The sequence below is a fragment of the Equus przewalskii genome, chromosome 9 (genome assembly GCF_037783145.1).
Source record: "Equus przewalskii isolate Varuska chromosome 9, EquPr2, whole genome shotgun sequence".
In the NCBI taxonomy this organism is placed as follows: Eukaryota; Metazoa; Chordata; class Mammalia; order Perissodactyla; family Equidae; genus Equus; species Equus przewalskii.
Genome location: NC_091839.1, coordinates 70,569,341 through 71,628,070, shown reverse-complemented (window position 1 = coordinate 71,628,070; position 1,058,730 = coordinate 70,569,341). Strand labels below are relative to the sequence as shown.

Sequence of the window (1,058,730 nt, the reverse complement as noted above, 5' to 3'; positions counted from 1 at the left end):
TGAGTCGGATCAATCAGTCTAAATGCCACCTCATTTATCAGTCTGACCCAAGAATGAAGAATTCCTATTTGGAAGATTACTGTCATTCAGGGATTTTTTTGATCTTGGCTAATTGATTTACTGGTAACTGCTGTTTTCTCCAAATGATACTGCTAATGTTTGTTGTTTTAAAGGCAGGGACAAGAAGCCCACATGAGTGTGCCTTTTGTGTATGCCATCTGAAAACAACTCCTTTGTTTTTTCAAAAGAACAGATATAAAAGATCTGTGTTTTCTAGGTGACAGCAGGCCTAAAGTAAGACCAGGGTAGCAAGAATGGGTGCAAACAAGTATATCTCCATGTAGGAATCTACAGGAATCAAACCCCTCAAGGTCCTCCCTTAGTTTGGGGGATCCCTCCCCCACATTAAGTTGTCATAGGTGTTCCCAGAACTTGTTCCTGCAGTGCCCACCATTTTATTCCTCATCCTTCAGATTCCTGTTCACTGGCAGTGGCTTTCCTTGCCACAGAACCAACTAGAAGTCACTGCTAGAACTCCTGAAGGCTGCCCACAGCTCTGTGCCCTTCTTGCTGTGACTTCCTTCCTAGGGGATTCATTGGCCTTTGTGAAAATAGAACCATGGCATGCCATATCTTCACCCAGAGAGACACAGACTTGCCTGAATCCTGGGCCTAGTACCCCTGGTGTTCAATCTGGGACCCATGGAACCCCAACAGCATGGAGATGAGTTAAAATGCAAGGGTAGAATATGATGCTTCTATCAGTTCCCCTGAAATGAAATTCATGAAGCATCTATGATGATTTGCTGATAGGGTTCATTTCTTTAAACGATTGGTTGAATGTATAGCTACCATAGCAAAAATTTCACTTATCTACCACAAGCTGAATATTCTCAAAACTCAAACCATCTGTTCCATGTAAACTATAAACAGTTGTTAATACAACATGAGCACTATCTCCCACTACCAGTTTCAACTCTGAGTATCTCCTCACCTGCAGTGAGCTTTGCACAGTCCCTAAAGCCAAAACCAGTATCAGGAGACAACTTTCAAGAACTGACATAGTCAACTGCTTTAGTCATTAGTAAACGTTATCTTTGCTATTACCACCTTCGCCATCCTGGCCTTTAAACGTGACTTGTTTTTGGTTACCTGGAAATTTTTATTCAGATGTTAATTCAAAACTGAAAGAGCCTAGATATATTAACTTGTTAGAAAAATGTTATGAGACATCAAAAAAGCTGTGAATCATTTTAATTTTACATGTTAAAGGTAAAACTAATTTCCTCTTAACTGTTGTGGAGAAGAAATACATAATGTTTAAATACCATGAAATAATTATACAGCAAATACCTGACTTGTTTTTCTACCTGTCCTTCAACTATCAAAACAGGTAAAAAGAAATAGAAATCATTTATTTTTTTAAAAGTTCACTTCCTGAAGAGGAATGAGCTCTGGTTTTCTAGGTCTGTTTCAGAAAGACAGAGTGGAATGGTGGGCCTCACCTTCCTTTTCTCTCCTCTTCACCCGGAGGAAGAGAACTCAGAATTATTAGGGACAAAGGGCATCAAGTAGAAAAGAAAGGAAGACAATTGTTTCACTTTCTTTTTCCACCTAAAATTTCCTCAGGAAAATCCATATAGCATACTTTTATGAAGTAAAGTTAAAGATAAAATAAAACAGTGTATTCCTTCAAATTATAAAATAAAAGCCCAAATGCTTAGAAAGCCAAGAATAAGGAGGATGAGGAAGGGGTAAAAAGAAAGAAAGGAAGGAAGGCAGGATGGAAGGAAGGAACGAAGGAGGGAGGGAGGAAGGGAGAGAGGAAAGGAAGGGAGGAACTTCATTACCCACTACCCAAAATAAACACTTAAACTACTTTAACCTACAGTTATACTTCATTCTAGTGTTTGCATTTGTGTGTATAAAAAATATGTTAAATGGTATATGCTCTTTTTTCTGCCTTTTTTTACTTAATAATTTATTCTGAACGTTTTTCATACTATCAAAACATCTGTATGTCATGATTTGTGACCACGTAGAATTTTATTGTATAAATGATCATAATATATTTAACCAATTCCATTTTATTTTTAAAAATTAGATCCTTTATGATTTTAAGAAAATAACACAATATATGTTACTATATGTTATAGTAACATATAACATAACCTTTGTGTACATTCCTAATGTACCGTGGCATAAAGTCCTAAAAATTAAATTGCTGCAGAAAAGGGTAGCTGTACTTTCGAGGCTTTCGGCACACATTATCAGAGAAACTTAGCACCAGCTTATAATCCCATCCATAGTGAGGAGAGGAGAGAGTCTACCTTCCTAATCATTCTAAGGAGATTTTTAAAAATTAAAGATGCTATAAATAACATCTCAGTTTTTAATTAATGAGCACATTCTTTTAAGCCAAAAGGACAAAATCAAATATGAACTGTTGATTTCCCTTTCGATATTTACGATTAGCACTACATGTTATGGATCTCTGTTCCTGAGGTTATGGTTCTGACAGCTTCCCTTCCTCCTCGTGGTTTGAATTTCCTCCTTACCTCTTGCAGGGACAATAATGCTCAAAAATGTTCAGTGATAAACTCAGTTGATATTTCTCAGTCCATGATACCAATCCCTCATTTCTAAAATACAGGTGCGTTTATTCGAGTGCCCCAAACTCATTCCCACATGAATACTGGGCCAAGGAAATCTCATCTTTCAACCTGCCCTGTGGAAGCTCTTTGAATTAAGACGAGAGGAGGTCCAGGAACAGTGCCAAATTGACCCTTCCTGACCTGAGAGAACCAGTTCCCTCTTCCCTGATGGAGTCACCACGACCTTGCAGTTTAAAGGCAACTCAGAGTTTCCACTCCAGTGGCTTTCGTTTACCAGAAAGATGTCAGCCTGGCTCTGCTTTTAGAAATCCCCAGTTTCCTCAAGACACATAGTGACATGGACACAGGCACGTTCTCTCTGTTCCTCAGCTTCCCTTTCTGAAAGTGCTGTTAAGTCACAGCCTCCCTGTGACAGGCTTTGTTTATAGCAGGAGTCAGAAAAATTTACAGCCTGCCTCCACCCTGGCCCGGAGACTGGAATCCCTCATTGGTTCAGTAAGCAAGAGCAAGCTCAGTCTCTTCTTGCATAGCCCTCAGCGCCATCCTTGCTTGGCAATCACAGTGAAGAAAAGAAAGGATCAAAGTAACATCAAAGTAACAGCGCTGAAGATGCGCTTGTGTGAAACGACACTTTTACTTCTGAAAATAGTAGAGATATTCTTAGCAAAGGAAAAGTACATCTCTTCCAAATTAGGGAAGAAGTAAAAGGTGATTTAGAGAAGATTTATTTAGAACAGTGGAGAAATGCTTACAAAACTACTTTAAGCGAAACAAGGCAGGACCAATATAACGTACAATATGATTACAGCTGCGTAGGCATGCATATGATAAAATAAGGACAAAAGTAATAGGAGTTATTGTATAAGGGTGACGTGGTTATGATTCTCTTCTCCACTTCCTAAAATTTCTAAAATATTGTGTTGCTTTTATAATGGACAAGAGAGAAAAGGAAGATTTTTTTGTTTTCGAGTGAAACAGTTTTCATCCTAATGAGCAGAGAAATATGTTAATAGATGCTATTTGCATGCACACTCATGACAGTTTAGGTCAGCAAGTCCTCCTATTTGTGTTGCAATTCAATTTGACAAGCATTTCCTGACTATCTATTAGATCCTGTGTCAAGCTCTGGAAAATTCAGTTTACTAATTTATTCAATGAAGAAAATAATCCTCTCCCCAAATTTTCCTTTACTATTAACTTTATAACCTCTATGAAAAACTTTAAGCTGACCAGAGCATATCTCACCTACAGGTGGAAGCCTAGTTGCTAGCATTCTGCATATTTAGTTTATTTATATTTATTTTTATATATAATTATATATTTTTTTATTTTATCATATTTATTTAGAACATATTTAGTTCTCAACAAAGCATTTTTAAAGGACAGAAACACCGAAAAATGGTCCTCTGTAGTAACTTCAGCATTATATAGAACTGTGGTTCTCAAGCTATGTGCCAAGGTGCCCTGAGGCACATACCCCTAAATACGATAGGATATTTAAAATCCTGCAAGGAATCACAGCATCATCTGTTGGACATCATGCAAACTACTGCTCTTCAGTTGTTTGGACCTAATTACTATTAGGAATTTCTTTTGGCCTAAAGGGCACCATGAAAAATAACTGAGACACAAGGGTGCCATAAACCAAGAAAGTTGGGACCCTCAGATTGCAAACTTCAGGTATAGGACAGAAACAGCAGGATAGAGACCCTAATTTCTTAGAAATTTATATTTTAAATTTATAAGAGACACTTGTATAGTAAAGGATTAACCTTGCCTAAAGAAAAGTTGGTCCGCGTCTCCAGCTCCTGGGAGGTAACTTCTAGATCCTGATTGCAGGTGAGTCTCTTTGTTTACTTGGGGTCCTTAGGCCATGTGACATAGTCAATGTTAACAATGTGATTTATGGTGGGGGCCTTGGGTCACATCATATCAGATTGACCTCTGGAGGGGCTGAAAACTAAGGTCAGCCACATGAGTGGTCAGCCATGTCCACATCACTGACTTCCAATAAAAACATTGGACACCAAGGCTTGGTGAACTTCTGTAGTGGGCAATATTCCATGCATATTGTCACGCTTAGTTGCTGGGGGAAGTAAGTGCTGTCTGCTCAACTCTACTGGGAGAGGAGGTCCATTCCTAGTCTCTCCGGGCCCCTGCCCCATGTACCTCTGCCTGATGCTGATTTTAATCTGTGTCCTTTCACTGTAATAAACCATCACTGTGAGCAGACAGCTTTGCTGAGTTCTGAAAGTCCTTCTAGAGAATTATCGAACCTGAGGGTGGCCTTGGGAACTTCCTGAACTATACCACTGCAAAAATGGAAGTTCATTAACTTTTATAGGTTTTCATTTTTCTTGTTTTCCCAAGTAGAAAGATGTCATTGAGAAGGTATGGTATCCACTCTTGCAACAATAAGGCAAGTTGAATATAAAAAGAGAATCAGAGAAAATGCGTCACCTTGTTCTTGTGGCACAAGAAAGTTGATCCTCAGATAATATAGATAACTAACTGGCTCTTTTGATTTATGGGCTGCTTGAAATTGGTTTTGGCATTTTGCTTGACAAAATCCAGCTGAGGATTAAATGATTGTGAAATTTTCTCAGCTGATAGCTGAAGTCATTCAGTTATATTTCTTTTTAAATTATGGCAAATAATTTGATCTATTTGTCTCTTAACACACTTGCTACCAAGTTGGAATGGGAGAACCCAGCTGCCTTTGGGGGATGTTAAATACCACAAGCTGTTTCTCAAACATTGTGGAATCAATAAAGCTCAAAATATTTTCTCAAATACTTTTAAAAAATTTCTCAAATTGCAAGTATCTTGAAAAGCTTTCTATTCACATATTCCTAACTCATTTCCATTTTATTCTTTCTTATCTTTATAACACTTTGGAGTTATGAGCTTTGTAAGAATAATGCTTTATTCCATAATTATATAATGGGTAAAGCACCAGACTGGGCAAATTAATGTCTGTATCCTCATTCTATTTCCATTAATTATCTATTTCTTGGCCTCAGTTTTTACTTCTGTAAATGGGAAGATTGAACTGGGTGACTCTAAGTTTCATTTCAATACTAAAATTACTATTTTCAATTTAACCAATAGTTATTAATCCCTATTTTGTGCCGACTGTTCTAAAATGTATAGGGCTTATACATGGTGAATATAACTCATTCCATGCCCTGAGGAATCTTGCAATAAATAGTGAAGACAGATGCCTAACTACAATATCAGACAGATTTTGGTGGATGCTATCGTAGGACTATAAACTCAGGACTATGAGAGTTGTAATGTAGGGAGGATCTCTGCCTAGGTGGCTTGTAGAAAGTGTCATGGGGAGCCTGGAAGATGAGTTCGATTTTTACAGATGGAGAAGGTGGTAAGGATAGTAAACATTTCAGTAGGGGGACTATAAGAGCAAATTCATGATGGCAGAACATGTGTGGTGCCATGAGTGGCAACTAATGGTCCTGGGTGTCTGATCATATGCAATGTGGAGAAAGGACAGGCGATGAGGCAGGAAAGATAAGTTGACACAGAATTGTTTAGAGATTTTGTGCTAGATAGTTCTATTTGTTCCTTTAGATCCCTTTCTGCTTTTGTCTGCCCTCGGTGACCCTAGAGGCTTGACCCATAGGGGCACACATCAGTGGCCTCAATTGCCCTCTGCCTTCCAATGCAGTTCAACCAGGGGAAGGCACTGGCAAGTCATCAGAGGGTTGGGGTGTTTATTTTTCTGACTTTCAACCTGCCAGGTCCCTGTGTTCTGTCTGTGCCCCTCTATCAAAGGCATAGGGACTATCATCTCTGGCTTCTGAGAGTTCCTCCCTTCACGCCAAAGGGAGGCATATTCCTTTCCTAGGGTTGCTGTAACAGAATATGCAAACTGCATGGCTTAAAACAACAAAAATTTATTATCTTGTAGTTCTGGAACCTAGAAGTCTAAATCAAGGTGTCAGCGGGGCCATGCTCCCTCAGAAATCTGTAGGGGAGGATCCTTCCTTGCCTCTTCTAGCTTTCTGTGTTTGCTAGCACTCATTGGCATTCCTTGGCTTGTAGGAGCATCATTCCGATCTTTGCCACTGTCATCACATGGTCATCTTCTCCATCGTGTCTCTCTCTGTTTCTTCTCCTCTTCTTATATGGACATCAGTCATAATGGATTAAGGGCCCACCCTACTCTGATATGACCTTATATTAAGTAATCACATCTGTAATGACCCTACTTCCAAACAAGGTAACATTCTAAAGTACTGAGGGTTAGGAATTCACCTGTCTGTTTGGGGGACACAATTCAACTCATAACAAGAGGTAAGGCTCCTCACAGTTTCTAATCCCAGGGTACCCCTCTATCTCTTATGCAAGTCCTAAACCCTGTCCACACCTCTGTAGTTCGTCCCATTACTAAGCTTTCCTATGTTACCCAGTTTGTTTGTACCGTCCGTTTTCTTCAGAGATTCTGATGCTGTAGATTTGATTGCCTTGACTGATTTGACCAGGTGTTTGTTTTGTTTCAGATACTGGGCTATATTTAGTAGAAGAGTAATGATCAGTTCTGGTCTTAAGAAAGACAGATATTGTGACAAAGTACAATATGCATTAGGGGAAATAGACACAGGAGGCAAGATATGAGATGGTAGCCTTTTGTTATGTTGAGACATCATGGGATCTGAAGTGGGAAGGGGCACCAATGGCTTCCTGTACCGCAGAGTAAAATCCAAGACTCCTTAAAGCCTTTTGTATGGTGCCCCCTTTTCCCACCCCCCGCCCTCACTCACCATGCAGACTTACGGGTCCTTTGCTCTTCCTCAAATGTCCCAATCATGCTCCTACCCAGGGTCTTGATCCATGTTCCCTCTGCTTGGAGCGTTCTTTTTTTTTAAAGATTGACACCTGAGCTAACATCTGTTGCCAATCTTCCTCTTTTTTTTCTTCTCCCCAAAGCCCCCCATACATAGTTGTATATTCTAGTTGTGGGTCCTTCCGGTTGTGCTATGTGGGACGCCACCTCAGCGTGGCCTGAGGAGTGGTGCTGGGTCCGCACCCACGATCCGAACTGGCAAAACCCCTGGGCCACCAAAGTGGAGCATGCAGACTTAACCACTCAGCCACCAGGCTGGCCCCTGGAGTGTTCTTGCTTCTGTCATATGCAGGGCCCCCCCTCACTTTCTTCTGATCTCTGTTCAAAATGTCCCTTTATTACAGAGACCCTCCTTAACCAACCTCGATAACTGCCATACCCCAATACCTCATCCCCAGTCATTTCTAATCCTTTATTTTTCATTATAGTACTCACCAAGTGACATAGTATATATTTATTTCTTTATTTGTTATTTGACTCCCCCATCTTAGATTTTAAGCTCCATGAGAACAGGGACTTTTTCTGTTTTGTCTGCTCTTCTGTCCCCAGTGGGTGGAACTATGCCCTGGCACGTAGTAGGTACTCAGTAAACATTTGTTAAATGACCATCACCATTAGAGATAGAGTCTGTGGGATGTGGTGGGAAGTGCAATATGGTGACAAGGATGACAGAAAAGGCATTAAATATGGCTCCAAGGGATTTTTTTCCTCTTACGTAAACCCGATTTCATACAAGTAATTTTTATGCCTTTCTAAAACAAGATTTGCTAACCCAGTTTAATTACTTTGCATTTTACATTTAAAAAAGTTTCTTTCATTTCCAACGTCATTTTAAAAATCCTAAAGTTAGTCATAGAAATCAGTAATTCCTATGAGAAATGTGAGTAGGGTGTGAGTCATAAATGCATTTTTAAGATTGTGCTTCTGATTTGTATTCTATTAACAGATCCTATTGATACTGTTCTATCTGTGGGTTGTGGCTGAGAGTTCTAGGGCTTTTTTTTTCTTTCTCTTAACTTCATGTAACAGTCTTATTATGCCTATGCTTCATCAGTTGACTCTATGCTTCCCCCTCTACATCAGATAGTTAAGTTAGAGAATCAGTCAATGTGTTTATGATGATTATCCAGCTTGTTCGGTGATGCATGATATTTGTTATTTAATTACTTGCTTCCAATTTTAGGCATGAGTAAGAGACGTTGTGAAATTACCACACAACAATGCTCTATGGCACAGGCTTTCCCACACCTAAGAAACCGTCCGGCATGGTGCCAGCATTTCTCAAAATGGCATCTGTGGATAAAATTCTATGGGCATATGGGCACACAATCAACTGACCTCCAGTTGTCATAGTGAGTCAGGGATCTGCAAAACCTCTCAGACCTTGTAATCTAGAAAGTATTAATTTTATTATTTTAAGAATAATCCATTTAAAGTCATAGGGAAAATTAAGTAATAAAATTAGGATAATGTTTAATGTTACCAGTGATAAATAACTGTCAGTGAACTTGAATCAAACAAGACTTGACTCTTGGGAAAACTGCCTTCTTCATTTCCCCCAGAAAATATTATGATTAATAAAGCATTTTAAAGTCTAGATATAATTCTTACTTATTTATTTCTTTTTTTGCTGAGGAATATTAGTCCTGAGCTAATATCTGTTGCCAATCTTCCTCTTTTTTTGCTTGAGGAAGATTAGCCCTGAGTTGACATCTGTGCCAATCTTCCTCCACTTTATATATGGGTCACCACCACAGCATGCTGACAAATGGTGTAGGTCCCCACCCTGGATCCGAGCCTGTGAACCTGGGCCACCAAAAGAGAGCACACCGAACTTACCTGTTACGCCATGGGGCCAGCCCCTTAATTCTTACTTTTTATATTCATTAAAATGCAGCAGTGAAGACTCAGAATGTATGATCGTTCATTTTATTATTTACAACACTCCTTTGAAAGACTATTAAACAAAAGTTAAAAGTACAAACTTATAGAGAAATTCAATTTTTTATTGAAAGATTATGTTAAAATAAAATTGTTTAAAAAGTCAAATGATGGCACCTTCCTGGCTAGGGAGGATTACGACTGTTGGTTTTGTGCCGTGTTTCTCTAACTCCAAAGCAGCTAGATTATTTTTACTAAGGTTAGCTTTGGAAGAATATTGTGAAGTAGGCAATGTGTGTGTTGGTGTTTCCTCTACCTTGCCTTGCTCATGGTATAAGTGCTGGGATCTTATACTGGTACTTAGAAAATAGTGTCGCACACCACGTTAATCTGGCGAGACTCAGAATTTTCCTTCATCATTCATTCCCTCCATCAAAAATTACCTCACCCATGTTCAGTTCTCTCAGGCATTTGTACTGCCCTTCAATTGACAAGGGGTAATTATCATCATTAATAATAGTATCATGCATATCTATAGCATGATTTACAATGTATTTTCACATGCATTGTCTCATCTGATTCTCCAACATTATACAATAGGAATGTCTAATATACAGAAATCAGCAAACTATAGCCCCCCTCCTGTCTGTGTATAGCCCTTAAGCTAAGAATGGTTTGTACATTTTTAAGGCACTGTTAAAAAAAAGAGAGAGAGAGAATATGGAACAGAATGTTGCCCACAAAGTCTAAAATATTTACTGTCTGCCACTTTATAGATAAAGTTTCCCTATCTCTGGATTAGTACTGTAATATTTATTAAAAGATGCTTAAACAGAGGCAAAGCTACATATAGCTCAAGAGCAAGAAGTCTTTTGATTTTAAATCTATTAACAATGCCAAGAAACTAGTGTGCTCGCTTTCTTTCTCTCTCTCTCCCTCCATCTCTCTGTCTCCCCAAGTTTCTTTTGCTTAGAAAGGAGTGAGAGCAACTGCTCTCTTCTCATTATCCATAGCCTGAGCCCCTTCTGACCTTATCCTGCTTACTTATCTGTCTCTTTGAAGCTGTATTAGGGAGAAGGCAATGGAATAGCAGAGATAAACAAGACAAGAGGAAAAGAAAGGATAGGAGTATGAAAGAATTGTACTATTTGAGAACAAGAATAAAATAAAAGATTCCGAAAAAGAACAGGAGTGCTACTTTCTCTCGTTCTCCCTGAATTCGGCTGTGTCCTGAGAGTACGAGCGATTAAAAAGAAGGATGAGAAGTGGGAAGAAGATGAAGAATGGGTATTATTGAACACTGACCTTGTACCAAGAACTTGAGGATGTGCTTTTAGAAACATTATCTAACTTAATTCTTAATTCATACCAGTATTATCCTATGCATATCAACTACTCAGGAATGTTCTTTGATTCTTAGCAGCTCATGAATATGGTCCTAAAGACATCCAACAGAAAGATAGGGTACACAGAGTTAGAAATATGTAGTGATATACTGCAGAAGCAAAATCCCTAGGATGTGATCCAAATCGCTCTTATTGGACATGCAACATCAGGAAACTGTCTAATTCCCATCTGTGCTAATCTTTAAATTAACATAATCGTTTGGTCTTCAATTTCTCAACTGCAAATTAGCGGGTTTACCTGGATCACTTGAATCTACTCCATCTCTAAGGGCTCTAAGTCTGAAATGCCACCATGGGCTAAACTGTAGATAATTACATCCTTCCAAGTCTAAAATATACCAGGAGTTAAGAAAATAAAATGTTGCAAGGGGGTTGTATCATCACTTTGACTCTCTTGAAGGTATAAAAGTAAACTGGGATCAAGTTCAATAGAAAATACAACTTTCAAAATTCACATCTACTTTCCTTGACATCTTAGACAGTATAGTTGAACTTTTTCTCCTTGAGACATAACAGTTCTACATGTTTTTAAAATTTCAGAAACTGACAACCAAGTTCTGCTTCCCTAGCCATGTAAGTTCCTAGTGGACTGACCCCCCCATGTAAAACAGCTATAAACTCTGAGTCAAAACCAAAAACAAAACAACAGCATTAGACCAAAAAACCCTCAAACAGCTACTTGAAAACTCTAGGCAGTGAGCAAAGCAGGCAGATTCTGGAAGAGAGTTGACATTGAAAGAAGGAGCTGGCTCATGATGAGTCTTTTGTTACTGTGGCTTCAAGCTGAGGACAGACCTATGGTCTGTGCTACACAGGGTGGCAGAAAACCTGTTAGAAAACTCAGAGGTTTGAAAGACCAGAGGACAGTTTAGGGCAACGTCAGCTTCCAGAAAGTGAGAGAGAAATCCCATAAAGAGAGAGTCAGAGGGGAAAGCCACAAATTCTATGTACTAATTCTACCAAAATCTCTGAGTGACCCTGAAACACACATGTATGGGGCAGACTGTAAGCAGCCCAGCTAAGGGCAAAATCATTAAACTGAGATGGAAGCTGCTACAAAGAGACAGCATTTATAGTTTGAATCCAGCCAAGTGAAGTGTTTGCTAAAACAAAATCCACGAGCAATTAATAAACATTCAAATCCAAATATCTCAAAATATCAATTTGGAGAAATATGAAGAATTGAGAATTTCTACAAAATATCATTCCCAATGTCCAGGATGCAATCCAAATTTCCTTGATTTGAACACCAAGGAAAAATGACTCATTTTCAGAAGACAAAACAATCAACAGAGACCAAATACAAGATAACCCAGATGTTGGAATTAGCAGACAAGAACTTTAAAGCAGAAATTATAATTAAAGCAGACATTATAATGAATTTTAAAATCTCAGCAAAAGCACAGAAGCTGTAAATCAGAACCAAATGAAAATTCTAGCTGAAAAATACAATATCTGAAATTTTAAATTACACTGTATGAGCATAAAACTGCATAGAGATGACAGTGGAAAGAGTCAATAAGACTTGAAGATAAATGAATAAAAATTGTTTAATCTGAAAAAGAGGAAAATAATTTTTAAAAAACAGCAAGAGCTCCAGCTACCTGTAGGACAATAGCAAAATATCTAATTTTCATGTGACTGAAGTCTTAGAAGGAGAGGAGAAAGGTTTGGGGATAAAAAATATTTAAGAAAATAATGTCAAAAATTTTCTTAACTTAGGGGCCGGCCTGGTGGTGCAGCGGTTAAGTTTGCACTTTCCGCTTCAGCGGCCCGGGGTCCATCGGTTCGGATCCTGGGTGCGGACATGGCATCGCTTGTCAAGCCGTGCTGTGGCAGGCGTCCCATGTATAAAGCAGAGGAAGATGGGCATGGATGTTAGCTCAGGGCCAGTCTTCCTCAGAAAAAGAGGAGGATTGGTGGCGGATGTTAGCTCAGGGCTAATCTTCCTCAAAAAACCCAATTTTCTTAACTTAGTAATCAAATATTTCAGCAAACTTTAAGCAGAATAAATAAGAACTTCTGCTCATTATAGTCAAATTGTTGAAAACCAAATATAAGAGAAAAAATTTAAAACAACCGGAGAAAAATGACGTTACATACAGGAGAACACTACTTCAAATGATCACTGACTTATCTGAAACTATGGAGGCCAGAAGATACTGGAACAACATGTTTAAAGTGTTAAGAACACTAACACTAAAGTGTAAAACAAAAATAACAGCAACAACAACAAAAAAACCCCTGTCAACCCAGAATCATATAGTCAGTGAAAACATCCTTCAAGAATAAAGGTGAAATAAAGACATTTCAGGTAAAAGAAGGAAGAGAAGTCATTACCAGCAAAGCTACCTATAGTATAAGTAATGCTAAAGAAAGTTCTTCAGGCTGAAGAGAAAGGATACTAGAAAGAAATCCCTATACTAATGAGGAAATTAAGAGCGTCAGAAATGTGAAGCATTATATAATTTAAGTATAAAATATTTTGCTTTTTAATTTCTTTAGACTATGCACAAATGTTTAAAGCAAAAATTTTAACATTGATTTCTGAGAAATCTCTTTTGAGTTTGTTCTCTCTTATTTTTCATTTTTAAATTTTCTTTCTTACAAGACAAGAGTGTCCACTTTCACCTTTCCAGACATCATTATATAGAAAGTCATAGTTAGTTCAGTAAGCAAAGAAAGGGATATTAGAGAAAAAGAAGCTCACCTGCCTTTATTCACAGATTACATGATTTTTTACAAAGAAAATCCGACAAAATCTACAAAAAAGTCTTTAGAAATAACAAGTATATGTAGAATGTCATAGCATACAAACTTACTATATAAAAATGTATTATATTTTTATGTATTAGCTGTGAATAATTATAAAATGAAATTGAAAAATCATAGTGTCAAAACCATAAAATACTTGGTAGGAAATTTAACAAAAGATGTCAAAGGTCTCCACATTGAAAATTACAAAATATTGCTTAGAGAAATTAAAGAAAAGCTAAATAAATGAAGAGAGAGACCATGTTTGTGGATTGAAAGCCTCAGTATTATAAAGAAGTTAATTCTGCTCAGTTCATCTATAGCTTTAATACAATTCCAATCATTAACCCAAAGGCTTTTTGTTTTGGTAAAAATTAACAAATTAATTAAAAAATTATATGGAAATGCAAAGGACCTGAGCATCCAAAGCAATTTTGGAGAAGAAAAACAAAGTTGGAGGACATACGTTACCCGACTTCCTGACTCATATAACTTCGTGACTCTTCATAAATTAAGACAGTGTGGTATTGGCATAAAGACCAACCAATAGAGTAATGGAACAGAATGAATATCTCAGAAATAAACCCACTCTTTAAACAGTCATTTGACTTTTTACAAAAGTCCCAATGGATATAATGAAGAAAAAAGGTATTTTCAATAAATTGTGCTGGAACAACTGGATATATATTGGGAAAAAAACGAACTTTGACCCTTACTCTCATACTACACATGATAATTAATTGGAGTTGGCTCTTAGACTTAACTGTAAAATCTTTAATCATTGGGCTTTTAAGGAAATCATGGGAGGATATTTTTGTGACTTGAGCATAAGTAAAAACTTCTTAGAAAGATTATGGAACACAATAACTATGAAAAACAAATAGTAGATTATCAATTTACCAAATTTAAATATTTCTCATCAAAAGACACACGTTAACCAGCAAATTGATGTCTGGGAGAATATATTTTAAAAACGTGTGTAATAATAAAAGACTGGTATCCAAGTTCTATAAGTAACTTCTCTGACTTGATGATAAAAAAGTCAAATCACCAAGAAAAAACAAGCAAATAGAAAATTTCATAAAAGAAGATACATGAATGACTAATAAGCTCAAGAAAAAGTGTGTCCGTCATTAGTTGTCAGAGAAATGCAGATCAAAGCCTCAAGGAGATGCCTCTGCATAACCATCAAATGTTGGTGAGGAAGTTGAGCAAGTGGAATTCTCATACATACTTGCTGGTAGTGTGAAAGGGTATAAATACTTCATAAAAAGTTATATATAACAATTTACTATAAAACTAAACATATACCTATCCTACCCAGTAATTCCAATCTAAGTATTTACCCAAGAGAAACAAAAACATAGGTCTACAAAAAGACCAGTACAAGATTGGTTGTAAGAGTTTTATTCATAATAACCAAAAGCTGGAAGTATAAGGAAATGCATTTAAAAATCTATGGTATATTTATATAATATAAATAATAAAAATTTAAAAAAAGAATGAACTATTGGTACACACATTAACATAGATAAGATTTTTAAAAATATGCTGAGAGACACCTTACACAAAAGAGTACCTACTGTATTATGCTGTTTATATGAAGTCCTACAACAGGCAAATCTAATACACAGTAGGAAGGAAATCAGAGCAGTGGTTGCCTTTGGGGATGGAGGAAGGGATTGCTAGGAAAGGAACATGAAGAAATTTTCTGATGGGATGGTACTGTCTTGGTAAAGGGTTGGATTATACCAATATGTTCATTTGTCAAAGCTCAGAAATAAAACAATAATGGTAAATAAATATCACACGATAAATATGCAAGCTCAAATACTTGACGGAAAGGTACAGATGTCAGTAATTTACTTAAAATTGTATCAAAAACATAAGAGCGATCGATAGATGGAAAATTGAATGGATGGATAAATATGTGACACAACAAGCGTATAAATGTTAAGGAATTATATTGTGGGAATGACCGAAACGTCATCTTATTTTAAAATCTTCACAACTAGAAGGACTTACAGCTAAAAATACACAACTCTGTACCGGGGGGCTTTGGGGAAAAAAAGGGAAAAATAAAATCTTTAAAAAAAAATCTTGAGTTTACTTAAAAGGCATTTTGGAAAGTCTCTTTAAAACCTATGCATCTATAAGTACTTGAAGGAAAATTCAATTCCATATTAATCTATAGAATCTTAAAGTTAATTCTAATGATATTATTCTAAAATTACAAACAACCCCCTTAGTAATTTACAGTTAAAACAAAACGAATTCTTTATAAACGGGAGAAAAACGTACGAACAAGTTACTATAAGCTGAATGTTTGTGTCTCCCCAAAATTCATATGTTGAAATCTATTCCCTCAGTGTGAGAGTATTTGGAGGTAGGGCTTTTGGGAGCCCTCATGAGTGGGATTAGTACCCTTATAAAGGAGACTCCGGAGAGCTGCTTTGTCCCTTCCACTGTGTGAGATTACAGTGAGAAGACAGCCATGGAAACAAGGAAACAGGCTCTCATGAACACCAAATCTGCTGGTGGCTCGATCTTGGACTTCTAAGTCTCCAGAACTGTGAGAAGTAAATTTCTGTTTATAAGCCACCCAGTGTATGGTATTCTGCTATAGCGGCCTGAATGAACTAGGACACTAGGCCTAATTGCTTTATATAGAAGTTCAGGTTTAATCCAGAGTGAAAACTTGAGAAGATGGGCTCTGGGAGAAATGTGACCAGACAGGTTCTCGTATGAAGAGAAAGCTCAGGGCCCCTGAAAGGCATTGTGCAATAACAAATGTCTTCTTTCTCTATCTGGCTGTCTACAGGAATTTAGACATAAAAGCATGGAATATATTTTGTTTTTTTAAAATATAAATGTTGTAATAATTGCATCTGTGCAGCTCCTTTGATCACTTAGAAAAGGAATTTTCCAGCTATTACTAAACCATCTTATGATTAGCCTTGAACCAGAAGACAATAAATGATCTACTAAGCAGTTGGCATACGTTTACAACATGTCTCCTATGCCTGAGCGATCACAGGATGTATGGCCTTCCTCACGGAGCGTTTTCAGTGAAATATTTTAAGTAACACTATGATGCTACTGATTTTAGATACTTTTCTTTTTCTCCAAATATATATTTTCTAATGAAAGTTCTATTGCATTGTATTTTATTACCTATCAACAGCACCACGTTCTCAGTTTTAGGAAAAGAAAAATTTAGTTAGTTGGAATAATTGTGTCTTTAAACAAAGAGTCCTGTCATTTTTCACATCCTCTCTGGCTTGATTTGAAGTTGTTCTTGGGTTGCATCCATGTTCACTTTCACTGCTCAGTGCTTACCTCTAACTCAGCAATTGTTTCACTGTCTTGTAATTATTTGTTGGCTCATCTCTCTTCCCCAACATACCATAAGCTCCTTGAATGAAGGGCCATCACTTAGACATTTTTCATCACCAGTTCATAGCATAGAATCAGTTGGATAGTCAGAAACTCAATAAATGTTTGTTGATGAATAAATGAATAGTTTGTTAATTCACTCAAATTTAACTGAGCTCTTACATGATGATGTAAAGCTAAGAAAAGTCACAGTGGAGTTGCAAAAAAGGCAAACAAAGTAAATATTAATTTATAGTTTGATCCAAAGATGAAATTCCAGGAGTCCCAACTAATGCACCAGTTTGCTGAGGTCCCTCCCTAGGGCACCTCCCTTCCTTGTATCAAGTACCGGGAAAGCTGAAGCTTCAATCTGGAGATGGCTTGGGTATATATTTAATCTAGCCTCTGCAGAGGCACCCCTCGTCTGTAAAGAACACATTTCTCCAGTGATCATCTTCATGACCCTCAGATCCGTTGTCTCTGAGCTTTAAGCAATACTGGCTAAGCCTTGACAGATATTGTGTTTCTGAATGTGTCCCTTTTGCTAATCATCCAGTTTCTAATGACACATTCAGTAAATGTGTTTATGTTGTGGAATGAAGCATTAGTATCATAAACAGTTAGTGCAAAGATTCAGATCTCTGATTTTGACAAAGACCCACGTGGTCTGGCTCTTGTCCACTCTTTCAACTTCATCTCACAATGTCCTCTCCTTCCCACACTGTGCTCCAATCCTATGGGCCTTCTAGTCTCCTAAAATGCTGAGCTTATTCCTAGCTCAGGGCTTTTGCACTTGCTATTTGTCTGCTTAAAATGTGCTCCTCCAACACCCATCTATGCGTGGCTATTTTCTTCTCCACATTCAAGTTTCAGCCCACATGTAACCACCTCAGTCATTCTCCATCACATCACCCAGAGTCACTTTCTTCATAGCACTTACTTCCAGATGAAATTATCTTTTTTATTTATTTGCTGACTTTTCCTTTTGAATGCAAACTCCGTAAGCAGTAGGACCTCATGTATTTTCTTCAATGCCACAAAGCCAGCTCCAGTGCTTAGAAAATCATCTGACATATAGCAGACCTCAAAAAATTTGTTAAATGAATGACTAAAGATAAAAGTCTGCTTCCTCCCATCACCTGTTGACATTTAGACTGGCTTTTGTAGTCCTAGGAACATTTTCAGCATACAACCTCCTTACCTTTTTTACACCCACTAATCTCTTCAATTTATTCCTAGCTCCTCTGCCAGTCCATCCATTGTTATCTCTGGGTAATTGTAAGTACTTTGAGGTTTAGGTCTTCTTTTTAAGTCTGCACTATTGTCTCTCCAGTAGTGAATGTGTGTTTATTGTTTGATGGTGGTCCATGAAGGGGATGCCCTCTGGACAGCTGGAAATATGGAACTACTCTGTGGTAAGGAACGGGGCATTCAGATTGGGATTATTGAGATAGGGATGAAGCCATGGGGCAAAACTCTCTTGGGCAGTTGAGTTCAGAGGGAAAAGAGCAGAGAATCCTAGCCAAGAACACTGTGGAGGAAAAGTACAAGAGATAAGAAGGAAAATAGGAGCATACCCACTTGGTGGAAGAGAAAATGTGGGAGTGGGGAAGTAATGTATAAAAGAGGATAGAATTTTAAAGAGTGATGAATAGCAGTGGATTTGACTAGAAGAAATAGTTTCTCTAAAGCCGTGGAATCAAAACATGGCTACAAAGAGTTCTGGAAGAGGGTGAGTGTTCAGCCAAATATTTGGCATTAAAAACTCCTTCTTTACTTCCTTAGCAAGCAAAATATTGAATAAATTATTGTGACTTAATATACTAAGTTGTCTGATCTGATTTTCCAGAATGAATATCCACACAAATGTATTTCTGTTGCCTTGGATTTATTGGTTCCAAATGTAATTGTATCTGGATGTTCTCCATTTATCTGCGCTTTTACTCATTTCCTTTTTTTGATAACTTCATACTCTTTAATGCCTTCCCTTTTGCTGTAGTCCTGCCTCTACACCACTCCCGAAGTCATTTTAAAACACCCAGTGGAGTTGACAGTTCCTTGAGAAATACTGAAGAGATCTCAGAGAAGACACTTAATGTCCATAGAGAAGGAAGTGAGCTACAGTAGATAACATAGCTCCATTCTGCCCTTAAGAAAGGAAGAAGGATGTGTCTACTGAAGAGCTACCCAAGGTATGTTGGGATGCCCTTGAGAAAATGCCTGGGTGGAGAGAATATCTTTCCGGGAACATTTGACCCTTGGAATGAATGTGAAAAAACAGGTAGAATTGTACCTCTTTTCAAAGCAATTAATTTGTCAATCCTTTCAAGTTGAGGTTTAGCAGGTCATAGTGGTCTAGTACCAAATCTGTCATGAACTGGTTATATGATTTAGACAAGTCATTTAGCTTTCGTGTCTTTAGTTCTCATGTATGAGTGAGAGCTGTTGGGCACAGCAATCACTAAGGTCTCATTGACATCTAACATTCTGTGATTCCTTGGAGAAGAAAGTTTGAACATGGCAAAATCAATAATAAAATAAACAGCTGGACAAATCAGCCTGTTAGCTTTCCTATGTAGATAGAGAGTCCACTGAACAATCTTTCTTTTTTTAAAGTTTCCACATTTCTAGATCCCTTAATCATTTCTTAATTTTTCAATTATTTTCATTGAGAAATTTTAAATTTCTTCTCTTTACTGCTAGATAAATAAAACACATAACACACTAAAAAGAATTCTTAAAAACTAATGGAGAAGACACAACTAGAAGGACCCACAATGAAGAATATACAACTATGTACCGGGGGGCTCTGGGGAGAAAAAAAAAAGGAAAAAATAAAATCTTAAAAAAAAAAAAAACTAATGGAGAAGATAAATGGCAAATACAAAGTTCCCAACTCAGGTTTTTACTAAATTATGTTTATTGTTAAAGACTAAAACTTCACAGTCAAAACAAAAGGGGGAGTTGAGGCAATGATTTTGGTTCCTGTAAAGATAAAAGGAAAAAAGTTTCCAAGAATGATGCAACAATGTAGAGAGACACATGCTCCTCCTGTCTAGTCCATAAACCTATCCTTTGAATTTACTGAACCCCTCCTCCCTTTCCCAAGTAGCTTGTATTCTTTGATTGCTAGCAACATCGAACGTCTTGTCATATCTTTATTCACTCTTTGTAGTTTTCCTATCATAATCTTTAGTCATTTTTCCATTTATTGATTTATGTATCTTAAAGATATAACCTGTTGTCTATATGTATAAAACCTGTTGTCTAATATATTAATTTGCTTTGTACAGCAGCAATTTAATGATAGCCAATCACATTTTATTTTATTCACTAATTGTCTCTTGAAGGCATTCATGATTTTATCCTTGCAAGAAATCAGATTTCAGGCTGTAGGTCAGTAGTCATAGGAAATATCTCTACAGGTCTCACATGCACTTTTTAATAAGCTATAGTTTTCAAGCTCTCCCATTACTAACTCAGACTGGCAGGATTATAGCACAGTGCTTTCACTGCAAATCCAGTTAAGCTGGCCTCTACTGCCTCTCTATGCCTCATGGCCCCTTCCCAAATACCTGTGTTTGATGTGTTATACTTATTCTATGAATACTCCCCAGCATGCAGGACTTTATCCTTCAAGAATTTGAAAGTATTAAAATTGCCAGAATTTCAACAAGGACCTGAAAAAAGAAAAGGAAAGAGAGGAACCATTGTTGGCAATGAGGGCAAAGAAATGGAAGAGACTACGATAGATGAATTATCTTGACTTTATGTCACCACTCAAATAGTCCAGCAAAACGAGAACATAGTTTTAGAAGTAGAATTGTAGAATCAGAATGAATAGATTTTGCCCAATTTTATGTTCTTTGGAAAAGGTTTTAGAGAAATCTAAGGTTGTGATCTAATTTACTGAGAGCTGCAATCACATGAAAAAATCCACACACTAAGAACAATTTTTTGTTTTATAAAGAAAGAACCATTGGGCAATAGTTTTTTATTCTATATTGAAATTAAAAATGTAATACTTCCATAGTATTACATGATAAACAGCAGGCAGACAAAAACTGTAACCAAGAAGCAAACGAATTATAACAGAAATCATTAAATTAACCAGCTGTTCATTCTAATATACAAGTGAATGTTGGAATAAATTAAGAATAAGTCACTGTATTATCCAAATTAGATCTTGTGTAATTCTCAACAGAACAGCTTATCATTTCCCTCTTTTATTTCTTTTCTTTCTTACTTGAAGCCTTATTAAGCACCGAACATTTGTAAAAAATTCATTTAGAGTAATAACATTACAAAACCCCATTTCATCATTCAGAACATGAGTTTCACAATATTAATAATTTAAAAATATTCTAGAAGATAATCAAATTAAGCAATTAAATATGATCAATCTGTATGATTACATGGGATGGCTCAAATTTGCCTTTTAATTATATTTCTCTTCTCCTTCAGGCAAAAATTTCAGAATTAGATGAAAAAAAAAATTCCTTATATTTACATGAATGGCTGAACTAAAACTTCCTTCATCACCTGAATACATATAATCTGTTTCCTAAAGAAATTTACTTTCTTCTGCAATGCTTCTTTGTTAATTATAGTATGAATCTTCAACTAATGAGTTAGCAGCTAAATTTAAACAAATTTAAAGTTAATTCCTCATGTGATATAAGTCCAAAAATTATATTATCTTTGAATAATGAGGTAAAAATTGTAGTTTACGGACTCACTCTTATTTCTTTTGAATAGCTTAATCTCCAGGACATATAGTCTACATATCTTTTACATTTCATTTTAAATAAGTCAATAATGTCTTTAAAAACTGACGAGGTAACCATAGTCAGATTAATCACAATGTTAGAAATGATTTTTAGATTGAATTTTTCTCAATTTCTTTTTATGCCCTAGCACATGTAAGCAATTCTGGGGAAGGGCTTAGTGGCCTGGTCCGCTGGGATGTACCACAAACTGGAGCTGGGGTGATGTATATCTCCCCCACCCCAAATTAAAATCACTCTTCTACGTCATTGCTTCACAATTTTGTATTTGAGACACCCATTTGAATACAAAAATGTTGTTGAAAATTTGGAACCATTAAAAGGCTCAAATAAGTCAGCAAAACTGACAATAAAAACATCCTGCATATAACAAGATCCCACAGAGTTTAGAAAAGCATGTATAAAAACCTCATTATTTATTTGATGGCTTTCTGAAATATGCCTTTGATAAAAATTCTTTACTGTTCTAAGCTCTGTCGTACACTCACAAAGCAAATTTCATGGCTATCCATGTAAATACGTGATTTTTCTTTAACATCAGTTGGACATTACATTAAGCTTTCTTATCTTTTCCTTAGAGCCAGCTCTATCTCATTTTATCAAACCTACTCCTCTAAGTGCTCACATTGTAATATTATGTAGCTTCATTTCCAACAGAACTGACTTTTTCACACCGTAAAGCATTTCACAGTACTCTACAAAGCACTTTGAAGTTCTCAGTAACACTGTGGATCACAGCACGTATGGTTGAGAAACACTCTTGGAGAATCTAATCTGCTTATGTGCCGGTTTCCTTTTCTCCTGATTTGTGCTTTTGTGCTTTATCTAAATTTCCTATTCTTCTGCATCAATTAATATTTTCCAGACATGTAGTGAACTTTGCTTCATTTCCTCTTTCTTGTTGCTGTTGAGCAGTCAGCCTTTTTAATTCTCCTTTTTCTAAATCCACTACAGATGATTACTTTTCTTTGGACTAATTCCAACTTTTGTAGTTGGTGTCTAATAGAGGTAGAAGGGAGATTAAGAAATCTTTGGATCTAGGCTCCTCTGATAGGGGCAGAGAGACATATTGGTATTTGGGGTATGCTCTTCTTTTCCATTCCTGACATAGTCTAAAATCTAGACCATCCGAGTGGCTCTGGAGGGAGTGGCATTTAGGCGCCAGGAGACTTGGCAAACCAAGGTCCAAAACCACAGTGTTACGGGGTCTCCTGCGTCACGAGCATGACTCATCATAACAAAGAAACCGCTCCACTGTACAAATACCAGTTTTCAGCACTATCTGGGCTCTAACCCTTTCACTCAAGCAAGGGCGATATTGTACCTTGCTTGCACTGCCTGTCTGGAAATAACAGTGTGAACAGCTTGAGGTCTGGATGATGGCCAACCTTCAGCCTTTCTAAAACTGCCAAAGAGCTCACTGTTTTTGCAGAATTGTGTCTGTGGACCCACATTTCCATTAGACTGGAGGACCTCCAGGTGTTTGCTTAAGGAAGTCATTGAAATTCAATGCAAATTAAGGCCAGATTTCCAGGAGAAGAAATTGAGCAGCAAGAATTTTCCAGGCCCAAGGTTTCAAGAGACATTATTTAGATGTTTAATATATGCTTATAATGTGAGGAGTAGAAATAAGTTTTAACTTTTAAATATAAGCCCTTTTGCAGTTTGAAATAAGAAACACTTTGGTTGGGGTACATAATACAGCATATAAAGAAATTCTTAAGTTCAGGTGAAATTTGTTTGTTCAATGGTGATATAATAAAATTGTATCATTTTCCAGAGACTTGTTGAAGATGTAATTTTCCACTGAGAATTTAAAACAAATAAATTGTCGTATAGAAAAATCAAGAAAGTTTAATTTTAGAGGAATGTAATAAGGATGAATAAACAAATAATATTAATTTTAAAAATTCATTTTCACTCTCCATGGGGCTAATCAGGTGTTACCTATGAAAGAAGACCTGACATAAAATGTTACAAAACCAATAAGTTAAGGGACACATTGGAAAGTCAGACTAAAAGACTAAATGAGTAAATGACATGCTATATAAATGCTAAGTTGAGTGTTTACAACCTATCTAGATACAATATTTCTAGAAAAACACCTATCATTTTCTATCTAGCATCTTCATTTTGTAGATGAGGAAACCTAGGAGGAGATGGGTCAGAGATTCACTTGCTGTCACACAGCTGGCATGGTTGAACTGACTTCTTGGCTCCTGATCTAATGCTATGTAGACCAGACCATAAAAAGTTATGCATTAAAAAATAAATTCTTGAGCCAGCCCTGATGGCCTAGCAGTTAAATTTGGCATGCTCTGCTTCAGTGGCCCAGGTTTGGTTCCTGGGCATAGAACCACATCACTTGTCTGTCAGTAGCCATGCTGTGGTGGTGGCTCACATAAAGGGACTAGAAGGACTGACAACTAAAGTACACAGCTGTGTACTGGGGCTTTGGGGAGAAAAAGAAATAGAGAGAAAGATTGACAACAGATGCTAGCTCAGAGCAAATCTTTGGGAAGAAAAACCCAAAAAACAAATTATTCAACTAATAATGTTAAATAGTTATAAATTTGAAGCATTTTGATTAGAAAACATATGTTTTACATGTTTGTAGTAATTAGTTCCCAATGACATCCTAATCAATACATTCATATGAGTTTTTAAGCAAACTTGTAAATACTGATAATAATATGGAGAAAACACATAAAAAACACTGGCGTAACTAAAATGATTGGTTTCATTAAAAAATATTAATGTAGCATATTCAATTGCAAAAAATGCCACATCATCCTAAGACATACTGAAGCTGAGACTATTTCCCTGTCAACAATTTGAGTTATTTTCTCTTGCAGGTGTTTTAAGACAGAAACAGCGGTCTTTTCAGAAGGAAGATAGGTGCTTGGGAAAAGGCACATAGAAAAGATAGGCACAGAAAGCCATAGAAAAGATAGAAAGAAAAAAACAAAGAAACACACAGTTATCCTTTGTAAACTAGTAGTTTAAGAAAGCTACTGTTTTTTAAAATAAAGTAGTTTTTAAAAACAAATCAGATCAAGTCTTGCTCTTGCTCAAAATTATTCATTGGCTTTCTGAAGCTAAGTAAGTAAAACAAGAAGTCTTTACCATGGCCTGTAAGGTCAGTCTGCCTCCTCTAAGATGACCCTTCTCCCCTCCTGCTCCACTGTGGACACCTGGGCTTTCCCCCCAAGTCATTTCCTCCTTGGGGCCTACCTACTTCTCTTCCTGCTGCCTTTCATGCTTTGCCCCCAGACATCAGCATGGCTGACTCCTGCACACCAGTAAGGTCTCTCCACAGGTGTTGCCCTTGCAGAGCTCACTTCCTTGTCTAGAACATCCTTCCCACACAACTCTATCCGTCTTTATCCTGTTTTATTTTACTGCCCAGCACTTATTGCTACTTGGAATTAGGTTATCTGTTGCCTGTATCTCTCATGAGAATATAACCTCCCTAAGGGGAGAAAACGAATACTTTATGAGAACATATATGCTTTTGCTTATATGAGAATAGTGAGATTTCTTTTGCATTTACTGTAATCCCTGCATGATAAGTGCTTTCCATTCGTTTTCTCAGTTTATCTTCATAATAAGCTTACTGGAAAAATACTATTATCATCATGATTGACAGATGGCAAAACTACAGCTTGTAGACCTTAAAAAATTTGCTTTAAGTCACACAGATATTAAATATTTGGGACAGGAGTCACACGTAGGTCTTTTTGGCTTTAGACCCTGAGCTGAAAATGAGAGAAATGGGGTTTCAAGGCAGGCAAGTGACATAATCACCCTTATATAATATACAAAGTGGTAGATCTTAAAGCAGAATGTAGGTGTAAGACTCTCAGGCAATAGGATCACAAAGAGAAATTTTACATAGACTACTAAAAAAAGATGTATTACATCATCTAAGATAAACAGAGCTGAACACATAGTAAGCTGGCAGAAAATAGTTGCTTCCTTGATGCAAAAAATTATTCATGCTATTATCACGTCAATTATACCATCATGTCTGAATACAGAGTTATAGACTCTTAGAAGTGGACAGTGTTTTAAGATCTCCTCATGCTCTGGCTTCCTACATCATTGAGGCTAACATCTAAAATATTATAGACAGACTGCTTTCGTATATTAAATATTCCTGGAGTAGATTTTTCTTTTCTTCCTTTTAATCGAATAAATTCTACCCTCTTTTAACTTGTACTTAACTTTTCTGAACAAAGTTTCTTTCTTTGGATGAGCGTTTTTGTGGAGTTGGGAGAACAATAGATCTGTGTTTCCCCATCATAACTCATCTTGGTCATAGATGTACTTCTATCTAGTAGAACTTCGATCCACTTCTACTGGCAGTAAAGAGACTCTTTGACTGCTCAGTAACTAATTCCTCCCTTTTCATGAACCATATAGCTTAAGAGCTGCCTGCCCGGTGTGCGAGAGTATCTCTTATCAGTGAAGCAGGTGCGAAACTGCACACTGGTTTCTGGAGTAAGCATAGTTTCTTGGTTATCCCTTTGAGATTCTCAAGTATCCCTGGTACATCATCAGAAGACTTCTTGGCAGCACAAAAACTGCAGCATCAGCTACCAAAGTCATCAAATTATAGGACTGGAATGGAAGATGAATACATTTTGGTTGAATAAGTCTGGTCAAAACTAGTCCCTCCAAGTCAGCCTTCTGTTTAAATGCACAAATTATGAGCTAATTATTCTACATGAAACACAACTTGCTCATTTGCCTTTTGATGCTCAAATGGAAAACCAATAGTGTAGATTCGTTCAAACTAACTTCAGTGAATCATGCATCCTATAGAATTAGCCAAACAATTACATCTAGTACTGGCCCAGACATGCTCTCAGGAATTTTTGAGTAAATGACATAGTGATTAAGAATGGGAGCAATGGAGCTAGACCATGCAGGCACATCTTTGCTAACCGTAAATATTTCTTTTCATAGAGCATAGAGTAATTCTTGTCTTTAAAATCTCTCATGAAATCCCTAAAAGCATGGAATATAATTAATTCAGAGTTTTTCAGATGATTGAGGTTGTCTGTGTGAATAAACATGTGGTTCAATTGGACTGGCTTACAAATTCCTTGGTTGGTTTGTCTGTATTTGCTCTTGCTGCTCAGAGTGCTTTAAAATGGTCCAGTGAAATCAGACTGTCCAAATGGTGAGGTTGGCTGTTTGATTTACCCATGCCGCATGAACCCACACAGACTGTCATGAATGCCACATTTGAGAAAATCTCCCATTTGTGAAAACTTATTGGTTCACATTAAAAAGGAGATTAAATGAATCCCTTTTTCAAAAAGTTTTTGGTAGGTAGAAAGGAATGCTGAGGTGACGCCTGTGTAATGGCAGAACTACAGATGTCTCTTTCTCCTGGAAATATGCTCTTTGAGGTAAATTTCATCATACGGGGGAGGGGAGAACTATAAGAAACATGCTTCAAATTACCCTGAAATGGAAGCCTGGCAAATTAAATCCTGACCTTCTGCAGGGTATTTACAGTGCCAAGCAAGAAACAGCCCACACATTTTCAAAAGAAACTCCATTGTGAGCTTAGCTGTACCTTAGCACTGCCAGGAATGCTGTCCTTCACTGTTCTACATTGTAGAATGCAGGCAATTAAGTGTGTGGCCCACTTATTTTACTCCTATCATTTACTGCAGGCACACTATGTTTAAAAGGTCTCAATTCCATTGCTTTTAAAAGGAATTATAGGGGCGGGACCAGTGGTGTAGTGGTTGGCTTCTGTGGCCCGGGGTTCACAGGTTCAGATCCTGGGCATGGACCTAGCACCAGTCATCAAATCACACTATGGCAGCATCCCACATAAAATAGAGGAAGATCGGCACAGATGTTAACTGAGGGCCAATCTTCCTGACACACACAAAAAGGAATTATAAAGCCAATGGATTTAAATGTATATGTAAGTGTATCATGCTGATGTGTCCTAAGTTAGATAAGATGGGGTTTTATAGAAACCAGAGTGTCTTCCAGAGTGGACTGTGCAACAATGTCCGGCAAGGTGCATGTGAGAGCGTAGGATGACTAATGACTATTTCTGGGGACCTTAATTTATGGGGAACACTGGGGATGAGGAAAGGAATGGGATGGTCAAGATTGAGCTACATCCTTCAATTTAGGGACTCTCGACGTAGGACCAGAGTCAGGCCCTTAAGGAATGATTCTCAATACTAGGAGCTCTGTTGTAAGTAAAATGATACTGATCAGATAAATATCTTCAATTTTCTTGAAATAATTACTCATAATCCTAAAACTGAATTTTGATTTTAAATTAATTTTAAATTTCACAAGCAGCTAAAAGGTTTAAGTGATGTACCATTTATTAAAATGACTTATTTGTGTCCTTTAACATAATTTGTTTATCAAGTGAGTCCTATTGGAGTCATATCACAGCTACAGTTTCAAACCATTACTACGACTACTGCATTGTTGGAGTTTAATGGGACAAGACTTGTTCATGTTGCTCTTCAGGAGCTCTGTGTTTAGTAAACTTCTCACACTTAATTTTGTTTTTGCCCCTTTAATATTACAAATCAAGCTATTTTCCATCTGGTCTAATATGTCATTTAAGGTCAATGTTTTCCTATTGATTTTCTGTCTGGATGATCTATCCATTGATGTAAGTGGGGTATTAAAGTTTCCTACTATTATTGTATTTCTGTCTATTTCTCCCTTTAGGTCTATTAATATTTGCTTTATATATTTAGGTGCTCCTATACTGAGTGCATAAATATTTACAAATATTATAGCTTCTTGTTGGATTGACTCCTTTGTCATTATGTAAGTCTTTCTTTGTCTCCTATTACAGTCTTTGTTTTAAAGTCTATTTTGCCTGATATAAATATAGCTACTCCAGCTTTCTTTTGGTTTCCATTTGGGTGGAATATTTTTTCCATCATTTTACTTTCAATTTGTGTGTGTCCTTACACCTTAAGTGAGTCTCTTGTAAGCAGCATATAGATGGGTCTTGTTTTTTTTAATCCATTCAACCACTGTATGTCTTTTGATTGGAGAATTTAGTCCATTTACATTTAAAGTCATTATTGATAGGAACGAATATATCACCATTTTGTTAATTATTTTCTGGCTGTTTGGTATTTCCTCTGTTCCTTTTTTATTTTTTTTTATGTTATGATAGATTACAACCTTGTGAGATTTCAGTTGTACATTTTTGTTAGTCATGTTGTGGGTACACCACTTCCCCCTTTGTGCCCTCCCCCACCCCCCTTTTCCCTGGTAACCACCGATCAGATCTCCTTGTCAATATACTAACTTCCACCTATGAGTTGAGTCATATAGAGTTCATCTTTCTCTGACTGGCTTATTTCGCTTAACATAATACTCTCGAGGTCCATCCACGTTGCTGTGAATGGGCCAATTTTGTCTTTTTTTATGGCTGAGTAGTATTCCATTGTGTATATATACCACATCTTCTTTATCCAATCATCAGTTTCTGGGCATGTAGGTTGGTTCCACGTCTTGGCTATTGTAAATAATGCTGTGATGAACATAGGGGTGCAAGGGACTCTTGGGATTTCTGATTTCAGGTTCTTAGGATAGATACCCAGTAATGGGATGGCTGGGTCATAGGGTATTTCTATTTTTAACTTTTTGAGAAATCTCCATACTGTTTTCCATAGTGGCTGTACCAGTTTGCATTCCCACCAACAGTGTATGAGGGTTCCTTTTTCTCCACAACCTCTCCAACATTTGTCGCTGTTGGTTTTGGATTCCTCTGTTCCTTTCTTCTGCTTTTGCTTTCTTCCTTTGTGGTTTGATAATTCTCTTTGGTAGCATGCTTAGATTCCTTTCTTATTATCTTTTGTGTATCTACTATAGGTTTTTTTCTTTGTGATTACAATGTGGCTTACATTTAACAACCTATATTTGTAACAGTCTATTTTAAGTTGATAACAACTTAAGTTTGAACACATTCTAAAGCTCTGCATTTTTACTATCCCCCTGTTTTGTGTTTTTGATGTCACATTTTTCATCTTTTTATCTTGTATATCCCTCACTTAATTTTTGTAGTTGCAGTTATTTTCACTACTTTTGTCTTTTAACCTTCATACTAGTTTTATAAGTTATGAATCCACTACTTTTACTATATATTTACCTTTATCAGTGAGATTTAGATTTTCAAATGTTTTCCTGTTACCAATTAGTGCTCTTTCTTTTCAACTTAAAGAAGTCCCTTTAATATTTCTTGTGAGGTCAGTTTAGTGGTGATGAACTTCTTTAGCCTTCACTTGTCTGGAAAATTTTTATTTTTCCTTCAATTCTGAATGATATCTTTTCTGGGTAGAGTATTCTTGTTTGGAAGTTTTTTCTTTCAGCACTTTGAATATATCTTGCTACTCTTTTCTGGCTTGCAACATTTCTGCTTAAATAATCTGATGACAGTCTTGTGAGGGTTCCCTTGTATGTAACAAGTTCTTTTTGTCTTATTGCTTTTAAGATTCTCTCCTTGTCTTTAATTTTTGACATATTAATTATAATGTGTCTTGGTGTGAGTCTCTTTGGGTTCATCTTATTTAGAAGTCTCTAGGCTTCCTGGATCTGTATATCTATTTCCTTCCCCAGGTTATGGAAGTCTTCAGTAATTATTTCTTCAAATAAGTTTTCTACCCCTTTCTCTCTCTCTTCTCCTTTTGGGACTCCTATAACGTGAATGTTAGTCTCTACCTGTTGTCCTATAAGTCCCTTAAGATATTTTCACTTTTTAAATTCTCTTTTCTTTTTTTGCTACTCTGATTGGGGTGAGTTCCTCTGCTCTGTCTTCTAGTTTACTGATCCTCTCATCTGCTTCATCTAGTCTGTTGTTGAACCTCTCTAGTGTATTTTTCAGTTCAGTTATTGTATTCTTCAGCTCTGTGACTTCTGTTTGGTACTTTCTTACGTTTTCTATCTCTTTGTTGAAATTCTCACTGTGTTCATTCCTTCTTCTGCAAAGTTCAGTGAGCATCTTTATCACCATTACTTTGAACTCCTTATCAGGTAAATTACTTATTTTTATTTCATTAAGGGTTTTTCTGAGGTTTTCATCTTCTTGTTTCCTTTGAAACATATTTCTGTGTTTCTTCATATTGCTTGACTTTCTGTGTTGGTTTTTATGCATTAAGTAAAGCAGCCACTTCCCCCGTCTTGAAGCATTGGCCTTGTGTCGGGGATGCATTTTATTGTTCAACCCTCCCTTAGCTCTTGGTTGTCTCTCAGACCTTTGTGGTTGTCCAAGCAGCCTATTTTATTTTTAATGACTCCCAGCAGTTGAGGGTGTGCCAAGATCAGTCAGTGTTCCAAAGGGGAGGATCTCAACCAGCACCAAGATTCAGACTGATTAGAAGCCAGACCTTCAGGGAGCAACTTCTAAAGAATGCAAATATATACAGTCAGATGGGATCATAAGTGTAAGCCCCACTGGCCACCAGAACCAGGTGATCTGGAGGTGACTTCTGGGTGATAGTCACAAAAATTGGGACTCCAGGTGAGTGCATAAGCACTTTTCTGGGAGATATTGGTGAGCTGTAGTAAGGCTGAGGGAGAGCGCAAAGATAGGATCCCTCAGCCTGTGTTCCCTGAGATCAGCTCTGCAGCTTCTAGATATGTGCCAAACCTGAAGTCTGCCTGAAGTCTGTCCTTAAAGCTGAAGCCTCAGAACAAGCAAGTATGCTTCTTTCATAGAAAGTCTGGGGAGGTGTTTCACTCTGCTGTCGGTGCAATGCCCTGGGATGGTAGCCTGCCAAGAACTGTCTCTCTGATTGTTACAGTCCTGTGGGACCCAGCAATGCAAGCTTACCTGGCCACCAGAGCCAGGTGATAAAGGGGTATTCCCTGGGTGACAGCCACAAAAACCAGGGCACCAGACATAAAAACTGGAGTAGAAGACATATATAAGAGCTCCCCTCTCAGAGAAGCTGGTGCTCTGGAGCACTGCAGAATAAAGCTTGAAGATAGTGCCTGTCCTCCAAGGTCTCAGGAAAGGTTTACAGTCAGCCCTTAGATGTGTGTTTAATTAGAAGCTAGCCCCTCAGGCTGCAGCTATGATGATAAGCTAATAGATCTCTTTCTCAGAATGACTGAGCTCCTGGGTTTGTTGCCTCTTGCTGTGCCCTGGAGGTGGTAGCTGTTTGAGAACTCTTTCTCCATTGGTTACAGTCCTGTAGGATCCGCCAGCCACTAGAGCCAGGAGATGTAGAAGTATCCTCTGCAGCAGCTGCTTCAATGTGGTTTCCCTCTCATTTGCCTGATGTGAAGACATTGCTCTGCCAGTTTGTAGGTTTCTTTCAGAGAAAATTGTCCCATATATAGCTGTAGATTTGGTGCACAGGTGAGAGGAGGTGAGTTCAGGATCTTCCTATGTAGTCTTCTTGAACTGGAACCATCAAGCTATTTTTAAACCCAAATTCTTAGTGTTTGAAGCACTAATTTCATAGAGTGAAAAAGACCTAAGCAAAAAGAACAAGCTAATGTTGTTTATTGTTACAAATTTTCCCTCTCAGACAGGAAGAAAGTGGGAAACTCAACCTAGAACTGGAAAGAAAATCTCTCTGATCCATTTGTCAAATCCTTGACACTGTTAATCTATCCGTATAGCCCAGACGAGTTGAAAATCAAACACATATGAAAGGTACATTTCATTTGTTAAGTCTCTGGGATTGTGTCTGCAAGACCCTAAACATGTAAAAGAATATATGTAGATGAGAATGGCTATAGTACATTTGAAGGTGTGTCTGGAGGGTGGCCAAACATAACAAAAACATGCCTGGCCATGGGCGGCTTTAACGGTAGGGGCTGCTGGCCAGGCAGATTCCCTTAGCAGCGGCATGAGCCTGGTCAACACGGAAAGTGTCCTAAACTCAGCATTATATTTCTAAAAGAGACAATGGATCTTGGAATGCCACTCCCTACAGAATAGTCTCTGGTGTCACTGATCTGTATTGGGCCTTGTCCAAGAAAGTACTAGGTAGATGTATCAAAGAGATTAATTTGGTTTTCAAGTGATTTCTCCCAAAAGGCAGATACATTGCAAGGATTTAAAGGTCAGCATGATTACGAGTCCATTGTTTTATTTTATTATTTGGGAATGTACAATTTAGCTCTGTAACCAGCTGCCATAATAGGACTATATTTTAAGCAGTAATTTAATTCTTTGAAAAGTGGTGATAACCTTTATACCAAGAGAATATTTTGGTGAGTTCCTGGCATGTAAGGGTGGAAAAAGATAATAATCTTATTTTCAAATTCCAAGATCATAACCAGATTTTTTCCCCAAACAGATGGGACCTCATACATTGTTTCTTAAAGGTTACAAAATGTTGAAAACAGACAAACAGAATATCTTGGCAATGGAACTTATAGCAGAGGTAGAATTTACTAAATTACACATTTCATGATAGCACGACAACTTAAATATATTGCAGAATAAATTTAGAGAATAAATGTAAAAGTTTACCATATCAATTATAAGAGGTATCTGAAAAATAAGAGAAACATTCAAAGGAATTCCTATTAATGTGTGCTTCACTTCCAGTTTACAATCATGACTCAAACATTTATTTGAAATCTCAGGACTTAGAGACAACTTTGTAAAAAATCATTCACACACACTCAATCTTCCATCTATCCATAGAAAATTTGAAGATGTGTATAAATTGTCTAAAAAGTGGCAATGCTTAGATAAATACACTTATCATGGCTATTGTTCTGTGCGATGATCTTTTTAAAAATAAAATTAACAAATACTCTTTGAATGCATGGAGAAAGCTTGATAATACATGATAGGCAGATGATCCAATACATTTCTCTTTTTAAGGAACTAACAATCCTTAATAATACGAGACAATATACCCTAAGGAGTCAAGTAAATGGTAGATGTGGGGAATGTGGTATAGTCAGTAGAGGAGTTCAGTAGGGGGTGATCCATAGAGAGGAGGATCTAATTGTAGAATGATCAAGAAGAACTTATGCAAAGAATGAGGGTTCCAGTTGGATCTTGAGATGACTGAGGGCCCCTCCCCCCGACCCAGTGAAGGAATTCAAGTGAGACGTGGACAAGAGAAGACTGCATAGGATCTGCAAAAAAAATAGAAATAAAGATGGTGATTTCTGCCCTCATGGAACTTACATGTAACTGAAAGACTATGTGTACAGAAAAAATCCCATGAAATATTTAAAAGAACCATATTTTATGGACAATGCAAATTAATATTGTGGGCTCTCTACACTGCTGAGGAAGCCTTAAGATGGCAGCGACATTCTGGGGTAACTTCTGGGAGGATTGTAGAGGAACTGGGTTTAGAGTTACAGTTTAAAGAGAGCCTTTGGTTTGAATTTCTTAGACTTAATTCAACATTCTCACCAAAGTATTTGACTGTCCAGTAAATATATCTTGACTGCTCATTCTGTAGCAGGTTTTCAGACCCTAATAAACTGAATTTGAAAGGTTTTTCCTTTTATTGTTCATTATAAATGTAACTTGTAATTGCTACAATGAACCATAATTACCTGAAGCCAGATTAGATGAAAACTAAGTGTCATTACTATCTTCCTTAATTAGAGAAGGCAAGCTCAGGGGAAAAGGAAATGGATCCTGTGATGCTGACTTTTATTTAAGCAGAGCAAGGATACTCACGGGAAGTCAGACTACAATATTCTAATTCAAACTTATTAATGCATTAAACATTTACCATGTAAGAACTATGATTACTGCTATTCTGAAGTCACATCTCAATTCCCCGAAACCTCTAGTTTGGCTTTTTCTGTAAAAAGCTTTTTTTAATGGGTGTGTCCTCTGAAAATCCTTCTTCTGACAACCAAATATAGAAAGAGAATGACTTCATGGTTGGAACCAATGAATGGGCTTCCCAAATTTTATATTTATGTAGTTCTTTTGCTCTTAAATCATATGCCAATTTTTTCATTTTTTTCCAGTATTCTGATTTGTAAGGGAAGATAATTCTAACCTAGCTTAGATGGAGGAGACAAAAGAAATGGCCTTCTGTTTTTGTGCAGAGAAAATAATTCTGCCAATGTAAAGACTCGCCGTATTTGCTTTCTTCTTCCGTAGCTCTCTTTTATTACTGACGTGGTAGTAAATAATTCTTAAGGAATTATATAGGTGAACTGCTTCCAACTTTCAAGAAAATAAAACCCAAACCAAACAAACAAGGCAAGAATGGTGCAGATGTTCAACTTGTGCCTCTCAGAGCATAATTTCCCCACTGTGTCTGTCACGAAGCAAGATCTTCCCATGCAGCCCAGGTTCCTCAGGGACTGTCAGCACCGGTCTCAGAAGGCCCAGCAGGAGCATTGGAACATGTTTTATTACAGCTAGGAATTTTTCACTTTTCTTTCAATAATCAGGGTTTCATTATGGTCACACAGGGGCTCAAGAACTTTTTCTGATGAATTAGTCAAAAGAGGGTGGAGGAGGTAAAGACTTCTCTTCTGCATATTTTACACTGGAGTTGGGATACAAGACAATAGGATGCCTAAGCGTGTAACATTTGCAGTAAGAGAATTCAGGACCTGAACTACTCTTGCTGTTTGACCTTGGAGATCTCTCTCTTTTTCTTTTAAGCAAAACATTTCTGCTACAAAACAATGCCTTACAGATCACATCTAACAAATATAGAGTAAAAATTCATAATTTCTTTTTGTCTTTCACTCTTACTGTCTAGAGGAAACCATATTTACAGTACGACCATAGGGACCTTTTTCTATATACATCCTTTTTCTATCACATGGATGCTATTTTTTTTAAAACAAAAAAGGGAATTTCATTTACCTGACAGAAATACTTCTACTGAAAATTTATGTAATTTTGTGGGTGGATTATTTAACTTCTCCAAGCCTTGGGGCCCTCAACTTTAAAAGGGGATGTTAATTCCTATTTCAAAGAAGTTTGATGAGGATTTGATGAGTTAACAAAAGCAGAACGGTTGGCAGAGAGACTCAAATATAGAAAGAGCTCAATAAATACTGAATGTTATCCACAGACCTTGCTCACTTTCTCTTCTCTGGTTGCGCATCACTTCCAGGGTTCCGGGGTTGCACAAGCCTGTGTAACTCACCTACAGCTTCCTAAATCCTGGAATTGCCCACAGCTCAGGGAAGATGCTTAATCAGTGATTGCTGAGTGAATGAACACACCAAAAGTCTAATACATACTAAGCTGCTTTGCAAAGATTATGTCAAGTTCCTTTCATGCCGAAAGCTCCTTGAAGATAGTCGCTTCCTTGTCCATTTTCCTCCGGTCATCACACAAAGTGGGTCTTAACCAATACTTGGTAGACATTGGTTTTAAGCATGCTCCTAATCTAGTCAGGCCCGGAGCTAATCTTTACTTCAGTGGGAAGGAATCTGAAGGAGTACATTCTAAGCCCTATTTGGGATAGAATGAGAGCCTCATAGCCTCATTTTTCTCAGGCAGGATGTCATCATTTTAAAACACCAAAGAGTCCTTTCCAGCTCCTTGTGAAATTTTGTATTTAGAATGTTTGAGGACTACAAAGGAAGGGGGAGCTGATGCCCAGACAAATGACTCATCTTTGAGAGAAGCCACAGGGGAGAGAGGATTCATTGACAGTTGAGAAAAAGCCAAAGGTCTCTGGGTCCTTTTGGTTGATCTCCAGGCTTGGATTCAGTTCTCTCCTATACTCTTCCGGATTCTTGGAGAAAAAAATCTTGACTGAACAGAAGGCACTATCTCTTTATTTTCATTTTAAAGATTGCTCTAGTTAACTAGCTTTCCAGTCTGGGTACATAGCCCTTGGGATTTATCCCGAGGAATTAACTGGTTTTCAACATATTATTTATATTAAAATCTTCTAGTTGATTTTCCAGAATTTCCTAGAAGCCCTTTTGTTTCTTCCTAGTGCCACATCATCTGTTTACCTACCCTGGAGCATAAACCCACTGATACAAGCAACAATTACCAATATTTCTAGATCCCCTATCATAGCCTCCATATGCCCCAGAAGCCTTCAATTACATGTAATTTTTTATTCTACACAACATATGTAGAAGTTTCCATTTAGTAAAATATTATTATATTTGAGACAATAAAAAGGGCTTTTAAAAAATTAGTGGTAAAATATACATAATGTAAATCTTACCATTTTAATCATTTCTTTTTTTTTCTTCTTCTTCTTTTTTTTTTGAGGAAGATTAGCCCTGAGCTAACATCTGCCGCCAATCTTCCTCTTTTTGCTGAGGAAGACTGGCCCGGAGCTACCATCCATGCCCATCTTCCTCTACTTTATATGTAGGACGCCTGCCTCAGCCCTGCTTACCAAGCAGTGCCGTGTCCACACCTAGGATCCAAACTGGCAAACCCCGGGCCACCGAGAAGTGGAACTTGCAAACTTAACCTCTGCACTACCAGGCCGGCCCCTTAATCACTTCTAAGTGTACAATTCAGTGGCGTTAAGTACATTCATAATGTCATGTCACCATCACCACTACCTATTTCCAGAACTTTTCCATCATTCCAAACAGAAACTCAAAACAGCTTTTGTTTTCTTTTTTTTTTGTTTAGCAGATTTTATTTTTTAGAGCAGTTTTAGGTTCACTGTAAAGTTGAGTAAAAAGTACAGAGATTTCCCATATACCTAATGCCCCCGCAAGTTACCAAAATCGAAATGGATTCCCTCCTGGTGAGTTAAATCAGACTCTCCACCAGCTGTAGTTGTCTCACAAAGTGAAATATTTTTGCAGAAAATCGGAGACCATGAGGAATCACTTCCAGAGTCATGGTGTCCCCAAACAAAGGGAAGCAGGGACTTTTATTTTGGATGGGGAATGAATATTCAAAGGGGAGAAGTGGGTATTAGCTTGTGCAGGCTCAGTTGGAAATCATGCTTCCACATACAGTGAAGGTTATGGTAATAAAGCATAAACCCTCCTGGAGAGATCTCAGCATTAAAAATAAGGCAAAGGTCATAGGCATTTCTCTTGTGGTGAGGCCTGGTCTGGTTCAGGGAGATTGGTGATTGCATCTCCTTAACATAACAAAAGGGAAAAGAACAATTTGGGAAAACAATTAAAATATCCAAACCCAACCCACCTTTGAGTTCCTGGGGGTAACTAGTCGGTGACACACACGCATAGCCTCCCCCATTATCAACCTCTCCCACCAGAGAGGCACATTTGTTACAAGTGATGAACCTACATTGACACATTAGCCAGAGTCCATAGTTTACATTATGGTTCACTGTTGGTGTTGTACATTCTGTGGGTTTGCACAAATGTATAATGACATGTATCCATCATTATGGTATCATGCAGAGTATTTTCACTCCCCTAAAAATCCTCTGTGCTCTGCCTATTTGTTCCTCCCTCCCCCTAGCCCCTGGCAACCACTGATCTTTTCACTGTCTCTATCGGTTTGCCTTTTCCAGAATGTCATATAGTAGAAGTCATATAAAATGTATCCTTTTCAGCTTGGCTTCCTTCACTATGTCATATACATTTTAGGTTCCTCCATGTCTTTTCACCGCTTGATAGCTCATTTCTTTTCAGTGCTGAATAATATTCCATTGTCTGGATATACCACAGTTTATTCATCCACCTATTGAAGGATATCTTGATTGCTTCCAAGTTTCAGTAATTATGAATAAAGTTTCTATAAACATCCATGCACAGGTTTTTGTGTGGACATAGGTTTTCAGCAATTTTGGGTAAATACCAAGGAGCATGATTACTGAATCATATGGCAAGAATTTGTTTGGTTTTGTAAGAAACTGCCAAACTATCTTCCAAAGTGGCTGTGCCATTTTGCAGTCCTGTTGACAATGAATGAGAGTTCTTGTTGCTCCATATCCTTGCCAGAATTTGATGTTGCCAGTGTTTGGAATTTTGGCCATTCTAATGAGTGTGTAGTGATATCTCATTGTTTAAATTTGCATTTCCCCGATGACATATGGTGTGGAGCATCTTTTCATATGCTTATTTGCCATCTGTATATCTTCTTTGATGATGTGTTAAAATAGAGTTAACATTGTATAACAATGTAACAATGTCAACAGTGCAAACAATGTGTTAAACATTTTAATAAGAATTTTGTTTTTAATCAGTAATTCAGAAAGCATGTTGAAAAAATTTATGAAGTTCTTCCTCAAAGATGGGAAAGCACACAATGAGACAAAATATAGAATATTATCTAAGCAGTTATTTATGTTTCCTTTTTTAATTGCAGCTTTTAAAATAATGTAAAAGCAGATTAGAAATATCCTATCTCGCATATAGAACAAAGGTAGAAGTAGAAGGCAGAAGAACCAATTCATCAACAAATATACCTCTCCTCATTTTGGTTTCCTATTTTTTTAGACTTAGTTCAAATTGTACTTCCTCAAGGAAATCTTCCTTGTTAGCCTTCCTTAGAAATAATTTCTCATTTCTCTGAAATCTATTAGTTATTAGTTTCTTTCATTGTACTTTTACTTTGTATCTCATTTAGAATACATTTTCCTCACCAGAGAACTAGCTTCTTGAGAACAAGTTCCTATTCATTCATGAATAGAATATTCTATTGTATGTCTATGATAAAATGCTTACCTTAATCTTACCTTTAAGTATGTTTACTTCTGCATTAACAAATTATTTTTTCCCTAATAACCGAAATAATATCTAAAAGAAGAAGAAATTTGGAAGTCTCACACTTTCTGATTTCAAAATTTACTGCAAAGCCACAGTAATCAAAGCAGAGTGGCACTGGCATAAAGACAGCTGGATGGATCATTGGAACAGAATAGAAAGCCCAGAAATAAATCCTCGTGTACGTGGTCAAAAGATTTTGGAAAAGAGTGCCAAGACCACTTAATGGGGAAAGGGCAGTTTTTTCAACAAACAGTGTTAGGAAAACTGGATATATACGTGCAAAAAAATGAAGTTGGACTCCTACCTTACACCATCTACAAAAATTAACACAAGATGAATAAAAACCTAAACATAAGAGCTAAAATTATAAATCTCTTAGAAGGAAACACAGGGAAAGATCTTCATGACATTGGATTTGATGATGATTTCTTAAATATGATACTAAAAGCATAAGAAACAAAAGAAAAACATAAATATGTTAGACCTCATCAAAATTAAAAACTTTTATGGATCAAAGGACACTAGCAAGAGAGTGAAAACATAACCCACAGAATGGGAGAAAAAAATTGCAAATCGTGTAGCTGATAAGAGATTGACATGAGGATATGTGAAGAACTGATACAACTCAACAACAAAAAAAGCAAACCAGGGGCCGGCCCTGTGGCCAAGTGGTTAAGTTCTCGCACTCCGCTTCGGCGGCCCAGGGTTTGGATCCTGGGTGCAGACATGGCACCGCTCATTAGGCCATGTTGAGGCGGCGTCCCACATACCACAACTAGAAGGACCCACAACTAAAATATACAACTATGTATTGGGGGGATTGGGGGAGAAAAAAAAAGCAGGGAAAAAAAATTGAAGATTGGCAACAGTTGTTAGCTCAGGTGACAATCTTTAAAAAAGCAAACAAACAAACAAAAAGCCAAACCATCTGATTGAAAAATGGGCAAAGGACTTGAATAGACATTTCTCCAAAGAAGATATATGAATAGCCAACAAGCCCATGAAAAGATGCTCATCACTTGTCATTAGGGACACGAAAATTAAAACCACAGTGAGATACCACTTCACACCCATTAGAATAACTATTATGAAAGAAACAGAAAATAACAAGTGTTAGGAAGGATGTGAAGAAATTAGAACCTTTGTGTATTGCCGGTGGGACTATAAAATGGCTCAGCTGCTGTGGAAAACAGTGTGGCAATTCCTCAACGAATTAGACATAGAATTGCCATATGATCCAGCAATTCGGTTTCTGGGTATATTCCTCAAAGAAGTAAAACTCATATTGATATTTGTACACTCTTATTAATAGCAGCATTATTCACAATAGCCAAAAGGTGGAAGCAGCCCAAGTGTTCATTGACAGATGAATGAATAAACAAAATGTGGTATATATACATACAATGGAATATTCAGTCTCAAAACGGAAGGCAATTCTGATACATCTTACAATGTGGATGAGCCTTGAAAACATTTTAAGTGATAAAGCCAATCACAGAAATATAAATGCTGTATGATTTCACTTATATGAGCTTCCTAGAGTAGTTACATTCTTAGAGACACAAAGAAGAATGATGGCTGCCAGGAACCGGAGGAGGGACTAAAGAATTTCAGTTGGGAAGGAAGATGGAAGAAGATGAATGGTGGTGACGTTTTCACAATAATATGACTATACTTAATGCCACAGAACTGTAGACTTAAAAACAGCCAACTTGCAAATTTTATGTTATGTATATTTTACCACAAAAATTTCATTTTTGCTGTTCAGTCTTATATGCTTTATTTTCCCTGATGTCTAAAAGTAGATTTGATGAGAAGTAAAGAGAAATTTTTTCTCCTTATCTTTTTGTTCACTAGCATCTTCTGGACCTTGTCCTTGAACAAAGATGATCTAGTGAGATTTAATCAATTACACTCTGGAAGCATCTGTGATGTCTATAATTTTTCCCAGAACGGAAAATCAGCAACAGAATCCTTGAGCTCAAAGGTAATTGAATCTAACTCTGAGGTTTACAGACAGAGATGCTGAGACCTCAGGGATTTCATGACTTGAGGAGATAACACAGCTGCTCTCTGATGCTGTGGATCCACTGGCGTTCCTGCTTTAACAGAAGCCAGGAGGTTTACAGGCTGTGTATTACTTGTGGTGCAAATCATATTAGCTAGGAAAACGAAGTACTTACGAATTCAGTAAACAAAACAGCCATTAGGAAAACAGGATTAGGAAAGGGCTCAAAGAAGCCTCAAGGCAGCACGTTTTATGATTTCAGTCTTTGATCCCCAGTCTCAGCCCTCAGCAGTTGCAAGACCAAGGGCTCTAAACTGCTCACTTCCGTCTGCTGCAAACTGAGTTTAACTGCCGGGCATCATCATGGCGCTCCCACGAGGTAAACTGAGATAGGGCATATAGAGTGTCTGGCATGGAATGTACACCCTGTTAATGTTAGCCTTTGCTATATATAATCCAGTTATCTATTTCATAAGGAAAAAATGAGCTGGATCTTTTGTTTGCTTTTCATAAATCATCAGAACATAAGGGAATTATTTAATGGAAATACATTCTTGAAGAGTAAAACTATTTTCCCCTGGGAGATCAGGTCAGACTCATGTAAGAGGAAATGGCCAGGAGCACAGGAACTGGAACTTTGGGTAAAGCCTCCTTTAAACTGGCCCCTTACCTTTTGTTTTCTGATCGACCTCAGGACCTTGCAGCTTCCTTCCCGTCAACACTGTGACAAGCTTCCTGTGGCTCCTCTCTCCCATGGGCCAGCCAGGCAAGAAGACATCATATCTCAGATGCCCCTTTCTTGGTGGTCACTAAACAAGCATGCAAGCCCTTTTCATTTGAAGGGTTTCATTACTGTTCACTAAAGAAAAACAAAATAAGATGTTGAAGAGGAGTAAAAGTTTAGGGAATGTCAAAGGCTCTCACAGGAGACACGCCCTGGGTTATGCTGAACAACAAATGGAATTAGGTTTGCCTTCTCCTGAGCCGGTTTCTTCTTTTAGATGGCCCTGTGGAATGACCCATTATTGCTGTTTCTGATTCTTTTATTCTGACAATGGAGCAACCCAAATTCATAGAAAAGCTATGATATCATAACCTTAACACTGTGACATTATTGTGCTGCCATCTCCACTTCTCTTTTTTCTTATTTATGGATTTTGTTCACCAAATTGCTGCCTTAAATGTCTGGGAGATTGTGCTAAGAGATATCATTCTTAGATATTCTCTGAAGTGATTGAAAGACTTGAAGTATTAAATAGCAAGCTTATTCATAATACTTATACCTATTAGAAACTAACTAGCCATGGTAACTTGAGGTTTGCAGGTGCAACCCAAGAGTGGACTGTAAGATCTTTAAAGAAAAGAATATCATCTCATCCATCTCTCATAGTAGTTGTATGCCAACAATAGATGTTGTTGATGGTCAAATAAATAAAAGGATGAATAGAAAAATAATGATCTGCCTGTTCATTCCTTATTAATATTGATAGAGCCTTGATTATTTTTTCTATTGCACATCTCCCAGGCATCTTTTATGTACTAGCATTTTGATTAAGTTCTTTCATTAAAAAATTAGTTAAGGCAATATTGCCACAATACTGGGCATCCTTTAACCCCAGGCTCAATATCTCTGTTCTATGGGAACAGATGAATCCTAACCACAATCCTGTATCCTGTGTCGATTAACAACATTTTGGGTCATCCCAGGGATTGAAGTTGGCAAAAGAGCAGGACATCCCAGAATGAAGTGAAACAATGAATTTTTTAGGTATGCAGGACTAGGTCCCAGGCATCTGGTGACATCAGTGAGGGTCAGATACCCATGCGGACTGGTCTGAAAAAATTGCCAACTGGTTTTCTTTCTATCATGAACGTGCTTTCTTTTATGTCTTTAGCCATCCTAATCGATACACTTTTTTACATTAATTTATATTAGTCTGATTGTCAATTTTTTCTTTTCCTCCTCACTTTCTGTTTTCGGTCATTTCCTTTATCATAAAAAAGATAAAATTTCCTTCTAGCACCATCTTCTGTTCCTCAAAGCCTATAAGAACATTCACAAAGTGCAATTACTTTGTGAAAGAAATGTTGCAGAAATCTAACGTGATTTACAATCGTTTTGGAGCTGGAGCAGGACCCAGAGCTAGTCATGTAGAGAAAAGAAAACATTGTGTTTGCTGCTGTCTGGGAAACAACTACTAAGTCTACTGTTCTCTATGATTCTCCTGAAACTTTTCCAAGAAAGGGATTACTGTCATCACAGAAACTAAATTTGTGGTCATATATCACTGCTAGGAAAAATAATTATTATCTCCATTTGACAGAAGTATGTATAAATGTTCAGAAAATATAGAGGCATAATTAAATAAGAAATTTCTAAAAGCCTAGTCGGCTAAACAATTTCATATCTGAACTCTTTTACTTTTAAAATAAGAAGAACTTTAGGAATTTGGTTGATGGGAAGGAAAGCAGAGAGTGTCAGGACCTCCGTGCCCCTCGCGATGTCTTTCTCCAGCACCACATTATCAATAACCTCACAGCCCTCTCGTAATTCAGAAGTGGATTCAGTCACTGAAATTATCTCCTGAAAATATTGGCTCACGTTTCTGTTTTCTAACTTTCCCAATGTCTATTTTAGAACTGGTCCATCTGAAGAATTTCGTTTTTCATTCCAGAAAGTGCTACTTGAGTTATTACTGAATTTCACGTTACCTCCATGAAGCTCCCCTTTCAGTGCATGCTGACATCAGGTTTAGGGGCAATATCCAGATATAAGGGCTGCTAGTTTCCCAACTACTCTCTGCCAAGGTTTCACTAGCATTTAGTTAAGGTGATTCAGTGACGAGCATGGGCATCTACTCACCAAGGAGATGAGTGCAGTCGGCAATATAGCGTTCAAGGGAATAGTGGAGGAACTCATCCAAGGACATGGAGAATGTGATGGGTGGAAGCAGGTGGCAAAAGGCACCTACGGAAGGGCTGCTAATTATTTGTCCTTGATACAAACGGAGATTTTATGATAATGAAATCTCTCTCCTAGTGGTAGGCTTGCTTGTTCTAGAACAAGATGGAGGCCAGAGTAGCTGGAGGGGAATGAGTGAAGGGGACGGATAATAGGAGTTTACATCAGAGATAGGTAACAGGATCACTCTAGCATCTGTGTTAAGAAAGGACAAGAGGCAAAAAAGTAGAATCAAAGATGAACAGGTAGGAGGCCATTACGATAAGCCCGTGTAGAAATGAGAGTGACACAGATTCAGTGGTAAGTGGTCAGATACTGGGTGGGTTTCAAAGGAGTCAACAGGACTTGCTGATACATAAGATGTGGAAATTGAGAGCAAGACAGGATCCATTCTATACTTATTGAGTCAGTATATGTGTCAGACATTGTGCAAAGTACCTTGGCCTAGAAAGATAAAAAAGCACAGTCCCTCCTTTTAAGGAGCAGATGACCTAGCACTTTTTTTTTTCAAACTTTTTGACTGAAACAGTAAAAAATAAATTTTATCTTACGACTGAGTATGCACGTACATATATCTGCATAACTGAAACAAAGGTTTCAAGAAACTATATTTACCCACATAATATAAAACAGAAAATTAATGTAAAATAAGATTTTAGTAATATAAAAATATAATATTGTTTTATATTCTATTTCATTTAAAAAATGCTGGTCACAATCCATTAGATCAGTGGTTCTCAAACATTTTGGTCTTAAGAACTCTTTGTACTCTTAAAAATGGTTAAGGACTCTAAAAAGCTTTCATGTATGTGTGTTATACCTCTTAATATTTACTATATTATCAATTAAAATGAGTAACTAAAAAATTTAATTTATCTAAAAATGACAATAATAAACCCATTGTATGTTAACATTACTTATTTATTTTTTTTTGGTGAGGAAAATTGGCCCTGAGTGAACATCTGTTGCCAATTTTCCTCTTTTTGCCTGAGGAAGATTGTCCCTGAGCTAACATCTATGCCAATCTTCCCCTATTTTGCGTGTGGGATGCCACCACAGCATGGCTTGATGAGTGGTATGTCTATCCACCCCCAGGATCCAAACCCTCGAACCCTGGGCTGCCAAAGCTGAGTGCGTGAACTTAACCACCATGCAGCCAGGCCACCCCCAGCATTGCTTATTTTTAAAGAAAAATATTTTTAAGGAAAGCCACACAAAAAATGGTGAGAAGGGACCTTATTTTACATTTTCAAATCCCTTTAACATCTAAGACAGCTAGATTCTCATACCTGCTTCTCTGCTCAGTCAGCTGAGATGTGTTATTTAGACTGAAGGATGTGAAGAAAGTCTGGCCTTACACAGATGTGTAGTTAGAAAAGGGGGGTGGCGCATTTTACTACCCTCTCGAAGATAATTGGAGATATCCCTCATTACACCAAAATTTGATGAGTGTTAGTTTCTTAAAGGTTACTTGCAGCATGAAATCTGAAACTGTGTCAATGAACTTTCAGTCCACTTTTATTAAAATCCGTTGGTCTGTCTTGCATTTGCAATGGATCTTTTACCCATGCAAGATTTTGGAATATCATGCATTGGTCATTTGGAAAATATTGATTCGCTAAGTTAAGAAAATTTTTATACATTTTATGTTTATACATTTCATTATAAAATATCAAAAAATTACATTTCTTAGTATCACCATCCATCTCATCAGAAAAGCCATTAAGTAGCAGGAAGTTGTCAAGCTCACAGTATTGAAGACAAGTTTTCAAAAATTCCAACTTTTGCTAGAAATTTTGAATTTTTATAATGGCAACAATGATTTGTTCAAATTCAAGACAGTGGTGGTCAAATACCCTGGTCTGAGTGACAATAGTTTCTCAGTTGTTCTTTCAGGTAAAAATGGTGTGTCATTTAAAAAGGATGTGGTTCATCTCATAGTGCAACTGCACAAGAATTTTCCTTGAGACAGCATTTTCCTTCGCTATTGCCATATTGTCACTGAGAATATTGAAAGGATGCACACTTAAGGTTGAGATTTAATAAAATTAATACTTTTACCGTTTCATCAAGGACATCCCTAAAGGAAATTGGCAATTTTTTTTTAACTGTCTGTGCATTGCAGTGAAGAATATAGTGGCTCCTAGCAGAGGTTGGTGCTACTCCTTTGATTTTTGCTAAGGGCATGCAGTTTTACCCACTGTTTCTTCTGCACCATGGTTTTGGAATATCATACACTGTGTTACGTGTCAACACAGTGGGAAAGGCAAAGAACATCTTAGGATTATTATGAAAGTGGTTTTGACCTCATGGATCCCCTGAAAATATCTTGGGACTTCCCTGCCCAGGGTTCCACAGACCACATTTTGGGAACACCAGTGCTAAATTGGCTTGGCAACCCACTAGCAAGTAGCAAACCATACTTTGACATAGAGAACACACCAAGGCAGGAAAATAAAAAAATATAGAAATTTAGAGGAAATGAAAGAAACATAATTGAACTAGACTTTAGTTTTATCCCCACCAACCGGGTCATGGCAAATAATTGGATGAGAAGAAATTCAATTTAAGTTTACCCAATTTAAAAGACCATATTTTTTTCCAATATAAATGCCATTCTTTCAAAGGAAAATGCTGTGAAAAAATAATCATTTACTTTTTCAAAAAATATTTATTTAGTACCTGCTGTAAGCCAGATGTTATTCTATTATCAGGATTCCTATTATTCTAGGTATCAAAACAGGCAAAGTCTTACTGTTTGACCAGTGGTAGCGATATTAAAAAAAACAAGTAGATTAAAACCAGAAACAAAATATTATCTCAGATAGTGTTAAAGTCTATGATTGGAGTGTAGGAAAGTTAGAACAGTACCACCAAGACCCCTTACTTTAAAGGACTCGACGATGGCCCTCCAGCCTTACCTCTGCCCACAAAGCAAGAAGTCCCTGGGGCCAAGGATCATGTCCACCCCACATCAGCAGTCCCAGAATTTCCCACTCCTGGGGCCTCCTAATGGTGTTTGTACTCTAAAGGGTGTGCTCTACAGGTGTGCACATTCCTAGGATGATTTCTGGAAGCACGGAGGGTGGACTGAGCTGTCCATAGGTAAGAGCGTGGGGTCTTTCTTGGTACGGGATGAAGTGGAATGGGAAAGAAAGTGAGCATTGGGCAAGAGGCTCCATTTATACTCTGCCTTGTCCTGTAAATGTTGAGGATGGTCCCAAGTAAAGGGATAGAGAGACTGGGTATGTGGTTTGGAACCTGCTTTTAGTTACGTAGATCAGTAGGTTACATGTGAAGATAGACCAGACCCTCTTGTAGGGGCCCCATCTCACATCACATCAAATGTATCAAAAACGTACACATTTTATATTAATTTTAATAGTTTTTTTTTTTTTGAGGAAGATTAGCCCTGAGCTACCATCTACCGCCAATCCTTCTCCTTTCGCTGAGGAAGATTGCCCCTGAGCTAACATCTGTGCCCATCTTCCTCTATTTTATATGTGAGATGCCAGCCACAGCATGGCTCCATAAAGGGTGTGTAGGTCCATGTCCTGGATCTGAACTGGCTAACCCTGGGCCACTGAAGTCGAGCATACGATCTTAACTGCTATGCCACCAGGCCAGCCCCTTATAGTTTTGCTTTTTAATAGAATTTGGCCATAAGAAACTCACTCAATTTACAATTGGCTATGATTTGATTTTTTGGCAATTATCGTGTGTACTTGGAATTCTTGTGAAGAGGAAAAATATAAACAACAAATTATTTGGAAACATAATGTAATTTTCCTGAGTTCTTAAATAATTTTTAAAAACGGACAAAATATGTTTTCAATATTTAAACATGTATTAATTTTGATTTTGAGGTTTGTTGTTATCTTGTAATAATATTTTTTCAGGCCTCATATATTTTTCCAGGTCCTTGAAAATCTTGTTGTGTTTAATGGGTTGAACCCTCATAACATCATTTGATAGCCTAGGGCCCAGACTTAGACTAACTACATGTGGCTATTTAAATTAAAATTAAGTAAAATTTAAAGTTCATTTCCTCAAATGCATTAGCCACATGTCATGTCCAATAGTCACGTGGGTTTAATGGCTACCATATTGAGGAATACAAGTATAGAACATTTCCATCATCATAGACAGTTTTATTGGACAGTACTGATCTAGGCAAATATTAGCCCTGGAAGTACAGACACTCATGCTATCTGTAGACTAGAAATTAAGTTAGTTATAAGTATTCAAAGTTCTCTCAACTGGATTGTAACAGAAAAGCGTGTGAAGAAGACAGACAATGTTTGTAGAATGCTTTGGAGGATGGTCTCCAAACCAAGTGCAAATGACGTAGAACCGAGTCCAGAATGAAAAGAAAGGCTGAAGGGAAATATGAACAAATAAGTGAGTGGAAAAAGTGATATTAACAGACAATGAAGAAAAATTCAAGACTGAAAATGAGAACTTGTGACACATAGGAAAATGAGAGCCCATTTAGTCAAAGACCAGAAAATCTGATTCAGGTATCTGTCTGCTGCACTGAGAGGAAGGAGCAGATCTTGGAGATAATACAGAGGAAATAGCAGCAGAATTTGGCAACAGATTAAGTGTGATGAGGGGATAAAAAGCTTTCAGGAGACTGAAGAGAATGGAGAGCTGGTTCTATAGAGTTGGCACAATTGAGAAGAGTCCTGTTTGTGAGACTGGACAAATCTTGGGAGGAAATGGAGACTTTAGTGTTTATCCTTTTCAATGGAGAGGGTGCTTAGAGGGTGTCACCATTCAGAAAACAGGAAGAAATGTGGGACTTGATGGGGTCAGGGGTTAGTGGGTAGATCATTCACAAAAGACGATGGTTAAAGACCTGAAACAGATGGGCTTTCTCAAGGAAGGAAGAAAATAACCCACAATTCTTGGTCGGAGGGTGCTCTGCTTGGTGAGAGGAAGGAAAAGCAATGCCAAAAGGAAAGCATAGGAAAGGTCAGTGAGGGTGAAGAGTCCAGAAGAGGAGCAGTTCCGAAAGCCAGTAGGAAGGTCTTAGGGAAAAGGACTGACATAGTGAACCATAGGTAGAAAAAACTTTGAGATTAGAATAGAAAATGAATAGACTTATACTTACAATTACACCGCTGAAAACCTTTCTCATAGTGCTTGACTATGAGGCAAGAAAATGCCTTGGCCCTAGGGCATGATGGACCACATAGAAAATTCTGGAATCAGGACTTTTCGTCGCAACAAGGACATGAGCATTGATTCATGGGGTGAGAGCAGAGGGGATATGCTTCTGTAAGCCAGTGTTTAAAAGAGTGGAGGCTATGATTGCGGTTATTTAGTAAGAACAACTAAAACTTGCAAAACACTGTATTGTTTCTAGAGTGCTCTTCTTGAACATGTTATCTAAGTTTCATCATGCATCCTGTAAAAAAGGCATTATTACACCCATTTTGTGCATAGATAATAAAGTAACTGAGATAAGATGATTATTTGTTTGGGACTATCAATTCTATCTTTGTGGCCCTTCTGGTTCTTCCTTCCACATTCCTAAGGCTGCATTTAAGGGTTTGTAACATATTTCCCTTGTAATAACAACATTCCACCTGTCTGTTTTTTTGAACCTGCTGAATTGAATCTAACTGCCGCAGGACTATGTAATGCTTTAAAAATTCACCCTTTGCCAGGAAAATGTAGAAAGAAAAGAGTTTTCAAAGTTGCTTTCCTGACTGTGTTCTTGTGTCACAAAAGTGGTTTATATTTTGGCTCAAACCTATTGGGAGTGCCTTAGGCCTGGTGTAGATTTTCTATCTTTCTGATCTTAATGAGGCTGTTTTGTCATAGAAAGAGAGGAAGGGTTTGGACCCCTACTGGCAGCAACAGACTTTGGAATAATAAAGGAAACTTACAGCTGGACGAAGCCACACCTTCCTGGTAACTCCTGCATAAAAACTATTGAGAACAAAGTATATTTCTTTAAGAGCAAAATAGAGCAGCAATTTTCATTCGAAAGCGTTAATCAAGACTAGTTCTCTCATTAAACACAGGACTTGAAACTTGTGCTTTTATTTCTGTTTCTGCTGTGAGCATAAGAGAGGTGAAAGAGAGTCAGAGGCAGTAAATCTGATTTAAGGGTTTCAAAAGACTAACTAAGGGAAAACCGTTAATTATCACTAGCAGTTTAAAGAAGATGAACAGCACCTCATCACGTCACTTCTCCGGTTAAAACATTCCTGGGACTCTTATCTCCTACAGGGAAAGATTTAGATCTCTTAGCTTGGGATGTCGCTCCCAACCTCTCTTTCCAGTCCCATCTCCTGTCAGTTTTAATCTTTACTCTGCATCTCAACCACACAGAAAACCGCAAACACACAACCGTGTTTTGTGCCTCTGTCTTCAAGATCCACCTCACATATCATTTCCTCTGTGAATCTTCCAGAACTCCCTGAGGCTGAGTCTTTCTCCATTATGCTCACACAGAGCTTCCTATGGACTACTTCTCCAGTGTTTATTACTCCATTCAGTCACTATTTGTTTATGCATTTTCTCCATCTCTAGTTTTTGACTCATGGAGGCAAAGGATCCTGCCTTAATAACTTTTGTGGCTAAATGACAGCCCCAAAATATTTTAATACCAAACATCATTTGATTTATAAACTAGGTGTGCACTGAAGAGAGCCATGACACTATGATAGTTGTTGAGTGAATTTGAAAGAGAACAGTCATGTCAAGGAATTGTAAGGGAGATAGCAGTGTTGATGTCTGTGAAAAATTTGCTCTAGTATTTCCATTTTTAAATAGTTCACATGCAGTTGACTTCATAAATAGTTCAATTTGAACGGAATTTTAATTGGTGTCTCATTCTGATAAGGCCTAGGCCTTGTGTTTTGGGTCACTTGAAGAAGGCACCTATGGTGGTGGTGGAATCGCTCAGTCGCTTCAGTGGAAGAACTCACATGGAAGAATAACAAAGCCTCTTGGGCCGAACTTGAAAACATACTTTAAAGTGGTGGCAAGTGTTGCAGCAGCCAAAGCATAGCGGCCCAATGTAGTGGGCTAATTAAAAAAAAACAAAAGTAATTTTTAATTTGAAAATTAATGCCAAATGCTTTTAATTTGATGATAATTTTTCTTCTAGTGCAGTTTAGGTATGCTCTAAATTTGTGACTTCTAAAGAGTGTTTTAAAGAACACAGCCTCTGTAGAGTATTAATAAGTATTACGCTTTTTAAAAAAGTTCATGGTCAACTTTGGGAAACATTGGGTTAAAAGGAATGACGGTGGTTTCTCTACTATTGTTTTTAATACTCGATGTGTTATGAATCTCCAAAAGATGTATGTGGGGTACTGTAGCTTTACATTTTCTTCACAACAGACCTCTCTCTCTTTTTCTCTCTTTAATGTGACTTGATGTCTTAGTCCGTTCAGCTGCTATAACAAGATACCACAGACGGGGGGGTTTATGAACAACAGAAATTTATTTCTCACAGCTCTGGAGGCTGGAAGTTTAAGATCAAGGTGCCAGTACGGTCACGTTCTGGTGAGGGCTCTCTTCCTGGTTCGTAGATGGCACTTTCTCGATGTGTCCTCACATGGCAGAAGATGTGTCCTCTTTTGTAAGGTACTAATCCCACTCCTGCGGGCTCCACCCTCATGACCTAAGCACCTCCTGAGTCCTCATCTCCCACTCCCGTCATTTTGGGGAATTAGGATCTCAACATATGAATTTTAGGCGGACACGAACGTTCAGATCATAGCATTTGAACATCCCAGAAAGCTGTCTGTTATGGGTGCTCATTTGGATATAAATTGTAGAGGCATTTACTCTTCTGTCTTCCCCTGATTTAAAAGGAAAAAAAGAAAAAGATGTAAGCAAATTGACATTACATGATGCCGTGGGATTTTTAAGAGATGTCCTTTGAACTGTAATCATTCTTGGCCTCGTCAGCAGAAGTGAGAAGCTGGAGGCTGGATAGTAGTGTTTATACATGTTTGCTTGAGACAAAATGTTACAACTGGTATAATATGTGTTTATGTGTTGTAGTTGTAGGGAACTAAATTCTTATAAAGCTTTTAATTTAGAAGAGCATTTCCCAAAGAGTGTTTTATTCAACGGTAGAACCCTCTAGATGTATTATGAGAGATAGAAGGAGAGACATCATTTGACTAAAGAAGCAGTGAACAAGTCAACAATTTTAAGGAATTCTGGGGCTTGGGACATACCAAGAACACTTTGAGTAGGCAGAAATAGCTGAGACTTTCAGGCTACTGCTCAAAGGATTTGAATAGCCCTGATATGGAAGTATTAAATATTGTAAATTAGAGATAGAGTAAGAGCGAGAGAATCATCTAGATAATAAGGCAAAGGATCCATCTAGTTGTATGAATTTATTTTTTTCAGTTCTGGTGTGGAAGAACATTTTAGAACATTTTCCTTTGTTAAACTAAACACCCACATCTGTGTCAACTGAAGATTTCCTACTTTCGCAATAAACAAAACAAGGTAGGGATGAGAATGGAGAGAAAAAGGAATGTTTTTTTAACAATAAATCACCCTGGACTTGATAGAAGGTGTAAACCTTTCCAGAAGTGAAATTTATTTTGAGCAATGGTTGCAAGATGGAAATGCCAGTGTATTTCACAACATAAGTAGAGTATTTGACCAAAAGAACAGTACAATACAAAAGCAACCACGTTAAGAACGAGAATATTATTGTGGAATAATGCTTGTCTCTCTAATAAAATTTTCCTGATCAAATTTCACAGGACAATTTGTACCTTTCTATTTTGGGCTGTTTGGGGGGTCTTTTTCTTCCTTGAACGAATCTGACAGGAAATGATTCTTGCCACTAAGTCAAAGGGGGTGTATTTACATAGTTCCTCATGATGTGACCAGGAAATCCTGTGTAGAAAAACGTTGCAGAAAAAGGAGGAAAAAAATGTAGCCTGCTTATGTTTTCTTAAACTTCTCCTGCCCCACCCCTGGAACGATTTAAAATAAAGTCTCACTGTTTTTTGTTTTCTAACCATAGATGTCAGTACCAAGGCTCATATTTCTGGGTTTGCTTGTCTCTTGTGGATAAAAACCTAAGAAGGTGGAGATTTCAGTAGTGTTTTTTTCTCCTTCCTGGTGTGTCCAGTCCCAACAGGGATGGCTGGATCTCCATGTGCAGGCAAGGCCATTCCTGTTTTGCAGATTTTTAATCTCTTGCCTGACACACCATCAGGTCTCCTGCTGACGTCCGTGAGCTGCACGTCAAAGGCAGAAAGGATACAGAGTCTGTGATCTCTCTCCTGAATGACAGTGACACTGCCAGCCAGGAGGGGGCTGTCACTTCAGATTCCACAGCAACTTGAGCAGCTGCAGCTGCTGCCTTAGGGAAAACCAGATGCACCAATATTTTGAACGTGTTTCCAGGTTTGCTAGGAATGTACAGACTTGTTGCAGTTGCTTTGCAGGATTCTGGTGTTTGAAATCTGTCACAAAGCCAATTCCAATTTGGGCAATAATATGATCGCTCTTGAGCACTAGGTGCCATGTACTAAATTTCACATGAGGGTTCACACATTCTTACTGACAAGTTCTGTGAATCCCGTGTTATAAATAGGAAAACTACCCAGCATGTCTAAGGACACTCGGTGAGTCACTTCTATAAATGGTAATCCGGTGGCACATCTATTCTCCCATAACTTTCATCCATTTGTGTTCTACCTATAACATATTCTATTGTTGGGAAGGATGGGGGCCATTTATTATTACCACCTGGGAATGAAGAATTAGCAAGTTAAATCAATTGCTCTAGAAAAATTTTATTTGGAAGGAAACATTATTACGTGATCCAAAGACAGAAAATTGTGACTTTTATGTTATATATATTTGTTTCTGGTGGTTATTGGGCATTCAAATGGCACTCACTCTCAAATCCCCTTTCTTTGTAAAGAAAGCAGACTTTGTTCTCTCCTGATCAGATTCTCTCCTTCCATAGCTGTTTCAAAGTTTGCTGTTTTTGTCACTTTAGAAAGTGTGAGCCTGACCATTTAAGAAGGCCATCATGCTTCCTTGCTTTATTGACCGAGTATCTTGACCCTCAACCTGAGTGGTATATGATATTTTTGAAACTTAGTTGAATTCTTTGATCAGCTAATAAGGATTTTCATTCAGCAAAAAGTCCTAATGTGATGAACCTCCCTACAGGAAGAGTTTATCTCTAAGGAGAAGACGTGAGCGTGTTGCATAAACAAGGATGCTGCGTGCCTTGTTCTCCTGTATCTCTGGCACATAGAACAGCTCCTGGCATAAAGTAGGGACTATCTAATATTTATTGAAAGAAAGAATGAACGAATGAATAAGCAAATGAATAAATTGCAGACATTCATGAGGAGCATTTGATGTTAATCTGGGAAGAGAAAGGAAGAAGACTGGGAAAACTCTTCCAGCCATTTCTTTTTTCCTCATCTTTAATAGCGTAAATGTATGTTGCCTGCAGGAGAGGGGCTAAGATAAGGTTGCTTCCCTTGAGCCATTTACATAACAGCTACTGATTCAGACGGCGAGCTGCAAGTCCTCGGGCATTCCCAGTAAGTGTTCTCCTATGCTGTTCCCAAGACTCAGAACGTGAACTTTGTGGTTTGCGTCATTGTTTCTCACTGTGGGGTTTCCTGCAGCTCTAATTCCTTATACATATTTGGTGTTCTATTAGTATTATGGTTGAGCTGAATTATTAAATTTCAAAAGCATATTTTTAAAGAAAGCTATAATAATATTTCCACTTAGTATAAATAGCTGTTTGATCACTTTCTGCCAAATAAGGATGCTTAGAGCATTCTCAAAAAGTTCCTTTACCATTGAACTTATTTTACATGGGCATTAGTAAATTTTTCCTGTGTATATATTTATTTTTTTCTTTCCAGCTTCAGTGTCATGTGTCTTTTTCTGACTCTCGGTTTCCTCAGGTATAAAATGGGGATAATATTTACCTTCTGAAGAGTTAGCAGTATTCAAGTCAGCCCATATAAAAACACTAAAACTCCTGCACATTATAAGTACTCTGCTCAAAGTTGCCAATTATTAGTATTATATGGGATTACTATGTGGGATATTGGGATATTGGGATATGCCAGAGATACTAAAGTGAAAAACACATTGACTTTACTCTCAAGCGGTAACCGTCCCAGCACTTAAATGATTGAATCACAACACAACTATGTGATAATAAGAAATAAATAAGTTCTTAGGCATTTAGCGATGAACTTCATCAGGGCTATTCCACCAAGACTTCCCAGAGCGTGGGAATTTTGACTTCAGACTTGAAGAATGGGTATAAGCGTGCCAGGCAAAGAAAATTAAAAGGGTCATTGTGGGCAGTGGAAACAGATTCGCGAAGACTTGCTATATGGGATGTTCATAAAATAGAAGTTCAGAGTAACCAGAACTTCAATGAGGATTCAGACAGTGGTGGTTAGGGAGCTGTGGTTGAAGAAGTGGGGAAAGTTTGTTGCAGATAGGTTGTGAAAGAACTTGTATGTACTTGTATGTAAGGTACCCCAAGGAATTCGATTTGATTTTCTGTCATTAGATCTTTGTTTTAGGAAATTAGCTCAGGAGGGAATGTGGATGCTAGCATAGTAATTAAAAGGATGCATTCTAGAGCCAGAGTGCTTGGGTTAAAATCTTGCCTTGGCTGTTTACTAGTTTATGAATTTAGGGCAAGTTACTGCAACTCTCTGTGCCTCAGTTTCCCCATCTGTAAAATGGGGATAGCAGAAAAATCATACCTCATAAAGTTATTGTGTAGTTTAAATGATTTACCTATGGTTAGAACAGTAGCAGGCACATAATAAGTGTCATATATAAGTGTTGCTTAAATAATTATATAAAGTAGAATGTGCGTAGCATGAAGGCAAAACTCAGATGAAAGGATTTCCAATGGACCAGGTGAAAAGCAGGTCTAGGATTGACAGTAATTTTGGTGGATTGAAGTAATGCAGAAGGAAATTTCTCTGGTCCAAAACATAGAAAAATCTGAATAAAACACAATGTTTCTTAAAACACAAATGAGCGTGAAACCATCAGTGAGTGGGTGCAAATATACAAAAACGCATAGGAGGATCCAAACAAATCTGGGTCCTCTTGCTTAGGACTGGGACCAGCAAGAGATGGAAAAGCCAAGCTCCAAGACATGGGCACATAGAGAGCTGAAATTAAGCTATCTGTATAAATCTAGACGCAGTGAAGAGCTACTCAAGCTATGAAAATGGTGCCAGAAAACCTTTATGTATTGGCCTGGGACATGTGACAAAAACATCTTTATTTTGTACAGTTCCATAAATGGAAAAGTGTCACCTGCAAAAAAATAGGTATGCAAAGCAGCTATGGGATCCTAATTAATATTGCCACAATGTATGGAGATTTTAAGCCAATAAAATGAACATAAAAACTTTTCCTGAACAACTCAACTGTATGCTATTTATAAGAAACACACTTCAAATTCAAAGATGTGGATATTGAAAGCAAAAAGATGGAAAAAGATATACCGTGCCAATGTTAACCAAAAAGAAGGAATTGTTCTATTAATATCTGATAAAGTAGACTTCGGAGCAATGAAAATTACTAGCGCAAAGGAAGGATATTACATGAAGATAAACGGACCGACTAGCCAACAAGACTTAATAAACCTCATTGTATGCACACCAAACAGCATATATGAAGAACAAAGAAGCAAAAATGATAGAATTGGAAAGGGAAGTAGACACATCCTAAATTATAGTTATCTGGGATATAGAAGATCTAAACAATACAATCAACCCGTGGGAGTGGTTGACATCTACACAGCACTTCACTCAGTGACAGCAGAATACACTTTTTTTTAAGCCTTCATGGAAAAGACGAACCAAGATGGGCCATACTCTGGGCCATAACATGAAGAACTGAAATCATCTGGATTCTGTATTCTCTGACCATAACGAAATCAAACAGAAAGTAGTAACAGAAATACAGTAGGAATACCTTCAGACGGTTATAAATTAAACAACACACTTCTGCTAATCCAGGGGCCAAAGAGTAAGTCCAAAAGGAGAAAACAACGGCGAAGAACAGAACGATAAACTAAAATGCAGCACATCAAAATGTGTGGGATGTAGTTAAAGCAGTGCTGAGAGGGAGATTGCAGCATTAAACGCTGACATGAGAATGAGGGAAATTGTCAAATCAGTAAGGTAAGTTTTTACCTCAAGAAACTAGGAAAAGAAGAGCAAAATAATCCAAAGCAAGCAGAAGAAAGAAAATAATAAAGAAAAGAAATCAACAAAGCTGAAAATAGAAAAACAATAGAGAAATTTAATGAAACAAAAAGTGGGCTTTTCAAAACAAAAACAATAACATTGACAAACCTCTAGCAAGACTGGTAAAAATAAAAAGTGAAAAACAGAAATCAACAATATCAAGACTGAAATAGGTAACAGCACTTCTTATGCTGCAACCATTAAATGGATAATAAGAGAATATTGCAAACAATATTATGCTCATAAATTCAACAGTTTGAAAGAACAATTTCTTTCGAATTCTTTAAAAACAAACTAGTACAACTCAACCATGAAGAAATAGTTAGGGAGCCGGCTCCGTGGCCGAGTGGTTAAGTTCTCGCGCTCTGCTGCAGTGGCCCAGGGTTCGGATCCTGGGTGTGGACATGGCACCGCTCATTGGGCCACGTTGAGGCAGTGTCCCACATCCCACAACTAGAAGGACCTGCAGCTAAGATATACAACTGTGTACGAGGGGGGTTTGGGGAGATAAAGCAGAAAAAAAAATTGGCAACAGTTGTTAGCCCAGGTGCCAATCCTTAAAAAAAAAAAAAAAAAAAAGAAATAGTTAATCTGAGTAGTCCCATAATGAGTAAAGAAATGGAATTTATAATTAAAAAGCTCTTATAGGAAGATATCTAGGAGCCAGCCCGGTGGTGTAGTGGTTAAGTTTGTGCTCTCTGCTTTGGCGGCCCAGGGTTCTCAGGTTCAAATCCTGGGTGTGGACATATACACTGCTCATTAAGCCACATTGTGGCAGCATCCCACATAAAATAGAGGAAGACTGGCACAGGTGTTAGCTCAGGGACAATCTTCCTCAAGCAAAAAGAAGAAGGTTGGCAACAATGTTAGTTAAGGGTCAATCTTTCTTGCAAAAAAAAGGAAAGATCTCTAGGCCCAGGTGGTTCACTGGTGAATTCTACCAAATATTTAAAGAAAAATTAACACCAATTTTATACAATCTCTTTCAGAAAATAGAGGAGGATAGAACACTTGACAATTATTTTTATGAGGCCAGTGTTACTCTGATAGTAAAACCAGACAAATATGGTACAAAAACATAAAACTACAGATCAATTTCTCTTATGAACCTAGATGCAAAAAACATTAGCAAATGAAATCTAACAATGTATAAAAAAATTATACACTATGACAAAGTGGGATTTGTTTCATGTATGCAAGGCTAGTTCAACATTTGAAGATCAATTAATGCAATCTAACAGACTAGAGAATAAAAATCATATGATCACATCAGTTGACACAGAAAAAGGCATTTGACAAAATCTAACAACTATTTATGATGAAAAAAACTTAGCTCATTAGGAACAGAGGAAATTTACCTCAACTGGTTAAAGAATAAATACAAAAAATCCATACCTAATTTCATATCTGAGTTGAAAGACTGAATAAGATAGAGAATAAGGCAAGAACGTCCACTATCGCCAATCTTAATTCAGCATAGTCCTGGAAGTTCTAGAGATGGTAATAAGGCAAGAAAAAAGAAATAAAATGCACGCAGGCTAGAAATGAAGAAATAAAACTGTCTCTATTTGAAGATAAAATTATTGTCTATGTAGAATATGCCAAGGAATTTACAGAAAAACTCCTATCACTAATAAGTGAGTTCAGCAGAGGGTTGTATGATACAAGAATCAATGGTATTTCTATATTTGAACAATGAAGATGTGGATGCAGAAATTAAAAAGGAAAGAACATTTATAAACATTTAAAAAAATTAAATACTTACATATACACTTAACAAAACAGGTACAGTATCTATATGCTGAAAATTAAAAAATGCTGATGAAAGAAATCAAAGAAGACCTAAACAAATGGACATACCTCGTTCATGGGTTGAAAGATTCAACATGATAAAGATGTCAGTTCTCCTTAAATTGACGTATTGATTCAATGCAATTCTTATCAAAATTCCAGATATAGACAAGTTTATTTTAAAAATTATGCAGAAGGGTACAGGACCTTGAATAGCTAAAACAATCTTTACAAGCTATTGATAAGGCTCACCACAGCGCTACAGTAATCAAGACCGTGTGGTTGGCAGAGGGGTACACACAGACCAATAGAACAGAATAGAGAAACCAGAAGTAGACTCACTCAAATGTGCTCAACTGATTTTTGACAAAGGTACAAAACAATTCAACAGAGGAAGGCTAGTCTTTTCAACAAATGGTGCCAGCACAATTGGACATTCACAGGCAAAAAAATGAACATTCACATAAATCTCACATTTCATATGAAATGTGACTCAAAATGGCCTTAAATGTAAAAGATAAATCTATAAAACTAAATATATATATTTATATGTGTAAATAGCATAAAACACACAGAGGGTCACAGAATTTGGGCATTTGTAAAGCCATAGGAACGTGCCCCTAAACTTTAGCAACAGGGGAAATTATAGAAGGGTGTGACAGAGGGAAAAATGACACCTCCCTTCACAGTTCTCAAACATTTTTATAAATCAAAAATGACATATCGTAATACACTGGGAAATCTTTTAAATACTTGTGTATATTCAGATATATGAGTGGACATGCTGTTTATAAACATGCATTGGAAGAAACATTCATGTTAATAAAATGAGAGTTTATATTGCATTTGGAACAAAAAATAAATTATTCCATATTTAAATCTTTGAATGTAGACTCAGAATTCTTTTGCTGTCTTTATTTTATAATTTAGGTATTTGTGGTTCAGAATTTGCTTATTTGGAAAAGTTAATAAAGTTTTAGCTTTAGGGTGGCTGGAGTTTGTATTCCAATCTTAGAGCGCCCTCGTCTGGTTACTGGTAGATAGGAGAATTTCCGAATTTTATCAATGAATTCCAAAATTTGTGTTAGAATTTCTATTTCCATATTTTTATAATTAAACTTTTGAAATGTGACTGCAAATCACTAGTTTTTATAGTTAGTGATTGACCGGTTTACCTGAAATCCAGTGTGTGATGACCAGGCACCATCTGTATGCACCAGGAAACTCTAAGAGGCTTATATCTGGGACCAAGATGCTTTGAATTTCAGAGGTCAAAGGGGAACACCATAAGGGAAGAAGAAGAAAAAAGGAAGAAAACTGATATAATTTGGCAGTTAGTATATGCCAGGCAAAGAACTAGGTATTCTGTAGCCATTATCTCAAAGAGTTCAATGGCTACTGGTTTGACAAAAAGGAAACTGACGTGCAAAGAGTTAAAACCACTTTCCCAAGATCACAAGGCCTTCTTGGTCCAAATCCTGTCCTCTCTCCACTAATACATGACAAAGGGTAGAGAGAGAAGCAGAAAGAGAGTGATGTACGACAGAGAAGAGTTTGTGCCTCATTTATTCAATTACTCATTTTACTGCATGATTAGATTGGTAGATTGTAGAGTATATATTATTAAAATAATTTAAATATATTTTAATTTGTAATATTTTAGTGGGAAGATAGATTGAGTTATAAATATTGTTGGATGTCAGATAATGTCTTCATTATAAGTCCTAACAAATTGTGTTCTTCTTATTTTTAACACAAAAAATTGTTTTTTTTCTTATCCCTCAGGGGAGAGAGAAAGAAAAAGATAGAATGGATAGAAAGACACTGATTTTTACGTAACGCTGACTAGATGCTAAGCCTTTTATGTATTTTATTTTAAATTTTCTCAACAATCCTGTGGTGTGAGGAATTGATTTTTAATTATGCTGACAAGATAACCATACATCCTGGCTTGTCAGACAGTCTTGGTTTACTCCTGGTATCCTGGAGGTAATTATCAATAGCACCAAATTTCACCCTTCAAAATATCCCAATTTGGACAATGTGTTATCTGTCCTTCTAATTATCCATGTTTTATATTTGTGGGAGGCGAGGCCCAGAGAAGTTGAGCAACTTGCACAAGGTGACCAGTTGGTGAATTGCCAACTAAGGACCAGGAGAGAATCCTACCTGATCCTAAAGGCCATACTCTTCCTGCTGGAACGAGGTTGCATCTGTCGAAACACCTTCAGGATTTCTTCAGGGCGTTTTTGGCTCTCCCTTGCCCATGAGGCATATGATTTATCACTTATCTTGCAGGTGTTATAGGCGAAGTTGTAACTGTGATTAAACTTTCCACATAAAATAGAATTCCATTTTCAAAATGAAACACAGATCTTGCTGATATGACTACTCATGAAGGCTAACAGCTTTTTTACCAGCTGCATTTGGTTTCTTTGAAGAGTGATCACCATACAATGCTTTACTAGGTTGTATCAAAAGGCTCTTAGGATATTAACAGGCTGTGTAATCTGTATTTAGTATCCTGCCCTTTCTGGAGAGATCTATCACTTCAAGGTGTTGAATAATAATTCTATGAATGAGCTCCTGGTAAAATTGTGTCATTGTCAGAGAGGTGAGAGTCTTTTGTATTAAAACTTTCAAGGCTGGGGTCATCAAATGGATAGATCCTTGAAATTAACCCTCAGGAAAACTGTGCAGGGCTGAAACAGACTGTATGAAAAGAGGGTCATTGGTGGAGGATGGGGAGGGCCCCTTTGGGGAAAGAGCTCATGAAAAGGCAGCCTAGGGGGCATATAAGAGGTGTGTGCCTGATGAGAAGCAGTTTCACCTCCTTTTTCTTAAAGACAGTGGGGAGCTCTGAGCAGTCGGATGGTAAGATTCTCTACTTGATAAAACTCATTGACTGTAATGTGACAACACTTTTCTTCTCCCAAGAATATTTGAATTTTAAAAAATGATATGGGAGACAGAACTCTGAGCACTGGCTGACAGCCTAGACAACGATATGTGCGTATTTCAGTGAGGGATCTGCCTGGAAAGTCTCAATTCCAAGGTGAGGGCTAGCTACTCTGACAATTGCTGGGCGCCTCCCAGGACAGCGCTGTGCATTTAGATAGCCTGGAAGAAACATTGTGAATGACGATTTTAAAAAGCTGCCCTCTTTCTGGGTTTCGCTCGTGACATAAGAATCCAAATCATATACTCATTTTCTTTTCTCTCTTGGCTGAAAATAACATATACATAACACAGGTATATCATAAACTTTCTTTCTTTCGTGTGAGAAACACTTTTGTATTTTATGTGGTGGGAAAAGGACGTTTTTGTGGATAATGAGGGAGAGGAGAGAGAAATATTTCAAAATCTGTACCTCGTATGGAGAAAAACCATCCTGAATTTTGCAAAAGCACTTCTACAAAGTCAGCTAGCTGAAAACCTGTCCGATTTTTGCAAAATCCAACTGGAAAAATTCCTCTACCATTTTATCAGCATCTTCTTTTACGGATTGTCAAAATGTCTTCCAACGTACATTAAAAGAAGCCTCCCTTTCTTTTTCTACCCGCATGTCCTGTGTCTAGCCTCTTAATAGCCCATAATCAGGTGAATTGTTTATGCTGCAGTTATGGGAAGACGGCCTTATCCTGGAGGCACCCTGGTGTGTTGCCATGGAAATGCCATGATCACTGATTCAGCATTAGGATTTTTGGCCACACTATGGAAATGAGCATAGAGAGAAGGCAACTTGAGATTTTCTTTAAAAGGATCCAAAATAACCCCAGTTATACTTGTTCCCTGCTTATGCAATAGACATGTCCTTTAAAGAGTTTATTTTTTATATATAACTTAAAAAAATAAAATCCTATTGTAGATTTATTAAAGTAGCCGGAATAGCTATAGTTGGCTAGTCTGGGAACAAAGAGTATGGGGGTTTTTGTTGTTATCGCTGTTAGCGATGACAGTACCTATCCCCTGGTTATATTATTTTAGGATAATTAAATACCACAATGTATGAAAAGCATTCAGCATGGCTTTTAACCATGTTGTAGGCAGATTTCTAAAGCTGTTGCCTTAAGATTCCCATCCTCTCATTATTCAACCAAACCCTTGTCTCCACATTTCTGTGAAGAGGATCTACAGATGTAATTAAGGTTACTAATCAGCTGACCCTAAAATAGAGAGATTGTCCTGGATTATCCAGTTGGACCCACTGTAATCTTATGAGCCCTTCAAAGCAGAAGAGGAAGGCAGAAATGTCAGCCACAGAGGAGGCAAAAGAAGAAGTCAGAGATATTTGAAGCACGAGAAAGACTCAGTCCAGCATTGCTGTGAGCCGAGAGAATGTGGGTGGCCTCTAGAAGCTAAGAACAAATCCTGGACAACAGCCAGCATGGAAACAGGTATTCCAGTGGCACAACTGGGTGGAACTGAATTCCAGCAACAACCTAAGTGACCTTGGAAGCAGATTCCGCTCTGGAATGGAATGCAGCCCTGCTAACACCTTGATTTGAGCATCGTGGGACCCAGAGAAACTATCTGAACTTGTAGGACTTCTGACCTCCAGAACCATGGGAAATAAACTTGTATTGTTTTAAGCAGCTAAATTTGTGGTAATTTATGATGGGAGGAACAGAAAACTAATACAGACACAAAGGAATGACTAATAGATGTCTTTCCTTTTCTTCCTCTTTCCTTGCCCCCATCCACTGTTTCATCATTGCTATCTTCCTCCTTTATCGGTATCATTAATTTTCTTGCTGTTGCTCACACACTTGCAAGCAGAGGGAGAGAAAGAGAAGCCTTGTCCGTTTCTAGAGGGCCCTTCTCAGAGCGCTTATGCTCCCACATGCCCCCTTTTTTCCTCTCCTCTTGTCATGTTTATTCCCCTCTTCCCCCAGCAGGTTCAAAGTGATAGATAGGTTGTTGTGGCTGGGAGTAGACCAAAATTATTTGGGAGACGGGGGAAGAAACATTTCACTTGTTTCTTCATACACACAAAAAAATCCCGATACCCTGTTCTTTAGGTTAAAGCAAATCTGTGATAGAGAGGACTCAGTGTGGGGCGTGAAGAGATCTGAGTGCTGCAAAAGGTCTATTACAGCAGATGCTCTTTTGCCCCTTGCCACGTCTCCTCGGTCTACGTCTGATTTCAGTCATTGGGAGGTGGGCAACTCTATATGAGCTCATGCTCAACTGGTGCTGTTCCATCTTAAGGGTGTAATGTGTACCTTTGCACTGTCAGGGTTTTCTCCAATGCCATGAGATCCTACTTGGTGCATGGGTAAGTGAAGCTCAGCAGTGCAGGGGGATTTAGAGTACCCCTGGGGCAACACTCATCTAAAAGGTGATGATGGGAACCAGAGGACGAATCCTCCAGATTCCAGTTCTCCAAGTGGTAGTTTTAGGAAGGTGTTCTCTACCCATCTCAGAGGATCAGAGGTGAGAACCCAGTCCCTATTGCCAACAGCTTTTGTTTCCTTCCTGCTTCCTGGGATGAACGTCCCAATAAACAGCCAGCTTCCAAGCCCTTGAACTCTTTCAGAAAGCAAATGTAGCAGAAAAGTAACGACACCAATGCTGGAATTCACCAGAAGATGAATTTGAAGGGTAACTCCTATTTGCATATTTCAGTTTATGCGTGTATCTTTCAAAATGTGTGACTAAATAATGTATCTTTTGGGAAGGTCTTCTACACGACAACAGTTTGACTTTAGTTCTCTTAATATTATTAGTATCTCTGAAGTTGCAGACTGTAAATCTGCACAGGACTTTTATACTTTTTTGGTGATGTATGCAACTTGAAGAGCATATTTGTGTATGTGACTCATGATAAGGTGGCTACTTATCACTTTTTAAACAATTACATTTTACTGGATATTTTCTCATAATTACTTTATAAACTGGGTAGATATTATTAATTTCTAGATTTATTTTTATGAAGATAATGTGCCTTAGAAAAGGTAAGTTTCTTTCCTAAGATCACATAGCTGTTAAGTGGCTGAGACAGAATTTAAGTCTAGGCATTTCTGTCTCCAGTGTCCGTATTCTTATTATATCTTAAAAGACATTATTAGGAAACCCTAAAATGAATGTTTATCATGCCTGGAATAGGTATAATCAGACCTAATATTTCCTAACATAATCAGAGCAATCATAGAAACAAAATTTTGGAGATGGATGAGAAATAAGAGATTATTGAATATTTTATTTAACCATCACTACATAGTTGATGGTATTGAATATATTAATAACAAGATATTAGATAATAACAGTATATATTAACATGTTAAGTGGCTTTTAAAATTTTACCTAGAGTCATTCAGGGAGATTAAATCATACTGCAAATTTGCTAACAAAAGTAGAGAAATAGTAAATTAATGGTAGACTTTCACCCAGAGAAGAGTCAGAGATCCTGGGCAATAAGTCATCTGGGATTGTCACCCACATTAAAATAACAAAAAACTCAGTATTTTGCTTTCTGATTTTATTTGATTTAAAGGATGGACGAAAATCAGTGAGTAAAAGACAGACTCACCATACCTGAGAATTTAGAGTCAAATAATCACACAAATGGACATAAAAATTTCCTGTGGGAGAGAGGGCTCTGCCCCAGCTTTGAGGGAGCTTCCTGTGGGATGAGGACTTTGAGCAAGATCCCTTTAGTATCTAACATCGGGTAACAAATTAGCACAATTTGGTGGCATAAAACAACCATTTATTATGCTCATAAATTCTGTGGGTCATGAATTTGGTCAGAATACACTAGAGATTTTTGTCTCTGCTCCACGATGTCTGGAACCCCAAATGGAAGACTTTAAGGCTGGTGTGTGGGAGTGGGTGGGTGTGGTGAGGTGAATGAGTTTTTAGCCTGGAATCTGGAATCATCAAGTGCTCAGCACTCAGCCGGCTGAAGGCTGGGACTTCAGTTGGGAGTCTTGACCAGAGCAACCACATGCGGCCTCTTCATAAAGCCTGGACTTCCTCATAGCACAATGGCTGGTTTCCAAGTGCAAGCATGTTGAGGGAGAAAAAGCCAGACAGAAAGCTGTATCATGGTGTTGCTTCTATTACATTCTGTGCTCAAGGCAGTCACAAAGGTCAGCCCAGGTTCAAGGAAGGGGAAATAGACTCCACCTCTTTATGGGAGAAAGGCAAGGTTCTGGGGAAGCTCATGTGGAACAGGAAGTATTGTTGTGGCCATTTTTGTGAAGAACAACCCTCCACAGATCTGAAGAATAAGTGAAAATTAACTGAACTAAGAAGGAGGGAGAGAGATGGGATGAGGAGTAAGACCATTCTAATAGAAGAAAAGTGGATCCCAGGCTGTACGTGAGGGCTGCATAGTTTTAAAGCAGGGAACCAGTAAAGGAGGCAAGATTATCAGGTAGGCAAAGCCAGGCCATGTAGGACGTTGTAGACCATGTTAAGGATTTTGCCTTCATTATAAAAGAAATGAGAAGCCTAGAAGCATTCTAAGTGGAAGTGAGCATGTGCATGTGCGGGATGTTGTGGTGGAGGAGGGGATAATGTGGCTGATCTGATTGGCATTTTTAAGATATCACTTTGGTTACAGTGGAGTGTGGAGTGCAGGCAGATAAGGATGGGTGGCATGTTAATAGGCAAGTGTGATGGACCTTTGGTAACTCAGACCTGAGAAGTAATGAGAGAGATGGAAATAAATAGAGTAGCTTGAGTGTGGTCAGAAGATGAGACTGTCAGCAATGTTTGATTTACTTGTTTTACAGGGTAAAGAAGCAAGAACATTCAGGAATGACTCTTAGGTTTCTGATTTGCACACCTGGAGGGAAGAGTGGTACTATTTAATGAGACAGGAAACACTAGTTTTGGGCGAAGATCAAGTATAGATCTTGGGTTGAAGGTGCCTTTCAAACATCAAATGCAAACAACAGTTTGCAGTGCCAGGAGCTCAATATATTTCTTCAGAATATATCAGATAGATTTTCTGTGGTTCGGTCCCCATTTAAGAACTGTACACTGCAGCCTTCATTACATTACTGTCTGCCATATCAAGACATCTAATCATTCCTTTATCTAACAAGTATACGTTGAGCACAATATATACCAGTCACTGTTGTAAGCACAAGGGTTAACTGTTGGGAAGAAATCAAAGTTCCTGTCCATGTGGAACTTACATTCCAGTGATGGAGACATTCAATCCACAGGCCAATAAATATAAATTATGATTGTAAGTGCTATGAAGAGAACGGGTAAGGCAGGTACAGTAGCAGACAATGACAGATGGCAGTCATTTTAGACCTTGAGGGAGGACATCTTTAATAAGATGATCTTTAAGGGCAATCCGCTGACAGGGATCATGGGGGATGAGCTAACCAAGGCCAACGGAGGCCCAAGGGCACTGCTGCATCATCTCACCTGGGCAGGACTCTGTTTAGAGGTGTTCAGTCATAATCCCACAGATGGTAGCTTTGTCCCCTTGGCTCCTCAGCCAAGCACATACATCAAATGGTGATGACTTGATTGAAGTGAGAGTGCCAGCCTGCAAATATCTGGGGACACAATGTTCAGGGCAAAGGGAAAAGCAGCTGTTAGGAGATTCCTAAATATTCGAGAAAGATCAAGGGGCCAGGATGACTGGAGAGAAAGTGGTAGGGACTGAAGTTGTCGCTGGATCCAGGGATCAGCTCATGGACGGACTTTTAAGGCATGGGAAGGAAGGTTGTTCTTATCCTAAGTGTAATAGGAATCTATCAAAAAGTTTTAGGTCAAAGAGTGAGATTTAAAATGGATCCATTTGGCTGCTGTGTGAGAACAATCTAGAAGCACCAAGAATGGGACCAAGGAAGCTGGTTAGGAGTTTACTGCCGTGATCCAGGAAGAGAAATAGTGGCTTGGACCAGAGTGATGGAGGCAGAGATGCTGAGAACAGTCAGATTTGGGGTACAGTTTGGAGGTGAAACCTACAAAGAAGGCTCTTTCTGGTCATCATGAGCCATATCGTTGTTTCTATCTCACCCCACTCACATTTACCACCCCAAACGAGCTCGTTTTAATTGCTTCGCAGGCCACTATGCTCATCTCATGCTGCTCCCTTGGTTCATAAAATGCCACCTCCCGTCACATCATATGTTGCCTCCCTGAAGCAGGGAGAACATAATTCCGGCCCCTCAGACATGACTCGGGGTGCCGGCCCCAGCATGTGTGCCCTGACTCTGTGTTTCTCTAGAGTGATTTTTCTCCCAAGGATGCTCCTTGGTCTCTCAAGCAAAAAGACCCTGTTGATCCCACCCCTCTGCTCTCCAGGCAGTCCTGAATGTGTCATGTTGGGACACTATCCAGTGACAGCCTCCTCCCCAAGAGCCAGCTGAGGTGGTGTGGGCAAGAGAACACTGAGAATCTGTGTGGTATAGTTATCTTTAAGTTCTGGTATATTAGTTAATTATTTTCAAAATTGTAGGAATCTTAGAACTTTAAAAAATAAAACTGGCTTATCGTGAATTGCACAATGAAAGATTCCCTGTCTCATATCTGAAAGTATTTGCTCCTCCTCTCATAATGGCACTCATTTATTTAATATTCAAATGTTCTCCTTGTCTTTGCCTTCCTTTGTGCTTTATTCTGAAAAATTGTCCTTTAAATCTATAAAATGCCCCAAGGATTGTTGGAATCAAGAAATGACTTCAATATTAAATGAATGAACAATGAATATCCAAGTAAATAAACTACTTTGCCTTACAGGCTTTGCAGCGAAGACCTAGAAGAAAGAAACAATTATTTACCTTACAGAAGAAACCTTCACGAGGCATCTTAAAGCTTGTTTTTCATGTACATGAAAGGGAGTAAAGCCTAATATTGATTTTCTTTGAACACAGGGCCTCAGAAAATGATCCCAGGTGTTTATTATAAATACCCAAGAATAGAAGAGGTATTTGTTAGGAAGAATTTCTGTACAGAGAAAATTGCAAAATATTGGAAAGGATTAAGGAAGGTAGTTGTGATTGGGACTTTTTAGAAGATTCTTTAAAATAAGTTGTTTTCATCTGCTTGACACTACTTGATTGCAATTCTTTGTGGAAAAGAACATAGAATAGATGGGCTAAATAAAAATGATTTTTACAAATGAAAGATGTAATTAACATGTGACTTTCCAATTTATTTTTGGAAAAATAAAAAAATAACATACAGTTTCAAAATGTTCCAATGATAAAAATTTTGGTATGTAATAGCATTATATCACATTTGAAGCAATTTTTTTTCTTTTTCTTTTTTTGAGGAAGATTTTTTCTGAGCTAACATCTATTGCCAATCGTACTTTTCTTGCCTGAGAAAGATCTGTCCTGAGCTAACATTTGTGCCAGTCTTCCCCTATTTTGCATGTGGGTGGCGGCAACAATGTGGCTGATAACGCGGCTAGGTCTGAGCCCAGGATTCCAACCAGCGAACTTGGGCCATCGAAGCAGAGCGCGCACAATTTTAACCACTCGGCCATGGGGGTGGCCCCTTGAAGCAATTTTTAATGGGAGGTTTAAAGGAAAAAATTATGACTGATGAGCAAGACACAATATCTAGTCAAAATTATGATTCTTTTTCTCTCTTATTGTCTCTATAAAGCTTGAGGACTAGTGTTCTAATTGACTATAAGTAAAAATTGACAGCCTAGATTCAACCATCCACTAAAACCAGAAAATAATTTAGGGCCAAAGATGAATAATTCAAGAAATATTTCCGCAAGCTCTTTTAATATTGCAACTCTAATCAGCAGGTGGAATTTAATAGCACCTGATAAAGCAGAAACTAATGAGGTAAAAATTGCTTCCTCTCTCTACATAACAGTTTTCTCATTTGCAGTGGCTCTTTTTAAAGGGAGAAATCACTCAGAGTGAATTTATTGAGAATCTAGAATGTCTAGCAAAATAGTAGGAAGAAAAGATGCGTACTTATGGATCAGAGATGAATTCACTGAAAAATGCACTCTTTTGGGTTCTAGTCAGAGAGGCTTATCTGTGTTGCTTGTCACTTAAAATACACAGATTCTCGCATACACCCCCACACACCTGCTGCTACTGATGCTATCTGATATTCGGTTTGAATCAAGGAAATTTCCAGCCAGGAACTACTCACTTGCTTGAACTTCCTGTTCTCCTTCCCTGGGGTTACCTGGAGTTCAGCAGGCCACACTGTTGACTGATAACTTCTTGAAATAACTTGTCCAATATTTCCATGACTTCCAGGTGGACGGTAAAGATTTAGTTCTATAATACCTGGTATAGTGGCTGCTGGCCTGTGCAGGCCTGGAGTGGACTGAGCAGTCTGGGAGTGGTTGCCCCTGGAGAGACAGACAAACTGAGAGGTGGGTGACTGTGTGACCAGGTCTCCTAGGGACTGAAGAGTGAGCATCGGCTGGGCTCAAGAGGACCAGTGTCCAGTGAGAGTCATCGCTCCGTGCCACGCTGCATCCTGAAAAAAGCCTCTGTGAGCCGAAGGGAGCGCAGTGTGTTACTCTAAGTTTTAAAACATTAACCTGGAGTAAAAACACCATGATGTCTTCGGGATCTTTTGTGGCGTTTGTAGCACGTGTTGCTTTTAAAAAATTTGTAATTTGTTTTGATTTTGTTTCTTAGTCTAAATCCTCTGAATATAAGTGTAATATGAGTTCAGTAGCATGTGAATTCAGCTGTTTTATATGGCCAATGAATTAATAATAAAGGAGGCGAAAGCATGAGTCTGTTGCCTATCTGTTATTTCTCATGTTGACTTTAAAGAAATGTTTTCATTTTTAGTTTTATGTTTCACATATAACAATAATTAGTTCAAATAAACCTTTGTTTTGTTAACCTAGTATTGTTTGTTAGAGGATAAAAATGGGAAAGCCAAACAAGCTATGTTATTTTGATAAAATTAAAGAACTTAAGCATCTGTTTTTGGTGACGACGATAATAAATCTACTGATTTACTGAACAATATTTTTGCTTTTAATAGAGTTATAAAGTTAGTCATCAACAATAAATTATTATCTAAAAAGATGTCATATGCAGCTTAAATTCAACTATATTTGAATAAAACATATCCTTCTAGACCTAAGAGTCTACGAAGAGGGGCTTCCCCGTGGCCAAGTGGTTACGTTCAGGTGTTCAGCTTCTGTGGTCTGGGGTTTCGCCGGTTTGGATCCTGGGTGCGGACCGAGCACCGCTCGTCAGGCTATGCTCAGGCAGCGTCCCACATAGCAGAGCGAGAAGGACCTGAAACTAGAACATGCAACTGTGTACTGGGGGGCTTTGGGATGAAGAAGAAAACAAAAAAGATTGGCGATAGATGTTAGCTCAGTGACAATCTTTAAAAAACAAAAAAAGAGTCTATGAAGAAAGGGTATCTGGTTGGGCATTTCCATGAGAACTAATCTCTTTGTCTTATGGCACCTGAGGTTCCAACTGACATCTCCTGTCAGAGTAGTGAGAGAATTTCTCCTATTGCATGAGAATTAATTTAATTTAATTCCTAGAAGCTTATGTGGGTTTACAATAATTATTTTATTGTCAATATTTAACGTAAAATCTTGGATGTAGATTTAGAACCAAAGAATAGATGTTGACAAATAATTAAAACTAAATTGTGTGTTTATTTATTATACCTTTGACGTCTTTTAAACACTAGATGGCACTAAAAATATATCATGATAAATTCTGTCATTCATCAGATGGGACTAATAATTTTATGATCTCATAAGATGATGCATTCTTTGTTTATATTTTTTCAAATATTTAAAACAGTTTAAGTAAGTGCTACTAGGGCAATTGATCACTGAAATAGCTAATCAGATTTCCAAATGGTGGAAATACATAATTCATAATTACAATTATTCTAAGTGTTATCTCAGTGGCCCACAGACAATGCCTTATCACAAGCTTCTTCATCATATGAAATTGCTCCCTCCAAGTTCACTAAAAGAAAGAAATATGCTGCAAATGGAAAGAATGTATAGGTGCTTGAACTGTCTGATAATCCGATTAACAAAGGTATGAGTCATATGAACATACTGATAAAAGATTTAAATTCTTGACATGCAAAGCTTCCTCCACAAAGATAACACCACTACATGAGGACATCAGTGACCCGTGATTAATTTGTCATCAATCCAAGGAATATTTACAATTAGTCACTGCATAGAATACTTTGAAATGACCTGAAATCTCACATTTTAGAGGGTTTCCGAAATTTGATAGTCGCCCTAAAAATTGACTCATCATCAATAATATTTTGTGAAACTGAAAGAAACTTTTAGATACTATTGATAATAAACAAATTTTGGTCATTTGTGACAGAGGAAAGGCTGTTGCCTTCAGTGTCATCCGGAGACGCGACTGAAGAGTGTGGCCTGTCAACGGGGAGAGGTGCGTCAGAGAGCAACACAATCCAAGTGCTTCCACAGTTTCGGGATCTTGTGATATTTGTAGTATTTGACTGCTTTTAAAAGTGTCTAATTTGTTGTAACTTATTTTCTCATTCCAAATGCATATTCATTTTTCTATGTAATTTTGCGTTCTTTTTCTTAAATAGGGCTCAGAAAAACTGTGTAGACTTCAGGCTGTGCAAACCTGGATCCACTCTGCTCCAACCCCTTTTAAGTCCTGCTAATGCCTTGGTCCTACTTCACTCTCTGGTCTTATCTACATTCAGCCCTAACCTTGTGTTCCCATAACAGGTAATTATTCGTTGTATTCCACACAGTCTATGCCTTTTTTCTCTTATTGGACTTTTGCTTATCTTGTTCTCTTTGTTTTTGATGCCCTCTCTCTTCATATTGCCTCTCTAATTTCTACTTGCTGAGGTCTACAAGACCTCGTTCATATATTATTTCCTTCACAAAAGGGGCTCTGATCTCTCTCCCAAATCCCCATATTTCCTCAAGCCAGTCAAGAGTAATTTCTCCCTCATCTAGAAAAATGGATCCTTATTTCTTTTGGGACACATTCCTTGAATACCTTGCATTATATATATTTTTGAATATATGTTATTTTCCTTATTGGGCTCTTAGCTTCCTGGTGAAAGAGTCTAAATCTTCCCCATATTTGCATCCCTTATGGTACCTAGCACAGTAACTTATTCATCACGGGCAACCCACAAATAGGTGTAATATAAATTAATGAATGGGTGAACACTGTCTGATCTAAGAGTCACAGCGTATGTTTTTCTCCACCTGCTTACTTGAACTTTCAGTACTTTGACCTTAGCGGCTGCTTATGTGTAACAACCAGAGAGTCATGGAGAAAATAAGGAAGGGTGTATTCTTCCAAGTTTACAGGAAAACATGGCCCTATCTCGATATAGACAACTTTACCAGACCATAGTCACCTCTTCTACCATATTTTTAATCTCTATCAGGACTCAGCAAACTACAGCCCACAGGCTAAGTCCAACCAGCTGCCTGTTTATGTAAATAAAGTTTTATTGAAACACAGCTACCCCCATTCATTTTTATCCTGTGTATGGCCGATTTCAAGCTACAACAGCAGAGATGAGTAGTTGAGACAGAAGTCTCAGTGAGCAAGTATAGTGAGCAAGCCTAAAATCTTTACTGTCTAGCATTTTAGTAAAAAAATTTTGCTGACCCCTGGTCTAAATCTTTTTGGTACCACTAGGTAGCCAGATGATGGGTAAAAAGAGCCCAAAAAGTTTTCTTTAAAAAAAATCAGTGGGGAATGAGAGAATTACTACAATTTCATTTTTCGATCTTTCATGTTTTCAGAGTGAGAGGCTAGTGTTCTGTTGGTGCATAGACACCCCATTGGATAGCAGGAATTGTTCTACAGAAAAAGGGGAAGGAAGTGGGGTATGCTAGCATTTTTGTTTCTCTTTGCTCAATTTTGGCTTTGAATCAGGGTTAATTTCTCTTAATGGAATCCAGACGTAAATCCTGAAATAATTCACTGGATTTTTCTTAGGCCTTTTGGAAATGGATAAAGTTGTACCATCTCCCCTAAAATAGATGATGTATTCATAGCCAAACCATGAGTACATTAACATGAAATATACCCTTTCCTATAGTGTTAATGAACTAGTGTGTTATAAACTTATACATATTTGTAAATAAATGCAATAGAAAGAAAGCTGACACCAGATTGTAATATATATACTGAAAGAATCTGTTTCTTCTTATATATCTTAACTTAGTGCTCTAAAAATTGGCTCCTGAGCACTCAGTTTAAAAATCCAACCAGCTGTCTTAGACCTTATTTTTTATGATTTCCCTAAAACTTTTATCACTGTTGACGTTCTCTACCTTCTCCAAACACTCTCTTGGCTTCTTTGATGTTGCAGTTTTGTCATCTCCATCCACCTCGTGGATGATCCTTACCTACGTGGCCTTTTGCCTCTTCTTCTTTCCCTAAAACTGTCAATATATCACAAGCCTCAAAGCTGGTCTTATGTTTCTCCCTTTATTCTCATTCCTAGAGCTCTTGTTTTTTCGTAATTTCAGCTTGTATCCCTCTGTAAATGATCCTCAACCTTTTATTTCTATATCTCTTTTTCCTTAATTTCAGCTCCACAACTGTAAATGCCAACTAGAATGTATAAATTCAACTATCTTGCCACTCAGGAACCTCCTAATTCTGTCATTTTCTTAGTAATTAAAACTCAAAGTGTTATCTCGGTCCTGTCTCTGGCTTCCTTCTTTCATAACATCTCATCATCTCCCGCAGTGAAACAAAGGTTTCCCCAATATCTTTGCTAGCATCTTGGTCCAAATCAAAATGATTCCACACTTGTGTGATACTGAGTATTTTGACTAGATTCCCTGACTCTTTCCGTACCCAATCCATTTTACAACTTATATTCAACTTACTTATTTAATACAGTCAAGTGCCACAGACTGACATTCCGGTTCATGACAGACCACATATATGACGACAGTCCCACAAAATTAGTACCATAAAGCCTAGGTGCACAGTAGGCTATACCATCTAGGTTTGTGTAAGTATACGCTATGATGTTCGCACAATGATGAAATTACTAACCATGCATTTCTTAAAATGTATCCCTGTAGTTAAGTGCTGCATGACTGTATTTGAAGGGAAATAAAGATTCCAGAAAATGCATTCTCTTCATTAATATTATTCATAATTAAATCAAGAGGAATAATTTAATGATAGAGGGTTTGTTCATTCATTTAATATTTAATTTAATAGCTTTGATATGCCAGGTCTATTCTAGACTCTGGAAATAACATAATAAATAATAAAAAAAAAGTCTCTGCCCTAATGGAGTTTATGTTCTAGTTGGAGTAATAGATGGGAAATGAGATCAAGAAATAGATTTATGATATGTTAATTATATGTCCTAGGGAGAAAAATTAAGAGAGTAGGAAGATATGAAATGTTGAAGGAAGATTCCACTAAAACAGTGACTCTTCAGTAAAGAAAGGAAGAAAGTATGGGAGACAGCCATGTGAATATATGGGCGAAGAGCATTCCAGGCAGAAAGGCAACCAAAAACGGAGAAAAGATGCCTAACATATTTAAGGAATAACAAAGAGGCCAGTGTGACAGGAACAGAGTGTACAAAACTGAGAGGATTAGGGACGAGGTCAGAGAAAAGGCAAGGGGGCCAGATCTTGTTGGGTCTTGTAGGTCATAGTAAGAACTCTGGCTTTGTTCTGAATGAGAGAGGGATCCTCTGGAGAGTTTTGTGCAGAGAAAAGGAACATTATCAAACTTAGATTTTAAGAGACTTGCTCTGACTGCTGTGTTGAGAACTAGGGGAGAAAGGATAGAAAGAGGAAGACCTGTTAGAAGGCTACTCCAATTAATCCTGTTGTTTAATTTAGGCTTCCCGGGAAGCAGCCTCTGAGATTAGTGTGAGAGGTTTATTAGTTCTTTTGAAACTGACAACTGTGGAAGGGAAGGGAAGAAAGCAGGATTGGACAATGGCAAGGGTTGTGTTGTCATGTAATGTCCGCAAATTCTCAGCCAACCCAGAAGGGGATGGCCACTCAGACTTGTCCTGCCTTAAGGTAAGAGGACCGGGCCTCTGTCCTCCTGTGTTGGCTAGTGACTGGATGTGGGATGCCCCCAAAAGAGAATATGACCTTGAGTGAAATAGCTTTCTTCAGTGAAGGCAATTTCCAAAGAGGGCCGGCAGCTGAGTTTCTGTCTGCCAGAAGTACTCCCAGTGGCTGGGGAAACTAGTCCTTCAATCCTGAAGGGGATCTGGGTGATGCATCACTGCATCCACTGCACCAGGTGAGAGATATTGGTGGTTTGGACTAGAGTATGGGCAGTAGGGTGATGAGAAGCTGTCAGTCTGTGGATACGTTTTGAAGGTAGAATACGTAGGGTAGAATCAACGTAGAATGTTCTGATGGATCAAATTTGGGGCCTGAGAGAAAGAAAGGAGACAAAACTGACATCATAGCTTTAGGCTTCAGCAATTGGTAGAATGGATATGTCTTCAACTGAGGTGAGGAAAACTGTAGAAGGAGCTTGTTTGGGAATGGATATCAGGAGCTAAGTTTACACATACTTAGTTGTGGATATCTACCAGGCAGTGAAATGAATATACTGTTCTGGACTTCAGTGAGATGGCCGGGCAGGAGATGTAAATTTGAGTTGCCAGTCACGAGACTGGGTAAAACCCTAAAGGCGATGGCATAAATTGACAAGAAAAAATCCAGGGACTGAGCACTGGGGCACTCTGACATTTGGAACCTGGAAAAATAAAGAATAACTAACAAATGACACTGAGAAGGGATATTTAGAAAGGTAGGAGGAAAGTCAGTTGAGTGTCATGTCCTAAAAGCCAAATGAAGAGAATGGTTCAATAGGAGAGAAGGCAGTGTTTCAAATGCTTCTAACAGGGCAAGTAAGAGGAAGACTGAGAGGTGGTTTAGCAATGTAGAAGTTTAGTAACTTTGACCAGAACAATTTTGGTGTAATGTTAAGGGCAAAAACTTGTTTAAAATGAATTAAAGGGACAACTGTGGAAAGAGTAAGTATGTACAACTCTTTCAAAGAGTCTTTCTCTAAAGGGAAGGATAAAAATCGAGCGTTAGGTAGAGGAAAAATAGGGACAAGAGGAGGAATTTTTAGATAGGAGAAATAACAAGTTTTATATGCAAATGAGTAATGATCCAGTACAGTATGAAAGGTTGATGATAGAAGAAAGAGGTGACTTGCTGATGTTTATGTAAAGCTATATAATTACTTATATTTAGTAAATAATATTAAATATCTGGTAACGATGGCTTAAGATACAGAACCTACACTCATGTGCACGTAATGATATGGACCACATATATGACAGTCGTCCTATGGGATTAGTACCATACAGCCTAGGTGTACAGTAGGCTGTACCTTCTAGGTTTGTGCAAGTATGATGTTCATACAATGACTAAATTGCCTAATGACACCTTTCTCAGAAGGTATCCCCATTGTTAAGCGACATATGATTGTATTTAATCTTTTACTTCAATACATTTCTATTATTTTATACAAGGGAATATAAATTATTGCTACAAGAAACTTCACATGCAGATCATTGTTTTACTCTGGCTTCCTCTTAAAGCAACTCTGAAACACAGGCTGGAGTGTAGATAGTTGAATTGGAGGGTGATCCCATCAAGCACAAGTGCAGGCAGTGGGGTAGGAAACAGAGAAAATAAAACAGTTGGTAACATATGTGATGAAAGCTGTGGGCTCCGTCTGTGCCATTAACCAATTTATTGCCCCTTCTTTCCAAATCCACCCTTCATTACCCACCTTGCGATAAGGGGTTGGAGCCTTTAAGCATGTCTCCTCTGCAACAAGCCTGATATTAAGCTTCGCAATAGAGGGTGCTGGGGGACCTTGCAGGAACAAGGAGATTCTCTCTCTGGTTCCAGTGTGCTCCTCTCAACAGCTTCCTGCAGCGTGTTCTTTTTTTGGTCTTTGCTGGGTGGCCAGCAGCACACAGCGCCCTCTTGTGAGTAGTTTCTCATGTAGAGCCAAGGTTAAGGATCACTAATCTGTAAGGTAAACCCAGATAAAGTTCAGAGAATTCGCTGAACTTCAACACTTATGTAAACTCTCAGCAAACTAGGAAAAAACGGAAATTATTAAAAACGATAAAAGGAATCTACAAAAACCTTATAGCTAATGTCCTACTCAATGTTGAAATATTCATCACTTTTCCCTTGAAATTGGGGAAAAAACAAAGAATACCCACTATCAAGATTTCTACTCTAGACTGCATTAAAGTTACGAGTCAGTACCTTTACTTAAAAAGTCAAAAAAAGGTATTGATATTGAAAGAAGGAAATAAAATCACTGTGTTGCGGAAGATATGGTTGTGTACATAGAAAATACAAGAAAACCTACAGATAGGTTAATAAGTTTAGCAAGATTTCTGAATACAAAGTCAATATACAAAGACCAATTTTATTTCTACATATTAATTTCTATATATTTTGCTTTTGTATATTTATTTGTGTATATACACACATATGTAAAATAGTACACAAAAACTATCAAATACTTTGTAATAAATCAAAAGAAAGATGTGCGGATTATACACCGAAAACTGAAGTATTTCTGAGAGAAATGAAAGAAAATTCAAATAAATGGGGAGATATTCAGATACATTGACTGGAAGACTCAATTTTCCCCAAATTCATGTATAGATTCAACATCATACCAATCAGCATCAAGTGGATTTTATTTTGATTTTTTTAAAGAAATTGGTATGCTGCTTCTGCATTTTATGTGGGAATGAAAGGGACCTAGATTAGCTTAGGTAACCTCGATGAAGAACAAAACCGTAGGACACGTGCTACCAAACATCAAAGCTTTTGATAAACTTGGAATATTTAGGATGATGTACTGTTGCTGCAAGGATAGACAAACAGACCAAGGGGACAGAATGCAGAGCCCGGAAGTAGATCCAGATATATACAGTCAACTGGCTTAAAATAAAGGGGCAACTGCAATTTAGTGGGAGAAGAATGGCTTTTTTAATAAATTGATACCAGAGCAATTAAATATTCACTTGGAAAAAAATGATTCCTTACTCTTACCTCACGCCACACAAAAAAACCAATTCAAAATGTCTCGTAAACCTAAATATTAGAGGAAAAAGAATGAAGCTTTGGAAGGAAACATAGGAGAATACGTTTACGACGTTGAGGTAGGCAAAGAGTTCTTAAACAGATATGAAAAGCACTAACCCTAAAAGGAAAGATTGATAAACTGGACTTCATTAATTTAAGAATTTCTTTTCATTAAAAGACAATGGAAAGAGAAAAAGACAAGCCAAATCACAGAGTAGGACAAGATATTTGCAATATACATATTAAAAAGATTTGAAACAGAAATATATAAAGCACAGAACAAAATAAAAAAATAAAGTAAAGACTTTGCAGAAGAAGATATCCAGATTACCAAGAGGCAACTGAAAAGGTGCTCAACATCACTAGTCATCAGGGAAATACTAATAAAAACCATATTTAGACACACTACATATCCACCAGAATGACTAAAATTATAAGGGCTTGTGAACAATAATAACTCTTGGGGAGGAGGTCGAGTATCTTTGCTGATTGGAGAGTAAATTGGTACAAAAGCTTGGAAAACCATTTGGCAGTATCTTCTGGGAATAGAAAGATAGGGGCCAGCCTGGTGGCGCGGCAGTTAAGTTCGCATGTTCCACTTCTCAGCGGCCCAGGTTTCGCCAGTCTGGATCCTGGGTGCGGACATGGCACCGCTTGGCAAAAGCCATGCTATGGTAGGTGTCCCACGTACAAAATAGAGGAAGATGGGCATGGATGTTAGCTCAGGGCTAGTCTTCCTCAGCAAAAAGAGGAAGTTTGGCAGTAGTTAGCTCAGGGCTAATCTTCCTCAAAAACAAACAAAAAAAAGATAGACAGTGACAAATAGATAGATAGATAGATGATAGATAGAGAAAGGATAGACCGATAGATGATAGATAGATAGATAGATACTGCCAAGCAGTTTTCAAAAGAACCAATTTGTGTTTATATATGTATCCAATATTTGGTGTCTATCTATCTATCTATCTATCTATCTATCTATCTATCTATCTATCTCTCTCTATCTATCTATCTCCAATATTTGAGCAATTCCACTCCTGAATATGTATCCATGAATCTTTGTAGCAGTGTTATTCATAACAGCTTCAATCTGGAAACTACCCAAGTACCTTCAGTAGCGGAAGGAATGAATACATTGTGGTACATTCACACAATGCTGTGTTAAACAGCAAGAAAAATAATCAAATACAGCCTTTGGAAACAACCCGGATAATCACAGACATAATATCGAGCAAAAGAATGCTGGCACAAAAGAGTGTATGCTGTGTGATCCCATTTACATGAAGTTCAAGAATAGGCAAAACTAATTTATGATGATTGAGACTGGAGTAGTGGTTTATTTGGAGGGATAAGTAAGGGGCATGACACACAGATGGGACATGAGGGAGCCTGCTGGAAATGTATATCTTGATCTGGGTGGCTATTACACAGGTGTAATCCGCATAAAAACCTTTTGAGCTAAACACTACAGATTTTTATAGTTTATACTACGTAAGTTATACTTTAATTCAAAAGATCATCTACTGAGAATGGGAGGGGAGTAGCAAAAGAGGAGGCTTTGAGACATACGCAGTATATTTGAAATAGTTACTGTGAAGACTGAGAGAGTAAGCTAACCAAAACAAAGAAGGGCCATCGAGAGCCCAGTGCAGTTGAAAATCATAGATTTTTACAGGAGTTCTCTCAGTGCCTTTGGTATAAGTCTAGAGATGGTACATAATTGAATCTCAGATAGACTTAGTGGGGAAACATTTTGGAGTGAATATCAGATATTTGCAATAGAGGGGTTAGAATTCTGCACCTTGGAGTTTCCCTGGACAAGAAAAGCGGTAAAGACAGGGGAGAATGATGGCAGTGATGAGGCAGAAGAGTCAAGGAGCTGATGATTTATGTAATCACTAAACAAGCGTAAAGGGAATATCTTCATGAGAGGGCTGAAGTGAGAGAGCTGTAGTAAGAGAGAGATTTGGCTAAACTGGTATTTCAAATACGCAACAGTTTTAGTTATTAATATGGTCACAGGTCAATTTTCCTAGGAAGCAGTGTCTGAGAGAGAGAGAGTAGAGTGCAGGAAATTTACTGAGGAGGGCTCTGGGAATTAACATCTAAGAGAGAGTGAAGGAGCAGGACTGGGCAGAGAGAGAAGTTGACCTGTGACGCAAACAAAACAAAAGCCTCAGTTGACTCCACACGGAGCTACGAGGTTAGTATGATGCTTCAAAGCTGAGGCAAGGGGGCTGGGCTTTTATGTTTCCATACTGAGCAGTCATTGATTATGGGCTTTGGTGAGGGGAAAGTGGTGTGATCTTGGGTTTGGTGGCTTTCTTCAGCCAAGGAGATGTCCCAGGGAAGGTGTTGGTAGAAAGCTGTGAGCCACCAGTGCTGTCAGGTTCTGGAGGAATGAGTGCTGCAGCCCTGAAGGGAGATTCAGGATAGTGTGCCACAGCATCCCCCCACGGCTGATAGTCTAGGGTTGGCCAGGAGCTAGCTAAAGAGAAGGGTGGGAAAGATCCCTAAAGATCAGGCAATCAGAGAATCGAGAGGCCAGAGGGTTGGACAGATTATTCACATGGATATAAAGTCATCAAAGATGACGTAAGGAAAAAGGAAATGTTACGAATTGAACTAGGTGCTATGTTCTCATACATTACATTAACTTCACGGCTGGGATGTGGTTAAATGCCCTCCTTATTTCCCAGGAATTGTTGCTTCATAGACCTTGATTTCTCCCACCCCAGCTTCAGTTTTATGCTAATCTGCTAGGCTCACATCAGTTCCTCCTTCATCAATGACCTCAGCTCAATTATGGGCCTCTGGATCATGATCTTCTTTAATATACAGAGTCCACAGGTCATCCTCAGTAACTCAAGCTTCCATGTAAATATCCCATCAAATAACCTAGCTGCTTGGTTCCTTGACTACCTTACTTTCAATGACTTCTGTCTGCACCCACTCCAACTTAGCCACCCACACTCCCGTGGCCACATAAATGCAAGAGTGACATAAGCATTGAAGTAAAACCATTGATGGGCAGTGACATAGACCCATCTGAGATTAATGAGTATGAGTTTTTAGTGGCACCAGTCAGCAAGATCCTAGAATTTTTTCTTTTTCTTTTAAAAAAATCTTTAGCAGTATTTAACAAAAAGTAGTAGAGAAAAGTTTTGCTCCATGAGAGTGACTGGAAGCTAAGTATGCTGAATAATTCAAGGCACAGCTAAGGGTCTGGGAGCCCATGATAACTAGGGAATTAAGAAAGCTCAATAAGGAATTGATAGTCTAGGAGATAATGGAAGGATCAGTGGACTTCTAGTCTCATCTCTCTGAGATGAAAGGCTGCATAGTGGTCTTGGGGACATGAGAGGACAGCAATGACAAGAAAGTGTGGTCAGAGTGGACAACTGAGGTTTAATGTTTCTGGGATGGAGCAGATCCTGGTTATGACAAAATCTAGGAGGTAGCCTGAGAGTAGCTGGAGTAGAAATGGAGGTGACAGCTCTACTCTAGGTGGGACCATCACTTCTGGTGTTTGGATGTATAGAAAGAGTTCTGATTGCTGCCAGAACTTCCCTGAGACTTGTGGAGAAGAATGTGTACAGTTTGGTGGTGAGAGGTCTCTAACCCAAGAAAACTAGTAATCTGAAAGCTAATCCCTCTTAATATTTGAAGAAATGAATTCTTTAAAAAGGTTGTTAAATTGCTTGCTCTTTCCTTCTACAACTCTTGAAAATTTTATATGACTTCAAGTTAGCATTTAATTATATACATTATATGCATATATACATAAAATGACTTTTAAACTGTTTCTTGTAATTTAATTTTTATCCCCCTTGAGATAGTATACCTCTGGATGGCAGGAAGTTTTATTCAAATCGCCAGAATGATTTTTCTATTTCTCTGGTTTCTTCCATAAAGATAGGCCTGAGAAAGGATACGGAATAGGGATACCAGAAATACAGGACATTTTGGTGGTTCCAACTTTATTATTGTATGCTTTCTGCACATATATGTATTTATAATTATTGGAGTTGGCTTTAACCTCCAGGGGACTATTGGCCTAATTGGGTCTTCTGGACAAGCTTCACTTTATCGTGAGGTTTAGGAAAGTGAACAGGTTAACTTGAAGACCTTTGCTCTCACCTTTGCAATCCACAGTTAACGTTTTCTTCAGATTTACCTTCTCCAGGAAGGCATTGCTGACAACATCCTCCCAATGCCAATTGCTCCTTTGCCCCGGTTCCATTTATCCTTGTGTAATCACTTCCTATGAAAATCACATAATTTTATTTTCTATTTATAAATGTATTTTGATTCATTTTTTTCTTTGGACTATAGGTTGTGGGATGTAGCTTGATTCTTCCTCTTAAGCTTGGGTATCAATACCAGATAATTTATGTTGGAACTTGGAGTGACATGAAAGATAATGTAATTCACATTATCTACCCCTTCATTTTATAAACATAGAAACTGACACAGAGAATAGGTAAAGGATTCAAAGACTTATCTGTGACCACACAGCTTGTTAGTGTGTAATCTCAGTTGTACAGTGTATATGCTAGGGCATCCCCATGGTCATTCTGTACGTTAAACCCTGTCAGAGCTAGCCCTCAGCAAAGGATGGAGGGGTTAGGGTACATTGCAGCAAGTAGCTGGATGGTAGCAAAAGGAAGATCAATTTAGAGCAGGTGAATCAGAAGAGACCCAGAAGGAATATAGGAAATAAAGTCTGAGCTACAGTGCGATGAACCAGGCTTCACAGTCTGAGAGCTGGCCTTGGCAGGAGGATGACTGGGCAGCAGAGATCAAGAGGTACTGGATCTCAAGGCAACTAGCAGGAATATGACCTTAGGAGAAACTGATGGCCTCAGAAGTCAATGAAGGAAGAAACCAGGGTGATGGATGGATCATCTACATGGATGTTGAAGTCTTCAGGAATAAGGGTGGAATTGGGCTGGAGAGAGAGACTGAAGTCAACACTAAAAGACGGAAAGAGACTAGGACATACAAGATGATAAGTACATACCTACAAGAGTGGGGTGTGGTAAAGTCTAACTAATGAGCACTTCAGATGATCTGGGGCTTTCGAAATAAGAATGACGAGGAAAGGAATGGAGTGTTGTTGGTGAGAAAGGATACACTCAACCAGTATGCCCTAAGAAATGGGAGGTATGGGAGAGAAAGAGCCTTCACATGTGAAAGGAAAGTGAGCCCTCAGACATTTTCATAGGGAGTGGTTCTTAAAATGTGGTCCTTGGATAAGTAGCATTGGCATACTCTGTGAAAATTCATCGCTTCATCCCCACCTACTGAACCAGAATCTCTGAGAACGGGGCCTGGCACAATGTTCTAACAAGCTCTTCAGGTGATTCTTTTTTTCAGTACCACTAAGTCTTTATTTATTCATTGTATTTTCCCAGGGAAAGAGAGGGGAAGGGAGAAGGGTCAGCATGTGTGTTACAAAATGATAGCAAATGGGAAAGGAAACACTTGGAAATCAACCATCAAATAAACACTCCCCAGTGATGAGGTCACCAAAAACAAGGGCGCTCAGTCTCCTGCAGTTCAGAAATGAGAGGACGGGGTCAGGGAAAGAACAGAGAGGCATATGTTTTCCTACCCTCCCTCCCTCCCCATAAATTCAGGATATCACACAAAGCTTTGGTTTCTAGCAATAAACAAGGAGTTACAGCCATCTCTCTCCTATGAAAAAATCTTGTGGCCACTTTGACATGTTTCTTACACTTGTATGAAAGTTCCTGAGTGACTTGAATATACATTCATTTTCCCTTTCTTGGTCTTCTATCCCCACTTTCTACATGGAAGCCTCTCTCCCCTCCTTTGCTTCTCTCTACTCTATGATTAGAGATTAAAGGAGAGTTGATCCATCCAAATAAAGCAGAGTAAGTGTTTGGAATGAATCATGTCAAGGAATGGTCTTGACTCATGAGGTTGGAACAAGAGATAGAGTGTTTCTAACTTCTTCAGGATTTTTGTGCAAATCATTGAGTTGTGAAGACATCCCACAAATTAAATGTGCATGTGTGTGGGTGTCTGGGCTTTTTGGGAGGAGATGGAGGAGGGAGTAGAGTAGGATTCAAGTTTTTAGGACAGAAGAGCTGGTCAAAAATAGAAACTAGGGGGAGGAGAAGACCAAAGAAAGGATGGTTCAAGATCCGCACTTCAAGGAAAGGAGCCCCCACCCTTGTATTTCAGATCCTTTGCCTAGTGCAGAAGCTTTTGTCAAAGATGCTTTGGCCATTTTTCTCTCAATACAAAAGGAAGTCTGTAAACAATAAAACCCTAAAAGAACGTGGAGAAAGACCAAATATATTTACACAAAGTAGGCCACCTAGCAATCACCAAATCAACGACTTGTGAAGTCCTACAAAGCTCAGAGGAATACAATATCCAGAGGGGGCAGCAGATGAGGGAGACAAGAACCCAGGATCAGACACACGTCACTGATTGTTTTCTATTCCATTCTCCCTGTTCCGACACAGTGAGGTGGGTTTGCGGTGATCTCACAGAGTGTAAATGAAACCCCGTTTTCTCCTTTAGCTCTCAGGACATTAATCACTGTTGCAGCAAGGCAGGACCCTGGCTCTGGGCACCACAAAGAAGCCATCGCTTATGGTCACTCTGGAAGCGAAGGAAGAAAAGCCTAGAATTTGAAAAGGTTAAGGATTTTAGACCTTACTTCACGTGTTCATCCCTGGGCAGCACAAGATGAGTACAGAGGTATCCTTCTTAAAACCTATCCTTACCAATTCACATTTTTTACAAAAACACACACACACACCCTTTGTGCATGGTAGGCCTGGCCCAATCCAGTGAAGGATGGATATTCTATGTACAGTGAGTCCTGGGCCCTGGGATTGGAGGTCTGGAACAGGAAGCCATTATTAAGGATGTAGACACCCTTCACCCAATCTTGGCTTCCCCTCTGCACCGTCCACTTGGCCCAGGCTCTCCTAACCTCTCTGTACCAGCTTTCCTGGTCAGACTAATTTCCAGTCTTCCAGTAGGAGACAAGTCATGGGGAAACCCAGTTTAAACCTAGTCTCCTATGAAACACTGAAGGGGAAGGGGTTTCAAGCACACTATGGCAGAATATCCAGCTCTAGCTGGCAAAAATGAGGTAGTTCCAGAGGCTACACACTCTGAACAGTTATCTCTGTGGTGATACAACCACAGGAAGTATTCCTGCTGTGCAGACCAGAGCTGCTCCCACTTATCCCTGAGATGCCTCATGTGGCTGAGAACACAGTGTGGGAACGAGGGCCTTAGATTGAAATGCACAAAAATACTAAACCAGAATGTTTATATTAGAAAAAAAGGTTAAAATGCGCAAGATGCACCACTCGCAGAGGCCAAGTGCAGTTGGCCCGCTGAGAAAGTGGGACCCGAGGTGCAGTTATTCAAAGGAGCAAATGCACAAATCGCATTGGCCCAGAAGGGGGTGGGAGTGAGCTTAGGAGCAGCCATCTGCAACTCTTCCCACAACCACCCCATTGCCTATCGTCACAACCCAGTGCTTGGCTCTGTTCTTGGTGCCCTAGGCCAAGGGTGGGTTATGAAAGGACAAGACGGTTATGAGGGAACAAGATGTGGAAAACCCCTGCCTTACCCCTGAGAGAGTCCCTCCCACAGGAGGTGGTGGCTTGTACCCATCAATCAGGCGTCAGGCTTAATCTTTTCACTCTGCTATGGGAAATATTATAACACATCCTGCTTTAAAAGGAAAACAGCTTCCCTATCCAGGCCACTTTCAGAACCTGGAGATTCTGGGGCTGGAGACTCAGATAAAGCATGCAGGGAGGAATTGGCCCAAAGCCCTCGCATGTGTTTTTGGTTAGAGCACGGATGGAGTAACTTTGCCTCAATCCCACAAAGAGGGAAGAGGGGGTGATGCGGACACTGGCCTGAGGCAGGAATCAGTGCCAGCTGCCCCCTATCCACCCTGTACCTACTTTCTCCCTTCTGCCAATGGATACTGGTCCCTTGAAACTTCCTGATCCCAAAAGCATAGCCCCTGTCTGCTGCAGCTCATTTTTGGGCCTCTGGGAGCAGGGCAGGGCTGTGAATCTCTTCTTCCTCCCAAAAGTAGACTGGCTTTCCCTGGGAGCTGGGGGCCAGTGGGCCTTCAGTGGACACGAGGCCACCAGGTGGCGGATTCTCCTGCAGAAGGGGCACTTCTGGGGCTGGGGTGGCAGCTTGCGTTTCTTGGCGATGGTCTAGTCCTCCATGATTGTAGCATCTGTCTTTCTTTGATTTGTGCTTCTGCATATTCTTCCCTTTTGGACGCCTCGCACTCCCAAAACAGAACACCACTAGGTTCAGAGCCAGAGAACCAGAGAGACTGTAGACCTTAGCCTGCTTCTTAAAGGTGGACTCCACTGCCTCACCTCCTTCAGGCTCTGGAAGCCCTCCATGTGCAGTTTACTCTGGGCACAAAGACGTCCACCCGAGGGTCCAATCTGGCCCCTGAGCCGGTGGCCGTGGACAGGAAGCCCAACCCCACGCACACCGTGACCTGCTTACAGATTGCTGCACCATGCTGCAGCTGCGGCTCCTTGCACCCTCCGCAGCCTTGGCGCTCCCACCTGCAAACTGCTGACGGGACACGGAGCCTACGGCAGTCAGCTGAGCCCGTGGTCCTGGGCCCCTGGTCAAGCAGCTGCTGGCCCCTGAGAAGTCCGGAGGCAAAAGGGTGGCGGGAGAAGAGGCTGTGGCAGCTTCTCCAGCACTCCAGGTGATGCTTATGATGCAACCATTTGAAAACCACGACGGAGAACAAGAGGGTGAGGAGCATGTTTAGAGAAGCCTATGAGGATATAGGAGAGTTTGCCTATGATAGACCTGTGGATTCCAGAGTGCATACTGTATGGGGTCCGGGGAGGGGAGGGGGAATGGGTTGGAGGTCAGATGGGGTGATGGGCAGGACATAGATATTTAGCATCTGGACTCTGGGACGGCTCTGGGAGGGCGGACTTGGGCCCAAGGCACTTGGGAAGAATCTCACTAACAACCATTAGAGTCCACATGTCTGAAATATTTCAGATCAGAATAAGACGGCAGTTAGCTGTGAAAAACACACTTCATTCAAGATCAGGTCATAACGGTAGATCTACTGGCTCCCACCCAGGTCTCATTGCAGTGGCACCTAATTGAAGTTTTTATTACCTGAAGAAAAACATGCCATTCAGCTTCTCGGGTTTTCATCTTCAAGTGTGTCTAACATGAAAACTAATGTATTTTTTCTAATATCTGAAATAGAGAACATTTCATTTTTAATTTTGAGCCCCCTTCGGTCTGAATCCTCTAGAACTAGTCAGTTTACACATGTTGGTGTCAAGCCCTCTGGTGTGAAATAAATAGAACCAGCACAGGGGTTTCTGATTCTCCAGCTATTTTGAAAGTAAGACAAAACAATACAAAAAGATAGAAAACCATTGCTTAATTGCAAATTATTTTGCTCTATGCTTCTCTCTCTTTCTCTCTCTCTCTCTCTTTGTAGTAGGCTAGAGGAGAGAGACAAGAAGGGATAGGAAAAAAATGAGAGAAAAATGAGTTTTACATTTTCTACAGTTGACTGCTTTGTTCTTTCTACTGTTTAATGATACTAGATTATGAGCAATTTCTAAGTTTTTTCATAATGTAAGTGCCTGTCTTCATCAGAGGTATTTTGAGGTGTTTTATTTTTCCTCACTAAGACCATTCACTCTTGTTTAGCTAAATCTCAGTAACATGCATAAAAAACAAATCATTGAAATTTAGACCACTTGTTTTTAGCCATAAGTGGCTCTCATGAGAACTCACATCTATTGCACTCAGTGCATATTTACTACGCATTATTAATTCTTTATGTTCACTAAGGCAGATATCTCAGTCTTAAAACTCCTTTGTATTCCATCGGAGTTCATAGTACATAGATCCTCAATATGTATGAGTCGATTTGTGCAGCTACGAACAATAGGATGGGTTCAAATTCATTGATAATCCCAGTTGGAAAATTTGAGATCTGTTCACTGCACATGGCTAGGTTAATGAGCATTTATAAGTGAAATGTCTGGTGAATAATGTGAGATAATGTGAGAATATTCCAGCAAAAAAAAAGGATTTCTGAAAAGTGGGCAGTTATTCACACAACAAATTTACAAAAGAATAATGATATATTGCAAAGTATAAGATTTGTACTTTTAAGCATTTTCCAAAGTTAGAGAAAAAAATATCTATTATGAATCCTTTTTGGAATCAAATATGTGTTTGACTACACTCTTTATTGCAATTTGCATACATCTATACTCTGCAGAGACCTTTTGCTATCAATTTCTCCTTGTTTATTTAGTTATTTTTCTGAGGAAGAGTAGCCCTGAGCTAACATCTGTGCAAATCTTCCTCCGCTTTATATGTGGGTTGCCTCTGCAGCATGGCTGACAAGTGGTGTAGGTCCGTGCCCAGGATATGAACACCCAAACCCAGGCCACTGAAGCAGAGTATGCCAAACTTAACCACTATGCCACTGGGCCAGCAGCTCCTGTCAATTTCTCCTTGTTGATGAAGACAGAGCAGTTGCTGCCTCCTTTGTGGACCTCAGCTTTTACCCTTACTGTGTCTGTCAGTCACACTGTATTTCTCTTCTGTGTGCCCCATCCTAGAAAGTACCCATATATGATTTTCTTTGCCTTGTTTCTGGACATAAATGTTTCTCTTGCTTATCTGTTACATCAAAGATTGGGGTTATTTTGAAATATTAAGAAACAAATGGAAACCCATATGGCAGAGATTTCTTAAAGAAATATTTGTCACCCCTTTTGGAATGATAAGCAGCCATTCTGTCCTCACTGAAGACAAAGCCATTGTCCATATGCTTAAGTTGCCGGAAAGTGCACTTAGAATTGGCATAAAGAAGAGTTTCTCTGCAGAGCATGTGGCTGGGCCCTCGGATGGCTGGCGTAATTGGTAGGTCGACTCAGAATAGATTTTTATTAATAAATCTTGGCTGGCTTCCTTAATAAAATCTGAATTATCTTAGACAAAAGTACATTTCTCATATTTTGGAAGTAAAAAAAAAAACAAAAAATTATCACCAAAATGTCCTTCTTTAAAAGGCCTCAGTTCTTCCTGGAGCTGGTGATAATCAAATCGTGTAGAGCAGATTTCACCGAAGACTGTGAGGGCTGCCATGGAAAGATCATCAAGGTATTGTGTTAAGTAAAAAAAAAGCAAGACGCACCCAGGGGATGTATAACTACGGCTGCTTCAAAAAGAGAAGTGGGGTGTTAAAGGACAGGGTTGTGAGAGAGACTTATTTGATTTTGAACCAAGTGCATATATTACCTATTCTGAAATAAATGAAAATGAAAAAATTTTTTAAAAATACTAAAAAAAACCACCAACAGGAAAAAACCACAACCCTGAATCCATCTAATGTTGACCAATAGGGGAATAGTTAGATAAATTATTGTGCTCTATATAATGGAATATACTCTGCATCTATTACAAAGGATTCAGTTCAGATCCCGAGTGTGGACTTACACACTGCTTGGCAAGCCATGCTGTGGCAGGCGTCCCACATATAAAGTAGAGGAAGATGGGCACCGATGTTAGTGCAGGGCCAACATTCCTCAGCAAAAAGAGGAGGATTGGTGGCAGATTTTAGCTCAGGGTTAATCTTCTTCTTCTTCAAGAAAATGAGGTAGATGGGCATAGATAAATTAGTAAGTGATCAAAAGAAAAGCACAGTTTGTACACTTTCTTTCTGTGCATTTTTAAAGTTCACACAAAGAACATTATGTACATTTGCTATTCTATACATTAATGTTCTTTTCTAGAAAAGCACACATGAAAGGATAAATAGGGATTACCCTTAGGGAGAGGAAATAAAGTGAATGTATGGGGAGGATGACTTTTATTTGTCATTTTATACATTTCTGTAATATTTGTATTTTTAATATGTGTATATATTATTTTTATTTAGTGAACACTTAAAAGTTAATTTGTCATGCTTCTGCGAAAAATGTTCAATGTCATATTCCATATTTTCCTAAGCTGATCTTAATCCAAATGGATGAGTCATATAATAGAAAATTTCTGTAAAATTTTCTCAAGGAGATAGATAGCTAATCCATTCTAGAGACCTTCTTTTTCTTTTCTTTTTTTCAGTCATAGTCTGTAGAAATAATTTATAAAAAATGGGTTGGATTTTACAAATTATTAGCAGCAATATGATGAGGTGGAAATAGCAGTGGCCTGGGAGTCTCCCTGTGGCTCTTCCACTTGGGCGCCTTTAGCCTAAGAGAGGACAAGCTCCTATATTAAAGGAAGGGGGTGACTAATTCATCTTTAAGATTCTGTCCCACCTTAGAATTCCAGGATCCTAACTCCTATTGCTAGAAAGCAGAGGATTTGATGCTAATTTAAGCAGTTCTGTGAACCCTTTAAGTTTTTAATGTCCTGCATGATATTACATGTCAGCAATTAGGAATGCTGACTCTCAGTAGGAACATTGTACTCCAAGGTGTGTTGAGCAGTACCTAAGTAGAGACTTAGATGATTATGGTCAGGAGAACGATGGCCTCCAATGATGTTCGTGTCTTCATCCCTGAAAACTGAATATGTTACCTTACGTGACAAGTGGACTTTCATATTCCTTTTTGCAGATGTGACTAATTTAGGGATTTTGAGATGGGAAGATTATCTTGGATTACCCCATGTAATCACAAGGGTCCTCCGAAGAGGGAGGCAGGACGGTCAGTGTCAGAGAGGGAGATGTGACCGCGAAATCAGAGGTCATAGAGTCAGAGAGAGATTTGAAGATGCAATACTTCTGACTTTGAAGATGGACAAAAGGGCCTCTGGCCAAGGAATGCAGGCGCCCTCTAGAATCTGGAAAAGGCAAAGAAATGGATTCTTTTCTTGAGCCTCCAAAAGAAAAAAACCCTGATATCTTGATTTTAGCCCAGCGAAACCCATTTTGGACTTCTGATCTCCACAAGAGTATCTTAATATCTTGATAAGGTTATGTTCTTTTAAATCACCAAGTTGTGGTAATTTGTTACAACAGCAATGGGAAATGAACACAGTGATTTATATGTAGAATTAAAATTTGAGGGTCATATAAATTGTATGTGTTTTCATCTCCTTTAATACAAATAGAAATTGTCAGCCAAAGCAAAACTGAAGAAAATTTGTGGCCACCCACTAACAATCAATAATATACATAAAATGCTGTTGACTTTTATGGGCAAGCTATAAGAAAAGATCCATCAGTAGGTAAGTATTTTTAAGAAATATGTATATATTTTTATTTTAGTTCAGATGCCTGGCTTTTAATTGTAAATGTACACTATTTAAGAAGGAGAAATTGCAATAGGTATTTGATGAGACTAAGAATGAAGAAATTCAATTATGCTTGCTGTGAATGGTGGAAAACTTTAGGGAATTGTTTCAGTTTCTGTCTAGCCTTCTAGTATAAGTAGTCCTATAGGAAGATATGACATTTTTAGTGATATTATATCCTTTCTGTAAGAATGAATGACACTGGCAACAAATACTTAACAAGTCCTGGTTTACTGCCCAACCATAGCCCTTTTTACTCTGGCTCAGCACTTCTCTGTTAGTTTCAATTTTATGTGTCAGGCACAACCAAAGTGGGACTTATGGAGAAAGGAATCTATAAACACAATATATTACAAGTGTCTTGTTTTCCTTCAGAGTTGACCAAGTTTACCAAGATTTACTGTGCTTTTATTTCTCGCTGCACAGACAGGGAGAGAACGTTGGTGAGAGAGGTCTCAATGGTCTTGATAGGACCGTATTTAAGCCAAGGTGACTCTTAGGGAGGGATAATTCCAGAGTCTTCCCCTTAAGTCCACCCTCTGCCTAATGGCCTTTGTTGTCAAGAAATCCCATTTCATGTCTTAATGGAGGGTATGTGAGGAGGTGGAGTGGATGGGAGGAAGCAAGTTCCTTGAACAGGATCAGACTACATATTCTGTCAGTGAATGAAAAAGGATCGACTATAACCAGAGAGACAGATCTTCTTCGATGTCAAAGGAAAACATACCTACACACATCTGCATACTGCCCTCTGGAGATTTTGTTTATTAGAGGTTAAAACTGTGGGCTCTGCAGACAGACTGTGTTTGAGATTTCGATCTGTCACTTACATGCTGTGACCATGTAGAGTATTGCATGACACTTACCATATCTTTAATATTATCTTTCATTGCAGAATGTTGAAAAATAGAAAAAGGAGTAAGGGAGGGGACTTCGCCATACTAGTGCTTCCAATATATGCCCACATCGAGAAATATAAAGGAAGAAACTATCCCTCAATTACATAAAATACAGTCATTTCAATTCACTCTTTTGACGCATAGTGTTTTGACTCATGATGCATTGTAATTAGGTATGTTTTCAGTGTCTAAATGCATTTTAACAATAAATCCATCTTATTTTAAACATATTGGATATCGCTAACCTTGACACTTCTTATTTTAGAATTTTCGTGGGAAGGATTGAGAAACAACCATTGCTGTTATTCTTGAAATTTATTCTTAAACTTGCGTTACTAGATTGAATTATAGCCATGAAATGTTGGTGCCCATGCACTGTAATGGGTTTCAGTTATCCAAACAAAATCTCTTTCTTTAAGAGATTTTAAAGAGAAGTGTAGTAAAAACCTGGCTAATTATGCATATAACCAGATATTTGATCCACTTCATTGGAAAGTCTGAAGATACTGACCAGCCTGGATATCCAAGGTATCCAACCTATTCTTTTTGTATTTTATTCTTTTTTGAAACATAATCATTCTTTCATTCTTAGAAAAAACATCCCAGTACTGTTTTTTTTTTTAAAGATTTTTAAATTTTTTTCCTTTTTCTCCTCAAAGCCCCCCGGTACATAGTTGTATATTCTTCGCTGTGGGTCCTTCTAGTTGTGGCATGTGGGATGCTGCCTCAGCGTGGTTTGATGAGCAGTGTCATGTCCGCGCCCAGGATTCGAACCAACGAAACACTGGGCCGCCTGCAGCTGAGCGTGCGAACCTAACCTCTCGGCCACGGGGCCAGCCCCCATCCCAGTACTGTTTTTAATAATAAGTAAAATATGTCCTGATTCCACTTATTCCAGTTACAAAATGGGGGTAAGTTTGAAGTGGGGGTAGAGGTAAAAGAATTTTTTACTCTTGGCTGCTATAGCAAGCAGGGCTGGCTTTATGGGCTTGTGACTTGTGTCATCGCACCTGGTTCCCATGCTCAGAGGAGTTTGGTGCTTGGTTTTAAGCTCTACTATCCTCTTGATGAAATTCTTAATATATTATTTTTGAGCATGTGGTGAGCAGAGGAGATATCCCGGGGTGACAGCCCTTGTGAATGTTTGTGATCTACCAGCAGTACCCCATGGTTCTGGCTCAGGCCCGTGGGCACAGTGTGCAGCATGCAAAGCAACTGGCCTGGCCTCAGGGCAATCCAAGGAGCCACTGGGCTGAGTGGGTGACTAGGGAAAGACTTGGAACCAGACTGGCAGTGTTGATAGTGGCAGCAACAGCAGAAGTGGCAGCTGCACTCCAGGGGAAAGCAGAGGGCCCTGGCAGCCCCAGGAACTGCGGGAGGCCAGCGTGTCCATTCATTTCCCAGGAGAGCTGGTCCCTGAAGCTTCTGCCAAATATTAACCATGGTTTAGCGCTGGGACAGGAACTGCTGGTGCTCAGGCAGTAACCTTTGCTGGTAAATTATTACAAGATAAAACATACGCGTGGACATTGCAATGAAGCAAATCAGAAAGTCATTAGAATTAGTCAAAGAGTTTGAGTCTCTGGTTTTGAAAACTGCCACAATATTGTGAAACAAACATCCATAGGCTTGCCAAAAGCAATTAAACTTAAAGACTGTAGCATTAGCAGTAGACAGAAAACCCTATTTTCATATGAAGCTTCAGATGAACAAATTATTAACAAGGAAGATGATTTTTAAATTATTTTCTTGTAATTGAAGATATAACAATAGAATACATAAGTAGGTGTTTTCAGTTATGGAGAAGCCATGAAGCCATTTTGAACTTCCTGAATAACTCCTATGAGTTACAGAAAATGTCAGAGAAAATACTAAAATGCCACAGTATAATTTTTATTTAAAATTAAATTCAGACTCACACAAAACTTATTTATTTATTTTTTTTGAGGAAGACTAGCCCTGAGCTACCATCTGTTGCCAATCCTCCTCTTTTTGCTGAGGAAGACTGGCCCTGAGCTAAGATCCATGCCCGTCTTCCTCTACTTTATATGTGGGACGCCCACCACAGCATGGCTTGCCAAGCGATGCCATGTCCACACCCGGGATCCAAACTGGCGAACCCCTGGCTGCTGAAGCGGAATGTGCAAACTTAACCGCTGCGCCACCAGGCCGGCCCCCACACAAAACTTATTTTTAAGAAGAGTTAAATCTTTTTAGAAAAATTGCTCTGTGAACTATTAACTCAAATGACTAAAATTTGTATTTGAAAATAATCTGTCAGAAATTTATCCCAATGTTATCACTGTTTACAAAATATGCTTCACAGCTCCAGAAGGATTCTTCTCAAAATTAAAAATTATTGAAAATCAATTGTGATGCATTTGTCAAAACTGATGGACATCATATTCACTTATATTGATTGAAAATGAATTGGCTAAAGTATACATTTTGATGAATTCATAAATAAAGTTGTAGAAAGGTTAGTTAAAAATCTTATGATCAATCAAGATATCTCATTAATAAAGTATTCATTTATTGAATTACTTAAAATTATAACACCAAAATATTATTTTTATAGCATATTTTATATTATTTGTGTTACTATTACTTTATTTTACAGTAATAAACTATTTTTAAAGAAAAATCTTTATATTTTCGTACCTTCAGCAGCACTTTTCCCTACTCTTTGAACAAGTGGCCCTACATTTTCATTTTGCACGAAGCCTCACAAACGATGTAGCCAACGCTGAAAGCAAGATTTAATGTTGATGTTCCTTTCCAGGCATCTTCTCCTTGAATCCTTGCTTTTTACAACTTAAACTGACAGGCCCAGTAGAAATAGGAATGTTCCACGTTTCAGAACATTTGCCTTTCAGCACCCAAAACAACGTAATCACCAAATATGTTTTGTTTTCTTTGGATTATTAGCATAGCCCCCAGCCTCTCAGCCCTCTGGCTCTGTCCTACCTACCTGCTTTTGGAGATGGGAAGGCTTGTTCCCGGGTATTTGGAGCGCAAGGTTGTTACATTCTTACCCATGGAGGATTTTTTGTGGTCTTCTCTCAATTTGATACTTGCCTGTTGACTTGCCATTCATTACTCAGTGTCCGGTTGTTTGACTTCGTCCTGAGAGAGTCTTGGTCAGCTGGAGATAACAATGACAAGAGGCTCAGGTGTTCTGGTGGCCTCCAGTTCGAAGCTTGGAAGATTTATGTCTAGACAGCTGTGTGCAAAACCTCTCTGCACATGGAGATCAACATATCCCCAAAGGATATCACGAGTAAAACTAGGAGAATAATGAAGAAAAATGACAGGCGCATGGAAGGGGAATAAACAGGGTATGCTTCTGGTAAATAACTCCCTGAAGGACTCTTAGAAAAGACTTACTGATTAATTGAATCAATCCATCATCCTTGGGGGTGACAGCATCAATTTGCAATCTTTTTTTGGAAGTTGTTTTATTCCATTGCTGCAACAGTTTAAATTCGTAGGAGTGTAGAATGAGAGGTTAAAAAATATACCTGTTTTATTATTAAGGTGCTACAATTCTGTGCTCTCATTACAGAAAAGGCTCACATTAATTTTAATAACCGTTTAGACTGTGTCAGAGCATCAACATGTGGCTTCTAAAAGGAGTTTTCCTCTCTGAATTTATCTTCAGAAATCAACTTTGATTACCCATGAAAATTTTAAGCTCATCTGCTTCTAAACTCCATAATGTTTAAGGAATTTTTAAAAACAACCTTCACTATGATTCTAGAGAATGTGAAAAGATCTGCCTTTATTTCTTTCAGGAGGAACTCACTTTGTTTTCTTTGTTGTCATTGGCAATCACGACTCATGACACTTCTGCAGATTTTGGTGGTAAATGAGACCCTTGAAGGTATTATCTAGTTGAAGTTTTTGTTGAATTAAAAGACATAGAATATATAAAAGTCTTAGAGATTTTACTCTCATAGCTAGCAAAAGTGATTGTTTCGAGATGCTACCCTATTGAAATTGGACATAATGTATCAATCACAGATTTTGTTCTCTCTTTTCTTGGGAGTGGATGCAAGGTAGATGTAATGCAATGTAAACAGGATTGAACATGGATCCTAAGCAAAGACTCACAGGTGGTGAGAAAAACGGGGGCTTCATTTTTTATAATTTAAGGATCTTGACATCAAGATCTAGCTCTCAAATATTAGCTGTTCGTAAATGTATTATAAAAGAAGTAGAAAAACCTCTAACCCTGAAACTGAACATAATTGATGCATTAATATACAAAAATATATCATGTATATGTTTACATATGGGTATGAGTTGGTTTTTAAAAGAACTATAACGTAACAAACCATATTTAACATTGAGACTATACTGAACTGAGTACGCAATAATTCAGAAGCATTTTATGATCTTATGTTGTTTTAGGGTCTTCCATGTCAGAGTTCATTCTGATTTACACAGTCCCGGGCCAGTTAATAGTGTCTGGGATTTATTTTCCTCTATTCTGATCAGAGTACACATACTAGAATTTGTCGTAGAATGGTGAGTTATTTGCATTTTCAGTGTATATGGTAATCTTGAGTAATTTCTTAACCTCTGTGTTCCTTAGTTTATTGTCTCTATAATGAATGGGCTTGGATCTCACAAGTTTGTTCTACAATGTGACCTATTTAAAATGAATTTGTATTTCTGAGTTTAAAGGGTCCACTTATTATAGTACAGTGGAATGTTGGCTATTCGCTTCACTGTATCAGAGATTATGTTTTTTAATAGTTTTCAGATCAAGATCTTGCTAGGTAACACCTGTTATTTACTGACTGCACACCCTATTTAACTGAGAACTCCAGAAGAAGGAATCTTTTCTTCAGGGTATATAAATCATTGCTCTATTAACTTTGGTCTCGTTATATGCAACTGAGATGTATGCATTTGATCTCACAGTATGAAGAGACCTCCTGACAACCATCCACATCTTCTTCAGTGAACCCACATCAGCAAACTGTCACACAGGGAACAAAAGTGAAAACAGCCTTGATCATTTACAAGGCTCTCACCATGTGGCCAAGAAGTCAAATACTACAGGGTGATCTTCAACTTCTTGGAATGCTGCCTCAAAACCTTCCTTGTTTTCAATCAACTTCAGCATTTTGGCTTCTGGGGGCGGACGTGTGTCTGTGTGCAGTGAGAGGAAGGGCACGACCCCACCAGCAGCCCAACTCTGCTGCCCTCCATCCCTTTAGTCCATATAGTGAACCTTAGCTGACATTATGGTTGTAAAATGCCAGGGGTTAACCTTTTCTATTTGTCTATCCTACCCCAACATGTTTCACTAGAGGTGTCATCAAAGACTATGTCATCAAAGAGCAATAAATGAGGATCTTAAATTGTTTTATTTTTCATAATTTCACCTATAAAAAGCGAAAAACCCTACCTAGGTTAAACAAAGGTTTTAACAGACTGCCCTAACACCTCTGTCAGCTATTAGCCTGATGCTAACTCTAAATTCCAGAGAGATGGAAAAAAACGTTCTCCAAATGACAGCGAGTATATTCCAGGCAGTCTTGTAGAAGAACCCTTAGTGTCAGGAGATAATGAAAGCACGTGTTACCTGTGACTGAGCTCAAATGGTGCCGTGACCCGGCAATTTCTTTTTACTGCTGTCACATCCCTGCACAGCATAGGACATCAGCATTGCCTTCATGTCAATTTAATAAGGTTTCTCTGTCAATGACATAATCAAATACACAGTGGGAAGGAGCAGGGGCTTTCAGGGATGGCTCGGAAACTTTACGGTTTTTCCATTTATTTTTAAAATGCAAATTACACTAGTAAGTCAAAAAAATCACTCTGTTAAAAATACATTCAGAATTAACAAACGCAAAAATGAAAAAAAAGACACATCAGGATTGTAACTCTTGCCTTCTGAATATTAGGTTTATAACAAAAGCTCAGCCTAGAAAAATAGCATTCTTCACCGGATTTTGAGGAGGATACAGCCGTACAACTTAGGTGTTTTTCCAGATATAATCACGCTACTGTGCTCACTGCTCTCAAAAAAAGACCTGTCCACTGATTACTTTTTAGTAGTCAACAACTGTTTTTGAAAATTTTGGTGGTGATGATCGGAGTGATTCGGTGGTAACTTGGCTGCAACTCAAAGCAGGAATATGAGGGCTAAATCTTTGTGCACCGAACTCTCTATCCATATACACGTCCTAGAAGGTGGAATCTCATCACAGCATGAATGTACAGTGAAACCTCATTTTAATAGTCACATTAATAGTCACGTTAGAATAGTTTCTGGCATGTATAGTATTTATATTTTAAGAATCAAAGGACAATACATTGGTAAATAGTTTTCTCATACGTTAAACATGCATGTCACTATAAAATTATCATATGAGGTTTCACTGACATGATTTAATTGGATATTTTATAAGTGTATGTATGGACAAACATATACAAACCACTGAGAAAATTCAAGCACAAGAGCTGGAACCTTTTTTCGTAGTTTATGTTCCAGTAGTAACCTTTGTTCCTTTATCATTTTCAAATGTATATGTGTGTATATCACAGACATCCATGCAAACACAGTAATGGGACTGGTTTATGTGGATCTGGATGGGTTAAGGTCCAAGGTAGGTTAACCCAATAACTTAAACTTCATAGAAACCAAGAGAAAACGTTGCTCCATGCCAATTTGTAACTTTTCAAGTCTGAATTTCACCGCATTTAAGGATGATGTATTAGTTAAAAAAAAAATTGATTTTAGTGTCTCAGGTGGATCCAAGAAAAACCATGACTCATCTGAGTTCCTGACAAGCCTGAGCTAATTATGTTTCCCACTAGTGAAAACCAAATAATGCTTGAATATATAGAACAAAATTTCCCAGGAATCCAGAATATTCCATAAACACATTGATCTACTATTAAGTTTCCAAAGGCATCTTGTTGCCAACTACGTTAACAGCACAGTTTTTCTGCCACAATAATACAGGAGGATTAAAATACACTCTAACACGCAACAGATCCCCCGAATACCACAAAGAGATCTCAAATATTTCACCAAGGTAACTATTGCTCCCCCCGCCCACCCAAAAAATAATCTCGTACGCTGAAGTTAGGAAAAAAAGTTCACCTACATAGGGTCTTCAATTTGAATTAGATATAAAAGAGTAAACATAGCTAATACATATTCAGTTGGCCTCTGTCGATAGAAATCCACAGCTGTTTCTGTTAGTAAAAGACATTTGTAGATACTTTTAAAAGCACCTAGAGTGCGATAAATACAATCAGTGAGTTAAGCCATTGCTGCTCTCTGCTTCCAGTAGATTAAGGAGTTTAGTAGAGTAATAAGTTTTACTTTGTCCCACTCAACCCCATCAGAAGACCATGGTTAAGGATTATAAAGATGACGATTATTGTTGTTGTGGTTATTGTTACTTGTCTCTTTTTGGCCACCACGGAGGCTCAATGGGAAAGCACTTTGCTGACAGCTGGCGGTTTCGTACACAGACACACTGGAGCTGCTGAGCTAAGCAGTCTTGTTCCTCGACATGAAACACACAGACTGGAACCCACTCGGAATTAATAGCAGTGTGTTAGCCTAAAGGAAGTGACTCGGGGATGTCTGCACTGAGATTCTTGGGCGCACAACGTAGGTGGGTTAAGGCAAGTATGTACGGTACAGCCTTTAGGGCCAACAACCTGCCATTCGGACTTGGGTGACAAGGGCATCATGGCGTGTTTTGTTTGTGGTTTTTGCAATTACCTTGCCTACATAACCATGGTGCTATCAAGACGTATGGAGTGCAGAAGACAGGGCTCTCAAACTAATGTGCCCTGGATGACTTCACAGCTCACAGAGGCCGACGGGCTGGGCTGCGGAGGAGTTAGTGACGGCCAGCAGAGGGCACCAACATGTCTCCTTAGGAACTTTCCAAAGGCCTGGGAGAAAGAAGCCTGCTTTCAGGAAATCCAAAATGGGCCTGTCCTGCATATTTGTCTGTTTCAGTTAGAAAGAGGAGGCCAAGAGGAATTGGTGTGTGCCTGTGTTTGTATCTGTGTGTGTGTGTGCGTGTGTGTGTGTCCCAGTATGGAAGCTTTATGTTTGTTTTGTAAATATGTATGTATATTTAAACTCAATTGCTTCTTGCTCTTCATAAAATGCAGGAGGCCACTGCGAAACAAGTTCTTTGAAAGGTCCAGGAGCCGACGTACTGAAGCCATCTGTATTATTTCGACCTAAGAGAGGGAGAGAAGAGAGGTTTTAGTTGAGGGGGAGAGCTCAGCACCTTTCCGCCCCACCGCCAAGCACAAGAACAAGACCCCGCCCCCGAAAAATGAAGTCCAAGCCCCAATTGTGCTTAAAATAGACAATTTTCCTCTCCTTTTCTTTTTTTCTCAGTGTGACCTCCTGGATAGAAAGGCCACTCATGGTAATTTAAAATCCACTTCTGGGGACAAATGAAATGAATATGTATTGCTGTACAATTAGGCTACCAAAAAGAATGTGATGTTTTCAAATGTTGTCTAACAGACCATGAGACATTCTCACAGTTGATGCTGCAGGGAGCCCAGACAGACCCACACGAGCCATGGCACACAGGTCAGAGGTCGTCAAAGCAGCTACTTTGTTAGAAAATTAACCTGTGGACACGAGAATGTTTTTGTGCAGCAACTTCGTAGCTATTATTTGTTTCTAAGAGGCTTACCAAACTATAAGAAAAAAACGAGTGAAAACCTTTCCTTTTTAGATGGATTATAGATCATCTAAAGAATTACAGGCCAAGAACATTCACTCAACTTAACGGAAAAAAAAAAAAAAATAGAGGACCGTCTATTGATTGACTACAGGAACTGAAACATAGCTGTGAATGGAAATCAGTAAGGGCAGTGTTTTCAAAGCTTTGTCCAAGCTCTCGGCCACAGAAGATTTGCTGGGGATAATGGAACCCCCACAGCTAAAAGTGCACATTGCTTTTAAGTGTTTGCTTCCTTCTAAGGAACAGCTTTTATTTCCAGTTGCTATACAATATCGTTAGAGTGCTTGAACTGGCCCATGATGTTCAATTACTCTTAATTTACAACACTTATTTATGGTAGGTTGACAGGAGGAGGTACACCCCAAAGGACAAAGACACGGGAGACGCTCAGGTCTCTGCCTTTCAGCAGCGGATGAGGGTTATGTGTGAATCAGTTTTGGTTTTTCATAGGATTTGAGTAGGCAGTGGCTCTCCAATAATAGGTTTTGAGGGCTCCAAAGTTGAAAGAGCCCTTCATTCCGCACTGTATAATGTTTTCACGTTATATCCCATGAAATTCACATGAAATCCTATGAAAAGGGAAGAAAGGGAATGCAGAAAAAGGGGAGGGGTGCAGGCAGGTATGGAAACATGGCAGCTACGTTAGCGTGGAGAAGGACAAATAAATAAATTAAAAATTGGGGGATGTAATGCCAGCGCACACTCACAGTCCGTCTGAGAATTTGGAAGAAACATTGAACCAAGGGGTCAGGAAAACTGGTTAATAATCAAATTGTGTGACTGTTTTTCTTTCTCTTGGTTCATTTTCCTCAACTGTAAAATAAAACCTTACTGTTCTAGTATTTGAAGGGGGGTGCTTTGTGGAAGGGATGGTAGTGGTATTTTGGCTGATTTGATGTATACCTTAAGTATTTCTAGCTTCCTAAATTTGAATTCCACTAAACATTTAACTTATTTTATGGGCAGTGAAACTGGGAAGCTCTCATATAGTTTTACCATTCCCAGACAGTAAGCAGAAAAAAAGTATTTTTATTATTTTTGGTTTGGCATTTAAAGGATTCTATTTAATGCAATCGTGGGAAGGTTTGTCCTCCAGGAATTCAATGCTGGATATTAAGTTTGCAGAGTCCCCTCTTTAAAGACACTAGAATTATAAATGCCGGATTTGAAACCATATACTTGATTATAAATAGCATTCTCAGGTTTTTATCATAGCTGGTCCTTACATAAGGGGTTACATCTAATTTATTATAGCTTGATCATATTCACTGATCATTCCTATTGACCAACATAATGAAATACTATGTGATAAAAATGTTATGTGATATTGTCCGAAGCGAGCAATTGCAAGCCTTGTAGATGTTCTGATCTACTCTTGAGCACAAACATATTGTGACATGTTATTGGGCTGATTCGTATGTAGTATACTGTTTACAGAGAAAATCCTTTGGGAATGAAATATAGCATATGTTTGATTTCTGACTTGATAGTCTTTCCATGAGTAATATTGGTTAAAATAAGCATTGTTCCAACTAATGATAAATTGTTTAGTAAGCTCTTACTATGTGACAGGTTTTATGTTTTATATGCTTTACATGCATTATTTCATATAAATTCAGAACAACTATATGAAGTACATATGCTGTCATCTCTACTTTGCAGGCGAGGACACTTAGACTTGGCAAGAATAAATAAAGTTATTCAAATAAAGGTATATGTCCAAGGTCATGAAGGATTTTTGCTCAGGCAGTCTGCCTTCAGTAGGTCGTCTTAACCACTACTCCTTACTGCTTTGCCTTTGCTTTTTAATAGAACACTTTACACAAGGCTATGATACAATACTGAGAAGAATGGTAAAGAATTTAAAGGATTTATAACTTTTAATTTTTGTTTAAGCTGTCAAGTCTTTCTGGGAGGATAGGAAACATACGGTATAAATAGAAAACAACTGTAGTACAGGGCAAAGGAAAAAAGAGAAATATCAGAGGAAAAAGAGATGTTTTATACGGGAAATATATTTTAAGATACAATCTGAACGACAGTATGGTTTCAGAGTAGAATTTGGAAAAAGAGATGTTTGGTGTCAAGAGAACAGCATGGACAATTGGAAAAATACATATAATACTTGCAAAAGGCAAGAATTCTAGCTTGTCTGGAAAAAAAAATGGCTAAGGGGAGAAATTAGACTATTTATGTCCTCAGTAGATTTGAAGCTTCAGGAGGACGGGTGCCAATTCTTATTCATCATTACATTTTCCTAGTGTTTCCCAGCATTATCTGCGTATGGTTGGGACTCAAAAGTTATTAAGAGTTGAAGAGAAGGATAATATTTCAACAGAACATTGGGGCTGGATCACAGTAGACTTGCAGGCTATGCTAAGGAGTTTGGACATTGTTCAGTAGGTAATAGGGAGTCATTGATAGTTTTGGGGCAGGGGAGTCAAATTATCAGAGTGGTATTTCAGGAAGATTAATTTGGCAGCCACATGGAAAATGGGATAGGGTTTCCAAAGTAAGAAAGAGACTGAAAAACTTAAGGCAATGAATGCCCAAATTAAGGTACTGGTTGTGGGGGTGTAAAAGAGGGCATGTATGGGTACCGTTTACAGAGGGAATGCTTTGAATGACACACAGTATTGGCTGATTTCTGAACTGATAAAGTCTTTTTTATGAGTGGTGTTACCAAATGCTTCCAGGGAACCACAAGGGACACAAAGAAAAATGCAGGCATGATGCATCGATTATTCCCTTTTTAAAGAGAAGCTTAAAAGCAGTATATAAAGATTACTTTAATCTCTCTGGAGGAGAAATACTCCAAAAATCCATTTATTATCCTACACACTAACAATATCTAAAGGTAAAATGATTCAATGGTGGAGGACAACGACGACAAACACATATCTTCAAAGAGAGAAGCTCACATTTCAAAATGAATTGGAATCTTACTTTCTATTTTGATCTTCGCTTGCAATTCAGCATATCACTTGATGCTGATATATAGAATTTGTTATCAGTTGTTATCCAAGGGAATTTGCCTAAACACAGATATAAAAATCAGGCTTTGATTGTTTGTCTGCTCTCTTGAGTGCTAGAGTTAAGGGTCTGATAAGTTTCAGGGTTAATATTCTGGTTTCATTTTCACTTTTCTCAGCAGAAAAATGCTAGAGAAAGAGTATTATTGCTCAGTTTTTGATATTTTTAACACTGTATAACTAGGGTGATAACCTATCACTTATCATCCAAACGAGAACATTTTCGGGAGTAATGAGTGCTGGTAATAATATACCAGGGCACCCCACGTAAACTGAGACTATCTTGAGAAAACCAGAACATATGGTTTATATAGTTACATATAACCACCTACAATGTTGTAACATTTTCAAAATATATAACTTTGGGTTAACGCAAAGAAGCCATATATTATATAGGTTTTTTAGCCATAGAGTCAATACCATGACTAAAGGTTATTTTAGAGATGGCATTTCTGATAAGTTAAATTTTAAGAAAATTATGAAGGAAATGTTATTAGAATTATCCCAATCAAAACAATATTAATAGAAGGGAAAATACTGGAAGTAAACAACTGAAGGAAAGCCGCATGCATCTATTTTGTGCACAATGACGTTTACTTAATCCTCTTTCAGTATCCCAGAAGAACACCTCCAAAGTAAAGCACTTACATGTACATAGGCTGTAGTTGTAAATGAGATGTCTTCTGAGGGCCTTGATAGCCATAAGAGTCAAAGCCACCTATGAAATCAACTGAAAAGGGACAATTGCCTTCATTAGTTAACTTTTCAGAAGAGATAAACATGTACGTTCAAGATCTCACACAGGTTACTAATATAAACCTTTTAATAATCTATTAAACTCAAAGTGACTAATTGTGCAGAAAAAAATCCTTCAAGATAGTGATTCCCTCCCTCCCCAACTGTTAGATTCAACTATTGCTTTCCAAGAATCTATTTACTTGGGAGAAGGAATTATGTACTCCTCTCAAGCATCCAGGACATAATTGGAGCAGAAATTCACTTGCACATTAAAGATGCTGTATGTCTTTTTCGTTAGCATGGAAATTTTCTGCAAAACATTACAAATGTAAAAAATAATGATCGCTCAAATGCATGTATCTATCATCAATTGCAGTGCTAGTAACAATATTATGTACTATGATTGTCAAAGTACAAGGTGCTGCGATGGAGCTCATGTAAATTCACTCAACACAGCTGTCCCTGCCATTATGTGGTTTATAATCTGAAATAGACAATCAGAAATAAAGATGTGGAGCAAAGTCTAACCAAACATTCAAATGCAAAACATACCTAGATATTTAAAGTAAATAACATATAACGAGAGTTACTGTGGTAGATTTTACTATCCAAAATGGCTGCAACAATATCTCCTATTCCATATCTGCTTGCGATGTGACCTTGACACTCTTTCCATCTGGTGGTTTGGGCCTATGTCCCTTCCCCTTGAACCTAGGTAGACCTTTGTGCCTGTTTTGATCACCAGTAGAGTATGGTAGAAGTGATGCCATGTGACTTCCGATGCTAGATCATATGTCATGCACTTCCCTTTGCTCTTTTGGGATGTTCTCTTTTGGAACACAGCCCCCATGCCCAAACTAGGAATCCCATACTAGCCCAGGTGGAGAGATGAATGGAGAATCCGTGGATATGTATTTTGGCTGACAGGGTAGCTGAGGTCCCAGCTGATAGCGTCTACCCTCAGACGTATGAGAAAAAGTGCCTCCAAATGATTCCAGCTCCAAACTGTTGAGTCAGTCCAGACTTGGAGTCTTCCTGGCTGAGGCCCCTGACATCAGGGATCAGGAACAAACCATTCTTGCTGCCGTCCCGTGGCCAAGTGGTTAAGTTTGCGTGCTCCACTTGGTGGCCCAGGGTTTCCGTGGTTCGGATCCTGGGCGTGGACGTGGCACCGCTCATCAGGCGGCATCCCACATAGCACAGCCAAAGACACTCAAAACTAGAATATACACCTATGTACTGGCGGGCTTTGGGGAGAGGAAGAAGAAAAAAAGAAGAAGAAACAAGCCATTTTCACTGTGCCCTGTCTGGGTTCTTCACCCACAGAATCCAGGAGCATAATAAATGGTTTACATCACTAAGTTGTGGAAGCAATAGTAGCTGGGACACTGAATACTAAGAGGTAGAGTGAAAAAGTTTTGCTTTTGTTTTTTCTTTTCCTCCTGGATATAGAGCTTGTGTGATGGGGATAAAAGAGGCAAGACAACAGAAGGCTGACAAGATAGATGACAGGCGGGAGAAAGAAATGGAAGTAGAGGCTGAATTAGGATGCCAGAGGATAACCTTACTTTTACTTGGGCTTAGCTTTGACTAGTTTCTGTTCTCTTTTTAACATCCTAAGTGCTACAGGTAGGAATTAGAGCGAGGAATGAAGTAACGTAAAGTCCATGATGTCTATTTGTTTGTTTAGTAGGGAATTTTTTTATTAGATTTTATTTTTTAGAGCAGTTTTAGGTTCACAGTAAAATTGAGCAGAAAGTACAGAGAGTCCTATATACCCTCCCATCTTCACACAGGCACAACCTCCCCTACTACCAACATCCCACACCAGAGAGGTGCATTTGTTACAATCAGTGAACCTACACAGAGATGACATCGTCACCCAAAGTCCATTTACATTGGAGTTGACTTCTGGTGTTTTAAATTCTATGGGCTTTGACAAATGTATAATAATATGTGTCCACAATTTTAGTATCATACAGAGTAGTTTCACTGCCCTAAAAACTCTCTGTGCTCTCGCTTTTTATCCACCCCCCCTTAACCTCCAGCAATCACTGATCTTTTTACTGTCTCCATAGTTTTGCCTTTTCCAGAATGTCATACAGTTGGAATCATACAGTATGTAGCCTTTTCTGATTGGCTTCTTTCACTCAGTACTATGCATTTAAGGTGACTCCATGTCTTTTTATGGTTTAATATCTCATTTCTTCTTAGCATGAAAATGCTTTTATCGAAGCAGAATTTCTCTTCTCATCAAAAGTGAGTATCATGAAAAGAACAGAGACCATGATATTAGAAGGATCAGAGTTCAAATACCGCTTTGACCACTTGCCAGCTGTGTGACCTTAAACAAATCACTTAACATCTCTTAAAACAGGAATTGTAATACTTATCTCATACAATTAGTGTGAGGATAAAAAGGATAAGGAATGTAGAGCTCTGGGTGAGACATATTGTATGGAAGGAGAAAATTAAAAGCCTCTGAAAAAATTCAGGATTTTCTTTAATAATTCTTCTAAGCCACACATTGTAGGAGAAAGACAGACAGAAAATGTTTAATTTGAGACAACTATAGAACTATACAAGAATATTTTATAGAGGATGAATTAAAAGAGAGTGAATCTCTTTTATTTTCTGAATTGCCCACATTTGCTAATTAGCTAATGTAAATGGTACCAGAAGAGTTATACAATAATTGAATGGTGACTATATTTAAAGTTGGTGTTTTGAGAAAATGTTGTCCAATATTGAGACATATTGAGAAAATATTGACTGGGGATTCGTTGCAGATAGTGCTTAAATTCCCATTCATTTGGTTTTGCTCTTGTCAACATTGAGACTTAATTAAGGACTAGCTTGATGAAAAGTATTCACAGCATTAGAGTTTCCTTGTTCTGAGGTTCCCTTTCAGTAGCGTGGTCCCACCTTGGTGCTGGAGAATAAAGGGCGTTAGATCAAGATCAGGGCGAATGTAAACAGTAAGGTCTCCTGCACTGAAATTGAGATCCAAGTCAAGCTCAGGTTTATCAGTGTTGTTGTTTTGAAATATCTCCTTAGCTTATTTCCCGGGGGTTTGAGATGGATGGCAGAAAAAGCCAGATGGTAATTACAAGCCGACAACTGTAGAGTGAGCTAAGGAAAAACCTGAAGAAACCAAGATGAATCTTCAAGACCAATGGATAGAACCAGGACCAAAAATGGGAAACAAAGCTTGAGTCAGGAGCAAAGAATACTTTCCTAAGACATGAGAAAAGGCCAGAAGGGAAATGAGGTGTGTCTTGAACATGGGTTGTGATGGAGCTTGAGTTGTCTGAGGCTTGCTCTTATTAGCCATGTTCTGTCTCGTGTGTGGGTTGGTAGAGCTGGCTACAACTGCCCAATTGGGGAGAATAGCTCTAAAGCTCTGATGGAAGGATTGTGATTGTTTTGATCATTCTGATCATTTAGATTAGCCTGGGCTGTGGAAGAGGATCCAGCAGCAGGACACTCAGAACCAAGATGAGGAAAGAGGAGGATCTGAATGTAACCAGGGTGGATTTTTACCATTTCACCCATGAGGGGACATTCAAATTTATACCAGAATCAAAGGGCATATTTTCTGTAGCATATTTTACATACATGCCTGAGTTCACAGCCAAGGAAATGCGTAAGGTCCATTTCCACATTCATTCATCCTCAGAAACTGCTTAGATGTCTTCCTAAAGACCTCGGGGAGAGAAATAGGAATACGTTGGCTCCAACTGACCACTACAGTTAGGATTATGGTGGTCAGAGTAGATAGACTTGATTCCTAGTGCCTTTTGCAGAAAGGGGCTTTAACTCCATCTGGAAATCTTTGGGGTACCATGTGGGTGAAGAGCAGAAGTAGGAGAAGCTATTTTTTTCTCTCTCAAAAAACTGAATTACTAGGGTGAGCTTAAATTTTTGAAATACCCTTAATGCGACTTTGGTCTGTTTTCTATTTCTTTTATATAATCATATTTATTTAGGCCTGAAGAGGTTACTGCATCCTGTAAAACTTCTGAGCAACAGGGGTCATGAAACATCTGACCGGTCCTTCTGCAAGTAATTGTGATGGCACTAGATGTTCGGCTCATAGCTTATCTCTGTATTATTTAGAAAAAAATACTTTTTATTAATCAGGAATCTCCTTAATTCCTGAAAATAAAAACAAAATAAATTCCTGACAATTGCAAAATACTTAATAGTTCCTAAGCCTTTTCAGGTGACATCATTTATCTTTATGATAGTACTGTGAGGTGGGTAGCAACAATTATCTTCACTTTACAGATAAATACAGATTTACCTGATCGCTTGGGGATACACAACAGCTGAGGATGGGATTAGAAGCCAGGTAGTCTCTTTCCCTCCTAAGTATATTGAAAAAGTGATTTCTGCTTTTTATCCATGCCATTCCAGTAAATTCCTGGAAGGTTATCAAAGGTTTTGCATCACATTTTGGATTCAGTCTAAAATCTTCAGGCTTTTGTTTTCTTTTAATATTATTCATTTAATAAAAGTTTTTGAGTTTTTGCTTTGAGTCTTTTATTGGCTGTAGATGCCTCCCTTTGTTCTTTATTCTCCAGCATCTTTCCTCTGTTCTCTCTAGAAAATTTACTCTTCCATCTTCGTCTCATCTCCAATCTAATACGCTAGGTGTATCCCCACGGGAACAGTAATCCATGCAAAACCACCTGTGCTGGATTTGCAGGTGGTGGTTACTAACAAGATGCTTTGGTTTTCTGTAACATATCTTTAAGAGGGGATGAGGCCAGCATCCTTTAAGGTTTAGTTCATTTCTTTTGAGTCTGATAACTTCTGCAGGACACCATATAAACATTTAAGCAATCCTTTCTTCTGAAAATTATTTATATTCTCAGCCCCATCTTGCATAACTCTGATTACAGTGATGTTTTTCAAAGTAAGGAGGGATGTTTTCTTTACAGCCACTTGGCTATTGTCTATGTTATTTCAATGCTTATCAGAAAATGTGAAAGACGGAGGAATTACTGAAGGCCTGAATTAGAATTAGGAGAATGAGAAAGGAAAGATAACAATGAGCGCAAGATAAATGGAGAAAGAGGTAGAAAACAGAGGACATGCCAAGTTTTTGAATATGGATGAAGGGATGGAAAAGGCAGGATTTAAAGCTGGCTCTTAGAAATTTGTTGGCTAGGGGAATGTTGCTGCCTTTAACAGGACAAAAAAGAATGTCAGGAGGGAGTTGGGGTTTGACTTCATTTGGAAATGTAGTAGGTGAGTTATAAGTGGCACATACAAGTGGCAAGGACCAGGAAACACTTGAAAAAGGGAAATGTAACTGTGATTGGTGCAAGGTGAATCGGGGACACGCCGGGATTTTAGAGATGAACTTCTTTCTCCTCATTCAGCTTTGTTGTGCTTCATTGCAACCTATCTCCACCTGACCTATTATAAGTCTACTTGTTTCTTTGCTGATTCCATCACGACAATGTCAGCTGCATGGGATTTACTGTATACTACCGTTTACTACAGTAGCCCCAGAACCCAGGACAGTGTCTGGCTCATGGGAGACCCTCAATATGTCTTTACTGAATGAACTCTGTAGACCCTGTAGGCTGTAAAGAAAAAGGAGGAAATCAATTAGAGCATGGAAGATGCTGGTAAAATTTCTAAGGGAAATCTGAGTGCTTTTACCTTTTCCTCCATAAAGCCTTGAATAATAACAAAAAGAAGACCTTTTATAGAAGATCTAGAATGTTAGTTGTGGCCTGGGTCCTGTGAGATAAAAGAAACTCTTTTATACCAATGGAAAGAAGCCACCACTGTAGTCTCTTTGGCCTGGAGGAATGGAAGGAAAGAGGCTAGGACATCCTTTAGCATGAAAATGGCTGGAGTGAGAGGGTCATTCATTGACGAATGCTATCAAGTGTCACAAATGTTGATAAAATTAGTAGGAAAAACATTGTTCGTTCTCTGGCCAGTTCAGAGTATTGTAAACAGAGGTACACAAGTGAGCAGAAGGTGACAAAACAAAATAAAATTGGAACTTGCTTAATCTTTGCCTCATTGGGAAGATTTGCCTTTGGTTCTCTGAAGACAACTCAAGAACGTTATCATTTTCTTTGCAATTGTGACAGTGTTTTCTCTTTACCTTAGTTTTCTTATCTGCAATATGGGTATGTTTATATCTACTGACCTATAGAGGCACAGGGTGGTCCAATTATTTTAAATTAGCAAAGTGCCATATCAGTTTAATAACTATGATCTAATAACATTAATAATAATGGAATTTAGAAATGACCTAGTAAGAGAAAAATGCTTTTTGAATAAATATGCTTCACTAAAATATATTCCCTGTTGTGAATTTCCCTTTTATATAAACCTTTTGATCACGAACACTGAGTTCAGTGAACCTAAAACTGCCTTTTTAAATACATGTTGGCAGCGAGGTATTGTAATAGAAAATTGTACGTTGGTTGTTAATGACAAAGCCACTAGTCAACATACTCTGTTTTGGAGACAGAGCTGGAAAAGACCATGAGGGGAAACTTTAAAAGGCAGTTCACAGAAAGCTAAGCCTAAATATTTAGAAGAACTCATTGAAAGACATGAAAGAGTTTGTGTGTGCCTATGAAAATGGAGCGTATATCCATTATCTCTGCAGGTAAGAATTTTAGGGGTACTTATCTCCAGTTGCACAAAAGGAACTTAGAGCATAACCAACTGTAGGCCAAATTCAAAAGAAGCACCTTCCCCCCGTGCAGACTTATTTGGTGATGGCAATTCAGCTTATTGTGTGAGCCTGAGGTATTCGGTCTGGGCTAAATGCCCTGAGTGGACTCTGAACTATTTTTTTTTTCTAATTAGGAAAACACAGCCCTTTGTAGGGGTACTTTATCCGGTTGTTGCCTGAAAGGTCACTAAATTGTTTCGCTACAGAGAGCTTCTGGCAGGTGAAGCATGTGGTGAATGAAATGAGACTTATTAGCGAAATCGCTGCCCATGCTTCACTTCCTAACCTGGTTCAGCAAATACATTTCCTCAGGGTCTTAGGCTCCCTCTGAGTTGTATCAGAAACAGATCTTCAATATTTTAAACTTGGTGACACATTTACATACGCTAAAAAATGAAAGTGAAAAGCAATGACTACAATGGTATCCGAATAAATAAGACTATTTCTTTAGTTAGAACTAGTTTGAGTAATCACTTTAAGTTTTTGGGCCTAAAAACTTCAAAATGAAATATAACTTCTACTTGATAAGCTGTTTTTTTTTTTTAATTCTTGCCCGTTTCTGCCAATTCTCAGGGAGGGCAATGCCTTAGGTGAGATTTGGTGAAACACATACTTGTATTCTGCTGAGACCAGGATCCCGGCATCTGATAGTTTTCTAATAATTGAAGCCACCACTGGATACATCACAGGAAAGCTGTGACGTGGCGTAAAGATTGAGGGCTTTGGAGTCAGAAGACCTGGGCTCATGTTGTGCGTGCACTTCTTAGCAGCGTCGTACCCATAAACAGATCACAACTGCTCTGAGCCTTCCTTTCTTCCTCCATAAAGTGGGGATAATAAAACACCTTCAACTTCACAGGGTTACTGAGAGAAGCATATGTGTGCCGTACTTAGATGCTCGTATATTCAAGATACGCTATGGATAGATTTGGGATCTCATTTCTTTTTGAAAGGGATTTATACAAAGAGAATGATTTGAATTATGCTTTAAAATGCATATTGAGTTTCTTTACTGAGAGGATGAGAACTTTGTATTAGAATTTACTAGAATTTTGTGTAGAATGACATAAGCACAGACGGCATCAGCAGAAGCTGAGGAGAGCTGAGCTAAGGCTGCGGAAACCCTTGAAACGTCCATTTAGTTGGTTGAGAGGACTGGGGTCTGAGAAGAAACAGGAATAGCCTGTGTGACACATGCAGAAAAAAAAGGGAAGATATTTTATATTAAAAAAAAAAACTACATAGAACTGAGTTTCCATATTTTCAATGTTTTTGGAAACTACCTCTTATATTATTTGAAAGGACAGAGACAGAGAGACTGGGACCAAAGTGGTTTGTGGTCCATGAGGTTTGACCCGTCTGTGTCCAATGGAGTGGGTGAGAATAAAGACGCTGAGAGCCCGTCCTCCTGGTTTAGGCAGAGGGGATGAGGTCAGCGCTCGGTGGAAGGACCACTTGGAGAGGAAAAGCTTAACTGTTCCTCTCAGACTCGGGCAGGGCTGTGAGGAGACAAAAGGATAATTCCAGTACAGAGAATTGTTGAAGATCTGGGGGAAAAACAGAAGGACTTTATGTTTGATAGCTTTGATGTTCTCAGGTTTGAGCACTAGGCTTATGGAGCCCAGAAAGGTTTGGATCAGGTCTTGTGGCAAGTCAATGGGAGAGGAGTGAAAGCATTGTCAACAACAGAGGAGTGAAAGCATTGTTGAGCAGGAGAAAGTATCCAGCAGAGTTTGCTGACTTTCTCCAGCAATATGCAGCAAGCCAGAATTAGAAGTGGGGAAACTGAACCTGAGCCTCGTCAGGCACGGATGTCGGAAATCCAAGCATGACGCAAGTGCAGGCAGGGAAGGAAACCAAGGGTGCTAGAGAAAGCATCACGGCAATTACTAATCCTGGAGATAGAGGATGAGTCGAAAGAGCCCAAGTATGAGAAAAACAAAGGTTCCAGTGGAGGAAGCTCCTAAATAAAGGTGAAGAAAAATTTCTCCAGGAGGGCAGCAGGAAAGCAAGGTGGGAGAAAAGATAGAAGCGTACAGTCAGGCAGAGAATTTAGAATTGGTGATTTTGGGGAAGTCTCCCTTCTCCATAATGAAGGAAATCCAAATGAGCCTCCCTGATGAAGGAAATCAAACAGGTAGATGAAGGGAGTGGTGATGAGGGTGGTAAGAATTGAGAAGGCCAAGAAATTGTAAAGTGAGAGTCAGAAAATCATGTATCCAGGTATCTTTAACACTTTGGATAGATGTGGAGAAGCATGCAGAATATGATGAAATAACTAAGCAAACTTCACCTTAGAGATGCCTGGGCTCACTTCTTGCCAATGCCATTTGGGTGGATTAGATTCACCAGTCCTTTCTTTTTTTGGTGAGGAAGATTTGCCCTGAGTTAACATCTGTGCCAATCTTTCTCTGTTTTGTATGTGGGATGCCACCACAGCATGGCTGATGAGTGGAGTAGGTCCACGCCTGGGATCTAAACCCACGAACCCAGGCCACCAAAGTGGACCGGGTGGAACTTTACCATTCAGCCCTAGGCTGGCCCCTAGACTCACCAGTCTTTGTTTTGTTCTTTCCCCATTAGAATTGCTGTCAATTATATATGACATGCCTTTCAGCTGAAATTGGAGAGAGCATTTATTACAAGCTATAGGTGAGCTAGGTAGACATGACTGGGTAAGTCTTCTCAGCTGACATCCAGGATGTATTTAGAATATATTTTAATACAGTGGTTTTAATTAGGGTGTGGGCATATCCATGTATACATATTTTGGGAAATAAAAAATAATGCATGCATGCTATAATCACCCAGTGGAGAAATATTTCTCGCCTTGTGGTTTTTGCTGCCATAATCTTTGCACCATTTTGCAGCCTCTAGAAAGGAAAATTACAAAACTCCTGAGCCTAAATTAATCATCTTTTTAGAACAACAGTTGCAGTTTCAGGAAAGAGAATGTCCAGTGGTTACACTAACATTTTTATTGATATTTGGGAAAGTTGAAACTAGATTTGCTATGTTGAGCTCATTAAAAACACTTAAGAATACTCCTGTGTGAATTATGGTGTACATTTGGTCAATATGTATAGATCGAAAAAGTAGTCCCTTTAAAAAAGGTACACTTATTTTTGTTAAATTCTATGTATGCCTCTGATTTATCTCGGAGGTTTCAGCTGAAATGTCACTCCCTCAGAGAAGAATTTCCTGGTCTTCTTAATTGGACGAGGTGCCCCTGGGGTGCATGTCCACCTCACCTCTTCCTTCTCCTTGTCCAAGCTCTTAGTACACCTTAGTATAATTCCTCGTGTGAGTTGTGTGCTGGACCGTAAGCACCATGAAGGCAAAGGCAGCATCTGTTTGGTTTCCTGCTCCTCTAGTGACTAACACCCAGTGTACCAGAGAGTGGTTACTCCATAAATATGTGTTGAAAGCATCTATTTCAAGTACCACAGTGAAGTGATGTGGGAAGTAACCTTAGGAGATTTAAGTTCCACTCCCGGTTCTTTCTCTACATAACTGACTTGGAGCAAGTCAATTCGAGAGTTCCTTTCCTCAATTGTAAGATCAGGAGATTAAAGGAGGTAATTGCTAATACTGTTCATAGCTCTATGCTTCTGCGCAATTCCATATTTCTGGGATTGGTTTATATACCAAAGGTGGCAATAAAATATTTAAAATGAGCAAACCACCCAAAGGCATAGTGAATGGGAAAAATTAATACAGAGGAGTTAATTCCCTCTGGCTGTCACTACTATTATGCACTGACTTTGGTAAGCAAGTTTCCAGGGAGAGGAGCTGATGAATAGGATACATAAATATATGGCATTTGGAACCAGAGACATGGCAATTCCCAATTGGAAAACAGTGATGTAAACAGTGGAATCTGGGAGAGGGGAGTAGGATTGACAGGTTTGGAGCCAACAGAAATACTGCCCCCCATTCAATTTCCCTCCGTGAGGAAGGTGTGTGGATGTGTGACTCTATGCTTCCCTTTGCCTCTCTCCTCTTGGGAATTCCTTTACCATCAACTTCATTAGTTACAAAGGCAGCAATCCATATCCAATTTTCTTTTTGTCAGGACTGTTCATGTATAAACTAGTCTCCTTTGTTGGAAACATTTGCAATTAATCCTATAAACCAACAAACAAAAAATGCAAATCTTGCACTGCCTGCCCCAGCCAACCCCAAGGACTCTAAGGCCTGACCACCATCTATTATACACAAAAACGAACTGAAAGTCCCACTTTGGGCCTAACCTAATTTTCAAGTGATAATAGACATGCATTCCCAGAAGCTCTCTATGCCTCTTGATAGCAACATCCTAATTTCCTTTCTGGTAAATGTTTTAAATAAGAGTTTAGCACCAAAGGAAATTAACCTTTAAATTAATTGTAATTATAAAATGCCATCGCTGATTTTTGTCTTCAGCCTAATTACTTTCTATTATTTAAGCAAACCTCACCTCCTGTGAGCTTTAAGTTTGTTTCTCTTTCATTCCCAGCCACACAATGCCAACCAATCCTAGCAAAGGCTTCCCTGAGTCTCTGCCGCTAGAGCAGCCTCATTTAAATGTCACACAGGATGTAGGGTTTGCCCCGTGCTCGCTGGTTTACGAGGGTCTCGTTCAGCGCTACATGAATGCTGCTCAGCTCAGATGTTTTCGTTCTGCATACCTAGCGGCCATCCTTAGCGATGCAGTGTGTTTCAGTTCTCCTGTTAAGGAGATAGCTAAGCCCAGCCTTCTGTTTCTATTAGATGTCACTTGCAAAACTAAAGCACAACTGGACGTAATGAAGTGGACACGTGCCAGCATCATTTATCAACAGACTAACTTTGAATGTGCAGTCTTCTTTCTCAGCATGTCTCTGCCATGGAGGGCTCTCAGAGTTGTTTCCTGTGCCAGCTCTTTGTCTTGTTCTCATTTATTCTTTTAAGATGGGACTAAGGGATCCCAGAAACTTTATTTTGTGAGCATGTATATCTACATTCGGGTGCTAAAAGCATCCTGTTCTTTTGCCACTTAGCTGCTTCCTTTCTCATGTTGTTATCAGTGTGAGTCTAGAGAGAGATGGAGGGGAAATGAGCAGAGAGCACCCATTACAGGTGGCGTGGGTATCTGCAGAATTGGAATAAGCAGCAGAATAATCAAAATGGAAGATTTTTCTTCTAATCGTTTCTGTAAATTTCACCACTTGTTCCATTCACATGCTCTGGCTTTCTTTTCTGTTGAGGCTGATTAAAACAACTTGGGTGGTCTTCATCAACTGGATAACTTCTGTTCAATCCGGACAGAAATATTTTCTGCATAAAATAACTCCGTTATTACACCCTAGTTAAAGGTCCTTCTTTGTTAGTCTGAATTGTGTTACCTCAACATTGATCTAGAAACAAGGTCTAGGTGATTGTTCTGAATCAACAGAGGATAGAAAATGAATCAATTTCTTTCACCCATATTTTTGACTTAGCAATATTAGATTTACTTAAAGATGATGATAATTGTGTGTGTGTGTGTGTATGAGTGAAAAGCAGTATAGTATAATGGAGAAGAAATTATGAGAAAATAAGAATTAGTGGGTGCTGAGGAATCAGACTCAACTTTGACCCGAATATCTAAATTTAAAAATAAAGCTCATATATTTTCTCCTTAGTACCACAAGGGGGAGTAATTTAACAGCAGGCTGAAAAAGAGACCAGTGCAAGCTAATTTTGAAGACAATGGGAAAACTACGCGTCTCCCTGTTAGGCAATGCTCTTGTCACCGGTGGGATCCTGCGTGTGATTGACAGGCGGCAAATGTGTATGTAGGGGTTTGTTTCAGGTGTTGATCATTTATTCAGGCTTTTATTTTCACATGTGACAATATTTTTTTTTCCTTTTCTTTCATTTGTTTAGAAAATGACAAAAGGTGCTTTATTATAATTGGTTATTGATTTACTTAGAATAAACTGGGGTCTAAGGACACGTCACATTTGTTCAGCAGTTTCCATATAGTCCAAGAAATCTTCGTGGAGAGCTGATGGATTGATGCATTTATTTCCCAGATACTTATTGAGCTCAGTTCCAGGTTGGGGATATGCTAGACGCTGAGGATATAGCTGTGGTCAAGACAGGTGTGGTCCCTGACGGCCTTCCCTCAAACTCTCTCATCCTGAGGGAGTCAATAGGTGCTGTATTCGTGTCAGAAGCTCACGGATAAGCTCAGTGACCTTGGGAAAGTCACTGAATCTTTATGGGTCTATAAAATTAAGGTGTTGAAATAGAGCAGTGGGCAGTATTCCATCATCTAAAACTCTGCAGTATCTTAGTCCAAAAGAAATCTTAAGCAGAATAAAAAGTTGTAAAATTAAATAAATGCAGAGCTCCTGTGCTTTGGGGGTTTTGGGAAGGAGCAAGGTGGCACTTTCTATCTTGGCCCCACTAAAATTCTGTAGAGCATAGCTAGAGATTAGTAGTGTTCAAAGTCTGGGGCTCCAGGCTCTAATAGTATGCATTTCTGTTGAGTGATGGGGAAAGACATGGCAAGTTCAGGTTTTGTGGGAGGCTGGCAGATGCAGATAAGATGATTTTATTCAGTCACCTTCAAAATCACAACACAAATGTTATAAAGAGATCATGAAACAATAACATACTAACGATATATCACTCTTTCATTTGATTGCTTGAGTATGATACTTGAAAAGTAAAATAGACACATCATTCTTACAACTCTACCTATCATCCTGGCACCCAAGACCTTGGCACCTTTTTTGAACTGCTAATTGCCTGTCCCTAAGGTTACCTTTGAAGAGCGATTTATAAATAACAAGAAAGAAAGCTCAAGTTACCAAACAGAATGTGTAGTATGGCCCTAACAACCAGATAGAGTGGTAGATAGATAGATAGATAGACAGACAGATAGATAGATAGAAACAGGGAAGGAGGGAGGGTGGAAGGGAGGAAGGAGCCGGAGGGGAAGGTAAGAAGGAAGGAAGGAAGGAAGGGAAGAAGGAAGGAAGACTAGGAGAAATATAATACGCTGAAATGTTACCTGAGAACCAGAATTCAGAATTACGGGTCATTCTAATTTTCTTTGAGTTGTTTTTGTTTGTCTGTATTTTCTCTACATTCTGCAGTAAACTTGCATTCCTTTATAAGCAGAGAGAAACAAGTATTTTTAAGTGGGGCGTCCTCCTCCTTCCCCCACAAGTGAGAGTGTGTGTGACTGTGCTCAGAGAATCGCATCCAAACTCCAAGATCATGACAGACTGGAAAAATGATCAAAACATAGAGCGTGGAGTTCAATACACAGAAGTGTAGGCCAGCAGGCTTTAGAGGAAAAATCAAACAAAAATAACAGAAAATTATTAGCCTCAGAGAAGTGAATAATTTCCTGTGGTTTGCTTTTCAAATGAAAGAGTCTATCAATCGATCGAGACTTTTATCCCCAGGCCAGTTGATTTTGGAGAATTCAGGACAGGTTTTTGTGCATTTGTGCTTGGTTGACGGGTTTGTGCATGTGTGTATCTACAAGTATAAACATCCAGAGTTCATTTTTTAATGTTTTTTTTTCAAAGTAGGTCCCCTTAGGATATTATTTTTTTTAAAATAACATTCTGTATCTTTCCCCAGATGATTTGAATATTTAATAACATTTGCAAATACGTTGAATTTCTTTTAGTAAAGATAGTGACTACTTAGAAAAATGGACTCATTTTCCAGAGGACCAGTATTCAGTTTTAGTTTAACTATTAAGCCAAAGGTTTATGAGAAAACATAATAAAAATTGAGAATTCATATGATGATTTTTTCTGTTCTGGATTAGTGATGTTTTCCATGGCTGCATGTCTTCCTTTCTTTCTTTCCTTCTTTTTTTTGTGTGAGGAAGATTGGCCCTGAGCTAACATCTGTTGCCAATCTTCCTCTGTTTTATGTGGGATGCCACCACAGCATGCCTTGATGAGTGGTGCTATGTCTGTGCCCAGGATCTGAACCTGGAAACCCTGGCCTGCTGATGCAGAGCACATGAACTTAACCAGTACGCCACAGGGCTGGTCCTGCATGTCTTCGTTTTTGTTTTCCTAAGATTGGCCCTAAGCTAACATCTGTTGCCAATTTTCTTTTTTGCTTCTTCTCCCCAAAGCCCCCCAGTACATAGTTGGATAAGCTAGTTGTAGGTCCTTCTAGTTCTGCTACGTGGGACACCACCTCAGCATGGCACGATGAGCGGTGCTAGGTCTGCACCCAGGATCTGAACCAGCGAAACCCTGGGCCGCCAAAGTGGATCTTGTGAACTTAACTACTCGGCCATGGGGCTGGCCCCTGCATATGTTCCTTTTAACTGTCACGTCTAACAATGATGATGAAGCAGAGAGATAGATTCTTAGTTCTATCACTTTAAGTGGACATCCAACTGTGGTGCTGAAGAGCTAAGAATTGAGTGAGAGAAGAGCCACGTATATAATAAAAGGCACAGCGGATTGGGAATCTTGGAACATTTTACTTCTTTGGAGAATATTGTAAAAGAGAACAAGTAGAGGGAAATGGAAAAGGCTGGAGGTCAGAAGGAGAACAGCTTGGCTGGTAACATGATACAGTGAAGAGCCATCCACAAAGAAGCTCAGCGAGGGACGCCCGCTCTCCTGGAGAAAGCCTTTTCTCTTAAGACATATCACTGCCTTTTCATGAACAAATATATCAAAGTATGTTGTGATGGTTGTCCCACTCAAATAGGGTTCAAGTGTCCAGGCACACCTTCTGGAGCAGGGTCCCTGCTTTTTTACTGGTGAGGAGTTACTCATCTGAAGACAGATCACCCCACCCTACAGCGGGAGATGCTGACCGGAAACTCCTGCCTGGTGGCCATGAGCGTGGAGCCTGGGAGGAGGGTAGCATTACAGCCTGGAGCCTCTTATCCACAGGCATTTGATGAGCCAGAGAGCCACACCTAGTCCACTCTGTTCCCCACAAGTATTTTCAAATATCCAGGAGTCACATGGTGTATTGTGTGTGTGTGTGTGTGTGTGTTTGGATATGGGATGTTATGGATTGAATTGTGTCCCCCCATATTTATATGTTGAATGCCTGACCACCTCCCGACATGATGCATTTGGAGATGGGGCCTTTAAAGAGGTAATTAAGGTTAAATGATGCCGTAAGGGTGGGGACCTGGACTGGTGTCCTTATAAGAAGAGAAGAGACACTGAGGGCATGCACAGACGGAGAAAAGGCCGTATGAGGACACAACGAGAAGGCAGCTGTTTATAAACCAAGGAGAGAGGCTTCAGAAGAAACCAAACCTGCTGACACTTTGATCTTGGCCTTCTAGCCTCCAGAATGGTGAGAAATAAATTTCTGTTGTTTATTGCCCCCTAGTCTGTTGAATTTCTGTTGTTGCCCCCTAGTCTGTTGAATTTTGTTATTCCAGCCCCAGGTAACTAATACATGGGGGCAGGCGTGCCCCCATCTTCCTATTTGGCACCTCTGCCCCGAAGGTGGTTGTTATCTCCTGGCAGGCACAGCAGAGGGCAGTGGTGGTCTGTGAGCTTGCACATTGGCCAGCTATCAGGCTGCGGCTGTGGCTTAGATAATGAAAGGGCCAGAGATGGAAACTTCAAGGTCCAGGCTTTTTCATTGTAAAAACAACAACTTTGCATTAAAGTATCTATATAAATATTAATCAAACTGTGCTCTAGAAAGGTAAGTGTGATACTTTTTAAAAGGAGAAACAAGAAAAAGAAACTTCTCAGGCATTTGCTGTGCCGGCAGTCTTACTCCCTATAGGTCAACGATGAGTCATTGCTGTTTCGTGGAGTCCCGGTTTGAATCTTTGCTGATGGAGCCTGAACCCTCTCCACTGCTCCCCAGAAGTTTCTCCTCTGAAGCTACCTGGCTACACTTGCTGCTGAGGCCTGAAGTATCAGAACAGAGCACATCGCTGGTCAGCTTCCTATTAACATCAAGAATACTTTACTCTTTCAGTTGCCATAATTGGGCCCTTATCTCCACAATCCTTTCTCAGCACAGATGCAGAACCAAAACTGTTCTCTGTTCCTCACGAGACTCTGAGGAACGGAAACTGAACTAATTAGGCAAGCGGAAAGCTAGCCCCTGCCCCTGCACTCCACTGCCATCTAGATGCTTCACTCAAATCCACAGCAGGTCTGAATAGATACACAGAGATCCCTTCCCTGTTCACATAGACACTGAACTTTCCCCATACTTTAGGGCTTACTGTCTGGGAGCATTTGTGTGTATTTTACTTTCATTTTGCCAGAATGCTTTCAAAGGATTAAAATAATTTTCTTTATAATATAATGACCCAAAATTAGAAATTTCAAACCTTTTTTATACTCTTGAGCATTGGAAGCCATATGTTCTAGGCAGTGTCTGGAGGTGAACATACAGACAAGTGACCAAGACAATGATAATACATGGGAAATATCAGTCCACAGCATTGTTCTCAACGAATACTCATAACTGTCTTGTGTGAATGACCACAAGTAAATGTACCTAACTGGACAGAGATTTGGCCCAAAGGAGTATGTCCTTCAGGCTGGTTAGTGGCCCCAGGAATGTCTTAGGTAAGCTTCAGTCTACTTGCATGTAAAAATAAAAGTAGTTCCTATCTTACCCACTGAGCAAAAAGACTAAAATTAGAAAAATTATCTATGAGAAGTCTGCTTATGTTTTAGATTAACAAAGGCAGATAAGGGGTTGCGGTCAAAATATATATAAAGACATAAGCATTATTTTTTGGAGTTTTTGGGAAAATAGTTTATTAGATGCTTTAAAGATAAAACTGACCTTCCAAAAGGTATTTGTGATTTCACAAACCCTTGGATTTACACGGCTTTGGTCAACATTTGATCTAGAGCAGAATTCCCTAAAATAATTCCCTTATTCTCTGGAACATGAAGATTTCTTGTGAAAAAGAGTTTTGTGTTTCCATGTTTGGGATATTAACCAAACTTTTGATTTCTATAAATTGATGCCTTAGCAGCTACAAAATGACCACTGGCTGTTTCCCAACTAAACTTAGCTCACCTAAAACCTCTGGCGACTTTAGATAGCCCCAAGCCATATTCTCTAACAGTTGAGGGAACACGAGTTTCATGGGGTGCCCCTTTCAAACTGCTGGCCAATCCTAAACCCACTTACTCTGCATTCCTTTCCCTGGAAACCACAATAAAGGCACTTGCCCACAGTTCTGCTCTCTCTCTGCCTTGTCACCAACCCTAGTGCTTCCTGAGTGGCCCCACGTGGCATGTTATGTTCTCCCCAGGGAACTGTGAGTATAATGAAACTGGAAAACTCTTTCTGGTTTCTCTCTTTCATCTGCATTGGCTTCTCTCTACCTCACCCACATAATATGGTTAAAACAAAACTGTGAATTAGGAAAAATCAAACATATTTCTTTACTGCAGGACTCTCAGAGATGTTAATACGTAAATGTGCATTCTAAATTTTCACTGATAAACTTACTTGGCTTTGGAATCTCTTTTGAACGGTATATCTTATGGATCTAGCTTTACTGAGATCCCCTTGGGGAGGCACTATTCTAGAGAGATACTGATTATCTGTCTAGGAGACTTGGTGTGTCAGTATTTTCTGAAGACAAAAATGCATGGGTATCATTGTGAAATGAAATCAAACTATATTGTCTAAGGAAAGCTCAATTCCTATATAAAATTTAATCTGTAGACTTTCCCTTCATCAAGGATTTGTCACAACAAAGACACTGAATGGTGAAATCTGAATGAACTTACATAGTTTGTGCAGTCCACACATTATAAAATCCATATATCTATTACCCTTCCTAACCTTTGACTAAATCTTTTGTGCACAAGACAAGTGCTTACTAGATGCCTTGTCTTGTATATTCATAAGGCACCTCAACCTCAACTTGTTCAAACTGAACCAATTATCACATCCCCATTCTATTTTCCTCAAGAGCACTTCCACTTACCCACTCACTCATACCAGAAACCCAGGAATCTTATCAGTCTCTTCCCTGTCCCTTACATGGTACCCATCCATAGCCCCTTAATCACTTTATTTTAGCATGTCTCATATCATATCTGTCCTCTCCATCTCCAGTACTGGTCTTAGTCCAGAACCTCATCATCTTGTACCTTAGTCATTTTCATGGTGTCTAAGTAGACTCTCTTGCCCTAATCTTGCCCCCATCCCAAAGTCTTCCCTTCATACTGATACCAATGTGATTTTTCTAAAGAACATTTCTGATTATATTACTCTCTTTTTATAAGCTACCTGCTAATTGATTTGCCAGCATGTTATACAAAATAAAATCCAAACTCTTCACTCTGTCATAACCATTTTCTACTATCTCATCCATGCTCTCTTTTCCAATCTTCTCTGGGTGCCCACCTCTAGCACAGGATACAATCCAGTCATATTATCTGGCTGCTCTGCCCCCAACATGGCAGGCTGTGATATGCCTTGGTGCTTTTTCACTTTTTGCCTGGGTTCCCTTACTCCCATATCAGGTACCCAACAAATGCCTATTCATCTTTCAAGAGCAAGCTCAAGAGTGTCCTTCCCTCTGAAATCTTTCCTAGTCCCTTTCCTGTCTCCCCTGAGTATGCACTCCATGGAGTTTTATTGTACTTATTTGTTCACGTGTTTGCTTTTCCCTACTAGATGGCAAATTCCTAGAGATGAAAGATTGTGTATTACTAATCTTAAAATCTCCAAAGCCTGACACAGCACTTGACACATTGAGGAGTATTTTACAAATGTTTATCTAAAGGACCATCATTTCCTTTTACACACAAAATAATGTAAACTATGCATTGTATATTCCTGATTTTCCATCAAATTGAGTGTGATTGAAAAAGAGCCTCTTCTAATTCATCACTTGAGACTGCCTCCTCCTTTCTAGTGTGATTGGAAAGTGAAAAAGAAACACACATTTCTCTTTGGGTCTTTTCCTCAAATCATCCTGTGTCAGAGCAGTGGACTCTTGTCTTTTTCCCCACTGTCGAAACCCCAATTGTTAGGAATATTTTTGGAAACCAAGAAAAATGATTCCCAACTCTGATTTTTCCTCAGAGTAAATATAGCTGCACGGGTAAGTATGCTTGATATACCCAGAGAACAGAATTACTGCTTCCAGTCCTTCTATTTCACATCCTCAGGGGGCAAGGAAGGATGAAACCTTCTACCTGCCACTTTTAGAAGAGGAGAAGACAAGGGAGCCACTTGGAGGCTTGTAAGAGAGTATCGCCGTCGACACCCTGGATCAAGCAATAGCCCTAAATGCTGAAACTCGGACATAGAGTTCTGGCCATGTGTATCAAATTGTAGGAACAAAAAAGAAATAACGAACATTTGGTTTCCTGAAGACAAATTTCTTGAATTAATCTGAAGTCCGTTCTTTGGAGAATTTTAGTAACTATTGCAAATGGTTGATTATTGAAATTTGTAGCCCTGGGTGAAACTGATTAGTTATCAATACCTAATAAATGAGTTATAAAAAAGAAAACAGGTTAACCACATTTAAACATCGCTTCTGTCTCCAATTTCCTCTCTATATTCTCCACTAGCATTGTCATAAGAGGAATAGACTAAAAATATTTTTCAATGAAAAGAAAGGAATATGTTTTCCAAACGGGTGTTTCTCCATCTCTTCAATATGCTGGATACTTTTATGAAAAACATTTCAGCCCGACGGGTACAAATGGCTTATCCCCTGTTCTAATGCTGTTTTGGGGAGTATTGTTTGAGAGGTAGGAAGACTTGGTAGCAGGCAGAAAAGAAGATGCTTTGAACTTGAAAGAAACAGAATAGAGCTTTAATACTCACAGCTGTCCTCTTCTTCAGTTATACATTTCACAACATAACAGGCGTAGATGAACCCTGCCAGCTGAAACAAAACAAAGACGCTTTAGACGTGAGGCAAAGGCAACAGTACCGGACCTCACTGCGGGGTGGCTTTTCAAAGGCATGCAGTTTACGACTAGATTCTGCGTCCAAAATGTTTTATCAGGCTGGATCTTGACTCCAGTGTGGATTCTTGATCCAAGTGACGTCTCTGCCTTATAAACAAACATGTTGCTCTGTTTTTCTCTGACCTGAATTTTTGTGTAAGATTTGTTAATTGCCAAGCAATCTAAAATAAGTTATTTGAGGTGCATGAAGAAAAAAGAATTATGGTCATTCGTTAATGTAATAGCATTTACATTTGTGCCAATAAACTTCTAATTTCCCTTCATTTGCCAAGAGCCTTAGATTCTAAAATTGGACTCTCACTGACCATCAGAAAAATGTTTTGAGGGAAAAATATTAAGGAGGTTCCATGGTATGTTGCATGGACACTCTGTAAGTAAAAAAAAAAATCTTATTTAGACTTGGACCAGGAACCAAAGCATCCAAGGGTAATTAGGACAACATGCTACAGAGAAGCACTGCGGTGGACCCTGTGGGTAAGGAGCATCACAACACATTGAATTGGGATTGCACACATCAAATCATCTTTTCTGAAACATCCTTACAGAAAGGTCCCTATGGTCAGGGAAGTCTTTGCTCAGGGAAATTGGTACCTGTAAAGGAGCACAGCGAAGGCTTTTGATATCCATCCCCTCAGATTGAGCGGTTTTGTATTCCTTCATATCAGTATAATATTTATTTAGTCAATATGAGTGTTGATGGAAAGAAGGAAACTAACACAATTTCCTGATAAGCAGAAAAAAACGTTTTTTCCCCAAAATAATACAGTTTGGGGGAAAATCTTTAAAGATATGCCAGTTTCATCAGAATGATGATCAGAACAGTGATGAAGATTATTCATGATGACAGTTCAGAAAGGCATTGCTCCGGCTGAGTATTGACCCTACGCGGTAGTATTTCGTGTGGGGAAGGGGCTGTTAGGAAAGGCTGCAGTCTTCCATCAGGAGGTTAAGGCACAGAGAAAAAAGGAGCTGCCCTGATGGCCTAAGGAAGCCTAATGAAGCTGTTTTTCATCAGCTGAGAGATAACGATCTTTTTGGAAGGTATGAGCAGAACATTTTACGTCAGAGAGTACACTGATAGCTATTTCATGAGCACAGAACTGTTTGGAGACAAAAAGAGATCCAGTTAAAAGGAACTTCAGAAAATCTTCATTGGGGTTTGAAGGAGAAAGCATGTTCTGGCAGATTCTAGCTCTCTTCCAAAGAGAACTAGCATAGGATCAAACAGTGGCTCCTGGAACAGAAGCGGCGACCTTACTTGGGGGAGGAAATGATGGAACAGAAGACCTGCGTAACACATTCCTCAATGACCTTTCCTTTCAGATCTGGGAGAAGAGGGAGTGCGCACTCCCCCCCTCCCCCCGTGTAGTATCTGACCCTGTGCATATGACAGAGAGAGAAATGAAAACAGCGCTGATGCTATATTAGCAGTTAGTTTTCTTTTTTAAAAAAATATCAAATTAGCGTTTTTCACTTTGACTTATATGTTGCTGTTGGCAATAAAATAGTGATAATAAGAACTCTTTCCTTATATAAGAGGATCATCAGGATCATTGTTTTTATCTTTAGAATACAGAGTACTATTAAAAACCAGTGTCTCCCATTTGGCTTTAGAAAAGATTTTGATTTGCTCAAACAAAATCACGATTTATAAAAAGAAAACAGACAAGTTAACCACATTTTTGTGATTTGGGCATTTTTATGGGTACTAGAAAAATAGACTAGGCTAACACTTCTTAATTTTTTATTCACAAAGACCCATGAAAATGCTCTAATCACTGAGTGACCCAGTCCAATGGGTACTCTGTCATTGGTACCTGGATCTGGCTATGGTTAGGTGAAGAGGCTATGCATTTTGTTCAGTCCCCTGGGTGCTGTCTATAGCTCCTGCCCTTCCTCCACATGAAGTCCTCGCCATCATGGTTCAGTGCTGAGGATTTATCAGTAGTTTAGCTCTTATTTTCCGTTTTAGGTACTTGTTACTTGCATTATCTATAAAGCAATTTTTCCCCAATCACGATTTTTTTTTTTTTGATTCTTACTCATCACTTCATTCCTTTGAAATAAAAATCTAGGTAAAGAGCATTGATGAATTCCGAGATTCAGGACCAATAAGTTTAGATTCCTCATTGAAGTGTTACTAGTTTCTAGATTATTAACTGAACTACTCTCCCAGATGCAGCCCAGACACTGTATTCTGCTCACCAGAGACCTTTTCATTGTATTTGGTTGCATTCTTTAACTATCAGGGGACCTCCTTTGATATAAAAGGAAATCCTACTGCATTTCATTACAAAAGCTTGCTGATTAAGGGCACTTTAGCTTTTAAACTGGTTGCTTCTAAAGACAAATGGAAATTTATTCCTCCAAAATTAATCAAGATTCATAAACCTCTGTTATCTTCCAATTTTCCTACATCATATAAATTTCTATTTAATTTTTACTTCCTTATAGCATTTATAAAATTTGCCTACAGAAAAGGGGTTTCCAATCATTTTTAACAACTCTGAATGCCTCCTGTGATGTGCAACTCTGCTATTTGCTACCTGGGCTGTAAAGATGAGCTAAGCCAAGGTTTCTTAACCTTGGCACCATCGACATTTTGGGTTGAGTAATTCTTTTTTCGTGGGGTCTGTTCTGCATTATAGGATGTTTAACTAGTAGCATCCTACAAACAAGACAGTTGACAACTGAGACAACAAAAGTGTCTGCAGACATTCCCATATGTCTTCTAAAAGGCAAAATTACCACAGGTTAGAGCCACTGCTTTAGACACAGTCCTATCCTGATGGAATTTGCAATTTCATAGCAGGGATATGTGTGTGATTGTAATTCGAAGTAGATTAAGATAAGCACCAGGAGGAAGGAAGAAATTGATTGTCTAGTAAGTGACAAACAGTAAACTGGGGGTTTTCACACATTAGCTCATTAATTCTCACAACCACTCTTGGAAGGATGCTATACGTTTTTGCAGAGGAGAGGTAAAATGGCTCTTGCTTTTCCAGAGTGAGTTCAAGTGGGAAAGCTATGGGTTGTGTTCAGGGAAGAGCCAGTAGTTCCATCTGAGAGTTTGGGGACCTCATACTAGAGCAACAGAAATAAAAGCTGTGAAGGCACATTTGGGCTATAATTGGAGAGCTTTGAGTATGTATCAAATTGCAAATCTGTCATTTTCTACACAATATACTTAAGGAGCACCCTGTCTTCTACTGAAAAAGTGTAAAAGTTTTCATGAAATAAACATCCTTCCTAACGTGATCCTTAGCTCCTTTTCTAGCCTCACTCCCCATCACTCCCGGTCTCAGAATTGATGCTGTGGGGACCTGGAATTGGCCACCCCAAGATATGTCTCTTTGGCATCAGGATTATTTGAAGCTGATTGCTTTTGATAAACTGGGACAGGCAAGGAGGCTCTGAGGAATGGAACTTACCCTTTGTTAGGACACCTTTACATTTGTAAGGTAATCTCTATCTGTAAAAGGTGCCTCCCTCTCTGTACCAGAAAGAAGAAAGGAGATGACCTTCTCTCTAAAAACTCTTAATCAATACTAAAGGCAAGGACTTAAATCTGCATTTTATTGTGCTAGTCTGGTAACCTCCCGTAACTGACTTCCCTCCCCCTCCCAACGTTGGCATTTCTTTAAGGATTAAGCATCTTTCCTTAGGCTAGGAACTGATTGCTGCGCTCACCTGTGACCGCCCAGCTCCAGACAATAGACTTGCCTCCGGCTATGCCCTCTGAGATAGCCGACCACTACCTGCTGTGTCCATCAGGCACTGTGCCGACAGGGCGATCTTGTGACTATTGTGGGAGGGACATTTCAATCACATGTGAAACATCCTGTTTGGGGGTATATAACCACTATGTGCACCCCACTTCTTCGGTGCCCTTTCTTCCTTCGGGAAGAAAGGCCCCGGGCCATGGTTCCTCATAAAGCTTTGTTTAATTTTCTCTTGCTATTCTGTCTCATGTGAATTTAATTCGTTCTCCAGCCAGACGAACCCCCATTTGGGAAGAGGAAATGTCTTCCTCCCCTACAATGCCAATATTAAGCTGTTGGTGGTTTGTTAACAAATATAAAGTGGTTTCCCTCCTCTGTTCTTTAATTCATTAACATATTCTGCCAACAAAGCTTGCGAATGCTCTACACCTGCTCCCTCCCCTCCTTGCTCAGCCTTGCACCTTTGAGTAACTGGAACTCATCCTCTAAGACTGAATTGACGTGTTGTCTCCCCAAGAACTGGCAAGTCGTTCCCGGGGTAGGTTGTAGGTTGCACTTTGGAGACGGACCTCGAGAGGTGGGAGGGCTTTGAGAGGGAATGACAAGGGGAAAGCAGAGGACACGTTCCAAGCAGAACTCAGGACAGCTCTGGGAAGACGTGGATTATGTTCAGAGAGGAACAAGTGGCCCCAGGTCAGAGGAGCTGGGTGAAGTGAAGGGAGTAACGGTGCCAAAGCAGAGAACAGTGACCCATGTTGTCAAAATAGATCTGAGTACCTGGAATTAAAATAAAATTATTTATTTTAAAGATAGAATAACAATGAAAGGTACCAGAGGTATTACACTAGGCAAACATACAATTATCCACGTGTAAGAAAACCAAAATATTACAGTTGTCTTAGTCTTTGGCATTCAAAGCAGAGCTAAACCTAAATCTTTTTATTTTTATTCATCTTTTCACCTCAATACATATAATATGATTTGTTCACTTCTAATTCACCTGATGGGGAATTACTATCATCTTGATATCATTACCGGCTGAAAGAAAGGATATTTTCTCTCTATAACTAAATCAGGTTAAAATTCTTTTTCGTATCTACAAACCATATTATGATTGCATGTCCCAGAAATTCACTTAGAAGCTAATAGATAAGGGGAAACCAAAGCCTTTTGGTAAGTATTTAAAAAGATTCAATTGTAGTAATTGAAAATATAACAACCTTAGTTTCTAAAATAGTATCTTTTGGACTTTTGTTTCCAGGAAGTTGGAGTAGACATCTTTTTCCCCAACCCTCCCAATAAGTACGACTAAATCCCCTGGACATTACATACACACACACACACACACACACACACGTATATGTATATGTAGATAAAACACACAAAGGAAGACCCCGAAAGGTGGAAAGAAGGTAGACTGTTTAGGAATCTTGGGACCAAAGGAAGGACATGGGACTGAGTTTTCTATTTTTCTTTTGTCTCATATATACTAGACTTGGAGCTCAAGAAGCCCACAACCCAGACATGCCAATGGGCACAGATAAAAAAGCTGAAACAAAAGCCTGCTCTCTGTAGCCAGAGAATCAGGAAAGGGATAGCTTAGCAAGACGAAAAGTTTTTAAGATAATAACAGGTCTTCTTTAGCCAACAACATGGAAAAAACTGCAGCCCCCCCTCCCCAAGCACAGCAGCAAATAGTGGAGAGCAAAGACTCCCCGTCAGGCCAGGCTGTGGTGCTGAGAAGTCAGGCAGGAAGCCTAGACTTTTGTTCTTGCCAGGAAGGAGGAAGTCCCCCTCTCTAGTGTCAGTAGGCACCACATGGGGCATCTAGACTTCTAGCCTCATCCTGTAGTAAGAAGGCACTCCTCCCCTCCTAACTCTGGTGGTGTCAGAGGAGCCCTACTGGAGAATCAGAACTTGTATTAATGCCGAGCAGTATTAAGGCCAATCTCATGCCCCTATGGTGTCAGACGAGCAGGAACAAGGCACTTCTACCCCTCCTAGCCTTAGTGGTATCAGTGAAAGCTGAGTAGAGAGCAGGAATTTCCACTCCATCTCAGCCTTAATGAGAAGCCCTTCCCTCCTTGGGTCTCAACAAAGTCTGAGTGGGGATCCTGGACTTCTAAACTCCACTTGGCAGAAATGAGTCCGTGTCTCTCCTTCCCGTTTCAAAGTGGTATCAAAGGAAGCCAACTAAAGCAGAAGGTTTAGGGAAAATCTAGTCTCATGACACAATACCCAAAATGTCCATGTTTCAATTTAAAATTACTCATCACACCAATAAGGATGAAGATCTCAGCCCGAATGAAAAAAGACAATGAAGGGAAGCTAACACAAAGCTGCAGGACAGAGATGTCAGAATTTCCTGACAAATATTTTAAAGTAGCAATCGCAAAAATGCTTCAACAAAGCAATTATGAACGTGCTTGAAATAAATAAAAAATAAACAGTCGTAGCAAAGAAATAGAGGATATAAAGAAAAACCAAATTGAAAATTTAGAACTGAAAAGATGCAATAACCAAAATAAAAGAAACAACTGCAGAATGGAGGATACAGAGGAAAGAATGAGAGAACTTGAAGACAGAACAATAGAAATAACACAATATGGACAAGAGAGAAAAAAGTAGACTGAAGAAAAATGAATAGAGACTCAGGGACTTGTGGGACTACAATAAAACATCTAACATTTATGTCACTGGAGTCCTGAAAGGAGAGGAAAAAGAGAGCAGTACAGAAAAAGTACTCGAAGAAATCAAAACTGCCTAAATTTGACAAAAGACCTGAACTTACATATTCAAGAAGCTGAGTGAAACCCAAACAGCATAAACCCAAAGAAATTCACACCAAGATACATGATGTTCAAAATTTGGAAAACCAAAGACAAAAATCTTGAAAACAGAAAGAGGGAAAGATTTATGTACAGCCACTTTGGAAAAGAGTTTTGAGGTTTTTTATAAAAAAACTACATATACAACTACAATACAACCCAGCAATTGGGCTCTGGGTCATTTGTCACAGAGAAATGAAGACATGTTTACACAAAAAACTGTACACAGATGTTTATAGCAGCTTTATCCATAATAGCCAAAGAGTGGACACAACCTAGCTGTCCTTCAGTGGGTGAATGGTGAAACAAACTGTGGTATATTCATATCATGGAATACAAGCAATAAAAGGAAGGAACTATTAATATATGCAACAACCTGCACGAATTTCCATAGAATTACACCAAGTGAAAAAAGCCAATCCCAAAAGGATTGCACAACTCCACTTACATAATAACATTCTTGACATGACACAACTATAGTCATTACAGATTAGTGGGTGCCAGTGAAACTGGGTAAAGAGTATATAGGATCTTTCTGTATTATTTCATACAATTGCATTTTGTATGATAAAATACAATTATCTCACATAAAAAGTTTAATGTAAAAATACTACATTTTAGGGTACTATTAGTTATGTTAAAAATATTTTGTATTATGAGTTCTAAATTTGCAAATATATTTAAACAAGGTGGATACACTTGTTTTCTTAAGTACAAAGACACATTTTAATTCTGAGTCCTTAGACCAGCATAGAAGTCCACAATAGTTTTTGATGTTGATACAATGTGGAATCCTTATTCAACAATCTTTTTTGGCTGGGAGTGGAGATGGGGAATAGCAAACACCAGTTTTTATCTGCAATTATCTCATTCTCATATAAATTAGTTCTATATTTCATTTAAATTAAATCATCTATTTTTGTTCTGAATTCATATCAGATGCTATAAGCCCATGCTTTTTGTAATATGAATTTGAACAGAAGGATATTATGCCCTCACAAAATATACTTTTAAGTTGCAAACGATTTTACTTGCTCTTTTGCACCTTATTCTATTTCCATAATTTGAGAGAGCTTCAGCAAAGGATTCTAATATGATTATATCAGTGTTATTAATGAAGGTCTTTTATGTGAAATGTTTTTTATGTGGGCTGGTGTATCATCTCTGTGGTCCACCAGATGATTTTTATCCCATACTATTCCACTGGCTGGACTCTCAGGGAGCATGTTGCAAATTTTCTTTGCTACGAATAATCCAGGTGCAGTTATCAACCTACTATAACTCATGGAGGATTGCCTTTAGGGCTATTGTGAATGTTCACAGCCTACTGAGTCAGAAAAGCTTTTCAGAGGATCAGAAACATATCTTAACCCTAGCCTTTAGGTATTGCGCCGCATCATCGAGCATGACTGTATTAAACACTTTTTAAAAGATTTAATAAAAGTAGACGTACATGCAAACTTGTATTATCTACTTAAGGCTGGGAAATGGACTGAACCAAATGCCAACACTGGCTTAACCAATAATTCCCGTTATAAATTGCCCTCTGGAGACTGGGAGATTTCTTCAGGCCAAACCCACCAAAAAGTTACCCGAGTTCAAATGAGTCTAATGTATTAGTCAAGCCAGCAGAGCAGAAGGTATTCAGGCAGGGTGAAAGACAGCTAATAAAATTCAAATGTCATCATGGTTAACACCTCTCTCAGAGTTTAAATATCTGATTAATTTTAAAAACTGTATTGACAGCAGTAGTTCAACGATTCTATACATATGTCAGTTGGGAAGTGATCAAACAAATAGCTGATCTAGTGCAACAGAACAGCCACAAGATGCATTCAGTTTTTGAGATAGGAGCCATAAGGGGAATCCTTAACTAAAACTGCTCATTGAAAATAATTGGCATTATGTTGTACACCTAAAACTAATACAATGTTATATGTCAATTATATCTCAACAAAAAGAGAAAATGATTGGGAAATGCAAAAAGCAACTTATTGACAACATCCTACTATTTTAATAGTAAAACTAAGTTTAAGATTATATATATTTCACATATTTGGATCCTGATTTATTTATAATGAAGCATTAGAGAAAGAAAGTGCAATTTTAAAATGTTCTGTAAAATGTAAACAATGAATATGTCTGGCCGAAATTTTGAACAAAATGAAATGAACACCTCCACCCATGCTAGATTAGTAAATATCTCTTATTCCTCCATGTTAAAATAACAATGATGAAATACAGCAGGCTAGTTAACATTTTGGGCATGATAAATAAGACACTATATTTGGTCTCTAAGATTCTGTCTTGTCCACATTTCTAGAGGAATCTGGGGCCATCTAGGATCCCTAGAATAACAGAGATGTATATATGTGAGCAAAAGGCCCCTGTATGGGTAGAAGTCATTCCTTCCAATTTCGTCTGAAGATATTAAGTAGATTCAATAGAAATCTTTCTGGAATTGACTAGTTGTCATCTTCCAGACTAGAAGTTGACCTCCATTTAAGTGTTTCTTTATATAAAAAAGGGCTGAGTCAAGAAATATAGCGGAGATTCATAAATCTCTTAAACTATAAGTCTGCCCTAAAGCTCCTTGCTGGCTCTACGGATTTTCGGCATGGACAGCTGGGATGTCCCTATGGCTTAGAAGCACATGTTGTTCTCTCACAGTTCAGAATCCTTGGTCCAGGCTGTTTGGTTATGTGGTAGGATGTAAGAAAGAGTTAGTTACCCAACTTTGACGAATCTTCATAAAGCATCTTTTCCTTTGGCAGATACTGTGTGCCAGAAGAGGTGTTAAATGACAAACTCATCATTATAAAAAATAGTTTATTGATTAACATTATATAAAAATAGTGCCAACAAAAATAGTATTCTCACTGTTCTAAAAAGAAAAAACTAAATGAAAAGAAAACATCAGAACATACCAGCTAGAGAGAAAAGTTGCTTCAAAATGTTATAGTACACTTAGATGTATTATTAGGGCTTGGAAAATATAGTTAAGTAGGAACCTTAGAGCAATTGGTCTCTTTACCATGACATCTGTGGGAATAAGCTTTATGAACTACGAAAAGGTATTTTATGTTGCATTCAATGAAGCTGGCTTCTGAAGCAAAGTACTTGCTGCAATATGTGGTAGAGGAAGATGAATGGGAGTGAAGAGAGTAACAGAAAAAGATCCCCCAAGGGGAATAAGATGTGCGTTGGGGAAGACACAAATCTGAAGACTATTTTTTTCTCAAAGCAATTTTAAAAGGCACGAAACTGAATCAAAGTGTCACTTAAAAGGCCTGTCAACCCTTCCCATGTGTAGCAGTAATCTAGGTAGACTGAATAACTTTGGAGTCAGAACTTGGCTATGATTGGTGTTCTTCACTGACTCTTTCTTCCCTTCTATCTGAGTTACCTTCTTTTGAACATAAATCCTAGATTATCTTCTTTCTACATAACTCATAACCAATAGGAGGGTGAAAGACAATGCGTCAACTACCTCAGAATGAAAAGATTTCATCAGTTACTGGTAACGTGATCATTACCATTTGGGAATAAACTAGGAAAAACTGTAACCATATTTGTATGTTTTACTTTTTTATTTTCCACGTTTAAATCTCAAAACAACCAGTTATCTAACTAACCACTCACTTCCCAGGAAGTAGGAAAGGAAAGGCTAATGATTAACAGTCAAGGTAATAGTTAGCATCGCTGAAGTGCTCACTATGTTCTGGGCACATGCTAACAACTTTATAGCTATTGCCCTAGCAATTCTTTCCAGAAAAAAGGAGAGAGTTTCTGTCATCATCCATGATTTATAAATGAGAAAACCGACACTTACTGGAATTAAGTGATGTCCCAAGATAAAGAGATAGTTAGGAGAGGACTTGAATCCATGTCTACAAACTTGAAATCCTGTATTTTTCACTCTTACATGGCATTGTTAACTTATCCAACAGGCAAAACTGACAACACTTTTAAGTGAAGGGAACTTGAGATTCTAAAAATCTGAATGGATTCACATTCAGAAAAAAAAATCTTAGAGACTTCATTATCATGGTGGCTGAGAGGATTCTTTTTGTCTATCCCCTTCAATCTATATCAAGTAGAACATCTATAACCCAACAAAGGCTACATTGCACAACACACCAGGATACTGGAGGGATCCACACATTGGTACACAAAATGGTGGGTGAATTAAAGCACATAGAGGAGGCTAAATGGAGGAATAGCAGAGACAGAGCCCAGGATCCTGGATCCCCAGCTGCAGTAGCTGACCCAGCTGCCTCTAGCTATAGAGGACTTAGTGGGCATCATCAGAGGGCACACGTGTGACTCCAGCCAGAAAGCCACAGTGGCACCTGTGGCCATGGGAAATGGAGCAGCAGTGGAGGCAAAGCCCATGCTCCTGGCCTGGCCATAATTCATAGCCTAGTGTTAGCAGTGGAGGTATGCACAAGATTTTGCTATCCCAACAGCAGTGGTGTCTGTGGTAAGGGGCAATAGCTGAGGCAGTGCCTGCAGAATGTGGCTCCCTCTCCACCACCCCCAACACCACCCCGCCATGGTGTGGAAGCCTCTAACCCGGTGATCCTGGACGCATCAGCCATCCCCGTGCCCCTGGCAGCAAAACCGGTGACTGCTGCAAGACCAGCAACAGCAACCCATCAGTGACCCCAAGAGGTGAAGGGAGTAATGAGGAGAGTGCTAGTGGCAACCCAAATAGAGGGAGTGGAGGGTGGAATGTGTAGATCCTCAAATATAGCCAGAGGCAGCTCAGTTAAGAGAAACCAAAAGCTAGTGCTATAGCGCCATCTATTGAAAAATAAAAGAAAGTCTTGTAACCTCCAAGTGGTTGAAAAGTTTGAATCAAAACAAACAAAGCTAATAATTAACAAGACAGGGAACAACAAGTGTTGGAGAGGATGTGGAGAGAAGGGAATCCTCGTACACTGTTGGTGAGAATGCAAAGTGGTGCAGCCACTGTGGAAAACAGTATGGAGTTTCCTCAGAAAACTAAGAACAGATCTACCATATGATCCAGCTATTCCACTGCTGGGTATTTATCCAAAGAACATGAAAACAAATGCGTAAAGATACACGCATCCTTACATTCATCGCAGCGTTATGCACAATAGCCAAGACTTGGAAGCAACCTAGGTGCCCATCAAGGGACGAATGGATAAAGAAGATGTGGTATATATACACAATGGAATACTACTCAGACATAAGAAATGATGAAATCTGGCCATTTGTGATAACATAGATGGATCTTGAGGGTATTATGCTAAGTGAAATAGGTCAGAGGGAGAGAATCAAATACCATATGATCCCATTCATAAGTAGGAGATAAAAAATGACAAACAAACATATAGCAATGGAGATTGGACTGGTGGTTACCATGGGGAAGCAGGGGGAGGGAGGAGGGTGAAAGTGGTGATTAGGCTCATATGTGAGGTGATGATTTATAATTAGTCTTTGGGTAGTGAACATGATGTAATCTACACAGAATTTGAAATATATTATGATGTACATCTGACAGTTATATAATGTTATAATCCAATGTTACTGAAAAAAATTAAAATTTTTTTGTTGTTTAAAAAAACACAAAACAAACAAAGCTATACCTAAATAAGAAATGTGTTTGCTACAACAAAAGTGTTGGCAGAGGAATAGCTCAGCAAGCACCACAAAAAGCCCCAGTAACATGGGATCTCAAAAAGAAAATAATAGCTCTCCAGAAACCAAACATAAAATCATGGAAGATTGTTATCTAACTGATAAAGAATTCAAAATAGCTGTTGTGAAGAAACTCAACTAGTTACAAGAAAACTCAGAAAGGCAGTTCAATGAGCTCAGAAATAAAACCAATGAACAGAAGGAACAGTTTACTAAAGAGATTAAAACTCTTAACAAAAGAACCAAACAAATTCTGGAGCTGAAGAACTCAATAAATGAGATGAATAATGCAGCAGAAAGCATTGGAAATAGAGTAGATCATATGGAATAGGGAATTAATGAGCTTGAAATGGAAAACCAGAAATGATTCAGGTGGAAAAGGAGAGAGAACTAAGGCTTAATAAAATGTAGAAATTCTATGGGAATTATCTGACTCTACTAGAAAAGGAAACATTAGGAGAATGGGTGTCCCAGAAGGAGAAGAGAGAGAGAAGAGAACAGAGAACTTAACTAAAGAAATAATATCTGAGAACTTCTCAAACCTGGGGAAAGAACTGGTTATACAAATCCAGGAAGCTAATAGAACACCCAGTTATCTCAATTCAAAAAGACCTTCTCCAAGACACATGATAATAAAATTGCCAAAAATCAATGACAAAGAAAGAATATTAAAGTCAGCCAAGAAAAAAAGAACAATAATCTGCAAGGGAACTCCCATTAGACTATCAAGAGGTTTCTCAGCAGATACACTATAGGCCAGGAGAGAGTGGAATGATATATTCAGAATATTGAAATATAAAAACTGTCACCCAAGAATATCCTATCCAGCAAAGTTGCCTTTCATATATGAAGGAGAAATAAAGACTTTCCCAGACAAACAAAAGCTAGGGAACTCATTGCCACTAGATCTGATTTACAAAAAATGTTGAAAAGAGCTCTCCTCCCTGAAACAAAAAGGCAAAGGTTTACAAAGCTTTGAGCAAAGTGATAAATAGACAGAATCAGAAAATTGAGACTCTGTATCAGAATAGGTTAGTAAACAATTATAACATAGAAGCCAAAGGGAAAAGAAGCATTAAAAATAACTATAACCACTTCAATTTGATAATGAATTCACAATACAAAAAGGGATAATTTACAACAACAAACACATAGAAAGGGAAGAGGAAAACTACAGAACCTGCAAAGGCAACTGATACTATGATGCTATCAGCAGAAAAAGAACTATTTATCTATGAGAGCTTTTATACAAACCCTATGGTAACCAAAAAACAAAAATTCAGAGCAGAGACACAAAACATAAAAAAGAGGAAAACGAGATACATATCACAGAAAACCACCACACTGAAGTGGCAAACAAAAAAACAAGGAAAAAGTGAAAAAAGGAAAGATAAAATGGCAGTATTAAGTCCTCATATATCAACAATCACCCTAAAAGTAAATGGATTGAACTTGCCAATCAAAAGACAGAGTGCCTGGATAGATTAAAAAACAAGACCCAACAATATGCCGCCTCTAGCAGACCCATCTCAGCTCATAGGTTCAAAGTGAAAGGATGGAAGATGATACTCCAAGCAAATGGCAATCAAAAGAATGTGGATGTAGTCATACTTATATCAGACAAAATAGGCTTCAAGCCAAAAAAATTAACCTGAGACAAAGATGGACATTATATAATGATAAAAGGGGTGATCCATCAAGAAGATATAACATTTATTAACATATATGCAGCTAACATAGAAGCACCAAAATATATAAAGCAATTATTAACAGAACTAAAGGGAGAAATTGACCTCAACACAGTAAGAGTACGGGACTTTACTACCCCACTTACATCAATGGGTAGATCATACAGACAGAAAGCCAACAAGAAAACATTGGCCTTAAATGAAGCACTACTCCAGATAGAATTAGTAGATATACATAGAATATTCCATGTAGAAACAGCAGAAAACACATTCTTCTCAAGTTCACATAGGACGTTCTCAAAGAAAGACCATGTGTTGGGAAACAAAACAAGGCAAAAAAAATTTAAGAAGATTGAAAACATATCAAGCATCTTTTCTGACCACAATGGTATAAGACTAGAAATCAACTACAAGAAGAAAGCTGGAAAAGTCACAGACATGTGGGGACCATACAACATGCTACTGAACAACTATTGGATCAACAAAGAAATCAAAGGAGAAATCAAAAACTATCTGAAGACAAATAAACATGAAAACACAACACACCAAAATATAGCAGATGCAGGAAAAGGAGTACTAAGAAAGAAGTTTATAGTAATACACTATAAATTTTTTGTTGCTTGTTGCTTAAGAAACAAAAAAAATCTCAAGTAAACAATCTGACACTACACCTAAAGGAACTAGAAAAAGGACAAATGAAGCCCAAAGTCAGTAGAAGGAAGGAAATAATAAAAATCAGAGCAGAAATAAATGAAACAGAGACTGAAAAGACAATAAAAAAGAACAATGAAACTGAGAGCTGGTTCTTTGAAAAGATAAACAAAATGGACAAACCTTTAGCCAGACTCACCAAGGAAAAAAAAGAAAGACTCAAATAAATAAAATCAATAACAAAAGATGAGAAATTACAACAGATACCACAGAAATACCAAGGATTATAAAAGAATCCTATGAGAAGCTATCCACTAACAAATTAGATAACCTAGAAGAAATGGATAAATTTTTAGAAGAATATAAGTTTCCAAAACTGAATCAGGAAGAAATGGAGAATCTGAATAGATTGATTACTAGTAAGGAGATTGAAACTGTAATCAAAAACCTCCCAAAGAACAAAAGTCCAGGACCAGATGGCTTCTCCGGTGAATTCTACCAAACATTCAAAGAAGACTTAACACCTATCCTTCCCAAACTCTTCCAAAAAATTGAAGATGAGGGCATGCTTCCTAGCTCATTTAATGAGGCCAACATTACCCTGATACAAAAACCAGACAAGGATGATGATACAAAAAAGAAAACTACAGGCCTGTATTGCCAATGGACATAGATGCAAAAATCTTCAACAAAATATTATCAGATAAATACAACAATACATTAAAGGGATTATACACCATGAAAAAGTGGGATTTATTCCAGGGATGCAAGGATGGTTCAGCATTCACAAATCAATCAACATGTACACCACATTAACAAATGAAGAATAAAAAATCATATAATCATCTTGATAAATGGAGAGAAAGCATTTGACAAGATTCAGCGTTCATTTATAATAAAAACGCTCAATGTAATGGGTATACACCTCAGTGTAATAAAGGCCACATATCACAAACCCACAGCTAACATCATACTCAAGTGACAAATTGAAAGCTTTCTCTCTAATAACAGGAACAAGACAAGGATGCCCATTTCTGTCACTCTTGTTTGGCATACTGTTGGAATTCCCAGCCAGAGCAACTAGGCAAGAAAAAGAAATAAAAGAGATCAAAATTGGAAAGAAAGAAGGAAAACTGTCAATGTTTGCAGATGACATGATTTTATATATAGAAAATCCTAAAGAATACACCAAAAAACTATTAGAAATAATAAATACAGTAAAGTTGCAGGTTAAAAATAAGCATACAAAGTCAGTTGTGCGTCTACACACTAACAGCAAACTAGCAGAAAGAGAAATCAAGAATACAATCCCATTTACAGCTGTGACAAAAAGAATAAAATACGTAGGAATATATATAACCCAGGAGGTGAAAAACCTGTATGCTGAAAACTATGAGACTGTTGAAAGAAATCAAAGAAGATACAAAGAAATGGAAAGATATCCCATGTTCATGTATTGAAAGAATTAACATAGTTAAAATGTCCATATTACCTAAAGCAATCTATAGATTCAATGTAATCCCTATTAAAATCCAAATGACATTTTTCACAGAAATAGAACAGAGAATCCTAAAATCTATATGGGCAACAAAAGACCTCAAATAGCCAAAGCAATTCTGAGAAAAAAGAACAAAGCTGAAGGTGTCACACTCCCTGATTTCAATGAATGCTATAAAGCGATAGTAATCAGAACAGCATGCTACTGCAGAAAAACAGGCACACAGACCAATGCAACAGGATCAAGAGCCCAGAAATAAACTCATACATTTATGGACAGCTAATTTTTGACAAAGGAGCCAAGAACATATAATGGAGAAAAAAATGTCTCTTCAATAAATGATGTTGGGAAAACTGGACAGCCATGTGCAAAAGAATGAAACTAGACCACTATCTTACACACCACACACAAAATTTAACTCAGAACGGATTAAACACCTGAATGTAAGACCTGAAACCATAAAACTCCTAGAAGAAAACATAGGCAGTATGCTCTTTGACATTGGTCTTAGCAATATCTTTTAGGATATGTCTCCTCAGGCAAGGAAAATCAAAGAAAAAATAAACAAACGGAACTACATCAAATTAAAAAGCTTCTGCACAGCAAAGAAAACCAGCAGCAAATATTTTCAAATTGTATATCCAATAAAGGGTTAATATCCAAAATATAAAAAGAACTCATACAACTCAACAACAACAACAAAAAACCATTAAAAAAATGGACAGAGGATCTGAACTGACATTTTAGCAAAGAAGATATACACACAGCCAACAGGCACATAAAAAGAGTTCAACATCAGGGAAATGTAAATCAAAACCACAATGAGATATCACCTCACACACAGCAGGATGGCATTATTAAAAAGACAGAAATAACAGCTATTGGAGAGGCTGTGGAGTAAAAAGAGCCGTTATACATTGCTGGTGAGAATGTAAATTGGTACAGCCACTATGGAAATCAGTATGGAGATTCCTCCAAAAATTAAAAATAATATTACCATATGATCCAGCTATTCCACTTCTGGGTATTTACCCAAAGAACACAAAAACACTAATTCAAAAAGACATATGCACCCCTATGTTCATTGTAGCATTATTTACAAAAGCCAGGACTTGGAAATCATCCAAGTGCCCATCAACGGATGAATGAATAAAGGAAATGTGGTATGTATATATACACACACAGTGGACTATGACTCAGCAATAAAAAAAGATGAAATCTTGCCATTTGTGACAACATGGATGGAACTTGAGGGTATTAAGCTGAGTGAAATAAGTCAGACAGAGAAAGAGAAATATCATCTGACTTCACTTATACGTGGAAGATAAAAAAAATAATAAACACATAGATACAGAGAACAGATTGGTGGTTACCAGAGGGGAAGAGGGTTGCGGGGAGGAGAAAAGGGGAAAAGGGGCACATTTGTACCATGTCAGATGGAAATTAGACTTTCGGCGGTGAACATGATGTAGTCTATACAGAAGTCAAAACATAAGGATATACACCTGAAATGTATATAATGTTATAAACCAACGTTACCTCAATAAAAAATAGATTTAAAAAATCCTAAAATTAATTTCACCTAGTTTTCCAGGCTGAAAATTTGAATACAGAGGATCGTATTGAGCTTTGGGTGAGCAGAATTTGGAAATCAGCAACAAACAAACTGGCTCAGCTACCAGACAAACCACAGAGGACTTGAACGCCGCTCTTGGGAAACCTGGAGCTTGTAGAAGAACTGGCCAGTTCCTCCTGCTCATTTAATTATCATTTCACTTCTGTCTCAGTGGTTCCAACTCATCATGATTTTATAGTCCTCCTCTGAATTGTTTATATGTGCTCCTAAACACCAGAGTGGGCTTCTTTTATTAGAAATATATTGGTGAGCCACTAATTACCTTCAGTTTACTACTGGTGAGCAAGGCGAGCCTCACATTAGGTGGATAGTCACAGGAGTGGTATGGTTCTAAGAGCCTGAAAATCTAATCAATGGCTCCCCCTGCTCACGAGATAAAGAACTGATAACAAAGCATCTAAGAATATATGTGATTTGGCTCAAGCCTACCCTTCTAGCCCCAACTCTCGTGGCTCCCCTTGAATTTCCCACATTAAATCTCCAGGAAGTTGCCCCAATATACATGCCATGCTGTTTGATACCATCATGCTTTTGAATATGGCATTTCTCTATCCAACAAACAAAATTTAACAACATTTAGTGAGTGCCTACATGCACATGGGCTATTTCAAGACTACTTTTCAGGGAAGTGTTTCCTAAATGTCAAAAGGCACAGATAGGTACTCTTCGCTCTGTACTCATATAGCACCCTGTTAAATACCTATATTATACAACTTAATTTATTTTATTATGATTCATTTTCTGCATATTAACTCTTAAACTGGGCTATGAACATTCTTAAGAATCCCCAAGAATATGTCCATTATCTCAGAAAGTTCGCCCTTGACCCTTTTTCATCACCATTCCTCCATCCTCACCCCAGCCACCAGGCAACCACTATTCTGATTTTAATAACCATAGAATAATTTTGCTGGGTCTTGAACTTCATAAAAATAGAATAATGCTTTTTGTCTGGATTCTTTCATTGAGCATACTGTTTTTGACATTAATCCAAGATATTGCATGTATCAGTAATTTATTCTGTATTATTTTCAACTGGCATTCCATTGTATGAATATTCATATATCAGTTAACTTTTGCTACATAACAAACCACCCCAAAATTTAGGATTTGAAACAACAGCCATTCATGTTTTGTTCATTGTTCTGTGGGTTGGCAATTTGGGCTGAGTTCAGATGGGCAATTCTTTTGCTAGACTAGGTTGATTTCACTCATGCATCTGTGGTTGACTGTCAATCATCTAGGCAGCCCTTTTCCTCTGTGTTGGCCGATTGTTAGTTGAGGTGATGAAGACAAATGGACCACATATTTGTGGTCTCACATATTTAATCATCCATCAGGGCATTCTGGCTTACTCAAATTGATGTGGCAGTTTGCAAGAGCAGTAATAGTAGGGTGAATTTTTCAAGTCTCTATATTATCTTTGCTATCATCCCAATGTCAAAATGAATGGGTGAGCACTACAGCAAAATTCTCCCATGATATCTCAATTTATTTATCTATCTATCTATTGAAGGACCTTGGGGTTGCCGCCAGGTTTGGGCTACTATGAATAAAACTGCTTTAAATATTATCTATGGATCTTTTCATGAACATATATGTTCGTTTCTCTTAAAGAAATGCCTACTAGTGGAATTGCTGGGTCATTGCAGGGTAGGAACCTGGCTGGACAGAAGTGGTCTGGGCTTCTGGAGATAATTAGTAGAGAGAATAAACAGTAGATTCTTCAGGAATATAAATTGCTATTGTCCAAATTTTATTTTAAATTTTTGGTATGTTTATACAATGTGATCATCTTTCCACCATCTCATCACACTCGAAATTTCAGTTAAGTTTTGCCATGCATTCTTGTGTGAGCAGCACTTTGTGGAGCTGAAGGAATCAAAGTGGCAATGTACACAGATGAAATGTAAAGAGACAATCGAGAATTCAGTTGAAAGAGTGGAGTTAGGGGAGTCAAGAAAGGTCCCAGGAATCCTCCAGGGGTACTCCAGAATACTTTGTGTACGAGATGGGAGTTTGAACTCTTTTTTAATCCCAAAGAACAAGTTGATCCCAGTGGATGGAAGGCTTTTGCTGACAAATACATCATAAGCATAATGCCTAACATTTAGTGAGCTCTCAAGCAAGGATCAACTAGTTCCTGTTTCCAGCTAGTTCCAATCTTGTATCTTGCTCTAATTCATTTAAATAACCATATTTTAGAATTCCTGATTAAATAGTGAGAGGAAGATATGTTCCACATAGTTTACAGGTCCATGTGAAGATAAATGAAATCTTAACTATGAATGTACTTTGAGCTCCTAGGGGAAACACCGTATGATCTAGTCATTCTCCTCATCGCTAAATGTTCATCACACTAGACTCTGTGCAGCCATCTCCCCAAAAAGAAAGGTGGTCCCTTTATTTCCTTTTTGTCTTCGGCATTTGTTAATTGTCTCAAATGATTTGCTTTTTTTTTTTTAACTTTAAGGGTGTAGAAATTGAGAACTGTCAGCTAATTTAGAGATTTTTAGGGAAACACCTTCTACAATTGAAGTTTAAATGTGAGATTTAGAATTGTTTCTCTTACCCCCCAGATTTTAAAAGTCCTTTAAATAATAATAAGTGAATATGAATATGTATTCACTTATTATTTATTGGTAAATGTCATTCATATTTCTAAGGTTTAATAGCTTTAATTCTTTCTATACTCATGTCAAATTAATTCTATATGGATTATCAGTTCTTATTTTAGTGATAAAACTTTATCACTGGTTTTTCAATATATACTTGTCAAAAATCATCAAAGAGATTTCAACATTGATGACTCCATTAAAGAAATAAGAAGGGAGGAGAAAACAAAAGAGAAAGAAAAGGATTTCATAAGTATGTAAAGATATTAAAAAAAAACAAAAAAGAAACTGCTGGGAATGGCTCCCATGCAGGGATTAAAAAAAAAATTCATTTTTTAAAAATTGTGATCCAGATGCTGTAAGACCCACGTTTTCATTCCTTTAATTGAGCATATTAGTATTTACACTGACTTGTAGTTTTTTTCACCCTAATCCAGGAAAATATGTTTTTTTATCCCATTATATATATTTTTATTACATTTGAAAAGATACAAAAGAGCATGCTCATCTTAGCCACAGCATCAGAACTCAGAGGGAGAGAAAGCCATCTGCTTTCGTCCTGTACTTAAAGATGCTGTCGTTATCTCATTATCTGTTGTCGTTATCAGTTGTTCTCCCAAAAAAGTAAGGCTTTGGGACAATCCATCTCTACACTTTACCTTAATGACGTCAAAACTGCTGAAACCTCAGGGCTGAATGTCATTGCTGTGTGCCTGTGTGTACGTGTGCACATGTGTGCGTCAATGTGGGTCTTAAGAAAGCAAGAAATACTGAGAGAGAGATGACATTCTGTTGATGTTCATGGTCTCTTGTGAAGGTTGACTGAGTTCTTCTAAAATTAGCCTCCATCTGCTTTTGCAGCTCAATTTCCTAAAATTAAGTCTAAGAGATATTTTTCTACACCTCACTTCTCCCCTCCACTTCAAAAGTCCCCATCTAGAATTGGTTTGTGACTAAGTGTGATTCCTTTTAAATCCCTTTCTTCAGAAAGCTGATTCCCAACTACTTGCAATGTCACTATCCCTGTCACATGACATGTTCAATCTTTACAGCTTCCTGAAAAGCAGGTGGATTTTGCTTCCTTGTCTCTGATGAACAGAGTCAATCTGAGTACTAGTGACTAACAATAATTAACATTTATATAGCACTCAGTTTGTGCCAGGCAATGTTCACACATAAACTCTTTTACTCACAATCACCCTATGAGGTAAGTATAATTGTTATACTCACTTTATAGATGAAGAATTTGGGGCATGGGGGGTTAAATAACTTCTTAGATGCCACCTGCTAGCAAGTAATAGAGCTGGAATTCAAAGCCAGGCTGGCTAGCTTCAGAATCCACGCTCTTACCCACTACACTATGCTGCCAACCCAGCCGAGAGCCCAAAGGCTGCATTCTCCCTGGCACAATGGCTTTTTAGAATATCTACTTCATGTATTAAAATTTGTCCTTTGAAATGCAGCTGGCAATAAAAGCAAACATAAATAAATACCAAAAAGCATAAATTTCTTTCTGGGCTTTAACATTATTTTTTTATTAAAAATCCTGAATTAGGGCCCAGCCCAGTGGTGTGGTGGTTAAGTTCATGCACTTTCCTTCAGTGGCCTGGGGTTCATAGGTTCCAACCCCAGGCACAGACTTAGGCACCACTCATCAAGCCATGTGGTGGCGGCATCCCACATACAAAATAGAAGAATATTGGTACAGATGTTAGCTCAGGGACAATCTTCCTCAAGCAAGAAGAGGAAGATTGGCAATAGACATTAGCTCAGGGCAAATCTTCCTCACGGAAAAAAAAAAATCCTGAATTAAAGACAATATATTTTCTTATATTTAAATCTCCAGGCAATTAAAAAAAAATCTGACCACATGACAATATATTTTCTTGACTACATTTTATTTTGTAGAGGTAAAAACTTCAAGTTCACATCAACTATTTCTACTTACGAGTGACAATTAATGGAACAAACAGCTAAGCCTCTAACCTAAATGGCATTATCTACAAGTAAGATGAAATAATCTATGATAAAGGTGAAACATAGACATTCAACAGGAGAAAAAAGAGAACTTTTAATTTTCCTAAAGGTGAAGTAACTCAGAAAAAACGACATGGCACAAAAATACATAAATAATTGTTAACATAGAGTTCCTATAACTTGAAGGTGCACTTTCCCCCTTACCTTTGTGTGGCTGTGATTCCTTCTCCCACTCTAGGGGGTGTATTGAGTAATTGGAGGGTGAATGAAGAGCAGAAGTGAAACAGTCTACTTATTCTCAGTTCTTCTAGCCTAGAATTTCCATTCTTTTTCAAACTGAATAATGTCAGCCTCAAGTATGGTGTCTTCAGTAAAAACGGAGAATTGGGTACAATAAACTCGAGGGCACTGGAATTATCAGAGAAACTCTGATGTTATACTTTCGGGTAGAACTATGAAGTCCATAGTTAACGCAAATATATCTGTGGAGGCTGAATGAACAATCAAGGCAAATTAGATGTAATCATTTCTCACAGGATGGACTGAGTGTGAACACGGACCTCTGCATAAGGTTTCACAACAAAAATTCCGCAAAACAAAACTGCAAATGGGAGGATGGGAGGATGAGGTTTGATTTTCTTCTCTGCCAGAGATGCCAGCCTCACTCAAAAGGAGCAGAATATTGAAGCTGGCACAGCAAGTTGGGGCATTTTCACACTATGGAATCTTCCCAGGCTGGACCACTTTAAATTTCTCTTTTGGTCCTCTTGGCCCTGACTCTTTGAATGCTCTTGGTACTTCAGCAGCTTGACCTCTCTAAGAGTACAGAAATGTTCGGGATAGTAAAAGAAAAAAAAAAAGCCTTTATTTCAATTAAACCGGTGTCAAGAGGATTCTGAAGCCGCCCCGTGCAATAACCCTGATTGACAGGGTTTGGTTCCTCGCAGCATTATCACAGCTGAAATGGCAGGGTCGCTGCTCACGTTGAACGAAAGATTGAAGCTAAGGGCGTTTTCCTACTTTAGAGATAATCTCTTTATGTTCACATGGAATTATAATACATTCTTTCAAAATAAATCGCAAAGTTTTACCTGTATACAACTCCGTCCTATTCAAAGAGCTCTTGGGGAAAAATGAAGTGGGATTAAATAAACAGAAATAATGTTTTCTGGCTGGTCAAAGTTTCCTAAATAATTTAGAATGTAAATATATTATTTGAAGATAATCTCAATTTATAATGTAGGTTTTTAAAAATCTGTCATGTATGAACTTCTTACTTAAAACCAGTAATCCAATGGATGAAAATAGAAGTTCCTTTGAGACTAAAGGCTGGCTTCATCCCAAGACAGCTGCAAAAGAAGGTTCAGAATGACTTGGCCCAATTAGTCTCCTGAGAAATGGGTATATGCAGAACTAGCTTCTGAGTTCCATTTTTGCCTGTGTCAAAAATCATCTGAACACATGCTCTTGCCTTTACCGCTCAACCCATTGAATACTTAATATTCCCAAATCCTGTAGTTAGAAGAGATGAAGCATGTTCCCTTCAGGGAAGTAAAGAACAGTCTCGAATTATTTGATTATCAAATATTGACTGAGCCCCTTCCACATGCTATGTTCAAGTGTAGTGGGCGTACGAAAGATTGAGGGGTCAGGAAACAAAACCTTCCTCTTCTGTTCCCTGTAGAATTGGAAACTTAACTCTTAAAAGTGGTCATCAAATTCCTTGACAGTATCTCTGGAGCTTCATAGTTGTGTTTCCAACTGCCCAGCACGCATCTCCCCTTTGGTGTCTTAGACTTTGCAAATTTACCATGTCCCAGAATAAACTCCTGCTCTTCTCCCTAATACTTGAGTGTACCCACGGCCTTTCTGTTTCCAGTGATGACAATGCCGTCTTTCCAGATGTTAAATCCCAAACCTGTGGACTCATCCTTGAGGCTTCTTTCACATCACAGAACCAATCTGTCAGGAAATACTGTAGGTTTTGCCTTCAAAGGTATCCAGAATCTGACCACTTTTAACCACTGCTGTCTCCTAGGTCCAAGCTGACATTTCTTTCACCTGTATTAATGCCACAGCCTCCTAACTCATCTTCTCCCCACTTCCAACCATTCCCTTCCACCTATAATCTACTTGCAACACAGTAGCCAGTGTGATTGTTTAAGAATCTAAGTTAGATTCTCTGTTCAAAACCCTCTTTGGGTCTCCAGTTTACTCAGATTAAAGGCCAAAGTCACCAGATCTGTCCCCTCATTAACTCTCTGATGGGATCTTCACCTCTTGTTTCCCTTGCTCACTCTTCTCTAGCCATCATGAGTTTTCTTGCTATTACTTGAACAAACAGACCCATGGCAGCCTTTAGGCACTGGATATTCTCTCTATACCTCTTTTCAGGTTTTGTTCAAGTGTTGCCTTCTCAGTGAGACTTACCTCTCTGCTCTATTTTAAACTAATCTCTCCTTGGCACTCTCAATACCTCTAACCCTTTTCTGTTATTTTTTCATAGTAATTTCATCTGCTGCATGAACAAGTCTTTTTTATTTCTTTTCTAAAGTTAATTATGTGGTTAATCTGGGTTATTTTGGCACTAATAGTGTGGATAGAAATTTCTTGGTCTGGTCCCTGTTGGGGAAACTGGATATAAGTTGTAGTTTAGTCCTGTTATCCTACTTAGAGAAAACACTCCAGAATTTCTTCCACATTCAAAGTTACCTCCAACCCTGTTCATGCTGAAGGCCCATGATCCCATTTCCATTCCATCTTCATCCTCTGGGCCATAGTTGATCCTTTTACCATGGTTCAGATGTTGCATCTTCTTGCTTCTTTTCTTCATCAACTACCTTTACCTCCACCTCTACCTTTAAATGTTCCCAATCCACTGTTGGAAAAAACACTGAAATTTTAAAAATCTCTCCATTGATCTCTCTCTCTCTCCTCTTCCCATTTATAGCCAGGCTTTCTGAAGGTTTATTCTACACTGCTCTTCATATGTCTTTCATTCCACAACCCAGAACAGTCAGGCTTTCACTTTCTGCTGTATATTAAAACTTTCCACACTAAGATGATATCCAATGACTTTCAGGATACTAATCTCATGGACAGTACTCAGACCTTATTTTACTTGGCTTGGCTTTAGTACAACATTGTTGAAAACCCCACTGTGTGTTGAAATTCTCACATCTCTTAGCCTTAATGGATGGATTTTTTCCCATCTATTGGTAAATTTCATTCTCCTTTCTGGGTTCTTTTTCTCTTAACAGAACATTAAGTAATTACGATCCAAAGTTATCTCCTGGGCCCTCTTTGCTATCACTTCACATACTCTCATACGTTCACTCTCACAACTTGCACTGCCTATGTGCAAGTTCACATCTGCTGCCCAGGTCTACCACCAAGGCTACAGACTCTGATGTGCAGCTTTCCATGGCACCACCATTTTCCTGAGTTGGGGCTATCTCAGATTCATCCTATTCAGCACTGGGCCCTCTTTGCCCTCAACTCTAGCCCTCCTCTTTTGCTCCCCGTCTCAGGAATAGCATTAATCTATTTCACTGTATTAGCCTGAATCCCAGAAATTATCACTGACACTTGCACCCTCTCCTCCAACCTATGAAGTCCCGAGTTTGTACTTACAAAAGATCTATACACTCGGTTCTCATTTTTCCAACCACATCGCCACTGCATTCATCTAGGATCTCGCTGTTTCTTGCCCAGTGTACTGTAATAGGTTGCCAATTTATTTTCCACAGTGCTGCAAAAATGCAATCCTATCATGTCAGTCTTCCTTTAAAAAAATCCTTCACATTCCTTCAGGACAAAATTCAAACTCTTTCACCTGGCATATGTTGTATTTCAAGATTTGTCTCCTGCCTGTCACAGCAGTTTTATTTCCATTGCACTGTTTGTTCTAGCCACACTGAGCTACTTGCAGTTGTTCACAAAGATCATGCTAACAATGTCCCCAACATCTAACAGCCTCGCCCCTGCTGTTCCTTCTGCCAGAAAGGGAATGACTGCATTTACCTTGAGAACTCTTCCTGTTTCTTCAAAGCTCTGCTTAGATGTTGCCTCCTCAGTCTTTGTATGAGGTCCTTACTTAATGACACAAAACTTTTTTTGTTTTTGAGGAAGATTAGCCTTGAACTAACGTCCACTGCCAATCCTCCTCTTTTTGCTGAGGATGATTGGCCTTGAGCTAACATCTGTGCCCATCTTCCTCTATTTTTTATATGTGGGATGCCTGGCACAGCATGGCTTGATGAGCTGTGTTTAGGTCCATGTCTGGGATCTGAAGCAACAAGCCCCGGGACACTGAAGTAGAGTGCATGAACCTAACTGCTACACCACTGGACCGACCTGACAAACCTTTCTTTTTAAAATTTGGTTTAAATTTCATTAAGTTCAAAATTAAGTTATGCTCACTCCAGAAAAACCAGAAAGAGAAAAATAGAAATTATTCATAATTCTGCCATTTACTTAATCCCTTTTAACATAGTTTTGTCTATCTTATCTATCTAATAAAACGCTTTTCTGATATCCACATAAAACCTCAATTTTTCAAAAATGTTAAATACTTTTGTATTATATATGCTATTTGAAACCCATCCTTTTCCTTCAGCAAAACATTGTGAAAATCTTTCAATGACACCAAATGGAACTCTTGATCATTTCTTTGTAATGGTCACATATATTTCATTATATAAATGGAGCATAATTCACTCAGTTCCCTATTATTTTCGGGTAGCTTTAATTTATTTGATTAAAGACATCCTATTAAAACACACATGTTGGTTCAATTATCAAATTATTTCTTTGGGACACATGCAGAATGGAATTGCTGAATCATGGACACTAATACATTTCACACCTTTAGCAAAATTTCACTTGATCCTTCTATAAACAATTTCAAACTCCATTTTAAACATAGCTTAAACGTGATAAAATAGATCATAACACTTTTAGAACTACTTCAAAGGCACAAGTTCTCCAAAATGCCTGTGGGTGAAGAAACTGTCTTAGACACCATTCATTTTTCTGTTAGTTCTTGAGGAAATGAGGGGCAAGAACTCTCAGACTGGTCAAGATGCTCACGGAGTCAGGACCTTCAGAGGAGCCTTAGGGGATTCTAGAAGTATTAAAAACAGAAACTCAGAATTATCAGTAGCTGTTGACTTACGGTGAGAAGAGCCATTCTTAGATTTCCTATTGCTCTCTTTTCTTCACAACTGAATAGTCCTCCTGATGTAGCAAAAGGAAGATGAACTGTGGATAATATTTTTTTGGTATTATTTTAATAACAGGGATGATATAGTATATGCTTGGAAAGAAAACCTTAATGAGGGCATCAGATAGAAGACAAGTGAGAATCACAGGGCTAATGTGAGAGTACCCATCAGTTCTCTGGAGGTTTAATAGTCTTTTAAGTAGCCTCTGATGGACTTAAAACAGTCAGATGATAAGAAGTGAAATAATGAATCAGAGAGCAGTTAACAAGAGAAGGAAGGCTTTTGGCAGTAAAGAGAATAGGGGAAAAAAATAAAAAGAAGAGAAGAAAGGAAAGGAAATTAAAATGTGTAAATTACAAATGAAATCTTGAAATAGATGACATTCAGAGGCAGTTAAAATAAAAGATACTGTCATCCTGAAAAATGGAAGCCAAACCACTTAATATCTCACTCCAGGAAGTCCAATTCTGCAGGGAAATGGGATGAGATTTTAAGGTGTTTGTCAGCACATTGTTCAGAGATACACAGCTAGAATTTTGCTACGAGATTCCTGAGGTTTTATCACCTCCTTTCCCTGAAAGACGAAAATGAGTTTCAGGGTGTGAATGGAGACCAATAGGCAGGAAACAGAAAATTCTCAAGGGGAAGACTGGCAGGAGAGAAGCCAACCCCAGTGGGGGAAGGGTTGGAGTCATGCCTAGGTAGGTGACACCAACATCATGTTGCAAGATTTAGTTAGGCATTTTTAACTTTACAACTTGATGCTTTCCTATATTTAAAAGAACGTGCTTAGTTTGTTCCTGTTTTCCTCTTTTTCTGCTAAAGCAAATATATACTCTGTTTTCTCTCACCCCTATTGAATGTGACTGGTCTCATTTGAGGGAGCTATTGAAGTGTTGACAGATCTGGTCTCCAGAGAGGAAGCCTACCTGCCTTCAACCAAGTTGAATGTAATAAAGGAAAGGAGTTAACTCCTGAATTCCCCAAAGAAGGTGAAGTATAAGATTATATACACCATCCGTCCTCCTTCCCTGCTCCTCTACCTAAAACAAGAGTGTCAATATAGAGTGTGCTCCAGGGACCTCAAAACTGTCTACCCAAGTTATGAATCACCATGTTAGGTTCAGGATTAAGGGTTTGCTGTTTAAAAGCAAATAGGTCTTGAAGTTGCCAGATCAACCCATCAATCACTTGTAATTAATCTAGCAATCTCAACTGTCCTGAATATATTTCAATTCCTTTACTGTTTAATGTGCAGGAATGAGAACAATAAATAACATGAATTAATAAAATGAATGAGTGTGTCTTTTAGGCATGTTGCTTGAAATAGGGAAAACAAGCTTCCTCATGGGGAGATGTGGAAAATTCTAAGCCCTTTTATAATCTTTCAAAGTTAATCAAGTTGATATTTCCACACAGCAGACAAAGAAAAGAATTCCCAGTAAATAGATATTTAAAAATTATCGTTCTTCCCTTTCTGAATTCTTTATTAATATGAAAAACTATAGAGGCAGAGGGTCGGGGCTTGAGGGACAAGAGCACACACAGCATGTGAGAGTTCTGTTCTGAAGGGTTTTTCAGCACTAAGCATTCTAAACATTTTTTTGTCTACTTTGTCTTTGGAGAATGCTACAGAATAGTTTAATCATTTGGCTTTGGTATCTGACTGCCTGGGGCAGCTGTAGGCTTTCTTATCATTATGTCTCACCGTGTGTCACCTTTCCCAGACAGCTATAGGATCAGGACAAGAAAAATTGTTTCTTTATGCTGTAGATCTAACCAAACCACAGGCTGTTCACAGCCCACCAAATGAATGCCTAGCATTTAAAATTGACCTGAATTAAATGAAGCAGTTGATTATAAATGCTAGACACTCAATTTAGAAACTGCGGCTTAAAGAAAGAAACAACATATGACTGTGGAGGGTTCATTTTGCATGAGAGGAAAAAAAGAATGTTATGACCAGAATGAAATATTTTCTGAGAGGTGAGTGAATTCCAATGATTGAAGTGACCCAAAACATCTTAGTAAATGTGACAGTGTAACACGGGTATTTAAATTGCAATTGCATCAATATTTCTATCTCTGGAAAGAAGCACAGGCCAGTAAAGGACAAGATATAAATTTTTATTTCATATAACATGCCAATTATTAAAATGCTGCAAATAAGGCAGAGAAAATAACACAAAAGGTTTTTTCCCTCTAGGTAGGAAAATTTTGTAGTCTGAGTTATTAGACAATTCCTATATCTAGGAAATGATTGACAAGGTTTACTTGGTGATTGACATTTGTTTATAGTTGCCTCGAAAGTGTTACATATGAAGATTTTGATATTGCTTTTTAGCTTAAGGAGCACTGTAGGATCAGGACAGTCTGGTTTGTTATATTTCTGATAGTGAAGGTTAGGAGTCTGGGCTCTCAAATGGCTAAGACAGAAGGACGCTTCATAGAATGGCCAGTGAGCGCTGCTGAGATGACAGATTAGATTGATGTCTTGATAGAGAGGAAAGAACTTAGCCAAGATGACTGTTCAGCATTCTCGGAGGGAAAATTTATTATTTCTCCACACTGACATAAAAGTCGAGTTTGTACATGCTTTCCTTTGCAATAAGGTTGGATATAGAAGCTTAATAAAGAGTTAATTTATTCCATCCTGATCTGTTATATTCAGTACTGTCACACATTATGGTAATACACCATCCAAAAATGACATACTTACACTTAGTTTTTTAAGACATTCTTTTGAATCTAATGATTAGAATTTTTATTTTAAATGTCTTAGGCTTTTTTTCTATCTGTAGAATGGGGACACAAACATTCTATTTTACTTTTAATGTATTGCAAAGATTAATTTGATTATAATTTTAACTAATATAAAGCCATTGTCACATGACATGATCTAAAATGTTAATAGTTAGTAACTACTCCTGAAAATCTACTATTTGCTATTCATGGCATCATGTATTCAAATACAGTGGTGCCAGATAAGGAATTTGTTTTTCCAGAGAAGCCAGGCAAAGATATAAGTAAACTATGAACTATCCAATAAGTAAATGGGCAAGCACAGTGTGGATCAGCTAAAACTGAAGAAGAAAACCAAAGCCATTTTTGCCTCAGGGGTCAGAGGATGGGTTCAGGACCTCCAGAGTGTTGGAAAGGAGAGAGAAACAGTGAAGGATACCAAAGTCTACTTATAAAACTCTTTCAAATCCTTGGCTAACTCCTTTCCTGCATATGTACATATGATGTTCCAAGTTGCCCAGGGAGAAAATAATGGTTGCTTCCATTATTTTTAGCTCTTCCAGCTGAAAGAGCTGCGCAGAGAGTTCAACTGCAGAAGTAAGAAAATTTGGAGTTCAAGTCCAGCCAAGCTGATGGGGCTTGGTAAATACTCAGACTTTCCATTCAGAATGAGGAATCCATCCTAGGACTAGGTGATTAACTTGGATTAGGAGACAAATCAATATAGTCTCACTCTAACAAAGAAGAAAACCAAACCTCTACAGATTTAGTATAATCTGCCAGTCATTTAAGTCCTTGGTAGAAAAGAATGCATCAATCTTTAGGGGAAATTGAAAAAATCCTAAGATTTTACAACACATTATTTTCAATGTCTAGTATACACCAGGAATTACTAGGCATGTGAAGAAACAGAAAATGTGAGAAAGAGGAAAATAGAAACAGAATTAAAAATAGCCCAGATTTTGGAATTTTGTAATAATTAAAAATTACTATTAGTAATATGCTAAAGAATCTATATAAAAAGATTGTTATAATAGATGAAGAGATAAGGGAATTCCAGGAAAGGTTTTTAACAAGAGCCAAATAGAAACCTTAGAACCAAAAAATGCAATATCTGAAATCAAATATTTGTTGGATGAGACTAAATGCACTCTATGTAAAAACAGAAGAAAGGATCATTATACTTGTAGACAGTACAATATATATACCATTCAAATTGAAGCACAGAGAGAATAAAATGAAAACAATTAAAAGAGAGATTCAGTGATGTTTGAGATAGTATCAAACTGTCTTACCTAGATATTATTGAAGTCTGAGAAAGAAAAGAGATGGAGGACGGGACAGAAAGAAAACAAAGAAATGTTGCTAAATATTCTTAAATTTGTTTAAAAAAATTCACAAATCAAATAAACTCAGTGAATATTCAATACAAAGACATGCAATTAAAATTAAGCCTAAATACAGGCGAGTCAAACTGCTAAAAACTAAAGATAAAGAGGAAATCTTAAAAACATCCAGGGGGAAAATGATAAGAAATGTCATTGACTTTTCATCAGAAACAATAGAGGCTAGAAGACAATAGAATGTCATATTTAAAGTACCGAAGGAAAAAAAAATATTTGTTGATCTAGAATTTTCTATTTTTATGTCAAGGGAAAATTTTTTTACCAATAAAGAAGGTGATAAATTTTGAGTAAAATTGTTGCCAGCAGATCTTCACTATTAAAATTGTTAACAGGAGTTTTTCCACTTGAAGAGAAATGATACTAGGATATACATTAAAGAAGAAAGAGCACTGGAAATGTTAGACATGTAGATAAACATAAAATGTTATTTTTCTCTCTTTTCCTCCATCCTTTAAAAGACAATTGGTTAACACAGGCAGAACAATGAAAATGACCCCCATCTTACACCAGTCACAAAATTAACTTAAATGGATCAAAGATTTAAACATAAAACCTGATACTATAAAACTCCTAGAAGAAAACACAGGGAAGAATCTCCTCCACATTGGTCTTGGCAATGATCTTTTGGATGACACCAAAAGCAGAAACAACAAAAACAAAACTCAACAAACGGGATTACATTAAACTTGAAAACTTTTGCACAGCAAAAGAAACAACAAAATGAAAAGGCAACCTACAGAATTGGAGAAAATATTTGCAAATCATATAACTGATAAGAGGTTAATATCCAAAACAAATAAAGAACTCATACAATTCAATAGCAAATAAACCAAACAATCTGATTAAAAAATGGGCAGAGGATCTGAATAGACATTTTTCCAAAGAAGACATACAAATGGCCAAAAGTACAAGAAAAGATGCTCAGCATCACTAATAATCAGCGAAATGCAAATCAAAACGACAATTAACTATCACCTCACATCTCTTAGAATGGCTATTATCAAAAAGACAAGAAATAACATGTTGGCAATGATGTGGAGAAAAGGGAACCCTTGTGTACTGTTGGTGGGAATGTAAACTGGTGCAGCCACCATGGAAAATAGTACGAAGTTTCCTCAAAAAATTACAAATAAAACTACCATATGGTCCAGCAATTCTACTTTTGGGTATTCATCCAAAGGAAATGAAAACACTAATTTGAAAAGATATATGCACCTGCATCTTCATTACAGCATTATTTACAATAGTCAAGACATGGAAACAAGCTAAGTTTTTGTAACTGTGTATGGTGATGGATGTTAACTGGATTTATTGTGGTGATCATTTTGCAATACATACAAATATCAAATCATTACATTGTACACTTGAAACTAATATAATCTTGTCAATTATACCTCAATTGTAAAAAAACGGTCTTATCTTGAGCTTATTTTGTTTCTATGACAAATCTTTAAAAGAATCTTGCTCATGCAAACATCTGAATAATTTTTATCTGGGTATTTTATGATTTGACTTTATTAAGTGTTTACTCATTTATTCTTCTGGAATTCATTTTGGTGAGAGATATGAATTTAGTGTGTATTGCACATAAATTACTGGTTTCTCAAATTATTATCCAGCTATCAACTTGTTATTTAATAAACGGTTTTTCTCTTAAAAATATATATTGTGAAATTATAATGTGTTGATTAATAATCGACATGTTGATGAATAATTCCTATCCAAAAAATGGGAATTATTTAAATGGGATTGTGTTTTTCTTTAAAGATTTTTATAATATATGTGAAATAGTATAATTTTAATTTATGTTAGACTGTGGCAAATTAAGGATGCATTGTATCTTTACAGTAATCCTTATATAATACAAAATGGCATAGCTAAGAAGCAGTAGAGGACAGAGAATGGAAAATCTAAACATAAAAGTGTCAAATTCTTAAGTATTTAAATTATACAGAGTATGTTCTCTGACCACAACATAATTAAATTATGAATTAATAATAAGATATTTACAGAATTATTAGATCTTTAGAAATTTAACACCACACTTCAAAATAGCCCATGGGTCGAGAAAAATCACAAGGTAAACCAGCAAATATTTTAAAATTAATGTCAATGAAATCACAAAATGATAAAATTTATGAGATGCAGCTAGAGTTGCGATTAAAGTTACTTTTCTAGCTTTCAAAGAAGAGAGGTTTAAAATCAATAATCTAGGTTTTCACTAAAAATTTTTCAAAAAAGACAAAAACCCAAAGAAAATAGAAGAAAAGAAGTAGTATAGATAAGAATGACAATTAGTGAACTGGAAAACAGCAAAAAAATGGACAATATCCATTAAGCCAAATGTTGGCTGGAAAGATTAATGAAATAATTATTAATAAATTTGACACACCTCCAGAAAAATGTATCAAGAAAGAAAATCAAAGAAAAATATTGCCAGTATTACAAATGATACAGGAAACATCACTACAGTCCCTGTATTTATTGAAAGACTAATAAAAGAACATTATGCTAATAAATTTGACAACTTAGATAAAAAGGAAAAAATTCCTTGAAAAACACAAGAGCAACGTACCAAGACTAACGCAACTACGCTGAGCGAGAGAAGGCAAATGTGGAAGAATACGTATGGTATGATTGCATTTCTATCAAGGTGTTAGCATTGGCAAATGAAGTTATACTGACAGAAATAAGAACAGCAGTTGCCTCTGGTGGTGGGCTAACAAAGATTAATTAGAAAGAGTGCACAAAATATGTCCATTCTATTTTATCTAAATTATACCCTAATTAAAAGAATAAATATAAATAGACGCAATATTTCAGATAGTGATAAATATTATGAGAAAATACAAGGGGCCAGTGTGATAAAGGTTGACTGTATGTGTGGGAAGAATTAGATTTGGGTTGGGTGTCACTGAAGTCTTTTCCGAGAAGGTAGCATTTGAACTGAGACCTAACTGGCAACAAAAACCAGCCATGGGAAGATCTGGTGACAGAGCTTTCTAGGTATAGGGCCAAGCAAGTGTAAAGGCCCCAAGGTAGGAAAAATTCTGGCATTATTTGACACCAGAAAAAAAATCAGTGGAGTTAGCACTTCTTCCTGAAGTGTGGTGGGAGCTGAGGTTGAAAGGGGAAGCAAGGACTAGTTAGGAATTTTTTTAAAAGCCTTAAATATAAGAATGTGAATTTAAAATGCTATTTTAAGTCTATAGGAGGATATCAGTACTTAATTATATCAGCAATTGGCCATCTACTTTTTACATATCTGAACACAGCTAAGGGTTCATATAACATTTTTACCTGGCATAATTAAAATTAGCAGATGAACTCTTGGAACCTATATAAAGAGAAACTGTGTGAAGCTGTCTAGTTGGCTAGAATGGCAGAATAGAGAGAAAAGATGGAGGAGGAAGGAAAGGGAGCACATGGCAGAAAGATGGCACTTGAGAAGAACCGGGTGAGAAGAAAAGCATTGCAGAATCTTCTACAAGTGGTGTATGAGTGAGTGAGAGAGAGAGGGAGGACGAGCACGGGGAAGAAGGAAGCATCTTTGAGCACTTGACATCTTACATACCCTTCCTCCAATATTTACAAGTACAACAAACAGAATATTCATGTGGAGTTTGAATGTGACATTGTCCTTAACCATGAAAGCAAGAGCACATTCCATTGCCTTCTTGCTATGAGTACTTCTTGGGTGGATAAGACCATATGGAATCGCAAAGCAAAATCTATGTTACATTGAGTAGTGTTTTAGAACAGCATTGTCAAAAAACAGGAAAGGGAACAGTGTTGCTTCTTTTCCTTCTTCTCCCTCATTAAACCTGAAGTAACACAGGAAGTTGGCATGAGGCACAGTTTGAGACACGTGGAATACAAAGTGTGTCCTGTACTTCACAAAAAAGGCGCCTCAGAGGAAAATACTCAAAGATGAGGAAGGCTTCTCAATCGTCTCTGTTTTCCATTCCTTTGCCTAAAAATTTTAAACTCTTCCTTCTGTTAAATCTGTTAAAATCTCAATCTTTGGATTGAGAACACTTAATCAAGAGAGTTAGTTGGAAAAGCATATAGTCTAGAGCCTATCTTCCTGCATGTTAATATTTTACTACGTCAGAAACTGCGTCAGCAAACATGAAGCAAGGGCTGCCTGTACTTTTACAGTCTCTGCAATATGGGCAACGTTCTCTAAGTGTGAAATCACCTCAGGGGTGGGGGACTGGAGCACTAAGTGTCCGAATGAACGTTTCAGCAGAAACAGAAAGGAACGTCGGCCCTTACCCAATACGAGACTATGATTCTGTTGGTAGGCAGAGGAGAGCATGTGTGGGAGGGACAAGTGGCTGAGAACGAGGAGGCCTCAGAAGTTGGTGTGTGTGTGAGTGGAACTGAGCACCACACAACCAGGGCATCTTGTCCTTGTGCCCACTCTTACAAGGCAACCTTAGGTCCTCTTCCTCTCAATGGGGCAACAAAAGTAAAATTCATCTTGACAACCTCAACCGTCTGAAGAGGCACTTTAAACAAGTGTTTTAGAGAAGGCCCTGCACGCAGTCTCCTGCGAGCGTAGAGGCTGAGGGTGCAGCTGGCGTTTCATGGAAAGCTAGTAACTTGGTGATAATACGGAACCCACCAAAAGCTCGGTTATTATACCTAACGTTTTCTTTAAAATAAAGGCCCATTATCTTAGTTGTGTCCTATGAAACATTCTGGTGGGGAAAGAAATGTTGAGGCAGAGTGCAGGATGCAAAACATGCCAAATAGCAAATATTTAGATGGCTCACAAAAATTTAATTTTAATTTAGATGTGTAGCAGGATAGAGACCATTTTATACAAACACAAGATAGAATCAATTATTGGTCCTCAGAGCCCCCTAAGAGGACCAATTTAAGAGCCTCCGTTCAGCTCCTGTATGCCTGATCTGAAATTCAGCTGGCACAGTGATACGGGAATCTCACCTTTAACATGTTTTTGGTAGTGCTATAATTTAATTTAATAAGATTAAAGAGGACTCCTCAGTTTTTAGAGATTCAGGTAATAGTACACAAAGGGAGGAACTTATGCAAAGAAATTCAGTTATCTACGGCAGAGGCTGGCAAGACCAGGCATTAATGCTTGTGCACGCTCATATTCTCCATGAGGCCTTCCACACGATTTCAAAGAAGAGCTTAAGAGGAGTGTGACCTAATCTCAGCCCGAACCTCTTTGGCAGGAATAAAGGCTGGAGAAGATAATTTAATTGGCAAGACATAAGAGGATCCAGTGTGACTCTGTGAAATGGTATCCAAGTCACACAGGCGTCTTTCAGCCCAGAAGTGCTGTGCAGCAGCTTGATAAAACCAGGCACTAAAGTGAGCCAAGAAACAGCAAAACACACATTTCCTTCTTGATTGTTGAGGTCTCTCTGTCAATGCAGTGAAATCACTAAGGAAGGCTTTGAATAGTGTTGGACACACTAGTCAAGGGCTCATTTGATAGAGCCGTTGGAATTTTAGCAAACTCCTCACTGAGACTTTATGACTTCTCACGCAAAGGAAGAGGAGCAGGCATTTCCACTGCAACACGCTTTGATTGCATTTTCCTATGTTCCAGTAATTTGAAAAGAATGTCAAATGTTTCGGTGAGATCCGAACATCCAACTATTTGCGAAAGTAATAATGATTGTAGTTTGTACTTACATAGCAGCTTCCATCTGAGGAGCTCAGACATTATTTCATTACCTTTAAAAATATTATCTGGAGGCCGGTTAAGTGGAAGCTATATATTTACATTTTATCCCTAGTGGAACTCAGTGAAAAGATGTGCCACAGAGTTGCAAGCGTTCAGGCAACCTTGTGATAAGTTCATTCAATATGCTGAATTTCACTTCAAAGTAATAAAAACCAAGAGAATAAATAAAGTGTTTCTTTGCATTAACATTTAATTGATGGAATTTTCCTTAGTGTGCTTTACTCCTCTCAACCTGATTTCTTCCTGCCTGTTCTGACTCCAGGGTAAACTAAATAAAAGAATCCATTTACAGTCAACTTTCAAGTGATAAGAAGCTGTCTAGGAAGGCTCAGAGGGATCGACTCAAAGAAGTCTGATAAATACAGAAATACATGGTTTAGTAGTCAAAGCAAAAACCTCAATACAGGTTTCTTACAGCAAGGAGGAGCAATAATACAAGGAAGGTCTCTCCCTCTCCCAATACCTGATTAATATATAGACTCCTTCTAAAGCATCGGTTCTTAATCATTTTTATCCCATAGACACCTTTGGCATTCTGGTGTATCTTACGAAACTATCCTCCCAATAATGTTTTTAAAAGCATAAAAATTAAACTTAAAGGCTTACAGAGAAACCCAACTATACAGAATTATAATAATCAAAATATTTAAAAAATCATAATATTTAATATAAGTGCATTTTTATTAACTCAATAAATAATAAGACCTAGCATCAGGTTTGACAACTTCTATAGTTTTGAATTAGTGATGAGCACAAAAAATATCCAAGGTTTTCACAGTAATTGTAATGCCCTATCAAGTTATCTGCCTATTTTGTCATCAACATTCATTTTAGAAAGAAATGTCATCTTTCAGTTAGAAATTAGTGAAAATAAAATATGTAATTATTTTCTCTTCTGTCTTTAAGAACTCCACATTAAGAATCTATAAGCTAAAGAAAAATTATTTTCTTCAACTCCTGAGAATAACTCCATGGATGCCTAGGGAACTAAAGGCCATAGTTTAGGAAACACTGATAGAAGGGACCCAAGGGTGTTAAAATTTGTGAAAGGCGATCATGTGACTAAAGTAAATCATTGGTTTGGGCTCTTAAGGATTAGAATAGGAAAATTTCAACTGAGTTTGGGGTGCTATTATGAAATAGGAAATGTTCAAACATTTGGGGGGAGCCAAATGTTTTATGATTTAGATTTCATTAATACAGAGTTTCAAAATATGAATGATACATGTAAATAACAGAACCAGCAAGAGTACTTTGACCTTAATACTTTCCTGTTACTGGCAGAGTAAAATCCAAATTCCTCAGCAAGAGAGTGAAGCCCTAGCCAGCTTTTCCAGTCTTTATCCCTCTACACTTCTTCCTACCCAAGGGGCACCCCTGCTCCTGCTCTTGCAAATCACCGCTCTCCAATATTCAACGTTCCAGACAGACCAATTCTCTATTCTTTATCCTACGCTTTCCTGTCATTGGGGATGTGTGCAATTTATTCCCTTCATCTCTTCTCCCATTCTACTGTGTAGTCCTATCCTTTAAGCCAAATTGTATCCTCCTGTGGTCTAACTCATATCCCACTACTTTCCAATAAGAAATGACAACCAAACATCTAACCAATCAAGACAAGAACGTGCCATACGTATTATTCACCATATTTATCATAACATACATTGAATTATATACTTCTGTGATTGTATTGTTCTCTAAAATGAGCTGTTATGAGCTGAATTGTGTCCTTTCAAAATTCATATGTTGAGGTCCTACTCCCGGTACCTCAGAATGCGATCAGATTTGGAGAGAAGACCTTTAAATAGGTGATTATGTTAAAATGAGGCCCTTAGGGCAGGCCCTAATCCAATCTAACTGGTGTCTTTATAAGAAGAGGAAGTTTGGGCACAGAAAGAGACACCAGAGGTGTAAGTGCACAGAAGAAAGATGATGTGAGGACAAGTGAGAGGGCCATAATCTGCCAGCCAAGGAGAGAGACCTCAGGAGAAAAGAGGCCTGCTGGCACCTTGATCTTGGATTTCTAGAATCCAGAACTGTGAGAAAACACATTTCTGTTGTTTAAGCTACCTAGTCTATAGTATTTTGTTATTGCAGTCCTAGTAAACTAATACAAGCTATAAACGCTTAAACATTGAATACCTGTTGATTCTTTCTAAAGACAAAAATAGAGAGAAGGCAGAGAGGAGGAGGGAGAGTGAGAGAGAGAGAGAGAAGAGCTGAATGACCCTGAAGTCAGATAAAGTGTGTATCTGCACATTTTGAAGACATCCTTCCCATTTCTGTTTCTCCAGAATTCAAGATGCCTTAGTCAAATGGATTTATAATAAAAATACTACAGAATTGATTATTAATATAAAATTCTAACTCCCTTTTTTCTCATTCAGATTGCTAATAGACATTGTGTGGTTATCATCACAAAGATGTATGTTGCAACATACTAGTTTGATAAATTATATTGCACTTATAAATAGAAATGCTATAATGAAAAGAGAAGTCATGTTAGAGAGTGCCAATTAAAGAAAACAAAGTAAGAAAGTGCTAACATGTTTGAAAAAATATTTCTCAGAAGGTAATTTAAAGGAGAATTAAGGGACTATTTGACATAAGAGAGAAAGAAAGGCTTTGTTGTGCAAAAATACGTAATATTATGCAATAGGAAGAAAAGACATCCTTGAGAGCTGATGAGTGAAAGCCTGTTGATGAGGGTCAGAAAAGATTATTAGAAAACAGATGAATGGCATCTTTCCACTAGTGGCAGAGTACCTTAGAAATAGCAAGAAGTTAAGAAGAACCTCAGTGTGAAAGCATGATGTCATCTATAAATAGGGTCACATAAGGTCAGGTAGGGCCAAGCGTATGAAGCAAAAGAGAAGCACGTAGCCAGCTCATCATGTGTAATAACTATTTATTCTGAATCTGCAACAACAAATCAATAAAGTGATAGCAAGATATTTCATACTATAATTTTAAAAAGGGATTTTGAAAGGTGATTATTATAAGGAATTTTATTATTATTATCAGCTCATTCTCATGGCTGCAAAATATATAAATGATTAAATCAGCAATAAACTCTTATATTAAAGTACACAACTCTTGTATCTTTACTGATGATACAGACATGAGAGAAACAACTGAGGGCAAGACGTTTCATCGATTGGCAATCTTTCGTTTATTCATTCACACAATAAACATTTATTGAGTGCCTACCATGTGGCAGGAGCCATCCTACGTACTTGGATGCAACAGTGAAGAAAGTGGAGAAAAATTCTGGTTCATTCCCAAGGTTTGTTGACAGCCCCCATTTGATAGGCTGTAAACTCATAGAATATTAGGAAGTGAATGAAGATTTGGGGGGGTGGTGTGGTTTGAACAACTCATTTCTATTGCAAATGTGGACAGATAGCCTCAAACACCTTTCTAAGATTGTCCCAAGCATTGGCTCTTATACGAACTCATTGTAATATTGGATATATCATTCTTTACCTGACTCAGCTGCAGGGGAAACTTATTAACACGCAACTCCCACAAAACAGAGTAATTTAGTGTCAGTCACAGTTGATTAATAGACTTATATACACTGAACTCCCACAGACCCGAGGGTGGACTGAGAAAGTCCAATTGGGATGGTCCCGAAGGCTCTTCCTTTTAGAGAGAGTAATAGGAATCTAGCTTAATGGAAGCTGCCTATTTCTAACAAGGCCATTCTCTGATCAGGAGCTCTCATTGTTAACAGTCAACTAGGTGTTCCCTGTTCCCTCCGCATCTCCTGAGATTATGTAAAATAGCTCAAGGGTAATGTTCCTTTTTAGTTTGTGCATTCAGTCCAGGTTTGCCTAAGCTTGCCTCTCTGTGGGCTAATGAGGGCGCATGGGATCATGTTTATTCTGTCACTTCTCTGCTTGTAAATTTCCTTTTCAATAAGTACTATATTACATTTACTATGGTGCTCTGTTTGTGTAAATATACTCTTTGGATGTAACTGTTCTCGTGGAATTTACATTCTGGTGGGGGAAATAGACAATAAAAACATAAGTAAGCAAAATATTTGTATGTTGGATAGTGGTAAGTGCTAAGGAGGAAAATAGAGCAGGAAAGGGAAATAGGGCGCGCGCGTGTGTGTGTTGCAATATTAACTAGGATGGCTGGAGCAGACCTCGTTAAGAAAGTGTCATGTGGGCAAAGACCTGAAAGAAGTGAGGAGAGAATTAAGGGAATTTCTGCAAGAAGGATAAGCATTCCAGGCATAGATCACTTGAAAGACTAAATGTTAAATTAACACTTTATATATTTATAGTCTAGATTCATTAGTTAACATTTATTAAATTAAAATAATTTTGTGGATTCTTGCTAGGACTTGGTGGTATACAAATTTTTTATCCAAACTATGTTATAATATGAGATTGAAGAATTTTTTTGGACTTAACTTCTGAAATTCTATTGTAATGTCAGTAGCATTGTGCTTGGCACATATTGACTATTTGACAAGTCTTTGTTGAATACACAAATAAACAGATGATCAGCCACTGTTTGCCTGGCACTGTCCTGGTTACTGTGGGAGATGTACTCTAGAGTTAGATGCTATATCTACTCCCCCAGAGCAGAAGTGCGGACACCAGGGACATGGCAAATAGAAAACAACCAGGACACAAAGTACAATACAAGAAGAAAAAATGATCGGTATGTTAAGAAAGGAATATATGATTGAAAAATTAGAAAACTTGCTTTTACAGAGGTAGTATTTAAACTCTTGTTGAAGGATAGGCTCCTGACAGAGCCAAATAAAAATAATGCCCTGGAGCAGAGAAAAATACTGGAAAATGTGATATAATACAAACTGCTCAATTTGCTGGAATACAGAGTTTGAGTGAGAGAGTTGAAAGTGATATGCTGAGGAGATAGGTTGGAGCCATATTGTATAAGGCTTGGAGTTCTGGGTTGAGACATTTGTAGTTAATTCAACAGAAATGGGGAGCCATTGAACGTTTTTGAAAAGAGAGAAAAATAAGACAATCTGAGCTGTAATTTAAGCAGAATTTTCTGGCACATTGGACGGTGCAGAGAACAGAGAGATTAAGCAGTGAGCCTCTGCCATGGGGGTGAGGTAGATACTGGGGTCTTATCAAGGTGCAGCTTCTGGAATGCCTTTGTTGGTAACAAGGAAAATTAGAGGGGAGGCCATTGTGCAATGGCGGAAAGGGGGCAGGTGCTGGGTGGAATTGTTGACAGCCATTTGGATAGTTGGCAGTTAGAACTAGAGTTTGAACCTGAGTCTTCTTTCAAAACGCTAAAAAAATGTAAGCCTTGGATAATGCACTCACAACACAATAAATGAAATTTGGGGATATAGCACCCTACTGTTCATTTGCCAATTTACTTACGGAACTGGAATGCTTACAACCATAAAAAGAAATTCAGAGACTGTAGGTATTCACACTTTGCTCTCTTTTATATTATTCTATCTTCCCTTAATAAAGAGAATCTCATAAAGCAACAATACTTTATTTGTTCAAAACTCAATAAATATGGTATTGACACTTATATTGAAGTGTGGATTATTTTATGCTAAACTTCAATAACAGTGACTTTTCTTTAACATTTCAATTTGAGCCCATGCTGTTTAAGACTATTTGGCTCTATTTAATTTAGTGTGCTGGCATATTTTATATTTCCAAGATAACAAGTCACTCCTCATTAGAGTAGCTCATTTCTGGATAACCCAACACAAACTTGTATGCCCCAGGATGCTCTACTTCCATGGGAACCATTATCTTTTAATGACTATAGCCTGTCATGCTTTACTGCTTTGGAAAATGTAACATGTATCCTAGAGAAGCCTGTTTTAATTCTACAGACATACATCAGTATACAGGTTGGTCTAAACTTAGATGAAACATCCTATCACTGTCATACTTACTCTTGTCTCTGATGAACTACAATTTACAAGTGGATGTATCTGGTTTCATTTCTGATCATGTTTACTTGAATAAAATGTAAAAGGTATCTTGTGAATCCTTCACAAGGTACATGCATCTTGGAAATTTGGGAAAAAAATGAGAACACGGATCCTAGTACATAACAATATGAATCAATATATGATTGTGACAGGAAGGTTGAGGTGTGCAAAATAATAGCAAGGCAAATGAGGTCCCTAAATGGCCAAACAAATCTATACTCTAACAAAAGAAGATGCAGGAAAAACAAATGTGGAAAATGAAAGGAAGATAGCATCAGAGGTCAGATAAATAAATGATGTTTCAAATACATATTTTAAAGCTAGTAAGGGATGAAATGACCTCTGATATAAAATTCCAATTTGTTAGCAACAGAGTTGTTCTTTGCCAATAAAAAGGAGGAAGGTAGAAGGAATAGAAAAAAAATGACAAATAAATACATAGAGTTCTAACAATGTCTCTAAAATTTTCTTCACACTGATTTTATACAAAACATGAATGCAAGGTAGGAAAAACAAAAATGAAGCAAATAATTTATTTTCGAACATATGTAGAAAAATATTGAAAACTATGTGAGAACAATATAAATACTAAAAAATAAGCAAATATTTTTAAAACATTTAAACGTTTCCAACCAAATATCAAAGAAATAAAAATAAATGAAATGCTTCTATAGTATATAACATGAAGGAAGACCAATGACATGAAAGGAAACAAAGATAAAGAAAAGGAAAGAAAAACTTTCAAGAGTCTGAAAATTCCAGAGCTTATGGTTTAATTACGGCCACTTCTCTGATCTACTGCAAATTCCACCACTTTATTTCTTGATTTTCTTTACTGTAAGTTGCCTTTTCTCCATTTAAATATTCTTTTAGTATCCACTGGTATAGAGGGATAGCACTCTTGAGTTTGGGTATTTGCAGAGGTTGGTCATAGAGGGAGAGTAGGGAAAGTCCTAGATAAGAATCTTTCCCCCTTTTCCAAAGAAAACACCAATGAGTTTACTCCAGTGCTTTTAGAAAGTCTAGCGTTGAAAGCAGAGGAAGGACTCTTTCCTCACACTATGGCCTCACTCTCGCACTTAAGAATGAGGAAGGGGCCCCAGGAAATCAGCCCTGGCTTTTAGTTAATTTAGGCTTTCTATCCAGAAACTCTGGAATACAACAAGGTGGAAGAGCTTGGGTAACACATCGAAACCATCACTTCTTTTGCTTGTTTGCGTATTTATCTACTTATTTTATTTAAAAATATATCTTTTGTAATGAGTACCTTGAAGCAAAGGCACAAAGTGAGCTTATGGAAACTAAGGCAACCTACTGAATGTGTTAGTCTCTAGCATGGACATTCATCCATCAGTTAATTCATTCAATAAATATATATATATGTGCCAGACATTGGTTTAGGTATCAGAGCATGAAATGAAAGAAAATACATAATCTTTAGCCAGAAAGCATTTCAAAGAGGATAGAAAATCAGACCTTATTTAGTATTTTCATTTTTTATTTCCAGCAATTACTTGGTGACCAGCAGATAGGAGATTCTGATTAAATTCTAGTGTAATGAATTAAAGGATGTGACGAGAAATCAAATGAGACAAGGAATTCAGTGTAGCAATTAGACCAGTTTGCTGTTAGCATTCTTCAGAACTGTTTATTATACTGAATTTTGTATTAACTACATTTACCACCATAAATACCGACTGAGCTCATCCCAAATGACTTCTGGTTCCCAAGGTTCTCGGGCAAAACTCTCAATAGTTGCAGTGCACACTGCAAGCTCAATTAATTGGAACCTGCTACTGATGCAGGTGCATAGTAGAAGCAATTGAACAAGCGTTTTGAAAATTGAGCCTTTGAGGAACTTACTGAAAGAGTCGTGGAAATTAGAGCTGAGAAAGATCTGAGTGTGCTATGTAATTCATCCCATGAGGACTGGTATGAGATTGTCTTTTACAGCCTATTTTTCCATATATTTTCCTACTTGAAGTTTGAATGACTCAAACAAAAGGCCTTCTAATTCTTCCATTGGGACAATATTATAAAAGATCTCATTGTTAAGAAGTGTTTCCTGATATATATCCTGAATTTTTCTTTGCTTAATTTCATCCCATTAACCCCAATTACACCTCCCTGGGGCAACAATAAACAATATCAGCTTCTCTCTGAAGTTACACTCTGCAGAGATTCCTCATTCCTTCCTGGCATCATGCAGCCTGGCTGTGCACCTTGGTTCCTTGATTCTGTGTTCATGAGCCAATTGTGGGCTTCTAATCACTTTTACTTCTTTTCTTTGAATGCCCTATAATCTCTAGGCATTTTGACTCTTGGTATAAATCCTCATATACTTTATATCCATTGTGGTCCGTGCATATGAACCCTGATCATATAATAAGCCATTTTTCTCCAGGTTGAATTGGTAATAGGAGTGTAAAAAATATCTTAGTGTAAATGGCATGAATGAAAAACTAAACTGACAGAAATCACATTCTTGTTAGGATTTTCATCTTGCTGAATACAATTTTATGCTAAAGAGATTATTTTAGGAGGTTGTGTCTGCAGTACTGTTATTGTACTGGTTGATTTATAATCAGAGTGTGCTATTTAGCAAAGCCACACGCTTCATTCGGAAAGAGATTTTGCTCTACAGACAAGGTGACATAAAACACTTGCCCTTCTAAAAGAGGATTAGAGACTTTTACATTTTAAAGCCCATTTTAGTACAATCGCTAACATGAAGCCAGTTTCCAATTTCACATGAGAAAGATCTCTAAGGAGATATCCAGCTTAATTAACTGAGAAATGACGAATGCGACAAAATTTCACACTGATAGAGTGTGACTTACTGTAAAGACCCTAACCTCACCTGACCTCTTCACTGAGAACTGGTTAAAAAAAATTATGCCTGAACATTAGCATTAAGAGCAAAGACAGCAAGAAAAAGAGGGAAGAGTAATCCAAAATTTAGATATTTTCGTGTTCATTTTGTTGATGTGTAGTCTATGAGATACTTGAAATATTCTTAGCATATATGTCAGAATTCATTTCACAAGTATAATTTCATTAATAGCATTTATTTCATAAAAAGAATTTATTCATTTCATAAGCAGAATTCATTTCTCCCTTTATAGAATACGTGCTTAGACATATAGTCTTTTGTTTAATCTGTCATTGTATAATGAGCATAGGAAGGTGTGTATGAGCTCTGCTGACCTAACCAGAGCTCTAGTCAAGCTCTGCCAAGTGGTCATTAAGTAGCAGACAGGTAATCGTGGGATTGTTTCCCTATATAAAATTAGTTGGTTATTATAAACCCTCACACTTTCCAAACATACGGGCATGAATGCACACACACACACGTACCAATATATCATTTGATAACCAGAAAGTTTGATCACGTTCAGAATGGAAGAAATAACAAGGAGCAGATGGGAGTATGAATGGAGAGAAAAATAAAAGAAAACCAGAGGAAAATAAAAGAAGATACACTGGGAAGAAGAGAAGCAAATAACTTTTCTCCCCGTACTTCCCACTTTTTACTTAATGCCTGGGGTATGTTTCAGGAAATTGTAGACTCAAGAACTTTGACTAAATGTGAAGAGCAAAGAAAAAAACCTTAAAATATTAGGATTTGAAAATTCTTCTGGAAGATGCCTGAGGTTAATTGCAATGCTCTCTCAAGAGCAGTATCTGAGCTTTCCCTTCTATATCACTCGCTTCTGTAACTGGAAGAACAGAAAGGAAGTGAGGACATGGACCATCTAGTGAGACTATGACCTCCACTGCCTTTTAGTTGAAAATGGGAGTCGAAAAGCAAAGGTATATATTTTCTGAAGCAATAACATTTTCTGATATATAGACACTTCTGCATATATGTTCATATGAAATCAGATTTAAAACTCTATTTTTTAACCCCAGTATTTCTTTACACCTAAGGATTTGGGCATATACCTACACCAGCTCAGCCAAGGGCTTGCTTGGATCAATTTGCTTGTCAACGGACCTACTGAGGTGCACCATGATGGGTAGATTCCATTAAGGAATTTACTCACCCATGCCTATCCTGTTTTTCAAGGGACATTTCTAACTCATCCCCCCTGATCCAGAAATAAACATTTAGGTTTCTGCTCACCAAGAGGGCCTTAACATTCCCCTCAGCTTGACTAAAGTTTAGATACACTTCTTCCAGACTCTGACCTCCCTTTCCTTAGGGCACTTACTTCACAAAATTTGTATTTGTAAATTCTTTCTCTGCCCCTTTAGGATGTAAATCTTTTTAAAAGCTTCTTGCCAGTTTGACAACTCAGGAATGTCTTTCTCAAGGTCCTGGGGAGCCATCTCTTTGAAATAAAATCATCAAAGAAGTAGTACCCCTATCTCCTAGTTTCTGTGGGAGGATAGGAGCTTACCTTCCTGGGCATCTTCCACCAAGTTGTAAAACTATCTTGTGTCGTAGAAAGTTTACTTTTCCTTTGGCTAAGGCCAATTAGCAAACACGGGTAGCTTTGATGCTACGAACTCTCCAAATATTTATTATGTTTAGGTGAGCTCTTGACGCTTTCCTGTGTACTCATCTGGCTTTCTAAGAATCAGCTCCTGCCTATCTAGAAATCCTAAATATTAGCTGTGTTCTCTTTTAAATCATAGCATCTTTTTTGATCACTCTGTCAAACTGCACTGAACACCCACCATGTATAGAACACAGAGCCTTGTTTGAATGAAGGTAACAAAGAAATGAAAGACACAGGCTTCTAGAAATTTACTATGGTTACAGGGATAAAAATACAAAGAGACAGACATTGACATTTGGTAAGCAAGACAGCCAAAGAGATAGAAAGATAAAATAACACATAGTCAGAGTGGTGTACTTACAAGATAGGTATATTTAATTTCAATTCAGCATATATTTATTAAATATGTACTTCGTATTAGTTACTGTGCTAGGTTCTATATTCATTCATGCATCCATCCATCCATTCATCCATCCTTCTTTCGATCCATCCAAAACTTTTATGAAGTGACTAATTTGTACCTTTTGCTGGGGGCAGTGGTCAAATGACAAATGAGACATTCTTGCACTCAAGAAGTTCAAAATGTACTAGAGGGCACAGATAGGTGTAGACATTACCACTAAAATATGATAGTACTAACTACACATGCTCATGGAAGAGCAAACGCTGAAGCTTAACTATATCTGAGGAGTATATCTGAGGACAACTTGACAGAAGAGGCAGTGAGCTGAGATCTGCAGTAAAAATGAGGTTTTTTGGGGGAAAACAAGAACTAACATTTAGTCAAGGCCTAAATATTACAGATATTGTGTTATATGCTTTTATGTACATTGTTTCCAAGCCTCAAAACATCCCTGGGAAGTAGGTTTTAATAATCCCATTTATTCCCCAGGCAAAGGAGGCTTTCAGCGGCTTCAGGTCTGGTAAGTAGTAGAGTGAGTAGTTCAAATGCAAATCAAAGTGGCTTCCAAGCTCATGCTATTTTGGTTATACCACACGTCCTCACAGAGAAGGGCAGAGGAAGTTCCGTCCAAACAGAAAGAAGAGCATGAGCAAAGGGAAGCATCAAAAGACACAGAATTTTGCAATATTTTGGTACGTTGTAGGTGATGAGTAGGAAATTGTAAGAAATGGGGCTATTGAGTAAGAAATGGGCCAAAATTGTGAAGAATCAGATTTGACGGACGAAATAAATTGGAGTTTATAGTGTGGAATTTGGATCTATAATAAATAATTTTAGGCAGAGGTCTAGGGTGTGAGTTAACTATGGCTGCTATCTGGAGGTTGCATTGGAACTGGGAGAACATTTGGGGAAGAATTCAATAGACCAGGTGTACAAACACAGCATAGACCCCACGCTAAAAGCTCTTAGAACCTTACTGGAAGTCCTCATATAAGATTAGCACCTTATCCAAGGATGAAATTTAATAACATATTTTTAATATTCTTTTTTACCCAGCATAAATTCATGGACTTCTTGTTATGTTAGGCAGAGTTAGATCCCTAAAGATGTCACCTCATATTGCCTGGAGCCTGTGAATGCTACATTACATGCCTAAAGGAACTTTGCAGATATGATTAAAGTTGCAGATCTTGAGATGGGGAGTTAAGTAACCTGTATTATCCAGGTGGGCCCAGTTTAAGCACATGAGTCCGTAAAAGCCTTTCCCAGTGAGGGTCAGAGAGATGCAGCATGAGAAGGACAGCATCCACCTCTGCTGGATTTGAAGATGAGGGAAGGAGACCACACGCCAAGGGAACTGGTGGCATTTAGAAGCCGGGAGGAGCCGTCCGCTGACAGCCAGGGAAGGGGGCCCTCAGTCATACAACCTCAAAGAACTGGATACTTCCAGCAACCTGAATGAGCAAAGACACGGATTCTCCCCCAGAGCCTCGAGAGAAGAATGCAGCCCTGCTGACACTATGAGTTCAGCTCAGTCAGACCGTGTTGGACTTCTGACCCAGAGAAGTTGTGAGATAATAAATTTTTGTTGTTTTAAACCGTCAAGTTTACGATAACTTGTTACAGAAGTAATAGAAAATTAATACACTTGTATACTTAATGTCAGAGCTGAGGAAAGCAACAAATGGCTCCAGGAAAAGATTTAAGAAGCATTTTCACAGAGGTGCAGTAAACCAAATGGGGGAAAATAAAGGTACAGGACCCCAGAGTTTTTATGATCTCCAAACAACAGGAACCAAGAGGCCAAGTCTATGCTTTATTCTGGAATCTCTTAAAGGAAGTGAGGAGAGCATGGGAGCTGGTCCAGGCGTTAGACAGGTGCTCAGAGGCCTTAAACGCGGAAATGCTTACGTCCCTTTGTGCTTCATTCATTCATGCATCCATCCACTCATTCATTCAATAAATACCTGCTGAGGACCTCTGAGTGTCAGGTGTTGGCTCTCCCTTTACAGAACTCCTAGTCTAAGGTGGGGGGGGGGGGGTGTATAGAACTATAAACAAACAGCTACAGAGTAGAAAAAGCAGAGAGAAGTTCTTTTGTGGTAACTGTTGATCACAGTGCTATTCAAAAGTGCCTGTCTGGATGTTGTGTGTTATTGGTCTGCGATGGCAACGTGCAGAGCTAAACGTTAAGAAACTTGATAGCAAATTGACAGAGTGATTTCATGTCTGCTGAATCTAATAACAAAAATGGGCTTATTTTTATGTTTTTTTAAATTTAATTTTTGTAGTAATTTATTTTTCCTATGCTTTATAAAAACATCCATTGGGATTGATTGAGAAAATAAAAAACCCACAGAGAGTTTGAGAAGCACTGGTCTAGCATTTAAAATAGGTATCAAGACTGGGTGGAAATAGAGGGAAAGAAGGGAGGTCAGGGCTGTCCTGTCTCAGCTTTTGCTTTGGCCTGCATTTTACATATTTTCACGAGGTCACGTTATGGAAAATTTTGCAGAAGCAACACTTCTTCTCTGTTAGCGTAGGGGCTCTCTCTCCTTTATTCGTCCTGTTGGCCCAGTTCTTTGGAGAAGCTTTCATATAGCAAAAATTTATGCAACTATTCATCCCATCAATTAAAGATTTTCAAGTAATTCCTGTTTAAGCAACACCCACACACTAGCTGAGCATGTTTTCCTCTTCGCCTTCTGTACTAGGAGCTTGTGCTAATCTTCCTGGCACTTTCACACCCCTGGCTTCAGCATAACTTCTCTCCTTCACACTAAGCTATTCTCTGATAAGGTGCAGCTGGGGAAATCCGTTGCTCTCTGGACCAGTCAGGTTTTCACATCAGTTAAGTTAATTGACAGAGGGCTTAACATATTTCTTAATTATGGCTGCAAAGTCATTACTGGAAGAATCCCCAAATCATAGAAAAACAGTGTTTTCTGATTAACTGGTAAGGAAAATGGCACACACAAAAAACTGCAAGCCACAACCTGACGGGATTGTTAGAAGTGAGAAAGGGCAGATGGAAGTCAGGGATCAGGGCACGTGTGTTCCCCCAGCTCAGACCTTATGCAGCATCTCTCCACCTTGGGTGGTGTTGTCTACAAATCTTACGGGGCTATTATTAAAAATATTGAATACCGTCTTTGAAATTGTTTTGGAAATTTCATATTATTATGAATAGAGAGAAATGGCCAGTGAATCGTGGTTTGCTATAATCGCCTTAACGCATATGCTTAAAGCATATGTGATAACTCTTGTTGCTACTAATACTTCAACTAGTCTTTGTTTTCTTTGGGTATCACGTGGTTAGTAATACATTATAAATTCATAGGATTATAGAGTGAAAGTGACCTTAGGAGGTGACATAGTTCAATTTGCTCCTTTTATGGATAAGAAAGCTGAGACTCAATGAGATTAAGTGACTTCTCCTAGGTCACTTACTTATTAACGGTAGAACCAAGTCTAGAAGTTTTCCTATTTCTTGGCCTTGAAAATTTTCTTTGTGTGCTTATAAAAGTGGTACATACTCCTTGTAGAAAACTTGGGACCTACAAAAGGTATAAAAATAAATGAAAATCCTGCATAATTCCACAATTTGGAGCTAAGCATCCTGAATGATTTCTTACTGTGTGTAGGTATAGATATAAACTTTTCCTCTAAAATTGAGATTTAATTGCATAGTTTGGTATCCTCCTCTTTCACTCAACGTTAATCTGTCAAAACTTTTTTCACAGTCATCAAAAAACTCTCTAGCCTGTTTTTAATAACTGAACAATACTCTTTGTCAGCGTGGTCCAATAAGTATAAATATCTTTGGTCACTAGTGAAGGGAAGGCTTTTAGCTCCTTGTACTTTTTTTAAAACTAGTCTGTTTTTTCCTTTGTCTATTTTGCTTGTTTTTGATCATGTAATTCTTTCTCAGTGATTTATAAATGTTCTTTACCTATTAAGGATAATTCTCTTTTCTCCCAACTTCATAAAGAGAGTATTAGAACGTTTTAATTTGTCTTATGACTCAGGGTCACGGTTTTGAATTTCAGCTCTTACCACAGGCTCTATGACAGGTAAGTAACTTGCTGAGATCATACAGCTAAGAGGCAGACCTGTCACTGAAGAGCAACAGTCACGCCAAAACCTAGCGCTTCTTGCCACACAACACCGCTTTTCCGTACAGCTGAGATCTAAGGTAGGGCTTCTACCCAAATTGCTAGACAGCTACTGAAAGTTCTACAAGACAACTGGTAAACCATTCTGACAAGAAGTAACTGGCAAGTCAATATCTTGTTTTTACTTTTCATTTTAATTCTCTTTGATTCCCGGAACTGAAAACATCCCCATACTGTTCAATCTTGAGATTGGCATTCAGTTAATAACTCTTAACTTTTATTTTCCGTTAATGCCATACAATGTCTCAAGATTAATGAACAACTTAATGACATATTTGTTATTATTATTTTGATAAGTGGGCAATTTTATACGATTTGTGCACTAATGATTTGTCTGATCTTCGGAACACAGCAATGTCTAGATTAAGAATATACAGAAATACAATTGAGAAATAACGGTACCATTCATACCTTTTTGGAGACATGAATGTTTTTCTTATTTCAGTATCTATGATTGTACTAAATTTGATATTTTGTCACAGATCTCAGAAAACAGTTTTAAAAATAATATTTAAAAGAAAGGACGTGTACAGAAATTTGAAAATTTGTGATGTTATCATGTTTTTATTCCATAACAATTTTTGTTTTGAAAAATAAAGACAATTTAAATATTATTACAGATTCATATTTCAAAATATAAGGAGATTTCAGGAAAATTCTGATACCCATAAAATTTCCACTAATGGGAAATATCCTAAATATTAGATTCATCTTTAAATTTAAATTTCAGAAATTCTGTCATATTAAATGTTAAAATACCATCAGGAGATGGACAAATTGAATGCCTCAAAGTGTTTGTACATCTTCTCTGATATATTCATTTTTTAAGCCTTTTTGTAAGATCATTTTTAACTTTAAGTATGTGAGAATATTTGCATATTCTGTCATTCACTTTCCCAGTTTGATCTAGTTTCGATTAAATTCCTTCCTTTGGGAACTGGCCATATCTTTTGCAGTAATTGAACATTTTACAGTATCCTGCATTAGACTAATTTATCTTCTCTGCTACAGTATGAGGTGTCTGAAGGAAATTAAATGGGAAAAAAATCAGAAGAGAATCCAAAGATCGCCAGCAATTTGAAAGTGGTTGGCGCTCAAGCCAGGCATTTTATGGGCTGATGGAATCTTTGTTAATTGTGTGACATTTGCCCTTTACTGGAAAATGGAGTTAACATGTAGCCAAGGATGACATCTTCCCTGTTTGAACTTGACCATCTTAAGGACGTTTCTTGGAAAACATTTTAGTTTTATGTTTCTAAATGGATAGCATCTATCTCTTTAGTGCTGATAAGAAGTGCTGATAGAAAGATGTGTCGGAAAACATCTCTGCTAAAATCTGTGTATTCCACAATCATGACAATTTTTATCCTGGTAGAAAGGATTTACACCATCATTCATCAATTGATGGGGCCCCTATGTGACCCCAAAGGCACAAATAAAATAGATGTAATGTTACTTGCTTTTAAAGTGGTTTGGAATTAATTTATAAGTTATAAACTTTCTGGAAATGTCTGATGGTCACTACATGAGTATAAAGTGAGGCCTCTCCCCACCCCCAAAGTTTGAGAGAAAACAGAAAAAATAAATAGATGCAGGCCTACTAATTTTGTTTTTTTGTTTTTTTTAACAGAGTAGCAGAGGAAATTTGGGAAGTCACAAGTTCAATCAAGTCATTTGGATGAAATATGAAGGAGGCACTACAATGTGAGTAACCAGAAAAGTTATACATAATCACTATCATAAGTGACTCAGAGGTCTTCTTGTAATCCAGATCCACCCCTCTCCCACCAAATAAAAAAAATAATAAAAGGACAGAGAGTAAGGATTTGTCTGTGTTCCTTCAGTACATAAGTACATAAGCCAGGGGAATGTGTGTGCAGTGGAACTAAAAATGTTATTCTAGTTTATCCCTACAGTAGCAAGGGGTGTTTAGACTACCCTGGTATTATTTGTTTTTGTTTTTGGTGAAGAAGATTCATCCTGAGCTAACATCTGTTGTCGATCTTCCTCTAGTTTGTATGTGGGTGGCTGCCACAGCATGGTCACTGATGAGTGGTGTAGGTGCATGCCTGGGATTTGAACCCACAAACCTGGGCTGCTGAAGAGGAGCAGAACTTAACCACTGCACCATGGGGCCAGCCCTAGGGCTACCTTGTTTTAATTCCATCAGCCACTAATCAAAGTAACCATTATACTCTGTTTCTAAGCTCATCCTCAAAGAAAACAGAAAAAAAAGGAAACAAGAATTTTTCTTGCTATAACCTGCTCTTTAATGTAGATTTTTCTAATAAAACCAGCTAATTGGGGGCTGGCCCCAAGGTTAAGTGATTGGCTAAGTTTGCACACTCCACTTTGGCATCCCGGGATTTGCCAGTTCAGATCCTGGGCACAGACCTACACACTGCTCATCAAGCCATGCTGTGGTGGTGTCCCACATAGAAGAACTAGAAGGACTTACAACTAGGATGTACAACTATGCACTGGGGCTTTGGGGAGAAAAAAAAGAGGAAAATTGGCAACAGATTTTAGCTCAGGGCCAATCTTCCTCACCAAAAAGCATACCTTCAAAAAAAAACAAGCTAAACATCTTTAAAAAAAAACAACAGCTGATCACAATTATCTTGTCTTCTGTGTAGTTTTAGTTTTCATTATAAATTAATAAATTCATCATTATTAACATTTTTATAAATTAATAAATTACCTTTGGTTTTACAGCAAACTCTTCCAGCTGTGGTTTACGTCAATGAATTTAGTGAGTCTCCTGACTCTGATTTCCTCTGGCAAACTTGAATGTCTGAGAACCTTGAAGCCTGAGCTAAATAGCGGACTGTGATGGTAACAGATAATATCCCCTTCTTTGGGTTGGAGGGGCAGTGAATTTACCAACAAAACCTCTAATTTCAACACTGCCTCTAAGGGACACGGAATTCATGGAATGGGAGAAACAGGATAGACAGCAGAAGCAGCTGCCTAAATCTTAGCTCGGGTGCACCATTTTGAAAGATGGAATAAATGTGGAGGCAGTGATTTTAACTCATCACATACATAACATTCTCAATTCATAAATAATTCACCATCAATATCTAAAACACATTGAGGTCTCACAACATTTTAAGTTTTATTTGTGTGGTGATATACTGAATCTAGCAAAAATCTGGCGCAGGTACTATCTGTTTTCACAGACCACGATATTGAAGTATAGAGAGGTTAGGTAATTTGCTAAGGTCACATGGCTAGTAAGGGGCAGACGGATGGTTTGTCCCAGTGGCTCTGACACCACAGTATGTACTTTCAACCACTATACCCTGCCTGCAAGATGCCACGGTGTCTAGGTGTCTATTTATTGATGGTCTACAATGCGCAGGGCCTAATGCCAGATGTTGAGTATGAAGCGGTGAACAAGACTGACAGGATCTCTACTCTTAGGCTCAAGTTAACACTTCTGAATTCTGAAGGAATTAATTTTTGAATTATAATTTTACTGTTTTGATCATGTTATGTTACAAAATCTCCATTATCTTTTCTTTTAAATTCTTTTTTTGGGGAAGATGAGCCCTGAGGTGATATCTGTGCCCATCTTCCTCTATTTTTTTTTCCTTCTTCTCCCTAAAGCCCTCAGTACATAGTTGTGTATTTTGGTTGTGGGTCCTTCTAGTTGTGGCATGTGGGATGCCGCCTCAGCATGGCCTGATAAGCAGTGCCACGTCTGCACCCAGAATCTGAACCAGCAAAACCCTGGGCCGCCGAAGTGGAGCACGCGGACTTAACCACTCAGCCACAGAGCTGGGCCCCCCATTATCTTTTTTGAAAATAATAGCCCTGTGCTTTTAAAATCTGACCACCTTCCAGGAAGCAGAACCTCAGACACACACGGGCAGGGGCTGGGATGATGTCCTGGGCGGGGGTGTAATGGAGCAGGTGAAGAGGTGCTTGCTGGAGATCTGCAGCGGAAACTGCTAGGGCGAGGATGTTTCCTGAAGACACACTGCATTTGTGATAGCAGTCAGGTTAAGACAATCGACGTAAACTATAAAATCAGAGCAAGAGACACATGTAATCCAAAGAAGGCATCATTTGCTGCGTTTTATAGGGTAGCTATGGCTTGGGGTATGAGAAGTGAGGAGTCAATGAGGGCAATATCCCAGCCTTGACATTGACCCTGTCAGAATATGAACCCTCTGCTCTTGTTGTTGGCTTGCTGGATATCAAAGGACAAGTAGATGATCCTCCAAGGCCTCTACTGTCTGCTGATAAAGTTAAACTTGTACCATTTACCTATTAACTGACTCAACTTGCTCATTATAAAACATTGTTGTTTTGATTTGTGTTCTAAGGAGGATCAAAGTGGCTTACATGTTAAAATACATGTGAATTAGAACAATAAAAAAAGACCGAAAGGCATATAAATAGAGTAGACTGTGATGGATTAGTAAAATCAATTATAAAGCAGTTTGCTTTTACAAATTGCAATGTAAGGGTACAATACAGAATCATAATCACAGTAAATAATAACAATAGCCGTCTTCAGCTGCTTTTGCCCTGAGGTTCAGTGGAAGTTCAGCTCCTCATTTTCTATTCTCACCTGACTTAGTGTTTCTAGGCAGAGATAAGCACACATTGCATTTCTATCTGAGGGGCTGCGTATTTTGATAGCGGATTAGTCAGAGCCTGGGGAGCAGTATTTGTGATTCACACTGGTATTATTTTCAGCCTTCATCTCCAATACTTAAAAATCTTGAGTTATAAGTCTTGTAAAATCAGGGAACAGTTTCTAGACTAGAAATTCTAGAACTAGAATTTCTACTTTGATTTCAAATGAACTTTAATGAAGAAAATTTGAGTCATTATCTTTTAATATTCAATTTCATGGATCCAAACAATATCCAAATACTGATGAATTCCAAATTTCTATTTCCAGCACTGACCTTTCCACTGAGCTCAGCTTAATATAGTCACCTGCCTGCTCAGCCCCTCTGCTTGGTTGTATCATAGACATTTAACTTGAGACGTTCAGCAGAGCATTCTGATTTTTCTTCTTCTGACTCTACTCCTTCACATCTTTCCTGTCTCAGTAAACGACGTCACTATTCAACTGTCGCCCATTTACAAGTTATTTGTGATTTCTCTCCTTTTCATGTGCATGTTTTGGGCAGATTTCAATATATAGCCAGAATCTGAGCCTTTTTTGCCACCTCCTCTGCCCTACCATCCTGGTCTCAGAAACCATCTTTTCTCAGCTAAATTACTTTAATTGCATCCAAACGGGTCTCTCTGTAGAATTCCACTCTTGACTTCCCACAATCAATTCTTTGCACTGTGGTTCAAAATCTTTAAAAAGCTTCCTATTAGATAATTAGATCAAATCCAAAGTCTTAATCACCGCCTTCACTGTCCCACTTGATCTGGATTCTTCTCTAATTTTATCTTCTACTATGTTCCTTCTCACTCATTCCTCTTCGCAGACACTGGCTATCTTGCAGTTTCTTGAGAATGGCAAACTCGTGGCCATCTCAGGACTTGCTCTTTCTTAGCTTGGAACTTTTCTTCCATAGATAGTAACATGGTTCACTTCATCACTTCATTCAGGTCCTTGCTCAGATGTCATCAGAGATGACTTCCCTGCCCTTCCACATCTGAATAGCCCCTCCCACCATCTTCCTTTTGTTTCTGTACATTGCTCTATTTTTCTTCATAGCACCTGTTGTTACCTGACATTATATTATGTCCATGTTTATTTCCTATCTCCTTCATTTGAAAGTGAGCTCCATGAGGGTAGGGTCTTTGTCTGTCCTACTCTCTAAGGTATTCTTTGGGCCTCAAACAGTGACTGGTACTTAGTAGGCACTCAGAAAAATATTTGTTAAAATGAATAAATACTTACCTACATAAGTTCTCTGGGTGTAGATTATGTGGGCTATGAATTAAGCTTGTCTTCACTATTGGCTCCTTACCATTACTCTTCCTTCCTTAGTTATTATAATACTTACACTGCACATTTCAATCATAATTATGTGATGATGGAAAGGAAAAAAGAGGCATAACCAAGTTTTGGTTATTTTGGATGGGAACCTTTGAGGGAAGACTAGAGGAAATGCAGTTGACTTCTGTGCACAAATGGAAGCACCAGCCATTAACTAAGTGCCTCTCTAGGCCACTTTGTCTCAGACAAAATGAAGCTGGAGGGCAGCCCCAAGACCACAGAGCACTCAAACCTTCCCCATGCTTTCCTTCCTGCGGGGAGCAGTCCACCTGCTATCCACCTTTCCCTTGCTTGAAGGTGAAGGAGCTTCTCAGACACCATGAGGCCTCCTTAGGAACCTGAACCATCCCATAAAGAGACAACAAGAACACACAGGCTCTTTGTGAATCATGAAGTGTTTTGGTCTGGTGGCCTAGCATCAGGGTGCTTGTAGTACTTACCCTTTGATTCCATTTATGACCTGGTTGAAAATATCATAAGCCAACCCATCTTCAAGATGTGTATGGTGCCTCTTCATTGCTTTTCATTGTTCCTAACACAGTCAACTAAGCCACATGTCGTCCACCTTCCCCTACCACCACCAGGACACATGCTATGATGACAACAGAATGTGTAGCCCTGAGCTGGCCCCAATGATTACTAGTAATGTCTCAATGATCACAGTGTGGAAGGGCCACTGGCCACAGTGCTCCATAACCCACCACTGCAAGTCACTTCCTAGTTATTTGTGAAGGATAGTACAAAGAGACACACACAAAGGGAAGAAAACAGAGTTTACCTATGATTAAATTTTCCCTATGCTGACCTTGGCTGCCATTGCCTCCAGAATCAAAATCTGGAAAGGCAATGATAATTCTTCATAAATTTTTCAATAATTCCTTTTGGTAGTCATAAGCATTATGTAGTATGTAGTATGTAGCCAGCCAGGGTGGTCTAGTGGTTAAGATTTGGCATCCTCACCACTGTGGCCTAGGTTCATTTCCAGGTCAGGGAACCACACCATCCATCTCTCAGTTGTCATACTGTGGCAGCTGCATGTTGCTGTAATGCTGCAAGCTGCGCCATGAGTACTTCAAATACCAGCAAGGTCACCCATGGTGGACAGGTTTCAGTGGAGCTTCCAGACTAAGACTAGGAAGAAGGACGTGGCCACCTACTTCCAAAAAAATGGACCTTGAAAACCCTATGAATAGCAGTGGAGTATTGTCTGATAAAGTGCTGGAAGGTGAGATGGCACAAAAAGACCAAGCAGGGCTCTGCTCCGCTGTCCACAGGGACACGAAGAGTCAGAATCGACTCTACGGCACTAACAACAAAGCGTTATGTCAAAATATCACTTTAAGAGAAGGTATTAAATAAACTGATAGACAAACTGGAGTTAATAAACATAGCTTTGAGTTAAAACTCATCAGGAATCACTGGGGAAAATACTCTTTTAAAAATAAACAAAGAAATATAATAATTGCTGACATGCATAGTACATTGCAAGTTTCAAACCATTTTCTCACACAATTTATCTTTTAGCTCTTATAACAATGCTACACTGGAGATACTGAGCTCCATTTTATGATGAAGAAAATGAGATTGAAAGAGATTAAGTGAATTTATCAAAATGACTCTCAGAGCCAGGACCCCAACCAAGGTCTTCCGGTAACTTCATAGATGCACAGGCTAGGTGAAGAGAAGTTGCATGCATACTAAAACTTCATGATTGATAATTAAGAAGAGTATAAAATATTGCTAAATGATACAGCAATAATTTCCATTGTTTTTCCACGTTTAGACACAAAAATATTGCATTTACAAGGTATTATTTTAATTTTGCTTTGTGGAATATAGATAGGGAACATATTGTTTAAAGGCTATACATTACTGAAACACTTGTTGGACATTTAAAAATAATTTTATTTTTAAAGTTCTTTTCTTTTTTTTTTCTTGTTATATTTTATTATCCAAGGGGAAGAACTATATTCATACTATCTTGGCTTATTTAATTAGATTGCTTATGTAATAACTTTTCAAATGACAGACATTTTGCTAAACATAGTAAAAATATTTAAAAAATTGGTTGAGCTTGCTGTTTGTTATAGCCAACAATATTACCACTTTTTTAATATTCAAGATTTGATGCAAATTGATCTAATGCTAATACCAAATTGGATATGGATGGAGATAAATATGAAACCAGGATTTTCTTTTTTTCTTTTGAGGAAGATTAGCCCTGAGCTAACACCTGCCACCAATCCTCCTCTTTTTGCTGAGGAAGACTGGCCCCGAGCTAACATCTCTGCCCATCTTCCTCTACTTTATATGTGGGATGCCTGCCACAGCATGGCTTGACAAGCATCCGGGATCCGAACCGGCAAACCATGGGCCACCAAAGCAGAATGTGCGAACTTAAGCACTGTGCCACCAGGCCGGCCCCAAACCAGAATTATTTTTACAGGATCCAAGTTCAGGGTTAGACCACGTTTTTTTAAATATTCCTTAGACCTCAAAGACCATTTGAACCTTAAATCACATTTTACTTTACTCTATTTTCCCTTGAAGTATTTGTGACCTCATTTATTTGCATTACCCCGCACTTCCCCTATGTTTGCCCATATTGTTACTTATTATGTTGTCATAATGCCATTGGGATTTGATCTTTGGAATGGCTTCTTTAACTCAGTTTAATATATCTGACAAACTGAATGAAGTTCTAAATTCCTAGGGTTTATTTTTAACAATGGCAAGCCAACACATTATAATCACTTTTTGGCTAACCTAGACTGGAAGATACTATCTGACAGAGTAACTATCGTTGGCCGATCCATGTGGATAACTGCAACTGAGACTACATCATGCTGTGCAGCTCAAACAATTGGTTTGCTGCTGTTATAAAGGTGGGTTACAGGTGAAAATAAGAATTCTTTTCTCAGGAGGGCTCCTCTTACCTGCTCTTCCTTATATATTTTCACACAGTTCTGACAATTTTTGAATTTTGAGAAAAGGTATTTGTGAAAGTGTTGGTGTACCATTTTGGATGCTTCTTGTCAAGGTTAATGATGTGTTTGCTTAACTTCCACCAAGACTGGAAGGCAGCAATTTGTTAGGACTCACAAATTGGAAGTATATGTTATAAAATCATTTTTATTATTGAATGTTTTGTAATTCTGCTTTCTTCAAAAGATTCTGGTTTATTTTAATACTTCACTATACTTGTTTGCAAAGTACATTTAAGCTTAATGGGAGAAAAATGCTAAACTTCGCTGTCAATGAAAAATCGTGCTAATTCTGATCTCCAGGCCCCTAGTTATGTAACTAACACCACCCCCACCACCTGACGTGTACTTCCTGTTCTTCTGGAGTCCATAAGGTCCTCCCCCCACGTCAATCTCACCTCGTCTGGTCTCTTCCATCAATGGACACCTATAATTTTCTCTAACAAGCATTTGGCATGCAATTATCTCCTGCCTCCCAGGGTTACTTAGCTGCTTCATGTCTGGATCACGCTTCTGAAGATCACGATCCCTTTTCATATTATTCATGTCTTTATGGCATCCCTTAGCATAATGCTTAGAAATTGCTGTCACTACACGTTCAGTAAATCAAATTGTACCGTTTGCTACTTCTTATGTTTAAGATAGTCAAGTGATAATGGACAAGAAAATAAGTATCTCATACTTCCAAACAGAATGGGTTTATAATTTCGATAAGAAAACTGCCAGCCGAGCATCAAGCAGGGGCAGAATTCCCCGAAGGTGGGCATTTGGCAAAAGGAAAGAGAACTGTGGCGGCTGTGCCAGGAGCTCTTTGTGATCTCGAGTAACTTCATCTGTGATTTACCTCTGTTCCTCTGTGAAATGAGGAGGTTGGTTTAGATCTCTTTAAGTTCTGCCTATGGATCTGTGAGTATTGAGTACCTTTTCTACACCAAGGACTGTGGCAGAGGCTTTTACAGATATTATCTCAAGGTCAACAAAAATCAGAAGAAAGGTAATAGCGTTGAAAAGCATATGGAATTATTCAGGCAACCTCAGTTCTGGTCCCAGAGACGCTTATGTGAAAATGCAAGGAAACAGCTGAAGAGCAATATCCCAGATGGCAGGGCACCCAGGGGGCTGTGCAATAGGGGGAGATGGGAAACATCATTCAGTCAATGACTTCAGCACAGTGGGCTGTATTTAGCTTGGAAGCAGTTCTATTCCTGCCAAAAACCATAACAGCACTCAAATCCTTCCATTCACCCTTGCAGGCAGGGCTGGTTTCATGGGCGAGAGATCTGTGCACACAGAACCTCATGATCAGGAGGGCCCAGTACTGGATTTAATGTGCTGCTGTCTTCATCTTGAAATTCTTAATAATTTTTGAACAGACTACACATTTGCATTTTGCACTGGGCCTCACAAATTAGGTGGCTGGTCCCCTTTGCAGGTCAGAGAGAGACTGAATAGAGATGAGTGAGCATAGAAACAGAGCAGGCACAGATCAGCTTGAGAAAGCTGTCCAAACTACAACGGGTGCCAGGCTTTTGGCAGAGGATATTCTTCCCAGTGAAACCTCGGCACAAGCCCAGACAGGAGTTAGCATCAAGAGATAATCAGAATTATTGGAAGATAGTTGGGGAAGAACCTATACTTCATGCTTCCAACTCTGAGCCATTGCAGAAGGAAGGACAGAAAATGCTGGGCAATTAAAATAAAACCCAGGTTTCAAGAAAGTTATTTTGATGCAAGATGATATGGTGCAGACACAGGATAGAAAAGAATAAGTGAGAAAGAAAGAATGACAATGATTAAAAACACAAAAAGATAAGGATTTAAAAAATATATATTTTCACTGTATTTTTCTAATGAGTAAAGCATATGTCACATTATCTAATTGTATAAATGTATATTAACTCTACTTTGTGCTATTTACATATGCTTTCTTACATACATGTTCATTCACTATGTATCTAGAAGTATGTACCTAGGCATGTATGCATGCATATATATATATAAAGCAAAGGTAACTTAGTTTCTCTCTTTCTCTCAATTTCACAGCCTGGATTCAGTCACCACATCACTCTAACTCTGTGACTAATAGCCCTATGAGTCCAGGCAAGTCATCTGACTTTCCTAGGCTTTGGTTTCCTCATCTATATTAGGAGAAAATTAAATTAGATCTGTCAGGTTCTTTGTGTATGTAAATTTTTGTTTTTTTTTTCTCTGAGGAAGAGAAGAAGATAGTAATCTAGTCATTTTCAAAATGTGCATATTGTTAAAAATAAGAATTTCACTACAGGAGGGACAGAAAGCTGTCAGCTTAAGGTCACCCAATCTAACTTTTGGCTGGTGATAAGAGAATATGAACTTGGCTCCTGGGCTCCTGTTCCTCACACTGCTGGGCAGCTCTCTCCCTGAATTTATGAACAGAGCCAAGGGTTGTTAAAAGGTTGTATGTTGTAGATCTCTTTTCTGTTGTGCCTTTGTGGTCCTATGATCTTTCTTTAATAGAATGCACTGTGGAACCTCCCCATTCACACAGTCACTACGTTTCTAGAGCAGCGTATATTTTATGCTCTGTGAATACATTCTGTACAGTACATTTGCACTTTTATAATCTTTTGTTCACTTTTAATAACCTCTCAGCAGTTCTACCCTGAATTATGCCCTCTAAAATATGTTTCTATTGTGCTCTAAGAGTTTTTCTTGGCCTATTACAAAGTAATCTCATGCTTTACTTTCATTTTGCTTGTGAATTTAGACTATTTTCATCTTGAATGGGATATTTTTCTCTGAAGTACAATAAAATGTTTGCGTATTTTCCTAGAGGGGGGACAAAATAGAATATGAATCTCATGAGTCTGCTCTCTTGTAAATTTCAGTACTACCAAACAGTGAAACTTCTATGTGATTTGACTCTTTCTAAAATTTTATTTGCATATGTTTCAAAGAGTGCTATATGGTAACTTCATTGCTTATATAAGGACGAGAAGTGTATCTACTCCTCTTTCCTTGAAAAATTAACAACAAAATCTGCTCTCTCTCTCCTTCTGTGTGTTTGTATATAGTACCTACATGTACATATCCATATATCCATATACACATAAATATGTACACACATGCAAACATATGAACACACATATAAACACATATTTATACGTATTTTGCATATGTGTATATAAATTCTGAGCTTCTCTATAGATCGAGAGATATTTGAGGGAAGGATGCATGCCATATTCCTGATATTTAATATAGTACCAGGCACAAAGTAGGATAAATAAATGTTTAATGAATGAATAAATTATTACCTATGATTAGCTACTTAATCTTATCTTTAAAAAGATTACTACATTATGACATTTTAGCAGTACTCAAACTTGTCATTTTGAACTAGTTGTGATAGCCCATAAGGTCATTTAACTTTTTGAACTTAGTATCACCCCTGATTAAATGGGAGATTAATCCCACTAGCATCCTCATTGGCAACAATCTTGATATCAGAATGGAAAAGCATCTGTGAACGTCTACCAGGAACAAGGAAATATGCCAGGGTAGAGGAGTAAAGCCCTTGCCTTAAAGCTCCTATAGTTTTGTGTGAGGAAAGGGAGAATAAACGATAAAAAATAAATAATCAAATTGTTCCATGTTACATGAGCCAAGTGAATGAATACGAAAACAAGTGCCACACGTATTTGGAGTGAGAAGTTTGCAGGTGTCAGTGAAGCTTCATGGAGGAAGTCTAACGCTTTCCACTGAGATGCTTTGAAGGACTCTGAAAAACCAGGACTAAGTAAACATAAACCAAAACTTCGGTTAGAGAGCTTTTAAAAACAGGCTATAGCATTTAAATTTTATACCTTGGGCAATGGGAGGCCACTAAAAATTTTTGAACAGAGTGGCAAAAATGCACTGCAGTTTGCCTTGGAAGGAAATATAGGCTAGAGTAGATGTGAAGACCCTTAGTAAATTATGGCAATAGTTAAAACACTAGCATGCAGTGCACACCACAAAGAACCTGATGAATGGGTGCAGACAACGGAGAACCAGGAATACAAAGGTTTCAGAAATGTCAGCAAGGATTCTAAACCTAAAGAACTGAGTAAGTCCAAAGGAGGGGATGATTTGATTAAAGTTTGATTTCAATAATAGTTACAGGTTGAAAAGATATGTTGACGTGCTAACCCCAAATACCTGTGAATGTGACCTTATTAGGAAATAGGGTTTTGTATATGTAATCAAGTTAAGATGAGGTCATTAGGGTGGGTCCTGATCCAGTATGATGATCGGTGTCCTTAAAAAAGAAAGGAAATTTGGACAGAGAGATGAGAATGCCACATGATGGAGAAGCAGAGCTTGGAGTGAGGCAGCTACAAGCCAAGGAATGCAAAAAATTGACGGCCACCACCAGAAGCTTGGAAGAAGCAAGGAAGGATCCCCCTTATGGGTTTCAGAGGGAGCGTGGTCCTGCTGACACCTTTATTTCAGATTTCTAGGCTCTGGAACTATGAGAGAATACATTTTTTTGTTGTTTTAAGCCATCCCAGCTTGTGACACTTTGTTATGGCAGCCCTAAGAAACTTATACAGTAATACTGAGCCTGAGGTCATAGCAGGATGTCTACATGGAAATATTTTCCAGGTAATTAAAGACAACAATGAAGTTAAGAAGTGGGTTTAAGGCTAGAATTTTTTTAAAACCACTTCATTGAGGTATGATTGACATATAAAAAGCTGTACATATTTAATGTATGCAACTTAAGTTTGATAAATATACACCTGTGGAACCATCACCGCCATCAAGGCTATAGACATATCTATCATGTCCCAAAGTTTCCTCTCACCTCCATTGTTATTATTAATAATGGGTCACTACTATTATTGTGTATGTGTATGGACAAGAAGACAATATGAGATCTGCCTTCTTACAAAATTTAAGTATACAATATAGTATTATAAGCTATGGGCACTATATCTTATAGTAAATCTCCATAACTTATTTATCTTGTATAACTGAAACTTTGTACACTTTGACCATCACTTCCCAATTTCCCCCTCCCCACCAGCCTCTGGTAACCATCGTTCTACTCTCTGCTTCTCTGACTTTGACTATTTTAGATTCCACACAGAAATGAGATCACAGAATATTTGTCTTTCTGTGTCTGGCTCACTTTACTTAGCATAATGCCCTGCAGGTCTATCCAGGTTATCACAGATGGCAGAATTTCCTGCTTTTTTAAGGAAGAAAAATATTCTATTATATGTATAGATCACATTTTCTTTCTCCATGCATCCATCCATGGACGTTTAGGTAATTTCATATCGTAGCTATGTAATTCTGCAAGGAACATAAGAATGAAGTTATCACTTTGAGATCCTGATTTCAATTCCTTTAGATATATACCAAGAGGTGTGATTACTGGATTGTATGGTAGTTCTATTTGTAATTTTTAAAGGAGCTTCTAGACTGTTTTTCCATAATAGCTGTACCAATTTACATTCTCCCCAACAGTGTACACGTGTTCCCTTTTCTCCACATCCTTCCCAACACATATCTTCTGCTTTTTTATTAATAGCCATCCTAATAGGTGTGAGGTGATATCTCATTGTGGTTTTGATTTACATTTCCTTGATAATTAGTAACATTGAGCACTTTTTCATATAACTGTGAGCCATCTGTATGCCTTCTTTGGAGAAATGTTTATTCAGATTCTTTGCCCATTTTAAAATCAGATTACTATTATTTTTGCTATTGAGTTGTATGAGTTTCTTATATATTTTGGATATTAACCCTTTATGACATATATAGCTTGCAAATATTTTCTCCCGTTCTGTAGGTTGCCTTTTCATTTTGTTGATTATTTCCTTTGCTGTGCAGAAGATTTTTAGTTCAAGATATAGGAGAAGTTTGAGTTTAAGTGAGAGTGGAAACCATGAGAATGGATGAGTTTCTTAAGGGAGAAAGCTCACACAGAACCAGAGTCAAGGCTTGGGCCAGTGATGTGCTCATAAATGTTTATGCTCTCCAAGAAAAAAAGCCCTAATTTCCAGCATTTGTGCATTCCACATTGTAAATACATCCATCATGGCTGATGTCACTGGCTTTCAAAATTCACAAAAATGTTACAGTTGACTCCTTGTGAGCTGGTTCCAGCACATCACTGCTGTGGTATATTCATATTTAGGGCACATGTGGAGGAAATGGTACCAAGGAAGTGGCTATACAGATACTAGGACCAGGATGGTGATGATCACAACGGAAACTGTAAGAAAGATTTTTAACAGGATAGTTTAGGCTTTCTATCCTTTATTCCTAACTTGCATCTAATATTAACAGCACAACCACGCTCCCTAGAAAAACTAATCTACTATTTGTTTCTTCCAACATTCCATTACTTTTATTTTTAACTCTGTACCTTTGTTAGCATTAACAAAACAAAAGGACAATGGCATTGTTTTTAAATAACTAAAATTTCTAGAGTGATTACTGTGTGCTAGAATACTTTGTAGAAATATTTCACGTATTCTTCACAATAACCGTTTTGTTGAGAGATTATTATTATTCCAACTTTATAGCTGAGGAGAGTGGGGTACAGAGAGTTTATCTAATACGCCTAGATCAACCCTGTTGGTAACTGGCAGAACCAAGACTCAGAAAAGTCTGACTCAAACTCAAATGCCTTCAAGAGGTGAGTCAGGTAAGTAATTGAGTGGATTTGGCCCTATGCAAGTGCCACTCTATTCTCATTGAGTGTTGCTGTGCTGAAATGAAAGCTCTCGATCACAGATCTTGCCATTTTTCAAGGGAGGGCAGAAATCAGATTTAAATGTAAATTCTCCATTTTTTAAAATGTTGCTCAAATTTTTATCGCTTAAACATTGTGGTGACCAAAAAACTATGAGTGTGCGCCATCAGATTAAATTCTGCACTATTAATGGTTATGCCATTCAGCCTTTCTAAATACATCATGTGAAGCATTTTCAAAATTCTGAAAGAGAATTTCAATGCAAAATATATAAAGCACATACTATGTGTAAAGTAAATTATTATCTTTTCCCATGAATGGTGACATAAGCAGTAATGACCTTATATCCGTTATCTTACTTTTTTGGATTGATTTCAGTTCTCTACAATAAATATTTATAGAGCATTACCTATTTATTCCAGTGCCTGGAACTAGGTGGTGTCTATCATTTGCCTGCTACTAATTTTCTTGTTATTTCACCAACTTTCCTCATTTATTTCCACTACCTACTCTTGGATTGTCAGTCAATGTATGTTAGAAGGTCTCTTCTGGAAGTTCCCTGGATGTAAGCTGTTTTTTTCCTGGTTTATAGGATGTCTGGGTTCTGTCAGGGAAAATACACTGATAAAGTAATCTGGGGTCAGATTATAAAGGGCCACACTAAGGAATTTGGGGCGTGAGAAGCCGTTTAAGAATTTTAAGCAGAAGAGAAGCATGGCGAGGCCTACATTTGAAGAGGTGACTCTGGGTCACTTTGTAAACTACAGTGAACTGTATTTAAGGCTGAAGGCAGGGGGCCCAGTTCTGGGGCTCTGATAGTAGTTCAGGGGGAGATAATAAAACCCAGCACAGATAACAGTACATAGGGTCAAGATCCAAAAGACGTATATTTAGAGTGGAATTGACATACGTATTAGATATAGGAAATGAGGGTTATAATCCAACACTACTCTTATGGGCTGAATGTCTGTGTTGCCCCTCCCCCTGAATTCATATGTTGACACTCTAACTCCCAATATGATGGTATTTGGAGAGGGGGCTTTTTGGAGGTAATTAGGGTTAGATGAAGTCATGAGGGTGAGAACCTGAACTGATGGGATTCATGTCCTTGTAAGAAGAGGCACTGGAGAGCTTGCTCTCCATGTGTATGCACTGAGTAAAAGCCACATGCTATAGTTTTGCCTTTTCCAAAATGCCATATAATTGGAATAATACAGTATATAACCTTTCTAACCGGCTTCTTTCACTTAGTATATGCATTTCAGTTCCAACTGTGTGTTTTTACAGCTCATTTTCTTTTATTGCTGAATAATATTCCATTGTATGAATGTACCAGAGTTTGTTTATCCATTCCTCATTGAAGGACATATTGGTTGCTTCCAATTTTTGGCAATTTTGAATAAAGCATTTATAACATTAGTTTGCAGATCTTTGTGTCGATATATTTCCAAATCAGGTGGGTAAATACCTAGTAGAATGATTAGTGGATGATATGGAAAGATTATGTTAGCTTTGTAAGAAATTGCCAACTCTCTTCCAAAGGGGCTGTACCAGCTTGCATTCCCACCAGCAATGAGTAGGATTTCCTTTTTATTCATATCTATGCCAGAATTTCTTATTGTACATTAAAAAAAAATGTTAGCCATTCTCATCAGTGTGTAGTAGTTACTTAAACTTTTAAAATAATTGTTATAATAAATACAAACAGAATACTTACTTTAAAGCCTGGCAAAATCCTTGTATTCCAGTTAATCAGAGTTAGGCTATTTTCCAAGTTGAAAGTCATTGTAAATACATTTAACTTTTCAGTCCTTTAAATTAAACCCAAGGGTTGATTAAACACACTTATGTGGGGGATCAGTAGTATAAATAATCCAAAGGGGGATTATCTAAATATGATTTGTATATGGCCTTTGAAGCATTTTCTGATCTGTTTTGTAATGGCAAACTTACTATTATAATTAACCTTAAGAGTCATAGTAATATGTTGCCGAAACAGCTGGTGAGTAGAGGTTGAACTTTTATTATGAGTTTCTTAATCTATACTTACCAGTTTGCATGGTTAATTTAATTTACTGCTTTTATCTTTAACTTTTTGAGTTAGCATTGTATAGCTTCAAGTTTCGGCAAAATTAAAACAGTTGTTGTGTTCTTTCTACACATCAACTAATAGGAGCAGATGGAGTGATGATTCCAGAAACCACCTTGGATTAAGCAGCTCCAAAGATACCACAATATGCAAGAAGCAAGAGTTGGCTACATTGGATTTCTTACGGAAATACACTAATAAAAAGTTAAAACTGAACTAGATGCTGAAGAATTGAATTCCTATCTTGCAAACATATTGGTGACTTTTAAGAACTTTGTTTATGATATAAACAATTCTACAATATACTGATTTAATCTTAGTTGATGATATAAGATTTGATGTCAGTAATTCATTATCATCATCACTATAGTCTTAAAATTTAGCATGGTGGAAATTTAAGATTCTCTTGTATATTATGTATGTTTATTTTTATGAAATTAAAATTATTTGCAATGTAACAATTTTTATTGTTATACAATGAAAACTTCAAAATAACAGCAAAATAATATAAATATTGTTTCAGTGTATTTAGCTCTGCTCATTTGGAAAAAAATTAGATATTAAAGTTGGAAGATCCAGATGCTCCATTAGAAATTGAAATTGATTTTAACTTATTTTATGCTGTTATTTATGGTTCCTATTTCCACTTCAGCTCAGTCTCTTATCTCTACCTCATTATATTGCTGTTCTTTCTGAGGGAGGTATAATTTAAATAATGGCAATTTGCTAATGATGTGTGGGTTGCCTGCACCCATTGACCTAACTACTAAGTATTGTTCTATAACATCTAGAAGTGGTGCTAAATAATATGAAATATTTTATTTAAACAAATGCCATACATAGAATGGCGATAACGTAGAGTCAAAATCAGTAATTAGGGTGAGCAGTAGCTAGGAAAATGCTGACTTCTCATTCAAGGTGAACTGAACTCTTACTGGGTGTCCACAAGGCTCTTGACTCTGCGGTCAACTTTGCCATGGCTATTGTCTTCTCCATATTCCCAAGCCAAGCACTGAAAACAGCCACAAATAATACAATCCATACTTCTAGGTTTGAAATTCCTCTAGATTTTAAAAAAGCAGCCAATTGATAAACTCTTTGTCTGCATTAGAAAGTCATGTGAATTTCAAACCATATTCTAACACAGAGATGTCGGATAAAAATCCCATGAGTCTAGGGTACTCTAGAGTACTAATGGTACTTTTGCTCTTTGTCGAAGCTCGTTTCTGATTGCAATCTTCCTGTGGAAGGACTGCAGGAGGAATAAGCAAATACCATTAGTTTTCTGGTGCTTATCATGCAGGGAAAAAAATGTGTGCAGATCAATGTGCTAAGGAAACGTTTCATGACTAATGAGTAAAAAATGTCATCTTGAAACTGCTCAGCGGTTTTCCTAAGAGACCAAACTTGTAGTATAGCCTGCGAATAGAGTGAGGGACCTAAATGTAAGAAAAGAAACCATACAGGTACTGGAAGAAAATAGGGGTAAATTGTTCTTTAACATAGATGTATAATGAAAGGCTTTCTAGGACTCAAACTTCCAGAAGTAAAAGTGAAAACAGATTAATATCTTTGGCTACACAAAATTATTTTTTTACGTAATTAAAAACACAATAAATAAAGAGAAAAGACAAACACAATTAGGTCAAAATATTCACAACATATATAACCAACAAAGGGCTTGTATTTGTAATATAAAGAATTCCTGAAGATTGAGGGTATACTTTTTACAGTTTCCCCCAAAGGTAGCATCTTGCAGAACTGTAGTAAAATATCACAACCAGGATATTGACATTGGTACAATCTACTGATCCTATTCAGACTTCACCAGTTTTACTTGTACTCATTTGTGCCATATGTTTTTAATGAGGAACTACAGAAAAATAAAATTTTTGCATCTCATTCTCCTCATCTATAAAATGAGGAGTAGTAATACCACCTTTGTTAGGCTCTTGAAGAGGTTAAATGGTCCAATCATGGAGCATGCTTACCACAGTGTTTGGCCCATGGGACCATTCAAATATCCATGTTCCATGCCATCATCATGACCAATCCTCTGTTCTTACTCCCCTCCTAGCCTTAGCGCTGTGCTTCATTTGTCTCCTATTTCTCATTTCACCAAACTCTGTCCTATTTTTTTGTTTGTTTTTTTGGTGAGGGAGATTGGCCCTGAGCTAACATCTGTTGCCAACCTTCCTCTTTTTGCTGAGGAAGACTGGCCCTGAGCTAACATCCATGCCCATCTTCCTCTACTTTATATGTGGGACACCTACCACAGCATGGCTTGCTGAGTGGTGCCATGTCCACACCCAGGATCTGAACCGGTTGACCCTGGGCTGCCGAAGCAGAACGTGAGAACTTAACTGCTGCACTACCGGGCAGGCCCCCTTTTTTTTTCTATGAGAAAGATTGGCCTTGAGCTAACATCTGTTGCCAAACTTCCTCTATTTGCTTGAGATAGACAGTTGCTGAGCTAACATCTGTGCCAATCTTCCTCTATTTTGTATGTGGGACACCAACACAGTATGGCTTGATGAGCAGTGTGTAGGTCTGCAGCCGGGTTCTGAACCCATGAACCTTCAGCAGCTGAAGTGGAGTGTGTGAACTCAACTACTATGCCACTGAGCCGGCCCCCAAACTCTGTCCTATTCCCCATGTCCCTGTGAAAGCCTATGTCTCCACTCCTTACTCTGTCTGTCGTATCTAATATGTCCCAACAGTTCTGGTCCAGAACACCTAGAGATGAACCAGAGTTGAGGGAGGTGGTTCCCACTCAAAAGGCAAAGAGAGGGCAGGAGAAGGGGGCCCTCATTGTGCTAAAGGCAGAGCAGAGACAGATGTGTTTCTTTCATCCTTAGTTTGAAGTTCTGTAGAATTTTCATGAGAAATATTTTGATAAATAGAGGTTAGAGCATATGATACTGTACTCTTAGCATAATAATTCATCCACATGTACGTTAAGTAAAGTAGGCTTTTAAAGTATTGCCTGAGATCCATTTATTATTTTCATTCTAACAACTAACATTAATTTAGTCCTTACTCTGTGTTTATTTTATATTGACTTTACAGACACTGTTATGTACATATGACTCATAGTTATATAGACACTCTTGTTATAGATATTGTTATTTAGACACTGAGTAAACTGAGTGATTCAACATGGCTTCTCAGAGGAAAGGCAGGCAGATGATTGGCAGAAGCTACAATAAAGCAAGTAAAGGAAGTCCCTACCTTCATGAAACTTCCATCTTAGTTTTTATTTGGACTAGCATTCTGGGGTTTAAACAAGTGATTAAACTCTCAGAATACAACTCCATTGCTGCCCTTGGAATACTCTTGCTTTAAAGGAAATGTAATAGCCAGGCTTGTGTAATAAAGGAAAGATAACTTGGAATATGATATCCAGAGGAAGATAGGATAAATGAGAAGTCTTTTCTTCAAGAGAGAACTAGAAAGAGAAGAGGACACAGAAATGTTCTGGGATGAGGAAGCTTAAGTAAGGGATAGCCCTCAAACATAGCATAATGCCAACAGCCAAAGCCAGTTTATCAAGATCCAAACCATGAGCTAAGAGTAGGGTATGTGTGGTAGTGGGGATGGGAGGATGCTCTGGTAATGCAAGGTAGCTACTTAACAGGCAGGCTCCTTGGAAAAAAGTGCAGGTACCCCCAGTGGGTCTAAGTCAAAAGCTATAGAAAAAAGCAAGAGAGAAGACAGAATCCTTAGTAGAGTCCAAGAAAATTGCAGCAGAGCTGGTGAGAGAGGTGCATAAAAAATCAATCATTGTAGTTTTATAAGAGACCCCCAACCCTAAGAGAATAAAACAGGGATTAAAAGGGAATAACTCAACCTGGGACTGGAAGAATTTAGGGTAGATTATCCAGAAGAACAAGAAAGCCAAGGGCAAGTTCTGTGAAGGTTTACGTACCAAAGGAGAATATTTAAACCTAGATAAAACTAACCCAGCAAACTCTGCATAATTCATTCATGCATTTAGAGATTACTACTTTATTACATGCACAAACTGTGCTAAACACACAGGGTGTATGCATATAAATAAAACATAATTCCTACCTTTAATTCTTTATATTATTAATGAACTACTCCCTATTGTTGTAACTGTGTATATATCATCTCCTTTACACACACATACATGTATATATTCCTTTACACTATAGTCAAAAGTAGTTGAGTACACTATCTGTGTAAGCTGTACTGCAGTGGATTGAACTAGAATAAAGGGAACAAGCAATGAAGAAAGGCAGGGACATACAGAGTAATCAATAGAAGGAGAAATAGCTTTAATTTTACCCTTGGGCGGAGGCACTGAATGGTGAATATGAAATATATTCTAGTAAAGATGTAATAACTTATAATATCTGTTCTTTAAATACCTCTGAGAGCAAATTTTTCCGCAGCGAATTGGCAACTGCAATTGTTAAGCCATGACGGACAAGTCGAGGTGCCATCCCATGCTGTGCTCTGGTTTAGGTCAGTGGTTGCTTTTGATCAGAAAATTATTCATCAATTTCTAAAAGCCACATAGAGGCTTAGCATTTAAAACCTCCGAGAACAGCAGACTGTTTAGTTGGAATGATATAAAACTGGAACAAAAGGCAGCCACTCTTCCTGGCTGCCTTGGCGTTGGCTCATTGGATTCCACGGTTCAGCGACTCATATCCGAACAGTGCGAAACTTTATCACAAAGAATTTTATTCTGCTTTAAACCTGCAGACGAAAAGTAATTTAGTTCATATGCTGCAGTGATGCAAATCAAAACCCATAACGTTTTTATTAATTGCTGAAAGCAGACAGGGTTTCAGAAGCACAAAAGTACCAGCACAGAACCACAGAAACAATAAATCTGAAGGCTAGGTTTGGAAAGATGCCCAGTATCTTGGAAGTGAAGGATCTGCTTATACATGATTTTATAAGTGTAATTTTGCTGATGCAAAATCAGTAGAAGTAGGCTAAATTTTTAGAAATTCTTCAGCATAAACTAAAGCTTCTTAATTCGAATCTTGACATAAAGCATCTTTTAACTTATTCTTCACTTACAGTGAAAAGTGATTTTATTCCTGTGAGGACTATGTTCCTACCCACTGTCATTTTGGACACAATTTCATTTTGGTCCCTCAGGTCTTGTCTCATGATAAACAAGCACCTTCCAAATAGCTAAGGTCTAAAGCACTGTCTTCTCTGTTTGTAGAAAATAAACAGTGCCAGCACAGTAGTTAGTGTGAAGTACTCAAATAACAATAAAAGAACTGAAATGTCAACTCTGATTTTTACTGCTCAAAAGAAGGGAAATGGATAAAAATAAAAATCTTTGCCAGTGCAGCAAGTCAGAGATCATTATATAGGTCACACGTACACACAAACATACCCCAAATGAACACGATGGAAGTGCTTATATTTTTCCATCAATTCAGTGATGATAACAGTAACATTCAGTGACACACAGTAAACTGTCACTGTGTGGCTCAAGGACTTAGTTATGCTTGTGAAATTACACATCTATATAGGTGACAAATTGCTAGTTGTTTCTATATAAGCTCTGTTTATTTATCCAGATAAACAGTGAGAGTTTTTATAGCAACTATTCTACTCTGCACAGTATCTGTAGGATTGGCTGGTGTATTCTTTCCTACTTTGAGGTACTTTCACATCACATCCATCCAATATGGTAAGTTGCATGTCAAAAGTCCCTAAAAGAATAACCTAAGGAACTTGTTAAAATATTGCTCAGGCCCAATCCCCAGAGATCTGATTTCAGAATCTGGCTGTTTCTAATATGTTTATGAAGTGATTCTAATCATGTCATTTGCAAACCACACTTTGAGAGACTGTCTAAAATAGTAGGTCTAAATATGAGCTGCTGCTTCTCACCCCTTAGGATGGCTACTCTCAAAAAGACAGAGAATAACGAGTATTGACAAGGATGTGGAGAAATTTGAACGCTTGTGCATTCTTTGTGGGAATGTAAAATGGTGTAGCCAGTAAGAAAAACAGCATGGCAATTCCTTAAATAATTAAAAATAGAATTACCATATGATCCAGCAATTCCAGTTTTGGGTATATACTTAAAAGAACTGAAAGCAGAGTCTTGAAGACCTATCTGTACACCCATTTCATAGCAGTTTTATTCACAATAGCTGAAAGATAAAAGCATCCCAGTATCCATTGATGATGAAATGGATGAGCAGATAAGCAAACTATGGTAGACACATACAATGGAATATTATTCAGTGTTAAAAAGAAAGGAAATTCTAACACATGCTACAACTTAGGTGAACCCTGAGAACATTATGCTAAGTAAAACAAGCCACACAAATAAACAAATACTATCTGATTCCACTGTTATGAGGTACCAAGAGCAATCAATTCATAGAGACAGAAAGTAGAATGGTGATGTCAGGCTCTAGGTGGAAGGAGAATGGGGCGTTGTTGTTTATTTGGTATAGAGTTTCAGCTTTACAGATTAAATAAGTTCTGGAGATTGGTTACACAACAATATGAATGTACTTAACACTACTAAACTGTTACACCTAAAAGTGGTTAAGAAAGTACATTTTATGTCATATTGTCTGTGACAGGAAAGTGGGGATGGGCAGCAGTTTGAAGGAGAATAAAGATGACATTTCTTTTTCGAATGGAAGAGAATTAAAAAAGGCTGTAAAATGAAGGAAAGGATTCAATGAAGAGAGAAATGTTGATAATGCAAGGAATATAAATATAATATAATACATGTGAAATACATTTTTAATTCACAAGTAAAACTTGGTACCTAGTAGGCTCTCAGTATCCTTAATCCTCCCACATGCACTTTGCATCAGAGAGTGAATTAGGTGAAACGTCGCAGGGACTCTAACTTTCCATATTTCCAAGATGTAAATGAAAGTGGGCAGGTATCACGGTTAAAAGTCCTTCCTTCTTATCTTACTGGAACCATGCTAGCATTGAAATACAGAATTTATTACAATGTTCAGAAATGCCAAACAGGAAAAGAGGTTCACTTCTTTGTTCTTGCACTGCACACTCCTATTCATAAAGTGAGTTAATGATACTGATTCTATGAATAAAATGGCGACCAGTATTTCAAAACGTAATGATCTTGGCAATTCCACCATACTGCTGAAGATAAAAAATACAAATTCCAATATTGGCATCAAGATTTAATTTTATCTCCTTCAGAGTTTACAAATATTCTTATACTGAAGTTTGTAGATCCTGCCATTCTTTTCTGCAATGGAACAGCCTGCCTCCCAAGCTTCTCTGGGCTTTGGGGAGGCAAGGTCATGTGGTGCTGAAGGCATTCTCTGCCCATACAATGCTGAACTACAACATCCACTTAGCGATCTGAATGTCCAGCCTCCTAGGTTTTTAGAGAAAATCTAAAGAAGTCTCTATGCTTACAGCACCGTTAGAACACTGTGAAGTAGATGCTATTTTAAGCGTGGCATGTATTTCCCCTAAAAATTTTAAAATATGCTTGACACAGTGAAAGGTAGCAATTCAGATATTTCAAGATTCCAAATAAGCTTAATTTTGCGTGTGTTGAAATCATTTAAACCATACATGTCTCTTTTTTCCATTACAATTTGCTCCACTTAATTTATCACAGCTTACAATTAATTGATCTACTCTCCTATACTTAACGAAACAAACTAACTAACTTGTCAATTCTTGGTTGAGGTGAGATGCCCCCAATGAGTCCAGTGAATCATAAAGAGGACTAAAATTTTCTGACAGCTACGTTGGTCTTTGCAAAAAGTTTAAACTCCCTCCCATCTATTACTATAGAAGAATCTGACATATGCTTCTTGTGCTGCTTAATTACACATTTCTTTTCCACTCCAGTTAACATATTTCACTTATTTGTCATTTCTAATATTTTAGCTAAAATTATGCCATTTTTCTTCCTTTCAGTTTGACTGATAGCGTGAATCTTGATTGCTAGGAAAAAAATGGTTCCTTCCTTTAAAGAAAGAATGAGGATCTAATCAACGAAAAATCCTGAAAGAACTTGACATTCTCTTTTCAGGATGATTGGCCACCCATAAATGGGAGCATGTGTGGGAAACTTCCTTAAGTCTCTGTTATTTGATTAACTTGTAAAGGCTAAGATCAACTGACAAATTCAATTATACAGTCAAATTATATTTCTAAATTGGCTTAATTTTTTAAAGTGATGAATGAACCATAGGGGAAAAATTCCATTACGATATGAACAAGGAGAACTAAGTCCCACCACTAATACCATGCCTGTGCACACAAACTTCCCTATTTCTCTTGATTAGCAGGATAGGCTTAATGAACAGAAATATACGGTTTATAGGTCAAATGTGGTGTTTACTTTCAAGGAAGATAAAGCTTTTTAGTGTACAAATGAGAAAAAAAATGATGATGTCCTTGGAAAAGCAATAAAATGTCCTGTTGGGCTGGTTTTACCCTAATAAAGCAGACCATAAATAAAGAGAACTATCTACAGATTATCTCTAAAGGTACAGAATTTGCTAATGTCTGCCTGGTAGGAACAATTCGGAAGAAGTCATTGCTGATTGCTAAAGACATTTCTGAGTAGATTGTAATGCAGTCACATAGTGATAAGTAACATGTTGCTAAACATTGGCCCCCTCTAGAGACTTAATGTACCATAGTTAGAAAAAAACGAGTAATATGCCCTGTATATTCTCATATGAAAGTTCGAACCATTGTCAACACTTGAATACAATAAATTTGTATTTATGGAAAAGGAATAAATTCCTTTTATGGAATAGGTTGAGACAAGACTGTTTCATAAAAATTGATTTTTACACAAAATGGAAATTAACAATTTATCCTAAGAAGGTTATCGAAAAAAATGGTCTATTTGACTTATGATAGATGATAAATCACACTACTATTTCTCCTTTTTCCTTCTATATTGATAAATTAGCACACACAAAAAACTCAGTGAAATTACACTTAAACTCATAAGCATTACTTAAATCTTCTTTACTAGTCAGTTACTTTCATTCGTCAAAAACGGCATGTTAAATTGAATTTTTACTCTATTAACAAATGTTATGGAGTGAAGTTTATTATTTTTTATTCCTCAAATTTTTCCTGCAAAATTTAGATTATTTAAATTGACCCAGAAAGGGAGCACTTCCCAACTAGCCATCTTGTAAGTCAGCTGTGAAGACAGACACGGGCTAGAATGTTTGGAAGTGTTTTGAGTTTCCTGCATAAAATCACTTTTGAGTACTTACTTTTTGCCAGGACATGTTGCAGATTAGAAAGTAGATTTATGGTTCCCCCTTCCCTGGGAGGAGGCAGGGATGGGGAGTGACTGCTAATGGGCATGGGGCTTCTTTTTGGAGTTATAAAAATGCTCTAAACTTAGATTGTTGTGATGAGTGCACAAGTGTGATTATACTAACAATCATTGAATTGTACCCTTTAAATGGATGCATTTTATGGTTGTAGATATCTCATTAAGATGTTAAAAAATAATTCCATTATTAAACGTCACAATGATCCCATGTTTTCTCTTCATTTTACAGTATTAAGTAGATGGGTCCTCAGAGATGAAACCGTTTAACTCAGAGACCAATTGTGAATATGCCTGGAAATCACACCTGTGCTAGAATTCTGAAAAAATCAGCATTCCTTCTCATTCCCCTTTACTCTCTTGTTTTACAGAAAATATGCAAGGTAGACCGTCCTCCAGGAGACCAGGAGAGTACCCTCCCAAAAGCCAGAATACGAATGTGCTAACCTCTCATGCTTATGAATCCACAGAACACACAATTAATTCATAGAAATAGGCCTTAAATGGTAGAATTCCAGTCATCTTGGGAGAGAGATACCTTTTAATATAATGTGGCTAAATTAGTGCTATTCCTTTCAAAATAATAACCAAGGAAGGGTCTGTACATTCTCTAAATATGTCTATTGATTTAAATGCTTATTATTGCTACAATGATCAATATTACCACTCTCTAATTGTTTTAGAAAGTTTTTATACTTTCTCTTGAATAGTGGAAATAACTAATTCTTTGGGGCTGAATTTTATTTTTGAGATATTCTAAGTTATTTGAACTCAAAGCAAACGAATATGACTAGTAATCACAATGAGTAATGCCACTGGGGTTCAGAAATCCATATCTATCCAGTTTCTCCAAAAGAAGAATTTCCAATTATTTTGGGTAATTGCTGTGTAATTCACTTGATATTTTACATATATTTATTAGGTATCAACAATTGTCTTAGACATTGGGAATATGTATTGTTATACAAGGTGACCTCAGAATAGAAAAGTAATAAACATTTATTGGTACTACAATTTATAAAATGATTTTATATAATTCATCTCAAAAAATTCTTCAAAAACTCTGCAAGATTTTTTTTATCCTGCTTTAATTGAACGTGAGGAAATTGTACAAATACTGTGGTGAGACAGTGATAGAGCAAAGCTCAAAACCACGTGTGTACAGCAGTTCTGGACTTTTCTTTTTAACTGAGATATTATCTTGTACTACAATTTTATAAGACACTTGTTTAGATACACCTATACATATATGATGGTACTCATTCATTCAGTCATCCAACAATTATTTATTGAAGGCCTACTATGTGTCAGGTGCTGTTCTAGGTGCTAAGAACAGCAGAGAAAAAACAAGCAAAACTCCCTGCTTTCAAGGAGTTTACCCTCTAGCAGAGAAAACGACCATAAACATGATAAATTGGTGAACTCCACAGCATGTTAGATGGCACAAGTGCTATGGAGGAAAAGAAAGCAAGAAGTGAGGGAGAAAGCCATGTGGGATAAGCAGAGGAAGAGAGGTGTAGGCCGAGGGAAGAGCCAGTGCTCAGCCCTGAGACCAGAGTGTTCTTGGCATGTTCGAGGAGAGGTGGTCAGAGGGACAACAGGGACCAGATGATGAAGGAGATGTAGACACTACATTGAATTTGGCTTTAACTAAGTGATATGGGGAAAGCCTTTTAAAGAGACAAGTGTTACAATTATAGCCATGCTTTAAAAGGACTGTTGCTGCTGTGTTTAGACTGAAGTGGAGCAAGGGCATGTTTCCTAAGGATTCATCTCATTACTCTGGATCCCAAAAGATCTTCTCAGACTTGGGGTTTTTTTTTTGAGGAAGATTAGCCCTGAGCTAACGTCTGCTCCCAATCCTCCTCTTTTTGCTGAGGAAGACTGGTTCTGAGCTAACATCTGTGCCCATCTTCCTCTACTTTATATGTGGGACACCTGCCACAGGATGGCTTGACAAGCGCTGCGTAGGTCAGCACCCCGGATCCCAACCAGAGAACCCTGGGCTGCCGAAGCGGAACGTGCGAACCTAACCACTGCACCACCAGGCGGCCTCTCAGACTCAGCATTTTTAATACTCCTCAAGCCACATTTTGGACCCAGGTGTCTCTTGCTTTGCCCATTCATAAAGTTCTCCCACCTTCTCTGGGTGCTGCTGTAGGGAGTATGTACAAGGTTGTTCAGGAACACAAGGAGCCTACAGTGGAAACAGCCCTGTGATTCCTATATCTGATGGATGCAGTAGATACGGGCAGAGGAATGTCCATAATTTAAAAATTATGTCCTGAACCTTGAACCCTGATCACAAAGCAAGATGAGATCTCAATTATATAGGTCTCCTGATTCTTTTAGCATCTTACGTTATCTGTGTGTGTGTGTGTGTGTGTTTTAATAAATAACTTCTGTGTGCTAATAGATCTCCAATCCCTGGTTTCAGAGCCTATTGCTATGAAAAGAGGGACCAAAAAGAAACTTTATCAAGCTGATGGCAAAGTACCAAGAATAGCCCCAATGGGAGGTCTTACTTGTAGACATTGCTGTTATTCTGGGGGAAAATGTGTGTTGGAATTATTTCAGGGAACAGCTCCTCCAACCACCATATTTCCTTAGCCCTAGGCAATATGCAGCATGAACGTAATAGCTTTTGCCAGAATCTAGATGTTATATTTTGCCTTTGGTTTTTGTTATGTTGGTGGAAGAGAGGAAGAGCAGGGAAGGCAGAAGAAGAGAGAGACGGAAGGAAACCAGGTGGCAGTTATTGGAAGTCTGGTGGGAGCAGTGACAAGGGGCGGAGGTTGATGGGCAAGGGCTGTAATCTGCATAGGCCACTAGGAATACCCATTGTGACATGATTCTCTCAACCGGTGCCCCTCAATGACTCTTCCCTGATCATGCTGCTGACTGCCTTGGATGGGATTGCCCAATGGTGTCAAAACAGCCTGATTTCAGAAGGGACATAGTCAAGGCCCTCAGCCCAGGCCTCTTCCTGGATTCTTTCTAGATCTGCCTACAGAGTGACCGGTGGTGGGAGGGTGGGAGGCTCATGGCAATAGAAGGTGATCAGAGCTCAAGGCTGATCCTCCAGCTCTGGCAGCACAGGGAGGGGAGGGGAGAAGAGGACATGAAGAAGCAGGGCAGAGTGAGAGAAGCAACTAGGTGGTGGAGCAGCCCTCTCACCTTTCACTTCCAACCCCACCCCCTTCCTCAGAGAGGTGGGCAAGCATCCATGTCTGGGATGGCAAGCCTTGTTGAAGCTTGTTCTGGAGTATGGAGGGAGATTCTACAGCCCCTTCTCATTCTTTTTTTTATGTGTGAAGAAGACTGGTCCTGAGCTAACATTTGCCACCAGTCTTCCTCGATTTTATGTGGGACGCTGCCACAGTGTGGCTTGACGAGTGGTGCTAGGTCCATGCTTGGGGTCCGGACCTGTGAACCCTGGGCCGCTGAAGCGGAGTATGTGAACTTAACCACTATGCTCCCTGGCTGCCCCTACACTTCTCATTCTTAACAGCAACAAACTGGGGAAAGTAGCAAGTGTAACCTGGCCAGGAGAAGAGAAAATGGAAACTGTCTGTCCTCTAGAGGGTTCCAGGGATGAAGAGCCACAAGGTGGAATGGAGGGAAATCCACTTTTTCACAGCATTTGTAGGAAGTGGATGGCATTAATAGGGTTAAACTGCCTAATGAATTCTGGAGCCTGAGTGTTCAGCACTCTGAATCATTCTGTCTTCTCACGGTTCCTGGGACGGCTGGCAAGGCTCCTCTGACATGAAAAAGTGCCGCCTGCCACCACTGGGCTCTGGCTCACCCAGTTCAAATGAGGAGCCTCCCATTACTCAGTCAGGCATCTCTGCTTCCTGCTTGGGAGCCTCTGTTTCTTGGAAATAGCCTGTCAGGTCCCATCTGCTTCATGAAGCTGCCAGTCCCCTGAGAATAGGACCGCAACTCAGATCTCCTGTCAGATGCTGGAAACCCAGAGGGGAGTAATCCTTCCAACCTGCCAGAAATTGCTTTTGTGATATCAAGGCCTGCCTCAGGGAACCACAATATACTGTACTCAGATGAAAATTAGATTTGTAAGGACACACTTTCTTCTCTGGGTGGCTTGCAAAACTTCTCACCTTCGTTTGTAGGGAGGGCTGCAAGAGCTTTAAATTTATACCCATTAATAAGCAGGATTCTGCCAAACACAAATATTGTTTTCCTAGATCAGGCAGGTGCAGAGAAAGCCCCAGAATAGACAAAAGGCTTTTCACTAGTGAAAAATGAAAGTTAAACTTCCACGTCAGCTCTAAGCATGAAGTGGATTATAGCAGGTGCAATTAATTGCCATTACATTTATTGGAACCTTGAAAACAATTAGCAAGTGTCCTAGTTGATGTGACAGATTCATTAATCATTTAATATATTCCTGCAAATTGACTTATCAATCAAATAGCTACCCCTGGTTGAATAACTCATGACTGTGCTTATGGCTCTATTCATAACGCTGGTTTTCTAAAGGAAGCCAAGAGGATTTAGCTTAATTTAGATCCCTCAGTTTCAGTGTGTCGTTACGTAGATTACATCTCAGTTTCTTGATGTTAGAGCCACCACAGCAATAGAAGGGGCTCACAAAGTAGACATTTAAAAGGGCTGCAAACAACGTGTCAGGGTCAGATATATGTTCTTCAGGGGCAGAAATGGCATTGACAGAAAGGACCTATTCAGGAGAATGTCTTGAGGACAATGCAGCTGGGCCTCAGGAGCAGCTAGATCTTGTCCAAGTCAATTTTAAAGTTGCTAGTTGAGTAAATAGGCTTCTTGGAGGTTTAAACTACTCAAGGTCACTTACCCATCCTCCTTATAGCATCTCTGACAGGTGACCAGACAACATCTCCTTGAATCTTTATATTGATGGAGTGCTTACTTCCATTATATTTTGGAATGGTTTTGATTATCAGAATTATTTCTTAGTCAGTGTAATATTTTGCCTCCTACCCTTGGAACTACACAGTGAACTTACACTTCTTCCAGGTGACAGCCTTTCTAATATTCAAAGACAGCCGTCCTAGTCTCCAGAGTTTACTGGGCTCAAGGACACGATTTTTCACGCATGACGGCTCTCAAGTCTCTTCCGCATCTCCATTTTTAGATGCATTTCCATTTCCTCAAGTTTCACCTAACACGTGATGTCCAGAAGTGACCACCATACTCTAAATGTGAAGGAGTGAGCTCTAACCACCTCCACTGTTTGAAAGTCTGAGATCTTTTAATGCACCTTAAGCCTGTTTTATCTTTGTTTGAAAATTTTAGTCACATTGGTTACTCATATTGAGCTGGTTTTCAACTAAAAATTTACAAGGCATTTTCCTGTGATCTGTTAAACCATATATACCCTACCCCTACTGTATTTGAGGCTATTCTTACAAGCTTTTTAAGGAAGGAACCAAGCTTAATGCCAGTTTATTACGGTGATTAAGAGAAAGAGTTTTCTGGATTTGACAGTATGCTCTTCTACTTAACAGCCTTGACCAGATATAAGGAACTTAACCTTGCTGAAGCTCGGTTTTCTTGTTTACATAACAAGGATCATAAGAACACCTATATCATTGGATTGCTGTGAGGATTAAATGCGCTTTGTAAAGTGTTTCTTTGGAGTGTTTGATACATAGGAAGCACTCCATAAATGTACACTATTGTTATTATTTTAAATGTTCACTCTGTCATGCATCACATTGGTTTTTTCTCCTTCTATCTCTACTATTTTTTTATGTAAGGCAGAGATAAATATGTTGAATATAACTGAGCAAACCCCCCCAAAACCATAATTAAAGACCTAAGCCTCTTTTTTTCCTACCTACCATGAAACCTGACCTCTCTTTGTGCATAGTTAGACGTAATGCTATTTTGTTTAACAAATAGAATTTCTTAAAATAAAACCAGGTGTAAAAAAAGAAAAATCCCTTTAATAAGTTCAGCCATCCTATCAATTTAATTTAATTTAACGAATTTCTTTTTTTCAGTTGGACACTCATTATGTCCCAGGTATTGTGCTAGGGTTAAATAAAGTTCTGGTGCCATGTTGCTGTGGGGGCCACACTGAGTGCCTTGATGCTCTTTGGCAGTTTTCTACCTACTTCCACTAGCCCTTATTCCTGCATTCAGCTCCTTGGGTCTGAATTCCTTTGAATGTGTCAGTTTATTCATTTTATTCCCTGGAATTTCCAGATTTTCTGATACCTCTGCCTGGATTTCCTGCCATTCACTCTTTTTTCTTGGGACCTCCACAGAGCAAAGAAAACTATCTCAGTTGTCACAGAATCAGGCTTCTGTCAAGATGGAAAGTTGCTCATTGTTGTACAAGATCTAATAACACTGGTAAAGAGCTTAAGGCTTTGGATCAGACAGCCTTGGACTTGAAGTAGAACTTCCCTATTTATTACCCTATTTATTAGGGGTGACCTTGGCTAAGGACCTGCCTAAGCCTCATTTTCTTATCTGTAAAATAGAGGTAATAATAATTACCTAGACCTTAGAAGGTCGTTGTGATGATGAAGTAAAATAAGGCATTAGAAGATGTTTAGACAATTCTAGATCAGTTATTATTATTAGCTATTATTCAACTAAATTAAAACATATTGATGTGGCACTAGGTACTAGGTACTGGACTATACCAAGGAACAAAATGAAAATGGTTCCTGTCCTCAAGAGCTTATGGATCAGTGACCCTACCATCATCATCACCATCATCATCATCATCGTCATCATCTTTGTTGCTGTTGTAGTGGTCCTCATTGCCTTGTCTTTGTTGTCGTCATCATCAATCTCTCTAAAGACCCAGTGCCACCAACAATGCATGTAGGGGAATCTGTGGGTCCCTTAATTTAGTGAGTCACATTGTCTCTAAGCTTTCCTCTGCTGCCTTAGTTTTTAATGCTATTTCTTTCTCTTTTTTCTTATACATGACATATGCTTAATTAAGTCATTTCCGTCAACTCTTTTCCAGCCCTTACTATTTTGAGCTTTAGTGATTGCCATCTCCATTAGGTGTTCAAAATCTCGAGTTTAATAGTATATTTTATGATTTTACTGTGATGCTAAAAAGCTTATTTGTCTTTTTCTCCCTTGAGAAATCTTCTTTTTATAGCTTTTGAAAATCAGTACATAATTTCCTGTTTCTAGTCTTCCAAACCCAACATCTTTATAATTCCCCCAAAGCTACTGATAGGATCTCAGCAGTCTTCTTCCCAAACTTTTTCAATATGCTGGGATGCAATTTTTACTCAGCAAGAGACTTGAATCCATGTAGGGTTTCCAGGCACTCTTCTTTTCTCCACTTAGGGTTCAATTCTCTCTTACCAATGTTCTCTTCTCCCCACATCAGTCCATGACAAAGCAGATAAGAACAAGAAAGCAGCTGGAAATGTCTGCATTTTCCATGTCATCTGATACCATTTTGTCAACTATCTTAACAGCAGATTATTCCTCTCTTATTTGCATCTTGTTCTAAACATACTAAAAAAAAATCATTTTTACTATTCTACTTATTTTTCAAAAGCTTCAGCTTGCTCTACTTAATAACAACTGAAGTGCTTCCAATCTTCTATCTGAATTCCTTTTCCATGAGAGCTCATAGAGAACATAAATCCAGAATCATTCACCTACTAAGCTAACTACTCCTGATATTATCAAATTTGTCCTTGTATGATCAGGATTTTGTTATGGGGAACATCTAGTTCCTTTCTGAGCAATATTCATTTAAGAGCTTTTGCCATTGTCTCATATCTATCTTTTAGCAGAACTTTTCAAAGAGCAGAGGACATATTTGTGACTAAATCAAGCGTTTCTTTCCATGGCTATTATAAACATTAAGATCATGTTATTACATTCATAGAGAGTTGCCATGCTTCCATTTTAACTATTAATTGGTCCTTGGGTGGTCAGGATGAAGTGCAGATAACACTCCCCCTGTTGCTTCCTCTTCCTGCTGAGAGGTAAAATCATTGGGAAGGTAAGTAGTGTGTTAGATGCTGTGGTTCTTTCGGGATGTAAACCATAGTAGAGGTCCAGATAATGAAAGTCTGTCAGAATGAAGACATTTTGTCTTGTATCTGGTATTAGGAGAATCTAACCATCTAACCAGAAGGACTGTAGCGTACTTCCATCGTGGGGTCACTTCTCTTGCAATCTCTCTCTCTGTCTCACTCTTGCTCTCACTCTCACCTTTTGTTCCCAATCAAATGCTGTCCATTATTCTCCCACAGTAGGATTATGGTTTGCCCTTATAGTTACATATTTCTGATATACACTCCTTCTTCTCATTATGATCTTTTGGGGAACCAGTTAGCCTTCCTTTGCCATTCACTAGTCACAAGCCATTCTGGTCAGTCATGAGAATACCTATGGGATTACGTTTGTAATCTTGCATTTAAATTTCAGTTTACATTGTTTCTTTAATTTCTATGAATTGGAATATAGATATTGTAGTCACAGCATTTGTGACCAATGCTTTTTATTTCTTCTTTCTATAGTCTTCTCTGATTTTTTTCCCTAACGTTTTCGTAGGAAGTTCCTAACACAATGTCTGCTATATAGGATTATGTCAATAAATGATTGAATGAATATTTTAATTTTTATGCTTCAATCTCTGACATATTTCTCATTGGTTTTAGTTCAATGAGGGGGTGCATTTTTCTCTTTCAAATTCTCTTCAATGCTTTAGTGAGCATCTTCTTACAATATTCTTTTGGGCCATCCTTATGATTAATGTGAGTATTTTCTAGGAACTCCCATTTTGGTATCTGCAATCTTGGTCCAGAAAAACAAATACCACTCTCCAGCTTTATATATATAGTCCGTACTTTGTTTCTCCCTTGTTATTTATCTACTTTTTGTCCATATGCACTACTTTCAAATGGTAGAGAGAAAAGTCCTACCTAGGTGCTCCAAAGCCTTTTTCTTTCCTATATGACATTGAATTTACTAAACGTTATTTCCAGATCTTTTCTGGCACATTCCAGATTTACCCACAAACTAGCAGAAGTAAATATCTGATAGTGAGTTTTATGTTTCTTGGTAAGTTCTCAATTATGGCTCACATTTGTACTCTGGCAAGATAGCTTATCTCCTAACAGACACGGCAGAGCTAGTGTAGGGTATTTCCTTACTCCTAAGCTAAAGGAACTAACCCTCATGGCTAGTCTTGTGCTCCTGGGACTAAAACCTATTTTCCATACACTTGACAGAGCTGCCAGTTTTCAGACTGTACAATCTTACAGGGCTTTTTTCCCCTCTTGCTAGTAACACTGTAGATTAAGGAACAGTTGAACGCATGAATTAATGTAGCTGTTAAAGCACCACATGAAAATCAAAGAAATGTGTGGATTAAATAAGCCAATGAAAGAGCAGAATTTTCTGCTATATAAAAATCATCATAGTCAAACAACTTCCAAAGTTGCCCAAGAAAGGAAAGGATGGTAGGGAATAATCAGTGCTCATGGTTCAAAGATTACGGCAATTTTTTGAGGTCTGATTTTTTGAGTTCTAGAAGAAATGTTCCCACAAATTAATTGCTTTTTCTCTTTATTTTTTAAGCCATTCTCACTGTGGAGACCCCCACAGTAAACCCGTCAAAGGTAATCTTGAAGGATCATTGGTTTGTTCCAGATCGGAGTTTTTGTCTTTCGGTGACAATACATTTGTGAAAGGTTTATGACTTTCCTGACAGACACAATGCTGGCTGAATCTAAATTTAAATACACCCAGTAGAATGATGGAAACAAGTAGTAATGTCCTTTTCTTGCATGCAACATTTACTCTATTCGGCACATGAGCTCAAGATGAATTCCAAGCCCACAGAGCTTATTTTTAATTCGTTTTTAAATAAAAATGTTATCATGTGAGTAAAGCAGCGAGCCAAATTTAACTGTATGAAACCATATATTTAAGGAATATATTCGATTTGGAAAATTACCCACATAGCATTGAAATAATCTCATTGTATTTCCAATGCCATGTTTGCATTTTTAATGACTAAAGAGATTCTGACCACCTTTGAGGCACAGATATATAATGACCAATGTCAGGGCATTTGTGCTGTCAGTTCAGCCTTTGAAATTTTTCATTCTGCTGCTCCCAGAAAGCTAATAAGGATTGCCGATTTAACAGGAAAAGGACAGAACTAGCATCCAGGCAGGCGGACCGGGAGTGTGATGAATATGGAAGTGGGAATGAAGGATCATGAGTCTGTTTTTTCTCCCCCTTCTCCACATTTCTTGGCTACAAATTGTCTTTTTCTGACACTTTACTTAAACTCTGTAATGTATCTAAAGAAGCCCCATTGTGAAAGAAAATGAAAACAATGTTGGCAAGAATTTGCTGGCTGTTCCTATTAGCCAGATATGAGATCCATGAAGACAATTTTCAATGCTTACTAATCATTCAAGTCAACACGAAGGGTCTTTTTGTTTTTTGTCTGAATACATTTTAAGTGCAAATATGTCATACTCCAAAAAGTAGAACTTTCATATTTAGGATTTGTAAGATGAAGATTTCCATGAAATTCAAAACGTGATATACTTATCCATACAGAAAATAGATATTAAATATTCAGAAAGAATTCTAAAGCAGTTCAGAATGCTTCCTGTGTCTAATTTTGGTATTTTATGCCATTTTCTTCATGCATATTTAGTATATAGGCAAATATGTACATATAGCAGTACTTGCACTTATTTGTATCTGTCAGTTAAACGTAACCCAGTTTTAAACTATTCTCTGAGGAGGAATGTTTTAAACATATGAATGGTTAAAATTGTAGCCATGTCTGAGGTCTCTGAAGCTGTCCTGTGTGGGCTCACTGTAGTTCCAGAGGTCAGCACTAATTCCTAGGCCAATTTGGGATGGAAGTACAGAGCTAATCCCCTTCCCAAAGCATCCTAAAACCATGTAATGCCTTTATTAAGACATGCGCTACTGGGTTATGCAATAATCCTGGTAAGTACATAAAAACCAAGTGATTGGTCCTCATGGCAGAACTGGTGATGGACAGAAGTAATTCCAAAAGCTTTTAGATTCTTCATGTGAAAAACACAAAGACTCAACTTTGGTAACGACCCAAAGAAAAGTAACATATGTAAATGTATGTCACCGTTGATTAGAAAAAGAAAATTTTGTTTACATTTATCATCAAGTTTCTTTTTCATCTGAGAAACTGTTATTAAATCAGTGTTATAAATAATAGATCTGTTAACTTATTTCTTCCACTTGCTTCTCTGCTTCTTTTAATTAGTTGTTTCTCAGTTTACGTTTTGATTGTATTATGTCATGTTGCTTAATTTTATAAACCTATCTCAAATTTTTCGTAGACAGAGAACAAACTGTAAATAAATACACGCATAACTATTCTTCTGAGTATTTTTCAATAATATGTATAAAACTCATATGCACAGATGTTTGACGTTAAGCAGCTCAAAGAAAGTCATGGTCAATGAATTGTCCTTAAGAAAGACTTTCTAAGATCACACATTTTAATGTCCTTTCTCATAGACCAGAGGAAATGAAACAAAGGGGAAAAAATTATAAAAAAGAAACGAAATCCCAAACTTGTGGCCCATTTTATATGTGTGTGTGCGTGTGTGTGTGTGTGTGTGGTCTGGTTTGCATATGGATATATCTTTAGTTTTATCAACCAGGATTTCAGTTTTTATGCTAAGAATTCTAGATGACAATATTCCACCAATAAATAAAATAATTTACAAAAAGCATAGTTTTGAAGGTTTATGGGACTTAGTCTCCACAGTTACAAAATTCTAAAGCATATTTTAAAATGTTCTAATTTCAGTATTTATATATCAGGAAAGCGATGATTTCTCCAGGAAGCGCCTGATCCAGCATATTCCTTTATCTTGAAATCCAAGGAAAGCCCCCTAATATTCTGTTGTCTGAGTTTGGAAAATGAACTTCCGTGTTAGGGCACCCAGTTATTTTAGGTATATTTTTCTCTCTTAGTTTAGTTTCTGTCAAGTATTTTACATTTTGCTTGCTCTAAATGCCTGCAAGCCAGCTTCTAGGTAAACATCAGTGGGCTGACTTGCAATTGTTTTTTGGGGGCATGCTTTAGCATCTTCGGTCAGTGATGGCTTCTATCATATAGTGTTCATATATTAGTTCATCTTTGAAGAAGGCTGGTAAAAATAAAATTATGTATCCATTTGCAAACTGAAGCCCAAGTCAGTTATCTGACATTCACAAGGGGCTGAGCTGTGTTTGGGACATCAAGTCCTCCATCTCGTGACTATAATTTAATCTCTCAGTTGTGACGAACCTCTTGCTTTTGGCAGGGTTAATGATATAACTCAACACCTTGGGTTTTCATTAATGAGATTCTGAGTGAACAAAAGTAATACTAATCAATTCAGAAGGAAGTATATTTTTAAATGTTCTTTCCCACCTCTGGGTGAGATCTTACTGAAAATTTACTGCATGGGTTATTTTTCCTTGTGACTCCCATGATTTTGCCTGATTTTCCATATAATTCCCATAATGCTCATCTGTAGAACAATGATTAGAATCACTCACTTAAAGAGTGAAAATAGGTTATTCTAAATATTAGCAATGAAGTGTGTTGGAAGCAATCAAAATGTGAAATTAAACATATCTCAATTAATCATCTTTTAACACATTTCTTTTAATATTTGCTATGAGCAAAGAATTCTGATAGATTCTAAATCCTCCTTAACCACCTCAGTGCAAGAAAACGTAAAGAAAACTTAAATCTCTCTCCATTTGTTTTTAGTTAGAATACCGGTGAAACTGTACTTTGTCAACATTGTTTATCTTTACTATTTTTTGGCAGCATTTTTGGTTATAAGAATAAGATTTTGCACATCAAATTGAGTTCTTTTTCTGGCAATGTGACGTTCAAGATAAAAATATTATGCTTTGACCCAAGAGCTGTTTTAATTTTTTAAAACAAGATAATCTTTTCATTACTTCTGTAAGATTTTATATATACTATTGGGACTGACTCATTACAGACTGGAGATTCCACATACCATGGCCAGTCCTCACAGGTTGAGGCAGTGGGGTACTAGTGAAGGGGCACAGAAGGAATGTATTGAGATTCAGCAATAAGGAAAGCTGCTCCTTAAGAGGAAGAATTCCACAACCTATAAACTATGAAGAATATGAAGAGAGTGAATAATTACATATTCACCCAAACACAAAAAATCAGGAAATGTTTCCTTTCCCCTGTCTGCAAGAGTAGGCACAGATTAAAAATGTTAATTTTGAAATACTGGAAAAAAAGTGATCACGGTTACAAAGAGCAGAGATGATAAAGAGATCAGGATACAGTCCAGAATATTCCAGAATGTACCTGGAATATTAATACCCAATATTTATTGAGGGCTCGAGATATGCCAGGCGCTGTTCTAGATATTTGCTTAGTATTAATAACTCATATAATCCTCCCCAAACTTTATGAACTAGATACTATAATTGTTAGCCTATGACAGATTTTATTTTCCAAATATGATTACAATGACCTCTTTCATCCTGCATGCTGTTCTACAACATGATCTTGCCACTCCCTCGAGAATGTGGTGTCTTACTCTTCACCCCATGAATCAGAATTCCAACTCTAGGTCATAAAAGCCTTGCAGCTTCCTCCTGGGTCTCTAGAAGACACTCCACTGGGATACTTTCTCCAAGCTAAGCTTCCATGCAAGGAGAAGTCCAAAGTACATGGAGAGGCCATGAGGAGGTGCTCTGATTCACCTCCCAACTGAGCCTCCAGCAGCCGCTAGTGTCAGCCGCCACCCATATGAATGAGCCATCTTGGATGCTCACTCCAGATGACTCCAGTCCCAGGCTCAGCCATCAAGTCAGGACCACCCAGCTGAGCCTGGTTAACCAACAGAACTCTGAGGGATAATTAATAAATTGTTGCTTTAAGCCACTAAGCTTCAGGGCCAATATACAACTACAATTAACTGGATTGCATTCCCCTTTTACAGATAGGGAAGCTGAAGGGCCAAAAAGTTGAAAAATTTGCCCAAAGTTACACAGCTAATAAGTGGAATTGCTAGGACTGGAACACAATTAACTTAACTCTCAACCTTTATCCTACACTCCCCCTCCATCTTTCTAGAAAACATTCTATATTGTTACCAGCAGTGACAGAACTGTGGACTGCATGGATGACTCTGATGACCTTCTGTGACAATTCTTCTGCTCCTAAATAACTTCCCTTCCTGTTTTCTATTGACAGTGACTTTTTTTCCCTGATGAAACATTGGAGTTGGACAGGGAAATTAAAATGGCAAATCTGATACAGCTTTGAAAAATACAGTACATAAATTACGATCACATTAAGATGATTACAGCACAGGAATGACAGTCAAAAGTAATGAGAAAAAGACCTCTTTTCTAGAGAGCAAAGCAATTATCCTGCATGATTGTAAGTTGGCTGTAAATCTAAGATACACTGCCTGCCTACTTCTCACGCAGATCTGGTGTTGCTATGTCATTGCTATGTTATTTAATGATACCAATTATTTAAAAATTAAGCACAGGGTACTTCATGACATGGTATTTATTATATCCAAGTGGAGCTGACTTCAACTTTGCTTCAGGGTAGCACAGGCTTTCATGACTCCTTCCATTGCCTTTCTTTTTTCCCTGGAGCTGTATTTTTTTATTCTACCACATTTAGTGGAAATTTCTGACATAAAAAATTAAAAAGGTCAATTTTATGATGAAGCATAGTAGCTTAGATATTCTAAATGGCACCCTAGACTCGAGAAGCTAATTGCCTTTTCATAGCACAACTCTCTGAAGTGCCCACACTGCAAACTGGTCTGGACAAAAACCAGGATGCATCTCTCTCTTCTGTTTCAAGGTCCACTGGGCTTTTTTGAGATGAGTGAAACCGCAAAAAAAATAGACATTGCCTGGAGTCTATGAAAATTACAGTCGAGTAAAACTACAATTATGACAATCCTAATCCATCTGTCTCTGTATATTCACTCCACATGTGTTCACCTGTTTGGTCACAGGTGTATATTTAATCAAATCAGAAATGTCTTGACCACCCCACCAAACTAAATCTTCTGAGTGTAGGACACACACGTGTCAGTTATGGCTCATTTAGATAGACCAGCTGCAGAGATGGGTCACAAGTACATGCACTGCCAGTTTATGGGATACAGAAACTTTAAGGGCAAGACTAAGGGAATGCCTGGCTTCTTCCTAGAGGAAGTGTTTTAGGAAATAATCTCTTACTGATTTTTGTTAGTATACAATAGAAATAGTACTATCGGTATGCTTTATAGGAACAATAAAATTTGCAATTTGAGGTAGAAAGAATATAGGCAGGAAAAGTTAGCTGAAGTGCTATAAGTAACAAATGCCTGTTAACCTACATTGATTTTGCAGACCTGAAATCCTACATTAGTTTCTGCAGGAGTTTATAAAAGCCTTGCTTATGCAGAGTAAGTGTTCAAGTGTCACACTGTTTATCATTTAGGAAGGCTCTAGTGTGATAAGGACACATAAGTGCACTTATAACTTCAATATAAAAAATAAATATTTCATATAATAGAACAAATTATGAGCTAAAAACTCAAGATCTAAGTTAGGTATTAGATGGCTAATGAGCCACTAGATTAAAAACCTATTGAGTAAGCAAAGATTAACTCAGAAATACTATCATGTACTTAATTATATTTATCAAAACAAAATGTATTTTCCTTATTCTTCTTCCGATTCCCACACCTCATTCTGTCACGATATTTGTCCTATTTGTTGCCTTTGACCAGTTACCTTTCCATTCTGAAAATCTGGTTGATTTTTTTGGCCACTTTAAGGCCTAGGGATTCTGCAGAAGCTCAGGTTATGTGTTCAGACTATTAGACTTCTAATGATTTTACTGCACTTGAATTTTAAAAAGTCCTTCAAGACTTAAGAAAACCCTGGGAGAAAACCAATTAATATTATGATTTCTGGTTTTAAATGGAGATGACAGAGGCTATGTGAAAACAACTCATGGACGGCCATGCAGTGAGTCAACAGAAAAGATTCCATTTTTCTAGCCTTCTTTGCTTACTGAGGCTCTCACTTACTAAGTCCCGAGTGAGCTGTTTTGGAACCCACATTCATAAAAGTGACAAACAAATAACAATAGTTTAAATAAGTCCTGGTCCTGCCAGCTGTTGGATAAATTCCCTAAATTGTTTTATTTCAATCTTGACCTATACAGCCATTGCTAGTTATTTTCCTGCATGAGATAGATCCCTTTACTGTTTTGTACATATAGATACAATCGAACCCATGAGACAATGTGTCAGTTGCTTTGGTTCTCAAGAAGGGATCTAAAAGTGGTTGCGGTTTCAGCAATTTAACTTGTTGGGGGAACACAGAGAGTTAAGTGTTTGTTTCTGTTACTGGGGATTTCTTTGGCTTCCCATGAGGACTGCACAAGAAAGGCCCGCTATCTAACACTATCAGGCAGGGAGGGGAACTCCCATTACCTACCCCAAAAGACAGCAAACCTGAGGGCGTATTTTCAACCCCACAGGCCCCAGGGCACTGGAGGTAGCTCGTAGCAGGGACACAGGGCATGGAGAAAACTCTGAAGCGAGAGCAGTTTGGCCCCATTCCTATATGAACCCTCCCACTTTGAGCCCTCCCACTTTGGCAGAATTTTTCTTTTCTTTTAATGTGATTCTAAAATGGCGTATTTTTTTTTGTATCATTGTCTTTTGGGAATAAATGTCCTTTCAAGTCACAAGGCAGGTTGCCCAGAATCCTCCAGGACTCTTGGTTTAGGATGGACACAGTCTAGGATTTGGTTTCTCAGGGCACTGTTATCAAGGTGGAACTCCTGTACTTTGTGAATGCACAGAACAATATTTCACTCTTTTAAAGCTCTCAAAAATCAAATCAAGAAGTGGGATTGCATGGAAAATATCTGGAAGAGAGTGATGGAATGTTTATATTTTTCTGAGACTCATTCCATTGGCCTGGTAAGACTAGACTTGCCCTGAGAATCCCGTCAGTGAGTTTAGGAGGCTGGGATTCTGGGCTAGTCCAAGTCTCTGATATTTGTATATATCTAAATTTTCTGCAAAATAAATCATTTTCAGAAGCAGAGGCAGAGACGGCATTGATTGATTCCTAATAGACCACAAGGTACTGTGCATATTAACAATCTGTTTTTCCTGAACTGGCTACAGAGGCAGTAAATCCTATTAACCTGGTCAAAGTCAAATGAAGACATTAAAAGAAACAGAGAACCAGTCCTTCCAAGTACTGATGAAAAAACACTGCCCACAAAGAGGGAAGGAGAGGAGGTTGAAAGGTATATATTACATATGATAAAAGTATTGCTAGAGTAAAAACGAACAAAAAAAACTCCACAAAAAAAGAAAACAAAACTGCTATTCACCCATTCATATATTTCAGGTAAAACAAAATTCAAATATTTCTATTAAATCTACTGGCACACTTAGCTGACTGTGCAAATATAGTCTTCACTTTTGTCAATAAATATTCATGTTAATTTTCTGCATAAAAAAACAATTTCATGCTAGCTGGAAGACTGTCGAAAGTGGCTAGATTAAACTATGGCTCCGGGCTCCACGTTTCCAGCACCAAAAATAACCATATGGCATTGAATGTGTGCAGGTCACTCTGGAGCTTCACTGTAATTATGTCACGATGTGCTTATTGTTACGGATTCAGCCGCCTTTCTTGCCTCTCTACCTGCTTTGTTCCAGAGCAGCTGCTGGCTTCAAGCTGTTGTCTGTTTCCAGCACAGAGGCTGAATGAAGAAATGCTTTCGAGGGAAGTCATGTTCCAAAGCAGGAAAGGCAACAATAAACAGACTCAATGGGGGAACATAAAGTTCACTGGGCAAAAGTCTAGTAATCAGCTGGTGCTAATTTAATGCTGCCGGTTCCAATTGGTAAATAACACTGCCTATGCAATTTATGCAGAGTTGAAAAGGATGGGGGATGCATTTAATGGACAGAAGAATAGAACACTGCCTTGCAGGGTGCCTGATTGTGATGGTTTCCTTAAAGTGATTGCATGAGTGAGTCTCAACTACCTTTCCCACTCACCATATGTGCCAGAACAGCAGAATCGTGGATGCCAGGGTGCAAAGCATTCCTCTATTTTTTGCTAAAGATAATGCTCAATAAAGATATATATACACCCATATACTTGTTTAACTACATACCATATATTAAGTGTTCATATATACAAACAGAGGTGCTTTTAAGCAAATACCTAAAACCCTTGATAGAATGGCGCGTATGAGACACAGATTTATGGTAATTGCTTTGGGTTACTGATTTTAATGGTATCTGTTTTCCCTCTTTTTTTAAAAAAAATGTGTTTAAAAATTCTTTAAAAAATATGCCTTTGTCTTTCTTACAGTTTACAAGCAAGTAGGTAGGATTGAGACAGCTGCAACTCAGGGGACTTTATTTCTCATGTCAGGTCCCTTTGGATTCTTAGGGTGTCCTGTCCCCATGGGTCCTTACACAGAAAGTGTATAATTAATGAGGGTGATAAGGAATGACATGCTCACATGTGCACATCGAGTGTCTCTGGTCCTCTTTGGCTTCCACCAGTTGTCTCCCTCAGTGCACTGGCAATGTTCCAGTCACACAAAGCCTGGCCTTTTCCTTTTCCTCTTCACCTGCTGCTTCTGGATAACTCTTTCTCATCCTTCCAGACGGAGTCACAGGTACCTCACCCACACCTCTGCTTTCCTAATCTCCCCCGGGGTAGAGAAAGTGTTCCTTATCTGATCCCATATTGTCTTGACTTTTTTCCATAACACTACTTGTCACACCACCCGGTAATATTTTTCTTCAATCTGGAATACACTCCCAAGGGCAGGGAATTTGTTTACAAAATGATGCTGTCCTTAGTGGATACTTTTCTAAGAATGTGACTTGAGAGAAATGTACAGCGTACATCGCTGCAGTACAGTAGAAGCTAGATCGTGCTTCCCTAACACCTGCACTGTGACACGGACCACTCGGTGTAATGTGTTCAAATTATACCAGTTGCTCCAACGAATTGGTTGGGTATTTAAAACCACAAAAAATTACAGTTCTCATATCAAATGCATAGCTTATCTTGTGTTAACACTGGAGCCTGCACCATATAACGGGCTTTTTCATAGTAAGTGATTATAATATGTGGGGTCCCAAGAGTCTTCATCATAATCAGAAAAAAATCTTAGTTTTTATAAGGAAAAATAACCACCTTAGTTTTTAAAAATTACCTCATTTCATGCCCACTTACCTCACTTAGCTTTATGTTTATTTTTAGATTATGATATGGGAGAGGGGCAAATAGTACCTTTATGAGGATATGAATACTTTGTCAATGACTATTATGTCATCTATAAAGCCTGAAGTCATTTACATAAAAATCTGAGAAAAATGGAAGGGTATTTTGTTTATTCCTTCTACCCTACTTTTATGCCTCATGAAAATAATTTAAAAATAAAGCTTTCATGGAATATTACTTCTCTGATACATTGGTGAATTATAACTAACTAGTTACAATAGGAGTTAAACTAGTATTTCAAACAGAGGCAAAATATATTAGTAAATGTAGTAGTACATTTTGTAATAGAGGTGGTTTTAGGTCCCTTTGATAAAAGTTAGCTAATACTCAGTTTTATCCAAATATTGCATTCCAGATTTTTACCCTGTACCTTTAAGTATCAAAATATAACTAACATTTTAGTTATATATATCAAAATAAACTAACATTTAGCATTTTGATCATCTGATGACTATGGGGCAATCACAGCACACCAGACACAGGGAAGAGGTCTGAAAGCAGTGATCTGATTCCTTTAAGACCTATATTCAAAAGAGAAGCTATGAAGAACATTGCTTGCTACCATGTGCTTTTTTCCATTGTGTGTTTCCTGACTGGGCTTGTTCCATTTGTAAGAGGAGGTGGCATGAAGGAGGGCTCACCTGTTACCACTGGGGTGAATATCTTGCAGTTGAAAGATCAAACAGGTCAAACTCTTCTATGGGTAATGATGGGTGTATGACTTTCCCCATCCTTATTTGGTCAGGGTGAACTTTCTGAAGGAGTAGACATGAAAAGTAAGCTTGGGTGATGCAGAAGAAAAAAGAGAAATGTAAAGTCGCGAACTGATGCAGGAACCAGTGGCTATACAACCCAAAAATAAGAGATAAAGATGGAAGCAACATAAGAGGCCATGGACCTTCATTTGCTTGAACTCCCTACGGAGGCACTCATCTGAAAGGCCAGAAAAATGAATTGTGAAGAATTTGAATTTTATACAGAAGTGACAGGGATTAAAAACGGGGTTTAGGAACTGGCGGGCAATAAAGCTGGCTTTGGCAGCAGTATTTTGTGCCGATTGGAAAGGAGATAGGCTGAGAGCGGCGAGGTTAAATGGAAATTAAGTTGAAGTGGTCCAGGAGTGTAGTGATGAGAATGAAGATCACCATCTGGTCAACGGGGATGGAGAGGCAATTTCTAGAGAACTTTTGGTAGAAGGGGTCCGGGATTTTTGGACAGTTTGAATGTGGCATAAGAAAATATGGAGGTAAAGACAAGCCTAATTTCATGCTTGGAATAAAAGGAAGGTTTCCTATAATGCAATTTGGAAAAGGGGAAATTTAAAGAGAAATATAAAAAATTACAAGGTAAACTGCTGTCTTTCTTGTGTCCTTTTTCCTTTTCCTTTTCCTCCTTTCCTCCCTCCCTTTCTTCCTTCCTTCCAGCCTGCCTGCCTGCCTGTCTGCCTCCAAATCATTTTAAACACCTACTCCAGGCAGAGTGAGAAGTTGGGAGAGTAAGATGGGGAGAATGGATAGAGGGTCTTGAATATTTAATTCTGAAATGATAGGTAAAAGAAATCCATGTGACAGTATGAACACAGTGCTTAGGAGGAAAAGTGTGACTATGATGTATAGAACAACAGAACAGAAGAGGGAGGAAGTGGAGTCAGTATTTTCGAGGAGAAGCGTGTTATAACCACCCAGGCGAGACGCGATGAGACAGCAATGGTGGTACTAGGGAGGAAGGCTCCACCTAAGATGCACTGTAGAGGAAGAACAGATAGGAGGAGCCCAGCTGGAGCAAAAAGGGACAGGAGAGAAAGTTCTCGAGGTTAAAAAGACCTGAGAAACCAGAAAAGGGTGTGGCTCAAAAAGATACATTCAAACTTAAAGGCAGAGTAGAAGGATATAAAAGTCAAATAAGCTGAAGTAAAGCACCAAATGTGATAAAAGAAGAACACTTGGTGATATCGTTATTTTTGTTAAAACTTGGTAAATAGCAGAAAGCGAAAAAAAAGTTTACAGAAAATCAGTGATATCATTCAATTGGGGACATTAGAAATGTTTTGTATCAAGAGGACCCTCCTACTTAGAGCAGAGGAAAATTGACCTGTGGTGAATAAAGTTGGTTACTAAATTGTTTTCCAAAAAAGTAATAGTCAGTTGATTGCTAGAAGCAAGAAAAGAATAATTAATCAGTGATAAAAGAGCAGGAGTATTGAATAAATGGGAGTTCTATCAGACAGATAGCAGACAGACTCTAGGAGGGTCCCCATGATTCCTCCCTTCTGATGATCACGGCTCTGCATAGTTTTTGAGTGTGGCCTGAGACTTGCTTCTGAATAAAAGAATACAGCAAAGGTGATGGGAAGTATGTGATTACATGTTCATGATTACCTATAGAAGATCTTAAGGCCTGTCTTGCAGGAGTCTCACTCTTGCTTGCTGGCTGCCATATTGTAGGATGCCTATGTCAGGAGGTGTCTTTGTCAGTTTGGGTTGCTATAACAAAGTGCCATAGACTAGTAGCTTATAAACAACAGACATGTATTTCTCACAGTTCTACAAGTTGGAAGTCTTATTTCAGGGTGCCAGCATGGTTGGGTTCTAGTGAAAGCTCTTTTCTAGGTTGCAGACTGCCAACTTACTGGCATTCTCACATGGCTGAGAGCAGAGAGAGCTAGTGAAAGCTCTCTTCTCTCTTCTTATAAGGGCACTAAACCCAATCATGTGGGGTCTACCTTCATGACCTCATTACCTCCCAAAGAACTTACCTCCTAATTCCATGACACTGGGGTTTAGGATTTCAACACATGAATTTTGTGGAGACACAAACATTTACTCCATACCAGGGGGCCCACAAGATGATGAATTGCAGGCAGCCTCAAGGAGCTGAGGCCTCTGACTGAGCCAGTGGGAAACTGAAGCCCTCAGTCCTATATCCACACAGAACTGCATTCTGCCACCAACCTCACTGAGCTTGGAAGTAAATCTTTCCCCAGCTCATCCTCAGATGAGACCGTAGCCCTGGCCAAAACCTTGATTGTCACCTTGTTGAAAAATTCTGAAGCAGAGGACTCAGCCACACTGTGCCCAGAATTCTTTCCCACAGAAACTGTGAGATAATAAATTTGCATTATTTTAAGCTGCTAAATTTCTGGGAAATTGATATAGCAGCAGTAGATAATTATTACAGACACCAAGGTTTATCGAAGAAGTTTCTGGCCTAGTGAGAAGAGAATGGTATTTTAGTAGTCAAGGTACTTTACCTGAGTCATGGTTTGTCTTACTCATAAAATGAAGGAGTTCGACCAGAATAACTCTCATTTCCTGTATAGCCTGAGTTTGATCTAAACAAAGGGTTCTCAGGATCATCTCAGGATGATCTAAAGAAGAGCTTTTATCATACAGTCATTTTATAATGTAGAACTTTTCACATTGTGCGTTTATATCTTGTGCCAGGCTCAATGATCATCGCTTTTCATACATTTTCACTTTGATTTCCCAAAACTCTTTATTGTTATCCCCATTTTAAAAGATGAGAATGCTAAGGTTAGAGGACATTCAACTATTTAACAAATGCACAGAGCTGGTGAGTGTTGGAACTAGGATTTGCATGTGGATCTGTCCAATTACAAAGCCCATGCTATTAACGGACCTCTTCCTTGAGAAGATACAATGATTCCAGGACTATGTAGGCCAGAAGTAAGCTTTGTCTTTATGGATTCCTGAGGAAGCCAGGGCCAAGCAGACCTTGGGATAGGATCTATGACGTTGACATACAATAAACATGAATGTAGAAATTCTTTGAGGACATTACATGTATGTCATATCTCTTATACCAGTTTCTAGTTTCTCTGGTCAAGGGTCTAATAACTCTTTATATGATCCTGGTTTTGGGTTTGTTCTCCATGTTTGGCTTTTTCTTTTTTTTTAAAGCAAGCTTTCTGAAGTTACCTCACTTTCATGGCAGGTTGACAAAAAAAAAATCTCTTCCAGTTTCTATGTTTTAAGTTTGTATCACAACTAGCTTGATTCACTTTGCACAACTTCTTGCAAGCAATCTCATATATAATAGGATTTGCAATTTTTAAGCGTCAGTTTTGAACAATGACAAATGGATCAAACTTTGAGAAATCACTGCATTAAGAATCATACTTCATCTTTAGTGTATTTTTTACTACTAATTATAATTATTCTCTGCCTTTTTAGTTTAACGTAAAATCCTTCACTTCTCCACAGAGACTAAAATAGGCAGAACTTTTGTATATTGCTCAGGTCTCTATAGTACCTTCTACACGTTTACTTCAAGTCACTTGTGTGATATATGAAAATATCCCTAGTACCTAATTGTTTACTTAATCTGCCAGTCTCTCATCTTTAGAAGCCCTCAACCTAGCAGATTTTAAATCTGTAAACAAATGACTTCCAATACAATGTGATAAATGCAGGGGAAAAAAAAAAAACGCCAGTGCATTTTTGCAAAAGTCCAGAACAAGAAGTAACCAGTCTCACCTAAGGAAGTGAGGAAAGACTTGACCTATTTGAGCTGGATCTTATAGGATGGTTAAGAGTCTGCTTGATGGAGCAAGAGGAGTACGAGCGGAATAATGTTTTAGAATAAGGAAAAGCATGTTCAAGTTTCAGAAGCACCAAAGCGTAGAGAGTGAGATGCATGAAGCTGGATCTTATGTCCTTAGGGGTTATGGCAGTTGGATATGATTATTTGTCCTTCCCTATTGCTTATGTCCAAATGTAGCAGGTACTCAGTAAATATTGGTTAAGTGACTGGCTGGCTAATGAAAGAGGCTGGGACGTAGACGGGGAGCATACTGTGAAGAACTTTGTGTGTCAGACTAAGGAACTTATATTTTATCCCTGGGTTAGAAGAAACCCATTGCAATTATTAAATTTGTCAGATTGTCTAGATTCTCTTTCATGGGTTCTTATATGTTTTAGGAAATTTCTCTCTATTCACTTTCACCCCAAATGTTTCAGTGGTTGTCAAATTTTAGTGTGCATCAGACTCACCTGCAGGAGTTGTTGAAACAGATTGTTGGGCCCCATCACACAGTGCCTGATCTAGCAGTCTGGGGTGGGGCCGGAGAATTTGCATTTTAACGAGATCCCGGGTGCTGCTGATGCTTCTGATCCAGGGGCCACACTTTGAGAAACCCAGTGCTGAGGAAACTGCTCCAAGTTGTTAGGCTAACCGCTGTTCTATATTTTTTTTAATGTAAAATATTTTCAAAACATCCATGAAAACACAAAATTTCGAGCAGAGATATAGTTATTTTGTTATTACCTTTGAAGATATCAGATTGCAGGTGTAACCAATTTTATGGAATTGGTACATTTCTGCAACTTTATTCATACGTTGAATTCCATTTTACATCACTAAGGAAACAAACCTTTAGTTGAATCCTCAAGAGAGAAAAATATTTTGTGATATAAATGCTCAGCACTAATTTGTGGGTTTGTGTGTTTTTATTTTTGAAACTTATTGGTTTCTTACGTGGGGACTCACCTGTGAAGAACTAATCTTCCTTTAGGAAGGTAGAGATTTTGACTGGATTGCAGGGAGCCCCACTTTCCATAGTACTCTCAGAATCCCACGTAGATGAGCCAGAACCATGTGGGCTGCGCCACTTACTGTCAAGTCCCAGCTCTCTTTTCATAGTGACTGTTTTTCCCACTTGCTGTGAATAAGAACAGCTGCCCCTTTTGTTTCTGCTTTTGAAGCCAGTGCATGTGCTTGAGTGATTGAATAGAGGCTGATGTTGGCTCTTCATGTGCTAAAGCAGGAGGGGGACCAAATGCGGTGCATGCACGCCGGTCAAGCGCCCACCCACGAGGCTGATTAGGATGTGTGATGAGCCGCTGCTCAGCCCTCACAGACTGTCCTCCATAAGCGATTCCTGTCTCTCCGAGCCCTTCATGTGGAATCTACTTGGTAGATGCATTACCAAACTCCCTTTTTTTAGTGAACTCTACGCAAGGAAAGCAGCTTCTCTGAATTGAGGACTGACATGTGGACAGCACAAGGAGATTGAGATGACAAAGGGTTCAGAGATGGATGAAGAGAAAATTCAGATAAACACAGACAATTGAAAGCATATGGAGATGTAAAGTAGTCTTGTTTAAAAAGTCCCCATTTGGGGCCGTCCTGTGGCTGAGTGGTTAAGTTCACGTGTTCTGCTTTGGTGGCTGGGTGTTCGCCGGTTCGGATCCTGAGCGCTGACCTCCACCCTGCTCATCAAGCCATAGTGTTGTGGCATCCCACATAGAAGAACTAAAATGACTTACAACTAGGATATGCAACTATTTTCTGGGGCTTTAGGGGGAAAGACGTCCCCATTGGACCCACATTAAAATACCTAGACTTAACCTGCGGCCCACAGGAACAGAAGTTTCTGTTCTCCGTGGCTATGTTAAAAGCCATGGGAACGTGTGATCCTTTTTCTGCTAATGGCATGTGACCTCAGTACTGAATTAATACTTTCTACTTATGGTTCATTCTGGTTCCATGAATGGCACAGGTAATATTTCACTCGTCAAGTATTCACTTATGTTTGTCCCAAAATGCGTTTGAGGAAGAGGGTGGGTGGGAAATCGAGCTTAATCTTGATCAGAGAACAGTGTGTCTTCTCTCTACTTAGAGAGTTGAAAATTTATCATGACATATGCTGGCTGCACAGTCAAAACTTATCACCTCCCACAACTTCAGAAGCACGACAGGAGAACTCTGTAGGAGCCGCTCCCTCGGCAGATGTGGTTTGATATGTCAAACGCAGGACCTAAGTAAAGCAAAGAGGTAATCCTTTTAGCTGGGCCTTCCCTATGTATGAAGTGACTAGGGAGGTTTCATTAATCTTGCTTCATAAAATTTTTTTTTAAAAAGCGTTGTTTTATCCAGTTTATAGTTCTGAAGAGAATTGGTCATGATTTTAAGTTGGACTATATCAATCTTTATATTAGGAAACATTGATTTATACTGTCCTTGAAAATGTAGATCAAGAGGAAAAATTTTATTCAAGTCAGCAAATTTTGTTTATATTTTATCAAAGGTACTGGGAGTATTTCTCCCTCTGGACTGACGTGACTTCCAATACTATTTTGCTTACACAATCCTTTTTGAGACTTAATATTAAGTTGATATAATAATATCCTATGGTTGTGAGTTCTGAGAAAGATATTGGCCTCTACCAGCAGAACTTTATGTCACGTAATCTAAAAGTTAAAATTTCAGCTAATAAAAGATTTTTAATGTTTATACCCCTAGTCAAACATTGTAACCTTTTTATATATCATAAATGTTTTAACAAATTAATATTGTGACCACTTTCAAGTATATGGTGTCAGCATCTCAAAGAGGCTTTTTGAAGTTTTCTAACTTATGACCACAAGGTTCTCCTTCCTGCGCCAGATACTAGTCATTAAAACTTGGGAGCTCTCTGATCATAGCTCTCTGGCTCTTTAATGATTATCCATTTCATGATAATTTGCCCTCTGAATCTGTTCACCATTTCATTTAAGTGTGTTACTGATAATTTTTATTCCTAAAAGAAAAGCTTGGATTAAGAATGTTTTTGGAATTTGAAGTAAATCTTAGCTTCTTTGAAGGATACGTGCATTGTATCCTTTTCCAGTGCTGGCTTTCTTCTTTACGTTTCTCTGACATTTTCCTTGCCTTTCCTATGCCATTGTTTCCTCCTTCTGTTCTTTTCTTTCACAATGTTTCTCTTTCCTGCAAGTTTGTCTGCTTCACTGATGCTCCAGATATCAAGTCTGAATTTCAACGATCTCTTAAGCCTTTATTTCTACTTCTGGCTTCTCACCTGTTTACAGGTGAGGGTGCTTAGAACGATAGACTTACAAGAAATACAGAAGATTTTCTCACATGGAAAGGAAACCAGAGGGATTCTAAATTACATCCAATTATAGATTTTCCAAGCATTCATTTTCTCCATCCCCATATGTCTCAATCTCCACTCTTCGTTGCTATCTATAGCAGCACAGCATAAATACTGTGCATATTCTTTGGCCATATGCAAAGTAACGAGGGTGAAACAACATAAAAAAATTACCCCCTCTGAAAACTACATCATTCTACAGCAAGCATAAGTCAAAGGCCACAGAGACATTTATCTGAAAATACCAAATAAATTACTAGGTTAACAGTATACCAACATACTGCATCAAATTATTGTTCTACAAACTTAGATATTTGAACTACACATAATCTATATTCATTCTGAGATGTTCTTTTTTCTAAATAATGTTTTCCCAAAGAATAAGTGGAAGACAGTTAAGTGATGTGATCTATATCAAACAAGGTAATATTCTTAGTGGGAGGGAGAAAGGATGGAAAAAGGATGTTAAAACAAATTTCCACTGCTTTATGGTTGAACTTGGAAATAGATAATATGTCAATAGAGCCCTAGGTCATATTTCTTATGGTGTTAACAAAATAGTATGTGAATTTTAAAATCGATAGAAGGATTTGCAAAGAATATAGGGCTGCAGAATAGGACTGAGTTCTAGCTCAGTCTCGAACTAACTAATGGACTGGTCAGCAAAATAGGGTTTTCATAGACATGTAACAGGGAAATATGTACTGTTGGGGTTTTATTTCTCTATATAAACACCTTACTTATCTTAAATTGCTTCTTAACTAAGGTCATTAACTAGAATGTGGTCACAAGTCAAGAAATGTGCAAAAAGACACTGAGCATCTAAAACATTTCACCAATCCTGTGCATTTTATTCAAGGGGAGGCCCTCCGTGACTCAAAAATGAATTATGGTTTTTTTTTAATAATTCAAATAATCTCAGTTTTCAATTCCACAGAAGACTAAAAATAAGAAACATATAGAAGCTGAAAAAGAGGAAAAAGATAATTTTGGTCAAATGAGGCAGATGTAACTCAACAAAAATGACTTATGATCAACTCATTGTAAGAGAACAGACAAAAATATAGATAGCATATATAAGGACACAAAAATTCCTATCTATAGCTATGTGATTTAAGAAAAACATCCCAACACATTTCCAATTGGCCTTGAATATGCCGTCGTATTTCAAAATGCTTCATCAAATAACGGATATCTTTACTGAAGGTCTATGGTGTAGTATGTTAGTTGCTTAACAGATGTTACTTTTAATTTTTAAATAACCTTTTCAAAATCTTGAAAATAATGTTTGTAATAGTATCTAAAAATATTTTAAGGTAAATAATATAATATTCATTTTGCATATGGAGAAACTGGAAACTGAATGGTTATTTGCTCAAGTGGCAAGAGCAAGTGGCAGAGCTGGACCTAATATTCCATGACAACAGTACTCTTTCTTATATCTGGTTTGGAAAATGATTTTTAAAAAGGATAGAATTATATCCATTTTTGTCTGTTTAATAAATCATGAAGATATATAATATATTATAGAACAACTTCTACCAAAATCATTACCGTCATTTATAAGAGACTCCTAGTCAATATGGTGAATGGAACATATACAGGAATTCCCTCAGATAAAATATAATCAAAATGAAAGCCATAGGTGCTGACCCATGGCTGAGTGGTTGAGCTTGCGTGCTCTGCTTTGGTGGTCCAGGGTTTCGCAGGTTCAGATCCTGGGCGTGGACCTAGCATTGCTCATCAAGCCATGCTGAGGTGGCGTCCCACATAGCAGAACCAGAAGGACCCACAACTAGAATATACAACTATGTACTGGGGGGCTTTGGGGAGAAGAAGAAGAAGAAGAAAAAGGATTGGCAACAGATGTTAGCTCAGGGGCAATCTATAAAAAAAAAAAATGAAAGTCACAGCTAAGTTTAAAAGGAAAGAAAGGCCAAAAAAAAAAAAAAAAAGGAAAGCTTTAAGTCCAATGCACAAAGTGGGATCTTTAGAGGCAAGACGTGCATGGTGCTAAAATTGTAATTTTTAGGGGTATAGAGATTAAATATGCCCCCTAGGGTATAGAAGAGTTTTATTATGCCATGGGAATTGGGATCAAAAGACCCAGGTACAATGAGGAAATGGAAATATGCTTTCTTCCAGAACAAGAGGGGAAACAGAAAGTGATAGTTTTGATCCTGAATGTGGACTGACCCAAGGAGTGGCCCCTGAATCAGAAGTTCATGGAGTCAGTCATCATGAAAACGGAAGCCCTATGCTTCAGCTGTGCATGAAAGTGGGGTCTAGATTTGGACTGCATGTGTGGCTGTGGGATATTAGGCTAGGGAAATGCAAAACTGCCTTCCCAGCTTAGAGCAATGGTAGAGCTTTACTCAAGACAACTCCTGATAAAGAGATGCTCACAGATAGTGACTACAGCGTGTGTAAGGTAACCCTCAGCTACAGAACAGATAGCAGATGTAGCAAAGATCCCCAGTCCAGGAACTACAGATGATGGAGCAACTAAATTATACTTTAAAACCAATATGGTTAAAATATGTAAAAAAGATAAAGGAATAAAAACCAAAAGAAAAAGAGAAATATTTGAGAAATAGAGCAGATTTTTAAAAGAACTAAGAAGAAATTACAAAAATATATATATTCATTAAAATTTTAAAAGTTCATCACAGAGAGAAAAAAGATATAAACATGAAATAAAACTTAAGAACAAGAAGCTTCAACACAGAGTTAGATTTCCAGAAGATAAAACAATATTTGAAAAGAAAATGGTAGAGCATTTTCCTGAATTAAAGAAGGATGTGAAGAGGCAAGTGCTGAGGGTTGAGTAGGAAATAATTTTTAAATACCCACATCTAATTATGTCCTTCAGTGATAGTTCAGAACATTAAAGAGAAAGACAAAATTTTTAAAAGAAATAGACACATTACCAACAATGCAATGACAAGTGGACTCAGAGCCAACTTCTCCTTAGGAACAATTGATTCTAGAAGACAATAGAATAATAGTTCCAAAGTGCTTAGGAAAAATAGCTATCAACCTAGAATTCTATACCAAATAAATTATTATTAAGAGGTAAGGATAAAATAAACATTGGTTTGATATATGAAAACTGAACATTCATTACACACAGAAGCTTGTTTAAGAGAGAAATGACATACTAGCAACAAGAACATTGCTTGTAGAAGAATAGAAGGGAACACTAGAAACAAGAGAAGACAGAGAGTTCTTCAAAAATGTGGGACAACATAAACATTTAAAATAAAAAAGTAATAGTGAATCAGGAGAGTTATAAAAATAAAGTAGATGTAAAATAATAGATGACAAATCATGGGATACAGAAAGTTAGGGTGTTTGGGGGAACTTAGAGCATTATAAATGCCTTGCATGATTCAGGAGGATGCTAAAGATACTGATCATATACAGTTTTGTTAAGGATGTAGGGTAAAACGTAGGGCTAACCACTGCTAAAAGCAAAATAGAAAATAGAACTTCCTATGAAGTACAGAATAAAAGAAGAATGTAAAATTCAAAAATCCAAAATAAGGCAGTCAAAAAAAAAGTAAAATAAAAGGGGCTGGCCCGGTGGCACGGCGGTTAAGTTTGCATGTTCCGCTTTGGCGGCGCAGGGTTCACAGGTTTGGATCCTGGGTGAAGACCTATACACTGCTTGTCAAGCCTTGCTGTGGCAGGTGTCCCACATATAAAGTAGAGGAAGATGAGCACAAATGTTAGCTCAGGGCCAGTCTTCCTCAGCAAAAAAAAAAGAGGAGGATTGGTGGCAGATGTTAGCTCATGGCTAATCTTCCTCAAAAAAGAAAAAAAGTAAAATAAAAACTCCCATAACATGGTAAATAAAAAACATGAAAGGAGATAGTAAGTAGGGTAAACATCTCAGTAATTCCTCAGAGGTGTTTTTAATCCTGCTGTATACTGTTTACATAATGTCATGGTACTGAAAATAAAGTAATAGAATTAGATTTGTAAGCAAAGATTAAGAAAAAGCTGATGTGGCAATAATAATTCTTGGCCCCAAAGAATTAAATATGAAAGAATTAATAGAGGTAAGGAACCACTATATAATGATAAAAGAATAATCCATAAAAAATTATTAGGTGTTTAGAATTTTAAAATAAACCCAAAACATATAAAGTAAATACTGACTCAATTGTAAAGAAAAATAAAAAAAATCAACATATTCATAAACATAATAAGAGTTTAACAAATTATCAACATTTGATATACTAAGAAAACTAAAAAAAATAGTTAGGATATAAAAGCTTTAAACAATACAATAAGCAAATTTATATGATAGCTATGGTACAGAAGCCTGCATCTAATATAAAGAGAGTATATTTAAAAAAAAAATAGTACATTTACAAGGATTGACGATCCAGTAGGGTACCATGTAAGCTGAACAAAAATACCTAAGGAAAAATTATCTGATCAAAATGGAGCAAATTTTGAAATAAAATAAAACCCTCTTTATTTTTGAAAACCAAAGCACAAAACTTCAAATTAATGCCTGAATTAATGTAAATTACTAATTGTTTAGAACTGAATGACAAAATATTATATTGCAAGTCTTCAGTAAAGCAGCTAAAAGTATCCTCAAAATTTTTGAATTAGAAAACAATGCAGATAATAGGAAAAAGTTATAACTCAAAGAGCTGGAAAAATAATGGCAGAAAAAAATCCAATAAAAGTTAAAGTAAATAATGATAAAAGAAGATTTCCTGAAGTTTTTAAAAAATAGACAAAAGGTGATTCTTTAGAAAGAATAATAGACAAACTTCTGGAGAGATTAATAAAGAAAAATAAATTGAAGTCAAAACACATAGCATTATAAAAAGAGGACATCATTTATGAAATGCATATTTACAAAAATAAGATAGTACGAAATATTTTGCCAAATCTTTTCAGAATTTAAATAAAGTGAAGAATTTTTAGAAAGGTATAAATTGTCAATTTCTGTAGTCTCAAGAAGCAATAGAAAATACGAAGAGATATATATAGTCATGCCTCACTTAATGATGGGGATACATTCTGAGAAATGCATTGTTAGGCAATTTCATTGTTGTGCGAACATCATAGAGTGTACTCACACAAACCTAGATGCTATTACCTACTACACACCTAGGCTGTATGGTATACATCTTGTGGAACCGCTTATCGGGTCCACCGTTGACCCAAAAGTCATTATATGGTTCATGAGTGTATAACAATTAGGTATATTAAATTCATGGTAAGAAATCTGCACCCTCATTTCACTTCCACAAAGGGAGGAGGCCAGTATTTTTTTTCTGGCAATTTTAATGAACTTTGAATATACAGAAAATATCTATGCTATATGACCTCTTCCAGGATGTTGAAAGAGAGGAAATATAATCCAATGTTTTTGAGACTCTAGTACGGCCCTAATACCAATAGTAGTGACAGATTGTAAATAGAAAATCGTAAGACAATTTAATTTATAAATACAGATTAAATATCCCAAATAAAATATTATCATATTTAATCTAACTATTTATCGATACCAAGACAACAACAACAACATGAAAATGTATGATTTATCCAAGGAATGAAGGATAGTTCAAGATAGAAAATTTATCATGATTAACCACACTAAAGATTCAAGGAGATAAATTATATGATCATCAAGATAAATGGAAAAATGTTTAATAAGTTTCACAAATACTCTTAGCAAAGAAGGAAGAGAAGGGAACTTGACTTGATAAAGAATATAATACAAAAAAAAAAAAAGCAAAAAATCCCAGCAAACATCTTCCTTAACACTAAATTTTAGAGCATTTCCAATAAAGGCCAGAACAAGACAAGCATGCCAGATTCCTACTATTAGTTTTATAATTCATTATCTTTCTGGCAGATATAAGACCACACAAAAATATAAGGTCAAAGGAAAAGCAAGGAAGGAACCATATTATCATTATTTGCATGTGTCCACCTACATTGAAAATCCAAGAAAATCTACAGGTGTACTTTTAGAACTTAGAGTTCATCAAGGTTGCTGGACACAAAATCAAAATTATTCCTAAATCCCAATATTTTCAGTTAGAAAAAGCAATAGAAGTTTTAAAAATCAAATTCATAGTTCTAATAAAATTTCAGTTATCTAGAGATTTTTCCTAGGTATAATAAGAGCTGTGCTAGTCTTTTATAGAAATAATTATTTAATTTGTTGAATTACATAAACGAAGATTTGAAAATTGTAGAGATGTAACATTCATAGTTGGAAATAATTATATAATGACACAAATTCTTTTCTACTCAACATTGTAAGATGTTATTTATCCTCTAATCAATCTGTATATTTAGTGAAACTTCCAACAGTGATTTTCACAGAACTTGATGCACTAATTTCAAATTCATACAGAGGCATGAAAGCCTATGAAGAGGCAAATGATCTGGAAGAAAAAAACTAGAAATGAGGACTTCCTCTATCAGATATCAAAATATATTCTAAGGCTAGTAATTAAAGGATTTAGTCATAAGTACAGGGATGGCTAAACAGATAGGTGGAACAGAGGAGAGAGCCTGGAAACAAACCCAAGCATACAGGTAAATATGGTTTATTACAGAAATAGAATTACCAATCAGTTGAGAAATAAAAGATTTTTCACTAAATGATGTCTAGTCTTACAGGAGAAAAATCAATTAGGTATTGTTCAAATATCATACTAATAAAAAAAGTAAATTCGAGATAAATTAAAGATGTAAATGTGACAAGCAAATATTTAGAACGTTTGTTTTAGGACAAATATGAGTGTATTTTTTAGATATCTAGGTGGTAAAATATTCCTTAAATAAGACTTAAAAATCACATGCCTTAATGGATATGTTTGATAAATTTGACTACATCAAGAGAAAATATTTTGCACAATGGAAGACAACATAACAAGGCTAAAAGACCAGAGAAAGACTGGAATAATAACCTCAAAAAGATGAGATTTCAGAATATGTATTTAAAACTAACAAATAAATATTAAAAAAGTAAACATAGGGCCAGCCCAGTGGCATAGCAATTAAGTTGGCATGCTCCCTTTTGGAGGCCTGGGGTTCACAAGTTGGGATCCAGGGCACGGACGTAGCATTGGTTGTCAAGTCATGCTATGGTGGCATCTCACACCAAGTAGAGGAAGATTGGCACAGATGTTAGCTCAGTGACAATCTTCCTCAAGCAAAAAAAGAAGATTGGCAACAGATGTTAGCTCAGGGCCGATCTTCCTCACACCCTTGCACACACAAAAAGTAAACAAACCAACTGGAAAATGAACAAAGGTATGACTAGCGAGTTAACAGAAATGTAAATTTCTACAAAGCATACAAAAAGATCCTTATCTTTCCTAGTAATCAAAGAAACACAGATTGAAACAAGATAACAATGCACAACTGTAGACTGCCAAGAAATTTAAAAGTCTAACGTTTCTGAGCTTTTAAGGCCCTTGAGAGGACGAGAGCTACATTAGCATTTGTCTTGGTTTTAATCATTTCCTAATTGACCTGTCAGCATTCAGAGGCATCAGCCAGCTGCACAACAGGGTGGGTGGTAACAGGAAATGACGAATGGAAAAAGATTGTGGTGGTGAGCGGTGGATATGCCCAGAGCTTGGGAAAGAAAATTGCCAAGTGCTGGCCTATTGTTTGGGTAAAAATCTCCAAAGCGGGCATGATAGGAAGTTGGCACCAGATGTGGGAAAAATTTTTTCCTTCTGAAAGGACCTGAAGAATGACCAATGTTTTTAATAAAGGTAATCAAATCTTGCTGAACTCTTCATAGGATCCCTATATACTGGTAATAAATGACTGATACACACAGCTCCAGTTGGAGACCCCTTTATTTAATCTCCCTCAACATGTGTTCTTATCATTTAGAGACTCACTCTTTGATTACAAAATAAAAAAGCAAAATAAAAGTGAAATAGAATTTCATCATGGGTGAAATTTGTAATCAAAATGCCTCATGGGCCTGCAATCTTACCCCAGACAGAGGATACAAAAGGGCGGGATAGACTTCCCTTTGGCTGGACTGGAGCCTGGGCAACACTCTGAGACAGGGGTTTGAGAACATGATCTTCCTTCTGCTTCCAGCCAGAGTGAACAATGCCACCTCTGGGATACAGGAGCAAATCCCTCAACCCGCTGGAGATTCCCAACTTCAGCCTGAGATGTGAAAGTTGTTTGGGTAAAAAACTAATCATCAAATGTGTTGAACTCTTCTGCCAGTCTCTGTTTTTGGTGCTATGAAATGTCCATCAATTTCCAATTAAATAATGAAAGTATTGTCTAGCTCAGAGCAGAGTGGCCTTTTCAAGATGGCAGATTACAAACCAGTTAGTTGGACAACATTTGCTGAGCTGGGTTTGTTTTTGGACAAGGCTGCTAACGTTAAATTGCTGACTCTACAGGGATAAGACTCCATAGTCATGAAGGCCCAAAACCACACTCCCTCAGGGATAATGGATAAACTGAAGGGCAGTTAGCTTGGAGAAGAGAGCCTTGGTAGAAAGGGAAAGATACAGGGATATAATAGTACCTAGAGCAGCTACGTTTACTGGATGCTTTCTATTAGCTAAGAACTATTTAAGGCCCTTTACAGGTATTAAGTAATTTGAACTTCACAATAATCTTGTAAAGTCAGTCCCACTATTATCCTCATTTTAATAAATGAAATATTTAATGAAAAGGGATTTGGGAAGTATCTGGCATCATGAAATTTCAGTCGAAGGTGGTGATAATAATGCTGAATATTATTGTTGTTGAGTAGTGTTTCCAATTGTGAGAAAAAGGTAGTCAGCCACAGTGAATGATTAAAGAATGCCTTGAAAACATTCTCCAGCCAGAAGCAACATCCTTATTTCCTGCCATGGTAACTCAATTCTACTATCAAAATTCATTCTTCTGACTTCTAAAGAATTTTGTTCATTCTAGAATCCTATATTGATTTGCAAATTTTTTGCCCCTGTGAGAAGTTGGCTAGCATATGTTCCCGATGTCATAGCTGGCTGATAGTATTCTGTATTTTAAAATAAATATTTATTAAGTACTAATCAATTCTAAGTAGTAGCTAGGTATAAGCGATATAAAGATGCTCTATCCACCATTTCATCTGGAAGGAGAGCAGGAAGCAGAATGAACATCTGGGTTTAGGAGAGGGAAGGGCTCAGCGGCACCCCCCAAGGAGGGGAAAGAGACCTGAAGGAAGCTTCTGAAAGCAATTTGTGTTCATCTTCTCTTTTCTCCTATAGTCAACATGGTTTTCAACTCTTTGGTTTTATAAACAGAAGTCATAAAATTTTTCAAAAGATATTTTTTCTATATGAAAGATAAAAGAAATTGTTGACTAAGGAAATAACCTTTGGAATTTCAAAGTAAGAATGGAAGGAATGTGTCTTGTGGCACAGAAGACCATGCTTGTAGTCCCAACCCTGGAACCACTCAGCTGTATGACTCAGTGTTCTCATCCCGGAAACAAAGAAATTACACTAAATGATCTCTATGGTCTGTTCCAGTTTTTGATGCTTTAGAGTGGTGTTTAGAATGAGATTAACTGGAATCATTTGTCTTATATTGCTATCTAGTTGCATATTTTGGTTTACTTTTTTTTTAAGTATGAAATGAAAGTATATCTTAAATATACCCATTTGTCAGTTTCTTTTCTTATTTTATTTTATTACTATTTTATAATTGAAGTCAGGTAAAACATCTTACTGCACTTCTAAGGGAGAGGACAATCACTTTGAAATTTGCTTTCAGTCCTAATTCAGCACAAGTATTATTTGCAGAGTATTGCAGAGTATTATGTGTTCTATAAAACTCCTTATTTCTTCCTGTGGAAGTATGAAGTAAAAACAAGAAAAAACAAATATGCCAAATCCTGGGCTGTCTTGTACTTCCTTTGCCTACCTGTGTGGATGATGTTTTGTCTGTATGTGTTCAGTATTTGAATTTATAAACATATTTCAATTTGTGTGATCATTCAAGGAGAGTCATCTGAGTGCCAAGTACCCCTGAGAAGTAAAATCTAAGAATTTGGTACCCGCTTGTGGGCACGTTGGCATCCGTGCCAGTATACCGTGTGGACTCGAAAGTGTGATTGGCTCTGATGTAAACTTTTCATACGTGAGTGCTCTACTTTGAAAAGGCTCGCAACCAGGTTTCAAGCTAATTATTCACCATTAACTAAATGGAAATTCCACTCTCAGACATACACTGATTCTGTCTTTGACTCTGGCCAAGTCACCAGCAACCAGGATAACATCTGTTTGCCTCTCCTTTTGGAAATTTGAAGGAATCAACACGTCTTGAAATGTCTGTGATAAACTTTCTTTAAGGAGAAACATTCTATAAATGGTGAATGCTATCACTAATTTTTCCTTTTTTAAAGTCCCATATTCGAATAGTCATTGAGTTTTGGGTTTTACTTAGGTCATTTTATAACTGGAATATTATGGAGGAAGCTTTAGTATAATAGAGGAAAAAATTAACTATTATCACTTAATAGAAAATAAGGTAGGTAAGTAAGAGAATGATAAAAAATTTGGTGGCTCAGGATAATGAATAAACAAAGATATCTCTTGTCTCCTTATCTGTTCAGGAGCTTACAGCAATTTCTCTCATCTTTAAAATCACATCTAAGCATTTTGCCTAACTTTCAGATTCCTTTATCAAATGACACCCTCGAATTTCTTAACTCCCTTGTGAAAATCCCTAATGGTCACTATTTTTGCTTTTTCCAAATAACCCTGTCTGCTTCTTTTCACACATTAATAATGACAACAACAATAATAGCTAATTTTTACTGAATACATATTCTGTGAAGGAAATGGAGATGTTTTTAAAACATTCATTATCTTATTTTATTCTTACACACAAAACCCAAAGAGGTAGGGTTGTCAGGTGATGTCAGAGATGTCAGCAAGATGGTGGAATAGGAAGCCCCAGACCGTCCTTCCCTTCAGAGACATACCAATTCAACAACACAAGAGTAATAAGGAAACAGAGAACTTCAAAAATGCTATAGACCAAATGGTCCTAACAGACATATACAAAATATTCCATCCGAGAGCAGCAGAATGTTCATTGTTCTCAAGTGCACGTGTAATCTCCAGGATAGATCACATGTTCGGTCACAAAACAAGTCTTAACAAATTTAGGAAGACTTATGTCATATGAAGTGTCTTTTCTGCCCACAATGGAATGAAATTAGAATTCAACAGCAGAAGTAAAACTGGAAAATTGGCAACATGTGGAAATTAAACAACATATTCTTGAATGACTAATGTGTCAAAGAAGAAATCTAAAGGGAAATTAGAAAATACGTTGAGACAAATGAAAATAAAACCACAATACACCAAAACATATGGGATGCAGCAAAAGCAATACTTAGAGGAAAGTTTATAGAAGTAAAGGTCCACATTAAAAGAGAAGCAAGATCTGAAGCCTGGCCCAGTGGTGCAGCAGTTAAGTTCACATGTTCTGCTTTGGTGGCCTGGGGTTCACCGGTTTGGATCCTGGGTGCAGACATGGCACTGCTTAGCAAGCCATGCTATGGCAGGTGTCCCACATATAAAGTAGAGGAAGATGGGCACAGATGTTAGCACAGGGCCAGTCTTCCGCAGCAAAAAGAGGAGGATTGGCAGCAGATGTTAGCACAGGGCTAATCTTCCTTAAAAAAAGAGAAGAAAGATCTCAACTAAACAACCTAACTTACACCTTAAGAAACTAGGAAAAAAAGAATAAACTAAGCCAAAACTTAGTATAGGAAAGAAATAATAAAGATTAGAGCAGAAATAAACAAAATAATAGACAGAAAAATAAGAGAAAAATCAATAAAACTAAGAGTTGGATTTTTAAAAACATCAACAAAATTTTAGCTCATTTTAGTTCGACTAACCAAGAAGAAAAGATAGTGCTCAAATAAAATCAGAAATGAAAGAGGAGACACTACAACCGATGCCACAGAAATAAAAAAGATCATGACACTATTGTGAAAAATTATAGGGGGTCGGCCTGGTGCACAGTGGTTAAGTTCACATGTTCTCCTTCGGTAGCCCAGGGTTTGCCGGTTTGGATACTGGGTACGGACCTAGGCACCACTTGTCAAGCCATACTGTGGCAGGCATCCTACATAAAATAGAGGAAGATGGGCATGGATGTTAGCTCGGGCCAGTCTTCCTCTGCAAAAAGAGGAGGATTGGCGGCAGATGTTAGCTCAGGGGCTAATCTTCCTCAGGAAAAAAAAATTATATGCCAAAAAATTATACAACCTTGAAGAAATGGATTAATTCCTAGAAACATACAGCCTACCCAGGTTGAATCATGAAGAGACAGAAAATCTTAACAGACATATAACTGTTAAGATGATTGAGTCATTAATCAAAAACCTCCCAACAAAGGAGAGCCCAGGACCAGATGGCTTCACTGGAGAATTCTATCATACATTTAAAGAAGAATGCCGATCCTTCTCTAATCTTCCAAAAAATTGAAGAAGAGAGAGCACTTCTAAATGCAGTTTATGAGGTCATAATTATCGTGACACCAAAGTGTCTTAAACACTTTGGGTGGTTATAAATGAATACAACAGGTTGAGTGGCTTACAAGCAACAGAAATGTATTTCTCACTGTTCTGGAGGTTAGAAGTACCAGATCAATACATCAGAAGATTTAGTGTCTGGTGAGAGCGCACTTGCTGGGTGCAGATTGCTGACCGCTCCCTATGTCCTCAATGACAGAGAGGGTGAGAGAGCTCTCTGCTGTCTCTTTTATAAGGGCACTAGTTTCATTCACGAGGGCTTCACCCTCAGGACCTAATCACATCCCAATGACCCTGTCTCCTAATAACAACACATTGGGGGGTAATATTTCAATATACCAATTTTGGGGGGACACAAACATTCAGTCCATAACATGCCACTCTGGTTCCTCAAAATTCATGTCTTTCCCACATGAAAAATACATTCATTCTATCCCCAGCCATAAAAGTTTTTATTCATTCCAGCATCAACTCTACAGTCTAAAGCTTAAAGTCTTATCTAAAAATCAAATAAATCAGATATGGCTGAGACTTAAGGAACAATTCATCCTGAGGCAAATATTAAAAACCTCTGAAAGTAAAGAGTTACGTACTTCCAAAATGCCTTTAAAATTCTGTTCATGGTTATTTAGGTTTTTTTCCAGCATGTACCTCAAAACTCTTCCAGCCTCTACCCATTGCCCAGTTCCAAAGCCACTTCTACATTTTCAGATATTTGTTACAGCAGCACCCATTTTTCAGTAGCAATTTCTGTCTTAGTCAGTTCATGCTGCTATAACAAAATGCCATTGATGTGTGGCTTACAAACGACAGAAATTTACATAGTTCTGGAGGCTGGAAATCCAAAATCAAGGTGCCCACAGATTTGGCGTCTGGTGAGGGCCTGTTTCTTGTTTGCAAATTGCTGACTTCTCTGAGTCCTCATATGGCAGACAGGCTAAAAGAGCTCTCTGGTGTCTCTTTTTTTCTGTTTTTGAGGAAGATTAGCCCTGAGCTAACATCCACTGCAAATAGTCCTCTTTTTGATGAGGAATATTGGCCCTGAGCTAACGTCTGTGCCCATCTTCCTCTAATTTCTATGTGGAATGACTGTCACAGCACATGGCTTAATAAGTGGTGCATAGGTCCACACCTGGGATCTGAACTGGTGAACCCCGGGCTACCAAAGTGGAGCGCACTAATTTAACCACTACACCACTGGGCTGGCCCCTCTGATGTCTCTTTTATAAAGGCACTAATCCAAGTCATGAGGGTTCCACCTTTATGACCTAACCACCTCCCAAAGGTACCATCTCCAAATACTATTACATTGGGGGTTAGGATTTCAACACATCAAATTTGGTGCTGGAGGGACATAAACATTTAATCCATGATACAAAGTCAGACAAAGACACTATAAGAAAAGAAAACTACAGGCCAATATCCCAGAGGAACATATGCAAAAGTCCTCAACAAAACACTAGCAAACTGAATTCAACAACACATGAAAAGTATCATACACCTTGACCAAGTGGGATACAAGGATGGTTCAACGTGAAAATCAACAACGTTATACAACACAATAACAGAATGAAGGACAAAAATCATATGATCATCTCAATAGATGCAGAAAAAACATATGACAGAATTCAACACACTTTTGTGATAAAAACGTTCAACAAACTAGGAATAGAAGGAAATTATCCCAACGTAATAAAGGTCAGTTTTGAAAAGCCCACAGCTAACATCATATTCAATGGTGAAAAACTGAAAGGTTTACCTCAAAGACCAGGAACAAGGCAAGGAAGCCCACTCTTGCCATTTCTATTCAACATAGTACTGGAAGTTCCAGCTACAGCAATTAGCTAAGAACAAGAAATAAAAGGCATCCAAATAAGAAAAGAAGAAGTAGAATTATCTCTGCTCACAGACGAATATGTTCTTATGTGTAGAAAATTCTAAAGATTCTACAAAAATACTGTCATAACTAATAAATGCATTCAGCAAAATTAAAAGATACAAAATAGACATACAAAAATCATTTGCTTTTCTATACACTAACAGTGAATTATCTGAAAAGGAAATTAAGAAAACAATTCCAAATCTGGGGATGGCAGTGGCCACTGAGCAGACCAAAGTGGCTCACTGAGGCAGGTGAGGAAGCCCAAAGCAGACAAAGTGGGAGAAGAGACCACCAGTGCAGATCTGTCTGCCATGAAATACTTAAAAGAAAAGAAAATCCCATTTAAAATACTATGAAAAAGAATAAAATACTTAAGAATAAACTCAATGCATGAGGCAAAAGTGTTGTATACTGGAAACTACAAACATTGTTGAAAGAAATTTAAAAAGACACAAATAAAAGGAAAGACATCCTGTGTTTTAAACCGAAAGACTTAATATTGTTAAAATGTCCATAGTACCTGAAGTAATCTACAGATTCAGTGCAATCCCTATCAAAATCCTGATAGAGTTACGGGTCACTTAACGACAGGGATACATTCTGAGAAATGTGTTATTAGGTGATTTTTGTCATTGCACAAACATCCTAGAGTATACTTACACAAACCTAGATGGTATAGCCTGCTACACATCTAGGCTGTGTGGTACTAATCTTATGGGACCACTGTCATACGTGTGGTCTGTCGTTGACCAAAAGGTCATCATGCGGCCCATGACTCTGGTATTTTTTGCAGAAATAGAAAAAACACTCTAAAAGCTGTATGGAACCACAAAAGACCCTGAATAGCCAAAGCAATCTTGAGAAAGAAGAGAAAGCTGGAGGCCTCACACTTCCTGACTTCCTAACATATTACAAAGCTACAATAATCAAAACAGTGTGATACTGGCATAAGGACAGACATATAAAACAATGAAACAGAGTAGAGAATCCAGAAATAAATTGATGCATATACAATGAACTGATCTTCAATTAGGGTGTCAAGAATACATAATGGGGAAAGGATAGTCTCTTCAACAAATGATGTTGGCAAAACTGGATATCCACATGCAAAAGAATGAAATAGGACTCACTTCTTAGACTATACACAAAAATCAACTCAAAATGGATTAGAGACTTAAACATAAGACCTGAAACTATAAAACTCATAGAAGAAAACACAGGGGAAATGCTTTGAAACACTGGTCGTGGCAACAATTTCTTGGAAATGACATTGACAGCATAGACAAAAAAGCAAAAGAGACAAGTGGGTCTACATTAAACTAAAAGGCTTCTGCACAGCAAAGGAAACAATCTACAGAGTAAAAAAGCAACATACAGAATGGAAGAAAATATTTTTAAGCCATATATTTGATAAGGGGTTAATCTCTAAAATATTTAAGGAACACCTATAATTCAATAGCAAAACATACTAATAATCCAATGAAAAAAAGGTAAAATATTGGGCCTGCCTGGTGGAGTAGTGGTTAACTTTGTGTGCTCCTCTTCAGTGGCCCAGGGTTCACAGTTTTGAATCCTGGGCATGGGCCTATACATCGTTCATCAAACCATGCTGTAGTGGCATCCCACGTACAATAGAGGAAGATGGCACAGATGTTAGCTCAAAGCCAATTTTCCTCCCCAAAAAAGAAAAAGGTAAAATATTTGAATAAACATTTCTTCAAAGAAGACATACAAATGGTCAACAGGTATATGAAAAAATGCTCAATGTCTGTAATCATAGGGAAATTTAAATCAAAACCAAAATGAGATATCACCTCACAACTGTTGGGATCACCTCACAACAATTATTAAAAAACAAAAAAGACAATAAATTGGAACACTTGTTCACTGTTGTTGAAAAGGTGAAATGGTGCAGCCATAATGGAAAATACTATGGAAGTTTCTCAAAAAAATTAAAAATAGAATCAACCCCATATGATCCAGAAATCTCACTTTGGGTATTTATCCAAAAGAATTTAAAACAGGATCTCAAAGAGTTATCTGTCAGTCTGTGTTCACAACAGCTGACAGGTGGACACAACCTAAATGTTCATTGATGAACGTATGGATAAAGAAAATGTGGGATATACATACAGTGGAATTATTCAGCCTTAAAAGAGGAGAAAATCCTGTCATATGTGACAACACGAATAAACTTTGAGACATCATGCTAAGTGAAATAAGTAAGTCACAGAAAGACAAATACTGCCTGATTTCACTTATATGAGGTATTTAAAACTGTCAAACCTACAGAAGCAGAAAGCAGAGTGGTGCTGCCAGGAGCTGGGAGGAGGCGGGAACTGGGAGTTGCTGTCCAGCAGGGATAGAATTTCAGTCAAGCAAAATGAAACGCTTCTAGAGGCCTGCTATACAACCATGTACATATAGTTAACAATACTGTATTTGTACAATTAAAATTTTTTTAAGAGGGTAGGTTTCATGTTATGTGTTTTTTACTATAATAATAACAAAAACCCAATGACGTAGACACTCTTGCTATGCCTGTTGTGGATGAGGACACTGAGGCTTAGAGAAGATGCCTAATGTCTGTCTCTGTGCCGTTCACACACAGTTTCAGTCATCTGAAATGGTGACTCCTCTCCTTTGCCATCAGTATACATAATTTTTTACCTTATTCAATATCCAGTTACACCTACCTCACTCAGTCCTCTCCCTCATTCCACGCTCAGTAAGGCTCATGGTCAAAGACTTACTGTTTCTCTTTTCTTTTAACATTCCCCAGAGAGCCCTGAAGAATATTTGGTATAATTACTCGTTAAAGTTCATCTAACTGACTTGCAGAAAATAAAGACACTTCAACTAAAGGTCCTCTTGTTCTTGGGATATTCCCATTCCTTCCATAGTTTCAATGACATAATGTTACAAGCACTGTCCCACAGTCATAAAATAGAAATCTGACTGATTGACAAGGATTCAGAAGCAGACATAATTTAGCAAAACCCAGTCCAGGGTTTGTTTTTCCAAAAAATTCCCTTTCATATGTTAGAAAGGTGAAAGAGATGGAACAATGCTCACATTCAACATTCCTGGAGACTACTCTGGCAGGAATTTATTTTGTACCCAATATTCTTGAAAATCATCATCGTAATGCTGAAGGTGAAGATAAGGGAGGAAACTTAGTTTCCTGGCTCACAGGATTTGATTTCCTCTATTCGCTGGAGGCATGCATCACTGCTCAAGATTTGAAAGTCCTTCATATCACCTCTCTGAGTCTTACAGCAATATCTACAAGCCTCACCAAAGAGTGTTAATGAGGCACGAAAAGATGGTCAGTGGACTTTTCTCCTTCAGGCTAAGAATCTAGTCAGTGGTAGAGGAGTTAAGAATGGCATTCTTGTTCACCCCTTACATATTTAGACCAGTTTCCTCTCACTTTTTCAAGTATGTTCATTGTCAGGAAAAAGCAAAATATTGTCTAGTTCTTGGTGGCCAATCTAATATTAAAGGTAACTGTCCCTCTCTGTACTTAAAATGACCTCAATTTGTAAGCACCTGGATTGCATCCAGAGTCATCTATAATTTGATTATATTTATCCCAGCTCACCTAGAAGAACTCAAAATGAAATGGTGACTTTGGTTTGTGAGGTCAGAATCAATAGCTATTAAGAGAATGAGGAGATTTTTAAATCTAGGAAAACAGCAAGTACTTAAAATATCCCTTGCATCAGCTTCAAAATTCTGGGCACTCAGACAAAGCAGATATGATGGAATTTTATCATGGTGCATGATCCAGCTTTAATGCCTGGAAAGGTAGGAGTTAATGAAAGAACTGACTGTCAATCAGAATAAAAGCTAAAAGTTCAGCTTTCAGAGTATTTTGGACTTCTGCGGCACATTTAGAGAGGCAGACAGATCCTGAAGAAGGACTGAAATAGACGAAAGCCATAAGATAAGAAGAAAATTCTATGTAAGCCAAGTGTATGCATTTCTCTAATCATGTCATTGGCATCATGAAAATGCCAGACACCATTTTATGCACGGCTTAGATATAGCAGATGTTAGCATTTAAGTATAGGTTGCTATGAGAGAAAATTGCCCTTGAATGGAAGAGGAAGTTTACTGGCAAAGAAAAATGATTTTCTCAGTTAACAGTCATAACCCCAATAATAGAATTGTTTTCAACCAGAGGTTGCAGGGTGGGAAAGGAGGAGAGATATAATGATACCTCAATTCCAATCTAAAAAAGAACGAAAATCAGCTTCAGCTTAAATTGCAGATGTGCGGGTTGTATACATAGAACCTTCTGCTCCCTCTCTTCTCAGACCTCAAGTCTTCATGTTCAATGGAACAAATCACATCCTTCGTGGTTCTGCTCTGTTTGGTACAGCTGCTTGCTGCAGGTGGTGCCCTAAAAATATATTGTTTGTTTATTTTGCAAGATAGCAGTCTGCAGAGTGGTACCTAGAAGTGCTCCAGCTCTCTTCTTTTTCTGTCAGTGAACCCAATGATGAAAGATGGAGACCTCTGCCAAACCTAGCATGAAAGGGCCTGAATAAGAGGCCCAGGTAGCTCTCCAGCCTCAGCTCCCGATAAGTTCCATTTTCTTTGGATTCTTGAAGCAAAGCTGACAAGCAGACTATCTGTCATCAGAGCTCGGACTGGGTTTCAGCGAAGCAGAGCCAAGCAACAAACCGCCTTTGTTGGGGAATCATTGTGCTTCCCTGGAGATTAACATCCATAAGCATAGGGGGTTTAAAGGGAAAAAGAATCGCTAACGGATCACAAAAAAATAAAAGTGGAGGTTAATCTCAGGTAAATGTTCATGCAGATATATTTAAATAGAGCTTTCAATGATTTTTTTTATTTATAACTTAAATGGTCAAATACTTTTTTCAGCCACACTGGCAGGATTCTCAGAGTTAATACTGTTTACCTCACAGAGTTGTTGAACACAACACAGTAACATATGCAAAAATATTTTATATACTATAGTTAAAATAATCACACATGATTTAGATTTTCATGAATACTATTCTAGACTTGTCTGATTGATGAACCTTTAAAAAACCCCTTCCTCCCCCAAATTTCAAGGTTTATATAAATTCATTGGTACAGAGGGATCACTGATGATAATGAGTCATGTCAATCAATCTTTGGCAAGCATCGTTTACTGTAAAATCTTACTTAACATTAAGGGAATTGTGATGAATGGATTTTACAATCTAATAGATGAATAAGTAAAATGGAATACTAAGAGGGATTTTCCAGAAAAACCTTGAAAAATATTGACTTCTAACAAGCAAATAACTAATGTTACTCTAAAATTTAGTGAGGGAAATGCATTTGAATTATTACTATGGGAGGAGAGAGAGCACCAGAAGAGTGAAGATGATGTCATGATTCCAACCTTCAGAAACAGGGATGATATTGTTTATCATGACAGTGATGGAGAGAAGGATAGAGGGTGAACACTTGAGTGGGGGCGTAATAAGATCACCGTCAGGATTGTCAGGCAGACAGAGACAGATAAATGGAAGAAGACATGGAGTGTAAAAATAGTTTAAAAAATAAATCTAAGAGGGCTTACCTGGTGGTATAGTGGTTAAGTTCATGCGCTGCTTTGGCAGCCCAGGGTTCATGGGTTCAGATCCCAGGCATGGACCTACACACTGCTCATCAAGCCATGCTGTGGTGGCATCCCATATACAAAACAGAGGAAGATTGCCACAGATGTTAGCTTAGGGACAATCTTCCTCACCAAAAATCAATCAATCAATCAATCAATCAATCAATCTAAGGCCGATGCAAATGTGGGAAATAGAAAGTGGGAGAATGACCAGATTCTGAAGGAAAAGTGTTGAGCATTTTAAAGAAAGAGAAAAATTTAAATAGACTGAAGGCAGAGAGAGGAAAAAAGAGAGATACAGATAAGCCAACCTACTTTTGAGGATGGTGACCTGGCTTTACTGACTGTAGGTTGGTGACTAGGTTACACATAGTCAGAGCTCCAGATACACTCTCATGAGCAGAGATCACTCTCTTTACTTTTCTCTTACCTGGAATGTTCTTCTCCCAAATATCTACGTGGCCCAGCTCTCACAGCCCTCAGAACTTGGCTCAAAAATCACCTACCAGAGTGTCCTTCCCTGGCCACCTCTGGCAGCTCTCTTTTATCCTACCCTGCTTTACTCTTCAGGAGAGCACTTGTATGGGGCATACTATATATATTCATTAATCCCTCCTGGTAAGAATTTAAGCTCTATGAGACTAGGGGGAGGCATTCAGCAAATATTTGCTTAGTGACTGAATGAATGCAAAGCTGTTTTTCGCTCCAAGCAGTTGAAAGTACGGAGGAATAAAATCCTTTTAAATTTGAATCTTTAGATTGAATCTGCACAACCTTAAACTACCACTTAAAAACCTCAAACTTCTACCCACTGGTAAGGCATGGTGTCTAACAGACTTCACTGAATTACGGACTGTATTTTTTAATTGAATGATTAGCTTGGCTTTGTGTCATTTCAGTTTGGCCTCTCTCCCAGGCGCAGTATGTCAGGGGAGAGCTCTTTGGCCTGCAATACAGAGCCCAACAGGTGACGAATTGAAATGAGAAAAGGAAATTATCTTTCTCTATGGGTGTGAGTCTATGTGTCAATTCCATATAAATGAAATATGTGTGTAGGGTTAATAACTGAAGGAAAGGTGCATTTTGCACAGAGCTCAGTTACGACCACTGGGAAAGGAATAGAAATTTGAGAACATGCGGGATGACCAATCATCTGGATTTGCTCAGAACCATTGGTCACCCTAAATCCAGTCTCTGATGAAGCTCCTGAATGTATTAGAAGATAGCAATTATGACCCATTACTACACATGCTATCCTGGCAATAAGTTGTCATGGGGATCCTATTATATAGCTACAATATTTTGCTAGTAGATGAATCCATTCCACTTCTGGAGTATGGTTCCTCCAACTCAGTCCCTCATTAAGTACCACAGCAACTCCGAAGGTTTTAGACCATAAATTTGAAACAAAGGAAATGTGGGCACTTCCTGGCTATGTCATTCCAATTCAGATCCCAGACTGACCGTTAAAGGACAATAAAAGAGTGGCCAAACACATTTTCTCATCTAGTTTTGGCCAGTCCTTTACTATCTTTTTAGTATCCAGCTTCCTTTGATAACTTGTCTTTAATATTTTAATTTGCAAGCAACACAGAATTTCCTAAATTTGTGAAATAAATACATTGGTGAAAATGAATGCATGAACATCTATTGAATCTCTGACATGGAACTTTTCTATACCTCATGGTATAATTTCACTTAAAATTGGTTTACATTGTAACATACATAGTATATTAGTTGAAATCAAATTAAACATGGCATGTGACTAATAGGATGGCGTGAAATTACAACAAAAATTATTTGTAAGATTGAGAAATTCAAAAAAGAGGGAGAATCTACCCATAATTCTGTGATGAAGAAATCAGTAAGTTATGGAAAAGGGGTAGGAAAAGTGAAGATAAGTGACTAGAAGACACCTATGGTGAGAGGTAAAAGGAACAAACTGTATTTATAAAGTTGCTGATAAGAAGCTGATGAAACTTAAAAGGTGGAGAGATTGAGAATCAATAAGGAGAGTAAAGCAATGCAGACACTTTGGAATAAAAGAAGAGATAAAGAAACCCAAAATATCCTTGGAGCCATGATACCCTCTAATTCAGATCTCAACTTTGGAGCCATATTTGCAATTAGCATTAACCAAGCTAATCATGGGACAAAAAGCTGCTTAATTAAGTACAATAAAATAAAATATCGTGAATTACTTAGGAGATTACAAGTGATAAACATATGTGTGTAAAAAGTTGTGATCTTGACTCTCAGAGTTACCGCTTTAAACGAATTTAACATTGCGTGAGAGGCAGACAGAGGTCAGAGAGGAACAAATGGCAGGAACAGAGCACAAAGGCAGCCAGGATGCCACAGGATGGGAATAGGCAAGAGAATGATCAGACTAGGAATCATATACTCAGTTGTGTTGAAGAATGTGTGGATTGCAAATAGAATTTAAAATGCTATTTACAGGATCAGTAAAGCAAAGGTACAGAAGGCATATTACAGATGGCTCTTTTTCTACTGTGTAAGCACTAGTTAGTTTAAGTGTGTTTGCCCATATTTTTATTCTTTTTCACTCAAGTATAACATGCTAAACAATAAATTATCCCTCATATTATAGCTGTCATTATACATCATCTTTACATCCTTCCTTTGAGAATGCCTTGCTGTTATCTGAAAACATTAACACCTTTTACTATTATGATTCTATCTATCACTGCATTTAGAAGTTCCTTTGAAGAGGAGATTGCCATCAAAGACTTATCTCTTAAAAAAATTTTATCATAGTAATTGATCATGACTGGAAAGACATTCTAAAAGACAATGATATATATTACAAAGGAAGATGGTAACCTTTTGTTCAAGCCCAACAGCTTGTCATATTTTTCAAAAAATACTCTATTTCAGTATATTTACATATATTTTATTCCTTTCTTTCTGAAATAACTTATGATTTAATATATTTTACTATTTCATTCTGAAATAATTTTATAATTATAAAATTCAATATAAGAAGTGAGTTTGCACATGGTTCATTGCATAATATTCTATGTAGACAATTTCAATTTAAATCTCATATTATTAAAGAAAACCCAATTACTGATGATTTATTGTAGCCTATAATCCTCACCACCATCTTAACTGTATTGATATTTTTATTCCATGATGTCTCCAAGCATTCTCATAGGTCAAATGATATTATGCTTCAGGGGCAAGCCAGAGCTTCAAATATTACATATAGAAGCAGATATTGCACACTGATGATAATGGTTGACATGGGATAAACTGGGCTCTGGGTAGACTAGTGTGTCGGTTCTCTAAATAGTATCATACTGGCCTTAAGAATCACCGTTCTTTCTGGGGAGTAAGTAAATTTAGTAGGATTTAGTTCATTTTTGCACATCACCAGGAGTTAGCCTGAAAAAATAATAGTATTCTCAATGAGCAGTGGAAGAAACTGAGCTAAGGAGAAAATAAATAATACCACCACCTTTATTGTTTTCAAGGCAGTTTCTTAAACATTATCTCATTTAGTTCATAATTACAAAATAGTTTATTATACAGCTGGGTGTAAGATTTAAGGATTGTTACTCCCAAACTGTGAATATTTTACCTTATATTTCTGAATTTGCATGTAGGGAATACCAGAGAATATTAAAGGCAAAAAACTCTTAGACTTAATTTGACTTTAGAGGCTGTTCAAGTTCTTGCACTCTGCTTGTTCATGGGCTCACAGAACTAGTCACCAATTTACAAGGACACCTTTCAGGATTAAAACAAAATAAATAAAGGGCATGAGAACTGATTCTTCAGGGTTTATTTTTGCCAAAGCTTGATTGACATCTGTGGGTAACACATGGGGGTGTTATGCTCTGAAGATATAGTGTTCAAATGACTTTGTTGTTGTCTAGAGGAATTGAGAATAGGTACAAAGTTAAACATGTACCCATTTCAGAAGTAGCAATAGGTCTTGATATTTCTTACTATTCGGGGATAAGTCCAGTTGGGGTTCTAAAATTAGTTTGTGGACCTTTTTTTTATATGTTTTACAGCACTCAATTGTGCCAAGAAGTGTCCTTTCACGATTCTATTTACCATCTTCATTCTCCAATTTCAGAAACTTTGTCGTTGGAAAAATCCCCTGTTCACAATTGTGATTTGGTTCTTACATTTTCGTGATTATTTGAGTAAACTATTCTGATTACAGAAGAACGAATCACATTTATTTTGCTTATTGGGTTATTACTTTTTGACAAGTAGGTCTGCATATCTGAGTACCCAGGAGAACTAGAGTTGGGGCGGCATGTATAGTATTCAAAGCCAAGCAGTAAAGCTATTCAACCATCGTGGGAGCCAAGAAAGAAGCCGAGTGCTTGTCATTCTGCCCATTTCCATCACAGGAGCAAGCAGTTTTGTCCTAAGAAGAAAACTGTTGTACAGTCTTGGACACTGGACTAGAAATCAGAAGACTCAGTTTTCAGTTCCAGCTCAGTAATCAGTTCAATTCACTCTGTAGTGTGGAGGTACAGTAGACACAATGTACGTACACGGATTCAGTATTCGATAACAGGCTAGTTCTGTGACAGGCTTGACCCTGCAGTACTGGAAGGGAAATGACTCTGAAGGCCCTGAATGACTCAAGAAACGAGTTGATAGAGCAACCGGAGGTGAGGGACCATTTTGGTATTATACATCTTCCTGGCCAAACACCATGTGTTCCTGAGGAATTCAGGACAATAGAGGGATCAGTAGTGAAAAGAAGGGGAAGGCACTAACATTTCAGGTGAAAATGTTGAAAATTACACCAACTTAGGCCCTACCTCAGGCTTAAGGACACAAAATTTCCAGAAATAGGTCACATGTATGGCAATTCTTTAAACAAGTGAGAAAGTAATTTCTTTTCTGAGCTGGCATTAAGAACCACTGCTTCAGAGTGGTGGCCTTGAAGCATTTCTACTCCCTATGTCCTGAAAGAATTTTTAAAAATTCACTTGAAAACAGTGAACATTTGAAATTGATGTTTGATATTTTTCATCATTAGTTTAAATGGCTGCAAAAGGGCTGTTTATTTGAGCACATTATAATTATTAATACATTTTAAAGAGATATATTAGTTACTCTTTTAAATATATCTGCTGAAATTTGAATACCACTGTGATTTGAAATTCACCTTCTTTCATTTAAAAACACATGCACATATTATTCTCTTATGATCATAAATTGTATGTAGTTGCTTTTCTTTTTGAACTTGTATTTCCATGTGACTGCTTCCACAGAAATTTCTCCTAATGTTTATTTACTTGAAAGCTTTACATTGATCATTCTATCATAATTTTCTGCAACAATTATATATGCAGATATGCAAATTTGTATATGTGCTAAATTAAGTAGGTATAAATTTAAATTTGATTTTTCTTTCCCATGTCATAAGGCATTGTGTTAAAAATGCATTCTTTCTTTTTGAAATTTTAAGTTTGTTTCAGCTTTATTTAGGTGTAACTGACAAAATTGTAAGATATTTGAAGTATATACTGTGGTGAGTTGATATACATACATTGTGAAAGGATTCCCATCATATAGTTCAATAACACATCTATCATCTCACATATTTGTCTTGGTCGTCATTGAGAACATAAAAACGCATTCTTATTTGAGTTATCGTCACAATTAAGATTTTACACACTTGATCAACACAACGTAGGCTACTACAAATGTTGATCAAAAGCACTTGGTACCAAAATAAAATTTTATTTGAAATGCATTTCTTATCAGTACTATAATGAAGCAGAGTTCAGCATGAATTCTATTCTAGGTTTTTAAAGAATTTCTTTAAATTTTTCAATTTAAGCATGGAAAAACCTTATCCTCTAAAAAAAAGGGAAGTATTAGAGACATTTTGTGATAATAACCTCACTCAACTCCTGCAACTTCTGAGTTGGGTGCCACAATTTACATAATTATCTATCATAAAAATTATTTCAAATAATCTACCAACTGACAAATCTATTAGGTTTTCCTTCAATTTTAATGAAAGCAAAGAATCGGAAATTGCCCAGTTTGCAAAAACAATTTCTGGAAAATATGCCCAAAACACTATCAAGACATAATAAACAACCATTAATTATGCTCCTAACTCTTTCTCTTAAAGGCACCTAAGTTAATCTGATATATATAAAAAAAAGCATGGGAAATACAGAAATATTATTTAATTTCAATCTATTTGTTGACATAATATTTTTTGTCAATTTTTAAAAAATCATGTGCTTTGAGAATATTTTTTCATTAAACTGTGGAGCTGCAGATCTGGCTAATTTAGTTTATAAAAAGTGCCAAAACCAATAACTTATAAATTAAACGGCTAAATAATTTTTCATTGTGAAATAAATCAAACATTTTTTTCTTAAAAAATCTGTCAGTTTTTTCAATTCAAATAAATGTGACAAAGAATATTCAGCTGGCAACTACGTCACTTCTGAAGGCAGCAGTAGAGGGTCATCAGCTCATACCACTGCCCCACTCATCCCTTTAAAACAATGCAAGTTCACAACTTAGATTTACTGTTTACCACTTTAAGAGCAATGTCCTAGGCTACTTGAAAATCAGGACTCAAATCTTTGACAATCAAATCTTTGTGAATGTGTTTCCAGATTAAAGGAGGAGTCAAAATGCAGCATGAGTAATAAGGCCATTCACTGTCATCCATGCACCACACACCTCAGCAACATCCAAAGAAATCCTCATGTCATCTCACTCCCAACACAACCCCAAAACAACTGGGATAAAGGCATTCACAGTTTTGAAAATTTCTTCACCATTGGTGTTCCTAGGCAAGTCTTAGTAAGACAAGTGGCAAATATATATCGTTAACTGGGAATAAGTGGAAACTTCTGTGACCCCATCCATGTGAAGGCATATATTTTATCTTCAAAAAATTTTTACCATGGGGCTGGCCCCGTGGCTGAGTGGTTAAGTTTGTGCGCTCTGCTTCAGTGGCCCAGGGTTTTGCTGGTTCAGATCCTGGGCACGGACATGACGCCACTCATGAGGCCATGCTGAGATGGCATCTCATATAGCACAACCAGAAGGTCCTACAACTAGAACATACAGCCACGTACTGAGGGGCTTTGGGAAGAAGAAGAAGAGGAAAGAAAAAGAAGATTGGCAACAGATCTTAGCTCAGGTGCCAATCTTAAAAGAAATATATATTTTTACCATAATCTGTTGAACGATAATTTCCATGCACTCTAAAAAGTACAAAGTTTTCTCCCAAAGAATACATAGGAAAACTAACAGAAATAATTAACAACCACAGTAAAGTTGCAGGGTACAAAATCAACTTACAAAAATCAGTTGCTTTTCTATACCCCAATAATGAACTTACAGAAAGAGAACTCAAGAATACAATTCCATTTGCAATTACAACTAAAAGAATAAAGGACCTAGGAATTAATTTAACCAAGGAGGTGAAGGACTTATACAATGAAAACTATAAGACATTACTGAAAGAAATTGATAATGACATAAAGAGATGGAAAGAGATTCCTTGCTCATGGATTGGAAGCATAAACATAGTTAAAATGTCCATACTATCCAAAGCAATCTACAGATTCAATGCAATCCCAATCAGAATCCCAATGACATTCTTCATGGAAATAGAGCAAAGAATCCTAAAATTCATATCAGGCAACCAAAGACCCCGAATTGCTAAGGCAATCCTGAGAAAAAAGAACAAAGCTGGAGGTATCACAATCCCTGACTTCAAAATGTACTACAAAGCCATAGTGATCAAAACGGCATGGTACTGGTATAAAAACAGGCATGCAGCTCAATGGAACAGAACTGAAAGCCCAGAAATAAAACTGAATATCTACGGACAGCTAATCTTCAACAAAGGTGCCAAGAACATACAATGGAGAAAAGATAGTCTCTTCAATAAATGGTGTTGGGAAAACTGGACAGCCACATGCAAAAGAATGAAAGTAGACCATTATCTCCTGCCATACACAAAAATAATCTCAAAATGGATCAAAGACTTGAAGATAAGTCCTGAAAATATAAAACTCCTGGAAGATAATATAGGTAGTACACTCTTTGACATTGAACTAAACTGGATCTTTTTGAATACCATGTCTTCTCAGACAAGGGAAACAAATGAAAAAATAAACAAGTGGGGGTTCATCAGACTAAAGAGCTTCTGCAAGGCAAAAGAAACTAGACTGAAAACAAAGAGACAACCCCCTAAGTGGGAGAAAATATTTGCAAATCATATATCTGACAAGGGGTTAATCTCCATAATATATAAGGAACTGACACAACTGAACAACAAAAAAACAAACAACCTAATCAAAAAATGGGTAGAGGATATGAACAGACATTTTTCCAAAGAAGAGATACAGATGGCCAATAAACACATGAAAAAATGTTCAACATCACTAATCATCATGGAAATGCAAATCAAAACTACACTAACATACCACCTTATGCCTATTAAAATGGCTATAATCACTAAGATTAAAAATAACAAATGTTGGAGAGGGTGTGGAGAAAAGGGAACCCTCATGCACTGCTGGTGGGAATGCAAACTGGTGCAGCCACTGTGGAAAACAGTATGGAGATTCCTCCAAAAACTAAAAATGGAACTACCATACGACCCAGCTATCCCACTACTGGATATCCATTGACTGATGATTGGATAAAGAAGATGTGGTATATATATAGAATGGAATACTACTCAGCCATAAAAAGACAAATTCATCCCCTTTGCAATAACATAGAAGGAACTGGAGGGAATTTTGCTTAGCGAAATAAGCCAGACTGAGAAAGACAAACACCAGATGATTTTACTCATATGTGGAATATAAACAAACACATGAACAAAGAAAACAGTTCAGTGGTTACCAGGGGAAAGGAGGTAGGAGGTGGGCACAGAGGGTGAATGGGAGCACTTAGGTGGTGACAGACAAGAAATAATGTACAACTGAAATCTCACATCAATGTAAACTATTACGAACTCAATAAAAAGAAAAAGAAAAAACAGTACAAAGTTTTATGAATAGGGAATAGACACAATTGAAGGGTGAACTTGACCATGAACCTATTTCTAGCTACTAACAGTGTACCAGGTATTAGAACCTTTTCTAAAGTCTTCTACGACTTTCCTGCTAATCTGTATATGGTTTCTAAGCCAATTTTAACAGCTGCGGGAAATAGTAAGCTTATTTACGTTTTTACCAATATCCTCTGCTGGTCTCCTAAAAATATTAACAGGCAATCTGCTATGAACTTAAAAGTGTGTTGGAAGCAAAAGAAATAAAGAATAACAAAACCCAGCAATTTGGGTTGGAGAGCCTTATATTAAATTTAGAGATATTGGTCCTCTGGAGGTAGCTAGAGATAAGAGGGATTAAGTATTGCTTTTGGTCTTTTCCAATGAATTATTTGGAATTTTAACATATTTTCTAAAATATAAAGTTACTTCAGCCATTGTAATAAATGTCTGCCCTTAAAGCTTCATTTATTTACATTCCTTTGTGAAACAGCCTCCCTTTCCATTGTGTTGGTTACAGGAAGTGACGTATAATGTGTGCATAACAAATACAAGGCACACACACCTCCATTCCCCTCACTCATGGCCGACACAGCTATTCAATCTTGACCTTCTTTGCCACTGAAGAACTCCGAATTTTTGGGTTTCAGGAATCTGTTACTCATGAGCTGGTGCTGGCATGCAGGTTGAAGCCTATTTCCTATTCTTGGTACCAGAGAAAGACTTAGGGCATCAGGTCCATCCTCCCTATTTACTCGCTAAGAAATCATGGGAAAGGTTTTTAACCTGTTCTGCTGTCCTCCCTGGACTGTTAAACAAGTCAAAGATTTAATTCCTGTGAACACATTTAGTAAGTGTGGATTTTTTAAATTTTTGGTTTTATTAAAACTCTGCACACCTGTATTCCTTTTGAATGTGATATCTGATACTAACTAAAAGAAAAAGCTGCTGGAGAAGGAAAAAGCTGGAAATCTCACACCTGGCTCATCATTATGGGGTTCTGGCAGTCCTTTCTACTTGGTTGGAGGCTGTGTGATTAATCACCCCTCTTCCCAATTATACGGATATTATGCTCGTCTTCCTTTGGCTGTAGATGGAAGATATCTTATGTATGTGCCATGCAAATGTGGGCTTTGTGAATGCTAATTTCAAAATCAGCTAGGAGGTGATTGACACAAAACTGAACAATAGGGTGACAGGCGTGCCAGGGGTCAGGAATCTGTGAAAGAAACGCTGAGTGAAGGTGGAGAAAAAGAGCTAGAGAGATTTGGAGTTAATCAAGAGCAGCAGCTGGGAGAGCAGCAGTTTATGAAAGCAGATCTAAGACAGATATCCTGGAAGAGACGGCAGCTTCAAAGAATGGTAAAAACAATGAGAAGAGCGAGAGTTTAGCTGACTTGACAAAAAGCAGGATAGAACTAAGAAGCCAACATTATGCCTTAAACTGCACAAACTATATTCTCTGTCTATTACCTCCCTGAAATGTGCCTGTTTGCACCTGGTCTGTATCCTGAGGAACCTCGCCCCATTTTTGACTGTGACATCCTCAAGGTCAGGGATCCTGTCATTTGTTTCTCTAGGTGCCAGCAGGAGACCAGCACTCAGGAAGTATTCACTGGACTGGACTGAACTGAACATTGGATTGTCAGGGGGATAATTTGGGCAACATGAAAAGGTGAGGAGCAGAGATTCAAGACACTATTTCATCTCAATAATGACAGCAGAAGTGGTCGGAATGACTATGGGAAAATGTAGTTGGAAATTTTCCAACAACTAGGTGGAGCAAATTGTTCAAGATAAGCCCCATTTTGGTATGTATTCTGAAACTCTAGTTAAGATTTGCTATGTTTTCTGCACAGCAGATGCCTTCAGCCCAAGGCTGGCTAGACAATACCAGCCCAAAGACAGACAGGGGGTTGAAACTTCTCCAAATAACTGGCTGGGGTACGATGTTGCTAACTTACTCTCAGGTGATCCAACCTTGACATTGCAAAAGAAGAATGACCCTGAAAGGAAGAACAGGTGGCAAGGGGAGAGGTAAAGATGCCACATCCTGGGATGGTTTGCTCAAACCATTTCTCCACTCAGTTGGGGGCAATGTAGACAGAAGTGAGAGCCAGTAGATTGAAATATTGGTCACATCTGCTCTTAGGGACACTCCATCCATCTTCTTTGCACTCTAGCCTATTTGCTTTTATAGATGGTTTTTACTTATGTAAAAATATTTTTTATTTGGGTGGTGTGACAGCCTCAACATATGCTTCTGTGTCCAAATGTATTTTTTAGCAAATTACCTATGCGACAAAATTTTATGTGGGGTTTAATAAATCTGTGAATATAGTTTATACATACACACATCAATTCAAATATCTCTCTGAAATAGTCACACATAACCATCCATGCACATAAACTATATCTTTATATCATCTTTGACATATAAGTGGAAGTTTTCCAAAAAGTGTGGGTGCAATAAAAAAGGGAGTTCCAACAAAGGAATATTTTCTCTAAAACCCCTGTCTAACACATATATGAAGACATATTATCTGCCCCAAATCCCAGAAATATTTTACTTTTCCTATGTGAGAATGAATCCTTCATTTAAATGGATTTTAAATACTGAAATGGCTACTTCCATCCCATCAAATCTAACCTATCTTTATTTCAAGATAATCAAAATGAACACTTTTACAGTTTAAAAGTATATAGAAAAAATTATTTATTAAGTGTCTCAGGTGAGTTGAGTAGTCTTGAGAACACAGGATCTCAGCAACACCTTTCTCACTCTGTGAACCTTCTAGAGCACGGGGCCTGGGTCAGCACCATGGACAGGTCCTCCCTATCCCATGGGAAGAGTAGATCCCCTCTCAGTTGACCCTGGGCAGAGCAGACAAGGCACGAAGGCCAGAATGAAGGCTGAGCTAGTGGTGACCATCAAAGGACAGCCATGCAGCTTGCACGTATTCAAGAGAGATCATTCGGTGCTTTAGGCAAAAACGTAATTCAAATATTGTGGAAATAATTTATGCTGATCTCTAAGCATTTACAGTTCCCCATCTTCCTGCCATTTTGTGATTGGGTGGGGCTGTGTGACTAGTTCTGGACAATGAACTGTGAGCAATGAGCTATTCCTCCCAAGGAGGAGCACTTTTGGGCCAATGGAGACACTCCACATCTATCTTTGCTCTCTGGTATGGCAACCGATGATAATTGAGATGGTTGCTGCTCCACTGGCCTTGTTTCCTTAGTGGCAGTGGTGACACTGATTGGTAGAATTTTCTGCTAGTCCACAAGAAGAAACCTTTGTGGTTTTTAGTTACAGGGATTTGGGAAGTATTTACCAGAATCTCATACTTAGCCTATTGTAATTTATTTAAATATGTGTGTGTCTAGGTGTATATATATTCCTCACTTAAAAAAATCTAATAACTATATATTAGTTATCTAATCTAATAAACACATACTTGCATAGCTTTTTTTTAATTCCAGAAGAATTTTATGTGAACTAATTGGAACCATTCTACCTATAACCTGTTATGTTTTGTTGTTTAAGAACTGTGAGTTAGTATCATTCCCAAAGTAATTAAATGAAGAAAGAAGTAAAAAGCAGATTTTACTTGCATTATTTGTTCTTAACAATTTTAAGACTATGCACATCAATTGCAGATCTACATACCTTCTAAGAAAAATATAGGTAGATCTGTACATATAGTATCTGCAATAAATAAATGGAGACATATACAATAAAGTTGCCTTCACTTTATAAATTCCACAAAATTATGCACTTAACCTTAGTAAAAGTTCTTCTTGAGAAAAAGGTGTGTTATTTATCTCTCTGTCATAGTGATACAATGTAAAATATTATGTTTTATGTAACATAGGCATATATTATACAAATATGCTTTACAAATACACAAATACAAAGGAGTTATTTATAACTCCTACTGACTCCTGGTAGAGGGAGAAATCTTTATCAGCATAATACCTTGCAAAATAAGGCCATGATAGTCTAGAAGTAGAATTGTTAGAAAAGCTGAATTGTTTTGAAAAAGTGAGAGACAATAGAAGGTGACGGATGGTACCTTAGGGAAATTTAGGAAGAGGTAGATAGGGCAAATGGAGACGAGAATTCCCCGGGACCAGCAGCACAGCCAGAAAGAAGCATTGGGGGAGAAAATATCTACTGAAATCTTATAAATTGGGGACTGTAGCATGTTAGTTGTGAAATCTCTCTGATCTTCCTTCCAGAATCTTTGGAAAACTCTACCAAAAACCAAATAATCAAACCTTGAGTGGTTGGATTTCTTACTTAAAATGCTGAAGATGCCAGTCTATTTACTGATTGCTGACAAAATTCAGCACACTCAGTCCAGGGCCTGGCCTGGTGTAGCCTGACAAATCCCTACTAAAAGTGGCATTAATTAGGAAAAAGCAAATAGCCATACTTTACCCGCAGATTCCATTTGTGTGCACTGAGTTTGCACAGAAATAAAGCAATTCCGGAAGCACTAGAAGGAGTGGTTGGCTGTCAACACTTACTGCGAGGACAATCTGCAGGGAACTATGAGCCACTTCTATGTACTGGTACTCCAGAAAACACCCTGAGACCGTGATGTAGCGATGGTCTTCTGGGGCCCAGTCTGGGGCGGGTGTCACTGATGTCACCGTACATCCTGGTCCATTCTCCATCCACCAAGATCGGTGCATTGAAATATTAAAAGTCAGGATAAGGTCTGTTTCCTGCAAGAAGGCAATTTATAAGGATGAGAATTACTTTATAAATGTTCGTTACTTTATTTGGACTGACTTGCTTTCATTGGAAATGTGGTTATTTTTCCCTTCCTTTACTGTATTTTACAGGCAGAAATGAAGCATCTGAAGAAGAGCTATCAGTTCCACCTGAAAATTATATCTATGGACTCCAGCTAGGAAGGTTTTTCTGCCTACAATAAAATAAATAAAACGTTTTATTCATAAAATTATAAATGATTTACATTAATTGTAACAGTGAAGATTCCTTGCCTTTTAGGACTTGTAAATACTACAAAGGGAGTGATTTACACTATTTTATCAAGTGAAGTTCATCTTATTTTAAATCTGCTATTTTCCTCTGCCTCAGAATATTTACTTTTTGCATATTTTAAATATTATAGTTATACTTCAGTTTAGCAAGATTTAACATAATGTTGTGGCTAATGCTAAAATTTGGAAGACCATAATTTATAAAACACAGTATTACTTGTCCCCAGCCCCTTCCTATTATTTGAGCAAATCAGGGTCTTTTCAACTTGCCAGCTCCTACTGTGAAAGTAGTCATAATATTGCCTAGAAATATCGTTAGCAACATCTTGCCAGGTGGAGATAGTAAATCAATAAATCTTTAGATTAGGATCAGCATGGCGTGTGGTCTGCACGATAAATGAAATAAAAGGTAGAGTGTTGGCACTTAGAGAGCTTGCAATCATATCCACAAATGTGGAGCTATCAATAGCACAGGGACTAATGTTGTTTTCAGGAAGAGAATGGCTAGAAGGAATGTATGAAGCACATTCTATTACTCAGCAAGTCATGAGGGAAGATGAATTCTAATAGGGAGGGTCAGGGGTGGAAAATGGAATTATTTTAGCCTCAGTGATAGAGCTGCAACATAATAGATGCCAACTACTCTCACTCCAAAATGAGGTGCTAGGCTGACAAGGAAGATCCTGCATAGAAAATATCTTACGGCAAGTTTTGTGACCTCGAACTGCTCCCTCACACTGGACATATGAAAGAGTTGAGCTGAAGTGGCCAGGGAATTTGGAGACTGGAAGGAGGATTCCTTGGGAGAGAGCTGCGTGATGAGTCTTATCATCTCCTTAGGGAGGTGGTGGTGGATGGGGTAATTTCTCTTCTCCTCAAGCCTATTGAGAAAGGCTTCAAGTATCCCTTGGAACCTGGGAGAGACAGTGGACTAGTATCTGACTCAGGCCTGATGCATCTCAAAATAAAGCCTGTGGCAGGAGTTACTTGCTCGGTGGCCAAATAAAAAGTAGGCTATGTCTGGCAGGAAACTGCATTGCTATGATCCTTGGGAGCAGATGTGGGCCATCATGAGAGAGAGCTAATATGGGCTTTTTCTCAATGCTTTCAAGAAGACTAGAGGATGATGTGATAATGGGCAAATCTGTACTGCACACATCCCCAGGGTCTAAGGAAGGAAGTGTAATAGAGTAAGAAGGGAGGATGTACCAACCTACCGGTGAGATATTTAAAGTAATTCAGGGTCTCTGAAAAACTCAGAAAAAAGTCTTGAGAAAGAATCAATTTCTCCACCCATCATTCTGGTAGTACCCATTCAGGTAAGAACTTTCCTGTCCCTTATCTCCTCTCCATTACTCCAAGTAGGGAGGAAGCTTAAATCTCAGATAATAATTGCGAGATAGGGAGGGAGTAGGTTAGTAAAGACAGAAGAAGTCAAACACCGAGCATACGACTCTTTCTTCTAGGAAAGGAGAAGTTTAATTTTGAGTGAATTTTGGACTTTTTAAAATTATAATGCCAACAGCCACATTAATTTCTAAACAGAGACTATTTGGGGGACTACAGTGACTTTGGATGACTTCATCTGAGAGTAATCACAAAAAGAGGAGCCCTGCCATGTATTTTATCCAGTGGCAGCAGAAGAAGCAGGCCCATAGGTAGGCTTGCAGGGGCAATCGTGAGAAAGGAATAGTGTTTGTTTCTTTCTCAGAATCTTGATCATTTAATGTGTTGGTTACTAAAGCAAACTGGATAAGTCACAGGGTCTAAGAGAAAGAAGAAGACGGTTCTAAATGACGACCAACAAGAGACTAAGTTGTGAAGACAGCCAGGCTTGGACAGTCCAGCAAGAACACAGTCTGGTTCCTAATGACTAGTGATATTTAACATACATTGCTCAAGGTCTCAGCAAACCTCCCTCTCTCATAGGATGCCCAAGACAAGCCTCATATGTAAATTCCCTTACTTATTAAACTTGCCACCTACCAATCTGAAGAGGTCTGCCTCTCTCTTCAGTCATTCCTTGCCCACCATGTATGGAGGCCAGGTTTCGAAGTAACAGCTTGTAGAGTCATCACTCGGAACTCTGACTTCATCTCACATGGCATTCTTCTTGTGTACGTTTCTGTGTCCTAATTTCCTCTTTTTATAAGGAAGCCAGTCAGACTGAACTAGAGCCTCCTCTAATGATCTCATCTTAAATAATTACATCTGAAATGACACTATTTCCAAATCAAGGTCACATTCTGAGGTACTGGGGATTAGGGCTTCAATGAGGCAGACGCAATTCAACCTATAACATGGACCTCTAATTTCTAAAGATCATTTGGGCTTTAATGTTTGGATGACAAATACTATATTTTATTACTTCATATATTTATTTATTTGCTCTCTTTATTGTTTATTTTTTTATCTAGAATACTAATTATACATAGTTTAAAAAACTCTAATTACCATAAAGCATTCCTTTTCCATGGTTTTGTCCATCTCCTGGCACTCTGTTGATAAGGCAAACAGTTTCACATTTTAAAACTGTTTCTTTAAGTATTTATTTTCATTTTATAAATATTATGCTCATTTGACATTATTCATTTATCATTTAAATGTTATTTACTGATTTCTACTACGGAAGGTGTAAGTAGTATTCTTATATCGCATACTTCTCTTTCTCTCCCCCATTGTGCTGTACAACTTTCTCAAAAATTTGGTTCTATCAATGTAATATTTATGACTATATAAGTATTTTTATGGCTGAGCCAAGAAGTGAGTTATGACAGCAATTCCTTTTTCGCATAACTTTTTGTTTTCCCTAGAGTTAATAATTCCTTCATATTTTTAAAAAGTAAACTTTTTTAGAGCTGTTTTATGGTCACAGCAAAACTGAGCAGAAGGCACAGAGATTTCTCATATACCCTCTCCCTGCCATGTATGCACAGACTCCCCATCCATATCCAGCCTAAGAATGGTACATTTGTCAATTAATGAACTGTCATCGACACATCATTATCACTCAAAGTCCATAGTTAACATTAGGGTTCACTCTTGGTGATGTGCATTCCATAGGTTCTTGACAAATGTATAATGACGTGTATCCACCATTGCAATGTCATTCAGAACAGTTTCACTGACCTAAAAATCCTCTGTTTTCACTGTTCATCACTCCCTGTCCCCTAAACTCTGGCAATCACTAATCTCTTTACTGTATCCATAGCCTTTTCCAGAATGAAATATAATTTGCCTTTTCAGATTGACTTTCTTCACGTAGTAACATGCATGTAATATTCCTCCATGTCTTTTCATGGCTTGATGGCTCATTTCTTTTTAGCACTGAATAATATTCCATTGTCTGGATATACCACAATTTATCCATTCATCTACTGAAAGACATCTGGATTGCTTCCAAGTTTGGACAATTATGAATAAACCTGCTATGAACATTGTGTGCAGGTTTTTGTGTGGACATATATTTCCAGCTGGATTGCATAGTAAGAGTATGTTGAGTTTTGTAAGAAATCTCCAAACTCTCTTCCAAAGTGTCTGTATCATCTTCCATTCCCACTAACAGTGAATGAGAGTTCCTGTTGCTCCACATCCTTGCCAGCATTTGGTGTTGTCCATGTTCTAAATTTTGACCACTCTATTAGGTGTGCAGTGGTATATCATTGTTATGGAGGAGAGGTAAGAGGGGACATCCTTGCCTTGTTCTTGATTTTATCAGGAAAGCTTCTAATTTATCATCACTAAGTATTATGTTAGGTATAGAATTTTTGTAAGTATTCTTTATCCAGTTGAGGAAGTTCCCCTTCATTCCTAGAGTTTTTATCATGAATGGGTGTTAGATTTTGTCAAATACTTTCTCTGCATCTATTGATATGGTCATGTGATTTTTCTTGTTTAATTTGTTGAGGTGATGGATTACATTAATGAATTTTTGAATATTGAACCAGTCCTATATACTTGAGATAAGTCTCACTTGGTTGTGGTGTATAATTCTCTTTGTACATTATTGGATTCATTTTGATAATTTTTTTTGAGAATTTTGATATCTATATTCATAAAGAGTTTTGGTCTGTAGTTTTGTTTTCCTGTAATGTCTTTGTCTGGCTTTGGTATTAGATTAATGCCTGCCTCACAGAATGAGTTAGGAAGTTTTCCACTTGCTTTTATCTTATGGAAGAGACAGCATAGAATTGGTATATTTTCTTTCTTAAGTGTTTGGTAGAATTCACCAGTGAACCCATCTGGGCCTGGTGTTTTCTATTTTGGAAAGTTATTAATGATTGATTTAATTGCTTTAATAGATGTAGTTCTATTCAAACTGTCTATTTCTTCTTGTATGAGTTTTGGCACATTGTGTCTTTAAATAATTTGTCTATTTCATCTAGATTATGAAATTTGTGGGCATAGAGCTATTAATAGTATTTCTTTATTGTCCTTTCAATGTCCTGGCTTCCAGAATGACGCCCCCTCTTTCATTTCTGATGTTAGTAATTTGTGTCTTCTCTAATTTTTTCTTAGTGAGCCTAGCTAGGGGCTCATCAATTTTATTGATCTTTTCAAAGAACTACATTTTGGTTTCATTGATTTTCCCTATTTATTTCCTGTTTTCAATTTCATTTATTTATGCTCTAATTTTTATTGTTTCTTTTCTTCTGCTTTATTTGGATTTAATTTTCTCTTCTTTTTCTAGTATATTAAGATGGAAGTTCCGATTATTGATTTTAGATCTTTCTTCTTTTCTAATATGTCCATTCAACTCCATACATTTCCCTCTAAGCTCTGCTTTCACTGCATCCCACAAAATTTGGTACATTGTATTTTCATTTTTGCTTAGTTTAAATAATTTTTATAAGTTTTACTCTCTTGAGATTTCTTCTTTGACCCATGTGTTATTTTGAAATGTATTACTTAATCTCCAAGAATTTTGGGATTTTTCCAGCTCTCTTTCTGTTATTGATTTCTTCACATTTTTGTGGATATTTTTTACCATGTGTCTGTAGCATATCTATCACTAATTCTTTTTAAACTGATCAATAGAATTGTAAAGACTCATTCAATATTAATTTCTACATGGTTTAGCACTTTAGAATCAATCAATTCCTTTTTTATTTGTTTGTTCTTTTCCTGGGGACCACTGACCTAGAATCCTACAAGCTTCTGTTCCCATCAAGCTCTATGTGCTTGATGGATGGAATTGGACATGGGACTTCACTAACATCATTAGTTTTCTCTTATGCTGGATCCTCAGTTTCCTGCTTGACTAAGATGAGCTTAATGTTCCCTTTGGTTTGACTAAACAGGTTTCTTCTTTAGTATAGAACTCTGACCTCACTTTCCTTCGAGCATTTACTTTAGAAAACTCGTAATTGTAAATTCTTTCTCTTCTCTTTCGAGACGTAAATTTTCTAAAACTCAAGAATGTTTTTCTTAAGGCCCTGGGAGCTATTCCTTTGAAATGTAATTGTCAAGAAAGATAGCATCCATCTCTCAGTTTCTGTGGTTGGGTAAGAACCTAAGATTGATAAGCAACAATTAACAAACATGGATGGTCTAATCACATTGACTAACTTCCCCTCTAATGTCCTCTAGTATTTTTCCATTAGCTCACCCCAGTGCTCAAAAATCCTCCCAACTTTTGTTTCACTGGAGTTGAGTTCAATTTCTCTCCCCTATTGCAATGGTCTCAAATAAATTCTTCCTTGCCGGTACAACTTGGAGTTGAGCTCAGTTCTATACTGAAGTCTCTCTTCCCTACTGCAACAGTTAAAATAAAATCTGTCTTGCCATTTTTAACAAAAGTCCAATGCAATTTTTTCTTAACAGCTCTCATGTCTTTCTCTTACTTAGTTTGCTCTCTTGTTTTCCAGAGTACATAATTCACTAGTTTCTTAAGAAGAGGTGAATGATTTTAAGTTTGACATGTTTTCATCCTACTTTTATATTAAATGACTGATATTTGGGCTGGATTTATGCTTCTTGGTTGGAGATCATTTTCTTTTAGAACTGGGTGGACATTTTTCCATTATCTTCTAGTTTGCATTATTACAATTAAGAAATCTGATGTAATTTTGTTTCCTGCAATTTTTTATGTAACATGTTTTCTTTCTTTTGGTCTCTTGCATCTTTTTGTTTTAAATAGTGAAATATTTCAAAAACAGTGAAAAGTGTAGAGGATATTATGAAAACGTCATCACACCTACCACTCAGCTTCATTAAATCTTATATTTGAAGTCACTTTTTAAATAAAATTTTATACATATAAATGATGTCTCCTCCTATAAAATATTTCTCTCTCTCCCTCTCCACAGATAAAGACTATCATGATTTTGGTATTAACATTCTCATGAAAGTGTTTTGTAGTTTTACTAAATATTTACATATTCATTAATAATATAAAATGCTGTTTTTGTTGGTTTTAAAATTTATATATACTCCATAAATTTTTTTGGTTTCATATTATATTTTTTGAGGTATATCTATGTAGAAAATCTTTTCAGCTTCAGGTTCTGAAATTCTGTAAGACAGTTCCTTGATGCGTTTTTTTTTTCATTTGGTTTGTAGTGTTTCTGGCGGGCTTTTCAATGCAAGAGTCCTTTCCCTCCAATCTTGGAAATATCCTCTCTTATGTCTTTAATTTTTTTTTCCTCTATACTTTTTCTGTTACTACAGGAACTCCTATTAGTCAGACATTGGACTTCCAGGATCGACCTCTTATGTTCTTATCTTTTCTATTATTCATATCTTACATTTCTTTTTATTCTCTTGGCGATTATCTTTACCAAGTCTTGCCAATCTTATATTGAACCATATCCTTTATTTTTAATATTTTGAACATATAAATGTTAATTATTCTTTTCCAATTGTTGTTTTTGTATAGTTAATATTTTTGAATTGTTTCTGGACTATACCTTTTTTTAGTTCTCTGAATTATTATTGTTTTTAAATTGTGTTTCCTACTTTGTTTTTGCTTTACTCAAGTTACACATTTTCAATAAACAAATAAGTATATAAATGAGTAAATAATATTTAAAATAATTATCAAGGGTCTACTATGTACCATAGGCAACATTCCTGACCTTATGAGTGTTCATTTTGGGATGTGGGAAATGAGTAATAAATATGTAAACATATCAAAATATCTGTGAAGTGATTAGTATACAGAGAAAAATAAATTCAAGTAAGGAAATGGAATGACCTAGAATTGTGTAGTGGGGGAATGTAACAAAATTTTAGATAAAATGGTAAGAAAATATACCTCATTATTTTGTACTTGAACAAATTCCTGAATGAAGTATAAGAGTAAATAGAGCAAAGATTGGGAAGAAATTTTCAGCAGCCAGTGGGAATGTCATGAATATTTTCTATTATGTTTATTTTTGTGTTTGACTTTTCTGTTGGAGCCTTTCTTTAAAAGTCTGGTGATCCCTGGTTGTCTTTTCATATCAAAGAGGAAAAATTAAAACTTGATTGGCAGTTTGTTATGTGTTAGTGGACTGGTCAACTGATATTCTTCACATATGATGACTGAGCAGTGCCTTCCAAATGTTAGATCTGTAAGCAAATGTGGGACTTTGTTCTGTGTCTTCCAGTTTATTTATGGGGTAGACACCAGACCCCCTCATCCTTGGGCTGAACTCGCAAGGAGCTGGTGCTTTTGCTACATAGTAAGCAGATTTTTTTTTCCAGTATGCAGTCTCCAAATTAATCTTCATGAGTTCAGAAACTTAGCTCATGCCTACCTGTGCCTCAAGAGTCTTGTCTGTCCAGAGGAGAAGCCTGGCTGTGTAGACCAAGAGAAGAGCCTGCGGCAGTCTGACTGCTCCTCGGAGATTGTTCCATTCATTCTTGTTTTCCGTACTCTACCTCACACCCTTCTTCCACTTCTAAATTCTGATTTTTGGAGGGTTTTATGGGTCAAATCTGCACATTGGAACCCTCCTCTGCATGTTCGTACATTTTAGGTTTTTCCACTTTGCTGTCATTAACCAATCCTCCATCTACTTTCTTTCTTCCCAAAATTGTTGACACTTCTTGTCCAATTTGTCCCTCTCTCATTCTCTTTGTCCTGTGGGTTTATCATTTTTTATTCTTAGTATCACTTGGTGGGGTTTCAGGATGAACTGTAAGCACCTATCCTCACCCAGCAATCATTAACTGCAAGATTCCTGGCATTATCTTCTATTTTCATTCATTCATTCTTGTAGACATTTAAACAAAAAGTCTCTTCATGTACGTGCATATGGCATCATTTTAATCATAAAATATAAATTCTTGGTTGTAAAACTGACAGTAGAAAGGTCTGCTTCGAGTCCTCTTTTAAATACAACAGGAATTCCTGAGTGTGATCTGCTCCATGCAGAATCAATAGGTTATGTAACTCCCATATATTGTGTAATTTTGAGCTAAAAATTATAAGGACTTTTGAGACAAAGAACAAGTCTTGATACAAAATAAGGCAGAAAACCACGAACCAAATCTTGTATGTTATGGATGAATTCATATTGAAAGAAATTACCAAATGGGTTCAAAACTGTAAGATTCAAAAACTTGTAAATCTAAAATAAATTTACTTAATTATATGTTCAGATCAGTATAGTGACAAAAAAAAAATCTTTGTATCAATATAGTCATTCACCTCTCTTAGTAAGTCTTCAAAAAGTTCAGATAAAAGGACCCCATCATTCGTCATGTCGTTTTTCAAAATAACAGGGTCTGATGTGTTACATGAAAGCTGTTATTAGCACTAAAAAGTTGTTTCTGACAGGGCTGTGTGTATTCAGGTCAACAGAAGAAGCCTAATTGTTCAACAAATAATGTGTTTAATAAAAAAAAAGTTGACAAGTAAATGAGAAAATAACACTAGTAACATCTCAGAATTTCAATAAAAATCTAAAATTTACTTTCCCAGTTTTATGGCATTTGAATTAAAGCACACATGCATTTATTTGTTGTGCTAGTAAGCAGTGGAGGCTGTATTGCAGAGATGAGAATGTAGAGGGTGAGAGAGAGAAGTTTTGAGTTGCAATTCAAAAACCTGAAATATTTTCTTAGATTTCTAGACTTTTCTATTACTTAATTCTTCTTTTGGAATAATAATATTGAAAATAGGTACTTCTCATTTCTGGACTGCTTGTGTGGGGACCTGGAATTGGCCACCCCAAGATATGTCTCTTTGGAATCAGTATTATTTGAGGCTGAGTGCTTGTGATAAACTGGGACAGGGAAGGAGGCTCTGAGGAATGGAACTTGCCCTTTGTTAGGACACATTTACATTTGTAAGGTAAATCTCTATCTGTAAAAGGTGCCTCCCTCTCTGTACCAGGAAGAAGAAAGGAGATGACCTTCTCTCTAGAAACTCTTAATCAATACCAAAGGCAAGGACTTAAATCTGCATTTTATTGTGCTTGTCTGGTAACCTCCTGTAACTGACTTCCCTGCCCCTCCCAACGTTGGCATTTCTTTAAGGATTAAGCACCTTTCCTTAGGGAAGGAAGTGATTGCTGCGCTCACCTGTGACCGCCCAGCTCCAGACAATCGACTAGCCTCCTGCTACGCCCACCGAGATAGCTGACCACTACCTGCTGTGTCCATTAAGCACTGTGCCGACAGAGCAATCTTGTGACTATTGTGGGAGGGACATTTCAATCACATGTGAAACACCCTGTTTGGGGGTATATAACCACTCTGTGCACCCCACTTCTTTGGTGCCCTTTCTTCCTTCAGGAAGAAAGGCCCCGGGCCATGGCTCCTCATAAAGCTTTGTTTAATTTTCTCTCGCTATTCTGTCTCATGTGAATTTAATTTGTTCTCCGGCCAGACGAAGCCACATTTGGGAAGAGAAAATGTCTTCCTCCCCTACGCTTGCTTACTACCTGAAAGGCTAGAAACTGTACTTCTTAGTAAATGGAAATCAGGTTATAGTTATTGGTATAGTTACTAACAAGTATTAATTATTGATACACCACATGCAAAGCACTCTACCAGGCCATAATGAGGTGAAGAGATATATGATGTGATCTCTAACATTATGGGACTTGTTGTCTCTTTTGGGGGACAAGGTATGAAGAGAAAATGTAACAAGACAAGGAAGCATTTGATAGGTAGCTAACGAGAGGTGTGAACAAGCTATTCAGAGGAATTCAGAGGCTGGGATGCTTGTGGACTCTGGTGGGACAGCCTCCGAAGGATGGGAACTCTAGCTAGGGCCTGAAAGAAGGGTCAGGCTTAAATAGGCCCACAGGCTGGGAGAAAAAGACCATTTTAAGTAGAGGGGACCAACTTATCAAAATTGTAGAGCTGTGACAACTTGTATATTTAAGGACCAGTAAGTGCCTTATTTTTATGCGATGAGAGTTTGGAAGAAGGAATAGTATAAAAGAGTTTTGAAAAAATGATTTGGGGCTAGGTTGGGGAGAGACCTAAATGCCAGACCAAAAATCTTGGCTTATTGAAGGATTTTTGACCAGGAGCAGACATTGGCACTGTCAAACATGAACCAAGAGGTATTACAATAAACACAATCGAGTCTCTTTCAGGACTGGATCCACAATGCCGTAAGCGTGTGGTAAGACTAGTGCAGGTGCAGTATTGAACAACAGTCATTAGGGAGGTGAGGACACCGATGCTATAAAATCCAAAAGCTTGACCTGAATCTTCCCAGACTATTGTCCTGAGTTCCACAAGGGTCCAGGGAGGTAGGACCAGGACCATTGCTTTCAACACTTTCAGAGTAAGAACAAGAACAAGTCAGCATTCTCCTTACCTTAAAACATACTTCTTGTGATGATATTAGAGGAATGCCAAGCACAGTTAATGGAAAGAAGCAAATTTTAACAACAGCAAAAATACCCTTGGAGGTCAAAATGTTTATATTAATAAAAGAGTGTATATTTAGTCATTAGGACTAGGAGAAGTAGTTAGGAAACTCTGTGATTAAATGACATCCTGTAATTAGCTGAGGATGCAGGAGTTGACATAGTGGAGAAGGCTGTATTTATTTGACACTAAGAATCACTGTTTTCAATGAACTCTTATTTATTTACAACCAATATACACTGGGTTAAAGTTTAAAATATCATCAGGAAGCATTGTGCTATATCTCATTGCCACTATCTACATATAGATACTAATTCATAGGAAACTGAAAAATCCTTAAAAATTATCATTCATGGTTTGTTTCTTGTTCATGAACTTAATACTCTAAACCCAAACACCACCTTTTTTCATTAATGTATGCATAGATCTATGCAAACCTGCTTATACACATAAAAACCCCAGTGCTAAATTTATCTTAGTAACATGAGAATCAGTGAAAGCAAATCATATTGTCCAAGATGCTAGGAGGAAGGAGCTGAGAAAATATGGTTTTGAGAAGATAAGCAAAATTACAAATGCACTTCATTTAACAGGTTGAATGAATGTTGCTTATGCTGGAATACGGCCCACGACTTAAGGAAGTTCATATCTACCAACTCCCAAATCCAAAGATGTGATTCATCCTACTAGATCAAGAACTTAAGAGGAGTAGATGGAGCATGTCACATACATTCATGCTCCTACTTTTTTCTAGAGTCTTTAACCACGGACAACTTTGGGATTTGGCTGAATTATTGAATTATGAATCATAATTCAATACTACCCCATAGCTAGTGTTAACTCAAGTCCCTGGTTCCCATTGTTAGTTATTCAAGAAAATATTTGAAAAACTGTTTGTGTCAGCATGGAAAACATTACAAGGATTGCTTTAAAAACAGATGAGGAAAGTCCAATGGTATTTGAATTTCTAAAATCTAAAGTCTTAAAACAAAATGTCTTTCTCCCCACTATGTAGAAAGATTCACTAAAGATTTAATATAAAACGTTTAGGGTTCATTGCTATTAAGCGTTTTCATTGTTTCTTTGCTGAAAACAAGGTTTCTCTTGTCTGTGTTCCAACAAAGCCTGTTATTTCACTTTTCTAGATCTTATCCTGACTGCCTTCTTAGCCCAGACAAATGTTTTATGTTATTCCATGCTTGATCTGTAACTTCTGCATCCAGAACATTGCTGCAAAAATCGCATTTTAATAAAATTCTCCTGAATACCTCCTATTAACACCTTGTATATCTCTCTGAATTTAAATTAATACTTTGGGCTACCCCTCCTAGGAAGCTTTTCAATTAATTCCACTCTTTTTTCAACATCATAATGTTATACCTAGTACTTCTTTGTATTTATATGAATGGCGGTATTATCTTGGTCAATTGCTTTCTTCTTATCTGTAATGGAGTATGTTAAGCACAATATAGTCCCTGTTCCTGCTCAAGAAATGCAGATTAACTCTCAGATGGAGAAGAAAGTCTGCATCTGGAACATAAAGAATTTTATTTTATGGTGATCCTTGTAATGTTCTGAAAGGGAAGGAAGGAAAGAAGATAAGGAAGGAAAAGGGGAGGAAAAGAAAGAAAGAATTCAATAAGGAAGCCTCCATGCTTTGTTAAAGTTAATTGAATCTCCATCCTCAAAACTCTTAATTTATTTTACCTCTAAAGTTAGGACTCATCAGCTACGAGTGGGATCTAAGTTTGGCAAAATGAGTCTTCTCTCTTTCACAGCCTTCCTAACAGATGCTAGAGGCAGAATTTTCTCAGCTGGTTACAATAGTGAAAGATCAACTTCTCACTGACTTTATAGTTTTCGATGTACTGAAACCTCTTCAGGCAGCTTTTCCTGCTGTTCTCTCACTTTCCCATTCGTTCCCTCCCTGCAGGTATTGTTCCCTGTCTTGAGTGTCCCTTTCCCGTGTAAGAGCTTTGAAAAGTGATCTGCATTCACTCTGGGATCTCAGGGAGGCAAAGAACATGTTGGCTATTCCAAGAGAAGATGTTACCGCCATTTTAGCAATCTTCTGAAGGCCACCATTTCATTTGTTTTTAAAGCACATTTATGTGGATTTTTAATTGGTAGGGAGGCATAGATGCATTGATGATATTGAAGACTTGGAGACATTTAAGGAGCACTGATATGTCCTCCTCAATAGTCCCCCACCATTACTGCAAGTCATTATCCCACCTACATGCGCAGCCTACCCCTGGTACTGACATTATCATTTTCCCAAAGTCAGGCATTCTGACTCGACTAGCATCTGTGCTTGTCTCCAAGGATTTCAACTTATCAACACAATAGAATCGGGAAGCTGATCTCATTTTGATCCGTAGTTCAAAATGTCTCTTGGTTAAATTTTTTAACAGAGATGCTAATAAAGTTGTATGTCCTTCCCTTTCTTCATTCATTTTCTGGAAGACAACAATTCACGGGAAGATGACCAAAAATGATAGCAAGATAGAGAAGAGTGAAGTGTTAATATAATTGATGATAGACATCATAGTCATTTTTTAGTTAGTGAGAATGGCCATAATTGGAGATGCAATGAAATACTAATTAACAGAAAATTTCTCTGTAAAATCTCTATAAATCTTTTTGTTTTGAAGATAAGTGTATCTCCTAGTTCATATAAATTCTGCAACTTATTGTTAAATTCGAGGAAATATATACCACCAAAAAGAAAGGAAATAAAATTTATGTATTCACTACTTCGTATATAATACAACATTTAGAAGTAGGAATTACTATCCCTATTCAACAGAAGAGAAAACAAGGCTGAGAGTGCATATATAACTTCATCAAGTTATTTTTATTAGGGATGAGACTGGGTTTCAAACCTATTTTTGTCTGACTTCATGCCTTCCCACAGAACCTTGTTGCTTCTTAAGGAAATTCTCTTGGCCACCCAATCAATCATTGCCAAGACACCATATTCGTTACTCTTTAGTGAAATGGACTGGAATAAAAAATAGTGGACAGATAATTCATACAACTTATTTCAAAAATTTCCAAATACTATTCAAAACTCTTCTCAGCACTATAAAAGAACTTTGCGTGTCCTCCTAGATGTTTTGCCAACTCAAATCCAAAATTCATTGTACCCTGCATTTACAGGAGAGTTATATTTGCCACGCATTCAGATGAAGAAGCTTTTAAAGATATTTTAGTTGTACTTTATTCTCATGAGAGAATTTTTTTAAGTGGTAAGATTTGTCTCTTGTCTTGTTTTATCCTGGCAAGTACATAGATCAATATTGCTTAGAGTTTGTGGAGACAAATATAAATAAACCTCTAAGTCTAAATAAAACAACTTTAAGTATATGTACCTATTTTATTTGGATTGCTTCCAAAGAGCTCTTTGCAGCTTTTGTAACACATAAGGCCGAGAGGCTACTGGTGGAAAGGTCACTTTCTAGAAAAAACATTAAGAAACAAAGAAAAATATTCCTCATCACTTTTATATGGAGAGAACGCGTAGTTCCCTAGTCTCCTTCAGGAAGAGAGGATATTTTCCCTAGCAGTACAGAAGGAGACAGAAGTGGAAATTGGGGGTACAAATATGAGGAAAGAAACAATTCAATCATTTTGTTGCAGTGGTGGAAAGATAAAGGTGGATGGGGATGGTAAGCAAGACAGTAGTTCATTCTAGAATTGGTGCTGATATTGCAGGAGCATCAGCCACAACTTAGTCCTTCTTATTTTAAAAATGTGCTTCCTTCCAACTCCTTTTTTGATTCATTTTGCTTACAGAAATCATCATTATTTATCAAAATATTCTTTTCTATTTATTGATGATTTTTATTCTTCTTTTTTTTTCGTGAGGAAGATTGGCCCTGACCTAGCATCTGTGCCAATCTTCCTTTATTTTATGTGGGATGCTGCCACAGCACAGCTTGATGAGCAGTGCATAGGTTTGCACCCAGGATCTGAACCCACAAACCCAGGGCTGCCACAACGGAGTATGCAAAATTAACCACTATGCCACTAGTCTGGCCCTGATGATTCTCTTCTTAAGAGTTCAAAAATGACTTGAGAAGTCTTATGAAAAGGAATAGCTTAATAATTCCTCATCCAAAAGTGGTTGTTCCTAGCCATAAGCCAAGGAGCCATTTGAATTTACACCATATATGTTAGCATATCCAATATGAAATTGGAAATCACATGAAGAAAAACATTGTGATATGATTTTAAGTTGTAGGTAGATTTTGTTAAGCTGCTTCAATAAAGGAACAATAAAATAACCAGCTCTTTTCCTACAGGGGCATAGGAACTGTGTGACATCTCATCTTGTCATATACCTAAGAGATCTTTTATAGGTTTCGGAGCAGACGTTGTTTTGGGGTTTGCATCTGACACTCATGAAATTACATACTGATTCTGTGTGCAGGGCGGTTGTGGGAGCTAAAAACAATATCATATGAGGAACTTTGAGAGAATTTTGTTTGAATTGTCTGGAAAAGAAAGGAACAAGAGGGATCTTCATAATTACCTTAAAACATTTAAAGAAATATCAAAAGTCGGGGGGATCAGACTCGTTATTTATAGTTAACTCCAGGGAGGCAGTCAAAGATTCAAGCTGAATCTAGAAGGTAAAGCAGACGATCCCAAAGGATTACAAGTGCCCCCAAATAGAATGGGTGGTTCTCCGAGTAACGAATTCCTGTAGCGAGTGGTATTCAAACAAAGGTTGGATGGCCCTTTAAGAGTGAAGGCTGCACTCAAAACGTGTACAATCTCTTCCCAAAATGATTCTGTGATTATATGAGTAGAGAGAGACTAAAGATTGTAAATAACATGATTTCCTGTTGCCTAGGTTTATTCAGTACTACTTAAATAGGGGAATGTAAACTTCTGAGGTGATCACTCTGTCCAGTTCATGTGAAATAAGTTAGAAAAAGCTCACATAATTTTAAGTCTACAAAGGACCAGTGTATGTCCAGCTGTTAATAATCTGCTTCCACTGACAACTCCTGCTCTTCGCTCTTAAATACTGCACTATGCTGTATTTGACAACAATTATACATAAATTCTCAGCCTTGGGGCACTTAAGGAATCTCTTTAGGAGTATCAAAAACACAAACACTCTTGTGAAAAGGAACAATTTCACTAAATTTTCACCAATCAGTGATTGCTCACAGCTAGAACCACGGGATCCACTCAAATTTACACAATGAATATGAGAAGATTCCTACAAAAATTCAAGCAATTTAAGAATTAATCTAGTTAGAAAATTTTAAAAGTTCCTGTTATAGAATACGGCTACATGATTTTGAGTAACTTTGCACTTTAAAAAGTTCAGTCACAAAAGAACTGAAATTTACTGCAGATCCTAAGGCTAAAGTCAAACCTGCCATATCTGACTCCTTTTACTCTAAAATGCAGTAATTAATTTTCCATCGTGCTATATTGTCACTTAGCATGGACTGAGGCTTTAGTTTTTATTCACTGCATAATTTGATTTCTCCCTAGTTGAGTCCGTGTTAATCATTCTCCATAAAGAGAGATGTATGCACCTGACTGAGATCATTGAGAATAAGAGAAAAGGAAAGAGTAAAAGTATTTCATGTTCAGGAAAATTTTGAAAGAGCTCGTGTAATTCATAGTAATCACGTTTTTTCCCTAGTCGAAATTATCCAGGTAATTATGTAATTTCTCTGCTCTGTTTGCCAGTGGAAACTAAGAGAGTAGGGCTCGTGAGACAAGTAAGGGACTGAATGAGAAGACATGAGCTAATGACCAACGGCATCGTTCTCTATATTGCTTCCTCATTCAGTAATGCAAAGGAGATAATGACAATCCCTTTCCAGGTAATTGAGTACCAGAGAAGTCAAATGTGGATCGTTACCTTTAATCAGGATGAATTTGGTCTTGGCGGGAAAGCTCTGTAGGATATTGAAATAATGAGATATCTGATGATTTGTAATAGTTAACCATTTTCATCTGAAGAATTCTACCTTCAAATGAGGATTAGCACAGAGCTTGAGAACTTCTTCCCATCACTTGAAGACACTTCCTACTACAGTATAGGACAGTCTTGACATGCTTTTGTCAGTATTGCTGCCCAGATCCTGTTCCCTGGCTACTCTACTTGGTCTCTTTGTCCACAGTGCTCCCCGCACCCCTATCCTGACCCCTGCCTAAGTGCAAGAAGCTATATTTGCCTGCGTATGTTTCTAAACAGAATATTGGCTTCTCTGCGTTGCTCTAAACCTTCTTCTCTCCACTCTAACCTAACACCCCAGACTCCATATGGGGAACTGCAGTACTGCCATGACGACTCTTCCTATGCTGCTTGTATTCCTGCCTGTAACTTCCTGCCATCAAGGTTGTCTTCAGATCCTGGGCCTGACAGTCCTTCACCAACTGCTTTCCAAGACACAATGCACACCAGCTTAGAACCTAGAGTCTAAACATCGAGTCAATGTGTCTCATGTACGTGCAATGAATGTATTGTGGTCGTGCGAACTCTGTCTCTTTAAGACTTGGTTTAACAATTCTTTTTGACTAAAATGGATTTCTGGAAAGTATATCATTTTTTTTGCAATATCTTAATGTTGGAAAAAGCTTTATGTGTATCAGATTTAAGCCATAAACCAAAAGAGGCTGAAGGAATTGAACAAGAAACTTGTGTTCAATTAGATTAATGACTACCAATAGGTGTGTCTTTACCTCTCTTAAGCTCCAGGGTACTTATTTTCTTCCTCAACATAAGCAGAAAACAATATTTCTCATGTGCACAGGAGTAAATTATTCCTTCCCATGGGGAAAATAAATAAGAAAAAAAATCTTGATACACTAGTTTTTTTGGGGGGCACAATTTGAGATGGGAAATAGAATTGAGTATGAATTTTGGAGCTGGAGGAGTCTGACAGAAATCATTTCAGAGCCTTCTAGAGGCAAAAGATAAACTATCAGTGTCTGAGGAAAACACCTAAAATTGCAAAAGTTAGGTTTGGGGTCAAAAGCCCCCTGAATGTGGGAGGACTGTTCTGGTCAACTTCTGATCCTCTCCCTTCTGCAGATTATTATAACCCCTTCTTAGACACAAAAGATTAGCCGGAAAGAAAAGGTACTAACGGCCCACTTTTCAGCTTTTCAGAGATGAAAAAGAATTTCCATTTCATTCCTCCTCAGGGAAAAGGTTGGGAGAATATACCTCCCACGTCTCTCTTTCCTCTCCCTTAGCTCCAACACTGCCATGCAGAGTGACTTATTTGATGGATAAGTTTGGGAAACAGACTGAGCATGCTCAGTTCAGTCACCCCCTCCTCTTACTTGGAGCCAGCCTATCTGTAGAACGCACACAATTTTTATAACTTCATGGGGTGACATCAGAGGCATATGCTATACCATTTTTGAGTAAAATTCATATGGATATTTAAAAAAGATATATTCATATTTTTATATTGTCATCCTTTATAAAAAATGCAGCTCAACTAAATTTATGCCTGGAACCTGAACAATACTGAACTGGAGAATGGGGCATGGAAACAGGAGGCCCAAGGAAAGTATTGGAGAGAAATCTGTAATACTCAAAGGGCCCGCCATACCCACAGCCCCTGTCAAGGAATGCTGAGTTTCGGATCCCAAATCCCTGCCTACAGCTATTGGATTATGCATGTAAACCTTATAGTACAAAAACCAACAGAATGTTAGCTCTTGTCCAGGTTGAATATAGTACATTCAGATGCAATTATCTGTATATCATTAAAGCATACATCTCCAAGTCATTTAAGGTATTCTAAACATGTCTTGGTTCCTGGGGACCTAAAGGACCTAACTATTTCATGAAAATTAACTAAGATTATAGTTCTTCAAGGTAATGAAGGCCATCACTGTGAAGGATAAAATATAAATAAGACCTGATTCTAGCCTTCAAAGACTGTGCAGTCTGATATGCAGGCAAACAACATGAGTAACTCCATCATACGGTAGAATATGGCTATAACCTGAGGAAAGATTTAGACACCCCTACCCCCCACTTTTGAAGTTAAGGTCACATCCCTTTACGTTATCATGAAAGGCTTAATAGGGAAGTTGATGTTTTAACCAGGCCTTAAGGAACAGAGAAGATTTAAGTAGGAAGGGATGTAAGATGGAATTGTGAGCAAAAGTACACAATGAACAAAAGAAGTTACAAAATGAATTACTTAAGAAATGGTAAGTTGATCTTTGGGGCAACAGTGGTTTGCTTTTGTATGTGTGTGAGTGTCTATGGGCGTGAGTGTGTAAATGTATGTGAGTGAGGGTATGCATGTGAGTGTGAGTGCATGAGTGTGTGTGTGTATGTACGTGCCCCCGGGACAGTTACTGTGGGGCGGTGAGGTAGCAAGTGGGGAGTGCTATGGGGAAGATGAGAATCATGGGGCACTAAAGTAGAAACTAAACCTAAGATGAACAAGTACCTTGGGATCGATGGAGTATCCTTTTGGATGTTACCCACATGAACCCAGCACTTTGAGTTTGCACAATCTAGAAGCCAGCTTGGACGACTGAGGATTTAGACTTGCATTGCATCAGGAAAGGTGATGGATGGAAACTAACATCTGTTGACAACTTTATAGACATAATCTCATTCCATTCTTACTACAGTCCTTTAGATAAAACATTGTTACATAGAGCGAGAGAAAATTGGAGCTGAGCTATGAAGTGACTTGCAAAAGGACAACTAGGACCTGGACTGAACTCATATTCATCTTTTGACATAGGCAATGGTTTCCCAATACCAGTGACTGTCGAATTTTAATTGTTTACGTAATATCTTCCTTGGTTTGCCTTTCTACCAGTTGCACTAGTTTCTTAATATTTTTCTTGTAATTAAATCACACATAATTTAATTAATTTATTTGGAAAAGGAAATTCAGATCACTATTTGATGTGCTGTTTACGCTTTTCTAATACAAACTGAACATTCTAGTATAACATGGCAGCCTGCAGCTAGCACATAAGGTATCTTTTGCATTAAAAAGCTCCCACTCCCAAGGATGCTGGCCTGGCTTAGCTCTGACTAAAGATATAGGGCTTGCTGAGCAAAACTAAGACCGTATTTCAGCCTCCCCTTGTCCCTTCAGGCAGGTGCCTTGGGGTATCATACAACCCGCACAGCTGGAGGAGGTGACCCTGAATAACTGAAAAAAGCAAAAACAAAAAGCCAGCCTGGCCATGTACCCCATGATATAATCTAGCACGCTTTCGGAAATACTGCATTTCACAGAATAATGGGGGTCTGTCAGTTGTTTTGATATCTGTGAACTCATTTAGACTACTACTTACATACGGGAAGCATTTAATGATGCATGAGTCATTTCACAAAATGGATTTCCTGGATGTTTAACGCATCTTTAAATGTGTGTTAAATAGATGGATTTAGACACTTGGATATGTAAACGCTGCTTCTTTGGTCCATGAATCTCCACTGTATTATGTCGATGATGGCACAGGTATCCTTGGACCTGCCCCCTAATATGACTACATCATGACTGTGACTGATTTACTATATATTTTATCAGAAGTTTCAGAAATTCCTCAATTCAGAGTTGATCTCAACACTCCCACAAACTCAGGAGAAAGCTTTTTGAAGGGGACTGTTGGAATCAGACCCTTGCTTCATGCAAGATGCAAAGAATATTCTTTTTTTCTATTTTCAAGTGGTAACACAAAGTAAATCCACGTTCTTTTGTTTTTTTTTAAGAAGACAATGTATTACAGTAGAAAGAGTAGGGACTTTAGAAAAAGACACTTTGAATCAGGCATTTGGTGGTTTCTAACTGTGTAACCTTAGCCAAGTTAATTAACCTTTCTGTCCTCCTCTTTAAAATGTGGATGACACTTTTAAGTTTTTCTGTGAGACCAAAAAACAAAGTATCTGCAGCACAAAGTAGGTCCTCAATGCAAATAAGGTCTTTTCTCCTTTTATAACAACTTTACGTTGTAAAAGTGAAGTAAGTTATTCAAGAATTTTGAAAAATACTTTTGCTGTACCACTGGTTCATATCTGACTATTTGGCATTATTAAACTAACCGGATATTTCCCACTTGCTATCATTTCAACAAACTACTCACCCGACAAAAAATCAAACAAAGGACTATGATTTCACATTCCTGAATTGTAAGTTCTAGCATTTTCCTTCCCCGGTCACTAGAGTCACAGCCCCAGCAAAGAGCAGCACGTGCTTGGGCACCTCGCTCCCTTGCTGTGGCAGGGGTGGAACCTTTACTCAAGAAACCAACATGTAGTCAAATCTTCCATCCAGCTGCTCCCTGTGTGGTTTAAAGATTAGATTTTTAAGAGAAGATATGTCCCAGGGAAAGAAAGAAATTATGCTCAACTAGGGCTTCATGATTTATGTTTAGCCTTTTTGATGATTGTATTTAGTGCATAAGTGGAATGAAGGAAACTCTAGTGTCAGGAAGATAGAAGAGGCAAACGCAGATCAATATTGCAGGGGATGCTCAAGGAAATGACTTTTCTTCCTACTTGGTATTTTTGATACATGAATGATGCATCTTAGCAATTTAATTCTCTTAGTTTAGAACATAGCCAATAGAGAAAAACTGGATTTGAGAAAGCTATAAGTTAAGATGGAAAATTTTCAGAAACTAAGCAATACAAATGAGCCACTTTAGTCTATTTAAAAGAAATGAGAAAATACAATGATGGATTTCATTTTTTATTTAAATAACTCATAACCATTTGCTCAAGTGATATTTTCAGATCCAAACCTTCAGTTTTAACAGGTACATACTCTGGTTCAAGACAAACACATACCACAAATAGACTCAAACTTCTTGAGGACAATATATTGCCAGAACTAAAAGTTCTATCTTAAAAAGTGTAATTCTTTTTTTTTTTTTTTTGGCCAGGAAGCACTTGCCTTGAGCTAACTTCTGTCACCAATCTCTCCCTCTTTTTTTTCTCCCCAAAGCCCCAGTACATAGTTGCATATTCTAGTTGTAAGTCCCTCTAGTTCTGTGTGAGCTGCCGCCATAGCTTGGCTACTGACAGACGAGTGTAGGTCCACGCCCAGAAACCATACCCAGGCCGCTGAAGCAGAGTGTGGCAAACGTTAACCACTAGACCATCAGGGCTGGCTCTACAATGTGTAATCCTGTGCGAAAGTATAAGTGTGAAAAATAAGTAATATTCTGGCCATAATTTGTAAGGTTTCCTCAGATTTGGGATTTTTAAAAAAAATTTAGGTGTAACTATGAGAAGATCTTTTGCTAAACTTATATCCTTTCACTTCAAACCATCCCACCATCTCATGGTAGGATAAGAAAATTGCTATTTAAGCACTAGAACTAAGCTCACTTTATTTCCATCTTCTCCGATTTGTGTAATCCTTGGTCTTAAAGTCACAAAGGACCTCCGAAATTATGTTATCTGCTGTAAGTAGCAGAACCAAAGGCAAGTCCCAAATCTCCTAGGTCTTAATCCAGTATTCCTTTTTATACTTCGATTCTTCTGGAGTGGACAAATACGCATTCTTATCCTATTGCCTTTACAGAGATCATCACTGAAGCAAAATGCCCTCCCTTTTCTCTTCCTTTCTTCAACGGCTGGAATTTGCTATCTGTAAGTAAGCTCACTAATCACTTCTATTGATCCCTTAGACTGACGTCTTCACTTAACATAAGAGTCCAGGAGGCTTGCTCTTCTTACGAGCATGTAACTGTGTATGGGTTACTATTACTCACTTGACACCCATTTTTCTTTTTCCCAATAACAGGAATACTATGTTGTTTTGAGAACTGCCTTTCCACGTGATGTTAAGTTGACCAAAGTGCTTCATCTTCCTAAACACAATGATTTGTAAAAAGGAAAGGCCCTGTTTCAAGTAGAGTCAATCAGAGTTTATTTGGGGGACTGAAACGGACCTCGGAAGAAAGAGAGTCTCTCCTGAGATGGAAAATACTAAAGACTGAGAAAGCCTGCAGAGGCCTGGTGCCATCTCTCCCACCACATTAGGAGGCACGTCTGGGAGTGAAGCAATAACACAGGGGCAAACAAACCAGAAACACAATGAAGAGAAGGAAAGACAAATTCTTAGGGATTCACACCCCTCATATCTTTAGATTCTGCTGATCCTGAAGTTAGCACCACCTCCTTAGACTTTTCCAGTTCATGAATCAATACCTTCACTCTTTTTCTCCTAAGCCAGTTTGAATTGGGTTGTTTTACTTTGGTTTCAAGAATTTTAATGCAATATTATTCTTTCTTTACAACCTCAAATTTTCTACAGCTAATTGTACTTGTTATTACACGCAATCCTCATTCTCTACAACTTTAAGAACTAAGGAACTATGTCACTTCTTTTGTGTTTCCTTTTCCTCTTACATTTTAAAGTTCAGTGTTGTATGTGGTGCCCTGAGGAATTACTTTTAGTTTTCCACAGAGGAGCTGCACATGCTCAGGGAGCTTCCTGTTCTCACAGTTGAGTGTTCCCTTTCTCTACAGTTGAGATGTCTATGCTACTCCTTCTGTTGCAGCCCGCTCATGCATGTGACTAGCCAAAGAACAGTTCTAAAGTGAAAACCTAAAATGTGTCTCATTTCCCAGGATAAAACGGCCAGAAGCTGAAGGGCAATGAGCATTGTAGTGGGTTAAATGGTGGCCTCTCCCCCTATATCCATATTTGAACCCCTAGAATCTGCAAATGTGACCTTATTTGGAAGAAGGATCTTTGCAGATGTAATTAAGTTAAGGAACTCAAGACGAGATCATCCTGGGTTATTCAGGTACACTCTAAATCCAATGACAAATGTCCTTATAAGAGCCAAATGGGGAGAAGACACAGACACAGAGGAGAAGATCATGTGAAGACAGGGGCCGAGACTGGAGTTATGAATGCCAAGGAATGCCTGCAGCCACCAGAGCTGGAAGAGGAAAAGAAGCATTCTTCCCCAGAACCCCAGAGGGAGCATGGCCCTCCCAATGAGCACACCTTCGTTTCAGACTTCTGACCTCCAGAATTGTGAGAAAATAAATTTCTGTTGTTTGTGGTAATTTTTTACAGCAGCCACAGGAAACGAATACAGGCATTATAAAACATAAAGGTGAAAATCAATTATTTCAGAACCAATGAACGTACAGGTTGTTATTTTTGTCACTGAAGTTCCCAGCCTGGGACACAGCCCTGGCCTGCCCTTGGACAGAGCTGGCTCTGGAGCAAAAAGAGGGAAGGGCAAGTGGTTGCGAAGCAGTGAGGAAGGGAAGTGACTGCAGCCACAAAGTTGGCAGAGGTTTCAAATATAAGCAAAGTCTTTTTTAGGGATCTCTTTATTTCCTAAATTCTTCATTAGGAAAGAAACGTTTTTTTCCGGTCAAACTGGTAATATTTTCTGGAGGCAGTGCTATATAATAAAAGGTGGCTGAACACTTAACCAGACAGGTCTGAGTGCAAATTACAGCTCCAGCCTCCACTCTGAGATCTTGAAGTGTCTGATCCAATCAGAGCACAGGAGACTTCTGATCAGAGTCTGAGAAAGAAACCCTGGCTCCTTTTACGGATTTGAACGTGAGAAGAATGAGTGTCGAGAGTTGCTAACTTATCTTCTGACTCTGAAGGGACATATTGTCTTAGAATGGAGCCAACCAGGAAAATTGGAACAGATTCGGAGAGAAGGGAGACATCAGTTATATGATTTAAGATTTCAAGTTCGGTTCTGCTATGTCCCCCAGACTTTTTAGTTACAAGACCCAACAAACTACATTTTGTTCAAGACACAACCCAAAGAGCATTGCTATACTATGTAAAGCCACTTAATATAATCCCTGAAATGTAGTATATACATATTAGTATCCTATTAGCATGGAATTCCATCGACGTCTTGCCAAAGAAGTTGTCTTAGAGCGGCGGTGTTTCAGCCTTGGCTGTGCAATAGAATCACCTGAACAGTTTTTAAAAATTCTGAATCCCAATAGCATTCTATACCCATTAAAACAGAGTTTCTGGGGCTGGCCCCGTGGCCGAGTGGTTAAGTTCATGTGCTCTGCTTCGCCGGCCCAGGGTTAAGCTGGTCCGGATCCTGGGAGCCAACCTAGCACGGCTCATCAAGCCATGCTGAGGCGGCGTCCCACATGCCACAGCTAGAAGGACCCACAATTAAAATGTACAACGATGTACTGGGGGGTCTCTGGGGAGAAGAAGGAAAAGTAACAAATAAAAATAAATAAAAATATAATCTGAAGAAAAACAGAGTTTCTGGGAGGGAGGTTCAGGCCTCACTATGTTCTTCAAGTTTCCCAGGTGATTTCAGTGTGCAGCCACAGCTGAGAACCACTGTTTGGCGGCTAGCTCGCAAAAAGGATTTGTAGGAAAAGAAAAAGAAAAAGAAGGCTTTTACTTTAAATAGCAACCCTAAGTATTGCCTATTCATTGTGTCAAGGTTTTGAAGTTCACTACCTCTGTGGAGACAGCTTCTAATCTTGTTTTTTCCCCTCTGGCAAACTGTGGCTCGTTTGCTTTCGCAGGAGTTAAGGGAATATCTTTTTAGCCTCGGTAGGCTACGCTCATTTATTTTTATTCTTTGACAACCCCTCCAAGCTTTTGAGCTTGTTATTTTATTAGGGACTAATAAATTTAACTTGACCATACACACTGCCCAAAACCTTAGCGTTTCATGTGAGGCAGGCCAACAGACTGTGTTATCTTTAAACTCTTCAGCTTAGTTTACAAAAAGATATTGTTGTTACACTAATAGCCGATGTCAAATTGTAGGCAAGTTATGGATTCCTTAAGTCCCAGCCTCTATGAGCATATTGTACTGAAGATCACTTAGGATAAACCTTGGAAACTTCTAGAACAGTGGAAATTTGAAGCTAGCATGTGGCAAAAGAAAGAGCACTGGATTTAGAGTCGTAAGACAAGTCTTTTTACCACTGAGGAGCTGTGTTTGCCATTCTGAGCTTCAGTTTTTTTCATTTTTAAAATGAAGTGAATAATATTTCACCCATTAATCTTACAAGATAAATAAAATGTAATTATTTGCATGGAGGAGGTTTGTAAACCAAAAAATAAGGATAAAATATGCTAGAATTTTTTGAAAAATAGGATTACCGTACATGTGAGTTTTGCCTGTATGATTTGAAGAATAAAGATGGCTTAATAAATGCGAAAGTAATACTTTCCCAAAAATTGTGCCTCATGGATCAGAGAAGAATCGGAAACCTGCAGAGATTATCTGGGTCTATGGTGTTGGCCACATGTTTCTGTTCAATGTCAGCCACGTCAAAGGGAAAAGGACTCCAATCTCTGTGGGCATCTATAATGAGCCAGGAAGTTTGAAAACATCATTTATTGGTTCAACATTATTTATTTGAGTACCTGACACATACCAGACACTGTCCCATTTAATCCTCACAACAAGCAGGTGAGGAACTCAAGGCCCAGGGATGTGAAGAAACACAGGGTTATATTGCAAGTAAATGGCAGAACTGGAATTTAAAATCAGTTCTAACTCCATAGGCATTTGCTCGCAGTGATGTCACACTAATTCTCAGTTCTAGCACATAGACAGTTTCACCTAAAAAAGGGCTAGGAAACACTGACACACATTATCACACATTTTTTTCCTACCAATTATTTTTTATACTTCAAGTTTAGAAGGTAGAATTCAATGCAGAAAATGTGCTGGTTGAGATTTCTTGGTCCCAAATCCAAACCACTTGTCAGATTTTCGTTTGTCATCTTAGCATCTCTGATGCTCTTATCACCAAAGTGGTAATGCTTTTCAGAGACACTGGCCTCTGTAAAAGGACACGATTTTACAAACTGTAGGCATGCTAGTTTCTAAGTCCAAATATTCTTTTAGGAATTTTGGGCTTTTCCCCCTCAAGTGAAGTGGAATTACCAGGTCAAAGAACTGAATGCTTTTAATATGTGTTGAACTTGTTTTAGAGACCATACTGTGAAAATGAAATATTTTATTATCTCAGTTTCACAACAAAGATTTGAGGCTTAGAAATTTGCAGAAATGGAAGAAACATATCTCAGAACCAGTTAAAACCATTTCTTTACCCACAATCCAGAAATAATCCTGTTGGCTCCCAAGGAGTATAGAAAAATGATTTATTTGGTAGAAAACCTCCTCTTCCATTTTAACAGGAATGGAATTATAATGATAACATGGCACAGACTGAGCACCTCTGCAAACCTAAGGAAATGTGGTTTCCCCACATGCATACCCACCCTTGAGCTCAGGGCCCTATTGTATCAATTTGATCTTCCGGTAATGAATCAAAATTGTATATAATTTGGTCTTCATGTTCTAATTACGCAATGTGATTCTCTTCCTTTAATGTGATGATTAACGTGGAAACCTTTCCAGGAACTTTTGGGAGAAGAGGAAGTTTTTTCCATTTTTAGGAAGTTTTGTAGAAATCTTATATATAGTGCTTTCTTATTTTAAATTCATCTAAAGGAGACCAGGTTTTTATTTTAAAAACTCATTTACACAGAAATGCCTGGCCCGGAAGATGATTAACATATCAATAAGGTCACAACAAACTACTCAGAAGAAGTGGTTTATGAATATAACATATGAACCACTTTTATCTCTGTCTCCTTCACATTTAGTGGGCCCACAATCTTGACATGCCACAGTCTCAAAAGTATCTTTTCATTAGCTGCTTTTTCCGCCCTGCTCATCAAGGCATTAAAATAATAAACGAATTGCTTCTCATAGCCACAATGTTCCCCTTCTTCTATTTATCTCTGTCTTGTGGAGTTGTACTATATATTGTTCCTGTCAAAATTTAGATTCATCGTTAAGAGAATTCCAGACTTATTGGCTCTTGCCTTATGTGGAGAACAACTTTATAATGGCAGGAACTTCTAAGTATCTAGCTATGGATAAGGAAAGGAATTTGTAGGGAAATGCAAAAAAAGAAGCTGTTCTTTATTCAAATAATCCAAAATAAGATATTAATAACCTTACTACTGGAATCACTCAGTGAAAATTAGTGAAGAATTGCTGACTTTTAAACAGGTGCAATTGCTGATATGAACTTGGGCAGAAATTGTGCTCTGTGATTCATTATATTCATTTTTTGAATAAAATATTTGCTTTTGCATTCATTTGTCCAACTGCAAGAAACAAATCCTTCATCCTTTGCCTTCTCTACTCCAGAGCTGTCTTAATTAGATTGTTCTTTAAGCCAAAGTAACCCTTAGAATTTTCTCATTTGGATGTTTAGGTTCAGCTGGCTAATTGAATCATCCACAGATAGTTATAAATAAGAAAAAATTAATCTTTTATTAAGCCCATACTTATTAATATACTTCCTCAATATAATTCTTCTAATTTGTGGTACTCAAATCATAGAGCGTTGTCATAGTTACCATTTGTGACCATACAAAGGTTTTAGAATTCATAATCCCAATCACGATTTTTATAAGCAGCATGTATACTATTTGTTCATTCATCCACTGAACAGATTTGATGTGAGTGAGTCCTTGCACTGAAGGAGCTGGTAATTCAGCAAATAAGGCAGCTAACCTATGCCTATAAAGTATTATAACATGACCTAGAACCTAATAGGAACATAACATAAAATTATGTTGAAGAGATTCACAGGGAAGGAAGATCATAGAAGGATTCGGCGTGGATATAATATTTAAGCTGGTCCTTGAGGGATATTTAGGAATTGATCAAGCAGAATTGAGGAAAACAAAGAATGGTTTGAACAACGCTATTGTGCTGGGCAAGTGTGAGAGACATGTTTTAGTTATAGAGAACTGTGTGATTTGAATTGTGTAGATGAATAAGAAAAGTATCAGAATAGATAGGAAATTAATTTGGGACCAAATCAAGGAAGACCTTGAATCTAGGAGGAAGAGTTTTGTTTTTGTGTCTTCTATTTAAAAATAGCTGCCAGTTACTAGGCACTGACTATATACCAGGAACTAAGAGAGCCACTTTATTTGTAACATATCTGTCAATTCTCATAAAGATTCTTTGAAATAGACATTATTCTCCCTATTTAATGTGATAAAATTAATACACAGGTGAACATTTTGCCCAAGGTTGTGAAGCTAGTTGGTGGCAGATCTTGAACTCAAACCCAGATTTACTTGATTCAAAAGGCTACGTCCTTTCCATACAACCACACTCTTGGAATTTATTCTTTAGGAAATGGAGAGCTGTTGAACACTTCTGAAGAAGGGCGTATCATGACCAGAGCCATTCTCTTGCACAATCTTTAAAAAATAACATGACCATAGCTATGCACCAAAGAGGATATTCTGCCAGTGGTATGTTGGATGAGGAGCAAGTGTCTTAAATAAACATATGCACGAGGTAAGGAGAATTTTACTCCAAAAGTTGGCAGGAAGGAATAAGTTCTAGAGGAAATGAGAATTTATGAAAAATAGGATTTAGGCAATGAATACTTTCAATTAAAACAAGAGAGATTGATTTAGTTTCTGATATAGTCAAATAAGTTCCTACCCGACCAACACTCCTTCAAGAACAACTATAAACTTTAGGCAAAATACAAAAAGCATAAAAGAACTGGAGAGTGAAAAAATGCAGGTAAAAGTGGAGAAAAGTTGACACTTGGAAGAAGGGAATGGCATACTGCATGCAGTATATAAAATTCTAATAAAAACTCATAGAGTTTTTGGGTGGAAGAACCAGATGACAGGGCTCAGGGCAACTACAGATGCAGGAAATAAATATAAAAAAGGAGACAGCCAGAGAGGTATACCCCTAATTTCTGTGTGCATATCTGCCCAAATCTCTGGCTGTGCCTTGAACCACACATGCACAGGGCAGAGTCCAAGCAGTAAGATGAAGAATTGAAGAACTAAATGGACATTTGATCTACTGCTCAAGGAACAGAATTTGATTTGCAGTTTGAACCCAACCAAGTTAATTGCCCTCCAAAACTAATAAACAATGAAAAGTCAACATCCTCGGAGTAAGATAACAGAACCCCAAGTTTCTACAATATAAAAATGACAACATCCAGGTTAAAGTCCCTAGTAAACCCACACATTAAGATTCAAGAAAATATCACTCATTCTGAAGAGGAACATCATCAACTTAAATCAGCCCTCTGGTAACTCAGATTTTGGAATTAGTGGCAGGATTTTAAAGCAGTTATTATAAATATGGTTAATGATAGAAATGAAAATATGCTCATAGTGAAGGAAAAGATAGAAAATATCAGCAGAGAAGTAGAAACCATAAAAAAAGTTTCCAAATGGAAATTCTGGAATCAAAAAAAACAATATATGGTGAAAAAAATACCCACTGGACAGGCTTAATAGCAGATCAAGGATGGCAGAGAAACAACTCAGTGATCATGAAGATAGAGCCAAAAAAAAGTTTCTAAACTGAAGAACAAAGAGAATTAAAATAGAAATGACCAGAATCTTAGGAATTTATGCTACAATATCAAAAGGTAATGTCCATGTTATTGCAATCCCAAAAGGAGAGGTAAAATAGATTGCATGGGAAAAAAATACTTGAAGATGTTATAGTTGAAAATTCCCAAATCTGGGGAAAGACATACAAATTCAAGCAGCATAAATACAAAGAAAACCATATCTAAGCACTGCATAGATAAGCTGCTAAAAAGCAAAGATAAAGAGATTTCTCATGACATACTTTGCATCAGAAACAATGGAATTGAGATGACTTGCTTAATAGTAGCACAGCAATGAAATTGAAAGACTGAAGTGGTAGCAAGTGTGAACAAGCCCATTTATTCCACATGTATTTAATGGCATCTTCTATGTTTCAGGCACTGTACTAAGTACCGGACAAAGAGTGATGAATAAAAACAAGTCTTTGCCTTTCTGAATCTTACATTCTTGTGGGAGATAAAAAAAAAAAATTATTATTTAGTAATTCTGCTTGAAGTCCTGACATATATTGGGTCAGTATAGCTTGAAAGATACTCATTGTGTCATCATATTTGGGCATCCTCCTACTCCAAATTTAACTGGGCCCCTACCTATATAAAATAAGATTATTTAGATTCTCTTGGTGGAATTTCTCTCTGCACTTATAAAAAACTTGATAAATGAAGTGTTATGTAAAGAAAAGTCAGTTGAATCTGAGTAAGAACTCACTGGGCAGTGCCTTGATTAACTGCCTCATCCAAAAATCTGGCCCAGTGCTTTGAATGATCGGACATTTCTTGGTATCCATCACTTCTCACGCCCTGAGTGTCGATTTTGTTAACTAAATGTCGTATAAGATTGGAGTATTTATTGATTAATTTATAATGAGCAATATACTTATATATAGAACAGTCTGATCTCCTGGCCTGATGTCCTCCCTGTGATCAAGCACATGGGAAGCCAAATCATAATCAGAAACCCATTTTAATTTTCCACAAGAAATTATGGTGATAGGGACAGGAAATATTCAAAGTGCGTATCCTCAGTGCACTTTCTCCCAGTAGGCAGTCATGCATGAAACGCTAGCTTATGATCAGAAAGTAGCTTGGTGAGCTGGAAGTCAGAGTAAGGGGAGTCGGATGAATGGAAAGTCTAATAGCATCAGGGTAAGATAACCTGATGTATTCATCTCACAATGGGCTTGTTATTGACATGGAATTACTTAAAGCACTCTTCTCACTTCCCACTGGATTATGCTTGCATGGGCCCTGCCACCATTTGTGCCCTAACTCTCCTTTTTCTATTCTTCCATGGCTGATTAATTCCACTACTGCACATTCATGCTTTGGATATATTGAAACATTCAAAAAGTTACACTGCCATCCCGCTGGCATGAGAGCCACCTGCTCTCCTTTAGGTGACTTTGTATTTCTCAGCTCTTGAACATGTTGATTTGACAGTGTAATTCCCAAAAGATTATCCTATTTCCTTCATTTTTGTAGTTGGTTCTCCCAGCAGTCAGATGTTGCTCCAGACTCTCCCGTGGAAATAACAGATAATAAACCATATCAGTAATCATCATCAGAGTTACATAGCTGGAAATGATTTGAAGCTATACGCTCTTTAGGATTTCTACTCATTTGGGGCCTTGTGATTATATCTTTCCTGGACTTTTATTTTTTTCTTTTAATCCATATATTCATAAAGCTTAAAAGTGACCTTGGAGATCATCTGACTCAACAACTTCTCTTTATAAGAAAGAAAAGTGCTGCTCCAGAGATTTTTAAGCCATACAATATGTAAGGTGTACATAGTGGAAACTAAAGTCAGGGTCCACTGACTTACAGCCTCCCCTATTCTCTGCTGCCTTAGGGGCATAAGACTTCAAGAATTAGATTTCCACAGAGATTTCTCCTGTATTCTTTAGGCTGGTAACTCCATCTTTTGAATATTTGTGTTTCTTAATACCTCTACCATAAAAGGAAGTAAGTTCAAGCTAGTCAATATTTGTCAGTTATGTGAATTTAATTTCTCTAAAATAAATTGCTGCTGTATCACAAAACATAAGGAAGGGGAGAATTTCTCTTTTAATTAATGCAAAGCAACCTGTGTTACTTGACTCTGGAATTTTTTCCTGGCAGTTTTCACATAAAAACTGTGTTCCTATAAATAAGACCTTCATCTATTCCAAAAACATGGAGTGATTCAAACGAAAACTCAACACAAATTATATAGTCAAACCAAAATGCCTATAAATTATGGGAAGAAGATGAATATTTATTTAAAATATAAATGGCAATCTTCACACGAACTTTGAAAATGAATGGTAGTTCTAAGAAGTAAGAAGAAATGAAAAAAACAGTGGAAATACCCACTACTTGTCTCTCCAGGTGTGAGATTGAAATTCAATTGATGTCTACATACACTGTAGAATTTAAAGTTAATAAAAGAAATAATTTATCTTCTAAATTATACTGAGAGTAAAGCACTCAAAATTTCTCCCACCTTCAGTCCTTGTCACACTCTGGAGATCTCAGGAGAGAATGGCATGTCTAGTTTAGCCCATACAGATGCCTCAAGAGAGTCACACTTAAGTAATCTTAGCAAAGCTCATTATATCATAAACAGCCAGGGATAAGGGAGACCAAAATTTCTTTTAGTATATATGTCTACATATCTCTTTGGTTACATATATCCACACACACACACAATTATTTTATTCTGCCCTACCTATTCTGTCTGTAATTTAAAACAGAATGTTCACCTAACTTGTTTTTAATGCTCTTTATTTTCTTTATCTCTTTCTGCTCCAAAGTAAGTGATTCCCATTCCTTTAACTAATGTCTTAGGCCAAATTTCCAGCCCTATAGTCCTGATGCACTAATGTCACTAAAAAAGGATGACCAAACTAATAACAACAGTAGTAAACTAAAGAAATATTATTTTAGAAGTAGAATAATATTTAAATGAACTAGTTCCAATTTAAAAAATAGAGTTAAAGATGCTTGGTTGAAGTTTTTCCGGCATGAAACAGTGTTTTATAAACTTTTCTGAGTGGCCTTTGGTTAAATGCAAGTCAGAGCGTTTTAGATTGAAGTCAGGAATTCAACTATGACAAGAAAATTCTATCCTTTATGTGTATATTTATTAAAATAGGCCAATAATGATGCATAGGTTACAGTGGAACTTACTCTGAGTCAGCTTTTTTGATATATAAATATTCTATTGATGGTCAAGCATCTTTCTTTGAAAAAAAGTCATAAAATATACTGCATCAGGAGAAGTGCCACTTAGAGTTTTACTCATTTTTTATTTCATCTACGATGTGGTCAAATTTACTGATCTTGTGAGAGTGAAGTAAGTAAAGTTGCTATGTGCTTCCTCTTTCAATGTGAATCTAGAGAGAACAAGGTTATGAATGGGAGATAAGGCCCTAATGCGACTTTAGTAGTCCAGAAAGCTAGTGTCAAACGCAGCAATATTATGAACTTATAGCAGAGCATGTGAATAGATTCTATTTAAAATTGGAAAAGTTAGAGTTTACTAATGAAAGGGAGAGAAATGGTAATATAAACCATTATTTTACCCAGTACAGATAATATTACTGTGGAAAAGATATCAGAGCACCTTTTGCTATGACAAATATCAAGTCAAAACCACAAAAACACAGTATGGGTTCCAATGTACATTTAATCTAAATGCAAGGCACGAAATAGCGTGAGACTCAAACTCCCCACGCAGGTCCTTACTCATTCATTCATCAAACTGACATATTTTGAGGGTCTGTTATGTGTTAGGCACTGGGATAAGTTCTGGATAATACACCAAAAGGATGTAATCTTGTTTGTTCTCTGAGTAGCCTACAGTTTAGGAGGATGTGTAAGTAAATATTATAATACATCATCTTCAGCATTTGTGAGTAAAAGGTCAAATATAGCAATTTCTTTTAGATGACAGGTGCCTGACAGTGCTATCAACCAACTTTGGCTTAGGACTCAGGACTAGCTTCACAGAGAAGGGGATGTGAGAGATAATAAGAAGTCTTGGCACTACACTCTGTTTACTACCAGGCTAGAACTCTTCCAAGCGCTTTATGTCTACTAATTAATTTAAGCTCCAAAGCCTATCCTGCAGGTAGGTACTACTATTGTCTTCATTTAAAGACAGGAGCCTGAGGTACAAGGTCACATGGGGAGGAAGGGATGGAGACAGAGGAAAAACCCAAGGCAGTCTGGCCCCAGAGTCTGAGCCTCAACCATTACCTCATTTTGTCTCTTTTAATGCCTTTTGGAGATGGATTTTGAAAGATGAACAAAGGAGTTTTCAGGTAGAGAAGAGTCTCAGACACGTGGATGCAAAATCTGAGTTCAAAAAGGGTGTGTTGTGTTCATGGAAAAGTAAGAAATGTGGGACTTGTGGAGGCTGGCGGCACATTAGTGAGAGAGCAGGAGAGGAGGCAGGAGGCGAGTGGGGGACGGAACAGGAGACGCAGGTTCATCGTCTTCCCTCGTGCTCCCACCCCCCATACCAAACTTTCCAGGTGTCTTTTTAAAATTTCCCCTATATCATAACTTCTAGGCAACTGACAACCAAGTGAGTTTTAGAAATATTCTATTAAAAAATTTCCAACATTTGAAGATTCTATGATTTCTCTTCATTCCGGATTCTTTCAAATCATCCTGTAAAACCATCCTAGGGTGAATGATGAAAGAATAAAGTAAAACTGACTTTAGCCTCCAGCTTTGTAAGATTGTTTTGGCTGTCTTTCTTTTCTTTTCTTTTCTAATTTATACTCTCTAAATATGGCCATAAGAGGAGTTTTGCCTTCTCTTGGAGCTGTGAGAAACAGTATTTGTTTTTCTTCATCAAATCACTTAAATTGAAGGGAAATATTGGTCAAGTAACTAGGAGTATTGTTTGTGTTCCAGACAACAACTGAAATTAGAAGTGGCATTCTGGTTTCCTGACTCACCCGTACCTCTCCTCCCTGAACAATTCTTATATTCACTTACATTAAGGTTTGCAAGCTCTTAACCCACAAATACTCCTAACCCAGAGTTTCACCAAACAAACCACAACGACAAATAAGAGTCAGCTGTTTTTCAGCCATTATGAGAATATACCACAGACTGACGGATCTTCATGGACATGTGCATTTCCTGACTCGAATGTCATTAATGCTACTACCCTATACCCAGGTGACAGCAAGGTGAAGAATTAGAGTCGATGGGCACCTGCCTGTGGCCAGCAGTGCTGCCTAATAAACACACTGACCCTCTTGGTGGGCTTTTCCATTCCCCTAAGTGAGGTCGAAAACTGTCAGCCCCGGGACTGGCTGTGAGCCCGAGAAATATTTTGTCAGGGGCAGCGTTTTTAAAAGTATTTCAAATTGTTTGCCAACAAGAAAAATCAGAAGTTTCCACATAAACATTGGAAGGCCTAGCTCTTTGGAACCCTGGGAAGATTTGGCAACATGGGGTTCTGCAGGAAATCAATCGGAACTGAGTGGCCCCAGCCGCATTTAGGCCAAGCATACTGGCTCCATTCTCATCACCAGCCCCCTTCATGGCCAGGTTGCCTGCTGAGCTCTGGCAGATCTTTGAACTATTGCCCTCGGTTGTTCTGCTACTTCAGATGGCTATATCTCCCTCCCCTCCAAATATATTACCTTCTATTGTCTCCATCTTTTTGAAGGGGATGATAAGGGAGACAATTCAGTTCAATTCATGAAACATTTACTGAGTGCCTGGTTTGTGGCAGTAATATTTTAAGTGCTAAAGACAGGGGGAACTTGACATGAGAAAAATGTAATTTTTATCCTTAAAGAGCTTATAGACTAATAGTAGAAGGGAAACAAACAATATTGACGAGAGATCATGGTAAAGCCGAAAAGTTTGATTCATTTGGTAATGAAAACATGAATGTTATCCCAGGTCGTTCCTTAAGCAGTTACTTCTTCAGCTTATGCTTGTGAGAAAGACATCTATATCTATACATCTATTTATCTTTATATATATATAAGTATATATACTATACATGTATTTGTTCATATACAAACACATATGTACATATACATGTGTGTACAACAAAGATTAACTTTAGTAAGTTGAAGATCATAGATACACAGTAAAATCATACTTTATCAGCATTTGAAATGAGCATTAGGGTCTAGTGTCTTTAAAGAAACTGACTGAATCATTCCAAAACTAATATACATTATAAGTTACAACAGGTTTTTATAGCATTTCAAGTTCATTTCTCTCTATTCCACTTCATTTTTATTTTCCAGGATAACTCTAAGTCCAACAAGCTTCAAACTTTCCTGCCACGATTTCACTTTTCTCTGTTGCTGACAGCTCATCCCAACTCGCATTGATGAAGGACCTGACAGTGCCATCTGCCTAGTAGCCTAGGAAATGATAATTCCCCATTTATGTGAGCCAACTGTTGTCCTATGTAATTGTTAACCAATTTAACCAGGGTCCTTTCTCGAAATGTAGTTCAAAATTATAAGCACGGATTCTAAACCCCTTCTTTGGAAGGAGCAAGAATGGGGCTGGTGATGTAAATAGAATGACACAGATGACAAGGTCACTGATTTACTCTTACTAATTCTATTGACTATTACTCTTAGTGATTTGCTCTTACCATTACTGACTGACTTCATGAAGATAAAACTATTATGAATTCTCTTTCTTTTTACTTCTCCACTTTTCTTCATTTCATGTATCTTGCTATTAAAGTGTATTTTTGAAAGAACATATTATTATTTCTATTATTGTTATGCATTTATCACTTACATTAAATGCTAGAAATTTCAAAATTTTGATTTTTTTCCTCAGTGCAAAGTTCTCTTCCATTTGGATATGTCTAATAGGTGTACAAGAAAGAAGGTTTTTCATAAGTTTTATGAAGCTGTTCAATACTTCAATGTAAAAATCCCTTAATAGTTGTGTTTTTACACAACTATTTTTACTAACTAAAAGCAAAGAGCAAGTAGACCTGTGATTTTGAACTTATTCAACCTTTTGCTTCTGTTCCTTCCCTCTGTAAAAAATAACTTTCCTTTGGACAGGAAATGAGGTTGGCAGGAAATTTTTTTAAAAAAAGCAGAAGTCTCTTGGGAAAAGTCATCCTGGGATGCTATCTGCTTTTCTTTGCTCTGAGATCATGGTATTTCCAAGAAATCAAATATTTATGAATACAGAGTTGTAGGAGGTGAGGGGAGGTACTACCACTTTGGGAAGATTTATAATAGAGGCCGAGCGGAAATTTTAAATATGTATAAAACCGAAGTGGTGAAAAATAGGACCAAGCTAAATTGAGATCTTTGCTTTGAGAAATTCTTTCCTCAAGTCCAAATCATTATGTTTCAAAAGCTTTGGCATCCCAAAAGAGTTCATCACAAGGAAAGATGTGGACAGTGGGAACAGTGCCCAGCAACAAAACCACTGGAGGCGAGGGTCGCCTTGGACTCCCTGCTGTAGCAACTCCACTAAACAGACTGTCCCTGTCCTGCAATATCTTTAAACTAAAGGGATTTGGTACAGACATCGTCAGCAAACACAAATATTTTTAAAGGAAATCATGTTGTATAATACAAAGTTGTTTTTTTTTTCTTTTAGGTAGCTGTGGTAGCCTGTCCTAAATTCATGAAATAGAGGATTCTTCAAAATAATCTACAAAGAAAAACTCTGATACAGAATCACATTTTCTCATCATGTTGAGCTAATAAATCTATTGGGGAAATACCCCCAGGATATTCCCCGTAATAGAATTTGAAATCTTGTGTATTCCATCTTCAATTAATTTTGGCATGCTTCATTATACTGGCAGCCAATATCAATCTTTCCCCCTCTGACTTCTAGTAGTTTGGAATTATTAATGGAAAATGTGCTTAATTATACCCAATTTAGCAATTTGCTGTACACAGTCTTATATTGTTCCTTAATTGTGCTCTGAATCTTGCCTTCCATCAAGGTTGCATGCTGCAGAGGAAGGGAATACGTCATGTACTTTATCTCTTTCAAATCAGCTATGCCATTTTTAAATAGTACCATGCAAACAGTAAGGGCTTAATAAATGCTTAGTAACATGCCTCTCAGAGCTTCGTAACTATACCGCCAATCTTCTCACAGTCTCAGGGAATAAAAATAATAACAAATCTGTACGTTTCCTGGCAATACTTCAAATTATTTGTTTCTACAAAACATTCTCTTTTATTTTCAAAGTCATAACACCTACAAAGGTTGAGCCTAGTTGTTAAAAATATTGTTACAAAGCCACACAGAGCAGTCATTATTCTTCTCCTTTGTACCGTGAAAGGGTCTCTTTATGCTTTTGATTCGCTCTTGAGCCCAGTGTGTCAAGTTAACAGGAAGCTCAGGTTTCCCTTCTCCTCTGTTCATTCATTTGACAAATATTAATGGGTGTCTTCCCTGTACAAGACATTCTGCTAGGAGCTATTCAGGATACAATGATGGATCAGCAGAGATCTTGCCCTCAAGTCTCATGATGCTTTGTTGTAAGGAGTACTGTCAAAGCCAGGTAGCAAGGCCACTGAGCCTCGAGGCCTGAAATCTGTAACCCACAGATTTCCTACAGTATTACATGCAAATGAATAAAGTGACTGGGAGAGCAGATTTCATTTTTCAATTCAAATAGATAAAATGCTTAGAGGAGTACCTTTTAGTTGGGGAAAGGAGTATATATTGACACTTTTCCATTTTATATTTTTATTAATATTTATTAAAAACACGTTTTATATTTTTCTGGCAGAGAGAACGAGGGAAAAGGATCAGGGATGGAGAGAAAGATCTAGTGATGATCCATCTATTTCTTATGAGAAGAGGAAGAAGACAGAAAAAAGAAAGAAAAGGAGAACAGAAAAGAAGGGAGGGAAAGGGAGAGACAGAAACACTAGGAAAGAATGAATTTTAGAAAGCCTGAAAATACTTTAATTCAACTCAAATTTATGGGTAAAATGCAAATTAATGGAAGGTTTTGACACTTGTTAAGAGCACAGATAAGCCAAGGAAAGGGCTAAGAAGGAGCAGTTAGGGATTACACTATATTATTTTAGTATTTGTATTTAATTTAAATCAGCGGTTCTCAACATGCAATATGAATATGAATCACTTACGGATGGAGTCTGGGACTCACCCAGTGGTCCTCAGCTATGAGAACTACAAGAAACAATGTTATGAGCCTGTTCTGCTTTCATCCTTGGGGAGAAAGCTCTCATCTTGATCCTCCAAGAAAAAAATGCATCCTTCACACTCTTTTTATCTCAGGCCTACAACTGTAACATTGCTGTCCTCTGAGGGCAGCAAAACCAATAGCCGAGGCTGTCTTGAGAAAGCGACTAAGCCCCTGTGAAGGTGCAGTTTTGTGGTACTGCATCTCCTGAGACCAGCATTGTGGAGAACTCTCCTGGACTGATCTTTCCAAGCATAGGTAAGGGGACACAATCACATTCATTTGGTCTAATGTGACATCGGTCTACAGTGACCACGTGTCTTGGTTTTCCCAGGACAGTCTGCTTAGCCTTGTTCTCCCATTTTCTTGTCCCTTTCACTGTCAAAGTGCACCAGTTTGGACAATAAGTTATATGGTCACCCTATGTAAATAGAAAGGAGAGGAAACTAAAACTGTGAAAACTCTAATTTGTAGAACAACTCAATGAGGAATAGTAAATTTTGAGGCAGTTTAATTCATCAAATGTTCTATCATTTTATATCATTTTGAGCTGACATATAAACACAGAATGCGTTAAATTAAGGAATTAATTTCTTAATTTTATATACATGAGATCCTGACAGTTGAAATGAGTAATTCTTGATTTAATTCTCTTAAGAGAATTAAGTATTGTTAACCAAAATATATGTAATTAAAATGGATGTGCAGAAACTTAAGGAAAATCAGTTATCAAAATTGACTATCAAGAAAACCATTGCAAATGACAGTCATAATTTGAGTATATATATATTTCCATAAGAGCACCATTTTGCTTTGAAGGCAGTCATGACATGCTACCATGCAGAATCATTGTCAGTAGTGTGGAAGAGAGAAAATATCAGGATACATGGAGTTATTAGATCTTGTGAAATAAAAGCTATGTGGCTCTTGTGGGTTTGCATTCATTTAATCTTTGTGACGGTCCTTTTCTTCTTTTGTATAATCGGGACCATGTGTCCTAACAGGGTTGTTGTGACGATTAAATTTTGAAGGTGAAATAAAGTAGCATAGATCATAAATGCTCTATAAATTCTGGTTGCAAAGCACAAGTCTTTCTAATCTTCACGGTCTGTTATGTCCATTGTGCAGTGTTTTGTCACTAGACTCCTTAATGAGGTATGACAGCAGTTGAAAGTTCTTTTCAAGTGTACTGATTTTAGATCAAATATCATTAGCAGCAAACTATTATTCCATGATGACGACAGTGTGGAGACAGAGGGGATGCGAAGGGGCTTGGTTTCGATGAGCTTGTGGACAATGAAAGCGCTACATACCAGAATGTGGGGGATGCGGGTAAAGAACTATCGGGGCCATTTTTATCCTCAAATACATATATTAGAAAAAAAAAACGCAGATCAACAAAGCCTGAGTTTCCAAAGTAGGGAGTTAAAAGCAGAACAAAGAATAAAAGTGTAATCCTGAAGAAAATAAAAACAAAAGAAAACAAAAATTCCTTCACCATCATAGTTTTGGGACTTTTCCTTAGCTTTTTCTTTTCTTTTTCCTTTTCATATCTTGTCTTCTTTTCTCCTTTTCTTATGCAGAGTACTATAGCCATGCCTTTATTTCAACCTTCAAAGTTCTAAAAGTGGCTTGAGATGTGCTATCAAAAAAAGTTATTTCTAAGCGAACCCTGGTAAGTAGCTGTTCAGTAATCATCACTTATACCTGTTACAAATAGGTATAAATTCTGGTACAAAAATGAACCAGAATAAAAAGATGTTAAATATAAAATACAAACATAATTTTTATGCAAAGAAATCTTTAAGACTGTTTAGCCTTCACGATATCAAATAGGAATTCTTTTCTCAAATGCAGTTAGTATGAAACATCTACTGATATAGCTCAGTTTTAAAATTACAAATACCTGAGACCACATAAAACCTTAGAGCCACTGTACTCCACTCATGCATTTATCCATTCATCAATCCAATGTACCTTCAGATTTATCGAGTGCCCATCACATGCTAGGGACACAGGTAGAGGACCCCAAACACAGCGCATGGGCACATTCAGCCTCCAGGCATGTTCTATGATGCCTACACAATGGTCCCAATACCTAGAAATTGGGAGATTCACATCAATATCCAAATGTACACTTTTTTTTCTAATTAGAAGGAATGACAGCACTAGTTCTAAACTCCTACTTGGGAACAAATGGCTGGACTTGAGCTGCTGCTGCTCCCATTGGTTAGACTCTCCAGGTTTCTATAGCACCAATCCTCATTAGAAGACTGTTAAGGACACACTTGTCACTCATTTGCTTTACAAGCCTGGCCCATGTCAATTCTACAATCTAAGCATCACTGGAATTCCTTCATTTTCCATACATCTCCATTGCCTGTGCCCTAGTCCAAAGCGCCGTTATCTGCAGATTGGATATCTTCAGCAGCCTTCTAACTGGTACCTCTGCTTTCACTCTTTCCCCACCAGAGACCCACATTTCCTAACCAAGTAGCTACTCTTCAGACACACTGCACTTCCTATAATGAAAATCTGACACTTTATAATGGCTCCCCTCTTCCTGAACTGGGCCTTCTATTTACTTCTGCAAAGTCCGTGGTTGGCGCTTCTGAATTGTACACTCTAACCATGGGAAATAAGCTTGAAATGTGGTATTTCTAAGAGTATTAAGATAAAAACATTTGTCTCAGATGGACGAGCTGATTAATTTGAACAAAGAGTTTACTGGCTAATCCAGCACTTCAGTAGCCCAGAATCGTGTAAGAACTAGGCAGGATAGTTGTCAATGGACACAGGCATCAGAGCTTCAGTTCAAAAGATCAAAATCGATAGCATTAGAGGGCATTCTTTTCAAAGCATGGTAATGGTATAACTCCCACTGGCTTTAATGGAAGTCATGAAGATAACATGCCATGTAACCTTTTTAAAATGGAAGGATTAGCATTCAACTGGAGCTGCCTCATGGTGCGTCTATTGACAGAGCATTATGCACAGAGCTTGAATTGATCAGTGACTTAAATTTCTTCTCTTTCCTCTTGTATAAACCGAGTACCATATGATCCTCCCTACCTATGTGATAATGATTTGGACCTTCGGAATGGAACACAATGGGGATTCAAAAAATACCGCCTGCAGCAGGAGGTCTATGTTTCTAATATATGATTCATATAGCAGTAGAAATGTCATTTGGGAAATTATATTTAGATCATCATTTTGTCTGGTGGTGTTTCTCCCTCACTGATTCATTTAATAAAAATATAGAGAAGGCCTATTAAGCACAGAGCACCATTATTTATTAACAAAAATACTACTGGTCAAAATTGAGAGACTATCTCTGACTCTTCTACTTATGAAAATGTTTGCTTTCCAAAAGTGTAACTGAATTATTATCTACAAAGGATTTACATAAATTTTTTTCTTGAGTAAATTATGAAAAGGGAGTTAATCAAAATATTCTGCTATTGTAAAAATTCAAATATCAAAAACACTCTAGAGAATTTTAACCCTTTGGATTTCATCTGCAGCTACCCATGGATTCTTCAAACACTGAAATAATTTCAAAGTAAATTATCTTCTTTTAAAAGACCAAACATAAAAATGAGAATACAAAAAATGAACTGTAAACATGGATTCCTGAAAATAAATATATTTAGTAGGGTTCTGGGGCAGCTCACTGTCACATAAAATGTTTCATATGACATAAATCATGATTCAAAAATAAATTTCCTTTGTAAAAATAAAATTTAAGTTCAATAAGGTTGACTGCTTTTATATTATAAGAGCACATAAATATGCCATTGGTTTCAGATGCTTTTACAGGTTGGCTTGAAAAATAGCTGTTTCCACTTGAAAAAGCTACATATATGGATGGCATTTAGAACTTAGCTGAATGCTAACCTCTAAATGTTCACTAACCTGTGGGTGTCCATAAGCAGTAACGTGTTACATCCTTCTATAAACAATATCCATAACTGCAGTCATGGTGTGCAGTCACATCACAGCTGCCTGCTTCACTGAAGTGAGTATTAACACTCTCCTTCACTCACTGTAACATGGTTCTGACTTAAAGAGTGGCCCAATCCTTCTGCTTTCACATATATTCTCCAAGATAATGAAATCCATTTGGGACCCCTGGGAACCTTAACCAGCATAGATTCAAGAAGACATGCTGCCAGACCCCTTAACAGGGTATTTGATGCTCTGCCCCACTTTTTATTTAGACAGAGCCTCTGACACAAACAGGGCATGCCTCACATATTCCAGAGCCTTGTGTTCTGTTTCATCATACTCCAAGGGTGTCACTTATCATCACCGTTGGTCACATAGAGCTGAAAGAACAGGAGAGGTAGATGTGCTCTGCCATTCACAGCTGGTCCCTTTTGGCTGCAAAAGAAAGCTACTTGACACATTGTGGACCATTTCTTAGCCATTCGATGATATTCTAAGAAGAACAAAGAGCACCTTTTATAAAAATGATATTTCAACGACTCTATCTTTTCTGATTTCTACGCCTCATCCAAGAAGTATCCACCATCCTAAGAGAGGCTCAGTTTCGAAGGGTGCTCAGGGTACAAGGTTCATGGCTGTGTCTCTGCCCTCACACATAGATTAAAGGTAATTTCTATTCTGAGCTGTAGTACCATGTACTCCTTTTCAGCAGGGTATTTCTGTGGAATCTCATAGCACGGCTAAGAGAAGAGACTAAATGGAAGTATGACGTCTTGCACCAATTAAAAATGTTTTGCTAAAATCCACACTCACTTCAAGCTGTGAACAGATGATTTTTTTTTACAAAAAATCTCCATGATTCAGTCAGTTTTTATCTTCCATACATCAATCTATTTTACCTGATTTACCCTTGGTTTTTCTTACTCCTCATCACCTTTTTTAGTTAGAGTTATTATTTTTAAATATTATTCGTATTAAGATAAAAAATGTAAGATCAAATGTCCAGGACTATAGGGGTTTGGTGGGAGTTAAAGACAGGAAGTAATCATTAGCTTTTCCAGGAAGACATCGCTGGTTGGCAAGAGGCTGTTTGTACTCCCTGTGATGAAATTTTAGGTTCTCTTTCATGTTAGGTTTTAGGTTTAGGTTGATTGTTGTTCAATCAATAAGTTTGTGTAACTCCTTTTCTTTACTGGTCCATGAATTTGAACATTCATGCGCCACATAGCGATGCTTCAGTCAACAACCAACTGCATGTATGACGGTGGTCTCTTAAGATTAGTACCATGCAGCCTAGGTGTGTGGTAGGCATTACCATCTGGGTTGGTATAAGTACACTCTATGATGGTTGCACAAAGACAAAGTCACCTAACGATGCACTTCCCAGAGCAAATCCCTGTCATTAAGTAATGCATGACTGTATTAGTCCCCTTAAAGTGATTCTAGAAATATTTGATTCATTTTCTTCCTGAACAAAGAGATAGAAGGGGGTAACATCTGTAAGAGAGGAATTTGAGAAGCTACAGTATTTAGGAGCATGTCTGCCTATATTCATAAGATGGGGTCAAGTACAAATGAAAAGAAAATCTATGAACAGATAATTAGGAAGCTGTGTTCCAATCATGGCTTTATTAATAACCTACTTGTGAATTCGGTCATGTGGTTTAGTTTCTTACTTGCTTTGGGCTTTAATTTCCTATATTAAATAGCATGACTTTTTTTTTTTTCTTTAAAATACTCACTGACTACTCTGTTGGGCTCATCCCTACAGAGCCCTCCTGGGTACCCCTCCCTGTGTAAGGAGTATACTTCCAATCCCATTGAGGTCAGCTGTGGCTGTGGACTTGCTGTGGGCAATGGAATGTGAGTTGAAGCCACATACGCCACATCCAAGCAAAAACTTTAGACCCATCACGTGGTTCACCATTACTCCTTTTTCCTCTGCATCAAGAACCATACATCCCAGTAACGGGATATTAAATATGAAGAGAAAAGATGCCAACAAAGCCCATTTGTCTCAAGAGTGTTAAGCCTAATGGTAGTTTGGACACCGATTAATTCATGAAGTGATGTAGAGCTGACACTTTTATGGATCATGATAAAACCAAAGAAGTTTTATGCTCTTGATTCCTTCTGAAAGAAAAAGTTGATAATTACAATTTTAAGTGTTCGGTTATTTAGGGAGATTTCCTAGTAAACATAGAGATATTTCAATTGGCAAGATTCACAACTAGTTTTTCCTGGAAATGTAGTAATTAAAATGGTTTCAATGGTAGTTTCTCAGAAGCACTTTTGAAGGAAGAAGTCACTCTATCTAGGTAATTTTTCATAAAGTGAACTTACACTTTGAATTTTCTCAGAAAAGGTTAGACAGCTTCAAAGTTAGATGTTTTAAGAAGGCAGAACTAATGACTGCTTGACAGGTTTAAAAAGTCGTACTTGACAGCATGGTTATAGCGTTTGATAGCAAGAGTTAGATGTTCTGCTTTATTGAATGTCAGGCAGCAGAGCTGAAAGATCACTCGAATAACTTCTCCTCTTTAAAAGCAGTGATTTTTCATTAAAATCACAGGAGTAGTTTTAATCAAATGATGATCCCTAATATCCTTATAGCTCTAAAACTCTATGATTTTATGAGCTCAAACCATTTGTTCGGGGTTAGAAGAAGCCAGAATTTCAGTTCTGTTATTCACTCTGCACTGGAAGTCCAGATATCCTAACTCCCTTAAAATTCTGATGGTGGCTCTGAGGTGGAGAATTAAATAATATTATAACTTCCTTCTCAAATGTTAACACGTAAACAACATGCATTATTGCTTGCTATTCCCAATATGTTTCCATTGGAACAAACGAAAGAAATACAATTATTTTTTGTATATAGTGTGTCAAATGAATGAAAAAAGCACGTCTGTCTCATTTCCTAACTCAAATTATTACTCATTTTGGTATAGGGAATGGTAGTAGGGTTGCCAGATAAAGTAAAGGATGCCCAATTAAATTTGACTTTTAGATAAATAATAATAATATTTTAGTGTTAGTATGCCTCAAATATTGCATGGCTCCCTTAACATCTTGGTCTGATTAAATAGGTTTTCAGGCATTGTCAGCTTTTAAGAGTCTTAATCTAATTACGAAGACAAATTCTGTTCATTCTGACATTGGGATTGTGTGATAGTTAATTTTATGTGTCAACTTGACTGGGCCACAAGGTGCCAGATATTTGGTTAAAATTATTTTGGGGTGTGTCTGTGGGAGTGTTTCTGGGTGAGATCAACATTTGAATCAGTAAACTGAGTAAAGCAGGTTGCCCTCTGCAATGTGGGTGGGCTTCATCCAATCTGCTGAAGACCTGAATAGAACCAAAAGGCTGAGTAAGGGAGAATTCACTCTCTGCCTGACGATCTTAGAGCTGGGTCATCGGTTTTTCTCCTGCCTTTAGACTCAGACTAGGACTGGAGCTCACACCATTGGTTCTCCTAGTTCTCAGGCCTTTGGACTCAACTGAAGCTATACCATCAGTGGCTCTCCTGGGTCTGGACTTGTCAGCCTCCATATTCGTGTAAGCCAATTCTTCATAATCAATCTCTTTATATATATACATCCTATTGGTTCTGTTTCTTTGGAGAACACTGACTAATAGAAATGAGAAAAAGAAGAAAAGAAATACCCATTCTTTGTATAATTGATGATAGCAAAGTTGCTATACCCTGTATTGGTCTGCTCCACTGATCTCACTTACTGTGTATGGCCTCGTTGTGGGTGGGTGGAGACCTCTGTATGGTCTGCTGCTGGGAGGACTCAGTCTCAAAGAACTTTCCTAAGCATAGGTTGTGTCTTCTGACTCACAGCCACAACTAGCAGCCTACTACCACCTGGCGTTCTCCACAGCATTCTTCTGATGTGTAAGTCTTTCTCCCCATCCTGCAAGCCCACAACTCCCAATCTCAGCTAGGACCCAATTCTGGGCAAGCATGGCAAGATTCACCTCACAGACATGTTGGGCACTGGGAAGTCTAGGGGGTAATATTTGATGTCCTCCACCTGCCTCACCAATGTTCCTCCCCATATTTAGATAGTAACTGGGCAAGTCATCAAGGACCAGGCTAAGCAGACACCAGTTGGAGGACCAAGGCATCAATCTTTTCTTCTTGCAGAAAATCTAAGTATTCTCAATAACTGTTGTGGTTCCCATTTATTTATTTATTTTTTCTCTAAGGAGAACAACTAATCCAGCCTCTAGGAGGTCACTGCTAGAGGTGAGAGGAGATTTTATGGATATTGTGCTTTCCCAAACGGAGAAGTCTTTGCACTCCCCTCACTCCCTTCCCCTAACTTTAAATCTATTATGGTCAAGGCTGCTAAATCAGTTTGGTTTCTCTAGTTGCTGGGAACCCTGGTAGTTACACCTTAAAAAATAGGCCTGGTGTGAAATTGGCCCTGGCGAACTCAGTAACATCATTCTTGATGCTCTGGTGTAAAATCTGCACTACTCACTTCTTACCTGGGTGGGAAAGACATCAATAAGTAACAGACAATGTGGTAGCACCAAAAAGAGGTTAAATTTTATTGGAAGGTGAATTCCCTATTAATGTTTAATTTTGTTTTTATTTTCCCTTCCCTTTTCCCAAAGTTTATATGTTAAAGTGAATTTAACATTGTTTTGGGGAAAAAATAACGCCAAGAAGTTCCCGGAGATATCTGGAGATACCTTGGGTTTCATCGAACCAGGATTGGTGATCGCTTGCTCAGAAAATGGTTGTTCTTTCATATCCTCAAGTAGGTCTCGGCTGGGGGCCTGACAACCAAACAAGAGCTTTCCAGCAGTTGTCAGAATGTCAGGGGGATCAGAAGTCAGGTCCTACAATGTTAACACAACCAGGAAGGAGCAGGCAGGTTCTGTGGACATGGCCAGATAAGAGGTCTGGAGTTGCAGTTTGAAGAAGTGCTGAAGAGGCGTGCAGACTTGCGAGGCTGGGGTCAAAGGTGAGTGGTCCAGGTAAAGGGGAAAAGCAGAGATCAGAACCTAGACTAGCAGTCCAAATGAGTACCATGGGCATCAGCAGTCAGAAGAAAGAGTCATCCTGAATAACAATTGACGCTGTGGAAAGAAGCCACCGCAAATTGATGATTTCTAATTTTAGTTGGGTCCTTAGGATGACCCCAAAATCTTCTTACATAAACCTACACAGCTCTTCTTTTACTCTGCTTTTATTTCAAACTTTCAGATTTCTCTTTACATTTTCAACACAACTACTTTTCACCTGTCTCTCAGTTGATGACTCCAACTCTCACTTCACTGAGCTCATCAGGAGAAAAGTATCTCGATTTTCTTCCTTATCAACAATATTTATATCCCTCCCTGTGCTTATCTTCTCTCCTTCCTTCTTGTGACAAAGGAGGAGGTGCTCTTCTTCCTGTCTGATGTAATCCCTCCTTGTCTCTGAATCTCCATCCTCTCCTCTATTCCCAGGCTCCTCCACTCTACCCTCTCTTGCTCTGCTACAAGCAAGTATACTTAAGTCCCTCTACTTAAAAAGAAAAGAACTCACATTTCCATCCAGCTACACTCTCTTATTCCCCTCCCAACAAAAACGTGCAGCTCTTATTTTCTTATTTCCTCTTCTCTGCAGACCTCAACATGCCTAAATCAGGTATGAAATCCTACTACTCCATGGAAATATCCCTGGCTATATCAACCTCCTCTTTTTGACCTGATAAAGTACACACACTTCAATCCTTATTCTAATTGAACTTTCTGCCACATTTTACAGTGCTGACATTCATTCCCTCCTTTTTTAAACTCTTTTCTCTTAATGCCAGTGGTTATTGTCTGAATTTCTATCTACCATGTTTCATCTTTCTTAGGCTCCTCTCTCTGCCTCCTCCCTAAATGTTGATTTGCTCATGGCTTTGTTTTTGGTTCAGTTATCATTTCATTCCATTTACTTAAACTCTACTTAACTGTGTTTACATTTAAGTAGATTTAAGGACTTAAATTCAAGACTTTCACTGTACTTGAGACTCTTCAATCCGTGGTTCCAGGCTAACACATTTTGTTGAGTGTTGAGTTCTGCATATCTGACTGGACGTCCTGCAGGGGCCCCAAGTCTAACTCAGCAAATCCAAAACTCAATTGATCATCTGTGTTCACCTTTCCTTGCTCCCTCACACTGACCTTAACCCCAGGTACAGTCAGTATTTCTGCAAATAAAAGACTTCATACCAGGAATGGTTTAAGGCACTTTAAATGTACTAACTCATTTAATCCTTATAATAACCCTATGACTTAGGAGCTCTAATTATGACAAAATATAATAGCATCAGTATTTACCTACTTGCTCAAAACAGAAACCTGGAGGTTACTTTGGGCTCCTCTCCCATCAACACCCTAGACATTCCCCAAGTCTTTGTTAATCTACTTCCATAATATCTCTCAAATTCTCCCTTTATCTCCAGTCTAATTGGGTATAGCCTTAAGTCATGTGTAGCAACAGTTTCTGGAACCTTCCACAATGTAGTCATAGTGATCTAAAATTCAAATTTGATTACTTCTCCCCAGTGTTCAAAATCCTTGAGTAGCTCCCTATAGCTTTGAGAATAAAGTTCAAATTTCTCAGCTTAGACGACTCTTCATGAACTGATCTCTTCCTATTTTTCTGCCAATTTTCTCACTTTGGAAGAAAGTCTCTCTCCCTCTTTCTACTTCCCTAGGGGTGCATAAACTGTGAACTCCAGCCCTTTGGGAGGTGATAGAATGGAAGCTTCTGCCTTCTGCCTACACTGCCCACTTCCTCCTTTCCCTTTCTCAAACTAAGTAATAAGACTGGGGAAAAGGTTAGTAGGAATTAATAATTAGGATATACGCAGAGTGGTACTGCCTGATGACATAAATCTTGGGGAAAGCAAAGCTTTTAGACAAGAGGGTAAAAGAGCAGGGTCACGAAGAATAAGAATGCTGAAAATCCTTTAATCTTTCTTCATCTTTTTGGCCTATTGATAGGTGAGGCACAAAATACCTCATCATCTTCTTTGGACAGCTGAGCAGAAAGCATTGTACTTAGAGTAAAACTAAATTTCAGTTAAGAAATTGAGGTAGAAGAATTGTTTTGGGAAGAGACTAGGGGTTTTGAAGAGTTTGTTTACAATGAAAGTGAAGTTCCAGAGGGCACAGAGAATAGGATGTGGACAATGGGCAGCAAAGGGAGGGTGTTAGCAGAGTGAAGAATACAATGGTTTGCTGATAGAATATAAGAAAGTAGGGATCTTTGGAGGGACTTTCAGTTGGACTTTGGCGGAGGAATAGCTAGTTTAAAGTTCAAAGTAATTATGATATCTAGCATTTTTGAGTTCTTACTACATGTCCAGTACTTGCCCAAGCACTTTACATAAAATATTATGCTTTCATTTTCCAGGTGAGAAAACTAAAGCAGAGGCCCATGCCTAAGTTTACACCACTGCAACGTGGCAACTCCAGATCCAAACCTGACCACTGTATGATAAGAGAAGTGTATTGTGAGGTGAGCATATTGCTCGCATGGTTTGGGCCCAAGTATTGGTGAATAAATACTTTCATTGCCTCTGCAACTTAACTCTGGGTGAAATAGAAGGTGAATTAGATCTCTTTAAAATTCTATAAAGTAGAGGTTTCCAAAGCTTCATAGCTCAGGCAAACTTTAGCTTTCCTCATAGTCGGTCTATGCCCTTCCAATAGTTAAGTGTTAGGAATCACAATAATTATGCAAAAGAGTTTGCAAAATGACTCTAGTATGGTTTAAATAATGACCTGTATATTTCCGGGGTTAAGAGGTTCCTCAATTCTTGCATTTTGCCAATGACAGTAGCTGTGTATTAATGTAAACTGCCACTGAAACATTTTCTTACATGTAACAGATAGTGAAGAAAATATTATGTATATAAGTACATGATAATACAAAAACAATTATCTAAAACTCTGAAAACTGGCCCATACCTAAAATATTTTTGTTGTTGTTGTTTTGTTTTTCCCTTAAGGAAAATGAGTCTAACCTCTATGAGACTCCAAACTTAACGCAAACTCTATAGTCAAGGACATTTTCATTAGAGTGGACTTTTTTCATCCTCATCAAAGTTGCAGAAGCATAAGGCCTTGACTCTTTTGGGTCTATTCTCTGTAGAAGAAAGGTTGGTCTAGTGGAAAGTGTATGGATTTTTATTCATCAAGACCTAACCTTAGCTTTACACTTTACTAACTATGTGAAACTATGTGACCTTAGGCAGGTCACTCAAATTCTAAGCTGTGATTCCTTAAGTGGTTAGGACTTTAATAGAGAAGACATCCTTGCTTAGTTCTTTACCCTTCCGTCTCCTGCTTCGCAACCCCTGTGACAGGCTTTCCTTGGAATGTACTCCCTGATAAACCCCACACATTAAATCTTTGTCCCAGACTCTACTTCTAGGGAACTTGGCCTAAGACACTTGGCGCACTCCCACTCTTGTTTTACTGTTAGTGTTGGTGATGGTGGTGGGGACTTTGCTTTGACTTGGTTTTTAGCTAAGAATGTCCTTTTCTGTGAACACTTGGCTGATTCCCAGACCTTGACCAGTGCTCTTTCTTCTAGATTTCTGATGTACTTGGAATAGACTTAATATTGTAACAATTATGCATTTTCATTGTGATTCTGTGCATATCTCTCCCCTAGACGGTCCGCTCCAAGAGGACACTGCAATCACTTTTCCTTTTTTTTAGCTTCAGAGCTTGGCAGAGTTCCTTATTCATGGAATATGTGAAATAACAGTGGAATATACAAGGACAGAGGGGAAGAGAAAGAAGAGGAAAAATATTTATTACCTGCCTGGTTCTCTATTATTTTTATTGATATCCTCAACAACAGCAGCATCAAAAACAACAGGAAAAATAAAACCCTTTCAAATTGCTTTGAAGAGAGGCAGCAAATTGTATGGGCAATGGGTAGTGGCAAGGATTGATAGGGAAAGGGAGCAGATAAACCAATCTCGACTGAAGAAAGGACAGAGTATGGCTGGAAATATCTCAAGGCCGTGAAACATCCCAAAAGAACATACGGTCTCGAAGGCTTGCCTCTCACAGCTCATCACTCCTTCATCCTCCTGCCTTCTTCATATTGAATTTCACACTCTCCCTAGAGTTTTTGTCTCCAGACCTCACACCCAGTCAGATCAGTTCTTTTCAGTCTGTCATATGGACATTTCTGTCATCCTTCTCTCAAGAGTTTCTTGTCCCAGGAGTTGTAAACAATTGACTTATAAATAGACCTTTGGCTAAATCCGTGTTTTTCCTTACAAAGATGGTACATTCCAGGTTGTGACACCATGGACTTTGAAAACAATCCTGTGCTTGTCATTTCTCAACCCTTCTAGAATTTCCCAAGTTCTTACAAGAGAAGTGGGCACAAATGGGCTCAGACTCAAGAGATCCTTATGAAAAAGCAAATCAAGACGTCTTTATCTCCCTCCCCACTCTTGGTGATGGCTGGGATTGCTCCTTCTTGCTGAAATAAGGGATAAATCCAGACACCATGTAACCCTTGAGTGATTACATTCTCTACTGTTATCTTGTTGATCCAGTTAGAAAATCTAGGCCTTTCCAAAATTTCCCTTCAGGCACTCCAGTTACCAGCTAGAACCTTGCCACCTAAGTGGAACCCCACCCTGCTTCTCTGGAGCTTGAAGACGTTGGCCAGCATTGTCATCTACTTGGGGTGATGGAAGTTCCCTCCTTTATTTATTTATTTATTTTTTGCTGAGGAAGATTAGCTTTGAGCTAGCATCAATTGCCAATCTTCCTTACTTTTTTACTTGAGGAAGATTTGCCCTGAGCTAACATCTCTGCCAATCTTCCTCTACTTTATATATGGGTTGTTGCCACAGCATGGCTGATGAGTGGTGTAGGTCTGTACCTGGGATCCAAACCTGTAAACCCAGGCTGCCGAAGCAGAATGCGCCAAAATTAACCACTACACCATGGGTCTGGCACCATGTTCCCTCCTTTCTTAAATCCCCTGTGAAGCCACTGGCTGAAGTCTTGTCATGAAGAACCCATGCCAATGCTTTCTTCATAACTTTCAGAGTCACCTCGGACTTCGTTTCTCACTGTCTCTCACTCCCTGGAAACACCACTGTAATACTTGCCACAGATATGGGGCACTGTTCCAGGGGCCTCAAGGCCACTGGTCCTGGTGGCAAGGTGAAAGAGACATCCCGTCCCTCCTTCTCCCTAGTTCCTGTTTCCCACATATCCTTGTCCCTGTGATCCCAGTGTATCTCCTGACAGAGCCAGCTCTGAAATGAAGGTATAGAGTGTCGACATTTCGCATATTTCTTTCAAGCAATGAGAGCACAGGACTGTGCAGACTTCAGGAGTCTACATAAAATGCCTTCAGAAACCCTAATGTAGTTAACGCCATTCATCCAGGGTGCAAGTTCCTGGCAATCCTAGTCCATTGGAATGTAGTCCTGACACTGGGTATGATGCAAAACCTTTGAGCAGAGGAGCAGTTGTCACAGAACTTCAGCACTGAATGATGACCTTAGGGTCTAATGGAAGAAGACTCTGGCTGCTACAATTTAGCACATAATTATTGATTAGTTTGCTATCTGCCTTTCCCAACTTACAGCCAGCTGCTCAGGGAAGAAGCAAAATAGAAGGGAATGGACAGGAGTTTACACTGGAGGCGTAATGAGTGAGAAGTGACAACCGAGAATCCAGTGACCAGTGAGGAGAGGACCCAAAGAAAGAGCAATTTGCTGCATATTGGAGAACATTTTAAGAATTAATACAGGGTTTCTGCATTTGAAGATGTAATTTCCTCACACGTTTTAATGCTTTGAAATGGACACGTATGCATCTTGTCAATGAGTGTATTTAATATTGCTGTATTTGGTTTTCTTGGAAGACTTGTTTTTGCAGCAACGGTACTTCCTAATACAAAGAAGTCACCCCGTGGAGAAAATATGGTATTAATAGTGACCCCAAAGTACCAAGAAAAGTTTAAATTGTGGTCAAAATTTTTACTTAGGAAGATCTTACAATATTTAAAAAAATATTAGAATATCTCCCACAGGGGAAAGACATTAAACAAGTAGTTTTGAAGATTATTGAAATTATAGTTCAGATATCTGGAAAATTCACTTATGGAATTCTGCAGCAGGAGCAGAAAAGTGAAGCTTTATGCTGAAAAAAACCTTTGCTTTAGCGTTTGTTCTCCTTTAACAAGTGAAAAGAAAACACTCTGCAAAACGACCTGTATTGTTTCAAAGCATTTCTGCGCAATTTCTGTTCCTTTCAATACTGATTTATAAAAGATTAGCATGCCATATTTAACCACAAAAACACATATTTCTCTGATTATGAGTTTATCTTTTGCCTTTTGCTTTTAAAGGATTATATACCAGAGAGATGTTTGTATTCTATATACAGATGAACAAGGAACACAGCATCACTATAAAATGACATTAAGGAAGTATAATGTATTATTTACCATAATGAGAAAATACCCAAAATAGGTCACTGAAGTAGATTTTCCCAATTGTGAACCATACTTTTTTATTATAAGTCAAGATAGGAAATATTTTCCAGAGGCTGCACAAACAGACTAAACCACAGAAATAACATTATTTCAGATAAATGATCAATCTCTCTATGGTTCCCGAGGCTTATTTTAAAGGAGCTTTCAGCTGGGGGTACACTAGAAAGTCTGTGATGCATGTAATAGAATCAAGAGCTCCATTACAATCCCAAATTGGAAGCACCTCTGAGTATCTCTGGGCTCACTTTCTTGAGAAGGATATATGGGCCCCAAGTCCCAAGTAACTTACCATAGCTCACTCAATTATTAGTATACATAATTGAAAGGGAATTGCATTTATTGAGCTGACCCGTCCTACAGGTTCATTTTTGAACCTGAAATATCATTTAAAATGGCGGCAAAAATTCAAAAATAGTGAATCCAAAGAAAACATAAGTATGTTCAGTGAATAGGTGTATGGTGATTACTGTAACAATTATTAATTTAGGTTTCAGATTTTTAAATTCCTATGGTCAATTTTTCTCAAGTTCTCATTGTCCATAAATATTTTCAAATAAAAGGTTTTCTTAAATTTTAAGAATCTTAGCAAATTCTTGGGAGCAGAGGGATGTGATGGGTGAAGAAAATCAAACTACAGGAAATTCATATTTACAGCTATAGTACACATCATCATTTTAATAGAAGCAATTTTTAATTAATTATCCCTTCATGATACTGTATTAAACACTATTCATAGATAATTAAATAGACATGATCCCTGGCTGCTATAAAATTTGTACCTATGCGAAATCACCGAGACTTAAATGACACGCAGTCAAGTGGATATTGCATTGGAACCTACATCATTTACTCGGGCCATGAATAAGCAATGGAGCATGCTCATTTAGTGATTTCTTACAGGAAAAAGAGTTTCCTAGAGATAGTGCTATTAGGAGGATTGGGCACTTGCTGCAACATGCCCTTTTTAAAAGCACTGCAGTCAAGTCAATTGATAGAAAAGTTCCATCATCCCCAAAATTCCCCTGTGCCCCTTTGTGGTCAACTTCTCCTCCACCCCAGGCCCTGCAAACCACGGATCTGTTTTCGCCTCTGCAGTGTGCTTTTTCCAGAATATCATCTAAGTGCAATCACGTCAATGGAATCGTACCCTTTTTAGTGTGGCTTCTTTCACCGGGCATAATACATTTGAGAGTCCTCCATGCTGTTGCATGTATCAGTAATTTGTCCCATTTTATTGCTGAGCAATATTCCATTGTATGGAAGTATGGAAGTTTATCCCTTCAACAGTGAAAGGAAATTTGGGTTTTCCCAGTTTTTGATGACTATGAATAAAGTTGCTATAAATATTTACATACAGATTTTTGCATGACCATAAGTTCTTATTTCACTTAGGTAAATATCTAGGAGTGCAGTTGCTGGGTCTTACAGTAACTGTATATTGAACTTTATAAGAAACTGCCAAACTGTGTTCCAAAGTGGCTGTACCAATTTGCATTCTGATGAGCAGTGTGTGAGAGTTCCAATCACTTTGCATCCTTGCCAGTACTTGATATTGTTGTTTTTCTCCATTTTAAACATTCTAGCCATTTTAACAACTGTGTAGTGATAGCTTACTGTGCTTCTAATTTGTGTTTCCCTAGTGATTAATAATTTTGGACAGCTTTCATATCCTAATTTGCCACATGTATACCTTCTTTAATCAAGTGTCTGATCAATATTTTGCTCTTTTTTTTTTTTAAAGATTTTATTTTTCCTTTTTCTCCCCAAAGCCCCCCGGTACATAGTTGTGTATTTTCAGTTGTGGGTCCTTCTAGTTGTGGCATGTGGGATGCCGCCTCAACGTGGCTTGATGAGTGGTGCCATCTCCGTGCCCAGGATTTGAACCAGCGAAACCCTGAGCTGCCGAAGCAGAGCGCACGAACTTAACCACTCGGCCATGGGGCTGGCCCTGCTCATTTTTTTAACTGAGTATTTGTTTTCTTATTTTTTAGTTCTGAGAATTCTTGATATAGTCTGGCTATAAGTTCTTTATCAAATATATGATTTGAGAATATTTCTTCATTTGCTTACCCGTGTTTGGAGAAGAACAGAGGTTTAAATTTCGACAAAGTTCAATTTATGATAGTTTTCTTTTATGGACAGTGCTTTTGGTGTCTTATCTAAGAAATATTTGCCTAACCAAAGGTCATGAAGCTCTTCTCCCATGTTTTATTCTAAGAGTTTTATAGTTCTGGGTTTTACATTTAGGGCTATAATCCATTTTGACTTATTTTTTGTATATGTTTTGAGGAATGGATCTTCTCTGACTCACTACTATATTCAATAATTATTAATTTCTTAAAAGTTATTTGCAATGTACAAATATTTGCAACACTACCAATGAACTTTTCATTGTTTGTTACAATAAAATTTGTTGGTTTATCTTACACTTACATGAATCTTTTACCATCCATGATTTTGTGAAATTATATATTGCTCATTTGGAAAATATTGGTTCACTGAACTATTTAAATTTTTCAAAATCTTGACACACTTAATTGCAAAATATCAAAAAATCATATATTTTAATATTACCAAGAATCTCATCAAAAATGTCTTTGCATATTTCCAAGCTGTCAGGCTTACTGCGGTTGATGTAAGTTCTAATTTTTGCTTGAAAGTTCGGATGTTATCATTGGCATGAAATTTGTTTTTTGCCTTGAAATGACATGTGCTTTTGTTCATTTTCTCAAAAATGTCTGCCAAATATCTAAGTTTGTATAACATATTTTATCTGTCAGTTGTTCTCTACAGTAAATATCATGTTCGGTGAAAAAAGTCCTTAGTTCAGTTTGCAACTCAATCACACAAATGCTTTTCCTTCCAGACAACCGTCACACTCCCGTATCCAATAGGAGTGTTTTATGCATAATTACCATTTTCTGACATAGAATATTAAAAAGATGTGTCATCGGGTGTTGAAATTTAATAAAGATTAACAATTTTTACTGCTTTTGCTGCTTAGGATATTACTAAACGAAACTGGCTTTCTTTTTCTCTTCTGTGAATGCATGTTGGTAAAGAACACAATTTCTACTAGAACCACTGTCTACTTGTGCGAAGGTGCCAGTAGTTTAATATACCATTGCTTTTGCCCCTTCAATGCACATGTTAACACTGTGAAAAAGGTAAATAACATCTTAGCATTAAAAAGAAAATAATTTGTACCTCATAAGCCCCCTAAAAGAGTCTTGGGACTCCCAGGGGTTCACGGACCACACTTTGAGAACCACTGGTCTAGGATATTGAAAAGAGGAGGAGAATAAGACAGAAGCAGCACCAGCTTGAGAAACATCAACTGAAGCTTCTTTCAGGAATCTACTGAAAGAAATACAGATGACGAAAGAATCTTCCTTAGAAGGCAAGTTTCATAGGCATTAGCAATTCCTTGGCAGGAGGCATATGAAGCAGGCCTGGTGGCACAGGCCTGAAATGGCTGCTCACAAGAGAGAGCAGAGCCATGTCACTAGACAGAGCACACACTCAGTGCAGAAGCAGGGTGCCAGAAAGTCATGGCTGAAAGGGAAAATGGAAAGTCAGGAAGTTTCAGAAGGCAAGCAACCACCTTAGAAGTGGCCTGAGGACTGAGTTCCTACCATTCCTGGATTCTAGACATTGCAACAAGGCAGCGATTTTGCAAATACCACTCAAAGAGAAAAGACAGTTTGCATGGATGAATTTATTTTTAAATCCAGGGTATGACACCTGAAACAACATACAGTGGAAAGATGGGATTTTCAGAGATCTAAGAAAATAAACAATGGAAGAGTTGAGGTTTTGATGCCCCTGGCACTGTGAGATCTGTAGATCTCGGAGGCAGGACAGATTCAGAATGGCCATCTTCCCTAAGGTCTAGCGGCCCAGTTTTAAACAATAAGCTTACAAAAGGAAGTTGTTTGCCTTCATTTTTTTTAGACAAAGAACTTTGCAGTTTAACTCTAGATGATTTAAGCAGGGAAATAGTTTGGTTTTATATCTGGTATCTCTAATATACACCTATGGCAGATTTTTATACACTAATGTGGAGGTGCTCCATACTGCGACGTTCACAGAAGAAACTCTAATCCTTCAGCCCTTGAGAGACATTCTGAATAAATCTGTAACTCAATGTATCTTACAATGCTGACAGGCAGATGAGTAGTGAAAAGCAGCATTAATCCACCCTTCACTACGTACTAGGCATTTGAGTACTTTAAAAAGAAAGTAGTAATTCCAGTAACCACATGAGCTGGGTTGAATTTCATAGATGAGGAGACTGGGCTTAGAGAGGTTAAGTAGCTCAAGATGCCACTTCCAATTTAATTTAATTGTAATTAAACCCAGATCTGTCAGACCGCAAAGCTCACAAATTTTCCATTTTCACCAGTATTTTTCAACGTATTTTTTGTTTGTTTTAGCGGACAATTTTTAAAAAATAAAACTTTAAGCAGAACACTAAAATGTTCAACTTCCTTATATAGCATCAGCATCCATGAAATTCTAATCAAATATTTAAAGAACCTCAAAAGCACTTCCAAAGGGCTCTCCACATAGAAAACAGCTGCCCCGCAGCTGCCTACACTACGTGCTGTCTCTAGTTTAACATCTGCTACTTGTTTTTTTCACCTCTCTCTCTCTCTCTTTTTTAAATCGCCCCCAACGCCTAAGATTGTTCATGCCAATGCATGGAGCTTTTCCAATTTATATCCAAGCTGAAGGAACTGCTTCTGGTTAAATCTACCTTTTGTAGCTTAACTGAACATGAGTAAAAAAGCTTCTGTTAGCAGAGCAAATAAGCCTTTACCTCTTTGTTATCCAAACTGGAATACACAATGGCTTTTCCACCCAGCCTAACTCAGAATAATATTAGTTGCACGGTCAGGAGGATTTGAGTGGAGCATTTTACCTAGAAGGAGGATTTAACGTTAGTGCAATCCCCTTCTATATATCACACACTGTGCTGTACATCATCTACAAATTTAGTATATGTAATACTATGCTGGGTGCTCTATGCATTATGTCAGGCCTCAGCTTCATATGCGAGAGGGGATGGCGCTGGATTATTCTGCCTTAAAATGCATCTTAAAATTCTTTTGATGCGAAGCTATAAAAAAATTCAAAACAGGACGAAAAACAGGAGCAGTTTTGCATTCTAGAAGTATCATTTTGTCAAGAATTTAAAATGATAATTAGACAGAGATAAGGTTAAAGGCAAGAAAACCACTTCAAGAATCTGGAAAAAGAGGTAAGATATGAGGAGTTAGTTTCAACAGTTGAACAAGAAGGCAGAAGAGGGAAGTGAAGAGTGAGAAAGTCAGGAGAGAGGAATTAGCAGGTCTCAGTGCGTGGAATGGAAGAAATAACGAGGAGGACTTCCTGGCCTTCTAGTTCTTGGTTCCACCAACTCCAATAGGAAATACTGAAGGAAGGGCATATGCTGGAGCCAGAACATCCCAAACAACATTGGATAACAGTGAAATCACACGCAACGCATTGTCCCACGTCTTTGTGTCTATGGTGTGCCATTGACTCGAGTTAAACAGATATGCTTTCTGTTAATAGTTCAAAAGTATTCATAGTATTCAAAAGTATTCAGAGTATCCAAAAGTATTCATAGTTCAAAAGTATTCACAGTATTCAAAAGTATTCACAGTTCAGAAGTATTCGTTGCATCCAAAATTATTCACAGTATTCTTGGCATTACGGTCCAAAGAGCTTTTTGCAGAATTGGGTATGAAATCTTATTAAATACTTTTATTAAATTAATTGATATAATTATATAATTGAAGCTCATATTATAAAATATCTCGATATTGATCTAACCTTACATTCCTGAGATAAACCTTACATAGTCAAGATAAATGATGAATTCTTATAATCAGATTACATTTCATAGGGCTTTATAGACATTTTTAGTGCAGCTATTCATAAGTGGAGCAGTTTCTCTTTTTGTGCATGCCATTTTTATCACTTTGGATGTTCAAACTCTGTCTTTGTAAAGGAAATTGGGATTAGCTGCTCTTTGAAAATAAGAAATAATTTACCAGTAAGATTATCTGGGATCCCACATTTTCTGAGAAGTATTTCTTCAATTATTTTCTGGATTTCTTGTTTAATTATCACTTATTTTACTTCCTCTTGTATTAATTTGGTAAATTTATACTCCACAAAAATATATCTTTTCAATTTAAAAATGCCCAATTCTTCTATAAGTCTTAAATTCTTCTGTGTTTGATAGAACTATTGGTAGCCCTTTTTTTCTTTTTGTCCATGTTTTACTGAAATACAATTTCCTAGGTTGTTTATAGCATTTTTGTACATTTTTTATTAATTATATCTCTTGTAAAGAACAGATTAGATTAAAACCAAAAGATTTATTACTCTTTGATAAGGCAGTTTAACTTGCTTATATTTACTGTCAATACATGAAAGTTGGTCTGACTTCTCCATCTTTGATTTAAATAATGTTTTAGTTCTATTTTTATGTTTTGTCTTTTTTAAAAAAAATACAGGTTTACTTCCTATTCTGCAAAGATTTGGAAATTAGACAGTCTTTTAAAAAATTTTTGGTTGTAACGTATTGTGTTACTAAATCTTATTAAATCAATATTTATTTAATTCTAAAATTTGAAAATAAAACAATAGCTGAAGAATTCCATTTGTAGAAGATGAAGAGTTTAACTATTTTACCTTCGCTATTCCGTTTTCCTTTGTCTGGTCTCTATTTATTTTGGGATCAGAAATCCCATTTGAAAAATTAAATTTTCAGTTTCTAGATTTCTTTGACTACTTTTGTGTTCACAGTCAAAGCAGTCATTTCATCTGTGTGAGATCAAGAGTTGCCTTTCCTATCTGGAATCAGATAGTAATCTGATTTCAACACCTCACACCCTATCTGGGATGATGAAAGAGTGTGTGAAATGTGTGCCTAGTCTATGCTGGTCTAGACTGAGAAGCCATGACTCCCACTAGCTTTGTAGGCATCCCTCTGAATCAGTGGCCTTCCAGTGGTGCAGGATGGAAATCCAGAAAAGGTAGTTGAGTGAGCTGTCAAAATAAGGAGGCCGAAATGCACATCCCGAGAGCCAGAAAGTTCAGCCAACAAGAGTAAATCAGAAGGAGAATTTTGCTGGGTAAATATCTCAGCTGAGAATGTCTCTTTCTGGCACATATTTGGGGGAGGACTGATTGCCTTTAGGGATTCTGGAATGGGACAGAAAAATACATTTATATTTTAGAATCCATTTCTTCTTCACAGCCACATTATTGAGTTTTAACTTTGACTCATTTCTTGATCATTTCTTTGGAAGCTTTCCCTGAACATTTTTCACCTCAAACTGCTTCCTTCCTACCCCTGCTACTCCCATTCCGTATAGAATCTAGCTAAGTCATTACTTCTCTGCAATTCCTCCAAACTTTGTGGGTTATTTATTTCTTTACTGCAGTTATCAAGTGGAATTCAGCAACTGTTTACTTTCTGCCACTCCTGCCAGACTATGAGTCTGCCAGGGTTGGGTAATATTTTGTTCATCATGGTATGCAGTGGCTGGGACCAAGTAGGTACTCAACAAATGGTGCTGTATTGAAAATCCCTATGCATTACTTAGAGAAAGCATGCAGAGAGAAGAGGGGAGAAAATGCTTGTATGTTGGCAGGAAGAAGAGAAGCCACCAGAGATAGAATAGAGAGTCCTAGAAGGTAACAGAAGAAGCAGCAGAGTGCAAGAATCAAGGGAGGAAAAGTGGGGCGGCCTGGTGGCGCAGCAGTTAAGTGCTCATGTTCCACTTCGGTGGCCCGGGGTTTGGAGGTTCAGATCCTGGGTGCAGACACGGCACTGCTTGGCAAGCCATGCTGTGGTAGGTGTCCCACATATAAAGTAGAGGAAGATGGGCATGGATGTTAGCTCAGGGCCAGCCTTCCTCAGCAAAAAGAGGAGGATTGGCAGCAGATGTTAGCTCAGGGCTAATCTTCCTCAGGAAAAAAAAAAAAGAGAGGAAAAGGGCTTGAGCTGAAACATGCAAGGTGAAATACTGAGTGTTGTCAGAGAATGAGGACTAGGAAAATATCACTGGCGTTGGTAGTGGGCTGGTCACTAATCAGTTTCAAAGTAGCAGATCAAACAGTGATGGAGACAGAAACCATACTGCCAAGGGCAGAGTGAGTGAGAGAAGAGGAGAGAAATAAGGAGAAGATAGCCTATTTTTGAAAAGCACTGTGGTTAGAAGAAAGAGAGATTCTGAGTCAGTAGCTTGTGGGAGTTATGAGGTTGAGAATTCTTTTGTTCTAGATTAAGAATACATGTATATGTTTACACGCAAAAGAAAAGGAGAAAAAAGAGAGAATGAAATGTAAGAAAAATGGATAATTGATGGAAAGTGATGGAGCTGGAGAGGAGGAGATGAGATTAAACAAATGTGAGGAGAAGGTGAACACAAGATGCAAGGAGAACACATTAAATTTTTTCTAAGTCAAAATAAAGCTAAATAGGGAAGTAGAAACTTTCTTTGGGTTTTCAGGTAGAAAGAAATCTGTGAGAGTTGGCATCAGATGGTATCTATCTCAGTGAATTAGGAGTGAAGCCATCTCCTGGGGTGGAGTTGGTGGAGTGGAATTGGGGTCTGCAGAATACAGAATTTACAACAGCCAGGGGGTAGGCGTGGGCTTAGAAGCAATCAGTAAGAAAAGAAGGGCAAGATGAAATGCAGCAATGAGGGCCAACATAAGTGTCATTAGTGTGAATCATTTGTGGTCTCAGATAGGGTTTATTGAAAGTCTCCAGCACTTTTTGTCATCCTGGGTAGCATAGATGATCAAATGAGTGTGAGATTCTAGATGGTAAGTGAGGGCAGTATCGACAGGATTAAGCCTGGATTCCAAACCTGATGGAGATGGAATAAGGCCCAAATGGGAAATTGCGTAAATGTTAGGAAATGGAAGAGAGAACAGATTAAGAGCTTGTGGTCAGGAATAATGAGTGTTGGGTGTTTATTCACCCCTTTTAAATGTGCTTAAGTATTTATGGATTTATTTTAATAAAGCCTTTCCAGGAAGTTCCTTCTTTTTTTGACACATTTCTGGCAATAATATCAGAAAACAAAAGCTGAACAAAGATCTTTTTTCCCCCTTTCTGTTGACATCATCCTTAGTAAATAGCCTACAGAATCCCTCTTTCACCACTAGGTGACCACCCTGCCTTTGTAGGAGGCTACACAGATTGATTTCATGGAAGCCAACCAGGAGCGATGGAAATGATGTGTATTGAGAATGATAAATTCAGTATTATCAGGGGTGAGAAGAACTGAACCCAGATTTTGGAAAGTGACAGAAGTCTAACTTAATATTAATTGACCCCAGAAAATTACTTAAACTCTGTGAGACTCAGTTTTCTCACCCGTAAGTGGAAATAATATTAGCCATCCCAAACAGTTGTTATAAGAATTGGAAAAGATAATAGATGTAAAATGTTTACCATGGCTCCTGTTTGCTGTATCTTGACCATGGTTAATTTTATAGTTATTGCAGAATTCCTTCCTTCATTTGTTAAATACTTATTAAGGACCTACTGTGTGTCAGTTGCTCTTCTCAATACTCAGTATACAATGATGTGGGGGGATTGATTATTAGTCCCAATTCTTTACCACTTGCTGTATCCATACCCTTTGCTACACGTTTTTCTGTCCTTCTACTACAGGCAAAGTGAGCCTCCCACAAGGAGAACGTGGGCTCAGTCAAGTGACTTACTTTGGCTAAGAGTAAGGGTTGAAGTCTCAGTGACCCAGTTCCAAGCTTAGGCCTTAAGAGGCATCATGTGTTTTTACTCGCTCCCTTCTGCTTTCAACATTGCCATGAGAAGAGCATCCCCGGGGCCCCAGAATGCACACTTATGAAATGAACCAGAGCCTCACCTGCAGCAAACAGTCAAGCTCAACTAGACAAACAGCTGGAAGCAGAGGTGCCCAAGCAAACAGTCTAGATCAGGGGATGGCAAAGGATGGCCCAGGGTCCAATCCAGCCTGAGGCTTGTTGTTGTATGACTCACAAACTAAGAATGTTTTTTGTATTTTTAAAGAGTTGTTAAAAAAAAAAAAAAAGTTAAATATGTGACAGAGACCATGGTTGGCTTGGAAAGCCTAGCATATTTACTACCTGACCTCTAAAAGAAAAAGTGATCCCCATGAGATCAGCACAGCTGCCCCTGCCAAATTCCAGTTATGAGAGAAGCAAATGCTTGTGGTTGTCTCTCACCATGGCTAATTGTTTGGCAGCATTATTGTGACAAATGCTAAGTGGTAGAAATGAAAATATGCATGGACTCTACCCTCATGGAGCTCATGTTTTGGTTAGGGAGATAGCTATTAAATAGTGACAAGAACAAACACAGGAGCATAAATTTGATAAATGTTATGAACAGAAATGTGAGAGATTGGAGGTTTGAAAATGGAAAGTGCGTGTTTGAAATAGTCACTGAAGTGAATGGAGAGTGAAATGATCAGAGATGCACAGTAGGATTGCTGGATAGCATTGAAGGCCCAACTAACTGGTGATTATGAATTTAGAGTGATACCCATCTGCATTGTGTCCCATTGTTCAGCTTTTTGGGGTGGGGGATAAATGGTCTACAGCACATTACTGGTTTCATCCAGGATTGGGTTTTCCAACCAGGGTTTGATAACAGAGCCAGAATATATAGGAACTTAGTCAAGATTATTGAAATGAGAATGGAATCTGAGCCCCAAGAAGAGGGCTGATGGATTGGGAAAATCCTGAGAGGTCAGTGGCTTAAAGGCAGTGAAGAATTTAAAGAACAGATTGAATGAGTACAGCTCACAATGAAGCCAAAGAACAAGAGTTTGTGGTTAGAATACACGTTTCCATTGATGACTGTGGATTGTACATTTTTACAATTAATCATGGAAATTCCTTCCTTCCTTCCCTCCTTCCTTCCTTCCTTCCTTCCTTCCTACCCTCCTTCCTCTCTCCCTCCCTTCCTTTCTTCCTTCTTTTCTTCCTCCTTCCTCTTTTTTTCTTCCTTTTTCTTTCTGAACATCACAGAACTATACTTCTTGGAAGAATTTGTGTGTGTGTGTGTGAAACACTAAATTACAGCTTTCTTTATATTCAATTTTGCCTCCCTAAGAGTTCACCCTAGTTTAATTCTTGAAGATTTAAAATACATATTAGTATATTAAATTCTAGGAAGTCCTGCAGTAGAGAGTCTTGTAAAGGTTTGTTTAACTCAGCATTTCACAGACTTTTTTGACTACTAAAATCTTCTATTGCTTAATGCCCACTAATATCCTGCACAGGAAAACATTTTAGTAAACAATGGTGTCAGTTAATCAATTGTATTAAAGTAGCTGAGGAAATATTGTGTCAACTGGAGGAAAGAGGGATTCGCGGAGTCAAAAAGAGGCACCCTGGAGCAATTCATTTACTGATTCACCCATTCAATATTTTCTGAGCCCCTGTTATATGCCATTCCCCATGGAACACAAGGAATACAACTTTGCCTCTACTCTCAATCTAATTAGAGAGATAGAGACACAAACTAACAAAAAGAATTGCCACAAAGAATAGGGAGCACTAAAAAAGGTTTATGCTGAGTTCTCTCCAGGAAGAGGACCTATGCCTCTGGGTGGTTGGGGCTGAATGATAAGAAAATGCCTTTAGGAGGAGGCAAGACTTGAATTAGGCTGCCATATCTGTGATTTACTTTAAAATGCTTGAATATGGGCAAGGTGATACTAAGTGCTGGTTGGTTTAAGTTTGCATTTTGGGAGCAATCAGTATCGGTGAGCATCCTCACTCCGGCAGTAGTTAGTAGCTAGTTTTATTGCAAAGGGACGCTCCAGAAGTGGCTCCAGTAGAGGTGACTACTAAGTCTTCCATTATCCAGATCTTGTAGTTCCAGATCAGCAGTCTTTACTGCTTAGCATAGTAAATACGTTTTTATTTGAGATCTGAAGAATTTACCCCTTGCAATCAAACTGCCAACACCTTCCCATAGAAATCCTGTATCCAGTCATCATTATAAGATTTCCTGTCTCACTCACCTCAAGCTTCTTTATCCACTACCCTAACCCACCAAAAAGAAACCTAGCTAAGGCCAAATCACGGGGGATCGGTGCCTAACAAATTCTGTAAAGATGCAGAAGAATGAAACAGCACTATAAAGGCAAGGAACTCTAAGTAGTTTCACACAGAATGAAGGAGGAAGTGAATTGAAAGAGGGAGAGATTAAGTCTCTAGCACTATCCCCGGAAAATTAGGTCTTAATCAGATATTGAGATATAATATCTTTTTAGAATGGCAATAGACGCATCAGGTTACTGTAGCCTGATAAAACACCCATTTAGATGATCCCGTTGATTTCCTTTGCTTTGATTATATGTTGGCTTCCCATGTAGATTGTATTAAGGTAAGCGAATGTACTAACCAGTTAACGCAATTATTGAAGTCTCTTTGGAAGTCAGAGTACTCAGCAAAAGGTAATGCACTTGCATTCTGGTTTATGTGCAGTCTCTTTGGGGAGCTTAATATCAAACATTCCACGGAGTCTGGTCAATTCCACCTGCACTCAGAGAATCAAGTTTCTGTGCAAGCAAAGTGGAGGGTCAGAACCTTTGAAACAGTCCCTGCAGTGCCCTGGGAGACCCTCCCTGAGCCTGAGTTCAGCGACACTCCCTGCCTCTACTCCCAGATAAATCACTTGCCCTTAGGGTAACAGTTGGAAAAATGGGAAAATGTGGGAACCTTTATAGAGACTGGTGGGATCTGAGTGGTCAAATTTGAGAAGTTGGTAGTCTTTTAAGCAATAAAAGTCAGTCTGAGAAAATTGGGGGAGAAAGAGTAACTGGAGTGATAATATTTCGGTTCTATTTCCTTCACATATATTTAACATGGAGAAACAGTCTCTAAGAAGATTCATGTCTTGCCTTTTTGCAACTATTTTGCTAATTATAAACACATCAATCTTGCTTTCATCCTGGAAAGGATGAGAGGAGGGTATGGACCAGAGAGAATGCAATCCAAGAAGAGGTTCAGAGAAGTGAAGTACAATTTTAAGGTGAAGTACGTTTTAAAAATAGAAAGATTACCTTGAAACAAAATATGTCAAGGGACTCGATTAGTGCTACTGTTGTTTTAGGTGTCAGCTTGCAACTAATCAAAATAATACTAATGATCACAAATTATCCAGGGATTCAAATCTGGGAAATCTCTACAGAATCAAGTGCGGAGATCTAAAAGTGTGATCCAGGGACGCTTTCTTCAAAACAATTTTCATAATAATACTTTGACTTCACTTGCCTTTTCTGTTTTCTCCTAAATGCATAGAGGAGTTTTCCAGAAACTACCTGATGTGTGATACTGCAGATATCAAACATTACAAAGTGAATGCAGAAACAGATATCAAAATGAGGAATCTTCTATTAAACCAGACAATAAAGAGATTTGCAAAAGGTAAAACAACAACACTCTTTTCATGAATGTTATTGTTCTAGAAAATTATTTTTCATGAAATGTGTTGCTTATAGTAAACTATAATGGGTTTATTTTTGATCTTTTTAAATAAATTGATAGATAACATTTTAAAATATTTTTAGTTTTAATTGTTAATATGGTAACTGATAAAGGCTGAGGTCCTCAATAATTTTTAAGAGAGCAAAGAGGTCTTGAGAACAAAAAGTTTGAGAACCTCCAGTACAGTCAAATAAAGCTTTCAATATTTGACATTATCTATTTATTTTCTTCTATATTAAATAAACTAAACCATGGGGGGAAAAATCAGTTTCATGTGTGTGCCTTAGCTATTGTAGTTGTTGATCTAAGAGAGTCTAAAGGTATTGGCGAGTTTGCACTTCATTTTTTACTTGAATAAAATGGTGTCTCAATGGCACTAGCATGGAGGAAAAAACCTTTTTACTCTTCGCACAATGGTAAATTTCCCTTTTTGATGACTTAGCATATCCAGCATCCATTCCACAGTATTATGTGAATTTCCAAGCGCTGAAATTTAAAAGGAATTTGTGTTGATTGTTAGACCCTCAGAACTAACTTGAAAACTCACTACACATTTACATGACTATGAACCGAGCTTTCAGAAAACTCCCAAGGGCACCAGATTCCAGAGACTTAAATCTTAATGGTAAATTTCTCCCCAATGACAGATACTAAAACGCTGCAGAGATAAAATATGAGATCTGCCCAGATTGAAGTCAGCTCACTTGAATGTAAGGCGCTGTGTGCATTGCTTTGACTTATTATGTGAAGAATTCACGGCCATGCATTTGCTGACTGCTGTCCAGAGAGCCGACGGCTGCGGATGGATCTTCTTGTTGTTAATAGTGCAAAGTGCAGAGGAGTCACCCAGCATGTTTTAAAAACATGGGCTATTTCAGCAGAAAACAGTATGAGACTTGTGTCCTTTTAGGATATATTTACTAGGAAAATAATACAATGGAACTACACAAAAAACTGTCTCCCACCTACCTGCCCCAGTTTGTAGGGTAAATCTGTTACTCTTCTTTTTCCAGTCAGACATCAACAAAAATACAAAACAGCACATCTTGTTAACAGTACACCTTATTAAATCTTGTTACATAGAGAATGGTATGGAGAGAGAGGGAGAGAATGAGAGAGAGAGAGAGAGAGAAAATGAGAGAGACACTCAGCTAAGCAACAAAAACAAATTTTACTTTTTTAAAATATTTTTTTCTACAGACCAGATTGCAATTTACAACCTTGCCATTCCATCAAATGCTATGACACTTTACAATGCTGCCTAAATGCAAAATTGGCCAGGTTTAACATAATAGTTGCCTGCGTGAAACATGAGATTGCAAATGTCACAGGAAAGAGATGATGAATGTCTGTGGGGTATTTATATACACTATATAGATATGTTGGCTAAACTGCTTCAAGAAAATCTGTTAAAACCAATTATTTCAGTTACAGGTTTGGACCAAAAATGGTTTCTGGATTGCAGGCATTTAGGAACCTAAGGTCTCCTAGGGTAGGATGGTTTTACTTTTCTCTAGTAATTGCTCTGTTTGCATCTATGTTGCTCTGTGCCCCGAAGCAAGACAGTGACTCACATCCAGGCTGATGAGGGCACTGTTGAGAACTTAGCCTTTGCTTCCAGGTGACCTGCCCAGAATCTTGCTTTCCTATCACCTCTGTGTCTAGAATGTTGCTAGGCCTGGTTTAGAATGTCTGATGCCTTAATCATCTGCTTACTTCTGTAACTTCTTCCAAGAAGCAGTCACATTCAGGATGTGAAAGTATTTAAATGATCTTGGCATTAAATGATATGCTCATTCTCTTTCATTACATTAGTTTGATGTTGGAATTTTTGCATACAGAATTTAGCGTTATGACAATAATAGCTAATCGTTGTATCATGATTACTATGTGTCAGGCACAGTTCTCGTTTAATCCTTACATTATACACATGGGTAGCCTCATTGTTATATTCACTTTAAACATGAGGAAACTGAGACATGGAAAAGGTAAATATCTTTACCAAGGTCACACAGCTAATGAGTATGAGAGTCAAGATTCAAGCTCAGACTGGCAAAGAGTGCATGCTTTTAATTATCATGCTGTACTGCCTTGTCAATAAATAATACAATAGTCAAAAACATAATGCCGCATTTGTAATATGATATATATTCACTAATCTCATCTTCTGACCTAAAGGTCCCTTGAATGGATGCTAATATTCTGTTACAGGACTTGAGGCAGCACAAATTGAAGTGTGGGCAGACGTATGAGTCACAATAGGCTAAGTTATGCTGTGGTAATAAACAGCCCCATTATCTCGATAGCCTAAGGCATCAAAGATTTATTGCTCACTTGTGTTGCATGTCTATCATAGGCTGGCCGGGAGCTCTGCTCCACAGTGCCATTGTCCTCACACCAGAACATGGGATGACCCTGGACTTGGCATCCACACCATTGTAGCACGGTTGGGGGTAGAAAGAATGTGACAAAGCATTTGCCAACTATTAAAGCTGCTGCCTGGAGGACTTGTATGTCTTTTTTCCTTATGTCATATTGGCCTAAGAGAATCATATTACCCGACTTAACTCTGAGAGGAAGTATAATCTTCTCACGTGCCCAGAAGGAAAGAAAGTTGGGATATATGTAAGGAATATCATAGCAGAGTCACCATGTTGAAGAGGGGTGAGTTGAGACAGCAAAGGATAGTCTTTCACCAAGGCCTGGGAACATTGATCCGTGACACTTGAGAGTCACCTTAGTCTCGGCTAGTCACTTCTTTGGGACAGCTTTTATGACTACTCAAAACTAGGTTAGATGCCCTGTTATACACTCTCACAACACCTGCTTCCTCTTTGATAGCTCTCATCATATTTCTCATTATTTATTCACTTCTGTGGAAGATTTTATATAAGCTCCATGAAGGCAGGGAATGAATTTGTACTAGTCATTGTTGCATGCAGCCACCTTCCACTCAACCCTGATACTTCAAGATTCAAATCAGCCCAATAAATATTTATTAAACCAGTAAATATGTATTAAGCTCAGAAGAGTAAACAAGAAAAGGAATCTGTGCCTGGCACACGCTGACTTCGTAAGCCAGTTTCACTTAAGTACCTTAAATGATTAAACAGACCCATCCTCTCAGTTGGCCAGTCTAAATCTTAGCATAATTTCTGAGACAAAGAGAAGGTTCTTTTCTTTCTGCCCACCACTCCTTAGGCCATCTTGAACAGGATACCAGGTTTTTCCTTCCACAAATAGAGCTTAAAGGAATAAAGGTGCAAATATCTAGGAGAGTTAACTTATCAACATGAACTACAATCAAAGTAATTCTTTTCCCGGTTTGATAGAAAAAAGAAAGAAGAAAAAATTAGAAAAAAGAGTCTGGAGGTAGAAGACTAATTTGGAATTTTAAATGTTGCCATAAGCCTCAGCTTAACTTCACCTATTCAACCAAGCATCTTCCATTACGTCTCAATTAAAATGTAATTATAATTTCCTATTTCATGCAGTGTCTGAATACCTTCATGGGAATTTTAGGCGCTACACATAAATCATGAGCAAGACTGGAACCTGATGCAAAGAAACAAAAGCAGTATGTCTGGCCTTTTTCAATAACATCGCCACCTGTTGCTTTCCGCCACCCAGCCCCATCACCGTCATAAACTGCGCAGAGAAAGGTTCAGATCTAGACGAAGTTCTCCTGGGAAAGAAGAGTTAATGGATTTTGGAGCACAAAGCGTAACACACTGTCTTTTTTTTTTGATCCAAAAAAGCAATGCATTCCATGTCGTGTAATACATGGGTTACTAGGCCATGTGCAAATTTAGGGTGATTACTAATATTTAAACTCAGATTTCTATGATAATTTAAAATCATAGCACCTTCATTTTCATCAGAATAAGTCACTTTAGAAATCTAATAGTATTAAGTGAAAGTGATGCACTGTTAATAACAGAGGGGGAAAAAGCTTTTCTAATAAGAAAGCCTTTTCTTTAAACCAACCCTATATAAAAGAACAAGATAGGAAGCTTCTAGTTTTCGTAAGCAGTCAGGCATCGTAAATTATGTTTCATGTCTGACCTCAAATAGAGCAGAATTATCTCAGAGGATAAGTTAAATAAACATTAAAAAACTCAGGTTACACACAATCCTGCAGAAAGTACCAAGGTGGAAAAAAGTCACTGATAGTGCACCTTGAGTCCTCTTTTTTTCCCCATCAAGGTTCACATTGTCTATGGGGACAGTACTAATCCGTTAAAAAATCAGTTAGAGTAGTTTGGGGGCTTTTGTTCTGGTCTGTTTTGTTTGGCTTAATCAGCACAATTACTTGAATCAAAAGGGAGTCTTTGTCCACGCAGTCAGAATAGTAGGATTACCTTGAAAAGGGAAAATTGTGCCTTTAGCGTGAGGTTATCAAGCAAAATGTAACTCAAAGAGTTTTTTCTAGGGAAAGGCAAGCCATCTTTAGAAAAATCTCTATTTCTTTGTACCCTGAATATTAAATTCTCAGATGGTAAGATCACATTTCCACTATGAACTGTTTGATGAATCAAGGAGTAGAGGCATTTCTCCATAATGGGACTGTGCTCACCATGAGTTACTGCAGCCAATCTATAAAACCACAAGAAAGTCATCAATATTTGCCAATGTTAATGTTATGCGTGAATCTTCTATATCTTACTGTGCAATATGTATGTGGTATTAGTGTCAGAAACAATAGTGACCAGATCTCTGTTCTGTTGTTTATCAAAGTCAATTATTAACTAATGTATTAGCTTAGATAGCTTTATATCATGCAAGATGCTTTGAAACAATGATAAAAAGAAAAGAATAAGATTTTTCAAACATATATAAGCATATTTTCAAAACAGTTTCTCAACTGTAAATTTTTTTAAGTTATAAATTGAACAGTTAAGTTTTGGTTGACTAAGTGGGGATTTTTGTTTGCTTTAAAATGGGAACACTCATGGTGGAGCTGAAGGAGTACTCGACACAGAGTTTGAAAGCTGGATTCTTAACCCCAGCCTTACCAATTACTGGCTACAGGACCTTAACAAACTAAGAAACTTTATAAATTTCAGTTCCCTCATCTGTAACACATATAATACCTACCTTGTGGAGGTTAATTTTACATTAATTCTACCCTACCTCTCCCTCAAGTTTGCAGTGGCTAAGAAGGACATACATGGAACAATATTAATTTCTAACCTGGTGTCTTTGTTTTGACTCTTTGTTTCTTTCTTTGACTCCCTTCGGATTCGAGTAACTTCTGATTAAGGCAAACAAAACAGGAAATGGAAATGATTAAGCATCACATTGGTCTTTGAGCTTCCTGCACATCAAGATAAAAGTGGAAATAGGAGAAATACACAGACTAATAGAACAAGGAGGATGTAGGCTAAAAGTAGGCTAATTTCTCAAAAGATGCAGATGTTTTCCTATTAATAGATTCTATATTTTCACATAGAAAGCTCAATAATATAATGGAAAATATAATTGAAGCAAAATTGGAAGAAGTTTTTATATGACTTTCCTATTGATAAAAGCCAAGGGCACCATTTAAAAAACTCACTAAAGGTCAAACTGAGTATCATTCAACTTGCTGGTGACTTAACACATAGGCGAAAGGCTAAAGCATGGTGACATCAACCTTCACTTAACTTCGATAAAAATTTCCTTTCTTGGTCTAGTTTTGATAGGAGCTACGTAGAAGACAGTTTTCGTTCCTTTAGTCCCTCCAGATCCTTTAGTGAGAGCAGATTGGACCAAATAATTTGTGTAATTCAGAAGCCAGCTTAGGTAGGTTGTCTGGATTGACAATCAAGTGTAATATGTTTTGACCACCTTAGTACGTTTTTTGGTCTATTAACGTATTTGCCTTCTCTTCAGCCAGGATCATCCATTTGCCTTTGGGAAAATTAGGATACTTGAAGCAGAAATGCAAAGAAAAACAAAAAGACAGAAGTAAGTGTTTGACATACGAAAGAGAATTCTGAGTCACAGGAATACATCATTTTGAAATCCATGGTTTAGGGAAAGAGAACATGATTTTCGATTTTTTCCATCATCTGTTTCTATGTTAAGAGTCAGGCTTTGCCAAGGACATTGTAGACTTTTACATGGAGGGGTAGAGAGTACATCATGGAATTTTATTGCCTATCAGAGGTGGAGAGAACTTTGGTAAGTCCTTGCCACAGAGTATAGGGAGATAAAGTCTACTTCTTTACCTCTGGGGACTGTGCGACAGAGGCAAGAGAGACAGGCTGTCAGTCACATCCAAAGTCCCAGAGGCAACAGGTGTTTGAGAGGCTTCATGGAAAGCTAAAAGCAGGGGGGGACTCTTGCCATGTTCTCTGTTTGGCATCCAGGGACCAACAGCCACCCCACCGGGGGTAGTCCTGCACCGAAATCCTGTTCACAGCATGGAAGTGATTGTGAGGTTGCTATGGAGCCTAAGAGGGACCTGGAAAGAAGCTGGGATTCCAGGTGAGGAATGCGCCGAGGGCCTGCAGGAGAAGCGGTCCCAGATCTGAAGGTTTCACTGTGGGCTGTTCAAGGAGCCTAATAAGAACCAGACCCAGGGGGCATTTGGAGCACCGATAACAAGAAGTGATGGCCAAAGTTTCAAGGCAGAGACTGGGCTCTGAGTTATAGCAGCCTGAGGGACTCAGCAGCAGATGCCAGCAGGATGCACAGAAAGACCACCTCCTGGGCTTGCAGATGAGACCAGCAGGCAGACCACTGCGAAATTAGAGGCTCCTCCTTTGCCTGCCTTTAAGCCCGAGGACCCTGCACTGGCCCTTCCTGAAGCTCAGAGACCATCTGGGGAAGAAGGAAGAAGAAAGGGGAAACAGGGCTGGTCCTGAGCGGAATTTTGAACTGGCAAAAATTGTAGCAAATTGAACCTATTTTTAACCAAAAAGAGATACCAGTAACTGGCAATTTTAAATTAAGTGCCTTTCCTTCCCATTGTGGTGGGGCTCATGAGGAAAAACTAGCATCAGGTATGGAAAATAATAAATTTACGTTTTCCTACAACATCTGGGTTGTGTGGATAAAATATCGACAGAAAATTCAAGAAGACTAAACAGTGCCTTTTGGATTCTGGTGCTCTTCTGGGCAGGAGCACATAGCCAGGCTACCTAGAGGCAGCCTAGGGTCCTTCTGCAGGAGGAAAAGTTTAGATCGGTTTGGGCTCTTAGATAAACATATGACTGAAACGCCACATTCCCTTCAGAGAACACAGCAGAAATGGTTTTGGCTGAAAAGCGCTTCACACTGGGAGAACTCTCCCCGACACTGGCAGCAGAAAAGCGGCAGCAGGGCTTCTCAGAAATGTCTGATTTAGAGCAGCCCTGATTCTCAGTATGCCAGCCAGGAGCAGTTAGCTGTGAAACGCACCCCCAGGAAAGGAAGGTTCACTTGCTTGGTAGAGTTATTTGGAACTGACCAATTGAATTCTGAAGAAAGTTTTAGCAAAAACAATAATTTTAGTTTTGGCATAATTAAAGTTGAGCTATCAGTTCTGTCTGTGGTTTTTTACCATAATCAACTGCCTCCGGGGGATGCTCCTGTTTAAGATAGCAAAGTTTTGTCATTGGCATAAAGGAGATGACTTATCTTCCCATTTTCCTGTTGTGAAAGGGCATACTCCCGTCTTAAAAACAATGCCAGTTTATTAAAAGTATATGATAAAGAGAGGATGGTCGTTCAGTGATTTAATGGAATAATGTTTTAAGAGGTACCTGTACCTGTCAAGATATACTCTCCTGTCCTCCTTCACAACCTTTCCCAGGAAAACTGTTTGCTGAATCAAAATACTTTCTACTAGATGCAGGTAAAACCTTTGGAGTTGGATAGACTAGGGATTAAGATAAACTGTGCTGTGTGACATCGGCCAAGTTACTTCCCTGATGTAAATGCAGCTGAATAATGGGGCTAATGTTCCAATAACATATCTTTCATTGGGTTTCTGTGAAGATCAAGTGAGATAAGTGTATAAGATTCCCAAGTGTCTGGCACAGCATAAACGTTCTGTCCCTCTTATCTACTAGAATATAACCTTGCCCAAAATTCTGACAACCAATCAGAAATCATTTGAAGTTCTGCCCAATAAGGATTCGTTGCTGAATTTCAAAGCATTTTGCCAAAGGAACTCTGATTTTGAAATTTCCCCTCTACTTGTTATTAAACATATTTGAGCACAAAGAAAGGACTAGGAAATACATAGCATTTCTGTTTCCTTAAAAAATTTCAAGGCTGGCCCAGTGGTGTAGTGGTCAAGTTCGTGTGCTCTGCTTCAGTGGCCTGGGGCTCATGGCTTGGATCTGGGGTGTGGACTCACAAGTCATGCTGTGGTGGTGTCCCACATACAAAATAGAGGAAGATTGGCACAGATGATAGCTCAGGGACAATCTTCCTCACCAAAAAAACAAAAAAGTTTCAGAGGGAAGTTTTTGGTTTTGTTTTTCAGTCAAGGAGAGGAAAAGAATTAGATTTTTTTTTACCCTTCTCTTTGCCTTGTAGAGTACATTCTTTATTTGAGCAGTTTGAAGAAAATGACTGTGAAATATAAAATTATTTAAATAATGGCCCCAGAGCAGCATTTCTTTTAAATTGTTATGAATTACTAGTTGGATAAATATGTTTTGGACCAAGTATTATGCCTAAACTTAATCCACTGGGATGTTCAGGCTCTGATCTGCAGATTGGGAAATGAGTGATTAATTTGTTTTTCAGAAAGCTAATTGCTTGACCCTTAGACTGTGATTCTGAGATTCTCTTTCCTTTTGTTGGCCAAGTGAGCATCAAGAAGATTGTTTTCTCTCTGAAAATTCAACTCAGTGGCTTCACTGGCTGGGCTTCACTAGCTGTATATTATTGGGAAATTCATTTAACTCTCTTTGGATAATTTTTTATCCCTTTATATAAAAGAATATGCCAGACTAGACAGTCTTCAATGTTTCTTCCACATCTAAAATACTGTGAATCTGTGTAGACCTATCTGTGTGTAGAAAGAAGTGGTCTGAGTTGGCAACTAACTTAGATTCAAAAGAATGTGAAATAAAGATTGTTCCAACTTCTTTAACTTTGGATATCAGAGAAGTGCTTGTCTGACTCATTCTGATTTAAGTGACTGCCATGCGGTCAGCATCTGCCAGACTCTGAGAATCCAAGGAAAACAGTCTTGGGCTTTGAAGTTTAGTTGAGAGAGGCAGATATAAAACTAACACGTACCCTAAGGTAAGTATATGATTTAGTTAGAGCACAGAGAGAGCGTGAGAATAATACCTGTAGCATCCCTGATAGATAATTGAAATTAGAGTTTCTGCATGTCAAGGAATGTTTCTTTTAGCAAATTTTCTCTTTTCAGAGCTGTTAATAGTGTTTTCAGGTCAGGACCAAGTCCAGTGAGAAGAGGGTGGATAAGACTGAGACTTCTGCTCACTATGCTATTGTGCAGTGGGTCATGCTCAGTTTCTAACGATCATCAAACTGGAAACCAACTTCATTAACCACTGAGTAATTACTAGCACTCTCATGAATAATGGTCAAGGTAATTTTAGAAACAGCCATTTAGCTGACACATCAAAGGTGACCAAACATGTCTCACAAAGTAATGACTCTGACCAGTGAAAAATTAAACCACATCCTCTCATCAATTTGTTTTCACATCCGTTAATGGAGTCTTCTACAGAATAGGTTTTATTTTTACTTTTCTGGCTTTATTTATATGACCTTGATTGGAAATAGAGGAAATGTATTCAGATAGAAGATTGGCAATGATGCTGTCAGTGATTCTCAAACTTGTTATTCTGATGACCTTGTGGAAGCTCACCATGATTTCCCAAGCTTAATATCACCTTCTCCCTGACAAAGACTTGAGTGAGATGTCTGTGACTTTGCAAGCAGGTATACCATTTTTTCTTTTGCTTGCTTCAACTGCTTAGGAAATGATTGTGCTCTCACCTGAGAAATGGTCTTGAAGTATTGAGATTTGGTAGAAAAAAAGGGTGATGAAAGAAAAGAAATGTCAGAGACTAAGACAAATAAGAGATAGGAGGTCAACTGATAAGGTCAAGGGATGAAAACATAGGGAAGATGGTAGCACTGCTGGTATGGACTCTATTTAAAGGGAAAAGAAAGAACCTGATAGAGATTCTCTACCATTCTCAATTGCAGATACACAGTCCTCACCTAAATTATATACATGAATTCTTAGCTATAAACAAAACCAATTTTTTTTCCTATGACAACAGACTGATAACATACCACCATTTTATCCCGTCTATTCCCTTATTCCTTTATCCAGTTTAATTCCATGGTTCACCATTACAACACCGAAACAATGACTTACAAATACCTTTCTCTCTCTTGCCCACTTCCTTCTCAATTACGGTTATCTGGAAAAATCTCAGTTCTAGGTTAATCAAATTTATCTGCCTACTCCACGCCTGCATCAGACAAACATACTGTGACATTTTACATTTATGACCATAAATCCCCAAATGGCAATCCATGAGGCCCAACAGTTCTACCTTAATTCCTTAATATATTAGGTTTCATGCTCTCCAACACCTTTTCTCTCCTCAAATTTCCATCACTTTCCTCCTTCACTTTTAGCCGATGACCTTGCCTAATAATTCATTAACAACACCAGACAATAAATAGGAACTTTCTCACTTTCTACCAAAATTCAAATCTATTTGAATCTAAGCCAATAGTCTCTCTTTTCCTCTGTTAGAATGAACAGTGACCCAGTTTTTATCAAAGGCCAACCTCTCCACTTGTGCTCTGGAGCTCACCATCATTTCCTTCTCAAGGAGTTTTTTCCTAAAAGTATTACTACTCCTCATAATCAATCTCTCACTTTCTTTTGGATAAAAAAGGTAGATACAAAAACTTTTTTATCTTTCATCTTAAACATCCCCCTTGAGACCAGAAGCAATGACACTATGGTAGTAATGAGCACACCTAGGGCCAGAAGGCAGTTTCTAAATACTTTTCTCCAGTAAGGGAACCAGGGCTCCTTGGAGAATTGGTTGATTCCAGGGCTGAGTTGGGGAAATAGATGATGAGCATTTTATGGTGCCAGAAAGTAAGAAAATGTACATACATACAAGTACACACACACACACACATAGAAAAGAAAAGATAAGAAGAAAAATGAAAAGAATTGGGGCATATAAAAAGGTCACAGGAGGCAACCTGAAAGAGTCTCCAATGGGTAGAGTTGAACAACCTGAACAACAGAATAAATATTGATAGTAACGGATTATAAGCAAAAGAATATAATAAATACCCAAGAGTTCATACTGATATAAATTAATAATGAAATAACTAATGAGCTAACTAAACAAATGAGGAAGAAGCGACATCTCTTCCCTACAGAGGAATTTCAAGTAATAAGTGTAGAATGAGTGAGGAAAACAAAAATTACCATTAGAACGCTACAGTAATATTTGCCACAGGCAAGATCCACCAGTGGAGGTAAACTTAATGAGCAAAAGTTTAAGGAGAAAGGAGATCCTTGCATGCTCTCAAAGAATCTCCACCAAAACATTTAGTGATTATGAAAGGAAAAATAGTGACTTCACAGAGGAAAATCATGGAAGACACCACCTTAGTCGAGTAGTCATGGTCAACATCACCAGGAATACAGTTTGACATCATGTCTTCCTGATTTAATGCACTGAGAAGGGCACATCACCTTTGTGGTATCCTTTTCAGTAATATGTACCCTCAATCCAAACATGAGAAAACATCAGAGAAACCCAAACCGAGGGACATTGTATAAAATAACCAACTTGGACTCTTCAAAAGTGTTAAAGTCAAGAAATGCAAGGAAAGACTGAGGAACTGTCACAGATGGGAACAGACTAAGGAGGCATGACAACTAAATGTGATATGGGATCCTGAATCTGATCCTGGAACAGAAAAAACGTTGGTGGACACACTGTATTAGTTATGCACGTTAGTTAATAATATTGTACCGAGGGTAATTTTTTAGTTTTGAGAAATGCCCTATAGTTATATCAGATATTAACATAGGAAGAAGATGGGTAAATGGTATACAGGACCTCTGTACTATTTTTGTAATTCTTCGGTAAATCTAAAATTTTCTTAAAAAAAGCCACCCTTAAACTAAAATCTCCTTCCAGATACCATTTAGCAAAGCTCCTTGAAAGAGCAGGGCGTGTCTCCTGTCTCTGTCTCCTCACCTCCCATTTCCCACACTTCTGTCAGGCTTTGGTTGGACCCATTGTCTAAAACTGTTATCAATCAGTTCCATCTTTGGCAAAACTGATGGTTCCGTCTTTAGCCTCACCTACTCTGTATTTCAGCCTCAGTAGTTTACAAAGTTGGTAACATCCTCCTCCTTGAAAAGCTATCCTCTCTGAGCTTTCATGTCTCCACGCATTCCTGGGTTCCTATCTGGCTTACTAGGGGCTCCTTCTCCATCTCTCTGATTCAGTCTCCTCCTCTGTAAATGCAGGAGTTTCCAAAGTTTAGTCCTTGGCTCTCTCCTCTTCTCTGTGCTCCCTCTCTCCGTTATTTATCCACTCCCATGGTTTGAAAAGCTGTATATATGCTTATATCTCCAGCCCTGACCTTCCCTCTCCCTATACGAAGGGAACAATCTTTGAATGCCTGAAGGATGCTGACTTTCTTCTTCAGCAATGAGATATGGATGAGGAAAGAGTGGGCACCTGAGTTTTGTGGCTGTATCTCTGGAATATTCTCCAAGCTTCCTTTTCAGGGAAGGGGAAGGGAAGAGCTGATCCTTTCAGTATTTTCTAGGATGAATATCATATGCCATTGGAAAAACTTAATTGCATTCTTTGCCCAATCCATTTAGGACTTGCACCCATGAAATCTCATCCTTTCTTCTAGTTGCTTCATTTGTAATTCAAAGAAACAGGAGGACACATATACTAAAAGCACAAGTTAGTAGGATTCCTATACAGATGCATTTCTACTTCAGGGATGAGATTATTTATGTTTTATTCCCCAAATGATGATTTGGACTGGACTGGATCAATTTCTTGGCATGTTTTGCTTAGAAAACGTGGCAATATGGTAATAGGCTCTGCTGCCGTAAGAAAGAGGAAACAACACATGGTTAGCATCATAGGCCTTTGAGGGTTCATTTTGAGATTTTACTGCAAATTTCATATAAAAATAACGTTGAATCCAAGAAATACTAGGAGCAAATTTGTAACATTATCAAAAAGAAATTCATGATTTTCCACTGACCTGAATTGCTATCAGTTTGCTTGTGTTGATGTCGGCGGGGGGCGGAGGGGAGGGTGGAAGAGGAAAGGGGAATGGGAAGCAATTAGTCAGGCTCTTGGGCTTTAGTTCAGGCAATGGTGTTAGAATTGAACCAGCAGCACTGTAAGTGAAAAGAGAGGCACAGACGCTACAGACACATTAGACCTTACTATTACCAGGTTATCAAGCACCCAGACTGATCTCCGCCCCTTACTTGATTCTTACAGAAAACTTTTGAACACCATTTTCAGGAGACAAAAACATATACCAAGACATCTGACAAAGAAATAATGTACTACTGGGGTTTAAGTGCAATTTTTAAACTACTGCCTCTGTGTATTACAAATGTCAGTTTTAGGCTCCAGCTGTTCCAAATAGGTTTGTTCTTAAGATACTGGCTGAACAAATGTAAAGGATAATTGTTTTGTAATGTTCCAGACTTTAAAAAATTTCTGTATGTATTTATAATTGAATGGTCAATTCTTCCAAATGTTATTACATACCCAAAATGTTATAGCAAAACATAATTTAGAGACTCTGAATACTTCATATCATTCAATTAGTTTTTGTGTATTGGATAATTCCATCAAAAAGCAATAGAATGCTCTTTTTCTACTTTATTTAAGCTACTAATAAATCAAGGATTTTAGCAAAAGCAAAAAAACCCCACAAAAACCTGGTCATATTTTAACAGTTTATGGTTTCCTTGTCCATTTTAAGCATTTAGCTTTCTCGAATATGTTTTGCAATGAATAACAATTTCTTACTTTGTTTCCCTTTACAATGTAAAAAAAAAAATTGTTTTCATATGATTAACTAAAAAGAACCACGTAGCCTGTGTCCAGAAGAAAATGTGAAACAAGATCTTAATGTTCATGTAGAATAGCCCTATGACTTGCCAGAGGTTCATTCATGTTCAGGTATTTGGTGTGCTGAGTTCACCTGGCTTGTCCATTAGGAAAGGAAACATTGCTGTGCACTTCACATTCAGAAACTTCAGTGATCCTCATCTCAGAACTGTGACACTGAGAACGTCCCTTTAGATGCTTTCAAAATGAGTCATCCACTTTCTCTTAGTCGCTTCTCCACCTGGAATATTCTTCTACTCGCTACTGCCTCCCCTGTCTGCACCCCCACTTTCCCAACCAAAAGCATTATTTCTTCTTTAAAGCCCAATTTAAATATTTCCTGCTCATTGGTGACTTGAGTTGTCAAGCCACGAGTTCTCTCTAGTCTCCCCTAAGACTTTATTCAATCAGGTTGCAAATGTCTTGAGGGTGTGCTATGGACTGGATGTTTGTGTCCCCTGAAAACTCAGCTGTTGAAGCCTAACCCCCAAGGTTGTGGTATTTGGAGGTGGGGCCTCTGGGAGGTGATTGGGTCATGAGAGTGGAGCCCTTGTAAATGAATGCCTTTTATAAGGAGAGACACCAGAGAGCTTACTTCCAGTCTCTCTGCTTTCTGCCATGTGAGGCTATAATGAGAAGACTAACACTGCAAACCAGGAAGCAGGTTCTCACCAGACACCAGATCTGCCAGCACCTTGGTCTTGGACTTCCTAGCTTCCATAACCATGAGATATAAATATTTGTTGTCTAAACCCTTCAGTCTAGGGTATATTTGTTATAGCAGCCTGAACTGTCTAAGACAGGGTGGAATCATATTTACTTCTATACATCTTTGTAGTCTCTCAACAAGTTCAATAAAGAAAGATGTACTCAGATTATATTAGGTGAGATAGGATGGAGATTATATATTATGCTAGATAATTTGAGATTCTTATTCAAGGACACGAGTTCTGACTTTGCTGGAGAATGTGGCTTGCTGGTGATATATAAAAAGCAGTTACTCTACAAGTGCTCAGCAGTTTTCTTAACTCAAGGTGGATAATATCTGCATGGAGAGTATCACCAGTAACTGCTTTCCATGTTTGGCAACTGAGGAACCACACTGGGGCATTAAGGGAACAAACTGAGAGAACAAAAGCCACACCAATATGCTCCTCTTCTCCTGCTTCTACCAAGTTCTGTATCCTCGGCTCAACAAACCAGAAATTTGATGCATGTGGGAGCTCAACAATATCACTTGCACCTTGATCCATATATTATTCCTTATCCATACTGTTCTTTCATTTTATATACAACACCAGAACTTTGATCAGAAATAAGGATGAAAAAGAAATCAGGAAGCAACAAACTTGTGTTTTTCTGCACTATTATTATTTTTTTTTCTGGGAGAGCTGGTTCAAAATAGAACATTAAAAATAGTCGGAGAAGAGAGAGCAGTCTTTGAATTCTGCTGTTTACTTCTAATGTGTCATTAGAGTATACAGTATCTGTCACTAACACAGAATCAAATAATCAAATTTCATGGCAGAATTCCTGAGACTAATGTTTGTGTCATTTCATTTTGTAGTTGTTTTGCGGGTAAGTGAAAGCCAATTTTACCAATTATATTACCATCATTTAGAACATTGCACATAAACAACTATATCAGTGTCATCAAGTAAAGTGGTTAGCATATGATGGGTGCACACAAAGGTAGGGAATCAGCTCTAATAATAAAAATAATTATATATATATATATATATATGTATCTCCTAGATATATACTCTGCAGATTATTCATTGTAAACATGGAAATGGAGAAAATAGTTAAAAAGTTGACTTAAATTATGTTTGTCAAATAATAAACATGTAGAAAGGACAAAAATTACCTGTGCTGTAAATAGTCTCAGTCATCTAAAGTATCTCACTATAAGATTTGCTGCTATAAGCTAGCTGGGTTGCTGACACGTCTTTGATGTTACCCCACCAATGATCTTCTCTCTTGCATGGATTTAATCCATTGCTTGTCTTTATGGGAAGAGGTTATAGCTTTAGCCAGGAGAAGAGAATAACATTCTTGAATTATTTTTCATTGTTTCTAATGAAAAGACGGTAGCTCCCTTCCTAAGCGTTTGAAATTATTTTCAAGTCAAACAGCTTCCGGTTTCCACTTAAAGAGCAAGTGACTCAAAGTTAAGCTATTTTCAGGGCAGGCATTGGAGCAGTGCTGTGTACACAAGATGCACCTTAGTAAATCGAATTCAGTCCCAGACCTCTGGAGGCAATTCAATTGATGTAAATTTTGGATAATTTTCCTCTCCTTTTTAAATGAAGTGAGAAGGGCTTACAATATCCTAATAGAAGAGTTTTAAGTCACTGCCCAGAGAAGGAAAATTATTGATTCTTCCATAATTCGCTTGATTTGTCACAGACTTAAAGGGATCTACTCATGCAATTGTTTGTCATCAAATTATATTCATCTTCATCTAGAGACACACAAAAGCACTTTTGAACGGTACTAGGATTTAAAGTGCACTTTAAAATGTTGATTCTATCGCTTCATAGTCCTTAATTTAAAAGCTAGAAATCTTGAGTTTAGGAAGTTTTGAAATTATCAGTAACCCATTTTTTGTTTAACTATAAGAATTGTAACTGGTACGTTGAAAACGTAGGACCCATTGAATTTAATCAGACACCATCTAATTTTTTCCTCCTCCTTTCACTTCCAATTTATTGAGGTGAGGAAAATATTCCCTGCGCCTGGATTAGAACACAGGCTGTTCTGTGACATTTCTGCTCTCTGTTAGTTACTAAAAAGCTCACTCATTAAGTGGTGAAACACAAATTCCATTCTATAATTAGAATGCCCAGTTCCATACAATTTTCAAAAGCTTTATATTGATCCCAAATTGCTGTTGCTGCACTTTCCACAGCTGTACCTGCTAAAGGAGAAAACCTGGGGCAGATGAAGAGGGGGGTGGGGGCTGCCATTCTCTACTGCACAGATCCTTATCCTCCATCTGGCAGAGAGAGATTCCTGACCCTTCTGAGGTTGGAGATCTAGCTGAGCGGTGAAGAGTGGAAAGAGAAGCAAGGACGCTGAAAAGTTCTTACTTGACTGCAGTGTCACGGGCTGGCTTCCTGCTCTCTGGGCCTGATAGCTATTTGGAGCTGGGTCTCTGAGGGTTCTTCAAGGACCCCAATCCCTGGTGGGTCTCTCACCATGCAGTTTATTTGACCAGTGCAAATGCACTCTATTCCACCCCAGGATTCTAATGGCCTACTTGCAGTTCCTTCTCTATCAAGAACGCTTCACCTCTAGGAGTCATCATTTGATAGAATTTAATGTGATGCTTGGCTGGTTCTCACTCTTAGGGGTGACCTGCATCTGCTCCTTGGAAAACAAACATGCATCTTTATCTCAAGAAACACTGGGAACAGGCTGATCCCAATGCAGAAGCAGCTCTTCTCGCTGTTGGGTCAGCAGTCCTTGCTTTGTCTTTGTCTTAGACACTTCTAGGCAGGGGTCAGATACTAGCCCAATGTGCCCACTAATTGCAGAGCTCATAGCTCAAGTTTTCCAAGTGGCCCAGTGGAAGACCCTTCTAATCTTCAGAAGTACCACATCCCTTTCCTTGGGGGTGCGGGACTTTCCTCCTACATGTCTCCATTGAAACCCTCTTCACTGTCTGCTCTCAACTCCCATAATCTCACCCCCATCTGCTTAATGTAGACTAGAGTTTTTGTACTACTTTTCTAAGTCTACATATGGTCTTGTACCATTTCAGAATTCAGCATCTTTTATGTTTTGGCGCATCAGACAAAATTTCTAATTTAACACTGTATTACACTATTTATTTAAATCATCTAATGCTAGTCAACAGAAGACTTTTCCCCTTAAGAATTTTTATTAAACATCAATTGGGGTCATAGATTGGTAAACTGTATTTTGTTTTGAAGTTATATCTGATAAAAATAAACATCAGTTTTCTTATTACAATGAAGAGCTCATCAAACATGTAGGCAATTAGTATTGAAATTAAGTGCACAATGAGTCATTTACTAATCTATATTTTATGATGCACTTGTAAAGGTATTAATTATTTGGTTAGGTAGTGAAAGGATCAGTTGTATAACAGCATGTAGGGTTTCCCAAGGAAAATGGAATGCAATTTTGATTAAGATGACAAAACATCAACCACATTTCTTAATTTTTAGAACAGTTGGTATGCATAGTGTATACCATTTAAATTCTGTTAAAATTGTAAACATGGGGGAAAATATCTAGTAAAAAGAAATATTCCTTTGACTTCACAGTGGTGTTTTGATTATTTTTTATTATTATTTAATATCCACCGAGCAGACATGCTGAGCAAAGCTCTAATTTAATGTTTATCAAGTGCTGTGAAGTACTTAAATAAAGGGGACCAATCTAATATTATCGTATTTTGAAATTCAGACTATCTATTCATCAAAATGTTTGGTGAACACATAGTTTTCTTTTTTTATTACTTCTCATTTCATTCTTTTTCAAGTTTGACTATTATGAATATTATGTTTTTACAGCCACCTCTTTCTGTAGTTTATTGATGACAAGATAAGAACTGTAGTAGCTGTTGCATTATACTGATGACCGTGCACTTACGATAAACAAAGTGGAAGGTAAGAGGCTACTATATTGGATTGGGGCCTGTAAAGACTCTTTTGTAGTCATCCAATCTCTTCTCACATCTTTGCCATTTTAAACAAGCAATGTTCTTATTGCACTGAGGATTTTAAGACTGAGAAGGGCCTTTATCTAATCTAAACTTGTAGTCTGTATCTTGTTTTTCATTGTTTGTTAGGCAATTGTGAAGATGTTCAAAAGAACCTGGAATCAGAAGACCTGGGTTTGTGTTTCTGCTCTACCTTTTACCAGTTGGCCAAGACACCTATCTGTGTTTCTTCGTTTAAGTGAGGCTAAAAATAGCAAACTTTCAGAGACAGGAAATAATTTATACAAACAAAAACTATAAAATATTATGCCAATGTTAAGTATTTTTATTTTTTCGCTTTGCTTACCACCACAATTTCTCTTCCTTGAACCTAAGAGAAAACAAGAGATTCTAGAGTATTTTGACTTTTAAACTCTAGTTTTATTTAACCAAAAATGAATGGCATAGCTATAAAACATGCTATATATTTAAATCATGAAAATAAGGCTGCCCCTAAAGGTGGACAACACGTATTTTTTGCAAACATCTCATTTTCCTTTTACCTTAAATTTATATCAGTGTTTATTAATTTTTCTTATGTTTTGAAATTCATAGTCAATTTTATTTATATCTAAAATTTAGTTTTTAAATAAATTTCTTATATTCAGAAGACAAATTGCTAAATTTATAGTTGTCTCCTGTCTAGATAGTCAACATGCTCAGTCCTTATGCTTATATCATTAAAAAAGGGGCATATATCCCATGAAGCATTATTTATTATAAACAAGCTTAAAGGTAGAATGAAAAGCAAATGTTGTATTGTCTGTCAATGAAATTTAGCAATAGGCTGATCACATATTGGTCCCATCCAGATGCAACTTGAAAGATGTTAACACAAGACTCTGACGGATGTCTCCAAGGAGACGGATGCCAGCGTTAGAAAAATGACTTAACCAACTGCTAACTGGGGTCTCTCTAATTTGTGTTCCAGATGGGATTGGCAGAAAATATTGGTGGGTGTTTTAAAAACATGACCTAATCTTTCCCTAATTGAGGAGGCTTCTAATTGTGTAATAATTGGTTTTCACAGTTGAATGTCACAGTATTGAAGACATTTGCCAATGTATTAGCACTCACACCAAGCAAAGCCTATACTTTCTCTCAAATGCATCTTTCTATAGACAAGTTTGCAATGTTTATCTTATAAGAATGGTCATAATTATAGGAGATACTGTTAACTGAGTACTTAGTATGTTCCATACATCGGGGTAGCCCTTCATATGGATTAATCCACTCAGCAACTTATAGAGTTCCGTTATCTTTTTCATTGTAAGAATGAGGAAATTGGGGTTTAGAGAAGTTTAGTTGCTCATGCTGCCGTCTATCTCACCCTTATGTATCTGACTGAAATTATCAAGGTGCTAACCTCTATGGTACACTGCCTGCCAGGCTAACAGTTGCATCATTCTCGTCTGGAAAGGATTGTAAGGAGTCAATAAGCAAAGTATTTTAAACAATCATTAGTAAGAGCATACATGTTTTAGAAATACAGGTTAAGACAAGGGTGTCTACGTGTGTGTGTAAAAGTGGAAATAACTCTAGAAAGAGCTAGGTAATATTTACGGAATACTAAATACTACACATCTCATTTTCTCTTCATAAAAACACTATGGAGCATTTATTCTTATCCCAGTTTCACAGACTTGTTAACCGAGGCTTAAAGGAGCGGGGTAACTTAGATGCTATGGCATAGTTAACACATGCCAAGCTAGGATTGAAACCTAGATCTGCTCGACTGCAATACTTCGTTCTCAATCACTCTGGTGAACTCTATTTCCTTAAAAGAAAAGGAGCACGGATCATTACAGACGTGCAAAAATTATTAGTGATAACAAGGAGAGAGAAAGACAGCTTTCTAAGTGCTGGCATATGTAATTGAAGGAAACCATTTTCCAAGAAAAAAGTAAATTACAAAACCAGCTGATTTAGACCTATGAGCCTTAATTTCTTAATTTGAATTTTTTAATTGCCTATCAGTACATCAAAATAACTGGAGCTGTGCTCTGTGAGGAAGTTGCCTTGTCATTGGAAATTTGTCTGAAATTTAATTCATGAAACTTTTAAGTATTTGCACAAATTACTTAAATTGGTTTCTTTATAGCCCACTATATCCTGTTATGCTTTCTGGCTACATCATTAATTTGCTTAGAAATCAAATGTAAAATCCACATCCTTTCTGCTACAGAAGACACTGAGCATGTTTAATACATAAATATTTTAAAACCTGGGTGTTTAAATAACAAATTTAAGGTTGACTAGAATATGGCTTGCAAATTCATAATGGATCTTGCCATTTTCTTTCTTTAATCACTGTTAAACCTATTTATTAAAACAAATAAATTAATCAAAACATACAATTTTTCTTGTTGAATTTTAACAAAATATTTATTTTAAAGTAACAAACACATTACTAAAATTTACTTCAAGTTATAAAATATGATGCTATGCGGAGAATTTATTCCAGATAATTAATTTGATTATTTTGTATGCATGCAAAAGGAAAATCCTAAAAATGAAGGAAAGCATACACGCACGTATGAATAAATGAAGGACTGAATGAAAAAAGAGTATTTTTTTTTAAAGAAGATTTTACTTTTTTCCTTTTTCTCCCCAAAGACCCCCAGTATACAGTTGTATATTCTTTGTTGTGGGTCCTTCTAGTTGTCGCATGTGGGACGCCGCCTCAGTGTGCCTTGATGAGCGGTGCCATGTCCATGCCCAGGATTCAAACCGATGAAACACTGGGCTGCCTGAAGCAGAGCGTGTGAACTTAACCACTCGACCACAGGGCCAGCCCTGAAAAAGGAGTATTTTCAGGCAGAATAGAGTAAAGGCAGCTGGAGAGGCATTTGCTTCACTCATAGCTCTGACCCAGAGTATCTGTTTAACTGAGAAAGTGAGGGAATTAAGCTGAGTGTCAGTGCTCTCATCACTGAACAAGAGCAGTAGCAGACTATGTGCTCTCTAAACTCTAGATGAACATTACGTATCTCTGATTATTCAAAAAGAGAACATTGATATATTTATTCATGAAACATTTTTCTGAATCTCTACTAAGTGCCAACGTGTGCTATGCAGCAGAAATGTAGAGATGTAAGATATGACCCTCACCTTACCTGTCATTCCAAATGAAATTTCATGGAAAAGTCTAACAGTTTATGTAAAAGTATATTAAGAAGCTCCATGTGATAAATGAAGGAATAGCTTTCATGAAGAAAGAGCAATACTGGGGCCAGCACCCTGGCTGAGTGGTTAAAGTTCCATGCACTCTGCTTCATTGCGCTGGGTTCACGGGTTCAGATTCCAGGTATGGACCTACTCCACTCACCAGCCATACTGTGGAGGCATCCCACATATGAAAAATGGAGGAAGATTGGCACAGATGTTAGCTCAGGGCCAATCTTCCTCAAGCAAAAAAAAAAGAGGAGGATTGGCAACAGATGTTAGCTCAGGGCAAATATTCCTCACCCCCCAAAAAAAAATAAAGAGCAAAAGCAATATTATAAAAGAAAAACAAGTAGAAACAAAACAAGAAAAATTGACTATGAAATATACAATTAAATATTTTGAAATTTAAAAATATAGTAATTGAATAAAAAGGAACTAAATATGTAACAAATATATTAGAATATAGCACTGCAGAATTTATTCAGAACACAGCATGAAAAGATACAATCGTTAAAATTATACTAAAAAGTAGTTGAGACACAATTAATGGTCTGAGAGTTTTTCCAAAGGCAAAAATGAATTCCCAATAAAGAGAATGGAGGCAACGGCAGAGAAACAACATCTGAAGAATAACAACTGAGGATTTTCCAAATGAGTATGTTCTCAAATCGAAAAGTGTTTTTCAAACATTAGGTGGATGCTACATCTAAATATACCATAATGACATTCAGGGTGAAAAAAGAAACAAGCAAACTACAAGATGGAAAGGAAAGATTATTTGCAAAGCAATGACAAGCAGACCAAGAACAGATTTTTTTCACATGCAACAATTGATGCCAAAAGAGAACAGAGTAGTATCTTCACCCTGCTAAGCAACCTTAGACGTCTTTACCTAGCTAAACTATCATTGGGATCAACGTAAAATAGAGACACTCTCAGAAAAGAACTGAAGCACTGGTCCTACAGACCCTCCCCTGAAAAATCAATTATTAGAAGATGAACTTACCAAGAAGAAAAGTAGACGCAGAAGAGAAAATGGACCATAAGAAAAAAGAGAGCACATACAAAAGCAGACTTATAAAACTTGCTAAATGTAATTAACTAGGGTCTATAAAAGGATGGGAAAAGAGGACATTAATTAAACTATTTGAAATAGCTGAAAATACAGCCATAATGACAATAAACTAAGTCAATTTGGCTTACATTTAAAAGCAGAATTATAAAAGTGAATAAATCAACAAGATATTATTTATTATTATACTCATTGCTTAGAAAACATATATGTAAAAACCCCAAATTGCATGAAAATATTAAAAATAAAGCAATTAAAAAGATTTACCAGGCAAACACTAGTGATAACAATGACAGCCACCACCAAGATGCAGCAGCATTATTCTCAGTCATTACAGAATTTAAGCAAAAAGCATCAGTAGGGATAAAAAGGCATACTACATATGAATAAAAGGAAATATTTACAAGAGAGATATAATCATGATAAACTTGTATCTAATGCATAGCCTAATATAGATAGATGTTTGCATGTGTATGAGAGAGAGAAAGAAATAGGTAGGAAGAAAGAATCCAGCAGAATTTGATAAAACAATTGACAAATCCACAATTATAATGTCAGAAAGTGAAAAAGAAAGCACACACAAAAGATAGTAAACATATAGATTTGAACAACAAACCTGTTTTAACACCCACGGAGATGTACACATATATACCTGTGTGGGCATAAAATTATTTCACCCAATAAAGTGAAAATGTGCATTTTTGAAAGCATAAATAAAATATTTAGTAAAGCAAGCAACAGAGTTCACAGAAAAAAGAAAATTTGTGGGGTCATAATGGGGGACACTGACCCCAGATTTGAAGCAGGAAAGCACAGGGGCTGGCCCAGTGGTGCAGCAGTTAAGTTCACACATTCAGCTTTGGTGGCCTGGGGTTTGCCAGTTCAGATCCTGGGTATGTAGGTCCGCTTGTCAAGCCATGCTGTAGCAGGTGTCCCACATATAAAGTAGAGGAAGATGGGCACGGATGTTAACTCAGGGCCAATCTTCCCCAGCAAAAAGAGGAGGATTGGCAGCAGATGTTAGCTCAGGGCTAATCTTCCTCAAAAAAAAAAAAAAAAAAAGGAGAGGACAATACTGAGTCTGTGAACATTAAGTTATTATTTGTCAATTTTATCACATGTAGAACAGACTAAATCAGGATCAATAGATTAACACTCCAGCTACACGCTATGATTTGAGGAATTTTAATTTCCTCTTCCACCAGCTCTAATCCTCAATTTAGGAGAATTTTCCAACATTCTTTCTGAGACCCGGTTTGTCAATAGGAATGAAGCAGTAGCGAGCTCCTGGTGTCCACGCATGGGGAGACAATAGCACAGTGGCTTTGCAGACAAAAGTACAACACCTATGGGCCGTTTGTCTCCATTTTATAGGAACTGTCTCTCCCCTTCCACACATTCACAGAAGTGGCAGCTGAGGTAACATTAGTTGGGGCAGGGGCAGCCATTATTATTAAAGTGCGTCCAAACAGTGGCCTTTTCTCATAAAGCTGAAGATTCAAATAAGTGGCTCTCACCCCTGGTTGCTAGCTATGTAATGCACACTTCACTGAGAGTCATGCTTATTTGCTTTTGTTTTGAATTTGTTTTGCCTTTTTTGTGTATTTGTTTGTTTGCCACATGGATCCCTAGAGGAAGATATTTCATGGAGACAGAAAAAGATGAAACCAAAATCTTGTGAGATGCAGCAAAGGAGCCTGAGAGAGAGTCTGAGGGTCTGCAATTCCAGTCTTTGAAGCCTAGCAGCCTCCTAGCTCTTGAAGTGCATGAAACACCCCTGCATCCTTGTGATAAATTCTCCTTTTGGGTTAGCCAGCTCATGCATTTTTCTGTTAGTAGCAATCCAGAGAGTCCTAACGATTCAGGCAAGATTCAAAAAGAATGGGGCTGGCATGCTTGGCAGGGGTCGGGAGACAGGAAGGGTTCAGGGCACAAGACACCGGGCACAGCTATGGAGCATCCCCACGCAGGACATGGGGGTTCAGCGGGCAGCACAAGGGCACTGAGGAGGCTTAAGATGAACCCAGCTAGAGGACCAGGAGGACATTGGAGGTTGTCATTTCTACTTGAGAAGTTTTGCCCAGAGTTGACCTGCTGAAGGTGTAAACAAATAAATAAATCATATACAATAAAGACAGTTGCAAAGAGCTCCAGGGCAGAAAATATTTACGAAGACTTGACAAAGAGAAACGATTTCATGTTCACAGTTTTATAATTCTTCCTCATTGCCCTTGTTTCTTCTGTTTCTTGCGTTCAATAGTTATTACTTGGGAGTTTGAATTTTTTATTGAGCAATTTCTAGTTCAGTAGTTCTCTTTCACTTGCAAAGTCCAGCGTTGCCCTCTGCTGCATCGATCCGTGGAAGGGCAGTCTTCCAGGCCTGCTCTCTGACCTGCCATGACCAGCCGCCCATCAGCAGGTTGCGCATCAGCATCTTATGCCTTATCACAAACGTAAAATAATGATTCATTTCCTCCTCAGCCAGAACTGTTGCTTCCTGCCTGAGGGAAGCAGCAAGGAGGAAGAGAGAGAATTCACAGGCCTGTCTTCCTGAACTGCTCCTGCTGCTTCTTGACTAGGCCAGCAAAAGGGAAACTTGCCGGCTGCTGGCAGTGTAGCAATTTGAGCTCCAGGCATCTTTCAGCAAAAATTGAACTTTCATCAGAAGCAAACTTACGTGACAATTATTTCAGGTCACTGGTATTATCATTGTATTCTTCAGTGTAAATAGGCACATGGAAGTGACAGTAAGTCTAATGAACTATTGGTTTTGGAGGATTTAAACAGCAAAAATCCAGTACTTCTTAAGGGCAACCTGGTGATTCACACACTGTAATTTCAAAGGCTTTCTAATTAAAGGAAGTCGTTGGCTTGGTTTACTTTTTCACTCCAATAAACAATTCAGAGGTTCTGCACCACAGCTGACACTCTGCAACATAACCGTCATGCTTTAAAGGCCAGTGGTAGAGCATTGCAAAATATAACTACTGACTTGAGTACTGACTACAAATAAACTAGTAAATTGAGCTACAAATTTAGAAATTCAATGTGATTTAATTAGTAAACCCGTCTTTGCTCAGAGCCTCCTGTGAACTCAGCAGTGTGCTAACTACTGTCCTAGATAAAGAATGGATTGGATGTGGTCCTTGCCCTGAGGCAGCTTAAAATCTAGTTGAAAACATACAATTAGTACAGGTAAAGCCTTAGTGGAAAAAGATAAGAGCCAACTGTTACGGGAAGATTTTCAAATGCAATAACAGTTGAGCGCCGTTAGGGTGGGCTGGGGAAAAGAGAAAGTTTCATGAAGGCAGTTGCTACTAAAGGACTGGTGAAGTGGGACAAGGGAGGGAGAGAAGGTGGGGGATGCTGGGCAGAAGTAAGAATGTGAATGAAGTCCAAGCATCTTTCTTACACATTCCAAAGTCTGCTTCCTAGGACAAACACTAAGCTATCCTGAAATCCAAACCAACTACCTGTCTTTCTCAGAAATAGCTATCAATTTTTGGTATCACATGCTTTCAGTAACCAGCTATTCTCCACGAAGGATTGGGCTAATTTCAACTTAATTAGGTGGAAAAGACAAAAACACACATGCAGCGCAGAAGCACTGATGGCCGTTATTTCCGGGCAATTATACTGGCCCAAAAATGCAGGACCGAGCGTCTCTGTGCTGAACACTGGGCCAACTACTTCACATACATTATTTATTCTTCACACTCTGAGTTAGGTATTCTTATTAGATCCACTTACAGAAAAAGAACCTGAGGTACTGACAGGTGTCATACAGACACTGAATGGTGGAAGAAGATATAAATCCTGGCCACTAACCCTCTCTTGCCACCCATGGAAGGAATGTCAACTAATCAGCAGGAACTTTTCAATTGCCATTATCTGCCCAACACTGCCTTAGGTGCACTAGTGGATACAAAATATATTGTACCTTACTATGCCTTGTGCCACTTATTTACCTGAGTTAAAATGTACATATGAGAAAGCTAGTGATAAAATATATGTTAGTCACGGGGGCAGGCAGAAGGTTTTGAAGGAACTCTGAGAGAAGCAATATGGGTTCCAGTAGGTGAGAAAAAACTTGGATGACTTAAGCTTCAGAGGATGTGTATAGTTGGAGAGCTGATTGAGACAGGCACTTCAGTGGAAAGACCAAGAGAAGCAGGAGACAATATGAGCATCTAATGTTCATATGACATTTTATTGGAATAATCATTATTACTTGTAGACTACAAGTAACCCAGATTAATCAAAGTGGAGGGAATTTGTTCGCTTGGGACAAGTTACGTGTTTCAAGACTAATCAAAGTGGAGGGAAGCTTGGGACAAGTCACATGTTTCAAGAGTGGCATCAAATTTTAAGTGCAAGGGATTGGCTAAGCCAGGAGAAACTATAAAAAGACAAGCAGTGAGACAAGGCAGCAGAGCCAGAGGCCACCAGTCGCTAAAGAGCTAAGTGTCCGGGGCTAGGGACACGTTGACGTGCAGCAGACAATCTCCATTAGATCTTCACGCATGTGAGGGAGAGCTTTGAAAAAACCAGGAACAAGGCAGGTATACCAGACACCTATTGTCTCCGCCTCACATCCTCTTGGCCTCATTTCTGACTCCATCTCTGGCTGCAGCAGACAGTTCCAATACAGCTTCACTGTGAGCTGACATCACCTTGTCTCAAATATGCATTACTGTCCTTTGCTTTCTGGTTTGGGGTCTCTTGGGAAAGCAGGAATGTCTGTGCCCCAAATGAAAATCATCTACAATGGTGGAGGGACCCATAGCGACAAGCTACTCCCTGTCATCCTCAGGCATTCTAAAGATTCCTCAGAAGGTCCTGGTGAAATCTTGCCCCGGTTGCCTTGTGAACACAATAATTCACCTGCTTATTAGCTTTTCTCCTTCTTTATTTAATTTTTCTGGTCTCTCATTCCTGCTCCTTGGGATCACTTCCCCAACAACTACTCGCATATAAGTCTTTGTTCACTTTTTTGCATTTGAGGGGTACCTAGGCTGAGCACAAAGCAAGAAGAGACCCCAGAAGGGAGGGCCATTTATTAAGGAAGCGGTCAGGTTAGGGGTAAGGAACACTTGCACCAAGGGAAAAATCTAATATGATTCCAACTCTCACCTTGTAGAAGGACACCTATCTTCTCAGAAGGAATCATGAAGCGTGAGAACTGGAAGAGTTCCTGGCAATCCCAGCCTCTTCATTGTGGGCAAGAGGACACCCATGGTGGTGAATGCTAGAACTAGCATGCTGATCTCTGGAATCTGAATCAGTGCAGTGGCCATTGCCTCATGATGTCTCCACTCTCACGGAGAGTGTCAAGAGTCAGCACTCTTTCATGCTGTCTCTAATAATCTCCAAATCTGGCTACCCAAGGATTTGGGGATTGCATGTAGAACAAAACAGAAGTGCCTGTTTGGATTAGAACAAGAGGGCCATTTCCTAATAAGGAATAAGTTTGAGATAGAAAAAAGGACCTAACACAAAAAAGCCTGTTTGGGGGCTTAGTGATAAGAGTTGGCACAGAGACAAGGAAAAATTGTGATGTGAGTGGTAAAGAAAGAGAATCACAAAACTGCAATGTAGAGAACATCTGCTGTTTTTACCGGACCATTATCCATTGCTCCTTCTTTTTCTGCTGAGATCACCACTGTTTTCCCTTAGGGGGCCACCTTGTCATCAGTCTTAGTCTAAGTGGTTCTAGTCTGCTGTCCAGGAATATGCATGTGATCTGAGCCTGGCCATTCAGAGTTTTCCCTCCCTCAGACATGGTACCATTATGCAGGGTGGATGGGAGGGATATGTAGGGGCATGCATGTAGAGGGATAAAGGGAAACTAAATCCGACTCTAGTGGCCCCAGGTAGTCCAGTGAGACCAAATTCTGAGTGTTTTCTGTCACTACTGGGTAAGAGAAGCTGGGCTTTATTTGCTGAGTTATTGAGCTGATTGACTGAAGGGAAAACCTGTCTGAGAGTGAAGCCAGTGCAGAGAGATGAAGAGAAGTGAAGTCTGGGTAACATTGTTTGAGCCTCTAGATCCAGTTGGGCCCCGGACTTTTGGCAACATGAGCATCCCCTTCATCCCCCTGCCCCTGATTTTGTTTGGTTGCTCATCCTAGTTTGAGTTGAGTTTCTGTTACATAAACATTAGTAGCAAATGTTAAGAGAGAAGCTGATGATAGGCACTAAGATTAGTACCAAGGTGTAAGAGATGATTTCTTTACCCCAAAGAAACATGTAATTGACTATTGCCATGGTAATCAATCACTATATTGAGTCTTACAGGAATATAATCTTTCAATGAAATACACCCCAAATCACATTCTTGAGCACAGAGGGCATATGTCTTTTCAGTTGTCTGGACCTTTAAATTCAAACAAGCTCTAGCTTTATTCCTAATAAATATTTCTATCTGAAAACTTGATTTCAGTAGTCCTTTCTTACTCTAAAATTCTTTAAATCTGTACTCTGAGTTTATCCTGTATGGTATCTTTAATTGATTTAAAAATAATCATTTTTGGATGTTGATTTTTATTGCTAGGTGCTGCATAGTGAAGAATAGCTTACCTTTTTACCCAATTAAGTGGTAGGTGCAGTTGAAAGGATTTTTTTTTCTAATTTATTGTTTCCCTTTGAGGATTTCTCCATACTTGGTTTCTTTAAAGGATACAGAAAGTTATTAAACCTCTGAAAAATTAGATAGTATCACAGTCCCTTAGGCACTGATTTTGGAGAAAATTACTACACCAAGCACTTGATAATATTTCTGTATGCGTGGTGATCTCAGTTATTGAAACTATTACAGGGTAGCAGGTTTTTTTAGAACAATGGGCTAAAATGATCCAATGACAGTCAATTATATTTAAAGACTGCATTGGGTAAGCAAATACTTAACACATTTGCACAAGGTGTCAAACCTCTTGTGAATGTTTACTTAAAAAGACAAAATACTATACTACAATATTTGACCCATTGTTTAATAAAAACAGAAAATATGTCCATCAGTATATATAAAAGAATCTCAGGGAAATAGAGGGCAAAACAAAGTGATGAGATAAAATGATGAACACTGTGTTTTCCGTAGCAGAAGCATCTTAATTCCCTTTGATTCTCATTTCTTCACAGCTGTTGAATACATCTTTCTGCCACCATCCCATTGAAACTATCTTTGTTGAGGCTCTCAGCATCTCTCTATGGGTTGCTTTAACAGCCTCTTAATGGATCCCGCTATTCCAGCCTTTATTTCCTCCAAGCGAATCTCACATTGCTGCCGATCTTCCCCAGTGTGAAGCTAATCACATCACACTCCTCCTTACCAAGTTCCCTTTGGGTGGAGTTTAAACTCCTTGGCATGAGATACAAGATAGTTAATAATTGGGTGGCTGTTGAACTCTCCAACTTTGCTTTTTGCCAGTAAAGTCTCTCCACCTCCCTTCACCTGTGCAACCTCTACTCATCCTGCATGACCCATTTCAGGGATGTGTGAAGCCTTTCCTGGCATATTCCCACCCACCCTGCAACACTCAGACTGGGTGATTTACATCTCTGTAGTGTCCCAATAGCTTTCTATTGACCCAAATCATAACATTGACCATGATCTATCATGTCTGCCTTCCCTGAATGACGACCTGACTGTGTATTATGTGATTTATTGTATGTACTCAATAACCATTAGCTCAATTTAGGAGCAAATGAATAATTTTATCTTAGCAAGTTGTTCACAGAACAAATGAATGTGGAAGCCATCGTTTGGACCCCCACAACAAAAAAGTCTATAATATGAAACAGAAGTCAGGAACAAATTTTAGTATTAATGATACACCTTCAGAAATGTTTGCCATCGAGAGAAGTTGAGGAAAAGTAGACTGTGCTGTTGAAAGTAGAGCTTGTGACACTTTAGTCCTTCAGATATTTCAGAGCGGTTGTTTTGAACAGGGCTTAGAGTAAGAACACAATGGCAAGGTGGAAATCATATTTTTTCTGACATTCTTAAATGTTATGTGATGTTTTTGCCACAGTAAGCACAAAAGGATAATAATTCAAGTTATACCAAAAAAACATTCAACTAAAGTCATTGCGGCTTGCCCTGATTGCACATGGAACCATATTGACTATGCATCCAGTGATTTTGTAAATACAAGACCTCGTATTGACGTGCCTGTTTGTTCTAATTACACTAAAGTGTAGGTTATACAGTAGATAGTTCTGGGTAGCGTACTTATTTCCAGTTTTCTAAAGGAACAAACGCTGTAGTATTACTTTCCAGGTTTCTAGGTAACATGGGAGTTAGTGCTGCAGTACTTAATTAAATATGCAAGGTACACAAAACCTTTTCTACAACAGCTGAAGTTCATAAGGAAAAAATAATCAAACCAGAAGCCTGGTCCTGAAGATCTATCTTTTTGGGTATTGTATTGACAGTTGAGTATTACGCATTAACATAGAAACTCATCACACACACCACCCCTCCCCAACTGCCCCAATAGTCATGCAAGAAAATGGTACTAGCCCCTATACTTCTTTGACTCATGCATAATGATTAGAACTGTGCCTTCTACAAGATGGTGCTCAACAAAAACTGATTAGTTGAGAGAATCATAAATTCTGGTCATGTTCAGTTGCATCATCCTCCTCATTCCTTGGGCTCAAATATCATGGATTCATTTTTTAACAGTACTCTTTTCTCTGACTTGATCAGAGATAACCCATTATTAGGTTCTATTATCTTTTTCCTGGGAATGTCTCTGAGACATATGTCTTTCTATTTCTTTGGAGCCCTCTTATACCCTTACAGCAATTATCATGTAAAAGGCCTGGGGGCATTCACCTCTTCCATTTGGCAGAAACAAGGAACCTCATGTGGTCTTCAGTTTATCCAGTATTTTGTTTCACCTGTAAGATATGTTTAACCCATGTAATTGTCATGTTCAAGGCTTTTCAAGGGCTCCCTTTTGCCTATCATAGTAACTCTAAACTCCTTACCTAACCTCCTATGTCATCTGTGGCTACTCTCCCCACCTCTTGTCCTGCTATGTGCACTTGCCTTATGGATTTTTAACCTCATCTGAGGATCACTCTTCCATCCCAGCTTCTCTTGACGATCTCATTCATGTTGCTTACCATGTACTGGTTTTACACTTTTTTATATATTTTGCCCCTTTCTACATATTATCATTCCTTCTATCTAGAATGCACCCACTACACATTCTACTTCATGTGCAACACCTACCTCGACATTTGAATTGAAACTTACCTCTCCTGTAAGCCTGACCCATCTCACCATCAATCTTTTCTTTTTTATTGCTCTATCTCTACATGTTCTGAGCACCCTGGAACTCATGTTATGCTATGTTGACTTGCACTTACTGATAGGGAACTTGGTAAGTTTTCTTAAGCCCTTTCCTATGTGTTTATTTTATCTTCTCAATATACGTTTTTTGAAAGCTTCTCAGGTTTGGAGCCACACATTTCAGGTTCTTAGTATCTTTTACTCTCAGAGCACTTCCAATAATGTAGCATTTTCTGAAGTCCTCACTCTTAAGCCTATATTTCCTGCATACATAACTTAATATTTTAAAACAAAACAACAACTATAAAAACTCTTATATTCCTTTTATACCTCCATATTATGGTAGAGAAATTAAAGTTGACCTCTAGGTATACATTATTATGACAGAGGATAACATCCTCATCCATGCCGGAAACACTATATGATGCAAAGGAGGATGTCTGGGGCCGTGTAAGGCTATTTCCATTGCTCTTTCTGCCTCTCATCACATTATGACTCACATGAGGTTGCTAGAACCACGAAATTAAAAGTTGTACGAAGAGCCAATTTCACATCCTGGCTAGTCTTGCTTTGTTTACGATGTTACAAGAAAAACAGCAACTCATAAATCTTTTCTGCCATTAATAATAGAAAAGAATTTTATCAGAAAATACCTCATTTGGGATTTTTTTTACAATATATAAGAAAAAAAGGTTAAACTCCCACTGCCTAAATGAGATAAGTAGACAGTTCTAATTAATGGAAAAATCAATTCTGAGTCCGGAGAGAGACACACATACAGTGTATAAGGTCCTATTGTGACCTTTCAGATATTCCCATCACATTCTCCTTGCTGTCTCTCTCTAAGCTGCTGTCTCATTTCGTCAGTGGTTCACTGGGCTACAAAAGATACCCACAGAGCCTGAAAAGAAGCTCAGCCTTTCTCTTCAGAAACCAACTGTGTCACTTAACTGCAGCTCTCACCCTCCCAGTCTAGAAATCTGGCAAATTCCACTCTGAGGAATGTCTGCAGGCTGTGCTGGTGTTCACTAGCGCAGGTGCCCTTCCGTGGAGATTTCACCTGGCGTCTATGTATGGACGATGTGAGGACTGGGGATAGGCATAATACTTCCAAAAGTTCCTCACTGGTGGAACCTCAGACTCTGGTTCCTTACCATCTTACACTACAGACCGCCTGTAATAATGTCAAAATTTCTATGGTAACTCACTATGTGAAAAAAGTATCCTTATTCAATGAAGCACAGAGAAGCATCTTGGGTGAAGGTGCACGTTAAAAGCTAGGGTGTCTGGCGAGCACATGCAAACGCAAGAAATTGATTCATGAGTCTACTTCTGTCACCAACTGGCTCAGTCAGTTTGAGGAATTTCCTTGAATTTTTGTCACCCAAATGTACTCATCAGACAAGGGGATAAGAACACATGTTCTACTTTTTTCTTGAGGTTTTTCTAGGGCACAAATACAACAACGTATGTGAAAATATTGGAAAAATATATATTTGTAGAGAGAGACATGTATGTATAGTGAGCTTTACATAAAAATGGTAGTATTAATACACTACTATTTTTGCTATTTTTGTTAAAATGATAGAGTGAACTTTGATGTTAAGCAGTGTTTTAAGTTATAGTAAATTAATTATATAAAGCTCCTTGTGTAGGCCAGTAAAATTTCTTCAAGAAAATACATAATCTAGCATTTGATAAATAAATAATGTTTACAACATTCGTAAAGGCTTATTTGTATTTGCAGATGAACAATAAATACGCTATAACATGTAAACAAATTTGGGCATTTCTTATAAAATTTGTGCTTATTTGCCATAGGATAATTCCAAATTTATTTTTCTAATAACCTAGTCACTGAGTAACTATAATATACATTTATGTTGTTTCATCTAGATCAATACCACATTGTCAAGACAGATTTTCAGTTTTTCCATACACAACATCTGAAAAAGTATTAACTGATGAGTGGAAATATTATTAAGTTATTTTAAATGAGTAATCATTTACATAACATTCAAAACAAAACATGCCATTCTCAGACTCTCAATACATACAGTTCTATTTGATCCACTTATTCTAGACTAGTTTACTATGGAGCTGAGAAATTAATTCATTAATAACCAGACTATTGCCTGCTATGACTTACAATATTACAGGAACACTATATTAGGAGTTTCTTAAACACAAGTAATGAGCGAAGATTTGTGTCTTCTTTAAAGACCTCCTGATCATGATAATACTTTCATAATCCGTGTTTAAAACCTTATGAACACTGTTTTACTCCTCTTCATTTCCTTTCCTTTCTGGCCATGGTTTTGGTAGTTGGCCATGGTTTAGAGAAGACAGAAGTATAGTTTCTCCTCTTCACATATGTCCCTGTGGTAGTCTCTCTTTTATACATCAACGTGACAAAGTTTTATTAAAGTGTTTTTAACTGCCAAGTTCCGAATGACTATAATCATCTTGCGTTGATAAGACGATTAGAAAGCATCATTATGTCCACCATATTTATTTTCTTTCTACCCTAACTTTCCATTATAACTCACCTTTGTTTCTCATTATCAGTGAATCCTTGGGGAAAAGTGTGGAAATGGTATCTTTTACAGAATAATACCTGATACGTATAGCCACACTCAATATGTGTTGTGCCCCTTTATACATATTATCACCTCTTCCATGATGTTGCCAAAAAATCATGGTTTAAGAAACAAAGGAGTATAATGATAACCATCTCCATGCACTTGACAATATGAAAGGACCCATTCCATTCATTTCTATGAGGCAGATAAAATATATGAACATAGTCCTATACTCATTTTGTAATATAGAAGCTGGTTATTCTTAACGAAAGAGAGGATTATGGAAATGAAGAGTAATATAACGAAAAACAATGTTTGCTTAAAAATCTTTTTTTTAACCTAGAGAAAAACCTCATAAAACTGATATGCTCTTTCTCCCCTGAAATAGTAATAGGAAAAGAGTTTTATCAATATAGATTTTCCATCTTGATTTAAATGGAATCATCTATTTTAAAGTAATGGACTTAGAGGAAACTCTGCACATGGATCAACCTTAGAGTTCCTACAGAACTGCAAATTCATAAGATGAAATCTGTAGACAGTTTATGTTTTTCTAGGTTTCTATTTGTAATAGAAAATAAGAGAAAACCACAGGTTTTCTGTCACTTAAGCAGGTGACACTATAAGCTGACAAGAAAATCATAGTACCCAGCTGGAGAATAAACTGAATGGCAATGCTCCACTCACTGAAGCATTTGTATCTCTTGCCATGCACAGCCTCATCGAAAACCTATTATTAATACATCTACCCCAAAAAGAATGCTCACTATTTCAGGAATCATATTTCTTCAAATTCTCCTCTGAGAAGCCCTTACAACTACACTAAACGGCTTGCTGTGTACAATAAAGAGCATATATGTGATTGAGTAGTAGCATCTTATATTTTACATTATATAAAAGCAGTTTTGCATTAGTTTAGCACCATTCTTACTAGAGAATATGACATAACTTTATAAATACTCCATTCTATGTGGTAGTGACTTTATGTATTGAAGTCTGGGTTAGAAAAGTATCATTTAATGGTTTATAGCAATTCTACAAAACAATTCATTATCCCTAATAAAAGCCACTATAAGCATGTGAGTTGTATGGGAGAGGGAAAAATATAGAGAGTAGAAGGCCAAGAAGCAGTTGAAACATCTGCTGGGCTTAGTATTGAGAAACGTTCACTAAGCAAGATATGTTTCCATTGTCTATTAACGATTAGGAAATTAAACTTAAGGGGGATCACTGAAGGGGCAAAAACGATTTTAGGGATAGGAAAAAGTATATATACACATTGAGACACACACGTACCTCTAAATAATTCATTTGCTAAAAATGAGCATTATATCTCTATGCTTATTTTGTTTTTTGTACAGCACATACTCTCTGTCCATAATTCACTTATTATAACTGAACATTTTAAGGGAATAATTGGCTCCATATATAAAATATTTTACCTAGTCTTGATTTTAAGCTTATAGGGAGAAAAATCATACCATCAATTACCTATGCATATAATTAATCCTTTTTGTATATTTGCAACCTAAAATGCATTGCATAAACAAGAATTGTACTTACAGAGAAGGGAAGCGAAGCATATAACCTAGAGAACTCTGAGCACCTAGCACAGTGCCCAGCATTCTTGTATTAGTCACCGAATAGCTATTTATTAATTGCCTACTATATTCCAGGTACTGTGCTAAATGGCAGGGTAGATGACAAAGGAACACTGAGGGAGATAACTGCAGATGAATAATTAAAATACAATATGATGACTAAAGAATAAAAACTATATGATCATCTCACTAAATGAAGAAAAAGCATTTGAAAAAATATACATCCTTCATAAAAACAATTCACTGAAAACTAGGAACAGAAAAACCCTCCCTTAACCTAATAAAGTATATTTAGAAAGAACCTACAGCCAACATCATACTTAACGGTAAAACACTGAATGCTTTTCTCTTAAGATGAGGAACAAGGCAAGGATGTCTGCTCTCACCACTCCTGTTTGATATTGCACTAGTTGTTCTAGCCAGTGTAATAAGGCAAGAGAAAGAAATAAAAGTCACAGAAATTGAAAAGGGAGAAAAAAACTCTATCTATATACTCCATGATTTGTCAAGATAGAAATCCCAAAGAATCTACAAAAAAAGGCTACTAGAAACAGGTAAGCAAGAACCAAGTTACCAAACCAAAATACAAGTTCATATACAAAATCAATTGTTTTTCTTTGTACTAGTAATGAACAATTGGAAATGGAATATTTAAGAGTTAGGGTTTAAAGAACTCTTTTTCTTCTCCTGAGATTCTGAAGCAATTTCACTCAGATCAAATCAACAAAGGGTGTATCTTCTTTGCTCAGACTATGTAATTTCCAGTGTCCTGTTTGTTGAAATAAGATAATCAGGTCACAGAAATTTGGAGCAGGAAGAGATTTCCATTTATGTAAATAATGAATAAGAATTCAGAGAGGTAAAGCGACTTAGCAAACCCACATAATTAGTGCCAGAGTCTAGACCACTATTTTGTTTTTTTGAGTCTCTAACTTATTTGGGATGTTTCCCCTTCTGATGACTCCTGTTAACGCTGGCAAATATGCTGATGTGAAAACCAAGTGGCGATACATTTTAGGTCTTCTTCATGGTCACCTTTTAAAAATAACTGTGAAAGTGGTTGTTGGTGTTGATGAAAGTATTGCAATTTTAAAACAAAATCCTAAATGTTATTAACGTTAAACAATTTTATAATTACTAGAAATTATGAACAGTCTACCCATAATTCTTTTTCTTTTTAAATACTTGCAATTTGTTTTTTTTTTTAAAGATTGGCACCTGGGCTAACAACTGTTGCCAACCTTTTTTTTTTCTGCTTTATTTCCCAACCACCACCCCCCCCCCCCCCGGCCCCGGTACATAGTTGTATATCTTAGTTGCAGGTCCTTCCAGTTGTGGGATGTGGGACGCCGCCTGAACGTGGCCAGACGAGCGGTGCCATTTCCGCGCGCAGGATCGGGACCCTGGGCCGCCGCAGCGGAGCGCGCGAAATTAACCACTCGGCCACGGAGCCGGCCCCCTACCCATAATTCTTCGTAAGAAAATTCTCTGTGCAGTAGCTTTTGGACACCTCTCAAAAGTCAATGGGAAGAAATTTATCTTTCACTGAACATAAATGACATTAGAAGAAACATCTTAATCAAGTGTGATGGTAACAAGATCACCAGCATCACTGAGGAAAAACAAACAAAAATAAAGACGAACTCATTATGCCTTTTAGCCTCTTTTCCCATACCTTTCTAGAAACTAAATTGCACATTTTGATAATACATAGGGAAGGCTCCTTTTCTTGTTGGCCTTTCTGTTTTTCTATCTTGCTAGACGATTTATTGTAAGGGTTAAAAACATAAAGCCTAGAGCCAGCCAGACAGGCTTGCATGTGCGCTCTGATACTTACTACCCCTGACCTTGAGTGAACCTTCTAGCCTCAGTTTTCTTGTTTCTAAAGTGTGTAGCAGTAGTTACCCCAATAGAGGCGTCATATGGATTAAATGAGGTCATGCCAGTAAAGAGCCGGGTATGGTACTGGGTACACAATAACAGCTCACAATATTTTATATATTACGTCTCCTCTTTTGACAGTCTACATCTAAGTAATAAGATATGTATTGAGATATAAATGTAGGTCTGTTCTTATATGTCTTTTGTAAACTAGAACGGCTGATGTTGAAATCTGCTACCTAAGTTCTTTTAAAATTCTTAAATACTCTATTTGTAGAGTAGGTCTGGAATTCCTCCTCTGTATAGGTGCTTTTGTTAATTCTTCAGTATTGCAGCCAGTCGTTCTTAATTTAATTCAGACTCTAGAAACTTGCATTAAGCTTTGAAAATCTGCAGGGGTGATTATGCTTACTTGGAAATTTTGAGTTGCTTAGCTACAGTAATCTTGTTCTAAGCGTGCTGGAGAAAGTAAGGTTATGATTTCTACATCTCAAATATGAGATTCTGACTCATAGTTTTTACACCTACAAATCTCACAAATTCTCTCTAACAGAGGAATTCTCGTGTGCTGTTTTCATTTTCTGGAATCCTAACTCCAATTGTTAAGCCCACACAAATTTCCACCAATTCATGGGCAGTTCTTCTTGACTGCCAGCCGGGAACCATGGCCTACTAACAGACATTCTAGCCAGTTCTCGTCCTTGTTCATGCACCAACCATCTTAATAACTCCTGTACTTATGTTGGTTCTTTGTTATATGTGTTTTTTGGTCTGGTTCTGCTTTGCTTATATTTCTGTTATGTTTGTTCTCTGTGTTTCGTTGTGAGTTTTTTTTCCCCCACCTTTAGCTCATTTTGGTCAAGAAATTGAATTAATTTTCTGATTTTGTTTCACTGATCTCACAAATAACTTTACTTCACTCAGTCTCTGCTCTGTTTGTCCCAAGGCCTTCCAGCCAATTGCCTGGCTGCGTCTGTCTTGATGACCTCTTCCCCTCGTCAGCTAATTCCATCCTGGTTCTGGTTCTTCTAATTCTTCTGGGTCCAAGAAGAATTCACTTTCTTTTAGGAATTCCTAAATGTTTGTTGAATGAACGGTGTTCCATAAAGAACACATTCTAAAGTGCCTAAGATCACAAAGATGTACACGTCATTATATCAATTAAGTCAAGCGATAATCTCTCAACGTCCCCTCAGTCTTTCTCTCCCCTTCAAGCGAATCAATACTGTCAAGATGATCAGTGGCAGAAAGAAGCATATACACGCAACACTGCTGGGGCTAACCTCAGCTCCATTTGCATTAGAATCTGAAGTACTGAGCCTCTTTTTTTCTTTTCCCTTTTATTTTTTTTACTAGAGTCTGCACTGATTTCTACCTTAATGACCTAGGCTTTATGAATTCTTATATTGCCAATTTTACAAATATGGTCAGCTCAATAAAACATGCAGAGAACATTTTTGCCTGCTTGCACAGCGAGTGTAATGAATGTAACATCATAATAAAATAAACTGCTTCTTAAAAATAAACCTTACCTTTCATGATACAATGCAAGTTTTGTAGAAAAATAAAAACCTAAACTATTTCTTAGATTGTATTCATTGAAAATCTAAAATAAATTTTATCTCAGTGTATTTATCTCTATATTCCTCCCTTAAAATATTTACAATACAAAAATGTAGTCAATTTAACAAGAAAGTTTAAATTATTTCAAATAAAGTGTTATTTACATATCTTAGAAAGCTTTATTCAAAAAAAAAGTTTCTAAATAGAAGATAGTAAATTTTAGAATTACCTCTCTGTTGTAAATACCATAGAAAATAATAAAGCAGAATTAATTTAACACTTATTTGTACTTAAAATCCAGCATCAAATACAATATGATTATTTTTCTTCTGAATATTTGTTTCATAGAAATTTACAGTTACATAAGCTCTTTGGGTGAACAGTACAAAATAAGGTGGGGCTGCCAAGGAGGCGAAGGACAGATGGCCGAGGGGGCAGGGGCCTAGCCTGGGCCTTGCCCTTCCTCTGCCACCTGCCAGGCTCCCTCAAAGCGAAATAACAAAACTGATTATCACTGTCAATGAAGGACATTGCTATGGAAGTCACTGTTTGGAGTACTTTGGGCAATCTGGGAAACCAATGTGGGAAACCAAAAATAAGTCAGTTTTGGGAACAAAGATCAGATTTTTTTGTGTGTGAGATTTGGAGCTCATCAGCTACTGTATCAAAGAAAAAGAACTATAAATTAAACTATTCTTCTGCCCTAAAGATGGTTTATATTATTGCTCCCTGTTTAGTTTTGGAGTGACTCCCTAAAGAACCACTTCTAATTACTGAAGATATAGCAAGATTTATTTCGAATGTTATATATACACTCATGGCCAATAATTTAGTTGCATCACCTGTGACTTCTGTGAATTTCACTTGAACTTAAGGGCTTTAAGATATAATTACTAGAAAAATCTAATGTGGAAATCTAATCATGATAAGCCTCCCAAGACACATCTAAAACTGAGGGTGGGAGCTGTTCTTCAGAGTAGAGGCAAAGGAACTCATCACAGATCCCACCCCATGTGCGGCAAAATCCAGCAAAATGCCCTTCACAGAGTAGACTCAATACATAGCTGTGGGGTTAATTAATTAATTAAATTTTATGTTTGAAGATGTCTTTATGTACCCAACATTAACAAAAATTAGTTTGAGCCAGAGTAAAGCCCTTACCCTCGTGCAACTCTGAGATTCTAGTCAAAAAGCTCATTGAGGGCCTGGCCCCATGACATTGTGGTTAAGTTTGCACACTCTGCTTCAGAGACCCATGGTTCACAAGTTCAGATCCCAGGTGCAGACATAGCGCCACTCGTCAAGCCAGGCTGTGGGGGCATGCCACATAAAATAGAGGAAGATTGGCACAGATGTTAGCTCAAGAGGAACCTTCCTCAAACAAAAAGAGGAAGATTGGCAATAGATGTTAGCTCACAGCCACTCTTCCTCACCAAAAAGAAAGAAAGAAAGAAAGAAAAAAAAGCTCATTGACTTGATGTAAGGTGATTGGGTTTGAATTCTTTAATGAACAGAGGAGAAGAGCACTGGTGGGGCACAGTGTCATAAAGACACACATACACACAACCTTTGGATGCAAAAAAACATAAATATGGTTGGTGAAAGGCAAATGCAAAAGCCTGCCAAGATACTGCCAATGACAACACAATAATTACCATGTGAACTTTGTGATTTCATAATGCTCCACGGAAAATGAACAAGCACGAATATCCTAAGGCAGGAATTAATTATTAGCTTAAAAAATCTGTTAACATGGAACATGTTGAAAGGTGGGAGTGAAGCAGTCCAGAGTGATTGGGAAAGCATTGCTTTTTTTCTGTACTGTAATAAACAAAATGAAATACCTTTTCTTTTACTTGTTATCCAATCTTTCATGAAATATATTATCTGATATGTTCTTCCCTCAAATCATTGCACTTCCTTCTCAAGTCTTGACTCAAATTTTCCCTTCTCTATGCCACCCTCCCTAAGCAGCTATTTAAAATTCTCATTCCCATCCCTGTAGTATCAATCTTCCTTACTCTATTCCACTTTCTCTTTTTTGGTGAGGAAGATTTGCCCTGAGCTAACATCTGTTGACAATCTTCCTCTATTTTGTATGCAGGATGCCTCCACAGGATGGCTGATGAATGGAGTAGGTCTACGCCTGGGATCTGAACCCATGAACCTAGGCCACTGAAGCCGAGCGTGCCGAACTCCAACCACTTGGCCACAGGGTCAGCCCCTTCACTTTCTCCTTTTATTGCACTTATCCAAGTCTGTACTTTTCTAACATATCTATACTGTCTCGTATATTGCTTAGTGTCTGTCACTCGGCCCACTGGGATTAAGCTCCCTCATGGGCAAGACGCTTGGATGCTTTGTTTCCTGGTGTGTCCTAAGCTCCTAGGACAATGCCTGGAATGTAATAGGAATGCAATAAAAATGTTTGAAGAAATCATCACAGAACTATGAAAACTGCCATGACCCTCAAAAAGGTATCTCTGTATGGGGCTGGCCCCGTGGCCGAGTGGTTAAGTTCGCGTGCTCTGCTGCAGGCGGCCCAGTGTTTTGTTGGTTCGAATCCTGGGCGCAGACATGGCACTGCTCATCAAACCACGCTGAGGCAGCGTCCCACATGCCACAACTAGAAGGACCCACAACAAAGAATATACAACTATGTACCGGGGGGCTTTGGGGAGAAAAAGGAAAAAGAATTTAAAAAAACCTTTAAAAAAAAAAGGTAGCTCCGTAAATATTTAAGTACAATAACTGAACATCGAGGTCTCTAAAAGAAAGCATTTTTTGATGGTCGAAGAAGGTTATCACGTGCCGAAGGTGGAGTAGGAGACAATCAGAGGTTGGAAAATGGCAACAAAGGAATAAGAGAAAAAATGAAGAAAATAAAAAGTAGGAGTGTCTTGAAGGAAAGAGAGAACAGTTTAATGAGATGCTTCAAGGTTTTGAAATACTGGAATATGACGTGAATAATGATCCTAGATTCTGACCCTTAATCTCTCTGAAATACCTATGCTCCTCAGTCATTACAGAATAAGATTCTTTAGGATTGTCTTTCTAGATAGAATTTCAAAAATGCCATGTAACCTAAGAATAAAGTTAGATATATTTTAAAAATATATTTCCCTTTGTTTTCTTTTGCTGTCAAAATTGTTTCCGTTGCCAGCTCCCACAGGCTCTTAGCGGAAAGGTAGGTGAACCACTTTCTGATGCAATAGTTTCAAACTTGACTGCAGATTGGAATGATTTGGGGAGCTTCTAAAAGAGCCTGACTAGTTAAATGAGAACTCTGGCGGTGAGATGCAGGCATGGGTGTTTTTTTAAGCAACCCAGGTGATTCCAATATGCAGTCAAGTTTGACAACCACTGAAAATTTCCTATGCCAATATGCAGCATTGACTTACTGCATGAAGGTTTGTCAATCCTTGAAATTCCATTTCCTGGAGAATCTTCTGATCCTGGGGACTAAACATTATCTTAGGGCTAATCAAGCATCTACCCCAAGCTGAGACTGCATGAGCAAACACTCCTCTAACTTTAGCATACCTTAGAATGACTGGAGAGCTACTGAAATGTGGATTCCTGTGCCTCACCTCTAGAGATTCTGATTCAGTAGGTCTGGGGTAGGGCCTGAAAATTTTCCTTCTAATGAGTTTCCAGCTGATTCATCTGCAAACTAGACTCTGAAAGCCATGGCCCTAGAGAAAGGGCATTTTGGGATAGAAGCTCATCAGGCCTGCTGGGATAGTGCTGGAAGAAATCCAGTGGGGAGTATTATCATATCCCCACTCCAATCTTCTTATTCTGGATCTCCAGTGAACCTCAACAATGGACTTTCAAAATCCTAGGTGACTAAAAATCTTCAAAATGGCCCAGGTCTAAAATGGATGCTTTGAAAGAACCGTAGGCTGGAACAGTCCACAATCCCTTATGCGTAACAGATACAGCCATCTCCTGTGTCAGTCACATGCACATGTGTGATGTATTTCCAACTTCTGTGATATGTTTCTGAACGCTTGTCCTCTCTACGTTTCAGTAACCTTTGATTCATGAATGTCTCTCTTCAGGCACCTCACGAATACAGCATAGTTAGTACCTCTAACCCTTGCTAGACTTTGCGCTGCTTGGAGAAGGGCCTGCTGTGTTCATCTTCAAAATCCCACCTAGCAGAACAACAAGCACACATTATATGTCTACAGGATTCTTCACGGCAATATTCTTGGTTCCCACAGTTTGGGTAATGATTCCACGTGAGCTGGTGAGGTACAAGGATATAGAACTAGCACTGGTTAAAACAATAACTATTTAGGGGCCGGCTCCGTGGCCGAGTGGTTAAGTTCACCTGCTCCGCTGCGGCGGCCCAGGGTTCAGATCCTGGGCGCGGACATGGCACTGCTCGTCAGGCCATGTTGAGGCGGCGTCCCACATCCCACAACTAGAAGGACCTGCAACTAAGTTACACAACTGTGTACGGTGGCGGGGGTGGGGGGGGCGGGTTGGGGAGATAAACCAGAAAAAAAAAAAGATTGGCAACAGTTGTTAGCCCATGTGCCAATCTTTAAAAAAACAAAACAAAACAAAAGAATTACTATTTATACAATCAGCTCAATAGCTCACTGAGGCAAAAATGGTTCTCAGCCTTCCACACACCTGTCAGAGTGACCCTTTGTGATTCTGTTCCTATTAAATATTTCCTCTATCATCTTTATAACTTTATTTAACCCACACAAAAATATTGGTGGGGGATACAAAGTGGTTTGCCCAAATACTTCCATTGTTAATCATGGTTCTAGATCCATATGGGATTACATTTCTCCTTAACACAGAATGGTCTTGAATAAGACTATTACTTAAAGCAGAAAAAAAGGGGAATTTCTATCTGGGACTAAACAGAAGAGTTAAAGGAATTCCCAGGAACACTATTAAAATAGCCTCCTGATATCACATTGCCACTAAATAGTAGTGTGTACAAGGATGAGGCTTTGTCACTTGCTATTTATTTGAACTTTTGCTAAATTACCTGCTTTCCTAGTAAGTGTGTTGGAAGGGAAAAATTCAGGAGAAGATTTTTGTGTGGTAAAAATTCTAGTTGTTTTCCAATACTAGCTAATGCAAGCAATATTAACATGAGATCAAAATTCCATACATCTCTATAAATGTGAACCAACATAGCTTTAGTCATACATGAGAAACTTTTCACGTAATTGCAGTTTAGTATTTTTCATAATATTTTGCTATTGACAAGAAGTTTACGTGGCTCCACTACCACAGTAGAGTCCACAATTCTTTTTCATTGATTCATATTGCTTTTATCTCCTGGAGGACATTTCTGCATTCTCAGGTAATGAACCATGGCTGGAAAAAACCCTGCCATTGTGCTCATTTTTCCAACAGACTCAGGATGCTATATTTTCTTTCTTTCTAATTTGGATCTTGGTAACACCTTGATTTTTTTTAACAAGTCTGGAACTACCATTTCTCTGCACTTCTAATTGTCCTTCCTACCAGTAACAACAACACAACAACCTACAAACTGCAGCAAAATTCTCAGAGGGGACCCAGCAACTTCCGTCTGACAGTCCTCCCCAGATTTCCACCAAAATGAGACACAGACCACATTTGTGGCAGAGGTCCAGGTGCACGAGGCTGTGCACTGCAGCGCGGTCAGACAGGCTGTGGCTCAAAGCAGAGATCATATGGCAGCAGGCTGACTTTTTGTGTTGAGTCTTGCACCTGTTACCGGGTGGGAGGATGTTCTTTGAGTGTTTATGTTCTTAGAGCTATTTTAATTTTCCTCATGGCTACTTCTCTGTGACTCACCATTGGCCTTCTGTTCTTTCTGACTACTTTCTAAAATTCAGATAATTTAAGCAACTGAGAATCATTCAACATAAGTTTATTCGGGCCTCGCCTTTCAGCCATTTACATTTATTTTTAGTCTTAGTGCAACATCAAGGACATGCCCTCTTGGTTAAACTCTTCTCTGATCTGCCAATGAGAGACAGGGATTTGAAAACCCTGTGGAAGGAAGTGGAGCCTCTTGGAGAGATAAAATAGGAAGATCCTCACCCCATGGCGTGTTTGGAGGCAATTCTGCTTCCTGTGAGCTGCAATAGGTGGGGAGACTTGTGGATGTTATCAAATATATATCCTTTCTGTGATTCTCCAAAGGATGACTACAGCAACTGATCTGTATAAAAAATGCTTTTATGTACCTGCGTTAACCAAAAGGTCACTTAGGCCACATTTATAGTAAAGTAAAACTTGGCATAAATCATCTCTAGAGCAACCTCAAGAATAAAATCAGTGAGGGGAGCAAAAGGAAATTATTTCTGAACTCTATCACTTTTTCATATATATGAATGGTTTTATAAATACATCTGAAAAATTCTTTCCAAAGTGGTGAGCCCCCTTGAGGGTCAGCAAGGGTGTGTGTGTCACCATGCAGGGTCTGTCAAATGAGGGAAGGTTTTCCACTTCTCCTTTCACTGTATTTGGCTGCTGGGTTATGAGTAACAGCAGCTTGGAAGGGGGTTCAGCAGGGTGAATTCCTTGCTTGTTGGCTTTTTTTTTTGACAAGTAAATTGACTTAGTGGGATCTGGGGAGCACAAGGATGAACACTTAATCACCCCCAATACTTCCTCCATTGGAATGCCAATACCTGAAATCACGCAAGACCCAGAGGATTTACTCTTATTAAAGTACCACCTGGAAAAGTGATGACTCACTTATGTATTAGTTTGAATTATTTTTAGTTATTTAGTTATCGTTATTATTAGTTTTGAATTATTTTTGTCAGATATTTTCTGAGAACAGTTTTTAGAAATATGGTAGCTAAAGAAAATATGAAGACAGGTTTGACTGGGGAAGGGTTAGAAATGTGCAGAAAGGAGAAATCGAGTAAACTGGCTGGAGGGAGTCCTTTTTTCTATTTTTAATTGCCTTGGGCTCTTGTGTGGGTCGTCTCTGGAAGAAAGAACAAAGTGACCTATGATTTTCTGTCCTATTAGAAAAAAAACATTCTGAACTCAGGGCACAGTCAGCTCTAAGAATTGCTCTAGGGTAGAACTCATCACATTTTTACCAGAGTTAAGGTTAAAACACGGCTTTAGCCTGTTTTTCTCTCTATTTGATCTAAAGCAGTATTTATAGTCTCTAAATTAAGATACTGAAGATGTGTAATAGATATAAGTTTGCAGGTTTTTAAAACCAATCTCTGGTCTGGAAATAACCCATAAGTCAACTACATTTTTTCCTGCTGTGGACTTAGGATATATCATTAATCTCTCTTTTTTCAATCTTCTCACGGCTGGTGCGACTCATTTGAAACCAGTACTGTTAATTCTGTTCTTGGCAGCATATGGGTATCAGAATATATGCAGCAGTTTGCTTCCAGGCCTCCCTAGAACATATTAGATGTATGTTGAGATAAAGTTATTGTTTCATCATCAAAAAAAGTACACTTTAAAAATGTATTTTGTATATGTTTATTAATAGTAATGCTGGAAAAATGCAGCTAGAATTCTCCCTCAATAATTTGTGGGAAGGAATCACCTGAAATATCTTCTACATGTGGGTAAACATATAAATGTTCAATAAAATGTCTTTTTTGAGCAGTAAGATAAAAGAATTATGACCAGACGAGCTATTAATTAAAATATCATGCATAGCCCCTATAATCACCATTTAATTCAAAATTAGCTCAAAAGAAGCTGAAATAATTGAGGACTCAAATGTCCATGCTTTATAAAATGTCAAGTTAAACGCCTAACTGTGAACCAGATTGCTTACGATGCAGGCCTTTCAACTGTAAATATCAAATACATAAAGGACAGCATGAATCTCTTAACTTTATAAAGATGGCATGCAGACTCTAACATTTTGGGAAAATTAAGTTACTTACTAACATTTATGAGGAAGCATGCATTTAAGCATTACACTGGACCCCTCTTAATCAATTATATAGATGTCAAAATGTCATACATCTGATTCTACCATGATGTTAAAGGTCTTGGTAAAGAAAAGACTCAAATGACTTCTCAAAGTAATTTCAAATAGCATTGAAAATAAGAGCCTATTCAAATTCTCCTAGATAACAAGTGAAATTCTATTTTTACAATAAATTAAAGGAACTTGGTTCCACAATTTCAAAAGGTAAGTGTTAGACATGGTCATTTCTAAAGTTGTATGAGATCCAGCATTCCATATAATTATAAATGTTATTTCTTTCACCAAAGCACTAAGGATTTTACCAAATTTCAAAAATCACGGTTATTATTCCTCCGAGGACATTGTCCTTAGTTGTTCTCTAACAGGAAAATGACAACGATTAAATGGATTGTTCATGTGTTAAAGAGGCTTTCGGTTTGAATAGATTTAGAATGACATCACTTTGTGTATGTCTCAGTAGTTAGGTAATGTTTCTTCTGATATTTGTTCCAAAGAACAATTTCAAATCCCAAATCTCTATTTACCTGGATCTTCATTTCAAAATGAGCATAAAACTAATATCTTCAATTATTTGGCTATATCCTCTCCAAGTCCAATTTTTATAATGTAGTCTTCCTAATATGCTGCTTTTTAGAATTGGGTTCAATCACACGATGAAAACAAAATAAGTGAGGGTAGACTTAGAAGACATCAGCCAAACCACCTGGCTCTGCATCTTGCTCATTTTAAGGACGATGTGAGAAAACTAATTACTTTAATCAAACACCTTGGCTTCTTGCTCACAAATTACTGGGTGGGTATATGTGTGTAAATGAAGTAATTTCCTGAATGAGTGGCAGATGGTTAGTCAAGTCACAGGCTCAGAAAACACTTTTGTTCAGAAATGTAAGTGTGGTAGTGGAACAAAATAGAGTTCTAACTAGCAAGATAAGCCACAGGAAAAATAATTAACAATAGCCTAACAATGACCTATAATAAAGTAGTTTATTAATTATGCTGATAGAAAAACAAAACATATATCCAGCAAAGTCATGGGTAAAGTTTACCACTCATCCATATAGTGGGCATTGCCTTCTTTCAGTTCTCTAGGATCATAAACTTTGCAGTAATTCCTGAGTTATTTCCTTCCTCCACTATTTCTAAACCCTTTTGATAACATCACACTCTCCTGAATCTTAATCACCAATGGAACGGTCTCCAAGCTGATCCCACAGTAAAAGATATTCCCTCTATCATTAAACTGAATGTGCACTTATCTGCTGGGGTAGGAAAGGGTGTAGAAGTCCTTCTTGAATGGTTTCCATTGTGTTATTTGCCAGTGGTAAGAGCATGTAATTGTCCTGTTAAGGAATCAAAGTGACCACCAACTCCAACTTTAATCTCATCTGAGTCATCTCTGCCTTCAAGAGCTCTGTTATGGGTTGAATTGTGTCTCCCAAACAGATATGTTGAAGTACTACCACCAGTACTTGAGAACGTGACTTTACTTAGAAATAGAGTCATTGCAGATGTAATTAGTTAAGATGAGGTCATACTTGAGTAGGGCAGGTCCTTAATCCAACAAGACTGGTGTCCTTATAAAAAGAGAAGAGACATACAGAGGAGCATCCTGCATGAAGAGACAGGCTCAGAGAGAAGACAGTCATATGATGACGGAGGCAGAGGTTGCAGTCGTGCGGCTGCAAGCCAAGGAACGCCAGGGGTTGCCTGTAACACCCAGAAGCTGGGAGACAGAACATGGCTCTCCCAAGATGCTGATCTCAGACTTCTAGTTTCTAGAACTGTGCAAGAATAATTTTCTGTTGTTTAAGTTTCTGATCCTGTGTTACAGAAGTCCTGGAAAATGAATACAAGTTCATTTAATTTTCTATAATTGGGAAACATGTATCTGAGTCTGCTTCTTAAATCTAACTTAAATTTTCAGTTTTGTTGCAATCTCCCTAAGAGGAGAGCACATGAATTCTATTTCCTTCATTTTTCCTCACTTTGAATCCCTTTGGACCATGCCACTAGGCGTGGTACCATGTGGAATGCAGGGATTCAATAGATTTTGTTGTCTTACTGAACTTCATATTACAAATGTGGTAAAGAGAAACCAGAATAGGGTGGAATGACAGAAAAATGCTAATATGCTAATATTTTGAGTGTTAAGATCAAGTCCTCTTTCCTTATCATATGCCTATAAAATAAGTGATATGGAAAGTTGAATCTCTTTTACATCTATATTTATTATGAAAATATACATAGAATGATGTAAGAATTTGTATTATAGTTGAGAATTTGATAGAGAGAAATGCTTACATATAATTCAAGATATCCACCAGAAGCATATATTTAAACTTAGCAAAAGGCAACCATGATTAAGATATGGTACTGATGTCAGAATAGAAAGACTACCCATGGAAAAAATGCAAAGTTCAGAAGCTCTGTAATACAAATACAACATAAAGGTAGCATTTCAATTCAATTCAGACAAAGAAAGTTATTCATTTACTAATTCTGGGAAAATTGGTTAAGTATCTAAGAATTATGAAAGCTAGATCCTTACTTCATACCACATCATGTGAATTAACTATGCAAATTTCACCATTTAAAAAATAGTAATGCCCAACACTGACAAGAGTGTAATTGAAACAGACTCTTTCATACTCTGCTGGTGCAAATAAAAACTGGTACGACCTTCCTGAGGTGCAATCTGGTAATGTGTGGAAAGAACTTTTAAGATGCTTGTCTTTTCTTCTTCACTTATTATATCTTTGGAGCTATTAACCTTAGTAAGTATTCTAGTAGCAGGAGAGCGATGTCACCTCAACCATAGCTATCCAGATTTAATGTGCACATGAGTCACCTGGTGATCTTATTAAGATTGCAGATTCTTGTTGAGGAGCCCTGGGGTGGGGCTGGAGATTCTGCATTTCTGTCTAGCTCCCAGGTGATGCCTATGCATGTAGTGGAGGGGCAGGGTGCACATCTTGAGTAGCAACGCATTTTAGATTATTGCCAAAAATGCCCTGCAAAGGCCCAAGTTACACCTTCAGACACATGCGTATGGAGTCTCAATAGCTAGTGAAGAACATTTATTTCCTAACCTTTTCCCTCTTTCTTCCTCCTACATGAAACTCTGATATCAGTAGTTTACAGAGAAAATAGTTCCACTAAAACAATGTCCGCTGGGCTTTAGAACTCATTATTTCTTTCCCTGGGAAAGTTCCCACTTGCAATTGCCCTAAACACATTCTGAAACCTGGGTCCCATCACTGAGTGGAACTTTACTGTCTGAGAAAGGAGAAAGGCATGAAAAGCTCAATTGGGGCCATTCCAGCAAATTTAACAGCTCTTCAATTCACTGACCCTTTTGGGATGAGCCGAATCACTATCACTCCTGTGGAGAGACTGCACATTGAGGTGGCCTTGATCAGCCTTACAGCTCTGCACTCTGAACAGCAAAGCTTCATAGACACTTCCTTTGACCACCTCCAAATTTGAACTTGACGAGGATGTAGTTCAGGTATATAGCGATATAAAAAGCAAGAATAACTTTGAATACAACACCTTCCATCCTAGAGAAATGGAAGATTCTGACTCTTTTATACTAAACATACCTGGAGGTAACAACCCTCATAGTGGCTCACTAAGGTTGTCATTAGAGGTGTTGAGTGTTGTGGGTGGGCAGTTAGCTAAAGGAAGAGCCTGTAGAAATTTGGGGAGAAGACCAAAATATTTCAAAAAATACCTCAAGTGATTTGGACATGCCCCCCACCCACTTGCAGCCACAATGCTTCCCTGTGGGTCCTGAGTTGTTATTCCAAAGAGAGAAAACAGAATGAAAATTGCATTTTGTGTTAAAAGAGCATCCAAAGTTATGCCTCTTTTTTTTGGATTTCAACATGTTTGACAGATTCAATATGGTGATAGAACTTAGTCACTTACAAAAATGCAGATCATTTACCATGCCGAACCCTGTGTTGGCCTTTGAACACATTTTCTAACCTAGTAGAAGTTGCCAATTAAAGAGCTATCTCAGCATGGAATTATTTCAGCAAACCTTCTTCTTTCTACACAAGACTAAAGCTCCGTTCCACAATTATGAATGGCAATTTGGTGGAAGAGGTTTCGATATTAAAATACATTTGATGTCTTTTTCCTGGTCGGCTTTATAACATATTTTCATTTAAATCCATTGAATTTGTTAGACTAGCTACCCGGAGCTCTCCATATTGAAGAGGGCCAAATACCACTTGAACTTCAAGGATACGTTAGGAAAGTGAAATAAGGCAGAGTATTACACACTACGCTCACTGAATATAAAATAGAGAGAAGCATGAGCATAGTTTTTCTTCTCAAATATGAAATGGGATTTCTTTTAGTTTTTATTTCTTGAATGCATATTTCAGAACCCTTTGGCATAAGTTGCATTTTCAGTTTAGATCTAATTCTCACCTTGTGTGAGCTGTATTCTGATATGTAATGATAGAGTTTAGGAATGGATTTATAAACCTTTCCTTCCACTTCTGTGATGAATGCATCATAACTACCAGGGTTGGAAAGCAGAGTTGGTGAGCGAGTCCTTCAGTAAGATGCTCACCTTGTAGAGAAATGTGTCTCCATAAAGGACATGCAAGGATGTAGGCAAAAGTATAATTGCCTCGGCTGCTACTTCAAATATGTGGTCCTCCTGAGTACTCCGATGTTAAACTAGGCATGATCATTTAGTTACTACTTTCCAGAGTCAACTTGTATGCCTAAAACCACTTATTTTGTAATAACCTGGAGCAAAGGATGTTCAAACCACTGGCTTTCAAACTTTTTTGATTGCAATACCAGTATAAAAGATCTAATGCATACTGTAGGTATAAATCCTTACTCTTACTGTGTGCAATGCCTGCTGATACTTTCAATTCACTTCACTTCAATTTTATTTTTTCTATTGTAATATGATGAGGCATAGTTGATTATTTGAAAAATGACTAGCTTCTGCTCAAAATAATTTAAAATGTTCTTGTTTTAAAATTTAGAATTCAGTGTTGAGAAACAATAATATGAGTATGCCGTTGATGAGTTATTCTTCTGCTATCTATTTGTATTCAAAAAACAGTGAAGTAATTTTAAAGGGTTTTATAATCGTTATAAAGCAAAAGTTAAAGCCAAGTTTTTTCAAATAACATGCCATCATTCTCTCACAATGGTACTGGAAATCAGCTCAAGTATGAGAAGGAAAAACAAATGAAGCTTTATCAATGTTGTCAAAGTATAATTTTAGTAAAGTTAAAAACATCATTCTCATCCAAAAATATAATGAGCTCATGTGAAAGGTTATTTAGTTTATTAATGAGGGAACCAGTAGAATGGTACAGCTGGCTCAAAGGAGGAGAGGAGAAACTGATAATGACTCATATACCGTTATATATTGTTTATATGCATATATATATGCATATATGTTTATAAATATTCAGTGGAAAATAAAGAATGTTGGAATAGGCTTGTTAAATTAAATATAAAATAGGTTAATGTTCCACCGAGCAATAACACCACAACCTCTATGATTCCATTAGAAATCATTACATTTCTACTGCACAAAATCCCTCACTATTTATCAATCTTCTCAAATTAATGTGTGATTTATAGAGTCTGTGCCCTACTCAGTAGGAAATAGTAAATCAAACAAAATTATCTTTCCGTTTAGAGTGTCAAATTTTCTTCAGTCAAAATGCTCTGCTATGACATTGAAAGGGCACACAGAAATCTTTTAGCCTAATTTCAAGACTTAGACTATTGTTCTTACAAATACGAAATGTTCATTGGCAATAACTGAATCAGATTTATTTTTATGTCTTCAGCACCTAGGAGAGTGACTGGAATATAGAATGTATTTGACGACTACTGCTCTAGTCAAGAACTACTAATTCATACATGGAGGAAGGGAACTTCCAATCGACATAAAACTCTACAGGAAGACATTTGAATATTAGTGTATCCCTAATACTGTATACTGCCTAACACTCTTTTTATCTATATGGACTGCTTCACTTGCCTTATCTTTATTTTGTGAAAATTATGAAAATATTTGGGGGTACTTTGGGGCTATTTTCACCTCTGCACAAGTAATTTTATCACTCTAATTTACACTTATAAAAAAAAGAGTGTGCCCAACAGAAATCATAGCCTGAAGGTCTCCATGAATGTATCTGGAGGAGCATTTCCAAGGTACTTTCTGAAAGCGGCAGTCTTGAACTGAATCTCTGTAATTTTCCTTTTAGTCTTTGCTTGACTGGTTGCTTTTTGGGCAGGGTTAGAGAATTCATTGTAATGTACAAACACTAGTTAAAAGTTATAATTGACTAAATGCCTCATTAAAATCAGTGACAAGACAAACTATCTAGGAATGTGCAACATCTACTTGTAGAAAACCTTAAATGAACACTGAAAAAATAGGAAGACATACTATTTTCTTGCATAGGAAGACTCAACATCATTAAGGTGTTAACTGTCCCAGAATTAATCCATACATTTAATGCCATTCTAATAACATCATATGATTTTTTTCTAATCCAGGCAAGATGATTCTAAAATTCATGTAGAAAAATAAGAAGCAAGAATTGCCAGGAAAATTCTGGAAAAGGCTAGTAATAAGGAGTGACTATCCTTAGCAGATATTAAAACATTTTAGCATGGATAAATCATAGAGAGAATGATGATGCACACGAATAGAAAAACAGATCAATGTAACAGCAAATAAAGTCCATATAAGACTAAAGTTTGAGATTCAGGGAGCATTTCAAATTAGCAGTAAAATGATGGGTTGCTAAAGAAACAGAAAAAAACTTCTGAAAAAAATTAAGTTAGATCAACATCTCATATGTTATCTGCCAAGTATCAAAAAATTAAATATAAAAAATAACCCATAAGTGTACTAGCTGAAATGAGAATTTTTTTCTTAATACCTTAGGTAAGTAAAGTCCAAGCATGAAACGTAACTCAGAAAACAGACAAATTTGATAGCATAATAAGTTACACATTTCTGTAAGAAGAGGATTTGCATATGCATATAGTTCTCTCAAAATGCACAAACTATATCTGGAAGAACTCATAATAAACTGATAACAAGTGGCTGTGGGACACTCAACATGTGGCATGAGATTTCACCATGCATTCATTTATCCTTTGAATACATAGCACTTATTATTTAAGAAGTCTGTAACATAAGAGAAAATGCACATACAACTCCAAAATAGCATGGAATGACTGCATCTTTAAACTGCAGTGTAACCAAGACAACCCAGGTCTGAAAGAAAAACTTCCTTCTTGGCGTGCTGCTAAGCACCACTCTTTCAGTTGCCTCTTGGTGTCTTCACCCATAACTAAAGAGGTCTCCACATCTTTACATTTATATAATACGACCCGTGTTCATACGTACTACCAGACAAAGAAGGGAAGGAGGATATTCCCCCATGTGACATGGCCCAGGGGTGGAAGTTCATGGCACTTTCAGAAGTGCAGACTAAGGGAAAGGGAGTGGTGGGTGAAAAAGCTAGAGACGTCAGGACAGGCAGGACTTGCAGGGCTCTGTAATCTATGTCAAGGGGACTGGACTTGATCCTGGGGGCTGTGGAGAGCCATTGAAAGGGGGAATGCTGTCATCTGATTTGCATTTTAGGATGATAACTCTGGCTTCAATGTAGAAAACTGATTGTGTGGAGGGGGTGAGAAGGTGGCAATATCAGGCAGTAATGGGCTGCTGGACGGTGGACTACACTATCTCCCGTACTACAGTAGGTTAAAAAGTCTGTTTAATTAACACCTTGAAATGTTTTCTCTTCCATCACAGTTAATTAGAGCTAACTTATTTACTGCACACTAATTATGCGGCAGTCACTGTTCTTATACTATTTCATGCACTTCATTTATACTTCGCAACAACCTCATAGCACAGATAACATTCCTATCCCCATGCGGTGGATGGAAAGCTATCACTGAGGGCTCAGGAACATGCCCAAGTTCCCACAGTAAGTGATGGAAGTGGAGTGTGAGCCAGCACTTGGATCCAGAACCACTATATTCCACTACTAGGCTGCAGTGGTTCTCCGTGGGCCAAGACTTCTGTGATGCCAACATGAAGGTCTTGGCTGACTCCCATGACTTCCAATTTCAACCCAACTGACCACACGCTTTCCAGCGTTATCTGCACAAAGCACTGCTTTCATCACATCACTTTTCTGCTTTGTATTGTAGAGTAGCTCCCTATTGCTCATCACTGAAGTTTTCTTCAGCTATTTAGCATCTTTCCTATGTCCATATCTTTGCCTCTGGTGGGCCTCCTAGTCTTTTAGGCATACTCAAATTCAACCTCTCCTTTCATGAAATCATGAAAATTAGATTTTTAGTCTATTTTTTTCTCCCATCTCCCATAAACTACCGCATTCAGCACTGTGTACTCCAGTCTGTGATTATATGTTATCTTGACTTATTTTGTGTGCATTCGTCCTACCTCCCCATTTTAGATTTTTTTCCTTTAAATAGCATTTCTGTCTCACTTCTTTGTATGTGCTTCAGCCCTTAATGCAATGTGGACATGGGACATGCAGCAGGAAGTCAGTACAGACACAGTTAACTGAAATGTCTTTACTCATGAGCTATTGCTAGACTGATATTTCCCAAACTTGGTTCTCCACTCATTCCATGAAAACAAGTCTGTTTACATTTGGAAAAAAACTAGTTAAACAAATTTTAACAGGTTTTCAGAAACTTTCATATGCTAGTAATGAAAGGGAGTTAGACTAAATTGTGTTTGGTTTTACCACAAAGCTCCCTCACCTTTTAAAAGGCACAATATAACAATAGCAATAAAGACTGGTGACATTTATTGCACATGGACTATATTTCTGAGACTGTGCCCTTGCCGTGCATCACCTCACTGAGTACTGTTTATATCTCTTGGAATTCTACTCCCTCCAGAAAGGTGGCTTGGAAAAACTTCATCCAGATGCATTCATAAAGGCACTCAGGTTATGATTTCTATTTGCATACTCTTTGTGTCCAAGTCCAAGTAAGTAGAATGTGGAGAATCATTAATGCCCCAAAACTTGAAAGCAGAGTTTATTTTTAAATAAATTGCAGTTTTGGGAATTCCTGGCTCTGAGAGCCTTTCTTCCTTCCAGATATCTAATGCCGTGTAAATCCTTCACAGAGCTTTGGATATGATCACAAAGACTTTTAAATCTAACTGAGACCAAGGGTCTTTCCACTTTTTAACCTTGTTTATCCTCTGGGATCTCAAAGCCTTGAGAATGGGCACAAAGGTTTTCTTCGGGCTTTAGCCTAGCTGTCCACCTTTCCCGGATGGACAAAACTATTGGCTCTGATAGTTGTGAGTTGGCCTATGTTTCTGAGATGAATTGTTCCGAAGATAATATGGTCTTCATTTCAGCCAGAAACACAAGAGAAATCATATAACTGGGATCATAATAAGGGAAAAATAATTTCAATAACTTGGTAATTTAATAATTTGTCAGCTTTTGACTTTATTAAGCCCAGAGAGACTACTTAGCATATGGAGCTCTCTAAACTTGTGAATTTTTTTTTTTCTCTCTTATCTTTGCATGGGCTACAAGATCCATAGTTTCCAATAAGGTCTGTCTACAAGTGTTAGGGGCGTATATCTACCTGTAAAACGGAAAGCCAAAAATTCTAAGAGTTCAGAAATACAGTGAATCTATTGATGACTAAGATTATAAAAATGTTACATCTAAAAGGATTTGTAGCAATCATCTATTCCAGTCTTTTATTATGTGAAGATTTTACCTAATGACATGGCCAGTTAGTAGATGGGATAGGTATAAATATTGTTTTCCTTGCTGTTTATCCAGTGAGCTTTTAATAGCAATTGGTTTTGGCAGTACTTTAACTGATGAAGCCATGAATTTAAAACATATATTCATTACCAGAAATGTCCGAAGTACTCCCTATGGCATGGGAAATACAAGATGAAAAAGAGAATAATAAGAATGGATAAAATAATCTCACACATGATAGAAAAATCTTTTCCCAAGAAGACATTCAAATATTCTTTGATTTTTATCTTGATGAAAAATTTATGTTTTCACTATCAGTAACAAGTTTGATCTCTGTTTCACAATGTATGTGTCTGGTTCCATGCACTTTTGAGGGTTCTATCATATTCCAGCCAATATAATTATTCCCTTTTTTGGGTCATTATTTTGAGATGCTATATAAGTTCTACCATTCAAAACAATCCTACTTCAGCCCTCCTAGGAGAAGTATGTTTTTGAGAATTTATGATGCGTGACTTTAATGGAAGTAATATTAGACTTCCTACTTGCTCTCTTCTTTTAACAGCTTTGCCTGTTTTTTGTTTTAATTGGTGTAATTTAGTAGTAATTTAGTATAACTCATTTACACTTGGTAATAACCACCATCAAATGCAGCACAAAGTATGTTTAAGGAATTCAGGCTGTTTTTGTAAAAAGTTTATGAAAAGCTTTAGAATAACTATTAGCCGATTATCAGGTTGAAAGCAGTCAATAAAAAAGTGCCTAGTATATGCCAGATCTCCATGTGCTTCACTGGGGATAGAGCTAAGTAAATGAAACAGGCATAGACCCTATCCTGTGAAACTCACAATCTTTCTGTAGACCAGCAATTAGCAGGGCAAGTATTTGCTGAGCTATGTACTTCAGTTTTGCTAGTTTTTACGGCATATCATATCATGCTCACTTCTGCCCAATTGTTTCCTGCCAGGTCCTTCCCTTCACCAAAGTCAAAGGGCATTTGAGGGCTCTAGACTGAGAAGACAATCCAATCTGCTTGCTTGGTTACAAAGCCCTTCATGTATGGTCACAATCCATCTTTCCATCTCGTCCCTGTGCTGTACATCACCTGACACACTCAACATTGCATGAATGAACAAATGACTGTTTTGTAACTTTCCCCTATTTCAAATTTTCTCGCTTTTCTTCCCCATTTAGGCTTTAAAAAAATGGGAAGATATATTACCCATCCTGTCCTTCTCAACTATATAAAGTCTCCACGAACAGTTGATATGGCCACTTGGTTGGGTTGGGGAGAAAAGAATGTGGAAACATAGATTCTGAGAATTTCTTATAAATTTAGAGAAGCTCAGGTTTCCCTTAATGTGGGGACAACACCCCTTTGGGGCAGAACGCTGAAGATTTTTGAATCTTTTTGTCTATTTTTTCTTGAAACAAATCTAAAACCATGAAATTTGAAAAATTAGAAATATATTAATTAGAATTTGCCTGACTTAATTACTGGTTGGATCTGCATCTTTTCCTTTTTAACTTTGAAGCTTGTCAGCAACAAGAAAAGAAAACACTTAGGAGAAATAGTATATAACATTCAGTAAATGTTGAGAATTTTTCGTTATATACACTATATGTTTTATCTCAAGACAATTATTTTTCCAACATCTTTAGCATTGTGTTTCAAACCAACTCCTTCCACCTTTTTGTTACTGAATTCTACAAAAAAGTACCAGACATTAATACCTCAGCTGGAACAACCAAGACCACATATTATTGAGGTTTCTTATTAAAAGTGGCATTTTCATTAAAATCCTCTTCTTTGCTGTGAAAAGCCAGGATGATGTATTATCTATTTTGAACAAACATGCTGCAGAAAGTGCCTAGGAGGTAATAACACAGTTTAAGAAAAAAATTAAATATGATGGCTAGCCAAATGCAATTTACACATTTGCATTTTTTGGTGGCAAGGCGTATATCTTGTAAAAAGGGATGCACCTGAAGCATGAGTAGAGAAAAAAAGTTTGTAGGTTATAAAAATAAAAATATGTAAAAAAAAGTTGCACAAAATCCAGATATTTTAGTACAAAAAAATCCCTAAAGCAAAACCAAATGAGTGTTAAATGATACCTTTTATCGTTTTTTCAGATAAAAATCTGTTTCCTTTTACCCTCTTGTCCCTGGGGTACGAAGTGATTCCCTCTCCCTCTGAGCACCCAGGAGTGGCTAGGAGCCTTCTGGCTGTACAGAAGGGGTGGAGGTAGGATCCAACCATCACTATGCTTGAGGGTAGAACTGGGAGCCAGGAAACTAGATTGAGAACACAATAGTGCCATTTATGAGTCATGTCATCTCCCCGTGCCTCATTTTATTCAGCTGTAAAAGAAGATTTTGAGGGATGTGAGTACAAGTCTAAACCCTCAACTTTCCAATATAACCTCTCCATATTCTAGTGTGAAGCCACTTTCTTCATACTTTAAATACAATGTCAGAACCACAACAAAAAGACAATATGTTATTCCCCATGCAGCATCCCTTGTTTTCCAACTCCAGAGGTGTTGCTATAGCTCCCCATGCCCACCTCCAAATTCTGTTCATTTTCAACGTCCAGCTATGAAGCTACTGTGCGGTGGTGCCTTCTATACCTCCCCGACGCTGCTCTGGGCTGGAAATCATCGCTTGTTTTGATAACTTCTCCCAGTATGGGATCTACAACTCACTAAAGCACTTATTCCTTTCTCCCTTGCAATTCATGCACTTGTTCTTATCTCTCTGCTACGTTATAGCTTCTCTGAGGGCAGTGCCATCACTTATTAATCTTTATATCTTCCTTGGTAGCTACCATAGACTTGCCTGTAGCAGGAATTTAATTAACGTTTATTGTGTCAATGAATTAAAAAAAAAGGTTATCTATACTATTTTACTCAATAGCAAGATAAGATGATATAAGATCAGAGATGTGAAAGCCTTGGGAAAGTAAAAGTTTTATTGAAATGAAAGGCCTGATGGCTGGAATACCATACAGGCACATTTGACAAGGGAATAAAACTCCTTGAGGGTTATTCACAACTGACAGAACTCCGAGGTGTGACTTGGCTACTAAAGAAATTCTTGGGCCTAAGTGTAGCTTTACGAAAAGTTGAGATAACGTGCTTGGAGAACACTGGAAGATATAAAATGCCAAAAAGAACAGCTTTTTCAGAGCTGTCAAGGCGTCTCAGTTTGTTTTCATGCAGAGAGACTTGTCAAACTGCCACTAACTATCTTGCCTTCTTGTCATAGCTAAGTTTCTATACGTTGTGCCAACTCTACTTTCTTGGTAGCCAAGAAATTTCACCAAAGTTTGATAAAGCCACTGCAGCAAGCCAATGTGTTAGAGTGTCATTGCTGAAGTCATCTATGGTTTGGCACCATGCCTGGTGGAACGTCAAAGGAATCAGAGATGGATTCTGAAAAGCTGATGCTGACGGTCTGGAATGAAGGCCCAAGACAGGTAGAAGGTCACAATAACGCTGCAGAGGCATTGTGTCTTGGAATCATTCAAAATTTCCTTTGTTTGAAAAGAATTCATGTAAAGAATAATTCTGGGACCACAAAGCATAAGTAACTCAGACCTTGCCCCTCGAAGTGTGGTCTGCAGACCAGCAGCCTCGGCATCACCCTGGGGCTACTTAGAAATGCAGGCTCTCAGGTCACTGTCCCCATTTACTCAGTGAGAACCTGCATTTTAACAAGATCCTGAGTGCTTCATACTCACGTTAGACTTTGAGAGGCACCACTCTAAGACAAGATGGTCAAGGAAAAAAACTCAGCAATTTTTATACCTCATTGCAATTGCGAAAGGTTTAAAAAATACAGAGGCGAAAATTTCCCATTGAATTCATCTAATGAAGATATTTTTTATTTAAAAATACCTTTCAAAACTAAAGAAAATAAAGCTGTATAATTAAGATGAAAACAAAGGGGGAAATAAACCCCTACCATAAGACATTGCTTGTGATAATCCAAAGTACTTCATTTCCTTTCCAAAATGTTGTCATCTGGATATAGAATTACTGAAAATATATAAGTACTTGCAGAGAACATCCTAAATTAGTCATTAGATATGCTGGCTGTCTGCTCCTTTCTAGTCAATTATAGTTAATAGGCATTTATTATAACGTTATCATAAAGCATAGAATTAACCAATGACTATAGAATATTAATTCCATTGCAATTATAGAGAAATATTTAAAATCATAAGTACAGTATTCTTCATAATATTAGTAAGAACAAAATGGCTTTGGAAAAACATTCAGATGATGAGTTCCTGCTTTCTCATTTTACTAACACTAATGCCTGTTTTTATCTTCTGAAGAAAGTTCAAATATGGATTGAAAAGCTAGGGTTTTCCTTAATCAAGGCAACATTCACAGAAATAAACATGTGCCCACTTAACAATATACAAAAGTGACAAATGAAATGACTTTTAGGTACTAACATTGTTTGTGTTGTTTGGAGTTCAATTCAAAATCAAATATATTTTGCTTTCCTCATTGTATTTAGACCTAAACTGAATTCACAATTCACTTCATTATGATTTGTCTGCCATTATTTTAGATCTACTTACAGAGATTTACATGTTATAGTTTATCAAACTGTATGTGTGGTATTCTCCCATTAAGAATCATGCTAAGGGGACTGAGTGGTTAAGTTCACGTGCTCTGCTTCGGCAGCCCAGGGTTTGCATCCTGGGTGTGGACATGGCACTGCTCATTAGGCCATGTTGAGGTGGCATCCCACATCACAACTAGAAGGATCCATAACTAAAAAAATATACAACTATGTACTGGGGGGATTTGGGGAGAAAAAAGCAGGAAAAAAAAAAGGAAGATTGGTAACAGTTGTTAGCTCAGGTGCCAATCTTTAAGAAGAAAAAATAAAAAGAATCATGCTAAGTTCATGAGAATCCTTATTAAAGGGTCATAGGTTTAATAAATGCCAAGTATTCTGATTTTAAAATGCTGTGTAAGATGTTTTTTGGAAAATTAGAATCTTATTATACTTGCTGCTTACATATAAAGGCACTTTTCTGTGAATATTCTTGTGCATTTGAATGAGTATATAAAAAAAGATTCAATCTTAGGCTAATATGGAGGAGCATATTTTGAGTTACTCACTTAATAAATATTCATTTAGTAACTGATATGTGCCAGGCACTCTGCAAGGCCTTAAGAATCCAAAGAGAATAAGACAATATCCCTTCTCTCAAGGAATTTAGTCTTCCAGGAAGAAAAGACAGCTAAACCAATGCAACACCAGGCAGTCTGCATTATCATGGAGGTAATGGATTAGGTGTATCCATGATGCAGTTTGCTGTCTGAAGACTGGTCTAGAGAAATCAGGGAAGTTATCAGGGGTTGGATTTTTGGAAGTAGAGCCTGAGACAGGGATTCTTGAGAAAGTGATTTCTAGGAAGAGTGCTCTCAGGGGAAGGGGATGGGAAAAGAAGACTAGGAGGGGCAAAGCTGAAGACGGATGTGGTCTCAGCTGAAGATCAGTTTCAGCCTGGTCTCAGAGGAGGATTTTGTATTTATTCCCCCTGCAGTGAGGGGCTGGGTCACCCCATCATTGGTTTCGGGTTAGTGGGGGTGAAGGACATGGTGGCAAGGTTCTCCCCAGGAGGATGAGCAGGATTGGTAATGTTAGAGTTTATCAGGAAATAAAAAGAAGACACATCTAGCAAATGTGATAGTATAAGGTGGAGAGATGCAGAGATATGAAATAATATATGTAATGGTCAAGGGATTTCCAAAAAGTACGGAGCAAAGATCGTTCCAACTGACAATTAGCTCTTAACTATAGAAATTAGTTCGTGTAATGTTGCAGGCTAAACCCAGAGGACATGCTTCCTGATCATTATCAGTCAATTATATGATAGCACGTCTAATACGGTTTGAATGTTCATGACAAAACCTATTTCAATTTATATTACTTTGAATCCACAGGAGTATTTCCCAACTGAGATAATGCTCAAAACGTATTTCTTCTTCTTATCATTTCTATAATGCAGAAATAACTCTATGACATTTCTATAGGTTAAAGTTGTCATATTCACTGACTTCTTTAATTCATCTGAAGGCTTAGTATGTGCCAAGCATTATACTTAGGCTAAATATGTGTTTATGTACTTCTGATTTAGCTCATTATGCTTTAATAAAGCTCCACTGTAATCAAATAATATGTAATGGATTCAATTCTCCCTCAAATATTCTCAATAATAATAATAATAGCTAATATTTTATGAGTGTGTTAACTATGTACTAGGCATAGTGCTAAATCCTTTACATTTATTTACTAATTTAATCACTGTAACAACCCTATAAATAGGGATCATAATTAATTCCATTTTATTGATGAAGAAATAGGCTGACAGAGGCTAGTGTCTTGCCTGAACTCATTTACCTGGTGTGCAAGATTGCTCCTTGACCACCATGGTGTACTGTCCCCAGGAAACCAGAAGGACTGAATTTTCAGGAATTGACTAGATGCAAAAACTTTCAGTATGTTTTTTTTTATTCAAGTTGATCTTGTTGGAAGTTTCAAGTTACATTTGATGTGTGTGTGTGTGTGTATGTGTGTGTTAAAAGTATGTCTTAAATTTGATTCTGGCATCTGTGAAATAAGGTTATTTTACACTAAATATCAACCAAGTTATAAAGACAACTTGTTGTAAGAATCAAAGGAATTATATACAATAAATTAATTTAAAATCTAGGATATGGACTAAAGCATAATAGCAAGACATATGAACAGAAATATTATTTATCAAGTTAAATGATCTACCTAGCCCTCAGAAATCTGACTCCTGTCTCAATGACTCTAATGAAATTGTTTTTTTAGAAATAATACCCACTGCACAAAGTTATGTGAAGATCATGAAAACGTATTAAAATACTTTGTAAACTATAAATGTAACAGGTTAGCGATCACAGTCAAATTCAAAGGTTTTTCTTTCACTTTTATTCTCTTATATTTTTATTGATATGAATCTTATTTTTTTAAATTTGTCATTATCATTAGCCTCCTTGGTCCCCAGACACCATGACTCTTGGCTGCCACTTCTCTATTGCAAATTTAATCTAAGTTCTAGAGGATTTTCTCAGACAAATGTAAGCATGTCCTCAAGAAGATGCTACTCTTTTGGTTCTGTTCTTTAACATTTTAAGTTTACTGCATACAACCAACTAAAATATCCAACTCTTGTTGACTTTCATATGTTGTCATTAATCTCAATTACAGATTTTATTACTTACATATTTTGGAATTGAGAACATTTTCTACCAAATCGACTTACTTAGTAATGTGCAAATTTTAGATTTATTGATATTGTTGAACATTCACTTCAAAGGCTAGACATAAATCATTATCCATATCTCTGATTATTCCTTGAGGATGTTACTAGCTATGGGAATACAAGGTAAAAAGAGGGTACAAAACTTTTAAGGCCCTTGATTCACGTTGCCAAATTGCTTCCAAAGATCATGCCCATTTGCACTCCAAACACAGGACATGATAGTGCCTTTCTCACAGCATTCTCAGCATTATTCAATAGCATTTATTTTCTGAGGTGGCAGGAGTGAAAATACCCACTTATCAATCAGAGAACTGAAATTCATAAAGATTAAATTATTTTTCATCATCAGTGGATAAGATCATAGATAGACAGACAGATATGGGAACAAAACACAGCACTCGGGGCTAAACTGCAGTACCATACAACCCAGCTCAAGCTCTTGAGCCATACTAATGGGTTCTCATCCCTCCCCTGCCACTCATTGTGTGTGACCCTCATCTCCTCATCTGTAAAATGGGCATAACAGTAACTACTTACAAGTTACTTTGAAAAGTAAGTAGATAACACACGTGTAGCACTTATCTAATGCTTGGTTCACAGAACGAGGGCTCATCATTTTCTAAAAATTGATATTTATTGTCTCTGAAGACATTAATTTGAACAAATTTTAATCTAGGCATTGAAACCAGAAATTTCTAAACAGAAAATTATGTATTACAACTTGCCATATGCTTCATGATAACAACAGAAAATAGGTAAATTGCTTCCAAAATAAATGAGTTCTCTCTAGGAAATATCTTCCATCCTAGAGCTTCAGCTAAATATTAGATATGATCTCTAAGACTTAAGAAACATCACCAACAACTTTGAATAATATAGCAATTAGACAAAATGGGCGCTAGTCCTTTGCTCTCATTCACAGGAAGATGAATATAAGATCACATTTTTTTCTACTGGTATTGCACTGTGTTCTCTTTTACTAAATACTGTCAATTTCCATGCTCAGGGGTTATAATGTAGAAGGTATTCTAAATGAGATTTTCAAACTAATTAGTCTCCTGCCTGACATACTCAGCAACAAGAAAAATAAACAGTACATCGTGATTCATTTAAACTCACATGACTGAAATTAATGGTATTACTACTTGCTACTTTACCACATACGAGAATAATCTACAAAGCAACATAACTCCACTACTGAACACTTGATTATTTCTATTTAAATGCAATTTTTTTTCACATTTTAAACCATTAGCTATCAATGCGATAACAAAGATGTGGTGAACCATGAGCAAGGATTATTAAAAGAACAAATTTAAGATTCTACATATTCTTTTTCCTCTGAGAGAAATCCCACAATCCCTTGCCACATGCATGTATTCCATTTCAAAACTACTCACTTGGCTTCACTCTCTTTCATGGGTGCTGATGACATATCAACGTATACTCTACTGAGAACTGGCTTATTTTCTTTTTTGTTCTGTCTTATTTTGTTTTTGTTTTTTTCCAGGATGCTCTAAGGAACATGATTGACTTATAAACACTTTGGTTGATTTTCTTTTTTTTTTTACAACCACCACTAAGCATTTAAGCATTGAGCAAGATCAAAGTGTAGCCAGGGCCAAGTAATAAAGCCAATCTAACCTTGGCCCTAAGAGCAGTATATATTAATAGACCAAAACCCTCACAATCCCATACACACACATTCGATCTTTCTAGAAACACCTGTTCACCTCCTATTTTATGTTGTCACGTCCAGCTCTTGTATGATTGTAACAGTACATGCAGCTTTAAAGAGTGAAGTGCAAAGATGGTGAGGTCCTGAAATATCTGACCTGTGCCCCATTTTGGTATCTCTCATAGAGAAAGAGGGTCAGCAACACAGTATGGTTATATCCCATGATAAAGAAATGTGAATATGTTATGAATATATTTGGTGACTCCATCCACATGTTTTCAGTACTTTGGGGCTATGAGTGCATTAGACAAGACAACAGCGATGAAGTCAGAAACCAGAGCTTGAAAGTTATAATTTGAGATCCAAATTTTTTTAACACTAAAAGAGGCTGTGGAAGCTACAAGTGATATGACATGATATGACTGCTCAGTTTCCACCACCGAGCCTTTTAACCCATACAAGGATGCTTTCGGGAAACTGAAAAGTGAAAAATTGAAATTTAGAGTTTGTAAACCATGATATCTGAACAAAACACATCTCACTTCTTTTCATTAATTTTTAATTCTTTCAATAAACGTTTATTGAACCCCTATTTTGTACTGTGTACTATGCTAGGCATTTGGTGCAGTCTTGGAATAAATCATAGTTCCAACTTACAGAACTTACCGTCTAGAGGGAAGTGGGGCCTGAAAATAATATTGGTTATAATACAAAACAAGTGCCATCGGGTTACAAATGATTAAAACGGAGAGGAGCAAATGATTAATCCCTCTTCCCATTTTATTAACAAGCATCTCCTTCTAACTCCATTTACCATGCTCATGGAAATTAGTACATATACAACAAAATAATCCACACAAAATAGTCCTAGCATAACACAAATTTTATGAAAACCATAATGGAACAATAACCAAAAAAAGGTAATTTTATTATATTGCTTCCAGGATTCATGGTTGTCTCTATCAGAATCTTTACCATCCTGTATAATCAAACTAGTAATCTCTCTTCATCTGCCTATCCTCTTAAAGTGAGATTGGAAATAAACCTAAAGCCATGTAGATATGCTTATTTGAGGCAAACATTCTTATCCTACACTGTGCTCTGCTTTCAAATGTAACAACCAGTTAACAAAGATGAATTAATCGGTAATTACTTAAGGCATTTGTGATGGACATACCTGGATAAATGGGTAGATAATCCCAAGTAGCTTTATTTTCCTTTTGAAAACTTACTAATGAGATAGTTGGTTGTGCTGTTTGATTCTTTTTTCCACTGTGGTTTCTGTTCTGAGCAGATAATGTGATTACAGAATCAAAGTACAAATACCTCATATTGCCTGGATAAGGTTATGGCTTAATTTAATTATAGTAATTTACAGCCCCATTGCACAAGGTTGTTAAAAAATGTGCTGCTTGCAATGGGCAGTAGGTTGACACAAACTAACAATGTACATTTAAACTAAACTACCTCATTAAATTTTAGGATGCCATTATTCCTTGTCTTATTATTATTCTAAATACAGTATTGTGGCTTCTATGACTCATACAGAGTGGTTCATGACAGAATTAATTTTGATGCATGCTGTATTAGTCACACTTTTCTCTCAGTTTAAGTGATGTACAATGCAGCGTGTATGGCTGTCAAGTTACTTGAGGAAATTTCCAGTGTATTAGCTGACATTGTCATTGACGCCAAGAATATAAGCAAACATCACTCTGAATTACTCTTGGAAGACAGGAGAACAAAATAACTCAGCTTTTCATTTTTATACAAGAACACATGAAAGGGGCCACATTGTAAAGGAGAGAGAACTGGACCCAGGGAGAGGTCCTATGTTGGCACAGTCTTAATTTCCTCCGTAACCTTGGGCAAGTACACTTTCTGGGACTCAGTACTCTTGAAACAGATATTCTCTGAGCTCTCTCTTATTACTCCAAAATACCATAAAGCCATTACCTTATAAAAGTAATCTCTCACTTGCTTCTAAATATAAAATAGAAACACAAAGGTGAGCAGAGCATGATGTATGATATACAAGGATACTGCTAGTTCTCTTCTATAAAAAGGTGTATTAACATGCCACAACTAGAAGGACCCACAACGAAGAATATACAACTATGTACCGGGGGGCTTTGGGGAGAAAAAGGAAAAAAAATGGTATATTAAATGTCTAAGAATTACTGCTGTGAGTGTTGGAAAATGAGCAATCCAATTGTTCAAATAGATATTCCTCATGGTCTTGCCACATGGTCTGCAATTCTCATATTAGTCACTCCTTTGAAGTCCCTTGTTAAAAGGACATGTCATTTGGGAAGATTAATATATTGAAGTTCTTAGTAAATTAAACTGATGGAATTTTAAGAGTGGGCATATTTGCATCGTTCAGAAATTTTCTAAAAGGAGGATTTTCTTGGCCCAAATAGCTGAGTCTCTTATAATTAGATAAAGGCTATTCTAATAAGATCAGAGTCTCATCTTCTTGCAAGGTATTACGGTTTTCATGTATCGAAGGGACCTTGGTAAATAAGACCATCAGTTCCTAGAGTAGAGACCCTGAGTGAACAGAATCATAGGAAGTAGAGCATCTAAATATATCAATAATCTAAGTGAGAAATTTAGACACCTCTGGGCACAGTGACCAATAATACTGTTGACTAATGGGAAGGGACATTAATTTTTTCTATGATGATTTATTTTGTCAAATAGTTTAGCATCTCTTTAAGTCCCAAGTTATGACAAGGCACACTGCTTGAAAGTTACTTTGAGGTGCCCAGAAAACCTCCTCGTCCTCAATTTGATTCCAGTCTTGAGCCTACTGACTTGATGCTTAACCTACCAAAGCCTTATCAATCACCTGGGGAAAGCTGATACATTTAAACCACTGTCTCAGCTTAAATTAGATTATCATAGTAGTCAGAAATAAGATTTGGGAAGAAATACACATGGGATAAGAAAATGGTAGCTTCAGAGAGTGGGCAAAGCAAGGATTGAACTTGATGGCCATATCCAGTGAGGTGTCCCAATTGGTTCTCTGAGGAACTAAGAAAGAGCCTGAAGGGGATGGGTACATAGGGAAATAAGAAAGGCAATGAAGTTAAGAAAAAACTTTCCCTTTTCACATTCTATAAAAACTGGTCCCCAAATCCTTTTAAACAGAAGTTTACTGATGATAGTAAAAAAATCAGAAATTTCTAGCATGTTTGACGTTATTAAGAATGGATCACACTCAACCTATAGATTGCTTTCTCATATCAGAGAATTTCCTGGCTTTTAAAAATGTGATTTTCGTATAAAGCAGTGAGAGAATTGGGAAAGCCAAGATCAATATTCAAACATACAGGAGAAGAGCAAAGAAATGTGAAAAACTCTTATTGAAAACAAACAAAACCAGATACATTGCACACATCTAAAATAAAGGAGTAATGGTTTTTTCATTATTTCTCTATTAGAGGCATTTATCTACTTCTCATTTCTATTTACAAACGATCCCTTTTTTATTATATAAAATATTTCATAAATGAGTTCTTATGAAATATTCTGATGTTGAGGAGACAAACTTTATATTTCTTTCAACTGACTAGCAAAAGAGTTTTAGGAAATATTCAGCACACTCCCTGTGTTTCAATCTGTTTCATTTTGTATTATTGAAGTCCATACTCTCTTAGGACTCTCTATTCCTTATAACAAGTAAAGGATGAGTGAGAATAGCCCTGGGTTAAGAGCTAACATAAGAATGAAAATCGAAACTCAGAAATCTTTAGCATCAGCTTGTTAAAGATGAAGGTGGCACAGAGTCAATAACCAAGGCAACACTCTTCCACTCAGGTTTCTGAAAGAAATCCACACTTCTAAGTCTTAAAGTCAGAGTCATCGTCCAGGTGATCACACATCTTGTGGATCTTCATGGCACTAACCTAGCTGCCAGTACAACTTACAGGACGGGAGACCGTGGAAGAGGAGCTCTGACATCAACTTGAAGATATGGTCCTGCCGAAATGCCTCATTCTGTGGGTGGGGATTTGAGTTACCTGACCTGCTCACAGGTAGGGCTTTCTTACAGGAGGGCTCAGGCAGAAGTAAATGGAGATCACAGGGTTAGGAGGTCATCTGAGGGAACCCCAGGAAAGCATAACCCAGCGTCACTTCTCTGAAGTGGTCAGTAGCAGATGTAACACTTGGAAGAAATTAAATGAATAACATCAGGCTGAAGAAACTTTTTACTCTTTATAACGCATGAATGTCCTCACATCTCTTCAGCATGTCATGGTAAATTCTCTTTGGTTGAGAAACATAGGGAGGAGGAAGAACAGAAGCAGGAGGAGGAGGGAGTCTGTTCTCACTAACTACTTATCACTTGTTAGTGTAACGGGGAGTGGAACGTGGTGTAGGGCAGTGGTACTTCAGCAAGCTTGGAGGGCTGGTTAAACACAGATTGCTGGGCTCTATCCAAGAGTTTCTGATTCAGCAGGTCAGGTGTGGGGCCTGAGAATGTATATTTCTAACAAGTTTCCAAGTGATGCTGCTGCTGGTCTTGGGAGCATCCTTTGAGAATTACTGGTGTAGGGCATGGCGAGAACCAGACCAAGAGCAGCTTAATGTGTAGCAGAGCGATTTTTGATGCCCACCTCAAGGAATCAGTAATGGCAGAAATCTAGTCCTGAGCCCTGGTCTGGCTTGGGTTAGCCAGGAGGAACAGGCATCTTTTGAGAATGTACTCATTCAGAAGGAGTTCCTTTTTTATCCTGCTCAAGGTGCTTTCTATGCTGGCAGAGGCCATGCTGAAAACAAAAGAAGCTATCTTGTTTAAGGTATTTCTCTATGCCAAACACTCTGTTAGAACACACACAAACACACACACATAGAGCACATGTTCACACATATGCATGTGTATTCATAGACACACATATGTATATTTATTCACACATGTATGCATATACATGTGTATTTATGTATATGTTCTCTTATCTTTGAAAAACCCTGCCTTGGAGGATTTTTAAAATACGTATAAATGTGTATGTGCATGTGTGTAGTCTATGTCACAAGAATCCTGTCTGGGAGGTTTTATACCCTGTTTTACAAATAAAGAAAATGAAAGTTTGGAGCCAGAAATTAAATTGCTGTAATCACCCAACCAGTAAAAAGAAGCAATGGAATTCTGATCCAAGTCTTTTGACTGCCACAAAAATCCCCAGGTATTGCTACCAGTTATTAGTAATTTGTCTTTTCCACCTCCACAAGGTGGATGGAAGCCCAGAAATTCTGTCTGTGGAGTAGAGATAACAGCAATAAAAGCACTAAACAATAATCTGGCCGTCTGTAGTAGTGACTGGTTTAGGAACAGACTTGTGATCCTAGATCACTCAAGAGCTTCAGGGTTTGACTAGTTACATATAAGTTTCCCTTTGAATTTGGTTGGTTGATTTGTCCTTGAGTAAGTTTGGACCTATTTGTATTTCACAAGTGTAATCAAGTAAAAAGATTCCATTTGAATTCTGCTTCAAAATACAAGTTCAGATGATCCATGGTACTCAGAATGAACTTGGTACTCAGAAATACAGAACATAAATATCATAGAGGAAAGGAATATTTAAAATAATCCCAATTCAAGGTTCCTGAACCCTGAGTTCATGAGACCAATGGGTCCTGAGGGTTCCACAAAGTGGCTTGAAGGACACACAGAATCTTCCAGAAATGGAAATATTTTGGAATATGTGGATTTTTCTGAGGAGCTATTTCATAGCTTTTATCATTTTCTTAAAGTTGGCCATGATCTAAAGATTTCAGACACAAGCATCCAGTCCAACTACTTCCTTAAAAAAAAAAGGAAATGTACCCAGAGATGTCACTCAGGTAGTTATCAGAGCACTTTACCCCCAGCGACTCTAGTCTGGTGCTCTTGACACCCCTAAGCTACCTCCAATCTAAAATGGCTATACCTTGTGCTAAGCTCTTGAGCTGCTGAAGATTTCATAGCAAAATGCTGGGGAATTATCTGTAGTTTTAATCACTATTTTGGTTTTTTTAAACATGGCAATTGATTACAAAATGTTAAAAAGCTATGTCATCTAATTTTAGTTGATTTACATAAAATATTAATTACAGTATTTTAGAAAATCACTTATTTGTAATACTGGTTGTTATATTTTTGTTACTGTACACAATTTTTATTTCCTTGGAGATTCTAAAGAATCAAGATTCTCATGCGGTTTCCAACTTTGTCCTTAGATTTAGAATCCAATTTTATAAACTGTGATAGAATATAGTCTATATTCTTATTCACAGTTTATCTTATTATTCATATATATTTATTTTCTTTATTCTACTGCATGACAGTTTTTTCTAGTCATGAGCACAGACGAAACAGGTTCCTCTTTTTTTCCAGGTCCGAATTAAGAAGTCAAAGTTTAAAGTATATTTACCTTCATTTAAATTAGAAATATGAGTGCTAAGATATGTCTTAAGGCTGAAAGTTGGAAAGATAAGCTGTAATGCTATTTTCACCATATTTTCTGATTTGATTTACTCTATTACCTGCACTTACCGTTTTGGGACTCAACATCCACATTTCTTAAATGTGATTATCTCTTAGTGAAATGCATGACACATGGATGCAAAACATATTTTCTTTCCTCTCATTCTTTCACAGCTGTGGCATATGAAGTGATGGCAAAAGAACATTCACATGATCAAAACTTGACAGATCCACTGCAATACAAGCATTTTACAATGATGCAGTTATAATCTATGCTTTGTAGTATGATTGGTATTATAGTTTGCATACTGCATTTCTTATAGAGCGTAGTTGCTTACCATTGTTATTAGCAAAAAAATTTAAAATAAATAACATAAAGGTAAACTGCTGCCACATGAAACTATTTGATCATATCCCACACACATGTATTTTCAACAGAATCAAATATTACATCAAAATTGTGCATCTTCCTTGGTAATTAGGAATCAAAGAAACCAGTCTTTAAATATAAGAAAATTCTTTGTTTTCTTGAACATACTTACAAAATGGAATCAGTTCTGAGGATGGCAACTGTTAAAGGTTTTCCTTAAACATAGAATTAAAGAAACAGATGCTCTCAAAGATCTAGCTTGTCAGAAAGTAAAACTCCCAGGAGTTCACACTAGTCCACACAAACCCGAAGGGAAGATAGAGAAGCACGACGCGTGAGACCAACACTTCGGTTCATGGCTTAAAAGGCAGTTGGATATATTTTTAGAACTTCAACGTCATGTCTTTATTATATTATAAAGGAATTTTATTGTACATTTTAGAAATACATGGGACTGACACTGTTTTTAGAGTGAAAAAAGGAATCATTTAAACTAAAGTCTATTATGAGGTGCCAACTATCATCAGTGTCAATTAGGCTCGTGAAGAATGTTAGAGGAGCTCAGTCCTGGAAGGAATCACTATAGTTAAAGATCCGTCGGCATGTTCATTACAAGTCTAATTTTTGAAAGGTTTATAACTCAGCCAGTTTAATTTGCTTTGGGAAGAGACCTGGCACTCTGCTTTCTAACCCAGATACATTTTTGAGGGCTTAAAAATATATATCTAAATCGCTTTAGCTTTTCAGTGATTTGAATTTTTCTTCACGATTGCTGCCCTAACAAACCATTTTAGATATTTTTTTCCTAATCACTTCTCATAAAATTTTAATATCACAAATATACTCCTATTTGTTTATGTTCTAAGGCTCTTTGGAAGGCCTCAAACCATTACAATAGCTAATTTTTTTATCCTACCCCCCCAAAAAATAAACTTTGCTCTCCTGGGAGAAAATAGCAGCCCCTTTGAACAGGCATGATACATACAAACGCTACAGGTCTCTTGGGATCCACAGCTTTCAAGATTTTTCTACTTATTAATGAATATATAAAGAAATTTCTCAAAGTCAGAGTAAATTATGTAAGAATGCAAGTTCAGTTATGACTTGCTTTGATATAAAAAACCTGGTAAAAAGAACCTTTAAAAGTAGCATTTCATTAGATCTTTGAAATAGGGAAAACTTTGTACCTAAATTTCCAAACTAACAAAAGTTTGTATCAAAGATTTGGAAAATAAAATTAAGAACAATTGCTTTATTAGCAGGCTGATTACTTTTACAAAATGATATATAGTACTGATCATTTTGTAAAGAATAAGAATATCTGTGTTTATAGGATAAAATAATTTTAGAGTTGGAAGAGATCTTGTAGTCTATTCTTTTTAAATGATGCAGAATCTGAGACCCAAGGATATTTCAGAGTCATATAACGCCAGCTGAAGGCTGGGAATAAGATTTTCTTCTTTCCAGCCCAGAGAAGTGATCATAATTCTCAAGATAATTTCTTTCCTTTGGGGTGTCCCACTGTACAAAAAGTCAGTAACTCTAACATGCCAGGAAATAAATCACTAATAAACAGGTTAATTAAGATGCTATTTTAAGATAGTTCTCCCCCGTTCCAGAAACATGATTTCTCAACGTAAGGTGGAGTAGAACTTGGCATGAAATTCAGGAATCTGAGTCTACGTTTTCAGGATGAGGATGTCATCTTCTAAGAGTCCAGTGTCACCTCTACTAAGAGTTCACAAGCATCTATAAAGCCCCTTTCAGTTGCATAGTCTCTTCTTGACATGTGTTAGTCTCGTTTCAACTGATGATTTACAAGGGAACGTAAGGCTTTATTCTTTTTAGATTCCCTGAAGTTACTGGGTTTCAGAAGTTTGTTATTGATAACCCTTTCATACACAATGAAGCAATTTTAGAAATTAGTTTTCTATTAATACGTCAATAATAATAAGTAGAATGCCAGAAAATATTGAGTAAAAATATCTCGAGTCAATTTTTCAAAGTAAATTCAAATGGAGGACCTCAAAGTCCTACTTCTAGTAAAGCTGATGATAAAAATGAACTAATAATAATAAACAATAATAACACCTCAACATCTTGAAAGTAAATCGAGTCTAGAGTTGCATTTCCAGTTACAAGATGATATAAATTCTAGTAATCATCAAGAAAAGGAAAAGTATAAGCCAAAAGGTCAAACACTGGTATATATCTTAACAATATCTGCTCCTTTCTGTCTCACATGCTCTTTTCTTCTCCCACACTGTAGGCTTTTCCTAATGTGCTTGCAAACCTACAAACTTTGGCCTGGAGGGGCTGTAAGAGTAGCCAACGTTGAACTCCTTTCAACTTTTTCTCTTTATAGCTGATGAGTGGTAAGTTGTAGCTGGCAGTAAGCCACCTGCTCACTAAATATTTTAATCCCTGGAATGAAAAGCCTCTCAATATGCTGTACAGACATTCCAAAAAATAAAAAATAAATAAAAAAAGAACTTCATTACCTCCCTTACACTGAAGCGGCATTTAACAAGGTCTGAGCAACGTCTGTGCATTGTAATGAACGAAAAGCAAGTAACCTCAGAAGCTAGAGATGGTGCCAAAGTCTGAATTGCGTCCAAAATAAGAGTGCCTTTTTCTCTGCAATCTGTTTGATGCAGAATGCATTAGTGTCTCAGCCTTACACAGCTGTGATTCCATCCAAGGAGAGAAAGGTCTGCTCTCAGGGTTTTGTCTTCTTTGTCATTTGTGGGTGTTGGTTTTGTTTTTTAAGGTTCCTTCGAATTGGGTTTAGTACATTTATCTGAATTCAATCTGCTACTATGTTTTCTTTTTCTTTTTCTTTTTTAAAAAAACAACTGCGTACTAGCATCCCTTTACATGCTTGAACTGAAAAAAATATATATTAATAGTAGTTACAAGTTCTCCTTAAGCTCTCAAATTGTATTCCAGTACTGACTCTCAATCAAACAAGCAAAAAAATTGAAGACGCAAAATTACCATTTTAGAAAACATGCTGCTTCCAGGTTTTCTCTTAATTTCTTGCTATATATTACTCTGAGCAAGCAAAAGTTTCAATCAGAAACTTTAAAATTTAAAGCTTTCAATTCTTAACGCTCTCCCATGTCATGATTTTTGCCACTGACAGAATTCTTTCCATCACACCACTGTGTAAAGGCCTGAGTCGGGCTTACCGTAGCTGAAACAACGGGGTGGGGCAAGCTCAATGAGGTGACTTATTCCATCCTGTAGATTAGTTGGTTACCATTTGAATTCTTAAAATAAACTTTTATTTGAGAAAACTTTTAAATTTACAGAAAGGTTGTGAAGATAGTACAAAGAATTCCTATATACCCCACAGTCAGTTCCCCTATTGTTAGCGTCTTACATTAGTATGGTACATTTGTCATAACTAGTGAATGAATATCGATACATTATTATTAACAATATTCATACTTTATTCAGATACCCTTATCTTTTACCTAATATCCTTTTTCTGTTCCAGGATCTCACCCAAGGGACCATGTGACATTTAGTCATCTTATTTCCACATACTCTTCTAGACTGTGACAGTTTCTCAGACTTTCCTTGTTTATGACGGCCTTCACAGTTTTGAGGAGTACTAGTCAGACATTTCGTAGCATGTCCCTCAGTCTGTGTTTGTCTATTTTCCTTATGATTACATTTGGGTAATATGTTCTGGGGAGGAAGAGCACAGAGGAAAAGTGCCATTCTCATCGCATCATATCAAGGGTACATGCTATCACCATGATATATCACTGTCGATATTAACCTTGATCACCTGACTGAGACGGTGTTTGGCAGTTTTCTCCACCATAAAGTTGCTTTTTCCCCATTTCCCTACTTTACTCTGGAAGGAAATCACTACGGGCAGCCTCCACTTAAAGAATGGATACTTATGTTCCACCTCCATGACAGCAGAGTATGTACAAATGTTATTTGGGAATCTTCTGCACAAGAGATTTGTCTATGCTCTTCAAGCTATTGAATTATTTATTTATATTGGTATAGACTCATAGATACGTACTTCACTTTGAGTTATAGTCCAACACTACATTACCTATTTTGTCACTCAAATTGTTCCAGCTTTGACCATGTGGAGCTCTTTCTGTTGGCTCCCATGTCCCTTTGACATACCTTCATCGTTGTGTGTGTTTTATCACTGTCTTACTTTCTGGTGCTAGAAGATGCTCCAGCCTCATCTTGTACATGCCCTGCTGCAGCCCGAGAATTAGTCATTTCTCCGAGGAATCCTGGATCCTTTTATTTGAGAGTGGCATTTAAAAAAGACAGATCTGCATGCTGCGTGTACTATTGAATTTTTATTTGATCAATACAGTAGTTTTGAAATAGCATTTTTTTCTGATCTGACATTGCAACTAATATTAAGATAAATAATTTTCTTTTAAAAGCCATTTCCTTAAGCCTATTAATATAGAACACATTCAACTTAACTCTTAAAAACTTGTCTTAGAGAAAAAATTCTTTGTGCTTTGTTGAAGAAAAGGGTAATCATTCTAAGACGACCACAATATTTATAAGAGAAAACGTGCGTAGGTGAGAATTTTCCTTTTCGTCTCTCACCCATGTTAGCAGATAATTGGCTTTGTGCTTACTGCCTCAAAGGAGAAACGTGGCAGGGCAAAAACCCCAAATAACCAACCAGTCTCCCCGGGTTTGTGTTCAAAGCACTGAAGCTTTTTGTAAAAGGATGTTCATTGGAATTTACAGGGAGTTTTGACAAGATCAGGAGAGAAAACCCCGGGATTCTCTCTTACACGTCAAAAGAGAAGGAGAGAGAGGGAGAAATTATTTTGGAGGATTAGGGATGAGGCAGGGGGAGTGCTACTGGGGAAGCATCGGACAGGTACATCCAAGCAGACAGGATTATGTACAGCCTTTCAGAAAATTCTCAGCTCTCACAGGTAGCACAAAGTAGCAGAAAGCTAGCAGGACCTGAAGAAGCTTTCAGAACTGGAAAATAGGCATCTCATTGGTAACCTGTGTGGGCCACTGACTAGAGGAGACAGCATATCTTCCGCCTCCTCCCCAATCTCCTAACACTGGAGGACTCCAAGGATAGAGCAGAAACCTCGTGCTGGCCACAAAGGGAAGCTGAGAGCTAGAAACACAGTTCAGTTACAGGGCACTAAAACATATTTCTAGTTCATTTGTGTTTGTGGACTAAGACTCATACCCACAATACCTCTGAGAGTCTCCTTACTCTGATGAAGGATTAGAGCAAATCCACCACCTCTTGAAAGAGCTTTATACAGGATGCCTTTTAAGTACTCTGGATCTCTGATGAAAGAATTAATACAGAGTGGTATAGCTTTCTCCTTTCTTCTTCAGGATTATCTAATTGGGGTTGGAAGTCCAAGACCCGGTATTTATAAAGTGCTTTCAGTTAAAAGGACGACACTGATTAAGGCAGTTGATTATGGTGGTTAAGTACACAGATTCTGATGTGGTCAAAATAATTGTGGTAAACAGAAGAGTGCTTAAATTTATATCCAGGGTCCCCCACGTTCACGAGCTGGGGGACCTTGGGTTGTCTGTGCCTCAGAGTCACATGCATGAGAGAAACACATAGGGGCCCCAACAGTTCCTACCTCACAGTTTTGGGAAGAGGACTAACTGAGTTCATATTTGCAAAGAGTTAGAATACAGTAAGCAGGATATCAGTGATTGTTAAATAAAAATAAATTATTTGTGCTATAAAGATTTGGTGCTGTCTTCAGATACACTTCTTTTGTTATGACAGTGCATATAGCATTGCTTTAGAAAAGGAAACTGCTGTCTGAGCAAGTTGAAGTCCCAGCTCTGACCATATTGAATTGGTTTCTAAACTTGGTATCTGAGAATTTTGATTATATTTTTTTGCTTCTGATTGCTTTAGCAAACGAGACTATGCCTTAAAAATGTCTGTCAAAAATCAGAAAAGTATATTTTTTCTTATGCTCTCACACATGCATACACGCACACACATATCTGATTTCAGTAAAATAAACAGGTGTGATTGATTTAAAGCTTCTTTCAAGCCTTTTGAAAGAGATTCAAATGCCTCAGAATTTGACCAAGAGGCAGATGCTAGTAAAAGCTTAGCTTATTTAGAAAAATGTTTTTTCTTGAAAGACGTAAACACGAAAGAGATATAAGTGTTTACTTCTTGGCTGAAATGACTTCCATATCTTGCCAATTAGAAGGAGCTTTGTTTTAAAGTCCAAGGATAAGAAATTCTTTTCCTGTGCATTCTTTGCCCAGAAACACACACGCACCGCCCCCCCCCCCCCCAAACACACACACACTTCAGTGTTTGGAAGCTTTATGCACGGCATCTCTTCATATTCAAGAATTGGAAAAAGCTATCTTCACATAAATGTCTGAGAAGCCCTTTAAAAATCAGTGCTTTAAGTTTTTCAAAGATTTATTTATTTATTTTTGAAAAAAAGCAAGTACCTCATCAGTTCTCTCACAAAAATCTTCAAATGCTTTTGGGAAAGAAATGAATTTTAAAGTGTGTTCAGTCATACTCTATTCAAGCAAAGCAGCAAAAAAAAAGTCTTTGAATCAGAACTACAGCTCACCATAATCTGGTTAAAATTATCTCCAGCACCACCTGTCGTTATTAATATGCAGGAAGAGGAGAACTACCTTCAGCCCAGTTGCAGCGCTGTGACTGGGCCCTCAGCACGTCCGGACTCTGTCTTATCATAATGGCAGTTACGTTTCCAATCCTTCTTGAACTTTCATACAGCTGTTGAAGGTAGCTCGCGGTTTAATTTAAATGTGTTTTAAGGAACATTTCATTAGATTTACATCTACTCATGGAAGAAAATCCACAGGTCTTTTACATTTTTTATCTTTAGGTTTTGTTAAATTTTCAAGCTTAATCATTTTGCTTGGCTTAAAAAAACTGCTATGTTGTTTTAGAAAGTGCTAATATGCGGTATCATAAGTACCAAGGTTGCAACTGTTAGACCGATTTTTAGCAGAATCTAGAGATATGTGCTCTAAATGCCTGGTCCTGAAAACAACTCACAATTAGAAGACAGATCAAGTGAGGCCATCCTGCTCAGGCCCACAAACGAGAGATGCATATGTTAACTGAAATCCATCTTCTGATTTTGATGATTTCTGATAGTGTCCAAGTCAGTTGGGTTGCACGTCTAAGACTCACTTCTTATGGCTTGAGAAGTCTGTCCACAGACTTTCAAAGAGCCTATTTTGGGATAGCTCTAGAATGCTCTAGTCTAGACCAATGTATTTCTTTTCTTTTCTTTTTTTTTTTTTTGAGGACGATTAGCCCTGAGCTGACTACTGCCAGTCTTCCTCTTTTTACTGAGAAAGCCTGGCCCTGAGCTAACATCGTGCCCATCTTCCTCTACATTATATGTGGGACGCCTACCTCAGCATGGCTTGCCAAGTGGTGCCATGTCCGCACCCGGGATCAGAACCAGCAAACCCCGGGCCACGAGACGCGACACGTGGGAATTTAACTGCTGCGCCACCGGGCCAGCCCCTAGACCAATGTATTTCTTGATGTCTAACTGGGTGAAAAAAAAAAAACCCATGGATCTACTCTTGAGAAAATTATGTATCTGTACAGGGATAAAAAAAATCTTCTTCTAGACAGATAGAGAAAATATATGTCACAGAGAGGCTCCCTAACAATTCTATTGCTTATAATTTGTAGGCATGGTTATTGACCAAAGTTACTTCAAAGAAAGTTACTTTGACACCTACAACATTTATCAAATACTTAACACCTAGTATGTGCTAGTCATGGTGTTCTTTTTGCCTTCTTTAAAATATGTAACTTTTTCATTTTTTTAGTTGAAAGGGTATATGTGTCTATAAAAAGTGTTTGCATGCGCCTGCACACACACACACTGCTAGAACAAACATCCTGAGCACAATGATCAGAGACCTTTTTGAGTGCAGGAGGTGGCTCTGTTTGAAGAATCACTTTACTCTCCCAAATGGGACCAGAGATGCATCAGTCAGCTTGGATGGCATGTTCATGGAGACTATAGCCAAATCCCAGGGGAAGATGCTCAGAGGGTGTTTGTTTTAGCTTCATCTGTGCTGATTCCGCTCAATTTCTTTATTTCCTTTTCCTTCTTTGTGATAAAGAACTTAAAATGGCTTACAAAACGGAAAGGGCAGCTTTAAAATGATGAAATTTGGCAGATACTACCTTGAACAGGTGGAAAGTTTTTTTCCTTTAAATACAACTCTAAGAACATCTAAAGCATAAATATTTACTGATATTACACTTTGGCTCCCACCGTCGCGCAGCAGTGATTTGAATTAGTAGCTGATAAGGCTGCCTTTCATGTTTCCTCATATATGTGTATTTGCTGAAAAGAGCTATTATTGGTTAGCACCTGAAGACTGTCCTTTTATTTGTGGTTATAATTGCTGCTTTTAATGGCTCTGCACACTGTGTCACGAGGACTTTTGTTTTGTTTTGCTTTTCCCTAGGTTTTTTTTTTTTAGAAAGTTTTTTTTGTTTGTTTGTTTGTTTTGGAGGAAGATTAGCCCTCAGCTAACTACTGCCAGTCCTCCTCTTTTTACTGAGGAAGCCTGGCTCTGAGCTAACATCCGTGCCCATCTTCCTCTAGTTTATACGTGGGACGCCTACCACAGCATGGCTGCCAAGCAGTGCCGTGTCCGCACCCGGGATCCGAACCAGCGAACCCCGGGCTGCCGAGAAGCGGAACGTGCGAACTTAACCGCTGCGCCACCGGGCCGGCCCCTACTTTTCCCTAGGTTTTAACACATGGTTTAGCGGAAGTGATCTGGAACCAGTGCATTCAGTGAGTTCCAGATGGACGGTTAGATGTGAGGATGATGCTGGATCTGCATCTTACAAGTCCCCAGCCTTAGACAGAAGGTCTACAGAATCTCTTTTTAGGAAGAGCCACCTAACTCGTCAGCAGTGAAGCATACAGGCCATGAAATTGTCACGGACGTTTCCAACGGCATTTTGACTGTCTTATTTAGTCTAGAGCATTTGTGGAGCATTACTGTAAAGGAATGATCTTATACTAAAAATTTGCCAACAAATATGAGAATTTACTCTTATGCGAATTTGCCCAGCACAGCCAGAAGCACCCATAGCTAGAACATACAACTATGTACTGGGGGGGCCTTGAGGAGAAGGAAAAAGAAAAAAAGGTTGGCAACAGATGTTAGCTCAGGTGCCAATCTTTTAGAAAAGAAAAGAAAAGAAAAGAAAAGAAAAAGGGGGTTGGCCTGGTGGCACCGCAGTGAAATTCACATGTTTGGCTTTGGTGGCCCGGGGTTTGCCGGTTTAGATCCCAAGTGTGGACGTATGCACCGTCTGTCAAGCCATGCTGTGACAGGCATTCCACATACAAAGTAGAGGACGATGGGCACAGATGTTAGCTCAGGGCCAATTTTCCTCAGCAAAAAGAGGAGGATTGGCAGTAGATGTTAGCTCAGGGCTAATCTTCCTCAAAAAAAAAAAATTGTATAAAAAGGAAAAAAAGAATTTGCCCACATAAATCCCAAAAAAACCCCTGGTTATTTCAATGAATGAAATAAATCTCAAAGCCACAAATGTTCTTGAATTTAGGAACTGCAATCTGTGTATCTTATTAAATAATGCAGTACTTTTCAAATTCTAAAGCAAAGGAGTACTTTATATTAAAGTCAGTCTTACTAAGAACCTTACTCCAGTTTGACTTGTGAAACTGCTCTCATGGAAGCTGGGCCACCTCATCCTGCTCACCTCCTGGGCAGCTCCCACCTCGTTTATTAAAGCCTAGAGTCCCAGTGAGCACCTCTAAAAGACAGTGATAGTGTTTGAGAGAGATGACCTGCAAAAATGCAACTGAACAGTCATTAAAGTAATTGATAATCCCAGAGCCTTTTTAGTGCAAATTGTTTTTATCATCCTGTGCTAACAGAAATTAGTTATTTTAAAAGCACTATTTTAAGTCTGGGTGTTTTAATTGGTGGTTTGTCTAAGGGAGGGCTTTGCTTTTTCTCAGATTCTAAGTCTCGATGGTGAGTCCTGCTGCTCTCCAGCAAGGGCTGTAACAGGGACAGGAGGCAGCGGGAATGGGATTCCAAGCCTAAGTATCCCAGTTCACCATACAGCTCCTCTCGAACGAGTTCTATTTCTGTGTCTAGATAAGACACATTCATCCCCTCTCTCTCTATAAACAAATATATATGTATATACACGGATATGTGTATACGTGTATGTGCTTGTGTGTATAGTATATGTGTGTATACATACATATCCACTAGACTTAACCATGCAATCCAAAAATCTAAAATTTAAAAGAAAAAAAATCTTAAAAAATCTAGTCTTTAAAAAAATAATTAAGGTGCTTCTGCCCATCCTATCCTCCCCATCCTCTCCCACAAAAATCATAATGAACTGATGCTATTTTCTAAACCCTCTCCTGTTCACCTAGGCCTATATCAACAATCGTGCTGTTCCCTATTCTCCATCCCGGTCCTTGTCTGCACAGAAAACTTCCTCTGACCCTCCAAGCCTCAGCTCCCCGAGTCCTCCTGCCCTGCTCTCTGGTGAAGCATCCTTGTCTGTGCTCCCAAAGCCTGGTGTATCTACTGCAGCAGATGGCTTACGTACAGATGAGCATGCAGCATTCTTCACACTGCGTCGTAATTTTTTGCATTCATCTTATAAGTATTTCTTGAACATCAGTTATTTGCTCTCTATATACTGTGCACTCCTTGAGGACAGGGTTTTACCTTCTATTTTAATATTTTGGATACTATCACTATGCCTTATTCAAATTAGGTGCTAAACAAATCATTCGTGCATGAATAAAATCCATTGGGTTTTTTTCCCCAGGGATTGGACTAGCACATACTCTCAGGAAGACCTTTATTTCTAGAGCATAAGCAACTCTTAAGTGCTAACTATAGATGTTTTGGCATGTTATCAGTAAATCATGTATAGTGTAATTTAATTAAATAAAATGTGGCAATGACAGGGGAGACAATACTTCTAATCTGATTTGCCATTCATTTCGATGCTCTAACTATATCAAAGGGATGAAAAGAAATTGAGGATCTTTGTAATTGCCTACTGATCATTCCATATAGTAAAATCTACTTTAAGAATGATTTGATCATTAAAAAAATTCTAGGTAGGGGGCCAGCCCTGTGGCGCAGCAGTTAAGTGCACACGTTCTGCTTCAGAGGCTGGGGGTTCACCGGTTCACATCCTGGGCGCGGACATAAGTACTGCTTGGCAAGCCATGCTGTGGCAGGCGTCTCAGATATACAGTAGAGGAAGATGGGCATGGATGTTAGCTCAGGGCCAGTCTTCCTCAGCAAAAAGAGAATTGGCACCAGATGTTAGCTCAGGGCTAATCTTCCTCAAAAAAAAAATTCTATGTAGGAAGAATAATTGAAAAATACTAACTATATACGTCCATTAAAAATTCTCAAAATGTAAAATAATGTATTATTTTGATTACTTTCCTCTGATAAGTTACCATTGCCTTATAAAAGTAATGGCACGAAAAATATAAAACATGCACACAAAAATATGATAGAAAACATATATATGAGCTTACCTATACCTAAATATTTGTACTTAAATTATTGAACAGAAGTTCTTATTGAGTCCCTTAGATCAACAGATTATTAGACTACTTTGTATAAGAGAGTAGGCTTTCAACAATATCAATGCTTTATTATTACCTTTGAGATGAAACCTTGTAATTTATTCCTCAGTAAAGCATTTAGACTCAGCACACATTTTGGTGCATCAATATTTTCCTAATGTTTTAATAAAGCAGCTGATGTATTGACATGGAAAGTGTGCAGTAAAAATTGAGAGTTATACATGTAATCATCTTGGGACTAAGTCTGGCTTTGAATATGCCAGAGATTGACTAATGAGGTACACATTAGAAAAAAACAAAACACCAGATAGCATAATTTAAAAACAGTGGAGTAGAGTGCTATTTATTCCAGGGCCCCAAAAATTACATATAAAATTACGTTTGTTTTAAAGAAACAAGAAACTCATATAAGGCAGAAGACAGAGTTTTTCAAAAATATGCTTTGTTATTATGTATTTACAATTTACTGTTTTGGAGCCTCATGCACATGGTCAAATTGCAAATACAAAATACATCAAATTTTATTTGAATGGAAGGAAATAAATGATCTTATCAAACAACATTCAAGGAAGAGAGACCAAAGGTAAAGAAAAGTCTTTCAACCAGAAGTCATCAAGCTCTTTCTATAAAGGGCAAGATAGTAAATATTTTAGATTTTGTGGGCTTACATTTTCTGTTACAACTATCCATTCTGCCCTAGTAGCCTAAAAGAAGCCATAGACAACAGATTAATGAATGGGTATGGCTGTGTTCCCATAAAACCTTACTTACAAAAACAGCCTGAGGACCAGATTTGACCCTTGGGCTGTATTTCACCAACCTCTGTTTTAAATAAAAAAGAGCAAATAAAAGTTTAGTAAAACTAAATGAGTAAGCTTAAATCAATTAAATTGAAGGATAGAATTTTACAATGACAAAATTCACCTATTTCTCCATTAGACTAATATTATCTTAATGATTCTAAATTACGAGAATATTTACTGTGTATCACGGAGAATATCTTCACTTTCTTCTAAGTTTGGGGCTCATTGAGTTTCTATTCTCCTAATTACAAATATGAGCATCTCGATGACCGTTCTCTAACCAAAGATTTTCTATTTCTGTATGTGTGTTCAATGTGGTGACCTAATTGTTTCTCGTAAGTGCAATTACAGCAAAACCTGGAAGTTACTCTTGACACCTCCTTCGCCTTCTTATACAGACTAGGTCTCCAGTTGATTTACTCCCTTAAAGCTCTTACTATTTTCACCTCCGTCACTTCTTGTTTAGACTCCTGCAAAGTTGCCAATTTGGAACCCAATCCCCATCCTTCCTGGACACTGCAGCCCCAGTCTACTTTCAAAAGGCAAAGCCACTCTGCTTAAATTCCTTTCCTTTAGTTAATACAGGAAGTAAAGTCCTTCACGAGGCCCCCACAGCTCTGCCTGTCCAGGTTCCTGCAATCCTCTTCTGTCTGGTCTCTCGCCTGAGCTTTATCATGCTTTGGGCTTCAGTCACAGTGGCTTCCTCTGGGTTCCTCATACTTGTCATACTTGCTGCCAGCACAGGACGTTTGCACATGCTATTCTACCTGGAACTGTCTCCTCTACTTCCCCTTACCTACTTAACTCCTACCCATCTTTCAGAGCTTATCTTAAGCTTCACTTCCCCAGCGAATCTCTCCCTGACTTCACTGACTGGCTCACACCTCTGCTATTGGGACTCTTCGCATATTTGGGCTTGTGCTGGGGTGAGGGAAGTGAGGCACTAAGGTTGTTCTCATGCTCAGCGCCCTGGGAATATGGGGTTATTGTCTTCAGGGAGGTAAGAAGAGGTGCCAGAGAGCAACCGTCTAATCACTGTGTAATTCCAGGCCAGTTCAGGGGCCACATGAGGGGATGAGACACATGTATCATTCTTCTTTTTAAGCCTACACTTTATGTCCTGTTGTGGGTCTCTGGGATCCTTATCGTGAAAAACTGTCCCTGTAAAACTGACAAAATAAGATCTAAAGGAGAGTTCTGTAGGGAATTTGAATGGAATGTGATTTTTAAATATTTTTAAATGAAACACTTCTCAATTTTAAACACATTTATAAGCAGGTATATAGCATCATTGTTTACATTAGGAAAAAATATTAAAAAGGATCATAATAGGCCTTTGTTACATTCAGTGATCATCAAGATAACGCTGGAAAAAACTGGCACAAATTAGAACTGGAGAGTTTTTCATTTCCTGAATATGTACAGATTGAATGTACTCATCTACATACCACACACACACATGCACCCCTCAAACCCTTATATTTTGGCAGCAATTGCAAAGTCCACCGTCTGGTCTTGGAATAAAGTGTCCAAACACGCAAGGAGAAATATGTATTAACCAATTAAAATGAACTACTTGAAGAGATAATTTGATTTCTTTAAAGGGTCATATAATTATATCGACCATGGTTTATTAATGTACCCATTCCGTTGAGAAGATCTTGGATATCTTGAAAAAGAAAACCTTGCTGAGCAGAATGATTTTTCATAGGCTAGTTGATTTTTACGTTGTTTTATCTTTTTGTTCTAAAATTTATTGCCAAAATATAATAACTTTGTAACACCATAACTCTGCACATTCCTCCATAAAAGAAAAATGAAGAAGGAAAGAAAACAATCACCTAAGGGAATGCTTTGTAAGCAAGAGTTACTCTGAGATATAACTAGGATCATGGAAACAATTCAATCAAGTATTCAGGGCACCTGGACACAACAGGGCTGCTGTATTGAGCAATTCCAGAGCCAGCCCTGGGGGAATATTGGTCCCTGGTGCTATGCAATGTGGGCAGCCCTGAAGGGCACAATTGTTATCAGTAGGTTAGATCGATGCTGTGAAGCAGACAGAGCTTCATCTTGAGCTTTTATATAATTACAAGATAAAAATTAAACTTTCAAAAGAAAAATAAGCCACCTTTCACAGGAACTTTATTAAAACTCTCTGCTCCTATGTCATAGCACTTTCCAGTCTCATTTTTAGTTTAGTTCAAGACACCAGTGTACTTGCTTGCTACAGTACAATTGTACTCTGCCTCAAGAAGCAAGTGCCACTCTCCAACAGCAGCTTTGCCCCCATAAGTTTCATTGGTCAGTGTTTCTTATACTCTTTTTCAGCATCTGGTAGAACCAAATGCAAAATGTAAATAATTAATAGAGCTATCATATTTTTATTTTTCTTTCAAATTATGAAGTCATTGGAGCAAAAGTCTAACTATATGTGCATCCTGTAAACATACACAGCTAAAGAGGGTTGAGTAATAACTGTGTGTAATAGAAATTTTATGCAATCTGAGCTAAAACAACTTATGTAAAGACATTTCTGTTTTACCATCATATTTCACCATGAATTTAGAGAAGTGTACCTGTAGAACAAAACATGAGAAGAGTTTGAATTGCAAACATTAGCTAAGGTAAGCAATAATATTATGGACCTCAATATTCAGGGCTGGATAGGTAGTGCCATGTGGATCAGCACTTACATGGATCCATTTTAACATCTCACTGGGTATTTGACACATATTAGACTCTCAATAAGTGTCTTAAAGTAATCAGCATAAGAATTCTCCTTGAGGAACATAAACTAAACATCTAATGTCATTTTCCTCTGAAATAAAGGGTAGGATTATTGGAAGGGTTAAATAAGGTAATATGTATAAGGCACTTAGCATAATTCCTGGAGCATAGTAGAATTGCTCAATAAATTTAGTTATGATTTTTCTATTTTGTTATCATTTCCTCGATTCTGGAATATGATGCTCATCATTACACACCCTCCCATTCTTTTCTTTCACTATCATAGTAGTGTCTGCTAGTTAGGGGATCTTGTAAATCAAGATTTAAGAATTTTGCTATCCTTACATTTCCTTTGGTTGATATTTACAATGTTTAATTGGCCTGGGTATAAGATCATCCAGTACAACCACATCATGCTGCTCAAATTTATCTTGAAAATTTTACTGAGGCTTTAAAGAATATAAAATAGGTTGCTTACTTTATCAACATTGGAAGATATAAAATCTGTGTATATGGAGCAGGCCTTTGGCCGAGTGGTTAAGTTGGCGTGCTTCACTTTGGCGGCCCAAGGTTTTGCCAGTTCGGATCCTGGGCGCGGACATGGCACGGCTTGACAAGCCATGCTGAGGCGACGTCCCACATAGCACAGCCAGAAGGACCTACAACTAGAATACACAGCTATGTTCTGGGAGACATTGGGGAGAAGAAGAAGAAGAAAAAAAATTATTGGCAACAGATGTTAGCTCAGGTGCCAATCTTTAAAAAAAAAAAAAAAAAAGGTGGCTAGGCCAGCATAGCATTCCTTTAAAAAAAAAAAAAAATCTGTATTTTGCGTTCATAAGACTTACTCATGTTATTCCACATAGGTGTTAAAATAAAGTTGGAAAAATTTCAACTTACATTTATTGAGCACTAACTACAAAGTGGCACTATGTTATTTACTTTAAGCAGTATTTTACATTTGGTCTTTACAGTTGCCAGACAATGAGGAGGTTCGGTTCCCCCAAGCTTATCCATGAGGAAACTGAAGCTTAACGAGGTCAAATAATTCCCCCAAGGCCACCAGCCAGTTAAGTAGTGAAATTGGAATACACATTCTTTCTGAGTTGGCTCAGCTTGAGCTTTGATCAATTAAATTTCCAATAGTATTTTCACAGTAAACATTTTCTTTTAAAATGAATAAAACATGAAATGTTATAATTACTATCCTTTTGATGTTTTATTTGTACCAGATGTTAAGAATATACTTGTTCTTCACAGACCCTTTTATAGTTAATACTAAATCCATGTGTATGAGATTGGTTATCCTAGAAATTAATGTAAAAATGATAATTTTTGCAATGGATGATCATGAAATTTCCCTGGACCTTGAGTTGTTTTTAGAGAGCACTGTCTGGCTTTTGCTTGTAAATGGAGCAACTGGTAAATAGACAACAGCACTTACTTTGGAGATGAGGGCATGCTATTGCACAGCTTTAGTTATCGGAAGCATATACCTTTATACATATGCCTGTAGTGGAGTCTTGTCTTTTATTTACAGATGATGGTCTTGCCCGGCATTGGTATTAAATAAATCACAATAATACAGAGGATGATTTTTATTCAGCCAGAGTAAAATCTCTGTAGTCCTAAATTGTGTTAAAAGCCCTTTAGTCTTAAACTTGCCACACTCATTCTTATTCCTGATATTATTTTCTTGGCTAATTCTAGAAGAGGAATGGGAATTTACCAGGTAATTTGCATGCACTCTTATAAAAGGAAGCATCACACCTGATACTTCCATCAACTTTCCATAGTAGTCAGGGATCATGGGAATTTTCCTCAATACACTGAAAAATAGTGAAATAATGCTGACTCTTAGATACTGAATATTGCTGCTATAGTAGTGCTCATCATATATTCTTCTTAATTTTTCATTTATTCTCATAAAAGCAGCCCACCCTGTGGTTACTTAGAAATGTCTTCTCACTTTTGTAAAATAAACATTTTTTGTAGTAATGAAAATTACATCATTGCTCATACATTTTGTTAGTATCACTACTCTTCTTTTTGGGAATTCTTTCTAGAGAGTCAGAGTTAAAAATGTTTCATACTTTGAGTCGTGGAACTTTTCATGAGAGTTGAAAGGAAACAAATTGTAAAATTATTGACTTCCATTGAAATTTTTCATAAATGATTTTAGTTGATTTTTAGAAGATCTAACATCTTTTACTGATTTTTTTTTAACTCTGAGCTTAAATGAATTCTCTTTTTGACTCCATATGTTACTTTGAGAAATATTACAGAATGCCTGCAGTGACAGTATCTTTTTTTACATGTCTTATTATATGTTGCTGTGGGTCTCCACTGAGAAGACCTATTTTAATTCTCATTTTCAGACTCTCTCCTGAGAAGGAGAGCGGCCGTCTTCTTTCAAGGTCACAGGATTTGATGGATGAGGAGTACTAACAGAGATCCTAGTTTCATTCCAAATTGAAAGAACAACAGAAAAAATGATTAACCTGTCCCAATTAAGCTGAAATGAGGCCAAGGGCAGGGGATCTTGTAACAACTGAACACTATCATTTTAAAGTTCAATTACTGGTGTCTTTCTAAATTTTTCAAGCTCCTTGTCATTGCATACTTAAAGTAGCTTATATTTCATATAAAGGTCTTCACTTTTCAACCCTTTTGTCATTTAGAGTAGCTTGTTGTCTCACTGAACACCATACTGTGAAATTTACAATGTCATGGTTAGCTATAAGCGACTCCCTTTTATAAAACTTGGAGTAGAATTTATTTGCCTTTGATCAAGGATCAGAGCTCCCTGGTGCCATCCAGGGATTTGTGCTTAAATGAGGATTTTGAATCCAATTGCCAATTACTGTCAGCCAAACACTGTGTAAAACATTACACTGATCCCATCACTAAAGCCGCCAAACAAACCTATTAAAGACGTACGATTTATAATGTAAACAAAAAGGAATGTATAGGAAATATTGATATGTGTCTATCTGCGAGTTTGGTTTCATAGAACTCTTTCCTTGACTGGAGCACAGATGAAATATTTTTTAGCAAATCTTCACATATTTAGAATTCCATTAACTCATCTATACACAAAATTATAAATGCTATTTGCATGGAATCATTTTCTAGTAGTGCAAAATATTCTAACTATTGATGCAATATATTGTCCTTTTTTGCATATAACCCTTTCTAGTTAGGCAAATGCCCTCTTAAGGCTGTGAGGTTTATTGAATAATAAAATTACAGCAATTTGGAAACGGATGTGACCATGTAGTTTCTGTACCACTATCTTGTATAGACAAGGAAACCGAGAATCATCAGTATCAAAGGAGTTTCTTGAGGGTGTTTTTTTACAACATACAAACTGCTCTCATTAGGTAATTAATTAATAGTCTAATAAAGGTGGAATGTATACAATGGACATTAAGCCAATTTGGGGATAAATATACCTCAGTGGGAGGAGAGAAGTAATAAATTGAGGGTCATCAGTTGCACTTCCACTAAGTAACAGTTTAGTTTTGGAAAAAAAAAGTTCACAGTTCATCACTATTTTTGCCATGAAAGTAGAATGGCAATAATGACTGCCTAACGCCGTCCCAAACATGTAATAGAGAATGTGAGATTTTATTTTGTCAAGGACTCTGGGATCATCAATTTAAGGGTGCCATCTAAACGGTTTCCTGTACCAACCTTACTATCTGTACAGCTTACAAATAGCTAAATTGATGTTTTATGTATTTCTAAAGATTGTATTTTAGATTGAAACCTCTCAGGATTCAAGCACAATAAAAATAACTATGTTTAAATGACTTGGAAAAGAAATAACATGTTGAACAGCAACCAAAACACAAATTAAATAGTGCATTTAATAATAAAAATATATATATATATAATTTTATAGTTAAATGCTATGGGAATTTATAAAAAGGAGTATTCATTTGGGGCAAAAGAGGTTAAAGAAGGCATCATGGCAGAGAGATGGCACAAAGTTGGCTCTTTAAAGAATTGGAAGAATTCAGATAAAAGATGAGGTAAGAGGAAGGCATTGCCGGAGGTAATAAGGGAGGTGCACAAGCACATGGAGATGGAAGACGGCCAAAAGTTTAAAGGACAAAATGGGAAGAATGGCGGCTGGAGTGGATTTTATGTGGTGGGGAATAAGTAGGAGATAAGATGGCAGCGATATAACAGGACCTGATGGTAGAAGACCTTTATTGTCAGGTTAAGAAGTTTAGAATTTATCTTGGATCTGGGAAGATCCAAAGGGAAACAAGACCTGGTGTGTTACAGTAATTGTGTGTATATATATGTACATAATTGGTAGAAATAAATAGCAACGTTTCTAGTTAGCGGCAGCAACAATTAAACATTCTCTTTTATTGTACTTTAGTGGGCTATTTTATGTTACTCAATAATGAATTATTCTTTAAACTTAGGTTATCAGATAAGCACATGGAACACACACATGTGCGCGTGCACACATACTTTTATTTTATTCATTTATATCTCAGCTTTTCCAAAATTCCATCTTTTAGATTGGCAAATGATTTAGGTTTAATTCCGTATAGATCCTTGATTCAATTCCCTTTTTTGGGGAACATCACTCTGCTGGCTGATTTTCTCTGCTGACAGGCTTCAATCTCATTATTTTCTCACATTTCTGGCTCAGAGGTTCCGTGTGAAACTGTTTTTTGCAGAGTTGTAGAATAAATGCTCAAGATTTTCTTCTTAAGATTGGCTTTACTTCCATTAGGCAGATTTCAATCATAAGTCAGAGTATTGTGTGATCTCTGCAAGTCATAATATTCATGTTCTGTATTTTCTCTGATGTAGTACTCAGTAAAGATATACATAGATGTACATACAGATGTACGTATGGCAAATATTTCTTAAGAAATGTTTTGTAAATCAAGTCCTCTGCTATAGAATCCTAAATAAGTGCACAGTATTACAAAGTCAAAGAAAGATTTCAAAAATCTGATGTGAAAGGAACTTCTGATATTGAGCTGTCAAAATGCTAGTTGTTGATTACCTGTTCTAGACTACTGGAGTCAGTCAACCTGAGCTTTATAAAAGTGGTATTACCTATTCTATGTTTATTACTGTTTTCATATTTGGAAGTTCTAATATAAAGATCTCAAGAAGAAATAAAAATGAGGGATCTTTATGGGGAGCGTGGTGCTTTTTGCCCCATGGTAAAGGTTCTTACTTGGGAAAATGGTGAGAGATTTCTACCTTGAAGTAAATGTGGATAGCCTATTAAATATTTTTTTGCTAAGTACTCATATTTAAATTAGTAAATCTATTGGTTAAAAAACTCCCTCAAATTATCAACAAAATAAGTCCACTCTCTGTAGTGAAGCTTAAATGATTAAATGACAGAGTTTTGTTGAATTATGATGCTTTTAGTTTCTTGAAACAATATATTGGCTCCCACCACATATATTATCTCTCTCTCTCTCTCTTTCCTTCTTTTCCCTCACACCATTCTCTAAATTTATTTTGCTCCAAAACTTGCAAGTCATTTTTTGAGAAGTCAATGCACCTTCTCAGGGAGCTAAGATTGTAAATGACAGATCTATCTCAATGAGCATATTGAAAATCTTTAAAATTTACACTGTAGCTGAAATATTATGCCTTTTTGATAGAACTTAGTATTGCTGTAATATCACCAGCTAAGCAAAACAAAATGAAAAAAAGGAAGAAAGAAATAGAAAATCTCAAAAAGTCTTGAATTCAAATGACTGAGGTTAATAAGGAATAAAGAAGCAACTAGAAATACTCAATAAAACCAAAGGGGACTTATGAGCATTTCTAAGTGAGTAAAAGTTGAAATCTATATAATTTTTTCCCTTAATTCTATTTCTAATTTTCTGGTTTTATTTCTAATGCTTCTTTCCTATTAGTTTATAAAACCTAGATGCCAAGCGGCAGGTCGAATCTATCTTTACTTCTCCCACAGCTCCCGGTAAAATACTTTGGTGAAAATAGGCCTTGTTCAACAATCGCACAGGCCACTTAAGCATTGTCAATATTCTAAAGGGAATTTCAAGGCATTTTGAAGGGTTTTGATGATGACAGCACTGTTTTTTATTGTTGTGCTAGTTTTCAAATGTACAAATAATTGTTTTAAGTACAAAAAGCCATAATTTAGGAAACCTTTTTTTTATAACTTGAGTGGAGAGGCCGGCCAAAAGAGAGTGAGAAAGAGAAATGTTCTAAAAATAATTAAGGAAGAGACAAAATACAAAAGAGATTAAGAAAATAGTCTAATATTTAACTAATAGCTTTGAATTTAAAGTTCAGGAAAAAGAAAAATGTGCTTACCAGAGAAGTCGGAGATGGAGCAGCATAATCTGTGTCTCCACAATTGATTGGGAGTTTGGAAGGAAATGGAACTTTCCATATATTTTCATGTGTTTACACACGTGCACAAATGCGTGCACACACACACACACAGAGGACGCAAATGGCTACAATTAAGCTACACTACAGAGAAAATTCAGTGTGTGCCCACTAATTTTGTAGGATCATCTTCTACTTTCAGCAGTTTTCTAAGTCAGGTTGATTTTGGTGGATCAAAGAATGGGAAGTGTTTTGCTGTTTCTCAGAAGCTTTGGACATTGTCTCAGCATAGCATGAAGTCACATCTTGTGTGACTATTTAGTATAGAGAATTCAACTAAGTCTAATATAAATGACTGCAGGCTGAGCTAATATAAATGGCCTATCTCCTGTTACCAGTACCTAGAAATGTTGAACACAATTTGAATTTTAAAATTTAAAAAGACAAATTGTTGAGAAAGAAAGGGAAAGTTCCAGGTACTAGAAACCTGAGGGAACCACTCAGAATGCAGCAAGAAAAATTAAATCGAGGAAAAATAAGAAAGTGTAGATAAATGAAATAGAAGCTATAAAAATAGATTCAATCTACACTGAATAAGAATTCCAGATGGTGAGAATATATAGAATGAAAGGGAGGCAGTAATCATACAGAAAATGATTCATTATTTTCCTGACTGAAGAAAGACATGAGTCTTCAAGTTGAAGTAGCATGCCAACTTTCAAGGAGCGTAACAAAATTTTTGAGAATATGGTGAAATTTTAGAACAAAAGGAATAGCCTTAAAAGCAATAGAAAAGAAAAGCACATCATCTATGAAGGACTGTTCAACAGACTGACAGTAGGTTTCTCATCAACAATAATAAGAGAGAAATACAATGAAATAATATCTTAATAGTTCAGAGTGAAAAGAGGTTTTGTATGTGTGTGTGAGGAAGATTGGCCCTGCGCTAAAATCTTTTGCCCATCTTTCTTTTTACTTGAGGATGATTGTTGCTAAGCTAACATCTGTGCCAATCTTCCTCTATTTTGTATGTGGGATGCCACCACAGCATGGCTTGATGAGCAGTGCGTCATGTCCATGCCCAGAGTCTGAACCCACAAACTCTGGGGCGCAGAAGCAAAGCGTGCAAACTTAACCACTACGCAACCAGACTGGCTCATGAAAAGAGTTTTTTACCTAACTATCAATTCTGAATCCATACCCTGCACAGTTAGCATTGAAAAGAATGAGGACTAACTAAAGGGCTAACATTATCAAAACCAAAAACGTGTTTCCATTTATACAACCTCCCTTAAGGAACTTCTAAAGGATGTACTATAGTAAGAAGAAAATTGAACTCAGAGTGAAGAGATAGGATGCAAGAAGCAACTGTGAGCAATTAAATCATTCAACTTCTTGATTAATGTAATAAATATTGTCAAAAGAAACAATTACTATTATGGGAGCTTTTTTAAAAAAGTGAACCTAGAAAACTAAATAACATAAGGTTGGATGTGTGAAGGTCAAATTTGGAGAACTCTAACATTCCTCACATTATTTGGGAGGAACATAGTGATACTGATCAATCAAAGGTCTGTTAAGTAAGTAAATATGTTTTGTGTCAACCTGGAAAGACTAGAAATAGAATATAAGCTTCCAAACCACTGAAGAGGAAAAGGGAGAATTAAGACGCTTTGTAAATCCAATATAAAATAGGATGGGAGATAAAGCAAATAAGAAAAGAGCACAGTGCATAAACACACACATCTACATACACATGCACATAAAATAAATTGTCATTTATATTAGTAATGATAATAAATCTAAACAGATTAAACTTGCCTCTTGAAAGATAGAAAGTCTTCAAAATAATAATAAAATAAAATCCAGCTACAATGTGTAGAAGATACACTTTAGCAAAATGACCTAGGGAATTTTACATTATAGAGAGGAAAATAAGTTATATTATACCAATTGAATGAAAGCTGATGAGGCAATATTAACATCAGGGTAAATAAATTTTAAGGAACATGAAATTTGACTCAAATGCTCTCTTTTCATAATGAAAACATGGATCATAAGACAAACTTACAGAGCAATATCTGTTATAAGTAAAATTATTCAGAATACAGATAACAATATCATCACTTGGGTGTCAAGATGGTTTTTTCTATCCTCTTTAAGCTGTCATTTGCGATTACTAGTCTACTTATAATCATGACAGAATAGGATTTTTAACATGACACTTATCCGCAGTTTTTTTTCCGGATAGTATGCCAAGATTTGCAATCTTATAATCTTTTGATATCATTGTCACTTTTTAAAGTAAATGTGCTAATGCAATTCATGTTACAATGCATCAGCAAGCTGCTTTGTTCAAGGACACAGGTAAGCTGCAGAGCCAGCTACTTGGCTTTTTTGTGGACTTTGGCCGTTGAATTCACAAACACAGGACTGTATGAAAGAATCAGTCCCCCAGTGTCTACGTTGATTTATTCTTCTATTAGTCGCTGGGGACTCCCTCTCCCTTCATTTCATGGATCTAGAAAGCAATAATGTCTGGAATAAATTTTGTAAAATGTATTAGCAAAGGAATATTAATTTGTTGGTGTTATACTTGTCTTTGGAGATCAAAAACTAGAACATCAGTCAACATTCACTACAGATCATTAAATTGCAGAGATCAGTAGTCTGGTGGCCTGACCCAAAGGTCTTAGTCAGAAGTTACAGGGACTTACAGAAGAAAGTCATTTAGTCCCTGCAATGGTTGGAACCTGATGGCAGGAATGGAGGCTCTGCTTGGCCCCTTCTCTGCATTCGATCACTTGAGACCATGCACAGACTTCAACACACGCTCCCATTAGGCAGCTGTGAAGGTCAAGTTTACACACTTGTTGCTGGTCCTCAGCTTTGAGGGTGGTATGACCAAGTCCCATGCAAATCTCCAGTGTTACAGGATATATTGTGTTGTCATGAAATAGTCTCAAGAGGAAGGGGTGGAGGAAAATGGCGGGGTGAGCTGACCCGGGACTCTCTCCCCTCCAAAATACAACAAAGGATTGGAAAAACTGAATTTCAGAGAATAAATCTAATGCCAACACGTTAGAGACCTACAATACCAAGAAGGCGGAGATCATAAACCTTGCTGACGGCCTCGGAGGCGCTGGAACAGTAGGAGAGAACATCGCTCCCTCCCCTAGAGTCTGCGATCGCTGCTGCGCGGGTCCAGGAAGGAGCGGGGGAGGGGCCGTGTGACCGGGGGATCATCCAGGACCCCTGCTGCTGGTTCAGTGGAAACCCGCTGAGGGGGGGAAAGCCTCCGTGGGCGGGGACCCCATAAACCCAGGGCCTCGGGAGACCAGAGAACAGAACTGATCTGAGTCCAGATCGGCGTACGAGAATAGCAGCCCCTCCCTCCCAGCAAAGCCACTGGGCACCGCCATCCTGCCCGCAGGTGGAGAGCTCAGGACACACGGTTCTCAACCCCCATCTAGTGGCGACAGGCTGTAACTGCAACCGAATTCTACCACCATGAGAAAAAACCTCTCCTCTACCATCCAGCAATTCATAAAAGCCCCAGACCAGAAGGAAAACAATAAAAACATAGAATTAAGTCGTGAGGACTTGGAATTAGGTAAACTAAGTGATAATGAGTTCAGAGCAGCTATAATTAAAAAACTCAATGAGGTAGAGAGAAAGATAGAGAAACAAGCCAATGAGTTCTGGAGTTACTTCACAAAAGAGATTGAAATCATAAAGAAGAATCAAACAGAATTACTAGAGATGAAAAACACAATGGACCAGATAAAACAGAATACGGATTCCCTGAATGCCCGTGTAGACACCACTGAAGAGCAAATTAGCATAACTGAAGATAGACAGGCTGAATGGCTCCAGACAGAGGAAGAAAGAGAACTAAGAATTTAAAAAAACAAGGAAAATCTCTGAGAGAGAGTGGATTCAATGAGGAGTAAGAACTTAAGGATCATAGGAATTCCCGAGAACGTGGAAAAGGAAAATGGAGCAGAAAGTGTGCTTAATGAAATTATTGGAGAGAACTTCCCAAATCTAGGGATTGATGGAGAAACGTGTGTAGAAGAAGTTTTCAGATCTCCTAGATTTGTCAATGTAAAAAGACCTACTGCAAGGCAAATAGTAGTACAATTGGAAAGAAGGAAAGATAAAGAAGGAATACTCAGGGAAGTAAGAAAAAAGAAGAGAATAACCTATAAAGGAGCCCCTATCAGACTTTCAGCGGATTTTTCTACAGAAACCTTACAAGCTAGGAGAGAATGGAGTGACATATTCAAAGCTTTAAAAGATAAAAATCTTCAGCCAAGAATACTCTATCCAGCAAGAATTTCCTTCAGATATGAGGGAGAAATTAAATCTTTTCCAGAAAAACAAAAGTTAAGGGAATTTGTAACTAAAAGCTCTCCACTCAAGAAATCCTCAAGAAGGCTCTCATATCTGAAAAAAGAGAAAAGGGAAAAAGGGGTCACAATCCACAGACTAGGGAGACCGATGGATAGAACCAGAACAGGATAGCAAATATTCAATATAGCATTAGGGTAAAGGTAAGGAAACTACCAAAGCAAGGACGATCTTATCACTCTAACTACAAATTCATAACATGAGTTGGAATAAGAAATGAAAATAATTATTTAGGTGGGGAAGAACAAAGGGTCTAAATCAGTATTGGCCAAGCAAGTAAGAGACTATATTATAGACTATATAATAGATAATATATAGAGAGAGAATAGACTATATTATACACGAGATTCTAAATACAAACTTCAGGGTAGACACTAAAATAAAATACAGAACAGAGTCACAAATCATAAATAAGGAAAAATCTAAGAAACCCAGTAGAAGAAATTGCAGTATTAAATGGGTAGGCTAAAGCACACAGGAAAAGAAACACAGGAAAACAAGATAATGAGCGACAGATTGACAGCATTAAGTCCACATGCATCAATAATCACTCTCAATGTAAACAGATTGAACTCTCCAATAAAACGACACAGAGTGGCAAAATGGATTAAAGAACAAGATCCAACAATTTGTTGACTCCAAGAAACACACCTCAGTCCCAAGGACAAATACAGGCTCAGGGTGAAGGGGTGGAGGACAATACTTCAAGCTAATAGCAAGAAAAAAAAGGCAGGTGTTGCAATTCTTATATCAGACAAAGTGGATTTCAAAATAAGACAGGTAAAGAGAGACACAGAGGGACAATATATAATGATCAAAGGGACACTTCATCAAGAAGAAATAACGCTTATAAATATCTATGCACCCAACACAGGAGCACCAAGATTCATAAAGCAACTATTAACAGACCTAAAGGAAGATGTTAAAAACAACACAATAATAGTAGGGGACCTCAACACCCCACTCACATCAATTGACAAATCATCCAGACAGAAAATCAACAAGGAAATAGTGGAGCTAAATGAAAAACTAAAACAATTGGACTTAATAGACATATATAGATCACTTCATCCTAAAAGAGCTGAATACACATTCTTCTCAAGTGCACAAGGAACATCTCAAGGATAGAACATATGTTGGGAAACAAGGCAAGCCTCTACAATTTAATAAAATTGAAATAATAACAAGCATCTTCTCCGATCATAATGCTATAAGGCTAGAAATTAATTACAAGAAAAAAGCTGAGAAAGGCACAAAGATGTGGAGACTAAACAACACACTACTGAACAAGCCATGGATCATTGAAGAAATTAAAGAAAAAATCAAAAAATACCTGGAAACAAATGAAAATGATAGCATGCCATACCAACTCATATGGGATACAGCAAAAGCTGTATTAAGAGGAAAATTCATCACAATACAGGCACATCTTAACAAACAAGAAAAATCCCAAATAAGCAATCTTAAACTACACCTAACTGAACTAGAGAAAAAAGAACAAATAAAGCCCAAAGTCAGTAGAAGGAGAGAAATAATAAAAATCAGAGCAGAAATAAATACTATTGAAACGAAAAAGGCAGTAGAAAAGATCAATGAAACAAAGAGCTGGTTTTTTGAGAAGATAAATAAAATTGACAAACCCCTAGCCAGACTTACAAAGAAAAAAAGGGAGAAAGCTCAAATAAGCAAAATCAGAAATGAAAGAGGAGAAATAACAACAGACTCTGCAGAAATACAACGGATTATAAGACAATACTATGAAAAACTATATGCCAACAGAATGGATAACCTACAGGAAATGGATAAATTCTTGGACTCCTACAATCTCCCAAAGCTCACTCAAGAAGAGGCAGACAATTTGAACAGACCAATCACAAGGAAAGAGACTGAAACAGCAACCAAATACATCCCAAAGAATAAAACCCCAGGACCAGATGGCTTTCCCGGGGAATTCTACCAAACTTTCAAAAAGGATTTAATACCTATCCTTTCCAAGCTATTCCAAAAAATTAGGGAAGATGGAACACTTCCTAACACATTCTATGAGGCCAATATCACGCTGATACCAAAACCTGACAAGGACGCAACGAAAAAAGAGAACTACAGGCCAATATCACTGATGAACATAGATGCAAAAATTCTAAACGAAATTTTGGCAACCAGAATTCAGCAATTCATCAAAAGGATCATACATCATGATCAGGTGGGATTCATACCAGGGACACAGGGATGGTTCAACATCCGCAAATCAATCAACATGATACACCACATCAACAAACTGAGGAATAAAAACCACATGATCATCTCAATAGATGCAGAGAAGGCATTTGACAAGATCCAACAGCCATTTATGATAAAAACTCTGAAAAAAATGGGCATAGAAGGAAACTACCTCAACATAATAAAGGCCATATATGACAAACCCATAGCCAACATCATACTCAATGGGCAAAAACTGAACGCCATCCCCCTGAAAACAGGAATGAGACAAGGATGCCCTCTATCACCACTCTTATTCAACATAGTACTGGAGGTCCTGGCCAGAGCAATCAGGCAAGAAAAAGGAATATAAGGAATCCAAATAGGGAGGAAGAAGTGAAACTCTCGCTGTTTGCAGACGACATGATCTTATATATAGAAAACCCCAAAGAATCCATTGGAAAACTCTTAGAAGTAATCAACAACTACAGCAAAGTTGCAGGGTACAAAATCAATTTGCATAAATCAGTAGGATTTCTGTACTCCAATAACGAACTAACAGAAAAAGAACTCAAGAACACAATACCATTCACAATCGCAACAAAAAGAATAAAATACCTTGGGGTAAATTTAACTAAGGAAGTGAAGGACCTATATAATGAAAATTACAAGGCCTTTCTGAAAGAATTGGATGATGACCTAAGGAGATGGAAAGACATTCCATGTGCATGGATTGGAAGAATAAACATAGGTAAAATGTCCCTTCTACCTAAAGCAATCTACAGATTCAATGCCATCCCAATCAGAATCCCAAAGACATTCTTTACAGAATTAGAACAAAGAATCCTAAAATTCATATGGGGCAACAAAAGACCCCGAATTTCTAAAGCAATCCTGAGAAAAAAGAACAAAACAGGAGGCATCACAATCCCTGACTTCAAAACATACTACAAAGCTACAGTAATCAAAACAGCATGGTACTGGTACAAAAACAGGTGCACAGATCAATGGAACAGAATTGAAAGCCCAGAAATAAAACCACACATCTATGGACAGCTTATCTTCGACAAAGGAGCTGAGGGCATACAATGGAGAAAAGAAAGTCTTTTCAACAAATGGTGCTGGGAAAACTGGAAAGCCACATGTAAAAGAATGAAAATTGACCATTCCTTTTCAACATTCACCAAAATAAACTCAAAATGGATCAAAGACCTAAAGGTGAGACCTGAAACCATAAGGTTTCTAGAAGAAAGAGTAGGCAGTACACTCTTTGACATCAGTATTAAAAGGATCTTTTCGGACACCATGCCTTCTCAGAGAAGGGAAACAATAGAAAGAATAAACAAATGGGACTTCATCAGACTAAAGAGCTTCTTCAAGGCAAATGAAAACAGGATTGAAACAAAAAAACAACCCACTAACTGGGAAAAAATATTTGCAAGTCATATATCTGACAAAGGCTTAATATCCATAATATATAAAGAACTCTCACAACTCAACAACAAAAAAATCAAACAACCCAATCAAAAACTGGGCTGGAAACATGAACAGACGTTTCTCCAAAGAAGATATATGGATGGCCAATAGGCACATGAAAAGATGCTCATCATCACTGATCATCAGGGAAATGCAAATCAAAACTACACTAAGATATCACCTTACACCCATTAGAATGACAAAAATATCTAAAACTAATAGTAACAAATGTTGGAGAGGTTGTGGAGAAAAAGGAACCCTCATACACTGCTGGTGGGAATGCAAACTGGTGCAGCCACTATGGAAAACAGTATGGAGATTTCTCAAAAGATTAAAAATAGAACTACCATACGATCCAACCATCCCACTACTGGGTATTTATCCAAAGAGCTTGAAGTCAGCAATCCCAAAAGTCCTGTGTACCCCAATGTTCATTGCAGCATTATTTACAATAGCCAAGACATGGAAGCAACCTAAGTGCCTATCAACAGATGAATGGATAAAGAAGATGTGGTACATATATACAATGGAATACTACTCAGCTGCAAAACAGAACAAAATCATTCCATTTGCAATAACTTGAGGGAAGTATGTTAAGTGAAATAAGCCAGCTAGAGAAGGATAATCTGTGTATGACTCCACTCATATGAAGAATTTAAAAATGTGGACTAAGGGCAGTTTAGTGGCTACCAGGGGAAAGGTGGGGTGGGGGGTGGGCACAAAGGGTGAAGTGGTGCACCTACAACACAAATGACAAACATTAATGTACAACTGAAATTTCACAAGATTGTAAACTATCATTAACTCAATAAAAAGAAAAAAAAAGAAATAGTCTCAAAAGGAGGTCATCTCAAAACATTACAGTCCTGTAGTTTTTCTCATGCTACCGGACAATATCAGGATTTAAGTTGTGCTTACTTTTCCTTTTTCTTCTCGAAGAGTAGTTCATTTTAAATGTAAGCACACTTAAGTCCCAGTAATGATAATGGTATGATACAGATATGTACATAGGTACAAATATGTACAGTATTCCCTCAATGGGTCATTTTGTTTGCAATTAATGATATGCAGACCCCACAGCAGATTAAAAGCTGCAGTCCTACATCACTCCTTCCATCAGATACACTGCTTCAGTTTCCTTTGAGAATGCACAAAATAATGGTACCCTTTTCGATCTCTACAACTTTTAAATATCCTGCCAGAGTGTCAACAAAAAAAGAATGTTAAACCTGTGACACCAATTTATTTAGATTTACTTTGATTATTTTATATTCTACCTTAAACCAATTAAGTCAGAAAATAGCTCTACAGAATAGTTCCTTGATCATATGGCTTATTTACTTTTTAAATGATTCTGTAATATTTCAATAAATTGTATGCTTTCTTTTTGCAATAAACTTCTACAGAAATGTATGCAGTAAATCTAAATAAGCCATACTAAACACAGAGCTCTGAAAATAGAACTCTTTTAAGCAAACATGACAAGGAAGCAACTTCTATCCCAATGTAAAGGCTATCAGAAGACAAAGCACAAATACTTCTTATACTAAAAAAAAGTAATTTCCTAAAAAGCAACAAACTCGATCTTTTAGGTATCTCTTAACATTAAAAAATTATGCACCTTTCCTGCATACAGGTTACTGAGTAACAGATTCAGCAAAGTGGATTTGATTCTAAAATTAAGAAAAAATTGTGTTCTTTACACATTGCAGAGGGACTCAGGACTCGGGACTGGAAAGGAAGGCGCCAGATCTTATGAGTCCGTATGCTCAGCACCTTGCTTGGCACTGGGCAATGGGAGTAATTAACACTATTAATTAATACATGGGTATGTGGGGCCATAGTAAGAAACACTGTCATAGTTGAAAGTGGGTATTCATAGTGTGTATCCTGTGGAATAACTTGAGAAATCCAGATCTGCGTATCATAGCACGGCTTAGTCTCAGAACATCTGACGTTTCTAGAACATTAGAGAAGAAAGGGGACTCAGAGATCATCTAACCCAGCTTTTCACAAATTATCATTTTTTGTGAAATTCTCTGAGGGAAAAAAAAGGATGTGTGGTTAGATAAGTCTAGAAAATACTGCACAACACACGTACATTCACAACACACATTATTGTAATGGCTTTGAGAAGGCCTATGGTAAAAAGCAAAGCAAAACTCTCACACACACTACTTGTTTATTTTTCTTTAATCCAGTACTTCTCTAATTTATTTCACTTTTATTTTCTTAAACATCTTATACAACCAGTGCTTGTGAGAAGACAATTTGAGAAATGACAAGGTGATTGATTCTTGGCTTCTCAGGCAGAAAACTGAAGCCTTAAACATCAAGTTACTTTAGTGGGGTTACTAATTAACTATCCACTGGCAGAGAAAGATCTAGAATCTAGGCTCTTAACTTGTCAGTGTTCATTCTGCTATATAGCCCCACTTCCTGTGGAGGCAGTATAGACAGGGCAGGCACTACTACCAGGAGTTGCAACTTAACCTAATCCAAAAGGTAAAAAATAAAAATTAAAGTAAATTCATGGAGAGCTTCCAATGTCCCAGGTATTTTTCTAAACGCTTTAAATATACTGACTCAAGTAAATCTCCATTTAATACCATATACCACAATAAAGAAGAGAGATTAAGGATCTGAGAATTAACCAACAAACCAGTTAAACACTATGTAAACAGAGGAGAAATTTTCCTATGTATTTAAGTGGACTGACTTCTTAACATAAATGTATAAAATATCACAAAATTTATGGTAAAAATACCAGTGTTTAAATCAAACAAAATTTAGAATCAACAAAGGTCTAATATTAATAATGTATAAAATAGTTCCACAAAGCAATAAACCAGACAATCTATAGGAGAAATGGGCAGGAAATACAAGCAGGCAAAAGATCAATAATCATATTCAAAGATATTCACTGTGAAATCTAAAGTGACACTAATATCTCCATGTGTTACATCAATTAGATTGATAGAATCCAGGGTTGGCAAGTGCACACATAAATGACACTCTTCATACCTAAAAAAATTTACCTTGTGCATACGCCATGACAGCCAAACCTCACATGAGGAATCTACTCTGTAGAGTTATGAGAATGAGTTGGTAAAGAGTTATAATTATATATTCATGGGGAGATAGATATTTTGTTTTCAGAATGGTATTCAATAACAAAAATCCAGGAATAATGGAATGATCACCAAAGAGGGAAAGTGAAAATAAATTTTGGTGCATTAAGGCAGATGGAATATTATACATTGGTGAGAGGGCGAGGAAGAGCTTTATATATATTGACATTAAAACTGTTCAAAATGTATTGAGGGCGCTAAGCAAGAAGCAGAAGTAGATAGGCACTGTTATTTCAAAAGTGTGTGTGTATGTCTAGTGAGGCTTATGGTGTGTATATGGGTACACCTAAAAGAAAAAAACATTGGCCACTTAACGCAATCCCTGATGCTGCTTCTGATAAAGTGTCTCCACCCCATCACTATCCTTCACCACTCCACTATGCTGCATCTCACTTAAAAAAAAAAAAAAAATTGAAAATCTGGTGAGTAGTCTGTCCACACTGTAGGAAATGGGGCTTTAATTTTATTTTGGGACTATTAAGGCAATGTCAGAAGGCTTTTAGCCATGGGGCCAATCAGGTGGAAGGGCTACCTGTTACACTATATGTTTGTTTATATGTTTGTGGATATGTTTATATAGATATATACAAAAGTCTGCAAGAATACACACTAACTAAACATTATTTCCTCTATTTGGTTTTTATAGTAAACTTATTGTTTTTGTAATTAAGAGAAATATTACTAATTTCTAAAAGAAATAAAACCAGAAATACTAAAAGGGAACTCTGGGGCTTTTCGCCAATGTCATCCTAGTGGTTTTCCACTGATGTGTTTTCTTCAAATACTGTTTACCATTGTCAGGGCTTCTCTGAAGTATAAACTATTCATTTTCCACTTACTCATTTTCTCTAAGTGCTCGATATCATTTCAAAAACCTGAACAACACTAGTTGTATTTCCTAATGTGTTTACACTTCAGCTGGCTGTACCTTTGTTTCAAGTGTTTCATCTCAAATTCTCTTTTTTAACTGACAAATGCCAGTACACATATGTGAGCGCTGAGCAGTTCATTCTGAAGGTCAAGCCAATTTGCAGGCACTCAACATCTTTAGCATGACTATTTCCAGACAATAAAGGCATTCATCCTCATTAAAATTAAATATTCATTGTTTCTTAGTGATGTCCGACATGAATATCTGATGCGCATGTTTCAGAACGTGACTGAGCAACCTGCAGAGGTAAAGTTCAAAACCTCATAAATGTCACTTCAACACACATGACATTGTTAAGATGACCTTGTATGTTTGATTTTAATATAAAAACAATCTAAATAGTTACAGGTTGATAGAGATAGATTGATAAATAGACAAAATTGGACTGCTTATGTTTCATTCTCTTCTTCAGGTAACTTGTGGGTTGTCGGAAGTTTGCGTGGTTGTATTTATAGAGATATTTAAATACATATCCAATAATTAAAGAGAACACCATTTGTTGTAAGTGCTATTAAGTAGCCCTGAAAGAAGGCGAATGGTAATAGAATTCTCAGTTTCATTCAGATACATTCCAATTCATGACAAGACAACCCTCCCCTTTCTACTCATGTGCTCATTAGTCCTACCGGAAGAACAATTCGATAACAATAATTCAATAATTCTCTGAGCATGTTTTCAGAAGATAAGATCCTCACTACACTGATTTGTGTGTGTGTGTGTGTGTGTGTGCATGAGGAAGATTGGCCCTGAGCTAACATCTATTGCCAATCTTCCTCTTTTTGCTTGAGGAAGATTGTCGCTGAGCCAACATCTGTGCCAGTCTAGCTCCACTTTGTCTGTGGGATGCTGCCACAGCATGGCTTGACGAGCAGTGTGTAGGTCCACGCCTGGGATCCAAACCCACAAACCCCAGGCCGCCAAAGTGAAGCGTGTGAACCTAATCACTATGAAACCAGGCTAGCCCCCTCACTACACTGATTTTTACCTAACAGAAAAATGTGCTGCTATTCATAAAATTTTCTCTTTTAAAAGAGAAGACAACTTATTTTAGCCTACATCAATAGATTTTCAGCTTTTAAGTTTCAACCAGAAACCAGAGTTTGGGTTTACCTAGGTAACATCATTCACCTCAAGTAATGTAAAAATTATCACATATCACAAATGAAATTGAGACTCTTACATGCTTACATGTTATAGCATTTGACACTGCATTTGCCAATTCACTTTGCATTCTACAATCTTATCTATATTACTGCCATATTTATAGTCATAGAATTTAAGTCTTAAGACACAAGTGAATAAAATTATTTTTATGATGAAAACTAGAAGCATATATCATATGCATAACACACACAGGTCTCAACAGAATCTAGTTCAACGGCACAGTCTAGTCGCTAGTCTAGTCCAGTCCATGAAAGTCAGCACATAAAACAGTAACTTCAAAAGAAACATATGGAAGAGCTAAGTATTTTGACATAATTAAGCTCTTCTGGTTCCATTTAGGAAAAATCTTTGCCACAGCCACTGGATAACATATTTACTGGATAATATTAATCCAGATTTTCTGGCTTTGAAGTTATTTAGCCCTTTATTTCTCAGCTTATTCCCAATAGATTTACTTTTATACACAATGTTAAAATTTACTTTTATATACTGAACTTTGTCTTATGTATGCCTGAATGAGAAATCAACATTTTCTTTAACTATGATGGTGCTAGATCTATTAATCAATGTGGGATTTAAAAAAATCTGCTTCCCTCTGGATGAGGAAAATCCATAGCCCTCATCCAATAATTTGTTTCATTGTTTTCTCTTGATTTTAAGTAGTCTAGAAACACTTGGTGATCATAAAGGTACAAAATTTCAGCATCATTTGCACTGTAGATCACAGCACTTCTAGCAAGAGCTCTTAATATTAAAAACTAAAATGATTGTTTTTTTCTCTCTTTTAATAGTCTCTAGTTAAAGAATGCTGAATATTGGAAAGTATATTTTGAAACATTTAGCTAAAAATATTCACTTTTTTGTCCTCAGCATATAGAAATTCTTTCAGAATCCAATATAAAAGCAAGAGTGACATTTAGTTATGTAAATTGTATATCACACTTATTATTCATAGTCTTTCTTGTATATTCATTGCTTGATTGGAATCTCCTGACTGACATCAGAAACTACGTGTGTGTGGTTGGGGCAAGTGGTGAGGAAGAGAGGAGAGGAAGACAGAGGGAAAGAGAGACACAGATGGAGATGGAGAGAATGCTACTGAATAAGGATGAGGGAGAAAACAAGCCAGGTAAGAAAATTAAGTAAATAACTCTCAGGAAGATGAAATTAGGTATGGTATTGTGAGATGTGGGTATACTCTGTTGGAGTACCTGAAAGTGAAATAATACCACATCCATCACAGAACTTGGCAGGAGATGACCTAAAACTGCCCTTTTTGGGTACTGAGATGAGAATTGTTGTCTCCCTTCTTGGCATCTATGGAACAGAGACTAAGATAGCCAATTAAGCCTAATTGTGATAAATTATGTGCTTTATATTCATTCTAATGGAGAACCACTGCCTAGCAGGTAATAACCCCAAACCACTAAACTAATTGTGGTTAAAACCTTGGGTTAGATGTAGAATGACCCTAGATGTGAAAGGGCAGTGCTTCATCTATGATGCCATTATAACTGCAATCCAATTTACATACACAATTAATTTTCTGACAACGTATGAACTTATTAACATTAATATGGCTAACAAGGCCTGTCCTTCCAGTATACTCTCAGTGTTTAATCCCAGCATTGCATTATTGGCATGAACTTGAGAAACATAAAAAGCTAAAGGTTAAGTTGTCTTTGAGTTATCCTCCATTTCCGTCACAGATATATGAAATTCCAGTGCAATTATTCTAAACTAACTTTCCTCCATATCTTCCTGTCTTCATTTCAGTGGTCCCCCCAATTTTTTTTGATGTCACATCCTTATCAATAAAAATGTATTATTTTTTTTGATATTTATAAATTATAAACATGTATCTATAAATCATAATCATGCATAACGGTACTAATATTATATTGATCATTAAAATATATGAAAATAGTAAAGTAGATAAAATAAACCCTGATAAGAGTTCTAAGGCTTTCTTGTTCCATCGCTATGGATCGTCTTGCACATCCCTTGGGGTGGGGCCACTTCTCTTTGCAGATCAATGGTCTGGTCCACAAAGTGAGGCTGACAAGAAGATCAATTCTGCACACACTGATTTTTTTTATCTGAGTACAACTCCAGATGTATAAAATTAAGAGTTGGAAGAGATTTTAAGGGTTCATCCAGAAAAACTCATTTACCACATCCGTGACAGACGGAAATTCAGTACAAGACGTACTTACTGTATTGTATACTTGAAATTTGCTGAGAGAGTAGATCTCAAATGTTCTCACTACACACACACACACAAATGATAACTATGTGAGGTGATAGATACGTTAATTAACTTGATGTTTTAATCATTTCATGATGTATACATATATCAAAACATCACATTGTATACCATAAATATATACAATTTTTACTTGTCAATTACATCTCAATAAAGTGGGGGGAAAAAGACATAAACAAACAAGAAGAAACCTATCCCTATAGATAGGATAGATATCTATCCCTATAGATCAGTGGATCTATGTCCATTTAGTGACCACAGGTTTGGTCATTTATGAAGAAACAAATCTGTTCGCTCTTCCAGGGTAGCCTTTCACATATTTGAAGAAAATCTATCTAAGCCTCCTCATATATTGTCTCCAAGTTACAAATATTCACTTGCTTCAACTATCCTTTATGAGGTATGTTTTCTAAGCCACAGTTGCTCTCTCTCCCCTTCTTTGAGTATCGCTAGCTTGTGAGTATATATCTGAAAAGAGGAAACCAAGAAATGCAAAGAGCACTCTAGATAGGTCTGACAACTCCTTTGGATTTAGAGAAGTATAACCTCCATCGATCAATAACTCATTTTATACAGTTAAATTAAACAAATACTTCTTCTTTGGGAATATAATTATTTGTCTTCATAAGTTTTAAAGGCAAAAAGAAAATTCATTTCATCACAATGTTGTATTTTAAACATCTGCTGTGGTATGGTATTAAAAACAAAAATCCTACTTCCAAGGAATAAAAATCAAAGGACCTAAAATAAAATGGAAGAATAAATATGAATCCACTAGGGCCCTACAGATAATGCAGTTGGCTTTTCGTTCAATGAATATAGATAAATTATTTCATGTGGAGGGACCTAGAATAATCATGATAAAATTACTTTACAGAAAGGGTGCTTGGGCTAAAAGGTTCAATTATTTTAGCTGATTCTTCCCATTTCTGGTTTCACTGATATGTATGATTTAGTCTCTTTTTTTGCATTCTTGCATAGCTGAGTTAGTATTTTTTATGCATCATTACTGACTTTTACAGTATCTTCCCAGGTAGTAGATTTATAAACCTTAAGCAATTTGAATGATATATGTTTAAATTTTTAAACTACACGGAGGTAAGCAACTAGTGGAATTCAAACAAACAAAGAAATCATTTCTTGACTGGAAATGTGAAGTTATTTTGGTCAAAATTAACTTAAAATTATGCATTGTAAAAACAATATTCAATCTAACCACCTCATGTTCAAATGTAAGGAGTAAATTGATAGTTTGATATTTCTACTGTATTTAAATGTTTGGCCAATCTCCGAATCAATATTCTTATCAAGATATGCTGAGTCTATTAAATGGAAGTGTCTCTTCTTTTGCTTTCCATTGTGAAGAATTTATTTTTGTTATGAAAAAAAAATCATCCTTACAGAAGTGAGAGTTAAAATTTTAACTGTAGGCTTACATTATTAATATGATTGTCTTGTTATATGACACTGTTGATGTGGATTATTAATGTTTAGATTAATACCTTTAATCATACAAAACTTGGACATCAAAAATTTATCATACTTACACACATAAGAAGGGAGTTTTCAGATTAAAATAGCGAGGTTTTAAGAATTGCAAATGGCCTACTTCTGATACTTAGGGAACATAAAATATCATATATACATATAGACACATTCTGAAATTTTCCATATGATGCAGGATGATACAGAAATGAAAATTAGGTCAGACATTTATTCTATTAATATTTGGTAGTCTTCCAACTAGTCGGTTCAGTGGATCATAAAAACTAAATGCCATATTTTGAGAGATGTGATAATGAGGATAAACTTGAGAGGGAGAAAACAGCTAAAACTGACTATACAGTGATATTGGAAAATATCATTTTCTCCTTCCTATTTGAAGATGCAGCTCTTCCTTCCAGTTACAATAAGAAAATCCAAAATTAGCATTGCAAGCTAATGACTCATTTTGGAGAATATAATTTACTGATTGTACCTACTTAAAGCCAAATTTATTCAATTTAAATTACCTCCATCTTTGGCTATACTGGACTGAAAATCAAAGCAAATAAAACAATCTAACCAGCAAGTGACAGCTATTTGGTGAATCTGCTACTGAGGGACAATTTATAGTCTAAATCCAAAGATCATTTCCTGATATAATCTACAGCTCCACATACTTGGTCATATAAGTATTCTAAACTACCATGACAATACCAATAATTATTTCAGTTATAGGATATCTTCAATAAAACTTCATAATGATTCACAACTCTGAAATTTGATGTGTGTGTGCATTTAAAATTTTCTTGAAATTGAAGGATGCATTGCTCACAAGGTCTAAGCATAAAATTGCCCTCCCAAGTCCCGCAATACTTAATCTTCATCAGCACTAACTTGTGTGCATCCTTTGACAGACTTGAAAGATGACCTGTTGACTTTGTGATCTCTAGATTTGTCATTTATCCCTATTTTTGGTCATGTGTAAGAATGGTGCATGGTTCTCTATTGCTTTCTACTTAATCATATCGCTTGGTGATCTGAAAGATATCCTGGGTTCTGGCTGGTGCACATTTGTCATCCCTAAGGATGCCTGCTGATTCCTGCTTAGATATGGCTTAATGTCTCAAACAATTCTTTCTCAAAATGTAGTCATTATAAAAACCAAAATATTAAAGTCAGATTAAATTACATTTTATGAAAAACAAGATCGAAAAGACACCTTACGTAGATAGCCACTTTATAAAACTATAAATTGCCACTAGGAAGCACTCAAATACTTCTCATATTAAAACTAGGTATCATCTGAATTCCTATGAGTTTTTCAAGGGACCTACCTAAATATAAAAATATTCATTAAGAGAGTTCCCTAAATATTTATGTGGCCGCCTTTGAGAATTATGGAGCATATTCAGTAAGGTAGCCTTATATATCTATTTTCACTTATTTAAGATGTTATTTAATTAACAATTCCCTGTCCCTCAAAAGTATACATGTATGTATATCAAAGGGGACTGACAAATCTCTCTTGGTGTGGTCATTATTTGAGTGCAAATCATCTGCGTGGACATAAAATTAGCCTAGTTCTGCCTACCTGATCAACCCCTTACGTGCACATGCAAAATTGGAGCAGAGATTTCCCTTATTGACGACAGTCGTAGAGTTAAAGGAGATGAGACCTATGAGTAACCTTAGAGATCATTTATTCCAATGCCTCACTTTACAGATAAAGAAACTGAAGCCCACGGTAGCAAGGTACTATTAACTTGACACTCAGTACTATGCAAAGTGCCACTCAGTTGACAAATAGCAGAGCCTGAACTCAGACCAGGTATTCTAGAAAGTCCAGTGTACACAGCATTGCAATGGAAACTGAAAATTGATCCCTGCCCAAGAGAAACTGGAGAGTGTGATGCACTGCATCACTTCACACATCATATGAGCAAATTTTCTCTAGTGCAAAGGGCAAGCTAACGGCTTGAAGGGGTGATGGCACTTCACAGAGCAATGTGGAAACAGGGGTCAGAGTGTTAATGCGTGCCATGAGGGCAAGGAAGGGAGAGAATGAGTTTCAGTTACATCTCCACAAACTCATTGACGTCTAAAAACTTTCAGTCCTAGAGAAGAAGCTCCCAGCGTTACTGTGCCCTGCAGAGATAGGAGGCAATTAAACAGAAGTCGGGCTGAAATGACTACAGGATAGTAGAATGCTTAAAAGAGTTGAAGGCAATTAAGATGCTACGACCTAGTCTTGTATCATCTCTGTGCTACCCAAGTGCCATTCAATCACTGTATTCTACATCTTCTGCATAATGAAAACACCTGCATCTGCATAGGCTCTGATTTAACTTGCAAACAGAGTACTGCTTTGTTGTGATTGGAATTTTATTTCCTATAATAGGTCATCTCCCTCCTCCTCCCAATTTCATAATCGTCAACCTCCTGGATCCATTTCAAGAATAACTGATTGAAGGCATTTGCATCCTTCTTTCATAAAAACATCAAACAAAATTCAAACATATTTTAACCTTTAAAAATTTGTCTTTATTCAGTTAGTGTTTAAGAAATAATTATTGAGTGGCTACCAACCAGGCACTAGGGGTACAGTTGCTTGAAGGAGCTCAAGGTCTGGTGGCAAGATATATATGCTACTAAATATGACAATACAATATTACAATGGAGGCATCCACAGCAGAGTTCTATGCAAACACTGATGAGGAGTCAGTCAAAAGGAAATACTTTAAACATAAGTGACCGTGTGGTCAAGAGGGAATCATTGTAGAAAGAGGAATTTTCCTGGGAACGGTAAGTGGTTTTGTGTGGATAGGGGTCTGAGTCAGATATTGAAAGTAGCAAGAGTTAAAAGCAGTCCAGGATGTCTCAACCTTGGCACTATTGACATTTGGACCTGATAATTTTGTTGTTGGGACTATCGTGTGCATTTTTAGCAGATATTTAGCAGAATCCTTGGTATCCACCCACTGGATGCCAGTTGCACACACTCCCCACCCCCACACCATAGTCATGAGAATAAAAGTATCCCCAGACTTTTCCATATGTCTTTTGGTGGGAAGAGTCATTCCTAGTTGAAAACCATCAGACAATTGGTAGAAGCTAGATCACCAAAGGTCGCATATGCCATGCAAAGGAATTTATTATGCTATCCCATACATAGTCAATGAGATGCCAAGATGTCACAGAGATCCCATCGCCTTTAGAGTACAAGTATTTATAATACTTGACATTTTATAAAATTTTAAAAAACTCATATATTTTGAATATATGCAGCTTTGGAGAGAGAGACTTGAGCTTTGCCCTTTTCAAAAGTGATCCAAATTCCTAAACTAACGTGAACCACTAGAAATGGTTCTAATTATTGAATATTCCTCATTTATGCAACATTCTTATAGAGGCAGCACAGAGAAACAAAAGAACATATAGAACAAAGAATAACATAGTGTTTGCTTTCAAGACAATCGAGTAAAATAATAAATAGGACGTGGGTCCTGCCACGTCTCAGTGAGCAGCATTCCTGGCAGAGCAAGACAGCCAGCAAGACCAATGCCGTGCAGTTACTCTGTAATTAGGTAAGCAATTATATCGTGCAAGGGATTTTTTCTCCCTCATTTTGAATGCATATAAAATTGAATGAAAATGACACTTCTTTGTTTTGATTTGATGAACTCTTACAAAGCAAAAAATGTACTAATATGGATAGCAAGAATTAGCCAAATGAATGACCCACTGGTAATTTTATACATATTTCTTGCAAAGGCAGTGAAGAGGCCACATGGCACCTTTTCATGGCATGCCAAGCCTGGGCAGTAGCTCCTGGTTTTTTGTTTTTTTAACGTCCCACTGCTTGGCAATAATATTTGGTTTTCAGTCAATGTTTCTTTAAGCATTTATTATATCATTGTTGCTATGGTAAAAGATTATAGGTGTTAATCACCAACAGAGTGCTGTTCCATGAGATTCTGAAACCTGATCCAACAGTGGGATGAGAACTGGGAGAAATTTGGGTTGCATGTTCAATATTGAAATAATGGTGGAATGTTCTTGATTCTTTTGGAGAGTTGCTCTTCCAGAGGAGATAAAATATTAAATGATCTGAGAAGTGAAATATAAAATAAAAGGTATTTTCAGATAATACTCTAGAACCTCATGCCTCACCACATATAGGTAAAATTAAAATATTTATTTCCTGAAGTAATGGAATAATAAGTATTTTTTAAATTAAATTAATTTTTGCAATAAAGTAATATATGTACAAATAAGAGCTTATACAGTAAAGACAGGCAAAAAATAAAAAGTGAATGGTATCTTCTCCCCTCCAACTCCTAAACCCTTTCCCCAGGAAGCAATAACAATTTTTTTGTATATCCTTCCAGAAAGTTTCATTCGCACAGAAGGAACATTCCTACATAGCGTTACTCGACATCTTGCTTTTTCACTTAAAAACATATGTTGCAGAGTTTTCCATGTTGTAACTTAAATATCTACTGTATTCTTTATAATGACCTCATAGTCTTCAAAATGCAATACAACAAAATGTTGCATATATTCTCTTACATGCACATACGATTTGTTTGTAACAATTCAGTATTATGGAGATTTGCGGATTTTTGAAAGCAAAAAGACAAAACCAGAGACAGAGCATAGGGAATCTGAAGATAAATCATACTATTTCATCATTTGGAAGGTGAACATCCTTTCTGCTCAGGTTTACATCACTAAAATTGGAATGTGGTTTATAATCCTTATGATAAACAACACTGTGTTATAGTCTTTCTTCTGTAGTAGTTGAAGGGCATCAGAACGTGTCACCCTAAAATACACTGCCTTGGCATCTTGATAATTTTGAGCTGAAGGCACTTGAGAAAGAGCAGATGCATGAAGAGCTCTCTGACCTCCCTTTTCTACGTAAAGGCAGGGCATAAAATTTCCTGTGAGAAAGGTGCCCTCCCTGTACCAGGAAAAGAAGAACATTCTTATCCCTGAGACTGGGAGTCCATGCCCCAATGGATCTGTACAAACAAACCCACTAAAATAATCTTTACCTTTCTCTCCATGTATTTCCTAGTCACTGTCCCACAATTTACTGACCCTAGTCCAAACCCCTCTGTTTTGTCATTTCTCCACAAATTTATCATGTTTTTGCTTAAAAACTATATAAGTTCTTGGTACTAACTGCTTCTTTGATCTCCGTTTTCCTTATGAAAACTCCCACGTGCATGTAAAAATATTAAATAAAATCTGTATGCTTTTCTCCCGTTAATCTTATGTCAGTTTAATTCTCAGGCACAGCCAAAAGAACTTAAGAGGTAAAAGGAAGTTTTCCCTCCCCAACATAGTATATTAATTAATGATTTGTCTTACAGCCAACACACAGTAGATTTGTTTAAAAACAAAACAAAATAAAACAAGGGAGGAGGGATTTAGAATCCAGACTTGCTGGAGTTTGGAGGAATTTTAAAGGGCTTAGTACAGATGCTAAGAGCAGTGGAGAGATATTTAAGCAGGAAAGCTTGACATTATAAGATGTGTTTCTGAAAAAACATTAGGGTCTACTGTATGAAGAAATAAGGGACCGTAAGCTCATGAGCTGGTCTTCTGTAGTAGTCCATGAATAAAACAGATGACAGTGGTGATGTCAGAGATAAAGACAAGTGGATGGACAGATAAATTTGAGAGATATTCAGCAGGTGAAATCTACAGTACTTAGATTCCAGGTAAACATGAGGAGGAGGCAGTGACTCTGGCTCCTGGATTAGCAACCAGGTGATTGGTGGCACCATTTACGAGAGCAAGACCACTGGAGCGAAATCATGTGAAGTTTCTTTAGAAGGGAAATGTATATGTGAGAATCAGGAGTTGTTCACTAAACACTTCAACTTTGGAGATCTCATTAGCCATTTGAGAAGAGATGTCCAGTAAAACGTTTTAAAATTCTAAGGTTCAGAGAAGTGTGTGCTAGAGATGCAGTTTTAGAAAAACATCTTGGTAGATCAGAATGTGGTAGTTAAAGCTGCAGAGATGGACAAGATCATACGGGACAGTGTGGAAAAAAACAAAAGGCAGCCTACGACCAAGCCTCTACTAACCCCAGGATTTAGCAACTGGGTAATAGAAATGCATTTATAAAAGCATTTTTGTTTTGTTTGTCATGATTCCTTTTCTTTCTTTTTTGTCTTAGCACAGGCTGTCATAACAAAATACTGTAGACTGAGTGGCTTAAACAGCAGGAATTTATTTCTCACAGTTCTGGAGCTGGGACGTCCAAGAAGAGGTACCGGCTGATTTGGTGCCTGGTGAGAACCGTCTTCCTGGCTTGCAGACGACTGCCATATGCCTTTCTTCCTCATATGGCAGAGGGAAAGAAAGCTCTTATCTCTCTTCTCCTTCTTATAGGGACACTGATTCCATCATGAAGCCCTCAGTCATGACCTCATCTAAATCTAATTACTTCCCAAATGCCCCACCTCCAATACCATCACATTGGAGGTGAGGGCCTCCACATATGGGAGACACAGACATTCAGCCCATAACATTTTCTCTCTCTCAAGAGAAATAAGTATATTTAAGAGCCAATAGGAGACATGAATTTAGAGCTAGAGATTGAATTATACAAAAGAAAAAAGGAATAATTGATAATATAAGCATCCTGAATTAGCTAGAGTGACCTTTTATCTGCCACATGGTAGAAAATAGCATTGGTACAAATGACCTGTTCTTTCTTTTATAAAACTGAGTGGGTGTAGTGATTGTAAGGTGAAGTATTTGAAAAAAAAAGATAAACTATAGAATCAGAAATAAAAATAAAATTCTAGAGATTTTCAGACAATTATTGCAGCTCGATGTTCATTAGCAAGTTCTATCTTTGTTTTCTTTCCATCTAAAACTTTGAATTGTATCAATTTTACAATAAGGATATAAACGATGACAAGTTATGCATATGGAAAGCTACACCTGTAAATTGTCACTCACTAGATAATCATATATGAAGCCAGGCCTAAATGTACTCACTAAATATGATGCCAATGGGTCTTCTTGTGAAACCCACATGCCTGTGTTTCCAGATCTGATGGGCTGCCAGGGAAAACTACACAAATAATAACTACTGGAAAATCAGAACTTCCCTTTGGACTATTAATTATGGTTAAGAAAAAAAACCTATAGATCAGCAAGTAATCCTTATAATTTAGCCACCATATGTTATCAATTGGGGAAATTCTTACTTGTTCTCCAAAACCCGGCTCAAAACTTATGACACTAGAACACTTCCCATCCCCACCCCCAACTGTGCACAAGGCACATACCTCTTCCGTGGCACTTAACCCAAGGTACTGGAAATTTTTATTTTAAGTTTCTAAGATGACACTGTGAGCTCTATGAGGGGAAGCACAGCTTTTGACTCGTCTGTGCATAGTCACAGCACTCAACTCTCGTTCCATGTTCTTGAATGAGAGAGAGAGAAAAGGAGGAGGAGGAGACACAGAAGAAAGAGGAGCAGGAGAGGGAGAAAGGAAGAAAGGAAAGAAGGAAGGAAGGAAAGAAGGAAGGGCAGGGGCAAAAGGGAGGAGGAGGAGAGGAGACATAGGGGCAAGGGAAGTGGAGAAAGAATAGAAGGAAAAAATAGTTAAGTAGCATCACAGGACAGAATGGCTAGTGATCAATTAACTGGCAAAAAATACAAGGTCAAAACTAGTAATTATATACTTGATAAAACTAACAAATGTTCTAAAAGAAAAGGCAAAGAAAAAATGCCCAGTATTCATTGACCACCTATTTTGTATCAAGCCTGAGGCCACTGGAGGCTATCTTATTAATAGAAAATGTTCCCTCCCCTTTGGATTCCACAGTCTAGGGTAAGTAATCTGTTTTTTTTTTTTTTTGGAAGATTAGCCCTGAGCTAACTACTGCCAATCCTCCTCTTTTTGCTGAGGAAGACTGGCCCTGAGCTAACATCCATGCCCATCTTCCTCTACTTTATATGTGGGACGCCTGCCACAGCATCGCACACCAAGTGGTGCCATGTCTGCACCCGAGATCCAAACTGGCGAACCCCGGGCCGCCAAAGTGGAACATGGGCACTTAACCACTGCGCTATCTGGCCGGCCCCCAGGGTAAGTAATCTTAATACGTCATATAGGATATAGTATACTATATAGTGTAGTATCATAGAGTATGACAGAATGTGTTAAATACTACAGGAAAAAATAGAACAGAGCAATCCGAACTGGGAGTGCAAAGGTGTGGGGCTGCAAATTTTAAAATGGGTGATCAGGGTAAGATTCTCTGGAAAGATACTTGATTTAGAGTGTCAGGTCGTGCATATTTCCTAGAGGAAGGGTATCCCAAGGAGAGAGAAGAGTAAGCAGAAAAGCCTGGAGACAGGGTGTGGCTGCAATGTTGGAAGCCAGCATGGCTCAAGTAGAGTGTGGAGCGGAGAGAATGAGGAGATAAGGTGACATAGGTGATGGAGAGACACAGCGGATCATGGGGAGCCTTGGAGTCACTGTAGACATTTCCTTGAAGGGGTTGGGAGCCGTCTGAGGGTGTTTAGCAGCGGAGCAAGAGGATCTGGCTTACACGTTAAAAGGATGGCTCTGGCTGCCGCACTGAGGATAGAAGCAGGGGACCAGGGAGAGGACAGGCAGGACGTAATGGTGGCCTGGACCAGGGTGGCAGCAGTGGAGGTGGGAGAAGTGGTGGGATGCTGGATATACCCTGAGGGTAGGATGGAAGCAGGCTGTGGGAGAAAGAAGCATTGAGAGAAACCTCATTCTTACTGAATTCCAATTTGGGGGATGAAAGTTTTGCTCAAACTTGTTTCTGTTTCTCAAAAGCGGTCATGTGTTTAAAGGAATGGACACAAACTTGAAATCCTTTTTCTTGCCACCTATTATTGAGTATTATGAATTAGATCAGTACTGAATTTAATGAATAAAAGGTATACTGTGTTTCAAGAAATTATAACAATAGAAAAATAAGCGTTTGTGAATTTGGAAGACTGCATTTAATTAGCAAAGTCCTCATTTCTGGTATTTCTTTCTCGAGCTTCTTCTGAGAAGAGGTTCAGAAAATCATCTGAAGTGATCGTAGGGAAGGAATAACGGACACTATAGAGGGTTTGTTTTTGGGCTAATTTTAATAAATGGAATTTTGTCGTTAAATCAAAGTATATAGATTATAAATCCACACAACACTTCAGCATATAATTTCCATCAATGTCCCAAACGGAAGCACTTAAGGAATAAAATATTTCAGCTGTTGATAAAGCAGAAAGACAAAACTACATGTATTAAAAATAAAAACTGGCATGGTTAGCACCTGTCGTTTGACTCAATATCGTGGTTAGCTTAAGTGTAAAAAGTGATAAAATTGAGTATTTCTTCCACAGAGAACTTTACATTGGGGCTTTTGAATTCAAGAATTATGAAGAAATTACCTATATTGAATCTAGAATTTCATTTTAGAATTTATATTTCTGAAGACTAGACTACCAAGAAGCAGATAATATTGGGTCTCCCTGGACTACATAATATTAGGCTTGGAAACTTTCTAAGATAAAGGATTCGTTAAGCCTACGAAAGCAGCAGTTGAGAAAAACATAACACTTTGTTACTATTTGATCTCAGTGGCATAAGCTGTCCACTGCAACTCAGAAAAAATGTCCAGGAAAGATTTCCTCCAAGTCCATGACATTACAGGGTTAATAAAAACACTGACATCATAGGGCTACTGTGAAGATTGAAATATTTCACATGTATATAAAGTATTTAGAACCATGTTTGGCTCATAATAAAACTCCCTTAACATTAACTATAATTGTTGAGAATGCTCATCAACAGAACATTCCTTTTCCTCTTTAAAAGAATCTTATTAAGTGTATCTGACTCCCAGGGGCCAGGAAGAGAACTTGAGGGCGTCCACTCTAGGCCAACTGAATGCTTTACTGAGATCTCTATGGTCTGGCCTCCAGCTTTCTTTTGATTTCTCAAACATACTAATCAGTTCCTGTCCCAGAGCTACTGTACTAGGCATTTCCTCCTCTGGGAATGCTCTTCCTGGAGAGGTTTGTATACCATATTCCTTCCAGTCCTTCAGATTTCAGTTTAAAAGTCATTGCCTCAGAGACACGTCCTTGAGTCCCAAACTAAAATCAATAACCGGTCACTCTATTTTACCTCACTCTGATTAGTTCTTTCAAAATATTAGTGACTATCTGAAACTTTTCTTGGTAATTTGTTTTTATTTCTGTCTCCCCTGATTAACTTGTAAGCGACAGGACTCAAAACTATTCAGAGAAGCAAGAGCAGTTCCTGTACAAAATATTTGCTGAATAAATATTTGTAGAATGAATGAACAAACAAGTTAAATCTCAAAGTTTTTATTTCCTTAGTTTCAAATGTTCTGCCCATCCTTTGCATACCTGACTCTATGCACAATCTCACAGACTCACATTGTCCCACGTAAGTGCCTGGCTTGGGCAGCCTCAAACCTATACTGCTAACAGATTAAAGAACTCACAGTGCAGAAATGACTGGTGGTCAGCAACCAGCATCATATGCATGCATGTAGAGGAACATATTTTTGTTCCATACTTCACTGGACTGAATGTTTAATTTCTTAAGAAAGGTTAAAATTTCATCATTCATTGAAGCAATCTGCCTACGTATTGCCTGTAGAAAGGCAAATAAAATATCCAGCAGCTCCCACATCTCCCCCTGATTGTATGCCCCAAATTTCCCATATGTTCACAAAACACCTATCATCTTTTTGAACCAGTACACCAAAGATTACAATTGGGAAAATGAGGAAATAGATAAGGCTTATGTGAAATCATCTAGAGACGAATTTGAATAGAAAATAAACACTAAACTTCACCCTAGAGATTTTAGAAATACATTTTCCTAGCTCTAGAGAGCAAAGGTTAAATGTGCGTTTTCTTTTTAAAAATAACCCTACCCATATGAAATGTATGGAGGTAAGACCCCCTCCCACTAAAACCCAATGTCTCAAGGAAAAGAGCCCATAATAGTTTAGAATTTACAAAGTTATATATTCCTACTTCAAAGGAAATCAACAGGAACTATTTTTAGGCCTAATCTAAATCCATCCCCACCTCTCCACCTTTTGTTTTCCTGGAGAACACAAGCAAATGCCATAGATCAAAGTCTGTTTTCTCTGAGCACATAGGGGGCTTGAAGGCTGTCCCCTCACTGCCACTGTGTCAGATGGATAATGACAGATGCAATGTATATAGCATCTCAGTAGATGAGGGATTTTTCGCTTCATCCTATAAGGACAGAGGGCAATGAATTAGCATACTGCATACACAGACTGCCAAGAGGAACACGCCACTAGCTGGAGCAGCAAAAACAAACAATCCCAAATGTCTTCGTGGTTTACAAGTGGTCATTTTTCAAAGAGATGCACATGGATAGAGTGGAGAGGCTCTTAAGAAATGGAAGAAAAGTAATGCTATGTTTTACCAGCATTTCTGGGAAGACGCTACCATCAAATATTCATGGTAGCCTCATGTCTATATGAGCCTGGTTGATAGAATAACAGTGCCGATTCACCTGGCACCAAATCTCAGCCCCCTTCCCATTCTCCAGCTAGTAAATCTTGGCTGTCAGTGATGGGAGCTGATGGGAAATGATAGTCTTATTGAGCTGCCTCATGAACTGTAACTCATTTGTTCTCAAGACCCAGACTGACAGTCCTTGCATTTCTCCCTTCCAGCAAAATTGAGCATAAATCACTTTATCATTTTTCCACATGACAGTTTATCAGAATTCTGAAATTCTATATGAAGTCATAGGGACTGGTGATAGCAAATGAGACAACTTCTATCCTGTAGCAGAAGAGGACTGCCTTTCCAAAGGCATTAATGCAGCCATAAAAATACAATTGGGATTCAGTTAAATACAGATTCTCTCCCCTTTTGACAGACACCCCATCAGCTTTCTTTTCTCCAGAGTTTTCTGCATAACAAATATGGGGAGAGTGGAGTTATGAAATATAATTATGCCTTTGTTCTAATACGCAAGGAAAAGTGGCCCAGTCCAGTTTAATGCTTCTACTACCTAATTTCAGCACTGGTGTCTCCAGAGTGAGAATGGTCAGAGTCAGGAGCTGATATTGAGGCCTTACCAGGTTTGCCCTGAAGAAAATCTGTTAAACTAATTTAGAATAACCTGCCAGTATGCCTTTCTTTCTTCAAAAGTATTTTACAAGTACATCACTCTGCTGCCAACCAGGGATACAAAAACAATTGAGATATCCTGAATATTCAGAGGCTCCCAATTTCATTGGTGTGTAGGGGGTAGCCAGGAAAGCCAACCTACAAGGAAGATGGCTCTCAGAGTAGCTGCATGCACAGGGTATACTGGTGCATTTGAGACACAGGAAGGATGGTCACTTGTTGGGGTGAGGAAGGAAGGGGTCAGGAAAGATCTCTCAGTGGGAGGACCATGAAGTCCAAACTGGGAAGATAATTCAGTGTTTCCACCAAGTGGCCCAGTGAAGCTGGAAGTCTAGTCACCTTATTTCACCTTCATTTTAATCTAAACACAAGCCTTTCTCTGCTCAATGGTTCACTCAAACTTTACATAATTTTAAATAGAGTCCTCCAAAAATGTTCAGCACAACTTGATTGAACATGTATATATTTATATGCTGAGGATCTATCATTTCACACATCTGAACATCCAGTTAGGGGACAGAAAACACTACATAAGTGTGGTTTGGCAATCACACGCCAGAACTCACATTCCTTGCAAGAGAGAGAAAGCCTAGATGAAACTCTCCTTCACTGCTAACAGTACATCGTGAACGTTCTGACTTGGACTCTTTGACCATCTGACCTGGAACGCGGCTCCACATGACTATAGCATGGGTGGATCTGAAGCATGGCAATAAATACACTGTTTTAATATTGAAGACATAATCAAAGTTGTGAAATCTACTAGATATCCTTCTTGAAATTTGCTCTTTTCAAAGATCACTATTCAGATTGATAAGGGAGTTTAAAGGAGTTTGTATGTTCTTATGTCCAAACAATGGCTTTTATTTGCCACGTTTCTCAAAGTTCTCTTTCTGAACATTGATTCTGCCCTTCACTGATTATTTCAGTGTCTGAACTATGTAAATTTACCCCTTATTCCTCTTGTTTTCTTTGGCTGGCAGTAGGAATATCTCTAGGTGTTACACATAGATATTTAAACACATGAACACAACTATATAGATGTGCTAGACACAAATACTTGGAAGATGTTGATATTTAAATATGCATCTCTCAAATGGCAGTGGTACCTCTGATCTTCTGTTTTAATTAAATAAATCATTAGATTAAATATGTACCTATAGGAGGTGTGTTGCAACAGAGGTGACCTCACCCCCAAGTAAGAAAAATTAGTTCTTGGGGGGATGAAAAATTCTTCTTCTTATGTATGAAACACAGACATATATACAATATAAACAGATATTTAGTATATCTGTGGTATTAAACCTCATAGGTGGGGGAATCCTTAGGGAACAAAAATGGAAAAAACAAAAAGATTGAGACCACTGCCATGAATAGCAAGTAACTGCTTTAAAACATATATATATATATATATATATATATATATATATATATATATACACAAACACATATGTATTTATATTTTTGAGGAAGATTAGCCCTGAGCTAACATCTGCTGCCAATCCTCCTCTTTTTGCTGAGGAAGACTGGCCCTGAGCTAACATCCATGCCCATCTTCCTCTACTTTATATGCGGGATGCCAACCACAGCATGGCTTGCCAAGCAGTGCCATGTCCACACCCAGGATCCGAACCGGCAAACCCTGGGCTGCCGAAGTAGAATGTGTGAACTTAACTGCTGCACCACCGGGCCAGCCCCTCAAAAATATTTTTAAATAAAGTAATCCTGGTGACTGCTTTGGCTTTCAAGGTTTTATTTTGATTTGCTGTGGAGTGATAGCAGCAGCAGTCATTTTTCTGAAGAGAACCGAAAATAAGGCATAAATAGAAAGTCTACATGTGGGAATCTTGCCAGAGATATTGCAGTGACTAAATAGAGAATAGGGACTGGGAAAAATCAGTTATCCCGTCAAACAAGCCCCTGGATGCAAAACAGTTGGCAGTTTCTGTTTCCCAAGAAACCTTTGCCTGTGATAGAGTATTCGAATGAGTATCTCAGTCCCACTGCAATCATATGCACTTTATATAATCCCTCTAGGAATCAGTCTTTCTAAAAATAGGCAATGAAGAAGTTATTATCTCATTCTAATTTATTGCCATTTTCACTTGATAAAGTTCCATTTAAACGTCTATGGAGGTCATGCATATTAGCAAGACGTGAGCAGTTCTAAAAGCATGTCTGAATCACACTGAAAATTCATGACACCCAAGTAATTGAAAGCTTGTAAAGAATTGGGAGAATGTGTGTGTGTTTAGATCTGTACTTGAAAATGTGTATGATGATTTCAAAAGTCCACCCAACAAGAGGAGGAGTCTATGTCACTTCTCCTTAAACCTGAGAGAGTCTTTGTGATGGTCTGGATAAACAGATGTGGTGGAAGTGACAGTGTATGATTTCTGAAACCATAAAGAAAATGCACTTCCATCTTTTTGGGGATACTCAACTTTGGAGCTCTGAGCCATAATTTAAGAATCTAGTCTGAAGCCACGGTGTTGGATAAACCACATGGAGATTCTACAAAGAGACAGAAAGAGATGCAAGAGAGCCCAGGTCGTTCTGGCCCTCAGCTGTTTGTGTCTTACCAGCCAAGTGCCACACATGAGTGAGTGTGCCTTAGAAGACTGAAGCCCCAGCCACCCTCTGACTGCAACCACATGAAAGACTCAAGTGAGGACAGCCTACGTGAGTCCCATCAACCTCCTTTGCTGTTGTAAATCTCCGAATGATGGAGTTTGGGGATAGTTTGCTGTACAGCGATAGATAATGGGAACATGATCACACATACCAGTGACAGTGATTCCATGATGCTCATATATTTCCAAAGAACCTTTTATCCTTTATCAAAATAATTTGGGCAATTTTCTGGAATAGAGCATAAAAGAAGGCTTTTTTTTTTTTTTAACTAGAATGGGTCAATTCTCTATAAGTTTCATCAAAGAATCATACCAATAGTTTATTTTTTAAAAAACTAATTGAACTTGGTAACTTACATGATATATTTTATCTCTTAGGTTTACCAAAAGATTGAAATAGTTGTCTTTATGGCACAGTCTTTGCCTTTGAAATGTTTCTTAGATCTTTCCTCTTGAATACGTCTTTGCCTCATTTCATCTGCCTAATTTTAATGTCTCTTTGACCATGTGAATCATCTTAGTTCAGTTCAGACCCTGCTGCTGATTCTTTCTAGCATCAAGCACTTTTTTTTTTTAACACGTTCAAATGATTACCCGGGCAGACTCCCCAGTAATTCAGGATTGGCCGATGGATGCAAGGAGCCCTGGCAACAAGGATAATAGTAGGGCCAGTGACCAAATGGTACACTGACATCTGAGATGCCAGCGCCAGCTCCTTAAAACCCCTAGAGTATTGCACTTGTCTTCGGCCTCTTGAGGTCCCGGGGTTGTTCACTGACTTATTTAGTCATTCATTCCAAAAGCCTGTAAAGAACACCAACTACAATGCCAAATACTGGCTTAGCATCAATGACACAAAGGAAAATAAAATGTGACCTGTGTCTTCAAAAGCTTCCTTCTGGAAAGTGTCAACCCCAGTGATTCTGATGAACGGTTGGTCAAAAGGAAGTATGCGTAAAGTGCTTTGGGAACACAGCGAAGGGAGTTCCCCAGTCAGCCTAGGGAGATTGGAGAAGATGAATCAGATAATATGAGACTGGAAGTGATCATTAAAGAATGGAAAGTCAAAAAGAAAGAATATGAGTTCACATGCATGAGAATAAGATGGATGTCAAAAAAATAGAAATAGAATGTAGCTGGTTCTGCTCAGGAAATAAAAAGTAGCTGGTTCTATTGAAACTGAAGGGCTCGGGAGGATACAGGCTATGAGAAGATGGAGTCATGTGCTGGGAGAACAAGTGAGTAAGGCTGGGTGGTAAAAGCCTTGCATGCTGTGCACAGTCTCCACTTCTCTTATATAATATAATATACAAACCCACACTGGCACATGGGCACGTGTGCTCACTCATAGATGCACAGACTTTTAGACCCAAAGTGTCATTTGGCATTAAAATTGGTTTAGTAATACCGGAGATTCAAGTTGTAAAATCCTGCACCCAATATTGGAAAAGATGTATTTCCTTCTTCCTCTCTCTCTCAAAGAAAAGATATTATTCTTAGCCTTAAATATTTCCTCAGGTTCCCTGAGAACATCCTTTGAATGATTAACTCACTCTACAATTATGAAGGATTTCCTAATATTTTGCTTCCCTACTTCCCTGCTCAGCTTTCACTTCGGCTGCCCTCACTGACAAATGAGAATCATCAACTCCTAACTTATTTATAACATCCTTTTATATATTTGCAGGAGAGCTCAGGGAGCAATTCAAACAGAAATGCAGCTGCTTTCAGTTCAACTAAATAAAAAACCAAGCCTACTTAGTTTGCTCTCTCGGATATGTCATCTTGGTCCAGTGATGTTGTTAATAGAGTTGTGTATGGTATGGAAGCATCCCAGCAACCTGCGGTTGGGGTGAAACATGTTCCCACATCTTTGATAGTATTTTCTGTTTTGTAAGAAGTACTCAATCCATGGAAACATGTTTATACACTTAGTTATGGTACTTAGGAGATGATAGGATTGGAAGGAATTCCAGAATGAAAGATTCTTAAAAGCAGTAAAATTGCTGAGTAATAACCAGCAATGGAAAAACTGCTGGATCCATTATGTGTAGGAATATAGAGGAGACATTCTGCTTAGCTGAAAAGCACTATAGTGGCATAGAATCTAGACACAAAGTAAATGAGAAATATGGAAAATGTCTTTAGAAGGGTTCAAAAAAAATCTGTCTTTAGCCTTCTATTCTCTTGAGGTAAAATCTAAATAATACATCATTCTAAATAATTTTTTCTTTTTTCTTTTTGCTGAGGAAGATTCAACCTGAGCTAACATCTGTGCCAATCTTCCTCTATTTTGAATGTGAGTTGCTGCTTCAGCCTAGCCACCAACAAGTGGTGAAGGTCCCTGCCCAGGAACTGAACCCAGGCCGCTGAAGTGGAGCACACTGAATTTAACCACCAGGCCATGGGGCCAGCCCCATTCTAAAAAAATGCTTAAATTGCAAGCAGGTAGCTATGCCAGATACAAATTTTTGTAGCCCAAGACAGGATCTTTTTCTTTGTTCCATGCGACTGCAGAAAGGAGTAGATTTCCATTAAATCAGGGAGAGATGTGTTCCATGAGGCCAGTGAGGAACCTGCTGCCTCCTCCTACATATTCTAGTAACTAATTCTTATACTGTGTTCCAGGCACCCTAAGAGATTTACAGAGATTAACTCACTTAATAAACAGACAACCATGACAAGCTTTGTAGTTAACACTATAATTATCTAAGTTTATAGGTAAGGAAACAGGGACACAGAGATCAAATAAACTGCTAAAAAGTCATAAGTTAGTTAAGTAGCATATCAGAATGTGATTCTCCAAGAATTTTTTGCTTTTTTTAAAAGCAGATTTCCTGGGGTATAACTGACATACAATACTGCTTATGTTTAAAATGTACAATTTGATAAGTTTGGGCATATGTATACAAGTGTGAAATCAGCATAATCAACATAACGAACATATCCATCATCCCAAAAAGTTTACTTGCGGTCTTCTGTAACACTCTGTAATCCTTCTAGTATAGCCACGCCTCTAGCAACCACTCATCTGATTCCTGTCATTATAGATTGATTTGAATTTTCTGGAATACTGTACAAATGAAATCACGCAATTTGTATTCATTTTTTGCCTATCTTATTTCACCTAGGCTAATTATTTGGGGATTTATCCCTGTTGTTGTATGTATCAATCATTCATTCTTTTCATTGTTGAATACTATTCTATTGTATGGAAATATCACAATCTGTTTATCGATTCATGTGCTGTTAGACGTTTTGGTCACTTCCATCCTTGGCTATAACAAATAAAGTGCTATGAACATTTATGTACAATTCTTTGATTTGACATTGACTTTCATTTCTTGGGTAAACATCTAGGAGTGGAACAGCTGTGTTATAACATAGGTATGTATTTAACTTTTAACGAAACTAATGAATTATTTTTGAAATATTTGTAACATTTCAGAGTCTCACTAGAAGTGTATGACAGTCCCTGTTCCTCCAACATCCTTGTCAACATTTGGTGTGGTCACTTTTTTTAATTTCAGCCATGTGTAGTGGTGTCTTGTAGTTGTGTGTTGCATTTTCCTGATGACTAAATCAGGTGCTTATTTTTCATCTGTATATCTTCTTTGGCAGAGAGTCTGTCCAAATCTCTTGCTCTTGTTTTTATTTTCTTTCTTCTTTAATTCTTAAATTTTTAGAGATCTTTACTTATTCTGGATAGAAGTCACTTATCAGATATATGATTGGCAATATTTCCTCCCATTCTGTGGATTATATTTTCATTCTCCTGTCTCTTCTGAAGAACAAGTTTTAACATTAATAAGGTCAGATTTATCAAGTCTTTTTTCCTGTGGATCATGCTTTTAGTGTCATGAAAAAATTTATCTCTAATTTAACATCACAAAAATTTTCTCCCATGTTTTCTTCTAGAAGTTCAACAGTTTCAGCCTTTATATTTAGATCTGTGATCCATTTTAAAATAATTTTTATATGTAGTATGAGGTATAGATTGAAGGGTTTTTTTTTGTATATGGTTATCAATTATTTGAACACTATTTATTGAAAAGGTAATCCCTTCTCCACTGAGTTGCCCATATATGTTTAAAAAAATACCGACCATATATGTTTGGGTCTATTCTGGACCCTATATTCTGTTCTAATGATTTGTCTGTTTTGATGACATGACATCATTATCTATGATTTGGATGACAATACCACACTCCCCTTGATTACTATAGCTTCATAATGAGGCTTGAAGTCTGGCACCATAAGTCATCCAACTTTATTCTTTTCAAATTTGTTTTGTTTATTCGAGGTCCTTTGCATTTCCATATACATTTTAGAAGCAGCTTCTCAATTTCTTTAAAAAAGCTGTTGAGATTTTGTTTAGGATTTTTTTGTATCTATAGATAAAATTGGGAGAACTGACATTTTAACGATATTTTGCCTTCTGAATCATGAAAATTACATATCTCTCCATTTACTAAGTTCTCTTTAATTTCTCTCAGCAGTAGTTTTTGTTTTTCAGAGTACAAATATTTAATATATTTTATGACATTATCTTTAATTATTTCAATTATTTCATATTGTATACAGTATTGTTTTAAAAATTTCATTTCCTGGTTGTCTGTTGCTAGTATATAAAATACACTTGTTTTTGTAGATCACTCTTGTATTCTACCTTGCTCAACACAGTTATTAGTTCTAGTGGCTTTTTGTAGATTCCATAGGACTTTCTGCATAGAAGACACGTCAGGTGCAAATGTACACAGTTTTATTTCTTTCTTTCCAAACTGGATTTTTTTAAAATCTTGCTTAATGTACTTGCCATTTCTGGTGCTCTTCAGTCCTTTGTGTAGATCCAGGTTACACTGTTCAGAACTTCTAGTGCCATGCTGATTAGACATGGGAAGACCAGACGTCTGTGCCTTGTTCTTGATTTTAGTAACAAAGCAATTAGTCTTTCACAATAATTGTGCTGTTAAATGTAGTTTGTTTTTGTTTTTTCTCATAGATAATCTTCATTCCTGAAGTGTGTTATTTTGGTTACAGACATTGAGGTTTTTCCAAATATTTTTCTGATATTTATGTTGAATTTAATTCCATTGTACTTAGAATCCTTATGCTAGGATCCTAAGAATACACTTTATATGACATGAATGCTTTTAAATTTGTTAAGAATTTTTAGGGTCCATAAATGATCTGTCTTGATAAATGTTCCATGTGTACCTAGAAATAATTTGTACCTTGATACTGCTGGTTGTTATACTACATAACTATTAATTAGGAGTGTATACAGGGCTGTTCAAGTCTTCTATATAATTACTGATATTCTTTATACTATTAAGAGATAGGTGTTGGGGTTGGCCCTGTGTCTGAGTGGTTAAGTTCGTGTGCTCCGCTTCGGGGGCCTGGGGTTTAGCTGGTTCAGATCCTAGGTGCGGACATGGCAGCGCTCACCAGGCCACGTTATGCAGTGTCCCACATGCCACAACTAGAAGGACCCACAGCTGGGATATACAACTATGTACTGGGGGGATTGGTGGAGAAGAAGCAGAAAAGAAAAAAAAAAAAAAAGAAGAAGAAAATTGGCAACAGTTGTTAGCTCAGGTGCCAATCTTTTAAAAAAAAAAAAAAGAGGTGTTGAAATCTCAAACTATATTTGTAGATTTGCATTTTTCTCTTTTCAATTCTACTGGTTTTTGCTTTATATATTTTGAAGCTTTGCTATTTATCTATAAACATTCATGACTTTTAGATTTTCTTGATGAACTGACTCCTTGATCATTACGAAATGAACTTCTTTATCTCTACTGATATTTTTTTGCTCTGAAATACACTTTGGCAGATATTAATATAGCTACTCCAGTTTGCTTTAGGGTTTACTACGCATCTGTAACCTATTAGATTATATCTTCATGTGATATTGTACTATTTCATATATGGTATAAGATCTACACATTACACCAGGGTAACTGCCAGCCTTTGTGTTGTCATACTTTTTATTTCAAATATACTATAGACTTCACAATATATTATTATCATTTATGCTTTAAATAGTCAATTACCTTTTAAAGAGATTTTAAAAAATAAGAAAAACATTATTTTATAATTGGCCATGTAGTTACCATTTCCAGGGCTCTTCAGTCTGTTATGCAGATCCAGGTTTCCATCTGAAATAATTTCAGTTTGGTCTGAAGGACTTTCTTTAACATTTCCTGTAGTGCACGTCTGCCAAGCGACTAATTCCTTCAGCTTTCTAATTTATTAAACAAAATCTTAATTTGCTTTTAGTTTCGAAAGACGTTTTCACTGGGTGGAGAATCTAGGTTGACAGATTATTTTCTTTCCATCCTCTAAAGATGGTGCTGCTCCACCCCTCATTTGCGTTGTTTCCAGTGAAAAAACTACTGTCACGCTTATTTTCGTTCCTCTGGATCTAAAGTGTCTTTTTGTCTGCGGCTGCCTTTAAGATTGTCTTTTAAAATCACTGATTTTACCCAATTTTATTATGATGTACTGTGGTATAGTTTTACTCACGTTTCTTTGCTTCATCTTTCATGTTCTTGAGCTTTGTGACTCTTTGTGCTCACAGTTTTCATCAAAGTTGGAAAATTTTCTGCCATGATTTATTCACATATTTTTTCTGTCTACCCTTTCTCCTCCTTGTGTTAATAAAATTTAGGTAATATTTCCAGTCATGACAGCAAACAAAATATGTGCAGAAAAATACATAGAAAGCATAGAGAAAAAGGCTGTGAATAAAATCATTCTGGGCGTCAATATTTAAAGGGCAGCAGGAGGAAATGGAGCCTGTGATGGTGATGGAGAAGGAATGCCAGAGACAAGGGGGAGACGAAGAGCTCTTACAACAGATAGTCAGTTCTGGTTATACTTTTGCGTAAGAAATCACTCCAAACTTAGTAGCTTAAAGTAACAAAATTATTTTGCAATCCCTTACAGGTTCTGTGGTCCAGGAATTCAAGGAAGGATGAGCTGTATGGTTCTGGTTTAGCATCACTCATGAGTTTGCAGTCAGACAGTAGCTGGAGCTTGCACAGATGGGAGTTGAGGTAGCTGGAGCTAGCTGAGTCTCTCTTTTCAACGAATCTCAGGTCCCTTCCACATAGTTTCTCCACATGGGGTAGTCTGAGCTTCTGCACAGCATAGCAGTTTTAGGTACGTCATAGCATCAATCTTGGCTGAAAGCTTTAAGATCACTTATTCCACAGAGCAAGGTGGAAGCTATATTGCCTTGGAAATCACACAGCATGCTGCTGCTCTACTCTATTGGTCAAAACAATCGCAACAGCCCTCCCATTTCAAGGGGAATGGATATCACCTCTCCATGCAGCAATTATAAAGTCATATTGTATATTAGGGAGATGCAAATCAAAACTAAAATGAAATATCACCTAACACCCATCAGAAGGGCTATAATTAACAAGACAAGAAATAACAATTGTTAGAGAGGATGTGGAGAAAAGGGAACCCTCATACACTGCTGGTGGGAATGCAAACTGGTGGGGTCACTATGGAAAACAGTATGAAGATTTCTCAAAAAATTAAAAATAGAAATACCATATGATCCAACTATTCCACTACTGGGTATTTATCCAAAGGACATGAAATCAATAATTCAAAAAGACATATGCACTGGCATGTTCATAGCAGCATTATTCACAATAGCTGAGACGTTGAAGCAACCCAAGTGCCCATCAATGGATAAATGGATAAAGAAGATGTGTTATTTATATATATGTATGTGTGTATATATATATACACACAATGGAATACTACTCAGCAATGAAAAGATGAAATTGTGCCATTTGTGACAATATGGATTGCCCTTAAGGGTATTATGCTGAGCAAAATAAATCAGACAGAGAAAGACAAATACCATATGATTTCACTCACATGTGGAAGATAGACAAACAAACATACGGATAAAGAGAACAGATTGGCGGTTACCAGAGGAGAAGGGGGTGGGGAGAGGGTGAAAGTGGTAAAGGGGCAGATATATACATATGATGATGGATAAAAACTAGACTATTGGTGGTAAAATGATGCAGTCTATACTGAAACTGAAATATAGTGATGTACACCTGAATTTACATAATGTTGTAAGCCAGTACAACCTCAATAAAATAGTTAAAAAAAAAAAAAAGGCATGAGAGATGGGAGCTCTTAATGCAACCATCTTTGGAAAATATAATCTGCCACATAGTCCAAGGGAGGAGACAGGTTTAAGAAGAAAAAATAATAAAAGTCACAAGCAGTAATTACTACTACAGAAAACCTAGGTAAGATGAACACTGAAAATTGACAATTGTATTTGGCCATTAAGTTTTCATTGGCATATTTGGTCTGAGCAATTTTATCCTTGTTAGTTACAGTAGCATATAAATAAAAATAAATTATACAAAAACAAAAAATTATAAAAGCATGAGAATATTTTGAATAATAAGTCAAAAGTGTTTACAACAGAATAAAACATATTACAAGAGTTCAATTATTTTGTCTTTATTGTAATACTGAAATAAATACAATTTTTGAGGCTGTGTTGTGCTAAGTACATAAATACGCACTTTGAAACTTTTATGATGTCGGTATTATTATTAAGTACATTTTACATACGGGGAGCCTGAGTCTCACAAAGTTTACAAATATTGTCCAAACACATAATTAATAACAGTGCTCATTTCAGAGTCTAGGTCTTTCTGACTCCAGAGCTCCCACTTTTCCCTGTATGCTTGATTGGCTATAAGATCAATGCTTGTAAATTCTCCTTCTCTTTATTATTTATCGACTGATATTTACAGTAATAGCCCATCCAACTATTTAATCATTTTAGTCATTGAAAAATGGAAAAAAGTAGAAAATTCAGTTTCCAGCACTGCTTCATCACTTTGAATGTTCAGAGAAAAGAGCACAAGTCTGCATTTGTACCTGACCGTCAACATCAGCAATAGAAATGTTTAAACTATTTAGATTTTTTAAAAATGCATTTAAATCTAACTATTTTTCTTGAGTGCATTGCTAAAATATGCATGTTTTCTCATGTTCACTTTGGGAATTATTTATTACTTTGAAAAGGATTTTCTTTCGTATGCCATGAAGTTGAGTCTGAGGATTTACTCAACCATTTATAATAGGATCCTGAGGAACACATAGCAAATACTGAAACAGCCCCAAACACAGGCTGTCTGTAGGAAAGGTCAGACCCTCACAGGATTTTCATTGAACCTTAAAAGACAAACAACTTCAAGACGGCATCGCTATGTCTTGGCTCAATGCAATTCCAACCCTGCTGAGAATAGTAAAATAAAGAGGATATTTGACCCAGGTCGCAAGTGAGCTGTTTTTGTTGTTGTTTTTTGTCAGTTGTTTTGTCTTTTAGTTTTCTTTGCAGGCAAAGGCCAAAGACAAAATCCAGTTCATTCATTAGTTGGGCATGAACAACCTAGTGAGGCAAATTTAAGTGTGCTAAACTCACTTCCAAATTCAAAACAAAGACCAAAAAAAAATTGTTTTTCTGAGGTAGCACATAGCAATAATTTGTACAGGGGAATTAACAGCCAAACAAGCTACCCATGGTTAGGCCATGCAGACAACGATATACATCTTTCTTTATACGTTCTATCTTTAGAAACACATTCCAGGTTTTCATAGCCTTTCTATTTTGGCCCTGAAAGTATGTAGCTTATTTACTGCTGTCTTTTCAATTTGGTAAAACATGTTTAAAACAGCCCCCAAAGAAGTCCATCATCAGTATGTCCTATTCAGCTGCCATTAGATAAAAAGTTCAAATTAAATTAGTGTCTTAGGCCAAATAACAGAATCAAAGGAAACCAAATGAATAATAAACCACTATAAGATTATTTAATATTTGGCATTATGAACTATTTAATCCTACCACACCAACTCATACTTCTCTTTTTCCTGTCACTCTATAGGCTATTTCATTTGCATCTTGATTCAACGTCTTCCCGTAATCCAATTCATCCATTTACTTAAAATAATTTACTATTAAGTACTAGGCATTATGTTAACCACAATTTACAGTTCCCATTCTGCAGTAAACAGTCCTCTTTGACTATTGCTATTGTATTATCTTTTGATCTACTAATTCCATCTCTGTAACTAGGGAAATGTCTTCTGAGTTGCATGTGTTTGCTCAATACGCATTGAGGACTATATATGATAATGGAAAATAGCTAAGACTTCATACTACAAAACAAAAGAGATCTATGAGGAGGACAACAAATGATAGTCCATTAAAGTGAACTCACTCAAGGTGCTGGTTCACAGTACATCTTTAACCCTGGTATGCGATACAACACGGAACCACAAGTAATCATCTCTCTAGTACATAACAATGAAGAGATGTTAATAGCAACCCATTTTGTTTAACTCACCTCATTCCATTTTTTTTTTCACCTTCTCCATCTGAAAACTCAATGTGTTACCTTACGTGCACTTTGACGCTCAAATGCCTTTAGGAGACTGGGTTTCTAGGCAACAATAAAGAGATGAAGGCCAAGACAAAGGAAATGGTTCCTTACTTCAACTGTCAGAACAAAGGGATTCCTTCATAATGCATTAATGGCCATAGAACTGGTGGAGTATTTGATTTAATTTTTCATAAGCTGTCATCAAAAACCTGTCTTTTCAAATAACTATTTTTCTGAAGTTGTTGTTTGATTTTTTCTTTTCCTTTTTTTTGAACAGTATACCGCCGATTTTAATGATCTTTAATTCACCCTGGCTAACTTCCCAGTAGTGCTTTCCTAATTCTTCCTCATCAGTTCATCTTCCCTTTATACAAACACTGTTCAAACGATCATATTCCAGAATAATCAGGATGAATAGGAAGACATCTTACTGACAAGACAGTGTGAAACCTTCTCACACTATCGGCAGTGCATCCGAATATCGTATTTGCAATTAAAGGTATCATAAATACAGGGAGATCACAATTAAGGTCATTTTTTGCTCCTTTCTCTAGTAAAGGGACTTTTAAAAACTAATTTGTGCCACAGAAAGGTTAAAGCATTGCCAGACCTGGAAAGCAATTCAGGAAGGAACAAGGAGGGAATGCAGATTACTATTTGCAATAAAATACTATCTTACGTCTTCTACTACTTCTGAATCAAAGGGTCATTTTAGAACTATGAACTTGCTGCTTTCCGAGTAACAATATCAGTTAATCTTGATCACGGAAAGAGATAAGAGTCTCAGCCAAAATGTAGACGTATTTTTCTAGTATGAAATTTGGAATTCAGCAGCCTTCAGTCTTAGGCAACTATGTGTCTGCTCTGTTTAATGTCTGTTTAACTGAACCAAAACACAGTTTCTACTCCCCAGCAGCAGAGCACCTTGGTTATAATAGTCCTACTAAACTGCAATGAACAAAATCCTTTAGCTATTGAGTTTCATTTCACACAGGAATTTTAGAGAACTTGTCATGACTGACGAAGGGGATCAGAATATGCTAACCCCAAATGCCACTTTCACATAAGGATTATTTTGTGCTGATGGCAATTGAGAGTCAACAGATGCAGAAGGAATTCTCCCTGCCCCTTTATCTGCCTAAGCACAGGGCATAAATTTTCCTTTGAGGAAGATGCCCCACCTTGTACTAGGGAGAGAAGAGTGATTCTTATCACTGAAGACAGGGAGTTGACACCAAGATGAGTTTGCATAAACAGACTTAACTAAAATGGCCCTTATCTTCCATTAATTCCCCCACATACTTCCTAGTCACTTCTCCACAACTTACCCTCCCTTGAAGCCTAACCTCTTTCCTTTCTTAAAAGGATATATAAAGCCCTAAGTCTCACCATTTCTTTGAGTTTCACTTCTTTTCTGTGAATTCCCATGCACATAAATATTTTTTAAAAACTTGTGTGCCTTTTCTCCTGTTAATCTTTCTTTTATTAGTTTAATTTGTATATCCCTTTGTCCAGAATATAAGAGGATAGAGGAAATAATTTTTCCTCCTGACACTGACCTGCTAATAGAGGTGTAAAATACTATGGCAGGTGATCAGATGTGACTTCCAAGTCATTGGTTATATACCAGTAGTACTCATGATAGGAAAAACTTTTATAGATTAATAGAGGTAACTTTACAAATAACAAGAGCAAGGAAGGTTGGAGTATGCCGAAAGACAAAGAAGAATAAAGAATAAAATAGATGCACAGAGAAATGCTGAGAAGAGAGAGAGAGAAAGTGAGTGAGGATTGGTTGTATTCCTTCATGAGACACAGCTGCTTTCAAAGGTGGGAGATTAAATTTACTTTATCCCAGTTTGAGAGAAAACAGTGAAATGGGCAGAGTGAGCGCTAATCACAGAATGGAAAGCAGACACACAGATAATGGATTTTCATTTCAGAGAGAATCATTCCTTGGTTAAAACAAAAATACAGAGGAAGAATTTTAGAAAGAGTCTAAGAAGAATGGAAAGCCTCCTCAGAAATCATTTGATGTAGACGAGGTGTAATGTGAATCATTCAAATGTGCAAAAGATTAAGCACTAGTAAAAGAACCAAATCAAATTATCTATCATTCTAGCCAGGACAACATGGGATAAGAGGGCTGAAGGCACACACATCAATGATCAGTACTTGGATAACACATTGTTAGGGGGAATTCAAAGAAACAGAATATCTCATTATCTTGGACACAAGGGATAAGTAATCTTTTCAGTTTCTGAATGAGGAGAAAGCATAGGTTAATAGCACGACCTACATAATCTTTCTAGTTTGTTGTGTATTATATGCCCAAGTTAACTACATAGTAATATATATATTTCCCATTTTGAAAGTTAATCTAACTAAATGGTAAAACTCCAGTAATGGGTTCAGTTACTCTAACAAAATGCTCTGTCATCCTCAGAGACTCCCATGGTATTGGTGTATAAAAGTAGTCTTGGAAGGTCCTACTGATTTTTTTATAATAAAATATTATTTCCTGTTCAAAGAAAGAAAAACTAGGCAAATAGTCCCTTAAAGTATTTTGTCTTAACCTGGCTTCAAACTGGTGTTGCGTTAAGCTATTCTGGCTTTTCAAGTTCATAACGTTTTTGTTTTTTACTTTCCATAAGACAGAAAATGGAGCTGACATTTACAAAATGACTAATATGTCTCTCACTTCGCTAAAATTTTATGTATGGGGGAGACTGGGTCATGAGCAAGCAGTTAAGTACCTTGTCCAATGTCACACAGGGAGTGGGAGTGGTAGAATTCAAACTCTGACTGTCTGATTCTGAATCTCATTCCCTTGACTATCATTTTGTATTTCCTCCAAAAATAATTGATAAAGGAAGGGGAATCTGGCCGTTGTCCATCTAAGTGTCTTTTAAGTCCCTGCTACCTGTCAGGCAGTCACAGACCAGCATTGGAGGAGGGAGTAAAATAGAGAATGGGAAAGAGGTTCTGGAATTGCTATTTGACAACTCCAGGGCCAAAGTAAGCCTGAGACAAAGGAATTGTCCACTCTGATTACCTTCAAGTATCGGGTATACTCATCAGTTCTACTTAGAGTGTCCTCAGGGACAAGTCACAAAACAGAGAGAAGAAGACCTATGATACTTAGACTTTTCCAATAGCTACAAAGTCTTCATCATGATATCAGGACATCTGGTCTACAGCACCTATGATATTTTAAGGGGAAAAGAACACCTATAGCCAAAATAAAAATATCAAATGCTTTAATGTTAAGAAAGAAATGTAGGGGCCGACTCAGTGGTGCAGCAGTTAAGTTCTCACGTTCTGCTTTCGTGGTCCGGGCTTTGCCAGTTTGGATCCCAGGTGCAGACCTACGTACTCCTTGGCAAGCCATGCTGTGGCAGGCGTCCCACACATAAAGTAGAGGAAGATGGGCACAGATGTCAGCTCAGGCCCAGTCTTCCTCAGCAAAAAGAGGAGGATTGGCAGTAGATGTTAGCTCAGGGCTAATCTTCCTCAAAAAAAAAAATAAATAAAAAAACCATAAAAGAAATAAATGTATAAGCTAATTTGGGAGAGAACAGACATATATACAAATATTTTTTTAAAAAATATCAGATATAGTCTATTTTCTCTCTTGTTCAGATGGGGTAATTTCTATTATTTTCTCTTCAAGTTCACCAATTCTTCCATCTGTTTTCTCTATTCTGCTTTTGAGGCCATCCACTTGAATTTCAAAAAGGACTTTTTAGTTCTAAAATTTCTATCTGATTCTTCTTTATATCTTTGCTAAGACTTTCTGTGTTTTCACTTGTTTCAAAGGTGTTTGTAAGTGCTTGTTGAAGCGCTTTATGATGGCTGTTTTAAAAACCCTGCCAGATAACTCTAACTCCTATGTCATCTGGGTATTGGCATTTATTTATTGTCTTTTCTCATTCAGTTTGATATATTCCTGATTCTTATTATGACAAGTGATTTTTTATTGAAATATGTTCTACTTGCTATTATGTTATAAAATACTGGCTCTTATATATGTTGCCTTTCAGCAGGCCTCCTCTGACACTGCTCCATTGGGTGAAGAATGGCACCATCTCACTACTGCTAGGTGGGATAAAAAGTATAGTTTTTCCATTTAGCCCATGTTGACATTCTGGGCTGTTGAGGAGGAGGGGGCAGGCTTCCTTGTATCTGTTGGGTGAGGGCAGGAGTTCAGGATGCCTACTAGATCTCCACTGAGGCCACTTGGCTGGAAGGTGGGGGGAGTACCTCATTACTCTTCCAATGTGTCCTCTATGGACAAGGGATGGGAATGGACGTGTTGCCCACCTTTTCACTGCTGAGTGGCGGTGAGAGTCATGACTCTCCACTGAGCCTCCTACGACACCACCTTAGTGAGGTGCTACTGAATTCCAAATTTCATGGAATAAAATGCACACACAGTTTGGGCGAAGAGATTCCTATCTCTTTCCATGATCTAGATAAACTGTTTTTGGTACCTAGTTTGGGATATATAAAGCAAAAAGAAAACCCAGGATACTCACTGCCATGCTGGCCATCCTGTTCTTGGGGACATGAAGTGGTCTGTCTCTTCTCTCCACTATTCAGACTTTTCTTATGTTTGTTTATATTATGTCCATGGATTTTAGTTTTCTTTAGTGGGAGGAATAGGGAAAAGTGTGTCTACTCTATCTTTCCAGAAGTAGAAGTCCTGTACAAATAGATTGAAAAAATGAACAGAGCCTCACGGCCATGTGGGACTACAGCCAAAGATCGAATATTTGTGTCGCTGGAGTCCCAGAGGGAGAGGATTAGACTTTTCCTTATACTATAAGAAACTAGGAAAAGAAGAGCAAATTAAATGCAAAGAAAGCAGACAAAGGAAATAATAAAGATCATGGTGGAAATTAATGAAACAGAAAAGAGAAAAACAATAAAGAAAAATAAATCAAACATAAATTTGGTTCTTTGAGAAGACCAATAATTTTGGTAAATCTCTAGCCAGACTAATCATGAATAATAAAGAAAGACACAGCTGACCAACATCAGAAATGAGAGAGGCGTCATCACTACAGATCCTGCAGCTATTAAAATGATAATAAGGGAATATTACAAACAACTTTACACCAATACATTCAAACCCTTAGGTAAAATGCACCAACACCTTTAAAGATACAAATTACCAAAACTTACTCAAGAAGAAATAGAAAACCAAATAACTCTATATCTACTAAGTAATCTCCCAAAAGTTTTAAAACTAATCTCCCAAAAAGAAACTGCAAGCCTAAATGGCTTCATTGGTGATTTCTACCAAATATTTAAGGAGAAAAATAATACCAATCTCATAAAGATTCTTTCAGAAAATGTAAGAAGCAATACCTACTAATTCATTCTGAGGCCAGCACTGTTCTGATATCACACTGGATAAAGGGCAATACAAGAAAAGAATGCTATATATCATTATCCCTCATGAACACAGAAAAAGTCTAAACAAAATTTTAGCAAATAGAATCCAAAACTACATACAATGAATGATATCCCAGGAATGCAGGATTTGTTTAAAATTTTAAAATCAATCAATGTAATTCATGATGTTATCAAACTTAAAAAAAGTCATATGATCATCTCAATAGATGATTTGACAAAATCTATTTATCCATTCTGATAAAAACTCTTGTTAAAGGAGAAATAGAAGGAAAATTTCTCAACCTGATAAAAAACATTTACCAAAAACCTACAGTTAACATAATATTCAATGGTAACGGACTGAATACTTTCCCCTTAAAATCAGGAATATGACAAGGATATCTACTCTCAGCACTTTCCTTCAGCACTGCAGTTCAGTAACAGACACAAGCAACAATAACAACAAGGCAAGCAGATTGAAGAGGAAGAAGAAAAACTGTTGTTTTTATAGATGGCATGATCATCTGTGTAGAAAACCCCACAGAATCTGCAAAACATAGTTACTAGATCTAATACCTGAGTTTATTGTGGTTATAGGATACAAAATAAATATAAAAAAATCAACTGAATTTCTATATATTAGAATGAACAGACATTGAAATAAAAATACCATTTACAATATGAGCAAAAATATGAAATACTTAGGGATGAATTTGACAAATGATGTGAAAAACCTACACACTCAGAGGTGCAAAACACTGCTGAGAGAAATTGATGACCTAAGTAAACAGAGAGGTACACTGCCTGTATAGTTCAGAACACTCAATAATATTAGAATGTCAATTCCCCCAGACTTGATCTACAGATTTAGCACAATCTCTATCCCAATTCCAGGAAAATATTTTGGAGAAACTGACTAATTCTGAAACTCAAACAGAAATAAAAGAGATCTAGAATAGCTTAAAACATCTTTGAAAAAGAACAAAGTTGGAGGATAAATACTACCTGATTTCAATAATTAAAATTACAGAAATCAAAACAGTGAAGTACTGGTATAAAGATAGATATGTCAACGTAACCAAATAGATTCCAGAAATATACACACACATATCTGGACAATTGATTTTAGACAAAGGCACAAACCAGTGAAGAAAAAATAATCTTTTTAACAAATAATGCTGGAGGAATTGGGTATCTACATGCAGAAAAGAATAAATGTCAAGTCGTACATCACAACATGTACAAAAAATTAATGCAAAGTTAAGCATAAATCTGAATGTAAATTCTAAAACTATAAAACTTCTGGAAGAAAATATAGGATAAAAGTTTTGTGACCTTGAGTTTTGTAAAAGTGACACCAAAAGAATGATGCATAAAAGAAATAACTAACAAATTTGATTTCATCATTAAAAACATTGTTCATAGAATACAAAGATAAGCCATTGACAGGGAAAAATACTGGCAAATCATATATCTGATAAAGTAACTGTATCCAATATACATAAAAACTGTAAACACTCAATAAGAAAAAAAATGGGTAAAATATTTGACCAAAAGTTTCATGAAAGAAGATACAGAGGGCAAAAAGGCACATGAAAAGATGGTAAACATCATTAGTTAATAGCAAAATGCCTATTGAAACCACAATGATATAGCACTACACACCTATTAGAATGGCTAAAACAAAAAAGACTGACCACAAGAAGTATGGTAGAAGAAAGGATGTAGAGGAAATCTAATTCTTATTCACTGCTGTGGGAATATAAAAAGGTATAATCATTTTGTAAAACCATCTGGCAGTTTCAGTAAATAGTAAACATACAATGGTTCATATGATCCAGCCATTCCATCCCTAGGAATTAACCCAAGAGAAATGAAAGCTTATGTCCATACAAAGACCTGTACACACATTTTTAGCATCTTTGTGTTCAAGTCTTCATCTGGATGCTCTCAACATAGAAACCACCCAGAAGTCCATCAATAGATGAATGGATAAACAAATTGTTGTATATTCATATGGTGGAACTCTAGTCAGAAATACAGAGAAATTAACTATCAGTATATGCTTCAACATAAATAAATCTCAAAATAAACACATTGAGTCAAAGAAGCCAGGAAAAATAAAAGAGTACATACTGTATGTTTTAATTTACATAACATTATGGAAAATGCAAACTAATTTAGAGTGACAGGAAAAAGATTAATGATTGCTTTGAGACAGCTCAGGTGGTGCTGGGAGGAACAGGAGTGAAGAATTACAAAGGGGGATGTGGAAACCATTCAGTGGTGATGGATATATTCATTATCTTGAGCGTGGCGATGGTTTCTCAGGTCTAAACATACGTCAAAACATATCAAATGGTATACGTTAGATATGGCAATTCATTGCATGTTAATTATGCCTCAATATTTAGAAAAACCCTAACCTATTTCAACAAAATCACACACACACACACACACACACACACAAACAGTGGCAGTAATGAGTGAATGGAGTAAAGAGGACAGGTTTACAATGAATCCAGCTAGTTTGAGGGTAGATTTAATTTAAGAAAAATACTTAAATTTTTAAAGAAAAATTATTTAAATTTAATTTAAGAAAAATACTAATTTTAGACAGCTACAATTTCATTCAAAGACCTAATAACGAAGTAATGTTACTTGATTTTTCTGCTGTTGCATTGTTTGACTTTGTCTTAGAATTTTCAGTCTTGGCACTGCAAAACGCATTAACCTTTATGTTGTTTGAATTTAAAGTAACATTTTCAGGGAGATTCTATATTATTTTTCTAGTGGGATAATTAATTTGGGTTTCCTAATATTTTAGGATAACAAAAAGTTTCTATGTTATGTTGGTAGTGTAAATTCATAAGATTTTCAAAATATCATCAGTGGAAACAGCTTCTATACTGAGGCTTAAAAATAACTATTCTTTCCTGCATATTTGGATGAAGTAAAGAATAAGATCTACAGCCTGAAAATTGTCCCACAAAACATTTCTCTAGGTTCCTTAGACTCTTGATAAGCATCCATAAATTTTCTGGAAACATTTTTATTAGTTTCTATCAAGAATCCAAGTATTGTTGAGATTACCTGTGGTTTTTACCATACTTTGCAAACCTTAGGCTAAAAAAAAGATATATTTGCATAAATTTAGAACCCAGTAAATCAAGAAAAATGGCCTTATACTCAACTATATTTATAATTTATGCTAGAAAATTCTTCCAGTATGATCATCAACCATTTTTATTGAGCATGCAACCTGTCAAAAGTATTGGAGTGGGCATGATTATAGAAACAAATAGTCTGAATACAGCAGTCATTTATTCAACAAATATTCATTTGAGTTTCCAATGCAGACCAGGCATTTCACTGGGTATCGGGGTGTAATAGTCAACAAGAAAGACATGATCCTGGGCTTTATGGTGTTAACATTGCAATGGGAGGATATAGACTAAATAATAATTTTCTGTACTAAGTAAACTTAATTTGGGAATGAAATTAATGAAAAATATCTTGATAATTTGAAGACGGGATTTACATTTTAACTGTATAGTAAAAAAGTAAACATCTTAAATTCTAATTTATATCAATGTAAATTTAACAAGGTTAAAAGTATGTATATGTGCATAACATAACTTTTTGAAAGTATACATAAATTATTTTAAAAATAATCTTTTTGAGATATTTTAATTCCATAACCCTTTGTATTTTATATAAACAAATAATTCTTGAAGACTTCCCTTCCAGTAATAGTGAACTAGGTAATTCTGACCAATTCTCCGACCAAAAACATCTAGAAAAGCAGAATAAATTGTAAAAGCATCTAACGGAATTAGGGCTCTGACAGGATGAGGGAGGATTTACTAGCTCAGGATCTGGAGAAGAGAAAGACTCAGGGAGGAGGTGCCACTCTTCCCTTGGGAATATTTGCTGATTCCTGAGAGGGCTGCTGAGGGGAAATTTTTGCAGCCTCTTTTGGCTATGGTACAGTGAATGATGTTCAGAAGTCTTCCCTAGGGAATCCTCCATCCTTTGGATTCTGACCTCAACGGATCCCCCTCCAGGAATAAAGGTTAGAAGTAGAGAAATCCTTCCAACTACAGCAACTTACCTTCTAATCATCTCTACTCCTGAAGATGGATAAAGGTGATCCAGGATTGCTAGGGCAATCTGACTAACAGAAGGCAACTAACAGAAGCAAATGTAGATCCTCTACAGAAGATGACAAAACCATCCTACACCCTAACTTATTTCTACAAAGTACTTCCAGATTCAATATTTTGTATATAGTATAAAACAACCAGATGTGATATCATAATGATGACTACATGTCATTATACATTTATCTAAACCCATAATATGTATACCAACAGTGAATAGTCATGTCAACTATGGACTTTGGGTGATTATGATGTGTCAGTGTGGTTCATCAATTGTAACAAATGTATCACTCTGGTGGGGAATGGTGATAATCGTGGAGGGTATGCCTGTTTGGGGGCAGAGGGTATATTGGGAATTTCTGCACCTTCTCCTTAATTTTGTTGTGAACCTAAAATTACTCTAAAATAATAAAGATTTAATAAAAAATAAAAGAAATATACCAAATATACAAGGATGCAACATGAATTAATAGAAACAATAAAAAATAAAAGCATACCCATAGGTGCTCTAGATATTGGAGTAAAGTTACCTACACTTTATAAGAATTCAAGAAATAAAATAGGATTAAGAATTTTAGCAAAGAAATGGAAACTATTAAAGAAAAGAAAGAATAGATTTGAAAAGAACCAAACTGAAATTCTAGAACTGAAAATTATGGTTACAAAACTTAAGAACTCAAAGGATATTTTAACAGCACATTATACACAATAGAAATAAAACTTAGGAGACTAACAGCTAAGGCAGAAGCATATACACAGAATGAAGGAATTTATTTCTCCCATTTGTTTTTAGTCTACCTCCTCCCACTATAACATAAATCCCCTGAGTCCTGGGATCATCTCTTGCTCACTGTGGCTTCACTGGTGCCTAGTAGAATCCTTAGCACATAGAAAATTTCTGTAACAATTGCCACTGCAATACTTTTGACAGCATGTATGCTGATTAAATCTGGTTGACTATACAAAAATAATTTTCTAGAATAATTCTAGAATAAATAATTTTCTACAATAATAATCATAATGAAGGAAGGGGGAAAAAGGAAATAAAAGGTATTAGAATTGATGAGGAAAGAGAGGGTGGGAGGAGAGAGAAAGATATAAATTAACCATTATTGTTATTGAAAGATAATATGATTGTCAATGTATGCTATCCAAAATGGTCTACATATAAATTATTAGAATTAGTAAGTGAATTCAGAAAGTTGCTGGATTTAAGATCAAGAGACAAAAAAATCAAATTCATATATCTATACTAAAAATAATTAAGATATGGAATTTTAAAAGAGAGAACACAATAGCATAAAAATGTAAAATGTCTGTGAAAAAATATGAACATAGACGTGTAGACTACTCAACAGAAAGGTATAAAAAAGGAAATAAGTTCTTTAATAGGAAGAGCATATTGAAAGAAAATGGTCTACTTATATGCAGACTTTATATAAAGCTGTGATATTTAAGAGAGGTTGACTGGTACAAGATTAGACAAACAGACCAAAGCAATAGTATGGCAAGCCCAAGGAACTCTCCATACATGGACGCAACACATGACTTGTCACAAAGCAGATGTGATGGGAAAGGAAAGTCCTTTGAGTAAACGGTGCTAGGACAATCAGATACATATATGGAAAAAAGTGAAACTTAAACTCCACATCCTTCATAAAATCAATTCTTTTGTAGATTATGGATCTTAATGTGAAAGGTAAGTCAACACATCTTTTGGGATCAGGTTTCTCAATAGCAGCACTAGTATTATTTGGGTCAGAGAATTCTTTGTTTGGTGGTGGTGGGGGGGAGAGGTGTCCCGTGCATTGTGCTATGTTTAGCAGCATCCCTGGCCTCTACTCACTGGATGCCAGTAGCACACCCTCAGTTGTGACAACCAAAAATGTCTCCAGACGTTGACAAACGTCCCCTGGTGCAAAATTTGCCTTCAGTTGAGAACTTCTTGTCCAGGAGATAATGTAGAAGAAAATTTATTTAGCATAATGTACAACTTTCTAAACAGGACATGAAATGCTCTAACCAAAAGTAAAAACTGTTAAATTTGACCACATTAAAATATAAGAAATACTATTCATCAAAAGACATCATCAGAAGAGTGACTAGATAAGCCACAGAGTAGGAGAAAATAATAGCATTCTTACCAGCAAGAGGCTCATAGCCCAATTTTATAAAGAACTCAATAAGAAAATACAAAAGATGCGGCTGGCCCAGTGGTGTAGTGGTTAAGTTTGCGTGCTCCACTTCTGCGGCCCAGGGCTTGCAGATTTAGATCCCAGGCACACACCTACACACCGCTCATCAAGCCATATTGTGGCAGTGTTCCACATACAAAATAGAGGAAAATTGGCAATAGATGTTAGCTCAGGGCTAGTCTTCCTTAACAAAAAAAAAGAAAAGAAAAGAAAAGAAAACACAAAAACTTAATAGAAATGTGACCAAGACTTCACAAAATGAAGATATCCAAATGACAAAGAAACACATGGGAAACTGTTCGGAATCACTAGTAATCAGGGAAATGCAAACAAATCAAAAGAAAATTCTTCATCTCCACCAGAAATGGTGAAATGGAGAAGCCTGAAAACACCAAGAATGAGCAAGGATGTAGAGCAGGGGTTAACAAACTTTTACTAGAAAGAGATGGACAGTAAATGTTCTAGGTATTGCAGGCAATGTGGTCTCTGTCGCAGGTACTCAGCTCTGCCGTTTGTACCACAAAAGCAGCCCCAGACAACGGGTAAATGAATGGAAATGGCTGAGTTCCAGAAAAGTCTCATTTTTAAATATCAGTGGCAGGCCAGATTTGGACAGCCAGCCATGTTTGCTGGCTTCTGGTGTAGCCCAACAGGAATGCTCATCTGCTGCTTGTGGGAGTGTAAATTGGTACATGAAACTTGGAAAACAGTTTGTCATTATCTTCTAAACTAGATATCTTCCAATTTACCCATGCCTTCTCAGCAATTTCACTCAGTTTATATACTCCTCAGAGATGTAAGCAAATATGTACTCAGAGATAGGGACAAGGAATTGCTGGCGCTATTTTTGATAATAAAAAGGAGTAGAAGTATCTCATACATCTATTAACAACAAAATGGACACATATACTGTAATATATTTAAAACGAACTATTTTATAGCAACAAAATCAATGGACCAATGAGTTGACTCAAACAAGCATAATGATGTTTGAAACAAGACAGAAAAAGAGTACCAACTGTACTCTTTGATTTAATTTTTCATAAGCTGTCATCAGAATCTTATCTTTCATACTTAAAAAAAATTATATTAATGTGTTTAGTAAAACTATAGTGTTTAGAAAAGCTAAGTTTATATAAAAACATTAATTAAATGAAATAAGTATTACCACAGAAGTCAGGATATTGGTCTAAGACTGGAAGAAGGCACATCGAAGTGTTCTGAGATGTGCCCTGTATTCTATTTCTTTTTTTTTCTTTTTTTTTTTTAAAGATTTTATTTTTTCCTTTTTCTCCCCAAAGCCCCCCGGTACATAGTTGTGTATTCTTCGTTGTGGGTTCCTCTAGTTGTGGCATGTGGGACGCTGCCTCAGCGTGGTCTGACGAGCAGTGCCATGTCCGCGCCCAGGATTCGAACCGACGAAACACTGGGCCGCCTGCAGCGGAGCGCGCGAACTTAACCACTCCGCCACGGGGCCAGCCCCCTGTATTCTATTTCTTGATCTGAATGGTGTTTACAGAAGAATTTGCTTTGTTTCATGCACATATGCACATTTTTGTTTGAGTGCTATATCTAAAATAAAAGGAGTTTTTTAAAAAAAAATTGAAATTTTAGAATTCCCCCTTTTTATTTTTTGGAAAAAGAGAAGGAATATGAATATCCATGTAAGGCAGACTTGGATTATAACAGACGCCCAAATTAGGAAGATTCTTCTCCTACAAGTGCGGCAGCCTGGGCCAAATCCACAGCATGCCAAGTATTTCTCTTTTCTTGTGACTATATCAAGCCAAGTAACAGAATCTTACAAATAAAAAATTTATAATGTAGATCATTTTCCCAATTTTTCCAACCTTACTATGCATTTTGCTCAATACTTGGAGGAGTCACTGGTCCTACGAAAAACACGGTTTTGTACCAGCGAGCGGTGAAGTGCTGACATTTATCTATCTCAGGGCTTCTGAGCCCTGGCCGCATATTAAAATCAGCTGGCAACTTAAAAAAAAAAACAGACCATGGCCTAAATCTAGCTCAGACTAATTAAATCAGGCCCTCTTGAGGTGCGGCCCAAGTGTTTTTAAAGGTTCGCAGGAGATTCTAATGCATGGCAGGTTTGAGAACCACTGATCCATCTGATGCCCCCCTCAGAAGAATGTATAATTAAGTCAGACTGTTCAACCTGCCTCAATGTAGTCAATTAGGAAGGAAAAAATAATGGTTTTGGTAAATGCCAAGATATCTCACATAGCCTCCAGTCTATTTTTATCAAATATGAGAAGGCATTCCTTTTTTTAAAAGCTTACAAATTAAAATATATATATATATAGTTCTCTCCTTTCTGAATATTTAGCATTCATTCATAAAAATTGTAAAAAAAATAAAATAAAAAGAATTCACTGGTCCAGATTTTTATTGTAGAAATAGCCCTTATTGACGGAGGGTACATTTCAAGACCCCCAGTGGATGCCTGAAACAGCAGATTACCGAACCCCGTGTATACTATGTTTTTTCTATACGTACATACTTACGATAAAGTTTAATTTATAAATTAGGCACAGTAAGAGATTAATGATAATTAATAATAAAATAGAACAATTATAACAATATACTGTAATAAAAGTTATAGATCTTTAGCACCCTCAGCATATGATTTTGTTTCTTTCCTTATTAAGTTGAGAACTTTCAACCTTTCCCCTAATGGAAGTACTTCACGGCTTCTCTTTGGCCTATCTGAATTGCCAGCATCATTACTCTTGTGCTTTGGGGCCAATATTAAGTAAAGTAAGAGTGACTTGAACTCAAAGACCTGCAATACCTTGACAGTCAATCTGATAACTTAGAGGGCTACTAAGTGACTAATGGGTGGGTAGGGTGTAGAGTGGATACGCTGGACAAAGGGATGATTCACATTCTGGGTGGGAGTGAGTGGGACAGCAGTGAGACATCATCGCACCACTCAGAAGGATGCGCAGTTTAAAATTTTTGAATTGTTTATTTCTGGAATTTTCCATTAAATAATTTTGGACCATGGTTGACCGAAGGTAACTGAAACTGTGGAAATTGAAAACTCAGATAAGTGGGGACTACTGTACTTTGGCCCCAGCATGCTGTTTGAATCTTTCCAATGATGTAGTCCACCTGCATTTGTCAAGAACCGTATTTATAAAGAAGGAACCATTAATTGTACCTAATACTTTGCCAAAGCTGTTCCCTTTAATGCTGCCCTCTGCTTCACTAAGAAATCCCCATCTGTTGGTGGCACTTAGACATATACTAAGAGAGGCAAAGTTTGGCAAGGTTTGCAGTGTATTTCTGAAATGCTGTGCTTGCCTGACCCTTCTCCCCAAAACCCCAACCCTTATTCTACCCGCTGAATACCTGTCTGTAGGCTTCAGGAGGGCTTTCACCTGTCCAAAAGCTGAGTGGTTTCACCCAAGTTTAATTTCACACAAAGGCTCCATGGGGTGCTGTAACTTTCTCTGCAAACCTTATGACCCTTATTTCTTAATGCACCCTGTAGATTTGGATAATGCCACTTGGCCCCAAAGGAAGATAATCCACGAATCCCAAGTAATTGACCTTCAACTCTTAAAGGAGATTCTAAAACCGCTAGGTGAACCTCCACCCATCCTAAAATAGAAATCTGCCAGGCCTCATAAACATCGTAAAGATACGTATAACCTAAAATCGCACATTTTTTAAGAATGTCAAAAGAAACAGCTGTTGATATTTTTCAGAAATTTGAAAAAATCTGCCAGAATAAATTTTAAACATCTTCCCCTTAGGAGCACATACTCAGTGATAAAGACTTAAAAGCCCATTATATTTGTCTTTCCACATTTTCTGTACTTCCTTTCTGACTAGTCAACTAGTAGACTTGATTATGTCTTTTCCATTCCATCCATTACAATTTCTAACACCCTAATTCAGGTTCATAACATCCCACTTAAATCTGCACAATTTAAAATAAGCCATAAATCTCCATAAGCTATTCTCCATAGCACTGCCTGATTTAATTGTCGTAACACTCTTAGATGTGCAAAACTCTTTAAGGCCTCTCCAGGCCCAAGAGTGAAGTATAGACACTTGAGCTATGAAGGTGAGCTTCCAATCTGGATCTGCATAACTTATCACAGCTTATTTTCCACGCTACTTTTCATTCTCACCTCTGCACAACCTGTCCATCAACTTATCTGATCTCTGTGACTTACCTTAGATTTCCCACGTAGGCGCCTTTGATCAAATCCTCCCCTCATGTCAGCCCTCCCAAGTTCTATCTATCAGTGGGTATTTTGTCGAAAGCTAAATGGAGACCCATCTTCATCAGAATCACCTGGGATTTGAGGTGCTGGTCAGGTATCTTTATTTTAAAGAGATTCCCCTGAAATTTTGAGCACAATACATTCGTCGAACTTGGCTTTAGGAGCAGTTCAGGACTTTCTTCTTCTAATAAAACTAATATAATTTAAAAAATAAAAAATAAAACAGCGTGTAAACTCTCACTCTGCCACTTCAAAACAGTTTTGACTCTGACAGTTGATTAATCTTCCTGAGCCAAGTTTTCTGGTTTGAAAGGGAGATAATAACACCTGTCTACCTGACATGCTTGTTACACGGATCGATGAAAAAAAATTTCCATGAGAAAACAATTTGAAAGGTACACAACTTGAAGTTTTCTATTCTTTTCTTCCTCATTTCAGCACCTAGCCTAGTATTATATAATATATTGGTTCAAATCCTTGGATGCAAAACCTGGTTGCAAAAAAATAACCTGTCTGTGTCTCAGTATCTTAGTCCATAAAACAGGAACGACAGCAGTATCTATTTTAAACGAGACAAAGCATTTAGCCCAATGGCAGGTAAACAGTGAATGCTCAACAGTTGTTAGCTGTTAATGAGTTATTTTTTATCCTTGTTGCTCTTAGAGATCATTATTACCGGTAAGCACTGAACAATGCTTGAATTGAATTCTACCATAAAGTGCTTTAGAAAAAAGAAAATAATTATTATTAGTTGCTAAAAAATTACATTTTTATTTATATTATTTAAATCACATTGCAATTTATCCAAACTCTTTCTAAATTAACTCCCTTGAACAAAATTTCAAAGTAGGGACACTATGCTATGAATGTGAAAGCCATCATCACAATCCCCTTTATTGACCTGTTGAAATATCAAACAGTGGTGTTAATAATATGTTCAACTGCTGCTGTTCTAGATGGGGAATGAAATTATTCTATAATGCATTTCAGTATTTTCATAAACATAAAAACATAAAGTTCTAACGTTCTAATGACAACCACTACTTCTCATAAGAAAAGCTAAATGATGTCTGACTGTCTTAAAGCCAAAAATAGATGTTAAAAAGTGAAATTCCTCTGTTTCCTATGTAACATTCCATGACTGTGGAAGATGCTACCATCTATCATGTCCTCAAGCCAAGCAACTTTCTAACTTATCTCTGATTCCTCATACTCCCCCCACATGGAATTCTAATTCAACAACATCTCTAAGAGTTATTTCTTCCTTTCCATCTTTACAAGTTCTTCACAATCTCTGACCCAAATCGCTGAAACATATTCCCTGTCAGCAGCTCTGCTTCTAAACCTTCTCCCCTCTAATTAAGGCAAACGACACGACTGAAATCACATTTCTGATTCACTACTGTATTCCATTAAAACCATGCCCCTTAAATTTCTCCACTAGTTAGCCAACACCCTTTCATCAAATTCAAATAACAACCCTTATCCAAACCTCATTGCATCATTTTTTTCCAATTCCTTTTTCATTTCAAGCCACTCTCCTTGCTCCAAAAAATATTCTTTATATCTTGGTATTATCTTTCCTTTTCTCATATTCCATTCTAGTATTCTCAATTTATTATTAAATTTTCATCCTATTCCTACATGGTGAATGCGGCATATCTTACAAAGTATTGTGAGATATACACTGCCTTCTTTAGAACGGCAAAGTACCTCTACCCTTCTGTATTTAATGAGATGAAGTTCTAGAGTGCAAAACAATAGCACTTTCTGCCTGGACTGGAGCACGTGAAGATGTAGGCAAACACAAAATACCGTGACCACCACACTAGAACATAAGCTCCTTAGGGCTGGCGTTTTGTCTTCTTTCTTCACTGCTAGAGGCCCAGAACCTGTAGGCTTAGAATATAGTAGTCACTGGATAAATACTTCTTGAATACACTGAATGAATAAATCAACAAGCATATCCCCACGTGATTGATCCATACTTCCTATGTAGAGACTCTCCACAGAACACATGACAGTATTCTCCGCATGCAATGTAACTCTACCTATTTTCCTGTGATGCAAGCTCAGCAACTATTTATCCAGATACTTGCACATTACATATATCATTCTATATATGAAAGTAATTGTCTTAATCTGCTCAAGCTGCTCTAACAGAATACCCTAGACTGGGTGACTTATAACCAACAGAAATTTATTTCTCACAGTACTGGAGGCTGGAAAGTCTAAGATCAAGGCTCCAGCAGATTCAGTGTCCAGTGAAGGCCCACTTCCTGGTTCGTAGATGGCTGATTTTTTTGCTGTGTGCTCACAAGGCGGAGGGGAGCAGGGGAGTTCTCTAAGGCCTCTTTTATAAGGCACTAATCTCATTCATGAGGCGCTCTGCCCTCATGATCTAAACACCCCAAAAGGCCCTACCTACTAACACTATCACACTGGGGATTAGATTTCAACACATGAATTTTGGAGGGATTCCAAAATTAGCAGTAATCAAGGGAAGAACCAAATGAAAAAAACTTGCTGATGTTGCTTTAACCTAGAAATGGAATGGGAATAATTATTTGAAGGGTTTGGGAGAAGGATTTAATTCCAAATTTCTATAAGTCATATAAGTATGCCAAATATCAGTTATGGCCAAGATATTTATCTTTCCAAGTTGGCTAGTATTAGAGACACCCATGAGCATCATGATTTTATTAATCTTTTTTCTTTCTTTCTGGAACATTAGAATGCAACATTATGTGTTCATTACTGCATCAGGTGAATTTGTGGGTTTAATTTTGTCAGTAACTTATTAGAAACAAATAAATTGTAAATATATCAGTTTTTAACCACAAATAAAGCACACACTATTTGATAATTAACCAGAGGAAGATTTTTCATAAAAATATTAAATTCAACAAATGACAGACGAAAGCATTTCACAAAGATTTCTGCCTTCACTCATCTATGTCTTGAATTGGATCTGGGTGGTCATTTTGTGGGAACTGAGGACAGACTAAGCATATAGAGAATATCAGCAAAATGGGGGCATTCTCAGATTTTAAGCATTGAAATGATCTTCATAAGACGATCAGATTTCTTTCGATTTCTTTGTACTTCTTTTACGGTTTAGTATTGTTTTTATTTTTAATTACATAACAAAGAGGTATTATAAATCATCTTTAATGTTCATTCACTTAAAGGTCTTATTCTGGCCCTCTGGGGAGAGTTTGGAGAGATCCAGCTGATGTTCAAGAAGTCCAAGCCCTTATTGCTACTCTTTCCTGATGCCTTCAAAGCCATGGCCAGAGACAGCTTCCCTGAGCAATCTGGGGGTGTGGTAGGTAATTTTATGTGTCAACTTGACCGGGCCACGAGGTGCCCAGACAGTGGGTCAAACATTACTCTGAGTGTTTCTGTGAGGGTGTTTCTGGATGAGAATAACATTTGAGTCAGGAGACTGAGTAACACAGATGGCCCTCCTTATTCTAGTTGGGCCTCATCGATCAATTGAAGGCTGGAATACGACAAAAAGGCTGAGTTAGAGGGTACTCCTCCTGCCTGACTGATTGAGCTGGGATATTAGTCTTTCCTGGCCTTTCGACTAGGATTGAAATATTCGCTCTTCTTGGGTCTCAAGCCTGCTGGCATTTGGACTGGAACTTACACCATAAGGTCTCCTGGTTCTGAGGCCTCCAGATCCAGACTAGAACTACTCATCAGCTCTCCGAGGTCTCCAGTTTGTCAACTGCAGATCTTGATAGATATACAGACAGAAATACATAAAGATATATCTCCTATTGTTTCCATTTCTCAGGAGAACCCTGACTAATACAGGTGGCATTTATTATTAGGAGGTCATAGATTACTTTTTTTATTTTTGGCCCTATAATATAATATTGTTAAAGGAAGCCAAGAAAAAGAGTGGAGTAATTGATAGAGAAAGCGTGCCTTTAAAATTCCCTTACCAGAATTACAGAACTATAAAAGCTGGAGAGGACACAGCCAAGTCATTTTACAGATGACCTCATGGAGCCCAATTTCTTCATATGGTTTGTCCAAAGTCATTTGTGGAGAGTAACGAAACATTATAATAAGAAAAATAGAGAGAAAACCTACATATTAAGATATAGCCCATGAAATATTGGGTGGCATACGTGTTATGCCCAGAACATGATAGGCATGCTTAGGTGCTTAGGCCCTGAGTATACTAGTTAACATCATAGACTTCAGACTTAATAAGCCTGTGCTTCGTCTTTCTCTGCTGCCTAAAAATTATCTAACCTCTGTCTTTACCTCTTTTGGCTTTCATTTTCATTGGGGAAATAACATCTACTTTTTAGGTGTATAGTGAGGACGAAAAGAGATAATACACAAAATTGTCACTGAGTGGCATATAATAGGCACATAAAGCATGGTCCCTGTTGCTATTATGCAACTGTATTTGTAGGCCTATTATGTATGTGTGACTAACACTGGGCTCCGGGGTGGAACTTAGTGTTCTACTATAGGTGGATATGGCGTAGGGTGAGCTTTGGAGATGTGACTTCTCACCAGTGTCTACAAGTACGTGTCATTCCATCATAATTCATTTCTTTAATCATTTATAGTTATAGAATTCTTTTTAGCCATCACTCAGTTTCATATTTGAAATTTCAGCAATGATCTGAGTATTATTTTTGCCTTATGTAAGAATTATAAAAGAATCTGTAACTTTGGAAAGGAAAATGACTTCTCCACATCATAAACCTAGCAAATGGTATAGCTAAGATTAGAAACCAGGTCTTCTGATTCCAACTCTTCCCACTTACCCAGTCTTGGTAATATATAAATATCACTTCAGAGAGATTGCATGAGATTTTTCCATAATGAAATGAAACACATCCTATAAGTGACATGAAGAATTATTCTCATCATTTCATAGTTGCATCCCATGTTTTGGACCATTGTGTGACAACGATGCTAATGAATATCTGTGTGGTGCTTTATGTGTCTAAGTTAATTTATAGGTATAAATTAATTTCACATCCCTTAACTTATTTGAGTTTTTCCTATTGCTCAAGTGAGAGAGACAAACTAAATCTGGATTTCATTACTCTTTGCCCCAACAACATTCTACTAAGTCATAGCTATTTCCAGCTTCACAGTTTTGTTTACTTATTGATAATCTGACAGGAAGCAAGGCCCCCCAAAAAAGGGAAACATCACACTTTTTAGAGAAGGAGGAAATAAGGAAAGACTAAGAGCATAGTGTCCTAGCTAGGTGACTAACTATATACCAGAGAACGTATTTTGCCTGAGATAAGACCTCCAGGCTTTCACTGAATAGTTTTAAAATTCCACTAAATTCTGAGATTTCTGTTAAATGTAGCAACTTTTAAATTGTCCTACCCTTCAAAAATCAATAGAAGGAAGAATTGTATTCTCTTCTATGATAAGTACACTTTTTATTTTTTCATGTGTTTGGAACAAAGCCCTGAAATAACCAACTACAGTGAGCATGTTCTGACAGCTTTTCCAATGGAGACTGCTGCAATCAAGTGCAGCCCTAAATTCTTCAGCTCAGGGCAAAAGAAGTATTTCTTACTGTGCCCTCTGCTGGAAAGATCTCATCTGGTCTTTCTGCTTTGCTCAAGATTTCAAAACCTTAAGAGTCACTTCTGTCCAATTTATTCTTCTGTGTCTATAGCTAGGAAGTAATGGAAGAAACAAAAAGCATCACAAAGAGCATTCATTTCTTAATTTAGCAATATTTATTACCTACTATGAACACAGCATTATATTACGTGATAGATACTATGGTAAATCAAAAAATAGGGGCCCCACAAAGCTTATAGTCTGTGTGAACTATTATTCTAAGAATTCAGTTGCTCTGAATGAAGTCTAATATTTTAAAAATAATTAGAAATTAAAAAGATACCAAAGTGTATTTTCCAGTTTTTAAAGTACTTTCAATTCAGGGGGAAAAAAGATGCAATAGTGGTATTAGAAAAGGAGACATAAACACCATTTATATAATAGACACACTGCCCTGATTTCTGCCTATATGAAGAAGCACAGGTGTTCAAAGAACTGGATATATCAGGTGAATTGGTTATTTGGCATCTAAGCACCAGATAAATTACTTTTTACCTGGAGATTCCAGTTTCATAGAAATGACCATAGTGCTGGATTGCTAAATAGAGTTTAGTAACCAACAGAATTCATTAAATCCACTCTCTAGCTTAGGCAGCAGGAAGGATGACAGGGTTGGGGACAGGGAGTTTGAAGGGTTCAAAAGATCACCACAAGTTCAAGTTTTGACCATGTTCTGTATAGCACCAAGAGTAATTTATAAATAGACTCAGTCTCTTCATACTCTTTTCTTGCTCTTTGAGCTTCCTCTGGGAACACTCAGTTGAAACTAGGAACTCTGAAGCCTAGACAATAACTTGAAAAAATTATATTTAACCTTAGACTCTGTAGTCACTGGGCAATTTTTACTTGGTGGAGAGGTCCCTCTGTGTGTTCTCTTTTGGATTTGAAGAGGCCAGGAAGCCGAAGTGACTTCAGAATGGCTTAGAGTCTATTGCTCTGCAGAGGTATATGCTCTCACCTGTTACGGGCTCCTCATTCACTGAACAAATATTTATCGAGTAGTTACTCTGTGTCAGGCCCTGGTGAACAAGACAGGCACAGTCCTGGACGGTAGAAGGTCACATCATGCCAAATTGCCATTGACAGATTAAGAAAACAAAAGGCCAAAAGGACAGAATGACTACAGATACCTGCTAACCCCTCTTGCCCACACATATACAGATCACATCATCAGCCGACAGGTATGTTTGTGACAAGAATAATTCTCAGAACATCAACCGTCATTGCTGTCTGCTTCTGACTTGGAGCTTTAGCCGAGAGTACTCAGTAAGCATTCATGTTTGGAATGTTTTATTCTGGATAGCAAGGCTTTGATCACTCAATGTGTATTTAATGATCATCTATACCTATGCATAGCACAATACTGGGTTATTGGAATATAGTTATTTATCTCATGGAAACCAGAGCCACAAAGTGAAAATTTCCTTCAAATATTTTGTATCAACTAAGAAGAATTTTCCATCAAAATGTCCAAACAGTCCTAGAAGTTTGGCCTTTTAATCTGTTTTTCAGATGCCTCTTTATTTCTCTTTGCCAGTTCCCCCCAGTACTTGTAATGGCCTTTGTCATATCCTCTGGCTTCCTAGCCTATAATAATAGACCCAGGACCAGACTAGTCCCTTCCTTACTCCATAGACTGAAATTCTGGATGTGTAGCTCTCGTGCTTTCTTCACGCCCTCAGTCCCATGGATACGACTGCTCCTACCAGTTCAGAGGCCATGAAACAGAGGGAGGAGCACATCACCATCTTCTGGGGAAGGGAAGATGAAAAAGGTCCTTAAGTGATTCTAATACGTTCACCCTCCTTTCAATTTACAGTACTTGGCCTGTCCTAATCTATTTTTTAGGGAATATTTCTTAAAGTTCTGTTCATGCATATCTAACCTTGGGACTGGGAGAGAAAATACAAAGCAGGTTTCTGTCTGTTAGAAAATTTTCATCTGCAGATGTTATTTCTTCCTTTGGAAAAGACAGAAGTCAAATCTAGCATTCAGATATAGCATCTTAAAAAATAAGTCAGGGGGCCAGCCCAGTGGCACAGCAGTGAAGTTCGCACGTTCCGCTTTAGCGGCCCTGGTTTCGCCGCTTCGGATCCCGAGTGTGGACTTACACACAGCTTATCAAGCTATGCTGTGGCAGGCAGCCCACATATAAAGTAGAGGAAGAGGGCATGGATGTTAGCTCAGGGCCAGTCTTCCTCAGCAAAAAGTGGAGGATTGGCAGCAGATGTCAGCTCAGGGCTAATCTTCCTCAAAAAAATAAAATAAAAAAATGTCAGTCTTCTACCGGTTAGCACTCCTCAGACAGAATAATGTTCTGATTCAGTAAATTTGTATTCATAGCTGGATTCAGCCTGTCTAATTGTTAGAATATTGAATACTTCTGAACAGTTACTGACCCAAGCTCTCTGAGTGCTGTGCCACAGTCCTGGCTCCTCTTCTAAGCTGTCTCCCCCCGATTCTCCTAAAGACCCAGCAACGGAAATTTCACACATAGCACAAGGAAGGGCTTCTGAGACTCTGCTCACTCTGTGTTTGGCTTCAGTTCTGATGGGTTTGTGCTCAAGAAGTATCCATGTTTATACGTTTTGAATGTTAACTCTACTTATCTCAAGTAAGAAAAAATAGTTAAAATCCCCTGCTTTAGTCATAGGTGAGAACAAATTAACAAAAGATAGCTTCCCATCCATCTACTTCTGAGTTTTTGATACGAGGGCTTTTGAGGGAAAGGACTAGAGAAAAACCTTTGCACTGGTGGAAAAGATGAGAGAACAAGATCTGTTTTCAGACCTTTGGGATATTTACGGGGTCTACTGCAGTTGACCTTAACCTCCATCCCCTCAGGCTGACTCTACCAACATAACCTAAGCCTTCAAATGTCTTCATGGAGTGAGAGATGGGGACCCACACACAGCTTGTCCATGATCCAGGAATATCCATTACCATGATCTCTTCCGTAAGCAATATCCACCTATGAGAGTTTTCTACTCTGGGGCCAAAAGTGAAGCTCCAACAGAATCGGAATCTAGAAATGGATAGGGAATGGAAATGCATCATTGTTTGGCAGTGGCGTCATGTCATTTTTTCCCCTTTTTCTGACATGCCAATAAGTCGGCTTTTATTTTCTCCCTTGGGTTCACTGGTTCAAAAACACTTAATTCAGTTGAACCATTATAATTGGTTCAAACTCATAGACACACACACATGCACACACACATACACATATGCACACATGCAGAGAAAAATAGGATTTAATGGATTTGACCTTTTGCCAAAAAAAAATCATTCTGTAACTTATCTTTTCTTAACACTGACTTGTGAAGAGACCCCTTTTCTCAGGGTTTTATTAGGTTCCAGAGAATACTCAAACTAATCCATGCTAAGATGGCAACGTCCCTCCACAGAGACAACATATTTGCATTTGAATACATTTATTTAGTAATATTTTGTAAACACTCATTGAGTACCCACCACTATGCTTAACAAAAGAGAAACCAAATGAATATAAAATACAAACCCAGCCCAGCAGGGCAATACAAAATAGCAGCAGCAACCTTGTGGCAGAGTTTTTTTATTACTTAAAATGTCTTGTGGACAGGAGGAGCTGTTTGAATGCAAAGAAAGGAAGCTCTGTGTACAGGACAATTGGGAAAAGTAGCGGGGAAGGTGGGTGAGAAAGATCTGTTTATGGTCAATTCTTATTACTTGCAGTAGTTGTGTTCTATAAAGTCACTGCAAACATTGAGTTAGTGACTACTGAATCATTGCTCCTACAGGAAAATAGGGTTGGGTTCCTGTGAGCTTCTGGTCACAACATTTCCATCAACTCAACTCTTGTTTTACGTGTGTTTCTGTTTAAAGACATCTTTTGTCATACATGTATTTTGTATTCATTAACATTGAACTCACAGTGTTCAACACTATTGCCTGAAGGAAACTTATCTAATACACATATTTTCTCCACAAGGAACATCACAGCATTCTTGTGCTTAGCAACTCTAGTCAGCATTTCAGCACCATGTTTGGGGGCCGTTTTGACTAACAAAACCACCAATAAAAGCAAACAAATGCAGAAAACGTGGCTCTAAATAGCCTGTGAAAAGGACACTGGTTTATGGTATGAGAGCCCAAGCAAGAAGGCAGAGAGCATTGCCTTGTTCAAACTGAGCTAAGAATGCATGCATTGGGTGACTCAAATATTTTGCTGTTCTCTGCACATGTGCATGAATGACCATGGAAGCAGTGTGAGTATTGATTTTTAGGTTAAAAAGAAATTTTAGCAAGTAGGAGAATTTGAAAATATGGAACCCATTAATGATGAAGATTGATTGAATTTATAAAGGGTTGCAGACAGTCTTCATTAAAAATGACCTGGGAGAGGGAGAGAAGCATTGCAATTTCAGGAATTTGTGAAGAGGTGGGTCATGTTGCTATAGAATGGTGTTTTCCAAAGTGTGTTGCCTGGACCAGCAGCATCAGCACAACAAGGAGACTTGTTAGAAAGGCAAATTCTTGGGCCCCCTCCAAGCCTGCAAAATCTCTAGGGAAAGGACTCAACAATCTGTGTTTTAACAAGCCATCAAGGTGAGTGTGACATAGAGGACCACTCGTCTCTATGGTTCTAGCTGAAGAGTAATAATAGGAAATAAGGGTAGGGAGGAAGGGTATAATAAGATTTATCAATGTCCTGATGGCCAAGTCACTGAAACTGGCCTTCATCCAACACTAATAAGAAGGTGAACTTTTTCTTTTTTTTTTTGCTTTACAGAAGGAAAATAAGTTTGTCAAATTGATAATTAATGTTAAAAAAATTGGAAATAATACAGATCTACAGTAATGATCCAGAGCAGAATCTGTCAGTCTCGGCACGAGTGACATCTTGGGCTGGAAATGTTTGTGTTGTTAGGGGCTGTTCTGTGCATTGTGCGATATTTAGAGCATCTCAAGACTCCACCCACTAAGTGCTGGTCACACGTCCCCTCAACTGTGACAACGAAACATGTTTCCAGATATTACCAAATCTCCCCTGGGAGGCCAACTGCCCCTTATTGAGAACCACTGACCTAGAGTAAAACTGTTTTTATTTGTTTATTAATGTATTCAGCTTAATTCAGCTAGTACTTATTAACCACCAATTAGGTCTTGGACTGGGCTCCGGGTAGGGATGCAGAAATAAACAAGGAACAGTTTATATTGACTTTTCTCTGAGGTCTTAAATTTTAGAAACCAATTAACCCATCTTTAAAAGGTGGGAAATAAGTATTCTTATTCTGATTGTATAGATTAAGCCATCAACCTATAGATTTAGTTGTTGGCACTCTGGGAAGTGAGAAAAATCCAATTTTGAAACCACAGGGCTGTCCACAAATGTTAGACTGGAACTTTTTTACGGATACACTTTGGGTTTTGTGTGGTCAGTTTTGTCATTTCAAGCTTCATCTAATTTGTGCTATCACTGAACACAAAGCAATGGCTAAACAGGATGGGAAGTAATCAGCCAGACACTGGCATACTATTCCTTTGCCTGTGAGTTTATTAAAATGACGAGGGGCAGGTGCGAAAACATTCTGAACTCGTTACGTTCTGCATGCAGTCTCATGGAGGGCGCAGGGGGGTTCTTTCATATACTCTGTAAGAATCTCAGTGATTGAAGAAAACTTTAGTTAGGCCAAAACTTCATTTTACAGCATAGAAGACTAAGGACCCAGGATGTGACTGCTCACTTAACATTTCTCTACTGTGGAATCTAAGTTTTTTTTTTTTAAAAAAGTATGTACGTGTTTGTATACATGTATGTCACACACACATATTTTGTATATATATACACACACATACACAAAGAACATTTTTAGCAAGAGGTCCATAAATATGGAGCTTAAATATGAGAAACAGTAGTTGACAGAAAGTCTTTTTTTTTTTTTTTAAGATTGGCCCTAAGCTAACAACTGTTGCCAATCTTCTTTTTTTATTTTCTTCTGCCCCAAACCCCTAAGTGCATAGTTGTATATTCTAGTTGTAGGTCCTTTTGGTTGTGCTATGTGGGACACCACCTCAGCATGGCCTGATGGGAGGTGCTACGTCTATGACCAGCATTCGAACTGGTGAAACCCTGGGCCGCCAAAGAGGAGTGCGTGAACTTAACCACTCAGCCGCGGGCTGGTCTGAGAGGAGGTCTTGATCTTGGCCTCCTGACACAATTACCTATACACAGGGTAAATATGTAATTTATTATTTAAAGTAGGACATTATTGGAGTGAATTACAGCAGAATAACAAGGGAAGATCAAGACTGACCTGGGCAAACAAGGATTTACGATCACTTTAGCTATAGAGAATTAAAAGTTCAAATTTGCCGTTTCAGGAGACACTGATTCAGTTGAGTCTGGCCAGGAGTCTGAGAATTTTTATGTTTAAAAAGATCTAAAAGTGGTTATAATCGTGCATTGCTGAGACAGACTGACTGCATTGGTAGAGAGCGGCATTAGACACGCAGGTCAATAAACAGCCTGAAGGAATTGTGAGAGTGCTGTCAGTGGCTAAGGGACTCCTATTTCTCCTTTCACAGCTTCTCAGAGCACCTCGTCCATCTCCCTGACATGCCCAGTCCTGCTGATCGCCTTGTCCCGCAGCTGGCCTTGTAAAACGCCCCACAGAACCTTTTACACCTCCTAGCCGGCTACAGGAAAACATATTCTGGTGTCGAGCCTTTTCCACTTGTGACAAGTCTCATTTGGCTAGACTTTTGGCACCATGATGTTATTTTCTACAGCAATTATCTCCTTTGGACTCTATTCTTGCAATTTCAGGGATATAATTTTAAACGGTCAGCAAAAGTGAAATTAATGAGTCTTGGCCACTCAGTAACATCAGTGGCTTAGAGTTAGAAATCAAGGGAAAGGAAATTTAAAAAGTGAGTAAAAACATCAAACTACTCTAAGCAATTGTGTGTTACAAGCAAATACTCCTGCCACACATTAGCCCTCATTCATCTCAATAATTTTTGTGATTAGTATGGACTATCAATTGTACCTTGATAAAGACTCATGTCATTTAATTATTAAGTGACATTGAATTATCAATATAATCTTATGTAGTCTTATATAGCACCATTTATTCTTGATGAAGATGACCCAGAGTAACTCCGTGCAATATTTTAAATCCTACTTGAATACTTCTCAATTCCCTGCTCATGCCAGCTTTTTCAGGTTGCTGCCATATTCTGCTTTTCTTTTCATTTATTCAGATAACATATATCGATTGCCGCTGGCATGCTAGGTGATAAGATCACAATAGGAAACAAGTTTACGAAGTTCACTGTTCTTATGAATTTTAGTTTCTAGGTCTGGGGAGACAGATACTTATAACAATACATATAAACAATACATATAAACAAGATAATTGCAGAGAATCAATTGTGCAAGATAATTGTACTATGTAGAAAATTCATTGGGATAAAAGTATTTCTATTGTGTTCTCAGAGAATAGCTAATTCTCATAATTCATGTTTATTGAATACTTTCACTTATAAGCCCATAAGTAAGAATGTTACTCCCATGAAATCATCTCATGTTTATATTACTTTCTGATGTTAGTTTAATTAGTATTCTTATTTTACTAATGGGGAGACTAAGAGTTAGAGAAATAGAGTCACTTGCTTAAGGTCATTCGAGTAGTAAGGGGAAGGGCCAAGATTTAAAGCCAAGGTTGCTGATGGTCCAAGCTTTTCACTGCAAGTCCATGTATGGAAGACAGAGCAATGAAAACAAAACAACTGAGAGAGAAGTATATGATAAGTGCTAGAAGTATGGAAGTGGAGAGGGGTGGGAACGTAAGAAAGGAGGATCAGAAAATCTTTCCTGGAGACTGGCATTGGAGCCAAGTGTGTGGTTAAATAGAGTTTAGCCAAGAGAAATAAGGATGAAGGGGCACTGAAGGCCGGGGAAACAGCATGGAGTGGCGCAAGAGCATGGCCATCAGATCCAGTGTGACAAGAGTGTAGGGACGAGGAGCTGCAGGAGGTGGGGGAGGTCGGGGAGTAAGAGAAACAGAAGTAAGCAGAGGTCAAACCGTGAAGGGCCTTTACACCATGCTACAGAGTTTGATTTTATTCTGTAGCTAACAGGGAGCCACTGAAGTGTTTCAAGAAGGTAAATGACCTTATAGGATTTGCCCTTTTAGAAAGATCACCCTGTTGCCAGTGTCGAAAATGGATTGGAGAGAGTCAGGCCATCAGGAAAACAGTTTGGAAAAGTTATCTGTGGATCAGCCAACAGTTGATGATTTATGTCTGCCAGCAACTGTGGGGATGGATATTATCTCTAGCAATGATATAGGAGGCAAAATTATATGACTTGTTGACTGTGAGGGAAAAGGAGCCTGAGAGAGAAGTGCTGGTGGATTCTAGTTTCTGGCTTGAGAGGCTAGGTGAATGGTGATACAATTGGAGGAACAACAGAATTGGGCAAAGTCACTCAGGTAAATTGCTAACTATGAGGCTTCAGTTTCCTCATCTGCAAAATGAGGAGAAAACTAGTATTCACCTCATTGACAGTAATGAGAACTAATGAACTGTAAAATATCTATACCATTTAGGACAATTTTGGGTACATGCCAGAAAACCATTAACTATTTTAATGCTACAAGCAACAGATCTTACATAAGATTACTGCTCACTCTCTTTTTCCCACAATGGTTAAGGATACGTAGTCACGATTAAGTTATCACCCCAAATAAACTGAAGTTAGTAATATGAATTTAAACAAAGAAATCTGAAATTTGTAACAGGAAACAAATGTTGTTGCTCTCCGTGGGACATATAGCATGTTTTAGTCCCGTTAACAGAAAACCAGCCATGGTTTTCTTCTGTGGACTCTATATGTGGGACATGGTTGAGGACGGAGAAATCCCAAAGCTCCACCAGACTTCCCTGCTTTACATTCTCTGCCATCAGCTCTGAGTTTCTGACAGAGAATCGCATGACAAGAACTAGTGCAATATTGTGTAGCTTGAGCAGACGTGAAAAGACCTATCAGGGAATATCCTCAAGCTAAATCTTCACACCAGAATGGGCCTGGGCCCCTCAGACAGAGCAGAGTTTTAGCCCACATTTGTTCCAATTTGGCCAGGTGTCTGTCTGCAGATGATTTCAGTTACAACAGATAGAAAGAGACACTTGAAAAATGAATAAAATATAGATTGCCATAAATTAATTTTTCCTTTTTTCCTTGTGGAGAGAAAGCTTGCATCAAGGATATAAACAATATAAACGGTGCTTTCGTCTTCCAACAGTCAGTAGTCTTTCAAGTAATGTATTGATTTGATATAGGATTACAGTAAAGCATTTGTCTTACACCTTTTATTTGAATGCAAGAAGAATTAGGAAGCTGCTTTATTTCAATCATAAATCTGACAAAGAGAGAAAAAGAAATACTATTCCTAGAAACTATCTACAGTCCAAGATACCTCTAAATTCAAATATACCATTTTGGTTGCACTGTTTAATATGGAAAATAAAGCGATCAATTAGTTTGACGTGTCTGAAAACAAAGAGAAGACATATTTTCACTGCCTTTCTGTTAGATGATAAGCACAAAATGTGTGCTTTTATACTAAAGTACTGAGAGGCTCAGAATCAAATAATGCAAATGTTAATGTATGCAAATACTCATGTCTGGCTTAAAAGTAACATTTACAGATGAAGATTCCTGACCAGTGTTAAGTAAAAATTAAATTATTTTTTGTCCCTAAAGAATACAAGCAACTAGCATTTTTCAAAGTTCTCAAAACCTTTCTGTTTGGCTGATCTTTACTATTTGGCAACCATCAACCTACTTTCCTTAATATTAGACGTGAAGATAGTCAAATCTGTATTAACTTGATGCTACAGGTGCTACAGAGAAGTTCAGTTAAATATATGACATCTCACTCTTGGCATGGGCTAGTGATCCCAAGGGTGTGCATTAGTTTGAATATAGTTAAGTGATGTAACACATAGACCTCATAATACATAATGCCTCAAACTCAATAGAGTTTATTTCTTGTACCATAGCAGTTCCTGATCAGCAGGTAGCTTTCTTCCACAACACTGGTTCTCAAAGTTTTTTGTCGCAAGACATATTTATAGTCTTAAATATTACTGAGGGCCCTAAAGTGCTTTCGTTTACCTGTGTTATATCTATCAATATTACAGATTTAAAAATTAAAACTGAGGAAAATTAAAAATACATATTAATTCATTTAAAGTAATATTAAACTCATTACATGTTAACATAAAAAATATATTTTTACAAAAAAACCTATATTTTCCCAAACAAAAATTTGGTGAGAAGAGTGACATTGTTTTATGTTTTTGTGAATCTCTTTCATATCTGACTTAATAGAAGACAGCTGGACTTCATATCTGCTTCTTTATTTAATCTCTCATGACATGATGTTTTGGTTGTAACGTAGTTTAAAAAATATAGTCTCACAAAATAAAATGTACTAAACAAAGGAAAGAATGATTTCATAGCCCATTCAGATATCTGTAAATATTTCAAATAACACTGGATATTCTTCTTTGATATTATACCCAAACTTGACAGGCAGTAGTTTTTTAAAGGTTAGTTGCAGTGTAGAATCTAGACCATATCAGTGAACTTTCCCACTCTTTCATATTAAAATCTATTGGTGTGTCTCGCACTTTGAATGGATCTTTTACCCCTGGATGATTTCTAACATCATGTGTGGGTCATTTGGAAATTATTGGTATCTGAGTTATGCAGATCTCCCAAATGTTAATTTATTTCATTACACAATATCAAAAAGTCACATTTACTAATATCACTGATGTTTTCTTCAGTGTTATTATAAACATAATTTTGAGTTCAAAGATCTCTGGAAAGGGTCTCTGGGACCCCCAAGAGTTCCCCAATGATACTCAATGCACCACTGCTCCCTCCAAGGATTCAGAGACCTGGATCCTTCTAGTTTGTGGCTTCACCATGCTCCTTAAGGCTCATCATTTTGTCCATGTAGACCCAGTAGACAGAGAAAGAGGTTAGGTAGCACACCTGATTCTTAAAAATCCATTTCCCTGAAGTGACACACATTATTTCTGCTTGTATTCCATTAGTGAACTATTTATGTGGTCACATCTAAATGTAAGGCGGGTGGGCAAGAAATGTCACCCCTGGGAAATATCTTCTCATCTTGTTGCTAAAATGCTCTCATATCACAGCTATCTATGTGTTGGGCTGCAGGAGGAAGTCTTTCAACCTTAGTGGCTTGACAAGCCCATAGTTACTTCTTCAGGAAGATCTAAATGTGAGTGAACAAAGAGAAGGTAGGTCCTCACAAATGAGATGCAGCCGTAAGTCTGCGGCATCACTGAATCACTGGGACACAAATGGCCACAGCAGCTCCGCTTTATTTCTGTTCATCCTTACATTAACCACCCAACAACGGAACAAAATTCTCAGGGTTTCTTTCTTGCAACTTTTTGAGAAAAGTAATAAGTGCATGTAGTCAAAATGTGTAAAAATAGTTTCAAAGGATATATAAATTGAAAAGTACAATTCTCCCTCCTGTCCAGTACTTGGTCCCCCAGACTTCTCCTTGGTAAATTCAGTAAAAATTCTGGCATTTTCTTCCAGAATTTTTATTTATTTCCTCAAAACTAAAAAAGTCATGCCAGCAGAGAAATTACTCTGGTAAGGGACAGTGAGATTTTAAAAGATAAAGAGGCTATAACAATATTTCACAAAGATAAGACAAATTTCTTTGATAATGTCTTTCCTGATGTGTAAGTGACACTGCAGCTCTAACACAAACTTCTTGATGGATTTTTCAAAAGGATATCTGATATGCTTTCTTCTGTTAGAGGTATTTTCTCATTATAGAAATGATAATCAAGTACAGTACTGATTCTGCAATCAGAGAATTAAGTTTCGATACTCCTAGACTTTTTTCAAGCCTACAAGTAATATCCTGCCTTTTTCCTACATGGAACTGTTGTGCCATTATCTTTACTGTATATAAAACCAGTTAGCGTCCAATCAGAAACACGGATAGTACTTTAAGAATTGGACATTGAATCGACAAAGCAGGGAATTGATCATATAAAGGGTGAAAAAACTGAGAAGCCAAACTGAGGATGTTGAGGACAAACAGAGACTAGCAGCAGCAGAAAGCTACTGCCAATCCTAGGCTGGAGGCAGACAGTGGAGGCAGTGCTAAGGGAGCCCATTGGGTTGCTGTGAACAAGCGTTTCACATCTCCCATTCTCAATGACTGGAAGCTGCTGTTAGAATCTGGAACCACAGAGGAGATGTAGTCATGGCTGAGATCTCTGGCACACAGTGAGAGGAAAAGAAATATCTAGATTCTCATTTCTTTTTGCCAACTTTCCTCCAGTCTTGAGTACCTGTCATTGGCTAAGCTTAGAAGCCAGATGACATGGAGCTTGAATGGATTGGCCCTCTTGAGATTTAGAGCAGAGCATTAATATCGCGGGGTCCTATTCCTGGTTCTCAGAGCCTCAATGACAGGAGATCTGTCAGGGCAGACGAGCATGAGTCCAGTTAATCAGTTAATGCCCAGTCGTTGGCAAAGGGTACAAGGCCATTGACATAAAATTCGATGAGGCTGGAAAGAAAGGACACAGAGTGAAAAGAAAAAAAAAAAAAAAGAAAGAAAATGGAGGAAGTGGATCTAAGTATCAGAAGTGATAGAATCTAGACCTCCTAAGTCCAGCCTCCACTAGCAAAAAGATGTTTGGTAGGCCTTCTATTGTTTGGGTCTTGGGCCTATTAGAGTGTGAGGAATTTCCACCAAGCATAGCTGAGATATTGCTTTCCCTGTAGAATCAGTTTGTCTACTCCAGTACCCATGCTGGCAGGCAGACTAGAGGTCTCAGCCTTCCCCACTGCACTCCAGAATTGACCTTGAGGGGCAGCCCTCCAAGCCTGGTAACACATTCCTTCCCTGTAGCTTGTACTAAATCAGAGTGACTCAGCTGTCGCTGGGTTCACGAAGGGTTTCACACTTTCTGGAGAAGGACTCATAAGCTCTCTCACCTCATGAGGAGGGCCTCACTGCCCCACAGCCTGCACCCCTAGTTGGAGAGGCTCGTCGCTGCCTCATTCTTTAACTGAACAGGACTCCAAAACCCCGCAGCTCTGTAGCACCACAATCCAAATTGCAGCTGCCTCACCATTTCCTTCCCCACCGTCCAAGAGGGTTCCAGGGCTTGTGCAAGAAGCTTGGTTATGAACTAAAAAATTATCCTGAAGGGTTTGGCCAGTGTAGCTGGATGCCCTTTAGTAAGGGTAACTAACTGCTATTGGAGCAAGAAGTCACATTGGCACTGATAGTGTCCACAGGGACTGGAAATTTCACTCAACTTCTGGGATTCAGATCATATCCACCAGCCAGCATAGTTGATACATGTGGCAGGGTTCAAATAAGCCCGACTCTTCCCTCTTGAGATTCTAGAAGGCACTGGCAACTCCAGATATGTAAAAGAGAGGAGGCTGGAGCCTCAAAGGAAGAGATCTTAGCATCTTTCCCTGAACTTCAGTGAGGTCCCAAAGCAATTTCCTTCTTGCACATGCTTTATCATTATACTCATCGCACATCATTGCAAATACGTTTTAACTCCCTGTCTTCGCTGCTAGACTTTAGAAAGCATGTGCAGAAGACCTAAGTCTGGCTTGCTCACTGCCGTGACCCTTGGCCCAGGGCAGACAATTGATGCTCAAAAATATTTGCTGAAAGAAAGAAAGGAAGGAAAGAAGAATGGAAGAAAGGAGGATAGCGATGATTGAATACTGGTAAATGACAAAATCCGAAGATTTTTAGAATACTGTTTTAAAGTATCCAATGTCAAAGACTGCAGTGACATTGAATGACACCTGTTTTTAGTGATACTATATTTTTCCATCTAGAAGGTATGGTATTAAACTCCTCATTAAAACAACATTTTGCTGGTTCCATAGATCAGGAAACTTTATTTGTAATCCAGAATCCATATTAAATGGATAACATATTATAATGTTGTGTACCAAGCATCCATCAACAGTGCTGGCAATACCAAAGTTCCTTCACTGAGAACAATTTGTTGATCAAGAAGTTAATTTGTCGGGAAGTATGGTCAAATTTAACCAACAGATCCATTTTAAAGGCAAAATGTCTTCTTTTATAAATTAGGACACTTCTAATAAAAACAAACATCATTAATAGCATAGATTTTTATGTCATTTTCCCATGAAGGACTAAAAGTCAAAGTAAGATAAATTTTATTTACTAACATTAGAAAAATAATTCAAAAAAACTCACATGGTTCTAAGAAGCATCACATTATTCTGTCTTATTTTGGGAAGATTGGGGCTGGGTGTGAAGAAGACATCGAAGTGTGGGGTAAAGTTAAACAAAGGCACTGATACGAGAAAGTTTAATCCTGTCATATGTTCTCCGATTTAGTAAAGAGAGAAAACTTTTAAATTTAGAAATACGGATCAAATTAAAGTTGCTTTGGGGAAATACGGTGCATACATTCAGGGCTAATTCTCCCTGTAGGACAGATTTAATGCAATCTTTAATGTACTAATGTATTTCACGCTATGGGGTTCTGTCTGCTTAACATTTGCCTATTTTTTTTTAATAAAAACATTTTGCATTATTCAAACTGAAAAATAAACATAGAGCAAAAACAACTTATGGTCTTTACTGTAAAAATTGTGAATCAAGTGCACTACAATAATCTCGCCAAGCAGCCATTTTACAAATCTCATTCACTCACACTCGGCTGAAAAGAAATCATTTTCTGTGTCTTCGCATGTGTGCATGGGGCTAAAAGGAACTGGTTATGGATGTGTTTTAGCAGGGCTGGTTTCAGTCAGAGTTGTCAATTTGTAACTTTTTTCTTTTAAGCAGCATTATATGTCTAAATAGGGGCCTCTCAAATCTCAATTCTTCTGCAGTGTCCTTCCCATCCAAAAACTTCAAATCTCAAAACTGTTCCTTGCTCCTATGGCCTTTCTGGCTATCTACAATTGGAATCTTCCCTTACATTCTACATTGCTACTCCAGTGGAAGCTCCACACAGGCGCCCTCAGATATTATATCTCTCAGGGGTGTATATTTGAACCAACAGCAAAGGCTTAACCTAGAGATTATGCTCTAGACAAAATATAAGGCAGGCCTGGGTTAGCGTTTTTGAGCCATCTGGTTCTTGAGGGAGGTCTGGGAGTCATACTCTGTCAATAGATGTGTTTATTCTGACTGGAAATTTCTCTGCATCTTCATTTAGAAATGTCCTTCTCCCCTTTCTTTCTAAATTCTGTATCCTTTTCACTTCCTGGAGAAGACAATGGTATCAACTACCTCTTCTCATGAGCTTCTCATGAATGATACTTAGAAGCTAAAAGAGAATATAATTACTCTGGCTGAATGGGGAGCCACTTTTCCGATTTCCATCTGCTCTACCTCAATATTTTTCTGGTTTGAGTCTTCATCTGTTGTGTCGAGTCTGTGCTGGTTCTTTCGGGGTAGTTACTAATACCTAAATGAAGCGAAATCTTTCTGGATGAGCAAAAGCAGATCTCAAAGCACAGCTATATCTTTATAGAAGTTATTAAAACGTTATTACTTCATTAGTTCATTTTAATGAAATATTCATTTAAGGCATTCATTCATACAATTAATCAATTCATTAATCTGTTTATGTAAGAAATATATGGTGAGCACCTGCTGACACTGTTGTCAGTGCTTAGAAGAAACAGATAAAAAACAAAGCCCCTGCTTTCAGAGGAGAGACAGACATTATACAAGTGAACAAATAAATGTAAAAAGTAAGGCCAGACTATGATAAGTGCTATGATTAGAAGTAGAGATAGGTAACAGGAGTGAAAGCTGGAGCAGTCATTTTAGATAGAATACTCTAAGAAGAACCTTTTGAAGAGGTAACCCTTAACTGGAGACCTACATGAAGAGGAGTTGTGGGCATGAGAATGTCTGAGGAACAAGGGTCCGGGCAGAGGAAATCACATGTAACAGGGAACTGAGACAAGAAAGGCGTCGGAGGGTCGAGAGGTAGCAGAAGGGAGCAGGCTGGAGAGAAGTCTGCAAGGTGAAAAGGGGCAGGAAGGATCTGAGGAGGCTGGCAGAAATCATCTCAGTGCCCTGCGTGCCATTGGGTAAATGCTTTCTTACAGTTTATCTTTATTACTACAGTTTTAGAATTATTTTTCTGATTTTAAAAGGACTGTAAAATAAGCTACATATGAATATATCATAACTTATTTAACTATTCTCTTACTGTTGGATATTTAGGTCATTACCAGATATTTTCCCCTAATATATAATGCTTTTACATCTTTGCTTGTAACACTTTCTCCCAATTTCTAATTACATCTATGACAGGACACTTTAAAGTTGCCTTTTAATTACTAATAACTTGTGTAAAAACAAACAAAACTTAAAACCTTGCATATAAGGAACCAACAAAGAAAACTGATGCTAAATAACCTTATTCAGTAGTCAGTTCTCTGAGTCTGATTTGCTTAACTGGTTCGAAAGAGCATGAATGCTAATGTGGTAACAGTTACAGGAGAATGGCTGTGTTGGCTTACAGCCCTGCGGCTCAACCTAACTAGCAGGCATCCATGAGTTCCATAGGTCATAAGTCACACTTGGCAAGCATGTTGATGGCTCAGCACACTTGTATCACTGTTATTAGAAAATCAATGTTAAGTTCATTCTCGTGGGTCACTCCATTCATATACACTTTCCTCTTTTTTTTTTCAAAACCCTGACTCTTTATCCTTTTACCACTCAAACTGATGACTCATGCTCCTTATTTTATGGAAGCATATTGGAGCATTTAAAAGAGGGGTTCTTTATTGTCTCACCACTAAATCTACCAGTCTGCCTGCATTTATACCCATTGGTTCTGCATTTTCTCCTTGCAACAGATAAACTGTTCCTATCCAAGGTCAAGCCCTCCACTTCAGCACCAGACCCCGTCTTCACCCAAGAACTTTGCTCCTACACCATGAGTTTCTTCCTCTCACTAGATTGCTTCCACCACCGTACTGACATGCTCCAATGCCTGCCTTCAACACAACATATAAAAACAAACCAACCTCCCTATACTTCCCTAAGTCTCTTTTGCTACAGCCTTATTTCTCTGCTTTTTACAGCAACAGTCCTTGAAGAAGCTGACTTTATTCACTGTCTTCCTTTTTGTACTTCAGCTCATTTAATAAAGCTTTCTTTACTATTTCTCCATTGAAATCACTTTTTTCAAAGTCAACAATAACTTCCACTTTGTCATATTTGATATTAAGTTTTCAGTCCTCATTCTTGTCACAATTTATCATCCCTCCACCGTAAGTCTTTTTAACCTAAGCTCTCAGACGCTAGTCTCCTGGCTCTCTTCCTGCTTCACAGTCCACTATGGTCCTTAGCCTCCTTTCCTGGCCCTCTTCTTCCAGACCTTGTAGATCCCAAGGCACAGTTCTCAACTCTCTTCCTTTCTCTCTGTGTCTTCCCTAAGAGATCTCAGTCTTTCGTGTGCCTTTAAACTCCATTTAGATACTGAGGACCCAAATTTATGTCTACTGCTCAAAAGCTCTTTTGAATGGAATGCAAGACTCACATATCTTACTGTCTATTTGACAGAATTGCTTGGGATGTCTAATGGGCAGCTCAGATAGGATGTGGACAAAATAGAGCAACTGTTTCTGCTCACATACCCCTCCTCCTTTCCCAAATCTGTCCCATGTCTGCTCCCAGCTCAATAAATGTAAACAGCTAATTCTCCTAATGGCTCAGGCTATTAGCCTAGAAGGAAACCTGATCATTCTCTTCCTACATCCCACATCCAGGACATTAGCAAATCCTGTTGCCCTAACCTCATACAATATGGAAAATATAACTAGATATAATCTTAAATGGCATCCACATACATAGTTTTTACTATCTCCACTGCTATCTCCTCAATCCAAGCCAAAAGCATCCATCATTTAGACGCAAAAGTATCCAAACGGATTTTCTTTGTTCTACTCCTGTCCCTCTACAGAATATATTCACAACAGTCATGGTGATATTATAAATAGAAATTACACTGTATCATTCTTACCCTATTCCAAGTCTTATTATGCTTAAAATAATGTCCAAATTCCATATATTTTCAGACAGCTGAGAAAAATTAGGAGTTATTTTACATGGTTTTAAGTGAACTTTAAATATGAACATCAATCTATACTGTTCAAATATTGTTAACAAAGTTAAAATTTAGGTTTTTAGTGAAGCATATTTATAAGATATATAAATAAAAAACTGAACAAGAATTAGAATGATGATGAAGAATAGTATTTGCCAATGATTAAGATGGATATAATTTTGACACATAAACTAAGGATATACTTTGAAAATACAGGAAAATTAAATGTAAAGTCACCAATTATGGTGATTTGTTTTTATTAACGTTAACCTACTTTTTAATGTTTTCCAAAATGTGTAAATACGTTTTCCTAGAGAGAACATATCAGCCTGAAGTAAACTTGAGTTTCCTTACTTTTAAGGCAGTTTATTAATTAAAATAAACAAATGAAAAATCATTAAAAATCCTGAGGACAGTAATCCGAGTGAGTTTGAAAGAGTGGCTTTCCTCTCTCGGGGAAGGGCAAGCTCCTCACATCAGTGGACAGCTGCAGGAAAATTAAACGCAGATCGAACAGACCCTGGAGATCTGAGGAGTGACAGACCTCACAGACAGAGGGCCTGCCTTGGCTGCTCAAAGTATTGTCTTTTCATGTTGTTTTTCCTTTTAACACATTCCAGGAGAATACTACTTGAAATTTGGCCAAAAACATGCTCAAATAATGACTTAGATTACAAAATATCCTGTGAGAACATGAAACTCTGAAGCCAAATTTCCCCCATTAATAATACTTTGTGTGATCATTTATATTATTGTGTCATGAGAGCTTTCTGTACCAATAAGTTTATCAGCCAAACCATTCCAGTTTCTCCGTTTTTCTGAATATGCAATTATTTTATTCCCCTCCTTTTTCAATCTTCATATGTCTTCAGATTTAGTAATTCTATAGTCGTCAGGGAAAATACTAGGGTTTGTTTTTCCTTTGCATTTCAGCTTGATTGTTTGATAGTGTTTTCCAAATGGGATCATGTTACTTGTGCCCCTGAAGAGAGATTTTGATCTCATGCAATACTCAAGAGAATGGAATCATTCAGAAAATAAAATGCTTACAATCAGGAAAGTGATCTAAACCTGGAAAATGTTATAACCCTTATAAATCACATTTACAATGTTCTTTTTTTTCATTTCCCTAAAAGAAACCCATAAAGCTATTACAACTTGCATTCTTAATAAATGACGGCATTAGTCACAGACTGAGGGCCTAGATATCTTTCCAGAATTAGAAGATTCCTCTGAAATACTCTTTTCTCATTATTCCATAAGCAGTTAATACTTTATGGTGTTTGCACAGTACATTTACATCGTTATATCTATTAAATAATATTTTGCTATCCTTGTTTTCAAAACTGTGCTTCTGGCTTTCCATTTTCTGAGGCATTAATTCAAAGAGAAAAAAATATCCAGTAGCATTAATTATTTGGCTATTTGGCAATATTAAACTTAGCTATCTTTTTTTGTTTCCATTGAGAAGAAGGAAACAGGAAGCAAAAAGACAAGAAGAATTGGACTTATTACGCTGCGCACTATGATGCCACAGTTAACAGACTATAAACGCATTAAAAAGTAAGTAGTGGGGGTCTGGGTGTACAAAATGCTTAATGGATTAATTTTAGTGCTCATAAAATCGGAGTGCAAAAGCTTGAGTCCATACATTTTACGGGCTGCCTGATGAATCTAGTGTATGCGGTACACCCCCAGGAGGGTCACAATCCTTCCGAGTGTGTAGCTAGCTACCTATCTCTTCAGGAGCAATTGTAGAGTGTGCCAAATTGTGTGATATTGGTTCCCCTCTTGGGACTAATTGAGAGCACCAAACTCATTTTCACTTGTGATTCAAATAAAAGATTTGAGGACCTGTCACTAGAGATTTTTCTTTCAGAGTGGAAAAGGGACAGAGTGCCCCTATGGTATCAATGCAGCTACTTTGCTACGAAATGCCTAGATTTTACACTATGAAAAAGATGACATTTCTTGAAATATCTCCTAATTACTTCAGTTTTATATGTTATACTACCTATGAGTGTGAAAACCCTGGAGTTCTGCAATTACCATTCGACTCATTCCTCTAGCAGGTTACATGAGCTAACGAAGGAAAAGAAAACTAATTATAATTCTATAAATGGCTGTTTATTAGTGAGTCCTCCTCCTCTTTTGACCCTTCTAAGCTGCTTTTTTGGTTGCATCAGGCTGTGTACACATTTTGCTTAATTAAATGTCAGAAATAAATCTTTAAAGAGGAGGAGGGGAGTAACACTTTAAGTGCTATGTTGGAAAGTAAAACAACTTAAATATTTCAAAATTTCCTCATACAATTCTCAATCAGCAGAGAAATTTAGAAAGTCTCATTTTTTTGGCATTGCTTTACGTCTAACAAAAGTATTTACTGAACAGTGTTCCCTGGTTACCTATAGTGTACTGAACTGCTAATCCAAGGGTCCAGCTGCATTTGTAACGTAAATTTTAAGCATAGGTGGGAATAGAGAAGTTTGCTATCATATGAAAGGCGTGGAAAATATCACTTATTTGCTCTTTCTGGCCAAATAACCCTGGATGCTAGAAGGAGAGAAAATGGATTTATTTCACTATTTAATATCCCTTGAGTTGTATTTTTATGCAATTTCCCATAGTTCATCAAAGCACCAACTATCCCTGAGTGATTCCTCAAAGAGATTGACATTCTGCCCTCCAAAGCTAATTTGGCAAGTGCCAATCCCAATTTAGTTTCCAAATGAGTTCCAGGAGTCATGGTAGGGTGATGGCCTACAGTGAAGGGGGTGATTTTGACAAGGTTAACACGGACTGAGGGAACACTACAGGCTGGGGTGGACTATGCTGGATGGGATATAATTTTCAAGTAACTTCTGCAACTACTTCAGGAATTTAGGGCCCAGTTAATATGAGATTATTCTAATCTGGACCAACTATTCCAAGGTTGTAAAAAAAATGTAGTGGTTTTCAATTTTTTAAAAAATTCAAGTGTTTCTAAATTTAAAGCCATGGAACTCTTAATGCAAACTTATTCTTGTATTTCTACATGACTCTGCAAATAATAAGCATGGCTGTTTTAATTTGGCACACAGTAAAAATTGCTGTTTTAGGATGATCTCTACAAACCAGGCTTTAGAGAACAGGTATGGCAATTGCTTAGACTATGTTTCTATCTGCTTTTTTAAAGTTTCCAGCAGGATATGATCCTGGAATATTAATCTCTGTGCCTTTATTTTTCAGGCTCACTTTTTGCATACTTTGTCTAGTGAGTCAGCGGCATCCTTATTGCTCAGAGAATTACCGTTGTTTTAGTAGAAATGCAAAAACTAGTGGTTAGTGCTTGATTTTTTATTTTTGTCTTCCAAAAGAGACTCTCAAAGTCCACGTCAGAAATAATAGCTTTGAAAGCAAAGCTTTTGATTTATAAGAGGAAATAAAAGGTTACTGCAAAAGAAAGATTGGGTAAGGAAAACGGCACATAGTGTAATTGTTAATAACAGATTGGAAAGAGGATAGATAAGACCATACAAGTCCGAAGGTAGAGAGAATGGAGTAGGAGAAGTTGGAGTCCTGGGACAGGGTATGCCTTTGAATGGGGAGCAGGGACTGGTCAGTGTGGAGAGCAGCTGAGTCAGCATTCTGAGGCTGTCATATTGAACTTTGCCAGCAGCCTAGAGACCCAAAGGAGTCAATCAATACCTGAAGACCATTCTGCTATTCCAGGGAGCTTCTCAGAATGCCTGTTCTCATTGCTCTCTGGGAGGACCTTCTGCCAATATTTTACATGCATGATGCCTCAGAATCACACAGCAGAAATAATGCTTGCTCATGCCCAACATTTTGCTAATGCTCATGGGGATTATTCTATGTGGAAGCTCCTCCTTTCAATGTCCAAGACTACTTTAAGCCCCACAAAAGAAAGGATAGGATTCTTGACACTCAGAGGGACATTTGGAGGGGGAACCAGCACGAGGGAAAGACATGAAAGTAACAAAGTACAAATTAGAGCAGTTAATTTACTAGAGCCATGGAAACTATATGTGCCGTCTAATTCTTATAGATACAGAGAAAGCCACTCAACTATTAGAGGATACAGGAGAACTGTGAAATGAATCTTGAAAAGGACTGATCTAGGTAGCCAGCTGCTTGGATTACTTTCTTTGTGCTTGCTACCACCACAGAGCACTGGGCCAGCCCTGAGAGATGTAGATTCTGTTATGCATGCGCTAGCGGAGTAGAAGGGAATGCCTCTAGCAACTTTCTTTGGTGGAGCTATTCAGTTACTGAAATCCACTCTGTTAGGATTTGATTTCATTCCAGTGGTATCGTTCGCATGTCTGACATTTCCTTCACTCTTGGGAATGAATAAAACATTATCGCACATTGGAGAAGGGACAGTTAACTAAAGAAATTATTAGAATATATCGATAAGAGCAACTTGTTGCATTTGTTTCATGATGTATCAAATGGGCTTATTTATAAATATCTAAAAATGCTCTTGATTCTATAATTCCTTGCTGCTGTACGGCAGCTCAGTGACAGTCTCCTGAATAATGATAACATATGACCTTTTAGCAAACTGAAGTTTAGTAGGAGAGATGGAAATATAAATAAATATTACAATGTAGTCTGGAAATAATATACAATTATATAGTTATGGGGAGATATTTAGCATTTTTTCTTTATTCTTGTTTACATTATTAGATTTTAATTCAGTAATCTGTAGGTCATTTGACAATCACACCTACCTCCAAAAAGCAATGTTTTCTGGTCTCATAAAATGAGATGGAGGCATTCCCACTTTACTCTTTGAAAGAGTTTGTGTAAGATTTGTATTACAACATTCTTAAATATTTTTAAGAATTCACTAGTGAAGCCATGTGGAGATGAGGTGATTTTTTTTTTCCTGTTAAAGGTTTTGATTAATGATTCAATATATTTAATGAATAAAAGACTATTCAGGTTTTTAATTTATTTCAAGTTGTATTTTCCAAAGAATTTGTCCGTGCCATCTTGATTATCAAATATATTGGCTTAATCTTGTTTATAATATACTCTTTGTCTCACTAGCTAATCTGTAGGGTCCTTTGTGATATTAGTAAAATGTATTTTTTTCTTATTTTTTCCCTTGATCTCTCTTGATAGAGTTTTTATCAATTTTATTAACATTTTTAAAGAAAAATTTGGCTTTATTGATTTTTTTTTTCCTGTTGTACGTTCATTGAGTTCTACTTTTATCTTCACTATTTCAATCCTTCTATTTTTTTGAGGGGGGGAGGTTTCATTTGCTGTTCCTTTGCTAATTTCTGGATACGGAAACTTAGATCATTGATTTTCAGCACTTCTTTCTCTTTTGATATCTCCATGTAAGGTCATATATTTTACTCTAAGCACCTCTTTAGCTTCATGCTCCCAAGATTTTATCACTTCAAAATATATTCTGATTATTACAACCTATTGGGGCCAGAGGCTATGTAGAATTGTATTGCTTAATTTCTAAGATGCTGCTGGTTTTCTAGCTTAATTCCATAGTGGTCAGATTGCAAATCAGTCTATATTTTGACCATTCTATGTTTTGAATCATTTTATGATTGAACGTTCTATATGCCTTTGAAAATAATATGTATTCTTTTATTGTTTGGTGTAACGTTCTACGTAAGTCAATTAGATTAAATTTGCAATTGTGTTGTGTAGATACTCTATATCCTTTTTGAATTTTGATCTGATTGATGTATTCAGAGAGGAGTGTTAAAAATCTCCCACTGTGATTGTGGATATGGCTATTTCTCCCCTTAATTCTGTTAATTTTTGCTTTATATACATCAAAGTTATATTATTTTATTCAGGCAGTACTGATTGCAGTATCTTCATATGGGTTGACTTTTTTCTCATTGTGGCATACCATTTTTATTTTTCATAATGCTTCTTGCCTTAAATACTACCTTGACTGATATAGAATTATTACATCATTTTTTGGGTGTATGTTTACATGACAAATATTTTCTACTTTTTCTTAACTTTTTAATCTAAATCCTTATATTTAAGGTGTATCTCTTATAGCCAACATATGATTGGGTTTTGTGTCTTTATCCAGACTGACAATCTTAGTCTTTTAACTGGAGTATTTAGTTTACTTACATTTAGTGTAATTATTGATATATTTGGGATTATAGCATCCATCTTGGTATTTTTTTCTTGTTGACCTCTCTGCTTTTTGTTGTTTTTCTCCTTTCCTTGTTTCATTTGGATTAATCGATTATTTCTATTATTTAATTTTTTCATCTATAGTTGCTATTTGGTAGCTATGCTTTCTTTTAGTCATACACTAGAAATTATTAACCCTTGGAATATCATAACCTAAATATAAATATTACCTTTACCATTTCCATGATAATACTAGCAACCTAGAACGCAAACTCTCTTCTACCTTTTGTGTTATTGTTGTCATCCATTTTAGTTCTACGTACATTTAAATTCCAAAAAACTTTAAAACTATGGTTTTGTATTTTTTTACTCACATATATATGAGTCAAATACATGTTTGCTATCCTTTAAAAAATTTGCTATTCTTTTAAAGGCAAAGGGTCTTTTATCTTTGGTGGCTTTTAAGATTTTCTCTTTGATATTCAACAGTGCTACTAATTTATACCTGGATATGGTTTTCTTGGTATTTAGTCTGCTTGAGATCTGAAAGTCTTCTTAAATCTATGGGTTGATGTATTTAATCAGTTTTGGAAAATTCTCTGTCATTATCGCTTCAGACATTGCTTCTGTCCAATTCTATCTTTCTTCTTCTGGGAACTCAATTGTTGTGTATAGAATCTTAAGCTGAGCCCCATGTGTTTCTGACATTCTTTTCTATATTTTTATTCTTTCCTCTTTGTACTTGTTAACCTATCTATATGCTTCAGTTGGGATACTTTTTATTGACTCATCCTTCAGTTCACCAATCTTGGTTTCTAATCTTTTAAATCTACTATCAAACACCCTTAATGAGTTCTTATTTTTAAATACTATATTTTTCACTTCTGGAATTTTCATTTGATTCTTTATGTAGATCCAAACTCTCTGACAGTAAATTTTTCATCTTTCAATATATTATCTTCAGTGTTTCCCATTATTTTCTTCATTATACTGTTTTTTTTTAAGTCCTTATCAGGTAATTACTGATATCTGAATCATCTGTTGGTCTTTCTCAATTGTCTATTTTTTTCTTCACTTTCAGTAATGTGGTTGTCTCTGTTAGCATGTGTAGGAATTTTCAATTGCCTGATATCATGGACATAAATACATTGTAAAGGTCTGAGATCATAATATCTTTCTCTTGAGATGTCTCCCTTTTCTCTCAACTAGGCAGGTAAAGTGATGGCTGACCAGCTTATTTCAATCAAGGACTGTGCTGAGTTGAGCCTGGATTTTAGCCCTGGTAATGTTTAGTGTATATTTCCTTTGCTCCTGGCTTACTCTCCAGGTTCCTCAACTGTAAGTCTAGTTTATTCTGTAGAGGCTGCCTCTTATCTTCAATCTCCAGTTTGCAAGACTGCCAAGAAATTTTCACTCTGCTTTTCAGTCTTTCCATTTATATTTTTAGCCTTACACGTAATTCATCAAATGTCTAACAAGAAAATTGTCCATATGCTTGAGGCCCTCTCCCTTAAAGCTATGCTGATTTATACATACCCAGAAATAGCCTTCTAAGGGTTCAAAGCCTGGATTCTTAGCTTTCTGCCCCAACCGGAATCAGTAAATGCCCCCAGGGTATAGCATCTTCAAAAGGTCAACTCATCCTTTGAGATACTTAGTTTTCCAGAGTACCATTACTTTGGAAGATCTTTACTGTTTTTGATGTATTGGTGTCTGAAGTTTACAATGCACACACACACACACACACACAAGCACTATGTAAATAATAAAAATATACATTCCTTGCTTCATCTCATTGTCCATATATAAAGATTTCTATAACCTACACCCCCCCTTAATAATTTTTTCCTCTTTTATGCATTTTTTGAAAATGAATTTTGCATTTTTTTCTTCTCTGAGTAAGAAGTGAATTAAGGAAGCTGGATTCTTTGGGGATAATGATAGATCCTTTTGGATATGCTGAATTTAAGGTGAGAATGGGATTGACATGACACCATCGGAAAGTTAGAGATATAGGACTTTAACTTAGCAACAAGCTCAGGATTGGAGATGTAAATCTGGTGGACACATGTGAAGAGATGAAATTATGACAGTGGATGGTATTTTCAAGTGAAAGAATGTAAACAGAGAAGTAAGAAGTTTCAAGGACCCTAATCCTCACTTTAGGAGTATTAAAAATAAGTGGAAAGAGTAAGCAAATGAAAGAGAATTGAAGAAGTAAAAACATAGCAGTTTAATTTAATTCATTATTAAAGAAAACAAGAGAAGAGAGGCCATGACAGTTTGACCAAATTACAATAGGTTGGTTCATTTCTATTTTGGGGAAAAATTACTTTATATTTAATTATTAATAATACGTAGGACACTTTATTCTACATCCTAAAACAAAATCTATTTTGATGGTTGAGAAAGGAAAATTTTTCTAATTAGTTTAGTAACAGTTAATTGCAGTTTTCTTAGACTATATACATTTTACAGTGAGAAAAGCAAAATAAAATACGTGAATCCAATCAACTGTCCTCTTGATATTTGTTAAATTTAGTCTTAAATCAATTACAGAAGGATTCTTTGTTTATTAGTACTTGCATAAATATTTTTACTTCTTGAAGAACAGCATTATTTCAAATAAAAAATGATTATAACAGGTGTCTCTCCACACCACCTTTTTCCATATGAAATCATAAAAGCAAATTTCGATACAAGCACTGATTTCATTGAGCAGAAAATATCCAAGTATAGGATACCTCTTTTTAAATGAATAATACATTTTTTTAATAGAAAGAATAAACCTGGGATTGTTGCAATAGTACATTATTCTACACAGCACTCGCATCTGGTTTTAAGGATTTCTTCCCTATTGCCTAGAGTGAATGACAGGTTTTATCTTCTTCCTGTCTCTTACATTTGCAAGAGTGCAATTTTATTCCCCAAAGCTTAAATAGGCCACATTCTTACATGGCATTTTTATATATCAAATTTTTTAAATGAAGACTTATATCTAGATCTCAGAAGCAACCAACAAAATTATTAAAATATGACAGCTTTCTAGATATTGCTATTAAAAATGTTCATTGTAAAACATACATATCACTAAGTATAATTAATTGCTTTAGGCTAGCTGTGTTTAACTAGACAGGTTTCTGATAATAGAATGAAGCCTGAGGGATATCTATCTGCAACCCTAGACTCAAAGGGTTAAATACAAACAAATTGGCTTGTTTTGAGTGTAAAATAATCTCTTGGTTACTCTTTCATGATCTGTAAGTTTATTGTTTTATCTCTAAAAATAAGTGCATCACTCACTAATGGTGCCCCACAAATTACAAAAGTAGAAACTGAGATATCAAAATAGTCATACAAAGAAAAGTGTTCGAATATTTCAGCCCAAGAGTAATTTACAATTATGTCACATCCAATAAAATACAGGTTTTTGCAGGTAACCAAAAGACTACAAATGTTTTCCTTGTGCATTACTATTCAAAAACTACTTCATAAATTTCATTTTCCCAGGTGATGAACCTAATAGGTGAATTACCATATTATGTGTTTTCCTTCTGCTATGCACTTTGAAGTTAAAAATTACTACAGAACAAACAGCAGATCTATTCTTTTTCAAAATAACTCAACTCAGTTGATAGCTGGGATTAGTTCCCATTTCTCTGTGTTTGATATGAGCAAGGGAATCACAACTTCCTAGAATAATACAACAGAACAATAACACTATTTATGTGATGAATTCTCAAAACGATTAATCCAATAGTCCTGGTCACATTTAATGCTAAAAGGCAACTGTTAGAAAGTTAGCAGACACTTTTGGTTACAGACTAATGTCATCTCTGTTTCCTTAGCAGGGTATGTATTAAAATATCAACCCAGGAAGTAACACACTGTAGGATGCCTTAGGATCTTTAGTTACAACACTAATATCTACACCATTAATGTAAATAATGTGGAAAACATTATAATGCAACGTATATGTTTATTTGTTGCTATCACATTATGTACCATTTTATATTACATTCCCATTATGTTAATTTCACTGACATAAAATTTTTAAAAAGCAGTTTCTCTGGTTGATTAGTTTTAATTTCCTTTACTTTCATGTGTATAATAATTAAAATATATTAATTGATATTTTAATAATAATGTTGGATTTACACAGAATTTTTGATGAACAAAACATGATCTATACAACTATGGGTTTAAAGAAAACTGAACATCACACAGTTCGGTCCTCTGTATCATATTATAGTAATTAAGCCATTTCATCACTGAACGTACACACTGAGCTGGTTAATGACTCTAATCTCTTTCATTCATAACTACATGGCGGAGAGCTTAGCAGCAAAAGCAGAAAAGACACTGAAAAATGACAACACAAAATTCTAAACTCTAACATGTAACTAGACTTTGCCTTAATATTTTACCACTGTTTATCACTTCTGGCCAGTATTCAATATGAAGGAATCACCTCTTTACAAAATGTTTTATGGAAATAAACCTTTCTTTCACATAGATGAAGACCACTGAATTTTCCTCCCTGATTCTATTTCCCATATTTCTCCTTCAACCTCAAACAAACTGACCCATTCATATGGTCAAACTATTTTATTTTTTTTGGTGGGATGAGAAAAAATCAGTTTATATTCTGTAATCTAAGTATTATCAGCAGTTTCAGGAGTTCTATTTTTGAGTTTTCACATATCTGTGTGCTTTTCAATCACCATTGCTTCCTTCTGGCACTGTATTACTTGAAGAATGTGAGACAGTTGCAGAAGCTAAAGAAATAAAAAGTTTAAATACAGCTTTCTCAAACCCTTTGAATGGGTAAGGGAGGAAAAACCCCATACGGAAAACTATATAACTTTGCCCTTTATGGTTTTCCTTTAGATTATTTGTTAAAAGGAAATTATTAAATTTTCATGTGCTCTGCAGAGCCTAACCTTGGTTTATAAGATGAAAAGAAAAGGAAATATTTTTAACTGCTTCATTGCCAAAGGACAGTCATTACCTGCCTGAGTCCATTAGAAGAAGAATTAGTCATTTGGGTTGCAACTGTCTTGAACTATAATGTTTTAGGATGTTCCCTCACTGTGGTTTCAATGCCCATGTCCACTGCCATGAGATCACAAGCTTTATTCTGTGCCTGCAGTCCACACGTGAAGCAATGAGCACAATTACAGAACATCGGTGCAGCCAGCTTGGTTCAAACCTCTCTCTTTTTTTATCTATATTAGGTAAACTCTGATCTGTTAGATCATTTTACTCAATATGCCTGAACAACTGCCTTCCAATTTTAAAGGTGATTATTTAAAACAGAAAATATCATTAAAAGACATTGTACTGTGGAATTGCTTTGAACAAAGTGGATTATAGAGAAGCCAAGGTGTATAAATTGGGTAAGTAATTCAAATCCTGGGAAGCACGTATGCTTTTCTGGCATGGAGGGAACGTGAGTTTTAAGCAGCAATCCTGTCTGCGTCCTTCTAGAGCCACCTGAACAATTCCTTTTCATTGATCACGGCATCTTCCTGTTGCCAAGAGTGTGGAGGACAAGGCCCTGCAAAAGTCACAAAAATCTGCCATCCACCAGGGCAGATTTTGCAGAAGGCCACAGTGAGGACTTGCCCAAAATCTGATCATGAAATCACAGACTTTATTTCTTGCTGTAATGTCACCCTCTTATTTTATCTTTCACCATTTGCCATTGAACACAACAAATCAAGATTTTTAATACTTTATATAGAGCCACATAGCACAGTTAAATAATAAATAAACATCCTTGAAAATACTCGGAGTGCTTTATGAAGCTCCTGTATGACTCCCATCCCCCACCCCTTCAAATATATAGCCCTGCAAAGTAGTTCCTGGAGAGTTTTTAGCTCTTTTAAAGCAGATTATCATCTCTGAGTTTTAAAAATGACAACGTCTTTGCAGGGTCATTTTGCTCTAATAAGGGACAGATAAAAGAACATTTTGCAATCTCTGTTTTTTAAAGTTACTTCAAGCTTGCAACTCTCTCACGTTTCAAGCAAGATTTCCTACTGCTTTGAATGCATTGTCTCATTTGATTCATTTGCTGTTAACTGCATTCCAGTAAAAGAAGGATGCTCATTTTAGAGATCTAAAAACTACATTATTTCAACAGTAATGGCATTCTAATAGCAATACACACACAGAAACACACAAATATACACACAGTCACAGGAAGACAGCACACAATAGAAACTGAATGAAAAAACAAGTATTTTAAGTCTTTCCTAAACTATTTTAGAATCAAATGTTTACTTTATCCATTTATGTAATAAACAGCATTCCTCTGGTAACAATTTTATTCAACTAAAATCAATTAATTGTTTGAATTATTGCATGGCTATTTGGGTCCAGTCAGGAAAATCTTTAGTAGAGTAATAAGCAAACTAAGTGATTTCAAAAATCTTCAGGATTTTATCTTTGAAAAAATGCCTATTCTGCTTCAGAAATCTCTCAGCAGTCAATATGTTAAAAGTACTCAGCAGCATGGTCACTGTAATGATCAATATGTACACTGGTTTTGTTTAAAAAAATAAAAGCACATTTTGGTGACACACTAAAACATCCTTTTGACAGTAGAAATGCAGAGACTGAGACGAGGACATCTTTCAATTTACCTTCATTCGAGGTGCATCTAAGTGACAAGAGCAGGGTGGGACTCTGCCTGACTTAGCAAGGGGCTTGTTAACACACTACTGATGACTCAGGCAAATCAGATGGCAAATTACCTTTGAGAGGTCCCCAGCCTCCAAATAGAAGCAGATAACAAACACATTCCACGTAACCCAGAGGACTAGCCAGACAGCATACTGTAGAAAAGCAAGAGAGAAATAACATATAATTAATTTTGAATCAGCTGAGTAGGATTTAAATAGATTTGAACTTGTGAACACCCAAATCTTAAGATTAGTGGGAAATATTAGATATTGCTTCTTTCTAAGGAACAGGATGAGATGTAGATTTCTCTCTCTGTTGATTTTTTTCTCACCGTTACGGACTCTTAGAGTATTACAGCTCAAACTTACTTAGGGATAGTTTTTAGGTTTCTAGACAAAAGAAGTAGCAGCCCACATTTCTGTTTTAAAGGGGAATGATTACAGTTTCTAGACAGCTAAAAAAAGTGGATGCTCCAATAGATAGATCAAATAAAACTCATCAAAAAACAACTCATATCTGCCTTGAGCAAAATCAACCTCATGTTTGATAACATACGACCTTTCTCCAAGTTTATCTAGGGTCATCTTCAAATCCGTCCCCATGTTTTTGTCCTATCTAATCAGCTTTCTTTTCTTTAGTGTCTTTTTTTTTCATTTCTCTCTTTACCTTCTTATTTTATCCTCTTCTGATGTCCCGTCACAGTGACCATCTAGTTACTATCCCTAATTTTATTCTGTTGTCTATTCAGTGTGCTTTCTTCACGGACAACAAATTCTTCTCACCAAGACATTTCTGAGCATTTGGTCAACTGAAATTTATTAAGCATCTAGACGGCAACAGACTAGGAAGACATTAAGGATACAAAGACCAATTGTAAATTCTTCCTGAATTCAAGTCAAGTGAGAGAGAGAGATAAGAAAAGAGATGATTATTATACAAGAATCATCAAAAGATTTATAGTCTGAGCACAAGAAAGGAAGATGGAAGTATTTAAACTACCCCGAGGAAAAGTAGTCCTGCAAAGCTTAATACAAGAGGTGAAACACCTTCCATAAGAGGTGAAGCAAGCTAATTTATGGCCTTTACCAAATAGAATTGGCGGGGGGGGGGGGGGGGGGTTGGAAGGGCTATGGTGGGAGGAGCTGTAAACAAAGAAAACATCAGGTGGAAATTTTTTAAAATGGGACAAGAGGCTATTATGTCATTTCTCTGCGAAATAAATACCAATGGCTCTTATTTTTTTATCTAGTGAATTCCCAAATCTTTATTTTATAGTTCAAGGACCTCCTTGATCTTGTACCGTGTTATCTTTTCGGACACATGTTTCAGTTCATCTCAAGTCATTATGGATTACAGACACATCCGATTACTTGCTGTTCCACAGACATGGAAAGCTATTTCTCACTTCTGTGCCATTTTGTATGTTATCCTTTATCACTTAATAATTTTTCTTTCCCCTAGGTACTCCTCTGACCACCTAGCAACATTTTATTTTTCTTCCAGGTCAATTTAAATATCACCTTCTGAGTGATATCCAATCAGAATCTTCCTAGCCCCGATTAGTACTCCAATAGACCTTGCTTGCCCTAATATCATTCCAAATATCTTATATCCAATTATTTGTATATTTTCATCCAGCACCCAATGACAAGGTGTTTGAGAAAAGGAGCTTTTTAAAATTTATGCTTATATCCCTAAATTGCTAACTTAGCACTTACACAAAATAGGTACTCAGAAATTATTTTGTAAATCAGTGAATGAATGAAGAGCAATATGGAGATAATTTTACCATTTTTGGATGCAGAACACTTTCCCCCCTCCAAGACCTGGTTTATATGAGAACACTATGCTCATTCATGTAGTATGAGGAGTAGAGCCCACTGACACAATGCATAATAATGTAATAATAGTGACTCAGCTGGTTTCCAGGGGATGAGTTTATCTAACTGCTGAATATGTGCATTGCTCAGTGAGAATACAGTGAGGGCAAAACTAAAGAGTCCAAGACAACAGAAAGGATTTGAGAGACTGTATCAGGGCTGGGGACTGGAAACGGGGTCAGGAAGCTGAGCAGGCTGCAGCAGAGAACTGCAGTTCTAGAACAGAGATCTAATGAGACATCCAGGTTTGCTCAGTATTATGAAATGTGAATTCATTTCACAAAACTTTTTTAAAAAACTAAAAATCTAGACCTAGCAACTGTTTAGCAGATTTGGATTTTAGTTCTAGAAATGTAGTGAAGTGCTAGGGCCCACTTTAAGGGTAACAAGGTGAGAAAAAAATAAAGAATGCCTACCATCTCCAGTGCCTTGGTTTGTGACTGTAAGATAGAATGAAGCAATGACTGATTGAAGTGTTTTATCATGTCCTGTGTTCATAGTGACATACTTTGCCCACCTTATTTAAAATGGAGAGCCAAATAAGCACTATTTACTAAAAGCCAAAAGAGTAGCATGAGTGAAATATTTGTTAAGAGCTGAGGGAACAAACTGTAGGACGTATACTAAATATGCCTGAAAATTTGTCACTGGCAGGCGTGCATCCTGATGGGGCATTAAAGAAGGTCAATGCTGCGGCTTCTCTATTTCCCAACTGAAATTATATTTTAAGCTCATTAAATATTAAAAATGTTACCTGCATCCATGAGGTCTACATAGCATAGTCACTTTTCCAATATTATATATTGAATACATGATAAGAATTTGGAATTTTCATCCAGGTTAATTTAGCTCTCCCTCACACTTAGTTACTTGCATTTATGGGTATGTGTAAATATAAATTATGCTATATTTAAATAGTTAAAAAGTTATGTTTATATTTTAAATAGTTAAAAATATCAAGTTGAAAAATTTATGTTTTAGTCTCCAAAATTAATAATTTTATGGAAGGATAGGTAAGATAATGGGTCACATGCAAATAAATAGCATATAAAGATTAAGAACTTGGGACCTAAAGTCTGGCTCTGTCACTGAGGAGCTCTGTGGCTACGTTGAAGGCACGTGTCTCACTACACTCCAGTTTCCTCCAATGCAAAATAGTCTTAGCAATAGTAGCACGTTCACATAATCTATATGAAATGGAGCACCAGAATGTTTGAAAGGGGTCACTGTTTGAGTTCTTACTACGTGTTGCCATTTTATTACGATGATTATGTTATGTCATTACTTCTCCTTTTTTAAGTAGTACAGCAGTAATTCCCAAATTTTCATCTCCTTAGGACATTACAAAATATACTTTCTACAATAACCCATGTAAAACACTCCTCCATCTAATTGAACCTGCAATCTAGACTTGTTTCCTGAATGCCACATAGTCTTCCCTAGAATATTTTCTCTTTTGAAACATTAATGACAACATTGATATATGGATGGCATTTTATAAAACAAACCTTTCTTCACTTAGATAATTAAAACAATAAGTTTTTATTTCTGGTTTAGCAAACTACATAAGTGCGTATGAAGCATTTTCTATATCTTCTTTTGTGAGTTACTTTTTTACAGTATTTATTAGTAAGGATTTTGTTTTCATTTTTATCCCTTTTCTCCCAGAGTAATCCAGAAGGACATGTCCAGAAGGAACATAATAAATCTGCCTTCCATATCTTTGCACTTACTTATTATCATTTTATTGTATACTTCATTACAAACCAGTTAGCCTCACAATACACTTTACTTCATTAAAGATTTACAAAAGAGAATTATCACTTTTACTGGTGTGGCAACTTTAATCAACACAGAAACCCACACTCCTGCTCAGGAGGCTCAGCCCTGCTTTGCGTTATTATCCAAAGGCGGGCCTTTACCTAATCCAGCTTCATGTCTTTTAACTTTACTCATTAACTCTCTCTCCTGTACCTTATACCTCCTTTCTTCATTCTCCTCTTTTCTTTATTCTTTTTCATATTTTCTTTTTTATTTAGTAGCTGGCATTTATCAAAATCAAATCTTTTCCAATTAGGTTCCGCCTAGTTGCCTAAACATTGACCATTTTGTTCTCCCTTGTAATTTGGCCTATGAATGTTTCTTGTCAATAAACCCTATCTTTCACACTGTTCTTAAAATTACTTGTCATAATTATTTAAGAATGTAAAGATCTGTACTAACGTCTTGCTAGTTGCTACAGCAAGTTGATGGAATATAATTGACAATTGCTCAGTTTGAATATCATTGAAAGTGATATCCTGCCCAGGAGAAAGAAACTAACAGGATAACAAGTATCATAGTTGCCAGCTATCACCTAACTTGTTTTCTGCTAAAAAAACTATTTTTCTTTAGCCTCATCTTTTCTTGTGGAAAAAAAAAAAAAAACCCTGATATTTTATGTTTCAGTAAAAATTACGAGATATTATCTGTGATGATAGACAAATCCCATTTTATGGTGAAATTCACTCTTTAAGGGTTGATTTTTGCAGCACTAAGTGGACCATTTGAGAGGTAGATTGAACTTGAGTCTCCAGCTAAATGGTAAAAATTATCAGTTGAAAAAGGTAATTGAATAATCATGGTTTCCCTGTTGTATTTGTGGCTCTAATGATAAAATCAAATTAGCTGTAGAAAATAAAAATTAGTTAAGGCTATCAATCATGATAGGCCAAAATGTTGGCAAAGTTCAGAGACACAGTGCTTTTATATGCATGGTTACATAATAATTAGAAAGGCAGAGCCTCAAAATAAAAGGCTGATAAACATTTTATTGGAAAATAATGTCACATCTTAATGATACTGCCAGTGTTTTTCCACCTTTCTGTTTTACAATAAAGCTACCTAAAACTAAACTCTGTATTTTTTTAATTCTAAAGTACATTTAATATACACAAAGCATATAAATTTTAGCATCAGTTTTTCAGGTTTTCATGTACACATATACACAGATACAACTTTTTAATTTTTATTCGAATTATATTCAATTTAGAAATTATTTTGAGAAAAGCTGGAAGCTTGATGGCATTGTATTTACAAAATGACTTCCTCTGCTGGAAAAATTCTGGAAAAGGAAGACTATTATTTAAGACAAGTGAATTTTCCTATCTTTCTCACAAATTCACAATGATTCTAGAATGAATTTTAGGGAAAAATGGGGTTACTCATTAAAGTTCAGAAGCAAGCATTACTTGAAATGGAGATTTAAATTTCTGTTTTATCTGGCTTCTAATTTCTTATTTCTTTTTCTCTAGTGTTTGGGGAGAGAGATACATATTGGAATAATGTATTAGTAAAGAATATTCAACTTTTCAAAGGAAATATTTCTATGTTTGCTTACTTGTGCCTTTTTTGATACCAGAAGACTTCTCATGCAAGATGTTACTAAGTGAAATATTGAATAATAACTATATCCATTTTCTAATTATGTTTCACTTTAACTTACATTTTTAAAAATTTTATGTATAAAAATGATTTTTCTCAGACCCTCAAGGAAGCATCTTTCTTGCAAACTATTTCATTATTTGTTTTCTATCTTTCTCCTTCCTCCCTTCCTTCCTTCCTTTCCTTCCTTTGCCTCCTTTCAAATATTTAGGTTGCAGTTGGATTGTAAACTCCAGGAGGGCAGAGACAATATTTTTTGTTTACCAGAAAAATGCCTGGTACAGTGTGTATATATGTAGAAGAGAGAGAGAGAGAGTGTGCAGACATATATAAATATATATATATGAATGGACTAAATTATATTAGTGCTTTCTTTAAAATTACCATAATTTAGAAAACCACTATTCAGTAATCTTAAAATAATTATTAGAAGATGAAGAGGGTAGTACAACTCAATAATGGCCGCATGATGCCCTAAGTGCTTCATTAGAAAAGTTGGGCCAGTGAATCAGTCCACATTTATTAAGCACCAGTTGGATGCAAGTGACTAAAATAGATGCTATAGAGAAACATTACAGGATATGACTGAGTCACTTACTCCCTTAAAATGATTTTTATTTGTCATTGATATGCTCTCGATGTAATCTGTGGGAAGGTTTTCAAGAATGACTATTTTTACTAGGAAGCAAAACTCCTATCAGCTCACCATCACCAGTGATATCATGCTGCTAATACAAAAGTAATAATGTAATCAGTTCTAATGCATTGTGATAGAAGCATCCTTAAGAAGCATTGTATTAGCAAATCATGTCTTAAAAGCAACTCCTTTAAGCAAGCATTTCGAATTATTAACAATGAGGTGTTTTAATATATATAAATGTATACTCAAAAAACAAATGTCATTGGCCAAAACGATTAGACTATATTCATCTTTTGCTCAGACTTAATTATATTTCAGCTTAATTTGCTCATCTTCAACAGTGGTATCATTTAATCTGCCTAGGCATTCTCATCCTTTTCTCATCCATTGTTATGATTAAAAGAAAAAGAGCAAAAATGGCCCAAATAAAGCAGCTTATTTCCTAGTTCTTGATCACTTTATCATTAGTAACAAGTAACACTGTGCTTTATGATTTAAATCCCGTCTCCCACTTCATAAATCCTGTTGTATCTACTTCGTGCTATAAAAACTTGTCCCTTAAGGACCATACCTACATAAAAATACACTATTATTACAACTTCTAGTTTGACCAGGGATGAAGGCCTGATCAGTTAATTAGCCAGAATGTGATAGAAATCCAATTCTAATCGTAGATGATGTGGGAGACCATAGAGGAAGGCCAATTTCTACCTTCTTATGTTTTACCAATGCTGCTGTCATATGATGAAGGTTTCTTGTGATTTTTAAAAATTATTTTATTTTATTTTTATTTATTTTTGTGTATGTGTGAGGAAGACTGACCCTGAGCTAACATCTGTGCCAATCTTCCTCTATTTTGTATGTGGGACACTGCCATAGCATGGCATGATGAGCAGTGTGTAGGTCTGCACCCAGGATCCAAATCCGTGAACCCCAGGCCACCAAAGCGGAGTGTGTGAACTTAACCACTATGCCAGCGGGGCAGCCCTGCCTGTGATTTTTATATTTACTTAAACATTTTAAAGATTGCTTAACCTTTAGTTCATTTTAAAATAAGATTTATTATGCTTTCCTCCCAATTACAAAAATTTCTTATCGTAAAAAATATTCAAAATTTCAAACATCAGAAAAGGGAAACAGAAAATACCATACTTAGATATAATCACTGGTATCACATTAGTGTATATGTTGCCATTCTTTTTTCTATGAATACATGTTTTGTTAAATAGGAATCTTGCTCCATATTGTTACCTGATTTTTTTCACTTGGTTAAAAAGTCTCACAGAGTATTCTGCAACATACATGTCAAACAAATGATGCACTATGAGTTACTCAATTAATTTTCTATTATTTAACTTTTTGTACTTTTCTTATTCTATTTTGATCAATTCTTATAAATTTGGATTTTGTTTAAAATGTTTAGTTTAATTTGACATATTCAATCATACTTGAAAATATTTTGCTTAAGCAGACTATTTCTAAGACTATAAATGTTAGAATACCCAACGGGCATTATTTTAATGAACATATAAACATGCCTATTAAATTTTTTGCAACTCTGAATAAACCTAGTATCCCTCAAGGTGTTCTATTCTCGAAGCAAAAAAAGTAGAAAATAATTCCCTTTGATTGAAAAAACAATGATACTCATTTGGCATGAAGACACTTGTATATGACTGATTTCTTTCCTTTTAACTCATGGAAAATATTTCATAGGAAGATATTTACAGCCCTAAGGCCGGGAGGATAGACTGAAAGGACTTTTGATACTAAATAATAATAAATCAAGTTATATAGGAACATTCTAATTTATGTATGCAAATAAGGAATTTGAAAGGCTAATAAAACATAAGAACTAGTATAAAATTCCAATCTATACTTTTAAAAGCTGAAACTTGACAGTCTAAGAATTAAATAGTGATTTTTTCTTCACATTTTTTTTTGTATAGCAGTGTTTTAGGATGCAGATTATACAATGCAGATCTGAAAGTGATAAGTGATGAGAAAAGAATCTCGTTCAAACTGTTGAAAAGGCAACTTCTGTTTTACGGTCACATATTGATCATCACTTGTGCTTACAAGTGACATCAAAAAACAGTATTTATTTTTGCCAGTAAGTGAATAATCTAAAAGTCATTCATACTGATCTCTTTGGTGTTTGTAATCACTGTTACAAAAGTTAAATAAGAGTCGTTTTCCCTGTGTTGAGCTTTCTTGGACGAGCCCAATAGCACTAAAGAAAATGAAATTGCCTCTGGTTAGTGTTTTGGGTCTTTGAAGATCACAATCAAGAAGATATTATTATGCATTTTTACAAAACTAATATCACATGAATTTGAAAAATTTTATATCATATATCTAATACTGTCTTTATTTCATTACTTTGCTGTTCCTTCACTCCCCACACATAAAATGGAAGACTGAGAAATGGTCCTCCCAAAGATAATCCATGGAACCTATGAATATTATTTTATATAGAAAAAACAATTTTTAAAGTCTTTGCAGATGTGATTAAAGATTTTGAGATGGGGAGATTATCCTGGATTATCTGGGTGGGCTCAAATAATTGCATGTATCCTTATAAGTGGGAGGCAGATGGATATTTTATACATATAAATAGGCAATGTGAACAGAGCAGAATGATATTTAAAGATGCTAGGCTTGAAGACCGTAGTGATGTGGTCACAAGATGCAGCAGTTACTAGAAGCTGGAAGAAGCAATGATGAAAGTTTCCCCTCGAGCTTCTGGAGGTAGTATGAGCTCCGTTTTTGACTCAGGGATACAAATTTCAGACTTCTGGACTCTAGAACTATGAGAGAATGAATTTGTGTTGTTTTAAGCCACCAAGGTGGGAGATCTCATCAAGATGGCAGCATAGGTAGACACTGAACTCACCTCCTCCCATGAAAACAACTAGCTTACAACTATTCTTAGAAAAATTACCTCAGAGAGACAACTGAAAACTGGATAAAAAGAACCAACCACAACAAGGGACAGTCCTGACTGAGGCTGAAGAGGCAAAATTCACTCTGGAGAGGAAAAAAGCCACCTCTGTGAGCTGTGGAGCTTCACAGCTGGCCAGCGGGAGACACTATAAGGTATGCAGCCTTCCCTGAAGTAGTGGGGACCTTAGCGGGGGCATATTACCACTATAAAGATCCTTCAGACTCAGCACAAGTGAGACAAGTCTCATAATACACGGCTTTGCTAGCTATTAAATGCAATGGGAGATACCCCAGAAAATCTATTGGACGTAAAGCAAAAAAAGCCAGCTTCTAAAAGGCCCACACACAAATTCACTCAACTCACAGAGAAACCTAAAATCACCTGAAAGAAATTTTAACAGTCCTTTGGTGGAAGGAGACTCATCTGGTAGGCTCTGGGTGCATCTTGGTGAGAGGTGAGACTTCTGTGGAGACTGAAACATTGGTGCCAGCCACTGTTTTGACCTAGTACAGGTGTGCTGACACAATAGCAGATGCCATTGGAGTTCTTCACCTGGCTTATTAGCCCAGGGGTCTGCCAGACCCACGGGGGCACAGACTTAATCCAGTACAGCCAGGGCAGGCAGCCTGCCCTACGGACTGGGCTCACCCAACAGCAAGCCCTCAGGCTACTTTTTGGCCTGCATAGACTGGGTGCCTTCATCCTCTACAGGCAGATAAGTGTGTCCACCTCATGGGGCAGGGCCTGTGTGAGGAACAGGTGAACTGTGGGAAGCATTGGTGGAGAGTGTGGGGGCCTCTGCAGTGAGGTGACTGGGTATGCTCCAGGGGATCAGGAAGTGTGCACAGGCCAGAACTGTGTTGATGGTGTGTGTGGACCTGTGGGGGGTGGGGTTTATTAGTGGCAGAAGACCCATGCTTCAGAAACAGCCACAAAGGGGATCAGCCCTGCCTTCCACTGCCTGAAATAATTGGGTACTCCTGTGCCTGGGGCTGGCCCCACTCAGCTGCGATCCTAACACAGCTGACAACAGCCTTGCAGGCCTGAGGCCTAGAGCAACTGTAAGCCCCTGAGTCTAGCAACCAGCCACACTGGGTGCCTACTCACTTAACAGAAAAACTGCAACAGAAGTGTGCTATTAGACCTTGCAGCCAAGGGTCCCGGGGATCCCCAAACCCAATTTACAAACAGCCAGCCAGGGAGGGAAAGACTAGACTCCCTGGGTACCTGCAGTAAGAGAAACCCTGCCACAGAAGAGGGTCACACGTAGCCCACACAGGGGTCACTCCTGGAACAAGTGGACTGGTTACAAGAGGGAAGCACACTGCTGGGCCTCAAAAGGAGTCTCTTACAAAAGGCCACTTCTCCAAGATCAGGAGTCATAGCTGACATAGATATAAGCACAGAAAGAAGCATAATTAGGAGGCAAAGGAATATGTTCCAAACAAGGTAACAGGACAAAATCCAAGAAAAAGAACTAAATGAAACAGAAATAAGCAATCTACCTGACAAAGAGTTCAAACAAAAACTCATAAGGATGCTCACTGATCTTGGGAGAAGATTGGATGAACACAGTGAGAACATCAACAAAGACTTGGAAAATATAAAAAAGAACCAATCAGAAATGCAGAATATTATACTGGAAATGAAAAATGCACTAGAGGGACTTGATAGCAGAGTAGAAGATACAGAGGAATGGATCAGCGAGCTGGATGAAAGACTACAGGAAATCACCCAAGTTGAACAGATAAAAGAAAAGAGAATTAAAAAGAATAACAACAATCTAAGGGACCTCTGGGACAACATCAAGCACACCAACATTCACATTGTAGGTGTTCCAGAAAGAGAAGAGAGAGACAAAGGGAAAGAGAATCTACTTGAAGAAATACTATATGAAAACTTTCCTAATCTAAGGAAGGAAACAGACATCCAAGTACAGGAAGCACAGAGAATACCAAACAAGATAAACCCGAAGAGGCCCACACTGAGACGTATTATAATTAAAATGTCCAAAATTAAAGATAAGGAGAGAATCCTAAAAACTGCAAGAGAAAGGCAACAAGTGACACACCAGGGAAAGCCCATAAGGCAATCAGCAGACTTCTCAACTGAAACCCTATAGGCAAGAAGAGAGTGGCATGACATATTTAAAGTTCTGAAATGAAAAAGCCTACAAGCAAGAATATTCTATTCAGCAAGGTTATCACTCAGAACGGAAGGAGAGATAAAGAGTTTCACAGATAAGCAAAAATTAAAGGAGTTTATCATCAAGAAATGCTGAAGTGCTGAAGGGACTTATTTAAGTGGGAAAGAGAAGACCACAAACAGGGATATGAAAATATATATATATATATATATATATATAATTATATATATATATAAAGCAGGCAATAAAATCACTGGTAAAGGCAAAAATACAGTAAAGGTAGCAGATCACCCACCTATGAAGACAATATGAAGGTTAAAAGACAAAAGTACTAAAATTATCTATTTCAATGATAAGAGGGTAATGGATAGACACACACAAAATAAGAGATTAGATATGATTTCAAAAATAAAGTATGGGAGGAGGGAAGTAAAAGAGTAGAGCTTTTAGAAACCAAACTAAAGAGCCTATCAACTCAATATAGATTGCTATATATGTTAAATATTACATATAAACCTCATGTTAACCACAAACTAGAAACCTATAATAAATAAACAAATAAGTAAGAGAAAGAAAATCAAACATATTACTAAAGAAAGCTCTCAAATCACAAGGGAAGAGAGCAAGAGAAGAAGAAAGGAACAAGAAGAACTACTAAAACACCAGGAAAAAAAGTAACAAAATGGCAATAAATACATATTTATCAATAGCTACTTTAAATGTCAATGGACTAAATGCTCCAATCAAAAGTCATAGGGTGGCCAACTGGATAAAAACACAAGACTCATGCATATGCTGCATACAAGAGACACACTTCAGACCTAAAGACACTCACAAACTGAAAGTAAAAGGATGGAAAATGATAATCCATGCAAATGGCAAAGAAAAGAAAGCTGGGGTAGAAATACTTATATGAGACAAAATAGACTTTAAAATAAAAACTGTAACAAGAGACAAAGAAGGGCAATACATAATGACAAAGGGAACAATCCCAGAAGAGGATATAACACTTGTAGATATCTATGCAACCAAGATAGGAGCACATAGATATATAAAAAGAAATTATTAACAGACAGAAAAGGAGAAATAGACAGCAACACAACAATAATAGGAGACTCTAATACTCCACTTACACCAATGGATAGATCATCCAAACAGAAGATCAATAAGGAAACATTGGCTTTAAATGACATATTAGATCAGACGGACTTAGTAGATATATATAGAACATTCTGTCCAAAATCCACAGAATACGTATTCTTTTTGAATCACATGCAACATTCTCCAGGGTCGATCACATATTAGGCCACAAAAGAAGTCTCAATAAATTTAACAAGATCAAAATAATACCAAGCATCTTTTCTGACCACAAAGGTATGAAACTAGAAGTCAACCACAGGAAGAAAATCAGAAAAGCCACAAAAATGTGGAGATTAAACAAAATGCCATTGAAAAACAAGTGGATCAATTCAGAAATCAAAGGAGAAATCAAAAAATTCCTGGAGACAAATGAAAATGAAAATACGACATGCCAGAACCTGTGGGATGCAGCAAAAGTGGTTCTAAGAGGGAAGTTCATAGCAATTCAGGCCGACCTCATCAAACAAGAAAAATTCCAAATAAACAATCTAATGGTCCACCTAAAGGAACTGGAAAAAGAAGAACAAAGCCCCAAATCAGCAGAAGGAAGGAAATAATAAAAATCAGAGCAGAAATAAATGAAACAGACACTAAAAAAAAAAAAAAAAAAAAAAAAAACCCAGAAAAACTCAATGAAACCAAGAGGTGGTTCTTTGAAAAGATAAACAAAATTGACAAACCTATAGCTAGACTCACCAAGAAAAAAGAAAGAAGGCTCAAATAAATAAAATCAGAAATGAAAGAGGAGAAATTACAATGGACACCTCAGAAATGCAAAAGATTATAAGAGAATACTGGGAAAAGCTATAGGCCAACAAATTGGATAATCTAGAAGAAATGGATAAATTCTTAGAATCAAACAACATTCCAAAACTGAATCAAGAAGTAGAGAATTTGAATAGACCAATTACCAGTAAAGAGATCAAAACAATAATCAAAAACCTCCCAAAAAATAAAATTCCAGGACGAGACAGCTTCCCTGGTAAATTCTACCAAAGATTCAAAGACTTAATACCTATCCTTCTCAAACTCTTCCAATAAATTGAAGAGGAGGGGAAGTTTCCTAACTCATTCTACAAAGCCAACAATATCCTGATACCAAAACCAGACAAGGAAAACACAAAAAAACAAAATCACAGGCCAAAATCATTGATGAACATTGATGCAAAAATTCTCAACAAAATACTAGCAAATCAAATACAACAATACATTAAAAAGATCATACACCATGATCAATTCTTTCCCCAGGATTCATTCCAGGGATGCAGCGATGGTTCAACATCTGAAAATCAATCAATGTGATACACCACATTAACAAAATGAGGAATAAAAATCACTGATCATCTCGATAGATGCAGAGAAAGCATTTGACAACATACAGCATCTATTTATGGTAAAACTCTAAATAAAATGGATATAGAAGGAAAATATCTCAACATAATAAAGGCCATATATGACAAACGCACAGCTAAGATCATTCTCAATGGAGAAAAACTGAAAGCTATCCCTCTAAGAACAGGAACCAGACAAGGATGCCCACTTTCACTACTCTTATTTAAGATAGTATTGGAAGCCCCAGCTGCAGAAATCAGGCAAGTAAAAGAAATAAAAGGGATTCAAATTGGAAAAGAAGAAGTGAAACAGTCACTATTTGCAGATGACATGATTTTATGTATAGAAAACCCTAAAGAACCCACTTAAAAACTTTTAGAAATAATTAAATGAATACAGTCAACTTTCAGGATACCAAATCAACATACAAAAATCGGTTGCATTTCTATATGCTAAAAACAAAGTAGCAGAAAAAGAAATTAAGAATACAACCCCATTTACAATTGCAACAAAAAGAATAAAATACCTAGGAATAAACTAAACTAAAGAGGTGAAAGATCTGTACAGTGAAAACTATAAAACATTGTTGAAAGAAATTGAAGAAGACACAAAGAAATGGAAAGCTACTCCGTGCTCTTGGATTGGAAGAATTCACATAGTTAAAATGCCCATCTTTCTTAAAGCAATCTGCAGATTCAATGCAATCCCTATCAAAATTCCAACAACATTTTTCACAGAAATAAAACTAAGATCCCAAAATTTATATGGAAAAACAAAAGATTTCAAATAGCCAAAGGAATCCTGAAAAAAAAGAACAAAGCTAGAAGTATCACGCTCCCTGATTTCAAACTATACTACAAAGCTATACTAACCAAAACAGCATGGTACTGGCACAAAAACAGACACACAGATCAATGGAACAAATCAAGAGCCCAGAAATAAACCCACACATTTATGGACAGCTAATATTCGACAAGGGAGCCAAGAACATACAACGGAGAAAGGACAGTCTCTTCAATAAATGGTGTTGGGAAAACTGGATAACCACATGCAAAAGAATGAAAGTAGACCATTATCTTACACCACGCACAAAAATCAACTAAAAATGGATTTAAGACTTGAATGTAAGATCTGAAAGCATGAAACTTCTAGAAGAAAACATAGGCAGTACACTCTTGGACATTGTCTTAGCAGTATTTTTTCAAATACCATGTCTGATCGGGCAAAGGAAACAATAGAAAGAATAAACAAATGGGACTCCATCAAACTAAAAATCTTCTGTACAGCGAAGGAAATCATCACCAAAATGAAAAGACAATCTAACAGGTGGGAGAAGATATTTACAAACTATATATCAGATAAGGGGTTAATATCCAAAATGTACAAAGAAATCATACATCTCAACAACAACAGAACTAACAACACAATTAGAAAATAGGCAAAAGATCTGAACAGACGTTTCTCCAAAGAAGATATACAGATGGCCAACAGGCACATGAAAAGGTGTTCAACGTCATTAACTATCAGGGAAATGCAAATCAAAACTACAATGAGATATCACCTCACTCCTGTCAGAATGGCTATAATTAACAAGACAGAAAACAATAAGTGTTGGAGAGGATGTGGAGAGAAGAGAACACTTGTACACTGCTAGTGGGAGTGTAAACTGGTGCAGCCACTATGGAAAACAGTGTGGAGTTTCCCCAGAAAATTAAGAATAGATGTACCATATAACCCAGTTATTCCACGCTGGGTATTTATCCAAAGAACTTGAAAATGCATGAAGATACATGCACCCCTATGTTCATGGTAGCATTATTCACAATAATCAAGACTTGGAAGCAACCTAGGTGCCCATCAAGGGACGAATGGATAAAGAAGATGTGGTATACATACACAATGGAATACAACTCAGCCATAAGAAATGATGAAATCCAGCCATTTGTGACAAGATCGACGGACCTTGAGATTATTATGCCAAGTGAAATAAATTAGAGGGAGAAGTCAAATACCGTATGATCACACTCATAAGTAGAAGATAAAAACAACTACAAACACATAGCAATGGAGATTGGATTAGTGGTCACCAGAAGGGAATGGGGGAGGGATGAGGGCCAAAGTGGTGGTTAGGCACATGTGTGTGGTGATGGATTGTAACTAGTCTTTGGGTGGTGAACATCATGTAATCTACACAGAATTCAAAATATATTAAGATGCACACCTGAAAGCTATATAATGTTATAATCAATGTTACTGCAATAAACAAAAATAAATTTAAAAAATAATAAAGTTAATTTCCTGGTTCATATTGCTTTCTAAAAAGAAAAGAAGAAAAATATTTTGGCGGAAAAAAGTCACCAAGTTTATGGTAATTCATTACAGCAGCCACAGGAAACTAATACACCCACCCAACTCTTCTCTTCTCTCCTCCAAAATGTCTCTGTTAACGAAATGTAACCCTGAAGGGTATAATATCTAAATACTGTGGACATGTGTAGTTATCTTCAAAATTGGGATCCACTCCTTTTAGGCAATCATGTTACTGTTTCAGAATCAGTCCACTGCCAATCTTTGAATGGCATGCAAACAGAAATATCATTTTTTTTTTTACTTATTTGCCTCATGTAATTGCTGTGAAAGTCTATGATAAGAAAGGAGGTACTCTTGTTTTATAAGCATCTCAACCATTTCTTAGTATATTTCCAATATTCTAACAATACAAGACTGTTTATTATTTTCAGAATTTATTGTGTAAAGTTCTAGGATGCAGAATCAATAAATTTAAAGTCATGAATATTTCCAGACTTGTAAAAATTGTCAAAATGAGTTAAGTACGTGGAAAAAGATACAATTTCAAGTAACTTTTTATTGTAACTAATTTTGAAAGCAAGGAAGGGAAAAGCAAGTGATAATCATTATCAATATGATAAAATAACACTCTTTAGTTGGAAAAATGTATTACATGATATTCAAAATATTAAAAATTCTAGTAAATAGCAGTCATAAATTTATTAGCCATCATAGTTACCTTGAAAGTTTGAAGAGGTGTTAAATTACTCATTATTTAATATCTGTCAATCCAGTGTTAATACCAAATATTCTTTGGTATCCCTTTTTTAGCAGATATTTAACACCAAGTGAATACTGCCATATATGGCCCAGTGGATTGAGTGAAAAGCATTAGTTTTAGCTATACGCATATATTTTTATGACCATTTTGACTACTCTGAAGGCATCTATGATTCTAATTGACTAAAGTACAGTAGAATACCTAAAAATGTTGTCCTCTTTTCTTATGACAAGTAAGTAATTTGAACAAGAAGTATTATTACCTATTTCTTGAATTGTAGCCCTTAAACTGTGTTTCATGAAAGAATTCATGGCACATATAGACAATGGTACTATTTGTAATGCGCATTATCATAAACAAAGGAGATGTCTTGCAGCTGAAAGCAACTGACTCAGGAGCTCTGGCCACCCGAGGTTCCTGAAGGGGTCTTCAAGCCAGCACATCTGCAAACTATTAGCTGTGACACTGTTGGCAAGTTCTGCTCAGAAAAACATACATAATACACAATTTCTTTTCAAAAAGATTGCTTGCTAATGCATCAAAAGTAAAGTCTGTCTGCTCAATCTGCTCAATAGGGTATCGAGTTTCCCCACAAGTCTTGATATTCTATACAGTCAGCTAAAGGATGCTTTTGAATATCACATATCTGATCCAATTAATTGTGCAGCAATTGTAACTCACCTGGACAAATCAATGAGTCAATTTTCAACTCAGTGGCCACAAGTAAACATAAATATATAGCTCTTCTATCCTATTCTAAACTAGGGGCTGGGTACTTTTTAGATTGCAAATATTCCTTTGGAGAGTGAAGTTCAAAATTTACAGATGCTAATACATCTGTAAATGATTAATAATGAACTAAAACTACATAGTGTTTTCCCCATCTTAGAAACACTTTTTTTTTTTATTTTACCAAATAGCTTTCCATTTATTATCTCAAAAGCAGAGTTCAAATCTACTACCTTCAGGATTACTTTGGAAAATGGATAAAAATGTAAGCAAAATGTAAAACAACAATTTCAGTTAGGAAGACTTTTGGCTGCAAGCAACAAAATATTGAACTACAGTTGGTTTCAATACTAGGGTTTTTAAAATCTTTTCTCATACATGAAATCTGGAAGTAGGCTGCTGTTCGTTCAGTGGCTCAACGCTGCCATGGCTCTAGATCTATAGCTCTGGCAATTTCTTTCAAATTCTCACACAGTTAACACACTCTGCAGGCAGAAAGGTGCTGGGCAGGAAAAGCCACTTCTTTCTGTAACACTTAATTCTTTCAGGAAAGAAAAATTTTCCCTGAGGCACTCAGCAGACTTCCTTACATCTCATATGGTAATAATGTGTCACATGCCTACTTTCTTGAACCCAATCACTGGCAAAGAGGTTTAGGATTATCATGGTTGTCTTAAATCAATTGCAATCCATCCTCTGGACCTGAGAGAGGATAGACTTCCCTGTGAGCTTTGCTGATGATCCAAATATCTGAACAAAATTGAGATTCTATTAGCAGAGAATGGGGTGGGGGTCGGGGGCAGGGTTTTCTACCACTGCAACCTATGCACATCCTAATTTTTTTAAATATGAAAAAGGAAATAATTTCTATTTAAAATTTCTTATGAGTCTTATTTGTTTTCTAGAGAAATGCCCAACTCTTTACTTCAGTACGACTGTATATATTCAACTAAAAGAAAAGGTAATTTAGTATCAGACCCAAAGTAAGGACAAGATTTCAGATGATCCATGGTGGAAGAGCATGATCAGATGGAGCGTCTTACAATCTACAAGATTCTATTGAGGGGCATACAAAGAGGAAAATATCATTTATAGTATTGGATGTCTCATTGGAAATGTACAACATCTCTGTCATGAGGAGGAAGAAAAATATTATGAGAAATATTAAGAATATTAAAATAAGGAAAGCAGGGGCTTTCCAAAAGTCAAAAGTTCACAATGACACTTTCAAAATTTATATAAATATGCTTCACTAAGATGTAATAGATGTGTGGTGGTTGAGAATTTTGATTGAGTAAGCACAGTCTACTAGTTTTTCCTTATGGAATTAGAAAAATAACTGGTCTCCTTCAATCAGAACGGTTTTAATCTTTACCTTTTCTATCCACCTGGCCTTCATTTCAAATTGAAGGCAATTTTAATAGTAAGGCAAGCAGCCTTCTAAAATATGTAAATTATTGTAATTGGGGGATATAGTAAATCCATCGATATGACCTTTAAAAATGCCTACTTGCTGTTCTTGGTTTAAAAACACCCAAATACAGATATAGGTCTATATATATTGGTCTTATTTTAGGCTGACACATTAAGGAAACTTCATTCCTTTTGGGTCCTTTATATAACATTATATTGTAAGCGTGGACTGAGTATAAAGTTCTCTCAAACATTTAAAATTGCTACAACAATACAATTTCCTAACTCGCTTTTGGATAAGGAGATTTCCATCAAAACTTTTACTGGGTGCATTTTTTTTCTGCCTACATAAGTGACAGGATAGACATTTACCAATATTTCACATGATATGTGTCTTCTGAATATCTGTCTTCTTGGTTAGATACTGTCAACAGTAAAAGCTTAGTCATAGCATATCTGGTGAATACTGCGTGCTATGCTGGTATTTTGCACTCAAGAGTTCTGATGTGCTAAGAAGCCCAGAGAAATGAAACCTCTCAAAGAGATCACCATATATTCAAATCTAAATGTTATTAATTCAACATTAGACAGGAAAACTTAAAATCCCCAGACTTTTAATTAATTAAATATCTGTGTTTAAATGCACACTATATAAAAAGAAGCAATGAATGTAGAAAGCTTACCGTCAGAAGAGCTAACATAAATCATCAACAAACAGAGGAACTATTCTTTTAATCAGTCAGTTTAAAAGGAAAAAAATCTCTTAGAAGCATTTGGTCCAATACAGAGCATAATTAGTTTTAAGCTATGCATCTTTTGGCTATGCAAAAGATATTCTGAAAAAAGTTAGTTTCCAATAAAAATGTCCTCTTGATTTCATTTCTAGTTTTTGAGGATAAAAAGGTAAAGTGATAGACTTATCTTATTAATTAAGGCCTTTGGTTTTAAGTGCAAACTTTGATTCATAAATGAAATATTAATCAACCAAGTGTGATTTTGAAAATTGATTTCGCATTTTTCTTAAATTCATTTAATTTTATTTCTTATTTTAATTGTGGTAGGCAGATTGATGGTTCCCTAAATGTGTCCCACCCTAATCCCCAGAACCTGTGAATATGGCGAGCTACCACTCCTGGGATTGTGTTATGCCATAGGCAGAGGTGACCCAAAGTAGGGAGATCATCCGGGCGAGCCTAGTCTGATTGCACAAGTCTTTGAAAGTAGATAAGTTTCCGGTTCATTGCAGAGGGCTAGTCAGACAATCTGAAGGACCTGAAGGACTTGATGTGCTCTTGCTGGTTTTGGAGATGGAGGAGTCCGCTTGAGAAGGAATGCAGGTGGCCTTTAGAGTAGATGAAAACCATCCCCAGCCAACAGCCAGCAAGGAAATGAAGACTTCAGGCCTACAACCAAATAGAACTGAATTCCACCAACAACCTGAATGAGCTGGAAGCTAACTGTACCCCACCGGCCACTGACAAGAGCCTAGGACAGTCACTATTTTAATTTCTGTCTCATTAGACCCTAAGCACAGTACTCAGCCAAGTCCACCTGGAACTCTGACCTACAGAACACTGAGAGAATAAACAGGTGTTATTTTAAGCCTCTAAGTTTATGGTATTTGTCAAGCAGCAATAGGAAACTAATTCATTAATTTTGAGGTTTTCAATTTTTTAAAAAGATTTTTAACTGTCAAGTAATTTCGCACAAGGGCCAAGTGCTATAAATACATTGCATATGAAGTAGACTAGATTTAATAGAATCTTTCACACTGACTTTGGTATACATATTTCCTTTTGAATTCTAAGATATTTTGATATAGTACACTAACTTGCCTATACAGATTTCCAGAAATACAACTGTTAATATTATTTATTTAAATTCGTTACTTATTAGAAAGTTATGTCAAGAAGATAGGAGACCTGGGTTTAAATCCTAACTCCATAATGAATCTACCTCTATAATCTGGAAAATATTGGTATTTCTATCTACTTTTTAAAAAAAATTCCTGGATGAATGCAAGGTGATTTTATTGCTATTTTTCTGGAGAAGTATATCTTTTCTCATATAACAAGCATTAGCTGCAGTGCCCATGGGCTAGTCCAACAATGGCGATAGCAATAAACAGAATGTTTCATTCCTATGTCAGCCACTTAGACAGTCAATCATTTTTATTGGAAATAATGATTGCAGAATAATATCAACCAAAAGTATTAGCACTGGCAATCATTTTTTGTATCATTATACAAGAACTCTTTCATAAAGGATGTATTCACAATTTCTTAAGGAATATATCTTGAAAAAAAACCCATCGGATCTTCTAATAGCCATCAAGTAGACACTTCTTTGCCAAACCAAAACTATTTGATCAAACGTGTTGTTGTCAGTAGATAGGACCTCGTAGAATATGTTAAAATAATGCCCAAAGTGTGTAAGTTCTAATGTACGTCTAGTACTAAAATGACTTTTGAATGAACGCTCAATATATATTAATTTTTACAAAAGGTGAAAAGAAAGTCAAATAATGAACTGCAGATACCAATAATAGCCAGTTATGTTTCATCACACATATTAGTTTCTTCCAGTCTTTAGTTTGTCTTTTTTTTAAATCACCCTAAACCTAAAATTACTAATTCACAGCTTACACATAGAATCAAGGATAAAAAATTTAAAATCTATCTTCCTCTTAAAAATGTTTTCCCTACTCAAGGCTAAAATAGAGCTTAGTCCAAATCAGCATAAGAAATCAAGTTTACATTTGGCTCTAGAAATAGTTACTTTATCTTCGTCAAATTACAATGCAAGTCTGACCATTTCGCCCAGGTGTTTAGAATACCCTACTAAAGAGGCCAAGGTTTTGGATTAGATGCCCATGAAGACCCCTTAGAGTGTTTCCTGCTCATTGTCCACAGAACGTAAGTTGTAGCAGAGACATATGTCTTGCAGAGGCAAGGCTGCAACGTATAAAGTAAGCAAACGTGAGGACTGGCGAAAATCCACCCCAACAACTTGTAAAATCATGTGACATATTTATTGTTGGTGCATTACCAGTGCCATATTCATGTAAAAATGATATTTTTTCTAATGGATCCTACATGTAAATTGAAAAAAAATTTATCAACTTATTTCAGTAGATATTTATTTCTACATAAAATTTCAGGGTGATAAACAGGTATTTAAAAGAAACAGAATTCAAAGAAAGAACTCTAGAACTCAGACTGTATGGATGCTGTGGGCACTGCCCAGGCGACCCTTTAGCACCAAGGTACTAATCATCATCCAGCTGCCAGAAGTGTTGCCTGTTGATAGTTTACAGCCAAGTCCCTTCTCAGGAATTACTCTTGGTCAAAGTGAGCTGCTTTGCTTATGATTATGTACACCTTCAGGAGCAAGCCTTCTCTCATGACTGGTTGATGATGAAGTACAAAGCTCCCAGGCCCTTGTCAAAATTCTGGATACTCATGAAAGACCAACCCAGCTTCAGCGCTCCGCATAGGCTCGGCTGAGGCTTCTGTTGCTACTGTATTGCAGTTCACCTTCTCCTTCTGACCTCTCCTACTTCCTCACTCCGTTACAGATGTGTTCCTGAGAACACTTCCCAGTAAATCACCTGCATGTGAATCTCCATCCCAGAGTCTACTATTAGAGGAACCCGACTAACAATCACTAAAATCAGCAGTAGTCCTGAAAAGCAGACATTAAAAGAGGACTTTTGACCTAGCTCACCTCTTGATGGCTGGCAATGAGGACCTCAGCACTTGGAACAGATGGTGTAATGATAGCTCTTAGGCATGTAGTAGCACGGAAACTATTAATATTTTTACTGGTGGTGAACTGGGATGGCTTATTTAGCCATAGCTGAATAACTAACCTGTCAGGAACAGGGCAAAGCTAAGCCGCCAGAATGGCATCACTCCTTGAGAAGAGTAACAGCCAGTCTGTAATAGATGATTACACTGGACCCCTTCCACTGTAAAAGTGGGAGGGATTCATCTAGGCAGAAATTGAAACATTCTGAGTGTGGACTGCATCTCCAACTTATAGGCATGGAAAAACCACTAACTAAAGGCTTAGAGAATGTTTGATTCACCAACACAAGATCCCATAAAACATTGTATTGGTGCCTATAAGGGACCTACTTTATAGTTAAGGAAGGGGGGAAGTCAACAAATGCCTATGGGAACATTGGCCCCATGGCACCTAGCAGCTGTCAGTCTGACAGACCCATCTGGCTTTTGAGATGCAGATGAGGTGCTAATAACTTGGAGATGTTACTGTGCAAGGTTAGGTGTCTTCCTCCAGGATGCAGTAAATGCCCTACATGAGTGAATGGTATATGGTCGGGTCTCCGATAGGTAGAATCCATGGGTCTTGGAATGGAGCAGTAGAAGTAGGAGTAGCCCTGCTCACCATCATTCCCAGTGACATACTCGGGGAATTTGTGCCCCCTGTCCCGACAAATTAGGCTCTGTGGATCTAGAAATCTTAGGTTCCAGAGGAAGATGCTTCCACTAGGGGATAAAGCCAGAGTTCCACTAAATTTAAGCTATAGCTGCCACTCAGTCACTTTAGACTTTTTAATCCAAGAGACAAACAATGAGGAGAAAGAATCACTCTCCTGGAAGGGATAATAGACCCTGATTGTCAGTGGGGTCAGGGAAGAAAGTGTTTGGCATCCAGGTGAAATGGTGGGACATCTCTTGCTAATCCCTACCACAGTTTTGATGGCAATGTATTGGAGGAGTAGCCACGGCTTGACAGGTGTGGTGAACAGTGTCTTAGACCCCTCAGGGTTGAGGGTCTGGATGACCCCGGTGGATAAGCCACCTTAGACAGGTAGCTGATGGTCCAGAGAATATAGATAAAATGGATGGTTGAGGTTGAAGATGATGTGTATCAATTGTTGCCCCAAGACCAACTGCAGCAGTGGGGCTGTGGTTTGTCCAACTAATCTTGTAAGTTCACCTTGGGAAAGAAACCAAAAAGAAACTTGAAAAAGTACTAACCTGGGGAGGCTGTTTCCAGATGGGATGAGAGTATCATCTCAAGCAAGTGGATCTATGGAGTGCAAGGTAGTGACTGAAGAGAATCCTATCGTGTGCCCCCTAGATCTCCCCTTTAGCATTAGCACTTATTCTTCCAGTGTGGTCTGCTGATGTCTCACAGCTGAGTCCCTCTCAAGGAGTTGCCCCCTGGTCAATGACAGTTGCTTCACTCAAGGTTACGTCCTGCTCCTCCAGGCAGCCTACATCCAATAACAGGTCCATGGGGGAATACAGAGGCTGGCCCATCAGTGCCCCAATTTTGGACATATATAAAAGATCATCATGGCTTTAGAGAACCCCATAACCCAAATGGTGCCTGTGTTGCAACTGCAGTGCAGTTCCAGTTTTTCCTCTACCCAATCCTGTTTTTGCTCTTAAGAGCATTCTACAACAAACTTGCTGCATGTAGATCTCAGTCTCTGTGCTGGTATCCCAGGGAAGCTGACCTGTGTGTGGAAATCACTACAGGTTATAGCAAAGAGGAAGCCCCTGAATTTCTCCCGTGGAAAAAAAGAGAGATATTTCATAAATCACTTTGATAAAAAGACCATAAACATAAATGAAATAATAACACCATAAGAAATAAGCAAGAACAGGGCTCAATTACATGTGAAAATTTATAAGCCAGGATCAATATCTGAAACATTCTATTATTTTACAAATACATTATAGATTTTTTGTTAAAGTCACACAGGTTATGACTATTTTAAAGGGTATTCAGTCCAAATGTCCAATAATATATTAGTAATATCTGTACCATAATCTCAATGAAGCTGGCCCCCAGAGTGTAGTACACACAGACTTTTCCTAAATAATATATCCTTGCATTCCCTTCTGGCTTCTTCAGTTGGATCTTCTTTTCTATTTAGATTGTTTTTCCCCTTCCTTGTTCTTTCGCTCCCCATACACACTTACAAAATCATATGCTTTCCCCATACTGTAGGGGAAATGATGATATCCTGTGCTTTACAAATTAGCTATTATTTTAAATATTTAAACTTAACTAGCCTTTTTATTTTTGAAGAGAATGATATGGAAAACCAGGAGACTAGATATCTCTTTTTTATTTCAAACATAATCTCTTTCTTAGTGCAGAGTAGCCCAAAGTGATATGGTTATTTGTGAAGGCATCCACATATACATTCTAACTATTATTTTCTAAGATGTTTAATTTATTTCTGCCATTTTATACTTCTGTGAATATAGCATGGAATGATTTTACTGACATTTAATAATAGCTATCATTTATTACCAATTCAATATGTACTAAATACTGCTAAAATAACTTTACATGATTGCCTCATTCAATTTTTAAACCAACCTATCAAGTAGATGTTATTATTATTCCCACTATACAATTGGGTGAATAGATACAAGACTAGAATGCTTGCTATCACCTCTTCTAGTCAACTTTACACTAGATATCTTAGGCAGCAGAGGAGAATGCAGGAAATAAAAAGTTGGGAAGGAAGAAGTTAAAATTTCATTATTCATAGATGATATGATTATTTACAAGAGAATTGGTAGACAAATTATGAGAACTAATTAAGTGATAATGCAGGATGATCAACATAGAAAATCAATTGGGTTCCTATACACAAGTAAAAATAGCAAGAAAATACCATTTTAAAGCTATTGGTTCTGGACTTCTGGTTTATATTCGAGATATAGCTATGTAGTTTTTCACTCTTTCCAAAATTTCTATAGAAATCAAATATATCAACAAATGTAGGCAAAGAAAACGACTAGTATCTTCAACAATACTTGCTGACAGGGAATCACCATATATAAACACCAGAATTTGGGTGGATGTGGCCAAACCACTACCAGAACTGAGCAATGAAACTTACAGGAAATAAAAGGGAATTTCTGATGAGTTCATGAGCCACAGAACCTCAGAAAAATACGTAAAACTCACCTCTACAAGGCAAGGACCTCTCATTAAACAGAATCCTGGGCTTCAGGTTCTTGAAAAGGTCAGTAAGAGGGGGAGAGTCATGTGTAGGTACAAAAACTGAGTGTCTCAGGTCACTAAATGAGGGGAGGGGAGCAGATGGAGAAAATGGACACAGCTGTGGTCATATGTGCCCTCCAGGAAGAATTACCTGATTCAGCAAAAAAAATCTTACATGGGACACGTTAACACTAAAAAAATCTGTTTGTTATTCATTGGAATACCAAATTGTACTAGGCGTCTATATTTTATCTGGCAACTCTACCTCCAGGATCTCAGAAATGTCTATAAGTATAGAGCCTCACCCTGAAGGAACAGTACTGGAAGTCAAACCAAAATGAGCTGAGCAAGTACACTGGGGATAAGGGAGAGAGAAATACTAGAGGGAATGGGTCCAGCGATAGAAGATCCCAGAAAGTCCCATAACTACTCAATGCACCATCTAAACATGGGAGCACTGTCTTGACACCCAAGACTTGAGAAGATAACCTTCCTGAATTAGCTTAGCTCTGAGAGACAGAGACAAGGCTACACAGAAAGGCCATAATCTGAGTCACTCATGGTAACATGGAGGAGGCACCCCTGGAGTGGTGATGCAGTGGAAGCTATGTTGATCCATCTCTGCTTTCTCCACAGGAACCTCTTCCTAAAAGTCCTGGAAATTCTATTTTATTCAAACTCGCGGGAAAAAAAAAAAATAAAATAAAATCACCATAAACAATATGTGGGCTCAAAAAATGAAAACTAAATTCTAATATTTCTAAATGAGCTAAAAGAAATTAAGAAAGCAGGGCACTGAAATTATAAGAAAGAAATTATAAATAGAAAAGCTTGGAAATTAGATGGTTAGACAATGGGAAGATGTGAGACAAGAACTGCCAGTTCTCAAGAAAGATTTAGAAAAAAAAATTCAGAAATTATGATGGATTTAAAAAGTGCACAACCACAGAAAAATAGTCCGTAAGGCAAATAAATGGTGCATAGAAAGTCTAAAGGATAAAACAGAAATAAGGAAAGAGGTAAGAAGGAGCCAAGGAAATATGATATGCATATATGAACACACACACATAGAAAACAGGAATCACCAAAGAATAAAATAGAAAAATATTTAAGCCCCTAATTCAGTAAAACTTTCTTGAAGTAAAAGAGAACTCAATTCCACACATTGAAAACTAAAATCAACTTAAAACATAAAGGGGATATATGCCAGTAAAAGTATTGATTTTTTAAATTCAAGTATAATTTATATATGATAAAATGCATAAATTTTAAGTGTGCAGTTGTATTAGCTTTAACAATTATATAAACCCATGTAAGTATCACCCCAATTAAGATAAACATCTCTAGCACCCCAAGAAACACCCCCAACCTAAGGTTCTACTGTTTTGATTTTATCAGTAAAGCTTAATTTTCCCTCTTCTAGAACCTCATGTAAATGGAATCATAAAGTATACAGTGTCTGCCTTCTTTCACTTGACATAGTGTTTCTGAGATTAATCAATGTTACCGCATGTGTCAGTAGCTTGTTCTCTTTTATTGCGTTACATTTTATGAATACATCCATTGTGTTTACCCATTCATCTGTTGATGGATATTTGTTTTTCCCCCTGCTTTTAAGCTATTATAAATAAAGTTGCTATTAATATTCATGTAGAAGATTTTTTGTGGACATAATTTTCAATTTCTCTTGGGTAAATACTTGGAGTGGGATTGTTGGGTCATAGAGTATATCATTAAAAGAAATTGCCAAATTATTTTCCACAGTGTTTGAACCATTTTACATTCCCGCTAGCAATGCATGAGAATTCTGCTTGCTCTATATTCTCTCCAGCAATTGGTATTGTCAATCTTTTTAATTTTAGTTATTCTAGTTTGTGAAGAAGAATCTTAGAGAGTTTTAATTTGCATTTCCCTAAAGTTGAACTTTTCTTTTCATGTGCTTAATTGGCCACATATTCTCAATGAAACAAAATCTGAAGTCTTGAAAAGATCAATGAAATTGACAAGAGTAACAAAGAAAAAAAAGTGAGGAAAGTGCCAATATCATAAATGAACAAGGACTCCATTTCTGATATTCAGACATCTGCAGACATTAAAAGGCTAATATGAAAATACTACATACAATTCTATGTATATAAATTTGAGAAGTTTAACAAAATGGACCAATTTCTTGAAATGCACAAACTACCAACTCACCCCATATGAAATAATTTGAATAGCCTTATCATTATTAAAGAAATTACATTCATAATTTAACAACTTCCAAAAGGAAATTCTAAGCCCGGATGGCTACATGGGAAAATTCTTCTAAAGGTTGAAAGATGATTTAACACTGACTACAAAATCTCTTCCAGAAAACAGAAGATGCGGGAACACTTTCCAATTCGTGTTATAAAGTCAGTAAAAAAAAAAAAAAAAAGAATTACATGTGAATATCCCTCATGAATAGAGATGCAAAAATTTTTAACAAAATATTAGTCCATGAAACTCAGCAATATGTAAATATAATAATCAACTATGACCAAGCAGTGTTTACTCAAAGAATTCAAAGCTTATGCAATATTCAAAATTGATCAATATAATCCATTATACCAAGAGGTTAAAGAAGAAAACAATTGCATGATTATATCAATTGATGCAAAAAAGCATTTGACAAAATTCATCACTAATTCAAGGTTTTAAAAGTCTTTGAAAAATAAGAATAGAGGTGAACTTCCTCCATGTGATAAAGATCATCTAAAAAACACCTACAACTAAAATCATACTTTATGGTGAAAGACTGAATGCTTTTCCCCTAAGACTGGGAATATGGCAAGGGTGTTTGTTCCCACCATTCCTATTAAACATAGAATTGGAAATTCTAGTCAGCACAATAACACAAGAAAAGCAAATAAAAGGAATAAAGAGTAGAAAGGAGTGAAGACAATTGTCCCTATCTGTAGATGACATGATTGTATATGCATAACTCACAAGGAATCTACAAAAATCCTCCTAGAACTAATAAGTGAGTTAAGGTAGGTCACAGGCTACAAGATCAACATGCCATATTTCTGTATATCAGCAATAAACATAGAATTAAAAATACAATACCCATCACTCAAAAAACCCAAAATATTTAGGTGTAAGTCCAAAAAAGCATGTACATGATTTGTATGGTGAAAACTATAAAGTGCTGATGAGAGAAATCAAAGATGATCTAAATGAAAGGAAAGACCTACCATGTTTGTGGATGGGAAGACTCAACATAGTAAAGATGTCAATTATCCTCGTCATACGTTTGATATGCAGGTTTAAAGTAATCACTGCCCCAATCCCAGCAAGACCTTTTACAGATATAGACAAGATTATTATAAAATTTACATGGAAACGTAAAGGAGCTAAAATAGCTAGAGGAATGACTGTCCTGATATTACAGCTACAGTCATCAAGACCGTGTAGTATTGGTAGAGAGATAAACATATAGATCAATGGATCATAATAATGAACTCAGAAACAGCCCACACAAACATGTCCATTTTTTGACAAGGGTACAAAACCAGTTAATTTGGGGAAGGAGAGTCTTTTTAACAAATGTTATGGGAGCAATTAAATATCCATAGGTAAAAAATAAACCTTGATCTAAACCTTACACATTATTCAAATAAAAATTCAAAATGGGTCATGGATTTAAATATAAAACCTAAAAGTTTTAGAAGATGTTGTAGGAGAAAATCTTCAGGAAGAAGGACTTGGTCCTGAGAGTTCCTAGATGACACCAAAAGCATGATCCATAAACAAAAAATGGATAAATTGGACTTCACCAGAATTAGATCTTTTGTTCTGTGAAAGATCCTGACAAAGGGATGAAAAGATAAGCTGCATAGTGCGAGAAAGTATTTGCAAAACACATGTATGACAAAGAACTCATATTTAGAAAATATAAACAACCCTCAAAATTCAAAAGTAAAAAAAAACAACTCAATTAGAAAATGGGCAAAGACGTGAGAGGCATTTCACCAAAGAGGATATATAGACAGGAAATAAGCACATAAAAAACATTTCCAGCATCACCAGACATTAGGAAAATGCAGATGAAGAACACGATGAGATATTACTACAGCCATATTAGTATAGCTAACAATAAAAAATAAAAATAAAACTCATGGCCACACTCAATGCTGGTGAGGATGTGGACAAACTGGATCTCTCATACATTCCTGCTGAGAATACAAAATTGTACAGCCACTCTGAAAGCAGTTTGGCAGTTTCTTAAAAAACACAAACCAAAAAACCCTACTACCATATGATACAAGAATCACACTCCTGGATCTTCATCCCAGAGAAATAAGAACTATGTCCAATAAACACCTGTATATGATTTTTCATAGCAACTTGATTTGTAACAGCCTGAAATTGGAATCAATCTAAATGTCCTACAATGGGGGAATGGTTAACAAAGTGTGGTACATAACATACCATGGAATACTACTTAGCAATAAAAAGGAACAAATTATTGATGCAACAACAAGGAACAAATTATTGATACACTCAACTACTTGGATAAATCTCAAAGGCATTAAACTGAGTGAAAAGAAATCATTATCAAAAAGTGACATAGTATATGATTCTATCTACACAATATTCTAGAAATGACACAATTATAGAGATGAAGAACAAATTAGTGATTGCTAGGGGTTAAGGGATGGTGGAGAACAGGATGTGACTATAAAGCAATTACCATGAGTGAGATTTTTATGGGGATGGAATGGTTCTGCATGTTGATTACAGCAGTGGTTACACAAATCTGTGCCTGTGATAAAATGGCATAGAACCGCACACATAGTGTGCCAATGTCAATTTCTTGTTTTTGATATTGTGGCTTAGTTTTATAGGCTATAAGCACTAGGGGAAACTGGGTGAAGGGTGCAGGAGACCTCTAGACTATCTTTGAAACTTCCTGGAATGCATAATTATTTCAAAATATAAAATTAAAATCTATTTTATTATTTTTTGTTAGTCATTGATGTTTACTAACTATAGCTAGTGTTACTTACAAAATAATCAGCCTCAAGTGTAATGTTTTAAAAATTTTTTCTAAATAAGTATTTTTATATTAATAAGCAAAGACACATGTGTATTCTAATAAACCTGATTTACAAATCTATTTAGTGAAATATGTCTTTGTTCATATATAAGGTGCTTATTTCTTGGTGGGAGTTATTAATATGTGGCTCTATGTGACAAACCATTTTATCATGTGATGGCTATGTTTAGATTATTGTGGACCTTCATTTACTAAAAATTACAGAATTCCTATAACGCATAAGTAACTATTAAAGTGAGCATTTAAAAGCGAAGCGTCGGGGCTGGCCCAGTGGCACAGCACTTAAGTGTGCGTGTTCTGCTTTGGCGGCTCGGGGTTTGCTGGTTTGGCTCCTGGGTGTGGACATGGCACCACTAATCAAGCCATGCTGTGGTAGGCGTCTCACACGTAAAGTAGAGGAAGATGGGCACGGATGTTAGCTCAGGGCCAGTCTTCCTCAGCAAAAAGAGGAGGATTGGCAGCAGATGTTAGTTCAGGGCTAATTTTCCTCAACAAACAAAAAAAAGTGAAATGTATTATATTTCTACACATTTTTTGATTATTTCCATTTCAAGTAATAGTTGTTAAAATGTTAAGCCCATATTGATATAATCAGATTATCTTATCTGCTTGTAAGACTTCAGCCCAGCATTTTCTGAGCAGCATTTTCTGAGCAGCCAAGCCAATGTTTTCATCGCTTCCGAGTGGCTGTACCACAGAGTTTGCAGGGTGGGGCCTCGAAGTCCAGGGATGCAGTGCACGCCCTTGAGAGAATCACTTAGCAATCTCGAGCCCAGACTGTTCCTTTAGAGAGTGGAGGCAATATGACAAGCTCTATCCTGGCTCTTCAGCAATGTTTGTTGCAAACGTCAATAAAGCCCACCAAAGCACTAGGAGCCTGCAGAAATGTGTCACTATGTAAAATTAAGCTATTATACTTTTGAAGAAGCTTACTCCATTAACTACTTGTCTTGTAAATGCAATGCTTTATTTATGATTTTAACAAAACTCTTAAATACAACTACCTATATGTTTGTGAGAATAGCGAGACAGCTTTATGAGTTTCTTAGGAAAAGAGTAAAAGAGTCGCTGGAAATTTAGAGCAATCCATGAAAGGCAAGATTGACATGGTTTGGATGATTTCAGTGAAATATCTATTCCAATCTATTTCTACTTCATGAAGTGCCCAGGAAATGCTGAATTATTAAACACTTAGTTGTGTTAGCCACTCTGGCAGGTACTAACTTTGGGACAAATCCCCATACCACTGCCTCAGTGCCCTCACAGGCCACAGGCATGAAAATGCCAGCTAGTTGCAGATTATTTAGTAGTTAATGTGATTACTTAGATTAGTGTGATGGAAGCTAGCTCAAGGGGCACCAGGAACACTCAACAGGGCCCTAACTTTGTCTTGCTCGGGAGAGAAGATTCACTCAGATCACCTCAAAAATCAGTGAGCCGACAAATCTCTATTTCCCTAGCTAAAGCTGCCTTTAATGTCCTCATTTGTCATTCTCTGCACTAAAGAAGTTCTGGTTTATGAAAGAAACTATTAGTTGTTTTGGAACTCACAAGCACCCTAAAAGTCATCACAGCTCCATCAAGATCACCACTTCAAACAATAGATTAGGCACTCAGGTACCTCGGGGTATTCACTGAGTATCACAGATGAAGATGGCTTTTTTTTTTTAAAGATTGGCGCCTGAGCTAACATCTGTTGCCAATCTTTTTTTTTTTTCATCTCTTCAAAGCCCCCGACATAGTTGTATATTCTAGTTGTGAGTGCCTATGTGGGACATCGCCTCAGCACGGCCTGACGAGTGGTGGCATGTCCACGCCCAGGATCCGAACTGGTGAAACCCTGGGCTGCGGAAGCGGAACCCATGAACTTAACCACTTGGCAACGGGCCGGTTCCAGTTGAAGCTTTCTAAATCAAAAAGGTCAACTACTTTTACTATATTCTCAGCATTCTGGCTATTTGTTCTCATAACAAACATTTACTGAGCTCCTAAATTGGATTGGGAGCTGTGGATATAACGAGAAATAAAAAACAATTTACCTTCAAAGATCTCAGTCTTTTTGGGGAGATGGGCAAGCGAGTGAATGATTTTCATGTGTTCAAACACGTTCCGGGGAATAAGGGGTAGCTCTCTCGGCTTAGGATGAATCTTGGAATTCATCTTGGGAAACTTGGGAACCCTTGGAGGGTTGCAGAATATCATCACTCAACTGCCTTTTATCTCTTTTTATTTTAAAGACTTTCCAAAGAGGAAACGCATTTTTAAAATTCTCTCATTTGAGCGAGGCTCTTGGTTTTGTGGAACTGGACGGAAATTACTAGAATGTGTTTCTTAGAACGTTAGAGATAAATGCCATTTGGGATAAAAATTTAAATAAAAAACCTGATAGGGCAAGAGGCAACTAAATGAGAGCAAACAGCTGACACTTTAAATAAAACGGGAGTATATCCAAATGTCGAGGCAATATTGATGATTTTAGCAATTAAAAGAGCAGTAGCCTTCCACACATTTCACAAAAGAGCAAGTTCAGCTTTGCCTCAATTAACCCAGATATCAAGTCAAGGGCAGGAGGATCATGAGCCAAATGGATCCTCCACCAACCCCACAGCAAAAGTGTAACATCCTAGATCTGGTCACCTTTCAACATATTTCTTAAAGCCCATTTTTAAACTGTGGCTTAATTTATGGCTGCTAATTTCTCTACCTAACGATCTGGCTGCTACTAATTAAAAACTTAAAATTAAATGTGAAAAATATAGAATTAGCAATTCAGAAAAATGGAAGATAAGAGAGTTGACTGTTTTTCAAAATAACAAAGGGCAGAATGAAAATGAATTTGTTGTGCCCTTGTACCCCGATGCATAATAAGAGATTGAGGGGACAAACTCAATGAAATTAAAGGGCAAGATATTTAAAATGAATGGACATATTTATTTGCCCAGCATGTATAATAACATTTTAACACCCACAGTTACTAGAGGTCATTGAAAACAAATAAAAATACCTAGGATTCAAAAAGAACAGAATAATTTTCTAAGTAATGAAAACATTTATAGCAAAGATAATGGCATAGTTAATTATATTGCCATACTTCAGGGAGCACTAAATAAATCATCCAACAGAAATCACCCCATCACCAATGAAATGCAAGCAGTGTTCTCTACATGTATTTGAAGTCTTTGGAATTTTCTATTGCTGAGTGAAGAGGTAACCAGAGCTGTCTAATTTGTTAGCTGATAAAATATGTCCCTATATTTTGGGGGACAAAGTGGGTATGGAATCAGCATTGGAACATCAAAATGGAACATGCTGAATATTGATGATCACTAGAAAGAAAGGTAGGCTTCCAGCTAGATCTTGATTTAAATGTATCCTCTTCTGTGTACTATTTTCATAATTTTCTGAGAGTCACAGATTCTATGGGCCATAGTTTTGCTATTTATAAAATGGGTTTAACGAGCTTATCACTTACTCCTGGGAACTGGGCAGACAGACAGCAGCTTTATCTTTGTACGTTAACTCAATAGGGCACAGGGGCGTAATTAGGACCTGTAGTCTAGAAATAGACTGGATAACCTATCATTGCTCATAGTAAACAAACAAAGTACCTCTAACCACAATCTTTGCTAAATATGTGTAATAATAGTAAATGAGAATAAACTCTAATGAGGGAAATGTTCATTAATGCCACTTGGTTTAGTGTAAGCCCCAGAGTTGTTTACTCAGTGAGCTTAAGAATCTTTCTCCTTGAGATCTGAGAATGAGGGGCAATGATCTGCCTCTTCATTTTAGGGTCAGGACACGGGGCTAAAATACTTGCTCCCCTGATGGACTGCACTCTATGTTTTTATATTTAGCATTATGCTTCTGTCCTTTTAGTCTCAGTATAACTGCCTTATCTGGTCCAGAAGTACATCTTGGGTATTCAGATTCTCAGTTAACTGAAAAGTTTTAAGTCAAAGAAAAAAATAAGTTGAAGTAAAGAAAATAAATGTGAAGAGGACAGGGGAAAATTTAAAAAGAAAATCAATGATAGAAAGGGGTGAATAATAAGATATTACTATATATTAGCATAATAAGGTATTATCTGAATGTAAAAAACACCCAAAATTCTATCAAGAGGCCAACCTTGTCTTAAGAATTATCAAGAATGATTTATTATACATAGATGAGGAAAATGTTGCTAACATAAAAATCCATAATTTGCTTCACTCTCTCCAAAGATGATCTGGAGTAAACGTCAGAAACAGACATAAAACTCACCAAACAAGATGAATTATTATTTTGATTTCTGAAGGAAAGCATGCCAAAGTCTGACAAAATTTTAAAATTTTTTGGGGGAGGGGCCTAAACCCATAATAAGGATAAAACAGCAAAATATCAGTACTAATTTATACTGATTTATACATTTCTAATCTCTTTAGGTCCTGGATAACATTTTTTTTTTACAAGAAGCAAAGTAGTATTTCTCACATTTACTATGTAATCTATGAAAACCCCATAAATGCCAAAACTATTTCATGAGGCTTTAGCAGAGGAAATGGTACTGAAATTCTGAATAGAAATGATTTGTACTTAGCATTTCTCTGGCATTAGAGAAATGATTGGAATTTCTTCTTTTAATTAAAACGATCAGCATGGAAGGATTTAAGGATGATCAGAGCCAGCAAACTTCATTAGCCAAGAAAGTTACAGGAAAAGTAAAAGGCACTATTTACTAGTGTTATAAGAAATGGTCTACATATTAGGCATATTTGGTGGTTATAAATATATTGAATCTAATCATGAACCGAATGTTGGAAATTCCTCAACTAAAGCTTTACGAGTTGTGAATAACCAAGTACTTTGAAGATCAAAACAATTGAAAGAATATTTCGCTCTAGTATTTCTCTGACCATGATGAAATGTATACATTTTAGAGCCCTGTAACTTAAAATTAATCTGATTTTTTCCTCCCTCCTTCTTAGTTTGTGCTAAAATAGTATCTACTAAGATGATAAGGAATGATTTTTACTGTAACCTAACTCAGTTACCCCAGTAAAACTAAAAGGAACAGCAAACCATCTCATGTATTCAAAGCCACGAGCGCAGCATGCTTCACACTGCACAACCCATTTCTCTTGTCCTCTTATGAATGTCATCAAAGTAGCAGAAATGCAAGAAGTCGTTTAGAAACACTAAATCAGTACCTAGGGTCTAAACTGGCCCCTCCAAAATTTTTTGAAAAACAGAGAAAATTCTTCCCTACACTCCATGTTCAGGATAAAGTATAGAGTTGAACCAGAAGAGCTACTCAATGCTTTGATATGGAAATTAGCATTAAAACTTGAGAAAGGATCACAGTGCATTATTTGAACAAGCTTTGGAAAAATGCTAACTAGGGCCCAGCCTTCTCTAGTCACATGCATCACTCCTGAAATCTATCACCTCAAGAGCCCAGCAGAAGTCTCCTTCACTGTGCTTCTGGTAGAGCTCTGCTGCCAATGAATGACAGCGTCTCTTTACCTCCCATGGCCACCAACAGAAGAACACCAAGCAACACAACACATTTAACATACAATGGTGCTTTCCCAACTCACACGAATCTTTAAATTCTGGAGGGTATTTTGAGTGGAGTAAGTCATTTTATTGCACTTTAATGTAGCCTCTCTCATAGCACATCTGCTACTAACGTTTAGAAACTTTTCCAGAATATTACAATTGCATTGAGAAGTTGTACCTGAAATTCCTAACTTTTCATTTTCTTAACTTTCTCTTGTAATTTTTATAAAACTCATTAATATCCCTCATTTTCACTTTTATTTATTTTTATAATGTTCATTCAGATTACAAAATTACTTTTCTAATCTTACGATTATCAGAGATTCAGTATATAAAATGTGACTATGCAAATTATTGTGTATATTAATCAGATGGTATACATCATATAGTCGGCTTTATTTACACTGATTACACTGACTTCATTCAACCACCTAGCAATCATCTCTTTCTATATGTTGATGTTCATTTCTGTGTCACACAGACATACATCCAGTTATGAGAGAGAATAAGAAATTTAATGACCATTCATTTGATTACAATAACTCCGTTAATTTTTCTTTCTTGATGCTGAGCTTCTTAGACGCAATGCTCTAGAAAAAAATTCACCCATCTTATGACAGAAATATTTTAAGTTGATCCCATTAATCCTCTGAGTTTCTAACAGCTGTTTTTATTTTAACAGGGAAATAAGAAGAGTTATAAGCAAACGAGTTAATGGTAATATGTCTGCACATTTTCTCATTTCTCACTGGAGTACAGAAAGAACTGGACATTGCTCTAAACGAGTATTTTGGGAGGCAAAAGCAAGGACATCTAACAGGATAGCATCTTTTTCCACTGCATTCAGAGAACAAAGGACCAGTGCAGTATAATTTATATGAGGAGATTCAACACTTTGGAACATTAATCCTCTGCCAAGTCTATTCATATGCTAAGTCCTTACACTTGAAGTCATGTCTTCAATATGTTGATTCCCTGGAAACCAGAAAAGATTTTAGGCTCTTAGCAACTTTTGATCCATGAATAATTTTACACATGTCAATTGCATCCAAAATTGTAAGAGTTTCTTCAGTTTTATGAGGTTTTCTTTTTTGTGTTGCTATCCTGAGAGAAATCATTTTTTAGTGCTTTCACTGCCTTCTCTGACATTGTTACTATTTCTCTCTATAAATGATTCCTGCTCATTTGCTTTTTGCAATATCCTATTGGAAAAAATCCATAGCTTTATCTCTGAATTCCTGTCACTTTGTAGCCATGTGCCTGGGAAGCTTAGATGGCCTTATCGATTAGTTACAAGCACCAAATGCCAAACGTTGATTGTGGACGCACTAAAGATCTTATCAATGTAGATACACCTACCTCATCATCTAAATCAGAAATGCAGCTCTTCCTAAAATATAGGTTCTATGGATTTTCATTAATAATAATATAGTGAAAATAATATGCAAACTACCACTTCTGGCCAATACTAATCATATACCATATAAAGAACTTACATGATTATTATATTAAATATTCCACATTTGAATTTTCATTTCACACTCAGAGAAATTGAGGCAAAGTCTCTTTATATAAATTGAAATGTTCATACTTTGTGCCAGGCATTCATGAGATATTTGATGAATGTATGTTCAAACAGAAGCAGCCTACTCTAATGGAATATTAGAATGAATTCATATGCTTTTCTCACAGCTGAGTCTCTCACTGGGCATTGCCCTGGGTCTCAGGCAACTGCCTTGCCAGAGGGTGTAGCCCTTTCCAGAGGATGGACTTCAGCTACTGAGTGGCTGATGTAGGGATAGAACATCCCCTGCCCTTGCATTGCCTCAATGTGGCACCACTCTGAAGGGCTATGCCTGCTCCAGAACTCTCTGTAGGATGAGCTGAGGCCTCACTTGCGATAGGATTGCAGCTTCTCCCTCTGCCCTCTATTTCCTCCCTCAATTCCTTGTTATATCTCCAAGAGCTCTTCCCAATAAGTCCTCCACATCTCAGAGTGTTTCCAAGTAGCATAATCAAAGAAAAGTTCTAAATCTTTTCCTTTTGCAAAACTTCCTAGGAGTAACATTTAGCGGAAATTAATTCAAAGAGAGCATCAAACACAAAAGTACCAAACAAAAAGTCCTGAATGTTTTGCTCTCTTTCCATTAATGATTTGTTCTGATTTAAAAGGTAAGGCAAATCCCTCTGTGACATTCTTTAATTTATGCTTCTGTATGGATGTTGAGGAAGACTTGTCCAATACTGTAGAATTGTCTGACGCTGCTGGGAAACAAAGACATGGAGAAAGTACTTCACATTCTAAAAAGGATAAAAGCAATGGGTTTCTACACCTCTGGCAGCCAATCCACCTCTGCTCCCTCAACCCTCCCATTCCAGCCTATTTAGGCAGAAAATGGAAGGTCTGAAGAGCAGGCCTTGGATAAGTGAGAGAATGTCACAGCTTTTCCCAACCTTCTGCCTTCCCCAGGAGATCCAAGAGAATCCCTTGTAGATATCTGAGATTCTCAAAAAGGAAGAGAGGCTGGTATTTCATTCAATAGGATATTTTGGTAGTAGAATCACTAATGGGTCCTCAGTGCCTTGAAGTTGTGGGTGGGGGAGAGGGAGAGGTTAAAAGAAGTTGAACCAGAGTGGATTTTCTGCATTGAAGATTGATTTGCGTCATGGAAGACTGCTGAAGGACCTTTCAAGGAAATGACACATACGCTAGCAAAGAGCCAGAATGGGGTCACCAGCCACACAGAGGGTATAACTGGAGAAATTGCAATAATCAACATGGGAGAACTTTGACACCATCAATTAAGTAAGAGATATTTACTCCTTTCTCCCCATCTCCCCTCTGGTCACCAGTACGCTGGAGAAGAAGGAATCCCAGAAGAGGAAGGAAGTGAACAGAGGCATAAAGAAAGCATAGAAAAGTGGGTCAGGGCCTCTTCTGAGTGCAGCTTGATGAATTGGGAAGGGAAGCTGATGGAGAGGATAAGTGACAAACTGGATAAGTGACTGAAGTTTTCAACCGGCCTGAAGAAGAATATTAATATCTGAAACATTGGGAATTTATGAGATCTTCCTGAGACGTTTTTAAGAAATGGGAAATAGGGATCAGATAAAACACAGTCAAAGGTAATGATTGAAGAAAAATAATGTTATTTCCAGCCATTGGGTTAAGACTGTGTAGGAACCAGTTGCATTGCATTTCAATAAAGATAGGAGAATGTTAGCCAATTTCATTGGAGAAGAATGATTAAATTAAAAACATCCACTCTTCTACTTGAGCAGAGACACCAACTGAAGGACAAATTTTCTGTTTACTAAAGAAGTCAGCTAGGCATCTTTATTTTTATTTTAAAATCTTCATATACTTACATGGAAGGAAGTGTGTCCATAGCATAACTTTGGGTGAAAAAGAGAAATCCACAAAGAAATTATCTTATTTAGGCAAATTAAAAGTAAATGATTATATGTTCGTACATGTTTTCTATATTTATATCTCTCTGTCTCTCCAAAGGTTAAAACTAGAGGTTAACAGGAGTTAGTAGCGTTACTTGGGAGGAAAGCAAGACTGAATTATTGTTTTATTTGTATTATTTATATTTTTTATAACACATACATTTAACTTTTGAAAGTAAAAAAATTATATATTTTTTAAAAACAGGAAAATAAAGAAATAGATTCACCAGGCAGGCAATGGTCTCTTATCTGCATCTGGGTCTCTTCAAACATTTGTGAAGATGTCATGACTTTATAACCACTAGAGATACCAATTAAGAATGGGCTCTGTTGAGCATATAAAAGCAAATCCAATAAGAAACCATGCCTGACACTTTATTAACTCTGCTTTTTGCTTCCTGCTTACATCTGTTTTCACGTAAGTTGGTGCAGTAGATGCAGTGTTTGGAGACTGGTTAATCAGCAATTCCCAATTTTTAAAACATGAAAAACAAATCTAGGATTTTCCATGGTGGCAGTGGATATATAAACATTTCCAGAGAGCCCAGAAGTGTAACCACCTTGGAAGTATGTGAGCACAAAGTGACAGCCACATGGTTGTAGGAGTGGGGAATCTTTTTTCCTGGGCCTTAATTCTGTTAAAGTGGATTTCTAAAGGGAGTTTGTGGCATTTTCTTCTCTGTAATATTTTTCAAATAGGATACAGTTTTATCTGTCTATGAGTGTTAGTATGAGATCTTGTCAAAAATCGGGGCTTCTCAGTATTCTCGGACTCTGAAGAGGTGCCATGTCATGCTGTTGCTATGGATTGATTAGGGTGGGGGTGGTCACACTGGTAGAGTGGGCTCTTTCCCCTCCCACTGCTTTCTCTTGAGTATCTCCACTTTTCTTGGTTCTATATATTGAACCCTCTTCTAATAAGTCAATGAAAAAGGGAATCAACTGTTCAAATTTTTATGGAAGGACATTTGAAAGTTTTATTACCAAACAACTTTATTTTAGGAATGAGAAAACGAAATTAGTTTTTGTTTGTTTGATTATTAACGAGTGATTTGTTCAAAGAATTCTGTCCAAACGTTGCGGTGTAACCAACCCCGGTCAAGCATTTCCTTCTCAGGCCAGGGTGTTTCACTTTACCACACTGCCTCCCTTTTGTGGCTAACTTCCTTGTTAGTATCATTTCTATCTTTCAAGTCCTGGGATTCTGAATATTTCCAGTCAAAAAAATTGAGAGAGGTGTGCCAGGATAATTTAGGAGTCAAGACCATAGTTGCTTACTAACATCAACTCTAAATTTTAGTAGAGATTTTGGTCATCTTGGGTAGAATAGCTACTTTCAGCCTTCAGTCAATTTCCTAATGAATCCACTCATATTGTGAGAATTATATGCCTATGTTCCAGTTGCACCGTAGGTTCATAATGTCTCCTAAGAGACAATAATATTTTGTAGTCAATCCTAACAAATCATAACTCAGGGAGCTATATTTGGTGTTTCGTGAGTTGCAGATATAACAACAAAAAATAATCTATAGCCAACATGCTGTTTGTTAAAACATCGAATGCATTTCGAATATTAACTTTCCAATCATGATTTCAGAAAGAGTGTAAAATATTTGTCTTATGCAATTTAAAAGTCTTATCACCAGTGATATGTCAGCAATACCATTGTAAGCAGGGATGGCAATTCAAGGCACATCCAATGCCGCCGCACAAATAATAAAATTAAAATCACAATAAAAGTTATATAAGTAAAAGTGCTAACTTAACTATATAAATCACCTTCTGTTGCCACGTTAACCCTAGTGAAACAGATATGTGCCTTTCAATGCATTTTTCTTCATTTGGCTTAGTGGTTTGATTTCATTTTAGCATTTAATTGGTTGCATGCTTCTGTAATGAACACACTGGGAATACTCTCTCCAGCAAGCCCTAGCCATCTGAAAGAACTTAAAGTTTCTACGAAGCACAGGTAGTTTAAGTCTGACATATGTATCCAAATAAACTTAACTAAGCAGATTGATCTCTTTCACTATTGTTGAGATTGTAAATCCCAGGAGCGACAACGAAGGTGAGAAGAGGCATCAGAAGTTGAGAAAAAGAAAGAAAAGAAAGTCAGAAGGGATGTTGTTTTATCAGCAGTTGGGGTAAAATGTATGGATCAAGGAAGACTGGTGCATGTCTTTAAAAGAGTCCAATAAAAATGCCAAAGAACGATAGGATATTGTGTAGAATATTGTGACTGGAATGAGTCTATAGGATCACACTGTTCAAGTCAGTCATTTCACAGTTGAGACAACAAAGAGCCTGAGAAGAGCGGTCTTGCAGTCACACAGTCACTAAGCAGCAGAGCTGGGAGCTCTAAATTCTTGGTGTCTAGCCCAAGGTTCTTAACTGAACAAGAAATATAAAGAGAAGAGCTGCAAGTAATAATGAATTATTTAAACAAATATGCTAAAGTAAGCTGTCAGAATAATAGTTGGAAGTATTAAGGAAACAAAAAATTAGCAGGTATAGGCTATTTAAAACCCCAATGAGAGAAATGTCTACAACATAGTCATAAGTTCATTATTCATTAAAATGCCAATTTGGGGTCAGCCCAGTGGCGCAGCAGTTAAGTTCGCCTGTTCCCCATCGGTGGCCTGGGGTTTGCCAGTTCGAATCCCGGGTGTGGACATCGCACCGCTTGGCAAGCCATGCTATGGAGGGCGTCCCACATATAAAGTAGAGGAAGATGGGCACCGATGTTACCTCAGGGCCAGTCTTCCTCAGCAAAAAGAGGAGAATTGGCAGTAGATGTTAGTTCAGGACTAATCTTCCTCAATAAATAAATAAATAATAAAATTCCAATTTGATCTCAGAGATAGACATGCTATTATTTCAAACTAATAAATTAGCCAAAACAGATTTTCTATTTAGAAAATACTTTTGGTGTGACTTATATTCAATAGTATGGTGTGACTGAAACACTACCAGACACCTAATTCTAGGCTTCAGTCTTTTACAAGATCTGTACAACTTTCAGCAAAGGATTTACCCTTTCTCAGCTTCCAGTAATTCATTTAAAATTAGCAGTTTGGATTTGAGGACTCCTAAATTCCTTGTCCACTTTAACTTGCTGTAAATTAAATTAGAATGTAAGTAAGCTTCAGTTTCTTCCAGATTTAATAAATTTCTTCTTTCCAGAAAAAAAGTTAAACTTCAAATCTAAAATATAACATGAAGGGTGCCTTTTCTCAAGTTCTCTGATCTTAGCCATTTTCCAAATTAAAAGGTATTATTCTGGAATCATCTTTCTGTTCAACTCTCCACATAAAAGATTGAGTTGATATAGTGGATTCTACTGTACCATATGTTAAATCCTTAGTGACTGGAATGGAAAACTCAAGTGTGGTCCTTTTTCTAGAAGATTGTGTCTCAGGATTCATATTTCCACCATCGCAACCCTAAATAAATTTAAATGTACAAATTAAACAGGTACCAGATCACTCTTAATGCCCAGCCATGACCATAAAATAGGTGAAAACAGTTAAGAAGAAAATGTAGATATCTTTTGCTAAAATAGGCAAGAGAGTACTAAGATTAAATAACTGGGTCTGAACCTCTTTCTAAAGTAGAACTAGCCTGCATTTTTCATTCCAATGTTTTCTGTTGTGGGAGAAAAAAAAAACCTCAGGTCAATAATTACTCAGGAAACATTTCAGCTGTGAACTTGTATATCTGTTTACTAAATATTAATTTTGATTATATTTAGATCTCATGTAAACTTGGCTGTCTTTAGCGGATAAAATAAATATCATTCCCAGGGCACATAAAAATTGTGGTTATGGGGTTTGGTGAATCCTCCATCAAGTGACACAAAGGGTGGATAACTAATGATACGGAGAACTAGTTGCTTATAGTTTTCATTTAGAATTATAAATACATTTCCTACCACGCTTACATTTTATATGTTGAAATGATAAATTCTGGCAATTTATTATATTTAGAAAGAATATCTATATTTAGTTCCAACAAACTTGTTAAATTTGTTAGACTAATACAACATTTCTGAGAAGTGCTCATTTTGAATAATTCTTTATCTGACACACTCATTTTTAAAAGTACAACAAAACTAGCATATTTTAATAAATAATTCCAAGATATAGTAACTTACATTGCTTTAAGAGGATATTTTCCTATGGATTATGGTAATAAAGAGCAAGAAATTCAATTGTAATTGTCAGCCTTTATATATATTAAAAGCTTTCCACTTCCATCAGTGACGACCACAGGATATGCATGGCTATTGATTGTAGGCTATTTGTACAGGATGGATTAATGGTTTCTTCTCCCGTAAATATAAATATTTCAACTCAAGTTCATCAAACCTTCAAACTGTTAAATAACCATTAACAACATCCAATCCCATTCACCCACCTACCACTCTTCCCCAGAGATTTCTGGAAATAGTTCCTTGGGGAATAAGAAATAAAGTGATGAACAATGACTTAAACATAACCATATTAATTACTTTACATATCCTGACACAACTGAGTTGTTCAAGAAATTATATTTTTCTTTACCTTTATTTAGCCAGAACATCTCACAGCTTACTTTGATCAGTGAATTGTTAAAATATCTCCTGGTTGTATTAATAGAAGCATGGACAGACCTAACTCATTTGCTTTTTCTCCTATCTATTATATAATTTGCTATCAGAGGAATAATCCTATCCATCATAACTAAGATATATACTGAATTTATGTCAGAAAAACTATTTTCATATAGAGGCTTTCCATATGTTAGAGCTTTTGAAACAAAATATGCGTTGACTTTTATTTTCTATTTAATGACAAAGATTAGATTAAATTAAATTTAGCAGCAAAAGTCTGACATCTATATACACATATGTATATGCATATTACTATGTGTGTACATATATTCATGTTAATATATGTAATATATTCACTAAAGTATTATTTAAATATAAGTTGATATTGAAAGATGAAAAAGATAAGAAGAAAAAAGTACTTCCCATAAAAGTTCATATACATCAGGACATGGACTTGACCTTGGGTTGAGATCTGAGTGCATTCCTAGCTATCAAAAGACTCAAAATAATCTCATGTGGCCATCAAGCCCCCTGGTACAAGACAAACTTTTATTTACATGATGTCAGAACCTTGGGCCTCTCATTTTCACAAACATCTTGAGAAAAAAAATGACTTGTTCCAGTATTTATAATCATAGTCAATACTTATTAATCCTGTGATTTTGAGCTAGTTAAGAGTAGGAGACATCCGTTTCCCGACTGTGTGATAACAGAACTCAGCATATTAAAATGATAATAATATATAAAACTTCTGACACTTGTTAGACATGGAATAAATGGAAGTTGTAATAATAGTAATAAAAAAGAATACATATGACATGACTGGGCATTAGAATGATCTGGTACCTATTTCATTTGCACATTTAAACCCTCAGCATATAAATTTCAAAGGCAGGTTACTATATTGATAAATAAAAGTGCTGAGTCATGGCAGATATGGTTTTCTTTAATCATCACTTGCTTAGATTAAAATAACACTTGTTCACATTAAAATTCCTGAAACATCTAGTTTATGCATGAGGAGTAAAGGTTCATATTTTGTTTTTTAGATGGTAAAATACTCTTGCACTGATTTTCACAATCCTTCTCTCATATACATTAAATACACATCTTCACATAGGAGCAAGTTATAAAGGCTATTTACAGTTCACAGGTATAAAGGTTATTGAGATGTTACCAGTCACCTATTTCTTTCTATTTATGGTTATAATGGCTATTGAAATGTTACCTAGTCACCTAGTCTTTCCTGGGCCTGTGGAAACTGCAACTTGGAAGCCACCATAGAGCAGACACTTCTTTTTCAAAGGCCCCCTGGCGAAATCTCTTGCTTTATAAGCAAGGAGTAATTTACCATATTAGAAGACTAAAGAGACCTCCTTCCTGAAAATATCCAATAATCTATTTCAAAAATGTTTCTGCTCAATAAATGTTTGTGGACTTTGATTGTGAAAATCAAGTAAACTAATCTGGAGTTGCTAGTTGACGGTGGAGGTAATGATGGTAGACATCATCTCTTGGTACCCGGAAGAGCAAGGCAACTGGGAGGAACTAAATATAAAACAGAGGTCCCAAGACTACTGAAGGGATGATAAAAAGAAAGGAAGGGGGAAAGAAGGGAGGAAGCAAGGGAGGGAGGAAAAGAGGAAAGTCCGTAGAACTCCTGTTACTTTCATTCCGAAGCCCTGGGCAGGAGCCCTTTTAACCTTGTAAAAATGATAAGCTGTTTCTTGCCTCTTTGCCTCTGCATAGTCTGATCCCCTTCTTAGATTCTTTTCTGCCTGGCAAAATACCACTCGTTCTCCTATTTCAGCCCAAATTTTACCTTCTTTACAGAGTCTTCATTAACTTCCTCACACAGATAGGGATGTTTCCTCTTCCCGTGTTTCTCTAACATGGTACATCACATTACTGTTTATTTGTTGTGTAAGCTCCTTGAAGTTGAAAATGATATTTTAGGTGCTGTATATCTTGTATATAGTAAAGTATGTACCTGGATTATAGTAGAACATCATTTTTTGTATTGTTTTAATTAATTTTCACCTGATGATAATAGTAGAGACTTACTATGCAAAAATCAAAGATAGAGTTTCTTAGTTTGAATGAAATGGCTATTCCACATATAAAACAACATTTTAAAATGTCATCCATATTGACATATTAGCATATTCAAAATTATAAAAACATATTATCAATGAGGAATAATTAAGACATGTCTTCATTAAAATATTTACAATCTATTGTCTGTGTCATGGAAGAAAACTTTCAGTATTTGTAAAAAGCTGTCATAAAGTCTAGAAATCTAGGAATCAGAGGATTTCGGGGTTGGAAGGAATATTAAATATCATCTCTTCCAACAATCCTGCCAGTTGTAAATCCTGTATCCTACATTTCTTCCAAGTGAACATTGGGCAATGCTAGGTTCCCCCACTCTTGCCCTTGGCGGTTGATCTGAGAAATGCCACAATCAAGCATAGAGTGAGATCAGGGCAGGTTTCAGAATTCTCTCTCATGTGAAATAAGGTGAAACATCACACATACTGTGAAGAAATCTGAAACAAATCATTTAACAAAATACTTGATTGGCAAATTATACTTCCAAATGATATATTTTCTATATATTTTAGTAGACAACTTTAAGAAACTTTTTAGTGAATAATTTAACCCAATTTAATGTAATTTAATAATTTAATTTAACTTCAGTCTTTATTCAGAATAAAAAAATAGGAGATAATAGAAAAGAGAAATGAAACTAGAAAATAAGTGATAATGTACACTAGCATGGGAAAAGTTGAAGAAAGGGCATGGAATTTTGAATATATACACACTGATATCTATGATGATCTCATTTTTATGACATAAAAACAATGTTTTTCTTATTCAAAGAAATTTGCTCATCTTCACTACTGTCAAAATACAATGTACATCATGAATTATCCTTGGAAATGCTACATTTAGAAATCTCACTCTTTTAAAAATGTCATTTTTCTTTTCAGAGCAATGGTCTGATTTCGAAAAAATATAAGAAAATATACCTACATAGAAAAATGATACTCTAGAATCCAGTAATAGTTTAAAAGGTCTGTGTTTTATCAGTTTCAATGCTCAAACTAAAGGTGATAGGCAATTCACAGAAATCTATGTAATTCCCAAAAAGAATTTCAGAAATTGTACTTACTACAATTTTGTTTCCCTAATTTCCTCATTTACCTCTCCTAAGGACTGATATTCAGAGCTCTTTTGTGCTTACTATTACTATTACTATTAATGTAATCAAGGTCCTTCATAAAGAAGCCTTGTATTCTCCAAGCAGTAGCCAACTCTCTGTAGGCATTTTCCAAAAGTAACAGAGCACCAACGCCTCTTTGTGCCTGGCAGGGCAGTGGACTCCTTACCTTCAGAAATAATTAGATCTAAAAACATTCAAGAGGATAAAGATGCTTATTCATCGAATTTAGCAAATGGGAAGATTATTTCTTTACTGACCACAAGGCCCATCCATAAGTTACACACATGATTACTCTGGAGAGACCCCTGATACATCATTAGGCCCCGGGCATCTTAAAACTACATTACTCTTTGAGAATTTCACTAAATTCCTTTGCATTACACAAAACCCTCTGCTGCACTATTCTAAAATGGTTTAATAATAGCATCTCTACTGATAACAGATACATTGTCACATTGCCTTCGATGACACTTCCAAGCATTGCCAATTCATGCATTATCTGCTGAGTTCACGGAAAACATAGAAACTGCTTTTGTGAGATCTTTATCATTCTATATTTTAAAATTATATATTATTTATAGTTCTGTTTATCCCAGATGAATGTGTGTGGCCTTACTATCTATGACTGGGTATAGACAATAACCCATAAAAACAATCCCCAAATAAATAGTGCTGTTGACAGATAAATTATGGAAATAGTGAACAATGGACATTTTGGAACATCTTTAGTGCGGCAGTTTATGATCATACATGTTGTTTATCTTGCTTTTCAGTGTCAGATTGAAAATGTTTCATTCCTGGTAATGGTACTCATGACAACAAGCAAGCTTTGAAAAAGTGGTGGCCCTTTTTCTGCTGAGCCTTGAATGTTGGAAATCATAATGGAAACATTAAAAACGGAAAGAGATAAAGACTAGGAGAAAAGAGTTCTATTGCTACTCAAAGTTTTGTTGTAGACTTGTGACAAGGAGAGACATGAAGAACATTTTTAAATAAAATTCTAGAAGAAGAGTATTGGAAGCCTGGTCAGAAAAGGACTAAAATAATTTTGATTATCTCTTAGTTCAGAAAGTTTTTCACTCCTAGTGATCTGTCTCTGCTACTGTCTAAGTCTCAGAAAAACGTGCCCAAAGATGATGTGGAAATATACAAAGAAGTGAAACTTTTTAATGCAGTAGATGATTATGAGATGATCATTTGATGATCATTTGATGATCATTTGTGCTTACTCATGCCAGGCAGAGGCTCAATATTTTATATTAATCGTTCATTCCAGACTCGCAGTGACTGATAATTGATATGAAGAACAAACTGAGGCTTAACGAGTTTATTTGATTTGCATAAGAATGGACAAGTCAACACATTTCAGAAATGATAGAGCCAGATCCTCGTCATCCTATTCCAGAATCTCGTTTCTTACTAAATTTTATGATTTTTAGAGAAAAAATATATTAAATTATGAGCAACTGGCAATTTCCAGCCAAATGTCTAATGTCCCATATAACAATGGGAAGAAAAATATGGCTTCAAAAATTACTGACCAATAAAACTCTATTCAGTAGATATGTGCTTAGTGTTCAGATGTTCTGCAGGATCTCTCCACTGTGTTACAGACTGTCCAGGGCAGGCTAGGCATTAAAATTGCTGAAGAATGAAAGCGTCTGTTTGGATGGAGAGGAGGTCTCTGTTTACACCATTAGTGCAAACTCTACTAGTTCTATTTACACTGTGTTTAGTTGTATAAGGCAAGTACACACTTAAGCTCACTTAAGGTCAGTGGAGAAAGTGCAACTATAGCAAGATCTACTTTGGTCAGGCAAAGGCAAGTGCTTACAGGTTGTTGGCTAGCATGTAAATTATTCAATAGCCGTCCCGCAGGAATCTACAAGAATATCTTCACTGACACAGACTAAAACAATTTCTATGAGGATGGAGATTAAAAGGGTCCCCAACCCACTTCCTTTCCATTTGAGAATCATCATTGTTTGAACATGTCTGATCTACTAGGATAGCCCCAAGTAATACTAGATGACAGGAAGAAAAACAGGGGTCCCTAGAAGAACCTCAACACAAGGAAAATGTGGACTAGTGACCCAAGTGTAATACTAGGGCTTAGGAAATCAGAAGGAAGTGCTGGGTTTAAGAATAAGGTATATTTGGGGCCAGCCCCGTGGCCAAGTGGTTAAGGTCGCCCGCTCCGCTGCAGCAGCCCAGGGTTTTGCTGGTTCATGTTCGCCGACACGGCACTGCTCGTCAGGCTACGTTGAGGCAGCGTCCCACATGCCACAACTAGAAGGACCTGCAGCTAAGATATACAGCTATGTACCAGCAGGGATTTGGGGAGAAAAAGCAGGAAAAAAGAAAAAGAAGATTGGCAACAGTTGTTAGCTCAGGTGCCAATCTTTAAAAAAAAAAGAATGAGGTATACCTGATGTTCTAACCCTGCCAAACTCAGGCACACCGGAGGCGCTTTAGGAAGCTGAGTGAATAGTAGCAGTTGTCCCACTTGGGACAAGGTAAGTGATAAGTCCAGCACAGACGGGGTATGGCAGACCTGGAAGGGTCCCTTTGAGGATGAGTTGCCATCAAAGCGTGGATGGGTCAGCAGAGACCTACATTAGTGGCTGTGGAGGCTGGAGTAATAGTGTGACAGCAGGTATTGGGGACACTAATCTCCGGCCCCGGCAGTGGCAGCAACAAAGATGGAAAAGGGCAAATTAACCAGCTTGTGTGGGTGCAGTCTTTCTATTACAGCAGGTGGTGGCATTTTATGGAGCACCCAACACTCTTGGGAGATATGCTGTGGTCCTTCAGCGAAAGGGGAGTATTATTTGAGTACTGACTTCATCAGTAAGGTAAAATAATCAGGACTAACTTCCTGGACATGGATAAGCAGTGCTGGGCAGACTGGGACACAACAAGCAAGGGGGTGATGGAGTGGAGGAAACTGCTCTCTATGCTAATCTGGGAAGATATGAATTTGGAGTCTATATAATGTTTTTTATGAAAGGACATATGCTTTTATTTTGTTGCAAGCTGATGAGGTCTAGGGACATCTACATCCCAACTTAAAGTAAGTAAACTTGAAGCCATGACAATTCTGTTCATTGGTAGGTGGCAGAGGTCCCAGGAACGTTCCATATTTAAAGGATTATGATTTAACCCTACAAGCTGCCTTGTTATGTCAACAAGACTTGGTTCAGCATAATTCGTTTTGAAAGCAAGGAAATAAGTAACGGGGAATTTTTTAAAAATCAAGTTGAAAATAGCACCAACACAGAGGGTGCCTCTAACAGACTCATCACCAACATTTTAGAAATTAGATCACTAGATAGAATCAAGACAGATAATCACCTTCCTATTTAGTTATATCCCCATAACCTGGATCAAAATCAAGGGCTGGTTATAACCAAAAGCAGTGAACATTTTTAGTATACTTTGACATAGATTATTTTTTATGATGTGTTAATGTCTCAATAAATTATTCCTCTGGAACACCAGTCACAAATTATTGTTCCTGTGCCAAATGTAAAGAGCAAAGTCACAGAGACATGCCTTTCAATATGACAGTGACAGTAAACTACATATTTTTCAGAATATTCACTTTCTGATTGAAATTACAAATCCTAGTGACAAAAGAGTAAATCAAAATATCAAAAGGAGTCAATTTAAATAATGAAACAACATCAGTTTACTGCCATGGGAATATAAATAGTCACAATACTTCAATTTCGTACAACTATTCTCCCTAAAACAGAAAATATATTGTCTGCCTGTGGAGTCAGAGTGAGAAGATTTGTTGCAGATGGTAGTGTGTTGCTCTTGACAAAAAATGTAGAAATCAAATTACCAAAGTCAGGGTAACCATGATTGACTGAATTCTGCTAAATTGTAACTGAAATTCTAAATGCAGGAGCCCAAGTTTATCCCCTGTGCCTGGGCAGCCCACAGGCCTACAGAGCTGAGAGTGAAACAGAGGAAGACTGAGCCACGATAGGGTGGTAAGGAATGGCTTCATCTGAAGGCTCTTCCCTTTTATTTGGTCCTTCAAAATTATCAAGAGCTGTTTTAGTTTTTATATAATTTCATTTCTAGGACTGAAAATTTTTCTGTGATGACACTAAATTTTTAAATGGCAAAATCAAATAAAACCCAAGTTCGCTGTTTTTAGGTATAACCTACTCCTAAGGCTATGATCCTAAAGGATGTTCCCACAGGCTGGCAGTGTGGCAGTCTCCTCCTTTCCCTCATGAAGAAAGTAGAGAAAATACTCAGTACTTGCGTTATAGAAAAGCAAACAAGAGCCTTGCTTTTAGCCAATACACCTAAAACAGTATGACCATAAATAAAAATAACCAAATGATTGATCAATTTACAGATTAAAAATAACCTATTTTCCTAAATTACACTGCAGGAAAATAAAACAAAGCAAAGCAAACAAACAAAAACCTCTTGTAAGTCACCCCCGCTAAAAGATGTCATCAGTCTTGACATATCAGATGTACCTGGAGGGCTTGTTTCAGGCTGATGGCTGGCTCCCACTCCCAGCTACTAATTCAGCAGGTGTGGTCTATGGATAATTTGCATTTCTAACAGTTGCCAGGGAATGTTTTGAGAACCACTGCTTTAAAAAATCTTGATTCGTTTACCTGAGGGATGATAACTTTGCCCAGCAACTTGGAGAGTTAGGAAAATCTATTCTGGAAAAACACTTATCTACTGACTCATCATTTGTTAGCTGGATGCCTGAGAGCCACTCACTTAAAAAAGCTGTCTTTCAAGGTCGACACATACTCCCAGTCTCAGAGGGATTCAAAGAAGACAAGTTAATTGGTAAGATTGGTTTGTACTGTGAAAGTCATCTTAATTAATTTTGGAACAGAGTAAGGGTATAAGTATTGTTATATGTATGTAAATAAATACCAAAACAATGCTGGAATTGAAAAAAGAATTAAAAGTACATAGGCAACAACTAGAAGGACCCACAACTGAAATATATGGCTATGTACTGGGAGGATTTGGGGAGAAAAAGCAGGAAAAAAAAAAAGGTGGGCAACAGTTGTTAGCTCAGGTGCTAATCTTTAAAAAAAAAGTACACACACAAAAAATCTCTGAGAAAAATAAACGTATAAAGACAGAAAAGAAAATGGTTCACTACTAAATCATCTTGCTTAGAAAGGAACTTAAATTTTCCCTTTATAAAAAAATCGTGTTCTTTCATTTATTTGCAGTCTTTTTCCACACCATAAGCTTCACAGCCTCTTGCTTTACCAAGAAATTAAGAAAGATACAGATCTATATCTTCCAAAGCCAAAACAGAAAACGAGTACAAGTAACCACGAAAGCAATAGGAACGCTGTTGCCTAAGGGATTAAGTGCGCTGACTTACTGTGATATTGTGGTTATAATGGGCCCACTAGGTGATGCTGCTGATGATGACGATTGATGATGAACTGGAAAAGACTTGATAGGTATCTTTAGGGAAGAGAGGGGAATAAAAATTGGAAGAACTAGTTTTATTGTTTTTAAGGTGATAAATTGGCAGACTATCTCTTCCAAAAAAAGTGTATTTTGACTCAGCTATTTCCTGGAATATGAAATTGAATTAAAATAAGAGTTCATATTCACTATATATCACAACCATAAATGTATCAAATGGGTGAGCTAGATGAAAACCTAAGTATAATAACAGAAATGTCAGGGTTTCCTTGACTGTTGATTATTAAAAGACAAAATAAAATCAGTAGGGGGGCTTGAATGCTTTCACATACTTAACAGTTAACTGGTCACCAATATCTCATAAATGAAACTTTGCACTGCGAAAAATCATCTAAATATTAAAAGTGCTTTTCATATTAAACTTTCTAAAAATTGAAATTTTATTGTGTTAAATAACATAAATGAAATAATAATTTTTCTACTTCCAAAAATAACTCAAAAATATGTACAGTTCAGCAATCCTAAACTGATTTCATTTAAAAAAAAAAAAAGCTGCTACCCTACCTCTCATTACTTTACAACCCAAATCAAGACAAACTTTGGAAAACAGATCCATTGAATACATTTTGAAAAAATATGCATAGCCATTTATGAAAGAAGAAAAATGTATTATATATAACATACAAGAGCTCATTCATCTATCCTGATTCCTCTGGGAGCAATCTCCATTTCTTTCTTCTTTATTTATTATGATTTGTTTTGTCCAGATATCAGAGCTATAAATATGCTGATACACGAATCTGTAGCCAATTTAGCATCCATTTAATTATTTCCCAAATTTTCAAATACATTTGATGAATGTCACCTTTATATTCTTACATACCTCTACAAAAGAGCTTGTAAGATGTGCTTTTTAAAATTATTCTTCTCCATGTAAGGCTATAATTACCAAAACCCTCTAACTTTCCAATGACTAACAATAGGCTGCAGGAGCACTAAAAATAAGTTGTGAAATCAAATATATTAGTGTGATATAAAGGAAGAGCATCATTAAAAGAAGAACAGGCTATTCAGAGAGTAGAAGTTTAAGGGATAAATGGCAGATGAGCGTTATAACATAATTTACACTTAACTTTCATGTTTTTAATAGACCTTGCAGCCCTTCAACTTTAATATAATTGAAGAAGTTGAAAATGTTCAGATAGTACAGTGAAGTGGTTGAAGCTCAGGAAACAATTCTGTGAGTAAAAGAGGAAAGAAGAAATTATTTGCTACGTGGAAAGACACTGAAGAAAAAAATGTCTTAAGTAGTGTTTAACTTGCATTTTGAATATCAAACCAAAACAATACATGGAACTTAAAATAGTTCTTTGGCTAGTCATTTAGCAGTATTTGCAGGTTCTCACCCCAGGAATTGTTTGCTGATTCACCTGGATTTAGATTATGCAGAAAAACATGCATTTCTTAATAGACGTGATATTTATAAATCATACTAGCATCAGCCTCCTGATGGTATCATTCCGAATATTTGTGCTTTATGCTTTCTAAATCTTTTTTCTGCCTACTTTTGGTAGACAGAGTAATCATTAGTATCCCCATTTTACAGCTTAGGAAACTCAAAGAAATTAAAGTAATTGCCCCAGTGGAACCCACACCTAAGTGTACATGAATGAATACAATTCTCAAAGAGGGAAGACCAGCTATTTTAACCATAGTTGGGGCTGCTGACAGGACCTAGCAATGGGACACAGAGAGTAAAAGCTTTCTAAGCAACAGGGAAATCCTCAGCAGGGGGTTCTTTTCCTACCTTCAGAGCCAGCGAGACTTTTCAAATCCACACCGCAGCAATTCTGCAAAAGCTGCATTGTGTATTAGGTATTAGCTGAATTTGTCTACACTGGAGGTGGGTGACACAACAGTGTTACAGACCCACAAAGATCTGTTCAAGGGGAAATGGGAGCAGCAACAGAGCAGTATAAATAGAGTTCGTGAACCTGTCTCTTAAGGATTTTTCCTAGACTTTAAGGAATTGGAAATTTAAATGCTAGAAATTCTTTACTGTTGTCCTTTGGGCTCTGAAATCAGAAGTAATCAGTCTGATATTCGGCAGCATGTGAACAGAAGCATAGAATGCAGAAACGTGGAATGCAGAAGTCAGAAGGCAGAATCTGGTCAGATACCATTTGTGGTTCAAGGTTTCAGGGGACGTGTTAGATTGTAGGAACTGATAATTAACCCTAGAACTACACTAGTGACTTTAGTATGTCATTTGTAGTTCGTGTGTGTGTTCTGTGTCATAACCTGTATGCGATTTGCTGTTGTGTGCCCTTTCACTCCTTGGAGAGGCCAGGTAAACTTAGAAGAAAAGGTGAGAACTTTGAAGACAGATGGATGCGTGACCAATCCAAAGAGTCTAGGTTATAGCAACATGATATACTGGGAGAGTTACTTAACTTCACTAAGCATTAGCTGTCCTCTGTAAAATCAAAATTCTACCATTCCACCTTGAGTGATGACCTGAAAGACTTATACGACAATTTATATATATGAAAGTTTCCATTATGGTAAATATTAGCACATATTAGGCAACTTGGCAATTGTTATTATCATCATTTCAGGTTTTAATCATTGTCTAGTAAAACTTACGCAGTGTCTGTAAGAGAGAGAGACACAGAGAGACAGAAAGAAGCTGTCTTAGTGCAGGTTTGACTGACCTCTTAAAATGTGTTAAAAACAAGACAAGAGGGGGCCAGCCTGATGGAATAGTGGTTAGGTTTGCACATCTTGCTTCGGTGGCCCAGGGTTCATGGTTTCAGATCCCGGGCGTGGACCTATATACCGCTCATCAAGCCATGCTGTGGTGGCGTCCCACATACAGAATAAAGGAACATTGGCACAGATGTTAGATCAGGGACAATCATCTTCCTCATCAAAAAACAAACAAACAAACAAAAACCAATACAACAGGCCCAAAATGGAGTTGTTTATGCTAAGCTCCACGTCACCAAACTGAGCTTGACTTAATTACAGTTTCAGCTCTCCCAGAAATGGAATCTTAAACCAGTCACTCAGGAATCACCTGATCAGCACTAGTTAGGTAATCTGCCTGATAGACCCCTGTCATCCCTTAAAGGAAAGTAACCTTGCAGTAACTAACCCACTTTTTTGCCAGTACAACATACATGTTCCTGCTCCCTTCTGCCTATAAAAGCCTTTCATTTTGTACAGCTCCTCAGAGCTCCCTTCTATCTACTAGATTGGAAGCTGTGTGGTTGAATGGATTTTTGCTCATATAAACTCTTAAAATTTTTAATATGCCTCAGTTTGTCTTTTAACAGATGCATACTATGAAGGACTTCGCCTAAGTAGAGAGTATTCCTCTTTGTGGGTGTGCAAATAGCACATCTAATACCAAAGCAGATGATACATAGAAGAATAGAAGAGAAGATAGATAGACACCCCAAAAGGGTCATGGATCTTAGTTCAATGCTTTTCTCCTAATCAATTTTTATTTTCCTGATTTTATTAATTGCTTCTAATATTTGTAGGAAAGCTTAAATTTATTTAAATTTGTTTCACTGCTTTAATTTATTCACAGGTCACATTGCAAAAATTGGTATTTTGATGTGGTCCTTTGGATAGAGAGTCTTTATACTCTTTTATTTTTGTAGAAAAATTGCCATTGTTTTGTACACCTTCCCTCAACTTTTATGTAACCTGATTTTAACGCAATTTTATTTGCATCGTTTTTGCAACAATTTTATGAAATTCTTGCACGTTTCATGAGAAAATCCAAACTCTTGTACACTCCTATGAACCAAATTATGATATAAATAATTTCTGCTTAACCATTTATTTATATACACCTAGCTGCATAAAAATGAGGAAAACATTAGAAGCAATAATATAAAATGTTTTCAAGAACTATCAAATAAAATAAGATCATCAAATACATTTTAAAAGAAAAGATAACCGAAATTTTTTGATCTAGCAACTTCATTTAGGTCCCTGTTTCTTGCTTTATAAATTTAAAACTTATACTTCTATTCAGTACATATCGTATTATGACTGAAAGTAAACTAGCACTAAAAAATTGAGTTCATCATGCTCTGGTATACAAGAAGTGACAGCTAAATAGAGGTTCAATCATGAACAAATTTGAATCCAAACTGATTAGTGTAAAAGAAAAAGTAATTTGGGGAGAAGGATACTTTACCTAAGTAATAGTGAAAAGCTAAAATTTAAAATTTGTAAAAAGGAATTATGCTATTCTTTGAATATTAACAGTGATGTTACATATTGAAAATGAGGTGAGTGCTACAATAATAGATAGCCTTCTTACCATAATGAAGGGGGTGGCTGTGGTACAGGGGTGAAAGCATCATCAGATAAACAACAAAAGTTCCTTGAGGTCTTGTTTATTTTAGTATTTTATGAAAAACAGTGAAAGTGAGTTCAAAATGAAAAATTGCCTTTGGTGGAAAAGAGATACAATTTTTCAACATTTTTCCAAGTTTGTTTTATATTTTTAGTTCAGAAAAGCCTTAATCATATTAAGCCTTGGGAAGAGGTGTTAGTATCAGATACCTAAAAGCAAGTGTTCTATCTGGTTTACTGAAATTCATTCACTTTCAACCTCAATGCATCAATAGTAGCAGGGGTATAGAAAACTACAAATGCCACGAATTTCTCCTTGAATACAACTGTATTAGGCTTGCTAAAATTGACTGCTATGGGGTCGGCCCCATGGCTGAGTGGTTAAGGTCGTGCGCTGTGCTGTGGCGGCCCAAGGTTTCGCTGGTTTGGATCCTGGGCATGAACATGGCACCGCTCATCAGGCCATGGTGAGGTGGCGTCCCACATGCCACAACTAGAAGGACCTGCAACTAAGATATACAACTATGTACAGGGAAGGTTTGGGGAGATAAAGCAGGAAAAACAAAACAAAAAAAGAAGATTGGCAACAGTTAGCTCAGGTGCTAATTAAAAAAAAAAAAAAACCTGACTGCTACATTTCTTAACCTCTTCTTCATCAGGGAGTCACATACCCACAGCGGCCAGTGTTAGCAGTCACTCTATATTGTTGTACACAAGCAACACACAAAAGCAGGTCCAAGACATTGTTCTAGACTGACCTAAAGCTATGGGGCTAAGTCTATCTTAATTTTACAAACTTGTCAGCTGAACATCACTGTGCTAGAAACCTTTCAAAAAGTCCGCGCACTCTCCCGTGCTTTTGATTAAATGTTCTGCATTAAAATAATAAGAATAAAATAGTAATAGTAATAAGAAGAACAAGAAAAAGAGGAAGAGAAGGAAAAAGAAACAAAGGTTTTAGAAGACATAAAGAGAAATGTGCCAAATTTTAATTCTGCCTCCTTATAAATTTTTAGACACAGACTACTCTGAAAGTGTAACTTTCAATGTAAATGTAAGCATTTAACCCCTCCATCAAACAATAATCTTTCAAAACAATGACAAGAGAATTAAAATAAGACAGCTTGTGGTTCCAATTTTGCTGTTCTGTAAAATGAAATTATTTAGAAAATAGCAGCTTCCCGTCCAAGGGGCATCTTCTTGTACACACATACCAATTTTTCACTCCATGACAGCCCCATAAAAAATAAATTCTAGACTAAATGAGTTTAATACATGCAGTAAAACATTTCTTTTACAAAATTCCTTAAACATGAGTGGTACATTTAAGTGAAAAAAAAGAGAAGGAAAGAGAAAATTGATTCCATTGTGTTCCAAAAAATGCCAGTCTAGGCAGACAGAGGTTTAACTGTGGAGTTTAGATAACATGTTCTTGTGCATCGAGTTCCCAGATGAGTCAACATTTCCAAAAACCACTGACAAGATGTCTACAAATACAACACAGACATGACCAGGAAAATGACAACTATTCCATTAAGGAGACAGCTGGGCAGTCAAAAAGCGTCCTGCAACTAAAACTGTTCACAAGGCTTCTGAAGGGGCAACTCCAGAATATTTTCTGATATTGCTGCAGAGAAAGATTTATTTTGAAATAAGCAGTATAGAAAATATTACACAAAGGTGGTTTTGTGGTAATTACTGCTCCCAAAGACCGTTTCTTCATTTATTGGCAGGCATGGTAAAATGGAAATTGTTAATGAATTTCAGAATTAAATAACTTGAATAGGAAATTCATTGTTCAGTCAGAACCTTTTTAAAAAACTGATTATTTGTAATTGTTATTTGACACATAGACTATGGTAAGAAAATTCAAACCAAGAAAAGTCACAAATCTACATCATCAGTTTGCTAGCTCCATTGACTTAAAAATTAGCAAACATCCTGGAGATGGTGCCCATGGCATGTCACAATCTTGCTTGCTTCTTTCTGTCACTGCGGATTGAGGGAGGAGGGCAAAAGCAGGCATGAGATTCCTTTGATCTTATTTGTTTTCACTTTTCTCTTGATTCAGAGACAATAAAAATGGAACGAGAACAAAAAGGAATGAGAAAAGAGATCAACCCAGGGATAAAGAAGAGATTTTTACAAAGAAAGAAATCAAATATTACTGGACTTTATGCCAATAACATAACACAAAGCTCCAGAAAATAGATGCTCTGTCAAAATTTATGCTACCAAAATCACGCAAGAAGTGGAAAACTTGAAAAGATCAATTATTGTAGAATAGATTGGAAAGATGATTAAATAGCTACCATTCATGAAAGTACTAGGACTAGATAATTTCATAGAAGAGTTCTAGGAAATATTAATAGCTCCAATCCTATTCGAACTACTCCAGATCACAGAAGGAAATCTCCCAATTTATTTTATGAAGCTTGAATAATTTGCAAAATATTACGAGTGAAAAGCTATGAATCAATCTCATTTTTAAATAAAGATGTAAAAAACTGGAAATAAACATATTGGAAGTAGAATACAGCAGTTGAAGCAAAGAATAATATAACAGACAAGGTATAGTCTAGTAAAGCAAGGTTGCGTTAACATCAGAACATTTATCAACCTAATTGAATACATACAAAATTTTAAAAAGATATATTATCACAGTAATATAGGTCAAAAACATTTAATGCCATACATTGCCATTCTTGACAATTGAAGGAAAATACTTAAATATGGCCAAAGGCTATTAACTTAATACCAATAGCAATTACACAATAAATAGCAAAATAATAAAAACTTTACATTTAAATTCAGGATCTTGACTGAGATTCTTGCTTTTGTCATTTATATTTAAGATTTTCTTGGAGAGTCTTGTGAATGCAATTAGAATATAAAATAAATACTAGTAATATTAGACAAAAACGATGACAGTTTTTCTTTAACAATATTACTTGAAAAAAAGAGATGCTAGAAAAATCTCACTGTATTAATAAGTGAATTCGGACATGATAAATATGCCAAAGCAATATATATGTCCATTTTAATAATAAGCACTTAGCAAGGGAAAAATATTCCATTCACAATTGTTATAAAGCCTACAAAATATATAGGAATAAATTTAACAAAAAAAGCATAAAATATATATGAAAAAAGTCTACTATGTCTTATTAAAGATCAAAATGAAGCAAAAGATATTAGCATGAACTGACACACTAAGTTCTTGGACAGGGAGCCTAAAACTCATACAGTATCCCTTTCGTCAAACTCATTTTTTGAAAAAGCAATTTCAATTATAATCCTAATAGGTTTGGTTTTGTTTTGAATTGAATAGAATGATTTTAAAATTAACATTAAGAAATAAATGCTGGAGAACAGCCAATGAAAGTATGAACAAGTGAAATATTGAGCAGACTTGTTTTACCATCTGATGGACCATAATGTAAACCCACTGAAATCACCAATTAGGTAGTGACATAGGAGACAAATGAATCAGTATTGAATGGAGAATTGAGGAAAAAAAATCCAGTATATACGGCAACTTAATATAACAATTAAGATATTTCAATTATTTGGGAAAATAAATGGTGGCACAAATGGTTACCCATATGGAAGAAAATAGTGCCTGTGCTCTATTTAATATTAAATATTGAAATGCATTCCAGATGAATTAAAATTTTACTAAAAAAATTAAACAATAAATATCTTAGAAGAAAATATAGGAGACTAGATGTATATAGGACACAGACACTATAAATATTTTATTAGATAAAAATTAAAATAAAAATTATTTTGGCCAAAGTGACCAAAATAAAAACATATAACATAAGAGAGATTTGAGGAAATTTTTAATACATATTGAGGGATGACAGGTTAATTTCTATAATATCAAAACAGCTTAATATCTATAAATATAAACTAACAAGAAAAAGATAACCACCTCAAAAAATGGACAAAGATTTGGACATTTTACAGACTGTAAATTGATTTAACATATCCAAAGAGCAATCTGGCATTATTATTAAACAGAAAACGTTCATGATAAGTGAAAAGCAGGTAACAAAATAGCATGTATAACAAGATAAGAGTTTTAAAAATAAAAAATTAAAAAATAAAAAAATTGAATAAATAGAGAAATGTTTTTTTTAAAATGATAATACAATTATGTCCGGTTATGAGGGTTTTGAATGTTGTGGTTTCATTTTTATACATTTCTCAATTTCTTTTTTGTACCCAAATGCCCTTATCTTTCTTCTGTCTTCCCCAGGTTAACAACTGGCAATTACAGTCTACCACTTGCTATTATTTAAGTGTAAAGGAAAAATAATTGTCAGCTCAGTAAAGAGAACTTACTAAGTATATAAAGTATAGATATAGATATATTGTGCCATCATCGCATGACCTATTAAATATTTACTGCCTGTGGCTTGTCTGTCTTCCCCATAAGAGCTCGGATTTGGTCTCTTCACTGTTGAATGCAGTGCCGAAAAGAGTATCTAGATACAGTAAGTGCTAAATAAATATTTGTACAGTAAAAGTATAAAGTATTACTTTTATCAGAAAACAAATCTATAAAGCTTTTTTATGTGTTTCTTCGGAAAAACTTTGGCAGTTCACATATTTAGTCTTAAGATTACTAGTGGCCAACGTTTAAATTCATCAGAACCTCAAGAGAAAACAATCTAAGGCACAAGGAAAGCAACAGTATGTCAGGATTGAGACATGAGATAGATTTTTCTTGTGAGTCTGTTTAAAGCAATGCTTTCACCAAAATCTTTACAATAAATAAATGACATAAGTCTGTTTCTTATAGAATCACTTAATGTAGGTTAACTGACATATTGCTAAAATGCAATTCAGGAGTAAAAACTATCCTGCACGAGGTAAACTGATGCAGTATCAGTATGGAGTGCTGTTTGCATTATAGAGGGTCTGGAAGAGCACATGGACCACTTATCCTTTAGGCTATCCTCCATAAGTATCATCTTTCTTAACTGAATTTTTGGTAAGTATTGAGGGGCAGTGATTTGAGGTTTTACTGAAAAGTGCTAGGAATGCAGATAGTCTAATACTGGTTAACTGGATGCCCATGTGCTTTAACTGGCAGTCACCTGGTGGTTGGAACGATATCAGGAAGTTGAGGAGTCAGACAAGATTGTAAGTGACCAAAAATCCACCTACTCTGGCTCACAACCAAGGTAATGAAGTACCACAGCAGAATCATGGTTCTTTTCTAGAGAAAACATTGGGTTTACCTTCACAGACAAAGGGACAATTTACGTCCCACAAAATCCCCACCCTAAAAATTTGCCGCAATTGATTTTAAACTAGACCATTGTTTTGGGTGCATGCACCCAAACTCCTCCTTTAGTCATAAAAAGAATGCCAAGACACTGCCTGGTGTACCTTATAAAATAATCTGGTTGCAAAATGCAAACCTAAGTAATTACATTATATAAAACTGTGTATAGGATGACTAAATATAGGCTAGTGAAATGTTCGGAGGCTTCTCCCCATATGCTCACTGTCATTTTAGAAAAATAGAACTATTCATTTTTGATATTAAATACTTAACATACCAGGTGTCTAATAAAGACACTCAGTAAGACACTCTTAGTTTTGGATAATAAAATCGTGTCATCTACATATAATAGAGCATTTACTATTTTTATCTAAAAGTGATATCAAGTTATTAGGAAATAGTCTACAGAGGGTGTAGGACACATTCCTATTTGGTCATGCCTATATAACTAATAAGAAGTTGAAAAGTTCAAAACTGAATTCTTAAACTTTTCCCGCAAATTGTTACTCTTGCTTTAATCCTTGCCTTGATGAATGGCTCCAGCATTACCCAACCTCCTCTAAAAACATCTACAAACCTATCTGTCTTTTCATCTCTCCTTTCTCCCATGTTACTAGTAGCTTGGGACCATTCTCTACATACAACCCCAAATTATCTAAAGAATGTGTCCTATACAATCAATTTAGCACAGCCAATTATTTTCTTCACCATCTGTTCCCTGTCTACATTTTGAGCTTTACTTTCAACCAGCCCTGGTGTAGCGGCCATGTGGATCTAATATAAATTAATAAAAATGCAACAATTAAACATCTCCCCTCCGTGCTTTTGCTTCTGTTATCTCCACCTGAAATTCTCCCCTTTTCCTGTCTTCCCAGTGATATACCACTCATACTGTAAGCCTTAGCCCAGGTGTCATTTCCTCTATAAAGCAACTCCTGAAACTTTCCAGCTCCCAGGTTGACTTGCCCAACCTGTTCTCCAGACCCTGTTATATCCTATCCCTACTTCTCTCTTTGATATTATGAAAAGTATTGGATTTACTTGGTTACATATTTGTTTTCACCTCTGTCAAAATATAAACATTTTGAGGCTTTGTTATTATGGTATACCTCCTGCATGGCATAGCACTTATCATATAACAGGAGGCCAATTAATGGCTTTTTAAAAGGTGAAGAGATGCTAATAGTCATCGGATGTCCACATTGTATGACAATGTCATTTTCTCAGATGTCATTGAGAAAAGGAAATGACTCCAAAGTAAAATATGCACTTTAATAGTTATTGTTCCACTTTTGATTCAAGAAGGCAAACTGAGCACGCAACTTGTACAGTCCTGTAACTATTAGCAGTAAAACATCAGCAGCAGAGGTATTTCAACCAATTGCTGGAAGAGGAACACTAGACTATAAGTATTGATTAACAAGCAGAGTGGAGCGGTTGACAGTCTCCGATATGTGTGGATGGGCAACAGACACAAAGGAAGCTGCACGGCTAGGCAGAGTTATTTACACTCTGGAGACTTGGGGGGCGGGGGGAGCCTGTGAACAAAGGTGAGTATAAAAAGTGGGCCGGAAAACCAGGATAATGCTTCTACCACTTTTGGAACCAGCCACACATTTAACTCTCTGGAGGAAAGAAAATAATAATAATAAGTTAACAAACAAACAGCTATAATACATAAAAACTGTTAAATGAAATTATCTGTGGCTAACAAAGACAAATGTTCAAAAACACAGAGAATCATGAAAAGGATGCACGCAAAGTCCAAAGCTGAAGACATTCATGTTTTCAAATCAAAAGAGCCTATGAAATTTTAAATTAGGTCCACACAGTCTAAGTGTGGACCTAAGATGAATATTTCAAGAACTTTTTAAAAAGTTATGTACAAAAGAATGAAGAACCCATTGATAAATTTCATATCAGTAACACTGCTTCCTAGAATGAAACTGAACAATTACTTCAGTGCTCTAAGGAAAAACAGTTCTCAACTTTGAATTCTGCATCGAGCAAAATTATTGCTCAAGCGTATAGATAAAATAAACCCAGGAAGTTGTGAGAAGAATATCAGAAAGAAAACACAGAGGATGGAAGAAAGCATGACTCTAACTCAGGACAGCAGAGCGGGGAAGACAGAAGTCTAGCAGTCTAGAGAGCGACCGATTTAGATAGGACAGCAGGATAGAGTACCAGGAGAGCAATCTCCAGGGAGAAGAGCATCTCAATAAAACAAAAAGATGCAGATAAAATCATGGTCAAATCTAAATGCCAACAGGAGAGCAACAGGTTTCCAAAATAACAACAGAATGAATACCAAGCAATAGTTTTAATGAGTAAGAATTGGAAGTATATTTAAAATACAGTTTTTTTAAAAAGGCCAGTTTTCTCTATTAAAAGAATAAAAGACAACCAGAAACTCCCGTGTGGGGTAGAGGGGACTATAAAAATAAGGGGGGCGGATTTCTCTCTATTAGACTATATATACACTCCGGAAGAACTATGAAGAGATTAGGACCAGCTAGAGAGGGGTAAGTAAAAGGACTTTATTTTACCACAAGTCAAATTTTACTTTTTGACTTTTTAAAAATATCTACATGACTTAATTTGACATTTTATTTTAGAAAAGAAACTAGTACATACACATATATATCACAACATGTCCCTTTTTCAAAATTTTTTCCAAAAATTATCGTATGATTTACAAACATGGATTTAGACTGTCAAAATATAATTACTTATATTTACCACATTCTATAAATCTTTAGTCACAGCCTAACGCCAAAATGTGAACACAAAGCATCTTCTTGTAGAATAAATGGCCCACATTTCCCCAAGGGAGCACATCCTTTTGAGAATAAATTGCATTCACCATGTTGCATTATTACATTTATTTTAGGACTACAGGCTAAATCCATAAAACTGTAATGATATTTTCTTTTCCCCTCCCAGGCTTATGGTAACAGACTTATTTTCACAACCACTCTAAGTCATTAGGAGCATTGTTAATTTACTACTATCTCAAGTCTCTTCATCTCTAATCTGCATTGATTTTCTGTCCTGAACACAGAAAGTGCACATTTTTAATGCTTTAGTGGCAATAAGTTTTCTTTTGGATATTTTTTTCTCCTAGAAAAATTGAATAAAAAAGGCAAAACAACTGCTTGAACTTAGATTAATGACTTCCTAGAAGTGACCATAAGGAATACATAAACTTTTAGGGAGTAACATTATTAGAATGAAAGAAGCATATGACCTGGAAATAGGACATAGGAAGTGCTTCTCATTTATTGTTGTTGGTTACATTCTCTATGGGGACCTGACCTCCATGAACAATTAAAATTCAAATCATGGCCAATCTTCAGTAAATAGTAAATTCTAGAAATTTAGAGAAGTTCTCTTTTCCACACATATTGAGTATGTGACTATTCTACTCTGAGGTATCTATACATTTCTCAAACTGCCATATCATGTTTTTACAAAACAGGTCTTAGCGTTGTCTTTTGGTGTTCCAGTCACCATGCGGCCGCTAAGCCTTACCCAGGATGACATGGGAATCCTTGTCTTCAGTATGTGGGCTCATGGAAAGGCAAAATTAAGGAAGCCAAATGAGGCGATGCCTTATCAGAAACTGCTTCATTATTGTCTTTCTATTCTGTGCCCTCCCTCAACCGGGAGAAGAATGTGTGTCAATTTACAGCAACACTCATTGTCAAGTACATATAATACATTTTTTAAAAAGTAGTAAAATAACCCAGAGTGGGCTAAATTGAGAAACCGAAATTTAATACTATGTATTTTACTATGTAAACTAAAAGGAGTATTCAATTCTTTTCTTTACTATTTTTGAAGAATGGACAGGGTTATACTCTGGTCCACCCTTATCCAAGGGGGATACATTCCAAGACCCCAGTGGATGCCTGAAACTGCAGATCGTACCCAACCCTACATATACTATGTTTTTTCCTATACACACATACCTATGATACCGGTTAATTTATAAACTAGGCACAGTAAGAGATCAACAACAATAATAATAAAATAGAACAAGTATAACAATATACTGTAATAAAAGTTACCATAGATCTTAGAAACCTCAGCAAACAATTATTTTTTCTTTCCTTATTAAGTCAAGAACTTTCACCTTCTCACTTAAGGAAAGCACTTTACAGCTGCTCTTTGGCATATCCAAATTGCTAGCATCACTACTCATGTGCTTTTGGGCCATTATTAAGTAAAATGAGGGTGACTTCAATACAACCACTGTGATACCGCGACAGTCTATCTGATAACCAACAGGCAGGTAGCGTGTACAGCCTGGAAACACTGCACTAAACGATGATTCATGTCCCAGGCAGGATGGATTGGGACGGTGTGAGAATTTATCACACTATTCAGTGCGGCACACAGTTGAAAACTAATGCATTGTTTATTTCTGGAATTTTCCATTTGATATTTTCAGACCTCGGTTGACTGAGAGTAACTGACACCATGGAAAGTGAAACTGAAGATAAGGAGGGACCACTGTAATAACATAGTCTAATCGTTTAATATCCTTGAAACACAAGGAATGAAGATTCATGAATATTGGCTTATCTTTCTAATCATCACTGCCCTGCTTTGTCAAATTAGCTTTAACTACATTATTTTAATCTCTTGATTTTTCAGTAACAAAACAGAAAATCAATCTCTATCTTCCCCACTCATTCAATTTTAGATTAGTTATTGTAGTCTAAACTGATGTCATGGAAAACTCTGCAATAGGTGTGATAATATACGTACATACATATTTTTGGTACATAATATGGGTATTTTTTCAATTACATAGAAACAAATTCCTCCATCAGTTATTTGAAGCTCTTTATAAGTAACAAATGTGGAAAGAGATATTTTGTCATTAATTAATATAGAATAATGTATATTAGGTAAAAATTATATGACATATATGCATATATATGAACTACCATAATCAAAATGCTGATTAGTATCAGAAAATAAAAAACACCATTTTAATTCACTATTTCTGACAATTCTGTGGTATTGTTCTTACACAAGAATAAAATGTCCATCACCAAGGATTTTCTCTTCTTAATTCTTGAGACATGAGATCATTTCCTCATTAAATGTAGAGCTAAAAACGTAATCCTTGATACGGAAATGGCAGACCACAATTTAAAACCTAAATGCTTTTCAAATTGAGAATGCCATGGTAGATTTTTAATTTGCCAACAACTTACAAGTCCCGTTTTCATTTGTCAGTTAGATTGTGGCTCTCTGAAGTGAGCTCCTCACAGGCAGTTCAATGCCTTTGGTAGTAGCATGATTTTGGCACTCAGGAGGACCTGGGTCCACATCCTAACTCTGTGATTGCCTAGTCATTATGAGTTTGGACAAAAGTTTTGCGAAGTTACGACGAGATTTCCAGGATTTGTAGAGGAAGGTAATGTAGGCTCCTCTGTGGAGGGTAACAGAAATGGTAACAAACATAAAGAATCATGATTGTTAACAAATATTACTGTCCTCTTCTCTGTCTTCATGAAATTTGAGTAATGGATTTTTAGCTATTTTGAATGTGTTTCTAGTTTTGGGACTAGATTTCTTTGGTTAAGCCAGTGGGTCCAAACTCTGTAAGTTATTCTTTTTTCTTTCAAAATAACTGAGTTAAATAGAAAGAAATAAAGAAAGGGATGGAGGTTGGGAGGAAGGAAGAAAAGAGGAGGATAGGGAAGAAGGGAGGTGGGAGGAAAAAGGAATAAATCTTTTTGAGTGTTATGGCAACATGTCCTTTGGCAATATCACCAAGAAAATTGCTGTGCCTTTAGCATTTAGGAACCTACACACTCCTCAGATTATTTTAGACAATGTAAAGCAGTACAACTCATTAACAGTTGTTTGTCATTAACTAATAAACACTGGATATCCCAAATCACATTCTGCTTGCTGGTGTCTTTAGCCTAAATGAAGATGCACTGGCCAATTCCATTTACAATACAAGGTAATGCTTTCATGGAAGCCATTTTTATGTATTGATTTATAAATTATTCCACCCGAGTTAATCTGGCATTTCTTTGAGATTTGATGCTATCAAGAATTATAGAATATAGATGCTTTCTATGGATTCTGGCTTCAGATTTCCTTTGCTTGGAATTGAAATCATCAATTTCATTTTCCTTTAACATACTACATTCCTTGAAACGCCAGAGGCCCTCAAAGGGTACTAATGAGTTCTTGTTCTAATTAACAGTTTTCAATTTTTCTTCTTTGCTCTTATGAAAGAGAAGATTAGTAAAAGAAACAAAAGTCATTACCAATACTCTCTAAATTTTATTCATTGCTATCATTCTCAGTGTTGCAGAGGATGTCCATATACTTTTTTTTTTTGCATTTTTTAAATCAAAATGTCTCATCAATAATTCGAAACTCTTTACAACTAGCAAATGTGGAAAGGGACGCTTTTTCCTTAAACTCTATTTCAGGGCATCTGCCTTTTTGTTTTAGCAAAATTAGACCTAACAATAACAAAGCCTCACGTTTACACTTTTCAAGATGATATTTAAATTTTATGATTTTTAAAGCAATAGAAGTTATCACAAAGGGAAAGGGAGTTAATTTTAATAAGAGAAAAATAATAAACATCAAAATGAAAATTTATGACATTTAAAGGGTAAATATCTTTACTGTGTAATCCGTATATAAAAATTGTTGTGATAAACACTAAGACTCCAGGGAAAAAATGGGCAAAGAACACCTAAAGACAATCCCCCAGAAAGCAAATAAAAATGGTTAATAAACATATGAAAAAGTCCAACTCAGTAAAGAAATGCAATTCGAAACAAAAATGACATGTTTTCTCCTATCAGATTAGCAAATATGAGAACAGATAATACTCAGGATTCGCGAGGGTGCAATGAAATAGACTCTGCTGTGCATTGGTGGGAGGATAATTCAGTAGAATAATTTTGGATAGGTAATTGTCAATTATATACTAAGAGCTTTCAAATTGTTCATATTATTTAATTATACCTAGGTGTTTCTCCTAAGGAATGAAATCACAAATGAAGATGAGGGTATTTTTTATGGAGATGATTATAGGGAATTATTTATCATAAAAAATATGGGAACAATAATGTACAGTAATATATAACATCATAATTTACAACATAAATGTTATATATGTTATATAGCATAATATATACCCATAGTGTAAAAGGTTAAATGGACAATGGAATAGTCATATGAATTTCAAAATTGTTTGATATAACCTTAAATAAAGAAATTAAGACACATATTTGAGATATAGCACAATCAGATGTTTCATTTGCTCACACAGGAAGGAAATATGGAAAAATATTAATAATAATTTTAAGTTGTGAAATTATGAAATATGAGTAGCTTTCAGTATGTGAAATTGTCTCTATTTTGATACCAAATTTTTTATAATTCAAAAATATAAAATGATAAATGTAGAAATCATAAAGGCCTACATTTTTAGGGGAGAGGAAAATAAATTTCCTTGTTAATATCTATTTCTCCAGTGCAGAGAGCCCGTAGATATCCGTAGATATTTCTTAAGTGCCTCAATACATTATTGTTAGTTACAGCTTGCCCCCAATTATGCATTTTTCTGCTAAACTCAGATCCTTCATTGACCAGCATTTCTGTTATCTATGATTCCATTCAAGTTTCTTTTAATTGTAATTCCCTTTGCCATCCTTGGGCAAACTGAAAAATCTTAATTCCATTTTTATGGCAAATTCTCTATTTTCCTGAATCCACTTTCGACCTTCAACATGGCGTTACAGTCATTAGATATCATGAATTTCGTTATACAGAAATAGTTCATTAGGGAAAAATTACACAGAAATAGATAACTAGAATAGAAATTAGAACCAAAGCCTGAGTGATACTGTAACACAAACCTAAAACACACAATGTTGGTTTTGAGGCAAGTGAGGAGACTATCAGCGAAGACAGGAAGAACCATCAGGAAGTTGTTTTTGAGGACTGCAGAAAAGAGGATTCACGATAAATACTTTCAGAACAAGTAGCTTGACTATTGCCTGTTAATAATGCAAAGATAGAAAATATACCTATAAACTTGTGGATCTGGCTCAGGGGATTTCCAAGCAAACAGTTGACGGTGTTGTCATCTTTTAGCCATACATAACATGATATTGTAAGAGAGAGATGAGCTGAAGAAGGGACAATTCAGTTTTCAAGCAGAATTTAGAGAACATATTTCCAGCTCAAGACTTTCTGAGTTGAAAAATATGAGTCTCACATTTACAGATCTCCAGCCAGCAAAAGGTTTTCCAAGAAAGACATTGTCTCAAGGAAAAGATCAAATTCAGAATGCTGTCTGCAAGTCAACATCAAATCAAAGATGTAGCTCTAAGACACATTGTTAAGACCTCTGAAAGATTTCAGAGACTCAGCTCTACAAAACTTCTAACAATCTTAAATGTGTCCCAAGGCACCTTAACTCTTAAGTAATGCTAGAGGTAGCAGCCTGTCTTGAAAAGATTTGTGGGTGTGTCTTTCATCTAAAGTGATGGCAGTATAATTTAATACATAGAAATCCCACAAAATATTTTTGAGAAATAGCTTGGAATAACAGGGACAGAAAGAGTTCAACGAATAGCTTGGAAGACCTTGATCTATTTTAAATTGCCTGTCAGCCTATTGCTAGTCTGTACAGTTTAGTCTTATTTTCAAATGATAATAATAACAACAGGGAAAGAATATTATGGCGAACATTTATTTTGCACTTCTTAAACACTAAGCAGTGTGTTAAAGACATTTTATAGAATATCCCACTTCCACCTCAAAACTAACCTCCGACTACAAGAACTTCATCAGAAATGGAGATGACATATTTGTATGATGATACTCAGAAGGACATTATTTATAAGAATAAAATCATGGAGGAGCCTCAAAGTCTAGTGAAAGAAGAAAGTTGAGAATTTTTCATAAATAGTCTATAATCTTTCATATAATGGCTTATAGAACTTTCACATTTACAGCATCGCCAGCAGCAATGAATTCAAGCATATGAGTTAATCGAGTTATTACTTTCATTTTAAAGGTGGGAAAACTAAGGATTGGTGAGGTTATGCTGTCCAAAATCACAAAGAATTTGGTCGATGCAAGATTTCAATCCTGGTACTACAACTTTGGAAGACTCACTCCCAAAGCCTGTACTACCCTCCTATACTGGGTGAAATTAAAATTTATATAAGATAATGAACAACGCTATTATATCTTGTGCATTGAAAAACTTCACTCTGCAACAGAACCCATCTTACTTTTTACAAGATTTATGCATCTCCATACCCTCAGAGGTGACACACACTCACTTCTGAGCATGCGCCTGGAGGAGAAGACTATGGGCTTTTCCCTGATCCTTAGCCAGACAGTGGATCCCTTGGTTCCAGCACCCACCTTATTGCTTGTTTCAGTACCAATGAGCTTTATCTGGGTTCCAGATGACAGAGAAAACAGGTCATAGGAGGGCATCTTTTATGCGAAGGAGGCCCCGTGAAACCTCAGAAGGCCTGTTGGGTTTGTGTTGAATAAGGCAGAGCTTTTATTGCACTATCTTATACACATGCCTTGGCCACAAACTTGCTTTATAATTTTAAACAAATGCCTATGGACTTTTCCTTTGTCAAAAATAGAAGAAATAGAAAAAATGATGAAACTAAAAAAAAAAAAACTACATTAATGAAGAACTATAGCTGAGATCTGAGGCACATACAAAAATAAAAAAATCCTAAATTATGGTTCCCATAGCAACTGCAACAGTCACATTTCACTTTATGATAAGTAAGTTTAACTTGAGTGGGAATGCAAAATACTTCCTCTGAGCCAAAAAGAGAATTATGGAGAACACAGAGACTGCGGGCCAGACTACTCTGGCTTTCAAGTAGGTTAAATATTAACCCAAATATATATTGATATTTTCACATCAATAGTATATGCTCATTTGTATTGATTTTATACTATCCTTATTCAATTTATAAAATATGATTATTTAAAATGGGAAAAATTCCCATTAAAATCCCTTAAATCAGAGACTATGACTTTATAATTTGAAAATAAAGGGGCACAGTTCTGCTTCTAATTACAAGAGAATATTTGCTGAAAGTACAATTTATGAAAATACAATCTGATTAAATTCACTGTCATGTGCTTTAAGCTCGACATTTTCAGTGACAGTAGATGTAACCTGAAAATACCAAAAGAAACACATGGTACTTTAAGGAGAGGATATACATATAATTTTTCAAGACACTGTGGTTTTCATATCTTTCTCTATTTCAACAAAATTTTTAAAAGGCAGGAAAGGTACTTACTCCTGTTATGTACCGAGGTCTATATTGAATTGTTCCAAATAAACCAAGAATGACGATAATAATATGTACAAAATTTGCCAGGATAGGTGCCCACTGATATCCAAGGAAGTCAAATATTTGCCTCTCCAGCACACAAACCTGGAACAGCAAAACAGGAGATACAGATGAGCATAGTGGTGAGAGAAAAAAAGGATCACATGGATGCATAATTAGCAATTACAACTGTGTTACCATATCTGGCACTTGTCTTTATATCTAACAGTGAGAATGACATTTTCAGGGATATTTCAAAGGAAGACTACGGAAGCTGTGGATCCATAGACGGATACAATCCTTTCAGAGAAGATTTTGTGGAGGCATCAAGCAGTATTCACAGGATGTCACTGTGTAGTCACAGGGTAAATTATATTGTCATATGCGCTGTCAAACACTTGAAGTCATCAACCAGCAAGTTCGGGAAGTCTACAAGAAGGGTCTGTTGTTAGGATCTGCTCAAATGTCCTTGTAGAAGTTGGGACTAGAGCAAAGGAGGTTGATGTAGAGGAAAAAGAATTCTTCAGCAAAGTCAAGAGACCCGGATTCTGGATATAGGCCTGTCCCTGAGCAGCTGTAGTGCCCCAGGCACATCATTTCCATTCTCCGAGGGTCTGATTCCTCATTTGTAAAATGCAGGACTTTGACTAGTATCTAGGGTCCTTCTAACCCTAATATCATAAGATTATATATCAAACATGACTTTTTGTCATAGCCGGTTACCTAAACTAACTAGGTCAAAGAAAGGCCCAGAAGGCAATTAAAACACAGAAAACAATAATAAAGCATCACTATTATACAAGCAAGGAACTGAAGTCATTTCAAATTATCCTACGTTCATCTGTGCTGACAACTTCACAATTAAGACATATGTAAAAATCTAAGCAGTGAGAGCAAAATACCAAAACCAATCAACCAACTAACTAAACAACCAACCAGACAACCCAAACCCGAGATTGGCCGGTAGTCCAGAAGTGCCACTTTATACTGAAAAATGAAACCTGGATAGCTGGCAAGTCTCTCATCAGATCTAACAACACTAAGGGGATAGTGTGTGTTAAACCCAGCTGTATTCTTCCTGCCTGTCCTCAGGTGGAATGATAATAAACTATCTGCTCAGAGTAAAACATTGTAAGAGGATCAGATGTTTTGCACAAAGATTCAACAATTTTTTTCAGCCAGATTTTAAATGAAAATGATTTTAAAACCCCTAAGTTACTAACATCATTATGCTTTAATGATATTTCTTGTCAGAAAGACATACTAACTCTTGAAACAGTGTGCTTTTAAATTAAATACCTGTAGCTCAGTTTGAAGATTTCTTGAATGAGCATTATCCCCACTGTACTTCTTTAGCTGAGCAGCACATTTTCCCATCAGGCATTGAAAGAGAAAATAAACTCATGACAACTGTTTGCATAACACCTCTGTTTCCTAAGACACACTGGGTACCATGGAGTAGCTTTAACAATAACAGTCCAGCCTCATCAAATCTTCATTTTCTCTTAATGTGGGCAGTGACTTTTAAAAAAGAGAGAATCTACTTCTGTTCTACTCTGCATATTCCAAAATCTACAATACCCACTAGAGTCCCAGAGTGGAATGCAATATTCCAATTGATAAATAAACAGATCGTCATTGAACTTGCGTTATGACCCCAGCCTCATAAACCTTAACCTGCCTTCTGTTGAAACATTCCTTCAACTGTTATCATGCAGTCAACACTTCATATAAAGGAGACCCATTTGTGATGTTAGGCAGTATCACGTACGCCTTGTTTTTGAATCCATCAATGGTACCAAAAAGTAAGTGCTTGTTCTCAGAATAGCATCGCTAATCATCTATATAAAGCTCACTCCAACATAGAAACATCTTATCTTTATCCCATGAATAAACAGTAAGTAGGAATGGAAAACAGCAGCAAGACGACTCTAAACTCCATAAATTTTGAGCACCATAATTGTGGGAACGCAGCAGGGAAAAAGTATAGAGGATGAAGTGCATCCGTCAAACAGTGGGAAATCTCTCCATAAACACACCAATTATGGAAGAAAATAGCAGTAATGTTGTTAATTATAAAAAAATATATAGATGATAACATACTTTCTAAGTCTGCAGTGCTAAAATGAAGTTACATCACATGTATCAGCCTGTTTCATGACAGAACTAACAGTTCCATCAAACAGTACTTAGAAGCTCATGCAGACAATATGTTAATGTACAATCCTTCACTTAGCGTATTTCTGCTTTTTTTTTTTTTTTTACCTCTTTTTGATTGGCCCTATTAGCTGTATCACAGGTTCTGTAATTTAGAGCTAGGACTGAAGAATAGAAGATTTTCTGAAAAATTCAGTGAGTATAAACAGAATGATAATTTATAGAAGTAGTTACGATCCTTTCCTACGAATTCCTTCCAATAGGAAGTATATTAACTATGAAATTTCTGCAGGGTTGGAGAGAAGAGAATGAATATCTGTTAAAACACTTAACGATGTGCTGAGCATTCATACCATTCCCCAGTCATATATTATCTCATTGATTCTGCACAAAACCCAGGGAGGTAAGTACTATTGTCTTATTTTCAGATTAAGAAATCTAAGGTGTAGTATGGCTAAGTGATTCTCCTGAGATCTCAGAGGTGCCGAAACAGGAATTCAGACCTCTGTGCAGAGCCCCTGCACTATGTCCCTACTTATGGACTTGAGTTACACCTGGTCCAAAAACAAAAGCTTTCACGGTTCATTCTGCAGGCCTATGCTGGTGAGAGGATATAGGTTACCTTTTACCTGCCTCATTTATTTATTTTGGAATGGTGTAGAGAATCTCTTTGATAATACTTGTCAGTTTACGACATTATATCAGCATTGGTCAAGGCAAGCTCTTTTTTATTTTGTTTTGTTTTATTTTCTTATTTGCCTCCTTCAACCCATGTTCTCAGTGTTACTCCCTTTTTGCTCATTGGACCCCCATAATGTATTTACTTTATGTCCTTTCAATCACCTGACATACAAACATATGTATATGGCCTTGAAAACCATACACTGCTGTTGTATGTCATTTTCACTAAAAATTCTTATGGTATGAGCTTCTTTCACTCTTATCTATTTTACTCTATATAAATTTTGGTTCTTTGTGTTTGGCTTCTGCACAGTGGCTAATTATAAATGCATAACTTGTTGCTTTCCATAAAGAATTCTATTTGCTTCTCTTACTATGTTTTATGAGGTATTTACTTTTTAACATAAACAGGGGCTAATCTTTATCAATTACTATTTCTGTGTCTATTGAGATAATCACTTTCTTTCCTTGTAGATCAATGTGATTGATTATATTGACAGGTTTTGCCATGTTCAATTGTGCTTTTTGTTTTCCCCCTGGGAAAATCTCTACTTGGAATATTATTTTTATCATAATTTCAGTTTGGGTTAAATAAAATTTTATTTAAGAGTTTTATATCTATAAACTGACCTATAAGTAAATTTTCTTTTTCTCTCTTGTCTGACTCTGTTTTGAAGGTTGCTCTGGCCTTAAAACATAAGGTGCAACATTTATTTAAACACTTAAACTTTGAAGAAACCATCCAGTCCCACTCACTTTCCCCAAAAGAAACTTGCGTCAACCCGGGGAAGCAGTGTTAAGTGCATAGCTCTTCAGGAAAATATTATCAGGAAAATAAGACGCCAGCATATAGGCAAATATCTGTCACATACACGCATATGTAAATTCTTTTCACATCATTTTATCTACATAAATGGGATTGTAATGTAGATATGGCTTTTCACCTTGCACTTCTCACTTAGCACATCCTGCATTTATAGATCTACCTCATTATATCCTAATAAAAAATTCCATTTTAACAGATATTTAATTTGTTTCCAATTTTGGCTATAACACACATAAGTGTGTTAAACCACTTTGTATATAGTGTTGACATATCCATAGGCTAAACCCCACAAAGTGGAATTCTGGGTCAAATTCTGTTTGCAAAATCCCAAATACTATAACAAGTGTTAATTATTCTTTGATATCTATGTTCGTACTGGTAAAACACCAAAATTACCCTTCTCTTTTGCGTTATAGTAAATGTGAATTCTAATAGTTATTGTTCATCTAGTAGAGTATGCTTAAGCTAAAAATGTTTTCAAATACCTTTCTGATAATTACCATTAGGTAAAGTTTATCTTACTTTCGATGACAACAAATTTCATAAAGAACTCCTGTGAAATTTCCAAGATAAATAAATTTATTGACTTTCAAACTGGAAGAGACTCAATCCATACTCTTCAATCTACACCCGAGAAATCTGAGCCCAATTAAGTTAATAATTTGTGAAACTAAATTTGACCTCTTAATAGGAGAGTATTCAGTCTGAAACACATTTGCTTCAAGTGTTTGCATGGCAAGTGGGAATCCTACATGGGTTTCCTAGGTAGCCATTGCCATTTAACTTTATTAACAAGGAAGTCACATGTACATAAACACATTAAAATACTTTTTAATAAAAAGCCAAAATGGCATGTTTACAGCTAGTTGTTTTCGACTGGTGGAACCCAGAATAGATTTCTTTGAGACATTGCGTTTTGCAAATAAAAACTAAGATTTCTTAGTCTTAAATTTTCCTCCCAAATATTATTATAATTTTATATGCTTAAAATTTAGCTTGTGAGTTATTACAAATAATACAAAATAAAACTTTTATATGGCCTTTGAGAGGAAAAAAATAGGCTTTCTATTCTATCATGGTGGAACATGGGTTCCTTGATTAAAAAAATAAAATGAGTGTGTTATTAAAGGCTAGCAACAACCAAATTAAGTTTCTAGTGCTAACCTATAAATTGAAATTGAACTTATCAATGGGCACCCCCTGTCCTCCTCCTGTACTTTCCACTCTCTCCTTCAGAAACCTGAGCTTCCAGATTGTCTCAACTCTCAAGTCTCTGCGGAAAGATGTAAGATAGACTTAGATTTGGACGCTAGTCGAGTGGAATGCTCCCATCCAAAGTCCATTTGCCTCGTCCAAGTGGACTTCAGGGAAATGACAAATCTCGCCAAAAGTAATAAAATATACACTGTGGGGTTCCAGGAATCAATAAAGAAATGATTTGCATTTTAGTTGTTTGTAGGCGAAGATAACTTACCTGACAACTAAAATTAGCTTTGTTATACATGAAAAGTAGGAAATACAAAGGAAAATCAAGATGAAAATTGAAATGGGCATAACAGTTCCCAGAATGGGTCTGAAATTCTTATTTCTTCTGTAGGGACCATGAAAATTTAGATAAACTTCCAGGCAGACCTACAGTATGGCCACCTGTTTGTCAGAATTTTGTCAATAGAAATTGCTGCTGACCTTTTTCCCCACATTCCAGTCAAGCATGGTCAATTTCTTGTTCCCAGTTGTACGCACTCTTTGTTTCCTGTTCCATAAGGAACTTAATACTGCAGGAGAGAAGGAAACAGTTCTGGTCCTGTCTCCTTGATCCATTCAAGGACTCTGCTCCTTCAGCGAGATGTTCTTGCCCTGAGATCTTGCCTTGGACTCAGGTTTCTCCCCTGCCCGACTCCCAGGTGCAGTATTTTCTGTTTCTTGGTTGTCTGCTCACTTTGGTAAAGCTGCTAATTCTTATGTGTGTGTTTATTCTGCCCCTTTGCTGGATCTTACCATGCTAGATCTCATCCACAGTCTGGTTACTACTCCTCTCTGCAGTCTCCTAGCATGGACTGTAATCTTGAGCATACTCTGGACCTGTCTGCTCCAGAATCAGTAAAGATACACCCTGTTGATTTCTCTTACTTTTAAGCCAATCTTCAGGAAAGCTGTAAAGACTTTAGAGGTATTTTGGGCTTTTACAATATTGCTGAGGTGCTGATGTGTTTATGATACTGTCTAAAATATGATGATATCACAAAGTAAAATTCTCTATAAATAGGATTGATGATGTTCCCCCTTAAGATTCTCTGTGTTGTTCATAGTGGACAAAATAATTGAGAACATACATGCCAGCTTTTAAACATTATATGCAGGAGATATACTAGAGATAAATTTCTTCATCTCACCAAGAGACTGATTCATACATGAAATGAAGAGAATAAACTCGAAGTAGGGTCTGCAATGATTATACACGGAAGATATGGAGGAAACCAAGCACAAGCACACAACCAAGGATTTTCTATCTCCTTCCACATAACTGCTTTTCTTTAAAAGCAAAACAAAGAAATAAACCACAATAACAAACAACAAAAACACCACCAAAAAGAGATTTGGCCCTAATGGCTCTGATTATAACAGAAGTCAACACGTCATCGTGGTTCAGAACTCAAGTTTTGGAATTAGAAAATCATGTTTGATTCTAACACACCATGTGACCATAGTAGGTCACCTAATCTCTATGAATCTCATTTTCTTCCTCTATACAATGAGGATATTGTGGTACATAGCTCCTAAGATTTTTGTGAAGATTAATGCATTAATGTACATGGAGTATTTGTTTAAATGCCTAGGTTGCATCCTAAGATGGCTGCTGTTATTGATTCATATTTCAACAATGCATAACAAGTTTGGACACCGGTATTTTAGAACAAATATTATTCTATATTTATACCTTTGTCAGCAAATTTCATTTAATGATGATTGAATGTTTCTTATTCTACAGGTCACAAATGCAAATAATAACATGGCAGACATAGATAACCTCAATTATTCAGAGGGGGTCTTTCTTAACGAATGTTTTGCTGTCTGATTTAACACCTCATGTGTCTAACCTATCCTAGTACTATTGTAAAAGAACAGAATTCAAACATCATTATTTCCTCTGTGAATTTCCTTCACTCTTTACACCTTTCAAATGTGACAAAAATCAACATTTACTTGAAAAACTCTGTCTCCATATATATAAGCACAGTAAAGATTTTCAAGAAAATACTAGAGAACATTTGGTATAAAGTCAAAGGAACTAAATAAAAACAAGTATTTGCATTTCTTACAAAAGTACATTTTCTTACTAGCTACATTACTGCAACAGCGTACATGGTATTTCTTAACAGATCTTTATTGAAATGAGGTCAGTCACATATTTCTGAGGTTGAATTTAATGGAGTTATTTAATTGACCCACATAATAGAGTATTTTAAGACATTTCCCACTATTTTGTGTAATAATGCCACTTATATATAACTCTAAATATGCCAGCTAATATTATAGTTGTTGTGATAACAGAATCATTTATTATTCTCACAGCTGTTCATTCTGCAGAGCAATTTATAACCATTTCATAGTTAATACTCATGCTATCAAAAGACAAGTTGATGACTAGCATATTATACTAGATTTAAGAAATAGAAAATAGCCTTCTAAAAAAGTAGCACAATAAGTTAACACTAGAGCAAAAATAAAAATGTTTTTTGACTGTTGTTGAACTGAACTTACCCAGTCATACGATTTTTTGACATGTTGTGCTTATGCCAAATGTGTGTGTGTGTGTGTGTGTGTGTGTGTGTGTGTGTAATCACTAAATGTTATTTGATTTTTAGTAGTGGGAATTTAAAAAATTTTTACTTATCTCTTTATTATACACAAATCTGTGCCCTCTGACTGAATAGACAGTGAGTCTGGATTCTGATATAATAATAATTAAGAATTGATTGAGTGCTTATTATATCCCAGGCACTATGATAAGCACTTTAAAATGTTACTTAAGCTAATGCTTACTTTTAAATCACACATTCTACAAGGATTATCTGTCGCTTCCTTTACTGGACAGATGAGGAAATTGATGCCATGACCAAGATCATGACTGTAGAGCTGGGATCAAACGCTAGTATTCTAACTTCAATGTCCATATTTGCAACCACAAACAATTCACACCTAAACATACTAGGACCTTATGGTGTTTTTTCAAAAGTTTTAAGGGCATTATTTCTACTTTATTACCAAATATTTCCTTAATTCAATAAGCAAGTAAACAAACAGGTCATTGGTCTCAGCACAAGATAAAAGATCAAAAAGATACACTAACTATTTTTATATATAGCTGTATGGTTTGAAAAGTCACAATCATTACAATAACCCATTAAAATAATCATTATTATTGCTATTACTCTATTACTACAAATTGTGCAATTCACTCTACAGACAAGTTTACAGTTAGGACAGAGCTTTTTTGAAAATAAAATAAACTGAAAGTTTATGCTATTGATGCAGTTAATAGACTAACAATCCAGCAAAGTCACAACAAAATGACATTTATCAGTTGTGCCGCGAAATAGTTTCATACCTTAGTAGGCAAACTTTCATTTGTTTAAAGTCTCCCTGTACTCGTCTGAAATGAGCTAAAAAGATCACAGTCCAGGTCCTCTTGGTAGATGGATCACTGTTTTGATTTTTCCACAGAGTCTCTAATTTTACTCAGTGGAAATCTAACTTTCCAGAAGAATCAGAACACATCAAAATGACAGCTGTTTTGGGCAGTTTTCACGGCTCACTCAAGGCACATGACAGGCATGAGCTAGGAAGTTTAATGTGTCCATTTGACCTTGAATTTCCAGTATCCCCATAACCAAGTCTTAACTGATTCGAGGTCAACTCAATACACAAATAGGTTAAGTATTCATAACACAGGAAGAAAATGTTTAATGTTGAGAAGACTGTGGCTATGGATTTTTTTTTTTTTTGAGGAAGATTAACCCTGAGCTAACATCCTCAGCCAATCCTCCTCCTTCTGCTGAGAAATACTGGCCCTGAGGCAACATCCATGCCAATCTTCCTCTATTTTATATGTGGGGCACCACCATAGCATGGCTTGAGCAGTGCACAGAACCGTGCCCAGGATCTGAACCGGCAAACGCTGGGCCACCAAAGTGGAGCACGAAAACATAACCACTATGCCAGCCCCAGCCATGCATGACTTTTAAACCAGGCATTCTACAAGCACTGATAATATATTGTAAGTATTGAGCAATGCAAAGCACTGTCTGAGGCTGTAGTGAGGTGCGGGATTGGGAAGAAGTGATGACATGAATCAGACAATTTTCACATTGAGAGAATCAGTCCTACACTATGAGATATGCTAATATCTGAAATCGTTCTTAGGGCAGAAATTCTCAAAACTCTCAAGGGGGCCCAGGTGTAGTTGTTCAAATGACATGCCTGCTGTGGATCTATATATTTGGCTCTGATCCATTTCCAAACCTCCAACTGCTCACGCAGCAAGTGTTACACAAAAAACATCATGATGTGGCTAATATTACCAATATACAGAAAAGCAGATGAGGGTGAGCTGACTATATTTTAATAAGGGACTCTAGGAATTGGGTAGAATAAACTGCTTAAGTTCATCAGCAGCAGTATCTACTTGTTCAGTACTGATTTTTTATTCATCGAGAGCTCAGTAAAAGCCAAAAAACAAAAATAGCTTGCAATATTCTTATTTTCATGTATCATATGGTATTGCTTTCTCATAGAAAATGGCTTTTCTCTAGAGAAAACTCTATTGCTATTTTTTAACAGCACAATCATATTAAACATATTAAAGCTGCCATCTGGAGAATTTGAAATTTGTTAACTAGGTAAAAATGCAGATTTTTTTTTCTGAAAAACTGACAAAGAGTCCAAAAACATTCCTCATATATCATTATCAGAGAAGCAGTGTCTAGGCAGTTTTCAGTGTGGATCTTAATAAATACGGTGTATCTCGATATAGATATTTATTTTGTGAATTCAAAGCAAGGTAAAATGTCACTCCAATCCTCCTGGCCTCCCCTCATCTAAGGCAGTGAATTAATAACGTCATTACCATGGTTGATGTTCCCTGTTTAGCAGACACTGTATATTTAACAGGATTGAAGGTGGAAGCATGCCCAGAAGTGGGTGCACAGTGTCCTGCACTCTGGGGTCTTTCCTGTCGCCTTCCCCCCCATCTCCTCTTCCCCTCCTTGCATGAAGGCCCCAGAGGAGATGTCAGGGCACTGTCTCTTTGACTACAGTAAGGCAGCCATATGGAAGATGTCAATCAAACCTCTCAAACTCTAAGTTACATCTCTTTCATAAAATTCAGTTTCATAAGTACAGGAGATGGAATGACAGCCTCACTTACTGTGACTGCTAACGGCCAATCAAGAGTTGAAATGAAAGCAGAAATGTTATCAAGACTACTACCATGTACTGGCAGTCACTGTGGCAGTAGGTTTTATCAGAAATTGCAACTAAGAATACTAGAGAATACCATTTCAGATGGCTACAGGAACATTTTAGAATTTGTCATGAGGTATGCTATTTCTGGCATGGTGAATACCATGTGGTCTGTGCCCTTTCATGTAACCATATTATTGAATTCAACACAGATATGGAGATGTTCTGAAAAGAGGCAGTCATAATATTTGTTTTCCTGTTGACAGAAGATGTCTGTGTCTGTCCGTGGGTGAATGTAATAAGAGATGATATTTCTCTATCAGCTTTAGGAGTTTTACCAGAGACTACATTAATGTAGCATAGATAACTGGTACAGGCTCAAAACGATAAATTCTGTCAAGCTACGAAATGTATTTCATACCTTAAACTTGAAAATTCAAAGCATTACAAGCACTCTTATATCACACACATGGTTTCTCTGTGTGCACGCACACATATTTTATATACTACTATTACTATTTATAGTGCAATTTAAGCATTTTACAGATAGCTTATTAATGAAGTAGGCAATATTATTATCCCCATTTTATTTTATTTTATTTTTTCTCCCCAAATTCCCCCAGTACATAGTTGTATATTTTAGTTGTGGGTCCTTCTAGTTGTGGCATGTGGGACGCCGCCTTAGCGTGGCCTGACGAGCAGTGCCATGTCTGCCCCCAGGACCTGAACCGGGGAAACCCTGGGCCACCGAAGCGGAGTGTGCAAACTTAACCACTCGGCCACAGGGCCAGCCCCTCATCTTCTTTTTAAAGATTAGAAAACTGAAGCAAGAGAGAGATTAATTTGCTCAAGGTTATATGACTGTTTATAGATAAAAATGATTTGTCAAGAATCCAAGTTTTGAACCAAATTATATCACATCTCAGGTGATATTAAAATATGTATACATACATAATACATATATATATAGAATATATGTGTATATATGTTGTACTAATGTCATTATAGATACAAATGTATACATACATACTTAGTTATACTTTGTTTCAAGAACGATTTTTTCTCCTTAGTTTCATTAACTCATCAAACATTTTCTTTGCAGTAGATTCATTGATATAAAGTTGATGAAACCACACAAAACATCACCTGATACAAATTTTTAAGTAATGGAATTTTTCCCACTTTATGTAGCCCTTAGTATGGTACCCACATTGCTGCAAGGTTATCAGTCTTCTATCTCCCAATGACATGCAGTTTCATGCCACTGGCAATGTGGAAAAAACTAGATAATACCTCTGAAGTGATGCTATTATCTGGAGAGAAATTTAGGACGCTAAATATGTTTCAGTGGTCCATTTTACTTATGAGCTGTCCCAAACACAGAACTACTTACAAATGTGAATATTCTACTGATGTCTTGAGTTCAACATCAAGCAGTAGAAGTTCCGTAAAACTTGCTCATAAGCAGTAGGCTTCCCAGACTACTCTCATATGCTCTTGCTCTGTTAGTTGAATTGCACGCTTATGTAGAGTAAGTCTACATGTATCTGTTCCCATCACTTGAAGTATATATTTTATACACTGCTTGCTGTAAACACAAACTCAAACCTGGTCACGTCACTTGTACTTGTAACATGTATCACTACATAATTCAATTATTACATATGCAATTAACTTATGAGTGCAAAAATATAATTTTTTAAAAAATAAAATCTAAGTTTAACATATTGGAAAGACTATATAAAGGGACAAAAGTGAGTTTCTAAACGATAGTCGGAAAAACAATGATAAAAATCTAAAAGGACTCTTTTTCCAAATGATTTTAAAGTCCTTAAGTTCTTATTACACTGTAAAGAAATCAACACATAAAAATCCACAGACAATAAATTATGGATTTTTTAATGAAAAAAAGGAAAATGTCCAACTCCAGCCACTGATTCCACGCACAAAGAAGAGTCCTTAGTCCTAGATCAAAAGAAGAGTCTTTTACAGTTTGAGTTAAAGTAAAATGTGTCAAGTATTACTTCTATAATTCACTGCTTTAAAAAAATATTTTGGATTAATTGGCCCAATGTCTAAAGACAGAACTGTATCATTTTTCTGGACCCAACACATTTCTGCAATTCTACATATAAAATAAGTAACATATCCACTGCATTACACCATAATCTAGAGGATTCAAATGATTCTGTAGATCCTAATTCACGACAGTGTTCAGGAAAGATAAACTCTGACCAACATCTCATACCCTGGAGCAAATAGAAGCCAGAAAAGTAGTAAGTCAGCATTCTTGGCTTCCTTCATGAAAATGACTTTAACTTTTTGAAAGTTGTCAATTATTTTCCTTGGATCCATAGATAAACAATTAATCAGGACTTTACATCCATTTGCTCTGTGTTTGATAACCTCAGCAGGAATAACTATCAGGTTTTAGGGCTGTATTGTTTTCCAAGTTCTGACAATCTGATTATTTCAAAATATGCCATAAAGACTCATTTGGTAGCAAGGTTTCTTGGGATTTAATATTTTCTTTTCCTAGAGTTGGAAGAGTTAAAGAATGCTGAAATGTCCATGTGGTCTTTACATAATTCCCTTTTAATTAGGTAGAAGTTTCTTAAATCTTCAAGTATGCTAATCATGGAAGAGAAATAAGGGCTTGAAAAGGACAAGTAAGTAGCTTGTTCCCTTTTATTTTAAAGATATGGTAATTAAGACCAAAAATTGTGTGTGTGTCTATACTTAGACATATACACATACAAATATATACGTGTTTATCAGACACCATAGTTGGTATCTCATTTAATTGTCCAATCATGAAAGGTAGATCTTAGAATCCCTATTTGATGGATGAGAAACTGATTAATCTGAAAATTAAATAACTTATTTAAGGAAAGTAAGTAATGGAGACGGGATTTTAAATTATATCTGATGACTGAAGGCCATACTCTCTCCCTTATGTTATTTCACCTTACTGAGCTAAACAGTGTTTAAGTAACTTGAGTCTGTATAAAAGCCTTCGATACCTTGAAAATGTCTTCTCTTTTTCAAACTAACCATATATCTTGGAAAGAGATTGGCCAAGTAGTAAAATGTTATTGGCAAAAGTTCAATTAAATTTGTTGTATATTTCAAACTCTTGAAAAACAGTCTAAAGATACCACCAAATTTAACAGAGTTAGGAGAAAATACCAGAGTAAGTAAAAAAAAAAATGTACATGTTTGTATAGATATAGATATAGATATAATAGCATCCCTTACATAAATACAGTAAGAAGCCAGACATATACATAGAATTTTACCTAACAGAGAGATCATACTCAAAAGTGCTAGAGAAAATTTATAAGAAATTATTTGTCAATAAAAATCTTTAAACTGTTCCTTTATGCAAAGTATCATTACGGGTATTATGGGTCACAGATTATGACTTAGAGTCAAAAAAGCTATTACATTAAACTATGCAAAAGATATTGTGCTTCACTCTGAACAATCAAGTCAACAATAACAAATGTGGCCGAGTCTCAAAAGCATGGCATTTACTACCACTTTTCCTTTTTCATCTCAAGGTTTATCGTCGCTGTTTGTTTTGTTCATTCTCTCTGATTGGCTTTATTTGCTTCACTGACAATCACATTTCACATTTTGTTTTGAAGAAAACAATGTCAGTCCCAGACTCCAGCACCTGAGCTCCAGCTGAGCTCTGCCACGCCCACCATGAGTCACTCAGCTTTTACCAGCAGGATGTCACCAAGGTGCTGCACTCTCCTGCACTTTCCCATTCCCAGTTGTTCCAAGGCACTGATCTCCTTGCTGGCCCTGCAAAGTCTACACTCTCACATGTAGTTAGAGTCCTATAAATGCACAGAGAATCAAGAAGCATCATGGTGGGAATTAGAAGCAGCCTGGTCAGTAAAGCGCAATCTACTAATTACTTGTACAGATGGGTTTTCTGTAAGAAAATAACCATGGGTCTTTTCATAAAAGGCAAATAAAATTATTCTCAACCCCCTTCTATAATCTTATTACAAAATAAGTTGACAATTTTAGGCTATCTCTTTCAATGTATCCATTCTGAAAGTTCTAAGTTTGAATTATACTTTAAAATTGGGTATGTTTACAATAATGATATATGCTACAAAGCCTGCATTGATGTCACTTTGACTAATTTGGTATACAATAGTATTGGAAATAAACTATAAGAAAATGATATATTTAGAGTCTAATATATCTAAGGCTATGATAATTTTAAAATTATAAAATGTTCCAGAGGTTGTTTGTATTTTTGGAAATAATCATGGATCAAGTTATTTCTTGAGAATTCACAAATATAAACCTAAAACATAAACATGATGTAAAGTTTAACTAACATAATGAAAATTATGTGCTATCTTTCTCTTAATTTTAGCATATTTGAATACATTTACTAAAAGAGAACCAAACACCATAGGTTTCAATGAATTCTGGAAATTTATATGTACAGATTTATTTCTATTATCTACATTTCTATATCAATGTCTATGTCTCTATCTACCTATTATATAATATACATGCAGTTTATATGTCCACATATTTTGCATGTGGACCTGTCTGTATAAAAAAGTGACATTTCCACAGTGACTTCTATCAACAAATAGATCATGCAAATTATAAGGTATAAATTGTGACATGATTTGCATTTAGAATCTAAACATATTAAAGGTTGGAACTGTGTTTTATTCACCACTTTATGTAGCTGGCACACGAAAGTACAAATATTATTGCTATTAAATATTAGTCAACACTAAAGAAGATGTACATTTTTAAAATAGCAATAGCAACTGAAAATTGAAAACTATACTTTGATGCTGGACCTATTCAAGAATCTACCAAATAGCAACTGTGAAGTGAAGTGCTACCTCTGTGATGCAATGGATATGCTAACTAGCTTGATGTGGTAATCATTACAAAAGGTGTATTTATATCAAAATACCATGGTGAATAACTTAAATATATTCAATTTTTTGTCAATCATATCTTGATAAAGCTAGAAATAAATAAAAACATAAAAGGAATTTATTAACATTCAAAAAGTACAAAAATGGTAAGTCATCCCAACCTGCTATTCAGCGTCTATCCTCACTGAGGGTTCCATACCATTCTAGGGTTACTGAGTAGCATCAGTTTTTGCATTCCACAGTAATCGAGATTTTGTGATCTTGGAGGTTTTATATCTATTTTATAGAGCAATTTCATCAGAAGTAAATGGCCAGTTGGAATAACTAACGATAGATTTTTTCCACATTAGGCTTACTTTTGATTAGAAAAGTAACATGATTGCTCTCACAAATCAAACTGAGATTTGGAAATGTATAAGTAAAAAGTTAATAATTTTTAATCAATATTTAAAGTTTGATGTATATTTGCCAACTATGGCTTATCATTGTACACAGTGTTCAGCATTTTAGCGCTTGACTTGAGTAAGACATCTCCCAGATTGGGCCCTGACAAAGGTGAATATAGAAATGGTTGAGGAAGTGAGGCATCTGCATTCTAGAAGCTATGAGATTCATGATCTAAAAGGAGAGTTTAAACCAGTTGCTATTAAATAAAACTTGAATGTGTAATTTTTGTGTGTGTGTGAGGAAGATTGTCGCTGAACTAACATCTATGCCAATTTTCCTCTATTTCATGTGGTATGCCACCACAGCATGGCTTGACGAGTGGTGCTAGGTCCACACCCAGGATCTGAACCTGCCAACCCTGGGCTGCCAAAGCAGAGTGTGTGAACTTAACCACTATGCCACTGGGCGGGCCCAAATGAATGTCTAATTTTTAATATAATTCTCCAATTTTGAAAATTTTGACATTCTACTTCCTCTTTGCTATACACATAAATTGACTTTCTGAAAATTAAAAGAAACTTTTACTCTGTGAAGCTGTGACATCTTGAGCCCATATGAGCTGAGGAAATGCAGTAGATTGAACTTGTAACGTCAAAGGCTAGGAGAAATACTAACAGGTAGTTAGGAACAATCCACAAGGTGATCTATTTCCTTCATTGTGTACAAAGACATATTTTTATCAGCTCCTTCTTAACATTCCTGAAAATGCATCTGATAGCTGCTTCAAAATTGCTGTCTTCTATTGCCCGCACATCAGAAACAATAAACTTCACCCATCATGAACTACTTGATAAAGCATAGATGCTTCTCGAATTCGAATTTCGTTATTGACCAAGTGATACTGTGCATGTCTGAGGAGTAGTATGACAAAGATCTACATGTCTTAAAGAACCATGGCGAACACAGAACATTTGTTAAGCTGGCAGATGGTGTTGACACCTGTTATTATAAACAAATGGAAAACAAACAGATACTGTAAGATAGGTGATATGATTTATAAACCAGTTGTAATGTTGACCTTATCTGGGCTTTTAGTTTGATAGAAGCCTAGAAATTAACGACATGATGAATTTTATTTTCTTCTTGACAAGAAGGTAACTTTGTAAAATGTTTCAACATTACCATATTATGAAACTACGAGTACATACAGAGTGCCACTTCCATCAATAGGTGAAATATAGGTACTGCGTCTGGCGGATGAGGGTTGGCCCTGCAGAGCCCGGACAATGAACAAATGTTATTTATACTTTCCGGCTTTATAATGCCAAATGTTATTTTCTATATGTGCCATGTGGTTGCTTCAGTTCTATCCTAATCTTCTGAATTCAGAACAAAACTAAAGAGAATGAGAGCTTCACAATTGCATGATTTTAATAAGTCTAGTAAATTCAAAATCCATTAATAGATAGGAAACCAGTGTTTCCCCATTGTCTTATGACCTGTTGCATGTGTATTTAATATGCAAATATATGAAATGCACTAATTAGTCATCATACCAACTTATACCCTAGAAGACTTAGTATTCATATCTGTAAAATGGGTATAAATAACGCATCTCCCTTGTATGGTTTTTATGATGCTTGAATGAGATATTAATGATAATAAACAACACTGAAGTGGTTACTATGTGTCATGTTCTTTACATGCATTACTTAATTTAATACTTACAATCCCCCCATATGTAGGTTTCATTATTATACCCGTTTTATAGATGAAGAAACTGAAGCACTTAGTAGTTAAGTAACTTGTACAAAGTTATGGAGACCAGAAGTCCAGTCCAGACAGTCTGGATCCAGAGTCCAAATTTCCAGCCACAACACCACACTATGTGATATCCATCCCAGCTTGTTATTAACTTATCTAGCCTCCCAGCATTTGGTCTCTTCCTTTTCTAATCTCTCCTCCATATGGCACCAAAATGACCTTTCTAAAATGCAATCTTCATTCATTATTTCTTTATAACTTTTAATCTGGTTTCACTAAATCTATACAATCAAATTCTTTCTCACATTTCACTCTTTTAGCTTCCAGCTGAAGTTCTCATCTCGCTCACTCAATAAGCTCACAAACACAGCCTAAATTTTATCTTAAGAACTGACAACACATTTTATCTCAAATCTCTACAGCTTTCTATATCCTGTGCACATTTTCTGTAACAAACTTTCTCCTCTTTACCAGACAAAGAATATCCACTCTTCAAGATCCTGATCAAACTTTTCCAGTGAATCCCATCATGGCTTTGACAGAGCTGAGTAGCCCTCCTCTGGGCTGGCCATTTCTCTTAAACTTCTTATAGTCACATCCCACTGTGTCGCAACTATGAGTTTTCAGCTCTCTCTCCCTCACTGGACTGTGACATCCTCCATGATGAGAATGGAGTTTGATATATCCTTAGGTGATAAGTGCCTGAAATCTGGTAAATATTTGGGTCTCGAAAGCATTTACTCAATGTCTATTTGTTTTCCATTTGAAACTCATTTAAGTACCATGTGAGCAGCCAGTTCAACAGTTTAAGCAAATAAACATTTATGGAACACTAACATCTGTCAGGCACTACGGTGAGTGTGAACAGGTGTGAGCCACACATGGCCCTGCCCTCAAGGAGGTGGCAGAGTGGCACAGACACATTCTCAGTTAATTTTGATACATTCCACCAACATGGTTATACACAGAGGGGTTAGGTGAGCACAGAAGCGAGACACTTAGCCCAGCTGAGTAGGGAAGAAGAGAGCGTGGATATTAAGGCTGTTTCCCCACAAATTGCCATTTAAACCTTAATTACTAATGAAGTAGAATGCTTGCCACTTAGCAGCTGCGGTGCTTCCACATCTTGATAACCCTGACCTTCAGCTAGGTTGCTACTTAGGTAGTTCCATATGATTCTAAGGATGCAAAGATGTAAGGCAGTTGTAACTAGTCCTATTGAAGTGTTCATTCCCTGATAATCCAAATTGGAATGTGGCTAGTCATTTGCAAATTTAGCAATTTGGCAAACTCTGCAATTAAAGCTGCCAACAATAGACATCAACATGCTTAGCTTCCTCTGATAGTAAAAAGAGAGGGAGAGAAGAAAAAATAAAGAGAAATAAAACAAGACCATATTGGGCCACAGATTTATTTGGTTATTTCTCACATCTGAAATATTTATGGATGAGATTTCTGGCCTAAGAGTTTTCATCAGAGACCTGGAAACCACAGCACCATAGCCAATCCTTTACATTGCCCTTCACTGTCAATGTTCTAGAAGTCTACATACTGACATGTTCTACCATGGCTTCTGAAAGATGAATTTCTTGAACCTCTCTCTGGTTCATCAGGGTATCACTGTTGGTGCCAAAAAATGCATCTCACACATATTACCCTCAGCACAATTATTGAGTGTTGAGTGGATATAATTATAAACGTAAAAGTTAGAATTTCATTTTGCAAAATTCTCAGATTGCAGTAAAACAAAAGGAGAATTTATAGAATTATAATTCAATGAGTCTTGACTACATTAAAATTTTCTCTGTAATAGCTCATCAATTAGAGAAATTCTACATGCCCTTGTTCCCTTGCAGTCTATTTTCAAGACAAAAGCCAGCATGCTCCTCTTAAAATATACTCAGATCATGTCACCCCTTTGCTCAAAATTCTCCAGTGGCTTTCCATCTCAGAATAAATGTACTGGCCTGAGTCCTTGCATTATCTGCCTCACCACCTGCTTCTCACCTCTTTGACTTCATCTCTTGTGACTCTCCCTGGACTCACTCCACTGCAGGCACACTGGGCTCCTTGCTGATTCTTGAACACAGCAGGCATTCTCCTGCCTCAATGCTTTTACATGTTCTGTCTTCCCTACCTGAAAAACTATTTTCCCCTTACCTGTGTGACTCACTCCCTTATTTCCTTCAGTTATTCACTCAAAGTTCATCTCCTCATTGAGACCTTTCTAGTCACCTTATCTAAATTTATAATCGCACCCCGTCACGTGTTCCAAACCTCCCACTTCTGCTTTATGATGTCTCCTTAGTACTTACCACCCTCTAACATACTATGTATGTTCCCATTTTATCTTGTTTATTTCCCGTGTTCCCCACTAGAATGTGAGCTGCATGAGGGCTGAGATTTTTCTCTTTGGTTTACTAACATATACCCAGTGCCTAGAACAGTGCTTGAGATATTGCAATTGTTTGATATAGACTGCTGAAGGTCTGGATAAATCTCAATAATATTAACAAAATATTTTTTATAATAACAAGTGTTAAAAATTAGGAAGGGTATTTGCTTGCTACTATAGTGATATGTAGATGCTGTTCTAATTCTTCACTAGCTATCTGATCATTACTAATCACTTTGTTCACTATTTTCAACAAAATCATTACCAATGAGAATCAATAAAGAATATCAATCATTAATCTCATGTATTATACTTTGTCAGAAGGCAGAAATATGCCTGCATTAGGATGTCTAACTCACAGAATGGACCCACAAAACTTTATTTTTGTGTATAAGCTTGAGGAATTATGAAAGAGAAGAAGACAGAAGTGTCCAGAAAAAGCACCCCACCTCAGGCATGGGCTGTAATCTGGGTTTGCAAAGTACTTTACGGAAGATTGAGAAAACTTAAATTATCCAATTATACTAATGACATCATACATATTAGAGGAAATTCCATTGCTCTCACAATGCCTTGGCCCTACAGAACTTACTGAAAGCTTGACCAGGATGCATGGAGGGGAGCTCTCCCCAAATGACTAAGATTAAATTTTTCACCAGTTGGGAAGAACGAAAGTTCAAAAAAAGAAATTCAGAGTTTTTTTTATTGAGGTCTTATTGGCTTATAATATTGTTTATATTCCAGCTTCTGTACAGACTGCATTGTGTTTATCACCAACAGTCTAGGTTTTACCCGTCACTGTACATATGTACCCCTGTACCCTTTTGCCCTACTCCTACCCCCTACCCTCTGGGAACCACCAATCTGTTCTTCTTATCTACGTGTTTGTTTATCTTCCACACATAAGTGAAATCATATGGTATTTTTCTTTCTCTGACATTTCACTTAGCATGATACCTTCAAGTTCCATCTATATTGTTGCAAATGGCACGATTTGTCATTTTTTATGGCTGAGTATATATATACAATGGAATTGTATAAATATGCAATGGAAATTCAGGGGTTTCTGCAGAAAGTGAAGAAAGTATCTCTTGCTCATCTGAGACTCATACATGCTACATGTACACTACTTTATTTCTTCTTTGAAACAATCCCATGTAGGGAGAACTATTTTTTCCCCAGTTTACAGTTGAGAAAATTGGTGCCCAGAGAGGTAAAGTAACTTGCCTAAAGGCCTGACTGGTTCCAAAGTTATGTTCTTAACTTCTGCATTGTACAGATTCAAGTGTTGTCAATTTTATGCTATTATATATTACATAGTTTCAAGTTATTATTTTGATTTCTGTAGTTCCCTGGATGTACTGAAACAAGAAACTAAGAAAATAAAGCCTTTTATAAAATCATGACTTTGATAGTTGGACTATTTTTACATTAATCTAATGCTTGCACTGAAAAAAAATGGAAGAGTGAATGAAGAAAGATCCCTTCCACAAGGCAAGTTCTGACCTTTCACCTCCTTTTGAAGTAGGGCATAATGAAACAACCAAATAATTAAAATATACAAATGTACAGGGCTGTGTGAGGCTGACTTTGGAGGCATATTGCCTGGCTTCTAAACCTAGCTTCACCGTCTAGCAACTGTGTCACTTTGACCTCTGTAATTCCTCTGTCTATACCTCAGTTTTTATAATCTTTGAAAAGAATATCACAGTAGCACCTACTTCATGTGACAGTTTGAGAATTAAATGTCAGGTGGACAGGGGAGTGCTGGCACCTAGCGAGTGCTTTAAAGTGATTGCTAGGTTTTAACACAGACACTATTTCATATTGTTACTCTCTCTCATATGTGGGAAACAAGAGTAGAACTTTCTAGGTCTTAGGTAAATCACATTTGGTCATGTTGTATTTCAAATGGACTTCCATAAATGGTTCAGGAAAATTAAGGAATTTTCATTGACACTAATAATTTCTAATTTTATAATTATGAAAATTCTAATTAAATAATATGGTATACTCCAAGAGAAAATTCAGTTTTCTGAAAATACTGGGTGAATAAATTAGTTCTAGGTGATGTGAAGGATGAATTCCATACTCTGAGCCCATAAGAGCTGTGGAAGTTTGGGCAGCTTGATCCCTGAAGCAAATCTTAAACCACAGACCTGGAACCTGGCTCCATCATTAGGAGTTTCTGTCAAAGGAGCATTTTCAAAAAGAGCACACAAGAGCAACCAAGGCTTGAGGGTCGAGATTCGCGGAGAGTGTTTTACCCTTTGGTTAGTTGACTATAGCATAAAGGAGGCGATAAAAAACATTAGCTCTAAATTCATTGGTCATCTGCTTTCATCCATCTTGACAATGGACTGGAGTTTTTGGATGACCACCCTGATCAGGGATGTGGAAATTGATCCTCTAGAAAAGAAATCCATTCAGTGACACAGCCTAAGAGAAAAGCATTGGCAATCTCCAGCACAAGATTATTTTCCTCTTACTTCTAAAAGAATTTATTGATTTTGTATGTTGCTGAGTATTGTTTCTCATGTAACTCTTTATCCAGAAGAAAAATGCTAATTGAGACACGGTTTATCCCAGGAGGAAAGACATTATGGAAAAAATAATGTGAAGATGAATTCTATCCTCTTGACATGGCCACACATAAACCTTGGAATATCTTACCTCCACTTTACTCCTCAAGAATCCTAAAAGATAGGCTATTAACTTGTTGCACACATGAAGAAACTGAAGTACAGATATTTTAAGTAAATTGCACAGGACCAAACATTAAGGAGAGATTTAAAACCAAGATTTTCTAGTTCCCAAAACTATATACTCTTGATAGTCATGCTAAGCTATTAGAGAAAACAAAATGTTTGTGGGATGGAGCTGTTAGATTTAGGATATGGTTTTTCTTTTCCTTTTTTCTCTTTTTCTGGTGGTGGTATTGAAGTTACACGAAATTATCAATGATTGTCAGTTTCCCTCTAGTTCCTGGGTTACCTTTCTAAGGGCTCAGAAATGGCAAAGATGGGTGGTTACATTTAAGACGGATCAGACAGCCTCACATTCTTTAGCAAGGGTATGAATTATACATAGGCATGTAAGGGCTCTCTGCACTATCTCATTTTTCACAGAAATACGTGAAAGAAAACCACCCTTCATCAGCAACCAATGCAGTTTTCCTAAGACAAATCTGTGACCTGTATCTGTGGGTGAAGACCTTTTGGATTTTTGCTGCATTTCCGTACCTTCAAAGTATTTTGCCCAAATGATGATCTCAGAGCTTAATGATTAAACTTTCCTTTTTGCCAACTTACTTGCTGAAAATAGAGTAGCATGTCAATACTCCACGGGGTAATTACTCTTGTAAAAGGTGATTTAATTAGATAGCTAAAATGAACTTTCCATTCCATATCCATTTGTTCAATAGAGAGGGGCTTCCAAAGAAACGGGATGCTGCTCCTTTATGATTATTAAAGGTTTTGAAGAGCAGCAGATGGAGCAAGAAAATGATGCCCAGAAGACACCAGCACCACACAGTGTCTATGACTTGGGTAGAAAAAGGGAAAACAGAACAGAGAGTGGGATTTCTAAACCAAAGGACAAATAAGAGTATCTTTTATTGCAAGCATCCTATAACTCACTATGGCTAGGGTGATGGTTTCAATTACGGTTTGAGCAAATAGAGCTTCATGTGGTCTGTTTGGGTATCAGTGAGCAACACAAAGAACTCTGAACATTCTGATCACTGACTGTGATGGGATTTCTCTCATTTAGTATTTACAGGTGAGCCTCCCTTTCTCTTATTTTCTGTTTGCAACAAATATATAAAATGGAGACTTTCCTTTTATTGCTCCATGACTGGCTGCATGAAAATGCAGCATCCTCTGCGAGATAGGATTACATGGTTATCCAGCAGCTGTGCCTCGTTCAAAACATCAGCATGAATTAACATGCATATTATCTTTACAGAGTGAGGCTGCAGACAACCCCTCTGTTTCTTAGACCCACAAGTTGACACTGTTCAAACAAATATTTGAAATTAGACAAGTATTCTTTATTCTTAGCAGACTGTGGAAGATTCACAAATCCTGGTATATGAGCACATAAACATTTCATCATTTCACAAAAATACAAGTGTGAAATGGCTGTCATAAATACAAATGTTCATAGCTGTACGCAAGATGGGGCCAACAACATTACAGCAGCATGCCTTCTTGCATTTTATCACAGCACTAAAATATGCAATCCTTTCCTTGAAAAAGCACCGTTATGGGCATTATAAAGAATTGAGCCACAATGTGGTCCGAGCAATTATCACCCTGGAGGGGAGCACAATGATGCACCTGGACAGGAATAGCTGTTTAGACAACTAGATTCTACTAGTACACTATCAGAGCCAAGGGGCCTAATTCATCATCTGGCCTCAATTTTAGGAGAATTCCATTCAGTGTGAGGACTAAAGCAGTCAAGGGACTTAATGAGAAAGTCTATTAAGTACAATAAAAAGATGACCATAAATAGAGGTGACCACATTAGAGGAATAATTAGATGGTCGTGAAGAGATGAGATGTATGTTAGGTTGTACTATTGTTTTGTAATTTTTTTTCTGCTTCATCTCCCCAAATCCCCCCTGGTACATAGTTGTATATCTTAGCTGCAGGTCCTTTTAGCTGTGGTAATGTGGGACGCTGCCTCAATGTGGCCTGACGAGTGGTGCCATGTCCGCGCCCAGGATCCAAACCAGCGAAACCCTGGGCCACCACAGCGGAGCACACGAACTTAACCACTCGACCACGGGGCTGGCCCCTGTAATATTTTTTATTAAAGCATTTCACTATTCACTTTTAATCTTTCTAATATCAATATTTAAAGCTAAGGATTGAGACGCAGTGCTTGGTGGGAAACTGCATCAAATTGCAGTGTCCTTTTAACGATGAAGTAATGTTGTAAGACTTCCAAATCCTTCACAGAGGACATCTTCAGAGTGAAAATCATTATCTTGGGTTGCACCATAGCTATACTTATCATACTTATCATTTTTTTTTGGAAACTCCCATTATTTTGGCTTTTACAGTGAAATAAAAACCAACTACAGAAGAAAAGGAAGAACTACAAATCAATATACACAGCACCGCAGCACTCTCCAGTCCCCTAAAAAAAACAGGAAGAAAGCAATTCACCATTTCCTAAAAGGAGTCTGTAGAAACCAAAGTACAATGTTTGGCAGATGTCTGTCTCTTAGGGCTGCCCTCCAACATCAGCTATATATGACAAAACAGGAGTGCGAATTTGCTAGACTGGGAAAATTACTTCAATTGAAAGTAGAATGCTTAATAAAATAACAGCTGCACATGAACAACTAACATTAAAGAAAAGATGATACAGAAGAAACAATTTCAGAGTCACAGAGTGAGTTAACATATGCTAGAAGAAAACAGGTATGTTATGGCAGCCTTTCAAATAGTGTCCATGGTTCATCATGCAAATTTTATAAGAAATGCTAACCAGGGAGTAGAGAAGGCTTTCTTCTGATTTTCAGAGTAAATAACAGTAATGATCTGAACACACACACACACAAACACACCCCCCTCACCCTAAGGAGTAGAGTACTATTGGATTAGGGAGGAGTTAAAGCAGACTCCAGACTAACAAACTACCCGAGATGGGCTAATACTGAATCTTCATGCTGCAAGGAATGCTCTAAAAATGTAACCCCTTCCCCATCTTATTTTTCCAATCTCTTTATTTGGAGAAAAATAACATTATCACTATTTGCAGAAGACATGATTTCTTATGCAGAAAATAAAAAAGAATCTATGATAATTACTAGATTTAGAACATGAAGTTAGCAAATTTGCTGTATACAAAAGCAAATGGTATTTATATTCAGCAACATTTAAAAATGGCATTTTGGTAAAAGATATATTCTCAATAGCAATGACTTTATCAAATAATTAGAAAGAAATGTAATGAAAAATTGTGCAAGACCTCTACACTGAAATTCCTAAACATAACTGAGAGAAATGACCATTCTAAATAAATACAGGGATAGACCATGTTCATGAACTGTAAAAAGTAAATATTGTAAAGATGTCAATTCTCCCCAAATTGATTATACATTCAATACAAAACTAATTAAAATATTTGTCACTATTTTCCCTATCTTTGTGATCCTATGGATTCTGAGATGCATATAGTTACAGTTGCTGGAAGGAAGACAAAGGAATTTACTTTCATACATTTTATTTAACCAACACTTACAGAGTTGTTGCTCTGTCTGAGGCATTATTTTGAATGCTTTATGAATATAAATTCATGTAATCCTCATAACAACCTCATGAATTGGGTATTACAATTATCCCTAATTGAGAGATAAGGTTATGAAGCACAGAAAAGCTAAGTCATTGCCGAAAGTCATAAAGGTAGTATAATGAACCCAGGGTCTCTGAGATTCTGTTTTTAACCATGGCACCACAGTGAAGAATGAAGAGAAGCAACTGAATCTCCTTCCATCCTACTCTCTGATAAATGTGGAACGTACTAGACATCTCACACTTTTTAGTACATGTTTAATTGTGAATTACACGTAGAAGTTTATGCTATGCATGAATATAAAGTATACATGTACATATATATTTTAAATAATAAAAATGCCTATCAAGACTAATAAATTGAATATAGACAGTAATTCAGGAATCCCCATGTGCCTACCCTTCTCCCATATTATTATTTCGTCTTCCTGCTTCAGGTAACAAGCATCCTAAAATTTATGATAATGATTCCATTGCCTTTTTAAATAGTTTTACCACTTATGTTTATATCACTAAACAATATATTTTAGTTTAACCTTGTATTGTACATTATAAAAATGATTTATAGTTTAGATATTCTTCTACGATGTGTTCTTTTTGCTTGAAATTATGCTTTCTATATTGGTCATATGATGCATTTAGCTGTAGTTTTTTTCCATCCATTTTCACTGATGAACATGACATTTATTTTTCCTTTCTCCTACTAATGGATTTCTGAGTTGTTTCCAGTTTTTGGTGTAAATTTGTGTGAGTGTGTATAAGCATGCATGAGCAGATATGCACACACACTGTTACAAATGTTACTGTCATAAATATTATTAAACATACCTTCTTCATAGGTGCAAGAATTCCTATAGGCTTTAAATTTAAGGGTAGAATTGTTAGGCAATAAGACATACAAACCTTCAATATTTTTCAGGTAATGGCACACATTTTTCCAAAGGGTTCCATTTAATATCCGTGCAGGTGGTTATTAACAATTTTAATTTCCTCTTTTGTGAAATGCTTGTTCATTTCTTTAGCTCATTTTTCTACAGGGTGTTAGTATTTTCATAGAAGATGTTAACATATTTGGGAAATTAATATTTTTGTTGTGGTGGCGATGACGTTATTGAAATAACTTTTTCTAGGTTTGACATGCCTTTTCTTTTTATAAGTCTTCTGCCAAATAGAAATATATTTTTCTGCTAAGAATACAGATATGTCACTGTTCTTTTGGACACAATTTATATGGTATACGTTTTTCTATCCTTTGACTTTCCATCTCTGTCTCTTTATATATGAAGTTGGGCTAGAATAGCTGAATTTTAAAAAAAATCTGATCTAACAATATTTTTCTATTAACTAGAGGGTTTAGTCAACTTCTGTACATTATTATTTCTAAAAACTTGCTGTTGTTATTATTTCCACAAAGTTGTTTTATGTTTTCAATTTCTCTCTTTTTAAATTTATTGCCCTATTTTGAAACACTAGAATTTTCCTCATTCCATTTTTTTATTTCTACTTGTTTCGAAAGTTTACCCCTGTGTCTATACTTTTAATAATTACCTTAGCTGTTTTAGAATGCATCCTTTATTTATCATTATTTAAATTGAATATCTTTACTTTCCTTTAGATGTTACCAAGCCCCTAGAATCCAAGACCTCCTATCACCTCTTTCCAACATATGTCCTATTTTTGTCCATTATTCTACTCTTTTTCCCCTTCATGAGTTATGGATTATTCATTCAACGTTTGCTTAGATTTACTCAGATATTTCCCCATAGCGTTACTCACACCACCTTCTTCAATCTCAGACTATCCAACAGCAGTTGTATTCCTTCTCTCTGAGTACTTCCTTCAGACCTTCCTTCAGTGAGTATAATTTATTGAGATATTCTCATGTCCTTGTTGTTTAAAAGAACTTCATGTTGACCTAATGCCAGCAGGATCATTTTGCTGGGTATGGAATTCCAGGTTCATAACGATTCTCTCTCAGTAGATTGAAAATGCTATTTCACTATCTTCTTGTTTAATTGTTGCTATCGAAAAGTCTGACATCAATTAAGTTACTGATTCTTTTACATGATATGCTTTTTTTCTGGAGGTTTTAAACATCTTCTGGATTCTACAGTTTTACTATGATATGTCTAGCTGTAATATCTTTTTATACTTGGAATTCTTTGGATTGTGTATTTTAGGATTGGGGTCTTTCAAAAATTCAGTTAAATGTTTACCCATTATTCCCCTTTCTCTCTATTAGTGCCTTTGAAACTCTGAATAGTCATAAATGAGAACCTCTCACTTGATCCTGCCTATTTTTTTATCTTTCTTTCCTATTTTTCATCTTTTCATGTGTCTGTAGACTTCTTTCTGCATTATTACTTTGAATCAATTTTCCTGGGCACCATTTTAGATCTTTACCTTTGTCTAACCTGCTGTAATTCATTATTGTGTTTTTAACTTCAATATTATATCTGAATTTTATTCTATTTGATTCTCTTTCAGTCTGCTGGGTTGTTCTTCAGAGTCTCGTGTCCCTTGTTAAACAAAGTAAATGTATGTATTTCATATTTCGTGGTTTCCAATATCTGAATTCTCTATGGGTCTTCTTCTCTTGCTTGTTTCTGTACATTCTCTATTATCTTGTTTACTTGGTGATTTCTATAAACTGCTCTTATTCTTTTAACTGGATCTATGGAAATTCTTTGAAACCTGGGTAAAGTTGAATCACTGTTAAAGGAATTGTATGTTTTATTCTTGTTGGCTTGGGAAATAACAAACCAAGAATAACTTTAAATTCTCTCCTGAGATTTACCCTCCCACACAAACAGATAATTATTTGGATTAAAAGTGACATAAAACTTTGTTTTATTATGAATTCTCAGCCCCACAAAGTTTGTGGTTATGATTCTCAAAGTGCACCTGTTCTGCTTATCCTGTATCAAGGTCAAGACTGGAAAGTTTCTTTGCTATCTCCTTCTATGTGACAGGGCTTGGTACTCAATCACTCTCATACAAGGGGCAGTCTTTTGGGCTCCCAGCTTTTTGTTGAGATCTCATATTAGATCCCCTACATTTGGCCAGCTCTAGGTTTTAACTCCTGCCCTCTGTGCCCCAGGCAGCCTCTAAAATAGAAATCCCAGTTCTTGAGAGTCCAGCACAAACTTTCAGGATGAAAGCAATGTTGGTGCTCACTCAACTCCCAGAGTTCTAAGTTCCAATTAATTTATTTCAATACTCTTGGATTCTTTCTTGTGTGTGTGTGTATGTGTGTATGTGTGTGTGTTGTCACAGCAGTGCATTTTTGAATGGATTTTTAGAAATATTTACATCTAGCATCTTATTATTTCGATAAGAAGAGTTGTCTGGGTAATCTAATCCATCATACTAGTGGAAATGGAAGCCACATGCTACCTTCTTAGCAGGAGGACCTGGAACATGAACAGACATGCATAAAACATTGCTTTAATGATCCAACACAGTGGGATTCATGTGACTAAACCCCCATACCTCTCCCTAAAGAGAGTCTTGTCTTTTGACCTACCAGCAGTCTCTTCCATCCTGAGTATCAAGGACATCCTTTGATATATGTAATGACCTCTGTTTTGCAGAATCCATTTACTTTGAAAAAGGAGGGAGCAGGTACTTTGATGTCAGGCAAACCTTATAGCCTGAAACCATCATTTAGTGTCTGAAACACACTTTTCTCAGATTAGACTAACTCATTTATAGAGGTGTTACAGCTACATAGTAGATTCTCAAAAATTGTAGCTAATTGTGTATTGATGGGCTCTGGCTTTACCTGATACACTTCACAATACCTTGCCTTAAGAACTAGACCAAACGGTTCCTCCTTCACTATTTACTGGAAATTAGAACCTGAGTTTGTACCTCATCTTGTCTTTAGAGCATTTAATCTATTTGCCTGCCATTCTCACTTTATTTCCCAACATCTGAATACAGAATAGGATGCTCTGAAGGGATGGTTGTGCTCTGAGGTTATATAATGTCAAGAGCAAGAGGAAGTTTCCTATAATTTTTTCCCTTTCCTTGTCCAGTGTTAGCACATTGACGTCTGTAAACAGACTCAGTTCATTAATTTATCTCTAGAATTTAAATCACAAGCGCATATGACAAGAAGCATGCCTGTACAGCCGAGCACTGCATTGTCAATAAGGATTTAGGATGTGCTTGTTAGATGTTCAGTGGCGTTACACTAGGATAGCCATATAGTTTGACCCTTCAATCTACTATAGGCAAATTACGTCTACATGTATAAAATTATAGCTAAACATAAAGTAGTTTATAGTTTAATAATAAATATTCAACAGAGTCTAAGGAATTTGTGATGGTGTTTGAAGCATAAAGACATGCCTTAGAAGCAGCTTTTTTAAAATCCTTAGGGCTTAATAAATCATAAGCATAATTACTTAACTCACTTTTGAACTATAAGAGCAAAGTACTTATGAGATAAAAGGGGGAATAGCAAGATTAATTTAAAAACCCACAGGTGTACTAATTAACCACGTAACAGTAGGAGACATCCATGCGCGAAAACTGCTCTGAGTGAGCTCTGCCCAAGTACCAGACATCAGATCTAAGTGGAAGAGCAATTCAAAAACCATTCTTCTCATCACTCCATTTTAAAGATAAAGAAACTAAGGCCAAGAGAAGATAAGTGAAAAAATTTACCTGAACCCTAATCTATCATTTGAGCACCAAAATTGTAAGAAAAAAACCTCCTTGTTAGGATTTTATAAACATAATGGTCCATAAACTAAAATGTATTCTGGAGCTCATTTCTTCTTCTTTTTCTCTCTCTTACATATATTCACAGGAAATTCTTCATCACTCTAATGAAGCCAAGTCTATAGAAAAAGTGGTATCATAAAAAGGGGTAATTTTTTTCAAGTGCTCTGTGCATTATTTCAATTATAACAACTTATACTTCTTTAATTTACCTTAGAAGAATATTCCAACTTACTTCAATAAAATTAATGGCATAGTAAACCCTTAATTTAAAGATGCTTGCATTATAGCAAAGGAAAACTGATGTGATAAAATTTAGTCTACTGAATGCATACAAAACATGCTTATGATAGTTTGAAATTAATATATAATTTAATCCACAAAAAAGGGGGAATAGTGGGCCCATCACATAAGTGTACATTTTAGATTCTATCCGCAGGGAGTGTTGTTACACACAAGAGAAACATCCCACTCTTGTTGCTTCCATACTGCGGGGCCATCCTCCACTCACCCATGGCATGTCTTCAGAAGAATCCTCTTTTCACATGAGTATAAACCCAAGTGATTTCACATACTGATCGAACAATATCACACAGATCTGAGCACTTGCTCATTCAAATTATTTTATATGTTAAAGGAACTAAGCTAAACTCTGTAGTTTATGGGGTTGAATAGAAGTCCTAGAAAAGAGAACAATAACAATAGCTTTTTAGCTTCATTATTATTTCTTGTTATTAGTTAATATCTGTTGGTTTATTTTCAGAGAAAAATCATGTTTTTTAAATGTCTAAGCACAAACAGACAAACACAGAATTCCGAACTCTTATATTCCTCAAAAGAAGAAAACATCCTGCAGCATGGCAAGAAACAGCAAACATTTTCGCTCCTCATTATGTCATTAATAATTGCTCATGCTGATGCATCATTTAGCACCTATGGTAGCTAGAATAATGGCTCCCAAAGATGTCCATGACCCAACCCTTGCAACCTGTGAATATACTGCCACACATCACAAAAGTAACTTTGCAGATGTAATTAATGTTAAGGACCTCAAGATGGGGAGGTTCTTCTGGATTCTGGGCGGGCTCAAGCTAATCACATGAGTCTTTAAATGTGGAAAACCATTCCCGGTTGTGGTCAGGAAGAGATGGCAGCATGAGAATGACACGACAAAACATTCTTGCCGGTTCTGAAATATGGGAACTATGTGCAAGGACCTCAGAGAGGCCTTTAGAAGCTAAAAAAGGCAAAGAAATGGATGGTTCCTTTGATCCTCCAGAAAGGAACTTGGCCCTGCCAAGTGAGACCCCTGTTGAAATGCTGACCTACAGAACTATAAAATAACAAATTTATGTTGTTTGAAGTCATTAAGTTTGTGTTATTTGTTAGAGCAGCAAAGGAAAATTAATTCAAGGGCTGGCCCAGTGGCATAGTGGTTGAGTCTGCACGCTCTGCTTTGGCAGCCCGTTGTTTGCTGGTCCGGATCCTGGGCAAGGTCCTATGCACTGCTAGTCAAGCCGTGCTGTGGCAGCATCCCACAAAGAAGAACTAGAAGGACTTACAACTATTTACTGGGGCTTTGGGCAGGAAAAAAAAAAAAAAAAAGAGGAAGATTGGCAACAGATGTTAGTTCAGGGCCAATCTTCCTCTTCAAAAAAAAAAGGCCTGCAGAAAATTAATTCAGCACCACATCCCCAGAACAACCTCATAAGGTGGGGAAAAAAAGTTGATGTCTCCCTTTTACAGTGGAGAGAACTAGTGCTCTAGTTTCCCAAAGATCCATCTGCAAATGGGCAGTTGTGCCAGGATGCAAAATGCTGCCTCCAAAATCCTAAATCCTTCTAATCCTCCTCCAAATCCACCACGCAGCCCCTCAAACTCATCCCTTTAGAGAAGAGGAGTTGAGGCTATGCTGACTAGTGTAGATTACTCCAAAACACTAGTCACAAAGACAAGGAGGTGATAAGACGCAGGTATGAGGATAAGTGAATGACGGGTTGGGGAGGCAGGCTGGGCATAGGCTCAGAGGTGTCAAAAGTCATCCTGATTTGGAGGAATGCCTGGAGATCCAGTGTGACTGGCCCTTGAGAAACAGTCAGGGGGGATGGGTCATGGTGATGTGAGTCAGGTTGGGTGATACTGAATGCCATGGTAAACATAGACACTGCATTCAACAGAAAATGGAGGGGCATCAGTGGCTTTTGAACAAGAATGTGACTTATCAAATATGTGCACTAAAATGATCAAGCTAGTGACACTGTGGAGAAAGAACTGCAGTAGGAACAGACCACAAATAAGAAACCCCTAAATTATTGGAACACAAAATAGTGTTATTATTAGCTCCAAGGAAGTGCGATGAAAACTGAAATGATGACTAAAGCAGAGGAAACAGCAGTTTTGAGATACCAAAAAACAAAACAATAACAACAAAAAATGGTTTGAGGAGGAGTGCTGAATGCAAGATGCATGGGGAAACGGCATTTCATAATCTCGGACTTTTACCAACCATCATTTTGCGAGTACTCTTTTAAGCAGCTAATATAAATTCTATCAGTAGTTAACATTCGTTAAGCCCTATGTTCTGAACTCTGCTTTAAATAAATATATCATCTCATATTCACCTCACAACAAATTTATGAGAGAGGTACTCTTAACATGCCTCTTTCACAGATCTTGATATGGAGGTACAGAAAGGACACAAAGCACGCTAATGATCACAAAACTAGCAAATAACACAGACGGGATTCAAACTCAGAGCTATGTGAGTTGAAAGTCGCAACCATTAAACCGTAGACATGTTCTTCCAATTCCTGACACAATGTTGTATTACACTTTGGTAAATGTTTGGATTTCAGAGGAAGCTAATTTTATTTTTCTGAATATCAGTTACTGAAGCATCAAAGATATTTTTTACTTTGGTTAACCTGCCAACTAATGGCAAACACAAGTTGAAGCTGAGAATACTAAGAATCTCTTTATTCTTAGCAAATGAAAATAGCCTAGTAACTTGTAGTAGCTAAACTGCAAGATCTGAAGCTAATGAAACCATAAATACATATATACCACTCCTGTGGATTCTAAATTCTGTACTAAATTAAGTCAAAATGCTAAAATTACGGAATTGGCATAAATTGCCAAATTTTATTTCTCCCAGAGTAAGATTCTTTAAATACTCACTAAGCTGCTTAGTATCTTTGGAATCAAAGAACTTTTACGATACACCGAAGTGATAAAATGGGATGTGTAAGAGCTAAGGTAATAAACCACATGGATTAAATGTCTCTCAAAATACTAACAGGTTTCAAAGATAAGAGGAACACACTTAGATGAGAAAAAGAACACAGGAAAATGTCACTAGGATTGACCAAGAACAAACAGAGGAAAAAGAGCTTGAGACATGTTTCCAAACTGAAAATGCGCTAGCTTATCTCCATCTAATTAATGCTCCAAGAATTAGAACTTTAATTAAAACACACTTTGAGATGAAGCCAATATGAAGCAGGAATGGATACAGAATGTTTGCACCATGGATTTAAAAAACTGAGTAATTATAGTTTTAATTTTTTGAGGAACCTCCATACTGTTTTCCATAGTGGCTGCACCAGTTTACATTCCCACTAACAGTGTACCAGGCTTTCATTCTCTCCAACACTTATCTTTTGTTGTTTTGATAACAGCCGTCCCAACAGGTATGAGGTGATATCCCACTATGGTTTTGATTTGCATCTCCCTGATAATTAGTGATAATTAGAGATGCTAAGCATCTTTTCATATACCTGTTGGTCATTGTATGTCTTCTTTGGGGAAATGTCCATTTAATCCTTTCACCCATTTTTAAATTAAAAAGTTATTTGCTTTTGTTTTTTTGCTATTGAGTTGTAGGAGTTTCTTACATATTTTGGATATTAACCCTTTGTCAAATATATGGCTTGCAATCATTTTCTCTCATTCTGTAGGTTGTCTTTTCACTTTGTTGATAGTTTCCTTTGGTGTGTAGAAGCTTTTTAGTTTGATGCAGTCCCACTTGTCTATTTTTGCTTTTGTTGTCTGTGCTTTTGACATCATATCCAAGAAATCACTGTCAAGACTAATGTCAAGGAGCTTTTCCCCTATGTTTTCTGCTAGGAGTTTTATGGTTTCAGGTCTTAAATTTAGTCTTTAATCCATTTTGAGTTGATTTTTGTGTATGGTGGAAGATGAAGTCCAATTTCACTCTTCCACATGTGGATATCCAGTTTTCCCAATACCATTTATTGGAAGGATTATCCTTTTTCTATTGTGTGTTCTTGGCACCCTTGTAGAAGATTAGCTGACGATTAATACGTGGGTTTATTTCTGGACTCTGTATTCTGTTTCATTGGTCTATATGCAGTACTTCTGGATATATATCCAAAAGGAACTGAAATCAGGATCTCGAAGAGACATCCACACTACCACGTTCATTGCAGCATTGTTCACAATAGCCAAGACAGGGGAGCAAACTAAACATCTATTGAAGGATGATGGATAAAGAAAATGTGATGTACGCATAGAATGGAATATTGTTCATGATTAAAAAAGAAGGAAACTTAACATTTCCAACAACGTGGATGAGGCTGGAGGGCATTATGGTAAGTGAAATAAGACAGACACAGAAGGCCAAATACTATATGATATCACTTATATGAGGACTCTAAAATAGTCAAACTCATAGAAGCAGAGAGTAAAATGATGATTGCTAGGGGCAGAGGGAGAAGGAAGACCAGGGAGGTATTAGTCAAAGGGTACACAGTTTCAGTTGTACAAGATGAGTAATTCCTAGACATCTACTGTCCTATATAAAGCCTATACTTAACAATACTGTATTAAATACTTAGAAATTTGCTAAGAGAGTAGATCTTATCTCACACACACACACAAACACACATATAAATAACAATAAATAAAGAGGTTGGGAGGGAACTTTTGCAGGCGATGGATATGCTTATGGCCTACTAAAACTATTTTCATATTATCACCATTGTAAATAACAAGATATGCTGTTTCTCACAAAGACTTATAGTAATATTTTGAGAAATGAATAATACTTTGAGACCAAAATCTGACATGTGATTGTAAAATTCCCTGTACATAACTTGGTTACTCTATGGACAAAGTCTACTATAGATAAGAAAAGCAAAAACAGTCAAGCTAAAATTGCTGAAAGCTTCACCTTATCCAATAATCTAGGATTCTGTTCTTCTGCAGCAGAGTAATTGTAGGAAAGCCAAATCAATAAAACACTGAGTTTGATCGGAGGATTCTTGTAGTTCTTCCCACACAAACAATTATTATCAAACAATAACAACATTTATGGAAGGCTGTGGTGGCGGCAATCTTGGTGATTTCAAGACCCATGTGGATGACATTCCCAATATCCTGATTGCCGAACTGCTCATATTTCTCAATTCCAACATCTTCCCCTTCGTGTTTTCTTTACCTTGTGTTTCAGAACACATCCTAATTGTTAGCAAGCTTACTTCTCCCGCTTCTGTCCTTGGACCTCTCATCAAATCTCTTCAGGGAACTTTGTCCGTCTCCGCACTCTTATCTTTTATTTCTCATTCTCAGTTTTTCCTTCTCATCTTTCCTATATTTGAGAAAATCTTTCCATGGAGAAATTACTATAAATTTCTCCTTGTAAGATATCTTCCTTTGTGAAACCTACTTAATACCATCTTTTAAAAAGCACTACTATAATAAAAATGAAAATGTATCTGACACATACAAGCAAACGTAACATTTAATAGAGTTGGAAGATGTCATCGCAGTAGTAGAATTATTGAAGATTTTTCGCTATATTCTAAACTTTTCTTTAACATATATTTTTTATATTTCAAAGCCTTCCTTTTTCATGTTACTCTCTATTTTTTCACAATCAAAATTTCAAAAAATAGTCTATAATATTCATTGGCTTCCACATTTACTATTTGCCTAACACTCATCCTTTAATCTATTTTAGTCTTCTTTCCTTTTTTCCTACTTAATTAAAACAACTTTCGTGAAGGTACCCATTAAAAACCATAAGATTATATATTTTTAAATTTTCCTTTATTCTTAATATCTTAGCTATGTTTGTTATAATTAAAAACTGTCATCTTTTTAAAATCTCTCCTCTCTCGGCTCTCTTCCGCATCTCCAGGATTTCCTCTTTGCTATTCCTGCTCCTTGCCAGTTTCTCCTCTGCCTCGCCTTCAACCATTTACCCCTCAGATGTCAGAAAACAATGAGATGCTACTAACCTTTTCCCCTGTCTCTCTTTCCCGCTGCTCTGTTGCTTTGTTTTATCATACCTCTTTGCAAACGACTGTTAAATAGTCTCTGCCAGCATGTTGATTCCCTGGAGCAGTACATTTAATTGTCTCCTGGATATAACTTACAGAAGCCCTCACGGAACCTCAAAAACCCCACCACTCAAGGCATCACATCATCTTTCTCTTCCATGCAATCCTCTTCTATGCTCCTTACTCTTAAGAGAGCATCATCTTTCAGTTAGTTATGAAGCTCAAAATATCACCTAAGAATCTACTTCTTGTCCCATACATTCAGGACACTGCTGTATTGTCAATCAAGCCCCATAATGTTTAATGTAGTTTAGTCAAACTTTTCTAGTATTTTTATTTCCTTTCTTCACTCAGTGCTGTTTCTGTGGAAGTATCCCTCCCACATTTCCAATACTCTATTCCATTGGAAAGCTGTCCTTAAAATACACACACACGCACACACAATCACATATATCTAGCCTTCACGGGTATAGTTCCTTCAGTTATATTTTCTCTCACTAGCATTTCATTTATTTCTTGTCCTACTGTTCCCTTCCACAACAAAATACAACAGAAGATAAATGCTGTCTACACCTTTGCCTCTGCTTGCTAACTAGTCACTCATTCCTTAATCAAATGCAATTTTTGTTCCAGGCTCTCAAATGAAAAATGTCCTTCCTCTAATTATTACCGACTTCTAGAACAGCAAGTGTGAACTTTTCTAAGTCTCATCTTCCTTGATCAGTCTTCAGTGTTTCACATTGCCAATTATACCCAGTTTCCTAATTTCCATGACCTACCTCCACCATAGCACTTCCCTGCTGGTTCCACCAGGTTAATATCTCCTTCTTCATGCATTACCCCCTCCTACCACAAAATGGAGATAGTGGCAAAGTTCTTCATTTGAATTTTTTCTCTTTCTGTATTTCCTCTCAGAGATCATTTGTTTCTATATTTTAAACTAGAAAACAGGTGGATCATCCAAAATCTTTCTCACTTTTAAGTGTCAGAGTTGTGATCACAAATACCTAATAGACACTTCTGTCCAGGTGGCCTTTTAGAACTTTAAATTCCACATATGCAAAACCAATTTTATGTTCTAGGTCAAATCTAGTAGCCAATTGACTACCTATGTCTATTATTCCACTGCCCATTCCAACGCCTTTATTTTTCCAGTAGAAACTGTTGTCAACTATACCCCAATTTTCCTTGGTCCCACACACTCAACTTCTTGCGAAGCCCTAAGAATTTGACTTGTCCAATATTTATGTCACATGTCCCTCTTTTCCATTGCATTTTCAGCTCCACAACCTATCTTTCCTCACACCAGAGGAATCTTCTAAAAGCACTCATATGTTATTATATCATTTATCTTTTCAAAAACCTTTAGTGTCTTCCCAGTGCTCACCAAATCAAGAACAGAATTTTTACTTCTTACCCTAGCATTCTGGCTCTCTCAAAAACTTTGTATGGACCTCTGTTCAGAATCATCTGGGCCACCTTTTAAACTAACCTCATCAAATCCTGACTTTCAGAATCAGAGTTGCCTTTGACAAAACCAAGACATCTGTATGTTTAATAAGCTCCCCAGCTGATCATTCTGGGCATCCAGGTTTGGGAACCATTAGGACATAGTTTAACTCCGACTTGTCTGCTCTGCCTTATTTGCATTATTTTCTTATTCATGCCTCCATTCTAGAAACTCTGTGAGCTCCTCAAACACAGAGACATATTTAACTTTGCATATTATATCACAAATAGGACATTGCCTTGTATATATTAAGTATATAATAAATATTGAAGAAAAATGGAATTACTAGATTTAACTCATTCACTCAGAAAAAGTCACTTGCTATTAAATATGTTAAAATATAGTCCTTACCTACAAAGAGAACTGTCTAGTGGTTACCAGGGGGAAGGGGGTTTGGGGGCAAGGAGTGGGCACAAAGAGTGAAGGGGCACACCTTTATGGTGACTGACAAATAATAACATACAACTGAAATTTCACAATGTTGTAAACTATCATAACCTCAATAAAAAAAAAATTTAAAAAAATGTAGAGGGTGGGAAAAAAAAAATAGTCCTTACTATTTGCCAGTCAGGAGTAGTTCTCAAATACTCAGGGAAAGGAGGGCAATTTCCTTACAAAAATTTTATAATTACATACTTTTTGCCTCTTGTATGGTTCTTAAACATTACTGCATTATAATGGCACAGAATAGGCTGTATGACAAAATACTTATGGAAAAGTAAATAGAAAAAAACTAAAATGTTAATTCAAAAAGTCACCATTTCCATCCACAATATACAATATTTTCCCTTGCATGCAAAATTTAAAACTGGCAGCCCTCTATTTATCACAAATTATGTTATTTATTAGTATTATAATCTTGCTTCCACAATGAGTACCATCAAAATCTAAACCTTTCAAACTATTAATAATAACAAAGAGAGGCTGTCTTTAATGCATTTAACAATTCAATGAGTATGAAGTATACTGGTCCTCTTTATATGTATTATTCTTTATTACATTCTGCTTTTTGTAAAACTGTCAGAGGTGAGATATTTTCCATAGATAAAGTATAAAAGCCCAAGCCAGAATTCAGCTGTTCAGAAGGAATAAACCGGTGTGCTTTCTTAAAAAAGGTGAGGAAAGATGAGCACGTGGTTTTGACCTGCGAGATTTGTAAGCCTCCTGTAAGCTAAAGTATAAAGTTTTTTTTAAATAGTGTTTAAATGGAGAAAAGTGTTTGAAGAGTATATAACAAAACCCACTCTGCCCTTTAAGCCTTGGATAGAAAGTAGAGAACAGATGGAAAATTCCATTGTGTGCTTTCTCAGCCACCTGTCACCATCTGAATGGTAGCCAGCATCACAACTCTACCTTATTAAGTGGCATGACGGAAAGACTGGCATTACCGGGGAACTACTCTTCTTGAAGTTAATGCTACTTAAAGCTTATAATACGTGTAAAAATACAGTCTGCACTTGCAATGAAAACTTGGCAATCAAACATTTCTCATTTAATCAATAAAATCTAAAATCTGTATCACTGTTTTGATAGTTACAGAATATGATTTAGAATTTGTGGGGGGCACTGAGCTAAGTGTGTCTACACAGTTAGTAAAACTTATGTGGCCAGACCCCATATAAGCTTATTACCTCAGGCAGACAACACTGATGGAAGATGAAGAAAAACGTTTAACAAAAATGAACACGAAGTATGTGAATGATTAACATTTCATCAGTACATACAGAAACATGCATTACATCCAGATCGTGCGTTGGCTCCAAGGCTACAGTCATGATGGGCAATAGGTTAAACAGGAAGAGGTAAAGGAGGATATAGTACTTAATTTTAAGGAACATATGAAATGTACAGTAGAATTTAGCACTTGATAACGTACCTCTAATTGAGCTCTTTGGTTGCTTAATTTGGAATTCTTCTTTTTTCCCTACTAAATCCTTCTGATTATTAAGGGCACACATCAATGACTTTAAGGACACAACTAACATCATGCTGAACCCAAACAGATGATTAATAAAGTTCATGTCCAATTAAATTCTTAATTGCTTGAAAAAGGACTGTGAAAGAAATAGCATTTTAGGAGCTGGCCCCAATACCTAGTGGTTAAGTTCAGCCTACTCTACTTTGGTGGCCTGGGTTCAGTTCCTGGTCATGGACCCATACCACTCATCAGTGGCCATGCTGTGGTGGTGACCCACATATAAAATAGAGGAAGATTGGTAACAGATGTTAGCTCAGGGCGAATCTTACTCAGAAAAAAAAAAAAATTAAAAAATAGCATATTAGGAAAGATTTACATGAAGGGAGGAAGAACTAGGTTTTGGGGAATTATAGCCCTGGAATGTCATGTTCAGATTCAATGATGCTTTAGAGACAGAAATGGTTAGACAAATCTGATGCTGAAAAGTAAGTGTGCAAAGACTCCTGAAAAGAAAGAACCAGACAAGAGGAAGAGCTAGAGAATGTGGGCAAGTTAGGTTGGCCTGATGAAGTCCTGGGATGCATACAGACATGATCTAAATTCCAGGATAACTTTGAAGAAGGGAATGGTCTACAGAGCCAAAGGCACAGAGGGAAAGGTGAATGATATTAAGAACCAACCACTCAAAGTAAAGCTTGTATTGATAAATAGTTGAGGAAAATACTTTAAAAATAAACAGTGCTCTATTTGAAAGATTTGGGGGCGTTCACGTAGTACAGGGAGCGAGCATAATTTAGTGTATAAACAGGTAGGCTTTAGAAGATCTCATTTAGGTTATTTTGAAATTTTTGGAGATCCCTATACTTTTCCTGGGCATTAGATTAGACATCGTATAAAAATAACAAGCTCATAAGTTACAAAGTTCCTGAGGGCATGGAGAATAAAATCTATACAGAGTCAAAGTATATCATATCTTAAAATTTGAAGAGAGTAAAGATAGCTTTTTTGGACCCATTTTCACCACGTTTTCTTATATGTAAGAGAGAATTCGGAGGAAAGGGAGACAAAGAAAAGGAAACAAGCATATTGCCAGCTCCTTCTAAAGCCTTCGAATGGGAAGATGGGTCACAGGCAAGATTTCACTCATCTTGCCTTGGCAGCATCACAGTCACCATCAGGGCTCACTGCAGGGAACAGAACTGCAGAGCTGGGACACCTGGATACACAGGTGGGAGAGGGCAAATGCGTCATCCTGTCAAGGAGTCAGTGGACTCAGCCAATTGTGTTTTAATGCTAGTGCAGAAAATGTTATGATGTTACATAATGATGGTTTGTGTAGAATTCTCAAAATTAAATATAGTGAGAACTTCTGTTTTCTCTTCAGACACCTTTGTCCTCTATGATTAGCTCAAGAAGGACCAATATTACAGTTTAATAGGCGATGTATAACACACAGACATAACACAAATGACATCAACTGTCAAAAATTAGTTACAAGGTTGGGGGAGTGGTCTACGAGGCTAAATTTGTACAAGAAGGAGACTGAGAGAAGTACTGGGAGGAACAGAATTTATGACAAGACAGTTTTTCCAGTCTTCTCAAAACAGGATTAGTTTTCCTCGAAAATCATGCCAGTCATGCAATTACAAGCAGGGCTATCGGAGAATATTTTATGTAAGCAAATTTCAGAGAGAAAAATGTAGATTTAACCAGGAGAAGGGGGAACTATTGTAAGGATAAACACAAACTTGGATTAAGGACCAGTATCTTCTCGTAATCATCACATAGCTTCTAGTGCCGCGTGCCTCAGCTTCTCTTTAAGAATCTGCTCTTTTCTCTCAATTCCAATTGCCTTATTCTTTACTCTGAATTTATATATTTTTTTCTTTATCCCAAATATTCTGCTTATTTTTAGTTCTTTAGTTCCTTAGCACTTAGGCTTGTCATGATTTTTCATGGCTGATGCTCTATTATGGCTCTTCTCTATATCGTTCCTTTCAACCTCAATTCCCACTAATAACCATTTCATTCACTTGGCATTTTCTAGTTCATTCAACAAATCTTTCAGACCAGGCCATTTTATAGGTCACTGAGCAATCCATGGATGAAACACCCTTGAGCTATATTTCCACTGAAGTCTAGTCAATCACACCCAGAGGAAAAGCTGGGTCACGAGGCTGCTTGGAAGGACTGGGATGGGAAATCAGCCGGCTCTATGGTTGGCATGTCTAATACCAAGCTGAGAAATTAGGTGGGAAAGGGCAGAAAATATTTGAATGCTGACATTTAAAGAACCCCGGAATTCTTCTTTAAATCATGTTTGCCTATAAAAAATGGAGTTAAGGAATTTTGATATCTAAAATGCTCTGTTGTAACTAGTTATGGAGGATAAAAGAGGGAAGACAGAGAAGGTAGAGTCTAAGAAATGAATAAATGTCTTTCTTTATGTATTTTTGAATGTTCTTTCCAGATACATGCTTATTTATATATTTTTGAAAATACTTGGAAATAATGTGAATATAATATACTATTAGAAAACAAATTATATGATTTTATACATTATGACAAAACATCTTCATGATAAACTTAGAATTAAGGCCCCAGACTAGAGATTGTCCTGCAGGTGGTCCATACACTATGAAGACCAGGTAAAATAAATTTTCAATTCGTTTGGATTGAATTGATACTAAATAGCTGCCTGCCATGGTCATATAAGTTCATTTTTATTTGTGAGTTATTAACTCATGTCATGCTTGCATTCTCCCATTTCTTTTACCTTTTGTTACTTTTCTTCCATCTTCTCTGCCAGTCAGAAGATTCGTATCTTTAAATACCCTCATCTGAGCTAGGCTAGTGTAGAAAATAGTTTGAAATATTCTGGATACCTCCCTATCAGTGCATATCTTTCCCTAACTTTGTGCCCACAGTGACTTAAGAAACACCTTTTCAACTGTGCTCTATTTATTACTTGACTAATAGTATAATATGATCTCTCATCTTGTAATATAGGGGGTTTGCTTATTAGAATGTCTTTGCCTACTATGTTCTTGTGATAAAAAGTCATCCATCGTAGAATGAATGATATTAGCCAATAGACACTATATATTTTTTTCTATTGTATATTACTTGGCATTGGTGAATAGTTTTTAAATGCCATTTAATGTTAAAATTATTTTGTTGCATATTAAAGATTGACTTTAGTGAAACAAAGTAAAGGCTGGCATTAGACCTGTAGTAAACACACAGTGGGCAGGAGACTTGCTTTCTAGAATGCAGGAGCTCACACTCAATAGTACTGTTGAGTATATAACAGGCTTATAAAAGACTATAGTACAGATTTCAGCAAGTGGGAGCCAGGTAATTGGCCACCACCATGGCTAGTCTCATATCTATTTTATTTGTCTCCCTCCACTTGTGTATTCCATGTTGGCTCAGAAGGTCCCCCTTCTCTCGACTATGAGGCATTACCTTCCGTGATCTAAGAAGTCAGAACTGAGCCTGAATTCCTCACTACAGGGATGGATTGGGAAAGGTGCATGGGAAACTGAGTCTACCCCAAAATAGCAAGTCCTTAAAGAAAAGAGGATATCAGTGAAATTTGTGGCATTTTTGGAAAATTGGGTAGTTTATGACTATTTATTAGAGAGAAGAATGCTCTCTAAATCTAAAATGATAACATTAATATTAATACCACTCCTTTAATTTAAGAGTGCTTGGATCTGCAAATATTCTAAATGTTTTACAATAAAAAACAGATTAAAAGATAAAATAGTCACAAAGCTTACAGAAACACACAGGCACTGAAATCCTTGGAGAAGTGTGTGTAAATGTAAATGTCAGCTTCAATATTAGAGTGGTTTTGCAAAACAGCAAAGTTATAGCTCTACTTTCTTTTAAATCAAACACATTGACCATCTCATAGAAAAAGCATCAGCTATACAGGATCTAAAATGCAGGGAAAGTCAGCCCACCATCAGCATGAAAAGGATCTGACTAGAAATGTGTGATTGAGTCTCTCCTAGTGGCATAAATACACTCAGAAAGGAGGTTTAACTCTAGGCCACCCGATTCAGAGGAGTATTAGCCTTTGTTTTGGGTCTTTAGGAGAGCAGCAATGGTGCATCTCCCAAACTTGGAGAGACATTTCTCTGAAAGAGCTAAACACACAAGAATAAAAATGTGTGGTTTCAGTACCTTCACCTGTGAAACGGAGGTCATAAATTCTCTATTTCTATTTCTTACAGGGTCATTCTGAGAACTCAAAGATATTTGTAAAGTGCTTCTTACAAAAAGACTCGTGTGTAAGTGCTAAATTCATCGTAAGTAATAACACAATAAATAAAATTGAAATACCACCCCAATACCTCCTAAAATCTTTCCTGGCAGATTTATTAGCATTACTGAAAACAATTCGTATTTGTTAAAAGAAGACACCGCACATTCTCGTGGTCAAGAAAGGAAAGAGATTGGCTCTTTGCCTTACCAACGTCTAGACTCTCTGACAACCGTTTGTCAGATAAGGAGATGCAGGAACACTTCAAGTCAAAAAATAATAAAATAAATATAGAATATGAAGAAGAAGAGGAGGGAGAGGAAGAAGAGAAAACAGAGGCTCAAAATAATAATGGGCAGGAATTAGATCTAAACATTGGGGAAAAACTGTGCCTTTCACAATAGCACTTACCCATTATCTGCTGTTAATGACTCAACAATAGAACTCTTAACAGGGGAATACAGGTCTTGAAAAGCTGAGAGAAGAAATGTTCAACACTGAAATTGGAGCACTTTTGCAGGGGATAAAACATTTAAAAAAAAATGTACTTCTTGGAAATTTGTATAGTATACAAACTGCTATCAACAACAACAACCAAAAAGATTCTGATCATAAGTGATGTCAAATTCCACTGATTTACTACTCAAAGACATCTTAGTTTGGGAGTTCTTTTACAACCTATCAATACATCCAACAAATAAACAGTTGGCTCCTGGAAGACCACCAACTGTTAAGCTCATATCAAAGAAATTTTTAAAAACTTCACAAAATAGACACAGACCTAATAACTTACATAGGAAAAAACACAAATTAAAGGTTATTCCAAAGCTATTAGTAGGAAAACAAATTTTACCTCTACTGGAATTAAGAACGCCATTTTCTCCTATCTTACCTGACTTATTCTTTGACACGTTCAATTACTTTAAATTCTGCTTTCCAAGTCTCAACATTTTATAGTAAATAGAAAGCACAAAATATAACTGATGTCTCCCCATCTGTTTCCTTAATAAATGGCCTCTGCTAGAATGACCAGTGTACAAACAGCAAAATAGAACCACTCATCATACCACATATCTCATGCCACCAGAGAAAAGAGCTTTGTTTTGATAAGGATTTTCTGGATGGTGTGACATAATTCTTCCTGTGTCTCGGGGGTATTTGGGCATCTGTACAAGAAATTCTTCAACTGAAATACAAAAAAAAAAATCTCTGCAAACTAGAGATGCTTATATTTTTATAGGGATGTTATACACATTTGAAAATAACCAATAAAAATAAGTTTAACTTAAGTTTTTATACATTTATACATATATTTTCATATTCAATTTTATTTTTAAAAATTTCCTATGGCTTTTGACAATATCATATGCTTTGTAATGTCATAAAGATTCCAAATGACAAGGACTAAAGAGGAATAATTTACTTTCTGATCCTTAACTCAAGTTGAAATTAACAATAATTCTAAAAGACTGCTTGAAGGGCAGGGATACCTGAGAGAAAAATAAAGTTTAAAATGGATTTCTTTAGAAAATGAGGGCAGACAGTAGCAGTGAAGTAGGACAGAAACATTCTTATGATTTCAGACAATCAAGAAAAATAGCTTAATATGAAACGTTTATAAAGACATGGGATCAGAAATGACTAGGAAAGAAAAACAGACAAACACAGATATGGAATTAAAATTTTTCTGCCAGGGCCGTCCTGGTGGCACAGCAGTTAAGTGTGCATGTTCCGCTCAGTGGGGTTCGCCAGTTCTGATCCTGGGTGCAGACATGGCACCCCTTGGCACGTCATGCTGTGGTAGGCATCCCACGTATAAAGTAGAGGAAGATGGGCATGGATGTTAGCTCAGGGCCAGCCTTCCTCAGCAAAAAGAGGAGGATTGGCAGCAGTTAGCTCAGGGCTAATCTTTCTCAAAAAATAAAAATTTGTTGCCATTTTATACCATCTTAAAAAATAAAAAGTAACATTAGGATAATTTAAAAATCCTTTCCTGAAGAAGCTTGGCCTCTGCAAAGTAAATTAAAAGTTTTCAAAGTTACAAGCTTTAATTAGAGAAAATTTATTACAACAAACAGAAATATTTTAGTTGAACATCTTATAATTTAACCTCTAATTTTTGTGAATAGACAGCTCTTAACACAAAGCAATCCATAGTGAATGCCCAATAAACATGTATAGAATGAAGATGAATGGATGATCAGATAGTTGTAGCTACAGGACACACATATCAGCCTAGAAGATAAATTTCACCATCTTAGTTACCTCAGGGGCCACCATAATACTTGACTGTAGTATTTGACCGAGGATTATGAGAAAAACAGCTTCTACTCCCAAGTTAGCCTTTATTCCTGCTCAAGGAATGACCACATCCTAAAATACTATACCCAATAGTCACAAACACTAAAATGGAATTGTTCAAACCTAAATATCCAAAATGGTTTGAAGGCTTATAGAGATTTCAGAAAAGTGAGAAAGATACCACTTCTATTAATGCCAGTGATCCACGTCTTAGGGAAACAATTTTCATACAATGTGAAAAAAAACCAAGATCCCTTAAAAGCTTTGGACAGAGAAGAAATTAAAAAATCATTCTCGAGGTATGTTTATTCAGGGCCAAAAAGGAGGCATCTGAGAGACTGCTTGTTACGCTTGTCATCAATCAGAATTGCAATGACTTTTTTTCCAGAACAATATTTCCCAAGTAAATGAATCTAGGCTATTTCTGGGAAGTTACAGATTGCTTAGCAGCACCTAGAAACAACACAAGAATGAGAAAACATGCAATTTTCAGACAGACAATTTTATTGTCTTAGGCTTCCTAAACTTACGTCTTGAAAAAACACAAAAACAGTCTTCATTAATCAATATATGTTTAAATTACTTGTCTCTTATATACATTAGCAGAACCATTCTCATAGCGACTTTGGCTCAAATAATTTATTTGAGGTATGACTATGCTTTGGTACAATTATAATGTTTGGCATCACTAGCTTCAATTATGGAACAGAGAGTTATCTACGAACCACACTTAATTAGTTCAACCAATAGGAATAATCAGTAGTCTCCCACTCAAAATATAAATACAGCTATATACACATGTATGTGCACATACATATGAATGTATGCACAATAATGTATGCATGTATGTGGCAGTGCATGTATGCATACACACAGACGCACAAAAAGAAGTGTTAGTTTTCCAACAGTCTCTTATTCTTGACTACGACAGATTGGAGTATTAACTAAAAACAAACTCCAGGGGCTGGCCCAGTGGCACAGTGGTTAAGTGCGCATGTTCTGCTTCTCAGTGGCCCAGGGTTCACCAGTTTGGATCCCAGGTGTGGACATGGCACCACTGGGCAAAAGCCATGCTGTGGTAGGTGTCCCATGTATAAAGTAGAGGAAGATGGGCATGGATGTTAGCTCAGGGCCAGTTTTCCTCAGCAAAAAGAGGAGGATTGGCAGTAGTTAGCTCAGGGCTAAACTTCCTCAAAACGAACAAACAAACAACAAAACAACAAACTGCAGGGGCTGGCCCTATGGCAGAGTAATTGGGTTTGTACGCTCTGCTTCGGTGGCTCATGGTTCACGAGTTTGGATCCCAGGTGCAGACCTACACACTGCTCATCAAGCCATGCTGTGGCAGCATCCCACATATAAAATACAGGAAGTTTGGCATAGATGTTAGCTCAGGGACAATCTTCCTCAAGAAAAAAGAGGAAGACTGGCAACAGATGTTAGTTCAGGTACAATATTCCTCACAAAACAAACAGGAAAAAACCCTCCAAAATCCCATACTCCTAAAATTATAGTTATATATCTAAATTAGACTAACAACACTATACCCTCCCTATGTACCATCTCATTTTAAACACTTTCCCTCTGCATTCTTTTCTGCACATAAATCTATACAGCCAGTAAACATTCTCATTCTGTATTCCTCTATAGATCTTAATATTTTCATTGTCTTTGATATCAAGTGAAAGGTGGTAACTATCCCAAGTCAGCAGATGATTCACTGGAAGCAAATGTTCTAACTAAATCTCACTGGGAAGAATGTCTAAATGGGAGTTACAAAAATAAAACACTATTGAGTTTAATTCGTCCATGCGAGTTGCCAAAAGAAACAAACCAAGAAACTGAAGTTAACTTTATATTTTGTACAGAACCCTCAAAATGGCCCAAACAGAAGATTGCTTTGTCTGTTTATCTGTCAATATCAAGCCCTAAGAAGAATTAAATCTCAGAAAAATACTTAATGAAATTCTTGCACATGGTTTTACAATAGTAATATCTTGTGTAAATAAGAGAACAAAAGCAAAGAGTGAAGGAAGGGTGGGGAAGGGATATCCAACTGGTAGAAAGATGCGCACCCTCAGGTCTCCTCTCTTTCACTTATTCCGGGACTTTGCTTTAGCAGTTCTTGCCCTCTCTCTTGCATCATCAACAGTATTCCTCTTTCTGGACCTTTCCCATTAGCATACAAACATGCCCATATTTCTCCTCTAAAAAAGAACAACAATAAAAACTCACTCTTGTCCTCATTTCCCCCTCCAATTACAACTTAATTATTCTCTTTCTCTATGGCGTAAAATTTCTCAAAATTGTTTATATTCACTCTCTCCCATTCCTTTCTTTCGATTCTCTTTTGGACATGTATCAGTCAGGCTTTCACTCCTACCATGGAATAAAAGTGCTCTTGTCATCATCAATGATTGCCACATGGCAGAATGGTCAATTCTCAGTCCATATTTTACAAGACTGAGCAGCAAGTGACATGATGACTCTGCCTTGTAGCACCTCCTTCACCTGGCTTTCTGTACAAGTCACTCATCTGGGTCTCTTCCTACCTCAGTAGCCTCTCCACATCAGTCTCCTTTGCTGGTTCTATCTCATCAACTTGACCTCGTAAAGTGGGAGTAAGCAGAGCTCAGTTCTAAGAGCTCTCACCTCTCACCGGACCTCCAGGTCTGGGTCTGTGGTCCTACTATTTCCTTCGCCTGTAACACACTTTCCCTAGGTGTTCACTTGTCTCGTTCCCTGTTCTCCTTCAGGTCTTTACCCAAATGTCCCCATCTCCATTACTCAATTTGAATTTGCATCCATTCCCACCAATTCTTGCAACTCTTCTCTGTTTTACTTTTATCCATAACACTGTCGATGAAAATAATCCATAACCAATCAATAAATGAAAATTTGGGTGAGTTTATTCTGAGCTGAAATCTGAGGACCATGGTCCAGGGCCTTTCTTCCCAAAGGAAGAAAGGGCACCAAAGAATTGAGGTGTACAGAGTGGTTATATACCCCCAAGCAGGACGTTTCACATATGATTGAAATGTCCCTCCCACAATAGTCACAAGATTGCCCTGTCAGCACAGCGCTTGATGGACACAGCATGTAGTGGGTCTGCTATCTCAGAGGGCGTAGCAGGAGGCAAGTCTGTTGTCTCCAGCTGGGTGTTCACAGGTGAGCACAGCAATCAGTTTCTAGCCTAAGGAAAGATGCTTAATCCTTAAGGAGATGCCAACGTTGGGAGGGGGAGGGAAGTTGCACCTTTATCTCAAGGGTTTGTTCTTGCCATAGGGAATATCTAAAGCAGATATACAATGCATGCTCAACAGCCACGGTCAGGCCCTTTTGGAAAGACAAGGTCAGGCCAAAATAGGTTTATACCAAATGGCTTCCTCATATTCTCCAATATATCCTATTGCTTGCCATTTTTATTTGTCATCACTAGTTACCATCTGGCACATTTTCTCTTATTATGTATGTGTGTGTGTACGTATGTATTGAATCTAGTCAATGATTTAATGATTTATTCAGTTTTTAGGTACTTTATTGTCTGTTTTCCCCAAACCAGAGTGTAATCTCCATGAGGCCAATATTTTATGCTTCTTTTTATTGACTGATGCAACTAATATTGAATTAAATGAGGCAATGACATAGATAAGTCATGATTGCAAACCCACCCCATCCGGACAGTACAGAAATCTTGTCCTTGTCTCTTTCCACATGGAACAATATGGAACTTAACAGAAGAAGGAAATAACACAAAAACACCAGTGATTTATCCCATAGGAGTGTATTTGCCTTTTCCTTATTAGAAAAGGAGTTTCGTGGCAATCAGGGATAACTACTCTTCTGTACCTAATATGCTTTCCATATTTAATGAGGGTAGAACATCTTTATTTGTTTCAAAGTTCTAACTGATATTCAACTTTGGCAGCTCGGCAAATTTCTATATTCAGACTGCCTCTGTACTGGCTTCTCCCTAAGGAATTCGCCCCTTAACAAACACTTGCCTTTGCTTGTTGCTCTTGCATCGTAATACAGGTTTTCTAACAAGTTTATTTTAACTTCCTGGACCTATATTATCCATCACCAGCTGCCTATCCATATAATTCTTTATGGGACAGGTAGAAGTTAGTTGTCTGATGAAAATATATAATGCTACAACAGAAACTGAGGTTTGTCTCCCTTCCAGACTTAGACAGAGTGAAAGGGAACAAATGTTGCTCAAGGAGATATTAATTCCTCAGTGAAAAGGTACAAAAAGAGATCTGATTGACTCCTGTCCCTGAGTACATTTTTCACAGAAAACAGTTTTTTGATATAAAGACAATATGGAGAAAATAAAGTAACCTCAGCCAACCAGTGCAAGCTAGAGTGAATGCTCACTCTTTCTAACTATGAAAATCTACTTAATTCTAACCACATACAGTGGCATTTTTATAACATGTATTTTCCTCAGAATGGCTTCTTTCTATGAGTGTCTTAACATAAGAGAGAGCAAATGAGATAAAGATGGCGTCATAATTCCACATGGTTACAGCCTCTACACATATGAAACTGAGGGTCACGGAATTCTGTGATCCACTTTCTGGCTTTATTTATGGCGCTTTACACCCAACAGCCTGTTTTGTGATATTAATATAGAGTGCTCTATACCAGTCAGTTTTGCTAAGTAACAAAAACTTGCATTGGCAACTCTCTATTTTCATTATCTATCTTTATACGTAAAAGCTAATTTTATTCCCAGGAACAGCTTCTGGTCTTAGCACTTGGTTGGAATCATACCCAGACACATTTGTTTAAAGGAAATTTATGTTAATTATTTTGGTTTCTCACTAAGAAAGATTATTTATTTTATAGATCAGTCATAAAAATACAACACATACATATATCGCTAAAATTCCTTTATATATAATTTGCAACAAACCTACTAGAAGCAATTCATCAATATATATGAAGAGCCTTAAATATGCCAAAATATTAAACAGGCACCAAACATTCCTTGGTGACATCATTAATATTCTATGAATTTCTTTTAGAGAAATATCAAGAATGTACAAAACGATATGTATTGTACATATGTATACATATACATATGTTAATCATCACAAAAATATTTATATTAGTACAATTTTATAAATAACTTACATAGCCAACAAAAAAGGAAGATAAAATAAATGAAGAGGCATACAAAACAGGATGTTATAGTAGAGAGCCATTAAAATTGGTGCTGTACATACCTAAAGTCATGGAAAGATGCTTAGGAAACAAAAGATAATATATACTATCTTTTTGCATTCCTTTATCTTTTGTATTTACAATTTATTCTGTATTTCCTCACGTTTTACAATGTTCTTTAATTTGTTCAAGTATCTCTTGTTCAATTTAGATCGTAAATAAGGACGTATGAATAAATAGGAATATCCTGTCCCTGAATCATTTCACTGTTATTGTTTTTAAAACCTCAAAATCTTCTCTACTTGAAAGTCAGCCTTTAGGACTCAGGCAGTTTCCTTCCTATAAGTTCCCATAGTACCCCATCATAGCACGATTAACACAGTAGTACTCATGATTTTCTTTATCTTCTGCTTATATCCTCTACACCTAGCAGATTCTTGAATTATAGTGCATATTCAATAAATGTTTGCTGAATGAGTTAATAAATTGGTCTAAGTTTTTTTTTTTTTAAAGATTTTACTTTTTTCCTTTTCCTCCCCAAAGCCCCCCAGTACATACTGTATATTCTTCGTTGTGGGTCCTTCTAGTTGTGGCATGTGCGACGCTGCCTCAGTGTGGCTTGATGAGCAGTGCCATGTCCGTACCCAGGATTCGAACCAACAAAACACTGGGCCGCCTGCAGCGGAGTGTGCAAACTTAACCACTCAGCCACGGGGCCAGCCCCTGGTCTAAAATAGTTTTAAAAATCTAAAATAGAGTTCTAGAAAAGGATTAGTTGGCATATCCAATTTACAGCTATCACCAGGAGTTACACTTGATCTCCCTGTACCTTGAAGAAATAAAAGTCAGAGTAGATGATTTTTCATAGATCTGACTAATTCAATTTTTCCATGACATATTAAAATTGACCACAGATTATGTCAAAACAAGTCAATTCCCTAAAAAGCAGTCAATAAACCCACTGAAAATAAATAAATATCAGCCAAGTGATTTTTTATACTATTTTTTAACAATTAGTGGTTGATAGACCAAATTTCTCCTTATTTAATAAGTTATTTTGTTGTTTTCCAGACGTGCTGTAAACATTGGATGAAAATGAATGTGCAATGAAAAGGTGTTCTGGTAAGAATAAAGAAATGTTTTTCATTCTTTTTTGCAAAACAAGATGTTGAAAAGTGTCATTTATTAGAGAATAAATTCATAATGAAACTCATTTGTTTCATCATCTTTATCAGCCATGCAAGTATAAACTCAAAGTAAATTGAAAATACAGCAAGGATTTTCATTTGCAGATTACTTTTATTTTTATTTTTCATTTTAGGAAAAAAAAATACTTCACAAACAGGATAACAAGTTCCATGTTCTTTGCCATTTATCTTTTAAGCCCTAATTATATTTAAATTACTCTTCAACTTCTACTACATTAACATAATTGTGTGTCAACTAGCAAGATGTACTATTGAATGAGGTATTTTTAGAACATTCTGCAAGTCCATAATGCCTTTTCTGGTTTTTTATATATTATTTTGCCAATTATCTTTTACTAGAAAATTTCCTCTTTTCCCTTTTGCTCCTCTGGATATGTAGCTTTCAGAAGCTTCAACCAAGCTATTTCTCTATTCTTATTCCATAGAAATAGTGTTAGTGGTATTACGTAAAGCTCAATTGAGTTAGTTTTATGTATATCTTAGAAACTATGGGCAAGAAGAATATCTTAGTGTAAATGTGAGCTTTATATATGTATCTGCCAGCCAAGATGCAACATTGCCTTGTAATACATGACGCAATGAAAGACTAAATTCAGTAGAATCATTTATTCATGCATTTGAGAATGCAAATTGAAATTCTAAGACAAGAAAGTGATCTAACTAGTCATGCTTTCACAGTAGCAAATGTCTAACATACTTTTGGGTTAATAAAGAAAATACAAGAAATCCAGAAATATGCATTTTTAATCAATATTTAATCTCCAATAAAATAAAAATGCAATCATATAACATCGTACAGATGGTTTTTAGTCTCACACACACACACAAACCCTGAATGATTTTTCTTTTCTATCATGGATTAAAAAAGAATCTTTATTTTAAAATCTAAAGTGTTTTACCTGTGTAGTTGGCCTTTAAGTTTTAATTCTATTATCAAAACTGCTAATTTTTAAAATATTAATTAATTTAAGATAAGTAAACACTTCATCATGATTTAAAATCACATGCAATATCAAAATTTCTATTACAGATTCTTATATTTTTATATTACTGATTCTTGCTCATCGCCCAGTTTGCTTCCATAAACCATCATGTTGGAGTCTTCAGTTGTTTCTGCTGGTATTTAACTACATAATCATAAAGAATATACTTATATTGTTTTATTCCTGATATTAATTTTAGACATTCTCAGTTACTTCCTATTTTGCCTCCCCTCGTAAAATTTTACCAATATGGTTATATAACAAACTTTGATCATATTAATGTTAAACTTATAAATTTTAAATTTATTAACAAAAATTCTTCATTGCCAGGCCAAACAGAGTCATATACAGTGAATTCTCATCATTGATGACAATTATGTTCTATAAACTAGCTGCAAACACTGCTGAGTGAATACTGAACCAGTGCTCCGAGGTGCAATACAGCCTTAGGTTCCTGTGAGCCTCTCTTCACAACATATTCATCAATCAATCAACACATACCTTGTTTATGTGTGTTTCTGTTTAAAGACACCTTATTTAATAATATTTTTGAATCATTAACATTGAAGTCATGTCCAACAGTGCTATAGCCTGTGCTTAAATGAAGCTTATCTAACACCTGCATTTTCTCCATGAGTCACACCCAGCCTTCTTGCCCTCAGGAACACTAGATAGCACTTCCGCACTGCATTTGGAGGCCATTTGAAATAGTGAAATCACAAACAAAAGGTATAAAATGCAAACAGTGCGGCACTAACTAGACAGTGAAAAGGACACATGCATGGTATGAGAGCAGAAAGAAGGTGACAGGCAGAGTGTCACCTTGTTTGACCTCGGCTGGGAACGTGCATGGCGGGCAACTCAAATTTGCTGCTCTGCATATGTCTATGAAGGACGTATTGATTTTGGAGTTACAAATAAATTGTAGCGAGTAGGCAAATTTGCAAATATAGAATAGTGAATAAGGAGAATATATTATAATTATACTTCCTCCAGGGAAACTTTTTCTTTTCTCCCTGGAGTTCATTGCTTTTTGCTCCTTGGCTTCCACTACCTAATTCTTTTCAAACTTTGGCACACATCTCTAAACACCCCTACTCCCACTCATGCTCTTTATCTAGACTGGGTACTTCTGGTGGGGTCTGGGGACTATCTTTAACCAGCCTTCTGGGAGTGTTCTTCTAGATCCTTGATCTCAAGTCCTTTTACATGATTTTGTTGGGATCCTCCAGTGGATTCTTAAGAAAGGACGTGATATAGGTAAAATTTTAAGACCCTAAATATGATCTTTATTACACTCTCACTCTTAATGACAGTTAAACTGGTATAAGATTCTGCATTGAAATAATCTTTCTTTAGAAGTTTAAAAATTTCATTTTGTTGACTTGTAGCATTCAGTGGAAAACCTAATGCTTTCTTATTTCCAATCACACCTGTTTTTGTTTTTGTCTTTGCTTTTTCCTATGGACATCTTTAAGATTTGGTGGCTCTGAATTTTCAAAATGATGCACGATGTGTACAATTTTTAAATCAATAATATGCAGCACATGGAGATTGGGTTCCTCATAAGGCAGAATCTTATTCTTCAAATCATGAATTCTTTTGTGTGTTATTTGTGTGAAAATCACTCTCTCTGTTCTGTCTGATCTGTATAAAATTCCCGTAAACTAGATGTTGGATCTTCTTGATTGGTCTTCTAATTTAAATTATGTTTTATCGATTTTTCATCTCACTTGGTTACATTTTCCAAGAGATTTGATTTATTTTTCAAAGATTCTACTTATCTTTAAAAAATAAATGGCGATAATATTTGAGTTCCAAAATGTTTTTCCTATTTTCTTAGTAATAAAAATTTTGGTGGGGCTGGCCCGGTGGTACAGTGGTTAAGTTTGCACGTTCTGCTTTGGTGGCTCCGGGTTTGCAGGTTTGGATCCTGGGCGCAGACCTACCTACTGCTTATCAAACCACTCTGTGGCAGGCATCCCACATATAAAGTACAGGAAGATGGGCACAGATGTTAGCTCAGGGCCAATCTTCCTCAAAAAAAAAATTTCTTTATGTGCTATGATTAGTGCTTTTTCAACACCATCATTCTCTTGTGTCATGCAAACACATCTATCTCTCTTTCCTGAGTTTTCTCTCTTCTTTCTCTTACCTGTGAGTTTGTTTTTTGTTTGTCATTTATCTTTATCTCTGTCTCACATATTGAATGCTTTTCTTTAAAACTGCCTGCGTTTGGTTGAGTCTTTATACTTAAGAGAGAAGCTCTAGAAAACTTAATGTACATAGGCAAGGGCCTGCTTCCGCAAGGAGGGCATGGATAAATGTCTGCCTGTGGCCACTGGGGTCGGGTATTGGGGTAGGGGAAGAGAATTTTGAAAGGACTTTCAAAACATTGGCTTGTTTATTTCCCACCCTCAAGCCCATTTACTTTGAGATCAAATATGTTTACGTTTTGATCTTTTGTGAGATCTAATTGTTAATTTTTCATTAATTTTGCAAGTTCATTGCTAAACACAGCAATTATTACAAATCAAATTATATAATGTACTATTAAATACATTATATTAAAACGTAAGTACACATTCGAATAAATATATATTCTAAACTCATCACTTAATTATTTTACTAACATTTTACTACTATTATTTACATCTGTGCATCCGTATGGTGGAGAATGCTACATAACGGCGAGCTACTTCATATCTCTTCCCAAATTCACATTCAGTGACATCACAGCTTGAAATTGGCCATGATGGGAGTATTTACAACATGGAAATTGGCAAATGCTAGAAACTGGGCTTGATTTATTGTTTTGTCAATCGTCTAGATTTAAAAATGTGATGGAGAAAATGTTAATAATGCAGATTAAACTTAAAATGTTAGCATATCTGTAGCATTACGTTGTGGCTAGTACAACAAATTGAGGAAATATTCTTCTAGTATCTAAAAGTTATTATCCAATTCAACAAAGAACTTGCTCACTTTATTATTAAAACAGTCAAGTTCCCACAAACACATTCATTATTTAACTTTCATCTTACTCACTCATCTAAACATATATGTCAACCCCATTCTTATCAGAAGTAGACCAGTATACCATTTGTAACAATAGATTGACTATAGATACCAGAATCTTATGAAAATCAACAAAGATGTTCTGTGAGAATAGAATTATTATATGGATTTTACAAAAAGTATATTATATATTTTATTATTATTTATTAATACTTATTATTGTATATTGTTTTGTTATTTGTAAACTGTACCGATAATAAACTTAAGCACACATACACATGCACAAACTTTTTAGACAGTCAGTTGTTAAATACTTAATAGCAATATTGGCACTTACTTTGAAGGTTTCTTCCTCTGATAATCTATTATGATTTCTATAAACTCCATGTTCAAAAATCTGTTTCTCTCTCCTCTGCTTTCATTTCTTATCTATTGTCTTTGTTCTGGTGGGTGTGGTTTTAATGTTAGGATTCTCATTTCTTTACTCTAATTTTAATGGAGTTTTTTGAGGGAGGATAAAAATAAAAATGTCTGTATACAGGTGCTGGCCCCGTGGCTGAGTGGTTAAGTTCATGCGCTCTGCTGCAGGCGGCCCAGTGTTTCCTTGGTTCGAATCCTGGCGCGGACATGGCACTGCTCGTCAAACCACGCTGAGGCAGCGTCCCACATGCCACAACGAAGAATATACAACTATGTACTGGGGGGCTTTGGGGAGAAGACGGAAAAAAATAAAATCTTTAAAAAAAAAAAAGTCTGTATACAGCTGTATTTAACTAAGAGTCCTGTAACAAATTTAATTTTAATACAGCTCCATTCGTTCATTTATTCAGAACTCAACAGTTATTTATTGAATATCCAAAGTAGATTTATAAAATAAGGAATCTGCCCTCAAGAAATCCAAAATAGAGAAAGGAAAGAGCTATGCAAATTACTATAATGAAAGGTAAAATGTGTACATGCCATGAGCGATCTCGATACTGCGCCATGAGAAAGTCAGAGAAGGTGATTATCAACAGCTGGGGAGATCACTAACTGTCTCATTGAGAATGATGTGATTTGAGATGTGAATTTGAAAAGATAGATAGGACTTGGATGGGACGAGAGAAGACCCACTGGCAGAGGCATTATTGTTTGAAGGAGGCTGAATAAAAGAAAAGAAAAATGCAAGGATATCTAGTGAATTAAATGTGGAGTAGTTCAGTTTCTTTCAAGAATATGCCTAGAGGAGAGCTATTAGTAAACTGATTTTTGTTCTCTTCTTTCCTTGATAATTCACGAATACCATTCCTGAAGTCTTTACTACTTTAACGAAAAGCTAAAGTTGAAGTTTCATGATTTTGAGTCTAATAATTAAAGCAAATGAATATTGAGTAAAATAATCACGAAATTAAGTATAACTTCAAACACTGTAAGGGCAATTTTAATTCATGGCCCAATGCCTTTCATTATATTAAAAAGAGATTTGTCAGAGAAATTAATGATCAATTGACTCAATATTCACACTAAATCTTTTTTTAAAAAATATATTTGAATTCTGAACTATTGTAATGTAACAAGACAAGATTTTCAGATTTAGAATTGTGGAGATCTAAAATGATGCCTATGAAAGTCTACAAATGGTTTGTTACAGATACCCACTGTGTTTCGTTGATACTGAACAGATCTGCAGAGGGCTGCACTGTGATATTGTCCTCCCGGTAGCTGCACAGGACCACTCCCTAGGAGAGAATGCCAGAAAGCAAACCCCTCTAAGGCTCCATTAACTAGTATTACTGAGATGCGATTCAAGACCGACCAAATGATACTGAGTGTGATCTATAATGACTATTGTTTACGAAGGCTTCTGCTTCATAAACTACATTGTAAAGGCATCCCTTTTTTTCCCCTTTATTTGAAGGTTTCAGTTGAAAGCATTAAAATAATTTAAAAGAGAAGCATATATTACTTTTTAAACAAAAATAGTCAGGGCAATTAAGAAAAAAAAACTGTGCTTAAAATAAAACCAAAAGTAATGACAAAGTGATTATAATGAATGGTTTAGGCAAGTCATTGCAAATGTCACCAGAGAGCTACACTAGGTCTAAAAACTCATTTGAATTTACATTTACTTTTTAAAAGCAATGTATTCTCATGTTTATTTTTCATATCTTATTAAAACAAATGCTTATAGTATTTTCTCATCTAATAAACTGTAAATCCCACAAAACCAAGTTAAACTAACACAAAATAATCCATAATAGAAGAAAGCCCACTCATTATGTCAAGCAGTTTTAAGATTGACTAAGACTATATTTGAACAATACACATCATCCAAAGAAAAGTGAACATATCAAATTGATATTTGGAAATGAAACACGTGCATATTCGGCATTACTTAAGCAAAGCTCATGATTTCTTTTTTTTTTTTTTCTTTTTCTGCTTTATCTCCCCAAACCCTGCCGGTACACAGTTGTATATCTTAGTTGCAGGTCCTTCTAGTTGTGGGATGTGGGACACCACCTCAATGAGGCTTGATGAGCTGTGCCATGTCCATGCCCAGGATCCGAACCCTGGGCTGCTGCAGCGGAGCGCACAGAGCCAGCCCCCACAATTTCTTGACTTTTTATATTTTCCATAAAATATTTTGTCAGTGTGCAGACACAAAGCCAAAGATCAACCACAGTTTCAAGTATTAATAGCCATCCTCTCTTTTCACTGATTGAATGTATTAGATTTTCTATCTAAACTCAAATTTTAATCTATTTGCTGGTGAATCATCTTGTTGGCAACAGGCTATTGTACCCCCAAGACCTCAAAGAGGCTCTTGGTTATGTGTGCAGGGGACAAAGAACTCCTAGACATTTCCAAGATCTACCAGAATCATCCTACCAAATATTTAAATGAATTAATTTAAAATAAAACCTTATCTTACTCACTGCCAAACTCAGTGTTTGATAGCGTCTAGCAAATATTAAGCACTCTGACATGTCGATCATTTCTATTATTCCAGAACAGAACTACATGGGGTCAGGAAAACAGCAATTTGTTAGGAGATATTTTAATGACTTGAAAGATCAAATCTATTTCAGTTCTGTCACATTTTCTGAATACTTTCTATGTGCAAAGCTCTTTTTAAATATATTTCCCATGAGGGAGGATATTATATCCTGTGAGAAATCAGATCATTTTATTGGCCAAATTTTGTTATTTTGGAGAAGAGTCAAGAAAATTTCAATAAATATTGATCAGCTTCTAACATTTCTATTATTCTAATCATATTTACCAAGGTAACACCTTCTAATCATATTCTAAATTATTTTCCCCATGCATGCAGGGGAATAATATATATTGGCGTTTCCATTCAAACACACTTCTTCAGAAAACCACAAAAAAATTTATAGAAATAAAGATATATTTTAATTAAATTTTATGTAGGCTAAAAATATAGTATAACAAACATAATATGATATATTGTGTTGTTGCAATTTAATTATCTACTCATTGAAATTATATAAAATCTTTTTAATATGTAACGTACATAGACATGTCACTAAGACATTGGAAAATTTGTATAAACCTCAAAAAAAAAAAAAAATCCCAAGCAAACCTATCAGTGTATGAAAAGAAGACCAAGTTATGGATCATTCACTTTTCTGGCACACTAAATAAAAACTTGTATTCTATTGTTCAGATTTCACTGCATCAGTGGGCATCAGGTGGATAACCTAAATTTCTATTGAAGAATGTGGGGTATTTGTTTGCTAATGCAGTTTAACGTATTAACAACAACAAATACTGTACTACTAGCTGAGTTACATCAGGTGCTTAACACGAGCCAGGGACTGGACTACATCTTGGACCCACACAACTACTTCATAATGTATTATTAATATTAAGTTTTACAGACCAAGAAATTGAGTCTGAGATGCTAAATAAGCTACCCAAGATCTCACAGAAAGCAGCCTAGCAACGGAGTGAGAATATGAAGCAAGCCTATTGCAGTCTACCGCTTGAGCTCCTGTTCTCCATGTTGTACCCTCCACAGTTAACATAGGAACAGCCATCAAGACAAAAACTCTACACAGGTTTTTCTGATATTTTAAACATAAATTAAGTAAATTATCCAAAAGCAAGTATCCAAGACAAGTCTAATGTTCACTGGCCGCTGAGTCACTCTGTAGAAAACAACTGTATGGAATAAGATAATTGTTACTTCAACATAATTAACTTTTTCATTGTTTACAACTGCAATTGGGCAATTAATGCAAAATTATTTGTACCCTATTCTGTAGTATACTGTTTACATTGTCGTCTTGGTAACAAATATTTATTGACTTTACTAAAATCAAAACACAATAGGGTTTCTTTTATTTAGTGTAAAACAGATAGTCCTTTCACTATTGTCTTTCCAAAACAAAAACATGGTAAATTATGCAATTAGGAAGAATCAATGTTTTTTAATTCATTTATTCATTCATTCATTCCTAAAATATTTGTTGAGCACAGTTATATGCCAAGCATTGTAGAAGGCATGAAAAAAAATAAATAAAATAGAGGGCCTGTCCAGGAAGTACTCCTAAGAAAATAAATGGAACAATGAAATGAACGCTACAGCACAAATATGAAAATTATGTGGCAACACAGAGAAGGATGTAACTACCCGTATGGAGTGTAATTGAGAGAAATTGTTTAGAAACACACACTTTATTTATTTCTCTAAATAGTCACCAGTTTCCAAGGAACAAATAAAGTTTAGAATCCTTAAACAAATTTTAAGCATCCTTAAAATTAAGAAGAGATTGAGATGAGAGCTCCTTGATAGATTGCCTTTAATAGATTTATAATAAAGTTCCTTATTATTTTTAAGTGATCTTTGCTTATTCATTTATTCTGAGAACATTTTCCGGGCACTTGTATGAGCTAGGTTATATGTTAATTCAATGTGTTTAGTTTAATCGGAAATGAGCTCCCTGACCACATATATTTGACATATCTATTGAGTGTTAGTCCCAAATTCACAATTTTTCTTAATGAAGAGAGAGGATGGTAGATGCTAATCCCATATTTTGAGCCTAGGTGAAATATTATCACCATATCATGTAGAGATCCAATCTAATATTTTTGAGGCCAAAAGCCAATCTGGCCAAATGACTATTAGTAAAAACAAAAAGATGCTATTTTTATGGATTTCTATTTTTTATCATTTAAACTTAGCTTCTTTAGATCATCATTAAAAGGGTATGTTAGAAAAAGAGCTAAAGATAAAAGGCACAAAAATTAGAAAAATATGAATTGTGAGCAGAAGTAGGAATATGACTGAAGAGAGGAAGGTAGGGGATATGAATCCACGTAAATATTTTTTCTGCTACTGTGGATGATGATTTAAGTTCAGGAAAAAAAGAATGATAATATGAAACTAAAAATAAACACAATACTCAATAGTGTTTAAATTGTTTTCAAGTCTATTGGAAGCCTACACCACAATGTATGTAGGTAGAGTGTAGTATATTAAAGAACAATCTCTGACACTTGACATTCTTGAAAGTTGGTGTATTCCAATCGGAAAATCTTCTAGTTTATTAAAGTATCTGTGTTCTCTAAGTAAAGAACTACTCTCAAGCTTGTTTCATACTCTTAATCTTTATTTTATTTTTTATATTTTGTTCCTTACAACAGTGAGATCAAAGCTGACCGTATTAAAAAAGAAACAAACAAATATACAAAAAAACCACTAGTATAGTATATGGTAAACTCCTTGGGCATGGGCTTGTGCTTAACAATGAAGGAGCAACACATCGAAAACTACACTTGAACCTTAGCGACAGGAGTGCTGGAGGTGCTCAGACACCACTGGAAATGTCTTAATCACCCAATTACCGTAATTGAGAAAGAATTGTAGGTTTGTGTGTAGGTTTCCAGAAGAGTTTATAGGTCACGACTATTTATGACCACTTGCCCCAAGAAAATCAGAGTTAGAAGAGCAATATGTGTTTTGCTCTAGTGCAAAACATTTATGTTTTTTGTAGAATTCTTTTACATGCATACTAAAGTATATTATAGATAAATTTATGTCTGTTCTTTAAAAAAGAAATGTATGGAACATGAAAGGCACTTTTTGTTAAGCAGAGCAGGTATTTGTATTTACTTAAACAAATTTGTAGAGCAAGCTTGGATATATTCATACATGAAAGAGGACTGCGTTCTGAAGAGATTGTCAGACTTCAGCCCAAAGATATCTTCCTAATGGCTTTCCCTCTTTACTTTCTGTTGTGGAGATCCATGCTCTTGAGTTAATTCATGATGTCACAAAGAATACTCTTTAAATGTAAATATCTTTAGAAGTGTTACAAGTTAACCTAGTAGCCACTCAATGTGAAAAAGGATATTAGCTTGGTTTATAGATTTATACATAGACTATTAAATTGAAAGGAACGGTCTATTTTGATGATTGGGTTAAAAGATATAGATGAATTAGGGAAAAAAAATCAAATGCTTGAGATGCTTTTTGGAGAGATAAACATGAAGTGAGTAGCTTGAAGTTCTGATAGAATAAGGATTCTGAAATGCATGAGTAAGATGCAGAAGGATGAGATAGGGAACCATCAATGCACTACATAAGAATTATGTAAGACTTTACCAAAGAGATGCCAATTTAAAGACCTTGTTTCTTAGCAACAGAAAAGTACAGAATAACTCAGAGTATCCTATAACTGCTGTGTAACATTTTAAAAACTGGCTACTACAGATTTTGAAAATTCCCATAAAATCAAATCACCGGATAGAACAAAATAAATTGTGACCTTCTTCAGATATAGTCCATATCTTACTTATCTTCATAACTACCTCCATCTAGCATGGTATCTGGTCTACGGTCTATTTTCAAAATATCCTTTGGGGAATGTTCAAATGAATTGACTAATAAAATACAATATGTAGGGGCTGGCCCCGTGGCCGAGTGGTTAAGTTCTCGCGCTCCGCTGCAGGCGGCCCAGTGTTTCGTTAGTTCGAATCCTGGGCGCGGACATGGCACTGCTCATCAGACCACGCTGAGGCAGCATCCCACATGCCACAACTAGAAGAACCCACAACGAAGAATACACAACTATGTACCGGGGGGCTTTGGGGAGAAAAAGGAAAAAATAAAATCTTTAAAAAAAAAAATACAATATGTAATTGTAAAACAGTTACTTAGGATGTTTCTTTCTTTTTGTTTTTGCTGTCTATATAATGAATCAACATCACAATAATAATGATTTAACTAAAGCTCTAAAATTTGACGTACAGGCATTTGGGACTCTTTATTAGGTATAAAAGATAACTGCTTGATGTGCTTGATATGAGTAAATGTATTGACATAAAAAAACCTCTTTCAGAGAATTTCCTACAGTTGTTTAGCAAGGAGTCTGCATTATTATAATGTTATACTAAGGAACTCTATTCTCCAAAGGATTAAGAAACACTCTATATTAGTTGCGATTGGTAATCACTAGATATAACCTGGATTTGAATTTCATGATTTCCATATCATACTTGTCCAAGTGAAATTTCATTTTGATAACTGGAATATGCCGGTAATCTAATCACGAACAATTTCAAAGTCACATTAGACACCCAATCTGATATTAGAGCATATCTCCTGATTAATAACTGTACTCTGACAGTTTCATCACATCCTGTTGTTAGCACAGTTGTCCCATTTCTTACATTAACCACGTAGTCCAAATAAGGCAAGATAAGAATCAGGTCTGCTTTTAGGTACATGTATGTGTAAATAACACTCATCATTATTGTCCACTTTTAATAATAATTACACTTAATATGCTATTCAAAAGAAGGAATAATCTCTTTGATCCTTATTTCTCTTGTTAATTATGGCTTTAAAGTGAATCATTAAAAGAGTCCATCTGATTGAAAAACCTAAGAGATCTGCCATGTTCCTGGCCCCCACATGTAAATGGTTTATTTCTAGATGCTATATTGACTGTCATTGGTCTATTTGTTGCACTGCGTGCCAACACTACTCTGCTTTAGCTATAGGGGAGTGAGGGAAGGGAAAGAGGTTAAGCAGGGGATGTTAGATGTATCTTTAATCTTTTATTTCTTAAAAATAAAGCTACCTGAAGCAAATATGTCCAAATGTCACTATATAAATCTGAGTGGTAAGTTTGCGATAACATTATGCTATTATGTTTTAGACTTTTCTGTGTTTTAAAAATATTGCATATTAAAAAATTTAAATATCCGATTTGGATTGAGTTAAACTATAAACAATTGTGAATATTTGACCATTCTTGACATATAAAAATGCTTAATTTAATATCAGAGGGTTTGTTAGATTTTAATAATTCTTGAAGATAAATATTAGTTAATAAAGTGCTCTTTTTATTTTTTACATTATTGGATGCAACTTATTTTGAAGCTACTTTTTAAATTTTCAGTTTTAATTTATGGTTGCCAGTGATGTGTGATTATACAATTTTCATTCTGACGTAACTTTTGAGGTGTTCTTATATTCCATTAATAGATACATCTTTGTTTTTTTTTTTCCACTGGCAATTCTTTTAAAAAAAGAATTATTCTTGGGGCCGGCTCCGTGGCCGAGTGGTTAAGTTCGCGCGCTCCGCTGCGGCGGCCCAGGGTTCGATCCTGGGCGCGGACACGGCACCGCTCGTCAGGCCACGTTGAGACGGCGTCCCACATCCTGCAACTAGAAGGACCTGCAACTAAGATATACAACTATGTACAGGGGGGATTTGGGAAGATAAAGCAGAAAAAAAAAAAAAAAAAAGATTGGCAACAGTTGTTAGCCCAGGTGCCAATCTTGAAAAAAAAAAAAAAAAAGAATTATTCTTAACACACACAGTTTAAAATGTATTTATGTATTCAACCTTATTCACTATATATTTAAAATTATTTAAGTATTTTATTTCATTTCTTTTGTCAACTTGATCTTTCAAGTTGTGGAGCCTTTGAAACTCCCTCTACCATTACGGTTCTGAGAATTTCCATTTTTATTTCTATCTTATTTTTAAAACCAGTTATTGCAATACCATATTATTCAGTGTGCAAAAATTTGTAACTGTTCTCCAGTGTAGATGGTTCCTTTGTCAATACAGAATTATCCTCTTTATTATAATTAATACCGTTCTCTTTGAATTCTTTTATCTGATATTAATATGTCCACCTTTCATTTTGTATTTGTGCTTGCTTGATATACATGTATCATTTAAATTTAACATTTATCATTTTACTAGGTAAATGTCTTGAAAATAGCATAAATAGCATATATTTTGTCCCCACCTCTACATCTTTGACTTTTAATAAAAAATTTTAACATATAACCAGATATATTTGTTCGACTTACTTTGTTTTCTGTTTTTGTTTTATTTTTCCCTTCATGTTTCTTAATAATATCCGTGTAACTGGGCTAGCATGATTATTAAATAAGCTGATATTTATAATTGCTGGCAAACAGAGTTCACTTAATAAATGGTAATAATTTATATGTTGGCCTTTTCTGTCCTTTCCTACCTATTCTATGCTTTGGTGTCTGATAAGTTCAGAGGTATGAAGGATGCTATTGAAGATAACTTTCAGTTTTAAATGATATATTTGCTTTTAAGTGAGGGCAAATTATCAATATGGAAAAACTAAGGGTAGATATAACTTCAATAGTACTTGGTTATGTGTGCGATTTATTCCCTTCTCTACCGAAATAATTTCTTCAACATATCATGTCTTAATATGAAGCTATTTTTATTTACGTCTTTTTCCATGATTTTTCTCCTACACTAAATTTCAGTGAGTTACTACAGTAAACTTTTACAACAGGCAGAATGTCTCTTTAGAACTAGTGTTTAGTCTTATGCTTTCATTAGTCTTGAGACAAATATAGATAATGTGTGCATCAGCAACTGATTTCTCTTTAATCATGCACAAGATTGTTGAAGTCTGTAGTGCAGGTGCAATAAGAGCAGTGGGATAGGATGCCAGGCCAGAAAGTTAAATACATGGTTTGCACTGGATTTATCTTTGTATTGGAACAGATGCTGCAAAAGTACGCACACCACAAAATAGTATTGATCTCCTGTTGGATGCTTACTTGTGAGTTTAGGATTCACTCAGAAGTGAGGCAATCCTTTTGAAAAAACAGTTGGCAGTGTTACACGTCTATTAAATGATCTTATTGTCATCTTAAAAGTTGGCTCAATTTATTATTTTTTGGATATCTCATTTTTCATGGTGCTCAAACCTACTAAATTGGTACTTCAAAAAAAAAAGGATGTGTATAATGTTGTGAATAGTTATAACTTGCTCAGATTTCATACTGTATCCTCTCTCTAATTCTCACTATGACCTTTTCAGAAAATGCTTGCCCCACTGCTGTTAGCGGGCATAACTTGGATATTCTGTAATAGAAATTTCCAGATGTATCCTTGGAACCAAAGCACTCTTTCAGCCATGGCACATCACTCCTACGCTCTACTGCCCTTTCAATTTGTACATCCTTATTTAGACTTAGCTATCAGGGCTATGATGGGCAAAATTTGCCTTAAAATTCTCCGAAGAAAAGATAAGAAAATTAGAATATTTCATAATTAATACTTTGAATTTCACCTGAGAGTTAGCCCCTAGAGAGCAGAAGTCTGGGGGTGCGGTGCATTTTGGGGCCTATGATGGCCTACTCAAGACTCCCATGAAACAGCAGAAAAACATAGTTTTAACACGGCTCTCTCAAGGACAACAGCCTGTTAAGGCCATGTATGGTTTTTCCTTCTTCAGCTATTCTCTATTCTCAAATCAGACAACAGATATCACTGATAATTTCATGGGTAGAAGGGCTGGAATAATAAATAATGCTCCAATACCATGTGACCCCTCCACAAACCAAATTAGCCATCTATACAATTCTAATGATAATGATAATACTTATATTCTGTAGGGGAAGTATTTTACTAACTCTTAAGGTACCAAATAGATGAGTGGAGCTGGAAGTGAAGTTTTAAATAAAACCTAAAATTCTGTTTTCATATTCTATTTTGAACATTTAAACAGACATGACACATTACATGACAGAGATATAATATATGACAGAGTCAACTTAAAATTTCAGCTAACAAATACATCACATGCCTATAATGTTATTTTAGACATTCCACAGGAATCTTTATTCATCTTCTAGATGCCAAAATCACTACCAACAATTCTTTCTTTCTTTTATTCCTTTCCGTGTCTTCAGCTAAGAAAATCTATATAAAGCCTACAAGAACACTACATGTAACTACCTCATAAGTTTCTCCTGAAGCTCTTGTGATTCTTGCTGGATCTGGAAATATTTTTCATTCATTAAAGAATGAATCATTTGTTGAGCACCTATTGTGTGCTTCTCCAGTCATACCACTGCCACTTTGCCCATGAGTAGACATAGTCTTGAGTATTTCTTACAAGTAAGATGAAAATTACAGCTAACCACATTTGTTGATAAAATACAACCAATAAGGTTAAGGCAATAAACTTTTAGTTCCAAACTGAGAACATTTTGGTTCAAAGAAATCACCTAAGAATATAGGCAGACCACTTAGCTACCATTTGAAGATTATTCTTTTATTTTTCCCGTCTTTGTAGCACATGCTTGAAAAGACGTGAGCAATAATATTGCATCTCTATGTATGCCCACAGGAGTAAAGTGTTATCCTTCCAACTCTTCTGAGGTTTTAATTATGAGAGTAATTATGTTGACATAATGTGCAAAATGTTGCGATATTTCATTTTCAATTATTTAGTACTATTGGCAGACTAGGGCATAAGTTAGAGATGTGCATACATTTGTGTTCCATTGCCAAACATTACTAAATTTTTAAATTATAGTTAACAACAATAGGTAACTAATTTCCCTTAAGTACTTCTCCTGCTAGGATTCCTACTAATTAGAATTATTGAAGCTGACTTGAATTTTAACACTAATATATGTCTTAAAGTGTTTAAGTTTTATTCTTTGTCTTACTAAAGAGTCAATTCATGGGTCACTATATTTAAAATTACAAATACCTTCTTTTTATAAAGGTAACTCTATTTGATTGAGCCTTTGGTTCATATATTTTCCATGTCAAAAAGCAAAAGAACCATTGATACAGACATTTTAATTATGATTCTATGTACATTTAATGTAATATTTAGCCCCTCCCCCACATATGTAAGTCTTAGAGTAAATAAGACACCAAAGGAAAGAATCCAGTTAAAAATATGTACTAGTAACATGAAAAGGCTGTGTATTTTCTATTTTTTTATGCTTGCAACTTTATTATGTAGGTGTGTAATTAGATATGGAAGTACAGTTTAATCTATGTTTTGTTCGAAAATTCCCATAAATTTTCAAAGCACAAACTAAACCAAGAACCACTGCTGACAGCCAACTTTGACCCTGTCCTTGTGATCCTCTTGGCAACATAATTTGCACCCTGTAGAAATGAAGATGACTTTATCCTATGACAAGACTGTGTTCGACACTGGTTAATTAGCACACAGATGGCAGGGAGGCTGCCCGTTTTACCCCCTACTATACAAACCGCACATTTATATGCAGCACATATTGCAAAGTGGAATATTTGCACAAGTCGTATGGCAGTAATCAGGTCTTCACTTTTGAAAGTTAGAATAAAAAAGAAGGTAATGATTATGAACTTCAAAGTACAGTGCACTCAAATAATTGGACAAGCTCCATTGAGAAAAGATGAGGCACAATTTATTGTGCTGTTCTTATAATTTAATTCTTGGAAAAGGAAATGTACATACGAAATTTATCTAAGATACCTATGAATTGACGGGCGACACAAATATAGCATGTTTTAAAGGAAAAGTGGAGAAATGCCATATATACTTGTTTTAGGAATGCATGTTGAGGGCTTTGTTCAATATAAATGTCTGATGATGAACTCACAGCACTTCAATCAGAGAGGTTTCATTGTGAAGGACTGAGACTGAACAAAACAGAGCTGAAATCCTTTGCCTAGAGCAATACATTCTTTGTTTCTTACTCCATATCCGAGATAGATGGGATTTCCCCTCAAATTGATGAATGGCTTTGAAAAGTTTAAATATTTATGCACTTATAAAAAATATTCCTGAGTTTAAGGAAATGACTGTAGATATGGTTTCAGAAGGCTTCTCCTGAGCATCAGCTGCCTTAGGCAAATGAAAGTAAATAAGGATTTAGTGAGCGTTCATTGACAAATTATTTTATAATTCACTTTATTCAATTGTCGTCTGGAGGTGAATATTGAAAATCTGACAGAGCTTATATAAAACATGCAACATTCAAATCTTGGTTAATTGTGAACAGGGTCTCTTTATTGATTTTTTTTAACTAACTTTCCTCACATATTCTATCCTTACTTACATTTTTAAAATCACTTAAAAAAGGATTAGAGAATGTGAAACAATAATATTTAAACAAGATTTGTAATAAAGAATATTTATTTCAAGACTATATTTCTCCGTAAAGACATATTTGGTTTGGTTGAATCGTCACTAACATTATGAAACAATTAAGAAAATCAAATTCTTTATGTAGAAACGCATATCAACACTTTTTCCCTTACATTTATTTTTTGCTCCAACAAGACCAGACCTTTCTGTAAGTTTTCCAAGACAGCCTTTGGGACTGACTATATCTTCATGCTTCCCTGGCAATGACACTTTTCACTTTGAAGATGTCAAACGAGGAAAGGAAGCATCACATAATTTAGGAGTGAGAATGAATGCGAGCCCTGAGCACCGGTCATCCTTGAAGCAGAAAGCTTAATGTGAATTCCAGACGAGAAATCTACTGCAGAGGGCGAGGATGGGACCACAGCCAGATCTTACATTGGCCTTTCACAATTCTTTAAAGGACCACACTGTACCAACTCATTTGGAAGGAGGCTTATTACTAGTGGAATGGATTTTTCTTTTCCTTCCTTTTTTTTTTGATTATATACAGCCACTTTTTAGAAGAGGTACTGTCATTGCTGCTATTTGTGCAAAGTATAATCCTGTCATCTAACTAAAATTTTAGTAGGAGGCTTTGAAAAGTAAATCTAAAAATACCATGCTGATGAAATAAGTTGTGGGATACTCCACTTCATTATTATAAAGGAATGTTGCTTAGAATATATTTATAAGCAAAGAGCATATTACAAAAAGGGGGGATGTAGACTTCCACTTAGGAGATAAAAAGTTGTAAAAGTGTGCCTCCCACCTAAACAACGAAAATAGGGCAGATATACTAGAAAATGATAAATTTTCTTGAGTCCATCAGAAAGCTGTACTCATAATGCAATGAAGAAAAATGAATTCCAAAGAGGGACAAGGCCCTCCAAGGAGATACAGGACTCACAAACTACCTTGCCTGTCAAAAAGTACGGAAGGAAGAGGCAGGGGCTCCCACAAAAGTGAGACTGAAAAAACGAGCTAAAATTTGAACAGAGTCCAAGAAGTCTGAGCTAACATATCCATTTGGAATAACTGGAGACACAAGACACCAGGGGAGTTCAAACATCATTTGCAGGCTCTCTCCAGTAGTGTGCACCTGGTGCTAAGTAGAAAGCCTCAGGGCAGGACAGGAGTCTGCAGAGACCCCTTGGGTGGGCAGGCAGGCTGGAGGAGGTCTTCAGCAGCTGTGGGTGCAGGCACTAAATGCCTTGCAGTTCTCTGGACTCTTCTCTCATGCAAACCAAAAAGCCTTAAGACACAGGGGAGAGACAACGAAAATGCACTGTGGCTGGGTAAAGGGTAGCCAAAAAAAAACCCCACTAGGCTCATTACCAACTACTTGCCCTGAGGAACTTGTGGGGGTTTGGAAGCATGTAAGTGTTTTTCCAAATTGTCTTTTTCCCTTTTGTTACATTAAGGAGATGCAATCATCAACCACCCTAAACCAGATCAAGCCTCACCACAAGAGCTATGCCTATGACCTTTGCTTTATTTTTAATGCTAAAATCTCTCCAGGAGGAGCTTAGATCTTCTTACTGTAACCTGCAGTGTATGTGGAAGCATGTTCTCCAACTGAGCCTGAGCAAGCGCATACCCATCTCTTGCTTTTAAATATTCATTCCCCATCAGAAATAAAAGGTCCTTGCTTCCCTTTGGGGACGCCATCGCTCTAGAAATGATTCTGCATGGTCTCCTATTTGCTGCAAATATACTTTACCTTGTGAGACAACTACTTCTGGTGGAGGGTCTTGTTTAACTCACCCCGAGGTGAACCCACTTTGATTTTGGTAACAAGCTTATGGGAAGGGCAGTAAACTGTCATGGATCTAAGATCCTACACCTACTCAAAGCTTATATCTCCTATCACCTTGACCATTCAAGGTCAAGGTCAATGATACAAAGCAGAGAGAATTTGGGCATACAGTATAAACACACAAGTTGAAACCTGTTCCAAGGTTAATAGGGAGTAGCACATGGCAGTTGAAGGCTCAGGCTCAAAAGTAAGACCAAATCGATTTAAATAATGACTGTATTATATACTATATGAATTACAACGATAATTTCTAAAATCTCTGCAAGCATCAGTTTCTAGATCTATAAAAGGGGGACTATAATAGTACTCTTCTGGTTTATAGAGTTGTTATGATGAATAAATACAGTACTTGCCACCTGGAAAGCATTCAACATATGTTAATTGTTGCTGTTGTTGTGTTATTTATGACTAATGTTTTGTTAACATATAGAGACAATCAAGCACTGCATTTCAAGTTTCACTTACTTGGATAAGATAACTATTTGATCAAGATAACCTTTTGCTTGTTTTAAATAGTCACTAATAAATGAGAATGAGGTGGTATTTTAAAAATATGTTTGAATATAACAAGACTGGAATCTCAAATCAGGGAATGCCAAGTTTAATCATCAGTTTGTTAGAAAGCAACAGCTTTTCTTAAGTCCATAATTGTTCTTAGTGACAGATATGTATGTCTCTTCATTAAAGACTAAAGAAATTATGATACAAGTTTAAAGGAAGATCATATATTGGGGGAATAGGGTTAATATTAATGTTTCTCAAGCAAACTGGAAGAAGCAAATTAGAAGAGAGGAAAGGGGAGTAGGTCCTGGAGGCAGCATTTAGATAGGAGCAAGAAATGAGGCCGAGAGGGAAGGCACTGGGAGTTGAATATAAAGCACACGCACAAACACAAATGATAGTCATTCAAAGTTATTTAATGAAGGAGCAAATTAACTCCAATAACTCAATAGCTCATGGATCCATCACAGCTTTTTGAGACCAGGCAAAAATTAACCTTTCCATTGAGAAACTTATGAAAATAAAATAGAAGAGGGAGAGTGCGAAAGCCTCGCTTGACCCAAGTCTCGCACTATCAGTGATTCTCTGTCTTTGGAAAATCTCTCAACTCTGAGATCTGGTTTACTCCTATGCAAATGAGAAGCCTTCAGGATTCCTTTCAAGAAATATATGTTTGCATGTGCAACTCAAATCAAATGCTGAGCAAGTGTTTGCATGAACATTTGCTTTATCACTTGGGCAAGATAGTGAATAGGAGTGAAAACAGCACTGAATTTCTTTCTCATTGTAAAGAGATTCAAACTTGTATCCACTCCATTGAGTTAACTAGTTTTAAGAAAATAATGCAAGTTGTTGTGTTTAAGCCTGACAAAGTAATCTTAAGAATGGATGCATTCTATAGAAATTGATCTGTTTTTAATGAGATCTCACAAAATTGAACACAATTAAAATGGAACTGATTTGCTCTACAGTCATTATGGAACAGGGGCACGTTATTTGTAGAGGCTGATTTACCCTTAAAAATGTTCTCAGAGAAAGATAAAGATGAAAATTATAAATACAGCAAACACCTATTATTATTGTTGAACATTAATTATAAATTAATTTTTATAAATATTTAACACTGAGAATAAGACATGAATAATAAAAATTTATTACCTTTTTTACTATTATCACACATAAAAGTGCAAAATGAAAAAGTCCAATAAAATTATAAGACAAATAACATGAAACTTTCACTTCTCATTTCCACAGCCTTATACATAGGTACCCCATTGTTTCCAATATTTTACAGGCATCTCAAACCGTGTATGTAAAAAATTAAGTCCAAGAATGCTTGCTACTTATTCTCCACTATGCCCTATTCCAGGAAATGGCATGAGAGCTTACCAAAAATTTGAAAGTAATTCTTAACTCCTCTCCTTCCCTTACATTATATGTAGGAAAATGGAAGCCCTATTAATTATATCTTGTAAATTGATCTAATAATAGTGCATGCAGAAATAAAAAGACCTAAGATAACATGGTGTGTTACGGAAATCTCAATCAATACTCAAGCCATTTGTGACCTAGAACATAGAGAACATAAAATAAAATATGAATAAGTATTGATTAACCCAAAAGGCAGGAAAGGAGCAACAAAATAAAAGACCAAAGGAGATGTATGAAAATCAAATGATAACATGGCAGATTTAAATCCAACTGCATCAATTAAATGTAAATGTAGCAATACTCTAATTAAAAGGGAAATATTGACAGACTAGATAAAAAAGGAAGGTAACACTGCAACCTGTAGACAAGAAAAGCCCATTAAATATAAATAAACAGATATGTTGAACAGAAAAAAGATAAAGTATGTAAACAGTAAGCATAAGAAAATGGTGCAGCTATATTAATATTTAGAATCAAGTAAAAAAATATTATCAGAGAATAAGGAAAAAATGAAAAAAAGTGGCACTTAATCAAGATGTAACAACCCTAAATGTGCATAGGCCTAATAACAGAGCTTCAGAATGCATTAAGCAAAAACTGATAGCACTAATGAGAAAAACAGACAAAATCACAATTACAGTTAGAGATATTAAAATTCCTCTCTCAGCAATTGATAGAATACGTAGACAAAAAATCAGTAAGGATATATAACATCCAAACAAGAATATCGATCAGCTTGACCTAATTAACTTTTATAGAACACTACATGCAACAAGAGCAGGATACACATTCTTTTCAAGTACAAAGAAAATATTCACCAAAATAGACCATATGCCTGGCCATAAAATAATTCACAATAAATTTCAAAAGACTGATGTGTTCTTTGATCAAAACAGAATTTAATTAGAACTCATTAACAATAAGATATCTAGAAAACCATCATATAATTTACAAATAAAATACTATTAAATAATGCATGAATCAAGGAGGGAATCCCAAGGAAATACTAGAAAATCTTCCAATGGAACGATAATAAAAATACAACATATCAATGATTCTAGGATGCTGTGAAAGTGCTTAGAAGGAAGTTACAGCCTTAAAAGACTAACGCAGAAAAGAAGAAAAATTTAAAGCAATGACCAATTTTCTACTCCAAGAGGAAAGTCAGAAGAGCAAAGTAGCCCAAAGTAGGTGGACAGAAAGAACTGATTAAGAGCTTCATTTGAAAGAGAAAGCAGACAAATAATAGAGAAAATTAACATAGCAAAAGTGAGTCCTTTGAAAATATTAACAAATTTGATAAATTTGTAGCAAGACTAATTAAGAAAAGAGTGAAAACAAAAATTACTAATATGAGAAGAAAGGAGGGAATACCACTTCAGATCTTACAGATATCAGAAGGACAATAAGAGGATATTATGAACAGCTTTAGGCCAATGAATGTGATAATTTAGATAAAATGGAAGATCACCTGGGGGGAAAAAAGACAAATTACCAAAACTAAGAAGAAATAGAAAATCTCAGCCTTACATATTACAAAAATTTGATTTGTAATCACAAATCTTTACACAAAGAAAACTCAAAGCACAGATTGTCTCTCTTGTGAATTCCACACAACATTTAAGGAAAAACAATATCATTCTTACACAAACTCTTACAGAAAAGAGTAGGAGATATGTAGATTGACCCTAACACCATAATCTGTTAAAATGTTACAAGAAAAGAAAATTACAGATGAATATCTCTCATGAACAAGACACAAATATTCTCAACAAAATATTGTCAAATAGAATCCAGCAATATTCAAAAAGGATAAAGCATCAGGTCCAAGTGTGGTTTATTCTATGAATGCAAAGTTGGCTTAAAAATGGAAAAAAAATCAACGCAATTTACCAAAATAGCCAAATGATAGAAAAATAACATAATCATCTTCATGGATGCAAGAGAAGCATTTGACAAAATTCAAAACTATGCATGAATAAATCTCAGCAAACTACTAATGAATAGATGTGAATGAAGTTCTTCAATTTTACAAAAGCCATCTGAAATAAATAACCTCTTATTATTTATAGAGGCTAACCTCTTATTTAATGGTGAAAGACTGAATGCATTCCTAAGATCAACAGAAGGACATCTGCTCTCACAATGTCTACTCAATACTATACTGGAGATCCTAGCCAGAGTAGTAAGGCAAGGGGGAAAAAAGCATAAATATTGCAAAGGAAAACACAAAATTCTATTCTCCGAAGACATGACCACCTTTGTAAAGAAGCCTAATACTAAAAACATAACAACTAGAATTAACCAGTAAGTTTACAAGGTTGCAGAATACAAAGCTGATATGCAAAAACCAATTACCTTCCTATAAATTAGCAACATAAAATTTTAAAATGAGTAAAAAGCATCAGTTATGGTAACACCAAAGAAATGCTTATGATAAATTTAACAAAAGATATGAAAAATCTGTACTAAGAAAACTACAAAACATTGCTGACAGAAATTTTAACAGACCGAAATAAATGAAGACTTACCTACCCCATGTTCATGGACTGGAAGACTATATATTCTATGCAATTCTAGTTAGAATTTCTATAAGATTTTTTGTAAATCACAAGCAGATTCTAAAATTCATATTAAAATCCAAAGGACGTTAAATAGAAAAAATAATTTTGAAAAAGAAAAAAATTAGAAGACTTAGTCTTCTTGACTTTAAAATTTACCGTAATACTAGTATACAGTATGTGCACAAGGATTAATCTAAGGTCAATGGAGAAGAATAAATAGTGCAGAAATAGACCTACACATACACAGCCAATTGGTTTTCAATAGAAATCTCAGGGTAAGTCAATGGGGGGATAAAAAAGAAGAACTTCAATCTCTAATCCAAAATTTTCCATATACGAAACACATCACAGACCTAAACAAAGTGTTTGAGTCTTAAAATAGGCAAAAATTTTTAGAAATGACAGCAAAAACAATAATCATAAAAAAAGAAAATGATAAATTAGACTAAGTGAAAAACAACAAATATAATATAACACAATAATACACACACAGACTGAAAGAGATTTAAAAACTCATTTTAGACATTTACCTGAATGCTCAAAGTATAACATTACATATTGCTCCAGATTTTGTGAAATTGCTAATATACATAACTCTATATAGAAAATTAAGTAAGCTTTCAAATCTTTTTGCATTAACTTAGATACAAATTTATTTTTGGAAAGTTTTATATCCACTTTAAAAATGGACACAGCTACAAGATCTGTGTGAGAAAAACTACAAAACTCTGATGAAATAACTCAAAGAAGGACTACATAAATGGAGAGATATTCATTCCATGTTCGTGGATAAGAAGACTCAATATTGTCAAGATGTCAGTCCTGCCCATCTTGATCTATAAATTCAATGCAATCCCAATCAAAGTCTCACCAAGTTATTTTGTGGATATCGACAAACTGATTGTAAAGTTTATATGGTGTCTCAGTCCCTTTGGGCCACCATAACAAAATACCATTAAACTGGGTGGCTTACAAACAACAAAAATTTATTTCTCACAGTTCTGGGGGCTGGTAGTCCAAGGTCAGTGGACGAGCATGGTCGGGTAAGGGCCCGCTTCTAGGTTGCAGACTTCTCATATCTTCATGTGGTGGAAGGGACAAGAGAGATCTCTAAGACCTCCTTTAAAAGGGCACTAATTCCATTCATTAGGGCTCCACCCTCATTACTAAATCACCTCTCAAAGGTCCCACCTCCTTATACTATTACCTTGGGGGTTAGGTTTTAACATACAGATTTGAGGGTACACAAACATTCAGATCGTAGTATATGGAGAGGCAGAAGATGCAGAGTTAATAAAATATTAAAGGAGAAGAACTAAGTTGCAGGGCTGACAATATGCAACTTCAAGACTTACTATTAAGCTACAGTAACCAAGACTGTGTGATATTGGTAAAAGAACAGACAAATAGATCAGTGGAACAGAACAGAGAGCCCAGAAACAGACTCACATAAATACGGTAAACTGTTCTTTGACAAAAGAGCAAAGGCAATACAGTGGAGCAAAGATTGTTCTTCAACAAATGGTACTGGAACAACTAGACATCCACATGCAAGAAAATAAATCTAGACAGAGACATTACCCTCTTCACAAAAATTAAATCAAAATGGGTTGCAGACCGAAATGTAAATGCAAAACTACAAAACTCCTAGAATATATCACAGGAGAAAATCTAGATGACCTTAAGCATGGCTATGACTCTAGATACAACACCCAAGGCAGGATCCATGAAAGAAAGAATTGATAACATCAAAAATTTCTGCTCTGTGAAAGACTATGTTAAGAAAATGAGAAGACAAGCCATGGATGGGAAAAAAATATTTGCAAAAGGTATATCTGATAAAGTACTGTTATCCAAAATAGAAAAATAACAATTAAAACTCAACAATAAGAAAACAAACAATCCCATTAAAAAATGGGCCAAAGATCTTAGCAAATACTTCACACCTCACACTTATAGACACCTAAGAAGATACATACAGATGACAATCATGTGTAAAGATGCTCCACATCATATGTCATCAGGGAAATGAAAATTAAAATGACAATGAGATACCACTACATACCTATTAGAATGGCCCAAATCCAGAACAGTGACAACTCCAAATGCTGGCGAGGAACAAGGACTGTCATTCATTGCTAGTGGGAATGCACAGTGATGTGGCCACTTTGGAAGACAGTTTATCAGTTTCTTACAAAATTAAACATACTCTTATCATTTGATTCAGCAATTACACTCCTTGGTATTTACGAAAAGGCATTGAAAACTTATGTCACAGAAAAATATGCACATTGATGTTTATAGCAGATCTATTTGTAATTGCCAAAACTTGGAAGCAATCAAGATGTCCTTCACTAGGTGAACGGATAAACTGTGGTCCATCCAGGTAATGGAATATTATTTAGTACTAAAAAGAAATAGACTATCAAGCCATGAAAAAAATGGAAGAATCTTAACTGCATATTGCCAAGTGAAAGAAGCCAATCTGTGAAGGTACGTGATTCCAAGAGGCTAGTATGATTCCAACTATAGGACATTCTGATAAAGGCAAAACTATGGAGACAGTAAAAAGGTCAGAGGTTGCCAGGGGCAAAGGGGGAGGGAAGATAGGTGGAGCACAAAGGATTTTTAGGGCAGTGTAACTATTCTGTGTTATACTATAATGGTGGATAAATGTTAGTACTCATTTCTCCAAACTCAGAATGTACAACATCAAGAGTGAACCTTAATGTAAACTATGGACTTTGGGTGATGATGATATGTCAGTGTTGGTTCAACTGTAACAGATGTACCACTGTGGTGTGGGATATTGATGGTGGGGGAAGCTGTTCACGTTGAGTAGAAAGAGGGTACACAGGGTCTCTCTTTATTCTCTGCTCCATTTTGCTGTGCTAAAAAATTGCTAAAAACTGCTCTAAAAAAATAAAGTCTGTTAAGAAAAGAATTTAAAAAATTGACCACATATCTAACTAACAGTGGGGTGGAACTGGCAGGGTAGGAAGCGCCAAAAATGAACTCTCTTAATGTCTTAATCTTACATGCAATTTTTCTTGTCTGGCGCCCTGTCATCTGAGAAGATAGATATTTTCTGGTTGAATTTACAGTGAATCACTTAACGCCATATATGCTTATTAACAATCTGGGTATACACTTATTAACAATTTGCAGTTCCAAAAACATTGCCATACTGAAGATATTTAATGCAAGCGGAAATTCAAAAATGTCAATTATAGAGCCACCGGAAAAAAAAGAACGTATCTTTCAACAAATGTCTTCACAGAACAACCTGCCAGACTAGTTACTATTTGACAAGATGTTCCAGTATGTTCAAAACAGTTACATGATGTCAAGTTTCCAAGGAAGAGTGAGAAATTTAATCATTCAAATTGTTTGTCTACATGATGCCAAACATCTGCATACAACTCTGAATACCTCCCTTTTCATCTGAATGGTTAAAATTACTTTGTAACATAATGACTAACATTTGTGTTGTGTTTTATAATTCACAAAGTGCTTTCCACGTCTCTTCTCATTTGAGCCTCAGATAACACTGTGATATCTAACAATTAAGCATATTTCCTGAATAAACAAACTGAAGCTTAGAACGAACAGGTGGGTTGGCTAACTCCACATCACATTAGGAATTGGAGTGGTTTCCTTGAAGAAAAAGCCACCAGAGGTAGAGCTCACCTGCGTCTACAGGGGAAGTTCTTAATGGTTTACCAGTTCCACCAAAGACACACTTTTATGTTTCTGTGTGCATGTGCAGGGAGTTTTAGAACAAGGAGACAAGAGTTAATACATTTTGCATAATTACCGCTTTTAGGAAACCTGCCCTCCAATCCTCTTTTGTTTTTAGTAAAAGGAATAATCTCCAAAAGATAATATAGACATCAAAGTACCAAGTGTCCATAATGTGAACGCTCATTGTGTGCCTGACATTCTGTTTTGCTATGTCTGAGTTGGGGGAACAATGATGAAAAGCTTCCCTCTCTCCGTGTGCCACATTCGGAGGGCAGTAATTACCACAAAAGAGGAAAGACGCACTTGTTTCTGGCATTTTGCCATTATTCATTTGTCCCAGGACAGTTTTGTACCAAGTGTTTTGCATTCTTTTTTAAAATGGATAATCACATTTGCACAGTTAGCAATTGTTTTTGCAATATTAAGAAAAAGAATCTTGGTCCAATATGGAGTTCCATTTCTATGGGTTTCTGTTTATTTAAATTGTCAAAGGACACAGCTGGTTCAGAGCACAACCCCTTGAAAAACCATTCCTATTTTTCACAGCAAAATCATGTTATACGTATATATTACTAATTTATTATATTCCTCTCGACAATCTCATGTTTTGTTACTCGGGTGATTTCTGATAGCACAAAATATGTTTTTTTCTCCTTCATGTGAGCACGTTAATACAAAAAAAAATTCCTAAGTGTGTATGCTTTCAGTTGACAATAAAAATGATAATGAGGTTGTCCTTTAAATCAGTTATGTACAAGGAAATCTGATGTTTAGTTAAAATGTTTCTCCAAGTTATTATAAATCCTTCAGGAAGAATGCTTTTTAAAATTTGTCCAAAGCTCTTTGTAAGTAGTCACGTTTCCCTAACCAAGCTGTGATGGGAGGAATCAGGACAAAGCTTAAGAGATTTTCTATAACTGTTAAATATTTAATTATATTGAACATGGCATTTAAGTATGGATTTTGATGACTTTGAGAGAGCCATTAAAAGACTGAAAACACAGCTATAAATTTTATCAACTATTGACCAATAGGCTCACCAGTATATCTTAGGCTTACAGTATTCTCTGGGGGAATAGTTCCCAGAAAAAGGATAAACTTAAGCAGGTATCTCAGACACATAAAAACTTCTATTTAGGAAACAATTTACTACAAACACCAATACAGAAAGCACTATATCAAATAAAAATGTACATGTTGTTTGCCATGGTCTTTTCCACGTGCTAATTTGGCCGGGCTGCAGTCTCTAGTTACTCAATCAAACACTAATCTAGGTGCTGCTATGAAGGCATTGCATAGATGTGATTAAAGTCCATAATCAGTTGACTTTGAGTAGGGAGATTATTTTGGATAATCTAGGTGAGCCTGATTCAATCAGCTGAAAGGCGGAACTGAGGATTCCTTAAGAAATTTCCCCTGTGGACAGAGGCTTCAGTCAGTGCCCAAGAGCTCTAGTCTGCCCTTCCTGACAGCATGCCCTATAGATTCTGATTGCCTAACCAGCTCTCACAATCAGGTGAGCCAATTCTTTGGAGTAAATCTCTCAAGATGTTTCTCCTACTGATGTTGCTTCTCTGGTTCAATCCTGATTCAAGGCTATAAGGACCAAATTCAGGCAAAGTGTAGAATCAAGTTTTTAACATGTTTTTAACTCTTAACCTTAGAATTATGAAGAAATTTTATTTTCTGCAATGGCTGCATATTACTTGTACATTATTTGAAGTAAGGTAGAAGAATAAGGTTATTGAATCTATGGTGGGGAGACAAGGAAAGCCATGGCTCTCTATTGGTTCCATGACACAGGAGACAGGTAAGAATATGCAACTTCATTTTGAGTATGATTGAGATCAAATGGTATTATTCTCATGGAATAACCTCTTGGTTAAGGAAAGCACATAACTAAAACAATCTGGAAAGTCGTTAAGGATCTGTGGATATTCCTTGACAGAGCAAAAATTCAAAATGGTTTAGTGAAAATTCTTAGAAGGAGGGTCAAGAGGAGAGAGATGGTTTGGGCAGAGGAAAACTGAACTTGATAAGGAGAGTTGTGTGGGATATTCCACATGCAAGTACTATGGATGGCAAATTGAGGTTAAAAAAGAGAGGCAGGCAGTGAGATGGATGACAGTGAAACAGAAAGTGGGATTAAGCTGTTTGATGTGAAAAAATATGCTTTTTGAAAAGTGTTCTTCAAACTTTAGTTGGAAAGGGTGTTAAAACTACAGTTTCCTGCGCCCTGCCTTCAGAAATTCTGGTTCAGTACACCTGCAGTAGGGCCCCAAAATCCTCAGTTTTTAAGCAAATGCCCTTGATGATTCTGATGCAAGTGGCAGAATGATTATACTTGAAGAATCACAGCTTCATGGTTTCTGCTTTTATTTCTCAGCAATTCTAGGCCTTTCTAAGGAAAAGCCTGCAGATTTCACTTAGTTTTTTCACACAAGTTTTATTACCCTTGATCATTATTTTCACATTCCTTTTTTTTTTTTTTTGAGGAAGATTAGCCCTGAGCTAACTGCTGCCAGTCCTCCTCTTTTTGCTGAGGAAGACTGGCCCTGAGCTAACATCCATGCCTATCTTCCTCCACTTTTTATATGTGGGATGCCTACGACAGCATGGCTTGCCAAGCAGTGCCATGTCCGCACCCGGGATCCGCACCAGCGAACCCGGGGCTGCCGAGAAGTGGAACATACGAACTTAACCACTGTGCAACCGAGCCAGCCCCTCACATTCCTTCACTTCCTAGGAACATACTTTTTCATCTCATCATAAACTTCCCAGTCTACCCATTTTGATTATAGTCACTGCAATAAACAAGAGTGCTATAGAATGGGGTAAACACTTAATGAAGAGACATCAAGGTTTTACCTATCCATAAATTTAAAACAGCACAATATTGAAGGATCCATAATAAAAAGGAGCACCTTTACAAATCATGTTGTTTTTTTCTGAATCATCTTTGAATGACTAGCAGGTATAAAAATCAAAGAAAATGCCAAGGGAGGTCGTGAAGTCATCTCTCATCCATCCACGGTAGGTTACTGAGCATTATCAGTAAAGTCTACATGAAGAAAGAGATTAAAGGACTCCACTAAACAAAGGAAGACTAAAACAAAGTAAAAGAAGACAATTCTTAAGGCTTTTCTAGTCATCTATGCTCTAATAAAGCTACATGGAAGGGTATAGAATAGATAAATCCCAGACAGCTCCCAGAAACCATTGTTTCGTCAGTAAATCTACAGAGCGCAGTTTAAGTAATAACAACAACATAACAATTAAAGGGAAACTTCAGTACTTTTCTCATCAGTCAAAATGCTTTTTTTTTCTTTAACATATCCTGAAAGGATAAAAAAAAGTCAGCCTCAATAACATTTAACAGAACAGCTCGGAAATGCACAGCCCTGAGTCAGTGCCCCCAACAGTTAACATTGTTCATATTGTTTCCACAGAGTCAAATATTTTTTATTGTAAAGTCTCCTTGAAGCTTTTACCTACCTAATTAAAAATAGATACATAGATTCTCCACAGGACGCACATTAATTTAACACTAAATAAACCTTTTTTAGCACAGTAAATTCAATGAAGTAATATTGTGGGGTAGTAAACACATATATTTATATCTGACAGTTAGATTTCCTAAAGATAGGTGCGTACTTTCAAACGCTTAATTTGCTTGATAAGGACTGTCACAGACTTTAATAATTTTATCATTTTTGTCTTCAGGTCTGTATACACTTAACAGTACACATATAATCTACATACATGAAAATATCATTCTGTTCTTTCCCAGCCATCTCCATAGGTCAAGTGTCAGGTCCTTCAGAGGCTGCCTCACTGTTCCCTCCCTCCACCACTGGCTCCCTGACACACCCTCACATTCATGATGGAGGGGTACTTTTCCAATCCTCTTTTTCTGAGCTTCTACTGTACTTATTTTAGGCAACACACAAATGCTTTAAATAACAACATAGTAGTAAGTGTTATTTGTCTTTCAACAGAGAATTATAATCCAAGGAGAAATGTTTGCCATTTGCATTTTCATATGTCTTCGCTAAATTATTTGACGTTGGTATCATTTCTGTATAGTATCTAATATTGTCATACAAGGAACTCATAAAACTTAACTCCAAACAAGAGGAGCCTCAAGAAACAAACTGCTACTTTTAACCATATAAAGAAGAAGCTGGACGACTTTGGACTATCATTAAGAGCTTTCATATATTGTATACAAATAACAGGCATATTTACACATGCAAAATGCCTATGTTTTGAAATATATGAAGGGAGAAGAACTCCAACATTCTTGAATTTTCTAGAATAACTTCCTAAGCAAATGTGCTCATTGGAATAATCATACAGATTAGACTTTTCAGATTTCTTATAGCAGCAATTAGTGCAGAAAAAACATAACAGACACTAGATACAATCTTTTATTGCTCATTATATGAAGCTCATCTTTCTTTGAGCATAAAGGATATTCTTTGTATCAGCATTTATTTTTATGATTCGATGGGAGACGGTTTTTCTGTTAAGATCCCTAGGGCTTTCTAGCTGACCCATAGTACTTCTGTGACTTCTACAATTTGACGAATTCCCCAGAGAACCAGAGCTCATCGTTTAAAACTGCATTATGTGAAAATTGAAAATGTTTTGTTTTAGATACAGTACTAATTAAACGAATAATTTACTTGCACAAAACTACTGTAGGATAATAATATATCTGAGAGTTCCACAATGTGAAATGGTTCAATTCAAGGTGAAGATATTAAATATAGTAGCATTTTGCTATGAATTTTCATTTCCAAAGTAAAAGGCCTGGAATAGCCAAAATATAGATATGTTTTACATTTAAATTGTTATATTGGAAGCTAATGAACACATGGAGTAAATGATGTATTTCAAGATAGGGGAATTAGTATGTCATAAATTTTAATAAGAAGAAAATACTTTCATTTGTTCTTCTAACCAATGATAGAAATAGATGTACATTGTGTAATAATTAATTCAATTTTCTACTAATTAATTCCCTTGTCCCCAGTCTACTGCTCTGTCCATTAAAATCCGTGGTTAACAGTTGTTGAAGAAATATAATTATGTAAGTCTATATTTAACAAGGATTTACTCTAGATTTGTCCAATCCCTTTAATTTTAGTACTAAATAAAAACGTGTTGTTTGAGCTTAGATTTTTTTCCAGAATTAAAAGGACATCTCTTTAGGCTGGACTGTTGAAGTATAAACCTATATAAGTTGTTTCTCTCCTCAGAATTAAATCAATCCATCATGAAAACAAGTGAGTTCACGGTGACTTCATTAGTAAAGTCTTCTCACTTCTCTTAACACTCAAGGAGGGCAGCCTGCCTCGCGGAAGGAGAGTATAGACAGTGAAGGATACTCGGAGTTGTCAACTAAGATACCAGTGGTGGAGGATCAAGGGATGAAGAAAGTCTTCAGGTGGTGGTAAAGCAAAGCTAACTGGCTGATGATGATGCCCAGGATGACATAAAAACAAAACGTTGATAGAAGGAGCTTGATAGACTAAAATATAAGGAAGGGTTTAAAAATCATGAATTTATTGATGAGATTTGTAAACATGGGCAGAAAATGAAATGTGAGGAAATGGTCACAAAAATGCTTTGGGAGCCTTTGAGAGCTTCAGGATTCCGAGGAAGAGATAGCCCCTTGTTTGTGGCAGGAAGGCTGACAGAAAAGAGGAGATGAACATGGAAATTGAAGAGACGCAGACATTTTGAGACCAGGATGCTTGGCATATCCCTGAAGCAGCAGTTAAGTCTACTAAGTTAGATTCTTTTTAAAGTTTGTAGTAAAATAGTGTCTTTGCATAGTTTGAACATGAAACGATAAGAGACAATGGCTTTTCATCATTCTGTGAGCATCTGGCCATTTCTTACTGTCTGATGAGCTCTTCCTTTTCTTGTTGTGATGATCTGACAGGATATGCATTAGGCCAAAGTACAAATAAAGTCATTATCAATCTGTATGTGTGTTGGCAGATGTCTGTATTCATCACTATTTCTGCAGTTTTAAATGACAATCAAACATGCATTTTTAAAAAACATTTTCTGTACTGAAGGTGACAGTGTAAAATCTCAATCTCAAAAAACTAACAGGGTTTTCTAATGAGATACAGGAACCTGCAAATGAAATAATCTACCACATTCTGATATTTTATGGTTATGTGGAAAAAGTTGTCGGACATGCAACTTCCTAGATGAAACCTAGCATCTCAGTTAATTAGGATGGATATAAAATGAACTCTTGAAAACCATCAAAAGATGCTACATCAATAATTTACAGTTTCAAAGGAAAAAGAGAAAGTGTTTAAGAAAAGAACTTTAGGAGAAAATTCTAAAAAACATTAACATGAAAATTAATGATTATCCATCAATTACTAAATATAAACTTATATCTCGAGAAAATAATGAGCCTATTTTGTAGAACATAACAGGAGATAATTTTGCCATGCAAAAAAGATACATTCAGGGCCAGCCTGGTAGCACAGCAGTTAAGTTCTCACGTTCCACTTCGGCAGCCCAGGGTTCACCAGTTCAGATCTCAGGTGCAGACCTATGCACGGCTTATCAAGCCATGCTGTGGCAGGCATCCCACATATAAAGTAGAGGGAGCTGGGCACGGATGTTAGCTCAGGGCCAATCTTCCTCAGTAAAAAGAAGAGGATTGGTGGTGGATGTTAGCTCAGGGCTAATCTTCCCCAAAAAAGAAAAAAGAAAAAAGAAGAAAGAAACATACACTCAAGGATTAAGTTTTCAACTGTAATTAACATGCTCAATACAGAGACTATAGTAAGTCTAATAATTTACTCTGATACTGATAATATTTCTGACATAAATTATCTCAACTTGTTGCAATACTTTTATTAGTAATAACAAGTAGAGAACAAACAAAATATACAAGTACTAAATTAGTAATATATATAAACAAAAATATTTATATTTGTGTGTGTGTGAATTTGAATAAGATCATGGGGGTGTAATCACTACTTCACTCCTAAATTCACACTTTCCTTATGACTGCAAGTTCTGATGTCTATTTTCCCCTTCCATTATTGTATACCCATTCAGCCCCTTTTATGCCAAAACCTATAGAAACAGGATCTCTGATCACTTAAATCCAGTGTGAAAGCCACCCAGGAGATTCCTACCTTGACATTTCCCATAGGGTAGACAGTCATAACTGTCGATCTATATTTTCCAAAGGCAGATAAAGGTCATGAATAAGTGCACTGGTGTTAAAACAAAATGATAATGATTAATTCCCCATCTCGCAAAAATATCTCTTTCACATATTTAACATTTTGATTCCAGTAATGTCTAGACTTCATCGTTGTAATAAATAACACAGAATCTACTAATAGGTATATTCTATAAACACTAAGATAATCGAGGATACTTTCAGATTTCTCATACGCTGAATGCTTTTCTACATGTATTTGCCTGATCTACATTTTTCCAGTAATTTTTAAAGCACTTAAAACAGTGCCTGGCATAAGTGTCCATTATAAATGTTTGCTAAATAAAATATAATTACCATCTGCCCTTTGTATTATCTTCTCAAGCAGGCCTATTAGTTTCAAGTCCAAAATATTAAAATCTGGATATAGATGTCTCCTCTCTGATCTTACAGTGAGAAAAGTTGGTGATAATTTATAAAGAAAACCACTCAGAATTTAAATTTCCCAAATAAAAAATGTAAGTAAATTTAATTTCATAAAAATCACTTGGATAATAACAGTAAAAAACAAATCAATCCAATTCCGCACATGTTTATTGAGGACCTACTGTGTTAAAAATATTTTACAGGTAACTTCAAAGAATACACAGTTGAATAAGATAAAGTCCCTTTCTGTGGTGCAGTACAGTAACTATTATGGGCTGTTTGTTGTAATTCATAATGAAGCAGTGAATTTTAAATATTTGTGATTATAAAGTGATTTGCTATTATAAAGCTCAATTGGATATTTATATCTTACTTAGATTGATCTACCTAAAATCAATCAATCTATCTACATACCTACTTATATATCTGCCTACATATCTATGAAAGGAGAAAAATCCATCTGAAAAAAGTGTCATCCAGGGCAGTAGGAAATTTATTCAGAATCTGTGGCTCTAAGCACCGTGCAATATTTAAATCTCTTATTGCTCTAAATCGAGTAGTGTTTCAAGCTCTCATAGAAAATAAAAGTTCAGTTACTGCCAAAATTAGACATAGCTAATTGTTAAAAATGACAACCAACATCTTCAAGTGCCATCCATTATTTAAGAACATTTCCAATGGAGGAGTACTTTGATTCTAATAGAAAATTCTCTGATGTTTGCACAATGCTTCACAGGAAAAGAAACAAATACAACAGTCACAGTAACAATTCCCCTCAGAAAGTAATACTTTGGATAAAAGACCTAATATCCAGGGCCTACCCTTGGGTAATCTATGAAATGGAGAAAATGCACCTTGAATCATTCTACTCCCTGTGGTCCCTCTGCTGTCTGGTCACTGTTTTTCTACTTCCTTCCTCCCTCCCTTTCCCCTCAACAATACTCTTGTAACTTCTCCGGTTCTTGATTTAAACTTTAATTACCAAAGTAATTACACTTGCATAGAGCTTTGCATTTCTGTACAACATTTTTGCATGCCTTTCTGTTATTTGATCCTACAGCAAAAGACAGGTGCTATAACACTTTAAGACATTAGCCAACTTAAAGTCATTGTGTTTGAGTTCACATCTTCCTGATTTCAAATCCCTCACTGCTTACACATGTTCAGCCAAAATGTTCAGATTTAAACGAGAGATGTAAGGTGGCCTGAGAGCTTAGTACCTTAATCTCTCATCTTGGTTTTGAATTCTTGATCTTGGAATTTTTTATGTTATTATTTTATTTTTATTTGCAAGTCAACACTATTACGGTCTTTGCTAATTTTAACTGCGTTGGGTCAACGGCCACCATCTGAAGCAAATGTGCATTCCCTCACCAAACATAGCACTATACCTGGTACAGGTTATTTAAAGGTCTTGGTTTTGTACTATATTTGAAATTTGAATTTCAAATTATTGTATTCTAGTCAGAATTGGATCTTTTCTTTTTGAGCACATTGTGCTAAAAATATTTTCCGAATTACTCTTCCAATCCAAACTAGCTAGTCATGTGGAGAGCGTAAAGTCTAGAGCCAGACTGCCCACTGTGAATATTGGTTCTTTAGAGGACTAGCTCTGTGATCTTGAGAAAGTTACTCAGCCACACTCTGCCTTAGTTTCCTCATCCATAAAACAGGGGTATTTAATAATATCTGCTTCATAAGGATGATGTGACAATTAAAAAGTTAATGTGTAAAACACTTAAAATCGTGTCTGGTATGCAGCAGTCTCTAAACAAGGAATAGCTTTTATTATATGTTCTATTTTCTCAGGATAACTGTAATAATGTATGATATATTGGTGATGTATGTTATATGAGTGATAATATGTTCATGTCATAACTCTTTGTTTTAATGAGAGTTCTGAAAATCAATATCTGAGCCACAATGAAGGATACCAATGGTAGCCATTTCCAGAACTGTGTCAGGATTACACCAGAAGTGTCAGTCTTAAGGAAATCACATTGAGTCAGGAGCTGCCATACTCTAAACCCACAATTGCCCAGTTCATGCTCAACATTTTCTGTTTTTCCCTTATAAGGAAATGTCTAAACCTTACATATGAAATAAAATTTGTGTTGCTTCTGTCTATTCTTGAATTTACTTATCTCCAAGATCACCAAAACTGTTCAATTTTTTTTTAATGTTACTGACAATTTATGATGTGTAATTGGTCTAAAATTCTCCTGCATTCTCTTGTAAGGGTTTGTAAAATTTCCAAAAATATTTTGGAGAATAACCTAATATCACTCATTTTTTATTTTACCAAGATAGAAACTTTAACACAGGATGTGAAGCCAAAACAATAAAGTGAAGGATAAATTTGATGACACAGAGTTTAAAAACTATATGGAAAAGCATTAAAAAGAAAAAATGACTAAAATATAAACCACACTAAAAAACACCTTTACAAGATATAGGATACACAAAGGGTAATAGTCTTAATATTATAAGCTACATATTAACGAAAAAAGACAAACAGAAAAATGAAAAATAGACAAATATATGAATAATAAACTGACCAAAGAATACATAAGGAAACATATGAAAGATATTCACCCTCACTAATAATCAAATTCTAGTTAAATTAGAATGCAATATTTTTCCTCTATTATATCATGTTGACACAGACATAATTTGTTTTTAAATTATGTATTAACATGCCCAAAATCTTTATGCTTATCCTATCTTCTATAAAGCTGCTATTATTTTTTGTTTATTTTTACTAAATCTAGAACAAGGGAAAATACTTCAGTTGACAAAACTATTTAAAAGCATTACATCTTTCATAAAGATCAGAAACACGAAGAGGATGTCTGTGCTCACCATTGTTATTGAACGTTGTATTGAAGTTGTAGCCAAAACAATGAAGCAAGAAAAAGAAATAAGAAGTAAATTGGGCAGGAAGAAATAAAATGATCCCTTCTTTTAGAAGACATGATCCTATATACAGTAAATCCCAAAGAATTCACACACACACACACAAAAACTTGTTGAGCTAGTTGTTAAAGATTGACTATTTCTGAAACCTAAGCTATGAACTACAGAATTTCTGGTGAGAGAGGATCATGAAGCAGTAGCCTTAATACTTACAAGAAATTTTAAAAAACAGATTATGATAACATAAATATATCCATGTGATAAAATAGAGAGAATATAAATACACTGGGAAAACAGTTTTTGTAGAGTAACAAGTTTATTTAGCAGATTGGAAAATAATGTTGAAAAGCCAGTGAGGCCAGATTGAAGAAAATCTGGAATGAAAAACTAAAGAGTTTGGAGTTCATTCTGTAAACAGAAGGGAAACAGTGAAAGATTGAGGGTATGGAAATACTTCTATTATTAACTTCCCATTGAATAAAGGTAACGTTACTTGTATCTATTAAGCGGGTGGTCACTGAAATGTGTGAACCGATCAGATCCCAAATGCATGCAATTCTCATTTTCCCTTTAGGCACAGGCAATCTGTATTAGTTGGAGCTTCTGTGATACATTTTACGCAATTGTTTTAACTTTTGAATACGTTTGGAGAGTTCAACTATTTAAGTTTATGCCAGATGAATTAAGCAAATCTTTTTGGAATATTATCTCAACTGTCTTAATATTGACTTTGGCTATTATAACATTCCTAGCCTGAAGCATAATATTGTTTGGTTTTTCTTTTGACAAATGATAACACGCCTTTACAGATGTGCTGTCCAGTAGGGAGAGTGCTTATCTGCCACCCAGGGTGAACTACAGGTTTATACAAGCACTTCATAGTTGTCTATCAGATGAGAGTCACACAATAACTGCTTCTTAGTAGAATTCAAAGAGCAAAGAAAAGCAGCTGTGTGAATACCATTCAGCACCCACATTTTAATAACCCAAGTTATAACGACACTTAAGAAAACATTTCCTATTTATCGTTTCAACTGAAAATGGCCTTATTTTAATAAGTCAGATACAGGTACTGACGAAGCAAGAGAAGAATCATTTAAGTAGTTGGAATTCTTATTAAAATCCTCAGATTTAATTGCAAATCCACACATAAATGGCTCTTCATTCTTACTTAAGTGGTGACATGTACGTGGTCAAAACAAAACTAGAGGGATAATCTTTCAGTGATAGCAGTAATCTGTAAAGTCCCTGGAGGAGAGACTAATTTATCACCACACACATTTTCCTTCCTCCTGGGTACCAAGCTTACCTACATTTCTCTGCTTCCCTTGCTAGTTGGTATGATCACATGACAACATTCAGGCCAATCAAATGTGGGCAGAAGTGGTAGCTAATTCTAAGTCTGGCCTTTAAACACCTCCTAATGCAATCCTCCTCTCTCTCTTCTTGCCCATCCCCTAGTGGAAAGGACTAGAATTATAGGAATCAGATAAAGGCATAGAGATGCTGGCTCCCAGAACTCTGTAGAGCAGTTTACTACATCCGATCCAATGTAACAAGAAATAAACATTTATTGTGTTAACTCACTGAAATTATGGGGTTGCCTTTTATAGTAGTTAGCCTATCCTGCCCAGTACACTACTGCAAAGTAGGGAGTGTGTCTTTTTTACTTTGTTTTCCATGAATCTAGAAGTTTGCCTTGGATTTAAGAACGTACTTGATGAAGTTTGGTTTAAAATGATGACTAATCCTTTGAGCTGAAATCTGCTTTTGGTGTGAAGTTGGGATGGACAAACTGTGAGTTTCCTTCCAAAGCCAACATTCTGTGACATTTCATGAGTTGAGGAGTAGAATTACCTCTCTTTTGTAGGAGCTCTTTTAAAGAAGCTTTGCTAAGTATACTTATTTATTTGTTTAGCATAGATGTCATTTTGCACATATGAAACATTTCTTTAAATTCTATAAACACCCATGCTCAATTTCCCTCTGTTTAATACATATTAGGCTGCAATGATACCAGAATGTAGAAATAAGACATAAATACTTCAGCATAATATCCCTTCTGGCCTTAAAATGTCCAGATAAACAAAATCTCTATTGCATGCTAGAAATAAAAACGAACAGAATCAAATCCTTCCGCCTGAACATCTTAATACCATACTTTTATAAGAATAGCTATCACCTTAGAAACCAATAATCAATTATCATGATGTCATTCTCAGAAGAAGTTTAAAGAACTGAGGAATGGGAAGCTAATATTGCTTGCTCTACTCTATTGCATTAGCCTTGAGAAGCTAAAATAATAATAATTATTATTATATCATAAGGAAGGAAAATATTCAAATTATTTCATTTTCCCTATACTTTCCAAGAAAACATGATAAAATAATACTTGCTATGGCTATCATAAAATCAATATTTACTGAAATTCAACTTTAAGTATAATTTTAGAAAGAAATGGATTTGTAGCAGTGTTAGCAAGATATATCCCTCTTTTTGTGCCTTTGCAGCTTTCTATTTGAAATTTCTCCAAAGGGCCTATGACCATTTTGCTAAGAATCAATTTGGTATTTTGTATGCATAACTTTTTTTGTTGCTTCTTTAAGGCTCAATTTTTTATGACATTTAAGCTTTGAGAGCACAAGTTTTTGAGATAGGGATAGGTTAGCTCACTTTATAACTGTAATTGGAGTAGTAGCCTAAAGTTGCTGGAGAGTGGAAGACAAAAGCATTTCCAGCCAAACTCACAATCATGTATCAAAAGTAATATATGTAATGTCTGTTATGTATGCTAATACATACATATTGCATGCTAAATATATGTTAAGTGAATGTTATGTATGTTACACTAATGTATGTTAAAATGAAGGCACAGAACAAGGTTGATGTCAAGGAATGTTAAGAATCAACCCAATCACTTTCAATTTACATTTAAAGGCTAGTCACGCTTTTATAAAAGCAAGAGAGTGCCTAATATAATTGTATCTGCATTTTATATCATGCAACTAGAGAATAGGAAATATGTCATTATTTGAGACTAGACTGGCATCCATTTAAACAGAGTTTTAGAGGAGATGTTAAGATAAGTCCCAATCATATTCCACTTTAGTTATAAAATCAACTGATGGTTGAGCTAATATAATTGTCACTTAGCCATTTAAATGAAAAGTTCTGAAAGTATATGTATGTAATGCCAAAAATATCTTTAGAAGAAGCCATCTTGCTCATGTGGTATAACATAAGAAATCAAAGCTTCAGCCAAATTCTGCTGTTTCCAAATTATTCCCATACGACATATTAAACAACAGAAACTGAATTCTGAATGTGAAAATCAAGGTGATTTTTATAATTGACTTGAACTCTAGCAAGTGAAAATAAATTGCTGTATACACATATAATTCACATATCAAAGTTAAACTTGGACTGAATTCAAGGCAAATCTAAAGCACGGAAAGGAACCAAGCAATGATTCTCCATCTTAGACAGATTCGCCTAGGCTTTTGACCTTTTTTGACTTCTACTCACAAGAAGAAATACAGTTTAGATTGCAGCCAGGATATTCTATCCTATTTCCCCTTCTCCATGTTCTGTTCTCTTCTATTCTGTCTTATCCTATTCCATTCCATTTCACCTAAGAAAATACAGGTTTTGATACATTTATTTCAAAATCCAGTAGTGTATTCCATAAAACAGTTTTTTAAAACCTCGTACAGATCATTTAAAGAATTCAAAAGCTAAAATATTAAAATCAGTGTTTCATAAGGCAAAAAAGACTTGGTCAATTTCTCTAATAAAACTGGTCCTATCCTAGGAAAAACTAACATTGTTTTATTAGTAGTACTATGGCAAATATCTTAGTTTTCTAATTGCCCGCAAAACCCCTCATATTAGGAAAGAAATTATTCTAGACAAGACCTCAATAAACTCTAGAAATAAATTCTCTAACCTATATATTTCATTCTTATGTCAAACCTTGCCATTTCACTTCAAATTACTATGACCAAACTGAAGAGATGAAAATCTCTAGGTCCTAAAATTTTAAAATTGGAATGATACGCTAGAGAGCAAAACCCAGGGAAAAATCTCAGTGGGTTTCTGACACCAGAATTAGCTCTCAAGACAGAAAATAAAGTTCCTGGACAATATATCTACAAACAGGCATAATATTCAATGACATGGACAAGGCTATGGGAATTGTGCTAAAACATATTTAGTGGAAAATGCTAATCAAGTGATAGTCATTATTTTATTATTTTTCTCTCTGACATATCTAAAGTCAGATTGTCCAAGAAAAAAAGTCTGGCATTATGAAGATGTAGGTTTTCTTGCTTTTGTTTCTGCTGAAAAAATTTGCCCTGAGCTAACATCTGTGCCAGTCTTCCCCTATTTTACATGCGGTTTGCCACCACAGCATGGCTACCTCTGAGCAGTGTAGGTAGGTCCATGCCCGGGAATGGAACCTGGGATGCCAAAGCAGAGTGCACTAAACTTAATCACTAGGCCAGCCCAAGATGTGCTTTTTTTTTTTTTTTCTTTTTAAAGATTGGCACCTGAGCTAACAACTGTGGCCAATTTTTTTTTTTTTTCTGCTTTATCTCCCCAAATCACCCCTGGTACATAGTTGTATATCTTAGTTGCAGGTCCTTCTAGTTGTGGAAGATGTGTTTTTTTAAAGACAGTGACAAAGCTCTTGAAGAAATTACATCAGATTTCCTTCACCACGGTCAATAGGTCCACTTTGAGTTAGGGAAAGCTTATGAAGAATTTATGACTTAATTATGAATAATTCTATCAGCAAATAATCAGCTTACTGAAAAAGACAAAAGATGTCACTGGATTAGCTAGTCAGCTTAGCTAGGTATCCAGACTCTACATACTATCAAATGTGTATAAAGAACATCCATGGAACTAAAACACACTGCTCTCTTTGCAATTATATTTTTATGGTCTAAATGCACATATTGCTCATAAATTGTGGCTTCTTCAAGAAAAAATTCACTGTACTTACAGAAAACACCAAAGGATTTTATCGAATCCAAGAAGCCATAGATCTGCGTGTGTAAGATAAAATCAGTTCTCTGTGTGAGCAGGGTGTGATAGAGAGAAACGTTGTATAATGAGTTACTGCAAGCTTTCCTTGTCCAACTCTAGCTATTAAATTTAATGGTTTTGTCTTGGTGGGACACCTTTTGCCACATACCAGGGATATCTGCCCCTGCACGCTTTCCACCTAGTGAAGATAAATCCAAGCTAGGTTAAGTAAAGACAGCTATATATGGAAATGACACAGCGTCCTCTTTTAATCATTCACTCACCAAATATTTCTAGAATACCTACTATATGCCAGGGACTGAACAAGACAAATTCCTGTCCTGGAGATTACGGAGGACCACACAATAGAAAATAAACAAAGGAACACTTAAATAATTGCCAAATACTGCTGTGAGGAAATGATAAAGCAGAGTAAAGTGATGGAGTGTAGAGAGGAGAGTGGAAACTATTAGATGATAAGGTCATATTAGGGCTGAGATCTGAATAAAATGAGGAAGCAAACCAGGTTAGGATTTACAGGAAGGGAGAGTCCACGAGAGGAAAAGCGAGAAGCCTGAATGTGGAAACTAATTTGGTTTCTTCTAGGAAGTCCTTCCACCCTTTAACCCTTAAATGACAAGGCTGCTAAGGAAATTATTTTTAATACATTTGATAAAATTTACAAGAGGCTATTATTATTCACTATAATTATTCTGCTTGATTCTCATTTCAAAATAAAGTGTTGGTGGCAGGGCTGATTTCACTATACCTAAATATCAACAAACAGAGAATGTCTACGAACTTAATATTATTCAAAGAATGGTTTATGATAGATAAGTAATTCCTAGAGTGCAACCACAAATTAAAAAAATAAAAACAAATGTAACAGATTTTTATTCCTTACATACATTATTTAATATTTTTTACATAAGGAGAAATGATCTATAACCCATAGGTAATTGTAATTTAATGACTTTTAATATTCCACGTATAGCCAAAAAAGTTCTCTTTGAAATTCAGTATACACACAACAGTATTCCTGTTCAACTGTTACATAATTCTGAACCATTACTTAAGCTAGGATAAATGAAATTTCAAATAATTCTATTACAGTCACAACACCCTGAAATGCCAAACCATTTTTAGAAATTTAAAGTATGGTTACTCTGACAGCATCTTTACTGGGCAGCTGCACACGACCCATTTTAAGCCATTAGTCTCCCAGTTACCCTATAAGGATTTACAGAGCGTTACGGCCAGCATATATGGCAATAAGAACTCAAAGTGACAGTGATGTAATAGGATCTTACCTGCTATTATTAAAAATTTTAAATGTTCAATTTGAAAAAATATTATAAGGCAGGACAGATACTAATTAGATTTTGCTTCAAACTCTTCACCTCTGATTCAAATGTAATGACAAGTAATTTGATATCGAAGCAGAATAAATGTCTGATTTTCCTGTGAGCAACACATGGGATTTGGATTCTTAAAAGCGAAGGAAATGGTTAGGAGTACATCCCTGTGGTCACATGTACTTTGAGAAACATTACACTGAAATATTTTAGAAACTCAAAATTGAGCCCAACTAATTAAATAAAAATAAATGAATCTGTGATGTATCATTAAAGTCAAAACACATAAACTGACTTTGAGAGTTAGAGGCTACATTTTACTAACAACCCAGCATATTGGGAATACGTAACAAAAGAGGAAATTAAATAAACTGTAGAATTACATCCTTTCTTATTTTCTCACCACTGGAAGTTTTAATTCAGAGTTAAATATTCCTGTCTATTGGCAACATTTTATTAAGCCTATAATTAGTGATTCTAGTTTTTCCTCAAGGGACATTCCATTCCTAATTGAAAGAGCTATTATTAAAGAAAGTGTCTTGATATATCTCAAAGCATATTTATATATCTCAAAATGTTTACATTTCTTTATAAGGTCCTAATAAATGCTTTTTGCTAATACCACAAAGATAACAGCATAATAAATGCTTTTTGCTAATACCACAAAGATAACAGCATGGATATAAGACATAGGCTATAACTAAAGTATTCTTATCACCTATGAAATTCTTGGCCTTAAAGAAGTAATAAAGGCATCTAGATTTTGCAAGGTATTAACTATAATTAATAAGAAATGTCTCCAAAATCCCACAGAATTGACTAGAAAGGGCACTGTCTGATCATAGAAGTAGTTTAAGCAAGCAATTAAATTATGGCCTTAAATCTCAGATTCTGTCACAAATTTACAATGATTAAGTTCAAACCATACTTTCATCAATGTAGGCATATTATAAAGAGTATGAGTTGCGCATTTTGCTTTAAAACAAAAACAAGAAAATAATAGAGATTCTCAATTTTGTGGTTTCACAGTGACCTTTGTGCTTTATAATTTTTTCACATAAATAAAAAAACATAACAGCTCAGTTTAATAAGTAAAGTCCAAACAACTTAATGAATAATTATAATCTAACACCTTAGTGGCCATTTGAAAAAGTAACGCACGTACATGAGAGAAAAAACAATATGCTCTACTTCATTCTTAACCACACTTACTCACTAACAGTATGCATGTGCCTATGGGGCGCTGTGGGACTTCTTAAACCTTGGACTCAGATTAGACACGACCACCCTTATACCCTGTTCCACATTGATTTTCCCATGGTACTTGGATTTTTATCTCAGAAATGACTGAAAACCCAGCTTCTCAAAACTACGATAGCATCAAAAGGAATTATTGTGTTCTTATATTAAATCTGTAAACTACCCGGAGGTGGTAGTTTGTGTGGTGTCTAACAGATGTCGAGCTTCACTATTTTCCTTAATTTTTTTAAAAAAATCCCTGTTGCTTCTGTGAGTTCTCTATGGTGTCCTGGTGTGCCTCAATACATACGTCATTTAGCTGTAGGGTTTCTAATTTCCATGGCATAATATGAACATATATCAAGAGTTTACTTGAAAAGTTGATTTGAAGTGCTGAAATAAGTGCACCAAAATATCTCTTATAATCTCCTCTACAATTCTGTCTCTATGAGTTTTCACAAAACTCTTTTACAATTTACAAAACCTTTTACATACATTACTTTGTACAAACTGATAGTAGGGGGAAAAACATGTCCAAATACCACCCAACGTTGACTGAGTCAAAGTAGAAATAAGGATTCGGTTCATTCTAAATGACTTCAAGGTTGTTTATAATAGCCTGCTCATTCCATTTGTCTTCCTTCAATTTCCAGTTCATTTTGTCTTAATCTATCATTTGTATAAATGGAGCCTAACTGTTCTTTCTCTTCAATATTAACGCCATCCTGTAACTGAACCTCACTTTTATCTCTTTCCAAACTAAATGACCCAATTTCCCTTTAATCTTCACACACAGGTTCCACTTTTCATTCCTTTAATTATCTCTATTTCTCCTCTTTAGAGTACCTTCAATATCATCAAATTTCTTCAATGTGATGTCAGGATATTTTGCTGTTCAGAAACATAATCATATGGGAAAATTTTAGAGGATCCCAGATTAGGAGTATAGGTGTGAAAATTCTTGCTTTTTAAAAATATTTCCCATAAAAATATAGAATAGTAAATAAAAAGAATACCAATGAGACATTCTCGTTGGCCTTTTACAAAACTGATTTTAACTGTTTAATACATTTCTTATGGACATGTTTTAGACTCACTAACAGATATCAAGCAGCATTATTCCTTATACTCTGAGCATGTTTACCAGGAATTTTTATATGTTTGTTTTCTACCTATAGTATATTTCTTTCCTTGAAAACAAAAGAATCACTTGCTTGCTTTTTTTTAATATATATATTTAGAAGTCAAATGTCTAACTTATTCTAATTCACATAGATTAAGAAGCATTTTGTATCAACGAGTATGTGATTTTGAAGCACAAACTAGTGTTCCAATATTAACAGTGCAAAGATCAAAGACAGTGTATTTTGTTTGATGTATAAATGTGATCATCATTTTAGAAATCAACTGTGTAACAAGGGTAGAATCAGAAAACCAGGATACTGCAAGCTAGACAGTATTCAACCGCAACACAGACTTGGACAGCAAAATTTATTTCTACTGGAATAAGAGTATTCTTATTTAAATAGTAAATCTATGTGCATTAGGACTCTGCCTAAAAGGACTTCATGTCTGGGCATATTACCGTACTAAGTGCTTAAACTTAGGAATTCCTAAAAAGGTACCACACTACTAATAGCCCTAAGTGTTACTCCAGGGGCTGTAAATTGACAGGCTACAATATCTGGCGCTCAGTGTTTGGCCTTAACTTCCTATTGCTCTTTTCATTAGGACGACTCTTCTTTCTGTGACCTGTCTGGCCCAAGGCAATTTTGAGTTTGTGATCAACGTGCCTCACCAACCCCACTTTGAAATGAAGTCTACATTGCCAAGTATCATAGACATTCTGCACCTGGAATGCCTGAGCAGTTGTGAAAAAGTGAGATGTTATTTGCAGCTACCATCCAGTGTAATTTCTGCTCCTTTCTGTTATGCACATGCATAGTTCAATTCCTCTACGCTGTACTGTATCTGTACCAATTTTTATCCTCAACAGGGTAAAAATAACAACAACAATTTTCATCCATTCATGTTGAATACTACATCATTCAGTGAGTATCTATTTCTTGATGTCACAAAAATAGAAAAATCTAGAGGACATTAGATTATAAATGGATGATAAATCAGATAGAGGATAGTAGTTCTCTCTCACCCATTCTAATTGCTCTTATTCCTACAGAGTGCATACCATGTGTGTCAGTACTCACATATAGACCATCTCAACTAATCCCCACACAAACCGAGGAAGTATCTACTAACATCACCACCTCACCACAGACACTGATGCTTAAAGACTTATCTGACTTGCTTGAAACTAAGTAAAGAATCAAGCGGGATCTAACACCAGATCTCTCTGACCTCTCCCGAAAAGAAAAGCAATTTAAAATACACTTTAATTTTCATTTTCTAAGGCTAGCCCAACACACTTGGAGTCCCTGTTAAGCTTCAAATAATTTTAAAATCTAAAACACAGAGCCACGTTCTCAAAGTTCTTATACAACATGTCCATGTCAATGCTTTTTTTTCTCAATATTTCAATTATTATAAACTTTAGGGTTTCAGTTTATAAAGGTGAAACCTTCGTGTCATTGCTATTATGGTATGAGTATTATCATTAAAATGCATTGCAGAAATTTTACAAAATAAAGTCAGCTTGTTTTTGGACTGACTTTCTATTAATGTGATAGTCTGCAACTTAATAATATACAGACAACTTTCAACTGTCCTTTCAAAGACAATCTCATTTAGTGCAAATATAATAGTTCAGAGGGGAGGTGACCATCCCCCCCCCAAATTTTTCAATTAATAATCATTATATAGAAATTTTAATACCTAAGAAAGTCCTTACTGAATGACTTTTACCAGACAATAATTGGATCTTGAAATTCAAATAAAGGAATTTCTATCTGTTCATGTAAAACTCCTATGGAAAAGAAAATACCTTAGAGATAAAACTAAAATTTCATTGCAGTTTGATTATAAAATTGAAATTTCAGATATTTCCCCAAAATTCTATAAAAACATTCATATACATGCATAGATATACTTACATAAACCACTCTTCTCCTAAATCTGAAATTTCTAGATTAGGTAGGTTATAATAACATTGCTATCCTCTGTTTTAATTACTCAAATTGGTTATTCTGGTAACTGGAATGTATGCAAAAACATTGGTTTTAAATGAACGTTGATCTCGTACATAAATTAGAAATGTATTCAGAGGCCTAGTTTAATATATGCATATATACAGTATGTAACATATAATAATGCATATATTTAATGTGGGAAATAGAGTTGTTCCCAAATACAGCTGTTCCAAAAGAAAACCTGAATATATTTGACGGGTAGAATTACTCTTGTACCCTCTTGATAGCTTGCAATATACAAGCGCACTTGGGAGCAATTGGGTCTTGGCTTGAGCGCCAGAGTGGCATTGAGAATAGATTGCTGCTTTTAGCATTTAGTGTGAAAGAGAAGAGACTGCTGTGTAAAGTGAGGGCTTATTTTTCCTCCTCTACGGCTCTGTCCTGTTTTCGCTGCAGATCACCTCACCCAACTGAATAGATTTCCCACTAGGTATATTACGTTGAAGGAAGACTTTTCCTAATCGTACTCTGATGGGATATGCAAGCTAGTGTTTATGGCCTCACCCTTCCCCCTGCCAAACGAGTCTCAATGTTTTACTCAGAAGAAACACCCTTGCCAAGTCCCAACTCTCAGGAAGGCTTCAAAAAGAAGCAGTAAGAGAGACAGAGGGGAGGGCAAACCCTGGCTGACTGTGGAAAAGGAACACTCTTCCCCCATTGCCCGATCCTGGTTTAGGATTTGCAGCTTCAGAGGCTGGACAGCTGTATTACATGGTCAGCTTTATTTACATTTTTCTTCCATAGGCATAATTTAGATATGCCTAAATAACTAAAACTTGACAGGTAAGAACAGCCTCTTGCTCTTGGGTTTCTGAGGCCATTTCAAATCTTATGATTCTTGGTTCCTCAATTTTGACAATTCTACTCTTCTGAGACCAACAGGTGAGTTCACTATTCAAATTGGACATGATCCACTTTCTCCCATCCTTCTGTTTTTGCTTTGCCAAGGACTTGCAACTCTCTGAGGGCAGGCATTTCTGAGAATAGGCAAAAAAAATGTACAGTATAAGACACTAGACAAATATTAGTTGATTTGGGTTTGAGTGTTCCTGAGTGGTTTTACCACATCCTGTCACAATCAAGAAATTTTTCCTTAGGGTAATGCAATAAATGATTAACACATAAGGATTTTGTATACAGTGTTTGTATACAGTGGAATTAGGACAAACTTGAAAGATAAAGGTCTCTGGAGGTCTCTGGGACACTGAACCCTGCTGAATTGCCTAGCAAAAACGTGAGGTCCTTTTATATTATTGTAAGTCAAATGGATAAACAAATATGGAAACATCTACAGGGGAAATTGTATCAGAAGTGAGTGATTAATTGAGTAGAAGAAGGTAGTCTATCATATCCTTTCATTCTATTTGCTCTAAAATCGAGGGAGAATACACACCTGTGCCAGGATTGACATTAACAGCATCTTAACTAATCCTCACGAAACCCTTTGAGATATGTACCAACAAGCCTATTTAACAGATGAGCAAACTGATGCCTAAGATCAAGTGGCACAGTTGGTATATAAACTTAGGTCTCTCTGACCCCCAAAGTTTATGCTTCTTTCAAACACAGGACACGTGTTGGGTACTTCTGTAATAGCTACTACAGTTGTATCTGATGACCTGGTTCTATGCAATGTGAGAATCTGGCAAGTAGGAAAGGTTCTGGACTATAAATACAGTGAGATTAAGATTTGTTTTGTCCAACAGGATATTGCATGGTCTTCAGTAGTCAAGGGGAGTTGAATAGTAAGTGAGCTAGTCTTAGAGTTAAATCCCAAGGTGCTCTGCATGTCTGAATAGAGAGGGAATAAAATAGTGAATGTTATCAGTTAAAGTTGAGTGCATAACTTCACCCTATTCATCAAAATCTTTAGAGATTTTCATTATTTGGATTGAAAAATAGCATTCTGGGATTGGTCAACCCATTTTGATTGAACAAAATTTTCCTGCAAGCTATCACACCTTTAACTTGTTTCACTCCATTTTTAAGTGGGGTTATGGGCTAAATTGTGTCCCCTCCAATTCATATTTTGAAGTCCTAACCCTACATCTCAGAATGTGACTATCTTAGGAACAGGGCCTTTGGAGAGATGACTCAGTTAAAATGAGGCTGTTAGGGTGGGCCCTATTCCAATCTGACTGGTATCTTTACAAAAAGAGGAAATCAGGCACAAAGAGAGACGCCAGGGATACCTGTGCACAGAGAAAAGACCAGGTGCCATCTGCACCTTGATCTTGAACTTCTAGCCTCCAGAACTGTTTGAAAATAAATTTCTGCTGTTTAAGCCACCCATTTTGCTATTTTGTTACAGAAGCTCTAGCAAACTAATACAAGTAGAAAAAAATAGCTAGATAGATTCTTCATATAGGCGTCTGTACAGGAATTTTAATATTCAGGCTTTTGCACAAAACTACAAATGTAGGCAGGTTGAACAAAAGTGGACACAAATGGATCACTTTGATCTCTAATTAAATTGTTCTCAGTGCTTAGCCCACTTTAAAACGGTAAGCAGGTTGTATCCATTAACATAAAAAAAAGCAACTACCAGAAGGAATCACAGCTTTAAAAGAAACGGAACAATCCCCCACGCCCCTATTAGTTCAATTTCCATTTACGTTAATGAGATCAACATAAACAATCTGAGAGAGCCACAACCCTTTTAGCTAGATTGTTAAAAATAAAAATAAAAAACTCAAGAGGCTGAGTGTTAGAGCCACTAATGGGAAAGTTTAGAAAGCAAACATATATGATCAAGAACAGAGTAAATAAGATGCTAAGGGGAAAATAGTTGATAACCTCATGCAGTCACGTGTCAGGGATGCTTGGCCCTTCACCGAGATGACACTTATGAGAGAATGAGGATTTTAATTTCAACAATGGCTCCCTAGGTCAAGGTGAAAACAACCTCACCGACCCCTCAAAAAGAAAACAATAGTTCTATCTCTGATAGGATTACTCTTTTCATTTGTGAACAGTGTCAGATATAAAAATTATTACACACAAAAAAACAAAGAGCAAAGTAAAACTAATTGGTTAACTTTCTTTTTTTTTCTCTTTTCTTTTTTTTATTGAGTTAATGATAGGTTACAATCTTGTGAAATTTCAGTTGTACATTAATGTTTGTCAGTCGTGTTGTAGGTGCACCACTTCACCCTTTGTGCCCACCCCCCACCCCACCTTTCCCCTGGTAGCCACTAATCTGTTCTCTTTGTCCACATTTTTAAATTCCTCATATGAGTGGAGTCATACAGAGATTATCCTTCTCTAGCTGGCTTATTTCACTTAACGTAATTCCCTCAAGGTCCATCCATGTTATTGCAAATGGAATGATTTTGCTCTGTTTTGCAGCTGAGTAGTATTCCATTGTATATATGTACCACATCTTCTTTATCCATTCACCTGTTGATGGGCACTTAGGTTGCTTCCATGTCTTGGCTATTGTAAATAATGCTGCAATGAACATTGGGGTGCATGGGACTTTCGGAATGGCTGACTTCAAGCTCTTTGGATAGATACCCAGTAGTGGAATAGCTGAGTCGTTTGGTAGTTCTATTTTTAATTTTTTGAGGAATCTCCATACTGTTTTCCATAGTGGCTGCACCAGTTTGCATTCCCACCAGCAGTGTATGAGGGTTCCTTTTTCTCCACAACCTCTGCAACTTTTGTTACTATTAGATATTTTTTGTCATTCTAATGGGTGTAAGGTGATATCTTAGTGTAGTTTTGCTTTGCATTTCCCTGATGATCAGCAATGATGAACATCTTTTCATTTGCCTATTGGCCATCCATATATCTTCTTTGGAGAAATGTCTGTTCATGTCTCCATCCCATTTTTTGATCGGGTTGTTTGATTTTTTTGGTTAACTTTCTTAAGTGGCTTAAAAGTTCAATTGTTGGTTGCTGCTTCTCTAATATACATCCCAGGAAGAGCTCCACATTTTCTGTTACCACTCTGGTCAGTCCATCATTATTTCTCATGTGTACTACTGTGACTGTCTGGGTTCCCCACTTCCGCTTCTGCATTCTTCTCTACAAGGCAATCAGATGATCCTTAAAAATGTAGGCTGGAAATTTTTCACTTTCTTGTTGAGAGTCTTCCAATAATTTTCTCTTTGATTTAAGGTAGAATTCCAACTCTTCCCAGTGGTCACAAGGCCCTCTGGGATCTTTCTGTACTTTGCCTACCTTGCAAACTCAAGCAGGGCTATGATTCTCCCACTCCATATTTTTCCAGATACACTGGATTTCTCTCGGTCCCTAAACAACACCTTGGTGCTCTTGAACTTGCTATTTCCTTTGTCTGGCACACTCTTACCCCAGATCACTATGTGGTTGACTATTCATGCTTCATTATTAAAGTCACATCTTCAGAAAAAGACTCCCTTGAGTACCCAAGCTAGAGTAGTCCCTAACTGTCAGTCTCTATGGCATCACTCTGTTAATTTTGTTCCTAGCATGTTTCACTCTCAGAAATTATCTTGCTCATGTATTTATCCTGGATGATTTATTTTATCTTTTCTCTAAAACGAGAGACCTTGTGTGTCTTCCTCACTCCTGAAATTCTGGTACCTAGGACAGTTCCTGGCACAGAGGAGGTGTTCAATAAATATTTATGCATGCATGCATCATGGATACAAACCCTCAAACCTGCCTCCTCTACCCTGGTAAAAAGCTGCATAAATTGGAAAGAAACACGAAGCCCATTCCGTTTAATGATCTCCTTTACAACTTAGTCATCTATTAGTGCATAGTGATCTACTTCCTCTTCTCTGGTCCCTGCCCCAGTGCATCTAAAATTCTAAAATATTTCTCCCAAATAGAAAGCACTTCTGGCTCACAATGCACATCTTGTCAAAAATAACCTTTTACTCCTATTCAGAAGCAACTCAACCTCCCTTCACTTCACTCACCAGATTTGACATAAGGTTTAGGAAAAGTGAGACCTATTATTCCTTTTCTTCCCATCCACGTCCTCTCAATATCTGTGTTTCTGGGCTTCTCATTGTTACTAAGGCCTTGTTCAAAGGACCTCAAGGAGTGATTTAAAACCAAAGGCACAGGAGGGGATATGAAATGAGTTCATGCCATTTTATCTTTTCATTTATGCCCATTGCCTTGTACACTTAAAAATATCAGCTTTAGTAATCTTCCACTCACTATGCATCAATTATCTGTTTCTCTGTTATCATCATATGTCAGTTCTCCCAATTCAGAAGTCAGTAGCATAAATCTGCTTTTTATTTTCCTTCAAATTGTTTTTTCCATTTATCTCCATATCATACAATTGTTAAATCATATCAGAAGTGCCTCTCTGACACTGCATAGCAAAAAAGACAGCAGACATTATACGTATATGCTTTCATCATTGATTTAGAAGGAGACTTTCATTATTGCCATTTCCTGATTTCCCAAATTATAAATTCCAAGCTCCTCCTTCACCAATCTTTTCATTCTATCATTCATTCAACATTTCTTGAGCAATCTTCTGGACACTTGCTGGATGTTGGGATAGCCAAGACAAAGAAAACAAACAAAAAAATCCATATTTTCAAGAATATCTCACATCCTAGTGACTTAAATTCCAATGGCCTCTAATCTGAAGCTATCAAGAATTTTGAAATGCCAGAATACATAACTCATCATGTAGTTTCCACATTTTTATGTCTGAAACAATCTCTTGCCTGCCACGTGACAAAGTATTATGTATAAGTTATTTACAGTTATTATTAAAGATCACAATGGTACAAATCAATCCCAATTACTTCTTTTATGACCAAAAAACTGTCACAAATAATTTGGAATATTTATTTTTATGTGAATTTACAACATTTCCCTTTTTGTATATTATTATCTGACAGATATTAATATTATTTGTACATTATAATCTGTCAGATAATCTTTTCAGTTAAGAATGTGATTTCCAAGCAGGTCCTAGAATTTGGCATTAAATCCAAAGAACGTAATTGCATGGTCTGGACTGCAATCCCAAGAAACATTTGTCAGTGGAGATTAGGAATTACTTTAAGCCTTAAAAATGAGCATAAGAATCACCTTGCTTATAGGAAGAAGTAAGAAAGTGTGAGTATGAACAGAATTGAGTGACAGATAAGTTTTGCACTCTCCTAATTTGAGAGACTTTTTTTAAAGAATGCCCAGTAATAACATTCAAATGAAGTATTAATATTTATTATCAAAGTAAACATTTTATATTTCATGGAACTTAGCTGGAAAATGGATAATACATTATGACCAAGAGAGTCTTATTCCCTAACTACAAAATTTAACACTTGAAAATTAATCAAGACAATTTGCCAGATCATCAGAATAAAAGTGAACAATCATATTATTATTTCAATAGGTACAAAAAAATCATTCGATAAAATTCAACACTCAATCATGCTAAAAAGTTTAAAAATACTAGGAATATAAGGGAACTTCTTAAATGTGATATAGGATATCTACAAAAACATGTAGAGATAATATTCTATTTAAAAGTGAAATATTAAACCTTCCCCTTGAGGTTGGAAATAAGACAAGAATGCACACTATCACCATATCTATTTAATATTATGCTGCAGTTTCTAGCCAGTGCAATAAGTTAAGAAGAAGAAATTTAAGGCAAATGGATTTGAAAAAGCAAGACTAGCTTTATTTGCAAGAGAATCTATAAATAACTAGAATTAAGTGAATTTAATGAGGTCATTGGAAACAAAATAAATATACAAAAATAAAGAGCATATCTATGTTCCAGAAACAAATTATTGGGAAATTTTTTAATATTCCAAAATAAAAGACAACACAAGTGCTAAATAATTGAAGAATAAGTGAAATGGAATATGTATAAGACTGCAAAAATGAAAATTACAAAATGCTTGCTGAAGGAAATTGAAAAAGACAATGAGGAATATAACCTGCTCATGGATTGGGATACTCAATAATGTTAAGTTACTTCTCTCTTACTATAGCTATACATAAATTCAATGAAGTCTCAATCAAAATACCAGTTGTTTCACTTTTACTGAAATTGCAGTTCTTGTTATTGTGGAAATTGAAAATCCAATTCTAAAATGCATGTGGAAAGTTAAAGGATCTAGAATTCCATTGCAACCTTTAAAGAGAGATCCAAAGATGCAGGACATATACTGCCAGGTTTCAAGACTTACTGGGAAGCTACGCTAAATCATGCGGTGTTGGTGCAAGGACTGACAATTAGACCAATGGAACAGAATAGAGAAACTAGAAGTTGACTTTTATGTTTATAGTCACCTGTAATTATGACAAAAGTGTCATAGTAATTCAGTGACAAAGGGTCTTTTTAATATAAGGTGTTGGATCAGTCAAGATCTGTTGGGAAAAAAATAAAGTCTATCTCACACCACATACACACAAAAATAAGTGAGACAGATCATAAACTGAAATGTGAAAGATAAAATAATAAGTTTTCTAGAAGAAACCATAGGGAACTATCTGCATGGTCTTGGACAAACAAAGATTTCATAAACAGAATAGATAAAACACTAACTACAATAAAAGATGATTAATTGGACTTTATTAAAATTAAAAATTTCTGTTATCTAAGAGTTGTCATGTAAAAAAGCAAACATCAATACAGGAAAAATATGTAAATAAATGATGCATATCTCACATATATGAATGTATTTAAAAATTCCGATGAATCAATATATAGGCAGTCAACCATATTTTTAAAGGTCAGCAAATCTTGATCAAATACTTCATGAAATACAATATCCAGATGGCCAATAAGCATATTAAAAAGCACTTACATCAGAAATCATCAGGGAAATAAATAAAAATACAATATGATAATGTGACACATCATTTAAAATGGCTAAAATGAGAAGGGTAGACAATATCAAATGTTTGCAAGAATGCAGTCTAACTGGAAATCTCATACATTGCTGTTGGGAGAGTACTGTGGGAAATTCTTTGGCACTATCACCTAGAGCTAAATATATTTACCCCTGTGACCCAGCAATTACACTACTACACGGATACCCATCAGAAATAGTACAGATGTCCCAACATCATAGCCCTAAACTGAAAATAATCCAAATGTCCATTAGCAATATACCTGTGAGGGTGAAGGAGGGATCTGGAAAGGTGGTGAATCTTATTGGGATATGTATATTGGGACATATACATAAGTAAAAATTATCAGTTGGAAACCTCTGATCTGTATTCAATACTATATGTAAGTTATACCTCAATGAAAAAACTAAAAATCAGGTAAAATTGATTAATGTTAATATTGAAAGAATATATTTGAATTTTGTAACTACTGGCTACTTATAATGGTTGACAAAGTTTTCCTCCTCCCTCCTTCACTACAACCCTGGCCAAATGTACATGGGTAATCAATTTTCTGTTTGGGATGATCTGAAGATTCCATTAGAGAAGTTACGCTGATTAAGTGATAGATTTTATTCTTCATTTTCTAACAGATTGGTTCTCCCTATACTTTTCTTTATTTACATTACCTGAGCAGCCCAATTACTCTTTGTTTATTCCATAATAAAAAAGACCATGAGGAGAAATTTAAAGGAAAAGATTCTCAGAAACATATTCTGAGATACATATCATCTTTAATTTGTCTCACAAAAATGAATTATGTTTCACAACATGATATTGCTTTTCAAATTCAAGAGTAAGAGACAATAGTGCTCGTGAAAGTAAAAGTCGACATACATATTACTGTGGAATGCAGTGTCCTACCCAAAGTTTGAGATTCTGAGTAGATTTCCTTCATTTATAGAAGCACATGTAGGTTAACACTCAGGTTGCTCATTTTTAATAGGATGGGAATAATATTTACTTGACAGAGTTGTTGATAGGAGTAAATTAGTAATTACTATTTTTCCAAAGCAAAAGAAACACCTGAAAAAGGGCTAATTTCAATAATATACAAAAACAGTTGTAAATCAATAATTTCATTAATCCAATAGAAATACAGAAAGAGAACAAGAATAGAGATTACACAGAAAAATAATTACAAATGACACAAATTTAAAATGCTCTGTCTTATATTCTATTAAATGTATATCCAGACAAAAATGAAAATTTTTTTTACCTACAAATTTACAATTACCAACAAAATTTGATAATATATAGGGTTAGTGAAGGTATAGAGAAACTGTGTAAATTTTTGAAAGCTTGCACGAGTGTTACTAGCCTGCATCTCTACAAAAGTAAAACGCCCATATATTTGATCTGGGAATTCAGTTTCTAGTAATTGATCTTACTGATAAGCTTGTACAAATTTACAGATATTTGCACTAAACATATTCACTACAGCATTGATTGTAATAGCAACAACAAAAAAAGGAAACATAAAAAACAAAACCATAATTAATCTAAATATCAATCATTAGGGAACTGGTTAAACAAACTGTAATTCATCATTATAATGGAATTCCATACAACCATTTAAATAGAGTAATGATTGGGATGTGGCATAAGCCCCAGGTTATATTGTTAACTCACAAAGCAAACTACAGAAAAGTTTGTACAATAAAACATTTATAAAATAATACATGCATTTATAATTTGTGGAATGATACACTGTTTGTTAGTGGTTTCCAGTGAACAGCCACGTCTGAGTGACTGGAGTGAGGAGACTTTCACTTTTTAATCCATTATGTTTTGTAGTCCTGGATTTTTTTTTTTTTAAATCATAGACTTTCCCCAAGTATAAATATAATGGAAACTCATGAAAAGAATACTTCTCTGCAAGGGGCCCAGAATAGCCAAAAGAGCTTTGAAAAAGAAGAACAAAATTGACATACCCTGATTTCCAAACTTACTATAAAGCTACAGTAATCAAGGTGCTGTGGTACTGGCATAACGATAAATATACAGATCAATGGAAAGAAATCAAGAGTCTAGAAATAAACCCTTCCATTTATGGCAAACTTATTTTTGACCAGGGTGCCAAGAAAACTCAATGGGAAAAGAATAGTCTTTAACAAATGGTTCTGGAACAACTGGATATTCACATGCAAAAGAATGAAGCTGGATTGCTATTTTACACCATACACAAAAGATTAACTCAAAATGGATCATAGAGCTAAAATTATAATCTCTCAGAAGAAAGCACAGGAAGAAAACTTTGTGATCTCGGATTAGGCAATGGTTTTTTAGGTATAACACCAAAAGCACAAGTGATAAAAGAAAGAACAAAGCTTTTGTGTTATAAATGTTCCCATCAAGAAAACGAAAAGACGATCCACGGAATGGGAGGAAATATTTTCAAATCACATAGCTAATAAAGGACTTGCTTCCAGAATAGATAAAGAATATTTAAAATTCAACGATAAAAAGACAGTCATTTTTTTTTAATGGGAAAAGATCTAAATAAACACTTCTTCAAAGAAGATATACAAATGGCCTATATGAACATGAAAGGATGGTCTAGATCTATTGTCAGGGAAATGCAAACCAAACCAAGAGTGAGATACCACTTCTCACCCACTAGCACCACTATAATCAAAATAAACATGATAACTGTTGGTAAGGATGTAGAAAAACAGCAAGCGTCAATCTCAATGTTGCTAGTGGGAATCTAATATGACGCAGTCACTTTGGAAAACAGTTCAGCAGTTCCCCAAATCGTTAAACACAGTTACCATAGCAATTCCACTCAAGTTATATATCCAAAAGAAATGAAAACATACTAATATAAAAGTTTGTACATAAATATGCATAACAGCATTATTCATAATTGCTAAAAAGTGGAAAAAAACAAGACATCCATCAATTGATGAATGGATAAACAAAATGTGGCACATTCATACAGTGGAATATTAGTCTACCATGAAAAATAAAGTGAAGTACTGAGGCATGCTTTAACATGTATGGACCTTAAAAACATTGTGCTAAATGAAAGAATTCAGTTGAAAAGACCAAATATTATATGACTACAACTATATGAAATGTCCAGGATAGACAAATCTCTAGAGACAGAAATGTAGATCAGTGGTTGCCAGTGGATAGAGGAAGAGAAATGGGGAATGAATGCTAACAGACATGGGGTTTCTTTTCAGTGTGATGAAAATGTTCTAAACTTAGATTGTGGCGATGGTTGAAGAGCTCTGTGAATATACTAAGAACCACTGAATTGTATGACAAAAAGGATGAAGTTCATGGTATGTGAATTATATCTCAATAAAACATGTAAATGTTAATCACACAAATGCAATTTCTCTAACGTTACATCTATCTCATATTTCTTTGCAGAAACTAAATGTCTAGCAGAGGTTTGTTGAATGTTTAAAGGACTTGAATGAACAAATAAAGGTCTTTACTCAAATATATCCAGGCAGAAGGACACTTATTCAGAGAGCAGAAATTAAAAATTAAAAAGGAATGATTATAGAATATCTGTATCAAATATTGTAATCTTAGCTAATATGAGGAAGCTGCAGTAGAAACTACAGAGAGGAGAAAAGCTATGTCCAGGGTAGGTATTTTGGGCCTGTGTTCTGTTATTCTGAGATGGGAGGGGGATTTACGTATACATGTAAATATTCATGGCCCTTTATATGAAAAAAAAAAAACCCCTGAAATTTAAGTGTTTCATTACTTCAAAATATCTTCCTACTGATAGCTTTACTAGTGCAAGCAATGGCCAATTAAACTGAAGGATTAAAAGCACTAGCTTGTGGAGGCAAAATGAACAAGCTTCAACAGAAAACACGAATCACTGAGATGTTTCAAAATTACCAGAGTTAATAAAAAAGTCACTTTCATAGCATCTTTCTTTGTGGAGCTCAGCTTTTTTTTTTTTTTCCCAGACATTACCTAATTAAATCTCAAAATATATAAGGTTGTGTAATCAACTCTCAAGGTTTTTTTTTTAGAATCTTATTGGAAAAGAAACCTTTCATCTGAGCATTTATTTTAGTCTTTTTATCTCTTTTGTTCTAGGCAGAAATTGGGTCTTAGCACTATTCTGTGTAGTATTTTTGGCTTCCACTTCTGAATTTGCAACCTGTTCATGTATGAGGGAGCTTGGTTTCTAGAAGTGACCCTTCACTACCACGGGTCAGAAGGGAAACTGCAGACACCCATCCGTGCAATCACTTGTTATTGTTTACTGTTCTCAGGTCAGTGAGGATGACCTCAACACTCATGATGATGGATCTGAAGGTCACACTTTTCAGTGGATCCTGGATGAATACACATTGTGCTGGAAAAGGTTAGAGAGAGTGTTTTCTAAAAATCCCCAGCATGTTCCATCCTTGCTAACATAGAACGACCACATAATGAAGGGGGTGAAAGAGTGCATTACAAACATACTGAAATCAGTGAAAATACAATATTACCAGGGAAGACAAGACTTTAAAGCAGTGGTTCTCAACCAGGGGTAATTTTGCCCCTAAACCACCCCCCCACCCCGCCCTATAGACGCATTTGGCAATATCTGCAGACATTTTTGGATTTTAAGTCTTGGGAAGGGATGCTATTGGCATCTAGTCAGTAAAGGTGCTGCCAACCATAGGACAATGCACAGGATAGCCTCCCAGAACAAAAAGGTATCCAACCCAAAATACCATTAGTACCAAGGTCGAGAAACCCCAACTGAGAGTGTAGCCAAAGAGCCTAGCAAGTGCTACCACCATCCTACAAAATCTTGAAAGGTATTTCTAGTAAACAAGTAATTGGGTGGTAATGGTACCTTCTATTGTGAAATACATCATTCATAAAAAGAACATATGTAATATATATTTGGTGTTTAAAAGGTAAAAGAAGTCTAATGCCACTGTAACCATCATCCGATTGAAGAAATGGGACATTAACAATATCTTTGAGTCCTCCCCACCCCCTCCCCGGTCACAGAGCATATTCCCGAATTCAATAATTAGTCATTCCCTTGCTTTCCTCGATAGTTTTCTTTCCACTTATGTAGGCATTCCTAAATAATATATGGTTAGTTTCACCAGCTTTGAAATTTCTGAAGTGGAATCATATTTTCAATTTGTATTTTTCCTCAACGTTCTCTGTGAGATTCCTCTACGTAAAGAGTATATTTATTTATTTTAACTTAAGAATTTATTTTAATCATGAGCGGTTGTTAATACTTTTTTTTTTTTTTAACTTAAAAACACTGCATTCTGGAACTGCTTAAACATATATTTGTATTTACTTATGTGCTTAGGTCTTTGATAAGTGCTATGGAGATTTTAAAGATGTAAGATGTTGTCCTTGCTCCTCAGATTCATGGAAACTCCATAATGAGATAAAAGGAAGTAGGTTGAGTCACTCTCTCAGAACACAGCATAACTGTTAAGTCCATGGATTTTGGAGTCAAGAGGTCTGGATTTGGATCCTTGTTTTCCCATTTATGTGTTGACTCATCTTGGCTAACTCTTTCATCTCTTTTTCCAAAATTTTTTCATTGATAAAATGGAAGAGGGAATTATCTGCTTTATTTAATTGTTATAATGTTTATAAAATGAAAAAATAGTAATTGAGAAAAAAATGAATGCTCTATAAATGATAAGATTTGCTATAATTAGAAAATAGGCACCCCCTAATTTATGATCTAATTATTTTTCTTTCTCCCTTTAGGCACAACATAATAAATTGGGTTTCCATTCTTGAAAATAAGAATCATAAAATCTAAATTCTTTATGAAAATAAGTCAAATTAAAACGCAAAGATATTATTTCAAACGTTTATTGAATATGTAAATTTAACTCCAGCAGCATAACATTTTGATATCCAACTGTGTGGGTTTTCCCATTAATTTTTCCCTTCCCTCATCCTCTGTCAATAGAGACACCACATTCAGGAAGAGCTGATGAAATGAGAACAATAAACACACTTTGGGCTTTTTCACTCTTTAAAGGACTTGGGAAAGTATTTAGTAGAAGTGCCAAATATTCTTAAAGGCTATGGTTTTCAATTATAAGAAAACAACTTGAGAGAAAAAAGTGTTTTGTTTTTGTATTATTTATGCTGTAAGACTTAAAATATGGTAATCACAGCCAAAACATAGGATGGGAAGGACTTCATGATTACCTAAGAAAAAGGTGATAATAATTTCACCAGTGAGTAGGAAAAGAATATATAGTGATGTTTACAGGATATATATGATTTCTGATGTTGGATCCCAGGGCCCCATCCACTGCAGAATCCCAACAGAGAGGTGAGGCAGGACTACTGAAACTCCAGTATATGTCTCAATAAGTTTTGGGGTAATCTCAGCATAGAATAGTCATCCAGGATGCTGTGTGAGATCTGGAAGTCTTACAGAGAACGTGCAACTAACATGGCACCTACAAGGTGGAAAATCATTGCCTGAGGAAAGTGCCTAGATAGGGCCCAAACATAGCCTTACCATGTCCTGTACAAACCAACGTACTGTAGGGAGAAAAGCCGAGAATTTTGAGATGTCAGGGGAGTTGTGAACTGGTTGAGATACCAAAATTATCTGAAGAGACATTGAGGTTGGGTCCAAGAAGACATGGTGCATATGGACCTGAGAAATGGATGCTATGGTGAGAACTGCATCTCAGTAATAGATGCATCAGGAACATAAGGAACCATCCTTGATCTGATAGTATGAATCACACCTCAGCAGAAGCCAGCAGTGAAGAGAAGATAGCCAAGAATCAATTGCAAACTGAGTTTCCACACCTATATTGTGTAGTAAAACTCTCTGGAACTCAGAAGCTCCTAGGGCAGGTAGGGGAGAATGAGCAAGAAAGTAGAATATGAACTGACCATGTTATTCCAAAATTGACTGAATTTTCAACCAGAAGCAACTAAGTTACTATCAATGGCAAGATTAGGCTTTCCTTCTCAGAGTAGCAAAGCAGACTCAAGCTAAACTGTGCTTCCTGACAGTTAATATTTTATTTTTCCCATATTTGATTTTTTTATAACTGTGTAAAATTCAAATCCACTACAAAATGAAATAAACTTTTATGAAGACTATTTCTTTGTTTTTCTTGGGCTAGACTGGCTGAAACATTTTAAGCTAACAGTCCAAGAAGTTTAGAGCAAAAGTATTTTCTTTTCGTTGTAAATCTCCCTGAAATAAGCACAGGCAATCTTCACTCACCCCAGGAAACTAAAGTCATACATCTTGATTTTTTTTCCTATTTCTGATTCAATAAAGGTAAATGCCTTCTGATATCTTCGAATGATAAATGCTAAGGACAGTCTCCCTAGTGGCTTAATTTCCAATGATCTCTTGCTCAGTCAACTCAGTCCAACATAACCAGTAATCTCACACAGCCGTGGTCACTACAAGTTTTGTCCTAACTGAAGAAATATATTCTGTAGGAAAAATTATAAAAGCTGAAGGTCTTAGGGGCCGGCCCCGTGGCCGAGTGGTTAAGTTCGCGCGCTCCGCTGCAGGCGGCCCAGTGTTTCGTCAGTTCGAGTCCTGGGCGCGGACATGGCACTGCTCGTCAAGCCACGCTGAGGCAGCGTCCCACATGCCACAACTAGAAGGACCCACAACTAAGAATATGTAACTGTGTACCGGGGGGCTTTGGGGAGAAAAAGGAAAAAAATAAAATCTTTAAAAAAAAATAAAAAAAAAATAAAAAAGCTGAAGATCTTAGGTTGAACTGCCATACTCTCGTCTCCACATTTTTAAAAGTATTGTTAATGACTAGAGTTGAGTCTCTGATTTGCAGAAGCAAATTCATTACAGGAATGCTTTATAATTGTAGTCAAGCTAGAAGGATGATACAATCAAAACATTTTATATTGCCAAATGGAACTATAGATAACCTTCCCTTATTTGTTAATTTTGTATTTTGGAATTTAAAAATGTTTCTACAATGAATGTAAATTATTTGGGTAATAAAAATATAATACAGAAATAAACCTTATATTTTAGAGCTGGATAGGAATGTAATAGTCAGCTAGTTCAAACGCCTCATTTTAGAGGCCAGCTAATTAAGGTCCAGAGAGTGTCCTGGCCCTACGTCACACAGCTGGTTGCGAAAAAGATGGCGGTCATTCCCAAATGCTGTTTCCATTAACCCACTCTAGATAGGAACTGGTAGAGTAAAAAAGGTGGCACACTATTTGGATCATTCTTGCAATAACTGAGCTCATAAAACTCACTGCAGAGATCATGTTTTTTTTAATGTTTTTACCTGCATCTGATAATGGATAGAAAATTGTCTCACACCAAGAGAATTGCCAACATTTCAAATGATGAATAAATGTGATGCGTATTGTGAATTTATGCTTTTCAGTTATTCAGAGAACTGTCGTTAACTTTGCAATCTACATACTGTGTATTTTGCATTATTCTTGATGCCAAAATAAAGATATTATACTTGAAACCATAGCAACATTTCAGATTATGCAAAAGGAAGATCTCCAGGGTAAAGATTGATGTCTGATAGTAACATGTGACGCTTTTGCTGTGTTTCATCATTCTAATATTCCATTATAACTAGTTTCAGTTTAAAGACTTTCAGTATCGCCAGTTTCCTTCTGAAGTTCCTACTTCTTATTTCAATGAATTTTACTTGTGACATTAGCTAGGAAGTGTTAGCTGAAGCTCACAGTTGATACTCTCCCAGATTCGGTTTTCCAGTGATTAAAATAGACATTAGTGAGATCTTAACTTCTTGAAATTATGTCAGCTTATGAATCACAGATCTTAAAACTAAGCCATATTTTTGGCTGTAAAATTTTTATTTTAATAAACTTTACTTGGGGCCTCAACTTTTATTTTTCAAGAGGAAGGGAAGGGTGTGTTAATACCCTGCTTCTCCCAAACACTGTTGTTCTCCACTCTTCTCTTGATTTCTTCAGTCTATTTAAGGAAGAATGAGATGAATATGATTCAAGGTAATTCTCAGAAAAAAAATTACAATAAGACCCTTAAACAGTTGATTAAAAAAATCATAAAGGAGAAGATTTTTATTCACAAATCTCAGAGTGATTTAGTGATTTTATTTACACATTAAATTCAGTTTTGAACTTTTTATCAACTATGATGGTAAAATTTTATTTTTCCAATTAAAGATCTATCCCAGTTAATTTGGAGAGATCATCTTCTCTATGCCTGTTAATTTCTAAAAGTGATCCATCATGTGAATCCTTACACAAAGGATACTGAGTAATATAAACTAGCTTTTAAGCAACAAATCGTTATCTCACACAGCTGCTACTTTTACTAACTTATGGTTTGGTGGAGGATCTAATTTTAAAACAGAACTCAGATAAGGCTTTCTTGTGGAGGGTAATGGAATTCTGGTTCATAATTTTAAGATGTTCTAAAATTCATTGAACATAATAACTAGCACAGCTCTTAGTATGCTTTTGTCAGCACTGATAGTCTTCAGCAAACTGTAATAAGACCTGGCAGACATCAATCAGGCCAAGATAGGACCCTTGCACAAGTGCTGGTGTGCAAGTGTCCTTGTTGCTAACTGAACAAGCAGCTTGGTTTAGCAGTGTGTGAACTGTCCCATTTTACATCCCAGATAAGATCACCTATTACCAGTCTCTAGCCATCATTTCCTGGAACACACAAATTAAACTGTTTTCTGTTCTCCAAATAATTATTTTATACATTTTGATATAAACGCAATCACAATCATTTTAGAAAATGTCATTCTAAAAGACAGGTGATTATTGCCCTCAATAACTCAAAGAAAGTAAAAATGGGCAAGGAGATTGATCTTAGGTGCTGGATTTACACACAAGAGATCAACATTCTACAAAAACTGAATGAAAAACAAATGCAAATATTTAATTCACCTATTACACTTATACCATGCAGTAATGCATTAAAGCTGTTCCTATTTACAAATGCTTGGAAATACAGCACGAGAAAGCAAATATATAAATACAAATTTATTTTTTATATCTGGTCCACATGAGAGAGATTTTAAAAGAAAGTATTTAGTGGTTGAAAGAGTAAGAAACATCAATTTCACTCAGGGGTTGTAAAAGTTTTTATCGATGAAGACTTTGAGATATACCATGAATGGTGGATAGGTTTATCTGATGAGCTTAGTATATGGTCATTGTATTTCAGGTGAAAAGAATAACATCATCAAAGTTACAGTTCAAAATATGGTTTAGGTTCATATCCTTTAGAGTGGACACCTGGTGCATTTGTTTATCCAGAGTCCTGCTCCCCTTGCGTGGGTAACAGCACCCTAATCCTACTTTGGGTACCAGCTTTCCTACACTCTCCCTCTAGGGTCTACTCCTCTCCCCCAGCAACAGTCATCCTAGAGGGGTGAGTACGTGTCTAAAGCCGGGCCAATCAGAATTCATCATGGACCTTTGCTAGGTCTATTAGAAAAAAGTGATGCTCTTTTCACTGAGATTGCAGAGACTAAAATTCATGTAAGCCTAAAGCTGAAAAAGGCCATAATCATCACCATATCCAGATAGCCTATGTGAAAATAAAATTTACTCGGAAGAAGGAAAAACCAAGAGATGGGGAGTGGCCAAGTCTTGATGCCATTTTTTTGTTGTTCTAAGTCTGGAGTAGCAAACTTCAAAGACTTTAACTGACAAGGAGGTGATATAAAAGTGCAAAGCAATACATGTAAAACAAAATGGACTGGTGGGATATGTGGGGAGAATGAAGACATACGCCAAACACGAGCAATTAAGTTTGATTTTTTCAAATATTATTCTGATCACAATAACTTTGTAGCCAGATCTGTCCTGGCAGGTACCAGTTGTGACTTCTGCATGAATCCTAGAGGGGTTGAGATGATCTCTATCTGAACTTGTGGTGACATAAATCCATTTTCTTTTTTCTTTATTTTTCTTGCTGCCTTCCCTTTCTCTTCCCTCTCCCCTCCCTCCCTCCTTTCTTCCTTTTTTCTGTCCTTTCCTTCATTATTTTTCATTGGATTTTTACCTCTTGGCAACAAGAGAATTCATATACTATTTGTGTAACATACACGGCAAGAAAATAATGATGAAAGACTATGTCTTTCATTGAAAGAATTTGAGAAGTATTAACAATTCTATTTGAAAGTCAATTAGCCTAGCAGCAGACTTGCAAAGTGGTTTAGGGCAGTGGATCTCCAAGTGTGGCCACTAGGCCACAAGCAGTATCAGCATCTCCTGGAGCCTTGTAGAAATGCAAATTATCAGGCCCCACCGCGGACCTCCTTTATCAAACAACCTCCTGCATCCCATGTGCTTCTGGTCCACACTAAAGTCTAGAAGCACGGCTTTGGACAAGTGGTATGAGGATCAGGAAGCTATGCAGTGATTTACACATTCAGTGAGCCTGTGCTATTTTAGAGGCTGTGGGAAGTGGGAAGAATATAAAGCCTCAAGAGGAATAACTAACATATTTTATGGATAAACAGACACGGTAATAAACATACACAAATAAATGAATGAATGTGAGCAAGAAAGGAAAAAGAGCAAGATCAATTTAGGGTTTAAAGACAAGAAGACATAGTTGTTTAAGCTCTGTGCATATGCTGTCCAGGCTTAAATCCCAATTTTGCCATTTCCTCCCTATGCTAAACCTCTCTCTGCCCCGGTTCTCTCAGTTCTATAATGGGGAAAACAATAATGGCTTATGATTCTTATGGGGATTACATGAGTTAGTATGGGTGATGTTCTTAGATTAGGCCAGGCACATGATACCTGCTCATTAAATGTTAGCTAGACTTTAGTTCTAGAGTTGCCTTACCATATTGAGGAACCAATACATACATGAGACAATTTAGATATAAATTTGAGTAAATTAAAATGTTTCATTACCCACATTTCAAGTGCTCAACAACCACATACATTATAGAACATTTTCATCATCAAAGAAAGTTCTACTGGACAACAGTGCTCTAGGCTGTGAGATTTTTATGCTAATGATAGAGCCACAGAAGGTGAGTTAAGGGACCTGGTTTGTTAGGTGAAAAATGACTCTCAGGTCTGCATGCTATCATCACATGAAATGGTAACCATCAACCTCTTCAATTACAAGGCCAAGTCCCTTCTCACAGGGCTTGTGGTCTCCTCCTGGGACCCTGAAGCCCAGGTAGGCTGAAATGTAAACTGAACTGGAGCTCTGGGCCATTCACCGGGGCCGCCTCCTGTGCCAACTAGGTCTGTCCCTCCTGCATCTCACTTAATGAGTGAGTAGAAGTTTGGTGTATCAGGCCCTACCCACTGTTCACCAAGCCACCTGCCTCCATGCCGCTGACATGTCTTTTTCCTTAATCCTGAGATACGATGCATGAACTCAGTTCAGGTAGTATTAAGTAGAAATCCAAAGGAGATATGAATCTAAGTGTATCCTATTCTCCAATCTCAGCTCAAAAAACACCAAATTCATTAGTAGATATTTACATGTGGACGTTCTACTATCATCTCGTATTTAATTCATCCAGGAATTCAAGGCCATCATTAAGCAGAATCCAAGTTTCCTTTCCTATCATGTCTCCTTTTGAACTCTTTCATGAAGCCTCTATTCTAGTTAGTCAGGCTTCCTTTCTGACCCCTGGTAACACAAGCTCATTCACACCTCTGCACATTTGCTCAAGCTGTGTCTCTTGCTTGGAATGGCTGCTTTAATTCTCTCTCCATATATCCAAATCTCTCCATCCATAAATGTCCAGATCAAGTCTTATTTTCTTGAAGCCATTTCTGAATAGTTCTCACATCACTGATGCTAAGCAATATGTCTATAACAAGTAATTTAGATTTTATTTATATAATACATATTCTCATATACATATACATAACATACATATTCCTCTCACTTAAAAACATATACCTTATTTCATCCTCCATAGTAGGTAAACTGATCTTGATTTTTAAAAACTAACATTGTAATGCACTGAATTCATCTGTTGTAAAGGAGGACTGGGCAATAATTAATTGCTAGAGCAGTGTCCTTGAGTAGGCAAGGTGAGTTCTAGTAGACTTCTGGAGGGAGTGTGGACAATTCGTCAATAGTAGATACAGCTCAATCACAGACAGGTGTTTAAATATGATGACAGAGCTTATAGAAGCTTGTGATAGCCTCAATTTTCTCAGTGAGGCAAGAACAAGTTGGCCTGGTGGGATGGTAGATGGAGGAAGAGATGGTTGAGTTTTGAAAAATCAGGAAAAAATGTAAATCTTTTGAGTAAGTAGGAAATAGAATGGACTAGGAAACTTGCATCTTTGCTGCAAAGGCAGGACAAGAAGATGAAGAGAGAAGTAAAAAGTCTGTGGGTTCAGATTCTTGGTGTGATGGAAGCATTCTGGAGATGGAGTCCTAGAGGGAGCAGATGGAAAGATAGTATTGTGGCTGGGAGATTAGGCAGTTTGGAATTGAGAATACAGAGTAGTTGCAGGATATGATCATGAAGTGAGTTCCTGAGTTTGGATAAGGACAAGATATCGGAGGAGAGTGGGTCAGTGAGGTCTACCTGTGAAGCTAGATAATTGCACGGGTCATTTCTCTGAATGCTGAAATCACCAATAATTATGACACGAGTAGCGCTGAAAAGACAGATAGTGAGCCAACAGCTATACTCTGCAGGGACTATGGAGGAATGTGACCTCGGGGTGAAAAAGAAGGAAACTGGGTGGTTTCATATGACAGTAGGTCACCCACAGCTGCATACTTTTGTGGAGGAGTGAGAGAGGAATGTCTGGAAGAGGCAATGGCAATGGAGGATAGGAGTATACCAACCCCCACCTGATGCCCAGCAGTACGGGAGGCAGGAGAGCAAAGAGCCGCCACCACAGTGAATGCTCCTGAGAATGCAGTGCTATCAGAAGAGAGTAGGAAGGGGAAAGAATGTTCCCAGAAGAGGAAGAAGACATAGATTTTTCCTAATGATTTTCTTTTGTATTTTTTGTAAAAACTAAATCGAACACTGTACAGCATATGAAATAAGACTCCCACCTTTCTGTCAAAGGTTCTAGAATTTAAATATTCTCTCAAATTGCTGATGCATGCTGAAGTATACTATAGACAACTTGTGAATTAGAAAGTAGGAGGGTACATATCTGTATTACAAAATTTAAAGAAATGTTTAATAATTCTGGTTTTTATTCATAATAACCGGCTATTTTAAAAAGATGGCTCTGAAGGGGAATCATTTATTCCCGATTTAATTCTTCCAGCCCATACTGCTTCCCACCACGCCACTAGTCATCTTGACTTAACTATGTTGGCCTTCTTAAAATATGGAGGGAATAAAAATTGATAGCTCGTAAACACAGATTAAAGAGTAGTCTGAGATTTATAGAAGAGAATAAAGAGGAATAGACAAAGGCCCATTGTGGGTAATGCTATCACACAGGTAAAATAAAATAAGCCAAACACACAGTGCGCAGCTGGATGCACGTGTGTGTGCATGTGCCCACACAGAAAACTGACATGTGACTCAATTATAGGAAGTTGCTGTAAAACCCTCACAAAATAATCAAATATACTGTTACACATAACTTGTCTTTTTACGGAAAGAACCTTTTTCTATATGTTTTACAGGCACTGCTATTTAAAAATATTTAGAAGTGACAAACAGGCAGGTAGAACATCGTTACAGCTAAAAGATGGAATGACTTAGCTATAGATGATCTTCAAATGAGTAGAAGCTCCCAGTCTCAAAGATCAACCTAAATGAAAAGGAATGTTTTAGCAACACAAGGGAATAGATACAAGGTGCCTATCATCTGTTATTTGAATAGTGCAGAACCTGACTCCATGTTAGCTCTATTTATGATGGAAGTACAGAGAGGAAGGTGATAGTGGCAACACTGAAAAAGACAGCAAACTGTGGACAAGGATAAAGAAGTCGAGAGCTATCAGCTTCCACCTCCACAATACTTTCAAAGCAGATATCAGCTGCACGTCGTGACTCAGAAGAACAATATTTACTAAATCACGCAGTGATGCATATGGGAATTGAAGGAGAAAAATACTATACAAAGACAGACACCAAAGTGAAAATTATTTCAATTCTATTTTATGTAATGGTTCACAAGGCAAGAAATTAGCCTATATGCAGAACTGAATAGAAGGCATCTCTGAAAATCCACATTCTTGTCTTGGTTAAGATCTGTCTCCCTTTCCACTGGGCAAACAATCAGGCTGAATGACTACATCTTGAAGAAAAAAATATTGTAGCTATATTAAAGTGCATGACTATTATTCAGAATAAATAATAGATTTGTCATTTTCAAATTCTGGATATACTTTAGATGATTCAAGTTTCCATGAACAATTTTCCATTAATTCTGCTTTGTAACTGGACATGCAATAACTTACATAATCTTTATAAATGACATTAAAAATAAGTGATTTATTGATGTAACTACTGGAATAAAGAAAAAGACAATGTAGCTGTATATATTGATAGACAAATGGGGATGCTGTAAAATCTCCTCTTTCCCAACTATAAACAAAAATAAAGCACCTTCCAGTGTAATATTTTAATTAAATCCATCCTTCTTGCAATTGGAAATGAATAAAAATGAGATTAATAGATTCTGTGAATTTTTTTAAAAAATCAATAAATTGTGAACATTTTCAGGCCGATCAAGTAGGGCAGCATCATAACTGCATCCTCTAAACGTGAAAGACAGTAATAAAGTAATACGCATGGAGGGCTGTGACAGTTCGTCCTAAGTGGCTAGTGATATTGATGAATCAGTATCCTGCATCATGAGACCAACTAGAGAATCCAATTAACTGAAGTCAAGTCTTAGATTTCTCTCTCTCAACATCTCTTAACATTGATTAGGTAATCAATTTCATCTTAAAATACAATGGCATCTCCTTGTAGTTTTGAGTGTTTTTGAGTTACCAACTACAGACAAGAAAGGATAACACATGCTCAAGAGCACAGTCCCTGCTATTAGGTAGTATATAATGCAAGAGATCAACTTTTACTTATAGCATACTTATAGCATAACCTCATTATAGCATAACTAGGACCACAAAGTCATTATCCGAACTAAAATGAGAAACTCTTCCCTTTAATTTATCACCATCCAATCTCAAAAATGGATCCTAGATAGTTTTTCTCATCAATTGTGTGATGATTGATCCATAATCTCTGAAATGACAGTCTTAGATTTTGTTATAAATGTGCAACAAAGACACATCTATGCAAAAATCTCTTGATTTCCATAATATATCTAGGGCATAACACCAGAAAATGGAAAACCACAAGAAAAGAGTATTTTAAAGAATATTTTTTCTAGGAAAAACAAAAATTAGCTAATCTTTACATACCGGAATTTCTTTCTGGCTCCTTTTGAGTCTCCCTAGTTATTTACATCTACTTTCTCTGTCACCAACATAACCATGTTTCCCTAAGAGCCTTCCTTGTTTCTACCCTTCCATGCTCTACAATGCCCATCTCCCCACTCGGCGTTTTTGGAGCCTGTCATAGCAGCCTTCCAGCAGGTAGTCAGTCATGCGTTCACTGGGAAGCTATTTCTTGCCCAGCATCACAAATTTTAAGGTGAACTTTAACATATTAATCCAATGATTGAAGACCGTAGATTTCAAGGCATCCCGATAAGCCAGTGGACTACAGTATACATTTATACTAGAGATAGCTCTAAATGGTCAAGCTCAAAAAAAGGAAGCTTATTTTGAAATATGTTGCCTGCTTTTTTATGAAAATAGAGTTTAAAATCATGGGCTCAATGATCAGTACTATAAATCACCTTAATAAAATTCATTTAGAAAAGTTCTATGCAACTCACCTATTTTCTTTCTTTTTTTAAACATGAATATGGATATTGGATACATTCAGGAAGAGAATAATGAATTATGATGCTATGAAAACTTCTTCAATCAAGGGCAGAGACTTATGACTTGAAGAGTTTTATCAATTCGGAATATTCTTATTGATTGTTAATGGCCCAAGATGGTCTGGAAAACCTAAGTTTAAGGAGATTTCTGAAAATGATTTGAAGCTGTAGGGAATCACCAGTTTTTTAAGAAACACTACAGAATTTTGGAGTGTTATTGTCAGTTGTAATTTGTACAATTTAACTTGTTCAAATGTGCAAATATCTGGAGCCACCTGAGCTCATGGTATTATAAAAGGCCTAGTAGCTTGTGGAGTCAATAAATAGAAGGAGCGATATAAGTATTAGAGTTTAAGTTTGTCCTTTGTGATGTTATAATACATTACGCAATATAGTGAAAGGTTAGAGGTATGATAATTAGGTCTTCTTTCCTCTTGCTGAGTTATATATAACAATACATTTTCCTTAAAACTACAGACTATAAAACTCTCCTCTCTGAAGTCAGTCTAATAAGATGGATACATGAGTCTAAGTTATGTGAAATAAACAATTATTTTATTGATAAAACTATTGCATATGTGCTTTCTTATCTATCCAGATTAAATACCTTGTTTTTAAAATAATGACATGTTAATGGTGTCCATTCTAAGTGGGAAAGAATTGAAAACTATATATACTACACAATTTCAATTTTATATGAAAAAAAATTGTAAAGAAAAAAGGGTAGAAACATTTCAAGTTAAGTAGTTAAAAATATACATGTAATTAAGGTGATTTTAGGTCATATTTTTTATACAAAATTTTCCAAATTGTCTTCAATTATCATGAATCATTTTCTTTTTTTTTTTTTTTTTTAAAGATTTTATTTTTTCCTTTTTCTCCCCAAAGCCCCCCGGTACATAGTTGTGTATTCTTTGTTGTGGGTTCTTCTAGTTGTGGCATGTGGGACGCTGCCTCAGCGTGGTCTGATGAGCAGTGCCATGTCCGCGCCCAGGATTCGAACCAACGAAACACTGGGCCGCCTGCAGCGGAGCGCGCGAACTTAACCACTCGGCCACGGGGCCAGCCCCACCATGAATCATTTTCAAAACCAGAAAAACACATGTTATTTAAGAAAAAAACCTTTTTTTCTAGAAGAAAATCATATTTTGATTTAATGGAATAATATTAGTGAAACGTGAACATTTAGGCATGGTGATGAATTCTTCAAATAGATATCACCCTGAAGACATGAATGGAAAAATATTACTCTGAAAAACTCACAGTTAAGATATTTGTGGGATAATATGATAAGAGATACCTAATGATGCCCATCCATCTTCAGTACCTGTAAATACACCAGAGGGACAAATAGGGCACGATTAGAGGGTGACCCATTTAAAGGAAACCCCAACTAATTCAACAAGGCTTTGAACTTGAGACTTACTAAGAACATCTTAAACAAACTTCACAGCATACTACGACCTCAATTTGCTTCCCAGATCCACCAGTCCCTGACCTACACCCAGCCACCTGGAACGAACCTTAACTTTTCTCTCATTGACCAACCCCCACATCTGATTAGTCAACAGTCCATCGATTCCATCTCAGCCACACTCCATCTTAAGATACACTTGAATTCTTATAGTTTCTGGAATCTGAATGCATCTTACAAAATTTGGCATGTTGGATACAATATTTATCTTCTCTACCAAAATCTTTGATTGCATCAGTGGTGCATATTATAATTAACAGCATCCCAGTATCAATGAAATGCAGTATGTATATACGTATATATTTACATTCGTGTATATATCCATACACAGTACTAATCATCAGTTATAGGTGATAATATTTTAGTATAATTATTTTGTGTATTTGTTCTCCGTCAATCTACTGAATAACAAATGTCTTCTTCTAACTTATTGACCATTGTTAGATCTCATTGAACATTTTCCCAATGCTCTGTCATATTTTTTCCAGTAGTAAATTGATAGTCGGTACTTCTTGGGGCAAAACTATACACGAGACTCCAGGGAAATGTGGACAACAATGACATGGGGACAAGGGGAATTAAGGCATATCTATTTCTTTATTAAGCACTGCTAAATTTCTATCACTTTGCAGAGAAGATTTCAGAAACATGAAATTATGTGTAACTTTTATTGATGTTTCTTGGCCTTTATTGCTTTAAATAAGGAGCAGTTTGAGGCTAATCAGGACCTTCAGGGACTGATATAAGATATCCGTGCCTTAAGAGGTCCGGCGTATCAGTGTCTTTAGAAACAATCTCATTGTTTTCACATGTCAAAATTGTAATGTAGCTTTGTTTCACAACCTCTTTTTAAATTTTATCACAATTCTGTGAATCTACTGAATTAGCCAGATACATGTCCTGGAAAAAAGGACATGAAAAATAACATATACTTCTCTACTTTTATTAAAGTTTTATACTTAAAGCTCGAGTTATTCTCAATAGGCAATTTACCTTTATACATAATTATTGAGTGAAAGAAACATGGCCCAAGATCAAACTAACTTTGATATAATTTGGGGCACATATGCTCCAACTTTTACTGCATTTAGCCAAGACATTGGAGTCCATCAGCTAAGAATGAGGGCTAAGGGTCTTGGTTGCCTTACTTAGCAGCTATGTGACCTTCAGCAAGTTGTTTAGCCTCTCTGTGCCTCATTTTCATCCTTTGCAGGATAGGGATAAGACAAACCACTTCAAAGGATTTCTGTGAGGGTTAAATGAGATAATCCAGCAAAGTACTTATCCATTACCTATAAGTATTCCATTGATCTTATGTATATTACTCTTGATACTATCGTTATCTAGCAATGCTATAGAGAAGGTTCAGTCATCAGGCAATCAGTGGATACTATTTGCAACAAATTTATCTAGAATGTTTGTCTTAAAATTACAAGTTAGAATGTTAACGGGAGTGTTTCTCAAACCTTCTTCTATGGGAAGAGTGTGGGTAATGGCTAAGTGGCCTCAACTGCATGGAGCATTAAAACTAAAGATGATCGTTTTAAAATTTTTTATTTGTTAAATGAATTCGAGAAATCTGTAGCATACCCTCCTATCTCAGAGACTGAAACTACACTTTAATATATGAAAGGATAATGAGAGGCCCACAGGAAAGACACCTATTTCTTGGCTTCTTTCAGCCACCCTAAACTTAGTTAACCATAGACCTCTTTTATCACAGAACTCCTACTACTTGATTTACATTCTCTCTAAGACAGCAGTCTCTGGGGTCCTAATGAGAACCATGCAAGTAATGTAAAAAATGAAGTGGACCAGGTGTAGACAAGGAAAAGAAAAGATGTAGACATGGTACCAAGAAGAAGTTTTATTTCTTCTGGGCATTGCAAAAGGAAAGCAGCAGGACAATGTGGATTACGAACGGCAGCAGAGCCCAGCCTGAGCATCAGGGAGACAAGGCGTGCTGGTGGGGGCTGTGCAAATGGAGGCCACACCCCCTGCTAACATGGGCAGTTGACCCTTTCCATCTCATACTGCAGGCCTGAGGCAGCCAGATTCTCTACTTCTTTTTCTTTTCCCTAAAATCCATATTTTCATGTACAGTCACCATTTTTTTTCATATTTGCATTTCAGATGCTTATATGGCCCATGTTTTGCAGGGTCAATTAAGCATTTCCAATCAAGCATCTATATGTTGGATACAGTCCCCTGGCCAACAATTTCAGACATAGACTTCAGGGCCCAAACTATTATCTATTAATGCATATGAATCACTCAGCTAATGGCTAATTATTTTGCTTCATAGCAACCCTGTGAGGAAGGAATGGTTACACCCAGTTTCCTGATAAGGTGGTCAAGTTATAGACAGGCAAAGTAACTTGCTCAAGTCACAGAACTGGCTGGTGGCAGAACCAAGGTCCACACCTGGCCACTCCTGGGTGCACTGTATTTATTAGTACACTTTCAATGTCCCAGGAATGAGTACACATTTGTTCTTCTGTAAGATGTAAAATTAAGGACGGGGCAGGGAATGTTAACCCTGATTGCTTGTACTCACTCAACCTCCCTTATTCAAGCGTGAGGTGGCTCTGGTTAAATGATTTACTTTTCAAGTGAAAATGTCAACCAGCCTTCTGGTCGGGAGACTACACCCTATGTTACCTTTACGTGGTAACAGAATTTTTGTCTCAGGTCCTCAACTTGAAAGACATACATACTTTAATTTCTAATCCTTGCTTTCTAATGCTTCTTAAAATTTTGTTCTGACGAATCACAGACATAGAGGAAACTCTGAAATGAATAAAGTCCTTATTTCTCTACATCAGGAGTTGGCAAACTATGTTCATGAACCAAATCTGGTTCACTGTCTGATTCAGTAAATCGGGTTTTATTGATACACAGCTACACCCATTCATTTTCACATAATCTGTGGCTGCTTTCATGCTACCACAGCAGAGCTGAATGGTTGTGATGGAGACCATATGACCCACAAGACCAAAAATATTTACTCCCGCCTGTATAGGACAAATTTGCCAACTTCTGCTCTAGATGTTTTAATTTTTTATCCTGGGAACAAAATCATAGAATCATAGCCCTTTGTCCTTAGAGATCACTCTTTACAGACCCTCAGACAATTACTTTTTACTGAGTTCCATGTTCCTGTCACCCACAGGCTCACATTAAATATAGATAATAAGAAAAACGCCTGTAATAATTTTTACTGTAATCACTGGAGAGGTATTGTTGAGAATGTTAACCTTATCACAATGCTCCCTAGGAGGACAATATATCTATAGTTGGAGTACAGGAAAAGGTGTTTTTTATTTTTCCTCATGAGGAATTAGTAAGCATTAATAGCCTGATCGCTTCAAATCTTGCAAATAATTTGTTTTCTCTTTCCTTTTAGAAGCTGGAAATTCTAAAGCTAAAACTGCCATCTTCTAACTCACATTACTGAGCACACCTTTCAACTTACCAAATTTACCCTTGGTTTCATTTTAACTTCCTAGGGTAGTTTCCTTTTTGCCTGATTTCTTTATTCACTTTATGTTATTTCTTCATTCACTATGTGTTATTGCAATGTGCGCATTATTTTAGCCATACCTCATGTTTTTTTAAATTAAGATTGGACATAAATAAACAAGAGTATCAGTTATATAGAAAAAGACCTGAAAGAAAAGATGCTTGGCCCTTCTGCCCCGTCACAGGAATCGATTCCTATGATTGCATCAGGCCCCATCCCCAGGGTTCAGTGTAAGCCTCCAGAAAACAAGAAGGAAAGAAAATACTCTGACCCCACAAAGACCTCAGCTGGAAAAATCTGCAGCTCTGTTCTCACAGGGCTGTATCTTGAGGAGAAAGAGAATCACATTCCTTAAGTTAGTTAGAATACCTCTAAGCCATGGTCATCTTGTCCTGATGGTTTTAAGGACTTTTCTATCGAGATCCAATGAGATTTAGGACTGAGTACCTGCGATAGTGGCAGCTTTATATGGCACTGCAACACAAAGTGGAAGGGAAGATGGTGCCAATACAGAATTATACTGATGATACTAAAATCAGAATAGACTACGGCACAGGCAGATGTTCAGGTCAGCTCTCTGTCTTACTGCCAAATAAATTACGCAGGATGGTGCTGACCATTTAGCCCTGTGGCTTGCTTCCTAGGCAATCTGAAGTGTTGGAGAGAGAGACCATCAAATGCCTCAGAGAGATTAGCTGGGAGGAACTGATTCGACTTTTGCTTAGATGTAAGTAATCTGGTACTGCTGAACTTCATTCTGGAAGCCTCACTATAGTATACAAATACATTGGCATTAGTTATTCTACTGTACCTACCCGGAGAATTTTTCTATGAAACATTTTCTTACCTTAACCCAAACTGAATTCACTGCTAATCCAGCATTGGAAAAAAACAGCTGACTTACCCCCACCTCCCATCTCATCTTTACCATGATGGGAAAATTGAAATTAGAAAGGTAAATGAAATTTGACTACTATCTTACCCATACCCAAAAATTAACTCAAAATGGATTAAAAACTTGAACTTAAGACCTGAAACCGTAACACTCTTAGAAGAAAACATAAATGGTAAGTTCCTTGACATTGCTCTAGGTGATGATTTTTTTAATCTGACCAAAAGCACAAGCAACAAAAGCAAAAATAAATAAGTGGGATTACATCAAAAAAAAAAAAAGCTTCTGGGAGCTGGCCCTGTGGAGTAGTAGTTAAGTTCAGCACTCTCTGCATCAGTGGCCTGGGTTCACAGGTTTGGATGCTGGGTGCAGACCTGCACCACTTGTCAGCCATGCTGTGGCAGTCATCCACAATACAAAATAGAAATTGGCACAGATGTTAGCCCAGGGCTAATCTTCCAAAGCAAAAACAATTAAAAAGATAAAAAATAAATAAAAAGCTTCTGCATAGCAAAGGAAACTGTCAAGAAAATGAAAAGGCAACCTACTGAATGGAAGAAAATATTTGCAAATCACATATCTGATAAGGGACTAATATCCAAAATATATAAAGAACTCACACAGCTCAAGAGGAAAAAGACTCCCAACAATCCAGTTAAAAAGTGGGCAGAAAGATCCAAAGAAGCCAAACAGATGGGCAACAGGTACATGAAAAGATGTTGAAAATCAATAATCATTAGGAAAATGCAAGTCAAAACCACAAAGAGACATTACCTCAACATCTGTTAGAATGGCTCTTATAAGAAATAACAAGTGTTGGTGAGGATGTGGAGAAAAGGAAATCTTTATGCACTATTGGTGAGAACATTAATTGGTGCAGTCACTACGGAAAACAGTATGAAGATTCTTCAAAATATTAAAAATAGAACTACCATATGATCTAGCAATTCTACTTCTGGGTATTTATCCAAAGAAAATGGAAACATTTAACTTGAAAAGATATATGCACCTCTATGTTCACTGAAACATTATTTACGATAGCCAGGACATGGAAACAACCTGTGTCCATCAAAGGATGAATGAATAAAGAAATGGTGGTATATATACAGAATAGATTATTATTCAGACATAAAAATCTTGCCATTGTGACAACATGAATGGACCACAAGGGCATTATGCCAAGTGAAATAAGTCAGAGAAAGACAAATGCCATATGATTTCTCTTATATGTGGAATCTAAAAAAACAAACTCAGATACAGAAAACAGACTGGAGTTGCCAGAGTCAGAGAGGGTGGGAAGAAATGGGTGAAGGGGGTCAAAAGGTAAAAAGAAAAAAAACTGAAAAAAACGTGGAGAGGTAGAAAGGCAGGAAAATGTAATGCTATGACATTTACTAGATACGTAACCTCTGGCAAGACTTCCCCAATTCTGTTTTCTCATCTACAAAATATGTCTGTAACACAAAATGCAGCTCTTGTCTCTCAAAGCAGCTAACATCATCGATATCATTATACATGTTCTGACCCAGCCTGGAATAGAAATGAACCACCCAACCTTATGCTCAGAGACGGTATGGTATCTCTGCTCTAGCAGAGTTTACTGCAGTGTGAACAACTGCCAGCCCTGTAAGCCACACATCGTTAACTTGGGGTCAGGAAGAGAGTGGCCATGGAATTTTCTGTTACTTTTTCACTGTTTTTACCTCACATAATAAATACACCGACTCATTTCACCAAAAAAAAAAAAAAAAAAAAAAGAAGAAGAAGCAGAAGAAGAAGAAGAATTAGAAAGGTAAATAGTTCACATCAAGAAAGCATTTTATACTAAACACTTTAAGAAATGAAACAGAGCTTCATGTCGCTCCCACATTCTCCTACGGAAATACTTCCATGTGGCAGTCTGTATTTAAGTCCTACTTAGTGTTTTTTCAGAAAGAATACCTGTCTGCTTCACTCACTAGAAGTAATAATTAAGAAGTAGTGACTACTGAGATTAAGTAATCCCTGGATCTTCACCATTTTCCTTTAGTCCAATCTTTCCACTGGATGGGTGCTGCTATGATGACATGGAGCTGGCATTCAGTAATTGGAAAACCATCAAGCTTACAAGTCACCACGTGTTTTGGTGTTAGCTTTTGTTAGTAGCTTCACAGCTACTTCTTGAAGTGCTACTTCCTTCTTCTCCACTGAAATTACTTACGGCTCCAATCCAGCTTTCCACTAGATGTTCACACAAAAACAGTGTTCATTCAACTGCATTTTTACAGCCAAGTTTTTACAGTTTTTCATAAGAGAGCCTGAATTAAAGCTAAAACATCCTTAACTCAGCTATTTTTAAGAGATAATGCACTATCATCACATAAGTCACAACACGATACCACATTAATCAACATTACACTAACCTCTCAGAAGTGTGCTGTTCCCATGACAGTCTAATATGACCTGAAGGCAGATCTTTTGATAATAAAGATGGAATGCACTGACAAAATCCATCCATAAACCAGAAGGTACAAGAAGTGTGTGAACTCCTTTACAACAGCCAGAAGGACTTCTCAGTGCAAACTTGTTGAGGGCACTGCAGATGGAGTATTAAGGACACACGGTATTCTCTAACATACTCTTTATATACTCTCCATTTTCTTACTAACGGTCAAAAGAAATGGCCTCAGTGCAAAAAGTGAGGAATAAAATTTTGCCTGGATAATTGATATCAGCCCAATAAGCTATTTGTTACTGATCTCAAGGAGCTAAAGGTTTTGAAAAATTATGTAGGGAAAACATATAGCTATCCTTCAGACTGTAATAAAAATAAAACTTTTATTTTATTTTTTTAATTTTAAATTTTTAAATTTTTAATTTTTTTGAGGAAGATTAGCCCTAAACTAACATCCACTGCCAATCCTCCTCTTTTTTTGCTGAGGAAGACTGACCCTGAGCTAACATGCATGCCCATCTTCCTCTACTTTACATGTGGGATACCTTGCACAGCATGGCTTGATAAACAGCACATAGGTCCGCACCCAGGATCCTAATTGGTGAACCCAGGGCCGCTGAAGTGGAGTGTGTGAACTTAACCGCTGTGCCACCGGGCTGGCCCCCAAAATATAGCTTTTGTATGAAAAAAAAATTTGATATTCCATAGAAAAGTCTGTGCTTTCAATAATACAGTTATCTGCCAATATGGGATATTTTAAAGATACACAGCCCACTAAGACACCAACATTGTTAAAAACAAGAAGTTGAGAGACTACAGTTTTTAGTTACTATAAATCATTTTTTGCATATTTTGCATATTTTAACATTTCTAAAATCAGGATGGGTCTTGAAAGTTAAGGCATTCATAGTTTTAATGGCAGCTTGCTATCTAAAATAATGGTATATTTGATAATTGATGGTATCTTAGAATCCATGAAATATAAGCCTTCACTGTAAATTAACTCCAGTTTTTTCAATTTCAAACCTTTTTCCCGGATTACTCTGCTGTTGAAGCAGTGCTACATTGTCTCATCACTACTGTTCAAGTGGGACTATTAAATGCCACTCATTTGTTTTTCCTTAATGTCTTTCTTTTTCTTAAGGGAAGTATATGGAAATGTCTGTTTGGCAACACTACAATCACGCGACGAGGTTTGGAATTCTCTCATAATTCTAGTCTCTCTTCCTTTGATGTATATGCTCTATGCAGAATATGTGAAGGAACATGGTATTTAAGTGTTGCTTACCTTTGCTAAAGTGGAGTAGTCTTCTTTATTTTGGTTGCTATTATTTAATGCAGATTAGGATTAACTACATTTTTGGCAAATTGTTTCTGAGAAACTTTACTGGAAAACATTGATAATCTAATTGGCAAACCAAAGTAAGTATGTGGTCAACTAAATCATTAAGTTCTGTAGATACAGTCTAATATTAAAGTATGACTTTCCTTGTGCATTTAGTATATTAGACCTAAACTCAGAACTTACTCTTTTTACTCTTGTTAAATGACATGTTGATAGATTTAACCTATTATTCTAGCTTGTCATTAATTTGTTTATACTTAAACTTTTTCAAACCATGTATCATTTGTTCCAAACACACTGGCCTTTCTGTCCCTTAAGATCCTTTCTTCCTGCGATCGTGTCCTTCATCCTAACAGAATAATTGTTCTAATGGTCATTGCCCAGACATTTCCATTATTAATAAACGGAACCCTATATACTATCAGTTCAAGCTTCTCACTCTCTGACCATTATCTCCTGTCCCCCTAATACCATAGCTGCAACTGTCATTCCTTTAGGCAGCACTGGTCACAGTCCATCACTCCCTTCTTATTTAAAACTCTCCTTTCTTGGTTTAAGAATACCACACTCTCATAGGTTTTCCTGCTTCCTCTCTGCTACCTCATCTCAAAGTCTTTCCTGGTGTCTTTTAACAGATTCAATTATGGAGGTCTCCACAGCTTAGTACTTAGAATTCATTTCTTTTCCACTCACATTTAACTCCTTTAGCAACGTCATCAAATTACATGGCTTTAAGTATCACCTAGATGTTGATGACGTCCAAAGAGACATCTCTCCTGAACTTAAACTTTTATCACCAACTTCCTACTTGACATCTCCACCTGAATTTACCTAACAGGAATATCAACTTAACATACTCCAAACTAGATTTTTGATATTCCTTCCCTCCTCCCATCTTCTCCTATTTCCATCATTCCCATCTCAGTTAACAGACAAGACAACTTTCATTTAATCAGGCCAAAAATCCTTAGAGTCATTTTTCACCCTACTCTTTCTCTCATAACCACACCTAACCCATCATAAGATCCTATTCACTCCTCCATAAAATTATATTTGGAAGAGGCTAATTAAAACCCCAAAGAAACTCTAATCTACACATATTATAATTGCTAAAATTAAAAAGAGTGAGAAACACAACATGTTACAAGGATACATAGCAACTGGAAATCTCATAAATTGCTGGTAAGAGTATAAATGTTAATACATTTTGAAAAACTGGAAGATTCTTAAAATATTAAATATATACCTATCCTGTGTACCAGCAATTATATGCTTAGTATTTACCCAAGAGAAAGAAAAATATATACCAACAAAAACAATCATACAAGAATGTTTGTAATAGCTTTATTCATAGAAAATACAAATGAAGAATAATCTAAATGTACACCAGCAGGAGAATGAATAAACAAATTTTAGTATATCCATGCAATGGAATACTACTCAGCAATAAAAGATAGAACTACTGGTATCCACAGCAATGTAGATGAGTCTCAAAAACATGATGCTGAAAGAAGAAGCCAGACATAAGAGATTACAAAGTGTAGGATCCTACCACACACACACATACACACACACAAAGGAATGGGCCAGATTAATCTATGGAGTAAGAAATCATAACAGTAGTTGTTTATGGTGGCATGGAGATTGACAGGAAAGGGGAATGAGGGGCCTTTGCAGCCATGGTAATCATGGTAATCTTCTATAACCAGATTGGGCAGTTGCCTGGATGAGTGTACATATTTGCCAAAGCTCACCCAATTATACAATTAAAATTTGTGAACTACATTGTATGTAAATTTTACCTTAATAATAAGCCAACAAATATCCATAAATTGAGCATAATTACTGCTACCGTCACCTCTTACCTGAATTATTGTAATAGATCTCTGTGCTTCTACAAGCTATTTTTCCTACACTGCTTTCTACCTATCAACCGGAATCATATCCTTTAAAAAACAAGTCACATAACACCTCTGCTTCAAACCCTTCATTGACTCTTCTCTCTCAGAAGTAAAGCCAACATTCCTTCATGATTTACAAGGTTCTGCAAAATCTGGTTCCACCCCATCCCTCTCTGATCTCACATCTAACTAATTCCTTGCTTACTCAGCTCCAGCCACACCTGATGTTGCTTGCTTCAGGCCTTTGAATTTTCCCTCTGCTCTTCCCCCACGTATCTGAATAATATACTCCCTCACCTGTGAAGTCTTCATCACATGTCACCTACTCTTTGCTCTACCTGACAACTATACACAAAATTGTAAACCCTCAGCCCTTTCTATCCCACTTCCTTTGCTTTTCCCATAGTACCTATCCCTAACGTGCTATATAGTTTATTTGTTCATTTTGTGGGTTTTGGTAGCTCTTGTCTCACATTTTAGTGTAAAAATTCATGTATGCAATGACGTTTTGCATTTTGTTCACTGCTGTATTCCGTGGCCTAAAATAATGTCTGACACCTAAGAAGTACTCAGTAAAAATGAATTAATGCGTAAGTGAATGAATGAATGGATCTATAAATAGGATCACTCTCCCTCCAATGTGTTCTTCTATTACTTATTAAAATGTTGATGTGGACAGAGCGAAGGGCAGTCATAAAACATAACAGAGAAATTCCTCCAACTTTATCTAGATAGAATAATCAAAATTTGCTTTGGATTTATTTGCTAAGCTTAAATCATTCTGCCTTTCCTACAGTACAAAATCAACCCTATAAGTTTTTATCAAAGTAGGATTTTCAGCACAGTATAAAGTCAAAGCATTCATCAATTGCTGTATTGATACTATTAAATGAATTTATCTCAGTATATCTCAGATACAAATTGTAAGTGGTCTCATTTGCCCTTTAATTAAAGCATACTGCAATAATAAATATAGGAATTTCCCCAACAACTACAACAACAAAAAATCATAAACTCTTAAAGAAGAAAGATTTTCTCAGTGTTTTCAACCTCTCCACTCATTCCAGGTTGTCATATGATCAATCCACAGCTATTAAAATCCACCAACTATTCAATCATGTTAACTAATGTCACTGTAATTTGGCACCAGCTTATAGAACAGGGAATTTCAGACGGAAGTTCGATTTAAATAAATCACTTTAACATATTCAAGGAGTACAGCAGTATATTTGTTACTAAAGCTCAAAGAAATATGCCATGTGATAATCATATAACATGTCCTAGTGTCACATATTTCTCCCAGTAGTGAGCTTAATGTGGCTGAGCACATGCAACACCTGGGTTCAAATCCCTGTTCTACCATTTACTAACTGTGGGATCTTGGGCAAGTTATTAACTTTCCTCTGCCTTAGTTTCCTCATTTATAAAACATACATAAAATAAGACCTTGCCCATAGGCTGTGGAAATGATAAAGTAAGATAACGAATCTCAAGTATTCAACAGAGTTTGCCATTATGACAGATGTAATTGTAAGGGAAGTAATTATGTTTTCTGTCCTTATGAATTCCCCTTGCAATCTGATGACTTGGTTTTATGAAATACTAAAATAAGAAAGTAAAAAATAGAATAAGAAAATAAATAAGAAAACCTTGTACACGTCTAAGTTAAATAACTCTTGATGGGATTGGGTTATACTTGAATTAAATAGTTGGTTGCCAGGGTTGACAGTGAAGAGGTTGGAGTCTGAGTGCCTGAAATCCCTCTTTTCATAAAACATCAGTCTACCCTGAAATACAGAAGTCTTTGTGCCTCTCCAGAGATCAGAGATTCAAGACTCTAGCACGTGTCTCTTTCTGCCCAACTACATTGGGCTGACTATGAGTCTTGTTGACCCTTCTCTGCTAGCACAATGCTAGACAACCACTGATGCACAGACCTTTGCCCCCACTGGTTTTCCATCACTGTTAATGCAAAGATACTGATGCTGCCATTCTCTCTTTCTAGCCAAACCAGAACTCCGTCTTGCCCCCATGGCTCTATTTGAGCCCCTATACCCACCAAAGTGCAGATCTCTACCTATTAGACCAGGCAAACCTCTGTCAACTGCTCCCGTGCCAAGAGCCCCTCTGAAACGTAAACACTTTCTGCGACCACGCTAGGATTAAGCAGATTTGCTTGGATTCATATGCAGAAAGTGTGGAAATTTTTTTCTTGCTCACACACTTAGACCTGTCTCGGTGGTTGCACCTGTGGCCACACAAGCTATACCATCCTGCTGACGAGGTCAGACCTCTTTCTTTCCAGAGAATGTTCCCCCATCTGCAACCCTGCTTTTCTCACAGTACTTCACAACCACAGTGCATCAGATATGTTTGTATATAACAAACTCCAACTGTGGATAGAAGTCAAGTCTCCTCCACTGCCAGAGGGGTCTCACTCTCCAGGTGAATCAGTGCATCTAAATGGATTTTGAGGAGAGACTGTTGCTTTACCCTACACACTAGCCACATATGTCATAGCTCAGGCCAGCGGGTATCCCGTTACAACAGAAAAACTGCTAGTGGCATCCCTCGGCTATTGTAGATTAATGCTGTGCAGTAATTATAAAACTGAGCAAAGATAAGAAATAATCTCATTTACAACAAAATTAATTTCTTGGGTTAATCATTAGTATGAGCCCTATAGTTATTCACGAATCTCCAATACTATATTTTCTTCCGTGTATTTCAGAAGCTTTTCAAAAGAGCTCAAGTAAATTTTATTTTTCTTAACATTAATGCAATATATATGGATATTACATCCAATATACGTATATTACATCCATATATGCATATACATGAATTGTGGAAATTTAAAAACTGTATATAAATCCTAAAGAAGAAATCATAAAATATCCATAATTTCCTAATTCATATATTATCACTAGAAAAGATTTTTCATTCTTAACTTGAAATGAAAAATTATAGAAACATAAAAACATGCCATTCTTGATGAGGAAAAACATTAAAATGAGCATTTCATTTTAACTTTTAGGACACCAGTATATCATTATCTTCAACAATCTTGGCAACACAAAGAGAGCACTTCTCTGAAAACTTCAGGACATTTGAAATGAGCATATCAGAGTTCAAGCTGAATTCAAATTTTTTTCCATGAAGATAATCAATCCAAAACTTAGGCAAAAGAAAAAAAAGGATATACATTAGAATGAGAAGCATTCCTTCACTGCTTCATATTACTGCATCTGAAGAAAAGAGGAGAGTGAAAAGGAAAACCACAGAGTTCAGATTTTTTAAAAAAATCATCATATGACTAAAAAAGGAGAAAATGGCTTAGGTCACTTCTACTTTCTTTATTATTCCATTATTTACCATTTTAAAAATAAGGAAACATTTTTATGCCTCACTGTCAACAAATGCTTGTTTTACGATGTAATATAATGATTTCACTAATTCTAAAATTATACCATTTAATAGTTGCCATTCAAATAAATTCAGTCATTATTAGAAAAATAATGCCGTGAATGACAGGGTAAGACATTCTTTAGCTCTATAATATCTGTCACCAGATAGTTCTAATGAGCTTATATTACTAAAGATACTATAGTAAAATGCTGTGAAGTGTTAAATTAATAGACCCTAGAAGACAATGCAGACATAGGTTTTCATACTGCACAGGACAGCGATGTAGCTCACTCTTTCATTGGTTTTCTGGAAAAGTGAATATGAATACGTATAAACTCTTCAAAATAAATCTCATATGTTGGTAATATTTAAAAAAAGTCCTTTTATTTGGATTCACAGTATATTTTTCATGCAATCAAATTGCTGTGTAGAGTATATTACATGACATTACTCAAAGTGGGACTGGAAGCAAAGTCTGGCTTCCTCTCGTTTCAGTCTATCTAGATACCTGAATAAGTTCTGTTCTATACAGGAGCAATTTTTTTTTCTTTCTTTTTGAGGAAGATTAGCCCTGAGCTAACATCTTCCAATCCTCCTCTTTTTCTGAGGAAGACTGGCCCTGAGCTAACATCCATGCCCATCTTCCCCCACTTTATATGTCGGACGCCTACCACAGCATAGCTTGCCACGTGGTGCCATGTCTGCACCCGGGATCTGAACCAGCAAAACCCCAAGCCGCCAAAGCGGAACATGCGCACTTAACCACTGCACCACCAGGCCGGCCCCAAAGGAGCAATTTTGACCACAAACACTTTACAGCATTTTTATTTTACAGCTAAATAACCTAGTAATCATCATTTGTTCAAGTCATACAGAAATTTATACAGTTTTAGGATCAAAACTTTCAGTTCACAGATTTCCAAACTACTGTTTTCTGAGTACAATGTCACATACTTAATAACAGTTCTCAGGCAATGTGCAGAATTCTTCAGATAACTGATGGACAAAAAAACAAGGAGGTTTTCATCACAACTAGCCGTAGTACTGTGTTAGGGCTCTCACAAGAAAAACAAAAGCAACAGGACAGTCCTCCCTCCCAATGTTCTAGGAAAACAAGAGTTACACATTTGAAACAATGAAAGACTATTAAGCAAGTACTGTTTAAATGTTCAATTACATTTTTCCAGTTGCATTACAGGATTTTTTAAAAGGAAGCAATCGATGCGATGTGGAAGAGTTCTAAAAGGCTCTTTGAAGAAGCACAATACACTCACAAAAGAGGACAGGCTTCGGGGAATTCTGTGCACAGTCACACGCTTCGTTTGAGCATCAGTCGATCAATACAGAAACACACACCCACCAACGCACATCAGAAGTGCCTTGTGTTGTAATCACAATCTTCCCTCTTGGGGTATCCTGTCACCACTCACCCGGAGAGTCAGCCCACCTCCAGACTGTGTCTGCTTCAGCACCTCACCTTCATTTTCCTTTGGATCAAATCATTCCCAGTTTCCAAGAAAGGCTAACACCTCCTGCACCCCTCCACATCCAAACTCCTGGCCCTCATTTCTGATGGAAACTGGAGCCTGGAATGGAGTTAGATTTCCAGATCCAGGCCTGATGTGCTCAGCCACAGGGACTGGCACCAAGCTTAGGCCTAGGCTTCTCCATGGCCAGCTGAGGCTAAGGTGACCCAGATGGCCTGCACCACTGAAACGGCAGCCCTCCTCCACACCACGTTGTGTTTTCCTGACCCTGTACCTGAGCAGCTCCACTCCCCAGGTTCTGAGGGCTCGCTTCCTTCTCCATTCCATCCACTACCTCCTCTCAGATGAGAGTCGGCCTGGCACACGCCAATTTCTTCCTTGAAGTTGGATCCTGTGCAAAAATTGTCAAATCTCCTAGAAAAAGTCATATCACCTGCCCAGATCCTGAGTGCCTAGCTGAACTTGAATACTCTCCTTGTTTACTTCAATATCTTGGTACTGACAGCTTCCGGAACAGGGACTCAGTAAGTTTTGCTCTACAGAACCTGTACCAAGACTGCCTGGTGGCCAAATGCTCTTCCTTCAGTCCTTGCCCTGCCTTGCAAGTACGTTTCTTCTCTGCTTATTTGTCCACATTTGGGACCTGTGCTTGAGGGCTCACCAGGCCTTAAACCCACGGCTGCTTGACTCACCCTAAGTTGGTCACTGACTTTTTGATACACGAACCCGTCACTGTAGCACTCAGTAAGTTATTGGCAAGAACACTGAGTTACATCTTGGTTTACACCCCATCCCAAGTGCTCTCGTTTCATGATGCTCATACGCATTTTAGCTATCTCACAACAAACTGAAAGGCAGGTTGGTTCTTAGTCCCAATAGAGTGAAGTAGAGAGAAAAAACTACTCTGTCAAGAAGCATAACAAGAAATTAATAGAAATGATGACTCCTGACATTCTGTGCTCAGCAATGGTCTAGCTAATTGGATGTTTGTGATTTCCTGGAGGATTTACTCTTAGAGCTATTATCCCTGAATGATAGTCTTTCCTCCTGCCAGCTTGCTGCCTAAAGAAGAATGGTCACCGACACATCCTGGCGGGGTCTACGCTGGAGGCCAGATTCTCCCAGCACTTTTCCTCAGGCATCTGGCAGGTTTTCAGAGATCACCAACTTTCAGGACAAACCATCATTTTTCTTTTTTTTTCCAGACTCCAGAGGGCTGCATTAGTCCTGCATACTTTAATGTCTAAGTGGCCATCTTAGGGGGCCTAAAATGTCAAACCTTAAAGTCTCTTAGATCAGTTCTCTCACACATTGGCACTGTCTACTCACTGCTTTTGAAATACTACATATGGATTTACTATGCATTTTTTTGGGTACTACACAATGAATGGATGGCATCAGGATAGATCATTATATCAATGGGGGAAAACACTGATAAAATATGAGCAATCCTACTACACCAGTAAATATATCACCTACGGCAGAATAATTCATTCAGATAAAACCTTGTCGTCTTCTTTCCATATTTTGTCCCCATCCTAAATTCCAAGAAGACAACCAGCCTCTTTGTGCTCCCTTGCCTCAGGGAAGGTTTGTGACACGGGGCAGGAAGCAGAAGTTGTAATCAATATGTCAGAGAATAGTGAGTGTGTGTGTGTGTGTGTGTGTGTGTGTGCACGTGCATGGTGGGGGGATGGTGTTGGTCAGGGCAGTTAGGGGAAAGATTCTATAAGACAAAGGAGGGGCCAGAAGTCCAGGGACCCCATAACTATCAGAAGCCCGCAGCTCAATTTACTGGTTCCTTCTAAAAAAGCAGAACTGCCTACTTTAAATTGTCACGTTGTGACATTAACATCCATGCAGCAACAACAGATTTTTATTTATACTTTTTGGGATTATCACATGAGGTAAATGCATGAGAGAAAACCTCTTCTTTCATATTAACATTGATACAATCACATCTTAAAAAGAGTCATGTCTGAATTACAGATTGAGATTAATATTCACATAAACTATTCTATTTGCTGCTGAAGATGTTGCCATTTGAAGATGTTGTCAAATATGTGTCTGTTGAGTCTTTATAAACACTAGGTACTAAATAAATGTTTGTTAAATTCAATATATATCAATGATAAGAATTACACATATACGTTTGGAAGGCAAAAGTAAATTTTATATATCTGTATCTACTTTTTAAACACGATAAAACTAATTTTTTTCTAAAGAATAGTATCTCCCAAACCATCTTCCTTCTACATAAACTTCATTAATAGTGCTCTTTTTAGATTTAAATTACTTTCTAACTTCATTACTTGTCTTGCACACACTCAAAAATCTGCTAATTCAAGGGAAGCACTCAAGCATCCCTTTATGTCTCAAGGATCAGGAAATCTTATGAGAAACAATAAGTGGCTTTGTCAGGTAGTGAATGAGGAAGAAATTTCTGCAGTAAGGAATAAACCCTGTTCAATTTTAACATGTAAAAGAACATTTCTTTAACTTGCTCTTGATTTAAAATCCAATCACAAGAACGACGGTCTTTAAAAATTAAGATGTCTCTTCTAGAAGACGATCAGTATCTTAGAAGGCACCAATCCTGGTAGTAATTGATCTTTTAACCCAATGGAAATTCAAATCAGAACAAACAAGACAGAAAGAATCCAGTGAAGTGTAGTTTCCATACGAAGGCTTTAACCCAGTTTTTCAGCCTCAGCACTATTGACATATTGGGTTGGATAATTCTTTGTTGTCGTGGCCTATAATGTGCATTATAGGATGTTCAGCAGCATCCCTGAGATTTACCCACTAGAGGCCAGTAGCATCTCCCCTCCCTTTTTCCCCCTCCTCCCACACATTGTGACAGTCAATAATGTTTCCAGACGCTGTCAAATGTCTCCTGGGAGGCAAAATTCCTGCCCCACCCTTCACCCCACCCCTATCTCATTCCCTTCTAGCTAGTTTCTCAGTGGCATTACCTCCATATAGCTGTTTATTGGGCAAGAAAGGATTTGACTTTTAATGCTTATAAAAATAACAAGGTGCAAAGACTGAATAATGTCTTTATATTGGTATCTAAAACTAAAAAATGTGTCAAATCCAATCAATGTATGCTTTTTGAGTTCTTCCCATCTAGGGAGAGTATAATTTGGTGATTAAAGGAATGCCTGTGCTTTGGGGGTCAGAAAACCTAAATTCAGATTTCATCTTTAACATTTAGAAGCTGTGTAGTCGTGACTAAGTTGCTTAAATTCCTGACATCTCTAGTCTTCATATTAAAAAGGCAGATAACAATAATATTTCTATTTCACATTATTATAAGAATTAAATGGGATAACATCCCTAAAGGCCATGCTATATATTAGATAATCAATTAATTATCTTATGCTCATAATCATAAAAGTATAAAAATATCACTTATTGTATATGTGTTCTGTTTTTTATTTGAAATAGCATATTTTTTCTTCTAGCTTTTTAAAATGTTTTTGAGAATGATTAGCCCTGAGCTAACTAACATCTGCCACCAATCCTCCTCTTTTTGCTGAGGAAGACTGGCCCTGAGCTAACATTCATGCCCATCTTCCTCTACTTTATATGTGGGATGCTGCCACAGCATGGCCTGAGAAGCAGTGCATAGGTCCACACCCAGGATCCAAACTGGTGAACCCCAGGGCCGCCAAAGTGGAACATGCAAACTTAACCACTGTACCACCAGGCTGGCCCCTCTTCTAGCTTTTTAATAACTAAACTAGGAGTATATTATTTGGAATATCCTCTAAACTGAAATTGACATTTATTTCATGTTGCTTTTATGATAAAACAAGGCATAACTTTAGCAGTTTCATCTTTCATCAAAAAGAATCTGGTTTATTTCATAAGCCAGCAAGAGAAAGATAATCTGTGTATGACTTCACTCATATGAGGAATTTAAAACTATGGACCAAGAACAGTTTAGTGGATACCAGGGGAAAGGTGGGGTAGGGGGTGGGCAGAAAGGGTGAAGTGGTGCACCTACAACATGACTGACAAACATTAATGTACGACTGAAATTTCACAAGATTGTAACCTATCAATAACTCAATGAAAAAAAAAAGAATCTGGTTTATTTCAAACATAGTAATTAACGGGGAAACATTCTATTTTTTTTTCTGTTGACACGACTTCTTTAACTGCACTAAAGAATTAATTGGATTGCCATTTCTTACAAAACCATCCTGAAATCCAGTCCTAAGCAGTTGTTTAACACCAATGAAACACGTATTATTAACTAGATATTGAATGTGATATATCACTCAGTATTATACTCCAATGGGAATCACATAGGGCACACTCTATTTTGTCTACAACAGTTGAACCTGTTGAGGCATTCCTCACATATGAGAAATTCAAATAAGGCATGATCCTGTCCTCAAGAAGCTTACACTTATTACATACTAAGTAACGTGGAAACTTATGCTTTGCAATTCTTTATTTGCATCACAAAAATGATACTCTAATAAATGCATATTATCAGGAAGCAATTAACCAAAGTAGAAACAATATAGATAACACAGTCATCCTGTCCAGGATACATGATCTTCTCACGTGGCTAAAACATTCCTTTCTCCTTTCACCAGGCTAACATGCTCCAGATCCCCTTGGTCTCATCCTTTGCAAGGATTCATGGACCTAGCCAAATCATTCCTCTCTCACAGGTGACTAACCCAGGAAAAATATGATAGCATAGTCCATCCTTCAGCCAGATTGAGATCCTGTCAAGTAATATCCAAGGTATTAGGACTCAGCTTCACTATTAGCTTTGCAGGATACTCTTCCCTGACCTTGCCAACCAGACCAGGTTAGTTCCTTCTGCAGTAAGGTTTCTTTCACTCTACAATTTTCCTGTGGAAACTTTGCACAAATGAAATATAATATGCTAATATTCTAAAAATTAGTGCCCAAAGCCTAAGGCTATGGCCAATTCATGGGTCAGCATTTCCATGTGTAGGATTATCAACTTCTCATTTATTCTGAAGTTTAGCCAGGCTGTTGGCCTCATCACTGCCCACAGTTCTGCTTTAAGGAAATACACTTGCTACCTGTACACAGATAACAACTGAGCAATCAGGTCACTTATGAATAAAAAACGCCAGCAAATAGCAGAAATGATAGGCTAGTTTTTATCTACTAGGATAATCTAATTTGGAAAATGCTCTAGTTTGCTACCTAAAAATGAAATTTACATTTATTTCAGTTTGAGTTTAATTACTACTTACATTCTAGAAGAAAAACTAAAGATAACTTTACTGAAATTTCTTGTGTTAACCTTGATCTTGATCTCAAGTATAATTAATTATCAGTAACAAAACATGCTTTTTTATTAGTTGTTCTGTCAGGGAGTTCATCTATTTTCCTAAATAATATTCAGCTCAAGAAACATTTTTTGAAACTAAATATGAGTAAAAAACTGCTCTGGGTGCTGGGCTAAAAAGCCTAGTGTAGAAAACAAACACATAATAATAGATCATTTTAATATTATGTAAAATGTAAAGGAAAAAAAAAGGTATCTACAGCCCAGTCTGCAGTTCAGTGAAGGATTCCTGGGGAAGACGAACATGCAGTAAGCCTTAAAAGATGAGGAAGAATTTTTCAAAAGATAAGAAGGATTTTCAGAAATAATATGATCAAAGTTGTAGAACAGGATGGTATTTAACTGTAAGTAAAAATGATTTAGAATTAGGAGAGCTGAAATGTGAGGAGTGAGGATCCCAGAACAGTGGTTTATAGAGCCATTCATGGACTTGTTCATTAAAACATCAAAACAGCATGCTTTCCAGATGTGTATCACTTTGAGAAGTAACTTTTCCAATTAGGCCACAGAATGACCAGATGGATTTCAACAAGCTAGTGGAAGCGAAGGAAATGGCTACTCTTTGACAATTCCATTTGATTGATAATATTAGGCCATTGTGTACAATATTTTGGAGAATATCACATTATAGGAAATGCAAAGAAAATCCTTGAATTGTAATATTTCACCTCAGTTCTCGCAATCAAAAAGAGTAGCAAATAGATGCCGTAATTACTTATTCATGAGAAAACTACTATTCACTTCATTAGATCAATGTTTCCTTGTTCCCAGGTTTTCCTACGGTCTTGCTTTCCACTCTTTGCTCCTTGCTCACAGAAGAATAATTTTCCTGATCTTCCTAGGTTAATAAGATATTCTCTCAAATCAGTCACAGCAAAGACATCCCTGGGCCCAGAGATACACACATATACACTATCACCTGCATGCACGGCTACAAAGACAATGCAACTTTAGATTCTGATTTCCAACAATTATCCCAGTTGTTATAACAGTATATTTAACAGTACCCAGGGGAATGAGTTAGGTTGATGTTTACTGCAAACCAGCTTGTTGAAAAATATGATCACTTCATATTGTATTACAAAGCAATAAAATAAAAAGGAGGCCCCAGGGAGATATCTAATGTATATTCATAGAGTTTATCTTATAGGGGTTGTATACTTATTAAGGTAAGTGGAATATAGTATGAGAAAAATTCTAGGCCTGGTATTTCCATCAAAATTATGTAGAATATGAAATACATTTGAGTATAACATGAATACATATCATATTAAAGTTAGGCTGCAAAGAAGAACAAAATCCACATTCTGTTTAAATTATTCTATATATGTATACTTTTGAAATGTGGTATATATAGATGTTTACAATAACATACTAACATTTCATTAAAAGTAAATACATGTAAGCCATGTATAAATTTTTAGGTGAGAACTCTAAGCCTTATATGGATTCAGAACACATCACAAGATTCTATGTATGTAGGTCTCCTGCTCCGCTATGACCTGAATAGGTCTTATTCACAAGTGTATGCTTGAAACAAGAAAAACTGCCAATATTTGTAGCATTAGATGAAATGAATTATGTCAGTCTGAACATTATCTAAATAGGTTAAAAAGTTCAAAAGCATCTAGCCACCATGTTTGTTTACTCTATCATGACTCAGTTATTCATGGAACTGTTGGGTTAACATGACATCATCTAGGTCAGTCATTTTTCAACCACATTGATCACCTAAGAGTACTTCTGAAGAAGAATCTCTAACTTCTTCACCACACTTGTTATGATAATGCTACTGCTATCAGCTGAATGCTTGTGTCCCCCCAAAATTCATATGTCGAAGCTCTGATCACCAATGTGATGTGATTCTGAAGTGGGGCCTTTGGAAGATAACTGTGTTTGAATGAGGTCTTGAGGGCGGAGTCCCCATGATGGGACTGGTGTTGCTATAACGGGATGAAGGGACCAGAGGGCTCGCTCCCTCCCTCACTCTCTCTCCACCATGTGAGGGTACAGCAAGAAAGTAGCTGTCCATAAATCAAAAAGAGGGCCCCTACTAAGAACCTGACCATGCTGGTCCTCTGATCTCAGACTTCCAGGCTCCTTCTGTGAGAAATAAATGTTTGTTGTTAAGACACCCAGTCTATGGTATTCTGTTATAGCAGCCTGAACCGACTAGGACAACTCTTAAGTAGGTTTTTTAATGTCTCAATTGTTCAGAGAAGTAAATTGAAACTTAAGGAAGTGAAGCACCCCAGTCATACTTGCACAGACAATAAGCGGAGACAAGAGTCTGGAACTCAATAATCCTAACTATATGTAACAAAAAGTAAATCTCAAATCTTTCATAAACATATGGATCACAATTTTATAACAAGTAAGGAAGATTGGCATGTTATAGAGGAATGAGGTGGTTCCTCTAGTGAAGGATGTAAAAAGGTATAAGAATTTGACCTAGGTCTGTTTGATTCCAGAAACTGAGCTCCTAACTGCCTCACTATGTAAACCACATTGACATAGACTGGCATGGGGGACATCAGCAGGCAGTGAGTCCTTTGAGTTATGGTGCCCAAAGAACTGAAGGCCAAATGACAGAAAGCATGAGACGTTCAACTATGTGATCGGAAACCAGTCCCAGTAGTTCCTGCCCAATAAAAACTGAAAATCTCAGAAAGCTCTCAAAGCTGATCTGTGATCTTTTTAACCCTTCTGCTCTCATTTTTAGTCTTCATAAAAAAAAAAAAAAAACACAAAGAAAAACATCTAAAGTGTAGAGTTTGTAGATTTCTTACCCTGTGATTGTCCTAGGCACTAACGCAAAGACAGAAGGTCTGGGGAGTAAGAAACATCAAAGACACAATTACTGGGTCAATCTTTCACATCAAATATCAACTTAAAAATGTTCCAGAATTGGGATCAGAAATAAGAGAGATTGAAAGGAGATATAAGATAAGGCTGTGGTCCTCAATTTTAATCTATATGAGGGAATGGACCTTACGTATGTGAAACCACTAGCGAATAAGTCTCTAGTTCTTAGACAGAGTGTTCAGTGGCAGAGAGTTAGTAGAAATAAGAAGTACTGTAAATATTCACAAGAGGAGAAGATAAATACTTCTTAAAGCCACGTTGGTATTGGGTGCCACATGACAGACTTGCATCATTGTTTTTCTGGGATGGACTGAGATCATCGAGACTTTCGTCCAGACAGCGTAAAGCATGAGAAAGACAACAGCTCAGTTCCATGTATCAAATGACTTGCATGTCAGTTAAAGTCAGGTCCTTAAAATCACATAAACATTGATTTTTATATTTAAATTCCTTTCTTTAAGATAAGAAACATCTCACAAAAACAGATGATGCTGAAAACAATCCTTTTCCTTGATGTTCTTTCCTGTTGATATGGTCCATGAGATGCATTATTCGATGGAGCAGGAATGAGGCTGCAGGTGTGAGGCTGCGGGTGTTCTCATCTTAATAGCTATAGGAGTCTCCTTTATAGAGTTTTACATGGCCCTATTCTTTAGGGTGCTTATAGATTAAAAGAAATAATAAATTCAATATTCTCATTTATAAATTTTGCTAGAACCATGAATTTTGTGTGAAATTTCATTTATTAAAACTCATATATTAGGTACATCAAAGTATACATATTTTTGAATCTTGGAGAAATAAAGATGCTATCTTCTCCTCACTGTCTATTTAAAGGATTACTCTAAAAATATCTGTGAATATGTTAATAATAATAACTAACATTTGTTGAAGGCTGACTATGTACTAGGTGTTACTTTAGTTGCGTTACCACATGTTTATTTAACCCTCAACACAATCTTATGAGATAGAGGTTAAGCATCTTGCTCAAGGTTACATAGCTAGTAGGTAGTGGATCCTGGACAGGAACCCAGCTAGTGTGGCTTTAGAGCTCACACTCTCACACTATCATATTTACCCCAATTCTCTTGGTAGCATCATTACAACAATAAGCAGCTCATCTGAAGGTGGATAAGGATCAGATTCCTCTTGACCTGGACTGTACATGTATTTTTCTATCTTATATTTATCCATGTTTCCATAGACACATATAGCAAAGCAAACTTGAATTTTTAGATTTGAGGGAGGAGGAATTCAATGGTTTAAAAAAATGCCCAGAGGGAATCATGCAGCTAAAATGTGCACAACATTTATAACATTTAAACAGATGAGAATTAGGGACTATAAGACTTTAAAATTCATACTGGCAGGAAGCCGCAAGCAGTGAGGATAAAAGAAAACAAAATGATGCAAGTTTAAGTGGATTAAATAGACAGAAGAATCAGTGGGGGGTGGGGGAGGATCTTTAATCAAGCTGCTGTGCTGAAGACAATAGAGGCTGATGATGTGGAAATGGTTAATAGTTTATCTACTCAGATCAGCCCTATTCAGGTGATTATTTCAGTTCTTCTAGTTCTTGATAACTCACGCTGGTAAGCCAAGAATATGCAGACTCCCAGGACTGAGATGAACTCCACATGCAGGAAGAATTTCATTTAAATAGGCTGACAATTTGAGAGCTAAAAAGGAATTTATACACCGTCCAACCCTATCAGGAAAAAAAGTGAGACCAAAAGAGGTTAATTAAGCTTATTCAAGGTCACTCGAAAGTTGATTAATGTAAGCTTGAGTAAGATAGTTATATAGTGGCAGTCTAGAGTGAAATTAAAAAAAAAAAATCTAACGTAGTGTTCCATAAAGAAAAGGACTACAGAAAAAATCTCCTTAATATTACCTTTAAATCCTTTTGAAATCAGCAGCAAAGATAAAAGATGTTAAATTATAATGATCATTAAAAATACTTTTACAGAAAATTTTTCCTTATATATTTTCTAAACTCTGACGGTCTCTGCATGTTCTCATTATATCTGGAGATGAAACCAACCACAAAGATGTTCTTCTCAATTTCTCACACCATGGGCAAGACATAAAATATAAAATATGGGCAATCAGAATTTTAAGCTTTTAAATGCAATTTTGACTCCTTCAAAAGTACTTGGAGTGAAAGGGCATATGGCGTACAGACATGAAGAAGACTAAAGGATTTTAAAAGCCAAAGAGTGAAATTTAAAATTAAAATGCAAAGATGTGAAGAGTGTTAGGTGGAAGGGAATAAAATGCCCTGAATGAGTTTGCATGTGAGATTGTTGAATGAAGCAGAAAGTCAAGGTGAGAAGGAATGGAAGATTTGGCTATGATATGGGAAAGAAAGAATAAAGGGATGGAAATGTAAAAGGTAGAAAAGATGGACTTCAAAGCACCAGAAAAAGGGAACCACTGAAATAAGCATCGTGATGTAAACATTATTTGTGAGAGGCAGCAGCCTGATATTAAATGGACCACCCAAATGAGAAGAGAGCCCAAGTATGGAGACTACTTATTAGTAAGGGGAAAACAATGCTTCAGCCAGTCCTATTCTGTAAGGAGAGCAGCTGATGGGCTTGCAGTAAATGATTCAGAATTTGATAATGATATTCGATTCCAAACATTCAGCCAATTTGTGGGAAAAAATATTATTTTCAGATTCCCCATTGTCTTTGATGGAAAACCAATGTTTGGAGACTATATCCATATGAAACTCAGTTTTCTCATTATCTGTATATAGGTAGCTCTACCAATGGTTATATTTTACTTTCTCAAATCCCATCTCTTTGACTTACACATTCACATTATTTGATATAAACATATGGATATAAGCATATGGATAAGTTATAATATGCCAATAAAAGAAAAGTCTTGCCATCAAATCTTATGTTGTCCAAGTAGAAAGTCAAGTGTTTATGCCTGCTGCTTTCATAATCTTCCTAATTTATAGCCTTGGGTTGCCACTTTGGCCTGGTGGATTATAATGTGGTCTCAGTCTTTTATGTAGCATACAGCTTTCCCAGACCTCACAATGCTTTACTTAAAATCCATTTAATGCCTATTTCACATTCAATTTGTTAGTCTTTTTACTTTGAGTCTTGGTCACATAGACCATATCAACAGCCATAGTAATGTGCTATACTAATTTCCAATTCAAAACTGTATTTAAAATGTAATAGGCTATTAAGTTGTTATGACTTAGATTTAAAGGAGTGTGCAATTGGAAGAACTTATGGATGTTTATCTGCTAATATAATGGTTTATAGCTACCATTTATTTATAGCTTGGTACACATCAGCTATAGTGTTATAGGTCTTATGTTCATTAGTCTTATGTTCATTATCTTACTTAATTCTTCAACTAACTCTATGAGGTATATATTGTTATTATTTATATCTTATAGGTAAATACACTGAATAATTATTATAGTTCAGCAAGTAATATGAGCAGGCAATATGCTGAGCACATTATGAGTGTTCCGTGACTTAATCTTGACAAAAAAAACCTGAGATAGGATGTATCTTTATCCTGGTTTCACTGACATTAAGAGAATTAAGTAAGTTGCATAGTTAATAAGTGCCAGGTCCTGGCTCAAGGAAGTTAAGTGAGTTTCTGAATATACAACTGAGCTTAGATTGAAAAAGATGCATGCTGACTTGGAGGCTCTGGTCTCAACCATTAGAGCAATTGTCACTTAATCTGACTCCTGCCTCCAGATGGACAATTTTCACACCATCCAGAAGAGAGTGAAAGCTTCATTATTAATTTATTCAAGAGGTGTTATAACTTCCTATAACTATCATCCAATTACATGAAAATTATTATTTTCTTTTTTAAGGTTTTATTTTTCCTTTTTCTCCCCAAAGCCCCTCTGGTCATAGTTGTGTATTTTTAGTTGTGCATCCTTCTAGTTGTGGCATGTGGGACGGCGCCTCAGCATGGCTCGAGGAGTGGTGCCATGTCCGCACCCAGGATCCGAACGGGCGAAACCCTGGGCCACGAAATCGGAGCACGAGAACTTAAACACTCGGCCATGGGGCCAGCCCCTACATCAAAATTATTTTAGTCAGAAAGTTTATACCTCACCGCACGCACATGCTAACTGTTTCCTGTTAGGATACAATACCCTGAAGTCACTTTCTTTTATATTAGAGGTCATGTGACCTCTTTCTGCGTCCTTATACCAAAACTTTGACTTCAACCAGAAGTTCTAAAACAAGTTATGTTTAGAAGAGCTGAAGGTACATGCAAAATATTTATAAGTGTCTCAGAACAAGATTACTAAAGCATTCTTAGAAGACGTGGCAAACTTGGAACGTCTCAATTCAACAATCATTCTGTATTTGCAAAGCATCTATTAAATGCTGGTTAGTACTGTGAATACCAGGGATATAAATACAGTCTCTGAACTCATGAAAATCAATATTGAGATGGGGGAAGAAAGACGTAATGGTGTATACATATGTGACTACCTATAATATAGTCTCTAGATGTACAATAGCAAGCTGGTTAAGAGGGACGAGTCTGAAAGCAAGTTCTTGGGTTTGAATGATGATCAACTACTTTACCAGCTGGATAAGACTGAGAAACTTACATAAACTCTATGTAATTCAGATTTCAAATCCATAAAAAGAAGATAAAAGCATTTACTGCGTTAGGTGATACTGAAAATTAGCCAAGATAACACTAGTGGCTGATAATTAGTATATAGGTATATGTGTTATTTATTATCATGGAATGTGCTAAACGTGTATGGATAAAGTCATACAGAGACCCAGACAAATGGCCAATCTATTCTTTCTAGGGGGAAAGGCAGGCAGCTCGTGTTAGGGAATTCTTTGCAGAGTTTTACCTTCATTAACCCTGTGCCTTGATTTGGTTGCATGGAGAAGGGAGCAGGAGTATAAAGAGAGGGGACTACTTAAATAAGAGCATAGAGAAATAGAGATGCGTGATCTACTGGTGAAGTGGTGGTGCTCCAATGTGGTGGAGCATAGGGTTTGGATTAAAACGCTAGGGTTACAAAGGTAAATGAAACAAGTGCTAAGAGACAGATTACAAAGACATAGAACAAATTCAAAGAAACAAGACAGCAATGTCTGTCAGCAGGGACCCTCGAATGTCAACTGAATTACTAGATGCTAAACAATTCAAGGGGAAAGTCCACAACTCTCAGGCTCACTCATAGTACTGGCCCTAATTTGCTAGGTAGAATTGTGGTTTGTTCAAATTAAGTTCTCAGTAAATGCTTGTTGAACACAATTGATGAATAAAGCAAAATAAGATAACCACCAACTGATCTAACTTGTTTTGTAGCTCCTGCTGAATATATTCTGTAAGCAACAATTTAGTGATAATAGCTCGCCTTTATTTGATAAATTTTGTCACTAACTTCACAATTCTACAAGAAGTACATAAATTAATACTTTCATTGGATCAACATAGAGTACGTCATGGGCATTTTTTTCAAATACCCTCCATTTAAAGATGGAGAGAGTTAACACATTTCATATGAAAGTTTGCAGATTGCTTCTTTAATCTCAACTTATCTACTCAAATAGTTAAGCAACAAATATTTCTGCTAAAATTCAACATAAAAAGCACACCATTTGTTTAAAAATAAAAATAACATACACTGTCTTAAATTAACTCTGCCCCTCTGCATTAGCATGGTGACTTCAAGGTAATTCATATGGTTATCTACAGCCGGTTTTGAAGAAGTGGGCTACAAGTACGCACTGCAGTTAATTCAATCAAGCATAGTACACATTACCAATTAAGCTGAGAGAAACTAACCTGAGTGTCTAATTTCAAAAGAAATTAGTCCCAAAATAGGTGATACATTCAATTAAGTCAATGCTGATCGACTGACTTTCTTTTATACTCAATCCAAATTATATCACAACCAACTTCAAGCATTTTCATCATGGTTTTACACATTTCTTGAGGAAGAAGAGGATATTTTTCAAAAGGTTAAAGCATTTACAAACGGCTTATAGATAAAATCTACATCAACATTTCTCACCATTTCGCTAAGATCAAGTTATATGAGAATAAAGTTCTCTAATACTAACGAACAAAATAGACAACGTATTTAGGTGCTTATTTGTGAATTTTATAAACTCAAGAATTCAGAAGATTTTAGTACACAAATCCTACTAGATGCTTTTGTTCAACACAAACAAATGGTAATAAATAATGTACCATATGTAAATCAACTCACTATCTTATGTGGCCAATCAATACATCAATATTGTTTTCTTCCTATAGACTCTCCTTAAATCATTAAATCCAGTGAGCATTTTCTAGATTTCTGTTTTGATCAGGTTCCATTACTTGCTAAAGGAAACAATGGTAACCAGAGATGAGTGTATTGAACAGGTGAGAGCTAAATCATGTTTTAAGAACAATGAAAAACTTTTTAGAAACCAAACTGGTGAGGGGCTGGCCCTGTGGCCCAGTGGTTAAGTTTGCGCGCTCCGCTGTAGGCAGCCCAGTGTTTCGTTGGTTCGAATCCTGGGCACAGACATGGCACTGCTCATCAGACCACGCTGAGGCAGCGTCCCACATGCCACAACTAGAAGAACCCACAACAAAGAATACACAACTATGTACCGGGGGGCATTGGGGAGAAAAAGGAAAAAATAAAATCTTTAAAAAAAAAAAAAAAAAAAGAAAAAGAAACCAAACTGGTGAGTGAGTTAACAGGTGACTGATAAAGAGAGTTCTGAGATCAATGCCAATTTTCCATTTCCCTAAATTGAGCTACTTGTCAGTGTTTTGAATTGTTATTTCTGTGGCAGAGACATCTGAAAGATTGTCTTCTGCAAATAACCGGATTTATTTTTCTACAAGACACATTTTTGCACCATACAGACCTTTCGCATCTTTACGTTACTCGTCTGCTTTACTACAATTGCTTTTAACAATGTGGGACTCTAATATATACTGCTGATTCTGAAAGAAATCCTGAAAGCAAAAATGAGAATGCATGTAATATAAACACTCTCTAATAATTGTGGTAAATACTTAAGCTGTGTAGTTTTGGATTCCACTGGGATATGATAATTGAGTGATTCCACTGTAATAAAATCTTCAGAGTGTTAACTAACATTCTCAGCTGTGTATGCTCTCAGAGTACAGCTAAAACATTTTCCCCCAAAGGAAGTTGTATGCCAACTATTCATGTCTACCACGGCTAGTGAGGTATACTAATTTGGTTAAGATACTAGAGGTGAATACAGTATACAAGATTTTTATGTGGAACTCTTTCACTACTATTACATAAGCAACCGTGGGAGATTTTTTTCTTATTTTTTTAATAGACTTTATTTTTTTAGAGCAGTTTTAGGTTCACAGAAAAACTGAACTGAAAATACAGAGTTCTCATATCCACCTGGTCCCACACGCACACCTCCAACATTACCAATATCCCCAACGACAGTGGTATATTTGTCCCAGTAACTGAACCTACATGGACAGATCACTGTCACTCAAAGTCCATGGTTTACACTAGGGTTCATTCTTAGTGTCATACATTCTACAGATTTGGACGAACGTAGAATGACATGTGTACATCATTATAGTCATGCAGAATAGTTTCACTACCCCAAAAACCCTCTCTGCTCTGCCAATTCACCCCTCCCTTCCCTCAACTCCTGGAAACCACTAATCTTTTTACCATCTCTATGGTCTTGCCTTTTTCAGAATGTCATAGAGTTGGAATCATACACTGTATAGTCTTTTCAGATCAGCTGCTTTCACTTGGTAATATACATTTAAGTTTCCTTTTCATGGCTTGATAGCTTACTTCTTTTTAACACAACAATATTCCATTGTCTGGATGTACGATAGTTTTTTATCCATCACCTACTGAAGGACCTCTTGGTTGCTTCCAAGTTTTGTTAATTATGAATAAAGCTGGTATAAGCATCCAGGTGCAGATTTTGTATGGACACATATTTTCAACTTCTTTAGGTAAATACCAAGGAATACAATTGCTGGAGTGTATGGCAAAAGCATGTTTTAGTTTTGTAAGAAATAATAAAACTGCCTTCCAAACTTGTACCATTTTGCATCCCCACCAGCAAATGAATAAGAATTCTCATTGTTCCGCATCCTCACCAGAATTTCGCGATCTCAGTGTTCTGGATTTTGGCCATTCTTATAGAGGTATAGTCATATCTCATTGCTTTCTAATTTGCATTTCGCTGATGACATATGATGTGGAGCTTCCCTGCATATGCTTATTTGCTATCAGTACATCTTCTTTAACAAGGTGTCTGGTAAGATCTTTGCCCCTCTTTTAATCAGAGTTTTCATTTTCTTATTGTTGAGTTATAAGAGTTCTTTTCATATTTTGGATGATAGTCCTTTATCAGATATGTCTTTTGCCAATATTTTCTCCCAGTCTGTGGCCTTTCTTCTCATTTTCTCCACATTATCTTTCACAGAGCAAAAGTTTTTAATTTTTGTGAAGTCCAGCTCATGAAACATTTTTTTCATGGATCTTACCTTTGGTATCATTTCTAAAAAGTTATCATTACTATTCCAAGGTCATCTAGATTTTTTCCTATCTTATCTTCTAGGAGTTTTACAGTTTGTGTCTTACATTAAGGTATGTGATCTATTTTGAGTTACTTTTTGTGAAGTGTAAGGTCTATGTCCAGATTCATTTTTTCACATGTGGATGCCCTGTTGTTTCAGCACCCTTTGTTGAAAAACACTTTCTCCACTGAACTGCCTCTGCTCCTTTATCAAAGGTCAGTTACTATATTTACGTGGGTCTATTTCTGGGCTCTCTCTTCTGTTCCATTGATCTATTTTGCTATTTGTTCACCCATATCACACTGTCTTGATTACTATAGCTTTATAGTAAGTCTTGAAGTAAGCATCAGTCCTCCGATTTTGTTCTCTTCAATATTCTATTGGCTATTCTGGATCATCTGTCTCCACATATAAGCTTTAAAATCAGTTTGTTGATATCCAAAAAATAATTTGCTGGGTTTTCATTGACATGGTATTGAATCTATACATCAAGTTGGGAAGAACTAATATCTTAACAATATTGAGTCTTCCTATCCATGAACATTAAATATTTCTCTACTTATTTGGTTCTTTGATATTTTTCATCAGAGTTTTGTAGTTTTCCTCATATAAATAGATGTATGTTTTATTAGATTTATACCTAAGTATTTCACTTTAGAGTGTGCTAATATAAATGGTATTGTGTTTTTAATTTCAAATTCTACTTGTTCACTGTTGGTATATAGGAAAGTGATCGACCTTTGTATATTAACTTCGTATCCTGCAAGCTTGCTGTAACTGCTTGTTAGTTCCAGGGTTTTTGTTTGTTTGTTTGTTTGTTTGTTTTTGCCATTTCTTTTGGATTTTCTACATAGACAATCAGGAGATCTGTGAGCAAAGACAGTTTTATTTCTTACTGCCCAGTCTGTAAACCTTTTGTTTTGCTAATCTCGTTGCATTAGGTAGAACGTCCAGTATGATGTTGAGAAGTGGAGAGAAGGGACATCCTTGCCTTGTTTCTGATCTTAGTGGGAAAGCTTTGAGGCCCTCACCAGTAAGTATGATGCTAGCTGTAGGATTTTGCAGATGTTCATTATCAAGTTGAGAAAGTTCCCCTCTATTCCTATTTTGGAATACTTTTATTACATCTACTGATATGATGATGTGTTTTTTCTTCTTTGGCTTGTTAATGTGATAGATTACATTAATTAATTTTCAAATGTTCAACTATTCTTGCATATCTGGGATAAATTCCACGTGGTTGTGGTGTATAATACTTTTAATACATTGTTAGATTTGATTTGCTAATATTTTGTTGAGGATTTTTGCATCTATGTTCATGAGAGATATTGGTCTGTAGTTTTCTTATAATCCCTTCGGTTTTAGTATTAGAGTGATGCTGGCCTCATAGAATGAGTTAGGAAGTGTTAAAAAAGAAGTAATAGGACCCACACGAAATCAGTCACCCCCACAATAACAGCAAACCGGGATTTAATTACAGTTTTAATTTATTCCAGGAATGTGACATTTTTAACAGCCAATCTGAAATTTCCTGATTAGCACTAGAAAGGTAATCTGCATGATAAAACCCCGGCCTTCTCTTCCCCCTAAAAGAAGATGTCCTGGCCTGAAACAATCTCTTATTTTCTTTTGCTAATAACTTCCTATGCAACCCTCCTTCTACCTATAGAGCCTTCCATTTTGTACAGCTCCTGGGAGTAACTCTCTACTAAGTAGACCGGATGCTGCTCAATTCATGAAACAGTTGAATAAAGTTAGTTAGATCTTCAAATTTACTTGGTTGAAATTTTGTTTTTTAATAGACATATTCCATCTGCTTCTATCTTCTGAAAGAGATTGCAGAGAATTGGTATAATTTCTTCCTTAAATGTTTGGTTGAATCACCAGTGAACCCATCTGGGCCTGATGCTTTCTGTTTTGGAGAGTTATTAATTACTGATTCAATTTCTTTCAAAGATATAGGACTGTTCAGGTTGTCTATTTCTTCTTGCAGGAGTTTTAGTAAATTGCGTCATTCAAAGAATTGGTCTGTTTCATCTAGGTTACCAAATTTTGGGGCACAGAGTTGTTCATAGTATTCATTTCTTATCCCTTGTCCACAGGATCTGCACAGATGTTCAGCAAATGTATTTTAACTATATTCCTTGGAGTTACTTTGAAGAGTTTAAATTGTCCTACACACACTTGGTAATAGTTAGTCCACAAAAAAACAAACAAGGAAAATATATACAATATCCACATGAAGAAAAACAAGAAGAGGAAAGAAATATCTATACCAAAAAGGTATACTGCTTGCAATATGTTTTAAAGTTACTTAGCTCTCACCAGCAACTTACTGTCATGTCTAATGCCACTGGTTTCTCCAGAAAATCAGAGAGCCAGACAGCAATATAAATACAGAAAATGTCATCTGAAATTTATATAGTTTATTTTGCCAAATGACTGCACAGTACAGTAATAAGTCATATTTCAAACACAAAAGTCCAACTATTATCATCAAGAAATTTTTATATCAGCTGGGTGCTACAGAGGGGTAAGGCAACACTTGGAGCAGATGTGAAAATACCTATGATAATGGATAATTAGAAATCTATAGGGCCTTTTGAGAATGAAATAGTTCTTTAAATCTGAAGTGGTGATTGGATCAATATAACAGTAATGACCTGTAATAATAAAAATCCTTATCCTATTTGAAAACTGAGGGATCTGAAAGCCACTTTACCTTTAAAATGCAAGAACACTGACAGTGTTTAGTGTGAAAGCAGATTACCCAGGAGAAAGAACACAATGGCTTTAGTTTTGTACTTGCATCTAGAAAAAAAATCTTGTCATTGGGAGATATAGGAGATGGACGAGATTTTTAAAAATAACTGTTTCTCTCCATGTAAGTAAAAGCAGATTGGCTAAATCTTCACAACCTCTAATTCACAACTAAAATATATTAAGCATTCATGCTGGACACTTTGTGGAGCTCTTGACATGTAAGCCCTGCAGAAGGGCAGGTATCCTGGTTTATCCACTTAAGCATCATAAGCATCTAAAGTAGTACCTGGCACATAGTTGTCCCTCAATATATAGTGGTGACATGCATGAAAATGTATAGTATTTAATCCTCTTAGAACCATATAAAGTATTATTATCTCCACTTTACACGTGAAGAATGGAGGCCAACAAAAGTGAAACATACGCTAAGGATAGCAAGCCAGACATGGGCAGATCTGGGATTTGAGCCTAAGTCTGCATCTGCCAGATGCAAAGGCCACTGCTGCCTATTCTTCAAACGTGCCTACGCCCCATCCAGTTCTGCATCAGAGCTATACATAGACATATTGACACATAAATGCGAGTTCCAGCTGATGAGCATAAAATAATTTACTGAACTGTAATCATAATCTAGTAAAAAAAAGAATCTTTTTATGAGTTTGCTTTCTCATCATTGAGGATGACACTGTGTCAGTTTTTCACTACAAAATACACTATTTACAGCATTTCTAATTCACTTATAAAACGCATGCAGAAAATTGACATGTAAGATCCTGGTGTGAGCCTCCCTTTAACAAATTTTAAACTCTTTGAGCAAATATAATCATAGCATTTACCTGCTGTGCACTGCTTTTTGGTGAAAAATTCTCTTTGGGTTTCCCAGCAAGATTAGCAAGTTTTTAAGCATAGAACTATTTTTTCTTTTATTTTGCTAGGAAGACAGAAGAGCTTTGTTAATCATGTTACATTCTCTTTAAGTAAGCTTTCTTTTTGTCCCAAAAAATTCTTGTGTGATTATAGTACAGTTACCTAGACTTCAGTTCTAGACACTGATGGTATGTGTTTGATCTCTGAGCCTTGATTTCTACAAGTGGATGGAGAGCATTCTCTCCCCCTTTTCTCATAGTATCTCATGGATGAGATGAGGTAGCACGTGTGAAAGCTCTCTGGAAACTCTCAGGCTCTATCAAAATATAAGGTTAATACTGTCAACAAAAGTTGCACAGGAGAATATACATTCTTGTTCAGAGATATGAGAGACATAATATCCCAAACTGAGAGCATTCATTCCCTCCAGCCACTCCAGTTGGTTCCATATCCTTTTACCTCTCTTGTATAGGACATACCCACCAAATTACGCAAGCCAGAAACTTGAGATCATCTAAATCCACTACACCTACTTCACCCCAAATGTAACTACCCTAACCAGCTAGCAACTCTCTACCCCTCTATATCTTTACGGTCACCACTTTAATCCTTGCCTTCATCACTTCTCACGCAGATGATTGTAATAATCTACTCACTGGGATCCTTGCCCCTTTAGTTTGGTATCCTAGGGCAGCAAAAATTGCTTTCCTAAATGGAAAATCTAATTCTGTCACTTCATTGCTTAAAGCCTTCAATTGGTCTCTGTCGCTCTCAGGATCAAGTTCAAACCCTTTCTTATGTTTTCTGAGGTCATTTTGGATCTGGCCCCTCTGTAGTGCCCTGCTTTTCACTCTAGGATACAGTGATGCTGGAACTTGCAATTCTGTGAAAACATCCTGCTCCCTATACCCTTGGGGCCTTTAAAAATGCCGTTACACTCATGTCAGTTGAGATCTGACTGTCATCACAGTCTCTCTTAGACTGAAGGAGCATTAGCACATTTGAGAAAAGACTTTTGCCTTTTTTGCAAATATTCTAATTGAGAATTGGTCCCAACCAAACTTTTGCATAGAACAGGAAGGGAAGAGTCAAACACTTTGGTAAAGATTAATAGATTGATTTGGAATTCCTACAGATGAATATCAATTAAAAATTCTTATGAGCATATAAGGAGGATAAGAATTGAGGAAGGAATCCGTTGCTAAATATAAATTTTATATCATGGAAATCTGAGATATAGAGAAAAACTAAAACAGCCATTATCATCTTCCACCAAAAGAAAAATAAAATAGATACACGGATAGTATTTACTGATATTTTTATGTTTAAAAAGGTAATGATGAAAATGATAACAATGATAGAAAGACTAGTTAACACTTGTTGAGCACAATTGCGTGCCAAGTACTCTACTAGATGTCGTGCATAAATTATTTAGTTTAATTCTAGAAACAGCCCTATGAATAAATTCTATAAATATCTGATTTTATAGATGAGTACATTGATGTTCAGAGATGTTAAGTAATTTGCCCAAAGTCACACACTAATAAAAATCTGAATTCAACTTATTATAATCCAAATTAATTAAAACAAATATATATCATATATTATTATATATAATGTATGTAATATATAATATTAACTTCCTTTTTGGATATAAGTTCTCATAAAGAGGTGTGTGTTCTAGTATGAGTTTATCAGGAATCAAAATCAAAAAGCAATCTAATTTTCTTCCAAATATATTTCTTTCACGTTCACAAGACCTTTTCTTTAAGATAAATAGTCGAAACATATGAAAGGCACCATGGTCATTTGTTACAATAATAAACACTAAATAATAATCTTAAGTATTTTCACTTGCACAAATAGCTACTTGTTAATATGGACTGTATAAATAGCATATCTGGGGGGTGTGGCTTGTTCAATTCTCAACACCATTAGGTGGGTGTCTATTTTATAAGATCCTATTCAGATACAAATATCATACAGAAAATCTGTAGACGCTGGCTTATAAGAAGAAGTCATTTGAAATTTGGATTCTAAAAACTTGTGACACTGGCGCCCTAAACTTGGAAGAATTCTAATGAATATCTTATTTGTTTATATTGGCCATTTAATAAAAGCAAATATTTGGAACAGGTGCGTAACTCATCTTTCTAAATGTTTTGAGTTCTAATAAAATAGCTTTTTTATCTAAAGTTCTATTTCTCAATGAATGAATAATAAAAGGAGTCCATAGGGGAAAACAAAACAAACAAGCAAAATGCCATGGATTCATCAATTTGAAGTGTATACAAGTCCATATTAGGAAGCAATTATCATATCTTTATATTATGTTCACATGCAATAGGACCTGTCCACATTAAAATGACTCTCAAATCAAAGAAAATTGTACACATATCAATATCTTGTAATGGTAAGTAACTGGGAAAAAAGGAACTAGTAAATATCTCAAATGATAATACTTTGATTCTCATTGATTTTTAGCATAGAAATATAGTGGAAAGATTACTAATGTCAGAGTTAGAGGACTAATGCTTCAGATCCAGTCCTTGCCTCTAACTCAAAATCCAGAATCCAGTTTGGGGTTCCCTTTGTCTCTCTCACCACTCATGGCCAAGGTGTCGGCCATGCCATCCCAACATCTAAAGCTGGATTATCTGCCTCTTTCTGTGAGTTCCTAAAACACTTTTCTCATAACCTACTCACACTTAGCCTTGGCTTTCTCTCTCTCTCCCGCACGGGGTCAGGAGCTGGATCATACTTACCTCTATGTTCTATTTGCCTAGTTATAATCTTCATAGAGCTACTCAAGATGCTGATTAGCTCAGGTTTTTAATTTACTGATAATGGCTAAAGACATTTAACATAAAAGTAATTGTATTTGATCCAACTAGCATTATCATTCAACAAAAACATCATTCAACATTTTGGGGCCTTATATTCCGCATCTTGTAATAGGACATGTTTTAAGTGGATTTTCTAAAGTAAATGCCTCAAAGTCTACTGATACTGCAAACTGGCCTTGAAGAGTCACAATTTTGATTCTCAGTATTTTCAATAACCGTCACAGTATATTTAAAAATTTATGACTCTGCTAGAAGATTCAACTCAAGTTGACTAAATTATAGCATGTTTTACTAAAAGTAATAAGTATTTTTCTCCTTAAGTTCCTTTTGCAAAATGTATCTGCAAAAGAAAACAGAATTTATGAGTAATTAGCAAGTTCTATACATAAGGACTATACTTAGACACTCTAAAGATAACACCATTCAATTTGAGTAAAGAGCAGAAACAGAGTCTCTTATATAAAAACAAATGCAAATCTTACCTAAAATCTAAATGAATGAAATATGAACATTTTAGTAAACTAGCAATATAACCCTACTTCTGATTCCACCAATTACACACAAAATGGATTTCATTACTATAGAGAAACACCGTACCTTATATTTTCTGCAGTTATGTTGGTAAATAAAATAACTTCCTCAGTCACCAAGGGTTCCTTGGCAGATTAAAATGTTTGAAATAGAGTTCTAAGTAAAAGTGACATATAAGAACATCAATATGCAACACAAATCATTTAAGATCAAACTAAATGGTTCTTTCTTAAGACCAGGAAATTTATGTTTTATTTTACCAACACTATCACATGCCAATGAATAAAATGTATCTTTGAAACCAACTGCCCTGCAATCCAGTTTCATTACTGTGGTGATATTTACACTGATGAAATAAGTTTATGATCAAAAATTCAGTCTACAAGTCCTCCCGATTTTTCTGATGTTTGTGACAATAGGACATGGTATTATAGTTCTGAAGTTTCCAACAATATGACATATCTGGCAATATGGTATTAGAAAAAATGTCAAGAATTCATATTCCCAGAACGTTTATTTCAAAAATATTTTTCTCATTTATAGAAATATAAGGAAGAGGGGCCTGCCCGATGGCGCAGTGGTTAAGTGCGCACATTCCGCTTTGGTGGCCCAGGGTTTGCGAGTTCAGATGCTGGGTGCGGACATGGCGCTGCTTGGCAAGCCGTGCTGTGGTAGGCATCCCACATATAAAGTAGAGGAAGATGGGCATGGATGTTAGCTCAGGGTCAGTCTTTCGCAGCAAAAAGGGGAGGATTGGCAGTAGTTAGCTCAGGGCTAATCTTCCTCAAAAAAAAAAAAAAAGAAAAGAAATATAAGGAAGAAGGGAAAGTGTATAAACAGCCTCCTATAATGAGCTGGGAAAAATGTTTTTGCTAGTAGTTGTGTGTGTGTGTTTGTGTACAAGAAGGGTCATTAAATTAAAGTGTGAATTATCTTCAGTTTATTTTCTTCCTTTTTCTTTCTTTTTTTATTGAGGAATTTAGTTGTTACAATGATTTTTGGTATAAACTCAATGGAAGTAATTTTATAGCTGTTGGAAGATTATTACAAACATCATCACTAACAGTCTATATGCATAATATATATAAATTAGAAATTGATAAAACAAATACTTAAGGGGCCAGCCTGGTGGCATAGTGGTTAAGTTCATGCTCTGCTTCAGCATCTTGGGGTTCATGTGTTCGGATCCCAGGCATAGACCTACATACCAATCATCAAGTCAAGCTGTGGTGGCGTCCCACACGCGAAATACAGGAAAATTAGCACTGATGTTAGCTCAGTGACAATCTTCCTCAAACAAAAAGAGGAACACTGGCAACAGATGTTAGCTCAGGGCCAATCTTCCTCACCAAAAAAACACAAACACAAACAAAAAAACAGACAAATATTTAAGATACAAAGGAAGAAAATGTAAAAAGTGATATTCAAATTTTTCAAAGTATCACTGACCGTGAGAAGTATTTAAGCAAAAAATAATGAAAGGTGTAACTTGAGTGGATTTAGACTGGTAGATCTAGAAGAAATGGCAAGAGACCAACTAACCCAGTTCCAGTCTTCTAGGAACAAGACAGCCTTTTAAGTCAGACCTTGAAGAACTCAGCAAATACCTGTGGCAAATCTTAGCAGTATCTTCGACTTACAGATGTAGAACTACAAGGAAGGATGGGAAAAATACCTCAGCCTAGGTTGACTCAGATAAGATGCCCAGCGTGGGGAACGGCCGTGGAGTCTCGGAAGACTGCTGAGCAAACCTCCTGTCTCAGCTTTTCTATCAGACAGGTTCCCTATGGGCGTTAATGTCTCATTCACGCTTCTTTAATCCTTTAGTGCCCAAGCTTCCTTTCCCCTCTAGGTCTGTAATCCTGTTCCTCCCAGTATTTCTCTCTGAGGACAAATTTTTGTGTGTTTTTTTCCATCTGAATCGCAGTTCCTTCCTCTCAGCCCACTACCTTTAATTTTGCCTGGAGTATTTTCTTCTCTCAGCGACAGGAGAAAGGCAGGTTTCCTGTGTCTCAGGAGGCTGTCACTTTAGGGTAAATTATGCTTTTATTAATCCTCCCCAGTACTATAGGCTGAGCAAAATAACTAGCATGCCCAGAACAAGAAGTTTTAAACTGAAATAGCCTGTTATCTATTTATATGCCAACTTACGGGAACTGCTATGCAGAAAAGAAAAAAAATTGAGGGTGGTTACAAGTCAGCAAACTATATCTTGCTACAGCTATATGAAAAATTAGAACACTGTTAATGTTTTCAAGCAATCACATTATTATCTGACTATATGTATCCCTCTTTCTCTCTGCCTCTCACACACACAGAGGGAAAACAAAAAAACTCTATAGTTTCACATGGAGGACAAAATAGAATTCAAAATAAAAAACCAAAATATGTTTTGCTAGTGATTTCTACCTCATACTGAAAAATCTACCACCAATTCAACTGAGTTTTGTCAAAATTGAGTAATCTGAAGTTTAACCACTTTCTTTGCCCCCACTGCTGATGCCTGCTAAAGACGTACAAGTAACAAAAAAATAACAACACAGATAGTAGAAGGAAGAAGGAAAGTAATCCAGGATACATTTTTGTTAAAATTGCCAGCACAAATAACTTCAACATTTTCATTAACTTAAGAAATGATAATTATACTAGGAATACAAGATTTAAACCTATAATCTACTACTATTTCAAAATATATAAAATCTCCATTTTACTTGGTTTATAATTGCAAACACACACAGAAATAATATGTGCTTATCTTCAGTTTGTTCATTTAATGTGTCATAGGTAAAATAAATATGCTATTTTCGAAACTGGTGAAAATATTTAATATCATAGGAATTTCAAAAAATGATCAAGAGAATTTCTTTAGACTAAGATTATGACATGAGGAAGATAAGAGGTCTTCAATTTGCTTTTCCATATAGATAGTTCTCAGGTTTGATTAAGTGCGTGGACTGTGGTGTTAGACTATCTGGGTTCAAACTCAGCTTTGCCATTTATTAACTGTGACCTTGGTCAAGGTACTTAACTTTTCTGTGCTGTAATTTCCTCATCTATAAAATGGGTTCAGTACTAGCATCTGTCTCAAAGGGTTGTTCTAAGATTCAATGGGTTAATATTGGTAAAGAGTTAAAAACAGTGGCTGGCACATAGTTAGCATGTTAATAAGTTCTTGATTTAAAAATAGATTTAACTTCTACTGCTGCACAGTGAATCCTTAGGAGATTATTTTCAGCTAGGCCAAATCTTCATCAAAAGTAATAAATGCAAAAGTCCAAAAATACAGAAAATAGCCCATTCATGCAGACAAATTACACTAAAATGGCTGGTTTTTTAATGGGAATACTTCATTAATTCACATCTTCAAGGTCTGGTCCCCAGCCCCTTTTATAAAGGTACTACTCTACAAACCTGATAAGAAATGAACTATATTCTATTCCCACAATACATATCCTAGATGAAAATGGGATTAAGAGGACTGAGGCAAAAATGGAATTAATGGTCACAAAGAGTAAAATGCAAGATAAAAGAAAAATTAACCTCAATGGTAAGGTATTTCCCATAATTAAACTTTCTGTTTTTCCTAATGAAATATAATTGAATTAAGAATTTAAAAATTTGGCATATGATATTCATTGCACTAATAGAAAGAAAACTAAACTTTTAAATTGCTTCCTTTGGCTACTGCACTGATGAAATTTTCTAAACCCAGGAATCAGTCATTTTAAAAGGCCACAAACGGCTCCATGTCCAAGTGGTTAAGTTCACACACTCTACTTTGGCAGCTGGCATTTTATCAGTTCAGATCCTGGGTGTGAACCTACACACCGCTCATCAAGCCATGCTGTGGTGGCATCCCACATGGAAGAACTAGAGTGACTTACAACTAGGATATACAACTATGCACTGGGGCTTTGGGGAGGAAAAAAAAAAAAAGAAGAGGATTGGCAACAGATGTTAGCTCAGGGCCAATAAATAAATAAATAAAAGGCCACGGAGAAGATCAAACAGTTATCTTGTGGACTATGCAGAAAACCTCACCCACCTGAATCAGAACTGAACCTCTCACTCACTTCCTGTGAAAGTGCTCATTCTCAGCATATACACATTTCTCTCAAGTCTCTTCTATGATTTCCAAGCTAACGGCAGCTTCTAAGCAGCAAAATAGAATAATGAGAAGATGGATACAAAAACCTTGACAAAAATAAAATGCCTGTGTGAAAGAATAATCACTGAAAAGATCCAAAGACTCAAAAGGCCACCGGGTATGTGTGGGCACGTACACATGTGCCTGCTTACACGCAAATTGTCCTAATGTATTCCAACCACACAGGAGGCTCTTGATCGTTGCAGCACAAAACAGTAACTGATGCTCAGAGTGATGGCTTTGAGTTATCAAGAAAAAGCGAAGATGTCTCAAGTATAATTCACTTCACAAGGCAAATGACAACTTAACGTTATTTAGTACTAAGTGCCTTATGCGGTAAGTGCTTTATATACATTCATTTAATAAACAGTTATAAGGTGCGTACTAACTACTGATTTCATTGAGTCTTTGCCTGGCCGTATCTGAGAATGGGTTTCTAATCTCCTATTTATGAAGGAGACAATCAAGGGTAAGAGAGTTTGAAACCTGTGTGAGGTCACAAAGCCGCTGGACAGCAGAGTCAGCATGTGAATCCAGACCCCTGTGGTCCAGGTCTGTGCTTACATTTAAGAGATTTTTCAAGGATTAAGCCCAAATGCAGAAGGCTCAGTTTTCTTGATTACCATCTCACATGCAAGAATACTCCATATCAGTGAGGTCTTAAGGCATTTAAGAAATTTTTATAAAAGAAAAACTTCCATTATTTCTATATTATAAACGTCCACTATGTTACACAATCCAGTTTTCACCTTCAGATGTTCTGTCCGAAGCATACGTGCAGACAGCACCATAGCGTGGATTTCCTCTCCACCTCCTCTTGACTTTCTCCTTTGTTTAGTAATCTGCTCATAAACAGCCTCGCAAGACAGAGACCTTCAATCCAGTAATTATCTATGCCACCAGAAAAGGCCTTTGAAACAAACAAATGAAAAGAGCCCTTGGGAATGTCAATCACTCTCAACTCTCCTTCCCATTCCTCTCCAGCCAAGCATCTTATCGCTCCATTTGTTGAGTCGCGGTTTCCAGCTCAGAGGATTGACATCTGCCTCTACTTTTTAATACTCTTTCTCCTGGGAAACTTTCTTGTTGCTGCTGAATCCTCATCCTCTCATCTCCTCCAGTTATAAATTGTTTCAGAATGAACTGTTTCTAACCCAAACTATGAACACTAGATTCAAGAAATAGGTTTTCAATTCTACTGTTTGTTGGCAGCTAATTCTGGGAGTTACAGAGATACTCCCACCTGCAACTTCAACCGGCATCTTTTATGTTAATCCCACATACAGCCTGCCTGTGGGATATACAATATATGGATGGTCTCTCCACTTCTTTTTTTTTTTAAGATTGGCACCTGAGCTAACAACCATTGCCAATCTTTTTTTTTCCCCCTGCTTTTTTTTCTCCCTCAATCCCCCCAGTACATAGTTTTATATTTTAGTTGTGGATCCTTCTAGTTGTGATATGTGGGATGCCACCTCAACATGGCCTAATGAGCCACGTCATGTCCATGCCCAGGATCCAAACCAGCGAAACAGTGGGCCGCCGGAGCGGAGCATGCAAACTTAACCACTCGGCCACAGAGCCGGCTCCCTCCACTTCTATCTGTTGTGTGTACGAACAAATATAGACAGACACAAGTGTGTGTATGTATTCCATGTGCCAAGACTGGAAGTTTTAAACAGCTATACTTCCTCAAGTTTTATAGAAGCAATTCATGACACATCGCTGAGTCACAGAATTCTCAGCAGGTTGGCTTGAGTTACAGCAGATCTTGAAATGCATCTGAAAATTACAACAACAAAGTTAATAATGCCTATTTTAACAACAGGTTTCAGAGCTTTCTGAAAATATAATAAAATGAATCTAACTTTGGTTAACGCCAATTAAGATATCATGCTTTATGCACAGACATGAAAAATAAATGTTACAAAAAAAGGGAAACATCAAACAGCTTCCTTCTCATGGCATACATCGATGCATGAAAATCTACCCAAGCCTTTCATCAGCAAGTCTATATGGGTCACATAATTCCCTTGTGACTCTGTTGTGTTTTTTAATTGATGACTTGCTGCTAAGGGAGACTGCCTAGAGGTTTTCCAATAGAGTTAAAGCCTTGAGGACTGGAGCGGAAGGTTTCCTCATTGCACTGTTAACACAGGTATGTAACACGTCTCAGAATATAACCCAAATATTTAAGTTAATATCTATTGGAGGACTAATTGCAGCGCTTTGGTAACCCTGGTCAATATTAGCAACTACATCATTCAACAAATATTAATGTAAGTCTACTCTAAGCCAGGTACAGTGTTAGACATGGGAGCACACAAGTGAAGGATAAACAGGTTTTGCTCTCAAGGAGCTCCAGTCTCACGGGGCACAGAGGGAGGTGATTAAGTGACTACTATGCACAATGCAAAGCACTATACTAAGGAGAGCTCAGTTCACTATGGGTTCGCAGTGGAAGGCAAAGTACATCAGAAACACAGATCCACAGACTTCCAAGAGGATGTGACACCCAAGCTGAAAGCTAAATGAGGAATAAGGGTTTAGTGAGGAAAGGAGCAAGAGTGGTTCAGGATAAGAGACCAGCACACACAAAAGCCAGAGGTGAGCAAGAACTTAGTGAGTTTAGGTAACATAAGGTCCCAAGATGGCTGGAACCAGAGAGGCACTTACACTGAAGCCAATAAAGCTTCAGCTTCAGGGCCCCTCACTTGCACCAGCCCATTCCAGGGCCATAGGAGGAGGCCCAGCAATGGGCTCAAATGTTGACATGTACAGGAAAGAGTTAACCTGGCAGGCCTGGGACTGCTAGCCTTGGGAAGACTTGCTTGCAAGGTTGGCCACTGGCTGGCACCCGGGAATTTAGATTTGGGGAGGGCTCCCACAATTCCATAAATGATAAGAGTGGCTCAACTGCACCTAAACTGTTTGTACAAACAAAATGCTTTATGCTGAACACTTGCTTTCCTTCTGGGAGTTTGGAATTTTGGCACATGCTAGGCAGAGTGTGTCTGTGTGACCAGCCTCCCAATAAAAGACCTGGGCACCGAGTCTAATGAATTTTCCTGGTGGGCAACATTTCACACTTATTGCAATCCGTTGCTTGAAGAGTTAAGCACATCCTATGTGACTCCCCTAGGAGAGGACTCCTGGAAGTTTGTGCCTGGCTTCCTCTGGACTTTGTCCCATGAACCTTTTCCTTTTGTGGATTTTGCCTTGTGTCCTTTCACTGTAACATATCCTAGCCATGAAGGCAGGAGTACAATTAAATGCTGATTTCCTATGAGTCTTCCAAGCATATCATCAAACCTAGGAATCCTTGGAGACCCCAACACAATATTTTATAAAATGTCCAAAGGCAAAATAGCTTTGTATTCCTTTTCATTTTTTTTTTTCTTTTCTGAGGAAGATTAGCCCTGAGCTAACTACTGCCAGTCCTCCTCTTTTTGCTGAAGAAGCCTGGCCCTGAGCTAACATCCGTGCCCATCTTCCTCTACTTCATATGTAGGATGCCTCCCACAGCATGGCATGCCAAGCGGTGCCATGTCCTCACCCGGGATCCGAACCAGTGAACCCCAGGCCGCTGAGAAGCAGAACGTGCACACTTAACCGCTGCGCCACCGGGCAGGCCCCATGTATTCCTTTTCTTAAAGAGGGATACCAAATCATCTAGTCTTTTAGCCCCACAAAATCTGGATCCTTCTCTGACTGGGTGGGGTAGAGGATAGTAGTTCCACTGGGATGTATAATAAGACATTAAATTGGAGACATACACAGCATGACAGCCATTGCAAAGATCAAAACACACGGTAGAAAGAGGTAAGTATCACTTTTTCAGTAAATTTATCTACATGATTTGGGGCATAAGTTAAAATAAGGAACTGTTGTTTTTAAATTAAAAATAATGGAATACTTCCTGTAGGCGAATAGCTGAAAGAGGGGATGGCAGAGCAGCAAGAGGTTTTTTGTGGCCTCTATAGGTCATGGCCAAACTTGTGTATACGAAGATTGCTTCATAAAGTCTTAGAAGTTGTAAGACATTTCCGAATCACATTAAATACAGTTTGGTAAAATATTCACTGAGCCTTGGCCATCTGTAAGTCTTGGTCCCTGTGCAGTGGAGGCTGTGGGTGAGCTGCACTGGCCCACCTTCAGGACTGAAATGCTCATCCCCCTAGCTGCTGCTGGGAGTTTTGGCGGCTGAGAGCTAAGAGCTGCGTCCTTCTTAGAAATGGCCTGGTCCGAAGGGAGCTGCTTTCTCCAGTGTTACAACTCCTTCCTGGATGCCTGCTTCATCCAATGACTGGCCAAGGTGGGAGGAGAAGAGTCTAGCCTCCTGGTCTCAGTGTGGGGAAAATGAAGTATCATCCATGCTGGAGAGCTCCGCTGGGATTGGCTGAACCTTTACTGCAACTTCATCACTTGAACTTTTGTTCAACTGTTCCCTGTGCTCAATTCTGCTTTCCTCACTCCCTCACAAGTGTTGTTTCCAAGAGGACTAGTCAATAATCTACCTGCAAACAAATCTCCATTTCAGAGGGTATTTCCTGAGGAAAATGACCTAGTACGATCAGTACAGATGGACTAAAAATGATGTAGACATTGTTCCCGTGCTTAAGGAATTTAGAATTTAATTGGGATTTGAGGTAAGGCAAGAATGTCCATTCCATGAAACCAGGGATCAACGAAAAATGAATAAATAAAAACATACTAAGTAGACCATGGTAAGTACAACAACAGGAGGGCACAGGTCAAAGGAGGAAGAAATAAAACATGGTTTGGTGAATAAAAAAATACTTCACTGAGAAGGTAGATTTTGAAATATTCCTTGAAAATCTGAAATTATTGGCATTTTTATAGAGTGAGTCTTTGCCATTCGGGCAGGAAGGACAGTGGGAACAAAGCGAATGGCCAAGAGGTCTGGTATATGGGGTAGATAGAGGGAAGAAATAGTATATATGGCTGGGAAGGAAGGTAATGGCCAAATTGTGGAGGCTTGTGAATGCTATGGGAAAATGAAATTTCTAATAAGCAATGGGAGTCATTGGTAGGTGTTTGAACATAGGTGTGATATATTCAGATTGGGCTCAGAGGAATGGACAAAGCTGGAAGCCAAATCTCAGCAACATGGCTCTAGAGTCTTCTCCAGTTCTAATCCACTCCAGAACTGCCACTCAGGACAGGAGGCTAAGAATTAAATGCCAAAGATTCTTAGAATGGCTAACAATAAGCTAGAGTAAGGCATGGGAGGAAAACCAATCCACACTGGTTAGTGACGTCTCTATCAAATCATTCTCACATCCAGAATGAAGAAACACGTCTAAGTTCGAAGAATAAAAAGCAGGAGTAAAAACAAGTTCAAGGAGTTTAGAGCCAGTTGGAAGTCAATCCATTATATAGAGAACTATACAAGCCTCTGGCTGATGGTAAGAGACTGAGCATGGCCAGAACAGTAATGACTGCTTGGAAGAATTAGAAAGGGTTGAGGCCTGGGGTCATGCTCTGGACAAAAACAGATTTACTAGTTTCCTAAAATGTGTGTACAATCAATAGAACGAAAGCTCACAAGTGGTCTAGCCGAAGGAAAGCAGTGAGCATTGTGGCTGCGACAGGTGAGAAGATATAAATGAAATGTAGGCTTCTGCCCTCAAAAGAAAGACATGAGCTGACTGGTGTGGCCGAAGGTAAAATGTAAGTAGATACTGATTTGTTAGGTTAAAATAATGTCAATAATTGCTCTCCTGTTTCCTAATCCTGGACTCAATAACATTTTGTACCAGGAAATTGACAAGTATGTAGAAAATGTCATAAATGACAGACACAACCATGTCTGGCCACAGCTTACCCTGGCATGGAATCTGAGGTCAGCTTCACAAGAGACCATCTGGAATTTGGTATGAGTGTCAGAAGGGGCAGGATGCCTCCTGGCTGGCTGCTGAGCTACCACTGCCATCAGTGATGCCCTTGGTTGAGGCAGGTGGCACCTGCTAGCGGGACTCAGAGAGTAAAAATAGCGACGTCACCTCTATGCATGGCTCTCCTCCATTCATCAACAATTGAGCCATACCTCCACAGGCTGGGACTGGGCAAACCACAGACCCAATCTGGACATGCTGCAGGTCACCTGTCTAATTAGACGCCAGGAGCTGCTTCTGTGCTAGAGCCATCTTCCCACTGTGCTCCTCTGGACTACACAATTGAAAATTCACACCCAGTTATAAAAATGGAATGGGGTTGCTTTCCTGAATGACTTGAATCCAGGTTTATTTTGCATGCTCTTGATTGGCGTGACTACAGAAGCCAGACTAACCGGCCAGCTGCCCCAGGTGGATGACCCTGGTAGCCGAGGCAGCCAGACTCACAGCCTCTCACTCAAACTTCTCCCGAAGCTCAGGGATTTTAGCATACAATTCAAATGAAGGTATGTTCACATGTGAAAATTTTGCTAGGCCATTGCTCCATGGAATTGAGTTGACTGTGAGCAATTTCTACGAGGAAACGTTAAAAAAGAGATAATAAAATGCAAAAGAACTTAAATGATAAAGATGAAATTCCATACACAGTAAAACAGTGACAGCTGATTGGGTGGTCAACTGTGTTTGCAGAATGGTGACACAGAATTCCTGAAATGCAAGAAACAGGCAACCAAGGATGTTTTCAAAATGTAGTGCTTGCTGTACAAAAAACAGAATTTTAAAAGGAAACAGAAAAAAAAAAAAGTCGTGGTCTCTGTTGAGAGGAGCTAGAATAATTTTGAGGAGTCACTGTGGTAGCAAAGCATGACTAACACTACTGACTCCAGTCTGTGATATTCCAAGTTGTGTCACTTCCCACCCAGGCCCATGGACCAGATGACATGGGTTAGAGTGTTCACACTTGACTCCTCATCTCGCAGAAGGTCCCTTCTCAAGGAAGGCTTCCTCCTTTCCTCCCCTCGGAATGCCAGCCGTGTTGCCCCTTGGAAAACAATAAATGGGTTGGTTATGTTGGTCCCCGTCCCCCAAATTTAGAATTAAATCATCCTTCAAAAGTAAGTTCAAAAGCTGAGTGGGCAAGAAAATGTTTTTCCTCCTGTTGAAAAATATTCCTTAATGCTGCCCACATCCACCAACTAACTGCCCTATTAGATACAGCTGGGCTCTCCTATGGCTCTCCCAAAATGAGCAAAGATGGAATATGCACCTTCCTGGAGGACATTACTGACATGTGAAATACAACCACCAATACGAGGAAAAACTGAAAGCCAGGCTCGTTGAATAGTCTTTCATAATCATTGGCTGAGCTAGAGTTGCTAAATTATTTTAAGTCTAAGTTCCATTGACACACAAAATGTTATATTTTATCTCAAACTCAGGCTACCAAAAATCAGGAAAAGAGACTAAGAATTATTAACATACACTATGTATCTTGCAAATTATATCATCTTCCTTAACTCAAGCGCTGCTGTAAGAAACTGCATTTCTCTAACTTACTCATTTTGTTCTAGTGTAACTATTATTAACAGAATATTCAAGAGATTGGGTGGTGGAGCCAGACCACTTAGGTTTGTATCCTTAATCTTCCACTTATTAACTACATAACCTTGAGTAAGTCACTAAAACTCCATAAACCTCAGTTTTCCAACATATGAATTGAGAATAATAACAGTGCCTATTTTATAAAGTTGTATTATGGATTGCATGAGTTAGTAAATGTAAAGTGTTTATAACAGTGAGTGGCACACACTTCTATTATTCTCCCTTTATATGTCCATTTTCCCAACTAGATTTTGTTTTTTTCCTGATTGTGACCTCTCACACTTATATACTTGCCAAAAAAATAGGTGCCTAATAAATATCTGGATAAATGAATGGATTTGATTTAATGCACACACTGGCTCTGTGAGGTGGATATCATCATTTTGGGATTACACCTGAAGAACTTGTCTTTTCAAGAAGAAATGCATATGGAAAACAGCGTGGAGGTTCCTCAAAAAATTAAAAATAGGACTACCATATGATCTAGCAACTCTACTTCTGGGTATATAACAGAAGGAAATGAAATCAAAGAGATATCTGTACTCCATGTTCACTGCAGCATCATTTACAATAGCTAAGACAAGGAAACAACCTAAGTGTCCATCAAGAGATAAATGGACAAAGAAAATGCAGTGTGTGTATATATATATATATATATATATATATACACACAATGGAATATTATTCAGCCATAAAAAAGATGGAAATTCTGCCATCTCCAACAAAATGGATGGATTTCGAAGGCATTATGCTAAGTGAAATAAGTCAGACAAAGACAAATACCGTACAATCTCAGTTAAATGTGGAATCTAAAAAAATGAATTCATAGAAATAAAACATATTGGTGTTTCCAGAGGTTGGGGGGTGGGAAATGGGTGAAGGTGGTCAATAGGTCAAAACTCCCAGGTACAAGATCGATAAGTATTCTGGGGATGTAACACAACAGCATGGTGAGTACAGTTACCAATATTGTATTGTATATTTGCAAGTTGCCAAGAGAACAGATCTTAAAAGTTCTTATCCTCCCCCAAAATTATAGCTATGTGTAGTGATAGATGTTAACTAAACTTATTGTGATCATTTTGCAATATATACATATATCAAATCATTATATTGTACACCTTACACTAATACAAAGTTATATATCAAAAAAAAAAAAAATAAGTGCAGCTAGATAGGAGACTGGAAATCTGAAGCCAAGAGTTCATGCTTTCCCACTGTGCCACACAGAGAATTCGATCACAATGGAAGGCCTTGCTATTCCAAAACAACCGCATGAAAACTTCAGTTGGGGAAATGTCCAACAAACACAGTTCAGTACAAAGCGTTTTTGTGTTGTTTCATTTTAGAGATTCTTATTGTAATTCAGTAATTAGGTATCTCATCCTCAGACTTCTATTTCTAGCATTTGCTCTGTTGCTATAATGAGTACATCCAAGTGAAGTACAGTGAGAATCAGGATTTCTCATAACGGACTGTGGTATTAAAAAAAAAAAATAGGAAAGACTGCAGAGTGAAAAGGAAGGGAAGGAACAAAAGGAGACATAAATATAGACAGACTTAGGAGAATGGTCTTCACAAAGAAGTGAGATATGATGCTACCCACATCAATGTTTTCCTTCGAGAGGGTTGAGCATAAGAGATATGATTCAAAAGTAATATTATCCCTGCTGGGTCTGTTCTAGGAGGAATGCCCAGCTGTAGTACTAAAGTCCAACCTGCTCTGTCAGTCTGCCTCAGACTCTAGAGAGATCTTGGAAGAGGCTGAAAGGAGCTGAGTAGCTGAGAAGAAAACAGATTAAAAATATTGGGAGAAACCTGGCATGTGATGCTTGTGGAAAATGCCCATTACGAGATGCCTCTGTCACGTTTCACACATCAGCCAAAGAGAGGATACTCTTCTGGCCTACGAAAGTTGGCTTAGACTGACAAAAAAGGGGCATATTGCATTTAAGATATTCTCAAGCCAGGAGTGTATTTGCTGCTGTTAACACAAACAAAAATGCAGCACAGTTGAAATACACTTTCAAGTTGCATCAATGTGTTCTGAGATAGGATCCTTACAATATGCTCTGCACTCCAAGGATTATATGCTTTCCTGCTTATTAAAGTGGATACAGAAGCAAAAGGAAACCATTCTAAATAACAAGCTTTTCACGTATAAACACATATGGCTAAATCATATGTTACAATTTTATTTTTACAATTAAGCCCTGCTGTCTCTAGTCCTCAAATTTATAATAGTCTTAGGACCTGTTATTACTGAGAGGTCATTAACATTCTATTTATAAAGACTCAATTCTAATTCTACTATGCATATGCATATATGAGCTATGAATCAAGATCCATAACTCTTTTCTAATAAATCTATAGCGCCTGCTGGAAGTGCACTCTAGGTAAGTACACTTTACTGCTCTGCCAAAGCAATTAATTAGCGAAAGATGTGCATACTCCTGCCCGTGCAATCAGGAGCCACAGCCAGACAAGAAGGGAGATGTAGTGACAAGAGAGGAGAGCCAAAGGGTGCCATGCTGATAACATGGCTCAGGACACAGAAAGATAAAAATAATTATGTGTAGGCCCCAAATATACCTATAATTCAGAAAAATAACATTCTAATAAAGTGATGGGGACAGAGAAAGAGGTCACACCCTTATGCATCGTTCTCAATGGGACAAATATTTCATACTCCTGGGTACCGAGAGCCAGAGAAGGCAGTCAGAAAGGTGAGATGGTTCGGAATGCTAATAGTACAAAGCCAAGCCGTATGTAACTTAGGTTACGTTGTTCCTCACATCCTACACTGTATTCCTCCCATCTAGACATTCACCTATAGTCTCACTTCCAAATACACTCGAGAGGTTACATATATGCAGTTAGATATATACAGATACATGTTTATGTATTTACAAATACACACATGGATACATATACACATTGACTTTATTCTATTAATGGAAACTATGAAAGCTATTTATACTATGCAGTTGGTGTTTAAGAACTTAAAAGTGAATGAATTCAAATCAATAATATGCAACTGTATATAATATGACGTGTGAGTAAGATAGAAGAGACAGGCTTGGCAATTACTAGGGCAGGGTACGGGGAGCTGGTGCATGTGGATGTTGTATGTGGAAGGAAGCTAGTTAGCGTGTAGTCAGAGTAAACCACATGGAAGCCATGGGAGCTCTTCTGTTTCTAAGTGTCTCGTGTGTGTGTGTGCATGTGTGTTCCCCTGACAGGCATGAAGATGAGAGACAAAGAAAAGCAAAAGCAGCTGGCGGAGAAGATTAGAAAGTTAAAGGAAATACTGTGAAGATCTTTACTTTTGTAGAAATGATGAAAGGCTGGACTCTGTGTAAGGCTGTGATTAAAAGTGCTTAAGGGAAGACAGAAAATAAAAACACATAAAAGTTAGTCTATGGGGTTTTCACAGTTCACTTTCTAAATCTGTCTCACTTTCTGCTCATTGAAAAGAACAATTAACTCAGGATCAGGGACTGCTAAGCACTGAAGTTAGGGACCAACCTCCAGAGTAAAGCCTGAAGACAGAAAATTGGTCCAAAGCAGGCAGATAATCGAATATAAACCACCAAAGTTCCAGGTGCAACGTTATGAGTACCATCCTGTGTAACCAGAGAGGGAGAGGAGAGAATATGATAAACCACATTTAAAAAGACTGTTTTTCTTCCTAGGCTGTTACTACTGGAAGCTATCTGAAGATCCTAGTGACTGACGTTTAAAACAATAATAATAGTAACAGCAAACATTTAGTGTTGACGAGGCGAGTGGCAGGCACTTGTAAGCACTCCCAAATACAGGAAATTGTTGAATTTTACCCTCAAAATAATCCTGTGAAGTAGGTATCATTATTATCGCCTTCTTACAGGTGAGGAAAACAAAGCACAGAGAGGTTAAGTGCTGGGTTCAAGGTTCACACGTGATCCTTGTGGAGTGGCGATTTGAAGCCCCTGGTAGTCTGACTCCATGCCATGTTGCCCACAGCAACAACAACAATGGTTCAGGGCTTACTATGCATTAGAATCTGCTCTAAACAATCTACTTATATAATGTAATATTTTCTTGCAGCCCCATGAGGAAGATACCTCCACTTGTGCATATATGAAAACTGAGGCTTAAAATCTGCCAAGGTAATAATCTTCTAAATGCCAGAGATTGGACTGAAACCCAGGTCTGAGAAATGCCCAAGGACCACCTGGCGAGAGAAGGCCCCAGTCCTTCCATAAGCTCTATCAGCATCCCTCCTCTGTACCTTGACATGGACTGCTGACATCTCCCTTAGAGTACGTGGCCCCACGTTGGGCTCTCAGACCATTCAAATAATTCTGCCACCCCAACCATATATATGCTAAGCTCATGTGTTTAAATTCATGAAATAAGATATACCCATACTTTATTAAACCACATGTGTTTAAATACCACACATTTCTCCCATGGTCCCCACCATTTACTATTTATTTATATCTAAAATATTTATACCCAAATTGGCATTCTCACTTGGTCCAGATGTCCAACATCATCTTCCTAGAAATATCTTGAGAGAAGAGTGAATTTCTTAAAGTCTAGACTATTGTGAATTTTTTAGTTTATTGATGCTGAGAGAAGTGGATTTGGAGATTTCATTTTCTAGTTTTGACTAACCCCACCCTCAAAAATGGCCTCAAATATTTCTGCAAAAAACTTCACAGATTGAAAGTAATATGAATAAAGCCAGTGACAGCAAATAATGAAAAAGAAGAAAAAAAAAACCCAGAGGTAGTAGGAGTTCCTTGTCTATCAGAATACAAGGTAAAAATTATAAAATCTTACCTTATATGACTCTTATGAAATATATGCGTAATTTTTAGCAAAAACATAAATATTTTGTAACATTTGCCAATCATATAAAATGATTATTTAAAATATTATTTCACACATGAAATTCTACATATTTCATATATAATCTGTTTATAAGTAAATATTATGTTTTATAAGTACATAATATGTTAGCACAGTATAAGTAACTATACATATATTTGTAGTGTGTGCTAGACTATATTTTATTGCTAGGGATGAGAGATCAAAAAAGTTTACAATACTCTATTCCATTCCAGAAATTACATTTCACTACATGTTCCTTTATCTTACTTTCAGGAGCAATTAGATACAAAATAAATATACTGAACTAAGACTGATTTTCTTTTAATAAGAAAAAGAGTGGTGTAACAGAAAAGATAGTGAACTAGATACATGGTTCTGGATTTTTGTCTTAATTCTCTCAGTGGCTAGCTAAAAATAACATTAAAAGCCACCATTCACTAAATGGCTGTGACCATGCTTAACACTTGCTAGCCTTCACAGATATCAATTTAACAATATCAATTTAACAATCACAATTTAACAATATCAACATAACAATCTTATGCCATAAGTAACTGATCCAGTAGGAGAAAAGAAGTGGAAGAAAAAAAGAAAAACACCTGTCACTAATCAAATAAATGATAGTTAAACAACATAAAGCTTTTATTTTTCCCATTACCTTTGCAAAAATAAATTGTAATATATTTTGTCTACTATTAAGGAAGACATGGAAACTGGTACTTTTATTACCACTTATTAACTGTGCATCCTTGGGCAAGTTAATTAACGTCTCTGGGATACAATTTCTTCAAATTCAATTCTTCAATTTCTTTTTATATAATGAGAGCAATAATGCCATATATCTTAAGGACTATTGTGAGAATTAAATATGCTAATTAATGTAAAAGTTTATTCACAAGAGTGCCTGGCACATAAGAACCCAATAAGTTAACTATCCTACACTGCTGATAACAGAAATTTTGGAATATAAATTGGAATTATGTATCAAAAGCCTTAAAGAGGTCATTAACAACAACCCATTCCTGCAAATCACTCTGTCCTAAGGAAAATATACAATATTTTGGAGAAATACACATGTGCACAAACAGAAAGCCATTCATTGTCACAGTATTTATAACAGTGATAAAAAGTGGTGAAAAGGAAATACCCTACACTAGAAGGATTACATAATAATATATGGTCTTTCCTCATTAGAAAGATAAGCTAACACCAATAGTGACCTTGATCTTGATCCAAAAGTCTTGGTCTTTAGATCATATTTCATGGAAAGTATGAAAAATAATTTAGGCCATAATCTTAACTGAAAAACACAGGCTAGCAAATTTCACATGTATGTTTATATTTTTATTTACATATCATTATAATGGACAAAGCTACTTTGGATAAATGATTGAAGGAAACTTTTAAAATTATAATGGTGGTTTTATTTGGATGGAAGTGAGGGGGAGCAGTACATACTACCTCCAAATATGTCATTTTGGCATATTAATTATTTTGAATAAAAGTTACTTAAGATATAGCCAGCGTAAGAAGGACATTCTAATCCTCCTTTGTCCGCCTGAAAGCAGGAAATAAATTCTTCATGTGGAGAGTGACCTCCATGCACCTATTGCCAGAGACAGGGACTTCAGGAGCAGGAAGACTGTGTGAACAAAACTTGCTGCTTCTTCACCAACTACCCCAAGCCCAAACCCCTTTGCTTTGTCAATTCTTCACAAATTTATTGTTTTGTTGTCTACAAGATATAAAAGCTGCCTGCTTTGGCCACTTCTTTGAGTCTCATATTTTTATGAACTCCTGTACATACAAAATTAAATCTGTTTTTCTGCTGATAATCAATCTGTCTTACATCAATTTAATTATTAGGCCAGCCAAAGAACCTAGAAGGAAAGAAAGGAGAGGTTTTCCTCCCCTCCAGTGAAAGGATGAGTGGACTGTTTGTTTTCCATTAGCAAAAGTGTTCCAGTTTCCGCACTGTTTATGTTGAAACACACCCGTAGTCATACTTTGTGATTTTCTCCACCCTCTTGTCTCCAACCCCACTTCACTCAGCTTAATCCTGAAAAACCAATGAAAAATGTTTTTTGAAAAGGCTGGGATTAATACAAACATCATTTCTAAATTTTTCTTAACTGAATGAGTATTATTTGTAAAATATTTGAAAATAATCTTCTGAGATTTTTATACTACATTTCTTCTTTCGCCACAGCGTTCATAGTCTAAGGCTGCTAAGTAGGGTGAGCAGCATGAAGGGTTTGTAGATAGTGCTTGGGGACAGCACATCTCCCAATATTTAAATTACCTTTTAAAAAAATTATTAAAACATAAAAGCATCCAAAGAGTAGGAAGGGAAGGAATATTTGAACAATTCTCCTTTTACTTTCTTTCAATACACAGCCTGCTTGCCTTTTCATAAAAGACACTAATCGTGTAAGAAGGTTTTCTTCATTTAGGTTATATCTCAGTTAATGGAATCCCCACTACAGAATCACATGCATTATCTAATTTTTAGCAAAGAGAAAGACTAAAGACCTTTTGAGAAAGTTTTGAAAAGATGCCTCGCTTCTACCTTCCCCATAAAATAGCTTGAACGTTAACGAAAAAGATTATGTAATAACATTCTAAACTGTTTAGGAACCAATCGTTATAAACATCTAGAGAATGTTATCACTATTAAGAAGATTTCCCCCTATCTCTAGCATAAAAATGGTGTTGGATTTCTACTTGTCTTGAAGAAGCATGTGTTATTCAGCCTTGTTCTTTCAATACCTAAAATGTGCAGCAATTTGCGAGCAATCTTAGCCAATCAGAGAAATAAATATTTAAAGCAATTTCCTAAACACTGTATTATTTACCATCTTTCAAAGGTTGGAGCTCTTTAATCAAATCACATGAACTTTTATTTTCAATGTGTTATATATACCGAAAGCTTTCTCCTAAACTGCATGTACTTACAATAAAAAGCCATATTTTCATTAATCATTATAGCAATGCTCTTTTTTTCAACCAAGTTTTTCTTGCAGTGTGGTATTTTTCCATTGCTGGATGACATTTTGTTTTTAGTGGATGAATTTTTTCATGCCAAAGCATTTGACAACATCCCAGAGAAAACCTTGTGCTGCATATTTCCTAATTCTTCTCTTGCTAAGTTTCATATTTTTTAAAGCTCTGCTTTGAAGAGTTTTATAATTAAACATTGAAGATGAAATTTTAATTTTTACCTACAGAACCTGCTAAACTTTATTGGATGAGTAAGTAAGCAAAGAAGCATGTGTGAGAGTCATTCTTTCATGCAATACATATTTATCGACTCCCTACTGTTCTAGGCACCAGATTTATAGCAAACAATTTGTTAAACAAGGTAGACATACTTCCTCTCATGCAACTTACATTCTGTTGAATGGTTTCCAGTTCTCTTTTGGAAGCTCTAAGGTTAGGTGTATTTCCAAATGTGTAGAAAATAGACCACAGGGTTTCTTCTTACCTCTGCCAGAGTTGGAGGAGACTTCATCGTTCCATCCTGCCTTTCTGTCTGCTCTTCTATGTAGCCTCAATTTGGAGGGCAAGGGGACACATAGAACAGTGTTGGAGGAGGTCATCGAGAGGACTTGACCTCCGGTTGACCCGTGAGCTGGACCAGGCAATCAGAGGTTCCTCATCCCCTCCTCTGTCCTTGGAATGTGAATTCCACCCACCATTCCCATACTAGGAGCTGTTTTCATAGTCTGGAGAGAGTAAGGTGGTGCTGAGACCATCTGGACGGTCCATGTGACGGCACCCAGTTAGGGCCTCTACATAAACTTTCGAGATGCTGGCAGGCAGATGTAGAGATCTACTCGTCTTGTGGCCACCCAAGACAAGGCTCCTATGGAAGTTCGCTTGCTCATTAAACCTGCCACTCACCAATCTGGAGTGGTCTGCCTCTTCAGCCTCTCCTTGCCCTCCATGTACGAGGGCCAGTTTGCAAACCAACAAACAGGAGAAACTTTTTTTCCTCTTTTCTCAAGTTCCACCATTGATTGCTAACAACCACAAAGAGGCTGAGATGATGTAACTCTTCTTAACTTGATTACCAACCTAACAAAAATGCAAAGAAGAGAAGCCTGTGATGGGCACAGGGCTGGGGTGCCAGGATTAAAGGATGTCTCTGAAAGCCAAACGATTTTAACATTATCAGCAATTATGATTGTTTTTCCTGACACTTATTCTGTTAACATGGAGTGTAATAGAGAGTTAATCATATTCTTCATTCATATATATTCCTTGAGCACATGTCCCTGTCTGCTCCAGTGCTGTGCTGGATACAAAGGAAAACAGTTCAAGGGCCAGCCCAGTGGCGCAGCAGTTAAGTTCCCACATTCCACTTCAGCGGCCCAGGGTTCACAAGTTTGGATCCCGGGTGCGGACCTACACACCGCTTATCAAGCCATGCTGTGGCAGGCATCCCACATATAAAGCAGAGGAAGATGGGCACGGATGTTAGCTCAGGGCCGGTCTTCCTCAGCAAAAAGAAGAGGATTGGTGGCAGATGTTAGCTCAGGGCTAAACTTCCTCAAAAAAATCAATCAATAAATAAAAATTTAAAAAAGGGAAAAACAGTTTAAAAGTTATGGCCTCTGCCCACAAGTAGATTATACCCTAACCTTGGAACCTCTGATAGCCCTAATAATTAAAAACAATGAAGCATAAGCTCAAAGGAAGCTACTTGTATTATAAGGTGCTGTGCTCCTCTTTATTCTTTGAGGGATGTACATGATGAATAAATGAGGCCTGCTCTGGAAGCACCATGACAGAGAAGGGTTGCTAAGATTTATACACAAAAAGCGCAGGTGACTTAGAAAAACACACAAAGCAAAATATGAAAATGGTAAGAACAAAGCAATCAAAAAGATAGTCTGTGCCCAGAATCCACCCAGACTAGACACCTAGACTTGTGTGAATGCCAAACTACCCGTCTAGAGCCAAAGACCTGTTGGAAGTGCAGGATGAGAAGAGCAGTGGGTGGAACCACCTATGTGCTCAGCACAGAAGGAGTGACAACAATGCAACGGAGTCAGGAGGATGCATTCACATAGACTGAGCTTTCACTCCATGTCAGGAACTGTGGCAGGCCCTGGACCTAGCCACAAAGGCCAGGAAGACAGGAAAAATCCCTGCTATTGTGCAGCTTGAGTTCTAGGTTTCTGATAGTGGCAGTTATAAGGAGCTAATAAAATGGAATAATGGAATGGAGGAGGATGCCAGGTTGAATAGGGTTAAACAGACTGAAGGGCCAGACTTGCAAAAGTCTGGAGCAGAGCATTCCAGGCAGAGAGCATTGCAAAGGCCCTAAGATAGTGCCTAGCTTGATATTTGGCTGGAACAGAAAAGTGAGTGTAAGTAGACCACTGTGAACAAAGGAGGAAGGTTTTGGAGAAGCTAAGTAGAGAGCAGATTACATAAGGCCTTGTATAGAATGAATTTGCACATTACTCTACCAGCACTTGTAAAAATTTAACACAAGGAGACAAACAGTAAGATTTACACTTTAATAAATTACTCTAGCTGCAATCATTTACATGAAATGATTCATCAGTTTTTTCACCACCCATAACTCTAAGATGTTTCTCTCTTGCTGTGCATAATAACTATATTGAAGGTGACCGTACTTACTGGCTCGCTCAGGATATTCTCAGTTTATACCTGTTACCACAAATTATCAATAGTACCCTCACTCACTCACACCTATGTTCTGGTTTAGACTAGGGTTGCCCAATTTTTTCTGTAAAGGGCCAGAGAGCAAGTATTGTAGGTTTTGTAGGCCAGATGGCAATGAAATTCTGCCACTACAGCACAAAAGCAGCCACAGACAATACATAAACTAATGGATGTGGCTGCATTCCAATAAAGCTTTATTTATGGATACCAAAATTGAATTTCATATAATTTTAATGTATCACAAAATATTATTCTTCTTTTGATTGTTTCCAATCATTTAAAAACATAAAAACCATTCTTGGCCCATGGGCCTTAGGAAAACAGGTGGCTGGATTTGGTCCATGGATTGTAGGTTGATGAATCTCCCATTTAGATGATGAATTAGATGGTGACCCTTACAGTCACTCACGTTTACTGAGGACTTCCTATGTGTCAGTCAATCCTCACAACAAGCCTATGAAGTATATACTAGTATTATGTGTGTTTTGCAATGAATAAATAGAGTTATAAACAGAAGCAAGTCTAAGGAACTCACTACCCAAGATATCCATGCTAGAAAGTCTACTTGTAGAGTCCACCATCTTAACCACATTGCTAAGTAATACCACAATACACTTCATTCTCACCCTCCCAATGGGCATTCTTCCTTCTCATCATTTTTCTAATTCTTACATATTTTTAGTCTCTCTTTCTTTCTTCGTTACTCCCTTCTGCTTTCTTTTGTCATGCCCTCTTCTCCCATCCTCTATCAAAATTATAATTATAACCTGGTTATATGCCTAGGACCAGAAACAAACAAACCCAAAATTAGATTGCACAGAATAAAGAACAGTGCTTTCAACCTCTATAATTACCAAATATTTCTACTTTTCTTTAGAATTTCTAAACATAATTATTCCCTTCATATTCCTCAAATCAAATCTCTTTTTTTCCCCTAAGCACTGGCTTTCTAGGTAGAAATGTACCTATTCTCTTATTTCATTGTATTTCTCTTTTAACAACCAGAAGAACAGTTGTTTTCTTTGCAATTGTCTTGTGAGAAAACTCCTAATTCTCTCTCTCACTCTCCTCCTATCTATAATGAAATGGTGCCAGGTTAAACGAGATCCAGATAACTTACTCTACATTCTTATATCTACGATGTTCTATAGTGCTAGTGCATTAAAGTGGGAATTTTACCACCATATTGAAGAGCTGAGGTTCTATATTTCAAACATCTCTCTTTACAAATGAATTCTTGGAACACAGGTTGTTCTTAAATTGGGGGCTTTCAGTATACTCTGCCACAATCCTTCACAGTTTAAAGCATTTGACAAGTGTTTATTTAATGGTGGCTGTCTATTTTGATAGTACAGATGGATAAAAAAGGAGTGTACTTAATTCCAGGACCACTTTCACTCTTGAAGCTTCTTGCCAGCAACAAGGCAGCAGTGGAGCTCAAACAGTTTATAAATGTCAACAAAATCCCATGAACAAATTACTGCCTGAGTCATTTTTTTAAGTGTCTTATTTGGAAAAACATATACTTTTTAAGAGAGGAGAAAAAAGATGCCATTTGATTGTTGACATACACTTCCATTTTCCACTAAATTGTTGTTAACAAATAAAAAACAAAATCAAGTTGAAGCCGTTGATTTAAGTTGCTCATTCCATACCAATTTCTGAAAATGTTAGGGGGGCATTAAAATCAAAGATGCACTTAAGGAAAAACATGCACTTAGTTTGGACGGATGAATGAGAACAACCTGCTTGGTTCATTTTAAGCTCGCAGATTTATCAACACTGGGCACACAAGGGAAAGACAGAGTGAGTGTTTATGAGCTCTCGAAAAGGATTGATTTTTACAAGTTTCTGATTTAGCTGGAAGGGGTGCCTATATATTTAGTTAGCAAAAGGGTTAATGGATTCAACCTTTTGAAAAAGGTACTTCTTGACATGCATATAACATGATGGATAGTTAACTGAATGCACATACATAAACACAGGTGAAAACAAATTAATTGGAAGGTATAGGGTTTATTGTTTATTTTTTTCTTGATAGATGGATCTCATTATTTTCCTTGGGCAGACAAAGCCATAACAGTTCCCAGAGAAAGGAGAAGTGACAGCTTCAGGAAACTGCTTACAGATGGACAGCCAGCAGGCTAAAAATATTACTTGTGTCCACCTCATCAATAAGCTGGCTCCATGAAGAGTGGCAATTATTCTTTTCCTGCTTGTGCTGCCCTTTGAGAGGCCTGAAGATGATTATTGATAACTGGATATGTAGAACACAATATATACAGTAACACTAACTCATTTACTATGGCAAATCCATCTCAGAGAGCATCGCTGCCTTTCATGCCATTATTTAAAGTGGCAACGTGTACCCATCGATGTCTTAGAGGACTATGCTGATACTATGTTTTGTTACAATACTATTAATTATTAATGATACACATTTATTATTCACCTATATTTAGAGAGTCTGTATTATGCACCACAAAGAGGGAAAGAAACATCCCTGAATTGCAGAAGGTGAGTTCTCAATCTTGCATACATATAAATGTCACCAGAACTGGCCTTTATCTTTTCCTTGGCTATCTCAAAGAGGATCTTGAAGTTTCTTGTGACAATAATACCAAAATAAATGGATAAAAATAAAACTTTATGTAAATCACAAACTATCAATCCGTGTTAAGAATCAAGAAACAAGATACATAGCTTTATTATTTTTTTAATGTGAGAAAAAAACTGTAGTACCAATTACTGTGTGGAAATTAAAAAAAAAAAACCTTCTCAATTAAAGGCACTACAAAATAAATGAGAGTTTCCAGGCATCAGCACAAAGCTAAAGGGATTTCAATGGCATCATTACTTTTATTACCCTGCATTGCTCAGCCAAATCTACTGCAAGGTTGTGTTTCGGCATAAAATCTGTCGCGTACTTGCAGAAATGTGGGCAATGGATCAGCTTACCTGAAATCAGTGGAACAAACACGCAAAATCAGAGCACAGCAAATGTTATATTCAGACAGTTATCCTGCTTTATGCAGATAGGAGAAAAGGTATTAACCAGGGAGAGAGTTAATAGAAAAATGGAAGACAATTTCAACCATAATAGTCAAATCTTGACATGTTAGATCATCTAGTTTAAGGTATTTGAGGCTATTCACATTGCCTTTCGTTTTTGAATATCCCATTTCCTGGCATTTATATTCTAGAATAGATGAAAATGATGCACATTTTTGTTAATTTCAACGAAGGAGAGAATAGCAAAGTGATTTTCTAAAAATCAGTCTAAATGAGAGAAAATGCCCCATACTCCACTAAATTTTTCACATTCTTCCTGGGCCTGAAGGTCATAGTGATTAACTGTGCTCTATCATGCTAGAGTTGCACAGTTATCCAATAATCAGGGGTTCCACCCAGAGCTGCCATGACTTGACTAAGGGGACCCTTGTTCCCAGTTTTCCTAAATGTCTAGTCTCTGAGGACGAAAGACAGGAGTTCATTCAAAGGTGAACTGTCTTGCTGAGTTTAAAAAAGCAGTGGATAATTAGAAAAAAATAAGCAACCATGAAATATCCTCCATCTAATTCTCAAATCATCTGCCCATTTTTTATTTCAACCTCATAAAACTAATAGATTTTTCAGTCTCTGATACAATTATTGTTTTTCTTATTTAAAAGATTCCCAGGGCACTAGTATCTGAAAAGAAAATATTACTCATTCAGTAGTGCCATGGTGTTATTATATTTTAAACTATGCATTTGTTCAATGCTGCCTTTTGTAATTTCATGAGAGAGCAACTAAATGCAGTGGTATTTATTTTAGGGGAAAGAGATACTAAAACCTTTGCGGAATTTAGAATGCAAGTTGCTTCTCTCACCTCCTTATGATGAAAGAAAACTATAATTCTGTTCAGATGGCAGGATTTTTTTAAATGGGCAATATAGAAGACCTTCTAGATGAAATAATATTTGAAATACATTTCACCTGAATTTAAGCAAAATTTGTAAATTATTCATTCTACCTGAAAATTAATATCCAATGGCAAATTAATAAGGAACATTGACATATTCTTCATGTAAAGAGGTGTCCACTGTAGATAAAGAGCCCATTCCTTCCTTGATCTGTGCCCAGGGATCTGAGCCACAGGGAATCAGGTTTACTGAGAGACAAAATCCCCAAGTCTGACCCTTTGGCTAATGGAAGGGGGAAGGGAAGAAGTTGTCCAAAACTCACAAAATGCTATTCTCAGAACCCTGGACAGAGAAAGCACTAGGTGACATGTTTGTTGAATGTTACCAATGGACTAAAGGCAGTGGATATTGGTATGTTAGGTTTCTTCTCTATCCAGGCTAACTATTATAGTTTGATCATTTATCCCATAACATTATGACATGATTAGAAGAACTCAGAAATACTCCTGCAATATATTCACCAATTTCTAATAGCTACTGTCTGAGTAAAACTTTCACAATGAAATTTGTTTGCCTGGACAAGTTCTTCCTCTACCACAAAGCCCGCTCTGTCGAATTCTCAATACTGTTTTCCATGTCTACTGTTACCATAGCCTTCGGCACAAATCCTACCATTTCCCACCACTTCTTTTCATCCAGCTCTGTCCTATCTTCCACCCCCAGGCCTCTTCTACCCGTGTTCCAGGCCAATGACATAGCAGAATTCCCTACAAGATCTCTCATCTGTATTCTTTCAGCAACGTTTCCTTAAGAGGTAATGTGAAGTTACAGGAAAAACAAGGCTTTGACTCAGCAGACCTGTGTCTTGAAACCTATCCCCACACCTGTATCCGATGTGCCCTTATCCAAACCCCAATGATTTTCTCAGCTTGACTTCCCTTTTGAGTGCTCTTGTGATGACAACATAAATAATATATCTAAAATGCTTTACCAAATACACATATTAATTCTTTCTATTCATGCCATCAATTGATTATAATGCTTTCTTTCCTTCCTTATAAACAGGCTGTACCATCTCCAATACCCTTACGTTTGTAAGCATGTCTTCCTGTTGTTTTCTCCATCCTCAGGGGCTTGAAATCTGGAAGAATAACAATTCTAACATACTGAACTCACCGTTCCTAGAATCTCATAACTGCCAGACTAATCCAGATTAAACATTTCATGATTCTTGGACATATTTTCCTCCTCAAGCCTTTTAGAAACACTTTCATATGCTCATCCGTGCATCCATTCCAAACTTTACTACAGAGAGGAAACCATCTTCTAGAACAAAAATGATCTAATTACTCATTGGACCAAATCTACTGCTGAAGAACCTGGCCTTCATTGTGGCTTAGATGCACACAAATGATCAAGCAGTGAGCACTGGTTAAACAACATCACACTGCCTCTCCTTGGGGGATTGCCAGGATCATAACTTGTCTATGTCAAGGACACAGGAATTTAATAATGCAAGGATTCTCCCTACACCTATCAAGGTGTAGCAAACAGCCCATTGCCCAGGGTTCTGGTCTAAGACAGGCGGTATTTAATGGTCAGTGAAATGCTGACGTCAGAAACAAAGAAAGTATAACTAAAAGTGTGCAGTCTCTTGCTTTCAACCATTATTCCACCTCACATTTTGAGCTGTGAGCTTTCTCCTCTTGTTTGGCGTTTTTACCTGCTTATTGTATATCATATACATGTTGGCCAGTGCCCCAGATGTTAAATTTAACAAGTCAATCATTTTTGCTCCTTCTCTCACCTCATTCATTCCACTTTTCCCTCTCCCTTCTCTCCTGGTCCCTGACTCCCACCTGCTTTTGTCCACCCCTCCCCCTCCCCTTCTCTTCAGTTTGCCTCCATTCTAATTTCTGAGCCTTCACTGGCTCACTCTTCTCTATTTCCCACATTCACACCACTGGAATCAGAGATGAATCAACGAATTTAAGCCCCATATATAAAGGCCTATCTCACACATGGTTCTATTATGAGATGTTTTTTCCTGCCTTTCCTCATCCTCACGTTAACTGAAAATGATCTTTGGCATTCTTTGAATATCATTAAGTACTTTTTGGTGAATCATTTTGGACACTTACCATATTCTCCTATCTGTTAGAGATTCTCGACAAATAGCTTATCCTTTCTGTACAGCTTATCTTGTAAAGCTTGCATTTTTGTACTTTTGGGAAAAGGTGTTTTATTAATTTGTATGTTTTATTAATTTTTTTAACTTTTGCATTAGGCTGTCCTTTACCAATAATTGAAGTTTCTTTTGGTTAATTGTTTAATAAAAATCCTGTCTAGTTTCTACTTTCCAGTAACTTTTGCTTTCCAATAGAAACATTAAAAAAGCACTCAAGCAAGTGCTTAGAAATATACATATATATGTGTATATATAAAAGCTATGCTCCTGGACATTGTTTTCCTAATGGGGCATGTTTCTTCACATTTGTGTAATACTTGCAAAAGGGCCTGGATTTATTCCATTTTACCGCAGGAGTCACAAAGAAAGTAGCCTTTTGGGGTCAGGTACAAAGTATCAGCATGTAATTCTAACCCTTTCTTCTGAGATCAATACAGCCATGGCTTGTGACATTTGCTTAAGACTTGTTATTTTAAGTGATGATGATAAAAATAGCTACCTAAGCTGCTATTAGTATGGTTACATAGACTCAGCCTTACTGTTTATGAATCAAATATCCATTTTTAGATTTTGAGTATTGCTTACAAATTATGTACACAAAACTGTATTGATTCAATCAAGTATAAGCCTCAGTTAGTGACACTGTATCACCAGATGTCAAAATAAGGACTTTCTTGCGTATTCCCTTTATCTCTCCATCCTCAATTCCACGTTTCATGGACAGTTACTTTATGTATTTAATATACACCCCCCCAAACTGCCTACTTTGTATATCTATATTTACCTATGAAAAATATACTACTGGTTTGTATATGTGATTTTTTTGTGTATGTATGTTTTATATATAACTTTGAATCTACAGAGTTTAGCAGTTTATGTATTCTTGTGAAATTCGCTATTTTTACTAAAACTCACATAATCTCGACGCATGTTGATAAAATATGGATGTCATTAATCCCTTTTTATTTTTGTATCTTATTTTATTATATGATTTTACCATGTTTTACCAATCCATTCATCAACTAATGGACATGCAAGGTGGATGTTTCACTGTTACAGACAATACTGAAGTGAACATTCACGGCATAGGTTTCTTTGTGTACATTGTTTTATTTGTGAAATTTTATTCATTTTTCCCTTTTGAACATTTTTTTATTTGTGAGGGTCATTTTCCTTATAATATTTCATGCTCTAAAGGACCAAATGTTCAAACAAATTAAACTATGAAAATAATACACTGCTCTATTTTATCCATTATTAATATACACCTGGTGTTTAAAGGATTTAACATCTGAAAATACATGAGGGAAAAATATTATATTGTTTTTCACTGAAAAGACTTTGTAAACTTAACAGTCACTTCAAAGAGAAGCTGACACCATCTTCTACCTAGGGAAAGTATATAAATCAGTTAGGACATACGACACATATAATTAAGCAATTCTTGCAGTGTCTTCAAGATAAAATAATAACACAATAAACTTACAGCTACTTATTTTTTAATGAATGAGTTGCAGAATAGAACAATGGAGGACTACTGAGTCAGTATGTCTCAAGGGTAGTTGAATTACACTTGGAAAGGAAGGCTTTCTTATAAACTCAAGCTTTGGGGGCTGCTATAAGGAAGAAGTCAGTGAAAACAAAGAGATAATAAACATGAAGATGTCACTAGATCAAATACCTTGTGCCATAGGCTCACATTACCACTTGCTCTAGCTTCTACAAGTGTGAGCACTATCGTAGAACTGTGTACTGGAATGAGCACCCAACTGGATTTACAAAAGTGGGGTTCCCATCCCACCTGTGCCTTTTACAGATTGTGGATACAGATATATGTGGAAAGATCATTCAATTATTTGAGCCTCAGATAATTCATCTTTAAAATGGGCATAATAGTACCCACCTCACAGAGTTATTTTGAGTATCAAATGATATATGTGTGAAACTTCTGTAAAATTCAAAGTGCTATAGAAAGAAAGTTGTTATTGAAATTAATTGCCATTATTGCCTCATTTTAAATATACCTTAGAGAGATATGGACTATAATTCACCACCTACTCTGGTGGTCTTCTCTCCCCACCACCACCAGGCAGTCAGTAGGGGCTGGGAGTGACATTATCATGTGCCACTTTTGACTGCTTTGAGCTTCCTACTTTAGTGACACCACTTCCACTTCCCCTAGACCTGTAAGAAGATCAATTCTATAAGCTTTATCTGTTTTTGGCCTTTTATTGGATACCACTAAACCAATGCTTCCAGGGAGGCCAAGGCTAAAGTCATTCCATTCTCCTAAATGAACTTAACCAATTTGATCAAATTATTTTGGTCCCCTTCATAGCACCTCAACCTGAATCTTGGTACCACAAAGTCCTAGTTTCTTCCCCAAGATATTTAATGGAGAAAGAAAAGAAGGAGACTGTCCTATTAACAGAATTGTTAACAGGCCAAATGAATAAACGACCATTTGTAACATCATACAATGCTATTTCTCAATGGCATTTATGAGTCGCTATTAATAAAAAATTGCTCTTTCTGAACTCTCACATAGCTGTCTTTGAAGTCAATGATAATCATTTTTAACACAATGCTCATTCCCTTCCTCCACAAAGCTCTAACCACCAGGGAGACATTACCTAATTAATCCTAATGCACACAGAGAGGCTCCGAGGTGGTGTTTAGGAAGACAAAAATGTCTATAAAGCTCACCATACTAACATTAAAATAGTACTGTTCAAATGCATGTACAAAACACAAGGCTTTAGCCACAAGAATTTGCTTAAAGTAATTTAAATAGCTTGTAAAATAAAATGGATTTCTATTCACAACTATTATATGCTATACATTTAACCTGGTAAAACAAATTATTTAAAATGAATATCCCTGATATTTAAGATATGTTGACTGACATGTATTTCTTCTTCCCACTACAAAGGGACAAAAGAATAAGTATATAAAGATCTTAATCATCTCAAAAATTCCTAAAACCTCTCACTGAGTCAATAGGTACAATTGGCTTTGCACAGTCTTGGTCCTAACTTTTAGACTTTGCATCATTTGAACCACTCAAGTTGTAGAAAGATAGGGAAACTTAAAATGCTTTCGAATGAATTATATTTAAGAAGTGTTGAATGAAAAAGTGGATGAATAGCCCTACTTAAACTAAGGAATAAAGATGATTGTAAAAATAAGTAAATTTAGCTTTGTGCTAAGGGCAAGGGCACAAATTGACCACAATTTAACTTAGTTAACCACACTGACTGGGGAAAGTCAGGTTATAGAACACAAAATGAACTCCACTTGCCAATCTCTGTGTACAGCAGAGTTTTCCAGGGAAACCCACTGAGCCTCAAGCCAGGCTGAAGGGAGCCTGCTGACCCAGTAACGTACATTTCTTAGCAATGGAGCAAACATATCAAGACTGGGGAAGAGTGATGCAGATACTGACCCTGCTTATTATGCCACTGGAGGATGTGCCCCAGGGTGTTCTCTTTAAGTTCACTGAACGCAAGATCATATAGTTTACTCCTTCTGTAGACACCTCATCCAGTGCCCTGATCATTCAGACTAAGTAAAATCCCCTTGTTATATGTTTGTTAATAAACTACCCCCATGAATTTCTTCTTTGGCAAGACTCATCATCCTTATAATTACTCCTTCAATGTATAAATGTTCCAAAAGCTATGAAGTCCATGCAGTCAAGGGCAACATTTCACTCTTCAGATCCCAACTAGCACACTGTTTGGCATAGTATTGAATACACTCTGACTGAAGGGTGGATGGAGGTTTTGATGGATAGATAGATAAAGCGGCCACATTTATTGACTTTGCCACCAGGTACTCTTCAGAAGCCCAAGGGAGTTTTGCAATGGTTGGGAGAGATCTGGAAGAGTCTGAGAGGAGGGGTCACAGGAACTTCCAGAGCCTTCCTTGCACCTCGGGTATATATTGGGGAATATTTCCATACATTGTTTCCAGTTGAGAATGTATAAGGCCCTACTTCTCATAATCATTTAGTATTCATTTTTGCATCTGTGTGTTTCAGGAAGATTGGCCCTGAGCTAACATTTGTTGCCAATCTTCCTCTTTTTGCTTGAAGAAGAGTGTCACTGAGCTAACATCTGTGCCAATCTTCCTCTTTTTTTTCTTTTTTTTGAGGAAGATTAGCCCTGAGCTAACTGCTGCCAATCAATGCTCCTCTTTTTGCTGAGGAAGACTCGCCCTGAGATAACATCCGTGCCCATCTTCCTCTAGTTTTTATGTGGGACGCCTACCACAGCATGGCTTGCCAAGCGGTGCCATGTCCGCATCTGGGAACCAAACTGGTGAACCCTGGGTCACCAAAGTGGAACGTGTGCACATAACTGCTGCACCACCGGGTCAGCCCCAATCTTCCTCTATTTTATGGAGGATGTCACCAAAGCAAGGCTCAATGAGCAGAGCTAGGTCTACACCCAGGATCCAAACCTGTGAACCCCAAGCCACTGAAGCTGAGCATGCAAACTTAACCACTATGCCACCAGGCTGGCCCCTTAGTATTCATTTTTTAACATCTGCTATATGCAAGAAACTATGCTAGGCCATGTGCAAACAAGCATATAACTCAAAAAGAGTTCTGTGTAAAAGTTCTTCCTTATAATTCTAAATATTAGTATTTCTATAATTATGAAAATAAAATACAGAGACTTGACTCAAAAATTGCCAAGGCCATTACAATTTAGAAATCATTATTGACTATAATAAAGTGTGCTTTAAAAATTACATGATCTTATAGGAGCCAGCTCCATGGCATAGTGGTTAAGTTCAGCGTGTTCCGCTTTGGCAGCCTGAGTTTGTGGGTTCAGATCCTGGGTGCATACCTACACCACTCGTCAGCCATGCTGTGGTGGTGACCCACATATAAAAGTAGAGGAAGACTGGCACACATGTTAGCTCAGGGCCAGTCTTACTCAAGCAAAAAAAAAGAAAAGAAAAGCATAAGATTGGCAACAGATGTTAGCTCAAAGCTAATCATCCTCAGCAAATAAATAAATAAATAATTATAGATTCTTATAAAAAGAACTGGAGTCTAAAACAATAAGCACAATAAAAATATGTTTTCAAACAGCTCCTATATACTCTCTTCAAGAACATTTGATAAATTCATACCATAAGTCACGTTCAATTCATTAAGTATTCCAGCCTTTAATGATCACTAGAGTCCAGTATACATACCTAACATGATTGAGAGATGCACTTAGGAAAATTAGTGTAACAGCATTAAGTAGTTTGCCGTGTGTCTAAAAAAACATTGCATTTACTTTCCTATTGATAGTTGAACTTTCCAATAATTCTTTACATTAAAAATTAAAATAGCTTACAATCAATTGATAAACATCACAGAGACTCAAAAATATCCGTAAGAATTTAGAGCCCACAAGGCATTTTATTCTCTTGTGCATTCTCAAAGTAACTGTCAGTCTTCTGTAGATGCTGGCATATTTTCCACTCCTGGAAGGAAAGATTGATCAGTCAGAAAGAAATGTTTACTCATACTGTCTGAACAGCAGTCAGTGCAGAAAATTCTTCCTGAAATATTGAAGTCTTCCTCATTCTCTTTATACCAGTTATACAGAAGCCTGTTATAATTGTGTACACACAAAGCAGGTGATCTCCAGGGCTCTGTCTTGCTTTTCGTTTCTGATTTAGTACATTCATGGAACCATCTCAGCCACCCTCATAGCTTCTTTTACCATCTAGATAATGATTACTTCCAATGCTGTAACTCTAACCCAGATCTCTTTCCCTTCCCTGAATGATTCTATCAGAGTAATTTTCCCCAAACATAAACCTCATCATATGTTTTCCCTATTCTAAAGCCTACAATGGCTCCCCACTGAAGATTGGAAAGTCCAAAGTCCATATTATGTCACACAAAAGCCTTTACAATCGGAGCTCAGACTTTTCTGTGGCGTAACCACTATGCCTACATTATATTACCAACTCTAGGTATTTCAGCTGCCTCAAATCCTGTACATCACAGGCTGCTTCTGTCTCTCTCCTTCTCTCATGTATTGTCCCCTCCTGGAATGTCTTCTCCCACCCCATCTAACTGGCAACCACATACTCATCTTAAAGAGTTATTTCGCTTTCTAAGGAGTGTCTCCTTGTGATCATATCAAGATAGAATCTGTAACTCAAATAGTCAATTTTTCTTTTATCTTTGTCAAATACCAGGTAATACAAGCATTCTCATTCATCATACTTCCTGCTTCAGGGCTCTCTTTTCCCTTTCGGTTTCACATTCCTGCATCTGAGAAGATATATCTTGAACGATACTATTTTCACCCTTTACTCCTATATCTTTCTTACATTCCTTCAACTCTCCTTGTTTAAAATGAATTTTAAAGTGTTATGAAGTAAAAGGGCTTGAAGAAAAGGTTGTGATGGAAGTTGGGCCCATTAGAATTCAAAATATGTGTCAGGGATGATGAAAGGGTCAATTCATTTTTTACCAAAAACTCAAGTTCCCAATCAAACTGTAAATCATTTTCTCTTTATACAATATTTTGAACAACTGTTCCATTATATTTTCCTTGATTTGGAAATCCTATTTTCACATAATTAGAAAAGTCATAAAGATTTGTATTCTTCAGCTACAGAAAGACAGGTGTCTAATCTGAATATTTCTCATGTCATTTCTGATCCTTCTTTTGATGCTTTCCTAAGTTTTAGACACTTAACAGTCTTTGTGTTCCTACTGCTACCTAAATATATTTTTTTTTATTCTTGTCTTCGTAACTTAATGAACACTCATTACTTCTGTTGAGGATGTAAGTTAATAGTAGACATCTATATTTAATTGTCTATACTTAGTATCTTTTGTTTTTTCTGTAAAGTAACAATGAATTAATTACCACAATTCTAGACTGTCCTTTTTTCCTTGTCCCTTTCAATCAGTGCAAAGATTCACTCTGTAAAGTTTCCTTGAAATATCTCTAATTAATCTTAGATATTCTCTTCAGTGAAAAAAACACCTCATTTTCTGGAATTACAAAATGTCAAAAATGTGCTTAATTTTATTTTAAGAAAATAGCTTTATTATTGTTGTTTCTTAAATATTTACCTTTGAAACATTTATAATCCAAGCAATCACCAAACCAGCACAAATCCACAAAATGTTTTGAACATTGATAGAAATTGATGATTCTGCCAAGACTCTAATTTTGTATGGTCATATTGTTAAGTTACCAAAAATGCTATTTAAATATGATTTTGTGTGTGTGTGTGTGTGTGTGAGGAAGACTGGCCCTGAATTAACATCTGTTGCCAATCTTCCTCTTTGCTTTTGCTTGAGGAAGATGGTCCCTGAGCTAACATCCATACCAGTCTTCCTCTGCTTTGTATATGGGATGCCACCACAGCACGGTTTGATGAGCAGTGTGTAGGTCTGCACCCAGGATCCGAACCTGCGAACCCCAGGCCACCAAAGCAAGATGTACAAACTTAACCACTATGCCACCGGGCCAGCCCCTAAATATGCTTTTTAACATATTTGATATGACTTACACACCATATATTAATTGGTGGTTTAAAAAGAGATATTATAAACACAAATACTACTAAATCTAATCTAATCTTTCCTTGATGATTCATCAGGGTCTTTAGGATCAGCACTTCAGAGACATCTTCAGGAACTTCAATCAACATTGAAATGCATCCATATGATGGAAACAGAGACATTAAAAGTCTATTCACCAAGATTTTTTGATATATGAGAAAACAGGCAATGCATAATATTAAGCTAAACAAGCAGCATACCAATCTAAACATCGCATTCAAACATGTAATGTATGTGAGTGTGTATGCAGAAAAAAATGATAGGAAAACAACTTAAATAATAGTAATCTCTGGGTAATGGCAGTGGAGTCTATGAAATAAGTTTTCTTCAATTCTACAAAAGAAGCCATTCGAGCAACAGGTTTGTTTATGAAAATAAAAGAGGCAAAAGTAAGAACTTAGTATAGGCTACAAAAATAGTTTGATTCCTACAGTTAGAATGTGACTTGATATGCTTGTGAGTATATTGGGAAATATCCCTGTTCAGAAGCAGGAAGAAAGCATGCACAGATGGATGGTGTGGAAGTGCTCTGATGGGGGTAGGAAGGTCAGAGAGGAGACTGGAAGCTATTGAGGCAAGTGTATCAGAAAGTCTGAGGTTTAATCCTACAAAGATATGAAGGATGCCCACGACTAAAGCTATATAATTGATATTCATGGCCATATTACTCTGAAAGTGCTCAAATACATCGAAAGCACAAAGTTAAGTCCAGCTGGACCTAGTGAGTAATTGCTTCACAGGCCTGGGATCCTGAGAACCCAGGGAGGTGTTCTGGGTCTACAAAAATGAGAAGTAACACCTCTTCCTAGGCAAGCCACTGCTGTGATAATTTATACAGCAAAAGGTAAATATTGCTAGATGCCAGAAGACAGGCTGATCAAAGGTCTTCACTTTTTCTTTATCCCTGTTAAATCTAGTGCCAAGAGTTAGCTGGGTATTATACACACTGCTTCTGCTGTCTGCTGAAAGAAGGAATTGGTCACTCTCCAAAATATCTTGGGCGCCAGAGCTGGTATCATTCATTGAGTCTTTAAGAGTGGATGACAAACGGGTTGCCTGGATTTACAGCAGAGCCTCTTAAAGCACATCCTGGCAGGCAGAGGAGAAGCTCTGTGTCCTATAACATTGCTTTCCTCAGTGTGGTACTGTGGGGCCTGTGACAACTCTCTTACATCATTAAGATCATGGAGCTTGCTCTTTAACTACTCATTTATAGAGTGAATTTTCCCCATTTCTTTATTCTCCTCTATATTTCACTCTCTCCACATTATTGCAGATACAGGAAAAGTAAGCTTAGATCGCCTTTCAAGAAAGGGTCCAATACATGGGATTTGGAGATGATCTATAGAGTCTGTTTTGCAAATACAGCCTGTTTTAAGGAAAGGGCAGCGATATGGGAGGTACCACATTGAGCAGTGCAGTCACAGTTCTACAAGAAGGAAAATTCGTCTCCAGGCAAATTCAAAGACCTCCTACCTCACAAATTGAACTTATCTTGACGGTCTTCCACGACAGTAATCAGATTGTAAAGGGTTAACCAGAAAGTATCTCTCGAGGAAATAGAAGGAGTATAGGTGTTGGCGTTTTGCTGCAAACCTAAGATTGGTCATATGAGCGCTGTCTTGTCTGACATAAAGAATGTGCTTTTTATAAAGCAGGGGTGGCATTTGGAATAGCTTGATATATTCTCTGTCATCATGACAGACACCACAGGACTACCCTACTCTACTCCTTGCCAGCTTTCCAGCAAGCACTTCAGAGATCGGGTTGTAGAGCCACTCATCACATGGAGAGAGTAGAGAGCTAACAGTCTGCACTCTCAGGCGAGGTAGCAGAATCTTTTCTCATAGCATTACACCCGTAGGCCAGTGGGCTCCAACATCTAGCATCCATCAGAATCACCTAGACAACTGATTGAAACTCAGCTTGCTGGGTACCACCCTCAGAGTTTTGGATTCAGTAGGTCTGGGATTTTGCATTTTTAACAAGATCCCAGGTGATGCTCATGTTGCTAGTCCAGGGATCATATCTTGAGAAACACTGCTATAGACAGGGCTCTGAAATTTCTTTCTTGGTTCAGTGACTACCTGACCCGCACATTACTTTTACCTCCATGTCTCCCTCCTTTTGTCTTTCTCTCTTCTCTCTCCCTTTCCATAAAATATTTTTGATTTGGAAGCTGTGTTCATGGCACAAAGTTGAATAAAAAAACACCCTTCTATTTTCAGGGCAGGGAAAATACTCTGTATGATAACATATTGTTGGATACATGTCATTATACATTTGTCCAAACTCACAGAATGTACAAGAGTGAACCCTAAGGTACACTACGGACTTTGGATGATAATGATGTGTCAGTGTAGGCTCATTAGTTGTAACAAATGTACCATTCTAGTGAGGGATGTTGATAATGGAGGAGACTCTGCATATAGGGAGGGGGCAGGGCATGCATGGGAAATCTCTGTACAGTCTCTAAATTTTGTTGTAAACCTAAAATTGCTCCAAAAAATAAAATTTTCAAAGAAAAACAAAAACACCTTTCTTATATTTGAAGAGCACTTTTTCTTTACCAAATGTGTAGGAAAGAACAAACTAAGCAAATGTGTAAGACCTGTTCTTTATCATTTAATTCAAACTCTCCTCCTCTGAAACCTACTGTAATGAGAAATGTTAAAAGGGCTTAGGAAGGATCAAGAAGGGTCAAGAGCTCAAGACAGTTCGAGAAACTCTGGGTTAAGCAAGGGGAATAACTTTCTTTAATGGAGAACTTGTTAGAGTGTTAAATGAGTTAATGTGCATTGGGACTCTCCAAGAAGTAGTAACATTATTCTTCACTTACAGAATTTGTTTCATTATGGAATCATTTTTGGGTGGAATACTAGTGTTCTGGGAATATAATTTGTGAAATAGCATCATTTTAACCAAGGACTCAGATAACTGACTGACTTAAACTAGGTAGGATCATTTTTCTCTTAATTCACTTCAAAAAGAAAGGTATTATTTATATATTAGGATACTGCATACATGTGTAAACAGATTGATTCATTTTTAAGAAAAATTTACTCCAATACATTTAATCCCACAAATGAAATCAGGTTTTATCAGACCTATTATGGAATCCAAATTCCTGAAAATCTGCAGAAAAAAAATTGTGAAATACATTGTTCTTTTCCCTCTTTGGAACCGAGGTAGTTATTATTAGAATGTTTAATTAGTTAATTTATTCTGTACCTGATGGCTAAACCAGAGATTCACAAAAGATTTACAAGTTTCAATTTCCAGACAGATCCAATTCTTAAATAAAATTTGTGGATTTCATAATTATTTCCATTTAAACTCACACATGTCTCTAATACTGTATCAAAAGATCATTAAGCTATTAAGCTAAACATTGGATATTTACTGAAAGGGTCAGAGATTGATAAGGATTACTGTTAGTAACCTTTTAAAACCATAATGTATCAATTTCAAATTACAGAACATGGTTTAAATGTCATTTATACATTGGAATAAGCTGAAACACATAATCACTGTCCCCACGAATCACCACTTAGCCTCATTTCTAATCCTCCGATGCAGACAAAGGTTACTAGGCTACAGTCCTTGTTTTCTCTTTGATGAGCATTAAGTGTTTAATTTTGAGGATTTCACTGATCTCTTATACAAGGGCAGACACCAACTGTTTTCTAAACGAGAGTAAAAACTGTATTTATAACCAAATCTGTAAAGATTTCCTCTCCATACAAATGTGTTTAATATTAACTGGAAGTGTAAAATAAACAAGTTCTTATTTATTTATATGTCATTACATAAATTCCACAAAACCTTTCCATTTTTCCATGGCAAGGGGGCATGCCTTCTTTCATTAATTCATTCATTCGTTCACTCAGTATTTATTCAGCTCCAAAGATATGCATAAGATGATACCAGACCAGAGAACAACAAGAACAAAAAAATCAGAAACATACACCAAAGAATATACTATATATATATATATATATATATATATATATATATATATCATATATTCTAACAGGATGGTTTTGACTTAAAGAAATAACTATATCTAAAGCTGAATGGCGCCATAAAGGAGAGAGCTTCATTAATGGAGAGACAGCTTTTTGATGAACCTACAAAATTAACTCAGCTGGATAATTCCCAGCATGAAAGCAAAGTCTCTACTCTTGCCAAGAATCAGAAAACCCAGTTCAGGCTGCTTGAGGGAGTCAAAGTGGGGTGAAGAGCAAAAGACTTATTCTTTTCCTTGCAGTGACTGTGTTCTCAACTCCAGCTCTACATATTGAAATGAAGTTTACTGCTGATTTCATTTCTCTATTGCAGGTGAGAAAATTCCAGCCTTAACATCTTTCAGCGATAATTTGAGGATGTTGCAGAAAATACAGATAACTGATCAGCACTCAGGAGAAAGGTTAGTATTCTGCCAAAGCAATTGACCTGCAAAGTAGGAGGTCAAAACACACCATTTAAATTCTGTCTAGGTGAATGACCTTGTTTAATGCACAAGCAATAGGAGAGAAAGAGCACTGAGAGAGCCCTAATGGAGCCTGGAGCTTCAGCAGTGTTTGGGGCATCACAACAGACATGGCTCCAACACAGCAGTGCGATGAATGGGGTCCAGTACTCAGAGGGAATTTCCAGTCTTCCTGACTGGTCACTCATAGGTCCAGTACTAAAAGAAATGTCCACAGCCAAGCGGCAGCAGCTACTGAGGGGAAAACTACTGCAAAAGGCAGGTCCTGACACTCCTGAGGTGAGCATTTTCTGAGATGGGAGAGCAATAAGGGTGCAGATCAGAATAATCCCAATGTGATTTCTGTGGAAGTTGTTTCTACAGATTTTATATTTGGGGAATTTTTCTGTCCTCTTTCGTAGTAGCCTTAGAACTTTGCTATAGTTGAAAATGACTACTTTTGCTTTTGTTCCAAAACTAATTTCATCATAAATAGTGACTCCTTAAAATACCTGGACCATGTTGTATAAGCCTACTATGTAATAAGGAGGAGTTGCAGCCCTGCTGGTTAATGCAATTATAAGGCAAAAAAAATCAGAACCTGAACGTTTTACAAGGAATCCCAGAGATATTAACTTCTTCCTTTGTAATCTAACTACGGCTGAAAAATATTAAGTAATTTGCTAAGGGTCACAGGTAACGGATAAAGGACTGAAAGCAGGGGCTCGACTGCCAATCCAAGTGTCTTTCCACCATACCACGGTGGCTCAGTAGTTTTACATCTAGAATATTTGTCTAGACAATAATGGGCAGAGAACTAGTTACATTTCCTGCCTTTTGCAGTAAACTATAGGCTGTCTTGTTTCCATTCACCAGGGAAGTCAGTGTTTAATGATGTATATGGTCCATGGTTGGACAACACTCCAAATGCTCCATCTTCAAGAGAAGAACACCTCATTCTTCCTTATATTGTCAGTGCCTGATACACTGTCCTGTTCAGCCTAGGTACTCAAAACAGATTTGTGAGAGTTGAACATTTAAGGAATATAAGACAATCTGCTAAAAATCTTCTCCAAACTCTATAATATTTAAAAACCATAATTCTAAAGACATATGATCTCAGCTACCATCTGGTTGTTTGGTCTGCCAGGTGTCTCAGCATGTTCTGTTTTAAGAGGTATTATTTTAAATATTCTCAAAGTGGATCTTGACTGTCAAAAGGCTACAGGACATCTTGTTTATTGTGAGTTTATAAGCAAAGTTAATTTTTTTTTTACCTCTTTCTTTTTTTTTGTGGTGAGGAAGATTATCCCTGAGCTAATATCTGTTGCCAATCCTCCTCTATTTCGTATATGGGATACCACCACAGCATGGCTTGATGAGTGGTGTGTAGGTCGGTGCCCAGGATCTGAACCTGCAAACCCTGGGCTGCAGAAGGAGAGCACACAAACTTAGCCACTATACCACCAGGCCCTCCTACTTTTTCACCTTTTTAAAAGAGCTTTGATATCTGTAGGAAATACAAATTTTAGATTAGTTGCTGTCATATAGGGTAGAACTTAGATGGCGGACCACTGAAAAGTTTCTAAATTAGCACCCAGTCAAATTAATATCCTTTAGCTATTTACTTAATGTTTTAGTAGAGACAGGTAAAAAAGAGACTTTTCTATTAAAAATGTTTAATTCTGCATCAAAATAAGAGAATTATTACATGTGCTACATATATCCAAGCAAGTTATTCTACTTGGAGTTAACTTCATTTCACAGGCTTTTCTCCACTCATCCAAACAGAATGAGAAATTCCTCTCAGAAGGAAAAGTCTAATATATGTAGACATGACTGCAAAAGTCTTTTTCAAAACATAGTTTTTCTAGCTTTCACTTGGATACTGTAGGTATTTCAGTTTACTTTTAAAATTTACTCTGATTCTCAATAGTTTTCTAAATGCTCAAAAATTTAGAAAAAGAGAGCACACAGTTTATTCCTGTTAACCAGCTCTACACCATGCACAAGATTTCTGTGGGCTATAACTGCCAATTTCTGCTCCCTGTGAACTTTCAGGTCCCAGAATTAGGGCAAGCCCTACAGACGCAGCACCAAATTTGCAGGGATAGACAGGGAGTAAATATATGCTTCAGAGATCAGTTTGTGGATCTTTTCTACCCCTACCACAAGTGAAGTGAACACTGAACCCAATTTACATTTCCCGAGTTATGTAAGGACTAGAATGAGGAAACATGAATTAACTGGGCTTCTATTTTCTAATTAATGTAACTATGTTTTGGAGGCTTGGGCAGCTAGTGGCTGGGCCACCCATTAACATGACTCTGTTGTCATATGCTATGGAGCTTTAGGAACCATATGCCCAGTCAGGAGAGGTATTAATACTTCTGCCAAGCGCTATCCTTGTAAGTTCCTCTGAACATGCTTCTTTCTATTCGGGCTTCAAACGCCGTGGCCAACAAGCAGGTGACTATTGACTCACTGTATACAGAGTACATAAGCAAGGACACAAGAGGATATTGGGGAAAAGTGAAGGACCCTTCTGTTTCATTTAACATACACTCTAGCCTATGAGCAATAATTAAGCCACACTTTGGATCTAAGCTTTCTTTTCTAGCAGTAAGCCCAATGTAATCAACACCAGTCCCTTCCATTATCACTATGGGATTCCTCAACATCCTTCAGATGGTGAAAACAAAGGAATCTTTTCATTTATTCCATTTTTTTTTAGAATTGAGAAGTAGCAAGAATATATTTTTGGAGGGCCAGCCCAGTAGCGCAGCAGTTAAGTTCACAAGCTCAGCTTTGGCTGCCCAGGGTTCACCAGTTCAGATCCCGAGTGCAGACCTATGCACTGCTTGTCAGGCCATGCTGTGGCAGGCGTCCCACATATAAAGTAGAGGAAGATTGGCAGCAGATGTCAGCTTGAGGTTAATCTTCCTCAAAAAAACATAAAAAGAAGAATACATTTTTTGGTTTGTCCAAGTCAGGAAAAGCATGGACTCCTTATTTATTCCTGCAAATGATTTAACTAACTAAAAAAGAGCCAATTTTCAGGAAACAAATTATTCCTTAGAGGAATCGTATCAATGAATACCTATTGATTAGATAAAAAATTAACTTGGTTTTATTAAATAATTTTAAGTTTTATTAATTTAAAATATATATACTTACACTTCATTTATTATACTTCAATGACTTCATCTTTACCCAATTTGAAAGATTGTGAAAAGTGAAGAACAAACTCCTAAATTGTTTCCTTTTCCTTTTTATTCATTCTCTGCATAGATCTGACAGCCAATATTTCTTCTTCATTAATAGCAACAAAAACGCCATTTTATATTGTTCAGTGTAAATACTTTATAGCAAAACTAGCAAAATGAACAAACTCACCACAAATATAGAAATTCAGCCTCTGAATTGTAACAGAATCTCACTTCACTTTAGCTGATATGAACCTAATCTATCTGCAATAATGTTTGTATTTCAAAGCAGGAAAGCAGAGCTAAAATGTTGAATGATAGCAAATCCCAAAGAATGTCAATACAACAAAATTAACAAAATGTAAGTATTTGCTTTAGTTTGAACAAACTCAATTTGCCTTATGTTTTCAGGATTTCTGCTTATCCAACACAAATCTAAAAGGTGGAAGTCTCCTTTATTGTTTCAGTTTCTATACCCATAAGGTCTCAATGTCCTCACAACAGTATAAGATGATACGCAGATAATTATCATGAAAAGCATTAGCCATTCAGTTCATAATATTGACAGGAGTGGTGCTTACACTTATGAGTCAAAGTCTAACAAAGGCACAACAGATATGGAAATAACAATAAAGTAGAGGATGCTCTATAACAATAGCTCAATCAAAAGTATATTCACATGACTTCCTACCATGTGGCCTTATTTACACAGAATTACAAATTCACCTCCTAATCTGTGAACTATCCAAATGAATAAAAGTACACAAAATAGCAAACTGGGAGTGAAGCCCAGCAGTAGTAGTACAACACAGACCGTAAGACCCTGAACATTGCAATCAGGCTCTGGTTCTCTCTACCACTCATTGACTATGACCTTGGACAAATACATATTATTATTATTATAAATTATTTTGTTATGTATTATTATAATTGTAATTATATATCATTAACCAGAATAATAATGGCTAACACTTTCTATGGTAATTATTTACCTACATTACATCATTTAATTTTCATCTCATTAAAATAAGTACCACTTTTGTCCCTTTTTCAGAGATGAGAACACTGAGATTAAAGATGTTAAGTAACTTGTTCCAGGTTATATGGCTTTAAAGATCTGAACCCAGGAAGCATAAACCTAGATAGAGCCACGTGCTTAACCACAAATGCCATAGAGTAAGTCCCAGAGTTTCTTTCTGAAAAGACCTATATCCCAGATGTCTGGGGAGCATTCAGTGATATCATCAAGCAAAGGCTTAGCACAGAATTTTGGGCTTGGTAAATATTTAGCAAATGTATGCTAAAAAATTAACAAATAATAATAAAAATAACTAACGATAAATCAGGAACCAACAAAAAACAAGAAAAATCAGAATGTCTGCAATATAAAAATTATGTCGGAGATAAGTCTGGCAAAGAGGAAATCAAAAAAACACCCCAATACAAAAACCTGTGAGAGACAGCTAAAGCAGCATACAGAAGAAAGTTCATAGCCTTAAACACATTTATTAAACTAATAAAAATTAAAATAGCTGTATAATGTATATAATGTGACAATTTTAAAAAGAACTACAAAATGAACCTCAGGAAAGCAGAAAGGACATATAATAAAGATAAAGGCAAACAGTAAGGAATTGGAAAACCATAAATAAATCACACTTATGAATATTAATGAAACTCATAAACAAAATATTAGCAAATATAATCGCACAATATATTAAAAGACTAATAAAATGTGATCAAGTCAGGCTCATTTAAAGAATTTAAGGATGATTCCCCATTAGGAAACCTGTTAAGAAATGGCATGTATTAGCCTAGGTCCTGATAAAGAGAAGAAACAAACCTCTCACAAAGTAGGAACAAATGGATACCTGACCTAGATCACAAACACACGCTTACACTATATGTGCACGTGTTGTAGGACAGGGTAAGGCTGGAGATGTATATGTGTGTATCTCAAAACAAAACCCACAGTCACGCCTTGTGAATAACAGGAAGCATTCTTTTTAAAGTCAGGATATCCACAAATATTACAGTTGTTTGGGAAGTAGTCGTCATTGCAATCAGGCTATAGAAAGAAATAAAAGATAAAGATAATTGAAAAAGAAAGACACATTTATCATTTTTTCTTTCTTTCTTTCTTTCTTTTTTGTAGAAGCTATGAGTGTAGGTAAATATACAGCTTAAGAGAAACAACCAAAAGCCTATTTTTAAAACGATGTAATTTCAGCAACGGGCAGGTTTTACAACTAATATATAAAAAGCAATTACAATTACCACAGGGGAAGGGTGTGGAGGGCAAACGGGGTGATTAGGCTCACATGTGAGGGGATGGACTATAATTAGTTTTTTGGTGGTGAACATGATGTAATCTACACAGAATTCGAAATATATTACGATGTACATCCGAAAGCTATATAATATTATAATCCAATGTTACTGCAATTAAAAAAAAAAATAGAGAGAATTGCCTCTTCTCTACAATTAAATGCCCAATTTCTGGAAAGCACTCAATAGATATTAATTGAATAAATAAATAAGCGAATGGTTAAATATAAGTAAAACCAAAAAATATTTTTCAGTTAATGATAGCAACCTAAAACAGCAAATACATAGGATTAACTTAAGAATAAATGTATCTAGTGTATATGAAGATGTAAGATGTAAAAGAATGAATGAATGAATGACCAGGTTCAATATTATAAGTATACAAAATATAAATATATATACATATTTACACACATACATATATGACTGTATAACACATTCCCAGTAATCAACAGAAATCGTTTTTTTGGTAATTCTAAAAACCCTTGAAATCAGCCTTAATATCTGAAATAGAAGATTGCTGCAAGCTACTTGCCCTATCACATATTAACTAATACTATAAAGTCACAATAATTAAAACAGTATGATCGTGTGCTGCAACAGAACCTACATAATGGCCTATATAGAGAGTTATCTCTAGGTGCTGGTATTTCCAATTTTTTTTTTAATTTTTATTGGTAATATTTAGCCAACTTGCTTGTATTTTTTAAAAAAGCATGCATTAATACTTTAAAATTAACAGATGTTTAAAAACTTATGAAAGAATGTCCTTTTTAAATGAGAAACACAACATATGTGAGAACAAAAAGGATCCCAACTATTATTCATGACCATGAAAACCTGTCTGAAAGAAGTCTTCAATTTAAAATTGTCAGACTTGTCAGAGATCTCCTGAGGGAGGGAAGACAGTGCTGGTTAAACACCCTTGATTCTAAGTGCAACAACTTATAAAATATTGAACCCTTCTGTTAATTTGCTTTTGATGGAACTTAAAAATATCAATGTGTACATAGTCCTAAATAAAGGTGCCAAGATCTTATGTACCTACCCATTAAAATGAAACTTCTTGGGTGCATTTCATTAAAGTTATATACCACAGAAACTGCCTTTGAATCTATTCTTATCTAAGTCAGTTATGGTACAGGAACTGTAAACTAAATTCATAGTGATGTGGATTAAGGCTGCCCCAGCTAGAGAAGCCCAAGGTGACCTGGCCTACATGCCAAACTATATGACCCAGTGGACATTTTTTATGGTATGAATTAGGACTGCCCCAGGGAGAGAAGCCCAGGGCATCCTCACCTACAGGCCGATCTATATGGCCAGATTCGTATCTAAAGTTATATGACTGCACAATAACCAGACCCCATCTGCACTGAAATCATTTAATGACTTTTTACATAATCTTTTCTTTTCTCCAGTAAAAATAAGTCACGTACCCATGCCTTATAAAATTAGCCCTAACCCTCAACTCGGGGCAGCAGCAGGAGCTCTGACTGCCCGTGGGTCCTGTCCCCACGCACCAGCTCTGCCTGCCCATGGGTCCTGTCCCCATGCCAGCGGGGACAGCAGCAGCTGCTCTGCCTGCCCATGGGCCCTGTCCCCATGCCAGTGGGGGCAGCAGAAGCGGCGGCAGCAGAAGCTCTGACTGCCCATGGGTCCTGTCCCCATGCTATTCCACACTATTCTCTAAATAAAAGAGCACTACTGCCAGATCTTGAGAGTCTAAGAAATCTTTCTTTCGACTCCTCGGCTCACCGATCCCGCATCAATAGGAGGTGACACATGTGTGAGAAAAAGAGGAGAGTATGGGGGAGGTGAAGAGGGAGTGGGGAAAGTAGAAAATGCATTACCAAGATATTCTGCTAAAAATCAGGATTCTGCATCCACTAGCGATTTCTTGAATTTTACCTCAAATCTTACAGTACAAAACATAAAGTTATTAAATATGCCAGTATTTAGATACAGTCCTTCTTGGATCTCATATTTCCGCTTAAGAGTATGTAGTTTAAGTGTCTTGGTCAGTTCCAAGTGGAAGCTGGAGTCTATAATGATCAACAACCAAATAAAAATGAAACTTCACACATCAGCTGAATTGCGGGCTATCTCACTAAACTAACCATCGTGTTTCAGCCTCACCTAAATTAATGTGAAATCTGTGGTCAGCTTGGTTGATTTCAAGATTATAAAGAGGAGGGATCTTTTCAACCCTCATTTTCAGTGTCAATACAAGCAAGCCCATGATTCTTACCCCTGCAGAGGACACACACATCCAAGACTCAGGCCTCACCAGAAAACTCACGAAAATCATGATTCTGACTTTCACAAAATAGCTCTGCTTTCAAGTACATCCGTTTGGTCTTGCTGGCCCTTCTAACTTCTGCCCAACTGGGGACCTTTCATACATTCAGCACACCTTTAAAGTTGACTTTTGCTCCCATTATTCTACAGAAATTTACCCATCTTATCACACACCCAGAAAGTTTCAGAATTCCAAAGCCCAGTCGGCTATTCTAGTCTTTGGATAAATGTTACTATAATGTGATACCCAAAGATCACCAAAACCTCCAAGGAAGAGCATGTGGTTTCCAGATCAGCCTCAAGATGCTCTTTGATGCATGTGGGACATAAGACCGGTGTAGGGGAGGAAGACATTTCCTCTTCCCAAATGTGGGTTCGTCTGGCCGGAGAACGAATTAAATTCACATGAGACAGAATAGCAAGAGAAAATTAAACAAAGCTTTATGAGGAGCCATGGCCCGAGGCCTTTCTTCCCGAAGGAAGAAAGGGCACCGAAGAAGTGGGGTGCACATAGTGGTTATATACCCCCAAACAGGGTGTTTCACATATGATTGAAATGTCCCTTTTACAACAGTCACGAGGTTGCTCTGTCAGCACAGCTCTTGATGGAAACGGCAGATAGGTCTGCTGTCCCAGGTGTGTTGCCTCAGGCTGGGGTGGGGTCACAGATGAGCACTGCAATTGGTTCCCAGCCCAAAGAAAGATGCTTAATCTTTAAGGAGAGGCCAACGTTGGGAGGGGGAGGGAAGTCAGTTACAGGAGGTTACCAGACAAGCACAATAAAATGCAGATTTAAGTCCTTGCCTTTGGTATTGATTAAGAGTTTTTAGAGAGAAGGTCATCTCCTTTCTTCTTCCTGGTACAGAGAGGGAGGCACCTTTTACAGATAGAGATTTACCTTACAGATGTAAACGTGTCCTAACAAAGGGCAAGTTTCATTCCTCAGAGCCTCTTTCCCTGTCCCAGTTTATCAAAAGCAATCAGCCTCAAATAATCCTGATGCCAAAGAGACATATCTTGGGGTGGCCAACCTCAGGTCCCCACACTGGTTTAATCTGATTTCGCTCTATGATTAAATTTAGTGTGTTAGAAATTTTTTTAGAAGGAGACAGCATCTGGGAAACCCTAAATTACACAGGTTTTTAGGAGCTAATAACTATGGGGATTCAGAAAAAAATGACATTTGTGAAATATTATGAAATAATATATGAAATAGTATGAAAAATTTCACTGCTGCTAATTTATGAGATTCAAGAAGAGAAAGACAATTGATATAAAATCATCACTGGAATGATCAGGGTCCAAATTCTTCCATTTCAGAAGTCATAACAGGGACCAGAAAAGTAAGCCTCCTTCTTGACAACACAGCAAAAAGTTTCCGAATTTCCTGAGTTTTATGGATCTATTCATCTCATCGTGTATCTCTTCCTGCTGGTAATTTCTGTGCAACTCTCTCCCATTCTAACAAGGGCTGAAGCTGTTGTTGGGCCTTCTGGAAGTGAAGACTGCCTCCCTGACCATCACAATGTGGGCGCCCATCTCTCCGCCTGGCAATAGGAGAAAGAGTTAACCAGCGCAGGTGGGCAGTGCAGCGGCAGGGAAGGGAGCACATCCTAGTTTGAAAGTACCAGACACAGGCTTGTCAATTCTAACCTGACTCGTGTTCTCTCAGGAATACTGAGCTGCAAGATAAGAACGAAGCTTTGATAATCCAAATGCACTTTGATAGAACATCAACTGAATTTAGCACCAAAGAGCAACATTTTTAAGGTTCTAAATTTTAGCTGGAGGCAGAGGGAATACCAGAAGGAAAATAAATGAAAGCTGCTTGCCACTTCAAAAGCTAATCTTTGTAATGCTTTCATTAGCAGTTTAAAAAAACCGCATACACACTTTCGAAGTAGAAAAGAAATGATTTTGACGCCTGATTGCTATGGGGTGTAGTTTAACTTCCCAGTCTTTCAAAAACAGGCAAGGTCAGGAATTTCTTTTACTGCTGTTGGGCTTGTAAAATATTTTGTTTGTAAAGGAATCAAAATACATATATAAGAGAGAGATTAGCTGAGGAACTGCTCATTTAATCCCCTCAATAAAAGATAAGTGTCTGTTATATGCAGAGTGAAAAAGGAGATGAAAGGTTCTTCTTTCTCAAGAAACTATCCGCTTAGGCTGGGTGTAAAGCCACTGTTTTCACTTTTAAACAAACACAGTATAAAAATATTTGGACTAGACTATAGAGAAGACGAAATGGGAATGACAACTAGGAAAATCTACAATCTCCCTTAAACTTCAGCAAAGGAGAGAGGTGAGGAAAACCAGGAAAAATATTGTTAACTGAGTCTAACAGGAAAATAAGTGTGTATCAAACCAAAATAAAAATTCAAAGGTCATACAAGTTTGTAAACAAGAAAATAAAGTCAAGATCATGTTCCCAACACCTGTACTCTGAGATTTCCTACCAGAAGATCAGGCCTCTAGAAAACTCCTGCCTGCCAGATACAATGTGGCTTTTGTGGCTATCAGATCAATGATATTACGGATATAATGTGTGGGCTGAGGTGTAATAGAGAATTCCTAATTACACAGTATCCACGTGATATCAGTCTTAAGGAAGAGACAATATCCATTATTTATTCTTTTAATACCAAGTAATTCTAAGCTGTTTTTACATTATCACAATGGCATGCTTTTAAAAACACATTTCTAGCCTCCTTGTTATTTTCCCTCCCATTATGTCATCAAATATTCCTGATTGACAAGTTCCTTTGTGACACCTGGTCTGCCCTTTCTGCTATCACAGGGGAACCTCACACATTATTTCCAACTCATAAGCAGTCCTAAAACACAGTGAATTTACAGTCTTGATGAATACCATTATCAAAAATACAGTCTTGAATTTCTTGTGCACAATGTTAAATAAAAATGTTCTACTCACTACTTAAAAGGATATTGCTTTGAATGGTGGCAAAAGGGATGTGGGGCATCTAGGGCAGAAGCAGCATGAATCAATTCAGAGTTAAGAATGATAATAAAAACACTGGCTAGTAGTTATTAATCACTTCTGTATATCAGCCACTATTATTTAGACCAAGTCAAGGATGAAGCAAAGGGACATAGGGATGAAGCAGGAACTTGCAGAGAATCACACAGTAAGCAGAGTAGCTGGGAAAGAGCAGAGCATCTCTGAAAAAACAAGGTCCAGGGAAACTGGAGGAGAGAGATGCGGATGACTCTGAGGGGAGCTGATGCAGGGTTCTGAATGCCAGAAGATGAAGATAATTCTTTCATCCTCCATGTATTAAAGGGATGCTAAAGGTTTGCTTAAGCAAGCTGAGGAAAAAAGTATTCCTCAAGATAAATTTGCTATATCCACAAAACGTGATATAACTCAATGTCAAGGCTTTCTTAGTTCACATGCAATGCTCTTAGACCCATATTTTAAGCATTTAACTATTTATAGTCAGACTATTGGTTTTGTTTTGGAAAGATCAAATCCTAATTTATGAACCACCATTTTATAGCCCTCTTCCACTTCAAGTTTATTAGTTTCTTGCAGGAGAGGCCTAATTTCTCTATTTTCTTGTCATTCTGTTGATTTGAATCATTATAAACATCTGTGGTAAAGCATTATTGGATGTTTGTCTTCACATATTTATGGTTACTACTGGGGGTCCAATCCTGCTGTCAGAAAGTCAGCTTTTCTCAGAGAAAATACATTGGATGTAGATTCTCCCAGGCTTCTTTTTATTTTTTATTTTTTTTTAAAGATTGGCACCTGGGCTAACAACTGTTGCCAATCTTCTTTTTTTTTTTCTGCTTTTATCTCCCCAAACCCCCCCGTACACAGTTGTATATCTTAGTTGCACGTCCTTCTGGTTGTCGGATATGGGACGCCGCAGTGCCATATCCGCGCCCAGGATCCGAACCCTGGGCCACTGCAGCGGAGCACTCGAACTTAACCCCTCGGCCACGGAGCCGGCCCGCACCCCCGCCCCGCCCCAGGCGTCTTTTTAAACAGCAGTGACTAGAAAAAGGGGTCATGAGAATGTGAATGTGCCTGACTTTAACAGAAACTTTCAACTACTAGGAAACTTAATCACTATATGATAATGGGTCAGTAACACATTATCAAAAATGAGTAAGTAGCACATCCTGTTAGTTATCAAAACACAAATTTCAAATTTCAGTTGTGAAAAAATATTTTCCTTTTGGATTATAAGCATAATACTCTAAACCTAGAGAAATATCTTTACTACTACAAAATCAACAGAGAGGTATACGTAAGTTAAACTAGAAAATATGTTCTTCACCATTAACGTTACTTTTAGAAATTCCAGATTGGCCATAAGACAATCAAAAGGAGCAATGCTAAAACCATTTCGCAAGAAGACTATGCATTCAGTTGCATTATTCCTGTTTCCCTGACAACCTGCCAGCATTCATGACCCAATGAAATTCCCAACAGTGTTACAGAACAGGCTTTTAATAATGCAAAGGGCTTTCTTTCTTTTGATGAGATGATGTTCTCTTAGTGAGAATGGAATCACACATCAACAATCTGTTCATCAATTTTCCTTTCAATATCCCAAATGTGATTCAACCTTTGTTAACCAATTCTCAGATTATGTTACACTGGATGCTAGTTAGAATGTACATTTATAACGTGATACAATTGATGTCCAAGGGCTCTGAATAAGTAGCCGCTTGAAACACAATGGTTGGCTTTCTTCCATCTTTTCGTATATCACTAATTTATTTTAAGGATTACCTACTAAAGGTTATAACTAACAAGACAAGGGCAAAATAATCTTTACTGAGATACGTTCTATCAGGTACTTAAAAACTAACCTGGTTTTTACATAATCATCCAAGTTGTTTTAAGGCTTTAATGGAACACATTTAACTCTACATAATAGAACACTAATTTTCATCCATTTTAAACTCCCCAAGAACCAGACAATATGCTACTCTTGCATACTTGTAAATGGCTAATGCATCCAGTAATTTTGAATGTTTTTTTTCAACTTTTCATATTGTGAATCACTTGACTTTGTATTCTCTACATTTTTGCTAAAAGAAAGAGAAGCAAGCTCTCTTTCCTTTGGCTCAGCATTTTACATTAAAGAGTGTCTATCACGCCAGCAATAGGCAAAGTGGTTCCGTTTACTAAAACATGCAGGCTGGGTGTTGTTAGTCAATGGCATTTTATTGATTTTTTCTAGAGATCAAACTAACACAAAGTATTATATACAAAAATAAGGCACTAGGCAAACAGACACTCCCTGAAGGAAATATCGTTATACTATTGCAATATAACATTCATTGGTTTGCAGCCATGACAATACAATGAAGGAATCATTAAATAGGATACCTTTCAGGAAAAATATCTCCACTTTGAATGTTCTATTTTTTAAATTTTTATGATATTTCAATTGGGAAAAATCAAATGATGTTAAAAATGTTGTTATTCCACTCTTACACTAACATGGCAATCTTGATTATTTTTACATTTCTTTGTAGTCTCTGCCCTTGAAAATTTAATATTATTAGTGCCTTTCCCCCAGGCTTTTAATAAACGTGCCAATATAAATGAATTATCTACATACCTGCCGACCTACTTACTTTTATCAAATAATAGTAAAAATGACAACAAATTAAAAGGTAGATAGAAAGATATTACTTTCACTAGATAAAGTTCTAAAACTCCACTGGCAGATAAGCGTCAATTTCTTCCTAAAGATCTTTAAAAAGATGGGCTCAAAACTCCAGAGACAGACCAGTGAAGATCATAGCGGAATGATTACTTCCTGGACCTGTCCTATTGTACTGAAACATACATACCAGTATAGTAGTATTTGTCCTCTAGCTTTAAACTCACCCACCCCTACCGCCACTCCATTCACCCAACGTAACACCTACACATGGTTCAGCTTCAACTTTTGTTTCGGCTTGTTTCTTTCTTCCAGAAGATGATTTAAAAAGTCCTACTTCTTTTCATTCCAGCCCTCAGCCAGCTCTGTCACCACACACACCAGAGAACCTGGTTGGTTCCTCTAGAGGATTAAGAACCACCACTCAACTAGAAACAGCCAAAGAATCATTATCTGGTTAACAATCACTAAAAGAGAGCAGGTGGTTTTTTTCCATTTCAGATACATGTAGTGTTGACCTCCAGTTTAGTTCAGTTGAACAAAGACTTAATTCATTTCAGGCACTCAGCCGGGCTCTGAGGATACAGAACTACATAAGAATATGTTCATGGTGCTGGCCTGGTGGCACAGTGGTTAAGTTCATATGTTCCACTTTGGTGGCCAGAGGTTAACTGGTTTGGATCCCAGGTGTGGATCTATGCACCGCTTGTCAAGCCATGCTGTGACATGCATCCCACATATAAAGTAGAGGAAGCTGGGCACAGATGTTAGCTCAGTGCCAATCTTCCTCAGGAAAAAAAGAGGAGGATTGGCAGCAGATGTTAGCTCAGAACTAATCTTCCTCAAAAAATAACAAGAATATGTTCACATACTCCAGGAACATCCTATATAACATATTTGAAGTTGTCTGCCCCAAAGCTAGTTTTGACAGTTAGCAGAGTTAACGTGTTCATTAGCATCTCATCTTAAGTGAGATCAGTTTCTAAAGAAAGCACATTTGGTACCTAGATACAAAATTATCATTGTAAATTCCTTAAATCATCCATGAAATCCAATATACAACATCTTGGACACCATTGCGGTCCTAATGATTTTGCATTCAACATCTTGAGAACCACTGAGTAAGATTCAAGGAAGATCCAAAAACAAGTTTTGTGGAGGTAACTGGATAGTCCGCAGTTTCTGTTCATAATTATTAAGTGAATGGGGAGATGGTAAAAGATTTTAAAGAATCCCTAGTTGCCTGCTTACTTGATTCAATTTAATATAAAATCTCACTTCTTTAACCTAAACAAAGGTTGATTTTGCTTTTGTGAGGTTTAAACATGACAATATATTTAAAAGTATCTAACTTACGGTCCAGCACACAGTATGTACCAAAAAAGGTTTGCTAGATTTGATCTAAATCTTTACCAGATCTACAACTTTGAATAATATGAAGAACTGGCCATGTGCTTCTTTGTCTTTCCAAAGTGTCACTTACCGCTGTCCTACTTAATAACCATCCCTCTCCGGCTCTTAAATCCTGGATGTGACAGAGCAAGTCCTATTATTTCACTCCTCATTGGGAATCAGATTAAGAAATCGGCACCTTAAATTTTGAATATTTTTTCAATATAAATTTTGAATATGAGTATGACGTAACCCGCTGCAACAAATGCTATGTAGGTTCAGAGAAGAGGACTTTAGTCTAAATCGAGACCTCAGTGAAAGTTTTATAGAGTAGACGAGGCATATAGAGAATCCTAAAGGATGTGGAAGTTAGACTGGCAAAACAGGAGAGGGTATTCTGGATAGTGCTATGTGTAAAAATACAGTCATGAAACATCATGGTTTGTGCAGAGAACACCACACCTTCCAGGGCCATTTTACCTAAAGACCCAAAGATATAGTTAGGTAAGAAGTGAATCATTGAGGGCTGTGTGTTCTATGCTAAGGAGATTGGCCTTTAGATTATAGGTGTAAAGGAGGCATTTAAAGATTTTGATTAGGTAAATGGCATGTTTGGGTTTTCATTGAAGATACATGTATTTTTTCTTTAGCTGCACTAGCAAATATAAGGGTGATAGAATGATAAATTAAGAGACAAGTTAGGAGGTTTATAGGATTTAGGGCAGTGCCGACAAGAAATGGAGAGAGGGAACAGAATTAAGAAAATTGAAACTCATTTGAAACTTAACAGCTGATTCAGTTGAGGTGAAGAATAATGTGTGAAAGAGTGATGGCCACTGTAGCAACCCAGGCTTGACCGGATGATGACGGTGTTCTCTGAAAGGGAGACTACAGGAGGTGTAAATGTTACATGTGAGTTTCCTGTGCGTTCTCTGAGAAGATACGGCCACCAGGAATTTTGATAAACAAGACAAAAAAAATATCTGAGAAGAGGCTAAGGTAGAGGATGTAGACTTGAGAGTCTTCAAACTATGAGTAATAATTAAAACCCTCAGAGAGATTCACAGAGGACATGTGAAAAGTGAGATCCACCATGGGTCAAGGACATCCCAGGGAAACAACTGTTAAGAAGTGGGCAGCTCACGAGTTGCCAGAAGACAAGCAGGAAGAAAAACAGAAGTGACAGTGGGAGGGAGCTGAGGAAGAGAGTTTGAGGGATAAACACAACAGCAGCAAGATAAGAGCTGAACGGGAGCCCAGTCTCAGGATTACCTGAGACTTGCCAGCACAGTTTCAGTGGAGCCATGGACACAGAAGGTAGGCCACCATGGCTTGAGCAGTGAATGTGAAGTGAAGGAGTTGGGAGAGCTGGTATAGACATTCTTTCCAGAAGTTTAGCTAAGGAAAGGAGACATGAAGTAACTGAAATACAAGGTGGGGTTAGGGTTTGGTTTAATTTTAGGATGAGAAAGTTTAACAAGTTTACAGAAAAGGGATATGAAACAGGTTTTAGTGTGTGTGTGCACTAACACGGATCAGTAGTGGCTGTCTGAACACAAGGTCAGGAACAACGGCGGCACCTGTACAGTTCATTGGGGGTAAAAGCAATGATTGATGGTGAGGTCTGCTACGAGCACGAGACGGGAGCAGTTGCATGGAGGTCCCAGATTTGCCATTCCTTTATAGGCTTACACCAAATATCTAGGGTTATCCACAGATGACATGGTGGTAAGCATCAAAGCTTTCTGATTATAAAAGGCAAGTAAAATTGAAGAACAAGGTAATCTTGGGAACGAGTTACTGTGAACAATCAACTGACATACTATGGAAAAAAGCTTCCCTAGGATCCATTATATTGGTTACTCAAATGTCAGAGAGACACAAATATGAAGACATCATTTTCCTAATTAATGATGTGTTTGACTGACCTTTTTAAAAAGAAAAAGCCTTGCTTTAAAAAAAGAAAGAGAATAGGGTCACTTATTTAGGGTATTCATTTTTTCTGTTTTTTGTTTGTTTTATACATGTATTGCTTCTTATCTAGACTTTGCTGCTAAGAAGCTGGGAGGGGGCCTTTATGCTGTTGTGACATCACTGTTTCTCTAGAGTTGTGGCTACATTAGGTTGGGACAAGAACAGATCCTCATGAATCACAGACCCGAATCTCCTATGGCATCTATTGCACGTCCCAGGTGATCAATACATAGTAGGATCTGTGAAATGGGTAATGGAAAAATAATGGCTACCTCCAATCCTTAACCCCAGAAACAAACCGAAGAGACAGATGGAGAGAAAAATGAGACTGTATTATTGAGTTTGGAACAAAATCTCTACCAAGTAACTGGCCTTGGATTAGTTAAAGCAAAATGCACCTGGAATGGGCCTGGTGGAACAGTAGCTAAGTTCGCATGTTCCGCTTCGGTGGCCCAAGGTTCGCCAGTTCAGAGCCCAGGTGCGGATCTACACACTTGTCAAGCCATGCCACAGCAGGTGTCCCACTTATAAAGTAGAGGAAGATGGGCACATATCAGGGCCAGTCTCCCTCAGCAAAAAGAGGAGGATTGGCAGCAGATGGTAGCTCAAGGCTAATCTTCCTTAAAAAACAGAAAATGCATTTCCTTGTACTCTAGCTCTACTATCCACACAGCTGCAAGACAGCTTATCCTTAACACGAGCCATCTAGAAAATGGATGCGTACTAGTAAGGAATTATCATAAAATATACTTGAATAATTTAATTAGGAAAAGTACGCTGTTGAAGTGGCAGAGTTGTGATTTTCTTTAAGTTTCCTAATTATTGTTTGATAATCATGTACAATGTCACATAAACAACTGACCATCTTAAAGCCTGCTTTATCTAAAATTGATAATTTAAGCATAAAAATAAGTCAATGAGTGTATATTAAATTCCATATGTTACTTCATATATCTCCTTGCATTAATTTGTTTAGTATCCATTTTAATTTTCCCCCTTCCTTATTTTTAAAAATGTATTCTCCAGTGTGAGAGGGCTTGTTTTGACTATGCAACATAGAAGGGGAAACCCCCACATTCAGCAGTTATGTTTTTCTACAATTCACTCTCTGTGCGTTCTAATTCATTACACATCGTTCTATAAACGCCACTCAATAACGTTAAATATAAGTGATCTAGATGTATAAACTATTCTATCTAGTAAACTTTTGGAGGGCTAAGCTGTTAGGCTTGATTTAATATACAAGCGATGGAATATACAACACAATTAAATGATGTGTTTATCACTTCCTGAATCGGGAATATAACCTATTGACTGAATCAAATGATACTTCACATTACAAAATCAGAAAGCTTGAAACTCTCTTCTTGTACTAAAAGTCATCTGGACACTGTTTGAGTACAGGACATAGTTTCTTTCATTGACAAATAATCACTATCTCATTTTTAAAAATTAATTGTACCCCGTAATCCCATTCTTTATGTTTTAATCTGAAATATATTTTAATTGTTTCCTAACAATTCTTAAGGATATTATACTTTGTTCTACTACATCTCTAAACATCAATTTCAGATGGCTTTTCCGTATCAATCCTTTCCTGTCCGTATCCCATCTGGTACTCTGCTTATAGAAGTTACTTCTAAACTCTAAAAGCCACATTGGTTAATTTTCCTCGGTAACGGCTAGCCCAAATCCCTTAACTATTTGGCTCCATATCCTGGAACTTTTCAGTTTCGAAAATGTGATACGAGCATACAAGTATCTTTTTTTGAGCAACATAGTGCTTGGCAAAATAGTATCTGTATTTTAGCAGAAATAATGAGAAAATTCAATGTAAAGTTAATCTATCCTGCAATAATGAGAAATTCTCTAGAATCTCATACATTCTTTTAAATATATTATTAATGAAACACCATTTCTTAAATAATGTAACAATGATATGTTATTAACATCAATGAGCAACACTTCAGAAATATATATGTTGATATAAGAACGAACAAAAGGGGGACAGTCCAGTGGTGTAGTGGTCAAGTTTGCACACTTCACTTCAGTGGCCTGGGGTTCATGGGTTTGGATTCTGGGTGTGGACCTACACACCACTCATCAAGCCATGCTGTGGTGGCATCCTACATACAAAATAAAGGAAGATTGGCAGAGATGTTAGCTCAGGAACAATCTTCCTCAACCAAAAAGAGGAAGGTTAGCAATGGACATTAGCTCAGGGCCAATCTTCTTCACCAAAAAAGTAAAAAACAATAAGGCACAAAGCAGGATTATATAGTATTTGAAAAGTGGAAGGGGATTGCTAAATTAAATAAGGGGGAAAAGCTTTGAAAATTAAGGAGAATGGGCAGTATGCCAACAGACTTGGAAACGTGTAAACTGAAGGAATAGTTAGGAAAAGGTGAGCCAGACAGATGAGAAAGGAAAACAAGCAGAGTATCATTTGGAGTATGACTGTGTATGTGTATATACCCATCATACCTAACATACACATACATACACATGTAAATATACATTATATAATACACACAAGTACACACATATATACATACACACATGTGTATGTGTATATATACACATATTTTAACTGAAATATATGTGTATATACATATATGTATGTATGCGTAGCAGAGCCCATACAGCTGCAGCAGGTGTAATAATGTGACTGTATTTGTTTTCCTTTCAAACTCCCCTGGCCTGCAAACTTCCCCGCCTGCTCCCAGGAATTCATGCAAGGCACTCACACTCTGAAGCCTGTGGGAGGGCAAGGGAAAGAAAGGGATGGGCAAATTAGCTATAATTGGATCTCATTAACTTAGTCATTTAAATTGCTAATCTGTTTCCAAGTAGGCTCATTTGTAGATAACTCATCTTTAGCTGACTGAACCTGGCTTCTCTAACCCTTGCTTGTAATTGGAAAAGAACGGAATAAGTTGTCATTTATCTCTTTTTCATTTTGAAAATAAATACATGGTCAAAATGTCTAGACCCACTAGAATTGGAACTCAGTTGTTTTATATCTACCCTGTTAAAGAGTACGATCAGGAAATGACTATATTTTACGTATGCTCAATTTACTTTCGAAGAAATCTCAGGCAAATCTAGATGATATAATTTAAGGCAGTAAAATGGGGAGTGGAGGACAATTCCTGAATAAATTTCCCAGCATAAGCATGCAAGATACATGCCTATAGAGCAAACCTACAAAGCAAAAAATTTTAAAAATTGGGTTTTTTTCATTATGGTGAGGAAGATTGGTCCTGAGCTAATATCTGCTGCCTATCTTCCTGTTCTTGCTTGAGGGGGATTGTCGCTGAGCAAAAATCTGTGCCAATCTTCCTCTATTTTGTACGTGGGACACCGCCACACAGCCTGTGTTAGGTCAGCACCAAGGATCCGAACCAGCAAACCCTGGGCCGCCAAAGCAGAGCGTGCAAACTTAACCACTATGCCACCAGGCCAGACCCTGCTTTTTCTTTTTAAAATAAATCTTTCTGTGGCCCAAAATTCTATAAAAATGCAAGGTAAAAGAACAGAAAACTTGACTTCCTGGGTCACTTTTAGAAGAGAAACTTTCTGATGATTTGAGAGAATAGTATTTATGGTGTATAACATTGAAATATTGAGAGAAGTAACATGGGAAATCGGTTATACAAATTGAAATGACATAATATGGGTAACAATCCTACTAGGCTTTAAGCTTATGAGAGGAAAGATTGTCATCTCCTTTTTTTTAAATGCTCTATCTTCAAAACTTACAACTGTATCCAGAATGCAGGTGTTCAAGAAGCATTTCCTGAATGAACTCAATTCATTAATTCACTTAATAGTCAATATAAGATGAGCCTTTATGTTGCTTTTCATCCTCCTTCAAAAGATTAAATATTGCAACGTAATATATACCGAGCCCTTTCCTGAAATATATAGAGGTTGAGGCAGGAAATTCAGATTTTACGTTACTTCTATTTCAGCCTATACTGAAGATACACATAGAAGTTAGCACACCAGCAAGTGTTGTCCCCGATCTCCAATTTTGGATAACCTCCATAGGGAGAAATGATGCTAAGAGAATGGACCCAATAAAAATGTCTCAAAACTCTGTTCTAATATTAATATAAAAAGGACATTGATCAATGATAGGATATCCATTCATTTTGGCAGGAAAAATATTACTTCTTCACCAAGAAAGAATGACCCATTTTCACATTGCCTTTTGGAAATACAAAGAAGAACAAGCATGGAGAGCAGAGCATAGATGTACACTTCACAGGGTCTCAGGGAAAAAAGTCATCTCTGCTTCTTGCTGTCTTCTCTGTTCAAATGTTTTGAAGAAGAATAGATCACTCAAAATGATATTATTTCAAGCTGAAGTGAACAACAGTATTAAGAGAATGAATAAGCAATAAGATGCCTATCTTCCACAGCACCTAGACTACACAAGTTTACTAAAAAAATAGCCACTAATAAATCATATTTTAATAGCTTCCACTGAACATTGTTTTTCACCAGAATGAATTTCTAGGTGTAATATCTTTAACATGAAAAAAAAGTTTGTTTAGTTACAATGGACAAAAGAGGTTATCTCAACCAGGGGTGGGAGGACAATTAACTTTTTACTGTGATCATACCAAGAATGTTACAGTTTGATAACATCAATGTATGAATTTATCTAACTGCAGATGAAAAAAACAACTGAATTTTCATACTTTAGATGCACAGTTCCCTCCAAACAGATATGTTTATGTTGAAATTGATCTAAAAGCTTTATTTTTTCTATAAGATAAGCCATGATATTTACTAATTTTTACTAAGATACCTTATTTTCCCTACAAAAATGATACATTAGGTACCAGTGACCAAGAACAGTTTATTACTCTTGAAAATAGACTCATGAGAATTGAGAAAAAAATCTTATGTTTTCAAACCTGACAATCTAAATGAAACTGCAAGATCAAAGACCTTTAAGACAACAAAATTTCAGAGCTTTTCATGATTCAGATGCCAAAAACGATTCCATTTTTCTTCAATATGCTTTCTTTCCACTCTCATAGTGAGGGAGGCAGGAATTATGTTCCGAAAAATCAAGCACTCCCACTACAAATTAACATTTTAAGAGCTGTAGACAAAGGCAGGAATCTTAAGGGAAAAACACATGTCACTAATCAGCTACATTTTATGGTGGAAAACTGTACGAGACTGGGTGGGTGTGATGTTTCGATGGACACGTTACAGTCCTGGGGCGTCATCTAACCCTAACACAAGCAGTGGGCATTTGCAGCAGTGCGCACCTGCATTCAAATACTGACTCCAATGCAGACCTTAGGCAGCCTAATTAATCAGAATCTCTGGTCTTTGGGTATTTTTCTTAATTTGTAAAATAGAAACAAAAGAACTAACCTTACATAGCTGCTGTAAGGACTATGAGAAAAAGCGTGAGAAAGATTTAAAACTATGCCGGCAACAAAAGAGATGGCGAATAAAAAATTTAAAAAAAGTCGTCCCTATAGTAGAGGGATGGTTGTTGCTGTTGTTGGGGTGGCTAATTTACGTATACAGAAGACGCCTGCAGTCCAGGGAAGGAGCCTCAGAGAAAGTGAAATTATTTGAAGGAAGAAAGTTTGGCAAAGAAATTGTATTTCAAAGGCAACTTAAAAATACAATCTCAGCTTCTTCAAAACTGATTAGCATTGTGGACTGTGGCATGAATTCATAAGGCAGTTCAATCTATTTTGAGCAAAAACTGATCACTGCTTTCAGGGAAGGCATGCGCTAAACTTCCAAGTTAATCAAGGTACGTCAAGCATTGCATATAAATGCATTTTTTTTTTAATCCAGCAATTCACATTATTATATTTATGCTTAACTAGTTCTTGACAGTACAATTTCTGGAGGCTTTAACAAATTTCCTCATGAGTTTTAATCTTGCAAATTTTACAACAAAACCTGCCCACGATTCCCTGGCCTTTCATTAATAATCATAAAGGAATATTTGGGGTCTTTTGCACATGTGACATTTGCCAAGAGAGGTTTAATATTGGCAGTTTTTACCCCATTTATTAAATGGTAAATAATATTCCCTAAACTGTTACCTTAAAAAGTTTTGTTATAAAATTTAAAATAAAATTTAAAACGTAAAAATTGGGAAAGATCTAAATAATTTTCATGCAGATTTTTTTTTTTTAATTTGCAAGTTGTTCTATAAATTGATCACTGAACACACAGATCAAAATTGAAAATATCTGGATGGAAAGAAAAAAGTCTTAGATTTATAAAACAACTGGAAAGGTAGGAAATGTGGACGAGAGGAAGTTCAGCAGTGTAGATCGACCTCACACTGAGAGGTGGGGAAGATGAGAGAGAGACAGAGAGACAGAGAGAGACAGAGAGAGACAGAGAGAGAGAGACAGAGAGACAGAGAGACAGAGAGAGACACAGAGAGAGAGAGAGAGAGGGCCCAGGTGCACCCACAGGGCTACACAGCGCATTCCAGGAGAGAAACTGGGTAATCACATCAGTCCATAGTGCTGGTCACTATAGATGGTGGACCATCCCCCGGTGTACTTAGGCGGTTGATTAAAAGCACACCTGGAACAGTACTTTCTCAAGAGAAGAGCTCATAGATACTGACTCTTGTAGGAGGTGCAGAGAGGAAAATGAACTGAACTTCTCTGGACTGATGTACATATGAAAGGAGATGTTATCATTACTAATGGCCCAGTCACAGCTAATGATTTTATGAGCAATCAGAGGCCTAAGTACTTAGGCTAAACCTACAGAAGGGCTTTGCAGCACCTCATGGTGGTTTTTATTCTCAGCTGAACCATTAAAAATGTGGTTCTTTTAATGAACTATGAAATGACCCAATAAGCTCCTCTCAAGCATGAGGCATGCTCTGACTTCATGGTGATGAGATTGAAGAAGCTGGGACTCAATTTGAAAATTTACAGGAATGAGGAATTAAACTTAAAAACCCTACAAAAACTATCACACATACAGATAAATATAATAAGATTTGGAGAGGGAAAGAGGAGCTCACTGTTTCCCTTTTGAAAAGCAAAGAAATCTCCCCCCTCCCGCCCCCGCAAAGAAGAGTTGGGCACAACGAGGTTATGGTCCCATCTCTAAAACATTCACTGACAAAGAGAAGAGGATTGACCATGGTTGACTTACACCAATCAGAATTTATCCTCAAGAAAGGGAAAGCATCCTTTTCCCTGAGTTGTCAAAACCCAAATATAATATGCATTCTATAGGCAAAGAAAGTGAGAGAAATGGTATTTGAGCAGGCAGACAGCATACGCCCGCCCTTCATACTCTGCTAGTTATGATCTGAATTAAAACTGCCTTGAAGACAATTCGGTAATGTGAATCCAAGTCCTTCCAATTATGCACCCCACTGAAATAGAAAATTTACCTCTAAAAATTTTATCATAAGAAAATCAGATAAAGTATAAAGTATGTATACTTTTATGCACACAAGACTACTGATTTCAGAAATATTTAAAATATCGAATATAATGGAAAAAATTATCCATTTGCAGGAGATACGTTAAACAAATAATGGAATGTTTAGATGGCTGGTAATATGCAGCCTTTCAAAATAATGACATACAAATACTGATGACAGTTTGTTAAGCAATCATACTAAAACTTTCTTATGTAAATATATGCTCGAAAACAAAAACTCAAAATGTTTGATACCAAAATGTTAACAACAGCCAAAGGTAACTATTTTCTTATTTATAAATTTGAAATTTTTTCTAGAGCATTTTAATAAATATGTATTTTTAATCAGGTAAAAACAAACTATAGGAAGGAAGGAAGAGAAAAAAAGAAACTTCTAAACATTAAAGGCAATAAATTTACATACTTTTTATAATAGCAGAATATTGACAACAATGTTGACAACAATACCCAACATTAGAAGCATTGTTGAGGAAACTTGCAGAACTATGTTGGCTGCGTTGGCTGACATAGAAAGATGGTCTCAACACATTATTGAATAAAAAGAACTGGTTACAATACTGTATATTCTATATGTTGCCATTTTCACTTAAATATATATATATATATATATATATATATATTTGTAGGTAGACATTATCTCTATGTGGTAGGATTTCTATGAGGTCTATTTTACTGTTTAAGCTTTTATCCTTGTTCTCTAATTTTAATACAATGAATATTCATTTCAGACTACTCTATTATTCATTGAAACAGAAAAAACTTGCTAAGTAAAAGTAGGTTTTTGTCTGTTTAATAGAAGGAACAAAGACTAAAAATGAGAATATGTAAATTTTATGTTTCCTATTGCTGCTGTCGCAAATTACCACAAATTTAGTGACTTAAAAAACATAAAGCTTATTATTTTACATTTCTATAGGTTAGAACCACGACAAGATCCCACAGACTATAATCCAGGTGTCAGTAGGGCTGTACTTCTTTCTGGAGACTAGGGGAGAATCCCTTTCCATGCCTTTTTCAGCTTCTAGAAGCCACCTGCATTCATTGGCTTAAGACCCTTCTTCTGTCTTCAAAGCCAGCAAGGTCCTATCTCTCTAATCCTTCTTCCGTGATTGCATCTCTCCCTCACCTAAGAAGAAAAAGGTTCTCTGCTCTTAAGGACTCATGTGATTAGACTCGGCCCACCTGGATCATTTTCCCATCTCAAGGTCCAGAATCTCATCCTGTCTGCAAATTCCCCCTTGCCTGGAAGGTAACATATTCACAGATTCTGGACATTAGGGAATGGCCAACCTTTGGAGCACTATTATTCTGCCTACCACACAAATTATCCGGGATGCCTGTTTTAAATATGTTCTTTACTAATGAAACTTTAATTTACAAAAAAAAACCTCATTTACTAACAACTCACCTCACCTTAGATTTCTCATATCTTGATACAAAAAATGATGTGCATATCTATTTAAATCTTAGAACTATAAAGATTTCTAGACAAAAACTTGGGATAAAATCTTTGCAATTCTGGGTTAGGCCAAGATTTCCTGAATAGTACAACAAAAGCACAATCCATAAAAGAAAAAAGTGATAACTGTACTTCAAATTAATTTTTTTTTTTTTTTTGGTGTGGAAGATTGGTCCTGAGTTAATATCTGTTGCTCATTTGCCTCTTTTTGCTTGAGGAAGATTGCCCTCAAGCTCACATCTGTGCCAATCTTCCTCCACTTTGTATGCAGGATGCCATCAGAGCACGGCATGATGAGTGGTGTGTAGGTCTGCACCCAGGATCCAAATCTACAAACCCTGGGCCACCAGTGCACAGCATGTAAACTTAACCACTATGGCCACTGGGCCAGCCCCGATACTTTTTCTTTATAAACATCATTCAGAGAATGAAAAGATATAATATTTGCAAAAGACTGGTATGCAGAATATACGAAAAACAGTAAAAATTTTAGACTAAAATTTCCAATGAAAAATGGAGAAAAGATTTGATTAGACAATTCACCAAACAAAGTATACAGCAAGTAACACACAAAAGATGTTCAATATCATTAGTCACTAGAGAAATGCAAATGAAACCACAATAAGGTACCACTACACACCTATTTAAATGGCTAAAATTAAGAAGACTGAACATCTCAAGTGTCAACAAAGAGGCAGAGTAACTAGAACTCTCATGCACTGCTGATGGGAATGTAAAATGCTACAACCATTTTGAAAAGCAGCGTGATAGTTTCATAGAAAAGTAAAACATACATCTACCATATGACCCAGCCTGCCATCCCTAGGTATTTACTCAAGAGTAAGGAAAGCATACATCCATAAAAGAATTGTACGCAAATATCCATAAAAGCTTATTTTTTGAAATCCCCAAACTAAAAATAAGTGAAATGTTTATCAACAGATGAATGGATAGACGAATTGTGGTATATCCATAAAATAGAATATTATTCAACAATAAAAAAGAATGAACTGTTAATAGGTACAATATAAGAACAGCTCTCAAAATCATTATGCTGAGTGAAAGAAGCCAGGCAAAAGAACAAGCAATACTATATGATTCCATTTACATAAATTCTATAGAAAGAAACTACTCTATAGTAACAGAAAGGATCTCAATCACTATCCAAGGGTGGGGATTGGAGAGATGAGAGGATAGGAAAACAAACGCACACAAAGGAAGGTACTTTTTGAGGTGATGGGTAAGTTCCATATCCTGATTATGGTCATGGTTCTAATGCTGCATATATATATTAAAACTTAGATAATATATTTTAATTATGTACACTTCATTCCATGTCAATTATACTTCAATATTTTTCTTTTTTAAAAAGATAAGTTACCTGTATAAAAAGAAGGAAGAGTAAGAAATGAAGCTGAACAGATAAGCTAGGGCTCAGGCTGTCATACAACTTGTCACAGTTTGAATTCTGTCCTGTATGTAATGAGAAGCCAGCCAACTGAGATTGATAAAATGGGAGTGATCTGAGCAGACGGTTAAGGAACACACCCTGATGTAAGCAATGTGGATTTTGAACTTGAAAGGCAAGAGTCTGGTGATAGTAACATACTAGTTAGAAAGTTCTTTAATCAGAATTTGATGAAGGCTTAAGCTAAGCAGGGCCAATGAAAAAGAGGAGGAGACTGATTTGAAATAAAGCTGTAAAGTATAAATTCCATCTATGAGAATCAATGACCCACTAAATGTGAGGGCATTTGCAGAGTGTTAGAAAAAAGACGAACCAAGTTTAGGAGGCTCAGTACATGATGATGTCAGTAAGACTGAGGTATAAAACAAAGTTGAGAAAGGAAAATAATGATTTAGGTTTTGGACATGTTGACTAGGAGGTACATGGATGATATTCAGACAGAGACCAGGAATCAGTTGGAAATACGAGTCTGGAGCTTAAAAAAGGAAGTTGGGACAGAAGTGTAGACAGAGAGTAAACACTTTGACTAGGATAGTTCAAAAAGTAAAGGATGGACAGTATCATTCAGGAGGAATATATAAAACAGAAATGAAAGATGACTTCAGTTGGGCCTCTAGATCATCAAGGTGGGTGGGTGGAGTGGAGAAAGACTCCATTCAACACTAAGAAGGAAGAGAGACACACAGGAGAACCAAAGGAGGAGGAGATGCTCAATGAGGAGCAGAGAGAAGCCAAACAGTTCTGAACCAATGTCAAAGTAGTTTTTGGATTCAGCAAATAGGTGGTCATTAAAGACCTTAGTAAGTGCAGTAGCCATACAGTTTTATGAGCAGAATCTAGTCAAAAATAGTTTAACCAATGAATCAGAGTTAAAAGAGAAAAAAAGTGGAGCTAGTAATTAGGGATTACTCCTTAAAAATTTATCAGTAAGTGGGTCAATAAAAATTATATGAGAGTAAAGAAAGAAATGGTGATATCTATCATCCTGAAGATTAAAAACTATACTACAGAAAATAGAAAAAAAAAAACATCTGCAGTCATTTTCCATTGTTTTCAAATAGTTTCTAAGAACACAAAGAATCATAAGATAATAAATGCTTCCTCTATACCAATAACTGCACAAGCTAATTTGACTGATCCTTATTACATTCCAGTCACTACTCTCAGCATACATACACTTTAATTTCCAAAAAGCCACTCTTCTGAATAACTATTATTATCCCTATTTTACAGGTGAAGGAATTGAAGCAAAGAAAGTTTAAGCAACTTGCCCATGGTTAGTACGTGACATAACTGGTGTCTGAGTCTAGGTAAGACTCTTGTCTACAACACTATGGTATAAATATGACTCTAAAGGAATCTATTATGACACACCCAACTTTCTCAACAATTTGTCCCTGGCACCATCTTTTAAATCTGCAAGGAAAGCATACAAAATAATTATATTACCTACCACTTAAAATATGGAGAAAAAAAGTGTAAAAATTCACCAAGGCCATAGTTATGAACTACTGAAGTGATGATCACGCAGTTACTATTACAACTTTCTTTTACTTTAACTGACCACCAGTATTCAGAGTAGGTAGGACCCTTGTCAGTTAAAAAATGTCCAGGGCTAACTTTGATCTGTTCTCAGGGGAGAGGAAGGTCATCTTACAAAGTCCCTTTGATTCCTTCAATTCTTCAGACAGCAACCTCTCAATTAGAAGTGCAGTGGTCCACCCTGTTCAGAGGGGAATGTGTGTCTCTCACCAAAGAAATTGTACTTCCTTGAAATTTTAAACGAACAGATTTTGTAGTTTGGGCCCCATAAGAGGCTAAATCAAAACCTGGGATATTCATTTAAAATCAAGACCACAGTATCCTATAGATGCCAATCTTATTTATTTGATGCACTCTGACTTTGGTTCGAAAAAGAGAGAAGCAGAATTAAGAGACTGGTGCTCTAGACATTTTGACTGATGATGAAATTGTTTTGAAGAAATTTTGCATAATCAAGCTATGGCAAGATACTGCTACTGGCTAAAAACATAGGTTCTTTACCCATCACACACGAGGGGCCAAATAAAAACCAGAATGCCAGGCTTATGGGAAGGAAAGAGTTTTTATTTCAGGTGACGTCAGCCAGGAGATGAGAGTGAGCCCTCAAATTTATCTCATCTCCTCGAAAAATAGGAGGCAAGGGGTTTTAAACGTTGTGAAGAATGTGGCTGCTTGTAGAGATGGGGAGCCTATGGCCTTGCTAGTTGGAGCTTTCCCACCAACCAGGGTTTGGTCTTGTAAGGCTGCTTGAAGAGAGGAGGATGGCAAGATAAGGGACTCTGCATGTGAATGTCATTGGTTGTCTGCCTCTCTGGTGGATGGTGGATTCTGGTGCCAGGAAGCTAAGGAGTAAGCAGGGAAAGGGGATGAGTGCTTTGGTTTTGACCCCATATATGCTGGGTCTAATGTAGGGGAACTGATATCAGGGCTGGTATCAATATCACTTTCTATAGAAGATCATCTGACTTCGTATATTCCTGTTAAATCAACTTAATTTCTTTGTTATATTATTTAAAAAATCAATTACTTCAATATGATATATTAGACCACTGTTCTCAAAATTATGGTCTCAGAAGCCTTTTACAGTGTAAAAAGTTACTGAGGATCCAAAAGACGTTTATGTAAGTTATATACATTGATATTTACATCAGAAGCTAGAAAATTTTAAATATGTATTTATTTTAAAATAACAAAAATAAACCTATTATACGTTAAAATATATTTATGAAAAACAACACTGTTTTCCAAAATTTAAAAAAATGACAAAAGAGTTACATTTTTATATTTTTTTTGTATATCTTAAAATGGTAGGCTTTAATGAAAGAATGTCTGATTCTCATATTCGTTCTCCATTCCATGTGCCATTTTGGTTGAAGAATATGTAGAAAATCTAGTTTCATTCAGATATGTAAATAGTTGGGAAAGGGAGGAGAATTATAATAACCTTTCATTATTTTTTATACTACACCAAAAAATGAAAGTTGTAGTTTAAAAGTTAAGTTGTAATGTACATCTGAAACCATTATCAATACAATTTTTTCAATATTAAAATCAATTCATGTATCTTGCACTTTGAATGGATTTTTTGCCCATAAATAATTTTGTAATATCCTGCATTGGTAATTTGAAAACAATAGTTTGCTGAATTATGCAGATTTTCCAAATGTTGACTCATTTTGTTAAACAATATTTAAAAGTCATATTCATTAATATTACTGTCTGTCTCATCAGAAAAGTCCTCAAGTTTTGGGAACCTGTCAGACTCACGATGGCAGAGACAAGTTTTCTAAAACTTGAAAACTGAAAACTCGAATTTTATCATTGACTACAATCAGTTTTCTTCCTTGAAGTGAGAATCTCACTTTATCCATTTTCAAGAAACTGTCTGAAAATATCCAACTCTAAACAATCATGGTTTGTCATCGTTTTTTAAGTAAGAGTGGTGTTGCCCGGAAAAAAATGTCCAGTTCAGCTTGTAATTCAGACACCACACAAGTGCTGTTCCTCCAGACAACGATCATACTTCAGTGCACAGCCAGCGTGCTCTGTGCATGCTTCCCATCTCGTCACACAGATATTAAAAAGATGTTCACTCAAGGGTTAAAAATTTACAAAATTAATAGCTTTTACTGCTTCATCAAGGATTTTAAATGAAGCTTGCTTTTTTTGTTTTAACACACACTGTGAGTGCATGGGTGGTAAAGAACAGAACGACTAGCATTGTTTAGTGCCATCGCCTTGATTCACCCTAAGGGGACTGTAACGTCATTACTTTTTGTGCTGTGAGCACAAAGCTCAACAAGGTGAATAAAGTACACGATGTCTCAGTATAATGAGGAAAACAGTTTGACCTTCCTGACTCTCTGAAAGCTCCACAAATCATACTTTGAGAACTGCCATTAGACAATAACAAGTAAATGAGTATATATTTATATAGTACTACTACTATTATGATTCTGATTTTTTTTTTCTTCCTCTCCCCAAAGCTGTATATTCTAGTCGTGTGTCCGTCTGGTTGTGCTGTGTGGGACGCCGTCTCAGCATGGCCTGACAAGTGGTGCCATGTCCGCGCACAGGATCTGAACTGGCGAAACCCTGGACCGCTGAAGCGGAGCGCGTGAACTTAACCACTCGGCCATGGGGCCAGCCCCTATGATTCCGATCTTAAATTCTTGAATATTGAGAAAACATAGAAAAGGCACACCATCCCCCTTTAAATTACACATGCCTATTTATGTTAGGACACATTGACTGTTGTTAGCAAGACTTATGGGCAAACACTCCCATATTGCGTGTGCGTGTGTGTGTGTGTTTGTGTGTGTGTGAGAAAGACAGACACCGTACACAACAAAATGGACACTTTCAAAAAACCATCAGGAATAGTTTTTAAACACTACTCAGTACCACACATTGCCTGGGTTCGTTCACATTGATCCTATTATTTGTTTTATTAAAAAACCAGAACAATTAACTTTAGAATTAGAAAAGTCTGCATATAAAATGGCTACACCTAACCATAAGCTAATTTCTGTTTCCAGAGGTGTAAAGACAAGTGGAAATGTAAACAGTGAAAGTCAGAAGTGCCCATTTGGGAAAAGAACAATCTGCAGGTCTCAGTCCTGAGGGAGGGGGGCAAGGCGCTGCAAGGTGTCGAGTGGCAGGGGTGACAGGTCCTCTTAAGTTGCCGTTCAGCATTATTTCTGTGCATTTGTGAAGGGAGTGCCATTTTCTTGGTAGCATAAGCAATAAAGCAGACTACTCACAACTTAGAATCTTCCTTAGCATGCAATAATCAGCTCTGAGGACTGCCTGCCATTTATATGTACTTAAGTTCTCAATATCAATCGAAAATATGAGCCAGCCAGATAGCTAAATAAATAAGTAGATTGGGCAGTCTTCCTCTTCAGAGAGACAGAGACAGATAGAGAGAAGAGGCAGACACAGACAGAGACAGACAGAAACACAGACAGAGCGACAGATAGAGATAGAGATAGATAAAGAAGAGAGAGAAACTGATGAGAGTGAATATGAGAAACAGGCACCTCAAATTAAACCAGAGAGGGAAAGAACAGAGTTTTGTATTTCAGGGTTACCATTGTTCAATGTGATCAATATTAATTTTGACGTATCAAATGGAGTCCAGCAATCTATTTTGTTTCTTTTTAATTTTAATATAAAATTTTCTTTTACATGCAGAAACATGAAAAATCATCTTAAAGCACATACCCAAATCTCATGAGAGGTTTATCACCTTTTTTCCAAGACTAGCCACAGAGACTGGCAACACACTGATGTGCCTATTTCTTAGCAGTGACACATCTTGGTTAGACCCCCATAGGGTCCATGTAAGGATCAACCATGCTATTGTTCACCCAGGTGCATTAACAAGTTTACCTGATCTGGCCGGTCAAGTGTCAGTTTCAACATGCTGTCTGTTGCCAAGACAGCCATTTATCAGGGTCACTTTTCAGGATGACAAACATGAGATTTAAAGCTTGACCCAGTTTCTAGTTATTGAACGTCTCCTTTAGAAGCAAGGGGATCAGCACAAGTTTTCACAAACATGCCTCCAAGCGAACACACTTTGCCACGGTCCCTGCTACTGCTGAATTACTGACTTACAGCTGGTCTTCTCTAAGGCCTCGTAATGGGATTTGTTCTGATTCTCTGCAACTGCTTCACACATGTCATTTCCTCTCCGACCCATGGGACTCTGGGGCAGATTGAGTTCTTTAGGGAAGAAAAGATACAACAATGCCTTTCACATCCACACACTTACTGAACTAATGATTCTCAAACATTTTACAAAGAGAAGTACACTAGAGTTCTATTTTTATAAAAGAGCTCATGACCTACAATTATCTGGCTCCCTTTGAACAAAAGTGTTTACATTTTGTTTGGTTTGGACAACAATTCTGCTCTTTAGCTGTTAAGAAAAAAGGAACTAAGCTGTAAACACACCATTGGCTGGCAGGCAGTGGGAATGCAGAGTGGAGGTAAGACGAGTACAGGCGAGATGAAAGATCACATTCCCTTTTTGACATCATTGTAAAGCATCTGACCGAAGCAGAGCCATCGGAGAGCTCAAGTTTAAAAAACAACAAAAGCCAGTGTTCTTCATCCTGACTGTACCCTCCGCCCTAAATTGACTCACGGGTCATATCTGGGTCAGCACGGCCACCAGGGGACGGTCGACAGGGGCTTTAAACAGGACATGGTCCTAGATGCCACTGTCTATTTGCTCTTTATTGAATTATCAGGTGCACAACTCTTTCAATCTTTTATCTCCTTTTCATTTCTTTGCCTTTTCCCCTATAATCCCCAAACTCAAAGCCTCAGAGACATGAGGACAAGGAGTTGGCAGGGTAGAGTACAGCTCAGTGGAATGGAGACACCCCAGTGCTCTCACTCTCCTTCCCTGTGTTTTCTGTGTTCAGGGTAAATAGATTCGAAAAGCATTGACACAATAATCCAACTTGGTCTTTTGAATCTGAAGAAAAGTCAATAAAGATAACAGTCCATAGAGTCCAACTGCCTGGTTCAACTTTCAGCTGGTTCATATACTAACTGGGTGACCTTGGGAAAGCTACTATCACGTCTCTGTGCCTTAACATCCCCATCTGTGAAATGGGGATAATAACCACTTCAGGGAAAGAGGATTAAATGAGGTAATATATGTAAATTGCTCAGCATTCAATAATTATTAGTGAAGAAAGAAAGGAGAGGAGGAGGAAGAGGCACAGGTATAGCGAGAGAGAGAGGAGAGGAAACAGGTGCCTTCCAGCAAAACTGCTTTTAAACATAATTTTTAAGTAAATTCAATTCCCTATGTATTCTATGATAAATTCAGAGATGCACTTTGTGTAAAAATAATCTATAGATACAATACAAACACACTGAGATCTAACCAAAAAAACACATATTGTAAAATAACTGTGATAAAATATAAGTATTTACTAAACTCCACCCAGCAGCTATCGCAGTAACAAAACAGGGGAATAAAATGCCTACATGCTTTAAATTAGTGGTTTTCACAACATTTTTAACAGTAACTCACCAAAAATATATTTACGACAAACAAGATTTTTGAAACATGAAACTAAAGTTTCACAAAACAATCCTTACACTGGTTAAACGTTTTAGTTTTAAAAATCCTATTCTGTTCTATTTTGATTTTTTCTATAGTTTTATTTTCAAAAAGGTGGTTATGAGCCACTGAATTGATATCATGATCAACTAACCACAATTTGATAAAATAGAGTTAAACTGTGATGTGTGTATTTTAATGATCTTTAATCCATAGTCTAAGGGTGGTTAGCATTTGTCATGGCCTGAACAGGAATAAACTCTAAGATAGTAAAACTAAAGACTTCAAATATCATTACCAACAACTACACCAGAGAGTATAAAGGATGCAAAAAAATGCGTTTTATTGGTGATATAAGAGGTGTCCAATATAAGCAGTTGGTTAGAATGATCTGCCCTTCCACCAGTCTGACAAACTCCCACGTAATAAATATTACCACAAGTTGAGCTATGGAGCCCCTTTAGTCCTGCACCCTTCCACTTTCACAATGCCATTGTCACCTGACCCAGTGTAGTATAAACCCTGACAACTGGCTTTCTTTTTGCAATACAAGTGCTTTGATTGCCACAGGCATCCATTTCAAAGATGGCTATCTCAATAAACACAAAGCCAGCCACAGGACTAGATAGAGCCAGGCCTCACCAGCAAGCCTCCTTCCACTCCCAGGCTCCTTTGTTCTAGACATCTTGGTTGATTTCCATAACTGACTGAGCCACTTGTTTTTTCTCTTCCCAGGCTTTAAATTCTCACTCTTACATTTTAAATCTAACAATAGAGAGTGAGTCTGTGTAACCCTAGGCCCCCCACCCTCGACCCCAATTAAAGCAGAACCTCAGGCTCTGTTCTCCCCCTCTCTCCCTCTCACTGTGAGGCCCCAGGTGTGCCATGTAATTTCCAGGACTTGTAAGTAATAAACCCTTTTTTCCCCCCAAAGTTTCCTGATGGTTATTGCTGAGGGCATTTTGCAGTCATAATGAGAACCGCAAGGGCCGGTCCAGTCACAACACTGGTTGTCAATAGGCTGAGACTGGCACACAACAGACAGCTAGAAGTCTGGTTAATCCTGCCCTAAAGACATCACTGCATCTGCCTCAGAGAAAACCTTCAGTGCAGGGTGCTAGCCAGGCGCCTGTGGGCAGAGAGTGCAGCTGTCCCTGAGCTAGGACAAAGGACTGCAACACAGTTTTGTGACGGCTTGACAATAAATATTTGTACATTTAGCAGAATTTAATCTGAGGGTTGCTTTCATTGTGAAGCTTCGCTGGTTGCAACCCCGCAGTTGCAGAGGTGTGGGAAGCATATAGCCCACTTATCTCTAACCAACCAAGACTACAGAAATTTACCAGAAGAATCTAACTATTACTAAATGGCCAAATTTACTTAGGGCAGCTGTTGGTGGTGCCATCGAGTGGATTCCAACCCCTAGCAACCCTGTGTAGGGCAGAGCAGAACTCTGCCCAGACTTTTTGCACCATCCTCTAACCTTCAAGTGCTGTATCCCACAATGCTCCTCTGCTATTCTGAGTTCTCATGGCCCGTTTTTCCAGAGGTGGGTGGTCAAGTCCTTCCTCCTACTCCATCTTAGTCTGGAAGCTCTGCTGAAACCCGTCCACTGTGGCTGACCCTGCGGGTATTTAAAAACTAGTGGCATAGCTTTCAGCATCACAGCAACATGCAGCCGCCACAGTATGACAACCGAAAGATGGGTGGTGCGGTTCCCTGATGGGGAAACGAACCTGGCGCCACGGGGGTGGGAGCACCAGATCTTAACCACTAGATCACCGTTTGGTCAGTTAACCACAGCTATTTTACTACAGAATTCAGCAGAGAAACCTAGAATGACTTCTGTTGATTTTCACTGTTCACACTGCTCTTCTCATAAAAGCTCTCTTTCCTTTGGAGGAGCCCAGACCTGCTCTCCTCTTAGCCCATTTGACTGTTATGTCCAGACCCCACCCGAAACTTCAGGTTCTGTGCACACAACCATTGGAGCCCTACATCCTGCCAGATCCAGTTAGATGCAACCTTTGGGGTTTTGCTAGAATAGTTAGAAAACAGCAGCTCAGTATGGCAAGCACTAAGGGCCTAACTCTGCTGGGTCCCAGAGGAAAGGGGAGTAGAGGAAAGGGAGAGCTTGACTTCCAGTGTTCTCACATGTAGCCATTTTGGTTCAGCAGGCCCTAATGCCAATGCTCCCCTAAACTTCTCAATTAGGTAAGTTAATAAAAATTCCCCCTTTTACATTTTAAGCTAGATTTGAGTTGTGTTTCTATCACTGGAAGGTAAAAGAGTACTAACTAAGACATCCCTCCTGGACTCTACTCCCTAAGGCTTACAAAATGAAATTCCAATTCAGCACGACAGCCCTTTCCCTGCACCATCTAGATTAGAGCCACGTGACAACTTTATCTCCCACAAATGCTGGGACCTCAATCTCCGTTTGCTCACCATAGCTGGGAAAAGCCAGAAGTATTAAAACCTTGTTCATGACATTGCTCTTCCCTGGAATATGTTCCTGTGTGAATTCTACTTGTTCTTAAAGACCCTGTGAAAAGTACACTTCTTTTTTAAAATCTTCTTAACCATCCTCCTCTTGGTAGCACCTCCGAGTTTCTTTCTTAAACCCTGTGAGGCTTTTATGGTATACAGACAGAGTACTATTTAAAGTCAATTCTATACCAACAACATAAAACAGCGGTGCTTTGAACAGACTAACCTTGTTGGACTATAAGGATGGATGAGCAGGGAAAGAAAAAGATGCAGAGGAACTGGTAGGAGTCTATAAGTCTCTGGTAGGAATCCCATGGTGAGGTGACAGAGGTCTGTCTCAAGGGCGACAGTAGGAATGAAAAGAAGGAACAGTTATGATTGAGGAGGGATTGATGAGATTGGTGACAGATTGCCCAAGTCGTTGAAATCTTAATAAAGATACAATACCAAAAACTAGGTCTCCTGAATCTTGTTGCATTGCCACCCTGGTATAACCACACCACACTATCAGGTAGGGGAGGCAGACTTAGTCCTCTACTCTCTAGGTCCTCTGGCTGGTCTAAGAATTAAACTGACGTGAGAGAGAATAACGGAGAAAGTCAAACCAAGTTTAACAACACATACACATGGGAGAAACCCAGGAAAACTGAGTAACTCAGCCAAAATCACCACCTTAAATACTATCTTCAGGTAGAGACAAAGGAGGATGTTCAGGATACTGGTTTGGGACTTCAAATGGGAGGAAGGCAATTCACATGGAGATGGAACTGCAAATGTTTGATAAGTGTTTGTTGGGCCATCTATAGACAATTAGATCTGAGAGACAGAACTTTGATAAAAATGGACTTGCTTATGCCTTTCTGTCTATCACACCTATTTTATATTATATGATAATTATCTTATGGTATTAGTTCCTTCCTGAACAGACCTTCTATCTTAAATTCTTTTAGGCAGTTACGGGGCAGGTCAAAGTTTCTTTCTGAGTCTTTTGTTCTTAAAAATAATCAAGCTAAAGGGACACATTTGGTGATGGTAAATTATGATCCCCCACAATCAGAACTAAAATTATTTTTCACATGTTGATGGACACTAAATTAGGAATTTCCCTCAAGGAAACAAATGATTGGAGTCAGCAATAGAAATACATAGGTCTACAGTTTTATTTTTGTTACTTAAATGACTATGCTATCTCCAAATAAAGTAGGCATTTTGCCAGAATTGATGCAAAAATCATAAAAAGGACAGATATTTAAGACACGAACACAAATATTAAATATTTCATACCTAGGAGACATATTACATTAAATACTATAACATAGCATATGGTATACATAAAAAGATATATAAATTTAAATAGATTTTAAACATATGTTAAATGGATTCTAAGAATTCATTTATAGTAGTATGTTTTAGATATTTGTAAATATTTGTAGTTGTTCTATACGTTTTTTTTGCAAAAAATATTAAGAGGAATTTAGGGAAGAATTCATTTGTCTGAATTAGATAAGTGAAAATAGGTTATTCTGTTTTCCTGAACATTCTTTCAGTCTTTAGTTTACTTTTGGAAAAAAGAGGTTGAAAAAAAATCTTGAAAATTCAGTTATTTCACTTCCTCTCTCTTTTCTGCTGAGCTTCCCTTTTCCTTCTCTTTCCTCCTTTTTTCTTTGGAACTTCCCTCCTTCTCAGAATTTTATTGCTGGCAGTTACTCAAATAAGTTATTTTCTCTCTCAGAAACGTACCTGAGTCCTCTTGGGCTTCATTTCTCTTCACTGAAGATCAATCATATAACCAGACATTTTAGAATAAAAGGACATGATTCTGATTGGTTCTTCATTCAGCGGAACAGTACCACAACTATACTATCCAGATGGCTACAACAGGCCCCCGAAGGAGACTCGAGATGGGCATAGCATCCAAATAATGTTTTCCAAGATTGGCTCATTACCCAGTTTGGAAAATCATTTATCTAATAAAGTTAGTGACTAAGAAAATAATTAGCAGATGTTATTACCTGCTTTGGAATTAGCTCAGTGTTTTAGTCCACACAAATTATGGACATGCACACAAAAATCCACACATTTTCTCTGTGCACATTCAGCTCTAATCAGTATTAGAATTTCCTGTCTCAATTTCCAGTCTGGTTTCTGCATGCTGCCTTTGAAGTCTGGAGCTCTGGCCAAAGCCTGATGGTGATGGTCTGCCTCACTGATGGAGAAGGATCTAATACTGTATTTCCCATTGCTGAGCTCATTCTCCCACTGGGATCCCGGCTGCCCCATTTGGAGCCCCTGCAGCTGTGTTGCTGCTCTGAGAACACTGTGTCCCTTGTACACTGTCTACTGCACCTCTCTGTACCTCTGAGCTCAGCGGGCAGAGGCTGCGGGCAGTTATCTTCCCCCAACAGCCAATCTACTTGGCCCTACTGGGTATATTTTGGGCGATTCCCACTCACTTTGCTACACCTGCCCTGTCTTGGTATGCACAAAATCCCATGTCTTATCAATGTCCCTGGCAGATAGGACACCCAGTTAGTAAAACAGTAGCAGACATGCTAAGTACTCCTTAGAAAAGTATTTGGTGAACAATCACATTCCATCAGAATGTTCCAAACAGTCTAGCATTACCAAAGACAATAACATCAAGTGGTAGAAGATGATGATACTATCAAAGGTGAAATGTGGGTTTTTTAATCTTGAGTACATATTAATATCATCTGTATGCATCTATAGCCATGGCACGAATAAAATATTAATTTGGAATATATAAGATAGTCCCAGACTATCAGGAGTGCTTTTCAGAAAAATATAACACATGTAAGTGTTCAAACTTAGGTCATCAATTAGTAAGCCTATGAAAATGTGATTCTGGATCTCTATCTACATCCCTGCTGTTACCACTTTCTGAAAAATGGCTGACAATGAAATGAATCCTTGTGCCTAATTTTGTTCCTTTAAATAATAAAACATCATTTCCCTAAAGAAGATCAGTTGAATTTGTCTGCTTTGGGTCAAGAAAGAATATCAGAATTATCCTCTGAGGAATGAAAGTGGTGTGGGGAGAAAGTCTAATCATGAATTCATTGTACCTACTTGGCTAACACAATGCTCCAAACTTCTGTCTCATCCTTGCGTCTTTATAACTCACATCAGAGCTGAAGCTGGTTCATCATGCCAGCAGAGCTTTGCTCAAAGCTTAGAGCACAGTGTGGGCAGTTCAAAGCTTGCCAAAGTCTATTTATAATCCTTATGAGGCCCCTTCTCATCCTCAGGGGATTTGCAAATTCAAATACAGTATAATACTGCAAGGGTTGTCAATTCTCTCTCACTAAACTTTTCATGATTACTCTTAATTCTTTTTTGCAATAAGCAGAAAAGAAATTTGGCACTTTCTTCCGGATGGAGCAAAGGTAAATGAGAATGAGCATGTAGCCAGGCCAGGTTTGAATTACCTTAAATGCCAAAGTAAAGCAGGTAGAGCCTACACTCCAGCGTAAGGCAGAGCCATGGAAGACTCATTTGACAATGATACGCAGAGTGGATTAACGATTAGGATAACACTCTACTGAAATAATTCAGGAAGAAAATGAAAGTCTGATTAGGTAGATGGTGGGGAAAAAGAAAAGAGACAGATAGGACAATGAGTTTAAAAAATAAATAGGAGGACCTGGATCTTTGTGATTTTTTTCAGTGATCCAGCACCAGCACAAAGTTTTCTTGTCTCTTTCTTCTTTAACTATTTATTTGTTTTTTAAATATATGCCACTTTATATTGTTATCACCTTTTTTAGTGTTTGTCCTCTACCCCCAATCATGTATTACAGTCTTGGAATGTCCAACAATACTCAGGCAACATATAAACCTGGAGTATCTTACTCAATTAGAAGGTGCCCCCAAAAAGTGTCTATTTTGGAGGCAGAATGTACAAGTAATGAGAGATAGAAGTTGGTTATTACTGTTATAGACTAACATTTTTATTGGAAGTCAAATATGAAAATATATCCTTCTTTAACTAGAGGCTCTTTCAGGACATGAATTTGCCTCTGTATGACTGCTGTGTAGCACTCTGATACTGGGGTCCAATAAATGTTTATTGAATGAATAAATTGCATCCAATTGTATTCAAACTAACAATGACTATGATTCAATGTAGCAATACCAATACAATCTTAATTAACACACGGAAAATAATGTTTTCCTTTGAGTAACTAACCCGTATTTGCAATGTGCATTTATGCTTGCATATATAGTAAAATCAGCACCTAAGAGAACATCTTATACATTCTGTTTAGAAAGTGGTATAAATACTGATTTGTATCACTCTTCCTTTCACAATTCACTTGATTTTTATGTGCATGACTCACTGTTCACCGTTCTAAGCAACAGTTCCTTGAGACATATCAATTTAGTACCTAAATAAATTCTCATTTACTTCATAAGAGTTGACACCATTATCCATAAGTCCATATATTTTTATTTAGTTGGAACATTAGTAGAGTATTTTAGAAAATACATTGATTCATTATGACTTTAAAAAAAAAAAAACCAAGATGTCTGTAAATGAAAAGCAGTGTGTGAGATTCTACGTAGGAAGGTGTCAGTTTTTTAAGAAATAGTATACTACTTTGCCCTCTTTGCTACTGTTGAGAGTATTCATATGAAAATGAAGTTAGATCAACTATCAACAGTCCTAGATAACTGCAATTTTCATATAATTGATCTTACTAGCTCAGATCTACTACAAAATTGCTCATCTCATTTTTCACTTTCTCTACGTACACACAGCGTTAGTCAGTCAGCTTTCAGAATTGATTAGTTCTTTAAATAGTGCAATTTCTAATCTGACACTCCAAAGCTATTCCCTTTAGTGAATGGGAAGTGAAGGAAAAATAAAATTTATGAAACAAAGTTCCACTAAAAGCAATGAAAAAACAGATTATAATGGGAGTTTGTCAGCACCACTAGATGGCCTCTCCAATTTGGCCTGCTCTAGACCATTCTAAAGAGAGGTTCTGTCATATGCCAATGCTATTAAAACCAAGTCACGTGACGTTTTAATATTCTGATCATCCACTATGTGCTAGGTTTTGTGCTATGTGATGGTGATTCAGTGTTTACTTCAACAATGAACAAGTATTTACCTTTATGGATTTTACAGTTTAGTGGAGCAGAGAGACAATTAACCAAGGAATCACAATGATGAGAGAAGGCACACCTTGTAGTAATGCCACTAACTAACAATAATCATACTGTCCTTTTGGTGCAATTTTGAACTCCTTTCCTAATGAACAACAAAAACAACAAATAACAGGATTTGGCCCGCCAATGTGAAAGAAATCTACTGGCAATTCAGGGATGTTTAGGTTAAAAAGATGCAACCCATCACCTAGTGAGAATAACATGCTCACAATCTATCTTTATATTTAAAGGCTATAAATCCTACAGAGTATGTTTTTAGGAGATAATTTAAGAATTCAGATTCCTAGACACACATAGGGGAAAAAAACCTAGTACCCACGGGGTTGAAATAAAATGGAAAAGAGATGACAAGGCTGTCTTCTTTCCTCTGGCTTCATGGAATTTATATTGTTCACTACACTAAAATCCAAAGTATTTATGGAATAGATTTGCTAGTTCCCAACTTCCTGGCATAATTTTATTCTATTCATCTTTACTCCTGAGGCTCTGTTATAGCTGAGTAAAAGCTGATGAATTCCAAGGTAAGTACAAGACAAATATTCTATCCTGGAACTTCAGCTGATTATTCTCACTTTGGGCTCATTTACATTTGTTAAAATTCAAGTTCCGGGCACTACAGTTTGTCTGTGGACTTTCTGCTTTAATTAACAAAGTAGACATACGTGTGGCAAGAATCGGAATTCTGAGTCTCTTAAGAATAGAGAAGTTATTCCTCGTTACTATATCCTTACCAAGCCACCAGTTGTCTCTTTGAGGTTGCTAAGAAAGTGGTTTTTAGAACAGGATGAAATGTTAATGAGATCAGGGTTTTTGCTGGTTTTCTTTATTAACTAGGTTCCTAGAAATCCATCTTATTATGGTATTCTACTAAGAATGCCTGCACTGTTATCTTCTAATTTAAATAAATTTTGAATTAAAGAAACATTATGTTAATAAAGTGAGTATGTGAGATCCTGCTTAAGTGTTCTTATGCCTATCTGGATCACACCAAAACTCAGCGGCAGCAGTTAAATAAAATATAGGAAGACACAGATAGACAGGCAGAAATCCCAAGCACCCTACCAGAAAAAGCTCTAATATTCCCACATTTCTCTCTCTAACATGCTAATGGGAGAGAGATAGTCTCTGACCGCTCATTCCTGGAAGGTAATGTCCCCGTCCACAAGAAACAGCTTTCTAGAAGTAGTACTTAAGTTTTACCTCTTTACCTCCAAGCCAGCAGCAGTCTTGACAAAATAAAAGCATATTGTATTTCATCAGCACTAAGGTGACTTTTTTTTCACATTTTAACATCGTTGAAATTGGGATGGATCTTTTAGTTTATAAAAAGTCATATTCTAATTGGAAGTACGCTTCCTTTCTTAGTGGTATAGTGAACATAATGCATCTTTGAATTGATGACACCTTAAAATGGATGAAATATGATTGCTCTCGACTTGCAGGGGTTTCAGATACGGTAGCAATAAACATTAGAAATATAGTGAGCCAGAAGAAAGCACTGTGGATTTCCTCTGAACAAAAATGAAGCAGAATAGCTTCTCTGCCCACATGTCAGGCCGATCCTAGACACACACTGACCTTTATACTGCACCTGCACAAAATAAGTAGCTCCATCTCCTAGAACAGCACCCTAGAATATAAATATCAGGATCTCATTTTCATAAATAATGCAGGCACTCAGGCTACTTTACCTTGATTGCTTATTCTCTATTCTCCAAAGTTGATAGCTTATACCCAAATGATGTAACCTTACCACTTGCATTAATTCATGGATTTGAAACCGACCCTCTACAAGTTCCCTGAGGTAGTTTAGTTTCATTTGTATGCATGTAAATAGCACCAGGACTGACATAAAAATTAATGAACTATTTACTTTAGGAGCCTATGCCTAGCATTTAAAATCAAAGAAAAGCTTACGTTTATTAAAATAAAATTAAAGCTATGAAGTCTTAAATCATGAAGACAGTGTCAAAAATCAGAGGGATTTAATTTTGAAAAATGTAAACTGAAAGCAGACGTCAGAAATAATTGTGGAGCGTTCATCTCATCGTTTTGATGTCATCACCCCTACCCCCACCAAAATATAGTCTGATTCTGGACCACTATAGAGTTCAGGAGGAAATCTAATAACTCAAACCAACCAAGAATACCGCTAGTTCAAAGGATCTAGGGCTTAGGCCACAGATGACCAAATTTTTATAACTGCCTTTAATTAGTGACATTACCTGTTGCCATTTTTATAGCCCTGATTATAAGTGCCTTGTCATATAAAAATTTTTACGTTTTATCAATTTTGACTATAAATTCCTCAAAGACAAGAACTGTCTAATTTGACCATGACTCTTTAAAATGCTTCCCAATAGATGTCACTGCCAACACTCCGTAAGAATTAACCTTACATTTGACGATTTTACCCATGATAATTCTGTGGAACTTCCCATATCGCTCTCTCAACGCAGTGTAATTTCAACTTATTCTTATCTTATTGGACGCTACTCTTACCAAATACATCTTGATTTCAGGATCTAGATTTGCCCCTAATTTTGAAATTGCTGAAGTAATCATTTTTTCCAGTTTTTCATTTTAAAGCATACAACACAGCATAGCTTTCTCCAGTTCTAATTGCTTTAGGGAACCAAATTGGCAAGAGCCAAATTCCTCCACCTCAAAAAGAGGACATATTTTTCATTGTTTAATTTGACATTGCCTATATATGCTTATTAATCTTTACTATCTTAGTACATAAAGATTCTTAATAAGAATATACCGATACATAGCCTTCCCTTGGGGGATTTCTTCTGAGTAAAAGGAGAATGTATAACTGAGAAATTCAGTATTAAATAATCTGTTTATACTATCAAATTATATTTTTTGATAAGTCATCTTTTCTCCCCCCTGCCTTTGTTATACTGAAAAATCAAAGCCAAACTAATGTGCATTATTTAAGGAGCAAAATCCACAATTCTAATTAACATAAAATGCACTTGATCAAAAAATAAATAGTAAAAAAACAAAACGAAATTTAACTGAGGTGTGGAGTGTAGAGGGAACTGGGATGAAGGACTGGGACACACAAGTGTACACAACTGTTCATCATTCCATGTGAAAAAATCAAGAGACGCCAAAAAGCAAATTATTGTTTCAACAAAGAACAGACTCCAGCTAGGGACACATCCTGGTTCAAAGACAGAAGAACTTGAAAATATCCCCTTTGTAAAATCCTTTCTTGTTCCACATAAGATCATTCACTGCCTCCAAGTAATTTGCTAAGTGGTGCTGGTCGAAAGGACCATTGTGAATTGGCAGGAGGCCAAGACAGTTGGCCCTGCCTATCACCTGGAGGCCACTTGAATGTTACAAGAACAGCAGACCTGATGTTTCTGGATTCCTACCACATGGTGCAGCCATAAATGGGTAGCAATGAATTAAACGAAACACATTTTATAGGCTAGTTCCATTTGGCCATGTTTATAGAGAATAGTCACAGGAATATTGCACGAGAAAATGCTTGAAATAGATTGTATTTAAAGCATGATATCTGTGAAAGCTAGAGTTAGTTATTGAAAACACATCAGCCTAAAATAAATCGAAGTTTATTCAAATGCCTTAATATAATACCTTTATCTTCTGATCACACAGTATATTAGATTTACTGATACGGTTGATAAAATGGTTGCTGTGTGCTGAAAGTTGCTATGCATCAGATATGCGTAGCTCAATTATGTCAAATCTCCAATATTCTTTCAAGGAAAAATATACATACTTTTAAACAAAATAGAAGTCAGCACTTCTAAACAACTATTTCAAATGACAGTATAAAAATGCATTCACAAACAAAATGCTCTGTCTCCATTCATAAATGGTTCAATTGAATTTTACTACGTTAGTAAGATAAAATTATCTGTCACACTAAGTAGTCATACACTGAAATGAAGCTCAAAGGGTCTCTTAATCAGAATAATAAATATCTTTCTTTTAAGAAAAAAAGAGTTTCAAAGATTTGACAAGCTATACATTTTAAGAAATTTCTCACATGTGCTAATCTCAAATAATCGAGTTTAGATTTAAAGAGAAAGACTCCATAACCCATAATGTCAATAAGAGCAAACCATTTTCAGATGCCCCAGACACAAATGAGGCAAAGGCATTTAGCACTGAAATACTGGAAAGATCATATTTAAGACTTTGTTTACTAATTGATAATTTGAAATTCTTTAAGAAAATGTTACTTTTGAACTTTAAGCATTCAAATTGGAACATCAAGTTTGCCATCATGTGCTCTTCTTTGCACATTAATCCTACTATAGGCATGCATCACTCAACGACAGGGCTATGTTCAGAGAACCGCATTGTTAGGTGATTTTGTCATCATATGAATGTCACCGAGAGTGTTTACACAAATCTAGATGGTACAACCTACTGCACACTTTGGCTATATGCTACTAATCTTATGGGACCACCACCATATATGTGGTCCATCATTGACTTTACGTGGCGCATGACTGTATGACATATTACAAGATTGTTAGCTAACTTTCAATTTCCAACTACCAAGGAAACCATTTTCTCAATTGGAAAATAATCTATTATGTAAGAGTACAATGGCATAATATTTACTTGAAATTTTTTGAGACTAGCAGGCTACAGTCAACATTAATGAGCAAGTCTTGAAGGCCTTAGTAGGAAAAAAAAAAGCTTTGTTTACTGTTTACCCTTAATAACTGATCTGAGATTTATTCTATCTTTCAGTAGAAGCCAATGCAGGCAAGAAAGAAAGATGAAAAGAAAGAAGGAAGGAAAGACAAAAGGAGGGATTAAAAATAACTGAACATTGGGCTGGCCTGGTGGCACAGAGGTTAAGTTTGTGCACTCTGCTTAGGCAGCACAGGGTTCTCTGGTTTAGATCCCAGGCACCTATTCACCGCTCATCAAACCATGCTGTGACAGGCGTCCCACGTATAAAATAGAGGAAGATGGGCACAAATGTTAGCTCAGGGCCAATCTTCCTCAGCAAAAAGAGGAAGATTGGCATTGGATATTACCTCAGGGCCAATCTTCCTCAAAATAAATAAACATTTAATGACAGGCATCCATCTATATTGACCTATTTATACATGTTGATTGTTCTCCCTTTTGATACACTCTTCTGTTGCTTCAAATATTGTCAAGATACAAGCTTTTAGATTTTATACCTAGATCTCACTGATCCATGAAGATTATAATTAAAAGTGAAACCTTCCCATTTATCAAGATTACAAACTAATTTGTTGAAAAATCAAAATAAATTCATTTGAGTATGTTTGGTACTTGACTTCAACCAAAATCTTATTAATGCTTTGTAAAAATTAGAACAATGACAACAATAATAATGAATACAGAAATATAAGGTACACTCAGCCAACTGATTGTATTAGAGACATTCAATTTTTTTTTTTAAATCACCAACTTCTGGAGTATTTAGTAACTATTAAAGCATCAAGCAAGAAATTCCTCAATAGACTTATAAACAAAATCTTTCTATAAATTTACAAAAGAGTTAGCAATGTTTCTGTAAATTTACAAGAGTTACTTTATAGCAAAGATGGTTATTTTGACCTCTATCTGATGGAGCTGACTACATCAAAAAGGGCCAATTCATGTGACTACTCACTCATTTCTGATCATATTTAAATTGCATCATCTTTAAAACAGTGAGTTTGCTATTAAGGAGCTTGTAGTGTAAAGGGATAAAAGAGAACTTACTTTTTTTTGAGCAACCCCACATACCAGGCTTGGTGCCTTACATAAATTATTCTACTTATCCTTCAGGAAACCCCTTAAGTAGACAAGAATCATTAATCCTCAAGGATAGGATTCTTGTCTTTCTTCTCTTTGGGTTCCCAGTCTTGTCAACATTGCCTGACACATGGTAAATATTCACCAAATGTTAACAGAACTAACAAAACTCCCTTCCCTATCTTGAGCTTTTCATTTAGAGAGCTAAAAAACCAAAACAACAGAATTTGAACTCTCTTTGTCAAACTGGTCCTTCATTATGTTTGGCTTTCACCTTTAAAAAGTAGGCATAACATTTAGTTCTCATTCAATATGCTATAATACAAAGTAACAGCAAAGTGTAGTTTCTAGGGACCTTGTTATAACAAAGCAGACTAATGCAGTTCACCAGTTTCAAATTATTTCTACATGTAACACACTAGCACACACCTTTGTAAAAGGTGTGTCTCTTTAACATATGTACGAACAGATATCACATTTAACAATCAAACGTTAATTCTTTTTAAAAAGAAAAAACACCCAATACACTGTTCTTAATTAAGGCAATAGAGAAGATGAGGCAGGAGAAAGACACCTGTAGCTGATGTGGGGGCAGCCTACTGGGTGTTGGGCGGGGAGGTTGTGAGAGGACAGCAGTTGTAACTGGATTATGCTTCTCTCCCTGGTGTAAGTGGAGAGCTCACTGACCCCTGGGGAGAGTGTCGTGAGAGCCTTACTATTTGCTTACAGAGCAGCTGAGCACAACCTCCAGTAAAGTGCTAAATTACGTCTAGATTCAACACTCTAATCCTACTTTCCCTTTCGGGCTAGAGAGAGCCCAGACATGTTTCCTCCCCAAGGCAACATTGAGAGGATAAAAATTCTTCCCTTCCACCCACAGAGGTAAATATTTGAGGAAGTTTAGGAGCAAATTGATTTTTAAAACAAACAAAAACAAAACAGCCTTTCTATGCACTATTCAGTGTCCCCAGAGGTACACTGAGCAGGTCGGTGATGTATCTCAGAATCTGAACAAAAATCCTGGTTTCTGTATCCCTCTCCCTTCATCAAACTGAGATTTATCTCAAGGAGCCCTGTGGGCAGAACAACCAGATTTAGAGCCACTGTTACCCAAGGACAAACAAATTCTAGTCTCAATAGAAAACCTTCCAACAATCTGAACTCTCTCTGGGGAAGTAGCCGAGGTGACTGTGGGCATTCTGGTTCTAAACCTGTAATCTCCACTTGGCCAAGACAAAGTGAGTTTTATTAGCCATTTCAATACCATGGAAGGCCACCCAAATTATGATTTTTACTACACTTAGCATACTGCACAGCCATAATATATTTCAGTTACAGCACAGCCCCATAGGAAAAGGAATGAAATTCTTTCATAATTCAGAAATATCATAAAAACTACTTTCAGTGTGATCCTTAATACAAAATGGACAGTTAGCAGTATAACTGAGGGCAGGCACATGGACATAAAGGATGTCCTTTCGAAAAATATTGGAACATAAAACGTTATATGAATCATAAATAAAATTTACAAGCAATGTAACTCTGAGGAGAAGGCACAGTAGACGTGGATCACCCCGAAGCACTGATTGTCAAAATAACTGCCTGTTTGGCTCTCATTTAATCCGTGGTGTTTATATTGTCAACAGCAAGGGTCAAATATTTAAGTGTTTTATTTAAGGATGATAAGTAAGCAAATTAGATGCCAATGAAAGACATATTATGGGTTATGCCCACACATATCTTGAGGCCTGAAAAGAAAGTGTCCTCTTCAATATACTAAGGAACAAAACGTTAAATTCATTAACATGTTTTATAAAATTTTAAAATTTATAGACTACTGTTGATCTTCATCTAGAGCTGGTCAGACAGCTGAAGTGAATAGCTGTTACCATGTTGAGTCCCTTGCAACTATCAAGATGAGTTTTTCATACCCCAGTTGTATTATCACTTATTAATTATAACAAAATGAATTAGATTAATTAGCACAGTGTAACAATGACAGAAAATGATTTGCACAGAGATAGGTGAATACCGCTGTGCCTTAAGAACCCTATGAAGCAAGTTAATAACAACATGTTACAACTATTGAGTGCTTTCATATGCTATGGAGTAGACTAAGCTTGTTATGTAATTTATCCTCTTTAATCCTCACAACCCAATCAGATAGGTATACGATTACCCCTCTTTTACCAGATGGGGAAAAAAGGCTTAGAGAGTTGATGCAATTTGTCTGGGTTCTCAGAGCTGGTAAGCTATAGACCTGGGCCTCACAGCCCGTTAGTATGACTAAGATTTATGGTCTTGTAATAATTTTGTTACACAGCTTATTTTAGAGGCAGACAAAAGTAACAGGCCTTTAATTAGGTACCACAGAGGAACAACATAGAAACAAGGGACACAATGTATCTGGAAGTAATTCCACTTAGCTCTCCTTAATAAAGATCACCTTCTTTGGTCATTTGACCTGTTCTAAGCTTTGTTTCTTCCAGTCCCAGATTTGCCTGTCATTAAATGTTTCATAGTTGATCTGCTTTAAGCGATTTTTGTTCATAAAGGCAATCACTGTGTTTTCTATGTACCTTTTCATGAGTTAATCTTATCCCTTCAAATCATAACATTCAATAATATCTTAAATTCAATAAATATCTGTTCAGATTTGATTGAATATTAGTATATGCCTTTAAGTTAATTTACTTACTCCTCAAGGAAGATTCAAGATTTGGATTAAAATTTTAATATTTTTATCCATTAAGTCCAGCAGCCCTGCTATATTTTCTGATCAATGCATTCCCCCACTTTGCAGACGTTTTCCAAAATTTTCTACTGTCTTCAACCTCTGACTCCCTGGAATGCCCCCGCCCTTCATTTTCAGCAGAAGTTCCTTCATACTTCATAAGAAAATAGAACTATCCATTTTCACAGGAAAATAGAGGAAATTTCTTTCTTCCAGCCACACAGTATTGCCTACGCCTTTACCTATCCCTTCTTGCTTCCACCTGTTATGATAGGTTCCTTTGCCCATGGAAAGTATGTTGTCCCCTCTCTCTCATGGACATCATTCTCTCTCTTGGGAGAAGAGAGAAGAAAACAAAAGGATGCAGAAGCAAGGTCAATGGAAAAGATCTCAGCCTCTTCTCTACCCTCTCCCTTCCATGCCTCCACCTCCACTTTCACCATCACCACTCCTCCACCCAGAAATACAGCTCATACCAGACACCATTTAAAAAGATCTTTTTTGGGTGCAGCGGTTAAGTTCACACGTTCTGCTTCGGTGGCCCGGGGTTCACTGGTTCAGCTCCTGGATGCAGACCTATGCACTGCCTGTCAAGCCACCCTGTGGCAGGTGTCCCACATAAAATAGAGGAAGATGGGCATGGATGTTAGCTCAGGGCCAGTCTTCCTCAGCAAAAAGAGGAGGATTAGTGGCAGATGTTAGCTCAGGGCTAATCTTCCTCAAAAACAAAAAGATCTTTTTTTGATTCTTTCTCACTAGAAGTATGACATAAAAGAACAAAACTGACCACAAAAGACTATCCCTAAATCCTTTTTCTTAATCTATCCAACCTACAGAAAATGAGTTTTCCTCCTCCTTTGAATTTTTTTATGTCTTTGGAAATATATATATATATATTCTGCGTGTGTGTTGAGGAAGATTGGCCCTGAGCTAATATGTGTTGTCAATCTTCCTCTTTTTGCCTGAGGAAGATTGTCCCTGAGCTAACATTTGTGCCAGTCTTCCTTTATTTTGTACGTGGGATGCTGCCACAGCATGGCTTGATGAGCAGTGTGTAGGTCCATGCCCAGGATCTGAACTGGAGAACCCTGGGCCACTGAAGCAGAGCACATGAACTTAACCACTATGCCACTGGGCGGCCCCTGGAAATATTTTAAGTTAAAAAAATGCCAGTGGACATTTTTCATTCGTTTCATTTCATTTTTCATTCCTCATTTCATTTAACTGCTAAACATAACATGGCACCATCTCTTCCTATTGTTGTCAGTCCCCACATGCTCCAGGTTTTCTTCTCTAAGTATCCTTCTCAGGATCCTTCCAGGACTCTTTTCTCCTCCCCCACCATTATTTAATACCAGAAGACCTAACGTCTGTTCTCACAGTACACTACCTACCCCATTTCATTCCTGCCCGTGACTTCAAAGGCCATCTCTATGTAATTGACTTCAAATAGCAGGATGAGTTCTAAACTGCAGAACCCTTCAGGAAACACAGGAATCAAGTGTTTAGGTACCCATTAGGCATCCGTTCATCAATATTATAATTGTAATTTTAAACTGCATTAAAGAAAACAAATTAATATTCCTCAAATAAAAACCACCTCAAATTAGTCTTCTGTCTCATTAAGAATAATGAAGAACTTTGCTTTCTTCACTACTATTATTTGTACCATGTATTTTAACTTTGTTATTAAAACATACAATATGTATATAGATGACCACATTCTGGATATCTATTATCATTACCTTAAGTTTATGACTCGTAAGACATTGTATTTACATTTAATGAAACATGTTATTTTACTATTTGAAATCCAGCTGGTTAATTATTTCATTGAAACCAACTGTGACATTGTATTGATGGTGTATTAAGAGCTCGCCCAAGGTGTGGCCAATATCCAGTCTAACATATGACCAAAACTTTGAAGCAACAATATCAGACACACAAAAAGCATCAAATGTTTGGGATGATCAGAGAGGGCCATAGGAGTTCAGAGGAACGAGAGTTACTGTCAATGTCGGAGCCAGTTGGGGCCTTAGCCTATATACAAACCCCATATTGGAGCATTGAGAGAACCAATGGGCCCATGGACAGTCCTTTCCACAAAAGCACTAGTCTTCAAACCCAATGCACCCTTCTAAAATAATTTTATAAAACTATGTACCCCTCATACACTTCAAGGTTGACATTTAATTTTTTCATGGTAAGTTTAAATAGCAAGGGATATAAGTCATAGTATCTGAAAACTATTGATGTTTTGGAATAAAACTGACACAATTCTTTTAATGAATCCAGAGTAATGTAAATGCTAGCGAGAACTATATGAACAGGATCTTATTTACAGCTGGAAACTTCCTATCATTCCTACTTCTTTTTGAACTCATATTTCCATCCCCACTGAATTTTATGCTAATATAAGAAGTTTTATGCTTGAAAGTCTCTCTATTGATCACAGTTCTCTGTGACAAACGTATATCTATAAAAATGGCTTTAAAAAGATTCCCTGTGACCATATGACTAAGTGTAAAAAAAATTTCTTGTGTTGAATTATAATTATTTGAAGAGTACAATTATTAAAACAAAAACACTTAAAATTGTGGTGAATAATTATTAAACAGAGATCACAATTACTGGAAAAGAATCTCCTACTGAGTTGGACAGATTTGGCTTTTTTCCCATTAATTTCATGTATTCCATGAGGGACTATTACTTATTGCTAAAAGAAGACAGCACCCAGCGTCAATTTTCTCCCACTTTTCCTTTTTTTTGGTTTGTTTTGTTTTCATTACTGTAACTGTGGAGATTCTTTGTTCACATAAATAAATAAATAGAAATGAAAGAAACTCCTTCCATATAACAATGTCACTCAATTCCTTGAACTCCTTCTCAGTGAAATATCAAAAGTCAGTGATCTTTCATCAAAAATTATTTTAATCATATATTGGCTGACAACTCAATTAGACCCTTCTGCAATTTTGCTTAAAGTAGAGAACTGTAAACCATTTGATTTGCAAATGGATTTGCAATACTGTCAATACCGCAAACAAACAAATTCTCTCTCCCTCTCTCTATTTTTTTTTGGTAACCTCAAAGCTCTCTGAGTCTAGATACCAGTGGGAAATCCTCAAATAACCCTGGAGTTATGCACACTCTAGTTTAAAGTCCACTGCACAATAGCATGATGGCAATTTATATTACATTTAGATATGCTCAATTCTCCTAAAAGTATACTAGTAAGTAAAAATAGAAGACACAGTAGATCTGAATCAAATAGCTTTCAATGAAAGATCTCCCAAGGAAATTCCTATTATCATCAGTAAATAAACACACGCACACCCTCTATACACACACATATACAGTAATGTTTCAAATATCTATGGCAATTTATTCAGGTTTAATACAGATTATGCAGAAATCTTCCATAGAATACCATGATTTGTTTTATTTTACACAGCAAGACTGCATTAGCCAAACAAGGCAATACATTACTAGTAATACCCATTAATTCACTCATTTATACTGTTTGGAAGACAACTACAAGGTTTATTTCCTTAGTTGGATTCTGAGAAACAGAAAATTGGCTCAGATCTAAACACTGTGTCCTGGCTACGAACACCATCATTTCTCAAAGAGTTACAGGGAATTAAGAAAGCAGCCAAGTACCTAAAGCAAGTGCTGAGCGGTTTCCCAGCTTTAGGAGGCGGCAAGCTGAGGCTTTCCTTGTTCTGTTAAATCCAGAAACTCACTCCACGAGATACACTCCACGTATCTGAGCATACCAACAAGTTATTGTTGGTCTCTTATATCAAACAACACAATCTACAAGAAAACAACAAATGTGTGTCGATTTTTATCTGTGGGATGAAGCTCCTTTAGGTACGCTTATTCTCAGTTTGTACTTTTAGCATGTATTTGTCATGAGTTTAAACTGTATGAGAAATTTTACTTATTAAGAATGAAAGAGAAGAAAATAAAAAATATGAGAGCACATAGCCTTTGCTAGGTACCAAAATCATAATGGAAAAAAGTTTATACTTTTAATTTATGAATAAATATCTTTCTATGCTTTTTTCCCTATTTTTCCTACAGGAACTAAATCAATGCTGATCTCCCGTCTCCAACGATACCTCTATATACCATACCAAATGAATGTGATACTCAGTGATAAAATGAACTAGTGATATTCTTCTCATTCCTTGCTTTAAAATCACCTTACCATGTGATACAGTCCACTCAGCTTTATATGCAGGGGGTGGGCAGGCTTCTAAGATGATCCTCAACAACCCAACCCTTAATCATCACCTCCATCCTTGTTATGACAGACACCTGTGAATATGATGGGCCACCACTCCCATGATTAGGTTATTTGGTACAGCTCACTTTAAGAAAGTGCCACTCTCTTCAGTGGGTCTTAGCCAATTACACGAGCTCTTTAAATCTAGGTGTAGACATCAGAGAGAAAGAGAGAAGTTGGAGATTTGAAGCATGAAAGAGAAATTTTCAGTCACAGGCTTTGAAGCTGGAGGGGGCCACCTGACAAGGAATGCAGGTTGCCTCTGAGAGCAGCCCCAGCTAACAGCTGGAAAAGAAACAAAAATCTCAGCCCTATAACTGCCAGGAACTAAACTCAGTCACAATCACATGGGCTCGGAAAAGGACCTTGAGTTCCAGATGATGATGCCACCCAGCCGACACCTTGATTTTAGCCTTGTGAGATCCTAAGAAGGGAAACCAGCCTCACAGTCCAGTCTTCTTACCTACAGAACTGTGAGATAATAAACAGGGGTGTTTTTTTTGTTTTGTTTGGTTTGGTGAGGAAGATTCTCTCTGAGCTAACATCAGTGACATTCTTCATCTATTTTGTAAGGGAGTTGCCACCACAGCATGGCTTGATGAGTAGTATAGGTCCATGCCTGGGATCCGAACCCACAAACCCAGGCTGCTGAAGTGGAGCACATGGAGTTAACCACTATGTCATGGGCCAGCCCCTAAACAGGTATTTTAAGACACTGTTGTTTTGCAAACTGGCCCCTGAATATGGGGGTGGGAAGGTGGGAGAAGGGGAGACCGAAGAAAGAGGCAGACCACTCCAGATTGGTCAGTAGCAGTTATAATACGCAAGGAAACTTACGTACGAGGCTTGTCTTGAGCAGCCACAAGCTGAGTAGATTTCCACAACTGCTGCCAGAATCTTAGAAGCTTATATAGAGGCCTCAACTGGGTGCAGTCACATACACCATCCAGATGGTCTTAGCAACACATTACTCTCTCAAGACTACGTCCTTGGAACAGCTCCCAGTGTGGGAACTGTGGGCAGAATGTACATTCCAAGGACAGGAAAGTGGGTGAAAATCCTCCGATTTTCCAGATCCAGCTCAGGAGTCACTTTGTGGTCACCTCCTCTATGACCTCCTCCTACAGGCACTGTTTGTGGCAACTTGTTATACAGCAATAGAAAACTAATATAAATGCATCCTACAGACAGATCATTAGGGAAATTCAAATCCCCTCAAAAAAGTATAAAAGGGCACTACTCCTCTACTTGTTCGGGATAATATGTACATTGTCTATTTATCTATTGTTTTTGGCTCTATACTGTGAACAAAAGCCCACTAGTGTCCACTAAAAGGAAAATAAACTTACTTGAAGGAAACCACAAATTAAAGCTATAATACATTTGACAAATAAGATATGCAAAAGACATTCTCTACTTCTCTATTTCTCATTCTATTTATGAGCCTCTGAACTACAAGTAAACTACACTCTGCACTTTGCTTATACAACCATGTGCTACATAATGATTCAGTCAACGACAGACCACAGGTACGATGGTGGTCCCATAAGATTAGTACCATATAGCCCAGGTGTGGAGTAGGCTATACTATCTAGGTTTGGGTAATCACACTCTGTGGTGTTCACAAAATGACAAAATCACCTAACAATGCATTTCTCAGAAGGTAGTCCTGTTATCGGACAACACATGACTATATAAACATTCTAATTTAACTGCCACAACTTCATGATAAAGTCTTCACAGTCTTATTTCACAAAAGAGAAAACTGAGAGTCCAAAGAATTTAAGTTTAATATACTTAATATTATCTTAACCTTACACCTCTCCTCTATTTTATAGTGAAAATGTCTCTCCGCCAAAGACTGTATCTTCATTCAGCATATAACATCTTTCAAATGGCCACACCCCAGACAACCTCACCACCAAACTGGTCAATGAATGTTGAGACCTCTCATTCTTAGTTCTTCTTTTTTTCTGCTTTTTCTCCCCAAATTTCCCCAATACATAGTTGTACATTTTAGTTGTGGGTCCTTCTAGTTGTGGCATGTGGGACGCCGCCTCAACGTGGCCCGATGAGAGGTGCCATGTCCGTGCCCAGGAACTAATCAGCAAAACCCTGGGCCACCGAAGCCAAGCGCGAACTCAACCACTCAGCCACTGGGCTGGTCCCTCATTCTTAGTTCCGACTCAGCTCTTTGGAGTCATCCACTGGAGTGATGCTGTCCCTTGAATTTGCTGTTAGGCAACTTTGTTTATACAATGAAGGTGTTAAGAGGCTAAACCTTCCTAGAGCAGTGATTTTTCAGTCCCCGTTGCACAGGAGAACCACCTGGGAGCATAAAAACATCTGCTTCCTGGATCCCAATGCCTGAAGTGGGGACTGAGTGTGGAAATTTTTAAAATCTCTGTTATTCTAAGATGGAGCCAAGGTTTAGAGCCACTGATCTAGAGCTGGCTTGTATCTTTGGAAGGGATTACAGGGAATATTGACTGGAAGTGATGGAGGAAGCGAAACACTAACTAGACTATAGGGTCCTGCTTTTGCCCCAAGATTTCTACCTGTGCAGCTGAAGCCTTAAAACAATCAATGAAAGGAAGCTCCACTAAATATTTCACAGCTACGTTGACACAAATATGCCTGTGGCCTTTCTACAATAGGAGTCTAATTTTAAAAGATTTGCATCGTTGCTTTATTTAATATTTCTACTTAAGTCTATTTAACAGGAGTGTCTTCATCTTCTAAAATCACCGTTTGCTTCAATTCAGTGTAATACATAATGTTATCCTTTGTTTTACTCTTCGACTTAATTGTTTGCAACTTCTTTTGTCTTTTATTATTTTTCTGTATCCCATTTAATGTGTTTCATTTTTTTCTCTGTGATAGTTTTAGCTAGTTTCTCAATTCTTTATGCTGTAATGGAAACATCTTCATTAAAAAAATTAGAAATTTACAAAATAGGAAGTAAATTTGCGTGTATAACGCCAATCTCAAAGGTAAACCTCTCTTACACTCTACAATCCACTTGTACCTAAGTTTTTTAGTTCCTTGAATACATTAAATCTCTCTGGCCTGTAGGCTTTCTTAGATGTTATTCCCTCTGCTTAAATAATTTATCCCTGGTTAATTCTTCCTTTCCTTGCTGGTTTCAGTTCAACATCAGTTTTTCAGGAATGTCTTCTCAGGTGTCTAAACTACTAATGTCCCTCCCATATGCAACCCTTGCAATCTCAACTAAAACCAAACATACCAGAGGGCCTGCCCCAGTGGCCTAGTGGTTAAGCTCGGCATGCTCCACTTTGACAGCCTGGGTTGGGTTCCTGGGCTCGGAACTATACCACCCGTCTGTCAGTAGCCAATCTGTAGTGGCAGCTCACACACAAAAAGAGGAAGATTGACAATGGATGTTAGCTCAGGGTGAATCTTCCTCAGCAAAAAAACAAAAACCAAACATATTAGAACCCAGCACAGTCTATTTTTATTAACTGTTTAATAGATCCCTTTGCCACTACGTTACATACTTAGTATTTAATTAGGACTCACTAACTATTTATTGAATGAAAGAATGCTAACAGTGTGGTACCTGTGTGACTTTCCAGATTTTGGATGCATATAAATATATTTATAAGTGGGATTGCACCATATATGTTGTGGTTATTTTCACCAATAGGACGTCATAAACTTTTCCAGGTCAGTACATATAGATCTAACTCATTTTTTAACTTTATAGAATTCCATTTTTCTCCAAAAGTTTTCCTTCCAATTTATACTTCCATCAATAGGGTTATTTTAATTTTTATCTTTTTATTTTATTTATGAAACACTAACTCATTTTCTTTTATTTACTATTATAAAAAGCCATTTATATTTATCTTAATCAATACATATATCAACTGCTATGAATCACTCAGTAATGACCAAAGTGATTCATTTCACAGAACTATGAGAATTGAATAGTGTAAAATATTCATAATTTTACATCTTAACCCACCTGCCGAGTTCATGAAAGCTAACTGAATGGTAGTGACAGCTTTCCAAGGCATTTATACTGCTTAACTCGAACCTAATCTAGTGAAAAACCTCACAGGATCTAAAATTAATTTTCATGAGTGGGAGGCACACAGTTTCAGAAGTACATGTACAAATTAAAAATAAGATGGCAGATCCAACACCATTTTTTTCTTTTTGATATTACAGCGTAGGTCAGGGCCACATTTTAGAATCTTACATAAGTTGCGAATTGTACTTATACATATGTTGAAGTTATAAATAGCATACAACTTCACACATTTTCCAAAGCCTTGGAGATCCATAGGAGTATACACAAAAATTTGAGTATAATTACTATTTTAAAAGCAGGAGCTAAAGAATTAATAGGAGTAACAACATTAATAACAATTAAACCACCTGAGCCTTCACTTTAAAGAATCGAGAGTCTCTGACAAAATATAGGTTCACTCTTGTTTCTTACTAGTGGCAAATTTACCAAAAAACAAAATCATTAAGAATATGTACATAAAATGTTCAGCGTTTTCATTATTACAGAATATCTTAACACATAATATTGTGAATAGAAAATTTATCCTCAACTATTTGCCCCCATTTGGTTGAGAATATGAAGTCCCAAATGATACTTAGGTTTTGCAAATACTGCAAATATCTGCTAATTAGAAAAGAAGTCAATGGGTCGTGCAGAAATAGGGAGTATTAGGATATCCTTAGTAGTCCAGACATGATTCATTTTAGAGGCTAAGAAGTTAAGAAAATGATACAGAAAACATCAGTGGATGTAATAATGCTTATGAGGTATGGTCAAAAACAAGAAAAAGAAGCCACAGTATGTGTGTTTGTCTGTCTGTCTGTCTCTCTCTCACACACACACTCGAGTCTGTAGACTTATAGACTTGTATGGTTAGAAGGACACTGTATCTCATTTGGTTCAAGATCACTAATAACCCCCCATCAGAGTTGCATCTAACATGTCTGACCTAAGGTCATCTTTCCAAGTCATGTCCCTTCCTTGTGACAGGAGTTCATGGGCTCACCAGGCAGACCGTCATCCCACACAGCCACAGTGATGTCAGGGAGCTCTTTCAGCTCCTTGCTGGACATCTCAATAACAAAGTCCCACAGGCATTTCCAAATCAACCTGTCCAGATTCAAAGTCATGTCATTCCCTGCTGCAGAACTGTTACTTTTCCTAGAATGTTCCCTGTCACAGTTAACAGCCCCACTACTTCACCAAGCTAGACCTTCTGGCATTACCTTTAATCCACTCCCTTCCCCATGCCCAGAGCCTGGCACATAGCAGGCACTAAGTGACAATATGTAAATGAAAATAAAAAAATGAAAAAATGGAGGAAAAGAAGAAGGGGAAGAACAGGAGAGGGAGAGAACAAGAGACAATGGGAAGGAGGAAGTTTCTTTCATTTTGGGGGTTAAATGGGGGCCCAAATGCATTCTTTCTGTGAGGGGATGGACTATATGCATCAGAGGCCAAAATGCATCAATTTCCACATTGATGACCCTTGACCAGACACTTCTATTTTTTCTTATTGAGTTGTTACAATAGCCTTCTAACTTGTCTCCTGCCACTGGCCACCATTCTCTCATCTCAAAACCGTTATCTTGCTATTAAATTTATCATTCTTGCACGTTCTCTCTCATTTACAGTAATGGTCACCTCTGGTTTAAAAATATGTTTAATAGATCCCACTATTTATACACCACGTTCAAATGCCTTAGCTTACTTTGGGCCCTTAAAATCCTATTCTTAGTATGCTTTCATATTTCCATCTTCTGGTAGCCCCAGACCCAACCCCCTTCCTACTCCCATTTACACCAAGGTCATACACAGGCACAACTGAAATGGAATTGGCATCCTTTCCATGTTTCCTCACGCTGTGTTCACAAACTGAACTATCATAACCTGATTCTTCCTCATATAAACCCTATACAGTTAAATCTATCCTAACAGTCAACCTAAAAGTCACCTCTCTAAATCCTTCTTTGATACTTTCAACTCTACCCTCTTTGTGCATCTACAAAATTTTGTTTTTTATAACAGTATCCATTGTAGTCTGAAACCAACAAATACAATATTAATCTAAGGATATAATTTTATAGTCCAGGAATCCCTGGGTATCAGCTCCTCTGAGGGTTGACCAGGGTCTGCCACTTATGCATCTCTGCATCTCCAGCACCCAAATCAGAGCCAATAGCTTTGCAAATGTCAGGAAACTTAGAGGACAGTAACCTGGAAGTTTGTTTTAGAAAAAGAAATTAAGTCACATACCATTAACATTTTTGATAGATCTAACCTGAAGAAAATGTCTCAAGTTTATCAAAAAGGTTACATAGTTTTAACTTCACCTTTCACACAATACTGCAGTGCTCCAGTGCTCCTCATATTTGTAATCGGTACCCCCAGACCATGCTGATACTGACCGACTTCAATGAATACTAACCTAGTAAGACATGCTGATCTTGACCCCTAAAACATCCCCTCCCTACCTTCTTCTTCCTGCCTGCTTGCTCTATCCTTCCATCCCTCCCTCCCTCTCTCTCTGTCTCACACACACACACACACATACACATATCACAGGAAAATCATGGTGTTTTGGACTTAACCCTCTTATTTGGTTCAGTACTCTCTCAACGCATAGTGCTCTTCTATCAATGAAGCAGATTTTGAGAATATTTCACCCTCCTGTGACTTTAGTCCTTCTGCCATTAGAAGAAGCACCAGCCAAGTCCTAGAAGAGAAGTATATTATGAGCTAGAACTCCACAGGCTGTAGAGCAGAGTATACTTCTTCTCCCTCTCCCGAGGACATTAAGCTTGATTCCCACATTGGAAAGAGCCAAAGTGACTGGGACCAGATAGTGGCCAATAGGAAGGTATGCATTTAGCGAGGACCCAAGCTAAACCAGAATTCAGTATTTGGGGGCAGGTGGAAGAACATGAGCCCACCTGGAAAATATCTTGTTTTTCCTGGCCCGAAAGGCTCTCTAGATGATCAGACTATTCTGTTTTTTGTTTTTTGTTTCCTTTTAACATTTCGTCATTTTTTACCTTATGCTTTATTTTTTAATGTTTTTAATTGCAGTAACATTGGATTATAACATTATGTAGCTTTCGGATGTACATCATAATATATTTCGAATTCTGTTTAGATTACATCATGTTCACCACCCAAAAACTAATTATATACCATCCGCTCACATGTGAGCCTAATCACCCCTTTTGCCCTCCCCCTCCTTCCCCTGTGGTAACCACGAATCCAATCTCTGTTTCTATGTGTTTGCTTGTCGTTGCTTTTATCTTTTACTTATGAGTGAGATCATACGGTATTTGACTTTCTCCCTCTGATTAATTTCACTCAGCATAACACCCTCAAAGACTATCCATGTTGTCACAAATGGCCGGATTTCATCATTTCTTATGGCTAAGTAGTATTCCATTGTGTATACATACCACATCTTCTTTATCCATTAGTCCCTTCATGGGCACCTAGGTTGCTTCCAAGTTTGGCTATTGCGTATAAGGCTGCAATGAACATAGGGGTGCATGTATCTTTATGCCTTTTCGTTTTCAAGTTCTTTGGATAAATACTCAGCAGTGGGATAGCTAGATCCTATGGTAGATCTATCCTTAATTTTCTGAGGATACTCCATACTGCTTTCCACAGTGGCTGCACCAGTTTGCACTCCCACCAGAAGGGTACAAGGGTTCTCTTCTCTCCACATCCTCTCCAACATTTGTTGTTTCCTGTCTTGTTAATGACAGCCATACTTACCGGAGTGAGGTGACAACTCAATGTAGTTTTGATTTGCATTTCTAGATGATCAGGACTATTCTGGTGTAGATATAATGCCCAGTACTAGATGACACCATACCTTTAGCACTGGTTAAATGGTCTACATAAATTAAAACTTTTGCATACATATTATCAGATGCATATAATAAAGGGTTCTTCACCATTAGACTATACCCTGTTCAGCAGTTGTATGAACAGAGATATGAAGGGAAGGATAAGCAGACAAAAAAGATACAGAAGCATAGAACATCCCACTTAATCCCAGGATCTCTCTTTCACTTCATTCTTCTTGGATCCTAATTCCACACTATGAAAGTCCACTGAGAGATCAGAAGTCCAACAGAGAATAAACATCCCTTAAGCATCACTTAAATAATTAAACAGAATCAACTTGATCCTTCAAAAGCCTTTCCTTCTCAAAGATGACACTCATTTTAGTATTCAAGTCTTGTGTGGAAGTCAACTCTGCTTCCCGAATTGCAGAATGCCTTCTGTTTTGTAATTCTAACGTGTCATTACTCTTGGGCATTAGTGACATGGTAGAAACTGCAGGCATTTAGAGTACTTAGCAGTGATACGAGTAAATCAAGACGACGTTTCAGAAACACTTAGGTTTTAAACCTCTACCTCGCTCACCCTCTGTCCTAGCCATTAGTGATGTATAATTGAAATCTTAATTCTCACTGACTGAGGCAGAGTCAAGCCACTTCAGAAAACAATAATGCTATCGGACATGCATGACCTTTTTGATTAAAATAAGCTGTCACTTTTACAAAATGCCCTTTCCATATCTCATTAGCAGCTTCACAGCCTCCAATCTTCAAAAGAGACATTCATTTCAGGGGATGCCTGGAAAATCTGCTTTACTCTTGCAGGTGTTATTATTGATATTTTATTATTATTATTATTATGTTATGATAAGCAAGAAGTATTCTGGCTTCTATAATGAAACATATCAAAAACCTAACAGCATTTATCAAAGCATCTCCAAGGATACAAAAAGTCTATCTGAACATCAAATTAAAAAATATTCCCAATTTATTAAAAGCTTTCTGAATATGTAAATATTCACAAAACTAAATAGACCAATCACTATCTAAGACCTATATCATGATGCTGACTGACTAACAGTTCTGTAGATAGTTGCAGGAGATAACTGGATGACATTTACGTTACAGAGAGAAAAATATATATATATGTATAAACACAAAGGAGGTATTTCCTCTTCTCAGGTTTTACTGTCTTGTCCTCATTACCCATTCAAACCAGGCTGAGCTCAGAAGGGTTTTAAGGAGGTACAGCAAACTAAAACCTCATTCTGTTAAGCATTTCTTTGAATTAACTGAAATTTCCAAAAGGAAATGAGGATCATAGCTCAACCCATAGAACAGACGAAGAGCAAAACAATGCAGTGCAATGGGATTTTATTGTTTTAATAATAGTTGCATTTGGTCCTAGTCAGGTAAGCTGGCTATCTTCAATGAAAACTAAAGAAACAGCTAAAGAGATAATTTTCTGGAACGCTGGATGGTATAAACTACTGCATTTACAGAGGATTTGAGCACTGCCATCATTTAGTGTCTAACAGAACTAAAGACTTTTAGACATCTCAGAATTCTGATGAAGCCCAAGAAGTCTTAGGGCCTGTCCTGTAGCGTAGTAGATAATTTAGGCAAGAAATTCATAATGTTTGTTCACACATGTGTACACCCACACGCCCCAAATACACTGCCCTGAAAGACTGGAGCTCAGTCATTTGATAATAAAGATAATCACCTTGCCAGCACCTACAAAATATAATTTAAAATTATGGTTTTCTAATGACAAGGTTTTAAGTTGGTATTAAAAATAATATTTTTAAAAAATAAGTAAGCTTTTCTGAGAGTTAAGCATTGCCCAGCTCAAATCAGAAAGGATGTTTGATCCTTCTTTAAAAAAAAAAAAGAGAGAGAGAGATGCAAAATATGTACTACTTTTTATGTAGCAATATTAGGCAATAGCACAAACAAGATTGTTCAGAATTTATGCCTGGAAAGGATAAATAATTATATTTGTTTTATCTAAGTATATCTCCTAAGGAGACGGTAAGGTTCAGTCCATATTCAAACCCTTGCTTAAACACAATGATTCCCTGTACCCATAGCATAAAGTCCTACTCAGTTACATAGAAATGCTTTGTGATAAAGTTTAAAAAACAAAAATGTGCCATCTTTGAATGAGAAAGCAGTCAGTCCATAGCTATTTAACCATGAAGCTAATTGGCCTGATAAGTACTGAACTCTTGAATTTACTGTCAGTATACTTTGCCCTGTAGAAGCAAGTCAATCAGTTGTGAACAAGCCTTCACAACATATATGTGTATGCGTAACGCGTGTGTGTGTTTACTCACTCATACACAAACACATGCATATTTGGACGTTAGAAATTAAAAACCAAACAGGAAAAAACCCTTAGTGCTAGTTTTTGTTTTTGATTAAGTTGTTTAATAATGCATTTGTTTTCTGGGAGACAATATAAAGACAAATTGCATATTCGATACTACGTATCAACACAGGTGGTTAGGACTAACGTTCACTGTTCAGACCCTTGAATTTGCATTGAAATCATATTAATAATTGTTAACAGGACACACTCTGTTTACATTTTGCCCCAAAGTATGAAGTTTGACAACTCTAACATGATTTAAAGTTGCAAATTTGAATGCCTTTACAGACTCATAATTCACGAGGAAAAAATGCTACACGGACTAGCAATTTGTTTAATTTATACTTTAATCATCATTGAAAAACAAATTCTTTGGAATCCAACAAGCCTCTGGAATTCTTCATTGTATTGATCTGAATATAATGTGAGAAAACCAACGGAGTCTAATTGCAATTGAACAAGTAAATTCAAGATCTTATTTGGTATGCATCTAATGTAAACAAACAAAAATCACCAATTCCTACAAGATAAGCTTTTTAAATAAACGTATAGTGGAGAGTTAAGCAAAGGCAAAGGTTGTTTTAATGATAATACAAAAAAGGGTAAATATCAGTAAGTGAAAAGCAGCATTTTACTATTTTAAATTGACACAGACATTTTTGTATTTGCTTATCATGCTCATCTAGTATGGAATGCTCCTCCTCAAAATACATGAGCTACATTCTTTAAAAGTTCCCTTCAATATATTGCCCATCTGTGAAATTTAAGAGTTTGTTCAAATAAATTCAAATATGAATATGTGCTTTCATCCAATGGGAATCAAGATAAAAGAAAGACAAATGAATCAAGTGTTTGACAAAGAAATATAAATGATGCACTTTTTTTTCTATTCAAGGAAAGTACATTCTGAATTTAGGTTATCTACATAACCCATTGTTATTCCTGCTCTGACTGCCCAAGGACGTCTGAGTGCAAACATGACCAGGATTACAGAAGAAAGACTCTGACATTCATTAAATCAACTGCTGGAGAAAAGGCTTTGGCTAGGATAGAGGTAATTAGCAAGAAAATTCATCTTACATGTTAGTTAGCACATTTTTCCTAAATGAGATACATCTCACAACTCCACCACTGACTTTTAGCCTTCCTCTCGAAAAAGAGAATCATTTGATTAAAATGTAACCCTTACATATACAGTCCTCATAAGCCTGAACTAGTTTCATCTCTTTTCAATTTTTAAATCACTAATAGAAAGCTGACTGCCGTCATTTTAAGTCAATATTAACGTTAACGTTAAGAGACACCTATGAATAGAATATTAATATTCTGGAGCCATATCTCTTTTCTGATTGTTCTAAACTGGAGAAAGTCAGACGAGAATGGTCAAGTAGATGGAGGACAGTGAACATCACCACTGTCTTTGCCACCTTCTTATCTGTTCTTCTAAATCCTTAGATACTGAAATGCACTAGTAAAGACACTGAAATAACAGAAGGGGAAAAGTTTTACAACTTTATATACTTAGTTCAATTTGCTGTTATATTTATTTTGGGGTTTTTTTTGGAAGATTAGTCCTGAGCTAACATCCATTGCCAATCCTCCTCTTTTTGCTGAAGAAGACTGGCCCTGAGCTAACATCCGTGCCCATCTTCCTCTACTTTACATGTGGGACACCTACCACAGCATGGCTTGCCAAGCGGTGCCATGTCCATACCCGGGATCCGAACCAGCGAATCCCGGACCACCAAAGTGGAATGTGTGCACTTAAACGCTGTGCCACCGGGTCAGTATAATTTGCTTTTAAAACTCATTCTTGTTGTAGAAAATTTTGCTTCCAATAAAGTTGCATATATAGGTACTGCATCCTAATGTTCGACCATTTGTGAATATACGGTGTGTGATGGTTAATTTTAGCTGTCAACTTGGAGGATGTTTTTGGATGAGATTAACATTTAAATCATCACACTTTGGGTAACACAGATTGTTCTCCTAGGTAATGTGGGAGGGCCTCATCCAATCAGCTTAAGGTCTGAATAGAACAAAAGGATTAGCTTCCTGGAGCAAGAGGGAATTCTCCAGCAAACTGCCTGTGGACTATAACTACACCATTGCAATCTTGGGCCTCCAGCCTGCCAGCCCACACTGCAGATTTTGAACTTAGCAGCCCCCATAATCATATGAGTCAATTCCCTATAATGCATCTCTTTCTATACAGATTTATACACACATCCTATTGATTCTGTTTCTCTGGAAAAACCTGACTAATAAATGGTGTCTAGACCAGTAACTTTTGTAAAAATTCTTTCTATAAAAGGGTACTTTTTAATCCATAATTAAGTTATAGTGCTTCAGAAAGCTCTCTCGGTACGTGAGAAGATCTTTTAGTCATGGTGTGATTCATTTATGCAGTTTCTTACTCACATGCAATAAGAAAATTTTGTACTTTTTCTTTCATATTCAGGGGAGAAAAAGGAAACATAAATTGAACAGTGGATTCCATGAGCATTTATGTTCCCTTTAAAAATATATTATAATATATCTTCAAAACCTAGTTTATTCACCACTTGTTACTTCTTAAAAGTATTTCACTTTGTTTTGTTATTTTATTTATGTTATGCTATGTTATGTTATTTTTGTTTAACCTTACAGAAAGATTACCTAAGGAGTAGGTCAATGTTTTCCCTATTACTTGGAATGAGTTGATGGCAAGAAAGGTTAATAAGTTTATTTTCTACTTCCTTTTTTAAAGTTTTCCTCTTAATAACTAAACATAAGCTAAAATGAAAAAATAAATGGATTCAGGTCCAGAAGATTAATTCTTTAATGATGGGGAGCTGCAGAGGTCCAGCACACCAACATTTCATTATTATACACATTACGAATGCTTCATTTTCTCTTACCTTCCGCAGGACACACTCTCTGAAAAGCAAGACAAATGTTAGTAAGAGGTGTACAGGCAACGGACTTAGTCTTCTCTAAGTTCTACGAGAATTTTTTGTTAGAACTTAGAAAACAGAAGATAACGTCTGCCATAATATCAATTCCCTTTTAGGGGTCCCCACTGATGCACTCTACCTCAATTGCATAATCTTTACCTCTGCATCAACTAACTTTTCCTTGGAAAGAAGTGATTATTCTGAAAAGCACATTCTTCAATTCAAATGGCCAATCTTTTCCCTACACAAGCAGAAAAGTCCCAAACCAATGTGCCCATACAGTAGACTTACATTTTGACATTGTTTTTTGGTCTCCTGTTATTCACAGAATCTAATACAATGATGCATCATTTAATGATGGGGATATGTTCTGAGAAATGCATCGTTAGGCAAGTTTATCATTCTGTGAACATCATAGATTGTACTTACACAAACCTAGATGGTATAGTCTATTACACATCCAGGCGATATGGTACCAATCTTAGGGGACCACCGTCATATATGTGGTCCATCATGACTGAATTGTCATTGAGTGCTGCATTACTGTACTCACATGTAATGTACAGTCTACAGTCTCCATTGAAAACTTCACAGCCTCTACCGAAGCCACTAAAAGAAGATGCTTGGAAAAACCATGTAGATTTTAAACTGGTACAGTCATTTCCCCTTGAACATACATAATCTAAAGGAAAAAGAAACACAGCAGGAATCCATAAAGCCTACTGCTTTCCTTATTTCAAAGTTTCATGTGAAAAAGATGTTATTTCTTGACTTTTTCCCATCTTTAAGGAAAAATATCCTTTTTAGAAGAATTTCAGCATCACTAATTTTGGAAGTTATAATGGCATTCACCTCAGTAGCTGTAGAAGATCCAAACCAATTTTTGTGCATCCTATAATGCTTCATAACGTACCTATTCAATTTCCTGTCTCTATCAGGGTGTTCTCATTCTGATCTAATAGATCTATAGATGAATGGATAGGCACTACAGATTCATTTCATCATTTATATGAAAACACTTCTACTTTCACTTTTCTTTTTTTTTCTCACAATGTAAAAGTTTCATGTCTATTAGCTATAATATCAAACATTTCCATGAAATTTTTTCTTTCCTAACTTTTTAGGATTAGCCTCTTCCTTAAAAAAAACAATTAGGTTTCAGGGACTTCTTTCTGAACAATTTTATTTTACTTTTAGGGCTCTGAATCTATCACAACATTGAACTATATAAGGAAAATTCTATCTTTTAACAATTCTCCAAATATTTCTGGCCAAGAATCTAACAGAATAGCTGGATTCGTAAATATGGTAAACCAACTCATAGTATCCCATGAATAAAAACTGTGAATCTAGAGTTATGAATAGATAGGAACCCAGGAATCAAACTGTACTCCTGCTATGGTGATAAACTCTGATATTTACCCTTGAATGTGACGTCTAGGAATCTTCAACTTGAATCATCCATTGGTAACCAGTAATCTTCTTCTCCTCTATATAGACATGCCAGGGCCTTCCCCAGACACAAGAAAGATGGAGGCTATATAAGGCTCTGTGCCTTCCCTTCTGCCCTTTTAATGTCTCTTCCCTCTCTCCTGTTATCTTCCCCCATTTCTTTCCCACGCCAAATTCAAATCATATCTCAAATACTACCCTCTCTCTCTCATTCTTGCAGAAATATTTTATTTAACTTGCTGTCTTTAACTACCAATAACAAGCTGTTAGCTTTCGGGGGTATGTCTAGTTTAACTATGGGCATGCAGAGATAGAAAACAATAAGTTCTGATGGTGAAATCAGACATCATGATTTCCAACAGAAATGATGTATTTGGGAGAGAACATTCCTCTGCCCAGATCACACTACAGCACAGAGAAGACTGCTTAAAGATGAAGCCGGAACTCTCCTGGGGCAATTTTTTAAATGTTAGATTTTTCAAAGAGACAATATTTATTTTGGTATCTGGGGAACAAGAAAATCTGGCAGCAAATATAACAGTTATAAAATATATTGATCTCTGATCTTGATAGTATTAAGTATTTGATTAATAATATTAATTTTATAGATACTGTGTCCTGCCCATGTATCAGGCACTATTCTGAGCACCGTATGTGCGTTCTATAACCTATATAGACCTCACAATAACTGTATATCTATCTATGATAGGCCAAAATCTACAGTCCTATGATCTACAGGGAAAAAGATCTGTATCTGGAAGTCAAAGATTAAATGATATAGGCCTAAATAGCAGGAAATATCCTAAGGGCTTAGGAAAACGTCTGTGGGTTTTTAACACTGATGGATATTTTCTGAGTAGGAACAAAGTTGTACCAATATTAATGGGTCAAGAGGGACTTCTCCAAGCTAACATTGTGCTGATATCTGATAGAACTTTCTATAGTACCCAAAGAGTCCCACAGTTCAATTATGTATTTTTTTCATTCAATAATATCCCTGTTCCAGACACTGGGCTAAGTGGCAGTATTCTCAGTTACTCAGATGCTAAACCTTAGTTTCTAGTGCCAATTTTCACAGTGAATTAAGACCTTTTCATTTTGCAATTAACCTTCTACTATGCTATTTGTCACAAGAACCCCTTGAGTTCTGTGATGACCTAAAATCAAAGACATACTGAAAATTCACATTGATCAAATCTGGATAATAATGTAGATTAGTTGTCCAGACCACTCCAGAATACAATTAACTTTTAAAGCCCTTTTTTAACCTTTTTAAAGCCTTTACAGGAATATGTAAACGTTCAACCATATTAATCTTCACACAGCAGAGCTAAATTTAGTGGAAAAATGGACACATAACCTGTCTGGATCGCATTACATTTCACTCGTCCAGGAGGCAGGAGACAATTGATAAGAAAATCCTGTGAGCTCTCCCCAAATCAACTAGCACTTTCTATCCAATGACTGTTTAATACAAATATGATGAGGACAATGAGCTTTCCTAAGGGAGATGCTCTTACCACAGTACTTCAGGAATATCAGCCTAGAATATTAAACGTGTAGGAATCAAAGCAGAGGTTTCCATCCAAACTAACACAAAGAGGTTGACCAGAAAGCAAAGAATGTGTTCATCTCAACAGGACAGGAGTACTTCCAGAACAAGCACTGTGTGTGCAATCAGAAAGAGCTAACTCCACTGAAGCACATACAAACCCGTATTAAGATATGGCAGTTAAAATTATTATAATTAACATATATTTTAGATAACACACATATATAATTAAAATCATTCTTGACAATTATTACTTGGGAAAATATTTTACTTTCATATAACCCACTATATTTCGCTTCATGGATTTATTACCACTTATGCACTATGTATACCCTTATTATCCATCTCCATCAACAAGAATATCATCTTCCTCAGAACAAGGACTTTTGCTTTGTTTATACCATAGTCCCAAAGCTAAAACAGCTTCTGGCCTATAGTAGGCATTTAATAAACATGAATCAAATATATGAATAATTTTAATACTTCAAAAAACATATGATCACCACAGCTTGTTACTCAAACAGTAAAGGTTTTTTTAAACCATGTCTTATTACAAAACGGCTAATATTCTTAAAAGATCAAGATTGCTAAAGAATGGAGAAAAAATAAATCTCACACAAAATCCTTATCTCTCATAAAGAATAAGTTCAAATGTAAGTCAAGAGCTGTCTCTGGGTCTTTTTGCTCACTCATACTGCTTCCTATGTTAAATTGTGCCTCAATGTCCAAGGTCTATGTGGCAATGAGACTCCACCTGTGTTTTCATTTTATGTTCCTTTGAATTTCTTCTCATTAATATAACTAAATTTCAACTCAGTTCCTTTGACGGTTTTTCTTAACAATACATGAAAAGGTAGCATATACAAGAACTCCCACATACACACCAGCCATGCACTTTTTTATGATAGATGTAAATTTGCAAATAAAGATGAAGTCCCATTTGTGTCTCTCCCCATTATCTTCTTCTTTCCCAATGAAGGCAATAATCAGGCTGAAGTTGGTATGTAGCTTCCAGTCTGTTTTTATACTTTTATACCTAAACATACTCATTAAAAAATCAGTATTGTTTTGTGTTTTCAATTATATGAGTAGTATAATGTTGTATATGTCTGCTTTCTTATCACTCTACATTGTTTTTGATATTATGTATTTATGATATATTTGTTATGATATTATGTATTATGACACACACATATATATATTTATCTAGTCTATGCATTTTTATCCATGCACATTATTTCATCCTATGATAGAATTATTCATTTTTCTCACATATCCTTCTATAAATTAACATCTTCTTTCAATTTATTTACTTTGCTCAACTCATTTTACATACCTGTTATTCTTGTGGCAGACACTGCTGCTTGGGTAGCCCCAAGCCCATTCCAAATCCCATTTTCTTTTTCTTCGCTCCACTACAGAGCCTGGGAAAGCAAAATCTTCCTTTTCTTTAGCTTCCCTTGCATCCATCGGAGGCCACAGGACACACATCTGCCCCTCTAGACATTGGCCGCTGTCTGCAAAGTGGATTCTGGTAAGGCTTTTGTTTTCCTGAGAAAGGTGAAAGGTCCCTGTGTAATTCGCCATCTTCCATTACCTTTCGAATACGGGCACGCTATCTGGAGCTCTGGCAGGCATCTTGAAACAATGAGGGAATAACCAAAAAAAGGGGCACAGATGCTGGCTTTGACATTACTGAGCTGGTGCAACTAGGCCATCATTTATGTGTGCATAAACGTGCGCCAGTCTTCTTGTTGGCGAGAATGCTCAACCTCTAGCATTAGTTAAGTTTCTGTTTACTCGCAGCTGAATGTGTTGCTAACCGATACTCATTTCTTCACAATTATATTTATTTCCATTCCATTACCTTTTTCCTTCATTTCAGTAGATCTCTCTTTTTAACTCTGCCCCATCCTCCTTAGGAAAATACACTCTTTTTCACATCATTTCATACCATAATGAGCAAAACTCTCACCATGTATAAATCTTTAACATAAGGAGGAAGGCGGTGGTTGCCACTTTTAATAGAGCAGTAGTCACGGTAAGCCTTTTTGAAAAGTGAGCAAAAACCTGAAGACGGTTGATAATTTAGAAAGCCATATCTTATTTTTTCAGAAGATACTGAGATACTCCTAATATTATTTTGTGAGGGTGGGGCCTATACCTATAGGTGAAGGCAATCTAATCTTTACTCAAGTCAGAATTATTCAGACACTATGAAGTGGGAGACGAAGAGCTGGGAGGGAGGTAGCAAGGAGACTTACAGAAGAGGAGAAATAGGACTCTCCTTGTAGAGTTCACAGCCCAAGGGAGAAGGCGAGAGGCAGCCCCAGGACACGGCAAGGGGCCAGATACTTTACAGGCAAATGTAGGTCTTCTGACTTTGGGGAGGATGAAGGCTTGGGTCAGCCTGGGACAATCACTGAACACTTCACCCCGGATTTAACCCTTGAGTTGACACTTAACGATAAGCAGAAATTTGCAAGGCAGACAAAGACATTTCAGAGAGAAAGGAGGGCCTGAGCCAAGACAAGAAGCACCCAGGCAGTATCAGGCAACGGTCAAATGCAGTGTATTCTGAACGGAGCCTAAGTGTGAGCTGTGCTGTAGCAGAAGATACAGGCTGTGCTGGCGGACAAGGACACAGGCCAGGGGAAATCAGGATCCAATTCTACAGGCACAAATAATGAAGAATCCTAAGCATTAAAAAAATCATCAAATGTCCCAAAGAAGTATTTTTAAAATGTGTTCAGATGATACAAAATGAAAAATGTATTTATTGAATCTTCAGATACAGAGAAACATGTCTAATTTCTGAAGTACTACATGCACACTCCAGCTTCAAACTTTCAACTTTTAAATTGTCCTGCTCAGCCCAAGATGGAATCATCGGGATCACTACAAGTAATCGCACCCCTGGCTCCTTTTTTTGCACAGGTGACTGTGTGCAAAAGGAGGACAGAAGCCAGAGAAGACCCCTCCCTCCTTTTTCTTGTTCCTACAGTATAGAGGCTCCATTTCCTATTTACAACCCTCAGCTGCTTTTCTTTTCTGCCTCTCCTCACAGTGATTACACTGAGAACACATTTGAAAACAAAAGGTTGGGCAAGGATTCCAACAGGTGTAATTAATGTCAAGTGCTCCTGCAAGTGGCATTGCTCTCCCACTGCCTCCCCACCTGCTGCCTTTCGGGGCTGCCTTCTTAATGCCTGTCCATCTGTTGAAAATGCACATCCAGGATTCATCATTTCACATCCTGAGAGGCACCTGAACCCTCTTCTCTTCCTGCGTGAACCCTCAGAGCGTTACTTTACAGTCGCATTAGTTAAGCGTTGTGATGTGAGGGAGATCAAGCACACCGATTCCTCACAGCACTTTCAATATCTCAGAATGGTTTGTTCATATTGAGAGAGTGGGCTTGATACAAGAGAGAGGAATCTCAATCCTACATCTTGCTTATAAGTAGAACATATGTGCTAGGACGTAATATTGTCTTCATATATATGTGTATATATATATATATTTATGTATGTGTGTGTGTATATATGTGTGTGTTGTGTGTGTGTGTCTACAGAGAGAGAGAAAGAGAGACTTTTTTGTCATGTTAACATTGGGTGATGACACATTGGCCATATTAAACTTCTGTGCCCCACATAGACTTTTAAGTGGAGGTGAAAAGTGACAGTTAAGATTCTCCCAGTACCATTTTTGACCAAGTATATTTCAAACATGAATTAGGGCATGAAAAGTGAAATTACTGATAGGACAATGAAACAAAAAATAAAACAGAGTAAAAAGAGAGTAATTTTTAAGTTTCTTAAGAACAGAAATGGTGTTTGCCCCAGTGCTTAGCCCATAACTAGCTGGCTGCCCAGTGGTCTCAGCTAGGTGCCTCAAAGAGAAGAAAGAGAGAAATTAATTATGTTCATAACTAATAATAATTTAATGTGTTTTATCCTCTGAAGAGTATTTGCTATTTCAAAGAAAACTCTCAGAGTTGCAGTGGTTTAAAATATACACATGTACACACTCAAACACACAGTGTATTTCTGATAGTGAAGTCTGAGCTAACAGAGTAGGTAGATAAGGCAGCTTTTCGAGGGAAATTACGTGAAAGGTACCCCAGTGCTTCTCAAAATATACAGCAAAGTGTTGCCTATTCCAGTTACTCATAAGAGCAGCCCTGTGTTTATGTCTATCTGGACAAATACTTTTTGGGGGTTAGTGAAAGGGAATATAAGTATAGATACTACTATAATGAGCACTCCTAAAAGCTAGAGGATTCTTTTTATTATTTCCAACTACAAGGATTTTTATAATTTGTATGTAAATGATGTCCTTAACATTTTAATGGTTAAAGTAAAAAATAATCCTATTTCAAACTGAAGTGCGTCATGAGATCTAGAACCATGTCTGTGGTATTCACGGAAGTATTCCTAATACCCGGCACTTGGTACATGATAGGTGATCAATAAATATTTGTTGAGTGGAAAATAGCCTTCTGTGGTAGGCGTTAACATTAGCATTTTAAAGATGATGATCTTGAGGCTAAAAGTTATGTGACTTTCTCAAGTATATTTAGTATTTTTGCTACACAAACAAATGAACTGTGATATCTTGCTTCTTTGACATCACTAGCTTTTCCTATACTTCTTCCTAAGAAAACCCAACACCTATAAACTCTTTTGCTTAGAGAGCTCAGTCAGTCTCAACTTCAATCCAAGTAGCAAACTATTGAGCACAAAGTGTATCAATTCACTGTGCTACCTACTGATGGATCACAAAAATAACCCTCTGCCCCGGTGAAACATATAATACATATGCAGTAAAATCCTACGAAAAGGTACCTCGGTGGGAAAGCAAATTAGGATGTTAAATAATTGGCAATTGGCTCCTACACATTGCCTGAGCTCCTTCCTCAAACTAGTGAGGGAAGGACATGCTTAGAATTAAACTTTTTCTCTTTTGGAAGGGGTGACTGCATAAATGCGGAGGGCAAGGAGAAGACTAGGTCACAGATGGCAAGCAACTGAGTCTCAGAAAATGGGAAAGTAGAGGAGGGCCCATGCATTCCCAGGCTTCTCCCAGGCAGAGGTCCCTGGGTCAGGCTGACAAAAGGGGCATTAACCAAAGAGAAGATTCCTGAATTTGCCACCATTGTCCTGGAAGTTCCAGCCAATCAGTGGACCCAGAATCATCCCCACTGATATTTAAGCGTTCATGGACCCTGACCAGCAGGTGGCACCAAACCACAGCCAAGATGGGATGAGTGGGTTTTAAGAGCCAGCACTTCCTTGGAAATTATGAGCCAGCCAGCTAGCTACACTCAGGTTTGCCTACACTTATTGTACTAATCTCACAATAACGTGTGCTGACATTTTAAACATTTTAGCATTTATGAATGTTTTGAGCCCCTCTAATGAATTAGACTGGGTTTTATTGTATATCAATTATACAAGACAAAATTTAAGAATAGATTCAACAAGAGATGCCAAGACAAATTACAATGTGAATTCAAAGGAAAAGAGCTCACCCCTGATTGGAGAAAAGAGGAAATGAATCATGGACAAAGCAGCGTTTGGAATCTGCCTCAAAAGCTAGTATTCTGGTATTCTGATAGACAGAAATAAGGGGATAATTCTAAGCATAAGCAACAAAATGAACAAAAGCACGAAAGTGGCTGTTGTGGGAGATCGTGAAAGAAAGCAGAAGTCAAGTTTGGCTGGATCACAGGATATGAGGAGAGGAATGAAGCATGGAAGGATTTCAAGGAATTTATACTGATCACACAGAGTCTCAAATACTCTGACAAGAACTATGAGCATAATCTTGACAACATGGGGAGACGACAGAGGTTTCTGAGCACGGAGCGAGGAGGCTTAACGTGATAGGATAAGAGTGACGATTCTCAAGCCAAAATTTCTAGTTCTACTCTCTTAAACTAGACCTACAAATGCTGTAAGAACACTTCCAATCTTGCATTTCACTATAAATTAAAAGTCACCTATTGCTGAAAAGTTTGTCTTCCCTACTTCTTGATAACCAAGTTATCCGAGTGCAGCTTTGATTTTCTGCATCTCTGGTTATCTTAGGACATTTCTGGATTCAGTAATGACATAGGTGACCAGGATAGGACTGAGGAGGATCTCACATCAGGGAGTTCCAGGGGCAGGGGGTGGAGGCATCTCTCAAAAAAAGACCACACATGCTATCACAACATTGCAAACACTGAGTGAAGTGGAAGCTAAAGACACACAGATACGCTGCATAAACGGAAGACCGGCAGCAGAAAACAGGGAAGAAGTAACAATAAACCATAAAATCCAGGGAAAAATGGTTATCTGGGCAAAAAATTTAGGCAAGGACTCAAATTCAGACAAAAAGATAGGAGACTGGTGATGGGTACAAGGCGAGAACATGAGCAAAAGGAATAAAACAAGAGCCCAGATAATAGGACCTGACCAGGAAACATGTCTAGCTTGGGTCTGTTAGGTAAGAAATGGCTGCAGGGCTCATTTAGTTTTCAATGTGGGCTGGCCTGGTTCCAGGAACAGGAGTGAAGCTGAGCTTCCAGATGGGGTAAGGAGAGCTAGATGGAGATGGATAAATGTGGGTACAGGGAAGTGGCTGGGCACCACTCCAAATCCATTTGACATTTTCACTTAAAAATTATTTTTCAAACCTTTAATCATTTTTGGAACTCTTCTATACACCCTTTCTACATCCCCATGTCATTTCTGTATGAAATGAGGAAATTGAGATACGATATAGAGATGAGAGGGAACTTATGTCTTTACAGCAGAGATCACTTTTAAGCAAAGATTTTCTACATCTGAGCTGAGATGACTAGGATTTACATTAAAGCCATCAGAGGCCATTCATACAGGCTTCTAAAGCAATCCACTGGTGCTGACACCGGAAATTGATATTAAGTCTAATGAAACTAGAGGAGGTTCAAGAAAAGGCAACAGAAGGATCAAGGGATGAATGGACAGCTGTATAAGAATGATGAAACGCTGACTTAAGTACTAAATTCTAGGCTACTCGAACAAAGAAGGTAAAACTTGACGGCAGAGATGGTTTTCAAATAAATAAAAGAAAACAAAATTGATGTAGGTAATTTCTACTTCGCACCACAATGCATTCTTGGAAATCACACCATAAAACAGCTTGTATTTTCCCCGAGGAGTAATTTTGTAATTGGATATTGTGTTCCTGAACAAAGATTCATTTTTCAAATAAATCAGAGATATGATCAACAATATGCTATAAAGGCAAAGATAGAACAATGTTACCTGTATAATAATTTAAAATATCATTATATTCCTAGTCCTACAAAATGGGCATAAATGAATAGTACATGTTGATTATACAAGGGGCCCAAATGCACTATAAATTGTACACACCACACATAACACTACAACTCAGTTGCCTTATAAATTTGACCTATCTGAAAATGAATATACTAACTATAATAAACATAATTTAAATATTTAATCAACAATATTGAGTGCCTTCTTAGAATTCAGATGGACTATTTGGGGAAGCTAGTATTGGAACTTCAAAATTGGTATGCTAGAAGTTTCCTTGAATATCTGCTTCCTTTTTTACTTTCTATTCATATCCATCCATCCATCCATCCATCTATCTATCTATCTATGATGATTACTATGTTGCAGGATATCTTCTAAGCATTTTATTAGTACTAATTTATTTAATCCTCATAACAACACTGTAATATTGGTCTAATTATTATGCTCATATTATAACAGAGAGGTGAATAAACTTGCCTAAGGTCACAGTGCTAAGGGATGGGATGGAGCGAGGAGTCAGAACCAGGATCCAAACCACACTATGATACCTCTCTGGACAATTGCTTTTTCTCTCGAAACTTCCCTGTAACAAGTAGAAACATTCCAATAACATTTGAGGTGTGTTCAAAGGGGGCACCATTCGTTTCAAAAAGTCACTTCAACTTCTCTTGTGAGGATTTGCAGGGGAGAATTTAACCTTTGGTTTTCTAGTTCACCTTTTCCCCTTTTATTTCCTCACTCCAAAAAAAACATTAAACATTACCTGGAAGACAAAAGGGAGAGACAAAAGGTGACCTAAGGAGTGTGTTTAATAAGCGGTGGATTAGGCTGCGCAAGGCCTCAGGCCTGAGGAGGACGGCACTGGGGTACGTGTGTGAGCCTAGGCCTTCGATGCTATCAGTCACATCATTATTTTTCCTCCCTTTCTACAATGTCTTCCTGAATAAAGTAAAGGCCACCCACCACTGTAAGCTTCAACCACCAAGAATAAAATAACAGTAAGCCAATATACGTGACAAAAAGTGAAATTCAGTATCTGTCAGCCAGCAATAAAGGAGGAGATTGAAAAATGATAAAAGTAGAAGTGTTTATGCACAAGCGATTATCGTCTTAGAGAATCTGTAAGTCTAAGACAGTAGAACCCGAAAATATAAATAAGGTTATAAAGGACTCAGGAAAAAAATCATTGCTCCTAAACAGCTTTATACGGAGAGAGAAGAAAACGGGAACATATCTGACTTTGAAAAGATGATGTTTTCTCCCAAAATTCATTAATGCCTCCATCAGAGACTTTTCTTCAGACATTAATTCCAGAGTAGAGTGATGACCGGTGAGACTCAGCATCAAATATACCATTACAGCAATATGTGTTTCAAAACGCTCAAATGAAAAACCAGATATTCTTTGAGAGTAAATAGGGTTTGAAAATAAACATTAAGTTTTTGATTGATGTGATATTGTTATAGATTTTCATGCATAGAAACTAAATAAGATGTTTATTTTCAAGTTGTCTTAAGATTAATTATAAAATGGTTAGGTTGCATACGAAAATAATTTTATCTTTTTGTTTTTACTAACATCCCAAGATAAAATGGGATAAAGTAACAATATGAACATCTCAGCTGTTGATGAGATTTAATGTTTTTCTTCATTTTATTATCTTTTACTGTCTCAATAAAGTACTAATTTTAACAAAGCTCATACTGACATACTTCAACTATGTTATAAAATTATACTTTAATCATCTGATTATATATTCTTAAAATAATTGAATCTCTAGTCACTAACGGTTTTTGAATAATGTGGGTCAAATAATGGTGTCTTTAGACCATGTTTTGCTAAGTTACATATACGCACGTGTGTGTGTGTATATATATACATATCATATATACACACATGCATATTAGTATAACTTTGTGGTTATATATAATAATCACATATATATCATATGGATATATAATATAGTGATTGAATGCTGGGCAATGATATTAACATAAAATTCATTATTTATATTAGCCAATTTCTGAAATAGATAAGTTTCTAATTAACAGGAAAAAGAGCTACACTGTATCTACCAATTTCATATACACAAACACACGTACAATAAATATCCATAAGCGTCTTATTTTTATTGGAAAAATAACTAAACCCCTCATTTTAAATACAAGAGTAATAGTCTTCAATATACATAGCACTGAATAAAGACAAAAAGTTTATAGCTCCTGAGATAACCAATAAAAGGCAAGCGTTTTTTCTTTTCATTTTGTCTTTTTACTGCGTAATAACCCATTGTCTGACCCTCCTGTTGCTGAGACATAATGTAACTATAAAGAATAGGAATCTTTTAACATGTTTCATTTTTGCCGCTATAACTTTAAGCAAATTATAAATCTGATCATACTTTCATCAAGATCACTCCCATTATTTTCTTGTATTTACTACCTACTTAAAATTAAATCACACCCTACGTTCATACTCTTTCTTCCTTTGTATTTCTCTAAGAATATATATTACTCTTACATATAGAACTGGTTGTGACACACAGAACTTTAGAATAAGTTTGCCTGCTGGTCCAACAAGTGTTAAAGAGTTTGAACATGTACTTAAATGGGATCCTTAATTTAGTGTAAACTTTCAAGAACCAGTTTCTTCTTGAACAACTGATCTTGTAGAAGTTTTATTTCAGAATTATGCAAACAGTTTTTTCAAGGGTTCATACTCTCATGTGTATGTGTGTGTGTGTATGTTTGTACAGAGAATGGAATGGAGTAGGATAGGATAGGATACTATGTGGTAAGGAGGGGCAGGAGGATGGTTTATAACCACCTTTATTTTTTCCTGATATTTGGGTTGGTGTAAAGCTAAAATTTGTGAAGTATTATTTCAATCTTTCACTACAGAAGTTCAACATCAACACTAATCAAGATCAACACAATAATATAAGAAGTTTTAGAAAATGGGAAAAGCTTTATTAGCAGATGTTAAAAATAGATCCTCTCTTCTCAAAAGGAGAAAACAGATTATACCATCTCACAAATGGTAAGTTGCAGCGGTCATTCTTAGTCCAAACCATCATCTCTGAATATAACCTCAGCCATAAAAATAAAATGGTTTTTACAAAGCATCCAATATTATGAATATTCTGATAAGTACATATAGCCCAAACACTGAGATAAAAAGAATTCTATTAGGGATTTGTGTTTGCATATGCCTACAGCCATAAAATGTTCAGAAAGGGGAGTAGACTAGAACAGAAACTGCATTATGCTGAAAAATGCCAATAATAATATGCTGGCAATTGTGCTTTGATTGTTCACATTTCTTCTAAAGTGTTTTTCTCGTCCATGAGCACGTGGGCTTTAAACAAGTTTGATTACAGCCGCAAAAGTATTTAATGAATCAAGAATAGCAGTATACGAAAAAGAAGCCTTTATGTACAGTTTTAAGACTTATTTTGTTGTTCTTGTTGTAGAAAATGGGACACAGGAGGGAAGTCAGTGCGTTTACAGCACTATGGTTTTTTTCCTTCTGCTTTGTCTTTACTAGAATGTCACTGCAGATTTACAGTGGCTAACGTGCATTTCTGATCACCGTGAGGAACAGCTACGACTGTAGGCTACAGAACTGCACGAGGGGAAAGACACACGCATCTCCTGCTTTGCATCTGCCACAGCATGTGGCTCTAACACCACCAGCGCAGTGTTTGGAAAAGATCGTCAATCTAGGTAATGCCACTCAGAACATTTTTTTTTCATTTTTGAATTATGAACTACAGTTGAAGACAATTCTCTCTGCCTTGACTCCAAAAGATCTTGTCAGTATCGCTTAGGCTGGTAATCTCTAAAAACAACCATTAAGGGCTGTAGTAACCCCCTCCTCACCACTTCTCACCTTTGTTTATAGGCCTCTCACTCATCTAGAGAGTCTAAAGAATGCTCATTGCAGCAAGAGGGTCTATAGCACCTAGTGTGGGCCTCTGACCATATACAAACTTTCACCTTGAAGGCTGGGCTCCTGCTTCCACCTCATAAATACACATGGCAAATGCCTGTGGCCCAGGCACAGGAGCACGTGAGAGCACATGGAGGGGTCAGGGTTGGGAAGAGAAGAGCTACTCAAAAGGCCACCCTACGAGGATCTTGGAGTTGAAATCATGAGAAGATCTCATTTCAAGAATGGTTCAAGGAAGTACATACCTGAGGAAGGGCCTCGGTTTGTGCTCACCAGATCCAGCTGAGCACTCTGTAGGAGGAACTATCTGGATAGAAAGCGTTCCTACGAAAGCCTGCTTATTGATGCAAACCTCGCTGAATACTTCAGGGAGATGCAACAGAGAAAATCTGGGGGAGGAATGGTCCCTCAACAAGGTGAATGACAACAGCAAGGGCCTAGGGAGTGCATAAGCGGTGGTGGGCAGGTGGATGGGACCAACACAAAAGATGGATGCCATTAGATTTCCATTAGAGATAGCAAAATGATGACCATAAGCCAATCGCAGTTCACAGGTGTCTTTATTTTGATTAGCTGCCTAGTATTGACCTGCAAATGTCTTTTAAAAGAATAACTAGATGCCTATATTAAAATATAGAATTTTTACATAATATTTCCGGTTTATGTTAAAAATTATATAATCTTGCATCACAGTAAACCCACATGACAATAATCAGCTGGGGCTTGTAGTGTTTATCTCTTTAGAAAGGCACATGTTCTCAGTTCCTGAATTTCCACAGCTCCTGACTATGAATTACTTTTTATCCATGCCTATAACATAAAAGGTGAAGGAGGGGGGGATAGATCAGGAGAGAAATGTGCTGTAGACTGAAAATTTCTATCACCTCCCCCCCACCACCAGATTTCTTATGTTGAAATCCTAACCCCCAGTGTGATGGTATTAGGAGGTAGGGCCTTTGGGAGGTAATTAGGTCATCTGGGTAGAGCCCTCATGAATGAGATTAGTGCCTATAAAAAAGACCCCCGAGAGCTGTCTTGCCCCTTCAACCATGTAAGAGCACAACCATCTGAGAAGATGGCCATCTGTGAACCAGGAAGTGACACCAAATCAGTGGCACCTTGATCTTAGACTTCCCAGCCTCCAGAACTGTAAGAAGTAAATTCCGTTGTTTATAAGCCACTCAGTTTATGGTATTTTGTTATAGCTGCCTGAGCTAAGATAATATGTCTTTTGGGGGGAAAAAGTCTCATTTCCCTAGCCACTGTAGTCATTTGAAACCTGAATTAGATAATGATTTAGCAAGTAATTTCATAGTTCAATTAATATATTTCTGCTCTATGCCTGATGTTAACAGATTTAAGAAACACAAAACCCAATCTGAGCTGGAGAATCCATTTCTTCATTTAGAAAGGAGTATAAATATACCCATTTGGCAATCACAATAGAAACTGAAGGAATATTGCGTTCAGGGACATATGAGAAATTGTTTTTACACCACCCACTTTCTCGAAATAAGCACTGAAAAGTGAGTACAGTGGTTACCAGTATTAAGTCTCTGCTTCTCATTTCTCTTCCTTTTTTCCTCAGTCACTGGCTCCTGGCAGTGCAGGCTGGCAAATGCAGGAAGCCACAGGCCTGTGGCTCAGTGCCTTCTGAATCCGCTGTGTGCTAGAGGACAACTTCATCTTAAAGGAGACATTTATAGAGATAGGTTCACTCCTTAGGCCATGGCAAACTCAGGAGCTTGCAGCATCAACGCATTAAATGGTCCCAAAGGAAGAATGCCATCCTCTATCTAATTCTTTCTTTCATGTAGATACCTGGCAAAGCTTGGTTCATTTTCTAGACCCAGAGACTTACTGTATATATAAACTCCCTCTCATAAACTCTTCCTTTCCTATATCATCTTCTCTTCCCAGTCCCTAGCCCCCAAATATTCACACTGATAACTTGACTAAATCTGTCAATTACCTAGGAGTCAAAGCTTTACTGGGGTTGGTCTCAAAGAAAATGCCTCATTAATGTAAGGCACATATTCAACAACAATGACCAATAATTGCCAAGGAAATTATTGGCCATGTGGAATTCCTTTTCTCATGTGTAATAGTTTCTTTTCTTCCACTTTATGAAGAATAAGCACTCATTCATTCACTCAACAATATTTACTGATGCTCTGATTACATGAAGGGCGCTCTTGTAAGCTCTAAGGGTAAGGAAAACAATTCATCCCACACTCTTGCATTCAAGAGAATTACATAGATGACGAAATAGATAATATCAGCTAGAGGCAAGTGCTTTAAACAAAACTAAAATAGGGTAAGTGATATAGGCTGATGGAACACAGGGTGCTATTTTTAGATAGGGTGGTTTGGGAAAGCTTGAGTAGAGAATAGAGTCAAAGTGAAGGTCTAGGGTAAGAATATTCTAGTTCAAGGGAACAACAACTGGAATGTTCCTATGGCAAGAATGGCAGTATCACCCGGCTGGACTAGAATGAGTGACAGGGAGTGTTAAGAGGTGAGATCAGAAGGCAGAGGCGGAGTCTTCAAAGATCTTGTAGGCCACAGAAAAGAGTTATGTATAATTAGAAGCCACCAAGGGATACTCATCAAATGCATGCCATGATCTGATTATGTTTCTAAAAGATCACTTGTTCTACACTGTGGAAGACAGGCAGTAGGAAGAGGGCATGGAAAGAGTGGCTACTGCAGAAGTCCAGGAGAAAGACAATGAGAATGGCTTGGACCAAGATAAGTGCTGTGCATATAGAAAGCAGCAGTTGGATGAGGGAAATATTTTAAAGGTAGAGCCAATAGGATATGCTGATCAATAGATGAAGGGAGTTTAGAGTTGTCATCAAATAAATTTGTACAATGTAATATTATTAGTAGATTTCCTATTTTTATTCAATGATTTCTTGCTGGGTCATAGTAAGAACTGGAGGTGGCACTGGGGGAGGAGCTGGTGGGCCAGGCAAAGCCAAGTAAATCCTCACAAGCCATGGGAAAAATATGAGTTTAATTTCTATGGGGCCACTATTTAAATCTGGTATGTCTTACATCAGCTGGTCAGGAGAGAAAGATAACTGGACAGAGAAGGGAGCTACTCTGAAAGAACTTTGACTCCCACTTGAGGAACTTTAAATCCAAAATTCAGGGAAACTCAGATATCAAGTACTCCACCAGGGCACTGATGGCCAGGAAGTGAGAGATGACTCTGTGGGAGAGAGGTGAACAGAATAGATATTGCTGTCCCTGGGGGGGTCTCACCTCACAAGAGTTGCTCACACCTTTCATGGGGATGAGGACAATGGATGGGACAGTACACAGTTTCAGATTTGGTAAACCTATTTCTTCTTTTAATGACTCGCAAATTATTTTTTTTTTCCCTACAAAAGCTCTCTTTCAACTTCCCAGGTCACAGGTACAGCAGGACTCAGAGGGGCCTAAAAGTGCCTTCCTACATAAGAGTACCTTCCTACACTGGCCCGTTTCCCAGCTACTGGCAGCTGAGACCCGAAAACCTCTCTTCCTATTGGGAAGCTGAGACCCTAAAACCTCTCTTCTTTCTGCCTTTTCAAGGTCAGAAGTTTAGAAAGAAAATAGCTATGATTAAAGGAAGACATACTAGCAGCAAATATCCCTTTCACTTCTAAAAATACTACCAGTATCATGACACATTGTACATTGCAAATATTACCTATATTTTTTTCTTCTATAAAACAGTCAATCCAACTGAACCATAACAGCATTATGCCCACACTGAATATTTTAAATGACTAGAATTTCAGTGAAAAGAATCATGTAATAAAAATACTCAGGTTTAATGTAAAGAAAAAACTTTAAATTTTAAAATTGTTTTTTTTTTCAAAGATTTCATTTTTTTCCTTTTTCTCCCAAAGCCCCCCAGTACATAGTTGTGTATTTTTTAGTTGCAGGTCCTCCTAGCTGTGGCATGTGGGATGCCGCCCCAGCATGACCTGATGAGCGGTGCCATGTCCACTCTCAGGATTCCAACCAGTGAAACCCTGGGCCATCGAAGCAGAGCGAGAACTTAACCACTCAGCCTCGGGGACTGCCCCTTAAATTGCATTTTAACGTCTTATCTTCTTCTTATTTTAAGAAATAAACTGTCTTTTTGAGATACTAACAAATAATGTCATCTTAAAGACACAATTCCTCTAAGAATAAATTGTAACACAAACTACATCATACCTCTTGTGCAATTCAAGTACATACCACATGGACACTCTTGTAAACATCTAAACTGAAAACACACATTACATCAGGGAAATAAGAACTGATGTTGAAGAGTTGAAGACCCTTGATAATTATTAGATATATAATCACTCCTTACAATTAAATAATTTTTCAAAAGTAATTAGTTTGATCTAGACCTGTTAAATATAACATTAACCAAAAATGCCCTATTTATTGAAAAACATAGGTATACATCATGTAATTGCATTCATTTATTCAATGTACTTTTCTTGAGTTTCCATGATGGAACCAGCACTGTGCCAGGTGCTGATGATACAAAAATTAAGGCTGAGACACCTTCTAAAGAAGCAGCTCTAGTGTGACATTTTTTGAAAAGATAAAGGAGAGTTAGTGATTCAGTATTGTGATATTTACTTATTTATTTTTAAGTTGAACATTTTAAATAACTTTATTTGTCTATAGGCTGATAATATGTTTGTATAGTATGCTATGCTTCCACAGTCAAATGTGACCCCAAGTTTTATCTATTAAAAAATAATTGATTACAAAGACTTGACAACAGAGTCATAAAAATCTTTAGCTGAATTCCTTTTTATTCTTGTCAGCACTGACCCACAGATACGGTAGCCTGATCTCTTCAGTGAAACACTAATAAATGTCATATCAGATCTGAAGTGCACTCTTTTCTTTCTCCTGATTCAACTTGCAACTTGGACGGAATTGTAGGTACTCCCAGGAAATTCAGAGAATCTGATGAGTCAGAGCTGGAAGGAAGAGGCAGCAAGAGAGGGGATATTCCCATGTTCGAACTCATCAATCTTCCTTCCTTCCTTCCTCCTTCCTCTCTCTTCCCTCTTCCCCTTCCTCCCTCTCACACTGTCTTTCTCTTGTTGCCTCCCTGTCTTCCTTCCTTCCTTCCAAGCCAAGCATCCCAGTATATTTAAAGAAATACATAAGCATTTCATATTTAAGTATAATCAACTTTATGAATGAAATAATGCTTTTAAGTACAAATGTTTAAATTTAACCTCACAGTAATTTTAAAGGGAAAACATGAATACATAGTTGAATTATTGTAGCTTTCACCAGTACTCTTTACCTAGTTACTTTAGTAATGAATTTGAAAGAATGAATGGTGCCTCATGCAAAATGCCCTACATATTTAAGTTCTGAACAATGGAACACGAAAGTTGAAGTAGATTGAGTATATATGAACAGAGTTTAGTGTAACAATGAAATAAAGTGCATTCATGATATACATAATCCTTAGTCTGAGGCATGACAATTAGCCACAAATGATGAACGGTTCTCATTAATCAATATATTCAGCTCTACAATTACATAGCCATACAAAGTTTTTGACTTTTCTTCAGTTCTTCAGTATCTCCTTGAGAGTCAGCTGTATACTCTTCTACCTATAACCACAAAGGTGTCACACAATGAATGTTTGCTCTCAAATGCCAATTGAATTAATATCGGTGTGTTTTATCAGCTCTACATATACCTCTCTCTCCTCTCTTCTTTCTTTTTCTCTCTCTGTCCTCTCCCCACCTATGCTTTTTCCCCCTCAGTATACCCCACAGATCATAGCACATAGGTCCTGGATCAGACTTCCAGAAATCACTATTTTCTTCTCTGCTTCCAGCTTCTTTCACTGGAAAGTTCCTAATGCACTCTCCTGCTCCCTGTTCCCTGGTCAGAAAGTTCGGCTCCTGGGTACAAAAGGGCTCAAATGCTGAGATGCAAGGTCAGAAAAGGACAAAGCAGTGTGATGTCCAACAAAGCACACAAGCCAAAGGCAGGCCCTGGAGACCCTGGACTCAGCGTCTGGGAGGTTCTGGGGCTGAGGCAGCTGTGGCGGATCAGGAAGGGGAACGGGAGAGAGTAGATAAAGGACCCATAAAGCCTTAACAACCCGTGTCTGTGGTTCTCTGGCTATGGCTAAAGGAAGTAGACAACACCAGATGTATGCTCTTAAGTCCTTAACAGTGTTTTGGATTAAAGCTTCCTGCAACACAGGATCTAAATAATATTCTGGTAACATACAGAGAGAAGATGAAAAAGATACATGAAATAGTATTTGAGAGGAATGAACACAAGTTAATTTTACACAAATATAACATTTAAAAGGTCCTTCTCTCTCCCCAAGTGAAAGTTCTTTTCACATAATCTGGCTTTTCATGGATAAACATGGACACATATGTTCAGTTTAAGCTTGACGGGGTCATAGTCAGATCAAGAAGAAGTCCAAAGACTGTATACATTTGATATATATTAGCTATAACATGCTTTCTAGGTCAGAGCTCTGACCTTGAAGATGAAGGGCTAGAATAACTGAGTATGGAGCCACTTCAATCAGGGTACTGACCCCTAAAGGCACTTGGTCAAGGTGAAGGTGACTCCCAAGGTCTCAGACTCCATCCTGTTCTTGAGTGTAGGAAGACAAGCTTGGAGGGAACGGATATACAACAGCTTTGTAAAGACTCCGCAGGAAAGCTCATCTTTCCTGGGTATGATGACATCTAGAAGCTCCAAGATTGGCACCTGAATAATCATTTCCCAGCAGGGAGGGACTGCCAATCAATGGTTTTGACTAATGACACCACTCTCCCTTTGACACTCAGAACATAGGCGCAGCGGGCTTGAACTTTCACACTTTACCAAACATCGAGAAATGGGGAACTGAAAAAGGAAATCAACATAGAGATTTCTCAGGGATCTAGACAATTTGGCTTACAGAATTTACAGGTTTTCACTCTATCACAGTTAGTTTGTCATTTAGGGCTGGCAGCAATTCAGCAGGTTGCCCCAAATTCCAGTTGGTTTTCCTTTGCACAATACAATCAATGATATAACCGTCAGATATAATGTGATACATAGTCACATTATATAATTTTTAAGGCAAATAATCTGAAAATGGTGAAAAGACTTCAAGTTCCTTAAGGGAAACATGTTGTAAAATTTCCATGGTGATAATTTCATTAACGCAGCGAGAGTTCGAAGCTCCCTGTAAAATTAGATTTAAAAATTAAAGTGTAAATTTCACTTAAAGTACATCTACCTCATCATGCATATTAGAGAAAAGTATTTCCAAGAAATATATTTTAATAATATTTTATATAGTCAACATTTAAGGGAGAAATATAGACAATAAATACAATTTCAGGGAAATTAGTGACGTGTGCCACTGAAATTACAGGCATTCATTCTTAAAATCATTACTTAAATGTAAGATTCTTTTTAATTCCATGAGAAATACTTTACTTTTCTCTACTCACCAACTAAATTCCTCATTAACCTACCAGAATACAGCAATGTTGTTGTGCAGCTGACAACCCTCCCTTTTTATTATGCAAATAAGACCATACAGGTGGTTACAGATTTTGAAATAACTGTTACTAATTATACATTATTCTCCAACACCATAATAAAAATTGAATGAACTTGATATTGACATAAGGAAAATATGCACTTTAAGGAAATGATATGGTATCCGAAACAGATGTTACCATAAATTACAGTCTAATAATTTAAGGGTGAAATTGTGCTGAAGGCTCAGTCATCCATGGTGAATTTCTTTATGACTTACGCAACAAGAGTCAGGGTGAAACTTTCTAAATACGGTTTACTCTCCCTTGAAGTATATGTTATTAAAAGTTTCTATCTGACATAATTGATTAATTATCTGAGAAATTCACTTGTTGTGTAGAACAACTCATGGCAACACAACTCATGAAGTTTTACTTGCTGAGACACAAGGAGAGGAAGAAGGCAGGCAGTGAGTCACACACTAAAACAGGGCGTACCACACAATGGTGGCAGTTGCACAGTCACCAACCTGACCTCAGAGGTACAGACAGATTTGGGGAACAACTGAAGAGACCAAAGGGTACATGTTAACAGTCACACAATCACTGAGGAAGAAGTTAGGGTGCCAGGCCTAACACTGAGGGGCCAAAGGGCCACTGAGTTTGGGCTTCACCTTCTCGAAGGACCTCAGATTTAGATTTTGATGTCACCTCTATTTGAGATTCACCATAGAGTCACAGATATACTGAAATGAATTGAATGAAAGAGGTGTTCATACTAAAATTACCAATACACCAAAATTTTCATAAGAATACTGGATATTTCCTTATTTTCTAATACACCAGGAGCCTCCACAATGGAAGGGGCTGGACCAGTTTTTACCTCCGAGAGTCCCTGGTAAACCCAGTAACAGAAAATTGCAGATATTGAAGATAAAGCTCTACATTGTGCTAGCTTTAGGATACTGTCATAAATACCATTATTAGGAAGTTTAATAGTACTGACCAACAAAACAAGGGATTTTAGCAAAGCAATTGTTTTCTCACACTGATCCAGGACAAAATAAGCGAGGAAGAAAAACGTAGAGTCCAATGTGAGTGCTTTATCATCTTCAGCATTAATAATAGCTTCAATTTATGAACTAATACTATTTGACCATTCCTTTATAACTCTGTGCAAATATCTAAAATATGGCTCACAAACCTTGAAGTTTCCACATACAAATTTATATATGCATATGTGTGTGTGCATGATCTGACATTTTCTAAAACACATATGATATTGCTCTTATCCCTAAGATACAAGGTGATGGAAACATAAACATAACAAACCCAACAAGGTAAATCAAAAATCTATCCAAATCTAGCACTATGACCTTGAGCTACGGAGTTCAGTGAAAGAGTTCTGAAGACACCAAGGTGTGGTAAATAATCCTGAGAAGTTGCTATCTACCGCCCTGTATCTGCATAAACAGAATGTCCAAGTGGTTGCTTCATGGTTTCTCTTTATCCAAAAGAACATTCTCTTATTAAACAAGAGACTGATTTCTCAGGTTTTATGTTTTTCCTTATCAAATTGTTTGCAACCGAGACTGATCGGAGGTAGGGTAGGCGCATGGTTCTCTATTAGGTGTCAGTAAGAGGAGGACATGGCATAAGGCTAGAATTATGGGGGTGATATTAGCCCCAAGGACGGCTGGTAGTAAGGCTTTACCACTATGAAGACATGACTCTAGGCAACTTCCTGAACTAGTTAAGGAATGAGGGACCAAAACATAAGGCTTCATTGTGGGGAGGGGGTAGAGTGCCAAAAGGACAGAGCTGGGATTCTAGAAGAAAGCTGGCTTGGGGGTTTTCCTTTGAGGTAGAGGGACAGATTCTAAAGTCTAAGGTCTGATTAGGGGTTCAAGTGGGAATTTCATAATCCTCACGGGATAAGCCACAGTATCTACCATTCTGGAAGAGTGATTTCAGTCAAAATCTTACCAGGGCGGGGATGAACTGGAATGGGGGCTGGTGATAAGGCTGGTAATTTGCTGCTTGAATTAGAAACTGGGCAAAAGGCACCCCATAAATGAAAAACAAGAGGAAGGCACAAGTATGGGAAAAGAAGAAAGGGCTGACATTTGCCTTTTTTTCTCTTGCTTCAGGCCCAGCAAATTTTGAAAGAAACTGGAGTTATCCCCCAGGACTATAGAGCGAACTTCAAAGAATCCCCTTGGAATCAATTAGTGCCTACAAATATTTATCCAAGGAGTCACTCAAAGATATTTGACAGGTTAATACTTAAATTCAACAAGGTCCAAAAACATAGCCCTGTGAACAGAGTGTTTGTGTTTGTTTTTTGTTTTTTAAAGCTATTACAACAAAACTAAGCATTTGATAAGTGAAAGAAAATGGTATTATCCAGCTAAAGTGTTTTGACCTCCATAAAGCATTTCCAAATTGCTCTTCCAGCTATTCAATTCAGCTGAATACCTAGAACAATGGAATAACCAAAGAGGCTCAGTTACATTAAAGACTAATTTTCAATGAAGTAGAAATAACTATTAAAATTCTATTGACTCTTTTCACGGGGAAAGACTAATAGTTATTGCACACCTACTGTGAGTCAGATACTTCACAAATTTTCTTCTAAAATCTTCCCAACAACCCAGTGAGGTGGGCATTATTTTCATTTTACAAACTGTAATACTGAGGGTGAGTTTAGAGCAGAGTCAATAATTGAGCCCAACATATATCCAAAGCAACTGAAATCAGGATCTTATAGAGATATATGCACTCTCATGTTCATTGCAGCATTATTCACAATAGACAAGATATGGAAACCACCTAAGTGTCAGTCAACGGATGAACAGATAAAGAAGATTTGGTATATATATACCATGGAATATTATTCAGCCATGAGAAAGAAGGAAACCCTGCCATTTCCAACAACTTGGATGAACCTTGAGGGCACCTACACTAACTGAATAAGTCAGGCAGAGAAAGACAAACATGGTATGATCTCACTATACATGAAATCTAAAACAGCCAAACTCAGAGAAACAGAGTAGAGTAGTAGTTACCAGGGGCTGGGGGTTGGGAGAAACAGGGAGATATCGGTCCAAGGTTACAAGACTCCAGTTATAAGATTAACAAGTTCTAGAGATCTATGTATAGCATAGAGATTACAGCTAATAATACTGCAGAGAGAAGATCTTAAATGTTCTCATCACAAAAAAAGAAATGGTAACCCTGTGACAGAATGGAGGTAGTAGCTAATGCTATCATTTTCCAAGATATAAATGTATCAAATCAACACACTGCAAACCTTAAAGTTACACAATATTATATGTCAATTATTTCTCAATAAAGCCAGGAAAAAAAAAAACAAAAGAATTGAGCCCAAGAATGCCTACTCCAAAATATGTCCCCTTTCTATAAGGGGACAAAGTAAGAATCACCTCCAGAGGAATATTAGGATTTTTAAAGATGGTTTTATCGTATCTTTGCATCAATATTTTTTCCTGGAGGACTCAAATAATAATGCAAGTCATAAGAAACATATTTTTAAGCACTGATTTACTATTTAGGGAGAAAGCAAGCCATACATATCTGTCCCAATTTACAAGTATTTGAAGAAAGAATAGGTGTATTTAATAGGTGATAAGCACCTTAGAAAGTTCTAGATGTATTGTACACACTTACTAATTATAGCTCAGGTATAACCATGGATTTTTTTTGTAAGCCCAGTGACTATCATCCTATTACAATAGTTTGTCAACTGTATTCCTTTCCAAATACCCCTGATGGAAATGTGTAATTATTAAAACTATCAAAGTAAATGCATTTGAATGAAAGAAACCACATTGTAAATTCTATGGCCATAAGGTTTGTAATGCACAGGGGATTGAATAAGATGTAATAAGTCAGCTGCTTTAAGAGAGAAAAAATAGTTTATAACACAGCAGCTAAAACCTAGCAATAGTTTAGTAAGAGTACTTGACTCAATTATTATATAAACAAGTATTCCTACAGGAATGAACTCAGTAGTGGTTACAATGAAGTCTCAAATAAAAAGTGAGGCCTTTACAACAGACATCGACTGTTCCAAAGATATTGAGAAAGTTTCTTAATGTAAATCATGGCTCATAGGATAATGTTTAAGAAGCCAGGATGACAAATCACACCTCGAAATCGCCTTCGTAGTCATAAAACCCTAGAGCTATGCAAGACCCTGAGCTGTCCTTCAGCTTCGGCCAACAAAAATATCAGCAACAGGTACTGCTCTCATTCCACCTGCAGCAGAGTCTCCATGAAGGTAAACGAGGCATTCATGCAAGAAATGAACACATGGCAGAAATAATACTGAGCTCCAGGGTAAAATTCAGTCTTGTGTCACGGTAAAAATCAAAGAATACAACTTTAGAATATGAAATCCCTAAACAGTATCTCATTAGTATAATTCAGAACTTTACTCCAGTGACAAATATTTTTTAAATATTTATTTTAATCTTATTTTATCTGGCTCTTTAAGGAATTCTTCACTGTCTAGAACTACATACAAGAAAACTATCGCTTTTTTATTGGTTTTCATTTAGTTATAAAATCTCATTAATAGTATGTCTTCTATTAATCTTAGTGAGCAGTTTGGTTATTCCTACTGCACTGATTTAGAAGGTAAATGAACATTCTATTCCAACATGCTCAGTTTTCGTTTCATTTCATAAAAGGAAAAATAATTTCTAGTGTGCTGATCAGTAACAAATTTCAGACTATGAAACCATTGGGACAACTGCTCTAAGGACTCATCAGCAATATGTAAAAAATAAAGTGATCTAATTTTATACACAGACATAAAATGATGATGTTAGCAAAAGTCAACTAGCTATTTTACAGTGCTACATCTTATTCTGATCCTTTGGGGCTGGTTTGCAGAACCAGGGTAAAGTGCAGCTTCAGGCTGACGCTGAAACCTGAGGATAGAATCTGCAAAGGGTTTGAGGAAAGAAGACAAGGCACACAGCAACATTTCATGGGTGCATGCCTAAAATATGACAGAAAAAAGAAAAGTGCAAGAGAATTTCTCATACTATTTCCTTATCCAGACTCCTCTGTGCATTCTGAAGCGACTAAGAAGTGCCTGGAGATGTTGTTCCCAGAAGTTATGGAACAGCAGGGCAGATCAAATAAACATTCTGCTTAATGCTGCTGTGCTGGTTAATTTTAATATTTGCCTCTGAAATTCCTTCCTAAAAAACCATCTATGTGTGTATACACGTAATCCACGTAGTACACAGCTTATGTGAATGTTTCTCGTGCTTTAAGTGTTTTTGCACGATTTCAGCCAATGGCAGTTAGCCTGGTGGACTAAATCCGTAGGTTTCGGCCCATGAGCAGTAGGCAGCTAACACTCTCAGCCAACAGCGGTTTACAACTTTATCTTGGGTGGAATATTTTCTTCAGTGTATGTTTCTCTCACTGTTGTGTCTCTTTCTACTACTTATTTTCTGTTCTGAAAGCAGTTCAGGCCAATAATGACTGACAAATACAGGCTAGACCTTCCAGCAGAAAACAAAGTACACAACGCTGGTTGGCAACATGCCTGTGTTAAGATGGCTCCCAGTGCCTTGCAGAAAACAGTTGGCAAACATTAGACAATGATCTTCAGGACATTCAGGATTGGTGAAAGCCTTCTGGCATTATGAAATACACCACTGACTTCACTGGAGCCCAAAAGGTTGGGACAACACTTGCATGAATGGTAGGTGGAAGGAACTGCTGCTGGAGGAATCCTGACTTGAGGAACTAAAGAAACCCGAAGAGAGAACACCAAAACTGAATATGAATAACGAATCTTCGGGGAACCAAGCCAGGGCTTTCAAACTGCAGGACCTGATCTATTAGTGAGTCATAGAATCAATTTTGCAGATCAAGATCTTTTTTTTCCCCATGTAATAATAGGGTAAAATTAAATAAAATAAAAACATCACAGTGTAGCATTCGCAGGAAAGTTAGCTATTGGCCATATGATTTTCGCTTCACTTCTAATTTATGTCTTGGCATGTCATATAAGGTCTGTCCATGGGTCACATTTTAAAATATATGAAAGCCAAAAGTCTAAGCATAAATGACCACAAGTAGTGCTGAGTTAGCATCTCTATTTCATGAAATGTACTCCCCCCAGGAAATGGGCTATGAGGACCCAGAAATGGCCCCTCTGGTGTTACAATTCTCAGCTCGAGGAGAGCACAGGGTAAGGAATTTATTTGCTTCTGTGTACTAATACCACCTACACCATGTTGAACACTGGGCACCTGTGTGGTAAGTGCCACCCACCACCACTACCTCCTCAGATAACTGATCTTTCGATTCTGGTTCAGTTTCCTGATTGGCACTCTATGACTTCATCAAGACTGGAGACTGATCCAGATCCCAAACTCTCTTGGTCCAAGCCTTAACATCCTGCCTAGATCCTTCCAGACTCTTCCTCCCATGACAGAGAAGCTTTTGTCCAAACTTTCAAAGTCTACCAGGTGATCTTCTCTGAAAATGAACTGCAGCTACAATGCCCACCTGACATTCTAGAAGCATTGCCTGCTTCTTGGAACCTCCTTCTGCCTTATCCTAGCCACCAAAATTTTATTTCCTGACAGATAAGTCTGAACTTTACTGTGTTCTTTGGATAATTTAGAGAGATCACTGACTGTTTCTCTGAGAACTACCCCTCCATATGAGTCAGTTCTGCACAGCCAATGCTCAGTCTTCCTTTACTAACTTCACTAACACAAATTCTAATATATTCAGCAGTGCCTGTCTGAGTTGAGACAACTTCCATGCTAACTTTCCATGATTCCATACATGGACTCTTTCTCCCAGCTTCCTGGTATCAGGTAGGTCTGCAAAAGTTAGTAAATGCAGGCCATCCTCGGAGTCCACCTTAAAAAAGGAGCTATAGCCTTTAAGAGTTGCTGTTTTACATGAGTTCTGGTCTCATGGCAACTGCAGATTGTTCCATCTCTGTGCACTTGACTGAAGAACTGTAAAGGCAATCACAGTGAAGCACACAATGCTCCAATAAACTTGTAAGAAATCAAAAACAGTCTTTGGAGTGTGTTTTCATGGTATTTAACCTTTCCCTTTTATCTCTCCCCCTCATATCGGAAATGAGCTTATTCAATTCTCAGCCATGTGATTTTAGACAGGAATGCTTTTGGCTATAAGCAACAGAAACTCCAGCTAACAGGAGCTTAAACAAATCAGGGTTTATTTTTCTCACAAAAGAAGACTAGGAGGAAGGAGATGGCTGCTGTTTCTCGTTCACCAACTCAAAAGGCATCAAGGCTGAGATTTCCAGGATTCTCTTGGCCTTTCCACATGCTGTCTCTTCGTGAAGCTCTGTGCATCAGACTCATGCTCAAGACACAAAATTGGGGAGCATAAAGGACAGTGTTGGCCCTATCTGATCCCTTTCATATAGAAAAACACTGTTTTGAGAAACCATTACAGCAACCAGACAGGATCACATGGACGCCTCTAGCTGCAAATAACGCTGTACAAATCAGAAAAAGAACTGTCAAGATTAACTGAAACAGATAATAATCCATTGCTTGTGCTGGGCACATTGCCACCCAAAACAAATTGAGTTCTATTAAGAATGAGGACAGTGGAAATGAGTATCAAGTTAGCAATTAACAGAGTTTACCACTTCATGCCATCTCCAGCTACAAAGTCAATGGGTCAAAGAAGTGTAGATATTTTCTGTCTATATTCATGAATAGCTGTGTCTTTATAATGTGAAATGTAAGAAACCACCAAATATTTCTTGGTCCTTAGGTGGGGACTAAATGACTCCTAGGAAATGTCATTCTTGTTTTCATATGCAATGGTATACTCTCAATGTTTTCATTATATAAACTGGAATAATTGATTCCCCAAGAGCAGTCTATGTGTCAAGTTCTAAAAGAAAGTATTCAAATTTAATTAGAAAAGTAAATGAAAGATTACTTTACTTGGTATTGGAATACCTAGATTCAAGATCCAGTTGTGCCCCCTATCAATAGAGAAATCCTGGACAACTCCCAACCTTTCCTAGAAGTCAAAACCTGTTCTGGAAACCAAAACAGTTCCGGTCATAGCGAAGTTACATTTAATAATAAATTTGCTCTAGCTCAAAGAATGATTTTAACTTTCTAGAATAGTTTCAAAGATGATTCTTGAGGTATGAGGCAGAGACTAGACTTGGGGCTTCTCAAGGTCCATATAGCCATCACGTTAAAACACCCTTACTGAAAAATCAACGTAACAGCCATCTTCGTGATCCTAGTGTCAGAATAGCAAAGCCTTTTGTGGTAATGACGGTGACGGTGATGGTGGCTTGTTGCTCCTTGACATCAGAACTGGCTGCTTTACAGGGGTGATAGCAGAGTATAGTGGTCACTGAGCTAGTCATGATTTCTCCAGTACTTAACTGGAACCCATCTCCAGCTTCTAGGAATGATACAAGGATGCTCATTTTTAACGAAGAGATTTTAATTTCAGAAAAACTGATGGATTGAGGAGTTATTTCCTCTAGAATAATAATATGAAAGACCATGTTCTAGAATATCAATTCATTTTGTTTCCCTCTCATTGCTCACTGAATCATAGAGCCTTAAATTTCTGGCACAATTTATTGAGGTAAATCATAAAACTTATTGGAACACAATTAACAATACTTTAGCATAATTAGCCCTAAAAGAAGAAGTCTTAATTCCTGCCAATTAACCAAATTATTTCCCTGTGCGATGTCTGAATATTTGTGTCCGCCTACTGTCCCCCCAAATTCACATGCTGGAATCCCAATGCCCAATGTGATGGTTGGTGTTAGAAAGTGAAGCCTTTCAGTGGTGTTTGTTAGGTCACGAGGGCGGAGAACTCATGAATGGGATTAGTGCTCTTATGAAAGAGATCCCACAGATCTCCCCAGCCCCTTCCACTTGGTGAGGACACAGCAAAAAGGTGAGCGCTATCAAGGAGGAAGAGAGTCCTCACCAGAAGGCGATCATGCTGGCACTCTGATCTTGGACTTCCCAGCCTCTAGGACTGGGAGGAATAAATTTCTGTTGTTTATAAGCTACCCAGTCTGTGGCATTTTGTTATACCAGCCCCAACAGACTAAGACCCATTGTGAATGTTGTCTTCTTTCAAACATTTAATAGATTATCTTTACATCATTACTTCCACTCACTTTGTAACTTCTTTAAATGAATGCACGTTGTAGATATATCACTTTTTATTTCTGTCAGCATATTATTTTAGGACTCATTTCTTCCTGTGACATCTTTTCATCACCACTGCAGATATCCAATTAGGAAATCTTATTTTCCTTTAGCTTTCTGTTCTTAAAATGTTTTATGCATTTATTTTGTCCCACATCTCAATGTATAAAAGCAATAATAAGAGTAATTAATGTTCTGTTATTTTACTCCTAGTTTATGCAGAGTCATCATTTGATGATCAAATCCATCCAGGATCTGCAATTAGACCCAGTTCTGCAGCTGTTCTCTTCTTTTCCTATAATGCATGTTTTTTTCTTTGTAACTGTTGTTTTCCAATGTGTGTGATGTACAATACTCAGAATGCATCTTCCAAATAAATGTGGCTTCTCTTTCCCTCTTTAAGGCCAAAGTGGGGAGAAAATGTATGGAGCTTTTTCAGAATTACAGTGGTGCTTTTAGTGACTCTATTTTTTTGTGATAGGGGACGCAGTCGGCAGCTTTCTCAATGTGGTTGTCACTGTCACACTAGGCTTTCCAGATGTTCAAATGTAGAAATGTCATGAAATGCCACGGCAAGGATGTATTTCTTTTTATTCTTTTTCTTATCTGTTTCCCCCCCTAAAAAAATGGATGAACAAAAGCACAGCCATGGCAAGAATGGCTATCCACCAATCTTCTGAAATGGCCAAAGAAAATAGCAGGACAGAATCTGCAGGATGCTTCTGATGATTATAAATGCAGCACAACTTACATAGTTAGACAATTAAATTTAATATTTGGATTACAGGAGGACCCCGTATTAACTCTGCTAAAACTCTGAGATATTTTATTTATATGATTAAATGACATTAGATAACTGATACATAAAGATCCAACTTATTTTTCTAACTGTGATTTTTGAAAAAAAATCCTTTCCTCTAATGACATGTAATAAGATTTTCATTTGGATTAAGTTTTAAAAAATCTACTCATATACTTACATAATTATAGAATCATCAATAACTTTTTAAACTGGAAAATGGCCTTAGAAATTATCTAGATCTACTGATAGTTTATCAAAAAATGTGATGACTTTGGTCAATTTATCATAAGAATATCACATGCACATAGGTGTGTGTGTTTGAGAGAAACAGATCTTACATTTCAAATTCACTTCATAAAATAATGGCTTTGATAACACACAGAAATCATAAGCCAACCACTTGGACACAGCCTTATAATTTCGTATTTCTTTCCCAGGGAAGACATCACTGCATACAGTTTCTCTGTATTACCACTTGTTTTCAGCAAATGACCAAGATAAAAGAAAACTCTTCCAATTATACCAGCTTCTTTCTCGTTCCAAATCAACTTTACAGAAACAAGCCTGATAAAGTTACCTTTTTAATTCATTGAAAAGAGCTTTGTAATTTTGTTTAAAAATTCTGTCTTTTAGCTCAAATGTGATTCAGAGGGGGAAAAATTGTAGAAAATAGATTTAACAACTCATACAGAGACTTGTGACAGCACAGCTATGGCATCACATTTCAGATGAGTTTCAATGATTTTATTTAAATTTCAGAAAATAGTTAATCTTAAAGCACTGATATGGTGACTGACAAAAATAAATTCTGAATGGAAATCCCTTTCTGAAAAGTATTATGGTCCAATCAAATTTAGAAACAGAAGCTAGCTTATTTATTACTTACTTATTCTCTAAGATTTTCTAAGAACAATCATACTTCTTAGACCCCAGCATGGCCATTTTCAACCTCAGTAGAAGACCACAAGCCAGGGCACACTGAAGCTGGTGAAGAAGAAAGAACATGCACATAAGAGGGTGAGTAATAGCACACTGTAGAATATTGCACATAAAATAAATGGCCTAAAACATAAGACCTACAAAAAACAAGGAAAAGGAGTGTTCGCCATGGGCTGGAGTGGTAGAGGAAGATTCAGCAGAGAAGTTAGGCTCTGATATGTGTCTGAGAGAAAGGATGGTACAACTCCCATGATTAGTGAGGAGAGAGTGAGCACTGAAATAGAGGATAATAGTGTGAGCAATACAGGCTAAACCAAAACAGGACATACAATCAGAGACATCAAATAGTCCCACTGGGTCACACACAAGGGCTCAAAGTAGTGTTTTTGAAAAAGTTAAGCAAGTATTTAAGAAACTGATTATAAAGATCTTGAATACTAGCCTAAGGGAATGTTGGCTTTTACATAGGCTCACAAAAATCACTTGCAAAGTTGTTGTTGTTGTGAATTTCAAATATACAAGTTTAGGATCCACTCTAGAGATTCTGATTCACAGAGGCTGAGACAGGAGACTATTTTTAAAACAATCCACAGATACAGTACTGGCCTCATGGGCCCTATGCAGTCTCAGGGCCCCGTACTGAGTTTAATACTCTGCTGTAGCCATCATGAAATTCTTAATAATTTTATCATTAACCTTTTTTCTGCTGCCATGCCTTGTCACTCCATTCATAGATAGTATTCACAGTGGCCCACGAGCACAGAATTCCAGTGGACCCAAAATGTGTGGAACACAGTAAGACTCAAAGGGAATACAAGGCAAGCTCATTATGTCTATGACTGAGTGAGGAAATGGGGGTGCTGACAGCTCCCCAGGGGCCATGCTTTCTGCTGGAACCAGAGTTTGCACTGAAGGCAGAAAAAAAGCAATGGTATTCTAAGCAACAGAAACGACCAAGGGATCCTGTCACATCCTTTCTTCCTTGTGCTACTTCTCTGTATTGGCCAACCATTTACACTGAAAATGATGACACAGAAGGAAAAAGAAAAATAGGGCAACCCACAGTTTCTTTCCCTTTCAGTTTTTCCTTCTTCATCTGTAAACCAAGTGAGAGTGGTACCAAAATGTGAATGTATCAAAGTTAATTAAAAACATTTCAGTTAGTTTTGTGCAGCATTTCCATTGTCCTGGTGGGAAAGAAATATATATGCATGTACAAAATACAAACTCTGTATTGTCAAAGTTTCTGCATATGAGTTAAATGGTCTTATATTTGCATTTAAAACTGTTACTGTGCAATATAAAGATGAACAATAAAACCCATGCTAATAATTTTAATTTTTAATTTTTCTTTCTTTGGCAGAACATTAAATAGAAATTAAAAAACACCATGTCAAGTTGAGAGAGAGACCATGGAAGAGCAGAAGAAATTTTATATTCTAATTCCTTTACTTTTTCTCTGCTTTTGAACAAGTGGCTCCACATTTTCGGTTTGCACTGGGTCCTGGATATTATGTAGATGGCCCTGCACAGATAATTGTGATCAGAGCTGAAAACTGCTGGATGTAGGTAACGGACAGACAGGAAAGAATTCTAAAGAGGGAGATATTTCATGAGGTTTAATCTGTAGAGGCCTGACAGGGGTAAGAGAAATGTAGGGAGTCCATTGGAGATGTTTATCCCAGACAGGTGAGGAACAAGCCCCTTCATCGGGTGAGTGCAAAGGGAAGAGAGAAGAAAGGAAGTAATTAAAGGAAGAGGGAATCTAAAGAAAGCACTAGTGACTCAAAATGGCAGGGAAAGGAAGGGAGAAATAAAAAATGTCTCCAAATGTTTAAACCTCTGTGACTGGCTAACAACAATGCTATCAAAGGAAACATAAAGTCAAAGGTCTCCACTCTACACATGCTGACTTTTTTTTTTGTATTCAGGTAACATTGATTTATAACATAAATTTCGGGTGTACATCATTACATTTCAATTTCTGTGTAGACTATATCATATTCACCACCCAAAGACTAATTATCCTCCATCACTGTACATATATGCCCTATCACCCCTTTTACCCCCTTCCCTCCTCCCTTCCCCACTGGCAACCACCAATCTAATCTCTGTATCTATCTGTTTTGTTGTTGTTGTTGTTTTTATCTTCTACTTATAAGTGAAATCATACAGTATTTGACTTTCTCCATCTGACTGATTTCACTCAGCATAATACTCTCAAGGTCCATCCACGTTGTCACAAATGGTGAGATTTCATCTTTGTCATAGATGATTAGTATTTCATTGTGCATTTATACCACATCTTCTTTATCCATTCAACCACTGACGGTCACTTAGGTTGTTTCTAAGTTTTCACTATTATGAATAACGCTGCAATGAACATAGGGGTGCATATATCTTTACACACTCATGTTTTCATGTTCTTTGGATAAATACCTAGAAATGGTATTCTATTTATGGTATTCTATTGTGGTATTTCTATGGAATAGCTCTATGGTATTCTCATATGGTATTTATATTCTTAATTTTTGGAGGAATCTTCATACTGTTTTCCATAGTGGCTCTACCAGTTTACATTCCCACGAGCAGTATATGAGAGTTCCCTTTTCTCCACATCCTTTCCAACACTTGTTACTTCTTGTCTTATTAATTACAGCCATTTTGACAGTGTGAGTTGCTATCTCCTTATAGTTCTGATTTGCAATTCCCTAATAATTAGTGAAGTTGAACATCTTTTCATGTGCCTGTTGGCCATCTGTAAATCTTCTTTGGAAAAATGTTCATATATCTTGCCTAATTTTTTACTTGGGTTGTTTGTTTCCTTGTTGTTGAGAAGTATAAGTCCTTTATATATTTTGGATATTAAGCCTTTATCAGACAGATGGTTTGCAAATATCTCCTGCCAATTGTCTTTTTATTGTGTTGATGGTTTCCCTTGTTGTGCAGAAGCTTTTTAGTTTGACGCGGTCCCCTTTGTTTACTTTTTCTTTTGTTTCCCTTACCTGGTGAGACATGGTATTTGAAAAGATGCTGCTAAGACCGATGTTGAAAAGCCTCTGTATATGTTTTCTTCTAGAAGTTTTATTGTTTCAGATTTTACATTCAAGTCTTTAATCCATTTTGACTTAATTTTTGTGTATGGAGTAAGATAATAACCTACTTACTTTTTTTTTTTTTTTGAGGAAGATTAGCCTTGAGCTAACATCTGCCACCAATCCTCCTCTTTTTGCTGAGGAATACTGGCCCTGAGCTAACATCTGTGCCCATCTTCCTCTACTTTATATGTGGGACACCTGCCAGAGCATGGCTTGCTAAGTGGTGCCATGTCTGCACCTGTGATCCTAACTGGCAAACCCCGGGCTGCCGAAGCAAAACGTGCGAACTTAACCACTGCGCCACTGGGCCAGCCCCTTTACTTTCATTTTTTGCATGTGGCTGTCCAGTTTTCCCAGAACAATTTATTGAAAATCAGTTTCAATTCTATACACTAACAACAAAATAGAAAGAGAAATTAAGAATACAATCCCATTTACAATTGCAACAAAAAGAATCAAATACCTAGGAATAAATTTAACCAAAGAGGTGAAAGACCTATACACTGAAAACTATAAAACATTGTTGAAAGAAATCGAAGAAGATATAAAGAAATGGAAAGACATTCCATGCTCATGGATTGGAAGAATTAACATAGTTAAAATGTCCATACTTCCTGAAGTAATCTACAGATTCAGTGCAATCCCTATCAAAGTCCCAATGATATTTTTCACAGAAATAGAAAAAAGAATCCCAAAATTTGTACGGAATAAGAAAAGACGCCAAATAGCCAAAGGAATCCTGACAAAAAAGAACAAAGTTGGAGGTATCACACTCCTTGATTTCAAAATACATTCCAAAACTACAGTAATCAAAACTGCATGGTACTGGCACAAAAACAGACACACAGATCAATAGAACAGAATCGAGAGCCCCAAAATAAACCCACACGTCTATGGACAGTTAATTTTTGACAAGGAAGCCAAGAACATACAATGGAGAAAGGAGAGTCTCTTCAATGTGTGTGTTGACTTTTAAAGGGAGTGAGACATTGCAGAGTAATGGTTCATTGTCCTGTTGGACAGTCGTACACTGGAACTGAAGGGAAATCTGGCTACCATTGTGGACATGGAGGTTCTGTATGGAATTAAACAAAGGCAAGAAAGCAGATGAAGAAGGCAAGCACAAATGCCTAAGCCTTCTCTGACATCACTGCTTAGGAAGCAGGAGGAAAAGAACAGCTAGTACTTGAGACAGATGGAGGCACCAAAGGTATGGGAAGAGCTCGGAGAGCAACTCTCAGTGAAACCAAGCTAGAAGATGATGTATTTAAGAAGAATTGAGTAGAATGGTGTCTTATGCCAAGAGAGTGCGATTGGATAAAAGTGTTTTAAATTCTTAAGTATATATCATAAGTGACCTTGGAGGAAGCAGTTTCCAGAGAGTAGCTTTTCAGAAATTGTCACACTAGAGAGAGTTTAAAGATTGAATGGGCAGTGATAAAATGAGGTTGCAATTGTACTGCTCATTTTTAAGATGTTCTTGGTAGCAGTGAAGTTAAATAGAACAGAGGTGAGCTGGGTTAGTAGAATCAAGTGAAAAAATTTTTTCAAGATAAATAAGGATAAATTTAAAAATGTATTTGTTTTTATCAGTATCTTAAAGTTTTATTTATTTTTTTGACCACCTACAATCCTTTGAATAATCGGGGGACAGATGGATGGATGGAAAGAAAGATAAAAGAAAAAAATGATGAAGCACAAACAAACGTGTAGTCTCTTATTAATCCAACAAAATGTATCTGCTATGTGCAAGGTACATAAGGGAAAACAAGAATGAAAACATAAATGTTGCCCTCAGGGAGCTTATATTAAGGATATATTTACAATCCACTGTTAGCTAAATATCAAACAGTCTAGTAAAGGTCAAAATGAAATGAGCCAATAAATAAACCAAACTGTTTCTTGAAATCCCAAAGTGTCATGTAAATACTTCAGTGGAGAGTGAGAAAGGGAAGAATCTGGAAAGGTTACTCAGGGATAGTATTAGAATGGAGAGAAAAGGGACCAAGAATTAAAATACTAATACCTCTTCCTCAAAGACCAGCAGGAAAGAGAGAAGACCATGTGAGGCTACAGAGCGATGTAAATGAGGAGAAGATGCTGTATTGAACTGTTTTAGATGAGGGAAGTCAGACCAGAAAGCTTTGATGGTCTCAGTGCGTTAACAGGTAACCTCGCCTGCTGAGAGAGAAAGGAACAACATCTGTGAGAGCCTCTACAAAGAAAAGATCAATAGGACTTCTGACCACCTCCGTGTGTTCACACTGCCTGTAACACCCACCCCACCTCTCAGGCAGAATACATGGAGTTATTTTTAAGAACGTGTTTTCCTCTTAAAATCACCTAAGATTTAAGACTGTAACCATACCCAATAATCATACTCCTTCCTGAATTTCTATTATCCTTATATTTTCTTCCTCATGTTACTGCATACTCTGCTGCTCCGCTCTCTAGTTGTTTTGATTCTAAGTCTTATCTGTGCCTGACTAGAGGCTCCTCAAAGACAGGGAGACACACCTTATTCTTGATCTGTCCTTCCCAGTGTCTGCAGAGAAGTTTTTCAATAAATGTTTCCTGACTGACTGAAAGAGGAAGGAAGTATTACAAACATATACAAAGGGAAGATTCCTCTCTTCTCTATTAGTCTAGGGGATTTATAATACTAAATTGTGTATCTAATACATGACTTGTACAAAACAAGATACCACAGAAGCAATGTTTGCAGGATTCAAAACACAGACTTCAAAGTTAAAAGTAATTCTTTCACGGGCTAGCCCCCTGGCTGAGTGGTTAAGTTCGCACGCTCTGTTGCAGGCGGCCCAGTGTTTCGTTGGTTCGAATCCTGGGCACAGACATCACACTGCTCATCAAACCACGCTGAGGCAGCGTCCCACATGCCACAACTAGAAGGACCCACAACGAAGAATTTACAACTATGTACCGGGGGGCTTTGGGGAGACAAAGGAAAAAAATAAAATCTTTAACAAAGAAAAAGTAATTTTTTCACCTGACTAGTGTTCAAGAATTTTAAAGAACATTTTCCTTTAAGATATAGTCTAGATTATAGGAGCAGACCAGGTCTAATCACTCAGTGTACATTATAACCAAAAGAGCAGGATTATTACACATTCTACCCCCAATTAGAATTGAGGACAAACATTTGGAGATGTGTAATTGAATGGGGTATTAGATGATATTAAATATTTAAAATAAAATTTAAAAACAAGGAATTGGGGACAAAGGACATGGACAAGGTCTATGAGGACAAAGGACTATGGAAAGTTGAGAAAAAGTAGACTGAATAACTATGTAATCTGGATAATTCAAACCAAAATACACTCTGGCTAAATCTATTCTTTAAAATATTATGAATATGGGGCCGGCCCTGTGGCCGAGTGGTTAAGTTCCTGTGCTCCGCTTTGGCGGCCCAGGGTTTCGCTGATTCGGATCCTGGGCGCGGACATGGCACCGCTCATCGGGCCATGTTGAGGCGGTATCCCACATGCCACAACTGGAAGGACACACAGCTAAAAGTATACAGCTATCTACTGGGGTATTTGGGCAGAAAAAGCAAAAAAAAAGATTGGCAAGTTGTTAGCTCAGGTGCCAATCTTAAAAAAAAAATATTATGAATAAAATAATTATAGAAATAATTCTGGCCAAAAATTGATGTTTCTAAAATATCCAATAATTGAGAATGTTTTCTTAATTAGTAAAATTATCTCAACTTGCATTTTATTTGAAAATATGAGGTGAAATTTGGAACTGATTTAACCGGGTTGACTGTCATCATGACCCAGAGTCACAGGACAATTATTTCACTTTCATTTGAATTTTGGGGAGTTGTACATTGGTCTTGATTTTAAACACTGGATGGACTGAAATTACTGAGGTTGACGATTTCTACTTATAGTAGATTCTCATCATAAAATTCCTCACAGACAATCACTTGTAGACTACAAGTGATAAAGATCCACACAATGTGTGCTCTACATGCTACAGTGAAGGATGTGCACATCTTTCACTGTGCCAGCTGGGAACCTTATTTGATCTGCAGTATAATCAAAGTAATAGCAGTGTAAATACTTTATAATGGATTTCTCATTTAGGCTGCGTATCGCCAAAGTGTCTCAGAACTTTGACTTGATTTAAGTATGGACATAGCAAAAAATTGGAATTTTTTTCTTTTAATCTGACCTGAGCTAATGCATAAGGCATTCTCAAAAAAGACATGAAATAGAGTCCTTTCATCTCTTTCTAATTTCTGCATAGAATGCCAGAGCTGGAATGAACCTTAGAGACTAGAGATCAATCTTCATCCTCTGCAAGAGAAGGTGAAGTTCAGAGGGGCTATCCCAGGACACCCATCCAAAGAGCCATGGCAACAAATTATAACCGACTCAGTCTAGATCTTTTCTCACTGTAGCATATCAATCTTTCAGTCATTCATTTTCCAACTTTTTTGCTAAAGTATAAAATACAGTTCAACGAATTATCACAAAGTGTACATGCAACCAACTACCAGGTCAGGACATATATAACATTGTCAGTAAACCAGAACCACATCTTCATGCTCCTTCCTGGTCACTGCCCTCTCTTTTTTATGATAAAGAAACTATTACCCTGATTCTAACATTGTACTTTCTGTTTTATAATTTTATACAAATAGGGTCATACAGTGTAGGCATTTTTGTTTGTTTCTGCCTTTTTTGTGTTTGGGAATGTCACCCAAGTTACTGCATGTAGCTGTAGTTTAATCATTTCCTTTGCTGTATAAAATTTTATAGTATAAACATCCCCCAATTTCTTTTATCCATTATAATATTGATAGATATTTGGGCTTTATTCTTCATTTTTCAGCTATTAGAAACAATGTTGCTATGAACACTTAAGTCCATGTCTCTTGGCACACATGGTCAAGCATTTATGTTGGATACACGAGTGGAAATGAAATGCTGGGTCATATGGTAGACTATGTTCTACTTTAGCAAACACTGCCAACCTGTTTTAACAAGTTGGTTGCACTAATTCACTTTCCCAGCATTATTATTTAAGAGTATATTCTTAAATCTTTAAAGAAGCATTTATTGTATATCTACTATATTCCAGAAACTATGTTAATTTCTGAGCCCACAAATATGATTAAGGGACAGAATCTTCTCATGAGGAATTTTCAGTCAAACACAGGTGACAGACATATAAAAAAATCCTTTGTTTATATTAATACCTGTATGATATAAAAATATTATAACAGAAATATCTGTACAACCTTAATCTTGTTTCTGCCTCCATGACATGCATGTGATCAATACTCATCCTAGCTGTAAAGTATAAGAGACAGCATAGGCATTAATGAGTGACTGGTTAAATCTAGTTGCACACAGGAGTCAGAAAAGTCTTCAAAAAAGTGACAATGTTAAGATTGGCCTTAAAAGATGGTTTTCTGCCAGGGATACCAAGGAAGAAAGGACTTTCAGGGAGGGAAAAATTTGTGAGCGAAGTCATCAAAGCTTTTATCAGCATGCCAGTTATAAAACTGCCACAGGAGGACTAAAGTGTAGATTACAAGTGCTAAGGATGAAAATATTCCAGAATAAGGGGTAAGACCATGGAGTGCAGTAAGTGCTGGGCTAAGGATTCTGGACTCTAATTCATAGACAATGAGGAACCATCAAAGGGCTTTTAGCAGAGGAGTAAAATGATCACACTTGAATTTCAGAAAGATCATTATGGTTTTGAAGGATGGACTCGAGGAACACAATAATAAAAGACCGACACTACGTAGAGATCCACTGTAATAGTCAAAGAGAAAGACGGTGATGATGGCTTATACTGCAATCTTTGCAGAGAGGAAGGGAAAGGAAATGAGTGAAGACGATGTTGACCGATAGAATCAACAGGACGTTCCACGGCTTAGATGTGGGTATGAGGCATAAGAGAGTATTATGGGCTTTTTATTTTGTTGACTAGGTGGATGTTGGTGCTGCTTCTCAAGATCAAGTGGACCATAGGAAAGGGATATTTAGAAGAAAACAAAATAATTTCCATTTTGGAGAGATCTAGCAGGTAATTCTACAGATTATACACAGCCACGCAGTGTGTCAGATACCATTAGTTTTCCCCCAATACCCATCATCCTTTTTTTCCTTTTAATTATGGAATGAGCCAAGTTTCAACTGGGCCCATGGTCTCATAATTAAAGACTACATTTCCCAGGATCCCTTGCAGGTAGGTGTGGCCCTGTGATTAAGTTCTGAACAATGGGATTTGGACAGATGTTATTCTACAAGTTACGGGTCATGGCCTTAGTAAGAATTCTTGGGTCCCTCCAATTCCTCGTCCCCTCTCATTAACTGAATACAGAATGTAGTGGTGATGACACATTTTTGCCATGCGAACAACAGCAATATACTCAAGAGGAGCAGACCCACAAGACTGAAGAAGTAGCTTGTAGAACAGAGTTGCTCTATCCTCCTGTATATTGTTTTAGACTTCTACTCAAGAAATAAGCATCTTTCTTGCTTAAACCATATCCCCTTTTGGTCTATTAAAACAATTTAAATGATATTCTAATGTGCTTATTTCAGCATCACATATACTAAATGATATCCTAACACATGGAACATAGAGCTGGAGATGTTTAACATAATTCAGCATCCCAGGAGCCAGGTTAAAGTTTCAATCCTCCCACCATGGAAATAGAGGTAATTCTTGACCAGAATATAAGATAAGCATATCTACAAAAAGAGATTTACTGTACTTGGAGATAGTTTCATTGACTATTATGAAGCTTTTTGATTATCTCCATTCTGCAAAGATTTGGAATTCCCAGGGACAAAACAGAATGTTTATATGAAACATTAAGAAATACTGTTTGGAGACCACAGACTACATCAGACTACAAAGAACTTAGTGGCTTAAAGAAAGAGTTTATTTCACTTCCATATAATCACCCCAAGGTAGAGAGTTAAGGTTGGGGAAAGCAGCTCGGTCCCAAGAAATCGTTGAGGCAATTAGGTTCTGCAAGGAATCAGAATCTCTTTGCTTAAGGACAGGAGACTGAAAGAAACTTTGACCTTCCCCTCTAACTGCCTAAACACATTTACAGTAGAAGGTGTGTCCCCAGGACAGGCCATCACCATAGATAACTCTGGGTATCAGTAAACCGTGTGGGTCCTTGCTAAGCCCATTCTCACCAAAATTCTGTCTACCAAACATTTGCTTTTCTACTTCCATGGGAATTGCCTTCCTCCCCTTTGAAGTCCCAAACCACTACCCACAACATCCTTCTTTCTCTTTAGCTGAAGATGTCTCTGTCTCTTTAAGGTGGCAGCTTCGGTCATTCCGGCTGAGTTACTCCATTTTTCTGGGTTTTGCCCATGTAGACATGTTATAAAGTTTTGTTTGATTTTCTCCTGTTATTGTGTCCCATGTCAATTTAATTCTTAGACCAGTCAGAAGGTAGAGGATAGAGGAATTGTCTTCCTCCCCTACAGTTTCTTCCATTGTCATCTCCATGGTCAAAATGGTTGCCTCAGATTCCAGCCAGAAGGAAGGGAAAAGAGATTGTATCCAATGTCTTAGAGTAGAAACCCAGAGGTGTTACATGTTCATTTTGCTCTCATTTCTTTACCAGGAACTTAATCATGTTGCCTCATCTTAACAGCAAAGAGTGCTGAGAGTATTGCCTTGTGCCCAGGATGAACAGAATAGATTCTCATAGACCATTTAGCAGCTTCTTCCACATTAGGATAAACGAGAGGTCCAAGAGCGGGAAAAAAATGAACATCAAAAATGGATTTGGGTCAGATTATAAAGATCCTTAAAGACTAAGTGACAAAACAGACTTTTTAAGCACCAAGGTTATAACTGATCTGATTGCATATTTAAAGGTTGACTGGAGATTAACTGGTGGTAAGGAGAGCTTTTGGGAGGCCACTAATTTAGATAAGGAAAACCTTTATATAATCTGGAGAAAAGTAATGACCTTGAAAATGAAGACAAGGGGCAAATCTGGGGCAATATTATCTCTAAAGAGAATGCGAAAAGAGTGTTGGTGGAGGGGTTGGAGAAAGAGAAGTGACGAAGCTCACTCAAGGTTTTAGCTTAAGAAACTGAGCTAGGAAACAGTGCAGCAGGAATTCAGGGAAGTAAAGAGAGAGCTAGGTTTAACACAGGCTGCTTAAAGATAATTGTGGGCCATTAAAAGAGAAATGTCCCAAAGACAGTTGTGAATAATTTCCTGGATTTCCATAACGAAGCCAGTATTTCATACAGCTGTGACTACACCCATGAGTATGCCTGAGCAGGACAGAGGAAGAAGCAAAGAGAACGAAGGATAAATAGTCTGTGTACTGCCAGTGCTTGGAGGAGAACAGAAAAGAAGAATCAATGAGGAAAACGAGAGATCAGCTGGATAGTTGTGAAGAAAACAAGGAATGATATGAGCAGAAAAAGGGTCACCAAAAAATGTCCCCTGCACTCTCAATAATGCAGAGTAATGATTCCAGAACTATTTCATATGCAAACCTAACCAAAGCAATAAACACCAGTTTGCATTTTATCTTTACGACATTTTTTTTAATCTACAGAGAACACCTTGCAGTGTAACAGAACAGGGAAGTGGTGTGGCTTATCCACAAATGCTCCACACTGCTCTGAAACAAAACCAATGCCCCTTCACAAATCTGTCAGTCTATTCATAAGCAGGTCCAAACAGATACCTAGGAGGCAAGTGCAAATTGGAAACAGTTCTAGTCAAATCCACGTTTTTGTATAGCTTTTGGACATTCCTAAGATATCACTAGTGTTTCTGGATCCAGTGCCTTTTTATTTGGGGCTTGATCCTGAGGTTCTTTTCTTGAATACAGATTATTTATAACAATGTTTTATATTCAAAATTTGCACTGGGTATAAAAACATGAGCCAACTGTTTCTTTTCTTTCTTCTGCAGGTCAAATAATTCACTCAGTTAACAAATTACATTATACTTACGACGAAAGTTACAGCTTTAAATAAACACACCCATTGTAACACCAAAAATAGAAATTATGGTCACTCACACAAGTAATTAGAAAATCAAAGAAAATCCCCTTCTGAATGAAATACTGTTGAAATTTTATATTCTGTTTTAAACATACTTTCTTTTAGCCTTAGTTATACTTTATTCAATTAGAAAATAATATAATAATTATATTTTACTTATTAATCAAAGCTAATTATTAAGCTTATTAACATATGTATAAAACATATACATTTGCTATATATACACATATATATAAACTTAAAATCATCTTCAAATATAACACATTACCTCCTAGTTTCTTTCCTTTTTGAAGTACGTACAAAGAGCAAAAGCATTTCCTTCATTTTTATGATTTTATACAAAAAACAATTCCCAGAAAAAATTAAGAAGATACCATGAAATTATGTTATATTTAAAACTTAAAGCTAGACGGAACCTTTAGACATCATCAAGTTCAATCCATTCATTCAACAGAGGAAGAAAGGGAGACACAAAACTTAAGTAAATGATCCAGTCCTCCTTACTCTCATCCCAATTCTCTTTCTGCTGTGATGCTAAATCTCCATTACAGCAAAAAGTCAGTCCTTGCGCAGTAAACTAATTCTGCAGAAGACTACGAGTTCTACAGAATAACATCATTTTATAAACACATCACTTCTTATAAATTATAAAGCTCTGATCTCTACGGTAAAATCTATGATATGTGACAAGGGAAAGATTATTTCTCTTTTATAGAAGAGAAAACAGGCTCAGAATGGTTAAGTGACTTACTCAAAGCCACACAGATAGTGAATTCCACATTCTTTCTGATATTCTATACACATATATGCAAAATTAAATATAAAATGGATGTTTACACCACCAAATCATGAAAGTGAAGTCAGGGCAGAGAGCAAAGACTCAATGACAATACTACTACTCTGATGGAATTTTACAAGGTGAGTTGGCTATCAGAAAGCTAGCTTACTTTCAGCCTGTTCTCACACACAGAGTCAAGGTTGAGTCTACCCTCACCTACCCAATGGCCTAAAACATTGTCAAAAGCATTTCTCCAATTCACTTGTAAAGGAATGGAAAGATGCCTGACAGGAAAATTTTTAATTGTCAAAGCTACACTTAATCTTAAGCATTTATATATTTAAAACCATCAAAATAAGGTTCACATTTGAAAAGATTCCTGATATTGAAAATCAACATGGTACCAGCTTTAGCAAATTCTTTTTCTCAGATACGGTCAGATTTATGTGGATATGTCTGCCTGCCATGAATAGACATTAAAAATCTGATCTGTTAAATGCACCAAAGGCTTTCTTTAGAGACAGTAATATGATGAATGCCAAAAACAAAAACAAAACTCATTTCCTACAAAGCAAGCAAACAGCATCTTCAGAATCATTTAGGGGAAAAAAAAAAGCTTATAGTAAAAGTTACAACTGTCAACTCTAATACAAACCAAAATATCCACAGGCTTTATTTAATTGTCAGAGTTATCTACTTTGTTTATTTTTCCCATAACCAAAATTAAGTTGTTTCCTCAAAGTAATAATGGTAGCTAACATTAACATGGCTATTTATATCTATTATTTCAGTTAATCCCTTCAATAACTCTATGACCCTATAAATTAATCTTATAGACCCCATTAACAGAAGAGGAAAATGAAATACAAAAGGCATTAAGCTTGACTTGATCACCCAGCAGGGAAGACCCTCAAGTATTCTGACTCCAGAGCCCACACATTTAGCCATAAAGCTACACTTCCTCTCCAGTTAGACACCACTGACAGAAAGAAGCTAAGCACGTTCTAAGAATAAACCCAACGTAGGACAAAAAATAATTATACAATATTTGATCTGAAATCTACAGCAAGTAAGCTGAGTTCTAACTGTATCATAGTAAATTTCTTCAATATTAAAAACCAAAAAAAAAAGGAAGTAAATTATGCTTTACATTTCAATAAAGTAAGAAGAGACAAATTCAGTAAAGTATTAGTTTTCTAATTACCTCCTAACCACCTCTTATATCCAACACATATTCTCAAAACAAGGGGATAATTTAAAAACATGAATGAGCAAACAACAAAGACTGGACTCCTACACACTATAATCTATATAAGGTGAGAAAAGGGAGCCCCACCAACCTTATGACTGTAGCGCATTATCCTAAAATCTGGGTTGCTCTTTCCCTGCCCCAAAACTGACCAAAAGCTGTATATAGGGAAATGCTAAAACTAGGCACCCAGCAAGGGGAAGATTGAAAAAATTATAACGAGTTTAAAATATTAATCTAAAAGTTTACTGTCTATGGGCTTTTAGATCTGGATAGAGTTTTACAAAAATCGATAAGCACCAAGAAGTTATCACAGCCCAATGGAACTGTCATATGTAAAACAGTGCATTCCCCGACAATTGACAACTCACACAGATGAGACTTAATCCAGGTAAGGATTTATTCTCATAGCCTGACTGTAAGCTCTCCGTGTCTCATTTCCACAGATATTCTTTTGTAGAATCCACGTAGTGTGAATTTAAATAAAATAATACTCAATAGCTGAGGAGTTTGGAAACTTATTTAACTATTTAAATAAGCTGCGTGACAGCTAAGAATATTTAAATTTTTCAAATATGCAGCCTCTTAGGAAATAAAAAAGAAGTAATTTGCTGGACAAGTTCATTCTGATTTTAAAAAAAGAAGAAAACATTTATACAGGTGTCTCTGTAATGAAGATCAAAGGTCAGAAACTCTGAGATAAATTAATGGGCACTGAATAATAGTCATACACCTTGAAACAAAAGCACTCAATAATTTATAAACCATTAAACCTCGTCAATATTTGGCAATTTTACAAACAAAACAATGGAATAATGGCCACAAAGAGATAATAGAATTTGAGTCTCTCATATGTGATACACATTATGTGGCCACCTGCAGTAAGAAGACATACAGTAGTTAATGAAATAAGGAATTTCCCCATTTTCCCCTTTCCACAAACTAGTGACAAACTAGATGCAAGCAGAAAAGAGAGACCAGAACAGTGAAAGACGTGGAGTTCTGTCACATGAGAAACAAAATAAATAATTTCGGGGCTATAGGACTTCAAATATGTGAAAGATTGTCCTCTGGAACCAGAGCAAGGTACATTCAACACCTGCATAATACCTAACATGTTATAGGTATTCATTAAATACTAACTATGACTGAGGGGATGAATCAAATACACAAATCATTTGCTGATTATTTCCAGAGCCAGAAAGTTACTCTAGAATCAGAGAATTAAGTGCAAGTTATAGGAAGGAAGAGTTTTTCTTTAATGTATGAAAACTATTACAAATTATAGCTGTCCAACAATGGAAGGGGCTGTCTCCAAAGGTAGAGCGTGCCCCAAAGCTACGTGCATGTCCCTTGGCTGTTACAGAAGGGAGTGCTCTGCAGATGGGCATTCCGAAGTCTGGTTGACTTTTAAAAATCCCTATGATGCTGTGACTTCCTTTCCTCTTTGAGTTTCTCTCCTATGTACCCTCATTTCTCGTTTAAGCTAATAATTTCTGATGTTTTCCTTCTGTCTTGAAAATCCGTTCTTATTTCTATCCTCATCTATGAGCAAATACTATTACAACAGAACAAATCTTGAGCTGCCCATTCATTTCTTCCTACCTCTTCACCACACAGTCCTGTTCCAAGTCCTGGTGAGCAGGAGTGGAAAAGAACCAAAGTGCTCTTAGATTACAAACACCATCCATTGTAGATATATATTTTTATTCTCTGGTTTATTTTTCAATGATATTATCACATTTTTTACAACTTCTAAAGGTGAGTAATTGAGTAATGACACAGATGTGGCTAACTTCCTGCCTTTGTTCATTATCGTCATCTTGATAGACAGATGGGGTTAATGAAACCAAATACTTTAGTCTTATCCGAACCTGGTCACAATTGCATAGATGTAGCCAAAATGTGAATGTAGGTACTACAGGAAGATTTAAAAAATCCAAATTGTTCTCTTATTCTTCATTGGGATGTAGAGGAGAAAACAGTGATGATGTGGACTGGGTGGTTGGGGTAAGACTGAGAATTAAGAAACCTTAGTTTCAGACTGTCATCTCATCACTCTATGCCAGCTTTCTCAAATGTAAAATAGGGAATGGTGACAGCTACTTATCCTCTCCTGCATCCTAGGTTTCTGTGCATCTAAAATGAAATAATAGCAATGGAAACATTTTGTTCACCGCACTTCACACAGATCTCAAGTAGCACTGGCCCTAGGTATGGGTTTAAGATCCATACAGGGTTTCAGGAGTATGCACCCAAAATCAGCCCAATTTAAAACCTGTCAGTTGCTAGAAAGTAGCAATTAGAAAACAGGACTGTATTATCACCATTTTAGAAATAAAGTACCTATTCTGCCACATTGTTATTGCCACTGATTTCATATATTTCTGTTTAAACTGCTTTGCAAAGACAAACCTACCTACTCTGGAAATGTATAAAATCTGTATCAAACAGGAAACAGCCCTTATGTAAATCTTATGTCACATTGATTTTGTCTTTCTATCAAATTAATTGCAAAGTCAAGTCACACACAGAAAATCAATAACTGAACATTAAGGAAGCACTGTTCATACAAAGGGCTTACTACTATTTTGCATACCTATTCTTTTTATTTTATTTTCCACATTATGTAATGCTGCAGGTTGGGAAAAAATGCATAACTGAATAAATTAAAGTTAATATTCTCCTGCCTTTTGAAGGAGCAAAAACATATTAAGTCCAGGCAGAATCTTCCTTTTTTTTTTTCCCCCTGATGCTCTGCTGGTTCTTTATCAATCTCAATGGCTTAAGACCATATTATCCCACGGCTGCCATTGAAATGAATGGTACTACAGCATCCTGTTATGAAAGGGCATATGATGATTTAGCAGGTGAGAGATTATTAAATCTTGAATTTGAAATGCTGGGGCATTATGAAACTGCATACTTCAAACAACTGTGGAATCCACTCAACTCTGTCTCTTTCAGGAGATAAAATGCCATGTTGGTTTCAATGTTCAAGTGTTTTTAGAGGCTTTGAAAACTGAATACCTGCAGTTACTTACACATGAACCTTGCCTTTGTAGAAGAATCCCAATAGCATTGTTCGTGAAAATATTATATTTATTAAACCATGGCTAAACACTTTTAGAGGTTTGCATGAAAAGATACGATGCAGTTACTATTAGCCGTTCTACATTTAATAAACAAAAACTTCAAATCTGTCCTTCAATTAATGTTAATAATGGATAAGGATGGTTTTTCTTTCCCTATATTAAATATGTTTGATAAACATTTGGGGAAACATGAAAAGTAAGCAGCTTTTAGCAAATCTCACATACACAGAGACAATCGGATTAAGAAGATTCATGCACACCCTTATCAGTGGTTTACAGATAAATATTCAATACCTGGATCTCTGAGAAAGAAATATGTGTGCATATATATACATATGTAAGTTTACAATAAATGTTAGTTATATACAGAATGTGTAGCACACAATTCACAAATAATTTAAAAAGACTAATATTTAATGCAAATTCCATATTGCCAATTGATTTTCACACAATTATTTTGTTGGTTTTTGCCAAAGTCTTGAATCAGTAGCTCTATTAGAGTTCTCCAGAGAAATATATATACATATATTTGTATAAAATATATATGAGATATATGAGAGAGAGAGAGAGAGTTATTGCAAGGAATTGGCTCACCCAATTGTGTAGGCTGGCAAACCCAAAATCTGCAGGGTAGACCAAGAGGCTGGAGACCCAGGGAAGAGTTGATGTCACAGTCTGAAGTCAGTCTGCTGGTAGAATTCTCTCTTTTTCAGGAATGGTCAGTCTTTTTCTATTAAGACCTTCATCTAACGGGTGACCTCTATCTGATGTGGAGAGCAATCTGCTACTCAGAGTCTACTGATTTAAATGTTAAGCTCATCTAATAAATAACTTCATAGAAACATCTAGAATAATGTTTGACCAAATATCTGCATACCATGGCCTAGCCTATCTGACACATGAAATTAACCATCACAGGAGCCAACCTATGGTTGCAATGGATGAACAGGGTATTTCCGTCATGAATGCTGGTTGATATTTTCTCTTATTTTAAGGAATACTGAGAAAGTGAAATGAAGAAAATTTGTGTCACAATGACATGAGCAACTTCTTGGCTGAATTGGTTAATAGTTTACCGATACTAAAGGAATATTTCTTCAATTTTTGTGCTATTAAATAATGTAAAACCTATAGCTATAGGACACTTTGAAGTTTAGTCTACACGGTTAACATTTTCTCCAGGACTATCTGAAGTCTAGACAATCAGCACAACAATAAACCAAACTCTGATTTGGAGTATTTGCTAATTTCCATAGTGTAAATATACCTAGCACGGCCAGTTTCAAGCTACCAATATAAAGTCACTTGAGCGGAGTTTGGACAAGCTGTGCAGTTACACATACCACTCATACAATAGACGAAAATATCCTCAAGAGCATAGATAGTATTGAAACATAGTAGCATAATTAGGACATAATAAGCTTTGAGTATCATCTTTGCTTTTAATATATATTTACCTAATTATAAGTTTATATAATTTAATTATGATTAATAATGGCTGTACTTAACAGCCAGCTATAATAACTCCACAAAATTTAACCATCAGTTCTTGTGAGATGGTATAAACTGGCTCCATCAAACCACTGCAGGCTTACTTTTCCTCAACATGGCTGGTGGATGAAATTTTACAAAGAGAACTTAATTCACTCGGAATCAAGGATTAACATTAATAAAATATAATGAACTCCTCCTGTAATGTGCTCAGCCTTATCAGATATTAACACCTATTATGACTCGCCTATCAGCTCCTTTCCTGAGGTCAGGCTTTGATGAGCAGAGTGATAGTGTGGAGACACGTGGAGGAAGGTGGAAAGGAATATAAGTGGACAAGGAAATAGACGTAGGAGGAGACTCTCACAGAAGGGAAATGTGCCAAATGGAACATTTAGGTTAGTATTGGGTTTTCTTATATAGTTACACATTGGTATGACACAAATGCAAATATGGAGAAATTTCTGCTCAGTTTTACTATAAACTTTTAGATAGAATACAAATTAATTTATTAGAGTTTTTGCCTAAAGTACACATTCTACAGATGATTTGTGATTTTAAGCTAAAATTCAGGGAGTGTACTTAGGACACATACTTTTATGTCTACTTCAAAAAACTACATTTGCCTATAGAGGATGCAAGCATTATAGTCCCAACCTGAGGCACACATGATTTTACTAGTATATTATATTTATGCTAATGGAAAAACGAAAAAGGGATGAAAACCAAGCTTACCTGCTTTTATTCAATTTATTAAAGAGTCTGTCTCTTAAAAAACTTTACAGAAAGTTTCAAAGTCTGTCTTCAGAGAAAGAGGTTCTAAGAACACTAATAAAAATGACAGACTTGAAAGTAAAAGTAAAAATAAAAGCCCCACCTGTTCTAATTTATGACCGGGTTCTTGTCTTCACACACAGCAGGGTAACAGGCCATTTCTTCTTCAGCAACTTCACAATTTTAAAACATTTTAGAGAAGACTATGACATTGATATTATATCTTAAGTTTAGAGCCCTGAGATGATTCATTTTAGTAAATTAAAAATCTATAGATAGACACGTGTGTGCATGCATATACACATACACACACACACCACTATACGTACATATCTATTCTCTACCTTCCTGACAAGGTTAGCAGCTAACAGAATTTGTGAAGGACATAAAATCTGCCTTTAAATCCCCTATCTTCATATCCATGTTTTCTTTCATCTTCTCCAGTCTTCTGAATCCTACATTCATCTCTTCCTTCCCAAGTATACTGGCATTAACGCAGAACATCCACAATCATCCCAGCTACACCCAAAATTTCAGTTCAAGTTCTTTCATGCTACCCTTCTCACCTCAAAACATATGTGCCCTGGGGAAAGTTCTCATTGCTCTGTACTCTGTTAGCTAATCTATTAAACTCGCTGCGGTAACATTTTCCAGAGCTGTTTAGAGATCACCCCAACCCTCTGCCCCAGGTAAGCTCTGGGAATTTAAAAAAAATACGTTTGGGAAATAAGCCTCCCCCAGTGAACCAATGCACACCAGTGCAGTGAACTATTCCTAAACTGCGTTCACATTAGTTCCTCAGAACATCAACAAAATTATGCAGAAAATATGAGTTTGAGATCAAATAAGTTTGGAGATTGGTGGGTTAAACTACGTTGAATTAGTTATTTTCTTTTTGGAATGTTTACTATGCTAAAAGGGCACTGTTTATCTCCAAGATGGAGACCCAAGTGAAGTGTTTCCCAATCAAAACTGACTGTGGAACTTTGTTTAGAGTGTATCTTAGAATAAGCGCTCCATGCAGTGTAAGCAATCCATATGTAACCTAGTGTCGGAATTCGGCTTTCAAATAATGTTGAGTGAGGTCAGCCTGTCAGGGCTCCTCAACTTACCACTCTCTAGGTCATAAGGAAGAGCAAAGCTAGAAAGAAGAGGACAAGGGAGTCTGTCCTGAGTGAAGCAGTGCATGATATCCTTGTAAGAAAGAAAAGATGTCATATGGTAAAGTGAGTGGACTTTACAGGGAGATGGGAGTGGGTGCCATCAAGGCATGGCAGACAATGCATATATCTAGATGGCTACCAGGAAATGGAGCCAAATTATGGAACTGGGAAAATATTCAAGCCAAACAGTGAAAGAGACATGAGGAGCAAATGCTGGCAGTGTTTAGATTACCTAAAAGCAGAATACGTTTTCTTGGAGAGCTGTCTTTAAAGAGCTTGGTGAGTGTCAACCTTTCTTTGCTGAGCAAGAGCTTCAACATGACCAGTCCCTCACCCAAACGTGGGTCAATCTTCGAACATGTCACCTACCCAAACTGGATGTCTCTTTGAGGAGCAGTGACTCACAAACCTTAGAACACATATGAAGCATTTGGGGAACTCTTCACAAACGCAGGCTCAAGCTGCCACTCCCCAAGAAATTTTGATTCAGTGCGTGTGAGCTGGGTTTGAGAATCTGTTAACAGGCTCTACTTTGAGGAAGGCTGATTTAAAACTAACCAAAAGAGATGGAACACACAAAAAACTAAGAAAGCATGATCAAGTTCATTCTAGATTAGAGAAATTTCACAAGCCCTATAACTCTAAGTAGGAAATCTGTCTTCCAAGTCTTCTTTTTAATCTGGTATTCACATCACAGAATATCTTTACTCTTTTTACCTTTTCTATGTGATCTCGGGCTAATGCAGAGGATAGAGTTGCAGATAAGGGCATGAGGCTTGAATGAGCTGGCCTGGATTTGAATCCTAGTTCTACCAATTGCTACTGTATGACACTTGGCAAATCACCAAATTCTCTGCGTCTCAATTGCCTTTTCCGTAAACTGGAGATGCTTATAATAGAGCCTCATTTGGAGGATGTTATAGAATGCATGGTTGTGTCCCCCCCAAATTCATATGTTGAAGCCCTAACTCCCAGTGTGGTTGTTTGGAGACTGGGCCTCTAAGGAAGTAATTGAGGTTGAGGTCACATGGGTAAGGCCCTAGTCCAATAGGATTGCTGTCCTTATGAGAAGAGACACCACAGACCTCACTGTCTCTCTCCATGTGTGCACAAAGAAGAGGCCACGTGAAGACACAGCAAAAAGGTGGCCATCTGCAAGCCAGAGAGTCCTCACCAGAAATTCATCATGCTGGCATTCTGATATCGGAAACTCCAGAACTGTGAGGAAATAAATTTCTGTTGTTTAAGCCACCCAGTCTGTGGTATTTTGTTATGGGAGCCTAAGCAGACTAATACAGAGGGTTATTATAAAGATGAAATGAAATATATATGTAAAAGCATTTAGAATAGCAAATATTACTTGTTGACTAATACTATGTCTTACAAAATCTTCATTTTAGAGGCAGGCAGAATTGTGATATTAATTATATTTATGAAGATTAATCTATAATCATATAAAATTGTCAATCATACAAGTGAAACAAAACTACTTTCTCTACTCTTCCAGGAACTCCAACCACCTGTAAAAGAACAAAATGTTCCCTGAATTATTTCCAGTATGGTCAATAAAAATATGGTTCTCTGATCATTTCTGAATTAAATGGTTGACTTTAGGCACTACTAGTTTTCATGTTTCACGGTTCTAATCAATCTCTATAGAGCACCCCATTCTCAACCACGCCTGGCATGTTAGGAAGTTATGTTGGATGAATTGGGAAGCAATTCAACCCAGGTGAACATGTGAGGTTCCCCCAACCCTTAGCTTCTCCAATAATATTTTCATGAAATTAACCACCATGACCGGAAAAGGAACAATGCATACCGGTCTGCATTGGCAGGGTGTTATAAAATTGGATTCAGCAGTTTCAGAAGACTTGAATGCAATGACTAAGAAACCTACAGGTTTCACCTTAGGGATAATAAAAACAAATAAGAGCACAACGTCTTTAATAAGTAGCCTTAAGCTAAAGCACACTAGTTACTGGATTTTTTAACAGACATTCATGAGAGAATGTGCAAAAGTCAATACAACATTAATTAAAAGAGACACATTTGAACTTAATATCTTATCAAAAACAAGAATACATCCTATTTGGAGCAAAGCAAATGCATTTCTGATGCAAAATTTAGGCTGGAAACCTGTTAGAAACTCACTAAAATTGAAATGAACTCAGGATTAAATGCTATCATGTACTAAAGTATCATAAATTACATTATTACATACATACAAATTTCAAATACATAAACCATTATGTATTACAAAATATGTGTTATGTCTGAATTCCAGTCATTAGTCCCATATTTCTTTTAAGAACATCTTTGACATAGGAAAAAGATTACTAATTTCAGCAATAAAAAGCCCTATAATCACTCTAATTATTATAATTAGAGATAAAATATGGGAGGTGGTTTACTAAGCAAGAAAAGTACCTATCTCCCTATATTTTGGAGAAGAGTCACTGAGCTGTAATGAATACAGACCATCCACGAGGTGAGAAGCATAGCTAATCTTACGTAGCATCTAAATTGCTGTTTCATAATTTGGGCTATAAACTTTAGTCCAAAACACAGACTGAACTTAGTGAAAAGTGTCTACCAAATTGGTTGTTTGATGCTCTGTTGGAAAAATTTGCCCTTGGACAGGGAGGAGGAGAATATATATATGACTATTCTATGCAATACAGATGTAAGACAGTGCTTACAGCTGTAAAATACTATTGTAAAACCTAAAGATAAAGGGGCTGGCCTGGTGGCATATGGTTAAGTTCATGTGCTCTGCTTCTGTGGCCCAGGGTTCACAGACTTGGATCTCAGGCACGGACTTATGCACTGCGTGTCAAGCCATGCTGTGGCAGTGTCCCACACACAAAATAGAGGAAGACTGGCACAGATGTTAGCTCAGTGACAATCTTCCTCAAGCAAAAAGAGGAAGATGGGCAACAGATGTTAGCTTAGGGCCAACCTTTCTTACCAAAAACAAGAAAAAAAAAAAAAACACCTAAAGATAAACATTAATCAAAGATAGGCTTGACCATTACACTCCAAATGGTTGTTCTCCAAATTTGTATATAAGATAATGGCACAGCATGGAAAGAATCAGAAGCAGCTTCTCAAAAGTGTTTAAAGTTTTAAAATAAAAGTATGTATATACCCCTTACACTTAAATACAGATATATGAAAATATGTATATTATGGGTACATATGTATAAAAATGGCAACCTACCTAAAAGTCTGATCAACATATGGGCTGAATACATATGTTATTAAAATGGTCACTGTATTAAGTTTAATAATGTCCTTTGTAATCTACTGACAAGACTACCGTTTAACTACAAGAGCGAGCTAAAAAGTATAAACAAGAATTTTTTATGACAGCAAAAAGAGCCTCGACTTAAAAGTTATTTTATATTATGAACTCTTCTTCAGGTGAGCTGAAACTTCTAAATTTGAAAGTAGGCATTGAATGTATTGCCCTCAATACAAACGATGGTTAATACAACAAATACACATGATATACTAAAGTACCTAAGAATTTAGACTACTTAAAAGGAGGCTACTTTTAATTAGCGGAAAATCCAAAGTGCAGAACATTTTAAAGGCATTTTAGAAATTATTTTCAAGGACATTGTAAAAATCAAATTAATGGCTGCCAGCGAATCTACTTGGCATACTCAAATAGTTAAACCTTATAAGCAGTACTTTATTGTTCACACCCCACCCCACTTGCTTTCTCTTTACAACAAGCCAGAGAAATATTTAGAGCAGATAGAGCAGGAAGCAGATTCAGAAAGGCAATTAATTGCTCAACTTCACACAGCCAGGAAGTGGCAGTGCCCAACCAAATATATAAGGAGTCTGACTCACAAATGATAAGATACATTTTTTTACTTCAGAGCATTTCCAAATTATGTACTGTTAAACTCCTCAAAGACCATTTAAAAGGACCACTGCATTGGTCATGTTATTTTTCGTGGGGAGCTTTTCTTTAAAAATGTCAACTTCACTTTAGCCCAGACTTAATAATCACCCATTATCATTCCATTATAGGAGAGCTATTCATTTTTTTTTTTTTTTACAAGTAACTATTGCACACACTGTCTGCCAGTTGTTGTGCCAATGGCTTGGGAATGTTGTGGTAAAAAGACAGACAGAATCCGTACCCTTGTAAAGCTCACTATAGTCCAGCACAGACACTCTATTAAAATAAACACAAAAAATATATGTTCACACTCTGTGATGAGAATGATGTAGGACATGTTCAATTCTCTACTAGAACACAACAAAAAGACCTATTCTGGTCTGGGTGGTCAGAGAAGGTAATGTTTGAAATGACCTGACGTGCAAGCTAAGGGAGCCAGCCAAGAAAAGTGAGGCAGGGTGAAAAGATTACTCTAGGCAGGAGAAACAAATGCATGTGTAAAGGCCTTGTGGAGGAGGAAGCATGTCTACGTTCAAGGTACGGGATGCAGGTCACTCTGCCTAGCAGACAGAGACAAGGGCACATGATAAGACTCAGAGAGGGTAGCAGAATAGACCGTGCACAGTCTTGTAGCCTCTCTTAAGGATGCTAGTCTTTTCCTATGGAGTAGCCCCCAAATCACTTCAAGCAAGTAGGTATGGCCAGGTATGACCGACATTTATAAACATTTCTCTGTTTGCAAGGTGGAAAATGAACTGGAGGGAGCAAGAGTGGCTGTGGGGGAGACAGCAGGCTACAAGCAGAACCCAGATGAGAGGTAATGTTAAGATACACTAGTGATTGTGGAGACAAAAGGAGGACAGGTTCAAAACGTATTTAGGAGGTAAATTAAGACGACTTTGTGAGGGCTGGAAACAGGGAGTGAGGAAAGACAGTCGGGATTAGTGAGATTTTACTTAATTAAAAAAGAAAAAAACAACATAGGACATCTGTATTCACAAAAGCTAATTGATGATTCAGGTTAATTACTGTTCTCCACATGTTGAATTTCTGACATAGTTTCTGTAAGCATATTCGGCAACACAACAATGGCAGAGACTGTCATGCCAAAATGAATTGCTAACATATGCAATTAAAATAAATGTCTATGAGACATAACTGTCAAAATAGTAATTACGACTTGGTGAGCCAGAAACAGTCTGAAAACTTATTTGAAATTAAATTCCTGTCCTCTATATAGACTCAGTACATTCCAAACCAAGGAATTAAAAAAAAAAAAACTAATCAAACCCTTTATTACTGAATATTTAACAACATGATTCAGATAAACAGTATATAACTAGGAACCACTTTGAATGGTTTAATGATTTTGAAATTATGTTCATTTGAAATATATTTCAATTTTGAAAAATAATGGCAAATAAACCACTCGCAATTTTAAAAATCCATGGCCATTTATGACATTCATTACATGTAAATAAGTTTTCTAAGATAAGAGCACCCTACCAAACACTAAGTCAGAACTTTGAACATGTATATTAAGGAGCATTTACTAAGCAACCTATTAGATTTTGCAAAGTATAAAAATATAATGGAATATGCATGTAATCAAGAGTCCCATATGTGTTTCTCTGTTTGGATGTGCTACCAAGAGATAAAGAGCCTTTACAGATAAATAATCACAGTCTTCTGCACAAATACTATTTAAGAAGAAATATTCTAAAGTATCCTTCTAGCAAATCTTAAGGAGGTATTATATTTCACCAATTCTAAGACTCAGATTTTTTTTATTATTATTTTACATTTTAACATCTCTGAAAATCAAGATGCTGCTTACAATTGATACTGTCTTTCAAATGCTGGGAGGACAAACACAAGGGACAGGTATTACATAGTTGCAATTACCTGCTCTTGGTCACAACTAAGCAAAGTGTCTTCCTCCTAATGGAGCCACGTGCATTTGGTACAATGTGTTGAGTTTAATTGCTATTTAAAATATCTTAAAAATGTTTATAGCATGATTCATCACTGAAACAAAAATTTACTGTTTTTTTTCTGAAATGCATGGCAACAAAGGACAGGACATAAATTTGGTCTTAGTAAAATATTCTTCATTGGATGGATGACCAAAATTACTGATTTTCCTGCAAGGCAACAAACATGTGCTCTATGAAACATGAGAAAGAAAGGTAGCTATAGTTACAGGAAGCTGTGTTATATTTTGTTACTGATACTTGTGCAAAAGGATTGCCTCACACACCATTCAGTGCAGTTCAAGGAAGGACAAATTTGCCCAATCCCTTCAAATACGTGAAAAAAAGGTTTCAAAACAATGAGGAACAGAGGTGATGTTTTCACGATTTGAGTGGGACTATCACTGATGAAACTGTCATAATTTTATCGAAAGTGCTTTTTTCTTTCTTAGCGATATGTGAAATGATGGTACATCTTATAATTAATGTCATATTAGATTCAGCGTAATATGGTTACGAAAGAGCAATGAACTGAGAGATTCTAGCATCAGTTCTTTAAACAACAATCTGGAAAACGATGAGTCAGTCTGTTAATTTATTTGGGTCCCAAATTCCTCACTTGTAAAATGAAGATGTTGGGCTAGATCATTGCTAAAGTCTCTTCTAGTTCTATGACATTATACATTTCTATTAATTTTAAATACTTGCAACAAATTTATCTTAAAATATATACAGGAAAATCTGGTTCACTAAAAGTCCTATTCATGCAAAACCCTAATAAACACAAAATAGAAGTAACCAGTATTTTTTCCCATGAATTTTGTATTCAGGCATTTCAAAGTAAAACATGACAGTAACCATACTCATAGGAAAAAAGAGCTAATAGTAAATAGAATACTGGGTGGGTGCAGATTTTGTCAAATACTTTAAATCTTCAAAACTATTTAGAAATTACCATTCTTCATAATAAGAGACTAGAAGCAATGGAAGAGGAAATGTACTTAATTTTCTTTGAGTCCTTTTAAAATTTGTTATGAATGTATTGCAAATGTTGTGCTATACGTGTCAACAATTTTCAGTCCACCAGGACATTTATTTAACCTGAATACTATATTATCCAAAAATTTTGAGTAAATGAGAAGTTATTACAGTTTGATATAAAATCTTACCATAAAATACAATAAAAATTTCCAGAATAACCTACCAAAGGGCATGTATCAAATTTGACTATAAAACCTCATTTAACACAGACAGTTCCTGAGAGATGATAAAAGTCTGATGAGGTTAAAGGAATGTGGTAATGGAGATATTTTAGGTGCAGGTAAGCTTTTTAATCTGTGGTTGGAAAGTGGTGATAATTAAGGTGGATAATTTCACTAGGATATAATTTACCAAAGTCACTGAAGGTTTATGCAAAGGTATGGGAGGCCAAACAAACTTTTTTAAAATAATTCAGAAAAAATAAGATCAAGGGAAATTTTATACAGACAAAATTATTACTATAAAATTCAAAAAATATTTGACAATGATCCTTTCTTATAACAATTTGAATTTCAGCACTTTTAGTTTTAACACAGACTGTTAAAGGAAAATCACAACCATTTGTAGCAGGAATTTAAAAAAAAATTTTACATTGTTTGAAAGGTAGAAAACAATTCCAAAAGCAATCTTAATTTGTATATGTATGATATACATGTTAAACTAACAATATGAGATCAAAATATATATTCCATGTATAGTCAAAGATTAAGAGCACTCTTAAATTTGATGTATGGCAGTACATACTAATTCAACCTGGAGTTAAAGATATTCTTGCCTTAGTTACACTATTTAGAAAATTTTATTGGTAAAACTGGCTCACATTCATCTCCACTGGTGTTGTTTTCCATACCATATATTCTTTTTATTTTATCTGAGTCAGAAACATATACCTTATGCAAGCTTATCAAGAGCCTTATCAGTCCTGGTCATCATCTTGCCATAAGATTGCACAATCACTAGTGCATAGCAAGTACATGAGGAGCTAGATCTCTACAGGTCTCTCTCATTTCTGTACATATTGAGAGCAGAGCAAATGGCTTGAGAAGATGCACTTAAGTGTCTCCCACGAGAACAGAAGGCAAGTTTCCTTACTGCCCAGTATAGTCAAGACAATGGCTCTCTCCAGAAAAAGTGGAGGCAGATTTGCTTAGTATCCATTATAAAAGATTCAGGTTCCCTAAACTCAAGTTTCCTCAGATGTAACACAAATCAACTATGTACACTGGACCTATTCATATCATCCCCAAAGCACCTGGAAGGATAATAACTTTCCTGTTGCTGACTGTGTTGTGAGTAATAAACTCTTTGTCTCTGATCCAGGAGAGTCATGTCTCTTGCTGGCAAGTGCCATGAAACTGTTGCAGGCTAAATTGTTGGCCTGAAAGTAGGACAAAAATCTCAGAACCTTACATTCTTGATAGGAATCCAAACATTTCTCATAAAAGGAGTGGATAAATTTTCCTAGCAATTTTCCCATTTTTTGGATTTTTAAGAGTATAAAATAGTAATTTGCCCCTCCAGTAATTATTCATAAATATATACATATTATGATTCATTTCATGACTACTGATTTCCAAAAAAATAGAATTGCTGGTCATTTGAGCCCAGATGGATTAGGATTTACAGTACTCACCCCAACAACAGGTCAAACCAGGTTGCCCCCACCAACCCATTCTCTCCTTCTCATCTCCAGTTCAGCAGCTAGTTAGGCTTACATCCAAATGAGGGGGAGAAAAATCTGATGGAAAATTTTAGATGGAGTCTTGCTAATCAACAACCAAGAGAAGTCATTTAGCACGTCATTTCTGAGATGTCAAAACAAATGCATATCAGGTTCATGGACATGTTCACTGAGTGAAAAGCCTATTAACTATTTAATCACACACTCTTCCCCCATATACTCCCTATAAAACCCTTTTGCAGAAGTGTCATATTCAAGATGTACTTGTGCATTGTGAGAAATCATTAAAGTAAGGCTGAAAACTGCAAGGATGTGAGGAGGGCAACCTGAGAAACAGCCAATTAGACCTAATAGTTGAGTCTCCTATATTATGCTTATGATAATGGTCAAGTTCTACACACAAGACAGGCAGGCAATAAACATTTGATCAATTTCAAGATGACAGGAATACAAAACTAACCTGCCATTGCACCCTGATATGTTGACATTTTGATAAACTTCCATTATGGACCAAATCTGTTAGAAAACAAAAATTGTCAACATTCACTTCCTAAATTTGACACATTTAATGTATTGTTTCTTGCTGTCTTTATAGAAAATTCCATAATGGATTAAAATAGCTTTGTACAGTTTAATAGCAAAAATCATCAGTGGACAATTTTTAATGCATGAGTTCTTATCACATTGATAGAATGTAACTAAATTAGTGTTTATAAACTGTGTTTAAAATTAAGTAGGTAAATGACATTACTACACATTGATTATATCCTGTGCATATTTCCAATATCTGATATAACAAGATAATTAGGTCGACCTTATGAATCCTACCCTGAAGCTTTACTGTATTCCTGATAGTTTGCAGTAAGCGGTACAAAATTCAAGAGAAATCTAGCCAATTGCTATGAAGTGAGGGAGAGGACTAAGTTTGAAAGACAGATAAATAAATGATAATGAGAGCTGCCAGAGTCAACTTTCTCTCTTTTTATGTGGCACATAGCAATACCACGGGCCACTCTCAATTACGTCCTATATAGAAGAGACTGTGCTAACCTCTGATGTTGAATATCACAAAGCACATCGTCAGACCAAGGAACCTTGATATTCCTCATTATTTAATATTTAATATCTCTTCGGTAACTAAATAAAATCTTTTCCTTCTTAATTTGCAGGCATTGAAAACTGAAAAGCACTTCCTCCATCAGCAAAAAACCAAGTTTACAGTCATGACTCTTCCATTTATGTTCCATTTTCAGCTGCAAGGAATAAAAGCAACAATTAGGAAAGAGCTAATATGGCAGAGGTTTCATGATAGACATCAGTTGCATTGTTTCACATTAGCTGTTCGAACAGCCATCAGAGGATAATGACTTTCAGTCACAATCAATCAATAAATTATTCAGTTGCAATTTCCCATAAGTCATTGCTATTACTACCAGTCATCAAGTATCTTCCTTTGCTTCTTGAAATTAAATTTGAACAAAGCAGTATGACTATCAGTTGATCTTCAATAGCTCCCACCAATAATTTGCCACTATGGACATTAGACCATATTAGTAATAGATGAAGGTTCTGCGTATTTTTAAGTCGTGGTGAATTGCAAAGTAATTGCACACGTATTATTCACCCTACTATCAGTGAGTGAAGAGCATTATGCTGCCTAGATGAAGCCAGATTAAAATCAATTAAAAAGATGAGTTGGTTTTGTTTATCATGTATTTTTATAATTTATCTGACAGCTGTTTCCTGAATACCACTGAAGAATGCATATGAAGCAGATATAACCCCTTTGAATAAATTGATGCTTCTTTAAATCTCTTCTTGGAATGTATTATCCCCAAACAGGCTTGTTAAATTAATTCTGCAATCATAATATTCAAGATGGAACTAAAAACTTCCTGATCTGCCAGGTTTTGTACTAATGTTTAATTAGGATTAATTGCATGACTGGAAATAGCGATGTTTCAATATCAATATTACAGAGGTTATACTCTTTAGAATGACATTTAAAATGAAAATAGCAAGGCAATATATTAATATCAACAATATATAGATTGAAGTAGTTGAAGCATCTATCTTACACTAGACGTAGGAATTCCTGTTTAAAGGCAAAATAAAATGAAACATTTTTAGTGGCCTTTTTTACTTTGGTTATGTTGGGTAAGACCAACTGATGCACAGAGGCAGTACAAACACAAAAGCTTCCATTCCTAAGGGCCACTCATGTCCACTATCAAATCCATCTCGTCCCAAGTAAGGTAGTTTTGTGTAGTTTGATCTATTTCCACATGGGTGTAGTGGCTTTACTAAAAGGCTTCCATTAACAGAGTCATCTTTTCACAAGGTCATTTTTGCACCTAACTTACCATTTGATAAACTGCGTCCTTCAGTATTTAAATTACCTACCACCTTTTTACATTTCCAGACGATAAACGTGAGGCTATGCTTCTACAAACACTATTCTATACAGTTTTACTTTCCTAAAATTTAACAACCCACTAAAATAAAGCCTTATTTATCATAACTAAGGCCATATCAAGAAAAGTAGTATCAGCCTCCTGATACGCTAAAGTTCTTCATTTCTCAGGGCAAAGAAAGGATGGTACCCAAGTGAAGATCAATTTAACCTCTCTTTTTCTCAATTCTCTAAAATTACCAATTAACTGTATCTTGGAAACTCTTGCTTTACACCAGTTATAATAACAGTTCATTGTTCCTAACACGGGAATGAACAAAAGTAGCCATTCAAAGACATGAAATATGCCCACAACACAGAAACAGAATTGTGTGATGTTTCAAAGTTTCCCATTCAATACATTTTCACTTTCTTTGCAGAAAAATGATTGATATGTAGAGGCAGCAGGAAAAGAAATGTCTACCATAAATTTATTTCTGACCCATAAGGAAACTTTGTGGCAATGACAGAAATCTCAGAATAATAAGAGTATATCTTGTTGAAATTAGTTTGCATCTGAGTTTATTAAGGTAGCTGAGAGGAGACAGGCAGAGGAGGCCATAGGAGTGGGCTCCTCTGGGACTCAAGAGGAAGCTGGAGAGAACTTGCACCTTCCAGGTCATGGAATTGAAGGTTAATCTAAGTGAAAAATCACTCTGAGATGTAGCACTGGGGCCCAGATAACAACTAAGACTGGGGTTTACATATGTAAATCGATTGCAAAAGATGAATGATGATGATGACGACGACGACGACGATGCTTATCCAATAAGGGCAGGTAAACTGAGAGATTAAGTAAACTTGCAGACCTGGTACTCTCTATTCTACACAAGGCATTGAATTAAGTCTCTAATTATATCTTGTTGCCAAGGTAGAGGAATGAGACAGGGAGAAATAAAAAACACCCCAAGAGTCAGGAATCTACTCAAACATTTTGTACGCAAACAATATTAATTAATAAATCATCTGAAGTTGGAGAAAAAGTGCTGTAACATAGGGCTCTGTGTTTTACTTAGCTATTTGTATTTTCATCAGTGATTTGTAAGAAAGATATAGAAAACACACTTGTCAAACTGCAGATAATGTCAAACCAGGAGGGAGAGCACAGGTGTATGCAGGATGAGATCATCAGAAGTATCAATTTATTTATTAAAATGGGCAGGGACACAATTAAAGTGGTGCATTTTGGATTTTAAGACTCAATTGTATAAGCATGGGAGTAAAATCACCTGATCTGACAGCTGTTCATATGAAAAAAATAAAATACAACCCCAGGCTTTAAGCGATCACAAGTCAATGTGATACAGTTGTGAAGGGAGCCGGAGTCCTCAAGCCTGCATCAATATCAGCCAGTGCCCTTCCAACTCACGGGAACCAATCATCTTACTTCATCCTGCAATGATTTACTATTCTTAGTTCTCATTCCTGTGCTGTAAGTGGAAATTCGGATAATTAGAGGACAATCTATGGTCAGTATGAGGTCTTAAAATTTTTTGAGAAATAACTGAGGGAAATGAGTATATTAGTTTGTTAAGAATGAAGCCTCCACAAGACACGCAAACTTTCTCCAAATAAGTGAGAGCTTGACATGAGATACATTTGTTCTTTGTTTTGCTAAAGTACAGAACCAGCTCAGGTGGATATGTTAGAAGGACCCGTTTGGTTCGGTGCAGTACAACCAGAGATAGTGAGAGGAAGGGGGTGAGATGGGGCTTTGCAGCTAGCCGTAAGTCAGGCATTCAACTATTCATAATTCAAGAATCAACAGGTATTACTGATCACCCTCTTTATGCCACATACTGCTTGGCGGTAAGTTGGAGTTGACATTTAAAATATTTAACAACTATCTGGCATGACCACCAACCATTCAGAACAGATGCCTGATCAATCAGAAAGCATGCCTGCCACAAAGAACAGTAGGACCACCCCAGTCCATACTGCATCTCAGTTCACTATTATCAGGCAAGGATGCAAGGTCCATATGTAATTACACTACACTAAGATATCCGCTTTTTGGAAGTGTAATGAAGAGTAGTAGCAGTCCTGAAAAGAAACGGAATGGCTTAAAAATCAAATAGCATTTGAAAGAGAGCTTACTGAATAGCAAAGTGAACCAGAAGGTGAAGGGAATAACAAAGGAAAAGTTGGAAAACTGCAACAATATTTGTTATGTCCAGAGAACCATAAATATCTGAAAATTATTACACCATCATGAAGGCTGGAGTGAGTGGCAGGTGGTAAGATGAGAAACACAAACAGAGACCAGGTTATGAAGGATCATGTGTACTATGCAAAGACGTATGGATGCTATCCTTTGGGCTACAGGGAGCCAGTGAAGAACTGTCAGCAAAAAGCAAGATGATCAAAATTCTTCAACAGAAAGATCACTCTAATGGCACTGAGAAAGACAAACTCATAAGACTACTGCAGCCATTTAGGATTGGCCTAAACTAAAGAAATGGCATAGGAAAAGGGGAGATGAATATCAAAGATAACAGTGGGTAGTCACTCAGCATTTGTTGACTCAAGCAGGAAGATGCATAGACTTCTTGCTTGGTAAACTGGGACCATTCACTGATACAAGGAATGTGGGGTGGGAGACACATCTGGAGACTTGAAAATAATGAATTACATATTGTGAGTTTGAGTGTCCCATAGGATTTGAAGGAGGAAGTATTAAGTTAGGTAGGGAATTTGAGAGAGGTGGGGTCTACAGTTATATGTTTCCAACTTTTTACATCTAAAACTGCCCCAAAAAAGTATATTGAAGGAGAAGAAAAAAGAGCTGAGGTCAGAATTAAAAAAACCTAACATTTAAGTAGTGGATTGAGAAAGAGAAGCCAGTAAAGGAGACTAAAGCCATAGCTTTCTAAATGTGCTGCCTTGGGCAAGGCATTTTGCCTCAATGAACTTCAATTTCCTCAACTCATAACTCAGGGATAATAGTACATAGCTCACAGAGTAATAAATCATCGTGCATGGTCATGTCCCCAAACGTTAGTTCTCTTCTTTCTTTTGTGGGTATTTCGGGTCTGATTCATCGACTAGCTGACGGCAGCTAGCTAAGAGTAACACACTTAAATTCCAACTTGAAAATTTCTTATTAAAAAAATTGAACAAATTTGTGGTGCATAAGGGGGAGAGCACAAGTTCTGGAGTAAGACAGATTTGGATTCCTCACCCGACTTGGGACAATTTGATCTATCTGAACACGTTTTCTTGGCTGTGAAATAGGGAAAACTGTACCTGCATCCCAGGATTCTGCTGTTTTGGGGCAACAGCGTAAGCAGCTCACCTCTCTCTGTGTCTGTAATTCAGCAGGTATGCAGTAAGCCTTAGTTCTTTCTCCATTGTATCTCTTTATGTCTCAAGTGTACTGTACCAGACATAATACAACATTTCCTTAATGACTCAGGGTTATCATTATGAACATCAGTTAATGTTACGTGTCTGAGATGGAGATGCAGCTGAAAATTTAATAGAACATCAGGCGAAATGAGCCACTCGTGTAACACACAGTTGACTTGCCTAATTTTGTCATATGCATGATATTGAATCAGCAGCAGCTTGAGATGATTTACCAGGCACCAAAAAATGTGAACAGCTGCCTTTCTAAGATTTGATATCATATAAGCGAGATGAACGAATGTTATAGTGATTCATCAACCTCTCAAGTCCAACGATTGTTTGCTCTTTTACAGCTAACACAACTTCCTTATGCGTCTGGGCTTGTCTCTGATAGATGAAGTATGGAATCTGTGTTGTCCCACACTGTATTCTATAACACTATAGCACAGCTCTGTTCTACTGCATTTATGTTCATCATCTTACAACACTTTTGAGCTGAAGCCTGCAACAGAGATGTCAAAGGATCTCTCCTAACTCCTCATCCCAATCACAGTCTCCTTTGCCTAAGCATCCACATTTCACACCACTGTGACCCTGCCCTGACCCTGCCCCTAGATGAGTGGCCCAAAAATCAGCACCAGAGGCATGGACAGCTGATTCAAAGTCTAGCACATGACACAGCCTGTGGGTAGATCTGAAAGGGTGAGCTAAGCCATTGGGATTCTTTGTTTTCAAAATGAATAAAGGGAAACACCAAGAAATTGTGCCAGTCAGCAGTGAGCTAATGGTGGAACAATGCCACGTGTAATCCAAAGTTTGGAGGGACCAGTAAAGATACGGAGAGGAGGGGGAGGAAGTCACCTGGTGGTAAACAGAATGAATTAGATGTGCAGAGAGAGAGGCAGAACTGCCAAGAGAGAAGAAGGGAAAGGGGGAAGAAAAAGAGAAGGAGGCAACAGAACAGCGGAGGGAGGTAGTGGGACAGAGGCTGGAGAAGAAAAGGAGGAGGAGGAGAGGGGAGGAGAAAAGGCCAGGCCTGAGGAGGAGAAACACATTGAGGAGGAAAGATGCCCTGAGCCCCAAGGACTTTAAAGATCCACTTCCACTCTGCATTTTTCTTTAAAATACACTGCCTCTTTCCTCACCGCCCCCCCCAACCCCGCCCAGGTAACTTAAGAGGATCTTTTTTTTCCAATCAATTTAGCCTGATTGATACATTACAATGGTATCAAAACACAACTTACAATGCCTCAGTCAAGTTCACCTTGTGTAATGTGCAGAATTCCTATGGTTGCCATGGCTTTTGATTGACCTTAGAGATTAAGTTCGGGTGAATCTCTTTCTCCATCCCCTGCTCCCCTCCCCCCTCCATATATCCCATTGTAGACACATGGTATTCCTTTACAGAGTCCTGGGGAATAAATGGCTAATTTTCTGGTGTTCGGAGTTCATCTCCTCAGAGAGCCCACTCTTTGCTATCCCTCCCACTGGTTCTTTCTCCACCACTGCTGCTCTTCCTCACACACTCTCTTCCCTTTTTCCCCTCTGCTTTTCTTTTCTCGGTAGCTTCTGCCTCACCCCATCCCTGAATGCTTCTCAGGTTTCACAGGTCCTTTGAAAACACAGACAGCCAATCTGTGCAACATCCAGCATCCAGCGAACCTCCTCTAACCTTCACAACCTGTGCTCTTCTCTGCTGTTTCCATTTCTGCTGTTTCACTGCCAAGGTAATGGTTTCTAGCTTTTGTTCAGTTATTCTTGAGTCCTGAGTGATTCTGAAAGCCTCTTATGATTCAGAAAGCTAGGGTTTGAACAGCTGGAATTTCTGATAGTGAGGGCACTCAAACAGCACAACTTGCTCTCCCCCAGTGAGCAACACGCGCCTGGTCATGTGGGCTACGTGGCCAACAGCCATGGACAGAACCACTCAGGGCTCCCCAGAGACTCCAGCTATGCCCGTATTTGAGATAACTGGGATAAGAAAAACTGAAAAAAAATGCCAAAATAAAGGTGGACAAATTAAATATATAACAAATTAACACTTTTGACCTAAAAATGTCAGGCAACATTCTTGTGCTACCCAAAGAAAATTAAGGTGAAAATTAAATTTAAGATCCTAGGCCTTCTGTAAAGTGAGGCCCTGGCCACATGGGTGTCCTCCCTCTGAGATAATCTCTGCCAGAAATCTACACTTGTAGAGAAGATAATGGCCTGAGAGCCAAGATATGGGGATGATCTTACCTTACAGCTCTATATTTCTAAGGGTATCACCGCTCTCCTTTATTTGAATATTTGAATAAATCCTAATTAAAAGGGACAAATAACCCACATCCCAGGATTTGCCCTACAACCAACCAGCCACATGACACTGGGCTTACGAGTCACCCACAAGCTGTAGGCATCAGTTGATTAATCCTTTAAAATAAGTGGATCGACCAGATAACTGATATCACTTAGAGCTTTAAGATTCTATAATATACATGTCTTTGGTTTTCAATACAATAAGAAAAAGAAGTCTGAGTCGAGGGAATCTTTTAGAAGCTACTGTCCTATATTAATGAGCTTCAGTGAAAGAGCTATAAGAGCTAGACATTTTTGTATACAAATTGTTTGAAAACAGAGACAGATAAGGACGTCCTAAATCCAATATAAAGAATCAAAATTCATTTAGTGATTTCGTATTTAGCTCACAGAATTTCAGTTTGTTTCGCCTTCGGCTTGTTGTCCAACTTTATTTCAGAAACAATACAAGAAGACTGAGCTCCATCAACACCAAGGAGATAAATTGGAAGTAAATGACATCTGGAACCCTCACTCTTAGGATAGTGTTGCATGAGAATTAATATTGGGGTGGAGAGCCTACTAGCTACATACACTTACAAGGTCTGCACATGCTCGTGCACCCCAACAAAGTGCAAGTTTCATCTGAGAGATGAAAATCTAGACTTGTTTCCATGCTCACTCCATGAGTGTAAAAAGAAGCATGTTCCTCCCCAAGAAAGGATTAGCAGCTAATCTGATTGGAAAGAGTCTGACAGTCACCAAATCAGATTCTATTGGTAGACGGCATTCATGTGTTAAAGGCCACTGCTCACGCGTAGCTAGGATCAGGTACAGAAAGCAGTTTGACCTGCCTGTGTTCAGGTCTAACAGGCCACTCATTATTTTTCTTTACCTTTTAGGCGCACCTGGGCAGGACCTCCTGTTGTGAAAAAAGAAAGAACACCATTCTCTCTGCCTTCCAAGTTTCCTGAGGCCGGTTGGGTGCGTCAGGTTAAACCTGGCCTGAAAAGCTGGGCTGGCCCACAAATCTGTTCCAAAGCAGCTAATAGGCCACCTGGATTTGGGGTGGAAGCCTCACTGTATCATACAGTTTACCAGAGTCCTACTTTATGGGAGAAAGTAGGTCCTGACAACCAACAATAAGGCTTTTACTTTCATCTCCATTTTATTTTTTTACCTATTCCTTATTTCATTCAAAATACAAAGCAAGAAAGAGAGACTGGGCATTTTCCTCTATATCTCAACTTCTAACTTATCGGTATGATGACTAAGAAATAAATACTAATAAATGACTAAGAGAATAAATACTAGTCTAGAAACTCATGGAAAGACGCAGCTTAATTTGCCCTGTGTTTATTGTTGAAGTTTATTATTGTGGTTACATTTGTTTTATAGGAATGCCTGAAGTTAGAAAGTTTATCAGAACCTTACATGGCTAAGGAAACCAAGTTTTTTTTTGCTGCAGAAGATTCTCCCTGAGCTAGCATCTGCTGCCAATTCCCTCCTTTTATTTTTTTTAACTTAAGGAAGACTAGCTCTGAGCTAACATTTGTGCCAAGATTCCTCCATTTTTTATGTGGTTCGCCAGCACAGCATGGCTTGATCAGTGGAGTAGGTCTGCACCCAGGATCTAAACCCACAAACCCAGGCCACCAAAGCGAAGCATGCAGAACTTTAACCACTTGGCCACGGGGCCAGCCTCAAGAAACCAAGATTCTCATGGGGAACAAACACCAACTTTTGAGGGCTGGTCTTTGGAAATCAGCACCAAGCATTGAGGGACATTAGACCAATATTCCAAATTTTGTTGCTCTTTATCTTGGTATGCAGGGATAAGGAGAACTAATTTCTTGAAGAAACTAATTTCTTGATTTCTGATGCTTATTCATAAGCTCTTGAAGTGACCAATACATGATCTCACATTGGTTCTGTACACCCTTCTCATGTGGTGAAATATCCATAGTACAAAATTTACCATTTTAACCATTTATACATGTACTATTCGGTGGCATTAAGTACATTCACAATATTGTGTAACCATCACCACCATTTCCAGAATTTTTTCATCATCTCAAACAGAAACTCTGTACCCATTAAACAGCTCTCCATTTGTCCCTTCCCCCAGCTCCTAAGAGCCTCTATTCTACTTCCCGCTTCATGAATTTGCCCATTCTACGTACTTTATGTAAGTGGAACCATCCATTGTCCATTTGTGTCTGGTGTATTTCACATAGCATAACATTTTCAAGGTTCAGCCATGTTAGAGCTTGTCTCAGACTTTCATTCCTTTTCATGGCTGAATAACATCCCAATGTATTATACACCACATCTTGTTTATCCATTCATCTGCTGATGAACACTTGCGTTATTTCCATCTTTTAACTTTTGTGAATAATGCTGCTACAAACATTGATGTACAAGTATCTGTTTAAGTCCCTGCTTTCAATTCTTTTAGGTATATACTTAGCAGTGGAACTATTGAATCACATGGTAATGCTATGTTTAACTTTTCTGAGAAACTGCCAAAATGTTCCACACTGGCTACACCACATTCCCATCAGTAATGCATGAGGGTTTGAATGTCTTCAAATCCTTGCCAACACTTGTTATTTACCAATTTTTTTTCATAACCCATCCATGGGTATGAAGTGGTCTACATTGTTTTTTACATAAGATTTCTAATTAAGATGGACACTGATGATTACTTACCCAACATCTATTTCTTTCTTCTTTTCTAAAGAATTCCATTTTACTCAAATCCTAGCTAAATTCACAGCTCTCAGTGGTGATGCTGACTAGTCAGACACTTGGCCCATGGTTTTCCCCATTTCCCTGGACCATGATTTTGGTCCAGGATGGATGCAATCAGACAAAATGAAAGGCTCTTAAGGGCCTGAAAGATGCTCCATGATCTCTCTCTCTTTCCACTTCACCACCCCACACTATAAACAGAGAATACACTGTCCTAGTTTTTGCTGGAGTAGTCTTATAACTACAAGAGGAGCCTCCCTCTGAGGACAAGACAAACCCCAAAGACGACAGTGCAGAAAGAAAGTAAAAACCTGAATCCTTGAGGATATACTCAAACCAAAATCACTCAACCAAAAAACCCACTCTACCTGTGAATGTCTTTTCATGTGAGGTAATAAACTGCTCTATTTTTTAAGACATTGTGAGATGCAGCTTCTGGTATCTGAGGCCAAAAACATCCAACTGATCTGCAGTAATCATAGCAGGGGACTTTAAATATGGACCAGAAAATGGGCTGAACCACAGAAGAGTGGCAAGATTTTTATCAATGAAGGGATATAGATGAGTGGCAGCCATATATATATCTATGTGACATAAAAATGATGTCATCTTTGTGGCTTACAAATGAGAAGAAAAATAGCAGGAACCAATCTCAAAATTAAGAGGAAACTAAAATCCTTATTGTGTTAATTCTATGTCCAGGTTTGTTTAAAAATTCAAGAATGAAACAGAATTCATTTTAAAACAGGTGAAACCATGGCAGTGAGGCAGCGTGAATCATATGCCTTCTAACCTCTAATACATTCTCAACTCTCATGAGTTGACGTAACTTTAAACTTAATGACTTAATCAGTGTTTTATTTAACCATGTTCTCCTTTGTGCACACTATTCTTTCAAAGAGAAGCCTGAAATAAGCCTTTCCTTTGAGTCCTTTTTACTTGAGGTATACAGGACACACAGTTAAGATGTAGGACAAAAGTATTTCCTCACCATCCCAAAATTCTTTTTTCCTCTTCTTCTTCCTTGCATCCTCTCAGTATTTTATCCACATAGAGACAGCCTGCTCACATCACCTTTAGCAAATGAGCTGTATATTTGACTCTTCTTTCCTCTCTCTGGTCCTTGGAATAAATGCCAGCAAACCTAAATTTGGGCAGAGCAAGAGGTTCATTCTCAACAGAATGAACCCTGTTGTCTTCCATTTCAGGTCATTCTGGGGTAGAAAAGGGCAAAATGTAATGGTCACCCTGAAACCATTCTTAGTCACTTAAGCAAAACACCTCATTTAGAATATGCCATTCAGATCAACTAGCTTCACATATGTCAACTCACAGTGCCCTCTAGGAAGCACTTAGTCTAACTAATAACTTGATGATATGCACTATCATGAGATGCAATGGAAGCATGAAATGCTGAGAGATAAATGACTCTTCTAAAACGTTCTGGTTTGGATTTATGATATACAGGTCAAGTATCACTTTCAAGGCGCTGAGAAAGCATTAAAATACAGAAAAGAATATCTCTTCTGTGTCTTATCCTTCCAATGCCAGTCGGCACGTTGTTCTCTAAGGCCAGGTCTACACTTGAAAGTGCACGATCCAGCTCGCCCTTTGGTAGCTGCTGTTACACTCTCCACTCTGTTTTAAAAGCAGCCAGAGCTGAAAATAGCTCACGAATGCAAAGGCTGCATGACGGTGCAGTTACCATTTCAAACACGCACTGAAAATGTTAAGCCTGAAGCTATTTTTCTCAAGTGTAGACAGTCGCTAAGAAAAACAGTGAAAACTTCCCCCTAAAATATTCTCTGCAAATAGAGATCATTAAAAAAAAGAGTTAATATAGAGGGATCATTTGGCTTCTAATTAGGTAGAAAGTCCTCAAACCAAAGGAAACAAAGATCAGGGATTTTTTTATTCAAACAAGAACATTCTTAGATAAATTTAAGGTATTAGATAAGAACTTTAGTATTGACTGCATATTGTTAATAGCTATGTCCATATCTCTCAGGAATTATTGAAAGGAAAGACTAAAGACTAAAATACAATATTTTCAAATGCTGATTTATAAAAGACCAAAATTTAAGCATCATCAATTTTTAGACACAGCTCAGCATTTTTTCCCTATGGTCCCTGTGTACATTTTCTGGTAAGACTTAACATTTTATCTTTGTTATCAAAAACTGTCAATTCAAAAAAGGCCCAATAGAAAAGTATTTCTAAGCAATAGAAAAATAGAGGATGTGTTTGAAAAACGTAAGAGCTGAAGATATGAGGTAAAGATATCATACATGATCTCCATTAATCTTTATAACTTGTTATATGATGCCTATATTTCCTTTATGTTAAACTAGTATTATTAAAACATTGGCTACAATATTGAAAGTGAAATATATGCATCAGGGATAATGTGTCCTCTCTGTCTAGACTGGTTTCCCTCTTGGTATTAGTATTAAAAAACATTTATAGAGCACTTAGTTTATCCCAGGCACTATTTTATTCACCTTACAAATATTAACTCATTTAATCTTCATAATTACTCCTATGAAATGAGTAGTATTCTTATTCTCATTGTACAAATGAGATGGACAGCCAGGTTAAGTAATTTTCCCAAAGTCACAAAGCTAGCAAGGAATAGAGCCAGAGTTTTATCAAGAAAGCCTGGCTCCAGATTCCAGGGTCTTAATCACTATGCTATTGAGACGCTTCATTTGCAGCCTCTCAAAGAAGGAAATGATGGATAACAGGGCAACAGAACAAAGGCCTAATTCTGCTTTCGTCACTACCTCTATCTCACCTTAGGCAACTTCCATAAATCCTCTGGAGCTCTTATTCCTCATTAAGGAAATGAAAGGTCTTCATTAAGATCTCTTCTTCCTCTAAAATTCTATAATTCAGAGCTGTTGACCTTCAATATATTTACAACAGTTAAGAACATGAGCAACAGAGTGCCAAAAGCCTGGGCATGTAGACTGAAGACACCAAAAGCGGAAGATACACAGACAAGGACAGAGCATGACCTGCTTTAGAATTAATGCCCTTTAAGAATTTCAGTTTTCCAGTAATTATTCCTGATTTTTCCATTTGGTTTTAGGGTTGAAAATGGCTACTCAACATAAAGATAAGCGTCCTAAAACAGTGTCAGTGTAAAGAAACTATGTGAATGAGCCAAACTCTAAAGCCAGAGAGGACAAGAGCGAGCTTCTTTGTAACTACGGGGAACTACAGCATGTCACCTCTGAGTACAGACCCTGTGAATGGATAATATACTTGCACTAAATGTCACAAGCACAGAATCATCATTGCAAGTAGCTTAGAGTCAGAAGTCCTGAACTTCCTATTCTTCTTTTAAGTGCACACTAGAGATAAAAAATTGAGAGAATGTAATTAGTTAATGAATTTCTGTGTAATGCTAGGAAAAAATCTAAAGATCCAATGACAGTCTAACTTCACTTGGTTGTTTGTGAAAATGACATCAAACAAACTCGCATTCTGACTTTTATAATATACAGATATTAATATATAAGCTCACTTGAAGGGAACACCAATTTGATATGGATATTTGCAGTAAATCAATATAATCTGCATTACAATATATCACCTCACTGAAGCACAAGGATTCATTTTAAAGTTCTCTCCTGTGGCCTGTTATTAACTTTCACTGACTAAGTATTTTCCAGCAATATTTTTGTCTCCAAAAACATGTCTACACAACTGCAAAACAGCTAGTCGATATAGTCAATTGAGGAATAATTTCATTGGGTCAACTGACAAAATATTTTACTGTTCTGAAAGAACTGACCAACTGATTGATTTTGCTTTTTATTACATTGATTGGCTATTTTTGTTGATAATTCCATCAAAAATTAACTTTATATACTTCCTCTTTTTTTCTATTCAATATGTTCTAGGTGGAAAAATAGCTATTTATTTGCTTGAGTTTTCACTTTTCTTTCTATATGCAATTTTCATTATTATACTATAATTAACACATTTATTGCAGGAAATTCATAACCCCAAACACAAACATAGGCCTGTCAACATTCTCTATTTTCCTTCCACATTTTCTGTGTGTGTGTGTGTGTGTGTGTGTAAGGAAGACTGGCCCTGAGCAAACACCTGTGCCAATCTTCCTGTACTTTATGTGGGATGCTGCCACAGCATGGTTTGATGAGCAGTGCCAGGACCATGCCCAGGATCTGAACCTGCAAACCCCAGGCTGCCGAAGTGGAGCTTGTGAACTTAGCCACTATGCCACCAGGCCAGCCCCTCCTTCCATATTTTTCCTATGTACATGTATTTGTACAGGCTTTAGATCCTAACGTGTGTATATATTTAATATATGTACATACATATACATATATATAATTTTTTTTGGTAAGCATGATTGGCCCTGAGCTAACATCTGTTGCCAATCTTCCTCTTTTTGCTTGAGAGGGATTGTCACTGAGCTAACATCTGTGTCAATTTTCCTCTGTTTTTGGATGTGGGATGCCACCACAGCATGGCTTGATGAGTGGTGTGTAGGTTCATGCCCAGAATCTGAACCTGTGAACCCTGGGCAGCTGAAGCTGAGCACATGAAATTAAACACTACGCCACTGGGCTGGCCCCCTAAAGTATGTATATTTGATGCCTTTGTTTCATCTAACATTATATACTGGGCATATTTCAATTCTTCAATATTCTTCCAAAATATCATTTTAATGGCTGCAAACTATGTTGTCATGTGGAAATAATATAGTACTCTATTGACATACATTTATAAACAAATAATTATCTGTATTTTTTCATTAGAAAGGTTTCTAGGGGCCAGCCCCATGGCCAAGTGGTTAAGTTAGCATGCTCTGCTTTGGCAGCCTGGGGTTCACTGGTTTGGATCCCGGCTGCAGACCTACACACTGCTCATCAAGCCATGCTGTGACGGCATCCCACATAAAATGATCTACCACTAGGATATACAACTATGCACTGGGGCTTTGGGGAGAAAAAAGAAAAAGAGGAAGATTGGCAACAGATGTTAGCTCAGGGCCAATCTTCAAAAAACAAAAACCTCTTATGATCACATAAATAAATAAAGGTGTCTAAAAATAAAACACCTTTATCAAAAACTGTGAACATCTTAAAAGATTATATTAATTTCCGCCAAACTGTCAACTTGAAGGTTATGTGGACATTTACTTTCACCAGCTGCTAAATATGTTCTTCACCATCACCGAAGAGTATGTTTTCATCTTGGCTAATTTTATGGGTAAAAAAGATTTAACCTGCCTGTCTTATTATGAGTGAATTTAAACATTTTCATCTGTTTACTAATCATTTTACTGTCTCTTCTTTCAACTTCCTGAATCCTAGACATTTTTTTTTTACTGGGAGTTTTATTTTTTTTTCTTTTGACCTTTGCTCTTTCTCAGCTGGGTTTTCCACTCGTCATTGGCTGATGTGGCTACAGCACCACAGATTAAGAATCCAGGAAAGTACTCTGCCCTGGACAAACTGAAAAAAGTACCAATTTTTTGGTTGCCATTCTTGTTTTCATTTGCAAAATGCAACATTCGTAGAAAATAAGATGCAATGATAAACTAAAAGGACCTCTGATTGGCTGGCCAACTTAGTCTATAAAACTAATAGAAGACAATATTGTATAACTCAGCAATCCAAACGTCTCTTTCTTCTACTTCCTTTGGACAGTGGCTGTACTTATATCAGAGAAAATATATTTGCCTCGAATTTAGAAATTAGAGATTCATTGCTAACTGCTCTTAAAACTTGGTACCTATGGTCATTTTCCTAACATATTATTTATACTTGAGTATTTTCAAGTTCAATATTACCTATTTCCACACTAAAACTTTCTGAGAAAATTAAAACATACAAAATCTGATCAACAATTTCCACCTAAACATCTTGTTTGCCCTTTTCAATACCAATATGTCAGAAATGATTAAAATATAGTTTTGCAGAGGGACTATCGGAATAACTGATATGAGATAAACACCAGAGCTGTAGGAGGCCAAATTGTGTATCTGCTAATCAGAAGCAAATTTGATACAGGGCTACCCTGTAATCCTATCAGGAGCCAACTGTCCTTGCAGCCTGATTAAAAAGTGAAATCAGACTAGAACCTTTTGACATTGTTCAGAAAGAAAGACATCCAGAATACAGGGCTTGGGGTAAACATGCATAAGAAAAATGGTAACACATTGCTATGTGAGTAAATCTATTAAGAGACACAAAATAAAACAGAGGTTTTTAAAAATATGATTTATGAGTACATCATCACTTCGTTTTGTCACTTAAAATAAGACCAAGCTGGGCCGGCCCTGTGGCCGAGTGGTTAAGTTTGTGCCCTTTGCTTCAATGGCCCAGGGTTTCACTGGTTCAAATCCTGGGTGTGGACATGGCACCACTCATCAAGCCATGCTGAGGCGGTGTCCCACATGCCACAACTAGAAGGACCCACAACTGAAAATACACAACTATGTACTGGGGGCTTTCTGAGAAAAAGGAAAAATAAAATCTTTAAAAAAAAAAAAATTGGACCAAGCTTTGTGAATTGAGTAGGTTACCATTGCTTCTTATCTGCACCTGAGATAAAGAGAAGTCTAATAGGCATACGGAACAAGGATAGATAATCAACAGAATAAGCTGTACTTTTAATACAATCAACTTTATAGAAATGTAGACACTGTTAAAACAACTGAAATGATCAGGGGATAATCAAGATAATGTCTGTTACTCAGCTATAATAGTAATCTAAAGTACAAGAGAATACCACGTTAATTTTGTCACAGACTTAGTCACCTGTCTCTACACTGAGTTGAATAAATGCCTTCTCTAATATTATGACCAGCATGAACCGTTTGTAATGAATTACTTTTATTGTCTGTTCATAGTTAACCTAGAAAGCATGGAGACAGATTATCAGAATTACAGGAATGTAGAAATGGCCACCAATTTTGTCATTACCTTTTCATGGCTAAATTTCTCTCACTCAAGCCAAATCCCTAGAGTATTAATTGAACTGTAACCAAAAGTGTAAAAGATTCTTTCAGGAAAGTTGTTAGCCCATAGCTTACAGACAACACACACACACACACACACACACACAGTTGGTTTAAAAAATCTTTTCACTATCTACATTCAGTCTTTACAATTATTTCTTAATTCCTATGTTTGTTTCCTTACAAGGAAGGAATACATATGTGTGTGTTTATATATGCTCATACACATGCACATGCACATGCACACAACCCAGACAACACAAAAAAGGCTCAGTTTCACTGGCTTAGTTTCTGACTGATTTTAAAGTATTTTAAATTTACTGAACATGAGACACAGACATGTAGAGTGGAACTACACCTACATATTTGGTTTCGTTTTGATTTTCTCCTTCCTTAAACAAAAGTTTTCATTTTAACTTTCACAAGGCTTTGGGGAGCTCTTTTTGAATATCATTAAACAAATCATCATGATTAACGAACAACAAATTTGGGCTATAAGATTCCACTTATCAAACCACCAATTACACAATTACTTTAGGAATATGACAGAAAATTGACTTTTTTAATTGGAGGAATGATTTCTGCATTTTTTTAAACACAAAAGTAAGCTTCTACAGACATCCACCAAACACACACACATCACAAAATTTGGTCTGAATATTGAATAAAAACAAAGTTTCATTTAATTAAGACAGTATATTATTAAAGTCAGTTCACAATAATATACAAAATATTTTGCATTCAAATTCATTGACAGCACCTGTAAATTACTTACTTCTATTCATTTTACATAAAGATTCACAAATGATCCTTAAAAACTAAAAGGAAATTATTTCCCCTATCTTAAAGTAGTTTGAGAGAACATTTTTTTCAGGATGAAAAAGGACACACAAGTCATCTATTTTAATACTGTATCCAAAGTAGCGATTTCTTTCATAATTAATGCCCTAAGTCCCAGAATGCCTTATACCTGAGTTTAACCAAATTATGACAATACATACATATAATCTTATTTTTTAAATGTATGTAATTGATATATTTTACTATGCAAAAACTTGAACTAAAAGTTAACATTCAATAATATGAAGAGATTAGTCTTTACTGATGGTAGAAATTACCAATTATGTATGTCAGCAACATGAAAAGTTTTAATAATCTAAGTTCTGAAAAAAACTGCATAGATATTTAGTCTATGCATTCTGTGTGTGAATTCAAATACAGTTCATCAGATAAAAGCTAATCCAAAATTTAAAATATGGTAGATTCTATTTTAATAATATGGTATATTGAATTTTAATAATATCATTATAAATAATAACAGTAACGGTAATACTGAATTTAAGCACAAAATCTTATTAAAGATCTACAGAATAAGTTTAAAAGTATCCTGCTTATTCTAGCTCCCTTGTGTATGACAGAAGGTCTATATACAATCTAACATGTCTATGTTTTTGTTTCATATATATATGTATATCATGAAAGCGGTTTACAGAATTAAACATCAGTCTCATATTTCTGTCATATTAGTTACTAGAGGACTATCCTAATATGATTTCATACTTTGAACTGCAAATTTTTTTTATTATCACAGTGAAGCATTCTTACGAAATGCACAAATAGGAAATATTTTAAAATGGGCAAACGCACAAAACAGACTCTAGAAACAGTTCCTTAAGAAAGAAAGATGATGCATTTTCTATGCAATTGGTTGGCAAATATCTCTTCATAGAGTTAGAGGCAAGCTAGTTCCCTACTGAGTAATCCAAATTCTGACACTAGATACACTACATCAGGTTTCACCATAAACAGCTTCATTTCATTTCACATACTATATTGCTTCTCCTTTTGCCCTCATTGCGTTCCCATTCAGTGGTCAGAAGAGATGAAACTATTCTTCATATACAAAAACTTGTTTCTATTTTTTTGACTCATTTTTTAGAATGAAATCCCTAGCCACAGCCAACTCAGCACACCATTAGCAGTCCCTGTTGGGGTTTTTTCTTGTTCACAGCCCTGCCATCCCTTAACGTGACTTTGATGGAAATCTGCAGAATCACATCTGGTAATTCTTTCCATTCACACTAAAGCTGACTAAAGAACCACTTCAAATTAGATGCTTTTCAGGAAATATTTACCATTCTGTCAAAGATAACTTTCTACGTTAAAATAGGGATTGAAGATGCAAAATGAGGTGAAAAAAATGTAAACTAATTATCTTTATTGCCCAAAGTTATACTTTCTGTAAACCAGCACTTCAACTTTTATTGTGATTCATAAAAAGCATACCAAGATAGATTATATAAGCATAATTTTTATTCTTGCAAGAAAGTCAATGATAAACTTTCTATGCTTCCATCTCTTTAGATTTCTTTTTAATACACTAAGGTCCACACTCTCCTTGTCAAATATTCAGTCTTTGAGAAGAGATGTGCGATGGGGTTTGATAGAGGATCATCGAATTCCATTCTCTTCTTCACCAGCAATGGCGTTACAGCTGCCCAGCTATATTGTGAAGTCCTCTTTGCAAGTGCCCCCATCTTACTTAAAGGAATGAAGCAGAAGTGTGTGCCATTTCTGGACCTATGTTGCTCCCCCTCTTGTCTCTCCTGTTCCTTTTAGCCAGAATATTGAGGTGCTCATACTCCAGCTGGGACCATACCCTGAGGTGATGGTGGAAAGACAAGGTAGAAGGAACCTGGAGTTTCTGAATGATCACAAGGAGCAGAGCTGTGTCAACAACCTGGACCACTCCCTTGAAGAATATTAGATGAGCAATAAGAATTTACATGCTCTTAAAGCCATTGTACTTCAGGGTTTCTTTGTTACAGCTTAGCCTTCACCCTAACAAGATAAGGGTGACACAAAGCATGAAGGATAAAACAGGAAATTCTGCATTTTGGATTAACTATGTCCTTTGCTTCTATGTATTTGTTAAAAGATAACCAGACTTCATAAAGAGACAACACATCTGTTTGAGCAACAGACATGAAGCATATTCAGAAAAACAGTCTGGATTATTTTTACTGAGTTCCATTTGATATTGAATTGATGGCATAACTATAATGACTTTCTAGTACCAACAGTTCAATTCAGTGCCCAAGAAGCAAGCCAATGCCTAGAAGAAAAATGCATTTAATATGAATTCACAATAAAATTACCTGCATGTAATAGTATATACTAGGCTTTTCTAGGCTTTACAGGTTAAAAGACGAAAACAATCGAGTCTTCTAGAAAAAAATAATAATAAGCCACTCAAACTTCAGCAGTGCAATGGAAAAAAAACAAAGGCACAATTGGAGAATGTAGAAAAAAGCATCCCTATTAGTGAGGTCAAGAAAAGCTTCCATGGAGAAGCTGTTTTGAAATGAAATCTGGAATAATGGTTTGCTAGGTAGGCAAGGGCACATTATGTGTGCTTGGCATGGGGAGGAGAGGGGAGAGCATGGGGAGGAAGGATGGAAGAGGGGCATTAAAGGTCCAGGAAGAGGGAAAAGAGGGAGAGGAGAAGGAGAAGTAGGAGGGGCAGGACATGAATGGAAAACAGAAGGCAAATTCAGAACTCAGTCTACAGAGTATTCTGTCACAACCCACCACCATTCTATCACTGTCTACAGAGTCCATGGAACCAAAACTGCAACCTCATAATACTCCTCAACATGGTAACACCTGTTACCACTAAAAATGGATGGTAGTTGGCCTGAAAACTATTTCTCATACACTTTATATGCCCATCTAAATTCTGATTATAAATGAATATGTGGATAAAATATAAGCAATCCAAAATTCAATAATACGTTAAAATCAACAGCTACCATGACCTGGTAAGTAATATCCTAGCAACACAAGGATGATGTAACATTTAAAAATCTGCTAATCAAATACAACACAGTTACAATTCAAAGAAAAAGTGACAAATTAGTACAATCTAAAAAGGCATTGAATAACTCAATATGCATTCTTGATTTTAAAAATACTACCTAGGAAAAAAGAAACAAAAGAAATAATTTATTATATTTTAAACAAGTTGTAGGCCCGTAGCATACTAAAAGAGAAAACAAAATATGCATTTCCATAAAATCAAGAACAAAATAAAAGTACTTTTCTTGTTGTCATCATTTGATAATTTTCTAGAAATTTTAGCCAATGCGATGAGACATGAAACAGAAATAAGAAGTACTGGAAATGAGAAGATAACATTACTGGTATCTTCAGTTAATTTTTACACCTGTAAATACAAGAAAAACAAATGAAAAAAATCATATATTTAAATCAGCAAGAAAATAGAACAAGTTAAAATTACAAAACTTTATGTTTACCCTATATATACGCAAAATCAATTAAAGAAGTAATCGAATTATTCCTAATACAAATAGCTATAAAGTCACAAGTAACCTAAAATTTTCTAGCAAAAAATAATGGGATACATATATTTGAATAAAATATAATTTTACAGAGGAATCTAAAAATAATTTTGCAAGAATGGAGAAATATCTCATATTTGGGGGTGGAAAACATGTATAAGCAGGCAGACTTCTGGGAATATACTAATGATTTCCAGTAAAATCTAATGAAATTTCAGTGAGAAAAATAAGAATCTCAGCAGCATTTACCTGGTAGACTAAATTCACAAAGAATAGCTAAACATATCAGAAAAAATGACTGGAGGGTGCATATGTCTACACTGAAATAATTCAAACAATATGGTCATATGTAAGAATTAACAGAAGAGGAGAACAAAAGTGACTGCCCTGAACTTCCTGGGAATATATATGAACTTGGTATACAGTAACAACAACAATAAAAACAATTTCACAAAGGGTTAGATCATTCAACAAATGATGCTGGGAAGTTTGCTAATTAAAATAAATAAAATACTGTTTTTGAGTTCCCAAAATTATAAATCAGATCAATTCTAGATGGATTAAAATTTTAAATACAGCTATAGAAGACCAGTAAATATTTTTCATACTTCGAAGTCTCCTAAGAATAAAAATATGGAGTAAAATCACAAAAGAAAGGGCAAATAGGTTTAATTACATATACCTTAAAATGTATACATATCAAGAATATTTTGGACAAAATTTAAAGCAAAGTTGGGGCTGGCCCCGTGGCCGAGCGGTTAAGTTCGCGCGCTCCGCTGCAGGCGGCCCAGTGTTTCGTTGGTTCGAATCCTGGGCACGGACATGACACTGCTCATCAAACCACGCTGAGGCAGCGTCCCACATGCCACAACTAGAAGGACCCACAACAAAGAATATACAACTATGTACCGGGGGGCTTTGGGGAGAAAAAGGAAAAAATAAAATCTTTAAAAAAAAAAAAAAAATTTAAAGCAAAGTTCAATTAGGAAATAATTTTAAAATAAATATGAGAAAGGTATACTCTCCTTACAAATCAATAATTAAAACATTTATATTCCATTAAAAACACCAATAAAAAATATGGATAAGAACATCCATGGGCAATTCACAGAAGAAATACATATGTTTATATAATAAAATGTTCAACCTCACCAATAATCAAAGCAAGGAAAATTGAAACAAGCAAATCATATTTTAAAAAACATCAATTGGCAAAAATTAACAAAATATATTATGTTTTCATACATATACAAGTTATTCAACAATATGTAAAAAGAACCTTTAAAATGTTCATACATTTTAATCAAATAATTACATTTTAGGAATTTATGCTAAGGAATAATCAGAAATGCTATTAATTATGTATTCATAAAAGTATTCATTTCAGCATTCATTTATTATAGTAGAAAAATCTGAATTTCTAAAAATAATGGAAACAACCTAAATGCCCCAAATAGAGAAATTGATGAAATGTATTCTGACATATAAGACAAAATGCAGTCATCAAATTTTCCCATGTATCTATAATTACATGGAAAAGTGGGATCAATAATGTAAACACTATGATCTCAAATTCTTAAACTCTATATGTAGTCATAAATACTTTTCATATATTTTATATAGATGTGTGTGTGTACCCACGTATATATATGTATAGAGAGAAAAGATCAAAGAATTACCCAATAATGGTCAAAGTAGTTGTTTTCTAACAGCAGGATTACAAATTGTTTTTATTTTCTTCTTCACAACTTTACATATTTTTCCAGTTTTCTACAGTAGACATGTTTTTATAATCAAAAGAAACAAAAATATTTTTATACACCCACTCAATTTTTATGAACCATTTTCAGTATAATGTTGTTGTATCTCATTGTAACAAGAATCAATAACTCTGAAAAAATACATTTCTAGAGCAATGAGTTACACTTTTAAATTGCATTAATATTTTTTGGTTTCTAAGAAATTATTTCACTGAGTGCCAAAATAAGCGCCTTCAGGCTCTGTATTAAGAACTATGCTAACTCACATGGCTGCTGAAGTGCATTCAGAAATGTTGGTGTACAATCTCCGTTTTCCCCTAACCATGACTTTTCCCAGTCAGGACTGTAAACAGATAGGTGTGCTTCTGAAATCAGGGTCTAGCATTCAAAGACAAGACATTACTTAGATAAACCAGACAATCTGGGATGTTTGTAACGTGATTTTTATATCAGAAATGGTTTATGAAGCTAGTGAATTACAGATACAATACAATACAATACAATTGTGTAACAAACTAGGATTCAGGAATTCCGTCCAAGTTTTAGCCGCATCAAAAGAGAGAAGGAGAGCATTTCTCTCCTTAAGGCCCAGCAGGATGCACAGTTAGATGTTCTCCACAGTGGAAAAAGAAGTATCTAATAAGCCACTTCTGATGGCCACACCATAGGTCAGCGTTAAAACCTAGGATCTTAATGGTCTGTCTGACAATGAAATTGGCAACAATGAGACAATGCATTCCCTTGGAGAATTTTCTTGAGAGGCATTAAAAAGGAGCAGATGGCAGGATATGAACGTATTTTTTCTTGTTCCTCCTTCATATAAAAAATTACTTTAACCAAACAAAATGTAAAACAGGAAAAAGGCAAAAATCACTAGTCACAAAATACAAAGAGGACAGGGATGAATAGCGTACATTTACCTACAGTTAAACACTGGGCATTATGAAGAGTAAAACAACACTGCTTATAACCACTTGTACTTGATAAGTAAAGACATGAGGAAAGGTCAAAAAACGGCCCAAGCATCCACTCAGTCTCTCCTGCCAAACACCTAGGAGTCATTATTAATGTCACCCTTTCCTCAGCCCCTTATCTAGTCCCCATCAATATGATTGGTCAACTCTACTCCAAAATCATTTTCAGAATCTGCCTATTTATCTCCAACTTCAATAGCATCTCTCAGTCTAGACTAAAGAGATGCCCTTATACACATTCTCCCTCTCTCTAGTCTTGTCCCCACTTTCCATAAAATGTTCAGGGGAATCTTCAAAAATATAAAGCAGATCATGCCACTGCCCTGCTTAAAAACCCTCCAGTGGCTTTGCATGACTCTTAAAGCAAAGTGATAAACACAAAACCCATCCCCATGGCTTTCATGATTTGGCCCTGCGTAACTGTGAGCCTCATCTCTTCCGTTTGCTCTGACACTCAGCACACTGCCTTCTTTCAGATCCTCTAACAACCAAGCTCACTCCTCCCTTAACACCTGAACTCCCTCTCCCCGGATTCTCCCCAGAATCTCCCATGCCTGACTCATTCTTATCATTCATGCCTTAGCATAAGAGGTCTCTCGAACATCCAACTAATTCTTTGGTACTCTATTAATAATCACTTGACTCCACTTTATTTTCTTCACAGTTCTTATCATTATCTAATATTCTCATTTTACTCATTATTTATTGTCTTTCCCCACTAGAATGTATGCACCTGCAGAGCAGAGGCCTCTTCCATCTTGTTCAAAGTGTTAACTTGGCACCAAAGAGCGCCTAGCACAAGGTAAGTCCTCAACAAATACTTGAGAGAATTAATAAGATGGTCCTGAGAAGATGGATGATAGAAGAATATATGACTAGCCAATAATAATGTTAGATGGTATAAGGGTTCACTTCCTGGAAAGCTAAAAATATTAGAGTCTTGTAATTATTTACATGCAACTTTTAGGCAATTTTGATAATGTAGCAAGCACTGATAAACTGTCTTAGTTTGTTTTATTCCTCCATAATTGAATATAGAAGTCAAGTGATTTAGGGGCAATGAATGTCTGATTGAGACTGAAGCAATCTCACGTTCAGCATGCTCAAAGAATACCATCTTTGTGTCAGAGGTACTGGGGTCATAAGACCTATGCTTCTTATCACCTATTTTTAATAAAATAATGCAGCAGATGCAGTCAGAGGTCTGACCACATGTCCTCGCATCCCTAGACCATTTTTGTGAACACCAGTTCCTGGTATACTTTCAGTCTCAACATCACCACTCACGGCTTTTCACAGCAGGGTTACTTCAGGCTTCAAGATCACACCTTGCCTCAGCCCTGGGAATTCGTGTCCTCCTGGGGCTGTCCTCAAGTACTGACCAAAGGATGTGGATGTAAACAATATGGCTCCCTGTCTAATGACTAGAATAACTCCGAGATGTGCACTGCACTCTCTCCACAGCTTCCTCAGGGGACTCCCTAGGCAATATCACACCCTTCTTGGCCCCCTTTCCTCTCCAGGCCCACTTCTTTAATTTTCTACTAGTTTTCCCTGGGAACACTTCCTAATAAATTGCTTTCACAGGAATTCTCATCCCAGGGTCTGCTTCAGGAGAACTCAACCTAAGACAAATAATAAAAGCAAAATGGAAAATGAAACAGATTAATATTAAACATGGCTGGGAATGTTGGTGATGCTACCAAAACCACACAGCACGGTGGGCATGTCGGGAGTAACAACATGCATAGCTTAAAAACACATCAAATTGGGAATGGACACGTCAACGGTAGAAGGTGGCGGGAAAGGGAAACATAGAAAATCTAGGATTCACTCCACTTTAAAGAAAAGGAAACAAATTATAGATGATTCATTATAAGTGTGTTTCATATGAGACTATGACAAAGAAATTCAATCAGGGATTCCTATTCAAAGAAAAATACTGGCAAATGAATGGACATTTATATGTTTTAAATTAAACAAAATGTTTAATTTTTCAAAAATCAGAATGACATCAGACATTTGAACAGCAATATTATGAGCCAGAAGGCAGTAAAAAATATTTTCAAAATCCTAAGGGGAAATTATTTCCATACCATAATTCTATACTCAGGCAACTATTAACTGTGAGTGGAACAGACACTCAGACATGAAAAGTATCAAAATATATCTTTCATGCACCTTTTCCCAGGAAGCTTTTGGAGGTATACTCCATTAAAACAAGAGGATAAAATAAGGAGAAGGAATATTTGGGATTCCAGAAACAATCTGACTGAACAAAGGAGGCAAAGAGGATCTCCAGAAGGTGATGGCGACCAAGGTTGGCTCTGAGGCTGACTATAGCCAGTTGGAATGTCTCTCCAAGAAGAAACTGAGGGGATACCCAAAGTGTTGGGACATATTGCAAGAAACTTCTATTTCTGAAGAAGCACATGCGGTGAAGTGGTAAACAAACGATATAAATCAATAACGAAAAAGACAATTATTAACTAAAAGGAACAGAAAGCATAAAAAAACAAAAAATATTCACTGAACAGCTATGAACAGCAATTTATACACAATAATATAGCTACTAAATACTTATCTAACCGAAAGCATAATATAACTATATTGGTAAGATGGAGAGATCAAAATTGTACACATACGACGGCATAAAGGAGCCAAATCCTCATTAATTATAGTGGGAAATTAATAAATAATGTATGAAATTGAAAAATCAAGAAGCAGCAACATAAGCATGTTCTTTAAATATATGAAAGTAAGTATCAAAAGAAATAGCTAAAAGAGTTGAAAGTAGTTGCTTCTAAAGATTGGGAAATGGGACAGTAATTGAGAAAAAAAGACTTGCATTTATGTACATATATAACTGGTAAAATGAAATATTAAAAAAAGAGAAAAAAGAGCTTTGGGCAATTTCTCCCTCATCTAACATTTGAGCATTTAATATTTATTTACATCTACTGGAAAGAGTAAAATATTTTCTATTATAGCTGATTAATTCAAACAAGGAACCCTACAGGGCACTAATCAATAGATAAAAGCTTTGAATAAAGTGATCTGAAAGAGAAACTCTAGATTTCCAAATAACAACATAATGTGCCTAACATTCATCCAGTGTTTCTTATGTAGCTGGAACGCATATAGTATTTAATTTTCACAATATCCCTTTGAGGCAGGTACTACAATTGTCCCCATTTTACAGAAGAGGAAACTAAGGTTTAGAAAACGTCAATCTTTGCTCAAAATCTCACACCCAGAAAGTACGGCGGCGAGATCTCTGTTGTCTCTGGTGGGAATGCTTGTTCCCCAGAAATACAGTTAGCTCAATGTCCCAGCTCCTTCACGTCTTTGTACAAATTTTACCATCATAGGAGGGTTTCCCTGACCACCTCACTTGAAATGGAAAATAATTCTCTCTCCCTGACACACACACCAGCATTCCCTAATTCCTGGGTCCTTAATTTTCTCCATAGCACTTCTCCATCAAACACTACACAGTTCATTTATTTCTATTATTTATTGTCTGTCTCATCAATTAAACGTAAGTTCCACAAGAACAAGGATTTTTGTCTCTTTTCTTTATCTGTCATATCCTCAGTGCTCAGATGAGCATCTAGCACATAACAGAGTCAAAAAATAATTGTTGAATTCACTGAAAATTGATGAATCTAGAATCTGAGCTCTTTACCACTACCATATTATATTGCCAACTCTAGTTACTCACTGCAAAATGTTGTAGAGATTATCAAGTTTTGTCAAAACACTAGTCCATAAATATAATATCTCTTCTTCCTATGCAAAAGAATGGCTTACAGCAGTGTCTTAAAAGCTAGTGTCTATACTTTTGCTTTTACCAGGGTTATCTTTTGAAGTATTGACTTTTGCTGATAAGCAACCATAAGCAAATGCCTTGTTGTGCTAAGTGGGTGCCATGAGTAGAGAACAAGTCCCTTGTCGGGGGAGTTTTTTGTAGGTAAAATAAACAGAAAATATTGCAGAGTGCTTTCTGTTGGGAGGACTTGGGGGAATATGAATCAAACTGGGTGACTTAAAATGGGTTCCTGTAGATGCTGAACTATGCAATTTGTTCAGCTCCCCGTTAATGACAGGGGTTCTTCCTACTCCTTCTGTATACAAACTGTAACTCAGGACTGATGCAAGTGTAACAAGGTAATAACTCAGCTTTCAAACCAGTTCACAACTGCATGAACTTAGCATTCTGGAAGGGGCTTTTATAAGGGCTGAAGAAGGGAACCCACTCATTTTTTTGTTGATTAGACTAAAGGACGACAAATCTATCACCTTTTCCAGATTTTACAGCTGTAAACAGCTAGTGACCAATGCAATAACCTCAGTGGAGCAAGACTATCTTTTCAGACTTGAACATAATGAATGCTTTCTGATAAGGTCAGTTAAGGGTTAGGAATGGGCAAGTTTAGGGCTATTTAGCAGGTACAGTCACTGATTTTAATGACAAAGCCACTGAAAGCAAATTTCATTTTCCATGGTGTCTTGTTTCCCTTTTGTTGAAAGCACATATTCCTGTTTTTCAATTTGTCTTTAAAGTGCTTTAGATTTAGGATCAAATGAACTAATTCTTCAGGATCTTCTAGTTCTTTGGACATTTAGGATTTAAAGACCAATCAATAACAGACTTTATTTGGGACAAGAAAACAGAAAACTTCTCCTGATAAATTGTGATACTTGGTTAGCAGGTAGTTTTCTTTTCTTTTTATCCTATCTTTTCTTTCTTTCTTTTTTTTTTTTTAACTATTCACTATCTACAAAATCAAACAAGAACTGACCAGATGTTTTCTATCATTATTATTATTTCCTAATATTACTCAGAGTTCTGAGTACAAGGTACAGTAGAACATTTGGTGAAGCAACTATTTCTACATAAAATGTGAAAGACCCTAAACGAAGAAACCAACGGGGTAATTTGGTTTGTAATAAACTTTTCCCTACTTATATTCATGTAATACAAAGTAAAGGCAGAGATTTATAAATAACTTTGAAATTGATTAATTTCTACACCATTCTAATCATCTTTTCTCATTAATCAAAAAAGTGATACTGTTAGCAAACCCTGTGTATGTTTTACGGAAAATCTCAACTCGTGACTACATTGTATTTGTGAAAAATATCATAAATGGTTTGATAACTTAAAAAAACAATTAATAAATATTAAAACACTTCTAATGGCAAACCAACAAGGAAACGATGTTCCTGACATATATATATATATGTGTGTGTGTGTAGGTATATATCACCTAAACTTTCATTAATTTATTCCATCAGTTAGTCATTGTTTTTTCAAATCTTTATTGAGAATCTACTCAGTACCAGCAGACTCTGAGCAACGCTGCTGGAGAGCAAGAAATGCATGTGACATCTGCCCCCAAGGAGCTTACAACCTCAGAGAAGACGACTGGAGTACGCCAACAGCTAGAACTCAGTATAACAATGAATAACAGAAGGATGCTCAAATACCACAAAAGGTCTCATTTGAACTACAGCGTGGGGCAGGGGAAAGGAACTGGGATGGAGGGTGCTTAGAAAAAGCTTCAGAGAAATGGAAATGCTTGAGCTAAATCTTGAATAATAAAGTGAAGATGAGAAAGTGCATTCCTGAATGGGGAATGGTTTACGCAAAGGCACACATTTTGAAATAGTATAAAACAACCTGGAAACCACAAATAATTAACAATAGCTAACATTTTTGAGTATTTATGTACCAAGCATACTAATAAGCATTCATTTAACAAGAGGTGAAGTAAATATTTTTAATTCTCAGATTTTTTTTATAAGGAAACCAAGGCTTGGAAGGACTACACAACTTCTACAATTCCCATAATTCAGACTTGAACTAAGTAATCTGATTTCACAACTTTTACTCTTAATTGATCAACCAATACACTGGACTTTCTAAAGGTTAATCAAAGTAAAGTGACTAAAGACAAGAATCAACATAGCCAAATAATGACGTAATACTCTGCTGAGAAGCATGGACTTGTTCCTACCGGCATAAATAGCCATTAACAGATTTTAAGATAGGGAATTATATATGAAGAAAAATTAGTATAATATTCCAAGCAGGAATAAATAAGATCCAAGGGTAACAGGGGAGAGGAAAGATGAGAGATAACTAATGTCAAGAGATCTACAGGAGGCAGGGTCAAGAAGATTTCACAGTTGACTAGATATAGATGGTGAAAGACAACTGAGATGTCTCCTTGGGTTCCGGCTTGGGCAATAGGTAGATGACACTCTAGCATTCACAATGAAAGGTCTAGAGAGGAATGGGGGAGTTAGTTATGTATAGGGTATGAAGGAAAGTATAATTATGAAAAAAAATCACCATGGGATAGTATGACAATTTTATAAATAGGGAAGGTGGGGTGGTAAAAGTGGAAGTCAAAGGAATACCAAATTTATGGGCTGACGAATTAATTTTTTAACAAAGCTAAAAGGAAGCAACCTAGAGAGGCTGGAGCAAACAAGAGAAAGAAAGTAATGCTATAATAACTAAGGGAGAAGAGCAACTTTTAACATGAGAAGTCCATGCTCAAAGGCTGCCCAGACACTAAGAGAGCCAACTACTACAAGTACACACACCATGTTTGCTAATTAAGGTCCTAGCTTGTTTCCTTAGAACATTTCTTTGGAGTGTCTGGGAAGAAGGAGATTATGATAGGTTGAAGAAGGAAAAGGGACTTGAAGAAGTAGAACAATGAGTGTAAATTATTATTTTAGGAATTTGGCTGCTAAGGATAGGAGAGAGACAGGGTAACAGTCAGATGAGGATAGAGTTTGAGCGAAGAAAGAAAAGAGTCAATATGATAGAGAAGTAGAGGGTACAGGAGAAATGGGAAACTGAATGAGCAAAGGCCTTGAGTGAAACGCCCGGGGGGAAATTTACTTCTAGTTATATCTGCCATGGGGAAAGTCAGCTTTACCCAAGCAATAAATCAAACTGTTGGGTTATTCTAGGGAAACAAGACTCCAAAACCGCCTATAGAATCCTTCTTAGGTACCCTTGAGAGCAATTCATTTTCTACTATTTTGCAAAGAGAGCTAGATTATTTATCTCATAAAACATTTTGGAACATTGTACAATTAAAAATTTTGAAAATCTTGCCTTGCATAATTCTGCTTTTCAAGTGATTTGCACACTGTAAATGTTCCCTCACTATAACTTATTCAGGCATTTTTGTTTCCTCAATATTCAACAAAGCCATTCTTCTCTTTGTTTGATTGTCTCAACCACTCTTGACCTTGGAACATAGAATCATGGAACCACATGGTCCCTGGGAAGCTACCTAACTGATACATATTAAGGCATATGAAATTCTGAAGTTCATTCCTAAGAGTATTGGTATTATTATTATTTTTAAAAGCAAATTGTGGACTTATTACATTAAAGATTTGGAAACATTTTACATAGAATAAAATATATAACAAAAATAAGTGAAATAGAATGTATCTGTCTCTCCTCTAACTCTTGTTATGAATCAACCATAAAAAATAAAGCATGGTTATAAGAAAGAGCTAAAGAGGAAGAGACTTCCATATAGCTTAAGAAGTAGACAGTGTAAAAATGTTTATGACCGGAATAAATGCCATTCTACAGTTGTCTTTCCATCAGGACTCTTTCAGAATGAACTGAAATTAAAGACATCTTATCTTGATATAGTTTCAGATACAGCTTTTTATTAACATTTAATGATTTTCTGCAAACTTTTGCAATATTTATCACTTTGAAAAAAGTTCAAGCAACAAGATTAAATTACCAAAATTTCCAAGAGACTTATTTCATAAATGATACAATAGACAATTTATATATTAATTTGTCAATAGCATGCATTGCTCACATTGAAAGAAGCCGCGTTAGACCTTAAGAGATTATTAAGAATATTTTTCTTTTTTTGACAAAAAGGGTCCTAAGAATATTTGATCTTTTCTAGGACAGTTCATTTAATTTAATTTTAAAAGGAACAGAGAAAATGTGAAAGCATTCTTGGAGCACAGATGACCATAAAAATGCAACAAAGCCTCAACAAAAGCAAGGATAATTAACCAGGATATTGCTGCGCAAAAGTTTAATTATTAAAGGTTGATATAACGCTTTTACTAATTGTTCTACATAACCAATTAATTTTCAGGAGGTTAACTGAGATTCAGCTTTCATATTTTTTAGTTTCAGGGGCAAATATAGAGCACTCAAATAGCGAATACGCTCAATTTATCTAATCTTTATTCTTGTTATATTTTAAAAACTTTAATTTATCCATGCACACTCCTACCTCAGGGCCTTTGCATTTATCACTCCCTCTGCTAACATCCAGATATCCGGATGGTTCCTTCCTTCATTTCACTCAGGATTTGCTCAAATGTCACCTTATCAGAAACAGTTGCCTTGACCACTTGAAATGAAATTGCAGCTCCCCTCCTCCAAGTCTCTTTCTATCCTCTTGCCATGTTACATATTTATTTATGGCTTCTCTGCCCAACAAGGTGTAAGCTCCTGCTATGGTCTGAATGTTTGTGTCCATCCAAAGCGAATATATTGAAATCTAATGCCCAACGTGATGGTATTAGGAGGTGGGACCTTTGGGAGGTGATTAGGTCATGAAGATGGAGGCTCATGAAAGAGATTAGTGCCCTTACAAAAGCGACCCCAAAGAGCTCCCTTGTCCCTTCCAACACATGAGGACAGAGAAAAAAATGGTCACTAGGACAAGGGCCCTTACCAGACATTGAATCTGCTGGTGCCCTGATCTTAGACTTCCTAGCATCCAGAACTGTGAGAAATAAATTTCTGTTGTTTATAAGCCACCCAGTCTATGGTGTTTTGTCATAGCATCCCAAACGGAGTAAGACAGCTCCGTAAGAGTGGGGACCTAGTTTATTAAACTACTATATCTCCAGGCCCTACAACAGTATTTAGTATGTGGAAGACAATTAATAAACATCTGTGAATGAATGAATTCAAGAATCCAGAGATGAAAAGACGATTTATTTGATTTTGAAACAGAGAAATCAGGACCATTGAATTTCACTCTGTAAGTTATTCATGTTGTCCTGCCTATTTATTTACAATATAAAGCTCATAACACAGGAACCAATTATAGTCTCATCATTTATAAAATTTAAAACAAGAATGTAGTGATCTGAGAGATACTGACTGACAGATCCCAAAACTTTCTTTTATGCCTTCCTCAGGCTTTCAACAAGAGGAACAAAAGAAAAACAAAACAAGCAAACAACAACAACCCCAAAAAAAGAAAATTTAGATTGGAGGAGGTAATATCGGTCTTCAAAAGATTATCAAACGTTCTTTCATATTTTGATCTTCATAGCTGAAAGAAGGAAAAAATGTGTACAAAATGTAATACATAAACTATCTTTTCTTCATTTAAGTATATCTTTCATAACTATGTGATTTGATTTAGGACAGCTTTATTCTTATGGCAGGAATAATTGGGCTTTAGTGAATTAGCATCATTCTCCCTGGCTCAGATGGAAAAGGTGAAGGTAGACAGGACAGGAAGATAGGCCCGCATTTATGAGATGGAGAGAGAGTTTTTGCCTTCTGCACACAGCACTGTTGCCCTTAGCACAGAGCAGGGGCAGAGACGCTGGTCTTCCAGGCCCATGAGGAACAGGTAGGAAAGGTGCTGAGGAATGTACCAACTCCACCCCAAGCACCGCCCAGAGGCCAAGAGGGCCTGAACACAAATCCGCTTCTCTGTCAGTTAATGCCCCAGCCATGAACAATCTTCTAAGTAATGAGATCATTTGATCGCAACTTAACTAACGATACACCAGAAACTCCAGGAAGGGGTCAGAAGACTTCTTCATCCCTCTTTACCTTAATTCTCCAATTTGTTAGTACAAATGGAAAGTTCATAAATATTGTCTATAAAAATAAGGTGGTACAAAATGAAACTTCACTTGGAAGTAAAAATAAAAAGTAAGGGGGAATAAGTAAGTAAGTTTGAAGTCCAAACTATGGTATTAATTGTTACAGTTACCTGTAAACCTAACGAGGGCAAACCACGGCAGACAGCCTCCAAACTATTCCAAGCCAGTTAGAAAATAAAAATCCACATTATTCAATTTTAATATATACTCCCACCTTAGGAGCTCTTTCAATATAACTCCTCCCCCTCCATCTCCACAGAGCTCTGACTTTATATCTTTGTCCCTGTGGATTCCTGCGGAGGCCAGGTGGCATTAGAAAATGACCATTTTGAAAGCTTTTTTTAATCATGATTTGTACACCTATAGAAACCCACAGGACTAATAACAGGAAAAGAGAGAATTTGAGGATACAGCTATTCAATTGTACAGTTACTCATTGGCCACCTGCTATGTGTACTGCCTCAGAAGCTCCCAGAGACTCAATGGTAAATAAGACTAAGACTTTATCCAACAAAGGCTTTACAGTATAATAAGAGGAAAAGAGAGACACATGATGGACTACAATACACACTAGAAAAAGATAAGATACATACCATGAGGGAAAGGAAGCCAAAGACTCTGAGGGTTCAAAGATGATGATATTGCATGCACTTGTGGGATTCAATATGGAAATAGGTCATGAGAAGTGGATTGCAAGAAGGGATGTTGTGAGCAGAAAGAACCACAGGAGAAAACAGAAGGAATAGGAAGAATAGGCAGGAATAGAAAAAATCTCAGTTTATTAGACCATAGGGTATATGCAGTGGAGCAGTAGAGAACAGACTGGAAGGTCATACTGTAGAGGGCCACAGATGCTAAAATACTACCTTTGAGCTCAATAGGCAAAAGACAGTACAGTCACGCATCGCCTAAAAATGGGGACATGTTCTGAGAAATGTATCCTTAGGCAACTTTGTCATTGTGTGAACATCACAGAGTGTACTTACACAAACCTAGATGGTATGGCCTACTACATACCTAGACTACATGGTACTAGTCTTATGGGACCACCATTGTATATGCAGTCCATCATTGACCAAAACATTGTCATGGGGCACATGACTGTATCAGAAAGAATCTGAACAAGGTAAGGGTATTGGTGTTTACCCATTATGAATAGTAATCTAACAGCAATGACGATGAACTGAGATGGGGGAGTCAGGAGATAGGACGGCTCATTAGGATGCAGTTACCAAAGTCCAGGCAAGCTGTGATAAGGGTCTGAAATAAACTAATGATAATCAAAGTGGGCTAGAGAGAGAGAATTAAGATAGATTAGAAAATTGGATTTGCAAAGAATTAGCTACAGGGACACTGGAGAAAGGCATGTTAATGACAATTCTGAGATACTGAGCTCCATTGACAGGCAGGAGAACTAGGCACCCTCCTAAGCACTTTATGTATGTCATTCACTCCTCACTGTAACGAATGGCTAAATATCCTCCCATTTACAGGTGAGGAAACTGAGGCTTCCAGAAGATGGACAACTGGCATTGTAGTAAGTGATCGAGCTGGAATCTGGATCAAAAACTGCTTGATTTTATTACAACTTCTAGGAGAACACAGGTAGTAATATTACTCCTAATAGAACCATATTTCCATGGTTGTTCCCAGATATACAGATTTATAAGGGACATAAAATTATCAAATGCATGCATTTTTAATCTATTAGCCTTATTTATTTAATTTTCCTCACTTCTGTAATACACAGTTAATTGGAAATGTTATAGTACAAATAAGATTTTGATGCCTATCAGGTATCAAAATAAAGAAAGAGGTCAACCCAGTGGTGCAGAGGTTAAGTTCGCACATTCTGCTTTCACGGCCTGGGGTTCATCTGTTCAGATCCCAGGTGCAGACCTGTGCATCACCTGTCAAGCCATGCTGTGGCAGGTGTCCCACATATAAAGCAGAGGAAGATGGGCATGGATGTTAGCTCAGGGCCAGCCTTCCTCAGCAAAAAGAGGAGGATTGGCAGCAATTGTTAGCTTGGGGCTAATCTTCCTCAAAAATAAATAAATAAATAAATAAAATAAAGAGAAATTTAAAAAGGGGAAATTTAACCCAAAATATGTGATATAATAATGCTTAAAGTCCAGTTAGGAGGACAATACAGAGATGAAAAACTTAGAAGTTACATTTCATACTCTGGTGTTTCCTACATAGATAAACAATGAAATGAATTATCTAACTATTCAATTATTTGACATATTTTCTAAATTTTCCTCCTAAAATGACAGGATTAGAGACAGAAATACTTATTTTAATGTTACCTATGGATAGAATCTCAATAAAATTCATTTTGACTTTTGGGTTATTATTTCTATAAGAGAATGACAAATCTGCCTTTTATCACTTCCAAATGTCTTCCAATAGTGTATCAACAGAGCTATAAACTAATGAAACATCATCATATTATGGCACATCAAAAATTTTAACCTGAAATACGTGAAAACATTTTACATGACTGCCCTTTATAGATTGGTTTAATTTTAGACACACAAACAATATAATATTAGACCCTGAACAGATATTTAGAAAACTGTGCTCCTGACGTCTAGGAAATGCTACTGAAATAAAATGGACTTCCTCTTATTTGTTTCTGACTTCAGTTTACATTTCCTTTGCTTTTTCTGGTCACGATTTATTAGAAGTATTTATGAAAAGTACGCAGAAAATTTAGCTCTGGTGCTGTGAACTGAGCACTTACAAGGAAATCATCATCTGTCCCAAGCACTTTAATAGGTACAGGTGGTGACATACTGCGGAAAGAACAGATTTGAGAGCTGGTCGGTGTGGATCCACCTAGCCTCTCTAAGCCACCCATTCCCCACACCGGCCATCTGTGAAGAATACCCGCTTGGTAGTGCTGGCGTGAGGAGTGGAGACGTCGGGAAGGCACCTGGCGATGTGCCTGGCGCACTGCAGGCACTCCAAAAATGCTATTATTTCTGTTAGGCTTCCTCAAGGAAGCAAACATTCACCGGATTGAATTAGAAGCAAAGAGACATTACATAAGAAGAGAAGTGGAAGAGAGAGAGGAGAGTGTGTGAGCGAGAGCCAGGAGAGAAAGATCATGTTTCATACATGGAAAGCTCTGGGATGTTTGCTACAGATTATTACGTACACTACTATTTAAAATTTTTGGAACACATTGATGTAGTTGCTTCTCAATCAAACCCACACTGTCAACCTGTGTTTACTTTTTCTGGAGGTTACACATTTCTTGGATACCTCCTGGCATATTTTTCATTTTTGAGAAACATTTGCAGAGGGAGATGGGTGCATTTTTTAATTCACATGAATCTCTCTCCAGCCTCTGCTTGTGGGCATGGAAATGTTCTGCTGATGTTTGGTGAGATCCTCAGGACTAGATACCATGTTCTCCTGGGGCATTCAGTACAGCGCTAAGGTTAAATCAGACACTCCGTGATCATAACTAAATACAAGGGGTCATTTTGACAAGTAAATTTGCTTCTCAAAAGCAGACAGGCCAACATGTAGCTGATCACTGTTCTCCTAGCATGATGAATGTGAGAGTGTTACAGATGACATAGGGTGTGGACCACAAAACAAATGGGTAGCCACTTACAAAAATAGTCCTTCTCAGTATGCTCTTGAAAATGCTGCTGGGCAAGACTTGGGGAAATCTGTCAAGTTCTGAATTGGGTTAGCTCTTTAAAATGAGGTCCTGCAACTTACGGGTCCATGGAAAATTTGCTTGGTGTGTCTTTGAACTCAGTGGGCCCACTGGAGCATTTCTGTCATGACTATTCCCATTGATTTATCCAACTCATCATATACCTTTTTGATTATGATTTGGTTTCCTGTGGAGATACAGGAATGACGCACTTATCACACAGAATTTGTATTTCTGTTCTTATGACAGTGAATTCTTATAGGGATTCAAAGAAAAGCTTCTATTTGCAATTTCATTTCTTATATTACTCAACAACACATACTAAACAATGTCATCAGTCCTGTGTGATAATTCTTCATTTAAGACAGTAAACTAGCATTCTAGTAACTAAAAGTAATAGTAACTATCTATATATATGCCTACACACACATATATATCCACACAACATATATATATTTATATTTATGCTTATAAAGAGAGATCAATAAAATCTTATCCTTTGGGTAAGAATGTCTTTCAAAAAAATGAGTTTGCCTATCTGAGCACTTAGGGTAATTCTCATTACCAAGGTTGCTTACTCAGTCCTGCTCTCAATTAATCTTCTGGCACAACACCCACTGTTTTCCAGAATTTCCTGATACTGACGTCAGCTGCCTCCACAACCCTGCCTCCTCAATACCGTGTTCAACTCATTTCCTGCTCATTTTTTGCCAATATTGGCCCAATCTGGTCTGATTTTGATCCACACAGTCTGAGTTGAAGTCCATTAGCCTAGACTCTTGAGTTGGACCACGAAGGAGAGAATTATCCGCATAGATCTAAATGGGATATTTTACACTTTAATGAGATCTGGCCTGAGTTCCTCTATAGCTCCCTGTTATCCTCTCCCTTAAATGTACACATGTATCTGGGCAAATTATGTTTCCCCTTAAATATTCTTGGCCTCAATTTCCTCATGAGTAAAGTAGGTTTAGAAAATTAAAAAGATAAAGCTGTAAAGGACACTTTAGTACATAATATATGGAAATACATTTAAGTTCCTTTCTCCCCAAGAGTGGATACTTTTCACTTATCAGTTTCATATCTCCCTAACACACTCTCAAAACGACAGAAGAAACAACACATTCACACTATCTTTCCAAGTCATCAGATAAATCTGATGTGTCTTTGTCTAGCAGCTTAGCCTTGTCAGGCCAATAATCCATGTCATTCTCACTCTTCAAATACAATTGTACTGACATATGGGACAGCTGACTACATTTTGGAGTGGTTAAATGAAATTATGAAAGCAGAAACTTTGATCTTCTGGCCTGCAGTGTGTCTGATGAATACAACTGATAGCTCTGTGCTTCAATATGTGTGGTCTTTTTTCCTAAGAAACAGTTATTTAAACATGTCTTTATTAAGCATGTTGAACTTTCAGAAGAGCTATACTATATAGATACATGTGTGCTTTGTCCTGTGTTAAATCAATTTCTGAACATAAAAAATGTCTTTCTTTTACAGAGAAGAATTCTATTGTAACCCTTAAAGAGCAGATAATCCCAAAATTATTTAAAGTAGCTAGACTATAGAAAAATACATAAAATTCCTCAAATTATTTTTAAGGTAAGCATAAATATAATACCAAAACCTGATAATAGCAATATAAATACATAATCAATCTCATTTATAGAATCAGAGAAAATGGAATGCATCAATGTACCAAAAGACACTTGTAAACACTTCTGGAGGAAATGGAACCCTTGCTCACTGTTGGTGGGAATGTGAAATGGTGCATCTGCTGTGGAAAACAGTATGAAGATTCCTCAAGGAATTAAAAATATAACTACCATGTGATCCACCAATTCCACTTCTGGGTATATACGCAGAGGAACTGAAAAAAAGTCTACTCAGGTAAAAATTTATCATAAGGTCTTATGAGGTATATCCATGATAATTTGACAATATGCTCTGGTTCAACATAAATTTTTCTCTGGGTTTAGCCTTCCTGTAAACTTAAAAAAGAAATTTTTGAAATCTCCATGGCCTTATTGAGTAAATGTAACCTTACAAAAATATAATTGCGTGGTTACACATTGGTGCTATTATGAACTATCTAAAGAACTGTATGGATTTTTTCATTTCATAATTACAACTTTACATGCTTATAGTTCCTTAGGAACCACTACAGACTACAAGTAAATAACATACACATTGAAAAGCCCTTGGTTGCACTGTCCAACAATTATCACATATGCAAAAAGCATGAACAATTTCTCCCTAAATGGTTTGTAAGCCAGGCACCCCGAGGCAAGATTCTGTTTATGAGCATTTTTTCTAAAAAACAGCTGAAGTTCTTATAGATTTTATAATACAGAGTAAATCTATGAAAAAAGAAATACTTCTATGTTAATGTCACTTTTAATAATTTTCATGATATCAAACGATAATCTCAAAGAGCATCTTATTAACTCCCATTCACTAAAACAGGAATAAATGAAAATCAGATAATCACAAGTTTAGATTGCAAGCACTGTGAGACTGGAGGTGAAAACATAAATAAAATTTATTTTATACTCCCGACTGTGCTTCAGTTTAACAATGACATTTTTTATAACCCTATAATGTTGGGGTTATAGAATCACAAAGTTTTCAGAAAAATTATGAGACTTCCACTTAATTCTCAAACATTATCAGTCTTACATATCTGGGGAAAAAAAGGGAGAGGTTTTATTCCAACGTCTAAAATAAACAGGCCATATAAATTTGACAGCTCATTATGATAAGTGAAAAAGTAAAACCTCTAAAGAAATCATTGGCTATAGGCAACATTTTATGCGTTATTTCCAATTTGGTGTCTTTAAATAATAGGTCATTTGAAACTATAAAATCTTGAAATATATTGTGCAAGGATAAAATGCACTTAATTGTAAAACATCAAAGTGACATAACCCTGATAATTGCTAAAAATACATTTACACCCTGCAGGGCACAACTAATAAGGGCAACCTAAAATTTCTCAAAATATCGCCATCATTTTAATCATCTCACAATAAGTCTAAGCAATGCAATTAATTCCCTGGCACTTACGCAGGTTTTCTGTGGTGAATCCATGTGAACTCAGACATTGTCAGGCATTATTTATGTGCTTGGTACACAAATAGTCTTGTCACTCAGGAACTGCCTCCTTAATGCAATAACACCAGCATATCTATCTCATTTCCATCATTCTCAGACGTAGCACGTGCAGCAAAATAAAGGTGGCAACCAGGAAACTGGAGTAACCCTGGCTGGTCTGTAAAAGTCTGACAAGGATGGGTAGCAAATTTGGTGCTCTGAGAAGTATGGAGACTTCCAACCACAAAGAACGAGCATTAAATAATATCATTTTCCGTACATCACGTCTGGGTCAATTTGCACTAGTCAAAGCCATTTTAAATGACACTCATATAAAAATATGAATTTAAATGTTTATTATTTGAATTGGTTTCCAGAATCAGCAGGAAATCTGAAGTCACCTTGACAGCATTTTTTTATGTGCCACCCAGTTTCTAAATGTCAGACTTTAAAACATCCAGGAATATTTTCCACTGTTTGCCTCAGCAATATGTATTGTGATAAAAGGGAAATAATATTTGTTTACAGTACTTTAATTCATCAAAATTAATGATGAAATCCTATTAGGAAAATTCATAAATATAGCAAGCTAAAAACCTACAGCAATGGAGTAATTAATAAGGATTTCAGACAATGCAAATTTCGCATAAGATAAAATTTGCTTATGTAAAGGGATACATTTGTACTATTTCCTTATATAATTATCATACTTTATTCTATCACTTCCCAAACTCATCTCTACCTACTGACTTTGACTTTAGACTACAATGACATTCTGGACTAAGTAAAGGTATGAATGCTGCTCCAAAGACAGTAAAAAGAATGTTTCTGTTTCAGTGACAGGTTTAGGCCAGGATGAAAACAGGAATAGTCACTGGGTCCCGGCCCAGTCAAGGAAAGGTCTGGAAGATCAAAGCTACTTGAGATCTGCCTCAGTGTTCAGCATCCTTAGAGGAAGTGCTTGAAGATCTAAGGAAGTTAATGACCTTATGATTCTATCCCAGAAAAGTGCAGGAAAGTCACACACCCTCTCCAGACCATGAAGCTTCCCCCAGGTGCTCGGACCTGCAGCTCTTCTCGATTAAGATCATGGACCTCACGCAAGTTACCTGTGCACTCTGAGTGTCACCTTCCTCATCTGTAAAATGGGGATATTGATGATTACTATATAAGGATGCTTTGAGGATAAAATGTGATAATGTATGTAAAGCATTTGGCATAGCACCTGGCACATAAAAAGTACTTAAGTATAGGGGCTGGCCCCGTGGCCGAGTGGTTAAGTTCGCGCGCTCCGCTGCAGGCGGCCCAGTGTTTCGTTGGTTCGAATTCTGGGCGCGGACATGGCACTGCTCATCAAGCCACGCTGAGGCAGCGTCCCACGTGCCACAACTAGAAGGACCCACAGTGAAGAATATACAACTATGTACCAGGGGGCTTTGGGGAGAAAAAGGAAAAATTAAAAAAAAAAAAAAAAAAATCTTAAAAAAAAAAAAAAAGTACTTAAGTATAGCAATTGCTAGCTGATAATAATAATTTTTACTACTTTAATATCCATAGAAAGTTTGATCCATGGAAAATCTCCATTTCCTGCAAACAGTCAAGCATTGCTGTGTGACATTTTTCCTCTATAGAGAAGATAAAGCCAGACAACTTGGCATGCAGCATATGTTCTAAAATTGTATAAGCTACCAAAGGCAATGGAAAAGCAGATGAGAGCATTTTAAAAATTAAAATGCCTTTTGATTGCTCTGCATTATGTCCTATGTTGCAGAGAGGCACTGTCAGAATCAGTAGCTTTATAAATGATGGATTCCGTACGGCATAAAAAGGCATGGCGAAGTATATTTCAAATTTTGTTTTGAAAGCATGGATTCCCATACATCTTTGAAATTAAATTTCCTTCACGGTTCACCTTTAAACCCCTTTTACCCTGCTCTAAGAGAAAAACACGAAAAGGAAAATTTTCCTCTACAATTCCATCCAGAGGTAAACTGCAGATAAACATTAGAAATCACATGAATGAATTATTTTAAGAGTCTGATTTTTCTCTACTGAATATTCTCCTTTTTGTCATTACTCCAAGTACTTGAGTGTCACTTGTATTTATTTTTTTCCTTATGTTTTCAGCAATACAATGAAAAGGCTAGTGTTTCTAACATAGTGCTTTGTTTCCACTTATCTGATAATGCAATAACCAAGATTTCATTATAGCACAATAAATGTTTGTGGAATGAATGAATGGAATGTCAGGTCTAACCCTCTTCTTTCCTTTTTATTAACATTAAATTTCCTACAGGTTTTTTCTTCTTTGTGACCACTTCACTTGAGAAATACTGAGCGATTCTTAGTAAGAAATTTTTTTACTATGTAGTCTGCCTGCAGGCTGATGATACCATGGAGTTTTTCTATTGTAGATTTGTGAATTACAGATAAAAAGGGCATTGCATTTACGAAACTTGGGCACATATCCATTCACGTTGAGTAAGCTTAAGGTGAAGTAAGATGTTTTTTCACAGGGGTAATTACTAAATTCCCACCGTCACAATAGAAATCTTTTTTTGTTTTTCCCAGAGTAAAACCAACCAGTTGTAGGAAACTGATCAAAAGTTTTTTTTGCCATTCACATTAAAACATGTAATTTTACTTATCATACTGTGTGGTGCATAGTGTAAAGAAATTTGGGCTATGAATTCTTCATAGTGCTTATTTAGGATACATCAATGATGATACTCAATATGATGATAATGATACCAGCCTACAGAATGCCTGGTGTTATCATTCAAAGTCTCTAAAAGATGGTGCAACTTTTTAAAATTTAATTAATACTGTCTAATAGCACACATGCGACTTGTTCCATTCTTGATTCCAAAGAGTTATCTGGAGCACCACATCTACTCTACACACCCAAAATTCCTGTAGGAGTTTTCCATGACAAGGTGTATGCATAGTAAAGTTCTGAAATAGACTAGAAATGTTTGAAGCAAACTCCCGGAAGGAGGAGCTTCTACTAAAATACAATGGGAGTGTTTCATGCAAGGAAGAGTTACAGCAACTACGCAGCGAAAAGGGTGTTCCCACAATGAACATGGGTACCACGTCCTTTGATTACCCATTGTCTCAATTCAAAATGCGTCTCCGTGGGTGACATTAACTTGCAGACGCATCATTGGCCCTTAACTTAAAAAAAAATCACTGTGCAACTTATAAGTGCTGTTATCAGCAGTTGTCTTCTGGTCCTTCTCAGTTATGTAGGGGAATATGATTTAGTCCTTTTTACCCTCAGGCATCTCCAGTCAGCTCCCTAAATAACAGCTAATCTGGATTCCTGCCATCCTTGCTGTTTGACCGAGCCCAGGGAGGTGTTCTGTAATGAGTACCGTGAGACAGTTCTGATTACATCCAATAGAGTTCCCAGTGCACATGCTCTGCAACTTGATGTTCAGGACCGGCACAGATATAAAGAAGCGTTTGAAGAATGAAAAAGAGGGAAAAATAAACCCTGACTCATCCATTCAATCACTGAATAAATACTTATGAAGGCACTCTTTTCAATATTTTGGATAAGGTGTTATAGGGATTAGTGATAGAAAAGAAATTATATAACAGATTTGCTTTCGAGGAGCTTCCAATCCAAGAAGTAATGTAACACACAAGTTAAAAGAATATGGCATCTCTGCCTGTATCCCCTTGGATCCCTTTACCAGCTTCCTGCACACCAGCACCAAGTGCACCCTCAGCTCCAACACCAGTGTCTGCAGCTCCTTCTTGGAAGCCTATGCACAAGACTGCCAGGACTGCTTTGCCTACACCCACTGACAGAGGCAAGCACCAAAGAATTTATGCCACCTTCCTACCCTCAGCCCTTAGCCAATGACGAAAGGGATGAAGACATATAAATATCCAGTGCCCTTGCCTCCTAATTGGGACAACTCTGTGATGCACCTCACACTGTTGAGATGTCAGCTATCCTGTAAGACTGAGTCATGTTACCCTCACCCGCTTTGGGATCTTCCTGGATCTCTCCCCCTTGCTTATCTTCCTTCCATTCCATGTCTACTTCCCCATCCTGCTAGTGGTTTTTCTCTAGAAACACTTCCTAATATATCATTTTCACATGAATCTCATCTCAGGAACAGCTTCTGGAGACAGGTAGCTATTATTAGTATTATTTCTACTATTACTAACAGTGATTGAAAATGATACAAAGATGAATGAGACAGTTACACAAGATGATAGGACTCACTGAACAAGTACAGCAAAGTAAAGGGAAATCAACTTATCAAAATCTCAAAAGGCCTTAAGTGTCAAGAAAATGGGCTTGTAACTTATTTGATAGAAAATGGGAAATTATTGAAAGGTTTCAATAATTTAATAACTTCAGGAGAGGCCATGTTGTACGATTTTAAACATTTAGCTTGAATAATTCAGTAGACATGTCACTAAGTCCTAGAGCCTTTCTGTTCTTTACAGAGTAATATAAGCGGGACCTCTTCAACATGAGCAGAGAGGCTGCGCTTTGCAGTCCCTTCTCGTCAAATATGGATGCTGGTATGAAGCATACTGAAGAAATATTGCTAACTCTCTGGAATTTTGTCTCTTCTGAAATGCACGTGCACTCTGAAAGTGAGCACACACCCCTGGTCTCAGGTAAATTATCCCCATCCTTAAATGGACTGTGACAGTGTGCAAACGTTCACACTTTAATGTCATATGAAAGTTGGCATCACTCTGCAGATTCCTTCTCTCTTCTTTAGTATCCCACTGTTTTTCAGCTATTTATCAATCCAAGCTATATACTCCAGTACAGGTTTCTAAAGCATCTTTCATCTTTTAGCCACAAGGTAAAAGTAAAATGTTTCCAGGCACTGATGCATATAGTTTCATAACCAGAGTGTCATACTCTTTGAGGCCGTATTTTCACCTCCATCTAACAGCACCACTGTTATGACGGCTGTCTGATAAAGAATATTTGCTATTTATTTCTGGGCTACAGACGGAGTTCATTGCTCTAGGCACTGGTATGTTGCTGCTTGGCCATTTATAAAAGTCCTTATATTTGAAAGACTTGACATTCAAACCAGCAATTCTTACCCTGACTACACAGTGGAATCACCGAGGAGTGTTAAAATACATGTATGAGATTCCCAGGCTCCATCCCATCTGAATTACCTAGGTAATTTTTTTTTTTTTTGGGTTGAGGATGATTAGCCCTGAGCTAACATCTGTGCCAATCTTCCTCCACTTTATTTGTGGGTCACCACCACAGCATGGCTGACAAGTCAAGTAAGTCTGCACCCAGGATCCAAACCCATGGTCCTGGGCTGCTGAACTTAAATACTATGCCACAGGGCCAATGGTATCTTTTTAAAAGCTCTTCCGGTGATCCTCAAAGTGGCCAGTAAAGAGAACCACTCTTTAGACTGACAGGTCTGAATGAAAGATTTATCAATTTTAACATTAAAATAGAGGTTAGAGTAACAATTGGTCCAACAGTTAAAAACAATAATACATTTGTATAATTCCTGCCAGCTTATAAATTATTCTTTAAAATATCATCCCTATGAGACAAAATGGTATTTATTTTAATCATTTTAAAGAAGAGGAAATAAATCCTAAGAAAGTTTATGTGCTATCCTCAAGGTCACATAACAATAAATAATAGAACCAGAACACAACTTCTAACTCCATCACAGAGTTCCATTCATCAAGAAACATGCCACTTGGTTTGATGCATCAAAACACAACATCCTAGGGGAGAGGGAAGGATGAATAGGTGGAGGACAGATGATTTTTAAAGCAATGAAACTACTCTATTTAACACTATAATGGTGGATACATGTCATTATAACTTAGTCCAAACCCAGAGAATGCATAACACCAAGAGTGAACCCTAGTGTAAACCATGAACTTTGGGTGATTACTATGTGTTAATGTAAGTTCATCAACTGTAACAAATGTACCACTCTGGTGGGGGATGCTGATAGTTGGAAAAGCTATGCAAGAATGCGGGCAGGGTGTGTATGGGAAATCTCTGCATCTTCCTCTCAATTTTGCTGCAAACCTAAAACTGTTCTAAAAAATTGCCTAGTAAACAAAACTAACATCTTTCAGATCGCTTTGTTGAACTGTGCAACTATTTATGTACATTGCTTTTTTTTCTGCCTGGTTGAAATGTTTTAATATGAGCTAAGGAGAAAGAGATCATTACTACCATAAGATTCAATCCCTTTCCACAACCTTTCAGCAAATTGGCAAGTATATATCGAGAATTCTCCGAAATCAGCTTGTGATAAAATGCCTTCAAAGACTGTGGAATATGCTTCCTCTTGTACGTGTTCCCTGGGAGAGTACACTTGTTCACTATAGTGGATAAAACATGCATTGATAATGGCGATCCAGGCTGATTTAGAAAGAAATGCAGGCACATTTTAGAGTTATTAGCCTTTTAGCCAAAAGTATAGAACTCTGAGGTAAAGAATTTGTGACTAGTCAACAATTTCTCTCGGTTCTTAACCATCCCACACAATACTAGACTGAACGATCCATAAGGTCAAGTTCATCCTTGTATGCCCCCCTCCAGTACAGTGCCTAGCACAAGAGTGGGCACTCAATAGATATTTGTGAATGAAAGAATAATCAAGAGACAGAAGTGTGTGTGCGTGTGTGTTAATGGAATTGGAATGCCTCTAGGAAAGAGATTTCCAACAGTATTTTCCATTAGCTCCCTCACCAGGAAGCATGGGTTTAAGATACTGAAATGACAAGGAGTCCATGTGCAAATACTGCTTGCTACCTTTTTTGCTGAAGAATTTGCTCCTCTCACATCCTGTATCAACCTAATTTCCTTTGATGCACTGTTGCTATAAAAATCATTTTTTATTCCTATTAACATCCCACTTATTTCATCCAAGTGAGATAATATTACCTCTAAAAGGCAAAACATAGGCCACAAAGGATTGGAAGTCTACAGATGTCTGTAGATAGAACAGATGTCTATAAGTTAGACTAGAGAATTTCAAGAAAAGCCCATGGGGTAGAGATTTTAAATAAAAACAGTACACAGCTGCATACAGCTCCCCCTGACTTGGCTCCATGTTCAGGTAAGAATAGAAGCAAGTATTGGGCTTACTTTTTAAGCAATGAGGCCAAACAACCACCCTAGTTGGGGAAACAGGAAGAGGACAATATCTTTCGCCTAAGAGGAGTTAAGTCAGCAGGAAAACCATTCATTCAAGACAATTTCACAGCCTTTCCTACCACATCCTGTGTGTGTAAACATCCACAGGTGTATGTAAACCTGGAAATGACAGGGTTAAAAGTCTGATTCCAGCTCAGCATATACAAGTTGAGTTCTGCTCTAAGTTTAGCACATTAACAGGGCAAAAAACGATAGCTCCTTTCTAGTTAGGAAAATAAGGTGCACATAAAACATTCAAGTAAAAATGTAAGCTTCCAAAAGCATAGCTAAAAAATTAGAGTGGGGAGAATTCAAAGAGAGAGATTAGCATGAGTCAGAGAGACTTGGTAAAGCTTTCATGGAAGAAGGAGAATATTGGAAGAGGCTGATGAAAAAAGACAAAAACTAGCTCATGTATAAGTTGAACAATAGGAACCAAAGTTTTATATAACTTTGTCAAACTAGTTTTTTTATTTAAAACCTTTATCATCACAGATATGGCCTATTCTCTGTAACTAACAGAAGTAAAAGGTATATAATAAAAATCAACAAAATGAAGAGAAATACAAAATAGGTAATTAATTCACTTGAGATAGATAAAACAGTATTTGGCATAAGTATAAAAGGAAAATACATCACATAAAGCAAAAACTGTTGCACCTCTAATTTCTCATGCCACTTTTGTATTATTCTTTTCCATGACTGCATGTCTACTTATGAAATGTTTGAAAGTTATCATAGTTTTCCTGTCAAAAGACTTTTAAGCTATTTGAATTTCATCCCTTTTTTCAAAGGATTACAGATGACTGGATTCTTTATATTATTGAATTGTTTTAAGTCATAGAAGATATCACATTTGATAGTATTTGTATTCAGATCTAATTATCAGCAAATTTTTAAAAAGCACAGGGGCCATCCCAGTGGCATACTGGTTAAGCTTGAGGGCTCCACTTCAGTGGCCCAGGGGTTGCAGGTTTGAATCCCGGGTATGGACCTACACACCGCTCATCAAGCCATTTTATAGCGGCATCCCACATACAAAACAGAGGAAGACTGGCACAGATGTTAACTCAGCAACAATATTCCTCAAACAAAAAGAGGAAGATTGGCAACAGATGTTAGCTCAGGGTCAATCTTCCTCAGCAAAAAAAAAAAAAAAAAAAAGGCACATACATTGATTTTACTTCAAGCATATAAACCTATAATCAGAATATCCCACTTAGACATCTATTTATCTCAAAAGCCTAAAATGACCCCTCGAAAATCAAAAGGTATCTATTCAATTGGGATTTAAAGCTGTTTTCCAATTAACATCTTAACACAGATTTCTTCTTGGGTAATGTTTAATTCCTTCATTCGATCTTCCCTCTGTCACTCAAAGTAAGTAATCTAGGTGAGCTTACTTGTTGAGATTTCACCACAGGCCTACCTACAACAGCAAATATCTCCTCAAAGGATCCTTAGTTGGAAAGAATTCTTTCTTTTCTTTATTGAGATATAACTGACATATAACATTATATTAGCTTCAGGTATACAACATAATCATTTGATATTTATATACATCATGAAACGATCACTACAATAAATCTAGTTAGCATCCATCACCACACAGTTACAAATTTTCTTTTTCTCGTGATGAGAACTAAGTTCTACTTTCTTAGCAACCTTCAAATATACAATACAGTGTTGTTAACTATAATCACCAAGTTGTATATTACATCCCCATGACATTTATTTTATAACTGAAAGTTCATTCCTTTTGGCCACCTTCACCCATTTCGCCCCCTACCCTCACCACTTGCCTCTGGGAACCAACAATCTGTTCTCTGTATCTATGAGTGTTTTGTTTTGTTTTCAGATTCCACATATAAGTGAGATCATACAGCATTTGTCTTTGCCTGATTTATTTCACTTGGCATAATGTCTTCAAGGTCCAACCATGTTCTTGCAAATGGCAAGATTTCCTTCCTTTTTTTTTTTTTTTGTTTTGGTGAGGAAGATTGGTTCTGGAGCTAACATCTGTGCCAGTCTTCCTCTATTTTGTATGTGAGATGCCACCACAGCATGGCTTGATGAATGGTGTAGGTCTACACCTGGGATCTGAACCCATGAACCCTGGGCCGCTGAAGCGGAGCATGCAAACTTAACGACTACATCACCAGGCCAGCGCCCCAGATTTCCTCCTTTTTTATGTCTGAGTAATATTCAGAAATTATTCTTGATAAAGAGCATATCTCTAACATTGAATGTATATATACGACACCCATAGGATGATGCAGAAAAACTCAAAACTGTACCCCAGGAATTATTGCATCTGTTAGACTTGCACAGCAAGGGTGGAATCAGATGACCTCTTAGCTCCCTTCCAATACTAAGACTCCACACCACTAGTGTGGTATGAATAAATATGCAAGCTTTGCAATCAAATCTAGACTGGCTACTTTCTTCAGACATGCCATTCATGAGTAAGCATATATGTGGCCATGCAGAATGATTATGCTGTCCCATTCCCCCTAAACATGTGCCCTGGTGTTAGTTTAAGCCTACATGGCCAGAAAGTTATTTTGTCTGTTCAGAAAACACATATACATGTGTTAGCCACCTAGGAAAGATTAAGGGGAAGCAAGTAATAGAGTTTTGGTAGAGACTAGCAGCTAAAGGGGATTTTGGTGACAGATGCAGAGTGGAGAGAAATAAACCTACAAAAGTGGGGATTCAAATTCATAATTCCAATATCTGGATGACCTTAGTGAAAACCAAGGAGAACTGATTCCTCCCTCATAAGCTGTGTGTTAGCCAGACATGCAGGTCCTCAGTATGTCCTGTATATCCAGTCCTTTCTGCTAGAATCACTTGCCTCCCAGCTCTTTGTCTAATTCCTCTTCATCCTCAAGACTCAAAATATCAGTTTATCCAAAAAACTTTGTCCAACTCTCCAAGTCAAGTCTGGCTATCTTACCATTTTGTTATATCATCCTGTACCTCCTCCTTTTTAACATTTAGCATACTATATTAAAATTGCCTATTTAAATCTATTCCACATCAGAAAGTAACTACAAAAATAAATTACCTAGTTAGCTATCAGTTCAGGCAGATAAGATATTAGTGTTACATCAGGAGAGAGATTTTGAGGAGGGAAATCTGAATTTCTTATTCACAGTTGTGTTTCTCACCCCTAGCACAGTGGCCCACAGGAGAACAACAACGTATATTTGTTACCAGAATAAAGAAGTAAAAATAAAAAACCTGTGTCCCAAGAAACCAGTAAACCCAGGCATGGATTGTGACACTGAGTACACAAGACCAGGACCTAGTTACTAGGTCTCGCATATAGGACTGGACCAGACAAGAGGAGGAGGCTCATTCCTAAAGGGGAGGAGAAATTCAGACCCAAAACTCCAGACACACAGTCTCAAGGATTCACTAAACTACCAGCCTACAGGTCTCCAGAGGCTCCTAGTTTCTGAACAAGAATGATGTTCTAGCACAGGGCAGGGCTAATCCATCCTCTAGGTGGGGGTTAAATTGAGAGAACAATTGAAAAACAGAATTAAATCAGTCATCACTGCCAAGGACGTCCAGACACTGAAGTGGTGACACTCCCAAGAAGTCCAAAAGAATATATTCTCCTAATTAATCGTACACTGTTATGGATTGAAAGTGTGTGTTCTCCCAAAATTCCTATGTCGAAGCCCTAACTCCCAATGTGACTGCATTTGGAGATAGAGCCTGAGAGGAGCTGACAAAGGTTAAATAAGGTCATAGGCTGGCACCCTAATCTGCTAGCACCAGTGCCCTTATAGGAGGAGGAAGAGACACCCAAGCTTGCTGTCTCCACCACGGGAGGACACAGCAAGGGAGAGGCCGTCTGCAAATCAGGAGGAAAATCCTCACCAAGCAGCAAATCTGTTGGCACCTCCATCTTGGACTTTCCAGCCTCCAGGACTACGAAAAATCAATTCTGCTGTTTAAGCCACTCAGTCTGTGGTATTTTGTCATGACAGCCCAAGCAGACTAAGACATATACCAAAATTCATTTTTGTGTATAATGTCTCTAAATTAATTGAATAGGGTTTGCTTGTCTTCTAAGCATTATTTTACTATCTTAGAGGTAGGGAAACAAAACGAAAGTGGATGGCTACTCATGTTGGTAGACAGATACTCCGAAAATCACAGTGGGCTAATTAAGACTTCCCCTCCATCTATTATGGAATCTGCCCATTATCTGCTAACAGTATCCAACAGTTTAGTGGCCAATAAAATTGAGCCCTCAGTGATGCTTTCTGAACACATCCTGCATCTTTCATTCTGCAAAAGTCACGCTATAGTGGCTTCCAAAAATGCATGACTGACAAGGTTACACAATAAGTGATCCAAGAAAACTCAAGCCAGGTCTTAACGATGATAGAGGATCCCTTGGCTACTGCTACTGTTAGTTCTGTTGTTTTTCCTTTTGGTGATGAAAATGATTGAAATGTTCTAAAAATCTTCAGCAGCCTGGCTGTTCAGGGTTATTTAGGACTGTCTCAGCCATTGATGAAGGGAAGTGCTTCCTCTGGCTCTTGGTTGCACTACTGTCTTCCGGAGACAAGGAGCCTTACCCAGAATGTCACATCTGGGAAACCTCCTCAGACTGAGTACAGTCTTTCTGTTGATGATGGATGGACGTCATAAAAGAAAGTTATCGAGGTGTGAATTCCCATCACAACTGAATTCTTCCCTACAGTGATAAGGGCAGAAGCCTGCTTGGTTTTCAAAGGAGCTGTATTATACAGCATTGTAAGGCAGGCCACTCCTTTCAGCCTTATTTGTTCACATTTAATTATTAGGACTTAAAAAAACACACACTATACTCTTACATCTCACCATCACAACATTCACTACAGGGCAGGGTTTGGTATTAGGCCAGTTTATTTTGGACTCTATCCAAGAGAATTTAATTAAGAAAATCTAAAGTACCTTGTTATGAGATGATCTTACCTGCAGATTGGTCTCAATGAGAGTGTGACATTAAAGTTCCCAAAGATTGGTCCAAAAAAAAAAAGCTTTAAGTTTCTTCTTTTTCCCTTCTTCTTCTTCTTCTGTTTCTTCTATTTGTGACATGTTCTGCTCTATTCACATCTCTTAAACCAGGAAATTTTCTTAGCGCCTATGCAACAGAGCAGTTGTGCTAAGGTCCAAAGGCGGCCAAATTTGGAGATTGTTACTGGATCTGCCACTGCACTTAAAACACACAAAGGGAAGAAGTTCTGCTGGTATGCAACTCAGCCAATTGTGAAATGGAAAGAACAGTAACAATTTTAATGACCTAAAAGAAATAATTCATCTTCCTTTTGCATAAAGCTGTAAAATCCTATCTAGAATATACTTTGAATATTTTCCTAACAGCCCTACAGGAAACATTGAAGAGCAGTACATAAATTATTAAAGTACCAAATAAAATTAATGAAGGGATCTACCACATACAAATCCCAGGATGACGAAATGAAGTCTTACTGCACACTTTTTCTCCCCTTTTAATCCCAAAACCAGTAGATTTCAGATATTTAATAAAAACCTATATAATGCATTCATATTTTTTAAGTACTATAAAAGTAATAAAGTATATTTCAAAGCAGGAAAAATACTTCAAATATATTTTAGATGTGTGGCATCCATGACTCACATGTTCTTTATTTTGAGAATGACAATAATTATACATGCAATTAGTTGGAATTATAAAAATATAACCAGGCTAAAACAATTAAAAGTTTACCCTCAATCTAACATCCCTTTTTGGTATAAGTAGGTGAGTTTTTTGCTTAAATTTTTGTGAGCTCAAAAATCCACCTCTGAGTAAAAGGAAAAACTGCCTGTTTCATTTTTTTCCTATGTGTTGTATAATTTTTTGGCACAAGAGATATAATTTATATGCAATTGTATAAATACAACTTTCATAGTTTAAAAAAGCAGTATTTTTAGAAACATAATATAATCATATAAAGAATACAGCATTTGCCTAAGTACTCTTTGGATCATAGTCATAACTAAACATACATAAACATACATACTTAGTCATGCACATACACACCAAGCATTTGTCAATTACAGTTCCTGCCATACTTATTGAATTCTACAATTTATAAAGAAACTACGGAAGAAACAAGTTTTAGAGGCCATTATATTACCCAAAAGTTTATGTCAAAAATAACTTCTATTTAATCGAAAACTTGGAAAACAAAAACCAAAAGTGTAATAAACCAATTTATTTTCAATCACATCCAGGGACACGTGACAGGGAAAGTTTTTGAGTGGTCAATTTATTTTTAAGGGGGTTATGCTTAGTGGTTTTTTTCTTGACATCTGAAACATTTCTCCAAGCAAATTTGCTTATATCCTTTAAGAGTCTTCTCATTTTGAAAAATGATATTTTGAGCCCAGGAACATCTTTTTTCATAATCATTCCTATATTCTCCCTGTTATTAAGCCCTCAGTAAATACCTTGTGAATAAAAGATGAGACTGGAAATACTTTTTTTTTTAAAGACTTTACTTTTTTCCTTATTTTCCACAAAGCCTCCCAGTACATAGTTGTATATTCTTCGTTGTGGGTCCTTCTAGTTGTGGCATGTGGGACGCTGCCTCAGCGTGGCTTGATGAGCAGTGCCATGTCCACGCCCAGGATTCGAATAAACGAAACACTGGGCCACCTGCACCAGAGCACACGAACTTAACCACTCGGCCACGGGGCCAGCCCCTGGAAATACTTTCAACTATTCAGTTATTAAAACCAGAATTATTAGCTAACAGCAGTGCTAAGAGAAAAGTAAAGTAGGGCAAAGGTGAAGTTTAATAGCCGATGTGGAAATAAATCTTAAAAGTTATGGGGCCAATCCTGTGGCCTAGTGGTTAAGTTCAGTGCACTCCATTTTGGCAGCCCAGGCGCAGTTCCCAGGCACGGACCTACACCACTCGGTGGCAACCAAGCTATGGCAGAACATACAAAATAGAGGAAGACTGGCACAGATGTTAGCTCAGGGCCAATCTTCCTCAGCAAAAAAAAAAAAAAAAAAAAAAAAAAGAAAAACCCAGTTAGAAGATTGGTCTGCTAATGGGAAGTATGAACTCTGAGAACTTTAAAATAATGAAACAAAACAAAGAGATACATGCACACTTTGTACTGTTTAGGTATAAGCCTACAGAAAAGAACAGGATTGGCATGCATACTCTCTCTAGACACATTTAAGCATCTAAAGATTGCTGGCCATCAATATTTTCACAAATGGAGAAATTCTGTAAATCAAGTCAAATTGAAAAGTAGAACTTTTACACGAGGAGTCTATTAAGTATTTTAACTTCCTTGTATTTCTCTTAAATTACAAAAGAATTATATTAATTATAAATTTCACAACTTGGAAAATTTACTTTCAAACGGCCTTTTAATTGCCTTTTCTTTTTTTGAGTATTCAGGTTTCAAAGTATCATTATGGCCTTCCAAGACCCTTTTGCCTTCTTCAACTTGAAGATGTGAGGGTGTGCTCTGTCCTGCCAGTCTCTTGAGCTGACCAAAGAGGACCTGCAGAGTCCTCTCCCCCTGAGCAGGAGAGGATGGTGGCAGCCCTCAGTTCCTGAGCTTCTTTGCTCTGCCTGAAGCATGACAAGAGTGACTGTAGCGCAGATGCAGCTGGAAGCCATGCATGACCAGCAATTCTGCAGGTTACTTTGTGAGACAGGGCCTTCATCCACATCCAGGGAAGTACATTGCTAGCAGCATCCTTAGGCATGCAAAGGAAGAAAGAATGAATTCTGTAATCTAACCCTGGGAGGTAAATTGCCTTTTTCTGGCACATAGATTCAAAGAAATCTCACTCTTTCTTTGAAAGACACTTGATTTCAAATGTACATTTAAAAGGTAATTACCTCTTTAAAAAAGATTCCCAGATCCTCAGCCCCCTTGAGTACAACTGTAATAAAAACACTGCTTTAGCATAACAACCCCTCCTTGGGCTGCTGTGTTTGCTTACTGTGTCTCTGTTGATAGACTGTTTTGCCTGAGGCACACTTATTGTTACTCTGTACAGGAAATGAAATAAATATATTAGTTATTTCTTATCAAATGGCATTTTACACTGCAGAGGGTTTTTTTTTCCCAAATATAAAATCAAAAACCTTCCTGAGAGTTGAAATTTGACGTAGCTCAAATAAAAAATGACTGACTTCATTCAGACAGCAGCAGGATGAATAAGATGATAACTTTTATATCAAAGACTGGCTTACTGCTCTCTTGATCAACAATGGAAGGACAAGGACACTGTTAAATTATATAAATCATCCCTCAGAATTTATGAGAAAATAAAAGCCTAAAAATGTAGATGCATAAAGGCGAGAATTTATGAAATAGCATTCAAAATCATTTCAGTTAATTTCTCATATATATTAGAAACAAAAAGGTTGACTCCAGGACTTTGGCACCTACTTATTCGTTTATTAAAACATCATATTTACTTTAATCCAGTTTTCTTCATCTCAGAGATAAAGAGGAAAATTAAAAATCACTGCTGCATTCATGCAACAAACTTTTGGCATTTGATTTCTACAAATCATTGCATTAGGTACTCTAGCAATCTTTTCTGGAAAGTCCTGTTTGTGGTAAACCTTTTCTCCTATTATCTGCCATTGCTTCAGTCTTGCTTCTTTCTCAAGAGCCTATGCAACATGTATAGTTGCATTGGTTTTTTTCATACACTTCTTTTTCTCAAAATCGAAAACACATTCCATCTACAAAACTTCCCACAAGCAGTGCCACTATTTCCAAGCACAAGGACATCTTTGAAAGAATATATTGAATATACTGAAGAATACATTGAAAGGCAGTTTTCACATCACTTTCCACAGGACAGAATTTTTCACAGTGGAACAGAAATGAAAACTATCTCAGATTTCCTCTAAGCAGAAAGTAGTCCAACACTAACCTGAATATTAAAAATGGGGGGAAATTCAGAAAGAAGAATGTCAAGAGTGTAGTAAGGATTTTGGTGTTATTCTGAGTGAGAAGCGAGGCCAACGAAGGACTGTGAATGGAGGAAAGACATGACCTTTTGTAACACAATCACTCAGACTGCTCTGTTGAGAATAGACTGTGTCACATGGGTAGAAATCGAGCAAGCATTTAAGGGAAGGATGATGAGCTTGGACCAAAGTGGTAGCAGGAAAAGCGAGAAGTAGTTGGATTCTTGATATATTTTGAAGGTAGAGAAAACACAATCTCTCCATGATTGAATGTGGGTCGAAGAGAATGAGAGTTGCCCAGGATGGGTCCCACATGCCTGGTCTGACAACTGGAAGGGGAGAACCCCACCAGCTGAAACAGGCGGGGGGCTGCCGAGAGCGCTCGATCTGGAAGCAAATAACAGACATCCTCTTTGACACTTTGCATCCAGTTATACACTCTTAAAAATCACTTTCTCCAAGAATATGGTAATGATGCCATAATTCTAAATGAAAAAAAATCAGGTATAAATTCAAATTTGCAGCGTTAACTCAAATGTTTAAAACATGCATACGAATACATACTATTTTTTTAAGTGTAGACAGTTAATAGTAATTATTTCTAGATGGTAAAACAAAATAAAGATGATTTTTCTTCTCTATCTGTATAATGAACATATACTACTTTTATAATATGAGTAAATATAACAATAAATCATATCTATATAATATTTAATATTCTCACACCATCTTCTAATATGTCAACATTCATTCATTCACTTATCAAGATTATTTTAAGATGCGTCTTCTGTGGGGACAGAAAAATAAGTCAGAGGTGGTCCTGTTTCTTTGAGGTGTTCATTTTACTTTTTTATATAAACTTTTTATTTGGAAGAATTTTAGATTTACAGGAAAGTTGCAAAGATAGGAGAGTTCCTGTGTACCTTTCACCAAGCCTCTCTTAATGTTAACATCTTACTTAACCATGGGACACTTGTTAAAACCAAGAAACTAATGTTAGTATAATACTATTAACTAAAGTATAGACTCAATTCAGATTTCACCAGTTTTCCCACTACTGATCTTTCTCTGTCCCAGGATTGAAGCCAGGATTCCCCGCATTCAGTCATCATACCTCCTTACCGTCATTCCAACCTGTAACAGTCTTACCTTGTTTTTCATAACCATGGCAGTTTTGAAGACTACAGGTTAGGTATTTTGTAGTTCCTCAATATGGATTGGTCTGATATTTTTCTCATGCTTAGACTAGGGTTCTGGGTTTAGGGGAAAAATAGCACAGAGGTAAAGTGCTCTTCTCATCACATCATATCAGGGGGCATCAACATATCATGTACCTCTACCTTTACAGTAGAGGTTTCTCTACTATAAATTTACTATTTTTCTCTATCCACACTTTACCTTTTGTAATCAAGTCACTGTATCCAGCCTACATTCAAGAGGAGGGAATTAAGCTTCATGTCCCAGAACAAGGAGTATCTATAGACATATTATGACATTTTTCTGTAAGTTAGAGTTGTACCTTCTCTCCATTCATTTATTCAATCACTTATTAATATTAATATTATCTTATGGATATTTATTTTATTCTTTGTGCTATAGTGTGTTATTTCAGTTCACTTCTTCCAGCAATAAAGTAGGGAAGATGCATATTTTATCAGTATTTTATAGATGAGTATATGGCTCAATGCTTATAAATATATACAATTCACAACAGAGATTCAGGGTGAAAACAAACCACAGAATGTTAAGCAATCAGAACCTCAGGGGAAGCCAGATATGGGAAACTTCAGTAGCTGGGACAGAAAAATAAATAAATTATAATGAAATAATACCTCAAGAGATATAGAATGTCCATTAATCCTAGCAGAAGATAAACCAACTGTCTTATAGGTGAACTTATATGTGAGTTCACTCCATTTAAGTCAAGCCTAAAAAACAGCTACAAGATCATAACCCAAAAAATAAAGAATATATGCATTTATGCAATATGATGTCTTTCTATGCTTACAAATGGAGAGCCCCTTCCAAATTGAAGAGTAAACACCACATTTACTTATGTACTAGAAAAATATCTGTGAAAAAGAACAAAAAATAGGTCACTCTTTTGCCATAAATGGAAAGCACATCCATGGACGTAAGTGCCAACCTTTCTTGACAGATGGACAGAAAGGTAGATAGGTAGATGGTTTAATCTCATTTCCTATTTATTAAAAAATAACAATAATGAACAGGACGCTTTAAGAACTATGCACAAAAAGAAAATACTTAGGTTGAGAACCTAAGCCTGAATAAATTGATCAGTTTGATTAACAAACATGGGAGGGCGGAATTTCAAGTGTCTCTATTTTTGTTTTAGGATTCAAAACTAATGGCAACTGATTAAATAAAAGTGGATACAGGGAAAAGTCAGGGAGATGATTTAATGAATTTAAAATAGAATATTACTATTTCATTTATCCAGTTTAAATGAAGCTATATATAACATATATTTACATATTCACACGTACATATATATATACATATAACAATACTTACATTTCAGTTCTTCCTTATTTCTTACCAACGATTACAAATTATCTTCATATAAACAAACTATCAGTTGCCTTAGAACTTCACCTCAGTCCATGTGATGTCTTCACCTCCGTCCATGTGACGTCTTTACCTCAGTCCATGTGACGTCTTTACCTCAGTCCATGTGACGTCTTTACCTCAGTCCATGTGATGTCTTTACCTCAGTCCATGTGATGTCGTCTTTACCTCAGTCCATGTGATGTCGTCTTTACCTCAGTCCATGTGATGTCTTTACCTCAGTCCATGTGACGTCTTTACCTCAGTCCATGTGATGTCTTTACCTCAGTCCATGTGATGCCCTAAGTAAAGGAAACAGGTCTGGGCCCAGTTTACTCTGAGTACAGTTAGCTAGAGGGTTTCCCAACGTTACAGACATAGTGAACAGCATCAAGTCACGGAGAACTGCAAGCAATACAATCACTCAGTGCTCTAAGTTCAGAATACATGAATCAGACACAAAAAGGAGTACTCTGATTATATTTCTACATAGCATAGAATTCCGTCTAAATAAAGAAGAGCTTTACATTGTAAAAACAAAGAATAGAGTTTACAAGTACTATAGTTCATTCTGAATCTCTAAACTCTCCTGAAAAGTTAAAAGAAAATTCTTTTAATGAGAAAGGCTATCCATGCTTCCTTGTACAATATTGATTCTTTCAGACTCAAACGATAAACACGTAACGTCAATTATGGAGACAGGGAAAAAGCAAGTGATCACCTTCCACATGCTTTTATTTACTTTTTGTATCAAAATAAAAATGAATGGAAGATGCAAAAGAGTATATAAATGCCAAAGATGTTATTACTATGGAAATCTGTATTTTCTGAACCCCAAAATGATTAAACATCTAGAAAAAGATTTTTGTTTCATTATAGTGTCCGAGAGGCACCATGGAAATGTAGTCAAAAGGCCAAGATATTGGAAATATTCTTTATAAAGACCTCAGAGCCAAACATTTGATCAGAAGACTTAAGACGAAAATCTAATACTTATGATACCATAGTTAAAACATAGTGTGGCTATCTTGCAAAAGAAAAGTTAAGATTAAGTATTTAGACACTGGAATAACTTCTCCCAGAAATTTAAAAATAAATATGTGATTGCCAAGGAGACTTTTGGGAATCATAGGTACAAAAGATTTAAATATTGCATGATATGCATATATGATACTATTTTAAGCAAATATTATAAATATGCATGTATATGCATATATGAAAATATGTGTATATATACATATGCATATATACATAATACATACATAGTCAGACATTTAAGAAATGCAAATGCAAGTACATTATTTTAGGATAGATAAATGTAATACTTCAGAAAAGACACTAAGGATATCATTATCTGTAGAATGTCCACTGTAATGGCAATGTATGTTGCTAGGAAACCCAGGGAGAAGAAGAAAAAAAGGAAAGTTTTAAGCACGTAAAGATCTAATATAAATCTCTAAGCAGAACAAATTCATTTCTGGTCTTTATTCTCTAACCTTTGCAAGACTTGCATTGTCCCATAAAGAAATCTTAAATATGCAACTTACAAAAACCATGTAGCTACAAAAATATCAGGGATAGTCTCAGTTCTTTCATGGATCTCTCTACATACCTGCGGAGATAATGCCCATTCAAGCCTGAGCTGATAACACCACCTGATATACAAAATCATTCATTCAGTTGTCATTCACTGATTCATTCATTCAAAAACAATTATTAAACACTGATCATTTGTCAGGTACTGTGAATATAGCCAGTGAGAGAAAACGGAGCAAAGCAGAGTCCTTGCCCACTAAGAAAATAAAATCCAGTGGCAGACACAGATATTAATCCAATAATCACACAAAGAAACATGAAAATGTAATTGTCATAAGTGCTACAAAAGAGAAACACAAGTTGCTTTAAAATTTTTAAATGGGTGAAGTTGATCCGATGTGGGAGGTTGGGAAAAGCTTTCCAGAGGAAGTGACGCACAACTAAGATATCAAGGATAGGTAAGTGTTAACTAGGTGAGAAAAAGAGGCAAGCATTGTGAAGGTGAGGCCCTGTGGCAGAGGGTAGCAGGGAGAACACCAGCAGACCTTGTGGCTAGAAAAGAAAAAATAGCAACAGAGGGGGAGCCGAGGTAGAAGCCAGGCTATGCGTGTCATCGTAAATTATGTTAAGGAGTTTTGCCTTTACGCCAAGAGCGAGAGGATGGCTTTAAAGTGTTAACAGCAGCGGGATAACGCGATTAGATCTGCATTTTAAACGTTTGCTTTGGCCGCTGTGTAAGGAAGACAAGAGGGGAGCCAGAGGACACAGGGAAGAACAGTGAGGCTATGTCGTGACCCAGACAAGAAGGGTGGTGCAGGAGAGAAATGGCCAGTCAATATCTAGATTTAGAGGGCCCAATCACAGGACCAGGTGATCACTGCACATGGCGGGGAGGGACGAGTCACGGATGATTCTGGGGTTTCTGAATCTCATTTCCTTAACCTTTAAAGTCTTTATTGCCCAAAAGTCTGGGCAATAACCTTTAAAGTCTTTATTGCCCCAGACTTTTGGTCACTAACCAAAGCAGTAGACGAATTATAGACCTCTTCGATAAAAGCGCTAAGGAAAAGAGGATGGCAAAAACACTATCTACATCTCCAGCCTATGCAGAAATGTGGCCTTATCTGAAATAAGGAACAGTGGAAGAGGTCCAGGGCTTACCCGTCTCTTTGCTTGTTTGTTGGCTACTTTGGGAAATTAGTTGAATTTTAGTCATATTAAATGTGTCATCAGCCAAAGATTTGCACTTGACATTTCATAGTAGGGATTCTTGTGGGAATTAGCTGTTCTACCAAGCACTGAATCTCCCAGACCTCTGCATCTACTTGGGGCCACATGGTGGGTTCTTACTAGTGGAGTACGTAAAATAGTATTGGGCCACAAAGCTTAAGAAGTGAGTGTGCTTTTTCCATCTCCTCATTCCCCATCCACTGGCCTCATACAAAAGTCTACAAGCCTTAAAAAGAGAGTAAAGTTACAAGAAGGATAGAGTCATCTTCTCTAAATCACCATGTAGAAGACAGCCTGCTCACCAGAAACCCTGAATTGGGCTGTTACGTGAGGAAGAAACCAAGTTTTATTGCGCTAAACCATTGGAATTTTGGACCACGTTTGTTACAACAGCTAGCAATATCCCAACTAACGCATGAAGGTTGACGTGCCTTTGAGACATCCACGGGAAGCTGTTAGGTAGACAATTAGATAAACAGATCTAGATCTCAAGGGAGAACTCTGGACTGAAGATTTTAATTTGCAAGTCATCTGGGTAATGGTGTAATTAAAGCTGTTGGCATGGATGACATTGCTTAAGGAGAAAATACAGTTAGAGGGAGAGACCCTTGGATAGTTCCATAGTAGAGAAGACTTCACTTATGCAGGTTCAGAAGGATAAAGTTATCTTCTTCTCATAGACGTAGAGGTACAGCAATTAAATGCTTTCTGGTATCCAGAAGTATCATCTGTTCAATGATAGTTAAGTAGCCTTCCTACACTCCTATTTTCACTCCATGAATATTTATTGAGCGCCTACTACATGCCCAGGCACAGTCTGAGGCACATGGATGCAATGTTTATCTAGTTCTCAGCAAGATCGCTATGATAACTTCTAACAGTGGACCCTACCAAGCCTGAAAGTCAGGGAGAGTTTTGCAGAGGACCTTTCAAGCTGAGGCCTTAAAAGCTTAGTAGGAGCTAGGCTGGCTAGAGCGAGGGCGGGTAGGTAGACCATTCCTGGCCTGGGGTCAGCATGAAGCTCCTGAGATGTGAGGAGGCTGGAGAGATTTTAGGAAGTGAAAGAGTGACAATGTGGTAAGGTGGAAAGGAGGACCAAAAGTTAAGCAGGGCTCAGGGCATTCAGGAACCCTGAGGTTTTGCATGAAGAGTTTTGGACTTTATCAGAAGTGATGAGAAACAGTTTGATGGTTTTAAGCAGAGGAAGGTACAGAAATAATAACATCAGAATTTTGCTCCATGTTTGTGATTTTAAGTAGGCTTTTATGAGCTGTTTAACAATCTAACCACCGTGCTTCATTTCTAAGGGAAAACTCTTCCCGAGTGCCAAACACTTTCTTGTAAGCTGTTGTTAACTCAAATTTTTTGTTAGTTGAGTAGTTCTGCACTGTATAAATTATCCATATAAACACTCTTCAGTCAGCAGTGTCACTACAGCTTCAAAAGAACTTCACCAACACAATTTTGGAGTACTGTTTACGCACCTCAGTTAAGTTTAACCACTGACTCAAAAATTGTGCGTTCAACAAACACAGACTGGACCAGGCAATACAGAGGCAAATAAGAGCTAGTGTCCACCCTCAAGAGGCTGTTTAGAGATAGAGACAGGAAAATAATGATAAGCCAGTGTCATAAGTTCTAAGTTCTTGATAAGTACAGAGGGAAGCTGGTGGCCTCGGGGAAGGGTTCACAGAGGAGGGGATATTTGAACAGGACCACAAAAGTTAAAAAAAAAAGTTTGACAGAACGTGCAGAAGAGAGCAAAATCCCAAAGAAGGGGAAAAGCAAAATCAAAGGAGAAATGAAATTTCACGACAAACATGAAGTAAACACTGAATTGGCAGGTTGACTCTAGAATGGTCTTTTACGTCAGGCAAAGAATTTTGCATACTGATGGCCCTGCGTAAAATGGCAAACACAGCAAACTTCACCTCTTTTACCTTGCTCATTTTCTTTCTAACATAGCACTTACACTTCTAGTATATACTTACATAATACATACTGTTTATTTCCTGTCTTCCCCCATTAGAAAGTAAGTTCCATCACCAGGGCAGTTAATAATCTTTGTCTGTTCTGTACATCAAATTTAGTTACTTCCTAACTACTTAGGATCAGTGCCAAGCACATAGTACTCAATAAACATGTTTAATGAAAAATATCACCCTTTGAGTAGGCTGTCTTCAAAATGGTTTTTATTATACATACCCATCAGTTAAAACTACTTGAGTTCATATCTCATATATGTAAATTGGTTTATTTATATCCATATTCACTACACTAACATATGTATACATGATAAAGTCATGCAAAATAGAAATTTCCTTTAAAAAGAGATGAAAATAATCAGAAGTTCTCACAATTTTTCCTTCAGCCTCTCTGCACTGTGTCGTTCTGCATCTCAAAACATGGTTATCATATCCACTGTCTTGGTGAGAAATCACATAACTTTCCTATATCACCTACTGGCCAGAACCAATCACCAGGTGCATGGCCTCCTCCTACCTGAAAGGGAGCCTGGGAAAGGGAGTTGTATTGCACGGATAGCATCCATCTAGGCCCATGGAGACATCCTTCCCACCTTAGGACTTGGGCACTGGGGGATCTAATTCATATAATGAAGCTCATGCTGCCTGGGGTGCTGTGAATAACGAATTCCTTTGTCTCTGACCCAGGAGTCTCATGTCTTCTAATAGCATCCATGAAAGAGTAACAGGGTAACTTTAGCTTGTAAAGGGGGTGATATCAAATCCTAGACCTCACAGAATATTGCTATCATCCTGCTTCTTTTGAAAGTGGCAGGGAAATGTCATCTTTCCTATTGATCTCCTAATTCCACAAGTGTCTGAGTGTGAACACATTTTTTAAGTTCTTCTGTAATTGAATTAAAATTAAATAGTACTATGCAACTTTATTACATAAGGGTTTAAATTTAATTTTTTCATTTTATTACTTAGGAGAATAGTGGTATTTCTCAGCGAAGAAGAAATGAGCTGCTTAAGAAGAACAAACAAAGGAAAAATAATGATTCCACCCCTTTTTCTGGAAGTTTAATGGAAGAATAAGAGTGAGAGATGAGAAAAGTAGAAGAAATATAATACCAAAACATCAAGAGTTACTTCAAAGAATGGGAAATTGTTTAAGGGATTTACTGAAGTAATTCAAGCATATTTATGCAAGTGCTAAAATACAAAGTTAATTAAGCAGACTGGGGGGTGGCCTTCAAAGTAAGCTGCTTTTTTTAAAAAAATAGTAAAGACTATTGCAGGGGTAAAACAATTTTACAAATCCCTGGCTTAGATTTTCATACCAAAGTTTAGAAGGTAGAAGATTTAAAAAAACAAAGGATGTTTTATTCCTCTACTCAAATCTCTTGATTTTAAATTGTTTTTAAAGCCTAAAGGTTTTACCACTATTCCCCTAACCTTCAGAAGTCGGTGAAAACAGGATATTTATGGGCCATTAGTTACATCTGCTTTTCAGATTCCTTCCAGTTTTACATATACAAGAGAAAGCTTCCAACAGTCACTTAAGACAGGAGGGTACCTGCATTAAGATTCCCTGAGCAACATTTATTACAAAAGGAAGCAGGGTGTTCTAAATAAAAAATAGAGAAAAGAGAGTTTGCAAGTTTCTATTTTATACCATTATAAATCATAACAGCATATCACAATTATCTCCTCACCCTTCCCCCAGTGCCTCATCTGCCTATCATACTTTTAGTTCAATGTAAAACTTCGCAGAAAATTAAATAAAGTCTTTGCTTTTAGGCTACAAAAGAAGAGACATGGCAGGTTTCATTTAGCAAAACGTTGAGCTTCTTCTTTTGGTAATTCAAAAATTATCTGAGGTAAAAATTACAAACTTCGTGCAATTATTTAGCCTTTTATCCACTAAATGAGCATTTTACTTTAATAGTTTGAAGAGATAGTCACGCTCACACACATTTTTGGACATTTCTACAGAAATATCCCTAATGACATCTCCATCACAAAACACAACACATATTGGCTAGATCATTTTCATCTGTGACAGTATTACTTAAAAGATCTTAATGGAATTAATTTTGAAATAAAAAGGGAAAATGACAAATTCTAATAAAGTACTTAGAACTTTACTTTTTCTTATAATTGTAGCTTCTTGATGCAAACAGCCATTAGTAAAATTACACTTTAAAGGGTTTTCACAAAATGTTCAGAGGAAAAAGTAAGACCCATAAGAGATAATCCGATAATATATGTAGCTTGAAAATAAAGATTACTTTTTAATTGCTTCTAAATTCAAATCTCTAACCTAAGGGTAAGAGGCTGGGCCATCGAGCATCAAGTCGAAGAGCAAACATCTCTCTTCCTGTCCACTCTTTCCACAGGGAGCATCAGGGCCAGTGCAGGAATTTACCATGTACCTCACGGTGGCTACAGCAAGATGCCCCATAGAGCTGCTATGAGAAAATACTTCTTTTCAGTGTTCGAATCTTTCATTAAATTAATCTCTCTTGTTATAATCAACTTCAGTAGCCATATTTGGTTTATTAATAAGATAATAAAGGAACAAAATCATCTTGGTGAAGTCTCTTCACCCCTCTACACCTTCAGAATCTCAACTGTAAAATAAGAGAGCTGGTCTGAACGATCTTCCATGTATAACCAGGATACAGCATCATATTAATCAGTAAATATAAGATTTAATCATTTTCCAAATAGGTATTTAAAATTAAAAAAAGATAAAGAACTAACTCAGAGTTATCAAGTTATTGAAGTTAACAATACCTACCCCATATGCTTATCCTAAAGCACAGATTAAATAATTTAGGTGAGGTGCTAGAAACACAGTGGGTCATCCATTTCAATTCCCAAGGCCTTTCCAGGTATCTACAGATGACTAACTACTGAATTAAATGAATATCCAACTTCTTTAGGGATGTTAACTTGTCTTAGATTTCCCCACATCTTGCAAACTGCCAAGCACACTGCTGAGGCATCAATCTATGTTCAGTATATAAGGCTGTGAGAGGGAACCTTGCAATATATCGACTCTGACTTGTCAGGGCCCAAAGATTTTTGATGGAATATGTCCAGCTCATCCTCCAGGTTACCACTTCTGTGCCCCACAAATACCTCTCCCACTTCCTTGCTAGAAACACGACAGAATTTACAACAGCAGAACAAACATTTGCTGTTTCTTCAGCAATAATAACAAATAGGAACTGTCGAGTACATACCAGCAGACTGGGAGGGCAAGCCCCAGGAGCTCCAGTGTTCTGCCTCAGTGTCTAAATATCAGAAATCCCCCCCAAAGTTTAAAGATAATACATATGGGATTAACTAGGCTCACATGTTACCTATCAATATTTTAAAATTCAAGAATATCTTTAAAGTTGTTAGTAACTTATCCTTTTTTTTTGTACTTCAACTTTATTTCTAGTAACAATTCCAATAGGCCTTTGCAATGCATAAAGTATGAGGCTGCTATCCTGTGATGTTTTCAAAGACTAATTCTATAATTCAAAACTTTTTAACAGGCAACAATGCTGGGTTTTTTTTCCTCTTCTCTTCCTTTATATTCATCTTCTTGCTTTAGATTTAACCTTTGCCCTTTCAAACCATGAAAGACCTTGGGAAATACTTTTAATATTTCCAGTTTTTACTACGATAATCATAACACTATCTCATAAAAAATGCTCAAATGCAAAGGATATCTTTGTTAAAAAGCACATATAAATAATTTCTTATATTCCACATTCTTTTAAATCATATTTGTTGAAAAAAGTTATCTAATCTACTGAACAACTTGATAATATTGGTTGGCTGGTACTAACTTCATTAAAAACACAATCTCTCAAGTAGTTGAATTTTATTGGTTTTTTATAATCTGGTACATACATACGCAAGAAATGTTCCAGCAAACCCTAAATTAAGCAAATGAGTAAAAGCTCCGAAGTTATTCCAGAGTTGTTCTGGGGCAAAGTAGACATCTAGGCCAGGAACCATTTGTTCAATTTGCCTGATCTCTTGGCAAGATTATGAACACTCTTCCACATCAAGCGTCGAACCAGTTCTGCTCAAAACAACATTTTGGGGATTCTCAACTAGTTATATTTTTATTCTTCAAATTTCTCCTGGCAATTTTGGAGGCAAAAGCTGACAAATCTCTCCTTCTCCTGCAGGCTTTGTCATGGATCTCTTGATGCTGAGAGAGTGGCCTTGCTGGGATGTCTTGTGTCAGCAGTGTTCTCCTTCTTTTCAGGCCAAAGACACCATATAATGGGATCACCCCACTAAATCCATGCATTTTAAGAGATCCTGAATGTTCTCCTCAAGCACTAAAAGCAGTCATCTATTTTTAAATGAGGAAATTAACGTAATACAAAATACCATCTATCAGCAAACCACAGCAGTTCTTAATCACTTTTAATCTAAATCTTCCAAAAAAGTGCTTTGGCTGATTTGAGTTACCATTTTAATGATACTTATTCCATCTCTCCAAAGGAGATGGGGTGCTGTTTGAAAACACATATCATTCAAAATGCCGCATAAGGGTTTTTATCATTGTTTTTGAAGCAAAGGAAATCTTGAAACACACACAGTGGGAGATTTTAATAGATGGCAAGATAAGGTGTTTGGACAGGACCAAAGTTACCAAACAATATAACAAATAAGTTTAAGTAATTTTGAAAATAAATCTCCACTTGAAATTTTGGTTTAAGGTAGTTGAATATGCCCATTTTAACCCATTCCTTTAATGATATCTAAGCAAAAAACAAGATTATCCATTGTCAACAATGAGAATGGTATGCAACAGTTGGCAGATTTGGGACTGGGTGAGAGCATTCTTTCAAGATTAGGATGTTACACTGGTACCTATTTTTGTGTCAAAATAGGTGTCAATGTTATTATACTTTGAAAACAGAATTTTAGATAAACTGTATCAATTACCTAGTATCAATCACCTATTCCAAGCTAGAAACACCTTTTGAATAGAATTGCTATTTCCCAGATAATGGAAGATTACCTCTTTAAAAATCAATTTTGTTTAGCCTTAATGACTGGAAATCTCTCAAAAAGCATCTCAAGTACTTCCTTGCATTCTGAGTCAAAGCACAACCCACCTTTTCATTCAGGCAGAAAAGCAGAAAGGCAGCCGGCCTGCTCTCCTGACTGCAGATCAGGAGATGTAGTCGTGAAACTCAAACCCTTCACCCGCTAACTGCATTATGGGACAGTAACTTCTACACAGCAGACTACTTTAAGCTCCTATCATAATGCCCTCAAAGGCAAGGCGGCTGAATAGGAGCTGACTCCCCCCAAAATGTCCCCAAACTGCTACACTCTAATTCTTCTATTTGCTAGACTTTTCTTTTGCCCTCTTAGATTTTTACCAGATAATGCAATCTTTATTGCCACCAATGTACCTGCCACGAAGCTCTTTCTTCACCTTGCCCCTTCAAATGGTCTGTTGTGGTTTATAAAACCAGATAACCATGTTCACATATATTAGTTCCAATCCAAGAACAGGCAGTTTCAGTAAAAGCCTGTGGTTCTAGCTTATTTAATGGTACGTGGGCTGTAAAGCATGAACTTCGTGACATCGTCTGCTTGGCTTTTCAGAGGCCTCTTTCACTCCCTTTCAGGATCCTGACAGTGTCGTATAACTATATGCATTAAGACTATCAAAAAGGTCAAAAGTGTTTCCTAAATTTAAAAATAAGTGCTTTCAGTTATGTGTAGATAAATTCTATTAGTAACGGACAAATTGTCAAAGGTCATGCAGTTAATGGCGAATCCAGAATGAAAGCCCAAGGATCCTCCCTCCTAGTTCAGCATTTTTTAAACTTCTTAAAGAAATGTTCTATATATGTTGCCTTCTTTTCCTGATTACTTATTTCCTCCTAAATCCCTCACATTGCCTTTCCCCATTCTAATGAAATTGCTTTATCAAAAATTCCCCGAGTTTTGAATCCAAATGCATGCCCAGCTTCCTCCTCCTCAGCTTTCTCTTCAACGCTCTACCCTTCTAGGTAGGCCTTCTCCTTACCCTGGTGTCACCCTTTGATGAAACACTACCTGGGCCCTCTCCAGCCACTCCAAGTACTTCTTTTCTTTCTTCTTCAATAATTCCTTTCTTTTCCTCTTCCAATCCTATGAGTGGCATTTCTGAAAAGATGGTCCCCAGCCCTCTTCTTGCTTCCCACTCTTTAAAAAAGACCCAAGTCTGAGTTGCTATGCTTGACCTCTAAATAAATTCTGCAACTGTCTGGGGGACATTTCTATCACCTCACTACTGTCACTTCAAGTGCAAAAGAATTCAAACCAAGCTCCTATTCATTCTCACTTCACTGGTTCCCTCTCCCAGCTTGATTATCTCCCAACAACGTCACTCCGCCACCGCCCCCCTGAGTACTCTGACCAGGCTCCCTCTAAACCACTCTGTGCAACTATCCCCTCTGTCACCCCAGCTCAACAATTACTTCCCTGAAATCCTGTGATATCAGCTTTTTAACTCTCCATTTTCACTCTCACCGCATGATGGAAGAAAGCACCACGTTGCCATTTCTTCACACCTGAACTGGAGATATTGTTGTATCAGCAGAGGTAGTTACGTCAAAAGTGTTTTGTAAAGAAACTACAGGGTTTTGTTTTGTTATCATCATTTTTGTTGCAGCTATTACCCTAGACTCTCATTATCTTAAAACTCAGATTTCCTACAATAGCTTAAGAGGTGGCCTCCCCGACTGGAGCCTTCCTTCATGTGAAATGGTCCTGTATCTTCTACCTATTTTTCCTTAAATGTTGTTTTGAACATGTCACCACATAAGAAAGCAACCACCTTGGCTGTATGTTACTTGTCGCATAAAATTCAAACTCCTTTATCAGATTTGAAAACTCCTCATGATGACAAAAGTTGCATTTATTGAGTATTTTAACACATGCCAGTGACTGTTCTAAGCATTATACTTGTATTAATCATTTTAATTCTTCCAACTGCTCTATGAGGTAAATACTATTATCACCCTCCTTGTACAGATTAAGAAAGTGAGGCACAGAGAGGTTACTTGTGCAAGGTGACATAAATTGTAGAGTCAGCATTTGAGAATCTGATTCCAGTGGCTAAGCTCTTAAAAACTACATTACACTCTAGAATCCATCATCTTAACTAACTCTAACTGTCCATTCACACCCCCCACTACACCTACATAAACATTTCAATCTAAACAGGAGAGTCACGTCTCAGATCAACCCAGCCTCATGCCTCCCTTCTTAACTTTGATGTGGAATCATGTAAATTTTATCCATGCTTCAACACTCAAGTAGACTTACCACATCAGTGAACCTCCCCTAAGATCTCACCGTTCTCATCTCGCTGACCAGAGGGAAAGCTCCACATCATTATCTTCCTTCCTTGGATTTGATGGGCTTCAGGACATGCTACCTCCTAAAGAGAGCACTTGCGTGTTGAATATTTTAAGCTGAAGGAGTTTGAGAAAACAGTAGAAGCTGGAAGGTCCCTCTGACCTTGCCCTGACCCTTCTCCCCTGAAACAAGTCATAAAACCCTCATGTGAGAGATGCCCTCCTTATACCCGGAGGAAAGGAGCATCCTTATCTCCTAAGACAAAGAGACCCAAGAAGAATCCTAATGAACAGGCCTGGCTAAGTGTCCCCCAGTTTACTAGGCTTACCTCGTACTCCTTAACCTTTCTACACCACTGCCCACTTTTCATCAAAACTTGCAGAAACACACTCAGGCCTGTTTCTTCGGGGCTTTGTTTCCTTATGAAGGTTCCTGTCTCACATAAAAATAAATTCCTATGGTTTTTTCCCATTAACCTGTCTTTGTCAGTTTAATTTCCAGACCCAGGCAGGGACCCTAGAGGGTGGAAGAAAACTTTTCGTCCCCTACATATTCCATAACATCAAGCTCTGTATGAGTCCCATTGTATGTATTCAATCAATATTTATTGACCAACTGATTTATCAACTCCAAAAGGTATAATTCCAATGGCAAAACTTAAAGAACAGCAAAAAGAACTAGGTCTTCAGAAATGCCCAAAGTTAGGAAGAAAGATCAGGAGACAAGAGAGGTATAAAAATGAGTTGTCAGAAGCCTAGGAGCAATTTTTTTCAGAGCTATCCCACTGCAAAGAATTAGGACATTTGTGCAAATCACTTGACTGGATATGGTAAATTATCTCCTAATGTGGTAACAGGAGCGATATTTGTTTAATTCCATATAGGGTTTTTTTTTTCTCCTTTGCTGAGGAAGATTTGTCCTGAGCTAACATCCGTGGCCAATCTTCCCCTTTTTTTCTTTTTTATATGGGCTGCCAACACAGTATGGCCACCAACAGATGAGTGGTGTAGGTCTGCAACTGGGATCTGAACCTGGGTTGCCGAAGCAGAGCATGCCAAACTTAACCACTAGGCCACTGCCCCCATATAAGGTTTTTAAAGAGTTAATTTATCTTAAGGGGTTATTTTATTTCAATTATATAGTCTCTAAAAAAAAAAAAAGATTATCAATATAAAAAAAGGATGGCAGAAATGAAAAAATATTCAAATTCAATTAACTCTATAACTGAGTTGTGTATTCCCTAGTTTTCAGATAGCTCAGCCCTTTTACTCTTACCAGCTTTAAGAACAATATTAAAAATCTTAATCAGATTCTAAAAGCCATTTTTCCATATACACATTCAAGGGTCAAGGAGAGCTTATAAGAAAATAGTATTTTTTAATTTGATGGCTCCCTAATCCTCCCACAGCCCCACTCCTTGCCTCTGGCCTCCACCCCCTACCTCCTTCCCCAAACCCACTATGAGTTCAAACTATAGGCCTCTCCTACAGAATGAAGAAAAATAACTGGCTTTGGTGACACAACAGAATCTTCCATTGACAAAGACTGCTAATATTGTGAGTGCTGGGTGTGTGAAGTAATGGTACAGGGTCTCTATCTATATATACTCTGCAGCTGCACGGCTTTGTGATTTCCAACTGAGTACAATGCAAAGTCAAACGCCAGATCAAAAAATATATTTAGAGCCAGCATGATCAAATCAAGGGACAATGATTCCCTTTGCACTATCCATCCAAGCAGCATCTTACATCAACATTAGTACTATCAGCACCTGGCCTGAACCAGATGCTTTCATCTTCCAAACTAAAAATAAGATGCCTGATCTAACACAGAAGGAGCCATGTTGCATGAAAGGGTTCTTTTAATTTCTCAATGAAAAGAAAGACTGATGAGATATATATGTATATATGTACATATATGTGTATATATGTGAATACCCATTGGCTACATAAATGCCTCACTTCTCTTTCAGGTCAGTGTTCCTTATTTTCTTGTAAACTGTCAATTTACATAATGATCTAGTGAAACGTGATTGGTGGGCACGTAATATTACCCATTAAAAACACAGCAGCAATGGCCCCACTGAATCCTGAGCAATGTTTCTGGTGTAAACCATCAGCTGCTTTGTTTTTGAGGCCAGATCATTGTGAAACAGCCAGGATGTTTTTCCCTCTATGGTTTGTAATACATGCCTTCTAACTGCTTCTTGAGCAAGGCCTAAAGATGCAATTTTTAATCTGATATGTATTATTTAAAAGTTTCTGATAGAAGAATGGGTATAATATTTTAAGTCTTAAACATTAAGTCAGGTAGCATCTTCTTATAGGCTTTAAACAAAATAAAAATTGTTGAGGAGGCACTGCTAAATAGCAAAAGGTTAGCAACAATATCCTAATTAATTTCAAAGCAAGTATCAAATTTTTAAAAATTCAATTCAGATACAACACATCAATAAATATGTACCTCTGGTCAACCCATGATCTATACTCAGGTCTACAAAAGGACGATCATGGAGAGATTCTGGCTTGGCACAGCTCCCTGGATGCTGGCATGATTTATTCAGCTGTGAAGCATCTGGATGGTCAGCAAGGAAAGGCAGAGGGAGCATTCGTGTCCCACAACGCTGTACTCTACTGCTGCCACATAAATGGGAAATGTATACGTAAACGCGTGTCTAGAGAACTGATCAAGAGCACCTAGAACACAGGCAGCTTATTTTAAAATTTCCAACAAAAATTAAAATTTCTCTCCTATCCTTTTTCTTTCATTGTGAAGAGATATGCTCTTTTTTTAAAAAGTTCTTTGTACCAATACTTCATTGCCTAACGCCAGCAGAGAAATATCGAGCCAACTTTGGCTACTTAAGTGGGAGAATGAGAAACTACGATTAATTACTCAATTGCCAGATATCCACCGACCCACAGATCTTTGGCATTGGCCACATCCTTTTTGTCCTTCCTCCTTTTAATACCTTCTGCTTAGTCCAGTGGGTTATACATAGCAGATGTTTAATAAAATGTTTCAAAGCTTTTTTTCTTTATTTTGGATATAGCACTGTTCTCAGCATGGTGTGACTATAAAGACACAGATGACAACTAAACTCCAGGCTACTAAGGACCCAAATATGATATCTCAGTTCCAGGACCTTGCCTTTAGAAAACACACAGAATATTTTATCTTTTTTTTTTTCTTAAGAGAAGATGTTTTTAAGTGTCAGGTAACCATCTAAAATGTTATCAGACTATTCCTTCTCGTTCTGCTACTTTGAACAGTACTATTCAATCTGAAAAAAATAAGGCATAATGTCAATGAGCAAACTGCTCAGCTTAAATTGGTAGCGTTGGTCATGCCTCCCAGCTTTCCATTATGCACTCGTATTCTAGTCCAAGAGTTAATTTGGGGGCTGGCACAGATTTCTACGTTTAAAAGCTAACTCACTGGTGTCCTTTTAATGTCTCTACTGGAAGTGCAACCTAAATAATTACCCCACTGGTATGGGGCGTCTCTGAAGGCACGTCCATAATCTAGCTGTCCGCTGCATTGCTTTAATTGAGTGCTGGTCTTCTTTGTTTCCACTTTTCTTTAAATTAGCAAGTAAGACTGGGAATCCTCCAGACTCAGTTCAGACTCTATTTTCTAATTAGATGATTGGAAAACTTTAATTAATAAGATGACCCCAGCATAAAAATCAGGTCATACTGTTAAGCACTTATAACTTACAAATTTCAGCAAGCACTGACTTTTGCAAGTCGGCCAACATTGTTAGCTTTCAACAATCCTTTAATTAGGCTAGACAGAAAGTAGCATGCACTAATGTGTGTCCTGGCTCAATTCCAGTGGGGGATAACTGAAAATCTGGTCTACCTAAACTTCCACTGGTTTCATCTGAATACAGTAGTCTTCTTCACTCTCTATTCCATTCTGCAGAGATGCTTCATGAGGACTACTGCTTTTCACGCTGAAGGCCACAGATATCCAGTTAACATGACCTGCTGAAAACCTACCATAACCAGAAAAACAATGTACTAAGAAGTGTAGAGTATATTCTAGGAAAACCCACTTCCCTCTTCTCACATATATCCGGAACACCTAAGAACACCTAGGAACAGCATCATTGTCATTCTGCCCCTTGCTCCCATCCTACACCCACTAAACACACACACACAGACATAAACACACCCTGCACACCAAAACTCTCAGAGGACCCAAGTTCACGTTGAGGAGGACTGCACATAACTGCAAAGAAGAAAAGTTTCACATGCCTTGGGTTCTAAGTTTATCAAGGTGTGCATTGTTTTTTGGGTTTTTTTTGCCTCTATTACTGCTATTTCACCCTGTACCATGCTAAAGAAAAATGTATGGTGTGACCTATTAATTGATCTCTACACAAATATGAAGCTGCAAATGCACCTTCTAGCCTGGATCACCCAGAAAAAAAAATGCAAGATTTAATCAGAAAATCATTGAGCTAAAAGGACCTTCAAGAAGTCATGTAATTTACTCCTCTCCCTCCAACCATGCAAATCAGAGTCCACCAAAAGACTGAGTTACCAAACGAGATCAAGTTGGACCAAGAGAAATCATACAGTCTAAGATAGGATAATTTTAAAGATAAATCTCTGCTGTTTTACTAGACTTCTTTAGCAATAACTTAGCCTTCTGGTGAATCAGGATATCAAATATTAAAATGCTGTTGAATATTCTTGGGTTTGGGGAATCACCTAAGGAATACTAAATAGCTTAAGTATGTTTTAATTGTAAGTTCCTAAAGGGCAATGGTTATAATTTGTGTGTGTATGTTTCCATAAGAGAAAAAGTTTCCAAATTTTTTAGTCTTAAAAAATATTTACTTTTTCACTTACAATCATGTTATTAACTCTTATCCAACTCCATTATTGAATTAAAAACTCATAATTTGATCCAAAACGTCTCATGTCTTTCTCTTCATGTAAACAATTACACATGTATCTCATAATTAATATGTATTGCTTATCTGAAATCTTTCTTAATTAAGACATTTCATTAAGATATATATGTTGTATACACATTTTAGCAGACTATCAGATTTGGAAGAGGACAAATTAAAAGAGTCAAATATTCATCCACAATCTACTGGCACCAAAGGAAAGACATTCACCAAGTCTTAGATAACATCCACCTGGCTCAAACTAAACCAAGCAAAACAGCCAAGAATGTAAAGGCTTGATTGAGCACAAAATTGACCATAAAAAAGTAGCTTTCAAATAAATCTAGATCCAACATGGGCTCTCCAGTCGATATTCCCACAAAGGCTTACTCAGCACTCTCCTTGCGTAATGTAGGTCTCAACCTACCTCTCAACTCCCTTTTTCCTTCCTCCTGTTTTTCCCATGCCTACTTAGCAGCTAATCCACCATCCTGCTCTCCTCATTTACTACCTACCTGTCTGGAAGCACAATAAAATCATCTAGAGAGTTTTCAAGATGCCTACATGGCCAGGTTGCTTCCCTGAAGATTCTATTTCCCTAGGTCAAGGGGCTGGGGGCAGGGGTGCTGGTGTTGGATTTTTAGAAAGCTTCCGATGACTGAGACCCAGAACCACAGAGTGCAGGGCATGACTCTCACAGGTCCACAGCTCAAGGCTTCCCTTCACGATTGCCTCCACTGTCCTCTGGACAACTCAAAATCTGTTAGGAAGACAACCTCCTGTTATTTCTAAGTGCTCTTTCTAGCACCTTGCTTTAGCTCAGCAAGGGGGCTATTTTGCAATGTGGTAACATCCAGAGTCAGTTTTGGTTGTCATTGGTATCTAGTGTGCAAAGGCCAGGGATGCTGCTAAACATCCTGCAATACACAAAACAGCCAGGCCCCCACAACAAAGCATTATCCAGCCCCAAATGGCAGTATCGCTGAAGCTGAGGAAGTGCTATGCTTGCAGCCTACCTTTCTCATTCATTGATCACTCAATCACACACTCATTGAACAAACATTTCCAGTCCTCCTATTTCATCCTCCCTGCTCCAGCTGCCTCCAGACTGTCCCAACCATCCTTCTTTTCCAGCTCCAATCTCCAGCTGAACCCAAATTCTCCACAAATCCTCCCCAGTATCTACAATCCCCACAACACCCTTGTTCCCTCCTGACTGTGTTCCTGTTCAGTCCCTTATTTCTGATCTTTAACAAAGCCAAAATACACAGCAATGGTTCTTCTAACAGCTGGGCCTCTTTGCCTCCCATCCTTCTCGATAGCTAAACCCTCCACTTGATTCAGTGGTTAATCAAGGGCCTCTGCATCACACAGGCGGTGCTCCCCTCCGAGATCTAAACTTCTCCAGCTGTCCTCTCTCACCACAACCACCTCACCTCCCACCTTTTCTGTTATCTCCCTTCTGATGGACCCACCTCCTCCTTCTCAGAAGTTTGCAATGGCATCCCAGTAACCTAACTACCCCTCCCCATTCTGACATCACTCCTTCCCACCCAGTCCTACCTTGACTCAGACATTTTATTCTCAAAGACATCTGAGAGCTCTCACAAACCCTCAGTTTTGTTCAACCTAAAAACAAACAAACTTCCATTTTCTGCTTTTCCGTTCCAATTCTTAGAAGGTTGGGGGATGAAGGAGAAGTAATTGGTTCCTTTACAAATGCACGCCACCCAGTTTCTCTAAGCCCCTGATGCAATTTAGCAATCCTTTAATTTACTGCTGCCTTGCCCTCCATTCCCCACAGGGCTTGCTCCAAACCTCGGGCCCTCCTTCTCACATCATGTTTCTTATCCTACTGTGGGAATTGGGCCATTCACTTTGAGAATTAGCACCGACAGAGAGGCATATCCTGTCCTATAAAGTTTAGACTCCCTCTAAAGGTACTCAAGTCCATCCACAAACTGTGCCCCTACCCATTCTATTCTCTGCTTCACCTCCCAGTGCCGCCCTGCTTGCCAGGACATCTGACTCTTCCTTGTCCCACACATCCGCTCTCGCCTTCTCACCTTAGTGCTGCTATCACCTCTTCCTCCTGGGATTCTCTTTTCTCCAGTCTCTAGTTAGAGAAATCTTACCTGTCGTATAGCACCCCTTCCTACCTTGTGTGATCAGCCTATGAGGACATAACTGATAGCTTCTCCAAATCTCCTTATACTTATTCTTACTTCTCTTACAGTTCTAATTATTCTGTGTTATACTGTAGATGTCTACACATCTCATTTCATCTCCCTGACAGAGGTCAAGTTTGTGCTATCCAGCTCTACACTGTTTCTCACACCTTGCATTACACACGCATATACAGGCACTTACGTATGTGTGTGTAAATATCTTTACAATATATTAGAAATAATGTATATCAAATATATATATAATCTCTTCAAATGTTCCACAAATTTAAAGTAACTGAATTAAAATTGTTGATAAGCAGAATCTCTTGATGAAATGGTAGACCAAAAGTAAAGAAAAAATTTATCAACAGTTTTCATCTAAGTTTCACGGACTAGGTTTAAAAATCTGTGAATCCCATCAAGTTGTATGGGTATTTTTCCGGTGGGAAAGTTCACAGATTTTAACAGATTCTCAAAAGAGCCCATGACACACAAAAAAGTTAAAAACTACTACTCTGGAGATATGAAATATAAGGACAGAATTCACTTTATTATTTATATTCTGATCTAATAGAGCCTTTGGAATAGCTAAATAATGTTGTATCAATTGCATTAAATAAAGCTAGATGATATGAATTTAAACTATATGAATTTGCATTTTAAAAAAATGAACCAGGATGGCCCAGTTTACAACAACATTTATTTCTGACCAACACCGATCTTATTTACGGTAAGGTTAAATGTGATCTTCTAGCACATAATGAACAGAGAACAGTAAAGCATTTTTAGCTATTATCATATTAAATAAGTAGTATGGCTTAGTAAATAAACAAATAATAAGGATCAGGTTGCAATTTAAACTAATCTTCAATTATTACAACCACTAGGTATTAGATCAGTTTATGACAGAAACACAGCTTGACATCCCTTTCAGTTAGATCATATCCTAATTGCCAAAAGGGTAGAAACATACACTTAATTTATTCAGCACATGTCATTACGCTATTCATGTGTGGACATTTCATAAATCCTACTTGATGAAGCTGATTTAGTAATTACTTAATTTCCTCCCGCTATTCATTCATTCATTCATTCATTTTAAAACGATCATAACTGGAACACAGCATTGCAGGTTCAGAATCACCTCCAGGTTCATTCCTGGAGTTTTACTGGGTCTTCTCCCTCTCCCAACACCCCAGGGCAGAGCCCTGTGCACACCTGGGTCTCAGCACATGACTAGCAATGGGCCCATCCACTGGCTCCGCTCAAACTACATCAGAAAGACTTTCAGAGTGATGTATTCTGCAAAAGAGACTGTAATGTCACAGAATGACTTTTCAACCTAATAGTCGACATTTCTCCTATAAACTGAGACCACTGCCTCTGTCGATGCCTTTGCTAACATTTCTCATCCAGGTATTCCCATTACAGTTTGATATGTAACATTTTTATTCACAATTTAAGGGAAAAGCTAAGATTTTAGGCCACTCTGGGATTTACCAAAACCCTTGAGTCAAAGTAGGTGCAGTAACAGAGCAATCACCATTACCTTACTCCTGTGAAACGAAAGTGAAAACCAAGAGGTTTCCCTTTAAAGACTAAAATAAGAGAGGCATGTAATTAAAGGTCACCAAACACTGTTGCTAGAAGATTTACATTTACCAAATGTAAACTAAACTTATGCCATTTGCCTGAGTTTTAGGGCTGCTTTTTAAACAAAACAAATCTATTCCAAGATTCTCCATAAAATGGTAAACTGGGAAAGCAGTGTCCCATATTTCTAAGAGCCTGTGGAACTTCTCAGGAATGTGTTAGATAAAATCAGAAACACATTCTTGAGAAAACTCACTAATGAATTCACAGTTAACTTCATAGATTTTACTAGAATGTCCTTTAAAAATATATATATCATTTTATGTATAGTAGCATTACTTGCTTTTGAACTGTTAAGATATTCAAGAGTGAGCCACCCGTCCCTTTTTCCAAGCCTGTAAAAGAAAGAAGGAAGTCTTTAATACTAGGCCAAAAGAAAAGCAAAACTTTGGTTCATAAATGCTACCAAACAGCCATAATTTAACTAGTATCCTTGACTGAATAAAATGGAACCACATCTTATAAAAGACAGACAAAAACAAAACTTCATTAATTCTTGTTGATAACAGTAACAAATACATAATTCTATACATAGCTCCAATATTTTAGAAAATCACAAGTTATAGGTTCACTATCATCAAATTTGTGAGCAACCTTTATTAAAAAAGAAGGGAGGGAAAAAGAGACCGGGGTTCTTTACATACCACCTGTGTATTATCAAATCCACAATAGTTTCTAAAGCTTTCAAATATGTAGCTCACTCATTGCTCCCAATAACTGGAGTTAACACATCCAGAGGCCCTCATCTCACTTCTGCACCGCAGAGTAATCAAGCAGAGCAAACAGGTAGCACCTGGATACACCATCTCCGATAAGGTCCATGATCCCCATCTTACAGATTAAGAGCTTGAGGTCAGGATCACTGCGCCCACAGGGACGAACTACAACTTCCAGGAGCAAGCTGCCTCCCACCACTGCAGGTGCCGTAACAGGGGCTCAACCCCAAGGCAGTCAGCAGAGTCTTTCACCAGGGGCCAAGACCACAGAAGGCAGCACACCACCAGGACATAATGTTCTCCTCTCAGTGGGGCCTACAGAGGTTCTCCCCATTTTTTGTTTCTCACTGGCATCAGACACTGTCCTTTATAAAAAGGGAGATCCGCCTTGTATTCCCTATGAGTGGACACCCATATAGAGTAGGGTCATATGAATTCCCTACCACTGAACATTTCAGACATCACACTGACCCGTCCATCATTTGACACACAGCTGTCAGTTACAGGATTTGAAACACCTCCTTATTCTGTTGTGTAATAAGCATCATACAAATGCACACAAAGACTTCTGTTAACAGGAGAGATTTGATTCCTCCATTCCAAACTAAGACCCATTTGTTTTCAAAGAATGCAACATTGTTGGGGTTTTTAAATGTGTTACTGTTTTGGAGTGTACGCATTGATTAGAAAACAAAAGTCAGTATGAAGATGAAGGCAAACATTTAGGGTATGATGCTGGAAGAGCAAGTTTGATTTTAGATGTAGGATACAGACATTGCTCCTCATCCACTGCTTTGAAATGAAAGTGCTTCTGCAGATGCCCTCTCCCATGTTCTGAAATTCCAAATATGCTTAAAAACCTATTGCAACATGGCATCCTCCTTGCAACATCAGCAACTGGACTTGACTGAATTTCAAAGTTAAGAGTTGTGATTTTAGTGGCTGAAACATAATTTTGAGAAACTCAAGAGCTGGCCCAGTGGCATAGTGGTTAAATTCCGGCACTCTGCTTTGGTGGCCTGGGGTTTACTGATTTGGATCCCAGGTACAAACCTACATACTGCTTACCAAGCCTTGCTGTGGCAACGTCCTACATACAAAATGGAGGAAGACTGGCACAGATGTTAGCTCAGGGCCAATCTTCCTCACCAAAAAAAAGAAACTCAAGTAAACATAAAAAATAGTCCTGTATCTAAAAACAAAGTTCTCCTCATTTATTTTAACTGTCATAATAATATGATATTCTGAAACATCTTTATGTATTACTATTTGTTTGACACCTGTTTGATAGGAGTTTTCATATGGAATTTTTAGCCAAAATATTGTTTAGATGATTTGATATTATTGACTTTTAGACTGCCTGATTAGCCTAGAGTAATATGTCACTGAAAAGTGTTCCTGAAAATACTAGTTCCATGGAAGATTAATAAAGGATATCAGAAAAAGAGGCTCCTCAGTTCATTGCAGGCACTTTGTAAGTATTTGTGGAGTTAAGTGGAATTAAGCAGCTGGGGGGGGGGGGTTCTTTATTGTAGGACCTAGGAGCCGCTAATATATTAACGTATTGAGACCCATAGGGGGAAGGACACAGGATAAAGCCTGCAGCACCCCGCCACTTACCTACCCTCAGAGCTCATGTTTAGTAGAGAATTTTGCAGAACAAGCCCCCACAGAACATGGTTTTCGAAATACTGGCCTGAAGGAGCATGCTGACTGATTTGTGAATTCTGGGTTCAATTCTTAATGAAGATTTAGAGTAGGTCTATCAGGCACATAAGCATATTGTTTTATCTATTTCAAACCATTTGCACCATCCTTATTCATAGAGCCCTCCTCCCCCCCAAAAATGATGGATGGATAAAGAAAAAAGTTTCTATAAAGAAACTAGTCATTGCCACTAGGGCCAGTGGTCAAATGATATATAAACACCCCTAGAACTACTCCTAGTCTCACTAGATGAACAGTTCTGAAACCTTAAACTATTAGTAATTACAAAGATTTTCCAGAGATCAAAAATAACACCACAACAAAGCTTCACGTTGATGAAGCTCTTGCATGTCAACTTTAAGCACATTTTCTCCCCAGATGCTCCTAAGCATCCTATAGGGTAAATGGGTCAGGGGTTATTTGCCCCATTTTTCAAATGAGGAAATGGCACCCAGGAATATAAACGGATTGAGCAAAGACACAGTTATCCAGTTGTCCAGTACAGAAGCACTTGACTAGGTATAGAAAAATCTGCCTTCTAACTTAGTTCAGTGTTTGTTCAGCATATTCCCCTCCACTCTCTATCTCCCAGGGCTGTGCTTAGCACAGTGAGAAACTATGGGAGAAATTTAGATTGAGGAGTGAGGCTAGTAAAGAGAGGCAGCTGAAGGAGCCAATTCAACTCCAGCATTAGCAGGCACAGAGGGTAGAGACTAGAGGCACGGAATCACTGTCATATTTTTCTATATCTCTATTCATTGCAAACACACAAATGCTGTGAAAAGATCTTCCTTCTCCCTTATTTAAACTTCTAAATAGGACGAAGCTAGAAGGCAGAATAGGCATACTTGGTCCTGAAGAAAAGTTGTCTTTCCCATCACTAACAGGCCAAAGGAAGAAAGGAGCTAATTATGTAGTTGAAGAATTTCAAAAACAGGTCCCCGCATTCATGCAACACTGTTAAGTGAAGACACCTATGTTCTTGGCCAGTAGTTCTCAAAACCTGGTCCTGGACCAGCAGCATCAATGTCAGCTAGGAAGTCACTAGAAATGCAAATTCTAGGTTTAGGCCCCACCCTAGACCTACTGAATCAGAAATTCTTGAGCCTGCTTAGTCTGGCGTTAATTACTGCGTCAACCAGACATCAGTAGGTAGATACAGCCTTTGTTAGTAAAATAAACATAAGCTACCAACAGTAACGTTTTATGTTACGTGGAAGGATGCAGTGCAGCCACACGAGCACAGGTGCAGTCTGGCTGAAAGTCGGACAGACCTGGGTTTGAATCCAAGTTCTACCACTTCCTTAGAAGGTGACTTAAGAAAGTCGCTTAAACTTTCCGAGAGCCTCCATTTCCTCCTCTGTAATGGGGATACTAACATTTATTTCCCTACCTCATAGGATTATTGGAAAGGAATCAGCGAATAAGCTCACATTTACCACACAGACCAGAACAAGCTTTCAGTAAATACAAATTGCTATGTTCTTGAAATCTAGCTGTATAAAATACTTGAAAACTAAGTATAAAAACACACAAAATAGAAAAACTAGTTTTTTCAAAGTGCACTTAAAATCAGCTTCATTGTAACTTTTCTAAAAGAGTTTTTACAGGGATCAAAGTTAGCATGTGATCCATAAGTAATTTAAAAGATAAAAATTATTAGCATTAGAAGTTACCCTATTCCTAACCCAGGTTGAATATAAATAAGAAATTCTACAGCTTGCATAGAATTCAATGTTATGATTATTTCTATCAATTAGACCCACTGCCTATTTCAGAGTTGAAGAAAAAAAAAAAGGAAAACATTGCTTTCAGGAAGATGAAGGAAGTAATTCTTTAAACAGTAAGAGATTTCAAATCTAAACACACCTGAAATATTGAAAGAAAAGAAAACCAGTTTATAAATTTCACTTTCCACCCTAATCTGGAGAAAAGAAAATGATATAATTTTATCTTGTGGCTTCATAATATTTAAATGTCCTTCAATTTCTTGGGCTTGGTGGGAACAAATATTTCATACACTTTTATTTCCTCTCTATAGAAATGATCTAGGTGTAAACAAAGTCCTTGCTTCCACTGTTGTTACAGGGGGTGGGGAAAGGAACGCTAGATACATCGTATCTTGATGGCCTATGTATTTTATTATATTGGAAATAATCAATCAAGTTTCTATGGGGGAAAAAGGTGCCAAAATTGGGCAAGTTCATTATACAGGTGGAAAAAAGAATAGAACTATTTCTCCTGCGTGTTTGATTTCTGACAATTGAGTGTCACAAGAGATGGAAAAAGAGTAATTTTCATTATTAGCAATATTAGTTTCAAAACCACTTTTGGAAAAATTACACTGAGCTGCTCAAAATTCTGCAAATAACATAACTGAAATATATCCATTGAAATTTTAGCCATTAGTAACATATACAATTATTGAATGCAACTGATGCCATAATTTTAATATTTTTATTTCCAGTATAAAAATTGAAGTGTTAAAATGTGCTTCTGTCTCAGATTTTATTTTCGACAAGCACACACATGCACAAAATAGAAACAGACTGAGAAATAAAGACCTTGTATTATAAGGAGTCCCTGGCTCCCATTCTGAAATTCTTGACTGGGCAAGTAGAGAATGTGACCCCAAGTAAAGCAGCATCAGAGAGAAAAGGAAGTGGCAATGCCTACTGGCATTTCTGGGCCAGTGTCCACATATGGGCCCTGAGCCAGAGATGGCTCTGGCAATCTGTACAGGGGACGCTGCCCATCAAAGCCTTTATTGGAGAAAGCAGGGGAACAGTTCGGCGCAGACTGGCTCTTTGAAACTTTGGGTGTATGAAAATAAGAAGCTGCCACTTGGTTTGTGAACCAAGAAAGAGAGCTGGATACTGGAAGAAGGGTCTCCACCTTTCTCGGTAAACATTAGAGCCGAGAAGTGCGAAATTCCAATGAACAAGGAAATGAAAAACGACACGCAGGATGATGTCGGGGTGCAAAAGTAGAAAACACTTAAAAAGAACAAAGGTATCAGCATTTTACAACTTAGCAAACTCTTAGCATGTTCTTGCATCATAAATTTCTGAAAAATTATATGGAAATTTTCAGTCTTCTCCATGAATCAGATCAGTTAACAACCTCAAAATTTTATCATCAATGGCATTTGAATCTAAAATTTTAAATTCTCTGAGAGGGAGGGTTTGTGATCGGTAAAGTTCTATGCTTTTGGAGAACTTTCAAACTTATCAGAAGAATCCTAGGAAAATCATAAGAATCTACCTGCACTTTTCAAGCCACTTCATGTGAATGCTTTATTTTCTGGAAAGTAATTAGAGCATGTAACTATGAACACTGCATAAAATCATGATTGACACCACTGAAATACTCCATAATAATAAAGTTGTTTTTATTTAGCCCATCAGTGCACTCACAGCCTTCTCTAATAAATGTGTACCTCTGAAAATGATTAGTAACTGTGCAGTAGAAAGCAATTGATACTCTTGTTTCAAATGTACTTCACACAGCTGCACACACGTGTACTAATCTAATTGTTTCTTGCACCTGCTCCAAGTTAGCCTTCCAGAGAGCTCATGGCAAGAATGACATTTTCAAGTGTTAATCTGTTGAATGTAAATCTACACTTTCTTTCATTAGTTTATGGCACATACACTTTGTGCCACATAGGAGTCTGATGTACAAAAATGTGGGCGATTTTGAATTTCCTTACTTGAAAACAAAGCTGTCTTTTCAATCTAAAATAAGCTACATTCTACCCTATTATAACTGAGTGATTTTTCACTGAGAAATATCTGAGTAAGTTTTTCAACATTTATATAAAGTACTCTTTGATTCAATCAAACGTTGGGGGGAATAAAAAACCTAAAATTCTTTTGCAAGCTCCTGAAAGTTGCAAATAAGAAGTTAAATTGTTCTTGTCCTATACCACCACATCTACCACCGCAGATGGAGCGAAGATTTGTGTTACCATCTGAAATCTTCAGTTTCTGAGTATTAGGGACAGCAATGGTAAAAAGAAAATTACCTTCTTGAGATTATAAGCTTAAACTCTGGACTCTGCACATGCAGCAATCTGTTTCCAAAGATCACACCCCTTATTCATAGGAATCACCATACAATCTGAAGTGACAGTAACCATACAACTCAAAGATTTTAATTTATGATATATAGAGCCAGATACTTTTTCAGAAAATGGAAGTTTTGTATTGAATCTCTAGGGGATGAAACTCTAATGTCTTGTCTTAGAAACTCACTGTCTGATTTGTAAAAGAATGCATGTTTATGTACATTTGTAGTCTGACAAACATTAAATTAAATGCACATGTAACAAAATTAAAAGCAAAGATATAGAATCCTGAAAGGCAAATTTCTCTAGAGCTTCTATCTCTGTCCATTACTCGCTAAATGATCAAAACGTTGTGTCTGCTCTGATAGTAACCTGATGAATAAGGCGCCCATCTCCACAATACCAAAAGCTACCTCATCTTCTACTATGGTTAGTTGCAAGTTGATAGAGGTATAAATATTGCTTTATGTCCAATTAAAATATAAATACTCTACTTACAGAATTGGAGATAAATATTTCCAGAAAGTTAATAAAGTTACTTAATAAAGAAACTAAAGTTTCTATTTTGGACACTCTTTGGCTTCAATTAATTTTAACAAATCTAAGGTTTTTCTGTACAGCTGCAAGAAACCATGCCAAATGTTACAAGAATGCACACCAAACATTTCATAAGTAAACAAAACTGAGCGAACTTTTGTATCAATGAATGGTACATGAGTCAAAACTTACTCTGGAAACTTGGTTACTTATAAAACAATCTTTACTCATAACAGCTCAAAGACACAAAAAGTTTTTAAAGATCTATCAAGAGCAAAGGAAGATACATACACCTACCTACTTTTTGTTCATTGCTTTGCAACTATTAATTTGCAACAGAATTATTTTACTTAAAATTAAATACTATACTTCTAAGAAGCAACAATTACCAGGAATCTCTGAGGCCCTTTAAATGGGATCATTTCACCCTATCAAACCAAGTGAATGCTCTTTATCCTTTGTTTTTTGTTCTGCATCTGCATTAACATGGCTGCTAATTATATTAGCCTGGTGGCACATAAAGTCTGAATGGGAAAAATCACATGATTTTCATAGAGCATAAAACACTCCTTAGGCTTCAAATGTATACTTGCTTTGATTGAGCACTCCTAGGTTCCAGCTACCTCTGTTTTCCTGGAGAACTCAGCCTTGATTCAAAATTCCTGTTTCACAGGTGATGTAACACTTCTCCAATGCATCATTGCATGGATGCATGCACACGAACACGAACACACACACACACAACCCCACACATCTTTAGCCTTATCATGCTACTTTGTATATTTAGCTTCCCCACTTGTATATTTGTTTTTCTAAAATTGTCTAAGTTCTTGAGGACTTTGTATTTCTCACACAAAATGCCATATAGAGCTAACGCCTACATTGCCACAATAAAGCCCTACTATGTTCAATGATTAAAAGTCAAACCATTTTTAAAATTTAAAACTGAAAAGAGCATAAGAATGCTCTTACCCACCCACTCATTCTCACAGTTTTATGCTTTTACACAGTGAATCAGCAAATGTATTCTTTTCTGAATCATATATAAAAATAAGAATGTTTTGAAAATGTTTATACAATCTGGCATACTTGGCCTCACTGGCAGTTTAACAAAGTAAACTCTCTCATTGTTCTGGTTAGCTTTATCACTAAGAGTAAAAATGCTTTATTCCAAAACATAAATGAATATGTGGTGCAGAAAAATAAACTGGTTTACACATCACTGAGAAAATATTATATTCTTAAAATTATATTTACAGCTCCATTTTCTTTTTCTTACAACCAAGTGCCTTAAGTAATTCACAGATGAAATTATGCATCATCAGATAACTTTCCTGGGAAAGAAAAACATCCTAAGACAATATGCAAAAAAAGCACTGCTTCAGCTAAAATATTAAACCAAACAACAACCACCACCTCTCCTGGGTTTCACGACAACTGATAAACAATGAGGAACACTTAAGGAATTCTTCTACCAGTTTCAACAGCAAATCCTTGCTCTTTTGATCACTTTACTGATCCGACTCTCGGAAATCTCCTTCAGTCTTGTTGTCCTTTCATCCTTTAGGAAAGGATTGTTGGAAGTGTGGGTGGCTACTCAGATTAATTTATACTTTCCAAGGAAAGCTATTTGATAACAGGAGTGAGCAGGTACCTCCCACCTCCAATGAACTACATACAGTGGTATATTTTTCACCTCTAAACTACCCTCAGTTCCTCCTTCTGTTGCCCTTAGGGAATTTAAATTCAGAGACATGATGTTTGCCATTATTGGCTCCTTGCCTCTTTGCAACTGTACAACATTCCTCAGAAAGTACATACAATTCTCCACCCTATGGGATCAGACAACAGTATCTATTTTAGGAGCAATTACATAGATAACACATTTTCCTTGGAATTGTGTGTAATAATTGTGATTTAAAGGCTACTGGTTCAGTCCGTGCCGATGCTGTTGCTGAGTTCATCTAAGTAATTTCTCTTCAATCTACATACTTTTAAAACTCAGTGTGGCTTCTAGAGCAGACTGCTGTAAGGATACTATCAGCCCTACATAGTGGCTTGTTAGAGCATTATACTTATAAGACAATGTACACCTTGAAAAATAACACATGTCAACGAAGAAGCAAAGATACTGTAAAAACTACTGAATGGAAGAAAAGACAAAAATTCCATATTTCTCTGCTTTAACACCTGTATAATAAATTACAGGTGACAATCACGTTGTTACATTAAGAATGCAACGCATACAGGAACAAGAGCTAAATCTTGCTTTGCTTAAAGAAATTAACGACAACAAGTTTAACCCGCACCTGCCAAACTGTCTTCAGACGGACAGAAATAGGTGGAGGTGGAAGGCTCACCTCTCCTGTACCCCACAGTGCGTCTCCCCGAAATCATTTTAAATATAGGCAATATATCTGTCACCTTTTCTCTTTTATTTTTCCTTCCATTCCAATCCATGGCAGACCCTTGACTGCACTCCCCTGCCCACTATCTCAAAGGCACATTACAGAAGAAGAGGACCCAAGTGTCACTTACCAGTTGCATGCCACAGATAAAGATAAGCGTGCACCTGCCACTGCAATAACCCATGGTTTCCGAGACCCCTGCCACAGCCAGACTGTCCCACGTCGGCCACCGTCGAGCCCCCACTTTATCCAATCAGATCGCGGGGAAGAACGGGCGAACCTGCCGAGGGCTCGGGGGCTCCGGGCTGCTGCCGCCAGCGTCCTGGGAAGGGACAGGCATTAGGACCTGCTGGCGCGGCGGCGGCGGCGGCAGCTCCAGCCGCGCCCGCCACACATACCTTCACTCGCTCTGTGCACACGCCGCGCCGCGGCCAGCGCCGCCCGCGGAGACGCGCCCGGGGCCCGCAGGGGCAGCAGCGGCAGCCTCGCAGCGCCGCCGCGCCCTCGGGCATCGGGCCCCGAAGTGGCGCCCCCGCCGCTCGGCGCGCCGGCTCGCCCCACGCCCCCCAGCGCGGCCGCCGCCCGACGCGCGCTCGCCCCGCGCTCCCCGCGCGCCGGCTCCGGGGGCGGCAGAAGCGCGCGCGGGCCGCTGCCCGCCTCCCTGCGCCGCCCGCGGCTCCTCTGCGCCCGGCGCGGCGGGCCCGGCGGGCGGGGGCGGGGCGCGGGCCGGGCGGGGCGGCCGGGCTCCGCGGTCCCGGGCGGCGGCGGGGGCTGCGCGCGGTGCTGCCGGGTCCGCGCCGCGTCCTGCAGCGCCGCCGCCCCTCCCCTCGCCCAGATGGGTCCATCCTCCTCCTGCCACAAATCCTTCCACCTGCTCCCCGCCGCCCCCCCTGCTCTCAACTTCTCCCCGCCCGGCCCAGGCCGCCACCGAGGGGGCCGTGGGCTGAGGTGTCTGCGCAGCAAGGAGCTGCCGTGGTGGTGGTGGTGGTGGTAGCGGTGGTGGCGCTGGGGACCGCGGGGCGCGAAGTCCGGGCGGCATGGCCCTGGCTTGCTGGGCTCGTGTGGGTCCTGCTCCCGCCGCCGAGCCTGGAGCACTCGCGCGAGCGAGGCGCATGTGTGCGTGTGTGTGTTCGGGGAGAAGGGACGAAGAGGAGGGTTAGGGAAGGGGGATGGGGTGATGAAACAGGGGTGCCGCCTAGGTGTCCCGACCCGCTGGAGAGTCCGCGTAGCGGAGCAGTCGGAAGAGAGATGGAAGGGGCCCGTATGGCCGACTCTCCTCCAGCAGCCCAGCCCCCGGCTCCCGAGCATCTGCAGGGCCCGGAGCGGGGAGAGTCACGGAGCCGACCCTGCTCGGGAAAAGGGACTGACCGGGTGGCTGCTGGAGTTGGTGGGGAAACTGGGAACCGGAGGGGATAGCGACGCAAGGAGTTGCCGTTGCAGCTTCAAACTATTATGTGTTTTCACTCAAGAAATTAAAGGATCAAAGGCAATTTTAGCCCTCAATTACTTCATTCTCACGGGCCGTCCGGGTCCGGTGCGCATTCCTTCTGGTGGATGCTCCAGCCTCCTCGCCGGAGCGCCGGCCAGAAGCTGGGCTCGGGCTCGAGTCACCTGCGGAGACACGCTTCGGAGCCCGCTGCTGCCACCTGCGGGCCGAAAGCTGAAGAGCGGAGCCGCAGACTCAGGTGGCGGCCCCTGGGGCCTCGGTATTCAGGATTCGAGCATTAAGTTTCCTCTCTAGCCCCGGGCTTCTTGTGACAGCATTCCTGACTAACTGTCCCAGGAAGTGAAGGTGTTCTGCCGAGAACCGCCGGGGAACTGTGTCCTTGGAGTGAAGTGCCGAGATTGATAAGAAAAGAGAGCGGTTTAGGAAAGTAAATAGCAAGCATCTTCCCACACCCCCTTAAGAGATTAAGACTGATGAAACCACATCAAGCAAAGAGCTTTCCGTAGCAAGTGGGGTTTGGTCCCGCTGAGAAAATGACATTTGTGTAGGATAACATTATCCTGGCAACCACAAATAAGGATCCCAAAGGACTGCTTTCATTGAGTAAATATTGCGACCTAGCAGAATGACTAAATGTAACGAAAGTGAATAGGGCATAGAGATCCGCGTCTCTAGAAGCCTGGAACTGAATTTTCAGAAATGGTTTGTCAATCATAGCGGAAAAGGAATCTGATTTGTTATATTTATGGAATGTGGATATTTTATTACTATAATGAGAATGCTGGCGTTTACTCGCCCCATTTGTAAATGGGCTTCTCTGAAAAGTGCTTTTCAATGTTTAATGAAATTACAAGAACCCAGTATATGCTCTTACCCGCAGCAGGGCTTCGCAAGCAATAGCTGCTCCACAGCCTTTGGTGAAACTGAAGCCAGAGGTATCTAGTGGCAGATGTGTCTTTTAGTTGTTAACTTGCTGTCTTTACACGTTAGCTGTTCAGTGGCTGCTAGGGATGCAGGTATTTTGTATTGCCAAACAAAAAGAAAACTGTAAGTTCATGCTGAATATTGAAGAAGCTGCTGCCATATTGTGAAATACATTGTACTGCTTTTTTAAATTCATACTAGCAACAATGCATTTATGTGGATCCATCAATAGCCTTGCAGTGGTTTCCCTGCAACCAGCAACAGCCTGAGTAGTCTTTAGGCTAGACACATATAGGTAGAAGGAAAGCATATGCTGTGTGTAGCTGACTCTCAGTGGTCCCTGGTCTCTGGATGGGTACCTTTCAGTACATGCCCACCTTCTTTCTGCAAGCACTTGGGACTATCTGTCTACGAGCCTTTTCTGGCCACACGGAGGAGCTTGACTGAGAGTGCAGTTGCCGCCCTGAGACAACCCTCGCCCAGTAATGGATGGGAGCTGGTGGATCAATACGCCAGCTTTCTCAACGCAGAGATGGGGAACCCTGAGACTGCCGTCGTCTACACCATTAACTTCCTCACCAGATTGAGCCCATAGTGCCCGGAGTTGCCCACAGTGGTAACCCGCTCATTCATGCACTCTGAAATAGCTTCCTTTCCTTCCTGCCTCATTTCCCTTCTCTTTTACCAGTGCTTCCTGCCTTCACCTCCGAAACAAACCCCTTCACTCAAATCAGGGCTGCCTCTTGAGAATCGCAACAGCAGCCAGTCTGCAAGGGCTTTCATTCCTGATTTGGCGTCACTGGCACAGTATTCTCAGAACAGTGAACCAGACACAGGTTCAGTGTGGAGCACGTCCTGTGCGCATCCACCGCCTTACGCTAGACGTACATCGTCTCATCATTACTCATAGAAAGCTGATGAGTTGGTGCAATGTTCGTTTCAAAGATACAGAAAGTAAGATTTAGACAAATCGAGTATCTTGATGACGGGTGCACATGTTCTCCGTGGCGGAATTAGAGTGTGAAGGCACGTCCACGGGACATCAGAATCTGCTTTCCAAACCACGGTGCTGTACTCCTTTATTGTTATTTTACTACACTTCCCTGTCACTCTTTTGAAATTCCTACAGAGGTGATGACTTAAAAATATTTAGAATGACCACACATTTTTTTTTTCTCTTTTTTCCCCACCAGCTTTATTGAGATATTCTTTGATCTCTTAACTAAATTCATGTCACATCCTTCAGATACAGGAGAGGCAATGCCTGATTTATGAAAAGGTGCCTGAGTTAGGGAGGCAGTTCAGATCCTTATGTTGGCCATGCCCTTCCCATCCATTTCTTATCATCCCTGGAGCCTCAGTGGAAAAGACTATAAAGAGAATCCCAGCTGTCCCATAGAAGTGCATGATGCAGAGAGATGTCTCAGACTGGAATGTCGACTGCACCTTTATTAGAATTAAAGTCATACACTATTCAGCTGCATCAGGCTTTCATTGACTGTCTGGTGACATAACTATTGTTAATTATCTTGTTTCTGTAGGGAGAATGTGTTACATATTACACCTCTCCATCTGGCTGACCTTGGCATCCTGCTTTAAAGTACTTTGCAAGGTTATTTCACACCTATTATCTCATTTATCTCTCAAAACAACTCATGGACTGCGATAGGTACACAGCCACAAAGTGAGGGGCCTTCTGCTCAATATTCCATCACTTCAGCAAGAGCAAATCTCAAGCCTCACTTTGTAACACCTCTGAGCAATTTCACTCTGAGCTTTACTCCGTGCATTGTAGTTTAAACAGAAAGGCCCCAATTATCTTCACAATCGCAAAACCAACAAATTTAATTCAGTGACTACTTTATTAAAAATTGGATTTATTTTTGTTTGGAAAATAATAGTATTTTAAAAATAAATTTAAGAAAAAAAGTAATCACTCATAATCCTTTCATCTAGGGATAATCTCTCTGTCATTTCCCCACAAACCCTTTTGGTTTTTTTTTACAAAAATAGGATTATATGTAATATATTTTAATCTGCTTTTTTTCACTTAATAATAGGTCAATAACATACATCCAACTCATTAACTATTAAGCTCATGGATTCTGCAGCCAGATTGACTTCATATTCCAAGCTCTATCACTTAACCTGCCGTGTAACCTTAGACAAATCATTTAGCTGTCTGTGCCTTAGTGTCCTTTATAAAGGGAGTGAAGTAATAATGCATGTATATCATAGGCTTGGTGGGGGGATTAAGTAAATGTCAATATATGTAAAGCTTTTAGAAAAGTGCGTAGCACATATTTAACATGTAAGATTGTTAATTATCATTATTCTGCATATAACCTATCTTTAAAGACTATATGATATTCCAGCATAAGCAAGTATCCCAATTATTTAATTCATATCCTTTTCTTAGACATAGAGGTTTTGTAATGGGAGAAGAATGGCCCCTCAGATATGTCCACACCATAATCCCTGGAACCTATGAATATATTATCTCACATGGCAAAAGAGACTTTGAGTATGTGATTAAGAGCCTTGAGGTGGAGAAAGTAGCCTGGATTATCCAAGTAGGTCCAGTCTAATCACGTGAACCCTTCCCAGCTGGAGGTAGGGAAGGGGAAGAGGATAATGGAAGAAGTGGAAGAAGGGTCAGGGAGATACAAGGTGAGAAGTTCAACCCACCATTGCTGCATTTGTAGATGGACACAGGGGGCATGAGTCAAGAAATGTGGGCATCCTCCAGTAGCTAGAAAGGATAAGGAAATGGAATTCTCCTACAGCCTCCAGAGGAATGCATTCATGCCCACAGCTTGATTTTAGCTGACTGAGCCCACATCAGACTTCTGACTTACAGAACTGTAAGATAATTAATATGTGCATTTTAAGCCTCTAAATTTGTGCTTATTTGTTATAACAGCAATAGAAAACCAATACAGTTTGCTTCCAATGTTTCAATATTATAAAATTTTACAATATTTAAATTTATAGGTATGTTTTTGCCTATGTTATCATTAATTTCCTTATGGTAAATTCCTAGAAGTGAACTTCTGAGTCAAAGAGTAAGAAAAATTATGATGCTTTTGATAAATAATAACAAATTCCTGTGAGGGGTTCTATCAATTTATATCTGTAGGGAAAGTGCTTGCCACTGCCCTTAGGCTTTTATCAGTAATGGATATTATCATTTTTTTAAAAAACTTTCCCCTCTTCCATTTTAATTTGCATTTTTTGTGCACTGGTTATTTGTTAAATACATAGTAAGTGTGCTAACATGGACCGTGGCCTATAACTATATCACATTGACTCTCACCTTTCTGTGATGATTTCTCTCAAAAGTTCAATTCCATTTCTAATAATATTCTCCTTTGACAGATTCTGCAGTATAGAATATACAGATTCTACAGTGTAGAATATAGAACCTTAGCAATAAAAGCCCATTTATCTATTTGACCAAAAACCAGGCCTTTAGAGAAAACATTGAAGAGATGTTGATAAGCTGAGGACAAATTATGCCATGATAGAGACCACAGCTGTAGGTATAATTAAGGCCTACCCAGTCATGTTTTTGTATTTAATACCATTTGGGACATATCCTTCTAAATTAAATTATTTTCATTTGTAATTTATGTAAGTTTTACCTACAATATCAAGTAAAGTGCCATGAATATGCTGAGATTTCTACCTATTTGCCGGTGATATGTTGCATACATTGACTTGAATATTGGTAACATTTCAATCATACTTAATATGGGATATTCTAAGGCATATTAATACAATTATTTTACAAATGTAAGGCCTAGTTATAAACATTATTTTAGCAAATTATCTTACAGAAAGACTTGGAATTTTATGAATAAAAACGTTTGTCAGAGATTAGAAAAGCCACATTTTTATCTTTATATTTTCTTCTAATTTATGCTGATTTTTTTTAAAACATGACGAACTGGGAAATAAGTGTAAGGATAAGCCTAGAGTCCTGGTTGCTATTGGTGTGTAACACCCTACTCCAAACATGACAGTGGCTTTAAACAATGATTTTTATTATGCTCACGGATTCTGTGGGTCAGGAATTCGAAGAGGGCACAGTGGGGAGAATTTGTCTCTGATCCACACTGTCTGGGGCTTTTGCCGGGAAGACTCCAAGGCTGGTGATGGCTCCATGGCTGGGAGCAAGGATCGCCTGAGGATTCATTCACTCACATGTCTGGCATACAGGCTGGAAGAACTTGAAGACCAAGACTGCCGAGCAGATCACTTACCTGGGGCCTCTCCCTGCAGCTTGGCTTCCTCACAGCATGGCTGCCTATGAGTAGTCAGACTTCTTCCATGGCAGCTGAGGGCTCCAAGCACCAGGTTCCAGCAAACAAGGCAGAGGCTGCACTGCCTTTTATCACCCAGTCACCCAGCTCCACACTCACCACAGTCTATTAGTTAGAAGGTAGACACAAACCCACCCCACATGAAGGAGAAAGACCTAGATCAACACCTCTTAATGCTGGAATGTCAACGAAGTTGAGGGCCATGTTTTCAAACCTCCATTGTAACAACTGAATCATAATTAAAAGGAACTTACTGTTTCCTGAAAATTAAAATCGGTAAAAATTAAAATTTAGAAGTTAATGCTATTGTGTCACAATAAAAAAGTTACCTTTATACTAGTATCTCAGAGAAACCAGCTGATTGAATATAAAAGAAAGTGTTGCTCTGAATTAACCAGAATAAGAATAATAATAATTTGACTTTGGGTTTCACATGGATAAGGCAAGTAGAGAGAATATATTCTATCCATTCAAACGAGTTCACATTCTCAAGAACAAGTTAAAAGTTGGAATTCATTTCCTACAATTATGACATGAGGAATAGAGTATTTAAGCCATTCAATAGAATGCAACTAAACAAATGATTAGTTTTTAGTGAGGCAATATTAATATGTACTCCACATTTTTTTCTATGTAATTAAAATTTATTACACAGCTTCAAAGTATCTTTCCAGATAATGTAGTTACTGAAAAATTTATTTAGTATTTGCTGTGTTTTCCCAGTTTATCCTTCTACAACCCTAATAAATACCAATTTAATAGAATATTAGAAAGTGACAAAGAGAAATGTTATGAAAGTAGATGCAGTGAACTTACTTATAATAGGATTAATTCAAAATCCTTACACAGTGGCATGTTTTGAGCTCTGGAGGAAAGAAAAATAAATCCCTAAACACAGTTGTGTCTTTTTTTATAGTTAAGACTTTCAGTAATTTAAATATGGTATTCTAATCAAATGTTTGTTTTCTTTTGTTGAAGGAGAAAGAGTGAATTCTTTAGTGGGATACTGCATGTTTAAATTATCCTTTTCAAATCAGGGCGCGGATGAAGGAGGCAGGTGTGTCGGCTTTACCTTCTTTTGCAGTGAGCTGGAGTATAGAGCCACTTCTTTGTAGATCTGTTCAGGCTCTGTTGCCCATCCATTTCTTTACTCTCCAGTAAAGAACCAGGAATTCTGAGATACTCCCAGGGGCTTTGCCCAGGCATTTTGTAGTAAGTTTGGGTCTTCCTTTAATACCTTCTGATAATGGTCATAGTGAGGGTGGCATGGCCACTGATTCCCCCTTTCCATAGTATTTTTGTCTTCACATATTCCTTTTTAACAAAACCATGTAAGCGCTAACTTAAAATCATAATAAAATTCTCTTTAGTTATAATACTGTTCAGGCCAATAACCACCTCTCTGGGCATCACAACATTGTCCTTGTATGTCTCCAGCCAGACCTGCCAGCCTGACTCAAGATTCCTCCATGGGGCCACAGGGAATTTCTGGATGCTGTTCACAGGACTTAGGAGTCCTGAGGACCCTGGAGAACTGTACCCAGGCCTTCACTCTGTCCAACCACGTCAACTTGCCAATTTTACTCTGATGCTGCTGCCCCACGTTGGGGTCCTGAAGGTGGGAAATGTGGCAAAAACAATTCTCCTTTAGACTTTGCCCTCAGTCTACACCCACCATGTGAGAATTTCAACCTCAACCAGCAGCTTGGGAAGAGACAAAGAAATCCTTTCCCCTCTGTCTGCTCCTCCTTCTTCTGCCACTCATCTATTTTCCACCATCCCTCCAGTGGCCAAAAGTGGTGAATTTCCCTTTCTTCTCCCTGCCTGCTCAGAACCCTCCTCTGAATGATATCTTCTTCCTTCCAAGAGGAGGCAATAACAGAGAGTGGGGTGCAGGGAGAGAGCAGCCAGCAGAAAGGGAACAAACACGTTATACCTGTTAACAGCTGCAAGTTGGGTGAAACGCAGATATTGCCTTTAGGGGGGAAGGTGGGGAGAGATTCTAAAAATTACCACAGCAAAAAGAAAAATTATTGAGTCTTCGATCAGTAGAGGCGAGGACTGAGGGCTATGGCAGTTCTGTCAAGGGGAAGTTACTGCCACCAGGTCAATCAGGAACAGAGTATTTAATCTGCCTCAAGTCTCAGGGGCAGAAGAATCACACAAGTAGTCAGTTTAGCTGCAATATAGGGAGCCTGGAGGAGAACAGAGGGCAATGCTGCTGGAATGGCAGGACTGAATGTCGGTCTGAAGAGTTTGGACTCTATTCCGCAGGCAATAAGGAGCCCATTATAGTTCCTGAGCAGAGGAATGACAAGAGCTGTGCCCCAGGAAGATTCACCTAGCAGCTGACCATGAGATGGATTGGAAAGAAGAGAGTATAGCTGTAGACAGCCACCAAAAACTGGAGCCAGAAGTCATTGCTCCATGTGACTTACTAAGGCCAGGATATCTAGAAGTATTTTTAATCTCACATATTAGATAAATCCATTTTCTCTCTCTCTTTTTTTCAACCCTTTGCCAGTGTAAATGTATGTGATGGATTTGATGTTCTACAGATCTTTGGCAAATATTTTAATATTTGAATTCTAAGAATTAAAAACTACACTTTTGGGACGAGCCTGGTGGTGTAGTGGTTAATTTCGTGCAAGCCACTTCAGCGGCCCAGGGTTAGCAGGTTCAGATCCCAGGTATGGGCCTATATACCGCTCATCAAGCCATGCTCTGGCAGCATCCCACATACAAAGTGGAGCAAGATTGGCACAGATGTTGGCTCAGCAACAATCTTTTTCAAGCAAAAAGAGGAAGATTGGCAACAGACGTTAGCTCAGGGCCAATCTTCCTCACTAAAGAAAAACCCCCCAAAACCCCACTTTTCCTATCAATTGTTATAGTCACATATGTATCACCATACTCAGATCCAAATATATCATGAGCTTCATTTCTAACTAAAATATGGGACACATTTTTCGTCTCTCAATAACTTCATGATGCCTTACGGTTAAATGTATTAAGACGTGAATATATTTAAACACATAACTTATTTGGTTTTTAATACATTCCCATTAAAAATGTGACTATTTGGAGAAAAGATACGAATCAAATGTGTGTATTTGAATGACAATATGTAATTAGGTATCAATGTTGGACTAAAGAGTGCCATTTTAGAATAATGCACTAAAGAATGTGTTTATGTTGTGGGAAAAAGAGCAAAGCCAGCAAAATATTTGTATAATTAATTTAAGATACAATAAAAATTATTGGGAGTTTATAGTACTTAGAGTTGTTTGTATTCATTCTAGCAGGATTATAGTAATTAGTAATAGCAAATTATGACAGACATTTCATGGTTCCTATGAAGATGGAATGCCAAGTGCTTTTTTCCCTCTCTCTCCTACAGGATTTCAGGATTTGATTGCCCAAGTGGCATTTATCCTGTCACAGACTTTTGTGAAATGCCTTATGTTAATTACAGTTTTCACATTTTGCATGGTGACAAAATTGTCATATTGTCTTATGCTTGAAATCTTTTTAACTAAAGAGTGATTTCTGTAAAGAGATCTTAAAGGAACAACTTTTATTTTAAACAAGTGAAAATGAACTTTGGGAAGAGTTTTCTTTTCTTCTTTGAGAAGGGAGGAAGTAGCACATGCTTATAGTATCTTGGATGTTCAAGTACAGGAAGAAAAAGTCATACTATATTTTTACAGATAAAAGATTAATGAAGTAGAATGGTAGTCACGGTCAGTAAAATTGGGTAATGGTAGTAATTAAAAATGTATAGTTCTCAACAGGTCACAAAGTATTTTCAAGGTTACCTACACAAAAATATTCACTATTTCAAATATTTAATATGTAGGTTACCACAAAATTCATAAACTAAAAACACGTGTTTTGGCATAACTGTTATTAATATAAAGATATTTTGTGATTATGAACATCCAAGTCTTATTTTCTGTGATTTTGTAGAAAGCAGACCACACCCTGTGTCCTATCGCCAAGTTTCACTCCCTCTTTTACTGATTAAGATCCCATTGTGGAGTCAAACAGAAGAGAAGACCAGCCGCCCCTGAAAACAGAGGGACCCAGCATCACAGAAGCTACGGTGGCTTCTAGTTTCCTGCACGTTCTGAGTCCAAACAATACAATAGCACATTAAGTGAAACAAGGAAAATGAATATGGCACTCAAAAAAAAAGTGAAAAGCCAGATTTTTAAGTCAAAATTAGGTAGTAATATTTGCTTTAGAAAAAACTATTACCAGAGTTCCTCTGAATGATGAACTCCTTGTTGTAATTAAGTAATCATTTGATTTATACCCAATCTTATGTTTCTTCTTCCTTCCTTCTTTCCTTTTCTGTCTTCCTTTTTCTTTCCAGCTTTATAGTGAGATATAATTGACATATAACATTGTGTAAGTTTTAAGTACACACCGTGTTGATCTGATACTTGCATATTGTGAAATGATTACCACCATAGCCTTAGCACACACCTCCATCACCACACATAATTACCGTTTTGTTTTTGTGGTGAGAACATCTAAGATCTACTCTCTTAGCAACTTTCAAGTATATACTACAGAATTGTTAACTTTAATCACCCTGCTGTACACTAGTTCCCCCAAACGTATTCATCTCATAGATGAAACTTTGTACACTTTGACCAACATATCCTCATTTGCCCCAGCTCCCAGCACCTCAGAAGCATCACTCTACTCTCATTTCTATGAGTTCGGCTTTTTTAGATTCTGCGTTATAAGTGATCTGCAGTATTTGTCTTTCGCTGTCTGATTTATTTCACTTAGTATAGTGCCCTCAAAGTCTATCCAAGTTGTTGCAAATGACAAGATTTTGCTCTTTCTCATGGCTGAATCATATTCCATTGTATATATATACACACTACATCTTCTTTTTTTAATTTTTTAATTTTGTGCGTGTGTGTGAGGAAGATTGGCCCTGAGCTAACATCTGTTGCCAATCTTCCTCTTTTTGCTTGAGGAAGATTGTCACTGACCTAACATTTGTGCCAGTCTTCCTCTGTTTTATTTGGGATGCTGTCACAGTGTGGCTTGACAAATGGTGCTAGGTCCACACCCGGAATCCGAACCCGTGAACCCCAGGCCACTGAAGCAGAGCACGCGAAGTTAACCACTATACCACCAGGCTGACCCCTTACACCACATCTTCTTTTTCCATTTAAGCACTGACAGACACTTAGGTTATTTCCATATCTTGGCTTTGCTTTTGTGAATAATGCTGTAATGAACTCAGGAGTGCACATATCTCTTCCGGATGCTGATTTCATTTCCTGTGGGTATATGCCTAGAAGTGGAATGGCTGGATCATATGGTAGTTCTATTTTTAACTTTTTGAGGAAGCTCCATACTGTTTTCCATAATAGCTGCACCAGTTTACATTCCCACCAACAGTGTACCATGTCCCTTTCTCCACAGCCTCACCAACACTTATCTCTTTTTTTTTTTAAAGATTTTATTTTTTCCTTTTTCTCCCCAAAGCCCCCCCAGTACATAGTTGTATATTCCTCGTTGTGGGTCCTTCTAGTTGTGGCATGTGGGACGCTGCCTGTGGTTTGATGAGCAGTGCCATGTCCGCGCCCAGGATTCAAAGCAACGAAACACTGGGCCGCCGGCAGCGGAGCGCGCCAACTTAACCACTCGGCCATGCGGCCAGCCCCTATCTCTTGTCTTTTTGATAACCATTCTAACAGGTGTGCTGTGATGTATTGTGGTTTTGATTTGCGTTTTTCTGATGATTAGTGATGTTGAACACCTTTTCATATATCTGTTGGCCATCTGTACGTCTACTTTAGAAAAATGTCTATTCAGTTCTTTTGCCCAATTTTTTTTTTTTTGAGGAAGATTAGCCCTGAGCTAACGTCTGCTGCCAATCCTCCTCTTTTTGCTGAGGAAGACTGGCCCTGAGCTAACATACGTGCCCATCTTCCTCTACTTTATATGTAGGACACCTACCACAGCATGGCTTGCCAAGCAGTATCATGTCTGCACCCGGTGTCCGAACCCCAGGCTGCTGAAGAGGAATATGCAAACTTAACTACTGCACCACCAGTCCAGCCCTTCCTTTGCCCATTTTTAACCTGATTGTTTATTTCTTTTATTTTTTGCTACTGAGTTGTATGAATTCTTTATCTATTTTATATATTAGTCCCTTATCAGATATATGACTTACAAATATTTTCTCCCATTTGGTAGGTTGCCTTTTCATTTTGTTGATGATTTCCTTTGCTGTGAAGATGCTTTTTAGTTTGATGTAGTCCCAGTTATTAATTTTTTCTTTTGTTGCTCGTGCTTTTGGTGTCATATCCAGAAAAATCATTGCCAAGACCAACGTCAAAGAGCATTTCTCCTATGCTTTCTTCTAGAAGTTTTATGGTTTCAGGTCTTATGTTTAAGTTGTTAGTGCACTTAGAGTTAATTTTTGAGAGTGGTGTGAGACAGGGATTCAATTTCATTCTTCTGCTTATGGTTTTCTAGTTTCCGCAATACAATTTATTGAAGAGACTATCCTTTCCCCATTGAGTATTCTTCACTGTCTTGTCAAATATTAGTTGATCATATATGCAAGGATTTATTTCTGGGCTTTTAATTCTGTTCCATTGGTCTGTGTGTTTATGCCAGTTCCATACTGTTTTGATTGCTATAGCTTTTTAGTATGGTTTAAAATCAGGAAATGTGATGTCTCCAGATTTGTTCTTCTTTCTCATGATTGCTTTGATTCTTTGGGGTCTTTGCGGTTCCATAGAAATTTTAGTATTGTTTTTTGTATTTTTATAAAAAATGCCATTGGAATTTTGATCAGGATTGCATTGAATCTTTAGATGGCTTTGAGTAGTATAGACATCTTAACAATGTTAATTCTTGTGATACATGAACACAGGATATCTTTGCATTTATTTGTGCCTTCTTTAATTTCTTTCATCAAAGTCTTATAGTTTTTAGTGCTTTCTTTCTTTCTTTCTTTCTTGTAGTATTTATTGAGGGCTTATTAGGTCCCAAGTGCTGTGCTAATCACTTTCCATACATTCTCACTCATTTCTCACAATTGCATCTGAAATAGATACCATCATCCCCATTCTATAAGTCAGGAAACTGAAGTTTAAAGAGATTAAGCAATTTGAAGATGATCAAGGAGTTAGAAGAGTCAGAGTAGGGCTCAAAGTCCGGTTCTCTGACTCTAGCACAGAGCTTCTAGGAAACAATGCAAATGCCAAACTGGGGTAACATATAGAAGAGGGACCTTGGAGTCAGCCGGCCTTGCATGCAAATGCCCCATTGCTGTTTATAATCTATGCAACTTCAGTCATCTCATTTAACTTTTCTAGCCGTGTGTAACTTTATCTATACCATGGGGACAATAACATGGTACGTACATCATATGATTTCTGGAAAAATTACATGAAATAATGTAAAAAGTTCCAAGACCTCAGAGTAGTAATTATTTGCACAGTATTATGGGGCACTATAAAATAAACTATAGCAAAACAGATATATCCCTTTAAAATTTTTGCATTCCTATTTTCTCTTACCCCCTTACAGTACCGAAGCCCATATATACTATGTTTTTTCCTATACATACACACCTGTGATAAAGCTTAATTTATAAATTAGGCACAGTAAGAGATTAATAACAATAACCACTATTAAAATAGAACAATTATAACAATATACTGTAACAAAAGTTACCCTAGATAGATCTTTGCATCCTCAGCATACGATTTTTTTCTTTCCTTATTAAGTCGAGAACTTTCACCTTTTCACTTAAAGGAGGCACTTTACGGTCTGTCTTTGGCATATTCAAATTGGCAGCATCACTACTCTTACGCTTTGGGGACATTATTAAGTAAAATAAGAGTTACTTGAACATAAGCACTATAATACGACAATAGTTGATCTCATAACCCAGATGGCTACTAGTGACTAATGGGTGGGTGGTGCACACAGCTTGGATGCTCTGGACAAAGGGATGAGTCACGTCGCAGGTGGGACTGAGCAGGATGGCGTGATTTTCATCACACTACTCAGAATGGCATGCAATTTAAAACTTATAAATTGCTTACTTCTGGAATTTTCTATTTAACATTTTCAGACTGTGGTTGACCATGGTAACTGAAATCACGGAACGCGAAACCATGGATAAGGGGGATCTGCTGTACTAACTGTTCCCAGCTCTTGACAGTGGATTCAGCTCACTTGACCCACAGATGTCAGCCTCCATCTGAGATATCTGAGGCCAGAGAACTATTTTTAAACTATGAAAACTGTAAGAACTGTTCCACCTGAGTGTCCATCAAGCTGAAACTTACCCTCTACGTGTAAGCATGCTAACCACACCGCACCACAATGTTTGCTGTAGGCAAATAAACAGAGCCTCATTCCTACAAAGGATGTTCATAAGTTCACTCACAGTCCGTGGAGAAGGTCAGATTCAAACCAACACCTACCACACACTGTGAACTGAAGACACACTGGTGATGTTTTTCTGAACTCACACTAGTACCCAGGATCCTTTCTGGCAGAATTTGTGTTGCCAACAGATGCTGCTTTTTCCCATGGTTCTGAGTCTGCATAGAGTCATTGCATCATTTATACTTCCACTGCTTCAGTGCTCAAATCCCGATCCAGAAAAATAGACAGCCTATGTTAGAGAGGCTGCCATACAGAACACTTAGTATTTTAATTGCGACACCTGGGATTTTCTCCTGAGATAGTTGGTAATTAAGGCTTTTCTTAAGTAAGTAGCCACATTAAACCACTTGACTTTAAACAGTGCAGTCATCTCTAGGGAACCAGAACTGGATTCCAGTCCTAGAACACCAAGAACTGGATTCGTTGTGCTCTTAAACAAGTCTTTATTCTCTAGGGTTCCTTTCACGGTCTGGTGACAATCTCTTTATTCAAATAGAGTGGCCAGTACCTTGGGGAATTTCAGCAAAAATTCCAGGGTCTTCAAGTCAGTATTTAGTTGGCCAACTTAGTATTTAGGTTAGTATTTATCTGTTGGCAGGTGGTCCTGTTGTTTCACACTTTCCTCACTTTAAATATTAGATAAAATAAAGGATAAAATGGATATCATGTATGCCCAGAGTGAGAAAATTCACCATCTTGTTGTAATCTGAGGGGGAGGAGAGACATGCTCAGAGAAGGTTGCTCTACATCTGCTTGGTAAAGAACACTGGGAATAATTCCTGATCTAGCTAATAGGGATCACAGAAGTAATTGATGAGACTCACAATGGGACCTGAACATGAGGCTGGAAAGAGAAAGAGATGTAACCATGTGAGGTTTATTTAGGAGAAGCCATCTGACAGAGAAATAAAGTCAAGGAGATATTGAGGAGCACCTGTGGGCCAAAAAGAGCAGGGTCAACATCATGGTACCGATCTGTCTCTAGAGATGAAATTGAGGTAATGTGTCATAGCCTCTTCTCAGCAAACTCCCCATTTACTCCCTATAACTTACCTTGTACCGATTTCTTTATTAATCACTCATTAGGCATAAGTGATAATCTCCATTTATAGGTGCTAAAAATCTTTCAAAACTAAGGTAGTATAAAATTCCAAAAACATTTTGGAACCATTTAGTTTTAAACTTGGAAGAATAGTACTAATAACATAGGTTCACACTGAGCTCAAAACACTTCTACAGGTTCAATATATTCTGTTACGTTTGGAGGAGAGAAAATTGAAGCTAAGACCTTCTTTTAGTAATGACCGTTTTAATGTCTGCTATCACACTGGGTAAAGAATGCAGAGCTTCCAAATTTAGTCATAATAGGCAATCATTTTTCAATAAAAATGGGTCATTTCTCCATTTCAGCTGCCACATAAGTGCCTATAGAATTAAAATGTTGACAAAATACATTGCAAATGTTAGTCATTATGATAATTCTCAAGGATCATGTCTTCAAAAGTTATTCTTGAAGATAATTAATTTTCTATAAAGTTATGGCCATTTCATCTTGGTCTAGAATAGTAAACACTATGGTCTATCTCCTTTACTCTCATGATTAGTGGAAAAAATTTTGAAGAGTTAAGCATGGGGGCCGGCCCCATGATGTAGTGGTTAAGTTCAGCATGCTCCACTTGAGCAACCAGGTTCGCAGGTTCAGGTCCCAGGTGCAGACCTACCCACCACTTGTCAACCATGCTGTGGCAGTGACCCACATACAAAATAGAGGAAGACTGGCACAGATGTTAGCTCAGGGATAATCTTCCTCAAGCGAAAAAAAAAAAAAGAAGATTGGCAACAGATGTTAGCTCAGGGTGAAACTTCCTCAGCAAAAAAAAAAAAAAAAGAGTTAAGCATGAGGAAAGGTAATGTATGACCATTAATCTAATAAAACCATGTACATTAAAAAATTTACAATAGTAGTCATAGACTGTGGGGTTCTTCTTCACCACGCCTTATGTTTTTGTCCACTGGTGAGAGCTCCATGATCATGCCACTGCTGCCCATCTCTGCCCTCTCATTCACTTCTCTGCAGGGGAGAAGAAGGGGCTTAATCTGAGTGGCAAATTCAAAAGGAGAAACTGGACCTATGCAGCCCTGCCATTCCTCACTCTAAGGAGCCAATCTGCACACACACCATGCTGTCAGTTTTACATACAGCCTCCTGCATGGGGAGGTGCTGATGACTCAACCATGCCTGAGGATTGTTAAGTAAGACTGTCTAATTCAGGATTAGGAATCTCACCTTCCTGCACATATACTCTCCAATATCAACTTTATCACTGATAAAGGTGTTATGTTGGCTTTAAGTTACCCTACTTATTGTATTATTTCTCAATAAACACTATTTATTAGGCCTACGTCAATACCAAGTGACATTAATTCAGTTGCTTATTTCTCCAGCATTATGCTTTGGTCTATGTGTCATGGGCAAGGGCTTGTGTTTTATTCTTCACACTATTATTGAAGCCTTGGTGAATGCATGTGCATGAAGATAACCAGCAAAGCTTGGGAAACAGAATAGGAAGCAAAGAGTCATATACTCAGTAACTATATTTTGAGCATTCACTATGCCAAGAACATTCTGGATACTGGGAATATAGTAGTGAAAAAGACAAAGTCCCTGCCTTCATGGCATCTACTTTCTACTGGGGAAAACGAACAATAAGCCATATGTATAAACACGTGCAACACACATTCACAGGCTAGTAGCTGGTAGTGATAAGAAAATACACAATAAAAATGTTTCACAAAGGATGGGGTCATCGTTTTTTAGGTAGGATGGTTAGGGAAGGCCTCTCTAAGGAAATAAAAGTTGACCTGAGACCTAAAAATGTGAAGGTGGTAGTCATGAGAGTATCCAGGGAGAAAATGATTCCAGGCAGAAGAAATAGAAACTTCAAAGGTCCTGAGAGGAAACACACTTAACAAATACAAAGAGCAGAAAGACAAGCAGTGGGACAAGAATGTTCTAGAACCAAGAAGCAGGAGACAGTGAGCTAAGAGAGGTAGGCAGGTCAGGGATCATGAAAGAAGACCTTGTAGGCAATGATTTTAAAAAATTTTAAAAAAAAGATTTTATTCAAAATGAAATGAGAATATATTGTTACAGTTGGAAATGAATGTGATCTGAATTGAGGTTTTTCGTTTGTTTGTTTGTTTGTTTTTAAGGATTGGCACCTGGGCTAACTGTTGCCAATCTTTTTTTTTTCTGCTTTATTTCCCAACCCACCCCCAGATACATAGTTGTATATCTTAGTTGCAGGTCCTTCTAGTTGTGGAATGAATTGAGTTTTAAATTTCACTTTGGCCACTTTGGTTGAAAGGATTGCAGAGAGAGCAGATAAGACTCAATTGCAGTGTTTCAGACATGAGATAACTGCTGCTTTAAGGTTGTGCTTGTAGGGGAGTAGGAGTGGTCAGATTTGAAAAATCCAGGGAGCTAGTCCATAGTACTTATTTATGACTGGCTTACAGACTGTGAGTAGAGTTGTGACCTAGGCATCAAGGATAACTCCTGCATTTTTATCCTGAACACCTGGGTGAACAGGGGAACAATACCCAGAGATAGAGAAGACTGATGGAGGATCAAGTTCTGCTTTATCCTACACAAATGGTTCTGTTCATTTCCATATGTTTGTAGTGTCTTTTAGACTACCAAGTTGAGGTATTGAGTAAGCAGCTGGATATATGAGTATGCATCTCAGGAGAAAAGTCAGGGCTAGGGGATATTTTATGTGTTAGTCTTTGCCATCATGAGTTAGAGAATTGCTGGTAAGTAATGAGATTAATAATATAAAATATTGCACATGGACATAAATGTTCCACTAACATTATGCTAAGCACCAAACACCTCTCATTTAATTTAATCTTCACAAGAACATTATATTATATACGGAGAAACTGAGGTTTAGAGAAAATAATAATTCACCCACAGGCTCGCAGATAAGTAGAAGACTAGGCCCTGAATACATGTCTTTCTGACTGCAAAGTCCACGCTCATTGGACTAAAATCAAGGGTGCAGTAGACAACATGATCCTCCATGCTCTTAGAACAGGGGATGGGGTTTCATTTGTTACCATAATTAGCTGTAGGACCAGCCCCATATAATCAACAAGAAAAGCCCTGGAATTCAAAGGTTCTGTGTGGTTGATTTCAAAGCCACTAAAAACGGAGTAATTTGTAATTTGAAAAGGCAAGTTTTGGGGGGGGGAACTCTTCAAAAATTGGGGGTATATTTCTAAATATACCTGGAAAAAAAAGACCTATTAAAAAAAAAAGAATTGAGAGTAGATAATAATCAAGGATTCCCAATCAAGCATCTAGAGCTTTTATCAGATTATCCAAGGAGGTTGGCCAGAAATCTCAGTGTGTCCAAAGCAAATCTAACTGATGCCTGTTATCCCAGGATAATTATTAATAATGACCCCCCCCCTTTAATTCTCAAAATTACCTCAGTTTTGACAAGTTATATGGTCATTCAATACTTAGAGGTCTTTGACCCAAAAAGTTATGAATGATTGATAGAGTCCAAATACCTACAAATCCCATACTCTTCTTCATTTAAAGAGGACAAACCAAGGCCACTGAGGTGGCAGAGCACAATTATCACACAGGGGCCCTCCTGCTCACCCTTCATATCCATCTATTGAAGTCCAACCCAGCCTTCAAAGCTCAATTTTGAATTCATTCATTCCTTTTCTCACTCAGCTATCTCTCATTAGTGTATTTATGCCACCCACATGATATTTCCTACGGATTATTTTTTGTAGTATTTTTTCTCTCTTTTAAAATTAAGCTCTATATATCTTCAAATATCTCACTTTCTTATTATTTTAAATGTTAAACAACTGCAGAATGCTGTTGACAGAACTGAAGTGCTATGCAGGGATATGGGAGACGTGTTTGGTAGTTATTGCTTTCTAAAGAACATCGATTGGCACGTATGTAAGATCTACTTCTTTGTGCCTTCTGTAGTACCAATGAGCATATCTCTGCATATGAACAGAAAATCTGCTTCAATAATTTTAAGATGCATACAACTGGTGTCACCTTAGTCAAATTGGTAAAGGACAATGGAGACATTCTGGCTCAAATTCCAGAAATCAAATTATAATTTAGGAAGATAATTACATAAAAAGCGTAATGTGACACTATGCTTCATTGGAGCATATAATACTAGGTTTTAACTAACTTTGGTTTTTTTGAGAACTGAAAATGTGCTTTCTTAAATTGAACATGTTATAAGAATTACCTCAAGCTGACTAAATTGACTCAACATACAAAATATTAGTTGTGCCAGTGTAGTACAGAGAGGTTGCAACATTGTTATAAGTTAAACTCTAAACCACTCGTAAAGAATATTACACTACTTTTTGTATACATGCCTCTTATAGTAGTTCTTATTTGAAGCGTTGTTTGAGAGCAACTGAGCAAGGCTAATTAAGGAACAAAAGGAAAGTATGTAAATGTTTGAAAAGTCAAGACTTTTTCCCTTTTTTGGATGATTTTTCTCAGTTGAAAGGCTTCGGGGAGAAGGGTTGGGATCTGAAGAATTATAAAATGTTCCTGCGTGCTACCACGTTCACTACATTCTGTTTTAATATTAAACATGTGAAACCATAAAATATATTAATTAATATGTTTATTGTCATGAGAATTAAGCAGATATAGTAGACTACACTTTATTTGGGGTATAACCTACTATGCTGAAGTTTATGTACATGCATTGCTCAGCTTTCACTGTTATTGTGTGTTAACAAATGACCTGGAACTCTCAGTGGCTTGCAACAATAAAAGGTTATTTCTTACTCAGTTATGTCTCCACTGCAGGTCAGCTGCAGTCTGATTGCACAGGCTTTCTACTTGGGACCCAGGCTGAAGGGTCAGGCTCTGAGCAGACTGTATTGTTATTAGTATTCCAATAATATTTCAGTTTAAATAAAAGCTCACTAATGTTAAATACTCTTTGTTTGCTGGCAGGACAAAAAAGAAGATCAATGGCAGAACCACATGACGGCTCTCAGAGCTCTTGGTAGGATGTGGCAACATCACTGCCAAAGCAAGTCACGTGGCCAAATTAATGTCAATAGAGCATGGAGGTAGAACCTCATACAGGGAGGGCAACATATAATTGGGAATAATAATAGAATTTACCGCAGTGCATATGATACATCTCACAGCAACCACAGCATATGAATTTTGATTATACACTAAAATAGAAATCAGGCATCTCAGATCTAGAAATCACAGAGAGAGAAAATAGCTCTGTTGGAATAACATCTGCTTGTTTCTTCTACTTGTAATGAACAGACATGGATATGCATTAAAACACGCTGGCAAATACACACACACACACACACACACACACAAAATACACACACACACATACACACACTGGTGTTAATAATCAAGAACCTCTGAAGATTCTAAGTTTTGCTGTCTCCAATGCCTTTAATTGGATGCCAGTTAGGTTAACAGTAATTTCTGAGACTAAAGAAAAAAAAAAATGCCATGAAGGACAGCTGTTATCTGTGACGCCAGGTTCTATGTTCTGTCTCTAATTGACAGCACTGGTTTGAAAGGTGAAAAAGGGTCCTCTTTGTAAGAGAGTAGATTTATTAACCAACAGGAAAAGAATAAGTTATTTTCCAAATCAAAATATTTATTATATGTTATTTTTCACTTTATATCCAGGAATATTGTAGGTATTTAAAACAACACAAAATAGTAGTCAATGATGAGGCCTTTATAATTTTTGCCCCTGAGTGTCAATCAGTCTTCCAAGTATTTACACAAAACATGACTTCAGTGTATGTTGTAACAGATGAAAATTTAATGCTTAGAACTTAAAAATAGAAAGAGGCTGGAATTGAACCTTGTGGAAGAGTAGCAAGAGCTAAGGAGCTCAACATTTCATAATTTACAGTACCAGGAAGTGGAAAAGTTAGTGACTGAAATAAGTCTTGGAATTAACCAGCCAGAATGAACTCATTAGGTGAAAAACTTTAACAAAATCTGAAGTTAGTATATTTTTCTCATTAGTCATCTCTGGTCCCATAAAAGAGACAATCAAGACGACATATTCCTAGTTTAATAAGGGCTTGCCAAATATAGCTCTTCCAAATTAATTAGCCTACCAATCATAAAAAGAGAAATGAATAGGTAGGTAGTCTCTCTAACATTGAAAATACCCTGAAGAAGCGACAGATCCATTTTATTCTATTTCACATTTCTATTAGTTTTATCTCACAGGATACTAATATTAAAATACTGGATGATACTCTTATTAATAAATAATCTTCCCTTTTTTCTTTATATATCTAATCTTCACGAAGATCTCATCGTTCATGTCTCCACTGAATCAAATCAGAGAATTTGTTTTTAAAAAGTATCCTAAGAAATAATCAGATGTCAAATATTCAATGGAAATATTTGTGATAAGAATGCAAGCATCTTAGTGAGGCTATGACAATATTTGCCCTTTTTCTCATTGAAGCTTGAGAGAGGGTATACGGAATAAAGAACCCCATTTCACAGCGGAGCTCTAGAAGGCAGCTGAGAAAACAGAGTTGGGAAAGGATGTTAGAAAATTTGAACAGGAATGTGAAAAAGTGACCTAGTTTGGGAAGAAATTCAATTAACAGTTCCAACGACTCTCAATGTTTTACATGATGCGATAGCATCTTTCCTGTGATTTACCAAAGATCTTCAAAAAATATTGACATAGAGAAGATCGTTAGGGACTTTTTCTTCTGCATATGCTAGAATTTCATTTTATATGGTTCTTCTTGTAGTCTTAATACATAAGTGAACTAAGGTAACCCCAACACAAATAACTCGTACCCTAGCTGGTGCACACAGAGTGCACATGCACACTCACACACTAATCCACTCAAGAAATATCCACTATTTGCCAGGAATGCTCTAGGTGCTGAGGTACAATGTCTATATGACACCTACATGGAGCTGTTAACTAGACGGTTTGCATATGCTAGTCTGGAGCTGAAAAGAAAGAACTGGGCTACAGATATAAATTAGGTAGTCATCAGCATATTGATGGTATTTTGTAAATGGAAATGAATAAGATCATTTCGGGGAGATAGTTGAGAGAGATAAGGAGAGGATTCAAAGGAGATCTAAAAAATACCAATACTTAGATGTTGAGTATCACAGACAGAGAGCAGCTACTGCAGGAGAAGAATTAGAAGAGGGTGGCATTATAGAAAGCAGAAGAAAAGAGAATTTCAAGAACAAGGGTGTGGTCAATTCTGTCTAATATTCCTGAGAGATCAACTAAAAAGGGCTAAGCAGAGTCCATTGTACTTAGTATCATTGAGGTTGTAGGTGACCTTGACAAGATCAGCTTTGGTGGCACCATGGAAGAACTAGATAGGAACACACAGACACACACACACACACAATTATGACATCCTCTAGTACATATACACTATCTCCAGGATGTTTCATTGTTTGGAAAGCCTAGCATTTCTGTAACCACTGTTTAACTCAATAACTCTGAAGTGACTTAATTCAAAATGGACCTCAGACTATGAGGAAGTAACAACTTATGTCAGCAATTAGTATTTTTCCACGATCAATATTTTGGCCCCATGGATTTAAAATATGCTATCTGAATATTAAATAATTTATTTCTTATATTGCTAAAGATACTCCACAATAATTGACCGCATAGAAAACTATGAAACTTAGCAGGCTCTTTAAAAACCACCAGTGAAGACTAAATGAGAGTCTCCTACGTGGATAATTTCAAAATGACTCTAAGGGCAAAATTAGCTTTTGTGCACATTATTAAATCTTCTTTCTTTTTTCTTAAACTACCCTAAAAATTTTTAGTTCTGAATTTATTGAAAATAATTGCTGATTTATCCATAAAATAATTCCTTAAATTTTAATGAGGTATAACTAAGTTAAAGGAATTTCTAATGTATGCTTTGAACAATATTTTATTCACCCCTCACCATACACACATTGTTTATTCGAGTCATAGACCCCAAGACCACTCACCCAGGAGAATTAAGATTTATACCATAGTTATAATTCATGTATGAACAACAGTGACCTCATGTGGCTAATGCTTTATGCCTGAAACTGTAAGACTAAAAACAACACAAAATAGGTTGTGCTATACATCAAGACTTATGTCACCATAAATGATTGGAGCTGCCCATGCCACACAACATCATTTCTTTTATAAGGCCTCGAATCACAATGCAATCCCTTCCAAGGCCCAGCGTGGATTCACTCTATGCATGTGTAATAAGGTTGGCTTGTTCAAAGATTAATATTATGGAATAAGGTGTCTTGAGGGCCAGGGATCAAATCTTACTTCTTTGTGTTGCCCAAAGCCCTCAGTGTTGGTCTTTGCACATTGAAGGAACTTTCCAAAGGCGTTTTAATTCCAATCTCGTCTTTCTTGTTCTGGTATTCCATTGTTAAAAATAGATGCCTAAATGGAAGTTTAGGAAATTTAAATGCCTAAATGGAACAGATACTATCGGAGCTTCATTACCCAGCTGTTTCTAATTTTGGGGGAAGGGCTGTATTTCTTTTCTTTCTGAGCAGTTCTCTTAACCCGCTTGAACTATGGTAATATTCAGGACTTCCACTCAAGGATTTGCTCAAAAATATTTTACTGCATCGTCAGCTAGAATAACAACAGTTTCAAATATATTACATAGCATTAAAAATAAAATAAATTCCAGCTGTCTCTTCTTTATAATCAAGGGTAATGTCCTTTATCATCAGTTTCAAAGAACTGCTATAGTTAGAGCACAGGTAAGCATCTAATGCTCCAGCAAGATCTTAGCTAGGGAATGCCCAATTAAGAGTAAATTCTGAAGTAACATGACATTCAGTACATGACAGGCTGCTGCTCCCAAGACTCTGCTCAGAATTTCCCACTGTATCTCCCAGCACAGTGGTAAAGAACACGACTCTGGAGTGAGAAAATCTGGCTGAGAATCCTGACAACACTGATTTGGCTTTGGGCCATTCACTGTCTTCTCTTAGATTCAGAATACTCATCTCTGAAATGGGAGAGGGTATTAGCATCTACCTCATGGAGTGATCATGAGTCTTAGATTAGAAAATGTATGTATGTATACCATTTTCTTTGGTCTGAATGTTCATGTCCCCCAAATTCATATGTTGAAATCCTAATGCCCAATGTGATGGTATTAAGAAGTGGGGCCTTTGGGAGTTCCTTAGGTCATGAGGATAGAGCCTTCATGAATGGGACTGGTACCCTTATAGAGACACCAGAGAGCTCCCTAACCCTTCTGCCATGTGAAGACACAGAAGTCTGTGCTCCAGAAGGAGGCCTTCATCTACCATGCTGGTGCCCTGATCTCAGATTTCCAGCCTCCAGAACTGTGAGAAATATATTTCTGTTGTTTATAAGTCACCCAGTCTGTGAGATTTTGTTATAGCAGCCAGAAGGGACTAAAATAGCAGTTCACAGATTTTTGGCACATAGTAAGTGCTTGATATTCTGAGCTACGATTTTTAATTAAACTTCTCCTTTATTTTTTAGTTTTATTTTTCATCTATATTTCTACATTCTTAATTAGAATTGAGATATAATGTGTGGTTCATCATCTCCCCCTCTTTTCCACCACTTTTAACCTAATGCTCTATCTTTCTACGCTTCATTTTCTTTATCTTTCTCTTAGTCTAAGGAAACATCAAACAGTGTGGTTAATTCTTGCTAATATATTATATCTACCTAGCTGTTCCTTGAGAAGTTAAAGTGTGTTTTGAAAATATCAATAGCCATGGAATTCCTTAGTCTGAAATACTGCTAATCTAGAAAGACTTCTTATTATAATTAGATAGACTAGGTTTAATATTATACTTACTGCATAAAGGGTAATATAGCAAAAAAGAAAAATTTTTCTGTGAAAGACAAATTTAAAACTCTCATCTACTTATCTTGATGCTTCAATATATAAGAAACAATAAAATCAAAATATAAGAAATACTCTTAAATAAAAATATGTATCATCACACAATAAAATACACCTATATAGAATTTTGCACATTTCATTTTCATTCCTGAAAGGAAGTTTATGTTTAGTTCACTATTTGAATAATCATAAAATTATTTTCGTTCATTTATTCAACAAATATGTATTAATATCCTGCTATATGCCAGGCACTGCTTCTGGCATAATGACTCCATAGTAAACAGAATGGAGAAGATCAGTTATTTTGTGGATTTTACAGTCTAGAAAGGAGAAGCAATAAATAGTAAATAAGGAGGAAACGCTGTAAATAAATAAATGTACATCAAGTGGAAGTAGTCATGATGAAGAGAAATAAGTTAGCACAAGGCGATAAAGAGAGATGGGGTATTATTTTACGTAAGATGGCCAGGAAAGGCATCTCTTATAAAGACACATTTAAAAAGACTTCAGAAGCTTTAAGGAAGAAAATTTCAGGCAGAGAGAACGAGAGTAAAGACCGTGCAGTAGAAGCAGACTTGTGTGCAAGAAATTCTGTGGCTAGAGCAGAGAAAACAAGGAAAAGAGAGTTTGGAGGTGAGTTCAGAGACACAGTGGGGCACCAAATCCTGTAAGGCTTTGTAACCTATAGTGATATATTTAAATTTTATTCTGATCCAAATATGCAAAGCCATTTAAGAATTTGATCTGAGCAGGGACATAAACTAGCTTATGTTGTAAAAGGCTCACTCGGGCTTCAGAGCACATAATGGGCCATGGGGGCAGGGGGAAAGGAAGATGCGAGACCAATTAGGAAGTTTCCCCAACGATCCAGGCAAGAGATGATGGTGGCTTGGCCAGGATGTTTGTGATACTTATGGGAGAAAATATTCATATATCAGGTTTGATTCAAAGCAGAAATTTAAAGAAACTTCTAATGGATTGGATGTGGAATGTAAGACAAAAGAGAATTCAAGGACAGCCCAAAGATCTTTGGCTTGAGCAGCCAGAAGAATGAGAATGCCTTTTGTGGTGACTCAGAAAGCAGAATGAAAAATTTAGTTTTGAATACTTTCACTTTGAGATGTCTTTTATATATTCAAGTACAGATGTTGAATAGGCAGTTGGATACTTCAGGCTGGGATTTATGGGAGAATTCCCCAAAAGAATTTAAAAATTTGATAGTTATCAAATTATTGATGTACTTAAATCCATGCAATTGGAGGAGATCACCTGGGAATTGAGTATAGATAGAAAAGTGCTTTGACTGGGGAGCCCTGGGGCTTCCCAATGTTTAGAGATCAGGTTGATGAGAAGAAATAGACAAAAGAGACTGATAAGGAATGAACAGTAAACTCATAGATGATTAAACTAAGAAAGAGTGTCCTGAAGGCAAGTAAGGAAAAATTTTCAAGAAGATGGGAAGCGAATAAGTGTGTTAGATGGTGCTGATTGTTTGAGTAAAATGAGAACTAAGAACTGACCAATGGATTTGGCAATATAGAGTTCATTAGTGTCTAGGTGACTATGATAAGGAGAATGATAGGGACAAAAGCTGACAGCAGTGAGTTCCCTGAGGGCAAATGTAGGGAAAGGAATGGACTCAGGAGGGAGAACTTATGAGGAATCAGAGGACTTCCACATGAGAGAAGTTTTTAGTAGTGAAGTGGTCTGGGGCATTCTGAGACATCATTTTCAAAGTAAAGAAAAATGTGGTGTCTAGCAATTCCCACCAATAAGAAGGAGGCACAATGCCTGGTAGGTTTCTTTGGGTTTGGAGGTGGCATATTCTTCACTTGGGAATTCTTCTCTAGCCTTACTAAGAGGTGACATGAAGCCTGCCAGCTTTGAGTTGGGCCCAGACCAAGAAAGTTTTCTATGGTAGACCCGGGTAAGAGTACAAGCAGACCTGGCATTTGAGCCATATGACACAGCAGCATCTATAGTTTTAGAGGCATCTGTGATGGGAAAAGATACCATGTGGAAGTATAGAAAGTTCTAGTAAAGAATTACAATGTAAACACCTAAAGTTCTGAAGCAAAGCCATGTCATCTACAGAAAAGAATTATATACCATTCAAAAAGAGCCCTTGGTTTGCTACTGGATCCTAAGATGAAGCACCCCACCATCAGACGTCAAGTGACTATGCTGCAAGAACGGTCTATCTTGAGCTAGATATTGTCAGATGGAGGAAGGCATAAGTTCAGCTAGCCTAGCAGCAGTTCACTGTAAAATAAAAATGGTACATCTAGGATCAGGCATAGGCAGAGCCCCAAGGCAAAGTAAAAGGTACAAAGAGGCGGCCCAGACTCCCATGCCACCAACCATTGTCACACTGGCACCTCTCCCTTGGCTAACATCTATGGCCACTTGGGGTGGGCGGTTCCTATAAGATCAAATAACAGGAGGAAAATTACTGAGCTCTTATAAGGATGGGTGGGCTTGTTATACGTCTACAAGCTGAAAATGAGCAGTAGCTACAGTCCAGCTCTGCTCAGGGGAGGGGCAGAAAGACAACAGTGAAGGAAAATCTTCCGATTAGGCAGATTGATGGTACACTTGGTCATCCCCCTTGCAAGGAAAGAGAATTGGTCCGACTTTAGAATCTACGGAACTATGACCAGTTGGGTATAACTTGTCAGGAAGGAGAAAGATTTGGAGATCAGGGACAATGAGGTCTGGGGAAGAGGCATGTGGATGGGCCTGTGGGAGTGGACTGAAGTGTTTTGTATCACTTATTTAAGCCCTCCAGAGAGCACCCACGTTAGAGAAAATATTAAATATCCAATGTGACAAAATAATTCAGCCAGTTGACATCAACCAGCCTTTGTCATTGGCCACCCCAGTGCTGATACAATGGGTACATGAAAGATGTAGCCATGGTGGTAAGAATGGAGGATCTGAACAGGCCTTACACATGGGTTCCCTCTTAGCAAAGATGATCTAGCTACAGCTTCTGCTGAATGTCCAATTTGCCAGCAACAGAAATCACTGCTGAGCCCCCAGGATGGCACCATCCTTTCAGGAGATCTACTGGATACTTGGGGCTAAGTTGATTACTTTGAGCCCTTTTCTGTCAGTAGGGCCTCAGCTAGCACCACTATTTCAGGCTTAGAGAGTGTTTGATCTTCTTAAATGAAATTTTATATACAATCACATCAACTTAGAAGAGGTTGTGGACAGATGACCATGGGATCCGCTGGTCCTAACACACACTGCACATCTCATAAGCGATCAGATTGACAGAGTGACAGAAAAGCCTCTGAAGGCATAGCTGAGGTACTAGCTTGGAGATTATATCCGGCAAAGATGGGTGTCATTCTCCAAGAAGTAGTATACACACAAAATCAACAACCCTGCTATGGTTCTGTGTCCTCAGTAGGTAGAATACTTGTGTCTGGGACTGGGAGCCATGGGGAAAATGTTAGGTGTAACCCCGCTTACCAACACTCCCAGGGATTCACTTGGTGAATGCGAGGGTCTGGGCTGCAGGTCTAGATGTGCTGGTTTCACAGGGGAACATAGCACATTCCCATTAAACACTCAGCCGCGGCTGCAGCTTGGGCACTGCGGCTCCTTGTACAAAGAGACTAACAGGAAGGAACTGAGTCACTGTTTCCACAGGTGGAAGTAACCCTGTCCCTCAAGATAAGGTAGTCCCTGTTGTGTAAAGGAAGCAGAGAAGAAAATGTTTAGCCCTCAGGTGATCCACTGGCGTGTCTCTTAGAATTTCTCTGGCCAATTGTGATAGAAAATGGACAAATACAGCAGTCATGGCCTGATAAGGGTGTAGTGATCAGGAGCAAAGACACCTCAAGAATCAAGGTTACTCCACGAGGTAAGCCACCTGTACCAGCAGAGGTAACTAGGCAGAGGAAATCTAGAATGAGCAGTAGAGGAGAGAGAAGATGAGTGTCAGTAGTGGCCTCAAAACCAGCCACAGCAGTGGACTATAGTTTATCCTACCATTCTTCCTCCCGCAAATCTCCTCAGAAGAGACCGCAGAGAAACCTGAAGGACTGTTTCTAGATGGGATGAACTTATACAAGGTAAGTGGATCCAAGCAGCTCACAGATGCTACAGTGTGCCATTCAGATGCAGAACTCCTCCTCCCACCACCAAGACTCCCATCCCAGCTGCCTGGATCATTGCCTACTGACAGCTCAGAGCCGAGTTCCTCCCCCAAAATTGCCCTCAGATGAAAGGAGCCACCTGGCCCAAGGTTATGTTCCCCTCTGCCAGTCAGCCCTCAGCTAAGGACTGGATCGTGTTGGCAGTACAAAGCCCTGGCTCTTGCCTCAACTTGAGATACTTTGGCACAACTCTGAAGGTATACTCTAGATCCGGTGCTCCCTGTAGGATGGGCTGAGGCTCCTGTTGTGCCTGCATCACAGTGGAATTCTCCATCCGCCCAATCCTGCTGCCCTCATTCCCTCTTAAGTGTTTTCTGGCGTGGCCTCCCCCAATAAACCCCTTTTACACAAATCTCAATCTCAAAGTCTGGTTTCCAGAGGATACACTCTGAGACTGCAATCTATGGTATTTCCTCAAGCACTTGAGTTTTCATCTTAAAATAAATTAACATTATTTTTTAAAAAGTAGACTTCAAATGCCAAAAAATAGAGACATAACTGGCTAAATTAATTCCCCAAACTTGCAAAGACTCTTGCAGCAAAGCATGGATTTTGGGGTGCTGCCTTTGGTTTCAGTTTCCCTTTGGATGCTGCAAAGAACCTCTGATTCCTACCAGTCAATTTCCTTACTTTCCAAGTAGAGTTGCTTATAAGATAGTTCTTCTGCTTCTTTCTCTTGTAATTTAGATTTTACCCCAAAAGCTTA

The 1,058,730-nt window shown here is 37.1% G+C and overlaps 1 protein-coding gene, 4 long non-coding RNA genes and 1 pseudogene across 11 annotated transcripts; 2 read left to right on the top strand and 4 right to left on the bottom strand.

Annotated features, from left to right (window-relative positions):
- Nucleotides 1–87,459: 87,459 nt before the first annotated feature.
- Nucleotides 87,460–88,225, bottom strand: LOC103566433 (protein lin-28 homolog A pseudogene; annotated as a pseudogene).
- An 11,202-nt stretch (nucleotides 88,226–99,427) lies between these two features.
- NKAIN2 (sodium/potassium transporting ATPase interacting 2) lies at nucleotides 99,428–1,028,148 on the bottom strand. Of its 7 annotated transcripts, none has more exons than XR_548477.2 (8): nucleotides 1,027,877–1,028,067; nucleotides 599,391–599,528; nucleotides 526,385–526,465; nucleotides 267,237–267,437; nucleotides 126,692–126,752; nucleotides 106,087–106,168; nucleotides 105,353–105,441; nucleotides 99,428–101,885 (listed from the first exon to the last, which is right to left on the bottom strand). XR_548477.2 is itself a non-coding variant. In XM_008542782.2 (7 exons), the coding sequence occupies exons 1-7, from the start codon at nucleotides 1,027,928–1,027,930 to the stop codon at nucleotides 101,876–101,878; spliced, it is 627 nt and encodes a 208-aa protein (XP_008541004.2). In that variant the 5' UTR covers nucleotides 1,027,931–1,028,148; the 3' UTR covers nucleotides 99,428–101,875. The 7 variants fall into 7 exon arrangements, 3 of the variants coding, with proteins under 3 accessions (XP_008541004.2, XP_070413069.1, XP_070413070.1); XR_011522092.1 differs by lacking the exon at nucleotides 1,027,877–1,028,067 and adding an exon at nucleotides 600,723–600,815; XR_011522093.1 differs by lacking the exon at nucleotides 526,385–526,465 and having other exon boundaries at nucleotides 1,027,877–1,028,093.
- Nucleotides 180,891–267,645, top strand: LOC139073401 (uncharacterized). Its single transcript, XR_011522096.1, has 3 exons — nucleotides 180,891–180,966; nucleotides 264,281–264,375; nucleotides 267,558–267,645. It is a non-coding gene; the product is annotated as an uncharacterized lncRNA (long non-coding RNA).
- LOC139073733 (uncharacterized) lies at nucleotides 759,216–761,331 on the top strand. Its single transcript, XR_011522723.1, has 5 exons — nucleotides 759,216–759,298; nucleotides 759,602–759,630; nucleotides 759,720–759,775; nucleotides 760,502–760,593; nucleotides 761,057–761,331. It is a non-coding gene; the product is annotated as an uncharacterized lncRNA (long non-coding RNA).
- LOC139073400 (uncharacterized) lies at nucleotides 959,032–991,035 on the bottom strand. The gene is made up of 3 exons (XR_011522095.1): nucleotides 990,895–991,035; nucleotides 961,325–961,436; nucleotides 959,032–959,162 (listed from the first exon to the last, which is right to left on the bottom strand). It is a non-coding gene; the product is annotated as an uncharacterized lncRNA (long non-coding RNA).
- Nucleotides 1,028,149–1,029,236: 1,088 nt separating the features above from the next.
- On the bottom strand, nucleotides 1,029,237–1,033,507 carry LOC139073402 (uncharacterized). Its single transcript, XR_011522097.1, has 3 exons — nucleotides 1,033,434–1,033,507; nucleotides 1,030,068–1,030,197; nucleotides 1,029,237–1,029,571 (listed from the first exon to the last, which is right to left on the bottom strand). It is a non-coding gene; the product is annotated as an uncharacterized lncRNA (long non-coding RNA).
- Between the last annotated feature and the right edge of the window lie 25,223 nt (nucleotides 1,033,508–1,058,730).

What these genes read in the sequence shown, in the direction of transcription:
- NKAIN2 (XM_070556968.1), bottom strand. Translation starts at nt 600,800, where the DNA reads ATGGGAAAATGTGCTGCTCAGCTAAAGAAGTACAGTGGGGATAATGCT. An exon ending in GACCTCGGTACATAACAGGA is followed by an intron (nt 526,466 to 599,390) that starts GTAAGTACCTTT and finishes GCTTTTCTACAG; the next exon opens with TATGCTGTCTGGCTAGTCCT. An exon ending in CCCTGCAGATTGTCCTCGCA is followed by an intron (nt 126,753 to 267,236) that starts GTAAGTGTTGAC and finishes GTTTTGTTTCAG; the next exon opens with CTGGCAGGGTTCATCTACGC.